This window comes from Trachypithecus francoisi, unplaced genomic scaffold, assembly GCF_009764315.1.
Source record: "Trachypithecus francoisi isolate TF-2019V2 unplaced genomic scaffold, Tfra_2.0 Lachesis_group3, whole genome shotgun sequence".
In the NCBI taxonomy this organism is placed as follows: domain Eukaryota; kingdom Metazoa; phylum Chordata; class Mammalia; order Primates; family Cercopithecidae; genus Trachypithecus; species Trachypithecus francoisi.
This window is the reverse complement of record NW_022681468.1, coordinates 83,495,166-84,648,598: the sequence shown is the minus strand read 5'-3', so window position 1 is coordinate 84,648,598 and position 1,153,433 is coordinate 83,495,166. Positions and strand designations below refer to the sequence as shown.

The 1,153,433-nt window shown below is 40.2% G+C and overlaps 10 protein-coding genes, 3 long non-coding RNA genes, 4 pseudogenes and 20 gene segments (V, D, J or C); 27 read left to right on the top strand and 10 right to left on the bottom strand.

Annotated features, from left to right (window-relative positions):
• Positions 1 to 15,318: 15,318 nt before the first annotated feature.
• On the bottom strand, positions 15,319 to 16,085 carry LOC117071415 (annotated as a pseudogene).
• Positions 16,086 to 26,595: 10,510 nt separating this feature from the next.
• Positions 26,596 to 27,399, top strand: LOC117070028. The segment is given in 2 exon segments: positions 26,596 to 26,745; positions 27,077 to 27,399. Coding segments are annotated over 2 exon segments (384 nt in total).
• A 15,159-nt stretch (positions 27,400 to 42,558) lies between these two features.
• On the bottom strand, positions 42,559 to 43,600 carry LOC117070005 (olfactory receptor 10G2). Its single transcript, XM_033188621.1, is given in 3 exon segments — positions 42,559 to 42,842; positions 42,845 to 43,246; positions 43,249 to 43,600. Coding segments are annotated over 3 exon segments (939 nt in total). The 5' UTR covers positions 43,511 to 43,600; the 3' UTR covers positions 42,559 to 42,567.
• Positions 43,601 to 58,571: 14,971 nt separating this feature from the next.
• Positions 58,572 to 59,030, bottom strand: LOC117070019 (ADP-ribosylation factor-like protein 6-interacting protein 1). Its single transcript, XM_033188630.1, has one exon. It carries the CDS (start codon positions 59,028 to 59,030, stop codon positions 58,572 to 58,574), a length of 459 nt encoding a protein of 152 aa, XP_033044521.1.
• Positions 59,031 to 73,901: 14,871 nt separating this feature from the next.
• LOC117070007 (olfactory receptor 4E2) lies at positions 73,902 to 74,843 on the top strand. The gene has a single exon (XM_033188622.1). It carries the CDS (start codon positions 73,902 to 73,904, stop codon positions 74,841 to 74,843), a length of 942 nt encoding a protein of 313 aa, XP_033044513.1.
• A 65-nt stretch (positions 74,844 to 74,908) lies between these two features.
• On the top strand, positions 74,909 to 76,151 carry LOC117070012 (60S ribosomal protein L6-like). The gene is made up of 2 exons (XM_033188628.1): positions 74,909 to 75,554; positions 75,877 to 76,151. Exons 1-2 carry the CDS (start codon positions 74,934 to 74,936, stop codon positions 76,120 to 76,122), a joined length of 867 nt encoding a protein of 288 aa, XP_033044519.1. The 5' UTR covers positions 74,909 to 74,933; the 3' UTR covers positions 76,123 to 76,151.
• Positions 76,152 to 115,912: 39,761 nt separating this feature from the next.
• On the top strand, positions 115,913 to 118,156 carry LOC117070032. The segment is given in 2 exon segments: positions 115,913 to 116,140; positions 116,314 to 118,156. Coding segments are annotated over 2 exon segments (360 nt in total).
• Positions 118,157 to 125,107: 6,951 nt separating this feature from the next.
• On the top strand, positions 125,108 to 126,680 carry LOC117070029. The segment is given in 2 exon segments: positions 125,108 to 125,980; positions 126,071 to 126,680. Coding segments are annotated over 2 exon segments (384 nt in total).
• Positions 126,681 to 141,772: 15,092 nt separating this feature from the next.
• Positions 141,773 to 145,028, top strand: LOC117070038. The gene is made up of 2 exons (XR_004431752.1): positions 141,773 to 143,199; positions 144,804 to 145,028. It is a non-coding gene; the product is annotated as an uncharacterized LOC117070038 (long non-coding RNA).
• A 21,763-nt stretch (positions 145,029 to 166,791) lies between these two features.
• On the top strand, positions 166,792 to 168,108 carry LOC117070013 (annotated as a pseudogene).
• A 38,818-nt stretch (positions 168,109 to 206,926) lies between these two features.
• Positions 206,927 to 222,224, top strand: LOC117070018. The segment is given in 3 exon segments: positions 206,927 to 207,385; positions 221,159 to 221,266; positions 221,403 to 222,224. Coding segments are annotated over 2 exon segments (381 nt in total).
• A 9,608-nt stretch (positions 222,225 to 231,832) lies between these two features.
• On the top strand, positions 231,833 to 239,491 carry LOC117070015. The segment is given in 4 exon segments: positions 231,833 to 232,164; positions 232,390 to 232,673; positions 236,798 to 237,036; positions 238,616 to 239,491. Coding segments are annotated over 4 exon segments (651 nt in total).
• On the top strand, positions 236,108 to 249,137 carry LOC117070024. The segment is given in 2 exon segments: positions 236,108 to 236,174; positions 248,649 to 249,137. Coding segments are annotated over 2 exon segments (402 nt in total).
• Positions 249,138 to 251,139: 2,002 nt separating this feature from the next.
• On the top strand, positions 251,140 to 252,228 carry LOC117070023. The segment is given in 2 exon segments: positions 251,140 to 251,591; positions 251,721 to 252,228. Coding segments are annotated over 2 exon segments (405 nt in total).
• Positions 252,229 to 273,425: 21,197 nt separating this feature from the next.
• On the top strand, positions 273,426 to 979,205 carry LOC117070016. The segment is given in 3 exon segments: positions 273,426 to 273,637; positions 273,805 to 274,089; positions 979,143 to 979,205. Coding segments are annotated over 3 exon segments (366 nt in total).
• LOC117070008 lies at positions 330,695 to 1,008,131 on the top strand. The segment is given in 8 exon segments: positions 330,695 to 330,791; positions 330,956 to 330,996; positions 331,202 to 331,246; positions 981,405 to 981,464; positions 1,003,441 to 1,003,713; positions 1,005,587 to 1,005,631; positions 1,006,520 to 1,006,627; positions 1,007,584 to 1,008,131. Coding segments are annotated over 7 exon segments (615 nt in total).
• Positions 349,444 to 351,032, top strand: LOC117070004 (fumarate hydratase, mitochondrial-like). The gene has a single exon (XM_033188620.1). It carries the CDS (start codon positions 349,604 to 349,606, stop codon positions 350,981 to 350,983), a length of 1,380 nt encoding a protein of 459 aa, XP_033044511.1. The 5' UTR covers positions 349,444 to 349,603; the 3' UTR covers positions 350,984 to 351,032.
• On the top strand, positions 383,960 to 384,781 carry LOC117070022. The segment is given in 2 exon segments: positions 383,960 to 384,132; positions 384,347 to 384,781. Coding segments are annotated over 2 exon segments (405 nt in total).
• On the top strand, positions 535,539 to 923,002 carry LOC117070011. The segment is given in 9 exon segments: positions 535,539 to 535,659; positions 535,884 to 536,179; positions 546,334 to 546,339; positions 905,989 to 906,001; positions 906,959 to 907,009; positions 919,781 to 920,059; positions 920,935 to 921,000; positions 921,371 to 921,484; positions 922,697 to 923,002. Coding segments are annotated over 8 exon segments (873 nt in total).
• LOC117070020 lies at positions 544,228 to 545,834 on the top strand. The segment is given in 2 exon segments: positions 544,228 to 544,550; positions 544,712 to 545,834. Coding segments are annotated over 2 exon segments (414 nt in total).
• On the bottom strand, positions 544,905 to 949,959 carry LOC117070040. Its single transcript, XR_004431754.1, has 3 exons — positions 949,908 to 949,959; positions 718,842 to 718,848; positions 544,905 to 544,994 (listed from the first exon to the last, which is right to left on the bottom strand). It is a non-coding gene; the product is annotated as an uncharacterized LOC117070040 (long non-coding RNA).
• LOC117070014 lies at positions 551,693 to 553,835 on the top strand. Its single transcript, XM_033188629.1, has 2 exons — positions 551,693 to 551,891; positions 552,173 to 553,835. The coding sequence occupies exons 1-2, from the start codon at positions 551,735 to 551,737 to the stop codon at positions 552,673 to 552,675; spliced, it is 660 nt and encodes a 219-aa protein (XP_033044520.1). The 5' UTR covers positions 551,693 to 551,734; the 3' UTR covers positions 552,676 to 553,835.
• Positions 586,092 to 586,543, bottom strand: LOC117070027 (annotated as a pseudogene).
• LOC117070037 lies at positions 609,139 to 610,103 on the top strand. The segment is given in 2 exon segments: positions 609,139 to 609,385; positions 609,609 to 610,103. Coding segments are annotated over 2 exon segments (345 nt in total).
• On the top strand, positions 658,769 to 659,845 carry LOC117070034. The segment is given in 2 exon segments: positions 658,769 to 658,913; positions 659,169 to 659,845. Coding segments are annotated over 2 exon segments (345 nt in total).
• LOC117070035 lies at positions 707,018 to 709,118 on the top strand. The segment is given in 2 exon segments: positions 707,018 to 707,178; positions 707,415 to 709,118. Coding segments are annotated over 2 exon segments (363 nt in total).
• On the top strand, positions 717,980 to 719,019 carry LOC117070033. The segment is given in 2 exon segments: positions 717,980 to 718,254; positions 718,504 to 719,019. Coding segments are annotated over 2 exon segments (357 nt in total).
• On the top strand, positions 743,061 to 744,066 carry LOC117070021. The segment is given in 2 exon segments: positions 743,061 to 743,166; positions 743,336 to 744,066. Coding segments are annotated over 2 exon segments (408 nt in total).
• Positions 759,918 to 760,897, top strand: LOC117070031. The segment is given in 2 exon segments: positions 759,918 to 760,146; positions 760,316 to 760,897. Coding segments are annotated over 2 exon segments (372 nt in total).
• LOC117070026 lies at positions 856,866 to 861,011 on the top strand. The segment is given in 2 exon segments: positions 856,866 to 857,486; positions 857,652 to 861,011. Coding segments are annotated over 2 exon segments (399 nt in total).
• Positions 916,817 to 919,893, bottom strand: LOC117070039. The gene is made up of 2 exons (XR_004431753.1): positions 919,757 to 919,893; positions 916,817 to 918,176 (listed from the first exon to the last, which is right to left on the bottom strand). It is a non-coding gene; the product is annotated as an uncharacterized LOC117070039 (long non-coding RNA).
• On the bottom strand, positions 925,880 to 927,280 carry LOC117070030. The segment is given in 2 exon segments: positions 925,880 to 926,817; positions 927,052 to 927,280. Coding segments are annotated over 2 exon segments (372 nt in total).
• A 2,356-nt stretch (positions 1,008,132 to 1,010,487) lies between the features above and the next one.
• Positions 1,010,488 to 1,012,912, top strand: LOC117071050. The gene is made up of 4 exons (XM_033190841.1): positions 1,010,488 to 1,010,587; positions 1,011,752 to 1,011,886; positions 1,012,200 to 1,012,426; positions 1,012,580 to 1,012,912. Exons 1-4 carry the CDS (start codon positions 1,010,488 to 1,010,490, stop codon positions 1,012,772 to 1,012,774), a joined length of 657 nt encoding a protein of 218 aa, XP_033046732.1. The 3' UTR covers positions 1,012,775 to 1,012,912.
• Positions 1,012,913 to 1,020,639: 7,727 nt separating this feature from the next.
• Positions 1,020,640 to 1,044,369, bottom strand: DAD1 (defender against cell death 1). Its single transcript, XM_033188619.1, has 3 exons — positions 1,044,048 to 1,044,369; positions 1,030,520 to 1,030,694; positions 1,020,640 to 1,020,868 (listed from the first exon to the last, which is right to left on the bottom strand). Exons 1-2 carry the CDS (start codon positions 1,044,256 to 1,044,258, stop codon positions 1,030,564 to 1,030,566), a joined length of 342 nt encoding a protein of 113 aa, XP_033044510.1. The 5' UTR covers positions 1,044,259 to 1,044,369; the 3' UTR covers positions 1,020,640 to 1,020,868; positions 1,030,520 to 1,030,563.
• A 9,297-nt stretch (positions 1,044,370 to 1,053,666) lies between these two features.
• On the top strand, positions 1,053,667 to 1,067,801 carry ABHD4 (abhydrolase domain containing 4, N-acyl phospholipase B). Its single transcript, XM_033188618.1, has 7 exons — positions 1,053,667 to 1,053,771; positions 1,057,096 to 1,057,184; positions 1,058,818 to 1,059,190; positions 1,059,353 to 1,059,507; positions 1,061,547 to 1,061,658; positions 1,065,167 to 1,065,353; positions 1,066,318 to 1,067,801. Exons 1-7 carry the CDS (start codon positions 1,053,749 to 1,053,751, stop codon positions 1,066,405 to 1,066,407), a joined length of 1,029 nt encoding a protein of 342 aa, XP_033044509.1. The 5' UTR covers positions 1,053,667 to 1,053,748; the 3' UTR covers positions 1,066,408 to 1,067,801.
• Positions 1,067,802 to 1,082,672: 14,871 nt separating this feature from the next.
• On the bottom strand, positions 1,082,673 to 1,083,832 carry LOC117070001 (olfactory receptor 6J1). The gene is given in 1 exon segment (XM_033188617.1): positions 1,082,673 to 1,083,832. A coding segment is annotated over 1 exon segment (1,044 nt). The 5' UTR covers positions 1,083,738 to 1,083,832; the 3' UTR covers positions 1,082,673 to 1,082,693.
• A 50,461-nt stretch (positions 1,083,833 to 1,134,293) lies between these two features.
• On the bottom strand, positions 1,134,294 to 1,134,770 carry LOC117070000 (annotated as a pseudogene).
• Positions 1,134,771 to 1,153,433: the final 18,663 nt, after the last annotated feature.

The following is a 1,153,433-nucleotide window of genomic DNA, read 5'->3' as shown; positions in this document are numbered from 1 at the left end:
GGAGTGCTATTTCTTTTGTGGCACTGAAAATTTATTTCCAACAACCAAACAGATTTGAATTAAATAAGATTACTCCAAGGCATATAATAATCAGACTTTCAAAGGTCAAGGACAAAGAGAGGATCCTAAAAGCATCAAGAGAAAAGAAGCAAATAACATATAAAAGAGCTCTAATTCATCTGGTGACAAAGTTCTTCACAGAAACCATATAGGCCAGGAGGGAAAAGGACAACATTTTCAACATGCTGAAAGAAAAAAACCCTGCCATCTGAGAATACTGTATCCCGCAAAGCTATCCTTCAAATATGAAGGTGAGATAAAGCTTTCCCCAGACAACAAAAGATGAGAGAATTCATTGCCATGAGGTCCACAAGAAATGCCAAAAGGAATTCTTCAATTTGAAAGAAAAAAAGAAGAACTAATGTGCAAAAAGAAAACATTTGAGGCCAGGTGTGGTGGCTCACACCTGTAATCCCAGCACTTTGGGAGGCCAAGGTGGGCAGATTACCTGAGGTCGAGAGTTTGAAACCAGCCTGACCAACATGGAGAAGCCCTGTCTCTACTAAAAAAAATACAAAATTAGCTGGACATGATGGTGCATCCCTGTAATCCCAGCTACTCAGGAGGCTGAGGCAGGAGAATCACTTGACCCCAGGAGGTGGAGGTTACGTAAGCTGAGATTGTGCCATTGCACGTTGCATTCCAGCATGGGCAACAAGAGCAAAACTCTGTCTCAAAAAAAAAAAAAAAAAAAGAAAAAAAAAGAAAACATTTGAAAGTATCAAGTCCATTAGTAGAACAAAGTACATGGACACATCTAGAATACTCTAATACTGTAATTGTAGTGTGTAATATACACGGTGGCTCATGCCTGCAATCCCAGCACTGTGGGAGGTCAAGGTGGGTGAATCACCTGAGGTCAGGAGTTCGAGATCAGCCTGGCCAACATGGTAAAACCCCATCTCTACTAAAAATACAAAAATTAGCCAGGCGTGGTGGCGTGCACCTGTAGTCCCAGCTACTTGGGAGGCTGAGGCAGGAGAATCGCTTGAACCCTGTGGGGAAAAGAGAGGTCAGCCTGTTACTGTGTTTATATAGAAAGAAGTAAATTTAAGAGACTCCATTTGGCTCTGTATTTGAGATGCTGTTAATCTGTGACCCTACCCCCAACCTTGTCCTTGCAAGAGACATGTGCTGTGGTGATTTAAGGTTTAAAGGAATTTGGGCTGTAAGGAATGTGCTTTGTTAAACAAATGCCTAAAGGCTGCTTGTGGTTAAAGGTCATCACCATTCTCTTAAATCTCAAGTAAGAGAAAAACATCTGTCTCCTGTCCGTCCCTGGGCAATGGAACATCTCCGTGTAAAACCTATTGTGTGCTTTGTTTACTGAGCAAAGAGAAAACTGCATTTAGGAATAAGGTGGGATTTGCTGGAGCAATACGGCTAAAAAGTTTATGGAGATGTTTGCATATGCATCTCAAGGCACAGCATTTTCCTTGAAGTTATGCAGGTCACAAAGATCTTTATCTATATGTCTTACTGCTGATTTACTCCCTTATCTTTTAGATGGTAAAGATAATCATCAATAAATACTGAGGGAACTCAGAGACCGGTGCCGGTGTGGGTCCTCTGTAAGCTGAGCACCGGTCCCCTGGGCCCCGCTTTTCTTTCTCTATACTTTGTCTCTGTGTCTTATTTCTTTTCTCAAGTCTCTCGTTCCACCTAACGAGAAGCACCCACAGGTGTGGAGGGGCAGGCCATCCCTTCAGAACCCGAGAGGCAAAAGTTGCAGTGAGCTGAGATTGCACCAGTGCGCTCCAGCCTGGACGACAGAATCAGACTCTATCTCAAAAAGCAAACAAACAAAACCAAAAAAAAAGCAATAATAACTGCAGCAATCTATTAAGAAGTAGGCAATATAAAAATGTTTTTTTTTTTCTTTTGAGATGGAGTCTTGCTCTGTCACCAGGCTGGAGTTCAGTGGCACCATCTTGGCTCACTGCATTCTCCGTCTCCTGGGTTCAAGTGAGTCTCCTGCCTCAGACTCCTGAGTAACTGGGAATACAGACATGTGTTGCCATGCCCAACTAATTTTTGTATTTTTAGTAGAGATGGGGTTTTACCACATGTTGGCCAGGCTGGTATTGAACTCCTGACCTCAAGTGGTCCACCTACCTTGGCTTCCCAAAATGTTGGGATTGCAGGTGTGAGCCACCACATCCAGTAAAAATATGTAAATTGAGACAACATAAAATCAAAATATGGGGGGATGGAGTTAAAGTACAGAGTTTCTGTTTTCATTTTTCTTTATTTTCTGTTTTTTTTTTTTTTTTTGAGACAGAGTCTCGTTCTGTCATCCAGGCTGGTGTGCAGTGGCACGATCTCGGCTCACTGCAATCTCTGCCTCCCAGTTTCAAGCAGTTCCCTGCCTCAGCCTCCGGAGTAGCTGGGATTGCAGGCTCCTGCCACCACACCTGGCTAATTTTTGTATTTTTAGTAGAGATGGGGTTTCACCATATTGTTCAGGATGGTCTTGAACTCCGGACCTCACGATCCATCCGCCTTGGTCTCCCAAAGTGTTGGGATTACAGGCATGAGGTACCACGCCCAGCCTCCTTTTTCTTTATTTCTATTCTATCCATGATGTAAGATACGTTGTCATCTCTTTAAAATAACTTGTTATATCTATGTTTTTTGTAAGCCTCACGGTAACCACTGTGTAAAAACATATAATAGATTCACTAAGAATAAAAAGCAATGATTTAAAACATACTGCCAGAGAAAACAAATCAACAGAAGACAGTAAGAAAGGAAGAAAAGAAGAGAGGAGTTATAAAACAACCAAAAAAACAAGGAACAAAATGACAGTAGTAAGGTTTTACATATCAATAGTATTAAATGTAAACAAACTCAATTCTTCAATTAAAAGGCATAAAGTGGCTTAATAAACAAAGAAATAAGGCCCAACTTACAGACACACATAGAGTGAATGTGAAGGGATGGAAAAATATATTCCATGCAACTAGAAACAAAAAAGGTGGCCGGGCGCGGTGGCTCAAGCCTGTAATCCCAGCACTTTGGGAGGCCGAGACGGGCGGATCACGAGGTCAGGAGATCGAGACCATCCTGGCTAACACGGTGAAACCCCGTCTCTACTAAAAATACAAGAAACGAGCCGGGCGAGGTGGCGGGCGCCTGTAGTCCCAGCTACTCCGGAGGCTGAGGCAGGAGAATGGCGTAAACCCGGGAGGCGGAGCTTGCAGTGAGCTGAGATCCAGCCACCGCACTCCAGCCCGGGCGACAGAGCAAGACTCGGTCTCAAAAAGAAAAAAAAAAAAAAAAAAAAAGAAACAAAAAAGGGAGGAGTAGTTATATTTACATCAGATAAAGTAGACTACAACTCAAAAACTATAAAAAGATATACTATATAAATACACTATGAATCCAAAACTGTAAAAAGAGACACCATAACTGTAGAAAGGTCACTCTATAATGATGAAGGGATCAATTCAGAAAGAGGATATAACCATTATAAATATCTATGCACCCAATGTGAGAATTCCCAAGTATATAAACAAACATTAATAAATCTGAAGTGAGAGATAGACAGCAATACAATAATAGCAGAGGACTTCAACACCATGCTGTCAGCAATGGACAGATCATCCAGTCAGAAAATCAACAAAGAAACATCAGAGTTAAGCTATACACTGGACCAAATAGGTCTAACTGACATTTATAGAACATTTCACCCAACTGCTGCAGGATACACATTTTTGTTTTCATTAGCACATGGAACATTCTCCAGAATAGGCCTTATCTTAAATCGCAAAACAAGTCATAACAAATTCAAAAAAGTAGAAATTATATCGAGCATCACATTGATCAAGTATGGCATTGATCAAGTACCACATTGATCAAGTATCACATTGGTCAGAAAATAAGTCAATAATAAGAGAAACCTTGAAAAATACACAAGCACATGGAAATTAAACATTATGCTCCTGAACAACCAGTGGGTCAGTGAAAAAATTAAGAAATTAAAAAATTTCTTGAAACAAATGAAAATAGAAATACAGCATCCTCAAATCTATGGGATACAGGGCAAGGAGTACTAAGGGAAGTTTACAGCAATAAATGCCTATATCAAAAAGGTAGAATGTCTTCAAATACCCTGGGGGTGGTGACTCATGCCTGTAATCCTAGCACTTTGGGAGGCCAAGGCAGGAGGATTACTTGAGGTCAGTGTTTGGATGAGCGGAGGCAAGATGGTGCACTTCCGGGTTCTTCATCCCCCCCCCCCCCAACTTTTCCCGTGCGCGCGAAAATGCAGCCGACGCCCGGGAAGGTGCAGACCAACTGGGCATGCGCCAGGTGACGTCAATCTGAAGAGACCAAGATTTACCTGGTCGCACCTGCGGAACGCCCCCGGACACGCCCGTGCCCCGCCTATCGCCCTCCCACTCCCAGAAAAGCCGCTGCGGACCAGTGCCACGCGCGGACTTCCCAGCTTCCCCACTGCGGTCGGGACTGCCGGAACTCCGTCCGAGGGCAGCATGGAGAACTCTGTGGGCCTCAGTTGCCGGAGGCCAACAGACCTCTCCTTACCCACCTTCTTCCCCTGAAGCTAGGTGACCAAAATAAACTTGCAGTTTTGCTCCTACCCTTGCCTAGTCGCTGGTTCCTTTGCGCCCGCTCTGGTGGTCTTAGAAAAAACAAGTCAGTCAGGAGTTCAAGACCAGCCTGGGCAACATAGCGAGACCCCGTCTCTACAAAAAATAAATAATATGGTCTGGGCATAATGGCGTGCACTTGTAGTCTTAGCTACCCAAGAGACTGAGGTGGTAGGATGGCTTGAGCCCACAAGATCAAGGCTGCAGTGAGCTGTAATTGTGCCACTGCACTCTAGCATGGGTGACAGAGTGAGACCCTGTCTCAAAAAATAAAAGAAAAAAAGATTTCAAGTAAACAACCTGATGATGCACCTCAAGGAACTAGAAAAGCAAGAATAACCAAAACCTAAAATTAATATAGGAAGAAAATATATAAAAGCAGAAATAAATGTGATTGAGATGAAGAAGGCAAGGCTAGGTATGGTGGCTCATGCCTATAGTCCCAGTGCTTTGGGATGCTGAGGTGGGAGGATTCCGTGAGGCCAGGAATTTGAGACGACCCTGCGCAATGTAATGAGACCCCTGTCTCTACAAAAAATAAAAGAAAAATATTAGCCAGGCATGGTGCAATGCACCTGTAATTCTAGCTACTTGGGAAACTGATACAGGAGGATCCCTTGACTTGGGAATGTGACACAGGAGGATCCCTTGAGCCCAGGAGTTAGGAGTTTGAAGTTACAGTGGGCTATGATTGTGCCACTGTACTCCAACCTGGGTGACAAAGTAAAATCCTGTCTCTCAAAAGAGAAAAACAGAAAAAGAAAAAAAAGAAAAACAACAACACAGATGATCAACAGAATAAAAGGTTGTTTTTTTGAAAACATAAACAAAATTAACAAACCTTTAGCTAGACCAACTAAGAAAAAAAAGCAGAGAAAACCCAAGTAAATCAAATCAGAAATGAAAAAGGAGACATAACTGAGACCACAGAACTACATAGTATAATTAAAGACTATTTTGAGTAATTATACACAGACAAATTGGAAAAGCTAGAAGAAATGGATACATTCCTGGACACACACAATGTACCAAGATTGAACCATGAAGAAAGAAAACCTCAGGCCAGGAACCATGGCTCATGCCTGTGATCCCAGTACTTTGGGAGGCTGAGGTGGGTGGATCACCTGAGGTCAGGAGTTTGAGACCATCCTGGCCAACATGGTGAAATCCCATCTCTACTAAAAGTACAAAAGTTAGCTGGGCATGGTGGTGCGTGCCTGTAATCTCAGCTACTTAGGAGGCTGAGGCAGGAGAATCTCTTATCTCTTGAACTCGGGAGGCAGAAGTTGCAGTGAGCCGAGATCACGCCATTGCACTCCAGCCTGGGTGACAAGAGTGAAACTCTGTCTCCAAAAAAAAAAAAAAAAAAGAAAAGAAAAAAAAAAAGAAATAGAAAACCTCAACAAACCAATGACAAGTGATGAGATTGAAACTATAATAAAAAGTTTCTCATCAGAGAAAAGTCCAGGATCTGATGCTTCACTGCTGAATTCTACCAAACATTTAAAGAAGAACTAATACCAATTGTACTCAAACTCTTCAAAAAAATTTAAGGGAAGAAATATTTCCCAACTAATTTTTTCTTTTTCTTTTTTTTTTTTGAGGTGGAGTCTTGCTCTGTCGCCTAGGCTGGAGTGCAGTGGTGCCATGTCGGCTCACTGCAACCTCTACCTCTCAGGTGGAAGCCATTATCCTGTCTCAGCCTCCCGAGTAGCTGGGATTAGAGGCATGCACCACCATGCCCGGATAATTTTTGTATTTTTAGTAGAGACAGGGTTTCACCATTTTGGCCAGGCTGGTCTCGAACTCCTGACATCAAGTGATCTGCCCACCTCGGTCTCCCAAAGTGCTGGGGTTAAGGTGTGAGCCACTGAGTCTGGCCCCCAACTCATTTTACAATGCCAATATTAACCTGATACCAAAACCAGATAAAGATATAACAAGTGAAGAAAACTATAGGCTAATATTACTGAAGGACATAGATGCAAAAATTCATTAAAGAGATCATTCATCATGAGCAAGTGGGATTCATCTAGGGATGCAAGAGTGGTTCAAAATACACAAATTAGGCTGGGCGGGGCGGCTCATGCCTGTAATCCCAGCCCTTTGGGAGGCCAAGGGTGGGTGAATCACTTGAGGTCAGGAGTTTGAGACCAGCCTGGCCACCATGGTGAAACCTCGTCTCTATTAAGAACACAACATTAGCTAGGTGTGGTGGTACACACCTGTAATCCCAGCTATTCAGGAGGCTGAGGCAGGAGAATCACTTGATCCCAGGAGGCAGAAGTTGCAGTGAGCTGAGATCGCACCACTGCACCCCAGCCTGTGTGACAGAGGGAGACTCTGTCTCAAAAAACAAACAAACAAACAAACAAAACCAAACAAAACCCAAAGGACACAAAAACCCAAAAACAATCCCCTCACAAATCAATAAATGCGATGTATGCCATTAACAGAACCAAAGCCAACATCCATATGATCACTTCAATAGATCAAAAAAAAAATTAGATAAAATTTAACATCACTGTATGATAAAAACCCTCAACTAACTGGGTATAGAAAAAAAGATACCTTAAAATAATAAAGGCCATATATGTTAAACCCACAGTCAGCATCCTACTGAATGGGGAAAGATTGAAAGCCTTTCCTCTAAGATCTGGAACAAGATAAGGACAACCATTTTCACCACTTTTTTTCAGGGTAATACTGGAAGTCCTGGCTAGAGCAATTAGGCAAGAGAGAGAAATAAAGAGTATCCAAATTGGAAAGAAAGAGGGCAAATTAGCCTTGTTTGCAGATGACACGATCACGTACTTAGAAAAATCTGAAGATTCCACCAAAAACTGTTAGAACTGATAAACAAATTCAGGAAAGTTGCAGGATACAAAATCAACATGCAAAAACTAGTAGCATTTATTTACACCAATAGTGAACAATCTGAAAAAGAAATCAAGAAAGCAATCCCATTTACGGTAGCTACAAATAATATAAAATACTTAGGAATTAATGTAACCAAAGAAATGAAAGATCTATACAAGGAAAACTATAAAACACTGATGAAAGAAATTGAAGAGGACACAAAAATGGAGAGATGTTCCATGCTAAGGGATCAGAAGAATTAATAGTTTTAAAAATGTCAATATTACCCAAAGCAATTTACAGATACCATGCAACCTCTATCAAAATATCAATGACATTCTTCACAGAAATAGAAACACAACCCTAAAATTAATATGGAACCACAAAAGACCCTGAATAGCCAAAGTAATCCTGAGGAAACAGAGCAAAAGTGAAGGTATCACGCTACTAGACTTCAAAGCATACTACAAAGCTATAATAACCAAATCATGGTATTGGCATAAAAACAGACACATAGATCAGTGGAACATAATAAGGAACTCAGATATCAATTCAAGCACACACCCGAGTCACTTTCAACAAAGGCACCAAGAACATATGATGGGAAAAGGTTAGTCCCTTAATAGATGGTGCTGGGAAAACTAGATAACCAAATGCAGGAGAATGAAGCTGGATCACTATCTCTCACCATGTACAGAAATCAAATAAAAATGGACAAAAGACTTAAATCTAAGATCCGAAACTATAAAACTCCTACAAGAAGATACTGAGTGGTGCTCCAGGACATTGATCTGGACAAAGATTTTTTCATAGGACTTCAATAATACAGGCAACCAAAGCAAAAATACACAAATGGGATGGTATCAAGTTGAAAAGCTTCTGGACAGCAAAGGAAACAATAAACAAAGTGAAGAGACAATTCACAGAATGGGAGAAAATATTTGCAAACTACTCATCTGAAAAAGGGTTAATAATCAGAATACATAAGGGGCTCAAACAACTCAATGGCAAAAATCCCCATATAATCTAATTAAAAAGTGGGCAAAAGATTTGAATATTTTCCAAAAGAAGACACACAAATGGCCAATAGTTATATAAAAAATGTGCAACATCTTTAATCATCAGAAAAATGCAAACTAAAACTACAATGAAATATCATCTCACCCTAATTACAAATGCTTTTATCAAAAAGACAGGGAGTAGCCGGGCGCGATGGCTCCAGCCTGTAATCCCAGCCCTTTGGGAGGCCGAGACGGGCGGATCACGAGGTCAGGAGATGGAGACCATCCTGGCTAACACAGTGAAACTCCATCTCTACTAAAAAATACAAAAAACTAGCCGGGCGAGGTGGACGGTGCCTGTAGTCCCAATTACTCGGGAGGCTGAGGCAGGAGAATGGCGTAAACCCGGGAGGCGGAGCTTGCAGTGAGCTGAGATCCGGCCACTGCACTCCAGCCTGGGCGACAGAGCGAGACTCCCTCTCAAAAAAAAAAAAAAATAAAATAAAACAACAAATAATTAGATGCAGGGGCTTTGGTCTAGAAATTCAAGGGAGGGGGTCCTAGGGATGGAATGAATGAGGTTAGCATTGAGAGCACATGGTAAGGAAGGGATGAGATAGGGTTAGGTAGGAAATCATAGGATGGGCTTAGTGTTGTGCTCTCTTTTACCGGGAGGCCAATTCATGTTGAACGCTTTGCAGGCAGTAGCATCTTTCACTTTGTAAAAAATCAGATCATCCCAGAGAAAAGTTGGTTTCTTTCTGGCATGTCTGCACTGAGCTGGGGTTCCTACCGGGCACTTTTGAGTTGGTGCGATCCCCATTTAGAGCAGATGTGAATCGCTGAGGCTGAGAGATGAGGACTCACCCAGCGTTGAGTTGTTCACTCTTGTTTGCCTTTAGGGCCAGACTTGACCTTAGCCCTTTTAGGCCATTAGGCAGCCTGAGCAAAGAGTCGAAGCAAGGAGAATGAATACAGTTTGGGTACAGTGGGGAGGCAGAGCTCGTATTTTCTTGCTCTGATTATTCTGCCAGTGTTCTTGTATTCTTCGTTAAAAGAAAAAGATCTTGCTTAAGAAAAGATACTTGAAACAAAGGCCTTCCAGTTTTCAAGTAGGTTGAACTAAATGTGTTCTGGGAAACACAGGGTTAAAGAATCCATCTCTTACTGTGTTTACACAGTAACATTTAATCTGATACATCATCTATATTGCTTTATCATCTTTCCCAAAAGAGAGAAAATAAATGATAGCTCTTTACAATTATTTTCCTCAATTCAAAGAAGAATGTTCATTAATTGGGAGAAAGAATAATTTAATTCAAAATTTATATGCCTAACAAATTAACTCTGCGAGTAGATGGTGAGTTGAGGAAGAAGATGGGGGGAAAGAGACAGATTAAATACTGTTTTTGACAAAATCGTGAAAATGTTTAAAGTCTGGGAATTAAATATTTGTTCCATGGTGAATTGCCCCAGCCTCAGGAATGCTTTTCGTCTTGGACTCACATGGACACAGCAGCAAAATCTTGGAGAAAGTTGGTGTATTCTCAGCTGGAATGCGGAGCAGGTAAGGAAAGCATCCTTTAGAACATCCCTTTGGCTTGTGGTGATGGATTACTGAATCTCTCCTTTGGCACAGAATTAAAATCTTCCAAGGGATCAGCTCATTGACTGATTTTTTTTATTTTTTTATTTTTGAGACGGAGTCTCGCTCTGTCGCCCAGGCTGGAGTGCAGTGGTGCGATCTCGACTCACTGCAAGCTCCTTCTCCCGGGTTTACGCCATTCTCCTGCCTCAGCCTCCCGAGTAGCTGGGACTACAGGCGCCCGTCACCTCGCCCGGCTAGTTTTTTGTGTTTTTTAGTAGAGATGGGGTTTCACCGTGTTAGCCAGGATGGTCTCGATCTCCTGACCTTGTGATCTGCCCGTCTCAGCCTCCCAAAGTGCTGGGATTACAGGCTTGAGCCACCGCGCCCAGTCCATTGACTGATTTAGTAATCGATGAAACTTGGTTATTTATGGAGTGTGACTTTTCTGCTTATGATCTTGAATTGATTACCCTTATTAGCTGGATCTTCTTTGATCCAGTTTTTAAAAACACTGTCAAGAGATTTGAAGAAAACTATTCACCTCCTTGGAATTCTACCTTGAAACATTTCCCAGATGAGAACTATATTCCCAAGATCCTCGTTATTTTTTGTTTTGACAGCAAGTAGGAATCATTTCTGCATATCCAGAAAGTGAGCTGTGAAGAACAACATGAGCTGTTGGAATTACCTCAAATTTCTGTGATTTCTTTTCTTTTCTTTTTTTTTTGAGGCGGAGTCTCGCTCTGTCGCCCGGGCTGGAGTACTGTGGCCGGATCTCAACTCACTGCAAGCTCCGCCTCCCGGGTTCCCGCCATTCTCCTGCCTCAGCCTCCCGAGTAGCTGGGACTACAGGCGCCCGCCACCTCGCCCGGCTAGTTTTTTGTATTTTTTAGTAGAGACGGGGTTTCACCGTGTTAGCCAGGATGGTCTTGATCTCCTGACCTCGTGATCCGCCCGTCTCGGCCTCCCAAAGTGCTGGGATTACAGGCTTGAGCCACCGCGCCCGGCCGTGATTTCTTTATTTAAGTTGTTGTGAGGGTCACACAGTTACCCGCATTATACTTAGCAGTGAATTGATAATGTACTAATTTTTTTTTTTTTTTTTTTGAGACGGAGTCTCGCTCTGTTGCCCAGGCTGGAGTGCAGTGGCACCATCTCGGCTCACTGCAAGCTCTGCCTCCCGGGTTCACGCCATTCTCTTGCCTCAGCCTCCCGAGTAGCTGGGATAATGTACTGAATTTTTAAGAGTGTCTCCGTTTAGGCCGGGCGCGGTGGCTCAAGCCTGTAATCCCAGCACTTTGGGAGGCCGAGACGGGTGGATCAGGAGGTCAGGAGATCGAGACCATCCTGGCTAACACGATGAAACCCCGTCTCTACTAAAAATACAAAAAACTAGCCGGGCGAGGTGGCGGGCGCCTGTAGTCCCAGCTACTCCGGAGGCTGAGGCAGGAGAATGGCGTGAACCCGGGAGGCAGAGCTTGCAGTGAGCTGAGATCCGGCCACTGCACTCCAGCCCGGGCGACGCAAGACTCCGTCTCAAAAAAAAAAAAAAAAAAAAAAAAGAAAAAAAAAAAAAGAGTGTCTCCGTTTAAAAAAATGAAAAAAGAAAAAAAGAAAATGTACCGAATTTTTAATAATTAAGCTAATCTTTCTTACATAGTCCCACTTCTCTGGACACAGAGAAAAAAAAATCCCCTAAATTTAGGTCAATTGAGTAAATTTAGTTACTTCCAGTTTATAAAATATTAAGTTGGGCGGCAATGGCTCACACCTGTAATCCCACCTATTCAGGAGGCTGAGGTGGGGGAATTACTTGAGCCCTGGAATTTGAGACAAGCCTGAGCAACATGACAAGACCCTGTCTCACAAACAAACAAACAAACAAACAAACCAGAAATCAGACAAATTTGCCAGAGAATCTAAAAAGTCTTGGATGACTCCATTGTTTTTATAACAGTAGGTAAAGAGATGGCTTCAGATTGTTGGAGCATTCCTTAGATACTTCTTCTTGTTTTGGAAATTCTTTTAATTAAAAAAAAAAAAATGGAGACAGGGTCTCGCTATGTTGCCCAGGCTGGTCTCAAACTGTCAAACTCCTGGCCTCAAGCAGTCCTCCCATCTCAGCCTCCCCAAATGTTGGGATTACAGACGTGAGCTACCGTACTCAGCCTGACTTTTGTTCTTTGCTGGGGTGTGGCAGGTAGGTCTGGTAGACTTCTCGAATCATATAGGTAAGGATAGTGCCACTTAGACATTTGGGGTGCTTGCTCTTGTTGGAATCAATTGTGTACTGGAGTTGGTTTGTACTGGCTTGCAATACCTGATTGTTAAGATTTCAGAAATTTTGTGAGCTCTTTGTTAAACTTGCGATTAAAATATAAATTTGCAGGCCTAGCACTTTGGCTCATGTCTGCAATTTCAGCACTTTGGGAATCTGAGGTGGAAGGATCGCTTGAGCCCAGAAATTCGAGATCAGCCTGGCCCACATAGCAAGACCCTGTCCTACAAAAATTAAAAATAATTAACCAGTTGTGGTGGCGCATGCCTGTAGTCCCAGCTACACAGGAAGTTGGGACAGGAGGATCCCTTGAGCCCAGGAAGTTCAGGCTGCAGTAAGCCATGTTCATGCCATTGCACTCAGCCTGGGTGACAAAGCAAGACCCTGTTTCAGAAAAAAAAAAAGTATATATATGTATATATATATGTATATAAATTTGTACTTAATAGACATTTTCAATTAAATGAATTATATCAAAACAAATATAATACTAAAAACTAATCACTTCCTATTTTACCGTGTTTCACTAATATCTATGAGATTGTTCATATCTATCATATCTTTATGGTAGAAACACCATGAAATAGTGTGCTACTACATATCTCTTACTGAACTCATAAGTAGTGATGTCATGTTAGAGCTTGAAATTGACTATAGGGGGATTATTTACACCATAAAAATGGGCAAATACTACCTACCAGGGCTTTTTTTTTTTTTTTTTTTCTGATAACGGGTTTTTAGCCACTTAACAGCATACTCATGGCTGGAATCTCTGGCTCCTGTTCTTCCTGGAAGTCATTGCATGCTGTAGCAACTTTGCTTTGACTCTAGCCTTGTGCTGTTGCACTATTGTTCTGCATACTTCTCTATTTTCCCTGGCAAAACATATAGGCACCTTGGATTTCCTTATTTCCAGGCACTGGAAAACTAGATTCATGTAGTCATGCATGTCCCCTTGTACCATGAGCCAGAGTTGTCCTAAGGATCTGCAGCCTCTCTGTGTCATGCCCACAGAAGTATGGTACTATATTTGGTGACCTTAAGTTTTCTTTTTTTTTTTTTTTGAGACGGAGTCTCGCTGTGTCGCCCAGGCTGGAGTGAGTGGCGCGATCTTGGCTCACTGCAAGCTCCGCCTCCCGGGTTCCCGCCATTCTCCCGCCTCAGCCTCCGAGTAGCTGGGACTACAGGCGCCCGCCACTGCGCCCGGCTAGTTTTTTGTATTTTTTAGTAGAGACGGGGTTTCACCGTGTTAGCCAGGAGGGTCTCGATCTCCTGACCTCGTGATCCGCCCGCCTCGGCCTCCCAAAGTGCTGGGATTACAGGCTTGAGCCACCGCGCCCGGCCTAAGTTTTCTTATACTCCATAAGCTCCCATTTATCTTAAGGGTTGGTTTCAAGTCAAGAAAAAAAAAAAAAAAAAGAACCCTGGCATCTAAACTCCTTGGTTTACCTCTGTTTCCCCTTTTTCCTCCATGATCCTCCCAAATTTGCAGGGGCAAGGTTTTCCTGCTTTCGTTTAATTCTGTGTGGAGCTTTCAACATATAATTTCAGTGACCAAGTCTCCCAAGCCTGGCTTGACGTATTACAGAGGGAGACAAATTAATTTAGAAAACTTGTTTTCTCTCATGACAAGTCCTGACTTTCAAGCTGATTGGCTTGTTGCAGACACGGAAACCTATTTTGGCTATGGGAATAAAGCCAAAAAAAGAATAACTATTCTTTTTATCTTGCTTATTTCTACTGTAACATTGCCATCCTAATCTTCTTTGCCACATTTCCTCCCTTTTCCCCCTTCCCAGCATACTGATGCTTTAAGTGGCTAGGAATAAGGTGCTATTCACAGACTTGCAAATAGAAGAGCACATCAAGATATGTAAAAGTATTGCTTCTTTGCAGAGGTATAAAGAAGGACAGAGGGATGTAAGACTGTGATTCTTCCTATAGCTGGGAGGAATATAAGGAGCTGGTATGTTTCACTTCACCTTGTGATATAAAATAAAGTGGCAGCTTTGAATATTTGAGTTAAATTTCAGAAGTCTCCATGTAGCTATTGTGAAAATATTCTTATTGCCACCACTATCTTCTTTTTTTTTTTGAGACGGAGTCTTGCCCTGTCATCCAGGCTCTAGTGCAGTGGCGTGATCTTGACTCACTGCACCTCTGCCTCCCAGGTTCAAGTGATTCTCCTGCCTCCGCCTCCGGAGTAGCTGGGACTACAGGTGCACACCACCACACCGATCTAAGTTTTGTATTTTTAGTAGAGACGGGGTTTCACCATGTTGGCCAGGCTGGTCTTGAACTCTTGACCTCAGGTGATCCACCCACCTCGGCTTCCCAAAGTGCTGGGATTACAGACGTGAGCCACTGCGTCCAACCTCCCACAACTACCTTCTTTCTGTGATAAATTCAAGGACCCTGGGGCTTATCCATTACTTCTTTTTTTTTTTTTTTTTTTGCTTTTAATCACCTAAGGCTGAAGATGTCTGGGCTTTTTTATTCTGTAACATTTCTTTTTTTTTTTTTTTTTTTTTTTTGAGACGGAGTCTGGCTCTGTCTCCCAGGCTGGAGTGCAGTGGCCGGATCTCAGCTCACTGCAAGCTCCGCCTCCCGGGTTTACGCCATTCTCCTGCCTCAGCCTCCGGAGTAGCTGGGACTACAGGCGCCCGCCACCTCGCCCGGCTAGTTTTTTTGTATCTTTTAGTAGAGACGGGGTTTCACCGTGTTAGCCAGGATGGTCTCGATCTCCTGACCTTGTGATCCGCCCGTCTCGGCCTCCCAAAGTGCTGGGATTACAGGCTTGAGCCACCGCGCCCGGCCTATTCTGTAACATTTCTAAGACTGTGTCCATTAAATGCAAACAAAAAGGAGGAAGTCTTGGTAGAACAGGAGAAGTGATGCGCACTTGCTGATAGGATCAATTTAAATATTAATCACGACATATAGCCTAGTCCATCCTCTAGCTGTTTCTATGGCTTGAGCTTTGTTGGTCTTCCACTGCTCTGCTACATCATTTGCTAATGGTTCATCTGGATTGGGAGCACTTAACAAGGCCTGGATCGATAGCAGAACTGTCGGATCTGCAGTGCTGGGGACCACTTACTTTTCAAAATATCTAAACATATTCTTCCCAACTTGTCTATATTAGGATGATAAAGTTTGGTCATGAAACATACTTTAGGGGCTGCCATTGCGTATTTGTCGGAAGGAATAGTTAAAGTTTTTTTTTTTTTTTGAGGTGGAGTCTCGCTCTGTCGCCCAGACTGGAGTGCAGTGGCGCAATCTCGGCTCACTGCAAGCTCCGCCTCCCGGGTTCCCGCTATTCTCCTGCCTCAGCCTCCCGAGTAGCTGGGACTACAGGCGCCCGCCACCTCGCCCGGCTAGTTTTTTGTAGTTTTAGTAGAGACGGGGTTTCACCGTGTTAGCCAGGATGGTCTACGATCTCCTGACCTCGTGATCCGCCCGTCTCGGCCTCCCAAAGTGCTGGGATTACAGGCTTGAGCCACCGCGCCTGGCCGGAATAGTTCAAGTTTAAAAGTCCCTCCCTCAAAGGGGGAAACCTGAGGGCCAGCAATGACCACATGAAAATAATGAGTGTTGCTCTCATGTGGTTCTGCTTGGATGCCAGGAACTCATTCTCCCAGCAAATGCTGGGTTTCTTTGATGATTCTGTGGGGAAGCCCAGCCATCTTGTCAGAACCCGAGTTCGACCTCTGGTCTCTGACTCCACTCCCCTCAGGTAGAGTGGAAGTCTTGGGCTGGCTTATCCATTTCTAGAGGTCAGTATAATTGCAACATTCTCTAGAAGGGAATATCCAGCAACCTATTTTTAGTAGAGAAGTCTGGTGATCTTTGGCCACATGATGTCACTGGTGGTCCAGAAGATTTTTTGCCATCTCTGCCTCAGTGCCATGGGCAAGTTCCCTCCATCAACCTAGTCAGGACCTCTTATTGTTCAAATGTAGGCAGGATGTCTTTCTCCCCTCACTGCCATGGCCATGCTGTTTTCCCACAGTCACCACAGCCTAGGCTGCTATTGCCACAGCTCCTCAGTGACCTGGCTCTTTGGGTCAGCTCAGGTAAGTGTAACCCTCTTCCAACAGGGCTGAGTTTGGAAGGCCTGCTTCTCATCCCCCATTGTTCCTGGAAACATACTTTTCCCCCCACTCTGAATCTAGGCCTTTCCTTTCTCCCTCATTTAATATTTATTCTCATTTACCATTCTAGCATGATCGCTATCTCTTTTGGGAGAGCAAAACCTCACTACATAAAAAAATTGTACATTATTCATAATATATCTTATAAATTTTATCCACATTGTTTCTATTTCCATGATTGCTTCTATGCCAGAATCCTTCAAATATTACTTAATATTCACTGCCTTGACTTTATCTCTTAAATTTAGTGCAGTGGGACTTTTCCTCCTCTTCCACTTCCATAAAAACCTTTGTTTTCAAGATCATCAGTGACTATCTATCTCTCTATCTATCTATCTATCTATCTATCTGTCTGTCTGTCTACACACACACAGGTATTTATTTGGGGAAAAAATGATTTAGTCCTACCTCATCTTCAAGAAGTTTATATTATAGTGGGAAGAATATGTTAACCACAGGTTGGAGTGGGACCACAAGGAAGAGTGAAGTTATGTTTGCTGATGGTTTTAGTGGAATTAGAGGCAGAGGCTAGAAACATTTCATGGAGTGGGTAACCCTGTGCTCCTCTTGAAAGATAAGTATACATGGAGGGACACTTCAGCAGAGGAAAAAGGAAGCAAAAGGCGGGGTGCTTGAAGCCGCCCTGTGTTAATGGGGAAAGGCCATTCACACCAGGCTGCAATTCAGAGTGTCTGCAGGATAGGTTAAGTGGATTTAAGTGACACATAGTTGGAATTTTGTATGATAGAATAATAATCTGTCCTTACTTTGTAAGGGCTGGGGAGCCACTGAAGGCGTTAAGTAGGAGAATGTCACAGTCAAATTGAAATTGTACATTGATCACTCATGTATCTGTTTAAAAGGTAGTTTAGAATAGAGATAGACTATGGTGAACAACACTGATACTCTGCTAGTATGAGATCCCTGGCCAGGCTCAGTGGCTTACGCCTGTAATCCCAGCACTATGGGAGGCCGAGATGGGTGGATCGCTTGAGGTCAGGAGTTCGAGACCAGCCTGGCCAACATTGGTGAAACCCCATCTCTACTAAAAAAATACAAAAATTAGCCGGGTGTGGTGGTGGGTGCCTGTAATCCCAGCTACTCTGGGAGGTGAGGCAGGAGAATCACTTGAGCCTGGGAGGTGGAGGTTGCAGTGAGCCGAGATTGGGCCATTACACTCCAGCCTGGATGACAGAGTGAGACTCTGTGAAAAAAAAAAAAAAGAATCAAAACAAAGCTTAAAAACCGTATAGCCCTTTTTAGTTGTCTCAGTCTCATTTGATATGTAAATCTAGAGTAGGTAGCAAAATTCCTTATGAGGCTCTGTTCCTATATCCAAAACCAGGTTTGTCCCCAAAAGTTGTTCAAAATAAGAGTAACCATTGTTAAACAAATAAAGCCCTACTGCTATTAATTTAGGCTAAAGCAGAATCAAGTGGTCTAGATGAGAAGCAGCTTGATTAGAAATCTATCCCTGCAATCTTGATCATTTGTCCTGGTGGCTCCCAACTGGAAGTTCATATATTTGAATCACTGTGTGTTTTCTCTGTCCACAGACATCCAAGACATTTCTTTCTCCACTGGCACTGACTAGAGCCTCCCAGGGAGACTCAGGTTCATGTGACTTGATAAAGAGGTTCCTCTAACCCCTCAAGAAGAATTAGCAAGTGCTAATCACTGGAAGCACACCCAAGGAAGGGGGCTCATATAAATAGTGGTAAGATATAAGAAGGATTTTTTTTTTTTTTTTTTGAGATGGAGTTTCACTCTGTTGTCCAGGCTGGAGTGCAGTGGCCCAATCTCCCAGGTTCAAGGGATTCTCCTGCCTCAGCCTGCCGAGTAGCTGGGATTATAGGCATGTGCCACCACACCTGGCTAATTTTTGTAGTTTTACTTGAGATGGGGTTTCACCATGTTAAATGGGTTGGTCTTAAACTCCTGACCTCAGGTGATCTGCCTGCCTCAGCCTACCAAACTGCTGGGATTAGAGGTGTGAGCCACTGCACCTGGCCTTGATTCTAAATTTTTATGTTTATTATCAATTGGTTTTGGGGGACAGGTGATGTTTGGTTACATGAACAAGTTCTTTAGTGGTCATTTCCGAGATTTTGGTGCACCCATCACCCAAATAGTGTACACTGCACCCAATTGGTAGTCTTTTATCCCTCACCACCCTCCCAGCCTTTTCCCCTGAGCACCCAAAGTCCATTGTATTATTCTTACGCCTTTGCATCCTCATAGTTTAGCTCCCACTTATGAGTGAGAACATAAGATGTTTGGTTTTCCATTTCTGAGTTACCTCACTTAGAATGGTGGTCTCCAACTCCATCCAGGTTCTGCGAATGCCATTATTTCATTAATTTTTACAGCTGAGTGGTATTCCATGGTGTGTGTGTATATTATATATATATATATATATCTCAATATCACAATTTCTTTGTCTACTCCTTGACTGGTGGGCATTTGGGCTGGTTTGCTATTTTGCAGTTGCAAATTGTGCTGCTATAAACATGCGTGTGCAAGTATTTTTTTCGTATAATGACTTATTTTCCTCTGGGTAGATACCCAGTAGTGGGATTGCTGGATCAAATGGTAGTTCTACTTTTAGTTCTTTAAGGAATCTCCACACTGTTTTCTGTAGTGGTTGTACGAGTTTGCATTCGCAATAGCAGTGTAAAAGTGTTTCCTTTTCGTCATGTCCATGCCAACCTCTATTATTTTTTGTTTTTTTATTATGGCCATTCTTGCAGGAGTAAGGTGGTATGGCATTGTGGTTTTGATTTGCATTTCCCTGATCATTAGTGATGTTGAGAAATTTTTCATGTGTTTGTTGGCCATTTGTGTATCTTCTTTTGAGAATTGTCTATTCATGTCCTTAGTCCCCCCCCCCCCCCCTTTTTTTTTTGAGATGGTGTCTTGCTCTGTCTCTCAGGCTGGAGTGCAATGGCACAATCTCGGCCCACTGCAACCTCTGCCTCCCAGGTTCAAGCGATTCTCCTGCCTCAGCCTCTAGAATAGCTGGGATTACAGGCAACTGCCACTGCACCCAGCTAATTTTTGTATTTTTTGTTTGTTTGTTTGTTTCTGAGATGGAGTTTCACTCTTGTTGCCCAGGCTAGAGTGCAATGGCATGATCTTGGCTCACCACAACCTCCGTCTCCTGGATTCAAGCGATTCTCCTGCCTCAGCCTCCCGAGTAGCTGGGATTACAGGCATGTGTCACCACACCTGGCTAATTTTTTGTATTTTTAGTAGAGATGCAGTTGGAGTTTCTCCATGTTGGTCAGGCTGGTCTCGAACTCCCAACCTCAGGTGATCCGCCCGCCTTGGCTTCCCAAAGTGCTGGGATTACAGGTTTGAGCCACTGCGCCCAGCCTAATTTTTGTATTTTTTTTTTTTTTTTTTTTTTTGCGACAGAGTCTCGCTCTGTCACCCAGGCTGGAGTGCTGTGGCCGGATCTCAGCTCACTGCAAGCTCCGCCTCCCGGGTTCACGCCATTCTCCTGCCTCAGCCTCCCGCGTAGCTGGGACTACAGGCGTCCGCCACCTCGCCCGGCTAGATTTTTGTATTTTTGTATTTTTTTTTTTTTTTTTTTGAGACGGAGTCTCGCGCTGTCACCAGGCTGGAGTGCTGTGGCCTGATCTCAGCTCACTGCAAGCTCCGCCTCCGGGTTCACGCCATTCTCCTGCCTCAGCCTCCCGAGTAGCTGGGACTACAGGCGCCAGCCACCTCGCCCGGCTAGTTTTTTGTAGTTTTTAGTAGAGACGGGGTTTCACCGTGTTAGTCAGGATGGTCTCGATCTCCTGACCTCGTGATCCGCCCGTCTCGGCCTCCCAAAGTGCTGGGATTACAGGCTTGAGCCACCGCGCCTGGCCTAATTTTTGTATTTTTTAGTAGATGCGGGGTTTTGCCATGTTGGCCAGGCTGGTCTTGAACTCCTGACTTCAGGTGATCCACCTGTCTTGGCCTCCTAAAGTGCTGGAATTACAGGTGTGAGCCACTGTGTCCAGCCTTAGCCCACTTTCTGATGGGATTGTTTGTTTTTTCTTGCTGATTTGTTTGAGTTCCTTGTAGATCTGGATATCAGTATTTTGTCAGACGTATTGATTGTGAATATTTTCTCCCACTCTGTGGGTTGTCCATTTACTCTGCTGGTTATTTCTTTTATTTCTTTTGCTGTGCAGAAGCATTTTGGTTTAACTAAATTCCACCTATTTATCTTTGTTTTTGATGCATTTGCTTTCGGGTTCTTGGTCATAAATTCTTTGCCTAAGTCAATGTCTAGAAGGGTTTTTCTGAAGTTATCTTTTTTTTTTTTTTGAGGCGGAGTCTTGCTCTGTCGCCCAGGCTGGAGTGCAGCGGAGCAATCTCAACTCACTGCAAGCCCCGCAATCTCGGCTCACTGCAAGCTCCGCCTCCTGGGTTAGCGCCATTCTCCTGCCTCAGCCTCCTGAGTAGCTGGGACTACAGGCGCCCGCCACCACGCCCGGCATTTTTTTGTATTTTTAGTAGAGACGGGGTTTCACTGTGTTAGCCAGGATGGTCTTGATCTCCTGACCTCGTGATCTGCCCGCATCGGCCTCCCAAAGTGCTGGGAGTACAGGCGTGAGCCACCACGCCCGGCTGATGTTGTCTTTTAGAATCCTTATGGCTTCAGGTATTAGACTTAGGTCTTTGATCCATCTTTTTTTTTTTTTTTTGAGATGGAGGCTCGCTGTGTCACTCAGGCTGGAGTGCTGTGGCCGGATCTCAGCTCACTGCAAGCTCCGCCTCCTGGGTTCACGCCATTCTCCTGCCTCAGCCTCCCGGGTAGCTGGGACTACAGGCGCCGCCACCTCGCCCGGCTAGTTTTTTTTGTAGTTTTTAGTAGAGACGGGGTTTCACCGTGTTAGCCAGGATGGTCTTGATCTCCTGACCTCGTGATCCTCCCGTCTCGGCCTCCCAAAGTGCTGGGATTACAGGTTTGAGCCACCGCGCCCGGCCTTTGATCCATCCTGAGTTGTTTTTTGTATAAGGTGAGAGATAAGGATCCAGTTTCGTTCTTCTACGTGTGGCCAGCCAATTATCCCAGCACTGTTTGTTGAATAGGGTGTCCTTTCCCCACTCTGTGATTTTGCTTGCTTTGTGGAAGATCCGTTGGCTGTAAATATTTGGGTTTATTTCTGGGTTCTCTCTTCTGTTCCATTGGTCTACATGCTTATTTTTATACCAGTACCATGCTGTTTTGTTTTGGTGACTATGGCCTTACAGTATAGTTTGAAGTTGAGTAATGTGATGCCTCCAGATTTGTTGTTTTTGCTTATTATTGCTTTGGCTATGTGAGATCATTTTTGGTTCCATATGAATTTTAGGATTGTTTTTCCTAGTTCTGTGAAGAATGATGATGGTATTTTGATGGAAATTGAATTGAATGTGTAGACTGCTTTTGACAGTATGATCATTTTCACAGTATTGATTCTACCCCTTCTACCCATTCTACCCATCCATGCCCAGGCAGGTAGAGAAAGACCATCACATGGGGGCAGGGCTAGGCATGTCTGGGTGCAGACTCTCCTTGGGTGGGTCTTGCTGTCACTGCTGCAGGAGATGGAGGCGTGGTTCTCAGGCCAATGGAGTTATGTTCCCAGGGAGGTCATGGCTCCTGCTGTGTCATGCGGGTCTTCAGGGAAGTAGGGAAAAGTCGGCAGTTACAGGCCTTACCCAGCTCCCCTGCAGCCCTAAAGGCTGGTCTCACTCCCACCATGACCCTGCTTTCCCACCCCCAACAACACTGAGTTTATTTCCAGGCAGTGGGTGAGCAGAGCTGAGAACTTGCCCCAGGCCACCAGCCTCCTGACTGAGAAAGCAAGCAGGGCTTTCAGGTTTTGCACCTCCCTGTCTGCCATGGCTTCTGTGCTGTGTCTGCGCTCCTGATTCACCTCCTCCTCTAGGTTCTGTCCAGGAAACTTTGCGTTTGGTGGAAATTGTTACAAAGTGCAGCTGGAAGTTTTCTTCTCCCCATAGTCGTTTCCTAGTTCTTCTGGCAGTCCACCCCAAGGCTCCCGTGGGACAAAGTTAGAAATGGCTTTTCTGGGGACTGGGAGTACCTAAAGGGCTCTTCCCACCTCTTCTTGTACCCCTGTATTTTGCTCAGCTCTGTACATTTGTCTCAGCTGTATGTAAGGTCAAATTCTTCTCCCGTGTTTGGGGACAGATGGTTCTTCTTTCACACTTTCACACTTTGGGCACTCACAGTTTTCCAGCTGTCTCCGGGGGCCTGCAGCAGCAATCCACTTCTTCCAAAAGGTCTGTGGATTATCTCAGCTTTCCTGGTACGTTCTTGTGGTAGTCCTTGGAGCAAAAGTTTACGACGTGAGCCTCCACACGCTGCTCTGTGCATCCAAGTGGGAGCTGCAAGTTAGTCCTGTCTCCTATCTGCCATTTTTCTGAAGTTCTCTGGTCTGAATTCTTCAGTGCCTTCTCACCGCCCTAAGGACCAAGTCCAAACTCTCCAGCCTGGCTTTCAGGCCCACCTTGAGCTCTTTTTTATATTTTTGATAGGGAAAGAACATTTTTATCCTTGGGGGTGTGTGTACATAAAATGGCAATGATATGTGGTGTCACAAGATGGCAGCATTATATTTATTATATCCAGGTGCTATGAACCTACTATGTGCCGTAAATAGAAAATAATGCTTTCAGTGCGTTCACAAGGATTTAAATTGCCTTTGAATTTGTTTTGCTTACAGCATGTTTATTTCTGTCTTTATCCTAGTTGAATGCAGTTTGTTTCAATTTTTTTCATCCCTGGCATTAAAAATTTAAGTTTCTCATTTTCTACTCATTTTTATGAAACACGGACAAAATGCGTAAATAATGCTGTTTAAGGTGAGGAGGCAGGCAATAGCCTCTCCCCACCACATTTTCAATCCACCTACTCTTGTACAAAAGTCTGCTGTTGTACGAGAGACTGAATTCAGCATACGCAAGTTATACTATATACTTATGAAAATCAAGGAGAAACTTAAGTCAGCATGGACCCAGCAAGTTTTAACACTTTTTTTTCACATGGTGCAACAGTAGCATCATTTTTTTTTTTTTTTTTTGAGACAGGGTCTTCCTTTTTGCCCAGATTGGAGTACAGTGGCATTATTATAGTTCACTGCAGCCTTGAACTCCTGGGCTCAAGTGATCCTCCCTTCTTGGCCTCTTGAATAGTTGAAACTACAGGTGCCTGCCACCATGCCTGGCTAATTTTTAAATTTTTTAAAGCGACAAGGGTTTTTACTATGTTGCCCAGGCTCATCTCCTTATGTTGCCCAGGCTTCAAGTGATCTTCCTGCCTCAGCCTCCCAAAGTGGTGCAATCATGGCTCACTGCAGCCTTGACCTTTCCGGCTCAGGTGATCTTCCCACCTCAGCCTCCTTTGTAGCTGGGACCACAGGTGCATACCACCATGTCTGGCTAGTTTTTACTTTTATTTATTTATTTATTTATTTATTTATTTTTGAGACAGTGGCCGGATCTCAGCTCACTGCAAGCTCCGCCTCCTGGGTTTACGCCATTCTCCTGCCTCAGCCTCCTGCGTAGCTGGGACTACAGGCGTCCGCCACCTCGACGGCTAGATTTTTGTATTTTTTAGTAGAGATGGGGTTTCACCGTGTTAGCCAGGATGGTCTCGATCTCCTGACCTCGTGATCCGCCCGTCTCGGCCTCCCAAAGTGCTGGGATTACAGGCTTGAGCCACCGCACCCGGCCTACTTTTATTTTTTATAGAGCTGAGTCTCCTTATGTTGGCCAGGCTGGTCTCCAACTCCTGGGCTCAAGTGATCCTCCTGTCTCAGCCTCCAAAAATGCTGGGATTATAGGCATGAGCCACTGTTCCTGGTCCTCGCCAATTTTAACACTCTTGATTCCATAGCTTTCTTTGTGGGAAGATGATTTTGACTCTGTGGCAAAAAGGGGTAGCAAAAATTTAAAATACCAGTCAGACAGCAGGTTACAAAAGTTGAACTGTGCTCATGGCAGGACTCAGTAAATACCTTTTTAAAAAATATAGTACGTTGATTTCAAGTGTAGTGAGATTCTTCAATATCTATCAATATTGTTTCACATAACATACATTTATTCTCTTAAAGTATATTACTTAGGAATTTTTAGTATATTTGCAAAGTTGTGAATTGATTACTAGCTAATTTCTGAATATTTTTATCACTTCAAAAATAAATCCCATACTCATTAGTAGTCCCTCCCTGTACTTACCCTGGCTCTCCCAGTCCCCACTTCCTGGCAACCATTAATTAACTTTTTATCTGTATGGATTTGCCTATTATGAACATTTCACACATACAATGGAATCATACAATACATGACCTTTTGCATCTGGCTTGTTTCACACAGCATAATGTTTTCAAGCGCCATCCATGTTGTAGCACATATTAATACTTCATTCCTTGTAATAGCTGAATAATATTCCATTTTATGGATATACCATATTTTATCAGTTTATCAGGTGATGGGACATTTCAGTTGTTTACACTTTTTGGCTACTGTGAATAATGCTGCTATTGGTGTTTATGTAGAAGTTTTTGTGTGAACATATGTTTTTATTTCTTTTGGTTGTATACCTAGAATTGCTGGGTCATATGGCAAATCTATGTTTGATGTTTTGAGGACCTACCAAACCGTTTTCCAAGTGGTTGCACCATTTTAAATTTCCACCAGCAATATATGAAGTTTCTAACTTCTCCACATTCTTGCCAACACTTGTTATTTGTATGTAGGTCTTTCTTTAATTGTAGCCACCTTTAATATTGAATAGTATTAATGAGGGGCCAATAAGTATGAAAAATAGGTATGAAAAAATTTCATAGAGATAATAAATTTATTTCTGGGACATCAAGATAAATAGTTTAACATATTGTTGAAGTTTTCATTTTTTCCTCTCTGTTTCCCTCCCTTTTTCTCAGATCTTTTTCCTCTTGAAATGGAGTCTCACTCTGTTGCCTGTGCTGGAGTGCAGTGGCCTGATCTCAGCTCACTGCAACCTCTGCCTCCCAGGTTCAAGTGATTCTCCTTCTTCAGCCTCCTGAGTAGCTGGGATTACAGGTGTGTGCCACCACACCTGGCTAATTTTTGTATTTTTAGTAGAGATGGGGTCTTACCATGGTGGCCAGGCTGATCTCAAACTTCTGACCGCAAGTGATCTGCCTGCCTTGGCCTCCCAAAGTGGTGGGATTACAGGTGTGAGCCACTGCTCCCAGCTCTTTTTTCGTGTTATATCTCTCTTCTTTCCTTTAGTTTTAAAAAAAATTACATAATCAAACATGTCTATTTTAACATTAACCAATATAGGGATGTACAAAAAAAATTAACTCGCTCAACTCTTCCACCGCAACTCCTAACATAACCAATGTTAGTAGTTTATTGAGTATATCTTCACACTTTTAAAACTCTGTGCATATGTACATAAGTTTGTGATAAAAATATTCAATACTGCAGCTTACTTTTGAATATTTTGAAGATTATTTCTATATTAGCTGTTGTAAGTACACTTAAATGGTAGATATATTTCCTTCTCTTTCCAGCTTTCAAAATATATATGACACACAAACAAACAATATTTAGTATATGCACACACACACTGCATCTCTAATTGATCCTGGATTTCATTTTGTTGTATCATGAGAAAGGAAACTGTTAGTATGGTCAAATTGACTGGTTTTGACTTTGCCTTATGTTCCCATTTGTTTTCTCTGTTCTTTACATATTTGACGTTCACCACAATCACTTGGATTAAAATGTGTGGATTGTTTTTTGGAGATAGGGACCTTACCATGTTGCTTAGGCTGGTCTCCATTTCCTGGCCTCAAGGGATTTTTCCACCTCAGCCTCTTGAGTAGCTGGGATTACAGGCATGAGCCACTGTGCCCAGCTTAAAATCTGTGGATTTATCAGTAGAAAATGTTCATGTAAAGATATTTGCTCCTCCAGTGGAAGGAAGCTTGAACTCATCCCTTCAAGAAAGAAGCTCCTCCCCTTGTATTTCTATTGGGTTTTGCATCCAGACTGAGCTTCCTTCCCTCACCCATATGAAGTGTCTACCTTCTGCAGACTCCAGTGGCTCAGGAACCGGGGATGCAGTGCCAGGCTCGTGGTGTCATGCGGCAGATGTGGGGAGCTTTCCTTCTTTATGTCTCCATGAAGATGGGAGGTAAGTCTCAATCTAATAGCAAATGCTGCTGGGAGTTTTCAAAACAATTTCCTTTCAGCTAAATTATTGCAAATTTTGACATTTGTAATGAGAGTATTTCCTGAATATGCATTTTCCTAATGTGGTGCTAATTGTCCTCCTATTACTATGGCTGCTGCTGTTACTGCAACCGTTTATTTCAGTCTAAGAAATTCTCCCATCAATGGCAGTTCTTTTGTGACCACATAGAGGCATCATTTAAAAAATTATTTCAATAGTTTTTGGAGGAAACCTCATAATGATGTGGCTTCTGGGAGTGCTGCCCTAGTAACAATCATGTATCTTGTCATAGGCACTGCAGAACAAAGCCTTGAGCAGCCCTCTGAAGTGACAGCTGTGGAAGGAGCCATTGTCCAGATAAACTGCTCGTACCAGACATCTAGGTTTGATGGGCTGTCTTGGTACCAGCAACATGATGGCGGAGCACCCACATTTCTTTCTTACAGTGCTCTGGATGGTTTGGAGGAGAGAGGTCATTTTTCTTCATTCCTTAGTCGCTCTGATAGTTATGGTTACCTCCTTCTACAGGAGCTTCAGATGAAAGACTCTGCCTCTTACTTCTGTGCTGTGAGAGACACAGTGACTATGAGGCCTCCTTAACTGTGCCAAAATTCAAAAGACAACCAGTGGAGTACAGGTGGGCTTGAGAAGTTCTAGAACTTCCTGAGTGTATGTTTGCTTACTCTCTAATTTTAAACTTGTCTAGAATATGTAGCATAGGGCTCTTAGACTGAACCCCATTTTTTTTTTTTTTTTTTTTGAGATGGAGTCTCGTTCTCTCTCCCAGGCTGGAGTGCAGTGGTGCGATCTTGGCTCACCGCAAACTCCGCCTCCCGGGTTCAGGCCATTCTCCTGCCTCAGCCTGACAAGTAGCTGGAACTACAGGCACCCGCCACTACGCCCAGCTAGTTTTTTGTGTTTTTAGTAGAGATGGGGTTTCACCGTGTTAGCCAAGATGGTCTCGATCTCCTGACCTCATGATTCGCCCACCTCGGCCTCCCAAAGTGCTGGGATTACAGGCGTGAGCCACCACGCTGGCCATGAACCCCATTATTTTATGAAACATTGATTGCTAAAGAGAAGGACAAACTATTTTTTCTCTCTCTCTTTCTTCAGTTTCTCCTTTTCCTCTTACTCCTGCTTATTTATACCTCCAGTATCCTGTGGTCCCACATATGGAAGATGGAATTTACTTTTGGAGGAAGTTTTTTATACAAGGGAAGGATCCCTTGGTGAGTGCTTTAGTTTATGCAGTAGTAAGTTACATTCATATTCATGTATCCTTGGGAGGCTCTGAAATTTGTGAAGTAAATGCAAATTCCTCAGTTTGAGATGGCACAATTTCATTTAATTATGTCAAATATGTCCTCATTTTTGTATTTTCCTGAGCGACGATTTTGATATTATTTAACATTTTTTGGTGGATTTATCCAACATATTGGAGAGTGTAGGGGTTGTGGACTTAAAGGGTGAAGAGAAGATCAGGGAGAGCTCTTCTCTGTGAACAGAAGAGCGAGGTCATGCAATGAGGGTGGGGGTCAAGTGTGGAAGGAGTTGGTCAGTAGGGAATTCCTGTAAAAGCACTGGATAATGGATAGAACAGTAATATAAAATATTCAGTTTAAAGATTTTCTTTTACTGAATTGTAATTCTTGTGTGCTATCCTAAATGTTTTTGAAGTTTGTTAAACATTACAGCCTGGCTGGGTGCGGTGGCTCAAGCCTGTAATTCCAGCACTTTGGGAGGCCGAGACGGGTGGATCACGAGGTCAGGAGATCAAGACCATCCTGGCTAACACGGTGAAATCCCGTCTCTACTAAAAAAATACAAAAAACTAGCCGGGCATGGTGGCGGGCACCTGTAGTCCCGGCTACTCGGGAGGCTGAGGCAGGAGAATGGCGTAAACCCAGGAGGCGGAGCTTGCAGTGAGCTGAGATCCAGCCACTGCACTCCAGCCTGGGCAACAGAGCGAGACTCCGTCTCAAAAAAAAAAAAAAAAAAAAAATTACAGCCTATATAGTTTGTCCTTAGCAGGCAATGCAGAATTTCTTCACCATAGGTGAATTCTTTCTTGGCTTAGTACATATATTTATTTATTTATTTGTTTATTTATTTTTTGTTATTTTTTGATCATGAGGTCAGGAGATCGAGACCATCTTGGCTAACCCAGGCTGGAGGGCAGTGGCGCGATCTCAGCTCACTGCAAGCTCCGCCTCTTGGGTTCATGCCATTCTCCTGCCTCAGCCTCCCGAGTAGCTGGGACTACAGGCGCCTGCCACCACGCCCCACTAATTTTTTGTATTTTTAGTAAAGATGGGGTTTCACTGTGTTAGCCAGGATGGCCTCAATTTCCTGACCTTATGATACACCCACCTCAGCCTCCCAAAGTGCTGGGTTTACAGGCGTGAGCCACCGTGCCCAGCCATATATTTATTTTTATGTATTTTCTCTCCTTAGGTTTGGATGTTAAGTTCTTCTATTAGGTTTTTTTTTTTTTTTTTTTTGAGACGGAGTCTTGCTCTATTACCAGGCCTTAGTGCAGTGGCGCCATCTCGGCTCACTGCAATCTCTTCTTCCTGAGTTCAAGCCATTCTGCCTCAGCCTCCCTAGTAGCTGAGACTACAGGCATGCGCCATCACACACAGCTAATTTTTGTATTTTTAGTAGAGACAGGGTTTCACCATGTTGGCCAGGATGGTCTCGATCTCCTGACCTCGTGATCCACTCACCTCAGCCTCCCAAAGTGCTGGAATTACAAGAGTGAGCCACCGTGCCAACCTCTATTAGCTAATTTTTAATGATTCATTTTGAGGTAAACAGAATTAGAAGGACTTGGTGGTAGGGAGTAGGAAAGGTAAAGTGGATGGTTTTCACTCAACAAATATTTTATTAAATACTCGTATGTGCTAGGCACTCTTTTAATTGCTATGGTGCATCACTGAATAAAACATACCTGCACTGAGGTTGCTTATGTTCTTGTGAAGAGAGAGAATAAGTAGATGTTTTAGCAGACTTTGGAAGCACAGAGAAAATACATTTGACCCTCAGAACTCAGCTTCATTGTCTTTAATAGGAAGAGAGCTGAGATGTATGGAAGCAATGCTGATGTCCTGTGCTTGTTATAATTTTGTAATATAAATTAATCATCCGCTGAGTAAGGGCTGTATAACATTGGAGAGTTATAAGACTGCAAGTCTTGTTATCCAGAGAATCTCAGTCTTTCAAATTATTTGAATGTAGCTGTGTCTATAGTGGGACTCTATATAAAATCAGAAAGATACTGAACTTTTGAGTGGAGAATCTAACACTGAGGCAAATGACCTTTAACATGTGAATTATTTGTAAAAATGAAAAAAAATTTCAAATGCTTCATTGAAATCACGAAGGAGATAAAGTCTAAAAAACTTTCAGCGCCGGGCGCGGTGGCTCAAGCCTGTAATCCCAGCACTTTGGGAGGCCGAGACGGGCGGATCACGAGGTCAGGAGATCAAGACCATCCTGGCTAACACGGTGAAACCCCGTTTCTACTAAAAACTACAAAAAACTAGCCGGGCGAGGTGGCGGGCGCCTGTAGTCCCAGCTACTCGGGAGGCTGAGGCAGGAGAATGGCGTGAGCCCGGGAGGTGGAGCTTGCAGTGAGCTGAGATCCGGCCACTGCACTCCAGCCTGGGTGACAGAGCGAGACTCCGTCTCAAAAAAAAAAAAAAAAAAAAAAAAAAAAACTTTCAGCAAGCAGTGAATGGTCAATGGAAATGAACTATACAAAATCAGTTATCTTAAATTTGAAGACATGTACGTTACTAATATTCTCCTTAATTGGTATGCTATCTTTTTATCTTTTTAATTTAGTGACTATGAGGAGTATACATAAGAACTTTTATAGGTTCATTTTGACCTTGTTTTCATATCTATTTTCTCCTAAAGTCTTAAGTTGCTTTTTTTTTTTTTTTTTGAGATGGAGTCTCACTCTGTCGCCTAGGCTGGAGTGTGGAGGCACTACCTCGGCTCACTGCAACCTCTGCCACCCAGGTTTAAGTGATTCTCATGCCTCAGCCTCCCAAGTAGCTGGGATTACAGGTATGCCACCATGCCTGGCTAATTTTGTATTTTTAGTAGAGATGGGGTTTCACCATGTTGGCCAGGCTAGTCTCGAACTCCTGACCTTAAGTGATCCACCCACCTCGGCCTCCCAAAGTGTTGGGATTATAGGCATGAGCCATCATGCCCGGCGAAGACTTAAGTTTTTAGATAGCATGTTTTTCTGTCACAGAGATTTTCAAGAAGAAAGAGTACCACTCTTTGTTACTTTCTGTCTCTGCTAGTAGAGTTTCTCTTTAACCCAGTAACTTCTTTCATTTCCACCTGGAAGGTGGTTGGATGCTAGATGTTGGAGCAAGCCATTAGCAAAGGATAGGACACAAGGTTTTTCTTTTCTTTTCTTTTTTTTTTTTGAGACGGAGTCTCCCTCTGTCGCCCAGGCTGGAGTGCAGTGGCCGGATCTCAGCTCACTGCAAACTCCGCCTCCCGGGTTCACGCCATTCTCCTGCCTCAGCCTCCGGAGTAGCTGGGACTACAGGCGCCCGCCACCTCGCCCGGCTAGGTTTTTGTATTTTTAGTAGAGACGGGGTTTCACCGTGTTAGCCAGGATGGTCTTGATCTCCTGACCTCGTGATCCGCCCGTCTCGGCCTCCCAAAGTGCTGGGATTACAGGCTTGAGCCACCGCACCCGGCAACACAAGGTTTTTCAAATGATTGTAGGTCAAACCGGGAACCCAGCCCTACTGTCATGTTCAAAGAGCAGTAGCTGTGTTTGGACTTGGGAGTTAGATGTTTCTAAGTTCAAATCCAAGCTTCACAGGGCGTTCAGATAAAATCTCACAGAATGAAAGAAACATAGAAAGGATTGGAAGGAATTTGACATGCATCGAATCTAACTATCTTCTACGATGTTTGAATAAAGCTCTAATTTTTGAGCATCTTTTTGGCCTTGTTCTCTTGAGTAGTTGTGGATGAGTCCATCTTCAATGTCTTTTGCCTTGAGATCTTACCTTTGGAGCTTTCTATATCCCTCAGTGTGGGCAAGATAGACCAAACATCCCATTGTCCAGTTATTTTCTAGTCCTGGGGTATCTGTGGAGTTTCCGGAGCCACAATGGTACTCAGATGTCAGGAGCATATTCTCACTGTGGCAGTTAACCTCTCTTTAGTTCTAATTCCTAAGGAAGATAACCAAAAGAACACAGGTAGAAGAGGCTTGCATCGAGAAGGCTACACTCTATCCTGGAGGTGAACTGTTCACTATTACATACATAGCTCAGGAAAACTTAGATACCTCTCTTATTTCTTTTGGCTTAAGGGTGATAAATAATTTAGGTGTTATTGAGCCCTAGTTTGCTCAACTGTTTCTCATGGTTCCTCTACTCCCGTATCTTCGTACATAGTTCCTATGCAGAGAAAACTCTCCTCAAATTATCATTTTTTGAGTAGGCTATCTACTGCTTTTTGGAAAATCAGCACCATCCATGTGCCTTAAGAGTGATTTGCACATGTACTCATGGGTACAGGGAAGTGAAGGAGGTCAGTTGGAAGAAATACAAAAACCAAGATCTTCATTAAGAAGAATTTAAAAATTTTGAAGGAATAGTTGGATCTTTTTCTAAGAAAAGTCTGTAAGAGATTTGATAATATGAATTTGGATGGGAAATAGGGAGTGTGCTGTGTACCACTGGATTTCGGACATGAGAGAGGGAGGCCCAGAATGCACACATAACCCTTCTCAGACAACCCTTGAGCCTGTGGTTTGGATACTGAACCAAGGGTAAAGGAAGACAAAAGTTGCCTTTTTGAGGGATCAGCTTATGAGGTGGAGTAGAACTCTAAGCTGGACTCTGCCAGTGTCCTTTTGAAACCCTGTCTTTTTTCCTAAATGAGGAATCTCAATTCCAGATATAAAATGAGGATGAATGGCTCACGCCTGTAATCCCAGCACTTTGGGAGGCTAAGATGGGCAGATAACAAGGTCAGGAGTTTGAGACCAGCCTGGCCAATATGATGAAACTCTGTCCTACTAAAAACACAAAAGTTAGCTGGGCGTGGTGGTGTGCACCTGTAATCCCAGCTACTCGGGAGGCTGAGGCTGGAGAATCGCTTGAACCCGGGAGGCGGAGGTTGCAGTGAGCTGAGATGGTGCCACTGTACTCCAGCCTGGGTGACAGAGTAAGACTCCATCTTAAAAAGAAAAAGAAAAAGAAAAAGAAAATGAGGATGAAACACAGCTTTGGTTGAATGTTCCACCAGGCAGTATTCTGTGTGTCTTTTGAGCAAGTGCAAGCACATAATTTTCCTATTTATCATCTTTCTGAATCTCAGTTGAGTGCTTCCTGCCTGGAAGCCATTAGTTCACATATCTGACTCACATATACTCTGAATTTTAAGTGTATTTTGACTCTGCCTCTACAGTGGTTACCACATGCTTATCCGTTATTCATTATTGAGTTTTATATGCATTTGTACTTTTCAACTGACCCATATCCATCCATTGGTCATACATGAGCTTTCCCTTGGCTCTGTTCTCCTGGGCCAGTTTTGGGCATGGACTTTTATACTCACCTTCCCATTTTGTACCAGCCATTCATCAGTTATCCCCTCAGCTGAAACTTGACTTCTGTGAAAGTACTTAGTCACTGAGTGTGGGGATGGAGGTGACTTGAAAAGCAGGCGCTACATCTCATAATTAAATTATGTAATCTGGTACTTCAGAATCTCCTGGTCTCTGTTGTCACATTTCCTTATGAACTTCTGAGGGGATTAGGAAGTATTTCAGAACTTCCTTTCCTAGGTAGGCATACCATTTTTTTTTTAAAGATGAAGTCTTGCTCTGTTGCCCAGGCTGGAGTGCAGTGGCACAATCTCAGCTCACTGCAAGCCCCGTCTCCCGGGTTCACGCCATTCTCTTGCCTCAGTCTCCTGAGTAGCTGGGACTACAGGCGCCCACCACCACGCCCGGCTAATATTTTGTATTTTTATTAGAGACAGGGTTTCACCGTGTTAGCCAGGATGGTTTCGATCTCCTGACCTCATGATCCGCCCACCTCAGCCTCTCAAAGTGCTGGGATTACAGGCGTGAGCCACCGCGCCTGGCCAGGTAGGCATACCGTTAAATAATACTACTGATTAAGAAAGGCCTGTGCCCATTTTGTGGCTAATCAGTAGGCAGAACTAGAATAAATAAGATTTACACTTACTGGTACTAGACAACTTACCTTGGGAATTGCAACCTAGGTTTGGAGACTTGACCTTCCAAGTCTGTGGACTGACTTGCAAACTAGCCATACTTTTCTGCTTGCTAACCAGGTCTTGATCTGGAAAGTAAGATCTCCCTGAGGACTGTCAGATCTACTTGAGCAATACTTTTCAGTCTGCATTAGAATCATATTTTAAAATTCCCTATGCTTCGGTCCCATCCCAGGTCAATTTAATCAGAATTTCTGGTGATGGAGCCAGAACTATTTAAATAAAAGTCTCCCAAGTGATTCTAAATGAAACAAAGTTGGAAAACTACAGTCTTAAAAGATAAATTGGACTAACCCTCTGGAGTTGAAAACTCACCCAAATTTTTTGTACAAGAGTCAAAAACTGTCTTGAGTGCCCCATCTGGTATGGTGAGGCAGATGAGGGGTTGCTGGTTACTAATATTGGCATTCCTTCCTTTCATTGTGAGTTGCTCTTATAACTTGCACCTGCTGCTCTCTAGAAACATGAGCCTGAGGTCCAATGTTAAACTGAGGCATGTGACACCTGTGCTCAGATCAATGGGCACCCAGGGACCATCAAAGACTTTTCTTTCTTACACCCTTGGCCTTTGTGTCCCTTGGAGAAGAACTTCAAAAGAGCAAGCCCTTCTTCAGGGCCATCATGGTCTTCTAAGGTTTAGTACACATTTTAGTAAAGACACATTAAAGATACCTTAAATACACATTTTTTTGAGGGATAAATATCAACATAAGGAATAGAGGACTCTTGGCCAGGTGCGGTGGCTCATACCTGTAATCCCAACACTTTGGGAGGCTGAGGCAGGAGGATTGCTAGGGGTTCGAGATCAGCCTGGGCAAATAGTGAGACTCCTATCTGTACTAAAAAAAAAAAAAAAAAAGAAGCCTCTTAATTACCTGTCCAAACTCCTCAGACAATCAAGACCAGTCCTTGTGGAGATTAAAAATTTCAGGAACTAAAAGTTTGTTATAGCTTGGTCATTACTCTCATGAAGCAGCATAAGTCAGTCCTCCTAGTGCTCTGTGAATGTGAAAATGTAAAGTCTCTTTGTCTGTGCTTCTGTCACTGTTGCTGATGCACTCTCCACATGTCTGGTTTATTGATAATTCACCCTCCAGTATTTCACTCCATCCTCTGGAGGGAATTGTGGCCTCTTCATCACAAAATGTTTTCTGTATTTGCACTCCTCTGTGATTCCCTGTTCATCCCTTAAGACAAACCCTTCTTTAAGTCCTGGATGATAACAAGAGTGATGATTGCAGCACTCAATATTTATTAAGTGTCTACCATGTTTCAGAAACTTCACATTAGTTATCTCATTCAATGCTCTTAATACCTTGTATTAGTCCGTTTTCATACTGCTATAAGGAACTAGCTGAGATTGTGTAATTTATGAAGAAAAGAGGTTTAATTAATTCATAGTTCCACAGGCTTAACAGGAAGCATGACTGAGAGGCCTCAGGAAACTTACAATCATGGTGGAAGGTGAAGGGGAATGAAGCACGTCTCACCATGGTGGAGCAGGAGACAGAGACAGTGAAGGGGGAAGTGCCACACACTTTTAAATCATCAGACCTCATTAGAACTCACTCACTATCGTGAGACTAGCAAGAAATCAACCCCCATGATCCAGTTACCTCCCATGAGGCCCCTCCTCCAATTTGACATGAAATTTTGAGCGGGGACACAAATCTAAGCCATATCATTCTGTCCCTGGTCCCTCCTAAATCTCGTGTCACTCTCACATTGCAAAATACAATTATCCCCTCTCAACAGTCCCCTAGTCTTAACTCATTTTAGCATCAACTCAAAAGTCCACAGTCCAAAATCTCATCTGAGACAAGGTAAGTTATTTCCACCTATGAGCCTATAAAATAAAAAACAAGTTAGTTATTTCCAAGATACAATGGGGGTTCAGGAATTCGGTAGATTCTCCCATTCCGAATGGATAAATTGGCCAAAACAAAAGGGCTCCAGGCCCCACACAAGTCCGAAACTCAGCAGGGCAGTCATTAAATCTTAAAGTTCCAAAATAATCTCATTTGACTCCATGTCTCACATTCAGGGCACTCTGATGCAAGGGGTGAGTTCCCACAGCCTTGCGCAGCTCCACCCCTGTGGCTCTGTAGGATACAGCCCCTGTGGCTGCTTTCATGTGCTGGTGCTGAGTACCTGCAGCTTTTCCAGGTGCACAGTGGGATCTGGAGGATGGTGGCCCTATTCTCACAACTTCACTAGGCAGTGCCCCAGTTGGGACTCTGTAGGGGGGCTCCAACCCCACATTTCCCCTTTGCACTGCCCTAGTATAGGTTCTCCATGAAGGCTCTGCCCCTGCAGCAGACTTCTGCCTGGACATCCAGATGTTTCCATACATCCTCTGAAATCTAGGTAGAGGCTCCCAAACTCTTTCTTTCTGCACACTCACAAGCCCAACACCATGTGAAAGCTGCCAAGGCTTGGGGCTTGAACCCTCTGGGGTGACAGCCCAAGGACCTTGGCTCCTTTAAGGTATGTCTGGAGCTGAAGCTGATGGGATGCAGGACTCCATGTCCCAAGGCTGCACAGAGCAGTGGAGTTCTGGGCCTGGCTCACAAAACCATATTTCCTTCCTAGGCCTCCAGGCCTAAGATGGGAGGGGCTACTTGAAAGTCTCTGAACTGCCCTGGAGGCATTTTTCCCTATTGTCTTGGCTATTAACATTCAGTTCTTCTTTACTTATGCAAATTTCTGCAGTTTAACTTCTCCCCAGAAAAGGAGTTTTTCTTTTCTACTGCATGGTCTGGCTGCAAATTTTCCAAACTTCTCCAAACTGCTTCTCTTTTAAATATGTTTTCTTTGTTTTTTTTTTTTTTTTTTTTTTTGAGACAGAGTCTCGCTCTGTCGCCCAGGCTGGAGTGCTGTGGCCGGATCTCAGCTCACTGCAAGCTCCGCCTCCCAGGTTCACGCCATTCTCCTGCCTCAGCCTCCCGAGTAGCTGGGACTACAGGCGTCGCCACCTCGCCCGGCTAGTTTTTTGTAGTTTTTTTTAGTAGAGACGGGGTTTCACTGTGTTAGCCAGGATGGTCTCGATCTCCTGACCTCGTGATCCGCCCGTCTCGGCCTCCCAAAGTGCTGGGATTACAGGCTTGAGCCACCGCGCCCGGCCGTTTTCTTTGTTTATGTAAATAAGCTAGGCTTTTGAAGCAGCCATGCCACTTCTTAAAAGCTTTGCTGCTTAGAAATTTCTTCTACGAGATACCCTAAGTCATTTCTCTCTAGTTCAAAGTTCTGCAGATCTCTAGAGCAGGAGCACAATGCTACCAGTTTCTTTGTTATAGCATGCAAGAGTCACCTTTGTTCCAGTTCTCAATAAGTTCCTCATCTCCATCCGAGACTTCCTTAGCCTGGACTTCATTGTCCACATCACTATCAGCATTTTGGTCAAAACTATTCAACAAGTATCTAGGAAGTTCCAGACTTTTCCCACATCTTCCTGTCTTCTTCTGAGCCCTCCAAACTGTTCCAACCTCTCCACTACCCAGCTGCAAAGTCACTTCCACATCTTCAGGGAACTTTATAGCTGTGCCCAACTCCTGCTATCAGGAGGATAGCCCCACTTCTGTATCAGTTGGTTTTCACACTGCTACACTTACTAACTAAGACTGTGTAATTTATGAAGAAAAGAGGTATAATTGACTCACAGTTCCACTGTGAGGCTTAACAAGAAGCATGACTGGGAGGCCTCAAGAAACTTACAATCATGGCGGAAGGCGAAGGGGAAGCAACATGTCTTACGATGGTGGAGCAGGAGAGAGAGAGCCAAGAGGGAATGCCACACACTGTTCAACCATCAGCTCTCACGAGAACTCACACACGCTCACAAGAACAGCAAGAGGGAAATCTGCCTTCATGATTCACTTACCTCGCACCAGGCCTCTCCTCCAGTTTGACATGAGATTTGGCCAGAGACACAAATGCGAACCATTTTATATCTCCCTTGAAGTAAGTCTTATTGCCCTTATTATATATGTAAAGTAATCAAGGTTTAGAAAGGATAGTTAATTTGCTCAAGGACACATAGCTGGTTGATGGTGAGATCAAGATTCTTTTAACAGACTAAAAGTTATACTCTTCCTTTTCATAACAATATATTTTTAAAAATGGGTAGATATGCTGAAAGTTTATCAAGTTTTATCACTAAAACTTGGGGTCACTGAAGTAAAGCTATCTTTCACTAACTATCTGTAAATTGATAGTCAACTATCTTGGGAAGTTAAATGACCCACCAGCCTTCATATTTAGCATGAATCAATTTAATTAGTTCCTTCAGTTTCTTCAGACAAATGGAAGTTTTCTTAAAGGAGATGGAATAAAGGAAGAAAGAGGGGGTTGTGCAAAAGGAGGTGGGAATAGATCTCAGAAAGGATGCTGTTGAAATGAAGGGGCCCACTTTTTTTAAATGAAATTGATTTTTAATTCAGTTAAGAGAATAAAAGAGATGAAGTATGCAGTTATATTTTCTTTTATACTTACCTACATAATTACCTTTACCAGCACTTTTTTTTATGCGTAGATTCAAACGGTATTGTGTGGTGTCACTTGCTTTCTCCCTGAAGAACTTCCTTTATTATTTCTTGTAAAGCAATCTGCTCCTAACAAATTTTTCTTTGCTTTTGTTTATCTTGGATGTTTTTATTTTGCCTTTATTTAAAACTAGCCTGTTTCTTCCAGAGATTTAAAAGCTCACCTTGTATATGTTTTCTTTAACCTTTTATTTTAGGTTTGGGGATACATGTGAAGGTTTGTTACATATGTAAACTAGTGTAACGGGTTTGTTGCGCAGATTATTTCATCACCCAGGTTAAGGCCAGTACCCAATAGTTATCTTTTCTGTTCCTCTCCCTCCTGCCACCCTCCAGCCTCAAGTAGACCTTAGTGTCTAGTGTCTGTTGTTCCCTTCTTTGTGGTCATGAGTTCTCATCATTTAGCTCCCACTTATAATTAAGAACATACGGTATTTGGTTTTCTGTTCCTGGTTCCTCCAGCATGGATGGAGCTGGAGGCTATTATCCTTAGCAAAGTAACTCAGGAACAGAAAAAGACATCTCATTCTTTTCTGTGGCTGCATAGTATTCCATGGTGTATATGTCCCACATATTTTAATCCAATCTGTCATTGATAGGCATTTCAGTTGATTCCATGTCTTTGCTATTGTGAATAGTGCTGCAATCAATGAACATTTGCTTGCATGTGTCTTTATGGTAGAATGATTTATATTCCTCTGGGTATATGTCCAGTAATGGGATTGCTGGGTTGAATGGTCATTCTTCTTTTAGCTCTTTGAAGGATCTCCATATTGCTTTCCATAATGGTTAAACTAATTTACACTCCCACCAACAGTGTATGTGTTCCCTTTTCTCCATAGTCTCACCAACATCTCTTAATTTTTGACTTTTTCATAATAGCCATTCTGGCTCACGTGAGATGTTATCTCATTTTGGTTTTGATTTGCATTTCTTTAATGATCCATGATACTAAGCTTTTTTTCATTTGCTTGTTGGATGCATGTGTGTCTTCTTTTGAAAAGTGTCTGTCCATGTGGGATCCAGGTTTCATACAGCAAACAGAAGCAAGCACAGGTGCAGCCTCGTGTTTCTTTACATTGATTCAGAGTTTGAGCTGGTTTCACAGTTTTTTTGAGACGAAGTCTCACTCTGTTGCCCAGGCTAGAGTGCAATGGCGTGATCTCGGCTCACTGCAACCTCCACTTCCCAGGTTCAAGCTATTCTCATGTCTCAGCCTCCCGAGTAGCTGGGATTACAGGCGCCCACCACTGCGCCCAGTTACTTTTTGTATTTTTAGTAGAGATGGGTTTTTGCCATGTTGGTCAGGTTGGTCTCGAACTCCCGACTTCAGGTGATCTGCTCACCTCGGTCTCCCAAAGTGCTGGGATTACAGGTGTGAGCCACCATGCCCGGCTGTTTCACAGTTTTGATTGGCGTTTTCTTTGTGTTGAGGCTAGGTGAGTTCCTGCTAACAACTCTGTATCACACACACACACAAAATCACTCAGTGTCACTCAAGATTAGTTCTGTTTTAATGATGAACTTAGCATTCATACATATATAATCTTAAGAGTAGTTATAGTTTGTGGATGAACTTACATATGACCTTAAGATCTCATCTCTTCTGCCAGGCGTGGTGGCTCACACCTGTAATCTCAGCACTTTGGGAGACTGAGGAAGTTAAGTGACCTACCAGCTTTCATATTTAGCATGAATCATGGGTGGATCACGAGGTCAGGAGGTTGAAACCATCCTGGCTAACACAGTGAAACCCATCTCTACTAAAAAATATAAAAAATTAGCTGGGTGCCTGTAGTCCCAGTTGCTCGGGAGGCTGAGGCAGGAGAATGGCATGAACCCGGGAGGCGGAGGTTGCAGTGAGCCGAGATTGCACCCCTGCACTCCAGGCTGGGGTGACAGAGCGAGACTCCATCTCAAAAAAAAAAAAAAAAAAGAAGATCTCATCTCTTCTGACAAGAACAATATGGCACATTGGCTTAAGTGCCACATAGAAGACTTGTCAGACCAATCAGTGTCTTCTAGATTCTATTAGAAATGCTGTTTTTTAAATGTCCAGTTGGTAATTTTCAATGGCTTGTTTCAAGATTAACGAATTATCACGGACTCTGTACTGCCTTGCTTGTCGTCTCTCATACTGTGTGTAACATGTATTATATGTATGTATAACATATAATATCCTTCCTGATATTATGGTATTTCTGTATAGCACAGTGTAATTCTTATATCCACATTAATATATTTTTACATTTATGAATTTTGAATCTTTCCATGCATTTGTTTTAATTTTACTGTTAAAATGGGCCAACATGACACCACACATCCAAAGAAGTGAAAAACATGTCAGTGAATGAAAGAATGCTTTTACCTTGTTTTCATTTATTCACCGAGGAACTGTCCGTACTTGCCTTTAGGTTGCCATGTAGTTGAATCTTCTGTCTTTAGTTTCTCTTAAATGTTCTTTTTTTTTTTTTCCCCAGGTGAGACCAGGGCAGGTAATGGGCAGAACTGACAATAATTTCTTTATTTTAAGATACATTTCAGGAGACTTTCCCAGTGCTATTTCAATTCAGCAACAAATATTGATATCTGTGTGTGCTCCTAGTTATTAGGCAATAGAGGCTTTTTTTTAGACAAAGCCTCTCACTGACGCCCAGGCTAGAGTGCAGTGGTGCAATCTCTACTCACTGCAACCTCCACGTCCCGGGTTTAAGCAATTCTCCTGCCTCAGTCTCCCAAGCAGTTGGGATTACAGATGCCTGACACCATACCTGGCTAATTTTTTGTATTTTTGGTAGAGGTGGGGTTTCACTATGTTGGCCAGACTGGTCTTGAACTCCTGACTTTGTGATCCACCCACCTTGGCCTCTCAAAGTGCTGGGATTACAGGCATGAGCCACTGTGCCCAGTGAGAGATACATTCTTGACTGTAATACATGACAGACTGTGGCAAGGTCTATAGTAAAGAAGCGATGGCAATACCAGGGAAGAGGAATTAAGTCCTGCCTGGGAAAAACAGATGAGGAAATATTTAATATGGATCTGAAAGAAGCATAAATTGTCACTTGGTCAATATGGAGAGGGAGGACTTATATTCTAGACAGAGGAGAGAGCTTGAGCAAAAGAGCACAGGCAAGTATAGGGCACGCTCACGGAACAGCAATACATCAGTGAGGGTGGGAGAGGCAAGCAGTGGAAATGGCTTGAGAGAACATGTATGTGAGGCCAAGATTGCATTGGACTTTGAATTCCAGATTAAGAAACCTGACTTTATTCATTCTACATTCACTGAAGAGTGCTACAGATTCTGTGTTTCAGAGGGTAATTTTGTTTGTGGTCCAGATGAGGAAGAAAAGGACAAAAGACTAGTCAGGAATTAAGAGAGACAGTTTACATCGATTCAGTTTGAGCTGGTTTCACAGTTTTGAGGAGACAGAATTTGATGTATTAGCACATGACGAGGATGAGGGACAGGAAAAAAAACACGAGTAGTCCAGAATTTTCAAGTTCAAGTGCTTGGAAATATTCATGCCATGCACAAGCAAAGAAAGGGAATTTAGAGCGGTCTAGGATTAGGAGCAAAGACAATGAAAAAAGGGGTTATGGAGCCCCCTTTTTACTTTTTTCATATTTTCTGGCATATTATACCTTCTAAGACACTGACACATTCTCATCCTAGTCAACCTTTGGTAAGGCATTTTCTCATCTCACAAGATAGTCAGAGGTGATAGAAGTAATGTATCCATTTATTTCTAAAAGATTATGTAAAACAACTTGAACCAGTTTAATTAGTAGAAAAGATTTTGGGTCAAAAGAATTCAGAATTTTCTGACAAAGAAAATGCAAGTAAATTCACTTTAAATCATTAGCAATTTATTGGGCATTTGTCACATGCAGCAGTAGCTGAACAGAGTGGCAGTGATGATGATGCAGGTGTAGTTACTTATTTTCATTCAGTCCCTCGACCTGCTGTTATTCTCTTCAGGGCAGACTTCACTTCTTGATTCCTCAGTGTGTAGATGAGGGGGTTCAGTAATGGAGTGACAACAGTGTAAAACACAGCCACTGCCCCATCCAGGGGGCTCTTGGAGCCAGCCCTAAGGTAGATGAAAATACAGGGAACATAGTAGACTGTGACCACAGTTAGGTGGGAGCCACAGGTGGAGAAGGCCCGGCGCCTCCCATCAGCAGTGCGTATCTTCAGGATGGCATGGACTATGTTGGATAGGAAAGCAGAATTAACATGAAGCAACTGGCGGCCACTACTCCGATGTCCACAAAGGTCACAAGCTCATTGACAGTTGTGTCAGCACAGGCCAGTCTCAATACTGCAGGGATGTCACAGATAAAGTAATCTACCTGATTGGGCCCACAATAGGGCAAGCGGAAGGTCAGGGTGGCCTGGATAGACCCATGAATGGAGCCGGCGACCCAAGCTCCAGCCACAAGGACTGTGCATAACCTCCCATTCATGAGCACTGGGTAGCGCAGGGGCTGACATATGGCCAGGTACCTGTCCTAGGCCATCAAGGTGTAGAGGAAGCGCTGGGTGCTGCCCAGGAAGTGAAAGAAATACAGCTGAGCCACACAGCCACCAAATGGGATAGCCTTGCTGGCAGGAGTGAAGTATAAATAATTCGAGGAACGATGACTGAGGAGAGCCACATGTCCAGGAATGAGAGCACTCCCAGAAGAATGTACATGGGGCGAGCATGGAGCTTTGGGTCAGCCCACACGGTGAGCAGAATGAGCAGGTTCCCCAGCTGAGTGAGGATGTAAATGATGAAGAAGACCAGGAAGAGGAGGCTTCTTAGATTCGGGGGGTGAGACAAGCCCAGAAGAATGAAATCTGTCACCACAGTGCCCAGCGATGTGTTTTTGGTCTTTCCCATGTCTTTCTGTAGTCTGCTAAGATGAATGGTGAAGTTTGACAAGAGAAACACGGCACAATGATGTTGTAAGTGAATGCTTTTGTCGGATAATTGATGCCTAGGAATTATGAGATAAGCAAGATAGTGTTAAATCGTTTTTTAAAAGAGGAGGTGGTGTCACCATTAGTTATTTAGGTTACTTAATAGGAGAAGCCCTCCAGAGCCTGGTTAGTTTCCTAGATGGGAGGAAACTCTTGTCCATTGAGAGATTCTGAGAGGCAGGATTTGCCAGATGAAGGAAGAGGGACACATGAGAGTGACAGAGAAGTACCGAAAACTCCAACCAAAAAGTGAGTTCACCAAGGAGGGGCTAAGGTTGACACAGAGAAGTGTGGAACAAACACCCTACAATGACCACATCGACTTTTTCTTCACCTACTGTCATTGTCCCCTTTGTCCTCAGCTAAAGTCTCATCTCCTCACCATAGCATGCAAAAATATTCCTTATCTGCCCCTTATTCATATCGCTATTGTATCACTTGTAATTCCTTCTTATTGTTGGGATGCATGACACTCCTCAAGGTTCTCACAGTAGCGTGCTCTAACTTGGGACTTAGGCACACACTATCTTTTCCGCTCCCTTCACATAGGTAGTGCCCACTTTTCCTTCAGGATTCAGTTCGGAGTCTTCACCTTCAAGAAGGCTTTCCCGATCCCTGAGGGCAATGCTTATACTTTTCAGAGCACCTACATTATGTTGTATTGTCTGATTTCTTTTTCTCTCCCTTAGTAGTCATCCTGTCTAGCACACTAAAAGTGATAAATACCATAATTATTTTCTGAATGACTGAGGCAGTTTGAATGGATGTTGCCAAATCCCCCTGACTGAATACATTGTTTCTCTGCTTGATCTTTTTTGTCTGACCCTTGTGCCCACGTGGCTGGGACTTTTAGGTCAAGGGACCATGTCATTCATTATGTAATATGGGTGTAATTTCATTATTAAAAAACTCCAAGAAGCATTCATGCCTGTTTTTGCTCCAGGATATCATTTAGATTTATTTTGTTGATTTATGTAGTTCATTGGTTTGGGATTGGATTTTTTTTTTTTGGTATGAGGTCACGGAGGAATTTTTATTGTTTGTTATAAAATCGTTGATTAATGCAGGACTTGATCTTTAGTGTGCTTGTGTGTAATGTCTATGTATTGCAGTCTATCAAACAGCAACTCTCTCTAAAGGCCTTTACAGATTTTCAAGTATCTGAACCAGATGATAAAATAGATAGAGGGATGGAATGTGTTTGTTTCACTCTTTTTGTTGAATAGGTTGCTTGATAAAGACTTTTCACTCTATGCATGGTTTGAGATGCATTTATCTTTCATTTAACTACAAAATATCTTTGTAATGCAAATGACTATTTTCAGAAAGCAATTAACATGACAAGAGATTATTATAAATAACATGTGAACATTAATAAGTTTAACTATTTAATCTCTATCAGAAATTCCCCAAGGAGATTTTATCTTAAGTATTCTCTGAAACAACTTAATTCATATGTTAACTTTCAAGAATTATTAGTAGTAATAATAATAATATTGAATATATCTGGCTCTTCGAAGTCTGTGGAAAATGTTAAACTTGCCCTTTGCCGACCAAGAATGAAGAAATAACAGATTTTTATTGCCTGAGTTTCAGGAGGACACTGATTTATTCGAAAATGGATGGGAAAACTAAATCTTATTTCTGTGGTTAGAATATACAGAAAAGAGGCCGGACACAGTCGCTCTCACGCCTGTAATCCCAGCACTTCGGGAGGCCGAGGCAGGCAGATCACGAGGTCAAGAGATTGAGACCACCCTGGCCAACATGGTGAAATCCCATCTCTACTAAAAATACAAAAAATTAGATGGGTCTGGTGGCGGGCACCTGTAGTCCCAGCTACTCGGGAGGCTCAGGCAGGAGAATCTCTTGAACCTGGGAGGTGGAAGCTACAGTGAGCTGAGATTGTGCCACTACACTCCAGCCTGGTGACAGAGAGAGACTCTGTCTCAAAAAAAAAAAAAAAGAAAGAGAAAAGATAGAAAGAGTTGAGATTAAAATTGTGCATAAGATACTAATTATGCCAGGCGCGGTGGCTCACGCCTGTAATCCCAGCACTTTGGGAGGCCGAGGCGGGCGGATCATGAGGTCAGGAGATCGAGACCATCCTGGCTGACATGGTGAAACCCTGCCTCTACTAAAAAAAATACAAAAAAACTAGCCGGGCGAGGTGGCGGGCGCCTGTAGTCCCAGCTACTCGGGAGGCTGAGGCAGGAGAATGGCGTGAACCCGGGAGGCGGAGCTTGCAGTGAGCTGAGATCCGGCCACAGCACTCCAGCCTGGGCGACAGAGCAAGACTCCGTCTCAAAAAAAAAGATACTAATTATGACCGGGCGCGGTGGCTCACACCTGTAATCCCAGCACTTTGGGAGGCCAAGGCGGGCAGATCACAAGGTCAGGAGATTGAGACCATCTTGGCGAACATGGTGAAACCCCGTCTCTACTAAAAATACAAAAATTAACCAGGCGTGGTGGCAGGCGCCTGTAGTCCCAGCTACTTGGGAGGTTGAGGCAGGAGAATGGCATGACCCGGGAGGCGGAGCTTGCAGTGAGCTGAGATTGTGCCACTGCACTCCAGCCTGGGCGACAGAGTGAGACTCTGTCTCTTAAAACAACAACAAGAAAAAACTAATTATGAGCTAAAGTAATTTTCTTTTTTTTTGTGTGTGTGAGTGATGCAGTCTTGCTCTGTTGCCCAGGCTAGAGTGCAGTGGCCTGATCTTGGCTCATTGCAACCTCTGCCTCCCAGATTCAAGTGACTATCCTGCCTCAGCCTCCCGAGTAGCTGGGACTACAGGTGCGTGCCACCGTGCCTGGCTAATTTTTGTATTTTTGGTAGAGACGGGGTTTCACCATATTGGCCAGACTGGTCTTGAACTCCTGACCTCATGATCCACCCACCTTGGCCTCCCAAAGTGCTGGGATTATAGGCGTGAGCCACCATGCCTGGCTGAGCTAAAGTAATTTTCTTTGTTGATACAGGAATATAAACTAGTATGCTTCTACTTAGGCAAATAATATATTCATGAAATGTTTTATGAAAATCAATTTTTGTATTTAAAATCAGATAGAACTGTACCACTGGGGCAATTATTTGAAGGACTTCCATGATGCATACTTACCTGTAGTGAAAAGTTTATCCCTAATTTATCTACTTTGTCAGTCTGACTTTCCCCCTGTTGTTGTGCATAAGTCTGGTTTCATTTCTCCCAGGCTCCCTGTTGAAAGAAAGCTCTTTTTACCCCTCTACGTTCTGGGTTCCCTGCCTGGGACGAGGCAGGAAACTGAGATGGGTTATAGCTCGTCGGTTTGAGGACAGGTTACCTTTCCAGGCAGACTTGGTAAAGAACGGTGGTTTCAGCTTGGTGTTTGGTGTTCAGAGTCTGCAAAGGAAGATAGTTTAGACTTCCAGAAGGTAGATTTTTGGAGAAATATAGAGTGTGTTTACAGAAGGATTGGCTTTCTTGGCAAGAGAGGTGAACAGTCTGGGACCACCTCAGAGGAGACAAAAGAAAGACTGGGCGTGGTGGCTCATGCCTGTAATCCCAGCACTTGGGAGGCTGAGGCAGGAGAATTGCCTGAGCCCAGAAGCTTGAGACCAGCCTAGGCAACATAGTGGGACCCTGTCTGTGAAAAACCTTTTTTTAATTAGCCAGGTCTAATGGTGTGCACCTGTAGTCCTAGTTACTCAGGAGGCTGAGACAAGAGGATCACTGGAGCCTGGAAGGTCAAGGCTTCAGTGAGCCATGATGGTGCCACTGTACTCCTTCCTGGGTGACAGATTGAGACCTTGTCTCAAAAAAAAAAAAAAAAAAAGACAAAGGTAGAGGCCACACTTGTGTATCCTCTTGTCCCTGTCCCTTATCTTCCAGATTTGTGTCATTTTATTTTAGGTCTGTTCCTCTTTTTCAGCTCTTGAAACTTAGGATATTTAAGATAAGGAAAGTTAAATACAATTTTAGTATATCTACTCTGGCTAATTAGATAACCAAAATATTCTAAAATTTCCCAAGTTTTAGACTGTATTGGATATTCTCCAACTGGATAGGTCAGAATTTAAATAATCAGAACACATGAAAATAACAAAAAGTTAAAATTCAATATAAAAAGCATCTGAAAATAAGAGCCCAGTGACATCAGAGAATAAACAGCGTATTTTTACAAAGCAATTATCCTGGAAACTCTAGGAAGAGACTTTGGGAATGGGGTGAAAGAGTAGCACTGAGAAGGTAAGAACAGGGAGGGTCAAGAACACCTTCAAGGGACCTCTATGGCATTATGGGATCACAGGATAAGCTGCTTTCTATGCCCCTACCCTGCTGCAAATCAAGCTAGTTTGATGTGAACACATTTCTTGCCGTGTATTTGGAGAGGCGCCGAGGAGGGCAAGCCTTTATCCAGCAATTTGAAACTTTAGATTTCTACAGTGACCTTTGGGATCTGGACTACTATGCGACGTTTATGAAATCTTGAAAATGAGGAGTGAAGGCAGCATTGCGTTGGACACATTAGGATCAAAGGACTCCTGTTTACCCCTGTGACAAGACTCAACCCGCATCTGCTTCCAAAAAGAAGTTTCACCTTCTGTCATCCTTCATTCAGAGTTAGACATCCTGGTAGAGCTAGGGCAGAGTAGAGGAAACAGATAGAATTTGAGGTGGCCTAGACATATTTTATTGAATTCACAAGAGGACATTCTTTCCTAAAACCAGAGGTTAAAAAAAGAGCTTGCTTTAGAAAAAGTACTTCGTGCCCTCTTCGTTGGAGAAGGGAAAGGCTATGAATCCAGCCTTTCTTTGTGTTTGCACAATCACTGAAGAATGCTCTTTATAACCTCTATGACTTTATTGCTGCCCAACTCTGCCTTTTATCACTGCCCTAATAAAAGGAGAACATGAAAAGAAAATAATGTTGTAATTTTTTTTTTTTGAGTCGTTTTCTCAACACAAAAAGAGTTTCCCCAAATTGGAAAAGAAGGAACTTAATTCTAGCAGTTTGGGAAAGAGTTGAGGAAACAGATGGAGAAAAGAGATGGATTAAATTAACACTCGGACAAAATAATGGAAAGTCTTAAAGTTCCAAAATTAGTCTGCAGCCTTGTTTTGAACATAGCTGGTGTCAGGGCTGCTTTTTCCATTCTTTTAGACTCACATGTACAGAGCTGCACAATTGTGGAGGAGGTTGGCTGTCCCTGAGTGCAACGGTCCAGCGGATGGAGAGATGGTTTTCAGAGATTCAGTCTAGCCTGCTATGAAGGGCTCCCACATCTGTTTTGGAAAGGCTTTATAATTTTTTTTAGGAGTTTGGCCCAGCAAATAAGTGTTCAGAATCTGTCAGAGCACCTGCCTTTTGGGGTCCGTGGACAAGTGTGACTTCTGTATATATTCAGTTATATTTTATATCAGTTTCCATCAGCTGTTGCTTTTTTGGATTAAAAGAAAAAAAAGACACTGCCAAGAGATTTGAAGAAAAATTCTATCCTTGAGGGAAACTCTACTCTGGAATATGTCCCTAATGAGATCTTTCCTCCCCAAATCCTCATTATTTTGTTTTGAGAGAGAGCTGGAAATGTTTCTAGTAGGATCCCTGGAAAGGGAACTGTGGGGAATAACCTCATTTGCATGTTATTTGGATGACCTCTAATTTCTTAGGGGTGTTATAAAGTCCCAACTGATCCCCTTCCCTCCCCAAATACTCATCAGTATTCCACCATCATATTCAGGTTTCTGTTCAGGCATCACCTAATCAGAGAGATTTCTGTTGACTCTCTCCTTTCCCTTTCCTATTTTATTTTTCTCTCAGCACTTGCCAGCATTTGACATACTGTATTTACTTGTTTGTTTCCTGCTTGTCTCCCTTCACTAGAATATGGGCTTTGCTTAGCTTTCAATCTCCAGCTCTATTAGCACAGTGCCTGGCATGTAATAATTTCTCAATGTGTACTTCTGAATAAATTAATAGTCGAAACTGCCACACATGTTAAATGCTGTGGGCAGCAAAAAAAGCTGTGGTTTCAAATATAAATCTAATGTTTAAAATTTTACCTGGAGTAGATCTGACGTCAAATTGATCCTCAATTGACCTGCACATACCAGGGCAAGTAGCTTTGGAAATCCATTTATTCATTTTTCATATTTAATGTTGGGCAGGGCACAGTGGCTCATGCCTGTAATCCCAACAATTTGGGAGGCCGAGGCAGGAGGATCGCTTGAGGCCAGGAGTTCAAGACCAGCCTGCACAACATAGCGAGACCTCATCTCACAATAAAATACAAAAAATTAGCTGGCGGCCTGTATTCCTAGCTGCTTGAGAGGTAGAGGCAGAAGGATTGCTTGAGCCCAGAAGGTTGAGGCTGCAGTAAGTCACGAACCTGCCACTGCACTCCAGCATGGGCGACTGAGAGAGACCCTGTCTCAAAAAAACAAAACAAAACAAAAATTCATGTTAATCTAGATAACACTGGGAAATTGACTATAAATGAAGATATGAAGCCTCCAGTGTGATAAAAGCTTCAAGAGTTTCAAGAACTTCCCTTGTAAAATGATGGAGCTGGACAAAGAGTGGATGATTTCTAAGTTTCTTTTTAATTCTAAAGTGAGAAAACTTTAGGGGTGTGTGTGTGTGTGTGTGTGTGTGAAGTTGCACTGCTACATTTCACCACAAGATGACAGTATCATCTTTATTGAAACAAAGTACAGTTGCTATATGGAGTAAATAGAAATAAATCCAGAGAGATCATGAGGGATATAAATTACTTTGGTAAAGATATTATATGTGAGGCATTCATTAGTTTGGGAAAACTATGTATCAAAAAGAGTTAACTTCCTTTTGTAACACATGGGAAATAGTTTGAAATATAGGTTTCTTTCTTCCTCCCTCTTTTCCTTCCTGTTTTACACCTAGTCTTCCTCCTTCCTTTTTTATTCCTTCTTTTTCTTTCTTCCACATTCTCAGTTTATTATGTAACAAATTCCAAGTCAAACGAAACAGAGATGTATAAGAAAAAGTTAACATTTTCACCATTTTCTTTTAATTTCACTCCTCTGAAGTAACTGATTTTTTTTTTTTTTTTTTAGACGGGGTTTCGCTCTTGTCACCCAGGCTGGAGTACAATGGTGTGATCTCAGCTCACTGCAACCTCCGCCTCCTAGGTTCAAGTGATTCTCCTGCCTCAGCCTCCCGAGTAGCTGGGATTACAGGCGTGTGCCACCGTGCCCGGCTAATTTTGTTTTCTTAAAAGACATGGGGTTTCACCATGTTGGTCAGGCTGGTCTCAAACTCCTGACCTTAGGTGATCCACCTGCCTCAGCTTCCCAAAATGTTGGGATTACAAACATAAGCCACCGTGCCTGGCAGTGTCTAATGTTAATAGCTTTTTTCTCATTTCTTCCTGTATGTTCCTATATATACATGCACATACAGACATACAAATTATGTTTCTTTTGAACTTTAATATCTGATCATCTGTTGGGGAATAAATTTAGATGGTTGAAAACTCTGTCTCTCCCTTATTGTCACAAACACCACCACCACTACCACCAACACACACAGACACACACACATACACACACCACCTCTAATTGCACCCTTGTTTCCATTTTTTCCCATCTTGAGAAGAGAAACACTTATGGGGAAATTGAATACTTGGCCTTATGTTATTCCCATTTGCCTTCTTTGTTCTTTATACATTATGCTTTTTCAACTTTACCAGAACCACTTGGATTAAAACTTGTGGATTTCTCAGTAGGAAATATTCATGTGAAGACACTTCTGTAGTAAGAGAACCTATAACTGCTCCTGTAGAAGGAAGCTGAGAGTCATCCCTTCAAGAAAGGGGCTCCTCCCCTTGTAATTCTACTGGGTTTTGCATCCAGACTGAGCTTCCTTCCCTCACCCACATGAAGTGTCTACCTTCTGCAGACTCCAGTGGCTCAGGAACCGGGGATGCAGTGCCAGGCTCGTGGTGTCCTGCAGCAGATGTGGGGAGCTTTCCTTCTTTATGTCGCCATGAAGATGGGAGGTAAGTCTCAATCTAATAGCAAATGCTGCTGGGAGTTTTCAAAACAATTTTCTTTCAGCTAAACGATTGCCATTTCTGACACTTGTAACAAAAGAGTATTTCTTAATAGATATTTTCTTTATGTGGTGCTAATTGTTATTGGATATCAAATAATAACTACTGCTGCTGCTACTTTGCTGCCATTTATTCCTAAGAATCTCCCCTTAATGGCAGTTGTTTTGTGACCACATGGAGACATCATTTTTAATAATAATGAGGCCTCCAGGAGTCCTGCCCTAGTAACAGTCATGTGTCATGTCTTAGGCACTACAGGACAAAACATTGACCAGCCCTCTGAGATGACAGCTATGGCAGGAGCCATTGTCCAAATCAACTGCACGTACCAGACATCTGGGTTCAACGGGCTGTCCTGGTACCAGCAACATGATGGCGAAGCACCCACACTTCTCTTTTACAATGTTCTGGATGGTTTGGAGGAGAAAGATCGTTTTTCTTCATTCCTTAGTAACTCGAAAGGGTACAGTTACCTCCTTTTGAAGGAACTCCAGATGAAAGACTCCACCTCTTACCTCTGTGCTGTGAGAGACACGGTGACTATGAGGTCTCTTCAGCTGCAACAAAATTCAAAAGGCAACCACAGCAGCAAGAAGTTATATTTCCTGAGTGTATGCCTGCTGTGAGTTAAGACTGAGGACTTTGGAACCAGACTGCGTGGATCTGAGTTTGCTACTTTCTAGTTGGGTTGTCTTAAGTCAATCACTATTTTTTTTTTGTTTGTTTATTTCCTTATCTATAAAGTGAGAATAATAGGAGTATCTACCTCACAAGGCTGTTGTGAGTTATGACTCTCTATGTATATGATCTATATCTATATCTGTAGTTATATCTAGTGTTACTCAGAGACGTAGTGGCACACAGTAAGATCTATTTAAGTTTAGTTATTTCAATTCCAGTCTTGAATTTTCACTAAGTATTATGTGGTAAGACCCCTGGGACTGGAACTCAGTATTTCTCTACCCTTGGTTTGTGGAAGGTGAAATCCTGACCACTATTTGTATCTTGTGGGTCTAAAGCTATTAGATGGAGTTTGTCGTTCATTCGGGTGGATTGTTGCTCTGGAAGGATCCCTGTGGTGACACTCATTTCCTTTGTGGGGACTCTGAACTTTGGAAATCCAAATGCAGATGCTTCAGAGTGAGATGTTAAGTATGCTGATTAATTATGAAAGGCTCTCTTCATTATGTGCATCCTCGATAAATAAATATAATCTTAACGTATTTCGGAGGTTTATAACTCAGGCTAGAAGTGAAGTTTAGGGGCTTTAGACTTGGGGAGCATGAACATAATCAAGGGAGTCTGTAGAAGATGGGAAAGAAGAGTGAACATAAGCAATTTGGTGCAAATCTGGGTGAGGCAGGAGAGCCAGTAGGAGATTCCCATGAAAAGATGTAGTCAGTAGGCATTAAGTACAATAAAAATTTATAGTAAATGTGAAGATTTTCCTTTCCTGCTTTATAATTCCCTTCAAATCTTTTAATGAAGTCTGTTAAATGCTACAACTTGCTGTCAGCTAGGTTTAGAGAGTACATCATTGTGTGTGGCTACCTCCACATGAGAGGTAGCTCAGAGAGCGGAAGCTGATCAGAGAGCGGAAGCTCAAATTGCAGGTTATTGGGACATCAAAAGTGAGGGCCGCTCCAAGTTAACATAGTTACATGGTCAGTCATATGCTACATATTTTTTTTTGGAGTCAAGGATTAAACCAAATTCTCTTTGGGTGAGGTAGGAGTGCTTTTTCATTCTAATTTATAAAATGAACATTTGAGGTGGAATTTGAACAGACATAGTCATACTGGAAAGTAATCTTGACAACATGAATCCAGGCCACTGAAATGTTCATGTTCCTTTTGTCTAACAATTCATTTTTTTGAGCTCTCATTTAAATAAATGCAGGCGAGAAATGAGGCTTTGATTTTTCCAGTTTACAAGGAAACCAAAGAAGCCATAGAAATGATATTTAAGGACTTTGGACTTGGTGAGTATGAATTGTTCATATAGTTATCAATTAGGGAAAACAATATTATGCAAATGATATTGTGAATGCTATGATCAATGGAATATTTTAAAGTTGTATTAGTTTCTATTCCTGCATAACAAATTACCACAATACCCATATATTAGCTTGTAGTTCTGTAGGTCATAAGTCCAAGCAAGTTCAGCTGAGTTCTATGCTTAGGACATAACCATAGTTAAGTCGAGGCATTGGCTGGGTGAGTGCTCAAGTTCTCACCCAGAGTTCAGAGTTCAGAGTCCTCTTCCAAGTTAATTCTTTAAGTTTTTTTCTAATATGTATATGTGTGTATATATATATATGACTGTGTCTTGCTCTATTGCCCAGGCTGGAGTGCAGCAGCATGATCTTGGCTCATTGCAAGCTCCGCCTCCTGGGTTCATGCCATTCTCCTGCCTCAGTCTCCCGAGTAGCTGGGACTACAGGCACCCACCACCATGCCTTGCTAATTTTTTGTATTGTTAGTAGAGACGGGGTTTCACATGTTAGCCAGGATGGTCTTGATCTCCTGACCTTGTGATCTGCCCGCCTCAGCCTCCGAAAGTGCTGGGATTATAGGCATGAGCCACCATGCCTGGCCTACTTTTTATATATTTTTTAAAATTTAGAGACAAGGTGTTTCTCTGTTGGCCAGGGTAGAGGGCAGTGGCATGATCATAGGTCACTGCAGGATCAAATTCCTGGGCTCGGGGAATTTTCTCACCTCAGCCTCCCAAGTAGCTGGGGCTATAGGCACACACTACCATACCTGGCTAATATATATATATATTTGTAGAGACAGGGTCCTTCTATGTTGCCCAGGCTGGTTTTGAACTCTTGAGCTCAAGTAATTCTCTGGACTCAGCCTCCTCAGTTGGGATTATAGGTGCTTTTTTTTTTTTTTTTGAGATCGAGTCTTGCTCTGTTGCTGAGGCTGGAGTGCAGTGGTATGATTTTGGCTCAGTGTAACCTCTGCCTCCTGGGTTCAAGCGATTTTTCTCCCTCAGCCTCCCAAGTAGCTGGGATTGCAGGTGCCCGCTATCATGCCTGGCTAATTTTCCTATTTTTAGTAGAGACGAAGTTTCATCTTGTTGGCCAGGCTGGTCTCGAACTCCTCACCTCAAGTGATCTGCTCGCCTCAGCCTCCCAAACTGCTGGAATTACTAGTGTGGGCCACTGTGCCCGGCCAGTTCTTACTATTATCAGAATTCTAGTCCATGTAGATGTGGGACTAAAGTTCCCATATTCTTAATATTTGTTGGCTGGGGGCATTTCTGAGCTCCTTAAGGCAATCTGCACTCCTTCTCATGTGAGTCCCACCATCTTCAAACCAACAATAGCATGTCAAGTTCATCTCATGCTTGGACTCTTTCTGGCTTAATCTTTCAAAGTTCATGTGTTTTTGAGGTCTCATGTCAACAGGTACATAGATATCTCCCTTTTAAAAAGTCAACTGTGGGCCGGGTGTGGTGGCTCACACCTGTAATCTCAGCACTTTGGGAGGCTGAGGCAGGTGGATCACCTGAGGTCAGGAGTTCGAGACCAGCCTGACCAACATGAAACCCTGTCTCTACTAAAAATACAAAAATTAGCCGGATGTGGCAGTGGGTGCCTGTAATCCCAACTGCTTGGGAGGCTGAGGCAGGAGAATTGCTTGAATCCAGGAAGCGGAGGTTGCAGTGAACCGAGATCATGCCATTGCGTTCCAGCCTGGGCAACAGAACGAGACTCCATCTCAAATAAATAAATAAATAAATAAATAAATAAATAAATAAATAAATCAACTGTTGGTTCAGCGCGGTGGCTCACGCCTGTCATCCTAGCTCTTTGGGATGCCAAGTTGGTGGATCACTTGAGGTCAGGAGTTCAAAACCAGCCTGGCCAACATGGTGAAACCCCGTCTCTACTAAAAATACAAAAAAATTAGCTGGGCATGGTGGTGGGCACCTATAATCCCAGCTACTAGGAGGGCTGAGGCAGGAGAATTGTTTGAACTTGGGAGTGAGCCAAGATTGAACCACTGCACTCCAGCCTAGGGGACAGAGGAGACTCTGTCTCAGAAAGTAAAATAAAATAAAATAAAACAAAACAAAAAGTCAACTGTGCCATAGAACCCAACACAATTACCAGAGTAATACTGCATCACATTCAAGATTCTGGGGATTAGGGCAGGGAATCTTGGGTCTATTTACTGAAATTTTACCTACCACATAGCAAATAAAGGATGTTAATTAAGACTGCATAAAAATGGTGAACTGCTTATGATATAACAATGAATCAAGAAAACCAGGGTGCATAATTGATTAAGCAGAATAATCACAGCTGTGTGAAAACTTCTGGGCATAGAAAAAACAGGGAAAGGAATTACAATACTCTCTCTTTACTGCATTTCCCTTACTCAAAGTCTTAGTACGGGTAGATTTTCTTCTCTCTCTCTCTCCCTCTAGTCTCTTGACTAGGATTGGAGGGTGCACTTCCAAGATGGCTTGCTCACATAGCTGTTGGCAAGAGTCCCCAGATTCTTATCACATGTCTCTCTTTATAGTGTGTTGAGGGAGAGAGAGAGAGGGAGGGAGAGAGAGAGAGGGAGAGAGAGAGAGATATTATATAGTCCAGCCTCAGAAGTGTTATATCATCACTTCTACTGTTTTTTTTCCCCCAGCTTCTAACATTTTTCTCCTTTTACGTATAACAAAGTAGAAGAAATAATATAGGATTCAAACTGCAAAAGTAATTAATCAGTAGAATGTATATACACACAAAAAAATCCCCATAAGAAGACAAGCTTATTTACAATGAAGAAACACATGTACATCTAAGATAGTTCTCATATAAGACATTTAAAAAATAAAACATATCCTACAATGGACACCACTGTTTACAGCAATATTAAAGGGGAGAAAAAAATACTCATTTAATACCACAAGGTAGAGGGTCAGTGGAATAAATTCACAAAACTACATTACAGCTTGTTAATCCATTTAATAATTGCTCTAAATATGTCATATTTTTGGCCCTCAGAGGAGGTCCATTCCTACAGATTTCAGATTTCAACTACTCTAAATTTCTAGCTACTGAGAGGTAGAGGATGATTATTATCATGATTATAATGATTATTAGAAACACACACACACACACACACACACACACACACACACACACACAAACTCACCAAGGAGTTACAAAATCTGTGGAGACCAGAGGCCAACTATGATCACCTCATGTCTGCTCTCACCAACAGCCTTGCATTTTTCAGAGAAATATCTAAAAAAGTAGTCAGACACCAGTGTGGTTATTATCTCCTATGCCAAACCTATTGGGACTGAAACAAGCAGTATTACCATAAATGAGAACATTGAGGCTTACCTTTCAAGGCTTATTCTGGTCTCAGAAATTAATTAGATAAGATTATTTTCTATTGAAATGAATTTTGGCTAACATAAAAGACTAGTCCTTTACTAGCTAGTCTTAGGGTAAAGGTCATACACATGAGTCTTAACCTACTCTCTGTCATAGCTAAAGTCAGCTGAAGGTCCAAAATTAGAAGTATGCCAAAAATGGCCGGGCGCGGTGGCTCACGCCTGTAATCCCAGCACTTTGGGAGGCCGAGGCGGGCGGATCACAAGGTCAGGAGATCGAGACCATGGTGAAACCCCGTCTCTACCAAAAATACAAAAAATTAGCCGGGCGCGGTGGCGGGCGCCTGTAGTCCCAGCTACTCAGGAGGCTGAGGTAGGAGAATGGCGTAAACCCGGGAGGCGGAGCTTGCAGTGAGCCGAGATCGCGCCACTGCACTCCAGCCTGGGTGACAGAGCGAGACTCTGCCTCAAAAAAAAAAAAAAAAAAAAAAATCCAAAGTACAATCGTTTGGAAGCCTGCCATGAAAAAGCCTTTAAGGATGTACTAACTTGACGTATAAGTGCAAGGGCATAAGAGCTGTTAAATCTTCCTCGTTTGGGAGAAAGGATCAATGTTCCCTACAAAACGCTAAGTTTTGCCTAAGGGAGAAACCTACATATACTAGGGTATAGAATTAATTTAATTTTGTTCCATCAGGATCCTTTTTCCACGGTAAAAAAACAGTGAGGAATGAATTTTTTTTTTTTTGAGACAGAGTCTCGCTCTGTCACCCGGGCTGGAGTGCAGTGGCGCGATCTCAGCTCACTCAAGCTCCGCCTCCTGGGTTCTCGCCACCGCGATCTTTTTAGTAGAGACGGGGTTTCACCGTGTTAGCCAGGATGGTCTCGATCTCCTGACCTGTGATCTGCCCGCCTCGGCCTCCCAAAGTGCTGGGATTACAGGCGTGAGCCACCGTGCCCGGCCGAGGATGAATCTTAATTGGTCTCTTCATCAGAAGTGGTAAATTTGGTCTCTGTATTCATGAAATCAGACAGTTTTTAAGTATGCAGTGGAAGCAGACAGTAGAATAAGATTCCTGTAGCCACAGACCACTACCTGGTATCAAACTAAAAAAAGGATCAACTTAAACAATTATCCAAAGTCACTTTAACTGTACTGAAGGGTAAAGTTCACCACTATATTATTTTAAAGAAAGTTGTCTAAATGTAAGAATTCCATTAACCCTGGGTGAGAAAAATCAAAACAAGTCATACTCTCTAATGAGTTATCCAATGAGAATGAGAATGCTTTTAACTATATTTGACTCGCAAACACTTACTTGGTAAGTGTGAATTTCTTTCTTTCTTTCTTTTTTTTCTTTTATCCCACTGGATTTAGACTATTGAATAATTAAGGGCAGAATGAAGGAGAACAAAGAGCTACTTCTTCAACATTTTAGTATCTAGATAGTATAGTAGAAACTGTTCCTAGGGACAATGTATATGCCATTAATCACATTGAATAAAGCCATGAATTATTCATTTTTCTTTTCTTTTTGTTTGAGAAGCTTGTTTATCTCCCTTTGGCCTTTCCAGTGTGGTTTGAAATGATTCCATGTTGGTTTAGTTGAGGAAGCAACAGTAAGAAAGTCACTATCAGGTAGATGAGAAGCAGGTTGTGGACTTGCTGTCCCATCCAAACAACTGCAGCAAGATAAATGATCATGGCCATGAAACACATTTCAGGCTTTTCTTCCTTCAGTGTGAAGATTTGTTTCCACCAGTCCATAGCTCTGCATCGTGTTTTTAGGAGACTGCTGCAAATGTCATGGAATCTTTGCTGTTGATCGCTGGTGCATTTATTAGAGCCAAAAATGTTAGGTGCTAGAATGGAAACAAGGTAGTCAGCCAAGCACCAAAACATAACAAAAGAGGAAACAGCAGACAGAACAGATGGATCTAGATAGTAGATAATTGAAACACCAAAGAAACCAAGTCCATGGTGGCAGGTGAAAACCAAGCTCTTTCCCATAATAAGACTTTATCCACCATCAACATCACTTTTCCCCATTCTTGCAGCTATTGTTCTAAACTTGCAGTCTCTGCAGCCAGCAAATTGATGCTGTGATTACCTCCTTCTGCCATCATCCCTGAGGTCCTGTCTCAGCAAGCACAAACCACCCTCCGACTCAACCTTCCTCCTGAGATCCACAGGGCGATTCTGGCCACTTCTGCTGTATTCTGTTGGTTACCCAGATGCACCTTTATACAGTGTAGAAGGGGATTGCACAGTGGCATGAATACCAGAGATGATGGAGATCATTGAGGTCATCTTGTTGACTGGCTTCCATTTACCAACTCCTGTCAGCCATTGGTTGAAGGATATTAATTTTATTAATTACCAGGGATATTAATTTTCTAGTATTCAGGGTTTACTATGTATGGGGACAAAGAAAGCTCCAGTTGCCAGAAAGATCCCCTCAGGCACAGAGCTGGGGAGTTGGGCCAGTATGCTAACACATGAAAAATGTTAATGGGTTATGCAGAGGAGGGTAATCAGTCAACTTTTCCACTGCTTTGATACACTCTTACCTGACATTATCTTTGCTTTGTACTGTCATTGATTCCTCAAGGTGGTGGCTGATTACAGTTTCTTTAAAAAACAAAACAAAACAAAAAAACCTCAAACAGAATTAGTCAGATAAGTAGAGTCGCTGCTGCAGTTGGTTCCAAGACCATCACTGTTATCTATTATCTCCCTCTTCTGTCAGTCATTCTAGGCTCCCTCATTCAGCATTCCTGCTGCTCCCAGTTTCTTGCTGTTTGGTGACTCAGACCTTCATCCCTGAAAGGCCCAAGCCCCTGGTTACTGTACCCTTTTCCGACCTTGGTTGATGCAATTACCTCTTTACTGCTATCACCAAGCATGGAAACACCAAGACATGTTCCAATAAATCTCTGAGTTCTACCTGTACTTCTCTCTATCCCCATTACGTAGTAGCAACTCTATATCCTCATGATTATAGTCAATTACCTCTGCCACTATAGTTTTGCCAAATTTGGGGAGTTTTCAGGCATTATTTCTTTTTCAGTTTCACCACTTTCCTCTTATTCTAAAGCTCCAGTGATATGAACTTAGATCTCTTGTTATTATCTCATAGGTCTCTGAAACTCTACTCATTTTTCTTTCAGTCTACCTTCTCCCTGTTTTTCAAACTGGGTAAATTCTATTGATCTGTTTAAAGTTTATAGATTCTGTTCTCTGGCATCTCCCCTTTGTATTGAATCTATCCAGAGAACTTTTAAATTTCAGTTATTGTATTTTTCAGTTCTCTGGACTCAACTGCTGCCTGAAATTCCTGGGCTTAAGAAATCTTCCTGCCTCAGCCTCCCGAGTAGTTGGAACTACAGGCACTCACCATCATGCCCAGCTAATTTTTAACTTTTTGCAGAGGTGAGATCTCACTATGTTGCCCAGGCTGGTCTCAAACTCCTGGGCTCAAGTGATCCTCCTACTTAAGCCTAACAAAGTGATGGTATTATAGGCATGAGCCACCACACCTGGCCTCACTGAAGCATTTTTGTGAGAGCTATTTTAAAGTCCTTTTCCAATAATTTGAGCATCTGATTAATCTTGGTGTTGATATCAGTTGATTGTCTTTTCTCATTCATGTTCTGATTTCCTAATTCTTGGAATGAAAAGTAATTTTTCATTGCAGCCTGGACATTATGGGTTTTTTATTAGGAAGCTCTGGATCCTATTTAATCTTCTTTTTAGCAGGTAGTTCTGTTGAGGTGTTGTGCAAAGTTTGGTGGATGTATATGTTCAGTTTCCAGCTGGGTGCCACTGGCACCACCCCAGCAAAAAGGGGACCCTTAAATCACATTGCCTTATTGCCTCTGAATGGAGATGATCAGCTTTCTGCCAGGCCAGCTGGAAGCAGGAAAAGCAGAGGGCCAACTAGACTTACCTCCTTCCTGGTTGGTATGGCAGGAGTGGAGGCTTAGCTCACCACTGGGCCTTGTTGACAAGGCGATGGGAACAGGAACTCCAAGTAGCCCTGCTTTCCATTGCCTTGTTCAGTTACATGGCCACTGGATGGGTGTGGAGGTTCAGCTCCTCACTGGGCATTGCTGACACTGGGGTGGAGGAACCTGAGTGTTGACTGTCTCACCTTACAGGACCTCATTCTACCTCATTGTTGCCAGGTAGAGATGGAGGCTCAGCTCATTGTTGGACCCCACTGACATTATCTTGCTGGGAGACTGGAGCACCACATGCTTCTGCCATCTGGGGAATGGAAGATCAGCTCCCTGTTTGGCCTGCTGACACTACCAAGCGGGAAACCAGAATGCACAGTTGGCTTCTATTGGGAAGGAAGGTGGGGTGGAAGATCAACTTCCCTGCTCACTAACTGAGACCAGGGAGTGTGGTTTATTTGTTGGTGTTTAACGGAAGCAGGAAGGGTACTGCTAGAAAGATTTCCTGTTGTTAGGCCACCGCATTTTTCCTTGTCCTTTGGCTAGAAGGAATGGGCTTTCCTTGAAGCTTTTGTTATTTATGCCTGTTGGTGGCTCTGGGTTGGAGGTTTCTGTAACATCCTGTCCAGAACTTCTTTGATAAACGTTACGGTGGTATATTATTTTTCCTTTTTAAAAAACTCTAATGTAGTTATTGATATGGTTGGGTTTAAATCTACCATTTTGTGATTTGTCTTCTATTTCCCCCATTTGTTCTGTGTTCATTTTCTGTCCTTTTTGGTCTAGATAGAGTTTGTTTGTTTGTTTTTGGGTTTTATTTTAGTATTTTAATTTTATTTCATCTTCACTATAATCTTATTAGTTATACTACTTTATGTTAGCTGTTTCTCTAGAATTTAGATTATACATCTTTAATACAGTATAATAACTTCAAATAATATTATATCATTTCCTGTATGATATAAGAAATATTCAAACTTCTGTTTTTCTCCTCCCAGGCTTTTTGTTATTACTTTAATATATTTTACTTCTACATGTTATAAATTTCACAATATATTTTTGCTTTACATAGTCAAAATATTTAAAAAGTGATTTAAAAACTGATTATAAAACACTGTGATATTTTTGCCTTACTTATAAAGATTACCTTACCTAGACAATCTGTAAAGAATATAGATTTATATGTATTGCTTTGAACATCTGCCCAAGCCATAGAAGAGGCAAATTAGGAAGTGTTTAGCAAGATACTTCTGGAAGCTAAGTTAGTTCTAGGCTGTATATCAGGCATCCTGAGTACCCATTGATTGGTACCAATTTACTTAGCGTTCATGGGTGAGGTTTCACTTGTTCACGGACTTTGAATCCCTGGTGTGTATGGCAGTGGTTATTACAGTGGCTATACAAACTGATGTCATGCTAATTGTCAAAGGTTTGGAACTCTTCCATATTTGAAGACTGCTGGATGTTGTCCACTTATTAAATGGCTAAATGAATGAGACTAATAACAGGAAATGCATTGGAATGGAAAATTTTTAATAATACCTCTGAGTATTCATTGATGGCAAGTTTAATTATGTCATGTGATGATCACTTCAAAATCCTGTGTTAGATAGATAAAAATTCCAAAGCTTGCAAGCCTAAAATTTACCCTGCGCAGAATTTTGAGTTTCATGATCTTACATCCTAGGCTTCTATAATAGGATATCAGAGGAGAATGGAATCATTAGAGGAGACACAGAGTAGATGGTAAGTGTGGGATATATATGGAGAACATTTATTTTAAACAAATAAGATATGTAGTTTTTATGTATAAACAAATGTTACTGATTATACATTGAAGAATATTGCTCTGGACTTTAGAAGAGAGCCTAGAGCTCCTGGGTTGGTTGATTTGATTTCATGACACTAAGTTTTGCTATCCTCTTGCTGCCTCACCTTATAATGTGATCATGATTATTGTTACTTATTTAAAGTGGGTGCTGAGGTGGGGAGAGAGGGGATAACAGGCTTATTAAGAAAAGCTTATCTCCTGAGACTGATGAATGTACAGTGGTCTTATGTATTCCTAAACCTCACCACAGTCCGATCTTGATGATCATTGCAAAGAAGGTCATTATATTAGTCAGAGTTCTCCAGAGAAGCAGAACCAAAGGTTTTACACACACACACACACGCATGCACACACACACATATATAAATTAGTCCTTTGTTATATATGGGAGGATTGGTTTACAGGATGCCCCCACCAATAGCCAAATCTGCAGTCATCCCTGCAGAACTGGCATATACTAAGTTGACCCTCCATATACATGGGTTTTGCATCCTGCGAGTGCTGCATTTTCAATCTGCGTTTGGTTGAAAAAAAATCTGCGTATAAGTGGACTCACACAGTTCAAATCCGTGTTGTTCAAGAGTCAACTGTGTGTGTATACATTATGTATATAATGAGGGAGAGAGAGACAGAGAGAGAGAGCTTGATTTGTTAGGAGACTGTGGATTGTGGGTTTGGAAGGTTTAAAGTATGCACGGCAGGACTGCAGGCTGGAAATTCCAGCAAGAGTTACTGTTGTAGTCTTGAATCTAAAGGCAGTCTGGAAACAGAATTCTTTCTTCTTCTTGGGACCTCTGTCATTTTTCTTAAGGCCTTCTACGGATGGAGGGCAATTTGCTTTACTTGAAGTCTACTGATTCAAACATTAATCACATCTGAAAAATAACCTCAAAGCAACAGGTAGATCATTGTTTGACCAAACAACTGCGTACCGTGGCCTAGCCAAGCTGACACATACAATGAACTATTACAGTAATTAAAGGGATACAATTATTACCTGTATTCCATAATGAAAATAAAGTTAAGAGACTTGCCCAAGTATACACAGAGTAATATATGAGTTGGCTAAAGGAACAAAAAGAAGCAGAATCCAAATATATATATATACACACACATATATAGACTCTTGAAATATGCTTTCATTTGACAATATTTATTAGTTCTGATGCACAAGAATAGAACCTAAGACGAACTGGCTTTGATTTGACACAGACCCCTTAAAAATTTTTATATTTTCTTACTGGGCACAGTGGCTTGAGCTTTTAATCCTGGCTACTCAGGAGGCTGAGGTTGGAGGATAGCTTAACACCAAGAGCTTGAGACTAACCTGGGAAACATAGTGAGATCTTGTCTCTAAAAAAATTCGAAGACCAAAAAAACTAGCCAGGTATGGTGGCATGTGCTTGTAGTCCCAGCCACTGGGAATGCTGAAGTGGGAGGAATGCTTGAGTCCAGGAGTTTGAAGCTATCGGGAACTATGATTGCACCACCGTATTACAGCCTGGGTGACAGAGCAAGACTCTGTCCCTAAAAAAAGTTAAAAAAATTTTCTTAATAGAAAACTTTAAGCTTAATGTTAGTATCAAGTTATATCCCCTAAAAGTATGCTTTCTATTAATATGAACTAAAAATGAATACTTTCTTTCTATAAGAAAATTTGTTGAATGAATGTATGACCTTTGAGTAACAGATTTTTGGATATCTTAAAATGCAGTTCTAATGGTGCCCATGGTAGTTACTGATTAAAGTGGTAATGGCAAGTAGACTTAGTTCTGTCTTAGTTGGCCTACAGAAGTCAAAGCATTGAGAAGAAAAAATGCAAAATTTGCAGAGAAGGAAAAGGATTAAAAAAATCCAGGGACCAATATCAAAAAGGTGAAACTGCTCGGTGTGATGGCTCATGCCTGTAAACTCAGCACTTTGGGAGGCCAAGGCAAGAGAATCACCTGAGCCCAGAAATTTGAGACCAACCAGAGCAACACAGTGAAATCCCCACCTCTACAACAAACAAACAAACAAATAAACAAACCAAAAACCAAAAACAAGAAACAACAAAACAACAACCAAAAAAAAACCCAATGAACCAAAAAAACAACAAAAAATTAGCTGGGCACGGTTGGTGTGTGCCTGTAGTCCCAGCTACTTGGGAGGCTGAGATGGGAGAATCGCGTAAGCCCAGGAAGTTGAGGCTGCAACGAGCTGTGATCACGCCATTGCACTCCAGCTTAGGTGACAGAGTGAGACTCTCTCTCTCTCTCTCTCTCTCTCTCTCTCTCTCACACACACAATTTAAAAAGGTGAAACTGTTCAAGCAGAAAGCCAGTTACTAATATCCAAATCAGAGTGTATTTTATTTCATGTTTTTTAGTGTTTTGCTTTTTCTGTTTCATTTTTAGAAATAATTATGAGAAAAGTGAATGAAATAACATTAGAGTAACATTATAACAATTAGCTAAAGCATCCCTGCACAACTGGAGAAAACTGGTAAGTTTTACTACTACTTGCATTGCTTGTCATGCTTTTTGTGGGTCTGCACGTGTACGCTCACGTGTAAGTGGTACTGAGCAAGATTCTGTCTCAGCCACTTGTCTGATATGTCACTTAAGTGTGTGTTTAGAAGTTTAATAGAAGGCCTTTTAATTTATGAGAGTTGTTCTAACCTCTTTTCTGTCTAAGGAATCAGAATACTTTTTTAACATGTTGCTGTCTATGAAGGCACCTACACACACAGACACACACAGACAAAACACACATATGGACACCCTCCTGGATTCCTCAAGATGCCTGGGGTTATGACTTGTCACCTTTAGATTTTGCCACAGCACTGATTTCTTTTTCCTAGTTATCGAACACTCCATAGGTTATGGAGTCTTGAGGTTGTAAGGGATCAAGACCATCACATCTGTTTGCTTTTTGGATTTGAATACTTAGCACAGTGCCTGGAATATAGCAGACACTCACACATGATTATAGGATGAATGTTGAATGTTGAAAAGATGAAGTCTTTTTTACTGGCAGATGGCCATCCAGTCTTTGTTTGTAAAAGCGAGGAAGTCTTTATGCAGCAAACCTGTGCTCTGAAAGTCAGCGTACGGATTAGTTTTGGGCTGTTCTGGAGAAGATTTGGAGGACTACAGTTGAGCCATGGTGGTTGTGCTCCTCTGGGATTTCCTACCCAGGGTCACTCTTTGGGACATAACTCACCATGACTACGTCATTGTAATGTATGCATTTGTGATGTTAAATTCTTTCTCTCTCTCTCTTTCTTTCTTTCTTTCTCTTTCTCTCTCTCTCTCTTCCTAATTTTCTTCTCCTTTTTTTTTTTTTTTTTAGCAGAGTTTTGCTCTTGTTGCCCAGGCTGGAGTGCAATGGTGGCACAATCTCAGCTCACTGCAACCCTTACCTCCCGGGTTCAAGCGATTTTTCTGCCTCAGCCTCCCAAGTAGCTGGGATTGCAGGCATGCGCCACCATGCCTAGCTAATTTTGTGCTTTTAGCAGAGACAGGGTTTCTCCATGTTGGCCAGGCTGATCTCAGACTCCCGACCTCAGGTGATCCGCCCCCTCGGCCTCCCAGAGTGCTGGGATTACAGGCATAAGCCACTGCACCCAGCCTCTAAGTGCTTTCTATGTATGCAGAAGCAAGGACATCATTTTGTTCTTACCCTAAACAACCTTCAGCTCTAAACTTTCACAGCAGTTTTTTTTTTTCCTCAGAGATTTCTTTCCCAGTTTTAGCTGGCAACTGAGTAGATGGTCTCCTCATATACGGTGAAGAATCAAATCTTTAAAAAATATACTAAATTTAATATGCTGAAAGAGATCTAGGAGTTAATCCGACTCAGCTCTCTGCAGCCAATTACAGAATAATAGAAAGGGCTAGGGACAGGAGAACTGGGACAGAATTCCGTCTTGCTGTGCAACAGCTGGGAAAGCCACAAAACACCTCTGAAGTTTTCCTGCATCCCATTTTATTAGGGAGATGAACCTGTCAAAGGTTAGAGCGTGTTCCTATGAACTTCTGTCTTGTCTCTCCTTTAGAGTTTATGCCCTGGCATTCAATCAATATAGGCAGTTCTCTTATATCAGATCCATCTAAGCAAGACCTTGGGAGCTCTGGATTTTACAAATCCATTTGAGGCTAACACGATAATGGTCTACCGTGATAGAAAATCACGTTCCTCTTGGCAAAATGAGCCTTCTCTAAGTAACACTTCTCTAAGTGTGTCCTTGCCAAGGATTGAGCCTTTAGTGCTAAAAGAGAGATCAGGTAGAAACCAAGAGAAAAGGCAGAGAAAGATAGGGTTGGAGGTATCATTGATGAAAAGTAAAGATGAGTAGGCTGAAACTGGGGTCGGGGAGTAGAGGTCACTGATCTCTGGAAAGTCACTATACTCTTCAGAGGTGTGATTTCAAAAAGGGAAAAGTTGTTGCTGTCTACATTGTGGAGCTGCTGTGGGAACTCTAGAGCTCTTGGAAGAAAGGTAAAAAAGGTAGTCAAAGAGCAGAAAGGGACAGATTTCATTGACCTTCATTTTTTTAAATGAAGAATTCTGATATACACAGTACACAATACACAATACTGATGTCTAGTGGGGATTCTGTTGCTTTTAGTTCAATTGCTCCTTTGTAGATAAGATTTCTGCTGATTGCCTTAAAATGAGTAATTATTTTGATGTACAGATCAACTTCTCCCCAAATTTTTGGATTTTTCATAATTCTTACTTGTAGTGTTACTTTAAAAATATCTTTAAAAATTTTACTTATTTTATTTTTAGACAGGGTCTTGATCTGTTGCTCAGGCTGGCATGCAGTGGCATGATCATAGCTCACTGCAGCCTCAAACTCCTGGCCTTAAGTGTTTCTCTTGCCTTAGCCTCTGGAGTAGCTAGGACTATAAACATGTGCCACCACGCTCAGCTAATTTTAAAATTTTTGTAGAGATGGAGTGTCACTATGTTGCCCAGGCTGGTCATGAACTCCTGGCCTCAAGCAATCCTCCTGCCTCAGCCTTCCAAAGTGCTGGGAGGCTGAGGCAGGAAGATTGCTTTGTCCTACTTTTAAAATATTAAAGAAATTAATTCATTAACTATTCAGTGAGTTCTTCCTTTATGCCAGTTACTTTGCTCTGTGGATAGAAAAATGAATGAGATATTTCCCTCCTTCAGGGAGTGCATAGTTGGATCTTATTGCTACTTAAAGCCCACTTTGTGTTTTTTTCTTTCAGTTCAATCTATTGAACCAAAGCAGCATGGCACATGGTAAAGAACGTAGGCTCTGAAAAATTCAAATTCCATTTTAGCCAGTTGCTGAGCGACCATGAGTGAATTACTTAATCTTGCAAACATTTTGGGAAGCAATTTGATAATAATACATTTTGAAGTATAATCTTTAAGCTAGCAAACTCATTTATAGTAATCTACTCCTAACAGAATAATATATTAGAGAAGTTATAATCACTCACAAATATTTATTGAGCAACTACTATGTCTACATACTTTCCTAGATAATTTGGATGACTCATTGAGCAAAACAAAGATCCCTGTCCTTTTGGAACTTATATTCTAGCAGCAGGAGAAAGAAAATAATAAGCAACAGATTAAATAGGTGAATTATATTATATGTTAGAAGGTGATCAGTGCTTTCAAAAAATAAAAAATGTAGATCAGGATAAAGGCGATCATGAGTGCTGGAATTCTGGGTAAGTTTTAGTTTTATATATGTTCATCAGCATAGACCTTGTTGAGAAGGTGATGTTTGAGCAAAGACATCAAGGGGGTGAGGGAGTTAATTATGCCAGTGGTCCCCAACCTTTTTGGCACCAGGGACCAGTTTCATGGAAGACAAAGTTTTCCATGGACTGGGGGTGGGGGGGATTGGTTTCAGGATAAAACTGTTTCATCTACACCATTAGGCATTAGATTCTCACAAGGAGTGCACAACCTAGATCCCTCACATGCGCAGTTCACAATAGGGTTTGCGTGTCCATGAGAATCTAATGCCAAGGCTGATCTGACAGGAGGCAGAGCTCAGGCAGTGATGCTGAAGCGCTCACCAACTGCTGTGCAGCCTGGTACCCATCTGTGGCCCAGGTGTTGGGGACCCCAGAATTATGGGATATCTGGGGGAAGAGATTCCAAACAGAGGAAACAGCCAGTGCAATGGCCCCAGAGTGGGACTGTGTTTTGAATATTTGAGGAATACCAAGGAGGACAACATGATTGGAGCTGAAAGGAAGAGTGGTAGGAGACAAGGTCAGAGAGGAAATGGGAAGTTGTGTCATTGAGGGCTTTGCAGGCCAATGGAAAGACTTCACTTATAATGTGTGAACAGGGAGCCATTGAAAGTCTTTGAATGAGTGAAATGATTTAATCTGATCTTTTTTTTTTTTTTTTAAAGATGGCATCTTGCTGTGCTGCCTAGGCAGATCTTGAACTTCTGGACTTAAGCGATAAGTCCTCCACCTTGGACTTATCGCTTTGGGATTACAGGCCTGCGCTACCACACCTGGCTATTTGGGACTACAGGCAGGTGTCACTGCACCCAGCTTGACCTATGTTTTAATAGGATTTCTCACTGTAATGTTGAGAACAGATTGTGCCATTATTTTTAATAGTCAGAAATTAGAAACATCATAAATGGCCACAAAGGATGGACTGGGTACACACATTTGAATATATATATATGTGATGAAATGCCATTTGGTTATACACTTATGATATAATACTGAGTGAAAAATAGAATATAAAATTATATGTTTATAATCCAATTGGAACAAATTAAAGATAACAGCAGTAGGATAACAACAAGCTATGGGTATTCTTCTCACTTGCTTTTCCCTATGCATGCTTTTAATACTTTGTTTTAAAACAAAGTAACCCATGCTTATTATACAAACTTAAACAATCATGAATTATAATGTAAAAAATTAATAAAATCTTATAATTTCCTTCAATTCCGTACTTCTAGAGGTAACTAATGTTAAAATTGATGTGTGTTCTTCAACATCTATCTTGTGTCCTTCTAGGAATAAATATATACAAACATAATTCACGAATATGTATGTATGTTTGAATATGTATAAATATTAATATGTTGAAGCATATGCACATACACATATGCATAAATATGTATGCATACACACACAAATCTTTTTCTTCCTTTGTTCATTCATTCCTTTGTCCCTCCCTTCCTCACTCCCTTCCTTTCCTTCAAGGTTCATAATATACTCATAATAGATTCTTTTGCTTAACAATATGTTATTGACATTCCATGAATTAGTAGTTTGTAATCTTGGCTGCACATTGGAATCTCCAAGAAATATTAATAGTGCTGATGGGTCCAATTCTCAGAAATTCTGAATTGATTGTTTGGCATGAGGCCTGGGTATCAAAATTTATAAAACTTCCTTAAGTGGTTCTAATGTGCAGCCACATTGAGAACCACTGTCTTAGGTTATACATATAGATCCAAGTCATTATTATTATTATTAACAGCTCATAGTATTCCATATTGTGGCTGTACTAAAATTTGATTATCTAGTCCTCTATTGAGAAATATTCAGTTTGTTTCCAGTATGCTACTCTACTAAAAAGTCTTTAAACATGTATCTTTAGTTCTTTAGTTACTGGTGTCTTTATTTCTATGAAATACAGTCCTGTAAGTAAAGTTTTTGGGTTCAGAGGTGTGAGCATTTAAAATTTTAATTGACACTGCTAGATCATTTTCCAAAAAGATCTCAATAATACCTACTTCCAGTAGCAGTGTTAAGAGTACTCCGTTCCTGGCTAACATGGTGAAACCCCATCTCTACTAAAAAATACAAAAAACTAGCCAGGCGAGGTGGTGGGTGCCTGTAGTCCCAGCTACTTGGGAGGCTGAGGCAGGAGAATGGCGTGAACCCGGGAGGCGGAGCTTGCAGTGAGCTCAGATCCGGCCACTGCACTCCAGCCCGGGTGACAGAGCGAGACTCTGTCTCAAAAAAAAAAAAAAAAAAAGAAGAGTACTCCGTTCCTTATATCTTTGTTAATCTGATGAATGAGAAAAGTATTTGATTTTCTTTTTAATCTATTACTAATTGAGCATATTTTTATTCATACTCATTTGTCATTTTCACTTCTTTTTCTGTGACTTAAGCATATTTTTTGCTCATTTTTAATTGAGTCATTTGTCTTATCAAGTTGTAAGAGATCTTTGAATAACAAGAGTATTCTTTTTTGATTATCTATGTTACAATATTTTCTTCAAGTCTACTATTTGTTTTTTTGATAATTTATATGGCACTATATATTTTATTATTATTATTATTATTTTCAGATGGAGTCTCTCTCTGTCGCCCAGGCTGGAGTGCAGTGGCGTGATCTTGGCTCACTGCAACCTCTGCCTCCCTGGTTCAGTTCAAGCGATTCTTCTGCCTCAGCCTCCTGAGTAGCTGGGATTACAGGCCTGCACTACCACACTTGGCTAATTTTTGTATTTTTAGTAGAGATGAGGTTTCACCATATTGGTCAGGCTGGTCTTGAACTCCTGACCTCGTGATCCACCTGCCTTGGCCTCCCAAAGTGCTAGGATTACAGGCATGAGCCACCACGCCTGGCTGGCATTTTATATTTTAAATTATTGAGAAAGTTTAGCATGCTTTATCTCATTTTTACTCATTATGTTTTAATTTTTTTTCACGTTGGTAGGCCTATGTCACTATTGTTCCTAATGTAAGCCCCATGACACTGTTCCTAATGTAAGCCCTATGAACTACTGTTCCTAATGTAAACCCCTAATGTAAGCCTCATGTTATTTTAAATAACACTATAGTTAATATTTCCTTGCATTTAGCTTTTTTCATAGTTTGAACGCTTACAAGTGAAATAATCGGATCAAGAATATAAATTATTTTTGTGGTTTGTGATAATTATTTCCCAACTGTTATAGTTTTTGGCCAGCCATCAGTATAAAAAGTTAGGGTAATATAACTTTAGTATTTATACAATAATATCATATTACAGAATTTAAAGAAGTAAGTTTCTTAAGTATTTTCTTAGCTCCATTGTGAAGGAAGGCTTGAGTTCTTTTTCAGGCTGCCTAGTAAGTTAGGTTCAGTTCAAGTAAATAAATTCTTTTGCATACCCATTGTGTACAAGGCACCTAGTAAGTACTGCAAAGGATAAGTCCTTTGTGTGGTTACTACTCTTAAAAAAATTTTAGACCGGGCACGGTGCCTCACCCCTGTAATCCCGGCACTTTGGGATGCTGAGGGGGGCGGATCATGAGGTCAGGAGATTGAGACCATCCTGGCTAACACGGTGAAACCCCGTCTCAACTAAAAATACCAAAAAATTAGCTGGGCGTGGTGGCGGGCGCCTGTGGTCCCAGCTACTTGGGAGGCTGAGGCAGGAGAATGGCGTGAACCCGGAAGGCGGAGCTTGCGGTGAGCCAAGATCGTACCACTGCACTCCAGTCTGGGCGACAGAGCAACACTCCATCTCAAAAAAAAAAAAAAAAAAAAAAAAAAATTGATTTAGTGGAGGGCAAAAATGAACATCTTGTTTTATTTTATTTTACAGTCAAGGACCATAAAAGAAGCCTGAAAGGGAATAGATAGGCTTTGATTGGGTCAGGAAAGTTTTCTTAAAGGTAGTGTTCTTTGAAATAGTCAAAGATGAAGTGAAGGATGACTATTATTTTTTTTTTCAACTTTTAAGTTCATGGATACGTGTACAGGATGTGCAGTTTTGTTTCATAGGTAAACATGTGGCATGGTGGTTCACAGCACAGATCATCAGGTATTAAGCCCAGACCTCCACAGGTGTAGAGTTGGTCCATGTGTTCTCATTATTCAGCTCCCACTTATAAATGGGAACATGTGGTGTTTGGTTTTCTGTTCCTGCATTAGTCTTCTGAGGATAATGGCTTCCAAGTCTATCCATGTCCCTGCAAAGGACATGATCTTGTTCCTTTTTATGGCTGCATAATATTCCATGGTGTTATGTACCACATGTTCTTTATTCATTCTATCATTGATGGGCATTTAGGCTGATTCCATGACTTTGTTATTGTAAACAGTGTTGCAATGAACATACATGTACATGTATCTTTATAATTGAATGATTTATTTTCCTTTGGGTATATACCCAGTAATTGGATTGCTGGGTCAAATGGTATTTCTGGTTCTAGATCTTTAAGGAATTGCCACACTGTCTTCCACAATGGTTGAACTAATTTATAGTTCCATTAACAGTGTAAAAGTGTCCCTTTTCCTCCACAACCTCACCAACATCTGTTCTTCTGTTGTTTTTTGACTTTTTCATAATAGCCAATGGTATCTCATTGTGGTTTCGATTTGCATTTCTCTAATGATCAGTGATGCTGAGCTTTTTTTTCATATTTGTTTGGCCGCATAAATGTCTTCTTTTGAGAGGTGTCTGTTCATGTCCTTTGCCCATTTTTTAATGGAGTTGTTTGCATATTAACAGTCAATAATGAGGTGAGGAGAGTATACTTGAATAGAGTGTATGTTTTCTGAGCAGAGGGAAAAGAAAAAGTAAAGACAAAGATTTTGGAAAGTAAGTAGGTGGAGGTAGGATGCCTGGAGGACAGTGACTTGCTTGCTGGAGAGAAGAATTAATAGAGAAAATAAAAGGACACTCGCATTGAAAAAATGAAAATGTGCAGCAGACTTGCAGGCTTTGAATGTATATTTAATTTGATAGGAAGAGTCAAATTATTTAGTTGGGAGTTGTATTGGAATATTAACTTAATGTTATCAGTGCTTTAATTTGAAGTGAAAAGAGCCCAATAACTAATGGGTAAGGGTTTTGGGCATTTATTTATTCTTGTAAAGGCTCACTGATCTCATCTGCAAGGCAGAAACAATTGATTCCTGTGCCATGAGGTGGTTGTGTTTAAATAGAAGTGCCTGGCATGGCTCCTGGTTAGTAGTGGGTATACTGTAACAACTATTAAATTGATTTTATAAGCTATATGCTCTGATGATAAATTAGCAATTCAGATAAGAATACAAAGTCATTTCAGTTAGTTCTATTTCTATAATAATAAAACTAAATTAGCTTTCATTTTTCTCCCCCTAAGCTCATTGAATGGACACTCTAAATCAAACAAGAGTGACTGAATTTGTCTTCTTGGGACTCACTGATAACTGGGTGCTGGAGATGCTGTTTTTCATGGCATTCTCAGCCATCTATGTGCTAACGCTTTTGGGGAACATTCTCATCATCATTGCCACAGTCTTTACTCCAAGTCTCCATACCCCCATGTATTTTTTCCTGAGCAATTTGTCCTTTATTGACATCTGCCATTCATCTGTCACTGTGCCTAAGATGTTGGAGGGTTTGCTTTTAGAGAGAAAGACCATTTCCTTTGACAACTGCATCACACAGCTCTTCTTCCTACATCTCTTTGCCTGTGCTGAGATCTTTCTGCTGATCATTATGGCGTATGATCATTACATGGCTATCTGCACTCCACTCCACTACCCCAATGTGATGAACATGAGAGTCTGTGTACAGCTTGTCTTTGCTCTCTGGTTGGGGCGTACCGTTCACTCACTAGGGCAGACCTTCTTGACTATTCGTCTACCTTACTGTGGCCCCAACATTATTGACAGCTACTTCTGTGATGTGCCTCTTGTTATCAAGCTGGTCTGCACAGATACATACCTCACAGGAATACTGATTGTGTCCAATAGTGGAACCATCTCCCTCGCCTGTTTCTTGGCCGTGGTCACCTCCTATATGGTCATCCTGGTTTCTCTTCGAAAACACTCAGCTGAAGGGCGCTGGAAAGCCCTGTCTACTTGCTCGGCCCACTTCATGGTGGTTGCCCTCTTCTTTGGGCCATGTATCTTCATCTATACTTGGCCAGACACCAGCTTCTCCATTGACAAGGTGGTGTCTGTCTTCTACACAGTGGTCACCCCTTTGCTGAATCCCTTCATTTACACCTTGAGGAATGGGGAGGTAAAAAGTGCCATGAAGCAGCTCAGGCAGAGACAGATTTTTTTCATGAAATCATATATATAATGGGCATTAGGATTGCAGACATAATTGCAGCCACATCCTTAATGAAAGAGCAAAAGTAGGAAACCTTAGTTCTCTTTCCCATCTTGCAAGATGGCAGGTGAAAAAGTTGAGAAGCCAGATACTAAAGAGAAGAAACCCGAAGCCAAGAAGGCTGATGCTGGTGGCAAGGTGAAAAAGGGTAACCTCAAGGCTAAGAAGCCCAACAAGGGGAAGCCCCATTGCAGCCGCAACCCTGTCCTTGTCAGAGGAATTGGCAGGTATTCCCGATCTGCCATGTGTTCTAGAAAGGCCATGTACAAGAGGAAGTACTCAGCCACTAAATCCAAGGTTGAAAAGAAAAAGAAGGAGAAGATTCTTGCAACTCTTACAAAACCAGTTGGTGGTGACAAGAACGGCGGTACCCGGGTGGTTAAACTTTGCAAAATGCCTAGATATTATCCTACTGAAGATGTGCCTCGAAAGCTGCTGAGCCACGGCAAAAAACCCTTCAGTCAGCACGTGAGAAAACTGCGAGCCAGCATTACCCCCGGGACCATTCTGATCATCCTCACTGGACGGCACAGGGGCAAGAGGGTGGTTTTCCTGAAGCAGCTGGCTAGTGGCTTGTTACTTGTGACTGGAACTCTGGTCCTCAATCGAGTTCCTCTACGAAGAACACACCAGAAATTTGTCATTGCCACCTCAACCAAAATCGATATCAGCAATGTCAAAATCCCAAAACGGCCGGGCGCGGTGGCTCAAGCCTGTAATCCCAGCACTTTGGGAGGCCGAGACGGGCGGATCACGAGGTCAGGAGATCGAGACCATCCTGGCTAACACTGTGAAACCCCGTCTCTACTAAAAAATACAAAAAACTAGCCGGGCGAGGTGGCGGGCGCCTGTAGTCCCAGCTACTCGGGAGGCTGAGGCAGGAGAATGGCGTGAACCCGGGAGGCGGAGCTTGCAGTGAGCTGCGATCCGGTCACTGCACTCCAGCCCCGGCGACAGAGTGAGACTCCGTCTCAAAAAAAAAAAAAAAAAAAAAAAAAACAAAATCCCAAAACATCTTACTGATGCTTACTTCAAGAAGAAGAAGCTGTGGAAGCCCAGACACCAGGAAGGTGAGATCTTCGACACAGAAAAAGAGAAATATGAGATTACAGAGCAGCGCAAGATTGATCAGAAAGCTGTGGACTCACAAATTCTACCAAAAATCAAAGCTGTTCCTCAGCTCCAGGCCTACCTGCGATCTGTGTTTGCCCTGATGAATGGAATTTATCCTCACAAATTGGTGTTCTAAATGTCTTAAGAACTTCATTAAATAGCTAACTACAAAAAAAAAAAAAAAAAAAAGAAAGAGCAAAAGTAAAGAGTCAAAATCAACTTATACAAGTTGGTCAATTAGGTAAAATGGCATGGAGCAGGTTAGATTTCTGCTCATTAAAGATAAGAACTTATTCTGTTCATTGAAGATAAAAACTTATTAACTATTATTTAAATAAAGCAAAACATCATAGTGGAAGGTATAAGGAAAAATAACCCGGGAAAGTTTAAAGACAGCTTTTGATTTCATCAGTAAAAGAATACAATTTGGGGAACTCAGTTCAGTCTCAGTTTCAGGAGCAGGTAGAGTGAGAATCGACTCTCTTGATTTATACTGTTCTGTGGGATATTGCCTCTGGAAAGCTGTACATCACTCCTGTGATTTATACATTATAGTAGTTTCAATCTTGCTTTCCAATACATTTTCAAGTGTATACATAAGCCTTTACTTATTTATATTGAATTAAACTTTTGTTGCTTTTGAATGTAATTCTCCCACATCTAGATCTATTTTGTACTTTTTTTTTGAGACAGGAATTTTTTGTATTATTCCTGCAGCTTCCTCTAAGTCTGAAATTATTGTCAAAATAAAAAGTTAAAACAAAACAAAACCATACACCCACCAGAATAGTAAAAATTAAAAAGGTAGAAAATGCCGAGTGTTTTTTTTTCCTAATTACTCTGGTGCCCAGGCTGGAGTGCAGTGGCGCCATCTCAGCTTACTGCAACCTCCATCTCCAGGTTTAAATGATTCTCCTGCCTCAGCCTCCTGCATAGCTGGGACTATAGGTGCGTGCCACCGTGCCTGGCTAATTTTTGTATTTTTAGTAGATATGGGGTTTTACCACGTTGGCCAGGCTGGTCTCAAAACTCCTGAGTTCAAGGCACTCGCTCCTCTCAGCTAATCATTAACTACTATCACTCACTGGGCTGAAGTATATCAGTTTATTGTGGAATGGGCAAGTCCATATGAAGAAGGATCCATGACAAATTTCTTAGGTAATGATGATGATATTCTGTGACTGAAATCAGTAGGATTAGCTGTAAATGAAGATCCTATAGATGGTCAGAGAGCTACCATACAATATCAACTTTAATGGAGCTAATGGAATGAAATGAAATATGGTTAATAATAAAAATATTAAGTATAAATATGTTTCTTTGCTTATTCTGAAAAAAATTTATAACTGATTGGGGTCTTTGTCACTATTTTCCAGATGGTCTATCAACTTATAGGAATAATACTTGAGTATTCTGGAGAGTTGGAGAGCAGACAACATGACCATCCACACATTACAGACATACACAATACAGAGTGAGTGACCCACTAACTCTAACTAAAGGCTAATACATGATTACCTTTTAGTAATCAAAAGGACAAAGAATCAGAAGCAGTCTATTAATTAAACTGGGAGGTGTTCATGAAAATATCTAAATATCATTGCTTCAAGTTGACAAACAAGGGTAGAATATGGTCAGCCCCTACAATTCTCATATAAAACTTGAGTCATAGTAAGAGTTGAAGAATGAAATGAAGTCCAGATATCACTACTATGTACATGTTAAAACTTAGAAAAATGATCTAATTATGCCTCTAGTTTCTGGACTTTTATGTGCATAGGTATTCACACTCACTATTATCTTTTATGCAGAAATAAATTCCCACTCTCTTATTTGTTTATTTGTATTATGGCACTATTCATTACTTTACTGTATAGAACATGGTTGTAACCTGAAGAATTCAATTGTTGAATACAAAGTTGCTTAGCAAATTTCTATATTAATAAACAATTATTCCTCTCTCCTGTTAAAGTAAGTAAACCACAGAGCCATGCGTCAATATCTTTTATTTTTGTTCTTTAAGACTATCTATTTATTTAGTGAGTAATTAAATACATTTTTATCTTGTCTCTTAGTCTGAAAAGCTTGTGCTCATCTGCCCCATCCACTGGAGGTTTTTCCAGGAAAACTCTAATCTTGGTTATGTTCAATGCAATGCCCATTTTGGGTATATCCCTGAGCTGATGAAGGAAAACACACAACAAAATAGAAGGTCTTACAATTGTGACCACAACCTCAAATAGGCAGTTCTACATTTTCTGTAGTCAATTTATATTTTTACGCTCCATGGTAATTGTTTTATACTGAGTTTACTCAAATCTCTAGTAAATCCTTCTAACTTTTAGATTCAGCGAAAGAACTGCTTATTATTTTAGTTAAAAAAAAGTAATCAGAAGAGAACTTTTACCCAATCCCACTGCTAAATACATCCACCAACTTGCATCTGAAACTACAAAACTGCCTAATCTTATAACAGGCATTCTGCTCTATCTAAGGTCAACCCCTCCATTTGTACCCAGGATCCCATCCTTTCTTGCCTCTCAAGGACTTTGCTCAAGCAACTCTGTCTCTAGCATCATCACATTTCGGTCACTGTTGAAGCATTCCCATCATCACACAAATATGCTGTAATAATTTCAATATTAAAAAACCATTTCTTGACCTCACATTTTTCTTCAATGGCCACCTATTTTCTCTGCTCTTCTTTTGTAGCCACATTCCTTGACAGAATTACCTATACCAATAGTTTCCACTTCATCTGCTACCATTTGTTTATTGATCTTACTCTGATCTGACTTTGTGTCTCAATGACTCCACTAGAATAGTTCTTACCTAGATCATCAGTGACATCCATACTTCCAAATTCAGTGGGCTGTTCTTGGTCCTTGTCTCATTTGACCCTTCAGCATCATTTAACATGGTCAGCTACTTTTTTTGTTTTAGTTTTTTTTTTTTTTTTGGCTGGGTGCGGTAGCTCATGCCTATAATTCCAGCACTTTGGGAGGCAGAGGCAGGTGGATCACCTGAGGTCAAGAGTTTGAGAACAGCCTGGCCAACATGGCAAAACCCCGTCTCTACTAAAAATACAAAAATTAGCTGGGCGTAGCGGTGCATGCCTGTAGTCCCAGCTACTTGGGAGGCTGAGGCAGGAGAATCGCTTGAACCTGGGAGGCAGAGGTTGCAGTGAGCTGAGGTAGTGCCATTGCACTCCAGCTGGGGCAACAGAGAGAGACTCCATCTCAAAAAAAACAAATTTGTTTTTTCAGAGTCAGAGTCTTGCTCTATTGCCTAAGTTGGAGTGGTGTGCTGCCTTAGCCTTCCTAGAAGGTAAGACTACAGTTGTGCATGACCACACCCAACTGATTAATTTTTTTTTGGTAGAGATAAGGGTTGCACTAGGGGCTACTGGAGATAGCCACCCTGCCTGGCTCTTTCTCTTTTTTGAAAGAGGACACTTCACTCTCCTATTCCACCTGCCCCAATTTCCTCGTTGCTCCCTTAAACTCTCCTTTATAGTACCCTCTTTCTCTTCATGACCTCTAAGTGAAATGCCTCAAGGATCAGTCCTCAGATTTTTCTTTTCTCTGCTTATGCTTTCTTTTCTTTCTTTTTTTTTTTTTTTGAGACGGAGTCTCGCTCTGCCGCCCAGGCTGGAGTACAGTGGCCGGATCTCAGCTCACTGCAAGCTCCGCCTCCTGGGTTCACGCCATTCTCCTGCCTCAGCCTCCTGAGTAGCTGGGACTATAGGCGCCCGCCACCGCGCCCGGCTAATTTTTTGTATTTTTAGTAGAGACGGGGTTTCACTGTGGTCTCGATCTCCTGACCTTGTGATCCGCCTGCCTCGGCCTCCCAAAGTGCTGGGATTACAGGCGTGAGCCACCGCGCCCGGCCAAGGATCAGTCCTCAGATTTTTCTTTTCTCTGCTTATGCTTTCTAAGTGAACTCATCCAAGCTAATTATTTTAATGCCATCTTTGTGCTGATAACCGGAATTTTTATCTATAGCCCTAACTTCTCTGAGCTGTAGTTTTGTATATTCTTCTGTGGCCTACTTAACATCTCTACTTGGATTTTTAATGAGCATCCAAAATTTAAAAGAAATCTAAAACAAAACTTTTAATTGCATGGTATCCCAAAGCGATACCTCCATTTTCCTCCCCATTTTTGTAACAGCATTACCATTCATCCAACTACTAAACAAGACATTCTGAATTCATCCTTATCTTCTCTCTCGTATCCCACATTCAGCCATTCATCAGCAAATACAAATGGCTCTGCACTTAAAATATATTCTGAACCTCACCACTTCTCAGAGAAAATCAAAGGCACCATTATCTCTTTTTACTACTGCAACAGCTTCTTATCTATTTCTCTATTTCAACTCTTGCCTTCCTCTCATAGCCTGCTCTCCATTCAGCAGTCTGACTCATTCTTCAGAATGAATCACATACCTGTTTGTGCTCAAAAGTAATCACTTCCCTCTATCCTTTCTTGTTCACTAAACTCTAACCACACTGACTTCCTTGTGTTTCTTGAGCACACTAAACATCCTCTTCTCCCATGGCCTTTGGACTAGCTATTCCATTTGTCTGGAATACTTTTCCACCTTATAGTACCTAATTCTCTGCTTCATTTTCTTCAGGTCTCTGATGGAATATCACCTCTTGAGAGAGGACTTCTTTGAGAGAGGTTGCCAAAAAGAACACTCCAAATCTAATTTTGCTGTCAATGACCTCCAGCCAATCACCATTAGAAGCAAACCTGTAGTCAAAGTAAGTTGGGTTTGTTGACTCCTTGTAATGAGGGAGACCACGGAAGTTTCAGTAAGTAAGAGGATTTTAGAAAGAACATATAGGATTTGGGTTTTTGTTAGGTGATAATGGGAAGAGTTCAAGGAAGCAGGCTTTTCTTTCAAATGACTGTTGTTAGGAAGTAAGAGTAATTCTATAGTTGGATATCTTGATAATTCTCCTCTAGAAGACAGTAAGAATGGAGAAAATGAAAAATTTTAATGGGTTAAAAAAGCAACAATCACTCATATAACCAGAATAGGGGAATATTTGGTAATTTTTATGGTTTGGACATGGTCTTCTTTTTGTCTGTGTTAAGACATAAGTATGGAATAGTCTTGTTTTTGAATATGGAATAGTCTTGCCCCATTATGGTACTGAGTAGTCTTGTGAGATATTGGTGTTTTGAGAAGCTGTTTAATAGGAGATCATCATGTCTTAACTATAAGTACTGGACTAGCTCCTAGCCACACCAAGGCCTATGTGATAGTGCCAGGCCATTTTCTAGTGATCAGGGGTAGCTTTTCTCTTTCATAGTCCTCCCTTTTGGCTGAATGCAGACTGGGTCAGGTCACAGGGCCTTAATCTATAACACTCATAGAGTGTTTTCATCATTGTCAAAATTATGTTGGTTAGGAGGTTGTCTAGAGAATGTCGTCTGTACTTGGATTAGGATTGTTCTCTCCTGCTCTTTTTGTTGCAGAACAAATTATTGAATCCTTTGACATGACAATAAATTGGAGGTAGCGTTTAATAATATGGAAAGTGTACATTAGCTGTATTAACTGCAGTGCAGGCAATTACCAGTAACAATTGTTATTAGCTCTTTTTTTTTTTAAATTACACTTTAAGTTCTGGGATACAGGTGCAGAATGCGCAGGTTTGTTACATAGGTATACACGTGCCATGGTGATTCGCTGCACCCATCAATCCGTCATCTACATTAGGTATTTCTCCTAATGCTATCCCTCCCCTAATCTCCCACCCCCTGACAGGCCCCGGTGTGTGATGTTCCCCTCGCTGTGTCCATGTGTTCTCATTGTTCACCTCCCACTTATGAGTGAGAACATGCAGTGTTGGTTTCTGTTCCTGTGTTAGTCTGCTGAGAATGATGGTTTCCAGCTTCATCCATGTCCCTGCAAAGGACATGAACTCATCCTTTTTTTATGGCTGCATAGTATTCCATGGTGTATATATACCATAGTTTCCTTATCCAGTTTATTACTGATGAGCATTTGGCTTGGTTCTAAGTCTTTGCTATTGTGAACAGTGCTGCAATAAACATATGTGTACATGTGTCTTTTTAGTAGAATGATTTATAATCCTTTGCATATATACCCAGTAATGGGATTGCTGGGTCAAATGATATTTCTGGTTCTAGATCCTTGAGGAATTGCCACACCATCTTCCACAATGGTTGAACTAATTTACACTCCCACCAACAGTATAAAAGTGTTTCTGTTTCTCCACATCATCTCCAGCATCTGTTGTTTCCTAACTTTTTAATGGTTGCCATTCTAACTGGCATGAAATGGTATCTCATTGTGGTTTTGATTTGCATTTCTCTAATGACCAGTGATGATGAGGTTTTTTTCATATGTTTCTTGGCTGCATAAATGTCTTCTTTTGAGAAGTATCTGTTCATATCCTTTGCCCGCTTTTTGATGGGGTTGTTCATTGGTTTTTTTCCCGTAAATTTGTTGAAGTTCTTTGTAGATTTATTAGCCTTTTGTCAGATGGATAGAATGCAAAAATTTTCTCCCATTCTGTAGGTTCCCTGTTGACTCCGATGATAGTTTCTTTAGCTGTGCAGAAGCTCCTTAATTAGATCCCATTTGTCAATTTTGGCTTTTGTTGCCATTGCTTTTGGTGTTTTAGTCATGAACTCTTTGCCCATGCCTATGTCCTCAATGATATTGCCTAGGTTGTCTTCTAGGGTTTTATGGATTTAGGTCTTATGTTTAAGTCTTTAATCCATCTTGAGTTAATTTTTGTATAGGGTGTAAGGAAGGAGTCCAGTTTCACTTTTTTGCACATGGCTAGCCAGTTTTCCCAGCACCATTTATTAAATAGGGAATCCTTTCCCCATTGCTTGCTTTTGTCAGGTTTGTCAAAGATCAGACAGTTGTAGATGCGTGGTGTTATTTCTGAAGCCTCTGTTCTGTTCCATTAGTCTATATATCTGTTTTATATCTGTTTTGGTGCCAGTACCATGCTGTTTTGGTTACTGTAGCCTTGTAGTATAGTTTGAAGTCAGGTAGCATGATGCCTCTAGCTTTATTCTTTTCACTTAGGATTGTCTTGGCTATAGGGGTTCTTTTTTTGGTTCCATATGAAATTTAAACTAGTTTCTTCTAATTCTATGAAGAAAGCCAATGGTAGCTTGATGGGGATAGCATTGAATCTATAAATTACTTTGGGCAGTGTGACCTTTTTCAGGATATTGATTCTTCCTATCCATAAGCATGAAATGTTTTTCCATTTGTTTGTGTCCTTTCTTATTTCCTTGAGCAGTGGTTTGTAGTTCTCCTTGCAAAGGCCCTTCACATCCCTTGTAAGTTGTGTTCCTAGGTATTTCATTCTCTTTGTGGCAGTTGTGAATGGGAGTTCACTCATGATTTGGCTCTCTATTATTGGTGTATAGGAATGCTTGTGATTTTTGCACATTGATTTTGTATCTGGAGACTTTGCTGAAGTTGCTTATCAGCTTAAGGAGATTTTGGGCTGAGACAGTGGGGTTTTCTAAATATACAGTCATGTCATCTGCAAACAGAGACAATTTGACTTCCTCCCTTCCTATTTGAATACTCTTTATTTATTTCTCTTGCCTGATTTCCCTGGCCAGAACTTCCAACACTATGTTGAATAGGAGTGGTGAGAGAGGGCATCCTTGTCTTTTGCTGGTTTTCAGAGGGAATGCTTCCAGTTTTTGCCCATTCAGTATGATATTGGCTATGGGTTTGTCATAAACAGCTCTTATTATTTTGAGATATGGTCAATCAATACCTAGTTTATTGAGTTTTTAGCATGAAGGGTTGTTGAATTTTATCAAAGGCCTTTTTCTGCATCTATTGAGATAATCATGTGGTTTTTGTCATTGGTTCTGTTTATGTGATGGATTATGTTTATTGATTTGCATATGTTGAACCAGCCTTGCATCCAGATTGCAAATAATCTAGATTTTCTAGATTATTTGAGTAGAGGTGTTTATAGTATTCTCTGATGGTAGTTTGTATTTCTGTGGGATCAGTGGTGATATCCCCTTTATCATTTTTTATTGTGTCTATTTAATTCTTCTCTCTTTTCTTCTTTATTAGTCTGGCTAGCAGTCTATTTGTTGACTTTTCCAAAAACAAAAACAAAACAAAACAAAAAAAATGCAGCTCATTGATTTTTTGAAGGGTTTTCCGTGTCTCTATCTCCTTCAGTTCTGCTCTGATCTTAGTTATTTCTTGTCTTCTTCTAGCTTTTGAATTTGTTTGCTCTTGCCTCAGCAATGGCAGACGCCCCTCCCCTCACCAAGCTCCAGTCTCCCAGGTCGACTTCAGACTGCTGTGCTGGCAGAGAGAATTTCAAGCCTGTGAATCTTAGCTTGCTGGGTTCCGTGGGGGTGGGATCTGCCAAGCTAGATCACTTGGCTCCCTGACTTCAGTCCCCCTTTCCAGGGGAGTGAACAGTTCTGTCTCACTGGAGTTCCAGGCGTCACTGGGGTATGAAAAAAAAACTCCTGCAGCTAGCTTAGTGTCTGCCCAGTTTTGTCCTTGCAAGACAGGGCTCTTGAGGTGTAGGCACCCGAGGAGAATCTCCTGGTCTGCGGGTTGTGAAGACCATGGGAAAGGCCTAGTATCTGGGCCGGAATGCACTCTTCCTCACTGCGTGGTCCCTCACAGCTTCCTTTGGCTAGGGGAGGGAGTTTCCCAACCCCTTGAGCTTCCTGGGAGAGATGACATATCCCATCCTGCTTCAGCTTGCCCTCTGTGGGCTGCCCCCATTGTCTAACCAGTCCCAAGGAGATAAGCCAGGTACCTCAGCTGGAAATGCAGAAATAACTCGCCTTCTGCGCTGATCTGGCTGGGAGCTGTTCCTATTCGGCCATCTTGCCAGACATCCTGACACACACCTGCAACCCCTGGCGGGATGCTGGAGCTGATGCTGGGAGGACTGTGCTTCACTCTGCTCTTGTTCCTGCTTCATGTCTCCCAGGAAACTACCAGTTATTAGTTCTTATAACAAATCCTGAAGACAGGAGCTTACATGGTCAAACTCAGGCAATAAAATATAACCTAAAATTTGGCTGATCTTTTCTAGAGGACCAAGTGACTCTTTCTTTTGCCTTAGTCACAGACTATTTTAATTGATCTGCAATAGTTTTACTGGTGCATCAAGAAATTTTTGCTATAGCATAAAGTTTCTCTGTGTAGTGAATAGGAAATTAAGAGTTACATGCTAATTCCTGAAAACTCTGGCTAATGAATGTAAATTGAAAATGCTTTTTGGGATTCCAGAGCAAAGTTGCATTTTCATAAACAGTAGTGACTTAGAGGGACACATTTTATTGGGAATGTAAATGTTGTCGAACTTAATAGGAGAGAGACAATCATTGGTCCGATCTTAAGGTTAGGAAGATTTTTAAAATCGAAGTTAAACAGTTCCTGCAAAGTAGCAATGTCTCTAAAGAGAACGAACTGAATGAGTATTGAAGCAAAGATAGCCCCAATATCAGTTTCCATTTTTGATAGTTGGGTTTTGTTGTTAGGATTATAATGATCTTAGAGGCAGTATTTTGTTGATATGGTGTCAAAATCCAATTTTTTTTTTTTTGAGACAGATTTTTGCTCTTTTTGTCCAGGCTGGAGTGCAATGGCGTGATATCGGTTCACCACAACCGCCGCCTCCCGGGTTCAAGTGATTCCCCTGCCTCACCCTTCTGAGTAGCTGGGATTACAGGCATGCACCACCACGCCCGGCTAATTTTGTATTTTTAGTAGAGATGGAGTTTCTCCATGTTGGTCAGGCTGGTCTCGAAATTCTGACCTCAGGTGATTGCCTGCCTTGGCCTCCCAAAGTGCTGGGATTACAGGAGTGAGCCACCGCACCCAGCCCAAAATCCAATTTTTATAAGACTGAAATTCTGGATTAATTACATGATAAAAGTAAGTACCAGAGCAGATATGTATAGTGAAAATTACTTTCTGGAATATTTAATGGAATTTAAACATATAATATTTAATAATTTATTAAATATATTAAATAAAATATTAAAATTAAGTATATATTTTATATATAATTTCTAGAACTGGAAATATCATTTGACCCAGCCATCCCATTACTGGGTATATACCCAAAGGATTATAAATCATGCTGCTCTAAAGACACATGCACATGTATGTTTATTGCAGCACTATTCACAATAGCAAAGACTTGGAATCAACCCAAATGTCCATCAGTGACAGAGTGGATTAAGAAAATGTGGCACATATACACCACGGAATACTATGCAACCATAAAAAAGGATGAGTTTGTGTTCTTTGTAGGGATATGGATGCAGCTGGAAACCATCATTCTCAGCAAACTATTGCAAGAACAGAAAACCAAACACCGCATGTTCTCACTCATAGATGGGAATTGAATAATGAGATCATTTGGACACAGGAAGGGGAACATCACACACCGGGGCCTATTGTGGGGAGGGGGGAAGAGGGAGGGATAGCATTAGGAGGTATACCTAATGTAAATGACAAGTTAATGGGTGCAGCACACCAACATGGCACATGTATACATATGTAACAAACCTGCACGTTGTGCACATGTACCCTAGAGCTTAAAGTATAATAATAATAAAAAAGTGTATATTTTATATATAATTTAATATTTTAATAATTAAGATTAAATTAATAATTGGACATTAAATATTCTGGAATATTTAAATTCCAAATTTCTATACAGCAGTGTATAGTTTATCAATAGCAAAGAAAGGCAATTTGAATATACAATATACAATTACATTTTCGTTAGCAGGATTAAATGGGGCATTACAAATCTGGCAGTCAGTTGAAACAGAATAGTAGCTATGGTCTAAGAAAGACACACCTGAAAAACTTTTTTTTCCCTAAGTGGTAGAAGACCAAAGGGTGTCAAAATCAGCAGGATGAAGATAGGGAAGATTATCTTGATGCATCTTTTAGTTAGGTAATAAAGGAGGTTAGATTAGTGGCAGATCAAAAGGAAACAAAGAGGGCTGAGAAATCAGAAAATTAATCTTGTTTTGTGGTCTTGGGTGAAAGCTATCCACTTCTGCAGTCATCAGCTTGTGGAGAATTTTTAAGAATCCTTAACTCGGGGTCTTCCAAGTGAATGGTTTCCAGGCTTTGTAAGAAATGGATGTGTCTTTTTAGTTAGAAAGCATAACTCCCATTATTGGGTATATACACACCCAAAGAAAAATAAATAATTCTACCAAAGGATACCTGCACTTGCATGTTTATTGCAGCATATTCAAAATAGCAAAGACATGGAATCAACCTAGGTGTCCAACAGTTTTGGTCTGGATAGAGAAAAGTGGTACATATATATGATGGAATACTACATAGCCATAAAATAGCATAAAATTATATCGTTTGCAGCAACAAAGGATGTAGATGGAGACCATTATTTTAAGCGAATTAACACAGAAACAAAAAACCAAATACTGTATGTTCTCACTTATAAGTGGGAGCTAAACCTTGAGTACACACAGAAGATAAGAACAACTAATACTGGGGAATCCAAAAGTCGGGAGGGAGGAAAGAAAACTACCTATTGGATACTATATTCACTGTCAGAATGATGACATCAATAGAAGCCCAAACCCCAGCATCATGGAATATACCCTTGTAATAAAACTGCACATGTGCCCCTGAATCTAAAATAAAAATAAAAAATTAAAAAGCATGACTCCAACGATCAACGCCTTGACGTTTTACTGTTGTGTCAGTTGTTAATAATCCCTGCCAAGGTTCTTTTCACTGGGGCTCAAGGGCAGTTTCTCTCTGATGTATTTTCTAGAAGACTAGATCTCCCTATTTCAGATCAGACAGTGGGTGTTTTGAAAATATGGTCTGAACCTGTTAGTGTTAAAGCTGGAAGCATCGTATGTGTCTCATGTGATATTTGGTCACATTAACCTGTAGTAGGGTATAATCTAGGTTTAGAAGTAAAATTTTCAAATGAACTGGATAGCCTATTAGTAGCTCATAAGGAGATCACCTGTGGGTCCCAGAGATGGTAGATCTCATTATCATTATCATTAAGGCTAATAGAAGTCTGGGTATTTTTGAGAGCTATGCTAATTTTAGTTTTAGAATTTCATTAGTTCTTTTTACTTTTCTTGATGTTTGTAGATGGTAAAGATAGTGAAGTCTTAAGTAAAAGATACAGGTTTACAGAGTTATTTGGTAATAGTAAAAGTGAAATATATGCCCCTATTACTAGAAAGATAAGTTGAAATTTCCCATATTAGAGAAAAAGAAATTAAACATTCTGGTCACAACTGGGCCATAGCTCTTTGTCAAGGACAAGCATCAATTCATCCCAAGAGTAAATAATAACCAGAACATATTTATAGTCCACTGCTGAGGCATTTATATAAAATCCATTTGGAGGTGATCAAAGTGTTCTTGAGTCTTTGGTTCCTGTCAATATCCTACTTTTGCAATCCTCCCAGAATGATCTCATCAGAAGGTAGGGCATGTATAGAAAATGTTTTTGGCAATATTCCTAAAATTATTCCACTATGTTGGTTAAATAGTGTTGTCAATGCATCTTTATTATTTTGGATAATATTGTGAAGTATTTTTGTTAAATGCACTTTTATTATGGCTATATCCTTAGGTAACATCATTGTCTAAAAGTTTATTAATTCTCCATTCATTTTATAGGGATTTCTAAAGAGATGAGGAAATTTGCTTGCTTTCAAAGCATTTTAAAATAATAGATTAACTCAAAATTATATCTACTATCAATGTAAATGTTTGTCTCTTTACTGTTTTTCCTCTGGCAGGTCCAGGCAAGGGCAATGAATTTAACTATCCAAGCTGATTTAATTTCTGGGAGAAGCTTAATTTTCAAGAGTAAATTCAAGCTCTTGAATTAAAGCTCTTGAGATAGCATAACCTACTTTGCAATTTTCAGTTTTTAAAAAATAATAAACGATTCTGTAATATTGAATCAAGAAAATCCAAGGGAGTCTCTAAGTTTGTGCAAAGTATGAGTTGTTGTTGTCTAATTTAAATAAGCAGTCAGGGCTTCTCCTCTGGGTCAGGTAAGGAAGGTGACCCGGGTTAGAGCGTTAAAGTAATAGACAGTGATGTGTAAGTGTTAAAAGTAATGGACAATGACATGTAAAGGCAAAGAAACAATAATTCATAAGAAGTTTGGCTAATAGCTGAGAAGCTTGAGGGATTTTTGTTATTTGCAGGGTCTGTAAAGTGTGAGGAATCACTAAGATCAGTGTAAATCCTAGAACTAAATTAACTGAAGATTTTCATTGCTGATATAAGTTTTAGGCAAGGTGATGTATCTTGACTATTGTACCATAAAAAAGACTGAAATTAGCCAGAAACTTTTGAGGATTCCTCTGTATTTGAGTCAATATTTCTAGTGCTTGTCCAGATCTCTCATGGACAAAATGAAAAAGGGGTTTGTGGATTTAGAAAACTGGAAGCAAGGTTTTTTTTTTTTTTTTCCCCAGATAGTTGTCATACCACTGTTAGGGCCTAAATAAAAATATTCTGCCTTTAACTGGAAAAGATGAGTTTTAGATGGAGAAGAACCAATTAGCTGCCTCCTATGAGGGGTCTCTTATGTGAAACAGGAATAAGACCATAATAATTTCCAATAAGAAAATATAATGGGACTAGAAGCTAAAGTTTTACATTATATATTATATATATATATATATATATATATATATATATAACTAGTTAGAAGTATTCAAGGATGGAACCATTCCTTGTTAGAAATGAGGAAGAATAGGGTCAGGCACGGTGGCTCACGCCTGTAATCTAGCACTTTGGGAGGCCGAGGCGAGTGGATCACCTGAGGTCAAGAGTTCGAGACCAGCCTGACCAACATGGAGAAACCCCGTCTCTACTAAAAATACAAAATTAGTCGGGCAGGGTGGTACAGGCCTGTAATCCTAGGTAGTCGGGAGGCTGAGGCAGAGAATCGCTTGAACCCGGGAGGCAGAGGTTACAGTGAGCCAATATCGTGCCATTGCATTCCAGCCCGGGCAACAAGAGTCAGACTGTCTTAAAAAAAAAAAAAAGAAAGAAATGAGAAAGAACAGTAAAAATTTCAATCAAAGCCTGGAGTATCATTTGTTTGAAATAAGAATTCAAATATTATTTAGATGGTTAGAATAAATTATTCAGGCTATTTAGAACAAAACATTATATGAGGGCACAAAAGGCTCTAGTTGTAAGGAACAGGTGAATATTCTGAAAAGAAGGGCAATTCTTGTGCTTCAAAAGACAATCATATATATTTACGGTTTTGTTTTGTTATAAAGTCAAGAGAAAGAGATGAACAAAAATGGTTGGTGGCTTTCTAATAGGGTTAAGAGGAAAAGAGGGAACTAATATTTATTGCATGTTTACAATGTGCCAGTAAAATAAAAGGGAGATGCTAGAATTTTTTTTTAAATTATAAATTTCTATACGGCAGTAAATAATTTATCGATAGCAAGGAAAGACAATTTGAAAAAGTAATTGTTATTGTTAAATCTGCCTTATTTTCCACTAAGTCTTGGCAGGATGAGATTCAGGATTAGAATAGAAGGTTTACCTTGTTCATAAGATACATCTAAATGATGGTGTGGGAGGGGAGGGCTAGAACTGCATGTTAAGAAGTATATCAGTGTATGGAAACCATAAAGTTAAGAGTTGAAGTGTATGGGAGTGAATTTGGATGAGATTTCTTTAGAGCAAAATAAACATTTTTTCTTTTTTTTTTTTTTTTTTTTTTTTTTTTTTTTTGAGACGGAGTCTCGCTCTGTCGCCCGGGCTGGAGTGCAGTGGCGCGATCTCGGCTCACTGCAAGCTCCGTCTCCGGGTTCACGCCATTCTCCTGCCTCAGCCTCCCGAGTAGCTGGGACTACAGGCGCCCGCCACCTCGCCCGGCTAGTTTTTTGTATTTTTTTTTTTTAGTAGAGACGGGGTTCACCGTGTAGACCAGGATGGTCTCGATCTCCTGACCTCGTGATCCACCCGTCTCGGCCTCCCAAAGTGCTGGGATTACAGGCTTGAGCCACCGCGCCCGGCCTTAAACATTTTTTCTTAATAAATGCTACAGATTGCTTAATCAGAATGACAAAACTGGTAAAGAGGCAAGGTGGTCATGATGGTGTGGTATTAATTTCATAAAGCTATCTGTTGCTTTGGAGGCATGGGCCTCAGTCTTAGAATACCTGAGCTTGAGTTCTAGTATTTGCATTTTATCCTTTTCATTATTGACAAAATGACAATTCATCATACTTACATTAATTATTCAAAGTAATAAAATGTATGTGAAAAGCCATTGTAAGGTGTAAGACACTATGAAGTGTTTGTTTTGGTAACAATGAAATTATCCAGTAAGAGTCTTATTCTGCTAGGCATGGATATGTATGGGCAACAACGGCTGCCTCCCTAGATTCCAGTCACTCCTGTCTATTGTGTTGCACCATGAAGCTTGAGAGCAATGGATTGATTGATTCGTCCCATTCCCCAGCTCCAGTAATAGACCTGATTGATCCTAGCCCATATCTCAATAGATTCCTTGAGACATATTCCATTAAGCCTTGCCTGAAGCCCTATTTTCTCTCTGGGCACTCTAGTTTTATGAGTCAATAAATCCCCTTCAGCTCAAGTTGAAATTTTTGTTTCTTGCAATTGAAACAATCTTGATTGATAAAACAATTAATAAATTTTGACTCATTGACAATTTTATTGAAAAGAATGTAATGGAGACAATGAAGAATACTGTTACTCTGGATTTAATTCTGATTGATAGGAAAGAACTTGTTAATGACATGTATGGTAGGTTAAATGAGGTTCCCCCAAAGATGTTCATATCCTAATATGGGAAACCTTTGAATAGCTGCCTTACATGGCAATAGGGTCTTTGCAGATGTGATTAGGGTATGACCTAGAGGTGGAGAGATTATCCTGGAATATCTGGGTGGGCTCCATGTAATCACAAGTGTCCTTAAAAGTGAAAGAGGAAGGCAAGAGAAGCAGAGTGCAGAAGTAGCGAAATGAGACTGTTGACTGGGGACACCAAGCCAAGAGATGTAGGTAGCATCTAGAAGCTGGGAAATTCAAGAAAATATATTCTCCCCTAGTGCCTTCAAAGAAATGCAGCCCTATCGACACCTTGATTTCAGCCTTGTGAGACCCAGTTTGGATTTCTGACCTACAGAGCTGTAAGATAATAAATATGTGCTGTTTTAAGCACCTGAATTGGTGATAATTTGTATAGAAGCAATAGGAAACTAATGTATTATGGAAGTATCAGAAACTTGGAGAGAGTATGTGTCAATATAAATTTGGAGTTTGCAAAAATTGGGGAGGAACTGCTGGGCATAGCTAGATGTTTCCTGGATATTAGGAAAATCAATCTAAAAAGATTAGGAAAAAGGTATAATTTCATGGCCAGAAACACTAAAAGATAACACAGATTATCATAGATTTTATTTTTTTTGTAACAGCGTCTCTGTCTGTCTCCTAGGTGGGACTGCAGTGACACTATCATATCTCACGGCAGCCTCAAACTCCTGGGTTCAAGCAACTGCCTTGCTTCAGCCTCCTCAGTAGATGGGACTGTATGAGCCCACCAACATGCCTAGCTAATGTTTTCAATTTTAATTTTGTAAAGATGGGGGGGTCACATTATGTTGCCCAGGTTGGTCTTGAACGCCTGGCCTCAGTCAATCCTCTTGCCTTGACTTCCAAAGTGATGGGATTACAGGTGTGAGCCACCATGCCCAGTCCCCTGGGAATTTTTAAGTGAAATTATGGCAATCTGACAATCTTGTAAAGGAAGAAAAGGTAAAGATACCTGAAGATATCATATGATTGTATAAATGATTCTCAGTTAAGAACAAAATTTAAAAGGCAAAACTGTGTGTATGTGCATGTGTAGTTGAAGGTTGTCACTGGTAATCAAGAATATATATAGGGTTATTTCTTGAAGCTGTGGGAATAAACAAGCTTAAAGCACAGAAAAAGCCAAAGCAAAACTTGTTACAAATAAGAGGAGATGGTCTTTGGCATAATTTCTTAATTTTGCCTAAGCTTCCATTTCTAAATCAAAGCTTGGTTCCTGATGTGCCCTGCAACATTAGTGTATCTTGCTGTATTACAAGGATTCAGAGATACTGGTCCTTTCATCTGGTCCAGGGTGACTGAAGTCCTTATACCAGTTGCCTCTGGTTGTATCTGTTTGTTTCACAACAGTGTGCTGTTAAAGTATTATTATTTTCTACATGTGTCATGATATATAAAGCTTGAAAAGCATTGTTCCATGTCAGGTATAATAGTTCTAAAACTGAAAATGGCAAAATAAACATGATTAATAGAGCTGTAAATCAAAAGAAAAATCTGGTAATGTCTATCCATTTAAAATGGCTCTGTCATCAGGACTAGATGAAATAGACCCCAGAGAGGCAGAGCTTGCAGTGAGATGAGATCCGGCCACTGCACTCCAGCCCGGGAGAGCGAGACTCCGTCTCAAAAAAAAAAAAAAAAAAAAAAAAAGAAATAGACCCCAGAGTAGTGGACTTGTTTGCAGAGAAACAGTTTTTGGTTATCTTTGAAAAGTCCTACAGAACAAGAGAGAGGTGAGAAGATTAGAGTTAGAAGAATATATCAAAATTCAAAAAGTTAGAAGTTATAACCACTAAGTCATGAATAATTAGGTTGACAACAGTCTTTCCTGCATTTCTAGAATGGATATATTGGATAAAGGTTTGTGAATAGTTAGCCAAGAAAGCAGTGACTGCTGGCAAGGAAATAAGAAGACATGCTGGAAAGGAGGATGTGTGTTTGGAGTCAGGCAGCGTTCATGCTAGAGCTGGGTTTAAATCTTGTGGTTTGTTAGTCACAGCTTTTTGAAAATAACAATAGTCCAAGACAGTGGTTCTCAGACTTTAGCATGCATTGGAATCATGTGGAGGACTTGTTAAAACACAAAGTTCTGATTCAGTAGGTCTGATATGGGCCTGAGAATTTGTATTTATAACAAGTTCCAAGCTCATGCTGTTCTAGAGACCACTCTTTAAGAACCAATGGTTTAGAACAATTTGGTTAGAATGTAGAATTAGAATATTAATTTTCCCTTTGCTTTTGGAAGTCTTTTCTTGGAGGGTGTTTTGGTGTCATTTGCCTTAATTTTAGTGAAAAATGTATATGGTCCTAGCCTATTTGTATAGTCATAAAGTAAAGTCTCACAGTCCAAAGAGAGACATAAATTCTGCTGCTCTATCCCCATTAGTTCACTTCTCCCACATTTGCAAATTCTGAAATTCTAGCAGAGGGAAAGCAGGATGATGAAGGGTCTGGAAATTAGGTAATGTGAAAAATAATTACAGGAAGACAGATTCTTCCTATGAAAATAAAATAATTAGTGGTACAAAAACATTTTTAGGTTTCTCCTGTAAAAGAGGGATTAGATAAAGGGTCATAAACTCAGATATGTCAGGGGTCAGGCAGGTAATATAAATGAATCAAGAGAACTGGGTAGGGACTATTGCTAACCAGGGAGTAAATGCATCTTCTCAAATAAATGGCTACTATTTAGGACACACTAACTACTGCTGTGTGGAAACTGTCCAGCCCAGTGCTGCTAGATCTTCTGCTTTTTCAAAAGGAGGTGGAAATCCTGAGTTGCTTAAAAAATCACCCACTTTTTAAATATTGTTGATTGATTGAAAACATTTAAAATGCATTGGGTGGGGCAGGCAATATACATCTGCAGTCTCAATTTGGCCCTTGACCCTAAAGCTTGCTATCTTGGGATTAGACTTACCCAATGTTAACTCCAGAAGGGAGACCTGGGAGGGAGACTATAACCTAATTTTTTTTTTTTTTGAGACGGAGTCTGGCTCTGTTGCCCAGGCTGGAGTGCAGTGGCGCGATCTCGGCTCACTGCAAGCTCCGCCTCCCGGGTTCACGCCATTCTCCTCCCTCAGCCTACTGAGTAGCTGGGACTACAGGCGCCCGCCAGCACACCTGGCTAATTTTTTTTTTTTGTAGTTTTAGTAGAGACGGGGTTTCGCCGTGTTAGCCAGGATGTTCTCAATCTCCTGACCTTGTGATCCGCCCGCCTTGGCCTCCCAAAGTGCTGGGACTACAGGCGTGAGCCACCACGCCTGGCCAACTATAACCTAATGTTAAAATAAAAAAATAGCATGGCAATTGAAAGTAGCTTTGGAGTCAAATGTATTTGGGTCTAAGCCCTGATTCCAGCATTTGTTATCAATGTTACTTTAAGCAAATAACTTAATCCCTTTCAGCTTCAGTTTCCTTATCTATAAGTTGGGTGTAATAATAATAATGTCTATATCATTGGAGTGGTAATTAGGATTAATAGATGATTAACAGATAATGCACATAAAATATGCCATAGCACATATTAAACATTCAACAGGGATTAGGTTTGAAAAACTAGAAATGGAAGATGCAGAATAAAGACTTAACTGCCCATTATTGCCGTCTCTAAAACAAACTGAAGACAATAAGGAAAATGAATGAGAAAGGGAGAAACATCATCTTTTTAAATTAAAAGGCAACACTTTAAGTGTGAAAATACACTCATTAGAAGAGCTAATGAGTGCATCTGAAATTAGATCAGGGTAAAGGAAGATGCCAGGAGAGGATGACTACATTACAGAGTTTGGACAGAGTCAGCACAGCATAGATTTCTGCATAGGGGCCAATGGTTAGCTGTACGTTGGAACATAATCATGAAAGGCTGTAAGTCTCTGTAACCTACTTAGTATTACAGTGTAACAGAAGAGGCAAGGTTGAATGAAGAAATCTTAAACATACTATCTTTGCAACAGCACTAACTATGAAGAAGAATCTATGCATGACAAGCAACTCTACAGCTACTTACCTTTGTTAACCAATGAAGAGAGAAGGTCAAATCACCTTGCAATCTCACAGACACAAAATATGTACTATGTAGGGCTTCACTGTGAGCTGGGGGGTGTCCTTATTGGCCTAGAACATTCTTCTGAAGCCTTACCCACACTATCTTCCTAAAAATAACTTAACCATGAAGAAATCACTTAAAGAGAGATATTATTTAAAAAGCAACAGAGGATTTATATAAAACACTACAATCTGAAAATGACATAAGAAAACAATTTCATTTACAACAGCATACAAAATACTTAGGAGTATTTTAATCAAAGAGGCATAAAATTTGTACACCACAAACTATAAAACATTGCTGAAAGAAATTAGAGAAGGCCTCAACAACTGTAAAGACATTCTGTGTTCATGGATTGGAAGACTTAATATTGTTAAAATAGCAAACTACTCCAAATGGTTGACAGACTCAATGCAATTTCTATCAAAATCCTAATGATCTTTTTTTTTCTTTTTTGCAGAAATGGAAAAGCTGATTTTAAAATTCACTTGAAATTGCAAGGGGCCCAGAATGGCCAAAATAATCTTGAACAATAAGGTGGGAAGACTCATACTTTTATATTTCAAAACTTACTACAAGCTATGGTGACAAAGGCATTATGCTAATGGCATAAGGATAGACATACAGATCAATAAAATAGATTGAGAGTCCAGAAATAAACCCAATGATGATAAGCCCAAGAAATAAGCTCAATAGAATAGATTGAGAGTCCAGATATAAACCATATTCCTATGGTTAGTTAATTTTCAACAAAGGTGCCAAGACATGTCAGTGGAGGAAGGAATGATCTGCTTGACAAATGGTACTGGGACAACTGGATATCTGTATGCAAAAGAATGAAGTTAGACCTCTGTCTCATACCATATGAAAAAATCAACTCAAAGTGGACCAAATATCTAAATTAAAAGCTAAACTATAAAACTCTTAGAAGAAAACACAGGAGTAAATCTTTACGACCTTGGACTTGGCACTAGATTCTTAGAAATGACACCCCAAGGAGGGGCACCCGCCATTGCTGAGGCTTGAGTAGGTAAACAAAGTGGCCGGGAAGCTCAGACTGGGTGGAGCCCACAGCAGCTCAAAGAGGCTTGCCTGCCTCTGTAGACTCCACCTCTGGGGGCAGGGCATAGCTGAACAAAAGGCAGCAGAAACTTCTGCAGACTTAAACGTCCCTGTCTGACAGCTTTGAAGAGAGTAGTGGTTCTCCCAGCACGGAGTTTGAGATCTGAGAACGGGCAGACTGCCTCCACAAGTGGATCCCTGACCCCTGAGTAGCCTAATTGGGAGGCACCCCCAAGTAGGGGCCGACTGACACCTCACACGGCCGGGTGCCCCTCTGAGATGAAGCTTCCAGAGGAACAATCAGGCAGCAGCATTTGCTGTTCTGCAGCCTCCGCTGGTGATACCCAGGCAAACAGGGTCTGGAGCGGACCTCCAGCAAACTCCAACAGACCTGCAGCTGAGGGTCCTGACTGTTAGAAGGAAAACTAACAAACAGAAAGGACATCCACACCAAAACCCCATCTGTATGTCACCACCATCAAAGACCAAAGGTAGATAAAATCACAAAGATGGGGAGAAACCAGAGCAGAAAACCTGAAAATTCTAAAAAATCAGAGTGCCTCTTCTCCTCCAAAGAAACGCAGCTCCTCACCAGCAATGGAACAAAGCTGGATGGAGAATGGCTTTGATGAGTTGAGAGAAGAAGGCTTCAGACAATCGGTAATAGTAAACTTCTCTGAGCTAAAGGAGGATGTTTGAACTCATCGAAAAGAAGCTAACAACCTTGAAAAAAGATTAGATGAATGGCTAACTAGAATAACAAGTGTAGAGAAGTCCTTAAATGACCTGATGGAGCTAGCTGAACACCATGGCATAAGAATGTGATGCATGCACACGCTTCAGTAGCTGATTCAATCAACTGGAAGAAACGAGATCAGTGATTGAAGATCAAATGAATGAAATGAAGTGAGAAGAGAAGTTTAGAGAAAAAAAGAGTAAAAACAAATGAACAAAGCCTCCAAGAAATATGAGACTATGTGAAAAGACCAAATCTACATCTGATTGGTGTATCTGAAAGTGACGGGGAGAATGGAACCAAGTTGGAAAACACTCTGCAGGATATTATCCAGGAGAACTTCCTCAACCTAGCAAGGCAGGCCAACATTCAAACTCAGGAAATACAGAGAATGCCACAAAGATACTCCTCGAGAAGAGCAACTCTAAGACACATAATAGTGAGATTCACTAAAGCTGAAATGAAGGAAAAAATGTTAAGGGCAGCCAGAGAGAAAGGTCGGGTTTACCCACAAAGGGTAGCCCATCAGACTAACAGTGGATCTCTTGGCAGAAACTCTATAAGCCAGAAGAGAGTGGGGGCCAATATTCAACGTTCTTAAAGAAAAGAATTTTCAACCCAGAATTTCATATCTAGCCAAACTATGCTTCATAAGTGAAGGAGAAATAAAATCCTTTACAGACAAGCAAATGCTTAGAGATTTTGTCACCACCAGGCCTGCCTTACAAGAGCTCCTGAAGGAAGCACTAAACATGGAAAGGAACAAGTGGTAGCAGCCACTGCAAAAACATGCCAAATTGTAAAGCCCATTGATGCTAGGAAGAAACTGCATCAATTAACGAGCAAAATAACCAGCTAACATCATAATGACAGGATCAAATTCACACATAACAATATTAACCTTAAAAGTATATGGGCTAAATGCTCCAATTAAAAGATGCAGACTGGCGAACTGGATAAAGAGTCAAGACGCATCAGTGTGCTGTATTCAGGAGACCCATCTCATGTGCAGAGACACACATAGGCTCAAAATAAAGGGATGGAGGAAGATGGACCAAGCAAATGGAAAACAAAAAAGGCAAGGGTTGTAATCCTAGTCTCTGACAAAAGAGACTTTAAACCAACAAAGTTCAAACGAGATAAAGAAGGCCATTACATAATGGTAAAGGGATCGATTTGTCAAGAAGAGCAAACTATCCTAAATATATATGCACCCAATACAGGAGCACCCAGATTCATAAAGCAAGTCCTTAGAGAACTTCAAAGAGACTTAGACTCCCACACAATAATAATGGGAGACCTTAAACCCCCACTGTCAACATTAGACAGATCAACGAGACAGAAAGTTAACTAGGATATCCTGGAATTGAACTCAGGTCTGCACCAAGCAGACCTAATAGACATCTACAGAACTCTCCACCCCAAATCAACAGAATGTACATTCTTCTCAGCACCACATTGCACTTATTTCAAAACTGACCACATAGTTGGAAGTAAAGCACTACTCAGCAAACGTAAAAGAACAGAAATTATAACAAACTGTCTCTCAGACCACAGTGCAATCAAACTAGAACTCAGGAATAAGAAACTCACTCAAAACCACTCAACTACATGGAAATTGAACAACCTGCTCCTGAATGACTACTGGGTACATAAAGAAATGAAGGCAGAAATAAAGATGTTCTTTGAAACGAATGAGAACAAAGACACAACATACCAGAATCTCTGGGATACATTTAAAGCAGTGTGTAGAGGGAAATTTATAGCACTAAATGTCCACAAGAGAAAGCAGGAAAGATCTAAAATGACACCCTAACATCACAATTAAAAGAACTAGAGATGCAAGAGCAAACACATTCAAAAGCTAGCAGAAGGCAAGAAATAAATAAGATCAGAGCAGAAATGAAGGAGATAAAGACACAAAAAACCCTTCAAAAAATCAATGAAACCAGGAGCTGGTTTTTTGAAAAGATCAACACAATTGACAGACTGCTAGCAAGACTAATAAAGAAGAAAAGAGAGAAGAATCAAATAGATGCAATAAAAATGATAAAGGGGTTATCACCACTGATCCCACAGAAATGCAAACTACCATCAGAGAATATACCTCTATAAACACCTCTATGCAAATAAACTAGAAAATCTAGAAGAAATTGATAAATTCCTGGACACATACATCCTTTCAAGACTAAACCAGGAAGAAGTTGAATCCCTGAATAGACCAATAACAGGCTCTGAAATTGAGGCAATAATTAACAGCCTACCAGCCAAAAAAGGTCCAGGACCAGAAGGATTCATAGCCGAATTCTACCAGAGGTACAAGAAGGAGCTGGTACCATTCCTTCTGAAAATATTCCAATCGATAAAAAAAGAGGGAATCCTCCCTAACTCATTTTATGAAGCCAGCATCATCCTGATATCAAAGCCTGGCAGAGACACAACAAAAAAAGAGAATTTTAGACCAATATCCCTGACGAACATCAGTGCAAAAATCTTCAGTAAAATACTGGCAAACAGAATCCAGCAGCACATCAAAAAGCTTATCCACCATGATCAAGTGGGCTTCATCCCAGGGATGCAAGACTGGTTCAACATATGCAAATCAATAAATGTAATCCAGCATATAAACAGAACCAAAGACAAAAACCACATGATTATCTCAATAGATGCAGAAAAGGCCTTCAACAAAATTCAACAGCCCTTCATGCTAAAAACTCTCAGTAAGGTAGGTATTGATGGGACATATCTCAAAATCATAAGAGCTATTTACGACAAACCCACAGCCAAGAATGGGAGAAAATTTTTGCAATCTACCCATGACAAAGGGCTAATATCCAGAATCTACAAAGAACTTAAACAAATTTACAGGAAAAAATCAAACAACCCCATCAAAAAGTGGGTGAAGGATATGAACAAACACTTCTCAAAAGAAGACATTTATGCAGCCTACAGACACATGAAAAATTGCTCATCATCATTGGCCATCAGAGAAATGCAAATCAAAACCACAATGAGATACCATCTCACACCAGTTAGAATTGCAATCATTAAAAAGTCAGGAAACAACAGGTGCTGGAGAGGATGTGAAGAAATAGGAATGCTTTTACACTGTTGGTGGGACTGTAAACTAGTTCAATCGTTGTGGAAGACAGTGCGGCAATTCCTCAAGGATCTAGAACTAGAAATACCATTTGACCCAGCCATCCCATTACTGGGTATATACCCAAAGGATTATAAATCATGCTGCTATAAAGACACATGCACATGTATGCTTATTGTGGCACTTCTCATAATAGCAAAGACTTGGAACCAACCCAAATGCCCATAAATGATAGACTGGATTATGAAAATGTGGCGCATATACACCATGGAACACTATGCAGTCATAAAAAAGGATGAGTTCATGTCCTTTGCAGGGACATGGATGAAGCTGGAACCCATCATTCTCAGGAAACTATCGCAAGGACAGAAAACCAAACACTGCATGTTCTCACTCATAGGTAGGAATTGAACAATGAGAATACTTGGACACAGGAAGGGGAACATCACACACTGGGGCCTGTCATGGGGTGAAGGGAGGCGGGAGTGATAGCATTAGAAGAAATACCTAATGTAAATGATGAGTTAATGGGTGCAGCACACCAACATGGCACATGTATACATATGTAACAAGCCTGCACGTTGTGCACATGTGCCCTAGAACTTAAAGTATTAATAAAAAAAAGAGAGAAATGACACTCAAAACACAAGCAATACAAGGTAAAGTAGATATATTGAACTTCTTCAAGATAATAACATTTGTCTGTAAAAGGACATATCAAGAAAGTAAGAAGAAAATCTAAAGGATGGGAGAAAATATTTATGAATAATTTATCTGACAAGGTTCTAGTATGTAGAATAAAGCACTCCTATAGCCCAACCCGAAGAGACAAACAATCTGATTAAAAATTGGCAAAAGACTTTAATAGACATTTTTACAAAGAAGATGTACAAACGACCAACAAACATATAAAAAGTACTCAACATTTTTAGTCATCAGAGAATTGCAAATTATACCACTTCACACTCAAGTAGGATGGCTATAATTTAGAAAAAATGAAAGTAAGTGTTGGTGAGAATGTGGAGAATTTGGAAACCTCATCAATTGCTGGTGGAAATGTAAAATGGTGCGGCCATTGTGGAAAACAGTTTGGTTGTTCCTCAAAAGTTAAATATAGAATTATAATATGATCCAACAATTTCAATCCTAGATATATAACCAAAAGAATTGAAAAAAGGTATATATGAATGTTTATAGTAGCATTATTGACAACAGCCAAAAGATGGGAACAAGCCAAATGTCCATCAGTGAATGAATAAACAAAATGTGATAGAGCTACAAAAAGAATATTATTAAGCCACAAAAACAAATGAAGTACTGATTGACCTTCAAAAGCTTTATGCTAAGCTAAAGAAACCAGACATAAAATATCACCTGTTGTATGATTCTATTTATATCGAACATCCAGAATAGGTGAATTTGTAGAGTCAGAAAGTAGACTGGTGTTTACCAGTGGATGAGGAAGAGAAGTGGAGAATGACTGTTTAATAGGTATAGAGTTTTCTCATAGTTAGTGTTGCTGCAAAGATAGTATGTTTAACCTTACCTGGAACTGAGACAAATTTAGAGAGTGGAGCAAAATACAGGGGTAGAAGAAGCAGTAGGGAGAGTCCTGTGGGTAATCTCAGTCCCCAGGGAAGCTATTTCTAACTTTTTTTTTTTTTTTTATTATACTTTAAGTTCTAGGGTACATGTGCATGACGTTTATATCATGTATAACTCCCCAAAGCAATCCCTCCCTCCTCCCCCCTCCCCATGATAGGCCCCAGTGTGTGATGTTCCCCTTCCTGAGTCCAAGTGATCTCATTGTTCAGTTCCCACCTATGAGTGAGAACATGCGGTGTTTGGTTTTCTCTTCTTGTGATAGTTTGCTAAGAATGATGGTTTCCAGCTGCATCCATGTCCCTACAAAGGACGCAAACTCATCCTTTTTTATGGCTGCATAGTATTCCATGGTGTATATGTGCCACATTTTCTTAATCCAGTCTGTCACAGATGGACATTTGGGTTGATTCCAAGTCTTTGCTATTGTGAATAGTGCCGCAATAAACATATGTGTGCATGTGTCTTTGTAGTAGAGTAATTTATAATCCTTTGGGTATATACCCAGTAGTGGGATGGCTGGGTCATATGGTACATCTAGTTCTAGATCCTTGAGGAATTGCCATACTGATTTCCATAATGGTTGAACTAGTTTACAATCCCACCAACAGTGTAAAAGTGTTCCTATTTCTCCACATCCTCTCCAACACCTGTTGTTTCCTGACTTTTTAATGATTGCCATTCTAACTGGTGTGAGATGGTATCTCATTGTGGTTTTGATTTGCATTTCTCTGATGGCGAGTGATGATGAGCATTTTTTCATGTGTCTGTTGGCTGTATGGATGTCTTCTTTTGAGAAATGTCTGTTCATATCTTTTCCCCACTTTTTGATGGGGTTGTTTTGTTTGTTTTTTTCTTGTATATTTGTTTGAGTTCTTAGCTATTTCTAACTTTGTTCCACAGAGGTCCTTGGGGAGGGCTGCCAGAGGAACTGGGAAAAGACCACAGGGAGGAGGAAACATCTAGCTGAACTTTGTAACAGTTTTGACTCAACTCAAAGTTTTCTGGACTGAATTCAGGGGAGGGGGAAATTGAGAGTGCAGACACAGCACAGAAGCCGAAGCAGGTGGAAAGGTGTGAAACCTGAAAGCTCTGTTTGCTTTCTCAGCCAGGAGACTGGTAGCCTGGGGCAAGTTCTCAGTTCTGCTCACCCTCTGCCTGGAAATAAACTTGATGTTGTTAGGAGGGCATCAAAAGCACTTGGTGCTGTTGGTGGGGGCACTAAAATGCTGGGAGTGAGACCAGCCAAGCAACTTCATTGCCCTCAGAACTACACTCCCATCTCCCACAGCAGCCTCAGCAAGCCCCGCCCAAGGATAGTCTGAGTTCAGATATGCCTAGCTCTGCCCCCACCTGATGATCCTTGTCTACATGCCCTGGTAGCTGAAGACAAAGGACACATTCTTTTAGGAGCTCTAGGACCCTGCCCACTGCCTAGTCCTCCTTTCACTACCACAGCTGATGCTCTCTTGAAAACACCACCTCCTGGCTGGAGGCCAACCAACACAAGACTAGTACAATAGGCAAAACTATAACTAAGGACCCTCACAGAGTCCATTTCCCTCCCTGCTACCTCCACTGGAGCAGGTGCTGCTATCCATGGCTGAGACTCCTGAAGATGGTTCACATGACAAGACTCTGTGCAGACACCCCCCGCACAGTACTAGCCCAGAGCCCAGTAGCTCCACTGGGTGGCTAGATCCAGAAGAGAAAAACGATCACTACAGTTTGGTTCCCAGGGATCCACATCCCCATGGGAAGGGAGATAGCAGACATCAAGGAAACACACCACGGGACAAATAAATCTGAATATCAGCCCTTGAGCCCCCGATCTTCTTTCTGACATAGTCTACCCAAATGAGAAGGAACCAGAAAAACAGTTGTGGTAATACCAAAAAACAAGATGCTTTAACACCCCCAAAAGATCACACTGGATCACTAGCAATGGATCCAAACCAAGATAAAATCCCTGAATTGCCAGAAAAATAATTCAGAAGGTCAATTATTAAGTTAATCAAGGAGGCACCAGAGAAAGGTGAAGTCCAACTTAGTGAAATTAAAAAAGATACAAGATATGAAAGAAAAAATATTCAGTGAAATAGATAGCATAAATAAACGACAATCACAACTTCTGGAAACGAAAAGGCACACTTAGAGAAATGCAAAATGCACTGGAAAGTCTCAGCAATGGAGTTGAACAGGCAGAGAAAGAAGCTTGGAGCTCAAAGACAAGGCTTTCAAATTAACACAATCTAACAAAGACTACGAAAAAAGAATTAAAAAAGTTAAAGCCTCCAAGAAGTCTGGGATTATATTAAATGACCAAACCTAAGAATAATTGCTGTTCATGAGGAAGAAGAGAAATAAAAAGTTTGGAAAACATATTTGAGTGAATAATCGAGAAAAACTTCTACAGCCTTGCTGGAGATCTAGACATCCAAATACAAGAAGCTCAAAGAACACCTGCCAAATTTATTGCAAAGAAGATTATCACCTGGGCACATAGTCATCAGATTATGTAAAGTCAAGATGAAGGGAAGAATCTTAAGAGTTGTGAGGCAAAAGCACCAGGTAACCTATAAAGGAAAACCTCTCATATTAATAATAGATTTCTCAGCAGAAATCCTACAAGCTAGAAGGGATTGGGGCCCTATCTTCAGGGTCCTTAAACAAAACAATTATCAGCAAAGGATTTTGTATCCAGTGAAACTAAGATTCATAAATAAAAGAAAGATAGTCTTTTTTGGACAAATAAATGCTGAGAGAATTCACCACTACCAAGCCAACACTATAAGAACTGCTAAAAGGACCTCTAAATCTTGAAACAAATCCTAGAAATACACCAAAATAGAACCTCCTTAAAACATAAATCTCACAGGATCTGTAAAACAAAAATATAACAAAAAACCAAGGTATTCATGCAACAAATAGCACGATGAATAAAATGGTACCTAATATCTCAATACTAACATTGAATGTAAATGGCCTAAGTGTTCCACTTAAAAGATACAGCATGGCAAAATGGATAAGAATTCACCAACCAAGTATCTACTGTCTTCAAGAGACTCACCTGACACAAAAGGACCCATAAACTTAAGGTAAAGGGGTGGAAAAAGATATTCCATGCAAATGAATGCTAAAGCAGGAGTAGCTATTCTTATACCAGACAAAACAAACTTTAAAGCAACAGTAGTTAAAAAAGACAAAGAGGGTCATTATGTAATGATGAAAGAATTGTCCAACAGGAAAATATCACAATCCTAAATATATATGCACCTAACACTGGAGCTCCCAAATTTATAAAACAATTACTACTAGACCTAAGAGATGAGACAGACAACAACACAATAAGAGGAGGGGACTTCAATCCTTCACTAACAGCACTAGACAAGTCATCAAGACAGAAAGTCAACAAAGAAGCAATGAATTTAAACTATATCCTAGAATAAATGAGCTTACCAGGTATTTACAGAATATTCTACCCAACAACTGCAAAATATACATTCTATTCATCAGCACACAGAGCATTCTCCAGGAAAGACCATATGATAGGCCACAAAACAAGTCTCAATAAATTTAAGAAAATTGAAATTGTATCTAGTACTTTTATGTAATAATTACATACTTTTATGTAATTTTATGTCTTGCAATTGGGTTTCCACACTCACTATCTTATGGAACCCGTTCCCTTGAAGGTCACCAGTGACCTCATAATGGTTATTTCAGAAAGCCCCTTTTCCCCCATAATGTCCTTTTTAGGGTATAGCTGTCATGCAATAAATTGAATATATTTGAAGTACACAGTTTGATAAATTCTGACATATGTATACACCCAAGACACCACCACCACAATCAAATTGATTAACATAATCATCAATCACAAAAGTTTTCTTGTGCCCTCTTGTGACCCCCTTTTTCTCTTTTTGCCCCCATCTTCCTTTACCAAGCAACCATGAATGCACTTTCTATCACTGTAGATTGGTTTAAAATTTCCAGAATTTCTAGACTTTTATGTAAATGAACAATATATACTTCTTTTGGTCTTTTTTTCTAATTTTTATTTTTTACTCAGCATAATCATTTTGAGATTCTTTTATGTCACTTCTTTTATCGATGGTTCACTCACCTTTATTCCTGAGTAGAATTCCATTGCGTGGCTATACCACAGTTTGTTTTTCCAACGTATAAGCACATGATTGTCAAAACAAAGTAAAGTATAGGCAACTAACTAAAAGATGCATGGAACGACAACGACAACAGCACAGAAATAAATGCTGCTATGCCTAAAATCTAATATGTGATAAAAAGGAGAGTATAAATCAATAAAGTAGGCAGATTTAAACCAAGTATTTTGAAGTTATTAAATGGATAAATGGGGCAAAAAAATCTAACTAGACCCCTCACCTCACTTAATACAGCATAGGTAATTAAGAAGAACAATTACATTATTAAATCAGTTGTGACATGATCTCCTTTTAGAAAGATTATTTAGCAGTGATGTGAAGGATAAATAGAAATAGTAATCACTGAATTCTGGATGCCAAAGCAAGGAGGGTATGGTAGCATTAAGAGCATGAGTTAATAAAAACAAGGCAATGAGAATGGAAAGGAAAGGGAAACTACCAGAGATTTCAAAATTCCAGAGGAAGAAATGATAGGGCCTCATATTTTTCTAACTGCAATTTAATTGAAGCAATCCCTTAACTTTTTTCCAGGCTTGTCTTCAGGTGACAGAGACTTGTAATTTTTTTTTGGAAAAATACTTTACTAGGAGACTAGGATTCAAGCTGTAAACCTTGTTTAATCACAAACTTTATGATCTTAGATTAGTTGTGTAATCTTCTGGGCTTTTGCTTTCTCTCCTGCAAAGGTCAACTCTAAGACTTCTTTCAACTTCAGATTTTTTGGATAATAATTTATTATCTTGAATCACATCTCCAATTGGGCCTAAGACAACAGACCAATTCAGTGGGAAATTAAAATAGTAAGTGAGTTGTATGGACTAATTACCATGCATAGAGTCCTGGTGAAGAAGGTGCTATAATTTAGATTAGAAGTCTTCTTTGCACACCGTGTTTTCTCTTAATGATGAAGGAAGCTGTGCAGAGAGAGTTACAGGGTACTAATTTGCTTCTGCTCTGCTGGGTCGAATGGCACTCAAGAGGTTGACTGTTTATAATCAAACACACACAAGTTCTGGAAGCAAGAACACTAGAGTTTGGTTACTTTTGACAAGTTACAGGTCAGTAGAGACTGCCTCTTAAGAAGACCTAGAGGAAAATGCAACTTTTTAATTAATCTCCTGTGTTTCTCTGGCTCATGCCATTATCATAAATAAGACCAAGGGATGCCTCTGGTGATTCATTAGAACTCTTACGTTCACTGATTACTCTTTGGTCTCTAAATGCTTCTCTGTGGTAAGAAGAGTATTTAACAAAGGAAGCTGGCTTTCCCCAGAGGACCTTATTAAAACTGTTGCGGTTTTGAAGTGATTAGCATGTAAATTAATTAATGTGGTCAATGAACCAAGCTATGTACACAGAGAATATCTAGGAGGCAGAGAATCATACAGTCTAGTCATACTCAGGAGGAAACTGTTTAGCATTTAGAGGTGAATTCTGGAAGAAAGATGAAAAAGGAACTCAGAATTACTGCTCTGATTTTGGAAACACTAAACAAGAAATGACAGAAGATTAGAAAATCTTTGTAGAGTTTGTACATGTTGCTTTAGAATAGATTCCTGGAGCAAAAGTAGAAACGGCTTACCATTAGAGCAAGCAGGTTAGCTCAAAAGGCTATGCTAAGCTACCTTTGCACACCTGGTGACACCACTTCCTGTTTGCAGTCTGCAAATATCATCAACTCCCTTATACGTGACACTTGTTATATTTCAGAGGCAGATTAATCTTATTCTACTGTATAGAATAGATTGGGGGTGGAGAGAGCTAGCTGATTTAAACTCTAGGTGAATGTTAGAAACAAATACTAAAATTGAAAGTCAGAAAGAGAGGCAGGTTTTGTGTGAAAAGAAGTTAGATTTTGACTTCTTTAATAATAAGATCTCTTGAGTAAAGAAAACTAATATTCTCTTAGGAGTTCATCAGTTTCCTTTGCAGTCCCAACTCACTAGGGATGTCAGAGTTAGGGTCATCATAACATTCTTTGTGAGTTACAGTTAGTTATAGCATGTTTGCATTTACTGATTTTTATGAGATAAAGTTGCTTTACTACTATTTGCCTAAAAATTGTAATGGAAATTAAAATCTATGGGTCTGTGATGTGAATAGTTCTCCTGGGGTGGGACAGTACACACTTGCATGACTATAGGCAAAACCATATCAGATTAGATATTTATTCAAAAACAAATGGCTCATCTACTTCCCTAAAATTTGTCTTTGAAATGACTACCAAAGACACAGGTAGGACTGATTGAGAAAGGGCAGAAATTAAAGGTCTGAAAATGGAACCTTAGGGAATTCTTATGAAAAGAGAGAAAAGTTGAGAAAGAAGAATAAAAAGATGTAGTCTGGGAAGTATTAGGCAAATCAGGCTTGAGAAATATTGTGGAAGTTTTAAGCAATGTTCCCTTATAATTGCAAAATGGGAAGTATTGTCTCCTTTCATGTTTTGGAAGAGTTTGTGAAGGATTGGGGCTAATTCTTTAAACATCTGATACAATTCACTAGTGAAGGTTCCTGAGCCTGGACTTGACTTTGTGGAATATTTTTTGTTTACTTATTTGATCTTGTTATAGATCTGTTTGGATTTTCTATTTCTTCTTGAGTCAGTTCTGGTACTTTGCATCTTTCTAAGCATTTGTCTTCTCATCCAGATTATCCAATTTGTTGGCATATGTCATTGCTGTTCATAGCATTCCCTTATAATCATTTTTATTTCCGTAAAATTGGTAGTAATGTTTCTATTCCTGATTTTAGTCATTTTGGTGTTTTTTTTTAATTGGTTAATTTAGCATGACAAAAACTTTGTCAATTTTCTTGATCTTTTCAAAGAATTCATTTTTGGTTTAATTTGTTTTTCTCTATTGCTTTTATAATCTCTATTTCATTTATCTCCACTTTAGTCTTTATTATTTCCTTCCTTCTTTTTGCTTTAGGTTTAGTTTGTTCCTTTATTTTTAGTTTAAGGTAAACAGATGATTAATTTAATATTTTTTCTTTTTATAATTTGGTGTTTATAAATTTCCCTTTAAGCAGTGCTTTAGCTGCATATCATAAGTTTTGTTATGGGTTTTTTGGGTGTGTTTTTGTTTCCTTTAATCTCAAATTATTTTTCTATTTCACTCGTGATTTCTTCTTTGAGTCATTGTTTATTTAGGAGTGTGTTGTTTAATTTTCACATATTTGTGAATTTCCCAAATTTCCTTTTTAACTTTTAATTTAATTTCATTATGGTAGGAGAAAATTATATAGTTTTAATCCTTTTAAATTTGTTAATTTTTTATTTGGTTCTTTTGTTACAATTTCTACCTCTTCATTGATATTTTGTAGTTAGTGAGACATAATTCTTACATTCTCTTAGTTCCTTATTTGTGATTTTTAAAAGTTCTTTGAACATGTTTAAAATAGCTGATTTAAAGTCTTTGCCTCATAATTTCAATATCTAGCTTCCTTAAACTTTCCTTTTTTTGTTTGACTTTTCTGTAGACCATATCTTCTTGTTTCTTTGCATGTTTTATCTTTTTTTTGTTGAAAACTGGATATGGATATTTTATTTTACTTTTGCATTGAAACATCTTATTCATTTATTTATCTTTAAAATTTTATCATTTTTTGAGAGATATTAATATTTCAAATAAAGTGGCAACTCTGGAAATGTCACTTACTCCCTCGGTGTTTGTTGCTGCTGCTTGTTATTGTGTTTGCTATCAGTTTGTTTACTGACTTTCATGAACACATTTGTAAAGTCTGTATTCTTTGTCATGTGTGGCCATTAAAGTCTCTGCTTGTTTAGCTTAATGGTCAGCTAATGATTGGACAGAGATTTCCTTAAGTGTCTGGAACCAGTAGTTCTCTTATCCTTCACTGATGGGCTTTGTATATGGGTTTCACTGGACTTTCAATATTTAGCCAGGTGGTTTGCAACTCTGCCTTAGCCTTCACTTCTTGCTATCACAGAGCTTCAAGGTCAGTCTTAGGTGAGATATTAGGTACTTCTTAAATCTTTCCTACATCTTCAAATGGCCTTTGGCATGTATATAGCCTTCTGTGTGCTTGTGCTTTCTAGAGTTTCAGGAATATGTTGGAGTTTTTCAGAGCCCCCTATGGACATTTCATTATTGAGCTTTTCCTTTAAGTGTATTGGTCAGTTTCTTGTTTGTTCCACTATTATCATCTCCTCAGGCAGTGGCAATGTTAAATAATTGGTGCTTATTGTTTTCCACCCCCTCCCCTCCAGAAAGGTTGTTTGCAATGAGAAAGTTCTGAATAAGATAAACAGAGGCAAGTCTTGCCAATGGAAGTTGCAGGAATGTGCCAGACAGGTCAAATAATAACAATTCTCTGAGAACTATGTTTTTGAGGAGCTCCAAACCAGCTTCGCCCTCTCTAGTAGCTTCAAGGCTGCTGTTTCTCACCATGTGGCAGTGCTGTTGGTTTTCAAGGCTATTGGAGAGCTGGGGAGAGGAAGAAGAGAACAGGGCAAATGTAAACACCACAGAGTTGCTGCTCACTGTTCTTATCTAGATACAGCCAGTTTTCCTGAGTAAACGCTTCTTGAATTACTGCAAGTCTTTTGTTAATTTCCAGAGTTCAGAAAAAGTTATTTATTTATTTATTTATTTGTTTTTGAGATAGAGTCTCACTCTGTCACCCAGGCTGGAGTGCAGTGGCACGATCTTGGCTCACTGCAAAGTATGTCTCCTGGGTTCAGGTGATTCTCATGCCTCAGCCTCCTGAGTAGCTGAAATTACAGGCGTGTGCCACCATGCCCAGCTAAATTTTGTATTTTTAGTAGAGAGGGTTTCACCATGTTGCGAAGCTGGTCCCGAATTCCTGACCTCAAGTGATCTACCTGCCTGCCTCAGCCTCCCAAAATTCAGGGTTTATAGGCATGAGCCACTGTGCTTGGCCAGAATAAGTTATTTTGACAATTATTTTTGGTGTTGTCATTGCCTTTGGTTTTTTATCGTTATGCTGCTATTCTCGCTGACCTCACTCATGCTATTCTGTCAGGCCTCAATCAATTTTCTTCACAGAGCACAGTCTCTTCATCATTTCCCACAAAATCCAATTACAGCAAGTAATTATTTTTCAGTAGACTTTATTGAAGTCTATTTGAATAACTGACAGATAAAGTCCCATTTTTGTTGTATGTTACCTTTTGCCATCTTGGGGGGTTTTACCATTTTTTCCTTTATTTATCTCCCACACTATCCCCAGATAGCTCTCCCTGTAATATTAAGCCTATTCTTTCTTCTTTGAATCCTACTTGGTGTTATTTTCTTCTCTAATCACTGTCTTAAACCAGTGAAGTTCTCTTAGAACTTTGGAGGAATTCAAATGAATTAGAATTATATCTTGTTATAAATATTGCATTTAAGTCCCAGGTATGTTGGATATAGATCATTTCAAAATGTCTTTTCAAGCTAAACGATGACATTTTGGGTGGCTGCTGCTTGTGAAACTACCAAGATCTCCATCCTCCTTATTTCTTTCTTTGTCTCTCTCCGCCTGAATTAATTTTTCTCCTTTCATAGATGAGACCTATTTTTTTGTAACTTGGGGAGAGGAGAGAAAATTTGGATGAGTAAAGAGGTTAAGGTGAAGAGATGAGAAAATACTGGAGCAGGAAGGCATACCATCTGTTCTCCACTTACCTCCTCATACTGATTTTGAGCCCCCTGTGGAGACAGAATTTTGGAGATAGAAGTGGATTGAAATATGTTCAAAAGGAACTTTGTGGGATGTGCAGAAAATACACACTCTTTTCCAGCACTGATGGACATTCTAAAATATTGGGCATGTATTAGGTTACAAAGGAAGCTTCAATAATGCAGACATCGTAGCTGCATTCTCTTTTTGGTCAGAAGCAAGACAGGGATAGCCACTATCAGCACTACTCTTCGTTATTTTCCTCCAGTAGTATGTTTGCAGATATATTCTTCAGTGTATACATCAGATGATATCGTTTGGATATTTGTCCCCACTCAAATGTTGAAATTTAATCCCCAGTGCTGTAGGTGGGGCCTGATGGGATGTATTTGGATCATGGGGGCAGATCCCTCATGGCTTAGTGCTGTCTTTGTGATAATGAGTTCTTGTGAGGTCTGGTCATTTAAAAGTGTGTGGTATCCCCCACCCGCAATTTGCTCCTTCTTTCACCATGTTACATGCCTGCTGCTCCTTTGCCTTCTACCATGACTGTAAGCTTCCTGAGGCCTCCCTAGAGGCTGATCAGATGCCAACACTATACTTCCTATAAAGCCTGCAGAACTGTGAGCCAGTCAAACCTCTTTTCTTTGTAAGTTATCCAGTCTCAGGTATTTCTTTATAGCAATGAAAGAATAGCTAATACAGTAGGGACTATGCCTCGCACTTTCCGGGCAGCAATGGAAGGGCTTTGTATATTCAGTACAGAGTGTACTTGTTGTTGGTTGAGTGAATTTGTAGTGTTAAGGTGAGTAGTGCGAGATTTGATTGATTAGAGATTTCCCTGTGCCATGTTTAGACATTGTTTTTGGCTGTATAGCATTGAATTCTCACTGCCTATTTCTGCTGGAGAGTCTGTGATCTACTTAATGTATCTTAATATCTTTCTTTTCTGCTTAAATTAGCTAAGTAGATTTTATTAAATTACATCTGAATATTTGACTGACAAAAAGAGGATCTTGCTAAAACTAAGATAGTAAAAATAGTATAGTAGTATTGCAGACAGAAACAACAAGATGAATATAAAACTCAGGAAGTTCAATAGGTAACTTTGTGAATCAAGTTCATAGGTAACTCTAATATGATAATCATGATGCCACAAATCTGTAGGGAATGCTAGATTATTTAGTAGATTGTGCTATTAAAACTGTCCTGCTCTATGGAGAAGAATAAAGTAGTTGGGTCTTCCACAGATGTAAATTTTAGATGAATTAAACCTAAATGTAAAAGACAAATCTAGAAAGATAATAAACACAGTGTGGGAAAATGTATTTGTGGCTTTGCGGTGAAGAATGATTTCTAAATCAAAATCCCTAAGGCTCAATCAAGTGAAAAAAAATGATAATGTTGATTCCTTCAAAATTAAGGACTTCCATTAAAAAAAGGACACCATAGACAAAGCTAATAGACTGGAACCATATTAGGAAAAGATACTTGTGATTTTGGATACAGCCAAAAATTAATGTATGAGAAATTCTTATGATTTACTGAGAAAAACTAGAGGACTAATTTTAAAGTGTGCAATCCTTTGTATAGATGATATGGGAAAGGGAAATACAAACAGCTCAATTTGACTAATAATCAGAGTAATGCAATTTGAGATTCTACACTCAGTAGATTGGTAAAAGTAGACAGTTTTATAATACTAAGTGTTGTTGAGGTTATGGAAAGACTGGAATGCTCATGCACTGCTGGTAGAAGTGTAAGTGGCTGTAGCTACTTTCAATCATTACCGTAGTGAAATCAAGCATGTGTATATACTATGATTGAACAATCTTTGCTGGGGACATACCCTAGAGAAATTCTCACATAGTTAATAGGTGAAATGTAAAAAAAATATTAATTGCTGTGTTTGCAGGAGTTACAGGCATAATTCCATCACTAGAGGATTGCTTAAGTAAGTGTTGTGCATGCTGAAATACTGTGTAGTAGCTACTTTGAACCAAAAGTACATAACCAGCATCTAAAAAGAGTTTTAAATTATCTGTAGCTCTGTACTACTTGGCTTCAGTGAGAAGCTGCTTGAAGGCTTAATCAGCTTACTTGGAAAATTGTATTCCTTTTGTGTTCCACTCTGTGTTTTGGTGGTCAGAAATTTCAGAGCTCGAATTAATCATAGTAGCGATCTTAGTCCTTCCACTAAATATATCCATGTACACTTTCCTTGGATTTTTCTATCCTCATTTTAGAGGCATTTTGGAATTCTGTATTTTATTTGGAAGCTTTTTGAGGTCATAAATATAAATACAAGGTTTCTGTTGGACCTAAATGATCATCTTATCATTATTATGTTTTATATTTTTAGACAGAGTCTTGCTCTGTTGCCCAGGTTGGAGTGAAGTGGTGCTATCTCGGCTCACTGCAACCTCTGCCTCCCGGGGTCAAGTGATTCTCCTGCCTCAGCCTCCCGAGTAGCTGGGATCACAGGCGCCTGCCACCATGCCCAGGTAATTTATATATTTTTAGTAGAGACGGGGTTTCACCATGTTGGCCAGGCTGGTCTCGAGCTCTTGACCTCAGGTGATCCACTCACCTTGGCTTCCCAAAGTGCTGGGATTATGGGCTCGAGCCACTGCTCCTGGCTCATCTTACCATTATTAAGGACTCTCTCATTAAGAAAAGAGAAAAGATTAGGAAAGAAACAGATTTCCTGTCACCTAGAAGACTATTTAAGAAAGCAAAGGGGATTCATAAAGCAACCATCCAAGAGAAGTGTGTTACTCCATGAAGGTATATGTTTAATAGCCACTCACCTGAATAAAGAACATCTTAGTAATCAGAAGGCTTTTCCAAAAGGCAATTATTTCATCTGGATAGCCTTCATATTCCTATGGAAATTGAATAAGGATAAAGAGTTTGAACAAAAGCAAAGGACACGAAATCTCTAGAAGATATGAGAAGATGTGAACACTTGTCTTAGGGGGTGCATGGAAAAATTATTTTTCATGAGTTCCCATGTAGTCCACTAGGTGGCGGAGGTTACATAAAAACCCTACTGTATAATAAACACCGAATTGCTACAAACTGTTTCCTCTTCTTTTTCAAGTAAAATCCCAAGGAAACCTGTACAGTATAATAAAAGCTGGAGACAGAACTTTGTAGTAAGCCCTATATTAATAACAATAACAGTGTCAAGTTGCAAAATGAGGACAGGTACTATACCAAAAGAGATTATCTCCAAATGCAGTTTTTGCTTCTTTTGTTTACAGAAAAAGTACAACTGACGTTTTTTCCCATATTTGTTCCAAAGATCACCTTGAATGCAAGGAGTCAAATTTTGATCAGCATATTTACACAGTAACTTTTGTACCTTAAAAAAATTCATTTCTCATCTACTGCGGCTACTAATATTTCATGCTAATTATTTTAAACACATTAGCAGGTCATCATGTCATATGTGATGGGATTTAGCATACTTTTTGTGTGAATATATCACTTTAATTTGTATAATGGAGCAGTGCCCCATTAATTATGTGACTCCTTCTAATACCCTTAGAGAAGAAAGGAAGCTCCTTGAATACTAAATTTGCACAACCACAGTGACCTTATAAAGGGTGCATTCCCTTTTAAGATTAATTTGTCAGAACAAAGCACAGTGAAGTCATTACTATGCAGCCTCACAACTGTAGCAACCCTTCTAAAGGTTGTAGATTCTGGCTGATGATGTCACTGACACAAAGAAAAAAAATGCAAAACAGATAGTCTTAAATAAGCTTTCTGGTGAGACCAACTGCATTTTGGCCATGGCTCTGCAGAGCACTCTGGGGACAGTGTGGCTGGGACTTCTCCTCAACTCTCTGTGGAATGGTGAGTAGGCTCCTTCATGATTTGGTTTTGTAAAAGTGTAGGAAATTGTTTTAAAATTTGGACTCATTTTTAATAGAAAAACAGAGAAGTCAGATCTAATATTCACTGTACCTAAGGGGCAATCAACAAACCAAATAGTACCATTAAAGTGACAGCCCTCTTTGTTTTCTTAGTTGCAGAAAGCAAGGACCAAGTGGTTCAGCCTTCCACAGTGGCATCTTCAGAGGGAGCCATGGTGGAAATCTTCTGTAATCACTCTATGTCCAATGCTTACAACTTCTTCTGGTACCTTCACTTCCCGGGATGTGCACCAAGACTCCTTGTTAAGGGCTCAAAGCCTTCTCAGCAGGGACGATACAACATGACCTATGAACGATTCTCTTCATCGCTGCTCATCCTCCAGGTGCGAGAGGCAGATGCTGCTGTTTACTACTGTGCTGTGGAGGACACAGAGGCAGGGAACCCATGAAGAGCTGAACAGAAACAGAGATCACAGCCTTTGCAGGAGGCAAAACAGACGAGCAATAACTTTTTCTTCCTTAATTCAGTGTTACCCAAGCTTTTTCATTTGGTCCTCTACTAGGAAAAAAAATCAAGTCCAGACACACACTATATATTAACAAATGTCTATAAAAATATGCTTTTAATTTTTTTTTTTTGAGACAGGGTCTTGCTCTGTCACCCACGCTGGAGTGCGGTGGCATGATCATAGCTCATTGTAGCCTTGAACTCCAGGGCTCAAGGGTAGCTGGGACTCAGCCTTCTGAGTAGGTGAGACTATAGGCATGTGCCACCATGCCCAGTGAATTTTCTTCCTTTTTGTAGACATGATTCTCTCTGTGTTGTCCAGACTGGTCTCAAACTCCTGGCTTCAAGTGATCCTCCTGCTTCGGTCTCCAAAAGTGTTAGAATTACGGGTGTGAGTCAATGCACCTGGCCCAGAAAATATGCTTTTAAATGGTGATTATTTCAAACAGTCTTCTTGATATCTGAAACACTTTTGACTCATTTTTTTGAGATCTGATTAGATTATTTTTGCTTTTCCCTCATAAAATGACTGATGATGAACTTGCGAGAGTAGTAAGAGGCAGGTCAACTCTTCCATTTTCTTTTCTTTTTAAAAAATTCAGACAGGCCGAAGTGCAGTGGCATGATCATAGCTCACTGCGGCCTTGAACTCCTGGCCTCCAGTGATCCTCCTGCCTTGACCTCCCAAAGCACTGGGATTATAGGCATGAGCCACCAGGGTCAGTCAACTCTTTCATTTTCTCATTGCTGTCTGTGCTTATCTTTTAAACACTGTCTGCTAGCTTCAGTTTCTTTGCAGCAATACTTTCAGAACATGTCCATTTTGTAAAGGGTGGTTTAGTTAACATTGGATGATGTAATAAGAAGTGAGAAAGGAGTGAATGAGTGAGTGGCTGCTACCTACAGCCCTGCATTTGGAACCTCAATCCTTGCCTCAGGATACTTTGCTTATAATCTAGCGTACAGTCCCGTTGAGGGGGCCAGTCAGTGAGTATATGAAATATTAGTAAAACTGAATCTCCTTCACAATATTTAAACTGAAAACAAATGCAAATGGAAGTATTTGTACTTATTGCAATGCATTCTTCCCACACCCCTGTTAATTAGCTTGGTCCTCCCATCCCAGATGTGTCCCTCCCACTTTAGAGACCAATGCCTTAGGGTAGCCCAGTGATTCTTAATATATTTTATCCTCCTAGATCAGAAGTTTTGTGAAAATTGGATTTGTTTTCTTGTGGGGCCATATTCTAGATAAACTCAATCAGGGTTTTTAGGGGTGGGACCCAGAAGTCTCTATTTTCCATAAAGCTCTGCTGGTGATTTTTTTGCTCAGCCAGGTTTGATCTGGGAATTTCAGATTTTGGACCCCACGTGTATGAGTCCATTCTCAAGCTGCTATAAAGAAATACCCAAGACTGGGTAATTTATAAAGAAAAGAGGTTTAATTGACTCACAGTTCTGCATGGCTGGGAAGGTCTCAGGAAACTTACAATCATTACAGAAGGCAAAGGGGAAGAAAGGCACCTTCTTCACAGGGCAGCGAGAAGGCGAAGTGCCCGCAGGGGAAATGCCAGACATGTACAAAACCATCAGATCTTGTGAGAACTCATTCACTATCATGAGAACAGCATGGGGGAAACCATCTCCATGATTCAATTACCTCCCACCGGGTCCCTCCCACAACATGTGGGGATTATTACAATTCAAGGTGAGATTTGGATGGGGATACAGGGTCAAACCATACTACTAGGTCTCCAGGCTTTAACCACTATTCTCTACTTCCTTTCAGGCAGAATTTTAGTAACAGAGGAGGGCTTCAGGAAGTGAATCATACAGTGCAATTGCTTGCTTACACAGTAGACTTTCAGCAAATGTTGACATTTGGAATAAAAGGTGAAGGGCAAGATGGGCGTGATGGCTTACACCTGTAACCCAACATTTGGGAAGCTGAGGTGGGAGGATCCCTTGAGCCCAGGAGTTCGAGACCAGCCTAGTCAACATAGTAAAACCCTGTCTTTATAAAAAATAGAAAAAATTAGCTTGGTGTGTTGGCATGTGCCTGTAGTCCCAGCTACTTGGGAGGCTAAGGTGGGAGGATCGCTTGAGCCAGGGAAGTTAAGGCTGCAGTGAGCCATGAGGGCACCATTGCACTCCAGCCTGGGTAACAGCAAAACCCTGTCTCGATTAAAAGAAAAAGAGTGGCCAGATGCTGTGGATCATGCCTATAATCCCACCACTTTGGGAGGCTAAGGCAGGTGGATCGCTTGAACTCAGGAGTTCAATACCAGCCTGGTCTGTACCCAAAATACTAAAAATTAGCTAGGAGTGGTGTGCACCTGCGGTCCCAGCTACTTGGGAGGCTGAGGTGGGAGGATGGCTTGAGCCTGGGTGGTGGAGGTTGCAGTGAGCCAAGATGGCACCACTGCACTCCAGCCGGGCATCAGAGTGAGACCCTATTAAAAAAAAAAGAAAAAAGGTGAAGAGCAGATTGCTGATGACAGAAGAAAAAAGGCATTTTAGTAATGTCAATTGTCATGAAACTTTGCCAAGGTGTCATAAGATTGACTTTTAAATGCAAATTTTTAATAACATCCAAATATTTCCATTGGATATAAATGTAAATTGGTATGCTTGTGCTTGTATTACTTCATTAGGCATATTATATTTTGGGCTGTTGCTTGCTTAAAAGTGTGTTAATCTTATTTATTTTATTTTATTTCTTTATTTTTTCTGAGACGGAGTCTCGCTCTTGTCACCCAAGCTGGAGGGCAGTGGCGCAATCTGGGCTCACTGCAACCTCTGCCTCCCGGCTTCAAGCAATTCTCCTGCCTCAGCCTCCCTAGTAGCTGGGATTACAGGCACATGCCACCATGCCCAGCTAATTTGTATTTTTGGTAGAGACGGGGTTTAACCATATTGGACAGACTGGTCTCAAACTCCTGACCTCAAGTGATCCGCCTGCCTCAGCCTCCCAAAGCGTAATTAAAAAATCGTATTTTTTAATCAAATGAAATTCTTGAGAAGAGGAAGCATATGTGACCCTTCTTTAAGGTTGTCCTGCACAGTTCTGTGTGCACTGTAGTGGCTCAATAAATTATGAACACGGGTGTGACCTCATTGCTTTGGCAAGAGGGACCAGAGACAGAAAATTCCCTTTGGTTATATTAGGAAGTTCTTTCGAGTTCACAAAGGAGTCTGTAGATGTGGTATATTGAAAACCCTACGTTTTACTCTGGTGTTTTGATTCTGTAATTCAAACCGTCAACAACTAGTCTTCTACCAGATTTTTTCCAGCTCACATGGAGAACTCTAAAGGCATTATTATCCAAAGGGGAAAATGGAAAAAGAGAGTGAAATAAGAGGAAAATGCAGTTGATGCATTTTTCTTACAACAAAGAGAGCAGCCATGAAGTTCCACTCTAAAAGGTATAACATTATGAAGCTCCCCAATGGTGACAAGGACAGAAACATCCACAGGAGAATAATTTTTTTTTTTTTTTTAACTCCCAAGCCTGGGAGTTCGTATATATAAATCGAAAGGTATCTGTGTCTGTCACTGGCTCCATGAGAAATCTGAAGGACTTGCCATGGCTTGCTACTGTGTCCTACACCATCTGACTTCACTGTTAGTTTTTTTTTTTTTTTGACAGGGCCATGAAAACCACCTATGGTAATCGTCTGTATCTTCTGAAAATCATGGCACCACAGAGAATGGCTGGTATTTGGAAGACTGTGTTGCTTTCATTTTCTTCCAAGGATTAGCGTTGTGGGTTGAATTATGTTCCCTACCCCTTGCCCCCAACAAGGATATTTTTTTCGAGTAGGTGACATGGGTAAGTCCTAGTCCTCAGTGCCTCAAAATGCAACCTTATTTGGAAATAGAATATTTATAGTGGTGATAAAATTAAAGTGAACTCAATAGGATGAGACTTAAGCCAATACTGACTGATGTCCTTATAAAAAAGGGAGATCTGAACACAGAGACAGACATGCACAGAGGGAAGACAATGTGGAGAGGCACAGGGAGAAGATATAAAAAATGTAGTATTTTTCAGAGGTTTGAGATAGCGTGGATATAGTTGGGACAAGAATACAGTAATAAACTGTGTGGGGAGATTGAAAGTCAGATGTGAATTGAAATGTTTTGCAGATGCTTGTGTAGATAGATAATGATCTCAAGGTCCAGTTTACATTTATTTTCCCTGTGATATCTTGGAACTACATAAATTGCCTAGAAATTAGGTGTAATCTCAGGAAAAGGTAGGAAAACTCTGGTTTGACTGAGATTTGGTTTCTGATACCTGGTAGAACATAGCTTTAAATAGAAATTAAATATAGTTACGAAAAATAAAAGTTTTTCTTGCCCTCCTTGAGCATCTACTTTTGTGTATTGAAATTATACCCCTTACAGATGATTTAAAACTTTGCTTTCTTCGAAACATATGAAATGATGATGATTTTGGTGAAAGGGATAATACTGTCTTAAACCACATAAGGGGAAGACACTGTCAATAGGACTCTCATGGATGAATAGCATTCCCTTTGGACTCAGTTTTGAACACCTGAACAATAAAATAGAAGATTTAAAAAATACACACAAACACTCACAAATTCATCTGTAACATCTTTTGCATGATCTTTGTTCTAGTATTTAACTGAATTTTTCCATGGATAATCTTCTATAGCCATTTTCTCTCCTACTTTTCTACATTCTTTTACCAGATTATCTCAAAATGTATCTCTGATTTTATTATTCCATAAATAAAGTCCTTCAGGCTTTTACATTTTATATATAAGAAAGAAACAAAAACAAAGACAGCAAATCTAAATAGAGGTACCCTCTTCTTAGTAAAGCTGTCATATTACGAACCCAATGAAACTTCTGCTTTACTTTCTGCTGCTACATACCCTATCCCTTTGGGTCACCAAATAAGTTCACTCTCTAGCCTGTAAGACCTGTTGGCATTATCTCCCGTATGAGTCTTATCAGATTATTTTCTCTGCCTGAAATGCCCTCTTTCTCCCTTTATTCAGATTCTAGCCCAACCTCTATAACTTCTTCAACTGAGGACTCTCTCCCTTGTCTGTGCCGCTGTAGTATAATGATCCCCAAAGTGTTTGACTGTGTGCTATTATCAGTCAAATATGTTACTCCTCCAACATATGCTTATTTTTATGCTCATAGTTTATGATCATGTGTATAACAAACAAAAATAGAAATTAGGAAAGTTTGAGATAAATATAATACTAAATATTATGATTTTCTTTTTGTATGTAGGGGGATCATCTTGTGTAATACATCCATGTCCCTTTTACAAGATGAACTAACTAGACTAACTTGGTCTTTAACTAGTTGGCTAAATTTCTTAAACTTTGTGAAACTCTTTCTTCTCTCATTTGCAAGAAATATCTGTAATGATTTTTCTATTAATATAATTCTTGCACATTTTACTTCAGATTGTTAGTAGTTTTTCCCCTAAGTGTTCATCTACCAAAATGGATGGTAAGTTTCTTGAGGGCAAGGATTATGTCTTGTTCCTCTGTTTATTTCTCAATGCAAATGGTACCTTACATTTAACAGGCACTGAAAAGTGATTTGTGAGGATCAACAGATTCACAGGGTTTTCTCCTGGAATTGTCAGAATGCCAAGACAGTTCTTAAGTAGATCCCTGGATGAGGAAGCCTCTCTGCAAAGGACAACCATTTGTGATGAATGAAGGGAAACAGAGCTCTTACTGCATTGCATATAAGATGGCCTCTCATTACTTGGATTTCTGGTAGCTCTGTGTACTTATTTAAAGTTTCAATCATCTGACAGTTATTTATTGGGTAGCTATAATTTGCCAATCACATTTTTTCCCCCTTTATTCTTGTCCCATAAAACAAAACAAAACACCCATTCTCAGAGCTTCTCTACAACAGAAAGACACCAAACTAAATATAAAAAAGCGTGAATCTCAGGAGAAGAAGTTCTGAAAGACAATCTAGACCGTCTGCCCATGTGATGCTTGATTTTCTCAACAGCATCACATCAAGGGAATTGCCAATATTTTCACAACAGCTTCTTGCAGGAGGGTTCTTGCGGCTCCCATCTTGTCCATTCAAACTCCAGGTAGCTGTGAGCTGAAAAGCAATTATGCTTTATGTTGAGGAAACATCTGTGTTCCTGTGACTTCTACACCTTTGGGAATCTAAAACAGTTCACATCTCTCCTTTACACATTTTGAACCAGATACAACATTTCCATTGAGTAGTTTTTTTCCATATTAAATACTTGCAAGTGGCCAGGTGTGGTGGATCATGCCTATAATCCCAGCACTTTGGGAGGCTAAAGGCAGATGGATCGCTTGAGCTCAGGAGTTTGACACCAGCCTGATCTGTACCCAAAATACTAAAAATTAGCTAGGAGTGGTGTGCACCTGCAGTCCCAACTACTTGGGAGGCTGGGGTGGGAGGATGGCTTGAGCCAGGGTGGCAGAGGTTGCAGTGAGCCAAGATGGCACCACTGCACTCCAGCCTGGGCGTCAGAGTGAGACCCTGTTAAAAAAAAAAAAAGAAAAAAGGTGAAGAGCAGATTGCTGATGACAGAAGAAAAAAGACATTTTAGTAATATCAGTTGTCATGAAACTTTGCCAAGGTGTCATAAGATTGATTTTTAAATGCAAATTTTTAATAATATCCAAATATTTCCACTGGATATAAGTGTAAATTGGTATGCTTGTGCTTGTATTACTTCGTTAGGCATATTATATTTTGGGCTGTTGCTTGCTTAAAAGTGTGTTAATCTTATTTATTTTATTTTATTTCTTTATTTTTTCTGAGATGGAGTCTTGCTCTTGTCACCCAAGCTGGAGGGCAGTGGCGCAATCTGGGCTCACTGCAACCTCTGCCTCCCGGCTTCAAGCAATTCTCCTGCCTCATCCTCCCAAGTAGCTGGGATTACAGGCATGTGCCACCATGCCCAGCTAATTTGTATTTTTGGTAGAGATGGGGTTTAACTATGTTAGACAGACTGGTCTCAAACTCCTGACCTCAAGTGATCTGCCCGCCTCAGCCTCCCAAAGTGTTGGGATTACAGGCGTGAGCCACCACGCCTGGCCTAATATTATTTTTTAATCAAATGAAATTCTTGAGATGAGGAAGCATACGTGACCCTTCTTTTTTTTTTTTTTTTTTTGAGGCGGAGTCTCGCTCTGTCACCCAGGCTGGAGTGCAGTGGCCAGATCTCGGCTCACTGCAAACTCTGCCTCCCGGGCTCACGCCATTCTCCTGCCTCAGCCTCCCAAGTAGCTGGGACTACAGGCGCCCGCCACCTCGTCCGGCTAGTTTTTTGTATTTTTTAGTAGAGACGGGGTTTCACTGTGTTAGCCAGGATGGTTTCGATTTCCTGACCTCGTGATCCGCCCGTCTCGGCCTCCCAAAGTGCTGGGATTACAGGCTTGAGCCACCGCGCCCGGCCACGTGACCCTTCTTTAAGGTTGTCCTGCACAGTTCTGTGTACACTGTAGTGCCACAGCTCCTGTTGGGTCTACCCAGAATACGGTCAAGAAGAGGTATTTAGACTCTAAAGGGTCATGTCTCCTTTGGCCTGTGATTAGTTACAGGTGTCCTGAGATTAGGGTAATTGCATCTTCTCCCATCCCTTTGGGCCTAGGAGTGGTGAAATCTGGCTGTTATTAGCCCCAGGTGCTTCACCTTCCCTTGTAGTTTTCCCTAAATTTTGCACATACATTTAAAAATATTCATTTTGTTAAGCTTTTTTTCAACAATTTTCTTGAGGTGATTGCCAGGACCCTCAAAAAGACAACACTAACACTCATTTTAGGCTTGAGGCAGAGAGAGAAGAAAGAAGAAATTAACTATATGTTTCCATTTATGGCAAGTCTTTCTGGAACTTGAAGATTATTGTTTAAAGACACCTTACCAATTCCAAAGGAAAACATTATTATATGGCTAAGTTTTCAATTATTAAAGTATGAGATCCTTAGCAAACCTTTTAGAAAGAATTACGTTCTACTTTTTTTCTGATTCAAAGCAGAGATTTCTCATCCTTTCCTCAGAATATATATTGAACATTATTTGCACAGTATTCAAAAGAAACAGAAGACAAATCAGATACATGCTTTTTACATTAAAATTAAAATCTATCAAAGAATTACTCTGTTGCTATTGTGGCCTTTTTTTAGTATAAAACTTTAGCATGTCCTCCCTTTCCAATGAGCCCCTTTTCACCATCATAATATATCAAGTTTAGTTAACCATACATTTTTTACTGAATATGTACTTCATTTGAAGTCTGTTTTAAGTAGCCTCTGCATGTGTAAAGCACCTATTTTTCAACCCCTTCTCAGAGTTTCATTTTTTGTTTTATATCTACTGTTTAATATGACAAATGCTCCAAAAATATTTATAAAACCTTTTCTTACTTTTCTCTCTCTAAAAATGTTTAAAGAGAAGGTTCAAGTTTCTTTCTGCACTAAAGATCATTATGGGATGGGCTCCTAATAGGCCCAACCTAGAGAAAAATCTGAGTTATTGTTTGGCCAAAGAGGTTTACACAGAAGCCAGCTCTGAATTACTTCTAATGAGAAGAGCAAGGCTCCTGTTTTTGCTTGTCATTTATCTTCTCTTGCCTTACTCTTTTCTCTTATTTCGCTTTTTCTTATCTCTCGTTCAAAATTTTTCTCTCCCTCTGATGCCAAGCTATATTTTCCTTTCCTTTTCTGTGCATTTTCCCATCCTATTTCCCTTCTTTCTGTCTCCACATTAATAGAGCACAAATCATTTACAGCTTGGTCCACTCACCCTGAATCTTTTCCACTTTGATTCACAAACTTCTATTTCTTCTCCTTTGAACCCCTGATTTGCTCCCTATGTCCCTCATGGAGCGTGTAACCACCCAAAGTTTGGCCCAGGGATAAGGCCAGGAAGCACCAGCTACTTGACAGTCAAGTCGCTGATCCTACGTGTGGGCTCTAGGGGGCGATGCAGTGTAAGGTCTGTCCTGGTACAGGAGGAGCAGCAGTCTTGCTCCCCACAGAGCTTTGAGGAGCTGGACCAAAAGTGTGCTCCACAGAGAGAAGATATCTATCGGTGCCGGGAAACAACAGTGCCCTGAGGAAGGGCCATTTCTAGAAGCCCCGTGCTGACACAGGGGTGCTAGTTCATCTTCAAGAGCCCACTTTCTGGGGTGGGGCAATATCTCCAGCAGAGGTGGACTGGAAAGGACCCCCCTACCCCGCCCGCCGTAAGCTTAGCTGGAGCCATGGCCTCTGCACGCATCTCGACGCTTGCGATGCTCCTCACATTGAGTGAGTAATATCCCCTTCCCATTTTCCACTCGCGTGATCCACTTAATGCTCTTCAGCAGCTTCACTGATGCAGCTTGGATTAATTTACAGGTGGGCTGAGAGCTCAGTTGGTGACTCAGCTAGAAGATCAGGTCACGGTCGCTGAAGGGAATCCTCTGACTGTGAAATGCACCTATTCAGTCTCTGGAAACCCTTATCTTTTTTGGTATGTTCAATACCCCAACCAAGGCCTCCAGTTCCTTCTGAAATACATCACAGGGGACAACCTGGTTAAAGGCAACTATGGCTTTGAAGCTGAATTTAACAAGAGCCAAACCTCTTTCCACCTGAAGAAACCATCTGCCCTTGTGAGCGACTCCGCTTTGTACTTCTGTGCTGTGAGAGACACACTGATAGGGGCTGCAGGGGGAGCAGAACACAAACTTTGAGTCTAGTAAAACCCATTTTCTTGAAGCCTTTGTTCCTCCACGAGAGTGGTGTGGTTCCAGGATATGTCACTTATTATAGTTAAACTACAGTTTAAAACCATAGAATTTGCTCATTCAGCAGGTGTTTATTGAGTCCTGATGTGCCAGGTACTGGGCTAAGCACCGGTCATAAAAAGGTGAAAGAAGTGTAAAACAAATAGAAAAAAACATAGGGGAAAATTACCATGACATTGGTCTGGGCAAGGAGTTCCTTCCTTCCTTCTTTCCTTTCTCTTCCTTCCTTCCTTCCTTCCTTCCTTCCTTCCTTCCTTCCTTCCTTCCTTCCTTCTTTTTCTTTTCTTTTTCTTCTCTCTCTCTCTTTCTTTTTCTTTCTTTCTTTCTTTCTTTCTTTCTTTCTTTCTTTCTTTCTTTCTTTCTCTTTCCTTTTTTCTCTCTTTCTGAAAAGGGGTTTATTTTCAACAGACATTTCTTTTTATACCAAGGTGAAATGTCATCATCATCATAATTTTGCAATGTTACATACACAGTTGAGACCATTAAAAAAATTAGGTTCATGGGATACATGTCCAAATTTGTTACGAAAGCATATTGTGTGATTCTGTGGTTTGGGCATCTATTGATCCTGCCACCCAAAGAGCGAACATAGTACTCAGGGGAGAGCTTTTCATCTCTTGTGAGCAAGGAATTTTTGGATATGACCTCAAAAGCACAGGCAACATAAGCAAAATTAGACAAAAGGTACTATATTAAACTAAAAAGCTTCTGCACAGCAAAAGAAACAATAAACAGAGTGAAGAGAAAGCCTATGGAATGGGAGAAAATATTTGCAAACTCTACATCTGATAAGGGGTTAATATTCAAAATGTTTAAGAAGCTCACATACCAAAAGCACCCAAATAACCTGATTAAAAAATAAGCCAAGGACCTGAATAGCCACTTCTCAAATGAAGACATACAAATGGCCGAGAGGTATATAAAAAATACTCAACATAAGTAATCATTAGGAAGGTGCAAATTAAGACCACAATTAGGTATCACCTCACAACCTATTAGGTTGGCTATTATCAAAAAGACAAAATATAACAACCATTGGTGAGAAGGTGAAGAGAAGGGAACTCTTCCACACTGTTGGTGAGAATGTAAATTCCATAGCGTGCAGCCATTATGGAAAACAGTAGGGAGGTTTCTCAAAACACCAAAAATAGAACTACTATATGATCCAGCAGTCTCACTACTGGGCATATATCCAAAGAAAATGAAATCAGTATGTTAAAGAGATATCTGCACTCCCATGTTTATTGCAGCACTATTCACAATAACCAAGATATGGAATCAACCTAAGTACCCATCCTTAGATGAATGGGTAAAGAAAACATGGCATATATACACAATGGAATACTATTCAGTCTTAAAAAAGGAAGAAATCCTGCCATTTGTGATGACACAGTTGAACCTGGAGGACATTATGTCAAGTGAAATAAACCAGACACAGAAAGACAAATACCACATAATCTCACTTATTTGTGTAATAAAAAAGTTGAATTTATCGAAGCAGAGTAGAATTGTGGTTACCCCACAATGAGATACCATCTCACACCAGTTAGAATGGCAATCATTAAGAAGTCAGAAACAATAGATGTTGGAGAGGATGTGGAGAAATAGGAACACTTTTACACGTTGTGGGATTGTAAACTAGTTCAACCATTATGGAAAACAGTATGGCAATTCCTCAAGGATCTAGAACTAGATGTACCATATGACCCAGCTATCCCACTACTGGGTATACCCAAGGATTATAATTACTCTACTACAAAGACACATGCACACGTATGTTTATTGCGGCACTATTCACAATAGCAAGACTTGGAATCAACCCAAATGTCATCTGTGACACTGGATTAAGAAAATGTGGCACATATACACCATGGAATACTATGCAGCCATCAAAAAGATGAGTTTGCGTCCTTTGTAGGGACATGGATGCAGCTGGAAACCATCATTCTTAGCAAACTTCACAAGAAGAGAAAACCAAACACCGCATGTTCTCACTCATAGGTGGGAACTGAACAATGAGATCACTTGGACTCGGGAAGGGGAACATCACCACTGGGGCCTATCATGGGGAGGGGAGGAGGAGGGATTGCATTGGGGATTATACATGATATAAACGTTATGCACATGTCCCTAGAACTTAAAGTATAATAAAAAATAAAAAATAAAAAAAAAATAAAAAAAAAAAAAAAAAAAAGAATTGTGGTTACCAGAGGCTTGTGAGGGGAATGGAAAGGGACTGGAGAGATGTTGGTAAATGATACAAAATTTTAATTAGATAGGAAGAATAAGTTCAAGAGATCTATTGTAATGGTGACTATAGCTAATAGTAATGTCTTTGCAACAGAAATTTCTTTTCTTTTCTTTTTTTTTTTTTTTTTTGAGACAGAGTCTTGCCCTGTTACCCAGGCTGGAGTGCAGTGGAGTAATCTCAGCTCACTGCAACCTCCACATCCCAGGTTCAAGCTATTCTTCTGCCTCGGCCTCCCAAGTAGCTGAGATTACAGGCACCTGCCACTACCCCCAGCTAGTTTTTTGTATTTTTAGTACAGACAGGGTTTCACCATGTTGGCCAGACTGGTCTCCAACTCCTGACCTTGTGATTCACCTGCCTCAGCCTCCCAAAGTGCTGGGATTACAGGCGTGAGCCACCGCACCCAGCTGCAACAGAAATTTCTAAAAATTGCTGAAAGTAGATTTTAAGTGTTCTTACCACAAAAACATATGTATGTGAGGTACTGCATATGTTAATTAGCTTGATTTAGCCATTCCACAATATACACATATTTCAAAACATTATGTTGTATACCATATATATATATATATACACACAATTTTATTTGTCAATTTAAAAAAGAATTGAAAGAAGCTGTCCTTGATCCCTATGTGTCAGGTGTGATTCCAAACATTAATGAATGCATTTAATTCTCACAAGTATTATCATCAGCTTCACTTTACAGATGAAGAAGCAAAGTCACAGACTGTATCTTGCTCAAGTCACAAAGTTAATAACTGCTAAATTGCAACCCAGGCAGTCTGTCTCTAGGGCACACGGTCCAACCACTCCACTCCTCTGCCAGTCTATAGGCTTCTTGAGGCAAGAGACTGATTTTGGTGATGATGTAGCCCTAACTCCAGAAAGGGTTGCTGTCAAAAAAGGGTTGGTTATATGAATGAACAATAAACTGACACTCTAAATGGTTTGGTGTGTGCCAAGACAGAGAATTCAAAAAATGCTCTATGAGATGAGGATATAGGAATAGCTTAGCTGTGAAAGAAGACAGAAGCAGTCTGTAATGGGAGGAGACTTTGAATCAAGGAAGGGTGTAAACGTGTAGTTCTTATAAGGATAGTTGCTTACAGTTCCTATGTTCACATCTTACATATGCTCTTGAGAGGAGCTGGACTTAATGCACCTTTCTCTCTTTATCTTTTCCCAAGTTTGAGTGTCCTGGGAAGGGCTCTGTTTGACTCAGTGTGAGTTAAGTGGCTCTTCCTTGGACTAATCAGTGGTGGCCATGGGTGCAGGCTGCTTGGATTAGCCCAGCTTGGGTTCCACCTTTGGTGGCTGGGGGTGGGAGTGAGGATTCTGCAGGTTAGCAGCTCTATTTTGAACTACATGGTTAAAAGGAGTATGTCCCCAAATAAATTAATTTTTACACAGGGATCTATATCTGTTTATTTTTTTCCCCAAACGGATAGACAGTAGTTCTTATACCACCTCCTGAAAAATTCACTTTTGCCCCATAGATTTGAAATACCACATTTATAGTACATTAAATTCCTACATATATGCAGATCTACTTTTGAACTCTGGATTTGTATAGTTTTATGCTAGAATGTGCTGCTTCAGGGAGATTCACTTTGCAGCCTTTGGTTTGTACCTTGTGATTTACTGGACTTCTTTTCCTATCCCTCAATCCATCACATACGCTAAGGAGCCTTATACACGAGGATGTGGACATGTTAGCCCACATGTCTACAGTCTAGGCAAACAGTGATCTTTTGGCCACCCATTGGGCCTAGAGTTGTGTACACAGGTGGGATATCTGCTTCTGGGAAGATAATCCTTGAGAGAGGCCCATGCAGATCTTAAAAGTGGGTTTGGGGATGTTTGTGCAGGGAATTCTGAAATCCTGAGTACCCAGAATATGGTCAAGAAGAGGTATTTAGACTCTAAAGGGTCATGTCTTCTGTGTCCAGTGATTTTCTCATGGGGAAGGGATAGGAACACCTGAATGATGGCTGGGGTGGAGGCACAGAACTCTGAGCAGGGACATCACTTGCTCAGGTCTAGGGGTGGCAGTGTTCTGTACCATTTTTGCCAAAATACATTTGAGTTCATGAAACCATGGTATCTGTTTTAGATTTAGGTACACAGGTGCCATAACTCTAGGTAAGCCCTCAGCCACCATCATTGTTTCACTCCAAAGGAAGTTCATGTCCATAGGGATATTTTTAGCACATTACACAATTGACCTGGCTGTGTGGCCTCTTTCTGCCTTTGATACTTGTAAATACATTTTATGCAAGTCCTGCAAAGGAAAGAAGTCTTTTTATACAATTATCACTTATTTATTCATTTAGCTATTCACTTATTCACTCAATGATTATTTGTGGAGTTTCGACTATGTGCCTGGCCGGCATCGTTATCATCCCTGCGGATGCAGTGGTGAACAAATCTTTCCCTCCAGTCATTCCCCAGGCTGCACACGTGTTGATATCATTTCCCTACCCAAATAGAACTACTTCTTAGTCAAAGAGATACAACTCTCAAGATATTTGCTTCTCAAGAAAATTCTCCAAGGTTAACCTGGCTCTTAGATATTAATCTTTTGTCATGTGGTAGTGATTGATGGTGGTGGTGATGGGAGTGGAGTTATGTAGGGAAATGGGAATCTATATTTTCCCCCTTTTTAAAGGTGGTTGAGAGGGAACAACTATGTCTTTTTAGAAGTTCTGGTTTGACTTAACGAAAAGTTAGTCTTGCATTCCTTTTTCCTGTTTGTTGGAAAATACTCCTTATAACCAGATAAACTTCAGGAAAAACTAGAAATTCTGGAGAATTTATCATCATTAGATTTCTTTTACTCCCCCCTTTTGTATCACTTCAAGAACTTTGTGGAAAGAGAACTGAATTAAGAATTAGGAAGCATAGGTTGTTCCTGATTCTTCCTCTAAGTAACTATGTGACATTGGACATGCCATTTCTACTCTATATGCCTCATCTCTTAATTAATGAAACTGAGATAATTGGAAGGATTGTTGTGAGGATTGCTGTATGTATGAAATATGTTTTGGACCCCAAATAAGAGTGGGTATTTAGGTAGGCACAGCAATCAGACACCATCCTGTGGAGCCCTTATAACTGCCCTGAACTGCTGACATTTGAACTGTATCATGATAAATTACTTTCCTTTGGCCTTTGTTGTATCAGTTGGACCTATATTCTAATTTAATCTTCTATACCTGAAAACCTGCTTTCAGGAAAGGGGCTAATATTATCTATGTATATTGTGGTTAAGTTGTGTTTAAGCACTAATTTAAAAAAGTTATTGTGGAATCACAGTTTTTGTCCTTGAAATATAATTTTAAGCATTTTAGACAAGGTAAAGGTAGAGAAACATGATTTGGGGAAGAAAAGTTGTCCTGGTTTTCCTGAGAACACTATATAGACAGTCATCTTCTCATCTATGTGAGAATCTGCCCCTGCCTGGATACAAGGGAGACACTTCTCCCTGCAGTCTTCCGTGCTACATTGTCCTCCCTCCTCTCATCTTTCCCTGATTGTGTAGTGAGTTTCACTAGGTTCTCTGAAAGAATCCTTGAATTTCATTCTAATTCTCAAAAGGTGTGCTTCTGTGATATGCAAAAGTTGGCGGGGATTCACTGTAGTATAAGAACATAAATTCCAGAAGCGGCCATAGATAAGTTGTGGTCACTTGCTGTCATCAGCACTGCAGGGATCCGACACAGATCCTGCAAAATGCCTCCTTCTGCAGTATCAGTAATGAACAAGTATTAAATAAAGTGATATTTAACTGTTAAATTAGCAATTATAAACTATATAAACAGTATTGACAAAGAGTAAATAGGTACTGAAGTATACTATTGATGGCATAAACTCATACGATGCTTTTGGGAGGCAATCTGGCAATCTTCACTGTCTCTCTTTTCTCACTTTTTTTTTTTTTTTTGAGATGGACTCTTGCTCTGTTGCCCAGGCTGGAGTGCAGTGGTGCCATTGGGGCTCCCTGCAAGCTCTGCCTCCCGGTTTCAAGCTATTCTCCTGCCTCAGTCTCCAGAGTAGCTGGGACTACAGGTGCCCATCATCACGCCCGGCTAATGTTTTGTATTTTTAGTAGAGACGGGATTTCACCGTGTTAGCCAGGGTGATCTCGATCTCCTGACCTTGTGATCCGCCCACCTCGGCCTCCCAAAGTACTGGGATTACAGGCATGAGCCACCTCACCCAGCTCTCTTTTCTCACTTTTTACTCACCCTTCTACCCATTGAAGTGTGGTTTTTAACTTCCACCATTGGCCCAAACTATTCTTGCCAAGGTTAGCAACAAGTTTCTTGGGTTATAGCCAATGATTATTGATTATTCCCTCTTTGAAACCTGGTCCTCTTTTGGTTTCTGGTACACCACTCTCTTTAAAGAAGAAAAAGTTAACAGCTGACTTTCAATAGACAGCAGTGAGGGAGCTGCTCTGCTACATGTGAAACCCCAGCCCACCTCTCTCTTTTTGATGTTCTTATATCTTTGGCTGAACCTGCTTTTCTTCTTCTGCTCACTCTTTAAAGTTTGTGTTCTTTTTTTTTTTTTTTTTTTTGAGACAGAGTCTCACTCTTGTCATCCAGGCTGGAGTGCAGTGGTGCTATCTTGGCTCACTGCAACCTCCACCTCCCAGGTTCAAGCAATTTTCATTCCTTAGCCTCCTGAGTAGCTGGAATTACAGGTGCCCATCACCATGTCTGGTAAATTTTTGTACTTTTAGTAGAGACAGGGTTTCGCCATGTTGGCCAGTCTGGTCTCGAACTCCTGACATCAAGTGATCTGCCAGTTGGTATTCTTTAGGATTCCTCCCTTGACCTATTTATTTTCTCAGTCAACAATTTTTTTTCTGGGTAATATTATCCATGCTATGCTTCGACTATTATTTGCTGATTATTTTCAGCTCATATATCTCTTCTGAGCTTCAATTTAATATATCAAACTGGATTTTTGACCTATGTGGATTTTCCAAAAGCACCTCAAATCAATGGTGCAAAGCTTAGCTCTTTATCTTTCTTCCTTCCTCCCCACCTCCACCAAATGCAACAAAACAAAACAAGATAAAGTTGCTCCTTCTTTTGTGTTTTTCGTATCAAACAACAGGACCATCATCCACCCAAGTGCCATCCACTTTCTTGCTCCAAGTCTGTCTAGATTCTGTGCCTTCTGCCTCTTTCTATTCAGTCTAGTTTTCATCAGGCTCATTCTTCCTCTTCTGTTAGGTTTTAGTTTAGGTGGGTGTCACTGCTGCTGGGAAGCCTTCCTGCAACCCTACAACCAAAACAGTTTCACTTCCTGTGTGTTCCCATGGTGCTTTATGCTTTCATGATCACAGCAGTTATCATGAGGACTATCATTGCTTTTAAAATTCTCTTCCTTCTCGCTAGACCACTGGGTCTTTCTCATCACTGAATGGCCAGTGTCTACCTCAGTGCCTGATTCTAATATGGGCTCCACAAATATTTGTGGATTGAATAAATGGATACTTCACAAGAGTCTTAAAATGTTCTTACTCGAACCCAGGAAATCCTCTTTGCAGAAGCTAGTCTAAAGAAACAGTTGGAAGTTTAGACAAAGATTTATGTACAAAGGAGTTTATCATCGTATTTCTAAAATCCAAATGTTTAATACTAGAGAAATTGGTAAATAAATTATAGCACATTTCTGCCATGGACTATGTTGAGGCTATTAAAACTGGAATTTTATGTATATTTATTGATAAGAAAGAATGTTTGGAAAATAGTATTAAGTTGAAAAAAACTCCAGCATGTGCAAATGTGTGTGTGTTCATGTGCACACAGAATTCAATTGTGTTAACAATAGCCATGCAAAAACAGATGATTAAAAAGCAGTATGCCTAAATATTATCAATGATTATTTCTGGGATATGGTATTATATATGATTTTAAAAATACTGTCCCATATTTTCCAAATTCTATATTTAGAATTAATTATTCTTCTAACCAGAAAAAAGTCCCACTTAAAAAAATTTAAAATATCCCTCTTGTAGTTGGCTATTTCTATAGGGCATGGTTTTCTTTCATAACTTTAGGAACTTTCTAAAATTTGCTTTAACAATGGTCTAATTTTTTTATTACAATATATATAAAAAAATTAATGCAAGTGATATGCTCCTATGTGTTCACTCGAATACTTTTGAACACCAGAAAATGTTTTGCAAAGGAGTATATATATATATCAGTTAAGGTTCTCCAGAGAAACAGAACTAATAAGATTTTCTTTCTTTCTTTCTTTCTTTCTTTCTTTCTTTCTTTCTTTCTTTCTATCTGTCTATCTATACATAAATGCTTATTGGAATATATATTTATTAGAATATATATATGTAATTATTGGTTATATATAAATCTTGATCCAAGTCTAAAGGGTCAAGAATCAGGAGCACTGATGTTGGAGGGCAGGGAAGATGGATGTCCCAGCTCAAGCAGAGAGAGAAAAGTTGTCTTTCCTCTATCTTTTTGTTCTATTCAGGCCCTCAGTGAATCGGGTGATGCCCACCTGCATTGATTAGGGTGGTCTTTACTCCGTCTACCAACTGAAATGTGAATCTTTTCTGAAAACACCCTCACAAACACACCCCACGATAACATTTTACCAGCCACCTGGGTATCCTTTAGCCTAGCCAGGTTGACACATAAAGTCAACCATCGCAACCTACATAATATATAATATAATTATTAGCACCATATATTAGTTTGCTAAGGCTGTGGTAACAAGAGGCCATAAACTGGGTGGCTTAAACAACAGACATGAATTGTTCCACAGTTCTGGAGGACAGGAGTTCAAAATCAAGGTGTTGGCATGGTTGCTTCCTTCTGAGGGCTGTGATGGAAGGACCTGTTCTAGGCCTCTGTTCTTGGCTTGGAGATAGTCATCTTCTCCCTGTACCTCTTCAAATTTTCCTTCTATTTTTGTCCGTCTCGGTGTCCGTATTCCCCCTTTTTATAAGGACACCAGTCATCCTTCACCAGTTTGGATCCGAACCCACCCAAATACCTCATTGTAACTTGATTACCTGTAAAAACTGTCTCCAAATAAGGTCACCTTTTGAGGTACTAGGGATTTGGACTCCAACATGCATATAAAGTTTTTGGGTGGGAGGAAGACACAATTCAACCCACAGCACAGCACTACCATCAATAATTACTTTCATTCCATAGGCTGAGGGATAGAAAAACTTCTAGTGTTTCTTCCTCCAGTTGCCTGGTATCCAGTAATATTCTCCAAAGTGAGGTAACAGGTGGCAACGCAGAAACATCGAGTTCCATTTTTTGGCCTGAAAAAGGAAGATCATTTTGGCTTGGTGATATTTCCTGCATTAAACATATATATATATATATTTTTTGAGACGCAGTCTCGCTCTGTCGCCCAGGCTGGAGTGCAGTGGGGTGATCTCGGCTCACTGCAACCTCCGCCTTCTGGGTTCAAGCCATTCTCCTGCCTCAGCCTCCTGAGTAGCTGGGACTACAGGCGCCCACCACCACCACGCCCAGCTAATTTTGTATTTTTAGTAGTGACGGGGTTTCACCGTATTAGCCAGGATGGTCTCCATCTCCTGATCTAGTGATCCGCCCGCCTCGGCCTCCCAAAGTGCTGGGATTACAGGCATGAGCCACCGCGCCCGGCCCATAGTTTGTATTTTTATAGAACACTCTAGTTTAGAAATAACTTACGTATGTTCATTTAATCCTTATAATCTCTCTTGCCGAGATGAAGAAATTGTGCCTCTCAAATGGTGATTTGAACAAAATTGCACAGCTATCAAATCCAAAGGATTGTTTCTATTCAGTGTGTCTAACTTCTCATTCACCGTTTTCTTCCATAACTGAAAATAGACCCCATAGTCCAAACCAAGCTATCTGCTATTGCGTTTACGAAGAAATGTGATATTCCATAAATTGTGTGGATCTGAGACCTACTGACTTGGGTGAAACATTTTTTCTGAGTATAGTTACCACAAGAGGTCGCTGTTGCAACGAGTTGAGTTTAAAGCGTAACCCATTTATTGTCACTTCTGTACAAGGTGTTTTAGTATCTTCAGGTCCCTCATAAAAACATCCTTGCTCCTTCACTTGTTACTGAGGAAAGCCTGGTTATTTATTTCATGACTTGTGATAGCTCCTCTGTCAAAATGTTACTAGAAACCATCAACACTCAATGATTTTTTTTTTTTTTTGCATGGGAAAATGGAAAAATTGCCTTTTCCATTTTCCCATGGAATCCATTCACATGGATTCCAAAAGCATTCTAGAATTACCAAAAGCATTCTGAATCCATTCCATGGGAAAATGGATTCAGAATGCTTTTGGTAATTCTAGGCCTAGAAGAGGCACCTCCCAAGTATTTTCCAGTGATTTTTTTTCATTCCCATATCATAGGAGAAAAGAACTCAAACAACATACCACTATCTTTTTCACATTAATGTGAATATCTAACATGTTTTGTTTATAGCATTCGGCTGATTCAATGAGTACTACCGTGTCTTTTGGATTCAATGAATACTACTGTGTCTTTTGGCTCTTTTCCTGAATGGCTTTATTTTTCTTTTCAGTTTTTGTGCTTCTGTTATAGGATTTATACTAATTATTTCCTGAAGGTAGTGTGTATGGTAACTATGAAAAATTAGATATATAATCCTACACAACTGCCTTCTACTAGCCATGGTACTCTGCACTCTGAATCAGATGAGAAGAAAGGGAAAGGAACTACAATTTACTGTTGACTACATGCCGCAGGTTGACCCTGAAATCCATCTTACTGTTCCCATTTTACAGATGAAGAAACCAAGACTCAGGGGTGTGAACTGCCTGAGGTCACAAGGTGGCAGAGTTGAGATTTAGATTTAGATCTGTCTGACACAGCCTGTGCCTTTTCTTCTTGTTCACCTCACCTCCTCCTTGGTTAAGTGAGTGATTCCAAACCAAATGTCCTATCCTAGCTGGTCAGTAGGGACTAATGAGGGGTTTGTTCCTCTGTTTAATATCTGTTACACAGGGTCTGAGAAGCGGGTATTAGTTGTGGACTTACTGGGATTATAAATGATCCCAGGGAATCAGGATATGGAAGGTCCAGTCCAGAATGCCTCATTTTCTCTTTCTTGGTATAGGATTAGGAATCCCCCTTTCTTCTTGGATAAATAGGGGTCAGTGGAGCATTGCAGGGCATAAAGTACCAAGTCAGGCAGGTTACACTTACTTAGACCATGACTGTCAATGAGTCCATGAGTGTCAGACCGACTGCAGTAGATGACCACCCTCTGGGGCTGTGGAAAGTAATATAATGGGGAATAGGAGCCCAGTGGAATCTCTGGGCTTTGCCTCATAGCTTTGCCTCATTCGGACCAAATCTTTAAGGGATTAGACCTCTGCAAAGATCTAAAATGAAATTCAGGCTGCTGTGCTCCAGTACCAGTATTTTTCACTCCCTACTCTTCTTGGGGATTTAGTTGAACTTTGAGGGGAGCCCTGCTCTGAGGAGCTGCTGCCCTGCTATTGGCTGCTGTCCTGGGACAGCCCTGAGTAAGAGCTGCTGGTGTGGGCCCTGGCAGTTGTTGCTGGGCTCACTGCAGCTCAGACGCAGCAAAACAGCCTAGAACCTGGGTCCTAGTTTGCACCTTGAATATGAGGCAAGTGGCAAGAGTGATCGTGTTCCTGACCCTGAGTGAGTTATTTTGGGATGAAGAGGAATGGGATCTGGGCCTGATGATGCTGGAAAGGAATCTGTAACTTTGCCTGCTAGCAGTTGCTCTTTATCCAAGATGTAGAGGGATAGCTTCAGGGTCCCATTTTTCTCCAGGCAGCTCCTGAGCATTTATGTGAGATATGTCTCAGGGCAGCAAAGATTTTCGGGGTTTCTAATCCCTAGGGTCTATCCATGGGTGGGAGATAGTAAACCTGGCACTTCTGTATATGTTTTCTTGGGCCTCCCTGGGATAAATAGTTTTGTATTGAAACATAGAAGTAAATTGTATGTGTATGTATATGGCAGGGAAGTAGAGTGTGGGGATGGATTTGACTGTGAGAGGCTGCTGAGTAGGACCGTATAACTTACCTTGCTTTCAGGATAGGGGCTAGGATTGTGTTTTACTCCCATAGGTACTTTGAGCCTTGCTAAGACCACCCAGCCCATCTCCATGGACTCATATGAAGGACAAGAAGTGAACATAACCTGTAGCCACAACAACATTGCTACTAGTGATTATATCGTGTGGTACCAACAGTTTCCCAACCAAGGACCGCGATTTATTATTCAAGGATACAAGGCAAACATTGCAAATGAAGTGGCCTCCTTGTTTATCCCGGCCAACAGAAAGTCCAGCACTCTGAGCCTGCCCCGGGTTGCCCTGAGCGACACTGCTGTATACTACTGCCTCGTGGGTGACACACACTGAGACAGACAGGCCTGCACCTGTGCACTTTTCCTCTGTGGGGTGGGATGCACAGCCTAGAAAGAAGTCCAAAAATGCTTTCTAAAATTTTTATTTTCAAAAGATATTAGCAAATGTATGTATTCTTCTGCTATTTGCAAAATTGATCTCATTTGTTTTTTAAATAGATATTTCATTTACATGATCTAAAATTAAAAAAGTATAAAAGAGCGTACAGCATGATGTCTTCCTTCCACCATGGTCCCTGGGTACTCAATGATCAAAGTGAGGTATCTGTGGTATTTATACTATTGTTGCTAAGTTCACTGGTACTCCTCAGTTTGTGTGTATAGATAGACACACAGTACATATGCTTTATATGCATACCACGCACCGTCAACATGGGCAATATGCTTCTTAGCTTTTGAAACATTTAGCCTAAGTATCAGGTTATTATTTATAGCTGCACAGTTTGAACATCTCTGTGACCATTTCCAAGTATCTACATGCTGGTGTCCATGCATCCCCTGAGATTAGATCTCTCGGTCTCTCTGTTGCCTGTCTTTCTCTTTTCTTTTGTCCCACTTCCCTGTTGTGGATGGTGTGTCATGGAAAATGGAGATGATGGTAGAGGAGGGGTGGGAGAGAATTTGTTTCTGATTTGCATAGTAGACTATTTTTGAAACATCTAAATGAGAAACATAGAGATTCTGGGTCATTATTAGTTTTTGAAGTTGGGTTCTTTGAGGCCCAAAGAGATAAGAATAACAGAAAATTTGCTGAGAATCCTGCTTGTGCTCCAGAGGCTTCATTAGGATCATGGGGTATGTTTTTGTTTGTTAGTTTTTGATGGGATGTTGTCTCTGATTTTGATCACGGGAAAGCAATATTTGATAATTTTATTTTTAAATTGAGAATGAGAGGATCAGGCTATGTGGCGGGAGGAGGTTTCCATCTAGTTCATCTGAGGGTTTGGTGGGGGCGTAGTACTGTGGAAAGAAAATAAATATTTGTAGAGTATTTGAGCCTATACACTCATCTCCTTTGGCTGACTTCTGTACACAGTGAGGAGGAGCCAGCAGAAAGCAGGAGTCCTGGTCCCCAAATGTCCAGGACGCAGCCAGCTCTTCTCTGAAGTGTACCACTATTTCCAGTACTTCCTGTGGCACAGACAATATCCTCAAAAAAGCCTAGTGTTTCTGATTTTCATATTCTTAATGGAGAAAATGAGGAAGGAATATTTAAAGCTTATTTGAATAAAGGCAATAAATACACCACTTTGCACAAAACAGACCCAAAGGCTGGAGACTCTGACACCTACAGTTTTGAGAGAAGCTCAGAGTGATTCCAAAGTCGCTGGACAGCCTCTGCCCAAAGCTGCACTCTGGTCATGAGAGTTGAGAGAGTGGGATAGAGGGACATCGCTGTAATGTTCCTGCCTACATATTTTTTTTTTTTTTGAGACGGAGTCTTGCCCTGTCGCCCAGGCTGGAGTGCAGTGGTGCGATCTGGGCCCACTGCAAGCTCCGCCTCCCGGGTTCACGCCATTCTCCTGCCTCAGCCTCCCGAGTAGCTGGGACTACAAGCGCCCGCCACCACGCCCGGCTAATTTTTTGTAGTTTTAGTAGAAATGGGGTTTCACCATGTTAGCCAGGATGGTCTCGATCTCCTGACCTCGTGATCCGCCCACCTCGGCCTCCCAAAGTGCTGGGATTACAGACGTGAGCCACTGCACCCGGCCTCTTGCCTACTTATGAATGTCAGTACCCATATATTAGAGGCTGTGTGGAATTATCTAAAGAAGATATTATACTATTCTGTAGATAATTGATCTCCAAAAAAAAATTAAAGATGGAATATTGGATTGGAAAATTTCAAAATGTTTTTATCCACTTGGAGTTCATCCCATGCCTGCTCCTGGGATCTTGGTTGGATGATGCCTTTGGGGTACTCCAGAGGAAAGAACTGTGCTGTGGAGATGCGGAGCCGGGTTATGGTGCCATGGAGATGGGGAGCCGGGTGGAGGCATTGACTGTGAGGAAACAACACAACTAGCTCTTGTTTCAATGTCTGCTTTTATGACCAGGCATGTGTATGTTAGCCACTTTGGAAGAAAGAGTTGAACAGCCACTGAGGGGTGGTAGAAAGGGTACTCTAATTCTAATTGTACTTTATTTTTGCTACATGCTCTGGGCAGCAAAACAGACTGGAAAAATAATCAGCTCTAAAGCCAGGCATTCCTGGATTTGAATCTGAGATCTCTTGCTGTAAAGAGTTTGACCTTAGTCAAATACTTTTGGCATTTGGACTTTAATACTTTGTCTATAAAATGAGGGTCAGCCGGGTGCGGTGGCTCAAGCCTGTAATCCCAGCACTTTGGGAGGCTGAGACGGGCGGATCACGAGGTCAGGAGATCGAGACCACCCTGGCTAACACGGTAAAACCCCGTCTCTACTAAAAATACAAAAAAACTAGCCGGGCGAGGTGGCGGGCGCCTGTAGTCCCAGCTACTCGGGAGGCTGAGGCAGGAGAATGGCCTAAACTCAGGAGGCGGAGCTTGCAGTGAGCTGAGATCCGGCCACTGCACTCCAGCCCGGGCGACAGAGCAAGACTCCGTCTCAAAAAAAAAAAAAAAAAAAAAAAAAAAAATGAGGGTCATAATACTATTTTCCAGGGTTCTTCTGGGGTTAAAAGAATATCACTAAGAATGTCCTGATTTAATCAGCACTCATCAGATGAATGCTATCTATATCCTGCATTATCATTGCTATTAAACCTCACCTGCCAACCCAAAAAGCTGTTTGGAGGATGGCATCACATCCTAGGTGTTCAGACTCTTCAGAAACTGAAAAAGACCTGAGCCAATGTAAGAACATTTTTTGGGAGTTAAAACTCTTGGTCTGTGACAAAAAGATCAATAAATTGATCAGCTATTTCTCTGTAGAAAGATCACATGATTTTTTTTTTTTTTTAAATTATGCCCAGTGTGAGGGTTGCAAAGTTCAAGCAGATAAATGATGGTTCATGGAATCATTGTAGCATCTAGACTCCCAGGTATGGAGGTGACTCCGTGCCTCCAGTCTGAAGACATTTGGTATGAATACATGATTACCAAGTGTTCAGAGCTTTGTCTAATTACAGAGACCAGAATGAATTTTGGTCTGAGTGTCAGGAAATGAATAGATTATTAAGGCACCCAGCCTTATTCTTATGTAGTGATAGGACTTCCATTGTAGTAATCAGAAGCAGAAGTATTTATGAAGCATTGCTTTGAGTGTGTGAGAAGAAAAGAAGCTTTGAGCTGGATTAAGGATTAACACTTTAATTGAGGTAGGATAAGCTTTTTAATATGTGAAGATGAGACTGTTTTTGTACTTGAAATTAATTGTAAAATTTGTGAGATTTACCCAAATATTAAACAAATAAGTGAGATGAGATGACAAAAATCATGCTGGCCTACATTTTCCCCCTTGAGCCCAGCTCAGTGTATAAGCCAGTTTATTAATAAATCAAGAGACAGAAGTATAAATATTCTGGTAAGTTTTCAGAACAAAATCTTCATTCTTAGTAATTCCTATTAAATGAGTCTTACTTAGCTTCTCAATTTAGATATTATAGAAGTTTATCCCCATTTTCCTTCGTTGTTAAACCCTGTACTTGGTTCCCATACCAGTGCTTATGATACTTTTTTCTCTGCGTGAGTAAAATTCGATTTTATCCTCTTGTTCTCTAGAAGTTTAGTATTGCAACTGGATTCTGAATAAAGACATCTTCTCTTCATAGGTAAGTCTATTCTGGTCTCACTGGCACTGCATTGATGTTGCCAGAGGAACCAGGGCCCAGTCAGTAACCCAGCCTGTCTCTGAAGGAGCCCCTGCGCTGCTGAGGTGCAACTACTCATCGTCTGTTCCACCATATCTCTTCTGGTATATGCAATACTCCAAACAAGGGCTCTAGCTTCTTCTGAAATACACACCTCAACAGCCTTGTCACAGGCGTCAAAAGTTTTTAGGCTGAATTTAGGAAGATAGAAACCTCCTTTCACCTGAAGAAAGCCTCAGCCCATTTGAGTGACTAGGTTGAGTATTTCTGTGCTGTGAGGAACAGACTGTCTGGGGCTGCCGAGGGAGCTGAACATAAACTTCTGGGAAATGTGAGGCTTTCAGGGACTCAAGGGCTTGACCTGGAGAATTCTCAGCTAGATGTCATATTCTATAAAGACAAGTAGGGCAGAAGGAATTCATTGTGTAGCTCTTGTGCAGAAGCTGGTCTTTACTTATTCTTTGAAGAGTCAGGATTCATGAAAAAGGGCAATTCACGAGAAATGCACAACGTCTGCAACAGACTGGAGACTAGAACCTCCTCAGAGAATCACTTCAAATGGGACAGTGGCAGGGCTGTTTTGGGTGGGGATTGCCTGATGACCAGTGAGCAGACATTAGAGAGTGCTGCTAAAATCTTTACTGAGGCTTCTCTAACTGAGGAGGTTTTCCTACAGTAATACACAGACAATCACACCCAGATAAATGGATCTGTGTGAATATTGGAAAACTGAATGGGGAGATGAGGGTTAAGAACAGTTAGAGGAAGGAACTGGATAGCACGTGATCAAATTAAATCACTGAGCACACAAGGAGACTATTTACTGATTGTTCCTGTCACTTACTCAGCTCTTCCACTTTCACATCATCTCAAAAAGATGGAGCTCGGATCTTCATGAATCCATAAATAGATCAAGTTGAGGCCTGGGCTATGATAGCATGATAGATATAATTACGTGAGCCTAGTTAAGAGTAGGATTCTTTTCAACCTAAATGCCCATCAATGATAGACTAGATAAAGAAAATGTGGTACATATACACCATGAATATTATGCAGCCATGCTTTGCAGGAACATGCATGGAGCTGGAGGCCATTATTCTTAGTAAACTAACACAGGAACAGAAAACCAAATACTGCATGTTCTCACTTACAGGTGGAAGCTAAATGATGAGAACATGTGGACACATAGAGGGGAACAACAGACCCTGGGGCCTCTTGAAGGGTGGAAGGTGGGAGATAAAAGATCAGGAAAAATAACTAATGGGTACTAGGCTTAATACCTGGGTGATGAAATAATCTGTACAACAAACCACATGACACAAATATACCTATGTAACAAACCTGCACATGTACTCCTGAACTTAAAATAAAGGTAAAAAAAAAAAAAAAGATTCTTTTAGGCTGGGCACAGTGGCTCATGTCTGTAATCCCAGCACTTTGGGAGGCCAGGCTGGGCAGATCACCTTAGGTCAGGAGTTTGAGACCAGCCTGGCCACCATGGTGAAACCCCGTGTCTACTAAAAATACAAAAATTAGCCGGGCATGGTGGCAATCACCTGTAATCCCAGCTACTCAGGAGGCTGAGGCAGTAGACTCGCTTGAACTCGGGAGGTGGAGGTTGCAGTAAGCCGAGATGATGCCATTGCATTCCAGCCTAGGCAAAAAGAGCAAGACTCAGTTAAAAAAAAAAAAAAAGAAAAAGAGATTCGTTTAAAGTGAAATGGTGCTTGACTCTAAAATAGCTATGTTATTTATATATCTATTATATAGATACATCTATGTGTCCTCTCTCTCTCTCTCCAGTTTCCTAATTTTTTAAAACTAAAATTATTAAAATTACCTTCTCCTTCTCTAAATTAGAAATGTCATCAATACTCCTGATGAACTTCCTCCATCTACATCTACTCTGAGGAAAAAGACAATGAAATGAAGGAAATAAGGAACAAAAGTGGAGACAGGGGAAGTGGGAAAAAGGCAAGAAAATGCTGGAGGAAAAAGGAGAAACATTTTGTGTGGACTTCAAAATATGGCCCTCAGCACATGTTCACAGCACAGAATCAGCTGTGTAGGTCTTTGGGATGTAAAGAAAAAGCTTTGGATGGAAGAAGAGAGGAGCGGGAGGGGTGAATGTAAATGTAATCAAGGTAGGCATCCTTGTCCTATTTCTTTTGTCACCAATCGAAGTCTTATTTTAGACATACACTATGTTCATGTATAAACAGAAAATATTTTTAGATGTACAAATCTATTCTAACTTGTTTTATTTGTATTTACTTTTCTGAAAATGGGATGAACAAAATGATATGTACCATAAAAGACAGTATTCCTTTGTTAGATCCTCAATGTAAATAAATTCTCAAATTCTCTGCCAAACTATGTGCCTTGATTTTTGTTTAGAAAGTCAGATCACTGAAACTATGGCTCTCCAGGTTTATTGACCCAGATGAGGCCCCTCTTTCTCTCTGAGTCGTCTTCTCGCTTTTCTCATCCTCTTTGCAAACTTTCAAAATTTCTATCTAAAATAGTTCTCAGTAAAGATTGGGGACATTGGGGATATGTCCTCTTACTGCTTCCTTCACCTCCACCAGCCTATGTCCCTCCACCCCCACACACACCTGAGAAAGATTACACATTTACACTGGGCTGGGCCACCATTGTTGGAGTTTCCTCTTAAGAAACATAATGCAAAGCTCCGCTCTGAGCGTTATTTGTGCTCGGTGAGTCTGTGCTCGGTGAGTCTGTTGGAACCTATTAATTGTAACAACACAATTTGACTGGATCCAAGACTTGACAACCTTCAGAACAGCAACCAGGCAAGGAACCATGGAGAGGAGACTGGAAGCTCTGCTGGGGCTTCTGTGGGTCCAGATTTGCTATGAGTTGAGCCATCTCAAATGGGGGCAGTGGGGTGTTCCACAGCTGACAAGAGAAGGGAGGGAATGAAGGGCTGACACAAAGCTCCTGGACTGTCCTACATCTTCATGGGTGTTTCTTGGGCTATCTTACAGGTTTGGAAAATGCATCAGTGATTCCCCAGTGACATCGTATGTGTTTGCTTTTCTCTTTCCAAGCAGGGCTGAGAGGGGTGCAGGTGGAGAACAGTCGTTCAGCCCTAAGTCTCCAAGAGGGAACCAGCCCCACTCTGAGGTGCAGTTTTAAAAAATTATTTTTATTTTAAATTTTTTGTGAGCACACAGTAGGTACATGAAGTATTTCGTACCTACTATAAAATATTTAGTAGTACTACAGTTTCCTTATTCAATCTACCATTGGTGAGCACCTGGGTTGATTCCATGTCACCGCTATTGTGAATAGCACAGTGTTGAACATATGAAATAATGTGTGTGTTTGGTAGAGTGATGTATTTTCTTTTGGTTATATACCCAGTAATGGAATTGCTGGGTCAAATGGTAGCTGTGCTCTAAGTTCTTTGAGAAATCTCCAGAATGCTTTCTACAGTGGCTGGACTAATTTACATGCCCATTAACAGTGTATAAGTATTCTAAGGTAAATTATTTATAGTAATAAATGTGCAGAATGTTTTTTTATAAAAGTCAATAAAGAAAGAAACAAATTTTGACAGTTTCTACACAGTGACTCCTAAGGAAATGTTAATTTGAATTCCCCCATGAAATGATGATTCACCCATTACTCTCTGTTCTGAAGAACCATCCACTGATACTTCTAGTAGGTCTCAATGACTCAGGTATTAGAAGACAGAAGGCAAAGAAGGCCAGAATCATTTTTTCCCCTCAAGATGGTGGACTGGAGGCATTGTTAGTATGCCTCTCCCACTTGACAAGACAAAATAGTGCATAGAGATTCACACTGAACTTTTTTTCAAGAAGCAACATGGGAACTTAACAGAAAAAGTGAAGCAAATCACAGACCTTTTGAAAGAAGTGATGGGCAACAGCCTACACTGAACCAGATGGAAAACTGAGTCTTCAGAGCATGAGGCAGGAGAGATTGCCACTGTGACACACAATCCCAAGGGAAGCTGGGCAATCCAGGGCAAGGGGGAAGGCCTTAACCTCACCCAGCATTGGAGCTGACTTAGTGAGCAGCAGAAGGTATATGAGAAGGAGCAGCATTGGGATGTGCTTTGCATGCACTCCCAGACTCCAGTGGGCATAGAAGGAGATCATTTCTGAACCTACCTCACAGGGGACCTTGCAGAAGTTTGCTAACTAATTCGGGTGATGGTTGTAGGTTGAGAGATGTTTCCCTCCCAGGATATTAGGAACAATATTACAGGGTGGGTGTACACCCACCACAATTTTGGGAGTAATACCATCCGCTGCCTTCATGGATATTAGGAACAATATCACAGGTGGGGTGTTTCCACCACCTGTGATGTTGGGAGTAAATATCATCCTCTCCCCACCTGAATATTAGAAATAATATCACAGGGGATTGTACACCCCCTGCGATATTGGGAGTAATATCCTCTTTTCCCCTGGGAATTCATAACAATGTCATGGGGTGGGGGTGTATACACCATGCGATATTGGGAGTAATATCATCCCCTTCCCCTCTGGATATTAGAAACAATATCACAAGGGAAGTGTACACCCCCTGTTATGTTAAGAGTAATGTCACCCTCTAATTCCCTGGATATTAGAAACAATATCATGGGGGAGGTGTACACCAACTGGGATCTTAGGAGTAATATTATCTTCTACCCCCTGTACATTAGGAAAAATATAACAGGGAGGTGTGTACACCACCTGCGATACTGGAAGTAATATTGTCCTCTCCCCTTCTGCATATTAGGAACAATATCACAGTAGGGGTGAACATCCCCTGCACTATTGAGAATAATATCATTTTCTTCCTTTCTGGATATTAAGAACAATATCACAGGAGGGCTGTACACCTCCTGCAATATTGCGAGTAATATTATCCTCTTCACCCATGGATATTAGGAACAATATCACAGACAAGGTGCACACCTCCTGCGATTTTGAAACTAATATCATCCTCTCCGAACCTGGATATTGGGAACAATATCCCGGGGGGGTGTGTACAAAAGCCCCTGAGATATTGGGAGTAATGTCATCCTTTCTCCCCGTGGATGTTGAGAACAATATCACAGAGTGAGTGTTCCCCCCACCCGCGATATTGGGAGTAATATCATCCTCTCTCCACCTGAATGTTAGAAATAATATCACAGGGAGGATGTACACCCTTTACAATATTGGGAGAAATATCATCCTCTATCCTTCTGGAAATTAAAAACAGTATCATGGGGAGGTGTACACCCCTGCGATTGGGAGTAAAATCATACTCTCCCCTCCTGGATATTAGGAACAATATCACAGAGGGGGCGTACATCCTCTGCGATATTGGGAGTAATATCATCCTCTCCCCCCAGATATTCATAACAATATCACAGCGGGGGTTTACACCACCTTCGATATTGGGATTAATATCATTTTCTTCCTTTCCGGATATTAAGAACAATATCACAGGAGGGCTGTACACCTCCTGCGATATTGCAAGTAATATTATCCTCTTGGGATTATCATTCTTTTTTCCACTGGATATTAGAAACGACATCATGGAAGGCTGTACATTCCCTATGATATTGATATTAATATTATCGTCTTTCCTCCTGGATATTATTGACAATATCAAAAAAGGAGTGTACACCCCCTGCAATATAGGGAGTAATATCATCTTCCACTCCCTGGATATTAGTAACATCACAGGGGAGGTGTACACCACCTGCGATTGGGAGTAAAATCATACTCTCCCCTCCTGTATATTAGGAAAAATCATCTTCTCCCTGTCTGGGTATTAGGAAAAATATCTCAAGCGGGTGTACCCCCACTGCGATATTGGGAGTAATATTATTGTCTCCCTTTCTGGATATGAGGAACAATATCACAAGGAGAGTATACATCCCTTGCGATATTGGGAGTAATATCATCCTCTTTCCCTTTGAATATTAGAAACAGTATCACAGGAGGGATGTACATCACCTGCGATATTGGAAGTAATATTATTCTCTTTTCTCCTGGACATTAAGAATAATATCACAGGTGGGGTGTACACACCCTGCGTTATTGTGAGTAATATCCTCTCTTCCCTTTGATATGAGAAACCATATCACATGGGGTGTGTACACCCCCTGCGATATTGGGAATAATATTATTTCCCCCCCGCCTGGATATTAGGAGCAATATCACAGGGAAGGTGTACACCCCTGCGCTACTGGGATAATAGCATTCTCTCCTCCACTGGATATTAGGAACAATATTTCGGGGGGGGTGTGTGTAAACTCTCTGCGATATTGGGAGTAATATCATCCTCTTTGCCCTGGATATTAAAAACAATATTACAAGGGGAATGTACACCCTCTGTGATATTCGGCATAATATCACCCTTTCCTCACCTGAATATTAGGAACAATATCACGTGGGGGGGGTGTACACCCTCTGCGATATTAAGAGTAATATCATCCTCTTTCCTTCTGGACAGTATAAACAATATCACAGTGGGGGTGTACACCCCTCTGCGATATTGGGAGTAATATCATCTTTTTTCCCCTGGGATATTAGGAACAATGTCACATGGAGGGTGTACACCCCTTGCGATATTGGAGGGAATATCATCCTCTCCCCTCATAATTATTAGGAACAATATCATGGGGAGGTGTACACTTCCTGCGATGTTGGGAGTAACATCATCCTCTCCTCACTTGGATATGAAAAAGGGTATCACGGGTGGGGGGTGGGAGGTGGTTGTACATCCCCTGCGATATTGAGAGTAATATCATCCTCTCTTCCCCTGAATATCAGGAATAATATCACTAGGGTGGTGTACATCCCCTGCAATATTGGGAGTAATATCATCCTCTCCCCATCTGGATATGAAAAAGAGGATCACGGGAGGGGGGATGTAAACCCCCTGCGATATTGAGAGTAATATCATTTTCTCTCCTTTAAATATCAAGAACAATATCAAAAAGAAGGTGTAAACCCCCTGCAATATTGGGAGTAATGCCATCTTCTCCCTTCTGGATATGAGGAACAATATCATACGGGTTGTGTACACGGCCTGCAATGTTGGGGGGAATATCAACCTCTCCCTCCCTGAATATTAGGAACAATATCACAAAGGGGGTGTACATCTGCTGCGATATTGGGAGTAATGTCATCTTTTGTCTTCTGTATATTAGGAGCAGTACTACAATGGATGTGTACGCCCCTGCAATATTGAAAGTAATGTCAACCTCTCCCTCCCTGGATATTAGGAAAACTATCACGGCGGGGGAGGTGTACACCCCTTGCGATACTGGGAGTAATATTATTCTCTCCTCACCTAAATATGAACAACAATATCACAAGGGGGTGTACTCCTTCGATATTGGTAGTAGTATTATCTTCTCCCTTTCTGGATATCAGAAACCATATCACAGGGTGAATGTATACTCCCTGCAATATTGGGAGTAATATCATTCTCTTTACCCCTGGATATTGGGAACAATATCACAGGGGTTTTTACACCCCCCACGATATTTATACTAACAGTATCCTCCTCTTTCCTGTATATTAAAAACATTGTCACCTGGTGGGTTGTACACCCTCTGCGATATTGGGCATAATATCATTATTTTCAACTCTGGATATTATGAACATTATCACAGAAGAGGTATACACCCCCTGCGATATTGAGAGAAATATTGTCCTCTCCCTTTTTGGATATTAGCAACAATGTTACAGAGGCGGTATACACCCTCTGTGATATTTGGAGTAATATCATCCTCTCCCCCTTTGGATATTCAGAAAAGATAACGTGGGGGTGTACACAACTAGAAATATTGGAAGTAATATCATCCTGTCTCCCCATGAATATTAAGAACAATATCACAGTGGGGGTTTACTCTCCCTGCAATATTGGGAGTAATGTCCTTTTCTCCCCCTTGTGATATTAGGAACAATATCACAGGGGAAGGGTACACCCCTTGTGATATTGAGAGTAATATTATCTTGTTTTTTTCTGGATATTAGGAACAATATCACAGTGTATATCACTAAATGCCTACATCAAAAAGCCCGAAAGACCACAAATTAACAATCTAACATCACAAATCAAGGAACTAGGAAAACAAGAACAAACCAAATCCAAAGCTAGCAGAAGAAAATAAATAACAAAGATCAGAGCAGTTTTGAAACAAAAGAACAAACAAACAAACAACCCACAAAAGATCAATACAACAAAAAGTTTGTTCTTGGTAAAGATAAATAACATTGCTAGACTACTAGCTAGCTTAACCAAGAAAAGAGAGAAGATTCAAATAAGCTCAATTAGAAATGAAAACAGAGACATTACAACAATATCACAGAAATACAAAATACCAGTTGAGAATACTATAAACATATTGACATACACAAACTAGAAAATCTAGAAGAAATAGATCAATTGCTGGAAACATACAACCTTCTTAGCTTGAATCATGAAGAAACAGAAATCCTGAACACCCCAATAACAAGAAATGAGATTGAATTGTAATAAAAAAACTGACAGAAAAAAAAAAAAGCCCAGGGCCAGACAGAATCACAGCTGAATTCTACCAGACATTTGAAGAAGAATTGATACCAATTATAACGAAACTATTCCAAAAGTTTGAGAGGGAGGGAATTCTCCCTAACTGGATCTACAAACCCAGTATTAACCTGATACCAAAGCCAGGAAAGGACATAACAACAACAACAAAAAAGGCAAACTACAAACAAATATCTCTGATGAATATAGATGCAAAAATCCTCAACAAAATACTAGCAAACTGAATCCAACAGCCCATCAGAAAAAGATTACTCAACACGATCAAGTGGGTTTCATTCCAGGGTTGCAGGGATGGTTAACATATGTAAGTCAACAAATGTGATTAATCACATACAAAAATTAAGAACAAAAACCATATGATTATCTCAATAGATGCAGAAAAAGCATTCGATAAGATCCAGCATTGCTTTATGATAAGAACTCTCAACAAACTAGGCATAGAAGAAACATACTTATCCAAATAATAAAAGACATATATGACAAACCCACAGCCAACATCACACTGAATGAGGAAAAGTTGAAAGCATTCCTCTAAGAACTGCAACAAGACAAGGACGCCCACTTTCACCACTTCTATTTAACATACTACTGGGAGTCCTAGCCAGAGAAATCAGGTAAGAAAAAGAGATAAAGTGCATCCAAATTGGAAAAGAGGAAGTCAAACTATCTCTGTTTTTCAGTGATATGATCTTATACTTAGAAAACCCTAAAGATTCCCCTAGAAGACTCCTAGATCTGATAAGTGAATTCAGTAAAATCTTGGGTTACAAAATCAATGTACACAAATCAGTAACACTGTTATACAACCAATAATGACCAAGTTAAGATTGAAATCCAGAATGCAATCCCTTTTACAATAGCTATAAAAATACCTAGGAATATACATAACTAAGGAAGTGAAAGATATCTACAAAAAAAAAAAAAAAAAACAACAAAATACTGCTGAAAGAAATCAGAGATGATACAAACAAGTAGAAATACTTCCCATGCTTCTGAATTGAAAGACTCAATATCAAGAAAATGATCACACTGCCCAAAGCAATAGACATATTCAGTGCAATTTCTATCAAAATACTAACATCACTTTTTACAAAATTAGAAAAAAGAATTCTAAAATTCATGTAGAACCAAAAAAGAGTCTGAATAGCCAAAGAATCCTCAGTGAAAAGAACAGATCTGAAAGCATCACATTACCAGACTTCAAATTACACTACAAGACTACAGCAACCAAAACAATATGGCATTGGTATAAAAGTAGATACATAGACCAATGGAACAGAATAGAGAACCCAGAAATAAAGTCAAATACTTGCAACTAACTGATCTTTGACAAAACTACAAAAAATAAATTGAGGAAAGGACATCCTATTCAATAAAGGATACTGGGAAAACTGGCAAGCCACATGTAGAAGAATAAAACTGGATCCCTATATCTCACCATGTACAAAAATCAACTCAAGATTGATTACAGACCTAAATATAAGACCTGAAACCATAAAAATTCTAGAGGCAAACTAAGAAAAACTCTTCTGGACATTGGCCTAGGCTAAGAATTTATGACTAAGACCCTAAAAGCAAATGCAACAAAAAAATGAACAAATAGGACTTAAACTAAAATGTTTCTGCACAGTGAAAAAAATAATCATCAGAATAAACAGACAACCACCTAAAACCATAAAAACCCTAGAAGAAAACCTAGGAAATACCATTCAGGACATAGGCACGGGTAAGGACTTCATGTCTAAAACACCAAAAGCAACGGCAACAAAAGCCAAAATTGACAAATGGGATCTAATTAAACTAAAGAGCTTCTGCACAGCAGAAGAAACCACCATCAAAGTGAACAGGCAACCTACAGAATGGGAGAAAATTTTTGCAATCTACTCATCTGACAAAGGGCTAATATCCAGAACCTATAAAGAACTCAATCAAATTTACAAGAAAAAAACAAACAACCACATCAAAAAGTGGGCAAAGGATATGAACAGACACTTCTCAAAAGAAAACATTCATACAGCCAACAGACATGAAAAAATACTCATCATCACTTGCAATCAGAGAAATGCAAATCAAAACCATAATGAGATACCATCTCACACCAGTTAGAATGGCAATCATTAAAAAATCAGGAAACAACAGGTGCTGGAGAGGATGTGGAGAAATAGGAACACTTTTACACTGTTGATGGAACTGTAAACTAGTTCAACCATTGTGGAAAACAGTGTGGCGGTTCCTCAAGGATCTAGAACTAGAAATACAATTTGACCCAGCCATCCCATTACTGGGGATATACCCAAAGGAATATAAATCATGCTGCTATAAAGACACATGCACACGTATGTTTATTGTGGCACTATTCACAATAGCCAAGGCTTGGAATCAACCCAAATGTCCATCAGTGACAGACTGGATTAAGAAAATGTGGCATATATACACCATGGAATACTATGCAGCTATAAAAAAGGATGAGTTTGTGTTCTTTGTAGGGACATGGATGCAGCTGGAAACCATTGTTCTCAGCAAACTATCGCAAGAACAGAAAACCAAATACCGCATGTTCTCACCCATAGATGGGAATTGAACAATGAGATCACTTGGACACAGGAAAGGGAGCATCACACCCCAGGTCCTGTTGTGGGGAGGGGGTGGGGGGAGGGATAGCATTAGGAGATATACCTAATGTAAATGACTAGTTATTGGGTGCAGCACACCAACATGGCACATGTGTACATATGTAACAAACGCACGTTGTGCACATGTACCCTAGAACTTAAAGTATAATAAAAAACAACAACAACAACAACAAAAAACTAGTAGAACAACAACAAAAAAAATGAATAAATAGATAACCTACAGAATGGGAGAAAATATTTGCAAATTATGCACCTGACAGAGAACTAATATCCAGAATCTACAAGGAACTCAAATCAGCAAGAAAAAACAAACAAACAAACAAACAAACAATTCCATTGAAATGCTGGCAAGTAACATAAATAGACATTTTTCAAAAAAAGATATACAAATAGTCAAGACACATATGAAAAAATGCTTAACATCGTTACTCAGAGGCCAGGCGCGGTGGCTCAAGCCTGTAATCCCAGCACTTTGGGAGGCCGAGACGGGTGGATCACGAGGTCAGGAGATCGAGACCATCCTGGCTAACACGGTGAAACCCCGTCTCTACTAAAAACTACAAAAACTAGCCGGGCGAGGTGGCGGGCGCCTGTAGTCCCAGCTACCCGGGAGGCTGAGGCAGGAGAATGGCGTGAACTCGGGAGGCGGAGCTTGCAGTGAGCTGAGATCCGGTCACAGCACTCCAGCCTGGGCGACAGAGTGAGACTCCGTCTCAAAAAAAAAAAAAAAAAAGAAAAGAAGATCAAACATAGTTACTCATCAGGAACATGCAAATTAAAACCACAATGAGATACTACCTTACCCTAGCCAGAATGGCCATTGTTAAAAAGTCAAAAAGCAATATGTTTTTTGGATGTGGTGTTTGGATGTGTTGGATATGTTGATATGGATGTGGTGAAAAAGGAACACACTTATACACTACTGGTGGAAATGTAAATTAGAAAAACCTCTATAGAAAACAGATGGAGATTTCTCAAAGAACTAGAAGTATATCTACCATTAGATCTAGCAGTCTTACTACTGGTTATCCACCTAAAGGAAAAGAGGTCATTATATTAAAAGGACACCTGTATGTTTACCACAGCACAATTCACAACTGCAATGATATGGAAGTAACCTAAGTGCCCATCAACTGATGAGTGAATAAAGAAAATATGGTATATACATACCGTATACTATTATTCTGCCAGAAAAAAGAATAAAATAATGTCTTTCTCAGCAACTGGAGGAAACTGGAACTGGAGGCCATTATTCTAAGTGAAGTAACTCAGAAATCCAAAATCAAATACCACGTGTTCTCATGTATAAGTGGGAGCCAAGCTATGGATATGGATGGGGATAAAAAGTGGTGTAATGAACATTGGAGACTCAGAAAGGGAGATGTTGGGAGGGGAATGGGAGATGAAAAAGTACTTATTGGGTACAATGTACACTACTTGGGTGATGGGTGCACTAAAATCCTAGACTTCACCACTATAGAATTCATCTATGTAACAAAAAAACACGTGTACCCCTAAAGTTATTGAAATAGAAAAAAATTTTAACAATGAAGCCAGGGTCATACCATGATTTTTTTTCTCTGAGAGAGAAACAGCCAAAATTATTTCATTTGGAACTCATTAATACATTTACTCAGCAAATATTTATTTTATATTATGATGTGATAGGCAAATGATGTAATTGAGGAACTACCTTATTCTCCAGTATAGATAAGTTTTCTGCAGAGTTTTTATTCTTCTGTGGGCAAACAGCACAAACAAACAAATAAAGAAACAAATGATTTCCAAATATAAGCGACATTAGGAAAACGAAATAGGATAATGTGAAGGAGAATCACGGTGGTTATGGAGGTCATTTAGAGGTGACATTTGAGCTGTGTCTTGAATGACAGAAAAATGACAAAACCATTTAAGACCTGGGGTAAGAAAGAGTTTTCAAATGCAACAGTGGTCCTTAGGCAGAGCATGTTTGCCCCATTTATGACAGAAGCTGGTGCTCCCGGAATATAGTGAGAAGAAGAGTCATAGGAAATAATGTCAAAAAGGTAATTAAGGACTTGAAAATACAAAGCCTTGTAAATCATGGTTAGATTCAGATTTTATTCTACATGTATGGGGAAGTATTTGACTATCTGATTTGTATTTTAGAAGGATCACTCTTTGTGCTCTGGGGAATGGCTTATAGGGTTGGCATGGGGAGAGACTAGGGCACAAAGACAATTAGAACTTGCAGGGGACCCAGTGAGACCTGATGGAGGTATGGACTAGGTGGTAGAAGTGGAAATGAAGAAACATGGATGAATTAACTTATAGTTTGGAGATAAAAAATAGATCTTAATGATGCTTTGTATATGGCAGATGGGGAAAAAAAGAGAGTCGATGATGACTTTTAAGTTTTTGGCTTATGTAGTTACATGGAAGATGAGATAGGGAATTCTGAGAGAGGAAGTATTTTTTATTATAGTAGGAAGGTAAAAGTGTTATTTCAGACATGTTAAGTTAGAGATGTCTACAAGCCATTCAATTGTATTTGTTGACCAGGCAGTGCCATATTAAGCCTGGAGCTAACAGAGGACATAGCTGGCCTATGGGATAGTGTTCAAACCATGCATTGAATGAAATCACTTAGGGAAAGAGTGTGGATGGAGAAGACATTCTTAACCTGAGCTCTTGGACTGTCAGTTGAGGTTTAATAGCGAAGGAAAAGTCAGCAAAGGAGATTGAAGTCTGTTAGTGAATTGGAAGGGAAGGCAATAGAATGTGCTGTCCCAGAAGGCAAAACAAGAAAATGTTTCAAGGAGTGGTCAATTGTGTCTACTATAATACTTCTGGGTTGGGGTGGGAGTTTATAGTGTGAAAAGAAGAATTAGTCAGAAGAGACAGATGGAAAATAACTTCAACTGGAAAGGATTAATGAAATAATCCATTAGTGTTCTTATTCCTGCATTTAAAATTTTCATGAAATTTTATATATTGACTTTTTCTAATGGTTTCTGGTGTTGACATTACACTTAAAAAGGCATTTGTTGCCTTGCTATTGTAAATAACCTTCAATTTATATTTCTTCTATAATTATGTTAATAGCTCTGTTTTCATACATGTAAACTTTGTGGACAATCATAAATTTAGTTTTAGAATATGGAGTGGAGCAGCGACCCAGTTTTATTTTTCCCCAAGATTTATTGAGCAATGTACCCTGTCTTCGCTGATCTGAAACTGCATATTTCTCTAAGAATTTGGGTCTCTGTCTTGACTCTCTATCTGTCCTCTGATTGCTACTTGTGCACGTATTCCATACTCATTTAATTACTTGACAAATTATTTGATAAATTATTTCAGTAGTATTGGACCCAGTTTATGTACTTTCCTGCTTTAATTTGGCCATTGTTTTCTGCTCAGTATTACTGCTAATCCTCCAGGAAAACTGCCTAGTACAAACTGAATTCTGTAATCTGGAGAGAGAAAGTTAAATTTCTATAGGAAAAAGTTGCCTCAAGTCATAGTTGTGTTGGCTGAAGGTCAGGGACAACTGAAGTGGCGCTCCTGATTTCTCATGTTACTAGCAGGCAAAGGAGAATTTACCATGAAGCTCCTCACTTTCAGGGGCATTTTCCAAAATTTATTTAGTGGGAGGTCCTGTAATGCTGCAGTTCCCAACCTTTTTGGCACCAGGGACTAGTTTTGTGGAAGACAATTTTTCCACAGACCAAGGGAGTGAGGATGATTTTGGGATGAAACCATTAGCTCATCAGGAATTAGTTAGATCCTCATAAGAAGTAGGCAACCTAGATCCCTCGCATGCACAGTTCACGGCAGGGTTTGCACTTCTATGAGAATCTAATGCCACTGCTGCTCTGACAGGAGGCAGAGCTCAGGTAGTAATGTTCGCTTGCCTATGCTCACCTCCTGCTGTGTGACCCGGCTCCTAACAGGCCTGGTCCATGGTCTGGAGGTTGAGGACCCCTGCTGTAATGGGTTTTGTGATCAGAAAAGTATTAAACAAAATTTAACACCCTTGGAAAACAGTTATTTATAAACATTGCATTTTATTTGTTTAATAGGTTGAATATATACATTGTTTGGCCATTTTGAATTTATTAACAGTGTGGCAAAGTTAGCTAAATTTGCTATTAGTAAAACTGAAAACCGTTTGACAAGCTCTTAGAATTATGCTCACTGGTCTGAACTACAGTAGAAGCTATTTTAATTAAAAACTGTAGTTACATAGTTTAATCTATGACCCTCATAATTTGATAGAATTGAGCTCATAGGTGTTGTGAAGTATGACTAATGCCCCAATATAAATAAACAAGTAATAAACTGTCATAAACAGTCTCAATATACTCTGAATTCTTTCTTCCAACAGATTTAATTTGTATACACAATAGTAACACATTTGGATAAAAATTCCAAATTTGATTTCACTTTTACTTGTTGATGTTTGTAATGAGATAGTCTTTCTGCATACGTTAAAATTCATGTGTTAATAGGTGTTTTAAGGAGCTTGTAAAAAGAGATGACTGTGGAAACATATAAATACCCTAAATTTTTATCTTTCCTTTGAAAACAAATTTCTCTTAAATTTAGGATTTTTAGACAACCTATGTTTGATCAAGTGGAAATTTAATGTACGTAAATAGGCACTGATGTTTGCAAGTAAACAGCATAAAGAGTGGTAAAGTAAGTTATGTGAGGAATGTTTTTTAAGTAGTAAGAAGAAAACATGTTATGGCTTTGTGGGTAACATGTATAAAATAATGCTGTGAATATTTGGGAAATATACAAATGAGGAAAAATTGAAGGTTCCAAAGAGTGACAAAACGTAAGAATAAACTGCGGGGGATATGTCACTTGGACAGAAACACACTGAGTGAGGTCCCTGTGTGTGTATATGGCACATGGAAATGAAGATAAGCAGAAAGCAACTGTTGTTGGGTTTAGGAGTCAGAGTTTGGAGTTCGGTGCTGACAGAGTATCTGAAATTCAAGGAGGGGGATCCAGGAAAAGAAGGATCCACAGTGTAAGGAGTTACAAAATCTTATAAAGCCACACTTAGGCAGGAACTCAGACAACTCAGCAAAAATAACAACAACAAAAAAATAACCTGGCCAGATGTGGTGGCTCATGCCTGCAATCCCAGCACTTTGAGAGGCCTAGGCAGGTGGATTGGTTGAGCCCAGGGGTTCGAGACCAGTCTGGGCAACATGGTAAAACCCTGCCTCTACTAAACATACAAAAATTAGCCAGGTGTGGTGGTGTGTGCCTGTAGTCCCAGCTACTCAGGAGGCTGAGGCAGAAAGTACAACTGAGCCTGGGAGGTCCAGGCTGCAGTGAGCCATGATGGTGCCATTGCATTTCAGCCTGGTGATATACGAGACCCTGTCTCCAAAAAAACAAAACAAAACAATATATATATACACACACATATATAATTTATTCACATTATATATATTATGTATATAAATAAATTATTTGTGTCCTTTACTCACTTTTTAAACCCCATGTGAGTAAAGGACATGAATAATTGTTTAAAAGAAGACATAGAAATGGCAACAAGCATATGAAAAAATGCACAGCATCACTATCATTAGAGAAATGCAAATTAAAACTAATGAAATGCCATCTTACGCCTGTCAGAATGGCTATTATTAAAAGTCAAAAAATAACAGACATTGGTGAGGATGCAGAGAAAAGGGAATGCTTATACAATGTTGGTGGTAATGTAACTTAGGATAACCTCTGTGGAAAACAGTATGGAGACATCTCAAAGAAGTAAAAATATAACTACTATTTGATCCAGCAATCTCACTACTGAGTGTTACTCAAAGAAAAAGAAATCATATCAAAAAGATACCTACACTCATATGCTTATCACAGAAGTATTCACAATAGCAAAGATATGGAATCAACCTAATGGTGGGATAAAGAAAATATAGTATATAGACACAATGGAATACTATTCAGCCATAAAAAGAATGAAATCATGTCTTTTGCAGCAACATAGATAGAGCTGGAAGCCATTATCTTAAGTGAAACAACTCAGAAACAGAAAATACTGTCTGTTCTCACTTATAAGTGGGAACTAAATAATGTGTACACATGGGCACAGAGAGTACATAATAGACAACGGGAGAGTCAGAAGGTGAAAGAGTGAGAGGCGGGTAACAGATGAGAAGTTACTTAATAGGTACAATGTACATTATTCAGGTGATGGCTATACTAAAAGCCCAGACTTTATATTCATGTATAAAAAATGCACTTGTAGCCCCTAAATTTATATAAGCTAAAAACAAAAAATTAAACTATCCCTTGGTTGATTCTTGACTTGTGCATGCATAAGACAAGACTCTGAGAAAGTAAGTAGAAAACAACAGCCAGATGGCTGAGAGAAAAGATTTTAGCAGATTTTAGCAGGGCAATAGAATTTTAAATGCAGGTGCTGCCAAGTGAAAGATTTGGTAAAACCTTAGACTTTCTAATGAAAACCCAGAAGGACCACGCCCTAGAAATAAGGACAATGCTCTGGGACTAAAGGGTATACCCTACAACTAGGGCTATACCCTGGAACAAGGACATTTAACAACAAATTAATGCCGAGAGTGTTTGTTATCAGCAGGACCATACTTCAAAAATTATGAAGTATTTTTGTTAGGTGATTTGTTGACTGAAGGCAAATAATATCAGATGGAATTTATGACCCAAGGAAGTAATAAAGAACATTAAAAATAGTAACTATGTGGAAACATTAAAAAAGATTACTTTTCTAAGTTTTTCAAAATACGGTTGACAAATGCAAAAATAATAACAGTGTATTATACAGCTAATAACATACATAAATAAAATCAACAGCAATAACACAAAAAAACTGAAGGGGCAATAGGATTAAACTGTTGTAAGATTCTTGCATTATGTATGAAGTAGTATAATATTAATTCAAGAGAGAATCTGTTAAACTGAGGATGCATATGATAATCTGTAGATAAACAATTAAAAAACCAAAGCAAAGAGGTTTAGCTAATGGCCAATGGGGGAAATAGAATGACTGAATATAAAAATTCTCAAATACATCAAAAGAAGGGAGAATAATGGGCATATTAACAAAGACTAGAAGAAAAACATAGAAAATGGATTATGATTATAGATTCAAACCAAATAAAAACAATTACATTAAATGTTAATAGCATAAACATTCCAAACAAAAGGAACATATTCTCAAACTAGACAAAAAGACACAATTGTATGTCATTCACAAAAAATGTGCTTTAAAGACAAAGACAAGTTTAAAGTAAGAGACAACCTATGCCATGCAAATAGCAACCAAAAGAAAGCTTGGTGTCTCTATTAGTATTAAAGACTATTTCAAAATGAGGGGTGTTATAAGATAAAAGGATTATTTAATAATAAACAGAGGGTCACTTGATCAAGAAGAGATAATATTCTCTAAATATTTATGTACTGACAGCAGAGTTATAAAATATATGAAACAAAATTAACAGAATTAAAGGAGAAATAGGCAAATCTGTAATCAGAGTTGGAGACTGTAATGCTCTTCTCTAGTAATTGGTAGAACAAGTAGACAGAAAGTCAGTAAAAATATAAAAGGTTAGAACAATCAACTAGACCTAATTGACATTTATAGAGCACTATATCCACCAAGTGCATTATATACATTCTTTTCAAGAACACTTAGAACATTCATCAAACATACCATATTTTTAGATGTAAAACAGTCCCAATAGATTTGAAAGGATTAGAATCCTACAGTTTTCTTACCACAATATAATTAATTTGGAAGTCAGTTACAAGGTATACAGTAGAAAATCCCCAAATATTTGCAAATTAAGCATTATACTTCTAAGTCGCCCATTGATAAAAGAAGAAATTGCAAGAAAAGTTAGAAGATATTTTGAACTAAAAAATGGTAAAATATAGCCTGGGTGCGGTGGCTCACGCCTGTAATCCCGGCACTTTGGGAGACCAAGGTGGGTGGATCACCTAAGTTTGAGGGAGTTTGAGACCAGCCTGATCAACATGGAGAAACCCCGTTTCTAGTAAAAATACAAAATTAGCCGGGGGTGGTGGCTCATGCCTGTAATCCCAACTGCTCGGGAGGCTGAGGCAGGATAGTCGCGTGGAGGTTGCGGGTGAGCTGAGATTGTGCCATTGCACTCCAGCCTGGGCAACAAGAGCGAAACTCCATCTCAAAACAAACAAACAACCCCATAAAATTTCACAGACAAATTCTAGGCTCAGGTTGCTTCTAAGGTGAGTTGAACAGAACATTTAATGAAAAATTAATTCTAACGAACACAAAACAGAAAATAGGCGGGCAGTCCGGCCCCATCTGTAGTCATCCACATTGAATCATCAGCATCAGCATCACTTTGGAATTTGTTAGAAATGCAGAGTCTTAGGACAAACTCCAGTCCTAGTGATTCAGGATTTGCATTTTAGCACAGTTCCCGAATTTGTATCTTTTTGTTCAGCAATGCAGTCCTGAAGTGATGAAGTAAACAGAATGATGAAGGGAGGTGGGGAAAATATTTTTTTCAAGTTCTATGGTTTTTTTTTTTTAACTAGTTAATTGTTTTATTTTGTTGAGACTCTAAACTTACCTTAGATTCAGTATTTTATTTGTGAATGAGATTGAGCTAGAACAGTGGTTCTCATATGGGAGCAATTTTGTTCTTCAAGGGATATTTTGGAATATCTGGAGATATTTTTTATTGTCATACAGAGAGTTGAAACTGGCATTTAGTGGAGAGAGTTCAGAGATGCTCTAAACATCCTAAAATGGACAAAAGAGCTTCCAACCAAGAATTATTTTGTGCAAATGTTAATAGTGCCAATATTGAAAAACCATGAACTACAGAATCCTAAAGGTCCTAATAGCTCTGAAATTCTGGGATCCAATTTAACTGAAAAGACATTCACTGAATACTGTGTGCCAAGTTATTATGGTCTTACATTTGTGTGCCAGCTGGGAGACACTGTCCCACAGCATGGGCATACACTGTCTGGTCCCTAACCATGTATATGACCATTGATCTATGCCAACCAGACAATACATGTTCAAAATTTTGAAAAGAATGGGAGACCTAGAGTCAGCCACTTTCATACTACAAGGAAATCAGTAATGCACTCTCTGACATTAGTAAGAGTAGGCCAAGAACTGTTTATAACTAGCCTTATCACTCAGATGTACTTTCTATTTCATATTATTAAAAACAAATTATATGAATTTTCCTATATTTATAAACATATTGTGCATCACATACAGACTGAAAGAAAAAATGACCAAGGGAAAAGAAAAAGTAAATAAATTGGGAGCAAAATGAACATTGCTTATGCATATTGAAATCCATGTCAGTACTAGAAAATAGAGCTATTCCATGCCATTGTTTTTGACAATAAGGCAATATTTTATGAAAAAAATCATAGGAGTAGAAATTTTTCCAGGTCATAATTGTGAGTAGTGTTATAGTAAATAGGTGGAACAGAAGCAGACCACCTAAAGACTCGTATTTTCAACTCTGCATGCTATATATCCGAAGGACAGATAGTGACCTAAAGTGTTAAGAAAAGTTCAAGGAAAAGGCAACTAAGGAATATGATAAAGGATCTGGGAATTATATGTTATGATGAATGAGTAAAAGAATAAAAAAATTTAAAGGAAAACTTTAAATAAATACATTTAATGTATATAAATCTACATACATTTTGTAACATGTACATGTCTTTGTATTTTAGGAGTGCGATTCTGCATAATCCCACTCGAGATATATTGGTTATGCCATGTAGACGAGGAATTAGATTAATTTTCTACATTACTTGGAGACCTACTAAGTCAAAGCATAGGGAAGAGACTTCAACTTGTGAAAAACAGTCAGACCAAGTTTCCCTGGACGGAGAGTAAATTTGCCATTGTCAGTTTCCTACATATATTATGCTACTAACAGGCACTGGTTTTATGCTTACTTATATTTATTCTCACAGGAATGAATCAGAAAGACTGAAGAAATTAAAATAGATGATGTAGGGCTTGGATAGAGAATTTAAAGTACTGAAGGGCTTTATCACAGGGGAATATCTAAACAATGATTTTAGCAATAGACAGTAAAATTGAGGGAAAAGTTTTTGGGTCTGAAATCTGAGTTAGCAGTGCCCAAGGTAAGGGCAGGGAAATTCTACTACAGATCATTATTCAGTGATCACACCTGAGGACAAGCCACTCATTCTGACAATAGGAATAAGAGTACACTTGGAAAAGATGTACACTTGTTTACATGATCTCAATCTGTAGCCTGATGTTTCCTGAGATGTTTCCTCTTTTATGTCAATACGTTGCAATAAGTAAGCCACATATCTGTAATTTCAGATGATCTGTTCTTCCAGAGGAAAAGATTTCAGAGTGCGTGTCAGATTTTTCATCACAGTCTATAAGCTAAACTCTTCCCTTTCATTAGACAGATATTATCAACTCACGGAAGCCTTTCTCCCTCCCTTTATCTTTTATTTTATAATTTAGTCATTTTGAAGAAAACAACACTCATATTTTGACCTTTGGCACTGTCAATTTCCCGGGAATGGCAAGAACAGGAACAAGGCCAGGCTTGGAGGAGCAGAGCCTGAAATAGCATGCATCTGATATATCTAGTGAACCTGTTTTACTCCAATTTTTGTGCTTAAGTGTTACCTTCACAAAGAGTTTTGCCTCTGTGAGTGCTGAAACAGGATGGTTGACTTGGCTGATTGATTTTCTGGCCAATTCAAAAAGTAGTAGAGGGATAAGGAGGAAAGGTTTTACTCCTCAGTAGCTTTGTAGACTGAATCATGGCATTTTCTTAATTTCAAATAGACTGTCTATAATAAACATGAAAAACCTCTAACTTCTTCAAATATATTTAAAATGACTCAGTAGTGTGCTGAGAAGACAAAATGGAATTCTGAAACCTACGTTTGCACTTTTTCTGTCTGCTAATCCACATAATTTCTGACTGGAGGTACACTTGGAATTTACTTTATTTGGCCTTCTGCTGTTTTATGTGCCACAATCTCCCACAGATACAGGATAATTGGTTTAGCATTTGGGGATCTGACCACAAGATGGCAGAGCTTCTCTGCTCATGTAGAATGTATGAAAGGATCCTTTTGGTTGACTTCTGTGAGTAGGCTGAGGACAGAAGCAGATGCCTCTGTGGACCGTTTAAGAAACCACAGTGCTTTGGAGGAAAGGAAGAGGTACTTGATAATATAGCACTCTTGGCTGGAGATTGCAGGTCCCGGTGTGGAGAACAATGAAGACACTTCCTGGATCTTTCTTCCTGTTTTTGTGGCTGCAGCTGGACTGTGAGTTGAGAGCTTTTGAGGAACAGAGTGTTTAATAAATATTCATTGGAAGTCTGAGGAGGAGACTCATCTGGTCTTTTCCAGAATGCCTGAAGTTACTACAGTGAAAAAAATAAAAAAGCAAACTCTAGAGAATGATGACCTGATGATCTTGTCTGATTTTTCCTTTTGCACAGGTATGAGTAGAGGAGAGGATGTGGAGCAGAGTCTTTTCCTGAGTGTCCGAGAGGGAGACATCTCCGTTATAAACTGCACTTACACGGACAGTTCCTCCACCTACTTATATTGGTATAAGCAAGAACCTGGAGCAGGTCTCCAGTTGCTGACATATATTCTTTCAAATATGGACCTGAAACAAGACCAAAGACTCACTGTTCTATTAAATAAGAAGGATAAACATCTGTCTCTGCGCATCGCAGACACCCAGACTGGGGACTCAGCTATCTACTTCTGTGCAGAGAGTACACATTGCTTCTCAGGCACCTGTATCCTGTACCTAAACCTGCGCCTGGGGCTAAAGCCACACTCTGTTTCCTTTACCTTTAAGTCAGGGATTTTGCTGTTTTGTATTTTTAATGTTACAAAACATCCTAAAAAGTCAGTTTCAAAATGACTTAATAAGTTTCAGAACATTTTGATTAAACTCTTTTTGGGAGTTAATGATTTCTTAGTTGAAATCTTGGTCTTAGGGTTGACTTTATGGCTGCCATAAAGTCATCTGAATGATTTCTCCCTTACCAAGGACATCTTGGTGTCAGAGAGTCCTCTCCTTGATGGAGTCTCTTATCTTTTAATATTAGTATTTGTTGGCCGGGCGCGGTGGCTCAAGTGTGTAATCCCAGCACTTTGGGAGGCCGAGATGGGCGGATCACAAGGTCAGGAGATCGAGACCATCCTGGCTAACACTGTGAAACCCCATCTCTACTAAAAAATACAAAAAACTAGCCGGGCGAGGTGGCAGGCGCCTGTAGTCCCAGCTACTCAGGAGGCTGAGGTAGGAGAATGGCCTAAACCCGGGAGGCGGAGCTTGCAGTGAGCTAAGATCCGGCCACTGCACTCCAGCCTGGGTGACAGAGCGAGACTCTGTCTCAAAAAAAAAAAAAAAAAATTAATATTTGTTAACTTTTTCTAATTACAAATATATTAACTGCATGGTATAGGAAAAAATAGAAAATTATAAAATAGAAATCAAAATGTCTTATAAGCCTATCACACAGATAATTCATAGCTGACATTTAGTATTCCTTCTTCATTAAAACAAAATTAGGATCGCTCTTCCTGTGGCAGCAGCTGGAGTGAGCGGAGCAGTGGCTCTCTCCTTTCTCTGCCATGGCGTGTGCTCGCCCACTGATATCCATGTACTCTGAAAGGGATGAGTCATCTGGTAAAAATGTCACTTTGTCTGCCTTATTCAAGGCTCCTTTTCGACCAGGTATTGTGAACTTTGTTCACACCTACTAGCACAAAAACAACAGGCAGCCCCATGCTGTCAGTGAATTAGCAGGTCATCAAACCAGTGTTGAGTCTTGGGGTACTGGCAGAGCTGTGGCTCGAATTCCCAGAGTTCGAGGTGGTGGGACTCACCATTCTGGCCAGGGAGCTTTTGGAAATATGTGTCATGGAGGTGGAATGTTTGCACCAACCAAAACCTGGCGCCATTGGCATAGGAGAGTGAATACAACCCAAAAAACGGTATGCTATCTCTTCTGCCCTGGCCGCCTCAGCCTTACCAACACTGGTCATGTCTAAGGGTCATCGTATTGAGGAAGCTCCTGAACTTCCTTTGGTAGTCGAAGATAAAGTTGAAGGCTACAAGAAGACCAAGGAGGCTATTTTGCTTCTTAAGAAACTTAAAGACTGGAATGATATTGAAAAGGTCTATGCCTCTCAGCAAATGAGAGTCGGCAAGGGCAAAACGAGAAACCATCACCATATCCAGCGCAGGGGCCCCTGCATCATCTATAATGAGGATAATGGTATTATCAAGGCCTTCAGAAACATCCCTGGAATTACGATGCTTAATATAAGCAAACCGAACATTTTGAAACTTGCTCCTGGTGGGCATATGGGACGTTTCTGCATTTGGACTGAAAGTGCTTTCCGGAAGTTAGATGAATTATATGGCACTTGGCATAAAGTTGCTTCCCTCAAGAGTAACTACAATCTTCCCATGCACAAGATGATCAACACAGACCTTAGCAGAATCTTAAAAAGCCCAGAGATCCAGAGAGCCCTTTGAGCACCATGCAAGAAGATTCATCGCAGAGTCCTAAAGAACCCACTGAAAAATCTGAGAATCACGTTGAAGCTAAACCCACAGGCAAAGACCATGCGCCGCAACACCATTCTTCGCCAGGCCAGGAATCACAAGCTCCTGGGGAATAAAGCAGCATCCAGCAGCAGCTGCACTAGAAGCCAAATCAAATGAGAAGGGGATGGTAGGCAAGAAGCCTGTGGTAGGTAAGAAAGGAAAGAAGGCTGTTGTTGGTGTTAAGAAGCAGAAGGAGCCTCTGGTGGGAAAAAAGGCAGCAGCTACCAAGAAACCAGCAGCTGAAATGAAGCCAGCAGAAAAGAAGCCTACTACAGAGGAAAAGAAGCCTGCTGCATAAACTCTTAAATTTGATTATTCTACAAAGGTCAAATCATTTTGAACAGCTTCTTTTGAATAAAGACCTGATCAAAGAGGCAGTGAGGAAAAAAGAATTAGGATCACACAGACTTACATTTTAATTTAATATTATATTCTAACCTGAATGTTTCACATTTCCCCAATCTTATAAAAAGGAATTTTTAATGATTTATGAGTGATTGTATAAGTCAGCATTTTATTTCTCCTATAATCATCCCATATACTTGTGGTGAAAGACAATATTTTTCTGAACTCAGGTGTTACCCTTTACATAGTTTCTTACATGTAGGAAGTTTAAAATTTTCTAGAAATTTATTTTTTCTTCTTTTCTAGAAATAATTTATTTCTTCAACCACTTGTGCTCTTTTCCTCTTGTTCTTTCTTCCTCCTTGAGGTGCTGAATGTTTTCATTCGTCCCATATTTTTTCTATTTTTCACAGCATTTTAAAGAGAACGTCTTATGTTTCTTACATTGTATGCTAAGGTTTCTTTCAGCACTGATGATATTGGGATTTATTAAACCTTCCAGGAGCAGATAAGGAGGTCAGGGTTGATTTGGAATTTTTTGCCAAGCCAGAAGCCAGGATGTCTTTTGCTAATAAGAAAGGTACATCGCACATATTGAGAGCCCACTTGGAGAACTTGCTGGAGAGTTCCATAGTTATCCTCTTGTGTGCCTCAATTGGTTTTATATTACCATCTCTTTGTATGACTGTACCATTCTAACAGGGAGAGTAGTTTGGTGACCTAAGATCAATGGTTTGGTTCCTTAAAAATGACAATGATGCTATTTGGTATTCTTCTAATGGCATGCAAACAAGCCACAGTTCGTTTCTAAGGTTAAAAATTTTGTTTAAAAACAGATGTTTACTTTCTGAAATTCCTTATAGAGACAATTAGTATTTAGTTTTTCACTTTGTACTCGTTATCATCATTATCATCCTCCTCATCATCATCAAAGTGGAAGCCCATTCTTCCTCATATAATTCATGATCAGATTACCCTTTATTATTTTACTCTTTGATCTCTTTCTACTCCCCAGGAGCTCTGTCACTGCTTTATAAGTGTTAGTCCAGTTGCTCATCTGTCCCTAGAGCTTCTCAGGTGAGCTTTTATCATGTAGGCAGTAACATATGGGTTGATTAGACTATCCTTCAAGTCTACCTTCTTTATAATATCTTTAAAAAGTTGCTCAGTTTTTAGGGCTATGACTTGTGTCACTCCTTGTATCCAGCACTTGTGTGTATTTCACTGTTTTTAATGTTTTACCAATGGACATTTAAGGAAAGGGGCTAGGTAAAATGCATTGAGTACACAGATCCATCAATATGTTTGAAATAATGCATGTGAAGCACCTAGCATGATCCTGGCATGTACTCATCATTATTTAATACCGAATGGGTACTGACATATTAGCAGAGTTCATCCTCAATATGGATATAGCTAGCTAAAAACAAACAGAATATAACTTTCTCTTATTTCTGGCTTTGTGTTTCACTTTTTCTGGTATCGTGATGCACACTAAATTGAACACGTCCAAAACTAGAATATGTCTTTTTATTTTATTTGTTTACTTATTTATTTTGAGATGGACATTTGCTCTGTTTCCCAGGCTGCAATGTAGTGGTGTCATCTTGGCTCACTGCAACCTCCACCTCCTGGGTTCAAGCGATTCCCCTGCCTCAGTCTCCTGAGTAGCTGGGATTACAGGTGCCTGCCACCATGCCTTGCTAATTTTGTATTTTTGGTAGAGACCAGGATTTCACCATGTTGGCCAGGCTGGTCTTGAACTCCTGAACTCAAGTGATTCACCTGCGTCAGCTTCCCAAAGTGTTCGAATTACAGGTGTGAGCCACTTCACCTGGCCAATATCTGTCTTTTTAAAAATAAGTTTTTTGATATAGACTTGGCAAGATGGCCGAATAGGAACAGCTCTGGTCTGGAGCTCTTAGCAAGATTGACGCAGAAGGTGGGTGATTTCTGCATTTCCAACTGGGGTACCCAGTTCATCTCACTGGGACTGATCAGATAGTGGGTGCAGCTCACAGAGGGTGAGTCAAAGCAGCGCAGGGTGTTGCCTCACCTGGGAAGTGGAAGGGGTCGGGGAATTCCCTTCCCTAACCAAGACAACTGTGAGGGACTGTGCCGTGAGGAACGGTGCACTCAAGCCCAGATACTGTGCTTTTCCCATTGTCTTCACAACCCACAGACCAGGAGCTTCCCTCCGGTGCCTATGCCACCAGAGCCTGGGTTTCAAAACTGGGCGGCTGTTTGGGCAGACACTGAGCTAGCTGCAGAATTTTTTTTCATACCCCAGTGGTGCCTGAAATGCCAGCAAGGCAGAACCATTCACTCCCCTGGAAAGGGGGCCGAAACCAGGGAGCCAAGAGGTCTGGCTTAGCAGGTCCCACCCCCAAAGAGCCCAACAAGCTGAGATTCACTGGCTTGAAATTCTTGCTGCAAGCACAGCAGTCTGAGGTCAACCTGGGACACTTGAGCTTGGTGGGGAGAGGGGCGTCTGCCATTGCTGAGGTTTGAGTAGGCTGTTTTAGCCTCACAGTGTAAACAAAGCCGCTGGGAAGTTCAAACTGGGCAGAGCCCTCCACAGCCTAGTAAGGCTGCTGTGGCCAGACTGCCTCTCTAGATTCCTCCTCTCTGGGCAGGGCATCTCTGAAAAAAAAAAGCAGCAGCCCCAGTCAGGGTCTTACAGATAAAACCCTCATCTCCCTGGGACAGAGCACATGGGGAAGGGGTGGATGTGTGGGCAGCATCAGCAGACTTAAATGTCCCTGCCTGATAGCTCTGAAGAGAGCAGTGGATCTCCCAGCACAGCGTTTGAACTCTGCTAAGGGTCAGACTGTCTCCTCAAGTGGGTCCCTGAATCCCGTGTCTCCTGACTGGGAGACACCTCCCAGTAGGGGCCAACAGACACTTCATACAGCTCTGGCTGGCATATGATGGGTGCCCCTCTGGGACGAAGCTTCCAGAGGAAGGAACAGGCAGCAATCTTTGCTGTTCTGCAGCCTCTGCTGGTGATACTCAGGCAAACAGGGTCTGGCATGGACCTCCAGCAAACTCCAGCAGACCTGGAGCAGAGAAGCCTGACTGTCAGAAGGAAAACTAATGAACAGAAGGGAATAGCATCAACATCAACAAAAAGGATGCCCACTCAGAGACCCCCATCTGAAAGTCACTAATATCAAAGACCAAAGGTAAATAAATCCATGAAGATGGGGAGAAACCAGCACAAACTGTCTGAAATTCAAAAAACCAGAACACCTCTTCTCCTCCAAAGGATCACAACTCCTTGCCAGTAAGGCAACAAAACTCAACAGAGAATGAGTTTTACGAATTGACAGAAGTAGGCTTCAGAAGGTGGGTAATAACAAACTCCTCTGAGCTAAAGGGATACATTACAATCCAATGCAAGGAAGCTAAGAACCTTGAAAACAAGTTAGGTGAATTGCTAAATAGAATAACCAGTTTAGAGAAGAACAAAATGACCTGATGGAGCTGAAAAACACAGAATGAGAACTTTGTGAAGCATACACAAGTATCAACAGCCAAATCAATCAAGCAGAAGAAAGGATATCAGAGATTGAAGATCAACCTAATGAAATAAAGTGAGAGGACAAAATTAGAGAAAAAAGAATGAAAAGGAACAAACAAAGCCTCCAAGAAATATGGGACTATGTGAAAAGACCAAATCTACGTTTGATTGGAGTACCTGAAAGTGACAAGAAGAATGGAACCAAGTTGGAAAACTCTTCAGGATATTATCTAGGAGAACTTCTACAACCCAGGAAGACAGGCCAACATTCTAATTAAGGAAATACTGAGAACACCACAAAGATCCTCCTCGAGAAGAGCAACCCTAAGACACATAATCATGAGATTCACCAAGGTTGAAATGAAGGAAAAAATATTAAGGGCAGCCAGAGAGAAAGGCTGGGTTATGCACAAAGAGCAGCCCATCAGACTAACTGCAGATCTCTCTGCAGAAACCCTACAAGCCAGAAGAGAGTGGGGTCCAATATTCAACATTCTTAAAGAAAAGAATTTTCAACCCAGAATCTCATATCCAGCCAAACTAATCTTTATAAATGAAGGAGAAATAAAATCCTTTACAGACAAGCAAATTCTGAGAGATTTTGTCACCATCAGGCCTGCCTTACAAGAGTTCCTGAAGGAAGCAATAAACATGGAAAGGAACAACTGATACTAGCCACTGCAAAAACATGCCAAATGGTAAAGACCATCGACACTATGAAGAAACTCCATCAATTAATGGGCAAAATAACCAGCTAACATCATAATGACAGGATCAAATTCAAACATACCAATATTAGCCTTAAATGTAAATGGGCTAAATTCCTCAATTAACAGACACAGACTGGCAAATTGGATAAAGAGTCAAGACCCATTGGTGTACTGTATTCAGAAGACCCATCTCATGTGCAAAGATGCACATAGACTCAAAATAAAGGGATGGAGGAATATTTACCAAGCATATGGAAAGCAAAAAAAAAAAAAAAAAAAAGCAGGGGTTGCAATCCTAGTCTCTGATATAACAGACTTTAAACCAACAAAGATCAAAAGAGGTAAAGAAGGCCACTACATGATGGTAAAGGGATCAATGCAACAAGAAGAGCTAACTATCCTAAATATATATGCACCCAATACAGGAGCACCCAGATTCATAAAACAAGTTCTTAGAGACCTAAAAGGAGACTTAGACTCCCACACAATAATATTGGGAGACTTTAACACCCCACTGTCAACATTAGACAGATCAATGAGACAGAAAGTTAACAAGGCTATCCAGGACTTGATCTCAGCTCTGAACCAAGCAGACCTCATAGACACCTACAGAATTCTACACCCTAAATCAACAGAATAGACATTCTTCTCAGCACCACATCACAATTATTCCAAAATTGATGACATAATTGGTAGTAAAACACTCCTCGGCAAATGTAGAAGAACAGAAATCACAACAAACTGTCTCTCAGACCACAGCACAATCAAATTAGAACTCAGGATTAAGAAACATACTCAAAACTGCACATCTACATGGAAACTGAACATCCTGCTCCTGAATGACTACTGGGTAAATAACAAAATGAAGGCAGAAGTAAAGATGTTCTTTGAAACCGGTGAGAACGAAGACACAATGTACCCGAATCTCTGGGACACATTTAAAGCAGTGTGTAGAGGGAAAATTTATAGCACTAAATGCCCACAAGAGAAAGCAGGAAAGATCTAAAATTGACTCCCTAACATCACAATTGAAAGAACTAGAAAAGCAACAGCAAACAAATTCAAAAGCTAGCAGAAGGCAAGAAATAACAAAGATCAGAGCAGAACTGAAGGAGATACAGACATGAAAAACCCTTCAAAAAGTCAATGAATCCAGGAGCTCGTTTTTTGAAAAGATCAACAAAATTGATAGATGGCTAGCAAGTGTAATAAAGAAGAAAAGAGAGAGGAATCAAATAGGCGCAATAAAAATGATAAAGCGGATGTCACCACTGATCCCACAGAAATGCAAACTACCATCAGAGAATTCTATAAACACCTCTATGCAAATCAACTAGAAAATCTAGAAGAAATGGATAAATTCCTGGACACATCCACCCTCCCAACACTAAACCAAGAAGAAGTTGAATCTCCGAATAGACCAATAAGAGGTTCTGAAATTGAGGCAATAATTAATAGCCTACCAACAAAAAAAAGACCAGGACCAGATGTATTCACAGCCGAATTCCACCAGAGGTACAAAAAGGGATGGTACCATTCCTTCTGAAACTATTTCAATCAATAGAAAAAGAGGGAATCCTCCCTACCTATTTTATGAGTCTAGCATCTTCCTGATACAAAAGCCTGGTAGAGACACAACAAAAAAGAGAATTTCAGGCCAATATCCCTGAGGAAAATTGCTGCCAAGATCCTCAATAAAACACTGGCAAACCAAATCCAGCAGCACATCAAAAGCTTATCCACCACGATCAAGTCGGCTTCATTCCAGGGATATAAGACTGGTTCAACATACACAAATCAATAAACATAATCCATCAGATAAACAGAACCAACGACAAAAAGCATGATTATCTCAATAGATGCGGAAAGGGCCTTCAACAAAATTCAACAGCCCTTCATGCTAAAAATTTTTAATAAACTAGGTATTGATGGAGCGTATCTCAAAATGATAAGAGCTATTTATGACAAACCCACAGCCAATATCATACTGAATGGGCAAAAAACTGGAAGCATTCTCTTTGAAAACCAGCAGAAGACAAGGATGCCCTCTCTCACCACTCCTATTCAACGTAGTATTGGAAGTTCTGGCTAGGGCAATCAGGCAAGAGAAAGAAATAAAGAGTATTCAAATAGGAAAAGAGGAAGTCAAATTGTCTCTGTTTGCAGATGACATAATTGTATATTTAGAAAATCCCATCGTCTCAGCTCAAAATCTCCTTAAGCTAATAAGCAACTTCAGCAATCTCAGGATACAAAACCAATGTGCAAAAATCACAAGCACTCCAATACACCAATAATAGACAAACAGAGAGCCAAATCATGAGTGAACCGCCATTCACAATTACTACAAAGAGAATAAAATACCTAGGAATCCAACTTACAAGGGATGTGAAGGACCTCTTCAAAGAGAACTACAAACCACTGCTCAACGAAATAAAAGAGGACACAAACAAATGGAAGAACATTCCATGCTCATGGATAGGAAGAATCAATATTGTGAAAATGGCTATACTGCCCAACATAATTTACAGATTCAATGCTATCCCCTCCCCATCAAGTTACTACTGACTTTCTTCACAGAATTGAAAAAAACAACTTTAAAGTTCATATGGAACCAAATAAGAGCCCTCAAAGCCAAGACAATCCTAAGCAAAAAGAACAAAGCTGGAGGCATCATGCTACCTGACTTCAAACTATACTACAAGGCTACAGTAACTGAAACAGCATGTTACTGGTACCAAAACAGATATATAGAGCAATGGAACAGAACAGAGGCCTCAGAAATAACACCAGACATGTACAACCATCTGATCTTTGACAAACCTGACAAAAACAAGAAATGGGGAAAGGATTCCCTATTTAATAAATGGCACTGGGAAAACTGGCTAGCCATGCATAGAAAGCTGAAACTGAATCCCTGCCTTACACGGTGTACAAAAATTAACTCGGGATGGATTAAAGACTTAAATGTAAGGCCTAACACCAAAAAAGCCCTAGAAGAAAACCTAGGCAATACCTTTCAGGACATAGACATGTCCTATGTGTTGACATACGACAAGACTTCGTGACTAAAACACCAAAAGCAATGCCAACAAAAGCCAAAATTGACAATTGGGATCTCATTAAACTAAAGAGCTTCTGCACAGCAAAAGAAGCTATCACCAGAGCGAACAGGCAACCTACAGAATGGGAGAAAAATTTTGCAATCTATCCATCTGACAAAGGTCTAATATCCAGAATTTACAAGGAACTTAAACAAATTTAAAAGAAGAAAACAACACCCCATCAAAAAGTGGGCAAAGGATATGAACAGACACTTCTCAAAAGAAGACATTTACACAGCCAACAGACACATGAAAAAGTGTTCATCATCACTGGTCATCAGAGAAATGCAAATCAAAACCACAATGAGATACCATCTTACGCCCCTTAGAATAGCGATCATTAAAAGGTCAGGATACAACAGATGCTGGAGAGGATGTGGAGAAATAGTTACGTTTTTACACTGTTAGTGGGAGTGCAAATTAGTTCAACCATTGTGGAAGACAGTGTGGCAATTCCTCAAGGATCTAGAACTAGAAATACCATTTGACCCAGCGATCCCATTTCTGGGTATGTACCCAAAGGATTATAAATCATGCTACTATAAAGACACATGCACATGTATGTTTATTGCGGCACTATTCACAATGGCAAATACTTGGAACCAACCCAAATGCCCATCAATAATAGACTGGGTTAAGAAAATCTGGCACATGTACACCATGGAATACTATGGAGCCATAAAAAAGGATGAGTTCATGTCCTTTGCAATGACATGGATGAAGCTGGAAACCATCATTCTCAGCAAATTATCACAAGGAAAGAAAAGCAAACACTGCATGTTCTCACTCATAGGTGGGAGCTGAACAACAAGAACACATGGATACAGGGCGGGGAACATCACACACTGGGGCATTTTGGGGGCTGGGGCTCTGGGGGAGGGACAGCATTAGGAGAAATACCTAATGTAAATGACAAGTTGATGGGTACAGCAAATCAACATGGCACAAATATACCTATGTAACAAACCTGCATGTTGTGCACGTGTACCCTAGAACTTAAAGTATAATAAAAAAAGGACCACAAATTTAAAAGAAGAGAGAGAAATATTTCTATTTGTATGCAGTGCTTGGAAAAAAAAACTTTTAGGAAATTATAGCAATAGCAAATTGAAAAGAGATAATTTGGAAAAAATGCAGTGAAACATACCTCTCTGGTGGGAGAGTTAACTTGTAAGCTATTTTAGAAAGTAATTTAAAAACATGACAATAATCTAAAAAATATTCATTTTCTTTATTGTAGTAATTTTCTGTAGAGAATCTATCTTTAGGAAAATTCTAAATGCATATAATAATTATTTACAAAGGTATTTGGAAAGTTATGTATACCACCCCAAAATGGAAAACCAAAATGTCTCATCTTTAAGGGAAAGGCTTAATGACCCTAATGGAATATTATGCAGCAAATAAGTGGTGTTTACAAATATAATCTATTGAATAGTAATAATTAAAAAGAATCAAGATATCATTGCCACTTAGCAAAAATCTGAACTGTGCAAATGTTGGGAAAAAAAACCCACTGAGATATTGATAATGCATATCTTTGCTTGATAAGCTAAGTAGTGATTTTCTCTTTTCATTCTGTTTTTATAAATTTTCCAAAATATGCCTTAGTTGATTAAAAGTCTTTCCAACCCACCATTTTCTGTAAATTTTTAAAAATTCCTCTTAGCTCTGAAGTTCAAGGACCCTGGTTCAGTCACCCATACTTCACAATGAGAAAGCAGCAATAACTTCCTGACTGGTTTTGCAGCCACTATTGGATTCCTTTTCTTATATTAATAGTTCACATTTATCCAGTTCTTGCTGTGTCTGATGCATTATATAAAGCATTTTATATACATTAGCCAATGCATTCTAGTGATATACCCAGTTTACCGATAAGGAAATTAATACTTAGAGACATTAAGTAGCTTGCTCAAGCTCTCTCAGAGATTAAATGGAAGAGTTTCAAAGCCAGATTTGTTTGAGGCTGGAACACAAACTCTTAACTCTCTTTCACAATGTCTATCAACATACTTCTCCAAATTATTCTTGTGGATAAGCAGCCTAATTAACAGAATGTTAATAGAATAGAATGTCCAGTATATGGACTTCCATTTTCATAATATTACCTCCTCAAAAGCCTCAAAAGTTCCTTGTTTGCTAATAAATAACCTACAAATGAATCCTGGCATTCCAAATCTTTTGTTTTCTAGTCCTGACTTCTCCTTCCAACTTGATTTCCTGCTACACTCTAGCCCACTCTCTTTCTTCTATCCGTCCATCCATCTGTTCAGCTGTCATTGATCTCTCCAAGGAATGGCATAAATGTATTTGAGGAAGTGACTACAATACATTCATCTGGCATTAAAAAGTAGAAGAGAAAGAATTTCTGATATAGATAGTCAGAGGGCTGTTGTATTTTAAAAATAATTTTAAACACTCCCTCAGAGGGCATTCTAGGGGGAAAAAAACCCTTCAGTCATTTGAGCTCTCACTGAATTTAAACTGAATGTCTACTTATTACAGTCCAACAAGATAAAGAAAAAAGGCCTTTTGAAGTCAAAGCAATACTTTTTTTTTTTTTTTTTTTTACCTGCGGGGAGGCTCACTCCCTAGATCTGGGAAAGTTTCCTAGAATTCAGCCATACATTTCCTGTGTTTTACATTATCTAGAGCACATAACATCTGCAACTGTGGCAGGAATGACAGAGTTGGGCAATGAAATGGTGAACTTGGAAAACTTGATCATTTGATCTGTATCCAGAATTAATATTGCCAATTCCATGTTATGTACTGAGACTCAATCAGCATTCTTCTGGACTTGTTACTTACAATTGTGGTCTGAGAACCAGCTGTATCAGCATTACCAGTAAATTTGTTAAAAGTATGGAATATCCAGCCCCACCTCAGACCTAATGAAACAGAATCCACATCTTAACAAAATCGCCAGGTGATTTGCATACATATTAAGTTTTAGAAGCCCTGACCTGGAGCATGTTCCATTATTATAACAACCTTCTGAACACAAGAGGGCAGTATTTCCTATCCCCTCAGAGCCATTCTCTGATTTGAAACGAAGTTCACTGTGTAGCTGGATTAGGCCAGTATGTGTAAGGGGCTGAACAGGCTTGCCATTGATTGGCTGGATAGGAAGGCCAGAACTTCCTTTTAGGGATAGAAGAACCCCAGTAAAACCTACCAAATTAAACAGTATGGCTTTTTGGCTGAGAAGGCTGGGTCTCCATATCAGGCCACATCTGGGGAGACGAATGGAGCCACTCCTAGGAGGTGTTTTGCTGATTTTGTGGCTTCAAGTGGATTGTGAGTTGGAAATTTCCTGATGATGGGGACAGAGAGATCCAGGACTGCAGTGCACAGAATTAAGGGGAAGGGCTAGGATCCATTTTTTTCCTCATCTTTGGTTATATCTGGGACTGTGGGAAGAAAATAGACTCAAGAGTGTCAGTATAGTGACTAACCCTCCTACTTTTGGTGTTGTGTTTCTGCCTAGGGGTGAAGAACCAAAAGATAGAACAGAATTCCGAGGCCCTGAACATTCAGGAGGGCAAAACGGCCACCCTGACCTGCAACTATACAAACTATTCTCCATCATACTTACAGTGGTACCGACAAGATCCAGGAAGAGGCCCTGTTTTCTTGCTACTCATACGTGAAAATGAGAAAGAAAAATGGAAAGAAAGACTGAAGGTCACCTTTGATACCACCCTTAAACAGAGTTTGTTTCATATCACAGCCTCCCAGCCTGCAGACTCAGCTACCTACCTCTGTGCTCTAGACACACAGTAGTGCCCTGGCAGCTGCTTCCTGCACCCAAACTCTGCTAACTCTTACAATCAGAGCTCATGGCTGTGCTGTCTCTTAAAGGCTGATCACGGCTCCTGACAGAATGGGGGGCGTTACTGGAAAGGGCATTTTTCAAAACAAACAAATGCTCTGAAGAATTCCTCAGAAAAAGGAGGGAGGATTTGCTTTTAAAAAATACATTAATTTTGCTTAGTTTTTGTGACTAGCCTAGAACAGCGTGATAAATTTATGGGGTTAAACACATTACACTTAAGTATTAAAGCATGGATTCTTCTAGATGAAAAAATAATCCAAACATTTTTGAGACCCTTCCCAAACTGAACACTGAATAATGATGATGATGATAATGATAAAAAATTGACCTTTTAAAAAATTGCTCATCTTATGAATGGGTAACCATGCTATATTGGGAAACATGTCATAAGTCATGGCATTGCAGAGATAAATTTAGAGCCCTTGTTTACTGTGTATGTGGTATCAGTGAGTAGGTCAATATACAAGTCTTTTTTTGATTTGTTTCTTAAGAGACAGGGTCATGCTCTCTCACCCAGGCTGGAGGCTGGAGTGCAATAGCACAGTCATTGCTCACTGCAGCCCACAACTCCTGGGCTTAAGTGATCCTCCTGCCTCAACCTCCTGAGTAGCTGGAATTACAAGCACACACCACCATGCCTGCATTGTACAACTCTTTTAAGAAAGAGAACTTACACCTTCTCATGTTAGGCATGGGTTCTGAGTTGAGGACTTCTCCGTTATTATTGCCTGCATTGCCATTTCTATCAATTTCTGTCATCCATGTATTACCTTATTTCTTGATCTGTTTTTAGATTATTGCCAAGAGAGATAGACCCCATAGGCCATGACATGTTCTGTTACTAACATGGCAGAATCTGTGAGTTTTGACTAACTCTGTTTGAGTCTAGGGCTGATATTTCTGTCTACTTTAGGCCACATCAGTCACTGTCAAAATGATATGATCATGAAGTTGTTTGTGTCTCAGTATAGGAAGAGGTGCAGAGAGACTATATGTAGGATAATAGGGGAAGTAAACAATACACCTAGAAAAATAGAATATGAGGACAAGAAGTCCCTTCTTTTAATCACCATTAATAAAATAGAGGCAGCTAGGAATAAGAAAATCATGGGCTCTGAGTCACTGGCATCTGGTATTTGATAGTCAGAGAGAAGGAGAATGCAATGCAGAGATTGTTAACCATAGTTGGACATCTTGAAGGTTCATAAACTCCCTGAAATTGAGAAGAGATGGAATATTATTATCACATAATTATTGTTTGGGAGGAGTTTTCCTCCCATTTCTGGCAATGAACCAGAAAAGATTCAGATAATTTGAATATGGATGAGAGTTATGTCAGAGCACAGGGCTGAGAGAAGGATGAGGGATTGTTCAACAGCTCAGGACCAGAGATGAAGACAGACCTAAGAAATGATTAAATGTAAGAGAATTTAGAATGGAGTAAATAATTTTCTCTCACAGGAGTTGGGATGCCTTTCCCTTTGTAATAAATGGGGGGTATAAATTACAATTGACAGTACAGCATTCAAAAATATGGGCATGGGAGTGCAACATGTCGGTAGAAAATCCTGACCCAGTCAATGACTGGGCTGTGTTGTCTTGGGGAAGTGTTTCTAGATCTCTGGGTACCAAATTCCTCTTCTGTGAAATGCTAGTAATAGAAGTACCTCATAGGATTATTGTTAAGAATACATAAAATTATAAAAATATATATAATGCAACTACTGTGGTGGAGGCAGGTACACCAGTGCACTAGAAATTCAACAGACACTTGTTTATAATTGGTTCCTTCATTTCTTTCAGGAAGTTAAAACTCACATTTTCTGCTCTGAGCATTAAATATCTCTTTTTCATGTTCTATTTCAATAATCTTTTTACTAATCATCTCAAAATCTATTTGAAATAAGTTGGTATGTAAATATGTAAATGATCTGTATTTCACAAACTAGAGACATTAACAAATATTACTGAGTACCTGCTATGTGCCAGACACTGTTATATACAACAGGGATGCATCAATGAATAAAGTAGACAAAAGTTTTTGCTCTCCTGGAGCTTATATTTTATTGAAAACACAGAGTGAACAAAAAATGTGATAAATAATATAGTATGTTAGAAGGCAGTTGGTATTATGGGAAAAGTAGACCAGGGTAATGGAGATGGGAAATGTGGAGGTGGAGCTGTCTCCAGTTGGAATTTTAAATGTGGGGAGGGAGTCATGGTAGTTCTTATTGAATAAGTATGTGAAGAAAGTCGGGGAGGAAGTAATGCAGTTATCCAGGAGAGCATGAATCACCTTGGCAAAATTATGACGGTAAGAGAAATCTGACATAGCTGACTCCATCTTGCTTCTAACCTCCAAGCTGTCCTGTTCATTCCTGGGTGTAGGCCAAGCTGACTTTGGGGAGAAATTTAGTTTATAGTTTAACTTTAAAGCAAAGATGATAATGGTCCTTCCCCAAGCAACCCCTTCCTTGGTTGGGGGACCAAAACCGCCTTTGTAAAACTAACAAATTAGCCATAAGATTAGAAATTATGACCCAGGCGTTATGCAGACAGAGGTCACAACATTACTAACCTTCCCACTTGCTCCTATAGATATCAACTCTATCATAGGACCTAAGATTGGTGTTCAAGGTATTTTTCAGATTCTAAATCCTGCTGGACCAGCTGGTGCCGCCTAGACTGGTAAACTGGCTCAACTGGTTTTGTGATCCCATCCAGGAACTGACTCAGCACAAGAAGATATCTTCGACCCCCTGTGATGTCATCCCAACCCAACCAATCAGCGTTTGTCAATCCCTAGCCCCCTGCCCACCAAATTATCCTTAAAAACCCAAATTTTTGGGTCTCCACATTTTTGAGTGCTGTGGGTAGGGGTCTGGATTCTTGATTTTGGGGTTTGAGTCTATTCCTGATGACTTTTGGTTTGGTAAAAAATCTTCGTTTAGAGCCAGTTCTTTTACATGGTTTAATAAAATAATCTATGCATTATTACTAATGCATAAATTATTAATTATTTATATATTATTAATGCATAGATTAATATTAGTGTGCTTCTCTGTATGGAAAAGAAGTCTGATCTCTTTAGGGTACTGTTTTAACTCAACCATGTGTCCTTCTTACTGGAAAGATTTCTTTCTTTTCTTTGATACACCATAATTTATTCATTGTTCTCATAAGCACCATTGCAGAGGAAACAGATATTTTTGTTTTTTAGGAAAGCTGATCCAAAATTTAGAGATTATGAGTTTATTGGAGGTCTCTGATGAAAATATGATTACCATACAAAATATTTTTTAAGGCAAAACAATCTTTCATTTTATTTGTTTGCACAGGTGACACCATTGTCACATGGAACCACAAGGATTTATGAAAATTCTGGCATGTCTTGTCAGTTGTTCCAACTGAAAAATATCCTATGCATGGAAATGTGCTTCTACCTCAGAGTCTAAAACTTAAGCTAAGAATCTTGAGCATGCTTTGGTAAAATAGAAAGAATAACTACATTTAAGTAAATATCGAGCAACTGTTTGCCTTCCTTATTTTCCTCCCAACTCTTCTGGTTTTAATAAATAAGATTTTCTAGTCATTTAAATTGAACTATTTAGTTGATTTAAGTTGAACCAACCCAAGAAACAGGAAATTAGTTAAGTCACCACTTGAGCAAAAGAGAAAGATGAGAATTAAGTTAGGTTGACAAATGTGAGAAGAAAAAAGAGAAATAAAAATTCTGTTGATCTTTTTAACCTCCTAAAATATCTCCTATTTGTCTGTTTTCCACTATCACCACCACCTGGAGGAATGCAGTAGCCTCCTAATTGTTATGTTTGTATCTACTTTAGCGTTTGCATTTCTGATCTATTTAATACGTTAGCTTGCCAAGATAATTAAAATAATGTGAATTTAATCCTATCATCTCCCTGCTTAAAAGACTCTTAAGCCTTCCTATTGTGTTTAACAAAGACTGAAATCCTTACCAACACCCCTCCATGGTTTGCTCCCTATTTCTTCTCTAGTTAATTTTCACGGCAATGCCCTTTTCATTCTTTTTTGCTTCCATCCCATAGGTCAGTTTTTATTTCCTTGAAAGTGCCAGATATCCCTTGCCTTGGAGTCTTCCAAGATACCATTTTCCCTGCCTGGAATTTTCCCTTTTTCTTTCCCTGAGATCCCAATTCAATTGTCACTTGGAAAAACCTTCTTTGACACTTCACCCAGTTTTCAAATAGATAAAATTTCTTTATGTAAGTTCTCAAAACACCTTCCTATTAGTTATTATTAGATGAGTTTGTGTTCCATGAAAGCAGGAGCTATGTTTATTGTTATCTCAGCATTCTATTACCAGAAAACTATGACCTATGGCTCATCTAGACAATGGAGTCACTGTGTCTAAAACTAATACTAAGATAAAGATGGTGGAAGGTCAGGAATGTTCTTTTAAATAAATAAAGACCTGTTTTTGGTCTCCACCATTGCACTTTTCCAATTTTGTTTTCATAGCTCTTCATATTGCCAGGCTGTACTACTTTTTGAGGAGACGGTTTCCATGTCTAATGAGCTCCCCTGTGAAATGGGTTTCTTTCCCTGTATTCTAAGCTGGTCCTCCTAAAGTTCTGTCAGGAGGCTGTGTCTAACCATCATGAAATTTGATGAGCCTGGTTCATCCTGTACTTCTCATGATTTTACACGTTCCTGTCCCAGCTGGTCTGTCTTTTTTTATTATAGATGTGAGTGTCTTGAGGTAGAAATCTCTCTTCTCTGCTGTATGCTTCCTATCCAGCAACTTTTATTTTTATTAACTGGATTGTATCTCACTATGTTGTTGTTTTCTAAATCTGTTAGGAGATGAGACATTCTGCTTCAGTTGGATGTTGTGTATCCTGTATTGTAATACAATAAAAAAGTATGAAAATAAAAAACTTTATTATAGTATGTAATGTTATTCTAGACTACATGCATCTGTCAACAAATAATTTGTTGGGCATATTCTGTGCGCCAGGCATCTCACTACATGCTGTGTAAAATACAGCTCCTGCCTTGAAGCCCTTACTGGTCGCACATCAGAAACCCTTCTTGCTCCTAAAATGACAAATCAAATAGATAAAAATAAAACAAACCTCTTTTTTGTATTTCTGTCTTCACATTGCTATGTATTTGTTTCAAAGAATGAAAATTGGTTTCTATCTGAAACTAGGAATTATTATCATTTGTTTAGTACTAACTATATGCCAAGTATGGGGTTACAATTTTCACAAAACATTGTTACTTAATTTTCACAGCAATATCTGAGAAGATTTCTTTATTATGATGATGAAACTATTACTGGCACTATATAAAATATTCATAATGAGGGCCACTGACATAGCCAGCACAAAAGTTAGATTTGAACCATGTCTACCAGATGCCCAATGCCAGTATTTAAACACTATTTACTGCTGCTAGCCTGGAGATCTCTGTTTTCTGATGGTGCAGCTTGGTCATGTACCATTCCTATATTAAGGTATTCATTTGAGGAAAAGAAACAAAGTGGAAGCTTAATAGTAAGTAAGCAAATAATTCGCAGCTGCCAGTACCTCAGCACATTGAAGCCAGTCAATCAGTGAAAATGTTCTTTGATATTGAGTTATATAACTACTGAAGATTCCTGCTTAAACAGATGTTGCTGTGTAGGCACTCCAGCCATAGCCTGGATTTTAGCAGGCCATGGAGATACCTGCAACAATAGATCATGGAGACACCTGTTATGTATTTGATAAGCATATTTTCCAAATTAGAAAATGGAACATATGATGTGATCATTGTAAGTAAACACAATAGACATATGCAGGACTCTATCTACAGGTAGGTCTTTCCCAGCATGTATTTGTATTTTTAACAAACAATGTTTTGTTGCCACTGCTTGGCATCAATATAAGCAACTGGGCAGATGTTGGCAGTGAAGGGGAGAAGGGTAAGTTTACCAGATTCTTCTTAGTTGGTTATTAGAAATGAATGCACTAGTCTGAGCAGCTTTACTTTCTTATCATGAGCTGAAAATTTTTCACCTTAGGAACTGACTAGAGAATCTACAACATTCAGAAGCCTGAAGGTACATAACTATTAGTTCTCGGGCAGTCTTCAAAGCCCATCATAAATAGCATTTGTCATAAAATCCTCCCATACATTATAATGTGCAGTAGCTGAATATAGTTACTGGTTGAATTATTGATCTTGCTAAAAATTAAATTTTACTTATGTGTATTTCCAAGTGTCATTGTTACTCAAATAAGGAAGAGTTAATAAAAAAAAGTTTTGACAAGTGGCACTCAAACAATTCGGTATACTTACATATAGAAAAATAAACCATTACCTTTATCTCACATTGTACACCAAAATAAAGTCAAAATGGGTCATAGATCTAAAGGTAAAGGAAAAGCTGTAGACCTAGAAGAAAACATTAGAGAAATTCTTCACAACTTTTGGGTAATAAAAATTTCATAGATATGACACCGAAATCATAAACCATAATAAGGAAAAAAATCATGTCTTGGACTTTATCAAAATTAAAAACTTCTGCTCTTTCATTAATGAAATGAAAAGACAAGCTTTAGACTGGGAGAAATATTCTCATATTCTTGATGCCTATATCTGACAAAAGACTTGTTTTCAGGATATGTAAAGAAGTCCTACACCTTAATAATAAAAAGAAAAAAAGATACAAGTGGTCAAAAGATCTGAATAAACACTTCACAAAAGAAGATATGTAAGTGGCAAATGAGTACATGAAAAGATGGTCACATCACTGGTCATCAGGCAAATGTAAATTAAAAGCATGACATACACTACATACTCACCAAAATGGTGAAAATTAAAAAGACTAATAATTCTAAGTATTGGCTAGGATGTGGGGTAACTGGAACTCTCATACTTCTCTGTGATGGTTGGGGGACACAGCAGTGTATTTCTCTGCAGTTATTGAAGCCACTGAGAGAGAAATGATGAAGATGGGTTGGGGAGAGGCATGTCCAACCCCAGACTCTGCTTGAAATGCCCAAATGCTTCTGGAGCCAACAGGAAAATCACTACACAGACAAGAAGTGGCTAGGGTTGTGGCAACACAGATGTGGAGGTTATAGAGAAAACATGCATTGTAAGAAAAACACCTCCTGTCTGAGCTCAGAAAGCACACCTAGAATTATCATTTACCAGAAACATCTTTACCTGTGAATCTTGGCTTGAAGGTGAGTGTAAAATCACTATCAATTAACAATTAAGGTTAACAATTACAACAATTGGCTGTGTGTTAATTAAACTGAACTGCTTAATGAGACTCAGAAATACATGTCTGAAAATAAGTAAAATAGCTGTGAATTGTTGGATGTTCAAATTCACTCATTCAACAAATATTTTGAGTATTTACCATGTTCCAGAAATTGTTCTAAATATTAAATGTCTGCAATAATGTATCTCTTTGTTTCTTAAAAATAAATACTGTTTTCAAATAATTTGGTTATAGGCCAGTGTGGTAAGTCACAGGACTTTCCCCCATGGAGACCTAAATCTCTGCATTTGCATCAGAACAATACATTCCAAATGATCTAATTCCCTGGAGTAAGCAGATGACTTGTGTAAATGGCTTGTGATGGTGACCCCATCTATCAGAGGTGTTTGAACGAGAGCAACTCCATCTTGAATGGGGATAGGTAAAATGAGGCCGAGACTTACTAGGCTGCATTCTCAGACAGGCATTCTAAGTCACAGGATGAGATAGGAGGTCAGTACAAGAGACAGGTCATAAAGACCTTGCTGATAAAACAGTTTGAAATAAAGACCCACCAAAACCAAGACAGCTACGAGAGTGACCTCTGGTCGTCCTCACTGCTGTGCTCACACCGGACCATGACAGGTTACAAATGCCATGGCAACATCAGGAAGTTACCCTATATGATCTAAAAAGGAAGGCAGGAATAATCCACCCCTTGTTTAGCATACACTCAAGAAATAACCATAAAAACGGGCAACCAGCAGTCCTCAGGGCTGCTCTATGGAGTAGCCATTCTTTTATTTCTTTACTTTATTTAATAAACTTGCTTTCACTTTATTCTATGGACTCACCCTGAATTATTTCTTGTGCAAGATCCAAGAACCCTGTCTTAGGGGTCTGGATCGGGACCCCTTTCTGGTAGCACATTTGCACTAAAATCCAAGTGTGCATCAAGCTAGAATTAGGATTAGAATAGGTGGATTACGTTGTATGCAGAGTTTAAATTTTACTAAAGACTCCCAAACTTTTTTTTTTTTTTTGGTATGTGTGATCTAGTCTGGCTCTGTCGCTCAGGCTGGAGTGCAGGTGCAGTGGGGCGATCTTGGCTCACTGCAAGCTCCGCCTCCTGGGTTTATGCCATTCTCCAGTCTCAGCCTCCCGAGTAGCTGGAACTTTAGGCACCACCACACCAGGCTAATTACTTTGTATTTTTTAGTAGAGACGGGGTTTCAGCGTGTTAGCCAGCATGGTCTCGATCTCCTGACCTCGTGATCCGCCCACCTCGACCTCCCAAAGTGCTGGGATTACAGGTGTGAACCACCGTGCCTGGCCTCCAAACTGGTTTCTGAAGTGTTATAACTTGGTGATTTGACTCTCAAGAGTGGTTTCTGAGAGTCCCTGTTTCACCACTTCCTTGACAGCCTTGGTATTTTCAAACTTAAATTTTGTTTGTCAACCTGATGGGTGTAAATGCTTTAATTTGCATTTATTTGATTACTAGTGAGGGGTATCATCTTTTTATATACTTATTAGTCAAATGAGTTCCTTCTTTTCTGAATTCCCTGTTCTTCTATGGAGCTTTCACCATTTTCTACGTGATGTATGGGCATTTATTACAGGTTCTTCAAAATAATCTAGTGTAACCTGTCTTGATAAATGTCTTCTATATATGGCTTGCTTCTTTGTGTTACCTATGGTTATTTTGTATGCAGATAGTTAAAATTTTAATGTAGTCAAATTACTAGTCTTTTCTTTTATAGTTTAGTATTTAGTATCAAAGATAACAATCTTTCTTACTAGGAGGCCTTAATACAGTGTTTTCCAATGTTTTCTTCAATTATTTTAAATTTAATTTTTCTCATTTGGGTATAGTAATGTTTTTGAACAAAGCTTGAGGAAAAGATATATTTTATCTCTCCTCACTTCAATAAATAATACTAGGTTTTCAACAGTTTAATCTTTCTCCCATATTGGTTCTTGCATCTGTTTTCCAGCTAATTATCTTCCACTACTGAAGCAATATCTTCCTGAGAACTTTACCTAATAATCCATGAATTATGAGTTTTTCCACTTTGACTGCTGGGAAAAGGCAGGATTCCTGTTCCCATGTGAGCATCAAGTGGGCAGTGCTCCTTCTAAACCTCTTGGACGTCTTTTTCCGCTGGTCTCAGGTAGTTGTCTCCCATGCATGTGCTGGCCAGTATTCTGCTGGGTACTCAAGGGAGACCCTATGCAGATCTCTGCAGTTCTTTCTCTGTGCATCTCTTCCCTGTTGGGTGCCCTATGAATTCTATCTGCCTTGATCTCCCAGATCTGAACTCTGTTTCAACCCACAGAACTGAAAAAGAAGTTAACCCGAGCCCCTTCCCCATTTATTATGAAAGACGGGATTTTTTCATAGAAACATTTAAAAGCAAATGTTAAATTAGCATTTTAAAAGTTACATTTTAGGCAAATTTCCAAATAAACAAACTGGTTAAGACACAATTTTTTCACGTCTAATTTTGCATCAAAATTAGATTATCTTTTTTAAAAAATTATTTTGTTTATTAATTTTTTGAGACAGACTCTCACCCTGTCACCCAGGCTGGAGCACAGTGGCAGGATTTCTGCTCACTGCAACATCCACCTCCTGGGTTCTGGTGATTCTTGTGCCTCAGCCTCCCAAGTGGCTGGGATTACATGCATGTGCCACCATGCCCAGCTAATTTTTGCATTTTTGGTAGAGATGGGGTTCATCATGTTGCCCAGGCTGGTCTTGAACTCCTGGCCTTAAGTGATCCGCCTGCCTTGCCCTCCCAAGCTGCTGGAATTAGAGGTGTGAGCTACTGCATCTGAATAGTAGATTTCTCTAGTCTTCTCAGGACGTAATGGACCTACAGGGCCCTGTCCAATCACTGCTGCTGGTTTCCTTCCAGTCTGCTCTTAGCTTTGTATTTATGTTCTCCATTATTTTCTGGAGAAAGACTATCCAAAAGTCATATCTAAAGAACTGCCTTTTGGGGAGATTTATAAAAGCCACAATGTTGCTAATCTAAATCAAATGTAACTATTTTATAATTATACATAAAGCAGATTAAATGAATTACAGGCAAAAGGAAAATTATTTGATTCTTAGTGGATAAATGATATGCAGAAGGATTTATATTCTTAGTGAATGGTACTATTTACAGATCTGTACTCTTACTATAAACACAGCTACACAAGCATATCTTTCTGCTATTTAGAAGAAATGAAAGAAAGCTGGAAGCATCAAATCTGCATGATGTTTTTGGGGGATGGAGTAGGGAGGTTGTGGCTATCATGGGTGCAAAGTTGAGTTGGCAAGAGTCAAAGGAGACTTCTAGTTTTATTTTTAATTGATGTTTTTTCAAAGCATGCCACTGACGCCATTCACATAATATTATTTAAAATGATGTGGATAGCTGGGTGTGGTGGGCTCACGCCTGTAATCCCAGCACTTTGGGAAGCCGAAGTGGGCAGATCACTTGAGACCAGGAGTTCGAGACCAGCCTGGGCAGCATGGTGAAACCCCGTCAACCCTGTCTCTACTAAAAATACAAAAATTAGCCAGGAGTGCTGGTACACGCCTATAATCCCAGGTACTTGGGAGGCTGAGGCATGAGAATTGCTTAAACCTGGGAGGCGGAGGTTGCTGTGAGCTGAGATTGTACCACCAGACTCCAGCCTGGGTGGAGTGACACAGTGAGACTCTGCCCCCCCGCCCCTCACCCCCCAAAAAGATGTGGATGAAATCAAATGGATTTTGATTTTATCAGTAGTGGTATGATCTGGGTTACTCTCTATAATTTGTTACAGTTAAAAAAAATTGTGCTTGAAATCAAGATACTGTTGAAGCTGGGTATATGAAGCCACCTATCTTTTGATTAATTCTTAAGTTTACAGCTCTATGATACAATCATATGCTGTTGCCTAAAAATATAATACTGACATCTTAAATGTAAGTTTTCCTCCTGATCAGAGAGAGATATTTCTTTCTCACGCTGCATTCTTGACTGAGTGACTAAGGTTTGTCATCACATTCTTTTACCTCTCTCTGAGGATTCTGCCATATTTGCTCCCAGCACCCATATGTCTGATCCTGATGGCAGTGGTGGCCTGTCTGGAGCAGCTGCTGCGGGGATGCCAGCTGCAATGGGGGAGGTTCGGCCAGGGCTTTGCACTCCATGGAGCTGACGGGAGGGAGCCGGGAACAGGCAGGAATTCCCTGCCTCCTACCGAGTTGGTAGAGGGGGAGCGCTGTGCTCCTGGGTGCAACTGCAGCTGCCCAGCTGTGGCTCCAGACCCAGGAATCCTTGTGCTTTTGGGGGCCTGGGAAGCCTCCCTGCCCCCACAGGCTCAGAAGTGCCAGCTCCCACTCCTTGGCCTCTCCTCACTCCTGGCACCCACTCTGAGTTTGGAGCAAAGCTGTGGCCGAGTCTGGGTGCTGTCGCAACCCAGCCGGGTGTACACGTGCTCAGGGAAGTACTGTCACGCCAGTCTCTTACCGCTGCCTCGGTCCCCTCTGGTCTTTGGGCACTGCTGAACACGGAAAGGAGGCTTGGAGTAGGGGCTGAGGGCAGCTTGGTGTGGGCCCACAGGCACCCCTCCTCCTGAACAGTCTGGGCACCATGGATGGCATGTTGATGGCAGGAGGTAGACAGGTTCCTGGGCAGAAAGGAGCAGGTCCCTGGTGAAACCCCACTTTAGATTCAGGGATGGCATGAAACTTGGGGCCTGGGCTACCAGTTCCTGATGGAGTCCACGACCCGGAGTGAGAACTTATGGTGGTTTTTCTGGGTCCACACACGAACCAATCAGCACACACTTTGAACCCATAAAAATGGGTTTTGAACCCATAAAATGTCTTTTGAAAAATGTCTTTTGAACCCATAAAAATGTCTTTTGAACCCATAAAAATTTTGAACTCAGCCAGATTCACACAGATGTCGGGACTGCAGGAAGGGTCTACCCACTTTGAGTCTCCTTGATTTATCAGGATGACCTGCCTGTGGAAGGTTGGCTACCCATTTCAGGTCTCCTGAGAGCTGTTCTGGCACTCAATGAAGCTCTTCTCTGCCTTACTCATCCTCCATTTGTCCACGTATCTCATTCTTCCTGGACATGGGATAAGACCTCGGGACCTGCCGAATGATGGGACTGAAAGAACTGTAACAGAAACAGGGCTGAACACCCCTCCTCCCCCACACCGCACCCCCTATGGTCACCACGTTGTGGGCAATGAGGAGAGAAGAGCTGTGGCCCTTTAAGAAGCCCAGACCTAGGAGCTCCCTGAGCCAAGGCTGTGACACCCTCTTTGGGGCTCTGCAGTTCAGGGCTTCTCCAAGCTTCTGGGTGCCACTGCATTCCCTGGTGCCCACTGTGGAAGCTGCTTGTGGTATGCCTCATCCAGCTTCAGCCTGGCAGGGAGCCAGGGCCTGTGCCGGCACCTGGAGCTGCCCACCCCATCACAGCCGGCATGCTTGGGTGTGCGCAATGGCCAGATCCTTCACTCACTCACACTCCCCTTGTCACTCCGTGCCTGGCTTGCCCTTGGCAGGCATGGTATCTGGACCAGTAGCATGAGCTAAATGCAGCCTGCTGGGCTGAGTAGGTGGAACGAGCCCAGTGGGCCCAAGCAAAACTTGGGCAAAGATGCCACTGGCCACAGAGGTTTTGAGCTGGAAAAGTGACACCCTAAGTGTCCTGTGACAATCCTACAGAAAAGTTACATTACTTTCCAGAGTACATTTCCAAATACGTATTCCTAACATGCACTTTGATATGGCTATGGAAGGCCTTGCATTGTGTGTTATTTTCTTTTTCTTTTTCTTTTTTTTTTTGAGACGGAGTTTGGCTCTGTCACCCAAGATAGAGTTCAGTGACGCAATCTCAGCTTACTGCAACCTTCGCCTCCCGGGTTCAAGCGATTCTCCTGCCTCAGCCTCCTGAGTAGCTGGGACTACAGGCACAAGCCTCCATGCCCAGCTAAATGTTGTATTTTTAGTAGAGATGGGGTTTCACTATGTTGGCCAGGCTTGTCTTGAACTTCTGACCTCGTGATCTGCCCGCCTCAGCCTCCCAAAGTGCTGGGATTACAGGCGTGAGCCACCACGTCTGACCACTGTGTGTTATTCAGAACCTCCATGTACCTATGTTAGCTTTCCTTGGCTTTATCAGTTGAGACTGTTGCATTTTGAAGAGAACCTACATTCAGTTCTTCTAACTGTTTTGCCCATCTGCTCTGTAATCACTGGTGATAGTTTTGCTCTGAGATAGGTCAGGCCTCAATGAACAGATTAATAAAAGGAAAAAAACAGGAGAAAGTCATGATGATCACTTTATAGAGGCTATAAAACGAGAACAATTCCTCCAATTTAAAAGTTGGAGGAATTTTTGCACGTGGTGTTAGCAGATGTGCACAGTGTTAACATTTCTTTAATAATTTTGCTTGTAGTCACAAGGTGACAGTGGTTCTCTTCCGTTTGTATACTATGTCTTTCTTATCCCTAGGAAGTATGTTTATGTTAGAGGAACATACCTCTGATTGGTTGACAGACAGACAGGATGTTTCACTGATTAGATTAAAAGAAACAAACAATAAAAGCTTTGTATGGCTACACAATTTTATGCAGCATTTTAGGTATCAAGACAAAGTATCAGATGGAAAAGATGTGGAGACCTGTCCTAATTATATTTCGTCTATGTCTCGGCTGTAAGTTGAGGGTTTTAAGAACTGGGGACCCCAGGAGACATTTATTCAAGTCCTATTTGGGGAGATGGGGATGTAGTCTGGACTTACTTGTCATTGCTTGTTGGAGATTAAGAAATAAAATTATGAAAGGTCTAAACTAAAATGTGCATATTGTACCCGATGTCTTTCTGAATAGGGGCAAATGGAGAAAACCAGGTGGAGCAGAGCCCTCATTTTCTGGGACCCCAGCAGGGAGACGTTGCCTCCATGAGCTGCATGTACTCTGTCAATCATTTTAACAATTTGTAGTGGTACAGGCAAAATACTGGCAAAATACTCCCAAACACCTATTTTCCATGTATTCAGCTGGATATGAGAAGCAGAAGGGAAGACTAAATGCTACATTACTGAAGAATGGAAGCAGCCTGTACATTACAGCCATGCAACCTGAAGATTCAGCCACCTACTTCTGTGCTGTAGACGCACAGTGCTCCCTAGGCATCCGCAGCCAGTATCCAAACCTGCAGCTGGGTAGAAGTACCATAACAGAAGCATCAGCAATAGGGGCCCTGAGCCTGAGCAGATGTGAAGAATTAAGGCATGAGTATGACCAGAGAGGGCAGGAGATAAAGGATGCTGTTCATTTGACTCATGTATCTTTTATCAGGCCACCCTTCACATTGTCTTTGTGCCTTATTTGAATTAATCAATCCTGACCCTTCCTGTCTTCAGCAGGATCCTTTAAAGCCCAGGTCAGTCTTCTAGTGTAGAGAGCACCTGTCCTCTTCTCAGGCCTGGTGGAAACACATGTCAAAGAAATTTGAAGATTGTTGTTTTTCTACTATAAAATCTGACAAAGGAGCTACAATGGTTGGAATCATATGTGAAGCATGCTGTAGCAGTGGTTTTCATTTACTCACCAACTGAACAAGTATCTCTCAGCTCCTGATTTGTGCCAGGTACTCTTTAGGCATTGGGATACATTGGTATTGAATACAGCAGATAAGCCATCATAGAGCTCATGTTTCCTAAGGTTCTGGGATACACAAAGGGGAAACCAAGTCTGACTAGGATTTAGAGGTTCCCAAGAAGAGTTTAGTTTCATCTTCATCAATCATTTTTCCCATGGAAACATGGTTAAAGATTGGGGACATCTGAATGCTGCTTGAATCTGTGGGTCAAGAATTGGCTTCACATGTTGAGGTACTGTCTGCCAGAGTTGAGGAGAAATGCCAGGTGGTTTTTGGTACTATCTGGCCATTTCCAAACAAGTCTGGAAGGTGAAGTGCTATAGGCTATCATAAATAAAACAAATCTATAAAGCCCGACCCTTCATTTAATGAAATTGTGGAGTTCAAATAAAGTATCAAATATGATGCTATTGATGAATAGCACTAAACATTGGACATTATTTTAAATAATTTGTAGAGTAGCTTTCTGTTACTGTAGTCTCTAGATGCTCTTTTGGTGACCGAGCTCAGGACACGCTAAGTGGAATTTGTGAAACCATCAGAATGGAGAAAGGAGAAGCTCAGTGCACTGAGCCAATGTTGTAGGAGTTCTTTATATCCAGAATACATAACGAATGACTCCAACTTTATAGTACCAATAAAAAATATGCAAAAGACAGGCATTTTACAGGGAAGATAAAGGAATAGCCAATAAACACATGGAAATTTGTTCTATTGCTTAAGTCACAGAAAAAATGTAAATTAAAACCACGATGAAATATTACTTTATACCTATGGCTAAAATTAAAAAGACTGACAACACCAAACACTGGGTTTCCAATGACCTTGCTTTCCTGAACAGGTGTAAACAGCCCACGGCTGGGGAAGTCTACAGGCCCTGAGTATTCAGGAGGAATAGCCATTGCCATAAATTGAAATGAGCATGATTCTGGGATCGTGTTAAAAGTATAAATTAATGTAGGGTAAAATATATGAATTAACTTAGGATAAAATGATGGCAGTATTATGGCAAGTCTTCCTATCCAAAAGTGTGGTAGGTTTTTAATTCTTTTGTGATCTCCAGGACAGTTGCAATATATCCAGAATATAGAAAGAAAGACTACAACTTTATAGTAACAATAAAAAATATGCAAAAGACTTGAATACACATTTTACAAGGAAGACAAAGGAACAGTCAAAAACATATGGAAGTTTGTTCTATGTCTTAAGTCATAAAAGAAATGTGGCTGGGCACGGTGGCTCATGCCTGTAATCCCAGCACTTTCGGAGGCTGAGGCAGGCAGATCACGAAGTCAAGAGTTTGAGACCATCCTGGCCAACATGGTGAAACCCCGTCTCTACTAAAAATACAAAAATTAGCTAGGTGTGGTGGTGTGCACCTGTAGTCCCAGCAGCTCAGGAGGCTGAGGCAGGAGAATCACTTAAACTTGGGAGGCGGAGGTTGCAGTGAGCCGAGATCGTGCCACTGCACTCCAGCCTGGTGATAGAGTGAGACTCCATCTAAAAAAAAAAAAAAAAAATTAAATTAAATGAGATATCACTTCATACCCATGGCTAAAATTAAAAAGACTGACAACACCAAATCTTGGTGAGAATGTAGAGTCCCTAGAACACACATTACTTATATAGGTTTAAATGGATACAGCCACATTGGAAAATGCTCACCCTATGATCCAGCAAGTATCCTTTGAGATACTTATTTACCCAAGAGAAATGTAAAAAAAAAAATCCACTTTCTTGTACAGGGAAAGTTTATAGAAACTTTATTCATAATAGTCCCAAGTTGGAAACAACTCGAATGTCCATCAATAAGAAAATAGAGCACCAAATTACAATTTATTCATACTCAGCAGTAGAAAATAGACTACTGACATATACCACATTGTAAACGAATTTAAAATTTTAGTTGATTGAAATAAGACAAACATGGAACAACAAAGAATGTACGATTATTTAAATATGAAGTTCAAGAGCATGTAAAACTAATCTATGGGAATAGAAATTTTGAAAAATGCTTGCCTGTGCAGGGTGGAGATTCAGTAGAAGGTGGTGTAGCTTTTTCTGGGGGTAATGAAAGTGTTCTATTGCTCTATTGGGGTGCTGATTTCGAGAGTATATACATTTGTCAAAACTTCAGTGTGTATTTCAGATGAGTGCATTTCTTTGTATGTAAACTCTACCTCAATAAAAATTATTTAACAAAAAAACCTTATGTTGCAAGGATTTAAAACAATCAATAAATTGTATCCTTACATTAGCAATGAATAAGTAAAACATTAGCAATGAGAGGCACACACTCATTTAATGACTGTTTTGTATAGACAGCAAAGTCGCTGACAGTGGCTTTTTTTTTTTTTTTTTTGATTCCTGGCATCCTTCAGAGACTCCATGTCTTTGATGCTGCAGAAAACTGGGGTCACTGGTGGCGGGTTTCTTGTGGTAGGTAGATTTCCCATGAGCACCTGTTTTGATCTGTGTTTCCCTGCCCTTCCAATGGTTGAGAAGCTTCTGATGCCCTATGTTAAATGCCAAGAGATAATTCAGTTTCCCTGACTTTACCCTATTTAATCTAAATCCTTGGATTACAATTGTTCGGTGGTAGAAATCAGAGGTTCCTAATAAAGCCCATTGTTACTTGGGAAAATAACTTTAGCAATTTGTGTCCTTGATCATATAGTTCTGATATATTTCACTCAAACCTACTGCTATAATTCCTAAGATATATTCTCTACATAAACTCATAGACAACAGGATTTCCCCACGCAAAGAGAAAGTGTGGACATCAAAGGAAACTATGTTAACTCAAAAAGGCGAAGCCATTATGAAAATGGAGTCTCTTCACCTTATAGGTGTGCTGTTCAGACAAGCTAAACAGATTACAGACAAAGGTCCAAGGAACAGGGGAAGAGGGACACACTGGTTCTGACCTTCATAAAGATAAGGCACAAAGGAGGAGGGAGAAGGAAAAGAGTCTCAATGCTTGGACCTAAACAAATCCAGGAGAGTGGATTCTGCAGGAAATATACTACTTCCTTGTCTAAGGATAAAACTTTACATGGCTTTTCAGAGCAATGATCTCTCTCTCTCTCTTCAGTATTTACAATTTTTTTTTCCATAAGTACAAAAGGCAAGAAGAAGGAACTAAATAGTGTTTATTTATTTTACCATGGGCAGAGAGTTTAGCAGCTTGGGAGCATTTTTCCACAATGCCGGAAACTTGTCTTTGAATCTTGATGCTCCTCTAGTTCACTGTTCCAAAATGGCTTTTTTAAAACCATCTCTGATACTGCCTAAAGCAATTTACAGATTCATGCTACTCCCCTCAAACTACCAAAGACATTCCTCAGAGAATCAGAAAAAGAATTTTAAAACTCATATGGTGCCAGGCATGGTGGTTTATGCCTGTAATCCCAGCAGTTTGGGAGGCTGAGGCCGGCAGATCACCTGAGGTCAGGAGTTCGAGACCAGCCTGGCCAACATGGTGAAACCCCAACTCTACTAAAAATACAAAAATTAGCCAGACCTGGTGGTGGGGGCCTGTAATCCCAGCTACTTGGGAGGCTGAGGCGGGAGAATCGCTTGAACCCGGGAAGTGGAGGTTGCAGTGAGCTGAGATTGTGCCATTGCACTCCTGCCTGGGTGACAAAGTGAAACTCCATTACCAAAACAAAAACAAAAACAAAACAAAAACAAAACAAAACAAAACACCTCATATAGAACCAAAGAGCCCAAATAGCCAAGGCAGTGCTAAGCCAAAAAATAATGCCACATATCTACAATCATCTGATCTTTGACAAAATCGACAAAAATAAGCAATGAGGAAAGGACTGCCTGTTCAATAAATGGTGCTGGGATAACTGATTAGCCATATGCAGAAGATTGAAACTAGACCCCTTCCTTACACCATGCACAAAAATCAACTCAAGATGGATTAAAGACTTAAGTGTAAAATTTAAAACTGTAAAAACTCTGAAAGATAACCTAGGAAATACCATTCTGAACATAGGATCTGGGAAATATTTCATGACAAAGACAGCAAAAGTATTTGCAACAAAAACAAAAAATTGACAAAATGGATCTAATTAAACTAAAGAGCCTCTTCACAGCGAAAGAAACTATCAACAGAGTAAATAGACAACTTACAAAATGGAATATAATTTTTGCAAACTATGCATCCAACAAATGTCTAATATCCAGAACCTATAAGGAGCTTAAACAAATTTATAAACAAAAAACAAGGAACCCCATTAAAAAGCAGGCAAAGGGCACAAACAGACATTTCTCAAAAAAAGACATACATACAAGTGGCCAATAAGGATATGATAAAATGTTCAACATCACTAATCATTAGAGAAATGCAAATCAAAACCACAGTGAGATACCATCTCACACCAGTCAGAATGGCTACTTTGAAAAAGTGAAAAAAATAACAGATGCTGGTGAGGTTGTGGAGAAAAGATTATGCCCTGCTGGTGGGAATGTATATTAGTTCAGCCATCATGAAAAGTGGTGTGATGATTCCTCAAAGAACTTAAAAGAGAATTACCATTTGACTCAGCAATTTTGTTATTGGGTATATGCCCAAAGGAATATAAATTGTTCTATCATAAAAACACATGCATGCATATGTTAATTGCAGCACTATTCATAATAGCAAAGACATGGAATCAACCTAAATGTCCATCAATGGTAGACTGGATAAAGAAAATGTGGTACATATCCATTATGGAATACTATGTAGCCATAAAAAAGAATGACATCATGTCCTTTGCAGCAATGTGGGTGGAGCTGGAGGCCATTATCCTAAGCAAACTAAGGCAGGAACAGAAAAAAATACCACATGCTCTCACTTACAAGTTGGAGCTAAACAACAAGAAAACATAGACAAATAAGAGGGAGACAACAGCCACTAGTGATTACTTGAGGCTTGATGGTGGGAGAAGGGAAAGGATCAAAAAACTATCTTTTGGGTACTATGCCTATGATATGGTTTGGCTGTGTCCCCACCCAAATCTCATCTTGAATTTTAGCTCCCATAATTCCCACTGTCTCATGGGAGGAACTCGGTGGGAGGTAATTGATAATGAAAAATGTGGGTTTTTCCTGTGCTATTCTTGTAATAGTGATATGAACAGGAGGCAGGGAAATACTGGGTAGAAGAGGGTGGTTCCCTGGTAAAGGTCCCACTCTCTAGGCTGGAAACCGCAGCCCTAAATGAGAACAGTTATCTCTGTTTTCACACCCAAATGTTGCCTTTTGGGCCCACCCTGCCTCCTATCCTGTGCCCCATATAAACCTCAGACCTCAGCTGGCAATGGGCAAGCAGCTGAACATTGAGAAGAGAAGAAGTAACTGAGTGTGGGAGACTATGGATAGACATGGTTTAACTTCAGACGGCACAACTTCAGAGGGGAGCCCGGCCAGAGGTGGCTGGGCTTCAGGGAAAAAGATTACCTTCTTCCCACACCATCCCCTTTCTAGCTCCCCTTCCACTGAGAGCCACTTCTGTTGCTTACTAAAATCCTCCACATTCACTACCTTTCAAACTGTTAGAGTGACCTGATTCTTCCTCGATGCCGGACAATTCGAGATGCACTGGGTGCAGGAACCCAAAAAGGCTGTCACTCTGACTCTTCACTGAGATGTTTAACACTTAAGCTGTCTGCAGATGGCAAAGCTAAGAGAGCATTAATTTTAACAAACCCCTAAATGCTGCCAGGGGGCCAGAGCCCAAAAGCACTCACCCTGGCCCTGGCACCCATTTGCCTATGTGCTCCTTCCTGTGAGGGGTTCAGCACAGCAGGTTTGAGCAAGTGAAGTTCATCCCTGCAGGCGCTGAAGTGGCTGGCTGGATCCAGAGCTGGTGCACTCTAGTTCCTTCCCGCCAAAGGGTTAAGGGAACTATCCCATCTCAGTAGCGAATAAGTCTCAAGAGATCTGATGGCTTCATAAAGGAGAATTCCCCTGCACAGGCTTTTTGCCTGCCACCACATAAGATGTGACTTTGCTCCTCCTTTGCCTTCTGCCATGATTGTGAGGCCTCCCCAGTCATGTGGTACTATGAGTCCATTAAGCCTCTTTTTCTTTATAAATTACTCAGTCTTGGGTATGTCTTTATTAGCAGCATGGAAACGGGCTAATATAGCTCATTACCTTGGTGACAAAACAATCCATACACCGAATCCTGAGACATACAGTTTACCTATATATCAAATCTGCGCAAATTCCCCTGAACCCCAAATAAAAGTTTTAAAAGGTCATGACTACAACATAAACCATCTGAGGGAACTTTTTAAAAACACAGCTTCCCCAGGCCAGTCTCATAGAGGTCATGTCAGTATGAATAAGGTGGATCACAGAATCTGCATTTTTACTATGCTCCCTTGCTGATTGTGATCCAAAGCTAGGTTCAAGAACCCATGCTGTAAGATGCTTCTGAACATCAGCTACCATGTCTCCATGTGGTAGAAGAGTGTTTGAACCTGCTTTACAGTCTTTGGAAGCAAATCAACATCACCTGCATATTTAATCCCCTATGTGAAAATAATTTATGTATGTACATGTTTTTTATGCCATCTATACTATATAGGTACAGCCAATCATCTATCTATCTATCTATCTATCTATCTATCTATCTATCTATTATCTATTTATCTGTCTGTCTATCTATCTATCATCTATCTATCCATCCTATTGGTTCTGTTTCTCTGGAGAACCCTGACTAATACAGATAGTGTCCTGGAAATAAAATAAGCCTCTGAATAAATAGCAGCAGTTGTTCTTCAGATTTGAATACAGTCACCTGGCAGCTGAATGTGACTTGAAAATGAGGTCCAAGGTAAGCATGTGGCACTATCTTTCGGGAGGAAATGTTCCTTGCCGTATAGTCCCTTGCCTGTGAGGGGCACAGCATCTGAAAACAAATATATCTCCTGCTAAAATCCTAGGTTCATGTTCAGCATTCTATTGAGATGACAATATTTTTTATGTTATGCAGTTAAGAATTGAGGATACCATAGGTTTTAAAGATGAATTTTTCACCAGGTCCAGTGATTACAATACTCTTAATGTTTGGTAAGTTTGGGGAAAATAATATGCCTGTTAAAATTTGGATTTAAAAAATTTGTTATGTCAGTATAATAACCACAATTTTGTCCAGTTCATTCTCAGGGTGATATGCAGCTTTTTATTTCTGAGGAGGAAGCAGTGGAGACTCAGGGACCTGGATAGAAAGTTAGTGGCCCTCTCAGAAGGAGCTCTCCCTATTGTAAATTGTTCCTATGCTACCATGGTGAACCTACCCTTTTCTGGTTATGTTCAATAGCCTGGTGAAATTCTGCAGCTCCTCTTGAAAACTGCAAAGGAAAATGAGAATGGAAGCAACAAAGACTTTGAAGTCTCATATCATGAAGAAAAAAAAAAAACCTTTCAGTGGGAGAAACTTTGAGCTTAAGTGTCAGATGTGGCTGCTTAGTGCTGTGCTGTGAGCCATACACACTGAGAGGGGCTGCAGAGGAGCTGAGACAAGGTTCAGTGGCCCAGGCAGGACCTTGATGCTGAGGACCCGCTGCATGACTCATGCTGGCTTAAGGAAAACCTACTGTGGTTTGACCTTCAGACACTTTAGCAGATATAAGCATCACCTACATCGACTCTAAGGACACAGCAGAAGAACAGGAAGTGAATATGTCCTGAGCATAACTCTCCTTGTAGAAAGGAGAAACAGGGTCTGACATCCTTTACCAGAGATCAGTGAAGTAATCTCTGTCTTCTTCTTACTAAGTTCAGCCCTGTGGCTTTGATCAAGGGTGCCTAAAGAAATAGTGATGGGGCCGGGCGCGGTGGCTCAAGCCTGTAATCCCAGCACCTTGGGAGGCCGAGACGGGCGGATCACGAGGTCAGGAGATCGAGACCATCCTGGCGAACACAGTGAAACCCCGTCTCTACTAAAAAAATACAAAAAAAAAAAACTAGCCGGGCGAGGTGGCGGGCGCCTGTAGTCCCAGCTACTCGGGTGGCTGAGGCAGGAGAATGGCGTAAACCCGGGAGGCGGAGCTTGCAGTGAGCTGAGATCCGGCCACTGCACTCCAGCCTGGGCGACAGAGCAAGACTCCGTCTCAACAAAAAAAAAAAAAAAAAAAAAAAAAGAAATAGTGATGGATATTGTTTTCTCTTTAGAGACAACATGAGATAGATAAGGTTGCATCTGCATAATGTCTCCTTGGAAGAGAGAGGGTTATTTCCTAGAGCATATAAGGAAGAACCCCAAAGCAACTGATTGTTAAAAAAGGAGAAAATAGAAGGGAAGAAGGAGGAAGAAGAGAGTACCACATGTAAACAAAGAATGGGTTGAGAGTGACATTTATCATAGTTTGTTTCATTACAAATCAAATAGCAGACATGAACTGGCGCTCTCAGAAAAGTGAAAACAAGCACATAATTTGTTTGTGGCTCAAGAAGACATGAAGAAGTAGCTCATGTCCAAATCCTACACACATTCCTTTCCCCCTTCTCTCCTTCTCAGTATATATTGGTTAGTTGGCTTCGTAAAGCAAATCCTGAATTGAGACAGATGGATGGTGCCATGGAGTCTGATGAAGGAAAACACTCAAGCTCAAATTCTTCATGGCAGGATAGCTCAGGGATGGTGGATGGGGGAAATGCTGTATCTTCCTCAACTCCTTGTGAGCCTTTCCTTCTCCTCAAGGGGAAAGAAGTTTAAGGTAGCCACGTGGGTAGGGGAAGAAAATGGAGGAGAAAGAGTACGACTCTCTGAATTGCATTGCAGATATACCTGAGGTCTCTGTAAATATTGGAGTAATTTTTCTAGTATAGTACAGGTATTTAATGAATATTCATTTTGATCCATAAAATTGAATTTTATTTTCAAGGAGAATGGTGCTTGTTAAGACAGGAGGATGATACAGCCATTCATGGTGTCTCAATAGCTCAGGGACTGAAGTGAAGGCAACTGTGAAAGTCCCTAAAAATGTTATTATCAGCGAAGGGTCCTTATCCTTCAATCTTCCCCTTTTCTCTGTTTCCCTTCCTAAGTTTTTTTAACATTTTCTTTTATCACTGACCCTTTCTCTGAGTCTTATGAATGAGCTGAATAACTCCTCTCTAATTTTATTTTCTACCTTTTTTTTAACCAGTTCTGCCTTCTTAATTTAAATTTTTAAAATTCTCTTTTAATAAAATATTACATGTACATGGTAAATGCAAAACTTGGAAGAGAGAAAAACAGTGTACAATTTTACAAAGTTCCAGATTTTTGGTTGAACATGGATGATTAAATATTCATGTTTATTTTGTGCTCCCTCCCGAGGCCCTAGTGAAATGCTAATAAAGAAGTTCAAAATCTGTATAAACACACAAGCAGAAAGTGAACTGGAAAGATGGTGACAGCACAAGAGAGATCAAGGTAACGTTGAAGGCACTGAACGCAAATGGAGAGGTGACAAACTGCTTTAACCGAGAGAGAAAACCTGCGCCTGTAGAGGGGAAAGCTGAGAGGAAGCAGTCCTGTGCATTCTGCAGCATTCTGGAAATGCTCAAGAATTAGAAGCATCAGTTTTGATGGCGAAAAAGGTATCAGGTGTGGAGGGTAGAGGGGAAAGAAATAGGAAGATTAACGGAAAGACTAGCCTTAAGAGGAAGCAGTTGGAACTCAGTGTCACCCTCCTATGTCCTTTGCCACCCTGTACCACAGGCTGCAAGCTACCTCAAATCTGGCAGAAGATTAAAGGTTGAATCTGATTATTTTGAACTAGACAGTCTCTGGATTACAGAATACTAAAGATATCTGAGAATGAAGTGAGGTGCCATAGACAAAACAGGGGGATTAAGTGAAATTCCATATTTCTAGTATTAAGTCCATCAGCTCCTGTGTCCAATTCAGTTTAAAATTCTAGTTTTCCAAATAATTTTTCATCAGAATCTAACATTTGTTGATGCTGATGAGAAATCTAATTCCAGCGGGTTACCCCAATTGGCAATTTTTTTTACTTTTCTCTCCATACACATCTGGATTATTTTTCCCCCTTATCTTTGGTGTTCTAGTTTTGCTAGACTATGTTTAAGTGCAAGTCTTTTTAATTCGGTGATAATCACACTTTGTGGACTATTTTTATCTAAATATACGATGTCCTTCAGTTGTGGGAAAATTTGTTCTATCACTTCTTTAGTAAATCTCTCTCTTCTGATTCTTTTTTTCTAGGACAAATATTATTTGCTTGTTTTATCTCCAAGATTGATGTTCTGTGTAGTAGTATATTTCAGTGCATTTTTGACTGTTTTTCTTCTGTGTCCTGAGAGTTTCTCTCAATTTTGTTTTTCAGACCATCTGCTGATTTTTATAAAGTTTTGGCAACAGTATTTTGGTTTTTAAAGAGCTCTTTGTGGTTGTTGAATTTTTGTTGATGATTCTTTTAGGATATATTTAACTAGATATTTTTGAATGTTCTCTTTTATTCTTAGAATTTCGTTACCCTTGGCATCAGGCTTTCTAATTCTTTTCTTGATATTTATGTCTGTTGCTTCATACTGAGGACTAGTCCTCCCTGCTGTCCCTTCATATTACAAGAAGGAAGGACTATACAACTATAGGTATTTCCTGTGTTATTGTTTATGTAGGTCTGTTTTCCAATAGGTTTCCTTGAAGATGTGGTTTAGTTAAGGACCTTGAGATAGGAAAATTAGCCTGGATCATCCAGGTGGACTCAACGTAATCACGTGGGTTTTTAAAATTGGAGAAACATTCCCTGCTGTGGTCAGAGGGAGACATGACTATGGTTGAATGATCAAAGAGGCGAAACATTGCTGGCTTTGAAGATGGAGGGAGGGGTTGCGGACCAAGAAATATGTGCAGCCTGTAGAAGCTGGAAAACAGATTCACTCCTAGAGTCTTCAGAAAGGTATATTGCTGATAACTTGATTTTAACCCAATGAGACTCGTGTTGAACTTCTAACTCACAGAGCTGCAAAAATAAGTTTGTGTTGTTAAGACATCAAGTTTGTGATGATTTGTTATAGCAACCATATGTCAATTTGCAGCCTTTTATTTAGAATATGTGAACAAGGGTTTGATGCTGCTTTCAACCTCCTCACTCTTGAATCCCCCAAACCTCCTCCCGACTCTCCACCAGTGCACCAATGCCAGATTGAAGGGTTACTCATTACAATTTACACTGTAGTCTCTCAGTTGTTTTTTTTTCTGTGACTTTCACTTCTCTAGTTAAATCATCATGTCCTTTACATTTTTATTCTTTTATCAGTGGGAATTTCGGAAAGATAGGCAGTGAGCAGGCGTGGTCATCTGATATCTGGAATTAGAAGCATTATTCATGGACTTCTTATAAGTGAGAGACAATCTACAGGCAAAAAGAAGCAAGGCAATGAGGATGCCGAGGACAGATTTGATTTCCTGTTGCTAGAAACAATCACAGTCCCAGATAAGAGGCTTCCTAATGTTAAAAAAAGGTCCCTATTGCCCCGAGGAAAGTCAGCGTGTTTCTCTCTTCTCATTTTCCCTAAAATTGATCTCCTGGTGTGATAGTTACTCTTTTAGCCCCAGGGTCTACAGTGGGTGGAAAGAAAAGGCTTCTTTCAGAAGAACAGCCTTGCTGTTGCCACAATCAGCACTACCTTGTTTTACAAGACTTGATTCATTCATGTAAAACTGCTGGTGGCCTATCTGTGTCAGATTTCATGATCAAACAGCTCACATATCTTTTTTCCTTTTAGATGTTTTTCTTCGCTCTGTTCTGCTGGTGGTACTCCTTCTTGGATTCCAGGGTAAATGCAAATGTATTTTTACTCTGTCCTCAGTTCCTTCAGAAATTATTTATGTTTTATTTTGCAAAGCCTTCATCAATCCTCTCAGTTTTTTTCTGTAGATACTAAAGTCAATCAATGATGTCTTGATGATGTAGTACCCAGAATTGGATGTAACACTCTGGTTATGTTCCCAGCAAATTGCAATGTTATTTTACTCTCTTATCTGAATATCATATTATAATTTTTGTTGATCTAAAGCCTCTGTATCTTTGTAATTCTGCTTGAAGAAGAAAAAGATAATCCTATTTTGTTTTCCTGGTTGAGGGCTCTTGTTCTAGGTGTCAGGCCTCTGAACCCAAGCTAAGCCATCATAACCCCTGTGTCCTGCACATATACATCCAGATGGCCTGGAGCAACTGAAGAACCACAAAATAAGTGAAATAGGCGGTTCCTGCCTTAACTGATGACGTTCCACTGTTGTGATTTGTTCCTGCCCCACCCTAACTGATGGATTGAACTTGTGACATTCCTTCTCTTGGACAATGAGTCTCAGGAGCTCCCCACCAGAGCACCTTGTGACCCCCGCCCCTGCCAGCAAGAGAACCCTCTTTAATTGTAATTTTCCACTACCTACCCAAATCCTATAAAACTGCCTCACCCCTATCTCCTTTGCTGACTCCTTTTTAGGACTCAGTCTGCCTGCACCCAGGTGATTAAAAAGCTTTATTGCTCACACAAAACCTGTTTGGCGGTCTCTTCACAGATGCGTGTAACACTAGACTTTTATTTTGCACATCTGATCTTACTTTTAATTTTACCAAAGTAGGTATCTCCACATCCTACCACATCCTCCTCTCAACCTGATGCTCACTGCAACAAGACTATTTGAAACTCAGCCAAAAGAGTTGATTTAACTATTTTTGCTTAAAGAATGTCTCCACTGTTTTTATACAAAGATACTAAGGGACTCCAAAATCTGCTAGATTCATTGTGTGATCTTTTTCTCTGTAAATTCCTCCTCTCTTTTGCAGTCCTCATTTTTCATTGAGGCCAGGATTAATGTAATATACTACAGAGGGCAACGTAGTACAGATTAGGGAAGAAAGAAACGTTCACTGGAAGTTTTTGACAGGTCTCCACACAAGGAAAGCCCAGGTTTGCTTCTTGTGGGGAGTCTGTATCCTCGGTCCTGAATCTGGCCTCCAGAGGGTGATGTTGACAAGGGACAGATGGCTGTTTCCAATGATGATCAACACTTTCTGCTCAGCCCCTTCTTCCTGCAGCTGGCTTACTGAAGCACTGTCACTGGAGTTCTTTGAAGATGGGAAAAATGGGGAGATTCAAAGATTGAAAAGCACTCAAGGTAAGAAAGTGGCTGGAACCCAGGTCTTGAGAATAGCGAGTGTGAGGAAGGTTGGGCTAGGCAAGTCTCCTGTTTTGGTAAAAATACAAGACCTTCCGTTTCTCCTCAAGTACCTTTCAGGGGACCCACTGGTTAAAGACATCAAAGGCTTTGAGACTGAATTTATGAAGAGTAGATTCTTCTTTAACCTGAGGAAACCCTCTGGGCAGTGGAGTGACATGGCTGAGTACTTCTCTGCCGTGAATGCCACAGTGTATGGGACCGCAAAGGGAGCTGAACACAAACTTCGTAAGGTGCTAGGGGGAATAACTACCTCTGAAAGATTTTGGATTCTGACACAGTAGAAACTGTGATGTTAGTTTTTTTTTTAAATGTATTTTTAATTTTTATGGATACATAGTAGGTGAATATGTTTATGGAGTACATGAGATATTTTGATACAGGCATTCAATGCATAGCAATGACATCACGTAAAATGGGGTATCCATCCCCTGAAACATTTATCCTTTGTGTTACAAACAACCCAATCATACTCTTTTAGTTATTTAAAAATGTACAATTAATTATTATTGTCTGTAGTTACCCTGTTGTACTATCAAATGCTAGGTCTTATTCATTCTTTCTTTTTTTTTCTACCCATTAAACATCCCTCCTCTCCCCCACCCACCCACTATCCTTCCCAGCCTCTAGAAACCATCCATATGTTCTACTCTCTATCTCCATGAGTTCGATTGTTTTGATTTTTAAATCCCACAGATAAGTGAGAATATGCAATGTTTGTCTTTCTTGCCTGGCTTATTTCACTTAGTGTAATGACCTCCAGTTCCATCCATGTTGTTGCTGCGAACCCAAAAGTATGTGAGATGGTTCTCAATCCATTTAGAAAGTTTATTTCCCAAGGTTAAGGATGCATCTGTGACACAGCCTCAGGAGGTCCTGATAACATGTGCCCAAGGTGGTTGTAGTACAGCTTACTTATATACAGTTTAGGGAAACATGATACATCCATCAACACATGTAAGATTTACAGTGGTTTGATCTGGAATGGCAGTACAGCTTGAAGGGGAGTTTCCAGATCACAGGTAGATTAAAAAATTTTCTGATTGGCAATTCTTTATTATCAGTAGAAAGCAATGTCTGGGCTATAATTAGGGGTTGTGGAGACCAAAGTTTTATCACACAGATGCAGCCTCCATGGAGCAGGCTTCAGAGAGAATAGATTGTAAATGTTCTTATCAGACTGAAAGTATGTGTTGCTGTTAATGCCAGTAAGCTTTTCTTCAATTCCAAAGGGGAAATTCAAAAGGGAGGGGAATATAATGAGGTATGTCCAATCACTCCTTCCCATCGTGGCCCAAACTATTTTTTCAGGTTAGCTTTGGAATGCCCTTGGCTGAGAGAAGGGGTCCATTCAGATGGTTGGAGGTCTGAGAATTTTGTTTTGGTTTATATTACAAATGACAGGATCTCATTGTTTTTTGAAATAATGATGTTCTTATCCCACAGTATGGAGATGCTTAGGGACTTGCTGGGTGAGTGTGAAGCTGCTATATTTTAAATGGTTGAATATGGAAATTGTGACATGGCACAGAGTTTTGCTTTTCATTCACCATTTTATCTTACAATATCCAGAACAACAGGTGAACTTCCTTTTGTAAGCATATCTTCTTCTTGCATAGTTACTGCTCTCTCAACGTGGTAATTTTAAAGTAGTTTCCCTGGAGTCAGCACTCTGTGCTGATTATTTTCTCTCCTTTTTAAATGCTTCATTTAAGAAGAAGTAGATTTATTAGGATGCTGAATGGCTTAGAACAATGGCGTGCTCATGTAGAGTCTAGTAACCTTGTCAGGAAAACTGAAGAAAGGAGAGTGAATAACTCAAATTCTTTAGTAGTTTTTACAGAACTTTTTTTTTTTTTTTTTGAGACAGAGTTTTGCTCTTATTGCCCAGGCAGGAGTGCTGCAATCTTGGCTTACCACACCTCTGCCTCTCAGGTTCAAGTGATTCTCCTGCCTCAGCCTCCCAAGTAACTGGGATTACAGGCGTGTGTAACCACGCTTGGCTAATTTTTTGTAGTATTAGTAAAGAAGAGGTTTCTCCATGTTGGTCATGCTGGTCTCGAACTCCTGACCTCAGGTGATCCACCCACCTCGGCCTCCCAAAGTGCTGGAATTATAGGTGCAAGCCACCGTGCCTGGCCCTAAAGAGCTATTAAGGAGGAACAAAATGCTAGGTCTGCTTGGCAAGTCCCATTTATTTTTTGTTTTTCCCACTTATAAAGACCAATTCTTATTCTTTTCATATCTTAAATTCTGCAAATCAACTTTATAAATCTTCAAAATTGGTGAAATAGTAACTTTTGCCAATTCTTCCAAATGATGTTATTTTAGTTTTTACTCTTATTCCAGTTTCATATGATTTTACAGTTGGAATATTAGAAATGAATTCTTATCTGTTTAACATTGTGATAATTAAGTACATGCAAAATTTAGCAATGTTTGGCCCCTGAAGATATTCTAATTAAGTATAGTAATGGGAATAAAAAGGTCGAAGGGCATGTGATAGATGTATGACTTCCCCTGGCTAGGAAGAAAAAAATATACAAACACTTTTTAGCCTTCTTACTTGAAGCTTTCAAGGTTAATAATGACTTGAAGAAAGGTAAAGAGAAAGAGGAGGAGGAGGGTTGGGCTTTTTTATTGTCTACTTCCTGATGCTGTCATGAGTAAGAAGAATAGGAATCCGAAGATAAAGATAATAATAGTGGATTGTTTCCAATGATTTACCTAAGACAAAGGGGACACCAGTAGGGATCAGCATTATTTTTCAGGTCATAGTGATATGGCTATTTGTGGCATATACATTTGGAAGATTTCTGGAAATGAAGTAAGATATATAAAATTATTGATAAGAAATATATACTTATTTAAAGGCTTGTTCAGATTATATTCTCTACTATCCCCGAGAGACTGATGACCTTTATAAGACTTAAAAACACAACTCAGTCCTGTGTTCCAGAATGACTGCAAGTGGGTACTTTATACACTGCATATGAGAAGGAGAAATGGCAATTTCTTTCAATTCCAAACTGAAGTTCAGTACCGAGGAAATATAACTGCTGGCACCAAGAACCTCAAGCACCTGGAAATGCATTTTCTGCTCTCACACCAACAACCCTGTTTGAGATGTCAGAGTAGTTTTATTTATATGATTGTTTTATAAAGGTAAAGAACGTTATATAATATATATATTAAGGAGAAGGTAGAAATATTTAATTTCTAACACAATTATATTTGCCATATGAGCAGACTGTACCATTTTAAAACAATATTATATTATTTCTATCTCTTGATATCAATAAATACAGTTACACATAAATACCAAGTTTCAAATTTTAAAAAATAAATAAAACATTACAAATAAAATTGCCATCTCTTTTATTTTCCTCCTCAGTTTTAATGCCTTCATCCCTCTCTCAAACCTATTATGAACTTTTTTCTCTACTCCATGTTTTTATATTTCTAAACATAGATATTTTTAAGCAATGTGTGGTGCTGTGTTTTGTGTATTTAAAATTTACATGAATGCAATCCAATTGTATGTGTAATTATGAAACTTGATTTCTTCCCTAAAATATTTTTGAGATATAGAAAAATTTATATATGTAGATATATTTCATTGCTCTTATTTGATATATAGTGTTCCATTTTATGAATATATTATATGTGCCTTTTGATGCACATTGGATTGTGCAAGGCCATCAGCAGTGATAGTCTTAGACTCAGTTACACAATCAAGTTTACAAAGCTCAATAGGCCACATAGGTACTGGTTTCCCTCACACCCTAAGTATTCTCAAGAGGAGTCCTTTCAGGTGTCTATACGGTTCACAGATTATTCTTTTTGCAATGCCTCCCTCCCCTTCTCCCACATCAAGTGCTAAAGTGTGAGGGAATAAGACCCAACAGGCCATCCGGACTTAGAAACCCCATATCCCAAATAGAAACCAGTATCTCCTGTAACAGTTATAAAAGTCACTGCTCCAAAACTATGACATCTTAAAAAGTATTCACAGTCCATTTACAGTCCAGATGCAGTTTATCAATCAGGATCATTTTTACCGTAACAATCTTACTTGGTAATACAGCTGACATTCTACTTTTATTGGATTTCCAGAGAAACAGAGATTAGTAAGTTAATCTAATTTTTTCATGTAGAAGGAGAAAGAATTTTGTTAATCCTTTATTCAATGAATGTTTCTAATCTTTTATTATAAAAATTCTACAAGGAATACAATTATGTTTCCTTATATATAGATACAGAATGTTTTATCTTATATACCCTGAAGTGGCATTTGCTGGGTTATATGATTCACATCTTAAAAAATTTACTTGCAATTGCCAAATTGCTCTTGAAATACTCTTAGCAATTTTTCCCCTCATTAGCAGCATAGAAGAACTCCTGTCTCTTTACACCCTTGTAAACACTTGTTATTTCTTATATAACACCCCACCCTCTCTATCTGTGTTTCCTGCATTTCTCAAATAAACTACTTACAGTCATTTTTCAAGATTTGCTTCTGGAAGAACCCAATGTAAGACATTTGGTACAGAAGTGGTCATACAGAGCAAATACATAAATGAGATTTTGGAATTAAATTATTCATGGCCAGAAGGGAACAAGGATCCCATTATTAGCAGTAGGTGCAGCGGTGATAAGTAGTGAAAGATCACAGCATCATAATTATTAATTGTGGTGAATTGGCATGGGGTTCATGTGTAAGCTGTTGCAGTAACTTATGCGATATACTTAGGGTTTGAGAAGTACTGTGATAGTGGTAATTTTATGTGCTGTGGAGCTGGTTATTTATTGTCAGGTGCCATCAGGGAAGAACAATAACAAAATGGAAGCAGCCGAGACCACTGTGTCTTTCACCATCTCTAATCAGTGGTGATCTTTGGAAGATAATGGCTGCTGCTTCCTATCTGCCTTTCAAATCTTGTGCAAATGCCCTTTTGTATTCAGAATTACAAAAAGAAGGGGATTCTGGGCACTGTTTTTTCCAGTGCAGCCACATCAACAATAGAATAATCCAATATAGAAAGCCAAGAGCCAAGTTCAATGATGGCTGCTTAGTTCACCGGTGTGCTCTATTGCATATTGTCAACTGGGCGTCTTCCTCGTCCCTTTAATATACTCCTTTGCTTTGCTAGGGAAGAAACCCAAACTACAATTCACACAAGCCCTTTCATTCATTTAGTTTTAATTCTACAAACAAGAGGCATTTGGGAATAATATCGGGCAAGCAGAAAAGAAAGAGAAACCATTATTCTTCTGTAGGGGCTGTGTGCAGGCAGCCCAGATTACCAGCTGTGAGGACTTTGGTTGACTTCTGGGTTTCTTCCTAAGAATCACTCATTTTGGTGTCACAGGCAGCTGGATGATGCATCACACCTCAAAATTTCATGTAATCAGTCTTTCTCATCTTTGCTTCATTAGCCCTTCCAATGGTTGGATGTCTAATTTTGTGTATTAAATCTTACTTTTTAAAAGAATTTTAAAAATAACTTTTATTTTAGAAAGTTAATATGTGCGTCATAGAAAGCTGAAAAACACAAGAAGAACAAAGTCATTCACCATCACAAGCACTTTATAGTTTGATATGTCCTTCTGGGTCCTGTGTGTGTATATAGACAACATCCAATTTTATGTGTGATTGAAATCATACAGTATATATGATGCTTTTTCACACACCATGAATATTTACCAATTCAAAATCCCAAAGCTATATGAGCATTTTGATAACAAAGAATATACCACATCAACTCAATTTGTTAGAAAAAAAAGTAATCTTGCCTTTCTTGGGGACAAAAATTTCATAGAAGACAAAAATGGAAACAGGCCTCTAGGTAAAAGTACTGTCAGAGTTACAATTAAAATACCACATTCCCTTTAAAGGTCAATTTAAAAAGAGATGTAAAGCAACAGAGTACACTAAGTATAAGGTTTCTAAGAGAATTCATTTTCAGATTTGTACTATTAAAATATTAGCAAGAACGTATGTTTTCATTGCATTACTTAGTGTATTCCTATGGTACAGCCCAAAGAGATGCACATACATCAATAGCTATTATCAAAATGTAAATATAAACACATCTGCATACACCTCTCCCTTTATACTTCCTTCTGCCCTTCAGCTGCCAATCTACTGAACACATCCTGGTATATATACTGCTCAGAGGTGGTTTAACAACAATTCCATGTCCAAGGTGCATCTTTTCTATCAAGTATAAAAAATATATTTACAAAGTGGCTAATCCACCAGCTCTACTTTTTCTCATATGTTGTCACCTCAGGGCCTCTATAAAGCTTAGATGTTGCAAAATAAAGATTGAACTTTATCCACAATAAGCACAGGCAAGTTACAAAAATGCACATATAAACCTATGGTTATAATCTAAAAAAGTCACCTAGATATGGAAATACTAGCAAAGAGCCCTTCCCTCCATCCTTCCTCTTCTTTCTCTTCCTCTTCTTTCACCATTCTAGTGACTAAGTACCAGATTACATCCAGCTCCAAGAGATGGATTAACAAAGGTCACTGCCAGTAGATAGGCCTTCTTAAAAATCAACAAAAGGACATTTATAAAGGGATTATTTTACCACCTCTACGTTTAACATACTTTGGGCGTTAGGACTTGTTTATCTTTTAATATACAGCAATATTAACAAAAACACATACAGAAAAATGGTTAGACGATCTGAACTAATCCAACTCACAGGCACAAAACTTCTCTCTGCATACTTCCTCTTCCCCCATCTCCAACCATACAATGAAGTCAACATACTCTCCAAGACATCAAGTTTAACAATTCCATTCCCCAAATGCAACTACTCCTGTGAAATCACAAAAAATACTCAAATAGTGTTACTTTAGCCTTCTTAATGTACATACTTTAACATATGTTATGTACACTTTGAAATATCCAGAAAGACTATATGTTCAAATAAGAACTTAAGTTTTCCATTATACACAGAGTAACACTGAATTAACTTCTAATACTATAATGTGATAGAGTTAGTTTACTAACTCTACACCTTTGTCATACACTGGTGACCTCTTTAGCATCTAGAAAGACTAGCTATTAATTAGGATTAATGTGTTCTTTATATACACTACATACACAGATAAGGAAAACAAAATGCACAGAAGTAAGAGACAATGGCTAAGCTTGCCTCATTGTAAGTACATCACCACAGAGCTCTTTACACTTCCTTCTCCTCCCAGGAGCCAGCACACAAACATAATGTGCTCCAGCTCCCAATCAACATTTCATATGAAATTTAAGAAACAGATATTTTTAAATGTGTTATTTTCTACTCCCTTTATACTTCCTTCTGCCCTTCAGCTGCCAATCTACTTTTAACGTCTATGAAGCACTTTAGAACATCAAGAAAGGCAAGATAGGCCGGGCATGGTGGCTCATGCCTGTAATCCCAGCACTTTGGGAGGCCGAGGTGGGTGGATCACCTGAGGTCAGGAGTTCAAGACTAGCCTGGCCAACATGGCGAAACGCCATCTCTACTAAAAATACAAAACAATTAGCTGGGCATGGTGGTGAGTGCCTGTAATTCCAGCTACTTGGGAGGCTGAGGCAGGAGAATCGCTTGAACCTGGGAGGCAGAGGTCGCAGTGAGCTGAAATCGTGCCATTGCACTCTAGCCTGGGCTACAAGAGTGAGACTCTGTCTCAAAACAAAACCCCCCCAAAAAACCACACCAAAAAACAAAAAAAACTAGATATATACAGAACAGAGGTCTCAGAAATAACGCCACACATCTACAACCATCTGATCTTTGACAAACCAGACAAAAACAAGCAATGGGGAAAGGATTCCCTATTTAATAAACGGTGTTGGGAAAACTGCCTGGCCATATGCAGAAAACTGAAACTGAACCCCTTCCTTACACCTTATACAAAAATTAACTCAAGATGAATTAAAGACTTAAATGTAAGACCTAAAACCATAAAAACTCTAGAAGAAAACCTAGGCAATACCATTCAGGACGTAGGCATGGACAAAGACTTCACGACCAAAACACCAAAAGTAATGGCAACAAAAGCCAAAATTGACAAATGAGATCTAATTAAACTAAAGAGCTTCTGCACAGCAAAAGAAACTATCATCAGAGTGAACAGGCAATCTACAGAGTGGGAGAAAATCTTTGCAATCTACCTGTCTGACAAAGGGCTAATATCCAGAATCTACAAAGAACTTAAACAAATTTACAAGAAAAAAACAAACAACCCCCATGAAAAAGTGGGCGAAGGGTATGAATAGACATTTCTCCAAAGAAGACATTTATGCCGCCAACAAACATGAAAAAAAATCTCATCATCACTGGTCATTAGAGAAATGCAAATCAAAACCACGAGATAACATCTCACACCAGTTAGAATGGTGATCATTAAAAAGTCAGGAAACAACAGATGCTGGAGAGGATGTGGAGAAATAGGAACACTTATACACTGTTGGTGGGAGTGTAAATTAGTTCAACTATTGTGGAAGATGGTGTGGCGATTCCTCAGGGATCTAGAACCAGTAATACCATTTGATCCAGCAATACCCAAAGGATTAGAAATCATTCTGCTATAAAGACACATGCACACGTATGTTTATTGCAACACTGTTCACAATAGCAAAGACTTGGAACCAACCAAAATGCCCATCAATGACAGACTGGATAAAGAAAATGTGGCACATATGCACCATGGAATACCATGCATCCATAAAAAAAGGACGAGTTCATGTCTTTTGCAGGGACATGGATGAAGCTGGAAACCATCATTCTCAGCAAACTAACACAGGAACAGAAAACCAAACACCACATGTTCTCACTCATAAGTAGGAGTTGAACAATGAGAACACATGGACACAGGGAAGGGAATATCATACATCGGGACCTGTCAGCGGGAGGGGGTCTAGGGGAGGGATAGCATTAGGAGAAATACCTAATGTGGATGATGGGTTGATGGATGCAGCAAACCACCATGGCACATGTATACCTATGTAACAAACCTGCACATTCTGCACATGTACCCCAGAACTTAAAGTAATAAATAAATAAATAAAATAAAAAGAAAGACAAGATATTTCAAAAAATTTCTTAGCATTGTCAACAATATATACAGTAGTGAGGAATAAAATGCACACCTAAAACAGTGGTTATAATGTGAAAATGTCTCCTAAGCATGAACAGTCTGGAATAGAACCTTCTCTTCATTCTCACTGCCTTCTGCTCCATGGCCTCTAATCCACTGAATGAACGTGGTGGTGTGTTGCTCCTGGGGTCACTTCTAGAGCTGGTCTAACAAATTTCGTTTCAAAAAGTCGTTTCCAGAAGGCGTTTGCTTTCTACAATTTTTTAAAAGAACAAATGGGCATTTACAAGACATGTGATTTTATTTATTTATTTATTTATTTTTTTGAGATGGAGTTTCACTCTTGTTGCCCAGGCTGAAGTGCAATGGTGCGATCTCGGCTCACAGCAACCTCCGCCTCCTGGGTTCAAGTGATTCTCCTGCCTCAGCCTCCCAAGTAGCTGGGATTACAAGCATGTGCCATCATACCCGGTTAATTTTGTATTTTCAGTAAAGATGGGGTTTCCACATGTTGATCAGGCTGGTCTTGGACTCTGGACCTCTGGTGATCTACCCGCCTCGGCCTCCCAAAGTGCTGGGATTACAGGTGTGAGCCACTGCGCTTGGCTGACGTGTGATTTTTCTAACTATATTATATGTCAGCAACCTCTTTAAATCTAGAATGGCTAGGTGGAGCGAAAATTTTCTTTTAAAAGGTTGAGGGAAAAGTTGAGAGTAGCTTTTTCATATTATTTACCTGGGCCTTCTGTAAAGGCCAGTAAATCCTCCCAAATGGTGGTAGGCATTTCCAACCCACCAAATGTGGCATGCGATTTCTCTCTTTGGATATCAAGATCTGGTTGAACAAAGAGCAACCACCCAACGGCCTGCTAACCACTCCACCTATCCTTGTGGGGGCTCTGCTTACCTTCCAGGCCCTTTTAGGCCTTTGTCCATCATTTCTGGTGGTTTTGGGAGAAGGTAAAGTCTTGTCTAACTGGGACAAAGTGGCCAGCCCGGGACCTGCATCTGTGCAACTCCATGGCATAATGAAGTTCCTGAGCTTGTGTCTCTAGGCCCGCCTTCTTGGGTTCTCTACATTACTGCAGCCCTCAGCGCCTTCTGGCGGCTGCCATTCTTCTCCCTCTGCCACATCCATTTCCTCCCAAAGACACGGTGTCCTCCGCAGCTTGGTGAGGGCTTCGCCAAGGCTCAGGAGGATTTCTAGATGTTCTAAAGTGCTTTATAGCCCAGCGAGGTCTGGGTTCAGAGAGGCAGGGCCCCAGCTCATCCTCCTCGCCGTGCGCTGCTTCACACCACATTGTCTGCCTGAACTCTAAATGTCTTTCTACTGACCATTTTTGGATTGTTTTATGAGGAGATCGAAGACCACCTGGTGGCCATCAAGCAGATCATCCAGAGGCAAAACTCCTTATCTGAGGAATTCAGAAGTAGTTGTTAATCGACGTCCCTATTATCAAAAGCAGGTGTGTAGTACCAGGCTCCTTTCCCAAAAATGTGTAAGTAGCCAGAATTTCTATACATCTCTGGAATGTGTGTATATTGAAACTTATTGCGCAGCCCTTGCTTACATCAAGGCACCAAAATGTCTACAAATGTAATAATTTATCCTGACCTAGGGTGCTAATGTGGTCCAAATTACCCTTAAGCTCCTGCTTTAAGGTTCATAAACGCCCCTAAGGAAAAATCCATTATGGCTTGCTCATTCCGCTCTTGCTGAAGTGCCCTGCTGCACTCCTCTGCAGCTTTGTTTCTAATAAAGCTTTCCTTTTCAAACCCACACTGCTGTGGGTAAATTCTTCTTATTACCGTGAGCCAATCACTTTCTGTTGCCATGGCGCTGACACCTAGCTCAGCATTTCTGTTTGCCAGACTGACTCTTGACTGATGACACATCTGTGTAAATTCAAGTCCTTGAAGCAGAGCTTCTGAGGCTTGAAGTCAGACCATTTGAATAAATCTATTATCAGTTGGGAATTTGCTTAAGCATTTTTTTCATTGATTACACAGTTCTACTGTATTTCACTCAAATCTACTGCTACGGTTCCTCTATGACATTCATCTCCTTATGAAATCATGGTGATATAGCTTGGACCTGTGTCCCCACCCAAATCTTGTGTTCAATTGTAATCCCCAGTGTTGGAGGTGGGGCCTGGCGGGAGGTGGTTGGACCACTGGGGTGGATCTTTCATGAATAGTTTAGCACCATTCCCTTGCTTCTGTTCTTGAAATAGTGAGTGAGTTCTTGTGAGATCTGGTTGTTTAAAAGTGTGTGGCACCTTCCGGCACTCTCTCTCACTCCTGTTTTTGCCATGTAAGATACCATGCTTCAGCTTTGCCTTTCACCATGATTGGAAGCTTCCCAAGGGTCCCAGAAGCAGAAGCCTCTATGCCTCTTGTACAGTCTGCAGAACCGTGAGCCAGTTAAATCTCTTTTCTTTTTTTTTTTTTTTTTTGAGACTGAGTCTCACTCTGCCGCCCAGGCTGGAGTGCAGTGGCTGGATCTCAGCTCACTGCAAGCTCCGCCTCCCAGGTTTACGCCATTCTCCTGCCTCAGCCTCCTGAGTAGCTGGGACTACAGGCGCCTGCCACCTCGCCCGGCCAGTTTTTTGTATTTTTTAGTAGAGACGGGGTGTCACCATGTTAGCCAGGATGGTCTTGATCTCCTGACCTCGTGATCTGCCCGTCTCGGCCTCCCAAAGTAAATCTCTTTTCTTTATAAATTACCCAGTCTCAGGTATCTCTTTACAGCAATGCAACAATAGACTAATACACCAGGTGTGGAAAATAGATTCCCTCAAAAGAATGGAGGGTGGTTACAATACTAAGGACAAGATTTCCTTGGAAAAAGTAAAGAAATTTAGGGACAGTGAAACTGCTCACTACATATTTCTGATTAGACTTCAGGTAGAGTCAGTTAGATGAATGGGCCAAAAGAACCAGGAAAAGGAGGAAGATGCAGCTTGATCACAGAGATCTGGCACAAGGTAAGAGGGCAAAGGCAGAGAGTCTTTGTATAGACCCAAATAATACCCAGATCTAAATTTGCTTCCCAAGTTTAGAGTTTGTTAATATTGACACCTTGCTGCAGGGCCATGTAGCTGCTGTCTCTGAATTTAGGGAGAGTGAATGTTCCAGGAAGCATAATGGAAGGCTTCCAGGTTCAAAGATAAATGTTAGTGGACTGACAGAAAAACGACATCCTTCTTACCAAGTTTGTCCTGGGAACATCCAGAGATATTTTTATTATAAGTTGACTACACAAGAACAGTGAGAGTAAACAGCATCTGTTTTAGCTACTGTGACTTCAGTACTACCGTGAAAGAAAAATCTGTGAATATTGGAGTTTCTTCCTCATGCTAATCCCAAAAGTGCTTCACTGATACCTTGTCTGTCTGCTTAGGTCAGTGTTCTCAAAGATTATTTTGTAAATGCGTATAACACTGGCTGTATCACAAACACCTGAGGAGATTTTTTAACTTTCAGGACCTTGATTCTGAACGTTTTGATTCTGTAAGTGAAGAGATCTCCAAATCTGTATTTTAAAGATGATCACCAACTAACTCTTACATGAAGAGAAGTGTCATCCTTGCTATACATCATTCTATACATAAGCAGATGTGTCTCTACCAATCCTGGAAGCTGAGATGGAGCTTATTCTTTGGTCTTTTGAGGCAAATCCAAATTACTTGAGCATCTTATCCTGTGATAAAAATAACTATTGGTCAATAGTATTGGTGGAGGGACATATGTAGAAGGTATATAATCAAGGCTAAATGTCCATTAAAAGTTTAATATCACAACATTTTGTCTCATGCACATAGGCCAGTCGCATTATCTGGGAATCATTTCTTCTCCTACAGGAGAAGAAAGTGATGCCGGATAATTTTATAGGGATTCAATGACTTTAATTACTATAGTTTTTCATTACTAAGAGTTATATGTTCTTTACTTTTTAATCAATATATATACAAGATAAAATTCAATTTTTTCTTTGAAAAGAATTTATTGTGTTTCTATAATTGATGCCTTAAATGTGAAGCAATATGATGTTTCAAGTAGTAGCAATTCCTCAACCAAAGACCATTCATTTATTCATGCATTTGTGTATTTAAGAAGTGTTTCCTAACCACCTGCTGAGTGTATGACATTGTACTAGGTATGGGAATACAGCAGTGAAAAAAAGCTTAAGTCTCTGTCATCTCAAATAATCTACTAATAATTAAACATGTGCTACTGACATTCTTCTGGTTTTACCCTAAAAACCTGCTTATATGATATTTTAGTGGATCATGGGGTGGGCAAAGATGGCTAAATAAGAAAAAGTAAAATGAATTATCCTCAGAAATGTCATAGTATGAAAAGAACTTGCAAGTCAGACAGTGTGCTGTAAAAAATGGGGTTATAAAAAAGACCAACTATTCTTCAGATATACAAAGAACTATCAGACAGCTAACAGGTGTCTTAGAAAAAAAAAAAAAGCCAGAAGTGAAGATACAGGATGGACTTTTGAGAGAACAGTCAACAATCTTTTGAGTTTGGGATCTTGCCCACAAGGGGGTGCACCTTCCTAACACATTCACATTTCCTGCTCACTCTCATCCCTTCAGTGTGACCTTAATCTTTCCTCACACTAAGAAGACAAGACCCAAGGACACCAGAGGGTCTAAAAATGAACTCTTTTCCAGGACCAGCGATTGCACTATTCTTAATGTTTGGTAAGTAAAATGGCACTTAAAACTTAGAATCTTTTGTTCCATTATGTTCATGTAATCTGTAACCACCGTTTTCTCTAAGGAGTACAGCTCAGATCATGTCTAAGGTAACTTGGTATAACTTTTTTTTTTTTTTCAGGGGAAATCAATGGAGATTCAGTGGTCCAGACAGAAGGTCAAGTGCTCCTTTCTGAAGGGGATTCCCTGATTGTGAACTGCTCCTATGAAAGCACACAGTACCCTTCCCTTTTCTGGTATGTCCAATATCCTGGAGAAGGTCCACAGCTCCTCCTGAAAGCCATGAAGGCCAATGACAAGGAAAGCAACAAAGGTTTTGAAGCCACATACCATAAAGAAACCACTTCTTTCCACTTGAAGAAGGACTCAGTTCAAGAGTCAGACTCAGCTGTGTACTTCTGTGCTCTGAGTGACACAGTAACAGGGACTGCAGGGGAAGCTGAGCACAAACTCTGAGCAGAATGAGGAACCTGGCTGCTGAGTGTTAGCCACTGTGATCCACTCTGGTTAGGGACCAGGAGCTACTCTACTATTGTTGATGCCCACCACTCACCCCAGGCACTCTTAGTGTGAAAGCCATCCAAATAAATGCTAAAACACGATAGAATAACTAAAAGTAAAAATGCCTCACACCAGATACTTTAACAGTGAGAAAGAAAACAGACTGTCACCAAAGTTCTTCAACCTTGTTTGAAATTTGTGATTTAAAAAGTATAAAACCTCAAGATAAATGAAATGGTCTAGCTGTTTATCCCTGTATAAAATGTAGCCTCCTGACCTTGTCTCAGGCCATCCAAAGAAATAGTAATGTTTACAGACACAGATGTGACAGATAAGGTTGCAAATGCTTAATATATACCTGAATGGGTATACATTCAGCTGGGGCAAGTTGGGGTGATTTCTTAGGAAAACTTCTGCCCAAGAAATAACACCTTCTTAAAGAGAAAAAGAATTATAAATGGAAGAAGTCAAATTTTCCTTGTTTGCAGATGATATGATTTTATATTTGGAAAAGCCTAAAGACCCCACAAAAAACCTTAGAACTAAAAATTCAGTAAAGTTGCAAGATACAGAATCAACATACAAAAATCAGTAGCATTTCTATATGTCAACAGTAAACAATCTGAAAAAGAAATAAAAAAGTAATCTTATTTATGATAGCCATGAATGAAATTAAATAACTAGGGATTAACTTAATCAAAGAAGTGAAGATCTCTATAATGGAAAGTAAAAAGCACTGATGAAAGAAATTGAAGACGACACCAAAAAATACTCCATGTTCATGGATTGTAAGTATTAATATTGATAAAATATCCATACTACCCCAAACAGTCTATAGATTCAGTACAATCTCTATCAAAATACCAATGACATTCTTCTCAGAAATAGAAAAAAAATCCTAAAATTTATATGGAACCACAAACAATGCAGAATAGCCAAAGTTATCATAAAAAAGAACAAAACTGGAAGAATAATATTACCTGACTTTAAATTGTACTACAGAGCTATGGTAATCAAAACAGCATGGTACTGGCATAAAATCAGATACATAGACCAATGGAACAGAATAGAGAACCCAGAAACAAATTCACACATCTACAGTGAGCTCATTTTTGACAAAGGTGCCAAGAACATACACTGGGGAAATGACAGTCTTTTCCACAAATGGTGCTGGAAAAACTGGATATCCATGTGCAGAAGGATGAAACTAGACCACTGTCTTTCACCATATACAAAAATAAAATCAAAATGGATTAAAGACTTAAATTTAATATCACAAACTCTGGAAATACTACAAGAAAACACTGGGGAAAATCTCCAGGACATTGGTTTGGGCAAAAATTTCTTGAGCAACAGCCCACAAGCGCAGGCAATCAAAGTAAAAAGGGGCAAATGTGATCACATCAAGTTAAAGCACTCTACACAGCAAAAGATACAATCAACAAAGTGAAAAGACGATACACAGAGTGGTGAAAAATATTTGCAAAGGGAAATATTAATCTGACAAGGGATTAATAACCAGAATATATGAGGAACTTAAACAACTGTATAGGAAAAGACAAAATAATCTGATTAAAAAAACAGGCAGAAGATTTGCATAGACATTTCTCAAAAGAAGGTGTACAAATTGTAAATAGGCATATGAAAAGGTTTTTGACATCATTGACCATCAGAGAAATGCATATCAAAACTAAAACGAGATAGCATCTCATCCCAGTTAAAATGTCTTATATCCAAAAGACAGGCAATAGCAAATGCTGGGGAGGATGTGAGGAAAAGGGAACCCTCATGCACTATTGATTGGAATGTAAAATAGTACAATCACTATGGAGAACAGTTTTAGTTTCCTCAAAAAACTAAAAATAGAGCTACTATGTAATATAGTTGGGTATATACCCAAAGAAAGGAAATTAGTATATCAAAGAGATATCTGTAACCCACATTTGTTGTGACACTGTTCACAATAGCTAAGATTTGGAAGCAATGTAAGTGTTCTCTTTGCCTGCTGCCATCCATGTAAAATATAACTTGCTCTTCCTTGCCTTCTGCCATGATTGTGATGCTTTTCCAGCCACGTGGAACTATAAGTCCAATTAAACCTCTTTCTTTTGTAAATTTCCCAGTCTTGGGTATGTCCTTATCAGCAGTGTGAAAACAGGTTAATACAGTATATTGATACCAGGAGTGGGGTGCTCCTGAAAAGATAACCAAAAATGTGGAAGTGACTTTGTAGAGGTTGGAACAGTTTGGAGGGCTCAGAAGAAGACAGGAAGATGGGGGAAAGTGGAACTTCCTAGATACTTGTCGAATGGCTGTGACCAAAATGCTGATAGTGACATGGACTGCAAAGTCCAGGCTGATGAGATGTCAGATGGAAGTGAAGAATTTATTGATAATTGAAGCAAAGGTCACTTTTGTTATGCTTCAGCAAAGAGCTTGGATACATTGTGTCTCTGCCCTAGGGATCTGTGGAACTTTGAACTTGAGAGTGATGATTTAGGGTATCTGGCAGAAGAAATTTCTAAGCAGCAAAGTGTTTAAGATGTGGCCTGGCTGCTTCTAACAGCCTATTCTTATATGTGTGAGCAAAGAAAGGACATGAAACTGAAACTTATATTTAAAAGGAAAGCAGAGCATAAAAGTTTGGAAAATTTGCAGCCTGGCCATGTGGTAGCCAAAAGTCAGAAACATTTTGCATAGTCCTTTGAACCATCTAAAGTTATTTTTCCCATGTACATAAGTTATTTATTTTGTATAAGTAGTTATTAGCTCAGCTAACTAATAAGATCTAAATTGAGTCCTCTGGAATAAAATTAAAAGGTAAGAGAGAAACTGAAGCAGGATGATCATGAAAAATGAAAGATTCAAAGTCAAGGTACCTTCAGTGTCAATTATTATATCAGTAATCTGAATAGTTCAATTTCTTTGTAGCCTGTGAAACAGGGAATCTTGCATACCATTCTCTTACTCTCACTTTTTTTGCTTAAGGACCCTTATAATGAGCAAACATATACTCCTTATGGGTCAATAAACTGACTGATATGTGTTAAGCACCTTCAATAGACAAGCAAAAGAAAATCTCCTATATTTGCAAAGATGCCAAGGTATCGGCAATTAAATCAAAAAATTCTTCCTTTTGCCATTCTTTATCTTCTCATAGCCCTGGCCACCATCTACTGCTCCATCTATTACTCCCCTTCTGTAGAAGAAATGGCTTGAAAGACATTGGGGAAGCTATAAGATTCCTTTCTCACACCCATCTACATATAAAAAGTTTCAATAGTTTTCATCTTCAAACTCTGAACACTACCTATTAATCTTAAGTAATGTCTTAGTGAGAAAAAGCCATCTTGCTGAGATATTATGGAAACTAAAAGTCTCTATTGCCATAATATCCCAGCAGGGTATCTTTCAGGCATAAGTCATTTTTTTTAAAGACAGAATATCACTCTATTGCCCAGGCTGGAGTGCAATGGCACAGTCTCAGCTCACTGCAACCTTGGTCTCCCAAGTTCAAGCCATTCTCTTGCCTCAGTCTCCCAAGTAGATGGGATTACAGACACCCGCCACCATGCCTTTCAGAATTGTGTTTGTTACTCTGGTTTTTTGCCTTTCCATATAAGCTGTAAAAAGAGTTCATCAATGTCTCTCCAAAAATCTTGCTGGGCTTTTGATTGTTATTACACTGAACCTGTAGATCAAGCTGGGAAGGATAAACATTTTGACAGTATTGAGTCTTCTTATTTATGAACATGGAATTCTTCATTTCTGTAGTTGTCCTTTGATTTCTTTCATCAGAGGTTTATAGTTTTCTTTATGTAGATCTTGTACATATTTTGCTAGATTTATAACTACATATTTTACCTTTTGGGTGCCAGTGTAATTGTTTTATGTTTTTAGCTCAAATTCCACTTGTTTATTGCTGGTATATAAGAAAATGAATAAGTATGTAATGTATATAATAATAAATACATATATACAATGAATCTTATTTTATATGTTACCTTTGCATCCAGGAAACCTTGCTATGATTGCTTATTAGTTCCAAGTGTTTTCTTTTTGTCATTCTTTTGGATTTTTTTAAGTAGATGACCTTGTCATCTGGGAAGAAAGTTTTATTTTTTCCTGCCCAATCTGTATAGCTTTTCTTTTCTTGTGTTATTGCAGTAGCTAGGACTCCTGGTATGATGCTGAAAAGGAGTTGAGAGAAGGGACATCCCTGCCTTGTTCCTGATCATAGTGAGAAAACTTCAATTTTCTCGTTATCAGGTATGATGTCAGCTATAGGTTTTTGTAGATATTGTTTACTGTATTGAGAAAGTTCTTCTCTATTCTTGTTTTACTGAGTTTTTTTTTGTTATGGTTAGGTGTTGAATTTTCCTAAATACCTTTTCTGCATCATTGATAAGATCATGTGATTTTTCCTCTTTAGCCTGTTAATGTGATGAATTACATTAAATGACTTTCAAATCTGAACCAGCCTTGCTATTTGTTGCCCTTGTTCTTTGTTCTTATTTTTGTCTTCCACTCTTTATTTTTTTTTAAATAATTCCTTCTCTGGTTCTTTAAGGATTTTTTTTAAAAAAAATCTATTATTTTCTCTTTTCTTTTATTTTGGTGGTCGGGGGGTGGGGACACGGTCTCACTGTGCTCACGCTGGAGTACAGGGATGTGATCTTGGCTCACTACAGCCTTAACCTCTTGGGCTCAAGTGATCCTCCTGCCTCAGCCTCCAGATTAGCTGGGACCGCAGGCATGCGCCACCACGTCCAGCTAATTTTTGTATTTTTTTTTGCAGAGATGGGGTTTTGCCATGTTGCCCAGGCTGGTCTCTAAATCCTGAGCTCAAGTGATTCACCCACCCCAGCCTCCCAAAGTGCTGGAATTACAGGCATGAACCACACTGTGCCCAGCCTATCTATGATTTTCTAGAATTTAAAAGGAAATATTTAGGTATTTTGTTTTGTTTTGGTATATATCCTGCTGTGTGTTCTCTGAGCTTCTTGGGTCTGTGGTTTGGTGTCTGACATTATTTGGGGGGAAATTCTTAGTCATTGTTTAAAAACTATCTTTTTTGGTTAATTTCTCTCTTTCTTCTCTATCTGATATTCTCCGTATGTATATGTTACACTTTTTACAGTTGCCCCACAGGTTTTAGATTTTTTTCCACTTTTTCTTTTGTCTTTGTTTTCTTTGCTTTTCAGCTTTAGATGTTTCTACTGATCTATCCTTAATCTTAGAAATTCTTTCCTTGGCTGTGTCCAGTCTACTAATAAGCTGATCAATGACATTCTTCATTTCTGTGACAGTAGTTTGATCTCTAGAAATTTTTTGTTCTTTCTTAGGATTTCCATCTCTGTTACATTGCCCATCTGTTCTGGCATGCTATCTACTTTATTACTGAGCTCTTAGCATATTTTTAAAATTCCTGGTCTGATAATTCCAACATCCCTGATGTGTTTCTCCGATGCTTGCTCTGTCTCTTCAGATTGCTTTTGCCTTTTAATATTTCCTGTAATTTTTTCTTGATAGCCAGACATGATGTACTGGGTAAAAGGAACTGCTGTAAATATGCTGTTAGTGCTGTGGTGGTAAGGTGTGTGGGGAGAGGAAGTGTTCTATAGGCCTATAATTAGTTCTCAGTCTTTTAGTGAGCCTGTTCCTCTGGGCTGTAAACTTCTTCTGTGTTTCTTAGCCTCCCTCACTCCTCACACACCTTTAGCTGGGAAAGAATTGTAGAGTGGGCTGAAGTTGGGTATTTCTCTTCCACCAGGTCAGTTAACCTCTGATAAAACCCCAGCAGGTTGGGCTTTGGTTAACTGGTTTCTCCGGAGGGCAGAACTTTGTTAAGCACAGAGTGCTGTAGTGTATTTCAGAATTACTACTTTTCCCCTATCTATGCTGGAAGCACAAGGGGATTTTTCTGTGATATTTACTGTGGAAGCCTGGACAAGTTGCTAAAGATAAAACTTATAAAAGTGTGGCTCCAGCCTCCCCACCCCATGACTCAGCCTTCCTGGAGTTTTTGATTCTCAGACTTGTCCTTTCTGAGCCTACAACAGTTTTTAAAATACAGTTCTGGTTTTCCTACGTCAGCAATGGTTCCCATAAATGCTTCTGCTTCTGAGTCTTTGTTCCAGTAAGCCACGACTCCCTGCATTCACCTATTTGCCTAATCCTGGGGCAGTGGTATGCCTGGTGTCCTCACCTTTATTATGGATCCAAGATAAATTGTTGAATTTTCAATCTGTTCAGCTTTTTACTTATTAGGAGTGAGTGGCAACTTTAAAGCTCCTTACATGCAGAACCAGAGACTAGAAATCATCTGCTATTGTCTTTTTAATATAAATTTTGGAGAACATTCTCTATATTAAGAAAACTTGTCATATAACCATCATATATATGTATATATATCTTCTTAAAAAGTGTATTATCATTTTGACTTTATTTATGATCTTGTTTGTCATTGCAGAATTTAAAAAATACTATATAGTCAAATTTATCAAAAACTTTTTTCATGGATTGTGAGTTATAAGCCCTGCTTAAAAATCCATACCACTCCAAAATGGTAAAATTTTATATTGTATTTTCTTTACGTTGTCAGATTTTTTTTTGTATTTAAATTTTTAATAAGAGTGTGTGTGTAGAAAATGAAGTTGATGTCCAGGGATTTTTATTTTTCTTGTTTTTTTTTGGTTCATTTTGAGGCTGCCACTCATGCTCAACATCCTTTTCTGAATGACTCATTTTTCTTCATTGATTTAAAATATTTGTCCATTTTCCATGTTTCTTATTTTTCACTACTAAGGTTTTCAACTTAAGCATTTTTAAAAAAACCAAAATGTATTGTTTATTGTAATGATGCATAATACTAATAGCTTACCAAATATGAGAGTAATATGTAGCCAGTCATCACTCAGCTCATGCTAGAAATAAGTATGGGAATATGATGTGAATAGAAGGAATGTTACTAGAGAAGGAGAAAGAGATAAACTTTGAGAGTGTGTAGTGAGGTATCATCTAAGGCAATGTCAACTATATGCCCATAATCTCAAATCTGTCAGTTGTTTTCGGTTGAGAGGACTCAGACAAAGCAGTAGACAATCATGCTCATGAATTGTTCACTGAGTAACAAGTAGACAACCAGCTTTGGAAAACAATGACAACTTGGTATCTTCTTTGTTCTTTTTGAAGGGAGAAATTAAACGGTCAACACTTGGTTTTAGAGTTCTGACAAGTTCCAACTAGTTGAAATGCCTTGAAATTTGCAGCTACTTCAAGTTTGGGATGCTGTCATTGTTCTGGAAGAAGATTTTTGAATTTTTTACTGTTACCACGTATGCTCCTTCTTGATGTTTAGTTATATCCACTGCAGAAATTATCATAGCTCTCTGAAAATGTTGTTGAAAATTGATTATATTTCAAATGTAGTGCCCCTAACTTAAGCAGAATGAGTACAGACAGGTCTTTTTTGCTGAGATTTCTTCTTCCTACCTCTCCCTCTCCTTCACCCTCTTCCTCCTCTCTCTGTCCTCTGTCCTCTTTTCTTTCTCTTCCTTGACTTTGCTGGACTGATTCCATGATCCTTTCCTGAAGTAAGCATCTCTGGGGTATCAACCCTTACTTTGGACTACAATGCCATTGCCATCAATATTTAAAAGTAATCTCATCATAAGATACCACCTCACACCTGTTAGAATGGTGATTATTAAAAAGTCAGGAAACAACAGATGCCAGTGAGGATGTGGAGAAATAGGAATGCTTTTACACCGTTGGTGGGAGTGTAAATTAGTTCAATCATTGTGGAAGATGGTGTGGCGATTCCTCAAGGATCTAGAACCAGAAATACCATTTGACCTAGTAATCCCATTACTGGATATATACCCAAAGGATTAGAAATCATTCTACTATAAAGACACATGCAAACGTATATTTATTGCGGCACTATTCACAATAGCAAAGACTGGGAACCAACCCAAATGCCCATCACTGATAGACTGGATATAGACAATGTGGCACATACATACCACGGAATACTATGCAGCCATGAAAAAGAATGAGTTCATGTCCTTTGCAGGGACATGGATGAAGCTGGAAGCTAACATTCTCAGCAAACTAACACAGGAACAGAAAATCAAACACCAGCCAGTCGCAGTGGCTCATGCCTATAATCCCGGCACTTTGGGAGGCCGAGGTGGGTGGATCACCTGAGGTCAGCAGTTCAAGACCAGCCTGGCCAACATGGTGAAACCTCATGTCTACTAATAATACAAAAAATTAGCTGGGCGTGGTGGTGTGCACCTGTAATCTCGGTTACTTGGGAGGCTGAGGCAGGAGAATCGCTTGAACCTGGGAGGCGGAGGTTGCAGTGAGCTGAGGTCATGCCATTGCACTCCAGCCTGGGCAACAAGAGAGAAAACTCTGTTTGGGAAAAAAAAAAAAAAAAGACAGAGAGGAAAAAAAGAAAAGAAAACTGAACACACCACATGTTCTCATTCACAAGTGGGAAGTGAAAAATGAGAACACATGAACACAGGGAGGGAATGTCACACACTGGAGCCAGTTGAGGGGTAAGGGGCAAGCAAAGAGAGAGCATTAGGACAAATACCTGATGCATGTGGGGCTTAAAACCTAGATGATGTGTTGATAGGTACAACAAACCACCATGGCACATGTATACCTATGTAACAAACCTGCATGTTCTGCACATGTATCCCAGAACTTAAAGTTAAAAAAAAAAGTAATCTCATTATAAAGGAAAGCAGCTGTTCACAAGAGCATATAAAACAAACAATGGATCTATATTATTTAGATTCATGCAGATTTAAGACTGTGATGTCTAATATGCAACTCCCTGTATATATCTATCTGTATTGATATAGATATGTATATATCTATATCTATATCTGTATCTATCTATCTATATAGAGAGATTTATTTTAAGGAATTGTTTCATGCAATTTTAGGGGCTGGGAAATCCAACTTCTGCAGGGCAGGTTGTCAGGCTGAACAACCTGGGAATCATTGATTTTGCAGTTTGAGTTTGAAGACAAGTCTGGAGGCATAATTTCTTCTTCTTTGGAGAACCTAAGTATTTTTCCCTTAAGACCTTCAACTGATTGAACGAGGTCCATTCACATTATGCAGAAAATCTGCATTACTCAAAGTCTACTGATTCAAATATGAATCTCATCTAAAAATACCTTCACAGTGACATCTAGACTGATGTTGGACCAAATATCCAGGTACTGGGGCCTATCCCAGTGGATGCATAAAATTAGCCATCACACAATCTTTACCTGTAGCAAATCTTTTCCAAAAGCCTACTTTGCTTATACAAGTATAATATACCAACTTTCTTTTTATTGTTTCTGGTATATCTATTTCCATTGTTTCAACTTCTCTGTGCTTTAAATCTGAAATTTAAAATAAATCCTCATATATCTACACTCTCAACTGTTCATAAGCTTCTTATTTCACTGAGAAGATAGAAACAATCAGAAGAGAATTTTGAAAAGCTTCAACACTTGCCAGTCACTTGCATCTATGCTCAAATACTCTCTTTACTCTCATTAGAATGTAATCCCATGTGTGCAGGGACTTTGCTTATTCTCAGCACTTATCATCATACCTGAAAATGTAGGCATTTAAAAATAATTGTTGAATTAAAAATGAATAATAAAAATACCTCTGTCATTACCAGAACAAAACTATCATTTATTCATTCCCTCAATAAAAATTTATTATATGCCTATTTACTGACAGGCCATATTCTAGCAACTGACAATGTAGCAGAGATAGAACAGATAAAAGTCCCTATCCTAAGGGAGTTTATATTTCAGTTGAAGGCTAAGTTCATGTTAGTCACTACAATAAGCCTTTACATGAATCATCTCTTTTCAATCTTTCAATCTTTCAAAAAAAAATTTAGGTGTTATCATACCTATTTTCAGAAGAGAAAGCTAAGGCTTAACTCTCCTATTTAATATCACATAGAGCCAGAATGCAGAGCTTCAAATATATGTCTAAATTACTAATCTACTGTGCTGATATAGACATAAAAGTGTTTATCGTCTATATTATGTTGCAAATAGTGAGGAGGAAAAAAGCTTAATCAGAAGTTCTAAGCAATTGTAGCTCTGACCCCAAGATGGCAGTATTTGCATTCGCCCCGCCTGCGGGTCTGAATTTGCAGTATGTGTAAGATAGCGAAGCCTGGTCTCTAACTGGCTAGGGAGACTCTCTGAGGAACCTTTTGTTTAGTGTTAGAAAAATAGAAGATGTTGAATACACAAGTCAACTTGTGGGAGCAGATCTCTGCAAAATAAAAATGAAGAAGCATCTGAGGACCTGCTTGGTGATTTTGTGGCTTTATTTTTATAGTAAGTTAGTGGAGAGTTTTAGCAAAGTTAACAGAGTAAGTCAAGGGAATATTTTCTTTAGATTTGGGGTGAAGGTGTAGTCCACTGGGATAGGAGGAAGGGAGAAAACGGGACCATTTTCTGTTTCACTTGGGATTCATTGTGGGGAGTAAGGAAGGGATGCAAATTAGATAGTATTAATACTGGATAATGGATCTCTTGAATCTCACTTTGCTTTCTGAATAGGGGGAAGTGGCAAAAACCAAGTGGAGCAGAGTCCTCAGTCTCTGATCATCCTGGAGGGAAAGAACTGCACTCTTCAATGCAATTATACAGTGAGCACCTTCAACAACTTAAGGTGGTATAAGCAAGATACTGGGAAAGGTCCCATTTCCCTGACAATCATGACTTTCAGTGAGAACACAAAGTTGAATGGAAGGTACACAGCAACTCTGGATGCAGACACCAAGCAAAGCTCTCTGCACATCACAGCCACCCAGCTCAGCGATTCAGCCTCCTACATCTGTGTGGTGAGCGCACTGTGCTCCCCAGGCACTTGAAGCCAGTATGTAAACCTACACCTGGAGGTTGTCAAGGAGGCATAGAAGTTGGAGTAGACCATTTTTTTATGCAGAATATAATTTCATAAGTGAGTGAATATTTATCTCTCAGACATGATTCAATGTGAGCTTGAGCCTAGAGTTCTACGTAGGCTCAAGTAGGATACATGCCCTCAAGCGAGGATAAAGACATTCTCACTCAACACACAAAGTTAATTGCTACATCTGGGTGTTCCCAAGGGCAAGACAGTCCATCATGCTGTATTACTGCTGCTGAAGTAGATGACAGTGTTGGTTGGAAGGGAGAGACTAGCTTGGTTTGTGATCTGGACACCTACCAGCAGAACGTCGACTAAGTGAAAGAGCAACAAGTAGATGTGGCTGATGGAAATACCTTGAGAAGTTTCCTTCCCCTGAAAGACATTCAGTTGTCATTTCATGGCTATTCAAGTTCTCAGAAAGCATCCTGTGAGAATAAATCTGCTCTTCCCATTTAGCTATGCTCCAGATCAAGGCATCTGTCCAGGTGCTGCACCAACTCTTTATCACCTTCCACCACTGCTCTTTTAGAGGACACTGGAAGGCCAGGGGATCCTGGCAGGCACAGTCACTCTCAGGCAGCAGAACAACTGTGCCAGCCTTTTCAACTATCGGTGTCCTAGAAAAGAGACTTAGGGACAGAATGCCTACCTGGAATTTTGAACTCTGGTTTGCACAACTTAGCTGTGAAGTTCTTTTTGGGACAATTAGAGAAACGTATATATAATTTGAGAATTAGATGAGAAAAGTACTTATTTAAAAGGCAGATATCAACTGTAAAAAATGGGAAGAATATATACCAAGATATTAAAAATGGCAATCCCTGTATGGTGGGAATATAATGTTTTTAGTTTTTGTCTTTCCTTGTCTTCTGTGCTTTTAATTTTCTATAGTTCTTGGATTTTTCTTTGGTTGAAATAATGATTATTTAAAAATAACAAACGTCTTAAAAAATGTAAAAGATTGCATCTGATCTGTCACTATAAACTCACAGGAATTGATATTTAAAGATGATCACACATTTCAGGATATTGTTGAATAAGATTGATTTGTTATCTTTATGAGCCCTGCAAATAAGTTCATTTCCAAGCTTAGTGAATTGATAATTTGTGAATAAATGAAGCCAGGACCTGGACTGTTCTTTGTAACTAGTCTGGAGATTGCTCAAGTGTCAAGACATCAAAATGCTTTGAATTCTGGAGCAAAAATAAACCTAGATATATTCAGTAACCAGATATTTTTTCCTGTCCTGTATCTCCTTTCAAGTCTTTAGAGTGAAGAAATTAAAGTTCAGATTGCTGCTATAGCAGACTTGTGTAAGTAATTATAAATTAATTGAGGAAAAAGATAAAATACATGAAAATGGAATCAATAGGTAAAATTCCAAGTATGTGGACAAATAAGTTTTAAGGGTATTCTCAGAAGGCGATCACTGTGGGACAGAAAAGATAGGAGAAAGTATCATGGGGAATAGCAAATTTAGTTAGGTCTTGAAGGACAGCCACACATTGAATTTGTTCATTACACAACTATTTATTAAACAAAGAATAGGGCCAGATGCAGTGGCTCATGCTTGTAATCCCAGCACTTTGGGAGGCCAAGGTGGGCGAATCACTTGAAGTCAGGCATTCGAGACCAGCCTGGCTAATATGAGGGAGCCCTGTCTCTACTAAAAATACAAAAATTAGCCAGGCATGGTGGCATGCACCTGTAATCCCAGCTACTAGGGAGGCTGAGGCAGGAGAATAGCTTGAACGCGGGAGGCGGAGGTTGCAGTGAGCTGTGATTGCACAACTGCACTCTAGCAAGTGCAATGGAATGAGAGTCCATCTCAAACAAAACAAAACGAAACAAAAAACAAATAATAAGTGACAGGTGTTTTTGTAGGTAGAAGGAGTAGGGTAATAAACAAAACAGATAAATGCAGACACAAAAGACCTTCCATCAGGAGGCTTGAGTCTATATTTGTCTATAGTGTTCACTTTCTTTTACAGGAATATCTTGGGAAGTTTGCATTCCAATATAGGCATTTTCCTTGCTTGCTTAGTTTAGTTTAGTTTGCAGGTTTCACATGGTGATTAAAAGGCATAGGCATTGACATGCTTATCTATCACTTACTAAATTGCATTACCCTGGACAAAATTACATAACCTCAGAGTACCTACACATCATCAGTGGTAATTACACATACCATTGCATGGTCATAAGGATTGAATTAAATTAAATGAATTTAGTTAAATGATTGAATTGCATTGGTAGAAAATAATTTTTAAATTAATGGTAGTTATTCTTGGACATAAATGATACAGCAAAGGTAATTTAAAATGAGACAATAAGAAACTTTAAGTATAGATTAAGGTTTACCTTTCCACTCTCCTTCTGTTGATTATATTCTTTTACTATGGTTATGGCCGAGAGTCACCCTTTATTTCACATGGGCCTTATCCCATCCAATTATTTGAACTAACAGTATTGGCTTTTTTGTCTGTTTGTTTTTATCTCATAGGTTTTCGGCACAGAAAATGAAGCTTTCTTGCTTCTGGTGTAACTTAGTGTAAATTCTTTTTTTTTTTTTTTTTTTTTTTGAGGCGGAGTCTCGCTCTGTCGCCTGGACTGGAGTACAGCTCACTGCAAGCTCCGCCTCTCGGGTTTACGCCATTCTCCTGCCTCAGCCTCCTGAGTAGCTGGGACTACAGGCGCCCGCCACCTCGCCCGGCTAGTTTTTGTATTTTTAGTAGAGACGGGATTTCACCGTGTTAGCCAGGATGGTCTCGATCTCCTGACCTCGTGATCCGCCCGTCTCGGCCTCCCAAAGTGCTGGGATTACAGGCTTGAGCCACCGCGCCCGGCCAACTTAGTGTAAATTCTATGATGAATCCACATGAGCTTTATGGAGCAGGACTCAGATATAACACCATTATACTGACCTACAGTGCCAATAACTAGATCCATACCTGGGAGCTCATATAACAGAGCTCTGCATTGGAAAGGAGAGAAAATAACCTTTCTAGGTTTGGGGGAGAAATCTTTTTAAGTTATTCAATTTATAACTTGTACATACATGGTAGATACCCAGGAAGTATTATAGATGGAAAAAGGAAAGAGGAACCTCTAGGGGACAAACGCTAGATGCAGCTGACTGAGAATCAGCACCTGGTCCTGCCAGGGTCCTTTTCCATGTTACTTCTTCAGAGATCAGGAGGAGCTGTGTGATCTGTGCACGGGGCAGTAAATCTTGTTTCTGGCTGGATGGGGAGACTCTCAGCTTCCTGCAACAAAGAACTATGAATATTCACTCCGAGAAACCAGACATTTGGCTTGATAGTGTTTGAGGGCTCCCAGACCCCAGCCAGAGACCTCACTGAGTCTGAGTGATAAAAATGGAGAAACCCTTGGGAGTTTCCTTCTTGATTTTCTCCTGGCAGCTGTGCGGTGAGTTACTGGGCTCTGGAAATATCATAAAAAAGGGCAGACTGTAGTATCTTCTTTACAAGTCTGGAAGTTATAGAAGGGTGATTAGGGTCTCAGTGCTCACCTGTGGGGGCTGTGAAACGAGAGTATGTTTTCCAAATGAACTTCCGTGAATGAATGTCATCTGTCTGTGGTTCTCTGTCTAAACAGGGGTGAATAGACTGCGTACACTGGAGCAGAGTCCTTCATTCCTGAGTATCCAGGAGGGAATGCATGCCATTCTTTTTTTGGTTTTTGAGACAGAGTCTCGCTCTGTCACCCAGGCTGGAGTGCAGTGGCGCAATCGCTGCTCACTGCAAGCTCCGCCTCCCGGGTTCACGCCGTTCTCCTGCCTCAGCCTCCAGAGTAGCTGGGACTACAGGCGCCCGCCATCGCACCCGGCTAATTTTTTGTATTTTTAGTAGAGACGGGGTTTCACCGTGTTAGCCAGGATGGTCTTGATCTCCTGACCTCGTGATCTGCCCGTCTCGGCCTCCCAAAGTGCTGGGATTACAGGCGTGAGCCACCGCGCCCAGCTATACATTGCCATTCTTAATTGTACTTATCAGGTGAGAACACTCTTCAATTTCCACTGGTTCCTACAGGATCCAGGGAGAGGATTTGTGTCTTTGACCTTAATTCAATCAAGCCAGAAGGAGCAGGGAGACAAATACTTTAAAGAACTGCTTGGAAAAGAGAAGTTTTATAATGTTTGGAATCTCCCACACTCTCATCCTGGAGATTCAGCCACCTACTTCTGTCCTTTGTGGCAGTGTCCCCCCAGCACCTGCAGCCTGTGCCACAACCTGCAGCCGGCATCCTTGACACAGGCCTGGCCTTGCAGGTGGGAGTGAAGGTTTTTTTTTTTTAAATATATAGAAGGAACTTTCTTTATGACCTCTGTCTTCAAAACAGAAGTGAAGGATAATGCATCTTTCTTATGTCATGAATCTGAATTTATACTAAATTAAATTTCCTTTTGTTATTATTGAAATTTCACTCCTCAATGCAGATTGTACAGATTCTGAGACTGTTTGCCTGCAGATTCCTTCCACTGCTTTACTCTTTAAGAGGGCAGACCCCTTTGTGGAGCAGGCTCTGAGTCCATGAAGCAAGTTTTCTCCAGGCTGTACCCTCATCAGGAACATTTTACCCATTTACCTTCATGATATTTTTGGTATCTATGTAGCATCTATACCATTATTTACTTAATTTAATATTAAATTGACATTTATGTTAAATAGACTTTAAAAATAACTGTGTAAAATTGTCTTCATTTTACCAAATACCATCTGTGAAACCATGTATATTATAGAAATAATATATTTAAAGTGCTGGTTATATTTTTCCCAGTGCAAATTAAAATGGTGTCATATATGTAACAATTGAAAAGGTTGTCTGTACACTGCCTGATAGGACCTCTTGTATGAATCACACTTTAAGAAATACTGCTCCAGTCCATACCCCTCATTTTATAAATGAAAGAATTTGGATCCACAAGTATGGCATCATTTACTCAAGCATGACTTACAGTAAAATGAAAGCTAGAAGTAGAGGCTAGACTTTATGATCCCTTGTCAGTTGCTTCTTCCACCAAGGATGCAAAGCAGTATCTAGAGTTTGAAGAAAATAGTTGTGTGTTTTACATTTAAATTAAATTAAAATTTTTATTTAATTGTGTATGTTCAACCTAGATAAATTAGAAGATATGAATACCTATCAAAATAGAGCATTCTCATAACTTCATCACCTGGAAGTAACAAGTATTACTATTTTTCAAATTATCTTGTACACATATGCAACTACATTTCTCTATGAATGGGGCTGATAATGTCCCCAGTATTTATTTAACGTGCTCGCTTCTCTCAACATTATATTATAGATATTTCCATGCCAGGGATCATATGTTGAGGATATAATTTTAAATGCCTGTCTAGTCTTCATTATACAGATTATTTTTAAAAAATGAATCACCTTTTGATACTATTTCTAAGTATACAGTATTATAGACAATGTTTTTATTAACATCATTAAAGTTGCAGCTTTAACAGAATGGAGTTGGGTGAATAAGGGAAAACACATAACACTGCATATCTAATTTCCAGGAAGAAATTTTTCACCAAATTGTGATTTCAACCACAGCATGTAATGCTTTCTGTTTTCCACACTTTCTTTACCTGTTTGAACATTATTACTTTCAAGAAGTTTCCACTTTGCCAGGTAAAATTGTTAAATGTTTTAACTCATTTACTCTATGAAGTTATATATTTGTTATTAAAAAAAAACAGAATTAGAAAACATACAGAATAAGAGTGTTTCACACAACATAAGTATCTTTTCATACAATAAGATATGTTAAAGAAAAACTTTGAAAAACACTATCTCGATCTCATTTATCTTCTAATGTTCTCTTTTCTTTCAAGGCTATCTATTCTCCATATCGTTCCTACTGTAAGTGTGGACCAGCACTATCTGAACTTGTGCAGAATCTCAGGCTGACTGAATTTGAATCTGCATTTTAACAGAACAACCATGTGATTCTATCCTTAAAAGTTTGAGAAGCACCCATTTGATGGGGTGCCAGAATGATTTTTTATAATATAAAGTAAAAGCTGTCTCTACTAGCCCTAAAATGCTTCAATGGTTTTCTATTGCTTCTAGAATAAAATGCAAATTTCAGGCTGTGATACAGAAAGATCTGTATCATGGGAACCTCCTTTTCAATCTCCCCTTTTAACTCTCCCAGCTCTCTGTGTACCAATAACACTATTCTCCTTTCAATGTTCTGAACTTGCCATGTTCTTTTCCACCATTTAGTCGAATTCGTCCATTTGGAATGCTGTTCATCCAAATATGGGCAAACCCAATTCATTTTCACACTTCAGGTCTCAGCTCAAGTACACTACTATAGACAAAGGCTTCTGACTTCTGTTGATCTTCCTGACTAATGCAGCCATCCATAGCTCTCCCCATAGCTCTATCATAAAACCCTAATTATTTCCCTTATGGTAATAATTATAACATCTAGTTATAATGCTGATTTATGTGCCAATGTGTTCATTGCCTAAACTTCCAATTAGGATACAACTTGTATGAGGTCAGGGATATTGTTTGTTTAATCACACCTTTAACTTTAGTGCCTACCTTTAGTGACTGACCCGTGGTAGTCAGTGAAAAATTATCTTCTGCATGTGGCTGGGCATGGTGGCTTATGTTTGTAATTCCAGTGCTTTGGGAGGCTGAGGTGGAAGGATCAGTTGAGGCCAGGAGTTAAGGACCAGCCTGGGCAATGTAGTGAGACCCTCATCTCTACAAAAAACACAAATAAAATATTAGATGAGTGTAGTGGCACATACCTGCAGTCCTAGCTACTCAAGAGGTTGAGACAGAAGGATTTCTTGAGCCCAAGAGTTGGAGGCTGCAGTGAGCTATCATGGTGCCACTGCACTTCAGCTCTGGGTGACAAAGTAAGACCTCATCTCTTAAAAAATAAAATAAAATAAAATAAAAAGAAATATATACAGAATGAATAAATGAATGTTGCTTGGCCTTGCTTTCTTTTTTCCTTTTCGTTTCTTCTCACTCCCACCCTAGCAAATCTGAACTTTGTGCTCCCTGCTCAGATATGTGGTAGAGTTCTGTTCACGCTGGCACTTACCCCTTGTCTCAGGACCAGGCCTTCCTATGCTCAGTGAACTCTGGCAAATAACTAGATCAACTCGGGGTCTCAGCCTGTCCTCACTCAACTGACATCAGGTGTAATCTGAATGAACCGAGTAAACTCTAAATATAACCCCACAGTAAAATACCTGAAAGAAAAAAAGGTATATTTAAAAGATGTTGGAAAGTATGAAAACAACTTCCCAAATCAAATAATGATACGCACATGTCAAAGTTTAATCTTAAATTATTGCAAAAGAAAAATTGCATCAGGAAACACATTCAAATAATTGGACTAAGTAGAGACATTTTATAGAAGATTAGGTTTTGTTTTTTTTTTTTAAAGTAGGGTTAAAGAGAATTATTATGGTCAAATTATTATTGGTTTACAACGACTGTACTCTGTGTAGTGGTTGTTAGGCTCATCATGAGATTAATGGTCATCTGAGATTATAACACTAATATATCAGAATGAGTCTTTATTTTATTAAATAATACCAGAAAATTGATCAAGTATTTGATCAGATGTGACAGTTAATTCCCATATGGGGCTATACATTTTATCCTTCAAAAAAGATTCATTCAAGACCAGTTTTGGGAAACTTATTGTTATCAAAAGTAATTCAAACCAAGTGTGGTGGTGTGTGCCTGCAGTCCCAGGTACTCAGGAAGCTGAGGTGGGAGGATCCCTTGAGTCTGGGAGTTTAAGTCCAGCCTGGGCAATATAGTGAAACCTCTTCTGTCTTAAAAAAAAAACCAAAAGGTAATTCAAGTCTTTAGTCTTTACTACAATGGAGAGGAGGGATTTGTCAGGTTTTGGATGTTTTCCCTTCTTACAAGTTACTAAGCTTGTTTGATTGAGACTACAGTAAAGACATGAAACTACTTAGAGACAAAGGATTCTGTTACTCATGACACAGCAAACAGCATAAACATTGGTATATTCACTTCAGTTGTTCTTTCCCTTAAATCTAAAAAAGATGATATGTGTGCTGATGAATACTTTGAAGTGCCACTGTGTCATAACTGAGGAACTTTGAGCTTGGAGAATTCACTGCTTTTATAGTAAGGAGTAAACCAACTTGCTCTTTGTCTCGGAGGGAAACTACCTCACCCCTCAAGGTTGCTTGCTGCAAGCGTTTAACTCTGGAAAGTGGTCGGGTAGAGTGGTCGTGGTCTTAAACCATTGGCATACCTAGCAAGACATTTATGAGTATTAAGAGATTAAGGATGGTCTGGTTTTCAACAATATCCACTCCACATTCTTACATCGTGTTATTTTCTAGAAATTTTTCTCATGAGTATGCCACTCCAGAAGTCATTCTGATTAATTTGACTGACAGAGGTTCTGAGACTAAATACATTGAATTTGCCTCAAACAATGTTTAATTAAGGCTACTATCAGCAGAACTCCAAGCAGAAGAATGAGACCAATCTGCAACATTAACTTCACCCATTTAGACAGCTGTGACAAAGTCCCAAAGTATAGATAGCTAGGATGTAATTTCTTATCCATTATACATGAAAGTTTAGATTGACATGCTAATCTTTGTTTTCATTGTCAAAAGGAGTCCAAGAAGCAGCCACCATTCCCAATGGAAAGATGTTCTGTCCCACCTATTCCCAGACATAAGCATAATCCAACAGGTTAATCCAGTTTGGAAGTTATTGTTGAACTTGATTTGGATCAGCATTGCATCACTTTTGTCATAGGATCCTTGGGATGTTGCTTTTCTGACCAGAAACCTCTGTGGTTGGTGGTGCCTTTACTCAAGTTTTGCATGGGCCTACTGGGCTTGTTCCACTCACTTGGCCTGGCAGACTGCACTCAGTTCATGCTCCTGGCCTGGATCTCATGCCTGCCAAGAGTGAGTTAGGCATGGAGCAGTGAGGGATGTGTGAGCAAGTGTGGGGTCTTGCCACTGCTCAGTCAGACATGCTGGCTGCTGCAGTGAGGTGGGCAGTGCTGGCATGGGTGCCAGCTCTCTATGAGGCTGAGGCTGGACCAATTGCACTGCAAGCAGCATTGACTGCTGGCACCAGGGAACACGGTGGCACCTGAAAGCTTGGAGATGCCAGGAACCGTAGGGTCCCAGAGAGGGGGTCACAGCCCTGACTTGGGGAACTCCCAGGTCTGGGCTTCCCAAAGGGCCACAGCACTTCTCTCCTTCTTTTTACCCACAATGTGGTGAGCAAGGGACATGTTTGAGCCCTGTTTGTGGAACAGCTCTTTTAGCCCCACCATTTGATGGGTTCCAAGTTCTTGTCCTGCAACCAGGAAGAATGAGGTACACATACAAGTGGAGGGTGAGCAAGATGAAGTGGAGCATTATTAAGTGATAGAACAGCTCAGAGGAGACTCTCATTGGGTAGCTTCTTTTCATCGCTAGGTTGTTCCAATGAGTGTTGAGCTCGTAGCAGAGAGGAGACCCTGGAGTGAGAAACTCCTCTGCAGGCAGGCTGTCTTGTTGTCTTTGTAGCTCTCAGCAGAGAGGAGGCTCTGGAGTGGGTAGCTCCTCTCTGCAAGTGGTTGTCCCAGTGTCTGCAGCTCTCAGTAGAGAGGAAGCCTTGGAGTGGGTAGCTCCTCTCTGCTGCTGGTCATCCTGATGTTTGCTCAGCTCTGGCTGAGCCTGATGCTTTTATGGGCCTCAGAAGGGAGGAAGTGCATGCTCAGTTGATCCATGGCAGCCATGGGCAGGCCCAGAAAAGGCACCATAAGTTCCCACTCCAGTCTGTGGGACTGGCAGCTTAATCCCCAGCCTTCAGGCCCTCCTTGGCCTGTAGGTGTGGCCTCACTGGGGTCCTGCCCCTTCCACCCAGAAACCTGTCTGCCTCCTACTGTCATTCGTGGTGCCCAGATGGTAGGTGCCAAGGAGTGCCTTCAGGCCAGTGCCCTCTTGGCTTGCCTCCTATGCTCATCAGTGCCCAAAATCTGGAGGGGGTCGAGGTGGCAGAAGGCTGGTGTGTGAACACTTGCCCTAGTGTGTGCACACTCTGCTGTGCTGCAACAGTGCCTGGGCTTGGCCCCAACTTTGCTCTGAGATCAGAGTGGGTGCTGACAACAAGGAGAAGCCAGGCAGCAGGAGTGGGTATTTCTGAGCCTGTGAAGGCAGAGGGGCCTTCCTAGGCCCCCAAGAGTACAGAGAGGCCTCTGTCCACAGTCACTGTTTGGGAGGCTGTAGCTGCCTGCAGAGGGAGCTTGAGGGGGTGATGCTCCTACCTGCCCCATGGAGCAGAAGGCCCAGGTCTGCAGCCTTGACTTGGGTGGTTGCAGCTTCACCAAGAAGGGTGGGGCTCCTGCCTGCTCCTGGTTTCCCCAAGAGCACAGGGAGGCCTAGTTCTGTAGCCATGACTTGGGAAGTTGCAGCTGTGTCTGAAAGGGCAGGACTCCCACCTGCTCCTGGGCAGAGAGGACAGTGATGCCCCTGAAGCTGTGGCTTGGGCAGCTGCAGTGGCACCTGGGGAGCTCCTGCTCCAACTCAGAAGGGGCGGGGCTCCTGCTTGTCCCTGGTTCCATGAAGTGTGCAGCCCCAGCCATGCCTCCCTGCTGTGATGGTAGTGGCCACTCCAGATGACCCACTGCTGCCATCGCTTTTCTTAAGCTATAAGAGCAGTGTCATTGAGTATTTGCAACCTCTGTAGCCATTCATGGCATAACCCAAGACTTTTCAGACATCAGGAGAAGCATATACATTTGTATGAATCAGATTGAGACAAAGTTGTACTGACTCCTGTGTTTGTACACAGACAAGGATGGGGAATCTATGTTGGGAAGCTGCTACTGATGTATGTATTGCAGAAATGTTCAGGAGAGGCCATATTCACAGGAGTTTTACTATTTCAACGAATGTGGAAGAGGATGACAAACCAATAGCAGATTGGATAGCCAACTGCAGCTGCCACTTGGCTCCAGCAGACTGTATAATTGTCTTGCTAGGCTGTGTGCTTGACCTATAATACAAAGAGTGAATTAATTCTCCACCTTCCACCTCCCCGTCTAAGATTTTCCCTTCCTAGGTGCCAGTGTTGTTGCTCTTTCTCCACCATCACAAAATTGGTTCATCCGATTCTAGTAGCTATAACTTTGCCTTTTTTTTGTAGTCAGTTCCAGTCACACCAAAATCATTTGCCTAGAATAAATAGAAAAAGGAACACGCATTTGTATGACATTTACATAGATTCATCATAATCACCACCTTGGCCTTCCTGGACCACTGAATGGGAACTTGTAAAGCTGTGCACTTAAATAAATGCCAGTTATCCTCATGATGTAAAATCATGTTTAACTAAGAAAAGAATATAGGTGACTGAACTGGAATTCAATATTAATACCACTCTGACCATGTTGCTACCTGGAGAGTGTACCAACCAGGCTGTTCTAAGGTCGCTGTTAGGAGAAAGAAAGAAGCATCATGCCTTTCACTTCTAGAACGTTAGAGAAGGTGTACTTTTTTCTACTACTGTTAAATACAGCTAAAAATTCTGGACATTACAGATGGTCCTTGAATTGAAATGAGATTACTTCCCAGTAAACTGATTGGAGTTTAAAATACTGTAGGTATAAAATGCATTTAATACATCTTATATACTGAACATCGTAAGATTGCTTACCCTATGTTAATCATGCTCAGAATGCTTACATTAGCCTATGGTTAGGCAAAATAATCTAACACAAAGCCTATTTTATAAAAAAGTGTGGAATATCTCATCTAATTTATTGAAAAAAGTACCCAAAGAGAATAACAGAAGGGTTGTATTGGTACACAAGGTACAATTTGTACTGATTGAGTATTGCTTCTGCACCATGAAAAAAGTCATAAGTCAAGTCGGCCGGGCGCGGTGGCTCAAGCCTGTAATCCCAGCACTTTGGGAGGCCGAGACGGGCGGATCACGAGGTCAGGAGATCGAGACCATCCTGGTTAACACGGTGAAACCCCGTCTCTACTAAAAAAAAATACAAAAAATTAGCTGGGCGAGATGGCGGGCGCCTGTAGTCCCAGCTACTCGGGAGGCTGAGGCGAGAGAATGGCGTAAACCCGAGAGGCGGAGCTTGCAGTGGCTGAGATCCGGCCACTGCACTCCAGCCTGGGCGACAGAGCGAGACTCCGTCTCAAAAAAAAAAAAAAAAAAAGTCATAAGTCAAGTCATTGTTAAGTCAGGGACCATTTGCATATAAAATCAAAAGATAAAAAGTTTCTGAAAGATATAGAGAAAAAGCCAGATTGTCTAAGAAATTTAGGACCTGAACAATCTAGAACAGTGAGTTTCATGAGTTTCCTTTCACCTCATACAACTCAGTGGCATCCAGGAATAGCCAGTAACCTGGTAATGCCAGTGGGTACAGAAAAGAATTCCCAAAGAAATGCCTGTTTTCCATGGCGAAATGACCAAGAAAAGGATTGACTATGAAGGCTGAAACCATAAGACTATAATCATTCCACTCTAGCCAAAGACCACAGAAAGTTTTATAGCAACCAAACACACATTTAATCAACAAAAAGGTAACTGCAACCTAGCAGGAGAGATTAATGATCATGCAACTTTCCTTTGCTCCATCTTTCCATCACTGGCTTGAAAATAGTCTTTAAATGGCATTCTGCATTCCCAGTGTGGGTTTCTGGGGCTGGAGGAAGCAGAGTAGACCTGTTATCAAAGAATAATGCCTATGCTGACCTCTCTTTTCTGGTTTTCTGAAAGGCTAATTCAAAGGGCTTTTCTGTATTCATATAACTCAAAACCCTCTCAGAGTGGAGAAGTGGCTATGAAGAGGAAATTTTCTAAAAAATTGATAAAGGGACTCAATAGCAGGAAGGAGAAAGAATCTGCAAATGTGAAGATAGGCCAATTGAAATTATTCAGTCTAAGAAGCAGAAGGGAAAAAAATTGAAGAGAGCTTAAGAGACCTGTGGGACATTATAAAAAGTACAGCCATAAGGATAACAGGATTTCCAGAGTGAGAGGAAAGGAAAAAGCAGGGAGAATATTTGTAAAAATCATGACTCCAAACTTACCAAATTTGTTGGAGGACGTGAACCTATACATCCAAGAAGTTCAACAAGGACCAAGTAGAAAAAAGGCAAAAAAAAAAAAAAAAAAAAAAAATCACATGGGGACTCATTATAATCAAACTGTTTAAAGAAAAAGACAAATTGAGAATCTTGAAAGCTACAAGAAATAACTGATTAATCACATGGAAGAGATCTTTCAAAAGATCAGCAGTCAATTGTTCATCAGAAACCATGGAAGCCAGAAGGCAGTGGGATGGCATATCTAAAGTGTTTAAAGAAAAAAAAATGTCAACCAATGATTTTATATCAGGCAAAACTATTGTTCTAAAACAAAGGAGAAACTAAGGCAGTTCCAGATAAACAAAAACTCAGAGTATTCATCTCTTGTAGATCTGCCCTACAAGAAAATCTAAGGGGAATCTTTCAGGCAAAAAAGAAATGGCACTAGATAGCAACTTGGAACCATGCAAAAATAATGAACAATCATAAAGGTAGTTACATAGATAAGAACAAAGCCAATATTTTTGTAGTTTTTGTTTGTAACTCCCACTTTTTCCCTAAATTATTTAACAAACTAATGCATAAACAATAATTATAATTATATTGTGGATAATTATACACAATAATCTCACTGTGTATACTGAGAACACAATGAGTATTCCATGTGTATAAAAATTTCCTTTGTTGTTGTTTTTAATGGTACAACTTATGTATTTCAAATAGACACAAAATTAGTAGCATTTACAGTAGTATCTTAAGATAAATTGCTTGTGAATAAGATCTTGCTTTCAATACTTTGACATCCACAAGGCATATCTAGAAAATTTGATGCTATGGAAGATGAAGACTGCTTAATCCAATGGGGAAGGGGACTATGATTTCTCTTTGATTAATTGCCATAACACAGTCCTTAAGGCATATGAAGGAGTTTCATATGTTATTTATACATTAGTAGGCACAAAAGTTTTGCAGTACAACTTTGATGTATAAATTCTATCATTTTGCTAGCACTGATATTGCTCTTTATATCTATTTGCCCATACTATTTTTGTTACAAATATTAAAAAGATGATTCCTGAAAATACTGTGGTCCTCATTCAATTTTAGATGTTATATTTGTTTTTTATAAAATTTCCAAGAATGTAGTGACTGCGTTCTTGGGTTGCTGTCACTCTTCCTTTGGTTTTTACGCTTACTGAGAAGTGGCTGTTGTAATTTCTGTCATGTACAATACATTCCTGGAAAAAGGGATTTCAATACTAGCATATTACTCTTCATTCTATTTCCTATGGCAGTTGTTGGTGGGAATGGGAAGGGCCTGCCCAGGCCATCATTGATGAATACTGTTTACATGGCTCTTGAGTAGACAAGAGCCTGCATCATTGCTGGCCTACAACCACCAGCTTCTTCAAGGACACAAAGCAGATTATGGACTAGAGGAGGAACAGTGGTTGTTGTGCTTGTTACTCTATAGACCCAGTTAAGTTTCTTCCACAGTTAACCCTCCATAGATCTGGTTTGCTTTTTAGGTTAGGATGAAAAGGCAAAGTGAAAGACCAAATTCATAAATTTTGGAGATTCATTCCTAGATATAAACTTAAAACAAGAAAAGAAATAAGAGGAATTAGACAAATGAACAGGCACATAAAAGTCTAGATAGTGAAGGTAGGTCCATCTCTTTTGCAACAGCCCAGATAAATACTGTTTTGACATGCACATGTCATTGGTGTAAGGCAGAATGACGAATTCCAAGCTCTAGTTCCTGGCTTTGTTAAAAAATGTTGCCCAGGCTGTGAGCTCGAATCATATTTGTTCAGCTAGATTTTAGGTCTTTCTATTTTGAAAGAATTCTTTTGAATTACAGGAAGTTTTTTAAAACTTGGAGATAACAGAATGGTATGGGGATGTGTGGCCTGACATGGAGAAGAGCTATGTAATGTGAAATTCTCCTTAAATTGCAAGAATCTCACTCAAAGTTTTGTAATAGAACGCTTCATGACTGATTGTTCAGTGTAGGAAAGTGGCTATTAGAAATAACTGCTCTTACTCATACAAGAGTTGCCATTTGATATCAAACACATACAGGCATAAACATCCCCCACAGACATTGACTTGGAGCATTTGCTTCTCAAATTTTTAATTTACCTAATATGTCAGATTTTTACATCCACCTGTTCACATAACACAGGTCTACATTTTGAGTACATCTTTGATTACTATCATGATTCCACAAGATGGCAGTGTGTTCTTAGGGACCCTGAGGAAAGGTCTCAAGTGCTCCTCTGTGTGTGTGTGTGTGTGTGTGTGTGTGTGTGTGTGACAGAGAGAGAGAGAGAGAGAGAAGGAGAGAAAGACAGAGAACGGGACAGACAAGAGGAGGAGTTGGTGATATACCAGGGGTTGTGAAAAGAACCTCTTTTTTTCTAATTGGTAGGACAGATTCTTTTATGATTCCTAAAGTGGAAGAAATAAAATATCTGTGCTATGTTCATTTTTTTTGGATTGAAAATTTTAATCCTCAGTGAACCAGGGCAGAAAAGAATGGTGAAATCCTTGAGAGTTTTACTGGTGATCCTGTGGCTTCAGTTAAGCTGTGAGTTTGGGCATCTCTATAGGAACATAATGTACAATATTTCAAGATGTTTTCTATCCTAGGCCGGGGGCTGAAAGCCTGAATTTTTTTCTATAAGGGCGAGTACAAGGCTTGTAAAAAGATGATTTGAATTCTGGGGAGTAAGCATTTACCTCCCAATTTGTCTTCTCTGTCTGACCACTGTCTTTTTCACAGGGGTTTGGAGCCAACAGAAGGAGGTGGAGCAGGATCCTGGACCCTTCAGTGTTCCAGAGGGAGCCACTGTCACTTTCAACTGCACTTACAGCAACAGTGCTTCCCAGTCTTTCTTCTGGTACAGACAGGATTCCAGGAAAGAACCTAAGTTGCTGATGTCCGTATACTCCAGTGGTAATGAAGATGGAAGGTTTACAGCACAGCTCAACAGAGCCAGCCAGTATATTTCCCTGCTCATCAGAGACTCCCAGCTCAGTGATTCAGCCACCTACCTCTGTGCAGTTCGTACACAGTGCTCCCCAGACACCTGCAGTCTGTACCCAAACCTGCTGTGCCCCAGGAATGCCTGATGTAGAGCTTAGACTGCAGGGCAGTCAAGCTGTCTTTGCTCTCCAGATTCAAGTGGAAATTAAGAGCACTAGTATGGAGGACTGATTGATTAGGGAAATATTACTATAATTCTGAAAGTAATTGAGACTCTGAAGGAAAATGAAAGATACAATCTTGGTCTGGTTAAAATATTTTCCAGTTATTCTCTTTCTACTTTAGTTTTAAAATATTTTTTATGTTTCTTCTGGATAGATTAAAAAAATAAATTTTTTTTGAGATCATTGACAAACCAGAAGGATTACATATTCGTTTCATACATACATCACAATCTATGCCATAAGCATATCCATTATCTCTAAAAGTTTACTTCCGCCCTCCTTTTTTTTAAATTTAGGTATGATTTATAGACAGCAAGGTGCATATATTACATAATGTATACATTTTAATGCCCACTCTAGTTTTATGCCACATCTTTGCTTTATGAGATTGGTTTTATGATTCTTTTTATTTATATCAGGAAAACATTTTCATACAATAACAGATATTCTGTCACTGTCCATAGGATATCTTATTCTCTCCCCATTTAGTTACCCAAGAAGTTTGATGGTCATTGCTTTAGGAATGCAACAGAAAAACACAAATGCAAAATAAAAAAAATTGGCAAACTACTGTGAAAATCCTGTAAGTCATAAATTCTTTTAGTTATAGGACCCTCATCCCTTCTCCAGTCTCAGCTGCAGTGCCACTCCTGAGTTATATAAGGGCACACTTGATGAGTAGTTGGAAGAACTAGAGGGAGAGGGTGAGAACTGGTTAAAAAAAGCCTAGATATTTGCAGAGATTGAAGATTAGAGAGGGTCTATATTGCCATTTTGGGGTAAAGTCTGAATTGAACTCAAAACCTTGTGGAAGAGTATATTGATTCCTATGTAACTGAGTGTGGCTTGGAGATGGTTTAAATTTTTAAACTGACTATATAATCTTGTCTTACATGTGATAAAAATATTTATAGGCAGAATCAAGAAATAGATCAGAAGCCCGAGGGAAAACTGATTTCAGGCTGGTACAAGTCAATGGAGTATTCAGAAAGCAGTTTTTGTTCTGACCTTGTAAAATCCCATTTTACCTGAGATTTTTCTCCTTATTTGGTTATTGTATTTTTAGGATCCAATGATCTCTATGCCACAATGGGTTTGGTGGGGAAGGCTTTTTGCTCAAAAGCTTCATTTTATTATTGAGGCACAAGGCAGTCTGTTCTTGTTTGCTATGCCTTTTCTCCCACCCACACGGCACTGCTGTTTGCTTAGCTCTGTTGAGTGTCACCATCAATATTTCTCACCATTTCTATACCTCTCACAGGTTCCTCACCTCTCACAGGTTCCTCTCGTTTCTGGTCTGCAGGTTGCACTTCTTCCACCTGTATTGAGTTCATGTAGGTTTACATTTTAAAAATCTCTTTAACTATTTTGATAATCACTTATTTATATGCTATATTTTCTTCCACTTATCATTCTGTTCAAATTTCTTCAGAGATGGAGGAACTTAGTTGTGGAGATAGAGAAACTGCGTTAATTTTTTTTAGTGTCAGATTCTCATAATTTGGCACAATGTATCAGTCTATTCTGAACACTGACAGTTGGAATAGGACTCTCACTTTCTCTTTTTAAATATAAGTTAACTAAGTTATTTTCTCCTAGGTTCACAAATATTAAACTTGTTGACCTGAAATTAGGAAGCCTTTTCCACACTTTCCACTTGACAAAGAAAATTCTTGCCTTTAATCGTTTGCTTTGCTTAATTAATTAATGACATGTGATCCAGACTGACTTTAAGTATGAGTCTCTGATCCAATTTATTTTTTAAAGAATCAAATAAAGGAACAATCTCTTTCACCCACTGTAATGCTCACATCCAGCTGCATAGGGCCATATGAGACTCAGCCCAGACTGAGACAATTGATCACCACTCCTCTGCTTGATGAACGGCTTTACTGACATAGAGTGTCTCAATGGTTTTCCAAAGTCTACAACGTTGTCTTCTGTGACTAATTTCTCAGTGAAGTAAATTACTCTTCTATTTCTACATAACTCTCCTTTCTCATGTATTTAAAATTAAAACCATTTACTCTACGGAAGTTGACGTCATCACAAATTCGGGAAGAAAGAAACACTTTCTGTTGGTTTTGATATCACATCTCTCAAAAGTGAAGGAACAGTTCACTTCCTTGGATCTGTGGTTCCACCTGTGCCCTCCAGGGGGCGACGTTGCACTAAGGAAGCATCTGTGTTCATTGCAGACCATCCCCATCTACTGAGCCTCCTCCCTGCAGCTGGCTGATGTAGCTCACTGATGTCTGTGTAGATAGGGAGCTGTGACGAGAACAAGAGATCAGAACACATCCAGACTCCTTAAGGGAAGACCTCTTTCTGTTTTGGAAACTTTTCAAAGCCAAGGACTTGTCCAGCTCAACCTTCCCACTGCTCCTAGCTCCTGAGGCTGAGGGCCCTTGGCTTCTGTCCGCCCTCCAGCGGACACTCAGGGCCCTCCAGCGTTGCCACTCCTCAGCCATGCTCCTGCTGCTCGTCCCAGTGCTCGAGGTGATTTTTACCCTGGGTGAGTAACATTCCATTCCTTTTCCTACTTTTGTAAATGTGACTGTGTTGTAGTTTTCTCTGAATAGAGACATCTTTTCTTCATAGCAAAGTCTGTGCTGCCTTTACTTACACAGCATTGGTGTTGCAGGAGGAACCAGAGCCCAGTCTGTGACCCAGCTTGACAGCCAGGTCTCTGTCTCTGAAGGAGTCCCTGTGCTGCTGAGGTGCAACTATTCATCGCCTGTTTCACCAAATCTCTTCTGGTACGTGCAATACCCCAACCAAGGACTCCAGCTTCTCCTGAAGTACACATCAGGGACCACCCTGGTTAAAGGTATTAATGATTTCGAGGCTGAATTTAAAAAGAGTGAAACCTCCTTCCACCTGACGAAAGCCTTAGCCCATGTGAGCGACGCGGCTGAGTACTTCTGTGCTGTGAGTGACACAGTGCCTGAGACTGCAGGGGAGCTGAACACAAACCTCCTGAGATGCCGAGACTTTCTGTGACTCAAGAACTCAACCCTGAAGTCTGTCTTGTAATATTAAATAGCAATTCCAAGTTTCTGATGCTTATTGATGTGTGCTGTATCTTTTTCATCTATTTATTTTTAAACTAACTATGACTTTAAATTTAAAGTGTGTTTCCTTTAAGCAGCTTTATATATAGGGTCTTTCTATCCACTATGCCAATCTCTGGTTTTGCATTGGCAAGTTTAGATAATTATAAGTTAATGTATATTGATGTAATTGGTTTTAGTATGCTATGTTATTATTGTGTTTCTGTTCCACCCTTTTTTGTTGTTGTTGTTCTTTTTTTTTACTGACACTTTTTGGATTATTTGAATATTTTTAACAGTATTTTTATCTATGGACTTCTTTTGGTTTTATTTCCATATTTTTTGAGTGGTTGCTCTGGAGATTATAATACATATGACCAACTCTCCAGGGTCTTCTGTGATGTTGTACCTCTTTATGTAAAATGTAGAAATTTTTGTATAATATGTCTCTTTATTCAACACTGATGTTTGTTGTAGTAGTTCATGTATATTAACGCTACATATATTGGAAACCGCACCATATAATGGTACAATTTTTGTTTTAAATAATTTTATGGACTGTATAAAACTCACTAGGAATAATAATAAATATTTCATGTTTAACAGCTGTTTACTAACTCTGGTATCCTTCCTTTGTTTCCAAAGTAAGTTTTCCTCTGAAACCAGGAGATGTGTTTGAAATGATGTCATTTCCTTCAAACTTAAAAAACTCCCTTTAACAATTTTTCCAGAGTAGGCTTACTGGTAATTGTATTTTTTAGTCATTTGTTATCTGAAGACGTCTTTATTCTTAATTTGCCCTTTATTTGTGGAAGATATTTTTACTGGGTCTGTAATTCTGTGCCACCCATTTTTCCCCTTACTTTAAAGGTACTGTTTCATTGTCTGTTGGTCTCCATGTTTTCTGGTTAGAAATCTATGGTCATTCAAGTAATTGTTCCCCAATGATATTAATATGTTGTTTTTCTCTAGCTGCTTCATATATTTGCTATTTGTACACACACATACATGCAAGTAAAATCATATCGTCTTTTGTTGTCCTCAGTTTAATTATTATTTTTACATGTGGTTCCTTTTAATTTGATCCTCTTTGGGGCTTAAATTCGTAAGTTTGTCTTTCTTTGAATTTGGGAAGTTTTTGGCCATTCTTCTTTCAAATATGATTTCTGGCCCAATCTCTTTCTCTTCTCCTTCTAGGACTCCAATTAGTTAAAACTTAGACTTTAGGACACTTTCCCACTAGGTCTCCATAGCTCTATTTTTTTTCTTTCAAACTTTTTCTTGATTTTAAGGTCTGCCTCTACTCACTCGATGCCTGTAGCATTACATACCCCAAGTTGTGACAACCAAATTTGTATCTAGATTTGTCAAACGTCTCCTGAAGGGAGCAAAGTCAAAATTAGTTAGGTTAGGTAATCTATACTGACCTATTTTCAAGTTGTTATTCTTTTCTGTATCATCTTCATTTTGCTATTGAGCCCTTACTGTGAGATTTTCATTTTGGATATTGTATTTCTCAGTTCTAAAATTACCTTTTTTTTTTTTTTTTTCTTTTTTGAGATGGAGTCTTGCCCTGTCACCCAGGCTGGAGTGCAATGGCATGATCTTGGCTCACTGCAACCTCCACTTTCCAGGTTCAAGCCATTCTCCTGCCTCAGCCTCTCGAGTAGCTGGGAGTACAGTTGCGTGCCACCACCCCTGGGTATTTTTTTTGGTATCTTTAGTAGAGATGGGGTTTCAACATGTTGGCCAGGCTGGTTTTGAACTCCTGGCCTCGTGATGTGCCTACCTTTGCCTCCCTGTGTGTTGGGATTACCCATGAGCCACCATGCCCGGCCTAAAATTTCCCTTTTTTTTTTTTTATTATACTTTAAGCTCTAGGGTATGTGCACAACGTGCAGGTTTGTTACATATGTATACATGGGCCATGTTGGTATGCTGCACCCATTAACTCGTCATGTACATTAAGTATATCTCCTAATGCTATCCCTCCCCACTCTCCTCTCCCCACAATAGGCCCCAATGTGTGATGTTTCCCTTCCTGTGTCCAACTGCTCTCACTGTTCAATTGCCACCTATAAGTGAGAACATGCGGTGCTTGGTTTTCTGTTCTTGCGATAGTTTGCTGAGAATGATGGTTTCCAGCTGCATCCATATCCCTACAAATGACATGAACTCATCCTTTTTTATGGCTGCATAGTATTCCATAGTGTATACATGCCAGATTTTCTTAATCCAGTCTGTCACTGATGGACATTTGGGTTGATTCCAAGTCTTTGCTATTGTGAATAGTGCCACAATAAACATATGTGTGCATGTGTCTTTATAGCAGCATGATTTATAATCCTTTGGGTATATACTCAGTAATGGGATGGCTGGGTCAAATGGTATTTCTAGTTCTAGATCCTTGAGGGATCGCCACACTGTTTTCCACAATGGTTGAACTAGTTTACAGTCTCACCAACAGTGTAAAAGTGTTCCTATTTCTCCACATCCTCTCCAGCACCTGTTGTTTCCTGACTTTTTAATGATTGCCATTCTAACTGGTGTGAGATGGTATCTCATTGTGATTTTGATTTGCATTTCTCTGATGGTGAGTGATGATGAGCATTTTTTCATGTGTCTGTTGGCTGTATGAATGTCTTCTTTTGAGAAATGTCTGTTCATATCCTTTGCCCACTTTTGGATGCAGTTGTTTGTTTTTTTCTTGTGAAATTTGTTTGAGTTCTTTGTAGATTCTGGATATTAGCCCTTTGTCAGATGAGTAGATTGCAAAAATGTTCTCCCATTCTGTAGGTTGCCTGTTCACTCTGATGGTAGTTTCTTTTGCTCTGCAGAAGCTCTTTAGTTTAATTAGACCCCATTTGTCAATTTTGGCTTTTGTTGCCATTGCTTTTGGTGTTTTAGACATGCAGTCCTTGCCCATGCCTACATCCTGAATGGTATTACCTAGGTTTTCTTCTAGGGTTTTTATGGTTTTAGGTCTAACATTTAAGTCTCTAATCCATCTTGAATTAATTTTCATGTAAGGAGTAAGGAAAGGATCCAGTTTCAGCTTTCTACTTATGGCTAACCAATTTTCCCAGCACTATTTATTAAGTAGGGGATCCTTCCCCCATTTCTTGTTTTTGTCAGGTTTGTCAAAGATCAGATGGCTGTAGATGTGTGGTGCTATTTCTGAGGACTCTGTTCTGTTCCATTGGTCTATATCTCTGTTTTGGTACCAGTACCATGCTGTTTTGGTTACTGTGGCCTTGTAGTATAGTTTGAAGTCAGGTAGCATGATGCCTCCAGCTTTGTTCTTTTGGCTTAGGATTGTCTTGGCAATGCAGGCTCTTTTTTGGTTCCATATGAACTTTAAAGCAGTTTTTTTCCAATTCTGTGAAGAAACTCATTGGTAGCTTAGTGGGGATGGCATTGAATCTGTAAATTACCTTGAGCGGTATGGCCATTTTCACGATATTGATTCTTCCTATCCATGAGCATGGTATGTTCTTCCATTTGTTTGTGTCCTCTTTTATTTCACTGAGAAGTGGTTTGTAGTTCTCCTTGAAGAGGTCCTTCATATCCTTTGTAAGGTGGATTCCTAGGTATTTTATTTTCTTTGAAGCAATTGTGAAAGGGAGTTCATTCATGATTTGGCTCTCTGTTTGTCTGTTATTGGCATATAAGAATCCTTGTGATTTTTCAAGAAGAGAAAACCAAACACCACATGTTCTCACTCATAGGTGGGAACTGAACAATGAGGAAACTTGGACTCGGGAAGGGGAACATCACACACTGGGGCCTATCATGGGGAGGGGGAAGGGGGGAGGGATTGCATTGGGGAGTTATACATGATATAAATGATGACTTGATGGGTGTTGACGAGTTGATGGATGCAGCACACCAACATGGCACAAGTATACATATGTAACAAACCTGCACGTTATGCACATGTACCCTAGAACTTAAAGTATAATAAAAAAATTAAAAAAAAGAATCCTTGTGATTTTTGCACATTGATTTTGTATCCTGAGGCTTTGCTGAAGTTGCTTATCAGCTTAAGGAGATTTGGGGCTGAGACGATGGGGTTTTCTAAATATACAATCATGTCATCTGCTAACAGGGACAATTTGACTTCTTCTTTTCCTAACTGAATACCCTTTATTTCTTTCTCTTGCCTGATTGCCCTAGCCAGAACTTCCAACACTATGTTGAATAGGAGTGGTGAGAGAGGGCTTCCCTGTTTTGTGCCAGTTTTCAAATGGAATGCTTCCAGTTTTTGCCCATTCAGTATGACATTGGCTGTGGGTTTGTCATAAATAGATCTTATTATTTTGAGATACATTCCATCAATACCGAATTTATTGAGAGTTTTTAACATGAAGGGCTGTTGAACTTCGTCAAAGACCTTTTCTGCATCTATTGAGATAATCATGTGGTTTTTATCTTTGGTTCTGTTTGTATGTTGGATTACATTTATTGATTTGCATATGTTGAACCAACCTTGCATCCCAGGGATGAAGCCCACTTGATCATGGTGGATAAGCTTTTTAATGTGTTGCTGGATCCAGTTTGCCAGTATTTTATTGAGGATTTTTGCATCGATGTTCATCAGCGATATTGGTCTAAAATTCTCTTTTTTTGTTGTGTCTCTGCCAGGCTTTGGTATCAGGATGATGTTGGCCTCATAAAATGAGTCCGAGAGGATTTCCTCTTTTTCTATTGATTGGAATAGTTTCAGAAGGAATGGTACCAGCTCCTCCTTGTAACTCTGGTAAAATTCGGCTGTGAATCCATTTGGTCCTGGACTTTTTTTGGTTGGTAGGCTATTAATTATTGCCTCAATTTCAGAGCCTGCTATTGGTCTATTCAGGAATTCAACTTCTTCCTGGTTTAGTCTTGGGAGAGTGTAAGTGTCCAGGAATTTATCCATTTCTTCTAGGTTTTCTAGTTTATTTGCGTAGAGGTGTTTATAGTATTCTCTGATGGTAGTTTGTATTTCTGTGGGGTCGGTGGTGATATCCCCTTTATCGTTTTTTGTTTCATCTATTTGATTCTTCTCTCTTTTCTTCTTATTAGTCTTGCTAGCAGTCTATCAATTTTGTTGATCTTTTTCAAAAAACCAGCTCCTGGTTTCATTGATTTTTTGGAGAGTTTTTGTGTCTCTATCTCCTTCTATTCTGCTCTGATCTTAGTTATTTCTTGCCTTCTGCTAGCTTTTGAATGTGTTTGCTCTTGCTTCTCTAGTTCTTTTAGTTGTGATGTTAGGGTGTCAATTTTAGATCTTTCCTGCTTTGTCTTGTGGGCATTTAGTCCTACAAATTTCCCTCTACACACTGCTTTAAATGTGTCCCAGAGATTCTGGTATGTTGTATATTTGTTCTCATTGGTTTCAAAGAACATCTTTATTTTTACCTTCATTTCGTTATGTATCCAGTAGTCATTCAGGAGCAGGTTGTTCAGTTTCCATGTAGTTGAGTGGTTTTGATTGAGTTTCTTAGTCCTGAGTTCTAGTTTGATTGCACTGTGATCTGAGAGACAGTTTGTTATAATTTCTGTTCTTGTACATTTGCTGAGGAGTGCTTTACTTCCAATTATGTGGTCAATTTTGGAATAAGTGCGATGTGGTGCTGAGAAGAATGTATATTCTGTTGATTTGGGGTAAAGAGTTCTATAGATGTCTATTAGGTCTGCTTGCTGCAGAGATGAGTTCAATTCCTGGATATCCTTGTTAACTTTCTGTCTCGTTGATCTGTCTAATGTAGACAGTGGGGTGTTGAAGTCTCCCATTATTATTGTATGGGAGTCTAAGTCTCTTTGTAAGTCTCTGAGGACTTGCTTTATGAATCTGGGTGCTCCTGCATTGGGTGCACATATATATAGGATAGTTAGCTCTTCCTGTTGAATTGATCCCTTTACCATTATGTAATGTCCTTCTTTGTCTCTTTTGATCTTTGATGGTTTAAAGTCTGTTTTATCAGAGACTAGTATTGCAACCCTTGCTTTTTTTGTTTTCCATTTGCTTGGTAGATCTTCCTCCATCCCTTTATTTTGAGCCTATGTGTGTCTCTGCATGTGAGATGGGTCTCCTGAATATAGCAAACTGATGTGTCTTTACTCTTCATCCAGTTTGCCAGTCTGTGCCTTTTAATTGGACCATTTAGTCCATTTACATTTAAAGTTAATATTGTTATGTGTGAACTTGATCCTGTCATTATGATATTAGTTGGTTATTTTGCTCATTAGTTGATGCAGTGTCTTCATAGCATCGATGGTCTTTACATTTTGGCATGTTTTTGCTATGGCTGGTACTGGTTGTTCCTTTCCATGTTTAGTGCTTCCTTCAGGATCTCTTGTAAGGCAGGCCTGGTGGTGACAAAATCTCTAAGCTTTGCTTGTCTGTAAAGAATTTTGTTTCTCCTTCACTTATGAAACTTAGTTTGACTGGATATGAAATTCTGGGTTGAAAATTCTTTTCTTTAAAAATGTTGAATATTGGCCCCTACTCTCTTCTGGCTTGTAGAGTTTCTGCCGAGAGATCTGCTGTTAGTCTGATGGGCTTCCCTTTGTGGGTAACCCGACCTTTCTCTCTGGCTGCCCTTAAGATTTTTTCCTTCATTTCAACTTTGGTGAATCTGACAATTATGTGTCTTGGAGTTGCTCTTCTCGAGGAGTATCTTTGTGGCATTCTCTGTATTTCCTGAATTTGAATGTTGGCCCACCTTGCTAGGTTGGGGAAGTTCTCCTGGGTAATATCCTGCAGAGTGTTTTCCAACTTGGGTCCTTTCTCCCCATCACTTTCAGGCACCCCAATCAGACGTAGATTTGGTCTTTTTACATAATCCCATATTTCTTGGAGGTTTTGTTACTTTCTTTTTACTCTTTTTTCTCTAAACTTCTCTTCTGGCTTCATTTCATTCCTTTGATCTTCAATCACTGATACTCTTTCTTCCAGTTGATCAAGTTGGTTACTGAAGCTTGTGCATTTGTCACATAGTTCTCGTGTCATGGTTTTCATCTCTATCAGTTCATTTATGGACTTCTCTGCATTAGTTATTCTAGTTATCCTTTCTTCCATTCTTTTTTCAAGGTTTTTAGTTTCTTTGCACTGGGTACGTAGTTCCTCCTTTAGCTCTGAGAAGTTTGATTGAATGAAGCTTTCTTCTCTCAGCTCCTCAAAGTCATTCTCCATCCAGCTTTGTTCCGTTGCTGGTGATGAGCTGTATTCCTTTGGATGGGGAGATGCACTCTGACTTTTTGCATTTCCAGCTTTTCTGCACTGCTTTTTCCCCATCTTTGTAATTTTATCTGCCTTTGGTCTTTGATGATGGTGACGTACTGATAGGGTTTTGGTGTAGGTGTCCTTTCTGTTTGTTAGTTTTCCTTCTAACAATCATGATCCTCAGCTGCAGGTCTATTGGAGTTTGCTTGAGGTTCACTACAGACCCTGTTTGCCTGGGTGTCAGCAGCGGAGGCTGCAGAAGATAGAATATTGCTGAACAGCAAGTGTTGCTCTCTGATTCTTTCTCTGGAAGCTTCGTCTCAGAGGTATACCCAGCTGTGTGAGGTGTGAGGTGTCAGTCTGCATCTAGTGGGGGATGTCTGCCAGTTAGGCTACTTAGGGGTCAGGGACCCATTTGAGCAGGCAGTCTGTCCATTCTCAGATCTCAACCTCCATGCTGGGATAACCACTGCTCTCTTCAAAGCTGTCAGACTGGGACATTTGCATCTGCAGAGGTTTCTGCTGCTTTTTGTTTAGCTATGCCATGTCCCCAGAGGTGGATTCTACAGAGGCAGGCAAGGCTCCTTGAGCTGGAGTGGGCTCCACCCAGTTCGAGCTTCCCAGTGGCTTTGTTTACCTATTTAAGCCTCAGGAATGATGAGAGCCCCTCCCCCAGCCTTGCTGCCACCTTCCAGTTAGATCTCAGACTGCTGTGCTAGCAGTGAGGGAGGCTCTTGGGCAAGGGACCCTCCAGGCCAGGTGTGGGATGTAATCTCCTGGTGTGCCGTTTGCTGAGACCCTTGGCAAAGTGCAGTATTAGGGTGGGAGTTACCCAATTTTCCAGATGTTGTGTGTCTCTGTTTTCCTTGGCTAGGAAAAGGAATTCCCTTCCCCCTTGTGCTTCCCAGGTGAGGTGATGCCTTGCCCTGCTTCAGCTCTTGCTGGTTGAGCTGCACCCACTGACCAGCATGACTGTCCGACATGCTTCAGTGAGATGAACCTGGTACCTCAGTTGAAAATGCTGAAATCACCTGTCTTCTGTGTTGCTCACTCTGGGAGCTGGAGGCTAGAATTGTTCCTATTTGGCCATCTTGGGTGCCCCCCCAAGGTCTGGGCTTCTAATGATCTTGTAGAGAACATAGTACCCTACAGATAGTTTTGCAACACTTCTCCCTCCCCTTCTCTCCCCCTATTTGGAAACCCCAGTGGTTATTGTTCTCATCTTTGTGTCCCAGGGGACTCAATGTTTAACTCCCACTTGTAAGTGAGAACATTCTGTATTTGGTTTTCTGTTTCTGTGTTAATTCACTTAGGATAATGGCCTACAGCTTCATCCATGTTGCTGCAAAGGACATGATCTCATTCTTTATATGGCTGTGTAGTAGTTCATGGTATACATGCACTACATTTTCTTCACCCAGTCCACCACTGGTTGGAATTTGGTAGCATTCTTAAGGGTGCGAGTTACAGGCTGTCCTAGATTTTTATATGCTATTCAGGTAACGGTAGGATGTGTCTCTAAAGTTCTGTAGTTGAAATCCATATCTGAAATACTTTCATTTAAAAATCAGTTTCTAAAATTCGTTATGCTATTTAACATGCCACTAATGTTTCTAATAAAAGCCCAATATCTGATATTTCCTGTGCTATTTATAAAAGCTTCAGGTATCATTCAAGCTGTGGGTAGCTGAACTGTAGTTTCCTCTGTTGTGGCCTTACGTGTTAATAACAACAGTAGCTGACTGCCTTGGAGTTTGCTTTCTTGACTAAGTCAATTGACTCACCTTAGAGTTGAGACTTAAGTTAACTAGCTCATGCTTGATATTCTGTGGTTTCTGTTGAAAAGATGTAATGTAAATTATATGTCCTAGCACTTTGGTATATTTATTCTTACTTGGAGATATATATATATATATATATATATATATATATGTAACAATATTTAGATAAGTGTTCCTGCAAATCCTGAAGATCCATAAGTCACGTAATTATAGTCCTTGCTGAACAGTCATTCCAGAGAACTTATTAAATATTTAGAGACATTTTGCTATATACAGTACATATTAAAATATTTTAAAGCTTGTTAGGTAACTTATAAAGAAAATTTCACTGTTATTTAATATCAAGTATGCAGTACATCCAATACAAATTTCCAATCATTTAAGCACAATAATAAAGTTGTCAAGATAATTAGACTTCTGTACAGAATTTTTATGGGGATATCTAAGACAAGGGAGCACTTTTATTCAGGAAACAAGTGCACCAAAACATGAGTGTAAAAGGTAGAATGTTAGGATGTTGAAGATTTTTTATATGTACATTTATGACTTCAAATTGCTCTGTGTGATATATTTCATATAATTGGATATTAAAAATTTACCTTCATATTAATTTTCTAGAGCTGCCGTGACAAATACCACAGATGGGGTGGCATAAACAACAGAATCTGTTTTCTGTCAGTTCTGGAGATAGAAATCCAAGATCAAGGTGTTGGCAGGGCAGGTTGTTTTTGAGGCTTGCAGATGGCCGCCTTCTCACCATGCCTTCAGGTGGTCTCTCCTCTCATGGTGCACATGTCTGCGTCTGCATTTCCTTTCTTATAAGAACACCAATTATATTGAGGTAGAGCCCAGCTATATAGCCTCATTTTACATTAATGACCTCTTCAAAGATCCTGTTTTCAAATACAATTTCATTCCGATGTACTGGGGGTAAGGGCTTCAACATGTAAATTTCGGATGAGACACAGTTTATTCCATAGCAACCCTCCAGGGAAATAAATGTTAAATTCATAAAGAAGACGATTAAAGCCTCTCTTGACACAACACTTTGCTAATTGCTGGTACGCACAATGATCATATATGATTCTGATGACTCATTTTTCCTGCTTTCTTTTGTGATTCTAGAGCAATTAGAAATGTGCAATAACAGATGCAGATACTTCCTTAAATATTTCAAATTGTAAAGGAAGTAGAGAGACCAGTGATAAAAATGTAAAAGCTGTTATTTAGACTTGCCTTCTTTCTCTCTGCTACATTAGCATATGGAATTTTCTCATGTTAGGTTTGTCCTTTTCTGCAGCTAAATCTTAACTTCTTTTTGGTTTTTCATCTCAGATAGTTTTCCTTTCTTTCTCTGCTGTTTTCTGTCTGAATGTTGAATTTTTTAACCTGTCTTTTTTTTACCTCTCTCGTCTCTGATTGAGATATTTTAATTGACTGACTTGCTATTCTTGTCTTGCACTACTCTTTTACTACCTAATCAGCAGAACTGACATTTTAAAACACCAAAAATAATTGAAATTCTTTTGGAAGTTGTTTATGGCAGGTGCAGTGGGTTGAGTAGACAAGGGAGGGGGCTACAGTCCTGGAACACAGGGGTGGCAGGAAGAATCCCATCCTATATGCTCAGCTTTCTTGGGGGTTATTGTCTGTTTTTTCAAGCAGTATGTAGCAAGATTTTTAAATTTGATTGAATCATAGTCTTTTTAAAAAATATGTTTCTGTTACTGATATATTTGGATTCTTCTTCTTCTTCTTTTTTTTTTTTTTTTGAGACGGAGTCTCGCTCTGTCACCCAGGCTGGAGTGCAGTGGTGTGATCTCAGCTCACTGCAAGCTCAGTCTCCTGGATTCATGCCATTCTCCTGCTTCAGCCTCCTGAGTAGCTGGGACTACAGGTGCCTGCCACCATGCCTGGCTAATTTTTTGTATTTTTAGTAGAAACTGGGTTTCACCGTGTTAGCCAGGATGGTCTCAATTTCCTGGCCTCGTGATCTGCCTGGCTCGGCCTCCCAAAGTGCTGGGATTACAGGCGTGTGGATTCATTTTTAACATTTTGGCTTTGCTCAGCATACTCTTGATTTGTTCTTTCCTGTTTCAGTCTGTCTTCTATTGCATTGATAATTTTCTTTTTTCTTTCTACTGGTTTAGAAAGCGTAAATTGTATTTTTGTTCCTAAAATTATCCTTAAATTATATACATGTATACCTATATAATTTTCAAATGCCCAAAGTTATTATTATTTTTTTCTAAAGTTATTCTATAACATTTTTTCCTTGTATGTCCCCCTCCTTCTCCTTGGGTGTATTTTTTTCTCTTTTTGACTTACTATCTCTAGAAATACTTCTGTAGCTGATTGGAAGAAACTCTACACATCAAGATGGTAATTTTAGAGTTTATCAAATAAGCCAATAAACTAGAGCTCTGATGTACACTAAGAAAAGTAATAAAAAAGAAAACCCTTCAGCACAATAGTTGGAACATGAATTCGTTCCCTTCTTCCTCAGAGCCTTTGATCAATCTTCCCTCTCCTTGGAGTGCTTTACACTACTAGCCACGTTGATGGTTCTTTCACTAGCTCCTAGTCTCTGCTGAAGAAACATGAGCACATATGAATAGAAAGAGGAATTCCTTAAAAGCTTTATGACCATTTTATATTTTATGGTTAAAAAATAACATTGTAAGTGTTGATCAATAGGAGAAAGGCTGTATAAACTGAAGTATATCCTTAATATGACGCAGTATGGCAGAAGGCCCCATATGTGTTAATACAATAAGACCTAAAGATTTATTATTGAGTTTGTAAAGTGAGTTACAAAAAGGTATGCAAAAGATGTATCATTTTTATTACATTTTAAAACTATAAATGAAATACCATACATTTCAGCTGTTTCATATATTTTGTATATGTATGTAAACAGCATCAACTACAAATTGATTAGATGAAAGAATAAGGGTAATAAGGGATGAAAGGACTAGAACTGGGAGTGGTGGTCAAAGGAGATTTTAGTCTATCTAGAATGCTGTATTACTTTAAATAATTTTGTATATTTATGAATTCTTCCTAGCATTAAACCAAAAAAAAAATCATAAAAACTATCACAAAGGTTTACCCACTTTCTTTTCTATTCTTCTCATAGAAAAGGGGAGAGAGGAGAAAATGATCATCTTCTTCATTATATTTTGTTCAACCTTCCTAAGTATAAGTATTTTTCCTGCCTCTGGGATCATATAGCTTCTAGTTTACACTCCTCTTAGAGTCCTACTGTGTGATTTACATTAGAGATATGCATTTTTGTCACTCCAGTAGACTATAAACTAGAGTAACGTCCACTTTTAAGTATTCTTCAAGCCTAGTAAATAATTCACTTATAGTAAAACTTCAACACATGTTTTTGGACTTATTTCGAACTAAATTAAAGGAATTAAGAGAAGAGTACAAAATGAGAATTGCCAAATTAAGATATTAATTTCCACAAAATGACATTTTTAAAGTGGTAATTGGTTCATTCTTAACCCCCATTCAATCCAGGCAGTTGTAATGTTTTCTGACCATCTCCATTCCCTTCATAGGAAACATGAAGTGAAAGGGGCTGGGTTGTGTGACTACTGAGGAATTAGTTGGTCTGAAGTGGTCTTTGTTGATTGCTTCAGTCCACTAGGGGGCACTCTAGGATCTCCAGAAATGAAGACTTTTTCTGATGGTCCAAAGGGTGGAACAATTAAAAGAGGAGACAAGGGGACATGTGAGTCAGTCAAATCACACATAACAAGGAACTGCAGTGGAATGGGGGGCAGTGCGTGCGTAAAGTTCATCTTAGGTTTTCAGCTCTGACATTCTATATAAAACCTCAGAAAGCTGGAGTTCATAGGTCTATGAATCCTTTGTGAGAATGATTCTGTAAGCAGAGGTGAGGGAATTGGAGTTTTACTGGGAAGTGGGAGGATGGACACTCAATAGAAAACATCTCTATTACATATTTTCAGTTATTAAATTTTTATGACTAAAATTCCTGAAATTCACTGACATGGAAATAAATTATTCCAAAATACCCCTGATATCTGATTTCTTCATACATCTTCTCTGAGACTACAAGGAACAAGAATAAGCAGGAAAGATGAAAATAGGAAGGAAATAAGGACCAAAACCAGAAAGAGAAGAGAGAAGAGAATATTTAATTTGATCAGCAATATGTGGCCTGATCATAACAGCTGTGTGGGCCTGCAGGGTGTGTAGGGAAAGGGCTGGATGGCGTGGGAGAGGTAGAAATTAAATCAGGGTGGATATCACACACACATCCTATTTTTCTTTTAATCAAACAAACTCTAGTTGGAAACATTTTCTATGCAGAAAATCTCCTGATTTCAAGAAATTGTATTTATTTCTAAATCCACCATACATGCTATCAAAAAGTTTTCCTTATTAAAACTTTCATATAATTGAATTGTGCAATTTTCTGTCAAACTATGTAATTTGGGCTTCCCATGATTCTTCAAGGCTCTACTTTACCCAGCTGAGACACGGATTCGTCTCAGACGTATCATCCCCTTTCTTCATATACTATCCTACAATTTCTCTTATATAAAGTACTGTAAGAAAAAAAACCCTATAACTTTATACATTGGAAATATTGGGTCTTCCTCCCTTGCACTATTCACACCCAGAGTTTTGGAGAGATTACTCTGCAGTCTCAAGGGTCACTGCTGGTGGAGTTTCCTATTTAGATGAATGACAGAACTCAGGTGTGATTGGTGCTCAGGGAGTCTGGTGCAAACTATTGACTGTAAGAACAAGTTTTTCTGGACCCAAGACTTGACCCCTTCCAGAGCAGAGGCAAAGGTACTCCAGCAACCAGGCAAGGAGCCATGGAAAGGAGACTGGGAGCTCTCTTGGGGCTTTTGTGGGTCCAGGTTTGCTGTGAGTTGGGCTGTCCCAGGTGGGGGCTGTGGGGTCCCCATGTTCCGTGGCTGACAGGGGAAGAGAGGGAAGAGAGAACTGACACAAAGCTCCTGGACTGTCCTACAGCCTCATGAGTGTTTCTAGGGATATTTTAGAGGTTTGGAAACTGCATCAGTGATTCCTTAGTGACATAATACATATTTGCTTTTCTCTTTCCGAGCAAGGGTGAAAGGAGTGAAGGTGGAGTAGAGTCCTTCAGTTCCAAGTCTCCAGGATAGAACTAGCTCTACTATGAGGTGCAGTTTTTCTACCTCGTGAACAACGTGCAGTGGTTCCAACAGAATCGTGGGTTGGCCTCATCAATCTGTTTTTCATGGCTTCATGGATGAAACACAATGGAAAGTTTTGGTCAAAAGGAAACTCTAAGGAGCTCTGTGGTACCCTACACATCACAGCCGCCCAACTGAAAGACTCAGGCACGTACTTCCGTGCAATGGAGGCACAGTTCTCCCAGGAAATCTGCAGCCTGGATCTGAACTGCAGCTGGGCCTGCAGCCCCAACTCCTTCCACGAGAGGGGCATGTTGCCCCCATAGTATCACTTGCACAGCTTTAGGTTTTCTGATTGATGTTGCACTTTTATCTCTGCTAAAATTAGACATTTCGGGATTGCCATTTAACTTTTTTGTTCTACCCTTTTACTCTCAGAAATCTGTTTGCGGGAAGAAGCTTTGATATGGAACCACTGGAGCAACTTATAAAGATACCAGGACCCAATGGGCTGTTAAAACAGATCCTTTAGCAGAGAGCGTATAAATTATATATAAATTACTGTGATAAAAAGGTTTGAAAAAATATATGCTGGTCAACAAATAGCAAAGAGATGACTCAGTGTTTCATCTAAATGCAGGTTGTTCACTTTTCTAGTAAAAGAGAAGAGAGCATGTGTGATGTATATTATATATATATTTTAATATTGGTATTCATATTTTTTACTCCTGGAATCCATAAAAGATAAAATTTTAAAGCTCATAATATCATTGGGTGTCAGACATTCTCTGAATTTACATATATTATCTAGGTGCTGACAATACCTCTTTACTTTACACGTGAATAAACTGAGGATTACAGGGCACACATGTCTTCATGTCTTGCCTGAGCTCAGATGGTTATGAAATTAGCAATGAAGCTAGGCTGGGATTCCCCTTCTGGATGTATGAAAGCAGAATGTGTACTCTAAGCTACACACTGTAGAAGACTCTTTAGAATCACTAAATGCCAATTATTTCAATTGATAAATTTGTGCAATGTGCTCACATACATCACTGGCAAATATATCCGTTTGGATAATTTCTTTTTTCTTTTTTTTGAGACAGAGGTTGGCTCTGTCTCCCAGGCTGGAGTGCAGTGGGGCTATCTCGGCTCACTGCAAGCTCCGCCTCCCGGGTTCACGCCATTCTCCTGCCTCAGCCTCCTGAGTAACTGGGACTACAGGCGCCGCCACCACGCCCGGCTAATTTTTTGTATTTTAAGTAAAGACGGGGTTTCACCGTGTTAGCCAGGATGGTTTCGATCTCCTGACCTCGTGATCCACCCGTCTCGGCCTCCCAAAGTGCTGGGGTTAGAGGCGTAAGCCACTGCGTCCGGCCTCTGTTTGGATAATTTCTAAATTGCACCTAGTAAGAAAGAGTTCATTAAACTTTTCATTTTGTTCCATTAAAATCCATTTGTCTTCCTTGCATTACTCATGATTTTGTAACATCATTCAAAGTCTGAAAAATAGAACAGAAACTTCTAGGGTTGCCTCCCAAAAACTTACCTGCGGTAGCCACAGTCCAAGACTTCTGGCAAGCAAACCCAAAGTTTAAACATCAATGTGGATCAGTTACAACACAAGTAGAATTTTAACCTTGCCAGGTCTGTTATGTGAATGTAAGAGAATGGATTAGGAAGGACTGGGGCCCTGAGAACCAAGATAAAGACAACCTGGCAGTCTCCAGTGAAGCTGGGAGCAGGGCCAGCTTCGTGGGTATGTGACCTGTTGAAGCCCAGAGGATACTGGTTAATGCTCTGCTATCGCTGCCTTGACATGTTTAATAGTTTTGTTTTTAAACTTGTGTGAGTAAGTGAAGTTCAATGAGAGGACAGAGCATGTAGGTGAGCAGAGGAGATAGACAGGACAGCAGGACACAGGACAGAATCACATGCAGGCCCAGGTTCATGGCAAAGTAGGCAGCGTATGAGCTGAGCAGTTGGATGAGCTATTTTGAGTGCATGAGCACACAGGGCTCTCTGGTGTTCTGCGGCTATCCAAAGTGAGTGGCAGTAAACTTTTCAGTAAATTATTACACAATGGAAGCATATACGTGGATAAGGTGATAAGGTATATTGGAGAGTTATTAGAATCTTTCAAAAAGTTTAGAGACTGTGGTTTTGAAAGTTGATATAACATTACAATTTGAATATCTGCAGGTTTAGAAATAGAAATTACATGTAAGGATAGCAGCTTAATGGAAAAGAACATCATTTTCTTTTTAATGCTATCTTCTTTTGTTTTTTTTCTTAATATCTTTTTTTTCAACTTTTATTTTAGAATTGGGGGTTCATTTGCAGGTTTGTTACAATAGTATGTTATGTGATGTTTGGAGTTATAATGAATCCATTACCCAGGTAGTGAGCATAGTGCTGAAAAAGTGATTTTTTTTGAATCCTTAACACCCTCCCTCTGTCCCCTCTCTTGTATTCTCCAGGGTCTACTGTTCTCATTTCTATGACCTTGTGTACCTAATGTTTAGCCCCTACTTATAACTGAGGACATATCATATTTGGCTTTATGTTTCAGTGCTAGTTCACTTAGGATAATGGTTTCCAGCCGCATCCATGGCTGCATAGCAGTCCATGTTGTATATGTACCATGATTTCCTTATCAAATCCACTGCTGATGGGCACCTGGGTTGATTCCATGTCTCTGCTATTGTGAATAGTGCTGTGACGAACACATAGGGACGCATGTCTTTGGTAGGATGGTTTATTTTCCTTTGGCTGTATAGCCAGTAGTGGAATTGCTGGGTGGAATCATAGTTGAACTCTCAGTTCTTTGAGAAATCTCCGAACTGCTGTCTACAGTTGCTGAACTGATTTACATTCCCACCAACAGTGTATAAGTGTTCCCTTTTCTCCACAGCTTCATCAACATCTGCTATTTTTTTTTTTTGGCTTTTTAACAAAAGCCAAACATTGTGATTTTGGTTTGCATTTCTCTGGTGATTAGTGATGAACATTTTTCTCATGTGTTTCTTGGCCACTTTTTTTTTTTTTTGAGAAGTATCTGAAGAACATTATTTTCATGTGAAGTTTTGAGCATCCATTTTTTTTTTTTTTTTTTTTTTTGAGACAGAGTCTCACTCTGTCACCCAGGCTGGAGTGCAGTGGTACGATCTCAGCTGACTGCAACCTCCGCCTCTTAGGTTCAAGTGATTCTCCTGCCTCAGCCTCCTGAGTAGCTGAGATTACAGGCCCCTGCCACCACGCCCAGCTAATTTTTGTATTTCCAGTAGAGATTGTGTTTCACCAAGTTGGTCAGGCTGGTCTTGAACTCCTGACCCTGTGATCCACCTGCCTCAGCCTCCCAAAGTGCTGGGATTACAGACGTGACCCACCACACTTGGCCTGAAATTAATTTTTTAATAATTAAAGATAGTGAAAAAATGAATAAACAAGGATTGTGAATTCTATCTATATCATTAAACCATTTCCAGTTTTTTTATACAGCTTCCACAAGTCACTAAAAATTTCAGAGGAAACATTAAAACAGCACTGTATAAATTTACATTGAAAATTGAGTTCAGATGTACATAAAACTGATTTGTGGTAAGAAATAAATTGTTTTAGAAAAATTGTTTCACAGGGACCATCAACCATTGATTTACTAAAACTTATATTTCAATTAATCTGTCAGATAATTATGCTAACGTTGTCACAGTATATAAAATACGTTTAAGAGCTCCAGTATCAGTTGCGTCAGCAGAAATATCCTTCTCGCAGTCAGAAATGAAAAATTCTAGTTAAGATCTTGCATTTAATAAGAGCACTTGACATTGCTTTCATTTATATGCTTAAAAATGAAGTTGCTCCAGGCATGAATTTTGCTAACCTCATAAATTAATTTGCAGAAAAGTGAGCCATAAAAATTTATTAATTAAGATATATTAAAGTGTTATATTAATTTATGACACCAAATTTTTAAACCAATTTTATGTTTTTTCTTATGCATCATTATAAAACCTATTGTGTTTTATAAGTAATAAAATATTTTAAGAAAAAAACCTTTACATTTTATTACCTAATGGCCATTTTTCCTGCTTTTTGAATAAGAAATCCTAAATTTTCGTTTTGCACTGAGTCCTACAAATTGTACAGCCAGCCCAGCTGGGAATCTTGAATACCCAAGCTAAGTTATGAAGGAGGGATTTTGACGCCTGAAAGCAATCAGGATGTTTGAGAAAGTGCCTTTTGCTTTGCATGTTAGTAAACTCCTATACTTCTTCCATGTTCTCCAAGTTGCTGAGGGGTGTGTGTGTGTGTGTGTGTGTGTGTGTGTGTTTCCTTTAAGACAGACATGATATGTTATTAAGATAAGAAATAGATCTCCAGAAGGGAGAATCCTGCCTCCTGATAGCCCAGCCATGGTGTCCTCCCTCGGCTGCTTGTGCTGGCCTTTATACTTAGCAAGTGAAGTCTCATTTTATTTCATTTTACTATGGATTTAGGCTCCCCTTGATCCATCACCTATCACTCATGTTATAGGAGGAATGAAAGCTCACATAGGAACTCATCCAGAGAACCTTGTCTTTGCTTCTGAAGGGGCCCAAGGATTGGTTAGGGTAACCTCAGACCCACCAGATTGCATATAGATGTGAAAATGGTTTTGGGGTTCCATGATGCAAGACAATTTCTCCTTGCATTCCCATACTTCACACTGTGCACAACTAGTCCTTAGTAAATATTTGCTCTGTTAAATAGAAAAAAATAATTTTACAGCCAGAAAAGCACTTACAAATCTTTTAGTTCAATTTCACCTTACAAAGAGAGAAACCATATCCAAGATGCCAGTATGAAACCATTAGATGAGCCAGGAATAGAAAGCAACTGGATTTCCTCCCTTCCTCCTTAGTATTGTTTCCCCTGCCTCATTCCTGCAGGACCATATTGCTGAGCAAAGTGAAACTGATGAAAATCCAGCCACTTTGACCACTGCAGTATGGGTCTGGGAAAGACTTGGTCCAATCAGTTTGACCATGAGAATGGAGAGTTCCAATTTGTGTAAACATTTGCCACTTTGGGCAAGAAAGATACTCAGGCTGAGCCACTGTTATTCTATCAGCAAATCAGTCCATGACTCACTGGCTTCTGTAGGAGTGAGCCAAAAGTGATGGTGCCATCTTCAACCCCTGGATGTATTTCTGAGAATTTTCCTAAAAATAGCAAGGTATATATATACCTTATGGTGGGTGGATATTCCTTGAAAGAAGGATGTAAACATAAGGAGCATCACTCTACATTGTTTAAAAATGATCATTGAAATTGGGAAGCTAAGGGGAACATTGACCTTATGTAGCTGACAGTTCATGAAAGTGCTGGAAAAGCTTTTCTAGGCCAACGCTTTGATAATAAGTCTGGCAAAATTCAAAGAAAATAATCGCCGGGCTGGGAATTTTGTCCAGGGCATGGCTATATTCAAGGTACAGTTAATATACGGAATGCTGTGCTCCATATGTGTGGTCATATTCAGACCATTACATTCAGTTCTGAATGCCATGACTCAAAAGGACAGATATTAACCTATGTATCTGTCTCCAAGAAAAAAGTAATTTGCTCAATGAAGATTTGATCATTGTATTGTATGAGGAATGAGTGAGATAACTGAAGATCCTTGGAATGGAGAAATTTCATATATGTAAAAACACACATTATATAAATATATATTTATGTATTGAGTTGAGATTCTTAATCATAGCTGTCTGAAAATATTTAAGAGTGTGAGATGTGAATAAATAATTAGATTTAGTCTCTATAACTCCAGGAGACTAGAGAGTACAAATCACAGGAAAGGGGCTTTCATCCTAGAAATGAGACAGTCTTGGTTTCCCAGGTAGCATTTCTCATGATCAGTATTTTACTGTCAGTTTTCTATTTGTACTATTCCACTAATAGACACAGGAAATACATAGCCTTCCATCAATTTATTCTTACAGAAGTAATTTTAAAATATCAAAAATTAAAGTAGATTAGAAAGGTTTTTTTTTTTTGGTAGAAAGAGATAAACCTGGAAATATACAGGACTGAAGGACTTTCTCAATATCTTGGAGAAAAACATTATGGTGGAGTTTGGGAGAAAAATGATAGATATGGAATCTGTGCCAGCAATGGCTGAGGCAACAGCAGTTCATGACAGAAGAGTTGGTTCGTACTTTAGAGGAAATTCCTCTAAAGATATGAGTCAGTCACTGTATTTAAGGACATATCATATTGATATCATCCACTTTGATATGAAAAAATAAAATTATTTCAACAATAAAGTTACATATGGTTACATTTTTTGAATCTGCAGTCTGATGTTTTTTGAGAATTTCTTCTTGTTTTTTTCAACGCTTTGCAGAAAGCAAGACACATAGCAATAGGAAAATACTTCTTAAAATATGCCAGATTTCTCCTCGCAAACCAGCCCAGTCAGTGGGTCAAACTATTCCTGTTGTTGGAGTATTAATAACTCATGGAACTTGTCCCCCTCCTCCTTTATCATTGTACTTTAATTTTTTACTTTTTATTAAAGCCATCTTTACTGAAGAAATATTCAACACTTTGATTGTTGGTGCTATCAATTCTCTGGGAATAGGAAGGTCATGGTCAAGACCAGGCTTGGAGAAGCAGAACCTGAGATAATATGCACTTGAAATATTGAGTGGTCCTCTCTCTTTTGCTCTGATCTTTGGCTTACATATTGCTTAAAGAAAGAGTTTTTCTCCATAACAAACAAGTCATGATGGTAGACTTAACCTAAAAGGAAGGCATTATTTTTTCTTTGTTTATGTATTTTCTTAATTTCAAACATATAAACTCAGCCCATCATTGAATAAACATCAACAGCATCTACTTCTTTATAATTTATGAATAGTGAATCAGTAGTGTGCATAATTATAGAGTTAGATCTCTGCATTCTTACTGTGCATTTAATCTCTGATTGAACACCCAGTTTGTTTGACTCATTGCTGCTTTTGTGCACCTGAGTGCCTCATAGGGTTAGAGAAAAACATTCAACCAGCAAGTTCAGTAGTTAGGGATGTGACCACAAGATGGTAGTGCTCCTCTGCTGAGGCAGAATAGAGGGTTCATTTAGCGTGTCCTGAATGAATAGGTTCATGGTAGAAGCAGAGCCTTTTTCTTATTGGTTGGGTACACAACGTGAGAAACCCCTATGGTTGTTAGAGGAGAGAAGGGACAACCTGATGATAGAAGTAACTCTTATAACTGGAGGTTGCAGGTCAATGACTGATCTTAATTGGGAAGAACAATGATGACATCCATTCGAGCTGTATTTATATTCTTGTGGCTGCAGCTGAACTGTGAGTTGAGGGTATTTGGGTAACAGAGTATATTAGTGAATATTCTTTAGAAGTTCAAAGTGGAGACTTGTTTTATTCAGGTTTCCTCTCTTTAGTATGAAAAATAATTCTAGAGAGTAATGACCTAACAATCCCTCTTTTTTCTCTGATTTTTTCTTTCTGCATAGCGGTGAATGGAGAGAGTGTGGAGCAGCATCCTTCAATCCTGAGTGTCCAGGAGGGAGACAGCTCTGTTATCAAGTGTACTTATTCAGACAGTGCCTCAAACTACTTCCCTTGGTATAAGCAAGAACTTGGAAAAGGACCTCAGTTCATTATAGACATTCGTTCAAATGTGCATGAAAAGAAAGACCAAAGAATTACTGTTTTATTGAACAAGACAGCCAAACATTTCTCCCTGCACATCACAGAGACCCAACCTGGAGACTCAGCTGTCTACTTCTGCGCAGCAAGTACACATTGCTTCCCAGGCACCTGCTACCCGTACACAAACCTGAGACTGGAGCTGAAGCTGCAACCCCTTTCCTTTGTCATAGACCTTCAAGTATAGCATTTGTCATATTGTTTGTTTGCAAGTTGAAACTAACATATTGACATTAAAAGCATATAATGAAAAGGTTAGGTTCAAGGTGACGTGGAAAGGTTTAGGGCATTTTGTTGGCTGATTGTTGCCTAATGAATTCTTTTTTCTAACATTTATATCATTGTATATGTTTAAGGTATGCAACATGATGTTTTGACATACATAGTAAAAAATGACGAGTCAGATGAAGAGATGTCTAGGGTAAGGTGTAGGGGAGGGGATGCCGAGCTTCCATGCCTTCTCTGGCTGTGCCTTCCTCCAGGCACCTCCATGTGTTCATTCAGCAATCAGAAGGCTCTGCTCAGTAGATTCTTACAGGGAATCATTTAAAAATCTAGACCTTAAAGATGACTTTACATTTTCCTATCAATTCAGACTCCTCTGCTATAAATAACCCCTTAATATCAATATCACAATCCCTATTATGAATGAACTATTCACTCTTGTCTTTTGAAAATCATTTTAGTTATTTGTTCTGATTGTAAAGTATTACATGACAAATATAGAAAATATGTAAAAGGCCAGGCAAGGTGGCTCATGCCTGTAATCTCAGCACTTTGGGAGGCCAAGGAGGGTGGATCACAAGGTCAGGAGTTCAAGACCAGCCTGGTCAAGATGTTGAAAACCGGTTTCTACTAAAAATACAAAAATTAGGCCGGACGCGGTGGCTTATACCTGTAATCCCAGCACTCTGGGAGTCTGAGGCAGGAGGGTCTCGGGAGTTTGAGACCAGCCTGGCCAACATGGTGAAACCCCATCTCTACCAAAAATACAAAAAATTAGCTGGGCATGGTGCTATGCGCCTGTAATCCCAGTTACTTGGGAGGCTGAGGCAGGAGAATGGCTTGAACCTAGTAGGCGGAAGTTGCAGTGAGCCAAGATCGCGCCACTGCACTCCAGCTGGGGCGACAGAGCAAGACTCCATCTCAAAAAAAAAACAAGAAAAAAAGAAAAAAGAAAAAAATGTAAAAAACATAAAATATGAAATTCATAATCCTATACTCAGATATTGTTTTGCTAATATTTGGTTTAGTCACTTCATAGATTTTTATTATAATTAGAATCAGGATTTTTTTCACTTACTATTATAATATTGTGAATTGAGCATTCTTCATTTTATCATGTTCTCTCCTCAAACATTTATGTTTAATTTATTATTTATGTTTAATAAATTTTTATAAGTCACATTAATTTTTATTTTTTTCTTCTCTATACTTGTGGTAAAATATGACATCCCTTTCCACCTGTTGTTTTTTGTTAAGAAAATATGACTAGGGTTTTCCTTTAGAGTCCAGTGAATATATATATTGCTTGTGTGTCTGAGGGAAATTAAGATAGGATGTAATTTGAGAATGTGAGCTTCAGAATAGACTTGCCAATCTATTATTTTCAACTCTTATTAATATGCTAGTATTTACTCTCTCATAGAATTTAGAAAGAAGAGATGTGTGTTTTAATAACTGCTGTATCTGCAGAACCCAGCACAATCTTTTTCACACAGTTAATAGTCAGTAGATGTTTGTTAAAAAAAAAAAAAAGAAAAGAAAAAAGTTAATTATGCTACAGTAGTCAAAATTTTAATTTAGGCTTTGTGGTTAAATTAAACTTAAAAATTGATTTTTGAAGTATAAAACTTCTTAGAAATGTATGTTTGATTACCTGATTATTCAAGAACATAACATTTCTTTTCATTTTTCTTTTCTTTTTTTTTTTCTTTTGAGACGGAGTCTCGCTCTGTCGCCCAGGCTGGAGTGCAGTGGCCGGATCTCAGCTCACTGCAAGCTCCACCTCCCGGGTTCACGCCATTCTCCTGCCTCAGCCTCCCGAGTAGCTGGGACTACAGGCGCCCGCCACCTCGCCCAGCTAGTTTTTTGTATTTTTAGTAGAGACAGGGTTTCACCGTGTTAGCCAGGATGGTCTGGATCTCCTGACCTCGTGATCCGCCCGTCTCGGCCTCCCAAAGTGCTGGGATTACAGGCTTGAGCCACCACGCCCGGCTTCTTTTCATTTTTCTATGTCTTTCTCCCTGAAGCTTTATTGTTTTCAGATAAACTTATTCCTACACATTTAATTTTTATTGCCACCTTTATCTTTCTTTCTGTGGTAAATGGGAATTTTTTTACATACATTTTTCAGCTATCTTACTCAATTCCTTTTTTTTCTTTGAGATGTAGTCTAGCTCTATCACCCAGACTGGAGTGCAGTGGCGCAATCTCGGCTCACTGCAACCTCTGCCTCCTGGCCTCTCAGGTTCAAGAGATCTAATGCTCACTGCAACCTCTGCCTCCGGGTTCAAGAGATTCTCCTGCCTCAGCCTCCCGAGTAGCTGGGACTAAAGGTTTGCACCACCATGCCCAACTAATTTTTTGTGTTTTTAGTAGAGACAGGGTTTCACATGCCCAGCTAATTTTTTTGTATTTTTAGTAGATATGGGGCTTCACCATGTTGGCTAGGATGGTCTTGATCTCCTGACCTCGTGATCTGCCTGCCTTGGCCTCCCAAAGTGCTGGGATTACAGGCGTGAGCCACTGCGCCCAGCCTAATTTTTGTATTTTTAGTAGAGACGGGGTTTCACTATGTTAGCCAGGCTGGTCTCGAACTCCTGGCCTCAAGTGATCCACCTGCCTCGGCCTCCCAAAGTGCTGGGATTACAGGCATGAGCCACCGCAACTGGCCCTATCTTACTCAATTCTTATTAGTGGATTACAACAGGCCTTTGGACCAATGGTTAATTTATAGACAGCTTGCTACAAATCTCCCTACCTCATTTTCATGTTTTGACTGAATTAAACTTTACTACCACAATTTCTTTTAAAAGAGTTACATGTTTCAGCATTTTAGATAAATCAGTGGAAATAAAGAAGGTGCATAAATAATTAATTCCCTATTTCTCCTACCTGTGGTCAAGGGTAGGCTAATTTCAAGATTTCTTATATTCTTCCTAAGGATGGATCTAATCAGCAATTGGCATAAGGAGAATAATTCCTCCTGGCTGAGTTATGGCTGTTATGGCTTGTTCTTATAGGGAAAGTAATTAGATTAAATTAGGGTTAAAACAGCTGGACAAGAAAGGTCAGCTGTTCCTTGTCTCTCCCAGCTCTGATGGCTGTCTGCATGTCTTGGCTTGTGGCTCCATCACTCTGATCTCTGCCTCTGTGGTTGCACTGCTTCTCTTCTTCTGTCATCTCCGTCTGCCTCCCTATTATAAGTATACACGTGATTACATTTAAGGCCCATATAATATAGAATAACTTCTCATCCCAGGATCTTTTACTTAATCATATCTGCAATGTCTTTTTTCCCTTGGCTATGTAAGATAACTTTCATGGATTCCAGGGACTGGGGCTTAACTTTTTTGGACCCTTATTTTTCCCACCACAGTTGGCATGCCTGGTGCTATCTTTTTCACAAGTTGAAAAAGAAAATCAGAATTCCAGATAGAAAGATAGAAATCACATCAATTGCTTTATTTTATTTTCTCAATTTTTACAATTTTCAGTTTTAAAATTACCACATAAAAAGGAACACATTTTGATATGCAGTTCAATGTGTGAAATTTGAATTTTGATATGTTGTATAGTTTGATATAACCATTACATAATTATGGTATGAAACAGATTGCTCACCCCAAAAACTCCTTTGCGCTGTCTGTGTGAAATCACACCTTCTCCATCTCAAACTCCTTGCAAACCGTGGTCTGTTCTTTTATATTTTTATCTTTTTCTGGATGTCACATGGATGGAATTGTACAATATATATCTTTTGAAAAGTTTGAATCTTGGTTAGAGAAAGCACACACCATTGGGCACATACATGATCATCATCTCTGCTACCACTCTGTTATTTCTATACCTGAATGTTTTAAACTTTTGTCATGTTGTAGGAATAACTCAGCATTTCAAATGTTTCAGTTTCTTTGGAGGCTTGATTTATAGTTTAAAGAAACACTATGGCAAGTATAGTGTTTAAGGAAACGATATGGCAATCGATAATGGAGAGGTTCAGTTGAGGATTGAACCAACTCCTATAATCAGAGTTAAACACATCAAGTTTAGTTGTACCAACTCTACCCTAAATTTTTATCAATAGATATTTTTCTAACATTTTAAGGCTAAGTTTATTGATCGAAATTTATTTTAGTCATCTTAATTTGGTATGGTTAATACTTGGATTTTCTCAGGAGTTGGCATAGAATGACATATCTCACAATTATTTAAATTTTTTTGCACTAGCTGTGGCTTTGTAGAGGTGAAAAGTGTTAGGATGGTTATCACCTCAAGTAAAGACTGTACCTAAGCAAATTGTGTTATTAATGAAAGAACAAAGTAGAAAAAATTACAGATATATGCAATGTTGTACCATTAAAGTTGAAAAATACCACTAAAAGGATGAAAAACAAAAGAATGCAAGGATAGTATAAAAGCCAGTGGTTCCATCATCTAGATAATACTGTTCGATTATACGTGGATGGAGCTGTCTACTTTATCCACCTACACATGTGTTTCAAGGATCTGAGTCTGCACTCATTTTCTGAAAAGCCCCTAAAGAGTCTCTGAAGAAACTCAATTTAATATCTGTGATGTGAATGACTTCTCAATTCACATCACAGATGTGATTTGAGGATGGATAATGTCAAGCTAATTGGTAAAAAGTAACCACAGATCAATTCCTCGTACTTTGTTAAATTGGTAATAAATAGTACCTAATAAGGTCATTTTCACAAGGTTGAAAGGCAGTCTTTCTCTGGAATTTTTTTCCAAATACCAGCTCATCCGGGCTTAGGTCATATAAAGGCTGATTAAATGAAAGGCCAGGAAAGAAAACTGTACCTGTTGGTATAAGGACTGAATATAATCGGTTTATTTATCTAGATAAGTTTGTGAAAGAATGAACTATATATGATTCCAGATACTAGGAGTAATACGGACCTACAAGTCACCAGTTGATAGTAAGACAACCTGTGATGTCAGGGTGAACAACTCAGGGCCATGAGAGTGAAGGGTAATAATGTATTAGGTCATGGAAGTTCAAGGATATCTGATACCTAATTAATTTTAGTTTTAATATTTCCCATGTGTTGTGTCTCTATTTATAGAGGATAAAGAGGGGATAAGAAAAGAGAAGTTCTGAGTGAGGGCAAAACATTATACAATTGTCCCAGAAAAATATTTTCCCCTATATGTAGATAACTTGAAATGTCACAGGTAGGAACACAAAATTAAATTGATGTTCAGCCATTGTGAGCTCTGTGTATTCCTCACAAGAGAGTGTTTCAACCCATGTAGAAAATAAAACAACTCTTACTAGTGCATACTCATAACTCCCTAGGGAATACAATTGTCTAAAACCCCTTTGGAGATATTTAACTGTTTCCTTGTGACAGTATTCCAGTTCATATTCTATTTTTACACTTTTCATGGAATCTTATAGGTTTCAAAAAAGGCATGAACTGGCCACCTCCTGTGTTATCCTAGAAAAGTTTTCCCCCAACTACTTGTATAATATTGCAGCCAATACATCCCTACTGTGACGGGTTGTCTCTGGAAGGTTGCTAAAACGAGTATTCATTGGAGATCATTTGGTTCTACCAGGCAGCCTTTCTGGCCTTGATATATCTTATGCTCACTGATCAAACAAATCAATAATTGATCTAAGATGTAGTCACTAAATTTTTCCATGGATTTTTATTCATGTTCTGTAAGAGGTACTTGCATGAGGACGTTAGTCAGAAAGGCATGTTTAGCATGATTCTCTGCTTATGTATTTTTTTACCTAGCTTCTATAGTGTCTTTCATACTTTGGAACTTTGTCTTTCTTCGAGTAGTATCAAGACATCAAATAATTTTTGTATCTGGTTTCCATTTTTATAGCGATACATGAGATGTGTGAAAAGATTAAGAAGGTTAAGAAATCGCATCATCTCCATAGTGTTTGAGAGTTGTGAACTATGTTAAAACATACAGACTATCACTGTATATATTTTTCATAATTGCACATAGCAAAGAGAAAGCCACAAATTCAGTTACTTTAATTTATTTTGCTTCTTCTAAGGAATTAGATTTTATAATGGAGTCTGGAGCAGTAAATGTATTATAAGCCTCTTGTTATTTCTTTTCAATTTTGAAGATAAGACATTAAAAACAAAATTAATTCAGAATTAGGTATGAGACTGTCCAAAATATCTGTTCTGGGATGGACACTTCTTGAGTGACAGAAATATAATCATAAGATTCATTGAGAAGTGTAATGGAGTTAAACACTATGAAGAGAAATTAATAATACTGTATAGTTAGTCCACCAACTGGTAGAAAAATGGTTGTTTTTACAGAGTAGATCATTTGTGCTCTATGTGGCATCATAAGATTTAGTGGTGATTTCAGTGAAAGATCTGGAGATGCTTCAACAAATTTAGACAAAGCTGAAATCATTTTAAGACAAGGAGGATAAGCTATAATCATTATATTAAGAAATAGGCTATAATAGGCAATGAGTCTTTGTTGTTTTTAACGTAATTGAGTAATATCCCTAGGACATGGCCTTACTGCTAATGTTCACAGAAAGGAAAGGCTTATCACAATCAATTTTCCTATAATAGTTTTTTCTGGGGAGACATACGGAGACACCTAGGATTCATACCTTTCAGAAGTGGATGTACAGAATCTAGTGGCTTGCTGTGGCTCATTTGGGGTCTCAGAGGACATAATAAAAATACATAAATTCAAAGGTTTGATAACTTAATGATCAGAGTCCAGTGTCTAATAGGGCCTGTGAAAACAGAGCTGGGCTGTCTAAACTAATATGGAAAAAGAAGAAAACTTTTAAGGTAGGACTCAATGTCCAAGGGCTTCATTCTAAACTCTTAGAAAAGAAAGATTAGTTTTTTTCTGTGTAGAAAAGAGAAAGAGGGATTAGTTTTTTCCTGCCATTTGTTCCCAACATAAGCAACTGGACAGACTTTGGGAATAGGAGAAATATTGCTATATTAACAGGTAGATCTGATGATTTGCAGTGATTAGTGCAAACAGCTTTACCTTCTTAGCATAATGTGATGAATTTCTACCTTAGGAGAAACAACAACATACGTAGATGTGAGGATACATAATTATTACATCTTCCATTGTCTTCATAATTCATTACATGTAGTATTTTAAAATAAGTGCCAACCTCTTAACCTCATTGCTCAATTCCATCACAGATGCAATGACTGAACATAGCAATCAGTCGAATTATCAATTTCCCCTCCAACCCAACCGTGTTTATTTTCATATTTAAGTTATTTAGTATCAAATTAAGGGTGGGTAAGCGCCAAAGGAAGTTTGCATTGGGTGAGGTTCCTAGCCAGTACATAGAGAAGTGTCAGAGAACACACACTAGCTTGCTAAACCGGAAAACCCCTGTTCCCTATTCCGGGGCAGCAGCAGCAGCACATAGTCCAGTAACTCTTCTCTTACTTCATCAGACTCACCTCACAATGCAGAGCCCTGAATTTTAAGAGGAACAAAATATATTCTGTCTAGAGAAAGAACCAAACATGTTGCTCTCCAGCTGCCTGAGGGTGGTCACAGCTTCAATGTGGCTAGGTACGGATGGATGTCCCTGGTGGGAATGGTCTTCCTCTAAAACCCAAGGACTGGGAAATGTCTTATCAAAACTTTGGTACAGAAGAAGTAACAGGGTGTAAAAGTAGAATTTCTTTGTTCCACGTTACTCATCCTAAATCTTTTGGTTCTTTGTTTTCTCCTTCAGAATCTGGTTTTGCTGACAAGCAACTCAAGTCAAACCATCAGTGTTGGTGCATGAGAAGGAGGCTGTGACTCTGGACTGCAATTATGACACTAGTACTGGAAGTTATAGTCTGTTCTGGTACAAGTAGCCCGGGAGTGGGGAGATGATTTTCCTTATTCATCAGGACTCATGATCTGCAATATGCAATAGGTCACTACTCATTGAATTTGCAGAAGACAAGCAAATCCATCAACTTGTCATCTCCACTTCACAACTGGAGAACTCAGTGATGTGTTTTTGTGTACTGAAAGAGGCTACAGTGAGAGAACTGTTGGAGGGAGGTGCACAAAACCCCAAGGGTCTGCTTGAGATATCCACCTGCTGGAGAGACCAAAGAAAGGATTCACCATCACAGACAGGAAGTGGCTATGGTTGTGACAGCACAGGTGTAGCATCGGAGGAAAACGCTCTAAGAAAATACCTCGCTAGGCTAATAGATCATTTTCAGAGTTATCATTCATCAAAAACATCCTAATCCCTGAGCCTTTGGTTTGAAGTTAGACATACCAAACCAAATTTTTGACCAACGATTGAAGAGAAAGAACTGCCACAATAAGCAATTTGCCATTTGGCCACTAGATTGAGCTGGAAGAATTGGCCAAGGTAATTCAGAAACATATGACTGAAAGATGAATAAAAATAAATTCAACACTCTTTGTGAATTGTTGAATTTTCAGATCACTTTATTCAATAAATGCTAGGTGTCTTCAAAAAGTTTATGGAAAAAGGAAATTGCGTATTATGAAAAACTATGCATGGATTTCAAACTTTTTTGCACCAAAATAAACTTATACTAAGTTGTTATAACATATCTGCACAGAATTTAATTTGAGGCACTAAGAAGGATAAGACATCAGTTTGAAAGGCACCCCTATCAGAGCAACATGAATTCTGTTAAGCTTGAAGCAAGAACAAATATTAAATTTATGGTGAAACTTCGGTGGAAGAATGGTGAAATCATTGATGCGTTATGAAAAATTTATAGGCTCAACACCCCAATAAAATCAGCCATCCTCTCATGTGTCCATTCTTTTTTTTCTTTTTCTTTTTTTTTATTATTATTATACTTTAAGTTCTAGGGTACATGTGCATAATGTGCAGGTTTGTTACATATGTATACTTGTGCCATGTTGGTGTGCTGCACGCATCAACTCGTCAGCACCCATCAATTCGTCATTTATATCAGGTATAACTCCCAATGCAATCCCTCCCCCCTCCCCCTTCCCCCTCCCCATGATAGGCCCCGGTGTGTGATGTTCCCTTTCCCGAGTCCAAGTGATCTCATTGTTCAGTTCCCACCTATGAGTGAGAACATGCGGTGTTTGGTTTTCTGTTCTTGTGATAGTTTGCTAAGAATGATGGTTTCCAGCTGCATCCATGTCCCTACAAAGGACGCAAACTCATCCTTTTTTATGGCTGCATAGTATTCCATGGTGTATATGTGCCACATTTTCTTAATCCAGTCTGTCACAGATGGACATTTGGGTCGATTCCAAGTCTTTGCTATTGTGAATAGTGCTGCAATAAACATATGTGTGCATGTGTCTTTATAGCAGCATGATTTATAATCCTTTGGGTATATACCCAGTAGTGGGATGGCTGGGTCATATGGTACATCTAGTTCTAGATCCTTGAGGAATTGCCACACTCTTTTCCATAATGGTTGAACTAGTTTACAATCCCACCAACAGTGTAAAAGTGTTCCTATTTCTCCACATCCTCTCCAGCACCTGTTGTTTCCTTACTTTTTAATGATTGCCATTCTAACTGGAAGAGGACACAAACAAATGGAAGAACATACCATGCTCATGGATAGGAAGAATCAATATCGTGAAAATGGCCATACTGCCCAAGGTTATTTATAGATTCAATGCCATCCCTATCAAGCTACCAATGAGTTTCTTCACAGAATTGGAAAAAACTGCTTCAAAGTTCATATGGAACCAAAAAAGAGCCCACATTGCCAAGACAATCCTAAGTCAAAAGAACAAAGCTGGAGGCATCACGCTACCTGACTTCAAACTATACTACAAGGCCACAGTAACCAAAACAGCATGGTACTGGTACCAAAACAGAGATATAGACCAATGGAACAGAACAGAGTCCTCAGAAATAATACCACACAACTACAGCCATCTGATTTTTGACAAACCTGAGAGAAACAAGAAATGGGGAAAGGATTCCCTATTTAATAAATGGTGCTGGGAAAATTGGCTAGCCATAAGTAGATAGCTGAAACTGGATCCTTTCCTTACTCCTTATACGAAAATTAATTCAAGATGGATTAGAGACTTAAATGTTAGACCTATTACCATAAAAACCCTAGAAGAAAACCTAGGTAGTACCATTCAGGACATAGGCATGGGCAAGGACTTCATGTCTAAAACACCAAAAGCAACGGCAACAAAAGCCCAAATTGACAAATGGGATCTAATTAAACTAAAGAGCTTCTGCATAGCAAAAGAAACTACCATCAGAGTGTCCGTTCTTAAACAAAATGGATAATTTGTTTAAGAATAGACAAGAGGGGCTGGGTGTGGTAGCTCACGCCTGTAATCCCAGCACTTTGGGAGACCGAGATGGGTGGATCACGAGGTTAGGAGTTTGAGACCAGCCTGACCAACAGGGTGAAACCTCGTCTCTACTAAAAATACAAAAATTAGCCGGGTGTGGTGGTGGCACATGCCTGTAATCCCAGTTACTCAGGAGGCTGAGGCAGGAGAATCGTTTGAACCCAGGAGGCAGAGGTTACAGTGAGCCGAGATACTGCCACTGCACTCCAGTCTGAGCGACAGAGTGAGACTCCATCTCAAAAACAAAAAACAAAAAACAAAAAAATAGACAAGAGGATGCTGATGAAACCCACAGTGGCAGACATTCCACAACAATTTGTGAAGAAAAAATTAACCATATGTGCCGTAATCGAAGAGGACCGATGATTAAAAGTGGAAACAATAGCCAACACTATAAATGTCTCAATTGGTTTAACTCACACAATTCTGACTGAAAAATTCAAGCTGAGCAAACTTTGTACTTGGTGGGTGTCAAAACCAGTATGCTCAGATCAGCTCCAGATAAGAGCAGAGCTTTCAATGGAAATTTTGAACAAGTGGGATAATGATCCTGAACAATTTCTTCAAATAATTGGAACAGGAGATGAAACATGGCTTTATCCTTATGATTCTGAAGATAAAGCACAATTAAAGCAATGATTACCAAGAGGTGGAGGTCCAGTCAAAGTAAAAGTGGCCCAGTCAGGAGCAAAAGTCATGGCAACAGTTTTTTTGCAATGCTCACAGCATTTTGTTTATTGAATTTCTGGAGGGTCAAAGAATGATAGCATCTGCTTATTAGAAGAATGTTTTGAGAAAGTTAGCCAGAGCTTTAGCAGAAAAATGCCTGGGAAATCTTCACCAGAGAATCCCTTTCCACCATGACAATGCTCCAACTTATTCCTCTCATCAAGCAAGGACAATTTTATACAAGTTTCTGTGGGAAATCATGAGGCATCCATCTCACAGTGCTGATTTGGCTCCTTCTGACTTCTTTTTGTTTCTTAATCTTAAGAACATCTTTAAAGGGCACCAATTTTCTTCAGTTAATAATGTAAAAAAGACTGCATTGACTTGGTTCAATTGGTGCCTAATCATCTACTAAGTAAGCAAGAAGAATACATATTCACTGAGAACAAATATGTATCCCCTATGTGTACAATGTACTGTATTAGGACCTTTGACTATACTGACTATACTGATAGTAGTAGAAAATGTTACTCTTAAGCGGAATGAACTTACCTGAAAAATCTTACAAAGTAATCGAGGAATAAGATGAAATGCATTAAAACTTAACCAATAGATAAAATTCCAAGTATGTAGGCAATTAAGTTTTAGGGGTATTTTTAGGAGAATAATGTGACACAGAAAAGACAAAAGTAAGCGTCATGGAGAGATAGAAAACCTAGGCATTAAATGACAGACACACATCATTCATTTTACACTTACTTATCAAACTCACAATAAGCAACAGTTGTTTTTGTAGGTATGAAGAGTAGAATAATGAATAAAACAGACACATGCAGACACCAAAAGACCTTCCCTCACGGGGTTTGGATCTACAGTTGTCTATAGTGTTCACTTGCTTTTACAGGAATATCCAATATAGACATTTAAAATATATCTGTTCCAATACAGGCGTTTGTCTTGCCTACTCTAGCGATTGGCAGGTTCCATGTGATGATTACAAGGCATTGTCATTGAAGTACTGTTAGTGTATCTGTCATTTACTAAATTATTTGACCGTTGACAAAACTACTTAAACTCAGGCTGCCTAGACATCATCAATTATAATAACAATAACAATCACCTCTCTACATGGTTGTAAGGATTGAATTAAATTACATGAATTTAATTAAATGATTGAATTGTAGAAGTAGGGAACAATTTTTCACCAAAGGTAGATATATTTGAATATAAATGAGATATTGCAACAAGGATAATTTGAAATAAAATAACAAGAACATTTAAGGATAGATAAAGCTTAACCCTCTACTCTCCTGCTATTGGTTATATTATTATATTTTATTATATTTAGGGCTCAGAGTCACTCTTTATTTCACATTGGTCTGATTCCATTCAATTATTTGAACTATTTCTTTATCTCATAGGTCTTACGGGTAGAAAATGAAGCTTTCTTGTTTCAGGTGTAATTTAGGATCCACATGAGCTTTATGGAGCAGGGTTCAGATATAACATCATTTTATACTGAGCTTCAATGCCAATAACTAGATCCATACCTGGGAGCTTAACAGAGCTCTGCATTGGAAAGGGGAGAAAATAGCTTTTCTAGGTTATACTGGGGGAGGAATCCTTGTTGGTTATTCAATTTACAACTTACACATACATGGTAGATGCCCAGGAAGTATTAGAGAAGAAAAAAGGAAAGAGAAAAATCTAAGGGATAAATGCTAGATGCAGCTGGCTGAGAATCAGCACCTGGTCCTGCCAGGGTCCTCTCCCATGTTACCTCTTCAGAGATCAGAGAGTGCTGTGCGATCTGTGCACGGGAGAGTAAATCTTGTTTCCGCCTGGATGGGGAGACGCTCAGCTTCCTGCAACAAAGAACTATGAATATGCACTCAGAGAAACAAGAGATTTGGCTTGGTAGTGTTTGAGGGCTCCCAGACCCCAGCCAGAGTCCTTCGTAAGTCTGAGGGATAAAAATGAAGAAGGCTTTGGGAGTTTCATTTTTGATTTTCTCTTGGGAGCTGTGCTGTGAGTTGCTGGGCTCTGGAAATACGAAAAAGAACAGAGTGTAGTATCTTATTTAAAAATCTGGAAGTTATAGAGGGTAGTTAGGGCCTCAGTGCTCACCTGTGGGAGATGTGAAAAGAGAGTGTATCTTCCAAAAGAAGTCAGCCATGAATGAATGTCATCTATCTGTGCTTCTCTGTTTAAACAGGGGTGAACAGACTACATACGCCAGAGCAGAGTCCTTCATTCCTGAGTATCCAGGAAGGAATGCATGCCATTCTTAACTGTACTTACCGTGAGAGAATGCTCGTCAGCTTCCACTGGTTCCAGCAGGATCCTGGGAAAGGACCTGTGTCTTTGACCATAATTCAATGAAGCCAGAAAGAGCAGAGAAACAAACTTTATAGAACTGCTTGGAAAAGAGAAGTTTTGTAGTGTTTGGAATATCCCCATCTCTCATCCTGGAGATTCAGCCACCTACTTCTGTGCTTTGCAACACAGTGTCTCCCCAGCACCTGCAGCCTGTACCACAACCTGCAGCCAGGACCCTTGACACAGGCCTAGCCTTGCAGGTGGGAGTGAAGTTGTTTTTTTTTTTTTTTTATGTGTCAGGGGATCTTTCTTTACAACCTGTGTCTCCAAACAGAAGTGAAGAATAATGCACCATCTCTCTCATGTGAAGAAGCTGAATTTATATGGAATTATGTTTCGTTTTGTCATTATTGAAATTTCATTCCTCAATGTAGACTGTACAGATCCTGGGCCTGCTTGCCCAGAGTCCTTCCACTCCTTTATTGTTTGTTCTGAGAGGTCACATACTCTGAGTCCGTGGAACAAATTTTCCCCTGGTTGTACACTCAGCAGCATTTAACTTATTTTTTCATAATCTTCAAATGATATTTGCTGTATCTGTGTACCATCTACCCCATAATTTACTTAATTTAACAGTAAATTGACTTTTCTATTAAATAGATGCCAAAAATATGTAAAATATTGTCCTTACTTTAATAGTTACTATCAGTGGAACCATTTATATGTTATAAAATGTGTATTGGATGTGCAAGATATTTTTTCCTAATACAAATTAAAATAATGTTACGTATATAACAATCAAAAAGACCCTCTGTGTTCTGCCTAATATGACCTCCTGTGTCAATCACACTTTAGAAAATACATTTCCAACTCATGACCCTCATTTGATAGATGAAAAAAGCAGACTCCACAGGCATGACATCACTTTACTCAAAGCATGTGTTGCAGTGAAATGGAAGCCTGGAGTAGAAGCCAGGCATTCTGGCCCGTTGTCAGTTGCTTTTTCCATGAAAGATGTAAAGCGGGATTCGGTGTTTGAAAAAAGGAGTTGTGTGTTGTAATTTTAAACTAAATAACATTTTTATTACTTGTATGTATATATAAAGATATAAGAAGATATATAAAGACATAAAACACCCAGAAAAATAGAACACACCTATAATTTCATAACCAAGAAATTATAGCTATTATCCTGTAAAAATTTTTTGGTATACATATGCAGCTACATTTTTCTATAAAAGTGGTTCATAATACATCCAGTATTTATTACCATGCTTGTTTTTCTCAACATTATATTTAGGTGTCTTCATCCCAGGAAGCATATATTGAAGGCATAGTTTTATTTTATTTTATTTTTTATTTTTTATTTTTTTTGAGACAGAATCTCGCTGTATCTCCCAGACTGGAGTGCAGTGGCGCAATCTCGGCTCACTGCAAGCTCCACCTTCCGGGTTCACACCATTCTCCTGCCTCAGCCTCCTGAGTAGCTGGGACTACAGGCGCCCGCCACCACGCCTGGCTAATTTTTTGTATTTTTAGTAGAGACAGGGTTTCACCGTGTTAGCCAGGATCTCCTGACCTCGTGATCCACCCTCCTCGGCCTCCCAAAGTGCTGAGATTACAGGCGTGAGCCACCCTGCCAGCCTATTTTATTTTATTTTCAACCTTTATTTTAGATTCAGGGGGTAGTACATGTGCCGGTTTGTTACCTGAGCATATTGCATGATGCTGAGGTTTGGGGTATAAATGATACCGTCACCCAGGTACTGAGCGTAATACCAACAGTTATTTTCTCAACCCTTGCCCCTTCTCTCCTTCCCCCTCTAGTAGTGCTCAGTATCTATATGTAGTCTTTATGTCCATGTGTACTCAATATTTAGCTCCCACCCATCAATGAGAACATATGGTATATAGCTTTCTGCTTCTGCAATGATTTGCTTAGGAAAATGACCTCTAGCTGCATCCATGTTGCTGCAAAGGACATGATTTCATTCTTTTTTATGGCTGCAGAGTATTCCATGGTATTTATGTATCACATTTTCTTTTTCCAATCCACTTTTGATGTGCACCCAGAAGGCATAATTTTAAGTGATTGCCTGGTTTCCATTATAGAGATATATTTTAAAAAATTAATCACTTTTGGTATTATTTCCTCTTATACAGTGTTATAGATAATGCTTCTTAAAAACATAATTAAATTTGTAATTTTAATGGAAATGGAGTTGCTTGAATAAAGGAGAACATATAACACTAAATGCCTAATATTCCCGAAGATATATTTCACCAAAGTGTAATTTCAACAGCAGCACATGATGCTGATTTTTCAATACTTTATCAGTTATGACCGTTATTATCTTAAAGTAGCTTCCATTTTATTAAGTAAACACTTTCACAATGTTTTAATTTTCTTTTCTTTTAACGTGTGTGTTTATATATTTTATTGTTAAAAATGTGATTAAAAACAGCCCATCACATAGAATAAATATTCTTTCATACAATAAGATATATTTTTTAAAGTTTTGAAAAATACTGTTCTGGCTCACATTACCTTCTGTTAGGCTGGTGCAATTAGGCTGGTGCAAATGTAATTGCGGTTTTGCCATTTCCTTTCAATGGCAAAAACCGTGATTATTTTTGCACCAACCTAATAACTGATCTCTTTTTTCTCAAGGCAATCTATTCTCCATGTTTTTGCTACTCAAAGTATGGGCCAGCACTGTCTGGACTTGTGTCGATTTTCAGGCTCCACCCAAGGCTAACTGAATTTGAATCTGCATTTTGCTAACATTCCCAGGTGATTCTATCCCTTCAGAGTTTGAGAAGCACCCATCTGATGGGTTGCCAGAAAGATTTTTTAAAGTATAAATAAAGAGATGTCTCTAATTGGCAAACATGCTTCAATGGCTTTCTATTGTTACTGGAATAAAATGCAAATTTAGGCTGTGGCATACAAAGATCTGTATCATTCAACCCTCCCCTCTCCCTTCAGCTCTAAACTCTCTTTTCCTGGCTTTCTACGCAGCAAAAACACCGACCTCCTTTCAATTTTCTGAACTTGCCATGTCCTTTTCCACATTTAGTCTAACTCTCTCAATCCCCTGCAATGCTCTTCCCCCAAATCTTGGTGAGTCTCATTTTCATTCCTCAGGTCTCAGCTCAAATACCACTACCATAGAGAAAACCTGCTGACTTCTGCGGATCATCCTGACTAATGCAGCCATCATGGCCTTTGCCCTAACTCTGTTACAACACCCTTGTTATTTTCATTACGGTAATAATCACAATGTGCAGTTATATTGTCGGTTACGTGTTTATTGTCAATGTGTTTATTGTCTATATCTCCACCGAGGATACAGGCTTTATGAGGTCGGGGGTATTGCTTGTTTAGTTGACAGCTTTATTCTTAGTGCTTACAACAATGACTGGCCTATAATAGCCGGTAAAAAAATATCCACTGAATGATAAATGGATGGATGCTATTTGGCCCTCCTCTTTCCTTTTTTCCTTCCTCTCAGTCTCACCCTAGCAACTTTGACCTTTTTGTGTGTTCTCTCTGCTTCATTATGTCGGGCAGCTCAGTTCTTTCTCACCCTTGCTCCCAGACTCAAAACCAGCCTTTCTGTGCTCAGTGAACTCTGGTCAAATAGTTAGATCCATTCAGGGTCTCAGCCTTTCCTTGCTAAAGTGGCCTCCCTTTATCACATGTGATCTGAAGCACTTAGTCCAATCTAAAGGCTAGTAACACATGATGAAATATCTAAATGGAAAAAAAATACTTAAAACATGTTAGAAAGTATAAAAGTAACTTCTCAAGTCCAATAATTATGAGCTGAAGTCAAAGTTATAATTCAAATTACTGTAAGAGTAAAAGCCCCTCAGGAAACAAATTCAAATAAATAGCCTTGGTAGATATGTTGTAGATTAGATTTTTAAAAGATCTGGTTTAAAGATATTTATGTTCAAAGGACTGGTTCATAATTACTCTGCTTTTGACCATCTGTGTAGTGGCTACTAGGCTTCTCACAAGATTAATAGTCATTTGAGTTGGTAACACTAATGTCCCAGAAGGAGTCTTTACTTCATTAAAGTATATTACAAAATTGCTCAAGCATTTTATTGGAAGTGATGGCTAATTACCCATGGGGCTATATATATTACATCCTTCCAGACTAGTTTAGGGAAACTTATCTTTCTAACATGTAGTTCAAGCCTTTACTATAGTAGAGAAGAGTGTTATCAGTTCTTGGATTTTTTTTCCTCTTCCTGCAAGCTAATAAGTGTGTTGTTTCATTGAGGTTGTCAGTAAAGACATGAGACTCCTTAGTCAGAGACAAAGGATTTTGTTACTTATGGCACAGCAAACAGCCTAAACATCAATATGTTCACTTCAGTTACTCTTCCCTTAAGTCTCCAAAAGATGATATAGTGAGTGCTGATGAATAGTTTGCATGCAGTGGTGCTGTGTCATAGCTGAGGAACTCTGAGCTTGGGAAATTTATAGCAACAGTAAACAGTAAGCCAGCTTGCTCTTTGTTGTACAGGGGGGCATTACCTCATCCCTTAAGGTTGCTTGCTGCAAGCCTAACTCTGAAAAGTGGTCCTTGTAGAGTGGTCATGGCTTTACACTATTGGCATACCCAGCAGGTCATGTAGGGGTATGACTCACGGTGGACTGTCTTTCAGTACTATCCATTCCATGGTCCTATGTCATGTTAGCTGCTGGAAATTTTTCTTATGGGTATTCCACTCCATCGGTCATTCTAATTAATTTGACTAGAGAGGTAGAGACTAAATGCATAGAATTTTGTCTTACACAAGATTTAATTAAGGCTACTGTCAGTAGAACTCTAAGCATGAGGAGGAGACCATCCTGCAATAGCAACCTCAATCATGCCTCATAGGATTCTAGATTCTCCCAGCTGTGAATAAGTCCCAAAGTACAGACAGCTAGGATATAGTGTATTATTTAACATGAGTTACACATGGAAATTTAGACTGACATGCTGATCTTTGTTTTAATTGCCAAAAAGTTAACTATTATTCCCAATATAGAGATCTCCTATGGTCCCTATTTCCCAGACACTAACATAACCAAAGGTGCCAAGATTAATCTAATTTGAAATTTATTGCTAGACTTTATTTGGGTCAGCATTAGTTCACTTTGGTTAGGCTATATGAGCAGGGTCAGTGTGTATTTGCAAGCTCTGTAGCCATTCATGGTATAACCCAAGACTGTCCAGACACCAGGGGAAAAATACACATCTGTATGAGTCAGATTGAGAAAATGTTGTGCTGATTCCTGTATTTTCACACTTAAGAGGATGGGGAATCTGTATTGGGAAGCTACCATTCATGTTGCAGAAATGTTCAGGAGACGCCATATTCACAGGAGTTTTTCTGTTTTCATGGAATGTGGAAGAAGATGACAAATCAACAGACAACCAAACTGTATTGTTACCTTGCCAGGCCGTGTGCTTCATCTAGCATACAAAGAGAACATTAATCCTCACCCCCTTCACCTCCAATGGTCCAAGATTGTCCCTTCCTAGGTGCCAGTGTTGTTGCTCTTTTTATCCACAATCACAAAATTTGTTCATTCCATTCTAGTAGTTAAGCTTTGCCTTTTCTTGTGGTCAGTTCCTAGTCATACTCAAACCTTTTGTCTAGAACAATAAATAGAGGAAAAAGGTATTTTATGACTTTTATATATACCCATTTTATTTATCACCTGGGCCCTCATGGACCATTGTACAATAATTCATAGAGCAGAACACTCAAATTAATGATAGTTAACCTCATAATATATGATCATGTTTGTCCAACAAAATAATCCAGGTGGCTGAACCAGAATTCAGTTTTAACACCATTCTGACCATGTTGCTACCAGGAGAGTATACCTACCAGGCTGTTCTAAGGTTGCTGTTAGGAGAAAAAAAGAAGCATCATGCCTTCCACTTCTAGAAAGTTAGAGAAGGTGTACTTTTTTCCATTCATCTTGTTACATACAGCTAATGATTCTGGATATTACAGATGTTCCTTGACTTATTATGGGACTGCATTATAAGTTGAAAATACTGTAAGTAAAAGGTACATGTAATACATGCAGTATGATGAACAACATAACTTAGCCTAGCCTATCTTAGATGTGCTCAGAACACTTACATTAGCCTATAGTTGGGCAAAACCATCCCTAACAAAGCCTATTTTATAATGAAGTGTTGAATATCTTATGTAATTTATTGAATACTGTACCAAAAGGGAAAAACAGAATAGTTGTATACGTACATAAAGTCCAGTTTTGACTGATTGTGTGCTGCTTTCATACCAGTGAAAAATTATTATTCAAAGCATTATAATCTGTGCATAAAATTAAAAAAATAAAATATTCCAAAAAGTGGGGAGAAAAAGCCCAACTGGTTAAGAAATTTAGGACCTGAGCAATGCTAAAGCAGTGAGTTCCATGAGTTTCCTTTTGCCTCATACCATCAGTAGTAGCCACCGACCTAGAAATGTTAGTGAATATGTACGAAAAAGCCCAAAGACCAGACTTTTGCTTTCTTTAGCCAAAAGATCAGGAAAATAACAGACTGTCAAGACACAAAACTGTAAGACCACAACCAGTTTCCTCCAGCCAAATACCACAGAAAGATTTACCGCTACCAAGCGCATATTTAGTCAATAAATGTTTTATGACTTTCCATAATATTTTATAATTTTTCCTAATAGTTGCATGCTTTTTGACAGATTTTTTCTTAATTTTTTTCTGTTTCTGTTATAAACTGTATTTTTTAACTTTTATAATGTCTCTTTGTTACCAATATACAGAAATATGACTGAATTTAAAAAAAAAAAAAAAGGAATTGCAACCTGGTAGGAGAATTTGTGTCATTTTTAACTTACGTTTGCTCCATCTTTCCATCACTGGCTTTAAGATAGTCTTTAAATTACATCCTCCATTCCAAGTGTGGGTTCCTGGTGCTGGAAGAAGCAGAGTGGACCTTGTTATATCAAAGCAGTGCTTGATTACTTTGACCTCTCAGGTGGCTCATTGAAGGGCTAATTGAAAGGGCTGGACTGTGTTTCAAACAACTCAAAATCTCTCCAGGATGGAGAATTGGCAACAGAGAAAAGTTTTTTTCTAAAAAACAATTTGCTAAAGGGACTTAACAGCAGGTAGGAGAAAGAATCTACAAATGTGAAGATAAGCCAAATAAAATTATTCAGTCTAAGAAGCAGAAGGAAAAAAGAATGAAAAAATATATACACAAGAGCTCAGATGACCTGTGGGACAATAAGTATAACAGAATTCCCAGAATGGGAGGAGAGGCAGAAAGATTCAGGAAAAATATTTGTGACATGATGACCCTAAACTCCTCAAATTTGACAGAAGACATGGATCTACACATCCAAGAAGTTCAACAAGAACTAAGTAGAATAAAGGCAAAGAACTTCACAATGAGATGCTTTATGATTAAACTGTTTAAAGAAAAAGGCAAATTGAGAACTTGAAAGCTTCAAGAGAGAAGCAACTAGCCACGTGCAATAGATCCTTAATAAGATTAGCAGTCAATTGCTCATCAGAAACCATGGAAACCAGAAAGCAGTAGGATGGCATAAAGTGTTTAAAGAAAAAAGTTGTCAACCACCAATTTATATCTGGTAAAACTGTTGTTCTAAAACAAAGGAGAAATTAAGACAGCCCCAGATAAACAAAAACTGAGAGTATTCGTCACTTGCAGACCTGCTCTACGAGAAAATCTAAAGGGAGTCTTTCATACAGAAAAGAAATGACATTAGACACTTGGAGCCATACAAAATAACGAACAATGATTAAGGTAGTTACATAGATAAGAATAATGCCAATATTTTTGTAGGTTTTGTTTGTAACTCCCATTTTCCTCTAAAATTATTTAGCAAACTAATAGGTAAATAATAATTATAGATACATATTAATAGGAACACAATGGGTAAAGATGTTTGTGTTTTTGCATGTGTATAAAAATCTTCTTTGTTGTTTTTCATAGTACAACTTATGTATTTCAAATGGACACTAAATTAGTAGCATTTGCGTAGTATCTTAAAATAAATTGCCTTTGAATAAGATCTTGCTTTCAATACTTTGAGGTCCACAAGACATTTCTGGAAAATTTCATGCTGTGGAAAATGAAGACCACTTACTCCAGTGGAGAAGGGGACTGTGATTTCTCTTTGATTGATTGCCGTAACACTGGCCTTAAGGCATATGAAGGAGAGTTTTATATGTTATCTAGACATTATTAGGCACAGAAGCTTTTGCAGTACAACTTTGATGTTGTATAAATTCTGTCATTTTGCTGGCACTGATATTGCTCTTGGGTACAACGTTAGACTATTGACCCATACTATTTTTGTTACAAATATTCAAAAGGTGATTTCTTTCTATAAGGACTGTGCTTCAACTCCACATTCAATTTTAAAAGTTATATTTGTTGGCCGGGCGCGGTGGCTCACGCCTGTAATCCCAGCACTTTCAGAGGCCGAGGTGGGTGGATCTCGAGGTCAGGAGATTGAGACCATCCTGGCTAACACAGCGAAACCCCGTCTCTACTAAAAAATACAAAAAAATTAGCTGGGCGTGGTGGCAGGCACCTGTAGTCCCAGCTACTTGGGAGGCTGAGGCAGGAGAATGGCGTGAATCCGGGAGGTGGAGCTTGCAGTGAGCCGAGATTAGCCACTGCACTCTGGCCTGGGTGACAGTGTGAGACTCTGCCTCAAAAAAAAAAAAAAGTTGTATTTGTTTTTTAAATTAATTTTCCAAGAGTTTGGTGGCTGCCATCTTGGGTTGCTCCTTCTTTGGTTTCTACACTTACTGAGAAATAGCTTTTGTGATTTCTGCCTCTTGCAATGTACTCTTAGAGAAAGGGATTTTGATATTGGTATATTCTCTTTCATTCTATTTCCTATGAAGTTGTTGGTGGGAACAGAAAAGGCCCGTCCAAGCCATCATTGATGGATACTGATCACATGGTCCTTGAGTAGAAAAGAGCCTGCATCCTTCATGGCCTCCAGCCACCAGCTTCTGCAAGGAAACAAAGCATGTTATGAACAAGAGGAGGAATAGTAGTTGTTTGTGCTTCTTTCTCTGTAGACACAATTAGGTTTCTTGTATAGATAACGCTTCATAGTTCTGATTTTCTGTTTAGGTTGAGATGGAAAGGCAGAAAGAGACACCAAATCCATAACTTTTGGAAATTAATTTGAAGATACGAGCTTTTTACAAGAACAGCCATGAGAGAAACTAGAAAATAAACGGTCACACAAGATGTCATTGAAAGTCTATGTACTACTTTATTTATTTATTTTTTTATTATACTTTAAGTTCTAGGGTACATGTGCATAACGTTTATATCATGTATAACTCCCCAATGCAATCCATCCCTCCTCCCCCCTCCCCCTGATAGGCCCCAGTGTGTGATGTTCCCCTTCCCGAGTCCAAGTGATCTCATTGTTCAGTTCCCACCTATGAGTGAGAACATGCGGTGTTTGGTTTTCTCTTCTTGTGATAGTTTGCTAAGAATGATGGTTTCCAGCTGCATCCATGTCCCTACAAAGGACGCAAACTCATCCTTTTTGATGGCTGCATAGTATTCCATGGTGTATATGTGCCACATTTTCTTAATCCAGTCTGTCACAGATGGACATTTGGGTTGATTCCAAGTCTTTGCTATTGTGAATAGTGCCGCAATAAACATACGTGTGCATGTGTCTTTGTAGTAGAGTAATTTATAATCCTTTGGGTATATACCCAGTAGTGGGATGGCTGGGTCATATGGTACATCTAGTTCTAGATCCTTGAGGAATCGCCATACTGTTTTCCATAATGGTTGAACTAGTTTACAATCCCACCAACAGTGTAAAAGTGTTCCTATTTCTCCACATCCTCTCCAACATCTATTGTTTCCTGACTTCTTAATGATTGCCATTCTAACTGGTGTGAGATGGTATCTCATTGTGGTTTTGATTTGCATTTCTCTGATGGCGAGTGATGACGAGCTTTTTTTCATGTGTCTGTTGGCTGTATGGATGTCTTCTTTTGAGAAATGTCTGTTCATATCCTTTCCCCACTTTTTGATGGGGTTGTTTGTTTTTTTCTTGTATATTTGTTTGAGTTCTTTGTAGATTCTGGATATTAGCCCTTTGTCAGATGAGTAGGTTGCAAAAATTTTTTCCCAATCTGTAGGTTGCCTGTTCACTCTGATGGTAGTTTCTTTTGCTGTGCAAAAGCTCTTTAGTTTAATGAGATCCCATTTGTCAATTTTGGCTTTTGCTGCCGTTGCTTTTGGTGTTTTAGACATGAAGTCCTTGCCCATGCCTATGTCCTGAATGGTACTACCTAGATTTTCTTCTAGGGTTTTTATGGTATTAGGTCTAACATTTAAGTCTCTAATCCATCTTGAATTAATTTTCGTATAAGGGGTAAGGAAAGGATCCAGTTTCAGCTTTCTACTTATGGCTAGCCAATTTTCCCAGCACCATTTATTAAATAGGGAATCCTTTCCCCATTTCTTGTTTCTCTCAGGTTTGTCAAAGATCAGATGGCTGTAGATGTGTAGTATTATTTCTGAGGACTCTGTTCTGTTCCATTGGTCTATTTCTCTGTTGTGGTACCAGTACCATGCTGTTTTGGTTACTGTAGCCTTGTAGTATAGTTTGAAGTCAGGTAGCGTGATGCCTCCAGCTTTGTCCTTTTGACCTAGGATTGTCTTGGCAATGCGGGCTCTTTTTTGGTTCCATATGAACTTTAAAGCAGTTTTTTCCAATTCTGTGAAGAAAGTCATTGGTAGCTTGATGGGGATGGCATTGAATCTATAAATCACCTTGGGCAGTATGGCCATTTTCACGATATTGATTCTTCCTATCCATGAGCATGGTATGTTCTTCCATTTGTTTGTGTCCTCTTTGATTTCACTGAGCAGTGGTTTGTAGTTCTCCTTGAAGAGGTCCTTTACATCCCTTGTAAGCTGGATTCCTAGGTATTTTATTCTCTTTGAAGCAATTGTGAATGGAAGTTGATTCCTGATTTGGCTCTCTGCTTGTCTGTTACTGGTGTATAAGAATGCTTGGGATTTTTGCACATTAATTTTGTATCCTGAGACTTTGCTGAAGTTGCTTATCAGCTTAAGGAGATTTTGGGCTGAGACGATGGGGTTTTCTAAATATACAATCATGTCATCTGCAAACAGGCACAATTTGACTTCTTCTTTTCCTAACTGGATACCCTTGATTTCTTTCTCTTGCCTGATTGCCCTAGCCAGAACTTCCAACACTATGTTGAATAGGAGTGGTGAGAGAGGGCATCCCTGTCTTGTGCCAGTTTTCAGAGGGAATTTTTCCAGTTTTTGCCCATTCAGTATGATATTAGCTGTGGGTTTGTCGTAAATAGCTCTTATTATTTTGAGGTACGTTCCATCAATACCGAATTTATTGAGCGTTTTTAGCATAAAGGGCTGTTGAATTTTGTCAAAAGCCTTTTCTGCATCTATTGAGATAATCATGTGGTTCTTGTCTTTGGTTCTGTTTATATGCTGGATTACGTTTATTGATTTGCGAATGTTGAACCAGCCTTGCATCCCAGGGATGAAGCCCACTTGATCATGGTGGATAAGCTTTTTGATGTGCTGCTGAATCCGGTTTGCCAGTATTTTATTGAGAATTTTTGCATCGATGTTCATCAGGGATATTGGTCTAAAATTCTCTTTTTTTGTTGTGTCTCTGCCAGGCTTTGGTATCAGGATGATGTTGGCCTCATAAAATGAGTTAGGGAGGATTCCCTCTTTTTCTATTGATTGGAATAGTTTCAGAAGGAATGGTACCAGCTCCTCCTTGTACCTCTGGTAGAATTCAGCTGTGAATCCATCTGGTCCTGGACTTTTTTTGGTGGGTAGGCTATTAATTGTTGCCTCAATTTCAGAGCCTGTTATTGGTCTATTCAGGGATTCAACTTCTTCCTGGTTCAGTCTTGGGAGAGTGTAAGTGTCCAGGAAATTATCCATTTCTTCTAGATTTTCTAGTTGATTTGCGTAGAGGCATTTATATTATTCTCTGATGGTTGTTTGTATTTCTGTGGGGTCGGTGGTGATATCCCCTTTATCATTTTTTATTGCGTCTATTTGATTCCTCTCTCTTTTCTTCTTTATTAGTCTTGCTAGCGGTCTGTCAATTTTGTTGATCTTTTCAAAAAACCAACTCCTGGATTCATTGATTTTTTGGAGGGTTTTTTGTGACTCTCTCTCCTTCAGTTCTGCTCTGATCTTAGTTATTTCTTGCCTTCTGCTAGCTTTTGAATGTGTTTGCTCTTGCCTCTCTAGTTCTTTTAATTGTGATGTTAAAGTGTCAATTTTAGATCTTTCCTGCTTTCTCTTGTGGGCATTTAGTGCTATAAATTTCCCTCTACACACTGCTTTAAATGTGTCCCAGAGATTCTGGTATGTTGTATCTTTGTTCTCATTGGTTTCAAAGAACATCTTTATTTCTGCTTTCATTTCGTTATGTACCCAGTAGTCATTCAGGAGCAGGTTGTTCAGTTTCCATGTAGTTGAGCGGTTTTGATTGAGTTTCTTAGTCCTGAGTTCTAGTTTGATTGCACTGTGGTCTGAGAGACAGTTTGTTATAATTTCTGTTCTTGTACATTTGCTGAGGAGTGCTTTACTTCCAATTATGTGGTCAATTTTGGAATAAGTGCGATGTGGTGCTGAGAAGAATGTATATTCTGTTGATTTGGGGTGGAGAGTTCTATAGATGTCTATTAGGTCCGCTTGGTGCAGAGCTGAGTTCAATTCCTGGATATCCTTGTTAACTTTCTGTCTCGTTGATCTGTCTAATGTTGACAGTGGAGTGTTGAAATCTCCCATTATTATTGTATGGGAGTCTAAGTCTCTTTGTAGGTCTCTAAGGACTTGCTTTATGAATCTGGGTGCCCCTGTATTGGGTGCATATATATTTAGGAGAGTTAGCTCTTCCTGTTGAATTGATCCCTTTACCATTATGTAATGGCCTTCTTTGTCTCTTTTGATTTTTGAGGGTTTAAAGTCTGTTTTATCAGAGACTAGGATTGCAATCCCTGCTTTTTTTTGTTCTCCATTTGCTTGGTAGATCTTCCTCCATCCCTTTATTTTGAGCCTATGTATGTCTCTGCATGTGAGATGGGTCTCCTGAATACAGCAGACTGATGGGTCTTGACTCTTGATCCAGTTTGCCAGTCTGTGTCTTTTAATTGGAGCATTTAGTCCATTTACATTTAAGGTTAATATTGTTATGTGTGAACTTGATCCTGTCATTATGATATTAACTGGTTATTTTGCTCATTAGTTGATGCAGTTTCTTCCTAGCCTCGATGGTCTTTACATTTTGGCATGTTTTTGCAATGGCTGGTACCGGTTGTTCCTTTCCATGTTTAGGGCTTCCTTCAGGGTCTCTTGTAAGGCAGGCCTGGTGGTGACAAAATCTCTAAGCATTTGCTTATCTGTAAAGGATTTTATTTCTCCTTCACTTATGAAACTTAGTTTGGCTGGATATGAAATTCTGGGTTGAAAATTCTTTTCTTTAAGAACGTTGAATATTGGCCCCCACTCTCTTCTGGCTTGTAGAGTTTCTGCCGAGAGATCTGCTCTTAGTCTGATGGGCTTCCCTTTGTGGGTAACCCGACCTTTCTCTCTGGCTGCCCTTAAGATTTTTTCCTTCATTTCAACTTTGGTGAATCTGGCAATTATATGTCTTGGAGTTGCTCTTCTGGAGGAGTATCTTTGTGGCGTTCTCTGTATTTCCTGAATTTGAATGTTGGCCTGCCCTACTAGGTTGGGGAAGTTCTCCTGGATGATATCCTGAAGAGTGTTTTCCAACTTGGTTCCATTTTCCCCCTCACTTTCAGGCACCCCAATCAGATGTAGATTTGGTCTTTTTACATAATCCCATACTTCTTGCAGGCTTTGTTCATTTCTTTTTCTTCTTTTTTTTTCTTTTGGTTTCTCTTCTCGCTTCATTTCATTCATTTGATCCTCAATCGCTGATACTCTTTCTTCCAGTTGATCGAGTCGGTTACTGAAGCTTGTGCATTTGTCACCTCTTTCTCGTGTCATGGTTTTCATCTCTGTCATTTCGTTTATGATCTTCTCTGCATTAATTAGTCTAGCTGTCAATTCTTCCACTCTTTTTTCAAGATTTTTAGTTTCTTTGCGCTGGGTACGTAATTCCTCCTTTAGCTCTGAGAAGTTTGATGGGCTGAAGCCTTCTTCTCTCATCTCGTCAAAGTCATTCTCTGACCAGCTTTGATCCGTTGCTGGCGATGGGCTGCGCTCCTTTGCAGGGGGAGATGCGCTCTTATTTTTTGAATTTCCAGCTTTTCTGCCCTGCTTCTTCCCCATCTTTGTGGTTTTATCTGTTTCTGGTCTTTGATGACCGTGACGTACTGATGGGGTTTTGGTGTAGGTGTCCTTCCTGTTTGATAGTTTTCCATCTGACAGTCAGAAGGACTGTCTGTTGGTCTGCTGGAGATTGCTTGAGGTCCAATCCAGACCCTGTTTGCCTGGGTATCAGCAGCAGAGTTTGCCGAAGATAGAATATTGCTGAACAGCGAGTGTACCTGTCTGATTCTTCCTTTGGAAGTTTCCTCTCAGGGATGACTCCACCCTGTGAGGTGTGGGGTGTCAGACTGCCCCTAGTGGGGGATGTCTCCCAGCTAGGCTACTCAGGGGTCAGGGACCCACCTGAGCAGGCAGTCTGTCCGTTCTCGGATCTCAACCTCCGCGTTGGGAGATCCACGGCTCTCCCCAAAGCTGTCAGAGTCGTTCGCGTCTGCACCGGCCCCCGCTGCTTTCCCTATTGGACCTCAGCTGTGGGCTGTCCCCAGAGGTGGTCTACAGAGACAGGCAGGTTTCCTTGAGCTGCTGTGAGCTCCACCCAGTTCGAGCTTCCCAGCGGCTTTGTTTACCTACTTAAGCCTCAGCAATGGCGGGCGCCCCTCTCCCAGCCTCGCTGCTACCTTGCGGATAGATCGCCGCAGACTGATGAGTTAGCAGTGAGGGAGGCTCCCTGAGTGTGGGACCCTCCCGGCCAGGTGTGGGATATATTCCCCTGGTGTGCCTGTTTCCTTAAAGCGCAGTATTGGGGTGGGAGTTACCCGATTTTCCAGGTGTTATGTGTCTCAGTTCCCCTGGCTAGAAAACGGATTTCCTTCCCCCTTGCGCTTCCAGGTGAGGCGATGCCTCGCCCTGCTTCAGCTCACGCTGGTCAGGCTGCAGCAGCTGACCAGCACCGATTGTCCGGCACTCCCTAGAGAGATGACCCCAGTACCTCAGTTGAAAATGCAGAAATCAGCGGTCTTCTGTGTCACTCACGCTGGGAGTTGGAGACTGGAGCTGTTCCTATTCGGCCATCTTGCTCCGCCCCTCCCTATGTACTACTTTCTAAACATACTGCATGTGCTCACTTCCCAAGGGTGAGACGGTACTGCACATGCAAGTGGCCCACCCTGAGGGAAGAATCATGGGAAAAGAGGAAGCCTATAAAGTCCTAGGGTCAAGGTTAAACACTGCATTTTACCTCAGTAAAATGTTTGGCTCTCTTCCAAGTGTACCTTCCTTTCTTTCCTATTCTAAAGCCTTTTAAAATAAACTTCCACCCTTGCTCTGAAAAAAAAAAAAAAAAAAAAGAAAAGAGAGAAAGGCTATGTACCGGCAGGTTTACCTCTATTACACCAACCTGTGTAAGTATTGTTTTGACATGCATGTATCATTGGTGCAAAATGCAGTGGCTTTTTCCAAGCCCCTCTATTCCTTGGTCTTGTTAAAAAAATGTTGCTAAGGCTGTGAGCTAGAACCATGTTTATTCAGCTAGATTTTAGGTCATTCTGTTTTGAAAGAATTATTTTGAGTTACAAGAAACTTCTCTAAAAATTGGAGATGACACAGTGGTATAGGGATGTGTGGCCTGACATGGAAAAGAGCTATGCAATGAGAAATGCTCCTTGAATTGCAAGAATCTCACCTAAATTTTTATAATAGAATACTTCATGACTGTTATTTCAGTGTAGGAAAGTGGTTATTAGAAACAACTGCTCTTACTCATACAACGATTGACATTTGCTATCATACACATACAAACATAAACATCCCCACAGACATTAACTTGGAGCATTTGCTTCTCAAATTTTTAATTTAACGAATGTGTCAGATTTTTAAAATGACTTGTTCACATAATAAGACTCTACATTTTGAGTACAAGTTTGATCACTGTCATGATTCCACAAGATGGCAGTGTGTTCTTAGGGACCTTGAGGAACGCTCTCAAGTGCTGGTGTGTGTGTGTGTGTGTGTGTGTGTGTGTGAGAGAGAGAGAGAGAAGAGAGAGAGAGAGAGACAGACAGACACGAGGAGGAGGAGGAGGAAGAAGGATGAGGGGAGGGGCTTAGTGGTGAATTAGGGTTGTTAAAAAGAGCATCATTTTTTCTACTTGGTAAACAGATTCTTTTTTATGATTTTAAGGTAGAAAAAGTAGAAATATCCATTCTAGGTTCATTTTTCTAAGGGTTTAAAATTTGAATCCTCAGTGAACCAGGGCAGAAAAGAATGATGAAATCCTTGAGAGTTTTACTAGTGATCCTGTGGCTTCCGTTGAGCTGTGAGTTTGGGGCATCTCGATATAGGAAAATAATGTATAGTATCTGGAGTTATTGTCTATTATAGGTCTATAGGTAGAAGCATGAATTTTTTTTTTCTAACTAAGGGAGAGTGGGGGCATCAGTGAAAAGAGGATTTAAATTATGGGGAGTAAGCCTCTCTTACCCAGCCAGTCTTCTCTGTCTGACCACTGTATTTTTTCACAGGGGTTTGGAGCCAACAGAAGGTGGAGCAGAATTCTGGATCCCTCAGTGTTCCAGAGGGAGCCATTGCCTCTCTCAACTGCACTTATAGTGACCGTGGTTCTCAGTCCTTCCTCTGGTACAGACAATATTCTGGGCAAAGCCCTGAGTTGCTAATATCCACATACTCCAGTGGTGACAAAGAAGATGGAAGGTTTACAGCACAACTCAATAAAGCCAGCCAGTATGTTTCTCTGCTCATCAGAGACTCCCAGCTCAGTGATTCAGCCACCTACCTCTGTGCCGTGAACACACAGTGCTCTCTAGACACTGGCAGTCTGTACCCAAACCTGCTGTGCCCCAGGAATGCCTGATGTAGAGCTTAGACTGCAGGGTAGTGAAGTTCTCTTTGCTCTCTACATTCACGTGGAAATTATAAGAACTAGTATGGAGGATTAATTAATTAGGGAAGTATTTTCATAATTCTGAAAATAATTGAAACCCTGAAAAAAATAAAAACAAAAATCTTGGTCTGGTTGAAATATTTTTTAGTCCTGTTTTTCCACTCTAGTTTTAAATATTTTTTAAATTGAGGTCTGACTGATAAACAAAAAGGTGCGCATGTTTACTTCACACATACAGCACAATCTATGCCATAACATACCCATAATTTCTAAAACTCTACTTCCTCCCTCCTTTTTTAAAAAATTAAGGTATGATTGCTATACAAAAAGGCACGCATATTTAATGTATATATCCCGGTGCTCAGTCTAGTTTTATGCCACTTCTTCAAGAGATTGGTTTTATGGTTTTTAAATTATATAACAAGAAAATATTTTCACACAATGACAGATATTCTCTCATAATTCCCAGGACACCTTCCTCTTTCCTTCTTTAGTTACTCAAAGCGTTTGACAGTCATTGATTTGGAAATGCAACAGCAAAACAGAAATGCAAAGCAGAGAAAAAGTCATAAACAAATGACTTCAAAAATTCTATCAGTCAAAAAAAATTTTTTTCTTTTTTTGAGATGGAGTCTTGCTCTGTCATCCAGGCTGGAGTGCAGTGGCGCGATCTCGGCTCACTGCAAGCTCCGCCTTCCGGGTTCACGCCATTCTCCTGCCCCAGCCTCCTGAGTAGCTGAGACTACAGGCGCCTGCCACCACGCCCAGCTAATGTTTTGCATTTTTTTTTTAGTAGAGACGGGGTTTCACCGTGTTAGCCAGGATGGTCTCGATTTCCTGACCTCGTGATACCCCTGCCTCAGTCTCCTATAGTGCTGGGATTACAGGTGTCAGCCACCATACCCAGCCAAAAATTTTTTTAGTTATAGAACCCTCATCTCCAGCCTCAGCCACAGCACCACTCCTGATTTATGTAAGGGTATATTTAGTGGATAGATGGAAGAACTAGATTCAGAGGGTAAGACCTGGTTAAAACTAGAAGTCTAGACAGTTGCAGTGACTAAATAATTAGAGAGGGTCTATCTTGCCTTTTTGGGGTAAAGTCTGAACTGAACTTAAAACTCCTGGCTTGAGCCTTGTAAAAGAATGTATTTATACCTATGTACTTAAGTGTGGCTTGGAGATGATAGGGAGCATTAGCCCTAGCCATAGCATGCCATTTCCCCAGGCAGGGCATGGGAGCATGGAACAATCTAAAATTTATTGAGAAGGATCCCTGAGTAAGCATCTAAAAGAGGTCCAGACACTAAGGAGCTTTAGTATGATAAGCAAAGACCTGTGTAAATCAATTACCAAAGACTGTGTGGTATCAAGAATGTTTCAGCAAATTTTTGTCAGGAGAGTTGGAAATGCTGAACAACGTATAAATGTCTCCCTCCTCTGACTACCTGGCATTGTAAATTTGTCCTGCAATGTATGCCAAGTCCAGGAAAAATATTTACTTCCTAATGAAAATAATGCTGTTTAATATTTAGTACGTTGAGTTATAGGAAAAAGCTTGAAAAGTCACATTTATTGTAAAACGAATTTGTAGACTGTTAGTCATGACATCATTTAGGTAGTACAGTGGAAAAATTTTGGAAATGAAGAATCAAGATTTCTGTTCAGTTAGTTCATGTAGTTACTGATGAAAGGTGCCAATCAACATTTGCTTCAAATTGTTAATTTGCAGAACTGAAGACTTAAGAAATTTTTCCAAGTCATGTAAGATTTGTAAAGCAGTGAGGATGATCAGAAAGTTGTACTGAAATCAAAATACTTAAATTTTAGTACCATTTTATCATATGCCTTCAAGCACCCTGGCACTCTGGAAAGAACCTGTGCTGCCATGCTCGTTTGAATATCAATTATGTTCCTAATAGGCCATTTATATTAAGTTGTACTGTTATATATATTTCAAGATTGGACTCAGGATTAAATGAGATGAAATATTGCCTTCGGATAAGTTCATTAGAAGCAGAGCCTGAATTGGAAATTGTTTATCCATAATTGATTGAGAAAACCAGGTTGAGATGGGAAAAGGCTAAGCATAAACGTGCCAGCTAGTGGAGTCTTTATCCAGCCTGACCAGCATGAATTGCATCACAGGATTGATCCTTTCCACACTGAGGCAAGCGGGCCAGAATGCTGACCTGTTGTATGTAAGAATAAGGTCGTCATTGGCTGTGCTGTTTCTTGGGGTAGAGGTATACTCTACTGGACAATGATGACTTTCATTGGCAGAGGTCGATTTTCTAGGAAAAGGGGCAACTGTGAGCTGAGAGTGGCTAATATTCCCAATAGTGATAGCGACAGGAGACAGATATATTCCTAGGCAGACAAGGACAGATTCCCTGGTGAAACCCAGCCTTCCTGCCAAGGACAGTTCAAAGCCTTAAAACCGAGTTGCCAGTTCCGGAGAGAGTACATAACTGCCAGTTCCGGATAGAGTACATAACTGCCAGTTCCAGATACAGTACATAACTTGAATCCCCCTTCTTACCCACTCTCTCTTGATTGGTTCCTTCTGGATGATGGCTTTTAACCAATCAAATGGTGCTTTTTCCAAGACCACCTCTGGACCAATCAGCATACACTCCCCCATTCTAAGCCCATAGAAACACTCGGCCTTAGCCTCCCAGAGGGCTACACACTTTGGGTTCCGTCTTGCTTTCCAGAGATTTCCTGTCACTCAGTAAAATTCTCCTTTGCTTTGCTCACTCTCTGGTTTCTGCATACCTCATTCCTCTTAGCCAGTGGGACAAGAATCTGGAACCCATCAAACTGTGGGAGTGAAAAGAGCTGTAACACCCTCTCCCACTCGCTGAACTACGGGAGCGGAAAAGCCTCTGGATGCCATTTCCTCCCGCTCTCCGAACTACAGGAAGAAAAAAGCCGTGACAGTAGCTGGGGATGGCGACACTGTCCTGGGAAAGGGGGTCTTGGCTGGGCACAAGCAGTGTTCACTATTAACTTGGAACTCACCTGGCATGTGGGCAGCATTCAAGAAATAATAGATTTTGGCGGCCGGGCGCGGTGGCTCAAGCCTGTCATCCCAGCACTTTGGGAGGCCTAGACGGGCGGATCACGAGGTCAGGAGATCGAGACCATCCTGGCTAACACGGTGAAACCCCGTCTCTACTAAAAAATGCAAAAAACTAGCCGGGCGAGGTGGCGGGCCCCTGTAGTCCCAGCTACTCAGGAGGCTGAGGCAGGAGAATGGCGTGAACCTGGGAGGCGGAGCTTGCAGTGAGCTGAGATCCAGCCACTGCACTCCAGCCTGGGCGACGGAGTGAGACTCTGTCTCAAAAAAAAAAAAGAAAAGAAAAGAAAAAAGAAAAAAGAAATAATAGACCTTGTAATTATATTCTGAATTTTAATTTGATTCTCTATTTGAAGGAGTTTATATAGCTGGCTTTACCAATCTTGAAGAGTTGAAATAATGTTAGGTTAAAGCACTTCTTTTTTTTTTTTTTTGCACTAATCACATGTAGTGATTTTATTTTTTTATATATTTTTATTTTTGTCCTTATTTCTTCTAAAAAACAGGATACATGTGAAGAACATGCAGTTTATTACATAGGTATACATGTGCCATGGTGGTTTCCTGCACCTATTGACCGGTCCTCTAGGTTCCCTCAGGTTAAAGCACTTCTTAACAGAAAGCATCTAAATAAAGGTAAGGAAATATTACTCAAAGCTAAAACTCAAGGTATTTTAAGAATAATGACTAAGGCACCAGTATATTATCTTACTTCCTTTTGGGAATGATAACATGACATTCTGTTCATCCCTTTGTATTGAGGTAGAAATGACTCTGATGGTTCACAGTTCATGACTCTGGGCTTCCATGTGTAGAAAGAACAACAGAAAGAGATCCCATCTATACTTATACATGATTAATGCTATTTTGTTATTAATTTGTATTTAAGAATGGAGGACTGGGTAGCAGGATGGACTTCTCATATCACTGTGCCCATGTTCCCCATAATGTTTCTCCTTGAATGGGGTGCCTGGCCAGAAGTGTGGGTATGTGGGCATACATGTGATTTGGCAGGCTTCTTTTTAGGATGAATGAACAGGGAAGTGGTAATTAAGTTGCTCCTCTTTGTTCCTTGCACCTAATATCTTTGAAGATGGCCTAATTCTGTCAGCCACTCATAATAAAACTGCAGTAATCTCAGTGGTGCATTTAAACTCTTGTGAAAGTTAAATACCCAAGTAAAAGTTGGCTTACTATGCCTATCACACACAAGTACAGAAGCAGGATGGTGAGAATGGAGGGAGGCTAGTGCAGCTGTTCCGTGTGTGGACCTTCACTATGTTCTCTTGTGTTCTGTTCTTCCCACTCTCCATCACCTACTCGCTTTCTCAACCCGGAACCTCTCCAGGGTCTTACCCAGTAGGTTCCCTTCACTTGCATTTCCACTGCAATCTTCTTATAGTTCATTCTGGGCTGACTTCTCTCCACACTCTGTTTCATCCATCAGTGTGCTCACATCTACTTTTCATTTCATGGGAATTGTGATACTTTTCATCTTTTCATTATTACTTTTACCATTATGGATTCAAGTCATTCTTTTTATACTTCTAAATTTTATTTCAGTGGGAATATTGGAAAGATAAGAGGAGAATACATATGCTTAGGAATTTTGAATCAGGAGCACATCCTAGTAACATTTAAATTTTCAAACTGGCTATATGATTTTTTCTTACACATAAAAAATCTATAGACAGAATCAAGGAATAGATCAGAAGTGCAAAGGAGAACTGATTTCAGGCTGGCACAAGTGAACAGAGTACAAAGAAAGGAGGGACTTTGTTCTGACCTTGTGAAAAGAATCCTTGTTGGCTAGATTCTCATTTCACCTGAGATTTCTCTCCTCATTTGCTTTTTTTGTTTTTTAGGATGCAATGATCTCTATGCTAAAATAAGTTGGATGAAGATGGTTTGTCATTCAAGAGTTTCATCTTTTTAGGCCATAGAGTCAACCGCTCCAGTTCAATACAGTCTGTCTCCCACCCACAGGGGACTGCTGCTCACCTAGCTCTGTTGAGTGTCACTGTCAATCTCTCCCAAATCTACTATACCTCCCACAAGGTCCTCTCATGTCTTGTCTGCTGGTTGCACTCCTCCCAACTTTCTGAGTTAACATAGGTTTATTTTACTTTTCTTTTCCTAACTCTTCCCAGGATTATTTATTTGTTATATTTTCTTACACTCATCACTCCGCTCAAGTTTCTCCATAGATGGGCCTCTGTTAATGTTCTTTTTAGTGTGAGATATAATTTGGCACAATATATCAGTCTATAGGAGCTTTGACAGTTGGAGCAGGACTCTTTTTAAACATGAGGTACCTAAGTTGTTTTTTCCTAGGGTTACAAATATCAAAGTTGTTGACCTGAAACCAAGGGGCCTCTTTCACATTTTCGTTTAACAAAAAATCTTGCTTTATTTGTTTGTTTTGATTAATTAATGACATGTGATCCATGCTGATTTTAAGTATGAGACTCTGGTCTAATTTGTTTATTTTTTAAAGAATCAAATAAAGGAATAATCTTTCACCCACTGTAATGCTCACATTCAGAAACACAGGGCCATATGAAGCTGAGGCCAGACTGAGGCAACTGATCACCTCCCCTCTCCTTGATGAATGATTTTACAAAATAATATAGAATGTCTCAATGGTATTCCAAAGTCTAGAATGTTGTCTTCTGTGACTAATTGCTCAGTAAATTAGTCTTCTATTTTTACGTTACTCTCATTTCTCATGTATTTAGGATTAAAACCATGTACTCTACAGAAAGTGACATCATCACCAATTTGGTAAGAAAGAAACACTTTCTGTTGGTTTTGATACCACATTTCTCAAATGAGAAGCAAAATTTGCTTCCTTGGATCCGTGGTTTCGCCTGTGGCCTTCAGGGGGCAACATTGCACTAAGGAAGCATCTGTGTTCATTGCAGACCATCCTCATCCAATGAGCCTCTTCCCTGCAGCTGGCTGATGTATGTAGCTCACTGATGCCTGTGTAGATAGGGAGCTGTGATGAGAACAAGAGGTCAGAACACATCTAGGCTCCTTAAGAGAAAGCCTTTCTTTAACTGTTTTTGAAACGCTTCAAAGGCAGAGACTTGTCCAGCCTAACCTCCCTGCTGCTCCTATCTCCTGAGGCTCAGGGCCTTTGGCTTCTGGCCGCCCTGCTTAGGGCCTTCCAGCGTTGCCACTGCTCAGCCATGCTCCTGCTGCTCATCCCAGTGCTCGAGGTGATTTTTACCCTGGGTGAGTAACATTCCATTACCTTTATTCCTTTTGTAAATGTGACCGTGTTGTAATTTTCTCTGAATAGAGACATCTTTTCTTCATAGCAAAGTCTGTGCTGCCTTTACTTACACAGCATTGGTGTTGCAGGAGGAACCAGAGCCCAGTCTGTAACCCAGCTTGACAGCCAGGTCTCTGTCTCTGAAGGAGTCCCTGTGCTGCTGAGGTGCAACTACTCATCGTCTTTTTCACCAAGTCTCTTCTGGTACGTGCAATACCCCAACCAAGGACTCCAACTTCTCCTGAAGTACATATCAGGGACCGCGCTGGTTAAAGGCATCGATGGTTTTGAGGCTGAATTTAAGAAGAGTGAAACCTCCTTCCACTTGACGAAAGCCTCAGCCCATGTGAGCGACACGGCTGAGTACTTCTGTGCTGTGAGTGACACAGTGCCTGAGACTGCAGGGGAGCTGAACACAAACCTCCTGAGATGCTGAGACTTTCTGTGACTCAAGAACTCAACCTTGAAGTCTGTCTTGTAATATTAAATAGCAATTCCAAGCTTCTGATGCTGATTGATGTATGCTGTATCTTTTTCATCTATTTATTTTTAAACTATCTATGACTTTAAAATGTGTTTCCTGTAGGTAGCATAAAAGAGCATCTTTTCTTTTTATCTACTTTGTTAATCTCTGTTTTTGCATTGTGAAGTTTAGATAATTAAAATTGAATATAAATATCAATCAGGTTGGATTTAAGTATATTTCATTATTGTGTTTCACCCATGTTCCTTTTTTTGTTCTTTTTTTTCTGACTCTTGGATTATTTAAATACTTTTCAATTTACATTTTAATTTATCTATGAACTTTTTGGCTATAACTCTGTACTTTTTGAGTAGTTGCTCTGGAGATGGCAATGTACATGCCTAAATATCCCGGGTCTTATGTGAGCAAATACTGTACCTCCTTATGTGAAATGTCGAAGTCTTACACAATGTCCCTTTATCTACCAACACTAAAGTTTGTTATTGTTGTTCATATATATTAGTCACATACATTGAAAACTTCACCAGGCCTGGCACAGTGGCTCACGTTTGTAATCCCAACACTTTGGGAGGCAGAGGTGGGAGGATTGCTTGAACTCAGGGGTTTGAGACCAGCCTGGGCAACAAAGTGAGACCCCATCTCTATGAAATACAAAAGAAATTAGCCGGTTATGGTGGCACTCACCTCTAGCCTCAACTACTTGGCAAGCTGAAGCAGTATGATAGCTTGAGTCCAAGAGTTCAAGGCTGCAGTTAGCTACGACGATGCCACTGTATTCCAGCCTAAGCAACAGAGCGAGATCCTTGTCTCAATTTTTTTAAAAATCACAATATATAGAAAACTTCACCATACAATGTTATAATTTTTGCTTTCAACAATTATATGCACTTTATAAAACTTAAGGAGAAGAATAAGAACTACTTTATACTTAACAGCTATTTATCATTTCTGGTATCTTCCTTTGTTCCTGAAGATTTGGGTTTTCTCTGATACCAGGATATATAACTGAAATTCCCTTCTAACTTAAAAACTCCCTTTAGTATTTTTTCTAGAGCAGATTTGCTGGGAAACATATTTTTCATTTGTTAATTTTCTGAAAATGTACCTTTAACTTGCCCTTTATTTCTGGAAGATAGTTTTTACTGTGTCTGTAATTGTGTGTCAACACGTTCCCCCCCTCACTTTAAAGATGCCACTTCATTGTCTTTTGGCCTCCATGCTTTCTGAATAGAAATCCATGGCCATCAAGTAATTGTCCTCCAATGATGTAATATATAGTTTTTCTCTAGCTGCTTCATATAGAAGCTGTGTACACACACACACACACGAAAAATTATACAATCTTTTGTTGTCAGTGATTTAATTATAATGTGTTTAGATGTGGTTCTCTTAGATTTTACCTTGTTTGGGGCTTGAATTGATAAATGCATGTCTTTCAGTGAATTTGGCAAGCTTTTGACCATTCTTTCTTCAAATATGTTTTCTGACCCAACATCTTTTTTCTCTCCCTCTAGGACTCTAGTTAGATATAATTTAGACTTTAGAATATTTTCCCATGTGTCTCCAGGGCTCTGTGTTTTTTTATTTCAATTTTCAAATTGATGTGAAGGTTTGTCAGTGTTTCCTGACCTTGGCACTACTGATATTTTGGGCCTTATAATTTTTTTTATTGGGGTGTGGGGCTGCCCTGTGTGTTGCAGAATTTTTAACATCTCTACACTAGATGCCTATAGCACTACACACCCCAAGTTGTGACAGCCAAAATTGTGTCCAGATTTGCCAAATGTCTCCTGGGGAAAGACAAAGTCAAAATTAGTTGGATTAAATAATCTATATTGATCTATTTTCAATTTTGCATATTCTTTTCTCTATCATTTTGCTATTGAGCCCTTACTGTAAGATTTTTATTTTTGATACCGTATTTTTTGGTTCAATTTCTTTTTTTTTCTTTACTTTGTGGAACATAATCAAACGAGCTACTTTGACATCTTTGTCTATGAGTTTTAGTATCTTAGTCGTCTTGATATTTGAATTTGTTGATCTTTTACTTAAATATTAGTTCATTTTTCTGGCTCTTTGTCAAATAATTTTGACGTACATCTTGAACATTTCAAATATTATGTGTGTACACTCTGTTTTCTCCTCCTCTTCCTTCTTCTTTAAAAAACAATCATCTAAAACATGTTAATGTTTTTGTTTGAGCAGAAAGTCAACCTAGTTTGGTTCACACTGTTAGTTGTTTCTCCCCTTTTGTGGAATTTGGTAGCTCAAAATCACAGTTCAGTTCTCTAATCATTTGCAATGTTGGTTTGGGTTTATACCTGTCGTGTGTAGCTCAGGGATTAGAGAAACTAGTTTGCGTGGCTCAAATCTCAGGTAAGTTCCTGAACTCTCTGCTACATTGGTTTTAGTTTCTCCTGCATGGGTGCCACTTGGGGGTAGTCTGAGACTGGAATGGTGATTCAAATATTAGTTAAATAACCTAAGATTTGCTGTTCTGGTCTGAGTCAGGTTCACATATGTAGAGCCTTGGGATTCGCCTGAGACTTGAAACTATTTTCCATCTCTTCCCTAGGGTCTCTCTTTTCTAGCCTGACCCACAGAGGCAGAAAATTGTGTTTCTTGAAGAGTTTGGACTTCCTACATCATTACCATATTGCTGTATGCATTGGGGCCTCCCTCAGGGCAAAGTCGAGAGAAAGAAACAGAAAAAATATGAAATTCACCCTTGTGCAGGTTGCTTCTCCAATTTTTGACTTCCCTACACAATCTGCTAGCTCTTGGGTAATTTCAGAGTCCACAGGTAGGCTTTTTTTTCTTTTTATTTTTTGTATTTCGTTCAGTTTTTACTTGCAATCCATGGCAGAGATTGGCTGTAGGTATCTTAAAGTTATCTCCTATTCTACTATGGTCCTGCATTAATTTGTGGTTGTCCATAATATTCATCAAGAATGGCTATTTGATGTTTTCTTTTTCCACGCTCTTTAGTTGTATTACCCTTTTTAGTTAATCTAATTCATTTTTTATATTTGCAAATTTTTCTCATCAAGATTGTAAGACCATTTAATTAAGGTCTTAAATTTTTTTTTGATATTTCATTTCTTATTTTCCAAATTTAAGAAGGCCTTTCTTTGGTGCAAAAAAATTGAGAATGCATACTTGTTTTTATAAATAATTCAAGTACTATATTTTTTCCTAAAGTCTAAAAATTTTTGTATTCTGAATTATATCTGGATTTAAGAGTATGTTAATGCATAGTAGGACTATTCAAATACTACGTTTTTTTTTAGTACCTAAAACAGAGCTGATTAGTTTTTAATTTTCTCTTTCACTGCCTATTTTTTTCATTTCGATTTTTTGCTTCCTTTAAATGAACCATGCATTTTGGTATTTGGGGCTGTGTTTGGAGACCCTTAAGTCTTCCAGGTAATCATGTGTTTCTTAGAATGCTGCCAACACCCTTCAGTGAGAATATTCTATTTATGATCTTATTCTTATTTAACTATGAGGTGTTGCTTCTACTACTATAGAGGATTGAATAATTCCTTTACATTCTTCCAGTGCAGAGCAAAAGGCAATGTTCCAAGACATCACACAATCCTATGGCCTTTGACTTTGAACACACTGGGCTTTGCAAATGCTCAGCAACTTTGAGAAAAGTTAAAATGACCACCATTCTGAAATTCAGAAGAAGTTGTTCCTCATAGCTTATTTTCGAATATTTTTTTTCTGCTCTGATTTAATCTTCAATATGATCCCACCTACTTTCTGTCTCCTAGAAATATGTGTCACCAGACGACCACCACCAGATGACCTTCATTTTTTTTTACTCTTGTGAATTTTAGTCTATTTCCATTTTATTTCTATTCTTTAATTTAGGAAGAAATATTCAAGAGAAGGGAAATGAGCATATGACATTAAGAATTAGAAGTTTACGCTCAAAGGCTACACTTTTACAAAATGATAGCATTACTCAATTTTCTTCATTCAAGACAATGTTTTCCGACAGGAACAAGTGAATCAAGAACCCAAGGAGAGAACTGGGCTTATGCTTTCAAATCAAAGGAAAGAAGTATTCTGACTTTGTCAAGGGTCCCATTAACCACAAAAAAAGCAGTGACTTTCTCCATTCTCATGTTTTCAGAGTTTTATTTTTGTTCCCATCTACATTTATTATTACTTTTTTTATTTTTAAATTTCAACTTTTATTTCTCGCTTGTTGTGGTTGTATTTCCTTCAGCCCCAGAGGTTTCTGTAGTTTTATTTTCTTTACCCCAGAGGCAAAGCCTTCCCGTCATGAGTTATGCCTTGTCATTAGTTGCATGGAGGCACTACTCTCTTTGTGTGAAATCTTTTCCTCTATGGCTGCACAAGCACCATCCGAGGGAAATGTCTCTACCATCCTCCATCACCACTGTGGCAGCACTGAACCATCCAAAACTCAGTCCAGGGCAATTGTTCTGAGCCCAGACTCTCATGGACTCATATCTAAACTCTGATATACTTTTCAATAACGATTCCTCTGTGAGGTGACGTATTACTCCATCTTTACATGAAATCTTATTGCTAATGGACTCTAGGACTAAAACACCATCATAGATTTGGTCAGGAAGAAACACGTCCTGTGGAAGTTTTGATACATCTCAGAAAACAGGAAGAACACACTGGTGAGCGGTCTCTGCTAAACTCCCGTTCTGCACTTGGCCTCCAGAGGGCGAGGCTGCACAAACTGGAGCTTTTGTTTCTGTTGAAGATCAATCCACTGCTCAGTTTCTTCTTCCTGCAGCTGGTTGAGTTCTTTCTAGACAGAGACAAGTGACAAGAATCAGAGGTTTAAAAGCAACCACATTCATCTCTACAGGTTTTGTAGTTTTATATAAGCAAGGAGCTCGTCCAGCAAACCTTCCCCACACTTCTTGTTCTTGGTCTCTTCAGCCACTTTCCTTCTTGTTCTCTGGAGATCTTGCAGAAAAGAGCCTATAGTGTTTCCCTTGCTCAGCCATGCTCCTGGTGCTCATCCCACTGCTGGGGATACATTTTGTCCTGAGTGAGTAAAATTTCTTTATGGTCTTTAGTTTCACAGGTTCTGACTAGAAATGCTTACTTTTTATACTGAGTCTGCACTGCTTTCACTGATAGCACATTGTTTTTCCAGGAACTGCCAGAGCCCAGTCAGTGACCCAGCCTGACATCCACATCACTGTCTCTGAAGGATCCTCACTGGAGTTGAGATGTAACTATTCCTATGGGGCAACACCTTCTCTCTTCTGGTATGTCCAGTCCCCCGGCCAAGGCCTCCAGTTGCTCCTGAAGTACTTTTCAGGAGACACTCTGGTTCAAGGCATTAAAGGCTTTGAGGCTGAATTTAAGAGGAGTCAATATTCCTTCAACCTGAGGAAACCCTCTGTGCATTGGAGTGATGCTGCTGAGTACTTCTGTGCTGCGGGTGCCACAGTGCCTGGGTCTGCAGGGGGAGCTGAACACAAACTGCCTATGCTAGAGAAGTTTTCAGAGACTCAGTGTATCTTCCTGTGACATTTTCAAAGATCTCTTGCTTTTATGATGGTGACTGAGGCAAAGAGAGCTGAGCACATCCAGGCATTTCTATATAATTCTGCAATTCCTGCTGTGTCCCATGTCAGGTAAATTTTGTTTTAGAAGCTTTTTGTTAATTGAAGAAACTGCGTAATAGGAAATAGTATTCTAGAATGATGGAGGAGACATACTTCTCATCACCTAACAATCAGGTTCTCAAGGACCTTTCCTTGACCGTGACTGCATTAAGATTTTGCTTTCTGCTTTCCGTGTGCTCACTCATTAGGATCCTGCACCATGGGAGTCTTCTCCAGTGTCCAGTTCATGCAGAGCACTTGCACCAGTTTCCTGCAGTGCACAGTGCCCAGGAATTTCCTTCAGAACCCCCCTGTTTTGGGGTGATTCTGTGGAAGAGAGCCTGCAGTGAGACACCTCCCCATGAACGGCTTTCCCCAGTGTCCTAGAGGATGATTTTCTGCCATGTTCTAGAGGGTGGATTTCTAGCAAGTTCTGCTGGTACAGCACCACAGAGACTATGGGAATGTTGATATGGTCTAGGAGAACCTTGGTTTTCATTTATCATTTAATCTCTCAACTAACCCAGAAAACGAAAGATAAGCTTCTCATGTTCTTACCTTGCAAGTTTGAATTCTTGAGCTGGTCATTCATAGGATATTTTCTTAGAATTTATTTTTTCTGGCTCTAACTGTGCTATTCAGGTTTCAGGATATCTTGTCTCAGTAACTCTATTTAGGAAGAATTATGAGAAATTATTAGCCAACAGTGAAAGTTTCATTAGAATTATGAAGGACTCAGAAAATTGTCACAGCGATGTGAGTTCTGGCAACTAGGAATAGTGCACAAGGAGAATGAAGATTTAGAATTCATCAGTGTTTCTCCAAAGACTTTTTCACAGTTATAAAAATAGCTTCTATTCTATTGATATGTTAATTATGCAAATCTACATTGTAAGTTTTTCTATGAAATTCCGTTCATCTCTTCTAGCTACTGACACTTTTACTTGTTGCTTTCACTCTGTTGTTATATGGTTTCACTATTGAAATATTAAAGATTGATTCTTTTTTTTGAGATAGGGTTTTACTCTTTCACCTAGGCTGAAGTGCAGTGGCATGATCATAGCTCACTGCAGCCTTGACCCACACCCCCAACCTCAAGCAATTCTCCCACCTCAGTCAGCTTCCTGAGTAGCTGAGACTACTGGTGTGCACCACCATGCCTGGCTGATTTTTTTTTTTAATTTTATTTTTAGTGGAGAAAAGGTCTCACTATGTTGCCCAGGCTGGTTTCAAACTCCTGAGCTCAAGCAATCCTCCAACCTTCGCCCCCCAAAGTACTAGTATTATAGGCATGAGCCACTGAACCTGGCCAAAGATTGATTCTTTTATGGTAACATTTTGATAATCTGTCATGTAGTAAGTTTTGCGATGCCAAGCTCTGTTAGAAATACTGATAAGAGTTACAATGGTACTGGATTCCAGGCAGCTGCTGGAAAGTATAAATGTGTGACTTTCTTATGTCTAGAGTGGAAAGAACTGTATAAGAAACTTTTATACTCCTTGTCTGCTTGCTGCCTCGGAGGATAACCAGTGCTTCGGAGGAAAAGGAGAAGGAGGAGGAGGGAGCTCTTTAGCTGCCATTTAGCTCATACTATAATGTCTACGAGGGTAGGTGCATAGGGACCCTGAAAATATAGATCAAATTAGTAAATTGTGGGCAATGGCACTCCTTAGCCAAATGGTGAACCAAGATGTCAACAGTATGTTTTAGGATGTGGTGATATGACTACATGTGATAAATATGTTTAAGTGATTTCTGGAATGCTGTGAGGAAGGTGAATGGTGTGTCAGATATATAAAATTATGAAAAAGAAATGTATGCTCATTTAATGTTCCTGCCTCAGTCCCTTCCTTCTTTCCTGGTTTTGGACCACACTCTCATCTACCACTGATAAGACAAATAATTTCAAGTGACTCATTGTCATCAGCTCAGCCACACTGCCCAAAGGGACTCATCATAGTATCATGAGCACTTTATGCAGATTGATTTGAGAAAGAACTGCCCATTTCTTTTGATTCTGATCTCAAACTGAATATTAAAGAAAAATAAATTTCATACCAAGGACCCTAAGCAGCTGGGAGAGCATTCCCCATCTCCCCTACCTCACTTCTGCCTGAAAAATCAAAGTAGTCTTGCTTCCTTCTACTAATAATTTGTTGCTTTTATATAAGTACATGATTTGTAGGAGAAACTTTCCAAAATAAAGAATTATATTAAGAAAGTGGAAATTCTGAGTTATTTTATCAATGATATCAATCATTCTGACTGTTCAGAAAGAATTCTGAATTTTCTTGTAATTAACTGATCTTACTACATATTCCATCACCCAGAAGCAGGTACCCTAATTGAAAGACGGAAGATTTTACTGAAGACCAAGCTACAGCCCTGATTGGGAGACAACAGCACATATGCTAAACATTTTCTTCTCTCCCTACATCATGTTTTTATCTTATGTACAAGCTGTTGGAAATAAACTTTATAATTTAGTGTAAAGGTAACAGAATTTTCAGGCTGAGTGAAGTGGCTCACACCTGTAGTTTCAGCACTGTGGGAGGCTCAGGCAGGAGGATCACTTGAGGCAAGGATTTCAAGACCAGCCTGGGCAACATAGCAAGACAACGTCTCTACAAACAATGAAAAGAATTAGCCAGGCATGGTGGTGTCCACCTGTAGTCCTAGCTACTCAGGAGGATTGCATGGGCCCAGGAGTTCAAAGTTACACTGAGCTGGGATCATGACACCGTTCTCTAGCCCGGATGACAGAACAAGATCCTGCTTTTAAAAAAAATTTAGGAAGGACTGTCCCTGAATTTGAAGAACTATTAATGTAATCAGTGATAAAGTCAATGACTTTTGGGGTTGTGCATCTCTTCATTTTGGAGAAAGAATGAAAAGTTCTTCAGTTGCAAGATGGATTTCTGTATCTCGAAGGAGATAGAAGTATAGAATTATTTTGTTGTTGTACATGTTTCAAATGTGTGTAGAAGAATGTGTGTGTTGCATAGAGAAGCTTGAAGTAGTTGAAGGAATAGATTTATTGACTCTCAGCTCTAAATTCACCCTTGCTTCTTCTGTGAAGGTGGATCTGGAACCTTCGACCATTTTCCTTTGCCAGTTGACACAATGTTAAGCTTTGTAGTAGAGAGTCAGGAAGAAAAGATTTTGCTTTCTGCTTTCCGTGTGCTCACTCATTAGGATCCTGCACCATGGGAGTCTTCTCCAGTGTCCAGTTCATGCAGAGCACTTGCACCAGTTTCCTGCAGTGCACAGTGCCCAGGAATTTCTTTCAGAACCTCCCTGTTTTGGGGTGATTCTGTGGAAGAGAGCCTGCAGTGAGACACCTCCCCGTGAACAGCTTTCCCCAGTGTCCTAGAGGATGATTTTCTGCCATGTTCTAGAGGGTGGATTTCTAGCAAGTTCTGCTGGTACAGCACCACAGAGACTTCCCTTTCATCCAGTGAGCCACAGCTGTGTCTTTTCAATAACATCTGGGTCTCAGCCCTGAGGGTGGGGCTAGAGACCTCTACCCTGGTTATCCTGCCCTGCCCTAGGAGTAGAGGCTGCATCTTATGTCTGCTATTCCTACAGGAACAGGAATAGCAGAGTTTTCTGTTCTTCATATTATTCATTCTCTTGTTACTCTAACACTCTGTTTATTAATCCTTAAAATTTTTCTGTTGAAGTTATATGGTTTCTCTTTCCTGATTGTACTAGACTGAGACATGCACCAAGGACTTCAAGCAACTGGAAAGCATCTTCCATCTCCCCTCCCACTCCTGCCTGAGATATCAAAGTAGTTTTCTTGTTTTATTTCTCTATTGATTTATTGTTTTACTTACTTATTGTTTTATTTACATTATTGTTATATAATTATGAGAAAACTCTACAATAATTTGGTTAAGAATTTGGAAATATTAATATACTAATAAAATTAATTTTACTATTAACATTTTGTGCACATTATACATGGAATATTATTATACCATTGGTGCAAATTGAAATCAATTTTAAAAGGTTTTAGGATACCACACAAACAGGCATTCATTCACCTATGAGGATGTGTCTGGAGATTATAATTCTAAGTCATTTTTCTTGCGTGTAACTCTCTTAATACATCATTATTTTTTGATTTTCTATTTCCTTCAGATGGAGGGAGAAGACAATGATAATTGCAAAATGATCTGTAGACAGAATATTTCTGTCACCCTAGAAAGTTTTATGTGCGCCTTTCTAGTCAACTCACCTTCTGGAGGCAATAGGTGTTCTTATTTCTATCACCTTAGATTTACTTTACCCATTATAGACTTCAAATCAATGGAATCATACAGTAGTTACTCTTTTGTGGCTGGTTTCTTTCATTCATTGCGTTTTTTAGATTCCCCCATGTTCTCATGTGTATCAGTCTTTCATTATTGCTATTGCTGAGTAGTATCTTATTATATGGATAAAGCACAATTTGTTTATCCATTCAGTTGTGCACACCACTGACTGGACATAGAATCTTTTAGGGATTAAATGTTTGGTATCATTCTTAAGAGTGCAAGGTACAGTTGTTCTAGATGTTTATATCTTGTATTTCAAGGGTAGGGTGTGCCTCTAAAATACTTTAGTTGAAACATGTATCTTAAATACCTTTATTTAAAAACCACTTTCTATCATTCATTATGTTACCTAATATGTCACTAGTTTTGCAAATAAAAACCCAACATCTAATATTGCCTATGCTATTTAGCAAAACTTTGGGTATTATTCAAACTGTGGGTAGCTGAACTGTAGTTTCCTCTGTTGTGGCCTTATGTATTAATGACAACAGTGGGTGACCACCCTGGAGTTTGCTTTCTTGACTAACTCAATTGACTCTCCTTAGAATTGAGACTTAACTAGTACATACCCAATATCCTCTGGCTTTTGTTGAAAAGATTTAATGTAAATTATATATCCTAACATGGTGATATTTTTATTCTTACTTGGTAACTGATAGTCAGATATTATGAACAAAATTTAGGTCATTGTTCCTGCAGGTCCTGAAGATCTGTAAGTCATGTACTTATAATCCTTGCTCAACAGTCAAATTGTTTTTTGTGATATGTCTTATATAATGGGACAATAAAATTGACCTTTATATTAATATTCTAAGGCTGGCATAACAAAATACCACAGACTAGGTGACATAAACAACATAATTTATTATCTCAGAGTTCCACAGGCTAGAAGCTCAAGATCAAGTTGTCAGCAGGGTCAATTTCTTCTGAAGTTTGCAGATCATATTGCCTTTTCACTGTGTCCTTACACGATCTTGCCCTTGAGGGTACACATGTCTGTGTCCAAATTTCCTTTTCTTATAAGAACAGCAGTCATACTGAATTAGAGTCCGCCTATGTGACATCATTTACCTTAATTATTTCTTTAAAGACCCTATTTTCAAGCACCGTTACATTCTGAGGTACTGGGGGTAAGGGCTTCAATATGTAAATTTTGAGTCGGATAGAACTCAGTCCATAACAACTCTCCAAGTAAATATTACATTTGCAAACAAAACAGTTGAAAGCTTTCTTTATGCACTGCTCTACTAATTTCTCGTGCACACAATGATCATGTATAATTTTGATGATGAGATTTTCCTGTATTGGGTTTCTTTCTAGAGGAATGAGAAATGTGCAATTACAAATACAGATAACTTATGAAATATTCTAAACTGCAAAAAAACCAGTGATAAAAATTGAAAGCTCTTTTTCAGAAGTGGCTTCTTTTTCCTTTGTTCCATTGGGGTGCAGAATTCTCTCATGTTTAGATTTGTTCTTTCCTGAAGATAAATCTTAATTTCTGCTTGGTATTTTATCTCTGACAGTTTTCCTTTCTTTCCCCATTCTGTTTTCTGTCTAAATGTTATTTTTTTTTTTTACCTCTGTCTTATTGTTTCTCTAATATTAGAGTCTACCTGTGCAGAAGCCAATTTAGCTAACTTGCTATTTTTCTCTTGCACTCTTCCTTTACCACCTCATCAGCAGAACTGACATTATAAAAGAAAAAGAATTGAAATTCTTTTGAAGTTGTTTAGGACAAGTGCAATGGGTTAAGCAGATGAGGAAGGTGGCTACAGTCCTTAAACACAGGAGCAGCAGGAAGAATCCCATCATATATGCTCAGCTTTCTTGAGGATTGTTTTCTGTTTTCTTTAAGTAGTATGTATCAATATTTTAAATTTTGATTCAATCAGATACTCTTTTTTAAAAACATATGTTTTGATTGCTGACATGCTTGGATCCATTTTAAATTTATTTGTTTTATGTAGCGTTCTCTTGGTTTTTTCTTGTTTCTTTTTAGCCTGTCTTCTCTTGCATTGATAGTTTGACTTTTCTTCATACTGCTTTGAAAATGTAATGTATATTTCTGTTATGATAAGTACCCCTGTTATATAAATGTATGTATAGAAATATGCATATAAATGTATGTATATATGTGTATGCATATATAAATCTAATTTTTATGCCCAATGTTATTCTTTTTTTTTCCTCAGTGTTGTTCTGTAACATTTTTTCCTTGTATGTCCCAGTTCTTCTCCTTTACCTCCTGCTGACTTATGATTTTTAGAATTACCTTCGTGCTGATTGGAAGAAACTATATGTAGCTATATACATCAGGACAATAATTTCAGCAAGATATTATGAAATGAACAATAAACTATAGCTCCAATGTACATTAAGAAAAGTAATAGAAAAGAAAACCATCCAACACCATAATTGCAACATGAATTTGCTCCCTTCCTCCTCAGAGCCGTTGTCCCTGATCTTCTCTCTGCCTGGAGTGTTTTTCACCATTGGCCACATAGATGCCTTCACTGGCTCATAGTCTTTGCTCCTGGAGGAACATGGGAACATGTGAATAAAGTAGAATGCTCAAAAAGTTTATTGCAGCATTGTATTTCATAGTTAAAAAAAACCCCTTGTATTAGTCTGTTCTCACACTGTTGTAAAAAATGCTGTGACATGATAATTTATAAAGAAAAGAGATTTAAATGGCTCACAGTTCCACAGACCGTACAGGAAGAACAGTGGCATCTGCTTCTAGGGAGGCCTCAGGGAGCTTTTACTCAAGGTAGAAGGTAAAGAGGGAGAGGCTGTCTTACATGGCAAAAGCAGAATCCAGAGAGAAAGGAAGGTACTACACACTTTTAAACAAACAGATCTCAGGAGAACTCTGGACAGTAGCAAGGCGGAAATCCACCCCCATGACCCAGTCCCCTCCTACCAGGCCTGACCTCCAGCATTGGGTGTGGAATCCTGATTAGGGAAAAGGAGTCAGGCTGGCAGAACCAGGGGAAAGCAAAGGGATAAAGCAAATAAGCTATAGATCTGCCTTTTTTTCATGGTCCAGGACATATAGTCAGAAAGAAGAAGCAGATAAGTTATAGGACTTTCTTTATGGCTCAGAACCTATAGCTCTCCTGAGCAAACAACATACTTAACTCACAGACTTCCTGCTTATCATCAAATACCTCTATCTATCATCCAAAACCTCAGTTGACAGAAGAATGCAAGTTAGTTCCTTGCTACCTTAGTTAGATAATGCTACCTTGGCATTATCAGTACTGCATGTAGCACTCTGCAACCCAAAAACATCCTGTAAAATCTCCAGTAAGCCTTTGTTTCCTTACCATCAGCTCCTCTTCTGCTGATTGCTCCCTGGCAACTACTTTCATACTTTCTTTAATAGATCTGCCTTTCTTTATCTACAACAGTCATGGTAAATTATTTTATCCCAACGCCACGAGCCCAGGTAGTCATCGCTCACCTGTGACTTTGGGGATTACATTTCAACATGAGATTTGGGCAGGGACACAGATCCAAACTATATCACATATCATCTTAAGTCTTCATCAATAGGAGAGGACTATATAAACTGAAGTATATCTCTAATAGGATGCAATGTAGCAGAAGTTCCCATATGTGTTAATATAATAAGCTCTACAAGAGGCATTATTGAATTTATAATGTGAGTTACAAAAAGGTATGCATGAGATGCATCATTTTGTATTACATTTAAAAATAATAACCAAAATACTATTTATTTTCAGTTTTTTTTGTATTTAGTACATGTATATAATGCTATAGTAAAACATTTGGAAGTATCAACTCCAAATTGATAAGATGAAGGGAGAATTAGGGTAATGAGCGATGAAAGAATCAGAATTGGGAGTGGTAGTAAAAGTAGATTTTTGTTTACCTAGTATGTTGTATCACTTTTAATAATTTCAAATGTTCATCAATCCTTTCTAATATTAAACCAACAAAAAGTCATAAAAGCCATCATAAAGGTTTATCCATATCCTATTCTATTATCCTCATGAAAAAGGAGAGAAAGGGGAAAATGACCACCCTCTTTATAAGGTCTTGTCCAACCTTCCTAAGTATTTCCTCCACCTCTAGGATCATTAGCTTTTAGTTCACACTCCGCTTAGGATCGCAGTGTGATTTTATTATAGATTTTATTGATTTTATTATAGACATGTGTAGTTTTGTACTCTTCAGTAGATTATAAACTAATGCCTCATCACTTTTTATATGCTCTTACATCCTAATACATTAATCACTTATGGTAATACTTCAAAAAATCTTTTTGGATTTTCTCAAACAAAATCAGAGAATTCAAATAAATTGCACAAGATGGGAATTGCCAAATTATTTTAAGATATTAATTTCCATGAAATGGCATTTAAAAGTGGTAATTGGTTCACTGTTAACCCCCATTCAATCTAGGCAGTTATGTTGTTTTCTGACCACCTCCATTTCCTTCATAGGAAACGTGAAAGGAATGGGGCTGTGTTGTGTGACTACTGAGGAGCTAAGTTGGTGCAAAGTGGTCTTTGTTGATGGTTTCAGTCCACTAGGAGGCACTCGAGGAGTTCCAGAAATGAAGACTTTTTCTGATGTTCTCAGAGGATGGAACAGGATACAAGAGGGCATGCGAGTCAGTCAGATCACAGATAACAGGGAGCTGGTACGGGGTGGTGGGTGATGTGTGTGTAAAGTTCATCTTAGGTTTTCAGCTCTGACATTCTATATAAAACCTCAGAAAGCTGGAGTTCATAGGTCTATGAATCCATTGTGAAGATGATTCTGTAAGCAGAGTTAAGGGAATTGGAGTTTTACTGGGCATTGGGAGCATGGACGCTCATTAGAAAAACTCTCCATTACATGTTTTCAGTTCCTAAATTCTTATGATTAAAATTCATGAAATTCACTGACCTGGAAATTATTCTAAATACCCCTGATATCTGATCTTTTCTTATATCTTCTCTGAGACTAGAAGGAACAAGAATAAACAGAAGAGAAGAAAATAGGAATAAAATAAGGATCAAGAACAGAAAGAGAATAGGGAGAGGACAATATTTAATTTGACCAGCAATGTGTGGCCTGGTCAGAACAGTTGTGAGAGCCTGCAGGGTGTGTGGGGAAAGGTCTGGACAGAGGAAGGGGGGGAGTTAGAAATTAAATCAGAGTGGATATCATACACACATCCTATTTTTCCTTTAAGCAACCAACCTCTAGTTGGAAACATTTTCTAATCTCCTGATTTCAAGAAACTATTTATTTCTAAATTCGCAATGCATGTTATCAAATAGTTTTCATTTATTAGAATTTTCATATATTTGAATTCTCTGATTTTCTGTCAAACTGTGTAATTTGGGAAATGGGGTCTCTCTTCCCATGACTCTTTAAAGCTCTACTTAACCCAGCTGAGACACAGATTCTTCTGAGAGGTACCATCCCCCTTCCTCACATATTATCCGTAAACTACTCTTACATAAAGTGCTTTAAAAAAAAACCCTATATCTTCATACATTAGAAATATTGCCTCTTCCTCTCGTGAGAGATTGCTGTGCACTGGGCCACTGTGGGTGGTTTCCTGTTCAGGTGAATTTTTAAAACTTACGTTTTTAAACTTAAAAACTTTTAAATGAAAGATGGATCATGAATATTGCAATAAGGCATGTTGAAGAGTTATCTGAATCCTTCAAAAAGTTTAGAAACTCTGCCAGGTGCGGTGGCTCACGCCTGTAATCCCAGAACTTTGGGAGGCCGAGGCGGGCAGATCACGAGATCAGCAGATCGAGACCATCCTGGCTAATACGGTGAAACCCCGTCTCTAGTAAAAATATAAAAAATTAGCCGGGCGTGGCGGCGGGCGCCTGCAGTCCCAGCTACTCGGGAGGCTGAGGCAGGAGAATGGCGTAAACCCGGAAGGCGGAGCTTGCAGTGAGCTGAGATTGCCCCACTGCACTCCAGCCTGGGGGACAGCAAGACTCCATCTCAAAAAGACAAACAAACAAAAAAAGTTTAGAAACTCTAGTTTTGAAAATTAATACACTGCAATTTGAATATCTGCAGGTTTAAAAATAGAAATTAAATGTAAGGGGTAACAGCTTGATAGAAAGGAATATTATTTTCATGCGAAGTTTTGAATGACCCAGTTACAGACATAGAGGCTAATTTTCAAATTAATTTTTCTTATAATTGAAGATACAATGATAGAATGCACAAACAAACAGTGAATCATATACATATCAGGAAGCCACTTTGTTACCCTTTTAAAAAATATTTATTTTTTAAGAGATGGGGTCTTGCTCTGTTGCCCAAACTCGAGTGCAGTGACAAAATTATAGTTTGCTTTAGCCTTGAAGTCCTGGGCTCAAGTGATCCTCCTGTCTAGGTCTCCCAAAGTGCTGAGATCACAGAAGACCCTGTCTCTGCTTCTGAAGGAGCCCAAGGATTGGTTAGGGTAACCTCAGACCCACTAGATTGCATGTGGGCGTGACAATGGCCTTGGAGTTCCTTGATGCAGGATAATTTCTGCCTACTCCCATGCTCTGTGTTGTACACAGTCAGTCCTCAGTAAATATTTGCTCTGTTAAATAGTATAAAAGAATTTTAGATTTATAAAAGCACTTATATACCTTTTACTTCAACTTCATTTTACAAACACGAAAACTATATCCAAGATGCCCGTATGAAACCATTAGATAGTAAATGATCTAGGAGTAGAAAGAAACTGGATTTCCTCACTTCCTCCTTAGCGTTCTTACTCTTGCCTATTCCTGCAGGCACATATTGTTGAACAAAGAGAAATTATCTAATGGCAGCCCTACCAGGCTGACCTGTGCATTTTGGTTCCCAGAAAGCCTTGGTTCAATCACTTTGACCATGAGAACGGAGAGTTCCAGTTTGTGTAAACATTTACCACTTTGGGCAAGAAAGATACACAGGCTGAGCCACTGTTATTCTACGAGGAAATCAGTCCATGACTCACTGGCTGCTGTAGGAGTGAGCCAAACGTGATGGTGCCACCCTCAACCCCCAGAGGCGTTTCTAAGGACTTTCCTAAAAATAGTAAGATATATTCATTATGCTGGGTGGATATTCCTTGAAGGAAGGATGTGGACATAGTGAACATTACTCTACATTGCCAAAAAATAATAATTAGAATGGAGAAGCTAAGGGTAACATGTCCTCGTGTAGCTGACAGTTCATGAAGGTGTTAGAAAATCTTTTCTGGGCCAACACATTGACAATGAGTTAGGTAATATTCAATGAAATAATCATAGGGTTGGGAATTTTGTCCAGGGGATGGCTATACCTAAGGCATAGTTAATATGCGGAATACTGTGATCCATATGAGTGGTCATATTTAGACCATTACATTCAGTTCTTAATGCTATCCTCAAAAGGCCAAATATTGACCTAAATTATCCATTACCAAAAGGATAGAAATTCATCCAAAAAAGGATTTGAGAATCATATTGTATAAGGAATGAATGAGAAAAGGGAAAATCCTTAGAACAGAGAAGTTATACATATATAAAACCACACATTTTATGTATACATATCTATATTTGTATATTTTAGTTGATATTTTTCATCCTAACTGTCCTTACATACTGAAGGGTGCAAGATGTGAATAAGAAATTATATTGAGTCTCTATAATTCCAGGGGCCTAGTGAGTACAAGTCACAGGAAAGATGCTTTCCTTCTGGAAACGAGATAGTATTGGTTTCTGAGGAAACTTTCCCCATGATCACTTATTTAGTTTTGCACTATCCTCCCTAGAGGACACAGGCAATATTTTGGCTTCCATAGATTTATTTTTACAGAAGTAATCAGAACGTATCAAAAGTTAAAGTAGATGAGAATTTTTTTTTGGCAAGGAGAGATAAACCCAGAAACGTACAAGACTGAAGGACTTTATCAATATCTTAGGCAAGAATGTTGTAGTGGAGTTTCGGAGAAAACAGCAGATATGGAATCAGAGCTAGCAATGGCTAAGGCAAGAGCGGTCCATGCCGGATTAGTTGGCTTATATTTTAGAGGCAAGTTCCGCTGAAGATATGAGTCAGTCATTGTATTTAAGGACATGCCATATTGATATCATTCATTTTGATATCAGAAAATAAAAGCACCTTAATAAGAAATTTACATGTGGCTTCATTTTTGGAGCCTGCAGCCTGATGTTTTCTGAGAATTTCTCCTTGTTCTTTCTGTGCTTTGCAGAATACAAGCCACATAGCAATAGGAGAAGACTTATTAAAACCTGCCAGATTTCTCCTTGCAAACCAGCCCAATCTATGGGTCAAACTGTTCCTATTGTTGTAGTATTAATAACTAATGGAACTTGTCCCCCTTCTCTTTTATCATTGTACTTTAATTCTTTACCTTTTATTAAAGCCATCTTTACCAAAGAAAGATTCCACATTTTGACTGTTGGTACTGTTAAGTCTCTGGGAATAGAAGGTCATGGGGAAGACCAGTCTTGGAGAAGCAGAACCTGAGATAATATGCACTTGAAATACTGAGTGGTCCTCTCTCTCTTACTCTTATCTTTGGCTTACATACTCCTTTAAGAAAGAGTTTTTCTCCATAACAAACAAATAGTGATGATAGATTTGACTTCAAGGGACTATATTACTTTTCTTCTTCGTCCAGGAGAGTGAATCATGGTGCTTTCCTGATTTCAAACATGTAAACTTGGTGCATCATTGCATAAACACCTGCAACATCTACCTCTTTCCAACTCTTTAACAATGACTCAGTAGCTTGCATAATATCAATCTTGATGTCTACATTCTTACTGTGAACTTAATCTCAGTGTGAGGACTTTATTTGTTTGATCTATTGCGCCTTTTGTTTATCTGAGTCCCTCACAGGGTTATAGAAAAACATTCCAACAGCAAGTTTAGTAACTACGAATGTGACCACAAGATGGCAGTGCTTCTCTGCTGATGCGGAACACATGGAGGGTTCATTTTAGCGGATACTGAATAAATAGGTTTATGGCAGAAGCAGAGCCTTTTTCTATTGGCTGAGTAGACAATGTGAGAAACCACTATGATTTTTAGAGGAAAGAAAGGAAAACCCGATGATAGAAGTAGCTTTTATGGCTGGAGATTGTAGGTTTATGACTGATCCTATTTGGGAAGATCAATGATGGCATGCATTCGAGCTTCATTTATGTACTTGTGGCTGCAGCTGGACTGTGAGTTTAGAGTTTTGGATAACACAGTATATTAGATGATGTTTTTGAGATGTCCAGGGGAAGACTTGCTTTATTTAGGTTTCCTCTAGTTACTGTAGAAAAATAAAATTCTGGAGAATAATAACTTGATAAACCTTCTTCTTTTTCTTTTTCTTTCTGCACAGGGGTGAGCAGAGGAGAGAGTGTGGGGCTGCATCTTCCTACCGTGAGTGTTCAGGAGGGAGACAACTCTGTTATCAACTGTACTTATTCAGACAGTGTCTCAGACTACTTCCTTTGGTACAAGCAAGAATCTGGAAAAGGTCCTCAATTCATTATAGACATCCGTTCAAATATGGCCAAGAGGCAAGGCCAAAGACTCACCGTTTTATTGAATAAGACAGTGAAACATCTCTCTCTGCAAATTGCAGCTACTGAACCTGGAGACTCAGCTGTCTACTTCTGTGCAGAGAATACACATTGCTTCCCAGGCACCTGTAACCATCACCCAAACCTGAGATGGGAGGTGAAGCAGCATCTCTTTTCCTTTGGAATAAATTTTAATTATAACACTTGTCATTTTGTTTGTTCATAAGTGGAAACTAACATATAGATATTAAAACCATATAATAAGAAGGTTAGATTCAAGGACACCCAGAAAGGTTTAGAGTATTTTGTTGGACAGTTGATGCTTAATGGATTCCGTTTTTCAAAAAAAAGTATCGTACACATTTAAGTTAGCAACATGAAGCTTTGATATACATGTACATAGTAAAGAGTCAGCTAAAGAGATGCATAGGGCAAGGTATGGGAAAAATGGCACTGAGCTTCCATGCCTTCTCTGGCTATGCCACCCACCATGTGTTCAGCAATCAAGAAGCTCTGCTCAAGGGATCCTTACAGAGATTTAGTGATGTTTGATTTTGTAATCTAGTCTTTAAATGTGACTTTACATTTGCTATTCAGACTCCTCTCCTATATATAACCCCTTAGTATCAATATTGTAATCCCTATTATGGATAAATTATAACTTAGTTTTCAAAATTGCTTTTGTTATCTTTTTCTTATTGTAAAACATTGCATGCCACCACCAGATAATGTGTAAAATACAAAAAACACAAAATTGATCATTCTGTACCCAGATAGTTTTTTGCTAATATTAGATTGGTGCAAAAGTAATTGCTGTTTTTGCCATGGCTTTTAATGGCAAAAACAGCAATTACTTTTGCACCAGCCTAATATGTAGCTTTGTTTCTTCATAGAGTCCTATTATAATTAGGATCATGATTTTTTCACCTATTCTTATGTCTCAAATTGAGTTTTTCTCACTTCGTCAAGTCCTCTCCTCAAACACAGCTTTTTAATAGCTCCATAAGAAATTTTCATAAGTCACAATTATTTTCATTTTCTTACTCTCTGTATCTGTGGTAAAATTTGACAGCCCCTTCCTACCTGCTGTTTCTTGTAGGGAAAATGTGACGTGTTTTCCTTTAGAGTCAAGTTTGGATATATATCCTGTGTGTGTGAGGGAAGTTAAAACAGGAAGTGACTTTAAAATGTGAGCTTCAGATTGGACTCGTCAGTATATTCTTCTTCAAAATCTTATCAGTATCTCTTCTTATCTACCCTCTCACAGAATTAAGACAACTTATGTTTTTAAATTACTGCTATTTCTGCAGAACCTAGTGTAAGCTTTTTCACATTGTTAATAATCAATAGATGTTTGTTAAAGAGAGAAAAAAATGGATTAAACATTGTATATTCAAAATTTTAATTTAGGCTTTGTGGTTGAACTAAATGTATAATTTTATTCGTGAATAATTAAACTAATAAAATATATATTTGGTTTACTTGAATATTTGAGAGCTTAATATTTCTTTCCATTTATCTATGTCATTCTTTTCCATAAAACTTCATTGTTTTAAGATAATTAATTTTTTTCTAGACATTTAATTTTTATTGTTACCTTTTGCTTTCTGAGGTATGTGGGAATGTTTTTAATAAATGTTTTTCAGCTACTTTATTCAATTCTTATTAGTAAATTGCAGGAGGCATTTGCATAGTTAATTTGTGGTAGCTTGTTCCAAATACCCCACCTCACTTCCATGTTTTGACTGCTTTAAACATTACTAGCGCAGTTTCCTTTTCAAAAGTCATGTCTTTTAGTGTTGTCGATAAAAATAATGGAAATAAAGAAGTTGCACAAATAATGAATTCCCTAATTCTCCCACTTGTGGTCAAGAGTAGGCTAATTTCAAGATCCCTCATATTATTCCTAAGGATGGATATAACTGGCGATTGGTAGGGTGAGAATGATCCCTTCTGGCTGAGTTATGGCTGTTAGTTATTAGCTTGGTCTTATAGGAAAAGTCATTAGATTAAATTAGGGTTAAAAACAACTGAACAAGCAAGGTCAGTATTGTAGCCCAACAACTCAACTGGCTTTTGTTATTTCCCTGTCTATACCAATAGCTCCTCTCCAGAAAAGCAAGCTGACTCTTGATCAGTCCATTTCCTCCAAGACTGAAATAGTGGGAATCATGGCTTATAGTCTATTTATTTATTGCTTGTTTAGAAGAAAGAGTGTAATTACTATTGGCTTAATTGCTGTATCTTAGTTGTCAATTTTTCCAATGTAAGAAAAAAAATTCTCTAGCTAGAGTATGCAAAGTCAGTACACAGCGTAGATTCAGACACATTTAGGCATGAAACTTTAAAAGGAAAAGAGTACTGATTAGGAGAGACGCTAGCAGGTAATAAAATTTACTATAAAATTACATTCTGAGGTTGGCATAGAATGAAACAGATCAATGGAGCTAAATAAAACACATTGAACAAATACACTAAGTGTGGTGTATTTTTTTGTTGCCTCTGTACAAACTTGCTATCTTAAAACAATAGATTCATATTTTTTTCAATCAGTTTTACTGGGCTGGAATCAAGGCGTCAGTAGGGCCCCCTCCAGAGGCTGCAGAGACTAATCTGTTCCTTGCCTCTTCTAGCTCTGCCAGCATTTCTTGGCTTGTGGTGCCATCACTCCAATCCCTGTTGCTATGGTCACGTTGGCTTCTCTTCGTGTGTTGTCAAGAACACATTTCCAGAAGTTCAAAGGCAATATTTCTTTGAAAATTTTTTTGAATACTTAGATAAAGTAAAACCTGATTAAATGAAAGGCCAGAAAAGAACCTGTACCTGTTGGTTAAAGGACTGAATACAATGGGTTTATTTGTCTATTAATAGTTAAGTGTGTAAGAACAGAATATGTGTGGTTCAGAACATTCTGAGTAATATGGGCTTACTAGTGACCAGTTCATAGTGAGATGACACATGACTTTGGGAGGGGGAAGAATGCAGGGCCGTTAGGGCTGGGGTAATAATGCTTTAGTTCATGGGAGTTCACAGATGTCTGATAGGGTAATTAATTTTATTCTTAATAGTCCTACATTGTTTCAACATTTTCAGAGAATGAGGAGGTGATAAGAAAAGCGAAGCTCCTGAGTGAGAGCAAAACCTTACATAACTGTCCTAGAAAAATATGTTCCTCTACATATAGATAATTTGAATTGGCACAGATAAGAAATGGAAATCAATTGATTTAGTGCTTGTGAGTGCTGTATCTTTAGGACAGGTGAGTGCTTTAACTCATGTAGAAAATAAAACAACTCTTACTAGTACATACTCACAACCCCTTAGGGAGTAGAAGTGTCTAAAACATACTCAACTGTTCCCTTAGGACAGTATTCCAGTTCATATTCAATTTTTACAGTTTTCATGGAATTTTGGAGGTTCCAAAAAAGACATGAACTGTCTGCATTCCCTACTATTCTAGAAAAGTCTCCCCACCCACAAATGTTTAATATTGCAGTCAACATGTCCCTACCGTGATGAGTGGTCCCTGGGGGGTATTAACAAGTGTTCATTGGCAATCATTTGGTTCCACCAAACAGCCTTTCTGGCCTTGATATATCTTATCATCACTGATCAAACAAATCAATAATTCATCTAAGATGGAGTTATTGACATTTTCCATGGATGTGCCATTAAGTTCCATAAGAGGTGCTTGAATAAGGACTTTAGTCAGAAAGCCATGTCTAGCATGATCCCCTGATCATGTATTTTTTTTCTAGCTTCTAAAGTGCCTTTCATACATGGGACTTTGTCTTCATCAGGAAATTTATTTGAATAGTGTGAAGGTATCAAATAATTTATGTATTTGGTGTCCATTTTTATAAAGGTACATGAAATATATAAGAGGGTTAAGAAGAAGTAAAGAAGGTTAAGAAACCTCATCAGCTCTATTATATTTGGAAGTTGTTAAACATTAAAACATTGACTATCACTGTTCATATTTGTCATAATTTGACATGTAAAAACGAAAGTCACAAGTTCAGCTACCTGCATTAATTTTACTTCTTCTAAGAGACTGAATTTTATAATAGAGTCTTGGGTAGTTATTACATAATAAATTTTGTGTTATTCCTTTTCAACTCTGAGTATAAGACATTACAACAATTAATTCAGAAGTTGATATGAGACTGTCCAAAATATCTGTTTGGGTATGGACACTTCTTAAGTAACAAAAGCACAGTTAAAAGATTTATTGATTGAGAAGTGTAATGGAGTTGAACACTATGAAGATAAATTTGTAATATTTCATAATTAGTCCACCAACTGGAAGAAAAAATAATGGATGCTTTTGCAAAATAGATAACTCATACTGTATGTGGTATCATAAGATTTAATGGTGATTCCTGTGAAAGATCTGAAGATACTTCAATTTTGACAAGGCTAAGATTAGCTATTTTAAGACAAGAACGATAAGCTATGGCTACTATATTAAGAAATAAATTATGGTAGGCAAGGCAATGACCTTTGTTGTTTGCAGTTTTTTGAGTATTATCACTAGGGCATGGCCTTTAATATTCGCACAGAAAGAAAAGTTTGTCACAATCAGTGGTCCTGTAATCAGTTGTCCTGTATGTGGGATCGCCCAGAATACATTATCTTCAGAGTTGGGCATACAAAATGGAGTGGCTTGCTGGGGCTCATTTGGGGTCTGAATTGAAGTCATGGAAAAAATATAAACTCAAAGGCTTGATAACCTAATAACCAAACACTGATATCTAATATGATCTGTATGAACAGAGCTGGCTGTTGAAACTGAATAGAAAAGAGAACGGGACCTTTAAAATACAACTTGATATCTGAGGGGTTAATTCTAAACTCTTCATCAAAGACAGATTCGTTTTTTCTGCTGTTTGGCCCCAAGATTGGCAACTGGATAGGCATTGGAATTGAGGAGGAATATTGTTATATCAATAGATAAGGCAAAAGATCTGCAGAGATTTGTCCAAATCTTCTTATCACAATGTGATGTATTTGTACTTTAGAAGAAACAACAACATACATAGATGTGAGGCTAGAGGATTATTGTATCTTACATTGGCTCTATAATTCATTACAGGTATAAAATATGTGTCAATCTTCTAGTACCATCACAGGTGCAATGACAAAATACAGCAGTTGGTTGAATGATCATTTTTCCTCTCAATGTGACCATGTTTATTTTCAGATTTGTTAACAAATTAAGAGTTGGTTGATTGAAAAGAAAGTTTGCACTGGGTGAGGTTCTCATAGAGAAGTGTGAGATAACACACACTAGTTTGGTATACCAGGAAACCTCTGTTTCCTGTTCTAGGGCAGCAGTAGCAGCAGCACATGGCCCAGTAATTCTTCTCTCACCGTGCCAGGTTCATCTCACAGTGCAGAGTCCTGAAAATAAAGAAGATATTTTTTTGTCTAGGAAAAGAACCAAATATGTTACTTTCTAGCCTGCTGAAGGTGGTCACAACTTCACTGTGGCTAGGTAGGGATGGCCCAGTGGGAATGGACTTTCTGTATGAACTAAGGATTTTAGAAGTATCTTTATGGAAACTTTGGGAAGGAGGGGTAATGGGGTACAAAAATTGAATTTCTTTGTCCCAACCCACTTTATCCTTAAACCTTCAAATTCTCTTTTTTTTTTCCTTCAGGATCCGGCATTGCCCAGAAGATAACTCAAACCCAACCAGCAATGTTCGTGCAGGAAAAGGAGGCTGTGACTCTGGACTGCACATATGACACCAGTGATCAAAATTATGGTCTATTCTGGTACAAGCAGCCCAGCAGTGGAGAGATGATTTTTCTTATTCGTCAGGAGTCTTATGACAAGCAAAATGCAACAGAAGGTCGCTACTCATTGAATTTCCAGAAGGCAAGAAAATCCATCAACCTTGTCATCTCTGCTTCACAAGTGGGGGACTCAGCAATGTATTTCTGTGCAATAAGAGGGCACAGTGAGAGAACCGTCGGAGGGAGGTGTACAAAAGCCCTGGGGACCTGCTTGAGACTTCCATCTGCTGGAGAACCAAGGCGGGAAATCAACATCACAGACAGGAAGTGGCTACAGCTGTGGCAGCACAGAGGCAGTGTTGTAGGAAATAAACTCACTCTAAGAAAATACCTGGTTAAGTTCATAGACCATGATCAAAATTATCATTAATTAAAAGCTTTCTTATCCCTGAATCTTTGGTTTAAAGTTAGACATATCGAATTTGTGACTGAAGGTTGAAGATAAAAAACTGCCACAATAAACAACTTGCCATTTGGCCACTAAATTGAATTGGATTCAAAAACATACGACTGAAAAATCATTAAAAATCTCTGTGAATTTTCACATCAATTTGTTCAGTAAATACTGGGGATCTACAAAAAGTTCATGAAAAATGTGTATTATAAAAACTATTTTTGGATTTCAATTTTTTTTCGCACCGAAATGAACTTACACTTAAATTGTTATATGTAGACAGGATCTACTTTGAGGCATTAAGAAAAGTAAGACAACAATCTGAAAAGAACTCCTATTTGAGCAACAGATTCTGCTAAAATGAAGCAAAAAAAAAAAGCTTCACATTTATGGTGAAGGTTGGGTAGTAGAATCGTGAAATCATCAATTCTCTATGAAAGTTTAAGAGGTCAATGCTCCAAATAAATCAGCAGTTTGTAAGTGGATAACTCATTTTAAGAAGGGATGAGACAATGTTGAAGGTAAAGCCTGCAGTGGCAGACCATCCACACCAATTGGTTTGGAAAATGTTAATCTTTTTGTGCCCTGATTGAAACGGACTGATGATTAATGGTAGAAACAATAACCAACACCATAGACCCTTCAATTGGCTCAGCTTACAAAATTATGACTGAAAATTAAAGTTCAGCAAACTTTCCATTCGATGGGTGCCAAAATCATTGCACCTAGATCAGTTGCAGACAAGATCAGAGCTTTCAACAGAAATTTTAAGCAAGTGGGATCAAGCTCCTGAAGCGTTTCTTTGAAGAACTGTAACAAGAGATATAGCACAGCTTTACCAGTATAATTCTGAAGGCAATGCACAATCAAAACAATGGCTACCAAGAGGTGGAAGTGGTCCAGTCAAAGCAAAGGTGGACCAGTAAAGTGCAAAATGTATGGCAACAGTTTTTTGGGATGCTCAAGGAATTTTGCTTGTTGGCTTTCTCAAGGGCCAAAGAGCAAAACCATTTGCTTATTATAGGCATGTTTTGAGATATGTAGCCAAAGCTTTAGGAGATAAGTGCCTAGGAAAGCTCCACCAGAGATTTCTTCTTCACCATGACAATGATCCTGCTCATTCCTCTCATCAAACAAGGGCAATTTTGTAAGAGTATTGATGGAAAATCGTTAGGCATCTACATAGCCTTGATTTGGCTCCTTGAATCTCTTTTTGTCTCTTAATCTTAAAAAGATCTTTAAAAGGCACCCATTTTCTTTAGTTAGTAATGTAAAAAAGAACTCATTGACATGATTAAATTCCCGGGACCCTCAGTTATGCAGCAATGAACTAAATGGCTAGTATCATTGCTTACAAAAGTGTTTTGAGCTCAATGGAGCTTATTTCAGGAATAAAGTTTTGTTAAAGTTTTATATTTTATTTATTTAGTTTTTATGTTGGAAGGTCAGTTCTTTCTTTTTTTTTTTTTTTACTATAAGTTCTAGGGTACATGTGCACAATGTGCAGGTTTGTTACCTATGTATACATGTGCCATGTTGGTGTGCTGCACCCATCAACTCGTCAGCACCCATCAACTCATCATTTACATCAGGTATAACTCCCAATGGCATCCCTCCCCCCTCCCCTCTCCCCATAATAGGCCCTGGTGTGTGATGTTCCACTTCCTGTGTCAAGTGATCTCATTGTTCAATTCCCTCCTATGAGTGAGAACATGCGGTGTTTGGTTTTCTGTTCCTGCGATAGTTTGCTGAGAATGATGGTTTCCAGCTGCATCTATGTCCCTACAAAGGACACAAACTCATCCTTTTTTATGGCTGTGTAGTATTCCATGGTGTATATGTGCCACATTTTCTTTTATTTTTTATTTTTTAATTTTTAATTTATTATTATTATTATACTTTAAATTCTAGGGTACATATGCATAACGTGCAGGTTTGTTACATATGTATACTTGTGCCATGTGGTGTGCTGCACCCATCGACTCATCAGCACCCATCAACTAGTCATTTACATCAGGTATAACTCCCAATACAATCTCTCCCCACTCCCCACTCCCCATGATAGGCCCCGGTGTGTGATATTCCCCTTCCCGAGTCCAAGTGATCTCATTGTTCAGTTCCCACCTATGAGTGAGAACATGCGGTGTTTGGTTTTCTGTTCTTGTGATAGTTTGCTAAGAATGATGGTTTCCAGTTGCATCCATGTCCTGTCACTGATGGGCATTTGGGTTGATTCCAAGTCTTTGCTATTGTGAATAGTGCCACAATAAATATACGTGTGCATGTGTCTTTATAGCAGCATGATTTATAATCTTTTGGGTATATACCCAGTAATGGGATGGCTGGGTCATATGGTATTTCTAGTTCTAGATCCTTGAGGAATCGCCACACTGTTTTCCACAATGGTTGAACTAGTTTACAATCCCACCAACAGTGTAAAAGTGTTCCTATTTCTCCACATCCTCTCCAGCACCTGTTGTTTCCTGACTTTTTAATGATTGCCATTCTAACTGGTGTGAGATGGTCTCATTGTGGCTTTGATTTGCATTTCTCTGATGGCCAGTGATGATGAGCATTTTTTCATGTGGCTGTTGGCTGTATGAATGTCTTATTTTGAGAAGTGTCTGTTCATATCCTTCACCCACTTTTTGATGGGGTTATTTTTCTCTTGTAAATTTGTTTGAGTTCTTTTTGTTTTTTGAGAGGGAGTCTCGCTCTGTCGCCCAGGCTGGAGTGCAGTGGAGGGATCTCAGCTCACTGCAAGCTCCGCCTCCCGGGTTTACGCCATTCTCCTGCCTCAGCCTCCCCAGTAGCTGGGACTACAGGCGCCCGCCACCTCGCCCGGCTAGTTTTTTTGTATTTTTTTAGTAGAGACGGTGTTTCACGGTGTTAGCCAGAATGGTCTCGATCTCCTGACCTCGTGATCCGCCCGTCTGGGCCTCCCAAAGTGCTGGGACTACAGGCTTGAGCCACCGCGCCTGGCCTGTTTGAGTTCTTTATAGGTTCTGGATATTAGCCCTTTGTCAGATGAGTAGATTGCAAAAATTTTCTCCCATTCTGTAGGTTGCCTGTTCACTCTGATGGTAGTTTCTTTTGCTGTGCAGAAGCTCTTTAGTTTAATTAGATCCCACTTGTCAATTTTGGCTTTTGTTACCATTGCTTAATTTTATTTTAATTTTACTTTACATGAACCTTTTGAAATCTCCTTGTAGTTTATTGTGTTATTGGCATTGTTTTAAATAAGAAAGGCATTAAAACCTTTTATATTTCCCTTCTAAATATGTTATGTTGTTTATATTGTTTAGTGAATTAGTTTGATTTAGGTTTGTTTGCTGTGAGTAAATGGCACTCACATTAAAGGTATCTACTGTGTGACAAACTTTGTGCTAAGAAGCTCATTTCATCTTATTAACACCTCGAATGTGGAAGAAATCAGTTTCCATACTACAGATTTACCTGCCTCTCAACATTCTTATCCATGAAGTGATAATTGTTTAGTGACTTCCAGAAGGACATGTGGTGAATCTTCCTCAAAGAGGCACAAACCTTTTCATTTATATATAAATAAGACATCTTTTCTTCTAAAATGAATCCCCATTTTTGAAATATAAGACATTTCCCTTTCACTATGTTTCCACACGTTTTATTTAGTTCTACTGATCTATTTGTTTCATTTTATGACAATCTCAAAATGTAGTTTCACAGTAAATTTTATAATCTCTTAGGGTAAATCACTTTTCACCAAAAAACTTTTTCAAGGTTTTAAAAAATAATTCTTGTACATTTACTTTTCAGTATGTTAAAAGTTCTGTCACATTTTCCTCATGTTCAATACCCTTCTGTTAAACTGACAAAACAAAAATGTCTAAAAACCAGAAAGTTGAAATGGCATTTAACGAATATGTTAACAAATATCAACTTGCTTTTGTATGTTTTTATTCAGAAAAATGATATTTTTTCATTTGTATAGGATCTTTTATGTTCTCTATTACATTGTGAAGTTTCTTAATTTTATCTTCATATGGATTTGTATATAACTGTTCCCACACATTCATCTATATATATGCATTTTAAATGAAATTATCTTTTATATATTCATTTTTACTAATATTCCCAGTACAAAAAAATGCTATTTAAAAATCATCTTGGTTATATAGCTAAGAGTTTCTAACTTTAAAGTGCAGATAATTTGCAATATATTCATACTGCTTGAACCATTACGTTTTATTTTATGAACCTAGCCTAATCTTAACCCAACATCTAAAAAAAATAGGACGATAAAAATATTTACTCCCTGATTTTTTTTTTTTTTTTTTTGAGATGGAGTCTCACTCTGTTCCTCAGACTGGAGTGCAGTGGCGCAATCTCGGCTCACTGCAACCTCTGCCTCCCAGGTTCAAGCGATTGTCCCACCTCAGCCTCCTGAGTAGCTGGGATTATATGCGCGCGCCACCACCATACCCAGCTAATTTTTGTATTTTTAGTAGAGACGAGGTTTCAACCTGTTGTTCAGGCTGGTTTCGAACTCCTGACCTCGTGATCTGCCCATCTCGGCCTCCCAAAGTGCTGGATTACAGGCGTGAGCCACCACCACACCCAGCCTACTCTCCTATGAAAAAGTCAAGAAACAACAGATGCTGGCAAGGGTGTGGAGAATTAGAAATGCTTTTGCACTCTTGGTTGGAACGCAAATTAGTTTAACCATTGTGGAAGACAATGTGGTGATTCCTCAAAGACCTACAGCCAGAAATACCATTTGACCCAGCAATCTCATTACTGGGTATACACCCAAAGGAATATAAATCATTCTATTATAAAGATACCTGTACATGTATGTTAATTGGAGCACTATTCACAATAGCATAGAAGTACAATCAACCCAAATGCCCATCAATGATAGACTGGATGAAGAAAATGTGGTTCATATACACCTTGGATACTATGCAGCAATAAAAATAAATGAGATCATGTCCTTTGCAGGGACACGGATGGGGGTAGAAGCCCTTATCCTCAGCCAACTAACACAGGAACAGAAAATTATACACCACAAGTTCTCACTTATAATTGGGAACTGAACAGTGAGAACACATGGACGCAGGAAGGGGAACAACACACACTGGGGCCTGTTGGGGAGGCGGGGGGAGGGAAAGCATCAGGATAAAGAGCTAATGCATGCGAGGCTTAATACCTAGATAATGGGTTGATAGGTGCAGCAAATCACCATGGTACACGTTTACCTGTGTAACAAATCTGCATATTTTGAACATGTATCCAAGATCTTAAAAGAACATGTTTAAAAATTCATTGAATAAACTGAATATATATATTCGCAAGTGTCCCATGCTAATATAAAACACATTGTAATAAGCATGTATACATCTTATTAAATCAGTTAGAATGAATATCCATATATTCATATTCATATAATTTGATATAAAATAGCAGTTGGATACATAGTATTAATTTTAAAATTCTACTTTTAAAATTTATAATTTTAAAATTAAAATTAAAATTTTAAATTTCAAATTTTTAAAGTATCTCATTTTATTTCTGAGATCTGGTATCTTATTTAGTTGAAAATGTCTCTTCGAATTCTCTAATTACCATGAGCTTGTGTAGCTTATGCTGCTGCCTCTAATGTAGCTGCTATTGTTTTCAATATAGAATGAGCAAGGTGAGTGGATTTCTTGAACCATTTACTATAATAGAACCTCTAGATATTTCTACCAAATAAATAGTAGAGAACAAATTAAAATAAGCCAAATATACTTTTACAGCTACTTTCACATCTATTAGATGGAGTCTTTCATAGACATTTTATGAAAGAGTTTCATAATCCTCACACTTGTTACAACACACAGTCTAGACAGGCAAGATATATTCACTCTAACTAACATAATATCTAAGGGATGATGTGAAGGATATTGCAGGCATGTACACACACACACACTCACATCTCACCCAAAGTTAGAGTTTACAAATAGCGGTTTACCTTTTAGGTTCTTAGACAGAACCAGTAAAGAAGTCACACACTTTCAGCCTAATCAGTAATTAGTTCAAATTCAATAGAAATGACATCTAAAATTGGAATCTTAGAAACAAGACTCTACTAAAAGATAACTTTGGAATGCACCAAAAATCGGTTTTTTAGTTGAGAAATATTGTCTGTCACTAACTCTTTAGTCATTATCATTGTATTTCTTGGCACCTACTTCTGGGAAAACCTTTGTAACCACAGGTAAAACATAATATAGAAATGGTCACTCTACCTTAGTTTAACAAATGTATTCAGTTTTTTTAATGACAAAAAGTTTACTCTTGAATAGAGATGCAAATATTTAAATTAAGTAATTAAAACCCGGAAGGCAGTGTATTAACAAAATAATACAGCTTGATTTTTAAAAACTTATTTATTCACTTATGTATCCATTTATTTTTAAAAAATCATTCAGCACCTACAGAGTGACAAACTTTGTGCCGAGAACTCAGTCCATATAACAATCTTATTGTGATCTCTAGCATGTAATAGCTCAATTTCTATACTGTAGGGTTTACCTGCCCCATACCGGATTTATCCATAAAATGATTAATAAATTACTGGCTCTTAGAGGAACATTGTAGAGAGACAGAATATGAAGTCTCTCTTTTCTCTGCTTTTGTCCTTCATTTTACTACTCTTTCAAAAGCATTTATGCCATGATGTGGATCACTTTGCACACCCGCAGACCTGTTCCACCATGCAAAATCCTCATTCTTTTCAATCTTCTCCTTCTACCTCCAACACCATTTTCTCCTTCCCTAAGTTTTGAATGGTAATGATTGGTTGGCAAGTGATCTTGTATTGCAACATCCTCTTATATTTGCGTTTGAAAAGTAGATGTGTATAGTATAAATCTTAAAGAGAAACATGTTTTAAAAATTTTAAATTATTTTTAATTGTGGAAAAATATATATAACATAAATTTTGACTTGTTAACCATTTATAAACGGACACTTTAGTAGTGTTAAGTACATTCCTTTATTGTGCAACCATCACTACCATCCATCTTGAGAACTCTTTTCATCTTGGAAAGCTGAAACTCTGTGCCTACTAAACAATAGCTCTCTATTCTCTTCTCCACCTAATCCCTAGGAACCATCCCTACTTTCTGTCTTTATAAGTTTGACTACTCTAGGTACTTCGTATAACTGGAATCATACAATTTTTTTTGTAACTGACTTATTTCATTTAGCATAATGTCCTCAAAGTTTATTCATGTGATAGCATGAAGCAGGTTTTCAGAATTTCCTTCCTTTATAAGGCTGCATATTATTCAACTGTGTGTACATACCCTATTTTGTTAATGTATTTATCTGTCAATGGAAATTTGAGCTGTTTCTATCTTTTGGCTATTGTGAATAAGCTGCTGTCAACATGAGTATGCAAACATCTCAATATTTGGGGTATATCCCCCATTTCTTCCAATTTTGGAGGGGATATACCCAGAAGTGCAATTGCTGAATCACATAATAATTCTATTTTTAATTTTTTAAAGAACTGCCAAACTGGTTTCCACAGTGATTGCCATACCGTTTTACATTTTTACCAAGACAAAGGCGTTTTGATTTCTCCACATTTCATCAACACTTCTTTTGTTATCATTATTTTTGATATTAATAGTAGCCATACTAATGGGCATGACATAGTATGTCATTATGGTTTTTATTTGCATTTCCCTAATAATTCGTGACGTTGAGTATCTTTTCCTGTGCTTATTGGTCAATTGTATATCTTCCTTGGAAAAATTCCTGTGTAACTCCTTTATCCATTTTTAATTGGGCTTTCTTTCTTTCTTTCTTCTTTCTTTCTTTCTTCTTTCTCTCTTTCTTTCTTTCTTTCTTTCTTTCTTTTCTTTCTCTCTTTCTTTCCTTTCCTCCTTTCCTCTTTCTTTCTCTCTTTCTTTCTTTCGAGATGGTATTTTGACATGTTGTCCAGGCTGGTTTCGAACTCCTGAGCTAAAGCAATTCACCTACCTCAGCCTCCAAATTCCTGGGATTACAGGTGTAAGCCACCGTGCCTGGCCTGGGTTGTCTTTTTTTCTACTGATTTGTAAGAGTTCTTTATATATTCTGAATATTGACCTTTTGTCAGATATATGATCTGATATATATTTTTTCCATTCCATGGTTGTTTATTCACTCTGTCACTCCATTAACTGTGCACTTTGATGCACAGTAGTTTTAAATTTTGATGTAGTCAAATTTATCTAAGTTTTCTTTTGCATCCTACGCTTTTGGTATCATAGCCAATAAATTATTGCCAACTTCATGCTTTCTGAAGGCTGAGAAAAAAAAAAAAAGAAAAAAAGAAAAAGAAATTATTGCCAAATCTAAATCGTGAAGCTTTTCCCTGTAAGATAAGATGTAGTTTCACTCTTTTGCATGTGGATATCCAGTTTTTCCCAACACTGTTGAAAAGACTTTCCTTTCATCCTTAAACAGTCTTAGGACCCTTTTCTAAAATAATTTGGTCATAAATGCAGAGATTAATTTTGGGCTGTCTGTTGTATTTCATTGGTCTATATGACTGTCATTATGCAAGCACCACACAACTTTTGCTACATTACTGTAGCATTGTAATCAGCTTTGAAATCAGGAAGTGTGAGACCTTCCAAACTTGTTCTTCTTTTTCAAGATTATTTTGGCTATTTGGGGTTTCTCAAGATGTCATATGAACTTTTGGATGGATTTTTCTATTACTGCAAAACACTATTGGGCTTTTGATAGGGACTGAATTGAATCTGTAGATTGCTTTGGGTAGCATCAACATGTTAATGATATTAAATTCTCCAATCCATAAATATCAAATGTCTTTCAACTTATTTGTGCCTTATTTAATTTATTTCAGGGGCATTTTAGTTTTCATTGTACAAGTCTTAGCATCGTTGTTTAAGTTTATTCCTAAATAGTTTATTCTTTTTGATGCTATTGCAAATGGAAGTATTTTCTTAATTTCCAAAGTGTTCATTGTTAGTGTATAGAAATGCAATTGAGTTTTGTGTGCTGTTCTGTATCCTTCAAGTTTGCTAAATTCATTTATTAGTTCTAACTACAAGCATCTTTAATGGTGGAATTTCAGATATTGTGACAGTAGAGTGGAGAATGAGACGTTAGTAGTCTCGTGTCCCTCAGGATAACTCATGTAGGCTGCAAAACTTCAAGCATACATAGAAGTATGAACTTCATAATGTAATCATTTTAATCTTTAATACATCAGGCCCTTCAAAATTTAGTTTAAATGTTGAGAAGTCAAAGAATGGTATCCTTCTACGAATAAATATTCTAACACATGATGATGTGATGAACGAGATGAATAATTTGTATTTGGATACATGTTTTTAAAGCAATGTTTAGTTAGTAATTGAAAATACTAAACCAGGAGAAAATAATGTGCACTCTGCATACTAGAGAGATATAGAAGCAGAAAGTTTTACCTCAGTCCATAGATCTAGTAAATAAAGATTCAACACTTAATCTTAAGTCATTTGACTCCAATTGATGAATTTTCAGTAAACAATGAAAAATAAAAGTAAACCAATTCAATATACAACTCCAGGAGTTATAAAATAAACAGTAAAATAAAATGATTGAGAGTAGATTGAAGGAATTAAGAATAAAAGCAAGAAATTAATGGCTCAAAGGAAAATAATAAAATCAATGATAAAACCACAACATGATATTTTGAAAACAATTAGAATACTAACACGATCCAGAAAAAAAAAGTGAGAAGGGACAAATACATGCACAAAAAATACAACATAATTAAGTTGAATTTATTTTGGGAATGTAAAGGTTACTTAATACTTGAAAATCTGTTAATATAATGCTTGATATTAACAAACTTTAAGAAGGTCAAAGATGTTCTACCTGGTTTGGTGGATTGTTTCATTTGGATCTAGGATGATTCACTGTACTTGTATGTATATGTGCATTTGTGCAGGCTCATTTAATTTTGTTGGCTTTTAAAAATATTTGGGTTCTCTCTCTTAATTTGACCCCAATTATAGATATAGTGTTATTGTTCTTAAATTTCTGGTTGCATTTAGATTATTTCTATGAAGACAAGGGGAAAATGATGAATTTATTCAACCATATTTATGACAAAGTTTTGGCTTCCATATTATTGTTTTTGTATTTTTATTTTATTGTGAACTATACTAAGTTTTGTTCTAGAAGTTGCTGGACCAGTAAGTATTGTTCAAGTTGATGGATTCTATAGAGTTCAGATTTTTGGAATATTCTTGAAAATTATTCTCATTTATGTCCTTAAACCTTGCATAATCTTGTGAAATAATGCTCCATAATGATGACTGACTGTGCACAGACTAACCCATGCTTTAAATAATGTTAGTCATTAGAAAGAATTAAGCTATGATCCTGTATGTGAGAAATTTTCATACTGGTTAATTTGAACAACTATGCTTTAGACTCCTTTATCACAAGCAAGTTTCCAGGAACAGAAAGAGAGTGATCAAAGGCCATGAATAAAGTTCCAGTACTCTGGTGGTTCACAGAAGTTTAGAAACCTTTTCAGCCTTGCTACCATGCATTGCTCATCAGGTGTTTAATAATTGGTCTGAAAAGAATGCTTATGCCACTACCTGGTGGTCAGCTCCTAAACTGCAGTTTGTTCATCCTTTAAAATATGTTTTCTTTTCTTTGTTTTTGGAACGGAGTCTCACTCTGTTGCCCAGGCTGGAGTGCAGTGACTGGATCTTGGCTCACTGCAAGTTCCATCTCCCGGGCTCACGTCATTCTCCTGCCTTAGCCTCCCGAGTAGCTGGGACTACAGGCGCCCACCACCTCGCCCGGCTAGTTTTTTTAGTAGAGACGGGGTTTCACCGTGTTAGCCAGGATGGTCTCGATCTCCTGACCTCGTGATCCGCCCGTCTCGGCCTCCCAAAGTGCTGGGATTACAGGCTTGAGCCACCGCGCCAGCCTAAAATATGTTTTCTTTCCTCTTTTAGTCAAAGAATCAGACCTGAAATTATTTAGTTATTAAAAAAAATTCATTTGGATAAATGGAGCACCTATTAACTTGCTGTTTTAAAATATTTCAAGGGCTTGGGAAAAAGTCATTTTGGTGTCTTCTAACTTCCCTCTCAAATGTCTCTGAAAGCGATTTATACTGGAAAAAATAGGGAACACATGTTTTGCTATTAATGAGGTTTATGTTCAAAACTATTAACTTTGCCATGTACTTGCTGAATACTTGAGTGCTGTGTTTCATTTTTTGTAAAATGTGACAGTGATAGCTTCTTTAGTATTTGTTGTGAGAATTCATCATAGTGTATCAAAGAAGATTAACAAGTAGCAGATGATCTAATAATGAGGATATTCTCAATAGACCCAGAAAAGGCATGTGACAAAATCCAGCATCCACTCCTGATTAAAAACTCTCTCTAAATGCGAAATTAAAAGGAACTTTCTCAACTTAATAAAGGAACCTTACAAAAACCTATGTCAAGTGTCACACTTGGTGAAAAACTAAAGGCTTCTTTCTCCCTAAGATCAGACATAAGATAAAAGTTATTGCTCTCACTGTTTTTGTTTAATATTGTATTAGAATGTCTATCCAGTGCAATAAGGCAAGAGACAGAAACAACAGGCATACAGTTTGGAAAGGAAGAAATAAATCAAGCTTTATTTGCAGACAACATAATTGTCTAAGTAGAAAATCCAAAGAATCTACAGAAAATCTACCAGAACAAATAAGTAAGATTTTAAAGGTCGCAGGATCAATGATCAATTTGTAAAAATTAATTGTATTTATATATTTTCACATGGGACAATCAGAAATTAAAATTAAAAACACAATACCATTTACAATAGCATCAAAAATATTAAATGCTTACAGATTAATCTTATGAAGTATAGAAGACCTGGTAACTTAAATCCACAAAACCTCAGGAGAGAAATTAAGACCTAAAGAATGGAGAGATAAATTATGTTCATAGATTGATAGACTCAATATCGTTAAAATGTCAGTTCTGTTTCAATTATTCTATAGATTCAATATAACCACAATAAAAGTTCGTCATTTTTTTGTTTAAAGTTAGCAATCTCGGCCCAGAAATTCTACCCAGGCTGCCTCAGCACCATGTACCGAGCACTCCGGCTCCTCGCGCGCTCGCGTCGCCTTGTGCGGCCTCCAGCCTCAGCCTCAGCTTCGGCTCCCGGCTTGGGTGGGGCGGCCGTGCCCTCGCTTTGACCCCCGAAGGCGGCTCGAATGGCAAGCCAAAATTCCTTCCGAATAGAATATGATACCGTTGGCGAACTAAAGGTGCCAAATGATACGTATTACGGCGCCCAAACCGTGAGATCTACGATGAACTTTAAGATTGGAGGTGTGACAGAACGCATGCCAACCCCAGTTATTAAAGCTTTTGGCATCTTGAAGCGAGCGGCTGCTGAAGTAAACCAGGATTATGCAATCATGAAGGCAGCAGATGAGGTAGCTGAAGGTAAATTAAATGATCATTTTCCTCTCGTGGTATGGCAGACTGGATCAGGAACTCAGACAAATACGAATGTAAATGAAGTCATTAGCAATAGGGCAATTGAAATGTTAGGAGGTGAACTTGGCAGCAAGATACCTGGGCATCCCAATGATCATGTTAATAAAAGCCAGAGCTCAAATGATACTTTTCCCACAGCAATGGACATTGCTGCTGCAATAGAAGTTCATGAAGTACTGTTACCAGGACTACAGAAGTTACATGATGCTCTTGATGCAAAATCCAAAGAGTTTGCGCAGATCATCAAGATTGGACGTACTCATACTCAGGATGCTGTTCCACTTACTCTTGGGCAGGAATTTAGTGGTTATGTTCAACAAGTGAAATATGCAGTGACAAGAATAAAAGCTGCCATGCCAAGAATCTATGAGCTCGCAGCTGGAGGCACTGCTGTTGGTACAGGTTTAAATACTAGAATTGGCTTCGCAGAAAAGGTTGCTGCAAAAGTGGCTGCACTTACAGGCTTGCCTTTTGTCACTGCTCCAAATAAATTTGAAGCTCTGTCTGCTCATGATGCTCTGGTTGAGCTCAGTGGAGCCATGAACACTACTGCCTGCAGTCTGATGAAGATAGCAAATGATATTCGTTTTCTGGGTTCTGGTCCCTGGTCAGGTCTGGGAGAACTGATCTTGCCTGAAAATGAACCAGGAAGCAGTATCACGCCAGGCAAGGTGAACCCTACTCAGTGTGAAGCAATGACCATGGTTGCAGCCCAAGTCATGGGGAACCATGTTGCTGTCACTGTCGGAGGCAGCAATGGACATTTTGAGTTGAATGTTTTCAAGCCAATGATGATTAAAAATGTGTTACACTCAGCCAGGCTGCTGGGGGATGCTTCAGTTTCCTTCACAGAAAACTGCGTGGTGGGAATCCAGGCCAATGCAGAAAGGATCAACAAGCTGATGAATGAGTCTCCAATGTTGGTGACAGCTCCCAATCCTCATACAGGGTATGACAAGGCAGCAAAGATTGCTAAGACAGCACACAAAAATGGATCAACCTTCAAGGAAACTGCTATTGAACTTGGCTATCTCACAGCAGAGCAGTTTGACGAACAGGTAAAACCTAAGGACATGCTGGGTCCAAAGTGATTTAAATAAATTTATAATGAAAATAAACATGTATACAATTTAAAAAAATAAAAAATAAATAAAATTAGCAATCTCATTATAAAATTTATTCAGAAATGTAAGGCACCTAGAATAGCCAAAACAACATTGTAAAAGAAAAAATTTGGAGGGATAATACTATCTTACTGCAAGCCGTTTTCCACAGTAATCAAGACAATGTGGCATTTGTGTACAGATAGACTAACAGATTAATAGAACAGAATAGAGCCCAGGAATAGACCCATATATACATGAACAACTACTTTTTGACAAAGGTACAAAGGCAATTCAATTTGGAAAGGATAGTCTTTTCAACAAATAGTGCTTAAATAATTGAATATCCATATGCAAAATAATAAACTTCGACACTCTCATACCATATACAAAAAGTTACTTAAAGTGATCATAAACATACATGTAAAACTCCAAATCATAACACTTCTAGAAGAAAATAGGAGGAAATTTTTGTGACCTTGGCCTATGCAAACATTTCTTAGATATGATAGCAAAACATGACCCATAAAAAACAAAAAGTTGATAAATTGATAAATTGGTTTTCATAAAAATTTAAAACTGCCTCTGGAAACAACTCTGTCAATAGAATTAATAGATGAGCTATAGACTGGAAAAATACTTGCAAATTGGGTATCTGATAAAGTCATTTATTTGAGTTATGCAAAGAACCCACAGAATCCATTAACAACAACAAAAAAAAAAATAGAAAAGTGAATAAAATGGGCAAAAGACTTGAACAAACACTTCAGCAAGGAAACTATATGAACGGCAAATAGGCATATGAAAACATGCCTAGCATCATTAGTCATTAGGGATATGCAAATTAAAGTCACAATTAAGTACTACTACATACCTATTAGAGTGGGGTTGACAAGGATGTGGAGCAACTGGAACTCTCAGGTACTACTGGTGGAAATACAAAGTAATATAATTAGTTTGAAAAATAATCGGGCAGGTTTTAAATAAGTCAAATATACACCTGATATCTGATGCAGCCATTCTACTCCAAGTTATTTGCCCTAAGAGAAAAGACAGAATATGCCTATACAAAATTTTGAATCCACATATTCGTAGCAACTTTATTTGTAACAGCCTCAAACTGGGCCTAACTGAAATGTACATCAACAGTTAAATAACAAACACATTGTTTTATATCTATATAATGTAATAGTACTACTCAGCAATAAAAAGAAATAAACCATTGATTCAAATGACACCATGGAAGAATCTCAAAATAATTATGCTAGGTGAAAGAAGATAAACCAAAAAAAGTATATATGATTTAATTTTTATGAATTATAAAATACACAAACTAATATATAGTGACAGAGAATTGCTTGGAAATGGGCATGGGAGATAGGGAGGTTAAGAGAAAAAGTACAAAGAAATATGAGAAACTTTTGGGGTGATGTAAATATTCATCATGTTGATTGTGATAGCAGCATCACAAGTCCATATGTATGTCAAATCTTATAAAAATGTTCACTTTACTTTGATGCAGTTAATTTTTATGTAAATTATACATCAATAAAACCATTAAAAAATCCAAATTTAAAAGTACATGTCTTCAACATCACAGAAGTCTTCTGATATGGTCCAAAATGCAAACTGTTCTCACTGGGTTTAAACTATTTTTCTTAAGTATAGATAACAGTTTTCACCTATGTGCTCTACTGTTATTTTCAACCCAGCATCATTCCAGCTTATTTTGCATTCCCCTTTGTATATCAGAATAGAAATTTGTAGCTGATTTTCCAGAATTCATTTTCAACATAGTTCTAGGCTTGTGTCCGACAAAGTGATTTGGAAGGTGGAGGAGAAGGAGAAGAGATTTGCAAACCCAAACAATATCTGGGCCTGAATTTCTTATTTAAGTCTGTATCTGAGAAACTATTCATATGCTGACTCTGGATGCATTCTTTATCTGAATCTGGGGAGAGTGAACTCCAGGAAACAGAATGAACTAAGTGTCTGTTCTTAGCTATGTGTCTAGGTATAAATGTTTACAGGTCCTTGCAGAAAGTTGGGTCCTTCTCCTAAATTTTATTCTGTTAACACTTCTGAAGGTTTTTTCTTTCCTTTTCATTTTATTTTTAGATTTACAGGTGGAGGTTTGTAACAAGGGTATATTGAGTAATGCTGGGTTTGGGCTTCTAGCTGGTCACCCAGGTAGTGAACATAGCACACAACAGGAAGTCACCTAGATAGTGAACATAGTACCCAATAGGACGTTTTTCAGCCCTTCTCCCTCCCTGTCTCCCTCCTTTTGGAGTCCACAATGTCTGTTGTTCCCATCTTTATGTCTGTGTGTACCCACAGTCTGGCTTCCACTTATAATGAGAACATATATTTTGTTTTTTGTTTCTGCACTAATTCGCTTAAGATAATGACCTCTAGCTGCATACATGTTTCCGCAAAGGATATCATTTCATTCGTTTTATGGCTGCATAGTATTCCATGGTGTATATGTACCACATTTTCCATAGTCTATCCACAATTGATGGGCACCTAAGTTGTTTCCATGTCTTTGCTATTGTAAATAGTGCTGTGATAAACGTATGAGTGCATGTGTCTTTTTAGTAGAATGATTTATATTCCTTTGCATATATAGCCAGGTATGGGATTGCTGGCTTGAACCAGCAATAACTGTTTTTACTTGTTTTCTGAGAAATCTCCACACTGCTTTCCACAGGGGCTGAACTAATTTGCATTCTCACCAACAGAGTATAAGTATTCCATTTTTTCTGCAAACTTGCCAGCATCTGTCATTTTTTGAATTTTAATAGTAGCTATTCTGACTGGCATGAGATGGTATCTCATTGTGATTTCGATTTGCAATTTTTTGATGATTAGTGATATGAAAGAATTTTTAATATGTTTGTCGGCCACTTGTATGTCTTCTGCTGAGAGGTGTCTGTTCAAATTCTTTGCCCACTGTTTAAAGGAGTTATTTGTTCATTTCCTGTTGATTTGTTAAAGTTCACTATAGACTCTGGGTACTAGTCCTGTGTAGGACGTATAGTTTGCAAATAATTTTTCCCATTTTATAAGCTGTCTTCTAACTGTGTTGATAGTTTCTTTTGTTGTGCAGAAGCCTTTTAGATTAAATAAGTCCCACTTGCCAATTTTTATTTTTGTTGCAATTGCTTTTGAGAACTTAGCCAAAAATTCTTTGCCTAGGCTGATATCCAGAAGTGTGTTTCTTAGGTTTTCTTCTAGGATTTCTATGAGGTGTTACATTTAAGCCTTCAATCTTTCTTGAATTAATTTTTGTATATGGTGACAGATAGAGGTCCAGTTTTATTCATCTGCATATGTCTAGGCAGTTATCCCAGTACCATTTGTTCAATAAGTCCTTTCCCCATTGCATATTTCTGTTGGCTTTGTCAAAGATCAGATGATGATAGGTGTATGGCTTTATTTCTCTGTTCTCTATTCTGTTCCATGGGTCTTTGTGTTCGTTTCTGTACCATTACTAAGGCCAAGTTTTAGTTACCTAGCCTTGTACTACAATTTGAAGTTGGGTACTGTGATGTCTCTAGTTTTGTTCTTTCTTTTTGTTAAGGATTGCTTTGGCTATTCAGGCTCTTTTTTTGTTCCAGATGAATTTTAGAATGTTTCTGCTAATTCTGTGAAAAATGACACTGATAATTTGATAGGAATAGTGTTGAATTTGTAGATTGCTTTGGGCAATATGGACATTTTGATGACATTGATTCTTCCAATCCATAAGTACAGAATATTTTTCCATTTGTTTGTGTGCTCTATGATTTCTTTCAGCTATGTTTTATAGTTCTTCTTGTATAAGTCTTTCACCTCATTGGTTAGCTGTATTCCGAGGTATTTTGGGGCATGTGGCTATTGTAAATTGGATTGCATTCTTGAACTAGCTCTCAGTATGATCACTATTGGTTTATAGAAATGCTCCCAATTTTTTAATGTTGACTTTGTATCTTGAAACTTCCCTGAAGTCATTTATTAGTTCTGGAGCCTTTTGATGGAGTCTTCAGTCTTTTCTAGGTATAGAATTATATTGTTAGTGAAAAGAGATAATGTAACTTCTTTCCCTATTTGGAGGCCTTTCACTTCTTTCTTTTGCCTGCTTGCTCTGGGTAGGACTTCTAATACTATGTTGAATGGGAGTACTGAGGGTAGGCATTCTTGTCTTGTTCCTGTTCTCAAGGTGAATGCTTCCAGCTTTTGCCCATTAAGCATGATGTTGGCTATGGGTTTGTCAGAGGTCACTGTTATTATTTTGAGGTATATTCCTTCAATACTTAGTTTGTTGAGGGTTTTTATCATGAAGAATTATTGGATTTTATAGAATGCTTTTTCTATGTCTATTGAGATGATCATATGAGTTTTGGTTTTAATTCTGCTTATGTGGTGAATTGTGTGTTTATTGATTTGTGTGTATTGAAACAACCTTGGATCCCAGGAATAAAGCCTACTTGATTCCAGGAATGAAGATGAGCTTTTTGATGTGCTGCTGGATTCAGGATGCTAGGTTTTGTTGATAATTTTTGTGTCTATGTGCATCAACGATTTGACCTTTGGTTTTCTTTTATCATTGTGTCTTTACCAGATTTTGGTATCAGGATAATACTGAATTTGTAGAACCATTTAGGGAAGAATCTCTCCTTGATTTTTTGGAATATTTTCAGCATGATTGGTATCAGTTCTTTGTACGTCTGGTAGAATTTGGCTGTGAATCCATCAGGTATGGGGCTTTTTTATTGGTACATTTTTTATTACTGATAAGCTGCATTTCACTAAAATTTAAAAGTTACACTCTTATGAAATGAGATGTCAAGAAAATGGGAGACAAAACACAAACTGAGTAATCCATTGCACTTGAACACATCTTTCTTGATATTTTAGTTTCTCTCCATGTAAGAGGCATATTTCAACTGCGTTTAGTCTGCCATCTTACCAGAAAAGGTTTTTGTTTTCTTTTGTTATGTTATAAAGTGAAAACTCATAGGAAATAAGCATAATGAAGTGTTTGTTTCTGCTGCAGACACTTCATAGGAAAAGACCAGCTTTAACAATCTGTGTAATCATGGGGACTTCTTTTGTGATGACCTCAGAGTGTTATCTCTGATAGTTGATAGCCATCTTGGTACAGGACAGCGTTCACAAACAAAATCTTGTAAACAACTATCAGGCAGGCAGCAACAAAACCACCAGGGAAGATTTTTAAAAAATGAAACCCTTTGAATCTTGGAAATTGTGGTTTGAAATCTTGGAAATTGTGATTCCTAAAGTTAGTGGTTTTGTCCCAACATCTGTAATTTTAAATAACTCACAAGTTAATTCATTTCTCACACAACCAGGTTTTAGAACCTCGATTATCAGTTGATATGTCTTTATCAATTTGTAAAGCAAGAGAAGAGGAAAGTTCTAACTCATGCTTCAGTCTATTGATGCAAATCTACATGTGGGTTCCCTACATCACCAGAGGAAATTATTTGATTAAACTTTGGCAACAAAATGTTGCATATGACCACAGTAGAAAGCGTCCTTGAGGCCAGATCTCCATGAGTATAGTGTTAACACTTGTTGCCTGACTGTTATAAGCAAGCACTTTTTCTTGGAGTCATTGAAATTGTGAGGGAATAAGCTATTCATCTGAGGTCATATCTTATCAGTAAATGTCAGTCACTGCTCTACATGTTAGGATACAGTGCTGAAAAACATAGACTCAGTAACAGCAAGACTTCTTAACACTCCCTCTGATTTCAACTCAAAACCCTTGTCTGACGTCCCATTGAGTTATACCACTGGCCTGCAATGGATACATGAAAGTATTGGCCTGTATTAAAATATCCAAGAAAATGGAAATCTTACCTACAGAAATACCCTAGGATGCTCTGCTAAAGATCTTTTATGTCAGATAGTGTCCAAAGAACAAAATTAATAAAACAGACCATAGAGATGATAACATCTGCCCTTCATATTTACAAGGACCACCTGAGACTGGCATGGGCCTTACAAATGAGGTCAGGGTTGAGGACCTATTTCGGACTTTTGGAAGGAGGCCAGGAAAACATTCATCCCAGTTCACCCCCTGTCCACCAGAGGGAGTGGCTGCCTAACACAAGCTCATTTCCTGCTGTCTCTGTAGGTTTCACTGTGATTTCTTCATGTTATGGATCAAGATCATTATTTGGGTCACACACTAAAGATGAACTGTTCTCCAGGCTTAGTATCTGTGATATTCTTACTGCTTGGTAAGTAAGATGCCTTTTAAAATTTGGACTCTGTCTTCTATCAAGCCAAAAATAATCTTTAACCACAATTTGACCTAAGAGCACTAAGCTCAAGGCTAAACATATCTCTCTATGTCTCTTTCTCTCTTTTTTTTCCCTAGGAAGAACACGTGGAGATTCAGTGACCCAGATGCAAGGGCCAGTGACTCTCTCAGAAGGGGCCTTCCTGACTATAAACTGCACGTACACAGCCACAGGATATCCTTCCCTTTTCTGGTATGTCCAATATCCTGGAGAAGGTCCACAGCTCCTCCTGAAAGCCGCGAAGGATGATGACAAGGGAAGCAACAAAGGTTTTGAAGCCACATACCGTAAAGAAACCACTTCTTTCCACTTGGAGAAAGACTCAGTTCAAGAGTCAGACTCAGCTGTGTACTTCTGTGCTCTGAGTGACACAGTGACAGGGACTGCAAGGGGAGTTGAGCACAAACTCTAAGCAGCACGAGGGGCCTGGGTGCTGAGTGTCAGCCACTGTGATCCACTCTGGTTCCAGCACAGTCTATGGTTGTTTGTGCCTCAGTTTCTCTGACTAATGCAGCAATCATACACATGGCCAGAGGAGAAAAACAAGAAATGGACATCCCCAAACCCAGCTCTTGGTAGTGAAATTAGAAACAGACATTGACACCAAGTAGTTCCTCATCCAGTGCCAAAGTAATTTCAAGGTTAAACCACAGAAACAATGAAGCGGTCCCTGTGCTCATCCTTGCAGACAAAGTTCAACCTCCACCTCTTGTTCCAGGTCACTCTGGTCACTATTGGAGGTAGATGTGTTCTGTTACATTTTTACACAGCCAAATGTGCCAGAGAAGGTGGCATCTCTATAATGTCTCCCTAACAGAGTACAGCAGGATAGATGACAGGAGAGCTACAGCTCTTCAGTTCAGTTCAAATGTCTATGCAGGATTCCTAATAGAGAAAGAAGGGAAGAGAAGAAAGGAGGAGGGACAGAATGCCACATGTAACAAAACAATGCAGAGAGGAAAGCAACAATTGTCAGAGAGAGGAAGGTTTCTTTTCTGGTAAACCAGATGGTAGACAAAGTCTGATGTTCCAAAAAGAAAGGGAAGGATCAAAAGCATTATTGAAGAAATGACTCATTTGTAAATCATAATATAAGTATTCTTTACTTGTTACATTGATCAATAGGCTTCCTAACAACAAGTCCTTAAGTGAGTTAGTTTTGCAGTGCCGATGGAAGATTAAGCATACAGATTTATATTTGCATCCCTGTGAAATCCTGTTAAAGACACAGTAAACAAATGGAAATGGGCATAAAACCACAAAAAGAATAGAAAAGGAGGTGACAGCAGACAGTGATATCAATAAAATTTTAGAAGGCAAGAGTGTATGGAGAAGTGAAAACTTGCATAGAAGACCAGATAAAGAAGAAACATGGGCCTAGTGAAAGAAGACTACAAGGAATAGGCAGTGTGTGTTAAGCCTTGATGGAAAGGTTTAGAAATCAAAAATACCAATGACCTTTGAATAATTGGTGAAGACAATGCTTTGTGTATGTGTTTCTACTTTGAGGGTATCTGAAAAGAGGGTATGAAAAGGGAAAAGAAAGTGAGAAAATGTATAATTAATAGACCTCCCATGCTCTCCACCACTATCTGTTTAACAAGTGATGATCACTTCCCAAACCCAGAAGAAAATTGGAATTTAGTATTAATTGAAGTACAGAACATAATAACACATGAAAGCAGAATAAAATTACAATGTTAAAATATCATAGTCAATTATTTAATATAAGAAATATAAAATATTGCTTATGAAATATTCTCATAGTAGTCTGTGTGTTTCAACCCAGTTGTCTTCTAGATAAGTTTCACTAATTTATACTATCCGTAGTGGTGATTTGGCAGAATACTTATTTTCCTTAAACCTTATGTATTACTAAACTTTTTGACATTGACTAATCAGTTAGAATTTCGTTTAAAGAATATTTCATTTACTTATGAATGAGATGGAGCTTCATTTAATATATTTAAAAGCTATTTACATTTTTTGATATATTGCCATTCATATTCATATTGCCCCCCCCTTTTTTTTTACCATTTATTGCCATTATTTCCCACATCTACCATTGTTCCAACTATTAGATATTGGCAAACCCTCACCCTTTGAAAAATTATTTATTTTTTAAGAGCAGTTTTAGTTTACAGCAAGATCTAGAGAAGGGTACAGAGATTTACCACATACCCTCTATCCCTTCCCAGATATACGTCATCTCCCATTATCAACATCCACCACCACAGTGATGCATTTGTTACAACTGATGCACTTACACTGACACATCATAGTCACTCAAAATTCATAGTTTACATTAGGGTTCACGCTTAGTGTAGCATAATATATAGATTTGGACAAATGTGTAATGCCATATATCTATCATTGTAGTATCAGACAGAGTAATTTCGCTGTCCTAAAAGTCCTTTGTGCTCTGGTACTCATTCATTTCCCTATGTAACCCCTGGCCACCTCTGATCTTTTAGTGTTTCCATGATTTTGCCTTTTCCAGAATGTCATATACTCGGCATCATAAAGTATGTAGACTTTTCACACTGACTTCTTTCACTTAGTAACATGCATTTAAGGTTTCTTTCGTGTCTTGACAGCTCACTTTTTTAGTATTGAATAATATTCTCTTTTCTGGATACATCATAGTTTATTTATCCATTCATCTTCTGAAGGGCATTTTGGTTGCTTCAAAGTTTTGGTAATTATGAATAAAGCTGCCATAAGTATCCCTTTGGAAGTTTTGGTGTAGACATGTGTTTTCCACTACTTGGATAAATACCAATGAGGAAAACTGCTGGATCATATGGAAAGAATATATTTTTTTTAAAGCTGCCAAACTGTGCTCAAAGTGGCTGTACCATTTTGCATTCCCACCAACAATGAATGAGAGTTCTTTTTTGTTTATATCCTTGCTACCATTTGTTTTGTCAGAGGTCTGGATGTTGGCATTTCAAATAGGTGTATCATGGTATCTCATTGTTGTTTTAATTTTCATTTCCCTGATGCCATATGATAAAGAACAACTTTTTATATGCTTATTTGCCATTTACATATTTTCTTTGCTGAAATATGTGTTAAAGTCTTTTATCCATTTTTCTTGGTCAGACTGTTTTCTTATTATTGAATTTTAAGATGTTTTGCATAACAGTTCTTGATCAAATATATCTTTTGCAAATATTTTCGCCCAGTCTGTGTTTTGTCTCCTATTTTCTTGACATTGCATTTCATAAGAGCATAACTGTTAAATTTTAGTGAAGTGCAGCTTATCAATAATTTTTTTCTGGAGAACATACCTTTGTCTTTGTATAAATCATTGCCAAACCCAAGGTCATCTAGATTTTATCCTACATTGCCTTCTTGGAGTTTTGTTTTGCATTTTACACTTACATCTATGGTTGCTTTTTGAGTTAATTTTTGTGAATAGTATAAGGTCTGTGCCTAGAGTCTAGATTAATTTTCTTTCCTTTTTCTTTTTTTGCTTGTGAATGTCCAGTTATTCCAGCACCATTTATTGACAAAACTGTCTTTACTCCATTGTATTGCTTGTGCTCCTTTGTCAAAGAATAGTTGACTACTTTTATGTGGGTCTATTTCTGGGTTCTCTATTTTGTTCCATTGATCTATTTGTTTATTCTTTTGCCAGTGTCACGGTGTCTTGATTATTGTAGCTTTACAGTAAGGCTTAAAATCAGGTATTGTCATTCATCTGATTTTATTCTCCTATAAGACCCTTTTTTTTTCATAATTCTGGGTCCTTTGCTGCTCCATATAACCTTTAGAATGAGTTTATCAATATTCACAAAAAATTGCTGGGATTTTAATTGAGATTGCATTGAACCTACAGGTTAAATTGTGACGAATGAACATTTTGACGATATTGAGTCTTCCTACTCATGAACACGTCATCTGGGAACAAAGTTATGCTTCTTTTTTCCCCAATCTGTATGCCTTTTTTTCTTTTTTTACTTGTCTTATTGCATTAGCTAGGACTTGCGGTATGATGCTGAAAAGGAGTGGAGAGAGGCCCATCTTTGCCTTGTTTCTGATGTTAGTAGGAAAACATCAGTTTTTCATCATTATGATGTTAGCTGTAGATTTTTGCACATATTATTTATGAAGTTGAAAGAATTCCACTCTATTTCTAGTTCACCAAAAGTTTTTATCATGAGTGGGTGCTGAAATTTGTTAAATGATTTTTACACATTTATTGATAAAACCATGATTTTTCTAGAGACTTGAAAAGTTGAGAAGTTTATATAGCCCATAGACACAGGCTCACTAAAAGACTGAGAACAAATTGTGGGCCTATAGAACACTTCCTGTCCCCTCACACCTTACCACCATAGCACTAACAGCCTATTTACAGCAGTTCCTTTTACCAAGTATGTCATGTCTGACTGTCAAGAAAAAAATTACAGGGCATATTAAAAGGGAAAATACAATTTGAAGAGACAGAAAAATCATCAGAAAAATACATCAGGGTTGTTGGAATTATCAGACCCAGGAATTTGAAACAAATATGCCAACAGCTCTAATAATGAAGTAGAGAGCATGCCAGAACAGATGGGCAATGTAACAGAGAGACAGACATCGTAAGAAAAAACCAAGAAACGGCTGGGCGCGGTGGCTCAAGCCTGTAATCCCAGCACTTTGGGAGGCCGAGACGGGCGGATCACGAGGTCAGGAGATCGAGACCATCCTGGCTAACACGGTGAAACCCCGTCTCTACTAAAAATACAAAAACTAGCCGGGCGAGGTGGCAGGCGCCTGTAGTCCCAGCTACTCGGGAGGCTGAGGCAGGAGAATGGCGTAAACCCGGGAGGCGGAGCTTGCAGTGAGCTGAGATCCGGCCACTGCACTCCAGTCCGGGCGACAAAGCGAGACTCCGCCTCAAAAAAAAAAAAAAAAAAAAGAAAAGAAAAAAAGAAAAAACCAAGAAACAAAATGCTAGAGATCAAAATACTGCAACAGAAATGAAGAATGTCGTTGGCTGACTTGTTAGTAGACTGGACGTAGCTGAGGAAAGAATTTCTTAACTTAAATATGTATCAGTAGAAACATCCAAAACTGAAAAAGCAGAGAAAACAAAGACTAAAAAAACCCAGAAAAGAATATCTAAAAATATTCAAAAACTGTGGAACAACTGTAAAAGTGTACTATACATGTAATGGGAATGTCACGCGGAGAAGAGAGAGAAATTAACAGAAAAAATATTTAAAATAATGATGGAGAATTTCTCCCAAAATAATGCCAGATACCAAACCACAGATCTAAGAAGCACAGAGAACACTTGGTAGCATAAATGCCAAAACTCCCCCAAACCCTAAGTATATCATTTTCAAACTAGAAAATCATAGATAGAGAAAATATCTTGAAGAAGCTGGCAAGGGGTGGAGTGGAGGAAATGCCTCACCTGTACAGGAACAAACATAAGAATTACATCCAACTTCTCTTCAGAAATCATGCAAGGAGGAGAGAGTATAGTAAAATATTTAAAGTGTTAACAGAAAAAACCACCAACCTAGAATTCTGTACCCAGAGAAATTATCTCTCAAAAGTGCAAGAGAAATAAAGACATTTTCAGACAAAATTGGGGATATGTGTTGCCAAGTAGTCCTGCCTTGCAAGAAATGTTAAAAGTTCTTTAAAGATAAATTAAAAGTTCAGGTTTCTTCTATGGCAGACTTGTATAAATATGAATTCATTCAAAACATAAATATATAAATAAAAATAAACCTCGAGTAAGTCTCAGTTCAACTATAGAAAAATAAGAAAGTGCTTTTATGAGACGTTTAGCAAAAAGCGCAATTCCTGTTCGTCCTTTTGCACACTAGTGGAGACTGTTCCATAACCAGAGAACTCACTTGCAAATCTGAAAACCTAATTAGCTTCCTTCTTAGAAACACTCTGCTTATTCTTACATTTATCAGCTTATGAGAACATGACAGCAGGTGTAAGAAGGTTCTCCATCAGTAATCCAAACTCGGTGCCTGTCATTGTAAGGCATATGCAACTGATGCTGGAGACCAGGGATTTCATTCCTGCTTTTGCAGGGAAGAAGTGAGCTTATGTAGACCATGATCTCTCTCCTGCATCTGTGACAAGAATTCTGCTACTGCTTGATGAAAAGGGGTCACTGAGAACTCTGAATTTTTTATGTTTATTGGATTCCAATGAGGGGGCAAGTAAAGGCTCTGAGAGCCTGATGGTTGCTCTCTCTGAACTCAGCAAAACATTGTAAAAATAGTACATGAAAATAAAAGGTAAATGAAACAGATAAAATTTTATTATTCTCTTGTAAGTGTGCAGAAAATGATACTCTGTCTTAGTTTTCCCTTAGTTATATCAAAGTCTTGAAAATTTAGCCTTTACCAAAGCATTTCTTTTTCCATCTAGGCATAACACTTCTGCTCTAAACTCATATAAATTATTAGAACATTTCTCAATTACCGCAAAAAATCCTTCAGTTTCCTAGTAATTAGTCACAGAAGAAAACTATTATGATAAAAACAGATGGTATTTGTTCTAGTATATAAGTGAATAATGTATGGTTCATATGAGAGTAGAAGTCACAGCATCAAGTGATCAAAGCTGAATAAAATTTTTAGCAGTAGCTTTTTCGTATCCTCCCCTCCACATTTCATCCTCTCCTTTTTAAAAGAGGTTAACAAGGACAAAGTGTGGCCTGCCTGTGTTCTCTCTCAGCTCAGTCACTTTCATGTCTTTGAAATCAGATAATGTCATGGGACTGAGTCCTTCTCAGCTGAATCCATGAGAAATAGTTCATCTTTTCAGAAACTGGTAAACAGGTGAAGCATTTCAATTCACACATTGTGAATGTCACCATTTACCATGTGATTTGTTGATTAGGGAACAAAAAGGAGAGGTAGTGAAGTGAGCAGTTAAGAGAATTTAGGAGTCCATTTGCCTGGGTTTGAATCTAATCTTGGATGCTTACAACTGTGTAACCTTGGCTAAGTTGCTTAACTTTTGAACTACCATTTGCAGCAGGGATTAAATGAATATATGTATTTGAAATTCTGGTCCATGATAAGTGCTCAGTAATTGTTAGCTGATTATAAAAGCTACTATAAAATCTTCTAAAATACTGAGAAACTAAGAAGTCACTTGCGTTCAGGGAGAGAAAAATTACCATTTCGGTGGTTAATCATTTAGTAAATAAGCAAGAAAAGAAGAATACATGTTGACCTAAAATAATAATGAAGCCCTTATATGTACAATGTACTGTATCAGGACATTCGTCTACTGATAGCAGTATAAAATATTGCTTTTACCTGGAATGAACTTACCAGAAAAAAGCTTATAAATTAAGTGAGGAACAAGAAAAAATACATAAAAACTTAATTAATAGTTAAAATTATAAGTATGTAGACAATTAAGTTTTAAAGGTATTTTCAGGAGGAGATCACTGTGTTACAGAAAAGACAAGGGGAGACATCATGGGGAAATAGAAAATATAATTAAGCTTTAAAAGGCAGACACACATTAAATTTGTTGATTATACAATTATTTCTTAAATAAGCAACCGGTGTTTTTGTAGGTTTGATGAATAGAATAATAAACAAAATAGACAAATTCAGAGACCAAAAGAGCTTCGCTCATGGGGCTTGCATCTGGCTTTGTCTACAGTGCTCAACTTTCTCTTAGAGAAATATCCTGTGAAGTTTTTGTTTTAACATAGATCTTTCTCTTGCTTCCTATAACAATTGGCCTGTTTTATGTGATGATGAAAAGGTAAAGTTTTTTTTTTTTTTTTTTTTTGTTTTTGGGAACAGGTATCACTATGTTGCCCAGGCTGGTCACAAACTCCTGGGCTCAAGTGATCCACCTGTCTCAGCCAACCCAGTAGCTGGGACTATAAGCCCACACTACCACACCTGGCCAAGTTCTAGGTATTTAACTGCTGTGTCTGTCACTTACTAAATTATGTGGCCATGGACACATTACTTAATTTAGAGCATCTACACATCATCAATTTTAATAACATACAACTTACCACACCACTGTAAAGATTGAATTAAATTAAATGAATTTAACTACATGATTGAATTTAACCAAAAATACTTTTTCAACTGATGATAGTTATTCTGGAATGCAGACGAAATGTGGATAAAACAGAACATAAGATAAAATAACTAGAAAATTTAAGTATAGGCCGGGCGCGGTGGCTCAAGCCTGTAATCCCAGCACTTTGGGAGGCCGAGACGGGCGGATCACGAGGTCAGGAGATCGAGACCATCCTGGCTAACACGGTGAAACCCCGTCTCTACTAAAAATACAAAACTAGCCGGGCGAGATGGCGGGCGCCTGTAGTCCCAGCTACTCGGGAGGCTGAGGCAGGAGAATGGCATAAACCCGGGAGGCGGAGCTTGCAGTGAGCTGAGATCTGGCCACTGCACTCCAGTCCCGGCGACAGAGCGAGACTCCGCCTCAAAAAAAAAAAAAAAGAAAATTTAAGTATAGATTAAGGTTTAGCTTTCCACTCTCCTGCTATTGATTATGTTATTTTACTATGGTTAAGGCTGAGTCACCCTTTATTTCACATTGACCTTATTCCATCCAATTATTTGAACTGACTCTAATGGCTTTCTTGTTTGGTTTCTTTAGTTCACAGGTTTTATGCACAGAAGAAACATTTTTGCTCCTGATGTAACTTAGTGTAAATTCTAAGATGAATTCGCATGAGCCTTATGGAGCGGGTCTCAGATATAATACTATTACATTGAGCTACGGTGCCAACAATTAGATCTGTATTTGGGGGATCATTTAACAGCTTTCTGCATTGGAAAGGAGAGAAAATAACCTTTCTAGGCTTTCCTTGGGGAGGAATGCTTTTTGGGTATTCAATTTATAGCTTGTATATATACATGGCAGATGCTCAGGAAGTATCACAGAAGAAAAAAGGAAGGACAACAATCTAGCAGATAAACAAATGTCGCTCTCCAACAAATCAGCACCTGGTCCTACCAAGGTCCTTTTCCATGTTACCTCTTCAGAGATCAGGAGGAGCTGTGTGATCTGTGCATGGGGGAATGGATCTTGTTTCTGGTTGGCTGGGGGGACTCTCAGCTTCCTGTAATAACAGAACTATGAATATTCACTCAGAGAAACAAAGTATTGGCTTGGTAGTGTTTGAGGGCTCCCAGACCCCAACCAGAGCCCACAGTAAGTCTCATGGATAAAGTGGAGAAACCCTTGGGAGTTTTGTTCTTGATTTTCTCTTGGCATCTGTGCTGTGAATTTTGGGGCTCTGGAAATATCATTGAAAAGAGCAATTTGTAGTATCTTCTTTAAAAGTCTGGAAATTACAGAAGGGTGGTTAGGGCCTCTATGCTCACCTATGGGGACTTGAAAAGAGAGTATATCTTCCCAAAGTAGTTAGCCATGAATGAATGCCCTCTGTCTGTGCTTCTCTGTTTAAATAGGGGCAAACAGCCTCCATATTTTGGAGCAGAGTCCTTCATTCCTGAGTATCCAGGAGGGAATGCACACCATTCTTAATTGTACTTATGAGGAGAGAATGTTCTCTAACTTCTACTGGTTCTGGCAGGGTCTGGAAAAGTACTTGTGTCTTTGACCTTAATTCAATGAAGCCATATGGAGCAGGGAGACAAACATTTTAAAGAAGCACTTGGAAAAGAGAAGTTTTATAGTGTTTTGAATATGCTGGTCTCTCATAATGGAGATTCAGGCACCTACTTCTGTGCTTTGCAGCACAGGGTCCCCAAGCACCTGCAGCCTGTACCACAACCTACAGCTGGAACCCTGGACACAGGTCTTGCCTTGCAGGTGGGAGTGAAGGTGTCATCTTTATATGTAGAGGGAACTTCTTTATAACCTCTGTCTCCAAACAGAAGTGAAGGATAATGCAGAATCTTTCTTATTTGATGAAGCTGAATTTATATTAAATTAAATTTCATTTTGTTATTATTGAAATTTCATTCTTCAATGTAGATTGTGCTGTGCTGGTTCTGGGCCTGTTTGCCCACAGATCCCTTCCACTGCTCTGTCCTTTACTCTAAAGTGGTAAACCTCTATGGCACAGGCTCTGAGGCCAAGAGGCAAGTTTTCTCCATGCTGTACTCTCACCAACAGTATTTTACCCATTTGCTTGTAAATTCATGATGCTTCTTGTATTTGTATCATCTATACTATTATTTACTTAATTTAATATTAAATTAACTTTTATGTTGAGTAGACTTCAAAACTCTGTAAAACATTGTTCTTATTTTAATGGATACTATCAGTGAAACCATATTTGATATAAACTATACATCTGATGTGCAGGCTATATTTGTTCTTGATACAAATTAAAATAACATTACATGTATAACAATTAAAAAGACTATCTGTGTACTGCCTAACATGACCTCCTATGTTAGCCACAATTTAGAAAATGCTGATCCTCATTTAATAGATGAAAAAGGTAGAATCAACAGGGACAGCATTACTTACTCAAAGCATGAATTACAGCAAAATGGAAGCTAGGAGTGGAACACAGACATTCTGGCCCCTTGTCACTTGCTTTTTCCATGAAGGATGTAAAGCAGGTTTCAGTGTTTGAAAAAAGAGTGGTATGTTGTAATTTTAAACTAAATTATACTTTTATTACTTAATTATATGTTCATTAGAATAAATTAGGAGATATAAACACCCAGAAAAGATAGAACACTCCTATAATTTCAGAACCTAAAAATGATAGCTATTTGCATGTAAAAAAATGTTTGGTGCACATATAAGGCTATATTTTTGTATAAATGTGGTTTATAATATATCAAGTATTTATTAGCACACTTTTCTTTCAACTTTATATTTAGGTATTTTCAACTCAGGAAGTATATATTTTGGAATAATTTTAAATTATTGCCTAGTTGCCATTATATAAATATGCTTCCATAAAAAATCTTTTTTTGGTATTGTTTCCACTTATACAGTATTATAGACAATATTTTTATTAACATCATTACAGTTGTAGCTTTAATGGAAGTGGAGTTGCTTGAATAAAGAAAAACACATGATACTGAATCCCTAATTTCCATGAAGCTATTTCTCACCGAACTGTAATTTCAGCAGTAGCACATGATGTTGCTAATTTCCCAATGTAATTAGCTTCCATTTTGTTAAGTAAAATATTCAGTTTTTTATTATTCTTTTCTTTTAATTTGTGATTTTATACCTTTTATTATTAAAATAAATAAGTAAAATGAGATGAGAAAACATCAGATTCCATCACACAGAATAAGTATCCTTTTATACAGTAACATGTATTTTTCGAGAGTGTGAAAAATACTGTTCTGATCCAAGCTACCTTCTGACTGGTCTCTCTTTTCTCAAGGCAATCAATTCTCTATGATCTTGCTCTCGAAGTGTGAACCAGCATCGAAGTGTGAACCAGCATTGTCTGAACTTGTGCTGATTCTCAGGCTCCACCCTAGGCTGATTGAATTTGAATCTGAATTTTATCAAGATTTCCAGGCAAGGCCGGGTGCGGTGGCTCAAGCCTGTCATCCCAGCACTTTGGGAGGCCGAGACGGGCGGATCACGAGGTCAGGAGATCCAGACCATCCTGGCTAACACGGTGAAACCCCGTCTCTACTAAAAAATACGAAAAACTAGCTGGGCGAGGTGGCAGGCGCCTGTAGCCCCAGCAACTCGGGAGGCTGAGGCAGGAGAATGATGTAAACCCGGGAGGCGGAGCTTGCAGTGAGCTGAGATCCGGCCACCGCACTCCAGCCTGGGTGACACAGCGAGACTCCGTCTCAAAAAAAAAAAAAAAAAAAAAAAAGATTTCCAGGCAATTCTATCACATCAAAGTTTAAGAAGCACCCATCTGATGAGTTATCAGAATGATTTTTAAAAGTATAAATAAAGAGCATTCTCCATCTGTCAAACATGCTTCAGTGGCTTTCTATTGCTCCTGGAATAGTGTGGTGGCTTTCAGGCTGTGATAGAAAAGGATCTGTATAATTCGAACCTCCCTTGTCCCTTTTCCTGGCTCTCTGTGCAGCAAAACTGATTCTCTTTTAATTTTCTGGACTTGCCATGTCCTTTCCCACTTGTAGGCTCTCTTTCATCCATTTGAAATGTTCTTCTCCTAAATCTTGTTGAGCCTGACTCAACAAGAGTCATTCTTCAGGTCTCAGCTCAAATGTTACTACTGTAGAAAAAAACCTACTGACCTTTGCTGCTCTTCCTGACTAATGTAGCCATCCCTAATCCTCCCCCTAACTCTATCGGAACACTCTAGTTATTTCTCTTATGTTAATTATCACAACATGGAGTTACATTCTTGGTTTATTTGCCAGTATGTTCATTGCCCATAATTTCTACTAGAATACAATCTTTATGATGTCAGGGGTATTGTTGGTTTAGTTCATGGCTTGATTCTTTGTGTTTGTTTTTCTTTTTTTTTTTTTTTCCAACTTTTATTTTAGGTTCTGAGGGTACATGTACAGGTTTGTTATATGGGTAAATTGCATGTCACGGGGACTTGGTGTAAAGATTATTCCATCACCCAGATAATGAGCATAGTACTTGGTACGTAGTGTTTGGATCTTCACCCTCTTCCTACTCTCCACCTTCAAGTAGGCTCCAGTGTCTGTTGTTTTCTTCTTTGTTTTCATGTATAATCAACGTTTAGCTCCCACTTATAAGTGAGAACATGTAGTGTTTGATTTTCTGTCCTGTATTAATTTGCTTAGGATAATGGCCTTTAACTGTATCAATGTTGGTGCATAGGACATGATTTCATTCATTTTTATGACTGCATAGTATTCCATGGTATATATGTACCACATTTTCTTTTTCCTGTACACCATTGATTTGCATCTAGATTGTTTCCATAGCTTTGCTATTGTGAATAGTGCTGCAATGAACATGTGTGTGTGAGTGTCTTTACGGTAGAGTGATTTCTATTTCTTTGAGTACATGCCCAGTAATAGGATTGATGGGTCTGATAGTATTTGTTTTATGTTATTTGATAAATCTCCAAATGGCTTTCCATAGTGGCTGAACTAAGTTACATTGCCACCAGTGGTGTAAAAGCATTCCCTTTTCTCCCCAACTTTGCCAGCATCTGTTATTTTTTTACTTTTTAGTAGTAGCCTTTTTGATTAGTATGAGATGGTATCTCATTGTGGTTTTGATTTGCATTTCTCTAATGATTAATGATCTTGAGCATTTTTTATATGTGTGGTGGTTGCATTGATGTCTTCTTTTGAGAAGTATCTGTTTGTGTTGTTTTCCCATTTTGTCTGTCCATGTTGTTTGTTTTTTGCTTGTTAATTTGCTTAAGTTTCTTATAGATTCTGGATATTATACCTTTGTCTGATACATTTGCAAATATTTTCTCACATTCTGTAGGTTGCCTGTTTACTCTGTTGATAGTTTCCTTTGCTGTGTAAAAGTTCTTTAGTGTAATTGGAACAGGAATTAAAAGAAATTAAAGACTGTGTAAGCAAAAACTCAGTTATATGTAAGAAGACCCAATTCCCTCTGAGGCAGAGAAAGGGCTGGGGTCCTTTAAAATTAACTGCCTGTTTTTCTCTCTGTGGCTAGTGAGCCTTATCTCTCCCTTTCCCAGGCATTGTGAAAACTCTGTTTCTCTAGCTGTACAGCTGCAGGATCACTAGACAGATAATCTCAAGTTGTAAAACATGTTGTTCCTTGAAAAGTAAGAAATATGCATGCCTTAATTGAACTGTCTTTGTTTTTCACTTCTGTAATACGCTTCTCCCTGAACAGATCTCCCCTGACCCCACGAAATGCTTAAAAGGTAGCTCGACTCTGTTCAGGGCTCAGCCCTTTGGATGTTAATCCAACTTGGTCGGTGCATCTAAATAATTTGATAATTCCTCCTCAACCTCTTAGTCTCTTTGATTCCTTAATTATCCCGCGGCATAATTAGGTCCCATTTGTCAATGTTTGGTTTCTATTTTGCAATTGCTTTTGGAGTCTTGGTCATGAAATCTTTGCCAGGCCTATGTCCAGAATAGAATTTCATAAGTTTTCTTCTAGGGTTTTTTTAGTTTTAAGTTTTACATTTAAATCTTTAGTCCATCCTGAGTTTATTTTTGTATATGGTGAAACAAAGAGATCCAGTTTCAATCTTCTGCACATGGCTACACAGTTACTCCAGTACCATTTATTGAATAGGGAGTCCTTTCCCCATTGGTTGTTTTTGTTGGCTGTGTTGAAGATCAGGTGATCATAGGTGTGTGGCTTTGTATATTGGTTCTCTATTCTGTTCCATTTGTTTATGGTTTTTGTTAAGTTTTGGTTACTTAGCCTTGTACTACAATTTAAAGTTAGATAATATGATGCCTCCAGTTTTGTTCTTTCTTTTGCTAAGTATTGCTTTGGCTATTCAGGCTCTTTTTTTGGTTCCATATGAATTTTAGAATGGTTTCTACTAATTCTGTGAAAAATGACACTGATAATTTGATATGAGTAGTGTTGAATCTGTAGACTGCTTTGGGCAGTGTGGACATTTTGATCACATTGATTCTTCCAATCTATGAGCCTGAAATGTGTTTTTATTTGTTTATGTAGTCTATGATTTTTTTCAGCTGTGTTTTGTAATTCTTATTTTAGGAATCTTTCACCTCCCTGGTTAGCTGCATTCCTAGATAACTTTTTTTGTGTGGCTATAGTGAATGGGATTGTGTTCTTAACTTTGCCCTCAGCTTGGATGTTTTCAGTTTATAGAAATGCTACTTATTCTTGTACATTAATTTTATATCCTAAAACTTTGGTGAAGTTGTTTATTAAATCTAGGAACCTTTTAGCAGAGGCCATGGGGTTTTCTAGGTAAAATGTCATATAGTCTGTGAGGAAAGAGAGTTTGACTTCCTCACTTCCTATTTGAATGCCATTTATTTCTTTCTCTTGACTGAATGTTCTGGCTAGGACATCCAGTACTATGTTGAATAGGAGTGGTGAGAGTGAGCATCTTTGCCATGTTTTGGTTCTCAAATGGAATGCTTCTAGCTTTTGCTTGTTCACTATTATATTGGCTGTGGATTTGTCATAGATGGCTCTTATTATTTTGAGGTTTGTTTCCTCAATGCCTACTTTGTTGAGGAGTTTTAACCTGAAGAGATTTTGAATTTCATTAAATGATTTTCATAAATCAAATAAAATGATTAAATATTTTTATGTCTATTGAGGTATGTAGTTTTTTTAGTTCTGTTTATGTGATGAATCACATTTATTGATTTGTATATGCAACCTTGCATTTCAGAAATAAGGACTACTTGATTCTGCTGGATTAGCTGCCGGATTTGGTTTGGTAGTATTTTGTTTAGGATTTTTGCATGTATATTCATCAAGGATATTGGTCTGAAGTTTTCTTTTTTGGTTGTGTTTCTTCTAGGCTTTGGTATCAGAATAATGCTGGCCTCATAGAATGAGGTAGGGAGGAGCTCCTATTCCTCAATATTCTGGAATAGTTTCAAAAAGTACCAGTTCTTCTTTATATGTCGGGTAGATTTTGGCTATGAATCTTTCCAGTCCAGGGCTTTTTCTTGTTGTAGGTTTTTATTACTAATTCAATTTCAGAACTCCTTGTTGGTCAGTTCAGAAAATTTATTTCTTCCTGATTCAATCTTGGGAGGTTGTATTTTTCCAGGAATTTATCCATTTCTTCTAGGTTTTCTGGTTTGTCTGCACAGAGGTGCTCATAATAGTCTCTGCGGGTTTTTTGTACTGCCACTGTCATTTCTGATTGTATTTATGTGGCTCTTCTGTGTTTTTTTCTTTATTAGTCTAGCTAGCAGTCTATCAATCATTTTTATTCTCCCAAAAAAGCCATTTGGTTTTATTCATCTTTCGTATGGTTTTTTCATCTCCATTTCATTCAGTTCAGCTCTGAGTTTTGTTATTTCTCTTCTTCTGCTAGCTTTGGGGTGGGTTTGCTCTTGGGTTTTTTTAGTTACTCTAGGGGTGATGTTAGGTTGGTAATTTGGGATCTTTCTAACTTTTTGATGTGGATGTTTAGCACTATGAGCTTTCTTTTCAACACTGTTTTAGCTGTGTCTCAGTGATTCTGATATATTGTATCTTTGTTTTCATTAGTTCCGATGAATCTCTTGTTTTTTCCTTAGTTTCATTGTGTACTCAAAAGTCATTCAGGGACAGGTTGTTTGATTTCCATATAATTGTATGGTCTTGAGAGATCTTCTTGTTATTGATTTCTATTTTTATTGCACTATAGTCCAAGAGTGTGGTTGGTATAATTTGGAGTTTTTTTTTGAATTTTTTGAGAATTGCTTTATAGTCAAGCATGTGGTTGATTTTATAGTCAAGCATGTGCAGGTAAGAAGAGTGTGTATTCTGAGGTTGTTGGGTGGAGTATACTGTAGATGTCTGTTAGGTCCATTTTGTCATGTGTCGAGTTTACATCCCAAATATCTTTCTTATGTTTGTACTTCAAATACTGTCAGTGGGGAGTTGAAGTCTACCAGTATTATTTCATGGTTATCTAGGTGTCTTCATAGGTCTCTAAGAATTTGCTTTATGAATCTGGGTGCTCCAGTGTTGGCTGCATACTTATTTAGGATAGTTAAGTCTTCTTGTTAAATTGAACACTTATCATTATTCATTATTTAATGCCCTTCTTTGTGCTTTTTCATTATTGTTTTTAGAAAGTCTGTTCTAACTGAAATTAGAAAAAGCAACCCCTGCTCTTTTTGGTTTTCTATTTACTTTGTAGATCTTTCACTGCCTCTTTACTTTGAGCCTATGTGTGTCACTGCTTGTGAAATGGGTCTCTTGAAGACAGCATACAGTTGTCTTGCCTCTTTATCCAAATTGCCACCCTCTGCCTTTTAAGTAGGGCATTTACTCTGTTCATGTTTAAGTTTAATATTGATGTGTATGGATTTTATCCTGTCTTCGTGTTGTTAGCTGGTCATTATGTAGACCTGATTGTACAATTGTGCCAGTGTGGTGGCTGATGCCTGTAATTCCAACGCTTTGGCAGGACAAGGTGGGCAAATTGCTTGAGTCCAGTAGTTTGAAACTAGCCTGGGTAACATGGCAAAACCCTGTCCCTGCAAAAAAATACAAAAATTAGCTGAGTATGATGATGTGTGCTTGTAGTCCCAGCAGGCTGAGGCAGGAGGATTGATTGAGCCTGACTGGTCAATGCTGCCGTGAGCCATGATTGTACCATTGCACTCCAGCCTGGGTGATAGAATGAGACCCAGACTCAGGAAGAAAGAAAGAAGGAAGGAAGGAAGGAAGGAAGGAAGGAAGGAAGGAAGGAAAGAAAGAAAGGAAGGGAGAGAAAGAAAAAAAAATAGATGGTGGAGCTGTTTCATAGTGTCAATGGTCTTTCCTCATTGTGTTTTTGTGGTGGCTTGTAGCAGTCTTTTATTTCCATGTTTAAGCACTCCTTTAGGGACCTCCTATAAGGCAGGTCTGGAGGTTACAAATTTCTTTAGCATTTGCTTGTCTGAAAAGAATTTTATATTTCCTTTGCTGATGAAGCTTAGTGTGGTTGGCTATGAAATTCTTATTTGGAATTTATTTTCTTTAAGGATACTGAATGTAAGCCCCTAATCTCCTCTGGTTTATGGGGTTTCTACTGAAAAGTTCACTGTGAGATTGATGGGGTTTCCTTAGTGGGTGACCAGCCCCTTCCCTCTAGTGGCCTTTAATAGTTTTTCTTGGCTGGGCGCTGTGGCTCAAGCCTGTAATCCCAGCACTTTGGGAGGCCAAGACGGGCGGATCATGAGGTCAGGAGATTAAGACCATCCTGGCTAACACGGTGAAATCCCATCTCTACTAAAAAAAAAAAAAAATACAAAAAACTAGCCGGGCGAGGTGGCGGGCGCCTGTAATCCCAGCTACTCGGAAGGCTGAGGCAGGAGAATGGCATAAACCCGGGATGCGGAGCTTGCAGTGAGCTGAGATCCAGCCACTGCACTCCAGCCTGGGTGACAGAGCAAGACTCCGTCTCAAAAAAAAAAGTTTTCCTTTCCCACTCTATCAGAACAGTTTGGTTCTTTCAGCATGGTACTGGTACCAAAACAGAGATATAGACCAATGGAACAGAACAGAGTCCTCAGAAATAATACCACACATCTACAGCCATCTGATCTTTGACAAACCTGAGAGAAACAAGAAATGGGGAAAGGATTCCCTATTTAATAAATGGTGCTGGGAAAATTGGCTAGCCATAAGTAGAAAGCTGAAACTGGATCCTTTCCTTACTCCTTATATGAAAATTAATTCAAGATGGATTAGAGACTTAAATGTTAGACCTAATACCATAAAAACCCTAGAAGAAAACCTAAGTAGTACCATTCAGGACATAGGCATGGGCAAGGACTTTATGTCTAAAACACCAAAAGCAATGGCAGCAAAAGCCAAAATTGACAAATGGGATCTAATTAAACTAAAGAGCTTCTGCACAGCAAAAGAAACTACCATCAGAGTGAACAGGCAACCTACAGAATAGGAGAAAATTTTTGCAATCTATTCATCTGACAAAGGGCTAATATCCAGAATCTACAAAGAACTCAAACAAATTTACAAGAAAAAAACAAACAACCCCATCAAAAAGTGGGCAAAGGATATGAACAGACACTTCTCAAAAGAAGACATTCATACAGCCAACAGACACATGAAAAAATGCTTATCATCACTGGCCATCAGAGAAATGCAAATCAAAACCACAATGAGATACCATCTCACATCAGTTAGAATGGCAATCATTAAAAAGTCAGGAAACAACAGGTGCTGGAGAGGATGTGGAGAAATAGGAACACTTTTACACTGTTGGTGGGATTGTAAACTAGTTCAACCATTATGGAAAACAGTATGGCAATTCCTCAAGGATCTAGAACTAGATGTACCATATGACCCAGCCATCCCACTACTGGGTATATACCCAAAGGATTATAAATCATGCTGCTATAAAGACACATGCAGACGTATGTTTATTGTGGCACTATTCACAATAGCAAAGACTTGGAATCAACCCAAATGTCCATCTGTGACAGACTGGATTAAGAAAATGTGGCACATATACACCATGGAATACTATGCAGCCATCAAAAACGATGAGTTTGTGTCCTTTGTAGGGACATGGATGCAGCTGGAAACCATCATTCTTAGCAAACTATCACAAGAAGAGAAAACCAAACACCGCATGTTCTCACTCATAGGTGGGAACTGAACAATGAGATCACTTGGACTCGGGAAAGGGAACATCACACACCGGGGCCTATCATGGGGAGGGGGAAGGGGGAGGGGGGAGGGATTGCATTGGGAGTTATACCTGATATAAATGACGAATTGATGGGTGCTGACGAGTTGATGGGTGCAGCACACCAACATGGCACAAGTATACATATGTAACAAACCTGCACGTTATGCACATGTACCCTAGAACTTAAAGTATAATAATAATAAAAAAAAAAAAGAAAAAAAAGTTTTCCTTTCCCACTCTATCAGAACAGTCTGGTTCTTTCTTAAAATGGCTATTTTGTTTTTCAGCTCTCATATTATTTTATTTCTTTAGATTGTTTAGATTCTTTGGATTGAGTTTCAATTTTCTTGGGAATCTCGATGTTCTTACATCCAAATTGTGACTTCTCTGTGTGTCATTTCAGCTATTTGAGCCTGGTTAATAATCATTGCCTGGGAGCTAGTGTGGTTGTTTGGAAGTAAGAAGACACTCTAGCTTCTTGAAGTGCCAAAGTTGTTGTGTTGGTTATTTATCATCTGTGTGGGCTGATGACCCTTTAATATTTGAAGTTTCTGTCCTTTGAATGGGTTTTTTTAACTTTTATATTACTTTATGCCCTTGAGGGATTTGACTGTGGAATAAGTTGGGTTCAGTCAACTGACTTCATTTCTGGATGATTTCAGGAGTCCCGGATTCAGATGCGCATTCCTGGGCTGCATGCTCTAATCCTATGGGGCTGCGACCAAGCCCACTGCTTTGTTCTCTGGCCCCTTTAGGTTAAGTAGCTGCTGAGCCAGAGGGACTGAGGTATTACTGGTTTGCTGACATCAACACTCCACTTGGGGGTGCTGGCAAAAACACTTCATTGAACTCATGGCAGCAGTATTAGCACTCATGTACACACGTGCCAGTGGCAATGGGATGAGGGTGTGGAAGGATGTGTGTCAGGAGTGGCCTGTCTGCATAAGCTCTTTGATGGTGAGGCAGAGTTTGCTGGTTAAGTAGCTATGGCACCAGTAGCCAGGAAGTGCCCTGGTTTGACACCTAAGGCAGAGCTGCAAGCAGGCATGGTCAAGTAAGGACCCCAGGAGAGGTCGGCAGACAAGAGGGTGCTCAGATCAGACTAGTCCTGACCCATGGGCAAGACAACCCTACTCTGTCCAGGTCTAACAGTCAACAAAGGCCAGAGCCATCTAGAGGAGCATGGTGCACCTTGAGGAATGGGCGTCCCTCGCTGTGCTCACTGCTGCTATTCCCATGCTAAACACTCTGGGCTTCACACAGGCTACAGTCCTGTCACTTCTAGCATTCCAAGTAGCTCTCCCTGCCAACTCAAATTTCTATGGGCTTCGTGGAGTCTCCTGCAGTCAGGATTCGAGAGGTCCATGGGAGGAGTTAATAAATGCTTGCCTATCTAATTCAGCCTTTCCTCGGGAGACATTGGGCATCATGAATGAGTCCCAGTGCTTGGCAACCCTGTGCAGGGTTCCCAGGTTCCTCTCACTTTGGTCCAGGGTCTGAGTCTTCTCTCCACCCATTCTTAATGCATTCTTTCTGAAGATACACCCAGAGAATGCCATTCTTCCTGATGGTCTGATTTATTGGTAGGAGAAGCTCTGGCTGCGTCTAATCGATCATCTTGGAGTTTCTCTTCCTGGCTTTATTCTTAGTGCCTAGAATAATGACTAGTCCATAGTAGTCAGTCAAAATATCTACTGAATGAATGAAAGAATGAAATTTGTTTGGCCCTCCTCTCTTTCTCCCTTTTCTCTTCCTCTCTCATTCCCCCTCTAGCAACTTTGACCTTTATGTATATTGTCTCTACTTCATTATGTGGAGCAACTCAGTTTTCTCTGGCCCTCACCCCAAGACTCAGAACCCAGTCTTTTTGTACTTAGTGGCTTCTATCAAATAGATTCACTCAGGGCCTTAACCTTTCCTCACTTAATTGACCTCACCTTATCAGATGTGATGTGAAGGACTGAGTCAACTCTTAAGACTACCAACCCATAGTGAAATATCTAAAAGAAAAAAGACATACCTAAAAGATGTTTGGAAAGTATAAAAGTAACTTCTCAAGCCTAATAATTATGAACACATATCAAAGTTTATTTCAAATTACTGCAAGAGAAAAAGCTCCTCAAGAAACAAATTCAAATAAGTAGCCTTTGTATATTGTTACGGGAAGCCAGATTTTAAAAAATCTGGCTAAAGATCATTATTACTTTCAAATGACAGTTGCATAATTACCCTGCTTTTGACTGCCTGTGTAGTGGCTATTAAGCTTCTCACAAGATTAATGGTCATTTGAGTTTGTAACACTAATTTCCCAGAAGGAATCTTTATTTCATTAAAGGATATTAGAAAATTGCTCAAGCATTTTATTGGAAGTGATGGTTAATTACCATATGGAGCTATGTATATTATATCTTCCAAAAAATGCCTGCTTCGTACCAGATTGGAGAAACTTACCTTTGTCAGCTACGTATATTATATCCTCCATAAAAGGCCTGTTTCATACCAGTTTGGAGAAACTTAGCTTTCTCACATGTAATTTAAGTCTTTACAAATCTTTACAACTCCTTTAGTAAGGAGTTGTCAGGTCTTAGATTTTGTGCCTTCTTACAAGCTAATAAGCTTATTTCATTGAGTCTGTCAATAGAAACACAGGGCTCCTTAGTAAGAGACAAAGGATTTTTATTATTTATGGTACCACAAACAGCATGAACATTGATGAATTTCCATCAGTTTCTCCTTCCTTTAAGTCCTCAGAAGATGAGATAATGTGTAGTAAGGGATGCTATGCATGAAGTGGTATTGTGTCACAGCTGAGGAACTCTGAGCTTAGGAAGTTCATTGCTTTTATAACAAGCACTTAGCCAGCTTGCTTTTTGTCTCAGAGGGAGACATTACCTCATATCCCAAGGTTGCTTGCTGGCATAACCCTGAGAAGTGACCCAGGTAGAATGCTCATGTCGTTACACTGTTGGCACACTCATCAGGTCACTTAAGAGTACAAGAGACTCATGGTGGACTGTCTTTCAATAATATCCACTCCATGGTCCTACACTGGGTTAGTTGCTAGAAATTTATGTTTTGAGTATGCCACTTTGTCAGTCATTCTGATTTATGTAAGTGAAAAACGTCATGACGAAATGCATTACATTTGTCTCAAATAGCATTTAATTAAGGCTACTATCAGCAGAACTCTAAGAAGCAGAATGAGACCAACCTGCAGTATTAACCTTAATTATGCTTGATCCAGCCAAATGTGAGTAAGTTCCAAAGTACAGACAGCTAGCATGTAGTATTTTATCTGTTATAACTCATACATGAAAGTTTAGACTGAAATTTTGATCTCTGTTTGAATTACCACAAAGAAAAAAACCCTACCATTCCCAATACAGAGATGTTATATGCCCCCTTTCCCCAGGCATAACCCTAAATGCACAGGTTAATCAAATTTGGGATTTATTATTAAACTTGATTTGGATAAGCATGGCATCACTTTGGTTAAACTACATGAGCAGTGTCAGTGAGTATTTGCAATATTTGCAACCTCTGTAGCCATTCATGACATAACCCAACTGTCAAGATATCAGGGGAAGCATATACATTTGTATCTGTCAGTATGAGACAAGGTTGTGTTGATTCTTGTGTTTGTATACTTATGAAGATAGGGAATCTGTATTGGAAAGTTGCTACTGATATAACAGAATAGTCCGGGAGCCATATTCACAAGAGTTTTCCTGTGTTCATGGAATGTGGAAGGAGATAACAGACCAATAGCAGGTCAGAGAGTTGCTGCTTGGTTTCAGAAGACAATATGCTTGTTTTTCTATACTTCTTTTAGCACACAAAGAGAGTATTAGACCCTCACCTCTCCCCACTGGCCAGGGTCTAAGAGTTTCTCTTGTTATGTGCTCATCATCACTAATCATCAGAGAAATATCCATCAAAACCACAATGAGATATCATCTCACATCAGTCAGAATGGCTATTATTAAAAAATTATAAAACAACAGATACTGATGAGGCTGCAGAGAAAAGGGAACACTTATATGCTGTTGATGGGAATGTAAATTAGTTTAGTCCCTGTGGATAGCAGTTTGCAAATATCCCAAAGAACATAAAATGGAGCTATCATTTTACCCAGCAATCCCATTGTTGGATATATATGCAAAGGAAAATAGACTGTTGTACCAAAAAGACACATGGCTTCTTATTATTATTGCCATGCTATGCACAATAGCAAACATGTGAAATAAAATTCTGTGCCCATCGATGGTGGATTGGATAAAGAAAATGTGGTACATATATACCATGGAATACTATGTTGCCATAAAAAGGAATGAAATCATGTTCTTTGCAGCAACTTGAATGGATCTGGAGGCCATTATCCTAAGTGAATTAATGCAGAAATGTTAAACCAAATATCACATGTTCTTACTTATAAGTGGGAGCCAAACACAGAACCTACGTAAACATGGCAACAACTGTGGATTACCAAAGGGAGCAGGGACTAGGGGGTGTATTAAATAGTGCCTATTGAGTACTATGCTCACCATTTGAGTGTAATATACACATGTAACAAATATGCACATGTACCTCTTGTACCTAAAATATAAGCTAAAATGTTTAAAAATAGACACAAAATTAGTACCATTTCAGAAACATTTATTTTAAGATAAATTTCTTTTAAATGAAGTCTTGTTTTGCAATACTCTGAGGTTCACAAGACATATCTAGAAAATTTACTGTTGTGGAAGGTGAAGACGGTGTAAAACCAATGGGGGAGAGGTCAGTGGTTTTTCTTATTTGTTGATTATCATAACACTGTCCTTTGGGGATATGAAAGAGTTTTATATATTCTTTAGACATAATTAGGCAAACAAGGGTCCTTAGGACAGGTTTGATGCTGTATAAAGTCTGTCATTTTGCTACCACTGATATGGCTCTTGGGTCCACCACAGCATTAGATCTGTTGACCCATTTGTATCATGTTTTGTTACAAATCTTACAAAGAAGGGTGCTTCTTACAGACTTTGCTTCAGATGTTATATTTGTTTTAGTACATTACCCAAGACTAGTGGCTGCCAGCTTGTGTTGCTTTCACTTTTCCTCTGGTTTTTGTATTTACCGAGAAATGGTCATGGTTTCTGTCAAGTGCAATGTACCCTTGGAGAAACAAATTTCAATATTAGCATCTTCTCCCTCATTCTATTTCCTAGGCAGTTGTTGGTGGGAATGGGAAAGGTTAGCCTCAGCCATCTTTGGTAAATACCGATTACGTGGCTTGTGAGTGGAAAAGAGCCTATTTCATTGTTGGCCTCTTAAAGGACACAAAGCACATTGTGGAACAGAAGAGAAGAGTAGTTGTCTGTCCTTGTTTATTTATAGACTCAATTGAGTTTCTTGCATAGATAGCTCCCTGATAGATTTGGTTGGTTGGTTATGTCAGGATGAACAAAACCTATAACTTTTAGAGATTGATTCTTAGATATCAGCTTTATACAAGAAAGGCAATAAGAGGGACAGGACAAATGAACAGGCACACTGGGTTTATTGACAGTTTTTAGGTACTAAAGGCAGGTTCATCTCAATTGCACCAACCCGAGCAAGTGCTGTTTAGGCACAGATGCATCACTGGTGCAAAATGAAATGACAAAGTTCAAGCTCCTCCAGTTCCTGGCCTTGCTAAAAAAATATTGCTTAGGCTGTGGGCTGTAGCCATGTTTGTTCAGCTAGATTTTAGGCCATTTCATCTTGGAAGACTTATTTTGAGTTACAAGAAATTTCTTTAGAACTTGTATATAACAGAGTAGTATAGGAATATGTGGCCTGACATTAAGAAGAGCTATACAGTGTGAAATTCTCCTTGAATTGCAAGAATCTCACTCAGATTTCTATAATAGAATCTGTTATGTCTGATTTTTTAGTTCAGGAAAGTGGCTATTAGATATAAGTGGTCTTACTTAGATAAGAATTGCCATTTGATGGAAACTCATATACACATATATATCCCTCTGCTTCTCTCACACATACATTGACTTTAACTCTTAATATAGCTTAAAAGCTTTATTAAAACTTTTTATTTTTAATTGATATGTAATATTTGTACATATTTATGTGGTTCATGTGATATTTTGTTATGTGCATAGAATATACAATAATCATGTCAGGGTGTTTAGGATATCTATTACCAAGAGCATCACTTATTATTTCTGTGTGTTGAGAATATTTCAAGTCCTCACTTCTAGCTATTTTGAAAGTACAATGTGTTGTTGTTAACTTTAGTCACTCTACGCTGCTAATGAACATTAGAACGTATTCCTTCTGTTTCTAACCATTAACTCTTTTTATTCCCCCCAACCACATCCACATCCTTCCCAGTCTCTGATAACCAACATTTTAGTCTCTATCTCCTGAGATCAACTCTTTTTTTTTAGCTCTCACCTCTGAGTGAATTCATGCAATATTTATCTTTCTGTGCCTGGCTTATTTCATTTAACATAATGACTTCCAGTTCCATCCATGTTGCTGCAAAGGACGTGATTTCATTCATTTTTATACGTGAATAGTATTCCACCGTGTAACTATACAATATTTTCTTCATCCGTTCACCAGTAGATAGGCATTTTGTTGATTTAATATCTTTGCTATTGTGAATAGTGCTGCAATAAACATGGGGAGGCAGGTATGCCTTCAATACACATTTCCTTTCCTTTGGATAAATACTCAGTGGTTGGATTGCTGGATTGTATGGTAGTTTTATTACTAGATTTTTGAGAAATTTCCCTACTGTTTTCTAGAGTGGCTGTACTAATTTACATTCCTACCAACAATGTTTGAGAGATCCCTTTTCTATGCATCCTCATCACATATATCATTTTCTGTATTTTTAATAATAGCGATTCTAACTAGGATAGGATGATACCTCATTGTGGTTTTGATTCGCATTTCCGTAATGATTAGTGATGTTGAACATCACTAATACCTACTGGCCATTAAATACCTACTGGCCATTTGTCTTCTTTTGAGAAATGTCAGTTTAGATCCACTGCCCATTTTTAAACGGGATTGTTTGCCTTTTTATTTTTTGCTGTTGAGTTGTTTGAGTTCCTTGTATATTTTGAATTTAATGAAAGTGTCTTATTTTCACTTTTAACAGTTCATATAACACAGGTCTGTAGTTGGAATACATCTTTGATCACTTTTGTGAGTCCTCAAGATGGCAGTGTCTTCTCAGGGACCTTGAGGAAAGCTCTCATGTGCTTCTGTGGGTGGGGGTGGGGAGGGGAGGGGGATGCACGTGCACTTGCAAGTGCACACACACATGAATATGAGCGAGACAGAGGGAGAGATGAGGGAGGAGCTTACTGATGGAGCAGAGGTGTTAAAAAGAACATCTTTTCTCTAATTGGTAAGACAGATTTCTTTTATGGTTCCTACAGCAGAAAAATGAGAAACATTTGAATTACTTCTTCTCTGTGTGTGTGTGTGTGTGTGTGTGTTTAAGGTTTGAATCCTTGGTGAACCAGGGCAGAAAAGAATGATGAAATCCTTGAGAGTTTTACTGGTGATCCTGTGGCTTCAGTTAAGCTGTAAGTTTTGGGCATCTCTATAGGAACATAATGTATATTGTTTGCAATTATTGTGTATTCTAGGCCTGTGGGTAGAAATATGAGTGGTTTTTTTCCTCTAACAAAGGGAGACTATGGAGAGTGGGAGGTCCATGAAAAGATGACTTAAATTCTGGGGACTAAGTGTCCACTACCCAATCTCTCTTCTCTGTCTGACCACTGTCTTTTTTCACAGGGGTTTGGAGCCAACAGAAGGAGGTGGAGCAGAATCCTGGACCCCTCAGTGTTCCAGAGGGAGCCACTGCCTCTCTCAACTGCACTTACAGCAACAGTGCTTTTCAATACTTCATGTGGTACAGACAGTATTCCAGAAAAGGCCCTCAGTTGCTGATTTACACATACTCCAGTGGTAACAAAGAAGATGGAAGGTTTACAGCACAGGTCGATAAATCCAGCAAGTATATTTCCTTGTTCATCAGAGACTCACAGCCCAGTGATTCAGCCACCTACTTCTGTGCAATGAGCGCACAGTGCTCCCTAGACACTTGCAGTCTGTACCCAAACCTGCTGGACCCCAGGAATACCTGATGTAGAGCTTAGATAGCAAGGCAATGAAGTTCTGTTTGCTCTCTGGATGCAAATGAAAACCAAGAGCAATAGTATTGAAGGTTTGATTAATTTGGAAAATATTTTCATAATTCTGAAAATAATTGAGACCCCAAAGGAAAATAAAAGACATCATTTGGTCTATTTGAAATATTTTCTAGCCTTCTCTTTCCACTTTAGTTTTTAAATTTCTTTTGGCTGGGCTTGGTGGCTCATGTCTGTAATCCCAACACTTTTGGAGGCATAGGGAAGAGGATCACTTAAGCCCAAGAGTTTGAGACTAGCCTGGGCAACATAGGGAGACCTTGTCTAAAAAAAAAAAAAAAAATCGCCAAGAGTGGTGACATGTGCCTGTAGTCCCAGCAACTTGGGAGGGAAGAGGTGGGAAGATTTCTTGAGTTAGAGAGGTGGAGGCTGCAGTGAGCTGTGATCACAGAACTGCACTCCAGCCTGGACAATGCAGTGAGACCCTGTCTCAAAAAACCAAAGCAAAACAAAACACAAACAACAACAAAAGAAATCCAAAATATTTTAATTGAGGTATTATTGACATACAAAAAGGTGCACATATTCACTTTATACAGACAATATAATCATGCCATAAACATATATATCATTTCTAAAAATTTACTTCCTCCCTTTTTTCTTTTTATTAAATTATTATTGCTACACAAAAAGGTACATTTATTTAATCTATGCCCAGTCCACTTTTATGCCACATCTTTACTTTATGAGATTGGTCTTATGATTCTTTTTATCAAGGACAAGAAAATATTTCCATACAATAACAGATATGCTCTCATGGTTCCTAAGACAAACGCTCTTTCCCAAAGGCGTTTGACAGACATTGCTGTAGGAGTGAAACAGCAAAGCAGAAGTGCAAAGAGAAGAAAAATCATAAGCAGGCTACTTTGAAAATCCCGTAAGTCATAAATTTTTTTAGTTATAAAACCCTAACTCCATCTCCAGCCTCAACTGCAACATCACTCTTGAGTTATGTAAGGGTACATCTGATGGATAGCTAGAAGATCTAGAGTCAGATGGTGAGAACTGGTTTAAAAAAAGTCTAATTAGTTGCACAGACTAAAGATTAGAGAGGGTCTATGTTGTCATTTTGGGGTAAAGTTTTAATCAAATTCAAAACTCCCAGCTTGAGCCTGATGGGACAGTTGATTGATTCCTATGTACTTGAGTGTGGCCTGGAGATGGGAGGGAGCACTGGCTTTAGTTACAGAGTGCCTTATCTCCCCAGCAGAGCATGACAGCACAGAAGGACTTAACATTTTTTTGAGAAGGGTCTCTAAGTATCTAAAAGAGATCCAGACACCAAGGGCCTTTGTTATGAGTAAAGACCTGTATGAATAAGATACCAAAGACCATGTGGAATTGAGAATGCTTCAGGAAATGTTTGTCTGGAGAGTTGGAAACACTAAACATCATATGAATATCTCCATCCCCTGATTACGAGGCACCACAGATTTGCCCTGCAGTGTATGTCAAGTACGGGGAAAGTATTTGTGGCCTGATGAAATAAGGCCTTTTAGTCGATATTACTTTGAATTACAGGCAAAACATTTGAGAATCACATTTACTGTAAAAATGAAGTTGTGGTCTGAGAGGCATGACATTATTTGTGTGGCCCAGAAGGTGGGAAAAGCTTGGAAATGAAGAATAAAGATTTCTGTCCATTTTATTGACAGTCACTGATGAAAATGATGAAGCCAAGTCAGAATTTGCTACAACTTCTTACTCTGCAGAAGTGAAGACTCTGAACAAATATTTCCCAGTCATGGAAGGAAGATTTAAAAAGCAATGAGGAAGAGCAAACAGTTGTGCTGAAATCAAGGAACTTAAATTTTTGTCCCATTTTTATGATTTGCCTTCTGGCATCATGGTATTCTGGAAAGAACTCAGGCTGTGGTACTGGTTTGAACATCAGTTATGTTACTTATGGCCTTTTTCATATTAAGTTATACATGTATTTCAGGATTGGTTTCAGGATTCAGTGAGATAAAATATTGTTTTGGGATGAGTTCCTTAAAAGCAGAGACTGCATTTGGAATTCTCTCTCTATAATTTATTTGGGAAACCAAGTTGAGATAGGGGAAAGGCTAAGCATGGACATGGTCCAGCAGAGGTCTTGATCCAGCCTGACCTCATGGAGACCTCTGAAGCTTGAACTGTATCACAGGGTTGATCCCTCCCTCCCTGAGGCAAGGGGACCAGACTACTCAGACCTATTGTGGGTAAGACTAAAGTCCTCATTGGTTGTGGTGTTTCTTGGGGTAGAGGTATATTCTACTGGACAATGGTGACTCTCATTGCCTAAGGTCGATTTTCTAGGGAAAGAGGCAACTGTGAGCCAAGAGTAGCCAACATTCACAGTAGCTGGGGATGGCTACACTGTCCTGGGAAAGGGGGTCCAGCTTGGGGACCAGCAGTGTTCATTGTGAACATGGAACTTGCCTGGTATGTGGGCAGCATTTAAGAAATAATAGACTTTGGGCCGGGCGTGGTGGCTCAAGCCTGTAATCCCAGCACTTTGGGAGGCCGAGACGGGTGGATCACGAGGTCAGGAGATCGAGACCATCCTGGCTAACACGGTGAAACCCCGTCTCTACTAAAAATACAAAAACTAGCCGGGCGAGGTGGCGGGCGCCTGTAGTCCCAGCTACTCAGGAGGCTGAGGCAGGAGAATGGCGTAAACCCGGGAGGCGGAGCTTGCAGTGAGCTGAGATCTGGCCACTGCACTCCAGTCCGGGTGACAGAGTGAGACTCCGCCTCAAAAAAAAAAAAAAAAAAAAAAAAGAAATAATAGACTTTGATCAGAATAAATGATATCAGAGATTGAAGATCAACTTACTGATATAAGGTGTGAAGACAAGATTAGAGAAAAAAGAATGAAAAGAAACGAACAATGTCTTCAAGATATATGGGACTATGTGAAAAGATCAAATCTACGTTTGATTGGTGTACCTGAACGTGACAGGGAGAATGGAACCAAGATGGAAAACACACTTTAGGATATTATTCAGGAGAAAGTCCCCAACCTAGCAAGACAGGCCAATATTCACATTTAGGAAATACAGAGAACACCATTAAGGTACTCCTCGAGAAGAGCAACCCCAAGACACATAATTGTCAGATTCTCCAAGATGGAAATGAAGGAAAAAATGTTAAGGGCAGTGAGATAGAAAGGTAAGATTACCTACAAAGGGAAGCCCATCAGACTAACAGTGGATCTCTCCACGGAAATCCTACAAGCCAGAAGATAGCGAGGGCCAACATTCATAAAGAAAAGAATTTTCGACACAGAATTTCATATCCAGCCAAACTAAGCTTCATAAATGAAGGAGAGACAAAATCCTTTACACAGAAGTAAATGCTGAGGGATTTTGTCACCACCAGGCCTGCCTTACAAGAGCTCCTGAAGGAAGCACTAAATATGGAAAGGAAAAACTGGTACCAACCACTGCAAAAACACACCAAAATATAAAGACCAATGACACTATGAAGAAAATGCATCAACTAATGTGCAAAATAACCACTTAGCATCATGATGACAGGATCAAATTCACACATAACAATATTAACCTTAAATGTAAATGGACTAAATGCCCCAAGTAAGAGTCATAGACAGGCAAATTGGACAGTCAAGACCCATTAGTGTGCTGTATTCAACAGACCCATCTCACGTGCAAAAACACACATAGGCTCAAAATAAAGGAATATTTACCAAGCAAATGGAAAGATTAAAAAAAAAAAAAAAAGCAGGGGTTGCAACCCTAGTTTCTGATAAAACAGACTTTAAACCAACAAAGAACAAAAAAAGACGAAGAAGGGCATTACATAATGGTAAAGGGATCAATGCAACAAGAAGAGCTAACTATCCTGAACATATATGCAGCAAATACAGGAGCACCCAGATTCATAAAGCAAGTTCTTAGAGACCTACGAAGAGACTTAGACTCCCATACAATAATAGTGGCAGACTTTAACTCCCCACTGTCAATATTAGACAGACCAAGGAGACAGAAAATTAACAATATATTAAGGACTTGAACTTAGCTCTGGACCAAGTGGACCTAACAGACATTTGCAGAACTCTCTGCCCCACATCAACAGAATATACATTCTTCTCAGCACCACATAGCATGAATTCTAAAATAAACCACATAATTGGAAGTAAACCACTCCTCAGCAAATACAAAAGTACAGAAATCACAGCAAACAGTCTTTCAGGCCACAGTGCAATCAAATTAGCACTCAGGATTAAGAAACTCACTCAAAACCACACAACTACATGAAAATTGAACAACCTGCTCCTGAATGACTACTGGGTAAATAACAAAATTAAGGCAAAAATAAATAAGTTCTTTGAAACACAACATACCAGAATCTCTGGGATAAATAAATAAATAAATGCCCACATCAGAAAGTGGGAAAGATCTAAAATCAGCACTCTAACAAGGCAATTAAAATAACTAGAGAAGCAAGAGCAAACAAAATTCAAAAGCTAGCAGAAGACAAGAAATAACTAAGATCAGAGCAGAACTGAATGAGATAGAGACACAAAAAACCCTTCAAAAAATCAATGAATCCAGGAGCTGTTTTCTTTGTAAAGATAAACAAAATAGATGGATCACTAGCCAGACTAATAAAGAAGACAGAATAATCAAATAGACAATACAAAATTATAAAGGGGATATCACCACTGAGCCCACAGAAATACAAACTACCGTCAGAGAGTACTATGAACACTTCTACACACAAAAATAGAAAATCTAGAAGAAATGGATAAATTCCTGGACGCATATACCCTCTGAAGACTAAACCAGGAGGAAGTAGACCAATAACACGTTCTGAAATTGAGGCAGTAATTAATAGCCTATTAACCAAAAAAAGCCCAGGACCACATGGATTCACAGCCAAATTCTACCAGAGGTACAAAGAGGAGCTGGTACCATTCCTTCCGAAACTATTCCAAACAATAGAAAAAGAGGGAATACTCCCTAACTCATTTTATGAGGCCAGCATCATTCTGATATGAAAACCTGACAGAGACACAACAACAACAACAAAAAGAAAATTTCAGGCCAATGTCCCTGATGAATATCCATGCAAAAATTCTCAGTAAAATATTGGTAAACTGAATCCAGCAGCACATCAAAAAGCTTATCCACTACTATCAAGTTGGCTTTATCCCTGGGATGCAAGGCTGGTTCAACACACACAAATCAAAAGCGTAATCCGTCACATAAACAGAACCAATGACAAAAACCACATGATTATCTCAATAGATGCAGAAAAGGCCTTTGATAAGATTCAACATCCCCTTATGCTAAAAACTGTCAATAAACTAGGTATTAATGGAACATATCTCAAAATAATAAGAGCTATTTATGCCAAACCCATAGCCGATATCATACTGAATGAGTGAAACCTGAAGCCTTCCCTTCAAAAACTGGCACAAGACAAGGATGCCCTCTCTTACCACTCCTATTCAATATAGTACTGGAAGTTCTGGCCAGGGCAATCAGGCAAGAGAAAGAAATAGTATTCAAATGGCAAGAGAGGAAGTCAAATTGTCTCTGTTTGCAGATGACATAATTGTATACTTAGAAAACCCCATAGTCTCAGTCCCAAAACTCCTTAAGCTGATAAGCAACTTCAGCAAAGTCTCAGGATACAAAATCAAAGTGCAAAAATCACAAGCGTTCCTATACACTAACAGTAGACAAGCAGAGAGCCAAAGCATGAGTGAACTCCCATTCACAACTGCTACAAAAGAAATAAAATATCTAGGAATACAACTTACAACGGATGTGAAGGATCTCTTCAAGGAGAACTACAACCCACTGCTTAAGGAAATAAGAGAGGGCACAATAAAAAAAAGAAAATAATTCTGTGCTTCCAAGGATAGGAAGAATCAATATCATGAAAATGGCCATAGTGCCCAAAGTAATTTATAGATTCAATGCTATTCCCATCAAATTACCAGTGACTTTCTTCACTGAATTAGAAAAAACTACTTTAAATTTCATACGGAACCAAAACAAAAAAGAGCCCATATAGCCAAGACAATCCTAAGCAAAAAGAACGAAGCTGGAGGCATCACGCTACCTGACTTCAAACTATACTACAAGCCTACAGTAACCAAAACAGCATGGTACTGGTACCAAAACAGATATAGACCAAATAGAACAGAACAGAGACCTCAGAAATAACACCACACATCTACAACCATCTGGTTTTTGACAAAGCTGACAAAAGCAAGCAATAGGAAAAGGGGAAATAATTCCCTATTTAGTAAATCATGCTGAGAAAATTAGCTAGCCATATGCAGAAAACAGAAACTGGAACCCTTACTTATACCTTATACAAAATTAACTCAAGATACATTAAAGACTAAAATGTAAAACTCAAAACCATAAAACCTCTAGCAGAATACTTAGGCAACACCATTCAGGACATAGGCATTGGCAAAGTCTTCATGACTAAAACACTAAAAGCAATTGCAACAAAAGGCAAAATTGACAAATGGGATCTAATAAAACTGAAGAGCTTCTGCACAGCAAAAGAAAGTATCATCAGAATGAATAGGCACCCTACAGAATGGGAGAAAATTTCTGCAATCTATCCATCTGTCAAAGGTTTAATATCCAGAATCTACAAGGAACTTAAACAAATTTACAAGAAAAAACAAACAAGCAAACAAACAACCCCATCAAAAAGTGGTAGAAGGATATGGACACTTCTCAAAAGAAGACATTTATGCGACCAAAAACATGTGAAAAAAGCTCATCATCACTGGTGATTAGAGAAATGCAAATCAAAACCACAATGAGATACCATCTTACGCCAGTTAGATTATTAAAAAGTCAGGAAACAACAGATGCCGGTGAGGATGTAGAGAAATAAGAACACTTTTATACCGTTGATGGGAGTGTAAATTAGTTCAACCATTGTGGAAGATAGTGCGGTGATTCCTTGATCCTTGAGATCTAGAACCAGAAATACCATTTGATCCAGCAATCCCATTACTGGGTATGTACTCAAAGGATGATAAATCATTCTACTATGAAGACACATGCACACGTGTGTTTATTGAAGCACTATTTATAATAGCAATATCCTACCCTAGTAAAGTTTAATATTTCAAATGAAATATATCATGTTGTCTTACATTTGAAAAGAAAATCTACAGGCAGAATCAAGGAATAGATCAGAAGTGCAAGGGAGAACTGATTTCAGGCTGGCACGAGTGAAACGGAGTACACAGAAAGGAGGGAGTTTGTTTTGACTTTTGAAAAGAATTCTTGTTGGCCAGATTCTTATTTCACCTGAGATTTTTCTTTTTATTTGATTTTTTCAATTTTAGGATGCAATGATCTCTGTGCTAAAATAAGTTGGGTGAGAAAGGCTTATCATTCAAGAATCTCATCATCTTAGGCCACAGAGTTGACTGCTCTGGTTCAATACACCCTATCTCCCACCCACGGGGACTGCTGCTTGCTTAGCTCTGTTGGGTGTCATTGTCAACCTATCCTAAGTCTTCTATACCTCCCATAAGGTCTTCTCATTTCTTCTCTGCTGGCTGCACTCCTCCCAGGTTTACTAAGTTCATGTAGGCTTACTTTTCTTTTGATCTCTTTAATTCTTCCCAGAATTATTTATTTATATGTTATATTTTATTACCTTCATTATTCTGCTAAAATTTCTCCATAAATGGGCTTCTGTTAATGTTCTTTTTAAGGTGAGATACCACAATTTGGCATAATGTATCAGTCTATTCTGAGTGTTGATAATTCAAATGGGACTTTTCTGTAAGTTTTTTCTCCTAGCCTTACAAACGTAAAACTTGATTTGAAACCAAGAAGTCTTTTTCACACTTTCTGCTTCACGAAGAAAATTATTGCCTATTAGTTTGCATTGATTAATTAGCTAATGACATGTGATCCAGGCTGATCTTAAGTATGAGTCTCTAGTCATTTTTTTTTTTCTTTAGCACCTAATAAACGAGAAATCTCTTTCATCCACTCTAATGCTCATGTGAATTCACTAGCACAGGGCCACATGAAGCCTAGCTAAGCCTGAGGCAACTGATCTTCTCCCCTCTCCTTGATGAGTGGCTCTAAAAAATACCATAGAGCATCTTAATGGCATTCCAAAGTCTAAAATATTGTCTTCTGTGACTGATTTCTCAGTGAAGTAAATTACTCTTCTATTTTTACATAACTCCAATTTCTTGTGTATTTTTTGAGGAGAAAAACATTTTTATTTTCTAATTTTTAAATTTTATTTCTTTCAACTTTTATTTTAGAATCAGGAGTACATGTGCAGGTTTGTAACAAAGGCATATTGCGTGATGCTGAGGTTTGGACTATGAATGTCTTTTCACTTAGGTTGTGAGCATAGTATCTAATAGTTTTTCAGTCCTTTTCCCCCTCATAGTTTTTCAGTCCTTTCCCCCGCTCCACTCTAGTAGTACCCAGTATCTATTATTACTATCTTTATGTTCATGTGTAGCTAGTGTTTAGCTCCCACCTGTCAGTGAGAACATGCAGTATTTCGTTTTCTGCTTCTGCATTAATTCCTTTCAGATAATGGCCTCTAGCTGCATACTTGTTGCTGCAAAGGACAGGATTTCATTTTTCTATGGTTGCATAGAAGTCCATGGTGTACATGTGCCGCATTTTCTTCATCCAAATCCACCACTGATTGGCACCTGATTTGATTCAATTTCTTTGCTATTGTGAATAATGCTGTGATGAATATATGGGTAAATGTGTCTTTTTGGTAGAAAATTTTATTTGCTTTTGGGTATATACCCAGTAATGAGATCGCTGGGTTGAATGTTAACTCTGTTTTAAGTTCTTTGAGAAATCTCAAAACTAATCTCCACAGCAGCTGGACTAATTTATATTTCCACCAACAGTATGTAAGTGTTCCCTTTTCTCCACAGCCTAGCCAACATCTATTATTCTTTGACTTTTTATCAAAAGTCATTTTGATTGGTGTGAGATGGTATCTCATTATAGTTTTGATTTATATTTCTCTGACGTTAAGTGATGATGAGCATTTTTTCATGTTTGTTGGCTGTATGTATGTCTTCTTTTAAGAAGTCTCTGTTCATATCTTTTGCCTATATTTTAATGGGGTTGCTTTTTGCTTGTTGATTTGTTGAAGTTACTTTTCTTTCTTTATTTTTTGGGAAGACAGGGTCTCCCTCTGTTGCCCAGACTGGAGTCCAGTAGCATGACCCTAGCTCACTCTATCCTTCAACTCCTGGGCTCAAGGGATCCTCCTGCGTTAGCCTACTGAGTAGCTGGGACCACAGGCACATGCCACTCTGCCCAGCTGATTTTTTATTTTCCTTCCTTTCTCTCCTTCCTTCCTTCCCTCCCTCCCTCCTTCCCTCTTTTCTTTTCTCTTCTCTTTTCTTTCTTTGTTTCTTTCTTTCTTTCTTTCTTTCTCTCTCTCTTTCTTTCTTCTTCTTCTTTTCTTTCTTTCTTCTTTCTTTCTTCTTCTTCTTTCTTTCTTTCTTTCTTCTTCTTCTTTCTTTCTTCCTTCCTTCCTTCCTTCCTTCCTTCCTTCTTCCTTCCTTCCTTCTTTCTTCTTCTTTCTTTCTTTCTTTCTTCTTTTCTTTCCTTCCTTCCTTCCTTCTTTCCTTCCTTCCTTCCTTCTTCCTTTCTTTCCTTCTTTCTCTCTCTATTTTTTTGAGTCAGATTATTGCTATGTTGCCCAGGCTGGTCTTGAATCCCTGGCTTCAAGCAATCTACCAGCTTCAGCCACACAAAGTGTGGGGATTACAGGTATGAGCCACTGCATCCAGCCTGTTACTTATAGATTCTGGATATAAGACTTTTGTCAGATACATAGTTTGCAAATAATTTCTCCCATTCCTAGGTTGTCTGTTTACTATATTGATGGTTTATTTTCCTGTGCACAAACTCTACATAGGTCACACTTTTCAAGTGTTGTTTTGGTTGCAATTGCTTTCCAGGACTTAATCATAAATTCTTTGCCAATGCCATTGGCAAAAGGGTATTTATCTGTTTTTTTCCTAAGATTTTTATAGTTTTGGGTATTACAGTCAATTTTTGTGGAAGATTTTTACATTTAAGTTTGTCAGGGATATTAACCGATATTTTCTTTTTTCATTGTGTCTATTTGTGCCCATTTTCTTTTTTCATTTGTGTCTATTGCACATGTAATTTTGTTCTTTAGTTGACTGTCAGCTTGAACATTATTGGTGTATAGAAATGTTACTGATTTTTGCAAATTGGTTTTACATCCTGAAACTTGACTGAAATCTTTTATCAAGTCTAGGAGCCTTTTGGCAGAACCTTTAGGGTTTTTCTAGATACCAAATCATACTGTCAGCAAAGACAGATAATTTGACTGCTTCTTTCTCTATTTGGGTACATTTTTTTTTTCTTTTTCTTGAGTGTTCTGGCTAGGACTTCCAATACTACACTGAATAGGAGTACTGAGAGTAGGCATTCTTTTCTTGTTCCAGTTCCCAAGGAGGATGGTTCCAGCTTTTTCCCACTGAGTATGATGTTGGCTGTTTGTCATAGGTGGCTCTTATTATTTTGTGGTATATTCCTTCGATGCTTAGCTTGTTGAGGATTTTTATCATAAAGCGATATTGGACTTTATTGAAAGCTGACTCTGTATCTATTGACATGATCACACGATTTTGCTTTTAATTCTGTTTCTGTAGTGAATCACATTTATTGATTTGTCTATGCTGAACCAAACTTGCATCCCAGGAATGAAGCCTACTTGACCTTGAATTAACTTTTTCATGTACTGCTGGATTCAGTTTGCTAGTATTTTTGTGGAGGATTTTTATATTTAAGTTTGTCAGGGATATTGACTGATATTTTCCTTTTTCATTGTGTCTCTGCTGGATTTTGGTATCAGAATGATGCTGACTTCATAGAATCAGTTAGGAAGGAACCCTCCTCCTCAATGTTTTGAGAATAGCTTCAGTAGGGTTGGTACCAGTTCTTCTTTGTACAACTGGCTGAATTCTGTTGTGAATCCATCCGGTCCAGGAGTTGTTTTTGGTTGACAGGTTTTTAAAAATTATTATTACTGACTCTTTTCCAGAACTCATTATTAGTTTGTTCCGGTTTTCAATTTCTTCTTGGTTGAATATTTGGAGGTTATTTGTTTCCAGGAATTTATTAATTTTCTTCAGATTTTCTAATTTTTATGAATGGTGGTGTTCCTACTATTCTCTTAGGGTCTTTTGTATTTCTATGGGATCAGTTATAATGTCTCCTTTGTAATTTCTGATTGTGCTTATTTGAATCTTCTCTTTATTTTTTTCATTAACCTACTTAGTGGTGTATCAATCTTGTTTATTCTTCCAGAAAAACAACTTTTGGTTTTATTGATCCTTTGTATGGGTTTTCAAGTCTCAATTTTGTTCAGTTCTTTTCTGATTTTGTTTATTTATTTTCTTCTGCTAGCTTTGAGCTTTGTTTGTTCTTCTTTTTCTAGTTCCTCTAATTGTGATGCTAGAATGTTCGCTTGGGATCTTTCTAATTTCTTGATGTAGGTATTTAGCACTATAAACTTTCCTATTAACAGTTTTAGCTGCAAACCAAAGATTCTGGAATTTTGTCTTTCTGTTTTCCTTAATTTCTGCTCTACTTTGTTGTTTACCCAAAAGTCATTCAGGAGCAAGTTGTTTAACTTCCATGTAATTGTGTGGTTTTGAGAGATCTTCTTGGTAATGATTTCTGTTTTTATTACACTGTGGTCCAAGATTTTGGTATTTTTGAATTTATTGAGATTTGCTTTATGGCTGCAATTTCTCATGCATTTTGAGATTAACAGCATGTACTATACAGGAGGTGACATTATCACAGATTCAGGAAGAAAGAAACACTTTCTGTTGAAGTTTTGATATCATGTCTGAAATGAGAAGGAAACAGCTTGCTCCCTTGGATCCGTGGTTCCGCCTGTGGCCTCCAGAGGACGATGTTGCGCAAAGAAGGCACCTGTTTTCATCACAGACCATCCTCATCAACTGAGCCTCCTTCCTGCAGCTGGCTGATGTAGCTCACTGATGTCTGTGTAGATAGGGAGCTGTGACAAGAGCAAGAGGTCAGAACACATCCAGACTCCTTAAGGGAAGTCCTCTTTCTGTTTCTGACACTTTTCAAAGCCAGGGACTTGTCCAGTCCAACCTCCCTACTGCTCCTAGTTCCTGAGGCTCAGTGCCCTTGGCTTCTGTCCGCCCTGCTCAAGGTCCTGCAGCATTACCACTGCTCAGCCATGCTCCTGCTGCTCGTCCCAGTGCTCGAGGTGATTTTTACCCTGGGTGAGTAACATTCCATTCTTTTTCCTTCCACAGAAGTGACTGTGTTGTAATTGAATCTAAATTGAGACACATTTTTTACTCACACAGCATTGATGTTGCAGGAGGAACCAGAGCCCAGTCGGTGACCCAGCTTGACAGGCAAGTCCCTGTCTTTGAAGAAGCCCCTGTGCTGCTGAGGTGCAACTACTCATCATCATCTGTTTCAGTGTATCTCTTCTGGTATGTGCAATACCCTAACCAAGGACTCCAGCTTCTCCTGAAGTATTTATCAGGACCCACCCTGGTTAAAGGCATCAACGGTTTTGAGGCTGAATTTAAGAAGAGTGAAACTTCCTTCCATTTGAGGAAACCCTCAGCCCATATAAGCGACACGGCTGAGTACTTCTGTGCTGTGAGTGACACAGTGCCTGAGACTGCAGAGGAGCTGAACACAAACTTCCTGAGATGCTGAGACTTTCTGTGACTCAAGAACTCAACCTGTGGAGCTTTCAAGAAGGTCTCTTTTTTTCTGTGCGCCTTTTGAAGGCACATAGGGCAGGGTAGGCTGAGCCCTTGGTAGGGTTTGTCTCCTGAATAATTGCTCCAATGTCAATGTCATGCCACATTCAGATACGCTTTGTCCTACATGGAGGTTTCCTGATGAATTTCTTCAGTGGGGACCTCCTCCACACTCTGAAGAAAGTACATCCTAAGGTGTCAGAGCTCCTAAATAAAAGGCAATAACATTTTTATAAAAAATTATTTCTAGCATTCATCATGATTAGTATTGCCTCAGGAGTTAACTTGTGAATAACTGACGTAATAATCTGATTAGAATGTTAGCTAAAAGCTGTGCAGGATGGATTCTCAATTAGGGCAACCCATGCAGCACAGATTCTCAATCAGTGTACTGTAGCTTCTCAAGCTAGATTTGAAGCTTAACTTTCAGCACATACATAATATCCCACAGTGTGGTATTGACATATTTAAAGTAAATTAGACATAATATCAAGATTTTTAATCTTGTAAGCATTATGCAAAGCAGGAAATTAAACATGAATCTTAATACAATATTGAAAAACTAAGCCATCAAGTTGTGATCTTTTTTAAAACAGCTATTCCAGTGATTTTCAAGTTACAAATTTGTGGGATAAAAATGTAACCGATATACAGATATCAAATACACTAGATTCAACTACTTCAAAAACTACTTTAAAACTCTGAGGCATTTCATTTTAAGAGATTACACAGATTTGTTTTACAAAATTACACAACAAAAATTTCCGGTTACATTATCAGAGCATATATTAATTCTAATGGGTGTCTCCAAGACCAGGGCACACCCTTATTTACTCTGAAATAATTATATCAAAAAACCAACATGTCTAAGATATTTTATGTACGTGATTATTACTCCAAATTTTTATTTGTACTTTGATCACATGGTAGAATTTAAAAATGCCTCTCAAAGTATTATACAATGTTCACACAGATAGAAATTAAGTCTTCCTTAATTCTACTTTTTATAATTTTTGATGACAAAAATTATGAAGTGAATTATCTTGCTTCTTAAAAATATTTATAATTGCCTAAATCTCCTCTTTTAAAATGAGATGAAGTCATATTCTTCCCTTATTATAAAACATGCCTTTAAAGTAGTTTTAAAATATTCCTATGAATTGAGCTAAAAGAGGGTAGAGGGTTTATAATCAAAGCTGTTTACAGTTGGCTTCTTCTCTTGCACCAAAGACTCAGGTTCTTGCTTATGGTTTCTTTGGCTGCTGACATTCTTTAGTTACTTCTTAGTGTGCCACCTCTTCCAGTTTTACTTTTGTCCTCATTTCATTTTTGTTTGTAGTTTTTTTTTTTTTTTTTTTACAGATTTGTCCTTCCATTGTGCATTTTATGGCCCTTTATTTTGATTATGTTCAAATTTTACAGGCCAAGAACACTTAACATGATGTCTATTTTAACAAATTTTTTAAGTGTACAACTCAGTTAACTATTGGCCCAATGTTGTGTAGCAGATCTCTAGTAATTCTTCATCTTATCTAATGGAAACTTTGTACCCCTTCATCAACATCTTCCCACTTCTTCCCCCAGCCCCAAGAATGGTAACCACCATTCTACTGCCCACTTCTATTAGTTTGACTATTTTAGATATCTCATGTAAGTGGAATCATGCAGGCCTTCTATGACTGGCTTATTTCACTTAGCATAATATCCTTAGGGTTCATCCATGTTGTTCATGTTGTTGCATGTGGCAGAATCTCTTTTTTTTTTTTTTGAGATGGAGACTCACTCTGTCGCCCAGGCTGGAGTGCAATGGCATGATCTCGGCTCACTGCAACCTCCACCTCCCGGGTTTACGCCATTCTCCTGCCTCAGTCTCCCGAGTAGCTGGAACTACAGGCACCCGCCACCATGCCCGGCTAATTTTTTTTTGTATTTTTAGTAGAGACGGGGTTTCACCATGTTAACCAGGATGGTCTTGATCTCCTGACCTTGTGATCCGCCCACCTCGGCCTCCCAAAGTGCTGGGATTACAGGCATGAGCCACCATGCCCAGCCCAGAATCTCCTTTTTTAACGATTGAAGAATATTCCATTTTATGCATGTACCGCATTTTCTTTATCCATTCATCCATCAGCAGATGTTTAGGTTGTTCCCGTATCTTGGCTAATGTGAATAATGCTGCGGTGACCATTAGAGGGAAAGTGTTTCTTCAAAATCCTGAATTTAACTTTTTCGGATAAATAACCAGTAGTGGGATTGCTGAATCATATGATACTATTTTTAATTCTAGGGAGAAACTCCTTACTGTTTTCATAATTACTGCACCATTTTGCAGCAAGGATTCCAACTTCTCCACATTCTTATCAACATTGTTGTTGTTGTTGTTTTATAATAGCCACCTTAAAAGGTGAGATGTAATAACTCATTGTGATATCTAAATTCTCTGATAATTAATGATGTTGAACAGATTTTCATATAACTTTGGCCATTTGTATGTCTTCACTGGAGAAATATCTACTCAAATCCTTTGCCAATGTTTTAATCAAGTTATTAAAACATTGATAATTATGGGAGTTCTCTATATATTTTGAAGATTAGCCCCTTATCAGACATATGGTTTGCAACTATTTCTTTCATTCCATATATTGGCTTTTTTTCCTATTGATTATCTTCTTTGATGGGCTGAATCTTTTAAATTTTATAAAGTCCTGCTTACCTACTTTTGGTTTTGTTGCCAGTGGCTGTGGTGTCACATACAAGAATTGGCTGTTGTTTAGACCACAGTCATGGAGAGTTTCCCATATATTTTTCCAATAGTTTTACAGTTTCAGATTTTATGTTTTTAATTAATATTGAGTTGATTTTTGTGTATTATGTTAGCTAGAAGTCCAATTTCATTCTTTTGCAAGTCGATATCCAGTTTCCACAGCACCATTTGTTGAAGAACTACTCTTTCCCCATTGTGTATTCTTGATGCCCTCGTCAAACATCAGCTGAGGGCATATGTGTCGGGTCTATTTTTCAGCTCTCTATTCTGTTCCATTGGTTCGTATGTTTGTCTTTATGATAGTACTATGATGTTTTAATTACTGTAGCTTTGTAATATATTCTGAAACCAAGAAGTGGTGTGCTTTTAGCTTTGTTTTTCTTTCTCAGGATTGTTTGAGCTATTCTGGGCCTTCCGTGGTTCCATAGAAATTTTAGAATTAAAATTTTAGTTTTTTCTATTTCTGTAAAAATTTCTTTGGGATTTTGGTAAGGATAGCATTGTAGATTGCTTTGGGTAGTATAAACATCTTAACAATATTAAATCTTTCAATTCATGAACATAGACTATCTTTCATTTATTTGTGCCTTCTTTAATTTTTCTTATAGATGTTTTGTAGTTTTCTGTGTACAAGCCTTTAGCCTAATTAATTTTACTTCTAAACATTTTAATATTTTGTAGCTATTATAAATGGGATTGTTTTCTGGATTTTTTTTTCAGATAAATTATTGTTAATGTGTAGAAATGGCACTGATGGGCCTGGCGCGGTGGCTTGTGCCTGTAATCCCAGCACTTTGGGAGGCCGAGGCAGGCAAATCATGAGGTCAGGAGTTCGAGACCAACCTAGCCAACATGGTGAAACCCTGTCTCTACTAAAATACAAAAAATTAGCTGGGCATGGTGGCAGGAGCCTATAATCCCAGCTACTCGGGAGGCTGAGACAGGAGAATTGCTTGAACTCGGGAAGCGGAGAGTGCAGTGAGCTGAGATTGCGCCACTGCGCTCCAGCCCAGGCAACAATGTGAGACTCCATCTCCAAAAAGAAAAGAAAAAGAAGTGGCATGATTGTTGTGTGTTGATTTTTATACCCTACAACTTTACTGGATTCATTTCTTATTTCTAATAGGCTTTTCTGGTGGCGTCTTCAGGGTTTTTAATGAATTTATGTCATCCACAAACAGAAATAATTTTACTTCTTTTCTGATTTGAGTACTTTTAACTTCTTTTCCCTGTCTATCTACTCTAGCTAGGATTTCTAGTATCATGCTGAATAGACATGGTGAGTGTGGATACTCTTGTTCTGATCTTAGAGGAAAAGATTTTTTTGTGTTTCACCATTGAGTGTGATGTTAGCTGTGGGCTTTTTATATATGGCCTTTATAATGTTGGGGTAATTTCCTAATTTGTTGAATATTTTTATAGTGAAATGTGAAGCAGGTTCACTGTGCACTGGCTACTAACTTGTCTGAGTCCAGTGAGACAGAACACGCATGCATACAACAAGGTTTATTGCATACAACAACATGAAACAGGTTTATTAATTACAGATAAGCAAGGGACAACAGAAGCTTAGGTTTCATTGCAAACAGGTCCCTCAAGGCTCAGGAAAGTTGCCTAGGGTGGATGGGGTATCATCTGCATGTGGTCCAGTTGTACCACACCTGAGGGACCTGAGAAATTAGCATGCCCTAGGTTTTAGACCCCTGGATGATGTGACACCCTGGGCTAAAAAGTACTGAAGGACACTGTTTCTAGGGGGTATCTGAAATACAGTCAGCCTGTTCCAGCCATTTCATTCCTGTCTGAAGATGTTACATTCCCAGTACATTCTACGGTTATTCTTGAGAACCACAAACAAGAAAGTGGAGAGAACTGGGTTGGTCCAAGACCACCCGGAGAACCATCCTGCATGAAAGGATGTTGAATGTTGTCAGATTCTTTTTCTGCATCTATTGAGATGATCATGTAATTTTCATCCCTCATTTTGTTATGTAGTGTGTCACATTAATTTATTTTTATATGTTAAAACATCCTTGCATCCCAGGGATAACTTCTACTTGGTTATTGTATATGACCCTATTAGTGAGCTATTGAATTTGGTTTGGTAGTATTTCATTGAGGATTTTTGCATCTATGTTCATCAGGAATATTGGTCTGTACACCTTCTTGTAGTGTCCTTGTCTGGCTTTGGTACAGGGTAATAATGGCTTCATAAAATAAGTTTAGAGGTATTCCCCTTTCAGTTTTTTGGAAGAATTTAAGAAGGATTAGAGTTCATTCTTCTTTAAATGGTTGGTAGAACTCATTAGTGAAGCTGTCAGGTCCTTTGCTTTTCTTTGTTAGGAGGTTCTGGATTACCTAATCAATTTCCTTACCAGTTATAAATCTGCTTAGATTTTTCTGTTTCTTCATGATTCACTCTTGGTAGGTTGTAGGTTTATATAAATTTATGCATTTCTTCTAGGTTATCCAGTTTGTTGGTGTATAATTTTTTGTAATAGCCTCTTAAGATTCTTCTTATTTCTGTGGCATCAATTGTAATGTCTTCTCTTAGATTTTTATTTTATTTGAATCTTCTCTCTTCTTTTTCCGTCTAACTAAAAGTTTGTCAATTTAGCTTATGTTTTCAAAACTTAGTTTTGTTTATTTTACGTTATTTTGTACTCTATGTTTTATTTATTTCTGCTCTAATATTTATTATTTCCTTCTTTCTACTAAATTTGGACTCATTTGTTCTTTTTTTCTAGTTCTTTGAGATGTGAAGTTATGTTTTTTGTTTGAGATCTTCTTTTTGAATTTAGGCATTTATTGCTATAAACTTCCCTATTAGTACTGCTTTTGCTCACTCTATAAATTTTGATACGTGGTGTTTCTGTGTTTATATCTCAAAACATTTTCCAATGTCCCTTTTGATTTCTTTGACCAATTTTTTGCTCAAGAATATGTTTAATTTCCATATATTTTTGAATTTTCTAGTTTTGCATCTGCTATTTATTTCCAATGTTATTCCATTCTCGTTAGAAAAAATACGTGGTATGATTTCACTTCCTTAAATTTGTCGAGACTTGTTTTGTGGCCGGGCATGGTGGCTCACACCTGTAATCTCAGCACTTTAGGAGGCTGAGGTGGGAATGGTCTCAAACTCTTAAGGTCAAGAGTTTGAGACCAGTCTGGGTAACAGTGAGACTCCTTCTCCACAAAAAATAAAAATATTGGCCCAGTGGGGTGGTGTGCATGTATCTGTAGTCTCAGCTACTCAGGAGGCTGAGATGGGATGATTGCTTGAGTCCAGGAGTTTGAAGCTGCAGTGAGTCATGAGGGTGTCATTGCACTCCAGCCTGGACAACACAGTGATATCCTGTCTCAAAAAATGAAACAACGAAAACTGCCCTCTTTGTTCTCCGTGACCCTATGCATCGGGAATACACTGGGTCCTATCAATGCTCCTTGACAGGTGTGATGGAAGCCAGTCTCTCAGGCAGCCTATGGAAAAGCTAGAATGTTGGATGTAATGTCCAACTCTTTCCCTCCCCAGGGAGAGGCTGAAACTGAGGCTTTCCTCTAATTTATGGTTCACTGTGCTGGGGTAGGAAGATGTCACAAACCCTCCTGTCATCTTTGATGTGGCTGGTTGCTTGCTCATTCAAGGTACTAAAATCCCAAAGGGCCATTTCCTGTGTGGGGAAGGTCAGAATCAATGATGGTGGATGGAAAATAAAATAACTTGATCTGACAATGTTTAAACATTTCACTAAAATATCTGTATAGAAATTTAAATTTCTATGAAGTGTAATCTATCTCTATTTTTTCTTATGCTTTTTGACTGTCATGCTTAGAAAATCCATGACCATTCTAAATTTATTTTAAAAGTTTTTTATTTTACTTAAAATATTAAATGTTATGTCTTTTGAACTTTATTTTATGACAGGTATTAAGGTAGGCATCCTAACTTATCTGTTACCTTCTAAATGATTGTTAGGATTACACATTTTCCCCATTTTTAACTAAATTTCCATATGTATTTGTTTATTTGAACTTTATATTCTACTTCATTAAGCCCTATATGTGGATTTTTAAAATAACATTCTATTTCAATTAGTATAGCATCACACTTTGTCTTACTAACTGAGGAGGAAATTCTCCTCTGAATTTGAAGGTTTCCTGAAGCCTGAGTTAGCTGCAGTATTGTATTTGGCCTCTAGAGGGAGATATTACACAAATTGAATTTGATAGCCAAAAACAACCTGATCTTTTTGAAGAACAGCTTTTTGCTTCACATGCTGGGCAAACTCATCCACCTCTCTATCAGAGTGTCTATGTGGCTGAATTGCTTCCAGAAAAGACCTCCAGAAAATAGCTTCCTGTTTCTCCACCGCTCAGACATGAAGCCCACCCTCGTCTCAGTGCTTGTGATAATATTTATACTCAGTGAGTAAAGCCTCTTTTTGTTCTATTTTTCTATGGTATTCTGATATACAATAACTTTAATGAATATTATCCCCAGTCTGTAAGACTCTTCCTGATCCAGAATTGGTGTTATAGGAGGAGCAAGAGCTCAGAGTGTGACTCAGCCCGAGAAGCTCCTCTCTGTCTTTAAAGGAGCCCCAGTGGAGCTGAAGTGCAACTATTCATATTCTGGGAGTCCTAATCTCTTCTGGTATGTCCAGTACCCCAAACAACGCCTCCAGTTACTCTTGCAACACATCTCTAGAGAGAGCATCAAAGGCTTCACTGCTGACCTTAATAAAAGCGAGACATCTTTCCATCTGAAGAAACTATTCGCTCAAGAGGAAGACTCAGCCATGTATTACTGTGCTCTAAGTGGCACAGTAGCTGGTTTTGCAAGGAAGCAGAACACAAACCCTTTAGTTACAGGAAATATTTCTTTGTAAACTCTCTGTATGGCCACAGCGGGGCATTCTTTCTCCAGAAATTAATATTGAGTTTGTCGCCTACATATTATATCATCAGTAGTCAGTTAGTTATAGATTAACCTCACAATTTTGTCCAAAAAAATTATCATTATTTACTCTGCTTAAATTAATTTTAAAAATAGTAAATGTATTTATTTTGTCTAGTAGTACAGGGAACATACTTTTGAAATAAAAACTATATTGCATGGCATAAAAAGTATTCTTTTCTTGGTTCAGAGGTACTGTCCAGGCTTCCATGGCACAGTCCTACCTCTCCAACTCCTCTGCTGCCCTACATGATCCCCACATGTGGTTGTCACCACATACCTGAGCACAGTTCCTTAAAGTGCTCTGCTGTTTCACGGCTTGTGGTTGTTCATCTTTCTGTATCTATTACCTTTCTTTCCATGAGTTTCATAGACTTTTCATATCTCAGTTAGGGTCCAGCCAGGAAAAAAGAAATCCAATGAAGTGTAATATAAAGATTTATTAAATAATAATAAGTAATTAACTACTAATAGGTTAAAAAAAACTCTAAAGAATATAGGAATGCATATGTAAGCAGAAGTTGCCATCTCTAGGACTAAGGTAGAATCCCAGGAAAGGAACAGATTGGCATAAGCATGAACCTCCCTGCCAAGGCTAAAATTCAGATCTCATTGGGAGTATGTAGCTGGAGCCTGCTGGATGGTGGAGAAGTTTGCTGAGGTGCCAGAGAAAAATACTGACAAGCAGAGAAATACCTACCAGGATTACAACACAATTCATGGGAAGCCCGCAAAGGAGTGCTGCTGAACTTGCTTGTGGTGGCTGTGAAACTTGCCAAGAAACCACCTGTCAGGCTTGCCGCTGGTGTCCCACAGGCCAACCAAGCATAGTGGACAAAGAAGTGTGGAAAACATACCAGAACCAGGAAGAGAAGCGTCATCCTTCTGCAGGGTCCTTCCAGCCCCCTCTACTGACAAAGCTTAATATCAAATATTTAGAGGGTCCAGATCCAGTTCACAAATAGGGTAATGAGGGTGGATTTGGAGCTGAGAGGTAATACATTGATAACTGTTACACCCTGTCCCTCAGGCTACTGATCTTTCATATGCATTCTTTTTTTCTTTCTTTCTTTTTTTGAGATGGAGTCTTGTTCTGTCGTCCAGACTGGAGTGCAGTGACACAATCTCTGCTCACTGCCATCTCCGCCTCCCAGGTTCAAGTGATTCTTCTGCCTCAGCCTCTTGAGTAGCTAGGACTACAAGTGCCTGCCACCATGCCCGGCTAATTTTTGTATTTTTAGTGGAGGTGGAGTTTCACCATTTTGGCCAGGCTGGCCTTGAACTCCTGACCTCAGGTGATCCACCCACTTCGGCCTCCCAAAGTGCTGGGATTACAGGCATGAGTCACTGCACCTGGCCTGTATGCATTCCTATATGCACATTTCAACTTCCAGACAACAGTGAAACGACACTATGTTTCTACCTAACAAGCTAAAGCTGTCCTTGAATAAGTGAAGTTTTCATTACTTTTCCCAAATGAGATGATCCATAGTCCCAAAAACCGCTGTATGAAACTCTATCAGCCATATCTTAAGTTCAGAGGAAGTTCTACTGAATATGCTGTTATATACAGACTAAATTATAAAGTTAATCTCCAATAATTTACATATAAAATAATTATGATAAGAAAGAGAGAGAATAAAATGGCAGCACATACAAAGAAACACCTATGTATAATGAGCAAAGAGAAAATGCATAAAGCTACTACATTCCTTGATTTCAGACTTGGTCCTGGGCTTCAATTGACATAGACAGCTTCCTTCTCTTGTTACCTATTATATATTCTTCTGCCCTCAGCCACATCATCAGTGGATTGGGGTTGCTTACCTGGTGGAATGACAAAAATCTTCATTCTCAAAGAGTCTGAGATCTCAATAGTCATGGCTTTTAATTTGTTGCTGTAGGTTTCCCTTAACTTTTACTATTGGGCATGAAAGTGCCATTAGGCTCCTTAAAAAATCCCCTGGGTTTCAGATGTAGCTCTCTCTATACATGTTGTATAGCAACATCTCAATTCTCCTTAGTAATCGGTATCAATCACTCCAGCCAGTAATTTCTTTTCCTACTTGTTGGTTCAGAGGCATACGTCAGCTAAAATGGCCACATAGCAGTGTCATCTTTCAATGCAATTGAACCATTTTTTTGGGTCTCCTGGTAGACATATTCTTCCATTTAGAGAATAAGACCTTCAAACCAACGAAGCTCAAAGTCATAAAGACAGGAAGCAAAAATTACTATAGTGGGCTACTGGTAATAAGAGTGAGACAATCCATTCTCAGGACCACTTCCTTGATGTCTGGACCCATGCATTCTGGCTATGGCGGGTGGGGGGTGGGGGGCAATACCATATAATGGTTTTTGATGTAAAGCAGATACTGCATCTTGTAAGATAGAACCTGATCTTTTCAGGGTGTCTTCAAACTGGTGCCATAGCTCAATCAACAAGCCATTCCACATTTCAACAAACACTTGTGCATTGTAAGATATGTGATAAGTCTATATGATTCCATAGGCATGTGTCCACAGATGTACTACTTTGCAGTAAAAATAGTTCCTTCGTTGGAGTAAATGCTGTGAGGATTATTTTGATGGTGAATTAGGCATTCTGTAAGTTTATGAAGAGGAAGCCAGCAGAAGCATTGCATACAAGGAAGACAAGACAAATTCATAGGCAAGTATATGTGTCTGTTCTAGTAAGGACATATCTCAGTCATCTCTGTGATAGAAGAGCAATCAACAGGTGTCTGGTTGGTCTCCTGGGGCATGACACCATATGAGGAGCTCAGTATTAGTCTCTGTGATTTACAGATTAGGCGTTCAGCAGTAGCATTAGCTAAGTTAGCTTTAATAAGGGGAAATCCATGCTTTTGAGCTCATGCATAGCATCCATTCCTGCCAGCAGGGCCACTCTTTTCATGTGACCATTGAGCAAGCACTGGGATGGCTGGGAAAAGTGTTGACACATCCATAGAAGGCATCATTTTGTCCATTACAATAGTTTCTACTGCATTTGTTTTCTCTTGGTCAGTATTCACATTGAGCAAAATTATCTTGACAGTCTTTGTTCATTCTGAGAGGTCCATCAAGATACTTCTTTCCTAGATTTCCTTGCCATCGTCTTTCAAGCCTATTCCTTCTACGTCTTTTGCCATCTGGCCAAACCTTTAACAACTTCCCATGAATCATGCCTGGGATTACAGGTGTGAGCCACTGCACCTGGTTCATATGCATTTCTATATGCACATTTCAACTTCCAAACAACAGTGAAATGACACAAGAGTGAAATGACAGTGAAATCATGTATCAGTGTAGATGAGCACCTCTGGCCGTCCTTTACCAGATAATGTGGATAACCAAAATGTGCCACTTGAAGGAGTAAGGAACTCCCCAGGAGGATACAGGCATGGATTACAGAAAAAGAGACAATATAAGAGAAGTTGGCATCAAAGGAATCTGAGCCACCTGCTCATGCAGCTAACTTGCACCTTATGGATCTGCCTCAATGTGGTCTCTTATGTACAATTTCCGCTTGATGATTGCTTCTGGGCATGCCAAACATTATGGCTGATTAGGTCAGACAGCAGTTGGTTCTTAGTCATCTATTTTTCCTAAATGAGACATTCAGACTTTACCAAGGTAAACTGGCAATAGTTACCTTGTTATCTGTAGAAAACGGAACATATTCTCCCAACTACTAGAAGACTATGCTGTGATTCTCCTATTGGTGTTTCCCAGAGTCTCTATAGAGCATTTTTACTTGCCATGGAAACTTTGAATATCATTGTTGGATCTGCTGAATCAAAAGACCAATGCGATGAAACAGATTGTACTGAAGCCTAAAATTGTAGAGTCTCCTGTTGCTCTGGTTTCCTCTGAAAACTGGCAGCTTTACAGATGACTCTGTAAATAGGCCAAAATAGCATACCCCCATGTGGCATAGATTGCCTCCAAATGTAAAATAGTCAGTCAAATGTGTGCCTCTTTTTCTGTGGTAGGTGGTGTGGGGTGCAGCAACATGTCTTTCACCTTGGAAGAGATGTCTCAATATTCTCTGGACTGTTGAACCTCTGGAAACTTCACTGAAGTGACAGGTCCTTGAATTTTTGTGGAGTTTATCATTAAAGGCATTGATCTTCAACTTCCAGCTCAAGAGCTTCTTATATTTTAAGCATGTTATGGCTTCTGGAGCTACTCGCCCCCTTCCTGACAACTCCGCAATATGTTCTGGTAACCATCACAGTATATTAAAACTTTATCTTATCTCCTCTTCCTATTGAGCTGAATGTTCCAGAGAAGAGCCATTATGTTCTCTCTGGCTTTTGCCTAACCTTCTAACACAGTATGGAGCACACAATATGTACACAGTAAAGGAATATTAAATAAATTCATTTAAACAAATATAAAAATTAGCAATCCTCTCCTGTGAGCATGTGAGTCAACCTCCACTAATGTGATTTCACTGGTTTCTTCAGGGAACCGTGTCAAATCAATTAATATAGGCAAACAGTATGTTCATCTGGGCAAACAGATGCCTAATCAGGATAAGAGTTTCCTTAATTGGAAAAATAGCTTGCTCATGAAGACAATAGTTTTATCAATAAAACTCACCTCAAGACCTTCAGCACATCATTCTACCAATCCTAAACTCGTGTATCATGAACTAGAGAAAATATCTGAGAACTAGAGCTAGATAGTGAGTTCTTGGACATGCATCCAAAAAGTGCAATCTATAAAAGAGAAAAATGTTAAATTGGCGTTAAATAAAATTGAAATCTTTGGCATTGTAGAAAGACCATGTTAATAGAATAAAAGGCAACTTATAGACAGAGAGAAAATGTTTATAAATCACACATCAGACAGAAGTCTTATATCTAGAATAAATAAAGAGCGCTCAAATCTCAGTGTAAAAAAGAAATATGTAAATAATCCGATTAGAAATAGAACAGATATTTCACCAAAGTAAAAATATGGGTGAAAAACAAACAAATAAAAAGATATTCAATATCATTCTTCACTAGCAAAATGAAAATAAAAATTACAATGAGATATCACTAGAAACCTATTAGAACAGCTAAAATACAAAATAATAATAATACTAAATGTTGGTGAGTATTTAGAGAAATGGACCCTTTTATACAATGCTGGTGGGATTGTAAAATAGTACAGCCATTCTGGAAAATAATTTGGCAGTTTTTTATGAAACTAAACATGCACTAAACCCCAGATGAACTTTATGCGTACGTGCTATGTCATCACACAGAATATTAAAACATAAACGAAATATGACCACGCCATTGTGAATTGGACATCTATCCCAGTAACATTCACATAAAGTCTTATACAACATTCATAGTAACTTTATTCATAATTGCCAAAAACTGGAATCAACCTAGAGATTTTTCAAGGGGTAAATGGTTAAATAAACTATAGTAGTTCATACCATGAAATAATATGACAAAAAAGGAACAAACTGTTGATACATGGAACAACCTGTACGAGTCAATTCCCAAAGGTTACATACAGTTTAATTCCATATATATAACATTCTCAAAATAACAGAACTCTAAGAGATGGTTGCTAGGGGACAGAGATTGGGGATGGGAGGGTGTTTGTGCATATAGAGGGTTAGGATGAGAGAATTCTGTGTTGATGGAACAGTCTGAATCTTTATTATGTTGGTGGTTATATGAGATAAAATCAAGAACCACACATATATATGCATGCACACACACAGAGAAAAGCAGGAAAATGGTGAAAATTGAGTAATATCTGTAGTCTAGTTAGTGGTATTTGAACAATGTCAATTTCCTGGTATTTATACTGCATTTCAGTTATATAAGATATCACCACTGAAAGAGGCTATATGAAGAGTACACAGGGTTCTATAAACTATTTTGGCAACTTCCCATGGATTTATAATAATTTCAAAACAACTACAGGACTATAGTTCAAAAATTGCTTTCTTTACTATCACCGCCAATCTTATCAGCAAAACCACTAAGAATTGGGAAGCCGTGAAGCCGATGGTAGTGGAGGCAAATTTTCCAAAATTCTAATTTTCACTTGGAAGCTCAAATATTATCATTGGCAACAACCACTAGACACTTTATCATTTTCAAGAACATATCTTCCAACTACCCAAATCTGCTGTTCTGTCACTCACGCCTTCAAGTACAAAAAAAAAAAGTTCTATGAAAAACAGCTAGTTTAGCTCACAACTCAAACAATGCTCCAGTGCCTTCCACTCTCAAGACACCACTGTGTTAGTACACCGCAGATGAGCTTTATGCATACGTGCTATGTCATCACACAGAATATTAAAAACCTGTAGTCTCAAGGGTTAATTTAAAAAATTTTGCTTCTACATCTAGGACATTCTTGAGTAAAATCTTTTTCTCTTGCTAGTGTGGTGGTAATAATTACATACAATGACTACTAGAACATTTTGGGTTCATTTGTTTTACTTGTGTTAAAATGCCAGCAACTGCATTTGCTCCATCAGTATAAATGTCAACACAGTGAAAGACTCAAATAATATCAGCACTATTGTAAAAATAGTTTTATTCTACCTCACAGTTTCACCTCTGTCTCACAGCTTTCTCAAGAGGCCAGCAATATTTCTGGTTACTTTTTGCAGATACAGCTAAATACATACAAATATTAAAAGTACTATATTTTTGACCTTCTCATTGTGAGACATTAGACACATCATTTAATTTTTTAGAACCGGGGTACATCTTTTAACTACTATTCTAAATTTCCTCACAGACTTTTTCAAAATTATCCAGAAGAGAGCAGACACATTAAAATCTCAGTTTGTTAAATAACACTGGTTCATTTCTCAAAAAGCTTTCATATGTCTTCATTTCGCACAGAAATACATACAGATTTATTTTGGCAGTCATCTGACCCAGACCGTTCTTCTAGCCTTATCTCCTGGAACTCTCCAATCTACATATTGCTCCAGCCAGCAATCTCTTCTTCTCTTCATTTCTTTTTTCCTTTCTCTGTTTTCCTCTCTTCTCTTTCCCATCTTTCCCTCTATTTTACACACAAAACATCTTAAAATCAATTTTTGAGAACATTTATAAAATACTCTAGAAGATTCTTGCTATTCTTTTTCACTGCTCTGCATCAGGACCCATTTTCTTATAACTATAATAATTTTTTAGTTACTAATGAATGTCAGGCACTGTGCTAAATGACATTTTATGATCTCATCATTAACCTTCAACAGCTCTGAAAAGTAGTATTATTATTTACTCATGACCCATGTTGTATAGCCAAGAGAATGTAGGCACAGGAGACAGAAACAGCTACTGAATTGATAGATGTAAACCTGACTTGGATGGCCTGACTACAAAACTTCCTCTCTTCCTGGACCTGCCTGCCTCCTGCCATAGAAACTAAAACTTGTAGGTGTTCATTGTCGTGGGCTGAATTGTGTTTCCACAAAATGTGTATGTAGACACCCTAACCCCCAGTACCTCAGAACGTGACTGTATTTGGAGACAGAACTTTTAGAGGTAAAGTTAAAAGGTGGTCCTGAGGGTAACCCCTAATTCAATAAGACTGGCATCCTTAAGAGGAGATTAGGACAGACAGCACAGGCAAAGGGATGACCGTGTGAAGACACAAGAAGAAGACAGCCATCTATGAGTCATGGAGAAAGGCCTCAAAAGAAACTAAACCTGCCAGCACTTTGACCTTGAACTTGTAGTCCCTAAAATCATGAGAAAATAAATGTTTGTGGTTTAAGCCATGCAGTCTGTGATACTTTGTTATGGGAGCCCTGGTAAACTAATACAGTACACTCATAACCTGTCTTCTGGATAGGCTTGATGTGGGCACATGGCTTGATGTGGGCACATGGCTTGGGCTCCAACAGTTAGATGAACTGTTCCCTAACTTTCACTCAGGAGTTACTTGTGCAAAAAAAAAAAAAAAAAAAAAAGGAAAAAGTAAGAATTTGCTTTTGAGAGTGGTGGTAATTACAAGATGGACATGAGAGTTTACAGAGCTACAAGGCAGTGGAATTGTAGCTACATACATTGTCCTGCATGAACAGTCTTGAATAAACTACATGCAGTATCTGGAGCTCAGGAGAGGATCCAGTGGAATATTCAGAGGAGTGGTTCTCCAGGGTGATTTTCTGTACTGCTGCTGACTTTATAGCTTTTGAGTTCAATTCTCTGACCCTATTGGAGATTCTGAGGCAAATCCAGTATTCATTAATTCATTCCTTTTCTGCTTAATTCAGGCAGAGTCCATTTCTGTTGCCCATCAATAAAAACCCTGACTTGTATATAATCTCATTCCAGGGAAAATTTTTTAAAGGAAGCTCATAGGTACATGATCAGAGGTCATAGTAACTACAGGGAATTTAACAGTGCTTCTCATAGGTAGTCTGCAAATATTGAGCACCAACTTTCGTAGTTGAGTTCTTACCTGAATTGAAATGCATCTGTTCCTATTCTAAGTTAGAACTAGAATTCAAAAAAGGCAGAGACTGGAATAGCTTTATAATTTCTTCTGAGTCAGCTCTGAACTTGCATCGCTTTTCCAGAGTACATTCTAGCAGCAGGATGATGTTGCCGTCACAAGAGGGCAGTGCCTCCCTCTTCTCAGACTAACTTGGCTTTAAATCAGCCTATCTGTGTTGAAAGCAAAGGACTGAGCTTGCCTCTGACTGGCTAGGTAGGAACCTGAGACTAGGGGACAGAAGGACTAGAGATTCATCCAGTAAAGAGAGCTCACCTGTGACTAAGGAGCCTGGCTCCATTTCAGGTCTTCTCTGATTTCAATAAGGAAGAAGAATGGAAACTCTCCTGGGAGTGTCGTTGGTGATTCTATGCCTTCAACTGGCCAGTGAGTTGGGGTTTTTGGTGAGGGGAATGGCAAGACCAAACTTTAGAGCCCACAGGACTGAGGGGTAAAGTGTTCTTATTAATTTGGAAATGTAATCTGAAAATGCAATGAGTGACTCCTGGTCCCGGACCTGTGTTTCTGCCTAGGGGTGAACAGTCAACAAGGAGAAGAGGATCCTCAGGCCTTGAGCATCCAGGAGGGTGAAAATGCCACCATAAACTGCAGTTACAAAACTAGTATAAACAATTTACAGTGGTATAGACAAGATTCAGGTAGAAGCCTTGTACAGCTAATTTTAATACGTTCAAATGAAAGAGAGAAAAGTAGTGGAAGATTAAGAGTCACTCTTGACACTTCCAAGAAAAGCAGTTCCTTGATGATCACGGCGTCCCGGGCAGCAGACACTGCTTCTTACTTCTGTGCTATGGATGCACAGTGTTCCCCAGGAACCTGCAGCCTCTACACAAACCCTGCCAAAGCAGCTTCTTAGAAGCCCTAACAGTGGGCAGAACTGGTGGTTATGTCTTTCAGTGAAGAAGAATCTACAAACAGCTGGCAAAGTAAAAGGGGAACCCTTTCAAATTCATGATTTTTTAAAAAGCATCTGGGACTAGGGGAAAGGGCATGAAATTTGGAACAGGAAATGGAAATACCAGGCTCAATTCTGCTAATCCTGGCTACATAGGGACATTGTCAGTGTAGCAGCCTTCAATTTCCTCACTTGAAATAAAGGATTTGGATCAATGAGCCCAAAATATTACTTAATCCCTAATTTTATTAGGAAAAAAAGAAACAGTCACTGGGCACTTGTGGAAGAGGAGGAAGAGGAGGAAGGCTGCTCAGTTTTAGAAGGTCTCATTTGTCCTTTGTGCAGCCCTCCCAAGATGTCAGTGGGTCTTTGAGATGCATTCCTCTAATTGTATAAGAAGCAGTAGATTCATTAGGCATTAGAATCGGAAGGGGTCCTAGGACTCTCAACCAAGCTTTTCATGTTAGAGCTGAGGAGTAAAACCATTGCATAATAAGACAGACCATTATCTGAATCTTTGGAGTGACAGTGACAAATATCTGGATCTGATTTCACCATTTATTAATCATATGATTCCCCAGCTTCAATGTCTCTATTAGGTAAATTGGGAATTTATAAGAAAGTAACAACTTTTTCCCATCCAAAGGAGAGACAGGTGTTTGCCACTACCAGGTCCTAAAATGCTGTGTTTTGAAAGCAGTGTTTTTAGTATCAAATACATAACAGTTTTTCAGCTATTTATTCTTGCTCCTACTGAGAAATAATGCTGACTATAGTTTTCTTGACACAGTTTAGATAGTACCGAAAATGTGTTTGTGGAGAAAATTAGAGCATTTGTATTTAGGTGCACGCTTTGGTGAGAAAAGTGGAGGAGGGCAGGGAAAGGTTGTATAGGACAGTGGTTCCCACAAGTCAGACCTTAACCCATCACTATTAGGTGCACCAGAATCACTAGAGCATCTTTGAAAATCTGGACTATTAAGCTCAATTCTGACTTACTCCATCAGCCTCCGATAAAGTGATGAATTTCAATTTTTTTTTTTTTTTTTTTTGAGACAGAGTCTCGCTCTGTCGCCCAGGCTGGAGTGCAGTGGCCGCATCTCGGCTCACTGCAAGCTCCGCCTCCCGGGTTTACGCCATTCTCCTGCCTCAGCCTCCCGAGTAGCTGGGACTACAGGCGCCCACCACCCCGCCGGGCGAGGTTTTTTTTTGTATTTTTTAGTAGAGACGGGGTTTCACTGTGGTAGCCAGGATGGTCTCCATCTCCTGACCTCGTGATCCGCCCGTCTCGGCCTCCCAAAGTGCTGGGATTACAGGCTTGAGCCACCGCGCCCGGCCTCAATTTTTTTTTTTTTTTTTTTGTGGCAGAGTCTTGCTCTGTCGCCCAGGCTGGAGTACAGTGGCCGGATCTCAGCTCACTGCAAGCTCCGCCTCCCGGGTTCCCGCCATTCTCCTGCCTCAGCCTCCCAAGTAGCTGGGACTACAGGCGCCCGCCACCTCGCCCGGCTAGTTTTTTGTATTTTTAGTAGAGACGGGGTTTCACTGTGTTCGCCAGGATGGTCTCGATCTCCTGACCTTGTGATCCGCCCGTCTCGGTCTCCCAAAGTGCTGGGATTACAGGCTTGAGCCACCGCGCCCGGCCCGGACTCAATTTTTAATGAATATCTTCTATATACGTAAGAGACTGGCTCAGGTTCCCATTTAAAAAATCCAAACAATAATGTTTTTAACAAGATTGAGGGTTTTTTTCCACACAAAGGAGCTCTGTAATAATCAGGGCTGGTGCAGTACCTTCATCATGTTACAAAGGAACCGGGGTCTTTCTAGCTTACTGTTTTTCACTCTTAATGTGTCACTCTTGTTTTTATACTTTCAAGAGACTGATAGAGATCCTTCCACTGTATACACCTTCCAGACTGAAAGAAGGAGAAAGTCAAGGGCACATGTACATGCTGGCTGAGTCAGTCTTTTCCAGAAGCTCCGCCCAATGGCTTCTCCTTACGCTGATTTACTAGAGTGCTGTTCGGTGTTCCCACCTCCTCCCATCTGCAAGGGAGGCTAGGATATCAGGATTATTATCTAAGTATGTTTCTATTCACAGCAAAATTCGGGTTCTATTCGTTAAAAAAGTAAGTGATAACGGACATTTTACAGACAATTAGTTTCTGCCAGACCCTCAGTTTAGGACATATTAGGACTCATAATATTTTTGGTTCATAGTTATTTTTGAATTACCATATCCAATGTATTTCCAAGTTCTATTGAGTGTACAGCCTACCAAGTATTCCAGAAGACATCACAACCTCTCTAACCTAATTCACCTCCATACCCAAATTTAAAATCCTCCCTAATCCCTTGCTCCTCTGCCCCTAGCAAACTTGACAGACCCCATCACTTCTCAATATAGTGCTTTGTACACAGTGAGGGTGACCTTTTCAGAGTGCAACTTTGACCATGTCAACCACCTGGGTCCTCACTGGTTCTTACAGTAGAAAAAAAATTGCATCCTGTGATTTATAAAACCCTGCATAATTTAGACTCTTAATACCTCTCCAGTATCTTTCCACAATAAGCTCCTAATTTATCTTTTTCTTCAATACTGGTCCTATCTACATTTCTTTAACGCACTTTGTTCATCTTATATAACCCCCTCAAAGCAATTTTAGGATACATTCTTACTCTTTTTAAAAAATTCTTTTCTCTTCCCTTGAGAGTAGAATCCAGTAAATGCCTACTTGTTCTTGTACATCTGTTCAAAAGTCAGTAATAGAAGAAAGCTCAATATGCTGTCTTAGAATTGTGGACCTCTGCCTTTTTTAATGTGTAGTTTCTCCTTTTATTTCTTTATCTGATTAATAATTGTCTCTGTTATTACTCTATGTGCTCTGTAAGGGCAGGGACCATTATCTGTGAGCTCAGCCTTGAATCCATAACACCAAAGTATCTTAAGCACTAAGATAATCAATTTTTCCTCTTCTTTCTTCCTATTAATTTAATATAATATATTTAAATAATATACTTTATTTTAAGCCTCCTCTAAGAGTTACAATAATGTTGTTGTGAAAGAACACACAAGAAAATAAGGCTGAGTTTTTCAAACTGTATAGTCCATGGATATTTGGAATTGTATGAATAAATTGTTGGTGCATAATGGGAGTCAGAAAACTATGGCCTAGCATTCAAAACAACCTGCCACCTGTTTTTGTAAAGTTTTATTGCAAAATAGCCTGCCCATCTATTTACACATTGCTTATGATGGCTTCTATGCTTTAACAGCAGAGTTTAGTACTTGCAACAGAGAGTGTATGATTTCAAAGTCTGAAATATATACTATTTGTCCTTTTATAGAGAAAAGTTCACCAATCCCTGAGGTATAGAAATTAAGTGAGAATTTTTAGATTTGCAGTTTTCTGTGTGATTAGGACAAAATAAAATAATAAAGGAAAATTTCTTTTTTATTTATTTCTAAATTTTTTTTTTATTATACTTTAAGTTCTAGGGTACATGTGCACAACGTGCAGGTTTGTTGCATAGGTATACATGTGCCATGTTGGTTTGCTGCACCCATTAACTCATCATTTACATTAGGCATTTCTCCTAATGCTATCCCTCCCCCTACTTCCCACCCCATGACAGGGCCTGGTGTGTGATGTTCCCTGCCCTGTCTCCAAGTGTTCTCATTGTTCAATTCCACCTGTGAGTGAGAACATGCGGTGTTTGGTTTTCTGTCCTTGTGATAGTTTGCTCAGAATGATGGTTTTCAGCTTCATCCATGTCCCTGCAAAGGACATGAACTCATCATAATAAAGGAATATTTCTAATCATCTAAATGGCTAATAGAATAGCCTTCTTGATTTTGATTTATGTCATTTTTACCAAATTAAGGGCAAGTGGGATAATAATACTCTACAAATGAAGACATTGCAGTTGTTTAAATGGTGAAAAGTTTTTGGAAAATTTTGGTTATGGAATAGAACATAGCACATAGCACTACAGATATATCACATCGTACTACAGATGGGCCACAAACTCCCAAGAACCTGTAGCTTTCCATTGAAAGAGGATTTATTGCAAACATTGATTGTTTGTATATATCAACATACAATTCAATAGACACAAAAGTAGCAGTAAATAAAAAACATATTTTTTTCAGTGCTGAATTCTTGGGTGCTTCATTAAATAATAAAATTGTATAATGGTGACTGACTTGAGTATTTCTGAATAGGAAAAGTGAAGAACAAATCCTAGGAATCACTAATCACAATAACTCAGACAATAGTACATCAAGCTCCAAATAACTTTAATCAAGTCAGTTATTCAACTATACACATCCATAGCTTTCTTTTAATAAGCCTATACTAACCTTTTAGTTTCAGTGAAAAATCATCTCACACTAATGTTTTCATTTGAATTTTATCGATTTTATATTTTGTTTGCATTTTTTTGTCTGATTTGGTAATTGTATAAAACCTATGAGCCTAAAAAGTTGATACCAAATTTTATTGTTGGGTATATGAAAGCACCATAATATTAAAAAAACGTGAGTATGAGAGCGGCCCCTTTTAAGAAGTCCCGCACCTTACTCGATTTTGAAGAATATGGAATGCACCTGCTACCAGGTCCTGGATCTACTCTTAAATGAAGTCAGTCATGCCAGGGGCCTAAGACACATCTTTCCACAGACTGTCCTTCATCAAAGATAATTTTGCCTACCAGACACAGCCATTCATTCATTTTTTCATCAATTTTTAAGGTTTTTTTTGAGCATTTCCTATGAGCTAAGGGCCTAGGAAAAGGGCTGCTGATAGTAACAGGATTCAACTTCTGATCTCAGGAGCACCAAGTGCGGCTTGAGACACAGGACAGAAATGATTCTAACATGATGTGATAAGGACAGAAAGTATGGTGGGAAAAAAGGAGAGCACTAACTTAGCTAGAGAGTTGGGAGAATGTTTCCACATGGAGGTGATGCACTGGTTTCAAAGAATGAACAGGAGTCGTCCAAGTGAAGCGGAGTGGGGAGAAGGAAGGACATTCTAAGCAGAAGTGCTCACCCCCTGGTTTCGGGGGACCAGTGGGAAATATACCAAGAATAAATCTCACATTTTTTTTTCTTTATCTATATTCTCAGGATATCCTAAAACGCCTAAAACTGAATTACCACTTGTGAACACATTAGATGCTGGGACTGGGGAGATTTAAGGGAGTCATATTGCTCTGCGCCTTGAAGAAGTTGACAGGACTCACCCACACGGTGAAGTCAGCAGGGTGTTTGATGCTCCTTCCTTGAGTCCCACCACCCTTCACCTCGGACACCGTTTTCCTTGTATGTCTGCCCGTTAAGCCACACCCCAGGGTGAAAATGAACAACATTCCGAGACTCAGAGCAGGCTTCAGGGACAGAGAGGAGCCGCAAGAGGGCGCTGGTCCCTTCAGCTTGTGGTTTGACACAAATTTCATCTTTCCTTCCTGCACACATCTCTTTGTTCCGCCTGTGGCCTGATTTGTAGTGCAGTTTGCCCTGCTTAACACGTGAGTAAAGGTTTTGTAGAAGATTCTGCCAAAGAATCAACAACATAAAGAAATATACCTCTCGGTTTGGATATCTCTCAACAAAACCTTCTATTGCTTCTCAGCCAGCCATGCTGTCTGCTTCCTGCTCAGGACTTGTGATCTTGTTGATAATCAGTGAGTAATGTTTACTCAGAACTTCTGAGATGTTCTATTCCTTAGCTTTAGGATGACCTTTAACCCCTTCCAAATTGGAGACCATACTGTCTATTGCCAGTATAATAAAGTCTTTCCTTTTTTTAGGAAGGACCAATGGAGACTCGGTGACCCAGACAGAAGGTCCAGTTACCCTCCCTGAGAGGGCAGCTCTGACATTAAACTGCACTTATCAGACCAGCTATTCAGCTTTTATGTTCTGGTATGTCCAGTATCTAAACAAAGAGCCTGAGCTCCTCCTGAAAAGTTCAGAAAACCAGGAGACGGACAGCAGAGGTTTTCAGGCCAGTCATGTCAAGAGTGACAGTTCCTTCCATCTGGAGAAACCCTCGGTGCAGCTGTCGGACTCTGCCGTGTACTACTGCGTTCTGAGAGACACAGTGGGAGGGACTGCAGCGAGAGCCCAGCATAAACCCCGGGGGCCGCAGGTGGGGCCTGGGTGTGAGTCACTTTGGGAGGGGGCATTATTTTCCAGGGTTCTATGCTGGAGCCTTCCTGCAAGTAATTCCAGCTCTGATTCTTTGGTGCCAAGAAGCCATGGAGATTTTACATTACACCACACAGAAGAATTGGGGGAGGAACAGTCTAAAGCAGAACCTAAGCTCTGTTTTCTAGAAATGCTTCTGTCCTCAGTCCAGATGTGTCTTCTTCCCCTCAGATGGCATACATTCCTGAGAAGTGACGTTAACTTTGCTATGTGACAGTTCAGTTGATCTATGCTGAAATACTTCATAACCTGTTAATAAAAACTCTAAGGGAAAACAGTTCATGGACTAATGATCACCTTGAATCTACTCCCTTGTGTTTATAATTGAGACCAAGATTGTTTGTCTTGCTGAGTTTCACCTGCAGAAACTCCATCTCCAGGACTGTGGCGTTTATTCTGTCTTCCCTTGACTTTTCCTTTTCTTGTGGTTGCTTAGAAATTCTGCTACCTGAGTAAGTTCTATGAGGAGAGTGTGCTGATGAGAGGCTTTCCTTGTGTTATCAGCACTGTGGTTTCAGAACAGCCCAGTCAGTAAAGGCTGCATCCATGGCATGTCTTGCCCACACTGTTTACACCCCTCCACACTGATCTTCCTGTTGGCCTGGCAGCTGTTTGTTGTAACACTAAATCATGACCTGGATTTTTGACTTGAGGATCTGTGTTACGAGAAATTCTGCATTTGGGACATTACTTTAACTTGGTAATTAACATTTTTATCATTGCATTTATGCCCATGATCCTTCTAAATTGCATCAAATTTAGCAGCCAAGAAAGACTGTTTATAAAAAAAGAAGTAAATGAACATGGAGTTTTGTTCACTGGGACCCCAAATGGAGAAAATAATCTCATATTTCTCTACATCAAAGAGCATGAAACAGAAATGTGGGCCCCTCACCGAAACTCTCAGGGATGTAGCTCACCACAAGAAATTTTTCCTAATATTCGGAGTTCTGTGAGACTTGTTTGTCCTTTTTCTATCCTGCATGATCCTGTGAGTTTTACATATAAAAAGGTACAGGTTTTGCAGAGCCCAAAGTTTTTTCTTTGATTTCTGGGGCTCTCTTTAAGAAAAAGAAAATTAAATTATAAATTTAAGTTTCTAGGTTCTGGGGTAGAAAGGGGCTCTAAAATCAAAGCCTAATATACTTCATGGTAAATCTGCATTTGGGGTTCCATAGAGATCATCTTCTTTAAGACTGAAATATTATAATAGTCTTAGCTTGTGCTAATACTGGGAGGTTCCCTAACCCCCAGTCCTCTTTTCCACGGCAGCACTAGAATCACTTTAGCTATCATTAATATGAGTATTTTCACTTCTATCATTAAAAAAAACAGCTTTATTGAGATACAATTCGCATACCTTAAACTTCATCCTTTTAAGTCTGCAATTGAGTGGTTTTAGTATATTCACAGTTATCAATCATTATTGTGATCTAATTCCAGAATATCTTCACCACCTCACAAAGAAAATGTGTGCCCACTAGCACTCACCCCCATTCTTTTCTTACCCTAGCCATAAATCAAATCAAATATATATATATATATATTTTTTTTTTTTTTTGAGACAGAGTCTCGCTCTGTCACCCAAACTGGAGTGCAGTGGCCAGATCTCAGCTCACTGCAAGCTCCGCCTTTCGGGTTCACGCCATTCTCCTGCCTCAGCCTCCCGAGTAGCTGGGACTATAGGCTCCCGCCACCTCGCCCGGCTAGTTTTGTTTGTATTTTTTAGTAGAGACGGGGTTTCACCGGGTTAGCCAAGATGGTCTCGATCTCCTGACCTTGTGATCCGCCCGTCTCGGCCTCCCAAAGTGGGATTACAGGCTTGAGCCACCGCGCCCGGCCATAAAATATATTTTTTATGAAGAATAATAACACAAAACTTTGATGAACCCAGTCTTATTGTAAATACAGGACCTCTTATGAACCTGTATCTAAGGGGTGAAGCATAAGTCCCAATATTTAACACTGCAAAGAGTTTAATGACTGTGATGCAAGGGACAAAAGCCAGTGGAGATTGAACTCTGCTGGTATTTTAATAGGATTCCTGTGATTTTTGGTAATGCTCTGGTTATAAATTATATATTTTTGGTTTCTTTCCTATCCTAGTCTCCACCACAATTAATGTGTGAGGATTGGAATAGCAGGGGCATTTTTAGGAGCACACATATTGAGTTATAACAGAAACTCCTGCATTTGAGCAGTGAGTAGAATTTTTGGAATTTATTTTTGTTTACACACACACACACACACAAATATATGTGCAAATAAACATGTATGTATTTTTCTCTGCTGTTACTTGACATGGCAAACACTGAACAGGTTTGGTGACTCAAGAGGTATGATGTAAAATCATTTATTAACAATAAACTATTTCTTACATAACCTTTGTTGGATTCCGTGACTGGCAAAGTAGTAACAAAGATTGAGACTAAAAGTTTTGCTTTCCTGCTAGAAAGTGAAAACTCTGTGTGGTTAGTTTGCACTTTGATTCTATCTGAAGAAAAAGACATATGTAAGACTAAAAGGTGCATAATTGTATCATCCCATGTATTCACTATAGCTCATAATAAATTGTAAGTCTCACATTTTCCACCAAAGATAAATTAACTAACCATGATTCAATTTTACCACTGTATATTTACAGTCCAGTAAGTTATATTGAGACAAAATTGGTACTTAGGACAGTCTAGGATCTTCCATCTATACAAGAAGCAAGTGACATGGCACAGTCAAACTCGTCATATATCTGTTAACCATACTTCCTGTAAAAGGCAGAAGCCTCACACAGCCCAGTAACTTTGCTAGTACCTCTTGAGTGCAAGGTGGAGAATTAAGATCTGGATTTGAGACGGAGCACAGAACATTTCACTCAGGGGAAGAGCTATGAACATGCTGACTGCCAGCCTGCTGAGGGCAGTCATAACCTCCATCTGTATCGGTAAGCAGGACCACCAGCACAGAACTCAGACTCCTGTTAGCTCAGAAGGATGTGGAGGGAGGCAGATCTTTGTAGTCTAATGAGGCTTAGAAAGAAGGGGTAACGGGCAATGAAATCAGAGCACTAAGTTCTAAGCCACTTAATCCATTTTATCCCCAGTGTTGCAAATAAGGGATCAGTCTATTTTTCCTCTTTACTGCAGGATCCAGCATGGCTCAGAAGGTAACTCAAGCTCAGACTGAAATTTCTGTGGTGGAGAAGGAGGATGTGAACTTGGACTGTGTGTATGAAGCCCGTGGTTCTACTTATTACTTATTCTGGTACAAGCAACCACCAAGTGGAGAATTGGTTTTCCTTATTCGTCAGAACTCTTTTAATGAGCAAAATGAAATAAACGGTCGGTATTCTTCGAACTTCCAGAAATCCACCAGTTCCTTCAACCTCACCATCACAGCCTCACAAGTCGTGGACTCAGCAGTATACTTCTGTGCTCTGAATGAAGCCACAGTGAGATGGGTGTTGGTGGGAGCCCTACAAAAACCTCAACAAGAGACAGGGCTCCTGGGGAGAGACTCCGTCAAAGACAGGAAGAAGCAGGTTGGGGCTGTGTCAGCACAGGTGGTTTGGCAAGGAAACCTGAGTTCAATTCATGTACAATGTCTAGATATATCATTTATTAGAAGCATGGGTGTCTTCTATTCTTTAGAATAGATTGAGACAGAATATATAGCACATATTTTTATATCATATATAGAATTATGCAACAAAAAGTGCAAAAACAAAATATATTAATCTCGTGTTGGTTTTATTGAGGGTGGGAAACTATCCAATTATCTTCAGACCAAATGGATGATTCCATTCATAAGCTGTTAAGTTTTCAGAATGATTCATACATTTATGCATTAATTATTATGTAGAATGCTTTAATCCAAGTGTAATAGAAATGCCTTCCATTGATTTTTTAAAATAATGGTATCATTACTAAAAGAGGTAGAAAAATTAAATTTAGACTTCTTTCCATAATCATACCAGCAACCTCTTATACATCAGAATAGATGTGAAATATTCCTCAAATTTCCTTTCTCTGGCTCCTCTCTTTTTGTGACATGACTATGATATTTTAAAAGTATCTAAGTATTTTGCTTGCATTTAGAGGCTGCCTGCGAAGAGAGATGTGTAAGGTGGGAATTGGTCCTAACCTATTGAATATCTTGCCTTCACCCTTTCCCCTTTGAGTTCTGGCCAGTTTGAAGCTGAAAAGTGGTTAGGGCCAGAATTACAAATGCTATGGCAACCAGCACCCGGATGGTGTGTCCAGTGTCTACTTCCTGTCTAAACATATATTTTCCTTGGATATTACAACAGGTGCTCAGGAACAGGGATTTTTATTTCTTTTGCTCCACACAAGTTTTTAGAAACCTGAGTTTTTAACATTAAAAGAAAACAGACATCACATTAAAAACTGGATTTCTAGCTTACCTATAAACATGGGAAGATCTGGGAAACACTCCACTCCCTGGGGTAGAGGTCAAAAGTTCTCTTTGGATACATAATGGCTTTGATGTATATGCAGTTTATTTTTAAAATTTACAGAAATTTACCATTCATTTCACAGTATGAATTAATTTAAAAGTAAACATTTAAATGATTAGTTACAAGACATAAACTCATCTTCAAGACAAACAAATCTGAAATACCATCTCATGAAACTATACCTGTTTTTCCCCCATGATTTCATGTACCATGGGTATATTCCAGCTTGAGAAATTTAAGCATAGTTTATTCCTAATTTAGGAGGTATTTTTAGCTATAGTAAGCATTGGAGAAACATTAGTTAATAAGACAGACATGGTTCCTGCCTTTATGAAGGCCGTGTTCTAGGGGGCTATATCCAGTATAGAATGGTAGGCAGAGGGAATTAAAGTTTTACACAAACAACCTATGTGACCTTGAGAAAGTTATAACTCCCCTGAACCTGTTCTCTCATTTGTAAAATGTAGAGATTTAATTAGGCAGTTCCAAAATTTTACTAGCCTCACAAGAGCACATAGTCCACTACCTTTTTGAGTTCCTAACACTTAGTAGCTGTCCTTCTTTTTTGCGAAAGGACAATTAGTTGTTATAGACATATCCATACTGTTCCACAGGTTGCATGATAATGTAACAGTAGTAAAAAGAAGCCAAAGGAAACAGGCAGAGAGGACAGCGGCTTGTGAAGTCACCTGCTTTCCATACACAGAAACTACTATTCTATGTAGCCAGGCAGTAGAAGAAGAGGGAGAGGAAAAGGAGGAGATGGAAGGAGAGGGAGAAAAGAAAGAAGCAAGAAGAGGAGAAGGAGGAAGGGGAGAGGAGGAGGGAAGAAAGAGCGACAAAGAAGGAAAGAACAAGGGAGGAAGAGAGAAGGAGAAAGGGACAGAACAGGTACTAATTCAAAAGTAAATATTTTTATTTGAATTTGAATTTATTGGTTTTTTTTCACAAGGCATTAGACACACTTTCTTTCCTCAGCATGAGAGAATGAGAAAAATTAGAAGATTCCCATTTGACAAGCATGAGGTCACACTGAACTTGGACTAGCTGGCTGAAACTCCAGAGGACACAGCTCCTCTTGTTAAGCTCTAAGGCAGGTTGAGAGACAGATTTTCTAGTAATTCTGGTTGTCCCTTGTAAAATTAATATGATTCGTCTGTTCCTAAAGGAACTAAGAATATTGTAACTGGGAAATGTTTGTTCAATATTAGAGTTCTCTCTAGAGCTGAGTAGCAAATGGAAATGCTCATAGGTGCCTAGAGTAGAATGAAATGAGTGTGGTTGTCCAAGTGTTTTAAAAAGGTACAGGCTTGATAATGTGTCACTAGGCACTGGGCCTTGGCATCAGAGGATAAACAAAAATGACACAGTAAACCCTATTCTTCTCCTAAGTAGAGTGGGTGTCCTGAAAGGTTATCCAGAGATTGAAGCCTTGTTGTTTGTTCCTGAGTCCTATCTAAGTCAGGCTACAAGCTGTTAGATGTAGACAGGCCAATGCACAAGAGCTATAATACAGGAAGTCTCTTTATGAGGGCCTGGGGAGATGAAGCCATCACAGCCTGCAAGACAGCTGAGGCTTATTCCAGCCTCTGTGAATACAGTCAATGACCACCAGGCTTCAGCCGCTGCTACTTCCTAATGATCCTCATCAGGGAACCTCTTCAGGTGTTCCCTGAAATTAGTCACCCTCATATCCCACATCTCAGAGCCTCCAATCTTGCATACGATGGATGTCTCCACTGCAGAATTGTTCCAGTATCCCTGGGCTAGAGTTTGACTGAGTTCAGATAAAGTGTATCACACACAGAGAGAGCTGGTTAAGCTAATGAGCTGTACAGGGTCCTTAATCACTTGACTTAGGCAACTTCTGTTCTGGACCTGATCCACTGTCGTAAGCTTTTGTTTATTTATTTAAATAATGAAAGCAAATATTAGGGACATACTATGTGTGATACAAAGAATCTCTGAACCTTAACTCTTATCCCTCTTTATTACATGTAGTAGTTGCCTTCCGTCTGACCCCAAGTACAACCTGCTTATCACCTACATCCTTTGTGTGTTTGCCCTCATTTTCATCTTCTAACAGACAATAAGATACAAGTTCAACAGCTCGGTGCTGCTTCAACCCCAAATGGTAGCATTAGGAACCTTTCCACCTGATTTCATAACTAAAATTTCCTTTTCTTTGGATACCCTTGGGAGTGAACAGTAAACTGTCAAATGTGTACTCTCCCAGAAGTAGAGTGGAGTTCTTAATGTTTCACACCATCGTTATTCCACAACTTCCAGTGTCTTTCAGAATTTCCAAACAGAGGGAAAAAATTAGGTGGACTTGAAATAGTAACTCAGTCCAATAGACTTCCCACAGAAGTGAAAAATAACTTTGTTTTCTGTTCACTGTATTAAACAAAAAACTGCCCTCTAGATCCCATCGCCAATTTATAGTAAGTACAAAGGACAGCAGAACATATTAAACCCATCACAAGTATACGGTAAGCAAAATTTATAGTATGAAAAACTCTGCAAGACAAACAGCTTGGGTCTTTTTTTTCTTCCCACAAACTACATAGAATGAGTGAGGGGATCTATGGATTAAAAGAGACTTTAAAAAACATATCAGCCAGAACTGTGGCTTTCCCAGTGCCCCATGCTCACACCATATAGAAGTGCAAGCAGATGAAACTCCAGCATGCCAGCTTGGAGGGGGACCAGGGGGAGCAGCAACTGAATCCAGAGTTCACAGATGCAGCCTGAATGGCACCAGTGGTGGGGGCCTGGGGTGCTCCCATGGATCACCAAGGGAACGATGATGAAGCAAATAAGGACAAAACCACATGGCAAAATGGCTTCATCAGGAGGAACTGGACACCTGTGAGAAATACTGTGCAGTTCTTTAGCATCTCTGAATTCTTAGAACATAAGAAAAATTGTACTAAAAATCCCCCTGTCCTCATCAGGAATGACAGTGAGAGGCCGTAACAGCTCTCTGGAGCCAGACTGAGCCACCAGCCACCCAGTCCAAGCAATAAAGATGGCCAGAAGGAGAACAGTGGCAGCTTAGGGGACATGAAAGAGAAGCTGGATGTGGAGTCTGTGGTGCACTTACAGAGATGGCCCTGCCACCCACACCTAAGGACATAAGCTATTTACCCACAGGCAAAGTAGCCAACACTAAGGTGCCCATGCAAGCTCTCTGGGACACCAAGTTGGCAGTGAATCGGTGGAGTGCAGGTGCACTGCCAGCCTGTGCCCAGCACCAACAGCATCCCATGGGTCCTGGAGCAGATCTTGCATCTGCAACAGCAGCTATAGCAGATCCAGCTCTCTGAGAAGATCTACACTGAGATGAACATGTGAGCCTCCCACGTCCTCCACTGTGGCAGGGCAGGGGCTGACACCCTGAAAACTTTGGGCATGTCCAGCAAGTTTCTACAGCTGTGGTTCTGCTCAGCCAGAAGGCTGGAAACCAAGGTCTGTCTCTGGATGCGTTGAAACAAGCCAAGATACCGTAGCACGCCAGCATCCCTTCTGCCTTCACCGCTCTGCCCCAGGACTGATGCCATTTGCTCTGAAGCCAGATGGGAAAAGGGTACTCTCTTCCCTTTCCCTGTTTGGGAAAACATCGTGTCTCCCATACTGAGTGCTTTGCTCCCTTAGGCTCTGGGCTGGGTGCTCTTCCAGGGTCCTTTCTCCACTATGGCATTAGACCCCTCCAAGAAAGGGAAAGGAAAGCTACAGAACATCTCCAAGCACAAGTGTAAGTACTCTAGCAAGGCTTTGAGGACTGATAGCTTCTCGGAGATCTACCTCTGCTCCAGCACTGGAGAGAGACCCTTCATGTGCTCTGTCTGTAGTCATCGCTTCACCACCAAGGGTAACCTCAGGGTACACGTTCACAAACATCTCCAAGAGAAGGTGAACCCTCAACTGTTTTCTGAGTTCCAGGACAAAATGGCAACAGGCAATGGTAACCCATATGCACTCTGTATCTGCCCCCATCGATGAATCAAGTCTCTAGACAGCAAACTTGTCTTTGTAACTTCCTCTCTAAGGCTACCTCAGAATCTCTCTTCAAAGACCAACCCCAAGAACCTCATGGATGGCCTGTTGCCCAATGACCTGCATCCTAGTCCTTCTGCAGAAAGTGAGGGCAGGCCTACCCTCCCTGAGGTAAGGACAAACAATAATTCACCAAGGATTGGTGGCTTCTAAGTGAGTGGGACCCCCAGCCAGGACCAGAGATGCTAAAATTACTGTAGCTGTTTGAGAACATCCACAAGGCCACCACTGGCTTCATTGTCTACTGATTCCTAAGTGCTCTCAAAATATATTACTGCACAGCCACCCACACACCAGGGAGTGACCATTCCAGTATAAGATTTGTGGCTGAGCTTTTTCTACCAAAGGCAACTTGCAGACGCACCTTGGGGTTCACTGAACCAACACACCCATAAAAAGGCAGCATTCATGCCCCATTTGCCAGAGTTACCAATGCTGTGATATTGCAGCAGCATATTCGGATATACATGGGCAGTCAGATTCCAAATATTCCCTTGCCAGAGGATCCCTGTGACCTTATGGTCCTGATCCAATGACAGTCAATGAGGATGGCAGTACAAGTGCCATCTGCTGTGATGATGTCTTCAAAAGCACTGATGTAGAAGTCAGCTCCCAGGAGGGCCCAAGCAGCTCCTCAAAGATCCCTGTACCTCTTTCCACGATGACTTCCTTGGATGCCCCAGGTAGGGGGATTGGGTCCTATCCCTTTTGGCTTGCAGTGTCAGAACAGCCGAAAAATGGTTCAGTGGAGGCAATGTCTTGACCAACAACTCATCCTCACTGAAACGAGACCAGGAGTGTGAGAGCCGAAGTTCAGACACCATGGAAACAAGGTCCTTCCAAGCACTCTCTCTGGCCAATAGTGAGGCACAAATTATCAAGTCAATGTCTCCTGATGCTGGGGGCAAATCAGAGAGCTTTGAGAACAGATGCAGAGATGGAAGGTTGGAGCAATCTCCCTTCAACTTTATCTGAGCCCAGCCAACATACGTCAAACTTGAAGTTCCAGGTATATTTGTAGGACCCTCAATCTTGTCTCCATTGATGACCCCTTTGTTAGATGCCCAGCTACACCGTCAGGTCAAGCAACACGGCTGCACCCAGTGTGGGAAGAACTTCTCGTCCACTAGTCTTTTCAGACTCATGGACAGACTCACACTGGAGAGAAGCCTTTTGCATGCAACATTTGTGAGACAGTTTCCACCACCAAAGGCAACTTGAGGGTCTACTATATGACACATGGGATGAACAATAACTCAGCACACCATGGGAGGAAGCTGGTCCTGAAGAACACCATGGCTCTGTTAGGCACAAAATGAAAAAGAGTCTCAAAAATGTTTCCTAAGGAAATCCCAGCCCCTAAGGAAATCCCAGTCCCTTTGGTGAATGTGGACCCTGTTGTAAGGAACCACTATACCCCCACACTTGACGGTGGTCTGGTAGTGAAAAACCAGTGAGCAATTTTGTGATCCAGAGTAGCTGTATTCCTACCTTCCTGGTTTCCTTGGGGGCTGTCTCAATCATGAATAACACCACCATCTGCAAGATGATAGCTCCCAATCAGGAGTCAGTGTGGATGTGGAAAAACCAGGTGCAATTGACAGCATTCCCAAACACCAGTTCCCTCACTTCCTGGAAGAAAACAAGGTTGCAGTCTTCTTTTTTTTCTTTCATTTTCTTTTGTCTTTTTCTTTTAATTTTTTTTTTTTTTAGCTTAGCTTAACTTGCATGGAAGGATAAATACAGACAGAGTTAAATCTCTAGAATCTGCCTTTTTTTTTTTTTTTTTTTTTTTTTTGGTAAAGACCCATCTCCTCTTGTTTTCTTTCTTTTTTATTTTTATTTTTTTCTGAGATGGAGTCTTGCTCTGGAGGCTGGAGTGCAGTGGCACGATTTCAGTTCACTGCAATCTCCTCCTCCCAGGTTCAAGCAATTCTCCTGCCTCAGCCTCCCGAGTAGCTGGGACTATAGGCATGTGCCACTGCATGCAGCTAATTTTTGTAATTTTAGTAGAGATGGGGTTTCATCATGTTGGCCAGGCTGGTCTCTAACTCCTGACCTCGTGATCTGCCTGCCTTGGCCTCCCAAAGTGCTGGGATTACAGCATGAGCTTCCTGCGCCTGGCCTTCTTTTTCTTAAGGGTATGCAAATGATGTTTACGAAGGTTGTGACCACCACCTCAAGCACAACTGAAATGAAAATGAAAAAAATTATACCCAAACAAATATACACTAGAATTTTTTTTTTTTGAAAGCAGCAGGTCTTGCAAAGTAGCCTTGTTACTTGTGACAAACTGTATACATACGACTTTCGTACAACCTAGGGTGACTTTTTCTAAGACAATTATCTATTTCAAGGTGGAACCATTGGAACTTATTGAACCACAATGGAAGACACACTACTTAGCCTAACTGAGGCAAAGAGTACTGGTAACTGTATGCAGGTAAACAGACAAGATCTGTCATCTATTTAGGAAACTGTTTTATATTCCCCAACCCTGTTCACATCTTTAAACAAATTTTTAATATACTCTAAAAAGAACAAAAAATTAAGTTTGTACAATTATAAAATTGTTTCAACCTTAGAACCTTAAGTAGGATTCTCTCAGATGGACTTAAATGTTAGTGCTTAGGGATTCATTGTGCGTGTTGCCGCTTATTCAAATGCAGTTCAGTCAGAGCCGCAAGAGTGCCAGTGTCCTCTTCACACTTCCCAAACGCCTTTTTCTTCCCGAACCTGAGGTGGACACCTGAATGGGCAATCTCAGATGACTTAATTTAGTTTGCCGGTGCCTACCCTATTGAAAAACTGGGTTTTCATTCTTAAGAAGAAACTCATGGAAGGGTGTGTTTCCTGCCATAGGTTTACATACTATTTTTTTGTTTTGTTTATTTGGTACAACTTAGGAAGATTATTTTTTCTTGAGGATTTTATGAAGGCTATGAAGTTGGAACAGGTGAGTCCTGGATAGGAAAGCTTTTAATTTATCTACTTTATTTATCTGTTTATTAGCCATAGTCTCTATTTTCCTATTTTAAGACCGCTGAAGAATTCCCAGGTTCTGTCTTAAACCTAAAAGTCAATGTATTGGTGGAAAGCGTTGGATGTTCAAAGGTGTTTTGTGATTCCTTTATTTCTAATCTCCTTTTGTATATGTAATAATATTTGAGCAAATGAAACATCTCTGTAATGGTTTAACAAAAAAAGGAGAAAGAAAAACCCTAACTTCTGGGAGAAGTCTGTCTCCTGTATGTGGAAGGCCCTGATTGAAATGTAGATGGAGACTGTTAGCTAATGTTTTGCCTGTTGGTTATTGCACCTGATTTTAGGCTTCCCCCCGACCACCCCCTTTATTTATTTATTTATTTTGGAATTTGTGCCTTTTCTTCTGGCATTGTAAGTGAACACAATAATGGTATCTGTTTATACTGTGAAGTGGATATTGTCACAGAGAACACACCAGTGACTTTTTCACTGTTGAGCTAATAATGCCTTGTGAATGTACGATCTTTGGAGGAACTCCTGTGGCTGTGCTGCTACTGTTATCTGTTGGAAAATAAATTTTGAATGTTTTCTCTTTGGAAAACATGTCCACAAATCACAATATGTGACTCTTAGGTGAATTCTGAATCAGACAAGCTGTAAAATAATTGAAAATGTAAACACATTTACTAATTTGATTGTGTTTTTAAAAAGTCAGAATTTAGTGATAGTACTAAAATAAACCAAAGCAAAATAATATGATATTTTAAAAATGTATGAATGGGTTTAAAAAAATAATTGAATGGCTAAATGTAATTGGGGCATAAATAAAACAAGATTGACCAAGAATCAATATTTGATGAACATGGGTGATGGGTACATGGAGTTTCATTGTTCCATACTGTATACTTTTCTATACATTTGAGAAATTTAATAAAATTAAAAATAGAAATTGGCTAGATTCAAATCCTGTCAGCTCCAGTGCAGCATGACTTTTGATTCTTTAGCCTATTGATGTCTCAATTTCCTCATCCATTAAATGGTGATAATAGAATCTACCTCGTGAAGTTGAGTTGAGAATTAAAATTATACGTATTTACATTACACCTACATGTTTAAATTAAACTATACATGATTTTATACAGACACAGTTTTCACACGCTGCCTAGCATGGCATGTCAACACAGTAGAGATTCAGTTTGTGACAGCCAATGTTAATGGAAAGGGTAGAATTTGTTCGGGACCTAAATCAGATTTTCAATCATGTGCTAGTTTCAAAACACCACACTGCTCCTTGATGTGTTTTTCAAAGGAAAGAGCCAAAACTTATTGATAAGGCAACGACATCTTGGCTCTGCTTGAAAATCACCCCAACAGGGCCCTATATCCCTATTTGTAGCTCCAGTAAATATCCTCATTTGCAGCTGCTCCCCCACCAGTACCCACCCTGCTGATAGGCCCCAGGCCTGTCAGAGAAGCAGCACATGAGGGATGTTTAACATAAAAGTGTTTTCAGGGGGCAGGCAGGGCTGCTTTAATTGCCCTAACTAGGTAATTTAAGGTACATTTTCTCATATTTGCCAACAGACCAAAGAAGAAATGCTCTAAGATGTAATCAATATTCACATCAGCCTTCAAACCAATTTGGTTTCAGTCTTTCACAATATTGAAATAAACAACCCAGTGAAGTCCCACACATCAAGATAAAAGCTAACAAAGAAATGACATTTTTCCCTTGAGCAAATATACACCTAAAAGATGACTCGTGAAGCAATAAATATAGGTTATGGAGATTTTCCTCTCTTACTCTAAGAGTACATAAACACTTTTAAAATGTACTTGAAATATTACTGATTGCTGAATTAATATATTTTGTAAGATGAGGTAATTATTGACAAAGAAGATATTCTCATCCTGTATTCAGTTTAAATGCAAGCTCTCATACAAAAGAGAGGAGATTTATAACCTGCTCCAGGAAGCTAGGAGAAGGTTTCATCCACCAGCAAAGCGCAGACACCTCTTCACTCTTCTGCTTGTTAACAGTAATATGGATGCCACTGTGTCTGGACATGGATCTGTGTCTCTGCTTAAATTGTCCCCATTGCACAGAATGTCCTTTCTCCATCTCCACAGGCTAAACTTCTGTCTCAACCTCCTATGACTGTACTTTCAGAAAGGAAAGTGCAGAACACAGTAGGTGAGAAAAGACATCTGTTTTGCTGGTTGATAGTCTAGAAGATGTGGCCTAGACATTGAATATTGTCATTTCATAATTTATAAGACCAACTATTAAAATGCAGAGTGGTCCTGGATAACGTATAGTCACCATTCTTATCTTACAAGACACAGCTGTCCTGATGCAAAGATACAACATGTGTAATCTTTCCTTTTCTAAACTTCTCAATCACTCTTTAACCTTTGTTCCTACTTACCACTTGATATGTTGCATTATGGTTTCAAAAACTCATATCTATAACTATACCATGATCAGAATGGCTAAAGTGAAAGAGACTACACTAAATGTTGACAAGAACATGGAGCAACAGAAATTCACATATTCTGTTGGAAGGAATGTCAACTGGCACAATTTCAAAAAGCATTTGGCAATATTTACTACAGCTGAACATGTGCATTCCCTGCGATGCAGAAATTCCATTTCTACCTATATGCCCGATAAAAAGTTACATATATTCATTTGTAAAACATGTACAAGAATAAGAACATGTATTACATAAGCAATTATAATATCTTAAAAATGGAAAACAACTCAGATGCACATCAGCAGTTTCAAAGACAAACAAATTATGATAATGAAATACTACCCAGCAATGAGAATGGATAAATTTGCCATATGCTCAAGGCAGATTGAATCACACAAATATTACTAAGTGAAAAATGAAAGCAAAAGAAATTTTTAAAAAAGGCAAGACTAAGCCATGAAGTTGTAAGTCAGGAGAGTGAAGATAGGAGCTATCTTTATAAGGAGATAGTGACTTGGAAAGAGCACAAGGGAGGCTTCTGGATGTTGGCAACGCTGTTTCTCAATTTGGGTGCTGGTTACATAGGCGATTTCACTTCGTGAAAATTCACCAAGTTCTACATTTAAGTTTTGTGCACTTTACTGAATCTGTATTATACTTTAAAAGTTTTTAAAATAAACCTTATCCATCCCATTGCCTAAATTTTGAGAACATAATTATTCAATCCATCTTCATAGCCCTACTGCCCTTCACATTAGCCTTCATTTAAAAGAAGCTTCATAATTGTTTTTTCAGTAAAGAACTGAGCTACATGTTTAAAAAGATGTTCTGGTCCCAGGATCTAGTGTGTTATTAGATGGACTTGAACTTTCCTGTGTAGTAGCTTACTAATTACTGCTCTAGGTTTAGATCTTCAGTATTGACATGGTTTTTCTCTTTGTCTCTACTCAAATCTAATGGTGAATCGTAATTCCCAGTGTTGGAGGCGGGCTCTGGTGGGAGGTGACTGGATCATGGAGGTGGCTTCTAATGGTTTAGCACCACCCACCTAGTGCTCTCTCATGATAGAGTTCTCAAGAGATCTAGTTGTTTGAAGGTGTGTGGCACCTCCCCCTTTGCTCCCTCTCTCTGTCTTTCCTGCTGGGCATGTGAAAATGTACTTGCTTCTCCTTCACTTTCTGCCATGATTTTCTGAGTTTCCTGAGGCCTCACTAGTCAATAGCCTACAGAACTGTGAGTCAATTAAACCTCTTTTCTTCATAATACCCAATCTCAAGTAGTTCTTTATAGCAGTGTGAGAATGGTCTAATACAAGCATGTTACACATGGTTTTCTGTGACAGGCTTTTAACTGGCCTCCCTCCTTCCAGCATTTCCTCCCCATAATCTGCTCCCATACCCTACAAATGACTTATTCTTTAAAGAAACACAGTAGCAATCACATCAGTCCTCTGTTTAATAACCTTCAATGACCATCCTTTGCCTATAGGAGTAAGGTTAATTAAAACTCATGGTGTAGCTTTCGATGGCCTCTACAGTAGTCACGAACTTTCTGCTTCATCAGATTAAGTCTAACTTGTGAATGAGGTTGGGAGACATTTACTGTCCTCCATTAACAGCTCTGCTCATAGTCCTTTACTCCCATCATTACACCTGTCTGAATGCTTACCATAATTGTTTCTCCCGATCCTAGAGGCTATCTCAGACCACTATTATCTTGTGAAGAATTTTCTGGTCACCCCAGCTCACAGTGATCTCTCCCTTCTGATAAATCATGCAAAAAATGTTTTAAATATATTTCAAAAAGACCTTTTTTTCAAAAAAAATTGTCGAAATATAGTTTTATATATTTTATGTATGTTTTTAAAATATAGTTCACTTAATTTTACAGTGCACTTTCATAAGCACTATCTCATTCACTCTTTATAATAACATTGTGAACAAGGCAAGGTACAAAGAACTAATCTCATTTTGGAGATTAAAAACTGAGGTTCAGAGAAGTGAAGGGACCTAAGCCAGTGTGCTCAGCCAAGGCTAAAGCTCACTCTTCTCACCCAAGCTCTCTATACCCAATTACCTTTTCATGAGTATATACGTTATCTCCTCCCAAATATACATTTTTTTCTAAGTGTGCTTACACTTTTGTGCCTCTCACTATACTGGACAAGACATTTATGGGGCTATGTAGAGCTGAGTGATTTTATTTCAACATTGTTTCTAGCAAGCTCAAGGACTGACAAAGCTGTACCACCTCTGCTCTATGGGACTTCTGTAGCAAAAACTGAATTGTAGAAGAAAACAATCACTGCATCTCCAAAAAAAAATCTGCTTTTGGAAGTAAGAAAGAGACAAGAAAAAGAGTCTTTCAAAGGTTGGGCAGCCTTAATTTTACCTTTATATCCTAGCCTCCGTATTGAAAAGTTTCAGAGAAGGTTATAAGAGGTAATGACAGTAGGCTTCAAGAACTACAAATGAATCACAATGAAATAAGTTTCAAATTGATCAAATTCCAGAAACCACTACTCAAATAATTTAACTGGTAAGCAAAATGGAGAACTTTTTGATTTTGAAGCCCAGTTTAATAGAATTTAACTATATTAATATAAAACTTAATTTTTTTATTCCAAAGGCTCTATTACACTAAATCTTTCTGGAAGCTAGCCACAGAACTAGTGTGATGAAATTGAAAGAATGGGGAACAGACTAGGTGGATGTCTGGACACCCCAAACTGAAGGTAAGTGCTACCTTCTATCCTAACATTGTTGACTTCCACAAACTCAGGTGTTAGACACCTGAGCACTGGAAGTTAAACATCTAGATATGAAGACTAAGAAAAGAAGAGGGAGATAGAAGGACCAAAATAAATCTGAACATTGTAAAGAAGGTATTCACACAGTCTTTATTTGCCTAGTGCTAAATACATCCAGTATCTGTTCCTAGTCTGACCCTTCATTCCAAATGCCTGTGCCTGGGCTAACGGGAGTAGAGACAGCGAATAGAATTTGCTTTACTATCTGCTCTTCACTCAAGTGAAAGCAATTTGAGGCAGGAATCGTGTTTTGTTTTGGTTTATGTGTTTTTTTGCAGAGCTTTACATGTGATGTAAGTCTGAATTTCTGGAATGAGTCACTTGAGCCTGGGGATTTCTGAGCATGCATAGTGATTTAAGAGTGGCTAGATGATCTGTCTAGCCAGAGAATCTTGTCAGCATGGTAACTGTACTCAAGACCATGATTTTACTAAGAATTGAAGTGTGTAGGCAATTTTAATTGGTGAGAAAATTCATTTAGGATAAATATTTATTATTTGAAGATTTTTTATGTTCACTTTATTTTTGCCATAGCTATCGTTATTATATTGACAGCACTTCCCATCAGAGCCTGTGTAAAAAAATACTATAGTGGTCCTCAGTAACACAGTCCTAATGCTTTAAAATGGTTTGTGTAAGCAAAGAACTATGCTTTAACTTCTTACTATACTACAACCATACCTTGCATAAAGTAAATCCAATCCTAGAGAAATTATGAGCTATGAATCCTGCTGGTCTTGTTTCATTAGCACAAATAATTTTAAAAGCGCTAGACAAATAGGCCAACAGATGTCGAGCAACCAGAACCTTTAACTGAGATTCCTGAAATACCTAATAAAACAAATAAACAGGAGACAGCTATAATAAAATAAATGCCTCTGTAATGAAGAGAAGTGTGTAGTAGTAAGCATCTAAACATGGCATTGTAAAAGAAACAAAAAGTAAAAAGATGGCATCTCAAAAGCCAAGTTACTAAAGTAAGGTTACCTATCTCTCATAAGGCTAAAGGTGTAAGACTGCTGTCATCCAAGTATGGTCCAGGGAACCCTAGGCAGACCTTTTAGGGAGTCTGGCATTCCAGTACTATTTTTATTATAATAATAAGACATTACTATCCTTTTTTACTTTCAGAGTCTTGCAGGCATATATGCAAGGTTTCCGGTCTACAAGATATGTGGTAAGGTCATTACTCTGATGGTTAATGGAATATATTCCTACCTCTATCTCTATTCCACATAAGCAAAACCTCTTTAGAGTCTTCTTGGAATTTCTCATTAAAACTATAAAGGGATCCTGAGACCAATACATTTGAGAACTGATGGTTTACAGACTACAAATTCAATTTATCACAATATGACTTTGAATAATATTTTTCCATTTCACACACAGTGTAATAAATTTACAGCATTTCACTTCCATTCTTTGTGCTGTTGTTGTCAACACATTTTTATTCTACATAAGTTAAAAGCCCCACAATGCAGTTTTATGGTTTTATCTCAAGCCTGTAATCCCAGCATTTTGGGAGGCCGAGACGGGCGGATTACTAGATCAGGAGATCGAGAGCATCCTGGCTAACACGGTGAAACCCTGTCTCTACTAAAAAATACAAAAAAACTACCTGGGCAAGGTGGCGGGTGCCTGTAGTCCCAGCTACTCGGGAGGCTGAGGCAGGAGAATGGCGTAAACCCAAGAGGCAGAGCTTGCAGTGAGCCAAGATCCGGCCACTGCACTCCAGCCTGAGCGACAGAGCCAGACTCCGTCTCAAAAAAAAAAAAAAAAAAAAAAAAAAATTATCTTTTAAAGTTTTTTTTTTTTTTAGCACTTTAAAGTTCTGTTCTGACATACATTGTTTCTGATGAAAAGCTGACTGTTATTCTTAGCTTTGACTCCCTGTACCTAAACTGTCTTTCCTCATCTTTCTATCCTGTCACCCCAACTGCTACTAAAATTTTTCCTTTTATTACTGGTTTTCAGAAATTTGATTACAATGAGGCTTGGGGTAATTTTCTCCATATTTCTTCCTTGTATTTATGAAAAATTTTCAGCCAGTATTTCTTTAAGTATCTTTCTTTCTCTCCTTCTCTTCCTCTGAGGCCTCAGTTACACCTATTTTAGACTGTTTGATTTCGTAGAGTTCAGGAGCACTATTTCTTTTTTTTAAATCTTTTTTCTTTGCTTCAGTTTAGATCATTTCTACTGCTTTTCCTTCAAGTTCTCTAAGCTTTTTTTCCTGTGATTTCTAATCTGCTGTTAATCTTGTCCAACTTATTTTTCATTTTATTTATTTAATTGTTTTTTATTTCTACAAGTTCCACTTGGATCTTTTTTTTTTATTTTTTGTTTTTTTTTCACTTGGATCTTTTTATGTCTTCCATTTTTCTCCTCCTTATGTTTCTGTATTTCTTTACATCCTTGAATTCATTTTTATTGTATATATGTAGTTTACACGCACTGTTTTAAAATCCCTTTATAATAATTACATAATCTGCATCATTTTAATTCCGTTTCTTTCTCCTGGTTATAGACTTTATTTTCCTGGTTCTTCACCTGCTTGATAATTTTGATTGGGTGCTAGATGTTATGTATTTTACATTGTTGAGTGCACAATTTTGTTATATTACTTTAAACACAATTGGACATTGCACTGATCATTAAAATAATTTGTGTATCATTTTGATTTTTTGAGACTTCTTTTAATTTTTATCTGAACAGCCTTTATTCTGGGACTAATTTAACCCACCACTAATTTATCACCTTTCTGAGGATCCTAGTGCCTGTCCCACGCATTACAATATCTCTTGAATCTTGGATGCTAGTAGTACAAACTATGCCCAGCACTGTGTGAACTCTGGAAATTATTTGGCCTGTTGCTTCTCTTTGTCTGAGTTTCCTCTCATACATATACAGATCATCCAAAGACAAAGAGTGACCCCTCCAGAGCCAGAGTTATCTTCTGAATCTCTCTCTCCTCCTCTTTCTCTTTGTCTCTCTCTCTTTTTCTCTCTCCCCAAATTCCTCCTCTCTGGTACACTTATTTATACCTTCTAGATGCTATAGGATCCCCAATCTCTTATTCTATTCCTCAATACAGTGAGGCAGCTGTGCTGTGTTGTGGTTTAATCCTCCCTGTGCTGTTGCCTAGAAACTGCCTCCAGGAAATAAGTGGAAGCAATGTTAGGACTCACTTCATTTATTTCCATTATCTCTGTATTATCTGTAGTCCAAGGTCTGAAAATTTCCTTTATTTTGTCCAGCTTTTTAATTTGAAGATCAATTTCTGTAGCAGTGTACATTTATCAAGGAAACAAAAGTCAAAGTAATTTATTTGTGTTGTATTTTACAGTTGTAGTGGTCCATGATAAATTGGTGAAAACACTGATTATTTATCACAGATTATTTGAAAAAAGCCACATCAGATAACGTTTCTAACATGCATTATCATGTTTATAAGATGGCATGCTAATTGTGTCTTGGAGGCTTAATAGAACTGATTCAGATAAAGGAATAAAGGAGAGTAGAGAGGACTTTCTAGGCAGATGTTCTCTGTCCCATGAGAACTCTAAAGACATGTGCAAGGAAGAGACCTCAGATTTTTCTACTTAAAAGTTGTGCCTGGAATTATTCGGGATTATTACCTGTACCCAAGGAGAAAATGATGCAAGTAATAATTGAACATTGCCCCAATTATTGCTGTGAATCTATAAAATATGAATGTTTAGTGCTTTCTTCTTAGAGACCTATTCCATTCTTCTTAGGTATCTACCTTCCCTTCAAACTATTTCATTAAAAAGAAGGTCAAGATTCTTTTTGGTTTTTGTTTTCTCCAAGATGGTGGACTGGAGGAATCGTCAACATGCCTCTCCCACTTGGGAAGACAAAATAGTGTGTAGAGACTCACACCGTGAACTTTCTTCCAAGAAGCAGCACAGGAACTTAACAAGAAAACTGAAAGAAACCACATACCCTTTAAAAGACACAGCAGGTAGGCTGGGCACGGTGGTTCATGCCTGTAATCCCAGCACATTGGGAGTGGGAGGTCGAGGTGGGCGGATCATGAGGTCAAGAGATTGAGACCATCCTGGCCAACATGGTGAAACCCTATCTCTACTAAAAAAACAAAACTTAGCTGGGCATGGTGGTGCATGCCTGTAGTCCCGGATACTCAGGAGGCTGAGGCAGGAGAATCACTTGAACCTGGAAGGCGGAGCTTGCAGTGAGCTGAGATCACACCACTGCATTCCAACTTGGTGACAGAGCAAGACTCCATCTCAAAAAAAAAAAAAAAAAGCAGCAGCAGGTTGCAGCCTGCACTGTGAGATACTTGGAAAACTGTAAGTCCCCAGAGTGTGAGAAGGTTAGAAACTGCTTCTGGGATATACATGCCCACTGGGGAACCTGGCAATCCAGGCTACAGGGAAAGCCTTAATCTAACCAAGCCATAGAGCTGATTTAGTGAGCTGCAGGGGATACACGAGAAGGAGCAGCATTGGGGTGTGCTTTGCATGCATTCCCAGTCTCCAGTGGGGACAGAGGAAAGCCGTTTCTGATCCTCACAGGGGACCTCACAGACATCTGCCAGCTAGCTCAGGTGGTGGTTGAGAGAAGCTCCCAACTGAGATTTGCAAATATAATCTTAAGTGGGGATAAACCCCTTTGGCCCGAACTCAGGGACAAGCGGAAGGTGTACTATAACCATTAAGACAGGAGCTAAATGCCCCTGCTTTGCAGGTGGATCAGGAGGGGCATGGCCTGAAAACCACAATTTCTGTCTCTGTGGGGAAGGCTTATGGCCGGAGAAGCTATGAGTTCTGAGTGCAGACTGCTTGGAATCTAGCTAGCTGCTGATAGTGAAACACTGCAGGTGTGAGACCTGCCTTGCCAAGTGTGTGGGGCTGAGGGAGGCTTACTGCTGCCTGCTACTCCCCACTCCCCATGTGGAAGAGTACACATGGGGAAGTGCCTTCTGTGCAACAGAGGCAGCTCTGCTCCTCTGCTTATGCCAGCTCGTGCCTCTGCTTGTACCAGCACACAAAACATGGGCTTCCCTGACCTAGCCCCACCTAGCTTTGCCACTCCACCAGCTCTGGTTGCTTAACACAAAGACTGAGTCTTTTGGGAGCTATATCGCCCTTCCTGTTGCTTGACACAACAGAGTACCTCTCCCGGTAGCATAACGCAAGCACAGATCCCACCATTTTTACCACAGTTGGTGCTCCTTTGCAAGCACTATCTCCTGGCTGGAGGCCAACCAATGCAGTCCTTTACAGCATTTGTAGACAGAATAAAACAGCACCAAGAAACTTTTAAACTACAAAAGTGTGCTTAAATGCATTCTTTCTCCATTAAACTAAGTACCTATGCTAATAGCCTTTAAACTGTTAAATTCATTTTTATATAGCGTTTTTTTAACCAATAATGTAAAGGTAAAGAAGAAATGTGATTAATGGAAAAGCACAGCCTTTTTCACATTAACCACTTTCAGAAAACAGAGTGTCCTCAGTATAGGGAGTTTCATATGCCTCTGAACTGAAGGCCTACATTCTCCCCTAAATATGCAACATCTGCATGTAACATTTTAGTTATTTCTAAAGCTTTTCAGTTAAACTTCTATAAAGCTATTTAATATTGTTTTGTTTTATGTAAGAATTTCTGAGAAAAAACTGGGATAATGATGTACATTTTAAGTACATTATAATAGCTAGAGCTATATATGTATATATATTACTATGACAATTACAATATATATTTAGTAACTAAAAATTCTGTGTTTTTAAGCCCTGAATTTCCATTATCATCTGGAAGATAAAGTAGAAAACCACTTATTTCATTTTAACTTCTAAGTATAATCAATTTCCTTACTTATTAAAATTCAGCAAAAATTTTTTAAAAAAAAAAAAAAGAGGAAACTTGAGTGTGACCTCAACTATCACCATTGCCTGCAACACCCTGGCTAACCAGGAGGTCCGCAGCCTGTCCACATGATCAGTTTATTTACTAGTATAACTGGCATTTGAGAAAGCCAACACGCTAAAGCTATTCGTAACCAAGCAATCTCTCAGAGTCTAAGTCACTCTCCTGCCACTCCCATCAGAGCTGGTGCTGGTAGCCATTTCTGGGAGACTTGAGAACAGGTCACATCACTAGATCACCTGCAGACATTCTGCAGCACCAGCCTGGAGGCATCAGTCCCACTGAGTGGCCAGATGCAGAGGAGCAGCAGCATTCACAGTAGTCTGGCTGTCAGGGACTCCTACTTCTAGGGGTAAAGGGAGTGCACCGCATCAAGGGAGCACCTTGTGGGACAAAAGAATCCAGATGGCCGGTCTTGAGTCCCAGAATTTTCTGCTTTGGGGAAGTTTCTTTCAACGGGGGCAGAGGTGCAGTGCTGGGCTCAGCAGGGAAAGCTTGTGGCTCTAACTCAACAGTCAGTCAGCCCTGGTGCTAGAGAAGCATCTTGAAAAATTGAATTCTGTTTCCCCCTCATCCACCACTGCAGACACAGCTGGAGCTTCTCCCATAGAAGCTCAGTGTGGGTGCATCTGTAGACAATCTTTCTGGAAGACTTCAAGGTAATTGCATCCCCATGGGAAAAATGCCTTCCAAGTTCAGGCTTACACAAGAGGGAGAGTCACAATCACTGTCTACATGGAACATCAGCACGCTTGCAGGTGAAGAAGAAGTGCCTATATGATCTGTATAGCAGGAACACTGGGCCAGGAGTATGACTGGGAGGTGGATCACTTTCCTGCTGGACTGGCAGGGTAGCTGAGGTGGCTCTCTCCCTTCTTCTTGAAGAGGACTCAGTGCGTTTCACTGAGAGTTCCCCCAGCTGTTTCTGTCAAGGCTGGGACCTCTGCCCACCACTAATATTGCATTTACCCATCTGCTTTAGCCACAGTTTTTTGTTGTTGTTGTTCTCCTTGGACATCTCTTACTGGTCTGAAGCCCGAACTATTCCACCCAGTGAATAAAATACTGGGGAAAAAAGTAAATAAATAAAAGGGTGCACACCACTAGAGAATGAGACAAGCGTCTAGATATCTCTGCCATTCAAGCCCCACAGGAGACAATGAACCTGCTCACGTACTGAAAACATTGCTACTACAACCAGCATCCAAGAAAGCTGTCATACAAAGACATTTCATACAAAGACCAAGGAACTCATACAGAATCCATCTCTGAAAGCACCCAGAGCCAAACCAGATTACAATAAACTATAATCAAAGTCACATCCTCAAGATGGCAAAAAAGGAATAAAAACCCACAAATGAATAAAAAATAAATTCAAAAATAATTAGAAGAAATGGTTTATCCAAATACAAGAAGTGCAAAGAACCACTGGGAGATTAAACCATACACACAAAAATGTGACCCATGGTCAAAAGAGAAAACAGTTAATAAAACAAACCCAAAAAGAGACTACCCAGGTGTTGGATTTATTGGACATACTTTGAAATAAATATAATAAAATACCAATGGATTTAACAGAAATTGTAGACAATATGCATGCTGAGATATGTAAGTTTCAGAGAGAGAGAACAATACACACATATATATGTGTGTGTGTATATGTATATATATGGAATAGATTAACCAGTATATTTAAAAATATGCTAACCAAAAAGAAAGATTGACAAATAGGACGTGAATAAAATTTTAAAATGGTGCTCATCAAAAGACAGTATTAAGAAAGTCAATTAGCAACCTAAAGTCTGAAAAAATATTCAAGAAAGACACTGCTGAAAAAATATTATTTCCAGAATATATTTAAAATCTCCCATAAATTAACAATGAAAAATCACACAATAAGAAAGCACATAAATGTTGTAACGAATGAGTACTACTATAGATTGAATGTTTGTGTCCCCCAAAATTCATGTGTTGAAATCTGTTGTGATTTTAATTTGTTATGTCTTTTTTTGTTTTGTTTTGTTTTTTTGTTTGTTTGTTTGTTTTTTTGGCAGAGTCTTACTCTGTTGCCAGGTCAGAGTGCAGTGATGCAATCTCGGCTTATTGCGTCCTCTGCCTCCTGGGTTCAAGCGATTCCCCTACCTCAGCCTCCTGAGTAGCTGGGAGTATAGATGTGCACCACCATGCCTGGCTAAGTTTTTGTATTTTAGTAGAGACAGGGTTTCACCACGTTGGCAAGGATGATCTCGATCTCCTGACCTCATGATCTACCTGCCTCAGCCTCCCAAAGTGCTGGGATTACAGGCTTGAGTCACCTCACCTGGCCAATTTGTTACGTCTTTTAAATTTGGACTTGAGGTCTCTCTCCTGAGAATGACCATAAGCCAAGATAACCACTGCCTAGGAGAGCCCTGACTAGGGGAAAAATTAGGTTTAGGTGTGTGGGTCAGGTAAAATGGAATGGATCTTTAAAACTTAATGTTGAGCAGTAGAAACCAGGCCCTTCTCCCAACACACTGTATAAAGACACGAAGCGAAAATGCATAAAATAGAAGGAATTTATTACTCACGGGTCCCAGAGAGGTTATAGGTGCCAGTGGGAGGCTGATGGGAAGTTTGGAGGCAGCAGGGAGCTCAACCAGTAGGTGGAGAGAGAGAGAAACAGAGGGAGAGAGAGGCCTGTAAGAATATAGCTTTATTAAGGTTCATGGGTATTATCCCTTAGGCTTATCCATGGGTATTGAGGACTGTCTAGTTCAGAGAAAACACATAAAAAGGGGAGAAATTATGTACATGACTCTGGCATTGGCTGTTAAATTTATCTTGGTTAACAGCTGTGGAAAGTGTTGGATTTTGGGACAGTGGGATGAGGAACAACTACAAAGGGAGGGGAAGTTCTAACTAGGCCAAGGGAGATGAAGTATGACTTATGTCAGGCCTGAAAATGGACACCAAGGCAGCAACCACATTAAACAAACTTATGACAGAACTTAATTGCCAGTGTGATGGTATTTGGAGGTGCGGCCTTTAAGAGGTGATTAGGTAATGAGAATAATGCCCATGTAAAAGAGATCACAGAGAATTTCCTTGCTTTTTCGGCAATGTGAGGACACTGGAAAGATGACTACCAACCTGAAAGCAGGTCCTCACTAGGCACTGAATCTTCTGGGAACTTGATCTTGGACTTTGCTTCCTCCAGAACTGTGAGAAATAAGTTTCTGTTGTTCCCAAGTCACGTATCTATGATATTTTGTTATAGAGGCCCAAACAGACTAAGACAAATCCATAAAATATGTTAAACATCATAAGTCATTAGGGAGATGCAAATAAAATCTACATCCTGGTGCCATTCATCCCCATTAGAAGCACTAAAAACAAGCCATCTGACAACTCCAGTATTGGCAAATACGTGGAACAACTAGACATTTCATGCAGTGCCGGTGAGAATGTAAAATGGCACAATCACTTTGGGGTCTTGCAATGGCCCAGCAAGAACAATCACAGATATTTAGCAAAGATAAGTGAAAATATAGGCCCATAAATTATCCATACAAAAAATTGTGTATGCACCTCCTTTATACTTGCTGTAATTGGAAACAACTTAAATGTCATCAACAGGAGATAAAAGGGAACTACTGACTGATACATATGACAATATGCATGGATCTCTAAAGCCTTATGTTGAGCAAATGGAAACCAAGCCCTTCCCCCAAAACACTGCATGATACCATTTATATAAAATTCAAGAAAAAGAACTAAACTATGGTGATAGAAGTAAAAATGTAGTTTCCCCTGGGAAGGAGGGTTTGACTAAAAAGGAGCACAAAGTGATTTTTCTGCGATCATGGAAACGTTCTGCATATTGTTTTAGGTGATAGTTACACAGGTGTATAAAATTCTCAAACTTATTAAAATGAATATATCATATCTGTGCGTTTTATTATGTCAATCATAGTTCAATAAAAAAGAAACCAAAATAAAATAAAATAACCTATGTAGAAAGAAATGTGCCCCTGCACAATTGTAAAGTTAGGTAAGTTTTCACAATTTGGAAAAGCCCATGTAACCAGCACCTATATCAAGCTATATCAAGAAAAAGGGCATTACCCACATGGCAGGCCACTCTTGTACCTGCTTCCTGTCTCCACCAGCCCAAGTAACAATTATCCTGACATCTAGCTGCACAGATTAGTTTTGCACTTTAATTAAATGGGATCATTTAGTATGTACTCTGGTTTCTAGCTAATTTTACACAATCATAACTTTATGAGATGTATTTGTATTATTATGTGTAGCCATAAATCTTCATTCTCAGAGCTCTCGGGCATTTTATTTTCTTTAGTCATTTCATTTGTGTATATTTAGCATCCCAGGGCATATTAACGACTGGCTAGTCTTTGTTGATTCCAAGTCTCAGACAGTTATCAGAGTAGACCATAATCACGACAGATCACAGCTGCTCTGTAGCAATTAGAAAAGTATAAACAAATTCCTGCAACAACTGTAGAAAGCTAAAAACATTAATTTTCTCTGTGTATATATTATTTTATTTTGATTCTTTTTTATGAGGTATAAGTTTTTCTACAAGGAAATGCACTTACATGTTTAGTTTAATGTATTTTGAGAACCATATATACCCATGTAACAACACAATATATAGAACATTCCCTACATCCTTGAAGTCCCCTTGTGTCCCTTTCCAGTCTGATTTTTCCTCCTAGAGACAACCACTTTCTGATAATTGTTTCACTAGTTAAACCATCCTGGACTTTAAAAAGCTGTATTTTCTCGTAAGAAGGACTATAGGTCATTATATTATATTCAATTATATTCACTCAAAGAAGAGAACATAAGTAGACAATTAAAAGCTGTGGTCAACTGAATCACACTCGTAAGTCTACACATTGACACCACGCAAATCAGTCACCAACTTTCATGCTGCTGAAAGGTAAAACTATAGAGTTGCCCCGAGTGAAAAAAGTCTTTCAGCCACATCTGCCGCAGCAGTGGGCTGACAGAGGGATTTGCAATGTTCCAATTGCTTTATTTATGATATAAGAGAATAAGAATGCTTGCTCTGATGAGTTTGGATACACTCATTTAGATTGTCGGGTGAATGTTTGAAAGACAGATTTTTCCTAGCACAGACTTACTATGGATTGCTATTGGCCACATGCAATGGGACAAATTTTGTCAATCAAGAAACTTGCTGTAATGCCATCAAGCAAACAAGAAACTTTATCTAATATAAATTTTCCCAGAATCCAATGCCTTGGTGCATAGGAAGAAAGAGTTATAATGATTGAGAACGAAAATGTTTTATCTCCCTGTCCAGAAGAAAAATCTGTGAATATATTTCACTGTAGATTTCAGCCACAGACCAAAATGAAAATGCAAAAAGATGGATGATAATTTGTTCTCAGTAGTCACCATAACCCATAATAAATTGTTATTTCTTAGGAAAGTTATGAGTCCATCTCTGATGCATTGGCTGAATATAGTAAATGGCTGAATCATTAAAACCCTTCCATTTAATTTAACTCATGTACATGTATGGATATAATTTCTGTCTATTAAATTACAATAAGACCAAATAGGCATGTTAAAATTTCCAACTGTGTCAAAAAGCTATGGTATAACACAGGCAAACTGATATCAGCAAATCGCATTTTCTCTTCTGGCACAGGAACATCTTACAGCTTGATACTCCAAAGAACTTGCAACATTCTGCTCCCCTGCCTACTGAGGATAGTCATCGCCTCTTTCTGACAAAGCATGGTAAAGATGGCCACAAATGCAGGACTCTGGCTTTTCTCAGCTTTAAAATCTGGGGGCAGCAGCAGGTTGTTATTGCCTGATGGGACTTAGGAGAAAAAGGTAATGCACAGGGAGTCAGAACCCTGTCCTACATTAGTTCCTTACAACCTCATGGGTACCACCAGGAGAATCAGCATAAGTCTCTCTCCCTTCTTCTCCTCTCATCTCTTTTCTCTCTCTTTTTCAAGATCTAGCTAGTTCTAGAGGGTAACTCAAGCCCCAACCACAATTTCTTCTTCTTCTTTTTTGTTAAATTATACTTTAAGTGATGGGTTACGTGTGAAGAACTTGCAGGTTTGTTACATAGGTATACACGTGCCCTGGTGGTTTGCTGCACCCACCAACCTGTCACCTACGTTAGGTATTTCTCCTAATGCTATCACTCCCCTAGCCCCTCACCCCCAACAAGCCCCAATGTGTGATGTTCCCCTCCCTGTGTCCATGTGTTCTTATTGTTTAACTCCCACTTATGAGTGAGAACATGCGGTGTTTGGTTTTCTGATCTTGTGACAGTTTGCTGAGAATGATGGTTTCCCGCTTCATCCATGTCCCTGCAAAGGACATGAACTCATCCTTTTATATGGCTGCATAGTATTCCATGGTATATATGTACCACATTTTCTTAATCCAGTCTATCATTGATGGACATTTGGGTTGGTTTCAAGTCTTTGCTATTGTGAATAGTGCCAAAATAAACATACATGCTCATGTGTCTTTATCATAGAATGTTTTATAATCCTTTTGGTATATGCCCAGTAATGGGACTACTGGGCCAAATGGTATTTCTAGTTCTAGATCCTTGAGCAATCGCCACACATCTTCCACAATGGTTGAACTAATTTACACTCCCACCAACACTGTAAATGCGTTCCTATTTTTCCACAACTTTTCTGGCATCTGTTGTTTCCTGACTTTTTAAAGATCACCATTCTAACTGACATGAGATGATATCTCATTGTGGTTTTCATTTGCATTTCTCTAATGACCAGTGATGATGAGCATTTTTTCATATGTCTGTTGGTTGCATAAATGTCTTCTTTTGAGAAGTATCTGTTCATATCCTTTGCCCATTTTTTGATGGGGCTGTTTGCTTTTTTCTTGTAAATTTAAGTTCTTTGTAGATTCTGGATATCAGCCCTTTGTCAGATGGATAGACTGCAAAAATTTTCTCCCATTTTGTAGGTTGCCTGTTCACTCTGATGATAGTTTCTTTTGCTGTGCAGAAGTTCTTTAGTTTTATTAGATCCCATTTGTTAATTTTGGCTTTTGTTGCCATTGCTTTTTGTGTTTTAGTCATGAAGTCTTTGCCCATGCCTACATCCTGAATGGTGTTGCCAGGTTTTCTTCTAGGATTTTTACGGTCCTAGGTCTTAGGTTTAAGTCTTTGAGCCATCTTGAGTTGATTTGTATAAGGTGTATGGAAGGGGTCCAGTTTCAGTTTTCTGCATATGACTAGCCAGTTTTCCCAACACCATTTATTAAATAGGGAATCTTTTCCCCATTGCTTGTGTGTTCTGATGTGAAGTTCTATACTACCAGGAGAATCACTATAATTTTCTCACCTTTCTTTTCCTCTCCTCTCTTCTCTCCTCTCCTCTCTTCTCTTCTCCTCTCCTCTCCTTTCTCTCTTTTTCAAGGTCTAGCCAATCCCAGAAGGTAACTCAAATCCAGGCTGCAATTTCAACCCTGCAGAAAGAGGCTGTGACCTTGGATTGTGTATATGAAGCTAAAATTAGTTATTATTTACTCTGTACAGACATCCACCAAGTGGGATAATTATTTTCCTTATTAATCAGGAGTCTTTTAATGATCAGAATGGAACAGAGGGTTGGTATTCTCTGAACTTCCAGAAATCAGACAGTTCCATCAGTCGTATCATCATAGCTTCACAGTTTGAGGTTCCAGCAATGTACTTTCGTCCCCTAGGTGAAACTACAGTGAAATATTCACCTTAGGAGGCCCTAAAATATTTCATATCTCAGTGTCCCCCGATATAAACACCTGGGCAAGAGTCACAGTGTGAACAGGAAGAGGCAGTGAGGCACTGTCAACAGAGAGGGAGATTTAGAAGAAACTTCACTCCAAGGAAAATGTTCTCTCTGGCTCAGAGAACATATCTTAAATTGTCATTCATCAACAGCATGTTTATCTTCAGTTTTTTATCTTGAAGTAGATTATTTGGCTATATATATATTTTTTTGAGATGGAGTTTCACTCTTGTCGCCCAGACTGGAGTGCAATGGCACTATCTCAGCTCACTGCAACCTCCATCTCCTGGGTTCAAGCCATTCGCCTGCCTCAGCCTCTCAAGTAGCTGGGATTACAGGTGCACACCACTATGCCTGGCTAATTTTTGTGGGTTTTGTTTGTTTGTTTGTTTGTTAAGTAGAGATGGAGTTTCACCCTTTTGGCCAGGCTGGTCTCGAGCTTCTGATGTCAGGTGATCCACCAGCCTCAGCCTCCCAAACTTCTGGGATTACAGGCATGAGACACCACGCCCAGCCGGTAAAAGATGTTTTTAGAAATTTGTCGTGACTACATTAAAGTGTGAAACTGACTCTTAAAAAGTTAAGAAACACTTGGCCGAATCTATATGCAAATTGTTAGATGATTTAGGTTCGTTCCACAAGTATTTATGCATTGCTTACTAAGGCTGAGCGCTGTTCTAGAGCTGGAATATCTAGAGCTGGAAATCACACCTCTTGGACCCTCGCTCTTCCTTCAACTCGTGCTGCGCCATGAGTGACTTGGAATGCTACGCATAGGATAAACATTACTACAAATCTTAATACCAAGGAGAAACGAAGCTCTTCATTTTGCTCAGAACTAACTTCACTACCTGGTCACATTCTCTATATACAATTACAGAGTTATTCATGTTTCAGGTAAAAAAATAAAATATCTGAGGAAGGAAAGCTAAAAATAAGATAGCTCCAAAATTCTACCTTTTGGAAAAAAACTATATTGTGGAATCATGTCGTATAGGGTGTTTTCTATTATACATTTTTACCCAACAGTATATTGTGAAATAATTACTTACAGAATGTTATTTATAGATTAACATTATACATTCTAATGATGATATTATAATGTATGATTTTAGTAATTCTTTAAGTGATTCCATTTTGTTGACTATTTAGATTATCTTAATTATTTACTGTAACAAATAATGCTGAGATGAACACACATATACAGTTATTACATGATTTCCTAGATTGTTTCCAGGAGTTGAATACCTGATACTTATCCTTAAATTTTTCAAGTATTGCTCCCTGACAATTTTTGTGACCCTGGAATATAGCACATTTTTCTTCTGCAACCACTCAACACTCTTGTAAGTGCCCCGATTCACAAAATTTTCTGTATCTATCTAGCTACTAATGACTATCCAGCTTTTTTTCTACCTCTTAGCAACTTTCCTGTCATCAGTGAGCTATCACTAGGAGCTTCCTTACTATCTAACTGCTGATGACTCCATGTGGCCTCTATTTCCTATAATCCTGCATTAAGTTCATGTGCAGATTAACTGTCACAAAACTACTTAAGAGTCATGCCCTTTTGCTGTTGTTTGATGATATTAGATAGAAATAAACCTGGTGGATCTGTTTTCATCTGGAACTCCAAATGGAAAGACATTCTTCCTTTTAAAAGGAATTCCTATCCTCGATGTGCAAATAATACTAAAAAAGAGAGCATAATGGTGTGTGTGTGTGTATGTGTGTGTTAGAGAGAAAGAGGAGGGGGAAAATGGAGCCAGGGAGAAAGAAATAGAGAGAGAGAGAGTCAGAGATAGAGAAGGGTGGAATTATGTAAATTAAGTAGCCAAGTCATCAAGTAATAAACTTTCCAAACAGTTAAATGTTGTAAAACATATGGGAGGAAAGTAAGTAGAGTGTTCCAGAGAAATATTCTATTAAAGAAAATAGATGTTTAAGTAGTTTACAAAGGAATAAATCAAAGATTTGAAACAAGAAAAATAAACCCTAGAATCTGGTACAGGAAACAATAATAATGAGAGATACTCAAAAGAGGATTCTCAACATTTAGTAGAAATTTAAAAATACAAGACCTGAAACAATAAATTACCTATCTTGTTTAAGAGGTATTTCCAATATATTTGTTTTACACACATTTTGCAAAAATCCCCAAACATATATTCTGGTCTATAAGCCTTTGTTGGTTCTTTCCAAAGTCCAATTCAATAGGAAACATTGTAGTTAATATCTTTTACACATCTATGTCTATGTCTACATTTATGTATAGATTTTACAAATTCCTGTTATGCTTATAAAAGTGAGCACCACAGAGTCAGGAAATACATATGTATTGTACACAATTAGCTAGGTCTTGCCATGTAGTGATTGCACATTAAATATTTGTTGATTGAAGATCAAATGGATTGATAGCATTAACAGGTACAGAGTTTTATCCTTTGGATGCTGTTAGACAAGTATAGATCAATTATTTTATGAATTTGTCCTTTTCTCATCACTGTGAGAACATCCCTTATATTTACATGTGTCATATATCTCCTTTCCATTTTTACACATTTTTCTCATGAGGTACTATTTCTAGGTTTGCAATTTAGATGGTCTCCACCTTGTTGGCATAGACAGTGGCATCATGATCACTTGAGTGATTCTACACAAAGGTTTATACCTGATTTGGTCTCTTGCAGACTTGGAAGTTTGTCCTATATATGCATGCTGATTCTTCTTGGCTTTGGCCATTGATGGCATCCCTCTGTCTTATCTCTTTTCTGGTTTATTCTAGGAGTTTTAAAATTTGAGCATCAAATATTTACTTACTATGGCTGGAGATATGAGTTCTATAAAACTAAGAGCAATCATATAGGGGCTAAGCTGAAAGAAAATCACAGTTGTCTCAGTTCTCTCTGTGTCCTCATACTTTTCCCTTCCATCTTAAATTCTGTGGAACAAACAAAATTATTCTTGCATGTGGGTGTTCTCATACAGCATCTGCTGCCCTTGTGTACAACTGGATGGGGTCACACTGTCTGTTGCCATTTGTCTGTATATTGCCATGACTTGCTCTTCTTCTTTTTATATTTTTTTCTTTCCCATTGAGTGACCTACCTGATTTACTTAATTTCTGGGTAGATATTCCTTCCATTACAAGTCCTAGCCTAAGACTTAAGGAAAATGAGCTTGCTTTTCTAACTTCCTGTCTCTGGTTCCAAAGGCTGAATTATTTCAATTGAAATAAAAACTTCTTGATTCTTAACCCTTAAGGAGACTTTTAGAAAGTATTATCCTCAATTGTAATATTGGTCTTTTCAAAATTCACCCATGAGAGCAAAATCAGGACCCTGTTCCCGGAAGAAGCATGACTACAATCAGGGAGCCAGGCCATTTGGCCTTGAAATTGTGATTGTGGAAAGAAATAGATGAAAGCATATGACTTTCGCAAAAAGTAATGACAAAAAGAGCGATTTCTCATTCTTGGGATAATTTGCAGAGAATTAGTCTTTTCTTCAGGAGACATATGCCTAAATATCAGAAAAGAAGTCATAGATGAAGAAGGAAAATCTAGTTTTCAGTTCATTTTGATGACCAAAATGGATGGGCAATTTTCCTGGGGAATATTAAGGTTTAAAAGAACATAAATTTTAGGAAAAGTTTCCAGTTATTCTCAGTAATAAGACAGATATAAAACTATTTTCCAAATCTATAATAAAAAATTGCCCTGTAATAAATTACAGGAAATTTCTAAAGATGATGGGTTGAAAAGGGTTTGATGTGGGTCCTATATTTTTAAATTAACTTTTCAGGTAGAGTAATCATAGTGAGATAAAAAGGAAATTTTTCAGCCTCAAAATATAAAAGGTTTTTAACTTTTAACTATTAAAAGTCTTTGATGTACATTTTGGTTATTCAAAGCAGAATAACCACTCTACAATTCCATTTATATAACATTCGTGAAATAAAATTGTAAGGATTAATAACAGATTAGTGATCGTCAGAGGTTATGACTGGGGAGAAGGAATAGCTGTGGCTACTAAGATGAAAATAATGACCCATTCCACCTTTCCAAAAATCTATTTTAAAATAAACATCATAAAAGATAAATTCAAAGAGAATCATGAAATTAAATGTAAAATGTTAAACTGTGAAACTTTTGGAAAAAATAAAAATAATCTTCAAGATGCAGAGCCAAGCAAAGAGTTCTTAGATTTGAGACCAAAAGCACAACACACACACACACATACACACACAAATTGGATTTCATCAAAATTTAAAACTTTTGCTCTGTAAAAGATCCTGTTAAGAAGATCAAATAATAAACTACAGACTGGGAGTAAATATTTAAAAACCAGGTATCTGACACAGAGTTGTAGCTAGAATATATAAAGAATTCCCAAAATGTAACAGAAAAAAAAACCGGTTAGAAAACAGGCAAAAAAGCATTAAACCAATATTTCACTTTGAGGATATACATATTGCAAATAAGCATATGAAAAGATGATCAACATTATCATTTATCAGTGAAATGCAAATTAAACCACATGAGATATTATTATATACCTATCAGAATGGTTGAAATAAAAAATAAAGATAACGTCAAATGCTGTTGAAAATTTAGGGAAGTTGGATCACTAATATGTTGCTGGTAGGGATATAAAATGATATAGGCACTCTGGAAAATAGTTCAGCAATTTCTTATAAAATTATGCATGCCTTCCCACATGACCCAGCAATTACACTCTTTGGGATTTATCCTAGGGAAACAAAAACTTATATTCCCACCAAAACCTGTACATGAATATTCATAGCAGCTTTATTCATCACAGCCCAAATCTGGAATCTGGAAACAACCCAGATGTCTTCCAGGGAGTGAATGGTTAAGCAAACTGTGGCACATTCATAACAATATAGCAATACAGAGGAACAAAAATGTTTATGCACATAATAACTTGCATAGATATCATGCTTTTATCCCTCATGCAGAATGAGAAAAGCAAATTTTCAAAGGTTGCTACTGTACTATTCCATTTATGTGACATTATTGAAATAACAAAATTGTAGGGGTAAGTAACAGATTAGTGATTGTCAGGGATTAATGATGTGGGGAGGGGAAGGGTGTGGCTGTGTGAAGGAGTAGCATGAGGAAAGTTGTGATTGTGAAACCGTTGTGATTCTTGATTGTGGCAGTGGTTCCATGAATCTATACATACGATAAAATTGCATAGAACCATACACATACAAATTAGTGCATGTAAAACTTCAGAAACCTAAATAAACTCTACAGATTATACCAATGTTAATGTCTTGGTTTAGATACTGTTCTATACTGTTCTATTACACAAGTTGTTATCATTGGGTAGGCTAAGTGAAGAATATGTGAGACCTCTCTGTACATTTTTTGAAACTCTAATTCTAAAATTGTTTCAAAAGAAAAAATAAAAATTTTTTTTAGAATTAAACAAGACTTTGTGTAAAACACAATTCTAAATCACCTTCTGTGGCTCTGTTACCCATCTATCACACATTCAGTCTAGGTTCTCTTACTTCCTGCACTAATAAATGTAAATTGTCCCTGCACTATAAATAGCCCTGCCCCGATCTTGCTTTTATTTTTCGTCTTTTCAACTTTTTTCTTAGGTACATATATTCAGAAACAGAGAAAAACTGCCTATTGAAAATGATTTGTAAGAGTCAGAGTTTGCTAATGTGGGTAAAATAAATCAAATCAGTGAATGATGAATTATATGCAAACTAGTGTAATGATTTGTAGATAACTGAGAAATTATCTTATTCTCAAAAAAAGTCAAAGACCAACGTGTTTATACTGTTAGTACAGTATGTTCTATGTAACCTTTTTTTTTCTGCTGAGTGGAAGAAGGGTTGGAGGGGCATCAAAGTTAATGGGGACTAGGAGCAGACTGCTATTGGTACAAATCCAAAGAGAATTCATATAAGTGATGGATAATTCAACAAGATGACCACATATTTAATGACAAAATTTACTTACAAAATTATTGGCAAATGATAAACACATCTCAATTATAAAATCCAGTGGTGTGTCATAGAATCAAACTAATTAGGGAATACTAGTTTTGCCATGATATCTTAGCCTAGTATTGCTAATTTCAATATTCTTGGAAAAACAGTTTAGGGGGCAGAGCAAGATGGCCGAATAGGAACAGCTCCAGTCTCCAACTCCCAGCGCGAGCGACACAGAAGACCGGTGATTTCTGCATTTTCAACTGAGGTACTGGGGTCATCTCACTAGGGAGTGCCGGACAATCGGTGCTGGTCAGCTGCTGCAGCCTGACCACCAGAGCTGAAGCAGGGCGAGGCATCGCCTCACCTGGAAGCGCAAGGGGGAAGGAAATCCGTTTTCTAGCCAGGGGAACTGAGACACACAACACCTGGAAAATCGGATAACTCCCACCCCAATACTGCGCTTTAAGGAAACAGGCACACCAGGAGAATATCCCACACCTGGCGGGAGGGTCCCACGCCCACGGAGCCTCCCTCACTGCTAACACAGCAGTCTGCGGCGATCTATCCACAAGGCAGCAGCGAGGCTGGGGGAGGGGCGCCTGCCATTGCTGAGGCTTAAGTAGGTAAACAAAGCCGCGGAAGCTCGAACTGGGTGGAGCTCACAGCAGCTCAAGGAAGCCTGCCTGTCTCTGTAGACTCTACCTCTGGGGACAGCGCACAGCTGAAGTCCAATAGGGGAAGCAGGGGCCGTGCAGACGCGAACGACTCTGTCTGACAGCTTGGGGGAGAGCCGCGGATCTCCCAACGTGGAGGTTGAGATCTGAGAACGGACAGACTGCCTGCTCAGGTGGGTCCCTGACCCCTGAGTAGCCTAGCTGGGAGACATCCCCCACTAGGGGCAGTCTGACACCCCACACCTCACAGGGTGGAGTACACCCCTGAGAGGAAGCTTCCAAAGGAAGAATCAGGCAGATACACTCGCTGTTCAGCAATATTCTATCTTCTGCAACCTCTGCTGCTGATACCCAGGCAAACAGGGTCTGGAGTGGACCTCAAGCAATCTCCAACAGACCAACAGGCAGCCCTTCTGACTGTCAGACGGAAAACTATCAAACAGGAAGGACACCTATACCAAAACCCATCAGTACGTCACCGTCATCAAAGACCGAGACAGATAAAACCACAAAGATGGGGAAGAAGCAGGGCAGAAAAGCTGGAAATTCAAAAAATAAGAGCGCATCTCCCCCTGCAAAGGAGTGCAGCCCATCGCCAGCAACGGATCAAAGCTGGTCAGAGAATGACTTTGACGAGATGAGAGAAGAAGGCTTCAGTCCATCAAACTTCTCAGAGCTAAAGGAGGAATTATGTACCCAGCGCAAAGAAACTAAAAATCTTGAAAAAAGAGGGAAGAATTGACAGCTAGACTAATTAATGCAGAGATATCATAAACGAAATGACAGAGATGAAAACCATGACACGAGAAATACGTGACAAATGCACAAGCTTCAGTAACCGACTCGATCAACTGGAAGAAAGAGTATCAGCGATTGAGGATCAAATGAATGAAATGAAGCGAGAAGAGAAACCAAAAGAAAAAAAGAAGAAAAGAAATGAACAAAGCCTGCAAGAAGTATGGATTATGTAAAAAGACCAAATCTACGTCTGAGTGGGGTGCCTGAAAGTGAGGGGAAAATGGAACCAAGTTGGAAAACACTCTTCAGGATATCATCCAGGAGAACTTCCCCAACCTAGTAGGGCAGGCCAACATTCAAATTCAGGAAATACAGAGAACGCCACAAAGATACTCTCCAGAAGAGCAACTCCAAGACACATAATTGCCAGATTCACCAAGTTGAAATGAAGGAAAAATCTTAAGGGCAGCCAGAGAGAAAGGTCGGGTACCCACAAAGGGAAGCCCATCAGACTAACAGCAGATCTCTCGGCAGAAACTCTACAAGCCAGAAGAGAGTGGGGGCCAATATTCAACGTTCTTAAACAAAAGAATTTTCAACCCAGAATTTCATATCCAGCCAAACTAAGTTTCATCAGTGAAGGAGAAATAAAATCCTTTACAGATAAGCAATGCTTAGAGATTTTGTCACCACCAGGCCTGCCTTACAAGAGACCCTGAAGGAAGCCCTAAACATGGAAAGGAACAACCGGTACCAGCCATTGCAAACACATGCCAAAATGTAAAGACCATCGAGGCTAGGAAGAAACTGCATCAACTAACGAGCAAAAGAACCAGTTAATATCATAATGACAGGATCAAGTTCACACATAACATATAACCTTAAATGTCAATGGACTAAATGCTCCAATTAAAAGACACAGACTGGCAAACTGGATCAAGAGTCAAGACCCATCAGTCTGCTGTATTCAGGAGACCCATCTCACATGCAGAGACATACATAGGCTCAAAATAAAGGGATGAAGGAAGATCTACCAAGCAAATGGAGAAAAAAAAAAGCAGGGGTTGCAATCCTAGTCTCTGATAAAACAGACTTTAAAACATCAAAGATCAAAAGAGACAAAGAAGGCCATTACATAATGGTAAAGGGATCAATTCAACAGGAAGAGCTAACTCTCCTAAATATATATGCGCCCAATACAGGAGCACCCAGATTCATAAAGCAAGTCCTTAGGACCTACAAAGAGACTTAGACTCCCATACAATAATAATGGGAGACTTCAACACTCCACTGTCAACATTAGACAGATCAACGAGACAGAAAGTTAACAGGATATCCAGGAATTGAACTCATCTCTGCACCAAGCGGACCTAATAGACATCTATAGAACTCTCCACCCCAAATCAACAGAATATACATTCTTCTCAGCACCACATCGCACTTATTCCAAAATTGACCACATAATTGGAAGTAAAGCACTCCTCAGCAAATGTCAAAGAACAGAAATTATAACAAACTGTCTTTCAGACCACAGTGCAATCAAACTAGAACTCAGGACTAAGAAACTCAATCAAAACCGCTCAACTACATGGAAACTGAACAACCTGCTCCTGAATGACTACTGGGTACATAACGAAATGAAGGCAGAAATAAAGATGTTCTTTGAAACCAATGAGACAAAGATACAACATACCAGAATCTCTGGGACACATTTAAAGCAGTGTGTAGAGGGAAATTTATAGCACTAAATGCCCACAAGAGAAAGCAGGAAGATCTAAAATTGACACTCTAACATCACAATTAAAAGAACTAGAGAGCAAGAGCAAACACATTCAAAAGCTAGCAGAAGGCAAGAAATAACTAAGATCAGAGCAGAACTGAAGGAGATAGAGACACAAAAAACCCTCCAAAAAATCAATGAATCCAGGAGTTGGTTTTTTGAAAAGATCGACAAATTGACAGACCGCTAGCAAGACTAATAAAGAAGAAAAGAGAGAGGAATCAAATAGACGCAAAAAAATGATAAAGGGGATATCACCACTGACCCCACAGAAATACAAACAACCATCAGAGAATACTATAAATGCCTCTACGCAAATCAACTAGAAAATCTAGAAGAAATGGATAATTTCCTGGACACTTACACTCTCCCAAGACTAAACCAGGAAGAAGTTGAATCCCTGATAGACCAATAGTAGGCTCTGAAATCGAGGCAACAATTAATAGCCTACCCACCAAAAAAAGTCCAGGACCCGATGGATTCACAGCTGAATTCTACCAGAGGTACAAGGAGGAGCTGGTACCATTCCTTCTGAAACTATTCCAATCAATAGAAAAAGAGGGAATCCTCCCTAACTCATTTTATGAGGCCAACATCATCCTGATACCAAAGCCTGGCAGAGACACAACAAAAAAGAGAATTTTAGACCAATATCCCTGATGAACATCGATGCAAAAATTCTCAATAAAATACTGGCAAACCGGATTCAGCTGCACATCAAAAGCTTATCCACCATGATCAAGTGGCTTCATCCCTGGATGCAAGGCTGGTTCAACATTCGCAAATCAATAAACGTAATCCAGCATATAAACAGAACCAAAGACAAGAACCACATGATTATCTCAATAGATGCAGAAAAGGCTTTTGACAAAATTCAACAGCCCTTTATGCTAAAAACGCTCAATAAATTCGGTATTGATGGAATGTACCTCAAAATAATAAGAGCTCTTTATGACAAACCCACAGCTAATATCATACTGAATGGGCAAAAACTGGAAAAATTCCCTTTGAAAACTGGCACAAGACAGGGATGCCCTCTCTCACCACTCCTATTCAACATAGTGTTGGAAGTTCTGGCTAGGAAAATCAGGCAAGAGAAAGAAATCAAGGGTATCCAGTAGGAAAAGAAGAAGTCAAATTGTCCCTGTTTGCAGATGCATGATTGTATATTTAGAAAACCCCATCGTCTCAGCCCAAAATCTCCTTAACTGATAAGCAACTTCAGCAAAGTCTCAGGATACAAAATTAATGTGCAAAAATCACAAGCATTCTTATACACCAGTAACAGACAAGCAGAGAGCCAAATCAGGAATGAACTTCCATTCACAATTGCTTCAAAGAGAATCAAATACCTAGGAATCCAGCTTACAAGGGATGTAAAGGACCTCTTCAAGGAGAACTACAAACCACTGCTCAGTGAAATCAAAGAGGACACAAACAAATGGAAGAACATACCATGCTCATGGATAGGAAGAATCAATATCGTGAAAATGGCCATACTGCCCAAGGTGATTTATAGATTCAATGCCATCCCCATCAAGCTACCAATGACTTTCTTCACAGAATTGGAAAAAACTGCTTTAAAGTTCATATGGAACCAAAAAAGAGCCCGCATTGCCAAGACAATCCTAAGTCAAAAGGACAAAGCTGGAGGCATCACGCTACCTGACTTCAAACTATACTACAAGGCTACAGTAACCAAAACAGCATGGTACTGGTACCACAACAGAGATACAGACCAATGGAACACAACAGAGTCCTCAGAAATAATACCTGGTATTTACAGTGCACTTTCATAAGCACTATCTCATTCACTCTTTATAATAACATTGTGAACAAGGCAAGGTACAAAGAACTATCTCATTTTGGAGATTAAAAACTGAGGTTCAGAGAAGTGAAGGGACCTAAGCCAGTGTGCTCAGCCAAGGCTAAAGCTCGGATGTACATGGGCAGTCAGATTCCAAATATTCCCTTGCCAGAGGATCCCTGTGACCTTATGGTCCTGATCCAGTGACAGTCAGTGAGGATGGCAGTACAAGTGCCATCTGCTGTGATGATGTCTTTCCATTTGGAGTTCCAGATGAAAACAGATCCACCAGGTTTATTTCTATCTAATATCATCAAACAACAGCAAAAGGGCATGACTCTTAAGTAGTTTTGTGACAGTTAATCTGCACATGAACTTAATGCAGGGTTATAGGAATAGAGGCCACATGGAGTCATCAGCAGTTAGATAGTAAGGAAGCTCCTAGTGATAGCTCACTGATGACAGGAAAGTTGCTAAGAGGTTGAAAAAAAGCTGGATAGTCATTAGTAGCATGATAGATACAGAAAATTTTGTGAATCGGGGCACTTACAAGAGTGTTGAGTGGTTGCAGAAGAAAAATGTGCTATATTCCAGGGTCACAAAAATTGTCAGGGAGCAATACTTGAAAAATTTAAGGATAAGTATCAGGTATTCAACTCCTGGAAATAATCTAGGAAATCATGTAATAACTGTATATGTGTGTTCATCTACACATCTACAGCCATCTGATCTTTGACAAACCTGAGAGAAACAAGAAATGGGGAAGGATTCCCTATTTAATAAATGGTGCTGGGAAAATTGGTTAGCCATAAGTAGAAAGCTGAAACTGGATCCTTTCCTTACCCCTTATACGAAGATTAATTCAAGATGGATTAGAGACTTAAATGTAGACCTAATACCATAAAAACCCTAGAAGAAAATCTAGGTAGTACCATTCAGGACATAGGCATGGGCAAGGACTTCATGTCTAAAACACCAAAAGCAACGGCAGCAAAAGCCAAAATTGACAAATGGGATCTCATTAAACTAAAGAGCTTTTGCACAGCAAAAGAAACTACCATCAGAGTGAACAGGCAACCTACAGAATGGGAGAAAATTTTTGCAACCTACTCATCTGACAAAGGGCTAATATCCAGAATCTACAAAGAACTCAAACAAATATACAAGAAAAAAAACAAACAACCCCATCCAAAAGTGGGCAAAGGATATGAACAGACATTTCTCAAAAGAAGACATTCATACAGCCAACAGACACATGAAAAATGCTCATCATCACTCGCCATCAGAGAAATGCAAATCAAAACCACAATGAGATACCATCTCACACCAGTTAGAATGGCAATCATTAAGAAGTCAGGAAACAACAGGTGTTGGAGAGGATGTGGAGAAATAGGAACACTTTTACACTGTTGGTGGGATTGTAAACTAGTTCAACCATTATGGGAAACAGTATGGCAATTCCTCAAGGATCTAGAACTAGATGTACCATATGACCCAGCCATCCCACTACTGGGTATATACCCAAAGGATTATAAATTATTCTACTACAAAGACACATGCACACGTATGTTTTTGCGGCACTATTCACAATAGCAAAGACTTGGAATCAACCCAAATGTCCATCTGTGACAGACTGGATTAAGAAAATGTGGCACATATACACCATGGAATACTATGCAGCCATCAAAAAGGATGAGTTTGCGTCCTTTGTAGGGACATGGATGCAGCTGGAAACCATCATTCTTAGCAAACTATCACAAGAAGAGAAAACCAAACACCGCATGTTCTCACTCATAGGTGGGAACTGAACAATGAGATCACTTGGACTCGGGAAGGGGAACATCACACACTGGGGCCTATCATGGGGAGCGGGGAGGAGGGAGGGATTACATTGGGGAGTTATACATGATATAATGATGATTGATGGTGCTGACGAGTTGATGGGTGCAGCACACCAACATGGCACAAGTATACATATGTAACAAACCTGCACGTTATGCACATGTACCCTAGAACTTAAAGTATAATAAAAAATAAAAATAAAAAAATAAAAATAAAAAAAAAAAAAAATAAAATAAAATAAAAAAAACAGTTTAGGATTTATGTCAGAATATTTTGAGGTTAATTTTCATTAGGTAACTACTCTTTTAATTCAGCAACTCTTATTTCTACAGTAGTGGGTATTGTTTAAATTATGATTACCTTGAAATTTTCATATATTTATTTGAAATTAGACATGCTCATTCAAAAATTTAAATGGAGACTAAACATGTAGAAAATAAGAAACAATCTTAAAACAGAAGGGCAATAGAGTGGAGACAAGTTCAATCATACATTAAATAATATAGCCGAAATAATTTAAAAATTTTGACAATAGTGAAAGCATAACTAGATAGATTGACAGATCAGAAGACAGAAACAAATTACACAGAGAAAATTACTATATTGCAAAGGTATTATTAATCAGGGAGAAAATAATAGATTGTTCAGCACATAATGTTGAGTCAATTGTCTAGCGACTTGAAAAAAATAACCCCTTACCTTATTCCTTAGATCAAAATAACTCCAAATGATAGGCTTAAAAAGATTAAATAAAAAACATACCAGGAATTTTCAGTGTTTAAAAAAGTAAGCTTAGAGTGGGTCAGATTTTCTAAGCAAGACCAAAACTTCAGAAGACATTATAAAGGTGAATACATTTGAATATACCATAAGTAAGAGTATATGAAAGCAAATATTTCTACATGGCAAAAATACAATAAAAAAGCAAAAACCAAATGCCAAAATGGAATAAAAAGCTTCAAAATATAAAGTCACATAAAACGTGACTTTAATATATAAAATGTTTTAGTAAACTAACAAAAAATTAACTTTCCAAAAGAAAATTGTGCTAATACTATAATGGTTAATGTTACTTATTTGCTATGCTTTAGCCACTATTTTAGTTTTTATCTAGGTAGTGTGTAATCTACCTACCTACCTATGTATCTATCATTATCAATATATAGCTGTTGGTTTCAATACATATTTCAAATGATTCTCACAGTAATTCTTTAAGGTGTGTACTGTTCTTTCTCCACCATCCAATGATAAAACTAAGTTCAATGATAAAACTAAGTCACAGAAAATCTCTGAGCAAATTTTTCATAGAAAATAAATCATAGAGCTAGAGTTTGATCACAGGTATTCTGCCTCCAAAACTAACACTTAAACATAATTTTCAATAGACTATTCAAAGAGAGACATACAAATGGATTTTAAAATTATTTTTTCAATCCAAGCTTCAGTAATAATAGAGAAAATTTTGAAGTGGTATTCTGAATTAGCATTTTTCACCTATTAACTTCAGAAAGATAAAAATGTTTAATAATGCATTGTGTTGTCGAGGAAGTGAAGCTGACACTCACACATTGTAAATGTGTATAATGCTACTGCTTGTTAGAGGCATTTTGGCAATATGTATTAAACGAAAAATGCATGGGTTCTCTGTTCATTTACATATTTTCAATAATTTTTATTCATATATTTATCCATGTTGGCAAGCATCTTTTTATGAGGATAATCATTTCAGCATCATCTTTGGTAGTAAAAGATTGGAAATGAAAATACAAAATACAAAACTGTTTAAACATAATATAGTACAGCCAAACAACGGAATACTATGTGGCCATTTTGCGTGGACAAAAAACAAGGCACAGAATGACTTGTATGTTTGTCTGAAAATATTGAGTATGTACATGTATGAGAGTGTTTGAAAGAACAGATGCATAGATGCCTCTGTAATGAGAACTGTGATACTGAAGGACAGATGAGGAGGAAATACTTTTGCTGTGGATTATTTATATTGTGTAAAATATTTATAATTTGCATGGAATAATCTCCCTCGCAACACACACACACACACACACAGAGTGACTTTCAGGTCTCTCTGAGGTCCAGAAATGGAGACTTCTTTTTTCTCTCTGCCATGCTTTTTCAAAACTAAATTCCTTCTAAGATCTACCAATTTTGTGACCCTGAATTTCGGTCACAGTTGGTCTCAATCCTGTAGTCACACAGAAAATTGTTTGAAGACATGGACTTCTTAATTTATGTTCCAAATTCTCTGCACATTGCATCAGAGAGGTTTCTAGACATATCCACAAGCTATTTGATCCCCTCAACCCCATCTTTCATTTTCAGAGCTCTAGTATTTTTAAGGTTTCACCTGCTGAGGTTCTTGTGTATTTTAGTGAGAAATATATTTTAGTGAGACACAGAATTACACTTACCAGTTGGGTTCAACTCCTTTATAACCTCTGGTTGCAGCTTCGCCTTAAAGACCATTCAAAAAACAATCTAGACAATTAAGAGTCCAAATAAAATAAGGCTTTTCTTGTTGCCACTTTAAACCTCATATGCACTATGCCCACCAAATATGAAGAATCTTTTTCTTAGGAGGTGGCATGAAGTGGGTACTGTGGGACTGTACTGTGGCCACGAGGTGGCAGTGGTTCAGTTTACTCTCATTCTACAACTGCCTTTAATTTCAAAAGCATGAAAATTACTAGAGGACTTGCATTTGATTGGTTGAACAGCCAACAGAAAGGCTCTTTCCTGCATTCGAGAATATGAACTAAGATACAGAAGCAGCTCCTCTGAGAAAAGAAAGTTGAAATTATCGTAATTTGTCTCTAGGCTGAGATACCAGCATGGAGAAAATGTTGGAGTGTGCATTCATAGTCTTGTGGCTTCAGCTTGGCTGTAAGTTGGAGGTTAAGAAATGAGAACCATTCATGCAAAGCTGAGGGAGAGAGATGAAGATTTAATCTCAGCTCATTCAGTTTTCCTGTGGGAATTTTTCAAAGTTGCTAAACTAAAAACTTTGTATAATTTCTGATTTTGTTTTCCTGAACAGGGTTGAGTGGAGAAGACCAGGTGACGCAGAGTCCTGAGGCCCTGAGGCTCCAGGAGGGAGAGAGTAGCAGTCTCAACTGCAGTTACACAGTCAGCAGTTTAAGAGGGCTGCTCTGGTATAGGCAAGATCCTGGGAAAGGCCCTGAATTCCTCTTCATCCTGTATTCAGCTGGGGAAGAAAAGGAGAAAGAAAGGCTAAAAGCCACATTAACAAAGAAGGAAAGCTTTCTGCACATCACAGGCCCAAAACCTGAAGACTCAGCCACTTATCTCTGTGCTGTGCAAGCACAGTGTTCCCCAGGCACCTGCAACTTGTATCAAAACCCTGCAGCTGCGGATCTGGAATGATGGCAGAGGCATCTCTGCTGTTCTTCCTCTGGAAGGAGTGTTTATTTAAAGCCCAGGGCCTTTTTCCAAATGGTCCTTTGGAGAATGAAGTCATGAGACAAAGCCAGAGGGCAGGACTACTGTTCATTCTGTCCGGGCATCCTAGACAGTCCCTTGTGCGTGTTCATGGGTCAGTCTACTCTTAATAACATCCCAGAACTTCCCTCACATAAATTCAGAAGCGCCAGATGTAATATGAAGAGTCCTGGTTTCCAGTTGTGGACCACTTGGAAAAAGACTGCACAGGTGCATACACTCCCTGCTGAAAAAAATGTGTGTATGTGTCTGTGTTGTCTTACAATAATCTGGTCACATTAATATAAGTAAATCTTTTTAATAATATAGTATTCTTGAAGCCCACGTCTCCACCAGTCACATCTCTATATTTCTCATCCCTTTGTCATCAAATTACTTGAAGGAATTGTCTGTACTAATTCTCTTAATTTCCATTCTTCGGTCTCACTCAAATCTGGCCCCTGTTAAGGTCACTCCAAGGGAAGTTCTCACTTTAACACCAGCGGTTTTGGTATTGATAAGGCTATCAGATATTTTTCAGTACTTATCTTGTCTAAGATTTTCAGCAGTGTTTCCTCCCTTCTCGTTAAAATAAATATTTTATTTTTTATTTTAATCCAAATAATGCTCACATATATTTACAAAATCCAACAGCACTGTCTGACACCCCAGTCAGGTCTCCCCATTCTCAGGTCATGGTACTCACATTTATCTGAACATTTAAAAATGCTGTTTCTTTGCTTTCTTCTCTTTCTTTTTGAAATTGAGTTACAACACATAATAAGGTGAATAAAACTTTAGCTTATAGCTCAATGGAATTTTACACTTCTTTGTATCTGGGTAACACCATCCAGACCTACATACTGAAATTTTCCATTACTCCAGAAGATTCCCACCTGCCCCTTCCAATTCAACAGCCCTTCCCCAACTCCCCACTTGGAGTAACCACGATTCTGGCTTTCATCTCTTGGTCTTAAACTTTGTGGGACTGGAATTATATCGTACAGCCTATATTCTACTGTCTCAATTTCTTCTCTCAATGCCGTATCTTTGAAATTCATTAATATTGCTGCATGCATAAGTTATTTTTAAGTTTATATGTAAAATTCCCCTGTATAAATATGTGATAATTTATTTTTTCCATTCTTCTTGAAATAGACATTTGGGTTTTTTAGATTGTTTACAGTTGTGTGCCATCATGGAAAAGGCTGCTATAAGCATTTATTTAAATTTTATTTGGTGGACATATAAACTCACTATTCTTGGATAATTCCACTGGAATGGACTTAACTAGGCCATAAAATAGGCATATATTTAGCTTTAGTGGTTATTATCAAATGTATTTTGAAAGGTTACCAAGTTGTATGCTCTTATGAGCAATGTATGGGAGTTTTAGTTACTCATCATCTTCGCCAAAAAATGTTATCAGATTTCTTTTTGTTTGTTTTTCAATTTAAGCCATTATGGTGACATGCAGTGGTATCTTATAAAACTGTGGTTTTAATTTGCTTTCCCTGAAGAATAATGATGAGCACCTTTTCATATGCTCATTGTCCATCTGGTTATTCTTTTCTGTCTAATACCTGTTCAAGTCATTTGCTTGTTTTATTGTTCACATGTAGGCATTCTTCATAGATTCTGGATATGAACCCCTGTCAAAACCATGTATTGTGAATTCTCTGCTAATCCATTACTTGACTCCTCACTTTCATAATGATTTTCTTTGCGATACAGAAATTCCTAGCTTCGATAAAGTCCAAATAACTATTTATTTTTCTTTATTGGTTAGTATATTTTGTGCCCTGTTGAGAAATTTTTGCCTGCTTCAAGTAATAGACACACTTTTTTCATATAGGTCCATTTTCCACCTCAAATCAGTTTTCATGATGCTATGCAAAAGGTGTCAAGGTTCCTATTGCCCCATGACCATTTAGTGGAAAGATGTTCCTTTCCCCCATTGAATTGAAGTGGTGTTTGGGTCATAAATCAAGTGATTCTACATGTACAGATCTATTTCTGCACTATATTTTGTTTCTTCTGTTAATTCAGCCTCCCAACTATCTCATAATGTGCTTATTAATATAGCTTTAGAGTAGAAATTGAAACTCATCAGTGTTTTTTCTTCATTTGTGTTCTTCCCCTTATTGTTTTATCCACTCTATGTCCTTTCTGATTCCATACATATTTCAGAATTAGTTTCTAAATTCTAAATCCTTTTCAAGTCTATAAAATTTCCCTTGCAGTTTTGATTGGTATTGCATTAAGCCTATGGATAATTTGGGGGAGAATTGCTACCTCAAAAATATTGAGTCATTGTGTCAAAAATATAGACTATCCATTTGCTAAGGTCATCTAATGTCTTAAGCAATGATTTTAGTTCTCAGTGTAGTGATTTGCACATCCTGTATTAGATTTACTTCCATGTATAGACATTTCATGAAGATTTAAAAATTTTATTTTCTAATTGTTGCTAGTGTATGGAAATACAATTGATTTTTACATATTGACCTTATTATGTTCATTGAACTTGCTGCACTTACTAATTTTAATCATTTGGTCATAAATTATTTTGGATTTTCTAAGTCCACAAATCATGGCATCTGCAAATGAAGAAAATTTTGTTTCTTGCATTATAATCTTTACGTCTTATTTATTTTCCTTGCCTTATTGGCCAGACTTAGTGGCAGAGTTGGCCACTCTATTTAAATCTGCTTATTATTCCAGGGAGGCAGGGACTTAAAAATGTAAGAGATATAATTTTGAGCAAGTGGATTATGGAGTTCTAGCTATTGAGTCAAAGTAATGGCTAATGCCCTACTTATAAATGGACTCTAGAAAACAGAATCAGCTCTTCCCTTCCCCACTTTGTGGAGAAGAAATGCAGGGAGGCCTAGAAACAAGAGAGCAAAAGTAGAAGCTTCCTGATTTAGGAAGAGAGACACAAGTGTTCTTTAACCCACATCATCTGATTTTGTTGTATTTAACCCTTTGGGTTTACAGCCTTTCAGTTTGCCCAGTGTATTCAGGTGAAGCGATACAAAAATCACCGAAGGATTCCTGCTTTACCTGGTGCCAATTTTGTCATACTCATCATCATCTTTATTGTCACAAAAACTATGAAGTAATATTTCTCAGAACCCATTTCTCAGATTGGGAAACTGAGGCTTACATAAGTTTTGAGATGAAGGCATTTCTGAGATAAAGTAAATACTGTAGGTACCATAAAATAAGATGAAGAAAAACACATAAAACTCCAGAGTTAACCAACTAGACAGCACTTCTCTAATTTTACTGTACATTTAAGAATCACATTAAGACTTTATTTTAAAAATGCTTTTTTCCATAGATTCTGATTCTACAGGTCTGACACAGGGTCAAGAGTCTGCCCTTTTTTTTTTTTTTTTTTGTGAGTTGTCTAATGATTTTGATCATTAGAGCGAGAGATCTTACTTTGAAAAACACTGCAATTGGGAGAGTACTGCATTTCAGGAGGATGGGTGATATAGACAGGCAATCAATTTTGTGTCAACTTAGATAACAGTGCTAAGGGAACCAGGAAACACACCAAGGAATGCCTTAATGTGGGTTATGCCTATTCTCATTAAACTATATCCTATCATAATTAGTAGAAAATACTTTGTTTTGAAGATAAAGAAGGCAATGATTTTTGTTTCAACAACAGAAGGAAATTTATCTATGATCTGAAAGGCAGCAGAGAGGATTAAGGATAGACAAGACTTTTAGTTGCAGACTTTCCAAAAAGAAAATAGGCTAAAACAATATATGAGACTCTCCACTATGAATAAAAGCCTTTTCATTCTTTATTGTCAATTAAAAAATAAAACTTCTATATATTTTAAAGGCCGTAAGCCAATTATCTTAGTGTTTCCTTCAATGTTCTAAAATTTGGACATGTTTTATCTAATTGTTTTATTTACTCTTTTTACTCTCTCTGGATTCTTTACAATATTTTAACTTCCTATTAAAGAAAGTTGGTTCCAATACTGTTAAAGCTCTGTTTATTACAGAAGATAGCACTATAGTGCTCTAAACTCTGCCTTTAACATGCTCATAATAATTCTGGTATAGATCATGCTGATACTCACAATTGTTTAATGACCACGGTTAATCTTTTGCTGCATCCTCATAGCCAGGCTTTCCTTTTCCTGAATCTATGATGAGTTTGGCTGGCGTGAGGACTGTAGTTGAATTTTGTCCCCAAAGCTCACCCTAATATTATATTCCTAATATTATTGGAATACAAATATGTCTATTTACATTTATATATTTATAATCTATATATTATACATTACACATTTGTATTTATTTACATGTTATATGACATATAATTATTGGAATATATATTTGTTTTTTGGAGAATTTGTTAAGAATCAAACAGACTTATTTTCCCCATGAGATCAATAGGATATATTGTGGGACATTTTCTGTTATGAATTTGGCAAATAGGACCCAAAGCTAGGAACCAAGAGTCATTAGGCATCCATTATTTTTCATTAAGAATGGCTCACATTTTAAGCACAGCTGCACTTCTCAAAAAAATTTTTTAATAAAAAAATTTAAAAAAGGATGGCCCACAGCTGGACATTCTCTGTAGAGTTAAGAAGCAGCAACTGAACAGGCTCTGCAACCTCCAATTCTCACCTCTTAGCTGATGTGACGAGGTAGCGAGGGATGGGAGGAGTCAAGAAGAGAATATCACCAGAGTATTCCCCTCTTCCCACAAGCCACTTGAGGGGTCAATACTCCAGAATAATTACTTTCAAAGACAGAGATCTGCTGAATAAAAAGGAACATTGTGTGGCATTTTCGTCTTTGTTCTGAAGCAGATTTTGACCTATATTTACATCTACTTAAGCAGAAGACAAGGAAACTGGAGAGAGATGGTGGAGTGAGAGGGGCAGTCATGGGCTGCCTGAGTTTCTGCACTGGGCATGGTGAGGCAGCACGTGTATTCTGTGGGCGGGTGCTGCCTCTGAGGTGGCAGGGCTGAGCTGTCCTGCCAAAGCTTCACCCAGAGGAGAAAGTAAGGGGTTGTGGAGGGTTCTCCTGCGTGAGGGGCTGACAGGAAGGGGAGACACCTCCCTTGAGGAGCCCCTGAGGTCCCCTGGATGCTCTCTCATGGGACCACTCACCACACACAGGCATCGGTGGTCGGCCAGGGAAGCAGCAACACCAGAGGTGCACAGTGGTTAAGTAAGAACAGTTTTGTTGTTTCTTCCCTTAATCTTTTTCTTTCACCTTAACCCCGGGAAGTTAAAATCAAAGAAAAAGGAGGGAAGAAGAGAACCAAGCAGGCCATGTCCACTTCACTGTGGCTCAGGGTCAGGCCTAAAGTGTGAAGAGCAGAGGAAAGGTGAAGACTGGAGTGTTAAACAGAACTGCCCTGAGGTTTATTTAAGCACTCATGGCCCAGAGGTTTGCAGTTTTCTTTCCTAGACCTCTTCAAGAGCATAAGGACCAGGGCCCCTCTGAAGGACCCGACCATGTTTAAGCCTCTTTGATGCTCTTTTCTTTGGCATCCTTTCCTCTCCCTATCGCTCCACCTAGAAAACGTTTACATAGACTCTGGTAGGCAGACTTGCATTATATCTTTGTATCATTTCCTCTAAGTCAGTTTATGCTGGATTCTTTAATTTGCCTGTAAAGCTGACAGTTTTGAAATAAGATGGTAGGAAAGACTTCTTTATTTTTTGTTTCCAGCTATACCTTCTTTCCTGAAAGTGATAAACAGAGAATCACCCAACTGCTTGAATGAAGGAAAAATTATGTAGTTAAAGATAATAATACAAAAAGGCAAACACTTAATATTGCAAAAATGGCTTGTCACACATGGTGATCATTCTGAAGCCACAAATGACCAAAATTGGTGAGGTCCTTTCTGTAACATCACAGGCACATCTGAGTGATTCTTTTCCATATCTGTAAAATAACTTTACGAAAGCAAGTGGAAGACTTGCCCAGGACCTGAACAAAAGCATTCACGTATTTAGTCACAAGAGGGGGTTGCTGCGTCTGTCAATAAGATGCCTGTTCAGTTGGGGAAAGAGTGTTTGGCTCACAGTCAGTAGTGAAGTCATGCAGAAACTGTGACAAATTATACATTTTATTCTCTTTGTTCTAAGCAGAGAAGTCTGTGCATAGCTTCCAACATTCAACAATTCCTGGCCTTGTCTCAATCCATTATGAAAAGTTTTGTTTCTGCTCAAAAGAGGACAGTATAGAAAGATGGAGACAGGAAGTAGCGATACAGCTTTCAAGTTGAATTGATCTATTTTTCTCAAGTTTTTGGAATAGAGAAAAGTAGATATTTTTGGTGGGGAAGATACTGTTTTTTTCTCAATCTATTTCATTTCTCTTAAATTTGAGAAGATAATGTGAAAAAGCCTTTTAGGCTGCTCCCTTCCTTCTTACAGTCCCCTCCTTTCTTTTCTCTTTTCTCTTCTCTGCATGTCAATTCTTAGTGTGTGTCACCACCAGGCACACACATGGAGAATGGGGAAAAGTGGGTCAGGGATGGGGTTTCTGGGGTATAAGGATGAGTGTGATCCCAAGTCTCTTGTTTCCTTTGTACCAAGACATGCAGTATATAAATGCTCTCCTAGAGATAGATGATATCTAGAGGCATTTCGGGCATCTGGAGACATGGCTTCCTGATCAGGCGCTGATTATACTTTTCTGGTCACTTTGGACATATTACTCTCTGCATCTGAGCCTCATTTGCTCTTTATTGTTATTTAGATGGGCTTTGTCCATCTTCTATGATGGTATAACCCTTGGCGGGGTTTTCCTGAATATAAAGAAGCTCATGACAGAGTTGACTGCACTCCTGACCCTGGGTAAGAGTTTTAGGCCTAAGAAACGATGGTGTTCTAAACCAAGAAATCAGAAGAGGAACCTGCTGCCTGCACTGTCTTACTCTCCTTCACCCAAGATGCTAAGGGCAACTGATCAGATAACAGCTGTTTACTTTGTGAAGAGGTTACATCCTCAGTGTGAGGGGCTATGTCATACCCTGTGTATTAGTTTGTGCCATAGGCTGGGGACTTAAAAATCAGAAATTTATTGTCTCATGGTTCTGGAGGCAATGTCTGAAGTCAAGATGCCAACAGAATAAAGGAGAGGAGGATCTGTTTCAGGCTTCTCTCTTTGGCTTGTAGATGGCCATCAAACCCCTGTGTCTTCATATCATCTTCCCTCTATGTATATCTGTGTCCAAATTTCTCCCTTTATATTGCATTAGAGCCCACCTTATTTTACTTAGATATCTCTATAATCAAGAAATAATCTTGAACCCAACTCCAAATAAGGTCACATTCTGAAGTACTTGGGGTTAGGAGGTCACATTCTGAAGTACTTGGGGTTAGGAGTTCAACATATAAATTTTAGAGGGACAAATTTTAGTTTATAACCCTCAGTGAAAGCTCACAGAAGAGTTTACTTTGCTCTAGAATTTTCTATATTACTGAGTCCGAGGGAAAATAAGAGACAGATCCAGGGAGTCCTGTCTCTTAACTAGTGAGTCTACATAACTCTAGCCATATTTGGCTCTTTCTAGGAGAAAGGAGTCATAGATAAAATTACTTCTCAGTACTATACCAGGGGTCTTCAACAAGTTCATGAAAAATGCATATTACAAAAAACTTATGCATAACTTTTAAATTTTTGCATCAAAATAAACTCCTACTAACTTGTTATGACATTGTGCACAGTATCGAATTTGAGGCACTAAGAAGGATGAAGGACAAAACAGTTTGAAAAGAGCTCCTATCAGAGCAAAGTGAATTCTGCCAATATTGAAGCAAAACCAAGCACCAAATTTAAGGTAAAGCTGGGGTTGAAGAATGGTGAAATCATTGAAAAGTTTACAGAGGGCAATTCCCCAAAGAAATTAGTAGTTTACAAATGAATAACTCATTTTAAGAAGAGACAAGATGATGTGGAAAATGAAGCACGCAGCGGCAGACCATACCCATTGATTGTGAGGAAAAAATTCATCTTGTTCATGCCCTGATTGAAGAAGACTAATGATTAGCAGCAGAAATAAGAGCCAACACCATAGACACCTCAACTTGTTCAGCTTACATAATTCTGACTTGAGAATTAAAGTTGAGCAAACTTTCCACTCAGTGGGTGACAAAATTGTTACACCCATATCAGCTGCAGACAAAAGCAGACATTTCAATGGAATTTTAAACAAGTGGGATCAAGATCCTAAAGCATTTCTTCAAAGGATTTTAACAGAAAATGAACATGGCTTCACCAGTATAATACTGAGTACAAAGTACAATCAAAGCAGTGACTGCCAAGAAGTGGAAGTGGTCCAGTCAAAGCAAAAGTGGACTGGTCAAGAGCAAAGGTTGTAGCAACAGGTTTTTTTGTTTGTTTGTTTGTTTGTTTGTTTTTGCTCAAGGCTTGTTGCTTCTTGACTTTCTGGAGAGCTGAAGAATGACAACATCTACTTATTTTTAGAGTGTTTTAAGAAAGTTAGCCAAGGTTTTAGCAGAAATATGCCCAGGAAAAGCTCACCAGAGAGTTCTTCACCATGACAATGCTCCTGCTCTTTCCTCTTATCAAACAAGGGCAATTTTGTGAGAGTTTCAATGGGAAATCATTAGGCCTCCATCTCACAATACTGACTTGCTTTCTTCTGACTTATTTTTGTTTCTTAATCTCAAAAAAATCTTTAATGGGCACTTATTTTTTCTTCAATTAATATTTTAAAACTCTGCATTGACAACATCTACTTCTTATTAGAGTGTTTTGAGAAAGTTAGCCAAGGCTAACTATTTCTGCTAAAAAAGTGTCTTGAATTTGTTGGAGCTTATGTTGAGAAATAAAGTTTATATTTTTTAATTGTTACCTTTTAATTCCATATTTCTATAAAATTTTTGAAGCCCCCTTATACCTTGATCTTAAAAATCTGCCTTTATTTGAGGGTCTGGGGATAATCTCGCTTTTCTCCTCAGGGATTATGTGTAATGTTAAAACCACAAGAGTAGGGCAGTGCTGAAACAAGAAGTGAATATGCCCTGTCCCTACTCTATCACTGGAGGAAATGAGGACACAATCTCTGGTATCAACAGTTTGATAACCATTGCCCACAGTAGCTGATTGGAGGTTTAAAGAACGAGATGACCAATCAAATGACTTCACTGCCTGTATTAGTCTGTTCTTGCATTGCTATAAAGAAACACTTGAGATGGGGTAATTTACAAAGGAAAGAGGTTTCATTTGCTCATGGTTCTGACCGCTGTACAGAAAGCATGTTGTTGGCATCTGTCTGGCTTCTGGGGAGGCCTCACGAAACTCTCACTCATAGGGGAAGTTGAAGGCAGAGCCAGCACTTCACATGGTTGGAGTAGGAGGAAGAGAGAGAGGACAGGGAAAATGCCACACACTTTAAAATGACCAGATCTCACAAGAACGCACTCACCATCACAAGAAAAGCACCAAAGGGAAAATTCACCCCCATGATCCAAACACCTCCCACCAGGCCCGACCTCCAACATTGGGGATTACAATTTGAAATAAGATTTGCGGGGGGACACAGACCCAAACCATATCACTGCCCATCCCTGTGGACAATAAGTCTAGTACCCTGGACCTGCACCAGATAACCCTCAAAGGCACCACCATGTGTTACTACATGGCGGGCAGATTGGACCACACTTGTCTCCCCGGTGAAGAGGGGAGATAACCTCCATCTAAAGAGGGCATTGCACAAGAAAATGTGAGATTAATGGACGAAGGTAGAAAATGAAATGAGAAGAAGGAAAGGGGAAAAATAAGGAAAAGGTACATGAAATCAAGAACTGCACCAGTAAAGAAAAGACAGGGAGAGAGAAGATCCTGGATCTTTCTCCAATCTAACATTTTCATTCTTGGTAAAGGTCCGGTGTCAAGTTCATAAATTGAGCATTATTTTTCTGAGAAATGTCTGGGCTCTCTCATTTTTTTTCAACTATAACACATGCATTGAAAAATAAATGAACCTTGAAAGTTTGCTAAAATGAAATCATTATATTAATATTTTTATTTCAACATTTCCCTAGTTTTCTATGCACCTGTATTCCATTTTTATGACGAATCACTTTGTAAATTAATACGTAATTGTTGAAGTATCTAGGCAATATAAAATAAAAAGTGATACTTCATTGATTTGCTCCTGACGAGTTCCTAATCACTGTTAAAAGTTTCATCACACTTCCACTGTTTCTATACATTTAAATACAAACTCACAATAAACATACTTTTAAAAATCATAAATAGGATCGCACTATATGCAAAATGCTGTGATTCGATTGAATAAGAGAGAGAAGCTTTTGCAACTCAGAAAATGTAACCCACCTTGTACTGTTTTGCAAGTGTAGTAACTCACAATACAGATCTATCACAATATATTGACTATCTATATTGAAAGAGTATTTAAATTTTTTCCACTTTTTTTAACCATTGCATGCAACGTACAATGCTATAAGTGTATTTATAAGAGTATCTCTTAAGAAAAATTCCCGGCCAAATGGAAATTTTGCATTCAATAATATGTGAACAACATAGGTAGATATTTATTAATTATATTTCAGTTATCGGAATATCAGAGCTTCCATTTCCTGACATTACCAACAAAACTGAATATTAATACTATGATTCTGAACTCTCTTTGCAATTTGACAAGTAAGAGATGATAGAAAGGGCCTTTTCACAAAAATGCGAGTTACAGGAAACCAGTCCTTAAGCACTGAAGTGGCAAGAAGAGACAGCAGTCATAGGAATCTGGAGAAAGTTGCTGTAACAGTATGGAAAACATTTATATATTTTCTCTTTTCTAATAAAAGCATTTAAGAATATATATTTCTCTCTATACACTGATTTGGCTGCATTCTACAAATCTGATATTCAAACATTTTTGTTTCTTTAGGAGAAGGAGGAGGAGGTGAAAGTGGAGGAGAAAGAAGCATTTCTCTAGCAGTACTGTGCTTGGTCCTGAAGTGGCAGTGTTTTCATTCCTTTCTTTCCATTTCCACCTCCCACATTTTGCAGATTTGTGTGTGTGTGTGTGTGTGTGTGTGTGTGTGTGAGAGAGAGAGAGAGCAAGCAGAGAGAGAGGAGAGAGCGAGAGCGAGAGACAGAGAGAGAGAGAAAGAGAGAGAGAGAGACTTGTCTCAGATTGGCTGGGCCAACTCTGTTTCCTGTAGAAATGTTTGAACATATGAGATACAAAGCAGAGCGTTTATCTTGTGAGTCATTCTCCATATTTCAGACATAAGATTTTGTTTTTCAGTGAGTCTACGTGACAGAAGGAATGGAGACCCACTTGGGCATGCTCATCCTTTGGCTGCAGTTGCAATGTGAGTTAGAGGGAACTGGAAATGAGCAAAGAACAGGCCAACTCCAGGACATTTCTCTCAGGAAAGAGGGAGAAAGAAAGGGAGTTGTTATGCCTGTATGATTTGCTGGGAGTTTCTGTGGAAATTGAAAAAATAAATTTAAAAGTAATTTCTAAGGAATCATTAGCCACTAACCAGTCTATTGCTCTTTTTCTGAACAGGGGTGAGCAGTAAACAGGAGGTGACACAGATTCCTGCAGCTCTGAGTGTCCCAGAAGGAGACAACTTGGTTCTCAACTGCAGTTTCACTGATAGCGCTATTTACAACCTCCAGTGGTTTAGGCAGGACCCTGGGAAAGGTCTCACATCTCTGTTGTTAATTCAGTCAAGTCAGAGAGAGCAAACAAGTGGAAGACTTAATGCCTCGCTGGATAAATCATCAAGACATAGTACTTTATACATTGCAGCTTCTGAGCCTGGTGACTCAGCCACCTACCTCTGTGCTGTGAGACACAGTGCACAACAGGCACCTGCAACCAGTACCCAAACTCTATAGCTGGGGCTCTAACCACAAGTTTTATCTTGAGACTGAGGAATGGTTTTGCATTAAGAGGTCTTCTAAATTGACACTGTCTCCACATAGATGCAATTAAAAACACAAAACTTGATGTAATAATCTGAAGTTAAACTATGAATTCTCTGATCTTTAGATTTTTATCAATTTTAATATAAATAATGGTTTCATTTCAATTAATTTACATGCTACACAGTTTGGTCTTTTAAAGTGAACAAGTAAGTGTTATTTACTATATTCACAATGTTGTGCAGCTTTTATCTCTGTGTAGTTTCAAAAACTTTTTAACATCTCAAAAGGAAACCACATGACCATTAAGCGGTTACCCTGCCCACCTTCCTCCCAGCCCCTGGCAGCCACCAACCTATTTTCAGTCTCTATGGATTTTCCTATTCTGTACATTTCATATAAATGGAATAATACAGTAGGTAGTGGCCTTTGTGTATGACTTCTCTCACATGGCATAATTTTCTGAGATTTATTCAACGTAGGAAGGACCAGAGAAAGCTAAATATGCACATCTAACCAATTGCATAGGATACCTCACTTTTTGGTGAGCCTGCTTATATCTTCCCCATGCAAGAGAGCCTCCAACCAGGGCACACTTGAAGCTTCTTCCACTCTAAAGCTTCCCTACTCCACTGCCTATCTTTAAGTCTCTCCAAACACAAGGGATGGTAGCTGACTCCTTTGGTATAGCAAGCTCTGAATAAATTGCCTTTGCTTTTCTCATTTAGGTGATCTTCACTTATCTCCACAGATCCCTTGTAAAGACACTTAATTTTTCTTCCCTGCCAAGTTCTCACTTCACCATAAGAGTCGCTTTGCACATGAAAAATTAATGAATCACCATAAGAAATGTTAAAGCTGGAGGGCAGCTTGTTCTCCATTCAGATTGGTCATTGAAGCCTACATCAATCAGATAGTACTTCTTAGATTAAGTCAGAGAGATGCATTGATGTGAAGCCCAATTCTCAATATTTATGTCCCAAACTCTGTCATCAATAAAAGCTTGAAACTCCAAACAGATATCTTGGCCTTCCTGGAAGATTTTCTTATCAACAAGTTCTTGTTCTCATCTATTTCTTTTACTAAATATTCAGGCTCCATATTGTGTGATGAGGAGTTTGCATTCACAACCTCTGCCATATCTGGGCTACAAAGTTGCTTTCTTTCTTGACATCACAAACCAACTCGTGGGTAAGTAATACATTCAGATATATGAGCTATAAAGGAGCTTAAATAGTGGGGGACTTCACCACCCCGCTGACTATATTAGGAAGATCATCAAGGCAGAAAACTAACAAAGAAATTCTGGACTTAGGGCTGAGCGCGGTGGCTCACGCCTGTAATCCCAGCACTTTGGGAGGCTGAGGTGGGCGGATCATGAGGTCAGGAGATTGAGACCATCCTAGCAAACATGGTGAAACCCTGTCTCTACTAAAATACAAAAAAAATAGCCAGGTGTGGTGGTGCATGCCTGTAGTCCCAGCTACTGGGGAGGCTGAGGCAGGAGAATTGCCTAAACCTGAGAGACAGAGATTGGAGTGAGCAGAGATTGCAGTGAGCCAAGATTGTGCCACTGCACTCCATCCTGGTGACAGAGTTAGACTCTATCTCAAAAAAAAAAAAAAAGAAATTCTAGACTTAAACTTGACCAATTGGATCCGACAGAATTTTATAGAATACTTCACTCATCAACCACAGAATATACATTCTTCTCATTGGCCATAAAGCAAGTCTCAATAAATTTCTTAAAAATTTGAAATTATACCAACCATACTCTTAGACAACAGTGAAATAAAAATGGAAATCAATACTAAGGAGATCTCTCAAAATCACAAATTACATGGAAATTAAACAACTTGCTCCTGGATGATTTTAGATAAACCATGAAATTAAGGCAGACATCAAAAAATTCTTTAAAATAAATGAAAACAGAGACACAACATACAAAAATCTGTGGGATGCAGCAAAATCCGTGATAAGAGGAAAGTTTATAGCTCTAAATGCCAACGTCAGAAAATAAGAAAGATCTTAAATTAACAATGTAACATCATACGTAGAGAAACTAGAAAAAGGACAAACTAGCTCCAAAGCTAGCAAAGTGCTTGAATTCCTGGAAGCACACAGTCTTCCAAGATTCAATCAAGAAAAAAATTAAATCAGTCATTAAGAATCTACCAACCAAAAAAAGTCCTGGGCAAGAAGGATTCACAGCCAAACTGTACCACATGTACAAAGAAGAGCTTGTACCAATCCTGCTGAAATTATTCCAAAATATTGAGGAAGACAGACTCCTTCCTAACTCGTGCTATAAAGCCAGCCTCACACTGAAGCAAAAACATGGTAAAGACACAAAGAAAAAAGAAAACTACAGGCCAATATTCCTCATGCATCTAGATGTGAAAATTCTCAACAAAATGCCAGCAAACCGAAACCAGTACCACATCAAAAAGTTAATTCACCAGAATCAAATAGGCTTCATTCCTGGGATGCAAGATTTGTTCAACATATGCAAATTAATAAACATGATTCACCACATAAACATAATTAAAAACAAAAGCCATATGATCATCTCAATAGACACGGAAAAAACTTTTGATAAAGTCCAATATCCCTTCATAATAAAATCTTTAACAAACTAGGCGCTGAAGAAACATACCTCAAATTAATAACAGCCATCTATGACAAACCCACAGCCAACATCATATTGAGCAGGTAAAAACTGAAAGCATTCCTCTTGAGAACTGGAACAGGAAAACAGTGCCCCTCTTACCACTCTTAGTCAACATAGTATTGGAAGTCCTAGCCACAGCAATCAGGCAAGAGAAAAAACAAAAGATGTTGAAGTAAGAAAAAAGGAAGTCAAAGTATCTCTCTTTGCTGACAATATGATTCTATACCTAGAAAATCCTAAAGACTCTGCTGAAAGACTCCTGGAACTGATCAATCTTTCACTTCCTTGGTTAGATGGATTCCTGGGTATTTAACTTTTTTGTGTCTATGGTAAATGGTATGAGAGTGAAAGATCTCTACAAGGATAACTACAAAACACTGCTGGAAGAAATCAGAGTCAACACAAATAAATGAAAAACCATTCCATGCTCATGAATTGAAAGAATTAATATTGTTAAAATGGCAATACTGTCAAAAGCAGTCTAAAGATTCAACACTATCCCTATCAAACTCCCATCATTATTTTTCACATAATTAGACAAAACTATTCTAAAATTCATATTGAACCGCAAAAGAGCCCAAATTACCAAAGCAAAAAGAACAAAGTCAGAGGCATTACATTACTCAACTTCCATCTACACTATAATGCTACAGTAACCAAAATGATAATGATAACAGTACAAACACAGACAGACCAATGGAACAGACTAGAGAACAGAGAAATAAAGCCATATACCTACAATCATTTAATCTTCCACAAAGCCAAGGAAAACAAGCAACGGGAAAAGGATTCCCTATTCAATAAATAAATGGAATTAAAAACAAAAGACTTACGGTAAGACCTCAAACTATCAAAATTTCAGAATAAAACCTAGGAAATACCCTTCTTGACATCAGTCTTGGCAAAGGATTTTTGGTTTAAGTCCCCAAAAGTAATTGCAACAAAAATAAAAATTGACAAGAGGGACCTAAATAAGGAGCTTCTGCCTAGCAGAAGAAACTATCAACAGAGTAAACAGACAACCTATAGAACGTGAGATAATATTGCACGCTATGCATCCAACAAGGTCTTATATCCAGAATCTACAAGGAACTTAAACAAGTCAATAAGAACAACACAAATAACCGCATTAAAAGATGGACAAAGGCTGGGCGCTGTGGCTCATGCCTGTAATCCCAGCGCTTTGGTAGGCCGAGGCAGGTGGATCACGAGGTCAGGAGATCGAGACCATACTGGCTAACACAGTGAAACCCCGTCTCTACTAAAAAATAAAAATAAAAATAAAATAAAATACAAAAAAATTAGCTGGGTGTGGTGGCGGGCGACTGTAGTCCCAGCTACTTGGGAGGCTGAGGCAGGAGAATGGCGTGAACCCAGGAGGCAGAGCTTGCAGTGACCCGAGATTGCGCCACTGCACTCCAGTCTGGGCCACAGAGCGAGACTCCGTCTCAAAAAAAAAAAAAAAAAAAGATGGACAAAGGACAAGAACAGACACTTCTCAGAAGAAGACATGTCCAAGTGGCCAACAATTGTATGAAAACAATTCTCATCATCACTAATCATCAGAGGAATGCAAATCAAAACCACAATGAGATACTATCTCATACCAGTCAGAATGGCTATTATTAAAAAGTCAAAAAATAACAGATGCTGGTTAGGCTGTGGAGAAAAAGGAACACATACTCTGTTGATGGGGATGTAAATTAGTTCAGCCTCTGTGAACAGTTTGCAGAACAGTTTGGAGATTTCTCAAAAAACTTGAAACAGATTTACCATTCAACCCAGCAATCCCATTGCTGGGTATATATCCAAAGAAAAATAAATCATTCTACCAAAAAGACACATGAACTCGCATGTTCATTGCAGTGCTATTCACCATAGCAAGAGCATGGATTCAACCTAGGTACCTGTCAAAGGTGGATTGAATAAAGAAAATGTGGCACATGTACACCATGGAATACTCTGCAGCTACAAAAAAGAATGAACTCATGGCATTTGCAGCAACATGGATGCACCTAGAGGCCAAATTCCTAAGTAAATTAATGCCAAAACAGAAAAACCAAATACCACGTTTTCTCACTTATAAGTGGGAGCTAAGCATTGGGTACACAAGGACATAAAAATGGGAACAATAGATACTGGGGTCTTCTGACGAGGGTAGGACTGAAAAACTACCTGTCGGATACTATGCTCACTACCTGAATGACAGGATCATTCATACCCCATACCTCAGTGTCACGCAATATACCCATGTAATGGACCTGCACATATACCCTCAAACCTAAAATAAAAGTTGAAATTGTAAAAAAAAAATTTAAAATAAAATTGCATATAGCTATGAAAAAGGGGGCTTGATTAGTGCTACTTTAATAGCTATTATGTTCCATGATATAAATGAACTTCTATTGTTAATGAAAATTAATGAACTACATTGCAAGAATAAATGTGAGAGTTCACCCTTGAAAGAAGTTACTTTCTCCTACACATGTGGTAACAGCATCTTAGGTAGGCAAACACTTTGCTGTTGGCAATACAGCAGTGAACAGTTAGAATTTAACAGGGAAGATGTATACATACAATAAAGCAATTCAAACAAATATTCAACACTTGAAAAGGACAATAAATTTTAAAAATGAATATGAAAGATGATAAAATTGTGTTTACTTTGGCAGGGTGGAGATTATGCCGCTGGCGGTCAGAGAAGCCCTTTTAGAGAAAATAGTTACATTGAGGTATGTCGGAAAGATCTCAATAGCAAAGTTAAGTTTCCTGCTAAGAAGAGCTGTAGGCAGAGAGAACCACTTTTCTCTGGTGATTAAGGATACAGTGAACTTAATCAATAAATGTTTTGTGTGTGTTCTGACTTCTCCACCAAGTGACTGTTTGCCCCTCTTTGTCTCTCTTTGCAGCCCTTTCTATTGCCTAAGACATAACAATATTGAAAATTGGATAATTAATAACCCTACAATGACCTCTTTTTTTTTTTTTTTTTTGAGATGGAGTCTCACTGTCTCCCAGGCTGGAGTGCAGTGGCACCATCTCAGCTCACTGCAAGTTCTGCCTCCCAGGTTCAAGGGCCATTCTCCTGCCTCAGCCTCCCAAGTAGCTGGGACTATAGGCGCCCATCACCATGGGCTAATTATTTGTATTTTTAGTAGAAATGGGGTTTCACTCTGTTAGCCAGGATGGTCTTGATCTCCTGACCTCGTGATCTGCCTACCTCGGCCTTCCAAAGTGCTGGGATTACAGGCGTGAGCCACCGCACCCGGTCCCTACAATGACTTCTAACTGTTCAAGTGGAAGGAAGAGTTGCATCTCTCTCATATTATTTATTTTTCTTTTTGTGGAGATGGGGTCTCACTCTGTTGCCCAGGCTGGTCTCAAACTCCTGGGCTCAAGCAATTCTCCTGCCTTGGCCTCCCAAAGAGCTGGGATTATAGGCATGAACCATCATGATGGGACTCTCATTTTAAGTCAAAAGCTAGAAATGATTAAGCTTAGTGAGAAAAGCATGTCAAAAGCCAAATCAATAGGCTGACAGATAGACCTCTTGAACTAAACAGCCGAGTTATGAATGCAAAGGAAAATTTATTGAGGAAAATTAAAAGTGCTACTCCAGGTAAACACATAAATGATAAGAAAGTAAAACAGCCTTACTGCTGATATGGAGAAAGTTTTCGTGTTCTGAATAAAATATCAAACTACTTACAACATTCCCTTAAGCTGAAGCCTAACACACAGCAAGGCCCCAACTCTCTTCAATTCTATGAAGGCTGATAGAGGTGAGGAAGCTGCCAAAGGAAAGTTTGAAGCTAGAAGAGGTTGTTTCCTGAGGTTTAAGAAATGAAGTCATCATCATGGCATAAAAGTGCAAGGCGAAGCAGGAAGTGCTGATGTAGAAGCTTCGGGGAGTTATCCAGAAGATCTAACTAAGACCATTGATGAAGGTGGCTACACTAAACAACAGATTTTCATTGTAGACAAAACAGCTTTCTATTGGAAGAAGATGCCATGTAGGACTTTCATAGCTAGAGAGAGGAAGTCAATGCCTGACTTCAAAACTTCAAAGGACACCCTGACTCTCTTGTTAGGTGCTAATGCAGCTGATGACTTTAAGTTAAAGCCAATGCTCATTTACCATTCTGAAAATTCTAGGACCCTTAAAAATTATGCTAAGTCTACTCTGCCTGTGCTCTATAAATGGAACAACAAAGCCTGGATGACAGCACATCTGTTTATAGCATGGTTTACTGAATATTTTAAGCCCAATGTTGAGATCTACTGCTCAGGAAAAAAAGGTTCCTTTCAAAATAGTACTGCTGATTAACAATGCACTTGGTCACCCAAGAGTGCTGATGGAGATGTACAAGGGGATTAATGTTTTCTTGCCTGCTAACGTAACATCCATTCTGCAGCCCATGGATCAAGGAATAATTTTGGCTTTCAAGTCTCACTATTTAAGAAATATATTTTACAAGGCCATAACTGGCATAGATAGTAATTCCTCTGATGGATCTCGGCAAAGTAAATTGAAAATCTTCTACATAATACCATTAAGAACATTTGTAACTCATGGAAGAAGGTCAAAATATCAATATTAACAAGAGTTTGGAAGAAGGTGATTCCAACACTCATAGATGACTTTGAAAGGTTCAAGACTTCAGTGCAGTAAGTAACTGCAGGAGTAAACAATTCTGTAGAATAAGTAACTGAAATAATTTTGATATTGATGGTTCTTGTTTATTTTAATTATCTAGGACACTGTTGTAGAAAGCTTTTAAGAATAGGAGGGAAATCATGGGTTTGGTAGGGTTAAATTGCTTTCTTTCCTGGAGGCAGTGAACGAGTTGAAAGGCTCTTGAGATGCCCTCTGGAGCTCAGAATTTTTAAACGTCAGATTTAAAAGATCCAAATGATAATAAAAATATAATGGTAGATAGCAGGAGAACTAGAATTAGAAGTGGAACCTGAAGATGTGATTGAATCTCATGATAAAACTAACAAATAAGGAGTTTCTTTTCATGGGTGAGCAAAGAAAGTAGTTTCTTGAGATGGAATCTACTCCTGGTGAAGATGCTGTGAACATTGTTAAGATAACAACGAAGGATTTAGAATATTATATAAACTTAGTTGATAAAGCCATAGCAGGGTTTTAGAGGCTTGACACAAATTTTGAAAGAAGTTCTACTATGGGTAAAATGCCATCAAACAGTATTGCAGACTACAGAGAAATCTTTCATGAAAGGAAGTATTAATTGATGCAGCAAACTTCATTGTTGTCTCATTTTTTTAATAAGAAGTATTGCATATTTATTAAATGTTTCCAATCTACTAAATGGTTCAAAATGGCTCAGGTTTTACTTTTTTTTGGTATACCAGATACCTCTAGAGAAAATCTCTTAGTTTAATATTTAAAACTTAGATGGCACTTAAGAAAGACTTACTAATTTAAGCCAGAGATTGAGAAATCGAGAATCACTATAATATCGTTTTTCTCCTTGTAGCGCTTCTACAGCTCTTTCTAATAACGTTGACATATTACTCTCCTTTCCACCTTGAGGATAGTTCTGCTCTGTCCAGCTGATATACCTATCCCAAACATCCAGAGGGTCATGTCCAGTGTAAAATCGAATTTCAGATTCAAATGCCCGTTTCTGCTGCCGAAGAGTATTGTTACAGGCAGATTCTTGTGCCAATGCTCCCTGAAGTGTGGACATGATCCGCCCTTGCCTTAAAGGTTGTACATTTTCTTTACTCAGTTCCCATTCATCTCCCTCCAGGGACATGGCTTCACTCAGAGCACCCCCTTCCTTCTTCACCGCCGCCATCCTGCATTCCTGGCTCAGGTCCTCGTCTTGCTGTAGGTCTTTCCTCCCGGCCGCAGGCCGCCTGGGCTTTCTTCCGCAGCCTGCCCTCGGAGCTACAGAAGCAACCAAGGCACGCACTCGACTCCCTTACAAACCAGCCACCTCAAGCCCGCACCCCTCTGTTGTCTCATTTTAAGAAATTGCTATAGTCACCCCAACCTTCAGCAATTACATCCTGATCAGTCAGCATCCATCAACATCAAGGCAAGACCCTCCACCGACAAAAAGATTATGTCTTGCTGAAGAATCAGATGATCGTTAGCATTTTTTAGTAATAAAGTACATTTTAATTAATGTATGTACATTGTTTTTCATAGTGCTATTGTCCACTTAGTAGACTACGGTTCAGTGTAAACATAGTTTTTTGGTTTTTTTTTTTTTTTTGAGATGGAGTCTCACTGGGTCACCCAGGCTGGAGTGCAGTGGCAGGATCTCAGGTCACTGCAAGCTCCGCCTCCTGGGTTCACGCCATTCTCCTGCCTCAGCCTCCCGAGTAGCTGGGACTGCAGGCGCCCGCCACTACGCCCGGCTAATTTTTTGTATTTTTAGTAGAGACGAGGTTTCAGCGTGTTAGCCAGGATGGTCTCGATCTCCTGACCTCGTGATCCGCCCGCCTCGGCCTCCCAAAGTGCTGGGATTACAGGCGTGAGGCACCGCGCCCGGCAACATAGTTTTTATAAGCACTGAGAAACCAAAAAGTTTGCATGACTCACCTTATTATGGTGGTCTATAATCAGCAATATTTCAGAGGTAAGACTGTATTTGACTTTGCCATCAACTCAATGACTTACACCCCGGAAATTGTCATTAGCAGAAGCATACCAACGGTCAGGTAATGGGAGTGGTTTGCTCCAGTTGCAGGTAATAACGGGGTGCTTTAGAGAGCTTTTTAAAAACAATATAAAAATGATTAATAGCCAATCTGATTTTTATTATCATATGCCAGGAATTCTAAACAACGTCAATGATAAAAAATATTTTGTTGGCCTAAATTCTAAACAAATGCAGAGGTTACTATTGAGTTTTAATAATAAATGTGTGCTTCAGATTATCACATTTTTATTTCTTATCATGTAATAAACAGTTTTCTACATGAAAGTTATTTTGGAGAATTCTCAGTTTTGCAGCTGTCTTCAACACACATGGATTGTAATACAGCGATTTTCCACATACCTTTTATCCAATTTCCTCTAATAATATATTATCTTGCAAAACAATGATATCATTACAGCCAGAATATGGATGTCGGTATAGTCAAGATACAGAACATTTCCATCTCTACAAGGATCCTGTTTCCCTTTTATAGCAATGGCAACTTACATTATGCCACCATCTACTGTTTAAGCCCTGGCAGCCACTAATTTGTTCTCCATTTCCATAATTTTATAATTTCTTTAATTTTTTAATTTTTTTTATTTTTTATTTTATTTATTTATTTATTTATTTATTTTTTTTTATTTTATTTTATTTTTTTTTATTTTTTTATTTTTATTATACTTTAAGTTCTAGGGTACATGTGCATGACGTTTATTCATGTATAACTCCCCAATGCAATCCCTCCCTCCTCCCCCTCCCCATGATAGGCCCCAGTGTGTGATGTTCCCCTTCCCGAGTCCAAGTGATCTCATTGTTCAGTTCCCACCTATGAGTGAGAACATGCGGTGTTTGGTTTTCTCTTCTTGTGATAGTTTGCTAAGAATGATGGTTTCCAGCTGCATCCATGTCCCTACAAAGGACGCAAACTCATCCTTTTTGATGGCTGCATAGTATTCCATGGTGTATATGTGCCACATTTTCTTAATCCAGTCTGTCACAGATGGACATTTGGGTTGATTCCAAGTCTTTGCTATTGTGAATAGTGCCGCAATAAACAACGTGTGCATGTGTCTTTGTAGTAGAGTAATTTATAATCCTTTGGGTATATACCCAGTAGTGGGATGGCTGGGTCATATGGTACATCTAGTTCTAGATCCTTGAGGAATCGCCATACTGTTTTCCATAATGGTTGAACTAGTTTACAATCCCACCAACAGTGTAAAAGTGTTCCTATTTCTCCACATCCTCTCCAACACCTGTTGTTTCCTGACTTCTTAATGATTGCCATTCTAACTGGTGTGAGATGGTATCTCATTGTGGTTTTGATTTGCATTTCTCTGATGGCAGTGATGATGAGCATTTTTTCATGTGTCTGTTGGCTGTATGGATGTCTTCTTTTGAGAAATGTCTGTTCATATCCTTTCCCCACTTTTTGATGGGGTTGTTTGCTTTTTTCTTGTATATTTGTTTGAGTTCTTGGTAGATTCTGGATATTAGCCCTTTGTCAGATGAGTAGTTGCAAAAATTTTTTCCCATTCTGTAGGTTGCCTGTTCACTCTGATGGTAGTTTCTTTTGCTGTGCAAAAGCTCTTAGTTTAATTAGATCCCATGTGTCAATTTTTGCTTTTGCTGCCGTTGCTTTTGGTGTTTTAGACATGAAGTCCTTGCCCATGCCTATGTCCTGAATGGTACTACCTAGATTTTCTTCTAGGGTTTTTATGGTATTAGGTCTAACATTTAAGTCTCTAATCCATCTTGAATAATTTTCGTATAAGGGGTAAGGAAAGGATCCAGTATTTATTTATTTATTTTTTTTTTGAGACCGAGTCTCGCTCTGTCGCCCGGGCTGGAGTGCAGTGGCCGGATCTCAGCTCACTGCAAGCTCCGCCTCCCGGGTTTACGCCATTCTCCTGCCTCAGCCTCCGAGTAGCTGGGACTACAGGCGCCTGCCACCTCGCCCGGCTGATTTTTTTTTATTTTTTAGTAGAAACGGGGTTTCAGCGGGTTAGCCAGGATGGTCTCGATCTCCTGACCTCGTGATCCGCCCGTCTCGGCCTCCCAAAGTGCTGGGATTACAGGCTTGAGCCACCGCGCCCGGCCTTATAATTTTATAATTTCAAGAATGCTCTATAAATGGAATCATTCAGGATGGTAATGAACATGTTGGGATTTATTTTTTCACTCTGCATAATTATCTGGAGATTCGTACAGGTTGTTGTGTATATTAATATTTCATTCCTTGTCATTACTGAGTAGAATTTCATAGCATGGATATACAAGATTGTTTAACCAATCACTTAATGAAGGACATGTGGGTTGTTTCCAGTTTTGAGCTATTATGATTAAAGCTGCTATAAGTGTTCATGTACAGGTTTTTGTATGAAGGGGAGTCTTCATACTCTGGAATATATACCAAGTAGTACAATTAATGAGACATGGGGTAAGTATATGTTTAGTTTTATAACAAACTGCCAAAGTATTTTCTAGATTGCTGTACCATCTTGCATTCTCACCAGCAATGTTTGAGTAATCTAATTTCTCCACATTTCTGCCAGCATTTCGTGTTGTCTTTGGTTAATACTTCAGCAACTCTAAGAGGTATGGAGAAATCATTGTAGTTTTACTTTGCATATTTCTAATAGCCAATGATGTTAAACATTTTCGGTTTTTCTTTCTTTTTTAAATTAACTAAAGCCCATACTTTATTCCTATTTCCTTAGTTTTTGCCCAAATGTCCTTTTTATGTCTGCAGGGTCTGTCATTCCCTGTTTCATTCCTAATATTAGTAATTTGTCTTTTTTTTCTTTGTTTTATTACAAGTTTGTCAGTTTTACCCATCTTTTTAAAAATGGCTGTTTAATTTTTTTTTTCCAGTTGTTTTCTGTTTTCAGTTCTATTGATTTCTGCTTTTATCTTGATTATTTCCTTCCTTAAACTTGCTTTGGGTTAATTTTTTCCTTCTTTTTCTTGGTTCTTGAGGTGGGAACTTAGATTTTTGATTGGATACTTTTTTTCATTTCTAATATTTGCATTTAGGGATATACATTTTCTCTCAGTGCTGCTTTGACTATGTCCTACAAATTTGGTATGTTGTATTTTCATTTCCACTCGGTTCAGTATATGATTGATTTCCCTTGAGACTTCTTTGATACTTGGATTATTAGGAAGTATGCTGTTTAATTTTCAAATATTTGCAGATTTTTCTGCTATCTTTCTGATATTCACTTATAATTGTTTTCCATTGTGGTTATAGAACATAGTCTTTATTATTTCAAATCTTTTACATTAAATTTGTTGAGGTTTGTTTTGTGGCCTAAGATATGGCTTACTTGGTATACGTTCTACAGATGTTTGAAAAGATTGTTTATTCTGCCATTGGTAGGTGCCGTGTTCTAGAAAAGGCTATTAGATCCTGTTGGTTAGCAGAGTTGTTGGGTTCTTCTATGTCCTTGCTAATTTTCTGGCAAGCTGTTCTATTAGTTATAGAGAGTGGGGTGTTGAAGTTTCCAACTGTAATTCTAGAATCATCTGTTTCTTTTTTCATTACTGTGAGTTTTGCTTCCACGTATTTTTCAGCTCTTTTGGTTGGTGTATACACATTTAGCATTGCTATGCCTTCTTGATAGACTGACCCTTTGAACAATACATAATGTTCCTTTCTGGTCTCTGGTAATTTGCTTTGCTTAGAAGTCTACTTTACCTGATATCGATATAATTATTTTGACTTTCCTTTGATTAATGTTTGCATGATATATATTTTACTTTCAACATGCCTATGTCATTAAGTTAGAAATGAGGTTTTTGTAGACAGCTGTAGTTGGATCATATTTCCACTCTTTTCACTTTCTCTATATTTTAACTCTTTTTTCATCACTGTTTGTAGACCAATCTCTGTATCTTAATTGGTATATGTACATCATTTGCATTAAATGTAATTTATATTTTAGGGATTAATCTTCCATTTAATTTTTTGTTTGTTTGTTCTGTTTTTTGTTCTCCTGTGTTTTATCCTCTAACTTCTTGTGGATTATTTGACATTTTCTAAAATTCCATTCAACTTACCTATAATGCCTTGGATGTATATTTTTGTGTAGCTTTCTTCAGTGTTTGCTCTAATGGCTATTATAAACAGAGAACACAGTTATCTATTGGTGATGCCATTCCACCAATTTAAATGAAGTACAAAGACATTGTGTCCCTTTACATTCAGTTGTCCTCACCAATTCATAATACAGTTTTCTTTATGTTTTCCCCAATATGTTTAGAACTTTATCGGACAGTGTTATTATTTTTGCTTGATCCATCAGCCATAATTGAAGATACTCACAAGGGAAAGGAAAGTCAACTGTTTTTGCCCATATTTTTGGTTATTTTGTTCTTTTTATTTCCTGATGTCCCGAGGTTCTTAATTTTGTTCATGCTTAGAGAGCTCCTTTAGACTTTTTTTTAGGGTAGTTCTGCTGGTGACAATTTTTTTTAAGTTTTCCTTTATTGGAGAATGTCGTGGTTTCCACTTCACTCCTGAATAACAGTTTTTGTTTTGTTTCGTTCTGTTTTTTTATACTTTAAGTTCTAGGGTACATGTGCACAACGTGCAGGTTTGTTACATACATGTACATGTGCCATGTTGGTGTGCTGCACCCATTAACTTGTCATTTACATTAGGTATATCTCCTAATGCTATCCCTCCCCACTACCCCCTCCCCACAATAGGACCCAGTGTGTGATGTTCCCCTTCCTGTGTCCAAGTGATCTCATTGTTCAATTCCCACCTGTGAGTGAGAACATGTGGTATTTGGTTTTCTGTTCTTGCGATAGTTTGCTGAGAATGATGGTTTCCAGCTGCATACATGTCCCTACAAAGGACACAAACTCATCCTTTTTTTATGGCTGCATAGTATTCCATGGTGTATATGTGCCACATTTTCTTAATCCAGTCTGTCACTGATGGACATTTGGGTTGATTCCAAGTCTTTGCTATTGTGAATAGTGCCACAATAAACATACGTGTGCATGTGTCTTTATAGCAGCATGACTTATAATCCTTTGGGTATATCCCCAGTAATGGGATGGCTGGGTCAGATGGTATTTCTAGTTCTAGATCCTTGAGGAATCACCATACTGTTTTCTACAATGGTTGAACTAGTTTACAGTTCCATCAACAGTGTAAAAGTGTTCCTATTTCTCCACATCCTCTCCAACACCTGTTGTTTCCTGATTTTTTAATGATTGCCATTCTAACTGGTGTGAGATGGTATCTCATTGTTGTTTTGATTTGCATTTCTCTGATGGCGAGTGATGATGAGCATTTTTTCATGTGTCTGTTGGCTGTATGAATGTCTTCTTTTGAGAAGTGTCTGTTCACATCCTTTGCCCACTTTTTGATGGGGTTGTTTGTTTTTCTCTTATAAATTTGATTGAGTTCTTTATAGGTTCTGGATATTAGCCCTTTGTCAGATGAGTAGATTGCAAAAATTTTCTCCCACTGAATGATAGTTTTATATGTATATATAATTCTGATTGACAGTTCTCTCTTAGCACTTGAAAAATATCTAGCCACTTCCTTCTGGTCTTCCTGGTTTCTATTGAGAAATATACTGTCACTGGAATTGTTTATGTCCCTTGGGTAAGTTGCCATTTTCTTTAGGCTGCTTTCAAGATTTGTTCTTTTTTTAATTTTCAGATTTCATTATGATGTGTATTGGCATAATTTTTTTAGGTATATTCTGAATAGGATGCTGTCAGCCTCCTGTATCTGTAGGGTTATGACTCTTCACAAATTCAGAAGTTTTCAGCCATTATTTCTTTGAGAACTTTTTAGCTCTATTTTTTTTTATACTTCATATAGAATTCTGATAACAAAAATATTAAGACTTTTATTATGGAACTACAGACGTCTGAGGCTCTGATCATCTTTTTCTGTCTATTTTCGCTCTGTTGCTCAGAAGGACAATTTCTCTTGTTCTGTTTTCTAATTCACTGCTTCTTTTCTCTGACCTATCCATTCTGCTGTTGAGCTTATCCAATGAGTTTTAAATTTCGGTTATTTTACTTTCAGTTCTAAAATTTTCATTCGTTTCATTTTCTATCCTCTATTTCTTTGGTGAGACATTCTGCTTTAAAAATTTACTTTGAACATGTTTATAATTGCTTGTTGAAGCATTTGAAAATGATGTCTGTTTTAAAACTCTTGTCAGATAATTTTAACACTTGGGTCATCTAGGTGTTGGTGTCTGTTGATTGCATTTTCTCATTCATTTTGAGATTTTCCATGTTCTTGATATGATGTGTGATCTTTCTGTTGAAACAAGGATGTTTTGAGTAGTATGTTGGTCAACTCTTATTTTTAAATCCAAGTTCTGGAAGCCCCTTTGCAATGTCTTTTTGATGTTATTCTTTAACCATCTCATATTATCACCATTCCCACTGCTGTAGGCCCTATTCTCTACTCAATCTGAACACTGTCCATGGAAAATTTCATCTACTCAAAAGGCTTCAATTATCATTTAAGCAACCTGAGTAGACTACAGATGATAAGACGCGGCTCTGGAGTTATACAGACTTGGGTTCTAAATCCTGCTCTGTCTCTTAATAGCATTGGGATTTGAATAATTTAACTTAACATCTCTAAAGCTAAATTTTCTCATATGTAAAATAAAATTAGTAACATATTAGCTTTTTGTATTAGGTAAGATCTTCTCTATGAGACATATAGCTGATAAATCATTCCGAAATACTTTCTTTATGACTGGAGAAAGATTTAATGTAAAGTTAATGAAGCTTAAGTTTCAGGGTCTCTTTCTTGAACAGGTACCTTTCAAGGCCCTAGGAAAGACTTTAGCACTGTGCCCACATTGTCATATATTTTGTATATTTTTCTAAAAGTAGGATATTTTAACCACAATTAGTTAAGACCCTTGTTTTCCTACTCCAATTTCCCACTTTGGTGACAAAGTGACCATAAGCTTATTTGGAACCCGACTAAAGTGAGTTTGAATTAGGGATGCATTTAATTTGGATTTAGTTGGATTTATTTATATGACTCACAGTTACTTTATTATATATTTAGATGTTAGTTAGAAATATTTCACAGGCTTTGAACAAAAATGTTTGATAACTACTCTTACATTACTCTATTTAGCCTCTCCTTTGCTAATGATCCATTCACAAATCTTTGTTTCCTTAACTTAACATCATGATAATCTATGGTCAGCAACTTCCCAGTATTTAAAATTGTATTCCACCTCCATAACTGGCTCTGATATACTTTTTTGCTCCTTTTTTGAGACAGAGTCTTGCTCTGTTGCCCAGGCTGAAGTACAGTGGCATGATCATTACTCACTGCAACCTTTGCCTCCTGGCTCAAGTGATCCTCCTGACTCAACCTCCTGAGTAGCTGGGACTACAGGTGCCACCATGCCCAGTTAATTTTTATATTTGTAATAGAGATGAGGCTTTGCCATGTTGCCCAAGCTGGTCTCAAACACCTGAGCTCAAGCAATCCTCCCACTTCAGCCTCCCAAAGTGCTGGGATTATAGGTGTGAGCCACTGTGCCTGGCTTCTGATATACTTTTCTAGTTTCATTGCCCACTGCTGCAGTATCTGCACACTCTATGCTATCTAAACTGGATTCCTTACCTTTGGTTATATTTTTCCTTTGGAAGGAAAAGACCTTGTCCAATCATTAAGGTTTTTGTTAACTTCTTTCTAATTGGTCACAAAATGTTTACATTTATAAAGATAAAGTAACACTCTTGCTACACCAATACAATGAGGACATTAACAACTGTGGCAGGCAGAATTCTAAGATGGTACCCAAGATGTCTGCCCTCTGGTGTACACGTCTTGTATAATCTCCTCCCTTGATTGTTGGCAGGACCTAGAATTTGATGAATGTCACTTCTTTAATTAGGTCATATGGCAAAGGTGAAGGGATTTTGCTCATGTAATTAAAGTCCCTAATTAGTTTCCTTTGAGTTCATCAACAGGGAGATTATCCTTGATGGGCCCTATCCAGTCAAGTGGGTTCTTTAAAAGGCTTAGGCATCTTCTGAGCAGAGAGCCTCCTGCTAGAGGAGTCAAGCTGCCATGAGTTCTACAGCTACAAGAAAATGACTTCTGCCAATAACTAAATGAGCTTGGAAGAGGACTCCCAAGCCTCAGACAAGACTCTGACCTTAGCTGACTCTTCGATTACAGCTTTATGAGATCCAGCTTAGCTGTGCCTTACGGAAACTGTAAGATAATTAATAGGTGTTATTCTAAGTTGCTATGTCCATGGCAATTTGTTGTACAGAAACAGAAAACTAATACAGACTTAATAAACTAGTTAATTTGTGTCATCAGTCATAATACTTGATTTATTACAGAATAAGAAAACTTAAAATGTAGTGAAGTCTCATAGCACATAGTAACTTGATAGTAACTTTCTCAAATTTGACTATATTCCTAAAAATTTACATGACATTAACATAATGCACTGTGAATTTAAAAAATTGATCAAACATGTTTGGAGTAAAGACTGCATTATCTTATTTTTTCTGTATAGGAAATACTACAAATTTATTGTCATATGAAGTCAACTAAGAAGCATGGAACCAAAAAATATAAAAACAAAAAATATTAATGCTGGCAAGGACATAGAGAAAAGGGAACCCTTGTACACTGTCAGTGGGAGTGTAAATTAGTATAACCACTATGGAGAACAGTATGGAGTTTCCTCAAAAAACTAAAACCTGAGCTACCATAAGATCCAGCAATTCCACTGCTGAGTATATACCCAGAAGAAAGGAAATCAGTATATTGAAGAGGTATCTGTACTCCTGTTTGTTACAGCATTGTTTACAATAGCTAAGATTTGGAAGCAATCTAAATGTCCATCAACAGATGGATGAATAAATAAAATGTGGTACATATACACAATGGAGTATTATTCAGTCATAAAAAAGAACGAGATCCAGTCATTTGCAAAAACATAGATGGAACTGGAGCTCATTATGTTAAGTGACATAAGCCAGGCACAGAAAGACAAATATTTCATGTTCTCATTTATTTGTGGGATCTGAAAATCAAAACAATTGAACTCATGGACATAGAGAGTAGAAGGATGGTTACCAGAGGCTGGGAAGAGTCGTGGGGGGATGAGAGGGGAGGTGGGGATGGTTAATGAGTACAAAAATATAGAAAGAATAAGACCTACTCTTTGATAGCACAACAGGGTGACTGTAGTCAAAATAATTTAATTGTGCATTTTAAAATAATGTACAATTACACTAAAAGTGTAATTGGATTGTTTGTTACACAAAAGATAAGTGCTTAAGGAGATGAATACCCCATTCTCCATGATATGATTATTTCACATTGCATGCCTGTATCAAAACAGTTCATGTACCCCCAAAATATATACACCTACTGTGTACCCACAAAAATTGAAAATTTAAAAATTTAAAAATAAATGAAGTATTATAGAAGTGTGTCAGATAAATAAGTAATAAAATACATAAATTTCTGAATTTTATATTTATGGTATTTGTGTTTTAAAATTTATACTTTGTTGTGATTTTCTCACCTGAAATTATTTTTGTGCCCAGTTTTATTCTTATTTTTATGTTATTCTTTTAAAAATCCTCCATCTTATAAGTTTCAGGCTCACAAACATAAATCCTCCTTTGTACATTATCATAAATCTTTGAAATTCAACACTAGAAGGGCAGGAAGGATGTGGAGGAAGTTCACAAAAATCGTGAATTTCTCCTTAGCCCTCTATTTGTCCCCTGGAGGGCGGTGTTGCCTAAATTGGAAATGACTTTTCTGTAAAAGATTAGAATAAGCTTCTTCCTTCTCTACAGGTTAAAGAGGTTCCCTTTCTGACTGAGCATTCTTTTAGACAGCGATGTATAAAGAATCTCAGACATCAGAGGCAGGCAGATTTGTTAAGAGAGCATCTCCTACTAGCAGTTTCTACAAGATCCCTAAGAAGAAGAAATCTATATCCCTGCCGTTTCTCCTTAGCTTCAACCTGGATTCAAGTTACCCCGTGGTCAGATTGTGTCTGTGGGGAATCTCCTGGAAAGGTGCATGCTGCTCCCTCCGTGCTTGGCTAGATCTCAGTGTGTGTCTTGATGCTTGGGGTATTCCTATTCCCGATTGGGTATCATTCCATTTTACTCTCTTGTCCACAAATGGAGCATTGTCTATTTGACTCTGAATACAGACTTTTTGTGTTAGCTGAGTTCACTGACACAGCATTGGCATTGTAGGAAAAACCAGTGACCAGTGTGACCCAGCCTGACGTTCATGTCGCTGTCTCTGAAGGAGCCCCTCTGGAGCTGAGGTGCAATTATTATTGATCTTCTGTTCCACTATATCTTTTCTGATATGTGCAATACCCCAGCCAAGGACTCCAGCTTCTCCTGAAGTACATATCAGGATATAGGGTTGTTTCAGAAATTAATGGTTTTGAGTCTGAATTTAGGAAGAATGAAAACTCCTTCCTCCTGAGGAAACCCTCAGTCCATTGGAATGACACGCTGAGTACTTCTGTGCTGAGTCCTGCATTGCCCAGGACTGCAGTGGGGGCTCCATACAAACTACCTGAGACGTATAGCTTAAACAACTAAGGATCTCAGCCTCAGTTATTTTCAGGAAGTTGACGTGTTCTGTGAAAGCAAACAGTACAAAGAAAGTAGAATCCTGTCTAGCATTTAGTTCCTAGGTTTCTTTAATTTATTTTCTTATTTGCCATTTTGCAAAGGAAAGAGCTTGTACCTGATTCTAGAAGAAACTAGACTATAGGATTTGTAACAAGACAGAGGAGGTGATTTGCACCATGTTATTTGAGATACTGATGGACTGAGATGACTTAAGCTTGACCATATTGATTGGTATAAGGCAAACCAATTTGCTTTTAGCTATTAATCTCATCTCTCAAGCAATCAGAAACCCAGAATGAGTGTTTATTTCAAGTTGCATTAGCTACAGATTATTTTACCCAGTATCCTGACTTCAGTGAGCTACAATCCTTTGAGGAAAGAAGCCTCTTCAAAGAACTTCAGCTCACTGATGAAAGTATTGGAGACCGGGAGACTTAATTAAAGCTGACATTTAAGGATGTGTGCAAGGCAATCTTTCCAAAGACAGTATAAGTAGAAAAGGTAAAAAGACTTTTTTAAAAAATCTGATGGTCCCCAGCAAAAGGCAATCTAAATTAAACACAACATCATGGCAAAGTTCCACGTGGAATCTTGGGGTTGGTTGTTCTGTGGATGACCTGCCCTTTATCAGTTCTACCCAGATTACCTCTCTCCTGTTTTTCTCCCTTTCAATTTCTCTAATACTTGCTGAGCGTCCAATAACTATTAATGATTCCTTAATCATATTTAATTATTTCTCTACACTATTCCTCATAGTGCCAATAGTAACTATTTGCAATGTTCTTGAGCAGTTAATCCAATGTTGTGCCTGCAGAACTTTTATTTCTGCTTCAGTGAAAATATAGGTGTTCTCATATTTAAGCCCCTTTACCTCCAAATCCATCTACAGATAATTATGATAAATTATGGATTCTGGGGCAAAAGCACAAACAAATTATTTTCATAACTTTTAAAAATAGCTAATTTTCTCTTAAACCATTAGAACAATCTATTAAACCTAAAAAGCAAAATATAAATAATAATTAACAATGGATAGTTTTAATAAAATGTATTTTAATAAAATTAGAATTCATTTCTTTTTAAGTTTAATTAGATTACAGTATTTAAAATAAATGCTAGTTTCAACATCCATCTAGTTGATAAAGAAGCTAATCAGTGTTACCCTTTATGCAGATTCAATCTAGGATAAATGTATGCAATTTATAAGTAATGTTGTTTAATATTACAAAGTGTTCCAGCCATCATGAGCAACTATAGTGAATACTATGCTGATTCATGAGTACCCTGAAGAACCACAAATGAGTACGTAAGAGATGCAAGAAAACAGATCCTCAGCATCCTTGGGAAACAGTATTTCTTTATGTACGAATCTATTGCCTCCATGCTGAGAGGACAGATGGAGCTAGCTAATTAATTTTTTCCTTCTCTTCCCTGAAACCCCTCCACCCTCGACTCCAGTTCCAAATCAGAGTCATATGAAGTCAATTAAGAAGTATGGAACCAAAAAATATAAAAATGAAAAATGTTAATGCTGGCAAGGACATGGAAAAAAGGGAACCCTTGAACACTGTTGGTAGGAGTGTAAATTAGTATAGCCACCATGGAGAACAGTATAGAGGTTCTTCAAAAACCTAAAACCTGACCTACTATAAGATCATATTTACTTATTTTTCTATACTATTCCTTACAGTGCCAATAGTAACTATCTGAAACGTTCTTGAGTGGTTAATCCAATGTTGTGCCTGCAGACCTTTTATTTCTACTTCAGTGGAAATATAGGCATTCTCATTTTTCATCCCCTTTACCTCTAAATCCATCTACAGATAATTGTTATTATTTATGGAGTCTGGGGAAAAACACAAACAAATTATTTTCATATAAACAGAGTCTGCCTCTTATGGCAGCAGCAGCACAACCCACAAATATTTCTAATATTCGAAAAGGACAAAGGTCAAGGTATGTGAAGGGGTCTTTTTCTCAAACCTGAAAAATGGTGTTAGTAGTTTTATAGGCTACAGAGTGTGCCTGGTCCTGAGTGACAGAGACAGCCTGTGTTCTTCAGTACATTTGTGTGTGTGTGTGTGTGTGTGGTGTGTGTGTGTGTGATTGAGTGGCCGTATAAAATATGAGGCTCTGGGCAGGACTCTTGCCTGAGTCTAAGGGTCATACTGTCCACAACCTTGCTCATCTTCTCTCCACCTTGTATTTAATACAAAGGGTCACTTTTCAAAGTTGGCCATCTTTGCTTTTGTTACTCTCCAGTCTTGTCACCTCCACAGAAGGCATGTAGCATCACATCCCCCATCCACTCACATCCTGTAATAGAAGTTTGATGTAATTGTTACTGTCTTGGTGCTCATGGGGTGTTTAAGGATGCTTTTTAAAAATGATATCCTGTAAACCTTTATTACGTTCAGAGAGATGTTTGTCTCCTCACTATATCACAAGCTCTCTGAAGAAAAAACCATATCCAATTCATTTTTTAAAAAAATTTCCAAGGTCTCAAACACTCTTAAATATATTGGCTTAACAATACTGAATCAAATTGGTGAGTTCATATTTTTTCAGTTCATAGGTATTATTAAATGGATGTTCTAATTACATAAAATTACATTTAAAGTATTTATTTTCATAAAAGCCACCGTGGGGTCTCATGGTCCTGTTTATGGTACTCTCCATTCTGTGGACACTTCTGTTGGTTCAAGTCAACCCACAGGTACAGCCCTAGGAAAAACAGCTGAGCTGAGCTGTTCATATATGCTGAGGAAGATGTGGTCTTTCTCAAGGTTTTAGCATGTCAGGAGGCACTACAGGCTTTTCTTAAATTGAGGGATGACTCTAAAGGATCTAGTAGTGAATAATTGTTGAAAGATTTGAGAAATACATTGAGTATAAGGATGAGGGCCAGTAATAGTGAAGAGGGAAGAATAATTATGTGTAAGGACAAACTAAATCATTATCAGCACATAAGAAACGTATTTTTGCTGAGTATTCTTTTCAATTGTAGCTCTGTCCTCTAAAACAAGACAAATGACATATGAATATTCAAGTTCTAGGTTATATTTGAAATGCACATATATATATCTATAATTTTTATATTTATCTATATCATTATCTTTATCTGTATCTGTCAGAAAATATTCCTGGGTCAAACAGAATCATATACAGCGAAAGGGAAAGTGCACAATTCCAAAGAAGGGAATTCAGATTTTAAAAAATTTTTGTTTCCTAAGATTTTCTAAGAAAAAAATATGAACTTTCATTTCACAGGTCCAAAATTATTTCTAAACTGTTGAAAGCTATCTTTTCTTTAGTATTCTTCTGTCCCTTTCCTGTAACTAGAACCCCCTACCCTCAACCAAAAATAAATAAATAAATAAATAAAGGAGAGAGAGAGAAAAGGAAGAACATGGAAATAAAAGGTAATGATAGAAAAGGAAGAAGATGGAACCGAAAGGTAATGATAGGAGAAAGTGGAAGGAAAAGAGAAAGACACAAAAAAAAAAAGAAAAAAGGATTTACTGAACTGTAAGATGAGCTATAAAGGAAGTTTGTATAAAACAGGAATTAGGAAAATAAAACATATTGCCCATCCAGGATAATATGTAGAAAAAAATATTTGAATTGATCTTATTTTTTCTCTCACAATTTACAGTCTTACTAGGGTCATTTCTTATAACAATATTTACCACAATTCTTGATTATTTCAGGAGAGTCCTAATCCACATATTTCATATATTCTAATAATAAAAATTATTACATTTATAATACGTAACATGTATGTTCTTATTACTTTACATGACTGGAATGACTTTCACCAAAATTAATTCATTGGTTAATAAAGACTCTTTTGTCAGAACACATTCTTGTTTTGGGGGTTTAAAATGTGGACACTCATTCTGTGATCCTCTCCAGGCTCGAATTAATATTACAGTTGAGGCACGTTGTCCTCCAGAGGAGGCCCCTCCATTTCCTTCTCACAGGATCTTTGACATTCTTTACTATATCCAGAATTATTAGAAAACATCCCTCAGGTTATGGAATAATGACCTTTCTTTACCCCTTTCACTTCACCCCTTTCCACCCCGGTTCTCAGCCAGGTTTAAGACGGCGGGTGGGGCTTCCTGTCACAGAACGCTGTTTAAAAACTCAGTAGCGTCTGGGCGTAAGCAGGCTTTGTTGAGTGAAGTTGATTGGTTGCAGGAGCAATAACAGTTCCAGAACCAAGTCATGACACCCACCTCCTCAAGGTTTAGTTAAATATATCTTGTGGTGAAAATGCCCGGAGCAAGAAGGCAAAGCATCATGAAGAGGACATTGGGAGCTCTGCTGGGGCTCTTGAGTGCCCAGGTTTGCTGTGAGTTGGGGCTGTCCAAGGTGGGAATCTGAAAGGATTTAGCAGCTGCAGCCTTGTTGAAGGGAGGAAGGGAAAGAGTTAATAAGTCTTGCAATCTTTCTATTCACATATTCTGTGGGAGCATTTTCAGGGTTCTTCAGATGTTAAACCGCCCATCACCTGTGACTTTTTCTCCATTTCTGACCAGGTGTGAGAGGAATACAAGTGGAGCAGAGTCCTCCAGACCTGATTCTCCAGGAGGGAGCCAATTCCACGCTGCGGTGCAATTTTTCTGCCAGTGTGAGCAATTTGCAGTGGTTTCACCAAAACCCTTGGGGACAGCTCATCAACCTGTTTTACATCCCCTCAGGGACAAAACAGAATGGAAGATTAAGCGCCACGACTGTCACTAAGGAACGCTACAGCTTATTGCACATTTCCTCTTCCCAGACCACAGACTCAGGCATTTATTTCTGTGCTGTGGAGTCACAGTGCTCCCCAGGCACCTGCAGCCTGTACACAAACCCTCAGCTGGGCTCAGTTCCTCTACCAGCAACAACCACATCACGAGGCCACCACAGCAGCATTTGCACAGTTTAATATTCCTTCTGTACATAGGTAGAGTTTTAACCACAGATTTTTTTTGGCTCTACAGGTTTGAGACTTTGGTCTTTATTTTCCCTTTTCAATACACACCTCCCCCTACCCTATAAATATCTAGCTTGGAAGGAGTAGAGTAGCTGATGAGAGGACAGAATCAAAATAAATATTTAAGTGACAGTATGCAGGACTCCAAAAGGGCAAAAAGTAAAAAGAATAAAAAGAAAAGAAACACCATTCCAATAAGCATGTTGTTAGATATATTAGACCATGATCCAGCTTAGTTGTGTGTCTCAAGCACATTCAAGTCTACCTCACTATATTATGTACCAGCAGACAAGGGTAAATATTTGCATCCTATCCCACTAGTGCAGCAAAGTAAAATTTCTTTGAATATTAACATATTGATAAACAGCTGTGGAAAAAAACTTTGAAATGTTATGTTCCACTCAACTATGTCCCATACGTGTTTTTCAGGCTTGTTGTATAACCTAGAATATGATCTATCCTGGAAAATATAAACATGCACGCTTGAGAAGAATGTGTATTCTGATCTTGGGTAGATAGATGTCTGTTAGGTCTACCTGGTTTTTGTGTTGTTCAAATCTTCTATTTCCTTGTTGGTATTCTATTTGTCCTATCTATTATTGAAAGTGAGATATTGAGTCTTCACCTGTTATTCTTGAATTTTCTGCTTTTCCCTTCAATTTTGTCAGTTTTTGTGCATCATGTGTATTTTGGGGTATGTCATTAGGTGCGTATATGTTTATAACGGATATATTCTTAATGGATGCCCTTTTTATCATTATAAACTTTCCCTTTTTATCTTTACTAACATTTTTTGGTTTAAAGTATACTTTGTCTAATAATAACATAATTACTCCAGTTCTCTTATGGTTGCTGTTAAATGATATATCTTTTCCTATCCTTTTACTTTCAACTTATTTGTATCTTTGTATCTAAAGTACGTCTCTGACAGTGTATAGGGGGTGTGTGTGTGTGTGTAGTCATTCTGATAATCTCTGCTTTTTGATTGGATTGTTTAATCCATTAACATTTAATGTTATCGTTGATATAGAATATATCTGGCATTTTAATTTTATTTTCTTTCTGTCTTATGTCTTTTCTGTTCCTCTGTACCTCCTTAACTGCTTTCCTTTGCATTATGTGAATATTTTGTAGTATACTATTTTAATTCCTTTTTTTTTTCACTATACTTTTGCAATTATTTTCTTGGTGGATGTTTTAGTACTTACAATATATATACATCTAAACTCGTCAGAATTCACTTCAGATTTTATGCTAACTTAATTCCAAATATAGGTCTATTTCTTATTCCCTTTATTATTGTTGTTCACATTATATGTATATATGTTACAAACAATAGATTATTATATTATTTCTTTATATAATTTTTATAATTATTTATTTATATAATCTTATGTTTCATAAGCTGATAAGGAAAAAAGGAAAGCAAATATATATTGAAGTGCTTGTTGTTAACCTTCTTACTTATCATTTCTGGTTCTCTTCATTTGTTCCTGTGCACTTAATCATAGCCAAAAGGTCGAGAAGTGATCATTTGTTCCCGTGGATTCAAGTTGCCATCTGGTGTCACTATCTTACTCCAATATAGTTTTGCTATCTGCCTTCCTCCTTTGTTCCTTTATTGTCAAATATATTACATTCCTATAAGTCCAATAATAGAATTATGTATGTGTTGTTTTATACAGTAGTTATTTAAATCAGTTAATAGTAGAAAGGGGATAAATATGCAGTCACACCATCTTTTTAGTATGTGTGTGGATGCAAATTACTGTTTGAAGTCCCTTGCTTCCAGCCTGAAGATCTTCCTTTATTCTTGCTTGAAGGGGGGTCTGCTTGCAATAAATTCTCTCACTTTGTATTTATCTAGGAATGTCTTTATGAGATACTTTTGCTGAATATAGGATCTTCATTGATGGTATATGTCTTTCAGCACTTTGAATATTTCTTCTTACTGCTTTCTAGCTCTGTTGTTTTTGTTGAGAAATCAGCTGTTAATGTTATTGAGTTTCTCTCATAAATATTTGTTTTCTTCTTTCTACTTTGAAGATTCTATTTGTCTTTCAACATTTTTGCTATGATGTGTCTGAGTGTGGATCTTTTGCGTTCATTTTACTTGGAGTTCATTGAGCTTCTTAGATTAATGTTTTTTTGAATCTGGGAATTCTCAGCCATTGTTTCTTCAAATTTTTTTGTTCCTTTTTGTTTTCTTTTTTTTTCTGGTACTCTCACTATGCATATATTTGTGTGCTTAATGATGTATCACATTTCTCTGAGTCCCTGTTTATTTTTCTTTATTCTTTTTTCTGTCTGTTTTTCAGGTGGCATAATCTCTATAGATGCATCTTTAAGTTCACTGATTCCCTGTTCAGGGAGCCCAAACCTACTGTTTGACCTTCCAGTGAATTTTTTATTTGGTTATTGCACTTCCCCAACTCTAGAATTTCTATTTTGTTCCTTTCATAAAAAGTACTTTTTACCACTATCTAAGTATTCTCTGGCTTATAAGAAGTCATCATCATATCTTTTTTACTTCCCTAAGCATGGCTTTATTTCTTTGAGCATACTCAAAACAGCTATTTTGAAATTTTTGTCTGTGAAATCCAACATCTAAGTCACAGAAAAGGCAGTTGCCATTACCCAATGTATTTCCCTTGTGTAAGAATCACACTTTCCTGTTTGGGGCATATCTTATAATTTTTTGTTTTAAACTAGACATTTTAGATAACATATTGTATTAGCTTTCTATGACTGCTCTTATGGGTTGAATTGTGTTTCTTAAAATTCAAGATGAAATCCTAACTCCCAGTACCTCAGAATGTGACCTTATTTGAAAATAGGGTCATTGCAGATGCAATTAGTTAAGACAAAGTCATTAGAATGGACCCTAACTGTGATGGTTAATGTTAGGTGTTATCTTGATTGGACTGAAGGATGCCTAGATAACTGGTAAAGCATTTTTTCTGGGTGTGTCTGTGAGGATGTTACCAGAGGAGATTGACATTTGAGTCAGTGAACTGGGAGAGGAAGACCCACACTCTTTGTGGGTGGGCACCATCCAATAGCCTGCGCAGCTAGAACAAAGCAGGCGAAAGAAGGTGGGATAACCTTGCTTGCTGAGGCTTCTGGCTGCCTACTTTCTCCCATACTGGAGGCTTCCTTCTGCTTCTCCTGTCCTTGTGTTCCTGGACCAAACTGAGGTTTGGGCTGCTATTTTTTACGGCCGAATAACGAGATGCAGATGAACTGGGGAGAAATAGAGTTTTCATTTCTGTAGTCAGTTACAGGGACACGGCCTGGAAATTATTGCCAGACCAACTCAAAATTACAAAGTTTTTTCAGAGCTTTATATATCTTCTAAGCTATATGTCTATGTGTAAGTGTGCCTTCATTTAAAGACATCATAAGTGATTAACTTCTTTTAATCTATAACAAAGGTCCGTGTCCTGAAGACCTTCTTTTAGAGCCTCAGTAAGTTTACTTAATCTAAATGGGTTTAGGTGCTGGGGTGATTACCCTTATCTGGTCTTCTGCTAAATCACAGAGGTTTGGGGAATTCCTTCAGATCGCCAATAAACTTGTTTGTGGAGGCCTGGGGAGTTTCTTCAGACTCCCAATAAAATTTGTTTAATCCTAAAGTGGTCCTGTTAAGAATTACTCCTGGCCGGGCGCGGTGGCTCAAGCCTGTAATCCCAGCACTTTGGGAGGCCGAGACGGGCGGATCACGAGGTCAGGAGATCGAGATCATCCTGGCTAACACTGTGAAACCCCGTCTCTACTAAAAACTACAAAAAACTAGCCGGGCGAGGTGGCGGGCGCCTGTCGTCCCAGCTACTCGGGAGGCTAAGGCAGGAGAATGGCGTGAACCCGGGAGGCGGAGCTTGCAGTGAGCTGAGATCCGGCCACTGCACTCCAGCCTGGGCGACAGAGCGAGACTCCGTCTCAAAAAAAAAAAAAAAAGAATTACTCCTTTATTTTGTCATGCTTTAAGGCCCAGGAAAGTCTTAGGCAAAACTCTTGGTGGGCTTTTGCTACATTCCAGCCTTTGTATAAGTGCACTGGCTTTTAATATTTATCTCAACCACTCAGTCAGTGGTGAAACAGTTGTTATGGAGACCTGCTACACTTGGACATCAGACTCCAGGTTCTTTGGCCTGTGGACTCTGGGACTTGCACCAGTGGCTTGCAGGTGGTTCTCAGGCCTTTGGCCACAGATGGAATGCTGCACTGCTGGCTTCTTTGGTTTGAGGCTGTCAAGCTTGGACTGAGCCACTACCAGCTTCTCTTTTCCCCAACTTGCAGATGGCCTATCGTGGAATTTGGCCTTGTAACTGTGTGAGCCAATTCTCCATAAAAAATAAATAAATAAAGTTTATTAGGGAGAATTGGCACACATAATTACAAGGCTAAGTTTTATATATATATGTGTGTGTGTGTATATATGTACATATATGTATGTATACACACACACATACACACACATATACACAGACACACACATACACATATATCCTACTAGTTTTAGAGAACTCTGATCAATACACTAATCTAATATGACCGGTGTCCTCATAAAAAGGGAAAATTTGGAAACACACACACACAGAGGGAGAACACCATTTAAAGATGAAGGCAGAGATCAGAGTGGTACTTCAACAAGCCAAAGAATGCTAAAGATTGCCAGAAAACCATGAGAAGCTGGGCAACAGGAAAGGAGTGGATTCTCATAGCCCTCACAGACAGTCTCTCAGACTTCCACTCTCCAGAAATGTGAAACGGTAAGTTCCTATTGTTTAAGCCACCTAACTTGTGGTACTTTGTTACAGCTCCAGCAAACTAATAAAGCTGCTGTAACAAATTACTGCAAATTTGGTAGCTTAAAAGCAAACAAATTTATTATCTTACAGTTCTGAGAATAACTGTAAGGCAGGGCTGATTTCTTCTGGAGGCTCTCAGGGAGAATCTGCTTCCTTGCCTTTTCCAGCTTCTGCCATCCACCCGAATTCATGGCTCATGCTCTTTCTCGAATCACTCCAAACCTTTGCTTCCATCATCGCATCTCCATTCTCTTTCTGGAGCCACCTCTTCCCCTGTTTCCCTCTTATCAGAACACTTGTGATTATATTTAGGGCCCGCTCAAATAATCCAAAATAATTTTCCCATCTCAAGATCCTCAATAACGTATTCAAAGACATTTTTGCCATATAAGGTACCATTTTCAGGTACCAGGCATTAGGGCCTGGTTGTCTTTGGGGACGATTATTCAGGTTATCACATACATTATAGTGACTCTGGATATTGAGTCTCTATTCCATCCAGGGCTTGTTGTTGTTTGCTTGTTTATTTAAACAACTTTACTTGACTATTTCAGTTAAGTCAATTTTCCTGCAGGGTGCAGCCTATGATGTTATTCCTCAGAGAACAGTCTTTGGTATGTGCACAGACATCTTGATATGACAGTGATTTCAGCAATGTTTTCTTTAACTGTCTTACTCCCTGATTTTTCTGTTAAGCTACCTGCCTCTGTTTGTATCACACTTAGCCATGAGCCTCCACTAAGGAGATGCTGACTGATTGTTCTATGATTTTCAGTGGCACCCTGGGGCATACATTTCTCCATAGTCTGGTTCAATTAAATTCAGGCCCCTTTGCAAAGGTAATCTTTGAGGCCAATCTTTGAAGCTTCTTATAACCTCAGGAGGACTCTTCCCAGCTGTCTTTATTCCTGGTTCTCTCTATTAGATTCTTAGCTAGTCATCTGTGGTTTAGCTTGCTGCTCTTGTGGAGCTACCAGCCTCCTCTTAATTGCTTGCGACAAAATTCTTCATTCATTTCAACAGTACCCTCAAGGCTTGGACTTCCTGATGCTCTGTTCCAAACAGAGTCTTCCTAGGTGAGAGCTCTCTGTTCTTATAACTCCTTCTCTCCCAAACTAGGATTGCCTACATTGAATAATATCAGTGGGCTCTGAGGCCAGGACTATCCCTAGTTGCCTGGTACCTGACCATGGGATGCTTAGGGCAGCGGAATAGTGGCTGTAATGTAGGAGCCTAGTGACAGCCTGATAAAAGAGATTCTTGGAGTATGGGCTCTATATTAGTTGGTTTGCATTTGAAAGACGTGCTCCCAAGTGAGTCTTTACCATCTCTGGGAGTTAGCCAGAGATGGTAAAGACCCTGAGATGTCAAAACATTTGAGTAAAAAGATGTGGTTAATATACCAACAATGTTGGAATATGAGACTTCTTTATGCCTCACTTTACTTTGCATACTCTTGTTCATTAACATTTTTTCTTTACTTATTTAAGGTTAGGTACTCTGACTCTGCCTGTTATATTCTTTTTATGATTAATAATAACTTACCTAAATCTAGTCTTTACTAGAGACAACAATCATCAACTCAATTCACTCAATTCTCCAAATCTGATGTTATTACAGCCAATTTGAAAAGTGATCAAAGGGTATGGTACACTAACACTACCAATAGTGATATTATTTGTAGGCAATCCATAGGTGAAAAAAAGTCCTATACAAAAAGTATAACATATGATGGTGATTATTTGTCAAGAATGAATCCCGTTTGAATTCCATTCAAAATGGAATTTTCCTTTCATACCTACAGCTCCTGGGATCTGTTTCTGTTTGGGAATCTGTCTCTTCATTGCCAAAACAGAGCCAAGATCAATCCTTCTGTAAGTCTATTTGTTCAGCTATTTTAAGGGCATGACCCCCAACAATCCTCAGTGGACCATACTATTTTACAAAAATTGTAAAGCAATGAAAATTTTTCTGAAGAAAACTCCTGAGGGTGGTGACACCATCAACAGCCTTAAACAACTTGCAGTGGTTATCTAAAAGTATTTTCTCACATTAGCTAACATAATAAATATAGTAATATATCCAAAATCTTGGAATCACAGTAAGCCAGTTAAAATTTCTTAATCCAAAGGCTCATGTGTAGTAGAATAGTCATATTTTTGTGGGGCCAATCAGGGAGCCATCTCTGTCACTGCTAACACTTCATGTTGACTCTACGTTAATACTGAAGATGAGTAAAAACAATTTTAGCATAGATAGATACATACATACATACAAACAAACATACATAGATGAGACATAAATTAAAAAGCAACCTAGTTGTGTAAGATAGACTTAGAAAATCATTTGGACTTGTTTTTTATAATCAATCTGGGAAGTCTTGGATCATGGTTGCAAAGTATCTTACCCTTTTTATAATATTTAATACTTCAGATTTATTTATTTGTTGCATGACTCTGTTGGGGTTCTAAATATCACTGTCCCCACAAATGGTTGAACAAGTAATCCAAAGACAAAAATTCAATGAAACTCATGCTTATCAATATACAAACTAAAAATCAAATCTCTACAGGTCAAAACTCTTTGTCAAGAAAATCGACCATAGTGTGGAAGATCTTGACAGTTCTCGAACATCTTTTCTGCAGCTTTGGCTGAATAAAGACCAAAAGGGGATGGGAGGTGGGGAGAGGGGAGGAAAATAAAATTATTCCCATAGATTTAGGAAAAGATTGATTGTTACACAGCCATAATATGTAGCCACCAGAACTGGTTTTATACCTGTTCAACTGATTAACACCTCATCTCAATGAACATGCTTTTGCAAGCCAGATAATCAATGTCAGCTCCTGGCTTCTGAAAGTCGGCCATTCAGTGCCCCTGAGTGCCAAGCAATCAGCAACAGCCTCACCCTAGTGACTCTGTTTCTGCAGTTAATGTTAACTCATTTACACCTCTGAAGTTTGCCAATCCCTGAATTCCATACTTCCCCCAAACCCAATATAAATCAGCTATCTGCTGTGCTCAGGAAGATTGTGTCTGATTTTCTTAGGTCTCCTTTGCTATTATTGACAATAAATGCACATGGTCTTTTTATTTCACACATTGAGTAGTGTCAAGTCCTTCGACAGCTACCAAAGTATATTTTCTTGTGGGACATTTGGACTTGGGCAACTTTTCTTACTACTTTTCTCCAATGCTCAAAACAAACCTAACATAAAGGATATCTATTCTTGTTTGAAATGAAATTCAGCATCAGCAGAAGTAGTTGACATGCTATCAGAATGTTTAAAATCAACATTTAGTATTATAAGAAAACGAATCTCTCTGCAGATCATTCCAGCCAGAATAGTGATGTTTATTGCTTTGTACATCATTGAAGTCACTGATTCAAAAATCAGCTATTTCAAAGCAGTTGTGGATTACATTTAGGGTGACTCTGTCCCACATAGCATAGCAACAAGATTCTTCACTGCTATAAAAAATATGCCATTTAAAAAAATCTATACTAGAAATATTTCTTCTTATTTTACATTGTATACTAAGTGCTTCCAGCATGAAACTTTTAGGTAATTAATTATGCCTTCATCTAAAAACTGCATATATATTATGGTACTAGAGGACAAAAAAAAGATATTGCAAATACTGAAATAACTCTCCAGTTACTTTGGACAGCACATTTATCAAAACAGATTTTATCTATTTTGGCAAGCTATTCTCCTCTCTAATTGTAGGAACCATCTCCCAAACGATCTTCCAACATCAGTGGATTAAACTTTAAATATACATACAGGAGATATGTGTATTTATAGAGGATTTTCAAATTTTTCTACACATGGTTTTACTTTCTTATTATTCTTAGCATTATAGCACAGTCAGACTTCCTCTCAATGAATGTATATAAGTACATATGTATGCATAATATATGTCTGTGTATATATTTTTCCCTGAGAAAAATGCTTTTCACTAAGAACTAACATCTGGCTTGGCTGAAGATTATAGAAGAGCCCCATCTTATAATTATTAATTATGCCCATATGCACATGCTTATCCTGAATAGATCTGCTGATTTCAAGCCAAATATTAGTAGCCAAAAGAGTTTCTGCAGATGCTGTATATTTTAGAGTAATGGCATAATGTTCTGACAATGCCAACAATTGACCTATATCTCCATTCAAAATGTAATTGTATTACTCTTTTATTTAGAAAAATAATTCAGATCTAGTTTTTTCACCCTAGATTAGTAAAGCAATCCAATAATTTCATTTTATAAATTTACCTTTTGTTTCCCCTCTCATTCTTTTTACTTTCCTTTTCAGACTGGTTTTCTATTCTGTTCTGGTTTTTAAGATACACACACACACACACACACACACACACACACACAGAGATATACCTTGGAAATAATGTGGGTAGGGTTCCAGATCACCATAATAAAGTGAATATCACAATAAAGTAAGGCATACATTTTTAAAAGTTTCCTGGCACACATAAAGGTTTAAAGTATACTGCAGTCTGTTAAATATGCAATAGCATTATGTATAAAAATGTACATACCTCGACTTAAAAATAGTTTATTGCTAACAAATGCTAATTATCATCTGAGGCTTCAGAAAGTTGTCACTTTTTTTGCAAATGTAGGGTCTTGCCTCAATGTTGGTGGCTGATCAGGGTGGTGGTTGCTAAAAGTTGAAATGGTTGTGGCAATTTCTTACAATAAGACAAAAATGAAGTTTGCCACATCAATTAACTCTTACTCTCACGAAAGATTTCCCTGTAGCATGCAACACTGTTTGATAGCATTTTACTCAAAGTAGAACTTTTCTCAAAATTGGAGTCAGGATAAAAAGAAGGAGGTTAATGGTTACAAAAATACAGTTAGAAGAAACAAATTCCGCTATTTGATAGTACAGTAGGGAAATTATGGTTAACAATAATTTACTGTATGCTTCAAAATAACTAGAAGAAGAGAATTTTAATGTTCCCCAAAACAAAGAAAAGAAAAATGTTTCAAATGGTGGATATCCCAGTAACCCTGATTTGATCATTGCACATTATATACATGTATCAAATGTCACAAATGCCCCCAAATACATACAACTACAATGAATTAATTTCAAAATCTTTTTTTTTTTTTCTTTTTGAGATGGAGTTTCGTTCTTGTTGCCCAGGCTGGAGTACAATGGCACAATCTTGGCTCACTGCAGCCTCTGCCTCCTGGGTTCAAGTGCAGCCTCCGCCTCCTGGGTTCAAGCGATTCTCCTGCCTCAGGCTCCTGAGTAGCTGAGTTTACAGGCGTGCACCACCACGCCCAGCTAATTTTGTATTTTTAGTAGAGACGGGGTTTCTCCATGTTGGTCAGGCTGGTCTCAAACTCCATCCAGACCTCAGGTGACCCGCCCACCTCAGCCTCCCAAAGTGCTGGGATTACAGTTGTAATCCACGCCCAGTCTAATTTCAAAATCTTTTTAAAACTACTAAGAAAATTTTTTAAATTAAAAAAAAATAAAATTAAAGTTAATCATCTCAAAACCTGACTCTGCTTTATCAACTAAGTTTATGTAATAATCTAAATCCTTTATTGTCATTTCAATAATGTTTACAGCATCTTCGTCAGAAGTAGATTCCATCTTAAGAAAGCGATTTCTGTGCTTATCCATAAAAAGCAATTTATCATTTTTTAAAGTTTTATCATGAGATTGTAGCAATTCAGTTACATCTTCAGACTCTACTTCTAATTCTATTTATCTTGCTATTTTTAACACATCTGCAGTTACTTTCTCCACTAAAGTCTTGAACTTCTTGAAGTCATCCATTTGGGCTGGAATCATCTTCTTCTTCCAAATTCTGACAACATTGATATTTTGACCTCCTCTTGTGCATCATGAATATTCTTAATGGCACCTAGAGTATGAATCCTTTCCAGAAGCTTTTTTTTTTTGAGACGGAGTCTCGCTCTGTCGCCCGGCTGGACTGCTGTGGCCGGATCTCAGCTCACTGCAAGCTCCGCCTCCCGGGTTTACGCCATTCTCCTGCCTCAGTCTCCCGAGTAGCTGGGACTACAGGTGCCAGCCACCTCCCCCGGCTAGCTTTTTGTATTTTTTAGTAGAGACGGGGTTTCACCGTGTTAGCCAGGATAGTCTCGAACTCCTGACCTCGTGATCTGCCCGTCTCGGCCTCCCAAAGTGCTGGGATTACAGGCTTGAGCCACCGCGCCCGGCCTCCAGAAGCTTTTCAATTGACTTTGTCCAAATCCATTAAAATACAAGCACGTTTTATTTTATTGCAACTATTTCTCGAAAACACTTTTTTAACCCATTGAATTGTCTTGGTATCTTTTTTTTTTTTTTTTTTCCATCAATTAATGTTATTTATTTATTTTTTTTTATTTTTTATTTTTTATTTTTTTTTTTTTATTTTTTATTATACTTTAAGTTCTAGGGTACATGTGCATAACGTTTATATCATGTATAACTCCCCAATGCAATCCCTCCCTCCTCCCCCCTCCCCATGATAGGCCCCAGTGTGTGATGTTCCCCTTCCCGAGTCCAAGTGATCTCATTGTTCAGTTCCCACCTATGAGTGAGAACATGCGGTGTTTGGTTTCTCTTCTTGTGATAGTTTGCTAAGAATGATGGTTTCCAGCTGCATCCATGTCCCTACAAAGGACGCAAACTCATCCTTTTTGATGGCTGCATAGTATTCCATGGTGTATATGTGCCACATTTTCTTAATCCAGTCTGTCACAGATGGACATTTGGGTTGATTCCAAGTCTTTGCTATTGTGAATAGTGCCGCAATAAACATACGTGTGCATGTGTCTTTGTAGTAGAGTAATTTATAATCCTTTGGGTATATACCCAGTAGTGGGATGGCTGGGTCATATGGTACATCTAGTTCTAGATCCTTGAGGAATCGCCATACTGTTTTCCATAATGGTTGAACTAGTTTACAATCCCACCAACAGTGTAAAAGTGTTCCTATTTCTCCACATCCTCTCCAACATCTATTGTTTCCTGACTTCTTAATGATTGCCATTCTAACTGGTGTGAGATGGTATCTCATTGTGGTTTTGATTTGCATTTCTCTGATGGCGAGTGATGACGAGCATTTTTTCATGTGTCTGTTGGCTGTATGGATGTCTTCTTTTGAGAAATGTCTGTTCATATCCTTTCCCCACTTTTTGATGGGGTTGTTTGTTTTTTTCTTGTATATTTGTTTGAGTTCTTTGTAGATTCTGGATATTAGCCCTTTGTCAGATGAGTAGGTTGCAAAAATTTTCTCCCATTCTGTAGGTTGCCTGTTCACTCTGATGGTAGTTTCTTTTGCTGTGCAAAAGCTCTTTAGTTTAATGAGATCCCATTTGTCAATTTTGGCTTTTGCTGCCGTTGCTTTTGGTGTTTTAGACATGAAGTCCTTGCCCATGCCTATGTCCTGAATGGTACTACCTAGATTTTCTTCTAGGGTTTTTATGGTATTAGGTCTAACATTTAAGTCTCTAATCCATCTTGAATTAATTTTCGTATAAGGGGTAAGGAAAGGATCCAGTTTCAGCTTTCTACTTGTGGCTAGCCAATTTTCCCAGCACCATTTATTAAATAGGGAATCCTTTCCCCATTTCTTGTTTTTGTCATGTTTGTCAAAGATCAGATGGCTGTAGATGTGTGGTATTATTTCTGAGGACTCTGTTCTGTTCCACTGGTCTATTTCTCTGTTGTGGTACCAGTACCATGCTGTTTTGGTTACTGTAGCCTTGTAGTATAGTTTGAAGTCAGGTAGCGTGACGCCTCCAGCTTTGTCCTTTTGACTTAGGATTGTCTTGGCAATGCGGGCTCTTTTTTGGTTCCATATGAACTTTAAAGCAGTTTTTTCCAATTCTGTGAAGAAACTCATTGGTAGCTTGATGGGGATGGCATTGAATCTATAAATAACCTTGGGCAGTATGGCCATTTTCACGATATTGATTCTTCCTATCCATGAGCATGGTATGTTCTTCCATTTGTTTGTGTCCTCTTTGATTTCACTGAGCAGTGGTTTGTAGTTCTCCTTGAAGAGGTCCTTTACATCCCTTGTAAGCTGGATTCCTAGGTATTTTATTCTCTTTGAAGCAATTGTGAATGGAAGTTCATTCCTGATTTGGCTCTCTGCTTGTCTGTTACTGGTGTATAAGAATGCTTGTGATTTTTGCACATTAATTTTGTATCCTGAGACTTTGCTGAAGTTGCTTATCAGCTTAAGGAGATTTTGGGCTGAGACGATGGGTTTTTCTAAATATACAATCATGTCATCTGCAAACAGGGACAATTTGACTTCTTCTTTTCCTAACTGGATACCCTTGATTTCTTTCTCTTGCCTGATTGCCCTAGCCAGAACTTCCAACACTATGTTGAATAGGAGTGGTGAGAGAGGGCATCCCTGTCTTGTGCCAGTTTTCAAAGGGAATTTTTCCAGTTTTTGCCCATTCAGTATGATATTAGCTGTGGGTTTGTCGTAAATAGCTCTTATTATTTTGAGGTACGTTCCATCAATACCGAATTTATTGAGCGTTTTTAGCATAAAGGGCTGTTGAATTTTGTCAAAAGCCTTTTCTGCATCTATTGAGATAATCATGTGGTTCTTGTCTTTGGTTCTGTTTATATGCTGGATTACGTTTATTGATTTGCGAATGTTGAACCAGCCTTGCATCCCAGGGATGAAGCCCACTTGATCATGGTGGATAAGCTTTTTGATGTGCTGCTGAATCCGGTTTGCCAGTATTTTATTGAGAATTTTTGCATCGATGTTCATCAGGGATATTGGTCTAAAATTCTCTTTTTTTGTTGTGTCTCTGCCAGGCTTTGGTATCAGGATGATGTTGGCCTCATAAAATGAGTTAGGGAGGATTCCCTCTTTTTCTATTGATTGGAATAGTTTCAGAAGGAATGGTACCAGCTCCTCCTTGTACCTCTGGTAGAATTCAGCTGTGAATCCATCTGGTCCTGGACTTTTTTTCGTGGGTAGGCTATTAATTGTTGCCTCAATTTCAGAGCCTGTTATTGGTCTATTCAGGGATTCAACTTCTTCCTGGTTCAGTCTTGGGAGAGTGTAAGTGTCCAGGAAATTATCCATTTCTTCTAGATTTTCTAGTTGATTTGCGTAGAGGCATTTATAGTATTCTCTGATGGTTGTTTGTATTTCTGTGGGGTCGGTGGTGATATCCCCTTTATCATTTTTTATTGCGACTATTTGATTCCTCTCTCTTTTCTTCTTTATTAGTCTTGCTAGCGGTCTGTCAATTTTGTTGATCTTTTCAAAAAACCAACTCCTGGATTCATTGATTTTTTGGAGGGTTTTTTGTGACTCTATCTCCTTCAGTTCTGCTCTGATCTTAGTTATTTCTTGCCTTCTGCTAGCTTTTGAATGTGTTTGCTCTTGCCTCTCTAGTTCTTTTAATTGTGATGTTAAAGTGTCAATTTTAGATCTTTCCTGCTTTCTCTTGTGGGCATTTAGTGCTATAAATTTCCCTCTACACACTGCTTTAAATGTGTCCCAGAGATTCTGGTATGTTGTATCTTTGTTCTCATTGGTTTCAAAGAACATCTTTATTTCTGCTTTCATTTCGTTATGTACCCAGTAGTCATTCAGGAGCAGGTTATTCAGTTTCCATGTAGTTGAGCGGTTTTGATTGAGTTTCTTAGTCCTGAGTTCTAGTTTGATTGCACTGTGGTCTGAGAGACAGTTTGTTATAATTTCTGTTCTTGTACATTTGCTGAGGAGTGCTTTACTTCCAATTATGTGGTCAATTTTGGAATAAGTGCGATGTGGTGCTGAGAAGAATGTATATTCTGTTGATTTGGGGTGGAGAGTTCTATAGATGTCTATTAGGTCCGCTTGGTGCAGAGATGAGTTCAATTCCTGGATATCCTTGTTAACTTTCTGTCTCGTTGATCTGTCTAATGTTGACAGTGGAGTGTTGAAATCTCCCATTATTATTGTATGGGAGTCTAAGTCTCTTTGTAGGTCTCTAAGGACTTGCTTTATGAATCTGGGTGCTCCTGTATTGGGTGCATATATATTTAGGAGAGTTAGCTCTTCCTGTTGAATTGATCCCTTTACCATTATGTAATGGCCTTCTTTGTCTCTTTTGATCTTTGATGGTTTAAAGTCTGTTTTATCAGAGACTAGGATTGCAACCCCTGCTTTTTTTTGTTCTCCATTTGCTTGGTAGATCTTTCTCCATCCCTTTATTTTGAGCCTATGTATGTCTCTGCATGTGAGATGGGTCTCCTGAATACAGCAGACTGATGGGTCTTGACTCTTTATCCAGTTTGCCAGTCTGTGTCTTTTAATTGGAGCATTTAGTCCATTTACATTTAAGGTTAATATTGTTATGTGTGAACTTGATCCTGTCATTATGATATTAACTGGTTATTTTGCTCATTAGTTGATGCAGTTTCTTCCTAGCCTCGATGGTCTTTACATTTTGGCATGTTTTTGCAATGGCTGGTACCGGTTGTTCCTTTCCATGTTTAGGGCTTCCTTCAGGATCTCTTGTAAGGCAGGCCTGGTGGTGACAAAATCTCTAAGCATTTGCTTATCTGTAAAGGATTTTCTTTCTCCTTCACTGATGAAACTTAGTTTGGCTGGATATGAAATTCTGGGTTGAAAATTCTTTTCTTTAAGAACGTTGAATATTGGCCCCCACTCTCTTCTGGCTTGTAGAGTTTCTGCCGAGAGATCTGCTGTTAGTCTGATGGGCTTCCCTTTGTGGGTAACCCGACCTTTCTCTCTGGCTGCCCTTAAGATTTTTTCCTTCATTTCAACTTTGGTGAATCTGGCAATTATGTGTCTTGGAGTTGCTCTTCTGGAGGAGTATCTTTGTGGCGTTCTCTGTATTTCCTGAATTTGAATGTTGGCCTGCCCTACTAGGTTGGGGAAGTTCTCCTGGATGATATCCTGAAGAGTGTTTTCCAACTTGGTTCCATTTTCCCCCTCACTTTCAGGCACCCCAATCAGACGTAGATTTGGTCTTTTTACATAATCCCATACTTCTTGCAGGCTTTGTTCATTTCTTTTTCTTCTTTTTTCTTTTGGTTTCTCTTCTCGCTTCATTTCATTCATTTGATCCTCAATCGCTGATACTCTTTCTTCCAGTTGATCGAGTCGGTTACTGAAGCTTGTGCATTTGTCACGTATTTCTCGTGTCATGGTTTTCATCTCTGTCATTTCGTTTATGATCTTCTCTGCATTAATTAGTCTAGCTGTCAATTCTTCCACTTTTTTTTCAAGATTTTTAGTTTCTTTGCGCTGGGTACGTAATTCCTCCTTTAGCTCTGAGAAGTTTGATGGACTGAAGCCTTCTTCTCTCATCTCGTCAAAGTCATTCTCTGACCAGCTTTGATCCGTTGCTGGCGATGGGCTGCGCTCCTTTGCAGGGGGAGATGCGCTCTTATTTTTTGAATTTCCAGCTTTTCTGCCCTGCTTTTTCCCCATCTTTGTGGTTTTATCTGTCTCTGGTCTTTGATGATGGTGACGTACTGATGGGGTTTTGGTATAGGTGTCCTTCCTGTTTGATAGTTTTCCGTCTGACAGTCAGAAGGACTGTCTGTTGGTCTGTTGGAGATTGCTTGAGGTCCACTCCAGACCCTGTTTGCCTGGGTATCAGCAGCAGAGGTTGCCAAAGATAGAATATTGCTGAACAGCGAGTGTACCTGTCTGATTCTTCCTTTGGAAGTTTCCTCTCAGGGATGACTCCACCCTGTGAGGTGTGGGGTGTCAGACTGCCCCTAGTGGGGGATGTCTCCCAGCTAGGCTACTCAGGGGTCAGGGACCCACCTGAGCAGGCAGTCTGTCCGTTCTCGGATCTCAACCTCCGCCTTGGGAGATCCACGGCTCTCCCCAAAGCTGTCAGACAGAGTCGTTCGCCTCTGCACCGCCCCCGCTGCTTTCCCTATTGGACCTCAGCTGTGGGCTGTCCCCAGAGGTGGAGTCTACAGAGACAGGCAGGTTTCCTTGAGCTGCTGTGAGCTCCACCCAGTTCGAGCTTCCCAGCGGCTTTGTTTACCTACTTAAGCCTCAGCAATGGCGGGCGCCCCTCCCCCAGCCTCGCTGCTACCTTGCGGATAGATCGCCGCAGACTGCTGTGTTAGCAGTGAGGGAGGCTCCGTGGGCGTGGGACCCTCCCGGCCAGGTGTGGGATATATTCTCCTGGTGTGCCTGTTTCCTTAAAGCGCAGTATTGGGGTGGGAGTTACGCGATTTTCCAGGTGTTATGTGTCTCAGTTCCCCTGGCTAGGAAAACGGATTTCCTTCCCCCTTGCGCTTCCAGGTGAGGCGATGCCTCGCCCTGCTTCAGCTCACGCTGGTCAGGCTGCAGCAGCTGACCAGCACCGATTGTCCGGCACTCCCTAGAGAGATGACCCCAGTACCTCAGTTGAAAATGCAGAAATCACCGGTCTTCTGTGTTACTCGCGCTGGGAGTTGGAGACTGGAGCTGTTCCTATTCGGCCATCTTGCTCCGCCCCTCCAATTAATGTTATTTAAATCAACACTAAGTGATGCTTGAGCATCCCCGCCGTTGGTCAGCACGCCGATGGCCTTGCCGGCCACGGAGAGGTGCGCCAGGAACTTCCGCAAGGAGCCCTTGCGGGCCCGGGAGTCGTCCGCGTCCACGGCGAGGAGGCCGAGGGGAGTCGCTAGTCCGGGTGCAGGGCAGTCAATCGTCTTGGTATCTTGTTTGAAAATTAATTGAATATGAATTTGTGAATCTATTTCTATTTTGTTTCACTGATCTACAAGTTTTATTTTCACAAATACCAAACTGTTTTGATTACTGTTGTTTACAATGTCTTGAAATCAGGTAGGGTGAGTCCTTCAACTGTATTCCCTTTAAAAATTGTTTTAGTTATTCATTAAGGCTTATTTTTGCATTTCCATATAAATTTTAGAATTAGTTGGTCAATTTCTATAAAAAGGCCTGCTAAAACTTTTAGTGATATTGCATTGCACTTATAGAAATTTGTGGATAGAACTTCCATCTTAAAGCTATTAAATCCTCTAATTCTTGAACATGACATATCTATTCATTTATTAAGGTTCTTTAATTTTTGTCAGTACTGTTTTTGGACTTTTCAGTGCAGAGGTCATGGACATCTTTAAGAAAACAAAAAGACAGGCCACTGACTTGAAGAAACTATTTGAAACATGTAAATTATTCCAAAGTCTTGTGTACAGCATATGCAAAAAGCTCTTACAACTCAATAAAAGAGAAGAAAGGACCCAAGTTAAGAATTAACAAAATATTTTCAGAGAATCTTCACAATAAAAAGATAAAAATGACCAATAAGCACATGAAAAGATGCTTTACATCAGGAGTCAACAAAATATGGCCCATGAGCCAAATTCAGTCATCCACCTACTTTCGTAAAGCTTTATTTAAACACAGCAATGCTTGAGTTTTTTTTTTTTTTTTTTTATTTTTATTATACTTTAAGTTCTAGGGTACATGTGCATAATGTGCAGGTTTGTTACATATGTATACTTGTGCCATGTTGGTGTGCTGCACCCATCAACTCGTCAGCACCCATCAATTCATCATTTATATCATGTATAACTCCCCAATGCAATCCCTCCCTCCTCCCCCCTCCCCATGATAGGCCCCAGTGTGTGATGTTCCCCTTTCCGAGTCCAAGTGATCTCATTGTTCAGTTCCCACCTATGAGTGAGAACATGCGGTGTTTGGTTTTCTCTTCTTGTGACAGTTTGCTAAGAATGATGGTTTCCAGCTGCATCCATGTCCCTACAAAGGACGCAAACTCATCCTTTTTTATGGCTGCATAGTATTCCATGGTGTATATGTGCCACATTTTCTTAATCCAGTCTGTCACAGATGGACATTTGGGTTGATTCCAAGTCTTTGCTATTGTGAATAGTGCTGCAATAAACATACGTGTGCATGTGTCTTTGTAGTAGAATGATTTATAATCCTTTGGGTATATACCTAGTAGTGGAATGGCTGGGTCATATGGTACATCTAGTTCTAGATCCTTGAGGAATTGCCATACTGTTTTCCATAATGGTTGAACTAGTTTACAATCCCACCAACAGTGTAAAAGTGTTCCTATTTCTCCACATCCTCTCCAACACCTGTTGTTTCCTGATTTTTTAATGATTGCCGTTCTAACTGGTGTGAGATGGTATCTCATTGTGGTTTTGATTTGCATTTCTCTGATGGCCAGTGATGATGAGCATTTTTTCATGTGTCTGTTGGCTGTATGATGTCTTCTTTTGAGAAATGTCTGTTCATATCCTTTGCCCACTTTTGGATGGGGTTGTTTGTTTTTTTCTTGTATATTTGTTTGAGTTCTTTGTAGATTCTGGATATTAGCCCTTTGTCAGATGAGTAGATTGCAAAAATTTTCTCCCATTCTGTAGGTTGCCTGTTCACTCTGATGGTAGTTTCTTTTGCTGTGCAGAAGCTCTTTAGTTTAATGAGATCCCATTTGTCAATTTTGGCTTTTGCTGCCATTGCTTTTGGTGTTTTAGACATGAAGTCCTTGCCCATGCCTATGTCCTGAATGGTACTACCTAGGTTTTCTTCTAGGGTTTTTATGGTATTAGGTCTAACATTTAAGTCTCTAATCCATCTTGAATTAATCTTCATATAAGGAGTAAGGAAAGGATCCAGTTTCAGCTTTCTATTTACGGCTAGCCAATTTTCCCAGCACCATTTATTAAATAGGGAATCCTTTCCCCATTTCTTGTTTTTGTCATGTTTGTCAAAGATCAGATGACTGTAGATGTGTGGTATTATTTCTGAGGACTCTGTTCTGTTCCATTGGTCTATATCTCTGTTTTGGTACCAGTACCATGCTGTTTTGGTTACTGTAGCCTTGTAGTATAGTTTGAAGTCAGGTAGCGTGACGCCTCCAGCTTTGTCCTTTTGACTTAGGATTGTCTTGGCAATGCGGGCTCTTTTTTGGTTCCATATGAACTTTAAAGCCGTTTTTTCCAATTCTGTGAAGGAGTTTTTTTTTTTTTTAAATGTGTTACCAGTGTTACCAATGGCTTCTTTCATGCTACAATGGCAGAACTGAGTAGTTGCCTTTGAGACTGAATCACATGCAAGGTTTAAAATATTTTCTAATCAATCCTTTATAGAAAAAGTTGACTGACTCTTATGTCGTTAATAATCAGGGAAGTGCAAGTTAATACAGTAGTCAGATACATAGCCACTATATACAGTATATATATATGCTCCTATATAGCCACTATGTTGGCTACAAATGAAAAGATGACTACTATACCAAGTGTTGACAAAGATGAAGTATAATTAATTAAGTTAGATCTATTTAAGGACATATTCTCTTTAGTGTGAAGACTTCTGCCTGATCTGATGCTGCCACTATGCGAGGAAGGAGATCCCACGTAGTGACTCCATCTGACGGCCAATTTCTGCCCCTGAGGGAACCCCAGAGCAGTTGCGGTGTCATTGTTTCAGCAGCCCTGTTCTCTCCTGGCACCTCCAGCATCCCAATCAGTTCCTCCAGATCTGCCTGAGACATACCTGACCTCAGCAAGGACAAAATCTCCTTTCATCTGAAGAAATCATTGGCTTAAGAGGAAGACTCCGCCACTTATTTCAGTGTTCTGATAGATGCAGGGGTTGCTGAACAGTTTTAAGAAGCTGCAGGAAATTGTTTGATGTAAACCCCCTATAAGGCCACAAGGGGGCAATGCTTCTTCAAAGAAGATTAACATTTGTCCAAATACACATATTCAGCAAGTAGCCAGAGATTATCCTTTTAAAATCTGGTAAATTATCTCCTACTCTGTTTCAGTTCACGTGTCTGTTTCATTCAATGCCTCTATGCATTTATCCATTCATCTACCTAACTAGTATCTGTATTTATTCCACTTTAACAGAGTGGAAAACATTACTTTGGAAGTCAACACTTTTTTGAATTATACGTGTGATCCTTGAAGCCCACATTAACTTCTCTAGTATTAACTTTACAATGTTTTCACCCATATACAGCCCAATATCCAGCCACACTAATCTGTGCCTAAAATTCCCTTATCCATTCTTTTTATGGGGAAATCTATCATGGTTTGAGGCCCAGTTCAAGCATCTCCCCATCCATACTCTTCTTTGACTGGGTCCAGAAACAGATTTCATCACTCTTTCCTTCATCACATCATCTAAACACACTGGTGTCTTTGGAAGGTTTCATTGGCTGATACCTGAGTCTTGGGACTAGGTTGACTGAAGACTTGGACTATGTCTCTTTTGTGAATGAAATGAGGCCTAAGTACTGCCTAATTTAGTAGGCACTTAGTATACAGTATATATGTGTTGAAGGTATTCATATATAAATTAAAAGAAAAGAAGGCACAACAAAACTTTAAACAGCTTTTAAAAAGCATGGTAGGGTACTGGGGAAGAAAAGGTTTAGATTCTAGATTGAGGAACGTGGAACATCGTCTCCTATTGGACTGAGGTGGTGTTTTCTTTGAGTGGATTTGAGGTGACACCAAATAGAAATACAAAAAGATCATTTTTGTGTTTCTGAAAAAAATGTGCTTCTCATGTTATTTTAACTTATATGATTTATAATACAGATCATTCCTATTTTAGGGCTGCTTTAGAATTTATCTTTAATTTCTGCCTGTGTATCCTGCTTGTGTTAACATCAAAAGTTGAATTTATCCCTTGTATTTTCATAGTTGACCCATTTTGAAGTGTGAAGAAAATATCGAATGTTTTTTCAAACTCAGGATACAAGCCACCAAAAATGACTGCATTACTGGATTGTTATAGCTCTATATCTTCTGTATTCTGCAGAATTTCTATCCTCCCTTATCCATTTAAAGATCACAGCTCCTCCAGAACAGATTATTCCAGTATTTCCTAATTTCTTTTTCTAGTTACATTAAAAAATATTTAATTTACCTAATCTATTTAGAAAAAATATGGAGAAAAAATAAAATTGACTTAATTATGTTATATCATTTCTGAGGATCATCTAAAATATGGAATGAATACATCTGAAAAATTGTAATAAAATTTAAATTCTCTGAGGACAAAGGGACCATATATTCTCTATGTTCTGATTCATGACCTTAGCTTGTAATGGGATATTATGTTCATTGTGTGCCCTCAATACACTTTATTATTATTCACAATAAAAAAGAAGTGCCACTGTACATGTTAATCTTGTGGTTTCACAGGAGTTCCTCTCTTCCACCATTGTAAAATAAGGCCCTTTCTATTGACATATCCAGCCATCTTAAAGGTCTGAGGAAAAGTTGAGGGGGCTTGAGAGACAGAAATTCTAAACTGATACTTATCTGTGTGTAAAGAAAGGATTACTGATTCCCAAAGAATATATCTTCAGCAATTCTAAATTTGGACAGAGTGGGGGAAGTGCTTCCTTTCACAGAGAGCTTTAAGTGAAAGCACTTGTGAAAGGGCGGGGCCTGTTGAAAGAATTCAGTTAAGGGTGAATTTACAGAGTTTCAGCTGGTTGGGAAGACTGGAAGACCACCTGGGCTGTCGCTGAGCTCTGGTGCCTGGAGGAATGGACAAGATCTTAGGAGCATCATTTTTAATTCTGTGGCTTCAACTATGCTGTGAGTTATGGAAGAGAAACTCCAGGGTATGTTACTAACTTGGGTGGATGAGAAAATTGGGGTACAGACAAACTCAGGCAGGTAGACACTTTGAGAAGAAAATATTATTTGGGGGGGCCTAATGACATTTTGTTATCTCTCTAAGCAGGGGTGAGTGGCCAACAGAAGGAGAAAAGTGACCGGCAGCAGGTGAAACAAAGTCCTCAATCTTTGATAGTCCAGAAAGGAGGGATTTCAATTATAAACTGTGCTTATGAGAACAGTGCATTTGACTACTTTCCATGGTACCGACAATTCCCTGGGAAAGGCCCTGCATTATTGATAGCCATACGTTCAGCTATGAGTGAAAAAGAAGAAGGAAGATTCAAAATCTTCTTCAATAAAAGTGCCAAGAACTTCTCATTGCATATCATGGATTCCCAGCCTGGAGACTCAGCCACCTACTTCTGTGCAGCAAGCACACAGTCATCCCCAGGCACCTGAAGTCTGTACCCAAACCTGCAGTTGAGACTCCAGCCAAACCCCTCAGTGGAAGCTTACATGGGCAGAGATGCAGACTGGTTTTCATTTGCATATGCAAGTGATAAATAAATATATAAACACTAGTGTGGCAGTGTGAGAATGGTAATTAAATAAAAGAAACTAAGCTTAATAAATGACCATCTCTAACAAACTTTTTATTATAGTTAAAGTATTTGAAATTGTTATAAGCATCCAACCAGTCGTGGGGCAACTGGGACTTTTATGCCTTGCTGATGGGATGCAAATCAGTATTATGACGTTGGAAAATCATTCGGCAGTCTCTTATAAATTGCTCTTAACATAGGACCAGAAATCCCACTTCTAAGTATTTATCTACAATAAATGAAAATATATCTTCACACGAGGACTTTCGTTTTCAGCAGTTTTAACCATAATAGCCCCAAGCTGGAAAAAATCCAAATGTCCATTAACTGGGGAACAGAAAAATAAATTGTGGTATATTCCTATAATGGAATACTACAGAGCAATAAAATGCAATAAGCTAGTGACATGGGTAACACATGATGGATCTCAGAAACTTTATGCTTCATTGAGTGAATGGTTAAATATACCTTAGTACATATCCACATAACGGAATATGATTCATCAATAAAAAGGCATGAACTACTGATGCACGCAACAACTTCGATGAATCTCAAGGGCATTATGTTGAGTGAACAAAAGTCAATCTCAAAGGTGATATAATGTGTGATTTCACTTATATAACATTATCAATATGTAAAAATCACAGGACAGTGGTTGCCAGGAGTTATGGGTGGGGAGTGTGTAATATACAGGGAGTTTGTTTAGGGTGATGGATGGAATAGTTCTATATCCTGATTGTAGTTGTGGTTAGGGAAATCTATACATATGATAAAATGTCATAAAAGTATATATCAAAAAAAGAGTGCATATAAAAATGGGTGAATCAGAATAAGATCTGCAGTTTAATAGATACTATTGTATCAATATCAATTTTCTGATTTTGATACTAGTACATAATGTTAATGGTACGTAATTATGATTATGTAAAATGTTATCATTAGCGAAAGCTGGGTGAAATGTTCAAGAGAACTCTGCATTATTTTTGTAGCTTCTATGTGAGTCTAAAATTATTTCAAAATAAAAAGTAAGGACGTGGAAAAAAGATTTTTAATAAACATTTACAAATTTTTGGAATATAAAATTTTGGAATGTGGAATTTTGAAACATGGTTGGAACATAAACTGGGCAACCACTTTGGTGGATTTTCATAAAACTACATGCATTTCTACCACTACCCAGTGACATTACATCTAGGCATTTACTCAAGAAAAATAAAAACATGTCAACACAAAGACTTGTACAAGAATGTTCACAGCAGTTTTATTCATAGTAGCCATAAATTTGCGAAAATGTCCATAAACAAGAGACTACATCAATAAATTGTATCACACACATTCGATGTTCATCAGAAATAAAATGTCCTGAACCACTGATACGCGTAACAGTACGAACAAGCCTAAATTATATAATGTCCAGCAAAATTGCCAAATACAAAAGGGGACATTCTGTTTGGCTCAAGTTAGGTGTATTTCTAAAGTAAACAAATTAATCCATGGTGAAATAAAGCCAAACAGTGATTACATCTGTGAGTGGGAATTATTTGGGTGGAGCACAATGAATTTTCATAAGATAAAGGAAAAGAAATGTTCTATTTCATGACAGGGTTGTGGTTTATAAGGCTGTTTGCAATTTTCAAAACTCATCTAACTCCATGCTTATGACTCATTTATTTCACTATATCAATTATACTTCGATTAAAAATAAAGTACAGAAATTAATCAAATAGGAAACAAAAACAAAGCAATTAAGGGAAAATCCAATGCTGAATAAATTTGAAGAAATAAAAAAGTTAAATACTTGGTAATGTTAACAATAAGGAAAATAGAAAATAGTTAAAGAATACAGTACACTGAATTCTGGCCCCCAAAGATGTCCATGGCATAAGCCCCAGAGTCTATGAATATGCTGCTTTACACGGTGTATTCGTTTTCTAGGGCTGCAGTAACAAAGTACCATGGACTGGATGGCTTAGAACAACAGAAATTTACTGTTTCCTGGTTCTAGTGGCCAAAAGTCTAGAATCAAGGTGTTGCAGAGCCATGTTCCCTCTGGGGCGCTAGGGAAGATTTGTTTCAGACCTCGCTCTGAATACCTAATAGTAGCAAGCATCCCTTAGCTTAGAGATGGTCATGTCCTCCCTGTGTCTCCTCCCATCGTCTTTCCTCTGTGTGTGTCTCCGTCTCTTCACGTGACATTCTTTTCATAAGGGCACCAGTCTTATTGGACTAAGGGCCCACACTACTCCAGTAGGATCGCATTTCAACTTAACTAATGACATCGGCAATAACCCTATTTCCCAAAAAGTTCACATTCTAAGCTTCTAGAGATTAGTACTTCAACATATGAATTTTCTGGGGATACAATTTAACCAAATCACATATAGCAAAAGGAACTTTACATATGTGATTAATTCAAGAACCTTGAAATGAGAAGATTTAGCTTCGGTTATCCAGGCAGACCCAATGTAACCACAAGCATCTCTATAAAAAGGAGGCAGTAGAGTCGGAATGAAAGAAAGCAATGTGATGAGAGAATGAGGACAGCCTCGAATTTGGAAAGGCAAAAAAAAAAAAAAGACAGATTATTCCCCATAGCCACCAGAAGGAACTCAAACCTGCTAGTACCTTGATTTTAGCCCAATGAAACTGATTTTGGATTTATGACCTTCAGAATTGCAAACTAATACATTTGTGTTGTTTTAAGCCACTGAATTTGTGGTAATTTCTTATGGCCACAATAGGAGACTAATAAATACAATAATAGGAGAGATTAAAAAGGAGACATGTCTGGAGATAAAGTAGAAACTAAAAAAAAAAATTAGAAAAAGTTAAGTACAATTTAAGCCAATAAATTTTAAAACTTTCAAAAGTAGAAATAATTTGAATGAAAAACATATACTACCGAAAGTAACTCAAGAAGAAATAGAAAAACTAAGTAGATTTATAATCATTAAAATTATTTGATAATTGGAAATGAAAATCACTAAAGATTCAGTAATACAAGGGAAATTTTTAACCTGCAGGTGGACCCACTACAAAATTAAAAGCAAGACACACGCTTGGATGCATCTGTAAATAATATAACCGGTACAATTTTAGAAATTAAGGTTAGATGGGGAACTCTTACAAATAAATAAGAAAACATCCAAAATAAGAAGAGACAAGGATATAAAAGGCAATTCAAAAAGAAGAAATAAGAATGGCCACTAAAAATGTGAAACATCAACTTCCACAGAACTCAAGGAAATCAAATTAAAACAAAGTATTGTTTCATTTCTATTAGATCAACAAAATCTAAAATGTCTGATAACATTAAATATTGGTAGGAATATATGGAGATGAAGCTATTACACTTTTCCAGATGAAGAAAAACACCACACAGAGAACTTAGGAGAACAATTTGCCTAAACTAGCTATGAATAGGCATATATCTAATAATCCAGCAATATAAATTTCTGATATCTACATTCAAGGTAGCAATATATAAACTAGGAGGCATTTACAAGGATGCTCACTGCCACCCTCTTTAAAAATAAGTATAATCAATAGTGGAATGAAAAAATAGTGGTTTTGTCATACAATGGAAGTTTTTTGTTTGTTTGTTTTTTGTTTTGTTTTGTTTTGTTTTGTTTTGAGACGGAGTCTCGCTCTGTGCCCCAGGCTGGAGTGCAGTGGCGCGATATCAACTCACTGCAAGCTCCACCTCCCGTGATCATGCCATTCTCCTGCCTCAGCCTCCTGAGTAGCTGGGACTACAGGCGCCCGCCACCGCGCCCGGCTAATTTTCTTTTTGTATTTTTAGTAGAGACGAGGTTTCACCGTGGTCTCGATCTCCTGACCTTGTGATCCGCCCGCCTCGGCCTCCCAAAGTGCTGGGATTACAGGCGTGAGCCACCGCACCCGGCCACAATGGAAGTATTAGCTATTACAAGCAAAGAAGTGGTTCTATACATATTTTCTTAGATAAATCTTACAAATAAAATGTTGGATGTAAAAGCAGAATGATACATACTGCATGGCACCATTAATAAGAAATCTCAAAATACAAAATAATGCAGTATATTGTTTTGTAATACATACCAGTAACGGATAAATTGGTTTTGTTTTGTTTTGTTTGAGACGGAGTCTCGCTCTGTCGCCCAGGCTGGAGTGCAGTGGTGCGATCTCAGCTCACTGCAAGCTCCGTCTCCCGGATTCACGCCATTCTCCTGTCTCAGCCTCCGGAGTAGCTGGGACTACAGGCCCCGCCACCACGCCCGGCTAATTTTTTTTTTTTTTTTTTTTTGTACTTTTAGTAGAGACGGGGTTTCACCGTGTTAGCCAGGATGGTCTGGATCTCCTGACCTCGTAATTCGCCCACCTCGGCCTCCCAAAGTGCTGGGATTACAGGCGTGAGCCATCGCGCCCGGCCTGTAAGGGTTAAATTCTAAAAGACATGCGTGGAATCTTCCCAAGAGTGATTACTATCTTTGAAAGAGTAAAAGGAACAAGGACTATTGTTCTAGCTTTATCTGAAATGTTTGAGAAAATCTGAAAGGTAGAGAGAGAGAGAATATTTTTAGAAAACATAGCAAAATTCATTATCTGTTTATCTGTTTATTCTCATTGCTGGATACAAAGGTGTCTGCTATATAACTTTCTGTACTTTTTCTCATGATAATTATTTCATAAATTTAAAAAATAATTTTTAAATGGTTTACAACAACCACAGTTTTTACTATCTTCACCAGTCCACAGAATGGAGAATAGCACCTTCATTACCTACGACTTTGTCAGATGTATTTCTGGTAGGCCACGTAAATGGCAATAAAAAATCAATTGGAAAAAATCCCTAATTTATGAATAAAAGGATGTTCAACCTGAAATAAACAACCCAAGACTCTTTCCCCTGAACCACAATGCATAATTTTTCAATACATAAAAAAAGGAAGTGGAAAAAAAATCCAATTAGTTACCTCTTAGCAATGGGAGATGTGCCCACAAAATGTCAGCATTTTGTGAATATTAACTCCCCCGGGCTCTCAAAGTTTATTTTACTTCCTTTTCTAGCAGTTTGAAAAATCGAAGAAGAAATTGGAATAGTATTTATGTCTGATTAGAGTGCCTTTCATTGGACTGAAATATTCAAGAATAAAGTAGAATACAGTGCCTAGGTTGGAATTCGTGGTCAGCATGAGAGGAGGGCTGCTGTCAAGTATATGAGAGAGAGGAAGAATTGGGAAGAGCTGGGAGTCTCAACAGTGATTCTGTGGCTTCTTACAGATGTGAGTTTGGGGATTTCTACAAAGAACCAGGAAGAGTCTGAGGACAGTTTGCCATAGAATAATTCAACTATTCCCATTGGGATTTCTTTATGGGGCAGTCCAACAAAAATACAGCTTTTGGAATTTGGTGCTTTGACATAGACTGCTTTATCAGATGACGTTTCAGCATAAAGTGGAAAAGAATCTTCATTCTCTCAATGTCCAAAGAGGGAAATATTTTTGTTTTGAAAATTTATACTATTAATAGTTTTGAATATTTTTACTGATAAAGCAGCATTTTGTGAGAGGCTTTGTCTTCCTGATACCTATTAAAAATTATAGAATGGCACCAAAAAGTACACATGCACTCATGACAACAGCATGGCTAAAGATTTGAATTCAGAGTGCCCATGGATTCTCCCATCCTAGAACTTCTAATAAAATTAAGCATAGAGTTACAGTAGAAATAATAGGCCTTTGCTGCTACTATTGACACTAGAATACACAACTCGAGAAAATACAGAACTTGGGAGTCTTTTTTTTAAATCTCATTTGTCTGAGCTGATGTTTTGCCATTGTGAAGTTACCAGTTCCCTTGGTTTGATGCGTAAGTAGGAAGGACGGGAGGTGATGACTTCTGGTTTGTCTCCTGTGTCGAAGCCAAGGATTGCTGAGCAGCTTCACCTTAGACTCAGGTTGATAGCAAGTGAACAATCAACACATGAATGAATATTTGTAATCAAAGCCATGATTCATAATAAATTGGTTTCAGATAAGCCCCTCAGATTTATCACAGATCAGTTTCCTAAACTTAGAAATTTTAAATGATTAATCTCCTTTTAAGAATTCCTTCAATATTGTTTCATGCATGTCCTTTACCAGATATAATCCTTTGTCATTTGTTAATTGAATTATAAGAAAGGCCAACACAGTATTTAGGATAGAACCGATTTCCCAACCGAGGGGTTATCACAGCACATTAACACGTGACCCACCCAGAAACCGCATTTCAGAGGCAGCTTCTATACAGAACTGAGGGGTGCTGCACCTGTACTGTCAGGGTACAGAGCAGGGCTATTTCAACAGGAGGGAAATCCTGCCATCATACTGATTACCAGTCTACTGTGGGTGTTAATGGTCTCCATCTACTGAAGTGCAAATAATTGCAAACCAGAGCATGGCTACCTGTCAGCACTCAGAGGTGAAATGGACAGAGGAGTAGATGTCGCAAATAATGAGAAACTCTTCCTTGCACCATTCAGTGATATGCTGTTTTGACCTTTATAAAAGAACTGGAAATGTTTTAGAGACTTTGTCTGCACTTTCTTACTTAGCTATCTCTTGGTCCCTTTATATTAATTCATCCATTAAGACAGTGAAACTAGGGGCTGGGTTCACACATAAAATCCCAGGACTTCGGGAAGCCAAGATAAGATCACTTGAGGCCAGGAGTTTGAGACCAGTCTGGGCAATGCAGAGAGACTCCATCTCTACAAAATAAAATAAAAAATTAGCCAGTCCTGGTAGCTCACAACTGGAGTCCTAGCCATTTGAGAGGCTGAAGTGACAAGATTACTTGAGCCTAGGAGTTCCAGGCTGCAATGAGTTATGATCCTGCCACTGCACTTCAGTCTGGGTGACAGAGACAGATCCCAACTCTAAACTAAAAATTTTTCAATTTAAAATTTTAAAAGAGACAATGAAATCACATGGAAGATTAACATCTAAATTCCATACAATCACATAACAGCATACAAAAAATTCACCAACAGCCACCAACTTCTGTGGTATTGACATGCACAAAGTTCTTGCAACCTTCAGATAACACGTTCTGTGGGAGTGTATTATAGCATTGGATCACAGAGAGATCTTGTATGCTTATGATGACAAACAATATCTTATGCGTATCATTAAAATTTTAAAAAATGTCCAGCCACAGAATGTAACAAGTGAGACTGAGTACTTTGGATCAGTGGGGTAGAAAATGTGATATCAGGACAATTCTAGGACACATGATCTAAGCAGTACAATTCTACTTGTGAAGGCAACGGGACTGAATATCCTGATTCTCCTCAGTCTAGTAAATAAAACTTAGTGTCAGATTTTGAAATGATTACATTTTATTCCTATTATAAGTTCATAAAAACATAAACAACTGAGCAGCTTCTGAAAGTCAAGAAGGACTTATTTTTATCATTTGATTTTGAAGTAGCTTTACTTATTACAGAACTTAACTACGGCCCTAGAACTCAGTGAGGAGGAAGAAAGAGATGCAATAATTGTTTAGAATAGGACTGCCTTACACAGAGAAAGTCAAATATCTGACTATTTTTCTTTTAAATTTAATTAGTTTCTGATGGCAAAAAGTAAATATATGCTGAATGAATAATATCAATGTATGTCAACTGGTTCAACTGCAGTTCCCCTCAGCTACAACCCCCAACACAAATTGCTTTTCTTATATCCATTTTCTAGGTTCTGTCTATCCTAATGACTAGGGAAAGACAACTAGACAAAGTGAAGATTCAGGGTGAACCAGACATTTTTCCTCATTTGCATGTAGCCATGTAGTCTATGAACATGAGACTCAATTTCCTGTTTGGGGAGATAGCATCAGAACTCAGGAACTACGTGTACACACCACAGGGCCCTTGTAAGTACTGAACTTTGAGCTTCAGGCAGCACAACTCACATTTGTGCAGGGAGCTACATGCCACATGCTGTTCTCCAGCTTGCTGTGCATATTTGTGGCCTTCAGCTGCTCTGGTATGGATGGTTCCAAATGTGGGTAAAAATGTTAAGGATGGAAGGATTACAAACAGACATGTGGTGTTTCTCATGGATTTGAGGAGGAAAGGAGAAACCGGAAAAAAGCGAGCATACTATGATTTTAGTTTGGTTTGTCTCTGGGTCCTAAATTAGTCTAGTTCTTATGATATTTTATTCACTATATCAAAGGATCAGCTGTGTTTTCTGATTTTTCGCCACAGGATTTAGTGTGGCCCAGAAGGTTACTCAAGCCCAGTCATCAGTATCCATGCCAGTGGGAAAAGCAGTCACCTTGAACTGCCAGTATGAAACAAGTTGGTGGTTATATCATATTTTTTGGTACAAGCAACTTCCCGGCGAAGAGATGATTTTCCTTATTCGTCAGGGTTCTTCTGAACAGAATGCAAAAAATGGTCGCTATTCTGTCAACTTCGAGAAAGCAGCTAGCTCCATCACCTTAACCATTTCAGCCTTACAGCTAGAAGACTCAGCAACCTACTTCTGTGCTCTCTGGGAACTCACAGTGTTTGAAGTGATAGTAAAAGCAAAACAAAAACCCTAGGGCTAGAAAAGAGAACCCTCTACTCCGCATCCTTTGCTACAGGAGCCAATTTGAAATGCACACCTGCAGATCTCAGGCAAGAGAGGGTAGTGACTGTGGTCTGTGGATTTAATCTGTGGTCTGGATCAGATGATTTAATTCTAAGTAAAACCTCCTTCTATCCCATTTGGAAACAGGTGTTCAGAGCAACTTTCCTCTAATACTTAAATTTTTACTTAAAATAGATCATACGGAAAATGTGTGAAGTTGTCTAAAGTTGGAAAGACTTCCACATAATAACTTAAAGTGGCAGTTTCACTTAACGATGCTCACAGCAGAAATATGGGTCTACTTATCTTGAATCATAATAAAAATCATTTCCTTAGCCCTTTCCTCTTAGGCTTTATGTCAATTAGGGTACAATCAGGGAAGCAGAACCATCATGAAAGATGTAGAATAAGATTAATTATAAGGATTAGACCTCATGCAATTGCTGGAACTGGTGATTCTCAGAAGTTACTTAGTTGTTTATGTTTTTATGAAATTATAACAGGAATAAAATGTAATCTTTTCAAAATTTGACATTGAGTTTTATTTACTAGGCTGAAGAGGATCAGGATATTCATTCCTATTGCCTTCACAAGTATTTCTTAGATCATGTGTCCTAGAATTGTCCTGATAAAACATTTCTATCCCATTGATTCAGAGTATTCAGTCTCACTTGTTAAATTCTGTGGCTGGGCATGTTTTTTATTTGTAAAATAAAGTCGTGATAAGCATGCCAGATTTCTATGTGATACAATGCCATAATCTGCTCTTACTCTTATGCAAAGCTATTGTCTTTGCATCTAGTATTGAGCCTGAATTTACTCTAGGTGAGCTAGACTCACATTTGGGAAGGAGAGTTGAATGTGGACAAGAGCATGCAAAAACTGATTTGTAAAGACGTTTTGGAACCTGTGGTGACAGGTGGAACCCACGAGGACGAACTAAAACTTGTCTATCTCTTACCTCCTTCAATCTGATAATGTTGGTGACCTTCAGAAGAAATGGTGTTATTTGCTATCTTGCTCCCTGGGTACCTGGCCCAAGAAAAAGAGAAGCTGAAAGAGGAGACCTGGGGGCAGTGGGGGAGTTGTGAATCAACAATAAGATGAGTTAGCAGATCAGTAGCAACATGTGTGAGTTGCCACTGTTCCTGGAGCCTGGCACCTGTCTTGTACCATTTTTTTCAACTTAATAGAGAACAATACAGGGAAGGATTTTCTTAGAAATGTATTTCCAGGTAGTTAACGATGAGACAGTATGAAGTTACCACAATACCCCTACCTTGTAAGCTTGACATCCGTATGCACCTCTTTTAATAACACTTAGCTTTCAAATAAAGACAATTTTAAAAAGCATGTTTCCTGCCAATATGATGCCACTATTCTTCACTCAACCACAAACACCCTAACCCTCTACCTCAAAGAGAATACAAAGTTTATTTATTCATCTTTGGGTGATGGTCTTTCCTCTTCTGGCTGAGTCACGCTCTCCCATTGATATCCTGTAGTTTAGCTTCTGAGATTTAACAAGATATATGATTAACTTATTAACATATCTTTCACTATTATGTGTAGGCAAATGGGAGGAGAGTAAAAAATGGTTAACATGTATTTTAATATTTTCATATCACAATGAAAAGGAAATGTTTATAACAGTATAGTCTTTTTTATCCACAAATGGTCTCATGGTTGTAGCTGATTTCCATAACTACCTCTTCCATTACCCATTTCATAATCTGTTTGTTTTCAGCAAGCACCTCAACTCACTGGTACACTTGACTTTCTATAAAACAAGCTCCTTGGTCAGGAGCAATGCTATACAGAATGCCATAAAGTTGAGTAAGGAATTCTCTAAGTCCACCACTGTGGTTTTGCCCAAAGCACTGCAGATGTGGAAGGAAAGTCCATATTCGGAATGTCTAAGTGGAATAAAACAAAGCAAAACTTGCCAGCAGCCAGAGAAAGTTGATATATCATGTTCTGGGAAATGTCTTTAAGAATGCTTGCTGAATTCTCATCAAAATCGACAGAAGCTAAAGAGGAAAAAGTATTTTTAAAGTACTTATAAAACAAACAAAAAAAACCTCTCTAGCTAGCTTCCCATGAACATAAAAGTCTAATTTTTAAACCCTTTGTCAAAAATCATTGTTAAGAAGGTGAAAAGTCAGTGCACAGATTGGGAAATTATATTTACATTGACGTATTTCTGAAAAAGATTCAAATGCAGAATACATAAGAAACTGGTACAAGTCAATAAGCAATGATAAAACAACACAAATGGCCAAAACTTGAAAAGACACTTCAGAAATATGATATCTAATAGTAACAAGCATACACAAAAAAGCACTTAATATAATTACTCATTAGGAAAATGAAGATGAAACCCACTGAGTGATCCTCCTGTGCCCCCCCAGCACCCCAATTGTATTAATGTAGCCGGGAGGAAATGACCACGAGAGGATAATGAAAAATAGTGACTACTCCCAGGGGAAGAGATGGCCAAGTAGGTTTTCTAGAAACTTCTGTTAAATTAAGTTTAGCCTAAAGCTGCCTCCTGGCTTATTTTAAGCTCAGGGCAACAGTTTCTCCATACACAGTGCCCTGTAACCTAACAGGATGCGTAAACAGGCTACAGTCTACTCTCTACAAATCCCTAAGTTTTGGCCATAGGTGGCCAACTGTTCAAATCACGTTCAAATAAGGCAAATGCCAAGCTTTAACCAATCCATCTGTTTCTGTACCTCACTTCCTTTTTCTATAGGTCACTTTACTTTTTCTGTCCATAAATATTCTTTGACCATGTGGCAGTGCCAGAGTCTCTCTGAATCTGTTCTGGTCTGGTGGGGGGCTGCCTGAATCTCTAATCAGTCTTTGCTCAATTAAACTCTGTAAAATTTAATTCGTCTAAAGTTTTTCTTTTAACACTCCCATCATTGAACCATGTTCAATGGAAGAAGAAAAAGCAGTAACAGGCTCTAGACTGGAACACTGAAGGAAAAGCAGATTTTACTAGGAAAGAAGAAAGTTGATATTCATTGGCCATACTATATGTCAGGCACTATTTATACATTTCAAATTCATTACCTAATTTAAGCATCGTACACCCTACGAGATAGGTTTTAGTGTTCCAGTTTTTCATATTTGGGAAATGAGACACAACTTTCCCTAACTTTGAAAAGCATCTCTAACTAAAGTCAAGCAGGGTGTAACATCTTAAAGGGCTCCTAAAAAGCAAAGTTTGGACTATGGAGAAGCAAACAGCCCCAAAGCAGCAGCATTGGCTTTCTCAGTGAGGATGCCAAGATGCCAAACCTGGGCACAAATTGCCTCAGGATCAACAGATGGAAGAAATCATCGACTAAGCATTTAAGAGTGCTGAATGTATCAGTGAGTCTCTTCTACAGTAGTGTGCTGTGAAGCACAAGACGGTAGAGGGAAAGATGAGATACTATTCCTTAAACACTCCAAGTGGGCTTCCATATCAAGGCCTTTGCCCACTATGCCTGCAATGCTATACCCCCACCAGACTTCATGGTGTACCTCTGAACTCCTCTACGTCTTTACGCAAAAGTCACCACCTTGTGAAGCCTTTATCGAAATCTTTCTATTATATTTTCCTTCTTTGAGAATCAGGCTCTGGCATAGTCCATGTGTTGAGAACTAAAGCAGCAAGTTCTGAAGCACTGCCACCTGGTGTTCCCACTAAACTGTTTGGTGAGGTTTACACTGGCCTCCCTGCTGCCCTCCAGTGTTCATGGGCTCAGCTGTGGTGAAGCCTGGTTGCAACAGGAGCTAACATTTCTGAACCAGTGTCAGTAACCTTCCCATTGTAGTGATCATGTGAGACAGAATTCAACAGGACTGGCTGTGATTTTTTTAAAATTTCATTAAAAAAATTTTTTTCCCCGAATATGTGAGGGTGAATGATTTCAAAGTGGCAAATATAATATATGGGCTAGTTTGGGGCTAATAGAATACCTTGGAAACAAAGATTGGCATTATTGCACAAGGTGGGAAGATTTTCTCTATGAAGTGAGTTTGTCTACTGCTCTGTCCCTTACTATAGTATAGAAATATCCTAAGAAGTGAGAACAACAGTCAATGATGGGTAAAAATAAGCCATTGTAGGGAACACTGTATAACATACTCTCCATGTTATCATATGCCTCCCAACCTCCCAATACAGCATTGTAATGCGACTAATTTCCTGCTAACAGTAAGAAACGTGATAGAACATGGATATTTATTATAGTACATAAAATACGCTATGCAAATTGCAAAATGCCCCTCGGAAAAATACTGAATTTTATCTTGTAGATAGACTGCAGTGCAATTTCAGATGGTGCCTCCCAACCCCCCAGTGTTTTCTATATTGAATGCATCTGGTTGAGTGCCTAAGATACAGAAGTTATTGAACTAAATGATTATTCAGTTGGTGTAAAAGTAATTTCTTTTTTTTCCATTACTTATAACGTAATGGCATAACCATTACATAGGCTTGGATTGGATTTCTGGACCTACCACTCATTGGTTGAATTATCTTAAGCAAATTACTTAATAACTTTAATGCTTCAATTTCCTTATCCCTACAATGTGGATATTGATAGTACCTACTACAAAGGGTTATTTTGAGAAATAAATAAAAGGACAAATGCCAATGCTTAGCCCAGTACCAACAGAAAGCTACTGGTTACTTATAGAAAAGGAAATTGAATCTGAGAGAGATTAAATGTCTTGCCTAGCATCACAAAGTGTCAGAGTTGAGCCTTCCCTCCATACCTTATTTAGAGCAGATACCTTTTCTCAACCCAAGAATAACTCTCCAACTCATTACAGTGTTATACTGTCTTTATAGAGCTTATCACTGTATAGAATTATCTTATTTTATAAAAACTCATTTATTTAATTTCTTCTCACTGCAGTCTAGCCCCTTTTCTATCTCTTCACTACCATGTTCTCCATGCCTGGAACAATGCCTAGCACACAGGAGACACAGTCAATATATGTTTGTTGAATGAATGCACAAAAGGTAAAATTATGTCCAGAGTCCGTGCAACGCAAATATTAGATGCAAGTTTAAGCTGGATTTATCTTTGTGTTATTTATCCAGAATTGTCAAGATTTCTATCCCATAACTTTCTTAATGTAATATTTAAATATGTAAGTGCTAAATAGTTGAATACTAGCTTTGGTTTATCTACATTGGTTGATTTTTACACTTTGGGGGAATTAATAAATAATCTTACTAAAAATTTTATCTATAAATCCCTCACTAGGGAGATGAAGTGGAAAAAATTTTGAGGCATTTTTCTCTGTAGTGCGTGCATCTTATCTTTTATGTTGCAAAAGTTTTTCAGAGGACTCATGTATATGTATATATTTTTATGTTTTAAAAAATTCTGTGCACACACACACACTCTTTGCATAACAGTAGATATACAGGCCTACTATTTGCTCAAAACAGAGAAAGCAAATTGACCTTGTTTCCCTTTACTATCAGGGTGAGTGCATTTAGAATCCTCCCTTGATATATTAGGCTGTTAAGAATGATAAAGATGGATGTTACTAGTTGAGCTGTCCTGTGGCCAAAGTGGGGAGGAAGGAAACTAGGATCATGCACTCTTCCAGAAAGAGAATCTCATTGTTTACTTTCTCTGTAAGGCTGTATTTAGTTGTCAACAGGCTTGGCCTTTACTTCAGATCAAATGTGTGGCTATACCTTGTAGAAGTCTGTCCTACTATTATAGATAGAGGAATTCTCGCTGCTGTTAGAGGTATGTCCTTCTTGGTCTGGACACTGCTCCTCCAACTTGTGGGTGAATTTATCAGTGGATCAGTATTCTCCCCAGAAATGAGCTCCACAGCATGTAGGCTTTCTGAGTGATTGTGACCATGCCTTCACTCTCCTAAGATGAAGTTATCTGAATGCTGTGATCTGGAGAAGAAACTATCTTGATTAGAATGTCTTGTTTGTCTACAGCAAAGACTTGGAACCAACCCAAATGTCCATCAGTGAGAGAATGAATTAAGAAAATGTGGCACATGTACACCATGGAATACTATGCAGCCATAAAAAAGGATGAGTTTATGTCCTCGGCAGGGACATGAATGAAGCTTGAAACCATCATTCTCAGCAAACTATCACAAGACCAGAAAAACCAAACACTGCATGTTCTCACTCATAAGTGGGAGTTGAACAATGAGAACACATGGACACAGGGAGGGGAACATTGCATACTGGGGTCTGTCGGGGGGTAGGGGACTAGGAGAGGGATAACATTAGGAGAAATACCTAATGTAAGTGACAGGTTGACGAGTGCAGCAAACCACCAGGGCATGTGTATACCTATGTAACAAAACTGCACATTCTGCACATGTACCCCAGAACTTAAAGTATAATTAAAAAAAAAAAAAGAATGTTTTTTTTGTCTAGCAGCCATCCCTAACTCTAGTCCTCATGCTTCTGAACTAAGAGTCATTATTGAGGCTTCCAGGATTTCCTTTACTACCCATACCTTTATCTCCTTTCCTGAGAAGGAAAGCTAGAAGTTAACCATTGAGATACTTTCTAATCCTGTTCTAATTTTTTAGAATATGATTTAAATATATGTGGAAAGTGCTGTCCTCTGATATTAGTACAAACCCCATGCTGTTTCCTTTGCTTATTTCAGTTGTTCACTGGAAAGGTTTTAAAGGCACTTCATACACAAAATACCTAGAGGTTGAATTTATATTCTGAAAACATTAATTAATGCTCTCTTATACTATTCAATTTCCCTTGGATGTGTCTTATTTCTCCAATTATATTTTGGGCTCACAGCGAACAGGGAATGTTGCTTTGTAATTTTTTTTCTTTCTTTTCCTCTCCCCTAGATGAGGCTATAGCTTTGTAATTTTTAATTCCTCAGAGCTCCTAGGAAAATTCAAAGCACAAAAATTACTGTTTAAAAAATACATGTATATTGAATCAAACTAACATTATATCTGGACTGTGACAGAAGCAAGACAGCATTATTCTTATTTACTTTTAAACAAGTTTATTGGAGTATGTTTACATTCCATAAATTCATCCATTTTGAATGTATGGTTCAATGATTTTTAATTAATAACTGATTTATGAAACTATTACCATAATCTATTTGTAAATACTTTTCAACACTCTGGAAAGATCCCTCATGCCAAACTATAGTTAATCTCTAACCCAACCCTGGCCCCAGGCAACCAGCTTATGTCTTTATAGATAATGTTCCTTTTCTGAACATTTCATATAAATGGAATCAGTCAATATGTAATCTTTTGTGTCTGGCTTCTTTTTCTTAAAACAGTATTTTTGAGACTCATCTGTGTTGTAGCATATGTTAGATGTTTTATTTTATTTATTTCATTTTTGCTTATTTTATTTTATTTATTCTTGATTTATTTTTGTTGTCGAATACCATTCATATCTTGTATGAATATGCTGCATTTTGCTTATTCATTCACCAGCTGATGGACATTTGGGTTGTTCTCATTTTTTAGCCATTATAAAGAATATCCACAAATTAGACTTCCATTATTTTTAGAACATATCTAACATGTAAAACATTCATGGTGCATCACAAATGTAGGTGGCATATCAGATTGCAAATATCATAAAGTCTAGAGCTAGACAGATATGTGTTCTAATTCTTAGTATGCCACTTAGGTAATTGACCTTGAGTGAATTATTCAATCTCCTTGAGTGAATTATTTAATCTCCTTGAGCTTTGGGTTATTTTTTGTTTGTAAATTGGAAACAGTAATGTCTCTATGGCATGTCTTTCTTATTAAATAATGTACATAAAGAAAAAAGTCGTTTAGAATAATTGGGGATTCAAAAGTTGTTTTTTAATGTTTGAGGATTCAAAGAAAAGTGCTTTTCCTGCCACAAATTGCCATCCCACTTGTAACTCCCTCTAAATTTGAATAATAGCAGTCCACAGTTAGGCAGCGCACTTCTGAAAGGTTGTCAATTATCTTTGTGTTCCAGACTCATGGGGGATTTCCTCAAAGTTTATGAAGTTGGCCTGAAGAAAGCAGTTACTTCGACCCCTCTTTGTGAACCACAGGAAACTGAAAATAGGGCAGAGTGTTTCAAGGACATTTATAGGAGCTGGTCTCTGATTGGTTAGGCAACCAGATGCAGAATCCTGTTTTCTGAAGCAGAATACTTTCACAGATTTTGACTGCAAAACGTTTTTCTGCTGAGGGTACATGGGCAGGAAACATGGAGAAGAATCCTTTGGCAGCCCCATTACTAATCCTCTGGCTTCATCTTGACTGTAAGTCCAGGGGTTACGGGAGACATTCTTAGTCTGGGGTGATGATGAGGAAAGAGGAGGATGCAGTCAGACACTCTAGGTTTTATTTGGGGGATGTGTGAAGAAAATGCAAACTCTGTAGAGAGACCAATTTCTATGTCTGACTCTTTTTTCTAAAACAGGCGTGAGCAGCATACTGAACGTGGAACAAAGTCCCCAGTCACTGAGTGTTCAGGAGGGAGACAACACCAACTTCACCTGCAGCTTCCCTTCCAGCAATTTTTATGCCTTACACTGGTACAGATGGGAAACTGCAAAAATCCCCAAGGCCTTGTTTGTAATGACTTTAAATGGGGATGAAAAGAAGAAAGGACGAATAAGTGTCACTCTTAATACCAAGGAGGGTTACAGCTATTTGTACATCAAAGGATCCCAGCCTGAAGACTCAGCCACATACCTCTGTGCCTTTGCACAGTGCTGTTCAGGCACCTGCAGCCCATACGCAAACCTGTGTCTGGTGTTGCACTATTACCAGCATTGACAAAAAACCATGAGTAGGATGGAAAAGACAAATCCATTGAATTACAGTTTTTGTTTTCAAGAGGATTATGCTAACATGGAAAAATAAGCACGCTAGTGATCATAGCTAACCACCACAAGAGCTAATTAAGTAAACATATTCCTTATGACAGACAGATGTCAGAGTGCTAATGAAGCATAACACATGACCTGGTAACTGGGCTGTTACTAAACAATACTAACCCCAGCTCCCAACAACACATTAACCACATCATGGAGTCAGATCCATTGCCTGCTCTTTTGGCATGATTCTGAAAGAACCCAATAGTTACTCAAATCTATCTAAAACAATCTGGGTAAATAACAGTAATATTTATCCCCTCATTGTTGCTATGTCCTGAAAACGAATTCTTCTATTATATTTTATCACAGCACAAATGGAGCATGTCGGCATGCCCCTTCCTCACACACCTGGCATGGAAATATGCATGTTTAATACCAGAACAGGTGACGCTGCCTCCTTTAATCCATTGGGGATTTTGGTTTTGCTTTAGTTCAACTTTCCCCCTACATGAACATTTGCATTTTTATTTCTTCTCACATGTGGCTATTTTCATTTTTAAATATCACTCATAATATTATAAAGGAGCACTGATGAAGGACTTTCACTATTAACGTGTTCTATCCCCCAGCTTGTACCACGATTGTGATATTGGAAGACTAACTGAACTCTATTATCGAAGTCTCTTCATTTGTCACTTCCAGGTGTATTAAGCAGGCTGAGTGTTTGGTGCTCTGCTCCTTTTGCAGGTTTCCAAACAACCCACCAGTTTAAGGTCCCATTGGTACTCTAGAGGCATATAATTCCAGGATTTCTTGGGGATGAAGTAACTTATTAAGATGAAGTAACTTATTTCTGGGCTTCCTCATCTAAAAACTAGAATTTCAACTTTCTCTAAACATCTACATTAATAATTATTTATCCAGCTCCTGTCCAGTTTCCTAAATTATGCTGCTATTGCAATTTCTCTCTCTTTTGTGGATTTATGTTTTTTAAAAATCTCATTATTGTTATTATCACATATTTAGTTAAAAAGCCAATACATTTTAAGAATACTAATGGAGTGTATACAAATCTTTCAGACTGGACCCTTTTAGATATATATACATAGAGAGAGAAATATTTTTTTCAAAATTTATTCACAAGGTGGTAATGAATCTATTTGACTATCAGATTGGAAGTGGCTAAATTTGTAATACTATTTGAACATATATGGAATCGGACGGGTATAGCACAGGACTGAGTGCAGAGAAGCTATGGTTCACTGTACACTAGTGTTGGTGGAGAAGAACTACACAAAAGAAGACTGATCACTGTTCCAGCTGGTAGTCAAATTCCCAAACCAGCTCTCCATTATTATTGGCATAAAGATCAGTGGAAGAATTTCTAATATTTCCAGCAATGATCTTGAGGCTTGAACCAACTCTAAATTGATAGAATCAAAAGGCTTGGGTAAAATAAAAATGAACGTCTGACTCATTTGTGTGTGTCTGCAACACAGTGCCTCACAGTATCCTGTATGTCAAAGCACACATAGAAATTAATTACATTCATACCACACTTCAGTGTGGAATGACGCTGCTTGAAATCAGCCTATGACTCCAACTTCCTTGAGAACTCTGCCTGCCTTAAGCCACAATGAGATAGAGATCTTCCCACACACACGATCAAGAGAAATGTAAATCTGTAGTGCACGGTCCTTACAAAAATATCCCTATCTTTATGAAAGCTGTATGTAACCAAATAAATATGGACCAAAGTTTTCAGTCTCTTTGGATTCTAAAACTGATCTGCAACTGAAAATAATGTGTTAAATTCTGATTATTTATAGACACAGACAGGCATGTTCTTGTAAATTTTGTTAGTTTAGCCACGTGGAATGAGAAGAGTGAGTGAAATATAAAAATCATGTTAAATGAGAGACACAGATCTCTGTTGATTGCAGGGCCCCAACCTGAGCAATCAGCCATGTGCTCCTGTGCTGTGGTAGCACACAGCTCTTGTTAGCTCTGATCATTGCCACCAGGTCTTCTGTGCCAGTGCAGAAGCACAAGGATGGCTTTTGAAAAGAAGTTTGGTGAAACAGGCAGATGTTTCAGGTCAAGCTGTTACAGACTAGCAGAAATCAGACAGAGGAAGCGTACATTTTTATTGTTGATTTCTCACAAGTTCTCAAAAAGACTATTTTTCATTGGACTCCAGAGCTTTTGTGGCTTGCTGAATAACAAACTATTCTACAACTCACTTAGGCAAGTGCCATTTTACTATCTCATGATAATTCTGCTTCTTGTGATGTTGACTGCAGCTAGGGTCCTCTGGGGACTTACCTGACTAGAACCCCTGGAGCTCCCTGCCATACCTGGAGCTTTGGTGGGAATATGGAAGGCTGGGTTCATCTCTCATCCCCACTATTCTCAGGGCTTTCATTACACATGGCCTCTGCATGTGGTCTCTCCTCAAGATCTCTCTAGGGTCCAACTTACCTGGTGGCTCAGGGCTTCCAATATTACAAAAGTGGAAGGTGCCAGACATTTTTAATGTTTAGGCCAGAACTGCCACAATATTATTTCTACTGCATTCTCACGCACACATAAGAACCATGAATGTGACGTTACTTGGAAAAGGGGCCTCTGTAAATATAATTAAAATTGAGTCATGGAGCCAGCCCAGACTCGACATAGCAGGGAACTACACAAGGGCATGAATATCAGAAGCAGGATTTTGGGGGCATCTTTGGATACTAACTCCCACAAGAGCTAACTAAGTAAACATATTCCTATGCCAGATAGGTATCAGAGAGCTAATGAAGCATAACACATGACCTTGATAATCCAGTAGTTATCAAGGTCATATCAATTTGAACTTCCAAATACTGCTCATATCTGTTTCTTTATTTCTCTATTACTTACTGCTTTCCTAATTCAGGCATTCAGCATCTCTCACTTGGATGATTGCAATGACTTCCTAATTGTCTTCCTGCCTCTAGTCTCAACTCTTTGAATCTAACTTCTACATGGCAACTACAGTCATTATAAAATGTATCTAATAAGATCATTTCCTGCCTCCCTGTGGGTAATGAGGAACCATTAGAAGTTGTAAAGTTGAAACTCTATACTAAAACATACAAGGCTGGCCAGGCATGGTGGCTCATATCTATAATCCCAGCACTTTGTGAGGCTGAGGCAGGTGGATCACCTGAGGTCAGGAGATCGAGACCAGCCTGACCAACATGGTGAAACCCTGTCTCTACTAAAAATACAAAAATTAGCCAGGTGTGGTGGCATGCTCCTGTAATCCCAGCTACTGGAGAGGCTGAGACAGGAGAATTACTTGAACCCAGGAGGTGGAGCTTGCAGTGAGTTGAGATCGTGCCATTGCACTTCAGCCTGGGTGACAGAGCAAGACTCTGTCTCAAAAAAAAAAAAAAAAAAAAATACAAGGCCATCTACAGAATCCCATTTACCTTCTATTTTAATCTTCCATCCTTCTCTCATATATGTAACATATTTTTACATAATATGTATTTCATATATATTATATATGCATATTTAAATTCTAACCCTTTCTGTGAATATTAAGGGCTTTCCTAAATCTGTCCTCTTTTCCCAGAATATATTTTTCCCATTGTAATATGCACACAGGTCTACTCACCTTTTATGGCCCAATTCAGGCAGCATTTTTAATTTTTTATCTGAGAATTCATAGAATAACACTTGTAACATCTTATTATAAATATTTTAAAATCTGATCCTCTCTTACAATTGTTTTGACAAAAATATTTGCCACTGAGCGCTATCAGATGTTTATATTCAATGGAAACGTTTCCTACAAGGAAATGCAGAGATTCCGTCTAAAAGTGCAGAGATTTCTTTTACTCCTGGAACCAGTGCACGGCCAGCTTCCCTTCTCTTCCTTTAGTAAATTTCCACTTCCAACCATAAGACCTAGAGAGAGGCTACAAGAGAGGCCATGCTGCTAGTTGGGAAAGGGCAAGCTTGACCTGGGCGAGATTCCTCTGTCTCAGTTTATACCTCCTACGTAAACTGCACCAGTGCTGTTGCCCTGGATGAAGAGAAGAGGATTTCTAAAGCCCACATAGGTGCTCCTTCCACACTCCTTGCTCTTCTTGAATGGGGAAGGAGTCCTTATTGCCTTAAAATTGTTAACTTTGTCTTCATTTTGAGATCCAAATCCAGTATTCATAAGGAAGAAAAAAGCATCCCAGTGGCACGCATTTCAAAAATTTATCTTAATTCACGAGATTTGTCATTTTTCAGCACATCCTAAAACTGCTTCTTGGTCTGTTTCCACTTCATGCAGTAATTCAGATTTTGATTCACTTTTTACCCTACACAAAATGTTGAGATTTCTGCCATTAATACATTTACATGGCAACACTTTAAAGACATTAGATTTCTTGCAGTGGGTTGAATGATGACAGAAGATATGTCCATGTCCTAATCCCTAGAAATAGTGAATGTGGGCTTATTTGAAAAAGGGTCTTTGCAAATGTAGTTGAGTTAAGAATATTAAGATAAGATCACCCTGGATTATTCAGGTAGACCCTAAATCCAATGACAACTGTTCTTTTAAGAAACACACAGATGAGGCCGGGCACGTTGGTTCATGCCTGTAATCACAGCACTTTGGGAGGCCGAGGTGGGCGAATCACCTGAGGTCAGGAGTTCGAGACTAGCCTGGCCAACATGGTGAAACTCTGTCTTTACTGAAAATACAAAAATTAGCCAGGCATGGTGGTGCACACCTGTAATCACAGCTACTCAGGAGGCTGAGGCAGGAGAATCGCTTGAAACTGGGAAGCAGAGGTTGCAGTGAGCCACTGCACTCCAGCCTGGGTAACGTTCTGTGGGAGCCCGCAGCTTTTTAAAGTTACTTTCTGTTTTTATCTTCCAACCTTTTCTACCACACACTTTTTTTTTTTCAGAAAAAAAAAAAAGAAAGGAAACACACAGATGAGAAGGCCATCTAAAGACAGCAGTAGAGGTTGCAGTTACGCAGCCACATCCAAGGGATGCCTGGAGCCACCGGAGGCTGGAAGAGATGAGGAAGGATTCTCCCCTAGAGCATTCAGAGGGAGCACGGCCCTGCTGACACCTTAATTTCAGACTTCTAGCCTGTAGGGCTGTAAAGAAAATAAATTTTTGTCAAGTCACCAAGTTTGTTGGCTACGACAACCTTAGGAAACTAGTATCTCCTAAAGATACTATTTCTAAATAGCTACAACAAAACCTTGATTGTTTTATAGAAGGGCACGTGGTCAACCAATACCATTTGAATATGGTATTGAATATGGTTCAAATATTTTAATATTTTTTGGAACATTTTGAGTTTAAACTGTGACGCAATATATATACAAACACACATTTTTTTTTTTCATTTAACGAACACTGGAGTATCTACAATTTACCAGCTATCAGAGTAGAACATGTTGGTGAATAATAGACAAATACTTATTGAGGGCTTACCACATATCAGGTTTATACTAGTGATCCATCAGCAAATCAAAGAGACAAAATTCATTGTTTTCATAGACCCTACATTCTAGAGCAGTACTGTAGAATTTTCAAAGATAGCAAAAATGTTCTGCATCTGCATAGACACTAGCCACATATGAATACTCAGCACTTGAAATGTGGCTAGTGTGCATGATAAATTAAATTTTAAATTTTATTTAATTTAAATGTAAGTATCCTCATGTGGTTTGTAGCTACCACATAAGACAGTGCATTTCTTGAAGATGATACAGTTCACACCTTCAAGGTACAAAAAGGCTAACTCAGATAATTAATCAGTAATTATACAGGTATAAACAGTGTGATAAGTGTGGCTGAAGTTCTGTGGGAGCCCGCAGCTTTTTTAAGTTACTTTCTGTTTTTATCTTCCAACCTTTTCCACCACACACTGTAGATGTTTATCAGCCAGATCAGAACAGAAAGCTACTTTATCCAAGCGTTTTGTTTATGGAAGCCTTCCTATAGAAATTGATTATCTGTTAGACAAGACTTTTTTCTCATTATGTTAATGTCTTCCCTCGTCACTGCTGGCATATGTAAAAGTAACATAGTGGGGTGGTAGCTATGATTTCTAAATTGGATAGTTTACCAGGGAAATCTGGGTGACAAAAAAGAAATATGTATTTCTTACCTTCTGTTTTGAGGTAATGGGTTGTCTAACAATAAATCACAAGTGTCTCTCACATGTATTAAAATGTCTGTGACCTAATATGTCCCATTGGCGCACTTACAAGCACGTGCTACATGGCACAAGATGATTCTTAATGACAATGGAAGCGACAAAATGGAACTTTCTCTTTTCTTTGGATGCCCTAGTTTTAAATCACAGACTCCATTTTAAGAGGCAAATTATTTCTCCTTGAACAATGTCACTATCAGTAAGCTCTTTTCTTCCAATCCTTGACACACATACATACCACCTAAATTACAAAGCAACTTTATTAATACAAGAATATATTGTCAAATGAGCAATGTTTGAGTCCAGCCACAAGGGGGCAGCATCGGCAAACATAGACTGTCCTCTGAAGTGGGTGGGCAAAATAGTCTGATTGGTTTTCTTAACTTGCAGTCACCTCCCCTTTCTTTCCAAAATGCACACATCTGCTTTCCAAAATAGACTGCAACTATTTCTATTGATCTGGAAGAAGCTTATACCAGGCAACCCATTTAGGAGCAGTTGGATGAAGAGGAAGGAGAGGGAGATGCTACTCATCACTTCAGTGTTGGTATTATGGATGCAATTGTCACGTGAGTTTGAGATGTCCCTGACTGCTTCCAGAGAATAAATCCAACAGGATAGAGAAGTATCTGCAGGCAGGGAATGGACTTTCTGTTTGAAGAACAAGAATTAAGAGAAAGGGACAGAAACAGAGAGAAAGAGACAAAAAGAATAAAGGTTGAGGGAGATGGGAAGGGAAACAGGGACAGAAAGGGAAAAAAGAAAAGAGAAGTGAGAGAGACCCGTGTAGCTCAGGGACTAAATATCTACTCTGATTTTATGTGATGCTTCCCATTGTCTTTCTAAACAGAGGTGAATGGACAACAAATAATGCAAATTCCTCAGTACCAGCATGTACAAGAAGGAGAGGACTTCACCACATACTGCAATTCCTCAACTACTTTAAACAATATACAGTGGTATAAGCAAAGGCCTGGGGGACATCCCGTTTTTTTGATACTGTTAGTGAAGAGTGGAGAAGTGAAGAAGCAGAAAAGACTGACATTTCAGTTTGGCGAAGCAAAAAAGAACAGCTCCCTGCACATCACAGCCACCCAGACTACAGATGTAGGAACCTACTTCTGCGCAGGGCACAGTGCTCCCCAAGCACCTGCTGCCTGTCTCCAAATCTTGCCCTGGGTCTTCAGGAGCAGATCATCCTACTCTCCCCAAAGAGCAGGAGCCAGAGAAAGCCAAAGTCACAATGTCTGTGAGGATATCGAGCAACTCCTCCCTATGGCAGTAGGAATGCATGTAGAAATTCACTCTGTTAAGACCTGGAAGAGTTTAGCAGTTTTATTTCCTAAAACTTAACTACCGGTTTTCTTCTACACAGGTGTCTCAAAGAATTCGAATTGTCTTAGGAAGAATCGGTGGATTTTAACAAATTGTGATACAGATATTTATATAAAAAGTCTGAGTTCATCTTTCAGTGCAGTGGTCCCCAACATTTTTGGCACCAGGGACCAGTTTTGTTGAAGACAATTTTTCCACGGAGCAGGGTGGGGGATGGTTTAGGAATCCCCCTAACCATAAGGGAAACTGTTTACCTCAGATCATCAGGCATTAGTTAGATTCTCATAAGGAGCTAGCAGCCTGGATTCCTCGCATGCGCAGTTCACAATAGAGTTCGGGCTCCTGTGAAAATCTAATGCTGCTGCTGATCTCACAGGAGGCGAATCTCAGGCAGTAATGCTCACCTGCCGCTCACTTCCTGCTCTGCGGCCGGGTTCCTAACAGGCCACAGAAGGTTACGGATTCCCCGCCGCCGGGGGTTTGGGACCCCTGTTTGGGTGGTAGCGGAGGTTTCCAAGCAGTTTCTTTAAGGTTTTAGCTCAATTGTATTGTGGAAGATTTGAAAATTAAACATTTTTCATTAAGTACACAAAACTTAAAAGAAGTTTACGACCAACTCCCTGAAGAGTCACCTCTGTAGAACTCATCTGCTTCAATGCAATGCAGTCCAACATAGCATAACGATTATGCATGCCGTAACCACCTTTCCAGAGAATTGAGTGAAGAGAGCTCTTTTTAAAACGAGGAGTTTAGACGAAACTGCAAGTGACCCATGAAGAGATTTAGGCATGGTCTCTCTTTCACTCTTCTGACTGCAGTTATATTCCCCAAGCCCAGATAAAGCTGATGATTCAAGTTCTGCTAGCCATGTTCATTGGTCTAACTACCGGGAAATATTAGCCACAGATTTCAAAGGGTGTTCACTGATTTCATCAATTACTTTATTTCTCCGTACTTAACAAAGATTTTTATCCTGGGAAAGAGAGGATAAAAAATACAACTGTATTGGAGAGTTTAAACATTAAAATCAAGTGATATTGGTCAAATAAAGTTTTTGTACCTTTCTAATAAAACATTTTGTAGCCATAAAATTGTTGTGATGAAAATGTTGTGACATAGGAATTAATTTAATTTATCGAATGAACAAAGTCAAACACAAAATAGTACTATGCCACTTATAAAACAAAATAACATGCATATAGAAAAATATGGATGGGAGCACATGCATGTTTAGGTTAATTTCTAAGAGCACCATAATTATTTAATAGTTGTTTTCATCCATTATAACATTTCCAAGGGTATTTCAGAGTTGTGCCAAAAACAGTTATGTTAAAATTACTGTAAAAATTATTTTCTCCTCTTCTGTCATAGTCTTGGCCCTTTTGCACACTGATCCTCTCAAACTATTACCTTTTTTGGGGGGTGGGGGGCAGGTGGGTCTGACTTCTCCCAAGAAGTTTTCCTTCTTTTCTCTTTTTCCTTTTGTACATTTTCTGTGTGTTTCTGCTACAGTCACGCCAAAGTAAAAAATAATACTAATTAACAAAATCACAAGCACTTGAAAATAGACATGAATTATAAAAGACCTCATAAATAATTCTGGAAAGATCAAAAAATGACCTTTACTGCCAGTAGGGGAATGATTTCATCCATCAAAACAGCTGCCAGAGATGATTCACATAAGAAGGAAAAACACACACACACACACACACACAAACAGCATTTTACCAGTATAATTAGGATCTCATTTTGATTCTTTACCAAATTTCAGGAAAGTATGGTCCGATATTTCTTGGTTTCCCTCACTGATTGTTTCTCTTTTATTCCCAGTGTATCTTTTATTAAGCACACGTGAGGGGCTCTCATCCTCTGATTCTCCAATATTTTCTGTCTGGGAGACACCATGTACAGAAATAAGGGGTGGACTGACAATTTCGATTTGACTCTAGTGTCAAATTGAAGTGTTTGGCTTGTTCCTCCAAAACCCTTTCTTCATAGGATTTTTTTGGAAGGTTTTCACAAAGACTGCACCTGACTACTGTACAAAAACACATCTGTAGAATCTGCTTAAAAGACCTCCTTCAAGGTTGCAGTGAGCATAGATCACGCCACTGCACTCCAGCCTGGGTGACAGAGTGAGACTCTGTCTCAAAAAAATAAAAATAAAAAATAAAAATAAAATAAAATGAAAGACCTCCTTCAGAAGGCATTAATCATGCTTTTCTTCCTTTCTTCCTTCCTTCCTTCCTCCCTTCCTTCCTTCCTTCCTTCCTTTCTTCCTTCCTTCCTTCCTTCCTTTCTTTCTTTCCTTCTTCCTTCCTTCCTTTCTTTCTTTTTCTTTCTTTCTTTCTTCCTTTCTTCCTTCCTTCCTTCCTCCCTTCCTTCCTTCCTTCCTTCCTTTCTTCCTTCCTTCCTTCCTTCCTTTCTTTCTTTCCTTCTTCCTTCCTTCCTTTCTTTCTTTTTCTTTCTTTCTTTCTTTCTTCCTTTCTTTCTTTCCTTCTTTCTTTCTTTTTTTTTGTCACATCCAATGTGTATCTCCATGCTATCTAGAGTGGTTAGAGTGATTCTCTATCCTTTACAATGATGGGGTCCATTAGTCCACATCTCTGCTTTTCTTGCTCACTCACAGGAGATAAGATTAAAAACAAGTAAGGATAATATTGCTTTATGAAGCAGGTATTATAATTTCCAACTTATAAAGAAAGAAATTGAAACCTCAAGATATTAAGTAACTTACATCTACTCACCTGTAAGAATGGATAAAGTTCAAATATATGACAATCTCAAGTACCGGTTAGGCTACACATCAACTGGAACTCTCATACATTGGAGATAGGAAAGAGAAATGCTCAGCACTTTGTAAAACAGGTTGGCAGTTCTTATAAAGTTAAACTTCACTTACAATATGATTCATCAATCTCTCTCCTGCGTATTTAGCCAAGAGAAATAAAGGTTATGTTCACATAAAAATTTCCATGTGAATGTTTATGGAAGCTTAATTCATAATTACTGAAACCTGGGAATGACCAGATGTCCTTCAACTGGAGAAGGGTTAAACACATTGTGGTTCATCCATATGACTGAGTACTACTCAGCAATAAAAAGAAATGAAATATTGACTCATGCAAGAACATGGATGAATCTTCAACGTGTCTTGGTAAATAAAAGAAACTAAGTCCAAAGGACTATATATTGTGTGACTTTATTTATATTATTAATACATATGAGTAGAAGCAAAACTATAAAGATAGGAAACAGATCAAAGGGTTGGTGAGAACTGTACCATAGACCTGTATACCACAAAAAGTAAATCTTACTGTGTAAGATAACTAGAATGTGAGTGGAACCCCAAAAGAAATAGAAACTGTAACAAATGCATCCAACAATATTATAGTGAATAATGTAAACACAGTGACACTGTCTTTAATGTGGAAGAAAATAACTAACCTAAATAATTTTTGAAAACAATATTTTGAGTAGATACTATAAGACAAAAGGCAAAAGAATGGCACACAAATACCATTCTGTAGGTAATAAATTTATTTGTCAAGGGGTATGGGTTAGCAATTCTTAAACTAATTTATGTGAGCATTTGGATTGAACAAATGTATATAGGTAAAATATATAATAGATGATGAATCATGAGAGCCAGATTTCTCACTGTTGGGAAAAGTAATAAATAATGAAGGGAGAAATCTATGCAGACCCAGTGGAGTTGAACTCATGTTTTTTATAACATTCATAGGTACAGGTTGATACATAAATAAAATTATTAGGAGACTTGAGTGCTTTCTGATGCCCAACAGCAAAGCACAAGCCTGTGGTTACTTTATTCGAATTGATTCAAAAGCCTGAAAGACCTTCAGCAAAGTAGATAAGAAATGTCTGGGAAACCTAGGTGGTCTTGATATTAGGAAAGATACAGTATTTGTGTTGTCACCATATTTAGTTCCGTCAGTATATCTCTTTGGTTTTTGTATTGAGGCGTAATACACATACAGTAAAGTGCACTAACATTCATCAAATGTTTGTGAATGTTTAGTTATGCACATCCCTGTGTAATAATCCTCCACCAATCAAGATGCAGAATATTTCCACCAACCCAGGCATTATTTCATTCCTCTTTTCACTCAATACCTACCCCTAGAGATAACCACTATTCTGATTTCTATTGCCTTAGATTAGTTTTGCTTTCTCTTGAATTTCATATTAATGAAATCATACATTACATTTTTATGTGTTTCTTATGTTGAACACTGTTCCATTGTATGAATATGCAATCTTGTTTATCTACTTCTTTGGTAACAGAAATTTGTGTTGTTTCGAGTTTGGGGCCATGATGAATACAGGTACTATAAATGTTCTTATGTAAGTCTTTTTGTGAACATGTGAAATTGTTGAACATTCTTATGTAAGTTTTATTGTTGTAGTAGAATCACTGGGCCATAGGACAGGCATACCTTTACCTTATTAGAAGCTTCCAAGGCGTTTTTGAGGTTATATCATTATGGAAAAGAGTTTCAATTCTCCATAACCTTGCTGGTACTTAATAATGTTGGCATGTATTATTAAACTTTAAAATTTTGAGGTTATTATAAATTCACATATATTTTAAAAATTTAAGGCAGATCATATGTATCCTTTACTCAGTTTACTCCAGTGTGTAAAACTATAGTACAATATCACAACCAGGATATTGACGCTGACTCAGTCAAGGCACGGAACATTTCTATCACTACGAGGGTGCTTTCTGTTGTCCTTTTGTAGCCATATTAATTTCCTGTCTGCTCCCATCCCCTCCTTCATCCCTGGGAACTATTAATCTGTCCTTCATTGTTATAATTTTGTAATTTCATATACGTTGTATAAATGACCTTTGGGGACTGACGTTTTAAACTCAGCATTCTGCTATATTTTGTGTATTGCCAAATTTGAGAAGTTTTTGGCTTTTACTTCTTTGATACTTTTTCAGTCCTACCCCCTTTATTTTTTAGTACTATGATGAAAGGAATGTTAGAATTTTGTTATAGTCCTGCAATTCCCTGAGGCTTGGTTCATTTTTTTTAAATCATTCTATTTTCCCTTTGTTATTCAGATTGAGTAATTTCTTTTGTTCTATCTTCCAGTTCACTAATAATTTTCTCTATCACCTCCATTTTGCTATTGAGCCCATCTGGTGGACTTTTTATTTCAGCTATATTTTTAAGTTCTAAAGTTTCCATTTTATATCTTGGTTCTTTTTTATGTATTTTACTTCTTTACTTAGACTTTCTATTTCCTCCTGAAGCTTTCTGTTTTTTCATTTGTTTCAAGCATGTTTGTAGTTGCTCTTTGAAACATTTTCATCATGGCTGCTTTCGTATCTTTATCAGGTAATTTTACCATCACTTTCAGCTCAGGATTGGCACCTATTGATTGTCTCTTTAAAATTCTGTTTGAGATCTTCTTGGTTCTGAGTATATTGAGTACATTTTTTTTATTGAAATCTGAACATTTAAGTATTGTGTTTGAAACTCGGGATCTTATTTAAAATTTTTGTTTTATCTCCTTTCTCTAATGCCAGTCCAGCAGGGGAAGGGGAACACCACCTCACTATCTGGTAGAGATAGAATCCAGTGTCCCCATTCAGCCTCATTGACATCAGAGGGCAGGGAGGATCATCAAACTGCCAGGTGGGGGTTGGACTTCTGGGTCCTTATGTACAGATGAATCTTGAAAAACATGAGGGTTTGGGGCACCAACCCCCATGCATTCAAAAATTTGTATACAACTTTTGGATCCCCCAAAACTTAACTACTGATAACCTACTGTTGACCAGAAGCCTTACTGATAGCATAAACAGTCAATTAACACATATTTTGTATGTTGTATGTATTATACACCATATTCTTACAATAAAGCAAGCTAGAGAAAAGTAAATGATATTAAGAGAATCATAAGGAAGAAAAAATATGTTTATAGTACCATACTGTATATAGCAGTTCTGTAAGTTTATGTAGTCTGTTTACAAGACGAATCATCTGTCTGAAATTGCAGGCAATGGCAACTGCAGCTGCAGCTTAATGTCAAGCAATTAAGTTTTTTCTTGTAAGGTCATGACTTTTCTCTGCTTCTTGGGAGCACATCCAACATCACTGGTGGAATTTTGTATGGATCCCATGGTGTTATTCAAGGTTTACCCTATTGGACTAAACACAGTGAAAAGTATGTGAGAACTGTGAGAGATGACTTTTTACTACAATGGACAAGTGGCTGGAGATATGAACTGCTCATGTGGAGATAATTAGCATTGCATTTTAAGTAGATATTCACAAACTTGAGCTCACTGCAATAACAACAGAAGGTGGCTACAAAATTATTACAGTAGTACAGTATGTACTATAATTTTGTGCAGTTGTGATTTAATACTGCATATTTAAGTTTGTGTGCATTTCTCCAGACTCCAAGTGCCACCACATACGGTCTGTGTTTGTGTGTTTAGTTTTGATACATTTAAAATTTTTATAATAAATTTGTGTATGTTTTATGGTAGTAAGTGATAAGGTAGACTAGTATTTACATGCATTTTACACATTCATGACATATCTCTTTCTTAATTTTATTGATATTTTTAGACTACATTGTGTGTTTGCAAGTTTTTTCAACTTGTTGCAAATCTCCAAAAATTTTTCCAATATATTTATTGAAAAAAAGTTCGCATATAGGTGGACCCATACAGTCCAAACTTATTCAAGAGTCAACTGCAGTCTCCACTGTAATTTATTTTTCTTTCTTTATGATTAGGGTTTTTTTGTGTACTTTAAAAAATACTGTTGTCCACTTCTAATATAATACAGTTGTTCTCCTGTGTCTTCTTTTAAAACTTTATAGCTTCACTCTTCACATTTAGGTTTCTGACCCATCTGGAATATGTGTGTGTGTGTGTGTGTGTGTGTGTGTGTGTCTGTGTCTGTGTGTGTCTGTGTGTGTGTGTTTATATATATTTATATTGAAAAGACTATTTCTTCCCCCACTGAATTGCATTGGCACCTTTGGAGAAAATCAAGTCATTACATGTGTGTTCATCTGCTTCTGGACATGATTCTGTTAGATCGTCTTTTTAACAATTCTCATATCAATAGGCCATTTTCTCTTAATTACTGAGGTTTCATATAAGTCTTGAAATCTGGAAATGCAATTCCTCCAGCTATCGCCCACCTTTTTTTCAAGGTTATCTAACTTGTTATAGGATTTAAATTTCCATAGATATTACAAAACAGATTCTCAAACTTCTACCACAACAAGTTTCTGGTAATTTGATTCAGATTTGCTGAGTTTATGATAAGGTTGAGAAAACTGATAATTTAACCTATGGATTCCTTAGATTTATAAATATAGCCCTCCATTTATTTAGGTCCTCCCTAATTCCTTTTATTAATGTTTTATAATTTTCATTTTGATGAACTTTCATATCCTTAATTAAATTCATTCATTTGCTTATTTCATTGTAAATGGCATTTTTATTTTATTTTCCAATTGCTTTTAGCTAGAATCTAGAAATAGAATGGAATTTGTTATTCAATGACTGTGAATTCATCCATTAGTTCTAGTAGTTTCTTTACAGATTCTTTTAAATTTTCTATATTCAAATTACGTTATCTATGAAGAAGTAGTTTTACTTCTTCCTTTCCTGACTTTATGCATTTTATTTTTTTCCTGACTTGATACCAGTTATTCCAATGTGAAAATAAATGGAAATGTGATAATGTATCTTGTTCCTAAACTCAGAGAAAAAAATGTTCAGTATTTTACCATTAATTACAATGTTAGCCTTGGATATTTTTATAGATACTCTATCAGATGAAGGACTCTTTTCTACATGTCTAGATTGTTGAGAGTATTCATCATGTGAGGGTGTTGGCCTTGTATCAAATTCTCTTGTGTGTGTAAGTTTTGATAAATTTAAAATTTTAATAATAGATTTGTGAATATTTTATGGTGGTAAATGATAAAGAAGTTTAAAATAGGTTGAACCCATTATTTTGGTTTCTCATCAAGCAAAGGAGGAGAAAACCTTACCCGTTATGATCTTAGAGATCATATAATCTTCTAAATTGTAAGTTACTCTGCAAATACTCAATAGATTGGGCAAATATATTTTTTATTCTTTAGAGCTATGCAAAATACTTAATGATTTTCAATACCATTAAAAATATCACCTGTTAGTAGCCTCAATCGTCTTCCAAAAAATAAAGGTGATCAAACTAAAAGCAAAAAAAAGGAAATTGTGTTCATTACTTTTCTTCTCCCTTTGTTAATATAACAACATGATATAGTCCTCCCTACTTTAAGTAATTGTCTGTTTCTTCTTATATTTTCAGCAATACTGTCCTGTTAACTTACATCTTTATGATCTGGTACAGAGTAGGCTCTTAGTGAATATTTTTTAAATGAATGGAGTATTATTACCAAGACTTTTACTCCATGTCTTTGTAGCTTGATTTTTCACACCCATGTTGGGGAAATTTATTGTCTATCGTTGAATTTTTGCCTACAAATCTGACCCCATGTTTACCCCATTGTAGTCTTTGGTTCCAAATGTATTCCAGATAACTGAAAGAGTGCATATAGAATAATTTAAAGATTTTCTCAGCATAAGTTCAGTAAATTTGTCAATTATGACTCATCTATGCATTCATGAAACAAGTAACTATTGAGTGCTTATTCCAGGCCAATATCTCTTATAAGCATTGAATAGTATGGGCTTTTGAACCAGCCTTTAATTATGGGATGATTAGAAACAAAAGAGAAATTAACTCCACGTCAGCAATTGAGAATTGCAATGGGAATATTATTGAAATAACAAATTAATTTAAAAAATAGTTAAAACCTTTATTGGAGTGTTAGAGGACTGATAAAACAAAGATGAGTACAGAGGTATTAAAACTAAGTATCTACCTTCAAACCTGATAAAAGGGTCAGAAGATTGCTGGCTGACTTTTGCCTGATTATAGCTACCCAGTTCATTCATTCAGTCAGTCACAAGAGGGGGCTGCTTCACCTTAAAACTTAGGTTTCTTTCTTGGAGAGGGGACACTAAGCTTATGTTCCACTTAAGTTCCACAGAAAACAGGAAAAAAAGATACACTTTTATCCTCTTTAGACAAATTGTACTTTATGATCTCTTATTAAGTGTGTTATGGCTTCAAGAGTTCCGGGACCCTTACACCGATGTACTAAGTCTTCTCAGAGCACCTCCCTTAACACTGCATTCTCCAAGTTTCACTTCCCTAATCATTTCCTACCTCCCCTATTCCCTACACCTTTTTCTTCCTTTCCTTTACCTATTGTTACCACCACCCCCCAATCTTGTTTGCTTTTCCTGGTCTCTTTTCCTTCTGCCTCATTGTCCTTGGTGCACACAGTAGCCACAAGCGTGAGCATAGAAATTAGGAAATGAACTTTAAGGCCAGAGAGTTTAAGGCGGATGAGAGCCAGCACCATTTATGTCATTAGTCACTATATCAGTAACAGATGCACTGAGAAATGTCTACTTAGACAACAGTCAATACATGATTCCAGAGACCTCTATAGAAAACCCGAGTTTTGGGAGATTTAGCTTTCAGTGTCAATGTTGTTAATGCTTATTTTCCCCCTGAGCACATCACTTCCTACTTTTGAACCTCACTCCCATTTGCTAGAAAGTAGATGGGAACTTTAATCTCCTTACAACACAGAGCTCAGTATAGGCTTCTGGGATTTAATGACACTTTCCACACGCTCCATGGAGCAGAGGACAATTTATTTGGTACATTGAGGAAGAAATGATGGAAGAAAAAGTCTGGATAGATACATCCTTATGATCGATTTTCCTCATTCAGTGCCAGCCTCTTAGACTTTAAACTTCATAAAAGATTTCAGTAGACACCACCTGAGTTGAGGATGTCTGGTTGATACCCTCACCGTCTTCTCAGGAACATGACTAAACCTGGAGAGGAAGACACAGAAAAGCAACTGCTCTATCATTGGCTGACAAGATCCTGACAACAACACGATGAGAGCTGCACTCCTTGCAAGTCTTTACCAGTAGCTGTTGCTTCTGTTTTCTGGAAATTCTTTAAACCTAGAATCAGATACAAAAACTGAACTCTGGGTCCACAATCCTCATTTGTCCTTGAAGTATGAGGCTGTTGGCAAGAGTGACTGTGTTTTTGACCTTTGGTAAGTGCTCTGTGTCTACCTAGGGAGGGCTTCAGAGGGCAAGGGACCCCAAAGAGTGGTTTGCCTTCTATGCTTCCTGTGCTTTATCCAGCATACTAGATGTAATTGAGAACCGTTCTGGTTCTGTGCATTTGTCTAGGAAGTACATACATCTACATACCAGGCTAGATCATAACCATAATCCCAGAAGAGTCCTTGGCAGTATTCGATTGTAAGAAATCTATGGGTTTATTAAGTCAAGAGCCCATGGAATACAGCCTAGAGAGTCTATGATTATTGGCATGTATCTTTGGTCTTTATAATAAAACCAATGCTATTTGTTGTGTTCTTGCAGGACATAAAACTTTTGGAGTGTTAAGGGAGTGTTCTACCCTTGATCCATAGAATTACGTTGGTTTGAGAGTCAGGAGTTAATCTGATTTTCTTGACCCCTTAGGGACTATAATTGATGCTAAGGCCACTCAGCCCACCTCCATGGATTGCGCTGAAGGAAGAGCTGCAAACCTGCCTTGTAATCACTCTACCATCAGTGGAAATGAGTACATATATTGGTATCGACAGATTCACTCCCAGGGGCCACAGTATGTCATTCATGGTCTAAAAAACAATGAGACCAATGCAATGGCCTCTCTGATCATCACAGAAGACAGAAAATCCAGCACCTTGATCCTGCCGCACGCTACGCTGAGAGACACTGCTGTGTACTATTGCATCGTGAGAGTCGCACATTGAGACAGATGGGGCTGCACCTGTGCAATATCTCCCTGGTGGCAAGTGAGGAGGAGGGTAGCATTCATCTAGAGCAAAATGTCGATAGGAGTCCAAAAGTAACAAGAGAAGAGGAAAAGGAAAGGAAGGAGAGAAGGAAAAGTAAATAAGGGAGATACGATGAAGGGTAAAAAGGGAAAAAGAACTATATTTGTTGATGTGGCTGAGAAATATGATAAAGGGGCTATAATTTGAACATAGCAATAAAGTGAGTCATAATTTGAACATAGCAATAAAATGAAGAGGGTTAAGAATTTTCATGACTCCTCTTCATGTCAAAAAAATGTTTATTTCAGTTTGTTAGTAAAAGTGAACAGATAAGGAAAATCAAGATAATTCTGCTTGTCCCAAGGCTTTTTTCCTCTGGATCCAGGGGCAAGTTCAAGCTTCAAAATGCATACTATTATAGTTGTTGATCCAATTACGAGAAACAAGTTGATTTTTCTGCAAGAAAAATCTGAAATGTTCCTTCTTACTAGTGCAGTAACACTAGTTACTAGATCATGCGTATTTGTGATGAAGGTTTTTCTTTTTGGAAAGAAACAAAAATCAAATGAATATTAATTTATTTTTATTTTCCTTGAAGTCTTGAATCTATAAACGGACCTCATCATGTTTTATTTCCTAAGCAGCACACAAATCCATCTCACCATAGAAGACTCAGGTAAAGCAAAGGCGAAAGACCTACCTGCATTTCCTCATTATTCCCTATCTCACACCACTCTTCTCAAAGAACACTGGCTTTGACACTTTAAGGTATATCGTGATAGCCTGTTTAATTTCAGTTATATATCATTGCATATAATTTTATGCAATCACACACAAACTTGCATACATACACACAGTTTTGTCATGTAAATTGGATTTATTAGATTTTTTAACTTGCCATTTATTTTTCATTTAATAAAGTGTCCTAGAGACCTTCTATATCAATAGAGAAGTTCACTTTATCCTTTTTGGTGCTTATTGAGTACTTTGAGACATTCCATCATATAATTGCTTTTCTATTGATGCATATTTGTTTCTATTGCCTCACTATCATAAAGAATATTGTGTTCTACTTCTTTATAGATTCACCTTAGTTTGTGTATGTGTGGAAGTGTTTATTTTAATGAGATTTCTGAAACTGAAATTGCTACGTCAAAAGGAAGGTGCATTTAAAATTTTTGGAAAAAGTGGCAATTTGGCCTCCAAATGATGTAACTACAGTCCATATAATACATATATACATATTATTATACACATAATTATCTATCATAATTATCATATACTTAATAAATATAATACATATAATGTGTTAAATAGCTTCCAGCCAACAGCAGGTGAAAGAACTCATTTTACATTCTTATAAAAATTGAGAATTACTAACAGTTTTTATTTTTATTTTATTGTATTATTCTATTTATTATTTTGAGTCCGGGTCTCACTCTGTCACCCAGGCTGGAGTGCAGTGGCCGGATCTCAGCTCACTGCAACCTTCACCTCCCAAGCTCAAGCAATCATCCCACCTCAGCCTCTCAAGTAGCTGGGACGACAGGCACACACCATCACTCCTGGCTATTTTTTGTAGAGACAGGGTCTTGCCATGTTGCCGAGTCTGGTCTCAAACTCCTTAGTGCAAGAGATCTGCCAGCCTTGGCCTCTCAGAGTGCTGGGATTACAGGCATGAGCCACCGCATCCAGCCCAGTTTTTAATAATCCAAAGATATATTATCTTTAGTCATTTTCCTGATTCATGGTGTTTTTGAGCAACTTTTTTCTACATGTGTTGGCACTTTTTCATTTGGCAATATGCTTATTCCTACCTTTTGAACGTTTTTCTATTTAGTTGTCTTCCTTTCTTTTTTTGTTCATAAGAATCAGTTTCATACCTTAAATAATACATTATTTTATATTTGTTTGAATATTTTATTCGAACATTGCCTTTTTTCTTGCTTATTTTTAATGTAGTTTTAAATGTTCACATAGTTTAATATATCAAGTATTCCTTTCCTGTAGGTCTTGAAGGTCAATATCTCTATAGGAAATTCCTAAGTATATTACATATTTTAATATTCATTACCATTTGGTTGAGAATTATTTTGAGATGCATGTTACAGATTAGAAAACTGAGTCTCAAAGAAATGTAAAAACCTGCTAATATTCACAGTATTAATAAGTTAGCATCAATTTTAGATTTATTTTTAAACCTGAGATTGTCAAACACTAAAATCTGAACACACATTGTTTAACCTCTGGTGACTGGAAGCAGTCACAAGAAGAAAACTCCAAAATAATGAATCAAATAAAGCATCAGTGGAATGGATTACAATTACCATCCAAGACACATGTTAGAGCAAAAGGTCAGGCGTGTTAGGGTAGAAATTGTGAGTTATGAGTTGAGAAAATCAACGGTCCTTAATCATATAGAAAGGTAATGCTAGTCCCCTAAACATTCAAATAGCAGTCAAAATGTGTGTTTTGATTGTGGAAGAACTCTAACACATCTTCAGCTCTTTATTAGCCATACATTTCCCAAGCAGAATGGATATTGAAGAAATTAGAGCATAAAGCAAAGGAAGTAGGAAAGAGGAGTTTGATGCTGGATCTGAGTGGCTTCCAAGTATTCTTGGAAACTTCACACAGATTGAGGAATTGTTCTGGTCCATAGAATGGATAGATAAATGTAAATTACTATGATGATCATACTTGGAAATTGCTTTGATTCCATGAGTGAAAGATAAGGGAACAGATATCTACACACAAATCTTAGAAAGTGCAATTGAGATGTGCTGGTAGCAGTTTCCAAAGATTGACATATCACTTTCAAGGTCCTTACAGTCACTTTATTCACAATCCTTTTCTCTTTCTCACAGTCTTTAATCTCATTTACCTTTTGCTTAATACCATCCTCTACTCTCCTATATTTGAACACACAGAAGTTTGAAGCCTGTATTTTTCGTTTTTATTGACTGAAGTATCCTCTGTATCTAGGACACTGCCTGGCAAATAGTAAGTATTCAGAAAATATTTACTGAACAAATATATTTATTTATAACTGGAAAATTTTACTGGCAAATGCTAAGGATACAATAAAATACTAGAGACATGAGTTAGATTCTCTATGAGGATTTTACTGGCAAATACTAAGGATACAATACAATACTAGGGACATGAGTTAGATTTGCTATCAGGATACAATAAAAACAAAAATAATAGAGTGGCCTCATATTAATTACAAAGTGATCTATGAACTAAAACTAAAAATTTAAGTGTTTTTATCCTAGTTTTCCTTTCTTGTTCCCGGGCTATTATCTGAATAAGAGTAAATCCACTAAACACAGCGGTACAACTGCAGATTTTAGGCATTCTCCTGCATCTAAAACACCTTGGCTTTAGAGGCATCAACAGCATACTCTTTGTTCCCCAGTACAATCCAGGCTATTAGCTTTGAGGCCCATTCCTTTTGTTCTACTGTTCTTCCTCTTGTCACTACCATCCTCATAAACAGCAAATACCCCTCCTCACATTGAAAAGTGTGACACAGATTCCACTGTAACCTAAATACCACATGACTTAAATATCCACAAGAGCCATTCAGTGAGAATCCCGAACTCATCAACTTTAAAGACCTTTAATTTGAATTCCTTTTAGCCATTAACTTCCATAGCCACCATCTAGACAGGTCTTATGACAATGTACTGTTCCACCTCTGAAATCTTACCTGCAGTCTAAAACCTCCCACCCTGAGATTCTCACCCTCAGTTACTCACATTGTACTTGTTCTTTGACTATAATGGTCATTTAGTCCTTGACACCTTTCTTTTCTTTTTCTTTTTTTATTTAACTTTTGTTTGAAGTTCAGGGGTATTGAACTTAAAATAGGTTTATTATACAGGTAAACTTGTGCAGATTTGTTATATAGGTAATTCTGGGTCATGGGAGTTTGTTGTACAGATTATTTTGTCTCCCAGGTATTAAACCTAGTACCCATTTGATATTTTTCCTGATCCTATCCCTACTCCCACCCTCCACCCTCAAGTAGGCCCCAGTGTGTGTTTTTCCCTCTTTGTGTCCATGGGTTCTTATCATTTCATTACCACTTATAAGTGAGAATGTGCAGTGTTTGGTTTTCTGTTCCTGAGTTAGTCTGCCGAGAATAATGGAGTCCAGCTCCACCCATGTTCCAGTAAAGGACATAATCTCATTTCTTTTTATGGTTGCATAGGATTCCATGGTGCATCTATACCACATTTTCTTTATCCAGCTTTTGGTGTGCATTTAGGTTGATTCCATGTCTTTGCTATTGTGAACAGTGCTGCAGTGAACATACACGAGCATGTGTCTTTTTGATAGAATGATTTATAGTCCTTTGGGTATATACCCAGAAATGGTATTGCCGGGTCAAATGGTATTTCTGTTTTTCAATCTTCGAGGAATTGGCATACTGTCTTCCACAATGATTGAACTAATTTACACTCCCACCAACAGTATATAAGTGTTCCTTTTTCAATTTTTTTGTTAGCATCTGTTATTTTTTGACTTTTTACTAATAGCCATTCTGACTGGTGTGAGATGGAATCTCATTGTGGTTTTAATTTGCATTTCTCTATCAGTGAAGTTGAGCATTTTTTCGTATTATTGTTGGTTGCATGTATGTCTTATACAAACTTCTTTTGAAAAGTGTCTGTTCATGTCCTTTGCTCACTTTTTGTTAGGGTTTTTTCTTCTTGTAAATTTGTTTAAGTTCCTTGTAGATGCTGAATATTAGACTTTTGTCTGATGCATAGTTTGCAAAAATTTTCTTCCATTCTGTAGATTGTTCACTCTGTAGATTCTTTGCTGTTTAGAAGCTCTTTAGTTTAATTAGATCCTATTTGTAAACTTTTGCTTTTGTGGCAATTGCCTTTGGTATCTTTGTCATGAAATTTTTGCCCCTTTCCATGTCCAGAATGGTATTGCTAGGTTGTCTTCCCAGGTTTTTATAGCTTTGGGTTTTACATTTCAGTCTTTAATGCATCTTGACTTAATTTTTGTAGATGGTGTGGGGAAGGGGTCCCATTTCAATCTTCTGCATTTATCTAGTCAGTTATCCCAACACCATTTGTTGAATAGGGAATCCTTTCCCCATTACTTGTTTTTGTCAGCTTTGTCAAAGATCAGATAGCTATAGATGGGCAGCCTTATTCCTGAGTTACCTATTCTGTTCCATTGGTCTATGTATATGTTTTTGTACCAGTGCCATGCTGTTTTGGTTACTGTAGCCTTGTAGTATAGTTTGAAGTTGGGGCATGTGATGCCTCCAGCTTTGCTCCCCTTTATTTTCAATTTATTTCTCAGAAGCTTCTTATCTTTTATTTTCTTACCTATAATGCTTAGATTCTATGACTTGTTGCTTTCAATCTTTAGTCATTAACTCTTTTATTCTCATGCCAATTCTGCATCATAGCAGCGATCTAATTAATTCCTAATCATGAATCCATATCTTCCTTATTACAATGCATATCTTGTCTGATCAGAGTCCACAGGTGTGCAGATTGGTGTCATTAAAACATGTTGTTACCAGCCAGGAGCAGTGGCTCATGCCTGCAATCCCAGCACTTTGGGAGGCCAAGGTGGGCAGATCACTTGAGGCCAGGAGTTTGAGACCAGCCAGACCAACACAGCAAAACCACATCTCTACTAAAAATACAAAAAATTAGCTGGGCATGGTGGCACACACCTGTAATCCCAGCTATTCGGGAGGCTGAGGCAGGAGAATTACTTGAACCCGGAAGACAGAGGTCACAGTGAGTCGAGATCATGCCACTGTACTCCAGTCTAGGCAACAGAGTGTGACTCTGTCTCAAATAATAACAATAATAAATAAATAAATGTTGTTACTTTCAGCACTAACTAGGCCCACAATGTTTCCAGGAAAGTATTCTTCTTCTCTGTAATCACATCTCACTGCCATTTTCTACTGGGATATTTCAAAACTTCTCACATATCTCAGACTTCCTAACCCAGATCCTCCTCCATTCACTCTCTTGGGAGACATTTAATCTCTGTTTATAACAAGAAAAAAGATCCCATTAGAAGGTAGTAGGTGTTTCACATTTCTACCTTCACACTCCAAAGAATCACTTAAATCTAACTACTGTAATCTTTTTCTCCTTCATTTCAATAAAATTGAAAATAACTGTTTTTCCTCCTACCAAAACTTTGTTCTTCTACCCATAATCTATATTCCAATCCCATCTGTCTCCTCAGAATTTTGATCCATTGTTTATACAGTCTTTCCAAAAGCATGTAAATATACCCCAATTTTTATAAACCCTACCATTACCACTTCAACATCCTCATCCAGTTAACACCATGACTCTTTTCTCCTCTGCAGATGATCCGGCAATCTCTAGAAGGAGACTTCTATATTCAAATTTTTTCTTCCTTGTCTCATCACAGTGCCTCTTCCCACTGCAGTTGACCTTTTGCTGAAAAGATCAAAATAATGATTTTTGTGTTGTTAAAAAAATCAATAGTTCAATAGCACAGTATGGTGACTATAGTTATCAATAATTTATTGTGGGCCAGGCGCGGTGGCTCAAGCCTGTAATCCCAGCACTTTGGGAGGCCGAGGCGGGCGGATCACAAGGTCAGGAGATCGAGACCATCCTGGCTAACACCGTGAAACCCCGTCTCTACTAAAAAAATACAAAAAACTAGCCGGGCGAGGTGGCGGGCGCCTATAGTCCCAGCTACTCGGGAGGCTGAGGCAGGAGAATGGCGTGAACCCAGGAGGCGGAGCTTGCAGTGAGCTGAGATCTGGCCAGTGCACTCCAGCTTGGGTGACAGAGCGAGACTCCGTCTCAAAAAAAAAAAAATAATAATAATAATAATTTATTGTATATTTCAAAATAGTTACATTTGGAATGTTGTCAACACAAGGAAATAATAAATGTTTGAAATGATGGCTAACCCAATTACCATGATTTGATAATTACACATTGTATGCATGTGTCAAAATGTAACATGTACTTCATAAATATGTACAATTATTATGCACCAATAAAAAATCAATAGACATTGAAAAGTTATCATCTCATAGACATTTATTTACCACTCACTCTGTTAGCCATTCATTTCTTTTTAGAATTCCTTTTTCCTTCTCTTTAAGAAATCCAGCCATTTCTGATTTGCCACTTACCTCCCTGAAAACCCTTTGAGGTTTCCTTTTTCTTTCTTTCTTTCTTTCTTTCTTTTTTTTTTTTTTTTTTTGAGACAGAGTCTCACTCTGTCACCCAGGCTGGAGTGCAGTGGCATGATATCAGCTCAGTGCAACCTCTGCCTCCCAGATTCAAGTGATTCTCATGTCCCAGCCTCCCAAATAGCTGGGACTACAGGCACAAGCCACTAGGCCCGCCTAATTATTTGTATTTTTAGTAGAGATGGGATTTCACCATGTTGACTAGCTTGACTTCCTGGCCTCAGGTGATCCACCCGCCTCTGCCTCCTAAAGTGCTGGAATTACAGGCGTGAGTCACTGTGCCCAGCTTCGAGGTTTCTTTAGTACTTTTTCCACTATCTATACCTTCAGTGTTTGGGTTCCTTGAGTATTTTTTTAAGTCCCTATTCTATTCTAAATTTTGCTCTAAGCATTTGTCTTGGTAAAATTGCACCTAGTCTCATAGGGTAGTGCTACATCACAGATAACATAGTGGGCAAGGAACTGAGCTTGGAGTGGAAAAGAATTGGATTCTAATCCTTGTGTGTCCTTGGGCAAATTATTTAACTTCATAAAGACTTGATTTCCTGTCTGTTCAGTATAAACAAGATCTACTATAAAGGGCTATAGTGTAAAATATACAATAGTTATCAGTGGTCAATAATGTGGATTATTAAATCATACTGATGAGGCAAACTCCAAATCTGTTGAGATAGCAGATCAGCAGGACTTGTTTTCTGAGCGCTGGAACAAAGCAGAAGCTGATCAACACAGGATGTACCAAAGAGAGCGGCCAAAACCAGCTAAAACCAAGATGGAGATGAAAGTGACTTCTGATTGGCCCCACTGCTCATTATACACTAATTATAATAAATTTGCATGCTAAATGAAACTCCCACCACTACCATGACAGTTTACAAATGCCATGACAACCCCCAGAAGTTACCTCATACGGCTTAAAAGGGGAGGAACCCTCAGTTCAGACTCCTTTTCCAGGTAATTCATGAATTTATTTATTATTTAGCATATCATCAAAGAATAGCCATATATATATCTATCCAACAATCCACAAGGGCTGTCACTGCTGCTGCTATTACTCTGTCTATGGAGCAACCACTTTCCTGTACTCTGTAGCTCCAATAAACTTGCCTTCACTTTGCTCTGTCAGCCCACTCATGAATTCTTTCCTGTGCGAAGCCAGGAAACCTGTTGGGCTGGTTTTGGGGATCACCTACATCACTATCACTTACTATATCTCGGACAAATTGAATCTTTTCTTCCATGCTTTAGTTTCCCCGTGTATAAAATGAGTGTGATAATACTACTTAATTCATAGGATTAAATAACATTATTTACTTTATAAGATTAAAATAGCTTCCTCATAAGCAGACCCCGGAAAACACTGCCATCAGATTATTCTGCTAACAAATTTAAACCAAGGAAATGGAGCACAAACCCGAAAGACTCAGTGTGTTTCCATATTTGACCTCCAGAGGGCAATGTTTCATAGACTGGAAATGTCTCTACTAAGAAGAGTTCTGTCTTTCCTGAGAGGCTTTATCTGACAGCTCACTGAGGTGTACGTTCTGAGTAGGATCAGCACCAGAGGGGTTGTTGTCAAGAGAGCAGCTCTTACTAGTGGTCTCTAGGCCTTACCTAAACAGGAAACTCTTGAATCCTAGATTTTCCCCGTTATAAGGACTCACCATCCTCTGGCACATTCCTTCCAACTCAGGAGATCTTCTAGAATAGAGCTCTCAGCTTCCTCACTGCCTAGCTATGCTCTTAGTGGTCATTCTACTGCTTGGAATGTTCTTCACACTGCGTAAGTATAATAATATTGTTACCCTGCTCCCGTCTCCATACAAGGCACGTTGTTCCAATCGGAATCTAAATAGAGACTGTCTCATTACAGGTAGATCTGTTCTGGTCTCACTAACAGAGTGTTGATGTTGCAGGAGGAACCAGAGCCCAGTCGGTGACCCAGCTTGATGGCCACATCATTGTCTCTGAAAGAGACCCTCTGGAACTGAAGTGCAACTATTCCTATAGTGGAATTCCTTCTCTCTTCTGGTATGTCCAATACCCCAGCCAAAGCCTTGAGCTTCTCCTCAAGGACCTATCAGGGGCCACCCAGGTTAAAGGCATCAAAGGTTTTGAGGCTGAATTTAAGAAGAGCGAAACCTCCTTCTACCTGAGGAAGCCATCAGCCCATGTGAGCGATGCTGCTGAGTACTTCTGTGCTGCGAGTGACACAGTGCCTGGGACTACAGGAGGAGCTGAACACAAACTTCCTGAGACACTGAGGTCTTCAGCAACTCAAGGGCACAGCCTGACCTGTTTGTAGCAAGCTCTCTTTTGATGAAAGTGAGAAAGGTGGAAGAACAAAGCCATAAGGAGTGCTTGACTCCAGAGAAGATACAGAGACTTCAACCCATTCCTTCTTCTACTACTGGGTCACATCAGACAAGACCTACAAGAGACAGACTTGTATGACTATTCTCCTTCTGCTTGGAAATGCTGCATTGAAGAGGGTCAGGATTTTAAATTAGTGTGACCAGTACTGGACTCCTGATCTTTCTCCTTCTCACTGTCCACATGCTGCTTCCATTACCTTTTGTTATTCAATCGACAGCATCTCATTCTTTCAGAATCTCTGCCCAAAGCCTCAGAGTTATCTTTGACTCTTATTTTTTCTTTCACTATTCACGTCGAATCCATCAAGAAATTCAGTTGGCCTAACTAAAAGATTGACCTAAAGTTTGATCACTGCTATGTCTTTGGTCAAGCCACCCTCATCTCAATGAATTACTGTAATAGCCTTCTAAATGGTTTCCCTGCTCGTCCTCCTACAGAACATTCTTAATACAGCAACCAATGAGAGCTTTCAAATATAGATAGGTCACTCATCTGCTCAAATCATTGCAATAGCTCCCCATTTCTCTTAGAGTAACATCAAAGTACTTACAGTGGCCTGTAAGAATGCATGATCTATCTCTCCTTACATTTTAAAAACACCAACAGAAAAATAACGTTGGCAACCCCGTATTCTGTACCAGTAAAAATATCACAAAGAAATTATAGTAAAATAAAGACATTCTCAAATGGAAAACTGAGAGAATTCATTGTGAGCAGACCTGCTATAAAGAAGTCCTAAAGAAAGTTATTCAGGCTGAAGGGAAAGGATACCAGAGGAAAATCTGTAACTTCAAATACACAGGAAGTACAACAGAAATAGTAAACATGTGATAAGATACGAGAAACTAGTTTTCATTTCTCTTTTACAATCAGCTTTACTGAGTTATAGTTTATATACAAAAACTATACATATTTAATATATGCAATTTGATGAGTTTGGTCATATGCATACAACCATGAAACGATCATCACAATCAAGGCAATAGACATGTTTGTCACCTCTAAAAGTTTCCTTGTGACTCTTTGTTTTTGTTGTTATTGCTGCTGCTGTTGTTGTAAGAAAAATTAACATGAGATTTACCCACAATAAATTTCTCTGTGCACAAGCCTGTATTGTTAACTATGGGCACCATGTTGTATAGCAGACCTTTAGAGCTTATTTTTGCATAACTAAAACTTTAAAACCATTGAACAACAACTCCCAATTTCTCCCTCCCCTCAATCCCTGGAAACCATTATTTTATTCTCTGCTTCTATGAATTTGACTATTTTAGATACCTCAAATAAGTGTAATCATGCATTATTTGTCCATCTGTGACTGGGTTATTTCACCTAGCATAATGTCCTCCAAGTTCAATCGTGTTGTCATGAATGGCAGGATATTCTTCTTTTTCAAGGCTGAGTAATATTTAATTGTATGAATATACCACAATTTATTTATTTGTCATTTAACTTTCTTTTCCATATCTTGCATATTGTAATATCACACAAAGAAGAATAAAATTGAAAACCAAACACAAAAACTTACTCAAAATGAATTAAAGACTTAAGCATGATACCAGAAAGTGTGAAACTACTAGAAGAACATGTAGAGAAAAAGCTTCATAATCTTGGACTTGACAATGATTTCTTGAGTATGACACCAAAAACACAGACAACAAAAGCAAAAATAGACCCATGATATTACATCAAACTAAAAAGCTTCTGTACAGCAATGGAGCAATTTATGAAAAGGGAGAAATATTTGCAAACCATATATTGATAAGTGGCTAATATACAAAATATGTAAGGAACCCTAAAACTCGGTAACAACAACAACAAAAAATTTTTTAATGGGCAAAAGACTCAAAAAGACATTTCTCCCAAGAAGACAGACAAATAGCCATGAGGTATATGAAAAGATATTCAGTATCACTAATCATCAGGGAAATGCAAATCCAAACCACAATGAGATATCACCTCACAAATGTTAAGATGATCATTATTTTTTGAAAAGTTAAATATAGGTAAAGGCTGTGGCAAAACTGAAATCCTTGCACAGTATTGTTGGGAATGTAAAATGGTGCAGCTGCTATAGAAAACATTATGGAGGCTCCTCAAAAAATTTTAAATAGAACTACCATATAATCCAGCAACCCCACCTCTGGGTAATATATCCAAGAGAATTGAAATCAGGATCTCAAATAGATATCTGTATTTCCATGTTAATTTAAGCATTATTCACAATAATTTCTCTTCTTAATTTATTTAAAATGCATAGACTGTTGAAAGAAAATGTTATAAAATTCCCCGTTGGAGTTTTCAAAGTCTAAAGACACAAGGCATCTGACAACTATAACATGGAGGAATGAGGTTGAAATAACCTATATACAATTTCTATATTTTTCATGAAACAGTATAATAAATATAAATAGACTGTGAAAGATTAAGTAGTAAGCATAGTAATAGTAGGCAATCCTAATAGAAACCACTAAAAACATGATACAAAAAGAAATAGTCGGCCGGGCGCGGTGGCTCAAGCCTGTAATCCCAGCACTTTGGGAGGCCGAGACGGGCGGATCAGGAGGTCAGGAGATCGAGACCATCCTGGCTAACACGGTGAAACCCCGTCTCTACTAAAAAAATACAAAAAACTAGCCGGGCGAGGTGGCGGGCGCCTGTAGTCCCAGCTACTCGGGAGGCTGAGGCCAGAGAATGGCGTAAACCCGGGAGGCGGAGCTTGCAGTGAGCTGAGATCCGGCCACTGCACTCCAGCCTGGGCGACAGAGCGAGACTCCGTCTCAAAAAAAAAAAAAAAGAAAGAAATAGTCAAAAATCAAATAGACACATTATAATAGAATAATAAGAGACCAAAACAAAGGGCAGAAGTGGAAAATGAATACTGAAGTAATAGACTTCAATACAAACATATTAATAGTTACATGAAATGTAAACGGTTTAAACACAGATATTTAAAGACAGAAATCATCAGTATGGATTTTTTTTTTAAAAGAAGACCCATCTACATACAAACTCACTTTAAATACAATGACAAAGATTAAAAGTAAAAGAATGGAAAAAGATACCCACGAAAACACTACTCAAAAGAAATCTGGAAGAGCTATATTAACATCAGACAAATAGGACTTCAGAAAAAGAAATATTAAAGAAATCAAGTGAAATATTACACAATTATAAAAGGGTTGCTTCACTAAAAAAATGTTGAAAGTGCCTACCAACAGAGTTTCAAAATATTTGCAGCTAAAATTGTTAGAACTAAAAGAAAAATAGACAAAACCACTATTACACTTGGAGACGTAAACCCTTTGTGTTCAGTAAATAATAGAATAAGTATTACAGTTAGAGAATCAGCAAAGACGCAGCAGACCTGCTCAACACCATTATATTGACATTTATGGAACACTCCACTAAATAACAGAAAGCACATAAAGCCATGCTTAGAGGAAAATGTATACAGTAAACATTTACAGTAGAAAAAGAAAAAAGGTTCAAATCAATAATTTTATTTCCTCCTTGTGTGTGTCCCCAGTGATGATGTCCTACATAGAAAAAAAAAATAATCCTAGCAATCCAAGAAACTCTGTTTTTGAGTTCAGGCAAGCAAGAGTATTTTCTGCTGTTACTGCACCAGGTACCCAACTGGAAAATGATATGTCTCATATTTTATATTGCTCTCTTATGCTCAAAGATTAAAATGAGATTAATTCTATTTACATCACATGTCACAGTTCTGGAGGAGGTTATGAGCCTTCCTATTATAGTAATGATATCAGAAAGGGTATAAAGTAAGTTTAGTCCTTCATCTTTTAAAAAATACCAGTTATGAAGATTGTTTGCCATGAAATGAATTCTGTTAAACACATGATGAATTATATAGGACATTATAGGGTACCTTACAATACAATCTGTATATTTTCACACAAGGTGAGCTATCACTAATTATTAAATGGAATTATGCCACTATGTTTTTCCTTAGCTTTTCAAGGGATAAGCACAAGAATATTCAAGTTATTATGCAGTGGGTCAAGCCTAAGAACAAATGAGAAAGCTGATAGAATAAAGAAAGACTCAGGCTAAGTTCTAGACTAGCTGAGACTAACATATAATAAGTCCATAAGTGCAGAATGAACTGGATGTGAGGAGTGTATAACTCTTCTCAATTTCAACGTGCCCACCTTTTGCTTTATTTTTCGCTGAATGCATCTCGATATAACAATGTAACAACACACTGACATCTCATTTAACTGTCAGAAGCATTATAGGACTCAACAGAGGGAACAATCCACTTTTCTGTGTCCTATTTGATCTTTGAGAGTATAAAAATCTGATTTTTTTCTGTGGGCAGGTATAGAGGGAGTATATGATAATTTTGTGTACTTTCTGCTCCATTTTTCTGTAAACCTAAAACTCCTCTAAAATAGTCTATTGAACTGTCAAAAATCAATTTTAATGTAGAAGCTAAAAAGAAAAAGGAAAAATCAATCCAATGAGCTCAATCTCATAGAAAATATTTACTACAACCAGCTTGGATTATTTCCTACTTTCCTGCCTTGCCTACTCTCTTCAATTTTTTGCGTTGGTGCTTCTTTGGTTGTGTTTTTATTATGCAGCATGCATTATGTAAAATTTTGCATATGTTACATAATTTAATTATACTTACATGAAAGTAGAAATAACTTCTGTTACGAAAAGCAATATAATAAGTAATTTAAGAGAATAAGTTTATGGGTTGGATAGGGTGTGTAGAACTCTCAACTCTGTCGTTATTTGAATTATAGTAGAAAAGTTAATAAATTTCTTAAATTTCAATTTTATCATCTTCTTACAGGAGATCATCATGATCATCCTGTTGGAAGTTGTTCCAATTATCAAATAAGAAAATATCTTTCAAGAGCTTAGCTCATATTCTAGCACAATGTAAACATTTAATAAATTATTATAGGTAAAGAAATGGAGGCCCAGAAAACATAACTAATTCTGCTCGTAATCAGAAATCTAGTACATTATAGAAAGAACACTGAGTTTTGAAATCCTAGCTATAAAATTTAAGCCAAGTATCTTCAACTTGCGATATCACTAATCTATCCTCTTGAATACATTTATCGGGAGTAAAAGGTGAGCAGAATAGAGAAAAGTAGAGGGAAAGAGAGAAACCAAGGGAAGCACTTTGAAACCACCAAACACATATTATCTCTTCAGGTATTCAATCACACAGATAGGCATACTCCTTGATGGCCATTTGTACCAGGGCTGCAGGACTTGATAAAAGAGAACCTAGAAAAACCTTCTGTAATCTTCAATTGATTTGTTGCCCTACATCTGGTCCACATCTCTCTACAAGGTTATAAATGTCATGTTCTTTTCAACTGTTTCCCCTCGTGTTAATGAAATGGAAAATCCTTTCTCTTCTGTCCTGACACGGTCCTGATTATTAACTGGCATCAAATATTTTTCCTTCTATTGTTATACAAACTGTGTGGAAAGTATTCTCTTTATTCTCAAGACTATGATTTAATCCAATTAGTAAGAGGGAAGATCAGGATAGTTAGCTTGACTTTTCCATTATTCAGTAGACGGGCATTTATATAAATGAAGTGGGAGACTGGCAGTTTACTCCTATACTGTGCGAGCTTCCTTTCATTAAGACCTCAGTGTCTTACAGCTTCTCATGACTCTTCTCTCTCCCACTGTCACCTTCTATAGCAGCAGGCTCTTTCCTGGCAGATCTTAATGTGGGAACTAAAAAAGGATTGATGTGTACCACATATTACCACAGACAGATTGATAGGGCCAAGCTAGAAAGAATTATGTAGAAAAACACGGTGATAGAAGCAAAAGGCAGAATGGGATGTACAATTGAGCCAGAAAATTCAAGGCAAGAAAAGATAACAGAGATTGAATGTCCATAAATGTCCTTATTTCTGTGCTAGGGCTCTGTGACTGCAGGTACAACAGAGAACACATGAAATCCTAAAGAAAGAGTGTATGTACTGGGCGTTGGAGAGCTGTGAGTGCCATCAGAACTTCCTGAGTTTCTTCTAAATGTCCTTTCTTCAGTAGGTAAATTTCTGAAGCACCTGTGGGTTGAATGAAGAATTACCTAAAGGGCTAAATCTTTCTCTTCTTACCTTTTCTCTAGTCAGTGCCAGACTTTAGGGTACGTGTCCTCTGGGATCACAGACCTCACTGAAAACAAGTCCCAGTATCCTAGTATGGCTTCCATTCTAGTGGGAATGGCGAGCCAGGCCCCCACTATGCTCCTGTCCTGGGGATGAATGCTCACTGAGGCTCTGCAGTACCTCTATGCCATGGCTCTCCTTTAGTCCTGGAAACAGCATTCAGACCCCACAGTCTCTCATAGCAGTCACTCGGGATCTTACAGCCTGCTCAGCAACAAACAAAAACATAGTGTGGGGCTCATAGCATCCCTTCCAAAGACTAGGTTTTCTGATTCCAGGTACAAGATTCTTGTGACAAATGACAAAAACGATTTGTCAATTCTTCCTAATAGAAGGTCCAGCAATCCTAACCTCCCAGTGTGAACCAGAGAGATGCTGTTGTATATCACTATGCTCTGAAAGGCATGAGAGTGACAAATGAGGCTGCTACCGTGTGATAGCCCCATGACAAAAATAAAAAGGATGGCAGCCTTGGAAGCCAGCTGAAGAAAACATACCTAAAACACACTAGCAAGAACAGAATGCTTACTCTTTCTTTTTGATAAGAAAGCCCATCTTTCATATGCTTCCTTAGTCTAGAGGCCAGGTAACAATAATAATGATGATAATGGCATTAAAATACATCATTTAATATCATTTTCATTAGTAATAAATAAAAAACAAGATCAATTAAGTAAGCATGAAATTCAAGTAATTAGAAGAAAAAATAAATCTAAGGAAATCATGAAAATGGTATAGATAAATGTATAAGCATAATTAAATGAGGAGAAAAAAGTAGAACTGGATACTTTTTAAAAAATTGAATCATGAGAAAATTAGATTGACTCTTCTTTTATTGAAGTAATTATTCAGAAGAGAGGACCTATGTAATAGGTATTATACAGGTGTATAGACACATTTATATTTACGTTATACAGTTTTCTATCATTTTGTCATCTTAATTTATGTTTTAGTTCTCCATGTGTTTCTCCTTCCTTCACCTCTTTTCAAGCAGATGATGTCTCTATGCTTCAACATGTAAGTGATGGTGCCTGGGAAGACAGAAAGCTGTGTTTGCCTATAGAGTCTTCTGGCTTGCTTTGAAAAATCTAATTTCATTCAGGAATAATAGGGTTTATGGAAGTGGAAGAGGTGGAAGGAGGTTTTTGGTGATAAATAGAAGAGAGAATGGCTTTTCCAGAAGAGAAGAAAGGGGTCTGTGGGTCCTGGGCAGCAGGGAACAGGTCGTTGTTTCTTGACAACTCTCTGAGAATTAATAAGACCCAAGAATGGGATGGCTATTTGATAATGAGAAAGAGTTCTCAGGCTTGCAAAAGATTTTGGGGACTCCATAAACCTGAAAAACAGAAACCTTTCACTTGGAATACACACTAACATGAATAGTTTATAACACATTGGATAAGAAGGCTGTGTTTGTGATTCCACTCACAGACTGTAGTGACACCATTTATAGTTAAAGTGGCTTGTGAGAATGATTACTGGGCAAAGAACAGAACTTGTCTTGGTTGTCTTTATAATCACACACACAGGTCTCATTAGATCTTTGAAGCATTAGATCTCAACCGTTCTTAAGTTTGGATATTGGGCCAGGACAGATGAAGAAGACCTGGAAATCCCTCAGCTCAGCTCTTGTGACTTCACATTGGAAGTGAGCACAGAGGAAAAGGCTAAGGGATAGGGCAAACAGTCATGCTCATTGTGGATTACTCAGAGTTCCCTGTGAGAAAGGCATAAAAAGGATGCAAATTCTGTAGTAATCCTGAACTCACAATCGTATGCAGTTCTGCCCATCAATAGGGAGCAGAGTTGTTGATCTCTGCATGCCAAAGAGGGAAGGAAGATCAAAGCTTATTTTCACACTTTAACAGGTACAAGCAAAATTCTGAGAAGGACTGCCAATATCCTATTCATAATGAATCTAAATTGGAGTGAAAAGGAAGAAGTAAGAGCTCTCCTTACTAATAACGAGACAGAACTTCCTCCACCTTTCAGTCTCCCAGCCTGAGGCTCAATCACCTACCTCTGTGTGCTGTGTTCTTTTGGCACCTGCAGCCTGTCCCCAGTGGTGCTGCTGGGCTTATGGCTCCCAGTGTCAAGGCAGTGAACTTATTCTCAACAGGTGTACAGGGAAAGGCAAACTCAGTGAATCAAATATTTTTAATATTCTGAAAAAATGATCTGGTAATACAAACATATAACATTTAATAAATGTTATTTATAAATTATATGAACCATTATCAACTTCTCTTCCTCTGCCTTAGCCATGTCAGTAACTCAGTTATTCTCTCTCATTTCTTGGCATTACATGGTACTCAAGATTATTCAAGTATATACATAGGCCTATAATAGTTGCTTTTCTGTTTCCATCCCCTAAATGTTGGTTATAGTATCTTATAATGGGACCTACAATATAAGCACTCCTCACTTACACATACATTTGTGCTTAAATCTCAGTAATCTCCTACTAGTGCATGCAGTGCTGATCTCTTTAATTTATGGTTATTTTTTTCCAGTTTCTTCCATTTCAACAATGTGCACATTTTGTTCTTTGTGCCACCTCACAATTTTTCTTTGCTGACTCTTTGTTTCCTTGAGAGGATCAGGCAAGAGGAAACTGACTTCTCTCATCTATTCATACCTACTCTGTGATCTTAGATAGGCTTCCTCCTCTATCATATGAAGACAATTTTATCTACTCTACCTCTTAACAGGATTATTCTGAATTATCTTCCAAAATGAAGATTTCTTTGCATCAAATAATATAGAACTAGGAAAGAATTATATATATGATGAGCCTCATTGTATGGGTGAAGTAAAATGTAGACTATTTCTGAAATGGATTGTATATTAAATTGCAATCTGGTTAGAGGTTTAAATCACTAAAGAGGTAGTTATTCATATAAAACCGACTTATAGTTGCTTTGATAAATTAATCAGGAACACAGATCAGTTAATTAATTTATAGCACTTGTTAACATCCAAAGAAATTAAACCTTTCGTCTCAGAATTAAGCTCTAACCATTTACACTATAGTCATTTTAAGAATGTTAGGATTATGGGCTGGGCACGGTGGCTCATGCCTGTAATCCAGCACTTTGGGAGGCGGAGGCAGGTGGATCACCTGAGGTCAGGAGTTCGAGACTAGCCTGGCCAACATGGTGAAACCCTGTCTCTACTAAAAAGTACAAAAAATTAGCAAGGCATGGCGGCGGGCACCTGTAACCCCAGCTACTCAGGAGGCTGAGGCAGGAGAATCACTTGAACCTGGGAGGCGGAGGTAGTAGTGAGCCGAGATCGTGTCACTGCACTATGCTCCAGCCTGGGCGACAGAGCAGGACCCCATCTCAAAAAAAAAAAAAAAAAAAAAAAGAATTCAGGATTATGTAAAGCTACTAATTAACTAAAATAAGAAGTCTTTTCCTTGGAAGAAAAGATGTAACAATCAGCTTTGGATAAAATTGGGTAGAACAGATTTCCCTACAAAGGTTGAAGGGATAAAAACACAAGGTATCCCCAGCATCTACATTAAAGACTTAACTTAAAAGAAGTAAAAATATCTCAGTAGTTGAGTTGAGGAAGTGGGTCTAGGATATGAATATCCACAGCTGCTGACAAGGGAAATATATGTTAAAACATTCATAAAATTCAAAGTAATTAAAATGGGCAAGTATACATGCCCACTTAGATTAGACGTTAATTCTTAATAATTAACATAATGATCTGTGGCTGTTTGTGGGCCACTTCTACATCTCAAACTTTGATGTGGATCACCTGGGGATCTTGTTAAAGTACAGATTATGATTCAGTAGGGCCTGAAATTCTGCATTTCTAACAAGCTCCAGGTCCTGTTGAAGCTGCTATTCTGCTGAGCAAGGTTTACACTATCTGAGAGGCAGTATTCTACAGGAGCTAAGTGGGTCCACTCTTTAGCCACACTGCCTAGATTAGAAGCCTGGCTCTGGGCTGGGCACAGTGGCTCACGCCTGTAATCCCAGCACTTTGGGAGGCTGAGGCAGGCGAATCACGAGGTCAGGAGATTGAGATCATCCCGGCTAAAACGGTGAAACCCCGTCTCTACTAAAAATACAAAAACTTAGCCGGGGATGTTGGCGGGTGCCTGTAGTCCCAGCTACTTGCAACGCTGAGGCAGGAGAATGGCATGAATCCGGGAGGCAGAGCTTGCAGTGAGCAGAGCTCCAGCCAAGACAACAAAGCGAGATGCCGTCTCAAAACAACAACAACAACAACAACAACAACAAAGCCTGGCTCTGCCCACTTACTAGCTGTATGATTATGGGAAGATTAATGAACTTCTCTGTGTCTCAGTTTCTTCATCTGAGAAATGGAAATAATGTTAACTTCCTCCTAGTGTTGTTGTGAAGAATAAATGTGTTGATTTATATGAAATGTTCAGAAAAGTCAATAGCATTGTTAATTGTATATATTGTTTGGCAAGCTTGTCATATAAAAAAATCCATGTGTTTTTGACTGTCTACTAAATACCTATGTGTTTTTGATAGGTATCTAATTGGCTACTTGTGTATTAGTTGGTTAAAAAGGGACAAGGTGACTAATTATTGAGTTTTACATAATTGTTACACTTCTTCACATAACCCTTGTCACAGAACAATATAGTCATATATTCTGGGCACTTTTCACTTAGGATGAGTGTGGCTGATGAGGCTGATATATTCTTGGATTTTTCTAGATGATGATTCATCTAGGCTGGGCCTTTCATTAGGGCCTGTTGAGAAAGAATTGAAGTGGTAAAGTTGAGCTTCAGGGAATCGTCTAAATAGATTGGTTGAAACACAGTCTGATTTATATACATAATCTCCATACAGCCTCAAGACATCGTTGTGGCATAAGTAATAAGCTTCATTCAGTTCATTAGAAAACTGTTACAGCAGTGGGTTAAGTAAATTGTTTGATGTGACCTAGCCAGTAAATGGCAATGATGGAGTATTAATATAAGTATGTCTGAATTCGGTATCAAGTCATTTAGGCAGGATTTATCACTCCTCCACCAAAAGTGTTAAGTGTTAAAAATATTTCTGAAAGTTTTATCTCATATCCAAAATTTTTTATATTCATTATTCTATTTGTTCTGGTGATCCCGAGCTCCCTTGAGGACATTGGTGGCACTAAGGAGAGGCTTACACAGAACTGGTGCCTTGAACTCAGTTTCCCCTCACCACCCTTATCACACTGGAGGCTACCCAGAGTGGACTCAGAGTGGAAGGAGAACTGTCCATGTGGACCACAGGCTGCTACCATGGAATGATTCTGGAGGACTTGATAGTGTGACTAGAGGTTCTATTTTAAGCTCTGAGAAATGTGGAAAATCTAGGGAGGTCAACAGTTGACCCTGGCCCTTTCCTCTCTGGTGCAACCTCCAAAGGACTATTCTATTTCTCTCGTTTGTTATTGAGCTCTACTTCATGTGTAAAGGCAAGTTGGATAGTTTCCAAATCTTTGTTGGGTTGCTCCTCTAAACCTTGGATAAAGTCCTTCTCCGTGGCCCCATTGTTAGCAGTTATTACATGTCCAATGTTTGCCTGTAATGTTGCTACAGGTCTTTTTTGACACATGAATTCTGAAAATTTTTTTTTGACAGCAGCTCTTTTGGATAGTAAGGACCTGGAAGGCAGAGACCATATCTTGTCACATTTATATCCCCCGAATCTAGTACACGGCCCGAAACTGTGTTTATTAAGTGAAGAATGAGTTGGAAAATTAGATTCTGGAGAAATGGCTTGCTTAGAATATTTTAGTCAGGAATGAGCTTCGTACTATTTTGCCTCTACTCCTACGGAACCACATTTTTTCTAATTATATACCAAGAGGGATAGTTGTACAGTTTGAGCAGGAGTGTTTTTATTTTCCTTGTAATATACTGATAAAAAACTTTTTAAAATAATGGGCACATTTGAGATAGAATATTTTCTTCTTAATATATTGATAAACTTTTTTTATAATGGGCACATTTGGGATAGAAGTATATTCTATCCCAAATACACTCATGAAACAAGCAAGCATTTCTTCTGCTTGTTTGCTTGCAAGCAAACGAGCGAAACATTTCTTTAGTAATTGACCAAAGATGATAGTGATTCCATTTCAACTTAGAATATGAAGAGCTAAATAGTGTGACTTAATTTTGTCATATATTATGAATAACAGAGCTCATGAGAAAATAAGCTGTATTTTCATATATTTGATGGAGCAGAATATGGCAGGGAAAGAGCAAAATCTCTTTCATCTGGATATTCATCATTTCACATCAAATCTTCATTAAACTTGGGTGCAAGAGCTATTAGGAAAGCACTTGGGAGTTTTCTTTGAGACTTTGTGGTGTGGCCTCTGATGAACTGTTAATTCGGAGACTTCCATAAATGTAAATAAACTGGCCATAGGACAGTCCTCAAATCCAAAAGATGAAAGAGTGCAACCAAATCTGGCTCATTTGCAATTGCAGTGATGCCTTGTGGAAATAAAATTAATATCTGGAGTACAATGACTTTAAAACAAGATCTTAGATCACTCTAAATAGCTGTTAATCAGAAAAAAAAAAGTTTGCAGTTGCTGGATATTTTAGATCTTCACTTCTGGATTCCAATTATTTAAGAGACCACAGAGCCTTTGTCACCAGGGCAGAGCCATTTGCTCTGATAAAGGGGAACAAGATCTTTTTTTTTTTTTCAGTCTTTCATATGATTTTATTTTCTTCCTTCAACCATAATAATATGATATCCAAATTTTGTCTTAACCAGCGGGTCTGTAAACACAGGGTTATCCATCCCACTTACAGGCAAGGCAAATGCTGCTTCTTGAAATGATCCCACCATGGACCCTCTGGTCATCCAACCCAATTTGCCTCCTTGCCTGACTTTATCTTCACTATACTGTGAGGCCACTTCATCGACTCTCATCCCAGACTTTCACTTTTCCATGGCTTCCATGATTTTGCCATGTTTTTCACATAGAATGTGTCTGACCTTTACTGCATTGCCACCACCTTTGGGACCCTGAGCCTTCTTGTCAGCACTGTCACTCCCAGAGGCTGCTCCCCCTTTCCCCGCTTTTCCAGAACCACTTTTTCCTTTGGGCGGCATCTTGGAAGCTTGTTGTTGAACTCTGAACTGGGGAACAAGATCTTACAAAGAACACTGTTGATGTGAACAACTAGTTTACTGAAGTCATGTCCTTCAACACAAAAAGAAAGAAGAAAAAGAGAGATGGGACAAGCAAGTTGTTATCATCTTTGATTTCTCCTACATCTTCACTAAATCTTTTTATAAACATTTTAGAGTGGTCAGGAATGGTGGCTTACGCCTGTAATCCCAGCATTTTGGGAGGCTGAGGAGGGAGAATTGCTTGAGCCCATGAGTTCAAGACCAACTTGGGCAACACAGTAAGACCCCATCTCTATGAAAAAAAAAGACAAATTTTAAAAGAGGTTTTAGAATCACATAAATATACTTTCTTTCCCACAAATCAGTTAATCTCACCGTGCTCCTTAAGCTCACTCTCACATACTGTATTTCCAAGAGTACTGTAGTAGGTTATAATATTATTTGATGACAACTATTTATCTCCCACCCTTGCCATGATTTAGTCAGGATGTACTTCCCCCCACATTGTTGACTTTGGACTTGGCCATATGACTAGCTTTGACCAATGAAATGTGAGGGGATAGGAAGTATGCCACATCAAAGAAGAAATGAAATGTATTCATGTATTTTGGCTCCTTCTATTTCTGCTCTGCATGTATCATATAATAGTCATTCTTTCAGCTTCTAACTCCTAATGACAAGCAGACTCAGTTCTGCATAGTTTAGAATGAAAAGATGACTCATAGAACAGACCTGCTGTCTACTTGCAACAGGAAGCACAGCCTCAGAGCCTCAGAAATGCAGCTGACACGCAATTAATATACCATAGGCAACAAATTTGTTGTTGTGAGGACTGACATTTTGAGATAGTTTCCATTGAGCCTTATCAGTCAGAATTGACTCATATATAAGTCATATCAATTCTATCTTTTAAAGATTTCTCATATTCAGTCACTCCTTTTCAATCTCCTTGTTACTATCGTGATCCAGGTTCTCATTATTTCTCACCTGGCTAATTGGAATAACTTTTTAGTATATCCTCTACCACTTAGTTCATGTCTCTCCAATCTATTACCAACTCTGGAGTTGTCCTGCTAAAACACATCTGTGATTAGATCACTAAGCTATTTCAGGACCTTCCACAGCTCTTCATTACCCAAAAATAAAACTCCAGGTTTATTTGGCCATCTACACCACTACTCCCAGTAACTGTTTATCCTCATTCCTATCATTACCTCCATGATCTCTGAACTTCAGCCCATCAGATGACCTCACTCTAACACCTCCTTCTTTTATATGTTTTTTTTATAACATATAAAATAACTTGGCAAAATTCTACGCAATCATGAAGGCCCAGTAAACATGATATCTTAAAAAAAAGAGATTTTTCCAAGTTATCTGTTAATAAATTACAGCTATTCCCACCCCGTCTTTTAGTATTTTATAGTTTTGCAATAGCACAAACCCACCATACTATGAATATTTTTTGGTTCTTTTTTCCTCTCTAGCTCAGGTTCCTCAAAGATAGAAACTTTTTCCTGTTCATCTCTTCAATCTGAGCTGTTATTAACAATCCATGCCATGGAAGAAGCACTCAGAAAATGGGCCTACAGCTTGGCCCTAGTGCACTTTGACAAGGGCCCTTATTAAATGAGAGCTGGTTTATGCTTAGGTGTGCTGGAAACATTTTACTGTAGGGACACTTCAGGTGCCTCTAGTTCATTATATCCTTTACGCCAATTCATGACTATATTTCCTTTTCTTATACCCGGCAGTTCTTACTTAGGATAGAACCCCAGGAGAAAGATATGACTCTAGCCATGCTGTTTTGGATTCCATCCTTTTAGTAAACTGTGGCAGAATTTTTCTTCTGACTGAAAGTGTAAGGAGATTCAAGCACTAAAAAAGATCATTTCATATTCCCAATCAGTATAATGACAATGATAGTTAATCCCAGTGTCAAGGAAATTTTCTTCTCATTCCCATCTTGAAGTTAAATCATTATTCTGCTTTTCAGAGAAATGCATATTATATCTAAAGGGCTTGGGTTATGGGATTCCTCAAAGAAGCAGTCAATAGCTCGTTATCCTTGAGCAGCTCATTTCTTGTTCCCATGAGCCCCACAGGCTGACCCCCTCTATTTTAAGCCCCTCGAGGAATCTGAATTCCCACATACCCACTTACAGGTAAAATTTTTAAAAAGAAAATGCATGTGCATTGTATTTTCCCATTTAAGATATTAACAAATAGTCATATGGCCAATCTGACTATCTTTACTAGTGAGTCTATGCAGTGGCTGAAACAATCCTCTCAGTACGCAAGATTTTGTGATATTTGAATACACACTACACCCACACCACAACGTCTATATCCTTACATCACTATACCAATGCACAGACACTTTACATATTAATTCATGATTGTGTGTTCACATCTTTCTGTCTAGTAACTGCTGGGGTTACAAGAGTGAAAAAAGAAGCACAACCTTTTGCATAAGGAACTTGTAGATGAGCCCAACAGGTGCAATTACTGGATAGTGTGATGAGGGCTTTGATGGGCATGAACTGGGGATCTAATAACAGAGTAATGCAGTAGAATATCAAAAATGTATTCTAAATTAAATAATCTACAACAGAATTGTTCATTTTTAATTTAGTAAAAATAAGTTTATGATACTGTACTTACTCGTGCTGTATGGTCCTGTAAATGTAGAATCATTTCACACCAGATATGCCCTCCACTATAGTTACAGTTACTCAGATACTACATGGTTCAACATGCTTGTTGAGGATATCAGAAATGATAAGATGATACTTTCATTATCTTCTATTATTCTTTTATTCTGGCTTTTAAATGATCAATGCTTAAAAGGATGTATTTTCCATTTTTTTAATAAGGTCACAATACTCTTTGTGTAACTGGACCCAGGTCCAGCTGCTCGCCACTTGAAAGCCAAACACGAGAGGCGAGGGTAGATGGGAAAAGCAGGTTTAATATGAGAGCCAGCAAACTGAGAAGATGGCAAGCTAGCATTCTAAAGTACCATTTTACATTTTTAAATTCACCATGGGGTTTTAAAAATGAAACGCAGGATGGGAGACATGCAGGAATGGTGCAGGGTGCAGGATTTGTGTGTCTGATTCTAAAGGCTATCTTAGGTAATCGCCCCTCTGGGGGTCTGGTGGGTGTTATCTTGACTTTGGCCTGGTGGTGGACAAATTGTTCACAAGTCCCTCTAAGCTTGATGATATCTCAATGGGGACTGTTCCTGGTTTGTTTCAAGGTTCGACTCTGGGATTTCTTAAGCAAGAGAATAATCAGACAAGCATGCATTGCTGGAAAGGAGTATCCAGAGGGGAAGAAATGAAGGGATGAGAGGGGAGGGAAGGGAAAGAAGAAAAAGAAAGTGGGTGAGGTCTCCTGTTACATTTAATCTTGATATTTATGCATACTAAATGCAATTGGGAGAAACAGAACATTATTGGAAATAAATCACTTTTCTATCTCTCCACAGGAGGGTAGTATTTCAAAAGGCAACATACATTTTGAGTTGGAGGAAGGGGCGAGTGGAGAGTGAATGATTCCATTGGCTGCCACACTGAGGCTCCTGCCTTTCTACAGAACTCAAAGTGGGTGGCAGCAAGCACTCTTCTAGCCCAGAGAAGCCTGTTCCAGGACGGGCTCTTTCAGGAGCAGCTAAAGTCAAGGGCCATGACCACCATGTGATAGAAAGACAAGATGGTCCTGAAATTCTCCGTGTCCATTCTTTGGATTCAGTTGGCATGTGAGTTGAAAAGGTTCCCAGGCCGGGCGTGGTGGCTCAAGCCTGTAATCCCAGCACTTTGGGAGGCCGAGACGGGCGGATCACGAGGTCAGGAGATCGAGACCATCCTGGCTAACAAGGTGAAACCCCGTCTCTACTAAAAATACAAAAACTAGCCGGGCGAAGTGGCGGGCGCCTGTAGTCCCAGCTACTCGGGAGGCTGAGGCAGGAGAATGGCGTAAACCCGGGAGGCGGAGCTTGCAGTGAGCTGAGATCTGGCCACTGCACTCCAGTCCGGGCGACAGAGCGAGACTCCGCCTCAAAAAAAAAAAAAAAAAAAAAAAAAAAAAAAAAAAAAGAAAAGGTTCCAATTAAATTAACAGAAAATCCTAAGAAGATGGAAAATCCCTGATGGCAAGTTGCTTTATGGCAAAGCTTGAAAGCAGGAATTATAAAAGAAGGAAGAGAGGGGGAGAGTAAGGGAGGGAGGAGAAAGGACTAAGGAGGGAGGAAAAATTATTTCAGGTTGGGGAACAATCCCTAATCCCCTTTCCTGGTTGCTTCTGCTCTGTTTCTAAACAGGAGTGAGCACCCAGCAGCTGGAGCAGAGTCCTCGGTTTCTAAGCATCCAAGAGGGAGAAAATTTCACTGCATACTGCAACTCCTCAAGTGTTTTGACCAGCTTACAATGGTACAGACAGGACCCCGGGGAAGGTCCTGTCCTCTTGGTGACAGTAGTTACTGGTGGAGAAGTGAAGAAGCAGAAGAGACTAACCTTTCAGTTTGGTGATGCAAGAAAGGACAGTTCCCTCCACATCACTGCGACCCAGCCTGGTGATACAGGCCTCTACCTCTGCGCAGGAGCACAGTGCTCTTGAGGCACCTGCTACCTGCACCCAAACCCCGCTGCCAGCCCCAGTCACATGGCTGCCACATGCCTCCAGCTCCCCCTCACACAGCTTATGGCATGAATAGAGAGAACAACCTCAGCCCTTCAAGGAACTATTTCTACTGCCTTTCCAGAAAACACTTTCCACACACACTGAAGGACAAGACCCCTCTGCTATAACATAAATATCTGGAAATGCAGCCTGCTATTAGGATCATTAACGATATGGGTCTGCAACTCCCCAGGGTAGGCAGTAGCAAAGAGAGTTGATATGGAGGGACAGATGGAAGCTATCGGACAGACTGTTTCTGAGTGTTCCACCCCTGTGTAGAAACAAAGCAGAAGGCACCAGGGAAGGAAGCTAGGGATTCTTTCCTAACCTGAAATGACTTTTTCTCCCTCCTTCCACCTTTCTCGCCCCCTCATTCTCTCTTTCTTCCTTCTTTCATTAATTCTTCCTTTCATAGTTGGCATCAGGGATTTTCCATCTCTTTAGGAATTTCTGTTAATTTAAATGGGAACACCTTCAGCTCTCATGCTAATTGAATCCGAAGGATCAACATGGAGAATTTCAGAATACATCATGGTTCAGATTGGTCATTCCGTTTTCCTGAAGACCACAGCCAGGAATGCTTAGTACAATGGGGCAGAAATGGATGGTTTCACAGCTTTCTTGTAGTACTCCAGAGATGATGAAGCTGCTGTTTCCAGACTCTTACACTGCAGTAAAAAGCAGAAATATTTTAAAAATTAGAAGAAAGTTACCACTTTTTTGGAAGAAAGATACCAATAGTACACCTCAGTAGCATTCAACTGTGGTTTCAAAGCAATATCCTACTTGGTGGTTCTGAACGTGCCCAGACATTAACTACAATGGCCTGTATGTGCACACGACTGGCTTGGGGATGAGTCTTTGAATGGCAAATATCAGTAACTTCAAGTTTTCAAGGTTGAAGAAGAAAGAAGTTGGCAGTTTCCTCCACATAGCAAGCCCTCCACTGGCCCATTTTCATACTTGAAGAATTTGTATTTGTTCTGTGAGGCAAGATGATATAGCACAATGCACATGAGTTTTTGAGTTTTGAAATCAGAATAACTTAAATTAAAATCTCGTTTTTGCAATTTTCTAGCTCTGTGTCCCTGGGCAATTATTTATCCTCACCTACATTTCCTTATAAATTAATGTTAGTAAGAACACCTATCTTGCTGAGTTGCTATGAATTAAATGAGATAAAATACACAAAATTGTCTCAAGTTCCAGGCATAACATGTATACTCAATAAATGTCTCTAAAATAATATTGTTATTGATGCCCCTAAATAAGTGTCACCTCCACTGTGGAATTTTCACTGACTACTTAAGGCGGAGTGAGTTATTCTCTGCCTAATACTCTGAGTCATCACCAGAGGAGTCAGGAAGGCAGACACTGCAAGCTGCCAACCTCATCACAGTTCTCTTCTGCCTCCTTATTAACAAAACCCTCAATTTTGATTTGGACAACAGTATGTCCAGCTTTAAAAAAACACTCAACACTACATTTTACCTTCTCTTGCAGCAAGGAATTGCCATATACATATAGAGCAGTTCTGACCAGTGAGATAGGACCAGAAATCTGCTAGGGCCTTCCTGTAATGTTTTTTTTCTCTCCTGATACGAGTACACATCTCCCTTTTCCTCCCTTTCTCTTTTTAAAATATGGAAGTGATAACTTTACCATAAAGGAAAACACATATCTAATCCCCTTTCCCTATCCCATGCCTGGTAGTCTTTTAGATGCCAAGTCAAATCCAGCCCCCAGATTTATTTTTGCATGAAAATTTTTAATAAACCATTATTTGGTTGAGTTTTTTGTTCCTGTAGTTAAACATAATTCTAACTGTAGCAAGATTGACAGAAAATGGCTTTATGATTTCTTGTTTCTATGTGTAAGAGCAGGAAAAGATATTAAACAAATTACTTTGTTTATACAAACACGGGGCCTCCATTTATGTTGATCATATCTATTTCGTAAAGTATTAATATTCTCATAATTTTTTATAAAGGAAAAAAACTTCACCTTTCATTTAGACAGGACTCGTTATTAAATTTCCATAGCAATTTCTTATACTCATGGAAGATTATGGAATCCAACTTTCATCCTAAAGTCTTTTAACCACAGACAATTTCCATGCAAATAATAATTGTAGTCTTACATTTGTCTCACTTTTATATTCCAAAGGTTATTTTTCTTATTTTCTTATCCTTATTCTAGCCAGTAATCCATTTTAAAAGCAACCTCTAAAAATTTTATCACATTAAACTTCTTAATTCTGAAAATTTTAAAGGCAAATACAAATAGAAATGAGAAAACAATGTTAATTCTCTCTGATGCAAAAAGAGAAAGACCCTCTCCCGTCCCTTTTCTTAGAGCGCCTACTTTAGAAAACTTGTAATTGTGAGGTTTTTTTCTATCCCTTTGAAATGTAGGTAAATCTTTTTAAAAGCTAAATAAACCTCTTGCCGGTTTACAATCCAGGACTGTCTTTCTCAAGGACCTGAGAGCATTTTTTTTTTCAAATGTAACCACGAATGGAGGCAGTGCCCTAATCTAGTTTTAGGGGAGGATAGGAGCCTAACTTCAGCTGGTACTTTGCTCCCAGGTGCAAACCAACCTCCTGTCGTAAAGGTATGAGAAATATTTCCTTTGCATGAAGGCAATTACAAAACAGGTGGCTACCTCAATTACCAGGTAAATTGAGGATGAACTATGTGTGACAAATGATGCTGTCAAGTCCTCTAGTTATTGTTTATCTTGAGAAATTGTAGACAATCAGTTGCATCTGCTTGGCTATATAAAAGGATAAGATTTCTTTATTTCTTTGTAATATCTTTAGTGGATTGCCTGTGAGATGCATCACATTCTGGTTTAATGCTTATTCAATAAAACTGTTTCTTTTCTTTCTTTTTTTTTTTTTTTGAGACAGGGTCGTACTCTGTCACCCAGACTGGAATGCAGTGGCATAATCAGGGCTCATTGCAACCTCTGCCTCCCAGGCTCAAGCGATCCTCCTGCCTCAGCTTTCCAAGTAGCTGGGACCACAGGTGTGTGCCATCATGCTCAGCTAATTTTTTTTGTATTTTTTTATAGATGGGACTTCACCATCTTGCCCAGGCTGGTCTCTAACTCCTAAGCTCAACCTATCTGTCTGCGTTGGCCTCCCAAAGTCCTGCGATTACAGGCGTAAGCCACCATACCCAGCCAAAACTGTTTTCTTTCTCTTTCTCTTCTAGCTTTGTGGGAAGGTGTCATGGGTTGATAGGAGATTCTGTTTTACTTCCTCAACAAAATGGCCCAGGGTCTTTCCATAATCACTGGGCTTACATGTCTCTTCCTGAAAAGCACCATGACACTGAGAAAAGAGCAAGGGTTTCTAGTGGCTCTGTCCCTTATTGGCTGTGTAAATTTGGGAATGTTATATGAACTTCATGAGCATCAATTTCCTGATAAGTACTGCAGGAAGTAAGTATAAATACGTAATTTACAGTATTATTGTGAAGATTAGCAATGTTTTGGGAAATGCCTAGCATAATGGACTTAAAAAGTAAAAAATTGAAAGTGGGAACCACAGCTTCCACAAGGTACACTCAAAATCTCATTTGTGTCCTGATATATGTTTTGAGCCAGGAATACGTGTAAGAGTTAAAGAAAGAGTAAAGAAACGTGAAACACAACTTGGCAGTTAAAGACAGGTTTACTTTAGATAAAACCTGAAGGGGGCTTCTAGTTGATTTTTTTTTTTTTTTTTTTTTTTTGATCAGGAGCACTTTCTCTTACAGACTAAGAGTGTATATTGGTTTTAGGGTGAGGGGGTTTATCACAAGCTTGGAATGTTTATGTGTGGAGGAGAAGTTTATGGTGGGGGTTGGAATCTCTCTCAGAGGAGGGAAAGTTATCTTAAGGCTGACCTCTTTCTGGCAGGAGGGGGGTTATCTCAGGGCTGGCACCTTCCCGGTCAGAGCAGGGTTATCTCAGGGCTAGTATGCCTCTAGCTGGGGAGGAGTTTGGAATGTTTCTGGTTGGAGATGTTATTTGTGGTTTATGGTTTATGTGGTATATAGTTTGTGTGGTTATTTGTGGTTTATGCTGACCATAGCCATTAGGCTGATGCCCTTTGGGCTTAGGAGGTTTTTGATTAAGGTGAACTTTAGAATGAGGGCTTGTCCAAGATGGCAATGTTCCTGCTCTATCAGTATGGAAAGGACACAGTCTCTTCCAAGGAACCTACTCTCATGGTGATAGACAGCCATAGACTTGCTCCCATAGCCATCATTCTCCAGGGGCTATAAGTTGAAGAATCCTCTGACCTACAACCTTCATTCAGAGCAATAATATCTGAGAGAAACTGGACACTCTCCACACTCCTGAATCACTGTGTGCCTTCCTGAAAACACACTGCTGATGTTTAAGCCCAGACTCAGGCACCACCCCTGGGTGGGGCATCTGAATTGCTGCAGAGGAAGTGGTGTTAGCTCTAGGTGGTACTCTAACCTGAGAAAAGTCTCCTTAGGCTGTCAGGAGGATTGATGAATGAATGAAGAATAAACATTTCTGAAACATGAAGAGGGCTAATAATTTAGGCCGAGGGTGGGGGATCAGTAGCAAAAGAGTATATGGACCATAAAATTCTTAATAACACATATAATCCTGCTTTCTTATCACCAATTCTGCTTTATCTCTAAGAGCCAAAATGAAGCTTGAGATTTAAAAAAGACAATTTGTTTAACATTTATTTATAGTTTCATGAATTAATATTTTTTAGTATCGGGGCCAATATGAGACTTGATCTGTTTGTCCAAAAGTTATTTCTGTTCACTGTTCTTATCTAAACCATGCCTATGGACATAGAGGGTAGAAGGATGATTACCATAAGCTGGGAAGGGTAGTGGGAGGCTGGGGGACAGGTGAGACTGTTTAACAGGTACAAAAAATAGAACGAATAAGACCTACTATTTGATAGCACAAGAGGGTGACTACAGTCAATAATAATTGTACATTTTAAAATAAAGAATATAAGTGGATTGTTTGTAACTCAAAGGATAAATGCTTGAGGGGATGAATACCCCATTCTCCATATGTGCTTATCTCACATAGCATTCCTGTAACAAAGCATCTCATGTACTCCATAAAAATATGCACGTACTTAAGTACTCACAAAAATTAAAAACTGAAGAAACTCAAGGCCAAGAAAAAAATTTAAAAAGAAGCAAATTGAGAAAATGTAAGGTGTAGCTGGGAAGAAAAGGTTAAAAAAAGGTAAGAAGAAAATTGTGGAGGACTGTCTGAATTGAAAAGCATTGTCTCTGTGAGTTTGTCAACAGCAACATTATTAGCATTTTGGGCCAGGTAACTTGGGCCAGGTAATTCTTTTGGGAGAAGCGGCTTTTCTGGGCACTGTAGGGTGTTTAATAGCATCCCTGGTCTCTGCCCACTAGAGGCCAGTAAGATCCTCAGCTGTGGCAAACACAAATGTCTCCAGACACTGCCAAATGTCCCTGGAGGCAAATAGCCCCTGGTTGAAAACCAATGGTCTGTATGTCTACATATTGAATGTTGAATTGATAGAGCAGGAAAAACTTTTAGGAGACATATATGTGTGTATATATATATATTTATAACATATATTCATATATACAAAATGAGGATGTTAACATTTTTCTACTATTATGACACATTTTTACATTTTTTATTCCTATGGTGGTCATATGTCCTAAGTTGCTATTATTTTATTTGGCTTTAATTAAATAAGATAATTTCAATGTAAAAATGGGAATTGTGATATATATATATAAACTATATATTTTTATATATAAACATATATAACTTTTTATACAATTCATTCACAGTGCAAAAAAAAATTCCGTCTTATCATGTTCCAGATTTTACCTTGGTCAATATCTTTTATCTCTGACTCCTCAAAGACATATAGACTATTTCTCTATTTTCTCTCTAAGCTGCTGTGTTCCTACTTTTCCCCAAAAAGATTCTTAAACCCTAAAAAGATGACCCCTCCATTACCCCCAATCCACACACATACACACACAAGCACTCACACATATGCACCACAGTGTGCAGAAGGTGGACTAAACCACAGATAGGTGGAGCTTTCCACTACAAAGCTGAGTGGCAACGCCCAGGAGCTGCTGCAGCTGGATCTGTCTCATGAAATTGCTCAACCTGTTGAATATATTTCTAGTGGGGAACACATTTTTGTTATCAGTTCCTATAAAATAGAGAAGGACTTAATTGGGATAGTAAAGGCTATTATAAAAACAAATAGATGTCTGTTAAAGGAAGCTTTCTGGAGTATGTGATGCCTTAGTTCAAAATCTGGCAATTTAATAGGAGTTAATCAGACTGAAGAACAAAAGTGTGTGGGAGAAGATGCTCCAGTTTGAGGAACAGCATACATACATAGGCAGGAAGCAAGGCAGATTATCGCAATTTTAAGACATAATGTATAATTTGTAAGTTATTACATAATATACATAAGTGACTCTCATTTTATGGGAGACTAAACAAGAACCTTGAAATGAATCGTCTGTAAATCTTAATATGGTAAGGTGAAGGATATGGGAACAAAATTACTAAGCATATCTACATCCTAACAGTGCACAGATAGGGATAACTGCACTAAGAACAAATAAAAAGAATCATGATACTGATTGATGACAAGGAAATGTTAGTTCTTTAGAGACCCTAATCCCTTTTAAGTGTGGGAAGCATTTCTAAATGAGTTGTAGAAGATATGATAAATATGATACATAACGTGATACATTTTGACTATTGAATAAAGCTGATAATTGTCTTTAAAAGGGAGGAAATATATAAGAAAGCTTTGACTTAAAGAAAAAAAGATTTTCTGATCTTTACAGTATAGCTGATATTGGAGTTATCTTTTAGCTACAAACTACTACAAAACTGAAAAGACATACGAAACAATTCTTTTTAAGGAGAGAAGACAGCGAATGTTTGCAATTCTTGGGAGAGGGAAAGACTGCAAAGTGACTCCCATATTCACTCAGCATTTCTCCCTTGTGGCTATTTTCTAAGCCTCAGCACTAGAACTTGGAGCCCCAGAAGAGAGTGGCAGCCCTACTGGGTGGAAAAAAACAGAGATGAATATAACTGTGATTTGAAGAAAAGGGTACTAGAGAGAAGTGAATCTCAAATAAGAGGGTCTTAAAATATGTGTAGAGTGTTTGCAGAGCCTACACGTAAACTACACATGCATAAGGAGACGCTTTGGGAAGTCTCACAGAAAACAACTTCTGGGGGTCTAAAAGCTCCATGGAGATTTCAGGGGTTGCATTGTGCAGAAAGACATTGGAGTTCTGGCCTAGCCAGAGCAAAGAAACCTTGGGAAACACCTTGGGCTTTCAACTGACTCACTAGAGTAGGGATTACATGCTAAGAGTCAGGGCTATGTTCTAAGACAAAAATAATAATTGAGGAAAAAAACCCTCCCCTCATAGAGATTAAAGTAAGTTTCAACAGTATCAGGGTTATCTGCTTGTAATTTAACAAAATTAACATTTTTAGAGAAAAACAAAATAATCTACAGATTTGATAGTGTATAAAAAATGTAATGAAGTAAGAACAAGGGCCAATAATCAAGAGATAATATAATGAATAGAAGGAGACCCACAAATGATTTAAACGTGGAATTAACACACAAGAATTTAAAAATAGCTATAATTAATATGTTTTAAAAATTAAGGAAATGTGAATAAAATCAATCAAAATTTTCAACAGGAAATTATTTGAATAGCATATTTTAACAGAGTTTTAAAATAGTAAGCATACATTTAAAAATTACATGGACATTATAGAATTGCAAAATACAGTATCTGAAATTAAGAAGCCATTGAGTGGGCTTAATATGAGACTGGAAAAGGGACACAGAATTAGTTAATGTAAAGACAAATCAACATGAAATGCCTTTAAGTCAAATAAAGAAAAAAAATTAAAGAACAGATCTGAGCATACAAATGATGTGAGGTAATTCAAATGGCCTAGTATATGTGTAACTGGTGCCACAGAGAGGAGAGAGAAAATGCAACTAAAACAATCTGAAGAAATAATAAGTGGAAATTTCCAATTTGATAAAAGTCTCCACTGATTCAAAGAACTCAGCACACGCACACACACTCACAGAACAAGAGAAAAGCATACTTCTCCACATCAGAGTAAAACTGCTGAAAATCAAGGAAAAAGAGAAAAATCCTTAAAGTCAGCTTTGCTTTTGGTTTTCAAAGGGTCAATTGCATTTCCCTCAAGTTTTTCTGAAATCATGGATGAGTGAGCCTAGTAAATGCCCAGCACTCTTCAGGAGCCAGGAAACATATGTGGCCCAGTTACAAATTTGGGTACAGCCTATGGGGGCCTGAAGATCACTGCATTTGATCCACATAGGTAGATACCTGAGCAGCTGGGCTGGCCAAAACTAATTTGACATTATAGTATAGGCAAGAGAATGGCATGGACTCCTCATTCCAGTCAATCAAAAGCAAAAAAATGGGTTATTCTACTGGCTGAGATTATTGATACTGCCTTTCATGGAGAAATGGTTTGCTACAATAAAGTGGGGTAAAGAAGAGTATGTCTGTGGAAACTCTTAATCCCACCATGAATGATGATAAAATTTAATGGAAAACTACAGCAACTCAATATAGGCAGGACTGCTAAAGACATAGATCTTGAGGTCATCATCCCACCAGACAAAGGAATGTGCTTGCTGAGGGCAAAAAAACAATAATGAATGATGGCAGAAGAATGAAATTGTGCCTAGCAGCTACAACCACTTGACCAGTGACAGAAACAAGATCTGAAGTAGTTATGGGTACATCTTCCTTTAATGTGTGTGTGTGTGTGTGTGTGTGGTGGGAGGGTAGGAGTTAACAACCCATTCTTTGTATTTATTTTGTTCTTCTACTCTCTGTAATAGTATGTGTTTTTATTTGTTAGCTTTATGGCTCACTATAAAATTTACAGGTTATCGAAGGAGAAGTATGACTCAAGTAGAAAAAGAATAAACTTCACTTAAAGATGTATAAAGTGACACAAGGGACCTTGCATTTTCTTTTGGGGAAAAGGTTAGCATCCTTACAATTTTATGGAAGATAATTGCATCATATTAGATAGAATAATTATTTTATTATTGTCTTATATGGAAATTAAATACCATCAAATGAGGTATGACCTAATGCAAAGTTTATAAGGAGGTACAAAATGGTGGTTTGTACTGGATTAAACAGAGAACCAAGTTTCCCAGAGTTTTCCTTTTTTGGAGGGTAGCAGGATAAAATTGGCCAAAGAGAAATGTGTGTAAGATATGGAAGGCAAAAGTGAAACAGTAGCCACTGCTCTCTGAAGCAGTCATTTGTCATATGTGACAAATAGACACGGATATGCCGAGCAGGTTCCAGCTTGTCATCACTCTGTTCCACTCCATGTCTAGCATGCCTTCCTGTTGACCAGTCACCTTCAGATGCCTGGCAATAGATGAATGGAGATGGTAACCACTCAAAGGCAAGAACTTCCTTGGACTTCTTTAACTTCCCCTTCAAATCACACTTCAGCAGCTGCAGATGCTTGCTTTCTCAGATTAACTGGTTAGAGTTTCCTTCTCTGTCCTTCCCACAGCCCTTAGACTTTCACTTCCCTGTCTCCTTTCACAATCATGTAAAGCCAAATTCCCATAGTTAAGCCCCTGTCCCATACAACTCATGGTGACTTTCCTGCACTTGACTGTACCCTGATTGATGCACTAAGCAAATATAAATTAGTTCAATGGAAAGTTGTCCTGTCTTTAAAAAAATGTGCATCCAGATACCTATTGGGAGAAAGAACAATCAGAAATCTAGTCTTAGCAGAAAAAGAGTAGATCTTAAAAGAACACATGTAGCAAGGTGAGTTGCAAGGGAAAGAAGAGAGGGAAAAAAGGGATGCAGTCTGTGGTCCTGCATTTCTATGAAACACTGGGTGTGAAGAATCAAATTTATCACTATGTGAAGATATAGGAATTATTTTTAATTTAAAAATTCTCATCAGGAAGAAATTACTTATAATATAACTTTATGAATAATTTAACATATGTCAATCTAATTCTGTGTTGTTATAATAAAGATAACAAAGGAGTAAGTTCCACTCCCATGTTTCAGCAATTCCTGGTAGTATAACTGAGTTGTCTTTATTCGAGAAGACAGATTTCTCTAAACATATCTGGTGACTCAGTTTGGTGTATGCAAATATGAATATGGATATGCTATGACAAGTGTCCCCACCCCCTCCCCCAACCAATTTCCTGTGTAGAGACAGCTGTGTCACCCATCTCCACTGATTCTGCAAAGGACTTGTCATAAAACTGAATAGGGCCAAGATTCAGGCTCTTTAGAGTGGTTACTTCTCTAGGAACAGAAGTGTCAACGTGACTTTTATAACGTGCTTTGAACACATTATAAAATTAATAAATTGATAGGCTCATCTTCTGCTCTCCTACAAGCTCAAAACACTGGGAATCTTTTATACCTCCAGAATGGAAACTCTTGCTCTTATGTAGCTGAGCCATCATCAGTTCTTGTAATGTTCACCACTCTCAGTAGATAAAAGTTCTATTTCATTCTAATTCTTCTATGATATGATTTAGAATCATTTTAATGACACAGTCTTCAGTGTGAGAACTTCTCCTGGTTCCAGCATACATACCCTAGGAGGAGCAGAATCTCCTCAGGTCTAGGGGACCTAGTGGACTGTAATACTCTCTCTTTCTCTCTCTCTCTCTTTCTCTCTCTCTCTCTCTCTCTCACACACACACACACAAGCAACAAAGTGAATTCACCACAAATATAAAATTGTGAGCCGCCAATAACCCACAATCAGCCTCAAAGCTTGCTGAAAAAACTTACACAAACACCCCTCCCAAATAAAACAGTTTTCTGTAGCAAGGCAAAGAGTCACTCATATCCAATGATCCAACATGGGACTTGTGGTACATCTGTGCATTGTGTATTTTGTACTTTTGTTGTCTAAATGATGTGTGTGTCTGTGTGCATGTGTGCAAGAGTGCGAGCGAGAGAGAATTACAGTCCACTAGGCCCCATGGACCTGGAAAATCAGCCTTCTTATACATGATTCATGCATAAATCCTCATGTTTTGCCTGTGACCACCCTTCCTAACATCAAGTCATAAATTTCCTACACACAGATACTGAAATTCAACTATAATGAACTGAGTTCATTTGCTGAGCACTCCTGGCTATAATTTTTCTGTATGCTTTTAAACTTGCAGATAACTTTGTCCAGAATGCCCTTTTCTTACACAGCCAACTCATCAATCTTCCTTTATCTCTTAAGGCCCCAACTGAAGAGCTCTACCTTTGTAGGGTCTTCCCTGACTCCACACTGCTAACTTCCTCAGCAGAACTAATGGATCGCCATTATGTTTTCCTCATAAAAACACTCATGCTTCATGCTATGTTGTAAATATGTAGTTACACATTTGTCTTTCTCTTCAGATTATCAGGTATTTATGAATGAAGATTGTCCCATAACCATATACATATATATATATTTTTTTTTGAGATGGAGTTTCGCTCTTGTTACGCAGGCTGGAGTCCTATGGCGTGATCTTGGCTCACTGCAACTTCCACCTCCTGGGTTCAAGCGATTCTCCTGCCTCAGCCTCCCAAGTAGCTGGGATTACAGGCAGGTGCCACCACACCCAGCTAATTTGGTATTTTTAGTAGAGACAGGGTTTTGCCATGTTGGCCAGGCTGGTCTCGAAATCCTGACCTCAGGTGATCCACCTGCCTCGGCTTCCCAAAGTGCTGGGATTATAGGCGTGAGCCATGATGCCCGGCCAGACTTAAAATATTAATGGACTTAAAACACTTTTAATAGAGGCATTTTAACTTTTCTGAGTATTTGTTTCATTATTCTTCAAGTGAAAATTCAAAATGTTTATTACCATAATAAAATATGCATCAAATATTATTTTATTATGTGTTATCTGTCTTTGCTAAAAATAATTTCAAAAAATATTTTGGAATTTAATCTTAGCTGAAATTACTAGTTGCCCTACTAATTCAGCATTAAAAGTACAGTTGATTCTGCTTCCTTCCTCCATCATCGTAAACCATGGAGAAATACACTACCTGTAGACCAAGAGTGAAGGTAAGCAGCTATGTTGCCTTTTTGGTGTCTTCTGGTAAATTTCATGAATATATTGTCAATAGACTTGACAGGATTATGTCACCATTTTTCTCATTTGAAAATACAGAACACAGTAAATGATCTCATTCAAGTTCCAAAAGAAATAATTTCAGTTCAGAAGGTGATCTAATACAGAAGATAAATTTCGTTGTGCTGATTTGTGTTTTTAAGAGAGGTACCCAGAATTTAAATTTAATTTAATTATGTTGTGCTATTTATAATATAGAAAATACGGGCACATTTGAAGACCATATTAGAATTCAATTACACTAAAGACTAAGCTACAAAACTTCTCTGTGTTCTAAATTCATAATCATTGTATTAAATAAAACATCATACCCACATGTGTCCCCAGTAAGTATCAACCTTTATTAATGTTTTTAAATGAGATGTCTGCCTTAGTATGCCAGTTGACAAGGTGTCAGTCATTTGACCTTATGTAATTCTCTAATTTTCAGCTATCATTTTCTACTATTGCTCTGTGTGTGTGTGTGTGTGTGGTGTGTGTGTGTGTGTGTGTGTGTTCTCTAAAAACTTTTCCTTCTCTTTCAATCTCTTGTTTTTTAATTTTTTATGGAGAAGGCATTATAAAATCATCTTTAGGAAATATAGAAACACTTTTACAAAAACTTTCTACATTTGAACTAAAGGGGGCAGTGCTTCCTTTCATAAAGATAAATAACTTTATAGCTACGCACAGGGTTGCTCATAAGTAAAATGAAGGGTCTGTGGAAGGACATAAATAAAGCATAGGATGTTGAAGTCAGATTTGCAGCTCTCTGTGCAGGAGACAAGACAACCTGTGTCTTCACAGGAGGAATGGGCATGCTCCTGGGGGCATCATTGCTGATTCTGTGGCTTCAGCCAGTCTGTGAGTTGCGCATGGGAGGTTTGAATATAGTAGGAAAAGCTACAAGGAACACTACAAGGCTGGGAGATAATTGGAGAAGTTTTGTTTTGTTTTCCGAATCATGATGGTTTCCTGTGGGGACCTTAAAAATAAAACTGAAATCTGTTATTCTCTTTCCAAACAGGGGTAAATAGTCAACAGAAGAATGATGACCAGCAAGTTAAGCAAAATCCACCATCCCTGAGTGTCCAGGAAGGAGGAATTTCTATTCTGAACTGTGACTACACTAACAGCATGTTTGATTATTTCCTATGGTACAAAAAATACCCTGCTGAAGGTCCTACATCCCTGATATCTATAAGTTCCGTTAAGGATAAAAATGAAGAGGGAAGATTCACAGTCTTCTTAAACAAAAGTGCCAAGCACCTCTCTCTGCACATTGGGGCCTCCCAGCCTGGAGATTCTGCAATGTACCTCTGTGCAGCAAGCGCACAGTGCTCTCCGGGCACCTGCAGCCCATACTCAAACCTGCTTTGGGGACTCAGACTGGGAGGCACACAGACTCTCTTCCATTTACACATGGCAGTGTGAAAAATTATGCTTTGAAGTAAGTGAGGCAAGTTGAGTTTAAAGAAAGACTGATACATGACAAGTCTTACAAATAAGTTAAGAAAGTTCCCTGAGTTTTAGAGTGTTTAAGAGTCTAACCACTCTCCTTTTCTACTTTCAGAAAGAGGTTGCTGATTTAGCTAAAGCATAAATCTCTGGTGATGCTTTGTTTGTGCTAGCTTCTGGAATGAGGGTGCCCAGTCTCCCTTGTACACTAGGGGGCAAGAATGCGTGTTTGGAACGGGAAAACCAAGGTCATATTGTAGGTTCTTTCAGTGATGAACATTTCCTAAGATGTCGTTTCTTTTAGTTTTTCTCAGTGTACAGGCATTTCTGAGCAAAGAATTGCATATGTGAATACTAACCTATGTATATCTGCATATCTATAAACATTTCTATAAGTAGCATAACCATCAGTATCTATATTAAGTTAAACATTCGTTCTTATCGATGTCTCCAATGCTAAATCATTACCACATGGATCACACTAGCCTCCTCCCCTTGCTTATCCATAGATTCCCACTACAGGGGTGCACAGCCTGGCTCTCACTGTTAACAAAAAGTTATTCAGTAATACTTGTTACAACATGGTAAGGCTGTAATTTATTTAGGACCACCATGATAGGTACAGAGACCACTGCAACAGGACTTTGCAGTGAGAGAGAAGAACTGAACTCAACTCCGAATACAGCATAAACAAGTGGAGATTTCTAGCCAAGGGGCAGATTAGGGGTCAGTGAACGGGAAATTACTAAGAGGAAACATGAGAATCAAGGGATATTCTGGCTTGACCGGCCAAACAGGATTCTTGCTGAAGACAGCTCAGGGTAATCAGACATCAATCACCTGGGGGATGATAGAGGATGAGGAACTCAGTTAGATACGTAATCAGTGTAATCAGATATCAAGCGGAGGATGGCGAGGGCAGCAGGGGAGGTTGTGGTTCTTGCTAAACTGACCTGGAAGGATTCTTGTTAAGACTAGATTTTACAAGAAAATGCAGAGATGAGCTTAGGAGAAACTTCAAAAGCCTGACTAAACTTTGGTCAAGCAAATAATTTTTGTCATCACTACCCACTATTCATTTACATCATAGTCCAATTCCATTAAACATGTATAGTGGTATCAGAATTGTTACTTGTAGCTCCATGAGAAAGAATTTTATCACTTAAAGCACATTGCTGTATAATGGTAATAATGTCTAGATTATGTTGAACTTTTATTATTCCACCTGTTTTGTATATATTACATTAACTAATTCTCCTAATAATTATTTAAGACAACTATTAGAATAATCCATGTTGTAGTAGAGAAAACAGGCTGTGGGAGTTCAGGGATTTGCTCAGTATCACTAACTTTCTGAGAAAATAGAGTTCATGGTCACTCATGCTCCAAACCACCAGGTATGGGCCCCTCTTACAGAAGCTATTAACAAGTCACGCTTTTGAAACACTAGCAATTTTTTAAATTCTTAGCATGCGTTTCTTTATCATTGACCTAGAGAAGAGTGTGATTATCACTCGTAGAAAATTAAAAGCTGAAATCATGGTTTTATATGTATATGTATTTGTAGGTAAATGGTTAGAACTTGTTCCTCATTGGCTGATTTTCTGAAGCTGAAGATCTTTACAGTGAGAAGATACAGAAATTCAGGATGCTTCCCAAGAAGATGGAGAAGCCTCTGTAAATCTCATCACTTATGGCTTAATCTGAACAGTGACTTCAGAAACAGTGATTTCAGGAATGCTGAAGACATTTTTGATCAGAATAGGGGTGATACATAGGTTAGCTTAGCTTGGTTCATCTAGGGATCCTCATGGGGTTGGTTTAACTATGAGGTAAAATCTATAGATTGATTACTTCTCTCATATTTAATTCTATATTCCTCAACATGGATGTAAAGCTAACTCAGTGTGAATTAGATTTATTATCCCTCCAGATCCGGGAGCACCAATATCACATGCAGTATTTTTTCTGTTCTTTTTATGGCTTATATTGGTATAGGCAGGAAAAATTCCAAGATCCTTTTTGTAATGCATGTAGATGAGAATGAAAAGCAGGAAGGAATATTAAGCATCACTCTTCATACTTAGGGTGTTCCATGCACATCTCGGGCTCCCACTCTAGAGCCTCAGCTACTCTGAGTGGATAGTCTGCTGTACATATTCATTGCTCACAGGCATCCAGAGCCTGTTCCCAAATTCAAAGCTGTAGCCACAGATCCCAGCAAAATGCAGGCACATGACAGTTGCTGCTGTCTTAGTCTAGCAGGGTGTAGAGAAATGTAGCTATGATGAATCATTTCATTTCAGTTTCAAATAATATGGAAATTCAGGTGAATAATCAGTCCAGTTACTATGTATCCCTGCTCTTAACAAAACTATTTCAAATACCTTAAGACAATAAATCAGCTTTTCTTATTTTCAGATATATTTAACGTGATTTATAAATTATTGAAATCCATTATAAATTTCTGTTCCAATGGACAGTTTCCACTCTAACTGCTGTTACATTTACTCCATTTCATGTCTTGCATAATGGGGAGGGAATATATTAATGCTGTCTTTATCCTTCTAAAGCAACATAGAATCATACCAGAAAAAGGAATACTGCATCCAATGTTATCCCTGCCTTTTTGTTCAAGCTCTTCAGGCTGCTTCAACTTCCACATTTCATTCATTCCCACAGTTATCTATTTATATTCTTTTCTTACCTAGTATATTTGGGAAACAGCATTGGAAAAAACTACTTTCTAGCATTGTTCTAGCCATAGTGTGTTGTATCTTCTAGAGCAAGTGAATCAACTTCTTAACATTTTATATCAGGACCTTCATCTGTAGTGCAAGGACAATGATTTCCAGATAACTTTGTTCTCAAGTTTTATTCATCTTCCTCAATTAGCAATTGTTAACTGGGTGCCTGCTGAGTTCTGCATAAATGTTACATGCTGGGAAAAAAAGAGCTATGGAAAAATACATAATATCTTCTTTCACTAAATGTGTAGTCTAATTAGTTATGTAGGCAACTAATCAAACAGAGTAAAGTGAAATGAGGCCAACCTTGGGAAAGCAAAGGGAGGTATGAAGGCATATGGAAAGTCCCACCCCCATCTTAGCCTTAGAGTTGAGTCAGGGGCAGCCTGGAGTATGTCTTGCCTATGCTGAGACCTAAAGATTTAGTAGGAGTCAATCAAGTTTAAAGACAGAGAAGGTAGAGGAAGTGATCTTAAAGATAGAAATAGCATGTACAAGGCGACACAGAACACAATGAACCTGAGGACTAAAAGCCAGAATTATGCTATAATTAAAATCATATATGTCATAAAATGTTCAAACTACCACTGCAAAGTAGTTGTACCTTAATGCTCAATTTTATAAATGAGTAACCATAGTATTTGTGGGGTTACCAAATATGTTTTCTATTTACTTGAGATTTTACTTAATAAGGTTATTCATTTGATACCTAATATGTGTCTTAGACTCGAAAACAATAGATGCAAATGAGAAGAATAAGGCATTGTTTCTGCCTTCAGGGAACAGGTAATATTGCAGAGTGTATTACAATATAGTATAATAAAAGCCATCATAGGAGAAGCATAGAATATGACCATCTAGCAGTGGCATTTAACTCAGAAACTTGAATGTAAGGGAAAACCGCCTATGGGAGGTAGTATCTAAGTTAAGATTTGTAAAACAGTTAGCCAAAAGTGGAGTCAGAGAAAGGGTATCATAGAAAAAGATAAATAGAATGTACAAAGACATGAAGTCAATATTTAGTTTAAGAGAATGACATTAAACTAATTCAGAATGGCTACAGCATACAACTCAAAATGTATATCGGTAAATATAAAACTAAAGCAATAAGCAGAAACCACTTTGTGAAAATAATTAAAAGCCATTATGAGATGTTCGTACATTACATTATCTTGAAGACAATGATGAGCACTCGAAGAAATCTGCACAAGTAAATAGTACCATGAAATGTCACCATTTGAAATATTACTCTGAGTTCACATACTTATATATTATATCCATGTGCAGGTGTGTATATAAAATACATATGTAAAGTAAAAAATATATATATAATAAATTTTCCCTTGATACTTCCTTTTTCTCTTAATTCTGAAGTAATTCTTTCTGTAAAACAGTATATGGATAGGCCCTTCTTATAGCAAGAAAAAAGCCTATCCTGGACGAAAACTTACTCAAGAAAAGCCAAAATCCACAGTTTAATCAACATTCCTCAGTCTGGCCACAGGGGAGAGCTGTTTAAAAAGTGTTCTAGACAGGTGCATTTAGCTCTGTGCAGTTAAACTGTTGTCATGTGTCTCTGATTGGTTGTCCCCAAAGTTACAATATCCTGGAAACAATTGCAACAGGCCTTATTCTGAGTTCAAAGCAACTCCTACTAAGGAAGCCCATTCAGAAGCTGACTGGACATTCTGGCAGGCCGAGGATGGAGACTCTCCTTAAAGTGCTTTCAGGCACCTTGTTGTGGCAGTTGACCTGTGAGTACACGATTCAGTCTGGGAGAGGTTGTGATATGACAGCATCTTAATGACAATAGCTTTCTGTCTTGGGAAGGGCCCTTTTAAGAACCAAACCTAAGAAGCAAGGAAAATGTACTGTAATTATGTGGTGATGCTTAATGTTTTAAATAAGGAAGGAAGGAAGAAAATCACCCTTCCCTTCATGAGACTGAGTGTCTCATTCGATTGTCTTTCTGATCAGGGGTGAGAAGCCAAAAACCAGTGCAGGGTCCTCAAGCCATGATCCTCCAAGAAGGGGAAGATGCTATCATCAACTGCAATTCCTCAAAGGCTTTATATTCTGTACACTGGTACAGGCAGAAGCATGGTGAAGTGCCCGTCTTCCTGATGATATTGCTGAAAGGTGGAGAACAGAAGAGTCATGACAAAATAGTTGCTACATTTAATGAAAAAAAGCAGCAAAGCTCCCTGTACCTTATGGCCTCCCAGCTCAGTTACTCCGGAACCTACTTCTGTGGCGCAGAGACACAGTAATACCCAGGCCTCCAAGACCTGTACTCTAACCTAAAGCTGAGCCACAGGTGCTCACCTAGCACAGATGCTCACCACAGGAGTCTGGGGAACTTACCAGAGGCTCATCCATGATAAAAGAGAAACCTAAAGGAAATTCAGTTGCTTCAATATATAACACAAAAAGCGAGCCATGGCCTTGAGGTCATATCTAATTTGGCATTGTTTTCTTGATAATTATTTATTTATTTATTTATTTTATTTTATTTTTTATTATACTTTAAGTTCTAGGGTACATGTGCATAACGTGCAGGTTTGTTACATATGTATACTTGTGCCATGTTGGTGTGCTGCACCCATCAACTCGTCAGCACCCATCAATTCATCATTATATCAGGTATAACTCCCAATGCAATCCCTCCCCCCTCCCCCCTCCCCATGATAGGCCCGATGTGTAATGTTCCCCTTCCCGAGTCCAAGTGATCTCATTGTTCAATTCCCACCTATGAGTGAGAACATGTGGTGTTGGTTTTCTGTTCTTGTGATAGTTTGCTAAGAATGATGGTTTCCAGCTGCATCCATGTCCCTACAAAGGACGCAAACTCATCCTTTTTGATGGCTGCATAGTATTCCATGGTGTATATGTGCCACATTTTCTTAATCCAGTCTGTCACAGATGGACATTTGGGTTGATTCCAAGTCTTTGCTATTGTGAATAGTGCCACAATAAACATACATCTGCATGTGTCTTTATAGCAGCATGATTTATAATCCTTTGGGTATATACCCAGTAGTGGGATGGCTGGGTCATATGGTACATCTAGTTCTAGATCCTTCAGGAATTGCCATACTGTTTTCCATAATGGTTGAACTAGTTTACAATCCCACCAACAGTATAAAAGTGTTCCTATTTCTCCACATCCTCTCCAGCACCTGTTGTTTCCTGACTTTTTAATGATTGCCATTCTAACTGGTGTGAGATGGTATCTCATTGTGGTTTTGATTTGCATTTCTCTGATGGCCAGTGATGATGAGCATTTTTTCATGTGTCTGTTGGCTGTATGGATGTCTTCTTTTGAGAAATGTCTGTTCATATCCTTTGCCCACTTTTTGATGGGGTTGTTTGTTTTTTCTTGTAAATTTGTTTGAGTTCTTTGTAGATTCTGGATATTAGCCCTTTGTCAGATGAGTAGATTGCAAAAATTTTCTCCCATTCTGTGGGTTGCCTGTTCACTCTGATGGTAGTTTCTTTTGCTGTGCAGAAGCTCTTTAGTTAATCATATCCCATTTGTCAATTTTGGCTTTTGCTGCCATTGCTTTTGGTGTTTTAGACATGAAGTCCTTGCCCATGCCTATGTCCTGAATGGTACTACCTAGGTTTTCTTCTAGGGTTTTTATGGTATTAGGTCTAACATTTAAGTCTCTAATCCATCTTGAATTAATTTTCGTATAAGAAGTAAGGGAAGGATCCAGTTTCAGCTTTCTACTTATGGCTAGCCAATTTTCCCAGCACCATTTATTAAATAGGGAATCCTTTCCCCATTTCTTGTTTCTCTCAGGTTTGTCAAAGATCAGATGGCTGTAGATGGTGTGTATTATTTCTGAGGACTCTGTTCTGTTCCATTGGACTATATCTCTTTTGGTACCAGTACCATGCTGTTTTGGTTACTGTAGCCTTGTAGTAGAGTTTGAAGTCAGGTAGCGTGATGCCTCCAGCTTTGTTCTTTTGACTTAGGATTGCCTTGGCAATGCGGGCTCTTTTTTGGTTCCATATGAACTTTAAAGCAGTTTTTTCCAGTTCTGTGAAGAAACTCATTGGTAGCTTGATGGGGATGGCATTGAATCTATAAATAACCTTGGGCAGTATGGCCATTTTCACAATATTGATTCTTCCTATCCATGAGCATGGTATGTTCTTCCATTTGTTAGTGTCCTCTTTTATTTCACTGAGCAGTGGTTTGTAGTTCTCCTTGAAGAGGTCCTTTACATCCCTTGTAAGTTGGATTCCTAGGTATTTTATTCTCTTTGAAGCAATTGTGAATGGAAGTTCATTCCTGATTTGGCTCTCTGTTTGTCTGTTACTGGTGTATAAGAAGCTTGTGATTTTTGCACATTGATTTTGTATCCTGAGACTTTGCTGAAGTTGCTTATCAGCTTAAGGAGATTTTGGGCTGAGACAATGGGGTTTTTAAATATACAATCATGTCATCCGCAAACAGGGACAATTTGACTTCTTCTTTTCCTAACTGGATACCCTTGATTTCTTTCTCTTGCCTGATTGCCCTAGCCAGAACTTCCAACACTATGTTGAATAGGAGTGGTGAGAGAGGGCATCCCTGTCTTGTGCCAGTTTTCAAAGGGAATTTTTCCAGTTTTGCCCATTCAGTATGATATTGGCTGTGGATTTGTCATAAATAGCTCTTATTATTTTAGGTACGTTCCATCAATACCGAATTTATTGAGCATTTTTAGCATGAAGGGCTGTTGAATTTTGTCAAAAGCCTTTTCTGCATCTATTGAGATAATCATGTGGTTCTTGTCTTTGGTTCTGTTTATATGCTGGATTACGTTTATTGATTTGCGAATGTTGAACCAGCCTTGCATCCCAGGGATGAAGCCCACTTGATCATGGTGGATAAGCTTTTTGATGTGCTGCTGAATCCGGTTTGCCAGTATTTTATTGAGGATTTTTGCATCGATGTTCATCAGGGATATTGGTCTAAAATTTTCTTTTTTTGTTGTGTCTCTGCCAGGCTTTGGTATCATCAGGATGATGTTGGCCTCATAAAATGAGTTAGGGAGGATTCCCTCTTTTTCTATTGATTGGAATAGTTTCAGAAGGAATGGTACCAGCTCCTCTTTGTACCTCTGGTAGAATTCAGCTGTGAATCCATCTGGTCCTGGACTTTTTTTGGTTGGTAGGCTCTTAATTATTGCCTCAATTTCAGAGCCTGCTATTGGTCTATTCAGGGATTCAACTTTTCCTGGTTTAGTCTTGGAAGAGTGTAAGTGTCCAGGAAATTATCCATTTCTTCTAGATTTTCTAGTTTATTTGCGTAGAGGCGTTATAGTATTCTCTGATGGTAGTTGTATTTCTGTGGGGTCCGTGGTGATATCCCCTTATCATTTTTTATTGCGTCTATTGATTCTTCTCTCTTTTCTTCTTTATTAGTCTTGCTAGCGGTCTGTCAATTTTGTTGATCTTTTCAAAAAACCAACTCCTGGATTCATTGATTTTTTGGAAGGTTTTTTGTGTCTCTATCTCCTTCAGTTCTGCTCTGATCTTAGTTATTTCTTGCCTTCTGCTAGCTTTTGAATGTGTTTGCTCTCGCTTCTCCAGTTCTTTTAATTGTGATGTTAGAGTGTCAATTTTAGATCTTTCCTGCTTTCTCTTGTGGGCATTTAGTGCTATAAATTTCCCTCTACACACTGCTTTAAATGTGTCCCAGAGATTCTGGTATGTTGTATCTTTGTTTCATTGGTTTCAAAGAACATCTTTATTTCTGCCTTCATTTCGTTATGTACCCAGTAGTCATTCAGGAGCAGGTTGTTCAGTTTCCATGTAGTTGAGCGGGTTTAATTGAGTTTCTTAGTCCTGAGTTCTAGTTTGATTGCACTGTGGTCTGAGAGACAGTTTGTTATAATTCTTCTTTTACATTTGCTAAGGAGGGTGCTTTACTTCCAATTATGTGGTCAGTTTGGAATAAGTGCAATGTGGTGCTGAGAAGAATGTATATTCTGTTGATTGGGGTGGAGAGTTCTATAGATGTCTATTAGGTCTGCTTGGTGCAGAGATGAGTTCAATTCCTGGATATCCTTGTTAATTTCTGTCTCATTGATCTGTCTAATGTTGACAGTGGAGTGTTGAAGTCTCCCATTATTATTGTATGGGAGTCTAAGTTCTTTGTAAGTCTCTAAGGACTTGCTTTATGAATCTGGGTGCTCCTGTATTGGGTGCATATATATTTAGGATAGTTAGCTCTTCCTGTTGAATTGATCCCTTTACCGTTATGTAATGGCCTTCTTTGTCTCTTTTGATCTTTGAGGGTTAAAGTCTATTTTATCAGAGACTAGGATTGCAACCCCTGCTTTTTTTGTTCTCCATTTGCTTGGTAGATCTTCCTCCATCCCTTTATTTTGAGCCTATGTATGTCTCTGCATGTGAGATGGGTCTCCTGAATACAGCAGACTGATGGGTCTTCACTCTATCCAGTTTGCGAGTCTGTGTCTTTTAATTGGAGCATTTAGTCCATTAACATTTAAGTTAATATTGTTATGTGTGAACTTGATCCTGCCATTATGATATTAACTGGTTTTTTTGCTCGTTAGTTGATGCAGTTTCTTCCTAGCCTCGATGGTCTTTACATTTTGGCATGTTTTTGAAATGGCTGGTACCGGTTGTTCCTTCCATGTTTAGGACTTCCTTCAGGGTCTCTTGTAAGGCAGGCTTGGTGGTGACAAAATCTCTAAGCATTTGCTTATCTGTAAAGGATTTTATTTCTCCTTCACTGATGAAACTTAGTTGGCTGGATATGAAATTCTGGGTTGAAAATTCTTTTCTTTAAGAATGTTGAATATGGCCCCCACTCTCTTCTGGCTTGTAGAGTTTCTGCCGAGAGGTCTGCTGTCAGTCTGATGGGCTTCCCTTTGTGGGTAACCCGACCTTTCTCTCTGGCTGCCCTTAAGATTTTTTCCTTCATTTCAACTTTGGTGAATCTGGCAATTATGTGTCTTGGAGTTGCTCTTCTCGAGGAGTATCTTTGTGGTGTTCTCTGTATTTCCTGAATTTGAATGTTGGCCTGCCCTACTAGGTTGGGGAAGTTCTCCTGGATGATATCCTGAAGAGTGTTTTCCAACTTGGTTCCATTTTCCTCCTCACTTTCAGGCACCCCAATCAGACGTAGATTGGTCTTTTTACATAATCCCATACTTCTTGCAGGCTTGTTCATTTCTTTTTCTTCTTTTTTTCTTTTGGTTTCTCTTCTCGCTTCATTTCATTCATTTGATCGTCAATCGCTGATACTCTTTCTTCCAGTTGATCGAGTTGGTTACTGAAGCTTGTAGATTTGTCACGTATTTCTCATGTCATGGTTTTCATCTCTGTCATTTCATTTATGACCTTCTCTGCATTAATTATTCTAGCTATCAATTCTTCCACTCTTTTTTCAAGATTTTTAGTTCTTTGCGCTGGGTACGTAATTCCTCCTTTAGCTCTGAGAAGTTTGATGGACTGAAGCCTTCTTCTCTCATCTCGTCAAAGTCATTCTCTGACCAGCTTTGATCCGTTGCTGGCGATGGGCTGCGCTCCTTTGCAGGGGGAGATGCGCTCTTATTTTTTGAATTTCCAGCTTTTCTGCTCTGCTTCTTCCCCATCTTTGTGGTTTTATCTGCCTCTGGTCTTTGATGAAGGTGAAGTACTGATGGGGTTTTGGTATAGGTGTTCTTCCTGTTTGATAGTTTTCCTTCTAATAGTCAGGACCCTCAGCTGTAGGTCTGTTGGAGATTGCTTGAGGTCGACTCCAGACCCTGTTTGCCTGGGTATCAGCAGCAGAGGTTGCAGAAGATAGAATATTGCTGAATAGCAAGTGTACCTGTCTGATTCTTACTTTGGAAGCTTCCTCTCAGGGGTGTACTCCACCCTGTGAGGTGTGGGGTGTCAGACTGCCCCTAGTGGGGGATGTCTCCCAGTTAGGCTACTCAGGGGTCAGAGACCCACTTGAGCAGGCAGTCTGTCCGTTCTCAGATCTCAACCTCCGTGTTGGGAGATCCACTGCTCTCTTCAAAGCTGTCAGACAGAGTCGTTCGGGTCTGCACAGGCCTCTGCTGCTTCCCCTGTTGTTTTTTAGCTGTGCCCTGTCCCCAGAGGTGGAGTCTACAGAGACAGGCAGGTTTCCTTGAGCTGCTGTGAGCTCCACCCAGTTCGAGCTTCCCAGCGGCTTTGTTTACCTACTTAAGCCTCAGCAATGGCGGGCACCCCTCCCCCAGCCTCGCTGCTGCCATTTCGGTTAGATCGCAGACTGCTGTGCTAGCAATGAGGGAGGCTCTGTGGCCGTGGGACCCTCCCAGCCAGGTGTGGGTATAATCTCCTGGTGTGCCCGTTTGCTTAAAGCGCAGTATTGGGGTGGGAATTACCCGATTTTCCAGGTGTTGTGTGTCTCAGTTCACCTGGCTAGGAAAAGGGATTCCCTTCCCCCTTGTGCTTCCCAGGTGAGGCAATGCCTCGCCCTACTTCAACTCTCGCTGGTCGGGCTGCAGCAGCTGACCAGCACCAATTGTCCAGCACTCCCCAGTGAGATGACCCCAGTACCTCAGTTGAAACTGCAGAAATCACCGGTCTTCTGTGTCGCTCGCGCCGGGAGTTGGAGACTGGAGCTCTTCCTATTCGGCCATCTTGCTCCGCCCCGATAATTATTTAATTGCTTGGTAATTATATGACAGATAACTTAGATTCAGAGAAAATTACATAGATTTCAGTTTCAAAAACCATAGTGAATTACTATTTGACTGAAGCTACACATATAAACTCCTTTTGGATCTCTGCATTCCTATCTGAAAGTGAAAAGTAACCTCTCTTTCTTCTCCCAGGTACCCACAGCTTATCAATAGAAAGACAGCAAAAAAAAAAAAAAAAAAAAAAAAAAAAAAAATTTGTCTGGTTCTTTCTTGGACATGAGGATTGTACACGGTAAGTATTTAGATTGTTAATCTTGTTAGTTATCTGGAAAGGCCACTAGCAGTATTTTTTCCAAGGTTTTAAATATCTGTTTTGGGGAAATGGCATTTACAAGTACTTCGATTTTATATTGGCCTTGCCTTCTCTTCTCATTGTGCTTTATTCTGATTGATTTCCAGCTTTACCCAAGGAACCCTGAGTTATCTTACCAGTTTGCCCAATGGTCAAGATCCTTTCTCAATTGTTCCCTTACATCAACCCAGCACAACAATTCATGTAGGAAACACTCAACAAATTTTGATTGATTCATATATTGATAAGAATTGAGAATGGCCAGGTGTGGTGGCTCATGCCTATAATCCCAGTACTTTGGAAGGCTGAGGCGAGTGGATCACTTGAGGCCAGGAGTTCAAGACCAGCTTGACCAACATGGTGAAACCCTAACTCTACCAAAAATACAAAAATTAGCCAGGCATGGTGACACACACCTGTAATTCCAGCTACTTGAGAGACTGAGGCATGAGAATCACTTGAACATGGGATGTGGAGGTTGCAGTGAGCCGAGATCACACCACTGCACTCCAGCCTGGGTGACAGAGTGAGACCCTGTCTGAAAAAAAAAAAGAAAAAGAAAAAGAAAGAAAAAACAAATGAAACAATCACACACAGAATTCCTTCCATAAGATGAGTCTTCCACAAACATTCTACAGCTTGCTTAAATCTTTAGTCTTGTCCTATCAGTCTACCCTAGAACAAGAATTTAATTTTTCAACTTTCTATATTCATTTAGTTTTATCCACCATTTTTTTAATCAAAAAATTTTTAATTAATTTTTAAAACCTTAATTTAAAAAGATCTCCATGCTGGGAAAAAATTCCTTTCTCTTTAACAGAAGCCAGATTCCCATGCCTTCTTAGAAGCTTTTTATCAAAAACACAAACAACTTTATACACTTTGCCTATAGAATTGTTTCTCTTATAGCTAGTAGTTTGTTGTTGCTGTTTGGTTTTGTTTTGTCTTGTTTTGTTTTTGAGGCGGAGTTTTGCTCTTGTCACCCAGACTGGAGTCCAGTGACGCAATCTCAGCTCACTGCAACCTCCGCCTCCTGGGTTCAAGCAATTCTCCTGCCTCAGCCTCCTAAGCAACTGGGATTACAGGCACACACCACCATACCTGGCTAATTTTTTGTATTTTTAGTAGAGATGGGGTTTTGCCATGTTGGGCAGGCTGGTCTTGAACTCCTGACCTCAGGTGATCCACTCGCCTCAGCTTCCCAAAGTAATGGGATTACAGGTGTGAGCCACTGTGCCTCACCATAGCTAGTATAATTACATATATTAATTGTAATGTTACTTCTTAGTAACTCTTATTCTTAGTGAAAAACTGAGGAAGTAAGTAACTCTAATTAAGCACCATATACAGAGTTCAAGACAAAGGACAATCCCTGGAGCTAGGCTTCACCATATCCTAAAAGCCCAAATCCAAAAACATAGTTTATAGACAAGTTAAGTGTCAAAAATTGTCATAAAAACACATTTTATGATCTTAAAACATCTAGCAGAGATAATATCTGAACAATAGTCCTATGGACTCAGACAAAATGTCTAAATTCTGAAGAGGTTTCTATTTTATTTCACCAATAATTTTTAAATTGTCTTTATGTGTTAAAGATTACTAAAGTCACATGAACTTGAAGGTGTTTGAGTTAAGGTTTCTATTTTTCTCATAAAATATTTAAATGCTTACTTTTTCTATAAGCCAATTAATTAGAGCTCTTTCACACATTTTAGTAGTGAAACATCACATACACATAACACATATAAATATATAGACACACATATGTAATATATAAATATATAGACACACATATGTATATATAAATATATAAACATGCATATGTAATATAAATATATATAATATATAGACACACATATGTAATATATAAATATATAGACACACATATGTAATATATAAATATATAAACACGCATATGTAATATATAAATACATATAATATATAGACACACATATGTAATATATAAATATATATAAATATATAGACATGCATATGTAATATATAAATATATAAATATATAGACACGCATATGTAATATATAATATATATAAATATATAGACACGCATATATAATATATAAATATATATTAATATATAGACACGCATATGTAATATATAAATATATAGACACGCATATGTAGTATATAAATATATAAATATATAGACACGCATATGTAATATATAAATATATATAAATATATAGACACGCATATGTAATATATAAATATATAGAAATATATAGACACGCATATGTTCTATATAAGAACACAGAAGCAGATCTTATAGAACTATATGATTTATTTACCAGTTTTAAATAGTTGTTTTTATTCACTGTTCCAATTACCTATTTTATTGCTCTAGGCAACTGTTAGTTAGGCAACCCTAAATTTGCATTTCTTTTTTTTTTTTTTTTTTTTGAGACGGAGTCTTGCTCTGCCACCCAGGCTGGAGTGCAGTGCAGTGGCCGGATCTCAGCTCACTGCAAGCTCCGCCTCCCGGGTTTACACCATTCTCCTGCCTCAGCCTCCCGAGTAGCTGGGACTACAGGCGCCCGCCTCGTCGCCCGGCTAGTTTTTTGTATTTTTAAGTAGAGACAGGGTTTCACCGTATTAGCCAGGATGGTCTCGATCTCCTGACCTCGTGATCCGCCTGTCTCGGCCTCCCAAAGTGCTGGGATTACAGGCTTGAGCCACCGCGCCCGGCCTAAATTTGCATTTCTAAAGTGATAACTCTCAGGTGAAACGAGATAGAGGATTTGCATCTCAAAATATAGAGACAGGGAATTTAAGCTTTTTAAAGTTGGTTGTGTTAGAGGAAGATTGAAAACATGGATGCCAAGATAACACAAAATTATATAAATTTATCATAGGCTTTTATAATGTGACCAATTTCATTTAGATAGGTGCTTTTAATTTAGTCTCTTTTTTCTATCTGGACCATTGAATTCAAAGCATAACTCACACTAAATTTTGGATCGCCCAAAAGAGGTAAACACCATGAGGATTAGGACATGCCATGTTCTCACTGTGCATTTTGCTGCAAATACATTCCCCCTGAGGCTGGTGGGCAACCCATTGCCAATCAGCCCCCTCTGTGATCAGCCCATTCCCAAGCCATTATACACACCAAAGGCAAGTTTTTCACAATAAAAAGAAATTTCAAGTAACTCCAGAAGCAAAATTTTCTGGTAGTGCAATGCAAAGGAGAGCAGAGTTTTAGATCTGAAAGGATTCTGTCCATTTTCAACTCTTGGGATTCCCTGAGGAAAAAAAATGTCAGTTTCTCCCATAAATGCGTCTGTGGCACCTTTTCTGTTTTTTCTTAAGGAATCCCAGGCCGTTGGAGTTGTTTATTTTGTTTGTTTGTTTGTTTGTTTTTGTCTTCTTATGTGGCACTGAGAGTGGCAAGAGGAAGGAAAGGGCAATGGAAACAGAGAGACAGAGGGAGTGCACACGACTAGCAGGGCTTTAAGAAGAAATTCAGTTGCCTGAGAAATTTTTACAGAGAGAGAGAACAGAGGCCTTAAATCAGTAAGTAAATACATACAGAGCCTAAATATCAGTTTTAATTAAGTCAACTTTTGACTATACAGCCCTTTAAAGAAATCCTTTCAAATCTCTTATTATCAGATTTTAGCTGGGACAAACAGTTGATATTTCTGACTTTTGAACTTCTTTACCAAAAGATATCCCTCCAAGTGCCTCAACCAAGGTTATTGCATAACCATGGGTACACAAGCTGTCTCCAAAGAGTTGGCAAGTATTTTTTAACAAGATCCAGAATCACCCCAAAGATGGCTCAGCGAAGGAAAGTTGCATTACCAATAAATGGGGATAACCCATATTTCTGCCAGGCCATGTTTTTAGAGTCTTACCTTCTCAGTTGACCATCTACACACTAAGGGAGGAGACCACCCCTCATATTGTCTTATGCCAATTTCTGCCTCCAAAGAAAGAAGAAGTAAAAACTAAAAGGCAGAAATGAAATCCACAAGCAGACAGCCCAGTGCCACACCCTGGGCCTGGTAGTTAAAGATCGACCCCTGACCTAATCGATTATGTTATCTACAGATTACAGACCTTGTATACAAAAGGACTGTGAAAATCCCTGTCCTGTTCTGTTCCATTCTAATTACCGGTGCATGCAGCCCCAGTCATGTACCCCCTGCTTGCTCAATCGATCACGACCCTCTCACACAGACTCCCTTAGAGTTGTGAGCCCTTAAAAGGGAGAGGAATTGCTCAGGGGAGCTCGGTTGTTGAGTCTTACCGAAGCTCCCAGCTGAATAAAGTCTTCCCTTCTTTAACTCAGTGTCTGAGGGATTTTGTCTGCAGCTTGTCCTGCTGCACATACAAAAACCCCAAAGCCTCATGCACCCCCAAAAGGTGAAAAAAGACAGGAAACATAAAGCTAAGGAAGTGGGAAAGATCAATAATAAATTTCATATTCATGAAATTTACCAGAAGATGCCAATGGGAAGATTATTTTCCTCATTTATCAGCAAACAGATGCAATAACCAATGCAACACAGAGTCAATATTCAGTGAACTTCCAGAAAGCAACTAAAACTATTCAGCTTTTCATATCATCGTCACAGCCAGAAGACTCTGCAACATATTTCTGTTGTCTCAAAGAACCCACTGTGAAGAAAATGTTAGAAGAGCCTTACAAAAAGGTCAGAACTCAACGTGAGGCAATTGCCTATTCCCACATTCTCAGGAAAATCTCACAAACCTAACCCAGGCATTTGTTAGCAGCTGGTGGTTAGGGTGCATAAGATAAGACCTAGAAAGGAAGTCATTTAGTTCATTCCAGGAAGCACACCCTCACAACTTCCTTAGAAACCATACAGGACCATACGTAAAGGCCATACTGCTTGGATAACATCACATCTCTATTTCATCCCATGGATGCTTTTTTAAAAAAGCAACATGTGAAACATGGAATTTTAAAGCTGTAATTGATTGTACAGGACTTTATATCTGCTCTACTAAGTCTCTTGAGGAGAACAGTATGGAAGACACTAGAAAAAAAAGCATGCATACAAAATAAACATTTTTATGGCAGGATCCTTAAAGACTGGCCAGAGAGAGGTGCAATCTTGGTGAGACTATAGACTGGAGTACTTCGGACTATGTAGAACAGCAGCCTATTCTGGATCAGATGCATTTTTCTATCTCCTTGGCTAAACTTCACTCTAATCCTTGCCAACTCCAGCTTGGCTTATCTTGCTTTTTGATTCTCATGTTCCTTGCAGCTGGGTCTGCTAGTTGGGTCTTCCCTGCAGTCACATGCCTATCACAAGATTTGGTTAACCACAACAGAGAAAGGAGATATGTGGGGAGACACTGCTACAGATGCTAGGATCTGTAGTTAATCTTGTAGCCACCTAATTCATGGAAACTCCAGAAATGAGACTATAGCTTCTAAATCCCATATTTCTTTATTCAGTCCCCAAACCCAATTGTTTTGGTCGAGCACATAAGACTAATCTTCTGACTCTGATGAGTCATTTTTCTTCCCTACAGATTTTCCTAAAAATCCCTCCTGTGAATCCTCTGCTAAGGATGCTAAGTGAACCCTATCACATGTGGCTGCAGGCCTGACACAGTGCCTAAGCCTTAACCTTCCTCTTCTCTTAATTCTGTGCTCTCAGCTAAGGTTTTGACAACTTGCCAGAACCAAAACAGGAATACACAAAGTATCTGCTCTTTCCTGATTGTTACCTATTTCAGAGCAAACTAGACATTCCTCCTCTAACATTTTATCAAACTGAATTCAAAATAAGATTGCCATACTTGGATTCTTACTCTCATGGGTTCAGTCAATCACTTGTTCATTCAGGAAAAGAAAATATGTCCTACGCAAAGCTCTTCAGTTGCTTCTAATTGTTTCAAGAGAAACATCCAAGTTCTCTTGGATGGATTAAAAAATGTTTCTCCCCATATGTTTTTATTAAAAGCAAGGTAGATAAAAATGTGGAGACTGCTCTGTAGATATTCATAATATCCATAAACTCATCTTCAAAATCTATTAAGGGCTCAGAGGAAACCCATCCGAACGAAAATAGATTGTAATTATGTGATTCCTCAGCCTTGCTACCTTCCTTGGGATTTCTCTTTATTGAGTCCAAATTTACTACCATGACTCACAACTTAACTGAAGCCACAGATTCAATAACTCAGGCACTTGCCAATTCTTCCATCAACACAGGCCCAATAAAGACTCTAGTCTCTATGAGACTTTAAACAATTAAATATAAAATTGTCTCAACATTTTTAAAGAAAAGACCTTACTCTTCTTTTAAAAGAAAATGGGAAGGAAAACAGTACAGCAGAAGGGACAACAATGCCCTCCTTCTCAGACTGAATAGGAAGGAGGCATTTCAATTACGATCTGTGATTTACAACGATATGATGATTTGCAATGCTTCTTATGGTTCAGAGAGAATACTGACAAAGGTCTTACGTTTCTGATACTAACATTTCAATTTTAGATGCAATGGAAGATTGCCAGAGTTCACATTCCTGCTAGAAAAGAGTGTTGCTTCTACCTCAATAAGTAAAGCTGGATAAATAGAAAAATTATAACTTTGCTTTAACCCATCAGAGACCTGAGATTACAGGGCAAACAAGTAGGCTGGACTCCAATGAGGAAAAGGCTCCTTCAAGGGGAGACAGATAGCTTATGGACTGGCACAACTTCAGCAGAGCATAGGAAAAGAAATGTTGTCTGCCATACAAGCAAGAAAAAGAAACTGGATAAAAGATTGAGTGAGAGCTATCATCAGAATATAGAACTGCTGGGAGTTGCAGACATGGAAGGAGTTTACATTCACTGGTAGGGCCATTTCACAGATGTTGGAAGAAGTAATTAGGGGCAGGGTGGGACACAGAGAGAGCCCCAGCAAAAGTGTAGGCTTACAAGACATGATCGGCAGCCACTGCAGGAAAGCACAAATCCCAGCATTCTTACTTAAATCAGCCTGTTGCAGGAGGAAAAGCTTTAAGCTGTTGGGGATGGGGCTAAAGAGCTGACAGCACATTCTGTCATCCCCCAGAGCACAGGTTAAGATCCACAACAGCAAAGAAAAGAGTCAAGGAAAAAAAACCAACTTCTACCTTTGGGTAAGAAACAGGAAACCACTCTGAGCTGAAGACCCTGTAACAATACCATTCTAATTTTGATACCTGTAAGAAAGAAGCAGAAAACTCTCTCACACGACACCCACAGAGAAACACGGCAGTGTTTGGCTGCCACAGGGAGGAAAGGTATGAATGCTGAGAAAACCCTAAATCCAAGATCCAAGCACATGGGGCCAATCTAAGATTGAAGCTGGACCAAGGCAATAGAGAAGTCCACCTACCCATACGTTGAGTCTAGTAAGCACTAAATAACAAACAATGGCAATCTATTGCTGGAGGAGTGAGGGGCGAGGAACAGAAAGAGAGATGCTCTTTGTGCTGCAGGAATTCAGGGACAGCTAAAAGTTGAGGTAGAGTACTCTAAAAAACAGAGATTCATAAATCAATAGTAATTCAAGAAGCCAGACTTTAAGTGGTTCACAAAGCAGTAAGATAGTTTTGGGAAAACTTTTATATTTAAGGATAGTATTCTAGAGCTTCTGTTTTCAGATCCTTCTACTTCCTACTTTCTATTCCTGGAGACAACATGGTTGGATACCACTATCAGAGCCATATTAGGCTGAGTGAACCACCATATTGACTTGCATCATATTATTTTCTCTCAATTCTTTATCTCTGTGGAGTCTTACCTTAAAAGATGTTCATTCATATACTTTTATTCACTAGGTATAATTATGAGGAAGCTGATAAAAAGGGACATTTCTTATTAGTCTTTTGTTTATCTAAGATTTGTTGTAGGTGTTGATACATTAGCAGAATAATATAATCAAACTTTGATTTGTTTATCAGATCTATCTAGGTTCATATGCTGCCTCTTTGTGTTCTTCAACTTCTTCTAGTCTTTGAGGATTAAATGAAAGAATTGATATAAAATTAAAAGCACAGTGGTTGGCATGTGATAGGCACTGATAAGCCACTAATAACACATCTTGAAATACGTCATATCCTTTCATTGTTGCATTACAACATTGACTTTATAACAGGGAAAAAAATAAATACTATTGCACAGACTTCAAGAGACTCTGAACTGGGACTCGAGTGCATCACATTTTTTACTTGGAACATACATTGCCGAAATCTAGACACCCCAAACTTCCTTCATCTGCTTAGGCTTTTCAATCACGGAAGACCACTGCACTCTGGCAGGAAAAATATCCAGATGCCTAACTTGGAAAATAAACTAAATGAGGCCATCTTGGGAAATGGCGTATAGTTCTTTGGGGGGCAGCTTTATATTTACACTGTCTTCCGATGTGTTGAATAAGAGTAGTTTAAATGAGACATCTGCTTTAGTATTCGGCATATTGATATAGGTGAGCTCTTACACTATGAAAGTATATTGGAAAGGATATGACAAAGAATATGCTGCTAAAATCCCTGAAACTCATTAACACTTAAAAGTAGTTGATTTCAATAATAAATTTCAGGCATCTCAGTAACAGATTTCCTCAAAAGTATGATTTATAGCCATCTGATTATGAAGGCATCAACATCCTCATTCTTTGACATTAAAGGAGAAACTTGGCGATTGGAGGGAGATGCATGGGCTTGATTCTAGTCAGTAAATGGTTCAGGCAGAGACACTGACATTAATCTGGGACTCTTTATATTGGAAAACACAAGCCAAGAAAGAAGATGCAAATATTTTTGCCCTAACAATGCTGGTGTTATGATTTCACAAGAAGTAGGTGTGAATATGTTTTACTAATGAAAAAACCATTCATTCCTCAGGTAGACTACAATGATTGGACTATCAAAGGGAAATCAGCTTTTTAAGTACTAAGTTGTATGTTTTCATGTACAACATACACAAGTCCTGGTTGTAGCTTTACTGATACAGAGAAAACAAACTGAAATTGAAGCACTGACAATTTTCACTTATCTTCTACCTTTTTCATGGCAGCAGAGCTCACCCTGCCTTGCAAAGTTGTTAATAGTTCAAGCAAAGATTCCATTGATATCTAATATATGTGCAAGACATTAAAAAGGGACTTTGATCTGAGCTTTATTATCCTATAGAATGGAGTGCTATGTCCTGAAGTACGATGGAGCTAGTATACCAAATATCATGAGTTTAAGAACGAATAAAGATTGAAAAAAAAAATGAGAGACAAAGAAACAAAAATTGTGATGTGTGATGGATTCTATTGGTCTATCCATTGAAACCTTGCTATATCAGAATACCTTTTAAATTTATACTGTTCAAAACACATATTGAAACTGTCAGTAAAAAGATCTCTGTACTCTTCCAACAGAGTCCAGTGTATATTTGGTACAAAAATAAAACATGTAAGGTTGTATTCCATTCTTTTGAATGGAAGCTCAGATTAAAGTCCCTTTTAATGTCTTGCACGTATATTAGATATCAATGAAATCTTTCTGCCAGCCAGCAGATAATTCCCCACTGTGGATGAAACCTGTTTTAAATAGTACTTCTACTTCAGAAACTAGTTACTAAAAATCTCTTTGGGAAAAAGTCAGGCACATAATTGTGATGTGATGGATTTCCTTGTCTCCCAATTTTTCCCCTCCTTATTGGTTCTTAAACCGATGGCATTTGGTATAACAGCTCCATGGTACTTCAGGACCATGGACATCAATCCTTTCTACAGGATAATAAAGCTCAGATTAAAGTCTTTTTAAATGTCTTGCACATATATCAGATATCAATGGGATCTTTCCACCAGTTAGCAGATAATTCCTCAATGTGGATGAAACCTGTTTTAAATAGTACTTCTACTTGAGCCTGAGAGGCGGAGGCTGCAGTGAGCCGAGATCACGCCACTGCACTCCAGTCTGGGTGACAGAGTGAGACTCAGTCTCAATAAAGTAAAAAATAAATAGCACCCCTACTTCACAAAGTAGTTATTAAAATCTCTTTGGGCCAAAACTAGACACACTGCTCTAAATACTTCATGAAATAAAAATTTTTCCAATGCCTTTCCGAGTCAAGTGTTCCTGGTGTTACTATATACTTGGTCAATTCTGCACAAATTTACCTAATTTACATCCTAAGATGCTCTACTTTTTCTTTCCAATAGCCATCAATTATGCCCCAATGTTTTTCAAATACATCTATTGATAATATCAAGGAACTGGATGAGGAACTCTAATATTAAGTCTGCATGCCAATTCATCTATTACTCAGTAGAGGGAAGCCTTCCAGGCCGGGCGCGGTGGCTCAAGCCTGTAATCCCAGCACTTTGGGAGGCCGAGGCTGGCGGATCACAAGGTCAGGAGATCGAGACCATCTGGCTAACACAGTGAAACCCCGTCTCTACTAAAAAGTACAAAAAAAAAACCGGGCGAGGTGGCGGGCGCCTGTATAGTCCCAGCTACTCAGGAGGCTGAGGCAGGAGAATGGCGTGAACCCGGGAGGCGGAGCTTGCAGTGAGCTGAGATCCGGCCACTACACTCCAGCTTGGGTGACAGAGCGAGACTCTTTCTCAAAAAAAAAAAAAAAAAAAAAAAAGAGGGAAGCCTTCCAATTGAACTTCATTGTGTGCCTGCTTCTGCGCTTCTTTTATTTAAGCATTTTGAATATATGAGACTACTTTAGCCCTTCTACTCCATTCTCATTTCCTTTTCATCCAGTTAAACTTATTGAGAGCCTAAAATAGAAAATCCAACACAGGCAGTCCTAAATTTCCGAAAGAAGATTTGCAACTAATAGTAAAACAAAGAAGTAACAATTTTATTTATTTATTTATTATTTATTTATTTATTTTAGACAGTCTCACAGTATTGCCTGAACTGGAGTACAATGGCACAATCTCGGCTCACTGCAACCTCCACCTCCCAGGTTCAAGCGAGTCTCCTGCCTCAACCTCCCAAAAGCTGGGATTACAGAAGCCCACCACCACACCTGGCTTATTTTTTGTATTTTTTTTTTAGCAGAGATGGGGCTTCACTATGTTGACCAGACTGGTCTCAAACTCCTGATCTTGTGATCTGCCCACCTTAGCCTCACAATGTGTTAGGATTACAGGCGTGAGCCACTGCGCCCGGCCGGAAGAAACAATCTTTATAACGTTTCTTAGGAACACCACCTGGGCTGGGCGTGGTGGCTCACACCTGTAATCGTAGCCTTTTAGGAGGCTGAAGTGGGTGGATCACTTGAGGTCAGGAGTTCAAAACCAGCCTGGCCAATATGGCGAAACCTTGTCTCTACTAAAAAGAAAATACAAAAATTAGCCAGGTGCGGTGGTACATGCCTGTAATCCCAGCTACTCGGCAGCCTGAGGCAGGAGACTCGCTTGAACCCAGGAGGGTTCGGTGAGTTGGAGGTTGCGGTGAGCTGAGATCATGCTACTTCACTGCATCCACCCTGGGCAACAGAGCAAAACTCAAAAAAAAAAAAAAAAAACCACACCATCTGTAAGACAAGGTTGACCAGAAACAGAATAATCCAAGGTTGGCCAACATAGCCAAACTCTCCTAAGCCATGAGATGTGCCTCTGTCTCATTGATTGGTGCCTAGCTGCTAGAGTTCAGTGATAAAAATGAAATCAAAGGCTATACATTATTTATTTTCTTTGACTATGAGTTTATCTTTCCTGCCAGATCCAAAATGTCTAATAAAATGAGAGACACAGTCAGTCTAGACTCGAACCAGGAAGACTCTCCAAAATCCAAATGAGTAACTCTAATGGTCTCTCTGAAGACTCTGCACTGTTGCTTCTTTAAACATAAACATTAAAATAGAAATTTGCATCTCTAATAAAATATTTGTCTTTCTCTCCAAGACTTTCTTGAGAGTGAGTCTGGAATGACCATTTTGTGGTAACAGACCATCATTTGGGGCCATTATTTAAGCACCAGTTCCTTCATATTCGTGCTGTCAGTCATTTACTCAAACTTTTCCATTCAGTATGTTTTAACTTAAGACTCAGAAGGACATGTTCATGGTAAGAACTTTCTCAGTGGGTCTGAAGCTTAGCTCCAACACTGTTTGTCTTAGAATAGAGACTTCGTCTTACTAGGACACCAAAGAAGACTGTTACTACATGGCATGAATATCTGCTTGCTTCTTTATTTAAAAAAAAAAATGCATAAGGCATCAATGGATAACATTCTCTGTGTTTTCATTTGAGTCTAGTAGTCTTCTATTCTTACTTTGTACTGTCAGCCTTTTTTTTTTCTTTCCTTATATCTACCTTAAACTCTATAAAGAACTACTACAGAACAGAAACTTTAAATGCAAGATCTATAACTTAATCACCAGAAATATAAACTTTATGACTTTCTACTAATTTCCTACTTGTGAAGTAAGATGTTATAAGGGATAGGCAGACATGCCAGTTCTCCTTCTAAAGACAGAACGTGTGAGCGTTGTATACGTTGCCTTGGCAATTAGAGGTCTGCACACAAGATGGTAGCACTTCATTTTCACATGCAGGGAAGTGGAATGTTCAACTCCATTGGGCAGAGCATAGCTTGTCTCCTATTGGCTTATAGCCAGGTTAAGAAAGAGCAAGAACACGCTGAGAATAGAATATGTTCTCCTTCCCAGATAGTGTAGATCATTGATGATTCTAATGGCAAGAAGAATGGAAAAGCCCCTGGGAGCTTTATTCAAATTCAGCTGAACTGTAAGTGCAGGGCTTCTGGAGGAGTCCATCACAAGTCTGGAGAAGGAGGGAGGGTCACGTTAGTTCTCCACAAGTTTCCTGCAGATACTCTGCAAAGAAAATGTACATTCAGAAAATGACCCAGTAACCCATTGTCGTTGTTTCAATGGTGATGAGTGGCCAAGAAAAGGATGTGATACAGTTATTCAAATCTAAATGTCTAGGAGAGAGAAATGGCTGTTATCAATGACAGCCATACAGATGGGGCTTTGAATTATTTCTGTTGGTACAAGAAGAAAACAGGGAAGGCCCTACTCTCCTAATGGAGATTTGTTCAAATGTGGATAGAAAACAGGACAGAAGGCTCACAGTACTGTTGAATAAAAATGCTAAACATGTCTCCCTGCATATTACCGCCAACCAACCAGGAGACTCATTCCTGTACTTCTGTGCAGTGAGAACACAGAACTCTTCAGGCACCTGCAACCTGTACTCAAACCTGCAACTGGGAGTCCAGTCACATTCTTTGTCCTTGAACAGGTTTTGGGTTAGAATGGTTTACCATAATGTGCTTGTTTCTAAATTGAAATGAATGCAGAAATCGAATAATTGTGATCACAAAACCATTAGTTTTAAAGTAACTCAAAATGAGCTAGTATAATTTGTACTAACTCCAATGTATTCAAGAGGAGAAGTAGTGTTGTTTTAAATAGATATGTAAATAATAAAGATAACGTCACTGGAATATCTGAGGTTCTTTCATTGAGATCTTACACTTCCATAATAAAACAAGGACATCTAAAACTCTTCTGGGTGGCAATCTGCTGGCCTTCAGAAAAAAAAAAAACAATTCATTTTTGAAAAAACATATTTTAAAATTATCACACACTCATTATTTATTATAAGTATTTTCATTCTAGGTGTATCTGCATATGTCTTAATTCATAGCAACTTAACATATGAAGTATATTTATCATATAACATTTATGTCCATTCTCCTGTGTACATCCACCTTCAGAGTATTAGTATTCAGTCATAAAAGCTATAATTCAAATAGCCAGCAGAAGAATTCCTGCAAAGATTTTCATCTTGCAACTGTTCTACATTCAGAAAATATTTACCAACTGCCTGCTGTGTGCCAGACATTGTTCTTGGTGTTGAGGATTGAGCAGGATGAACAGAAAGGAATGACGAAATTTTATTCTATTCTCCCTCTCTCCTCCAATGGATGTCTACTCACCAGAAATTAACTGGGGAAATGTTTTGATGACAGTGTATATCCCAGAGATGAATGACACCACCTAGGAGTTTTAGGATTTTGCCCAAATGCACCAATTCCTTCATACCTCATAGGTCTATATGTATAGTAGCAACAGTGTGATCTTTCTCTTTTATGCAATGTTCCTTCAAGAAAGGAAGATAATAGTTATTTTAGTCAAACTGTTCAAAATAGAGAAAAAAACCTACCAACTCCCACATGAGGCAAAAAACATAAACAAAATCTGTAGAGTTAGAGTAGTGAGGCTGGGCACTGTGACTCATGCCTGTAATCCTACAACTTTGGGAGGCCGAGGTGGGTAGATCACTTGAGGTCAGGAGTTTGAGACCAACCTTCCCAACATGGTGCAACCCCATCTCTACTAAAAATACAAAAATTAGTTGGGCGTGGTGGTGTGGACCTGTAATCTCAGCTACTCAGAAGGCTGAGGCTGCAGAATCGCTTGAATCTGGGAGGCAGAGGTTGCAGTGAGCCGAGATCGTGCCACTGCACTCCAAACTGGGTGACAGTGCAAGATTCTATCTCAAAAAAAAAAAAAAAAAAGAGAAAGTATTTTTCATATAAATTATTCTCGGAGTTTTGAATAAGTAATAAGTATACATGGTATAAAATAAAAATTATACAAAAGGATGCATAGTGAAAAGTAACTTTTCTCTTTACCTCTATCCACACTATCCCCAACAGCCTAGTATAACCACTGTTACACTGAAATTTTGTTTGAACATTATACATATATATGGTATATGTATATGTGTATATATTAAAATGACATGTATATATGCTTATGGGTATATATAACATATATATTAATGGTAGCATACCATCCACACTGTTCTCTTACCATGCTTTCTTACTTAAACTACATCATGAGAAACCATCATTGTCAGTACATGAAGACAGCTACCTCCTTATTTTTAATCTAAATTTTCAAACACACACAAACTAGGAAGAATTGTATAATCAGCTCCCTTGTATCTGTCATTCAGCTTTAACAACCATCAACTGGCTATATCCTTCTCTTTGAAGTTTCAAATTTTGCCATTGTGTGACTATACCACGTTTTATTTAGTCAATCTCTTGTTGATGGACACAGATTGTATTCAAATTATTAGTTTTGTTTGAACTGTAGCATAGTTTATGTACAGTAAGGTACACAGATCTTAAGAGTACAGTTCAATGAGTTTTGACAAATGTATATGTCCATTCAACCATCACCGAAACTAAAATATAGAATGTTTCCCATAATCCTGAAAACTCTCTCATGTTTCCCCCCAGACAACGCTTCCACTAAAGTAAGAATTGTTCTTATTTACATAAAACTGTAGAATAGTTCTGCTTGTTTTATTTTGATAAATTGACATATAATTCACATAGCATAAAATCCATGCTTTTGAAGTGCACCATTCAATTATTTTTAATATCGTCACAAATCTGTGCAACCATCACAACTAATTCCAAAATTTTATCATCACTTGCCAAAAAAAAAAATTCATACCTATTAAAAGTCACTCTCATCCCCTCCTCACCACGTCAGCCCCTAACAATGCCTTAATCTGCTTTCTGTCTCTCTGGCCTACCCTAGATATTTCATACAAATGGAATTGTACAATATGTGACTTATCGTGTCACATATTGTATGATTCACATACTCATATATTTTACTGACTTTTTCACTTACTGTAGTGATTTCAAGGTTGAACATTTGTGACCAAGTTTTTGTGTAGATATACGTTTTTAGTACTTTGGGTATATGCATACAAATGGAATTGTGGGTCATATGACAATTTTATGTTTAACTTTCTGAGGAACTGCCAAACTATTTTTCAGTGTGGCTTAACTATTTTACATTACTGTCAGCAGTATGGGAGGATTCCAATTTTTCCACCTTCTCATTTGTTATTGTCCGTCTTTTTAATTATAACCATCTTAGTAGGCATAAAGTAGTATCCCTCTGTGGTTTTCACTTGCATTTCCCTGATGACTAATAAGGTTAAGCATATCTTCACGTGCTTAATGGCCATTTGTGTATGTACCTGCTTTAGAAAATGTCTACTCAAGTATTTGGGCTGTTTTTAATTGGGTTGTCTTCTTATGGTTGAGTTGAAAGAATTCTTTATATGTTCTGGATACCAGACTTTTACGAGACATATGATTTGCAGATAGATGCTCCCATTCTATAGATTATGTTTATTTGCTTCTTAATAGTGTCTTTTGAATAGAGGAGTTATAAATTTTGATGAAGTCTAATTTATCTATTTTTTTCTTTAGTTGCTGGTGCTTTGTATGTCATATTTTTAAAAACCTTGCCTAATCCAAGGTCACAGATAGTTATATCTATGTTTTCTAAGAGTTTTATAGTTTCAATTTGTACATTGAGGTTATTGCTCCACTTCAAGTTAATTTTTGAATATGGTGAGAAGTAGGGATGCAAGTTCATTCCTTTCCATGTAAATAATAAGACATTTGGAGTCCCCAACCAAACGAAAGCTGGGTAGCTATACTAGTATCAGATAAAATTGACATCAAACCAGGAATTATTACTAGAGACACAGAGCAACACATCAAAATGATGAAGAGTACAGTCTACCAAGAACAAATTCTATTTTTATATACACCTAATGTCATAGCTTCAAAATATTTCAAACATAAATCAGTAGAGTTGACAAGTAGAATTAAATTAGTAGAATTTATCGATTAAAAGATCAATAAATAATTTTCCAACCATCGTGTCAGGCATTAACACACATCTCTAAGTAGAAACGTATTGAAATTATGACCAACACAACTAATATCCTTTACCTCACATACATAGATTGAATACTTTACCTTAAAAGAACAGAATACACATAGAATATTTAGCAAAATTGACTATATTCTGAAACATAAAGTAAGCCTTAATCAATTTCAAAGAACTTAAATCATCCAGAATAGTCATAGTCTCTGACCATATGATATTAAGCAAAAATTTATTAACAAAAAGATTATTAAACTTTATTCCTGTACCTTGCTAGGTATAAGGTTAATTTTTCAAATGTACTGCCACAGAAAAACACCAAGACAAAACAGAGATTTGGGGTAGGGTAAATTTTTCAGTCTCTGAATAGAGCAATGTTAACATACTACTTGCAAACTTTATTTCCTGTTTGGGGGCAGAAACATTGAACATCTCCAGGGACTTTGCACTCAGGCACTCAGAGAATCATTTGGTTTCCAGGCTTGAGTGAAGAAGCAAATTTTAACCATAAGAAGAAACTCTATCATGCTCTGCCCTGGCCTGCTGTGGGCGTTCGTGGTCCCCTTTGGGTTCAGCACATACGTGCGGCCCCAAACATGGGACTGCAGCTTCCTCCAGAGTGGGGCTGCACAAATTGGAACTGGTGGAGTATTAAGTAAGAGGTAAGGGAAGTGGGGAAACGAAACGCTATTTAATTATTTTCTTTGCCCTTTTGCCATAAATTAATCTAGTCCTCATGATCCATCTGAGACATTTGAGGGGAGCAACTCTGTTTTCTCCTTTTTACCATAGGATCCAGCATGGCTGAGAAAGTAACCCAAGTTCAGACCACAGTAACTACGCAGAAAGGAGTAGCTGTGACCTCGGACTGCATGTATGAAACCAGATGGAATACGTGTGGGGAAAAGAAAGAGAGATCAGACTGTTACTGTGTCTATATAGAAAGAAGTAGACATAAGAGACTCCATTTTGTTCTGTATTTGAGATGCTATTAATCTGTGACCCTACCCCCAACCTTGTCCTTGCAAGAGACATGTGCTGTGGTGACTCAAGGTTTAATGCATTTTGGGCTGTGCAGGGTGTGCTTCGTTAAACAAGAGCCTGAAGGCAGTATGCTTGTGAAAAGTCATCACCATTCTCTTAATCTCAAGTACCCAGGGACGCATACACTGCCAAAGGTCGCAGGGACCTCTGCCTAGGAAAGCTAGGTATTGTCCAAGGTTTCTCCCCATGCGATAGTCTGAAATATGGCCTCGTGGGAAGGGAAAGACCCGATCGTCCCCCAGTCTGACACCCGTGAAGGGTCTGTGCTGAGGAGGACCAGTACAAGAGGAAAGAAGGCCTCTTGGCAGTTGAGATAGAGAAAAGCATCTGTCTCCTGCCCGTCCCTGGGCAATGGAACATCTCTGTGTAAAACCCGATTGTATGTTCTGTTTACTGAGAAAGGAGAAAACCGCCTTAGGGCGAAAGGTGGGACTTGCTAGCACAATGCTGCTATTTATGCACTAAAAAGGTTTATGGAGATGTTTGTATATGCATATCAAGGCACAGCACTTTTCCTTAAACTTATTCAAGTCACAGAGATCTTTATTCATATGTCTTACTGCTGACCTTCTCCCTACGATGATCCTATTATCCTGCCACTTCCCTTTTTCTAAGATGGTAAAGATAATGATCAATAAATACTGAGGGAACTCAGAGACCGGTGCCGGTGTGTGGGTCCTCTGTATGCTGAGCACCGGTCCCCTGGGCCCACTTTTTCTTTCTCTGTACTTTGTCTCTGTGTCTCATTTCTTTTCTCAAGTCTCTCGTTCCACCTAACGAGAAATGCCCACAGGTGTGGAGGGGCAGGCCACCCCTTCAATACTTATACTTTACACTGGCACAAGCAACCTCCCAGTGAAGAGATGGTTTTCCTTATTCATCAGGGTTATTCTAAGTCAAATGCAAAGCAGCATTGTCACTCTGTGAACTTTGAGAAAAAGAAAAGATTCGTCAACCTCGCCATCAATTACTTAAAACTGACTCAGCCAATTGCTTCTGTGCTCTCAGGAATCCCACAGAAGTAGAAATGACAGTGGAAGATAAACAAGAACCTTAGCACTCCATAAAGGAAGCCACCTGCTCAGGAGCTTAGGGAAAATGCATGAACCACAGACAGGAAGAAGGCACATTAGTGGCACAGCTGAGACTTTATAATGTAAACATTCCTCTGTAAAAAATGTTCCCTTATTGAATTTGTATATAAAGCAGTATTCTTTCTTGAGATTTCCAAGTATTACGTTTCTATCTTGGGTTAAAGTAAATCACAAAGTGTATTAGTCAGGGTTCTCCAGAGGAACAGAACTAATAGGAGAGTTGTATGTATGAAGGGGAGTTTATTAAGGAGTATTGACACACACAATCAAAAGGTGAAGTCTCACAATAGGCTGTCTGCAAGCTGAGGAGCAACAAAGCCAGTCGGCGTACCAAAACCTCAAAAGTAGGAAAGTCGACAGTACAGCCTTCCATTTGTGGTCAAAGGTCCGAGAGCTCCAGGCAAACCACTGCTGTAAGTCCAAGAGCCCAAAAGCTGAAGAACTTGGAGTCTGATGTTTGAGGGCAAGAAGCATCCTGCGTGGGAGAAAGATGAAGGCCAGAAGACTTAGCCAGTCAAGTCCTTCCACATTCCTCTGTCTGCTTTTATCCTAGCCGAGCTGGCAATTGATTAGATGGTGCCCACCCAGATGAAGGGTGGGTCGGCCTCTCCCAGTGCAGACTCAAATATTAATCTCCTGTGGCAACACCCTCACAGACACACCCAGGAACAATACTTTGCATCCTTCAATCCAATCAAGTTGACACTCAATATTAACCGTCACACAAAGTGCTTTTTGAAATTGTTCCTGAACAATAAATAAGTTTAAATGAACCTATGTATTTCATGAAATTCAGAAGCAGTTTGCTGATTCTCATCTTAAACTGTTGGATTTTCAGATTTCAAATAGCACTAAAAACCATTTATTTTATCTTCCAATCTCAGGTTGATTTTGGCAGTTTTTATAACTATTATTTTATGTATTTATATATTTTATATATAAACAAGTTTCATAAATATGTAAATTTATTTTATATATTTTAATACATAAATACATGGTTTTTATTGTAATCAGATAAATAAGAAGGCAATTAATGTTTTGAAAGAAATGAATGACCAAAAGAAGTTTTGACTAGAACAAACTATGATTGTTAGAGATACAAAATAATTCTTGGGTGCTTCATAAGGCCAGCATTAGATGGGCTGAAAAACCAATTTATCCACCACGGCAGGCATATTCCTTAATATTTGGTCAAAGGAGATAACAGAAAAAGAATATTCCGGAGGACGGAGCCAGAGAATGTAAAAAACAATGAGCAAAATAACTCCCTGCGTAGACTGCAATCAGAATCACATTGAAGCAGGGTAGGTGTCTTCATAATAACCCAGAATGAACTAGGTATGTGCAGAAAATAAATAACAGTTTCTGTAACCCACTGAGATTTTGGAGTTGATTATTGTAGCAGAATAACCTAGTCACTCAACTTATCTAAATACAGAGAAAAAAATGAGAAAATGTTTTCCCAATTTATTTTACAAGGCCAGCATGATTTTGATACTAAACCTGAATAAAGAAGTATTTTTGAAAAAATTATTATGGGATAATCTCACTCAATGAACATAAATTCAAAAATTCTAAACAGTTAGTAAAAATAATTAGCAACTTACAAAAAAATAATATATCACAAGCAAGTTGGGTTTTATATAATATTTATTTAACATCTTAAATGAATTAAAGTAATAATTCTCATTAATAAAAACATGATTTAATAATCTCAACAGTTACATAAAAGTATTTAATAAAAATTAAATATTCATTCATAATAAAGAGATAAATTTATGGCAAATTGGGAATAGAAAAAAAAGTCCTTGCTCTGGTAAATTATATGTATTACAACAAAGCAGACACGAAACTTAATGAAAAATGTTGAATGCTGTATTTCAAGAAAACCAAAAAAGCACTATCCCTATTAAAAAAGTATACTGAAGGTCCTAACCAGTATTTAAGAAAAATAAAGAAATAAAAGTTTTAATAATTAGAAACGAGACTATAAATAACATTAGCCACAGATGGCATGACTGTGATATATACAATTCCAAATCATTTGCAAATATATATTACATTGATGAGTTTAGCTATGTAGTATTAAAAATTACATTTTATGTGCAAGCAACCAGAAACTTTAAATGAACTTTTAAAAACTATCCTTAAAATAGGTGGAGATGGGCTGGGCATGGAGGGTTACACCTGTAATCCCAGCACTTTGGGAAGCGAAGGTGGGTGGATCACGTGAGGCCAGGAGTTCAAGACCAGCCTGGCCAATATGGCGAAACCCCATCTCTACTAAAATTACAAAAATTAACCAGGCGTGATGGCACATGATTATAATCCTCTCCTACTCAGGAGGCTGAGGGTGGAGAATCTCTTGAACCTGGCAGGCAGAGGCTACAGTGAGCCGAGATTACGCCACTGCACTCCAGCCTAGGAGACAGAGCAAGACTCCCTCTCAAAAAATAAAATTAAAAAAATAGGTGGGGATGATTAATGAGTACAAAAAAAATACAAAGAACTAATAGGACCTATCATTTGATAGCACAACAGGGTGTCTATAGTTAATAATCTAATTATACATTTTTAAATCACTAAGAGAGTACAGCTGGATTATTTGTAACACAAAAGATAAATGCTTGAGGGAATGGATACCCCATTCTCCACGGTGTAAACTTTTTTTTTTTTTAAACAGTCTCACTGTGTCACCCAGGCTGGAGTGCAGTGGCGCCACGTTGGCTCACTGCAACCTCCGCCTCTCAGGTTCAAGTGATTCTGGGGCCTCAGTCCCCTGAGTAGCTGAGATTACAAGCAAATGCCACCATGCCCGGGTAATTTTGTATTTTTAGTAGAGACAGGATTTCATCATGTTGGCCAGGCTGGTCTTGAACTCTGACCTCAAGTGATCCTCCCGCCTCAGCCTCCCAAAGTGCTAGGATTACAGGCGTGAGGCACATACCCAGCCTCTATGATGTAATTATGCATTGCATGCCTATATCAAGACATCTCAGGTACCCCATAAATATATACACCTACAATGTACCCACAAAAATTAAAATGTAAAAAAACATGTATATATCCTTAAAATAGCATAAAAATACAAAATACTTAAAAATAAATTTTAAAAGATATTTGCAAGGCCTCAAGACAAAAAGCTATAAAACATTAAAAAAGGAAATCAAAGATCTAAATAAATGGGAGAATTCATCATGTTCATTAATTAGAAGATTTACAATGCAAAGGCATCAATTCTCACATATTTGGTAAATATATTCAATGAAATCCCCATCAGTATCAAGTGTGTGTGTGTATGTGTGTGTGTGTGTGTGTACAAGTAGATTCTAAAATATATGGTTTTTAAAAGTCAAGAATACTCGAAGTACTCTGAGAGAAGAAGAGCAATAGGAGGACTTCCTGTCCCTGACAATACACCTATGAAATTAAAAATGTGGTATGAAGGAACAGGAACACACTCAGTTACAGATCTCGTCAGCTGTATGTGTTCCTTTTTCCTCTTATGTCCACTCTCCACCTTTCTCTTCCTTGCTGTTTGTCTCAGGAGGCTGACCTGGATGAACCACATCAACAAGGCTCCGGTGTCCTCTGGGTTCTAGTGGATTTTTGCCAGTGAGGTGCCCTTTGCCAAAATCTGAAAAACGTAGCAGAGTAAGGTCAGGGTGTTTGTTCCCTGGTTCTCCTCCTGAGGAATCTCTTCAAATGGGAAACATCATTTATTCAAAGATCACAGCTCCTTTCAACTTGGCTCTCTCCACATACCGGTCTCCATTCAGGTTTCGATATTTCTCTCTGCCCTCTGGACATAGGGATAGTAAAACTCCACTGGCCTAAAGCTAATAAAATTAAAATACAGATATTTCTCATAAATCTCATACAGGAAGAAGTCTGAGGATTCGGGTAAATGGGAATGTGTTAATTATCTAATGCAATTTAATCAGATGCTTGCTAACCATATTCCCTGGGAATCCCAGAGGATCCTTCCTTCACCAACACATCAGGAAATTCATCATTGAGTAGGTCACCAGAATTCTTAAAATATTTCTTGGAGGCCATCTATCCTCTATACAGTGAAGATAGTGGGGATGAGATGGGCACATTGCCATGTAAGTTGCTTTCCTGGATTTCAGTGGGTGTGTCTGGATCCTGTTGTGATAGGTAGTGGAGTTTAACAGATAAAGTAAGTGATATTGCCAGCAAAAACCATAGAGAAAGAGTATTAATCAGAGTCTTTTAACATTCAGAGATTTTTGGAGATAGCTAATTAATCATGGAATACCCAGGAATGAAAGACAGAATCAGCTCCCTAAGGCTCTACTTTACATTATCTAGAATTTTTGAGGAAAAAAATATATAGTTTTAGTAGCTATAATGGAGATTAATAGGCCCCTTAATCAATCCCAGACCTAAGCCCACTGAGAGGCCTGGAACGTCTGAACTGAGGGAATGGCTGCATCCACTTGAGAAAGATTATGCCAGTCTTGCTCTGTCGCCCAGACTGGAGTGCAGCGGCACGATCTCGGCTCACTGCAAGCTCCGCCTCCCAGGTTCACGCCATTCTCCTGCCTCAGCTTCCGGAGTAGCTGGGACTACAGGCGCCCGCCACCACGCCCGGCTAATTTTTTGGTATTTTTAGTAGAGACAGGGTTTCACGGTGTTAGCCAGGATGGTCTCGATCTCCTGACCTGGTGATCCACCCGCCTTGGCCTCCCAAAGTGCTGAGATTACAGGCATGAGCCACCGCGCCCGGCCATGATCTAACAATTTGCACCCTTACGTTGTTAACCAGAAGAAATAAAATATATATATATTCACAGAAATATGTATGCAGAATATATTTGTGTATAGAAAATATTCACATAATGTTTTTTATTTATTTTGGATAAATATTCAGAGGTGTTTTACTCAGCATAGGTCAGAACTGGGAAAAAAATAAATAGGAATGAACAATTTATACATACAACAACATGGATGCATTTTAAAAACATAAAAACATTACATGGAGAAAAATGTCAGATGAAAAGAGTTTATACTGTATGTATCCATTAATTTGAAACTCGAGGAAAGGCAAATTTAATCCATGTTGAGAGAAAACAGATCAGTGGTTGTCTGGATTCTGTAGCTGGGGAACCCAGACAACCACTGATTGAGAGGTAGAGAACACAGAAGAACAATTTAGGGTGAAATTGTTCTGTATCTTGATTTATACAACAGTTACATGTTCTACAAATATATCAAAACTCACCATATTTCGAAGCACTGAAAATGGGTTCATTTTACTGCATGTAATTCATACTTCAACAACGTTGATTTTTTAAAAGAAATAATAAATATTGCTACATGCCAATCAAAAAGTCTAAAACTAAAGAGAAAGAACTAAGTAATGAAGAAAAGGCCGGGCGCGGTGGCTCAAGCCTGTAATCCCAGCACTTTGGGAGGCTGAGACGGGCCGATCACGAGGTCAGGAGATCGAGACCATCCTGGCTAACACGGTGAAACCCCGTCTCTACTAAAAAATACAAAAAACTAGCCGGGCGAGGTGGCGGGCGCCTGTAGTCCCAGCTACTCCGGAGGCTGAGGCAGGAGAATGGCGTTAACCCGGGAGGCGGAGCTTGCAGTGAGCTGAGATCCAGCCACTGCACTCCAGCCCGAGCCACAGAGCGAGACTCCGTCTCAAAAAAAAAAAAAAAAAAGTAATGAAGAAAATTTGAATCTACTCAAACAAGTAAGAGTGTAAATTGATACCAGTACTTAGGAAAATTGCTTAACACTAACTTCTCAATTCGAATCATAACTGATGAAAATTATTTTTTGAAAAAACAAAGTCTTGGAAATTGTCCTAAGGCCATAACAAAAATAGAGAAGCATTTATTCAAGAAAATCCATTACATCACTACATCTACTAAATGTCAGCAAACAAAAATAAATAAGATATGATATATACATATATATACACACACACACATGATAGAATATTATTCAGCCTAAAAGGGCTATATTTGTGGATACAGGGTTCCTTTTGGGATGATGAAAATGTTCTAAAATTTATTGTGGTGATGCTTACATAACTCCGTGAATATACTAAAAAACATTGAGTTGTACACTTTAAATGGGTGAATTACATGGTATGTAAATTTTATCTTAATGAAGCTGTTACATAAAAATAAAAAGCAAAGATACTACAATATTTATTATTCTTTTCTAGACTCAGTCTGGATTCTCCATACCATTTGAATATTGCAGTAATGAACAGTATGTTTGACTTTTGTATAATATAACTAGGTAACATAGAGACATCTATATTTCATATTTTTTTCCACAATCCCAATTTTTTAAACTTATGTATTTATACCAGTGCTGAATTATTTTTGTCATTTTTAATCTGACACATATATAACATGACACAGTGAATAGCTGTCAAATTAAGTATCACTATATGACTATTGTGTCATATATGGCCATAGTCTAATAACCAGTCTTTACATATTATAGATTTGTGAATTTTTCTTTTTTGGAAGATGGAGAATGAGGTTTGGTGGGCTATTTGAATTTTGCCCACAGATCTAATCTGGCATTTTCACTTTTAGATACTTTTGTTCAATTTGTTTTCAAAAAAATTAGAAGCTTTTTGGGGGAATAATTTCAAGAGTCATTCCATATAACTTCTCCCAATAATGTTATGAGTAAATAAAAATTAATATATTCACCCAACAAATTAAGTTCTTAATCTGTGCCAAATGCTATGCTATACAATAAATAACATGAGCTTTGGGAACTGCCTTCAAACATGGAAAGAACAAGATACCACAGAAAACAAAAAGAGTTCATTAATTGAGAAAACATCACAGAAATAATTCTTTTTGGGGGGTTCCTTTATTTCATTAAAAAATGTTTAATAGGTTTTTGGGGAACAGGTGCTGTTCGGTTACATGAATGAGTTCTTTAGTGGTGATTTCTGAGATTTTGCTGCACCCATCACCCAAGCAGTGTTCACTGTATCTGTGTCTTCTTTTATTCCTCACCACTTCCACCCTTTCCCTTGAGTCCCCAAAGTACAATGTACCATTCTTATGCCTTTGTGTCTTAGAGTTTAGCTCCCACATGCAAGTGAGAGCCTACAATGTTTGGTTTTCCATTCCTGAGCTACTTCATGATGTGGTTTGACTGTGTCCCCATCAAATTCTCATTTTGAATTCCCATGTGTTGTGGGAGAGACCTGGTGGGAGGTAATTGAATTATGTGGGCAGGGCTTTCCCATGCTGTTCTCATTATAAAAAATAAGTCTCATAAGATCTGATGGTTTTAAAAAGAGGCATTCCCCTGCACAAGCTCTCTTTTTTTTTGCCTGCCACCATCCAGGTAAGAGGTGACTTGCTCTTCCTTGCCTTCTGCCATGTGGCTTCCCCAGCCAGGTGGAGCTGTAAGTCCAATTAAACGTCTTTCTTTTGTTGCCCAGTATGTCTTTATCAGTGGCATGAAAATGAACTAATACAGCAAGTTGGTACCAGCAGAGTGGGGTGTTGATGAAAAGATACCTGAAAATGTGGAAGTGACCTTGGAACTGGGTAACAGGCACAGGTTGGAACAGTTTGGAGGGCTCAGAAGAAGACAAGAGAATGTGGGAAAGTTTGGAGCTTCCTAGAGACTTATTGAATGGCTTTGACAAAAATGCTGATAGTGATATGAACAATATCATCCTCCAGGATGAGATGATCTCAGGTGGAGATGAGGAACTTGCTGGAAACTAGAGCAAAGGTGACTTTGTTATGTTTTAACAAGAAACTGGTGGCATTTTGCCTCTGCCCTGGAGATTTGTGGAACATCGAACTTGAGAGATGATTTAGAGTATCTGGCGGAAGAAATTTCTAAGCAGCAAAGCATTCAACAGATGACTTGGGTGTGTTAAGAGCATTCAGTTTTATAAGGGAAGCAGAGCATAAAAGTTTGGAAAATTTGCAGCCTGACAATGCAATAGAAAAGGAAATCCCTTTTTCTGAGGAGAAATTCAAGCCTTAATGAGCAGCCAAATGTTAATCCTCAAGACAAATGGAGAAAATGTCTCCAGGGCATGCCAGAGGTCTTCACAGCAGCCCCTCCCATCACAGGCCTGGAGGCCTAGGAGGAAAACGTGGTTTCATGGGCTAGGCCCAGGGTCCTCATACTGGGTGCAGCCTAGGGACTTGGTGCCCTGCATTCCAGCTGCTCCAGCCATGGCTGAAAGGGGCCAACATAGAGCTCAGACCATGGCTTCAGAGAGTGCAAGCCTCAACTCTTGGCAGCTTCCACTTGGTGGTGAGCCTGCAATTGCACAGAAGTCAAGAATTGAGATTCGGGAATCTCCACCTAGATTTCAGAAGATGTATGGAAACGCCTAGACGTCCAGGCAGAAGTTTGTTGCAGGGGCACGGTTTTCATGGAGAACCTCTGCTAGGGCAGTGCTGAAGGGGAAATGTTGGATTGGACACCCACACAGAGCTTCTACGGGAGCACTACCTAGTGGAGCTGTGAGAAGAGGGCCACCATCCTCCAGGCCGCAGAATGGTACATCTACTGACAGTTTACACCACACACCTGGAGAAGCTACAGATACTCAATGCCAGCCCATGAAAGCAGTCAGTAGGGAGGCTGTACCCTGCAAAGCCACAGCAGTGGAGCTGCCTAAGACCATGGGAACCCACCTCTTGCATCAGTGTGACTTGGATGTGAGACATGAAGTCAAGGGAGATCATTTTGGAGCTTTAAGATTTGACTGCACTGCTGGATTTTGGACTTAGATGGGGCCTGTAGCCCCTTTGTTTTGGCCAATTTCTCCCATTTGGAATGGTTGTATTTACCCAATGTCTGTACCCCCACTGTATCTAGGAAGTAACAAACCTGCTTTTGATTTTACAGGCTCATAGGTGGAAGGGACTTACCTTGTCTCAGATGAGACTTTAGACTGTGGACTTTTGCATTCATGCTGAAATGAGTTAAGACTTTGGGGGACTGTTGGGAAGGCATGACTGGTTTTGAAATGCAAGGAAGTGATATTTGGGAAGGGCCGGGGTGGAGGTATATGGTTTGGCTGTGTCCCCACCCAAATCTTGTCTTGAATTCCCACGCGTTGTGGGAGGGACCTGGTGGGAGGTAATTGAATCATGTGGGCAAGTCTTTCCCATGCTGTTCTCATGATAGTGAATAAATCTCATGAGATCTGATGGTTTTAAAGAGGCGTTCCCCTGCATAAGCGCTCTCTCATTTCTTGCTTGCCACTATCAATGTAAGACATGACTTGCTCTTTCTTGCCTTCCACCATGATTGTGAGGCTTCCCCAGCCATGTGGAACTATAAGTCCAATTAAACCTATTCTTTGTAAATTTCCCAGTCTTGGGTATGTCTTTATCAGCAGCATGAAAACAGATGAATACACTTCACTTAGAATAATAATCTCCAATTCCATCTAGATTGCTGCGAATGTCATTATTTTGTTCTTTTTTATGGCTGAGTTATTCCATGGTGGTGTGTGTATTATATGTGAGTGTGTATATATATAATCTCACATGGTGTATATATATATATATCTCACATGGTGTGTGTGTGTATATATATATACACATTTTCTTTATTCTGTTGTTGATTGATGGGCATTTGGGCTGGTTCCATATTTTTGCAATTGCAAGTTGTGCTGCTATAACATGCATGTGCAAGTATCTTTTTTGTATAATGACTTAATAATGACTTATTTTCCTCTGGGTAAATACCTAGTAGTGGGATTGTTAGATCAAACAGTAGATCTACTTTTAGTTCTTTAAGGAATCTCCACACTGTTTTTCACAGTGGTTGTACTAGATTACATTCCCACCAACAGTGTAAAAGTGTTCCCTTTCTTTTTTTTTTTTTTTTTTATTATTTATTTTTTTTTTATTATACTTTAAGTTCTAGGGTACATGTGCATAACGTTTATATCATGTATAACTCCCCAATGCAATCCCTCCCTCCTCCCCCCTCCCCCTGATAGGCCCCAGTGTGTGATGTTCCCCTTCCGAGTCCAAGTGATCCATTGTTCAGTTCCCACCTATGAGTGAGAACATGCGGTGTTTGGTTTTCTCTTCTTGTGATAGTTTGCTAAGAATGATGGTTTCCAGCTGCATCCATGTCCCTACAAAGGACGCAAACTCATCCTTTTTGATGGCTGCATAGTATTCCATGGTGTATATGTGCCACATTTTCTTAATCCAGTCTGTCACAGATGGACATTTGGGTTGATTCCAAGTCTTTGCTATTGTGAATGCCGCAATAAACATACGTGTGCATGTGTCTTTTAGTAGAGTAATTTATAATCCTTTGGGTATATACCCAGTAGGGGATGGCTGGGTCATATGGTACATCTAGTTCTAGATCCTTGAGGAATCGCCATACTGTTTTCCATAATGGTTGAACTAGTTTACAATCCCACCAACAGTGTAAAAGTGTTCCTATTTCTCCACATCCTCTCCAACATCTATTGTTTCCTGACTTCTAATGATTGCCATTCTAACTGGTGAGATGGTATCTCATTGTGGTTTGATTTGCATTTCTCTGATGGCGAGTGATGACGAGCATTTTTTCATGTGTCTGTTGGCTGTATGGATGTCTTCTTTTGAGAAATGTCTGTTCATATCCTTTCCCCACTTTTAGATGGGGTTGTTTGTTTTTTTTTCTTGTATATTTGTTTGAGTTCTTTGTAGATTCTGGATATTAGCCCTTTGTCAGATGAGTAGGTTGCAAAATTTTCTCCCATTCTGTAGGTTGCCTGTTCACTCTGATGGTAGTTTCTTTGCTGTGCAAAGCTCTTTAGTTTAATGAGATCCCATTTGTCAATTTTGGCTTTTGCTGCCGTTGCTTTTGGTGTTTTAGACATGAAGTCCTTGCCCATGCCTATGTCCTGAATGGTACTACCTAGATTTTCTTCTAGGGTTTTTATGGTATTAGGTCTAACATTTAAGTCTCTAATCCATCTTGAATTAATTTTCGTATAGGGGTAAGGAAAGGATCCAGTTTCAGCTTTCTACTTGTGGCTAGCCAATTTTCCCAGCACCATTTATTAAATAGGGAATCCTTTCCCCATTTCTTGTTTCTCTCAGGTTTGTCAAAGATCAGATGGCTGTAGATGTGTGGTATTATTTCTGAGGACTCTGTTCTGTTCCACTGGAGTATTTCTCTGTTGTGGTACCAGTACCATGCTGTTTTGGTTACTGTAGCCTTGTAGTATAGTTTGAAGTCAGGTAGCGTGACGCCTCCAGCTTTGTCCTTTTGACCTAGGATTGTCTTGGCAATGCGGGCTCTTTTTGGTTCCATATGAACTTTAAAGCAGTTTTTTCCAATTCTGTGAAGAAACTCATTGGTAGCTTGATGGGGATGGCATTGAATCTATAAATAACCTTGGGCAGTATGGCCATTTTCACGATATTGATTCTTCCTATCCATGAGCATGGTATGTTCTCCATTTGTTTGTGTCCTCTTTGATTTCACTGAGCAGTGGTTTGTAGTTCTCCTTGAAGAGGTCCTTTACATCCCTTGTAAGCTGGATTCCTAGGTATTTGATTCTCTTTGAAGCAATTGTGAATGGAAGTTCATTCCTGACTTGGCTCTCTGCTTGTCTGTTACTGGTGTATAAGAATGCTTGTGATTTTTGCACATTAATTTTGTATCCTGAGACTTTGCTGAAGTTGCTTATCAGCTTAAGGAGATTTTGGGCTGAGACGATGGGTTTTTCTAAATATACAATCATGTCATCTGCAAACAGGGACAATTGACTTCTTCTTTTCCTAACTGGATACCCTTGATTTCTTTCTCTTGCCTGATGGCCCTAGCCAGAACTTCCAACACTATGTTGAATAGGAGTGGTGAGAGAGGGCATCCCTGTCTTGTGCCAGTTTTCAAAGGGAATTTTTCCAGTTTTTGCCCATTCAGTATGATATTAGCTGTGGTTTGTCGTAAATAGCTCTTATTATTTTGAGGTACGTTCCATCAATACCGAATTTATTGAGCGTTTTTAGCATAAGGGCTGTTGAATTTTGTCAAAAGCCTTTTCTGCATCTATTGAGATAATCATGTGGTTCTTGTCTTTGGTTCTGTTATATGCTGGATTACATTTATTGATTTGCGAATGTTGAACCAGCCTTGCATCCCAGGGATGAAGCCCACTTGATCATGGTGGAGAAGCTTTTTGATGTGCTGCTGAATCCGGTTTGCCAGTATTTTATTGAGAATTTTTGCATCGATGTTCATCAGGGATATTGGTCTAAAATTCTCTTTTTTTGTTGTGTCTCTGCCAGGCTTTGGTATCAGGATGATGTTGGCCTCATAAAATGAGTTAGGGAGGATTCCCTCTTTTTCTATTGATTGGAATAGTTTCAGAAGGAATGGTACCAGCTCCTCCTTGTACCTCTGGTAGAATTCAGCTGTGAATCCATCTGGTCCTGGACTTTTTTTCGTGGGTAGGCTATTAATTGTTGCCTCAATTTCAGAGCCTGTTATTGGTCTATTCAGGGATTCAACTTCTTCCTGGTTTAGTCTTGGAGAGTGTAAGTGTCCAGGAAATTATCCATTTCTTCTAGATTTTCTAGTCGATTTGCGTAGAGGCATTTATAGTATTCTCTGATGGTTGTTTGTATTTCTGTGGGGTCGGTGGTGATATCCCCTTTATCATTTTTTATTGCGTCTATTTGATTCCTCTCTCTTTTCTTCTTTATTAGTCTTGCTAGCGGTCTGTCAATTTTGTTGATCTTTTCAAAAAACCAACTCCTAGATTCATTGATTTTTTGGAGGGTTTTTTGTGACTCTATCTCCTTCAGTTCTGCTCTGATCTTAGTTATTTCTTGCCTTCTGCTAGCTTTTGAATGTGTTTGCTCTTGCCTCTCTAGTTCTTTTAATTGTGATGTTAGAGTGTCAATTTTAGATCTTTCCTGCTTTCTCTTGTGGGCATTTAGTGCTATAAATTTCCCTCTACACACTGCTTTAAATGTGTCCCAGAGATTCTGGTATGTTGTATCTTTGTTCTCATTGGTTTCAAAGAACATCTTGATTTCTGCTTTCATTTCGTTATGTACCCAGTAGTCATTCAGGAGCAGGTTATTCAGTTTCCATGTAGTTGAGCGGTTTTGATTGAGTTTCTTAGTCCTGAGTTCTAGTTTGATTGCACTGTGGTCTGAGAGACAGTTTGTTATAATTTCTGTTCTTGTACATTTGCTGAGGAGTGCTTTACTTCCAATGATGTGGTCATTTTGGAATAAGTGCGATGTGGTGCTGAGAAGAATGTATATTCTGTTGATTTGGGGTGGAGAGTTCTATAGATGTCTATTAGGTCCGCTTGGTGCAGAGATGAGTTCAATTCCTGGATATCCTTGTTAACTTTCTGTCTCGTTGATCTGTCTAATGTTGACAGTGGAGTGTTGAAATCTCCCATTATTATTGTATGGGAGTCTAAGTCTCTTTGTAGGTCTCTAAGGACTTGCTTTATGAATCTGGGTGCTCCTGTATTGGGTGCATATATATTTAGGAGAGTTAGCTCTTCCTGTTGAATTGATCCCTTTACCATTATGTAATGGCCTTCTTTGTCTCTTTTGATCTTTGATGGTTTAAAGTCTGTTTTATCAGAGACTAGGATTGCAACCCCTGCTTTTTTTTGTTCTCCATTTGCTTGGTAGATCTTTCTCCATCCCTTTATTTTGAGCCTATGTATGTCTCTGCATGTGAGATGGGTCTCCTGAATACAGCAGACTGATGGGTCTTGACTCTTTGATCCAGTTTGCCAGTCTGTGTCTTTTAATTGGAGCATTTAGTCCATTTACATTTAAGGTTAATATTGTTATGTGTGAACTTGATCCTGTCATTATGATATTAACTGGTTATTTTGCTCATTAGTTGATGCAGTTTCTTCCTAGCCTCGATGGTCTTTACATTTTGGCATGTTTTTGCAATGGCTGGTACCGGTTGTTCCTTTCCATGTTTAGGGCTTCCTTCAGGGTCTCTTGTAAGGCAGGCCTGGTGGTGACAAAATCTCTAAGCATTTGCTTATCTGTAAAGGATTTTATTTCTCCTTCACTGATGAAACTTAGTTTGGCTGGATATGAAATTCTGGGTTGAAAATTCTTTTGTTAAGAACGTTGAATATTGGCCCCCACTCTCTTCTGGCTTGTAGAGTTTCTGCCGAGAGATCTGCTGTTAGTCTGATGGGCTTCCCTTTGTGGGTAACCCGACCTTTCTCTCTGGCTGCCCTTAAGATTTTTTCCTTCATTTCAACTTTGGTGAATCTGGCAATTATGTGTCTTGGAGTTGCTCTTCTGGAGGAGTATCTTTGTGGCGTTCTCTGTATTTCCTGAATTTGAATGTTGGCCTGCCCTACTAGGTTGGGGAAGTTCTCCTGGATGATATCCTGAAGAGTGTTTTCAACTTGGTTCCATTTTCCCCCTCACTTTCAGGCACCCAATCAGACGTAGATTTGGTCTTTTTACATAATCCCATACTTCTTGCAGGCTTTGTTCATTCTTTTTCTCTTCTTTTTTCTTTTGGTTTCTCTTCTCGCTTCATTTCATTCATTTGATCCTCAATCGCTGATACTCTTTCTTCCATTGATCGAGTCGGTTACTGAAGCTTGTGCATTTGTCACGTATTTCTCGTGTCATGGTTTTCATCTCTGTCATTTCGTTTATGATCTTCTCTGCATTAATTAGTCTAGCTGTCAATTCTTCCACTTTTTTTTCAAGATTTTTAGTTTCTTTGCGCTGGGTACGTAATTCCTCCTTTAGCTCTGAGAAGTTTGATGGACTGAAGCCTTCTTCTCTCATCTCGTCAAAGTCATTCTCTGACCAGCTTTGATCCGTTGCTGGCGATGGGCTGCGCTCCTTTGCAGGGGGAGATGCGCTCTTATTTTTTGAATTTCCAGCTTTTCTCCCTGCTTTTTCCCCATCTTTGTGGTTTTATCTGTCTCTGGTCTTTGATGATGGTGACGTACTGATGGGTTTTGGTATAGGTGTCCTTCCTGTTTGATAGTTTTCCGTCTGACAGTCAGAAGGACTGTCTGTTGGTCTGTTGGAGATTGCTTGAGGTCCACTCCAGACCCTGTTTGCCTGGGTATCAGCAGCAAAGTTGCCAAAGATAGAATATTGCTGAGCAGCGAGTGTACCTGTCTGATTCTTCCTTTGGAAGTTTCCTCTCAGGGATGACTCCACCCTGTGAGGTGTGGGGTGTCAGACTGCCCCTAGTTGGGGATGTCTCCCAGCTAGGCTACTCAGGGGTCAGGGACCCACCTGAGCAGGCAGTCTGTCCGTTCTCGGATCTCAACCTCCGCGTTGGGAGATCCACGGCTCTCCCCAAAGCTGTCAGACAGAGTCGTTCGCCTCTGCACCGCCCCGCTGCTTTCCCTATTGGACCTCAGCTGTGGGCTGTCCCCAGAGGTGGAGTCTACAGAGACAGGCAGGTTTCCTTGAGCTGCTGTGAGCTCCACCCAGTTCTAGCTTCCCAGCGGCTTTGTTTACCTACTTAAGCCTCAGCAATGGCGGGCGCCCCTCCCCCAGCCTCGCTGCTGCCTTGCGGATAGATCGCCGCAGACGGCTGTGTTAGCAGTGAGGGAGGCTCCATGGGCGTGGGACCCTCCCGGCAGGTGTGGGATATATTCTCCTGGTGTGCCTGTTTCCTTAAAGCGCAGTATTGGGGTGGGAGTTACGCGATTTCCAGGTGTTATGTGTCTCAGTTCCCCTGGCTAGGAAAACGGATTTCCTTCCCCCTTGCGCTTCCAGGTGAGGCGATGCCTCGCCCTGCTTCAGCTCACGCTGGTCAGGCTGCAGCAGCTGACCAGCACCGATTGTCCGGCACTCCCTAGAGAGATGACCCCAGTACCTCAGTTGAAAATGCAGAAATCACTGGTCTTCTGTGTTACTCGTGCTGGGAGTTGGAGACTGGAGCTGTTCCTATTCGGCCATCTTGCTCCGCCCCCAAAGTGTTCCCTTTTCACTGCATCCACATCAATGGGTATTTTTTAAAATTTTTTATTATGACCATTATTGCAGGAGTGAGGTGGTATCACATTGTGGTTTTGATTTGCATTTCCCTGATAAATAATGATGTTGAACATTTCCATATGCTTGTGGCCATTTGTATATCTTTTTTTGAGAATTATCTATTCATGTCCTTAGCCCACTTTTTGATGGGATTGTTTTTTCTTGCTGATTTGAGTTATTGAGTTAGATTCTGGATATTAGTCCTTTGTCAGATGTATAGACTGTGAAGATTTTCTCACACTCTGTGGGTTGTCTGTTAACTCTGCTGATTATTTCTTTCACTGTGCAGACACTTTTTAGTTTAATTGAGTCCCATCTATATATCTTTGTTTTTGTTACATTTGCTTTTGGGTTCTTGGTCATGAAGTCTTTGCCTAAGCCAGTGTCTAGAAGGGTTTTTCTGATGGTATCTTCTAGAATTTTTACGGTTTTATGTCTTAGATTTAAGTTCTTGATTCCTCTTGAGTTGATTTTTGTATAAGGTGAGAGATGAGGATCCAGTTTCATTCTTCTACATGTGGCTAGCCAGTTATCCCAGAACCATTTGTTGAATAGGGTGTCCTTCCCCCACACTATGTTTTTGTTTGGTTTGTCAAAGATCAGTGGGCTGTAAGTATTTGGCTTCATTTCTGGGTTCTCTATTCTGTTCCATTGGTCTAGGTGCCTATTTTTATACTAGTACCATGCTATTTTGGTGACTATGGCATTATAGTATAGCCTGAAGTCAGGTAATGTGATGCTTCCAGATTTGTTCTTTTTGCTTAGTCTTGCTTTGGCAATGTGGGCTCTTTTTTGGTTCCTTATGAATTTTAGGAAATAATTCTAAAACCCCAAAGTGACTGAAAATAATTTGATCTTTCTTAGAGAATTATGGTAGGAAGCTTTTTGCTGAGCCTCATCACTAGAGGGAGGTAGCACATCCAAAATAATCTATCTTTAGACCTGAAACACAAACCCTGAAAGATTGCTAACTGACTAGGTTCCTAGTTCTATGTAAAAGAGTTGACATATACAGTCACAAGAGGGAGCTGTTACAGCTGCAAATCCAAGCTCCTTCCAGGGTGAGAGAGGTTGTCATTGAGTTGTATAAGGAATTTATGTTCATTCTCTTTGTCACCTTATGCTTTATTATCTCTTTTTGAGTGTGTGCACAGCTTCAAAGACATGGTGAGCCCCTTCACAAATGCAGAGCAGAAGTGACCCTGATTGGGAAAAACAGAGAAGTGATTGATATATAGCTCAATTTTAAATGGTGAAATATTTGTTGCTATAATGGACTGACAAGCTTAGTTATTGTAGCAGAGATAATGAGTAATTTTAATTTTATTCCTTCCCATTTCTTTAATAACCACTTTCGAAAATAACTAGAAAAACCTCTTACTAGTTACTTCTACCTCTCTTATCAAATGACATCATTTGATTTCCCTCTCCAAACCTCTTCCCATTTCTTCCTTTCTCCTTAGTATCTTCAATGTACGCCACTCCTTGGCCATGAAGATGAGAAAGCATGTGTTAAAGAGGAGTTCAAGTGGCATAGAAATAGGGACCACTCAAGCCATTGGCTCCTGTCTCAAAACCAGAGGCACAGGCAATGTCTATCTAGAAGACACTTAGGACATTATTCCAGGAGCCAGTGTGGGAGACCTGAGTACCAGGAAACTTGGCTTTTAACCTGAGTTCTAACTTTATTCTTTCCTTTCACACTTAGCACAGCAATATGATACAATTATGAAATTACTTTTGTTATATATGTTGCAAATAACTTCTTTCATTGTGTTATTTGATTTTCAATTTTGCTTATGGTAATTTTTTTTTTTTTTTTTTTTACCAGAAAGAAGTTTCTAACTGTTGAAATTAAATTATATGCTACTGCTTCTAAGACTTACTCGCCATGAAGATGTGGATAGAAATGCTCTTCTTTCCCTTACAGCACAGGGCTCACATAGACTTCTTGGAATAAAGGGTATTTTCTACCAGCTCAATGGGTTATCCAACCACCAATTAATGGTGGGTTTTGTCTTTACCAAAATAAGAGATGGGTAATCCCATTGTGAATAGTTTTACTCCTTTAGATGTAGCCTACTTGAGTTTCAACCTTGAAAATGATCTTAATGGAAACTTTCTGAATTAAAGCTAGATTTAGAGAAAATATTCTTCCCCTCTTTTTAAAGTTTTATTTTTTTAATTAACAAATAATAATTGTATTTTATCTTCTTTTAAAATTTATGTTTAAACCTGGGGATGGGCTAGACCTAACCAGGAAGCTGCTCTGTCTTTAGCTGATGATTTCTGGAGAACACTCAAATTGAAACCTGCCTGGTGTGGAATGTGCGGTGGCTGCTGCTTTGTTGCTTGAGACGTCCCCCGACCTAGGATCAGACTCAGGTTCTAAGTTCTGGGGCCTGGAACCTCTGTGTGCACTTGAACAATGAAGTTGGTGGCAAGCATTACTGTACTCCTATATTTGGGTAAGTATTCTGGGCCTAAGAAAGGGTAGTTTTGTGGCTAATGACAAAAGAGAGTTATCTGCTGTCTCCACGTCTTCTGCCATGATTTACCAATTGCTGGAAAGAATTTGTATCTGTGTGTTTCTCAAGGGTGTCTGAGCATCAGTGTGAGGAGCTGGTCATATCCACTACTCAGAGAAGATTCCCCAGGTCTCACAGCTCTCAAGCTGTAAGGAGTTTTAGGTTCATTGAGCTCAAGGGTCATGGAAGATGGGAAATTTATTTTTGACCTTGTGGCTCTGTATAGCTCAGGAACAAATAAATACAAGTAATATTTCTCTTGTCCTGTGTAACACATATAAAAATACCCAAATATGGAGTAGGGCAGGGAGGACAGTTCTGGAGCAGTGGTGAACCTGACCTTCAGATGTACCAAAAGCTGATGATCCAGAGCTAATCTGCTGTTTTTCAACCCCATAGGTGTTAGGGGTGATGCTAAGACCACACAGCCAAATTCAATGGAGAGTAATGAAGAAGAGCCTGTACACTTGCCTTGTAACCACTCCACAATCAGTGGATCTGATTACATATACTGGTATCGACAACTTCCCTCCCAGGGTCCAGAGTATGTGATTCATGGTCTTACAAGTAATGTGAACAACAGAATGGTCTCTCTGACAATCGCTGAAGACAGAAAGTCCAGTACCTTGATCCTGCACCATGCTACCTTGAGAGATGCTGCTGTGTACTACTGCATCTTAAGAGACCACAGTGGGACAGATGGGGCTGCAGCTGTGCAATATCTCCGTGGTGGTGAAAAGGAAGGCATCTAACGAGGTCACTGCACAAGAAGGAGCAGAAGTTTAATAGAGGAAGAAGAAAATTTAAAGAAGAAAAGGGAAAAGAAGTAAAGAGGAGGTGGTAAGGAAATCAATGAGAGAATTAAAGGAATGAAGAAACTGAGAAAGAATAGCTAAGAAGTCTTGAAGAAAAGACTGAGAAGCTTGGCAAAGAGATGAAGAATCATGATTGGAATTCTGCAATGAAGAAGAAAGGAAATAAGAATTTTCCAGGACCCTTTCTTTTAATCAACTCTTGCTTTCCATGTAGATCTCACTATAAAAGATGAGAACCATCATCTGGTTGTCCCAAAGCATTTCTTCATCTAACCCCAGGGAAGTGCCTGGGCTTTGAATATTATGTTAGTCCTTCCAGTCTCTCAATAATTGAAATGAATTTCAGAAATTGATTCATTTGTCCTTACAAAAAATTTGAAGTTTTATTTGTTACTCATCCATAGCACATACTCTTGGGATATAGATAATTTCTGGAAGGAAACAAGAAAGTGGTAGATATGTGAATATTGATATCATTTTTTAAATCTATGTTGAAATATCTCTATTATTACACAAAAATACACAAATCTTTTTTCATTGTAAAAGATTCAAACTATTAAGTATGTGAAGTAAAACCTCAAAGACCCAAACTGACTGTCTCCATCTCCATCCCATTTTCTCTTCAATTCCTACAATAAACCATTTTGACAACTTGGAGTGTGTCCTGATGATCATACTTCTTTTCATTTACATGGATACTCACATAAATATCTACCTAATTTTATTACATAAATTGGATCATACCATGTGCATGTGTCTGCAACTTGCTTTTATTTTTATTTAAAAATAGTTTTTTAAGGTGTGTTCATACCAAGATACATGTGTATGCATGTGTGTACAAACTGGCCTTATTCTTTTTAATATCTACAAATGTTCACAGTATGGTTGTGTAATAATTTTACTTACCTCACCTATATCATCTCTACATATATAAAATATATGACGTGTGTGTGTGTGTGTGTGTGTGTGTACATATTCCTTATAGATCCTAGAAGTGGAATTACTGGATCAAAAGATATGCCTATTTTATATTTTTATAGATATTGAAAAGTTGCATTCCAAAATGGCTTTAATAATCTAACCCAAGCAGGAACATGGCAAAAATGTCTACTCTCACCATTTCTATTCAACATTATCCTAGAGAATCTAACCAATGCAATGAGACAAAAAGAAAAAGGAAACCAGGCTTTACGTATTACAGATTTGTGAATTTTTCTTTTTTGGAGGATGGAGAATGAGGTTGGTGTGCTATTTGAATTTTGCCCACAGATCTAATCTGGCATTTGCCTTTACTTTGGATACTTCTGTTCAATTTATTTTCAAAAAATTGGAAGCTTTTTTGGAATAATTTTAAGAGTCATTCCACATAACTTCTCCTAATAATGTTATGAGTAATAGCAATTAATATATTCACCCAACAAATTAAATCTTTAATCTGTGCCAAATCCTATGTTGTACAATGAATAACATGGGCTTTGGGAACTGCCTTCAAATACGGGAAGAATAAGATACCACGGAAAACAAAAGGAATATAATAATTGAGAAAACAACACAGAAATAATTCTAAAAGCTCCAAAGTGACTGAAAATAATTCTGTCTTTCTTAGAGAATTGTGGTAGGAAGCTCTTTGCTGAGCCTTGTCCCTAGAGGGAGATAGCACATCCAAAATAATCTATCTTTAGACCTGAAACACAAAACCCTGAAAGATTGCTAACTGACTTGGTAAAGGAAACCATATTTAACTTTTTGAAATGTAACTATCATTTTGCAAACAATAGAATTGTCTGTGTAGCAAATCCTATAGACAAAAAAACTACTGTAACCAATAAATGAGTTAGACAAAATTGCAAAATACAAGCTCAATATACAAAATAATGCTGCTTCCATACAGTAACACTAAACAAGCAGAATTGAAATTTATATATATGCATATATATTTATGCATATATATGCATAAAAAACTTTTAACGAAATTTTAGCAGACTGACTCTAACAATATATAAAAAGGATAATACATAATAATGAAGTGGGGTTCATCTCAATAATGCAATTTATATGTATATAAATTTCAATTCTGGGCCAGGCACCGTGGCTCATGCCTGTAATCTCGGCACTTTGGCAGTAGTTGAGGCAGGCAGATAGCTTGAGGCCAGGAATTCAAGACTAGCGTGGCCAACATGGCAAAACCCTGTCTCTACTAAAAACAAAAAATTAGCTGGGTGTGATGGCACACACCTGTAATCCCAGCTACTCAGGAGGCTGAGGCATGAGAATCACTGGAACCTGGGAGGCAGAGGTTGCAGTGAGCTAAGATTACACCACTGCACTCCAGCCTGGGCAACAGAGTAAGACTCTGTCTCAAATAAATAAATAAATTTCAATTATGGCGTGTGTGTGTGTGTGTGTGTGTGTGTGGTGTGTGTATGAATACATTTGACAAAAGATATCTAAGGCCTATACACTAAAAGACACAAAAAAATTCTGAGATAAATTTAAGAACTAAATAAATGGAAAGAGTTATTGTGTTTGCGAATTAGAAGACTCATTAAGATTCTTTCCAAATTGACCAATAGATTCAATGTCATTCCAATCAAAATCCCAACAGAAATTTTCTTAGAAATTGACAAGTGGGTCTAAGATTTATATGAAAATACCAAGGGACTATAATAGCAAAAAATAATTCTTTAAAAAAAAACAAATTGAGGAACTTACACTACTGATATTAATACTTTTATAGTTACAATAATCAACAGACTGTGATATTGATATAAAGATAGACAAATAGAACATTGGAACACAATAAAGGATCCAATAATAGGCCAACACATACGTAGTTGATTTTCAACAAAAATACCACAGCAATTTGTTATGAACTGAATATTTGTGTTCTCCCCTGCAAAATTCATGTGTTGAAATCCTAACCCCCAGTGTGATGGTATTAGGAAGTAGGTTTTTGAGGAGGTGATCAGGTCATAAAAGTGTAGCCTTCTTGAATGATATTAGTTTCCTTGTAAAAGAGACCCTAGAGAACTTTCTTGTTCTTTCTGTCACGTGAGGACACCACAAGAAGACTGCCATCTATGAACCAGGAAGCAGGCCCTCACCAGACATGAGATCTTCCAGCACTTTGATCTTGGACTTCCCAGCCTCCAGAACCATGAGAAATAAATTTCCATTGTTTTAGCCACATAGTCTATGGTATTTTGTTATGGCAGCCCAAGCTAACAAATACAATCTCAAAATAAATATGCTGAAAGAAATCAGATGACAGAAAGCAGATACTCTATGATTCTGTTTACATAAAACTCTAGAAAATCTATAGTAAGAGAAGGCAGACTAGAGATTGCCTGGGATTGAATAGGCATTGGGATGATATATTGGAAAGGTATAGAGAAAGGATTAACAAGGAACACAAGGAATAGAGACACAAGGAAACTTTGGGGAGTGGTGCATATGTTCTTTATTTTGATTGTGATGATGATTTCACATTTGTATGACCATGTCAAAAATTATCATATTGGACCTTGAAAACATATGTAATTTATTATATGCAAAGTGTACCTCAGAAAAGTAGTTTTTGAGAAGGCTCAAAACAAAAGTAGGCAGAGATAAATATTGAAAAATAATCACTCTGTATTATAGAGAACAGAATTTTTTACTTTCTTTTAATTATGAAGGGCAAACTTTCTCAAGCATGCAAGGGTAACATATGTTACGAGATTATATTTTCTTTATCTCATAAGTGGCATATTTTATTGCAATAAATAGATCTATGTCATATATAAGTTAACTCCAGAAAACCTGTCCATTATTTGCATTTCTCCGTCTGGCCAAAGAGTGGCAGTGTTTAAGTGTTTGAGTAAGATCGTACAGTGCTGAGCAAACAGGAATCCAGGTATGGCTTCTGATTGGTGTCATCTCCTGTACCAATGAGCAAAGTAACTTCTGCTGGGGAAGCCCATTCAGTAAAATCTGATTTAACTGTGTTTTCTAAGTAGCTAAGGGATGGAGACTGTTCTGCAAGTACTCCTAGGGATATTGGGGTTCCAAGCAGCCCGTGAGTATGTGGTTAGTCTGGGAGAATTGTGGGATGATGACAGCATCCTGAGGGCAAGAGTCGAGTCATCCTCTAACCTGGGAAGGCCCTTTTGAGAGCCAGATATGTGTTAAAAAAATGACAATACTTTGTTTTAATGTGACGATTTTGCTTCCTAGGGGGCATGGGGAGGGGGAGAGAAACATCATCCCTACCACGACCATGAAAATCTTATGAGGGTCTTCTGTATTTTCTTTACATTGTCTTTTTGAACAGGGGTCAGTAGCCAAGAACTGGAGCAGAGTCCTCAGTCCTTGATCATCCAAGAAGGAAAGAATCTCACCATAAACTGCACATCATCAAAGACATTATATGGCTTACACTGGTACAAGCAAAAGTATGGTGAAGGTCTTATCTTCTTGATGATGCTACAGAAAGGTGGGGAAGAGAAAAGTCATGAAAAAATAACTGCCAAGTTGGATGAGAAAAAGCAGCAAAGTTTCCTGCATATCACAGCCTCCCAGCCCAGCCATGCAGGCATCTACCTCTGTGGAGGAGACGCACAGTGATCTTCAGGCCTCTATCAGCTGTCTCGAAACCTGCAGCTGGGCCACATGTGCTCTTCTGACATGGGGCTCCTGAGATGTGGCTGGGACCTTTGCCAAGACATGAAGCCTCAGAACATTGCAATTGTCTTACTGGAAAAAAAAATGAGGAGGAGAGTAGGAATGATACAAGGGGGAACTATATCACTAATCCCAAATTTAATTTGACTTTATTGTCTGGTAGTTATGTTACTTTGTAGTAGGAACATCAAATTAGAACAAGAATAGCATGAATTTCAGTGATTGATGCAAGAACTATGCACGAATATTGTGTCCCTGTTGTGCCAAGGAACTTCTTTCCCTTTGCTGTTTACCCATCTTGTTAATAAAAAGAAATTGTGCATTGTTTGACAGATTCTTTGTCACATATTAACATTGTACCAAGAGTATTAGAATACCCATACTGAGGAGTCATGGGCAGTAGTTTTTTTCTAAGTTAGTAGTATAGATATGGAAAAAGACAAATGTTTAGATAGATAAATAGGTGATAGATTATAGGTAGCTAGATAGATAGACAGATAATAGGTAGATTAGATAGAGTGAGCTAGAGAGAGGGGAATATGTTAATAAATATCTAATGCAGTCTTAGACTGGCCTCCACTTCTCTTCTCATTGTGCTTTTATTCATATTCTATTCTCAGTATTCTTCTGGCCACTCCAAATTATCATCTTAAAGAATTGTTTCCCAGTTGTACCAGTATGAAGTGGAAAAGATCTTACCTTCATCATCCACTCCACATTAGAATAATGCTGGCCTAAAGTGGGTTTTTAGAAGTATTAAACTGATACTGAATAACTGATAAGATCACAGGTTAGAGAGAAATAATTCACGTTTCTTAAAAGCTATGTGATATTGACCAATAACTTTAACCTTCGAAGTCTCTATTTTCCTTCTGTAAAGGTGATACAATCATATTATTTTATTCATATGTTCTTGTCAGGATGAAGTAAGGTTATAGATTACATACATTAAGTATCTGGTATATTGCAAGCCCTCAATATTTGAAATAGTATTTTTACTATTAATCAAACAATGATAATCTCAAGTAAGTCAAAATTCTCAGATAAAAGTAGGGAAGTTGATCAACATGATACAGCTCCAACCTAACTAGGAAATGTTCTATTCTTTAAATTTAGAAAAGAAAGGAGGAATATAACGGTCTCCTGTCATCAGAAACTGCCTAGTGACCTGGTTTCAAAAGAAATTTCATGTAAAATGGGAATGATCATTTATGTTGGCCAAAGTCAGGGAAGATTTTTAAAAATCAAGTCGAATTAGATTATTTTCTGTTTTAAAGAAATGTTACCTATACCGCCCACTGAGAGAAAAGTTTGCTAAAAATAACCAGGAAAGAGAGAAAAGAGAGAGGCCCGTGAAAGAAAATGTTTGACAACGCGATAAGAGGAAAAGCAGGCAGGAAAGAAGAACATAAGTTTCTGATTTTCATGAAATGTTCAGAGTAAAGTGACACTTACCTATGTGTGTAAATATCCATATACATACACAAATCTCAAACTAAAGAGTGTACATATTTGCATTTTAACCTAAAATCAAATTTTTCTAATTGGGAAATAATATAAAGATATTGTCTCCAATAGAATGCTAAGAATATTAAGGATTAAAAGTATAAAGATAAGTAGTCATAAGGATGTTTAAAGATTAATCTGCCATGTCACACAAGACTGGTAAACCAATGTTATCAGGAGAAAGATACAGTTAAATTCACAGCAGCGTCTTAGGTCAGCCTAAGCAAATAGGTTATATGACATGCAACTTACCCTTCTCCTCTTTCTTTCTCCCCTATCAAAAGCCAATTTCCTATTCTATAATCCACCTTCTCCAGTGATTCTGCCTCAGAATGTCTAACAAACTGAACGAGGCTGAGCTCCAGACATTGGTTTTGATTCTGGGCAGCAGAAATTTCCCTGTGGGACAAGATGCCAGCATGACTTTTCCTAGTGTGCAATGAGCAGGACCAGCTCTGTCTACCTCCTTAGGGATAGCCCCTGATAGGAATGCTGGGATTGAGTAAGTGGAAAGAGTGAGTGATTAGAAGGCAGGAACCAAGTTTTTTTTACCTCCTGCCTTGAGTGTAAAGTTTAGTTCCTTTTCTAACAACTCTTGGCAATTCCATTATAAATCAGGTGAAAGAATTAGTCTAGTTTTTGTTTGTTTATAGGGCCTAACATGTCCCAGAAAGCCAGTAAATTCTAATCAGCACTATCTGGACAGTAAGGGAGATTGTGAACTCAGTTTTCTTACAGGACATAGGTATTATAATTATTATTGTGGTAAAAATGGCCTCCTAGCAGGAAGATAATTTTTTTGTGCACTTTGGGAATCACCCAAAAGTTTTCCACTGCAAAAGCCAATGAAATAAGGAACAGATATTTTCTAAACCTTCAGTAAGTGGCTAAATCTATCAGGCTTATCTATTCACCCCCATAGTGAGAATACCTTGCAATATGTGTTTGTGCTATTCTTATAGATACCACAGTCAAAAAAAAAGGGGGATGGATTAAAATATGCAGAAAAAAATTGCCACATTCTGTGCTAATTTTAACCCCATATAAATGCTGTCTTATAAGTAGATCTACTAAATAGGGCTATTCATAGCCACAGCTTTTCATATTTTAAGTAAATATCATAACATAAGATTTTCATCAGAACACTTGTCTCTAACTTCTAGAGCCTTTTGTTGCTCTTGCCACTACCTTAGTAAGACTTTAGTGTGCCAGATATGAGCCTGCTAGATTTAAGCCAAATACTTATTTATTCTTATGCCCACTTCTCAACTGTGTTGATCAAATTCATAAAACAAATCTTAACCTTAAATTCCTTACTTAACTTCCTTGTCTTCACTTCCTCTGGGACCTAGTCTATTATGCTGCAGCCTTGACAACTTGCCAAGACAGAAAGTTGAGAGTTACAATAGTAGGAGGAAGAGCTACAGAGAATAAACAGAATGAGAAAGTATAAAATATGATTAAATTGAGTTCCAGAAAGAGAAGAGAGAGGTGAATGAAGCAGAAACAACATATGAAAAGATAATGGATGAACAGTTTTTAAAAAAGGGACGAAAGATATCAATTCACAATTCAAGAAGACAAAAGCATTCCTGGGCAATTTACATAAAAAGAAGTGTGGTGTGTGTGCATGCGTGCGTGTGTGTGTGTGTGTATGTGTGTTCAGAGTAAAACAGCAGAAAATCTTAAATCAAGAAAAAAATCTTAAAAATCAGAAGGAGAGGGAGAAAAAAGACTGTCTTCAGGGAAGTAAATTGACAGCTGACTTCTCAAAAATAACCATGGAAACCAATTGAGACTGGAATTACATTTTCAATGTTCAGAGAGAAAATAACTAACATCAAATTTTGTACAAAGCAGAGCAATTATTTAAAATAAGAAATGAAAGCATTTATGAGAAAATCTGCAGAATTTAAGAGTATATTTTCTCTAAAGGAAACTCCACAAGTAGATGGAAAGGATGAGGGCCTGGATTATACCACACCTACTACCTGTGTAGTTGTGCTCAAAGGAGAGAACCTCTTTGGGATGGTTTCTAAATTTCAAAATAAAGATGATGTATTCTCAGCTAGTCTCACTGTATTTTATTAATTGAAACACCACATGTGAAACAGAAGACTCTAATGCAAATGTAAAGAGATTCATTACTAAAACGTTAGGCCAAGCTTTGGACGTTCTTTTTTTTTTTTTTTTTTTAAATGGAGTCTCGCTCTGTCGCCCAGGCTGGAGTGCAGTGGCACCATCTCAGCTCACTGCAAGCTCCGCCTCCCGGGTTTACGCCATTCTCCTGCCTCAGCCTCCCAAGTTGGGACTACAGGCGCCCGCCACCTCGCCCGGCTAGTTTTTTGTATTTTTTAGTAGAGACGGGGTTTCACCGTGTTAGTCAGGATGGTCTTGATCTCCTGACCTCGTGATCCGCCCGTCTCGGCCTCCCAAAGTGCTGGGATTACAAGCTTGAGCCACCGCGCCCAGCCGCTTTGGATGTTCTTAAAAGGGCAATGGCAGGAATGAGAATGGGGAAAATGATCTATCCTCAGTGAGTTGTAGGACTTAGAGAAAGCTTCAAGGGCTGCCATGTGTTTTATCATGTCCTGAGAAACAGGTTTACAGATATTAGCACCTCCTTACTGTGCTGGATAATTCTATTCTGATTCCTCCAACAGTTTGTGAGACCCCCTATGTGTAGAGTGGGTATGTAGGGGGGAAACAAAGGGTTTTCCACTCTCAACAACCACGTGCCTCACCTGTTCTTGCTCCCTGCAAGCTGCCACCACATCCAGTTGGCTCTCACCTCCCAAATAGCTTCAAAGAGAAGCAAATCATATTCAACAGATTTTGTGGGAGAACTCATCCTGCAGACTTTTTTAAAATGTGTTTTATCTTACTGCCTTTGATAAAAGTTCTGAACCCAGGGCCAGTTGTAGCCGAATTTGGACATATGAAAAATCTGCCTTTAGTCTCTTGCCATTCCTTCACCATTGCCTCCCACCTATTCTACTGCTCCTGCTTTTTACCCAGCCTCTAGTAGTATTCTGTGACCTTTTAATACTCTGTTAGCCTGCCCAAAGCCTGATATTTCTAGTCACTGAATTGCTTTCCAGAATCTTCTCCTACACTGTTAAGTAGATATATATCTCTCCACTCAATCTCTAAAATAAAGTGGTTTATAGCCTAACTTATATCTCAATGTAATGTTCTAGGTTAGGTCTCCCTGGACTGTTTGTATTTGAAAAAGAGATGTTAGAGGAGATTCCAAGAAAGTCTCCTCAAATATACATTCTCAGTTACAGTGATAGCAGGATAGAAAAGATGTTTTCATTGTAAAATATTGTTTCCCACACTTCTCAGCCATAGTGTAGGCTGCCAGTGTTTGGTCAGTTCCCATCAGCAGGGACGCAGGCAACATACTGTCAGCAATTCTTTTTTTTTGAGATGTAGTCTCGCTCTGTCGCCAGGCTGGAGTGCAGTGGTGCGATCTTGGCTCACTGCAATCTCCGCCTCCTGGGTTCAAGCCATTCTCCTGCCTCAGCCACCTGAGTAGCTGGGATTACAGGCATGTGCCACCACACCCAGCTAATTTTGTATTTTTAACAGAGACAGGGTTTTACCATGTTGGCCAGGATGGTCTCAATCTCCGTGTCAGCAGTTTTTAAAACATATGTTTTTATTCCAATTAGTTTAGAAAGATAACATAATTCAGAGGAAAAATTAAAGATTCTATTGCCTGACAATACATAGAATAATATTCTATTAACTATACCTTGTCTATGTGTAGATACACAAAGACTTACCATTGTTACAATTACCTACAGTATTCAGTACAATAACATCCTGTGCAGGTTTCTAGCCCAGGAGCAATAGGCTACACCACATAGCCTATCGTGTAGCAGAATATACCATCTACACCAGTACGCATTTATAATGTTTGCACAATGTCAAAATTGCCTAATGATGGATTTCTCAGAACTCCTGCAGTTGAGGAAGGCATTACTATATCAGCAAAACTTCTACATGAAAGAATAGGCAGGGGAACTGGTGTGTCTAAGAAAACATGAAAATTGAACTGTCTCAGAGGCAGCATAGTCAAAACAGTAATGGTTTGTCATCTTAGGTATCACTCAAATACTAGTCCTCCAAATTCCAAACCGGATAACCTTGGACATGTGACTGAACTTAGATTCATCTGAAAAATGAATAACATTTATTGCCTAAAGTGGTAAAGAATCCCATATACTATGGGACTTAGGATTACTAAGGATTGCTTTGGCTATTCAAGCTCTTTTTGGTCCCATGTTAATTTTAGAACTGTTTTTTCAAATTCTGTAAAACTGATGCTGGTAATTTGATAGGAATTAAATTGTATCTGTATATTGCTTTGAGTAGTAATTTTAATGATATTGATTGTTCCAATCTGTGAGCATGAAATTTTTTTTATTTGTTGTATCATCTGTGATTCCTTTCATCAGTGCTTTGTAGTTCTCCTTGTAGAACTTTCATCTCTTTGATTAAATGTATTTTAAGTCTTTTATTATTTGTATGTGTGAATATCATAAACGGGATTGAGTTTTTGATTTTTTTCTTAGCTTGGTTGTTATTGGTGTATAGAAATGCTACTAATTTTTGTATGTTGATTTTGTATCCTGAAAGTTTACTGAAGTCATTTATCAAGTCTAAGCATCTTTCAGAAGATTCTTTAGGGTTTTCTAGGTATAAGATCATGTCATCAGTAAATAGATACATAATTTTAGTTTCTCTTTTTTAATTTGGATGCCTTTTATTTCTTTCTCTTGCCTGATTGCTCTGCCGAGGACTTCTGGTAATATGTTGAATAGAATTGTTGAGAGTGGGCATCCTTGTCTTGTTCCTGTTCTTAGAGGGAATGCTTTCAAATTTTCCACATTGGGTATGATGTCATGGATGGCTCTTATTTGTCAATTTTTTTTTTTTTTGAGATATGTTCTTTTGATGCATAGTTTGTTTAGGGTTTCTATCATAAAAGGATGTCGGGTTTTATTGGATGCTTTTTCTGCATCTATTGAGATGATCACATGGTTTTTGTTTTTAATTCTGTTTACATGGTGAATCACCTTTATTGATTTGCATATTTTGAACATAGACCAATGGAACAAAATAGAGAGCCCAGAAATAAAACCATATACCTACAACCAACTGATATTTGACAAAGTCAACAAAAATACACAATGAGGAAAGGACATCCAATTAAATAAATGGTACTGTATACGGAAGAATAAAACTGGATACATATCTCTCACCATATTCAAAAATTAAGTCCAGATAAAATAAAGACTTACATGGAAGACCTGAAACTACAAAAATCATGGAAGAAAAACTAGGAAAAACTCTTCTGTACATTAGCCTAGGCAAAAAAATTATGACAAGATTTCAAAAGCAAATGCAACAGAAGCAAAAATAGACAAGCAGGACTTAATTAAACTAAATAGCTTCTAAACAGCAAAAGAAATAATCAACAGCTTAAACAGACAACCTACAGGATGAGAGAAAATGTTTTCAAACTATCAACCAACAAAGGACTAATATTCTGAATCTATAAAAAACTCAGACAACTCAACAAGAAAAAAACAAATAACCCCATTAAAAAATGGGCAAGGGACATGAACAGACATTTCTCATAAGAAGACATACAAGCAAGCAGCAAGCATGTAAGAAAATGCTCAACATCACTAATCATCAGAGAAATGTACATCAAAACCACAATGAGATGCCATCTCACACCAGTGGCTATTATTAAAAAGTCAAAACACAAACAAATGTTGCAAGAATATAGAAAAAAAAGAGAATGCTTATACACCTTCGGTGGGAATGTAAATTAGTACAACATCTATGGAAAACAGTATGGAGATTTCTCAAAGGACTACAAATAGAACTACCATTCGACCCAGCAACACCACTACTACCCAAAAGAAACAAAATTGTTATATCAAAAAGACACCTGCTCTTGTATATTTATCACAGCACTATTTACAATAGTAAAATAATGAAATCAACCTAAGTGTCCATCAATGTAAGATTGGATAAAGAAAATGTGGTGTATATACACTGTGGACTACTACACAGCCATAAAAAAGAATAAAACCATGTCTTTTGCAGCAACATGGATGGAGCTGGAGGCCATTATCCTGAGTGGAATCACTCAGAAACAGAAAATAATATACTGCATGGTCTCACTTATAACTGGGAGCTAAACAATGGGTACACACAGGCATACAGAGGGAAATAACAGACAGTGGAGATTCCAAAAGGGGGGAATGACAGGAGGGTTGAAAAGTTACCTGTTCAGTACAATGCTCACCATTCAGGTACACTAGAAACCCAAACCTCACCATTATGCAATATATCCATATAACAAACCCGTACATGAATGCCCTGGATCTTAATAATAGTAATAATAAAGATTAAAATTATATGCTTGCCTAAGGCACTTATAATGAACAGGGCTTGCAGGACTGGAAGGTGCTTTGTGTAATTCAGGAAGTGAGTAAGGGGTCAGTGAATATAAAAGCCTAGGACAATATTATACACTGCTGTAGACTTTATAAACACTATATACTTAGGCTACAGTACATTTATTTAACAATAATTTCATTTTCTCAAGAATAAATTAACCTTACCTTACTGTAGCTTTTTTTACTTCATAAAATTTTAATTTTTTTAACTTTTTGTCTCTTTCATAATAACTTGAAACACAAACACATTGTACAGCTATACAAAAGGATTTGCTTTTTTATATCCTTTTCTATATCCTTATTATTTTTCTCTATTTCTAATTGTTTTCTATTATTTAAACTTCTACACTAAAAACTAAGACACAAACACACATATTAGCATAGGCCTACACAGAGTCAGGATCACCAATATCGATGTTTTCCACCTGCACATCTTGTCCCACTGGAGGGTCTTCAGGGGCAATAACATGCATCAGCTGTCATCTCCTATGATAGCAACGTCTTTTTCTGGAATACCGCATGAAGGACCTACCTGAGGCTGTTTTACAGTTCAGTTCTTTATAAGTAGGAAGAATATACTCTAAAATAACTACTAAAAGTATAGTATAGTAAACACACAAACAGGTATTACCGTTTATTATTATCATCAAGCACTAGGAACTGCACATAATTGTATGTACTATACTTTTATATGATCAGCAGTGCAGTATATTTGTTTACACCAACAACACCACAGACATGTGCACAATGCATTTGTGCTACAATTTTACGATGGCTCTAATGTCACTAGGTGATGGCAATTTTTCAGCTCCATTATAATCTTATGGGAGTACTGTCGTGAATTGTTGATGGAAATATCATTATGTGGTGTGTGACTGTATAATAAAACCTGTTCCAGTTTGGACCATTGGCCAGAGACACCAATAGACACAATGTAATCAAGATGTAGACCCCAATGTCAGCCTTCTAGCCACAGATGAAACAACACCCAACTTAGCTCAAGAACACTTTCTAAAAGCAGGAGGCTCCAATTCATCAATCTGTGGGAACAAGGAGAACCACAGTAAGTGCAGAGGAAAATCATTATCTCTGAACTTGTCAGAAGAAAAAACCCATGAAGGAATGCTTTTGAGAACTTGAATTCTGGGGAAGGTCACTGGAGGCCACAGCCACTCCAGAAATATAGAGGCCACTACTTCCTGACATGTGGTGAGTCCACATCTCCACTCACTTCCTGTCAGTAGGTGTCACTTGAACAAATTTTCTCATGTCCTGGCCAGTCACCTGGAACCTGGAGGCAGGTCTTGCTTTGCACACACCTCTGTCAAAATGCGTATCAGACAATTATGTTATGGACTGAATGTCTTAGGTGTTACGGAGTAGGTGTTATGGAGTGAATATTTCTGGATCCTCCAAAGCACACTCTCTCTTTCTCTCTCTCACACACACACATACATAACCCAAGGAAAGGCCATATGATATCTTAATTTTTAACTTCCAGCCTCCAGAACTGTGAGATAACAAATTTCTCTTCGTTAAGTCACCCAGTGAGTGGTGTGTTGTTATGGCAGCCCAAGTAGACGAATACACTAGGTTATTCTGCTCCTGACCCAACTTACTGAGCTAGACCTTCTTTGGTCCCCACATCTCTCCCCAGGGACACCGTATGAGGCCTGGAGCTATGTCAATTTTTCTGGACTCAAAAGTAGTGCCCTCCTATATTTACTTCTTGTTTGTTTTATTGGAGTTCCTGGTAGGTATCTTCCTTCTCTTTGAACTGTAAATAGAAATAATCCTTCTTTTTGAAGTAGGATTTTCTTTCTGAACAAGCTTATTAGAATAATTTCCTACCATTGATCTTCTGGCATGGCAATTTCAATTAAAAAATCATTTGAATAATTATGTTAGAATACACAGCAGCTATATTTCTTAGGTTAGTGTAGTTTGCAAACAAAAGGCATATATGTTTTCCCAGTAACCTCAATGTGTGTGTGTGTGTGTGTGTGTGTGTGTGTGTGTTTTAATTTCCCTACAAATCACTGCTAACAGCCAAGGAAAGTGAGGCTATATTCTTGAAGGTCTGGTAGATATAGTCCCCTGTATGTGTACGAAATTTGTTTGAAATCTCATGTACTATATTTAAAATTTATGTTACTTTCTATTATGTAATATATTCTCATTTGCTTCTATATACAAAAAGTACTTTAAATTGATTATTTAAATGTGTGCCATGTTCATCCCAGAGCTTAATGTCACCCTTTATACATTCATACAGTACTACTTAGCTTATTCCTCTTGAGGAGAGAGAAATGTATTGCCAGTATTCTCAACAGGGACACTTTCAAGGCTGAGATAGCAGGGCTCATGAAGAACTGGAACAATATAAACCATTGCAGAGACTGCAACAGCAACTGTAATGACCACAAGGAGGCAACAGATCTAATGATAATGGAAAAACACAACCTTTAGAAATCGGTGAGCCCCTGTCATCTCTGTGCCTCCCACGTGCCATTAAGAGAATATAGAATTAATGCATTTTTTAAATCAGAATTAAGGTGTTTTGCTTTCTGTTTATTGTTTTTTCATTTTCCAAAAATACGTGATTTTATTTTTATTTGGTAGAGAGCAGCAATTCATTTTAGGTAACATGCCACCACATAATAGGAATAGAGAAGGTAAGAAAGGTAAATATACACACAGAAGTAAGTCATGGGCAAACCTAAACAACTAAGAAAATAATTAGCAATGAAATTAAAAGGAGAAAAATGCCTAGGGAAGCAAGAAATAGATTGTCCTGCTCTCCTACGTCTAAAGAGCACAATGAAATACAAAACACAAACACTAGTAGATGGCAGAAGCTATTTACCTAAATCAGGATTGAAGCTAGGAGGCATAGCTTAGGCACTCGGTCCAGATCCTAGGCATTTGAAACTCCAAGTTGTAGAATCAATTTTAATCTTAAAAACCAAACTTCTTCAATATTCCATTCTGTAAAAGTGAGGTTGGCTACTATTCAAAGTTTTTTTTTTTTTTTTTTTTTTTGAGACGGAGTCTCTCTCTGTCGCCCAGGCTGGAGTGCAGTGGCACGATCTGGGCTCCCTGCAAGCTCCGCCTCCCGGGTTCACCCCATTCTCCTGCTTCAGCCTCCCGTTTAGCTGGGACTACAGGCGCCCGTGGTCTCCATCTCCTGATCTTGTGATCCGCCCACCTTGGCCTCCCAAAGTGCTGGGATTACTAGGCGTGAGCCACCGCGCCCGGCACTATGCAAAGCTTTATTCGCTTCTTAAAGAAAAGCCAGAATGTTCCTACCACTGTGTTGATAAGCAAAGGTAACATTGCCTCTATCAGGGGCTTTTTCTCTTTTATTTATGACTCTGCCTTTTATGTTAAGGAATTCTTTTTAATGTCTAATGATCCCGGGATGCTCATTGAAACTTAGTAGGATATAAATCTGAGATTCAAGCAAGAAAAATGGCTCCCGTTCCTGTTTTTAAATACTTCTTCACTTCACTCTCGACTAAGCCTGATAGCCCAGAATTTCATGTTATTTATTCAATATCTTCAGAAAAATAGTCTTTTTTCCACAAAAGTGGTTGGAAAGGAGTGGACACCTGACTATTCCAGGTGAAATGGGAAATCTGAGAGTATAACCGCACTTTATTCAACCGTACTTTGTGTTTTCTGTATAAAGCCTCCTACTCCTACCTTCTCTCTGATCTTCTGAGGTACCAGGTATCCTCCTTACTGAGACTTTTGGTGCACCTTCATTTTTGTTGGCATTTGCCTCTGTGGGCCCTTAGAATTTGTCTTTCTTCAGTTCATTTAAGTCAGTTACCACTTGTTCATTCACCTGTATTTTCCAAAACATCTCCCATGCTGTTATCTTTTGCCTGTTATATGTGTCCTTTGGGGTTCATAACTTTTAAAAACAATTTTACTCTCATTTCACAGGAACAGAGAAGTGTGTTTTCAATTCACCATACTTAATTATCAGCCTAGCTTTCACTGATATTTCAGAGCAATTATAAGGTGCCCAGGGGCAGAGTTCCCATCTGTCTTGTTCACGTCTCTATATTTCTCTAATATATGGTGAATACTCATTAAGTGTGTTCATGAAGTGAAAGGGAGAAATAGGAAGAAACTGAAAAAGTGGCATGAAAGGACAAAAATTTAGCATTTCACCACAGGGGGGCAGTGTCGCTATTCATAGCTAACCTTCAAGGTTAGCTTAAAACCCTGGGAAAACATCTGGTAAGAGATCCGATTGGCTGATATCTGGAACAGAGATTTAAATTTCATAGTAGTGTTTTTAGTGTCACTCTAAGCTCAAGGGAGTTTCTTGAAGCAAAAAAAAAAAAAATTCAGGAAATAATTCTTTACTGATAAGGATGTTCCTTGAACGTTTATTAATAATCTTGTGGATGCAGCTGACATGTGAGTCTTGGGAGTTTCTGACTCTTCTGTAGCGAATTCTAAAGGGGAGGAAATTCTGTGAGAACAGGTGAGGCTTTATCGGAGACTATGAAAAGAGGACTACAGGAGGAAAAAAGCTAGAGAAGGAGGAAGGAAAGGAAAGACACAGATGCAGGGCTGGGAAGTTTGGGGATATAGTGTCCAACACAGCTCTGAAAAAGGTGATCTAAAGATAACCACTTTCTTTTCTCTTTCTAAACAGGGGTCAGTGGTCAACAGCTGAATCAGAGTCCTCAGTCATTGTCTGTCCAGGAAAGAGAGGATGTCTCCATGAACTGCACTTCTTCAAGCACATTTAACAACTTGCTATGGTACAAGCAGGACCCTGGGGAAGGTCCTGTCCTCTTGATAGCCTTATTTAAGCCTGGTGAATTGACCTCAAATGGGAGACTGTCTGCTCAGTTTGGTATAACCAGAAAGGACAGCTTCCTGAATATCTCAGCGTCTGTGCCTAGTGATGTAGGCACCTACTTCTGTGCCGGGCAACACAGTGCTCCCCAAGCACCTGCAGCCTGTACTCAAACTTGCAGCTGGAACTCCAGTCTCTATGCTGCCTTCAGCTCTTAGTTCTCTTGGCACGAAATGTGATTATGCATCCACCTTTGCCCCTGTCATTCCATCACTACAAACTCTCCTTTATCCAAGGATTTGTCCTCCAAAGATTGTGCTCTTTGCTTGATAAACTTGCCCCTCTGAATTCATTTTTCATGTATGTAATGGATTTTCTTAGTTATTTCTGCCATGATATGAGGAGAATTGATCAACATACAATTACAGTAGAAGATTTTAGTAAGTTTCTCTTTTAAAATGGATGATATCAATAAAGTAAAAATGAAAGTCCAGAAATAAATCCATAAATCTATGGCCAATTTATTGCAACAAGACCATTCAATGGGAAAAGAATAGTCTTTTCAACAAGTGATGCTGGGACCACTGGATAGCCACCATTTGATCTCTACCTCACATATGTACAAAAGTTAACTCAAATGGATTAAAGACCTAAATGTAAGATCTAGAAGTACAAATGCTTAGATGAAAACATAGTTGTAAATCTTGGTGACCTTGGACTACGCAACAATCTCTTACATACAACACCAAAAAAAGCAACCAAAGGAAAAATAGATAAATTGGGCTTTATCAAAATTAAAATCCTTGTGCATCAAAATTCACAAAATTTTCCACAAAGGAAAATGAAAAGATAACCCACATAGAAGAATATATTTGCAAGAAGAACATATTTGCAAATAGAAGAATATATTTGCAAGTCAAGTATATCTGATAAGGATTTAATATCAAGAATATATATTTTAAACTCTTACAACTTAGCAATAAGATAAATGCCAATTTTAAAACGGTCAAATGATTTAAACTGTCATTGCTCCAAAGAAGACACACAAGTGGTCAAAAACTATGTAAAAAGATGCTCAACATTATTATTCATTGGGAAAATGCAAATTAAACTAAAATGAGCTGCCACATCACACCCACTAGGATGTTCATAATTTTTTAATGAGGAAGAAGAAGAAAGAGACATGGAAGATTCTAAGCGTTGGTAAGAATGGGGGAAATTGGAATCATCATCCACCGCTGGTAGGAATGTAAAATAGTACAGACACATTAGAAAATAGTTTGGCAGTTTCTCAAATGACTAAACACAGAGTTACCATTTGACCCAGCAATTACAGTCCTAGATATCTAATTAAGAGGTCGAACATGTGATTTATTTCATTGGCCAGAACCACATCACATGGCCAGCACTAATTGCAAGGGAGATTGAGAAAGGGAGCATTTAATTTGTCTGGCCTCTAAAAAAGAGATGAGCATGAGAGATATCGATTGTGGATAAGTGCTGGTTTAACTATCCAAAAACATCTGCCACATCATACTAGGTCCTCATTCCCCAGAAGAGACTCTGATGATACATCTTGATATTCTTATTACTGTTATTATCCTAACAGCATGTGCCAAAGGAAGCTGAAGTCTGTTAAGAGCTCTACAGAGCTGTTCAAATGTAGTATTGGTTTTGCTCCAAAAAATACACTGTAGGTTTTCTTCCTTGCAAATGTTCTGCGGGAAATCAACATCTCTCAAGAGGCATCAGCTGATGTTTCAGAGGAAAGATGGTCCACTGCCCCTGACAGTGATATGGGCAGTTCCAGGCAGTTCTTAAAGCTAGTCGCTTTAATGTCTCACAGAGATCATCATGTTCTTAAACGTCAATACGGAATTCACTTCCCTCTCCCTGAGAAGCAGTCCCCTGAAGACCCAGCACAATATTTCCAGGGATCCCGCATGTGCATATGACATAGCCCTCAAAATCCTAGAAATGTTTTAATTGAGGTAATACTTTTACAGCTATTTATAGGATCTCCAGCACTATTCTTTTCTCAGGAACTGAGAAAATGGATATTAGCTAACCACGGATAACCATGTTTTCTTCCCCCTTCCCCATTCCCATTCAGCTGTGTGTAGGCAAATCTACCATTCCAACTTTCTCGGTGTTGAAGCCATGGTTTATTTTATAGCAGGCTTTCTATTTTATTTTGTTTTTAACTTTTATTTCAGGTTCAGGAGTACATATGCAAGCTTGCTATGTAGGTAACCTGCATGCCACGGGGGTTTGGCTCAATGTTTAGCTCCCACATATAAGTGAGAACATGTGATATTTGGTTTTCTTTCCTGTGTTAATTTGTTTAGAATAATGGCCTTCAGCTCCATCCATGTTGCTGCAAAGGACATGATCTCATTCTTCCTCATGGCTGTGTAGCATTCCATGGTGTATATGTATCACATTTTCTTCATCCAGTCTACCACGGTTGGGCATTTAGGTTGACTCCGTGTTTCGTTAATGTGAATAATGCTGCGATGAACATAGGTGTGCATGTGTCTTTCTGGTAGAAAATTTATATTCCTTTAGGTTTATACCCAATAATGAGATTGCTGGGTCAAATAATAATTCTATAGAAGGCTTTCAAAGTGTGGGCTAGTATTGAAGGTAAAGATTGCCTTATTCATTTCTGTATGCTCCTCTGTTACTGGTACAAACAAGACAGTCAATTAAAAATGTTTACATGAGAGGCGGGGCGCAGTGACTCATACCTGTAATCCCAGCACTTTGGGAGGCCAAGGCAGGCAGATCACAAGGTCAAGAGTTCGAGACCATCCTGGCCAAATGGTGAAACCCTGTCTCTACTAAAAATACAAAAAAAAAAAAAAAATTAGCTGGGCGTGATGATGCACACCTGTAGTCCCAGCTGCTTGGAAGACAGGAGAATCACTTGAATCCAGGAGGCAGAGGTTGCAGTGAGCCAAGATCACACTACTGCACTCCAGTCTGGTGATAGAGCGAGACTCTGTCTCAAAAAAAAAAAAAGTTACATGAATTAAGGGGCAAGATGCTAATTATTTCTCACATCTGTGCCTCTGTGCCACCCAGAAATGCAGAAGGGAGCTTATAACCAAAAGACTGTGGGTAAAATTATCTGACCTTCATGGAGACAGTACAAACTATATTCATAAGCAGTAATAGAACATTGCATTATTTACTTTATTGTGGTGTTGTCACATCATCAATCTCTTACTTCATGTTTCTGGGTTTTGTGTCTTGTTTAAGATCTAGAGAATTAGGCCACATTATCATTGTCTCAAAAAAGTAGTCTTGGAAACCAAGTGATCCATCACTTCATCTCAACTGGGCAATTCAGCTTTTCTGGAACGCAGATATGTTTGTCTTCACCGTGAGATATGAACTTTCTAATTAGTAATTCTTTTTCTTAGTGATCATAGAGATGAAGCAAGAAATTACTAGTCTTCCTAGACTTGAACAATGCCTACATAGATTATATGTATTTTACTAAAAATAGACATTCCTAGACAATGACAAGAAAACTATGTAATAACATTTATGGAATGGAATGCAACCAAATCTATACTCCAAGTATATTAGCGAAGGCCAAACTATTCTAACAAATATATACCAAACGTTCAGAGGTTTAATGAACAAAGTCTGTCTTTCTTGTGAAAATCTGGAGCAGATATTCCAGGTCAGCAGATGACTCTGTCTTGCATGATCTTTGAGGAACTGAGGTTATTCTTATTTGGGGACTCTGCTATTTCTCAGAGACTTACCATCATATGCAGGGTCATGGCCTGGCTATGCCAGGTTTCAGTTAGCAAGGAGATGAAAGAGTGGGTATGGAGCAGGCATGACCACTCACTTAAGAATCCTGGACAAGAAATAATAGAATTACTGACTCCTAGGATTATGGACAGCTTTGGGTAGCCTGTCCTTCCATGGTGAGACAATTTCAGAAGTATCTACTGTCATTCATAAAACATGTGGACACTAATTTTCAGCTATTCTGCACCAGCTCACAAGATGGCGGTGTTCTATTTTGAATGACTCCCATGGGTGATTGAGTGGGAGGGATTTGAATTTAAGTAGAACCAAATGACACTTTTTTTAATGGTTGGCTGAATCACCAAATTGCTATTTCCCTTTTTCTGAGTGTGTGTCTGTGTCTATGCGTGTGTATGTGTGTGTGCATGCGCATGCACACAGGCAGACGCTAGGGGTAGAGTGTGATGGTTCAAAAAGAAAAGGAAATGCATAAGGTAGTGAATCACGTTTTGCCCAGGAAAACACACTTGATAATTGAAGGATGATGAAGTGTCCACAGGCTTTACTAGCGATCTTTTGGCTTCTACTGAGCTGTAAGTAGGGTTACTACAAAGGGTCAGGGGCAACCAGGAAACCTGAGGATTGATCCTCAGAAGACTAAGAGGGTAAAGTGGACTTCATTCTGACTTATTGTCTGGGAGCCCTATGGTTCTAACGGTGAATAATTATCACATTTTTCTACACAGGGGTGAGCAGTGAAGACAAGGTGGTACAAAACCCTCTATCTCTGGTTGTGCACAAGGGAGACACTGTAACTCTCAATTGCAGTTATGAAGTGATTAACTTTCGAAGCCTACTATGGTACAAGCAGGAAAAGAAAGCTCCCACATTTCTATTCATGCTAACTTCAAGTGGATTTGACAAGAAGAAAGGAAGACTAAGTGGCATATTAGACAAGAAAGAACTTTTCAGCATCCTGAACATCACAGCCACCCAGACCAGAGACTCGGCCGTCTACCTCTGTGCTGTGGAGGCACAGTGCTCCCTAGTCACCTGCAGCCTGTACTCAAATTCCACAGCTGAAGCTCTGCAACTGTAAGATGGGGAACTTGCTATATTGAGCAAGCCCTCAAAAATAAACTATAAGGAAAAGCAGTTATTGGTCAAGATCCTTGTGCCCATGTTGACAATTACTTTTGCAGTTTACTGAATCCTAACTCAGAGTCATATCATTGCATTCACTCCCTTCTCTGTGAGTTTTCTATGGGATTCAGCATAGCTAATATTTCTAGAGGGTCACTCAGGATACTAACTCCATTGCCACACCGTTATGCCCTGTGATAGAAAGCAAACCCTTTTACCAGGATTGTACAGGCAACTGATATGTGCACTACACACTAGGGAATCTGCCTAACAGCTATGGATGTTTTAGCTTCCTTCCCAGAACAGATACATTTGTAGGTAAAGTTCTGCCTATAACATTTTTTGCTGGACCTACTGGCAAAGAACAAAGGGTAAGAACAAGCAGGTATCATTACCTGATTAAAACAAAAGGTTTTCATTCTCCATTGCATTATTCTTACTCACTATCTTCATTTTAGGATTGTTGCCTATTCTGGGTACTTCATTAAAGTGGTGATAGAATTTTTTCAAGATATTACACATTAATTTGTATACTTAGAACCTTAAGTAGCCTACCAAAAGAAACGAGTTGGCTGAAGTAAGTTATGTGAAGCTAACATAAACTTAGCCTACTTATGTTGTGATATACTCTTTCAATGAATTATGTAATCATATATATGGTATTTACAAAGAGCTTGCAATGGAAGCTACTGTTTATTGCAAGCAAGTATTGGCCGGATGCGGTGGCTCAAGCTTGTAATCCCAGCACTTTGGGAGGCCGAGACGGGCGGATCACGAGGTCAGGAGATCGAGACCATCCTGGCTAATGCGGTGAAACCCCGTCTCTACTAAAAAATACAAAAAAACTAGCTGGACGAGGTGGCGGGCGCCTGTAGTCCCAGCTACTCAGGAGGCTGAGGCAGGAGAATGACGTAAACCCGGGAGGTGGAGCTTGCAGTGAGCTGGGATCCGGCCACTGCACTCCAGCCTGGGCGACAGAACTAGACTCCGTCTCAAAAAACAAAAAAAAGAAAGCAAGTATTATGTGCCTTGTATTTTGCAGATATCACCTCATTGAATTCTCAAAATAACTCTGATGGATCATCAATATTACTTTCTGTTAACATATTAGGAAATGCAGACTCAGAAAGATTAAGTCCCCTTCCCCACCCCCTACCCCAGACAAATAGCTATAACAGAATCTGAAATCAGGTCTACCTGACTCCAGACTATACTTTCTCTATTACATGCCCCCAGTGTTAAACACCACTGAGGAAAAAATTTACCCACAGTGTGACCACAATTATGTACAAAAAAATGTACACACAATACTGAAATAGTGTGTTTAACATGTAAATAAAATAGCATTTACAATAACAGGTGAATAAAATAACTCCAAATGTTTGAAACAGTATTAGTTATCTTCGAATACTGGACTTAATACTGTTCATTGTTTTGCTCCTTTATAATATTCTTTATTTTTCAAATTATCTACTATGAACTCAATACTATTATTATTTCAGAAAGAAAATATACATTTTAAAATACCAAAATCCAAGTAGGCTGAGCTGTATTATATGATTATTATTTGACACTCACAGCAGCTTAATTACAATGAGGAATAGACATGACTCTACATAGCCAAATGATACAGCATTAAAACAAGATTTTTGATTGCTAGCCCTTCAAATCACTGTACACTAACGCTCTCTTCAATCGGGAATGTTTTAAAGTTACAAGAAGACCTATTTCGTCTGACAATTTATTTGAGTGATTGTCCTATGAGTAGAAAGCTTTATTATCCCATCTCTGTATAGGAGAGTACAGTAAAGGCCACCTGTACTTGTGAGTTTGTTAGACAATTCATGGCAAATTGAGCATGGTTTAGGTTTCACTGTCTGGGAAATGGGGAGATAGCCTGAGAAAAGGGCAGGTAAACATTCAAAGAGGAGGGAAAGAAATGGTATAAAAATTAGTATAATGTATCCTGTCATTTTTAACCTGCACAGACTTCTGTCCATTTTCCTTTCTCCTCCTTTCTGTCTACATCAAAACCCAGAAATCACATAGTGGATATAAGAGGAAAATCTGACAGTCATTTATTTAAGACTAAAAAATAGAGTGGGAAACCCTATGTAAGATACCCGGTGTGTCTGGCTCTGCGGTACGAAGAGTTTATGATTTAGAAGCCGTAGACTTAGCTGTCTTTGAGGGTAATGTGCAGATGGAAGGGGTAAAGTTTCTTTTTTCACTCTTTATTGTTTCCTGTCCTAATGAGAACCAAACAATTTATATCTCAAAAGATCAACCTCTCACCAAAATAACATGTATTCTAATTCTAAGACTAAATATCCATTTGTTATAAAAGAAAAAACAAATTAAAAAAAATCTATAACCTCAACCTACAGACATTACCACTATTAACTATTTAGCATTTTGCTTTCCATTTCACCTGTATCAATGAACATGAAAAAATAAGTCTGTAGAAATGTGGGGAATTCAACTTATTTCAAACAAAGAGTGTTTCTCAAAGTCACTGCAAAAATAGGTGTTTCTGTTCCTTAAAAAAAAATCTGCCTGGCTGAGATCCTCCCACTTTTGACCTGTGAGTTGTGATAAAAAGCTTCCAGAAAACTCATCTCAGTGACTTAATTATGAAATGCTACCAGTTTGAAGCAGTCGCTGAATAACATAAGGTCATAGATCAGGAATCCAGAAGAAACAATGAATAGCAACTTCATCTTCACTTCACTTCTAGCACTGGCTCTCCAAGGTGACAGCCCTATCCTGTACCCAGAGTGGCCCTTCTGGCAGTGGCTGGTTTGACCTATGACTGATGAATGTTTTACATTGCAGGGTCTGGGAGAGCAGACTGGATCGAGCCCCAGGAGACAGAAGTATCTGCAACAGAAGGGAAGACTGTGAACCTACTTTGTAACTATGGTACATCATCGGGGAGCTATCTTGATCTCTACTGGGAGCTATCTTGATCTCTACTGGTTTCGACAGTATCCGAACCAGGAACCAGAATACATTCTCTACAGAGGGTGGGGATATTCTGGAAAAGGAGATGCCAATTTTGCCATAGGAAAGTTTTATTCAAAGAGTACAGCAAAAGCAACAAATTTGTACATCAGAAATCTGGTTCCTGCAGACACTGCCTTATTTTACTGTGTGCTGAGTCACACAAAAATAACTCTTTCTAGGGGTGTCATACAAAAACACGAGTGCACAGGAGGAAGGAGAGCGTTCATTGTAACCACACTGATTTTTTTTTTTTTTTTTTTTTTTGCAAAAACATCATTGTAAGTGGAAGACACTGGATCAGGAGAATTCCATTTTAATAATAGCTATATATAGGAATTTGTAGGAAAATAGCTTGAGATTTCAGAGTCTCCATTTCCTGAAATTAGATAGCAATTCTAATTAATTGGCTCATGGTTCTGCAGGCTTTATAGGAAGCATGTGCTGGCATCTGACTGGTTTCTCAGGAGGCCCCAGGAAGCTTATAATCATGGTGAAAGGCAAAGGGGGAGCAGGCATGTCACATGGCCAGAGCAGGAGCAAATGAGAGATAGTGAGGGGGAAGATGCAACATACTTTATTTAAGCCAGATCTTGTGAGAACTCACTCACTAAAGCAAAGACAGCACCAAGCCATAAGGGATCCACCTCCATGATACACACACCTCCCCCCAGGCCCCAGCTCTAGCATTGAGGAATACAATTCAACATGACATTTGGGTGGGGACAAATATCCAAACTATATCATTCCACTCTTGGTACCTCCTAAGTCTCATCTCCTTCTCACATTGCAAAACATAATCATACCTTCCCAATAGTCCTCCAAAGTCTTAACTAATTCCAGAATTCACTCAAAAATCCCAAGTCTCATCTGAGACAAGTCAAGCCCTTTCCACCTATGAGTCTGTAAAGTCAAAACCAAATTATTTACTCCCAAGATACAATGTGAGTATAAGTATTGGGTGAACATTCCCATTTCAAAAGGAAGAAATTGGCCAAAAGAAGGTGTAAAGGTAAACTGAGGCTGGAGCTGAACTGGGAACGAAGACACAAGGCAAATGGCAGTGAGAATAGCCTTTTATTAGGGCTTGCGGGTGAGGTTCCTCGGTCCAAAGGTGCGGGCTGAGGAAGTCGCGCTGAGGGAGGAGGGTAGGGGCTTTTTATAGCCTGAGAGGTAGGGAAGCTGGTTGTGCAAACAGGGCCGGGGGGGTCTTGAAACTACTAGGGCAGGAGTTGAGTAAGGGTCATGAGAAAGGGGTCTTTGGAAACTGTCAACCGAAACTGCTATTTACGAACTTGTGGAATGCAGGTGAGCTGCAGGTCATGGGGGAGTGTGGTTGCCCAGCCGGAACTCTGACGCATGTAAGTCTGCGGGTGTGTACGAGGGTGAAGGGAGTCTTTAACAAAAGGCCTGCTACACCTGGCAATGCCGCCATGTTGGGTCTAGATTCCTGCCTAACAGAAGGGGCTACAGTTCCCATACAAGTTCAAAACCCAGCAAGGCAGCCATTAAATCTTAAAGCTCCAAAATAATCTCCTTTGACTCCATGTCTCACATCCAGGACACACTGGTTCAAGAGGTGGGCTCCCAAGGCCTTGGGCCACTCCACCTCTGTGGCTTTGCAGGGTGCCACCCTCACAGCTTCTCTCATAGGCTGTTGAGTGCCTGTGGCCTTTCCAGGCACAGGGTGCAAGCTGCCAGTGGATGTACTATTCTGGGGTCTAGAGGACAGTGACCCCTTTCCCACAGCTCTATCTGGCAGTGCTTCTGTGAGGATTCTGTGTGGGGCCTCCAACTCCTATTTCCCCTCCACACTGCTGGAGTAGAGGTTATTTGTCAGGGCTCTGCCCCTGCAGCAGTCTTCTGCCTTGCCACCCAGACTGCTTGGGTGAGGGAGAAGGGACAAGATGGAGGAAGGTGAACAAGAAGGCACAGTCCCTGTTGCTTCTGGGTTCTTCATCACCAACTTACCCACGTGCAGGAAAATGCAGCCCGCGCTGGGGAAAATGCAGATCAACTGAGCATGCGCCAGGTGGCGTCAATCCAAAGAGATCGAAACTTACCCGGCCGCGCATACAGAGATGCCCCTATCACGCCCTCATCCAGCCCACTGCCCTCCTCCTTCCGGTACTAATGCATGAAAGTCCGCCGCCCTCAGGAGCCGGTGTGACTTCCTCGGCCCCTCTTACTTGTGGACCGGAGAACCTCACCCAAGAGCGCCGGCGCGACTTCCCTGGACCCTTTCCCACAGACCAGTGAACCTCGCTGGAGAGTGTGTGCTTATTTGGAAATAAAAGGCCTGCCACTTTCTTCTCTCATTTTGGTCTTTATTGATATTTAGTCTTTGGTTAATAATAGTAATAGTAATAAAGAAACAAAACACAGACTTTCTCATACATTCTTTGAATGTAGATAGAGGCTGCCAAGCCTCTTTCACTCTTGCATTGTGTGCACCTGCAGGCTTAACACCACATGGAAGCTGCCTAGAGTTATGGCTTGCACCCTCCAAAGTGGCAGCCTGAGATGTACCTGAGCCCCTTTGAGTCATGGCCAGAGTGGCCAGGATATGGGGAGCAGTGTGTTGAGGCTGTGCAGAGCAACAGAGTCCTGTGTCTGACCCCTGAAACAATTCTCTCCTCCTAAGCCTCAAGGCCTGTGATGGGACAGGCTGCTGCAAAAGTCTCTGAAATGCCTTTGAAGCCTTTTCCCCATTGTCTTGGCTATTAGCATCTGGCTCTCTTTTAGTTATGCAAATATCTCTGGCAAGCGGTTGCTTCGTGGCTCGCTTGAATTCCTTTCCTGAAAAATCTTTTCCTTTCTCTGCCACATGGCTAGGCTACAAATTTTCCAAACTTTTACACTCTGCTTTTTAAAATATAAGTTCCAGTTTTAAATCATTTCTTTGCTACTACATCTGAGCATAGGTTATTAGAAGCAGACAGGTCACCTCTTGAATGCTTTGCTGCTTAGAAATTGCTTCCACCATATACCCTAAAGTATTACTGTCAGGCCTCCGAACCCAAGCCGAGCCATCGCATCCCCTGTGACTTGCACGTCTGCCCAGATGGCCTGAAGTAACTGAAGAATCACAAAAGAAGTGAAAATGCCCTGCCCTGCCTTAACTGATGACATTCCACCACAAAAGAAGTGAGAATGGCTGGTCCTTGTCTTAAGTGATGATATTACCTTGTGGAAGTCCTTTTCCTGGCTCATCCTGGCTCATAAAGCTCCCCTACTGAGCACCTTGTGACCCCCACTCCTGCCCGCCAGAGAACAATTCCCCTTTGACTGTAATTTTCCTTTACCTACCCAAATCCTATAAAATGGCCCCACTCTTATCTCCCTTCGCTGACTCTCTTTTTGGACTCAGCCCGCCTGCACCCAGATGATTAAAAAGCGTTATTGCTCACACAAAGCCTGTTTGGTGGTCTCTTCACATGGACGCGCATGACAGGTTTTCTTGACAGAAACCTAATATCCCAAGCAAATTTGTATATAAGACTTCTTATGCAAATTACCTCTCACTGGGCTCTGTTCTTATGGCTATTAGGCAACAAATAATAATAATAAAAATAAAAATAGCAAAAACTTCTCTCTCCCATATTTTGAAAAATTTTCAATGCAACACAATGGTCAATGTTGTTCATTTTTTCCCTCATTTTCTTTCTCTCCAACCAAAGAAGCATATCTCTATTTTAAATACTCAACAGTGGGGAATCAAACCTGATATTTGTTCTCTACTAAGGAATAAAACAGGCATACAGGTGAGATAACTATAAAGAGTCAGGATATGATAAGGGGTCTGCACGCTATACCCAGAATCCCTGTTTCCAGCTGTGTGGCTGCAGCGTCACACAACTCCAGTGCTCTACATGACGTTGGCTGTGCACTCAGAGCTGAGCCCTGGGCTTTGGCAGGACAAGACATGTTTTACTCAGGGAGATGAGAAGGCCTGTCAATATGTACTGCCCTGCCTCCTGTGGCCAAGTGTGGCCTCCATCTTCCCCAGTAGGCAGCGATGGACGGAGGGAGGAAAGACACCTGGGATGCATCTGAAAGATGCGTTGGGCCAGGGACAGAAAGAAGTGATAGAAACCAGGCTGTGCTTTTTATTGCTGTCAGGACAATCTTCTTAGGACATGGGGGTTTCTAAACAAGGCTTTTCAGAATCAGCTCATTGTGAGTCACAGATCAGATCTGCCCAGTTCTCTGTTGCTGTTGACATTGTTGTTTCCTCTATGGGATTCAGCGGTACTGAAAGTGTTATTCAGTCCCAACATGGGATCTTTACACAAGAAGGGGAGTTTGTGAAATGCAAATACTTTGCAAATAGCTCAACTTATTTTCTTTCTTGTTTTGGGCAGCATTCCAGTGAGGAAATATTTCACCTGATTTCTCAGAGTTTAGGAGCATTCAGGAATGCAAGGAATAGAGAATGTTCTGTGAACTTGCAAATAGCTGCCAACACTGTCATTCTCACCACCTCAGTTATGAGACCAAAAGACTCAGGAAATAGTTTCTGTGCACTCAGGATATCTACAGTAAGAAAAACAATAAAAGTTGTAGTAAAAAAAAAAAAAAACTCAGAGCTTGTACCTCAGACTCACCTGCCACAGGGACTGTGGGAGATCCACAGGCCCTAAACTGAAAAGATTTGAGCCTGTGGAGAGCATTCATGAAGTATGGACAGGAAACAGGTAACTGCTGCAAGAAAACCCCTCTCAAACTGCATTCATTGAGCAGTGCTTTCAATCCACAGTCCTTAAATTGACTTTCTCCTTAAAATTTTAGCAGACAACAAAAGAGTACTTTATTTTAATCTATTTCTTTTTTCTTTAACTTTTTATTTGATATATTTCAAAATATAAAATAATACTGCTTATTGCAATAAATGAAGTAATAAAAAGCTATATAAGGAAAAAGTTAATTCTCACTCATCTGCTCCCTACTGAAGTAAATAATATTAATGACCTGATAAGTATCCTTTCCCACTATTCTTTCTGCTTATATAAATATAAGCAAAAATCCCTCCTAGTGGAAACAAATCTGTTTTTGTTTGTTTGTTTGTTTTTTGTTTTTTGAGCCAGTCTCGCTCTGTTGCCCAGGAGTGCAGTGGCATGATCTAGGCTCACTCCAAGCTCTGCCTCCCAGGTTCACGCCATTCTCCTGCCTCAGCCTCCCGAGTAGCTGGGACTACAGGTGCCCACCACCACGCCCAGCTAATTTTTTGTATTTTTAGTAGAGATGGGGTTTCACTGTGTCAGCCAGAATGGTCTTGATCTCCTGACCTCGTGATCCACCCACCTTGGCCTCCCAAAGTGCTAGGATTATAGGCATGAGCCACCGCGCCTGGCCACAAATCTGTTAATAAATGTGTGGCCAATTGGAATTTTTCCTCTGAATTGCCTTTTACATCTTTGTCCATTTTTCTTTTAGGTTATTTGTTTCTCATTTAAAAATGCATGCTAGAGATGTCAAAAATTTTTTTCATTTCTCCAGTCCATTGTTTGTCTTCTGATTTTGTTTATAGCACGTAGCATGGTATCCTTTGCCTCTAAATATACTCTAACCTGTATATAGTTAAATATGCCTATCTTCTTTATAGCTTCTGCATTTCTACCATACTTAAAAATAATACAGGTTTGTATAAATATTCCCAGATTCTTAGACACCAGTTTTATCATTTTGCTTTTTACAATAAAATCTTTCAATCATCTGGAAATTGTTTTTATATATGAAATCTATTTTCCACTATTGAAATGTCTTTGTCATATTTTGTTTCTTAAACATAATCAAATTATATACCTCCATATTAAGAACTTTACCAGTATCCAAACATTACAGAATAATGTAAGGATCACACTGGAATTGGGTGCTGGTGAAAATAATCACTGAATTCTCCAGTGCCAGTTTGAAGGAGAAATTATTGGCCATTCCACTGGGGTGAGAAAGGCCAATAAGTTTGACTGATGTTAACCAAAGAGAGATTAAAGGATGGACTAAAAGCATAAAGGGGTGACCTCGTGGGGAAATACAAATCTTGCGCAGAGAGAGGAAGATGTTTAACGTATCCTACTCAACTCCTTTCCTGTATGACTGGAGGTGCCTAGTCCAGCTTCCACCCACTCCACTAAGTTGAGGAATAGCTATCATCACTTGTCTGGAAGATAATCAGCCTCTGAACTGGCAGAGCGCCTCTGGTCCTTGTGACAAAGACATAAAATGTGGGAGAAAGTAGAGAAAAATAAGGTGTGGTAGCCTGTACTCCCACCTTTTATTGAGGCAATTTTTCATGTATGTCTTGTGGTTTTGATGAATCTGTCTGGGTTTGAACTAACTTGAACCTGAACCTACCCTGCCTCCAAACAGCTGTCATTTAGGGGAAGGCCCTAGGAGCAAGAGGCTGTGGACTGACCCATGTGTGAGCTGGAGGAGGAGGAGGAGTTTGAGCCGGAAAACCATCACCATTTCAGGAAATCATGCAGATGAAGGGCCCTGTAGCCCACTGAAGAAACTACCAGCACATCATTGTGAGAAAGCACACATTTGGATTTCTGCCAAGAGGGAATTCATGGCCAGGCAGAGATAAGAACCAACAGGAAGGGGAAGGAACCTCTCCATCAAAACCTGGAGAAATTCACATAAGGAGACAGCATCTGAACAACCAAGAAGACAAGGCTCCTCAGCCCAGGGGAGGCTGAAAGGAGAGTCCTTTATTTCTTCCACCACTCTGCCCAGCAGCTGAGGACTGACATGGGGTGAAGTTTGAAAGAATAGCACATCTACCTGTCACTGGAGCCCCTGGAGTCTTCCTGCTGGGTATGAGTGGAGGGTAAAGCTTTGACTCTAAAATGCTAATTAAGTTCAAAATGAATATACACATAGTTGGAACAAAACTGCTTTAGTAACTAAAAGAAAGGAAAACCTGTTTCCCAGCAGAAAAGAGACGATTGATAAAGCAAAGTAGAGTGTTGGCATATAGTGAAAAAAAAATGAATACCATTTCACACTCACATTTATCTCATGACTTGAAATGCTCCAGTCAACCCAGTAATATCTGGATCTCTTTGGGTATTTTCTATTAAATGTTCCACTTATTGGCTTAATCCTGCACTTATATTGCTTTGTTTAGAGTAGTTTAGAGTAAGTTTTTATGTCAAAAAAATCTGATCTTAATATTCCTTTTCAAAAATGCAGTTGACAGTTCCTAGATATTTGTTCTCTCTTAGGCATTTCATCTTGTTCAAACAAATGGCATTCTGATTGTAACTACTGTGGACAGTTTAACATTTTAGGACATTATATTTTTCCACACAAGAAAAATCCATTTATTTAGGTCTTATTTTAAAAGTAAATTTTGCATATTTGTTTCTTGCATATCTTCTACTTTTTTTTTATTTTTTATTTTTTATTCTTTTGAGACAGGATCTTGCTCTGCAGCCTAGGCTGGTGTGCAGAGCTACAATCATGGCTCACTGCAGCCCAGACCTCCCAGGCTCAAATGATCCTCCCATCTCAGCCTCTAAAGTAGCTGGGATTATAAGCATCTACCATGTCTGGCTAATTTTGTTTTTTAGAGATGGGGTCTCACTGTGTTTCCCAAGCTGATCTTGAACTCCTGGGCCTCAAGCAATTCTCCTGCCTTGACCTCCCAAAGTGCAGGGATTGCAGTTGTGAACCACTGCACCTGGCCAGATTTCTGCTTTTCTTTCTTTTTTTTTTTTTTGAGACGGAGTTTCACTCTTGTTACCCAGGCTGGAGTGCAATGGCATGATCTCAGCTCACTGCAATCTCCGCCTCCCAGGTTCAAGCAATTCTCCTGCCTCAGCTTCCCTAGTAGCTGGGATTATAGGCAGGTGCCACCACGCCCAGCTAATTTTACATTGTTAGTAGAGATGGGGGTTTCTCCATGTTGGTCAGGCTGGTCTCGAACTCCCGACCTCAGGTGATCCACCCGCCTCAGCCTCCCAAACTGCTGGGATTACAGGTGTGAACCACCGCACTCGGCCTCTGCCTTTCTTATTAAATCAATTGCTAAATATTGTATCATCTGTGTTGCATTATTACCGACATTTTTCTTCATTTAGATAAATGTATTCCATATAGGGAAAAATTACTAACTTTTAATATTTGCTTAATAGCCAACAATTTTTGTTACTTGTTGATTTTTAGAAGTACTATGACCAAAGTGGCACATGTACATGTTTATTTTTTAAATTCCTAAATAGTACAGAAAAGTCTGTATTGCAAATCTAGTTTCTTATTTCTCTCCAGCTTTCAATCTTTGTCCATAAATATTTACGCTTTTAACTCTGAATCTTCTAGCAGCGAGCTCCATATTTCTAAATAATATGTTTTAAGGCCGGGCGCGGTGGCTCAAGCCTGTAATCCCAGCACTTTGGGAGGCCGAGACAGGCGGATCACGAGGTCAGGAGATCGAGACCATCCTGGCTAACACGGTGAAACCCCGTCTCTACTAAAAACTACAAAAAATTAGCCGGGCGAGGTGGTGGGCGCCTGTAGTCCCAGCTACTCCAGAGGCTGAGGCAGGAGAATGGCGTGAACCCGGGAGGTGGAGCTTGCAGTGAGCTGAGATCCGGCCACAGCACTCCAGCCTGGGCGGCAGAGCGAGATTCCGTCTCAAAAAAAACAAAAAACAAAAATATGTTTTAACTACTTCTTGCAACATAAATTTTATTTTTTTGTTTACTTATTTTTTTAGATGGAGTCTCACTCTGTCACCCAGGCTGGAGTGCAATGGCATGATCTCGGCTCACTGCAATCTCTGCCTCCCAGGTTCAAGTGATTCTCCTGCCTCAGCCTCCTGAGTAGCTGGGATTATAGGCATGTACCACCACATCCAGCTAAATTTTGTAATTTTAGTAGAGACGGGGTTTTGCCTTGATGGCCAGACTTGTCTCGAACTCCTGGCCCCAACTGATCCGCCTGCCTTGGCTGCCCAAAGTGTTGGAATTACAGGCATGAGCCACTGCGCCTGGCTGCAACATGAATTACGGTGTTACCTATTGACTTTTGTTTTGTTTTTTTTAAATAGACTTAATTTTTTAAAGCAATTTTAGGTTCACAGAAAAATTAAGCAGAAAGTAGAGAGTTTCCATATACTTTTAGGCCTCACACATCCACAGCCTCCCATGCTATGGACATCTTCCACCAGAGTGGTACATTTGTTACATTGATGAAGCTACATTGACATATTATTATTAACCACAGTCCATAGATTACATTAGGGTTCTCTAGTGGTATTGTACATTACATGGGTCTGGACAAATATATAATGACATGTAGCCGCCATTACAGTCTCATACAGAGTTGTTTCACTGCCCAAAACTCCTCTGTGTTCTGCCTATTCACTCCTCCCTCCCCCTAGCTCCTGACAACCACTGATCTTTTTACTGTTTCCATGGTGTTGACTATTCCAAAATGTCATATAGTTAGAATCGTAACAGTATGTAGCCTTTTTAGATTGGCGTCTTTCACTTAGCAATAGGCATTTCAGATTTTTCCATGTCTTTCTTGGCTTGATACATCATGTCTTTTGAGTGCTAAATAATATTCAGTTGTCTAGATGTACTACAGTTTATTTACCTATTGAAGGACATCTTGACTGCTTCCAAGTTTGGGCAATTATGAAGGAAGATGTTATAAATTCATGCACATTTTGAACTCATTTGCTTAAATTTGAAAAAGCATAATTTCTGGATCATATGCTAAGAACATGTTTAGTTTTGTGAGAAACTGCCAGTTTTCTTCCAAAATGGCTGTACCATTTTGCATTCCTACCAGCAAGGAATGAGAATTTCTGTAGCTCCACATCCCCACTGGCATTTGGTATTGTCGTGTTTTGGATTTTTGCCATTCTATTGGGTGTGCAGAGGTCACTCATTGTTGTAATTTGCAATTCCCTAGTGACATATGCATGGAGGGTCTCTTTTCATGTGCTTATTTGTCATTTATATATATTTTTAATACATTTCACTTTGGGGGTCATTTAGCCTTCACCTGGCAAAACAAACAAATGAAAAGTTACACATAATTCTGTGAATTAGTTTTTTAAAACTTCATAAACCTCATCTTTATCCACTTTTGTTCTTACTTATATTTACCTAGTCAGACTTTTCAGAACTCAGACTTTTCAGAACTTTTTCCAAGTGGATTCAGAACATATTTAAAATAATAAAATTAAAATAGGGGGAATTTTTGCCTGTCACCTTTGCTCTTCTCTCTTTTTCCTCATCTACTCCCATGCCTTTTCTTCGTTAGTTTCTTTCCCCAGCCTTTCCAAACACTCATTATGCCCAAGCCTCTTTTGACACTTCAATCAGAATTTTCTTCTCTATATCATCCGGAGAAAAATGCACCGTTTGCCCAGGAACACTTAGCTCACCTGCTTCCCATGTTTTCTCTCATTCTCCACTTGTGTCTGGACTGAGTATTGCTGACCACCGACAGCATCACAGAACCTGTAAGACCACTGGATGCAGAGTCTGGGGATCAGTGACCTCAGAGGAAACACCTTCAGTGTCCCACGGGCTCTGCAAATCAGTGCACTCAGAGTGAGCTTCCTCACACCTTGCTGGGGAAAGTGTCCAGTAGCTTCAATAATCTCATGACCAAAAGACTGAAGAGAGGGAAGAAGACATCTGAGTTCACATTTTCAGACAATAGTAGCTGGCATTTCCTGAATGATCACTGTGTGTCAGGCACCTTAGGTCTGTTCACGACTCACCACATGTTTCCGTACGACAGCACCATGGCTTCTGTAATTAATCCCTATTGGATAGGCTGCTGCTGATGGAAATGGGGTCTCCAAATCCTTTATCCCAGAGCCTGTGCTGTTCTGTGCTGTTCTGCAGACTGAGCATGCGTTCTCCCCACGCCTTCCTCAGGCTTTGGCAAAGGAGACCTCTGAAAAATGGCACTTAGTCTATTACTGACTTTTTTTAAAATTGGCTTTTGGACTAATGAGGTCAGTAAAATGTGTGAAACCAAACTAGAAGGCAGTGCTGGCAAGTTTGTTGAGTCTCTGACCAATATTTGGATTCTGAGCAATCCAAACATCCAGGCAACTTTAAAAGGTCTTCTTGCTCTGAGAGTCATAGTGACTTATACAAATAAATAAAAGATTAGTGATTATAGTAGTTCATCAAACACCACATTTACTTAAATTTTCTTGAATACTATTTTCTTTTCTTTCTTTCTTTTTTTTTTTTTTTTTTTGAGACAGAGTCACTCTGTTGCCCAGGCTCGACTGCAGTGATGCAATCTCAGCTCACTGCAACTTCCACCTCTTGGGTTCAAGAGATTCTCCTGCCTCAACCTCCCGAGTAGCTGGGATTATAGGCATCCACCACCTTGCCTGGCTAATTTTTGTATTTTTAGTAGAGACGGGGTTTCACCCTGTTGTCCAGGCTGGTCTTGAACTCCTGGGCTCAAGTGATCGCCTGCCTCGGCCTCCCAAAGTGCTGGGATTTCAGGTGTGAGCCACCATGCCCAACCTCGAATACTATTTTCTACCATACCATTTAAACGTCATTCAAATTTAATATTCTCAACAAATTTTGAAAGAAGGCAATCAGGCAAATTTCATCTCAGTCAAACCCTAAACTTACACATGCTGTGACTGTGCCTTCCTCAACTTTGTTTCCCTTCATCCAGTTAAGACTTGGTTGTGCAGAGTTAGGGGCTCCTCAGGTGATAACACGATCAAAGGCCCTGACCCTTGTCACAAGAGTACTCACTAAGAAGCCCTGGTCGGGAGTACAAGTGTTTGACATCTTCTCAGCAACTCTGATGTGTAATCCCACCAGCAATTAGTGTTTTTCTTTCTCCACATTGATTACAGATAGTTTGCTTTTCCCTGTATGACTGCAAAGGTTTGAATGTATGTCTGTATGTTGTTTGGGTTGCAGGGAAAGAAGGAGTAGAAAAAGGAATGAGAGGTGGCTGTGATTGGCTAGTTGTTCTGAATGCAAATAACTCTATGCTTTTCACCTTTAGTGAATATATGAATGTCTCAGGGTGGGAGAAATAGTAAATAATGCCAAAGATCCTCCTTAGTGGTCCTGTGGCTTCATTGAAGGCATACATTGAAATGTTTCTAGCCAGGAGCAGTGGCTCACGCCTGTAATCCCAGCACTTTGGGAGGCCGAAGCAGGTGGATCACGAGGTCAAGAGTTCAAGACCAGCCTGGCCAAGATGGTTAAATCCCATCTCTACTAAAAATACAAAAAATTAGCCGGGCATGGTGGCACGTGCCTGTAATCCCAGCTACTCCAGAGGCTGAGGCAGAGAATTGCTTAAACCTGGAGGGCGGAGGTTGCAGTGAGCCGAGATTGCACCACTGCACTCAGCCTGGGCGACAGAGCAAGACTCCGTCTCGAAAAAAGAAAAGAAAAGAAAAATATTTCTGAACAGGGGAAAAGCCAAATACAATGGAATACAATGGGCATTCCCAAAAGACTGAAGAAAGAATACGTGGAAGTTGATTCTTCTGGGGTTCCCAGGAAAGTTGGGAAAAGAAAATGAATCACTTAAAAAGTGGAGAGCTGATGCCCGGCCCTCTGTACTTGTTTCTCTCTCTAAACAGGGAAGAAAGGCCACAGAAAGAAGAGCAGTGTCCCCAGTCTACACGTGTCCAGGAAAGAGAGGCTTTTATTTTTAACTGTATTTACCCAAGACTATTGGCTTTTATGTTTCAGACGCAGTGCTACGAAAGACCTTGTCCTTGTAGTTTTCATTATTTCAGAGATAAAATGGAAAGCAAGGGTAAGAGCCCCAATCATTAAGAACATGGCCTAGCTCTCTGCAGATCACAGATTCAGCCACCAACTTCTGCCCTATAACCATGGAGGTGCCCCCGCGTCAGTCTGTACACAACCCCACAAGAGGAGCCACTTATTTGCCTCCTTGTCTACTGAGCATGAAATAATGTTTTTCTTAATTATTATCTGAGGCTTTTCTATTTCCTCCTCTCTACTGATTTTGACAACAAAAAAATATATCAGGGCCTGGTGGTGGTGGCTCACACCTGTAATCCCATCACTTTAGAAGGCTGAGGTGGATCACTTGAGCCCAGGAGGTCAAGGCTATGGTGAGTCATGATCATGCCAATGCACTAAGCCTGGGCAGCAGAGTGAGATCCTGTCTCAAAAATATATATATACATATATATTAGGCATTATGCTGTACACAAAGAGTTTATTATCTAATACACATGATAATATCTCTCGCTAGATGTAAGCTTTATGGAGATACCAATTTTTTTAACCAATAACCACTAACCAAACAATGATTGAATAAATGAATGGCTGGTTATATTTATACCCATGTGTAAAGGCAAATTTATGGCCAATGGTTAAAATTTATTGAAAACAAATTTCAGCTCATTATAAAAAAGAACTAGCAATCAGAGGTTTCCCAAAAAGAAACAGACAGCTTTAAGGCATAAAATATTCCTTTCTACAGGAAATATTCAAAGAAAAGTAGAATGCCCATTTCTAGTGATGTTGCAGAATTACAAAATGATATTATTTTGTGCAAAACTAAAAAACGTAAATTTTGTATGGGGGAAAATAGTATCAAAGAATAGAACAACCAAAGAGCTTGTAAAATACATCATGAATAAAAAAGCTACTTCCAGCTTAATGGAAATTGGATTTTGGATTTGTATTTGAAGCATGTGTAGGATTTAAAATGAGAGAGATGGTAAGAGAATACATGCCAGGCAGGTTAAGCTTATCAAGGGCAATGATCAAGAAATAACAAACAAGAAGGGTTTAGGAAATTAAAAGCTTTCCTTTCAAATATGACTGAAAGAGCCAATTTTTATTGGAAAATGCTGTGAGATAAGAGGGATTGTTGGCTTGAAGCAATTGTTAATATAAGAAGACTGCACACAGCCCAGAACTGGGTTTGTTTCCAGACAAAGAGAAAACATGGTATGACATTATCCATCCTTACCATAAGCAACATTAAGGAATATCTTGAAATTGTTTTTCAGAAAAAGCTAATATTAACCTAAATTTAAACTGTTAAATAACATCAAAGATTTACTTTACAAGCACATTTCTAAATGTACTGAAAAACTATATGTCCATAATAATCGATTCAATAGACAGATAAATTTCCTTTTCCCTGTGCAATTCTACCATCAACTAATAGCCCTTATTGCAGGAAATGAAAAATCTAAACACTTTTCCAAATGTGTCACGATTACCCAACCACTTTCCAGTGTGAATTTTCTTAGGGGTGAGGATGGGAACACTAATAGTTTCTCTGCACTCAGGAACCTCATAAAGGACAAACTTTTAAATCAAATAGTACAGACCAAATAAACAAAACAGAGCTACATCTTGCTTTGCTTTATACTTTGTTCTCTTCCTTGTCTGGCTGCAAAAATCTTTGCATGATTTTCATTGAAAATAACTCCTGAATTGATGTGAGATTTTACTTACCCTGAGACCTACCCAGGCCTGGTTTAGACATGTTCCCAAAGACTTCCCTGCTCTTCGGGGTACTGAGTTGCCATAAGGATAAACCAGGCAGACAGTCCTTAGACATTAGGGCTAATTTCTAATTTACCCCCCTGTGTCTTTCTTTTATCATCACAAACATGTTTGGTATCTAATTTGGTTTACTCTTAGAAAAGCATGTTTTGGAGTACATAAAACAGAATGGCCCTTCAGGCAGCAATATGCTAAAGTTTTAAAGATCTTGTAGCTCTATTTTTCTATTAATTGATGCAGATTTTGAGAATCAACAAGCACATTAAAAAGTAGACATCAACACTATAGTAAAATTAAAACAGTTCTTCTGTCTTTTGTTGTTGTTTCCACATCATTCAGAAAGGGGAAAGTACTCTTTAAAATTAGAAACGGAGAACAACAAGGAAGAGAAATCTATTTTGTTGAAAAACAGCTTTGGTAATATTATTTAGTGAAAGATGAAGTGACAGATGTGGAAACTTCTAGTCAAAGTCTGCAGCTTTTATTTGCATTGAATATCTATCCAAGATGAATCATCCTAGAAAAGCAGCCAGTGGACTTAGAAGAATGTCACTCACCATTGTTTCTGCCAAAGAAGGATTTTCTTGGTGTAGAATATTGAGTATTCATTTGGGGTCTTGAATGGGTGAAAGAGACAAATAACAATTTAGGAGAAAGAAAGAAGAAGATGGAATGGATCCATAGGCAGAAAAGATTTGTCCTCAAGGGTACATCCAAGATTTGCTTTAATCTGTCTTATAATTGAAATTTGAAACAGTTATTAGCACAGGTTCACAGCATCTCAAAACTAAAAACTATGTGGAAAAGAGGCTAAGCACAAAGATGTAAGCACTAAGTGAGCATAACTGCTTTACAGACAGTTTCATGTCAGTGGACATGTGCCATTTTTCTTCTTCTTCTTCTTCTTTTTTTCTGCCCAGTGCAGTTGCCACATATTATTCAATGCACAACTTTACGGGGCATCATTCACATCTTAGTAAGAGATGGAGAAAGACAATGCTGAGAAAAAAAAAAAAGTAGATTTCCGAGAGCATCAGAGCCTATAAATTCAGCTCTGCCTGGAGCTGCAAAAGTCAAAATACTCTTTTTGGGGATCAAGCCAGCATGAATTGAGATTCTGTCATTTACGGCCAATAGATTCATAATTCTCATAGCCAAAAGGGAGGGGAATACTTTTAGTTCTCTGCTATTTTATGAGCTGAATTTATGGTGCACAGAAGCATTTTCTAGTCAAAATAATTAGAGTTACGTAAAGGCAAATAATCACTGGTCTACTGTCATTATGGGAAATAAGAGCCATAATAACCCTATGTGTGTTTTATGAATTTCAACTGGGAAAAATTTTGAAAATTACTAAAAATTCATAACTCTGCCATATAAACATAAGAACTCTTACTTTTTCTATTTTTCCTTTTTAATTTCCACTTTTGTGTCTATTTTTACTTGTTAATCCTTGTTTTACATTTTTGCACATGATGAAATAATATTGTAAGAATAATTGTATGAACTTTTATTCTCATTTTTAGAATTAAAAATGCCTTCCATTTATACTTTGAATTGTCCACTATTTCACACTGTAGATATACCATACTTTATAATTTTCCTGTTTGGGGATATTTTTATTATGTATTTCCAATTTTTATTATTTTAAATAGCATTGTGGTAAACATCTTTAAATATACGTTTTAATTTAACTTTTTATCGTTTCATTAAGACAGTATCCTAAAACTGGACTTAGTGGTTCAATGGGTAAAACAGTTTTATAGCCTGTTGGTTCCTTGTCTCTCTTAGTGACATAACACCTTTTAAAAGCTTTCTAAATTCATTATCTCTATTCCCTAACCCCTTTCTTACCCAAAACCCAGTCCAGGCAGATTTTGATCACTATCCTTGTATTGGAATCACTTTGTTAAGGTCACCAATGGCTTTCACAGCCTCAAATCCAATGATCCATTATCATGTTTTATCTTACTGAATTTCTCAGAATAATTTGACAGTTTGGTTATTCTCTCTTTAAAACATTATCTTTGCTTGAATTTGGGGATTCCACACTTTCCTGGTTTGCCTTCAACCTCACAAGACACTCCTCCTCAGCCTCCTTTTCTAGCTCACCTTGCTAGCACTTGCTGACCTCTAGATACTGTGTTGTCTCAGGGCTCAGTCCTCAAACATACATGCCATCTACATGCACTCTCTAAGTGATTTCATCCAGGAATATGGCTTTAATTACCATCAATACATTGATGACTCCTAGATTTATACCTCCATCCAACCCCTCTCTGTTGAAAGCCAAACTCATATACACTATAATCTATATAACATCTATGCCAGATGTCTGTCTGGCATCTAAAATCTAAGATATCCCCAACCATGCCTTATTCCCTCCCTTAGGCTCATCCCTCTGTAATGCCCAGACCCTCCATGACCCGAAAGCAACCACCAGAGTCCAGAGACAAAGCCAAGCGGCAGGGATCGCTTTATTTCGAGTTCGACCTCGGTTCCCTCCAGCTAGTTATCTGATCCTAGGGAGAGACCCCAAGCTCGGTGTTCAGCCGTCTTTTATAGTCAGACACAAACAAGTTACAGCAAGTTACAGAGTCACGGGGAATTTTTACAGTTGAAGGTTTACAATTGGCTGACATTTAAAGTTAAACATTAGTCAGTTGTTCATTGGTTCCCGCCCTTTGACCAAACCACAAACGGCCGCTTGCCCTGCTAGGGGCTTTCCAGATAACCTTGTTGTTTTAGCATTAAGGGGAGTTTCCTGACTTTTCTGACCTCTGATATTCAGTATTTTTCCACTCCTCACCTCACTCTTCCCCATCTCAAGAAAACAGTGATATAATTCACCCACTCGCTACAGCCAAAAATACTGGAATCTTCTTTAATTCTTCTCTTTCCCCCGTACTCCACATTGTCAACAAACTGGCCACATAAGATTTATTTACTGTCAAAAAAAAAAGCCTGACTTAATTTTTTAATTCAAATAAGAATGTTACATGATGGGTTCCAGTGACAACCCAGTCATTTCATAATTCTAATTCTAAAGTAGATAGATGGATATGGTAAGGAACCTTGCATTGAGGCTGTCATGGATTGAAATATATTCCTGTTTTGCAATATTTCTTGCTTAGTTGTTAAGGGCTCTCCCTCAGACTATAGAAGCTAATAAATTGTCTCTTTATTTGGCACCTTGGGAATTTTTTTTTTTTTTTAGCACCCTGGACCAATGCACCATTCCGGATGGCTGAGATGTACACTTTTACTTTAAGGGGTAGGAGGTAAGGGTAATGTTGGAAAGAGAAATGGGAAAGAAGCAGCAGCATGACATTTGGACCCCCAAGCATGTTCTAGAGCAGGCTGGTTTTAAGAAAGTCCTCATTTGCCTCAAGTTTAATGACTCTGGGCCTAAATGGGACAGGATCACAATCACATTTGTCACCAGCAAACTCGTATCTAGATGGCATATGAGTTGTTCCTGTTAGAACAATGATTTACTGGAAAGCCATTTCCCACCACTGATTTGAGCACCACTGTTATTATCATACATGAATTTCCATATACAATTAGGCCATATTACAGATTTGCTATTCCATTTAATTGACCTGTCTGCCTACCCTTAATTTTCACTTAAGAATTTTCTTTCTCTTTCTTTTCACTTTTGTGCAATAGAAAATGTGCTCATCTACATTTTCTTTTAACTGTTTTTTGTTTTGGCATACGGATGACAGGAATTTTTTTAATGTTTATATTGTAGTCAGTCTTTTGGTAGTGGTCTTTGTTCTCCTTTAGGTTTTCTGATGTACAGTCATTTTATCTACTTACATGCAGATGATGTTTTATCTCTTTCTTTACAATTCTTATGCTTCTAATTGTTTCTCTGGGCTGACTGCATTAGCAAGTAGCTTCAACACAATGTCAGATAGCAGTAGTGGTAATGAGCATCTTTTTCCTTCACCTACTTTAATAGGAAAGCCTCTAGCACTTTTCCATACGTTGGTGCTGGTTTGGGGTTATGGTGTATGCAAGTTTTATGTGATATGTTAAGTAATTAATTATTAGTTTTTATTTTTCAGTGTTTTAACATAAATCTGTGTTGTATTTTGTCAAATTCCTTTTCTGCATCAATGAAGATAATCACATGATTTTTCTTCTCAGCTCTTGTATCAGTTATTAAGCTACTAACTCTTACCTATAAATGCTTAGCTCCTAGAGTAGTGACTGCTGATGTCAATCATGCACGGCCCCCTAGAGCTAGTTGACTTTTTAGGTGTGTTTTTCTTATCTCTCCAACTTGATAATTAGCATATTCTATTTTGTACATTTTATTAAACGTTTCCACAGGGTTAAGTGAATTTGTTGAGGTAGCGACACTCAATATTTATTGTTTACCTGCCACAACCCCTGTCCATCATTGCTCAGGAAAATCGTTAATCATCTATAGTTAGATATATACCTGCTGGTACCTACCTAGAATGTTGAAATCACATACCTGAGACAGGAGAGAAGAAAAATTCCAAGAGGAACTCTCATGTAAGTGCTACTTCTTCCAAGCAACTAAAACAGCTCTTCTATTCTTTCCAGGAAAAAAATCCCCTTCTTTGAGGACATTCCTGGTAAGTATCCTCATCAATAGAAAAAAAAATTTTTACAAAGAAAACCAGGGGTTTTGCTAGCATTTCTGTGGTTTCAGACTTAATGTGATGTGGGGATGCTCTGACTGGGAAAAAGAATGATCAGAAGGTTTCTAGGGAAGCGTACCAGTTTACAAATAACCAGGTTCTCCAGTGACCACCTCATGTGTCTACTGTTTTCTTCTCAAGCAGAAATGTGAAGACAGGGGAAGGTAGAGTCCAGTCTTGCCCAAACCCTGCATGTCCAGGAGAAAGCTGACTCTAGTCTAAGCTACAAAAAAAGGAAAAAAGAGTCTCCTTGTTTTACATAATTTCATACACAAAATAATGGAAGAGTAATATCTACAATTAACATCAAAGATGCCCTTATTCGTCACAGACTCAGTGTAGAGGCTCAGTTACTTATCTCATGACCACAGAAAAAAATGAAGGAAGAAAAGAATGAGGACAGATTTGCCAGGGCCAGAGCTTTACCCAAGAAATATAGCTGAGAAACTGTGGGAGGGTAATAAGTAGGCACCTAGGCTCTGCAGGATGAGAACTGGATGCAAAGAACAGTTGAGAGCTTTCTTCCCTATCCTCTCCTCATCTTGAGTTGCTAGTCATTGCTGCAAGTACAGGAGAACATAAAACAGAGTTTCAGAAAACTAATATGTAAAACGTGAGAAATTACTAGTGTGCACGGGTGCCCAGAGCTAAATATAAAGCACTCGGATATTTGCAAAAGCACTAGCATGCTCAGAGTTAACCAGTTACTAGACTGCTTTCTCACACCTGAAAACATCCTAACAGAAAGAATTTTCCTCCTTTGTGTTTTTAGTGATAATCTGGAAAAGGTCTAAGTCTTTTAACTTATTTAGAGCTGTTGAGATTGAGACATATAATACAGCTCTGGTAGGAAAATAATCAATTAAGGGAAATAATCAGATCTTCTCTCAACCTATTCCTACCCCCCTCAGAATGTACTACAGTGCCATAGAGGCAAAGAGCCTGCATGTTTCTTTAAAGGTGAGGGGAATGAGGGAGTTTCAGGTGTTAAGGATTTTCAGACAGTCATAACTGGGGAACCTTTCCTTTTAACACTGTTTGCTTTCTTTCCTTTCGCTTGCTCTTCACCTCTCTGTATGTTTTGTCTACCTTTCATTCAACATAATGAGTTACTTTAAATTAAGGGGGAAATAAAAAAACATTTTTTTGTGTGTTCAGACCATCAGGGGGCAGTGCTTCCTTTGAAAGAGGCACTGCCAGAAACTAGAACAAGGGGAAGGGAACAGCAGGAGGAGGGCATTCAATGAAGTGTTTGATGTAATGGTGAGGTTTTGATTGTTTGTAAAAACAGAATGAAGATTTCCCAAAGGCTACCCAATCAAAAGAACCAGAAGACTCTAGAACAGTGAACTAGGCCCAGTGAACATGGTCAATTCCAGGTCTCCAAACGGAATCCACAGAGGCTCCAGGAAAAGGAAGGAATGGAAACTCCACTGAGCACTCTGCTGGTGCTCCTGTGTGTGCAGCTGACCTGTGAGTCAGGGGAGCCCTGAGGAGGGGAGGAATAGCTCAAGCAACAGAAAGTGGGGGCAGCCGAGGCACTGAAATCTAGAAGGATCCCAGGGACAATCTTGGGTCTACTCTCGGGAATGTACAACTAATAATGAAGCTGATGAACAAACAAACAAACAAGCTATATATATGAAAATGTTTCATTCCTCCTGAGCAGGGTCAAATGGACAACTGCCAGTGGAACAGAATCCTTCTTCCCTGAAAGTCAAGGAAGGCGACAGAGTCACACTGAACTGCAGTTACAGAGAGAGTGCTTCAGATTTCTTCCAGTGGTTCAGGCAGGATCCTGAGGAAGGCCTCATTTCCCTGATACAAATGCTGCCAACTGTGAGAGAAAAAGCAGTGAAAGATTCACAGCCAGGCTTAGAAAAGGAGATGAGCACTTTTCCCTGCACATACAGGATTCCCAGCTCCATGACTCAATCACTTCTGTGCAGCAAGCCCACAGTGCCCACAGTCACCTGTATCCTGTACCTAAAGCTAGCTGAGGGGCCCGGGCACACCTCCTTTTATAAGGGCACTGGGGCACTGACTATAACTCTGCTGTATATAAAGGGAAATATAAAGGACTGTTTTATAACACAATGTCAAACATTTCATTCGAAGACCATGTGAGGAGGGATAGTGTTTTCAAATACTATCTAAAGTATTTTGTTTCTCAGTGTGAGGCCCTTCCTTTGTGAAAACTAGTCCAAAAACTAGAGGCTAAATATCAAAAAGGAGAGAGCACTAAAGAACAAAGAAAGAACAGGGTAAAATTCTTGTCTTTGAGCTTCTTTGTAAACTTTTACAAAGATAGAGAAAATACAAAATCTTGAAAGCCATGACCATCAAATTCAGTAGTGAAAGAAAAAATATTTTGACATGCCAAAAAGATTGGCTTAGAAGATCAAGTACCAAAATCTGAGGGAAAATGATACAAAGAGTTTAAAGGAAAAGAGAACACAACATGGTAGAAAAGCTGTCTTCTCCTTAAAAGGGATAAAATGTCAACCAGCTAGCTAGAAAGGAAGTCAATGATGTGAGGAGAGGTCATAAACAGTGAGCCCAGCATCCTGCTCTTTTCTTGGGTCAGAGCCCTGGGCAGATAGGGTGGGAGGAGGGTGAATCACATTTAGCAATGATTCTGAACTGAAGGAACAGTGAATTTTAGCAAAAACTGTTTTGATCATTGTTTCTTATATCAATACTCACAAGAGAACACCCATTGCAGAGGAAGCATTGAACCACCATGTGGACAAGATGGTCCGTCCAAAGCGTATCAACCAGCCAGCTAGAGAATGTGTGTCCTTGTCAATTTCTTGAACAATAGACCCATGAACAGATTAGCTAAGGTGACAGAATTGAGTTTCTTTGTAAGCCCAGAAGCATGGGTTTTCTCCCACCAAGACAGATTTAGCTACTTCTGCTGCTGTTGCAGGACTTTTCCTTAGTTCAAAGACAGGGTTCTTTGTCCCATGGCCACGAAAATTCAGGCTCGCAGACAATTTGAATGGTGAGTAAGACACGGTTTTATTAGGTGAAGAAGAAGAAAAGGGGGAAACAGGGACTCTCACAAGGCCAGAGTCCCTGCTAGAGCACTTCCCACCTAGCAGTTCGAATTCCAGCTTCCACACAGGAAGAGGAGGAGCCTGGCTCCTCCCCACTGCAAAGGATGCCAACTTCTGTGACTCTACCCCAGTGCACAGGCCGCTTGGAATTTCTCCAGGGACCCCCTCCCACCTGGCTGTCTCACTGCCAAATGTCCACCCTGTCAGCAGTAAATACAACACTGAGCCTTCAATGTGGAATCATCCCTCAAAGGAACCAACCACACACTAGTTGGCAAGTTGATTATGTTGGACCACTTCCACTCTGGAGGTATCAGGTATTTTTTTTCTTATTAATACATATTCTGGGTGTGAATTTGTGGTCTCCTCCAAAGTGCCACACATAGTTGCATGAACTGAGGGTTCAGAGTGTCTCATTGATCATTCTGATCATCAAGGGATTTCACATCTCTTGCATCAACAGACCCACTTTATATCAAGGGCGTGTGACAGTAGTCATGTCATATAGCATATAGCTTCATCATATAGCATTAGCCATGAACCACTAGCCTGATAGAACTTTGGAATGACCACTTAAGGGCCCAGCTAAAGCACTAGCTTAGGGAAAGCACTCTGAGGGGCTGAAAAGCTATTCTTCAAGATAGCGTTGTGTCCCTGTTACATAAAATACATGGACCTGGGTACCAAGGGGTGGAAGTAGGACTATCAGCCCATCAACCACCACTTTTAGTAACCCACTTTTGTGATTCCCGTTCTTATAACTATAGGTTCTGCTGCACTAGGGATTCTGGTTCCCTTTGAGGGGGAAAAGGGAGGATGCTGCTTCTACAAGGGAAACAGAAAGGTTTTTACCAAACCCAAGGTAACATATACTACCTCATAATTTGGGGATATTCATGCCAGTCCTGGAGGCCAAAAACGGAGTTACTACTCTGTCAGGGACAGTTGATCCTGATTATCATGAAGCTAAACCCCACAGCAGAACTGGGGAAATATGTCTACAACTCAGGGAATTCACTGGGATGACTTTTAGCACTTTCGTGTCAATGATTATTATAAATAGGCAATTGTAGCAACTACAGCCTGACAAGAGCAGACTAACCAGGGGCTTATACCCCACAGTGATGAAGGTCTAGGTTACCTCCCTGGAAAAGAAATCTAGAGCAGTAGAAAAAAATGTCAGCCAAAGGTGAGGAGAATCAAGACTAAGTAGTATAGAAGGTAGATAGAGGAGATAATAAATATGAATTGCAGACATGGAACCAACTATAGCAAGCGTAGCTTGTCCCAGTAACCCTCTTGTTGTCAACAATAACAACAACAGCAACAACAAAAACTAGTGCTCTGTATGGATTTAACGCAGAGCTCAAGTGGATCTGAGCAAGACAAGGAGTGAACTGTATAGATACTGTTGGTTCCCTACCGATATCTCCCAGGTAGTCATGCCAACACACCGGACACCACTCGCTGAAAATCCCAGCAACCCTGAAGACGACTTTGACTTTCTGGCCATGAATGTGGAGGGTGTGGAGAACAAGCCAGAAATGCAAAAGAGTTAATGCTGCAAAAGCAGTTCTTAATCAGTGACAGACAGTGAGTTTAGGCGTGATTACTCCAGTTTCTTCACGACGCATTTGGCATAGCTCCAAAAAGTATGCTATGCTGTCTCTTGGAGTTATTGTGACAGGTAGTTAGACAGGCATGAATGGGGCACAAGAGAGCTCTCCCCTCCACCCACCAGGAATTATCAGGTGATGGTTTGGCAGTTATCACATTGCCTCTCTAAAAATGATAATTGGTAGCAAATTATCACTGGCAACTTGCCCAACAGATAAAGACACTTGAGATTGATAATCGGCTTCCAATAAAATCTCAGGAATTGGCCGAGTGAACCTAGCATGCACATTAAGAGACAAAACAGAGGAGTATGACCTTCTAGGGGCACTCTAACAGAAAAAGGAAGAAAGCCTCAGATGGGCATGCGTACAACTTCCTAAACACGCTGCTCATGCCCACTTCCCAAGCAGGAAGGAGAGCACTGCACATGCAGGCGGGCAACCATCCTAAGGGAAGAATCATGGGAAAGGGGTGCAAGATGCTGGAGGTAGGTCAGCATATAAAATCTTAAGGTTAAGGTTAAAGGCTGCACTTGTCCTTCAAGTTGTCCACTTGGGTCTTTTCCAAGTGTACTTTCCTTTCTCTCCTGCTCTAAAGCTTTTTAATAAAATTCCACTCCTGTTCTGAAACTTGCCTTGGTCTCTCCTTCTGCCTTATGTCCCTCAGTCAAATTCTTTCTTCTAAGGAGGCAAGAATTGAGGTTGCTGCAGACCCATATGGATTCACCACCGGTAACTCAGAACCTTCTACCCCTAACATTATCCAGCTGCAGTAAGCTGCAATTGCCCATAGTGGTAACTGTCTTGATGGCACATTCTGTATTGGCTTCCTTCCTTCCCTGATTTACCTCCTACCCATGTTTTGCCAACAAAAAGAGTTAAACTCTGTAAAATAGTTAAAGAGATCGATTCTGAGCCAAATATGAGTGACCACGGCCCGTGACACAGCCCTCAGGAGGTCCCGAGAACATGTGAAAGGTGGTTGCAGTGCAGCTTGGCTTATACATTTTAGGGAGACATGGGACTTCAATCAAATACATTTTAAAAATACATTGGTTCTATCCAGGAAGGCAGGACAACTCAAAGCAAGAGGCAGTGGGGTCAGTGGGAGTGAGGGGCTTCTAGTTTATAGGTAGATTTTAAAATTTTCTGGTTGACAATTGGTTGAGTTTATCTAAAGACCTGGGATTAACAGGAAATGTCTGGATTACGATAAGAGGTTGTAGAGACCAAAGTTTTATCAGGCAGATGAAGCCTCCAAGTAGCAGGTTTCAGAGAGAATGAATTGTAAATGCTTCTTATCAGACTTAAGGTCTCTGTTGATGTTAATGCCAAAGAGGTATGATGAAGCATGTCTGACCGCCAGTTCCCATTCTGGCCTGAACCAATCTCTCAAGCTGAATTTTAAGAGAGCCCTGGCCAAGAAGGAAGTCTACTCAATGGTTGCAGGGGGCTGGGGAGCCTTAGAATTTTATTTTTGGACTACAGTTTCCTAGAATCACCTACAGTAAACTATTTACACACAAATTATTGTACTGAAGCTGACTTTTAGGGATCCAAAACTGAGATACAGGAATTCAAATCATGAGACAAGGGTGAAGATTATCTAGAAGAAATGTTGGTGTCCCTTCTCTTATTGCTATCAAGCTGAGCTTTGCAGCACAAGGGATTTTAGCAGCCTCATTCAGGATGGGTCCCAGTGCTTACAACTCCTTAAGCATCTCTCTGAGTGGGGAAACTCAGCCACCTACCTCTGTGACAGAGAATTCATGCTCCTCAGACAGCACCCAATACATAACAGGGCCCCCATTCATATGCCCAGTTTGGGGACCCCAACTCAGGAATTACATAAGGATCCCTGACACTCTCTCTGGAAATGCAAAATTCTAAAGAATCAGAGTAAGGTATTTAAAAGTGTTTTTTTCACAATATTTTTTCATAATGGAATGAAAATGATGAGAGCAATTCTTGATATAAATACAAATTAAACTGAGGCAATTTAGTGCTGACGAGAACTTCTGCAATAGCTATTTCAGAGCTTCTTGATATAGCATAAACAAGGCGGTTTTGTTTGTTTGTTTGTTTGCGTTTGTTTGTTTTTTGAGATGGAGTTTCACTCTTGTCGCCCAGGCCGGAGTGCAATGGCACAATCTCAGCTAACTGCAACCTTCGCCTCTTGAGTTCAGGAGATTTTTCTGGCCTCAGCTTCCCCGCAGCTGGGATTACAGGCAAGTACCACCATGCCCAGCTAATTTTTGTATTTTTAATAGAGATGGAGTTTTAACCATGTTGCCCAGGATGGTCTCCAACTCCTGACCTCAAGTGATCCGCCCACCTCGGCCTCCCAAAGTGCTGGGATTACAGGCGTGAGCCACCACACCTGGCCAACAAGGTTATTTTTTTAATCCATGTAAAATGTGAACACAATTAGTCACTACATATTCTGCTTTTACTTATCTCTGAATTTACTCGATGCTCTTTTCAGCCACAAGCATATACGTTTTTTCTCATTATTTTAAGAAATTGTAAAAATGTAAAAATTTGAATATAAACAGGCATATTCTTACCCAAAATTAAGTGTTCATATTTCATAAGATTTGCTTTGTAAGTTTTAATTTTTTTTAGATAAGAAGAAAAATAAAATCACAGTTTGCCATTTGTTGTGAATGGAGTCAGAGGTTTCTGCCCACCATTCCGGGTCACGCTCTCCTCTCCAAGATTAGGTCTTACTAAAAACAAATTTGCCAGCTCCATTTTCTCTTTCTAAGCTAGTTAAAAGCACTCCAGAAACATTTTTTATTTTCATTTGAAATCATAACCAGAGGCCTATTTTCTGAGAGACCAAAAAGTATTCAGAAACATTTTCCTCCTTGAAACCTAGTCACCCACCCACCTATCATAGCATTTCCTGCCCTGAAGGAGAATTCTCACCAAGCATAGAGGAGAACCCAGATCAGAGCAGAAGACTTTTCACTCTGCAGGGGAGCGGTGTCAGCATGACACGTGTGAGCTTGCTGTGGGCAGTCGTGGTCTCCACCTGTCTCGGTAAGAAAGATGTAGGTCTTTCTTTATAAAGGCATCTACGGGGGCTGTGAAGCAGGAGGGATTAACAGAACAGCAACTGCATTGCATCTTAGAGCCCAGCTACCTGGAAGCAGAAATATGCTGCCTAAGGTTGGAATCACAAAGAAAGGTGTGTGAGAATGGCAATCAGCTTGTGAGTCTGTTTCTCTCTCTCACATGATATCCCAGTGAAGTCCTTTCTCTCCTCTTTCCCACAGAATCCGGCATGGCCCAGACAGTCACTCAGTCTCAACCAGAGATGTCTGTGCAGGAGGCAGAGACCGTGACCCTGAACTGCACATATGACACCAGTGAGAGTAATTATTATTTGTTCTGGTACAAGCAGCCTCCCAGCAGACAGATGATTCTCATTATTCGCCAAGAAGCTTATCAGCAACAGAATGCAACGGAGAACCGCTTCTCTGTGAACTTCCAGAAAGCAGCCAAATCCTTCAGTCTCAAGATCTCAGACTCACAGCTGGGGGATGCCGCGACGTATTTCTGTGCTTTCATGAAGCACACAGTGAGATGAGCAGCAGGGAGAGGCTTACAGAAACCTCAGACCTCAGCATCTGTGCAAAGATCATAGGGTGCGAAGGAAGTGGTGGGGTAATAGGTATAGAAAATCACTGACTTCTCTTGGAAATAAAAGCTTCTCCTATTTCTTCTCCTATAAGAAACTCAGAGAGATCACTGTCTGCAAGCTTCAATCCTTTAAGTAACAGTACAGATAATGACGTGTGCAGTGCATTCCAGTTTGACAAAGTGCCTTCACTAAGGTACTTATTACAGGTCAGATTTCCTAAGTATTTTCTCTGTCCAGAAAATTTTTATAATTTGCCTGGGCACTCTTCCCTCCAGGAATTTTAAGTCTTTTCCATTGGTTAATTGTTGCTTGTTCTTTTATTTGTCCATCTAATCCAAAGCTGCATCTCCTCAGAACAAGGTACCCATTTTAGAACACAATGGGTGTGACAATGGTGGCATAACCAGGAAGGGGACCCGCTGGGCCCACCACAGACTTAAGAGATGACCTAGGTCCACCTGCAGTAGAACCTAGAAGAATGATGAAAAGGCTTTGAAATGCTCCACTGAAGGGCCAGCTCGTGGGCAACACCTCAGTGATTGAAATGCTATGCTTCAGAAAATGATAATATTCCTTAAACCACTGGCTGATATATGGTGTTGTGGCAAAAGTTTAGAAACCAAGAAATAGACATAGAATAGAGTCTTCTCATATCACTCCCTATAACTCATTTTCAGAATTTGTGTTTCGCTTTCCCACAACCCTAGGATCTGCTAGTTTAGAGGTCCTAGTTCCCAAGGAAGGATGCTCCCTTCAGGGATTTAGTAACCTGCAGCTATGGCTGCCACTTTTAGGTCACTCTGAACCCTTTGTGCCAATAGCCCAGCAGGCAAAGAGAGGAGCTATTAGACTGGAAGGGGTAAGTGACCCTGATTATCATGAAGCACCAGGTTGTTGTGACTCAAGGAGGGTGAGGAGGAATGTGGCTATAATGTAAATATTTCACATTGGTGTCTGCAGATGTTTCCATGCCCAATACAAGCAGCAAGCAACAAGACCTGAAAAGGGCAACGTGACCAAGAACTGAGACTCTTCAGCAATGAAGTTTTAAAGAACAGAAGCTCATGTCATACAACCTTCCTGTATTAAGGGCATTCAAGAGATTGCAGTCAGAGGCAATCTTGAAGACACAGTGACACAATGGAAATAATGTAGGGCAAGCATGCATCTGAGCAGTGCAAAGAAAGGACTGTAACTGATATCATATGTGCCTTGTTTTCCCATCCAAATGTCTCTCTGATTTTAGCTAGAGTTGTGGTAGACAATCACACTCACCTCATGCTGGTAACATCCAGCATTAAGCACACTCTATGTTTTGTTTTGTTTTGTTGCTTTCTACCCCAAGGCCTTCTCTAATGTCTCAGGAGATCTCTTAGTTTAAGGGCAAGCACAGCCCGAAATTATAGGGACACTACCACCCCTGTTGGCAAACACCAACCAATGGGGAAAAGAGCCAGGGGATAAACGCATTAGCTTTGTGTCCTTTAAGTAGACAATTCTGAGAGGCAACCTGTATGCTTCTCGGGAGATCCTACCAGAACCGAGTCCCACTTGAGTCAGGTATTGCTCGACCCACTTTCTTCTTTTATAGCTTATTTTTATAGATCAAGGGAGTACAAGTGCCACTTATGATACATGGATATATTGTGCAGTGGTGAAGTATAGGGTTTCAGTGTAACCATCACCTGAACAGTGTACATGGTACTCAATAAGTACTTTCTCATTCCTCATTCTCCTCCCACACTCCCACCTTTTCAAGTCTCCAATGTCTGTTATCTTTGTCCGTGTCTATGCATTATTTAGCTTCCATTTATAAGTAAGAATATGTAGTATTTAAATTTCTGTTTCTGAGTTACTTCACTTAAGATAATGGCCTCCAGTTCCATCCATGTTGCCATAAAAGACATGATTTTATTCTTTTTATGACTGAGTAGAATTCCATGGTGTGTGTGTGTGACATTTCCTTTATTTAATCATCCATTGATGGACACTTAGGTTGATTCCATATCGTTTCTGTTGTGAATAGTGCTGTGATCAACACAACAGTGAAGTTATATTTTTGATATAATAATTTCTTTGGTGGAGGGGTAGATACCCAGTAGTGAGATGCTGGATTGAAGAGTAGTTTTATTTTTAGTTCTTTGAGAAATCCCCATACTGCTTTCCATAGAGGTTGTACTGATTTACATTCCCACCAACAGTGAATAAGTGTTCCCTTTTCTCTGCATACTTACCAAACATCTGTTGTTTTCTGACTTCCTAATGATAGCCATTCTAACTGATGTGAGATGGTATCTCATTGTGGTTTTAATTTGCATTTATCTGATGATTGGTGGTGTTGAGCATTTTCTCATGTTTGCTGACCATTTGTATGTCTTCTTTTGAGAAACGTCTGTTCATGTCCTTTGCACACTTTTCAATGGGCTTATTTGTTTCTTGCTTGTTGAGTTGTGTGAGTTCCTTGTAGATTCTGGATATTAGTCCTTTGTTGGATGCATGGTTTGCAAATATTTTCTCTCATTCTGTAGGTTGTCTGTTTACTCTGTTGATTATATATTTTGTGGTGCAGAAGCTATTTAGTTTAAGTCCCATTAGTCTATTTTTTGTTTTGCTGCATTTGTTTTAAGATCTCAGTCAGAAATTCTTTGCCTAAGCCAAGATCCAAAGGAGTTTTTCCTAGGTTTTCTTACAGAATTTTTATAGTTTCAGGTTTTATATTTCAGCCTTTAATCCATCTTGACTTATTTTTTGTACATAGTAAGAGAAACAGATCCAGTTTCATTCTTCTGTGTGTGGCTAACTAATTTTCCCAGCACTATGTATTGAATAGGGTGTCCTTTCCCCAGTGTATGTCTTTGTCTACTTTGTCAAAGATCAGTTAGTTGTAGGTATGTGGCTTTATTTCTGGATTCCATAATCTGTTCCATTGATCTGTGAGTCTATTTTTAATACAAATCCCATGCTATATTGGTACTACGGCCTTTAGTATCATTTCAAGTCAGGTGATATGATGCATCAAGATTTCTCTTTTTGCTTAGGATTGCTTTGGCATTCAGGCTCTTTTTTTGTTTCATATTCATTTTAGCATTTTTTCCAAATTCTGTGAAAAATAATATTGGTATTTTGATAGGAATTGCATGGAATCTACATACAGCTTTGGGCAATGTGGTCATTTTAATAATATTGCTTTTTCCAGTTCATAAGCATGAGATGTTTTTTCATTTATTTGGGTAATCCACAATTTCTTTCATCAGTGTTTTGTAGTTTGCTAGTAGAGATCTTTTACCTTTTTGTTTAAGTGTATTTCTAAGTATTATTTTGTGGCTATGATAAATGGGATTATTTATTTTGTGGCTATTATAAATTTCGTTTGCAGCTTGGTTGTTACTGATGTATAGAAATGTTACTTATTTTGTACATTGATTTTGTATCTTGAAACTTTACTAAATTCACTTATCAAATCTGGGAGTCTTTTGGAGGAGCCTTGAGGGTTTTCTAGGTATAAGACATATCATCAGCAAACAGATAATTTGCCTTTTTCTTTTCCAGTTTGGATGCCTTTTATTTCTTTCTCTTGCCAGTTGCTCTGGCTAGGAGTTCCAGCACTATTTTGAATAAAAGTGGTGAGAGTGGGCATCCTGCTTTACCCATTTTCTCACTCCTGCTTCCTGAGATCACTTCCTAAATAAACTACATTCACCCAAGGTAGTTTCAGGCTCTGTTTTGGGGGGAAATCAAACTAATACAAGACATCTTTGGAAATCCAAAGATTCTTTGAAAATTTAACAAAGAAAGAACAGAGGAGAGTTCAAGGTGAACCTTACTGGGCTGAGCTAATAAAGGCAAGTGAGTGCTTAAGTGAGTCATGGTAAAAAAAAGATGTCACATTTTTTTCAAAAGATGATGAGGCAAATAGCATTTGCTAAACTCTCATCTCTGCAGATATGTGATTATGTCTTTTCAGTGCTCAAAAACTTTACTTTTCAAGTTTTAGCTCTTTCAACTGTCTCTCATTTCCCCTCCCCAAATTTTCTGACCCTTTACTATTGAAACTTCATTCCTAGTTATTCCCAAAATATGTCTCTCTTCTAGTCAGTTTATTACCCTTACTGGCTCATAAGCACTTAAAGCTCATTTGCTGCCTCTAGCATTTCTCTACTGGTTGTTCCACCCACCCAAATTTCTCTTTTATGTATATTTCTGACTGCTTGAACCATATGAATGTTATAACGACCATCAGAAATCTCTCTTCCCTCCAAGATTTCTTCTCCAATAATCAAAGAATCCTTTAATTCCTTCTCTTCCAAATGTCATACAGTACCAACTGTGAACCAAACAATCCAACTCCTACTGACGTACCTTCTTGAGGCATTTGCTATCGTTTCAAGGCACTCATCTTTCCTCCCCAAATACATTATATTCTCTGTGCAGATAGAGTTTGCCTTGTACCCTTCATAATTCCTCACTGCTCTTAGCACAGTATTAAGCACATAGTAAGTGCTGATAAGGCACAAATATTATGCTTAAAGTTTAAATTATAATCATGCTCTATTTCTGAAAGATTATCAAGGAAAAAGGTTTCTCTGAGGATGTAAGATGTGATAGAAGGTAGAATTTAAGAAAGCAGTGATAAAGGAAAGGACAGATACATTTTAAACATCCAAGTATTTTGATTTAGTGGAAACATAAATCTGAAACTCATTAAACAATTACTTCTAGAATACATTTCTTTTTTGTGTGTTTTTTGTTTTTTTGTTTTTTTAAATAGATTTATTTATTTATTTATTATTCTTTTTTTAATTATTATACTTTAAGTTCTAGGGCACATGTGCACAACATGCAGGTTTGTTACATATGTATACTTGTGCCATGTTGGTGTGCTGCACCCATCAACTCGTCAGCACCCATCAACTCATCATTTATATCAGGTATAACTCCCAATGCAATCTCTCCCCCCTCCCCCCTCCCCATAATAGGCCCCGGTGTGTGATGTTCCCCTTCCTGTGTCCAAGTGATCTCATTGTTCAATTCCCACCTATGAGTGAGAACATGCGGTGTTTGGTTTTCTGTTCTTGCAGTAGTTTGCTGAGAATGATGGTTTCCAGCTGCATCCATGTCCCTACAAAGGACACAAACTCATCCCTTTTTATGGCTGCATAGTATTCCATGATGTATATGTGCCACATTTTCTCAATCCAGTCTGTCACTGATGGACATTTGGGTTGATTCCAAGTCTTTGCTATTGTGAATAGTGCCGCAATAAACGTATGGGTGCATATGTCTTTATAGCAGCATGATTTATAATCCTTTGGGTATATACCCAGTAATGGGATGGCTGGGTCATATGGTATTTCTAGTTCTAGATCCTTGAGGAATCGCCATACTGTTTTCCACAATGGTTGAACTAGTTTACAATCCCACCAACAGTGTAAAAGTGTTCCTATTTCTCCACATCCTCTCCAGCACCTGTTGTTTCCTGACTTTTTAATGATCGCCATTCTAACTGATGTGAGATGGTATCTCATTGTGGTTTTGATTTGCATTTCTCTGATGGCCAGTGATGCTGAGCATTTTTTCATGTGTCTGTTGGCTGTATGCATGTCTTCTTTTGAGAAATGTCTGTTCATATCCTTTGCCCACTTTTGGATGGGGTTGTTTGTTTTTTTCTTGTATATTTGTTTGAGTTCTTTGTAGATTCTGGATATTAGCCCTTTGTCAGATGAGTAGATTGCAAAAATTTTCTCCCATTCTGTGGGTTGCCTGTTCACTCTGATGGTAGTTTCTTTTGCTGTGCAGAAGCTCTTTAGTTTAATTAGATCCCATTTGTCAATTTTGGCTTTTGCTGCCGTTGCTTTTGGTGTTTTAGACATGAAGTCCTTGCCCATGCCTATGTCCTGAATGGTACTACCTAGATTTTCTTCTAGGGTTTTTATGGTATTAGGTCTAACATTTAAGTCTCTAATCCATCTTGAATTAATCTTCGTATAAGGGGTAAGGAAAGGATCCAGTTTCAGCTTTCTACTTATGGCTAGCCAATTTTCACAGCACCATTTATTAAATAAGGAATCCTTTCCCCATTTCTTGTTTTTCTCAGGTTTGTCAAAGATCAGATGGCTGTAGATGTGTGGTATTATTTCTGAGAAAAATCACAAGCATTCTTATACATCAGTAACAGACAAACAGAGAGCCAAATCAGAAATAAACTTCCATTCACAATTGCTTCAAAGAGAATAAAATACCTAGGAATCCAACTTACAGGGATATAAAGGACCTCTTCAAGGAGCACTACAAACAACTGCTCAGTGAAATAAAAGAGGATACAAACAAATGGAAGAACATACCATGCTCATGGATAGGAAGAATCAATATCGTGAAAATGGCCATACTGCCCAAGGTAATTTATAGATTCAATGCTATTCCCATCAAGCTACCAATGACTTTCTTCACAGAATTGGAAAAAACTACTTTAAAGTTCATATGGAACCAAAAAAGAGCCCGCATTGCCAAGACAATCCTAAGTCAAAAGAACAAAGCTGGAGGCATCACACTACCTGACTTCAAACTATACTACAAGGCTACAGTAACCAAAACAGCATGGTACTAGTACCAAAACAGAGATATAGACCAATGGAATAGAATACATTTATTACTAAACCAAGTTCTTTCCATACAGAGAAGTCCTAGAAACTGCCTCTGTAATTATTTCTTTGACCTGAAGAGGGCACTGTTTGCTCCTGTTGATAGCAGTTACTTACAAAAAACGATCTCATTTTGAAGAATCTGCTATTCCTAATACATGCGAAATAACTAGAACAAATCCTATGTTATCTGTAGAGTCTAGGTCAGATTTCCACATCCTGGAATCAAATTTTCCACCAGTTTAGAAAGGTCAAACCATGGAGGAGCTTTTAGGAACTGTATTTGTGATCTGGTGGCTTTGGCCTGGATAAGAGCCGAGTGAATTCATGTCATCAAGAACACAGAGGACTCAGAAGGTTCTGAGAACTAGTCTCTACATTTTACAGAAGGAATTCAAAGAATAAATAAAATATTTAATTCACCCTTTATTTAACTTACCCTTAATTCATCTTTTTAAGAAAATTTGCTATCAAGAAAGAGGAAAGCTCTTCCTGACCAACTGTCCAGAAAGACAGAACCAGTCTCTGTTCTCCAGAGAGACAGAACCAATAGGATGAATATATAGATATATGAGAGGGAATTTATTAGAAGAATTGGCTCATGCAATTATGGAGGCTGAGAAGTCCCGTGACAAACTGTCTGCAAACTGGAGAACCTGGGATGCTGGCAGTAGTGTGGCTAGTGCAAATCCAAAAGCCTGAGAACCCAGGGGGCCACTGTCATAAGTCCTGGAGTCCATAGGCCACAGATCCCAGAGTTCTTGTGTCTAAGGGCAAGAGAAAAAGAGTGTATCCCAGCTCCAGGGGAGAGAGAGACCAAGTTGCTTTTCCTAGGTTTCTGTTCTACCCAGGGCCCTAGTAGACTGGGTGCCCACACTGAAGATGGATCTTCCCCACATATTCCATTAAGACTCACAAGCTAATGTCCTCTGGAAACACCCTTACAAACACACCCAAAAATAATGCTTTACCAGTTCTCTAGGTATTCCTTAATTCCGTCAAGTTGACACCTAAAATTAACTATCACCCCATCCATGAAGGAAAGATGTTTTATCATCTACTATAATTATCTGAACAGTGTTTCAGATCCATGGTTATAGAATGAAAAAGATCTAGAACAAATCTAATGCCTTTGTTTCTGTTCTTGTTAACTAGAGTTTTGTAGTGCAGGGGAAGATAAGCAGCCTCCTTCAGTGCTAGTACCACCTCCACCTCTCCCTGAACCACAAGACCACCCAGTCGAGGGACTTAGCCATCTACTTCTGTGCTGCAGGGAACCTACATGCCCCTGAAAGCACCTAAATGCACCACCCCCTCCACCCTGCATTGGGATGTCCACTCTGGAGTTGGTAAACCATCTTCATCACCTCCTCTGACCAAACAAATATTGTAAATGAATATAACAAATCAGAGAAAATCTTGTTTAAAAGACTTTTAAAACATTTTTTGTTCACTGTATTTTCAGATAAGGAATTCACAGTCACGAGAACCCTGACCATGAGCTGTCTGAGGTGATTAGGACTGGGCACCCTGAGTGTTCTTTCATCAAGATCCACTCATCTAAGAGGGGCTATCTCAATGATTGGAGCGGCTTCTCCCACTTGTGCCATTCATTGCTGATGTGCCTCAGTTTTTGAATCTGTGTCAATTCTCCCATGAGAACATGAGAGTAGGTGTGTGATACTCACATATTTTTCTCCTAGTTTTTACTGTTTGTAGTCTAACTAGCTAACTCCAGTAGGGTTAATATCCCAAGGAAGCACAGTAGAATTTCCCAGACTGCCCAGAAGGGGTTCTGCTTCCACAAAAAGGCAGCCTTCTGCCCACCCCACCCATATTTGCCCACTTACAAGTTCTTTTATATACATCGCTTTATTTGGTCTTCAATGTTCAATAACTTGATTAACTGTGGAAGCTGGGAACTGATTGGATGATAAATACAAAATACTAAAGTTCTTATTGCATAGGCCCCAGAGGGTCACAAAAAAAGATAGATCTTGTCTAAAGTGGCAAGATCTATCTATGGCCACACCACCCTGGATGTGCCCAATCTCATCTGAAATGGCAAGATCCATTGCAGGATTGGAATCCCCAATCAGCATTGCAATTGCAGGCCCAGTGAGCCCAGGCAAGAGGCAGAAAACATTCACTCTTGAGACCCTAATTAGTGAACTCATAGCTGCAGCTGGCCTGAGACTGGGAGAGAAGACAGCCCAATCTTCTAGAGTTTCCTATACAGACTAGAGAGTGGTGGCACATGCCTGTAGTCCCAGCTACTTGGAAGGCTGTGGTGGGAGCATTACTTGAGCCCAGGAGGTTGAGGCTGCATAGTTTGTGCCACTGCACTCCAGCCTGGGCGACAGAGTGAGGCCCTGTCTCAAAAGGAAAAACAAAAAGGACCAGAGAGGAGAAGGGGGTAAATTGTAAAGTAATAGTATATTTACCAACTTCCTGTGAATTTGTCCAGAAAATAGTAGGTAGTGCAGAAATTTAACACCAAGCAAACAAGAGAACTAGACCACTACAGAAGAAACTCAAATGCTGTACTTTAAGAAGTCCTCTGGAGTTAAGAACATCTGTGGCAGAATGCCCGCTGTTAATACCATTTCCAAGTGGAAATAATAACTGGGAAGGGAGAGTTAAGACCACCACTCCCTATACAGCAAGTCAGCTTTTAATTTAGTCTTTTAGTCTCCTTCTTGTTTTACAGGGGGAGAAGTTTACATAAAGCTGAACTATAGAGAAGTCTTATCTACGATTGGATGACACAAATTCAATAGGGAGAGAGAATTAATGCAAATGAAACTAGTAGTTCTCTGTATTGTGAGTTTTCATTTTTGCTCTGTTGTCTCTTCTACAAAATGAAGACTAATTCCTGACCTTTCCTCCCTCAAAGAAGAATGTGTGCATGAGGAAAAATCAGGTGCCAATGAAAAGCTGTCAGATGTGCAACACAGAATGTTCCCAAATGAATTTTATGTTAATTGTTCTGAGTCTTCCTTCACAAAGTCATTAACAGAAGCACACAAAAGCCCTTGCCACCAGTATTGTAGAACTTCTTGACACAGCCAAAATCAGATATTCTTTTTTTAAAAAAGAAAGTCTTCAGCAAATTACAGTATAATTAGATATCAAAATTCTGGTTTCAGTTTTCTCTAGACTATCTGAATGTTACTGTTGTTGTCATTATTTTTCATCATTTCTCAAAGTATTAAAATACAATTTGGTCAAACAGTTACATAACCAATACCTGTGTTATCATAACCCAGAGATAATGTTCTGATATTGGCTTCAAGACAGAGGACGGAGACAAAAAAAGGAAAGAAGGAAGGAAAATAAAGGAAAAAAGAGGAGTAAGGGGAAGGGAAGGAGAAAGGGTAGACAGGAAGGAAAGAGAGAGAGAGAAAGTGGAAAGACAACAAAAGCTTATAGAGAAAACTGAAGTCACAACATCAGCTTGGCCTGTCTTTTCCCCACCCATCTCATTCTCCTCTCCAAATTATGTCTTTAAAAAACAATTTATCAGCTCCCTTTCCTCATCATTTTTATCCCAAATAAATTACAGTTCCGACAACATCTTTTTTCATTAAACATTATAGTCAAAGTTTTATTTTCTGAAGCAAAAGACAAAAAGTATCGAGGAGCTTTCCCTAAGGGAGACATCATAAACAGCCCACCTGACATCCCATTTCCTGTTCTGAAGCAGCTACGGCACCGATACAGCTGATACTCAAGGTTCAGATCAGAAGAGGAGGCTTCTTACCCGGCAGCAGGGACCTGTGAGCATGGCATGCCCTGGCTTCCTGTGGGCCCTTGTGATCTCCACCTGTCTTGGTAAGGAAGGCACGTGTATTTACCTTAACTAGTATTCAATAGAACAGAGAAGTGGGAAGAAAGATTAATTGTGCAAGAATCTAATCTCCTCATTGGGCCCAGCTATTAGAGGCAAGAAAGTTGATGGATTTTGTCAGAGGTTTGGATCAAGAGGAAGAAAGATGGGTTGCAATGGGAACAGGCTTGTGAGTCTGTTTCTCTCTCACACATGATATTCCAGTGAAGTCCTTTCTCTCCTCTTTCCCACAGAATTCAGCATGGCTCAAACAGTCACTCAGTCTCAACCAGAGATGTCTGTGCAGGAGGCAGAGACCGTGACCCTGAGCTGCACATATGACACCAGTGACAGTGATTATTATTTATTCTGGTACAAGCAGCCTCCCAGCAGGCAGATGATTCTCATTATTCGCCAAGAAGCTTATAAGCAACAGAATGCAACAGAGAACCGTTTCTCTGTGAACTTCCAGAAAGCAGCCAAATCCTTCAGTCTCAAGATCTCAGACTCACAGCTTGGGGACGCCGCGAGGTATTTCTGTGCTTATAGGAGCACACAGTGAAATAAGCAACAGGGAGAGGCTTACAGAAACCTCAGACCTCAGCATCTGTGCAAAGGTCAGGGGGAAGTGTTCAGGGTTATAGGAATACAAAGAGGAAATCATTGTCTTCACTAAAGGAAAAAAAAATGTAACTGACTATAAGAAACAGAGGGGATGTCTATAAGCTGTAATTTTTGAAATAGTAATAAAATAATGAATCCACACATGCTTTATAGATTTTCAAAGTACCTTCATGTGTTAATTCATTAAACCTGCACAAGCCTGTGTGTTACATAGGTCAGATAAGATACTCTAAGCATCACTGCTATCCAGAGAATCTTAGAGCTTGACCTAAAGCTCTATTCTTTTAGAATTGTGTATTTTTGCTTTATTATTTTAATTACTATCTGTCTGTATATCCCATGATCATATCAAAGTCAATATATCCAAAACTGAATTTCTTACCGTCTCCACAAGCCTTTATTTTTTCTTCTTTTTTTTTCTCCTCAGCCTTGCTCAAGATTCAGGAACACAATAAAAGTTTGCTATTCCTGCATTTCCAGTTTGGGGAATTTCTTCACCCTCGACTTTCCAGCCTGGGCTATCAGACTTTTATGCATACCTTATTACTTTCTAATTATAAAATGGTGCCAAAAAAAAAAACACTACATCATGTCAGACTCACTGTTTCCCATCTATCCATCATTCTTTCTGACTTTAACCTGGCTTCATCCTGTATTTCTTAACGTTCTTTAAAGCATCATTTGTCTTGACATAAGAAAGTAAAGAAAGAAAGCAAACAATTGTCAAGTAGGATTCCATGTACTGCTAGTACTCACCAGCAAATGCTAAAAAAAACTAAAAAAATAAAAATAAAAAAGGAAGTTAACTTCTGGTAATGCTATAATTGCTTCTGGTAAGGCAACCTAGCAGGTGGTGACAATTTAGATAAACCTGGTCTAACAGTGAGGCCAAGCAGCTGCCATGGTCCAAGTCACCACACCTATGTCTTCTGAGACTTGGGAGAATTCTCAGAATTGGGAGATACCTGGACCGTGAGAGGATTCTCCCTTATGCTAAGGGAAAAATTAAAATAAATGAAAAAAATAATGCCAACATTTCTTTTTATGTCCACAATTCCCCCCAATACATCTCCTTCACTATTAAGCCCCTTGTGGAGCATTTTATTCCATCTGCTCACTGTGAGTGGTGAGAGGCAGTTTGGAATGACAAACAGCTGAAATAATTAAGTTCCATAAGCAGGCTCCAGAGCTTAGGTTGGGGGTCTGTTTGGAATGAGTGGTGAGAGCGACTGGATGTGGAAGAGGCTAAGGGGAGGCCAAGACCAAACTGCGGAATCATAATTCAGGTTGCTGAGTCATTTCCCAAACACAACAGCTTCTGTAATGCCATGCCTTAGCCCAGCTCAGCACCCAGAGTTCTGCTTGTCTGAAAAAGTAGGGTAGGCACCAATCAAAATGAAAACCTTTCTCTCACACATGGAAGACACCTTCAGGCTATTCAGGTTTTGCCCTCCCTCTTACCCCTGAGGCCCATCAGTCATGCAGACTTAGATTCAGGCTAGTTACCAAGTTTCATATCTAAACTCACTTCTTTCCATCCTTGCTTCTAGTGCTTTCATGCAGCTCCTCTCATTTGAATTAATAAATAATCATTCATCTACTCTGTCTACCTTCAATTGTGTCCCTTTTAATATGGTTTAGCTGTGTCCCCACTCAAATCTCTACTTGAATTGTATCTCCCAGAATTCCCACATGTTGTGGGAGGGAACCAGGGGGAGGTAATTGAAACATGCGGGCTGTTCTTTCCCATGCTATTCTGGTGATAGTGAATTAAGTCTTACAAGATCTGATGGGTTTATCAGGGGTTTCTGCTTTTGCTTCTTCCTCATTTTTCTCTTGCCGCCTCCATGTAAGAAATGCCTTTCACCTCCCACCATGATTCGGAGGCCTCCCCAGCCATGTGTAACTGTAAATCCAATTAAACCTCTTTTTCCTCCCAGTCTTGGGTATGTCTTTATCAGCAGCATGAAAACAGACTAAAATACACCCTTCAAACATTGCTTCACATAGCTGCCTGAGTGAGCATCCTATAATAAAGATCAGATCATGTACACATACCTCTGCCTCAATAAAGCCTCATTTCCCACAGAAAGGCCCTGTGATTATTTAGAATATAGGTCCATCAAAGCAGAGGCCACCACTGTATTTCCAGCACTTACCATGCCTAACAGGGTAAATGGTCAGGGTCATCTATTGATGGATTAATTAGTCTGTCCCCTGCTTAGCAACTTAGCCTCATTTGTTGCCATACTCCCATCCCCCAATACCAACCTGCCCAACCTCTCAGCAAATGAAATTGTTTCCTACATCTATGCCTTTGCCAGCATTGTCCCCTCAGCATGGAATGCCCATCCCCAATTAACCACTTGCCTATTATTTGAAAGGTTCGCAAGCCTCCCCTCTTCTCTGAATCCTTGTCCTGACCCTCTTGCACTGGTAGAACTGATCACTTTCTCCTTTATCTCCTAACTGAAACCCTAAGCATATTTCTAATGTGGCAAATCTAACACTTCATGGTATTTATAGGTGTTTTTCACCGTCTCCTCACTAATATGCAAACTGTTAGTTACCAAGGACACAGTTTTACTCATTTCAATAGCAACTGTTCCTTCAACAATCTTTAATTCACAGAAATGATTTTTTAAAGTTTTTTGAATGAAGGTAATTAATTGATGGGCATTTTCCTCATTAAACATTATAGAGTAAAAATGGATAAATTTTCTATTTTGCTATCTCCTCCATGGTTGTGTCAACTCAGAATTCTGAGCTAACTCATAGGACTGTATGGCATGTCAAAAATTAATAGTAACAACAATATCATGCTGATAATAAAAATATTAGTAGTAGCTAACAATTATTGAGTATCTATATGTACCCCATATTCTGAGAGGTGCATGACATGCTTTACATCATTTAGTAGTCCCAACAAATCCATCCTGTAGCTACTATTGATATTCCAATTTTATGTGAAGAATTAATATAAGTTCAAAGAGGCCAAAATGCCTAGAATCACACAATGCATGACTCCTTAACCACTGGACTTTTTCCCTTCCCAAAGGGTGGCAAACTGCTATAGCATCTCAGTCTTATTAATGCAACAGACACATAGAACATAAGAAAGAAATTCATGAAGACAGTGCTGTATACCATACATGCACTTGTAGTCCCCACTTTTTCTAGAGTAGTAATTGCAAGATGAGACTTATTTCAATTATCTTTATTGATAGAAGTTAAATGTAAAAATGACACTATTACCATTATTATTTACATAGGAAATTTGTGCCTTTTTAACATTAGTTTGTAATTATTTGACTTGGGATTACACAATATTTTAAACTTCTTCAGTGCATTTTTCAATAGCGTTTAAGTTTAAAATGCAGTCTTTGGCAGGGGCATTAATAAATATTTCAAGTGTCATTTTGTATAACTCTATGAAGAATACAAGAGTTTAGAAGAAATTTCTAACCTTCCCATGTTATCCAAATTTCCAGTTATCATAGGAAAATCCTTCCTTTGTAACTTTTTAAACTTTTTTGTATATGGTTGGGTGTTTCTATGAAAGCTGCTTTTCCATTTTTTTGCTTCAGTGAAAAACTAATATATTGTGAAAATGTTCCCATATAAACAAGCAGTTTTTCTATAGCATGAGTTTTCCATGGCTATATTATATTTTTGATTTTACTCAATAACTTGAGTGTTTTTGTTTTTTTTTTTTTTCAGATGGAGTCTCACTCTGTCACCCAGGCTGGAGAGCAGTGGTGCAATCTTAGCTCACTGCAACCTCTGCCTCCCAGGTTCAGGCAATTCTCCTGCCTCAGCCTCCCGAGTAGCAGGGATTACAGGTGCGCACCACCCTGCACAGCTAATTTCTGAATTTTTAGTGGGGGTTTCCTCGTGTTGGCCAGGCTGGTCTCAAACTGCTGACCTCAATTGATCTGCCTACCTCGACCTCCTAAAGTGCTGGGTTTGCAGGCATGAGCCTCTGCGCCCAGCCTAACTTGAGTTATTGATCGAGTAAATCAACAAATACAGTAAGCATGATAAGTACAATTTTCCCAAACTGGAGCTATTATAAGTAAAACTGTAATTTTAAAAAGATACTTGGCCGGGCGCGGTGGCTCAAGCCTGTAATCCCAGCACTTTGGGAGGCCGAGGCGGGCGGATCACAAGGTCAGGAGATCGAGACCATCCTGGCTAACACGGTGAAACCCCGTCTCTACTAAAAAGTACAAAAAACTAGCCGGGTGAGGTGGCGGGCGCCTGTAGTCCCGGCTACTCGGGAGGCTGAGGCAGGAGAATGGCGTGAACCCAGGAGGCGGAGGTTGCAGTGAGCTGAGATCCGGCCACTGCACTCCAGCTTGGGCGATAGAGTGAGACTCCGTCTCAAAAAAAAAAAAAAAAAAAAAGATACTTGTGCATAGAAGAGTATGCAAGTAAGAGAGAGCCCAGATCAAAGTAACTGAAGCAAAACAAAACAAAACAAAAATCTGTTGGCTAATAAAACTGAAAAATCTGGGTTAACTACTTTAGGAAGGACTGAACCAAATGCTCAAATCATGTCACCACAGCATGTCTCTATCGTTTAGCTCTTGTTTATATTGGCTTTACTCTGAAGCAAGCTCAGGCCCATGTGATGGCAAAGATGGCCGCCAGGAGCCTCAGACTTGTGTCCTACTGTGTTAGTTTCCTCCTGCTGCTGTAACAAATTACCACAAAAATGGTGGCTTAAACAATATTACTTTATTAGCCTACAGTTTGGGAGTTCATAAGTATCAGTGCACTAACACAAAGGTGTTGGCAGGGCTATGTTCCTTCTATAGGTTCTAAGGGAGACTGAGTGAAACCCTGAGCTTCCCCGGCTTCTAGAGGCTGCTGCATCCCTTGGCTCATGGCCCTCTTCCATCTTCAAAACTAGAAATCACAGCACTGTGACCTCTACCACCGTTGTCACATCTCCTCTCACCCTCATGGCCCTCCTGAGCCTTGACCCTTGAGATTACATTGAGATCCCCCAGATATTCCAGAATAATCTTCCCATCTCAAGATTCTTGGTGAATCCCATTTTCTGAATCACATTTTCAAGAACATTTGCCACGTAAGGTAACATATTCACAGGTTCTGGGGATAGGTGGTGGACATTGCTATAGACCAAATGTTTGCATCCCCTCAAAATTTGTATGTTGAATTCCTAATCCCCAAGGTAATGGTATTAAGAGAAAGGACCTCTGAGAGGTGATTAGGTGTCCCGGCCAGCGGGATCATTAACACAGACCTTGGAGGAGGGGGTGGGAATTTAGAGAGACAAGAGACACAGAAATGGAGACAAGACAGTATTCTGATCAAGTCTCATTTAATGGCGGTGGTGTAATGCCTTATATATGCTGCCAGGTAAGAGGAAGGGCTCAGAGCAGGAGGGGAGGGGAATAATGAGAGACGTCACCAGACGCATGCTCGGTAGACTTAGTCTTTCCGGGCGCGGGAGGTTATCTACGCGCGGGCGGGAAAGTTCGCGCGCGCGGGTAAAGTTGATGATGAAGAACCAGGAAGTGCGCCATCTTGTCTCCACAATGCAGAGCTTAAGCAACAGAGGCCGCGGCAATTTCCGAGCCTCACGGCTCCGGACAATTAGGTCATGAGGGTGGAGTTCTCATGAGCAAGATTAGTGCTTTTATAAAAGAGGCCCCAGAGAGCTACCTTGCTCTTCCACCATGTGAGAGCACAGCAAGAAGGCACCATCTATGAACCAGGAAACGGCCCTCACCAGACACTGAATCTGCTGCTATCTTGATCTCAGATTTCCCAGCCTTAATTGTGAGAAATAAATGTTGGTTGTTAAAGCCAACCGGTCTATGGTATTTGGGGTATGACAGCCCCAATGGATGAGACAGACATCTTTGGAGGGCTATTACTCTCTTTACCATACCTACCAAATTAACAACTCCAGCAGAAGAAAGAAGCTTCTTTTGTGATAATTCCAGAAAATGTCATGGGCTGACTTTGCTTAGACTGATTTCTTCAGATTTAGGAAACAGGCAGAGGTGGTTCCTCAAGGCAAAGCCAAGATGCTACTAGAAGAGGAATGAATAATGGATACATAAAAATAACAGATGACCCAATGCTATTAATTTCTTTCCAACTCCTTTTTGCCATCAGAAAGCAGTAATAAACTCACATATCAATTCCAATAAAATAATTTTTTAAATCGCCCAAACTTACATTTCAACATAGCAAGCAAAAAGCAATCAATAAAATTGCTTCACTAAGATATGGAAGCTCTGTTGACCAGAAATTCAGCACAGATAGTTATTCAAGATAATTTCAATGTGTTCAGCAGATAAAGGGACAAATAAGAACTCTTTAATGGCAACTTTAGCTGAGGGATGTGTTAAATTGTATATTTGGTAGATTGAAACTAAAGAATAAAAAAAGAGACAGCTTGATATAACTCTCTATGCCAAATCCAATGTTATACTCTAAATCTAAAACTCCAGAAAAAGTTTGAAAGCAACAAATATGAAGTCAGGAAAATCATTCTAAATTACCAACTATTTAGGTATAATCTTGAGCATTTCAGCTGTAGGTGAAAGTCTTATTTAATCAGCTCACATAGATTCTCACATGCTATGAATAATAGTTCATTTGGATATCTCTTAAAAACAAGGAGGGATAAAGACAGGAAGGAAGAAAGCTGGCAGGCAGTAAGAGCCAAAGTAAAGATATTATTTTGATTAAAATATACTCATTGTTGAGGTATCCGCAAATATTTGAGAACATATTGAAGAAGTAAGACAGGTCAGAAAATATAAGTATATGATCAGCACTTAGTGAAAACAGTTGAAGAGAAAAAAAGAGCAAACGAAAAATTGCTTAAAGCAACACAGATATTCAAAGATAAAGAATTAAAGCCGAAATAAATGTGACAGAAATGGAATGGAAGGAAAATGAGGATAAATGTTTAAAAAGTTATGAAACATTGGCAAAAATAGCTGAAGAATGCGGAATAAAATGTCCCAGAAAACATTTATCAAAGGGTTATATTTTATTAGCATTCAGTAGTCACAAGGCAAGAAATGTTATGATAGCTATAAATAAATACATGAGAATGTTTAAGGTTTTATGATGATCGCGGCTTTACTGTTCAATAGATATTAAATAAACCACAAGTTATCTATAATACAGTTCTGAATAAAATTTAGGAAAAGTAGAGTCAAGTGCTTCAATATAGAAAAATACAGAAATAATTAACCATAATGCAGACAAAATGACACCCAGTTGTAGACAGCACTACAAGCATTGAAATATTCAGAATATTATTTGATTAAAAAAATAAACTTACGTAAAGATACCCTAAGCAATACCAACACACACACACACATACACATGACACACACACTATATATAGGAAGGAAGAAAGTTTCTTTATTGGGGACATAGTTTACACATTACCTCATGTTTCTATGAGATGCTATAAGAAAAATTCTCTTAAGATTTACTACATGGATAACATATAGTGTCTGTGTGTATGTATAGCAAACTCTAATATATATATATATGGATATCTTACAGTCTTATAGACTATGAGAGTGAGAGTAAGAGAGAGAGAGAGTACTGTATACCTTATTTCCTCTCAAAAAGGCCATATTCTGGCAACTCCCTTACTCCCCATTCCCTACTATCCAATTTGATCTAGCCTTAGATTTCCCAGGAGGTTCTCTTCCAGAAAAATGCCTGTAGCTATAAAGTAATCTTCATCTTGGCTGTTTCAAATTTCAATGCAGGATTCCTATTGAGCCAATACTTTACCATTTTCTTTCCTTTGTGGAACTGTGCTTTGTCATGATGCAATAAGTTTTCTATTAAGTATATCATAAACAACAGCCCTACAGAATTCATCATTGGGCATACTATAGCTTCTTTACTGGGGACACAGTTTACATATTACCTCATGTTTCTATGAGATGCTATAAGAAAAATTTCTCTTAAGATTTACTACATGGATAATTTGTACCTATACTTGTAGTTTGTTTTTATCATATGGATGAGGTAATTATCAAAGGACTGATTGTTTTCTTTCTTTACACTGACTGCGAATAAGTTCAGAGCCAATATTAGCTTAACTCCAACTATAGAGGCTGATTTCATATATTTTGATTCCAAATCTAATTCAAGGTTTATGTTCCTGCCCTTATTTTTTTCTTGATTTTCATATTTCTTTGCTGTTGTTTTAGTAGATTTTTCTGTGCCTTATACTTTTTTTCAAAGATAATTAAAGCAGTTTGTGAATTCAGCGGGGTAGATAAATGAATGAGGCAGACAGAAAGGAAATTTACATGGTGGGGTAACAAACTTACATAATATGTAGATGCATATAAAAAGACACACGAAGAAAACAATTTCTCTAATATATCTAATCCTCCTTATGAACGATCCCATCCACCAAATAGTCAAGAAACGTAAATTTTATAAATTGCAATTAACAATGTCTCATTTTATTCAGGTTTAAAGAGTTCCTTTCACTTTAAATATTCAGTCCATTTAAGTTCAATTCCGTGTTAGGGCTGATGTAAAGTCTCTCTTAGATGACTCGGTCTCTTTAGATGATATGTTTGGAATTCCACCACCTTACCCTTTTCTTTCCATGATGAAATTTAGGTGATAAGGGGAGACAGTAGAGTGTCACCTGAGGCAAAAAAAAAAAAAAAAAAAAAGGCTTAAATCCACGCATTGCCTTCTGGATCTTTCGGTCTGAGCAGCTGAGCAGCCAATCTACTCTGTTCCCTGTGTAGGTACCTATTTATGTATGGATTGTCCCACCCGGACTTTTGGGATTATGTGTTGACACCACTGCTGAAGCCAATTGTTTCAGCTGCTTGACTCCATCTCAAAGACCCTCATCATGGGCACTTCTTTGTCCTTAGCCCAGGACTTTGCCAGGTCACTAGCCCTCTCAACTCTCTGCATCTACTTCCCGGACCCCTGGGGACTTTTGGATTCCCTGCACCTGTAAACAGACCATGGGGATTCTAGAAAGTAGCCTCTGACTCACGTAGCCAACCCTTGATTTTTCTCCAGGGCCATCTTCCCACACCATAAGTGAGACTTCCCCCAGTACTTATCTAAACACTTCTAGCCTTTCCTAACCCAATCAGTGTCTGCCTTTAGCAGACCAGGGAAAGACCAGAGTCCTGACACCTAAGTTGCTTGTTCTGCCTCCATTTTTCTTTATCCTCTAGGACCCAAAACACTGACCTCCCTCTCTGTCCTGCACTTTCCTGTCAAACTTATGTAAAACTCTGTGATCAAGTCCAGCTGACCTTACATATAATATGGTAAAGAATACAATAAATAATTAAGAAAAAAGTGTTACACCTGAAAAAAACCTTACTTTTTAAGCCAGTTCTCTTGTTAAGTAATCAAAAATCCAAATTTAGATGTCAGAGCTGAATATTAATTCTTTCTATTTCCATTCCTTTCAGAATAATCTAATCTCTCCCCACTCAAGACAGATAGATTCCTCAGAAGAATATAGATAAGGTTATGTATCTGAAAATGTAAAGGAGAAAAGAATATTAATACATTTCAAAAATATAATCTCAATTACAAGTAGAGGGAGCAAATATTTTATATCTCCAAGAGCACACATGGGAAAATCACCATAGATACTTTCAAAGAAAGTAAAAGACTGCCAAAATCATAAGAAATTAAGAAAATGAAGAAAAGACAAGCCACAGACTGGGAGAAAATATTTGCAAAACACATATGTATTTTTTTAAGTGATATCCAAAATGTACAAAGTACTCTTAAAGCTCAACAATAAGCTGGGCATGGTGGCTCACGCCTGTAATCCCAGCACTTTGGTAGGCCAAGGTAGGCAAATCACCTGAGGTCAGGAGTTTGAGACCAGTCTGGCCAACATGGCAAAACCCTGTCTCTACTAAAAATAGAAAAATTAGCCAGGCATGGTGGTGGCAGCCTGTAATCTCAGCTACTCGGGAGGCTGAGGCAGGAGAATCACTTGAAACTGGGAGGTGGAGGTTGCAGTGAGCTGAGATTGGGCCATTGCACTCCAGCCTGGGCAACAGAGCAAGACTCCATCTCAAAAAATAAATAAATAAAATAAAATAAAACCCAACAATAAGAACACTTAAAACCCAATGAAAAAAATGGGCAAAGATCTGAACAGACACCTCACCAAACAAATTATATAGATGGTAAAAAAGCACATGAAAAGATGCTTAACATCAAATATTATTAGGGAATTGCACATTAAAACAGTGACGTATCACTACATGCCTATCAGAATGGCTAAAATCCAAAACACTGAAACCATCAAATTTTGGTGAGGATATGGAGCAACAGGAACCCTTATTCACTGCTGGTAGGAATGCTACTTTGGAAGATAGTTTGGCAGTTACTCATAAAACTAAACGTTCTCTTAAGATATGACCCAGCAATCATGCTCCTTAGTTTTAACTCAAGTGAGTTGAAAACTTTTGTCCCCATAAAAATCTGCATGAAAATGTTTGAAGTAGCTTTATTTATAATTGCTAAATCTTTAAATCAACCAAGATGTCCTTCAATAGGTGAATGTATCAACAAACTATGGTACATCCATACAATGAAATATTATTCAGTGATAAAAAGACATGACCAGGCCGGGTGCAGTGGCTCACGCCTGTAATCCCAGCACTTTGGGAGGACGAGCGGGCCGATCACCTGAGGTCAGGAGTTCGAGATCAGCCTGGGCAACATAGTGAAACCCCATCTCTACTAAAAATACAAAATCTGTCGGGTGTGGTGGCACATGCCTGTAATCCCAGCTACTCGGGGAGGCTAAGGCAGGAGAATCACTTGAACCTTGGAGGCAGTGGATGAGGTGAGCCAAGATCATGCCATTGCACTCCAGCCTGGGCAACAAGAGTAAATCTCCATCTCACTAAAAAAAAAAAAGACATGACCACAAAAGACGTGGAGGAACCTTAACCGTATATTGCTAAGTGAAAGAAGCCAATCTGAAAAGACTGTATACTATATCATTCCAACTATAAAACATTCTGGACAAAAGCAAAACTATGGGGAGAGTACACTGATCAGTGGTTGCCAAAGGTTTTGCGGGGAAGAAGGAAAGATGATAAATAGAACACAGGGAATTTTTAGACCAATGAAGCCATTCTGTACAATACTATAAGAGTTATAAGAGTGGATTATGTCATTATATACTTGTCAAAACTCATCTAATGCATAACATAAAGAGCAAAGTCTAATGTAAATTATGGGCTTTAGTTAAGAATATATTAATATTGGCTTATCAATTGTAACACAAGTATGACATTAATGTAAGATATCGATAATAAGGGAAATGGGGAGGATGAGGGTTGAGGGGGTGTATAAGAGCTCTATATTTCCACTCAGTACTAATACATCACGTGCTAGTCTTTTTTTGAGGTGGAGTCTCGCTCTGTTGCCCAGACGGGAGTGCAGTGGTGTGATCTTGGCTCACTGCAAGCTCCGCCACCTCCTGGGCTCACGCCATTTTCCTGCCTCAGCCTCCCTAGTAGCTGGGACTACAGGTGCCTGCTATTATGCCCAGCTAATTTTTTTGTATTTTTAGTAGAGATGGGGTTTCACCGTGTTAGCCAGGATGGTCTTGATCTCCTGACCTCATGATCCACCCACCTCGGCCTCCCGAAGTGCTGGGATTACAAGTGTGAGTCACCGCTCCTGGCCAGCTATTCTTAATCTTAAAAAAGAAAATATATTCTAGCTACTGTATTTCACAATGCTATGACATTCCTTGTCTTACTTAGTCCATTAAGGCTGCCATAACAATCATAGACTAGGTAGCTTATGAATTACAGAAACTTATTCTCAGTGTGGAGGCTGGGAAGCCCCAGGTCAAGACACCAATGGATTTGGTATCTGGTAAAGGCCCATTTCCTGGCTCATAGGTGACATTTTCTCAAGGCACCAATCTTATTCATGAGGGCTTTGCCATCATGACATAGTCACTGCCCAGTGGCACTACCTCCTAATATCATCACTTTGGCAATTAGGTTTCAACATTGAATTCCAAGGGGGAAGACAAACATTATGATTGCAACAGTCCTTTCCTCTCTATCAAATCCCTGCTTATCCATCTAGATCCTTAGCAAATACAACTTAGACTATATAGCCCGTAATGATCTACTTTGCTAATCAACTCACATATGACTTCTTGACTCTGCCATATGGGCGACTTTTTAAAATATTGACTTATATTTCTATTTAATCATGTACAGGTTTATATGTGTCAATATTCAGAACCATGATTTACACACATAGAAACATATAAATTAAGCCATCATCATCACTCCCAATCACACACACACATGTTCATATACAGCATCCAATAAAGCATCCTATTTAAATTTGGTAATAAATAAATATTTACTACTTGAAAGATCAACTGACTAAAGAAAATAATGTATTCCAATTCATCCACTTTCCCAAAGGAGGGTTCTACACAACAATCACTGGTGTGTGCCTTTGGTCACATTTTTAAGTAACAGCAAACAGTGAAAAACAAACAGAAAATGTCAGGCTGCTCTCATTTGCACTCCTGCTTCAGATATAAATGCTTTCAATTATTCTTCTAGCAAATCACATTGCAAATACCTAAAATTTCCTTTTGCCAGTTAGAGATAAACTCAGTCCCCAATTTCTATCCATAGAAGAATTAAAGCGATTCTATTTGCATCCAGTGTGACCGAAGGCTGCCTTTCTCAAAATATACCTATGTGGCCTCAGTAATCCAGATAAAAGGCTCACTCACTCAGCGTGGCTGCTGTACTTCTTGCCTCTTGTCTGTATAATCTACTGAAATTAGGTACCACAGCACTTTCTCTCCAACAAATCCATGGAAAGTAAGAAAAGATGTTGAACTCCCAAATTCAGGTTGAAATTTTCTTTCATCATAGAAGTAGAAACTTCTGGTGAAACATGGTAATAGCTCAGCAGGAAATCAGCACAAACCTCTAAAGGCAAAGCAGGAGGCCTGAGCCCTCCCCTGTCTCCCTCCATCATAAGGAGCCCTGCTGTGGAAACTTCCATGGGGACAAGAGAGGAGAAATCGTTTTGCTGCTCAGATCCCAGGACTGAGTGACATAGGAATGGAGGACCCAAACATTTGAGTAAAATTCCTAGACCTTGGTTTCTGAAACTATCCTGACTCTAAGATTAAGCAACTTCTCTTCTTCCATTTCTTCTTATAAATCTCTCCTTGGGGAACTTTCCTGGGTGGATAAAACCTATCGAAGAGAGGAAACAGTTGTGGAGATTAAAGTTAGAAGAAAAAAAATGTCTTTTTTTTCGTTTAATCCTATTTTCTCATTATTTATCTGAGGTAATCAAGATCCAGAGAAGTCCCTCCCTTGCCCTACATGGACTAGCAGGGGATTCCACAAGGATTCTGTTCTTGCACTGACTCCCACCCCTAGTCTGTGTCTGCACTTCATACCAATCACTAAATATGTTATTAAATAGGAGGGTAAAAGTTGTGAATATTACCCTGGCCTAGATGGAAACACACAATATACACAATACCATACTGTAACAGATATTCTACTAGATATGAGAGAGTCGATACAGGCTAATGAAGAAACGAGAGGAAAAGATGAACAAATTGGCATCTAGAAGTATTCATGGCCGAGCGCAGTGGCTCATGCCTGGAATCCCAACACTTTGGGAGGCCGAGGCGGGCGGATCACGAGGTCAAGAGATCGATACCATCCTGGCTAACACGGCGAAACTCCATCTCTACTAAAAATATAAAAAAATTAGCTGGGCGTGGTGGCGGGCGCCTGTAGTCCCAGCTTCTGGGGAGGCTGAGGCAGGAGAATGGCGTGAACCCGGGAGGCAGCGGAGCTTGCAGTGAGCGAGATCGCGCCACTGCACTCCAGCCTGAGCGACAGAGCAAGACTCCGTCTCAAAAAAAAAAAAGAGGTATTCATAAAATAAAAATCTAATAGGTAAGTAGGCATGAGTTAATCTGATCTTTCCTGTACCCCAAATTATTTTTCTGCCCCAGTGTCTAGGCTAGAATGTCTACTTCCTGCTCCTGCGCCTATAGTAATCTTAGTCTTTGTCTGAGAACTTGGTCAAACCAGGACCTTTAGGTACTGTGACTCTATCAGTTAATCTCTATGGGTATTTTGCCCTAGTAATATTCTGGGCTAACATTTGTAGACTGCTTTGATTATTAACAAAACCAACAACATGGAGCTTTAATGCACTCTCTAACTTGAATTCTTTGTCTTGTCTCTTTTATTTATTTATTTTTTTGAGACGGAGTCTCGCTCTGTCGCCCAGACTGGAGTGCAGTGGCCGGATCTCAGCTCACTGCAAGCTCCGCCTCCCGGGTTTACGCCATTCTCCTGCCTCAGCCTCCCGAGTAGCTGGGACTACAGGCGCCCGCCACCTCGCCCGGCTAGTTTTTTTTTTTTTTGTATTTTTTAGTAGAGACGGGGTTTCACCGTGTTAGCCAGGATGGTCTCGAACTCCTGACCTCGTGATCCGCCCGTCTCGGCCTCCCAAAGTGCTGGGATTACAGGCTTGAGCCACCGCGCCCGGCCGTCTTGTCTCTTTTACAGCTGCATTCTCTCTGTGACACCAGGAATCAGCATTTTCCATCAAATACAGCAAACTTTAAACTCCTTTTTGACAGGAGGAAACACTTTCTGCTTAATGAAGGGGATGAAGCAGGTAACCCAGGGAGTATCTGCCACACCGGCCTCCTCTACAGTAGCTCAGAATTGCACTGTTTGATTATTTCTTGCCCATGTCCCTTGTTCCATCTTGGTTCATCCAAATTCAGGTCTAGGAGGAAACATTGAAGAAGCTATGTGAATTTCAACAGGACTGATACTTTCCACCAAAGATATAGGAGACACAGATTTAAAGAGTGACTAGGGGATTAAACATAAGCATATATTGACAGTAATTCCTGCGTTGTCATCAAAGTGTGCTCATGTTTGTAGGCCAACTCTTAATGGTATTCAGACACTGGAAAACTGTAAAACCTTCATGAATTTTTAAGATAACTTCTAAAATATGTTAGTATTAGTTTAAATGTTTAAATAGCTAACGAAGGTTGTAAATTCCACTGTAATATAAACATTGACATTTTCAAATAAAATTCATAGAATAGCTTTTAAACATATCCAGTGAAACCTTAATACCAAAGTGACTTGATACCCATCAACACCCAGTTAAAATTCACAACAAGCTCCTCATTGACAATTGAAGACCTTATATTGCTCTTTTCTTTCCTTGGGATCATATTTCCATTCAACTTCTGCAGAACTTAATTTTAGTATATTTTTGTTTAAAGGCTTTTGTTGATCACCCAAAATGTCTGCAACAAAATCATGTATAAAATTGAAATTGCTTTTAAATTTTCTCTGACCATACTGCTCTAATTGCTAAAAATTACCTTTCTAGATTGAGTTATAAATATAATTATTGTTGATGTACCCTTGATTAAAACAACAAAAATATATTTCAATTTTAGTACATTTTAAACTTAAAGGTGAAAATTGTTTGGAAATGCATTTATTAAGAAAATGCCTGGCCGGGCGCGGTGGCTCACGCCTGCAATCCCAGCACTTTGGGAGGCCCAGGCGGGCGGATCACGAGGTCAGGAGATGGAGACCAGGGTGAAACCCCGTCTCTACTAAAAATACAAAAAATTAGCCGGGCGTGGTGGCGGGCACCTGTAGTCCCAGCTACTCAGGAGGCCGAGGCAGGAGGATGGCGGGAACCCGGGAAGCGGAGCTTTCAGTGAGCCGAGATTGCGTCACTGCCCTCCAGCCTGGGCAACAGAGCGACTCCGCCTCAAAACAAAAACAAAAACAAAAACAAAAAAAAGAAAAGAAAAGAAAATGTCTAGGGTCATATTTATGGTTAATTAAAGGAGGCTTCCTTGACACCAATAAATTGTCCCTTTGTTTAATATTCCAGAAGTGTTTAATATTCCAGAAGCAATGCAGGACATTGCTGCAAAAGGAGATTCCTTCTTGAATAAGGTTAGGAAAGAGCAATTGTGAAATTTGAGATAGGAAACGAGAACCACAGTCAAGTTCTTGAACAGATCACTTTTAGGAAAGGTTACATACAGAAGTTGAAGATCTGGAAATTGATTCCCATAAAATACATAATAAAAATTCCCTAGTTTGAAAATCACTGCGTTAGATTGCTCTCCACATTACTGATTCATTCTCAGCCAGACTTCATGAAGTGGTGAGGTTTGAGGAAAATCAGCAAGAGATTTTAATGACAGAGCCTTGAGTTTCAATAAACCTGATAAATTTCCTAAAACCTATTTGACATTCCTGGCTTGAAAGAATAGCTCCTGATGAATTAGAAAATTATGGGATATTGAGTTCTTGCATGACACAAAGTCATTTAAACATATATCTTTATCTTGGGAAAGACAGTTTAAATGTCATGGCCATTTATTAATAATACTGTGAAAAAAAAGTTATCCCAATCGTGGAAAAAAGAAAAATGATGATTGCTAGGCTTTTTTTTTCTCTATCTGCAAGAGCATTTTCAAGTAAGCACTTATCTGGCATTCTTGGGGATTGTAACTTTCTTGTCAGAGCATATTTACCTAGCAATCCATAACTGAGAAAAGGCTCACATAGTTTACATTCCTGTGGGTTGGAGGTTAACCGACAGAAATGGAAGAGTTTTGAGTTCATAGCCTGGAAAAAAAAATTAACCCCAGATTATAGTGTCAACCCTAATAGCATTTTATTTTGCTATCTATATAGTTATGTCTTTTTCCTGTAAACATTTGTGGAATTAGCTTTTTTAAGTTAATGATTAAGAATAGTAATAAAATGTGAACACAGGCGTACTCCCTATTTGTATTATTATTTTGTTTTTTAGCACATTTAAGGCTATCCTGGCACTAAATCAGAAAACTACTTCCTGATACCTAAACTATAAAATCCTTGTTTCATATACATCTGAATTAGGCAAAAATGTAGCTGGCTATTATTTATTTAATTTGATGTCTTAACATGTAAAGATTTTCTTTTCAGAAGACATCTAATGGACCAGATGTCTTGAAACACTACTAATTATTTTTCAGTAGTATGAATATAGCCATGAAGGCAAAGGAAGGTAGATGATCAATTCATGTTAAGAGTTTCAAATTCCATGGACTAATTTATATCTTTCTCCACAGCCACCTGGCACATTCTGGCTTTGAACAGATGTTTTACAAAAACATAATCTGTGGACATGGAGATCTTGCATAAAGCAAATTCTCTCTAAATCCACAGCTTCACTGAGGGGTTTCGGTTTTCTAGGACAGAGTGACTGCTGGAGATGAAGAGATTCTATCAAATGTCAGTATAAAATTGTCTCTTACTTAAAATGCCCTCATGGATGTTATCCTGATACGCTTACTACAGAAATTTATCATGATTCATCTAGGAGATACCAGAGAGTTCACTAGCCAGTTCAAGAGCATGACTTCTCAAAATTCTCCACGTTTTCCTCCTTCCCTCCTAGCTACTACCACCTTCTCCTGCCTTTGAAGCCTATAGCCTCTCTGCCAATTTCTTGAATTCTGGGGTTCTTAAGCCCTCTTCTACATTATCCACAGATTCTAGGCAATCTCACTGGCTCCTGAACATCAAATACCATTTAACTGCTCTACACTGACAAACCTGTATCTCTAGCCAAGATTCTCCTTGGCACAGACACACTATTGAGCTCCCTATCTCATCACCCCATAGGTCCACCTTCTCTGTGTTCCCATCCTAGTAAACGAAGCCATCAGTGCCTCCAACTCAGTCTAGCCAGAGTTATTATTTAAAAATACAGGTGCAATCAGTTTGCTCTCTTGCTTAAAACTAATCAGTGACTTCCAGTTTCCCAAAGGATGGAATCCCAAATCATTACTAAGGCTCACAAAGCCTTTCTTTCTCTAGCTTATTGCTCTGGTATCATCTTTCATCTTTATTCCTCACCCATCTTGGACTGTGTGCTTAATATCTCCTGTTTGCTTCCAGGTCCTCTCTTCATCCTTCTGCACCCTGCTCTGTGCCCCAGGTGACTGACCTGTAGGGATTATATCAATAAGCTATCTTGTCTCTTGGTTTCCAATAGGTTTTGGCCCAAGGGGAGCACACACAGAGAACAGAGAAAATAAGGAAATTAAGGTCAGGCTATATATTCCTCCAGCTTCCTCCCTCTGGGGCTGACACAGACTGACATTAACTCACAATCAGCTCCTTACGGTGGGCTCTCCAAACAGCCTGTGTATCTCCAGGTTTTAGTAATATTCCCTCCCTTCCATTCAAGGCCCAGGGTGATGCTAGTCCCAGGTTATAGCACTCTCTTTTATATGTTCCCTACTCCCTGCTTATATTTTTATAACTAGAGTCACATTTCTCAAATTACACAATATCAGTATGCCATAAGTTTCCTACCAGATCCCTGATTGATACTGTCTGCTTTCAGATCCTAAAAGGTGTCAACTTTGGCTTAAATGTTACTTACTTCAGGAGGCCTTTTCTAGCCATCTTGACTTGGATGTAAACACCTGCTAAATTTCCCACAGCATCTCCTGACAGAATATCCATCTCCTGACAGAATATCCTTCACACTTAGTGGCAATCATTGAATGAGTATTAGTGTCACCTTCTTTAAACAACAAACAATACTGTGTCAGAAAAAGATAAAGCAAAATTTGTTGGAAATACAAAAATAACTTGATAACATATTCATTATGGGACACTTTAATATCTATTTTTCAGAGAGAGAAGATGATGGAAAAAAACTTTGTATTAAACATATAGCTACAGAACATTTACCAAAAAATGAGCATATGCTATGACTCAAAAAAAAAATAAGAATCATATAAGCCACATTGTCTGAACCTAATGCAATAAAGCTAGAAACTAATAATTAAAAGATAGCAAATAAATGAGTAGAAAGAGAATTAACCACTTACAATAGTCTAAAACATTTTCAGGTCAAAGAACTAAGAGTTAAAATTATATGCCATTAAAAATTAACACTAATAATGGTACTACATTAAAAAAATTATATATTTGTTCAAAGCAATATCCACAAGAAAACGCATCCATCTATTAACAAAAAGTAAAACAAAGGCGCCAAATCTGGCAATTCAATCAATAAAAAAAGAAATGCGCAAAATAAGCCAAAACAGAGAAGAGGAAAGTTTAGTGATTGAAGCAGGAATTAATTTAATTGCAAAGCAATAATTGGAATGTACGAATAAAGACAATATTTCTGGCAAACCTGATAATAAAAAAGAAAACACAAATGTGCAATGTTAAGAATGCAAAAGGTGCTATAACCCCACAAAAAAAAAGCAATTTTTCAAATCACCAGTTAATGCCTTGTATGAATAGATCTTGATGAAATGGGTGGTGTTTAGAAATACATAACTTTTTAATTTAAACTTCTCTACTTTCTAAAAATTTATACTATTTTACAATTCCAAAGTCAATATCAAATTGTAAAGAAAAAAATCCTGAATTCTGCCTCTTCTTCCTTCTTCACATATACAGCAAATAAAAACTACATATATACCACCTACTATGTCTCGACTCTTCTATGTTTTCATCATTAAAGAAAAAACCATATTGTGTTCCTACTATGTGCCAATCATTGCACTACATACTAGGAAATCAAAAATGACTACAAGAAATTCCCTGCCTTCAAGGAGTTCATAATCTAGTGGGAGAAACAGATAGGTGTGCACACTGATTATAATACTGTGTGGTACCCGTGATAACGCATAATAATGATAGCATTTTATTTTGCTATCTATATAGTTATGTCTTTTTCCTGTAAACATTTGTGGAATTAGCTTTTTTTTTTTTTTTTTTTTTTTTTTTTTTTTTTGAGGCGGAGTCTCGCTCTGTCTCCCGGACTGGAGTGCAGTGGCCGGATCTCAGCTCACTGCAAGCTCCGCCTCCCGGGTTTACGCCATTCTCCTGCCTCAGCCTCCCGAGTAGCTGGGACTACAGGCGCCCGCCACCTCGCCCAGCTAGTTTTTGTATTTTTAGTAGAGACGGGGTTTCACCGTGTTAGCCAGGATGGTCTCGATCTCCTGACCTCGTGATCCGCCCGTCTCGGCCTCCCAAAGTGCTGGGATTACAGGCTTGAGCCACCGCGCCCGGCCATCTTTTTTAAGTTTAAGTTAAGTTAATGTCTTTACTGAGTTTCTGCTAAGTGTCAAGTACCTTCCATTCAGCTGAGATCTTGTCCTTTACCTCCAACTCTTACCAGGGCATTTTCACTTAATATCTCATTATCATCTCAATTTCAAAACACTTTCCATACTCAGATGCTTCTCCAATTTCCCAGTTTATGTAAATGGCACCACATCCTCTTTTTATTCAGGCTTGAACCTTTTGAATTTACAGTCAGGTACCAATGCTTGTCAGTTTTTCCTTTGAAGTGCTATTGGATGTATACTTTGCTTAGAATTCCCATGCCCACCACCTTATTCAAGTCCTTAGATTGTTCCCACCCAGTTGAAAAGGGTGTCCTCCTTCCTCTTCATTATTGAAGTATCTTTCTTGCTCTTCTCCCCTATCCTACCAGCTCCCAACCACCCTCTGACCCTCTGCACCATTGCCACACCCTTCTTTTTAAGATTATCTTTTCATCATATCCCTCCACTATTCACAATCTTACAACAGTTTCTGTTTTCTCATAAATATAAGCCATTTTAAGTAGCTTCCAGTGACTTCCATTATCTGCTCCTCATTTCACCAATTTATCCTCATTCCCAGACACTATTACCCAGACTCTGTTTTCTCTGTTAGCTGGACCATTCTTCACACTTTCTCAAAAACATGTCATCCTTACTCCTACCTCTCTGTATTTCCTGAAATAGCCTTTAGTGCTCTCTCTCTCTGTTTAAACATTATGTGTTTTTTAGTCCTCAGCTCCTCCAAAGAGATTGTACTAAATTCCTATAGCCTTTCATAATTTCCCTCTCTTTTGACCTCACATACAGCACATATATTAAAAAGAAAATGCACCCAATGCTATGCTGCTATACAAAGCAGTGTAGTGCTTTGCACTGTTAACTTTAACTCCATGCACATTATTTTAATCTTTCTAACTAACTTACAACTCCATTAAGACCAACACTAGATACTGTGGAATTATTTAATGCCCCTACTCACCCCATCATTTATCACATTACTTGATATTGGTGGGTACTTGCTGGGTACATTTGAACATAATGTCTTTCATTTTCTCAAGTGTTCTTAAAGGCAAAAAGCAATGTTGGATGGTTTTATCAGTTATGCACAGTTCACGCAGGAAAAGAGATTTCAGTGGAACCTTGCTTAAGACAGTAGAGAATTTAGTTTAGGATTTAACAGGTCTAGAAATTAATGTAGAAAGCTGTCTCACAAAGGTCTATTATCCAGAATATATAAGGAACTTAAATAATTGAACAAGCAAAAAACAAATAACTCCATTTAAAAATGGGCAAAAGACATAAACAGACATTTCTCAAAATAATACACACAAGAGGCCAACCAACATATGTAAAAATGCTCAACATCACTAATCATCAGAGAAATGCAAATCAAAACCACAAGAGATACCATCTCACACTAGTCAGAATGGCTATTATTAAAAAGTCAAAAACAACAGATGCTTGCAAGGCTGTGGAGAGAAGGGAACACTTACACACTGTTGATGGGAAGGTAAATTAGTTCAGCCACTGTGAAAAGTAGTTTGGCGATCTTACAAAGAACTTAAAACACACCGACTATTCAACCCAGCAATCCCATTACGGTGTACATATCCAAAATAAATCAAATAGTTTTACCCCAAAAAGACACATATACTCCCATGTTTATTGCAGCGCTATTTACAACAGCAAAGAAATGAAATCAACTTACGTGTCCAGCAGTGGTGAATTGGATTTTTTAAACGCGGTACTACATATACACTATGTCATACTATGCAGTCATAAAAAAGAACGAAACCATGTCCTTTGCAGCAGCGTGAATGGAGCTGGAGGCCATTATCCTAAGCAAATTAATGCGGGGACAGAAAAACAAATACCCTGTGTTCTCACTTATAAGTGGGAGCTAAACGTTGGGTAAACATGGACATAAACATGGCAACAATAGAAACTGGAGACTACTAGAGGAAGAAGGAAGGGAGTGGAGCAAGGGCTGAGATACTAACTTTTAGGCACTATGCTCGCTGTATTAGTCCCTTTTCATGCTGCTGATAAAAACATGCCCAAGACTGGGTAATTTATAGAGAAAAAGAGGTTTAGTGGACTAACACTTCCATGTGGCTGGGGAGGCCTCACAATCATGGCAGAAGGTAAAAGATACATCTTAAATGGTGGCAGGCAAGAGAAAAATGAGAGCCAAGGGAACGTGGAAGCCCCATCTGAAAGTGGAAACCATCAGATCTCATGAGACTTTTTCACTACCAGGAAAACAGTATGGCTGAAACCGCCCCTGTGATTCAATTATCTCTTACTGGGTCTCTCCCACAACACGTGGGAATTATAGTAGCTACAATTCAAGATATTTGGGTGGGGACACAGCCAAACCATATCACTCACTATCCGGGTGATGGCATCATTTGTGCCCCAATCCTCAGCATCATGCAATATACCAGATAACAAACCTGCACTTTTTTACCCCCTGAATCTAAATGAAAGTTGAAGGGAAAAAAAGTAAGCTGTCTGACATTGATTGCAGTGAGTATAATGGGTGAAAAATTACTGCCCCCAACCTGTAGCGTCCAAATCCTAACAGAAATCTGTTACATACATACAGAGAAGAACAGGATTGAGCATTAGCTCAGTAGACAGGTGGGCTGAATCCCAACTCTGTCCCTTTCCAGCTACATGATCATAAACTTATTGTTTAACCTCTGTAAGCCTGTAAAATCTGTAAGCCTTTAAGATCTGTAAAATACAGATATTGTGAGAATTAAATGAGATTATGCACTCACTTAGCATAGTGCCTGGCATAGAGTACAGCTCAATAAATGTTAGTTATTGTTATCATCTTTTGTCCTTTCTTCCACAACTTTGTGTAAGAAGTGTCTGAGGAACTGAAGAAAATGTGATGTGTTCAACATGGTACAGAAAAGGTACACCATGTGCAGAGGGTCACGGTGAGTCATAGACTAACCCAGTTCACAGGAGTAGCTACTCAGGTTAGATGAGTCCGAAAGAAATAAAAGCCTTCCTTCCCTCCCACTCTCCCTCCATCAATAGTCCACAGAGTTGAGATAACGCAACTGTGGTGGGCATCTACCATTTTGTTCACTTAGAATAGCAACTTATTCCTGGTAAAATATAAATTCTAACCATGTATTATGAATGGAGACTGCTATCATACTTATGAATGGAATGATGAATGACCCAGAGGTGGATGCCTGACCCAGCTGAACCAATCATATTATGTATACACCACTCTAGTCACAAATTGGCCCCTGGAGGGGAACCTGGCTCAGACTGAAGCAATCAAAGCCTTACCTCAATATTTTTAAATCTGGGATCAGAAAGGAGCCTCAGTACTTCTTTGGTGGCTACACTGTGAGATGAATCCCAACCAGAAAATATTTACAAACACGCCTCCTGCTTCATGCTGGAATCTGGTCTGAGGAATGAAACTAAGACACAGAATGAAAAGTCTGGAAGGATTAAGTTCCCTGGCACCCTGGATGCCTGAAGTTCAGATACACTTCTGCTCTTGCCAAGGTTATTGGAGTCAATGCATTTCTCTTCTTGCCTAAGCTCATTTGAGTTACATTTCTGTCACTTGTAAAATTCCCTCACTAAATCAATCAGTCTTTCAATGAGATGTGAAAGAGTTAATTTACTAGGAAATTTTTAGGAACACCTTGCTGGCTTACAAGAAGCATGAATTCTACGAATTACTTTCTCAGGAATTTCTCTAAGCATCCTGAAGAGGGCACTGTTTCCATTCGTAACTTCTGTCCAAACCAACCCCCAGTCTTTTTTTTTTTTTTTAATTTTTCTTTTTCTTTCTTTTTTCTTTTTTTATGAAAGGGAGGGACTGCAGGATATGAATCTAATTGGTTGGAACATCTTTTGAAATCATGTTTCTATAGAGAAAAAAAAATTACTATATTTGGATAGCCCTGGCCAGCTTTCAAGTCTCCTAAATCTGAGTCTTCAGTGAACTGGACAGAAAAAAAAAAAAAAATGAAGAAGCTACTAGCAGTGATTCTGTGGCTTCAACTAGACTGTGAGCTGGGGGTTCATTGAAAAGGGAGCCATGGGAGGAAAGGACTTGTCCATGCAATGTTTGGGGGTAGAGACAAGATTCAATGCAACTCATTAGGGTTCCCTGGGGAGGAACAGGATTATTGGGGTAATCAGCGAATGCTTCCTTCTGAAATGTTCTCTTTGGACAGGGTTAAGTGGAGAGCTGAAAGTGGGACAAAACCCTCTGTTCCTGAGCACGCAGGAGGGAAAAAACTATACCGTCTACTGCAATTATTCAACCGCTTCAGACAGACTGCATTGGTACAGGCAGAATCCTGGGAAAAGTCTGGAATCTCTGTTTGTATTGCTGTCAAATGGTGCGATGAAGCAGGAGGGACGATTAATGGCCTCACTTGATACCAAAGCCCGTCTCAGCACCCTGTATATCACAGCCGCCTTGCAAGACCTCTCTGCCACCTACTTCTGTGCCGTGGACACACAGTGCTCCCCCGACGCCACTAGTCTGTACCCAAACCTGCAGCTGGTGGGCCCACTCCTGCTGCAGGAACTATGACTGTGAGGCTTCGTTCACTGTCTGCGCATTTCTTTCTGCAAGGAAAATTCTGAAATGGGTGAAAAAAGATGCTGTTTTATTTTCTTAACTGTGGAACATTTTTTAAAAGGAAAATGTAATCAAGCTGAGGGTAGAATCCTAAACATGTATTTCCTGAGACTATGAGGTCTCATCCTTTACTGCCTCACAGTCAGAATTTGTTAGTCTTCCATTACGGAATGATTTTGCATGTAGTGCAACTGTCACAAGTAATTCCTATGAAATATGGAATTATTATTTGTTTTATATGTGAATGTAACATATGGCATTTACCAATGAAAGAAAAAAGAATAAATGCTTTATAAAAGAATGTCATATTTAGCCGGGCGTGGAGGCTAGCGCCTGTAGTCCCAGCTACTCGGGAGGCTGAGGCAGGAGAATGGCGTGAACTCGGGACGCGGAGCTTGCAGTGAGTGGAGATTGCGCCACTGCACTCCAGCCTGGGCGACAGAGCAAGACTCTGTCTCAAACGGTAAATAAATAAATAAAAAATAATGTTCGATGTGAGGTTCCTTACCTAGTGTTTCCTGCTAAAATATTGACTACAGTAGTCAGATAATATCCATGTGATCTAAGTACCTGCTTATCTCAATGTGTGGAGAATCTCTGGGAAATGTATCCTTTGGCTGGATTTACTCCAAAACTGAGTGTCCTTGCCAATCAGAAGAACATCATATTTTTCCTATATTATTTGCCAGTTTCCTCTTCTCCTCCCTCCATTTTTTTTGTAACTGTTTTGCTACACTGTAGAATTTATATTAAACTTTATTTTCCCATTACAGATTAGATTAGAATGAATTTCACTTCCAGGAAAATTGTCTTCTAAGAAATCCCCAATCTGAATGTTATACGAAAATAATTGAAAATAAGTCTTCCTGTCCCACTAAAGAGATAGTCAGTACCTTCAGATATCAATTGCATCACATTTTCACCCCAAACTTCTAGAAAAATAATAAACTTGATTCAGTCAGGCTTTTAAGCGACAATATTTCAGAAATTACCATTACAACGTAAAGGCTGACCTTAACATTTAAACATTTAGACTCTCCTAAGGAAAATCACCTTTAAAACATTTAAAAACTAAAAATACTTATATCTCTAAATTGCCCCTAGAGTCTTTACAAGCAAATCAACTTCTGCAGCAATTTGTTGGCAGATTATGAAAAGTCAGCCACAGCAGTGTACAGACCAAAAGCTCCTGCTACCCCTCAGAACCTCCAGCAGGGACTATAATAACTTCCATATTTAGATAAAATAAAATTTGGCATGAAAAACTGACTAGTTCCATCATCCTTTGAGTCAAGCAGAGGTTTCACTCTGACCGAGTAGGCTGAAAAAACTTTGACTTTGTATTTATAAATACTCATAACATATCTTAAATTTCAAGTTTCTTGACCTGTTACCAAAGCAAGTTTCCTTGTCAATGACTGATTGTCAGGAAATTTTTATTTTGCATTGATGATCTTATTTGTTGTGTTGTTACATAATCAGACAACAGGATGTTACATCAGCTTTTCTATAACCTTTCTGGAGCATTTAACAGCATGTCTTCGCATACTCATTTTCATGCTGAAAACAATTTCACAAGGAAACCATTCATGACAGGGAAAAAAATATTGCTCAATCCAATCTAATTAACTGAAGGAACAATATCCACTTAAGTCCCCAAATCTCTTCCTTCTTAGAGAGAACTCTTGGATTCTGAACATGAACTTTTATATCTTCTTCAGATCAAGAATATAGACAACCCCTAAAACAAATGAACAGAACTGAGAATTTCATTAATTTGATCTTTAGAACATAAAAAACTAAGTTCTTTCCACTTTGCCTTCCCAATTTTCCTGACTCCTTCCCAACGTATGAGTATATAGATTTTTTACTTTCTTTTCCTAGAATCACTTACTGTCACTGAAAATATATCATTAAATCTTATTCTTGAAGAAACAATACATACATTCAAAATTGAACCAGCTGATTTTAAGGGTGTGATGGTGTAGTAAGAAAATATTATCAAAGGTGACAATCTCCAACATATTAGAGCATGCTAAACCAAATATGTTGTTCCCCCAGTTGGACCTTTAGGAATGTTTCTGGTGACTCTAAGCTTCCAGCACTTGCTCTTCATGACCAGATCTTCTTCTTTTTTTTTTTTTTTTTTTTTTTTTGAGACGGAGTCTTGCTCTGCCGCCCAGGCTGGAGTGCAGTGGCCGGATCTCAGCTCTCAGCTCACTGCAAGCTCCACCTCCTGGGTTTACACCATTCTCCTGCCTCAGCCTCCGAGTAGCTGGGACTACAGGCGCCCGCCACGTCGCCCAGCTAGTTTTTTGTATTTTTTAGTAGAGACAGGGTTTCACCGTGTTAGCCAGGATGGTCTCGATCTCCTGACCTCGTGATCCGCCCGTCTCGGCCTCCCAAAGTGCTGGGATTACAGGCTTGAGTCACCGCGCCGGGCCCCAGATCTTCTACCAACAAGAAGTTCCATAAAATACTCGAACCCATCATAATCAGATACACCAGTTGCCAAGTCCACTTACCACAGAGATTAAAAAAGGAGACATTTTTCTGAATTGTGCTATTTATGTCCCAGAAAAGGCGTTTGAGAAGAATAATTCTCCTTTGAGTATTTCTTCCACCCTGTCTCATACGTTTTGATGTGAACTAGTCTCTTTTTCACTGCTTTTAACACAGCTGGTTATTTTTTCTTTTAATAGTGTGTCTGCTTCAAGGCTTATCTATAAGTTGTTTCTTAATATCAAAAGAGTTAACATTTTTTATTTTTACTAAATTATGATCAGAGAATGCACCTCTATGAGCTGTACTTTTTAAAAACTTTCATTAAGATTTACTTGAAGCCCAAGTACATAATCATAATAATTATATTCGAAAGCTATGAATTTATATATGTATGTGTGTCTATATATTCCACTTTTTTGATCATATCATTAAGTCCTCCTATGTCCTTGTTTTTGTTTTCTAAAATCTGTCACATTCTGAAAAAGACTATTGAAATCTTTCACTTATTTTGTCAAGTTTTGCAAATTGCTTTTGCTTTATCTATCTAGCTGCAATGTTTTTGGTGTATATGGTTTATGACTAACATGTCTTCATATAGTCTTTTTAGCATTAATAATGTCCAAGAAATTATTCATCTCTTCTAGATTTTCATCATTATATAAAGTCCTTCATCCTGTGTGGTGCAGTCTGATATTTTTTCCTCAGTATCCATTCTGCTGTCTTCCCCTCCTTTACTCTGCCCCAGAATAAAATCTGTGTTGCCCAGACCTCCTTACAGCTAAGTATTTGCATGAACTAAGTTCTGTTCAATGAAATCTAAGTATACATGTCAGGTGCACCTTCTAGAAATTTCTCTAAGACTCAGCATGCACGCTCTTCCATCTCTCCCAACTACCTTGCCTCCCATCTCCTTTCCTGCTGGATCCTCTGAGATTCAAGCACATCCTTCACTTAGTCTATGCACTATATATCTTCTTCAATGAGGTCCCTGTGGCAGGGACATGGTTCTCATTTTCCAGCTACTTTCCATGAGCTCCCTCAAGCAAGCAAATATTTTTAGGAGATATTTTTAGAAGACAACATTTTAAAAGACCATAGTGTCCTTTCTACTCTACTGTGTCTGCAATATGTTGCTATAGAACATTTCACAAAGCTAGATCTTCTCAGAGCTCCAGATGGCAAGCAGGCAAAAGCTCTCTTTGCAGTGGACAGTCAACCTATCTTGTGGTTTCTACCATCTGCATTACTAGCTCAGGGTTTTAGACAGGATTTGTAATTTTTAAAACCTGCCTTGAAACCTCAGGCTCTGCTCGACATATAAATTCTCAAAAAGAAAAATTACCAACTACCTGGCTCTTGCAACTCAAAATAATGCCTTATTTCAGGATACTTTTTCCTCCTAAGACGTTTTAAGTCCATTTTGAATACAAAATCAATAATTTGACCCTTTGATCTCACTGGATCCTTTCACAATCTCGCTTTACTGGACCAATAAGATTCATCCTCAGAATTTATGGCAAGAGATTTAAAGGGGAAAAAATGGATTTTAAAGAAGGAAACTGTCATATTTGAAACTATTAGTCCACTCCATTTAGATTCAGAGATTCTAATAATGTAATAGTGTGAACACCAGATTTGGTATCAAAAAGAATTCCTGAGTATTCAGACTCTTCTATTGTGAGCTCTATGCCCTTAGGCAGTTTCATAATGCATTTAAGTCTACTTTTCTCATTAAAAAAATGGAAAAAATAATAACCACTTTCTAAAGTTTATATGACATTTAAAATGAGATGGTGTATATGTAAAGTAAACAGCACACATACTGGATCTTTTAGAACAGTGTTTACTAGAGAAGATTCATAAAGACAAGAGAAAGAGCAGGTGTGTGGTTTCCCCAGGGGCAGCACGCACCCTACATTCTGAAACAGCACACAGCAATGTAGCATGGCCAATGTGAGACTCTAAGAAAGAGAACCCAGTCTTGAGCCATGAAACTTTAAGGCTGCATCACTGGGGAAGCACTAGGCCTTACTGTAGCATGTGGGCTGGGCTCCAAACTATGTGATTATAGCAAAATCAAGGAAATCTGCAGCCTCCAGTCCTGATCTGCCACCTCAGCTCTCTTACAAAATTTATTGCCTGAAGCTCTAGGCTGGGGCACTATTAGGAGAGCCAGGTCCTTCTCTGGAAGGCTACCCGAAATTCACTAGCACAGAGCCTGGCATGTAATTGGTATAAATGTTGAATGAATGTGTGCAGCCATGGAGGACAATGTCTTCAGTCCCTTTGTAATGCAGAAAGTGTGCTTGTTCTCAGATCAAATAATTAACTTATTCAACAAGTGTTTATGGGTATCTACTAGGTACCAGGCTCTCTTCTAGACACTTGAGCTATCTGCTTTTAAAAAATGCACAAAGATACCAGATTTTATAGAAAATACATTTGAGTAAGCATTAACCATAATAAGTAAATTACTATATGGTTTATGACTTACATCTCTTCAGAGAGTCTCTTTAGCATTAATATATTTTGTATTACAATATATAAGAAGATAAGTCTATGGAGACAAGAATCAGAGCAAGTTAGGGGATAGGGAATTCTGGAGGGGGCCACAGAAGGTTGGTTCCCTTGTAATTTTAGGTAAAGTGTCAGAGTAGGCTCACTGGAAGGATAACATTTGAGCAAAATTGAAGAGGATGAGAGAGTGAATCTTGCATATATTTGGGGCAAGTTTTCCAAGCAGAGTCCAGTCCTACATTAGGAAATGCCTAACATGTTCTAGAACTAGGTGGAATGAGAAGTCATAGGGAGGCTTTGAGAAAGGAGTGATATAATCTGACTTCCATGTAAAAGTCTCACTCTGGCTGCCATGCTGAGAATAGACTGCAGGTCATCAAGATGAAAGTGAGGAAGATTGTTGTATTAACGTCAGAACTGAAGATATCTGGTATTACTCTGAGCTCAGAGCCTTCTACCAGAAAAGCTCATTGAAGAGCAGCTATTGTTACTGCTCCTGCTGATGGAAAAGGGGCTAAAGACATATTTGATAGCCTTTCTGTAGATCTGTTGACTGCAGATGACCTGTGAGTTTAGGGGAAAATGATAGGAAAGAGTCTTAATTTCAGACTCAAGAAGATCTGTTGTGAAGGCATCTTCCAGAAGGCAATATTTGTGCTTTCTTCTGTTGTGTAAGACTCTCTACTCAAATCTAGGCATTTTAAGGACCTTAGAAAATTGTGTTGTGGTGATAAAGGTAATGGAAGTCGGAGCAGAGGGAAAATAAAAATCCACATGCCTCTGTGAAAGTCTATGTAATAAAGATCTCTGCTTTCTCATCGATCTGAACAGGGTGGAATAATCAACAAATGGACAAGAATGCTCAGTCCCTGAGCTACCAGGAGACATAGGCCTTTAGTGGGACTGCCTATATAATTTACAGGACCCAGTACAAAATGAAAATACAAAACTTTCTGAGAATTTGAAGACTGCAACAGCGGAGCATTAAAGCATGAGTTCTATGACACTGTACAGATTTCATACCCAGGACGCTGGCCCTGATCATTAGTTTGGAATGCCATCACTCAAACAAATTATTCAGATATTGATGTTACAGGCAGGAGTATGGGAAAGACCTTAGATTAATTTGATAACAATTCAACCTAGTGGCATACAGAGTGAGGGTAAATTGAGTAGCTTGGTGCAGAAAAGAAGCACCTCACCTCCTCATATTACCTCTGAGATGGTGAGATGCCCTGTTCCTTTGACATCTACATATTTATTATAAACTCTTCACCTAGGACCATAGCAGTGGCAGAGATCCAGATGCTTGGAGGGATCTATTTGGCAGGAAAAAATATGCATAAAGAGGTTAATAGTCAAACCAAATAAGGGGTTGAGTTGTACCGTGAGCTTTTTTACAACTTCAAAGTGGGAAACATTTATTGCCCTTACTCATGGTGCTGTCTAGAGAGTAACTTTGTACTCTCCTGAACATTTCAGAGTTCTACCCTCATTAGAGAAACTGTACTATTATTTTTTTATTTTTAAAATATTTTTTAAAATGGGGGTCTTACTGTGTTGTTCAGGCTGACCTCGAACTCTTGAGCTCCAGCTGTCCTCCTGCCTCAGCCTCCAGAGGAGCTGGGACTCCAGGTATGCACCACCCCACCCAGCCACTGCGTCACTATTAAAAATCATTAAGCATAGCCAGGCTGGGCGCAGTGGCTCACGCCTGTAATCCCAGCACTTTGGGAGGCCAAGGTGGGTGGATCATCTGAGGTCAGGAGTTCAAGACCAGCCTGACCAATATGGTGAAACCCTGTCTCTACTTAAAAAAAAAAAGGCCGGGTGCAGTGGCTCAAGCCTGTAATCCCAGCACTTTGGGAGGCCGAGACAGGCGGATCACGAGGTCAGGAGATCGAGACCATCCTGGCTAACACAGTGAAATCCCGTCTCTACTAAAAAATACAAAAAACTAGCCGGCGTGGTGGCGGGCGCCTGTAGTCCCAGCTACTCGGGAGGCTGAGGCAGGAGAATGGCGTAAACCCGGGAGGCGGAGCTTGCAGTGAGCTGAGATCCGGCCACTGCACTCCAGCCTGGGCGACACAGCGAGACTCCGTCTCAAAAAAAAAAAAAAAAAAAAAAAAAAAAAAAATTAGCCTGGCATGGTGGCACCCACCTGAAATCCCAGCTACTCAGGAGGCTAGGGTAGGAGAATTGCTTGAACCCAGGAGGCAGAGGTTGCAGTGAGCCGAGATCACACCACTGCACTCTAGTCTGGACAACAGAGTGAGACTCTGTCTTAGAAGAAAAAAAAAATCATTTAGCATAGCCAATCTGGTGCTTTCTGCTGAGAGCCTTTGTTGACTTCTCTTCTAAGGCAAAGAGCAGGGATATAAGGAAGTAACACTTCGAAAGATGGATGTTCTAGTTGAATTCCTAGGCTCTGAAATCAAATACTTAATTCACTTATTGACTGATTAATTTATCCAACAAATATTAAACTTGACAGACCCTTATACTGTCTGGAGTCTAGTAAATAACTATTGAATAAGCTGTAAACAGACAGTCAAGTCCTGTGGACTCAGAGAATAAAGAGGCAGATCAGATATTGAATCCTGGCTTCACCACTTTTGAGCAGTGTGACCTGGAGCAATTTGTTTATCCTCTCTGATCATCAATTTCCTCATCTATAAAATGGGAACAATAATATTAACACCTACTTTTCACAGTCATGTGGATTAATGTACGCAAAGCCTCTGGTTCATCACTCAGCACTCAGTAAATATTAGCTATCATCGTCATCATTACTAATTTCTATTGATTTAACTAGACACAGAAAGGGCAGCATGTGTCTCACAAGTCAGTGCTTCCCTTTTCTAACCACTAATTCAAAAAGAATTCTAAGTAATGCTTAGAGTTCACTCCATAGCCCAAAACAGGATGGCATTGTGTTGTGCTTTGTTTTCTTTCTTCTTCCAGTGCGGAAACACTTGTGTGTTTTGGCTAATTAAAGATTTAAAAGATTCCTACACGTAGTCATGCCAAGTACTTGTATATACCTCTAAGAACCCAGTAGGTCTAGTGATCCTAGAGTCTCACATCTGAAAGAGGAACCAGTACTAAAAGACAAACTTCCCAAAATCTAAAGAAGGGAAGTCCAATCAATGGTATGAGTTAGAAGCCTCAATCCTGGGAGAGACAGCCCATGCAAGTCAGGAGAGATCGTGGGATCTCCACAGTCCCCAGCACTGGAACAGCCATGATCAGTGTCTCGACTTCAATGCTTGCGAGATTGTTACTCTCTGGTGAGAAAAATGACAGTTTAAAATTTTGACTGTTTTATGATTTCTCTTATTTCTCATTTTATTACTTAGAGTCAATGTCGTTTCCATTCATTCTAATGAAAATCTTGGCTTTCCAGGAAGAACCACTAGAGACTCAGTGACCTAGACACAGGGCTATGTGACCCTTTCTTCAGGGGCGCACCTGACATTGAACTGTACATACAAAATGGATAGGTACCTGCCTCTTGTGGTATGTCAAATATCCCAAGGAGATATCAAAATGCCTTGTCTCTGAGGCATCATGATAAATGAAAAGGAAGATTACAAAGGTTTCAGGCCCATTAGGTTAAGATTAAAACCTCTTTCCACTTGCAGAAAACCTCTATCCAAGCACTAGGCGAAGCACATGAGACTGCATCTTAGAAATGGTGAAAGGAAAGATTTGTCAAAACCTTGCCCAAATCTGTCCTCTAATTATAGCTCACTGATCAAAACTATAAGCTTAGTAATGTAATAAAGGAAAGCTTTTTGACGTCAGTTGTTTAAAATATGTACAATGTGATTTTCTGATAATAGTTTGTATTTAAAATGTAAATTACCCTTAAAATTAAAATAAATCAATAACTGTTTTAGTCCATTTTGAGCTGCTATAATAGAATACCTGAGAATGTGTAATTTATGAAGAACAGAGACTTATTTCTTACAGTTTTGGAAGATGGGAAATCAAAGATCCTGGGGCCTGCGTCTGGGGAGGGCCTTCTTGCTGCACCATACTATGGCCAAAGGCAGAGGGCAAGAGAATGCGTGCAAGAAGGAGATACAGGTGAAGTGCCAAACTCATTCTTTTATCAGGAACCCGCGCCCAAGGTATCTAACCCACTCCCGTGATAATGTCACTAATCTATTCATGAGGACAGAGCTCTCATGAGCTTTTAAAGGTCCTGCCTCTCAACACTGTTGCATTGGGAATTAAATTTCCAACATGAGAACTTTGGGGGACACATTCAAACCATAACAATAATAAAACATTAATATTCCTGGGGAAAATGAGCAGTTCACAAAAAGTAGTACAAATGGCCACTTTATAAAGAGGTATACAAATTCTTTAGTCATCAAAGAAACATAAAAACCAATGTGATTCATTTTTTCCAGCTATCAAAATAGTGGTTACTAAGACACACACACACACACACACACACACACACATCATAAAATTTTTTTTTCTGTTACTCCAAGAACCTCCTCTGGCACCATGAGTCTTGAGCCATTTATTATGTAACCAGAAATAAAGACTGCAAATACTCAGCTGTAAGCCAAGCCACTTCTAGTCTAAGTGCAAGATTGCATATTTGAAGTGAAATATTTCCATTTCTGAGAAACCAGAGAGAATTATGCCAGGACTGAGGAATAAAAAAAGAGAAAAAGCAAGCAGTCAAAAAAAAAAAACAAAAACAAAAACAAAGCTAAGTAGACTTTGCAAAATGACTTCCATTGACTTGCACAATCATTATCAAATAAATCTTCAAGACCAGATAAAAAAGGAATAAGTGTCCCCTCAGCACTATCCTTTTCTAGAAGAGACAACCAAAAATACCTTGATTCACTACCATTTTCAGTAAAAAATTTTGCAAATGTGAAAAATGGTAATAACAGGACCAATCAAACAACAGACAGTCCTGAGAGGTTACTGCTCTTTTACTGTAATGCTAAACTTTGAAATGTGAATGCTAAGTCTTTGTTAACACAATTATAGTAATAATTACATTTTAGATAGAATTTCATATTTATTCTTGTATTTTTGAAGTTAATTCTATTTTTTGATATTCAGATTCAGCTTTAGCTTCACCCAGATATTGATTTTAACACCTCACCATTGGGCATTTGGTCACAATGTGTGTTCAGTGCACCATGTTTTAAGGAAATAATTAGATGTATGAAGAGGGTTTATGTAAGCATACGTTTATCACAATATTGTTTATAAAAACTGAAAATATTAAAACAACTGTCTAAAATTCTATACTTTGTGATGTCTAAGTTCTAGTGAAAATTATTCTCCCTTAGAATAAGTGTTGTAGAGATAACAGACTTAGGAGTGTGGTGAGTCCCCTTTGCACAAAAAGACCACCTCACACCCAACATGACTCTTAAGAATGAGGACAGTAGTGAAGACACAGAGCAGAACATTGAGAGGCAGATAACGTCTTATAACCTTTCATTAATTTGTCACGTGGGGGTGCTATTCACCAATGAAATCATAATTTATGCATGAATTCTGAGTACAACTGTGAACTCTTTTGTATTCTCACTTCAACAGTGATGCCCTCTGGTAGGCCAGAGACACTAACAATGAACTCCTCTCTGGACTTTCTAATTCTGATCTTAATGTTTGGTAAGTACATTTTATTAAAATTTTTGTATTATTTCAAAATTATAAAAACCTTCTTCAAAACATACAACTCTGGCCAAACCAATAAAACCAGTACTTTTTTCCCCCTACAGGAGAAACCGGCAACAATTCAGTCAAACAGACAGGCCAAATAACCATCTTGGAGGGAGCATCTGTGACTATGAACTGCACATACACATCCACGGGGTACCCTACCCTTTTCTGGTATGTCCAATACCCCAACAAACCTCTGCAGCTTCTTCAGAGAGAGATGATGGAAAACAGCAAAAACTTTGGAGTCGGAAATATTAAAGACAAAAACTCCCCCATTGTGAAATACTCAGTGCAGGTATCAGACTCAGCCGTGTACTGCTGTCTTCTAAGAGACATTGTGCTAAAAGCACAGCGGGAGCTATACAAAAACCTCAGTGGCCCAGAGGAAGTATGTAGTGAGGCTGGAAAACCCAGGTTGTAGAGCCTTGTTCTCTCTCTCACAGACAGTCCTGTTAAGACATTATTAGAAGATAAGGAAAATCAAAATCAGATGTAACTGCCTCTAATTCCAGGGCATAGGGGTTTCTTTGACAGAAAATGGGATCAGGGAAGAGGGTCTCAGATAATATCCCTGCTCTCAATTAGGTCAGTTCTCTCTTGTCCTTCAGGCTTTCTTGCATGATGTGTAGGAATTAGAATATGATGACTTGGATGTCAGTCCTGGTAGCTATGCAAATTTGGCCAAGTTAATTGATGTCTCAGAGCTTTAGTTTTTTTCATCTGTGAAACAGAAATAAAAATAATCAGACAAATTTAAGATGGAGATAAAGTGGAAAAAAGGTAGGTTAGAAGGGGCAGATTACTACTCAAAGCATTGCTGGAACTTCAAGTCCCACCATAGCAGTTCTGCTCTCTCACGGCAATCTCTCTGCCTAGTGCTGACCATCTTAATAGGGCTTGGCATGCCCACTGCTTTGTCATACCACACCACACCCCATGCCAGCCCCAGGCCATTATGATCAACATATCGTCTTTTCTCTCACAGGCTCCTACTCACACCACACACAAAAATTAACTCAAAGTGGGTCATAGACCTACATGTAAAAACTAAAATTGTAAAACTCTTAGAAGAAAACACAGGAGCAAATTTTCATGATCCTGGGTTAAGCAATGATTTCTTAGATGCGACACCAAAAGCACAAGCAATAAAATAGAACATTGATAAGTTGGACTTCAACAAAATTAAACTTGTTTATGCTTCAAAGGACACCATCAAGAAAATGAAATGATAACCCACAGAATGGGAGAAAACATTTGCAAATCATATGTACTATGGACCTGATGATAAGGGACTTGTATTTAGAATATATAAGGAACTTTTACAACTCAATAGTAGAAATATAACTCAAGCAGTGAGCAAAAGATTTAAATAGACATTTCTTCAACAAAGATACAAGAATGTCTAATACGCATATGAAAAGGTACTCATTATTAGTCATTAGACAAATGCAAATCAAAATCACAAGATACCGCTTTGCACTGAGTAAAAGGCTATGACTTTTTATAAAGGACAATAACAAGTCTTATCAAGGCTGTGAGAAATTAGAACCTTCATACATTGCTGGTGGGGATGTAAAATGATGCTATCACTTTGGCAAACAGTTTGGCAGCACCTCAAAATGTGAAACATAGAATTATCATATGACCCAGCAATTCCAGCCCTATGTATCTACCCACAATACATATGTCCACACAAAAACCTGTGCATGAATGTTCATAACAGCATTGTTTATGGTAGCCAAAAGGGTAAGTAATCCAAATGGATAAACCAGATATGGTATCTCTATACAATGGAATATTATTCAGCCATAAAAAGGATTAAAGTACTGACACCTACTACAACATGATGAATCTTGAAAACATTATGCTAAGTGGAAAAATCCAGATACAAAATGCCCATATTGTATATTTCATTTATATGAAATTCCAAGAATAGGCAAATCCAAAGTCAGAAAGCAGGTAGGTGGCTGCCAGAAGCTGGAAGAAGTGGGGAGTGGGGAGGAACTACTTAAGAGATGTGTGGGGTTTCTTTTGGGGAAAATATTCTGAACTAAATAGTGGTGATGGTTGCACAACATTGTGAATATACTAAAATCTACCGCATTATATACTCTAAAGTGATAAAAAGTATGAATTTTATGTTTTGTGCTTACCTCAATAAAAAAGAAGACAACCAAATAATCTAGATGTGATTACTAATGGGACAAGAAGCTCTAAAAAAATTAAATTCTTACTATTCCATTGCAAACAATTCCAAAGTATATGAAATATGGAGCCACCTGATAAAACCTATAGCAGTACGGGAAGGTATACTAACTCAGATTTTAACTAAAAATTATTAAAATGTTGACTGACACAAAGACAAAGGAGAATAGCAAAGATGGCATGAATCTTTAAGGAAATCATTAAAAAGTGGAAACTTTTTAATGAATAAAGTTAAAGTTTAAAGAAAATGTGAAAATGGAACATAAAAAGCATTTTAGAACAGTTTGGAGAAATGAAGATGGTAGGGTGGGGAGGAAGCTTAATTTACGTATCGAGGAAAATAGAATAATTTGTCAGAAAATAAAGAAGAGGTAGAGCACTTCGACTCCTGGTTTCATCCTCTATTCTTCATCAAATACAATAATTTTGGGCTGGGAGCAGTGGCTCATGTCTGTAATCCCAGCACGTTGAGAGGCTGAGGCAGGCAGATCACCTGAGGTCAGGAGTTCAAGACCAGCCTGGCCAACATGGCAAAAAACCCCATCTCTACTAAAAATACACAAATTAGCTGGGGGCAGCAGTGGGCACCTGTAATCCCAGCTACTCTGGAGGCTGAGGCAGGAGAATTGCTTGAACCTGGGAGGCAGAGGTTGCAGTGAGCCAAGATCATGCCATTACACTCCAGCCTGGGCAATAAGAGCAAAACTCCATCTCAAAAAAAAGAAAGAAAAAAAAGTATAATTTTCAAACTGGAGATGAAGAAATGAAAAATTATGACAGATGAAAAGATACTAAGAGAGAACTTAGATGCCTTCAAAATGATCAAGTCTTCTGGGTCATTTAAACTAATCCTCAATATATGAAAAGAGTTTGCAGACATGGTTGGCAAGGCATTGGGTGAATTTTTTGAAAACCTATGGAAAATGAAGGAAATCCCCAACTCATGAACACAGAAATAGTGGATTGATACCCAGCAAAATTCTAGAGCAGATTATTAACAGATAATGTGTGGGCTGTTAGAAAATAATGCAGTGATCAGTACCAAGCCAGAATGAGCTCACTAAAGACATTTTTAAAACAAGCCTGCTAAATTCAAAGGATTTCCATGGACTTTAAATGTGTCAAATATTTGCAAGACATTTAATAATTTGTGTTTCACTATATCAATGGGAAAAAATATATATATATTATCATTTGTTGAGTGTTGTGTTTATCACAGGCCCTATTGTACTATAGATGTAATAAGAACTAACATTTATTTATCAAGCGCTTAATGTGCATGAAGTGTTGTTCTAAGTGCTTTGCATACATTAATTCATTTAATCTTCACTACAACCTCATGAAGTAGGTGCAATCCTTATTAAAGATAAGGAAACTATCTTTAATACAGAAGAATTAACTAACTTGCCCAAGAACGCAGAGTTAGTAAGGGAAGACCTGGCATACAAATACAGGTTGACAAGCCCAAAGCCTGCATTCTTAAATTCTATACTTTGTTAACTCCCAATGTTATCTGTAATTCCCACCACAAAACTACAAGTTTTGTATTGTTATCCCCATTTTAAGAATAAGGAGGCTGAGGATTGGAGTACTGAATAGAAAAATCCAGTAGAATCTAGTAAGTAGTAAGACTAAGGCTCAAACCTAAGTTCATTTGAATCTAGACCGTATCCTCTATTCACTTCGCCATTCTGCATAATGCTAGACTTGGTGAATCCTCAGCTGAAAGAATGGCCGTATATAAATATACAATTTAGAAAAATGTCCCTATTGTTACACCTCATGATTTTATCCTTCACTCTGACCTGTTCACATTGATCTTATGTAAATTCACACAAGGTATGCCCATGCCCATTAAATGTACAAATAGCAAATTTTGAGATTGGTATATGATGATGATGTCCTAATGATATCCAGCTAATATGTTTATTTACAGCATAAATTAAAGATTGAAAATCATCTGAACAAACTGGAAAGATAAACTGAAACTGCCAACATAGAATTTAATGGAGATAACTATATATTTATACAGTAGTTTTATAAAAATGAGTTGTAATATCTGGAAGAAGGGATCCTGAATTTTTAGTATTTGTTGTGTAATGCACTCAAAGTAATTAAGGAAAAGATTTTCTGAAAGGATATTAGAAAGTCTCATAAAATCAATTTGTGAAAAATATAGCTAGGGCTCACAGAAAGAAGAAAATCACCAATTGGCTTTCTGAATCTTTCTGAATCTACTTTTCTCTGAATATATAATCTGTTCTCCTCCTGGGAAACCAGATTCCGCTGTAAACCTGTCATATTCTACTCCACAACAACTTCAGTTTGAACATACCCAGCTCTGTTTGCTAAGAGATGAGTCTGCTTTGAATCCCACAGGGCTTTAACGCTCTAGTTACACTAACTGCTGTTTCTGTACCTCTAGTTCAAATTAATGAGCATAGTATCTACCCAGATCCAACAAGCTATTGCCAGAAAAAGGAGGTTACTTGGTACAAGCATGACCTCTATGTCATCTCTTTAGAAAGAAATCCCCAAAGTGGAAAAGGACTACAAGCTCAAAATAATTCACCAATGTGATAAAACAACTGAAACTATCATAGATAACAATAAAACGAGTGGAAACCAGAGGAGTACAGTAATACCCTGACAGGGCAACAATATTTGAATCACATTTGAAGAGACATGAACAAACTGTAGCAAGTCTTAAAAAAAGAAAGATAAAACTAATAAAGTAGTCTGAAATAATACCATGTGCAGAAAGAAACAAGGATGTCACATAAAGAAACTAGAGATATTTATAAGTACCCCTTTACAAAAAAGAACAGATCTGGCCTTCAGTTTTCAAAAGATATAGTGTGAAATGCAGCTACTCTACTTGATCTATCATAGCTGGCTGAAGTCAAACAATCATCAGGTTTCTGTTCCCCCACATTACCCCCACCTTACTTCTAGGACTCCTAGTAGGAGGATGCTAAGTTTGGTTCTCTATCTCTATTGTGGGTGAGAGGGCTGTTTGTTTGTTTGTTTGTTTGTTTGTTTGTTTGTTTGTTTTAGAGACAGGGTCTTGCTCTGTTGCCCAGACTGGAGTGGAGTAACATGATCATATCTCACTGTATCCCCAAACTCCTGGGCTCAAGTATTTGACCTGCATAATAAATGTCTACGCCTCATGCCACTAGGTGGCAATGTGGGTGTTACATTTAAAAGATCATGGATGGTTCACTCTGCAGGTAAAACTGTAAATGCTCTTAAGTGTGCATTTCTGCTGCTTCTGATGGGCTGAGAATCCCCTTTGATTTCTAAAGTAAATGTAGAGCTGTTTTAAAAATAAAAGACTCCTTTGTCCAACTAACATATATTCCAAAATCCTCCAACAGAGACCTGTGTGAGCTTCAGCTGCCGTAATCATGGTGAAGATCCGGCAATTTTTGTTGGCTATTTTGTGGCTTCAGCTAAGCTGTAAGTTGGGGAGTTTCAGGACATGAGATATTTTACAAACTTCTGGGGAGGGGAAAGAAGGGATTCCAAGTGGCTAATCTGGAGTGCCCTCCTGAAAATGTGTAAATAAATGTGTATAAATGTTTCAATAATTGTAATATTCTGTATCTGATGATGTCTTTGAGAACAGGTGTAAGTGCCGCCAAAAATGAAGTGGAGCAGAGTCCTCAGGACCTGACTGCCCAGGAAGGAGAATTTATCACAATCAACTGCAGTTACTCAATAGGAATAAATGCCTTACACTGGCTGCAACAGCATCCAGGAAGAGGCATTGTTTCTTTGTTTATGCTGAGCTCAGAGAAGAAGAAGAATGGAAGATTAATTGCCACAATAAACATACAGGAAAGGCACAGCTCCCTGCACATCACAGCCTCCCAGCCCAGAGACTCTGCCATATACATCTGTGCTGTGAGACACAGTGCTCTCCAGGCACCTGGAGCCCGTACCTAAACTCTAAAGCTGAGGCATCATTTCTTACTCCTGTCTTTCAGATTTGTCTGTCTCTATCCTTGGTCAGATGATGTCAAATTTTTAAGTTTTTAAAATATAATATTCTCCTCTTCTAGACCATCTCTCTTCTCTACAACATCATCACCAAGTATGTTAACCAGACGATATGTGATTTTTACCTTGGAAGTAAAATACACAGGGTATAAAAATCCCGATTCTGCTACTTATTAACTGGATGATCTTGATCAAGTTACTTAACTTCTCTGTGCCTCAGTTTTCCCTCAACTATAAAAAGGAAACAGTGTTAACCATAGTACCTAAGCCCAATTCTGGGGATTACATGAGGTAATATACACAAAGTGCTTGACACAGTTCCTGGCACATAGTGTTACATAAAGGGTATCAATTATTGGTATTAGTTGTAGATGCACCATGAGTTTGCTGATACTCACTATGGGTTAATATCACAAATCATTGAAGAAGTATGTGGAATATAAATAATAAGCACCTTATAATAATTTTAGTTTTCAGATTCTTTCCTAATGACGTCCAGCACTTGGCCTTTTTAATAGTGTTGAGAAAAACAGAGAGTAGCTGTAGAAAACATAATAGAAGGATGACTCTATGGTTTGGTTTGTGGTGTGGAAATGAAAGACTGGTAAGAGATGCTTCTGGAGAAGCTCAGTGACTTCTTTGGAAAAAAGGCCAGGTTCTAAGTTTTCATGTGGAGATCTCTAATGGAAACTTGCATTTGTGGAAATTAATGAAGCAAAATATCAAACCCAGTGTATCTAAATCAATGGTTCTTTACATCCCCCAATGATTCTTTTCATTATTATTCCCAACCCCAGTGGAATTCTTATATCAAAACAAGTTTTATGATTATAATTGTTCTTATTACTCAACAACATTAATCATATATATTAAATTATAGCTACATTCTTTTTTTAAATCAAAGATTCTTTAAATCAAAATACTACCTGCACATATCTAAAAAGCTGATAGTATTATAAAGGTCTGTTCCTTCCTTAGCCCATCAAGAAAACAGAAATACCATGCTCTACCCCCACCTTCCAATTCAAATCCATTCTAGCAATTTCTAATTAATATGTATATACTCTTGATTTATCATTATTAAGCATTATCTATTGGCTTCCTTCTATGGCAGCATGCCACTACTCTTACCTTCTCAACATACTTGGGGTTGAGAAGTAATCAGAAGCTGGGGTTAAATAGACAGTCACTGCATATATGATTTGACCACATAAATATTGCCACTGTCTAAACAAAATGACAACTATAAGTATATTTCCTTTCTGGTACAATGTATTTTCTTAGTTAATAATTATACTTTTTTTCATTTATTCTATGTCCTATTTTTTCCAAGTTCTTCAACATAGTCTTAAAAATATTTATTAATAATTTATCTCAAATGCTTCAAACACCTTAATTTCTTTTTTTTTTCCCCTCAAGATTCCCTTTCCCTTGACCTCCATTGGTTTCCCTATGTGAACTGATTGCTCTATAAGCCTAAATGTGATTCTAGACATTTCAGCACCACTCCCCCAAGTTGGCTTTCTTGCATTTTGGATCTCATATCTTCATTTCCCAAAGACAAATAGTAGAGACAAAAAAGGGAGAGGAAGAACAAGGAGAAAGAGAAAGGAGAAAGAAACACTCTTGGGCTCACTTTGGAACAATGGGAGAAATAAATGAATAAATGGTTCCAGCCTCCCCCATGCCCTGCAGTATTGGGGAAAACCAGCCCCCAATATTTCACGTAGATTCTTTTCTATTTCCCTAAGTGTCAGCCGGTCTAAGAAATAAAGGGAAAGAGTACAAAAGAGAGAAATTTTAAATCTGGGTGTCTGGGGGAGACATCACATGTCGACAGGTTCTCTGATGCCCCCTGAGCCGTAAAACCAGCAAGTTTTTATTAGCAATTTTCAAGACGGAGGGAGTATACAAACAGGGTGCGGGTCACAGAGATCACATGCTTCAAGGGTGACAAAAGATCACAAGGCAGAAGGTCAGGGTGAAACTAGAATCACTAATGAACTTCCATGTCCCACTGTGCACACATTGTCAGGGTTCAAGAGCAGAGAACCTGTCTGACTAGAATTCACCAGGCTGGAATTTCCTAATCCTAGCAAGTCTGGGGGTGCTGCAGGAGACTAGGGCGTGTTTCATCCCTGTCTACATCTGCATAAAGGCAGACACTCCCAGGGCAGCCATTTTAGAGGCCCTGCCCTGGGAATGCATTCTTTTCCCAGGGCTGTTAATTATTAATATTCCTTACTGGGGAAAGAATTCAGCGATATTTCTCTTATCTGTTTTCGGTAGTAAGAGAAATATGGCTCTGTCCTACCCGGCCCACAGGCAGCCAGACTTTAAGGTTATCTCCCTTGTTCCCTGAAAATTGCTGTTATCCTGTTCTTAAGGTGCCCAGATTTCATATTATTCAAACACACATGCTCTACAAACAATTTGTGCAGTTAACGCAATCATCACAGAGTCCTGAGGTGACATACATCCTCCGCTTATGAAGATGATGGGATTAAGAGATTAAAGAAAAGACAGGCATAGGAAATCACAAGAGTATTGATTGGGGAAGTGATAAATGTCCACTAAATCTTCACGATTTACGTTCAGAGATTGCAGTAAAGACAGGTGTAAGAAATTATAAAAGTATTAATTTGGGGAACTAATAAATGTCCATGAAATTTTCACAATGTGTTCTTCTGCCAAGGCTTCAGTCAGTCCCTCTGTTCGGGGTCCCTGACTTGCTGCAACACTGCAGGAGGAAAAGTCTGAGGCATATTTCAAAAGGCTCTTCAGAAGGTCATGTCAGGATCAGGCACCAGTCATGCACATGGTGGCCAGCTGCATTATGCACCATTGCATTGGCTTTCTCCACTACCCAAATCTACTCCCTTGATCCCTCACTCCCGCTCTGTGAGATCACTTCCCAAAAATGCCCTGCTTGCAAACCTTTATCTCAGACTCATCTTTTAAGGGAATATAAGCTAAGACATGCCTTTTCTCCCTATGAACAGACAGGACACTGAGCCAGAAGACACAACATTGCCCGTCTGCTCTCAGTAGTGCCTTATCCCCTTCAAAAACCCTAGATACTGGCCTATGTAGCTGTTCCAGTGACTACTGACCACAGCTTCTCTATTGGTGATACATGTTCCTAGCTTCCTGTTTTTAAGAAGTACTGGACACACCTGTGTTGCTTTCCTGAAAGAAAGAGTGCTGAGATTGGAGGGTTCAAGTGGAATTACAGGATGAGACAGAGAGAAGATACAGGAGATGCTGGCCCTAACAGAGAGGGAAAACAAAACAAAACAAAAAACTGTTCTTATGAAATAAAATAAAGTCTTGTTCATCTGAGAGTCCACTGGTCTTTCCTGAAAGTGAAGACATTTTTCCATTGAATAAATGCACAAGTAAAAATCAAGAAAACATAAATATGGATAAAAGTTTCTTCATAGATTTGACAAGATTATTCAGAGACAGACTTCTTGGTCTCAATTTTCTCAGCATCCTCAGAGTTTACTGTGTGGACACTATGATCACAGAAAGAATATCAGATGCCAAAACTAGCAATTCAAGTTGTTTCTGGTAGAAGTCAATGCCCTCCTGTAATCAAATGAATGAACTAGTAGAAACCACTGCCTTGGTCAGTTTCCCCTCTCCTGTATCTGGCCTTCAGCACCTCAGTAGGTGCTTAGAGAGCACTTACCAGGCACCAGCTCCCAGCCGGTATGGGAATCATTAGAACTCTCTCCAGAGAAACTCAGTCTGGCCCAATGTTTCTGACTTCAAGCCTCATTTCCATGAATCAGACAGCTGGTGAAATTGATAGACCGCAAACTCCATGAGGGCAGGAACCAGGTCTTGGTCATTACAGTGCCCCTAGTGCTTAGCATAGTGCCTGGAGTCAGGAGTGTTCTCAATGATCTATGCTGCTTTGTCATCTGCACTGATAATGACAGTTTCTCGATGTCAAGGGCTGTGTTTTGTTCATTTTTGTATCCACAAAGGGATTAGCACTGTATTTAACAATAGTAGAAACTGAAGAAAAAATTGTGTGAAATTACATTTCCTCTTTGTCATCAGAAGTAACTTAGTCTTGCTGACTTTCTTTCTATGCCCTTGTGTGTTGCCTCTTTGTTTGCTTACTTGATTTTTTTGCCTCACTGAGAATGTAAGGTCTGTGAGGACATTGGCTTGTGTTTCTTCATCCCTGATATTTCTTTTGTAAGCAGCCCAATTCTGATATCTAAAAGGAGGCCAACAAGTGGTTTTTGGAAGAATAAGTGAATATTCTTCAATTATTCAAGTGGGCTGGGTACTTGCAACAGCTAATAGTGCAGAGCTGCAATTCTAGGCACTATCAGCACGTGTTTTAACTAACACATTATGTGGATTATTTAAAAACTTGAGGTATGTGATAATATAGTACTGATTTGTATTTTTACAAAGTCATATTTTAAAGCTCCATTCTTGCTCAGAGCTGAGCCATTAAAATAATGTGAGACATTACATTAAAATAATGTGAGACAGCAAGAATTCTAAAGCTTGATACCAAACCTATTCAGTAATGTGGAATAGAATTTGAGATCAGGAAAGAGGTGGTCCCACAACTGGGAATTAAAATCAAAATGGAGTTGAGCAGGTAAAGCTGCATGTCCAAAGGAACTTGATGGGAAAACTTGAATCTGCCAGAAATTTTATGCTAGATTTACAGCAGATCCTGTCAGATTCAAGCCAAACATAGAAAGATAAGCAGAAAACCTCCTTCATCACTGCCTGTGAAAGGATATTGAGTCCAAGAGACAAGTAGAGAAAGACCCTTATAGATTAGGACCCATTAATATACACTGACTTGGCAAACTGAGACCCAGAGGTAAGTACAGACCACAGGACCACCAGATGATTGACTCCCTTGGATCCTACTGGTGGCAAAAGCTTCCCCCAGTGTCCACTTCCACTGTACAGGAAACTACTTCATAGGACCTGAAAATTATATGGCAATATACATCAAAGAGTCCTTGCACTCTGACCCTGTAATTTCACTTCTAGAAATTTCTCCTTTCTTAATAAAACAATCCAATATATACAAAGATTTTTTTTTAAATGTTGGTGAGAGCCTTATTTAAATGAGTGCAGAAGGAAAAGAAACCCCAATTCTAACAAAGTAGTTGATTTAAAAACCGGGGGCACATTTGTCTAATGAGTATAACCACTAAAAATCATTTTATCTAAACTTCTGCTTCCAGCCACACTGAAGTAACAGGGACCAGATTTACTCTTCCACTTGAAACAACAGCAACCAAGAAAACTCCAGACAAATTACACAAATCAGCAATTTCCAAAACACGGTACGCCAAGCAATAAATGACCATGATCCTGAAAGATGGGAAACAAATGAGGCGAGCCCTAACATTGCAATAACTTATAGCCTTGAAAGAGTTTCTAGGCCACAGCGCAAAGGGGGAAAACTGAGGCAGAACCTGGTAGGTTCCCTGAGTTGAGGCAACAGAGCTGAGACGGAGAAGACTAAAGTAGCTAAAGTTCATAAGACAGAATATGCGAGAGGAGAGAGGGCCACAGAGAGGACCCAGAGATCTGCCGAGGGTGCCCTCAAGTATTCAGCAGAACGCTCATCTGCGCAAGCGTGTGGAAACTACCCAAGGGCGAGTGGCGGTGGCAGGGAAGAACCATTCAAAAGGATTAAAGGAAAGAGGGCCTCTTCAAGTATGTGTAGGATTTAGAAGACAGTTTATTGCTTAGCCATATATTTCTTAATACTTTAATTAATATTTCATACATTGCATTTTCTCTGGCTCTAGTCACTTATCATTGTTGTTCATTTTCAACAAAGAATCATTTCATATATTGAGGAAACAGACCTATCTGGCTTAGGTAAAGAGTAAAGGCAAGAGGCCAGGTGCGGTGGCTCGCATCTGTAATTCTGGCACTTTGAGAAGCCGAGGCGGGCTGATTACCTGAGGTCAGGAGTTTGAGACCAGCTTGGCCAACATGATGAAACCCTGTCTCTACTAAAAATACAAAAAATTAGCTGGGTGGTGCATGCTTGTAATTGCAGCTACTCGGGAGGCTGAGGCAGGAGAATCACTTGAACCTGGGAGGCAGAGGTTGCAGTGAGTGGAGATCTCACCACTGCACTCCAGCCTGAGTGACAGAGCAAGACTTCATCTCAAAAAAAAGAAAAGTCAAGACAAGAATAAGTATTACCCATGTGGCATGACCAAAGTTTTTGGTAAACTTAGCATTTTTTTTTCTGTTATCAGTAATACAATTACCCTTAAAAACTAGTTTTTATTTCTCATTCCTGAACTCATTTACATGTAATGTCAAAGTATGATAAATTCAAACTATGCTGACACCTGTAAGAATGTGGCTATATATGATATAAAGTCTTTATACTTTCATCAACTTCAAACCTCAGTTCTACTGTTATAATGATAAAGTTCATTTCACTATCTCTTGTGACCATTTAAATACTTCCACATATTTCCTCTCATTTTTTAACTTCTAAGGCTGAGGACTCCTAATTCTTAAGAATATTTCTGTTATCCCTGTAATTACTGTTGTGTCTCTCCAGGCATTCTTTTTTAGTGAACAACTGTCATTAATGGCTTCCAGAAAGGATTTGAACACCATCTCTACATTTATCATTCCAAGTGCTATGACAACTGCCTTACCAACTACATTTTCCAGGCTCCCTTGCAGCTAGAGTGCAGACTTATATTCAGCCAAGTCTTTGATTGGGAGATGACCATCTGAGGAACAGGCTAGGCAGGGGCATCCCTTTTCTTGGCTTAGGGGCAGTGGAGGCCACATGGTCTGGGTTAGGCAGCAGCATCTTTTTGATTGGGCCAAGAGCAGTAACTTCCTGTTTGGGCCTGTTTGGCTGCATATTCTGTTGCTGGCAGCACTGGAGGCAGCTGGCATAGGGATAGGACTGCAGTCTTCTTACAAGGCTGATGGATGGGTGGTTCTGGGCATCACTCCTGGAAGTCGAGCCTAGAATCTTTTTCTCCAGTCTGCCCAATGATTCTGTGAGCCTTCTGCCTCCCCAAATCCTGATCTTCTTACACTAGGTAAAAGGATTTCTTTTCTTTCTTGTCCCTTAGCATACAGACATCTCATAGAGTTTAGTCCCACCACAGCTTTCATTCTAGCATCCTTCAAGCTGAGTATCAGACTTGGTTAACTTTTTCACTGCAGTACACTTGGCTCATTTCAGTGAGGATGAGTTCATGTTTATAGTGATTTCTGGTTCCTTTGCTTGGAAATCCTAAAAGATAGAAAAGAGCCTCCAGGTGCTGCAGACACAGGCATGAGATATACTGAAAACTCTAAAAAAGTGTCTCTTGGAATGTTTCTTCATTACTTCACTAGGTTTCCTTCTAACCTTCAGAGCTAGTAAGGACCTTCAGTTAAAAGGGCCATTAAATTTCTAGTTTAGTTAAGAAACATTTTCCTCATTTCATGGAAGTGGGGAAGCAGTGCAGACTAAACTTACAGCTCACATCATATTGTTCTTACCAGTTCAAATCGAATCACGGTTTCTAGTCGCTTAGTTAACATTTATCTTTCTTTAAATCTTGATGAAATGTCTCTTCCTCAAGGAACACTTCTTTGCCTCTCAACCTAAATTTGTTCCCCTTGTGTTACTGTTTTAAAGAACCCTATAATTTCTATGTATTTCTGTGTGATTATTTATATAATATCTGTCCTTCCTATTAACCTCTAAGTTCCACTAAACACTCTGTTCAGAATAGTGCCTGTCACAAAGAAGTATGACAAATAGTGATGAATGAATGAATCTGAACCATCAGGCATGTACCTTAGTTTGTGTTGGACTATCCCTCAAGTGTAGATGTTCCTAGTGACAATCCCATTAATTCAAACACTGACCAGAGAGGATTGAAAACATAGCAGTGCTTTTGGAACTGAGGCTGTAGTCCAATATGAGTGGAGATAAAAAAATGAAGACTTTAAAAGGAGGTATCAACATGGAAAACTGCAGAGGATGTTTGTATACACAGTGGGCACAGCAGCAGCAATCACCTCCAAACTTGAGGTTCCAGGCTGAGGTGACAGATCACAGTGAACCAGACACTCTGGGACAATGGGAACACTTAGATTCCCGACACCGGAATTTGCTGGTTCTTCTACTAACGTTTAGTAAGAAATTTGCCTTACCCAAAGTCAGGTCTGGTCTTTGTCCCAGTTCCTGTGAGATAACCTCTGAAGGCTTAGAATTTCCTGAATTGTTGGCATGTCTTTGTAATTGATGGTGGGGTCCTTGGACCACACTTAATAGTTTCTGCTATTAAGACGACTCATTGTGGGGCTGGCTACACTCAGTGGTCTCAAGATGGGGACTGGCCATGCTAGAAAGACCAACCATATAACTTAGGGTGGAGAGTTTGGGTCAAAACCTAGAGACTGAGTTCAACCACACAGGCTATCAGTCATCCAATATAAAGAAGCCCCAATAAAAACTCTGGACACCAAAGCTCAGCTGAGTTTTCCAGACTGGTAATATTCCATGGGTATTGTCATGCCTTGATGCTGGGAGGGTAAATCATCCCTGAGGACAATGGAAGTTTCACATTTGGAACCCTACCAGACTCTGCCCTACGCATCTCATCCCTTGGCTGTTTTTAATGTATCCTTTCTCTGTAATAAATGAATCACAAGTATACTAGGTTTCAATGAGTTCTATCAGTCTTTCTAGTGAATTTTGGAACCTGCTTTAGAAAATACCCAACCTTGCCATTGGTGCCAGTAGTGAGAGTAGTCGTGCATGAACTTATCTCCCCTTCGTAGGGGAGATCTCCCCTAGTTCCTTGCAGTTGGGGGTAGAAGTCTTACGTAGATTTAGTCTGGAGGTCTATGCCCTTAACCTTGCTGCTTGGCTAACTCTGGGTAGCTACATTTTGTATTGAGCAACTCTATATGAATAAAAGAAGTTTTGTTCTTCTTTTATTAGATAGTTTTTTAAAAGTTAAAAGTAGGCAAGTCAACTGGTAATAAAGTAGACAAGTCACAAGGTAATTAAATGCCTACATTTCGATGATTACATGTGTTGCTTAGAACATATGTGTATGTGAGATCATCACGTTAAAATATTTCTAACACGAGGGCTGGCAACACCTAAGAATAATGATAATTAGTACTTGTCTAGTTCTTACTACTAACTGGTTTCTGTTCTGAATGTTCTACGTATATTAACTAATTTAATTCTCATAACAACTCTGGTTATTAGCCAGTTTTGTAGAAGCTGAAGCACAAGGAGGTTAAATACTTTGCCCTATGGCACACTCCCCAAATTTGAATGCAAACTATGTAACTCCATAGCTCATGCTCTTAACCAATGCCCCGTATAGCTCCCCAGAAGGCAATCTCTTGAAATTTCTCTCTGATCTTATAGAAAGGTGTTAGTAGACTAGTTATCTTAATTAACATCCAATCCTAATCATCTTTGTAGCAAAGTAATATTTTTATATAAACATGTCAGAGGCATTTGAACCACAGCAACTGTATCTTGAATAGGAGCTGGGTAAAATGAGGCTGAGGCCTACTGGGCTGCATTCCCAGGAGGCTAAGCCATTCTTGGTCACAGGATGAGATAGGAGGTTGATACAAGATACAGGTAATAAAGACCTTGCTGATAAAACAGCTTGCAGTAAAGAAGCCTGTTACAACCCACCAAAACCAAGATGGTGACAAGAGTGACCTCTGATCGTCGTCATTGCTACACTCCCACCAGCGCCACGACAGTTTACAAATGCTATGGCAATGTCAGGAAGTTACCCTATCTAAAAAGGGGAGGCATGAATAATCTACCCTTTGTTTAGCATATAATCAAGAAATAACCATAAAAATGGGCAATCAGCAGCCCTCAAGGATGCCATGTCTATGGAGTAGCCATATTCTTATTCCTCTACTTTCCTAATAAACTTGCTTTCACTTTACTCTGTGGACTCACCCTGAATTCTTTCTTGTGCAAGACCCAAGAACCCCCTCTTGGGGTCTGGATTGGGACCCCTTTTCAGTAACAAAGAGATGTGTATTTTTTTTCTGATAATACTTTTTTGCTTTGTTATCCCTCTCATGTTAGGCCAGCAGCTCAAGAAGTCCTGGTCTTCTTCCTGTATTGGAAAAGGGAGTTCACAATAAACACAAAAGAAGAAAGGATAAATTTGAAAATTCCTCTAGAGACAATAGAATGGAGAAAAAAAGGATTTTGAGTTTGGGTTATGACTTTTGAGTTTAAAAATAAATCTATGTCTCAAAAAGTTCTCTTAGAATATATGTGAATACAAAACCCAATTATGCAACCCTAGATTTAATGCAAATTTCTTAGTTTCTGGGAATTTCTGGGATGATGGAGACAAAGCAAGGAAGTAAGACATCGGTGAAGATCTCTGTGCCCATCTCCATACACCCTCCCAGCAGTGGGGTGGGAGGAGGCAATGTTTCGCCCCCAAATAGGATGTTAGGAATCTGAAACTAAAGGAGATTGACAACTAATTCCTCTTAGAAAGCCTGAGTGGCAATATCCTACAAGTTTCCACCAGGGCAGAGACAGCTGTGCAGTAGTACCAATAAGCTCAGAGAGCCCAAGACAGCCTGATTCTGTCAGATTGGAATTAGAGTAGTTGAATTTTTACATGCACACAAAAAGCATAGAAATTAACAGAGAGAGACTTCGTGGACCTGGATGGGTGTCAATATTATAATAAAAAGGGTGCAGAGCATTAGATTAATAGCCAGAGACCTACAGGGACTCAGACATCAGGACATTAGAAACAATAATGTCCCAGACTGGACCCTAAGCACTGCACCCCAACAGATGCCAATATGGGCCAGGTGTCCCCAACTGATGCCAGACCACCATTTAAGGCCTCTACATTTCACCCCAAGGATGGCGAGGAGGAAACCTGAACTGATGGAGGACATCCTGAATTGACTTAGAAAGTCATGATTTTACTGAGAAAACCCTGTATTTACTTAAAGCAAGCGTTCTGACACCAGGCAAAGTGGTTACTAGAGTTAGAAATTAAGCTGTTATGGAAAATAAAGCTGTCCTGGATTGCACATCTGAGTAAATTATAAAACATTTACCTGCTACATCTCTATTCACCAGATAGCGATGCTCAAGCATTCATCTGCCCCTACACAAATGACAAATGACCTTCACGTTTATTACATATCCCCTCAGGCCTAACTAGGGCTGTGTGCTGTTTCCAAGACCAAAATGTCACAACTGAAAACCACTCACCTGGATACTTACCATAAGAAATAGCTTGGATTAGTATGGAACTTGGTGTAACCCTCAAATATGGGAGTTTGTCACTAGAGGTACCAGAGGACCACTTTCTCTGTTAGGGGACCTTGACGACAGTATATTACAATGAAGGCAGTGATTGGCAAACAGCAGCTTCAAATAGGCATGCAAACAAACACTGAGAAACAGTAAGCACATAAGATAACTCATTTAGACACTTTTATATGCAGCATGTATAGGACTTAAAATAACATTTCCAAGTTAAACTGAAACCATTACTATGTAAATGCCATAGCCAAGTCAAATGAAATAGTAAATACCAGCCTTGCAAATTGATCTCCCTCAAGGGCACTCAAAAGAGTTAGACTGCCTGCTGCTCTCTTAGGAAATGTCCTCCTCTCTATCAATCATTTCTGTTCTGACATCAAACCCATTGACCAGCATATGTTTTGGAATTTCTGAACAATTGACTTTCAAGGACTCACATTCATTCCGCACTTTCTTAGAAACCTCATAGGAGCCACTGTTGCCAATAAAATAAAACACACACACACACACACAAACATTATAAATCTAACCCCAAAATGGGATTGCTTCAAAAGAGAATGGATACCCCCACTCCCTACGTTGTTTGTACACATCTGTGTTGATTCTCTCGGTGAATTGGCCCATGCAAGCAGGAGATCATCCATCAGCAGGTGTCACCAAGCGCAAGTCAGAATTGCTCAACAGAAAAATTGAGTCTTTTTTTATTCCCTATTGTCACCTACTAAAATGTAAGTTGCTTGTTGATCTCATCACACTGAGTTATGTTTCAGTGAAGTGTTGAAAAGGCCCAGCCTGCACATATTCTTGAAATTTTGAAATAATGGCTCAGTGAACAGATGTATACTTTCTCCCAACAGCTCTTTGTGGAAATCAATTTTTTATGAGCCCAAAGTATCTTTGATTCATTCCTGATTAAAAGTCAAGTTAAAACGAAATACCATATACTTTTTGAAAGACATTTTAGGAAGTATTGACACGAGGACTTTTGAGACTGAAAATCATGGGTTAACAATAAACCTTTGTTTGGTGAAACAAAAGAACAGTATAGGTCAGAGGTAAAAAGCACAGGCTCCAGGGCCAGACTCCCTGGGTTCCGATTCTTCACATTTCAGCGCTGTGACCTTGAACAAACTACTCCAGTTAATCACAACTTCAGTCTTTTTTAGAAAACGGGATATTAAATAATGGCTACTCCATAGGGTTGCCATAGAGGAAAATACAAGGTAGTATTTACATGTACATAAAACAGTGCCTGGCACAGAGCCAGTGTTCAATTAGCGCTAGCTATGTTTTGGATACAGGTAGATAAAAGAAGCATTTAATGAATAGTTACACGCCCATTAACATAAAACGTAAGCCACATCCATATGCTGTAGCTTATGGTGACAAAGTTTTCTGCTCGCCTATTAATTAAAAGGAGAGAAAAGCTTCCCTATAATATCGAAAATTTTATCCTAATGGTTCCAAAGGACTGTTTTCTGGGAATGTTTGCTACAGAAACCTCACTGGTTAGATGTTTGTTGGAGCACACTGTGATTATTCATTGTCATTGCGAACTGTTTTTACCACGGGAGGCTGTTCTGACTCACCACTTTGTGACTCACCAATTAGTAAACAGCTAAATGTCGCATTGCTGATTTAGGTGTAATTTACTCCGCCAATATAAAAGGACTCTGCAGATTCTACTAAAATTGAGAACATAGCTAAAGGCATTCTTCATTGTAAAACTGAATTTTAGAAAACAAGATGACTCTAACAGTTACTTTAAAATACAATGCAATATGTCTATTTTAAATGACAACAATATCTCCTGTCTGACAGCATTCAACTTACTTTCAGATTTATTCAGTGTTTTCTCAACTTCACAAGCACTTGAAAATCCATAAAGGAGGGAAATACGTCTTGTTTCATTTTCAACAGTTATATCAAGGATACTTTTCAAAAGTTCATATTTACCATGTTTTCAACAAGTAACTCTTAACAATACTCTAAGAGTACGATCGTGATGATAGGTAAAAGTCAGGATCACTCCCTTTTCATCTTTACCTGTGTAGAGCAATGTAACGTGCCCTTTTCCCAAACTCTCTGACTCCATGAGGGATGAGATACAGAGACTGTGACTGAGGGCTCCTAGGCCTGAGACTCCTTGACTGGTGTCCTGTGGCCTGCAGTCCAGGGCTTGCAAGTGATCAAACAGGGAAGGAGAAATGAGGGAGGCACAGTGCTACGAGCAGGCCTGTGTTTTCACTGGAAATGGTGATTAGCAGATGCTCAGATGTGTCCCTTCTCCCTCACACTCACCTTTGGCTTGGTTCTTAACTCCTGCCCACCCCTCCCTAAACCCTTTGTGAAGGTCCAGAAGAACTCACAAAGAACTGAGCGAGTCACAGACACCCAGCAAGCAGTCTCCAGAGAGGCCTCTGTGCATGAAGCCTTCCCCAGAAGGATGCCCACTCTTCCTACCTGGCCTGGAAACTCAAAATGGGCACGAAAACTGAAGACTGTGAGAGAGGGTCAGGTTACAGGCCAGAAACTGACAGTAAGATTGATGTTCAAATAGCTGAATTCTTGATTCTTTTCCTGAGATCCACTCCTCATTTTCAGTCTTGCGGTAAACCTCAGTGAGGGGCGTTTTGTCTTGTGTTCTATCTATTGGTGAATGGATCCCAATCTTTCTGAATATGGGGACGTACTTTTTAAAGCCAAAAATTTTGCAGATAGTAATGGATTTTTAACATCCATTGATTAACAAAGTGCTATGAATATAGTAACACTTTTAAATAAATGTGCTTTCAGTTTTTTTTTAACTAAACATAATACATGCATGTATATATTTAAACTTATCACAGTGCCTGGCACAGTGAAAGCACTCAACAAATATTAGCTATAATTATTGCTATTGCTGTTGTTTACTCAATCTATTGGTAATGCCTGGTATACATGTGGATTCTTAGAGTCCTTATAGAATACAGCAACCCATAAATTATACTAGGCTCCAAATCTTCTCTCCCAGGAACTTTATCCGATGCATACTTCACCAGCAATAGCAGCATTTAGCACTGTCTTGTTGTAGAAAAATTATTGATAAATTAATTGAATTAAATTTATGTACCATAAAATGTCATGAAGAGATGGAAGTGTCTTGGTCCTGTATCTTAGCATTTTCAAACCTCTCCATTGTTTTTTTTTTAATGTATAGATTTCACCTGTGTAAAAATGAAAAACAAGAAAACTGATTCTAATGCTCTTCATGAAAGGCAAGAAAAGCCTTCTTGGAAAGCAATAGTTATGGGAGAGTTCTGCCAGAATTTGTTCTCAGTATGACATGAGAACAATTTTATTCTAGGAACCAGAGGTGCTGAGGACTCAGCTTCTGACTTACCCTAGATCATAAATGTCACTGGACTAATGACCAGTTGAGAATAATCTAAGCTCTTGTACTTTTATAACAGACCTGGTTATGTCCTAAAAAGTAAGAGCATTTATACATAAAAAAGAAATTTTAACAGTTCAATAGAGCAACGGCACTTTACAGCTCCTCCCTGAACAGGTGACATCTATTTCCCCATCCCTTGGATCTCAGTTGGCCTTGTAACTTATGTGGATCCATAGAATGTGGCAGAAGTGACAGTTGTGCAAGTTCTGAGCTCTCACCTCAAGAGCCTTTGCACTCTGTCACCTGCTCTCTTGGACTTTGGCTTTTTTCCACATGAATAAACCAAGGCTAACCTTCTGGAAGAAGAGAGACCGCACGAAACAGAACCATGAAATATCAGCCTGAGGCCCTGGATATGTGAGAAAGCTGAAGATCAGCAAAGCTGACCTAAAACTGAGTCACAGTTGACCTCAGATGCATGAGAATCTAGCCAAGGCTGAAAACATTCAGTTGAATCCCACCTCAATTTCTGACCCAGAGATAGCAACTAATGTACAATATCATGACTATTATGCAATCATTGAAAAGAATGTATTGGTCTGGAAGAGGTATCAACTAAGCATGCTTAATGATTATCCATCTTAAAAAAAATACAGAAATAGGATTGTAGAACAAGGTTTCTGGCCATACTGAGCTTACTTTTCTGTTGGTGAAATAAAACACTTATGAAATGACAAGGAAATAATTCAACCAATAAGAAAATGCTTTACAACCAAGAGACTTATTAAATAAAATGGGTGCACCTTTTATGTTACCCATAAGTATAATAGTGCCCTAACACAGCAGACACATTTCTGTTGTCTGCAGTTATCCTTCAGAAAGCCTTCATGGGAGAACCTTTAAATGACCTCAGAGAGTGAGGGTTTATGTAAATAAAGAATTAAGTCAGTGTGGGTAGAGGTTCAGCACCAGGGAGAAGGAAGTTACATGAAGATTGTGGTGTGGGCCTCATATCTAGAAACAGAGTAGCCCCACGTCAGCCTATGAGGGAGAAGCCAGGCCCCGCCTCAAGGATCTCCTTCAGGAAGATCTCTGTGGGAAAGGAGCAGGCGTTCCAGGTTGTTGGCAAAGCCTGTGCTTGGGCAATCCATCCACACAGTTAGTCCAGCGCCCACCGATGACCTCTGACCCTTCTCACATTTATTTTCTCTGCCTGGTACTTCCTCTAAGGAGCATCCTACCACTCACCAGCCCCTACCAAACACACGCACACACACACACACACACACACACATACTCTATTTGCTCATAATCATCCATCAGGTTTTAACTTAGATAGCACTTCTTCTGGGAACTTTCTCTGGTGAGAGATCCTCTTATGTGGCTCTTGACCTACCAAACCAGAAGCAGTGGTGCAATCAACGATCATTATTCTCTTACTTATTATAGTATCTCCAGCACTTAGCACAGTATCTGCAGACAGTGGGCACAGACTGAAAAAAATACTTTTTGAATCAATTAATTAAATAGCTAGTTTTCATTCACCCTGAGAAAATACCAAGCATTGGTCTTAAGAATATCACAGGCCTGAAGGTATAAAGGAGGAAGCAAGGAAACAAAATCAACAGACAGAGCCTTGGGAAAATCTGCTGTTCGCCTGTCCTCCCAGAAACTCCATTTCCCATTCTGGGGAAGCAATGCCAAACAGCTCCAGGAACTCTGTATACGCTCCGTCAAGTATCCAAGACAGAAGGGATACTTTCCAAGAGTGGAAGCCCAGCTTGCTTGCTCCAGTCTGGACTGTGCTGGTCTTTATTTTCCTAGTCAGGGATGGTCCCCAACCGGGGACTGTGTCCCTTCTCAGGCTCTGAGGCCTTGGAAACGGAGGTATCTGCCAGTGGTTTAGGTCTATATTGTGAAGAATTAACTTTCCCAAACAGAGATCTGGCCTTCGCCCTCAGCTACTGGGTGGTAATTCGTAGGCTCCTGGAATGTCCTGCCAGATAGGAGTATCTATGTTTGTCTGGGAGCTTTGGCCACCAGTCAGTCTAACAACATGATATAGGATGGGGTTTTGGAACATGCCATGTGAGTTCTGACCTCTGGAGGAATCAGAGACCATTAACTAGAACCTCCAGGAGGGGCTGGAAGTTAAAGGTCAGCCATGTGGGCAGCATGTGATAAAGCTCCAGAAAAAACTCTGAACACCAAAGGCTCAGTTGAGCTCCTATCCTTGGCAACACTCTGTGAGTTCTGTCACATAACATGGCTGGGAGGAGGAACACACCCAGGTCTCCCTGGGAGAGGACAACCAGAAGCTTCACGTTTAGAACCCTCCCAGATTTCACCTAATGCTTCTCTCCCTTTGGTTGGTTCTGATTTGTATCCTTTTGCTCTAATAAACTATGATCATGATCACTTTCCTATTTTGTGTGTTTTATGGAACTATCAAGCCTGAGGGAGCATGGGAACTCCCAGATTTGTAGCCAGCTAGTCACAAGTAAAGGCAGCCTAGGAACACAGAACTTGTGGCTGATGTTTGCCGTGAGGGCAGTCCTGTGGAGGACTGTGCCCTTAACCTGTGAAGTATGGCCACCTCCCGGCGGTTGCCGTCAGAGCTCATTGCAGGGCCACTCAGGGAAGTGTGGGAAATTGAACCAATGAGGCCTGACACAAGGGCTTCCTGACCATCCTCTAGGAAGTCAGTCAGGAGATGTCCTTGTTCACTTCCCTGTAGGTTCCAGCAAGGCTCGGAGAGTCATCAGTTCCACCAACAATATCTGTGCAGAAGAGAGTAGCTGTGATTTTATTTTAGTCTGAAAGAACATTTTGTTGATTAACACTTAAATATTACAAACAGCTTCTCAGTGTGAGAAGATTTATCTTACTCTCCTGTGTAATTAGAATGATTATTCAACAAATGGATGTTATGCAGTGAACTTCCAGAAAGAAGCCAAATTTATCAACCTCATCAACTCACACTTATAGCCCAGGGATCTATATTCCTGTGCTCTCAGAGAAGGCATGGAGTGTGGACTGATAGCAAAAGACCAACAAAAAACCCAGAAGCCAGTCAAAAATGCAGGATCCTGGAAAGACCTGAAAACACACAAGAAAAAAGCTGGGAAACAGGAATGGTGAGTGAACCTCTGCCATCTGGAGAGGAAACTACTGATTATTTTAGGAAAAACATTCCCACAATGGGGCTCAGAGAAAAGAGAAAGTAACAGTATCCAGGCCTTATTCTCAGAAGCATTCTCCTCCCTGAATCCAGTACCTGAAGTAACTGGGCATCAGATAAAAATAGCATTTCCTCAAAACAAAGCAATACATTAAAAAAAAAAAAAATAGCCTACTGTCTAAGCTTTGTCTCCCAGTGGAACTCGGGAACCAAGCCAACTTCTCCAGCTGTGCATCTTGGCTATGTGTCTCAGATGGAACATTTCTGACTTCATTCTCTCCTCCTCCCACATCACTCGGTAAGGAGGGTGGGCTAGGACAAGCAGCTCAGACAGCTGTTCCTACAACTGGCCTTACTACAATCCTCCAGGCTTCATATACAGGCACCTCTGGGCCCTGCCTGCCTGCACTAACCCATCCGGCCCAGTGCAACAGACCATTCTTTCAAGCTGTCTCTCTCCTCCTCACAATCATCCCAGGACTCCTCTTACAACTACTTTTTCTGAGAACACACTGTGCTTTGCCACAGTGTTCCATTTATCTCTTGGTGGCCGTTCCATTTGCCTCAACAACTCTCTATCCCATTTTTTAGAATGGAAATATTACCCCTGAACGAGAAAGCAATCTCATTCACCTTGCCAGTTCTAAATCCTTATTGCAATCATGTTGCTTTAGATTGCATTTATGTGTGGATAGGTGTGGATGGGTGTTTGGCACTGTGTTAGATGCCAAAGATACAATGCTAAGGAAAAAAACACCTGACAACAGATTTTATTATATTCTAACGGGAAAGATAGGATAAACAGATACATAAACAGTATATATGCAGAGTAGGATGAGTATCATGAAAGCAATAAATAAGGGGCTGAAGGGTTCAATTTAAATGGGGTGGTCAGAAAATGCTTTTTCTTCTTCTGAGAGAAACGAGCGAGGGGCACAGAGAAGCCTGAATTGTTACACTAATGAATATCTCTGTGCTTGAAAACACAAAATAAGGGGAGATGAGGTTCCACTCAAGAGAGGTATATACACATCAATTACATGACCCAGAAAACCTGATCCATACACACCTTGTTGACACTACTCCATAGGGAATGTCATTAGGACTTGTGCACATCTACCACACCTCCATTTTCACTCTCTCTGAGATAAGAGGATGTGCACTGTGTCTGCCTAGCGAAATTGTACTCTCTGCTGAATAAATCACAGTTAGTTGATATTCATGAGCACCAAGCCTCTCCTTATAATGATACTTCAGAGAGCTGTGCTAACTGACCAGCACTCTGGATACTTACGATCAGATGCCTAGTAGCAACGGAACCTTTCATGACCACCCAGGCTCTAAATTACTGTTCAGCTCTTTATCACCTTCCTGGAGTTAGAGCTCCAACATAAGAATAAATGTCTCCATCTAGAATTATCACTTTTTAAATCAAAACCTATATTCAGCTTGAGAGTATAAATATCAAAATTCCAGGGCATTTTTTCTAACTTTTCTTGGGAGATTTTAGTAAAATTCCAGGACTGATTGCTGAAAGTACAATCTGGAAACAGAAACTAATATAGTGTCACATCATATGAAGTTAACCTTTTTTTCTTATGCAACTCTATCAAACTTCAAGGAAATTCTTTGGAAATCTGTGCACCACTACATTTAAAACAAAATAGGTCTATCATTAAATGCCTAATAAAGGTTGATCTTACAGTGTTATTGAGGTGCCTTGCAGATCTGAGACAGGTGGATTATTCCAGAATGAGAAAGAAACACAGGATGAATAAGTTGCACTAATGGCAATAGCAACTTCTGGGAAACACCATTTTCCAGCAGCTGTTGCTTTCATCAACACATTCTCAGCAAAATTGCCACAGCCATTTCTGAGAGCTTAGAAGCACTGCTAGGAATCTCTAATAGGAGTATTTATGATGGGAATTCCTATTGACTAGAGCCGCCTTTGCAAAAAGGAGATAATGTTGAGCTAAGGGAATCTTTCAATGATTCATTCAAAACATGTTTATCTACCACGTGATAAACATTATAGTCAGTGCCATAGTATAAACTTGAATAAGACATAATCCCTGCCCCCAGGGAACTCACATCCTTCTCCACATACCTAGCACAAAAGCACAGAATTATAATAAAAGTTGTCAAGAAGAAGAAAAGCGTGGGGCATTTTGCAAGCAAAGAAAAAGGGACTGCCTTATTCATTTAGAAGCTACTGGCCCTCTCTAGAGATTGTTGGTCTTCCAGCACATCTAAATATTCTTCAATCATAAAATTCCATGAAGCTAGAAGTACAAAATGCTGTGTTATCCGTTAAGCACCCCCCTCCCTTTTATTTTTGAGACAAAGTCTTGCTCTGTCACCCAGGCTGGAGTGGTGGCACGATCTCAGCTCACTGCACTGCAACCTCCACCTCCCAGGTTCAAGCAATTCTCCTGTCTTAGCCTCCCGAGTAGCTGGGATTACAGGTGTGCACCACCATCCCCAGCTAATTTTTGCATTTTTTTGGTAGAGACCAGGTTTCACCTTGTTGGCCAGGCTGGTCTTGAGGTCTTGAACTCCTGACCTCAGGTGATCTGCCTGCCTTGGCCTCCCAAAGTACTGGGATTATGGGATTACAGGTGTAAGCCACTGTGCCCAGCCAGTTAAGCTTCTTAAAAAATGTCTTGAATTATAGCAAATACATGATGCCTATCTCCCCCTATATCTTTATACTGACAAAATTGGGTTTAAAATCAAGGCATGGTCACCAGAAATCAGGTCAGAGGGATCAAGAAAACATGGACAGTGAAGTGCTTTCACTTCCACACAGGTGATAAATATTTCCTAAAATACAGGTAGATGTGTCACACAAAATCTCCAGACTTTGAGTATCAAAGTCCCTCCTAATACCAGAAAGAAAGGTATTGAGATGATTTGTCATCTCAATCTCAGATAAACACATACTCAGAGGGCCTCAGGAACATATGTAAACTAAACAAAAACCATGAGAAATTGAGCAGGGGCCTGAGTTTGGGCTTTCTTCAGTGGATACTGTATTACTTTCCCATAACAAAATACTATCGAATATTACACAGATGTTTCTTTTCTCACATTTTTGGAGGCAGGAAGTCCATGATCAAGGTGTCAGCAGGTGTGGATTCTCCTGAGGCTTTTCTTCTTGGCTGGCAAATGGTCATTGTCTCTCTTTTCACTTGATCTTTTCTCTGTGCACAGGCATTCTTTGTATCTCTCCCTCTTCTTTTTCTTTTTTTTTGAGATGGAGTCTCACTCTGTCACTCAGGCTGGAGTTCAGTGGTGCCATCTCGGCTCACTGCAAGCTCTGCTTCCTGGGTTTATGCCATTCTCCTGCCTCAGCCTCCCAAGTAGCTGGGTCTACAGGTGCCCGCCACCACGCCTGGCTAATTTTTTGTATTTTTAGTAGAGATGGGGTTTCACCGTGTTGGCCAGGATGTCTCAATCTCCTAACCTCATGATCCACCCACCTCGGCCTCCCAAAGTGCTGGGATTACAGGCTTGAGTCACTGTGCCCAGCCCTCTCCCTCTTCTTATAATGACATAAATCCTACTGGATGAAGACCTCACCCTTATGACCTCATTTAACCTCAGTTACCTCTTTAAAAGCCGTATCTCCAAATACAGTCACACTGGGGGCTAGAGCTTCAGCGTATGAATTTTAGGAGGACACAATTCAATCCATAATAGATGGGGACAAGGCTATTCTCTTCCTAGAGTAAGCCTTCCCTTAGGGCCATTTACAGGGAGATAAACAAACCCCAATTTCTTCTGAGAAAAATCTCAGAGACCCTGAAATAACTACAGCTAGTAAATGAGAAAGACAGAATATTTTCAAAATCTTCAAGTCTAATACCTAGAAGTGATAGAGGCTTATTCACATTTTTCTCCCATTTTCTTATTCTGTGTTTATACAGCATTTCTGTTAATGACACCATTATTTTCTGAAATCAAAATGAAATCTTAATGTCATCACTGACTCTCCCCCCTTCCTTGCCTTCACTTCAATCATACTTTTCCATGTCTATGTAAGTATTCTTTTGATTATTTACATATTCATCAGAAACCAATTCAGCTCTTATTGCTTTTCATGAAGATCACTAAAGGAAGCCACCTATTATTCATGCTTCTAGTTCAGGTGCTCCTAATATGGAAACTGTATAGCTTCAGTTGATCTATAACCCTTCACCCCCCATGTTTTGTGGTTGTTTGTATATACACTTTCACACATATAAGTGGTAATGTGTTCATTGCTATTATCAGTTGTTCAAAGTGGGTCCCTCATCCATGAACAGGTTAAAAGCCAGAGCTCTCATCTCTCCTACTACACTTGCTCCTTGTAAAAAAATATTTAATCTTTGTGATTAACATGATTGTTTATATCCTTCTCCCTACTCAAATACTCCCAGTTACAAACATTTTAACTTGTAGTTTTAAATGGTTCCTGGTCAGCAATCCCTTCTGTAGACTCTTCCGAAAATTGCCATGGAATACCTCTTGTAATCAATCTCACACCCAAGAGAGATTTTAGAAAGGCATGGACAACAGAATGCAGAGATCTATCTGTCTACCAGAGTCCACCATCTGGCCACCAATGACTCACATTACCCCCGCTTGCAGAAATACATTCACACACATCCCCAAAGGTCTCAAGAATCTTATCCCACAGAGCTTCAGCTCAAAGTCAAAATTTTATGATTTAAATCACATCTAAGTTCAAACTCAGCTCCTCGGCGTAATATGTGAAGTACAGCTCCTGGAGTATAACTTCTCTTCTTCTGTCAACCTATAAAACTAAAGAGACAAGTGATCTGCCCCCAATACACCCATCATACAATGTTGAAACAGACATAACTGGAAGTCATGGGATAACAGCTATAGACATATTGGTTCAAAGGGAGGAGGGGAAGAAGATAACAAAGAGTCATTGGTCCATAGCAGTTCTGAAAGCTAGCTGGGCAAATGTTGGGAGTTCAGTGATTAGGTTTTAGAGCCTAAGATTAATCTCGGCTATCAGGGCAGCCCCTAATATTTCAATGTAGGTTCTTTTCTATTTTTCCTGAGTGTTGACCGGTCTGAGAAATAAAGAGAAAGAGTACAAAAGAAAGAAATTTTACAGCTGGGTCTCTGGGAGTGACATTACATGTTGGCAGGTTCCGTGATGCCCCCTGAGCTGCAAAACCAGCAAGTTTTTATTATGGATTTCAAAGGGGAGGCATGTACGAATAGGGTGTGGGTCACAGAGATCACATGCTTCAAGGGCAATAAAATATCACAAGGCAAATGGGCAGGGCAAGGTCACAAGGTCAGGGCAAAATTAGAATTACTGATGAGGTTCCCTGTCCTGCTGTGCACAAATTGTCATTGACAAGCATCTCAACAGGAAACAGGGTTCAAAAGCAGAGAACTGGTCTAACTAGAATTTCACCAGGCTGGAATTTCCCAATCCTAACAAGCCTGGGGGCGCAGCAGGAGACCAGGGCATATTTCATCCCTTATCTACAACTGCATAAGACAGACACTCTCAGAGCAACAATTTTAGAGACTTCCCCCTGGGAGTGCATTCTTTTCCCAGGGCTGTTCCTTGCTGAGAAAAATACTTCAGCAATATTTCTCTTATTCGCTTTTGCAAGAAGAGAAATATGACTCTGTTCCACCCGGTCCTGCAGGCAGTCAGACTTTATGGTTATTTCCCTTGTTCCCTGAAAATCACTGTTATCCTCTTCCTTTTCTAGATGCCCAGATTTCATATTGTTCAAACACACATGCTCTACAAACAATTTGTGCAGATAACACAATCATCACAGGATCCTGAGGCGACATACATCCTCAGTTTAGGAAGATGATGGGATTAAGAGATAGTAAAGACAGGCATAGGAAATTATAAGAGTATTGATTGGGGAAGTGAAAAATGTCCATGAAATTCACAATTTATGTTCTTCTGCCATGGCTTCAGCCGGTCTCTCCATTCAGGGTCCCTGACTTCCCACAACACTCGGCTCTACCCTATTGGCTCTTAGCACCACCCTCTGTCATTCTCCTTCTTTAATGTTTGCAGTTGAGTAGTTTTATCAGCCTGTTTCCTGCCAGTAGAAATGTTGGCATCTGACAGCCTCCTTTCTTTCATTTTGTACTTTTTCTATCCCTTTCATTCCAAGCCAGTAGTGTTTCTGCTGAAATCATTTTCTCAAGATCTTTGTGCATCTACCATGGATTTCAATTGCGTTCTGACCATCAGAAACAAAAACACACCCACAGATCTTTTCCAGACAACATATATTTTTGGCTCCTGCTCAGATGGCTGAGGGGCAATACTCTTAAGCTTTCTAGAGGTCCTACAGTTTGATTGAGTGGATCCAAAAGGCACATTCTTAATCTCTTAAGAGTCCTTTGTGCAGTTAAATATTCTCACCTTTTAATCTTTGAGGTTTTTTAACTTTTATTTTGAGTTCAGGAGTACATGTGTAGGTTTGTAATAAAGGTAAACTTGTGTCATGGGGGTTTGTTGTTGAGATTATCTTATCACCCAGGTATTAAGCCTGGGTGTACCCATTAGTTATTTTTCCTAATTCTCACCCTCCTATCACCCTCCACCCTCAAGTAGGCCCCAGTGTCTGTTGTTCCCTTCTCTATGTCCATGTGTTCTCATCATTTTGCTCCCACATAAAAGTGAGAAAATGCAATATTTGGTTTTCTCTTCTGTGTTAATTTGCTGAGGATAATGGCCTCCAGCTCCATTCATGTCCCTGCAAAGGACATGATCTCATTATTTTTATGGCCACATAGTATTTCATGGTTTATATCTATCACATTTTCTTTATCCAAACTGCCATTCCTGGCCATTTAGGTTGATTCCATGTCTTTGCTATTGTGAATAGTGCTGCAATGAACATATGCATACATGTGTCTTGTGATAGAATGATTTTTTTGGGGGGTATATACCCAGTAATGGGATTGCTAAGTCAAACAGTAGTTCTGTTTTTAGGTCTTTGAGGAATTGCATGCTGTTGTTCCTAATGGTTGAACTAACTTACACTCCCACCAACAGTGTATAAGTGTTCCTTTTTCTCCACAACCTTACCAGCACATTATTTTTTGACTTTTTAATAATAGCCATTCTGACTGGTGTGAGATGGTAGCTCATTGTGGTTTTTATTTGCATTTCTCTAATAATCAGGAATGTTGAGCTTTTTTTCACATGCTTGGTGGCCATATGTGTGTCTTTGAAAAGTGTCTGTTCGTGTCCTTTGCCCACTTTTTAATGGATTTTTTTTTCTTGTACATTTGTTTAAGTTCCTTATAGATGCTGGATATTAGACCTTTCTTGGATGCATAGTTTGCAAATATTTTCTCCCATTCTGTGAGTTGTCTTTTTAGTCTGCTGATAGTTTCTTTTGCTGTGCAGAAGCTCTTTGGTTTAATTAGGTCCCCTTTGTCAAATTTTGCTTTTGTTGCAATTGCTTTTGATGTCTTTTGCCATAAAATCTTTGCCTGTTCCTATGTACAGAGTGGTATTGCCTAGGTTGTCTTCCAGGGTTTGTTTTATAGTTTTGGGTCTTTAATCCATCTTGAGTTGATTTTTTTGTATATGATGTAAGGAAGGAGTCCAGTTTCAATCTTCTGCATATGGCTAGCCAGTTATCCCAGCACCATTTATTGAATAGAGAGTCTTTTCCCCATTGCTTGTTTTTGCCAGCCTTGTTGAAGATCAGATAGTTGTAGGTGTGTAGCCTTATTTCTGGGCTCTCTATTCTGTTTCATTGGTCTATGTGTCTGTTTCCGTACCAGTACCACACTGTTTTGGTGAGTGTAGCCCTGCAGTATAGTTTGAAGTCAGGTAGCATGATGCCTCCAGCTTTGTTCTATTTGCTGAGGATTGCCTTGGCTATTTTGGTTCCATATCAGTTTTAAAATAGTATTTTTTTCTAGTTCTGTGAAGAGTGTCATTGGTAGTTTGATAGGAATAGAACTGAATCTATAAATTGCTTTGGGTAGTATGGCCATTTTAACAATATTGATTCTTCCTGTCCCTGAGCATGGGATATTTTTCCATTTGTTTGTGTCATCTCTCATTTCTTTGAGGAGTGTTTGGCAGTTCTGCTTGTAGAGATCTTTCACCTCCCTGGCTAGTTGTATTCCTAGGTATTTTACTCTTTTTTGTGGCAATTGTGAATGGGATTGGGGTCCTGATTTGGCTCTCAGCTTGACTGTTATTGGTGTATAGGAATGGTAGTGATTTTTGTATGTTGATTTTGTATCCTGAGACTTTGCTGAAGTTGTTTATCAGTTGAAGGCGCTTTGGGGCCAAGTCTATAGGTTTTTCTACATGTAGAATCATGTCATCTGCAAAGAGGGATAATTTGACTTTCTCTCTGCCTATTTGGATGCCATTTATTATTTTCTCTTGCTTGATTGCTCTAGCTAGGATGTTCAATACTATGTTGAATAGGAGTAGTGAGGGAGGGCATCCTCGTCTTGTGCTGTTTTTCAAGGGGAATGCTTCCAGCTTTTGCCCATTCAGCATGATGTGGGTTTGTCATAGATAGCTCTTATTATTTTGAGGTATGTTCCTTAAATACCTAGATTATTGAGAGTTTTTAACATGTTGAAGTGTTGAATTTTATTGAAAGTCTTTTCTGCATCTGTTGAGATAGTCATGTGGTTTTTGTCTTTAGTTCTGTTTATGTAATGAATCACATTGATTGATTTGCATACACTGAACCAACCTTTCATCCAGGGGATAAACCTTACTTGATCATGGTGGATAAGCATTTTGATGTGCTGCTGGATTTGGCTTGCCAGTATTTTGTTGAGGATTTTTGCATCAATATTTATCAAGGATATTGGCCTGAAGTTTTCTTTTTTTGTTGTGTCTCTGCCAGGTTTGGGTTATCAGGATGATGCCAGCCTCATAGAATGAGTCAGAGAGGAGTTCCTCCTCCTCAATTTTTTGGAATAGTTTCAGTAGGATTGATACCAGATCTTCCTCATACATCTGGTAGAATTTGGTTTTGAATCCATCTGGTCCTGTGCTTTTTTCAGTTAGTAGGCAATTTATTACAGATTCAATTTCAGAGTTTGTTACTGGTCTGTTCTGAGATTTAATTTCTTTCTGGCTCAGTCTTGGGAGGGTGACCAGGAATTTATTCATTTCTTCTATAGTTTCTAGTTTATGTGCATAGTGTTGGTTCATAATATTCTCTAAAGGTTATTTATATTTCCTAGAAGAAATGGACAAATTCCTAGAAGCATATAATGTGCCAAGACTAAATCAGGAGGAAATAGAAAATTGAAACAGAAAATATAAACAGACCAATAACAAGTAAGAGGATTTAATCAGCAATTTAAGAAACAAACAAAAGTCCAGGACCTGATGGCTTTGCTGGCAAATTCTACCAAATATTTCAAGAAGAATTAATGCCAATCCTTGTCAAAGTCTTCCAAAAAAATTGAAGAGGAAGGATCACTTCAAAACTCATTTTATAGGAGCAGAAGTACCCTGACACTAAAGCCAGACAAGGACATTACAAGAAAAGAAAATTGCAGGCCAATAGCACTAATGAACAAAAATACTCAACAAAATACCAGTAAACTGAATTCAACAGCCCATTAAAAGGATCATAACACCATAATCAAATGGGATTTATTCCTGGAAAACAAGGATGGTTCAAAGCATACCAATCAATAATGTGATATCCTACATTAATAGAATGAAGAATAAAAATCATATGACCATCTCAACAGACGCAGAAAAAGTATTTCACAAAAGTTAACATCCTTTCATCATTAAAAACTCTCTACAAATTAGGTATAAAAGGAACGTACCTTAACATAATAAAGATCATATATAACAAGACCACAGTTAACATAACAATAAAATTGCAAAATACAAGATCAACATAAAAAACCAACAGTTGTATTTCTATACACTAACAATAAACAATGTGAAAAATAAATAAAGACAACAAATCAATTTACCATAGTATCAAAAAAGTACACTGAAAACTGCAAACATTGATGGATTAAATTTTAAAAGACACAAACAAATAGAAAGATACCCCATGTTCATGCATTGGGGGATTTAATAGTGTTAAAATGTTCATACTTCCCAAAGAATCCTAAATATTCAATGCAATTCCTATCAAAATCCCAATAGAAATTTACAGGAATAGAAAAGACAATTCTAAACTGCATATAAAACCACAAAATAGCATGAAAAGCCAATCAATCTGGAGAAAGAAAACAAAGCTGGGGATATCACACTTCTTAATTTCAATATATACTGCCAAGCTACAGTAATCAAAACAGTATAGTACTGGAACAAAGACCAATATATACACCATGGAACAGAATAGAGAGCCCACAAATGAATCCATGTATATGCAGTCAACTGATCTTTTACAAGGGTGCCAGGAATACATAATGAGGAAAGGACAGTCTCTTCAATAAAGGGTTTCTGGGAAGACTGGATATCCACATGCAGAAGGGTGAAATTGGACTCTTATCTCACATAATGTACAAAAATCAACTCAAAATGGATTAAAGATATAACATAAGACCTGAAACTGAAAAACTACTAGAAGAAAACATAGGGAAAAAGCTTATTAACCTTGGTCTGGACAATGATTTCATGGTTATGATACCAAAAGCACAGGCACCAAATATAAAAATAAGTGAGACTACATCAAATTTAAAAGTTTCTGCACAGCATTGGGGAAAAAATGGTAAAAAGGCAACCTATAGAATAGGACAAACTATTTGTAAACCCTGTCTCTGATAAAGTGTACAAAGTTTCTCTCCCACTTCAGTCTAGTGAGATAGAACATGTGCACAACAATTCAGGCAAAGTAGATTTATTATTCACAGATAAGCAGCAAAAATAAGCAGAAGCCTAAGATTCATTATTGGGGGAACCAGCCCCCAATATTTCAATGCAGGTTTTCTCTATTTTCCCTAAGTGTCAGCTGGTCTGAGAAATAAAGAGAAAGAGAACAAAGAGATAAATTTTACAGCTGGGCCTCCAGGGGTGTCATCACATATTGATAGGACCATCATGGTGACCCCGAGCTACAAAACCAGCAAGTTTTTATTAGGGATTTTAAAAGGGGAGGGGATGTATGAACAGGGAGTAGGTCACAAGGATCACATGCTTCAAAGGGCCATAAAGATCACAAGGCAAAGGCAAAATTAGAATTACTGATGAGGGTCTATGTCCTGCTGTGCACGCATTGTCTTGATAAACATCTTAACAGGAAACAGCATTGGAGAGCAGACAACTGGTCTGACTAGAATTTACCAGGCTGGAATTTCTCAATCCTAGTAAGCCTGAGGGTACTGCAGGAGACCAAGGTGTATTTGAGTCCTTATCTCAACTGCATAAGACAGACACTTCCAGAGCGGCCATCTATAGACCTACCCCCAGGAATGCATTCCTTCCCCAGGGTTGTTCCTTGCTGGGAAAAGAATTCAATGATATTTCTCCTACTCGCACATCTGTGTATAGGCTTTCTGAGAGAAGAAAAATATGGCTGTATTCTGCCCAACCCTGCAGGCAGTCAGACCTTATGGTTATCTTCCCTTGTTCCCTGAAAATTTCTGTTATTCTGTTCTTTTTCAGGGTGCACTGATTTCATGTTGTTCAAACACATATGCTTTACAATCCATTTGTACAATAGTGGTCCTGAGGTGACATACATTTTCAGCTTACGAAGATAACATGATTAAGAGATTAAAGTAAAGACAGGCATAAGAAATTATAAGATTATTGATTGGGGAAGTGATAAATGTCCATGAAATCTTCACAATTTATACTCTTCTGCCAGCCTGTCTCTCCATTCAGGGTCCCTGATTTCCCACAACAATTCATGGCAGGAGCCTAGGGCAGATGGAGTCTCACCTACATGTACTTGACTCCATATTTTAATGGAGTTATTTGATTTTTGCTTGTTAAGTTCCTTATAGATTTTGGATATTAGATCTTTGTCAGATGTATAGTCTGTGAATATTTTCTCCTATTCTGTAGGTTGTCTGTTTACTCTGTTGGTAGTTTCTTTTGCTGTGCAGAAGTTCTTTAGTTTTATTAGATCTTGCTTGTCAATTTTTTTGTTGCAATTGCTTTTGAGGAGTTAGTCATAAATTCTTCCCCAAGGCTGAAGTCCAAAATGGTGTTTTCTAGGTTTTTGTCTATGAGTCTTATAGTTTGAGGTTTTACATTTAAATCTTTACTCCATCTTGAGTTAATTTTTGTACCTGATAGAAGGTAGGGGTCCAATTTCATTCTTTTGCATATGGCCAGCCAGCTATCTCAGCAGTATTTATCAAATAATGAGTCCTTTCTCCATTGCTTTCTATCGTAAACTCTGTCAAAGATAAGATGGCTGTAGGTGTGTGGCTTTATTTCCGGGTTTTCTATTCTGTTCCATTTTTCTATGTGTCTGTTTTTGTATCAGTACATCATTGTTTTGATTACTGCAGCTTTATAGTATTCCTAATGAACATAGACTCAAAAATCCTCAGCAAAATATTAGCAAACTAAAACCAGCAGCTTATCAAAAAGGTAATTCACCATAATCAACTAAGCTTCATTCCTGGGATACAAGGTTGGTTCAACATGACATAAACAGAATTAAAAACAAAAACCATATGATTACCTCAATAGATGTTTAGAAAACTTTTCATAAAATTCAACATTCCTTTACATAAAAGCCCCCAAGAAACTAGGCATCAGAGAACAAACCTCAAAATAATAAGTACCTTCTATGACAAACCCACAGCCAACATCATGCTGAACGGGCTAAATCTGAAATGATTCCCCTTGAGAACTGGAACAAGACAAGGATGCCCACTCTCATCATTCTTACTCAACATAGTACTGAATGTCTTTGCCAAAGCAATCAGGCAAGAGAAAGAAATAAAAGGCGTCCAAATAGGAAACGAAATCAAACTATCTATCTTCACTGACAATGTAATTCTACCATAGAAAACCCCAAAGACATCACCAAAAGGCTCCTGGAACTGATAAATTACTTCAATAAAGTTTAAGGATACAAAATCAATGTATAAAAATCTGTAGCATTTTATACAACAGTAACATTCTAGCTGACAGCTAAATCAAGAATGAATACATCTGATTTACAATAGCTGCAAAAATAAAAATAAAATATCTACAAATACATCTAACCAAGGAGGTGAAAGATCTCTATGAGGAGAACTGCAAAACACTGCTGAAAGAAATCATAGATGAAACGAACAAATGAAAAAAAAAATTTCATGTTCATGGATTGGAAGAATCAATATTAAAATAGCCATAATGCCCAAAGCAATATACACATTCAATGCTACTCCTGTTAAGCTACAAACATCATTTTTCACAGAACTAGAAAAACTATTCTAAAATTCATATGGAACCAAGAAGAGCCCAAATAGACAAAGCAATCCTAAGCAAAAAGAACAAAGCCAGAGGCATCACAGTTTTCCTTATTATGTGATGTACCAGTGTCAAGCCATCCAGTGGAGCAACGACTTACATCATTTATCTGTATTCTGAAAAAGAAAACTCAAGGGAAGGATGCTATTCTGTGGTATTTTAGAAATGAGACAAAGTCCTAAAGCTCACCATCTGAGCCTTGATGCCTAGAGACTCAGCTGTCCATTTCTGTGCTATCAGAGATTCCATGGTGAGAGCAGTAACAGAGACAACCCTACAAAATCATCTAGGGCTCAGCAAGAGTCAGTCCCCTGCTCCAGGAGCATAGGAGAGAACAACCCACAGGACAGGAAAAGGGGAGACATGAGGCACAGTGGGTGGAACCGTTGAGTCTAGAGAGGGAATTAATATATGTTTCAGAAACAATTTTTCCACATTTGGTACCAAAGAAAGAGCTGTAGTTACAAGATCCCAGCCTCAAGAATATTTTCATCTCTAAATCTAGTGCCTAAGGCTGATAGGAAAGCTGATGGAGTTGTGTGTGTGTTGTTTCTGCCTGCTCAACATCCATTCTCCCGTTTCTGGTGACAACACCTTGATTGATTTTCCCTGGATGAACCAAGGCTCCTCTCCTCTTACCTATGTGTGGGTATGGAGGTGGCCTGCCCCACCCTTGGACACCCTGATCAATTAACATAGTTCATCTTCCTGACCACAGTAACTGGTCAAGGATGAGCACATGACCCAGACCCACTTTGCAAAACTTTGTATGAAATTATTCTCAGAAATGATTTTGGGAAGGTGAGAGGCTGGGATGTAAAAAGTTGGGAGGTGATTCTAGGAAGCATAGGAAGAGAGACCGGAAGGGAAGTCAGCCAATAAAAGGGTCTTATCAAGCCAGCTGCCACTGTGGGCAAGTGGAGCTTAATCCTGTCACGGAAACTCAGGAACCAGTGTGAAACACCTGCCTCGAGTTATCCCACCTGAGGGCATAAGGAGCTAAGGTATTGATATCCCAAATTCTGCATGCCTTTACTCAAGGGCAGCTCCTGGAGATAGGAGCATTAATTCCCAACACTTAGGTCTGCCAAGCAGGCTGTGGCTGTAAAAGAAAACTCATAGGCAAAGAAACTCAGGTGCTGGCAGGAGAAAGCTGGGCAACGTGCACTAAAGTCATAAACACAAGAAGGTGTAGGTGGACACAACAATGTAACACAATAAAATTTTTTCTTAAGCTATTGGGAGTTGAATTTTCTATCACTTGCAATTAACAGAGATCTAATTAAATATACCAGTGAAGATAATATTGTGTAAAATAAACTAATCAAACAAAATATTTTAAAATTACATTTTTTTAGCTTGTTGCATTTCAAAAAGTAAACAACTCCTCCAACTTTTCAGATTAGGCCGTTCAGCTCTTTTCTCCCACATAACCTGGTGTGGCAAGGAGGAGGAACAAATTTAATACCTTCATCTGTATGATTACACTGGACTTTCAGCTATTGTCTCCCCTTTTAGACTCTTCTTGCTCAGAATTGCTCTGCTTAGTGCTGCTAGATTAATGTCCCTAAAGTGTCCCTCCAAAAAAACCTTCCATGCTCAAAATCCAGATTCCCCATGAGACTGTGTTTTTCCCAACTCCAAACTTTTGTTCCTGGTGTCTATTTCATGCAATATGTCCAGTCTCTATTTCTCCCTTTCAAAAATCTCTGCCATGGTGCTTTGGGGATAATCCCAGTTAAAACTCCTTCCTCTCTCCATTGGTTTGCTGGGCCAGCTGGTACCTGCTGGGGAGCTGAGTGTACATATCTTTTCCCATTTCTACCTTCAGTGATGTTATGTTAGCAGCATGAAAATGGCCATGCTGAAAATATTTATACCAGAGAAATCAGCAGACATTATAAATCCTGACTTTAACCCCATGGAGAGCTGAATTTCCAGCACACCACTACCTCTCCCTCTGCAATGCACCTTTACTGCATCCCAGTTATGTTAGCTAACACTGTGTGCCTTGCATTGCACTTCTGCCTATACTTGTCTTATCTTCCCTTTGGCCTGCAAGCCCCCTGAGGACAAATACATCAGTCAACTGTTTCTTTGTTTGTTGTTTCTTTTTAATTTCTCTCATTACTTAGCACAGATCATGTATACCATGTGTGTTTAGTAATATCAATAGAATATTTTGGAGCAAGAGGTTGTTTTACTTGGTTTTATGCTTTCACTGTTGTAGAACAGCTGGGTTAGAAGACATTGTTAAACACAAATACAACTGGTAAAATATCCCAGCCGAAGAAATGCTTTAAAAAGATCTCCAATCACCGCAGCAGTTCAGAGAGGCAACAACTCCTCCAGCTTTTGTACATCAAATAATTGGTTTGGTTCACTCCTTCCACATCACTTGGAGCAGTGGGGTGGGTGGGGAAAGCTTAATGACCAGGAAAATCTTTCATAAATGCATCATCAATGTTCTTTATAACCTAGTGTTACTTCAATAGTCCACGGTTTTCAAATAAACGTTCTACCTGCCCACAGACTGAACTTTTGGCCAAATAAATCCATACATTTAAACATATTGACAATCAAAACGGTATAAAGAACTTTTATTTGTAACTAGTAAAAATGGTTTTAGAGGTTATCAGGAAGAATAAATGAGATACATAGTCAACAAAAATTTAAATACTTGCTATATCAGATATTAGAATGTGTTCTAAAGCTATGTTAATTAAAATAATGAGATACAAACACAGGGATAGGTAGGTAAAGCAATAGAAGTATTAAGTCTAAAATTATAAGAGACTCCAGTTATAAGTTATAAGAATTTGACATATGTTAAAGTTAGCATTTCAAGTCAGAACAGCATGTCAATAAATTGTTGGAAGACACCTGGATAACCATCTGGAAAACAATTAAATTAGATCCTTACCTCAACAAATAAATTCCAAAGGAAAACGACTTATAACACTTTTAATTAAAAAGCACTGGAAGAATATATAGATGACCATTTACATAACTTTGAAAAAGTAGAAGTATGTTATAAAAATCACAACAAAGGCAGAAACTATAAAAGATTAAATTGACAGACTTGACTAAATGCATCTTTAAACATGTGAATAATAAAATACCATAAACAATTAAAAGACAAATGAAGTAGAAATTGTCTAAAATACATATCAAAGCAAAAACTGCATACTGGTATATAAACTGCACACTGGTATATAAAAATACTTCCAAATCAGCAAATACAAATTGCATACAAATAGAAAATGATAGAAGACGCTAACAGGCATTTCACAAAAGAAGACTATAAATGACTGATAAACCTTTAAAAATGTCTATTACTACATAATTAAAGTAATTGTGAAACCAATAAGGTGCGATTTTCTGCCTAATTCTAGGGATTTATGCTTAGGAAATAATTTGTAATAAAGATCCACACATAGGATATTTATCAGAATGCAGTACATAATGCCACAAATCATAAATGAGTCAGGCATAGTGGCTTATGCCTGTAATCCCAGCACTTTGGGAGGCCAAGGTGGAAGGATCACATGTGGACAGGAGTTCAAGACCTGCCTGGGCAACATAATGAGATGCTGTCTCGAAAAATTTTAAAAAATAAACAACTTAGGCCAGGTGCAGTGGCTCACCTGTAATCCCAGCATTCTGGGATGCCGAGATGGCTGGATCATCTGAGGTCAAGAGTTCGAGACCAGCCTGGCCAACATGGCAAAACGCTGTCTGTACTAAAAAATACAAAATTAGCTGGGCCTGGTGTCATGTGCCTGTAATCCCAGCTATTTGGGAGGCTGAGGCTGGAGAATCACTTGAACCCAGGAGGCAGAGGTTGCAGTGAGCTGAGATCATGCTACTGCACTCCAACCTGGGTGACAGAGCAAGACTACATATCAAAAAATAAAAATTAAAACTAAACAGTTTGAAAGTCCAACAATAGTGACTTGGTAAAATAAAATTTAGCACATCCATATAATGTAATGCTATTGTCAAATGAAGTTATTTATGGATATTTGTTGACATGAAGAAATGTTTGTGAATCATAATATATTAATTAGTTAGAAGACAGTTTCCGACATAAACTGATGTTTGGCTAAATTGTAAGTACAGATGCATGCATATGGAACTATGGGTATATATCAGGGTTAGTATACATATATACATGCTTCCTTGCTCTGCCAGCTGAAAAGCAGTAACACTCCAGTAGAAACAAGCATGCCTAGGTCCCAGAACTTGCTTTGTAATGCCATTTTCCAATAAAATAAATCAGAGTTCTTTGGAGAAATGTCTGATTCTAAGGCTGGGACAGGGAATATACAACATAGGTCTGGAGAAAGTTACAGTGCCAGAAAGTAAGCAAGTGCTCAAAAACAAAGAAAAAAAAAACTCACAGTGATGGGAGTGTGTAAAAAAGATGTAAGAGCCAATTGGAAACATTTCCTTTGGCTAAAGCCAGAACAATTGGAGCAATAAAATAAAGTAGCATTGAGTAATAATCCAAGGTGTAAAACAAATATTGTGTGTCAATACTGGTATAAATAAATGATTGAATAAATAAATGGGGAGAATAGACAAATCTCCCATGCAGAAGAATCCCAAATAATTTATGTGGAGCATAAAGTGATAGGATGTAACTCCCTCCCCAAGTGTGGGCCATACACAGTAATGTCCTTCCAAAGAGCACAGTATGGAAAGGGGTAAGAAAGAGCAACTTTACAGTGGTCAAATCTGGCAAACATGGCCTCAGTCAAGTGATCAAGGTAGACATCAACAGTAGTAAGTCATGTTGACAGTATGAACCTTGATATGGTGTGAAAAGAAATGGCATGCTACCTACGGCATCTTCGTCTCAAAAATGTATAACCTCAGTGTAATCCTGAGGACATCATCGGACAAATCCTAATTGAGGGAAATTCTACAAAATACCTGAAAAGGATCTCTTTAAACAGTTAAGGTCATCAAAAACAAGGACTCTGAGAAGTTGTCACAACCAAGAGGAGTCTAAGGAGACGTGATTAAATGTAATGTGGTATTCTGGCTGGAATTCTGGAACAAAAAAATTTGGGTAAAATTGAAGTAAATCTAATAAAGTATGAACTTTCGTTAATAACCATGTATGGATATTGGTTCATTAACTATGGAATATGTGTTGCTAGTTCGTAAGAAGACACACTGGATAGGGGTTTATGGGAACTCTGTGTACTCTCTTCACAACTTGTCCATAAATCCAAACTATTCCAAAATCAATTTTTTTCTTTTAAAACTAAGTTTCATATTATTGGGGGAAACCAGCCCCTGATATTTCATGTAGGTTCTTTTCTATTTCCCTAAGTGTCAGCTGGTCTGAGAAATAAAGGGAAAGAGTACAAAAGAGAGAACTTTTAAAGCTGGGTGTCCGGGGAGACATTACGTCAGCAGGTTCCGTGATGCCCCCTGAGCCGTAAAACCAGCAAGTTTTTATTAGCAATTTTCAAAAGGGAGGGAGTACACGAATAGGGTGCGGGTCACAGAGATCACATGCTTCAAGGGCAACAAAAGATCACAAGGCAGAAGGTCAGGTCAGGGTGAGACTAAAATCACTAATGAACTTCCATGTCCCGCTGTGCATGCACTGTCAGGGTTCAAGCGCAAAGAACCAGTCTGACTAGAATTTGCCAGGCTGGAATTTCCTAATCCTAGCAAGCCTGGGGGCGCTGTAGGAGACTAGGGCGTCTTTCATCCCTATCTACATCTGCATAAAGGCAGACACTCCCAGGGCAGTCATTTTAGAGGCCCTGCCCTGGGAATGCATTCTTTTCCCAGGGCTGTTAATTATCAATATTCCTTACTGGGGAAAGAATTCAGTGATATTTCTCTTACCCGTTTTTGGTAATAAGAGAAATATGGCTCTGTCCTGCCTGGCCCATAGGCAACCATACTTTAAGATTATCTCCCTTGTTCCCTAAAATTACTGTTATCCTGTTCTTAAGGTGCCTGGATTTCATATTGTTCAAGCATACATGCTCTACAAACAATTTGTGCAGTTAACGCAATCATCACAGGGTCCTGAGGTGACATACATTCTCCACTTATGAAGATATCAGGATTAAGAGATTAAAGAAATCACAAGAGTATTGATTGGGGAAGTGATAAATGTCCATGAAATCTTCACAATTTATGTTCAGAGATTGCAGTAAAGACAGGCATAAGAAATTATAAAAGTATTAATTTGGGGAACTAATAAATGTCCATGAAATCTTCACTATTTATGTTCTTATGCCACGGCTTCAGCCGATCCCTCCATTCAGGGTCCCTGATTTCCCGCAACACATATGACTTGATTTTTGTAGAGTGAGGATTACAATTTCATGTATAGCTATGTCATTATAGATATAGCTATAGACATATATATAGATATATAGAAAAGCTTTAAGCTGTGCTGTCTAATACACAGCCATTACCTAGATATAGCTATTGAACACTCGGATTGTGGCTAATACAAATTGAGATGTGCTGTAAGTGTGAAATGTACAACAGATTCCAAAGATGTAATATGAAGAAAAGAATATAAACAATATCATTAATGTTGTGTTTTGAGACAGGGTCTCACTCTGTTGTCCAGGCTGAAGTGAAATAGTATGATCACAGCTCACTGCAGCCTCAACCTCCCAGGCTCAAGCAATCCTTCCACCTCAGCCTCCCAGGTTGCTGGGACTAAAAGTGTGCACTGCTACACCTAATGTTTCCATTTTTATTTATTTTTTATTTCTAGGTTTACTCAAAAACAAGTTATTTACTCAATTCGTAAAATATTAATTCAGTTAGCTGGTGCCTAAAGACTGAAAAAAATTGTAATTTTCAAGGCATTTACACTTTGGGGAATGAAAAACATGAGACCTACTTGAAAAAACCAGAGGCTAATAAATAATTAAGGATAAGGCTCTTAAAAAAGAGTATTACAAACTATTCTTAAAAAGAAAATATTTGATAGCAAAATGTTTCTCTGACTTTGTAAATGCATAAGAAAGATCAACAGTTTTATCACTTGCAGAAAAGGCAATTAGTATAATAGAAAATGTGATGATAAACTTCTAAGAAACTAAATGTTTATGTCTATTTAACAATAGAAGTTTTACCTATTATCATTTACTATTCATATGTCAACAGCAATCCCCTTCTCTCCCAACTAGGCCTTTCACAATTACAAACTAAAGACATAAAATATTATTGCTAGGTACATTTTACAAAATAAAAATTAGTAAATGGAAAAAAGGCAAGTTAAAGTAGTTATATATATTGAAAAGTAGGTGAATGAATTGAATTACTTAAAAGTGACTATACAATAGTTAATGAATTTCTTATTTATACAAGGGGAATGCTGGATATAATCTATCTCCGACATTACACAGTCATAGAAAAATGTTAACTTTAACCTCATAAAATTCTTTCCCCACATGTTTTACACTTTGGATTTTCTTTAAATGTTTATTTTGGATCCAGAGGGTACATGTTCAGGTTTGTTACATTGGTGTATTGCATGGTGCTGAGGATTGGGTTATGAATAATCCCATCACCCAAGTAGTGAGCATAGTACCCAATGAGCAAATTGTCACCCCATGCCCCACCCCACCCTCTAGGAGTCACCAATGTCTATTATTCCCACTTTATGTCCATATGTACTCAATGTGTAGCTCTCACTTGTAGGTGAGAATATGTGGTATTTGGTTTTCCATTCCTGCACTAATTCACTTAGGATAATAACCTCCAGCTGCATCCATGTTACTGATCTGTTTCTTTTTAATAAATGTGTAGTATTCCATGGTGTATATGTACCACTTTTTTCTATCCAGTGTACCATTGATGGGCTCCAAGGTTGATTCCATGTCTTAGCTATTGTAAATAGTGCTGCAATAAGCATATGAGTGCATGTCTCTTTTGGGTATAATGGTTTCCTTTCCTTGGGGTATGTACCTAGGAATGGGACTGTTGGGTCGAATGGTAGTTCTGTTATAAATTATCCAAGCAGAGATCTCCAAACTGCTTTCCATAGTGGCTGAACTAACTTGCATTCCCACCAACAGTGTATAAGCATTCCATTTTCTATGCAGCCTTACCAGCATTTGTTATTTTTTGACTTTTTAATAATAGTCATTCTGACTGGTGTGAGATGGTATCTCATTGTGGTTTTGATTTGCATTTCTCTTATGATTGGTGATGATGAGCATTTTTTCACGTGTTTGTTGACTACTTGTATGTCTTCTTCTAAGAGGTGTCTGTTCATGTCTTTTGTCCGTTTCTTAATTGGATTGTTTGGGTTTTGCTTGCTGATTTGTTTAAGTTTTTTTCCCTATTTGGATGCCTTTTATTTCTTTCTCTGGCCTGATTGCTCTGGCTAAGACATTCAGTACTGAATGTTGAATAGGAGTGGCAAGAGTAGACATCCTTATTTTGTTCCATTTCTCGAAGGGAATGGTTCAAGCTTTTAAACATTGAGTATATTGCTGGCTGTAGGTTTGTCATAGATGGCTCCTGTTATTTTGAGGAATGTACCTTCAATGCTTAGTTTTTTGAGAATTTTTATCATGAAGCAGTGCTGGATTTTATCAAAAGCTTTTTCTGCATCAACTGAGATGATCATATGGTTCTTGTTTTTAATTCTGTTTATGTGGTGAGTCACATTTGTTATTTATGTATGTTGAACCAACCTTGCAGCCCATCAATAAAGCCTACTTGATCGTGGTGAATTAACTTTCTTATGTCATGCTGGATTCAGTCGACTATTAACAGTATTTTTTTTTTTTAGATGGAGTCTCACTCTCTTGGCCAGCTAGAGTGCAGTGGTACAATCTCATCTCACTACAACCTCAACCTCCTGGGTTCAAGAGATTTTCCTGCCTTACGGAGTACAGTGATGTGATCTTGGCTCACTATAACCTCTGCCTCCTGAGTTCAAGCAATTCTTCCACCTCAGCCCCCCAAATTGCTGGGATTACAGGTGTGAGCCACCGCACCCGGCCAGGGATTTGCTAGTATTTTGTTTAGGATGTTTGTGTCTATTTTCATCAGGGATGTTGGCCCAAAGTTTACTTTTTTTGTTATGTCTCTGCCAGATTTTGGTATCAAAATAATGCTACCAATAGGAAGAGCTCCAGTCTCCAACTCCCAGCGCGAGCGACACAGAAGACCAGTGATTTCTGCATTTTCAACTGAGGTACTGGGGTCATCTCACTAGGGAGTGCTGGACAATCAGTGCTGGTCAGCTGCTGCAGCCTGACCAGCGAGAGCTGAAGCAGGGCGCGGCATCGCCTCACCTGGAAGTGCAAGGGGGAAGGGAATCCGTTTCCCTAGCCAGGGGAACTGAGACACACAACACCTGGAAAATCGGGTAACTCCCACCCCAATACTGCGCTTTAAGGAAACAGGCACACCAGGAGAATATATCCCACACCTGGCCGGGAGGGTCCCACGCCCACGGAGCCTCCCTCACTGCTAACACAGCAGTCTGCGGCGATCTATCCGCAAGGCAGCAGCGAGGCTGGGGGAGGGGCGCCCGCCATTGCTGAGGCTTAAGTAGGTAAACAAAGCCGCTGGGAAGCTCGAACTGGGTGGAGCTCACAGCAGCTCAAGGAAGCCTGCCTGTCTCTGTAGACTCCACCTCTGGGGACAGGGCACAGCTGAAGACCAATAGGGGAAGCAGTGGGGGCCGGTGCAGACGCGAACAACTCTGTCTGACAGCTTTGGGGAGAGCCGTGGATCTCCCAACGTGGAGGTTGAGATCTGAGAACGGACAGACTGCCTGCTCAGGTGGGTCCCTGACCCCTGAGTAGCCTAGCTGGGAGACATCCCCCACTAGGGGCAGTCTCACACCCCACACCTCACAGAGTGGAGTACACCCCTGAGAGGAAGCTTCCAAAGGAAGAATCAGACAGGTACACTCGCTGTTCAGCAATATTCTATCTTCGGCAACCTCTGCTGCTGATACCCAGGCAAACAGGGTCTGGAGTGGACCTCAAGCAATCTCCAACAGACCAACAGACAGTCCTTCTGACTGTCAGAAGGAAAATTATCAAACAGGAAGGACACCTATACCAAAACCCCATCAGTACGTCACCATCATCAAGGACCAGAGACAGATAAAACCACAAAGATGGGGAAGAAGCAGGGCAGAAAAGCTGGAAATTCAAAAAATAAGAGCACATCTCCCCCTGCAAAGGAGCGCAGCCCATCGCCAGCAACGGATCAAAGCTGGTCAGAGAATCACTTTGACGAGATGAGAGAAGAAGGCTTCAGTCCATCAAACTTCTCAGAGCTAAAGGAGGAATTACGTACCCAGCGCAAAGAAACTAAAAATCTTGAAAAAAGAGTGGAAGAATTGACAGCTAGACTAATTAACGCAGAGAAGATCATAAACGAAATGACAGAGATGAAAACTATGACACGAGAAATACGTGACAAATGCACAAGCTTCAGTAACCGACTTGATCAACTGGAAGAAAGAGTATCAGCGATTGAAGATCAAATGAATGAAATGAAGCGAGAAGAGAAACCAAAAGAAAAAAGAAGAAAAAGAAATGAACAAAGCCTGCAAGAAGTATGGGATTATGTAAAAAGACCAAATCTATGTCTGATTGGGGTGCCTGAAAGTGAGGGGGAAAATGGAACCAAGTTGGAAAACACTCTTCAGGATATCATCCAGGAGAACTTCCCCAACCTAGTAGGGCAGGCCAACATTCAAATTCAGGAAATACAGAGAACACCACAAAGATACTCCTCCAGAAGAGCAACTCCAAGACACATAATTGCCAGATTCACCAAAGTTGAAATGAAGGAAAAAATCTTAAGGGCAGCCAGAGAGAAAGGTCGGGTTACCCACAAAGGGAAGCCCATCAGACTAACAGCAGATCTCTCAGCAGAAACTCTACAAGCCAGAAGAGAGTGGGGGCCAATATTCAACATTCTTAAAGAAAAGAATTTTCAACCCAGAATTTCATATCCAGCCAAACTAAGTTTCATCACTGAAGGAGAAATAAAATCCTTTACAGATAAGCAAATGCTTAGAGATTTTGTCACTACCAGGCCTGCCTTACAAGAGACCTGAAGGAAGCCCTAAACATGGAAAGGAACAACCGGTACCAGCCATTGCAAAAACATGCCAAAATGTAAAGACCATTGAGGCTAGGAAGAAACTGCATCAACTAATGAGCAAAATAACCAGTTAATATCATAATGACAGGATCAAGTTCACACATAACAATATTAACCTTAAATGTAAATGGACTAAATGCTCCAATTAAAAGACACAGACTGGCAAACTGGATAAAGAGTGAAGACCCATCAGTCTGCTGTATTCAGGAGACCATCTCACATGCAGAGACATACATAGGCTCAAAATAAGGGATGGAGGAAGATCTACCAAGCAAATGGAGAACAAAAAAAGCAGGGGTTGCAATCCTAGTCTCTGATAAAACAGACTTTAAACCATCAAAGATCAAAAGAGACAAAGAAGGCCATTACATAATGGTAAAGGGATCAATTCAACAGGAAGAGCTAACTCTCCTAAATATATATGCACCCAATACAGGAGCACCCAGATTCATAAAGCAAGTCCTTAGAGACCTACAAAGAGACTTAGACTCCCATACAATAATAATGGGAGACTTCAACACTCCACTGTCAACATTAGACAGATCAACGAGACAGAAAGTTAACAAGGATATCCAGGAATTGAACTCATCTCTGCACCAAGCGGACCTAATAGACATCTATAGAACTCTCCACCCCAAATCAACAGAATATACATTCTTCTCAGCACCACATCGCACTTATTCCAAAATTGACCACATAATTGGAAGTAAAGCACTCCTCAGCAAATGTCAAAGAACAGAAATTATAACAAACTATCTCTCAGACCACAGTGCAATCAAACTAGAACTCAGGACTAAGAAACTCAATCAAAACCGCTCAACTACATGGAAACTGAACAACCTGCTCCTGAATGACTACTGGGTACATAACAAAATGAAAGCAGAAATAAAGATGTTCTTTGAAACCAATGAGAACAAAGATACAACATACCAGAATCTCTGGGACACATTTAAAGCAGTGTGTAGAGGGAAATTTATAGCACTAAATGCCACAAGAGAAAGCAGGAAAGATCTAAAATTGACACTCTAACATCACAATTAAAAGAACTAGAGAGGCAAGAGCAAACACATTCAAAAGCTAGCAGAAGGCAAGAAATAACTAAGATCAGAGCAGAACTGAAGGAGATAGAGACACAAAAAACCCTCCAAAAAATCAATGAATCCAGGAGTTGGTTTTTTGAAAAAATCAACAAAATTGACAGACCGCTAGCAAGACTAATAAAGAAGAAAAGAGAGAGGAATCAAATAGACGCAATAAAAAATGATAAAGGGGATATCACCACTGACCCCACAGAAATACAAACAACCATCAGAGAATACTATAAAGCCTCTACGCAAATCAACTAGAAAATCTACAAGAAATGGATAATTTCCTGGACACTTACACTCTCCCAAGACTAAACCAGGAAGAAGTTGAATCCCTGAATAGACCAATAGCAGGCTCTGAAATTGAGGCAACAATTAATAGCCTACCCACCAAAAAAAGTCCAAGACCAGATGGATTCACAGCTGAATTCTACCAGAGGTACAAGGAGGAGCTGGTACCATTCCTTCTGAAACTATTCCAATCAATAGAAAAAGAGGGAATCCTCCCTAACTCATTTTATGAGGCCAACATCATCCTGATACCAAAGCCTGGCAGAGACACAAAAAAAAGAGAATTTTAGACCAATATCCCTGATGAACATCGATGCAAAAATTCTCAATAAAATACTGGCAAACCAGATTCAGCAGCACATCAAAAAGCTTATCCACCATGATCAAGTGGGCTTCATCCCTGGGATGCAAGGCTGGTTCAACATTCGCAAATCAATAAATGTAATCCAGCATATAAACAGAACCAAAGACAAGAACCACATGATTATCTCAATAGATGCAGAAAAGGCTTTTGACAAAATTCAACAGCCCTTTTTGCTAAAAACGCTCAATAAATTTGGTATTGATGGAACGTACCTCAAAATAATAAGAGCTATTTATGACAAACCCACAGGCAATATCATACTGAATGGGCAAAAACTGGAAAAATTCCCTTTGAAAACTGGCACAAGACAGGGATGCCCTCTCTCACCACTTCTATTCAACATAGTGTTGGAAGTTCTGGCTAGGGCAATCAGGCAAGAGAAAGAAATCAAGGGTATCCAGTTAGGAAAAGAAGAAGTCAAATTGTCCCTGTTTGCAGATGACATGATTGTATATTTAGAAAACCCCATTGTCTCAGCCCAAAATCTCCTTAAGCTGATAAGCAACTTCAGCAAAGTCTAGGATACAAAATTAATGTGCAAAAATCACAAGCATTCTTATACACCAGTAACAGACAAGCAGAGAGCCAAATCAGGAATGAACTTCCATTCACAATTGCTTCAAAGAGAATCAAATACCTAGGAATCCAGCTTACAAGGGATGTAAAGGACCTCTTCAAGGAGAACTACAAACCACTGCTCAGTGAAATCAAAGAGGACACAAACAAATGGAAGAACATACCATGCTCATGGATAGGAAGAATCAATATCGTGAAAATGGCCATACTGCCCAAGGTTATTTATAGATTCAATGCCATTCCCATCAAGCTACCAATGACTTTCTTCACAGAATTGGAAAAAACTGCTTTAAAGTTCATCTGGAACCAAAAAAGAGCCCGCATTGCCAAGACAATCCTAAGTCAAAAGGACAAAGCTGGAGGCATCACGCTACCTGACTTCAAACTATACTACAGGGCTACAGTAACCAAAACAGCATGGTACTGGTACCAAAACAGAGATATAGACCAATGGAACAGAACAGAGTCCTCAGAAATAATACCACACATCTACAGCCATCTGATCTTTGACAAACCTGAGAGAAACAAGAAATGGGGAAAGGATTCCCTATTCAATAAATGGTGCTGGGAAAATTGGCTAGCCATAAGTAGAAAGCTGAAACTGGATCCTTTCCTTACCCCTTATACGAAGATTAATTCAAGATGGATTAGAGACTTAAATGTTAGACCTAATACCATAAAAACCCTAGAAGAAAATCTAGGTAGTACCATTCAGGACATAGGCATGGGCAAGGACTTCATGTCTAAAACACCAAAAGCAACGGCAGCAAAAGCCAAAATTGACAAATGGGATCTAATTAAACTAAAGAGCTTTTGCACAGCTAAAGAAACTACCATCAGAGTGAACAGGCAACCTACAGAATGGGAGAAAATTTTTGCAACCTACTCATCTGACGAAGGGCTAATATCCAGAATCTACAAAGAACTCAAACAAATATACAAGAAAAAACAAACAACCCCATCAAAAAGTGGGGAAAGGATATGAACAGACATTTCTCAAAAGAAGACATCCATACAGCCAACAGACACATGAAAAAATGCTCATCATCACTCACCATCAGAGAAATGCAAATCAAAACCACAATGAGATACCATCTCACACCAGTTAGAATGGCAATCATTAGAAGTCAGGAAACAACAGATGTTGGAGAGGATGTGGAGAAATAGGAACACTTTTACACTGTTGGTGGGATTGTAAACTAGTTCAACCATTATGGAAAACAGTATGGCGATTCCTCAAGGATCTAGAACTAGATGTACCATTGACCCAGCCATCCCACTACTGGGTATATACCCAAAGGATTATAAATTACTCTACTACAAAGACACATGCACACATATGTTTATTGCGGCACTATTCACAATAGCAAAGACTTGGAATCAACCCAAATGTCCATCTGTGACAGACTGGATTAAGAAAATGTGGCACATATACACCACGGAATACTATGCAGCCATAAAAAAGGATGAGTTTGCGTCCTTTGTAGGGACATGCATGCAGCTGGAAACCATCATTCTTAGCAAACTATAACAAGAAGAGAAAACCAAACACCGCATGTTCTCACTCATAGGTGGGAACTGAACAATGAGATCACTTGGACTCGGGAAGGGGAGCATCACACACTGGGGCCTATCATGGGGAGGGGGGAGGAGGGAGGGATTACATTGGGGAGTTATACATGATATAAACGTTATGCACATGTACCCTAGAACTTAAAGTATAATAAAAAAATTTTAAAAAAAGAAAAAATATAATAATAATGCTACCTTCATAGAAGAGTAAGGAGGAGCCCTTCCTCCTTGGTTTTTTGGAATAACTTCAGTAGGATTGGTACCAGTTCATTACATGTCTGGTAGAATCAGCTGTGAATCCATCTAATCAAGGCTTTTGTTGGTGGTGGTGGGTTTTTTTTTTTTTTTTTTTGAGACAGAGTCTCGTTCTGTTCCTGGGCCAGAGTGCAGTGGCCGGATCTCAGCTCACTGCAACCTCCGCCTCCCGGATTTACGCCATTCTCCTGCCTCAGCCTCCCAAGTAGCTGGGACTACAAGCACCTGCCACCTCGCCCGGCTAGTTTTTTGTATTTTTTTTTAGTAGAGACGGGGTTTCACCATGTTAGCCAGGATGGTCTCGATCTCCTGACCTTGTGATCCGCCCATCTCGGCCTCCCAAAGTGCTGGGATTACAGGCTTGAGCCACCACGCCCGACCCGGGTTTTTTTTTTAATAATTCAATGTTGGTACTTGTTTTTGGTCTGTTCAGGCTTTCGCTTTCTTCCTGGTTCAATCTTGGGAGTTTGTATGTTTCCAGGAATTTATCAATTTCCTCTAAATTTTCTAATTTGTGAGCATAGAGGTGTTTGTAACAGTCTCTAAAGATCTTTTGTATTTCTGTGGGATCCGTTGTAATGTCATCTTTGTCATTTCTGATTGCACTTATTTGGATCTTCACCCTTTTTTAAATTTCTTAATCTACCTAGAAGTATATCAATCTTGTTTATTCTTTCAAAAAATCAACTCTCAGTTTCTATCTTTTGTATAGATTATATGTCTCAATTGCTTTATGTTCTTCACTGATTTTATTTATTTCTATGCTTCCGCTAGCTTTACTGTTGGTTTGTTCTTATTTTTCCAGTTCCTCTAGGTGCTATGTTAGATTGTAAATTTGGGATATTTCTAACTTCTTGATGAAGACGTTTAGCACTAGAAACTTTCCTCTTAACACAGCTTTAGCTGCATCCCAAAGATTTTGGTAAGTTGTATCTCTTATTTTCACTAATTTCAAAGAGTTTTTTAAATTTCAGTCTTAATTTCATTTTTCACCCAAGAGTTGTTCAGGAAAAAGTTGTTTGATTTTCATGTTTATGTGTAGTTTTAAGAAATCTTCTTGGTATTGATTTTTATTTTTATTGCACTGTAATCTAAGAGGGTGCTTGGTATGATTTTGATTTTTTTGAAATTTATTGAGACTTGCTTTGCAACCAAGCATGTGGTCGATCTTAGAATATTTACCTGTGTGGATGAGAAGAATGTCTATTCTGCGGTTGTTAGGTGGAGCATTCTGTAGATGTCTATTAGGTCCAGTTGGTTGAGTGTCACGTTTAAATCCAGAATTTCTTTATTAGTTTTCTGCCTTGATGATCCGTCTAGTGGTGTCAGTAGGGTGTTAAAATACCCCACTATTAGTGTGTAGCTGTCTAAATCTTTTCATAGATCAAGAAGAACTTGTTTTATGAATCTGGGTGCTCCAATGTTGAGTGCATATATATATATATTTAGGATAGTTAGGTATTCTTGTTTAATTGAACCTTTTATCATTATGTAATGCCCTTGTCTTTCCTGATTGTTTTTGGTTTAAACTCTGTTTTATCTGATATAAGAATAGTGATTCCTGCTCTTTTCTGTTCTCCATTTGTGTGGCAGATTTTTCTCCATCCCTTTTCTTTGAGCATGTGAGTGTAGTTACACACGAGCTTGGTCTGTTGAAGACATCAGAAAATCGAGTATTGTGTTTTTATCTAGCTTGTCACTCTGTGTCTGTTAAGTGGGTATTTAGACCATTTTACATACTGAGTTAGTATTGATATGTGAGATTTTAATCCTGTCACTGGGTTGATAATTGGTTGGTTTGTAAACCTGATTGTGTAATTCCTTTATATTGTCTGTGAGCTATGTTCTTGGTATGTTTTTGTCACAGCAGGTATTGATCTCTCATTTCCATGTTTAGCACTCTCTTAAGGACTTCTCATAAGATTGGTCTGATGGTAACAAATTCCCTTAGAGTTTGCTTCTGTGATAAGGATTTTATTTCTCCTTCACTTATGAAGCTTAGTTTGGTGAGATTTGAAATTTTTGGTTGGAATTTATTTGCTTTGAGGATGCTGAAAACAGGCCCCCAATTTCTTTTGACTTGTAAACTTTCTGCTGAAACGTCTGCTGATAGGGTAGTGGGGTTCCTGTTATAAGTGACCTGACCTTTCTCTCTAGTTGTCTATAATATTTTTTCTTTTGCATTGACCTTGGTGAATCTGATGACTATGTGCCTTGGGGATGATCATCTTGTATAGTATTTTGCTGGGTTCTCTGTATTTCTTGAATTTGTATGTCAACCTCTCTAACAATATTGGGGAAATTTTTAAGATTATGTGCTCAAATATGTTTTCCAAGTTGCTTACTCTCTCTTTCTCTCTCAGGAATGCCAATAAATTGTAGACTTAATCTCTTTACATAGCTCTCAGAGGTTTTGTTCTTTTTTTAACATTCTTTTTTCTTTATTTTTTTCTGACTGAGTTGATTTAAAGAACTAGTCTTCAAACTCTGAGATTCTCTACTCACTTTGGTGTATTCTGCTGTTAATGCTTCTGATTGTATTTGAAAATTCTTGTAGTAAATTTTTCAATTTTCTTGTAGAAAGTTTAGTTCTTTCTTAAAATGGCTATTTTGTCTTTCAGCTCTTAGATTATTTTACCAGATTCTTTGGATTTCTTGGATTGCATTTCAAATTTTTCCTGGATTTCAATGAGCTTCTCACCATCCAGGTTCTAAATTCTGCATCTATCACTTCAGTCATTTCAGTCTGGTTAAGAACCAATGCTGGGGGCTAGTGTGCTCATTTGGAGGTAGGAGATACCCTGACTTTTTGAATTGCTAGAGTTCTTATGCTGATTCTTTCTCATCTGAGAGGGCTAGTGTTTCTTTAAGTTGAGTATAGTCTGTTGGCTTCATTTTGGGGCGCTTTCAGAGGGCCAAGGCAAAAAATATTTTGCCAGTTGTAATTTGAACTGTGACCCAGTAGATGGTGTTTAGGAGTGATGACCAACAGACAAGCTTGTATTTAGCCATGCAACTCTTTTGTATTTCTTTTTTTTTTTTTTTTTTATACTTTAAGTTCTAGGGTACATGTGCATAACGTGCAGGTTTGTTACATATGTATACTTATGCCATTTTGGTGTGCTGCACCCATCAACTCGTCAGCACCCATCAATTCATCATTTATATCATGTATAACTCCCCAATACAATCCCTCCCTCCTCCCCCCTCCCCATGATAGGCCCCAGTGTGTGATGTTCCCCTTCCCGAGTCCAAGTGATCTCTTTGTTCAGTTCCCACCTATGAGTGAGAACATGCAGTGTTTGGTTTTCTCTTCTTGTTATAGTTTGCTAAGAATGATGGTTTCCAGCTGCATCCATGTCCCTACAAAGGACACAAACTCATCCTTTTTGATGGCTGCATAGTATTCCGTGGTGTATATATGCCACATTTTCTTAATCCAGTCTGTCACAGATGGACATTTGGGTTGATTCCAAGTCTTTGCTATTGTGAATAGTGCCGCAATAAACATACGTGTGCATGTGTCTTTGTAGTAGAGTAATTATAATCCTTTGGGTATATACCCAGTAGTGGGATGGCTGGGTCATATGGTACATCTAGTTCTAGATCCTTGAGGAATCGCCATACTGTTTTCCATAATGGTTGAACTAGTTTACAATCCCACCAACAGTGTAAAAGTGTTCCTATTTCTCCACATCCTCTCCAACACCTGTTGTTTCCTGACTTCTTAATGATTGCCATTCTAACTGGTATGAGATGGTATCTCATTGTGGTTTTGATTTGCATTTCTCTGATGGCCAGTGATGATGAGCATTTTTTCATGTGTCTGTTGGCTGTATGGATGTCTTCTTTTGAGAAATGTCTGTTCATATCCTTTCCCCACTTTTTGATGGGGTTGTTTGTTTTTTTCTTGTATATTTGTTTGAGTTCTTTGTAGATTCTGGATATTAGCCCTTTGTCAGATGAGTAGGTTGCAAAAATTTTCTCCATTCTGTAGGTTGCCTGTTCACTCTGATGGTAGTTTCTTTAGCTGTGCAAAAGCTCTTTAGTTTAATTAGATCCCGTTTGTCAATTTTGGCTTTTGCTGCCGTTGCTTTTGGTGTTTTAGACATGAAGTCCTTGCCCATGCCTATGTCCTGAATGGTACTACCTAGATTTTCTTCTAGGGTTTTTATGGTATTAGGTCTAACATTTAAGTCTCTAATCCATCTTGAATTAATCTTCGTATAAGGGGTAAGGAAAGGATCCAGTTTCAGCTTTCTACTTATGGCTAGCCAATTTTCCCAGCACCATTTATTAAATAGGGAATCCTTTCCCCATTTCTTGTTTTGTCAGGTTTGTCAAAGATCAGATGGCTGTAGATGTGTGGTATTATTTCTGAGGACTCTGTTCTGTTCCATTGGTCTATATCTCTGTTGTGGTACCAGTACCATGCTGTTTTGGTTACTGTAGCCTTGTAGTAGAGTTTGAAGTCAGGTAGCGTGATGCCTCCAGCTTTGTCCTTTTGACTTAGGATTGTCTTGGCAATGCAGGCTCTTTTTTGGTTCCAGATGAACTTTAAAGAAGTTTTTTCCAATTCTGTGAAGAAAGTCATTGGTAGCTTGATGGGGATGGCATTGAATCTATAAATCACCTTGGGCAGTATGGCCATTTTCACGATATTGATTCTTCCTATCCATGAGCATGGTATGTTCTTCCATTTGTTTGTGTCCTCTTTGATTTCACTGAGCAGTGGTTTGTAGTTCTCCTTGAAGAGGTCCTTTACATCCCTTGTAAGCTGGATTCCTAGGTATTTGATTCTCTTTGAAGCAATTGTGAATGGAAGTTCATTCCTGATTTGGCTCTCTGCTTGTCTGTTACTGGTGTATATGAGTGCTTGTGATTTTTGCACATTAATTTTGTATCCTGAGACTTTGCTGAAGTTGCTTATCAGCTTAAGGAGATTTTGGGCTGAGACAATGGGGTTTTCTAAATATACAATCATGTCATCTGCAAACAGGGACAATTTGACTTCTTCTTTTCCTAACTGGATACCCTTGATTTCTTTCTCTTGCCTGATTGCCCTAGCCAGAACTTCCAACACTATGTTGAATAGGAGTGGTGAGAGAGGGCATCCCTGTCTTGTGCCAGTTTTCAAAGGGAATTTTTCCAGTTTTTGCCCATTCAGTATGATATTAGCTGTGGGTTTGTCATAAATAGCTCTTATTATTTTGAGGTACGTTCCATCAATACCAAATTTATTGAGCGTTTTTAGCATAAAGGGCTGTTGAATTTTGTCAAAAGCCTTTTCTGCATCTATTGAGATAATCATGTGGTTCTTGTCTTTGGTTCTGTTTATATGCTGGATTACGTTTATTGATTTGCGAATGTTGAACCAGCCTTGCATCCCAGGGATGAAGCCCACTTGATCATGGTGGATAAGCTTTTTGATGTGCTGCTGAATCCGGTTTGCCAGTATTTTATTGAGAATTTTTGCATCGATGTTCATCAGGGATATTGGTCTAAAATTCTCTTTTTTTGTTGTGTCTCTGCCAGGCTTTGGTATCAGGATGATGTTGGCCTCATAAAATGAGTTAGGGAGGATTCCCTCTTTTTCTATTGATTGGAATAGTTTCAGAAGGAATGGTACCAGCTCCTCCTTGTACCTCTGGTAGAATTCAGCTGTGAATCCATCTGGTCCTGGACTTTTTTTCATGGGTAGACTATTAATTGTTGCCTCAATTTCAGAGCCTGCTATTGGTCTATTCAGGGATTCAACTTCTTCCTGGTTTAGTCTTGGGAGAGTGTGTAAGTGTCCAGGAAATTATCCATTTCTTGTAGATTTTCTAGTTGATTTGCGTAGAGGCATTTATAGTATTCTCTGATGGTTGTTTGTATTTCTGTGGGGTCAGTGGTGATATCCCCTTTATCATTTTTTATTGCGTCTATTTGATTCCTCTCTCTTTTCTTCTTTATTAGTCTTGCTAGCGGTCTGTCAATTTTGTCGATCTTTTCAAAAAACCAACTCCTGGATTCATTGATTTTTTGGAGGGTTTTTTGTGACTCTATCTCCTTCAGTTCTGCTCTGATCTTAGTTATTTCTTGCCTTCTGCTAGCTTTTGAATGTGTTTGCTCTTGCCTCTCTAGTTCTTTTAATTGTGATGTTAGAGTGTCAATTTTAGATCTTTCCTGCTTTCTCTTGTGGGCATTTAGTGCTATAAATTTCCCTCTACACACTGCTTTAAATGTGTCCCAGAGATTCTGGTACGTTGTATCTTTGTTCTCATTGGTTTCAAAGAACATCTTTATTTCTGCTTTCATTTTGTTATGTACCCAGTAGTCATTCAGGAGCAGGTTGTTCAGTTTCCATGTAGTTGAGCGGTTTTGATTGAGTTTCTTAGTCCTGAGTTCTAGTTTGATTGCACTGTGGTCTGAGAGACAGTTTGTTATAATTTCTGTTCTTTGACATTTGCTGAGGAGTGCTTTACTTCCAATTATGTGGTCAATTTTGGAATAAGTGCGATGTGGTGCTGAGAAGAATGTATATTCTGTTGATTTGGGGTGGAGAGTTCTATAGATGTCTATTAGGTCCGCTTGGTGCAGAGATGAGTTCAATTCCTGGATATCCTTGTTAACTTTCTGTCTCGTTGATCTGTCTAATGTTGACAGTGGAGTGTTGAAGTCTCCCATTATTATTGTATGGGAGTCTAAGTCTCTTTGTAGGTCTCTAAGGACTTGCTTTATGAATCTGGGTGCTCCTGTATTGGGTGCATATATATTTAGGAGAGTTAGCTCTTCTGTTGAATTGATCCCTTTACCATTATGTAATGGCCTTCTTTGTCTCTTTTGATCTTTGATGGTTTAAAGTCTGTTTTATCAGAGACTAGGATTGCAACCCCTGCTTTTTTTTGTTCTCCATTTGCTTGGTAGATCTTCCTCCATCCCTTTATTTTGAGCCTATGTATGTCTCTGCATGTGAGATGAGTCTCCTGAATACAGCAGACTGTGTCTTTTAATTGGAGCATTTAGTCCATTGACATTTAAGGTTAATATTGTTATGTGCGAACTTGATCCTGTCATTATGATATTAACTGGTTATTTTGCTCGTTAGTTGATGCAGTTTCTTCCTAGCCTCGATGGTCTTTACATTTTGGCATGTTTTTGCAATGGCTGGTACCGGTTGTTCCTTTCCATGTTTAGGGCTTCCTTCAGGGTCTCTTGTAAGGCAGGCCTGGTAGTGACAAAATCTCTAAGCATTTGCTTATCTGTAAAGGATTTTATTTCTCCTTCACTGATGAAACTTAGTTTGGCTGGATATGAAATTCTGGGTTGAAAATTCTTTTCTTTAAGAACGTTGAATATTGGCCCCCACTCTCTTCTGCCTTGTAGAGTTTCTGCCGAGAGATCTGCTGTTAGTCTGATGGGCTTCCCTTTGTGGGTAACCCGACCTTTCTCTCTGGCTGCCCTTAAGATTTTTTCCTTCATTTCAACTTTGGTGAATCTGGCAATTATGTGTCTTGGAGTTGCTCTTCTGGAGGAGTATCTTTGTGGTGTTCTCTGTATTTCCTGAATTTGAATGTTGGCCTGCCCTACTAGGTTGGGGAAGTTCTCCTGGATGATATCCTGAAGAGTGTTTTCCAACTTGGTTCCATTTTCCCCCTCACTTTCAGGCACCCCAATCAGACGTAGATTTGGTCTTTTTACATAATCCCATACTTCTTGCAGGCTTTGTTCATTTCTGTTTCTTCTTTTTTCTTTTGGTTTCTCTTCTCGCTTCATTTCATTCATTTGATCCTCAATCGCTGATACTCTTTCTTCCAGTTGATCGAGTCGGTTACTGAAGCTTGTGCATTTGTCACGTATTTCTCGTGTCATAGTTTTCATCTCTGTCATTTCGTTTATGATCTTCTCTGCATTAATTAGTCTAGCTGTCAATTCTTCCACTCTTTTTTCAAGATTTTTAGTTTCTTTGCGCTGGGTACGTAATTCCTCCTTTAGCTCTGAGAAGTTTGATGGACTGAAGCCTTCTTCTCTCATCTCGTCAAAGTGATTCTCTGACCAGCTTTGATCCGTTGCTGGCGATGGGCTGCGCTCCTTTGCAGGGGGAGATGCGCTCTTATTTTTTGAATTTCCAGCTTTTCTGCCCTGCTTCTTCCCCATCTTTGTGGTTTTATCTGTCTCTGGTCCTTGATGATGGTGACGTACTGATGGGGTATTGGTATAGGTGTCCTTCCTGTTTGATAGTTTTCCGTCTGACAGTCAGAAGGACTGTCTGTTGGTCTGTTGGAGATTGCTTGAGGTCCACTCCAGACCCTGTTTGCCTGGGTATCAGCAGCAGAGGTTGCCGAAGATAGAATATTGCTGAACAGCGAGTGTACCTGTCTGATTCTTCCTTTGGAAGCTTCCTCTCAGGGGTGACTCCACCCTGTGAGGTGTGGGGTGTCAGACTGCCCCTAGTGGGGGGATGTCTCCCAGCTAGGCTACTCAGGGGTCAGGGACCCACCTGAGCAGGCAGTCTGTCCATTCTCGGATCTCAACCTCCACGTTGGGAGATCCACGGCTCTCCCCAAAGCTGTCAGACAGAGTCGTTCACGTCTGCACCAGCCCCCGCTGTTTCCCCTATTGGACTTCAGCTGTGCGCTGTCCCCAGAGGTGGAGTCTACAGAGACAGGCAGGCTTCCTTGAGCTGCTGTGAGCTCCACCCAGTTCGAGCTTCCCAGCGGCTTTGTTTACCTACTTAAGCCTCAGCAATGGCGGGCGCCCCTCCCCCAGCCTCACTGCTGCCTTACGGATAGATCACCGCAGACTGCTGAGTTAGCAGTGAGGGAGGCTCCGTGGGCGTGTGACCCTCCCGGCCAGGTGTGGGATATATTCTCCTGGTGTGCCTGTTTCCTTAAAGCGCAGTATTGGGGTGGGAGTTACCCGATTTTCCAGGTGTTGTGTGTCTCAGTTCCCCTGGCTAGGAAAACGGATTTCCTTCCCCCTTGCACTTCCAGGTGAGGCGATGCCTCGCCCTGCTTCAGCTCTCACTGGTCAGGCTGCAGCAGCTGACCCGCACCGATTGTCCGGCACTCCCTAGTGAGATGTCCCCAGTACCTCAGTTGAAAATGCAGAAATCACCGGTCTTCTGTGTCGCTCGCACTGGGAGTTGGAGACTGGAGCTGTTCCTATTCGGCCATCTTGCCCCGCCCCCCAACTCTTTTGTATTTCACCATGTTCTCAATAGTGCTCTGTGATGGGGTCAGGCAGAGAGATGACACCCTGACCAGGTTCACTCGTGGGCCTTGGAGGAGCCCCCTCCAATCACTGGGGTCATGCCCAAGTTTCCTTTGTTAGGTGTTCTGGGCTGTGGGGTTCCCTCAGATAGAGGTCATGCTGGCAGACAGGCCACTCCCTTCCCAGACCAGCCCTGTGGAGAGAGGCACACCCCACTTTCATGCTGGTCCATGGACCAGGGCATCTCAACCCTGTCAGTGTTTTGAGAGTGAGAACATTTCCCCCACTCAGGCACCACCAAGCCAGTGAGTCTTGCCTATCTAGGTAGAGAGGGACCATGGAGGTCGCATGGACAGCCATCAGGGTCTCCATATTTTGTAGAGACAGAATCTTCTTATAGTACTCAGGCTGACTGTATATTGAAATGATAATATTTTAGGTATATTGGGTTAAGTGAAAATAATTTTATATATTTCTTTATGGTTTCTTTTAATGTAGTCACTAAACATTGTTAAATTTTATATGTGATTCATATTGTATTTCTAGTGATAGCAGCTATTTAAAAGGATAGACATGAAAATGTTAACAATAGCTTTTCCTAGTAGTAATGCGTAATTTTTAGCTTTCCTTTTTTCTATTTTTTCTTGAATAAATATGTGTTCCTTGTGTAATTTAAAAAGTAATAAAAGTACAAATACACAACGAACTACTACTGTGAAATGTCACACTAACAGAAGTACTAAGCAGCAATGTCAAGTCATAGAGTCCTAATTATTTATGAATTTAAACACATATATATTAAGTGTCTCACGTGCAAAGCATTGGGATAGTTGCTAGGAAATTAAACACAAAAAAAAGACGAGCTATAATTATTTCCTTCAAGGGGTTCACAGTCCATTTTGGAAGTTAGGCTCATGAATAGAATATTAGACCACAATGTGGTCAGTGATACTACGGTGATTTGTATTGACTCTCCTCCCCTTCTGCTTTAAATGTTGCTATTTTTCTGGCTCTAACGTTAGTCTACTTCTCTGCCCACACCGTAATTGCAACTAACACCTATATACTAATGGCTATGCCTTTAACTTTGAATTTGCTCTACATCTCTACATCCAACTGTCTTTTGGTCAGATGGCCATTGGGCAACCTAAACTGCATGTCTAAAATCCATCATCTCTTCACCTCCCCTCCTCCAGACTCTTCTACCTCTGTAATTCTTGTCTTTGTTAATGATACCACCATTTAACCAGTTGCCTCATTACTTTGTAAAAAGGAAATTTAGTTACTTTACTTCACTTATCAAAATTCTTCAGGCTTGACAGTACACAAGCCCACATAGGATGTGCCCTTAGCTACCAATCCAAACTTATCTCCTGGAACACTTCTCATCAGCATTGACACTCTAGAAATACCAAACTACGAAACTCTGGAAATGTCACAGGTTATCACCTCTCTTCCTTTCATTCTTGCACGTGTCCTTCCCTGTGCTTGAAGTGTCCAACCTCATCACCAACTCCTCTTCATGGTTCCTAGACATTCCTCTCTGATACCTCCCTTGATCTTCCAGGCAAATTAGGCTGTCTCCTCTCTGGCCTCCGTTGAACTTTGTACATACCTCCAGCATAGCAATTTTCCCATTATATTATAATACCAACGTTCTGTATGATACTCTATTCCCTAAGGACAGAGATTGTATCTCATTCACCTTGGTATCCTCAGCATTACATGGAACGTGACAGACAGAAAACGTTCAAGTATACTGAATATTTCCTATCTTTCTTTATCTTTTCCACTCTATTGTGGTCACTCTTACCCTAGAATAGTCTAGATGTTCCTTGAATACCAACCAGGCTTCACCTCTGGGTCTTTGTTCTTGAATGGCCTTACTCCAGATGGTTCCCTAAAACAAACCAGTCAGTCACTGCTCAAATGTCACCTCATCAGACAGGTCTTTCCTTCAATCCTATATAATATAGTGCCTGGCAAGAAAAGGATGCCCTCTCTCACTACTCCTATTCAACACAGTATTGGAAGTTCTCAATCAGACAAGAGAAAGAAATAAAGGGTATTCAAACAGGAAAAGAGTAAGTCAAATTGTCTCTGCTTGCAGATGACATGACTGTATATTTAGGAAACCCCATCATCTCAGCTCCAAAACTCCTTAAGCTGATAAGCAACTTCAGCAAAGTCTCAGGATACAAAATCAATGTGCAAAAATCACAAGTATTCCTATACACCAATAATAGACAAACAGAGAGCCAAATCATGAGTGAACTCCCATTCACAACTGCTATAAAGAGAATAAAATATCTAGGAATACAACTTACAAGGGATGTGAAGGACCTCTTCAAGGTGAACTACAAACCACTGCTCAAGGAAATTAGAGAGGACACAAACAAATGGAAAAACATTCCATGCTCATGGCTAGGAAGAATCAATATCGTAAAAATGACCATACTGCTCAAAGTAATTTATAGATTCAATGCTATTCCCATCAAGCTACCATTGACTTTCTTCACAGAATTAGAAAAAACTATTTTAAATTTCATATGGAACCAAAAAAGAGCCCATATAGCCAAGACAATCCTAAGCAAAAAAAGCAAAGCTGGAGGAACCACGCTACCTGACTTCAAACTGCACTAAAAGGCCAAAATTACAGAAACAGCATGATATGGTACAAAAACAGATATATCGACTACTGGAACATAAGAGAGGCTTCAGAAATAACACTACACATCTACAACCATCTTTGACAAACCTGACAAAAACAAGCAATGAGGAAAGGATTCCCTATTTAATAAACGGTAGTGGGAAAACTGGCTAGCCATATGCAGAAAACTGAAATGGGACCGCTTCCTTACAATTTATACAAAAATTAACTCAAGATGGATTAAAGACTTAAATGTACAACCTAAAACCATAAAACCCTAGAAGAAAACCTAGGCAATACCATTCAGGACATAGGCATGGGCAAAGACTTCATGACTAAAACACCAAAAGCAATGACAACAAAAACCAAAATTGACAAATGGGATCTAATTAAGCTAAAGAGCTTCTGCACAGCAAAAGAAACTATCATCAGAGTGAACAGGCAACCTACAGAATGGAAAAAATTTTTGCAATCTGTCTATCTGACAAAGGGCTAATATCCAGAATCTACAAATAACTTAAACAAATTCACAAGAAAAAAACAAACAACCCCATCAGAAAGTGGATGAAGGATATCAACGGACATTTTTCAAAATAAGATATTTATGAGGCCAACAAACATATGAAAAAAATCTCCTCATCACTGGTCATTAGAGAAATGCAAATCAAAGCCACAAAGAGATAGCATCTCCCACAAGTTAGGATGGCAATCATTAAAAAGTCAGGAAACAACATATGTTGGAGAGGATGTGGAGAAATAGGAACACTTTTACACTGTTGCTGGGAGTGTAAATTAGTTCAACCATTGTGGAAGACAGTGTGGTGATTCCTCAAGGATCTAGAACTAGAAATACCATTTGGCCGAGCAATTCCATTACTGGGTGTACACCCAAAGGATTATAAATCATTCTACTATAAAGACACATGCATGCATATGTTTATTGTGGCACTATTCACAATAGCAAAGACTTGGAACCAACCCAAATGTACATCAATGATAGACTGGATAAAGGAAATTTAGCACATATACACCATGGAATACTACACAGCCATAAAAAAGGATGAGTTCATGTCCTTTGCAGGGACATGGATGAAGCTGGAAACCATCATTCTCAGCAAACTATCACAAAAACAGAAAACCAAACACTGCATATTCTCACTCATAAGTGGGAGTCGAACAAGGAGAACACATGGACACAGGAAGGGGAACATCCAGGCCACACACCAGGGCCTGTCCAGGGGTGGGTGGGCTAGGGGAGGGATAGCATTAGGAGAAATAACTAATGTAGGTGACGGGTTGATGGGTGCAGCAAACCACCATGACACATCTATACCTATGTAACAAACCTGCATGTTCTGCACATGTATCCAAGAACTTAAAGTATAATTTTAAAATAAATAAATTAAAATATATATGTGTGTGTGTGTGTGTGTGTGTGTGTGTGTGTGTGTGTGTATAGGGCCTGCCCAACCCATTCCTCTTACCTTTTACCCTGTCTTATTTTTTTATGGCATCCACCATTAGCAAACAGTATGTTATATATTTGTCTGTGTGTTTCTTGTCTGTCTATCCACCAGAATATAAGCATCAACTGGGACTTAATTAAACTAAAAACTTCTGCACAGCAAAAGAAATAATCAGCAGAGTAAACAGACAACCCACAGAGTGGGAGAAAATATTTACAAACTATGCATCTGACAAAGGACTAATATCCAAAACCTACAGGGAACTCAAACAAATCAGCAAGAAAAAACAAATAATCCCAACCAAAAGTGGGCTAAGGACATGAATGGACAATTCTCAAAAGAGGATACACAAATGGCCAACGAACATATGAAAAAAAATGCTCAATGTAACTAATTATCAGAGAAATGCAAATCAAAACCACAATGCGATACCACCTTACTCCTCCTACAAGAATGGCCATTAAAAAAAAATCCAAAAATCAAAGATTTTGGCATGGATGTGGTGAAAGGGAACAATTTTACACTGTTGGTGGGAATGGAAACTACTATGGAAAACAGTGTGGATATTCCTCAAAGAACTAAAAGTAAATCTACCATTTGATCCAGCAAGGCCACTCCTCTGGTATCTACCCAGAGGAAAAACAGTCATTATACAAAAAATACACTTGCACACACATTTTTATAGCAGCACAATTCACAATTGCAAAAATATGGGACCAGCCTAAATGCCCATCAACCAGTGAGTGGATAAAGAAAATGTATACACACATATACCATGGAATACTACTCAGCCATAAAAAAGAACGAAATAATGGCATTCACAACAACCTGGATGAAGTTAGAGACCATTATTCTAAGTGAATTAACTCAGGAATGGAAAACCAAATATTGTATGTTCTCATCTATACAAGTGGGATTTAAGCTATGAGGATACAAAGTCATAAAAATGATATAATAGACTCTGGAGACTCGGGGGAGAACAGATGCACCAAAATCTCAGAAATCACCCTAAAGAATGTATCCATGTAACCAAAAAGCCTCCTGTTCCCCAAAAACTATTGAACTAAAATAAAATAAAAGTCATTTTTTATAAAAGAATCTTAAGTATCAAAAAGCTCAGGACTTTGTCTGAATTATTCAACAAATGAATAAAGATCTGATACATGTATAAATAAGTAAATGATGTTATTTATCACCTAAATATGACACTGTCTCTCTGGCTTTAATTTTCCTTTCATCTGCTTATTTTTCTTCCCAAGCCATGAATATGGGACAAAAGAAGGGATTAAGACACAAACACCAAGAATTGGCAAGTATAATGGGGGTGAATAATAATATAATAATTTGAAAAACAACAATAGTTCAGGTAACCATATATTAAATTTGTCTCAAGAATGTATTTTATTTTCTCATTCATTTATTCAACAAATATTTACATCATGCCTATTATGAGTTCTTTTTGAAAATGCAATAACTGTCTCTTACATTTGTATCATTGTTTATAGTTTACAAGGTCCTTTCTGATACTTATTTTAATGTGTCCTCATAAACAATTCTTTGAGGTAAGTAGGTCTTATGAGGAATGAGTCTTATGAGGAATGAGTTACCAGATTAAAGATCATTGGGTTGTAAAAATCTTGAGCTAGAAAGCATTCCATCGTTTTATTGTTGATACAACTATATACAGAAGCCCATTATCAATCTATTTATTTCACCACAGAGAGCTATAATACACACATTGACCATCAGTACCAGTACATTAATTCTCACTTCTGGGATTTCCAGCCTACTCTTAGCTTCAGTGTTAATGTAAATATTTCATGGTAGAATGCACAAACTTTGAGGAAGGTGCAATGCTTTCCCTGTTTCTTCTGCTTATGTTCAGGTTCTGCACATACTGTGGAGATTTATTTATTGGCAAAGAGAACAGTTATTAATGTAAGAATCTCTCTGTTCAGAAAATATCCAAGGCAACTGTGACAGCTGCTGGTTTCCAAAGACGGTCTTCCAATGAACTACGTCTCTCACTATTCAGAATTTTGCATAATTCCTTCCCCTTGATCTGGACTGGCTCTGTGACTTGATTATAACCAATAGAACATGGTGGTGGGTTAAGCAATATTCACTTCATAGGGGGCATTTCTGGTCACATGGTAACTTAATGGTCCATGGTCAAATACCAGGACCCAGCAAAGAGCCAAGAACGGTTTCTCAAAAAAAAAAAGAAAAAGAAAAAAAATAGTTATCTGCAGAGTATGGCATGGCTTGGCTCCCAGATTCTAAAAGTCTGCTCTGGAATTTACCTAAGAGGCCTGCCAAAAGCTCAATAGGTACTTTAAGCACCACTGAATCTGATGTGTCATATGATCCAAGTGGCAGGGAAGCTTGCCACCCTCTCACAAAGGCTTGTCTTTCTCCAGGCCTTCTTCAAAACAGGAAGCCTTTCAGATTACTCACTCAGCAAATAGGTTTAGACCATATAAGATATGTTGCCTCCAAAATCCAATGAAGCACACCAGGAATCGGGACTCTTTCTTTATGGTAGGAGAGACCAGATGTAGCAATTGACCTTCACCTTGAAAGAGATATCTCAACTTTCCCCGGACCATGAAACCCCAAGAAATTTCCTGAAGGAAACTTCTAAATTTTTCTGGGATTTATTTCACAACCTCTTGCCTCTGTGTGTCTTACCAAGGTGTCTAAAGTAGTTGTGATTTTCTGGTCCACCAGTGTAGAGGATCCATGTGATGTGTTGTGAAATAATCAATTTCCTGTGGAATAGAATAGGCCAGGATTGGAGAGTTGATATAACCCTGAGGTGAAGCAAGGAGGGTACATTGCTAGCCCTTCCAGATGGAAGAAAAATGCTTCTGATAGCCTCTACTAACATGTATATAGAGGAAAAAATGACTTCCCATATCAGTATTCACATATTAGATGTCACATATATTGATTTACTATAGCAATGAAACCACATCTGGAAGAGCAGCTGTGATTGTACTCACCACCTGATTAAGTTTACAATAATCCTTTGTCATTCTTCAAGATCCATCTGTCTTCTGCATAGGCCAAATAGTTGAGTTGAATGGAGGTGTGGTGAAAATCACCAGCCCTGCATCTTTTAAATCTTTTATAGAGGTGCTAATCTCTACAAGTCTCTACAGAATGCAGTGCTGCTGTGAATTTACTAGTTTGGAATACAAAGGCAGTTCTAACGCCTTCTGCTTGTCCTCACTCCTCAGATCCGATAATCAATATAGTTATTCTGCCTTTCCTGAGTGTGCCTCCTTCAGTTAAGCATTCTAGAACTTGGGAAATAACCATGGGATAAGTTCAGAGCTAACTGGATGCAATGTGAGATGGACCTGAGCCCCAAATACCATTAATCCTTAAGCTTCAATAAACCCATACTCTGGTAAATAGGAAATAGTGGCATATTGTGTCTCCAAGGACTGGTATCATTTCAGAGCCAATGTCCAGAAATCCCCTGAAAGTCTGGTTATTTACCCTTCCCAAATGCACTATGACCTTGGCAAATGGCTTTAGGTCTTTTCGGGGAAGGAAAGAAGGAAAAATTACAGTCTACACTTTTGGAATGTAAATATAATTAGAAAAATCCTGCAGTCTTTTTGGCAGGCATGGTACCTCATCATTTGTTCCTGCCCTGTCAAGGCCTGCTAGGAGTTGAGTCTAGCTATAGGGATACAAACAATGAAAGATGTTGGGGGTGAGTCTTGAGGGGTCTCAGCATTTTTCCACAGAGTAAGTCCTTACGGGCTTTTCAATCAAGGGAGTACTAAACTCCTCAGAGGGAAAGGCTGCTTCTGCTGGAAAAGGAGACAGGGCTTTCAACGTTCTCAGCTTCCAAAGAATCTCCCCACATGTTGCCATCTCAATTTTCAGGGCCTCAACTCATCCCAATCAAAGCCATAATTTTAACTGTAAGACCGTGAATTGAATTGATGTTGTAATCTAAGTTAGCTACAGGATTAGTCTTTGGGCTTGGTTTTTTGAAATATCAGATCTTGCAGCTATGAGAGATAAGAGTTTCTTTCAGAGTAGTCACAAAGACTTTTCAGTTCCTTGCCTACATCTTTAACTGAATATTCAATAACCTGAGTGTATTTCTTTTTCTCCATGTTCTCTGTGACACTTTGAAGCAACCCGCAAACTCCAGTCATTATACTCCTTATTTCCACTACATTGGTCTATGGCAGCAGCTACCTGGTAATCTAACACCTTGTCTTTTATAAGCACTTGATATCAGGGACTCCTGTGTCCCATTTACCATTGGCAGTATAGTCACTAATGCTTCATCAAATCAGAGAATCAATACCAGATTCCCATCCTTAAAATTCTATCTCTGGATTCACTTCCACGACCAATAGTTGTATCAGTTAAGAGTCAGCCAGGGAAGCAGAACCACTGTGAATGATACAGAATATAGGAATAGTGGATTCATTGTGGAATCAGACCTTACAAATGTGGGAGAAGCTAGAGAAGGAAAGGTCTGGAGGAAGGAGTCAGAGGATCAGAAAAAGGGTCATTAACCTGTCTATCTTATGCAGTAGCACAGATGGACCAGACAGGTTGGGGCCTGAGGGAAAATCTAAGAAGCTAAACACTTTCAACCACCAAAGTGGGACTGTGAAGGGGAGTTCATGGAGAAGTGTATGGAAAGTGAGTACCTCTCTGTAGCAACCACTTCTGTGGGTCCACAGCCAAGTAGTCGGTGATGGGTCTGCAGTCACTGTTGTTCAGCAGAGCCAAGAGTCAGAAAAATTCGCTGGATGCAGAGTGAAGGAAAGCAAGGACTATATGGGACCTACCAAGCATCTCTGCCTCTGTCCATCCCTGTATCTGACCACAGTGACTTTCTAAGAGTAACAGTTATTGCTTCTGTGTTCTAAATCTTTTCCCATTTCATCTCTTAGCCAATGCTAATACAGAGCGATACATGAAAGGGGATTCCGAGAAATGCAGTTGTCTGCTTAAGCAACTTGGCTAGCATAATCCAGCACAACTTCTAAATCTCAGAAGATAGCAAATGTGGGCCGAAAGAAAAGTACAGATGCTCCAGGGGTTCACTGGTGATCTTTATGGCTGCAGCTGACCTAGGATTTGCAAGATGCTTGGAGAGGGACAGAGGGGCACACAGGAACTTTCCTCTCAAATATGAGGATATCAATCTAGATCTACGAGGAGTCCTTTTGGAGATAAAAAGAACTGTATAGGAGATGATGAACAAAAGGCCCAATTTCTATATTAGACTGTCTCCCTGAATGAGGGTGAATACCAAGAGGAGACTGAGCCAAAGCCTCAGAACCTCTGAATTCTAAAACGTAGAGAACTTCATTCTGATCTGTTTTATACAAATGGTGCTGGTCTTTCAGACAGGACCTTGTCTGCTGAAAGAAAGAGAGAAATGAAGTAGAAGATTCATAACCCAGCTTAGTAAAGAGGCTTACCTTTGCTCTTTGCTCACCATAATTCCTCTGCTCAAAGTCTCAGCTACCTGCCTCTGTGCAATAGCTACACAGTGCTCCTCAAGTATCTGCCTCCTGAACACAGAATTATAGCTAACAAGTATTTAAAATTTATGTATTTGGTGCACATCTTTCATTATGCACTTTTTGGCACTGACTCTGAATGAATGTCAATATAAAAATAAACAATCTGAAATTATTTTAAGTGATTATCAAAAATAACAGCATAAATTCTATGATGTGGACTTCAGTCACAGTCCCTTCCAGGGACTCTTCCAGGCAGACCACAAGAGAAAAGCTATCTGCAAAAGGAACTCAAAGCTCCCAGAACCAATAGCATACTTGAGTCAGACACAGCTCCTTAAAGGACAAGTAATTTCCATAGGCCCTAGGGTAAACTAAATTAGTTTTAACATAATACTATTTAAACATGTAGAAATGCAATATGGTTTATAAACGCTATGTGCTGATTGCTCTTATACCAACAATTTAAAAATATAAATTAAACATTCACAACGCTTCAAAACCTCTACACTTCAATAAATAATTTTAATTTAATGTAATAATAATATTTGGCTAAAACTAAATCACCAGGTTTTTTTCTTTCCAACTTTTATATTAGGTTTAGGTGGTACATGTGCAGGTTTGTCGAATGGGTAAAGTATACGTCATGGGGGTTTGACAAGATACAGATTATTTCGTCACCCAGGCAATAAGCATAGCACCCAATAGGTAGTTTTTCAGTCTTCACTCTCCTCCTACCTTCCACCCTCAGCTGGGTCCTGGTGTCTACTGTTCCCTTCTTTGTGTCCATGTGTACTCAATGTTTAACTCCCACTTATAAGTGATAACATGCAGCATTTGGTTTTCTGTTCCAGCATTAATTCACTTGGGATAAGAACTTCCAGCTCCCTCCATGTTGCTGCAAAGGATGTGACTTTTATGGCTGCATAGTATTTTATGGCATATATGTACCACATTTTCTTTATCCAGTTCATCGTTTAAGTCACCAGTTTTGAGTTTAACAGATGAAAGATATATATGTGGTGTTGGGTTTTGCTTATTAACTTGATTCTTCTCATTTTGTACGTAATTTTCATCCTTGTTTTCCTTTGTTTGAAACAAATTCATATTGAATTGTTAATTAATTCACTTGATGGGCCAATCAGTTTACTATGCACCCATAGTACAATACTGAAAGAAATGTTTTTAACTTTTAGTGAAGCATTCTTTACTACACAATTACTTCCATACCTATTGCTAATCAACTGTAGCTCAGTGATTTGTACGAAAGATGAGCTCTACACAGTACAGCCATGTGAATGGAGAATTTAGCGATCATTCATTGAGTTCTCCATGCTTACAGCAACTAACTTGTTATGATTCCATTTTCCAATGACTGTTTTATATTCAAATTGCCTGACATTATTAGACCTTCTCTTAGTATTAAAGTGACTATTAGTATTAGCAAAGCAGGGCACCAAAATCTTGTGACAGTATTTGCTTACAATTGTTCAGATAAGCCTCAACATGAGTCAGTTGTGTTTTATGAGAGGTATGTACTCCTTATAATTTTGCATAATTTAAGGCTTATCTTTCCATAGGGAACTGGTTCACAGAGCCCAAATACCTACAACTTTGTAGCACATTTCTGTTTTGATGCCGCTCTTTATTATCTTAGCATTATCTACAATATTTAGCAACTGCTCCTTTCTAAATTAGTGGTCAAACACATCAAGGGAGTAGTTTGGCTTTTATCTGTGGGAGTGAATTATAGCCAACATCTGCTTAAAAGTTATGTATCTGAATGCACATTTTCCAGCATGAGCTTTGGTACCAACTCCTAATGAATGCTAATATAAAAAGAAATAAAACAATTTGAAATTATTTAAGTGGTTATTAAACATAATAGCATAAAATAACCAAGATCTCTCATAGAAATTCTCATAAAGCAACAGGTAGAACATACCATACTAACAATGGCTGGTTCTTTCCATTAAAGCTGAAGTAGCTCCACCATGTGGCAGGAGTAAAAACAATCTACCATTCCTTTAGCTTGTTCACCAACGGAAATTATGCAAATCTCATTTAAGTTTGGTGAGAATCACAAAATTACCCATTTTTCTCAGAATACACAGGCTATTAATGTTTATATCACATTACTTAAATTTCACATAATTCATGTTACCAACTACATGTTTCAGACTACCATTCGATTGAAAACATATTTTTAACTCCATAAAATTATGAAGACCCATGAAAATTCTAGAGATGCACATATTCCGAGTGTAATAAATATCACAAATAACTTTTAAATTCAATTTTTAAATAATTCTTGTTACTATTATAATTTCCACACAGGTCTCAGAAGCATTTTAAAAGTAATGATAGGCCGGGCGCGGTGGCTCAAGCCTGTAATCCCAGCACTTTGGGAGGCCGAGACGGGCGGATCACGAGGTCAGGAGATCAAGACCATCCTGGCTAACACAGTGAAACCCCGTCTCTACTAAAAAATACAAAAAACTAGCCGGACGAGGTGTCGGGCGCCTGTAGTCCCAGCTTCTCGGGAGGCTGAGGCAGGAGAATGGAGTGAACCCGGGAGGCGGAGCTTGCAGTGAGCTGAGATCTGGCCACTGCACTCCAGCCTGGGCAACAGAGCGAGACTCCGTCTCAAAAAAAAAAAAAGTAATGATAACTTTTTGTCTCTATAAAAAGAATACTATTCAAAAAAGGACAAAAAGTTAATAAATGTGGAATACTAACTTTGTAACTAATATAAAAAATACATGAGTTTTTTGATTCCTAAATTCTTCCAACAGAAGTTCAAATAACATAAAATATTGGTATCTTTAAACCATAATTTATTACCTTGTTAATTTCAAAACAGCATACTAGTAACCTGATCTTTAACATTAGTTGTTACCAAATTATAGGGTTTTTTTAAATTTCCTAGGAAAATATGTCATTTTTTGAGTATCGAATATCTCAGCTCATAGGAATACGGTGATTGTTTTCCTTCCACTCTTTTCTTTTTCCAAATTTTCAATGTAATAAGCACATACTAATTTTATGATGAAATGAAATTTGTAAAAGAATAAACGTTAATGTTAGAAGATAATTAACAAAATTATCTATCTTGAGTACAATATACAATACAAGGAAATTAATATAAGATTTTACCCTAGTGGTGAGAAAATAGGTGAGATAGCTTTCCTATCACAACATAAAAGTATATGTTAGTAAATATTCATATTGGAAAGAAATATATTCTATGACCTAGCAATTACTATGTTCCATTCTTGGCATTACTCTTACTGTAAAAGAAAGCATAGACAAGCAGCAATTCAGGGACCATGAAAAGTTGGAAATAACATAATCATATAGTAAAAAGTGATATCACATATTATATAATAAATCTATATTCCATATATTAAAAATAATGACATGAATCTGTATATAATGGCAGGAGATCGCCAAAATGCATTATTGATTGAAAATGCAAGTTGCAGAACAATATATAGAGTATTATGTTATTTATGTTGATAAAAAAACTTGTACAGTATAAATCCTGAATATTGCACAGCAAAAGGACTGTAAGTACATTGATGAATTCCCTGTTATTAGTATTTCTGGAAGAGAGAATTATATTGTGAGATGGGAGGATAGTCAGTGGAGATTTTGGTTTTAATTACAATGCTTTTGTTTTTATAATAAGGATGTATTAGTATATTACTTGCATAATTAAACTTTAATTGTTTTTTAGGTTTTCTTCTCCACCCTCATATATTTGCATGCACATACCTATGCAAATAACAAAGTCCACCTAATAAAGGGGATTTGTGACTGGCATTTTTCTAAGCACTTTGTCATGCGTCATACATTGTATCATGCAAACTTATCATTAACCTTATGATGTTAATAATATTTTTCCCATTTCACAGATGATGAAACCAAGCCTCAGAGGAACTGGGTACATTGCCCAAATTCACCAAGCCCATAAGGGTTACAATCAAACTTTGAATTCAGATATCTGGCTCAGAGTCCACAATCTTAACCAAAATAGTATTTTACAAATTCCCTTGTAGAAGTGTATATATCCACATGCAAGTGTGCACACACACATCCCTGCCATCCAGCTGCTTCTCCCCCTGACACTTGAGTACACAGGTCATTGGTATGTTCTCTCCATAACTTTCCACCATTGACAGAAATGTGTTTGCTCAAGGGATGAGTTGAGGTGAAAACCTGACAACATTAGTTGTTTTGCAAAACTCTGAGCAGATATTTTATTTTGTATTTTGTTTTCCTGGCTACAACTCTCCTTTTAAAGGTTTGCAAGGTGGCATTAATATCTATTCCTTTCCTGACTACTCCATTTATTAGTTACATTGCAATTAGTGAATTCTACTTGGTCTTTCCCCAATCTGTTAATATTTTTTGCCTTCACTTAAAAAAAAATAAAGAAGGAAACACTTGTTTTCCAAATGGCTTTGGGGTGGTAGTAGGCTTTGCTGATGACTAGAGGAATCTCCTCATGGCAGTATCTTGGTTGAGTAATTGGTCCTCGCCTATATGATCAAGAAGGTGAATGTTCCTAGTAAACCCAGAGGGAATCAGCCCATCAGAGGTAAGCTTCTGCTATCTAAATTGAGATGAGATTCAGGCTTAATCTCAAATGCCAAGTATTTGCTCTTCTAGTGTCTCCCTTCTCCTCCTTATTATCATGACACTTTAAAGGTCAAATTACTGATAAGAAATTTACTTGCTAGGCCGGGCGCGGTGGCTCAAGCCTGTAATCCCAGCACTTTGGGAGCCCAAGATGGGCGGATCACGAGGTCAGGAGATCGAGACCATCCTGGCTAACACTGTGAAACCCCGTCTCTACTAAAAAAAATACAAAAAACTAGCCGGGCGACGTGGTGGGCGCCTGTAGTCCCAGCTACTCGGGAGGCTGAGGCAGGAGAATGGCGTAAGCCCGGGAGGCGGAGCTTGCAGTGAGCTGAGATCCGGCCACTGCACTCCAGCCTGGGCGACAGAGCCAGACTCCGTCTCAAAAAAAAAAAAGGAAAGGAAAAGAAATTTGCTTGCTGAGAACATAGAAAGTTAAATGGGTCGAGAGAGGGGGTTGTACATATTTCTTTAAATCTAAAAAAACACCATGAAGAATCCCAACCTCTCAATAAAAATTGCCCCTGTGTTAATTGGATTTTACCTGCATTCAGTTTTAACAACTCTCTCCTCTGTATAGTGCTGACACTGTCCTCCTGGGAATTATGACTTCCTTAGACACACAATGCTAGAGTCTAGTTGGAACTTAGGTTCTTTTTCTTGTGGAAGTGGGAGGCATTTTGTCTCTTCCCTTCATGTATTAATTTAATTAGAAAAACATTCACTGTCTGTCACTATCAGCCTACAGATTCTCTACCTTCTCAGTCCTGTGGGAGCCTTATCACTCTGAGATAAATGGTTCTCTTTGTTGTACAAAGGGGGTTCCTAAAGCATGGTAATGGGGAGGAGACACCTAGAGATCAAAGCAACTAATACAATCAATTCCAATCCAAGCCCCAAACCAAGTCTTTCCACCAGCTATTCCTTTCATATCTAAATGTTGTCCTCTTCCTCTACAGCAGGATAAAAAGTCCATTTCTAAGGGTAAAGGCAGTAAACAAAATTTCAGGAATATATAGTATATGTAAGTTTGAGTACATAAAGTTAAAAGATTCCTGAATATCTAAAAATGTTTGAATTTAAAAATCAATATCAAATTAGTAAAAAAAAAAAAATTACAAAGGTACATGAGCTGTATAATAGTCAAAAGTTAATATGCTTAATATATTAAAAGTGTATATAAAGGGATAAGGACACCACTAGCCTGATGGATATATAAGCAAAATCCAGATACAAAAATTATGTATAAATTACTAATGAATATTTGAAAAAAACACACTGAAAACTTTAAAATGCAATGAAGACAGCTATAATTCATATCAAGTTAACAACTATGTTTAAACAATCACAATCCAATGCTGATGAAATTGGGCACATTAAGAGCAATTATATTGATTACTGCTATGATTGCAAACTGATACAGTGTAACAGTAGATTATTTGGCATTAGGTATCAGAAGCTTTTAAAATAGTCATCCTCTTGACCCAAATATTGGAAATCTATCAGTAAAAGGATCTTCTGAGCAGATTTTATATAAGCAAAATGTTCATTAAATATTTTCATACTTTCATATAATTTGAAATAACGTATCCAACACTAGAGAAAAGGTTAAGCAAGTTAAGGAATATCTACCCAGTAGAATACTATGCCACCATTAAAAACTTAGATTTTCAAGAGTTTTAAATTACATGGGGGAAAGTATCTTACTCTAATATAAGTGGAATAAAGTCAACAGAAAATTGAATGTACAATATGGCCTCAACAATGACAGAAAATATACTTAAGACCAAAGACTAAAAGGAAATATACCAAAATGAGGTAGTTATTGTCTCTGGGTAGTGAGATCATAGATTATTTCCTTCTTCCTCTTCTTTTTATAATTATATGTAAATCACAATTTCTTCTTCAATGACAACATATTTCTATAATGAGAAAAAATGATCTAATAAAAGTATCATTTAAATACAAAGTTATGTGCCCTGAAAACATTCCTAGGTTCCCTTAAAGTCATTTGTCTAACATAAGTAAATTTGTCTAAATCTCTCTAGAACACACATTCATATGCTTTACCCCAGGAGCAAGGAGTTCCCAAAATCTACTCCCTACTATGTAAAATAAAACTGCCTTTAATTTTTTTCTGAATTTGTTTCAGACTTCAAGTAAAGTTCTTTATTACTTCTGTTCAACAGCACAAACTACAAACATAATCTGTTTGGCGAACCATTTTTATTCAAAAGACAATAATGCCTGTTTCTAAATCCTTCCAGAGAACCTAGTGGAAGAAAATGCCTAACATCGGGGAATAGTAGGAGCAGCCTAAATTGACCACAGAATTGTATTTGGCCACTGTCCTCAAAAAATTCAAGTGAATTCAGTAATCCTGAATGCCTATTTACACCAAACATTCCTACTATAATAGGTCATGAGGATTAAAATGAGGTGAGTTTAAAGGTGAGCATGACATGTAGCCATAGCAATTAATCTTAGGTTCCTTCTCCCTTAAAAATGACCAACAAAACAGAAGAAACGCTATATCAATAATTTCAGAATAACATGGAATAATTGTAGATATTTCTATAAGATTTGCACCAGATCCACTAGGACAAATCTACCAGTAGCTAAACACTGTAGAGTCCCTAAAAATGGACAAGGAGAAGATGTGACAAAGATGCTCTTTAGGGGGATTAAGTCATCCTAAAAACTGAAGATATTTTCTGCTCTGCCAATCAAGGAATCACTGTTCTTTCCCCAGCAAGGAGAGTGAAAAGAGGACCGAATTGGAGGGCCCAAATTTGCATTTTAATCATAACCCTTCATAGCTAATTATGAGATCTGAGAATTCTCTGGATCTCAGTTTGCCATGCATAAAATGATGGGTGGACTGAAAGATTTGTAAGTTTTCCAGTTCGGACATTGCATGGGTCTATAAGGAGCTCCATCTTGGTTGGCCCCTGGAGGCACCTGGAGACTTTGGTTTTAGGGAACTAACGAGTCTCAGTGCCGAATGAGGATATAGTTCCTCAGTGTAGACTTTTAGAAACTATGCAAGCACTTGAGTCTTTAAAAAAAATTACTTGGTCCCTGGGCTGTCTCTTATAACTCTAATATTTACACTATGACAAAGTGAAAGTGCTTATTAGTGTTTGAGAAAAAGTAATACCATTCTCTTTATTCATTCCAATGAGCTTATTTTACATGAGCAAGAAAGCACTAGAGAGACAGACACCCATGGGATATTTGCCTAGCCTAAGTGAGTCTCAGATGGAAATAAATATGAAAAGTGTTAGCATGGGACCTGTGAGAAACTGATTCTTACATCTGGCCTCTAAAGGGTCAAGCCGCAGATAAGTGACCTTTGACATGCCCCTTCTCTAGTTCAGCCTGGAGCTGCCCACAGTTCCCAGTGGTGTCCAGTCAACTCATTCTCCTGATGCAGGATTATCAGAGAGAATCTGGAGTAATGGCAGCTGTGGGCAAGGGGCTGCCAAATAATAGTGGAACAAAGATATCTTCCAAGTTTCTATTTCCTCCGAATGACTCAAACACCTCAAGAGTCCAGGTCCCCCTAAGACTGCATTTTCTTAGCTGCATTCTCTCTAGTTGTGATGAGCATCTCAAAAAGGAACACCTCTCCTGCTGAGTTTATGACAGTTTATGACCTGCCACTTCATTTCCAGCAGTGTGTCCCAGTTCCTCTTGCAATCCACACAGGACACTTTTTCTTTCAGCAGCCTGGTGTGAGCTCTTGCCTCTCAGGATTAGCTGTGATCTTACTGCTGGGGCGGGAGCACACTTAGCCACAGGGCGCAAAAGAACAACTGTCACTGAAAAGAGTACCTTCCTGTATTTGAGGGCTCTTCCTCTCTGCTGGTACACCCAGGGAAAAACCCAGCAGAGTCCACCCACAGTCTTTGGGGATTAATTCTGTAAGAACTTTTTATGCTGAAGGGAATCCTCCTCCAGGGGATGATTCTGCTCTGTGCTTCTGAGCTCTGATGACAATCACATCAACATCACTGGGGCCTGTGGCAGAAGAGGAACACCACCCACTGGAAACCAGGGGCTAGTTGCTCCCCTGTAGTTCTGGGAAATGGCCAGAGGCACAGCTCTGCTATTCCAATTTGCAGTTTTCTCTAACATCAAAAACAAAATGTGATTTGCATTTGAAATTTTATTTTATTTTTTTTATTTTTTTTATTTTTATTTATTTATTTATTTTTTTTTTGAGACGGAGTCTCGCTCTGTCGCCCGGGCTGGAGTGCAGTGGCCTGATCTCAGCTCACTGCAAGCTCCGCCTCCCGGGTTTACGCCATTCTCCTGCCTCAGCCTCCCGAGTAGCTGGGACTACAGGCGCCCGCCACCTCGCCCGGCTAGTTTTTTGTATTTTTTAGTAGAGACGGGGTTTCACAGTGTTAGCCAGGATGGTCTCGATCTCCTGACCTCGTGATCCGCCTGTCTCGGCCTCCCAAAGTGCTGGGATTACAGGCTTGAGCCACCGCGCCCGGCCGTGCATTTGAAATTTTACAGAATTCCTCATTTTAGGTCAAGACTGGCCTTACCAGTAGGTTAGTGACTTATGTGGTGGGATTTAAAACACACACACACACACACACACACAAATATTATCCATAAAAAGAATTAGATTCCCATCAACCTGCTGTGACATTCATCGGTGACCGTTTGAAGGTCAGCCATTGAAGGTGCAGGTTAAAATGCAAATTTGTTTCTTGGAGAGGTAGCAATAGAGCTATTATCAACTGTTAATGCTCCAGTATTGCTGGAATGTCAGAGCAAGAAGTTTGGGTTAAAAATTAACATATCAGTAAGTGAAGACTGGCTTTATATATTACATATTTAATTTATAAAAATGGTAATATTAAAAGGTGGCACCAAAATGTAAATAGAATCAAGATCACTTTGGATAAATTAATGCATGACATATCCTTGATATGTTATTAATGGAAATGAGTTTGGGGGATATAATTTAGCCTTTGAGATTAGTGTCAACAGAGAACAGTATCTCCTCTGGTGCCCATGGCAGAAGCAGAACATTAGTATAATCTACCATAGATCAGGTTCACTTTGTAATTCAGTGTAAGTGGTTTATATGATAAAGAGAGCAGGAAGACCTGGTTTTGGCTCTGTCTCTACTACTTACAAGATGCATGAAGCTACTCAAGTCACTTAAGCAAGGTGAGCCTCGGGTTCTTCATCTACAAAAGCTGGATGTAGAAAAGAAGAGTAAATGTAAAATTCCTGTTCAGTGGTTGTCTATTAAAGAATCTCTCCTTCCTGCCTCTGTTCACATCCATCAGGGAGAGGAGTAGGCTGATGGTGCCAGCTAAGGACCTTGGCCCTCCTAGACCTATTCCTGAACAATTAATAGCACTGAATTTGGGACAGGAATGTTACTGTCATGGTTAATTCCTTCCTCATCTGTCTGCTGGTGCTTGTTCACAATGTCAAAGATATGGCAACTTCATGGGAAGGAAGGGTTCACTTTTTGGTGTTTTTGCACTAGCCTGTATGTCTGTCTACTTTTCATATGGGAACCACCTTGTTGATTCAGACTGGAAGCTTCAAGAGGGAAGTTTCTTTCCATTTAATTCACTGGGGATGGTGCCCAACAGAGAACCACACTCAAATGGGGGCTAAATAATACGTCAACATCATGGTTACAAAAGAAACACATCCCTCTCTCACCGAATCACTAAATCCTATATTCTATAAAAACAAAATTGAACTGCAAACATTACCACCATGACGAGAGGATTTAGGCATGCTGACCAACTGATTAAATTCTGCTTGTCATCCAGAGTGATCCTGGAGGCCTTCAGAGGCTGGAGGAAACCTCTGTGTGACTCTAGTCACATCTTTTTACACAGGGAAAATCAAATTAGGCTGAATATCTACAGTGGCTTCCAGAAGTAAACAGATTGTAGAAGGGCAGCCGGCTGCCTTAGGATTGCAGGGGATGAGGAAGGGGTGGGCCACCTGGAAGGGACCTCTACCTTCTCGGCACCTGGAGTTGATTTCCAGATGATCACATAGTTTAACCCTTCTCTTTTATAGACAAGGAAATTGAGGCCCAGAAAGGTTAACAGTCTTGCCCAAGACCTAAGATTAGAAGGCAGAGTTGGGATTGAAAATTGCTTATGCCAGACTCAGACTCAAAGCAGATGACCACATTTTCAAATTCAGTGAAAACTGGAAAACCCATATGGGCCTACCCAGCCTGGAAAATCCCCATGTATTACCAATACATAGTAAACCAATCGAAGATTGACAAGTTTACTTGAAAATCAGTCAGAAGGCCTCTCTCACATACAAAAATCCAACCCTAATAGAACACTCATCGCCCATCAGACTGTCTTAACACGTCTCCTTTTTCTCTCTTTTCAAACCCTTTGAGTCTGTGCCAGAAGTGACAGTGCCTACCACCCTCTCTGCAGTCAGTTCTGACCAGTTATCTGGGGTTTACATCTGTCCTCTGGCCACTCATCCACTGCACTTCCTGTATCTGCTTGTTTCACCCTGGCCCCAGCTTTACCTGAGGGGTGCTTGGCCTGTGCCTTGAGTTCCAGGGCCTATGTTTACTTCAAAAATATTAATGTCAATTCCTTCAACTTGTTCCAAAGCCAACAGAGCCTCTCATCAGCAGGCAAGCCCTGCCCCTTGTCATGTAGCTGAGGCTGAGGAGCCTGCGGGTCCCAGCCAACTTTATCATCTCCCGCTTCTGAGGGGTGGAAGTCCCCAGCATCTCAGGGTCCCCTGAGAGTGCGGGGATTCCCACATCAGAGATTCCCGCGTCGGCAAGTACCTGCTTCAGAGAAGCCCATGAGAAACTGGCCCAGAGCAAGCACAGCCCGCCCTCCCATCGTGGGAAAGCGAAGGGCAGAAGGGGTCTGGCTGGAGGTCACTCCTGCCACTGGTCTTCCTCACTCAGGCCCAGCCTGTCAGAGGATAAAGCACAGTGGTGGGTCGGGGTATCTGGCTCTCCCCCACCCGCCTCCTCAGGGGTTCAGTAGTCCCTGGGAACAAGATTCAGCGAAGGAATTTCTGGGATGCTGGTCGGTTCTGGCCCTAAGGACACTGGGAGTGACAGCAGGTTGCTGAGGATGTGACAGTGACTGGGCTGTTCCCTTCACATGACCCTACCAGGGCAAGCCCTGGCCAAATCCCAGCACCTGCTGAAAGTTGAAGCTGACCACTGGAGTGATTAGATTCGTGACATGTGGTGAATCTATCGTGACCTGGGGAGTGGGGCTCCTGGGAAAGGACACAGCTAAGGAATCTCCTCCCTCCCAGCATTGCTTGACTCTTTCACAAAGACAGTGGTAGGTAGAAGAGGAAGGAGAATTGGCCTACTCCTCCCTTTTGGCTGTATATGATTATAGAAATTGTCAGAACTTTACATCTAGATTCAAGTTCTATCTCTAGCACAATTAGTTCTAAAAGTTTGGGAACGTTACTTAACTTCCTGGGTCCTCTTTGTTCATAAAATGGGAATGTAATACTTACCTTGGTTGGCTGTGAAAGTTATATGAGTCAGTGTTGTGGGGAAGTTGAAGGCACACAGTAGATGCGCAAGGAAAATTAAATTCCGTTCCCCAGTTCCTGGCTTGCAAATTGGGGGTTAAACTCATTTAAACTCAGAGAAGATGTGATGGGGGATCAAGGGAGAAGTGGGAAGCTCACGAGCTGTGGTTCCCCCTGATCCACATTAGACTCCAAGTGACAACACTCTCACAATCCCATGAAATTGAGCAGAATTTCTCTTCTTTTTTGTGACATTTCCAGAAATGAAGAGAGAGGGAAGGAAGACACGGAGTCTCTGATCTTTGGCTTCACTTTGGTTCTAAGACCTGGAGCGGATAGTGTATGGAGGGTTGCCTGTTTGTCCAGGCAATGTGAATAAGACCAAGGTAACCCAGCCCAACTGTAGGACACAGCTAAGCCAACAAGCAGCTGGATCTTGTGTCTCAGCATTCACAGAAATGTATAAATCATCTGATACCAATTGCTCCCTGGCAGCCTCTCTCTCCAGAATATAAATGCCCAACAACAGGACTGGCAAAGAAACCAAGTCCTGGGCAATGCCTGCTATAGAGCCTTATTTCTTGTGGTTTGCTAAGAAAAAAGTAGGCCCAGGGGAGAGGAGGAAGAAAACCAGGAGGGTCTAAAGTTCTTCTGACTGAAAGAAAAGACTACATAAGAGAGAAAGAAAGGAATGAGTTAAGTAATAAAAGGTTGTGAGTTTATTTATAATTCAACTAAACAAATTAGCTTCCTGCGTAAACATTCTGAGGATTAAGTGAACAATATAATACTTTTTTGAGCTCTTTCTGATCAAATGCTTTGCTGTTAAAGGTTATATTCCTGGGGAGTTGATACTGAAGCTTCTTGTTCCTTGTCAGTAAACACAAGGAGAAGACAATCTTCTGTAAATTTAAGTCACATAAAACCTTTCCCCAAACTGTCTGGTCTCTTAACAGCCCCTTTTCACTAAACTCTCTGGTTATGGAATGTAAGTATCTTTATCATAGCAGCACAGACTTTTGAAAATTTGACATAATATAATTTCTTCCTCACAAGGCATACCAAACACCATTGCAAACTAGTGGAATGTTTGCTTTTAACCAAGACTAAAGCTGACGGTCTTTTATTTGTTTGTTTGTATTTAGATTATTTCCCACATGACCAATAAAATGTTCTCTCTGACCATCATCCCTGCTGACTAGAAGTGCCAGGAACCTTCACTCACCCTCACCTCCAGAGGTAAAGGTGTAAACGGATTGTGAAAAAACACAGCAGAACATTGGGGGCAGCAGAGAGAAAGTGGGAGGACCCCATGGGCAGATAATCTAAAAGCAGCAAAGAATCAACAGGAAACTAACACAAGTGCCTGAAGATGGAGACAACAGTTTTTAGTGATTTTGGCTTGTCTCTGTCCTATGAAGCTCCAACTCAGTGGCAACCTGATGTGAAAATTTACGAGATATTTCTGGATTTATCTCTGTAACTCCAGGTCTGGCACAGTATAGGCTTCTTGAATGAATAAATGAATGAACATGTCAATGAATGAATGAACAGTAATATTAAGGAGGGGGAGAAAACTATTACAGGTCAATGAATGGGGTCCTGGAATATTCCCCTTATCTCCCATTGTCTTCTGACTCAGGGAGACAACAGCTGGAGCAGAGTCCCTGGGCTTCGGGGACTTAGGAGGTCACACATCTTAGAGAGCATTTCACCAACCACTGCAATTCCTTAGGCAGTTTGAATTATAATATTTACTTCCATGATACACTCTCCAGCTGTTGTAACCGCTGGCGACCCTTCTCTGAATCCCTACTTCGTATGTTAGACATTTTTTTACATGGAGAATTAATACAGCCTTGACTGCTATGCTTCTTTTTTACTTCCCTCTCTAATAAAAAGATCCTCAAGGGTCTAGACTGTCATACTCTTGTCTTTTGTGTTTGCTTCACTGCATATCCTAGAGCTGAGTACATACGGAGGAATGAATCAATCAATAACATTAATGAACACATGCTGAGGTTTAAAGAGAAGAATACCAACCGCTTGGTTTGATGATAAAAAGCAGCATCACTCTGTGTCTAGCTCCCAACCCAGAGGTGCGGGCTCCATCCTCTCGTGTGAGGAGCCCACGGTGATGCACAGGCACCTGCACCCCGTGCCTAAACCCTGCAGCTGGCACGGGCCCTGTCTGCTCTTCATTCACCGTTCTTACGAGTTGTAATGACAAGTTCAGCCCTGCATGTCACACTGTGTTTTCCATCCTGGGGAGTGTTTCACAGCTATCCCAAGTCCCACGCTGACGAATCAGGGCCGAAAACACACTCCGATGCCAGCACAGACCACGGAGCAAGTGTCAGGCAAGATCAGCCTCAGAAAAGTGAATCCTGAATTGCAATGGAAGTGGGCTTCCCCTTACAAGGACTTTGTGTGGAGATGCGCAGGTGAGCTGTTGGAAAAGATCCGTGGAATTCCCTTCCTCTGGGTGCCTTTTCCATCCCAACCTGTGGGGATTCCTCAAGAATCGGGGGAGGTTTCAGCACGCAGATCAGAGGATTCACCCTGGCTTTTGGAAAGAACTGCCCAGTGTACCAGGTTTTTATTAGTTACTTTTATAGTCGGGAATGCGGGCAGATTTGTAAGAAAGTCGACAGAGCATGTCTTTCCACAGGGGAGAAGGCTCTCAAGCCCCAGAAGGCAATCTCACGGTGGTCCAGGTGGATGTCACGGGATGGAAACCAATCCTCAGTTGCCACGAGGAATCTGAGGAGATCCAGGATTACGGTTTTTATGTAACTGTTTTACTCCTGTTTCACAAGGGCCGAAATTTCAGCCCCGTTATGAAATCAACAAATACAGAAAAGAGACAAGTGGCCACTAGATGGCAGCAGATGGTAAGAAACGTGAGTTGCAGGCGGGCTGGGCAGAGTTAGGCTGGAAGCCCCTCCATTTTGCCTTACATCTTTAATGAGATATGTGAAGAAAATTAGTCCCTTACATGCCAGACACAGATGCCACAGCATATGGAGAGATGCCGCACAGCAATATTTCTCTGGTTATTAAACAGGAGGCATCTACCCAGTCATTCACTGCATCATCATGCAGAGTTATCCTTTAGGTCTCTGGACACTGTTGTTGACAAGGTAATAACAGAAGAAAGCAGTTGAGAAGACTAATGTCGGGACGTGGGCCTCTGGGCTCGTGGGACTTCGCCATGCCAGGGGACGGGGCGCATTGCCAGAAAATGAAGAGCAGCCCACTGGGGCCACTTTTCCCTGGCCGGGGGACACTGTGTGGCTCCTGCTGCCAGGCTCAGTCCCAGCAGGAGTCTGCTGCTCGCTAGTCTCCCGCGGCAGTCCTTGGGGGCTCATTTATTCAGAAGCCCTATTACCACGAGACCATTCTGTGGTCTGACCTTTCCCCACAAACCCCAAATGGGAAAGGGAGCTCTGGGCATTTTAAAGAGCAAACCGCATTGCTTCTCCTGCAAAACTGAAGAGATATAGCATAACTAGAGTGCATTCAGATGCACATAGATAGGGAAACACGGTTTCCATGCTGCCCAAAACAAAAGGAGGGAGTCCAGTCCTGCTGACCTCACTCGGAAGACACTTTTTTTCCTGGGAGAGTGTTCCCAGGTCCAGAGCAGGCAGGGATTGCTCTACTTTATGACTATATTCTACCCACTTCCCCAGTCCTCACACTTTTCTCCAACTCCACCACTCAGTCTGACTCTTCCTTTATTTAATTATTCCACACTCCTAAACCCAGGGGCTTCATAAGGCCTTTGTGGTAGCTGAGGAACAGAGAACAGATTATGCTGTCCAGGCAACCAATCCCCGTCTCAGGCCCAACAATAAACTGTTCTCTTATTAACCTGAAAGCCCAGAACTCCCAGGACTTCTCAGAGTCACTCGTGAAGCCCCTTAACAGTCCTGAAATGAAGGTAAATAATACAGCCATTTTTCATACAGAGAAACTGGGGTGCAAAACTGAGATCAGCTGCAGCTATCCTGGTCCCCATTGCTTTCCCATAGATCCAACCCTCTGAAGCATCCTCCAGTGAAAATGTAGTAGCAAGATTCACCCTGCCAGGATTTCTCTCCCCCTCTTAGATAATTACTTCCTGTGCTAGAAATCCTCCCTTGTCTGTGTGACTTTAGACAACTCGCTTAACCTCTCTGTGCCTCACTTATCATCTGTAATTTGAGGGACTAGAACCGGTTGATGACTAAGGCCCATTCCAGCTCTGCAGTCTTGTGGCTAATTTCCCAGTCCTCTGCCAGCCCTCAAAGAGAGTCGTATGGGACACTTTTTCCAACAATAGCCAAACTCAACAGGAGCAAGCAGAATTTCCTTCTCCAATTGAGAAGCAATGGGGTGGTGGTTGGAGTCTTGTTGATGTCTTTTGTCCTTGCAGCGAGGCAAAAAGGGAGGATTCAGATGTTATTGGCACTAACATCAGGACCTGGAGGTGGCCACACTCTTGTGGAAGGACCGTGCAGAGCTGTCCCTGTGGGCAGTGTACTTGCATAGCCAAGACTGGGGGATGTTTTAATAACTACTTCTCAATAAGAAGACCTATTTTATTCTGCACAGGGGTGTGGAGCCAATCCAGGTCTCCCAGGAGGAATCTACTCTCACCCACAATGGGGGATTGGTTCAGCTCAGCGGCTCTCACAAAGGGCTGAATACAGCATGCAGCAGTACAGGCAGCTCCCCACAGCTCCATGTGAAAATGACTCACAGCAGTTATGAATATCAAACCTCCTTTGATGTGTTCCCAGACATGAAGAACAGCCACGGTGGGAGGAGATGGACTCTAGTTGCTAGCTCTGTGGGGTGGTGCGCAGAGGGCCTGGACACATCTGGTACCATCCTGAAGCTCCAGGAGAAATCCAGGCTGGGTAATTACCTAGGACTTCCTGGGATAACAGAGCTTCCTTTCATCTATCTCTCTCCCTCCCTCTCACTCTCTTTCTGTCTCCAGCTACAAGGGAATTAGATTCTCCAAGAAATTACAACCTGTTTTTGTACCTTCACCTTTCCCGAGGGATAACAATTCACATCCCTGAATAAAAGTTGTTTTATTGAGCACAAAATGAATGCACCCCCTCGCTCAGCATCTGTGCCAATCGCCTTAAAGCCATAGACCTGGCCTCCGTCGGCCAAGTGAAAGGATTTTCCTCTGTCGTGGCCATTTCCAGACTCTCAGCCTTTCAAGTAGCCACATGGTACCTTGTCCTCCTAATAGGCTCTCAATGATGACTGAATACAAAGGCTCCAGTTCTCTCTTCTGTTGGCAAGACTGAGTCGATCACAGTCATCCACAGCAGAAGACAGTGGTGCTGACAGTCAAATGAGCATCAGGGCACACAGCAGAAGGGGTCAGCCACTGTCCCTTCGTGCCCATTTCAACAGAAAGCTTATTTATATGCAAGGGGTGTTCCCCTTCCAGGCAGGGTTCAAGAGCACATTGGTCCCTTAAGCAAAGTCTTCATGGTTATAATAGAACGGAGTGGCAAAGGACATGTAGGAAGAGAATCAGTTCCACCCCATGCCTGCACATTTCATTTTCTGAAATGAAGCTGATTTTATTTTGCAGGTAAGTTGGCCTTTGACTGAAAAGCTCTCATACACCCACAGAGGTCTGCACAGACCCACACATGGAAATAACATAAACAGCTACTCTTTACTGAGCAGTGACCACGTGTCAGGCACAATGCCTCGGGCTTCACATGCATCATCTCTAATCCTCATTAACATTCTGGGTGTAGGAGGGCAGCTATTGTTATTCCTGTTTTACAGATGAGGAGCCTAAGGTCAGAAAGGCTAGGAAACTTTCTTAAGATTGAACAACTACGAAAGAAGAGCTAAAATTCTAGATGGTTGGATTCTAAAGCATCATCTCTTAACCACCGTACTATAGGGCAATATGCTTATTAGCAAGTGCTTACTCTGTTGGAGGCACTGGAGTTATGAAGTAGTGCAGGAAAGACACAGTTATTAACTTCACAAAGCTTCATTTTTACCACACACTCATGCACACAGAGCTACACACACACATGCCAGAGTTACTGTAACTGTGGTGTCTTCCAAGAGCCCTGTCACTAAGGTATCTGGTTTCCATCCTTCCTCGGTATACTACTCTCGGTCCCCCTGCGCTTGAATCACAGTTTGAGTTGTGCATAGGGTAAAGACTGAGGTCTTCTGCAGAAAGGCTTAAGCTGCTTGAACTTTACAGACAATTATGTGAGCAATTCAACCTTTTATACATTATGCTGTAGTTACCCAGCTCCTGAGCTAGTCATCGGGTATTTTGCTTTGTTTTTTAACGTGGTCAGGAAGTTTCTCTGACTCATTTCTCTATCCTTTCAGAGGAACAGGGTAGGAGAGAAACAGGGGCAGGGAACGAGATTATTTCAAGCTTAATGAAGGTTCTGGAAGTCAAGTCATAGGTCAACTAGAAGAAATAAAGCAGCGGAAGATTTGGGGTGGGGCTGATGCTCCATTGCTTCCATGACACCATAAGATAAGTGGTGATCTAGGTGATCTAGGTGTGCAAAGGTGAAACAAAACGAAAGATGCAAACATTGTACTAGTTGCAGATTTTGCCAAGAGCAGATTGGCTGCCAAGGCTACTTCAGCCTTGACTCATATAGATCCATGATCTGGGAGACAAGACAGTGTCCTACTGTGCTGGACATCTTCCAGTGACATTGACCCAACTGGGGGAACTCCCTGAGGTTAAGAAAAACCTCCCTCCAAGGCTGAGTTAATGAACTACCTAGATGTAAGACAGGAGACTGAAACCATTTATGTCCCAGGAAAAATGCTGACTTACCTTCTTATGACCTAGACCTCTTTGCAAATCTAATGAGAAAAGTTTGTTATGTACAGATATTTGCCTCCAATTTTATTTCAGGAGATTTGTGCTCTTTCCTGGACTGCCCCTGAACCTGGAGGTAACAATTCTAGATCAAAGTCTCCCTAGAACCTTGAAAAGGGTGGACTGAGAAGACTGGATATCCAGCTCTAGGTAACCAGTCCTCCACTGCCACCACCATGCTTTCTAATCCCCAGGGGAACCTGGTCATCTTGCCAGACAATTGCTATTTCTCCTGACAAAATCCGAGTTAGTAAACTGACAGGGTCTTTGTTTCTGTTTCTCTCTACGCCTATCTCTCAAGGTGCCCTGCCATTAATGAATCTTAATCATCACTTTTATATCTCAACTCTGGCTCCCAGTTTCCGTTTTCCCATGCTTCCTCTGGGGGAGCCATCCCGGAACCCCCTCATTAATCCACAGACAGCCATCTCAGGACTTTATGCTAAGAATTCATTGTTCCCCACTTTCCTGCATTTGAACACTGGAGGGCAATGCTGGACCGGCCAAAGCACTCTAGGTGCTCTGCTCCATCTTTGTCTCAACCTTGCCTGTCATTTCAGGATGCAGCCTCTGGTTGGAAGCCAAAACCAAGGACCAGTAGAGCACCCATAGGCTAGCAGAACACTTAGGTCTATTACAGCAGCTCCTCCACACGGGATCATAGAAATAAAAGGTAGCTCATGGAAAAGCACATCTGGTTACATGGGTGACACAATCCCCTGGGAAGGAAACTGAGAGGGATGCTTGCCTAACTGTGTCATTAACCAGAAACAATCTGTCTCTCTGACTAGAGGATGCAGATTCCTACCTGTCTTCACTCACTCAGATGTAAACCCCTGGAGGGTAATGTCTAAGGTCTGCATTCCTGTAGCAAGCACAGTGCTTGGCAACAAATATTTGCTGGATGAATAAATGGATGAATGCATGCATGGATACATATGTATAAAGTGGAACCGGTCATTTTCAGATTTGTTGTTGTTTTCTAGCTCTTATGACACCTAAAGTTTAAATCATTAATCAGTTGCTGAGCATTCTTAGTCTTAAAGTCAGCTAAGGATGGTCAGGTGGTTAATTAAACCAGTGGTTGTCATTGTACAATTGTTATTTCAAACACCACTTCAAGAGTTTCAGGTCTTTTATTTTTAGGAAGTCCTTCATTATGTCATCCATGTGTCCTCAGACCTCACCAGCCTGTGGATTACAAAATACAGACACTCTTTCATTAATATTCAATTCACAAGAACCTGCAGGCTCATCATGCGGAATATTGAACATCTGTGATGTCCCCAAGTGATTTGTGCGGATTTCATATGCCACAATGGGTCCCCATGGGGCTTGATAGTTCCACAGAGCCAGGGCTCTTCTTCAGGCTACTTTTCATCGTCTTGTGAGACTTTTCTCCAGGCTGCTCTCCCCTCTACCTTCACCACAATGAATCCCATGTCAGGTAGACACAGTCCACTCTCTTAATCATTCAAAGCACTGCTAAATGTTTGAGGAAGAAAGAAGAGCACATTTTGAGACCCCAAAACCCAACTTGAGACTCTTTCTACCTCCAAGCAGGCTTATACATAGCAAAGACCAGCTCAAGGCACCCAGTAAAAATCTGCAGGCATCTCTGTATCTCCAAGTGCAGACAGCAGAGGAGATCTTTTCTTCTCAGTCCAAAACTAGCGTTTTCCTGCCCTGGGATGATTGACGGTGAGAAAAACATTTCCTCCAGGGAAGCTCTCTACCTGCCCCTCCACCTTCTCAGATGGGGCCCGACCTTTATGACTCTGACAAAGCAAACCTGGTACTCAGCTGTCTTACTAGATCTTATAATACTATGTGTGTGACATCAACAGCTCTAACTAAATTCACACTTGGGAAAAATATGCCCCTCATTCTAACTAAAAAATACCATTTAATTTTTCTAACAGAACACTTACTATTTTGATGCACAACACCTGTTTTCAGTTTTATGATGACTTCATAATCTCCAATACAATGAGTGAATATTTCTTTGAAATGAGAATAACCTCATTCTCAACCTTACTTTAGTTTTCTCAACAAAAGAAGAGTGCTCAAAGTTCATCTAGGGTCTTTACCTACAGAAATTCAATGCTGTCAGCAATCTTCAAGGAGCTGCTCTGCCAAAGGAAAAAGAAAAAAGAAAAAAGGAAATCCTGCTTTTATAAGTTATCCCTATTATTAAAATTTTTAACAAATCTCTCCCTACAGTTCAAACCTAGCTCCCCAGAGTACATGGTCCTCATCCTTCTCATAAAAATGCTGTTAAAAAAAGATGTCCTTTGACACCTTTTCTGAGAGCAAACAGAGATTGAAAAAAAAATCATTCTAAAATAACATTTTTTATCACTGTCCAATGGGAAGTGAGTTGATCATAGGTTAAGCATGTCCTATTAGTATATCTTGCTCAGGATGCCTTTGGTGTGAGTAAGGCATGGGTTTCTAGGGTAAAATCTCTGTTCTATACCTGCGAAAAACAGTGTACAGAAATTTCCACAAGAGAGGAGATTGGCAGTCAATACATAAGACTCCATAGGCAGGAAATCTCCAGGGTCAGTTCCCTGCATTCAAATACAGACCTGCCATCAGGGCTCTGATTTCCAGGTCAAAGGCTCGGTGAGTGGATAATGCCTAAGGCCTGATGTCCATGTTTAACACTGATGACAGGCCACGGACCCTCCTGCCTTGGGATTCCGAAAAACCCAGAATCTTTCCCAGTTCCTATTGACACTCACTTTGGCCCAGGCAAGAAGTGTCTGAGATTGCTTCCCTTGAAACCATAGTCCTTTCTTATCATTCCAAAACCAAGCAGCCCTGGTTATGCTGCTGTGGCAGAGCAGGTAATCTTGGTGAGTCCTTCCAAACTGCACATACTGGGATATCCCTGGGGAAATGATCACATTATGCTACTTTGTTGAACACTAAGGACTGCAATAAGGACTATGAATCCCAAATATTGCTAGTGTGGGAGCCAGATCCTTCAGGTCATTCACTAGAAATTATCCAACCAGAAAATTTTCTTTCAAGTTCTGTTCAAAGTCCAGCAGTTTGCATACAGGATTCAGATGAGACTTCTAAGAATCACCTGCATCTTGGATAGAGCACCCTGGCAGCCTCTTGAAAAATCAATTCCCTAAGAAACCTATCTTTTAGAAATGGACCTTCCCAACGCCAGTGAGAGAATGAGAGAAGTATGTGTTTTCCAAAGGGAAACATATATAGACTTTCATGTCATTAATTTCTGAAGTCAGACCATGATAAATGTTGGTCAGAGTACAATGCACAGCTGCCCAAAGGAGGGGAAATTAGCTTGGTTCAGGAGGACTAGGAAAGGCTCCCTGTGGAAATTTTAGTTAAAGTGACTTGAAGGATGAATGATTTTGACAAATGAGGGACTGGAGAAGGACATGGTGGGCAGAGGGAGTGCAGCTTGGGCAATGTCAAGGAGGGATATAGAACCGTGCTTGGGGAACAGTGATCACTAGGTGAGAGTCGAGTCTGCCTGAGTTGGGGCAATAGAGTGGTTGGAGTGGTGGGTTGTGGTTTGACTGAGAAAGCTTTTGTGAATCACACTAAGGAACTAGATTCTGTTATATGGGAAATGGGCAGAAATTGGAGGCACATAAGAGGAAGTGTGCTCCGAAGAGTGCTTGGAAAGATTACTGTGGGTGGGAAGATTGGTTCCGAGACTGGAAACAATCAGATCAGATGTAAAATTAATACGAGACTGAGGTAGACATTAAGAAGGATCAGAAGGACTTGGAAAGAGAAAACAGTTTTAAGAAACACCTCAAAAATAGATAAATGATAGTGGGAATGAAAGAAAAGGGAGAGATTGTCTCTTCCCCACATCCTGGCTATGTGCTGGAAGATTCCCTAGTCCCAGGCCCCAAGGTCTTACCATTATAAATTAATCCTTACTCATTTGTCCATTAAGGCTTAAGGTGTCAATTCTTCCAGGAATGTTTTTATGTTTCTACTCCATAGGATTGATCCTTAATTCCAAAGGATTAATTTCCAGTGGCAGAATGCCAGGTACCAATAGAGGAGATTTGGGGACAGTGGTCTTCTCAGGCCCCTCAAAAATCGTTACATAGTTGACTGCCCACTCCTCTTATCTGTAAAGCTGTTTGTGTGAATAAGCTCCCAACTACTTTGTCTGTGCCCATTTGATCACTGATTGAATACAAAATAAAAGCCAAACATCTACATTCTTTTTCTTCTCTGAATTATCTTTTCCCTTCTCTTCAGATATGGAACAAGGAAACCCAGATCCAGGGAAAATATTCTAAATCCTTGATCTCCCTATCCAGTTGGCGCCCCAGCCCAGTAAAATGGCTTTGGGTACAACATTCCGCCAACAGCAGAGACAGCCTTCCCTGGGAGTCTTGAATAGGCCTGTCCAGGGCCACCGTGCAGCACACATACATCTTCCCAACCAACTCCACTGTCACAAACACCATCCACACTGTCGTGGGCAAGCCTCTGACCACCAATGCCACCCCACCCGCTCTGATGTGGGCACACCTATAGCCATGCCACCAGCACTCCTCGTGCACATGTCTACAGTGTATCTGTGCAGTCACAGTTGCCACCAACTCAATTCTGTGTAACCCTAAGTCCAGGCATCTTGGGGTGAGTATCTTCTTATTCCTTTGTCCAGTGTCCTGCTCTCCCTTTAAAATTGTTCGTGAGAGTATTTTGCAGAAAGATATGTGATCTTGAAAGAGAGAGAAGGAAAGAGATGAGGTAGGAGAGTGGCAGGGGTGGGGGTAGAGACTTTGAGAAAAGCAAGAAAAGAGAAAGGATCCTTGACATCCACCAGTCCCAACTCCCAAAATAAGATTGGCCCTAAGGATAGCTTATTATTTATCCCAAATTAAAATTTTGTGGCTCTGCAATCTTTGTGTACACAATGAAAAGAAAGCCATCACACAAAAGATGCCGTTATCCTCACAGTGGGAACAATAGCAGCCAAGTTGATTCTGTTCCAAGAATAGAATGATAACAGTGCTAAGTCAGGAACTCCAAAACTTTGTCAACAAATAGAATAATTTCTTGATGGGAAAATGGCTATAAAAGAAGGTGGGCAGAAAAGCAACTTTCTGACTCGAACTGGGCATGGGTTGCCAGGGAAAATTCCAGCCTGGGTTCCTCCATAGTGAGCTCACAACCAGCTGTGCTGAATGGGGAGAAGTCCTGCCTAACTATGCACAGACTCCAGAATGCCCTCACCTTACCCCTGCCCAGCATCATATACAGAATCTGACAGGCTGTACCTGTTTCTCTTGCCTAAAGTTACACATCATTACCAGATTTCCAACTCCATGATGGCACAAACTTTGGCTGGTTTTTGTTTCCATTGTATCCTCAGCATTCAGCAGAAGGTTTGTGTATACTTGGCACTCAATAAACATTTGCTGAATGAATGGTTGATTGATTAATCAATTAATTGATTAATTTAGAATGAGCAAAATACTTCCTCCCTGTCTGGCTTCTGAAGAGTGAGTCTAAGTACTAGACACTGCCAGATAGGCAACAGAAGCCACAGTCCACTTGGAAAAATGACTGTTTCTACCTTTGCTCATCCTTCTGAGCACCTTAGATTCCTGAAATTCAGGAACAAGGACCCAAGAGATCATGACCCACCAAGTGTCTTTCAACAAAAGACTATTTTCCTGGCTGTTTCTTTTCAGAGAATAAGCCTCCTGGGGCTGATAAGGGAATGACACCATATGCTGAAAACACAGGCCCTGAGTGGCAGAGGGCACCAGAGCCTCCTCTAAGGAGTCTGTTGGATTGCAGCCTTTGAACAAATCTGAGTATGTCTTTTGATAGCACCAGCATCAACCACCCCCAAGGACCTCTTTCCTTTATTGCTTCAGCAATGAAGCAGCCACATGGCTGTTGTAGATAAGGTGGCCCAAGTGCATTGTGCATGCAAAGTAGGCTACATGGTGCACAGCACTGAGAACCGCAGATGCACCATGTACCGGCTTCTCTACACTGCACTGCCCTTCCTCTGTAAGTGGGCCCCAGGTAAACGGGTACGATTTCCCACCACTTCTCATTTCTCATTTTCTATCATTTTTTCTTTGCCAGATGGCTCCTGCAAGACTGAAATCAGACAGCCTTCCAACATGGCCACTATCACTGGGACAGATGTCAAGTTCCAATGCCAATATAATATTCCTGATGGGAATTATGGTTCTGTGTGCTGGCATCTGCAGAGAGCTAACCAAAGCCTTACCCATATCTGCCATCCCTTTCAAGGCACCCTGGAATCAGAGCATTGCTAGTTGTCTGTGGACAGAAAATTGTTCTCCAGAATCTTAATCCTTAAGCATGTGCAGCCAAGAGACAGAGCCATTTACTGCTGTGCACTGTGGGCTCCATGATGCATACTGGATATCACACTGAACAAACACAGTAAGCCTCAAGCAGCCTCAACACAGAAAATTCAAAGGATCCACCAACAACACACAGGGTGTTTAGTGTCATCTTAAACTTGCATCTTGAATGCATCATGGATTCATTCATTCAAAACTAAAAGTCCTTTATGGCTTACAAATTGATGTACTGAGTATTGTGAGGGATACAAACATATATAACAAACACTTCTCAAATAATAAAATGTATTCAGCAGGTAGGATCTCCTCACTTTTATCTTGCTAAACCATGAGAAATTAAAATTAAATCCTGTTTAATTACTTGAATCTTCCAGCTGACAAATAATAGCAGTCTTTGATACAGAGAGGGACAAATGAATTGCACACACATATAAAATCAAGGCCAGCAATTAACATCTTAATGACATACCCTTAACTTACCAACATTTCTAAAAGCGTGAAAAAATATTAAATATCTATGTATACATGTATATGTACAGTAAATTTATACATAGATGATAGATGAATAGATACATAGACAGGCATGCTGTAAGAAGCATCGTAAAAGGACTGAGCTCAAGTTCAGACTTTAAAGCCAGACTTCTTGAGTTTTGAATTTCAGACCTTCCGTTTACTGACTCAATAGCTATATGACCTTGGGCAAGTTACTTTGTGCTTTGCTTTCCTCATCTATAAAATAATGATAACAATAACACCTACCTCAGGGAATTGTTGCAGAAATTAAGTGAACTATAGCAGGTGTTACTGTATTCAGAGCAAGGCTTGGCATGTGAAAAGCACTTAGTGAGTATTAACTACTTTTGCTGTTGAGTGTGATAATATCCTGATGATGATTACTAAATTTTCCCTCTGTTGGGCTGGGTTGAGCCTTTAGGAAGTTGTTGATAAGAAATAAGTCAGTCTCTTGAACAATCAAACATTATTTTCTACATTAGTATCCTATCGAGTAAGAATTAAATATCAATGGAGATTCAGAGAAATACAATTCAAAAGGCCTTCAGGACCTTTTTCCTGGATGGCAATAAATTACTGAGGGCTTCCTATGTAGAAATAAAAAACAGAGGAAAGTAATTTCTGCTTGACTGTCATAAAATAAGCAAATATAGGCTTTGTGAGATATTAAAATACAACAGTAGCCCCACTCATTAAATGAATAGAATAATGGAATAATTTATAATTTTAAAGCCAAAAGTAAAATTAAAGTCATTTATGAGCATTTTTTTTTTTTTTTTGAGGCGGAGTCTTGCTCTGTCGCCCAGGCTGGAGTGCAGTGGCCGGATCTCAGCTCACTGCAAGCTCCGCCTCCCGGGTTCCCGCCATTCTCCTGCCTCAGCCTCCCAAGTAGCTGAGACTACAGGCGCCCGCCACCTCGCCCGGCTAGTTTTTTGTATTTTTAGTAGAGACGGGGTTTCACTGTGTTCGCCAGGATGGTCTCGATCTCCTGACCTTGTGATCCGCCCGTCTCGGCCTCCCAAAGTGCTGGGATTACAGGCTTGAGCCACCGTGCCCAGCCATTATGAGCATATTTTTAAAGTATAATATTTGTTCTATCAACATAAAAGGCATAGCAGATGACCTGAAAAAGTTCCCACCTCCAAGAAGATAACAAATTAAGTCACAGTATGCCTGACGTTGTGTCATCCTCAAAAACTGGGAAGTCAGGATCAGTCCAAGATGCCAGAAGTGAGGAGGCTCTACAAAGACACCTCCACTTCGGCCTCTGTTTATTCAAGGCCCCAGCCATGGAAACTCGATGGTATGAACTGCTGAGCTGAGAACTGGGGGTAAGTGAGGACTGTCTTCTCTGTTTTTTGGTTTTTTTTTTTCTGAAAATGCAGGGTCTCCTGCTAATTCAGATTCTGTGTTTTATTCATCAGTGGGAACACAAATCCTCTGCTATCTTGCTAGCTTTCTCATTTGCAGCCAACATATGGGTTTATCAGCACTGGTTACCCTGCCAAGAACAGCCCTTCAGGGACATGGGATAACACAAAACAGGAAATTTTTCTTCGAATAAAGAGTTGGGCAAAGATCCTTTGTAAAATTTGGTTTTGGGGTCAGATTTCAAAGTCTTAACCCTCATGGGACAGGCAGAGACTCGGGGGTATTTGGTGAGTGACTGAGTCCCTGTTGCTCCTGAGCTTGCCCTTCCCCAGGGCTCCTCGGGGCCAGAATTGCTGAATGTTAACGTGGGAGACTCAGGTTTCCTACAGGACACTTACAACTCTTGTAACTCTGCTGTATGCTCCACCAGTAAGGAACTGCTTAGTAATTCCTCCCAGAGCCAACGCTCAAAGACTAACGCCACGTCACATGCAATAGGGAAATGCAGCTCTATCTGTCATCCATGTCACTGATTCTGTCATTCATTGCTCCATGCTAAAAGTCCCAGTGAGAGAAATCATCTTTCTTCTCTTTCAAAACCAGCTACTATTGAAAGTAAAGAAAAGTTTAGGGGCAGAAGAACAAAGTCATTACAGAACCATGCATGGATTGGTGAGCACTGCCCGGGGGCAGGTTTTGTGGTAGTGATCCATAAGAAGCAAAGCAAAATTTATGGTGGAGATGATGGAATATTTGAGAGTCTCTGCCCCAATCATCTCATAATCGAACTAGGAGCCCTCTAATCTCCCCATGCAATCCTTGGAGGACAGTCGTAGAAGAAAAGGTGAGCAAGAAGGTTTAACTAGTTAACAAGTGTTCATCGAGTATCCATAAATCTCAGGGGACAGAAGTGGCATTTTTGTATTCAATCATGTATATTAGTATTTGGTATGTGCTCCATACCACTCCAAGATCCAAGCCTTCTCGCATTGTGTAACTCATACCATAGTAGGGCTCACAGTGTAATAGAGGACCCAAATCAGATGCTTGTGGAAACGAGAAATACTTCGTTGTAATGATTATGGGGGTGCTCCAGGAGGAAAGTACAGACTGAAATCAGAATATTTCAATTTCAAAATGAGTTAGGTGATGGGAGCCAAGAAGACATCCTAAAGGAATTAAATCCTGAGCTGAAACTAGATATGAAAAAGTTTGTTTATTTACATCTCAAGGTCCCAAGTCAGTAACAGAAGCAGAATTACAACTTGAGAAAGGCCCCACTTGCCTCTATGCTGTTTTGCTCGGCAGCTGCTTCCTTCGGTGGCACACAGCTGGGAAAGTGAGTCGCAGATGGACTACTGGCAGCCAAAATTTTTTTAGAGACAAATGACACTGTGATTTTCCTTGACACCCATTGAAATTCCTCACTAATTTCCAAAAATATCTTATGTTGTTTTAAAACAACCAATGAGGCCCAGACATTTCAGTAGAACAAATCAGAGAAACCAAGTTAATTCCAGCCATCTGAGCATTCTGAGCCCAAATCATCTAGACTGAGAAGAAGAATCGTTTACTTACCGAAGGCAGTCGCAGTATACCCAGCAACTGAGGTCCTGACTCACAGCATTCTAACCAAGAGAAAACACAAACACAGTGTCTTCTGTTTTCATTCACTTCTGTTCCTGTCCTTCAGTTGCTTGTCCAACCAGCAGGAGACACAGCAGAGAAACCAGAAAACAAAGAAAGCAATTAGGAACAGGAGAAACAGCTGATAAGCACCCTGCCTAAGCAGAGGTGAATCCTGGGCACCCATCAGGGAAAGACTTTGCTGTTACTTAGGCTTTAGGTGAGGAGTTTGAGGGTTACGAGTAAGAGATAAAGCAAGGAAAGGGCTTTTCTTTGCCAAATTTATCTTTTTTCACCCATAAAGCTCAAAGAGGATGGGGAAAGAATGGATGTATTCCAAATCAAATGAAAAATAGTTCTAAAATTTCCAATTAGTGACAAAATCAGAAGTTCTGGCACTTTCTCCCATTTATGCTGAAGTAATACTATGGGTAAATGTTTTATATCAAAGACCCCAGAGAGACCATCAGAGAATGACACTAAGCTGGGCACGCATACTAGCTGGTATGGGGTTAATTTGATTTGACCTTGGCATCTTCTCTCTTCTTAAAGTCCTCCTATCCTTTCTTTATCCTGTATAGACAAAGAAAACTGGGGTCTAACTTATATGTGTTTTCCATCCTTAGCTGCCAGAGACAGTCCTTTGCCAAAGGGCACAGTAGATTGATACTACTCATATGTCTCTTGACACGGCTTCATTCAGCTCATTCATTTATCTACCCAAGTCCTACGGCAGCCTAACATGGTTCAACAGACCACTGTTTCCCTCAGAGGAATGTTCTGTGCCAGGCTTGAAATAACAAGCTCTGTGTCTCTCCTGGTAACTATGGCTCAGGCAGGGAGCTATGACCAGGTCACTAACCCCACCATGGCAAAGAGGAAGAGACAAGGCAAAGAAGCCAACATCTAAATGAGTACCTGGCACGGGAATAAGTCCTTCACATGTGTTCTCTCATTTCAACCTCACAGCATCCCTGCAAAGTAACTATAATTACCCCATTTGCAAATAAGGAAATCAAGACTCAGAGTTGTAATTTGTCCCGCTACTGGTAAGTCACAAAGCAAGATTCAAAACCATGAGCTAGTAGACCTGCAAAGTCAGTGCTCCTTTTACATGTAGGTAATGTGGGCACTGATACCACCTAGGCAGTGAGCCACAAGCTATTACAAGCAGGTTCTATCCAAGTGGGAGGCACCTTGCTCTAGGTACCTAGCAGGTTCTATCCAAGTGGGAACCACCTGCTGCAGAGTGCCCCACTTCTCCCTGCGCATACAACAGTGGGTAAAAGACCTGGATTTCCCATGTTTTATCCTGAGTTGCTGGCAAATTCTTTCCTAATCTCAGTCTTCACTAGATAAGCAACCAACTCTCTTGGTTTCTTGAGAGTTGGGGCATCTAGAAATCCTGCTTGGACTAGCAAATATCTTTGAGTTCCTAATATCAACCAGCTGTGTGCTGGGCATTAGGAATGCAAATATAAATAAGGTACTGTTTATGTTCTAAGTACTCTTAAAGTTCAATGCAGAAAACAAACAGATTATCAGAGAATAGAGGTGATAAGTGCCATGACCCAACATGGCAGGAGGTCCAGGGGAACACCTCCCTCAGGTAGAGTTAAAGAAGGGAGAAGAAGGACGGTATGGCTTTTCAGGAAGAAGGAGAAGCCAGTGTAAAGACTGAGCATCTGGAAGTCTATGACACATCTTTGAACCTGCAAGTATTTTTATGTGGCTAAAGTGTTGAACGTAAGTGGGGGAGTGGCCAAATGTGAGACTGGAGAAGGTAACAGATCAGGAGGTCTTAGGGACCACACAGCAGAAAATTGGAGGCAGAATGACCATATTTTACAGATTGGTTTGCGCCTTCGTGCCCTCATGCCTTTACTCAGACCATTCTCGCTCCTGGAAATGCACTCTGGAAGGGAAGGCTGACAACATCCTGCTGAATTTTCAGGGCTCAGTTCAGGGTTTTCCTTCGGAGTACCGGAAGCAGAAGCACTTCCTTCCACCACTCTCCTGGAACATGCTGTATCTACTTCTTTAATAGGACTTAACACTCCACTGTATTTGCACTTAACACTTTGTCATTGTATGTCTGTCTTCCCAGAAAACCGAATTTTTTAAAAGCAGAAACCCATATTGTTTACCTTTATGTTTCCCTAATAGTATCTGGCCTGCAATAGCCCATGTTTGTGGAATAAACAACTTACCTTGTGACCTTGCCAGCCCATCACAGCTCTCTCTCAGGAAGTGAGTAACACCAAACCACCGATATAACGGACAAAACTTCTCCTGGGCAGAGAGCTGCTCATCTGGGCAGGGACCGCCAGGAGAGCACCGGCCTACTGCAGGGTCACCCCCCCTCGCCCATGAAGCCATGCCAAAGACCTGCCTCCTCTTCTTCCTCACCATCTTCTGCGCAGGTAAGGACAGGCTGGGGCCTTTGGCTTTTAGGGATATGGGTCCCTGGGGCAATTTTCTGGGGGCCAAAAAGAGTGTATCATTGTAGAGCACTGCTGTAATACCCCATCCCCTTGGGGAAGAGCAAGTTCTTCACAGTCTTTCTGACTTACGGCTTTTCATTTCAGGGGTCTCATTGGATATAATTTTGGAACCGGATACCAAAGCACTGACTGTCCTCATTGGGGAGGCTGCTACCTTCCGTTGCAGCGTAACAGGAGGGGACCTGAAGAACTATCAAATAAGCTGGTATAAGAAGAGTGAAGATAACTCTCTGATTTTGGTCTCCAAACTAAGCAACAATTCTAATGACAATTTAGGGAATAATTTCAAGGTGAAAATTGATCCTTTAAAAAGTCAATTTATGCTTGACATTCAAAAAGCAACAACACAAGATGTTGGGACTTACTACTGTGCGTCTGATATCCACAGTGCTGCGGCTCCGTTTCTGACCGATTCAGAAACCCTAGGGCCAAACTGAGGCAGCAGATCCAATTCGAGACCACCCCGGGCTAAAATGTGCACCACACCTGAGATGAAGCTGCCTGATCACTTCAACAGTAACATCTGATAAAAGAGGCCAGGAGTTGAAATGGGAGCAAGGGGCTTATCTTTGCAGTTGGCTTAGAGGGGCCTTCTTTATCGGTTGAAGAGGACAGAAAAGACTGTGAAGATTTTTGTGGGGAGATGTTGTGGGGGGAGGGGGGTTGCTGCACCTGTCTCTCACAGGCTCCTGAGGAAAGGTTGAAAATAACAGCTTTTAATACTGAATAGGCCCTCTCATTGTGGAGGCAGGCTGAGATAAACAGAACTTTTACTATCATGAGTGCTATAGCTCATTGCAGTCTTTATTGTGAAAGTGTTCATGTGCATAAGCCAGATAAAGCAAGGATGGTTTTCCATTACCATCCTAATCAAAATTTCCAAAGCTATTAGAGATAGCTTTAATTCTTACTCTGTGAAGAAGGATGAATAGAGTCATTTTCTGAAATGTTTCCACAACTATTTCAGGTATTGAGTGTTTTATATCTTCCCTCAGCTGCCGAAGAGTCCTGGGGACCAGTAGGGGTGAGCAGGAAGGGGAAAAGCACAGGCTTCCTTCATGCTGGTTGCTGACAGAGAGCTTAGAGACAAATACTTGTGGCAATGTGGAATTTCTGAGTTGAGCATGGGTCAACTAAATTTAAAAATTTATTTGATTCCCGAGTCCCAAGTTGAAATGGGTAAGCCAAGAAGGTATGAGACTGCAGGGAGCAAATACCTGGAGGAACCCACTGAGCAGATGGGCAGAGGGGCTTAAACATACAAACATTAAACCCTCATCCAGGTAGTGCCTTCATCCTGTTGGCTCTCTTTGTTCTGCTCAAATATCTATCTGGAATCCTCTCTCCACCTAAGGTTAAAATTCGGGCATTAGGACACAGAGTAGACATAACCGTAAAAATTACAACTAAAAGTCAACCCTCCTGATACCTTCTACTCAACATTTCTTCCAATCTGCTATCATCTTCATCACATATTTTTTCTAGGGTACTTACTGTTCATGGTATTGGGACGGGTCAAGGGAATAGCAAAGTTCTAAGGCAAGTTCTAGTCAAAGTTCTAAGGCAAGTTCTAGTCAAAGTTCTATTCTCATCAATGTGTTTTCAATTTGTTTTTAAAAGACAGGGCATTCGAAAGTACAGTTAAAGATTACAAAGAATACAAAAATATAAGACAGTACATATGATAATGAGGGTTAGTGATTTCGTGTGCAGCGCTCTAGGAGTTTATGAAAGGACCAATCACTCTGAGAAAAGTTTCTTAGGTTTGAAACTGCAGTGAGCTATGATCACACCACTGCACTCGAGCCTGGGTGAAAGAGTGAGACCCTGACTCAAAAAAAAAAGAAAAGAAATGGTTTTTAAAACTTTTTTTGCTTTTGTAAATAAAAATTTATTTGTATATACTTAGTACAAGTGCAAATTTCTTACATGCATATGTTGCACAGTGGTGAAGCTTGGGCTTTTAGTGTACCCATCACCAAAATAGTAACCATTGTACCCAGTAGGTAATTTTTCAACCCTCACTCCCCTCCCACCTTCCCACCTGTTGGAGTCTTCAGTGTCTGTTATTCTACTCTGCATGTCCATGTGTACACATCGTTTAGCCCCCACTTATAAGTGAGAACATGCAGTATTTGACTTTCTGTTTCTAGGAAATTTTACTTAGGATAATGGCCTTCAGTTCCATCCAAGTTGCTGCAAAAGATATTATTTCATTCCTTCTCAAGCTGTGTAGTATACATACCACATTAAGAAAATTGTCTTAGAATAGCTGAGGCTTAAAAGAGGCAAGACTTGGATAAGTAGGAAGGAAAAGGAAGGGTATTTCAGGGTGGGTATACTTGTTATCTACTGTCACATACTCATCACTTCAGAACTTAGAGGTTCAGAACGACATTTGTTATCTCAGTTTCTGTGGGTCAAAAAATCCAAGTGTGGCTTAGCTGCATCCTCTGGCTCAAGGCCTCTTATCAGGCTGCCATCAAAGTGTTACCTAGGGCTGTAGTCAGTTCAAGGCTCATCCAAAATAGGATCCACTTCGAGTTCACTCATGTGGATGTTGACAGGCTGATATGGTTTAGGCATGTGTTCCCTCCAGATCTCATGTTTCAATGTAATTCCCAGTGTTGGAGGTGGGACCTAGTGGAAGGCACTGGTTTATGGGAGAAGATCCCTCATGAATGGTTTAGCTCCATCCCCTTGGTGATAAATGAGTTCTCACTCTATTAGTTCATGAGTGAGCTGATTGTTTAAAAGGAGCCTGGTACCTCCTCCTCTCTCTCTTGCTCCCTCTCTCACCATGCGACATGTGCCCAGGCTCTCCTGCCCTGACTACAGAGAAATGGACATTAGATGTGGTCAGGGCATCTCTAGAACAAAGGTTCTCAACTCTATCCACATATTTGAATCACCTGGGGATATCCTTTGAAAATACTAGTATCTGGGATACATCTCCAGAGATTTTGATTGAATTGGTGTGGGCTTGAAGCTCTGGCTTCCCAGATGACTCAACCTCCTTCCCCTCCTCTTGCTCTTCCCTCCCCCGGGGTTGAAAGCCACTGCCTTAAGATCTTGCTATTCCAAGTGTAGTCTAGACAATCATAATCAGCATCACCTGGAAGGTTTTCAGAATGCAGAATCTCGTGCACCATCCCAGATCCACTGAATTAGAATCTGCATTTTAAACAAAACTCCCCAGGTAAATTATATGCATATTAATGTTTGAGAAGCACTGGTCTAGGCATTCATCATTACTGAAAACGTTCATGGAGGTAAAATAAATAAATAAATCACTCTTTCCCAAATGTCACCCAAGAATCCATACTTGTAAAAAATCTCCTGAAGGGATACTGATGTGCCGCCAGGGCTCACTGATAGGCAGTCAGTCATCCCCAGTTCAGCTTACAGATTATTTGTGTAACTACTAAGGTAATAAATATTCTTATTGGGGTGATAGTGAGTCCTTGTATATTTCTTAGAAGAAGGTATTACATAAATTGTATGTTTTATCATTTCTCATTCATCCACAAGCAAATAAGGAAATGAACTAATATTTACTGAGTCAATATACTTTTTACCACACCATGATGGATCATCCACGGAAACCCAGAATCTTGTGCCACATACCTTCAATTCAAGATCAAGCCAAAAAAAAGATCCACAAATTATTGGTGTCTGGTTAAGTCTGATCAGAAACAAGAGGAACAGGAGACACAAGAATGTGTGCCTCCAGTGGTCCACTCCTGCAGGATGAATGAGGACATGAAATTCAGGCCCATGTTGGAGTGGGGTAACGTAGAACCTGAGGTAGGCCTGGGGTGAGCATGGAAAATGGCCTAGAGACAAGGAGGAGGGAATCCTGGGAGAAAAGAGCTGGACTGCCCAACAATCTGAGGATCTGGACACAATGAAAAAAGAAACCAGACAAAAATTAAAGTAAAAAACCTGGAAAATTTAAATAATTCCTGCACTTACTAGCAGGTAATTAAGGAAGCATTTTATGTAATATCTGAAGCCTCAGATTTAAGTGGAGACAGGGCCACTGAAGGCCCTAGCATAGTATAGGCATAGACCAAGTGTCTCTGCAGAAATCCGAAAGCCACATGAGTGAAATGAACACCCACTATTGTTTTTATATTGTTCATTTTCTTCCTTTCTTTCTCTTTCTCTTTCTTTCTTCCTTCCTTCCTTCCTTCCTTCCTTCCTTCCTTCCTTTCTTTTTTTGGAACAGAGTCTCATTCTGTCACCCAGGCCAGAGTGCAGTGGCATGATCTCGGCTTACCACAACCTCCTCCTTCCAGGTTCATAGAATTCTTCTCACTCAGCCTCCCAAGTAGCTGGGATTACAGGTGCCCACTACCATGCCTGGCTAATTTTTGTATTTTTAGCAGAGATGGGGTTTCACCATGTTGGCCAGGCTGGTCTCGAACTCCTGACCTCAAGCGAATCACCTGCCTCGGCCTCCCAAAGTGCTGGGATAACAGGCATGAGTCACCATGCCCAGCCTGTATTGTTAATTTTCTTCCCCCTCCAGTGGTAAAGACAATTCATATTATTGTTGCCTCCATTGTTCTGCTTTCTGTAATTCTTATCCATCATGAGAAGGGCTGACTTGGAAGAATTCAGAGCAGTGAAGAGAAATCCCAGAGAGTATCTGTCAACCCTCAAAAAGACTTTGAATTTGACTGTCAGACATAGGAATAGGCTTGCCACTCTCACCAGGCTCTCAAGAAGAGTACTTGGGCAGGCTGGATGGCTAGAAAAAGAAAATTCCTCTCTGATGCCCAAAGGCAGCTAGAAGGCATCCTGGCTTCAGGAACAGTGCCATCTCCTGGCTGCCCTCACAAAGAGGTCATCCAACATTGTGAAACCATGGCTATGAGTGAAAGGCAAGAGAAAATAAGGGAATCTGAAACCATGTAAATATGCCACTTCCTCTGCATTAGGGGAGGCCAGAGAGAGGCAATGAAGAGAATGTTACTTCTATCATATAACATGTTCTCGATTCAGAAGGTGCCATAGCCTTGAGCAAGTCCTCATTACACCATCTTGAAAGCTCTCAGGATGATATAGGTAGGGTCCAAATGAGAAAATGGACTCAAGGAAATCCAAGTTGTGACCTTCACTTTGAAAATTAAGATTTTAAACAGAAAATTGGAATCTTTGAATTCGAAAGCCAGAAAGGATCTTAAAGGCCAAGTAGGAATCCCTTCATTCAGTTTAAATGTCCACTAAATATTGAATGAATAAGATCATCCAGTCTCAATTCAAATATTTTCAATGATAATTCTTATTTCAAAAAATCTGTCCTAAACCAAATCAAAATCTGCCTCCCATAACTTCATATCTTTATGTCTGTTATGCCTTCCGGAGTAACGCAGACTAAGTTCACCTTCGCATATTCAAATATTTAAAGATAGCTATCCTGTCCAACCATTCCTCATGACTGTCTAAGAAATTTTAAACTCCTTGAGAGAAGAATCCAAGTTCAATATATTTTCCTGTACCATATGATTCTTAATAGAGTGACTAACCTATAGCAGGTAGTCAATAAATGTGAGTTGAATACATGAATTAATATCTATGTGTCCACCTGACCAACAGTTCTACTCAGGTGTCTCAAAGGCACTTCAGCTCAACTCCAAGACTTAAATCAAGATCTTCCTTGTGAATATGGCCCTAGCCTAAGGTGCCCTATCTGAAGGAATAACACCATCATTTCAAACCCATCCACTGCTCTCCATCCACTGCCACCAGCCTGGTCAAAACCAGGATTTTCTTCTTTGGATTGTTTCTATAGCCTGTTGAGTTAAGTTAGCTGGCCTCTGGTACTACTCAATATCTCCTCGCCTCTGGTACTATTCAATATCTCCTCCCCACAGCAGCCAGAGTGATCTTTCCAAAATACAAATATGATCACGTCATACCCCTCATTAAATATCCTTCAATAACTTCCCATTGCAGATAGGCAAAACACGAAAATCCCTAAAAGTCCTCTAAGACCTCGCACAGTCTGACTCCTTCTCACCTCCTCTACCATACCTCACTCCTCTCTCCCTCATTTTCCAAACATGCCTTCTTCCAGCTATCAAATACTTGAATGTACCAGGTGCCTTCCCACCCCAGGGTTTTGCAACACTTTCCTTCTCCTCATCCCCTGTTTAACTCCTATTGAAAGGAGTTAAACAAAAAGATCAAAGTCTACACATCCATTTTTCAGAGGCATCTTGAGATCTCCTGACAAGTTCAGGTTGTTTATTCTTTAATGCTTTCATATATCAGTTTGTAATATTTTATTAATTTGATTATGCCTATTTTCTCATGAGTCTGTAAGCTCTGGAGATCAAGGACTATATCTGCATTTGCTTATTCAACCCGACAAATCGCATAAACATATCTGTATGAATAAATGAATGAATTTCTCACATTCTGGGACTTCCCAGAATTTGATCATCATCACATACTCTGGGCTGCAGTGGAGCCTCAAGCCTTGCCATATTCTCACTTTTTAGAGGTCTCGGAGACTCCAATGTCATCCTGAGCTGGAGTTCAAGGCTTCTTAGAAACCACTGATTTATACTCATTCTGTCTGGCATACTCAAGAGCCCATTCTTAGGCACACAGGACAACTGAACAGGATTGGAGGGTCCTCCATAGGTCTGAGGCAGCTTCCACATAGGGACCATGAACAGGTAAGTAAAACCTGCCCTGAGAGTCTAGATAGACATGAAGAAATCAGAGGAGCCCAAAATGATTATTATTTTCTCAGTGACTACTGGCTAGGCTTATGATGAGCCCTCTTGGTGTTTTTCATTTTGTGTCGCTATTTTCAGTAGCTGTATCATTAAAATACACAAGTCTATAATTATGGGGATGCATATCCTCATCCCTCAAATATGTACTGAGCACGTAGATTATTCCTGGTCCTGTGCCACACGCTCAGTTACAAAGGCGGCCAAAGCTCAATTCCTGTCCTCAAGGTGCTCTTCCTAGTGGAAGAAACAGACATGAAAATAAAAACTTACTAACAGAGAAAGGAGCAAGCAGAACACAGAGAAGAAAGTGATGGCCTAGAGACGGGGAGTGCTTCTCAGAGGAGGTGACATGGGCTCATAACAGAAAAAGCACTTGTTTCCCTGAGGTAAGGTGTGCTTGCAGGTTCCTTAAGATGACCCAGGTGGGAAGATGAGCATCCTCAACAGTTACACACAAACACACTCACCTTGGTCTCTGATGCTTGCAGTGAAAATATACAACTGGAAATAGGCCTGGCGCGCTGGCTCGTGCCTGTAATCCCAACACTTTTTTTGTTTGCTTGTTTGTTTTTAATCCCAACACTTTGAGAGGCCAACATGGGAGAATTGCTTGAGCCCAGGAGTTCAAGACCAGCCTGGGTGACAAAGCAAGACCTCGTCTCTATTAAAATAAAAAGAAAAAATAAAATATTGAAAAATAGCCAAAAATGTGCTGCAAACCACTGTGGCACGTTTATACCTATGTAACAAACCTGCACACTCTGCACATGTATCCTGGAACTTAAAGTAAAATAAAAAAAATTTAAATTAAAAAAATGAAAATAAATAAACTGAAATTTTATGGAAAAATACAAAACCCCAGACTAGACACAACCAGTTTCTTTTTGTGGGAAAGTGGATTTATATCAGAGCTTTCATAGGGGTTCTATAACCACAGAATGTAGTTAATTCCCTGCCAAGTAAAACTTAGATACTTCCAAAATGCTGCTATTGTACACACTGCAGAACAGAGCAGCCAAAATGGTAGTGGTATGGGTTGAAAAGATAAAGAATTAAGAAAAGCAAAGAGGAAGGGGAGAGGAAAAGGAGAATATTATTTCCTTGAATGATGATCACTCCTTTTATTAATAGCTTTCTATTCTTAAAGAGATTTCCCAAACCTCTGGGCTTTCCCAGAATTTGGTGCCACTGGTGCACTGACCTAGCCTCATCCTGCCAATGTGAGGAAACCCAGGGAGACTAGTAAAATGCTTTATAAAGCAGCAACCACACCAATGGGGCTGGCTGGGAACCTTCACCTTGGTGTGTTCTTTGATTTCATTTGGTGTGAAATATTGAGATTTCTCCTCAGATATCCCAGCGCCTTGTAGCTACACCGGATCTATAAATCTTTATCTGGGTTAGATTGAACCATTTTCATTTATGGAGTTGTTTTTAATCACAGCAAGAGTAAAACTTTTGCCCTGTACAAAAAAGTCACCTGTAAACTGAGCCATTCTGATTCAGATTTCTGCTTCTCCTCTGAAATTGTGTCTCTTCTAAGAGCTCTGGAATAAAACAGCTGCCATAGTCATATCACCCTTCCATATTTTCCTCTTTGTATTAGTCAGCTCTGCTGTGGTAACGAACAGTGCCAGGACCTCAGTGGCTTACAGCAATGAACGTTTACTTTTTGTTCCCGCTTTTACTACCAGTTGGCTGCTGAGCTCTGCTGCCTGTGTCTTCCCATTCCAGAGCCCAAGATGAAAGATAAGCCACTATTTGGGACATACTTTTATTTTTTTTTTTCTGACAGGATCTCACTCTGTTGCCCAGAGGCTGCAGTACAGTGGTGCGATCTCAGCTCACTGTAGCCTCAACCTCCTGGACTCAAGAGATTCTCCCACCTCAGCCTCCCAAGTAGCTAGGACTGCAGGTGTGCATGCCACCATGCCTGGCTAATTTTTGATTTTTTTTTTTTTTTTTTTTTTGTAGAGATGAGGTTTTGCCATGTTGCTGAGGCTGGTCTCCAACTCCTGGGCTCAAGCAATCCACCTGCCTTAACAACCCAAAGTGCTGAGATTATAGGCATGAGCCACCATGCCCCTCCACACTGTTTTTATGATAGAAGAAAAAGAACAAGAGAAATGCAAGCAGAAACTCAAGATACTTCTTAAAACTTCTGCTCAGACACAGCAGACATCATGTCCACTCACATTCATTGGCCAAAGTCCTTCCATGGCCAAGCACAAAATCAACTAGGCAGGGACTCACACCTTTCCCACAGAAGGCACTGCAAGACACATAGCAATGCATAGGAATCAATAACCTTTTTCATGGAAAGAAGGATCAAACACTTCAGAATAATAATTATAACCTACCATACCCTTTAACTCCACCCATGTAATTTGTCTCCATCCTGGTGAGTTTCTCCTGCTGTCAACTATAAAGAAATTTAAAATGATTTTTTTCCTTCTTAGAATTCTTCTGGGGCAACATTTGCCCAATTATTTTCAGAATGTCACCATCCCTCAAGATGTTAACAGTTGTCGCACAATTTAAAAGAATTCCACCATCAGATAATGTTGGCAAATGCGACGTGTTACTAGCCTCCTCTTAATATTTAAATTCTTATTACCATATTAAATGCTTTGAGAACCCCTGCTGTAAAGACACCTATTTAACGTGGGATTGGAATCACAGAATTCTTTTTGTAATGGCACAGCCATTAAGACTCATGAAATTCTATAGGCAAATACTGTCCCAAAGGATTACGTGGGAATCAGTCAGACAGATTCCTGCTGTTTCCTGATTTCTGTGCATCCCGACTGAAGGGTACCTAATGATGTTGAGAGGAGCTATGCGTAAGGCCAATGGGTCTGTACAGGCCTCAAAAAGAAAGCTTGCATTTTTTGCTAAGACCAAACTCAATGTCAGAAACCTGAAAATGCTATTCAGATACTACTCTTTGTCTACTGAATTAAGTATAAACACTTCAGACTGGCTTTTGTTCCTTCCTTTCTTTCTGCAACAAATATATCTTGAGTCCTACTATGTGCCAAGTACTGTGCCAGGCATTGAGTACACGGTGTGAGCAAATCAGACATGCGGACTTACGTGTGTAAAATAAGAGGAGACAGACACAAGACAAGCACACAAGTAAATAGCCAGTGATCATACAACCTCCCAGTGGTTAGCTACACCATTGGCCACCCATTCCTCCTCAAAATGTTTTCCACACTTAGCTTCTGAGATGCCACTCTTGGCTGATTTTCCTCTTCGTCGCTGGCTTCTCCTTCTCAGTCCCCCTTGCTGGCTCTTCCTCCACTATATATCTTCTAAATACTAGAGCAGCCAGGGTCCTTGCCTGGGTCTATGTTCTCTTCTTTATCTCTCCCTAGATGATCTCATTCACCCTCGCAGCATTAATTTCACATATGTGCCCATGACTCCCAAATTTATATCTCCAATGCAAAACTCTCCTCTGAGGATATAATCTTCCCCCAGTTGAACCACCTTAGCACTTACCACTCTTATTTCATGTGTTTTCTCTTTTGCCATGATTGTTTGCATACTTCCTTCATCCTCTTCCTAATTTATAAACCCCTCAAGGCGGGGATCCTTGGTCTGTTTCATCTTCAGTTTCCATAGTGCATTGCAGAGTAACTGTTTAATATATGATTATTGAATTTAATGTTTGAACTGAATTTCTGCTTTAGGGATCACTGAGACACAGATGTAATGAAAGGGAATATTATATTTAAAGAAACAATGCCTCATCCTTCTGTATTTCCAAATGAACAACTTCAAATGAGAGAACACAGCTACATACATTAGCATGAGGTGAATACTTAAGTTTAAAAATGCTAAATTGAGCCAGTATCATCCCTTCCGGTCACAGCAGCTGCTGCAAAGGTTTTATAAATTGCCTACGTTCCCGCACCCCATCTGGCAATGCCGGCGTGTTACAGCCATGGATGACTTACTCTTCACAATAGCCTTCACTTGGATCTATTCCCTACTTTAAAATAAAAAGACAAAAAGAAGGTGCCAGGGGGCTTGCCTAAAGTGCTCCCACCCAACCAGAGTACAATTCAACCACATAATGCTGACTCCTCAGCATTTACAGGATTAGATTCAGGGTCAAAGAGGAGGTCTGAAGAGGAAGACTCTCCGGACTGCAGAAAGGTGTTTCACCATTCGTTCTAATAATAGCACGGGGCAGCTGCACTTCTGGTCCTTCCTCTGCATTTTAATCCCATTATTTTCTAAGCCTCTCCCAAGGCCTCCTTTACCAGTCAAAATCAGCCAAGGTTTCATATGCCCTTAGAAGAAAAGAGGACTGATAGAACCTAAGTATCGACTAGAGAAAAGCCAAGAGCCTTTTTATGCTGGATGATCCATGTAAGTCTGGGTTCCTGATTGCCACACAGGGAGGCCCTGACTATAGTGTGGACATTGGTTCCTTTGCACAGCTCCCTCATGTGTGCATGCAGAGGCTGCTTTTTCTCATCTTGCTTGCCCTAAAACATTTTTTGACTTAGCATTCATATACTTGAAACTTAGAGTTTAACCTGTCAAAATCAGAGGGAAATTGACTGAATTGCATCTTTCACGAAAACAAACGTTTTCCAACTGCCATGGCATCTTAGACTGTATTTTACCTTTCTGCTAGTGTTGCTTCCCTATCACATTTCCCTGGATAAACATATAGTTTGTGCCATAATATTTTTTAACAAGGAGTCCTCTGGGCAGATGGTGGCATTAGGAATTTCTGCTTGGCATTTGGTATGCTGTCCAGCTGAGTCCCCAACCATGTTGTAAGTCAATGCAAACACAGCAGCTTTCAATAAAGGCAACAGTTATCTGAGCAGGCTGCAGCTGTGACTCTCAGCTCAGCTTCTGGGTCACCAGTCTGGGATGTGAGCTGGCACCTTGTTAAAAAAGGTATTCTGACAGAGAGATAGCTGTCAATTGACTCTTCCAGAAATCCTCTTTCCCTGGGTTCTTCCAGTCCATCTCCTTGGCATGTGCCATTCCCTATGCATCTTATGTTAGACTACATCTCTGGTTTCTCATCACAGCCTGGACACTGCTGATGGGCTAGATTGATACCGTATGCTTTGTCACGTACCGTGATCCCACCCATGATGTTGTTTCAGTGGGATAGATGCTGAGACTGTTCACCATGCCAGAGGAATCTTGCTGCACATAGTATTTCCTTGCCATCCTTTGGTAATTCCCAAGTTCGCACAGTCACTACTTGGTTATGCATGTGTGCTAACGCTCAGACTACTTTGCAATTAGAGCCCTGCCAATTGGATAGCTAGTATTTCTATTCAATCATCTTTTCATTCACTCATACTAAACATTCATTACATAGCTCAATGTTAAGAGCCCTTTAACTTGTCATAGACATGAAGAATATAACAGCACTCGCATTCTAAACCAGGCTTTAACACAGCGGTACAGTGGTGATTATAAAACAACCACTCTGAACTGTGGCATCTCTAGCCATGGTGAATGTTATAAAGAAAGCATGTTTACTGTGTTTACTCTAGTCCTTACCCCTATATCAGTCCCCACACACCACCAAACTCAATATAAACCCCACATAACCAGCAAGAGTATCTGAGGTATGCAGGTTATGACAATGGGATAGTAGCAGATGCATAGTGGGTGAGGTTCCCAGGACATGACCAGGACACTGGTTTATAGTGGCCCAAGCTGCTGTAAGTCTAAGATCCCACTGAAATGCTGTACTCACTTTCCCACTTAATGGTTTAGGAACTCTTTTCTAGTCCCCAAAGCTACACTTCAAGCCACTTTTTTTTTAAACCTACACAGTTGCCTTTCCAAAAGTATCCTGCAGTGATTCCATGTTCCTCTTCCACTGTTTCCTCAGTTAGCTCTGACTCCATGTTTTGGCAATCTTTCAGCCTCATTCCTTTTTCCTCCCAATCTGTAATAAAACTAAGCAAAAAGTAGTAGGTATATTAGCTCAAGAATTGGGATGTACCTGTGGAACTGCTGGATGATGCAAGTTTCCGTCAATGGCTATGGGAGCCCCCAGCATGGAAGGCCAGACCCACCACCCCCTCCCAAGGGAAAGAGGACAAGTCCCCATCCATCTGTTTTCTCCCCTCCTCTGGCATCATAGAACCATCACAGTAGATAGGGTCATCTCGCTGTCTCCCATTGGAGGTGGCGTAGGGGAGGGTCTCACGCCCAGAGATGCTCCAACAACTTTCTCCCCTCCCTTGTACTGAAGGATGAAGGGTATTTATTTGTTTCCCCACAGGAGATGAAGCAGGGAGTTTTTCTAGGGTTCTGGGAGGGCCCACCCTTGCCACCACCCTGTGGTGCCCCAGGAGTAATCAGCCAATTGAAGGAATGTAAGATCTGTATAATAAAATCTTAATTCCACAGAAGTATGATTCCAGCTACAAAATTTGAGCTCTCTATAAACATTAAACACTCTACATTTCCATAAGTCCCACCACCAAAGGAAAAGAAAACAGCATTTAATTCTCTCTAACACTGAGCTATCCCCTCAGCCTACTCCCAACCAAGAACCTTGAGCAAAATTCTTTTCTCCATTTCAGAGGAGGAAAGGGGGAAATGCTTTTTCTTGTATGCAGAGACTACTACAAAGTGGGAGGGGCTCCTGTTCGGGCCCTTTTAAACTAATTTTTCATCTGCTCCCAATCCAGGTTTTTCCAGTTGTACCTCTTTATTGGGATATTGTTGAATGGAAGTACATAATAACCATTGTTTTATTTTTTATAAATGGGCTTCTACCAACAAAAACATAGGAATAGTCTATTGTTAGCATGAAAACCTGTGTCATGGCTTCTCCAGGTTCTACCTGAGGACCAGCACACCTCCACAGTCTTCCAGAGAGCAGAACAAATCAAAGAGGATTTCCAGAGACAGCAATAACTTTACATTCCACCCACTGCTCTCCCTGGGGCAGCAAATCTTCACTGTGAAATCTGCAATTCCAGGAGAGCAGAAAGCAATCTATCTCCCTCCAAAAACAAGTGGCCATTTCAGGGAACTGGACACATTTTCACTCCTAATGGTAGGTCTCCTGGGATTACTATGGTCTGCCATGAGCTTGGGAATTGTAAGACAAAAACAGAGGAAAGAAGGAAGGAAGTATGGAAGGAAGGGAGGGAGGGAGGGAGGGAGGAAGAAAGAATGCAAAGTTGAAATATAGCAAGAACCCATTACTCTGTGAGTCCAGTGCACTACAGGCTAGGTTCCATCTCACACACACACACACACACACACACACACACAGTGACGTCCCAATGTAAGCAATCCCAGCTAGTGGGCTCCCCAGCTGAATTCTACCTCTCAGAAGGGAGCTGAATAGGACAAAATTTCTATCTGAAAGGTCAGGGCAGGATTAGGAGGAGGAACCAAGAACACAGACTTAGCCCATTTCATCTAGCACAGAAGGACCTAGAATGCCAGGTATGATATCACCTAGCAAATATTTACTAAGCACCCACTAAGTGCCCAACACTGTTGAAAGAGATCAAGGGAACAGGAAGACGGTTGGTGCTGACCTAAGCAGAGCCGTGTGCCCTCTGGTTTATAAGAAGTGAGCAATTACCAGGCAGGAAAGCTGTTGGAGGTCTGCACTGGTCATAGAGAAAGGACAAGGAGCAGAAGACTGGCCAGTCCCGATGCTACAGCAGGCCCTACAGTCACAGGTGACACCTCTTCCTTGTCCCCTCAGTGCAACAGTGTATAAGCCTTTACTGTCCTACAGTTCTTCTTTTTGTTACACAGTGACTTTCAACCCTGGTTGTACATCAGAATTATCTAATGAAGTTTTTAAAATCCTGTTGCCCAGAACCCACCCCAGACTAATGAAATCAGCCTCTGTGGGGGTGGCACCTAGGCTTCAGTAGTTCCTAAAACTCCCCAGGTGGTCCCAGTGTGGGGCCAAGATTGAGAACCACTGCATTGAGGTAATTGTCCTAATTACCTCTCCAGCTTCTCTCTGCCTCTACATTCCTCTTATCTAAGCTGTTATATTGCCTTTTTATTTTTAGTTTGTTCTACTTCATCCTTTCAGTAGATAATTCTATAATACTCCATTAAACCTTTTTTCATGCTTTAACTTTGCTTTTTCTCATTTAATTTTCATTGCCCACTCTACTTACTCCTTCTTCCCATTATGTTCGTTTTGTTTTGTGTTTTCTTTAATCCAGCATTAACATTTGCAGGGCACTTGATATGGACAGAGTACTACAGCAGGCACTTAACTGCTGCTAAAAATTACATTTAATGCAGTAATGTTTTTTGTTAGATCCTGTGCCATGGCTACAGGCTCTGGTCTGATGGAAGATTGGCATTTTGGCTTCTTCCTTGGAAGCAGCTGCATTGCTGTATGAATTTAAGATCCAAAATAAGCATATTACAATAAAAAATAAAAGAAGCATTCACAAATATGAGGGAAAGAAGCATTAACAGCAGTCTGAAGCTAAATATCAACATCACCCCTGCCAAGCTCTTGGCCTCATTGTAGGGGGAAGACGCTTCCATGTGCAGCAAAAAGAGAAAGAATCCAGACTGCATTTACAACTAATGAGGCTGTTCTCTGAGGACAGGGCATTTGCTGATTTAGACTCATTTCCTCAAGGTCCTCAAGCAAGCCCAAGAGTACATAGGCCAGTCGCTGAGACACTGAAGGTTGAGATGTGGAAGAAAGGGCCAAGAGACTGTCCCAGCAGCAGAATGTTTCAGTCCTCCAGGGAAGCTTTGGGGGAGATCTGCTCTCTTGTCCTCCTACAGCTCAGCTGAGAGCAGCCCTGGAGCCTCAGAACCACAGGCCTTGTACTTCCCTGAGTCTGGCAAGCCCCTAAGAGACCAAATCACTGTCCTCCCCACAGAGCCAGCCCAGCACTGAGAATACCATACAAGCGAGAGGATGCTTGCCAAATAGATGCATGAATAAATGAATGAATGACTCCTCTGATGAAATTGTCCCAGGGAGAGTTTGTGGGAATACTGAAAAGGAAGGTGGTCCCCACACTGGTACCCCAGTCCTTGATACTCTGATGTGGCTTTTCAATTTCTCTATCTTCCTTTTACCTTGATTTATTTATTCTATATCAATCTATTTGTTTATTTATTCATTTATTTTAGGAATCAACCCAGACACCTTGTTGGAGCAACAAGAACTAGAGACATTTGTTCCTTTTAGAAGAAGCAAAATTTTCCAGTGCCAACTGACAGGGAAGGAGATGAATAATTACAATATATGCTGGTAAAGAGGACCTGAGATGGCTTCCTGATTTTCGTACATCAACAAGGAGACTTCTATGGCCCTGGTCTCCAGCACACCTTTCTTGATAGAGTTGAGAATTCAACCAGCCAATTCTTCCTGGAGATTCTCAGAGCCACATTGAGAGAGCAGGGGACTAACAAGGACTGCCCTATCCATGGTGACTCTCCTTGGCCTCTAGGTAAGTCACACACTGAAGCCTGCCCCTCCCACCCTCCACCCTGGTCAGCTAATCTAGGTTAGTGCAGGTCTAACTTAGATTACAAGGCGTGCTCTTGTGCATAACTTTGTTACCACCAACAACCACATGGGACAATGTTATCCCCATTTTATTGTCCAGGAAACCGAGGCCCGGTGTGGTAAGTGACTTGCAAGTAAGAGGAGAAATGAGATGTAAACCCAGATTCCTGAATCTAAATTCAGTGGTCTGCACTGCAGCATAGCTGCCTCTTAAGAACTAGAGTGGGCAGTGTGGAAGTGGGAATCCTCAAGTTCCCAGGCCTCTTCCAGCCCAGTCTTCTATGTAAAATTTTTCTCTTCCAGGCTTGTCTGAGCAGAGGTAGGGTGACCCCGCCGCCTGTTCCTCATCTGTGCAAATTCAAAGAAATAGAGTGTGAATTCAAGGAACTCATTTGAAGAACAGGAAAAGCAACTCTCTCCTTGAGGTTATAGGGAAATGAAGGTTGAAACATGGATGAGAAGACTTGCTAAGGTCCCTTCCACCCTCAACTCTTCCATTCTGTTCCCAATGAGGCCCCAAACACAGCTTTCTCCATCACTCTTTAATCTGTTGGTTGATTTGCTTGGTGCTCCCAACAAGCACCGTGGCCCTGAAAATAAAATATTAATTATATCCACTTTACAACCACCCATCGGTAGCCATCTGACGCTGATAGAAAGGCAGGAAGCACTCGTGGCAGTTTGCATATCAGGGTCAGCAGTTCCTTTCTTAACCCTCCTCTGTCTGGCAAGGCTAAGGGAGCAGACGTTCCTGTAATGACCTGGCCTCTCTTTAGAGCTGCAGCCCTAAGAGCTGCTGTTCTTCCTGTGGCTATAGTCTTGGCACTGAGTTCCTTCCTGCTCTTCTTTTGCTCTTGTGTGTAGCAGACCACAACATGCTTTCAGATCAGACATCCTGTGGGCAGAAGAAATTATTTCGCTTCAATAAGAATTTTTGAAGACCAGTATGGGTTCAACAGGTGCTTGGGGGATTACACCAGAGATAAGAACAGACTAAATCACACGCATGAGGCAGCATTTACAAATCAAACAACACAGTACGCAATAGCAGCTTCCGAGTTTCTGCAGAGGAGGGGCTAAGGACAGCAACCTGGTTGGAAGATGCCTCAGGAACTTGCCTTGAGGCTGTATTTTCATAGCACGTAAGAATGGGAAAGACATCAAAGAATGGGAAACCTTCCATTCTAGAGAGATGGAGATTATGGGGGAGAATGGATAAAGCACCCAAAACCACTCTTGCCTCTCCTACTAACTGTTCAAGCCTCAGGTATCATTATTTGTATGATAATGAGAAAATTAACATTGTTAAGCAATGAGCCAAGGATTTACAAGCATAATTTCATTTATTTCTCACAGAAATCCTATGAGCTATCTTCTCCCATTTTACAGAGTATAAAAAAATTAGTTTTTCCTAGAAATCACACGAAGGGACAGACATCCCCTTGGCAGGACCAAGGAAGCTGTGGCCTAATTACCGGCCTTGACATGAAGGAAGGACTGAGCACAAAGAACACAGCCTGCACAGGGCCGGAGGAGGGTTGGGTCCGAGGGTAGAGCCCTGGTGGATGTTTCTGCCTTCCACCTGGGCACCCCGAGACAGGCCGTGTTTTTGTTTAAGTTCCATCTTGTCCTGCCACAGGCCCAGGCCAAGCTGACTGCTCCTGACCACTAGCCACACTCTGTCCCAAGCTCCCATTGCATCATCACCTGTCCTCTCCTGTACTGTCTTCTACCTCTGGCTTTGATTTATCGTTCATACCAGCTCTCTCTCTTAGGCCTAGAGGAAGGTTGTTTTTGGCCATTAACAATAAATTCTTTTTTTTTCAGACGGAATCTCGCTCTATCCCCCAGACTGGAGTGCAGTGGCGCAATCTCGGCTCACTGCAAGCTCCACCTCCCGGGTTCACACCATTCTCCTGCCTCAGCCTCCAGAGTAGCTGGGACTACAGGCGCCCACCACCACGCGCGGCTAATTTTTTTTTTTTGTATTTTTAGTAGAGATGGGGTTTCACCGTGGTTTCGATCTCCTGACCTTGTTATCCGCCCGCCTCGGCCTCCCAAAGTGCTGGGATTACAGGCGTGAGCCACCTCGCCCGGCCAACAATAAATTATTAAAATTTCCTCTAACCAGTGGAAGATAAAAATCACAGTCATTAACATAATACACATTCTTGGGACTTTTCAAAATGACTTCCTGAATAATTTGAGATAGTTCAACAATAATTTTCTAGAAAGACAGGCTTACTTGAGCCCGGCTAACTGCTCTTCTGATATTAATACAGCTTTAAGCCCTCTGTACTTCTTTCTGCCTGAAGGCTTTTTTTTATACATGTCCTCATTTGTTACATAGAATGTTATTTCCCTAACCATGCCCCATACCTGTTTCAGACAGGGTCCCAGCAGGAGACAGGGCACTCTCGGGGTGATTAGAGAGAGTTTAATGAAAGGGACTTTTACAAAGGTGTGGACAGGTATTATGGATGGAACTGTGTCCCCCAAGGAAAGATATGTTGAAGTCTTAACTCCCAGCACCTTAGAATGTGACCTTATTTAGAAATAGTGTCACTGCAGATGTAATTAGTTTCAATGAGTTCATACTGGAGTATGATAGGCCCCTAATGCAATATGACTGGCATTCTATAATACAGCCAAGTGAAGACATGCAGGGAGAGAAAACCACGAGACAGTGCAGGCAGAGACTGGAGTGATGCAGGTGCAAGCCAAGCCAAAGGCCATCAGAGTTTCCAGCAAACCACCAAAATCTAGTAAGAGGCTAGGAAGGATTCTCCTACAGGTTTCAGAAGGCGCATGGCCCTGCTGACACCTTGATTTCAAACTTCCAGCTTCCAGAACTGTGAGACAATACATTTATATTGTTTTAAACCACCTGGTGTGTGGTACTTTGTTAAAGCAGCTATAGGAAATTAATACAGAAGGGTTATGAGAAGCCAAAAAGAAGGTGGTGAAACACCCAAGGCTGGCAACAAAGAACCGCTGCCATGCCAGGCCTGAAGCATGTAGGGGAGGAGCCTTTACTGAAACCTGCAGCTATGGAAGAGGAACTATAGCTTCCAGTGGAGGAAGGCACTCTCTCCTTCCCTCCAGTCTCCTGAAGGTGTCTCCATTGGCCAAAATGGGATGGAGAGCCAGTGGATGCCGCCAACTAAGGTCAGGCTCTTAGAGTAGGAAGTAGAGTGGATGTGCAGGGGCAAACAGACTCAGTCACAACTTCAATGCCACTTCCTCTTCAGGGACGCCTTCCCTGACCTCCTGACCAAACCTGGCCTCTGTAACATGGTCTCATAATCCTTCTGCTTCTGCAGAATACTTATAGCTGCAATGGAGGAATAAATTATGCAAATCATTAAGTGATGACTGGCTTTCATGCTAGAACATAAGCTGCATAAGAGAAAAGACCATGTCTTCCATTCATCAACGGCAGACCCTGAATCCTCAGGGTCTGGCATGCAGTAAGAATGACTAGGCTTTATAGGATGCACCAAGAACTAGGCAGCCCAATAGAAAAAGGTCAAGTGTTTAAGTCCAAACAGATTGACCTCGGCAAGTTTCAAAGAGCTATAGACAGCAGACAGCATTATGTTCTGCTGGGGGAGGGGGTGCTGATTATATCATTTATAACATCAAAGAATATGCCCACCTTGAGTACTTGCTAACAGTCCTCCAAGAGCAGTAGGCGGGATGGGCAGTTGTGCAAAGTGAGGTGAGGCAGGGGTGGGTGGGGAGAGCAACTACTATGGGGTCAAGAAACTTGAGCTGCTCCTATCTGAATTTTTTTCAGGGCAGTGTGTTCCCAGTCACACTGAGGAACTTAAGAAAGCTTAGGTGAGTCCTTCTTCCACTAATCTGGGAATGTAAGTCCTGCATCCACTTGCTAATATGGAATGCCACGTTTGCTCTTGCTTTTTTGCTTACCAAGTGACCCCCTTCCCAGCTTCTGCTGCACTCTCTAGTTCCCATTATTAATTTACCTGTTTGATTTCAAAATTTCAAAGATAGACCTTTAAACTCAAAAGTGGAGGTCCCAAAAATCCCAACACTCTCTTCTTTTGAACTCCACGTAAATTTAGCCTGTCATAAGTTGGGATGTAGTGGTGGTTTCTAAGTTTTTTACATATTTTGCTTTGTGTAATTTAACACAAGTAAACTAAGAAGCCTTCAGAAAAGAAGATAGATGAGCTCAATAAAGATCAGGAAACTCTGGTTCACATTTGGAAGACAATGTTTCATTGGATCGCTCTTTAACACATGGGTAAATCACCCTTATCCAACTTTGCCTAGAGGGAGTTTGTAGTGAACACAACAATCATTACAACATCTTCAGTCTTTGGGCACTTACTATCGATCTCCTCATTTGATGGTTCTTTTGATTACAGCTGTAAATGTCAATAATTCTTCTTGGTATTAACTATTAACATCATCACATAGTGTCTAACATGTACATCTAATCTGAAACTGGAACAACAATATCAAATTTAACATGTAGGGCAGGAAGCAGAAACCTTGTCATCAATTAAATAAGCTGCCTTAATCTCCTCTCAGTTGGCCTAACTTACCTGAACCACACTATTGGTCTTGAAGGTGGCACTGTCATCCCATTAACAGGCAGCAGGCCCTGCGAGCCTCCTGTGATCAGCTAGACTTCTCTGGGGAATGAAACAGCTGCTGATAGGGACTGACTTCCTCAGTCACAAGTGTTTCACAGTGTGTTGGTTCAGAGGAGGGACCAGGCAGAAGGTGGTTGACAGGCAGAGCTGCCCCTGAGTGAGCCATGCAGAGGATCTCCTCCCTCATCCATCTCTCCCTCTTCTCGGCAGGTAAGGCAGACTCCAGAACTTTGGCCAAGCAAGACTCAGCAGCAAAGAAGCATCAAGGCTCCCAGGACCTTGTACTCCTGGACCGCGCTCCTTACTCAATGGTCTCAGCCTCCAGCCCTCACTGAGCCCCTCTCTTGTGTCTTTTCTCTCAGGAGTCATGTCAGCCATTGAGTTGGTGCCTGAACACCAAACAGTGATTGTGTCAGTGGGGAACCCTGCCACCCTCAGGTGCTCCATGAAAGGAGAAGCAATTAGTAACTACTATATCAACTGGTACAGGAAGACCCAAGATAACACAATGACTTTCATATACCGAGAAAAGGGCATCTATGGCCCTGGATTCAAGGGCAATTTCCAAGGTGACATTGATACTGAAGAGAACCAGGCTGTACTTAAGATCCTTGCACCATCAGAGAGAGATGAAGGGTCTTACTACTGTGCCAGTGACATCCACCCTGCTGCAGCTCTACTTCTGAGCAGCTCAAAAACCATTGCCAGCCAGACACGGTGGCTCATGCCTGTAATCCCAGCACTTTGGGAAGCTGAGGCAGGAGAATCACAAGGTCAGGAGATCGAGACCATCCTGGCTAACACGGTGAAACCCTGTCTCTACTAAAAATACCAAAAAAAAAAAAAACTAGCCAGGTGTGGTGGCGGATGCCTGTAGTCCCAGCTACTCGGGAGGTTGAGGCAAGAGAATGGTGTGAACCTGGGAGGTGGAGCTTGCATGAGCCGAGATTCTCCACTGCACTCCAGCCTGGACGGAAAAAAAAAAAAAAAAAAAGACATTGCCATCCATGTAGAGCAGCGGTTCCAACAAGATCATGATTTTCTCTTGAATAAATAATTTAGGAAATGGGGACCAGAGAAAGCTAGTGTTCCTACCTTTCTTTCAGGTTCAGCCACTCAGCTTGCACATGCCCTCCCATGGTGCTCAGATAGGCAGCCCCCAGTGCGACAGAAGAGAAGGGAGATGGAGCCAAAGGAATGAATTGTAGCATCTACTGTGACAGTTTTCTTGGGGGCTCATAAAAGGTTTGACCACAGAGCCACAGTGCCTAGAGTATAGCATAGATTAAGGAGGCACCTTATCATGTACAACCATGGGTGACATCCAGTTTTTCCCCGGCCACATGCCTCTGAATTTACATGTTCTAGAGAGAAAGGACTGGCAATGAGGGGAGGCTCCTCTCCCTCCTTCAGATCAAATATGTACACTACCTGTCATTTTGCCCAACATGGAAGGAAAGGTTCCATCTGTAGAATTCTCTATTGTTTTGATGATTACTGACTGGATATTTTGTTTTGCTTTGTTTTGTTTTTTTCGTGAGACAGAGTATTGCTCTGTCACCCAGGTTAGAGTGCAGTGGCATGATCATAGTTCACTGCAGCCTCACACTCCTGGTCCCAAACTGGATATGGTGTTTTGCTCTCCCTTTCTTCTCTATCTCTTTACTTCCACATGTATTAGAAACAAAACATTGAAAAATTGCTTCCACTGGCTCTTCCTTATCCTTCTTTGGACAGCTCAATTCAACCTGCACTTTTATCTTGAACAATGTGTTTTTCCAGATTTAGATGATTGACAGGGCTGTCTACTCCAAGGCTGACCCTGTGGCAGAAATCAGTCTTCCTTCTGTTCTCATCTAGAAAATCTACCACTTACCTTATTAAATAGCCTCATAAGAACGTGTGGTGATAGATATGGTCAATGACTTGATTGCGGTGATGGTTTCACAGATGTCCAGGCATAAATTCATCAGATTAGGTACTCTAAATGTGTACAGTTTATTTCACATTGAGTATACCTCAGTACGGTTGTAAAAGTATTTGTTTAAACCCAAAATGAATTTTTTAGGCTTCATTGGACCACTTCAGGCAATGTCTACAGAAAATGTTCTTCAACAAACCCCTCTAGTCAAATAACCTGTTTTCCACAGAAGAACAAAGAGGCTGACAGGGCTTGCCACACCTACTTGGTTTCAGTCAGGGCTTTTCACTGTTTCACCAAGAGTCTTCCCAATCCTCTCTCCTCTCCTGATTCTGCCTGACCTTTCATATATATATATGAATACATATATACATATAAATACATGTTTTATATATATGTTATATGTCATTGCTCCATGCATTTTAGTCAAGACTGCCCCCATGAGCTCTTATCATTTATTTCCCCAAACAGCTCTAAACCTTCAGAAAATCTCTCTTTTCTACTCTTCATCCCAAACTCACTCACTCTGACCTGATGCCTGATCCTAACATAGGCCTGGAACCTGCCTTCTACCTTTCTGTCCCACCCCATTGGGCAGCTTCTTTAGTTGAACGGTCTGCAAGCCCTGGATATTGGCTCTGCCCTTGGACAAAGTCGGGTTCCCAAATCGCCATCCAGATACAGCACTCTGAGCCCCATGATCTTGGAAGGGGTTTGGACCCAGCCTTCCCCAGATGTATTTACACAGAGGGCCTATCACGATTCGTCAAGCCCACTGCCCACCACTCAAATCTAATTCTCCTTCTTTGAACAAGTGATAGGCAGGAAGGTGGAGTGCATCTCCAACATGGAGAGGATATAATTCTTCTCCCAGTTTGAAATCATGATTTGGAAAAAGAATGACATCTGGAAAGTTGGTTGTGCAGATGTCAAAGTTGTGGAGCCATGGTTTTCTAACACCTGCAAGATGGATTCCTAGTAAGACCCCCAGTAACTCCCTGTAACAGAGACTGGGAAGAACGTCTCTAAGGAGAAGGAGGGAAAAAATATCTGTACAAATCCATATAACTATATGTCTTCTGTATTAATAACTAATATCTGTTGAGTGCTTACTATGTGCCAGGCAGCATTCTGAGCACTTAACGTGTGTTATATGATTAATCTTCACAGCAACCCTAGTATTCATTTTCTATTCTTGTCCTTATTTTACAAATGAGTACCCTAAGGCACAGAAAACCTAAAATACTTGCCCAAAGTAGCTTAGCTAGTAAGGGAGGGTGACAGATTTCAGACTCTTGATCTGCACCAGAGGACACAGCATGTAATTTAGGGAGATGGGGGATGCATAGAGAAGGCCACCTCCAGGATGTGTCAGAACCAAGGGACAACAGGGGCTGTGCCCTCACCACCAAACCTGCTCAAACTGATACTCCGTGACCATCTGTCAAAAAACTAGGACAACAGAGCAATGGTCCCAAATGACCTCTCAAGTGTTTTCTAACTCTGAGATTTTGTGATCCTGACATAAGCTTCACACTGTCTTCTAAAATCATCTGCATCTCTTCATCTATGAAATGGGGATAATAAGAGTTCTACCTTCCCTGTGTTATAAAATATATAATTATAGAAAGTAAATAAATTGCATTGCATATAGTAGCTATTTAATAAATGTTACTTATTATAAGAAAAAGCAAACTGCAAGGAAGAATAATTGAGAAGAAAGTGAACTAAATTACTGAGCACCAACAAAATGCAGCCACTTTACAGGCATGGACTCACTTATCCTATGACAACCCAGTGAGGTCGTTATCATCCTTTCTGTTTTGGAAGCGAGGATACTGTGCCTCAGAGAGGCTGGACAGCTTGCTTACAGAAGCAGAGCCAGGATCTGGATCTGACTTGAAGCCTGATTGTCCTGGCTGGGGTACTGGGCTGGGAGCTGTGGGCTGTACTGAAGAGATACCTTATCTATAGCAACATCTCAAGTAAAGGATGGCTGGGAACAGGTAAGTGAAGTCTGGTCATCTTTGCTCATGCAAAGATTGCTCTTGACTCCTTGGCCAGTTTCCAGAAGAAGGGATAGGATGTGAGGTCTTCAACTCCTTCCCCCTGCCTCCTCTGCCCTTCTTTAAAACACCAATTGCAATTTCGGCTTCCAGGCTGTTCTCCCGAGATGGCTCACTCCCCTGACTGAAGGAAGACAGCTACTCCTCAGCCCACTGCCAATCACACTCCTGAGCACCACCCCTAGGTCGGCAGCTTTTCTCCCAGGTACACCATGAGAAACATGAGAAACTGGCCCACATATTCTCTCCTTCTGATGCTTGTCAAAGGTAGTCTTTTGTTGGACTCCCTTAGAGTCTCTAGGGGTGCTCATGGATTCACTGCCTTTTCCCCTCCTTCTCAGGGGCTTGCCCGGAGTGGCAACTACAGGGGTCCAGGGCTGACAAAATGAGAGCTAGAAAAATTCCCTGGGTTTCTGTCAGGTCCACAGAGTTGGTGACTTTGCCACCCACATATATCTTTGCTGTCAAGCAAAGTGTGCAAGTTTGTCTCTTCCATTGTCACTGACTTACCACTTATACAGAGGCAGCAATGGGGCTTGAGATCTGACAGCCATAATTCTCTGCATTCAAAAGTGAGCAAATGGGCACCAGAAAACACTGCAGTGGATTAAGATGCAGGAGCCACTTTGTAAAGAATAGAAATTAATTTCTAACCAATGTCTCTGCTTTAGTTAGGGTCTTAGTCCACCGCAGTATCTTAAACAATATGTACTCAATGATAAATTTTCCATGACAAGGTGAACAAACTCAGAATCAAGGCTTCTTTCCTACTCTTCAATTCAACACATTACCCTAAAATATTCATTGAAATGATAGGATTATACAGTTTTTTTTTTTTTTGTTAGAGCTCTTTATTCATTCTTTCAGTAAATACCATCTCTCATATCTGCTTGATTTTTCTCCACAGCATTTATCACTATTTGACGTGCTACATATTTTACTTGTTTATATTTTGTTGTCTGGCTCTCCACTGGAATACAAGGTCCTTGATGGCAGGGATGAGTTTTTGTCTGTTTTGTTCATTGCTTTAACTCCAGCACTTAGAATAACTTTGGCCCATAACAGACACTCAATAAGTATATTAAATGAATGAGTGAATGAAATACGTATGAGTGAGTGCTATGTACCCTGCACTGAGCTGGATGCCAGGGACATAGTGGTGCACAAGGCTGGTGAGGACTCTGCTCTCATCTACCCACTACAAAAATGCTATTGACTGTAACAAGATTTTCTGAAGAGTTGATTATAGCGTACTCTGGAACACAAACTAACTTACTCTTGGGGAGCAGACATCAAGGCTCCTAAGTACATTGGATGTTAGCAGGGGCAAAATGAAGAAAATAGTGGGCTTTCTCTTTTCTCCACCTTTTCTCTCTTTTGAGTCCCAAGGGCCCCAACCCTGAGTCTGAGGCTGTCAAAGAAAAAGCCAAACACTTCTGTTTTATTTCACAAAGGAATTTTGCGAAGCTTCTCTCCAAACAGACTTGCTGGGGCATGCTATTTCACAATGAAAAGCCGCAATAACACAGCTTCCTAAACAAAAGAGTGATTCCTAACTCCCTCTCACTTTATCACCACCACCACCAAATGATTTTGGTATTCTTCAAGAATACAGAATCCACTGGGTCTTTCTGGGCTTTTTAGCAATTTACACATGCACAAACGCATATGTTTATGAGTGGTAACAGCGTACGTTCGAGTACATGAAACACTGCAGGGACTCTCCGAAGGCGTGCCCTGGATGCCCCAAGGCTCAGAGGCAGCAGTCAGCCAGTGGAACAGCGTGCCACCCAGCATGCTCAACTTGATAGAAAAAAGACCCAGTGACAGGGCACAGGAAGTCAAGCCAACATGCAATTGCCTGTATTAATTTAAATAAAGCCAGGTTCTCAAACTCCATGTTTAAATAAGAAATCTAACAGTCATAAGTTTTCTTTACCTGCATGTATATGGGAGAATAGGGAAAGTTTAAATTATCCTGGCCGGGCGCGGTGGCTCAAGCCTGTAATCCCAGCACTTTGGGAGGCCGAGACGGGCGGATCACGAGGTCAGGAGATCGAGACCATCCTGGCTAACATGGTGAAACCCCGTCTCTACTAAAAATACAAAAAAAAAATTAGCTGGGTGAGGTGGCGGGCGCCTGTAGTCCCAGCTACTCGGGAGGCTGAGGCAGGAGAATGGCCTAAACCGGGAGGCGGAGCTTGCAGTGAGCTGAGATCCGGCACAGCACTCCAGCCTGGGCGACAGAGCGAGACTCCGTCTCAAAAAAAAAATAAAATAAAATAAAATAAAAAAAAAATTATCCTTCTGGCTTAAGGACAAAATTGCATGAGTATTTATAACTTTCAGAAAAAGAAATGTCAGTCTAAATATATTACTAGGGCAACAAATTATTAAGAAAAAAAAAACCCAAAGTACAAACTTTCGGAAATTAAAGTTGTTTTCATAGAATATAGCAGCATTCACTCAGTAACAATTCATTAAGTACCTCGTATGTGCCAGACGCTTTTCTAGACACAATGGAAGTACAGCTCTCAGAATCGCAGGAGCTTATATTCAGTGGAAATAAACACAAAATAAAATAACTAAAATAGATGTCAGATGGAGATAATTGCCATGGAGAGGAGTAAAACAGGCTGGGAGAGAGAGGGTTGTCAGCAGGCTTGGAGAAATTACAATTTTAAATCAGGTTGTCAAGAAGGGACACAATGAGAAGGTGACATTTCAGCAAAGGCCTGCGTGTAGGCAGGGAGCCCAATATTTGGCGTGTGGATGTTTGCTGGACTCCCTGTGTTAGAAATAACATTTTCATGCACATTCTTAAGACGCATAATCGTACCAGCTTTTCTGTAGGTTGGGGAGATAAGGAATCATTTTTTCTTTCTTATCTTGCTAAGAGCTCTTTCACAAGTAGTTCACACTTTCATTTATCAAAACCAAGCGAAGAAATGCCATTAATTAGCACAAAGTATCTTGGGGAGTGGACACGAGGGTTTGACAAGGAAGCGGTCCTGAAAAGATCAAAACTTGCAATATGAACAGGAAGATGACAGCACTGATTATGACAAACGGAAAATGGGGCATGGCATTTTGAGCCCTTTGCCTTGAGTCTCTCCCTAGTCATGTGACCACATTCTGTGGACTGAAGAGTGTTTCTTCCCCAACCACAGAGGTAAGAATACAAAGTAGGTGATGCATTTCTCTCACTGGTCCCCAGATGACTCCACTCCAGCAACCCCAGAAAAGAATCTGCAGCTTCATCTATACCTGCAGGTTGATGTGCCTCCCAAAAACTGTCTCACTCAATTGTGAAGCTGAAATCAATCCTGTGTTCACCTCAGTGGGGTTCTTAGTTTTTCTCTTCTGGCTTCTCCAAAAAGCCAATCATAGAGAAACCTGAGGACTGTGGAGCCACTATGGAGAAGGCTGGAGTGCCTTTACCATCCCTAGCTGAGCTTTAGGGATTCACCCTCCAGGGCCTCTGGGTGTGCTGGGATCACATGGCCTAAGGTAGGCCCTAGAGTCAGTTTCCATCTTTACCTGCCACCTGACAGGAGTGAGAATTTTTACTTAGAGGCAGTGAAAAGGAAAGTCAGCAGCCTCAGGGACAGCACCAAGAAGACACAACCTGAGTGTGTGTTGTCATAAGCTCTGACACAGCCAAGGCCTCCTCGGGCATAAAGACCTCACTGTGTTTGCATAACACCTGTTATAATCGTGAGTGATCAGTAAAGGATTAACTGCCTCAGTCTTCTAAAGAAATGAAGAAGCATTTTATGCACCAAGTTCATAAATAAGCACACAAAAAAACACAAAGGCCTGTGTAGCTGCCTCTGTATGTTGAAATTAGAGAACTGGTACAAGAACAATAACCCATCTCTGTAGTAAGAATCAATGTAATATCTTTGAGTTCATAGCTAGTCCATTTCTCAGCATCAAAACCATCATCATGCTTTCTGTATGGAGGATATCCACCCCGACATATGCACACTCAGAGTGTCAGAGCAATGAGAAACCAGTTATCATCAGGATCCACCTCTTCGGTTGACGACGTAGAAACTGATGAATGAAGAAATTAAGTGACTTTTCCACATCACACAATATAGTGCAGACAGGTAAAGTGATATACTATATTTCTATCTCTTTTCTCCAATGGCCTAGAAGTCAAGCACTAAGAAAAGACAGAAAGGGTAAACCACGTGATCATGTCAAAGTGAAAGAAAAATGACAGTGGCGTGTTCTCCACTTTCCAGACAACTACCTCCTGTCATCTTCCCCACACTTGGCGATCCGTGAAAACTTTCTCATTGTTTTAACAAAAGGTCTCATGGCACAATTTAAACAGGCATTTTTCCTCTCTTAAATAGGTGGCAATGCAGTCCAGGTAGGCAAAGTGATATACAAAAATAAAGAGCCTTAATCATTCACAAAAATATTAATGTGTGTCAAATTTAAAAACAATAAACTACAAATTGCCCCTAACTTTGGCAAGATCCTTTCACCTGTCTTAAAATGAACAAGTTTACAAATTTGGGCTATTAAGTTTTTGTTGTTTTTTTTTCCTCCTTGAGACAGAGTATCGCTCTTGTTGCCCAGGCTGGAGTACAATGGCACAATCTCAGCTCACTACAACCTCTGCCTCCCGGGTTCAAGTGATTCTCCTGCCTCAGCCTCCCAAGTAGCTGGAATTACAGGCGTGCACCACCACGTCCAGCTATTTTTTTGCATTTTTAGTAGAGATGAGGTTTCACCATGTTGGCCAGGCTCGTCTCGAACTCCTGACCTAAGGTGATCCACCTACCTTGGCTTTCCAAAGTGCTACAATTCCAGGTGTGAGCCACTGTGCCCGGCCACATGTGAGTTTTTGTAAGTAAGTTCTTTTAGTAGTGAAAAAAGCATAGCCTCTGGAATCAGAAAAAAATTAGAATCACAACCCCTCACTTACTAGTTCTGTGACCTTGAAAAATGTTGCTTTAACTTTTCTAAACCTCTATTCCCTCATCCATAAAATAAGGATAATAATTTCATAGAGTTATTATAAGGATCAAATTAGATAATTGCTAGTAAGTATCTGAGTGACTACAAAGTGGAGGTGCTCAATAATGCTAACTCCATTCCTTTCAGCACCCGATGGTCTGTAGTAGAGTGGTTTCACCCTCTACTCCAGACAGAAGGAGACAGAAAAGACAGAAAAGCCAGAATGGGAGAGAACATGGCCAACGACCACTAGTGTTTTTCCAAACCAAGAACTCTAAAGTGCCTATCAGCACATTTTTCATAAAAATGCCTCATCAGGAATGTTCTTCCCACACAACCTCTCTAAATCCTTTCCCTGCACTAATGATAGTGAAGGTCCCAATGGCAAGACCGTCACTGGGACGGTCTAGCTCCCCAACAAGAGATGGTGTCCTCATTACCCTTCATTTGCAGAGATGAAGGTGATGCATGTCAGTGTCAGTTTCACCAATAGTAACAGGGAGAGTATTTTTTTTTTTTTTTTTTGAGACAGGGTCTCATTCTGTTGCCTAGGTCAGAGTACAGAGGCATGACCATGGCTCATTGCAGCCTCAACCTCCCAGGCTGAACTGATCCTCTCCCCTCAGCCTCCTGAGTAGCTGGGACTACAGGTGTGCAGCGCCACTCCTGGGTCATTTTTTAATTTTTTGTAGAGACGAGATCTTCCTATATTACTCAGGTTGGTCTTAAATTCTTGAGCTCAAGAGATCCTCCTGCCTCAGCCTCCCAAAGTGCTAGGATTATAGGCGTGAGCCTTCACGCCCTGCATGAATGAATTTTTTACATCAAACCTTCTCCAACACACTTAGTTCAGATGTCTGAGACAAGAGCTGCACAAAGGAGTCTCAATCTTCAGAAAGTGCAGCCTTACCAAGCTTTATGGATGCTCTCCCACAGGGCCTCCCTAGTCTTTAGGACACATTTCATTCATGCATCCATTTAGGAATAGAGATCTTATACCATCCTTACAAAGGAACCTATAATATTAATTACTGACCTGTGATGAGTCAGCTGTCCATCCTCATTCTGCCCATGCTGTCTACATGGAGTTAGTTTTCACTGTAGTACTTGGCCAAGAAAAACCAAGTTTTTCTAAATGAATTCCAAGGATAAATAGCCTCATTCCAGTTCTTTGGCTTCTTCCACTAAAGAATTATAGGGACCTGATCTATGGAAACTGGGAGGAAAGGTCAGGGAATGAGAGCCACTGTCTTGCCAGAAATGCATGTTCCGATGGGGAAAGATAGTTCAAGATATCTGCGCCAAATCACACACTGGAAAGAAGCTGTCTGAGATCTGAGGAAATTTCCACCTGCTAAAAAGAGCTAGCAGTCTGCTGGAAAGAAAAAAATTCATTTGGGTGTCAGAACTCTTACTCTTCACTTTGTGTGTGACTGTAGACAAGTCAGTTAACCTCTTTGCACCTCAGATTCACATCTATATAGTAAAGAGTTCATGTTAGATGATCTCTAAGTTTCCTTCAGCATTAACAAGCTATAGGTCTCTGCCTGGCAAGAAAGAGAAGGAAGCCTCCATGGGACATAGGAGATCAAATATGAAAGATTCCCGAGATATAGGAGTACAGATTCCTGCCTAGCTAATTCCTGTATGTGACACAGTAAGGATAAAATTGAAAAAAGGAACTAAATGAAATACACTCATGATTAATCAAAGGGGACTGAAAGTCATGGCAAACTGCACACCTACCTTGCATCACCTCTAGCTCACCTCCCTTGAGACACTCCTCCTCCTCTTTAATGCCTCATCATGATTCTCAAAAACTGTGATCACTCAAGGTTGAAGCTTTTAATCTCCCATGTATAAAAGGATATGCAAATAGAGTTCAGTTTCCTGTTGAGTCTGCCAAGGTCTTAGCCTGGCAGTTCTGGGAAAAGAGCCAAAGACCTCATATTTCTTGGCTGTTAACATTCTGCCATCTGTGCTCAAGTCAGCAGCCTGGGCTTCAGGCTGTGGTTTGTCTTTAGTCTTACACTTTCCCAAGTTTTCTGAAGGAACCCTTTAGAATGTTCCTGCAAGAAAGTAAGATACAAGTGGCTCCCAAGAAACCAGACAGAGGATTATCTGGTTATATTTGGAGGCAGTAAGAAGAAGGCCAGGAAGTCTATACTTATATAGTATATAGCCACAGAATCCAATCTTGCAAGCTACTTGAAATACTGATATTAATTAAGTCTTAGGCAGGGCTTTCAATAAGTCATCTGTGTCTCCAATATGGGAGTCCCACATCATGCATATGCAGAGTGAAAAAAAAAATTCCTTGGGTACAGTACAGCATTCAAAAATTAAAGACCTGAAAAACACAAGACATCTCAGTGTGTTTCCGGGCTGGAGGCTCTGCTAAACAACAGAAGCAGAGACCGGACTAATTGTCCCCTGTATCTCTTTGACTGAACTCACACAAAACAGAATCTACCATTTTTACTCAGCACAGGGTACTCAGACCCAAGTTTATTGCAATGTTGTTACCAATATTCTGATTGAAAATTGTATATTCCGAGCTATGTTAAATTTAACCTTTATTAAACATGGAATTTCTACTTTTTCTGTAAGTGTCTTGTCTTACTTGTATCTCCCATCTAAAGCTAACTCCCCAAAGGGCTTTCCTGTATGTTCTCACTTCCATTACAAAGTCAAAAGTCAATGTACAAGTTAATTTTTTAAATTTTTTAGAAACCTTTATAAAGAGATTTCCTCCTTCATTTCTCTGTTATCCCAGGCAGCTGTCAGGAGCAAAGAGCTCAAGCCTGCACTGCCTTGGAACAAGACAGCAGTAAAAGATACTCTCAATCTACTCAAAAGGCTGAGGTGGGAGGAATTGCTTGAGCCAGAGGTTCAAGACCAGCCTGGACAACTAAGTAAGGCCCAGTGTCAAAAAAAAAAATGTTATTGTTCCATACCCAATCATTCACTTGGTGTTTTCTGCAGCATTTATTTATAAATATCTCAGTCTGTTCTTAATCCTTGAGCTTCTATTTTTTAAAATCATACTTTCTTTAATATCTACTCAGAGTGTTGATTCTCTTCAAATTTCCCACCTCTTAGTTCTCCTCCCACTTTCTCCCACCCTGAGCATTACACCTCCAACAATGATCATTCTAAGACCATTTACATCTCAATAGGGAAGTGATGTAAAACAGGTCTCCTTACTCTGTTTTGCAGGGTTTTTTGGTTGTTGCTGTTGCTTTCTTCTCTGTCCCACCCCAAACTCATGTGTGTCTGAAATTTAGCACCACCTTGCGCCGTTTGTGAGCATTTTCCTCAGAGGCTTGTCCCAGAGTAGCATTTTGAGACTGAGCCTGAACTCCACTGATGTTACGACCCTTTAAAGTGCCTGGCTCCGAAAGACGCAGGAGTTCCTGCGTAAATCCAGGTCCAGCTACTTCATCACTGTGACTTGTTTTTGGAAAAGTTGAGCTATCAACATATTGCTCCTGTAAAGGCTCAGAACTGAATCTTAGATTCTCCAGGATATATGAGTCCTCTGCGGTTCCTGGGCAGCAGTTCTATGGACTGTAAATGAGAGATGTCCAGATCATACACCTTCAATGGAAGAAAAAGCACTGTCACCTTAGATGACTCCAACTCTGTGGTCTACTTTTGTCTTCCTAATACCATAGGTCATTCTCCAATGCATTTATGGCAAGCCTCATCTACTCAGAAATAACCAAGAACAAACCAACACACTCTTGTGTTAGTGTGGAGGCCCAAGATGACGTAAGTGAATGTGGCTCCAGATGAAAACCTTCTCCTCTCCAACATAAAGATGCCAAAGACTATGTGTAAAGCAAGTCCTAAATCACTCTATAGTTCCATTTGAATATATTTCCCCAGTTCTTATGCATTGCTTCTGCATACACAGAATTCAGTGATAAAAATTGAGACTCTGTCCTAGATACAGTAATTAATTCAGATATCAATGCCAATTGACTGTGTAGAGGGGAGACAATTTTGTACCAAGATTTACTAACCTCTATTTTAATGAGAAAACCAATGGAAAAGCTTTATTCCTACTATGACTCTCTCTGGATAAATTGCTTGCCAGGAAGGGTTAGGATATTTCTGCCATGACTCTTTGGCTTCCACACCCAAAAACATTTGGTCTCCATCACATGTGCAGGAAGGATCTCCTTGTTCAGCAGTACTTACACCATCACCCTGACACCAGTAGTCAGATCTAACTATACAACTTGGGGCCTGAGTGCTGGGAAACTGTCCATACCCACTGCTGACTTGGTCTTCTCACCAGCTGCTTGATCCAACAGATGTATCTTCCTTATGAGGCATCAGAGACCCAGAATGTCCACATCCTGTGGTCCCCTGTACCCTTAACACCCCACATTTGAGTTCCTTTCCAATTCAGAAAACAAAACCTGCAGGCTTTGAGCCAATTTACAACAGATGTGGGTCACAACCACCAACTACCCAGGAAGCCTCCACCAGAGCAGGGCATGAGAATCAGCTTCTTAGCTATTCCCATACATGTGATCCCATCAATCATTTAACAACTGCTCAAAGAGAAAGACTAGGAGACTTTCTCCAGAGCTCTCCAGGGATTTAATTCACTATGTTAGAAATTAAGAGATTACTACTAAGATATAAGAAGGCTAAGACAGAGTTAAGGGAATTATTGGAAAGTTGGCATTACAAATTTACATGTACACTGGGAAAATCTGCAGCGCTACCCATAGCTTTGACATAATGCCTTCCTATACCCTGTCCTTGCGCAACTCTGACTCCCACATCATGGTCATACTCTGGATAGGCCCCTCTCTGCATGTAGAACAATATGAATGGGGATTCTGCTTGTCAGGATATCACCACTAGTCTGTGCCAGGCCTTGCAAGAATGTCCTTGTGCTGCGACTATTTGTACGAGATGGTACCCAGGCTGATCTTCTCTCTGGTTGTCTGCTCTAGCTGGACTTCTTCCTGGACAGGGGAAAAGAAGTGTGCAGACTTTTTAAACATTTTTCCCCCAAGAAAGTGGTCCCTGATGGCACTGCCTACTGAGAAAAGCTAAGAAAGATAGGAAGAAAGAGGACGAAGTGCAAGGAGAAAAATAATGATGTGGATGCAGAATATTTATAATGTGAATTCATATTAACCTGACTTCCTCAGAAAATGTCAACGTTAGTATTAGGATGTGTATTTCCTTCAGAGCTCTGAAAGAAAATATGAGAATTCAAGGGGTGCTACTGCAGAATCCACACACACACATACACACACACACACACACACACACACAAAAGTGCTTCGCTGTGGCTGGAATGATGCAGAGTCTTGGCAATAGTTCAGGAAGCTGCCAGCTGTCCTCCTATTGTAAACAGTGAAGTAGGTCATCTGTGGCTTCCCATCCTCATCTGTCTAGGCCATTTTCTTGGACCCTCCTCCACATCCCATTCCTCATATGTTCTCATTCTATTTCCATCAAACTGCAATCTCAAGAAATGACCTGAAATCAATTCATACTAATGTCTGAGGAATGAAAACAGAGGAAGGCTTTAGCTTTTCTGAGATTGGCAGGGAGGGTCGCAAGTGAGCATTGTATTTTCATAGACATAATAGCCATAAGCTAAACAATGCAACAACCACAGCAGAACTTTCCAAGCCTGAGGAACACTGCCCAAAATGAAAGACAGAGGTTCGTGCTCTCTTCATATGGAGGTTCAGTGTGGATCATACACAGAGAGTCTGGAGCCTCCCACAGTGGGCACTTCTTTTCCCCTGTCCAGGAAGAAGTCCAGCTGGAGCAGACAACCAGAGAGAACATTAGCCTGACCATGGAGAAAGGCACTGCAGCAGAATTAGGACCAATGGAGGAAAAAAAATGAATGGAAAGATACTTCATTTCAATAGCAGTAATAGCTTTGTAAGAGTTGATAGCCACTCAGCAGTGAAACAAGCATCCTTGTCAGTGGATGAGTTCAGTGGATGACTACACTGGGAAGGTTGTCTACATTGGTTGGGAGCTAAACTCAATGAGCTCTTTCCCTCCTAGGATTCATTATATACTGTATGTATATGATTACATATACAGAGTATATGTAATATATGTATAATATGTATATTACATATACTCTGTATATGTATATTACATACACACATATTACACATACTCCATACATGTAATCATACTCCTTATACACATTTATATGCATTATATAATCAATTTTCCATGTTATTGGATATTTTTCCTAATCAATATTTTAAATAAGCTACGTTAGGATTGTGTCTAGAGGTATATTATAGTTTACTCAATCAGTTCTCTTCATGGTTGAGCATTTAGGCAGCTTCTACATTTTTCCTACTATGAAAATTATTGTGATGAACACACCTGTACTTACAACTTTTTCACTATTTAAAATCATCATATATGTATATGATTATTTGGACCCTCTTCCACATCCCATTCCTCATATGCTGTCATTCTATTTCCATCAAAATGCAATCTCAAGAAATAACCTGAAATCAATTCATACTAATGTTTAAGTAATGAAAACAGAGGGAGGCTTTAGCTTTTCTGAGACTTGCAGGGAGAGTCACAGGTGAGCATTGTACTTTAATAGAGATAATAGCCTAAGCTAAACACTACAGCAACCACAGCAGATATTCAAATGGTATATATAAAAATATACAATTATATTTGTATAAATATATATGTAAACATATAATAAAGTAAGCTCCTATTTTCTTAATTAGAAGATTCAAATTAAGAATTTTGTCCAACTTGAATATATAAAACTTTAGGGTTATAGAGAAATTAGCCAATTCTACTTTACAGTTTTAATGTATTAATAGAGTTAAACATGCGTATTTTAAAATCACATATTATGTAAAATAATATATCAACTTTGAATACTGCTTTTTCCTTTTCATAATTCATAAAATAACTTTAAATTCTTCTTAAGCATTTCAAATCAAGGTATTTGTCACTAGAGCCACTTTTTATCCTCAAATATTTTTCCAGAGTATATGAAACTCACTTTGCTAAATTGAAAATTTAGAAGCACATTAGATTTAGAAACATAATTTTAAATTGTTTGAACAATAGCACATTATTAATACCTACTTTTGAGACACAATACATACTCACAAAACATTAGAATCATTGTTTTGTCATTTATCCTATAAGTGAATATTCATGATCTCCACAGCAAAACATTTCCTTTGATAGATTTGTTTAAACAATATCAAACACTTGTAATCTTGAAGGCACTGGAAGGCCCAAAAAATAGTTACCATGTTTCTGTTAAACTACTTAGTCGTCTTTTTAACTAATTCTATCAGCTCACTGCCATAAGCATCCATGAGCTAGCATTGATTGAGATCATTCCAATGTGTCCTCACTAAACTGTACTTAACTGTTCAAAGTAAAATAATTAAGTGAAAGCATTGTAATATTGTTTTTCATTATTATTGTAAGGAATCAAATATAAGGGATTTCTTCTTCTCTGAAGATCATGAACCTTACTTCACGTTCAAATAGATATAGTATTTTCTCACAGTAAATTCCCCAAGTGGAAATAGTTGCTCAAAAGAATATAAATATTTTTACTCTTTTGACATTAACTAATTGGCTTCCAATAAAAATCAAACAATTTATATTGTTACCAACATCTTGCCCACATTGGGAGTGTCACCATTTTGAGCAAAAGCTGTAATTAAATATCTAACCAAAAAATTGTTTGTTAATACTTTACATTTTTATTACTAGAGAGTTAAAACATTTTTCAAGTCCGATACTCAATGATTAACTTTCTTCATTTGTCCTTCACCCATTTGTTTTTTAGGTTGATGGTGTTTTACTCATTTATTTGTGTGATTATAATAATTTTGTGCCTGAGTTTCACAGCATTTAACCACAATAACAGCATTGGTGAAAGGAGTTTCAGAGGTATTGTGGATGGCAGAGGGTGGTGATGGCAAAGTGCCAAGGAAAGGGAAAAAGGAAGAAGAGGGTTTTTATACTGATGTGTTTCACTGTGCGTTAGTACCACAGAGGTCGGAGTGCAGTAAGCCTTTGTTCAAAAACACCCAGCTGTGATCCGCTATGTAGGTCTCAGCATTGGAAGAGTCCTCTGAGTGTCATGGGAAAATAATATATGAGTTTTATTGCCCCTGTGTCCCAACTATTTTCTGTTTATTTCACATTGGTCTACTGCAATAGTTTCAGAACGTAAACAAGTATCACCAAAAACATCAGTGATAAATAATTCCAACCACTCATTTCAATATTACTAAATATACCCATGGCACTGAAAAGAGAATATAATGGAAGAGTAAAGGAGTTGGGACTAATCGTGACTGAGTACCTGAATAGTAGGCTACGCACTAGGTATATGATGAACCAAGAAGTTGAACCCAAATCTAAGTAACTTACATAATCCCTTCCTTCAAAGAACTTAGTGTCCAGCACAAGGCAAGTGTTCAAGAAAGAGCTTGTTGTGAATTGAATCCATTTCATTGGAATACAGCATCCTTGCAGAGTTCCAAATTTTTAAAATAATGTGTTTCTAAAGACCATTGTCTTTAGAAAGACCAGTGACCAAAGACCTTAGACCACTGGTCTAAGGGCCATCTGGAAGCAGATCCCCAAGGTGAAATTCTGACATTGAATGCCCAGTTCCTAACAGGTCATGTGCCTTGTTCTGATGAGAAAACTGTCGAATGAGGGAGTAGCAGTGGCATGAAGGTTGTTAGTAGGTAGCATGGGCCAAATGGCCCAGTGATGTGGTGAAAAGTGCACTCCTCCAAATAAGACTCTAGTTACTAGAAAGTCACAAGTAGGTAAACAGATGCTGGGAGAGACAGTTTTTGTTGGATAAAGTCAGCAAAGAAAAGCTTTTAGAGGAGACGAATCCTGAGCTGGTGCCTACAGATAGTGACAGCCCTAGTGCAACTGGGAATATTACGGAGAGTGAAAGAATCTCCCTCTCTAATGCCACCAAGAAGTCCCTTCACCCCAGAGCAAAGACATAACCTATCTCCACCCAAGTGAGCTATGTATTTTTGAAATATATCCCCTCTGAACTAAACCACGTTTCTGTTCACTTCAGATCAACCAGTGTGAATACCATAGATCTGAGAGCTTAGAAGGCCTGTGTTTTTCTTCACTCTTCTCTTGACCCCATGTGAGTTTGATTCAAGAACATGAGAATTAGTCCCTTTTCTTGGAATTACAATCACCAATTAGCACACCACGTCCAATTGCTCTTTTTAAGTCTAGGAGAGCACAAACAATGCACAGGTGAAGAAAACTATGCCTAGTCCTCCCTAGGTTGTCCAAAGTAACTGAATTTATGACTTCAAGGACAGAATACATCAACCCAATCAAAATAAAATCAAAGAAGCCCATTTTCAGGGACTAGAAACAATTCACAGAAATAACACTTTGAATGAAATTCTCATTTTTAGTGCAGAAGTGGAACATAACATCCTTAGATTACTTGCTTTCTAAAAGTGAATACTCTTTAGGTATTACTTTTTCAACATTGATGAGTTTACAACATTTATTTTTGCATAGCAGACAGAACTGTGTAGGCATTCACAGTTGCAGAAAGAAGAAATTGACTAGCTTCCTGCTTCACACAAAGAAATCATGTAAAAAAAAAAACATTTCAAGCCAAAAGAAAAAAAAAGTTTTAAAACATTTTAAAGTCTCAGATTACTTGCTGGCTATAATGGGAATGTGTAACTTTGTGAAGATATCTGTAGCCATCTTATCCTAATGATCACTCATCTTTATCAAACCATTATATTCATCTTCACATGATGCAATACACAGGGCATAACATCACCTACACGGTATTTCTGACAGAAATAAATAAACAAACTAAAACTAATCAAACTTTAGTTCTAACAGGAGACAGGAAGTTAGAAAAGCAAATTAAAGGATTCCACAAAGAAACATCTAGACAAATCCAGCAGGCTGAATAGGTTCAGTCTCACCAATAATCAATGTCATGAAAAGGGAGGAAAAAGTGCCATAGAGGGGAAGCAGTGGAAGGAGAACTATTAAAGATTAAAGAGATTTAAAAGATTTAACAACAATGGAATGCATAGTCTTTGAATGGATCCTTGTTTAAAACAAAAAAAAAAATCTGTAACAGAGGCCAGGCATGGTGGCTCACGCTTATAATTCCAGCACTTTGGGAAGCAGAGGCTGGAGGACCGCTTGAGCCCAGGAGTTTGAGACCCTGTGCCTGTAAAAAAGAAAGAAGAAGGAAGGAAGGAAGGAAGGAAGGAGGAAGGAAGGAAGGAAGGAAGGAAGGAGAAAGAAAGAGAAAGAGAGAGAGAGAGAGAAAGAAAGAGAGAGAGAGAAAGAAAGAAGAAAGAAAGAAAGAAAGAAAAGAAAGAAAGAAAGAAAGAAGAAAGAAAGAAGAAAGAAAGAAAGAAAGAAAGAAAGAAAGAAAGAAAGAAAGAAAAAGAATCTATAAAAGACATTTGGAGCATTTGGAGGAAAATTAGGAAAACTTGACTATGGGTTTGCTATTAAGTTATTTTCGGGAATTTCTGTTAACTTTGTCAGGTGGAAAATGGTATTGTGGCTGTGTAGAAAAATATTCCTTTTCATAATATGCACTGAAGTGAATTGTTATTTTATCTGTAATTTTTTTAAATACTCAAGCAAAATAAATAGAAAATGTGACAAATGTTAACAATTGTTAAATCTAGGTGATCATTCTATAGATACTTATTTTGTTAATCTCTTCTTTTTGGATTGTTTCAAAAATTTTATCATAAAATCCTTTTTTAAAGTTTTCATTTTGTGGCTGGACATGGTAGCTCACCCCTGTAATCCCAGCACTTTGGGGAGCCAGGGCAGGTAGATTGCTTGAGCCCAAGAGTTCTAAACCAGCCTGGGCAACATAGCAAAACCCTGTCTCTACAAAAGAATGCAAAAATTTTGCCAGGCAAAGTGGTGCATGCCTGCAGTCTCAGCTACTGGAGAGGCTGAGGTGGGAGGATCACTTGAACTTGGGAGGTCAAGGCTTCAGTGAGCCATGAGCATACCTCTGCACTCCAGCCTGGATGACAGAGTGAGAACCTGTCTCAAAAAAATAAACAATAAAGTTTTCATGTTTAAATGGCCAACAAGTCTACAGCAAATTTAAACAATGAAAATTTGAAATACAATATCTTCCTTAAAAATTAGCATATTTTCTTAAGGAATACTACTCTGCTCAAAGAATTCCCTAGATCTGTAAGTGTTCGGACAAATTAAAATCTTGTGTTTATATAACATATTTCTAAGACAACAATGAATTCTGTCACTAACTATATGAGTAAAATGAACAAGAAAACCACTAATAATGATGTTGCACATTTTAGATTCTTATTATTCTTTTTGAAGACACAGGCATAACTGAGATATCTGAAAATCACTGACTTTCAAGATTTGACATAATGATAATAGCTCAAGATCAAGTCTTCCCTTTGTGTTAGAAGTGGGGGTGGGACAGTTCCAGACTTCCACAGTTGTACCAGTGAACCCCAATCAGACGATTTTCAAGCTACTTCTCCTTCGGTGGGTGGGCATCAGAGAGAAGCTAAGAGATAGTTTTGACAAAACCCAAAATGTGTCCAGACCCCTCAAATAAGGTAGCCTGACCAGGTTTACTCCATTCGTAGGGCTTAATATGGATCTCAGTTCAAAATCCTGGTCTCTTTTAATTCTTGTCCAGTTGCTAAGTATATTGTTTGTTTGACCCATTAACTCTGCAAGTCATGTTGGTCCATTCTTCTTCTTTACAGTTTTGCAAAAAACCTCAGGTTACAGTTTCAAATATCTGTCACTTAAACAAGTAAGCACTTATTATTTTTAATGGGAGGGCTAACATATTGCCACAAAAATATAGTATGGGTACTGAAGAAAATATACACAGACTCTCAGGTCATCACTGAGCCTTCCCACCATCATCATAGATCCAGCATCTGACTTCCAGAGTACCACCAAGAAGAAATCAGAGGCAGATGACATACAGATCCATGGTCCTTGACTCTAGAGAGTCCAACCAAAATGTGTGGATCCATTTAATCATTTCTACAGAAATGAGAGGCTGCTGCTCCAAATGACTTCTAACCACTCACTCATCCATCACTCAAAGCATATGATACAATTGATCTACTGGTCATTAGCAAAGTAGGTAGGGAGTGGTGAATCAGTGGAGAGAGCTTGGTATTTACTGCTGCTGTTGCAGCTTTGGTAGCACAAACAACACGGAATTAGGACAGGGATTTTCAAAGTATTACCCATGGACCTCTGGGCACTTCAAGATCTTTTCAGGGAGCCCATGAGGTCAGAATTATTTTCACAATTACAGCAAAACATTATTTGCCTTTTTCATTGTGTTGATATTTACACTGATGGTGGAAAAGCAATGGTGGATAAAACTGCTGGTGCCTTAGCATGAATCAAGGCAGGGGCATCAAATCTGTATTAATAATCATTATATTCTTCACTGCCACAAATTTCCAGGGGGAAAAATGTTAGTTTCACTTAAAAGTGATACTGACTGTGTCACCTTACTAGGGCTGCCATAACGAAATACCACAGACCAGGCGACTTAAACAACAGAAATTTATTTTCTCACAGTTCTACAGGATGGAAGTCCAAGATCAAAGTGCTGGCAGAGTTGGTTTCTTCTAAGGCCTCTCTCCTCCATCTCCAAGCAGATGGCAGGCTTCTTGCTGTGCCCTGAAGAAAGGGTGGTCTTTCCTCTTTGTGTGGGGCACACTGGTGTCTCTTCTCATTGTGTGTCCAAATTTCCTCCTTTTTTTTTTTTTTTTTTTTTTTGAGACTGAGTCTCGCTCTGTCGCCCAGGCTGGAGTGCAGTGGCCGGATCTCAGCTCACTGCAACCTCTGCCTCCCGGGTTTACGCCATTCTCCTGCCTCAGCCTCCCCAGTAGCTGGGACTACAGGCGCCCGCCACCTCGTCTGGTTAGTTTTTTGTATTTTTTAGTAGAGACGGGGTTTCACCATGTTAGCCAGGATGGTCTCAATCTCCTGACCTCGTGATCCACCCGTCTGGGCCTCCCAAAGTGCTGGGATTACAGGCTTGAGCCACCGCGCCCGGCCATTTCCTCCTCTTATAAGGACATCAGTCAGACTGAATTAGGGCCAACCTTAATGGCCTCATTTTAACTTAAAACCTCTCAAAAGGCCCTTTCTGCAAGTATAGCCACATTCTGAGGTTATGGGATTCAGGGCTTAAACATGAATTTAGGGGGCAAACAATTGAGCCCATAATACTTACAAAGCAGTAACAATTCTTAATTGTATTAAATCTCAACTTTTGAGTACATGTCTTTTTAGTATTCTGTGTGACAAAATGGTAAGTACACATAAAGCACTTCTGTTACATTCCAAATTATGATTGTTATCTAAGATCACACTTGTGTGGTTGTTTGAGTTGCAAGTTGAACTAGCTACTTTTTCCAAAAAACACACATTTTTGCTTGAAAGAACAATTGACAGGCAACTATGGTTATTCAGACTTGTAGATTTGCCAGCCATTTTCTTAAAAACAGATGAACAGAGCCTGTCATATTAAAATTAAAAAACTGATAGTTATTGCTAATTATTAAATCTTTTTTTTTTTTTTTGGACAGAGTCTCACGCTGTCACCCAGGCTGGAGTGCAGTGGTGTGATCTCAGCTCACTGCAACCTCCACTTCCTGGGTTCAAGTGATTCTACTGCCTCAGCCTCTCAAGTAGCTGGGATTATAGCCACGTGCCACCACACCCAGCTAATTTTTGTATTTTTAGTAGAGACGAGGTTTCATCATGTTGGTCAGGCTGGTCTCGAATGCCTGACCTCAAGTGATCTGCCCATCTCAGTTTCCCAAAGTGCTGGAATTACAGGTATGTGCCACCATGCCCAACCTGCTAATTATAAAATCTAAACTTCCAGGAAAAATTAGAGTTTTAGGAAATTTATGTTTGCCACTGTGAAGTAGATTGCTCACCAATATTTAAAAATTTTTCCTGATTTAAAGAGACCAGTGATTATGTTAACTACTGTAATATTTTGGTATTGAATAATAAAATGTGTGCTAACAGGTAGAAGCTGCTTAACAGTAAACCAATTTTCTCAAGTGACCAATGGATGCGTTAAGAAGCGTGGGTGAACATTCTATCCACATTTCAGGATAAACCAATGTTTTAATGTAACGGAATATGATAAGTTCACTAACATGGGGTCGGATTTCACATCATAACTAACCTTCAAAGAAACTACCTTTTGTCATGTTATGGTGCAATATAAAGAATACTGTATCCACAATATTTTGAACAGGCTGTTAAAATACTCCTTTGTTTTCATACTACATATCTATGTAAGGCCAGATTTCTCTCATATATTTCAACCAAACCAACATACTGCAATAGGTAGAGTGCATAAGCAGACATGAAAATCCAACTGTCTTCTGATACGCCAGCTCTTCTCTGATAGATATCTGAAGACTATGATCACTGTGATACCTCCCTTCCTTTCGTCTACAGTCTCCCATATGTTTTAGCTATTCCTCCCAGGACATGGTTTGAAGTCTCCTAAACAACCTAGTATCCTTTTTAAAACACGTTGTAGTTTGTCTACAACTCTCAAACCATATGTGTTACTACCAGGAGCAGGGGGTAGAGATAAATAACACTAGCTCAAAGTTCACAGTCCCAAATATTCTAAGCCTAGAGGATGCCCCGGTTCAATCTCTATTTCATTTCTTGGCTTAATATCCCACAAATTTGCTCCCAAGCATGAGATCACAATCCAGCCAGGACTGAAGAGTACCACAGTCAACCCTGCCTCCAACACTGTCCCTTTCCTCTGAAAATGAGTTTGCCTGGCAAAAAGAACATGACACAGGCTCCTTCCAGGAAGAGTTGAACCTCAGGATTCATCCACCTTGTGCCTGCTCTTCCCCTTTCCTGCAGAAGAGCATCTCACATAATGATTAAAAAAAAACTACACAGAGAAAGAAAGGGCCAGTTGCCCAGACTATCCTATGGCCACTTCAGGGAAGGGTATCAACTGAGAAGCTGAAACATTCTCAAACCATAAATGCCAGAATGAAAGACCAAAGAAGACATTTGCCTAGTGTACCAAAAAGATCACTGCACTGGGATATAGATACCCAATTTCTTGTATGTTCTTTTGAAATTGGGTGACTTGGTCAAGTTGCGAAACCTCTCTGGATCTTTCTAGACTCTCTCATCTGAAAACTTAGGAGAGTGAATATATGATCTTTGAAACGTCTCCCAGTTGTGGCATTCGAGGATTCCTCTCCAGAGGTGCAATTGATCTTTGATTACCCATATTAGTGGAAGAGAATATGACTTGAATACTCCAAATATGTAGACAATATGAAACTCATTTCTATACAGCTTTAGAATATATTATATGGTATGGAGTAAATCACAACAAATTAAACTTACCCACCATGTTTAACTCAAGCTAATATTAAAAATCAATGTGTTTTAAGTAGTGGTCCCGTGTACACTAAACAAATGTTAAGGCAGTTTTCCATAAGGCAGCCTGGTGCCAGGCAGTGAGCCAGAGGGGAGTTGGGAAGATCCGGCCATGGCTCTGTCACTTACTAGCTTATCTTTCCTGAACCTGAAATACCTCATCCTTAAAATGGATTCAGAAGGCACTTTCTGAGCACTCACTGGGTCAGGCTCTGTACTCTGTACTGGTACATGGTATACAGGGAAGAACAAAACAGATCACCTCCCTCAAGGGTCTCGACCTAATGAAGAAGAGAGAAAAAGGGTTTTGAGTGCAAAAATAAAGATAATTACTGGATGCCATGAAAATTCTGAAAAGGGTGAGCACTTAACCCAGATCAGTTTGGGGTAGTCATTTAGAAATTCCCAGGGAAGCAAACAACTAAGCTAAGACCCTGAAAATGCAGAGGATTTAAAGAGAGGGGCTAGGGATCAACTGGGGGATAGAAGAAGGAAAGGGCATCTCAAGCAAAGAAATATGAAAGAGCACAGAGCATTCAGGAAGTAAGTAGTTCAACGCAATTGCATTTAAGGGAGCAAGTAAGCTAAGGTCTTGTGTTTTATACTGTTTTGTCCTGAGGATAATAGGAAGCCACCAAAAATTTTATGTATACCGTTCCATAATTGCTGGAGACATAGAATTAAAAGCATATGGAGGTGGAATCCTCCCAAGATCCACCATCTGTATTAATCAACTATTTTTGTTGTAATTGTGATCTATAACAAACAACCCCAAAATTTCAATTGCTTACAGTAACAAACATGTATCACTTTTGCTCACTGGTCTGCAGGCTACCTGGACTTGGCTTCATGATGTGAGTTGGATTTAGATCTGTTCTATGTGTCTTCATTCTAGAGGTCAGGATGAAGCAGCAATGATTCCCTGGAGAACACTCCTTTCATTTCAAAGGATAGAGGCTAAAGAGTGCTGGTGGAGGCCAGGCACAGTGGCTCATGCCTGTAATCCCAGCACTTTGGGAGGCTGAGGTGGGCAGATCACAAGGTCAGGAGTTCGAGACCAGCCTGACCAACAGGGTGAAACCCCGTCTCTACTAAAAATACAAAAATTAGCCAGGTGTGGTGGCATACATCTGTAATCCCAGTTGCTTAGGAGGCTGAGGCGGGAGAATCGCTTGAACCCGGAGACAAAGATTGAAGTGAGACGAGATCACACCAGTACATTCCAGCATGAGCAACAAAGCAAGATTCTATCTCAAAAAAAAAAAAAAAAAGAGAGAGAGTGCTGGTGGAAACTCATGATGTGACGTGTCTTGAAGCCTCAGCTTAGAACTGGCACACCATCACTTCCACTCATATTCTATGAATCAAAGCATAACGAAGCCCCAGTGTCAATAGAGCCTGTAGTAGGAAGCCCTGCAAAGTCACGTGGCAAAGAACCTGGAGGTACACTTCTATTACAGGGAGCAAGTGAAGAGTTGGGAAGCTGCATTCTCATCAGGATTCTCAACTTCTGTTTCCTCCAACTAATTCTATTCACATCAGTTTCTGATGGCTGCTTCTTGGGAAAGTCACCAGCACTAGAAGGAGCTCAATGAGTCTCATATGTATGAGTCAGAAGCTTATTGCATCAATCAGTTACCTCTTGAAATGGCTTTCAAAGACTAGTACCTAAGGCCAGCTACACTCAAGAGTCCAAGTGACAGTTCTTTATTCTTATCTGGTTCTCCCCATGAGGACTTTTGCTTTATGCCATCCCATTACATCGTCTGTCACTGAGACCATAACATTTCTTATTTTTCTCTTTTCCTATTTGCTTTTTGTTAATCAGCAAAAGAATGTTAGACTTTATGTATAGAAATAACGTTCCTTGGAGTTTATGGGGCAGGCATGCAGCTGTATGTAGGGTGGAAAGTCATCACAAAGGTCATAGGCAAAATAGTCATAATTAAACCAAACCATGGATTTGGATAAGACCTTCAGGGAAAGTGTGAAGATTAACCTTTTTAAATTCCTGCTCCCTGTTGCTAAACAGCAACAACAACAAAATTCATACTCTTCTTTCATGGTTAACGTTTAATAAGGTCACTTTCGACGAGCCTATCATATTGCTTTGTTTTGACAGCACTAGAACAGAGATCAAAGGCGAACAAGGCCAGTGTCTTATGAGCCCTGAGGAGAGGTTTTGAGAAGGCAATGACTGGGTCAAAACTCAGAGGTCAAACAAGATTAAAACTGAAAATCATCCTTTGAATTTGGCCAGAGCTGCTGCCTCTGATTGCACAGGTAGTGCCTTCACAAGGGCACCTCGCAGAGAGGAGAAGTGGGGCTAAAATTCAAGGCATGCTCTGCCGCCAGCCAAGGCCTTGATGTGGGGCTGCACTTTCTGGAAAGGGAAGGCCTTTCATAAACCACACAAAAGTGCAATCTGTTTGCCAAGCTTGAACCCAAGGGGCTATCTCTGCATTCACCCAGCACGGCCGCCTTTTCTAAATTGCACAAAGCACCATGTAGGCTACTGGCCTGAATTTAGTAACTGGGAGGAGGTTAATGGAGAGGATAAAATTTTAAATTTACATGCAAACCCTTTGTAAACTGTATAACACTATTCAAGTGTAAAGCAGGGTAGGAAAAGGTGATTCAGAAGCTTAGCAGGGGACAGGAGAAATTACAGTGACCACAAGCATTTTCTGCCTAACCCACAGCATGTGAATCTACATGAGATGTTTAAGTACCCGACAAACTCCTCAGTGGGAAACCATCTAAGGGCGGACTGGCCAGAAAGCACAGATGGGAGTGGATGTGATGATTTCTAAAAGTCCATTCTAGTCACAAACCCCAAGGCAGATTTAGCCAGTGGGGCAGAAGAGCCCCAGACAGAAGCACCTGAGCCAGCTTGGCCTGACCTAACCGTCAGGACCCTTTGATCTTGCTGGAGCCTGACTTGGAGAAAACATCTGGTTCTGGGGATTCTCAGGGGCCATATAGTGTGAAACCGAAGGGAAGTTTTTGTAAAGCTCTGTAGCACTGTGACTGGGGGGATACGCACAGTGCTACAAAACCTACAGAGACCTGTACAAAAACTGCAGGGGCGAAAGTACCATTTCCTTGGGATATCCTCAGCCTGGGCCCCATACCTCAGGAGATAGAAACAGCAAGCAGCGTCCCTCCTTGCTTTGCAGCCTGGAAAGGATAGCAGGAAGCTGACTGGACCAGGGAGATGACCATGGTTGCTGACCTCTCACTCACTGCTGTTCTCCCTTGGGTAAAACTGGCATTTCTACATTTTCTTACAGCACACTTGGGAAATACAGAAAGGTGTTTCCTAAAAACTATTCTTGTCTTGTTTTCATGTTGATTCTATTGCAAAAGAGAATTATATGAGCCACCTCATATGGAATTTCTAAATTCAAACCCCTAGAGAGATTTACCCAAGTTGCTTTGTGGTTTGGGAAGATGGATTTGAAGAGAGACTGATTTGTTTGTAGGCAATCACCAGTCACAGTTGCTCATTCTAAAGCTGACTGCTCTGTAAATCACACAGTGCTTCATGCCACCCTGTCTCCTCTTGCTGTGCCACATATTATCTGCCTTTAAAGCACCACTGGTGGCTACAAACACCTTAATCCTGCAGTAGTCATGGAGCCAAGACCCACCCCTTTGACGGTGCCAGCTTTCCAACACAGAGGGCTGAGTATGGGTCTAGGAAGTGAGAGCAATGTAAAACAATAGAAAGCAACAGTTCAGAGCACTGCATCAAGTGTACTGTGCTGGAAAGATCCGCCATAGGAAATATGCTCCTCCATACTCCTCAGACAACAGCCTTCCCAAAGCAAACCTGTCCCTACCTGCAGATGGTTACATCATCTATGAACAGCTGGACAAGGAACAAGTGCCATCTTTCATGGAACCGAGCCTTAAAGATCCTCCAGTCCTAAAGCTAATGGGAAGAAGGTAGGTGGGAGCAGCGCTGAGGTTTTTGGAACGTCCTCAAGTGCTGTGACACTGATATACTCATCTTTGGAAAAGGAACCCGTGTGACTGTGGAACCAGGTAAGTAACTCATTTATTTATCTGAAATTTAAAGTTAAGGCATCTTCCATCTAAGGAGGCAGAAATAATCCTGAAATGGGAAATGGGTGAAATAACTGGTGTTGAGGAGGACTCCTAGGAAGAGGTGAAATATGGTTAATCCTTTCCATAGGAGGGGAGCAGAAGGTGTCTGTGAAAAAAGACTTTGGGGCATATGAAAGGACCCATACAGCTCAGAGGAAACAGAGAACTCTGCCCAGTTCATCGAATTCAGGTCAGGCTGTAGAAACCACAGAGTCATTGGCCCAGCTCCCCTGAGCAGAGTCAGAATGGACATGGAATGAGGCTGACCTGAGTCCACATGGTTTTCCCAAGGTGATTGCAAGCATTCTGACCTCCCTTATGCCAAATACATCCTCCTGGGAGAGCTCAGAACTGAATCCATCTCCTGGGCATGGAGGGTGAGGCGAGAGCAAGTAGTCCCTGGTGTTGTGATATTTCTCTTTAGAAGAGAATAACCTGTTCCAGACATTTGTTTCTAATTGTTTGAGGTGCAAATGAAAACTAGGTTACTAGTGAGAAATATGGGACATTCTAGTTCCCACTGAGACCAGATTCCAACCAGGACAAAGTGAATGTGTAATGCTTCCAACTAAGAAATGCTTTGAAGTCTCCAGCACACAGCCAGTAGAGTTCGCTACCACTCACCAGTGTTCAACGTTTTTGCGAAGAGTATGTGGTACCACTCACTTACTAACAGTTATGCAGGAATCAATGCTAAGGTTGTTGAAGGATCATGCTCAACACAGAAGGCATCTTTGATGTCCTTTCAATGACATTTGAATTCAATAGTGTCTTGCTAAAAAATAAAATAAGACAGTGGTCTCCACCTGGCAGCAGCTTCCAGTTAGATAGTACATATTAATCTTAAGTAAGAAAATGTAATAAACCAATACAAAAACCCATTTCAAAGGTCCTAGGGAAGTGTAGCAATAGGGGTCAGTGGTCCCAAATCAGCCCAACCAGCTGCTAGAAAAGAAACAGCATGCCCTGCCCTGGCTGGGACTTTGGCACTCGGCTTAGGTTTTTCTAGGTAAAAGAAGGCTCTAGAGAGATAGGGTGGTGATGGTGGGCTCTTCTCAGAGACCAACTGGGGACAAGGCAGTTTCAGGCATATGCAGTGAAGGAGGCTGAGGAAGGGGAAGGACAGGCATGAGCATCCCCAGACCTCACACACTACAGGGAGAAAAGGGGCAGGGGCCCTGCCATCAGGGAGAAAGACCCAAAGCTGTGCTAGCGGAGTCAGTGCAGAGACGCTCAGACTTTTTTTAAAAATCAAAATCTTAGTAAGATTTTGAAATTTTAACTAATTTGGGCCTTTGTCTTTAGACCTCATTATCCTTAAAATTTTCACTAAAATAAGTCTATCCACATTTCCAACAAAGCTAAAGACTGATTATCTTAATTTCCCTTTGTTTGCCAAGTTTTTCCTAATGAATTAAGCTCCTCTGTTTACCCATTTACTTGGTCCATATTTCCCTAACTGTGGAGTACAGTTCATCGAATTCGGGTCAGGCTGTAGAAATGGTTTCAGATGGAGAGACATTCTTTTTACTTGCATGGATCTATCTTTTAATGGCTATCAGAATAGTACAACTAGGCTATCAAACCCATGTGATTTCAAGTTTCCTTTTAATTATATTTTAAGTTAAAAAATGAGTAAATTTGTTTAAATTATTAAGCAAATTATGACAGATGCATGTGATGAAAAAAGGGGGGGAGGTGTGCTTAATTGAAGTTTGGGAAATGTTGAACTTCGTATTGGTGCACTTCATCAGCCTTTGAAGTGAAAAAATAAGGGGTATCCAGAGGGGGCACGACCTAGAATATCTTTGAATGGCACCTGCTATTTTTAAGCAGCCAACATTGGATTAAAGAGACAGCACTGCAACCCAGGCCCTTTATCTTCTCAGAAGCCTTTTGATGCCTTTTGTTCCTTGGGAGCTTCTTTCAAGTTCTTACTTACGGTAGCACAAAACTAACAGAATAGGTCTATACAAACCCACAGTTGTAGATCCCACACTTTAGTCATCTGGATAGAGTAAACCTGGAGAGGCCACTTAGCTTCATAAAACAGAACAGAGAATGGGACAAAACAGCATGGGATAAAGTAATGTAAACGTGTACTTCTACGGTAACAACAGCAGCAACGGGGAAAGGGGACATGGTCGTTGGGAACATCTGCATGGCAGTGGGCCATGTGAGGGACTTTGAATGCAATCTATTATTTTATGTCATAATTATGTAACTACCACTCTTTGAGTGCCTACCATTTATTAGGCCACAGCACTAAGTCCTTTAATGAATGTGATTTCACTCAGTCCTCACAACGATCATGTGGAATTGAGGTACCATGACTTGCCTTTAGTGGATCAGGAAACAATCTCAAAGGGGTTCCTCAAGATCACACAGCTTAGTAAAGTCATCATTTGAAGCACCTGCTTGATGCCAGAATCTGTGCTCTTAAGAACTCTGCTCTTCCATCAGGACTACAGCTAGACTAGGGCATGTGTGGAGGTTTCTCCTGGCTGGCCCAGCCTCTGTCTCAGGCCTCTAATGAGCTCCTTTTCAAGCTGAATCAGAAACAACAGTTATGCCACTTCCCTTCCAGTGCCATCCCCATCACTTCTCTCACCAAGGAAGAACTTCTGAACCCTCGCCAAAACCAGTTACCCAAAGCAGTATTCCCCTTCCCCAGGAGGAGTCAGGTGAGGCCCATCTCTCACATTATACCCCTGAAGACCCAGGGTCCCTAAATACAGAAGGTCCAGATGATGATCAGAGCATCACCCTTTCCCTCAAGAAAAGGAGTTCACATAATTCTGGCCTCATCAAGATGTCTCCCAGATTCCAAGAGATGACCTTCCCATTCCTCCAGACCCACTAGCCCTTGTTCTGGCATCTGGCATTCCCTGTCACTCCCAGTGAGCATCTCCCAGAACAGAGCCTTTGCACCTGCAAATCCTTCCACCTGGAGCCATTTTCTCCCAGGGACTCACACAGTTTTCTCCCTCCCCTCCTCCAGGTCTCCACTCAAATGTCATTTCCAGTGAATCCTTTCCCTACCACCTCATGTCACTCTGAAGACCCCTTTCCCTGCTTTATTTAGAGCCCTCATGTCTACTTGAAACTTTGTATGCTCGTTTGCTGTCTGTTTCCCTTGCTCTGTGAGAGAAAGGACTTTGAGTTGTTTCTTACTGCATCTACGAATACACTGAAAGCACTAAGTAAACATTTGTTGAATGAGTGAATGAATAAATAAAGGAATGAATGAATCAGAGAAAAAGTCAGCTGTGGTGTAAAGCTAAAGAAAAGAAAAATGAAAGGAAGCTGATAACCTACAGAGCCAAGCCCAAGTCCTGGCTCTGCAGTCCATCACAGGTCACTGCCACTATGTGCCAGGCACTATTCTAGGTGCCAGGGAATCCACATGAACAAAGCAGGCATGAATTTCTGCCATATTGGAGCTTATTTTCTAATGGCAAAAGACAGATGGTAAACTAAATAAATAAATAAAATATACAGTATGTTAGGGTGGTAATAAGCCCTGAGAGGAAAAATAAAGCCAGGAAGGAGAATAAAGAGGACTAGTGAGAGGGCCAGCGTGCAGTTTTAAACAGAAGAGTCACAGAAGGTCTCACTGGAAAGGGACAGTTGAGCGGAGACCCGAGGAAGTGGTAAAGTGAGCCATGCAGACCTCTGGAGGAAGAGCACTTCCAGGCAGAGGGGACACAGTGCTGCCTGGGGTGTGTGACTGGAGGAGGGGAGGGAGTGACGGGGAGAGAATGTGAAAATGAAGTCAGATTGGTGATGGGTTGGGGATAGGGTGGCTTATAGGCCACTGTAAGGACTTCTGCTTTTGAATTCTAAAGGGAAGATTGGAGAGTGGAATGGAAGTCACATGTAACCTAGAGAAAAGATCTAGAGAGACAGAAATGTGAATACCAGTCCTTACCCATGGCCCTCAGAAGTGGTCGCCCTCTTCATATCACATAACACCAAAAAAATAGCTTCTGTTCTTTTTCAGCAACCTGTCCGAACAACCCTTCCTGCTTGGGAGCTCTGTTCTTAGTGCAATTACATTCCCCAAGCTTCAAGTAAAATGTATCTTCTCTGAGTTTAGCCCTAATAAACATTCTAATAATTACACCGAGGCTCTCTACTTCACAGATGCTGTATCTAATCTTATAACCTATAATACAGAAGATGTTATCCTCACTTCATAGAGAAGCCAGATAAAGCTCAGTGAGTTTAAGGAACTTGGCCAAGATTACACACTTGGAAAGGGACAGAGTCAAAACTAGGTTTGGGATCTTCTGACATCTTTCTACTTCACAACAACTAGGAACCACCCTTCATGTTAGCGATCCTCCAGCTATGATCTACAGTCTTTTAAGGATGGTAAACTGATCTGAAAAATCCATATTCCCTCCTTGGTTTTTGTAGGTGACATACAGGCAATCTCATAGATTCTGATGTTCACATATGACAGAAATTAATTTGACTGTCACTTCTAAGTGTGAGTGTGTCATTGAAGCTTGCTAAAATTTTGTATGCATGAATGTGTTATTAAAATGGATGAAAAAACTTAATTCTATGTTGTACTAAGCAGTCTGGCTGCTGCACAATACTTGGCAATGATGCAAAACTCTCAGATATGAAATAAATTTTCCCTAAAAGGTTGGAATGCATGGTATATATAACCTGCTAGGTCCCTGCCCCACCTAAGTGTAGCCCAAAGGTGGAGAACCACTACTCTATGACCAAGGTTCCACCCTTCTTTCCTCCTGATCAAACCAAAAAACATCTTTCCAGTCTATATTCATTCTCTCTTATTTGAGCACAAATTCTGTCAGATTGTAATATGGACAAAACTTGGATTTCTATTTGACACTAGAGTCACCTCTTGTTCCATCCTGAAGGACAACCTGTAAGACTGAGGAGAAGAGGCTAGACCAGATAGGACAGAAAATAGCTTGCGATGAATATCACATGACTTGACAACTGGGGCTAGGGCTCCCGTAAAGAGAAAAGCAAGGTAGTTTTTGGATTAGGTATGTCAGCTGTGCCAGACCACTGATCTTTGGCAAAGGAATCTATCTGGAGGTAGAAAGACGTAAGCAACCTACTTTTCCTTCTTATGACCACTATGTTTGGCAATTATATTTTTTAAATATTTATCTAAGTCACCAGGTTGGGAAGCAGTGCTCCAGTAGGTAATATATCATGGGATGGCTTGAGGAACAGGAACTGAGTTTCCGATAAATTCCAGGAGGGCATCTGTGCTTCAGTGAGCCGTCTTGATCCATTGTCCTTCCTAGAGAGTTTCTATTCCCTCTACCTGACTCTAGAAAGTTAGCCTCCTCAACATCCATGCATCCACCATGTACAGATCTAGGCCACCACTGTGGTCAGACCCACACGACAGCACTTCTCGGTGGTGGACACAAGGTACAATGAGGAGCATGCTGAACCAGTAAATCAGAGACCAAGTTCCAACCCGTCCAATGCATTAACTGACAGTGCATTATCTGACAAACTCTGTGATTTAACTGCACTGAACTATAGTTTCCTTATAGTTAGATGAAGGATTTCCAAGTTGTCTTCCAGCCCTTGCCCACTATGATCCCGATTATCCCCAGACCAATTCTTATGAACAAGGAAAAGCAAGGAAACCCAGTGGTGTGACTGTCCTACCCAGTAGGAATTCTGTGATTTAATGGGGAAAAAAAGCACTGGAAAGGGAGTGAAAACTCTCCCTATGACTCCCTTAATTAGCCCTGGTGTGATCACAGAGGTTTGGAAAAATGATGCCTTGAGGCTCCTTTCAGTCTTATCATCTATTACTGTGATTCAGGGGCTGGAAACTGGAAACTAAGTGAAGCTTGCCCAACTCAGCCACTCGCTTAATCACCTTTACAGTGAGTTTGTCTGTAAGATGGATCTAAAAATATCACCTCCTAGGGTTTTATTTCAGTAACTTTGTTGAAGTAGTATAAACACCAGCTGTTTAAGTAGAAAAAGTATTTATACAAATGATAGTCATCTGTGATTATTATAATCCTTTGGATAAACCCCAAGTCTTTTGCATCAATGGCTCTTGCTCCAACCATTGTGTCTTTCCACCTCTTACTGAGGCACAATCCTGTTGTGATTGATTTAGTTGAGGCTTCTAGTTATGGTTCTACCTACAATGGCCATTTGGCAATTCTCTGCAAAATATGTGAAAATGTTATCCTGAAGCAAGATCTGAGAGTAAGAGATGGCAGGTTGAGGAGATAATAGCAGAAACTAAGGAATTGCCTAAGTGTCAAAACTCAGAAGATAGCAGACATCAAAAACGCTGCCAAAATATAATGCTCAGATCTCAGAAACCCTTGCAAAGCTCTATCTCCAGCTACACCCTTTCTGCTCCACCCACCCACTTCCAAACAGATGAATTAGACTGACAGGGAGCAAATAGGTAGCAAGGTTTTTTGTAATGATGCCTGCAGTAGTGCTTTCACAGCACAACTCTTCTTTGGAAAGGGAACTCAACTCATCGTGGAACCAGGTAAGTTATGCATTTTACTACAGCTCAGTGTGTATATTCCTTTAGAGTTGTTGTAGCATAGTACTGAATGAGTGGGGCTTCCTAGGAAGTGAAGAGTTCTAAATTAGAAACCCATTATTTGTTGCAAACAGTAGGGGTAAAATTTGGGAGCAAATGCATTAGATTTCTCTCAAGAAAATATTCTCTATATGCTTGCAAATTCCATTCTGAGGCTTGGTATTGATAAGTTTTTTACAATTACTGAAAAAAAAACCCTAGGTCAGGCTTCTAGTTTTGGGCTCCCTGGAACCAGGAAAAAGGCAAGCTGTGGTTGAGGAGGGTCTCTCCAGTATTTATGAGGGATAAAAGTCATGGTCACAGTGTAGGAAGAGGGAAGGTTAGAAAGAAAAAATGTATTATGAAAGAAGGAGTTTTAAAAAGAGAATCTCTCTCTCTCTCTCTCTCTCTCTCTGATGATAAGAAGCCAACCTCGCCTTTGTCACTTTTTTCTGAGAACCTGCATTAAACCAACATAACTGGCTCAGATTAAATGATTCTCAGGGTCCCATCCTGGCCTGAGTCTGCTGAGAGCCGTTATCTGCCCACCTCTCCTGTTAGCCCTGAAACTGGGGACTCTGCACAATGGCTCAGGATCCTGCATCCAGTGTAGAAACACAGCTACCAACTCCAGGACAATAGAAAAGTTGTGGTCCCCTACTGGAGACATTGTCTACTGGTAGCCTGCTCCAGTGTTTGGAAATCCAGGGACTATATTCTGGTAGTTTGGGTAGCTGCCAACAGTCAATCACTGAGACCAGTTCAGAGAATAGCCTTCAGACACCATCCAAAATGCCAAGTCCATTGGGAGAGCCATTACCTCTTGCATGATTAGGTATTGATTTTGTTTATTCAGAGGAAATAAATAAGTAGGGAATGGTTCATGAATGTGGCTAGGCTATCTGACAAAAAGTCCAAAAAGTGACTGGTACTATCAACACGGTCTCTGCCTCTCAGAGAATACTATAAACTTATAGGGATTCTCCACTGCCTATTGCTTCCAGGGAGAAGAAGAAATTTCTACTTCTAGTAGAAATTGGTGAGTTTTCTTATCTTTGAGGGGAGAGAGACTACAGCACTGAAAAGGAGGGAAACAGAATCATGTTGTAGCTGATTTCAGTCGGAGTGATGGTTAGCAAATTGCATCGGAGCAAAAAATATTGTGTTTCCTTTTCCCCTAAAATCATTTCCACTTGAAATTTGGAATTATCTGTAGTGTTAGAATCAAATCTTTGAGGCTGTGCCTTTGGGAGTCTTAGGGAAGAAGGAAATTGATGAAACTGATGCTTAGCCCCTCTGCCAGGATGCTGACCATGCTCCCCAATGACACTCCATTAGCTTCTCTGGTTTTCTTCTCCTGCAGTGATGAAATGTAATATGATGATGTAAAGCTCAGGTAGGGGATGTGAAAATTTTCAAATCAAGCCCCAAGTCCTTAAAGTTTTGACAGTGAATAATGGCCCTACACAACTGTCATGCTCTTTTGCCTGGCTCTAGCCCAAAGATCTTGATTTTTGGTGATGAGGCAAAGTAATTCACATGGTCTTTAAGTTACATTTCACATGATGACTATATGCTCCTGAAGCTTATATCTGTATCCAGATTCAGGAGAAATTATAAAACAAAAATACGCAACTCAACGCAAGCACTGGCTTCTCTGACCTGCATCCATGACACACAGTACCAGTGGGCTCCCCCAGCAGTGACCAATTTCTTGTTCAACCCTCAGGTCCTTAGAAAGCCTTTAACCAAGCTCAGGGAATTAGAAAGCAGGTTCGTTATTATTGTGAGACTCAGTCTGAGTGATGGGGGAAATTAGGTTTCTAATCAAAATTCTGTACTTGTGACCCAAGAGAATGGAACCAGAGTATAACAATGGAACCTGTTTCTATAACTCTCCTCTCCTCAACCTAACATTTGTTGTGAGAAAGGTCAGGTTGAGTGCTCCATCCCTACCTTCAAGCTATTATGTTCTTCTTGGATGCCCTTCTCAATAAACTGGGAGTCAGATTTTCCATCATGAAGGCAGCTCTTGCTCACCTGCCACCTTCTTCTCTTGCTCTGTCTCTTGCTCTGCCCTGGTGCCTCTTGGATGGGGATTTCACCCTCACATCTCTATCCAGCAGTTCAACTATTATTAGCTTCAAAGGGAACTGAGACTTTGTGTACTCAGCCCCGTGGTCTCATCAAAAGCAGCTTTGTAGTTCTCTGAGCTGTGGGGTCTCTAGGCTGAGACCTGAAGCTGGGGGTGGGGCAGGGCACAGATGTTACAGCCCAGGCCCCAGGGCCAGCTCTAGGCTAGTTACCTGTGAGGCACTGTCATAATGTGCTCCTGGGACACCCGACAGATGTTTTTTGGAACTGGCACCAAACTCTTCGTGGAGCCCCGTGAGTTGATCTTTTTCCTATACTTCTAGGGATAATTTGAGTCCTGGCACTGGGGCTGTAATCCAGTTTGCATTATAAATTATAACTAGTAAATGAAATTATAACAAGGAGACAGAGTATTACAGATGTGAAGTAAACCAGAGTGAACACACTAGACTGAGTCACTTACGTAACTCTGTAACTCCTTTTATTTTAATATATGTATATACTGTATATTAAAACAATACCCCCCATTTACTTCTGAAATCTTCAGAGCAGCTCAAAAAAACACAAAGAAATCTAGAAGAACTACACTAAGAGTTGGAGCATTCAGGTGCAGGGGAGACAGTGGGAGGGATACTTGGGCCGCAGTTCCTCAGGAAGCTGCTTCATCTCTGCACATCCCTTTGGCTAAACTAACTAGTACGCATGCCTCCTTGCAAACTGAAAACAAATGTCCTGCAGATTGGAAGACTCTGGAGAAAGGTAGTTAGCATGGTCAGAGTAATTCAGTAGAACAAACTTTTATTTCAGGGTTTAAGTTAAGTCCCATATTGGCAGAAAGTCTGGAAATTCTGAGCGACATTTATTGCAGACGTTGCCATTCTTAGGGGATCAGTAGGACTCTCTATGTGAATCTAAAACATAGGTGACTTCTAAGTTTATAAATTAAGAAAGACTGTTCAGGAATGGTATACACTTTTTTGGTATTGTTTGCCAGCACATAACTTAGCAATATATTGGTGTTCATAAAAAGAGAAAGTCTGACAACAAAGCAATTTTCCAAAGAAGTAGCACTTGAAGCACATGTTGCAATGTAATTATATTTGTGGACCAAGAAAAAAAGACTACAAGTTCTTCAAAGATAAACAATTAATTTTTAATCTAAATTTTGGACTACAGTTTCACACAGCTTCATGTTTGGGCTTAAGTCAAATACAAAATAGACTAGGATGCATATGGCAACTATATTGAGTGCATTCCAGTTTTTAAAAAGGTTTAATTCAGTCAGACATCTGTTTCTTTGGTTACCAAGATGCCAAAGAATGGATTCAATAAGACACTTTTCTTTCAAACAATCGCTTTGAAAATATAAACATTAATGTAGAAAGAGAGATTCAGAAAAATGTTTTATCAAATCAATGCATTATGCTCTATCTGAAATGCTGACTAACAGATTCAGAGCACAATATCATAAGTGTATGACCTTCTTCAGACATGTCTTTTCAATTATATTGTATTATTCAAATTACTCAAACCCAATCTCCCCAACCAAAGTGACGATTCGACAACTGCCTGACGTATTTAGATTTTAAAATTCTAGGAAGCCTTAATTATCCAACTAAATCAGACTAGGATTAAGGGATACTCTTAAATGAAAAAGGAAATAGGGTGTTTATTTTATGGACAAGTTTCTTTTGTAACTTGTAACTCCCTTGGAAGTCAGCCAGAGTATGTCTCAAACCAAAGTCAAAACAGTGAGCAAGAAGTGTCGCACTTATGAAGGGAGGTGAGTAAGCAATGCTTGTGGTTTCCAACCGTTAATGCTACAGTTATCAGTTTCTGTTATCAGTGGCTTCAGCTATGCAAGGAAACCAAACGGGAAGTTTTCTCAAACAGGTTGAAAGCAGGTTCCAAGAAAGCCCTTTAAAAAATTTCTAATCCTCTCAATTGTCTAGAACCAAAGCCAAAAACATAAGGAACCAGATTCTTAGAAATGAGTTTCCTGCCCTGAGTGACTGAAACAGAATCAGTCTTTTAGCTGAGCTTCTCAGCAGAGGAAATGGGGAGAATGATGAGGTAGTGATGAGGGGGTTTCTCTGAATAGTTGATTTTCTAGGAAAACCTTGATCAACTTTGGTCCATTTACAAAGCCATGATCAGCACGAACTTCCTGACTAGCAATCGCTCCCTCTCAACCAGATATAACCAGTTGATATGGCAGTAGCTCTACTGCCATGAACCTCATAGCTGAAACCTAAATTCAGATTCAGGATAAAGCATTAGAAAAATTAATTATTTTCATACAAAACATTAGCCTGTGGTGGTGTGCACCTGTGGTCCCAGCTACTCGGGAAACTGAGGCTGAAGGAGAGTATAAGCCAGGAGGTGGAGGTTGCAATGAGATGATATGGGGCCACTTCACTTCAGCCTGGGTGACAGAGAAAGACCCTGTCTCCAAAAAAAAAGAAAAAAAAATACTTATTTTCCATTTACACATTCATTACCAACTTTTTGTTCAGCAATACCTAATGTCTTGATTATAGACCATAGTAGATAAAAATACACTAGAATTCAACATATTTTTCATTTGATATCAAGAAGCCAAATTCACCTAAGTTTCAAATACAAAGGGCCAAATTTACAGGCGCAATTAATATTGAAAGTCAGCATTAAATTTAGAGTTGAAAATATATCTAGATCATCATTCATAGGTTAGTTGTCTCTCTTGGTTTCAGGTATTAGCAGGGCTCTTTCTTTAACAGTTATTTGAAGATAGCCTAAGAATCTAAGTCTCCATGGACATAACATTTATCACAATTCAAAAACTTCAGTGAGGCACTGTGTGAAAGAATCATCACTACCTCTCTCAAAGTTTCAAGACTTGTGGTCTTAAGGAAAGAAAAGGATGCATTTACAGGGTGGTAGTCCAAAGTGAGGCACAAAAAAAGAGAAGGCCAGGAGGGAACCCAATCCTGGGACCAACATTCCACAGTTCCTCTTAGATTAAAGCAAGAATGAATGGGCTTAAATTGGTTTTATTTCTTTAAGGACTTCCTGAAAATGGTCATTGCTATCCTCTGATTAAAGACTCAAAGGAAACTGTACAGTAGTCAGTCCCCTATAGAAGAACGAGTATTCATCTAGAGGCAGAAACATATACCACCTACCTTCAGCAGATCCCTTTCCAGCAGATCCAGAAGGGATGGCACCCTTCCATGACCCCAACACTGCCATCCTCAGAGCCTCTGAGCTAGTTATGCAGTCCTTCTTAGACTCTTGATTCTTCAAGTGACAGAATGCAGAGCATGAGCACCTGTCCTGATCTACCATCCAAGTGCCCATGCATTTACAAAAAACCAGCTGGTGCAGACAGATATTCAGCCTGACCTAGATTGTCCAGAGGATTGATTAACAAAACACAGATAATCGGCCAGATGCGGTAGTTCCGCCTGTAATCCCAGCACTTTGGGAGGCCGAGGTGGGCAGATCACCTGAGGTCCGGAGTTCAAGATCAACCTGACCAATATGGAGAAACCCCGTCTCTACTAAAAATACAAAAAATTAGCTGGGCATGGTGGTGCATGCCTGTAATCCCAGCTACTCGGGAGGCTGAGGCAGGAGAATCGCTTGAACCTGGGAGGTGGAGGTTGCAGTGAGCCCAGATCATGCCATTGCACTCCAGCCTGGACAACAAGAGTAAAACTCCATCTTAAAAAAAAAAAAAAGAAAGAAAGAAAGAAAAAGAAAAAGAAAAAATCCACAGATAATCGAAACCCAGATGATCCAGAAACTTCTTTGTAGTTGTTATTTTCCATCTGTGCTTCCAGCCCTATCTCCTAGCAGCTCCTAACTAGAAGTCAAACTCACTGCCTTTCATTTCTGTTCCCCTTGCCTGTGCTTTAACAGAGGTGCTAAGGCCCAGGTCACTAAGAGGATGCATGGAGGTCTGAATTGTAGTGTTTGGCTCCAGGGTAATCGAGGTAATCACCACTGTTTAACCCCCACAAAGTTGTGAATAATCACCTCACCTAATAAGTTGATTATATTTGCAGAAAGACAACCTCATACCAAACCATCCGTTTTCGTCATGAAAAATGGAACAAATGTCGCTTGTCTGGTGAAGGACTTCTACCCCAAGGATATAAGAATAAATCTCGAGTCATCCAAGAAGATAATAGAGTTTGATCCTGCTATTGTCGTCTCTCCCAGTGGGAAGTACAATGCTGTCAAGCTTGGTCAATATGCAGATTCAAATTCAGTGACATGTACAGTTCAACACAACAAGGAACTTGTGTACTCCACTGACTTTGAAGTGAAGACAAATTCTACAGGTAGGCCATTTCTGGCTTCAAGGGGCTGGAGATTATGGGGAACAAGAATTGGGTGAAAGGGAAGTTAGAGATGTAACTGTTGACAAATCATTCTCAATATAGCATCATGCTGGAAATAAGACTTAGGCCCAACTGTAGCCTGCCATTGGCAGGGGAGGAAATGCTTGGCATCCCTAAGATGGAATCTAAAATAAAGCCCATCTTATTTCATCCTCATCTCTCCTCTTTACCAACCACTGTCCCCTTCATACTAGACCCTGGGACTGAAAGTCCACGTGCAGTCTAACCCAGTGCTAAATTCCAACAGAGGGCAATGTGGCCTATCATGGGGCTAAGAATCCTAGTTCTTCCCACATATTGGTGTGCCTGGATGTTGACCTCATAGTACAATGAAAAAGGCTGGGGCCGGGCGCGGTGGCTCAAGCCTGTAATCCCAGCACTTTGGGAGGCCGAGACGGGCGGATCACGAGGTCAGGAGATCGAGACCATCCTGGCGAACACGGTGAAACCCCGTCTCTACTAAAAATACAAAAACTAGCCGGGCGATGTGGCGGGAGCCTGTAGTCCCAGCTACTCGGGAGGCTGAGGCAGGAGAATGGCGTAAACCCGGGAGGCGGAGCTTGCAGTGAGCTGAGATCCGGCCACTGCACTCCAGCCTGGGCGACAGAGCGAGACTCCGCCTCAAAAAAAAAAAAAAAAGAAAAGAAAAAGGCTGGAATGGGAAGCATGTTGTATAATTAGCTATGTGACCTTAACCAAGTCACATCCTCTGGTCCTCAGTTCACTCACTCAAAGTCTCCTCCAGTTTTAAAACCCTACAATCCTGTGAGCCTCTTCATTCCCAATGTAACCCTGACCACTGCTGTTTGTTCCAGATCACCTAAAACCAACGGAAACTGAAAACACAAAGCAACCTTCAAAGAGCTGCCATGAACCCAAAGGTTAGTTCAAATCAAAGGGCCAACTTCAGAATCAAGGGTTAGAGCACACTCTGTAGTTGTCCACCGGGGCCAAAAAGTATCAGATTTCAAAGGAAAACACAAACCATGCTGAGCCCAGTTGGTTCTGCGGAGCCTCTGACTCTCCCAACAGAGCTTGCCTGGCTGTCGGCATGGGGTTCCCAAGCTTGCCTGGCTGGGTGTCAGCAGCAGCCTAAGGTCTCTGAGGGCTATCTGGCACCATGCTGGGCTTGCAGGCCAGAAAGAATTAGGCAGACTTGGGGTAGGCTGATACCAGTGTTGCAGGCCCAATTTCTGGAAGGGAATTTAATCTCTCCCTGAAGCCACCCTCTTCACTCTTGTTCAACCATAGTTCATGCCGAGAAGGTGAACATGACGTCTCTCACAGTGCTGGGACTACGAATGCTGTTTGCAAAGAGTGTTGCCATCAATTTTCTCTTGACTGCCAAGTTACTTTTCTTGTAAGGTAAGAATTAGCCGCTTCTTATTCCTGTCTCTACCCACACTGTCCTGTACATGGGGAAAGGGGACTTAGAAATGGTAAGAAACCAAGAAGCATTGGAAAAGGAAAATAGAGACATATTTAGAATGAATAAGGTAGGCTATCTCAGCTACTCAGCAAAACAGCACCCCATCTCCTGTTATCCTTTTATTTTAAGTCAGACTGAAACCCATTAGGTAGTATAATGTACTGTTTTTCTAATATACCAGACAATAACCCTCACCTTCACCCCAGGGAGAAAACAGAAGATAAATAAAGAGAATTCATCTTCTTTAACTGCCATTTTGTTCATTGACCAAGAGGCCATGGGTTATTTGCAAGGCCACAAGTAAAGCTTTGCCTGAAGAATATCCTCCAGAGGAAGCAGAACCTATCTTTGTCCTGATAAAGGGAATGCCAGCTCACACTCCTTAATCATAGGACCAGCCTGTCTATGGGTGGATCAGCCTGTCTTTGGGATGAACCTACACACAGCATTAGTAGTGAACAGCTCACTATTACCTACTCAGGATGCATACACAATTAGGTCTGAGATGTCAATTATTTGCCTGTTACTTGCATTCCATTCTCAGATAGTCTCGTACACGAAATTGAAACCAGGGCCTGGGTTTGCGTGTGAGGCTCCTCCCCGTCACTCCTTCTGCAATACTCACAAATGTTCATCAACCCCAGCTCCTGTTCTAAGAACAACCCTAGACTTAGAGCACTTGACTGACCTGACCCAGACGGTAAACACACCCAGTCATCTCCAAATGGGTGTCCAGGTCACCTGTAATTTTACTAACAGTCCCAGGGACACAGGTAGTGTGGCTGGATAAAAAGAGTGCTATGCTCAGTCAGAAGATCTGAGTTTTACCTTGATTTTGACATTAACTTACATGTTACCTTAGCCAAGTTGCTTCATCTCTCTGGGCCTGGGTTTTTGCATCTGTAAAACAAATAAGTTAAAAAATAATAATAACCAAAGGAGAACAAAAGAGTTTCATGACTTTTGCCAACACTGATAGCTGAACTAGCTAAGCCATTGCCATGTGTAGATGGAAAATGAGCCACAATAGATTAGTGATGTCTGCAATGGCATAGCATAGCAAGTACTGGCCACCACCAGACTACGTGACCTCTACGATTCCTTCTAGCACTGGCAGTCTATTCTATAACAACTTTCTTCACTTGCAGGCTGACTGGCATGAGGAAGCTACACTCCTGAAGAAACCAAAGGCTTACAAAAATGCATCTCCTTGGCTTCTGACTTCTTGATGATTCAAGTTGACCTGTCATAGCCTTGTTAAAATGGCTGCTAGCCCAACCAATTTTTCTTCGAAGACAACAAACCCAGCTCATCCTTCAGTTTGGTGGGAAGACAAAAGTCCTGGGGAAGGGGGGTTTATGTCCTAACTGCTTTATATGCTGTTTTTATACAGGGATACAAGGATATAAAAAGATATAGGACACTTTTTTTACTCCTACAACTGATACACTTTGAAAATGATGTTTTGTTCTTTTTGACTTTCTTTACCTTTTGAAGTAGAAAGTGAGAACCAAAAGGTTCACAGCTTCTTCCTCATGAGGAAAATAGGTCCTGGGAGAAGAAGAGCAGGTGCCCTTTTATCTAAACATGGAAGAGTCTGCTCAACTGAGCACTAGATTTGCTACAAACCAGCATCATCTTCTTCCTACTGTCTTCACAGCTTGTCCCATTCTCTATGTTCACTTCAGGAGCCACACTAGAGATTCTGCATGGCATGGAGCGGGGCAAAGTTTTAGCACTTTCTGCATCTCCTAGTACTTTACAAATGAGATTACATTTGAATTCGCTAATACTTTATAAGCAGGCAATAGGGTTTCCAAAATCTCATCTAAATACTCTCCAGACTATTAGCAAAAATCAGAGTAAAATACAGAGGAAAGGCACTGCTTTCTATTAATTGATTTAACATGCATAAATTAGCTCGCTCTGAGTTCTAGGCACTGTACTGAGAGTACAAAGAAGACATAAGTCTGCTTTCAAGCAACCCTCTGTGAAAGTGTTTTTGGGCCAGGCGCGGTGGCTCAAGCCTGTAATCCCAGCACTTTGGGAGGCTGAGACGGGCGGATCACGAGGTCAGGAGATCGAGACCATCCTGGCTAACACGGTGAAACCCCGTCTCTACTAAAAAATACAAAAAACTAGCCGGGCGATTTGGCGGGCGCCTGTAGTCCCAGCTACTCGGGAGGCTGAGGCAGGAGAATGGCGTAAACCCAAGAGGCGGAGCTTGCTGTGAGCTGAGATCCGGCCACTGCACTCCAGCCTGGGCGACAGAGCGAGACTCCGTCTCAAAAAAAAAAAAAAGAAAGTGTTTTTGAAGGGAGGAACAGAAATGAGACCCCATCTTTCTCTACAAAAACAACATTTTTACTGTCTTTTGCCTGCCAATCTGTGTTTGAAACCATTGCACACTGATTCTCTGGCCTGGTACTTTGGTATTGATGGTTTTCTGCCTTTCTTCTCAGCCCCTGCCTCTGTTGCATTTATTAAACTGCATTGTGTGCACCTTGCCTCTGGCTTTACTCTTTGCAGATCACCACAGGGGGAAAGGCAGCTCTGTGAGCTCACTATTAGTCAGCCAAAAGCCAAACCGAACTTACGTATCACACCACAGTTTCCTGAGCCCCAAGCCTACAGAGGCCCTGCCTTGGAGACCCAGCCACGGGTTTCCTGCTGCATCTGCTGATGCCGCTGTTACAGCAAGAACAACAGCAGCACCTGCAGTGTGGCCAATGACCTCTCCTACTCCCACCTCAGGAAGGCCACAGCTTTTTCCAGGAGCAGGGCTCAGGGCCCTGGCAACCCATTATTGTGGTTCCTCAGCAGCTACGTGGAGTGTCAAGTGGGGGTTTATGAGGTAACAAGTGAAAGAGTGACTGTCACCAACAACTCCCCTTGCCATGACCGACTGCAAACTCCCCCATCATGTGTACTACACCTTGTATGTGTAAAGAACTCTGATTTCCAAAACATTTCACAAGTTACCTTGTGTAATATTAGGGTGTTTCTTCTGAAGTTATTAGGGAAAAAAAAGATCATATTCTCATTTTTCAGATTAAAAAAATGCCCTCTCCTCAAAAAAGTATGTACCTTGTCCAGAGTCATTCAGTGAGGCAGGGATATTGCTGGGAGTAGAACAAAGGTCTCAAGATTTTCAGTACGAAGTTCCTGCTATAAGAGCACATTGCATCCCCAAATGAGGACAAGATGTCAATGTGAGTATCAGCTAGAATGAACTTCAGGATTGTCCCATATTCAGCATATAAATGAGCCACTCTCTAGCCCACTATGCCAGGAAAAAAAAAAAAAAAAAAAACCAGCATATCACAGGACCATGAATTCTCAAACCAAAAGGAGCCTCCAGAGAAGATTTAAGGCAAGAGCCAGGAGGAATTATGGCTGCCTTCTGATCTGGGGCCATGATATACGAACTGTGAGATGGACATGCAACACACTCAGCAGGCATTAGAACAGAAGCCCCAGAAAGCCAAGCCATATGCCCAAGGCCTTTGGCTCCCTCATTCCCTGTTCTTTCCATTGCTCCATATAGTGGCTACTCTTGTCCAGTGTTTCTGAAGAGTACATAAACTGCTGCCCAAACCACTCACTGATAGAGCCACCTAGAGTGCAGTTGCAGGAGAGAGTCCTGGAAGTGTAACACTGCATTTCGGGGCCCGTCATTAGCCAGATATACGACTTTGAGAATGTCTACCACATCTCTGGACTGCAGTGTAGTTTCTATAAAATAATGTGTAAGGCCTCTTCCATTTCTAAGATTACATCTAATAACTCTAATAGTTCTGTTAAGGCAGATAATTCAAGAAAAGAGGAAGGAGGGACTGATTCCCAGGGACTGAGAGTGTGTATCTGTCTCAACATCACATAGTCAGTTTGCCCCAGAGGAAATTTTCTCTGCTGGAGACGCCACTGAGCTCCAAACTCAGGGACTTGGCAGCTGGAATTCTGGAAGTCACAACTTTCCAGGAGAGCCTCAGTGCTCTTCAGTGGAAAAAAAAAAGAAAATGTTCTCCAAATAAAATAAGTAAAATAGAGGTGTCAAAGAACATCAAAGAGAAGGTGGCTGGATATAAAAAGATGCAAAAAAAAAAAGTAAATTGATGAAAAGTCTTTTAAGTAAATAACTTTGTGTCTAACTTAATTTTTTTTTTTTTGAGACAGAATCTCAGAATCTGTCACCCAGGTTGGAATGCAGTGGCACCACCTCGGCTCACTGCAACCTCTGCCTCCCAGGTTCAAGCGATTATTGTGCCTCAGTCTCCCGAGTAGCTGGGACTACAGGTGCAAGCCACCACACCTGGCTAATTCTTGTATTTTTAGTAGAGACAGGGCTTCGCCATGTTGGCCAAGCTGGTCTTGAACTCCTGGCCTCAATTGATCTGCCTGCCTCAGCCTCCCACAGTGTTGGGATTATAGGCATGAGCCACCACATCTGGCCCTAATTTAATTCTGAAATGAAAACAGACCAATTCATAATAATGGATAAATGATGGTGGTGACTAAAATAAAGACACTGCTGGCGGCCTCACCTCGATGGGCCCCTCACCTGCACCTGAACCTGCATTCTGAAACCCTCACAGGCAATGCAGCACAGGCTTGTCAAGCCCCATTCTGTATCAGGGCTGACCAGGGCACTGGGGACACAAAGACAATGCTCCCTAAACATGCAGTTCTCCCTTGCCTGCCAGGAGTCATTCAGGTGGCAAGGGCCCACTGAGTCAGAAGTGGGGAGATGTTCTGCTTCTCTGAAGCCAGGGTGCTTCCCTGGATCTGACCAGGCCATTTATTTCTCAGAAGACACTTTAGGTCACTTCTAAAGGCCAGGCTGGAACACAAAATGGCTAAGAGAAGGATGCCAAGTGTCAGACATGACCTACCCTGAGAGGTAGCTCTGCTGAGCCATGCCCCAGGAGTTTGTGTTAAGACTTCCTGGGCACCTGCAGCATCGTGCTCATGGCACAGTAGTAAGTGGCACTGTCTTCAGTCCTCACTGGAGAGATCACCAAGTGAAAGGCTTTCTGGGTCAGAAGGTGCTTCACAGAAAACCGTCCTTGACTAAAATATGCACCTTGAGATCTGCTTTTATCCCCATAAAAGACAAACTGAAAATTATAATCTGGCCTTATGCGGTACCAGAATAAATCTGGATTTGAATATGTACTGTCGTAAGTGCAGAGCAGTACCACCTCACTGCCACTCACCACCGTCTGGTCCCGGGAACTCTGAGTTACTTTGTCACACAGCATACCCCTGTCTGTGAAAAAGACAAATGAGGAAATAGTGAATTCTGCACCCCCCAGACACTGAGTACAGGCCATGCCTAGCCCAGAAGAACTCAATGAGCAGAGGCAAGAGAAGGACTCAGAAATAAAGCGAAAGGCAGAAAATAACCAAAAACCAAGAGTGCAAGAGAAAAAGCCTTCAAGAGTCAGAGAAGGAGAAATGGGGTTATGGAACAAGTGGAATGTAAACAAGTGAATCTACTTACAGAAAAACAAAAAGCTAAAGCCCACAGTAAGAATCATCTTTTCTTCATACCAGGGCAGAGGATATACAACAAAACAGGGTTCCTAAGATCTCAGAGACTATCTGACGGTTCTAACGAAAGAAGACGGGAGGAAGAGGAGACTGGCAGCCCTGGTGGTCATGTGACTGATTCAGCCGTGACTACTAGAGACGAATGGGCTCAGCCGAGGAAACTGCTATTGCTGTTATGATTTTGGCCCCAGTCTATCTTGAACTAATACATATGGCAATGAAAATTTATTACTTTAAAAAAAAAGAAAAGAAAAGAAAAAGAAAGGAAGGGAGGGAGAGAGGAAGTGAGGGAGGAAAGAAAACTGCAAGTCTAATGATGGCATTCTTGAACATCCAACTGCTGCAAAAGTAGTTCACTCTCCATTTCTGTATCCTCTCGTCACAGACTGGTGTACTAGTCCATTAATCACATGTCGTACTTTGAGTGACACTGTCTTATAGCATCTAGCACAGCTCCACACACTTTATTCTATTCAATAAATGGAATAAATGAAAGAGTACCTTGGACAACTCCCTTACTTCTCTGTGTGAAGAGGGAGGAAAGGGGATTGGACAAGATCCTTTCTAAAATCTGTCCTAGACCTGAATTCCAGAAATCTTTGATTTCAGATGCTTGAGGGAGTGTCCTGATCCTAAGTGCTTCTTGCACTTCACCAGCTTGACTTTCTATCTCTCACTGGGCCCACTGCAGCACACACTTGGCTCCAGCTGGAAAATCCTGAACAGAGCTTCCTGGCGGGTGAACTGCCATGAGTGGGTTACAAGCTTGCTGAGATAGGGTTCAGAGTGCCCGTGTACCTGGGGTGAGTGGAGCCCCTGAGCCAGCCCCTCACAGCCAGAAGCCCTACAAATACGATTTTCCACGTAAGCCATGAATATGACAACAGTTCGGAAGCTCTGCTGTAAAAAACAGAACACGGACTAACTCACTCCCCAAAATGCAGGAGTGTTTCTAAGAGTATTTCTAGAAGGTCCTTCATTTCCCTTTTTCCCTACATCCAATTCTTCAGTAAGAACTGTCAGTTCTACCATGAAAATATATCTCCAGTCTATCTACTTCTTCCATCTCCACTGCCACCACCTTCTATAAACACCATCATCTCTTACAGGGACTGCTTCAACAATGCACTAACTGGTCCCCTTGCTTCTGCTCTTGTCCCTGGACAATCCATTCTCCAGTTCTTCATAAAATGTACATCAGATGATGACAGCTGGACCTCCTTCCCAGGCCTGTAACGTCTGCAAATGATTTGGCCCTTGCTTCCTCCCCAGCCTCATCCCACATCTGCTCCTTCTCTTTCTTCCCTTCAGCTGCAGTGGCCCTCCTTCTTATCCCTTCTATGTCTTCTTTTCTAGCTGCCTGAAACTCTGTCCCCAATTTTTAACAGTTCTCAGCTCCAACTAAATTAGTCACCCATCCCACCCGTCACCAACCTCAATTACATCTCTGGTCTTATTTTTCCTCACATCAGTATCTGAAATCATCAGATTCATGCATGTTTATTTTATGTCTCTTCCATCTCACCTCTCCCCTACACACACACACACACACATAGGATAATATAAACTATATGAGGGCAGGGAGCTTATCTTTTCACTGATATGTCTCCAGCCTCTAGGCTTGTGTTGACCACATCACAGACAATCAGTAAACATCTGCGTAAAAAAAAAAAAAAGAATACAATTTCTTCACTTAAAAACTCACCATCCACCTAGATTCAGCAAATAAAAATACAAGACACCCAGTTAAATGTGCATTTCAAATAAACAACAACAAAAATTTCAGTAATATGGGTAGTTGGGACATGCCATATTTGGAACACATTTATACTAAAAAAGTATTCATTGTCTATCTGAAATTAAAATTCCACTGGGCATCCTGTGTTTTATCTGGCGATGCTAGGCATGCAGAATACCAAAAGTAAGCACCAGGCAGGCCAGAGTCCCACCATGAGCATCTTCAGAGCCCCTGGATGTGGAAGAGGGAGATTCAGGGCCCAGGGGCTGCCTTACCGGTGCATTGACTGCCCATGCCTGCACTGCCACCTGCCGGCAGGGGTCCAGTCCACGAGACCCAGCTCCCTGCTGGCGGAAGTCCATTTCAGAGCTTCCGGTTCTTCCAAGCCCAAGGATTCTGCTCACTCCCCACCCACAGTCTATTAGTGTCTGTCCCTGCTCTAAAGATGTTGTCTGGGCTTGATATTTATATGAGAGCTGACTGTTCCCTTCCTGATCTAGACCATAACCGTCTTCAAGTTAAATTGCTCTTCCTCTTCTAACTGCCCAACCTCAGCTACAGCTGACCATACCCAAGCACAGAGAAGTGGGTTTAATGGACCTTCACACAGAGGGACACATCCTCTCCTATATTGCTTCACACAGAAGGTTGAGACATAACCTGAGCCCTGCTTGGGGTAGCATCGTCATGACTCTCCTGCCCTGGTGTCCTTGCAATATTCCTTGAAAGGCATCCTTCCCCAAAGGAAGGGCAGGCACTTAGCACAGCAGTGCAGTATAATGGCTAAGAGTGGGATCCTGGAGCCAGCCTGCTTGGGTTCATATCAGCACCAGCTTTTACCGGCTGTGTGACCTTAAGCATGCCCTGACTCTCCAAGTCTCAATTGCTCCATCTGCAAAATGGAGATAGTAATAGCTTTTCTCACAGGACTATCGGAAAATTTAGGGAGGTCACACATGCAATACACCCAGCAGATAAATAATCTATGAATGTCAGGTATTGCTGTTACATATTTAATTTAAATGTTGCCATTTTTATTAAATAGACATATGAATAGAGTTCTTAAGAGTGTTACGCTCATCAGTGCTGTTCAGGGAAAAGATGCTGAGTAAATCTAAATTTTAAAGTTGCAAAATCTAGCAAAAGATTATTGATATGTTGTATCAATCAATGGTCAAAAAAGGAAAAAGACTGACGTCTTTAATTTGCTGTCAGTGCTGCAAGCATGTCCTACAGCTCTGTGATCCCCTGAGACCTATGATCCTCTGAGACATGAGCCAGCTGTGCTCTCCCCCAAGTCCGTAAAAGCATTAGGAGCATAAGAAGTGAGCCTTCCAGCCCCTTGGTCTTACGTCTTCCAAACGTTGCAACAGGCTTGTTCATAAGAGGCCACAATACATGATCAAGTGACCCCGCCACTGTAGAATAGGAGAGAGTCTCAAGATTTAGTGGCCCAGTAAGGACGTATTGCCCCTAAGTTTCTCCACTCCATCTTCCTTAAACCTATTGGCGTCTGCAGCCTGCGCCTCTCCCCAAGGTGCTGAGGGTTCTGCAGGCCCCACTCACCCTGTAGGCCCCACCTGCCCATCAGTGAAGCAGGGCTGCCTTTCATTAGCCCAAAACTGCGGCTCAAGAAGGGCCCTGAGACCAGGTGGGAGCCAAGAGATTTGGCGAACAACGTCACTCTTGTCCCACAGCTTGGATCTTGATCAGTCATATCACTCAGAAGAGGGACTTTTCTCTCTGTTTCCTTTGAGGTGGGCAGCTTTGTTTTTGACCTTGTAGCGCCCTCTGCTGCTACTAATTATCCCATCTCCATAAATAGGTCATACTGGAGGTTGACAGAAAATAGGTCAGGGAAGGAAAACATTCTTTGTTCACAATTCAAGTCAAAGCTACTGCTTCTGTCTCCATTCCCTTTTCAACTCTGAGACTGGTAGCTGCTTCTCTGTCAGCCCAAAGGTGACTATCCTCCACCAGTCACCCACAGAGGACTGTCTTTAAGGATATGAGCTAGCACCCTAAGAGGACAAATGGACATACTCTTGTCTACAGAAAGCCTAATGCAACAGTAGAGGACGTAGGGAAATTTATTTGGATGGATACAGACAAGTGCATTTCTTTCTTGGGAAAGAATAGAAACGTGATTAAAAAGGAAAAGCCTAGAAACGTCTGAAAGTATGGAAATGGGGGTGAGTGGGCTAGAGAAAGGATTTCTGCATCACTTTCTTCCTGTACCACATTCCATCCGAAATCCCTGGGACAGACCTGGCCTGATGAATTGCAGGAAGCACACCAGGGAGGGACAAGGTCCTGCAGACAACGTCCACCCCCAGGATGGGACAGCGCCATGGGGACTCAGGGCCTCTGCTTTGGGGAAAGACCTTGCTGAGGGCCCAATGGGCAAGAACAAGTGTGAAGAACCCTACAATGATTTTTTACCCAATGCCCTCCACAAAGCCAACGTTTGAAGGAAAACTGTGAGGAAGAAGGGACACTCCGTGGTGTTGCTGTTGCCACCTCTGGAGCAGCTTGTGGCAAGAACGGTCTTGGTCCAACCAGGTCAGTGATACTTTTTATGATGGGGCTGTGTGGGACCTGACCTGACTCTTGCAAATCAGATTTCTAAAGCCATCTGCAGGGTCTTTTCTCCTATTATTCCCCAGGGCATGGAGGGCAAACAGATTATATCTCCATTATCAAGAGGTAACAATTGGTAGAGACTGTCTGGAGCATGCTGGTAAGAAGGATTCTGAGGCCACATCTATATGCAGAGGAAGAGAGTGATGTGTCTGTTAGCAATATCTACCACAGGAGCAGGAGGCAACCCCACACCATTTTGTATTTCCCGTTCCTGCTCTCGATGTCATTCCCTGAAATGAGTCCTGCAGAGAAAGAATAATCAGAGCCAATTCTCCATTGGATTGTCCTTTTGGTAAAGGGCAAATTTTTCCATTTCTGTCTTTTCCATGGCTTCCCTGGGATCTCATGGAACATTTCCCCTGCTACCAATTGCTGTTGCCTGAAGCCTAAGAAATAAAATTTTTAAATACCTATAATTCTCTCTAAAATCATAAACAATGTGTCAAGGCCAAACACCTCCCCAGTGTGACTTATTCATATATGGACTTATCCTTGTATAAATAGCAGGAATAATCATACCCTGAACCAGCCAGCAGAGCCCCTAAGGACAGAGACCACCGGAGAAGATCCTTGTTCTCCTGAGTCACATAAAGGGAGTCACACAAGGCAGAAGTGGAACTCAGGTATCCTGAATTCTAGTCCCAGCTCTGCCTCTACCTATCTATGTGACCTTGAGCAAATTTACCCCTCCGAGCTTCAGCATTTTCATCTTTAAAATGAGGGCATTGGCCCAGGTAGTTGCTACATTTCCTTCCAAGTCTCACATTCTAGGATGCTAATGTGTAAAATTATAGAGCTGACCCAAGAGTTATTAGTTTATATCCCCCTGTGCATGTTGCTTGAACTCCTCATTGCCCAGCAAGAGGAAAAGGGAAAACATGCTTCTTCATTAGGGGGTAGCATAATTTCCTGGTTTACTATGTGTGACTCATCAGAGCCTGGAGGTCCAAGCCCATATGCCAACTTGAAATCCAGTTATTATTACATCTGGAAAAGAGAAATGTGCTGAAAACAGCTTTTGGGACACCATCAATTTGGCCAAAAAAAAAAAAAAGAAGAAGAAGGTTCTGTCTAGTGTGATAACATTTTGTTATCATATTTATTATCTTCATCCCTGAAATCCACTCTGCTTTCTCCTATCTCTGCTCTGAAAGACAGAAGGAAGGCAGCCCTCTCCCAGGCAAAATGGGGCCCCTGTGGGGAACAGAGGGGTGTCTCTGTCAACAAAGTTGATGCCACATCCCTTTCAACAACCATGCTGACGCCTCTGGTTTTTGTAAAGGTGCTCACTCCTGTGGGTACCGGCTTAATAGGAAACTGACATTTGGAGCCAACACTAGAGGAATCATGAAACTCAGCAAGTAATATTTGACAGAATTTTTTTTTTCTATCTGCAAATTATCAGTGGGAGATTCTAATGTGCCTTAACAAATAGGAACAAAAGAATGCTTAATACAATTCAATTTAAACAAATATTTATTAAGCGCCTACAGTTTTTCCCACGGATCATCTGAGTCAGTTTCTGAGGAAACATTGTCTTTGCCTTAAGGGAGTTGGGGGGTTGTCAATGGGCCAGAGATGGGATGAAAAATGACAACAGATTTACCTCTGGGACCAGGACATGGTTAACCACAGGGGCCCTGGGTAAGCAGCTTAGCTTCAGAAGAAAATGTGCACAATGGCATGGGTAACCTAAAACACCGGGCAATCAAAATATTATTTTATGATTGGCTTTAGCATGTATTTTATTATTTTGTAGGGCAAGTTTATCTCACCAATTATGTATTTTCTTAAGCTGATCTGGTAAAATCTACAGGGGAAAAGTATTTTAAGAATTATATGTTTCTGCAATTAGGCTCCCAGCAGTCAACAAAGAAGTGGTACTTTTTGTCTTTCCAGTGATGAAAAAGAGAGCCTGGCAACCCTGGTGGCCCACCAGGGTCTCCTTCCCTGCCCTAGGTCAGAACCAGCTGTAAACCAGCAGGCCATTATCTTCTTATAAATCTGTAGAGCAGGGTGGACAACAAAAGACAGCCTGCTAGGTTTTCAGGACATGAGTTCCTTGTGTAGCCAGAGAACCTTGGACCATCCTGATGTGATTGGTCCTGCTGTCCTCACGGCCTGAACCCTGTGCAGTATGAGTAAGAGAGGTGCAAGCCCAGATGACTGTTCACGATGCTGGCCCCCCTTGCACCCCTAATCACGCTAGAGATACAACCAGGGTCTGAGAGGAGGAAGTTGCAGCACAGCACTAACAGGGCTTTTGGTAAAGGGCCTGGGTACTGTGTGAAGAACACTGAGATGCTCAACTTTGGGAAGGGGATTGAGTTAACTGTGAGCCTGGGTGAGTACCTCGACTCCAGAGGTAACTTTAGCGGAACCCCTCTATACCTAACACCTGTCAATCAGAGGGCTGAAACACTTGGCCAGATAATGAATTCTCTTATCCGGTGGGAAAAGGCTGTAAAGATCAAAACACCTTTCCTATGGGTAAGCAAGAGTCTGTAGTTTATGTAAAGGCAGCAGCTCCTGTGGGAAGGAAGGAAACAGGAAATTTACGTTTGGAACAGGACGCAAGTGAGAGTGAAGCTTAGTAAGTGCTATCTTTAAACCAAAGGTGTCAGGTTATTTGGTTTGGTTTTTGAATTATCTGGAAGTTCCAAAGAAAGAACACTTCCCCCTGAGGATTTGATTGCAAAATTCTGACTTCAAACTTCTAAAAAAATCAAATGTTAAATCAGATAGTAGGCTTGGAAAACTCTATTTCTCTATGTAATAAGTAGAGAACTATTTTTCTTTTGTTTGCTTGTTTGTTTTATTTTGTTTAGGAAATAAGAAGATTAGATGCCCTGGTGGTGAGTGGGGACGGCAGGGACATTTGCACAGCATTTCTGGATAAATTAGATCCAAATAATCAAATCAAAGACTCTCAGCTCAGAAAGTAATTAAAGATCTCCTCACCCACCTCTTTAATTTTGCAAATGAAGACAGTGAAACTCAGAGAGGTTATGAACTTGCTCAAGGTCACACAACTGAACCTGATATCAAGGTCCAGGGCAAAGCCAAGACAGCTCATAGTTCTCTCCAGCCCAGACCCAAGGGAGAAAAAAAATCACAGTCCTTGGCCACGGCAGCATCATTTGCATCCCAAACATTCTTTACCCAAGACTTAATGAACTCAAAAAGAAATCCTGAGTTCCAAGGGGAGATAAAATTATTCTGCGCCTGTTGAAAGAAAAAGCAAGCTAAAGTGGAGCAATAATTGAACTTGGTATTAGGGGAAAGGTGCAGTCATCTGCAGACTGAGAGAGGGGTGAAAAAAACAAAATGAAAATGCTAGTCTTGTCTTCAGACAGTGATTATGACCACAAAACACTACCTATAAGTTCTGCATAGCTAATTTCTTTCCCAGTGGGGTTTGTATTCTATGATATATTGCATCAGCTATGTGATTGTTTTGGACCGTAGGATATGTATACAGAATTGGTTTGTTAAGCCTTCTGGTGTCTTGAAGTGAAAATCGTATCTCTGGGCATATCTCTTAGGCCTGAAGCCCTAGGCTACTGGAAAGAAAGATCCCATGACTTATCCTTCCTCTGAAGCTTAGTAGTTGGAGAAAAATTCTAGTTCTTGGGAAGCTCTGCAAAGCTGGGTTCATTAAGCTGATGCCACAGGTTTTTGCAAAACCCCTCAGCACAGTGTTTAACAAACCAGTGGCTCTAGGTTGACCTTTGGGGAAGGAACACAGCTCACAGTGAATCTTGGTAAGTGGAGGGGAGCATTGAATCCTCTGCCTGAATGTATCCATTTTACACCAATGAATCAAGATATGGCTTCTTGCCCCATCTCTGCCACATTCAAGTCCTGCCTGGCTAAACAATGCTCATGGATGTGCACGTGTGCAGTGGGATGCAGCTTTTTCTAACCTCTCACAAAAATCACGTAATCCCTTCACCAAACTGCTTGGTGGCTCTTCTGAGCCCTCATCGCCCTGCTAGTTTATCAGTTAGAGGAAGACAAGTGTCCAGGGGCTTTCATATTTTTAGGTCATTGTGAAAAAAGGAACGTTGGTGATGTGTTTGCCTTCTTGGGAGGACAACAATAATGATGACTTATTAATTGGTTTCTATATCCTAGCTGGTGTGCTGCAATCTTTCTCTTATCACACTGAATCCTTATACCCGGTCTGTGAGTTAGGTGCTATTATTATCCTCATTTTATAGAAGAGATATTTATATTTTATATTTCTATAGAAGCACAGAGATGTGAATAACTTGTTCAAGCTGGTGAAGTAAGAAAGAGAACCTGGAATTTAATTCTTGGCACTCAGATTCCAGAACTAAGAACTTTTTAGTGAGGGGATTATGTCTGGAGGGAATGTCCCTGATGCTGTAGTCTCTAAGGTGGCTAAAATAATCGCTAAAGAACTGCGCTCTCAGCAAGTAAAGCCAGGGGTTGATCAACAGGACCACTGTGACCCAGTTATATATTCTTAATCCTTACATCATCAAGTAGTTATTGTTTTCCCCACTTTCCAAATGAGGAAACTGAGGTGCAGCAGTTAGGAAACTTGTCCTGGGTTTCAAACTCAAGCCTGCCTGCCCCAAAGCCTGAGATCTTTTAAATTAACTGCAACTACTGATCAGCTAGATTAACTAATTACTTAATTAATAAGACAACAACCTAACAGGCTGTAAGGTAAAAAAAGTAATCACATTTGTTCCAGAGGTCTTCTCCCTTTTCAGGAATAGCAATACAATTGTATAATTTTATGCTTCCCCTGGGAGAGTGGGTGGAGCCCTGGCTCCCAGTCCCTGGTGGAATGGTCTTGGCAGTATTTGTAAAGCAGTCTGTGGGGGTGTAACTCAGGGCGGATCTGAAAAGCTCATCTTTGGAAAGGGAACGAAACTGACAGTAAACCCATGTAAGTATGAATAACTAATCCTTCCAAATTTCTCCCTGGAACCCTGATTTCCAAATTTTCCATTCTGTTTCATAACCCAAGTTCAAACCACAGCAGTCCCACTAATGGATTCCAATGCAAACAACTGCTGGTGTATTCCGACTGCACCCAGGTCTCTGCTGTTTGCCCTCACGTGCTATTTTAACTAATAGCTGAGAATGACAGTGCCAGTGCAGCACTGAGTTAAGGAGTCTGTTCGAAAGGAGACTGTTCGAAAGCTTCATTCTTTATTATAATTGGTGAGATTTTCCATGGTACTAGGAGAAGTTGATTAACTCTCTGAGCCTCTATTTTCCACCTCTGTAGAACAGGGGAGGCAGTTCCTGTTCCCATTTTACCACAGCAAGCGTGCTGTGAGGGGATGCTGGTACATTTCTAATAAGGTGACAATGAGTGTGAGGAGAAAGGAAGGTCCCCGGTGGTCCGTAAACTCTTCCACCAGTCCCATACTACAAACAGCTGGTTTTATCAGGGGGATTCTTGGATGACAAGTAAGCACTTAAGTAAATATCAAGGGGAGTTTGGGCAACTGAGTTTTTGTAGATCCTCGTGTCATTGTGTGACACTGGAGGCAATAATAAGCTGACATTTGGAAAAGGAGTAACTCTGAATGTTAGACCAGGTATGTTTTAATGAATGTTATTTGTTTCCAAACATAAGCCACCATCCTTAGAAATTCAGTGAAAGATAACTGAATCTCCGGCCCAGTTATTAGCATCTTTCACCATGGGTCTTTCTGGAGAAAATGACAATGTGGGCAGCCCCTGACTGCAGCCCCTTCAGGACTGTTTCTTTAACACCTTTAAGTAGCTGGGAATTTTAAGTGTTTTTGTTAATGTTGGAGATATGTGTCTGACAAATGGAATCTGAATTGAAGTTTTAGTGTATAGGCGCAGAAAGCATTTAGAAAGGACAATGTAAGGACAGATTAGACTAAAATACATACCAATGGCTGGGAGTATGCAATGCAACCTAATCCAAAAGGAAATAATGAGATGTAGCCTGCCGATTAAACAACTGAGTCAGCACTCCGTGTCAGCTGACTTGTCTTCCCAGAGCTTCCATGTTGGTGCAATTAGGAAAAGAATTGTCTAATCCCCATAACTCAAAACCTTGGAGCCAAGCTAAATTGGGTAAAGCCTTGTAAGATTTTCTGGTACTGACACTGACTACAAGCTGATATTTAGGGAAAAGGTAAGATTGAAAGCAAATATTCAAATTAGTCAGAAAGACCATGAACTTCTGAAAACATGCCCCAGGATGCTGTTAACTGCTGCATTTCTAATTGGGTCCTCATGGAACATTTTCATCTCCGCCTTGTCTGAGCTTTCTGCATCAGAGAAGCCCCTTTTGATACCCACTCACTTCTGTGTCCCTCGTTGAAAAGGTGGTAACTAAGCTTGGAAGTGTGAGAGAAGGATTCCCTAATCCAAATGCAATACTCAGGGGGATATTTTAAGCATTGCTCTGCCATTCTCAAAACAAACCTAATTTCAATTAACTTTAATGTAGTTGAAATTTTGTTCCATGAGGGAATCTCTGTTTTCTATGATAATGGAAGTTCATTTCAAACAATTGTTTGGGGTTTAACTTTTGCTCATAATTCCCAAAAGATACCAACTATTCAATGAGTATCTCAAAATAAAACTACTTTCATGACCAAATTGTTATCCCCATTAGAAAAGTTAGAATCAGAATGTCCTAGTATGTATTATGTGAGCTCCATGCTACCTTCCTAAAGTTTCTTATGCCTAAAACAGCATAAGAGAGAAAAGCATTTCCAGGCTAACCTGTGTGTGCACCGGCTAACAAGGGTCTAAAGAGCAGGTGAGTCAGCTGCTCTATTTCCAAACTGGATTGGACATTTAGAGTCCTGCAGATACTAAAAGTGATAATCAGGAAAAGCACACACAATTCTACTTTTATATGTAATTTCCATCTTTCCCAAAGAACTGTTATAAATTCTCTCCCAAAGGTGTTATATTCATCCTTCTTTTGGTTCCTCTATTTGTGATGTGTACTGAGATGAAATATTGGTTGAGATTCAAAAACCCCATGAGATTTAGATTTAACTTAAGCTTTCCCTGTCAGAGAGATTCTAAGAGCTAAAAGATGGGAAGCTGGTATTTGGGGACTAGATTAAAAAGAAAATCCAAATTAATCCCAAGGAGCAAGGCTCAATAGATAGTTATTTAGACATAGCACGTCCACCATGCAAGCCTAGTTGCTCAGTTGACTGGACTGCCCCTATCTTAGTCTTGCCTGGAAGAGTAATAAGTTTTTTGCCCCATACCTGTCTTGAGAAATGTCAGCCTCCAGACCTGAACGCTTCTTGTGATTTGGCTTATTTGTGCAGAGTTTATTATTTTACACAGTGTTCTGGAAGTAATAGAAAAATGCATTAGAAGCTCCTGCAAATGGAAATGAAATGTAAATTTAAATTGTAAATACATGACTGCAGTAAATAGATAGCAAGAAAAAGGATGAAGAGATTAGAAATTTGCCACATTTCTCTAACCCTAAAGGGATGTTTCTATAAATAGTTTAAAACTATTGAAGACGAAGGGGGAGGAGGAAGGAGAACAGAGGCAAACAGATTTTCTCCTAATCCTTTCCATTTGGCAACATTAGAAATGATTTTTCAATCAAATTTCCCTGAGCAGAGGAAGAAACCATGTCTGTTTCAACACTGAAGTTCCTGTGGGTAGGAGTCTCTAGAACTGATTTTGAGGATGGCTCCCTGTTAGTGACAAGTGTTGGTAATGCTCCTGTTGCGGGAAGGGAATGAGCACAAAAATAAATCCAAGTAAGTGTGGAGGGACAAGAAGATCTCATGGCGCAGGTTTCCCCTGGATTTTCTGCATTGCCTTTTCACCTTTCCTGTCTTACTTAGCACGACAAATTAGGTCCCAGATGAGCAGGCCCTTGCATTCAAACCAGAAATTTTAAGGAGGAAGCCAGATTAACTTTACTCGGGAGACCTAGTAGACTCTGACTTTAAAGATTCTTTTAATCCAGCTGTTTTTAGGGAAAGCTCTGTAAAAGCTGAAAGAAATGTTTTGTTTTGTTTTGTTTTGTTTTAAAAAAGTTAAAATTCTATGGAGCAAAAACGAAGATGTTAAATATTTGATTGGCAAAGAAACTGAAAAATCTGGACCATGTCTACAACTGCTAAAGGAGGCTTTGTGAAGGAGAAAATGAGCTGCCCAGGGAGACCCTGTCCTAAACTTCTCTGGTTAGTGAAATTTGGGCCATCCTCTGCCACAGCCTTGGACTGCTAGGAGGGCAGATCAGATGTCTTCCTCAGTGGGGAGAGGTGGGCCCTCGTTGGCAGTTTCTGTAAAGCCTTGTGCTGTGGTGTAACTCAGGGAGCCCAGAAGCTGGTATTTGGCCAAGGAACCAGGCTGACCATCAACCCGAGTAAGTATGACAGGGTGAAACTACATGCAGCTGGCTACAGTCTTTTCCTTTCTTGACCGTATCCTGCAAGCTCTCCTTGAGGGACATATACTCATTTTGCATAGTCCTTTATAGAGAAGTAAGCCAGCAAAGACAGGAAAGCCCTCAAATTTCCACTTTTAAACACATCCCAGTAAAAACTCTCTTGCTTCGCTCTCCTTCTACAATCAGTTTCTAGTAAATCAGAATCCAGTGAGTTGATACGCAATTTCAATGAAAAAAACAGCAGAGAAATAGTTACCCCAACAAGTGCAAAAAGTAAAATTATCTGAGTACCAGCCAGGGGAAGATAATTAGGAAGGAAAAAAAAAGAAAGAAATGGATTACTGGAACCGTGATGGCAGCTTAGTCACAAAGAAAATGATTTTTAAAAAAATTAAAGTTAAAGTTTAAAAACTTTAAAGATATATATACATACACACACATACTCATATATATATATATATATATATATATATATAATCAGGGCTCCATTGCCCTCTGGAACCCCAGCACCCACCTACAGCAGCTGCCTTCTGAACTTATTAAATAACTTATAAACCTGTAGTTTAATGAAGAGTTGAGCAATCGAGACCATATTGACCCCCAGGACCCTTCTGCAAAGAGCAGCTTCTGTTCCGGTTTCTGTAAAGCCTTCTGTGGCTGTGAGAATAGTGGAGGTAGCAACTATAAACTGACATTTGGAAAAGGAACTCTCTTACCCGTGAATCCAAGTAAGTTTGAGGGGAGATTTAAATTACTTGTCCTTCCAAAACATTCCAGCTTTGGTTCCAAATCTAATGTTTGTGCTGGGGGGATATGGTGCCCATCAGAGGGATTAGAACTCCACCGTACAAAGACTAAATTACTTTCAGCCCAAAACATTCCTATCATCCATCTTAAACAAGATTATTGGTGCAAGGAGAAAAACTGAATACAGAATCCTGAGGGATCCAGCTAAGGGTCAGGAAATGTTTGCCAAAAAGATAAAGAGGAAATTAGCATATTGTGACTATGCAAATGCATAGACCAAATATAAATTGTCCTGACTTAGATGCTAACATTCCTCTTAAATTTATCGCCTGAAATAATGGGGCCCTGCAATTTCATTAACTAATGCTGAAAATTCTATAAGCAGGCTCCTTTTCTTCTTTTACCTTCACTTTATCTCTCTGAAAAGAACTGTTCTCAATCCCCAGTCTGGGAACTGAGGTCCCGTGGGTGGAGCTGTCTGGTTAACTCAGGCAGAGAGCATTTAACCCCACTTTTTCCTTGGTTACCAAAATAATGGATTCAGCCTCCACTTAGTTCACCTGAGAAGGGAAAACTTCATCCGTCCTCTGAGTGGTGAGAATAGAGCAGCACATTCTCTCCTTTCAAATATACACCCACCCTTCCGTAATGGTAATGTGTGAGTACTTAGAAAGTTTTTAAATGTTAGATATAAAAGTAAGGCACTGTGGTTGCTAATAGCTCTTCTTGAAAATCTGTGCTGCTGGTGGACTTCTGAAAGTGGTGCTTATAAACTAAGCTGGAGAAGACTCACTTGTAAAATTCAGATAAAATGAAAACGGGAAAAACTTGTCAAAGGGCGCCAGTCTCCTAAGTGCCCTGATGTTGAGTAAAGGCCAGATGCCCCGGTTTTACTTACTCAGATCTGCTTTCTATGATTAAGAAGAGATGCCCACTAGAGAGAGGCACTTTGAAAAACACAGCCCAGGCAAAATTCTTAAAAAGACTGGCTCTGGTGGCGTGGCGGGTGGTAAAGCATTCAGTGACACCATGTATGCAGCACTGAGGGAGTTAATGCAGACTTGCTAGCAGACAGCTTGGAATGTTCTGGGATAGGCCCTGCCTGAAGAACATGCAGTGTGGTTAGCCGTCAAGTTCCCATGGGCAGAAGTGCCTTGCTCAGCAGGGGCAAAATCAGCACGTCTGTGGCAACAGCAGCAATGAATAATATATGATGTTGTTGAATCCCAGGCATTCAGCAGTCTCCACTGAGGTCTTATCAAATTAAAGCTTCGAGGGAATTCATATGAACATCGCAGGAGACTCAAGGACTCAGTCGCTTTTCAGAGGGTGGGCAGCCAAGGCTAGGGACCAGACAGTAGGCTTTTTTCTCTGGTTTCTTACCGGAAACACACTAGGGAGGGGCTCTGGGGTGGGTTTTCCAGAATGCAGAGAAGCTGGGAGACCCTCTCAGCACTTGGTCAGCCTCTTAGGGGACTGAGAACTGTAACATCTCCTACCCTTTAAAATGTTGATGAGGTCAGGGAGTTTGGCAGCCTTACCAGGCAAAGAAAATATCTGTGCAAGGCTGGCATTCTTCCAGAGCTCTGGACGGTAATTGTATGCCAGATTTTCCATGCAGTGGACTCTTTAGCTGCAGGAACTACATGGCAAGGCTGGAGTCCAAGGAACCCATGATTACATTCTGTTTTTCTGCAGTAAGTGGAACACAGAGATTATTGCCACAGCAACACTTTGGTGCCTGTCTTGAGGGCCTCAGCTGAGGGCAGGCATCTGGTTTTGCTTATGTCCTGTGGAGGCTGAAGAGAGGATGGGAAGCTCTTTAGACAGGGAATACTGTGAAATAGTGAAGAGATGGGAAGGGTTGTTTGACTCCCTGACTGCTGTCCTTAAAAAAATGGATACGTCTTCTTAGCTAAATAATAGCCTTTTCTCTCACCCTTTTCATGATAGTAAGCAAGCTAAAACTTTAACCCTTTGTAATAAGTGGTTGCTTGAAGAGATGACTAAACAGGCTAGCATAAATTCAGTCCAAAAAAAGTCTGAGTTAAGAAAACTAAATTCAATTAAAGAGGTGTTGTTTTTCATGCCCTTTGGGGACAGGGTTTGATCATCACCACATCATGAAACTGCCTGGATTTTGTTCTTCCCATTTTTTGTGACATCCAGACATAGCCAGGGAGACTCCCAGGATTCCTGTGGTTGTGTCTGTTGGCAACAGAAGCATTGTTTGGTCAAGGGATGAAATTTACAGGAACCCCAAGTAAATGTGCAAAAGCCTGCCTCCAACAGAGACCTCACTTAACCCTACCACTGTGGCCACTGGGCTGCTCTGTGGGGTCAGAACACCTCAGGAGAGACTGTGGAGTGACCAGATGTCCTGGATTTCCTGGGATTCAGGCGTTTTCCAGGACAAAGGTCTTTCTTTGCTAAGCCCAGAATGATCCCCAGGATAGTTAATCACCATAACAAGGCACAGATAAAAACTTTTTTCTGTGAGCTACTACTTACATTTCTCCAGATTCAAGACCAACAAAAAAGCTAAGTTGTGTGAAAGCTCAGTTAAATGTGTCCATCATTTTTATTTCTTATGCTAGGGCATGAAGGGAAACTCAGGAGATACTGTTTCTTGAGGCTGCAGTCTAAACCTCATCTAATTCTGGTCAGTCTCCAAAAAGCTGAACACTCTCCTCCTGTCTCCTTGTAATCAATTCATTGTCATCAGAAATGTGTGACACCTCGAGGGGAGGGGAGGACATGTCTTGAAAACTGATCAGAGAAATTGTCCTGAAAATGATGCTGTAAAATGGAAATTAGACCTTTAGAAAGAGAGATGCTGAACATGAGAAATCAGTAAAGCCTCAAGACAGAAACTAGAGGAAATGGAGAGAGATGGGAGGCAGGAAGCCGGCCCTGGGGGGACGCAGCAGGTCAGTGTCCCAGGACCAGAGGTGGAAATGGTCTTCCGACCTTTAGTGGGAAGAAACTGAGCTCACAGGGCTGAGCCCCTTTGGGTGAGTTCATTCTCCCCAGAATAAAAAGAGGAGGAAGTCTGTGAGCTTCAGAAGTCCCCCTAGGGTTCTTGTAAAGGCCTCCAGTGCAGTGCTAATGCTGGTGGTGCTGACTATGGAAAGCTGACATTTGGACAAGGGACCATCTTGACTGTCTATCCAAGTAAGTGTAACAGGACACAGCAGTATACTGGAAATTCTGGAATTTCAGCCCAGTGTCAGGTTTCAAAGAACCAGATATTGCTTAAAGTTAAATGGTGTCCTCTGAGGTCCTTTCTCTTCTTTAATCTCAGTATTCATAGATTTCCTTTTGGACCCTGAGTTGTTAGGTCTGTCTCCCTGCTGCGTGTACAGCTGACCTTGACCCTGGAAAGTCAGAATCTTTCCTGCTTTCAGGGTCTTCTATGGAGGTGATGCCCTAACTTTTTTGAGGGGGAGGTCACCCTTTCCAAATGACTCCCCTGAGTAACCTATTCTAATGTTTAGTGGCATTCCCTGTCGGAAAGTCCTTCCTTACATCAATCTTAAATTATGCTTGGTATAACCGAGGCCATTTCCACCAGCATCATCCACAATAAAGAGGAAAATTGAGAGCAGGGTTGGAATAGGTATGTGGTATTTTGTTCAGAATGGGTTTTAAATGAAAGCGGAGAGGGAAAAAATGAAAACTGAATGGGAATCTGAGGTCTTATTTCAAATCCCTCTATGTTTCCTGTCTGTTGTCTCCTTTTGCTTCTATAGATGCAAAACTACAAAGAGAGAGAGGGGGAGAGAAAGGATAGACAGAAGTAAACATCCACTGTGTCCATTCCCTATCGCTGAAACCACCAGGCAAGGGATTACAATTAATTCCAAAGAGTTTCAGATACACAGCTTAATACCTTTCTCCTCGTGGTAACTTGTATCCTGGCTGATAATTAGAGCAGATAGAAAGCTTTGGCTTTGGTGTGTTTGCCGCTGCACCCCACTGGGAAGAGACAGAAACTTGACTGTTTTTTAAGATTCATAAAGTTCCTTCTGTCAGTCGTTGTAAAACTCCCTGAAGCAGGGAGATGCGTGACAGCTATGAGAAGCTGATATTTGGAAAAGAGACACGACTAACCGTGAAGTCAAGCAAGCTGGAAAGACCTAAACTCACAGTGTTCCTTATGTGCTTTTGCTCCCTTCCCTGTTTCAGGCCTTTTGGCTCTTTCCTGTAGGGATTCTAAGGGAGTCAAATGGAAATGGATTAAAGAGAATCTGGAGCCCCGTGGGTGCTCAGAAATGATAAATGAAAGGAATAAGAGACAGAAAGGGAAATAAAGTTGAAAAGCAGGAATATGCTTTTCACTGCAGCTTGATAAGACTGAGATGGGAGGTGGGTGTCAGAGAAGGGTGTCATCACTCCAGTTGCTATTACAGAACACTCTGTTTTCCTAGGATCGCTATCAAGGGCAGTGTCCTCTTATGCCAAAGGGATGAGTCAAGTCCCTACATTTCTGGAGTAGCTGCCTTTGGGCAGGCGTAGTTGGTCAGGCAGATAGTACAATCCCAGTTCAGTGTGCATGGAGGAGGCCACCTGACGTTGCCACCTGTATCTGCTCCACTCAGTGGCAGCATAAATTCATGCCAGGTGGGTGTCGATTTGAAATATGCCAGTGCCACTACAAGGCTGAATATTGAGTTGTTGTGATCATCTTGAATGTGTGAGATGCCTCCAAGTGAAGTCTGGTTCTAATGAGCAGGGTGCAGGTTGGACCAATATGGCCCATTTCCTGTTGAGTTTCTCCAGGCCCAGTGGTGTGGGAGCCAACATTAAGAGACTGACATTTGAGCTAAGGATCCTATTGACTGAAATATGCCAAAGGGATCTGAAAGGCCAAAACTGCCTTCAGAGCTCGGCCTTTGTTGTTAGCTCTCTGGCAGTCGTCATTTCAGCAAAATGCATCCACTTAGAAAGGTCAGCTCTTCATTAGGCAGACAAATGAGAACAACATATTGACCAGAGATAAGGAGTTGGGAGCCCAGATCTCAGCCTCTGAGAGCCTGGCATTTCCACTTCTTTAATCACGCGAGCCGGTGAGCATATGCTGTCTCAGAGAAAGCAGATCAATGGTGCCTGAGGACCTGGTGTCACCAAGCTAGGGTTTAGAGACGGAAATGAGATGCAGATAGGGATGTTGTGTGAATTGGGGAATAATAGAGAAGGGAGGAGGAGACAGGGAGTTCAATGACGCTTTTTAAAACCCGCAGCATGTGAGAAATTGTAATGACACAAAGGTGAAGAAGTATGTATTGCATATAATCCTAGCAAGTTTCCTACCATTCCCAACAGAATCTGGCCTCACTGTGGCTCCAACTCACAGATCCTATAGGTAATGCCAAATGGTACCTGAGATGCCTTTTGAAATGGCATCAAGAAAGACTGGGCTCTGAAATCTTTGAGAGTCACCTGTCAGTTATTGTAAAGGTTTGGATGGCTGTGTGACAACCTCCTACAACAAGCTGATGTTTGGGCAAGGGACAAGCTTATCAGTCATTCCAAGTAAGTCTCCCTGGGATGCTGCCTGTGGAGTGCGGTGGGGCTAACAGTATCATGCATTAGGGCTTAAATGGCTTTGCAGATGGCATGGTGGTTGAGGACACAAAATTGAGAGAATCAAGATACGTTGACTCTGATCAGAAAAACAGGTCACATAATAGCAAATATAGGTTTAGTCCTTAAAAGGTAGCATAGATAACATGGGACTTGAACGTGGCAATTTGAAAAAAAACCTGTGGTCTGTCAGCACGTTCTCACTGCACATGGGGGATAAACAGAAGTGGGGGAATAAGCAATGGACATTGCATGATGGGGGTGCTAGCGAAATGAGGCAGGTCAGAAAGAAGCAAGGTGATCAGAGCCCCATACGGGGTTAATCTAGAGAAGATGAATTGTTCCATAAGGTTCACAAAGAAATAAAGTCCAAAGATGTAATAAGGAGTCCTGATTAAAATCCACTTCAGAATCATATGATCATCAGGAGAGAAATTAAGTCTTAAAAGAAAAAGAATTTTTAAATGCCCGAGCATAAAACAAATGGACCTACACCTTTAATTAGACAGCAAGTCACACAAGATGCACATTAGCCTTCCTTTTAATTCCCTCTCAGGAGGAATGAGTCCCTCCAGCTGCGCATGGTCACAGCTGCTCTAAGCCCTGGAGCTCCTTCCCAGTAATACACTTACTCCTGCGCCTGCACAGGGGAAGGAGATGCCTGCCTGCCCGTCTCTGCCTTTTGGTCCGTCGCTTGGCGGGGCCCCAGGTGTAAGCTCTGGCTGTCTCTTCTGCCTGGTTTTTGTTGAGCTTCCTATCACAGTGGAACACGGGTAACCAGTTGTATTTTGGGACTGGGACAAGTTTGACAGTCATTCCAAGTAAGTCAAAGAAAATTTTCCATCACCATTGTGTTGAGCAAACCCTTTAAACTGCAGAAACAGCTGTCAAAGTCTGCTACTCTGTTTCTCTGCTTCTAGGTATAACTTTATCTGGATCAGAGTAAAGAGGCGCCCCCACACCCGAGAATGATTTATGCTTGGACAGGTCTTTATTTCATTCCTTGAATATCTATCTATCTATCTATTATCTATCTATCTATCTAACTATCATCTATCTCAGAAATAGTTGTTTTTAACAGTTAGTTCTGTGCCTCACCCAAATTGTCATTAACTAAATGCAAATGTGCTGCCACACTGATAAACTTCATTGGAAGAAAACAAAAAAACCAAACCCAGAGAATGTTCCTTGAACATTCCTGAAGTAGGGGAGCAGGCGATGTCACTTGCAGTGACAGCTGGCCTCTGTAGGTCACCCCCACATCTGTGCCAACCAGAGAAGCTGGGCCCTTTGTGGCACAAGCCTCAGGAGCAGAGAATGGAGGGACATTCCCAACTGAGAGGAGAGGGACTAAGAGGCTAGAAGGGAAATGAGGTGACTTTACAGAAAACCGAATATGGAATGGTGTAAAGGGATGAGAAAGATGGCAGGGAGTCCACACTCACTCTTGTATTTAGACCTGGGGGATGCACTGATAGATACCACGTGGAGAGAGAAAGAGGATTTCTGTTTCTCTCTGAAGAAAAATGTGGCAGAAAAATCAAAAGAGATCACACATGTCAAGCATCTCCTAATTACAGTCATTCTGGTTTATCTCAGTTGTCCAGCAGGAAATGGTAGGAAAGGGTCACTGGTGCCTTTGATGTTGTGGAAGCATTGCAGGAAGGTGATTTGCAAGAAATGGGGCAGGGGTTTGCAGTAGAGTTGGGAGAGTTTAGAGTGATGGTTTTTGTAATGACTTAGAACACTGTGTATCTAACTTTGGAAATGAGAAATTAACCTTTGGGACTGGAACAAGACTCACCATTATACCCAGTAAGTTCTTTATCCTTGGTCAGGAAATCAGCCTGCATAAGATTCTGGGGGTCATAGTAGACATGTGGGCTTACAGAATTTTCATCTGTCCTTGTTCAGAACTGGTCGAGACAGGCGGCAACCAAATATCTGAGTTTTCCGGGGGAACTCCAGTCCTGACTATTTAATTCAAAACTAGAAAATATGATTCACAATTCTGTTTTTGCTGTTGCCATCAAGTGCTAATGTGGCATGTGAAGAGAATTCAGGCAGAATGACTGCATCTTCGCTTTTATCTTGTGTGATAGTTTTAACTTTAAGTACTGCAAGTATTTGGGAGAAATGGTAGAAACATAGAATATCAAAGAGACAAGCAAACCAAGAGACCCAGAGAGGCAGGCAGATGGAACGTCAGGCAGTATAATTTTACAAAACTAATTCAGTGTGTGTCTCTCTATGCAAATGGCAAGGTATCTGGAAAGGTGCTAAGAGCTAGTGCTCTGGGCGGGGCAGGATTATCTAAATAGAACACTAAGCACTGATCTCAGGGGGAAAGTTTAAACTTGGAAATCTCTGGGTTTGATTTTTTCTTTTTTTCCAATGAAGTTTATTAGTGTGGCAGCACATCTGCATTTAGTTAATGACAATTTGGGTGAGGCACAGAATTAACTGTTAAAAACAACTATTTCTGAGATAGATAGATAGATAGATAGATAGATAGATAGATAGATAGATGATAGATAGATAGATACTGGATATATATACACAGGGTAGAAGAATGTGAGAAACATGGGCAAATAGATTCTTTTGCACCTGCAATTAAAAGCTGTAGAAAAGTTGAATATGTTCACTTCGTAATCAAAGACAACCACACAAAATAGAACAGAAAGCACACTTGCAAGAGCGAGAACTGGAGGTGTGGAACCTTTCTGTCTTAATCACTCAGTTGCCTAGAATAATCTTTTTTATATTTTGCTGCATTAGAAATTAAAGGCATGAGTATTGAGGATTTCGGTAGGTCAGACTTTTATAGTGACAATTACATTACAAAGCACCTCTCAGCTAGCTTGGATAAAGCACCTTTAAACATCAAAGTCTTTTTCTTCTCTCTGGTTAAGATAGAAAAATGGTCTCTCCTCACTCTATATCTAAGGACAGGGGGCTCCGAGAGTTCCAGACTTACAAAGTGAGACTGCAGCAGAGCTGAGCCGTGGGACCTGGAGGGACCCAGTGATGGTCAGTCTGCTGCCTCCCACAGGTGCTATAGTAGCCACAACCGTTCAGGGAACTGTCCCCGGGTGAGAACATAACACACGCAGGGAAAATCCCACTGCTACTAAGAGCAACTCAGCATAAGAATGTCCTACCCAGCAAGGGACAGTCAGAGGGCTCTAAACCAGAGCCCCAAATATTTGAAAACTTTATCTGGAAGTCAGCTATAACAAGTTCGTTTTCCAAGTCGTGCTTCCAGAAGCTGTTGGTGGTTGGTAGTTGCTAAGGGCTTTGAAACTAGAGGACATCACGGCAGAGTGGAATTATTTGGAACAAGGGGTTATGATTAGAATTCATGAGATGAAAGAAGATTCTGGCTGGAGGACTAGAAAAATCCTGAAAGAAAAGATACAGTAAACCTTGGGGGAGTTGTAGCATTTACCCTAGTCCAAGCAGCAAAGAGCAGAGGGAAGCCAAATTCCAATAAACAATTGGCCTTTTTACTTTTACAAGTTCCTGCAATTATTACAATGTCTTCAGCCTCTTGGGCAAATATCAACAGGTCCTAAATGCAAAGTGGAACAGTCCTCTGTTTCCAGAACCAAGTAACTCGGCCCCACCCCACATACCACCCATGCTCAATCACTGTTTTTGTAGAGGAGTTTGATGCTGTGTGGACTATGGAAACAAGCTGATCTTCGGCACAGGAACCATTTTGAGAGTCAAGCCTTGTGAGTATAAAACACACTCAAGTCCCAACCTGGGTTTCGTTGCATATCAAATAAATTTTTTCTGGCTGAGAAGTATTTGATTCTAAAGAAAGGAGAAGTGAAATTCCAGGTGCAACACAAGCATTTCATTAGTGTGATTCATTAAGAATTTCCATGTGTTGCCTTTGAGAGCGTTTATCACATCCATTCACTAGTGAGACCCACAGTTTTAAAATTCAGTTAAATTTGAAAAAAAAAAAAATTGTCAGCATCTCTGTGACCACAGTGCTTGCTATTTGGGTGTCTAGACTTCCAAAATGGAAACCTCAATCTGTAGTTTTGAGCTTGGAGATTTATCCTGAGCCTGTGACTTAAAGATGTGTAAGAAAAGCTACACACTGCTGGACTTTGTAGGGCATTTGTGGGATCAGTGTCATGAAGAAACCTGGGTAGACAGGTTGGTGAGGAGACACTGGTGACAGGTGTCTGCCCTGTTTCTGTAAAGCTGCTGACAGCAGTGAGAAGAAAAGCAGCGGAGACAAGCTGACTTTTGGGACCGGGACTCGTTTAGCAGTTAGGCCCAGTAAGTCTGAGCAGAAAGTAAGATCTTTATGCCTTTCCTATTATTTGTTCTAGCCTGATATTTGAGTTGTCCTCCTTTGGATTCCAGATCAACAAACCATGGTGGCTTTTCATACTTCTTTTAATATTTGTGGCTAAGGGCCCTCCATTCTTCCCATCTCTCCTACATGAGGGTCATGTGGCCAGGTCCACACTCATCAAGAAATCAACAGTGAGGCAGTTGGTTGGCAGTGTGTCAAGAAACTGAAGTCATCATCTCCAGGGCCCTCACTCTGGTTATGTGTGTTTCAAGCTTTTATGCCAGCAACAGAGGAGAGGGAGAAGTGACCAGTAGCAATGACCAGGGCTATTAGCTGTACCTGGTGTCTGTGGGTTTCAGAGCAGCTGTGGAGGTTCTGGGAGTTCAGGGCATGAGTTTTTCTGGCAGAGGGGTTTACGTAAAGGGTTGGCCCAGAGTGCGTATTCAGGAGGAAGCGCTGACAGACTCACCTTTGGCAAAGGGACTCGTCTCATCGTCCAGCCCTGTAAGTGCTTTTGCCTGGGAGGTGCGGTTCAAACTGCAGTCCTCATGGGGGCATTTCTAGACGTTGGCTTATGTGCTTCTGGTGTCACTACCATTGTGGGCACTGTCCTAAGTACATGGGAAGTTTTCAGCCATGTAGAGAAGGAGGTGATGCAGTTTGTGCTTTGGAGGACTCCTGAGATTTGCCCTTTGGCAACTGTGTTTGAGTGGGAGTCCATCATTGGAAAATCTGGATGCCAGCAGACAAAAGATATGAGCTTAGGATGGGTCACAAACATATGGAGGCCACTTTGCCAGCAGCACCTTTGCAACGAAAATTGCTCTCATAGGAAATGTGGAAATGGCTGTGTAGATAGAGATTTGGCCATTTCTCCTTTTCTGTCTTTATACCTTCTTCTCTACCTGACTTAGGGACCTTAAATTAGAACAGTTATTAATCATTTGATTTCTCGGCCCCATCACTCATCAAGTATGACAAGAGGGATTCATTAAGATAAAACCCAGAAAGAGAAAGGACAAAGAATTCAACTCTCAATGTCTTCAGAGTTGAACCTGACAGCTCCTCAGCCTTAACCATCTAGTCAGCACCCCATGATCAACTGAGGTCAAAAAGGGCAACCAGCAGGTAATGTTAGTCAAGTGGGTATCTGGCCAGAGCCCTGCTGCCCTCATAGGAATTAATACTATGGAGTTTGGGAAAGGGAAATGATTCCATGAGGGCTCACCCAGGTTGCCCATCTGGGAGAGATCATGGGGAGAGTTCTGAGTGAGGGAGGGAAGACCAGATGGAAAGTCAAGCAGCAGGTTTCTGTTATGAAGCATCTCACAGTGTAAACACCGGCACTGCCAGTAAACTCACCTTTGGGACTGGAACAAGACTTCAGGTCACCCTTGGTAGGTAACAGAAACTGTAAGGTAACTTAACTGTGTGTTCCTTTAAAACAAGGGATACTGCACAGGGGATATCCTGCTTGGATGTAGTCCTTCCTTCCTTCCAGCGGGAGGTGATCTCACTGAGGATACATACCTGCATTCCGTCAGTTCTTGTGCATTTTTATACCTGTTACAGAGGTTTTCCTTTCCACCTGTGAAAACAGAACCTCTCTGCTCCAAGCTTCTTCAGTCTTTTTTACCCTGTGTATATCCTTTAGAACAGTGGTTTGGGAATTAATTTATCATCAGGACTTTATCACTCTGGGCAACAGAATGAAAGGGCTCTCAAATAGAGAACAGAGAGTCCTGAATACTCAGATAACTTTTCCAGAGTGATATGTGTTATGTGTAAATGGGATGAAGTGGGCTAGAATGACCTTCTAATGGCTGTTTTGGAGACACACTAAGGAAACTTGCTTAATATTTTACACCCTTAGCTTGTTAGAACATTGGTAAAGTAAAAGCAAAACCTTGACCCTCTAGGAACATAAACAAATGCCGACTCCTCTCCCCCAAAGCACTGCCATGTTCCATTATGTGCAATTATGAAATAAATACATGATAATTTATATGAACTTACATAGATGAGTAGTTTGGGTATTTTGAACCTGTGGGTAAGATGCAAATTGTAGAAGTTCTGGAGCATCTCACCAGGCAGTTCCTCATACAAAGTGGTCCCTGAAGACAAATAGTGTACCTGGGCATGATCTGTTTGCAGTATTGGTTTATGCACTGTTCGGGGACCTGTTTGAAAGCTGATTATGTCCCAGTGTGCCAATTTGGGGTCTCAATTAACTGTGCTCAGTGCCCTGAAAAGTGCCCATGTTTACAGTCTAGAAACATGACAAAATGGCCCCATTCCTGTAGGAAAAGAAGAACGGAACTGTGTGTGATATGGTACTGATCAGTGCTGCTCTCCCTTGTCCCTGCCATGCTGGGAGCTGGCTGCAAGGTTTCCCCAGGGGGTTTTTGTTAAAGCAGGTATTACTGTGACAATAACAATGACATGCGCTTTGGAGCAGGGACCAGACTGACAGTAAAACCAAGTAAGTTGGGGAAATGGTTCAATCTTAAAAGCTGACCTGAGTGAGCGGTGGTGCTGTTCTGGGCAGTTTCTGTGGCGTTAAGACACTGCCACTCCCAAGAGGATCTAAGCACCTGGTTTCTTTGTGCCTGAGACCCTGAGCTGGTTGGAAGTCTGTTAGTTGATGAAGTCTGGCAATCCTAAGAATTAGGTCAAGAAGAAGTAGAAAATTTCACTGGTTTCATCATTGGCTCTGGATATATAAAAATGCTAAATATAAGCCAGGCGAGGTGGCTCACTCCTGTAATCCCAGCACTTTGGGAGGCCGAAGTGGGCAGATCATGAGGTCAAGAGATGGAGACCATCCTGGCCAACATGGTGAAACCCCATCTCTACTAAAAATACAAAAAAGTAGCTGGGCGTGGTGGTGGGTGCCTGTAGTCCCAGCTACTCAGGAGGCTGAGGCAGGACAATCACTTGAACCCAGAAGGCAGAGATTGCCATGAGCCAAGATCGTGCCACTGCACTCCAGCCTGGCGACAGAGCGAGATTCCATCTAAAAAAAAAAGGAACTATGGCTGAGAAAGTGGCATGGGGCTCCTGGTCCTAAAATAGCCACTGGGCCCCCAGTGTTGACCTCCTGTGCTGGGTGCTATTGTCCTCATGTGCCTCTGGCACAAGCATTCTGTCAGAACCCAGTGTTCTAGGAAGAAAACAGGGGATTTAAGATCAAGTTCAGATCTATCTGCACAGCCAGCTGTTAATTTTAAAGAACTGTCCTGACCTTGCAAAGGAACTGGGAACAGAGGCTGCAAGGTGGGGAGACTTCCACTAGAGGGGAAGATGATCTCAGTTTCTCAGTCTCCCCCTCCATCCTCCCCACCTGTTGATTATTGTAAAGCCCCATAGAACTGTGTGAATTATGGAGGAAACCAAGGAAATCTCATCTTTGGAAAAGGCACTAAACTCTCTGTTAAACCAAGTAAGTGTTGGGGATTCAAAGTCCTGATTTATCATCAGGACTTTGTCACTCTGGGCAACAAAATGAAAGGGCTCTCAAATAGAGAACAGAGAGTCCTGAACACTTGGATAACTTTTCCAGAGTGATATGTGTTATGTGTAAATGGGATAAAGTGGGCTAGAATGACCTTCCAATGACTGTTTTGGAGACACATTAAGGAAACTTGCTTAACATCCTATACCCTTAACTTGTTAGAACATTGGGGAAGTAAAAGCAAAAGCAGTAAGTGCAGCTAAAGTACAATGCAGAGTGAGTGAGAAGAGACTTGCCAACTCCTTTCTCTGTTATATCTTCCCCCCACCTTCATCCTTGAACCCCACAGAATTGCTCCTGTCCATGCCCCTGGCTGTTCCCAGTCCAGACCAGCACGTCCTTCTGCTGGACATAGGAAATCCCCAGACTTCATAACATGTCACAGGGCCCCCTCCCTCAGGTGGCAGATCTCAATATTGATCACCCACACCACTGTAGGGAGTGGTGACCTTTTCAGCAATGGTCCCATGGAAGAGGGAAGCTTTATTTACACCATCAAGGGCCCACGGATGATCCACAGTCTGTGTGACTGCTGTGTGATTGGTTTCCAGACATTAGCTTTAATAGGAATCATAGGAGAAGGGACAGGGTGGCTACTGCAAGGGGTTTTTTGTTTAAGGAGAACACACTGTGGAACTCAAACTCCGGGTATGCACTGAACTTCGGCAAAGGCACCTCGCTGTTGGTCACACCCCGTGAGTTCTTGTGGTTTACTAATTGTCCTTTCTGGAAAGAAATCCGATGGGACCTGTTGAAACACAGCTGAATTTAATTGCTTTGCTTAGCATGCAGTTGTTAACTATGTCTGATGTGTGCGCAAGATATGAATACATGTTTCCCTGGAGGCTGGATTTGGTTATCAGGTCTCGGGGCAGTTTGATAAATTGTGCTAATGCTACAATCACTGTTTTTCAAAGGTCCACAAAGCACGTTGTGGCTTTGGGAAAGGCAGAGATAAGAAACAAAGCTTTGTGATAGAGACAGAAACAAGCCCATGAAAAGGGAAGCTACCAAAGCAATGGCATAGCCAAGGAAGTGTGTCCTCAACAGATAAGTGGCAAGGACCCTGTTGAGCTGATGCCTGTGTGGTCTGGTAGAATTAAAAAATAAGGCGAGTGAGCTGGGCGCAGTGGCTCACGCCTGTAATTCTAACACTTTGGGAGGCTGAGGCGGGTGGATAGCTTGAGGTCAAGAGTTCGAGACCAGCCTGACCAACATGAAGAAACCCCATCTCTACTAAAAATACAAAAATTAGCTGGGTGTGGTGGTGGGCACCTGTAATTCCAGCTACTTGGGAAGCTAAGGCAGGAGAATCGCTTGAACCCAGGAGGCAGGGATTGCAGTGAGCTGAGATCATGTCACTGCATTCCAGCCTGGGTGATAGAGCGAGACTCCGTCTCAAAAACAAAAAGAAAGAAAAACAGAAAAATAAGGCGAGTGGACTAAGGACTCAAGTGAAGGGAGGGGCAGCAGGAGTTCCAAGCTTGGCATGGCTTTCTTCCTCTACCAGAATAGCAGAACAATGTAACTTTTTCTAGAGAGACAACAGAACCCTTGAGGTATCACATGGATGGGCTTGCTTGTTTAGATAGCCCCCTTCCTCACCGCAAGTCCCCACATGGACTTCACCCCCTTACCTAGGCTGGCCGAACCAACCCTATGGGAGAGGCAGAGAATCCCAGGACTAGGGAGGGCCTCCCCACATCCACTAGATTATCTGTAATAAAACAGAATATTTATCCGAGTTGTGAAGCTGTCAGGGAGCAGGTAATCGTGATGGATTATAAAAAGCAATATTGAAAATTGTACAAGCTATCTCCACACCTGGAGAATTCAGTGGGCTTTTTTGGTTGTTATTGGGGTTTTTTTCTGTTAGAATTACAGAAACAGGGGTGCTTTCCTGTAGGCACCCTATTTGCAAAAATGTCTGCCATCTCACATTTCAATAGTATTTCATCAACAGTTCTCTGCACATGAACCAGCTGTGACAATAAGGTAATGTGGCTGATTTGTTAACAAATCGAGTTCACACATTTCAATGAGTGGCCCAGTCAAAGCACTCAGCTTGAAGCATCCAACACTGTCCATTGCTTCCCCTCACTGAAACCACCCTCAAAGGCCAAAACACTTTCTTTTTGTAGCATCCATGATGGCTGTATCTTTTAAAGGTGGATTTTACTTTTATTGATAATCAAAATCCTTTCAGAACCAAGACTATTAAATTTAGGGGGAATCGACTAGTTACTGATACTGTTTTGGATCCAAAAATAGATGTGACTATAAAATAATGTCATGGGTTTGTTTATGTGGCTCATAAACTGGCTCTCAGGAGGAATCCTAGATGGAATATTTCAGAGGGTTCAACAGTCATTTGGATATTTAAGTCCTCGTATGTTCGCTAAATCAGCCTCTTTAATTAATAAACACGCATAAAGATAGCATGAGATTGAAGAACTTTTGCAAACTCAGACCCAATAGCAGCAGTGAAGACTTTCTCTATAAATTAAGATACAATCCCAAATAAATTACTTTTAGAAAAATATGAGGTCAAGGCCTTTCAATGGGGAAAGTGCATGTAATGCCATATTTATTCATGGAGAGTAAAGCTGCTTCCATAAATGGTAACATTGCGTTGGTTTATGTAGAGACTCATAACACTGTGACTACCTCAGGAACCTACAAATACATCTTTGGAACAGGCACCAGGCTGAATGTTTTAGCAAGTGAGTATTACAGACAAGACAGGCTTTATGTTAAAGGTTGTTGGTGTTCATGTTTGAGGGACAAGGGAAGGTAGGACAAGGGAAGTACCCGTGTAAACTGTGCAAGCTCAAATCACTGCTATCTGAAGTGGCAATTCTGGTTCCCTCTACTCTGGACAGGAGGGGTGAAGGAGAGCTCTGAGGTTTACCATGATGGACTTGCTGCCAATTTCATAAGAATTGTATCCATCATTAGAAAAATGTTTATGACTTGAAGGTCTCGAGAAACTCCTGTGAACACAACAGGAGTTCTGTGTTCTTTATTCTCTTCTTTTAAAACTGTATTCTCACTTTACATTTTTTACTCATTTTTCTGCCTCTTTTTATGCCCCTCTCCTCTGTGCAACTCAATGCTTCATCTGGGCATTCATGTTTTGAGAAATCATCTCAAGGGGAAATCATGTCCAGATCCTAGCATGTCACTCAAAGCTCTCTCAAATCTGGGCCCTTTCTGTTCTCCAAATTTATTTCCAGCGATTCCCTTTCATGAATGCTCTGCTCCAGGAAAACTAGGCATCTGCCTCCCTTGAATATTTACACATGCCCACACCTGTACCCTGTGTCCATACGTCAGACATCCTGGACCCACCACCTAAAACAGGCTTGCACAGGTGACAAAATTTGGTTTCACCGTCTCTCAGCCTTGAAACCCAGCATAGGCATTACCAGATTTAGTTTCATAGGAATGGTGTGAAAAATGATATCATTTTTTCATTAAGCAGGCCAAGGTAAGAGATCCATCAGACAAAGAAGCAAATCAGGGAGGAGAGAGATGGCTTCTGTAATGGGTTTGGAAAGGAAAGATCTGTCCCTGAAATAACACTAATATAATCCAAGTCGGAGATTTACAGGCTGCATGTTTGTTGGTTTCCCTTTGGAGTGCTCCATTCCTAATGCCAGTTGTTAAGCCCCTGGTCCTCAATGTGGCCGGGGCTGAGGAAGTAGGAGGAGACCATGCTGGCCACTCAGTGGTGGTGCCCATGGAGTTTCGGGCTCAGACTTTCTGTGAGTACCTCAAAATTGAGAGAAGCTCAAAAGGATCATGCAGGAAAAATGGGAGAAGCCACCTTCTTAGTCATAAAAGGATTGTTTCTGATTAGTCCTTGAGCTGTGTTATGTCCTGGGGAAGGGACGGTAAGAGTGGAAAAGTCTCTCCTAGGACAGGATAGGAGGATAGGAAGTGCTGAAAAGTCCTTTTCCTGGTGACTAGCAAAGCAGGGGATGAAAAGATCTGGAGTTGGAGTCCAGGGTGGATTCCAGGGCAGACAATTGCATAGGACTGCCTTGAGTTCTGTGGATTGAAAAAGTTGGGCATCCCTTCAGATGTTCCTGAGCTGACCTCGGTCAGAGGTGCCTGGCTCGAGCACCCAGAAGGTGTGATCAGCACGCCAACCCCTCCTGCCAGGTGGACCGTGACAGCTTCCCTCAGTCCCTCCCACTGTGACAACAGTCTCTCTGACTGCTTTTGCTTTGGTGCTGTGGACATAAACTGTCCCTACTATGTCCAAGTGAGGTATATAATTTTCAGAACCCTGGAGAATAATTATCTAAAACAACAGTGGATATGCTAGGATTTTGGCATTCAGTATTCTGGGCCTGTACAGGAAAACTCTTTCTTTAGAACATGTAGAAAGACTATCCTTTATTTATCCAGTATGGAAACAGTCGTGAAATCCAAACCGACACTGGGATCCTGTGCCAGGTTATTACTGTGACAATTACTTAATATTCTCTGTGCTCACGATATCGCTCCTTCCAGAAGATCTTTAGGGAAAACTTGGTTCAGTTTCTGGGAGGTTTTTGCTCAGCTGAAGATCACTGTGTGAATAATAATGCAGGCAACGTGCTCACATTCGGAGGGGGAACAAGGTTAATGGTCAAACCCCGTGAGTATCTCTGCTGAATCCATAATGAATGCTCTAATTTCAAAAGGAAGCCATAGCACTGAGCTCTGTTTTCTGTTTTCTCTACTTAATTTTTTTATATTAATTATAATGGTTATACGTTATCAATACATGGCATATGTATAAGTGAAAATGGACATACATATAACTACCTGGCATGGGAACAAATGTGCTGGAGAAAAACAGATTTCTTGTCCTTTTTGTCTTAACCATTTGGGTCAGAAAGTCTGACTGAGTAGAACATGGGCTGGGTGAGCACTGCAGTGGGGGAATCCTTCTCCAGCGGCTTTGTCAGGATTATGCTCCTTGCTGGCCTGGTCAGAAGGCAGCTTTGTCAGGAGGTAGAGGGATGAACTAGTTAACCTCAGAAGAGCCTTTCCACCCTGACCATGCTGTGAATAGACCGCCATAATAAACAGTCTTTTCTGCTGCCTCTGGCCAGGGTCCCAGCTGGAGGAGACCGCCGGCCAGATTTGGGGATTGAAAGGGATTTCCTGATACACATTGGGCCTGGTCGGTTTTGGTAAAGCTTTCTATGACTGTGTAATGCTGGCAACAACCGTAAGCTGATTTGGGGATTGGGAACTAGCCTGGCAGTAAATCCAAGTGAGTCTTCATGTTAACTCTGTCAAACCTGTCTGTGCAGTTTGAAATATCTCAGAAATTGCCTCCTTCTTTTTAGCCCTGATGTTTAAAATATCTAGTTATGGCTAGTGTTTTCTTCCTGTGTCCACCAAAGCTGAACCCTTGCCTACCCCTCAATCAAAATAACTAGGTAGAGGGATCCAGATAAGCAGGGTAGGAAGGCCATTGGAGTGTTCAGCTGTTTTCTTAGAGAGCAAACATATTCGTGCATTCCAAAAAAGCCTGTCTGGGAGTACTGAATATTACAGAAGGTGAAAGTGTGCAGCACATTTCATGGCCGCTTTAGTCTGCACTGTGCCAGCCTCACTGTGGGCCATTGGTAAATACTGCTGCTTTCCAGCCAAAGACAGGTCAAGTGCTGGGAACTCTCAGGACTCACAGCCATGCTCGTGACCATGCTAGAGCACATCTCCCCAGTGTGGATTATCCAGAATGACTCAAACTTGCCATATAACTCCTGCATCTCTCAGTTCTCTTTGGCTTAGAACCTCATTGTGGATGTGCTAGAGGTAACAGAAAAGGAACTGATTTCATCCTAATTCTGGCCTCTTCTGAGAAGTTATTCTCTGCAAGAGTCTTCAGGAGCATCTTACAGACCACCTACACTGTTCAGAATTTTGTTCCACACACGAAATTGTGTTCCCAGCAGTGTTTGCTGTGGCTTTGACTGAGGCCAGGTCCTGAGTCAGTTTTGGAGCTCCAGGCTTGGCAAAGCTGGATAAGGGCCACAGAGCCAAAGGGCTTCAGGAAAGACATCTTGGATACAGACATTAATGAATTTCTAAATGGGCTTCTATGTGCTAACTTGATAAGATTCTCTGGGGAGAAGGTCATCCTTTGCAGCTGTAAATATAAGACACATGCAGGAAAAAAAAAAAGAATGGGAAATGTCTGTTACAGTGCCAAAATGAAGATAATGGGTATAAATATTGGATTTGTTTTAATATTAAGTTTATGAAATGTAAGTCTTTCAGAAGAACTATCTCGGATATATTTATTAGGTCAATGAACTATTTTATCAATGTGACTGGTATACACACTTCAAAGGAGAACCCAAAATGGCAGGCAGGGGAGAGTGGCTAATGAAAGGTATGGCATAGAGGTTAAGAATATGAATTTTGGAATCAAACTGTTCAGACAAATCCTAACTCTGCACGTTACTTAATCTCTTTATGCCTCATTTTTCTCATCTGTAAAATGGGGATGGTAATAGTACCTAGCTCACTGAGATGTTATGAGATTTAAAGAGCTAATACCTAAAAATGGACCTTGCATGGTGGCAGGCCAATAGAAAGTTTTCAGTTAATATGTTTTTATTGCTACTATGTCAGGTTGCTGGAGGGAAGGGAGAAAAATGGAAATGATCCCCATTGACAGTTTTTGTAAAGTACAGCATTAGAGTGTGCCTCTGGCAACACAGGCAAACTGATCTTTGGACAAGGGACAACTTTACAAGTAAAACCAAGTAGGTCTGGATGTTTCCAGGTGAACTGCAGTTATCCACTGTGTTCATTTTTTTGTTTAATCTTCTCTGTCTCAACTTCTAACCAAAGACTCTTACTCTTAGGTTATATTTTCCTTTTAAAGTAAGTAGAATGTGCGTCAAGTCTGGTTAATAGGGTCTTTCCTAACTCACTTGGTTTCAGCTAGAGGCAAAAAGAGGGGTGTGTTGGATCTGGAATTCCTAGGTTAAGGCTGAGAGAATGTCAGTTTGGCTGACTTGGAAGAAATAAAAACATCAAACGTGGGTGGTTCACACAAAAGAAGGTGATTTTTCATAATAATATACTAAAGTAGAATCCACCCTTGTGACCACCAGAATTATTCAAGTTCTGTCTTCCAAGGAGAAAACGGGCAGCATGGAAATGGTATGTTTTTGTTTGGGGGAAGAAAATGGGGAGAGAGAGAGAAAGGGGACTATTCGTTGTTTGGACTGTTAAGAAACATGGAAGACAGCACTTCTCGTTGGAAGGTTTTTCAAAGGTTATCACCAAGCAGAAGTCCAAATGTGTGTAACATACCCCTGGCAAACTTTATAGAAGAAGGAAGCTGGGAGCAGTGGCTCTCATCTGTAATCTCAGCATTTTGGAAGGCTGAGGCAGGAGGATCACTTGAGGCCAGGAGTTCAAGACTACCCTGGGCAACACAGTGAGACCCCCCCATCTCTACAATAAATAAAGAAATAAAATTTATTTAAAAAATAGCCAGGCATGATGGCATGCATCTGTCATCCTAGCTACTGAAGAGGTTGAGGCAGGAGGATCACTTGTGCCCAGGAGGTCAAGGCTACAGTTAGCCAAGATCACACCGCTGCACTCAAGCCTGGACAACCAAGTAAGATCCTGTCTCTAAAAATAGATATTTAAAAATATAAAATAAATAAGTTAAATAAGGAGGAAGGAGAGGAAGAAAATTTAGCTTAGTAGGAAAGTGTTTTTGTACTGGGCAGAAACACTGTGTCAAACTGGGGTAAACAACCTCATCTTTGGGACTGGAACAAGACTCACTGTTATTCCCTGTAAGTCCTTACCACTTCATAAAAAAGCTCTTAATCTGTAATGACGAGTTCTCACATCCCAGACACCTAATGAATTTCTAAATGAGCTTCCATGTGTTAACCTGATAAAACTCTCTAGGGAGAAGGTCACCCTTACCTTTGCGGCTCTAAATGGAAGACGTGTTGTAAGAAAAACTGGGAACCGTTAATTGCAGTACCAAAATGAAGACAGTGGTTACAAATATTGGGCTAGTTTTAATGTTAGGTTTATAAAATATAAGCCTTTCTGAAGAACCATCTCGGGGTACATTTATTAGTTTGTGTCTATACAGCCCAATTGTCCAGTTACTTTGATTAATGTTGGTAACTGATCCAGATATTTAGGGACTTCCTTGAGAAAACTTCTTTGTGCTCAAAATTGCATGAATTGAATGTCACATTACCTAAATAATTGCCAAATCTGTTTTACTTTGTGCTGTATAGACTCAGCCTAATAAAAACAAATGCTGTTGTGCTTTTTCCCAGTCTGTCTCCTCTCCACACAGAAAGTTTCCCTTCTACTAAACGGCATCTCTTCACACGAAGAAAAGATACCCAGCAAGCCATTTGACTTATTGCTGCTGCTATTTTGCATTTATATGACTCCTTTCCTTAGAAGAGATTAAGACACTTTATACGACTTATTAGCTAAACAGATTGACAGCCTAATTAGGAAGAGAGAAACAGATTCTGAGTATCTTTTTGTGGCTGCTGTTCCCACCCCCTCGTGTGGAACATTTGGTCAGATGGCTCTTTAAGACAGAAATAAGACAGGGACGTGGTCTCTGTTTGTGGTGTGGGGCATCTCAGCTGCACCTAAGAGGTTGTCACAGGAGGTAGAACAGTACTAAATAGGTCAGGGCAACTGACACAGCCAGGAAAAGTTCTTTCCCCTAGAACTTGTGTGTGCTCACCAAGCAGAGCGTAACTAATTTTGACAGTCGTTGTTAGTGTGTGTCTACCCTTCTTGCCTTAGTTTTCAGACCCTTCCTCTCTAGATCCTACTCCTTCCATCTCCAACTCCTGTATGCAAATCCCTGCTCTCTCCTTTGAATTCCTGACTGCTATGCCCATGCCCAGCACCGGCACCCCCATGCACACTGCTGCCTGCCTCTGTAACCATCAGCTGTATTTCTGAGGAGTTTCCTAGCTCCTTGAGTGATCCTCAAATGGCCCAGGGTCCTGAGGGAATCTTTCCTGAGGGTTGGCCCCAGCAGAGCCCCTGCAGAGGTGGAGGTGGCCACCAAGGGACACAGACTGCCTGCATGAAGGCTGGAGCTGGGCCCAGGATAAGGAAAAGCCTCAGGAAGGAAGTGCTGACACGAAATAAGGAATACCATGGCATTCATGATATGCGTGTCTGAATCTTCTCTCATGCCTGAGAAGCTTTAGCTTCCACCTTGGGACACAAAACGTGGTTATGAAGAGATGACAAGGTTTTTGTAAAAGAATGAGCCATTGTGGATAGGCTTTGGGAATGTGTTGCATTTCGGGTCCGGCACTCAAGTGATTGTTTTACCACGTAAGTATATCTTTTCTCATTTCTGTGGGCTGTTACGTCTGTAAATCATATAGAACAGTTCTTCACACACTCACACACACACACATTTTACAGTCACTGATGAGAAACAGTCTCTGGGTCTACCTACACAGTCAGTTTTACCATTAAGATGGTCAAATTCATTTTTTAAAATAACTTTGATTGGTTCCACTTAATGCTGCCAACAGCCAAGGGCATTAGCATGTCGTGGGAACCTAATCTATGCTCACTCACTGCTGTGGGAGGACAATCATTTCTTCTCCTCCCCTGGCAGTTAGACTTCAGAATCCAGCTGACCTTTTCCATGCCTGTCTCTTATGGCAGATTAAGTGGTTATTTCCACTAACTTTCTTGTGGAAAAACACACAAGACAGATATATTCTCCTTCAGTTTTTACTAAGAAAGCTTTGTGGTTATTTCGACAATAAACTTCAGCTAGCATAGTCCCTGCTATTCATGTTAATAATATCCTGACTTGAACCATCATATTTTCCCCCACATTATTCACAATGCATTTCAATGCTGCAACCCACTGCACCATCCTCAGCCCTTTTATCTTCACAACGTTCTCTAATAAGGTAAACAGGGTCATACATCATCAAACATATGTCACAGACAGAAAAGCTGACACACAGACAAGTTAAATAATTTAAGTCAAACCAAAAGAAATCATACCTGGGATTAGAGCTTGAGATTCCCTATTTTCTTACAGTGAACTGTCTTAAGCTATCACTTAATGCATTGAAAACATAATAAGCACAGGCCATAGACATTTTCAGAAGATGAAACTTGACTGAAACAAAACCTGACTGTTTGATTGCTTTGGTGTTTTAAATGTATCCCCAAATCTTCTTTGCTATTGATAGTCATTTGGTGCCAGTGACGGGGAAGAGCCAAGGGGCTTAGGAGGTTTTTGTAGATCTCAGTATCACTGTGTCTTATGACGCCAACAAGCTCATCTTTGGGACTGGGACCAGATTACAAGTCTTTCCAAGTAAGTACTAGAAACCAAGAAGCCATTTTGAAAAGGTGTTTTGTTTTTCTTTTTTTCTTTTCTTTTCTTTTTTTTTTTTTTTAATGAAGTTTCTCTCTCTGTTGCCCAGGCTGGAGTGCAGTGGTGCAATCTTGGCTCACTGCAATCTCCACCTCCCGGGTTCAAGCGATTCTCCTGTCTCAGTCTCCCAAGTAGCTGAGATTACAGACACCTGCCACCACGCCCGGCTAATTTTTGTATTTTTAGTAGAGACAGGTTTTCACCACGTTGACCAGGCAGGTCTTGAACTCCTGACCTCAGGTGATCTGCCCACCTCGGCCCCCCAAAGATTACAGGCGTGAGCCATAGCACCCAGCCTGAAAAGGTGTTTTCTATAAACAGGCACGTTCTCACAGCACTGCAGGCCACCCTTTCCAACTCTGAGCTCTGTAGGGGTCTTTAACACCTATAGCTGCAGAACCCTCTTTAAACCAATTAATCTATATGTGAACAATTTAACTTATATGTGAACACCATGGTGCTGACTAAAATCTTAGCAGCAGTGAAAAGAAGGCACTAGAGCATCAGATGCATTATGACTCTAAACAAATGATCTGTTTCCCTCTTTTGCATTTTTATTTAAAATATCAGGGAAGATGAAGCAAGTTCAACTTCTCCAATTTGAAAACTGTTTCTGAATTATGCTTCCCTTGTATGCAGAGAGACCTAGATTGACTTTGGATGTTTGGTCATTCGATTTCATCATCTGTGTCTGGAATCTATAATGGGCAAGGGAATCAAATGTAATTAAATGAGCAAATAATCTTCAATAGCCAATATTCCTACGTTGTTTCATTGTTTTATGTGCTTTGCTCTAGACTTTTTATCTGGGCTTTATCTCTAATAGGATCCCCGGAAGGACAGTGAAGGTTTTTGTTAAGGTTTTTGTGTCTGTGTGGATAGCAACTATCAGTTAATCTGGGGCGCTGGGACCAAGCTAATTATAAAGCCAGGTAAGTCTCAGAGATGTGACTGTAAGGCAGAGGAGACACTAGTTGAATAATGCACAAAATATAGCATGCAGATTATATTTTTAAGAACAATTCACCCTGCTGGAGACAATGCACTCGACCCAAATGGGGTCTCCACTCCCAGTGAGAAGCAATGTCAGCCACCAACCCTTTTGTTTGGGATAGTAGCTTCTGGAATGAATAATGCTTAAGTAGCCCTCTAAGAGAGGAGAGCTGGGTTGTTAGGGAATATCTAATTCCTTCTGATATGATTAAAACTCTTTCCCAAGGACAGAACCAGCTTCATTCCATTGGAAGACCAAATTCAGAGAAAAAGGAAAGGGTCACAGCCAAAGACGGTGAAATTTTCAAAGGTGAAAAATAGCAAGTCTGCAGCTCTCCTGACATCCTTGCCTCAGGCTGCTGTCCCATGTGGAGGGCAGATGCCTGCAAAGCTCTTGGTGACTGCTGGAGTCACTCAGGGTTCTGGGCTTTGGGATATAACTTAAATGACAGTGTCAGGGCATGTCAGGGGAATATGAAGGCTGCAGCAATGCCTGCAAGTCAGCTTTTGCTGCACTGGGACTGAGATGTTCTAAGTCTGGAAAGACGCAAAGCTGTCCTCACCCCATCCTGCCATGCCCCTCCTTGAGGGTTAGTGTAAGGCTCTGAAGGACTGTGTGAATTATGGCGGTAGTGGAAACAAGCTCATCTTTGGAACTGGCACTCTACTTGCTGTCCAGCCAAGTACGTAAGTAGTGGCATGTGTCAGGTGGATTCTGTGTCCACTGCAAGTGGGAAGCGACAGCCACCCTTTGGTGGAAAGGAGGTCTGAAGGTTGACTTTGTTCACTGCCGTCATCTCTTATCTGCTGTAATATAGCAGGCTGTCCAAATTTCCCATTCTCCTGAATGGCACACCACAGTCAGGGAAGGGGAAACATGCTAATTTTATGATAAACCTCAGGGGACAAAAAGACTACTGTGGGAAAATTTAGTTGAAAAAATCGAATTGTTCTCTACTAAATGCTGCAGGTTTTATGCTTCTGTGAACCCAATTTCCCAGTCATTCATTGAACCTGAACATACCTTTACTTGGGCAAATACAACCTCTGCTAACCTATTTATACAATTCTGTATAATAGAATTGTAGGTCCTATAGAAGAAGGCTGGTCCAAACGCCTTCTTCTATAGGCCATGTTTTATTTTTCTTCCAAAAGAGACTCTAGAGCCATCCTTGGGAAGAGTGCTGAGAAGTCAGGCAAGTCTAACTTCTAGGGGTTGGGTAGGGGAAAGAGAAGGCTAAGGGTAACTTAGCTCAGTATTAGAACTGTGATCCACGTATCTGTCACTCTATTTCCTACGTTTGCTTCCCTTTTGTTTTCTCTAGAATAAGTTCTTTATGTTTACTTTGGACACCCACTGCTCCCAGGATGAGAGGAGAGAAATGAGATCAGTTTTGAACGCTTCCTCTTGAAATGTAAAGAATCAGCAAGTTATAGTCATGTTGGGGACTTCTTCTCTCTCCAAGCTTAAATTTCTATTATGTAAGCCTTACTTTTAACCAAGAAAGTCAGTGACATAGTATCACTGTCTGGAATGCTCACCCCTCTCTCTTTTCTCCAGATACTCCTTGTATACTAAAGCTCAGCCAATGCTCAGCTTTGTGATAAAGGAGCTGTTGTGTGTCTGTCTCTGCCTTTAGGATGCAATCTTTTCTATAATAGAAAATGTTCTCTTCTCCCATTTATTTCATGCCTAGACTCTCTACCCCTTCCTGGCTGAAACAGCATATGGGTCCATGGTGGAACTTCTTTGGGGAGAAAAAAAATAGGACTGTTTAACTTTTGCCACTCTTCCCTCATGAAACGTTTTTTAGGCTATCAAATAAGCATTATTACGCATTGAGAAGGCTTTGAAATAACTTGATCACTGAGTCTGGAGGTGAGCTGGGATGGCTCTGTAGCTGGAAAATATCCCTGTGGGTGCAGGAATGTACCATCCCTTCAAACTTGTGTGTCTAGGGCTGAGCTCACACATATGACAGCAAGAGTTGTTAACAAACTAGATTCAGCTTTGGCAGTTTTATGCCTAGAAATGCAAAAGAATTTTAAAAGCTCATAAGTCTGGTATTTTTAAAGGAGAAATGGTTTGCTTTATGTTGCAGAACCAATTTTTCTTCTTATCATAAAAGGCCAATTTCCAGAAACACAGCAAAAGCAAAAAAAAAAAAAAAAAAAACAAGGAGAGTCTAACTGCCCCCTCACCACAACGCTGTGCGTTTGGAAGGGTTTTACCAGGGGTTTCAGTAAAGGCAGGAAGTGCTGTGGAAATAACAATGACAGAGTCATCTTTGGAGATGGAACTCAGCTGGTGGTGAAGCCCAGTAAGTGGCCATGTTTTATTGATATTTGACCAAACAAATAAATCCCGCGAAGTTAGTGGAGATTTAATTTAATATGTAAACAAATGTCCTTCTTGAAAAATGACTGTTGCGCCGGGCGCGGTGGCTCAAGCCTGTAATCCCAGCACTTTGGGAGGCCGAGACGGGCGGATCACGAGGTCAGGAGATCGAGACCATCCTGGCTAACACGGTGAAACCCCGTCTCGACTAAAAAATACAAAAAATAGCCGGGCGACGAGGCGGGCGCCTGCAGTCCCAGCTACTCGGGAGGCTGAGACAGGAGAATGGCGTGAACCCGGGAGGCGGAGCTTGCAGTGAGCTGAGAGCCGGCCACTGCGCTCCAGCCTGGGCGGCAGAGCAAGTCTCCGTCTCAAAAAAAAAAAGAAAAGAAAAAAAAGAAAAATGACTGTTGCAAATACATGAAACATGTATGATTATTGAGACTAGAGCAATAATGATAAATAAAGGCAAAATGAGACCATCCCAAATCACCTTTAACATGGTGGCTTAGCCGTCTTTCTTCTAGAGAGATATGGGGCTATGAGCTATTTACAGCCGCAGTGTCTGTTAAACTGGGTTCTGCAATGATTTGTGTGTATGCTCTGATTTTAGCCACAGAACTTGTTTTCCATTCTATTAAAAATGAGACTCTATCTCATTTTAAATGCTACTAATATTTATAAGTTACCTTCTTTGTCTCTTGTGCCTGCATATATATTCATTTCAAAAAGATCTAATAAGAAACCCAAACGTTGTCGCATTTTGACAAATGTCCACATTTAGTCCCATAATGTCAAATTTCACTAAAAACACAGCCTGAATATTCAAATGCAGTGGAAGAAGAAAACGATTCAGAAATGAATTGACAATCCCAGGTGGCTTTATAAGACACCTAAAAGGAAATTCAGAGTGAAATAAAGTGGCAAGTATGATAGCATGATTTTTGTTTAATGATCAATTCCTCCATGGGGAATAAAACTTTTTAAATCTACCTCCTTGAAAAGGAGGGAAATAGGCATTCAGGAGCCTGGCATTCCCAGGTGTGCTCCTGGGGTGTGCGTTTCTCCACATTGCCATTTTGGAGACAACAGGGCCCATCCAAATGTCCAACCAAAAAAATAATATTAAAAGGCTGGTGTCACCACATTGACTATTATTAAACCCTACAGCAGGTTATAATTAAGATTATGGAATGACTAACCCAAGGAGCTTTAAAATAGGATAGCCTAGTTTTAAATGGTTCCACCTTGGGAAATGCTGGAAGACAAGGAAATGAGATAGATGACTCCATAGGTTTGTTTTAGATGTAGTGAACATATCCATCCCATGTTAATTTTTTTTTTTTAACGACTGTGATAAAGAGCATCTTTGGGGTCAGGTAGACCATGAGGAAGAGAAAATGGGACTTGGTTCTTTAAGTGTCAAACAAGGATCCAGCCAGGGTTGATGGCAATGGCATAAGGCTTCCATCTCTTGGTGGTGAGAGACCACATCCATGGACTGTGGAAGGAGAACATTTCCTAAAAGATGGGGATCCCTCTGGGCTAAAATGAATGAAGCTCATGACCTCCAGCTAGGGCAGGGCTATAGTGAGTACAGCAAACATAAGGCAAGGTATCCTCAGAATTTGGTGACATGGCAAATTCTAGAACTTAAGGCGTAGAGCCAGGGTGAAGGGAGGGCTCTGTAATGCAGTTCCTTCTCAGGTGGAAATCCAGATATGTGCCCTAAGTGACCCATTCCTGCCCCATTTTTGTTTGGGCTCTGAAAAGTGGATTCCTAGCTCAGTGGCTGTCTGCCAGGTATTTTTTGCCTACAGTAACAGAATTATGTTTGATATTGGAAAGGAGTTTGTTGAATTGTTGCTTTTATAATTCACTCTCAGTGTCAAATGAGGTCATTCAATTTCCTCCCGCACATTTGCAATAAGCAGCATAAAATTCAAGCAGAACAACTAGAAGACACAAAGAAAGATGGCTGAGCCGATAATGAGGCCTGTTTATTACAGGAGAAGGAACAACATAGGAATCTGTTAAGTCCCATGAAGGTGAAATATCCATCAAAAAATATGTAGCTTTCCCCAAAAAAAAGTCACTAGGAGTTTTTGTTACGGTCCCAATCACAGTGTGAACAGAGATGACAAAATCATCTTTGGAAAAGGGACACGACTTCACATTCTCCCCCGTAAGTGCCATTTATATGATTTTCTGATATTGACTCCCACTGAGTTTAAACTATTGTGAGTGTTGAGTGGGAAAGTTTCTAAGACTTGTGGGTGACCTCTAGGTCCTGGGCTCTTCTCTTGCAGAGGCCCAGTCCCCAGCCTTTCTACAGCTGAGCCAAATACCAAATTCTCCCCTCCAGGACTGGAAAAGTTGCTACCAGTCTTCTGCTACCCAAATATAAATTATCTTTTTCATTGTTTATTAAGAAGAGTAAAAGAATCGTGACACTTTGTCCAGAACTTATTTTCCAGTCTTTCCCCCAGGCTTGTCCCCAGTAACCTTTGTTTGGACACATTGTTAAGCCCAGTGTGATTTTTGGCTCCAACTAAATTGATTTTGGAAATGACTCCAGCACACCTATGACCCCTCTCCTTCTACCCTCCATAAAAGATACATTTTTCTTTATTTGGCCTCACTGAGATTCCTGGCTTTGATACCCCATGATCTCTCATTTCCCTTGTTCCAGGGATAAGTGAGAGATGACTTTCCAAAGAGCTACTTTCATGTTAAAGACAACAAAGATAGTATGCCAGCCAAGAGCAACATCTTGCATTGAGCCTTCTCACTCTGTGCCATTTTCCAAATCTTTTTCTTTATTTAGGATAAGTGACCACTCCTTTTTATTTCTAGTGCAGCAAAGAGTACATCGTGATGTCAGAAACAGGGATTTCCTTTGGAATATCTTTCACAGGCTAACGATAAGCTAGAAGTCTGCAAGCAGTTCAGAAATGCATCTCCGGGCCGCAACTCCATGTATGGAAGCTCACCAGCAGAGTAGACAGGCAAAGCAGAAACATTTTGATTATGCCATACTTCACAGAGATTCGGGGAGAAGTGGGCAAATATATGCTAAGGAAAAACAAAAACTATGGTTAAGTGGGGAGATTTCCAGATGATTCTAACAGGGAAGAGGACCAATGAGAGGAAACTTCCAGGAAAACCACCAAGGCCAGGCAGTCAGGGTTTTTGTTATGGAGGAAATCACTGTGGGAATTCAGGAAATACAGCTCTTGCCTTTGGAAAGGGCACAAGACTTTCTGTGATTGCAAGTAAGTGTTTCCAGCCATCCCTGATTTTGATCGGCAATGGCTTCTTCCCTTAAATTATTTTTCAGTGTACCTAGAATGCTTTTGTCCCCAAGAAAGGTTTGGAAGGAGCTGGGCCATTAGCGTTGAGCAGGAAGATGAACAGGTTACTCTGTTATAATTCAAAAGTCAACTGGACAGTCATGAGCGCACACAGAACCGGGCCCTGCACTGCACCCTGGCCTTGTTGCCTCCATCTTGTTCTGAGCATACATCCTGACCCAGTTCCCTCCTCTGATCCCAGGAGTCCAAAGCCCTGGGCAGAGAACCAGACTCCTTAGCCTGGGAGAAGCACAGAAAGGCTTGTCTAAGATCCAAAAGCCATTTTTAAATACATTGCAGGTTTCTATTTAATGTTATTATTAATTTTGATTTGCCCAAATAATACATTAAAATTTCTCATGGTAAACCATTCAAATTACAGATAAAGGCCAGGTGTGGTGGCTCACGCCTCTAATCCCAGCACTTTGGGAGGCCGAAGTGGGCAGATCACCTGAGGTCAGGAGTTTGAGACCAGCCCGGCCAACTTGGTGAAACCCCGTCTCTACTAAAAGTACAGAAAGTAGCCAGGTGGTAACGGGCACCTGTAATCCCAGCTACTCAGGAGGCTGAGGCAGGAGAATCACTTGAACCCGGGGGCACACGTTGCAGTGAGCCGAGATTGTGGATTGCACTCCAGTCCGGGCGACAGAGCGAGACTCCGTCTCAAAAAAAAAAAAAATTACAGATAAAGCCAGCATTCACCTTGGCCCCTTCCTTCAGTATCAGTTTCCTCCTCCCCAAAAGTCACCACTGAGACCAGCTTGGTGTGTTGTGATGAGTTTCCCTGTGGAATATGTTTATGTGAAATCCCATCTTCAACCAGGGAAGCTTGAGAGGGATAGGGCTCAGACTGCAGTTTGCAGGATTTCAATTAGATATAAGGAACAGTTGCTTGGATGTAAGGGCTGTTAGCAATGGAAAGCTTTATAAAAACTAGGAGCTCTTAATAGCTAGACAGGTCTTTGGTCAGACAACACATTGACTGAGGACAGGAGGATGGATTCGATGACCTCTGAAAGTCCAGCCAGGACTCTGGAGGACTCCGAGGAATGGTCCGTTCCATAGCCCGCCTCTGTAATGCCCTTCTCTCTTGCCTATTGTCTGGTTGTTGTTAAAGTCTGAACTTTTGTCAGAGCTGCTCCTATGCTGTGAGTGGTCTGATTTTCTCAGCATCTCTGGGGTTTTTGCAAAGAAAGGAAACTCTGTGCATACTCTGGGGCTGGGAGTTACCAACTCACTTTCGGGAAGGGGACCAAACTCTCGGTCATACCAAGTAAGTTCTTCTTTCTGGCTAATTATTCTTCCCAAGAAGCCTGTCTTCCATCATGCGGAAGCTGTCAAAACACAGGTGGTGTTTTCTTTGCTTGGTTTGTGTTGGGTGGTTAGTGATATCAGTTGGAAAACAAGGTTATTAATGCACATATTCCCTGGGGCATTGTATTTGGACATTTAATATCCATGTAGTCTCTCCCTGTGAAAATATGTGAACCTCCGCGAAAAGAAAGGTCCAAGGAAAGTAGCAGGGAAAAGGCAGGAATTGGATGAAAATAGCCAAAGAGCCTGCAGGAATACAAACAAGGCAGGATCCCAGGAGACAGAGCAGTAGTCACTTCGAGTGAATTTCCCAAGAGGTGCTCCTGCCAAGGCCCATGCCTTCAAGGAAAATTACGGCAAATAGAATTGGGCTGGGGAGTTGCTAGTTATTAGTATTCCTCCCACGTTCTAACCTAATTACAAGGAGGTTGTTTTGGCCATGGGCAGTCATCTCAGGTTTTGTTTTCCTGCTTTCCTCCCCCACCTCCACCTGTCTTTCTAGAGGCCTGAGTCAAGGTTATTGCAATAGCACTAAACACTGTGTAACACCAATGCAGGCAAATTAACCTTTGGGGATGGGACTACGCTCATTGTGAAGCCAAGTAAGTTGTGTTCTTCTTTGCCTAGGCCTTCAGGGGCAATCAATCAAATCATTAGTTTGAAAAAGACTTTAATCCTGTGCATCTGGTTGGGCTCTTTATTAATGTTCTTTCCCCGGGCCAAAGAGAGTTGATTCTCTTCCCTGCTTTAAAATGAGATGTGAGTGCATGTATGCATGCAAGTGTGCACACACGCACGCCCACATGCAGACTCTTGCTCTAGCTCATGGTAAGGGCTTCTCAGGAGCATATACAACATTTTGAAAGAAATAGAGAAACAAACAACAATGAGCCAATGAAGCTGTCAGGAAGGTTCTCCACCACCCCTGACCAGGCTTCCCAGCAGGATCTCTGGCCATATAGGATGTGCTTGCACTATATCGGATGGTCTAGGATGGGAAATGTCTCTCTGTAATTAATTCCAAAATTTGGCAACCCTTATTGCCAGAAAGTACTTCTCATATCTAAGTTTGATCTCCCTGCTGCAATTTAAATATCTACTTGAAAAGAACCACTAGAACTCTGTACATCTGGATTGAGAATCAAGTAAAGTAACTGCCACAGACTATGAGGCTCAGCACTGAGCCCAGCTCTGCAGCACCTCTGACGTGTCTTGGGTCCCCTCTGGACATTTTGAGCTTAAGTAATAATGGATTAAGCAGGATAGTATGAGCTTTGGAAACAGAAAAACCTGAATTCAAGTCCTTGCTCCACTACTTACCTAGCTGTGTGACCTTGAGCAAGTTACTTAATCTCTCTGAGCCTCAGTTTCCCGATCCACAAAATGAAGATAAAAATATTCCTACCTCATTGAGTCATTGTAAAGATGAAATAATTCAGCTAAAGTATTTAGCATAGTGCTCAGAACATAGAAAAAGCTCATTAAACCCTCGCAATTAATAATAATGATAAACATCATCTCTAACCCACTGCAGAGCCTTTGTATCGCCCCTCGGGCTCTTCTGTCAAGGCTCCGTTATGCATCAGGAGCAGAGCTGGAATGGGGGGAGGGTGGAGAATGTCAGCCTATTCTATGAAATTCTTCACCTGGGATTTGAAAGTGGAAATAGAAAGAATCCTGACTAATTTAAATACAAAATCATCCAAGTGTCAGAGGCAGGGGAGAGCTTTCTGTAGAGAGCTGCATGGCTGGGACTCCTCGAGGCTCCACACACACGCTTGGAGCAAGGATACAGTTCACAGGAGGGCAGGGCAAGGGTTGCAGAACTGAAACCTTGTACTGCCCCATCACCAAAATGCCCCCAGCATGATTTCCTTTAAGGTGTCCCGAGGCCCTTCCCAAAAGACAGGCTCCCTGTGTGGAGGGGCAATGACAGAAGGAAGATGTAAACTTCATGGGAAAGGCGATCTATCCCAAGGTTGTCCTACTCTTCGGCGTAGTGAAGCTCATGAGAAATATGGCTCCTGAAAATAGCCACTAAATGAAACTCTCCAACCTGGAGGTAGAGGATCAGTAAAGTCTGCAGAGGCAAAATGAGGCAGTTTATTTCAAAGAAAAGAGGTTGAGGGCAAGGTGGGAGTTAAGTCACACATCTAAATTTGGGAAAGGAAGCATTAAACAGAAGATGGAGGAGCTCGGCTCTCCACCTCCACCAGGATTCAGACCACAGGACATGGCTAATACTGCAAGAAGGGAGTTAGGTTAGTGGTAAAACCTTTCTAATAGGTTTTTGAACAGTGAAAATTAGCTGTCAGGAGTAGTTGCCAGGGCACTTTCTCTAGAGGGTTTTGAAAGGAGATAGACACCCTGCTATCAGGGGTGATTGGAGTGCAGCCCTGCCTCAAGGCAGGAGGAGAAATGAGAGAACCTCTTTAAGCCTCTTTCCAGCCCCTGGAGCCTCTCTCCATGAAAAAGACTCAGGCTCATTAATGCAGAGCTGCATCCTTCAGGACACAGGGAGTTGCTGGATTAAGTTTGGAACCTTTGCCGGCTTGGTGGTTCCCAAACTCCCTTTGTTCTCATGGCTTGACAGACAAATGAGCTGGCCTTTTCACTTTAAAGCCAAAAACACAGGTTCTGAGTGCTGTGTTGTTTGTGGTGTTGAGATCCCCAGGCTGGAGGGAGGAAGCTTTAGGGGGTTTTTGCTGAGCCCAGAAACACTGTGGGGATAACTATGGTCAGAATTTTATCTTCGGTCCCGGAACCAGATTGTCTGTGCTGCCCTGTAAGTACAGTTAAGTGGAGATAGAAAATGAGTCCAGTGCTCAATGTGGGGAGAAGCTGCAGGGGCTTGAGGCCGGGGGACCACTGTGACCTCAGCAGTGGTGATGGAGAAGGAGGTGAAAAAGGAGTGAGAAACAGAACCATAAGGAAAATACAAAGAGGAAGGGTTCACTTTTTCAGGAAGGAAATCACAAGGCTGTGTGATGGTCACTGGAGGAAATGCACTCCATTGGAGGGTCCCTTCTTGGGGAGGCTTGTGTTGGGGAAAGCTGAGCTGGTAGGATTTTGATGCTGAGATAATCACTGTGCAGAAGGACAAGGCTTCTCCTTTATCTTTGGGAAGGGGACAAGGCTGCTTGTCAAGCCAAGTAAGTGACATATAATTTGCATTGTGTGCTGAATATTATTATCTCCAAGAGGAAAACCTGCCCTCTTTTCCACAGGTGCCTCCTTGGGTCAGATGGACATTAAAGGTGTTGAGCAGACCAAGGCTAGTACCTCATCAAAGCTCCTTCGAGGATGAAGGAGCTTCATCCTTGAAGGAGCTTTAAGAGGTTGCGGAGGGGAAGAAACCCACCAGGACCCCACCAATAAGCCCAGCCTTGGGGCCCATCTACTCTGTCAGACTTGAATAAGAACCATCTGATGACAAGGTCTTCCTCAGAAGGGGACTCCAGCATAGTCATCCCCATCTGATAGATTTCGAAACTCAGGGCCGGGCACGGTGGCTCATTCCTGTAATCCCAGCACTTTGGGAGGCTGAGGCAGGTGGATCACCTGAAGGTCAGGAGTTCGAGACCTGCCTGGCCAACATGGTGAAAGCCCGTCTCTACTAAAAATAAAAAAAATTAGCTGGGCGTGGTGGCAGACACCTGTAATCCCAGCTACTCAGGAGGCTAAGGCAGGAGAATCGCTTGAACCCAGGAGGCGGGGGTTGCAGTGAGCCAAGATCACGCCATTGCACTCCAGCCTGGGCAACAAAAACGAAACTTCATCTCAAAACAAACAAACAAACAAACTCAGGCAAGTAGAGGCCAGTGATTAACCCTCTTCCAATAGGAACAGAACCCAAGCATCCTGAAGCAGTTTTTCTAGTAGGCTCGTGAATTCAAAACATCAGGTTATTTAAATGACAGAGCAACTGTTGTGATCTGCTGTCATTTGAGTAGAGCTGAGGACTGGGTCTGACCTTGGGTAAACTCCTCAGCTGGTGGGTTTCTTTCTATTCCTGCAGCGTCTAAAGCGGACGCCCAGGCTTCACTGACTCCAGCGGTCTGGCTTTCTGCCCCTGCCGCCCAAGAGGTGCAGCTCTTGGCACACACCATCCTTAGTGTCTTGAAAGAAGAGAAATTAGAAGAGAAAGGGGGAAAAGCTTATATCTCATATCATGCAGTTGCCTCATTTTGTAGCGAGATTGTTTCCCCATGAGCAGTTTGTCTTCATTTAGCAGCTGTCTTCTCTGGGGAAGCCATTTTGTAGAGGTGTTTGTCACAGTGTGACAACTGACGGCTTGGGGAAATTGCAGTTTGGAGCAGGGACCCAGGTTGTGGTCATACCAGGTAAGCCCCATTCCCTGGAGCCTCACCTGCCCTTAATATTTGGCATGCAGGGCTGAGACTATGAGAAACACATCTGAAAGGAAGCCATTTCCCTGAACAGCAGTACCCAAAGCCATTAAGCAAAAATGAGAGATCAGATTGGTGTTAAATAGAAACGTTTTTGGATAAATAGGAATTCTCATTATTCTCTATCAGTCTCCTGTGTGAATACCCTTATTCCCCTTTTAAGGAAAAAAGTTACAATAAGCAGTATAGCCATGATTCATGCTGTGGTGTGGGAGCAATCTGCTGTGGATTTGGGGGTGGAGGATTAGAAATGTGTTCAGGCAGACTGGATGTGTTTTTGACAGGATATGTAACACAGTGTGAATTATAACCAGGGAGGAAAGCTTATCTTCGGACAGGGAACCGAGTTATCTGTGAAGCCCAGTAAGTATAAAATTGTATCCCTGGATTAAGCAATGTCTGTGGATTAAGGGCTGATTTAGACCCAATTATACACTATGTGAAGAATGTTTAGAGAGGGGGATGAGCATCAAATAGGAAGCCTAACGTTGCCCTGGCTAGGATCTAGCATCTCAGTGCAAAATGGGCTATGTAAGTGTGTCTCTGGGAATTGCTCTTGAATATATGTGTTGGGGCTAAAATGTATGACTGGATACTTGGGGTATTGGCTGAGATCATATCCCTGGATTTATGTAGTAATTGGTAACAAGATTTCTAATTCCTTAACAAACCCTCTAAGGCACTATTCTATTTGGCTAAGATTGTCAATTTATAGAAGGGAAGAATCTTGTAAATAATGATCATTAACCAAAAGTAATGTGATTAGCCTCTCTCAAAGTCTGAAAAACCACTTTTTAAAAAAAAAGTTAACTCATGACTACTGAGGGAGACTTCCTGTTTCTGCGACTTTTGGCCAAAAATTCATACAGCATAGCCTCACGGAGCAGAGAGAGCCTTGACAACGTTCCTTTCTGACTTTCTCCATGGGTGAGAAAACTGAGGCTCATTGAAGAGACTGATCCCGGCCCCATAACCAGTCTATGGCTGAGCTAGAACTAGATTTTAGGTTTCTAATTTGCCAAACCTGTCAGTTTGCTCAAACTTGAAGTTTGGGGAGTCCGCAAGATTCATCTGACAAATATTTTCATGTACTTGCACTCTGCCAGGCTCGGTGCTGAAACCAGGGATCCAACAGGAAACAAATTCAGTGTGATGTTGCCCTCATGCAACTTACATTCTGGAGGTGGATTCCATGTTTCTTCCCACATATGACAATGCATACCCTGATTTCTCTTGGGCATGACTCTCTTATACCATCATTACTTCCTTAGGAAATACTAAAACTAATTTTTGCTGCAGTTTTAAAGTCCTTTGGCAGATAACTAACACACATACCACTTTAGTCACAGGAAGGGAAATGTCCCAAAATTGAAGTAGAAAACTAGGAATTTCTCTGATAATTGATTATTATGAAGTTTTTTTTTTTTTTTTTTTTTTTTTTTTTTGAGACGGAGTCTTGCTCTGCCGCCCAGGCTGGAGTGCAGTGGCCGGCTCTCAGCTCACTGCAAGCTCCGCCTCCCGGGTTCACGCCATTCTCCTGTCTCAGCCTCCCGAGTAGCTGGGACTACAGGCGCCCGCCTCGTCGCCCGGCTAGTTTTTTGTATTTTTTAGTAGAAACGGGGTTTCACCGTATTAGCCAGGATGGTCTCGATCTCCTGACCTCGTGATCCGCCCGTCTCGGCCTCCCAAAGTGCTGGGATTACAGGCTTGAGCCACCGCGCCCGGCCTGAAGTTATTTTATTAATGTGAAATGAGTGGCCAAGTTAACTGGACAATGCCAGCTCTGTACCTACCTTACTTAGATTCTATAGACTCAGTCTTGGGAGGATTCAAGAATTCAGACAGTTCTCTGATGATGTAACCCAACAATGCCCACAACAGAGGAGGCATATTCTCTATTCTGGACTTTGTGAGTCTCTGTGGATGAAAAGATTCAAGTGCTGTTTTGACACTTAAAATCGCAGAGTATTTGCTCTATATATACATGGAAAATACACAGTTGATGTTTAGAACTTTGTAGTGGAAAGTGGAAAGCAAAGATCCCCTAAAACAAAATGGGATTGTAAAGACAAAGGAGGGTTCGTTTAGGATTTGTAGACAGTCAATTTGGCTACTCCAGACCAAACCTAAAGTGACAGTGACGCAGGCCTAATTCATAAAGGAACCACTGCCAACTATTTATTCAGTACGCTGCCAACCTGGCCTGTTTGATCTGGTTTTTGTTGTTGAGCAAATCATAGTGTTTCTTCTGGTTCTAGCTGGCAACTGACCTTTGGATCTGGGACGCAATTGACTGTTGTACCTGGTAGGCTGCCACAATTAAATACTATTTGCACTGATTTACTAATCTATAAATGTATTCTGTACATGTAACTTAATGGGCCTGAGGTTGAAGATGGGGAGAGACAGCAATAATGCATACTAGAAAGGGTAATGTGAGCAAAGAATTATTTATCAGAGACCAAGAAGAGAAAGAGAAGCCTTTTTGCTAAGGCTTTTAATGATAGGAGTTGATGAAAATGAATAGAAAAAATTTCATTTTAACTTAGAATAATTGCTGAATAATGAGAACAGATTCCATAAGGGGAACCTCTGTTTCTGATAATATTTGCACTAAGACCAGACTATGTGCTACAAAAACTATCTCACACCAAATCTAGTTGGCCACTTACATTTCTAGTCTATTCTAGTAGCTATTTCTAAATAAGTCTTTAAACATAGAAGTGCCTATATTTAAGATATTTAAATGAGGCTCTAGTTTTGTAGCTCTCTGGTGCCCTTCCAGCAAAGCATTGCTGTAACATATTGCTTATCATTTCTACAAGTGAGAACAAGTAAGCCCCTTGCCCTCCAAAACTGCATGAGTGTTATAATTACTTGGCTTAGACTGAAGTCACTTCTATGTTATTTCTCACAACTGTGTTCATTTGTTGAGATCTGTTTAACTCCAAACTGTGTGGGTGTCTAGCTGTTGGCACTAAGGTTTCTTTTCTCTTGAAATTGTCAGCAAAATATTTTGCCCATAAATAATGTTTCATCTAGACTTGCAAATGACAACCAACACTGCAGCCTCTTTTTTTCTTTTTCTTTGTTTCTTTTTTTCTGAAGGGAATACACAAGCAGGAAGCAAAAAAAAAAAAAAGCCACAATGGACAGTTTGTGGGGTCTGGGAGGAGAGTATCAATGTGGATGCTAAAATCTACGTGGTTGTATAATGTAGGTACTGTGACAGAAAGACTATATTGATCTTATTAGGTCATACATACAGAGCACTGGCCAGCTGGCATTGCTCAGGGTGTCCTTAAGAAAAGCTCAGGTCTAGTTGTCAAGTGCAACCCAGATTCAGATACAGAGTCTCAAAGAGAAGCTTCCAGATCACCTTGGAGCTAAAGGCAGAATATGAATTTTCTCCTTAGTTAAGTCCACCTGCGGGTAGTTTTCATTTATAATTAGGAAAAGAGAAAGGTAAAGAACATTTACTTGCAGTGTCCTTGTTTCCAATATTGTGTGCACTGAGCACAGAGGACACAAGAATGAACCCAAGCAGAAAACTAAAGAAAATAAATCAATAAAACCACTGAAGAAAACCAGTTGCCCTTATCTTGCCTGTCTCTGATAATGAATGTGCCTTCCCTGCTCATTCCTCACTTTGGTTCTCAAATTTTCCAGTGAATTAGCAAAGAACTGGTGGGGTTGGGTTAGTCTTGGTCTAATTTGGTTAGTCATCTCTGGATAACAAGTCTCCTTTTTAGGAAGTGCCAGGGGATTTTTTGTAATGCTAGTAAACATGGTGTACAACTTCAACAAATTTTACTTTGGATCTGGGACCAAACTCAATGTAAAACCAAGTAAGTTATAGTTGCCTAGAAGAAAAAGTTACCAACACATTATGCTAAATTCTTGTTTTCAGTCTGTATTTGAGTTCTTTTATTTTGCATTTTGGGTCCCCACCCATAATATTTTATTAGTCCTTATTCATATGTCATTTGAACAGATATGTAGTAAACAAATCCTATGATCGAGTAGACATGCTGAAACTGCCAACCATGTTCTCAAGGTGCTATTCTATATAAGGAAAATGCCTGAATTTTAACTGTTGCTACTTAACAAAAGAGCATTTGGATATAATTTAAAGCACCCCTGAATATCCAGGATTTCAGAGACAATTAAAATTATATGTATTATTTAAAGATGAAAAGAATTAGATCCCCTTGATAATACCCTAATAATTAACATTTCTTCAATACTCGCAATGTGCAAAGCACCTTTCATGCCTTGACTCATTTGACCCTCCTAACAACCCTGTGGGATAGATATTACCTATCTCCACTTTCACAGATAAGGAAACTGTGTGAAAGTTAAAACTAAAGCAAAGAGGTTGAAATAGTTAGCCAAGGGCTTAAAGCAGATGAGGGGCAGAGCTAGATTAAGAGCCAGGTCTGCCTGTCCCCCAGCCCACTCTCTTAACTCTTGGTGAGGTTTGTGTAGGGCGACCTCGCACTGTGGCTCTAACAACTACAAGCTCAGCTTTGGAGCCGGAACCACAGTAACTGTAAGAGCAAGTAAGTAAGAAAGAAAAGTCCAGAATAATTTTAAGCAAAATGGTGGGTAGGTTTTTAAGCAAATTCACCTAGGAAGTGAAACGGTCAAGAACTAAATTCCAAGAGCTTTCCCAGTTTGTGTTAGAACCATAATTTTTCTACCTCAAATGTCTCCCTCGCCTTCTCTGTCACCTCAGAACATCTCCTCCTAAGATGGTACATTTGTTGGTGGCACAGTCTTCGTGGTCAGATAAAAACTGAGCTAATTATCTGAAATTATCTCAGGTCTCTAAGTGAGAGAGTTAACTCCTTTCAAATATTTGAAGAACTACTATGTAGACCAGGTAAAGGATGAGTGTGGAGGGCAAATCAAAACCAGCAGGTGAAAGATGTGCTCCAACGTCCTCTCAAACATTGTTGAACAAGTGGAACTGCCCTGCAGTGGAAAGGCTGTTTTGTGAAGTATGGAACTTTTCTTCCTTAGATATCTTCATGCCAGATCCCTAAGGTTAACCATGAGATGTTGCAGAAGGCACTTCTATGCCATATTAGCTATTAGACTGAATCACCTCTGGGCTGCCTTTCAACTCTAAATGCTAAGATCCCATGACTCAAGCCTGGAGGATTAATAGGTGAGCTCAGACTTGTTTCTTCTATTTTTACTATTTTGATAGCCAAAGAAATAGTTCATCAAATTATTCATAAGCTAAAGCCTACTTGGGATTTTTACACCTTGAAGATAGTGGGGTATGATTTCCCAGTACAGTAAATGAGAAAATAATAGGAGATATCAAGGGGGGAAAAAAGAAAGAAGAGATAAAGGGAATGTCTTAAGGGAGGATCAGAGGTTGAATGAAGGAAATGAGGTGATTTTGCAGAGGACAGATGTGGCTATCAAAGATTTTACAAGTTCAGCTTTGGAAAGGGATCCAAACATAATGTCACTCCAAGTAAGTGAGCAGCCTTTTGTACTGGAAAATAGGACCAGGGGAGCAAAGTTCCTTCCAATTTAAACACACTCAAAAGGATGTGTAATTGCTTTCTGATGGGAGGGAACTCTGAAGGTAGAAAGGCTATTGTTACCACAGATCACTTATCCCTGGAGTTAAAGCATCTGAGGACTGACTGTCCAGCTTAGACTGCTGTCTGTGCAAGAAAAAGACTTACAGATGCTTAAAGAGGATGGAGGCAAATTTTCAACCCTATATTCCAAAGCTGGGGGGAGAAGGGATGGGGAACATTAGGGCTGGGTTCATGTAAAGGGGACCAGCACTGTGCCGACAGAGGCTCAACCCTGGGGAGGCTATACTTTGGAAGAGGAACTCAGTTGACTGTCTGGCCTGGTGAGTGAGTCGCTTTCTATTCCAGGGAAATATTACTGTGGATAAATTAAAAGGGGAGATGAATTAACTCCTTTAGTCTTGAAACTAAAGAGATATGTGTATTTCCCCTCCTGGAAGACCCCAGTCCCTAGGTAGATTAGGATGAGCAAGCAGAGGGAGGCAAAGGCAATGGAAAGTCCCTTTTAGGAACCCAGGAATCAGAGAGGACTTGATGGTCCCCACCAAAGGCAAAGAAGGGAGGTCCCACTAAAACATGTGAGCATCCCAAAGCACCCGCTCTGGTCCACACACAACACCTGAGGAAGGACATGGCCCTCCACCCAGAATGGACAAGCGAATGAGACCATCTTTCTAAGGTGTGTTTTTCTTGGGTCCTGGGACCCTTGGCCATCTCCCTGTCAGAGGCTCCACGTGTCGCTGCACTCCTTCTTATTGAGAGTGACCTCTCCGTGGTTCTCTGTAAACTTTCCCCAAGAAGCCTGTTCCCCTGCTTCCTCAGCACTTAGCCTCACCAATGGATGGGCTCTAGAGTAGCTGGAGGGAGTCTGGGTCTGAAACTTTCACTGAGAAAGTAAAGTTGATCCACAATACCCGGTGGGTATGGCAGCTGGAAGGGCCTGGGAGGACCTAGGACTACAGTATTCGTCCTCTCTTTGGGGCCTTTCCTGAGCACTCAATCAAATACAGAAACCCTGTTAGCAAGTGCATGCATGTATATGGTGTGTTCACTCAGCATTTCCGTTCTGAATGTATGGATAGCCCTACCCTGAAGATTCTCTGGAGCTTCTAGGGCTTTCTGTTTTCAGAGAAAATTGCCTTTGTGAGACAAAAATGGCCAAATGGGCCCCTGAATGAGGTTATGGTTGAGAGCTATTAATATTATCCTTATTCACAGAGAAAATCCAAATTGCCAGAGCAGAGTAGTGAGTAACTATGTGAAGGGGTTGACCCAAACATGTGCCCACTTGCAAGCATTCCAGCTCTATGAAGAGGATACAGTGCTAGGAGACAGGATTACCCTGCACATTGCAAACTCTCCACTTTTCCTATACCATAGAAAATGTCCTTTGTTGAGCACCAACTGAGTATTATTTTCTTGGTCCCTGTGGTTTTTGCTGGGCCTCAAATCATTGTGTGATCAATGTTGCAAGCAACAAGCTAACTTTTGGAGGAGGAACCAGGGTGCTAGTTAAACCAAGTGAGTACTGGGGCTTGACCCACAATTGAGCCTTGTCATCAGTTTGAAATTCAATGTGCCGTGTTGGCCCAAATTAATGTCTCAAACTTGTCTCTAAAATGTTTCATGTTGCTCTTATGCATACGCGTGCACTTATGTACAAATTCAGCATGGATAAAGGATAATGTTATCTTGATGTTTTCTAGAGTCTATTTTCTTAAGAGAAAACACATAGTAAATGTACTTTCCTTATTTCTTCACATTTCTTATCTGATTTTCCCAAGGGGCAGATGAAGATGGATATGGCATTTCTCTCTATTCAGAGTAGTTGATTTGAACATGGTCACAATAGCAGAGCAAGGACTTAGAATTTCTAATGTTCAAAATATTGCTGTCTGTACCAGGCTGCAGCCTCTATAACCATTATTCTGATTTATTTCCTCTGGCCCTCATTTTTCCCAATTAATGTAACTGAAATATTGGTAACCCTTATCTTCTGGTTCACAGAAAGTATGTGAGGATTAAAAAGTCACTGCTCTGAAAAGGAATTGAGCTAGAGGGTTTTCTTTTGGAGGGGGGTATTGTTTCGTTGATGATATTGTCTCTTTCACTGAGGGAGGGAATAAGAAAGGAGGCATACTTGAAAGGCAAGGTAGTATGATCAATACATGAACGTGTGCAAAATAAATCATTAAGGCATTCAACTAGAAGCCAAAAAACAGTGTGGACCCCTGCTCAGCCACTCACTCACTAGGCAGATGAGAAGATCACTTGAGCTCTTCCAGCCTCAGTTAATCTAAAATGTGGAGATTATTATTCCAGCCTTGACTATTTCAAAGGAGTCTGTGAAATTCAGATGAGATAATATGATGATATAATATATGTGAAATCTCTTTGAAAAGGATGGATGGTCAAATGATTCATGATTTTTAATAATTAGATTTTATGAAAAATTTCATTTGAGGGTAAACTTAAAGGTGAACAAATTTAATGGACTTTGGCCATGGCAGAGAAAGGGTTGGGTTTGGATATAAGGTGGACCTCTCTAATTATAAGAAATAAAAGAACATGGGAATTGGTGAGCAAGGCCTTCCCTGAGATCTTCAGACACCGGAGGTCACTCAGGAGAGAAATGTGTGAGATTGAGAGCTTATAGTAAATGGTTTCTGAAGTTTCCTACCATTCCAAAGAGTATGTGAGCTTAAAATTTTTCTTGAGTTTAGCTAAATATGTGCTTAGTGTTAGATTAGGTTTCAACCAAGTGAAAGAACCCTGGGAGAAGTACCATGCTTGGAAATGAAGCATCCTTTGGTTTTTGTGGTACAATAGATCACTGTGGGTTTTCAGATGGCCAGAAGCTGCTCTTTGGAAGGGGGACCATGTTAAAGGTGGATCTTAGTAAGTATCATTACAAATGAATTCTGAATTTGAGTAGTTATTGAGTAATACGCTTTTTTGGAAATCTAAGTGGACTGCCAAATGTTCTTAATTTATCCATATTTCATGGGGAGCAGAGCATTCTTCATGCCTTCTCCATCCTCACTTCTGCCAGGTGGGAGTTTGCATTGTTAACAGGGAAGCAGAATGGAAGCTTAACAGAGAAGCAGTATGGAAGATGTCTCCTTAGCTCAGTGATCAGTTCCATCAGAGAAGTCCGCTCTGAAATGCAAACACTTTCTCTTGCAGCTGGCAGCCCCTTGCAACCTCAGTGCTCTCCATGGCCAGGGCCAAAGCTTCCAGTTGCCCAGATAACATGCCAAAATCACTCTGAAAGAAAATCTGTCTTACTTTACCTTTTCTAACCAGGAATTTACATGGTTAGATTTATATCTAACACTTCAGCAGGGCGAAGGCATGATCTAAGTGTCCATGTGGACACTCTGTGTGAGTCGGAGCCAGGCTCTGCTCTTTCAGCCCCTCCATTTATCTCAAAAGGGATGATGATTAACTCCTCCAAGCCTAGACTTCACTTTAGACATCACCTCAGAGAGGCCTTTCTTACCCAGACAATCTAACAAGTCATCAAACACAGCCACTACCTGGCTGCTCTCTACCCTGTTATTTAGCCTGATTTTAATTCACACACTATCAACACTTAACATCTGTGTATTTATTGTTTGCCTTCTTCTAGACCGTAGGCACCATGAGGACAGGGACAGTGTCTAAGTGACTTTCACCATATCCCTAGTGCCGGCACAGTGTCTTTACACTTCGGAGGTGTTCAGTGAACAGTTACTGAGTGAATAAAGGACTTAGCACCAACTGCCTCTCTTTTTCATGAAATTACAGAGCTTTGCTATTTCATACCCAAATACTAAAACCACTGAGATTTTTGCACCAAAGGCAAGGACAGAATACAAATTTCCATCATTTATAGTTGTGTCCGAGGTGGATTTGAGTGAGCGGGTACATGAGGTATTTGCAGGGCCTCATTTCACTGTGCCAACCAGGCTGGAACTGCACTGATCTTTGGGAAGGGAACCACCTTATCAGTGAGTTCCAGTAAGTACCTGATAATTATTGATCATAGTGTTTGTACTTATCCTGTAGTCATATGTTGCACAGGTGACCAAATGCCTCCTCTTTCTTTGAGTTAAGGAATATTGACATTTAATGAGGAAAGCCATTTAAACAAATGGGAAAATTGAATGTTGTCTCACACCCCTAATGCTCCAACCATAGCCCCTGTCCTATTCCATGCTCATAAAAAAATTTAATTCATAGAAGAAAGAAAGATTACCTACAAGGATATGAGTAGTTTGCTAAACAGTGGTAAAATGAGATATGTACAGGTGTTGATTCCTAGGTAAAAATGGGGGTCAGAGTTGCTATCTTTTGGCTAGTAAAACAAGATCACTTGGGGAAATTATGTAAATCTCCTTGAAAGAAATAATTTTCAGAGTAGTCTAGAGAATATCACTTGGACTCTTCTTAGGCTTTTGACTACATCTATTGTACCACTATTGAGCCCTGAAAAGAGGCTTTCTCAGGCTTAATTCCATGGCTTAGTCTTTATTCCAATATCAAAAAGGGGGAATCCCAACCAGAGCTCCCACGAGGGAGGATGGCTGCATGCTAATCACATTAATCTATTATCAAGGTAACTCGGGCGTTTTTGTCAGGCAGCACAGTGCTGTGATTTATAACACATTCATCTCTGGGAGTGGGACAAGATTATCAGTAAAACCTGGTAAGTAGGCAATATGTCACTAAAGTAGGAGGCTTAATGTGGCTACTGAGACCCACTAAACTTACTGCAGTATTTGGAAGGCCCAAGTGTCAAGAAATTAATGGTTTCTGCAGAGTTAAGTGGATTCCAATGAAGGAAGAAATGTTAAAGTAATGGTGCGGAGGATAGAAGAGCTAGCTGTGAAAAAAAAATAGCCATGTGGATGAACCAAACATCACAGGCTGAAACAGCCTAGAGAGTTGATCCTAAAGAAAAAGGCAGAAAGTCTGGCTGAGCACTTCCAGTTCTCCTAACCTGGCTTCATTAGTGAACCTAGGCCATAGCTTCTTTATCTATAAAATGAAAACATTTAATATCACCTCAGATTTTTTGTTTTAATGTTGTGGGTATGTAATAGGTATATATATTTACGGGGTTCAGATGTTACTTTAAAGATAAGCTAATATATGTGAAAGTATTTTGTCAATTCTTAAATGCTATCCACATGTAAAATATTGTTTATAGAACAAAGAAAAACTATGTCAGATCGTAGAATTCTTTTAACATGAGAATTTGTAGGTTCTTAGTGAAATCGCCATTTACATGTAATCTGTGGCCCTAGGCATTGGTAAAAAGCACTCTCTCTTCTATTGAAGTATAGTGGCTCAAATGCTACTCAAATGAAAAGGGCAGGGGAAGGGAAGTCATTTTGTAAAGGCAGGCATTACAGTGTGAATTCTGGAAGTTACCAGAAAGTTACCTTTGGAACTGGAACAAAGCTCCAAGTCATCCCAAGTGAGTCCAATTTCCTGTGCATTTCCTCTTCCTTGTGTTGTCTTCTCTCAGACCGTAACATTTGGAGCACATAAAGGGATATAACGGGCCTGCTCTTTTCTGACTGTTTCAGGAGACTGAAATAAAGGGATTGTATAAGAACATCCCTTAGCATGCTCTTAGTACTGTTTTATCCAGTTTGTGTTTCTTCTTAATATCAAAAAAAGCTAAGACATTGCTCGTGAAGCCAATGGAAAACAGTGGATTTGCAAAGAAAAGAACTAAAGAGAAGACAAGTGGTACTTTTTACCAAGCTTAAAGCAGAGTGGGTGTCCTTTAATCAGAGGGATGCTTGGTTCTGGGGGCTGGATGGGACTCAAGTGAGTAACAAGGAGTCACTGAGCTTCTAAAATGAGTTGACTCGGGGGAGCAGGAAGCTGCCACTCATGATGATCTGGATGCTATTCCGTGAAGTTTCAGATTGATTGAAGTTAAAATTAGGGGTGACGCTATGTCAGGAATCTAAAAATTGATAACTGTAATGGAAATGAAAGAAGGGCTAGCTACATCTGTTGGGTAAATGGAGTTGAACATCATGAGTTTGATGACAACAGAGTCAGAGATGTGGGCAGGTAGAAACTTCATTTCAAGTGATATGCAGTAAATACCCCAAATTGGAGTCAAATGGCCTGTGTAAAAAGGAAGTTAAAATGTAACCCGTATCTGCTTGTGGGTGAAAAGGCCATATCTCTATGTCTTAGGTATGAAAAGGATGTGTGGGCTTCTGGGTGTTCTTGACTGACTAAGAAACACTGTGGGATGGATGGCGGCTATAAATTGATCTTTGGGAGTGGGACCAGACTCCTGGTCAGGCCTGGTAAGTAAGGCGTCAGAGAGGCAACAGAAAGATTGAGGTAAAATGTCTTCATGTCTCAGGAAATGATTGTATAATGGAAAATGAGCTGGCGATTTTTAGGAGCACTGTTACTAGAGTTCTGATGTCTGGTTCTAGACCCTAATATAGCTGTAATCCCTCTCTAGAAGGAACAAGGAAGAGGAGTCTTCTCTCATAGCGCCTCCTAAGATTTATCCATCCTCTGTCAAAGTGTCTTGTGGATCCAGGATACTTACATCTTTGTTAGCAGTGCTGGCCCCTGCTCAGCCTCAGATCACCTATTCTTCATTTGTAAAATGAGGATAATAATATTTAAGCTTGTGGCACAGTTGAGGCCCAAATGAAGTAGTGTAATTATACATAGTATTAATCCACTTGGCTCATAATAGGTTCTACATAAATGAAGGTTTTCTTTCCTTTTCCCTAACTAGACCATGGGTTGAAACACTGCAGGTCATTTTTGTATGGGGATTTGCTATAGTGTGAATTCAGGATACAGCACACTCACCTTTGGGAAGGGGACAATGCTTCTAGTCTTTCCAGGTACATGTTGACCCCATCCCACCCATGTTTTCCCCTTATCTGGTTTAAGGTTTCCATATGTCTTGTGTGTTATCCTCATGGATTGCATCATCTTTGTTTTATTATCAATGTTCTGTGAATTTAAGATTGAGCCTCCATGGACTCTTCATTTAAAATGAAAATAGCTAACAGAAGAGTTGGAAACAACAGTAGAACTAATTCACTAGGTCAGGATGGAGAAAAGACTAATACTCTAGACAATTAGGACAAACGTGGTTTTTCCAGAAATAGCCTCACTTCCTGTTTAAAGCCTAGACTGTAGTCTCTCCCCAGGCACCCTTCACATTCCTCTAGCCCTCCATATCCCAAATTTAGCTGTGGAATCTTAGACAAACTGTGACATATGCAGCTACAGAAATCTTTTCTTACTGAGAATATCTGCCTATTTGAACCAAAAGATCCTTGAGAATAGACACTCTTTAATATTCCATGAAGTGTCTGATATGGTCCTTTTACAAAAGCAAGTACTTGATAAATTCTTGTTTAATTGAAATCAAACACCCAAAGAAATCAAGTTTCCAGGCCAAAGGGAAGAAGATAATTAAGCAAATGACACAGTACATTTGAGCCTGTGGTGGAGAGAAAGAAATGCTAGATTGGGATTCAAATAGAGCCATGTTTTGGTCTCTGCTACCAACTAGCAATGTCACTTAGACCAGATCTTTTGCCTCTAAGCCTCAGTTTCTTTATCTGTAAATGGGGAAGTGGGTCCAATGGCCTCTCTGGTCTCTTAGTACAAAAAGTCCATGAATTTATCCCATTTGGGGCACTTTTTTCTCCTAGGAGTAACTCAATAGCTATATTAAAGTTTGAGTGTTTTCTAACTCATTAGAGCACATCAAGAAAAGGGGTGAAGTGGCCTAAAAGGGAGTTTATTGTGAGGCACCAAACACTGTGATACTCATGGGAGGAGGAAACACACTGACCTTTGGGACAGGCACTCAGCTGAAAGTGGAACTAAGTAAGTATGAGATTCTATGGTAATTACAAAATGTATTCTGGTGACAATAAGCAGAAGAAAAGGTGATGTTATTTTTGTCATTATATCTTATTTTTAATCTATTACTGAAGCATTAAGAATTGTGACATGCAGATAAATCAGTGAAAGTATTAAAGACTATTTAAGCATGCTTTCTTTGGGGTGGAATTTAGCTAACCGCTAGAGCTAGAAGAGCTAGAAGAGCAGAAAATTGCATTGTCATGATCAAATAGATCCTTTCTACTTCCACTGCCGTGGATTCAGAGGTGCATTTAGAAGAGGATATTCAAGGTAATTTTACCCATGCCCCCAAAAAAACACTCCCAATTCACTCCAGAGATTGTGCCCCCTTATACTAAACATCATCCAAGAAGAGTCAGTGAAGTACAGAGAAAGAAACCCAGGGCTTCTGGTTTCAGTCCAGAGTTCTAGGTTTGATTTGGTCCCAACTGGCTGTGTGATATTGGAATGAGTCATTGCCCCTCTCTGCACCTCTGACTCCTCCAGTGGATGAGGGGGTCAAAGCCCTCAAAATCGGTTGTTCTGGGATTTCGCTATTATACCACCTGAGAGTTTATAGGACTCAAGAGTATGGAATCTTGTATTTCATAAACAAATTCTATAACCCTCAGGAAATAGCCCTGTTAATCAACAACCTAACTTAACATAGGAATAATAACCACCATCTCAGTCCCTACGATGTTTAGATACTATGCTAGATGCATGACATGTAGAATTGTTTATCTCAAATATCTCTATGAGGTAGGGGGAAGTATCCTATTTTACAAAAGAAGAAACTGAGGCTCAGAGAAAGAAGTGTCCAAGATCCCAAAGCTAGTATGTAAAGGACCTAAATTTAAACTTGGGTCTGCCTGCCTGACTAAAAAGCCCTGCTCTTTCTTTCTTTTATTTTTTTTTTAATTTTTAAATTTTATTTATTTATTTATTTATTTGAGACAGAGTCTCACTCTGTTGCCCAGGCTGGAGTGCAGTGGCGCAATCTCAACTCACTGCAATTTGATTCTCCTGCCTCAGCCTCCTGAGTAGCTGGGATTACAGGCATACACCACCACACCTGAAAGCCCTGCTGTTTCTACTGCGTGATGTTGCAGAGCTTGTGCCCTAGTTTACTTAGAAATGAGAGGTGATGCCAATCACAGTGACTGGTGAAATGCTTGGAATTTATCTTTTCTGCTTTAGATATTGCTGTGAGTTAGAGAGGGCGCTTCAGGAAATCTTGACATGGATGGCCTAAGTGTCTAAAGAGTTCTCTTCCCCTTTCAATGACAAAACAAAAAGTGCAGAGTTGCTGGGAGCATTTACCCCAATAGGGAGAAGAGAGAGGGGAGCTGGCTGCAGCCATTCCCTTGTTCTGACCCTCCCTTTCCTTCACTGTTTCTATTATTTTCCCCAGGGAGACCAGCCACCAGTATAACTGATCTACAAGAGCCTAACTCGTTTATGAGTTATAGAGAAATGAAGGGTGAAGGCACTTTGGACATAGAACTTTAGCTCTGAGAAGGAGCTTCAAAATATCTAGTGCAAACCTCTTTATTTTCCCAATAAGGAAATTAAGACCCAGAGAGGTTGGCTGAATGGTCATAAAGTCAGTGCAAACTAGAGCTGGGACTAGAACCTGGAGATCCTGGTCCTGGGGCCATATTCTGTGACTGCTGTTTGGTGAACTAAACTTCTGATAGGCAAGAAGTGTGAGTTATGCTCATAAACAGTGAAAAAAAAAATAGGTTTTACAAGGGGAGTATAAAAATGTGGTCCTTATTACTAGCACCTTAGTATAGGCTCCCTAGACCTGCTCCCCAGCTGTAGTGTAAAAATGGAAGGAGAAGGAAATGGCCCATTTTGTCGCAGTGCAAATCACTGTGGGAAATACGGGAGGCTTCAAAACTGTCTTTGGAGCAGGAACAAAACTATTTGTTGAAGCAAGTAAGTTCCATGAAATAACCTGATTTATATTACAGTTGAAGGACATCTGTTTTCATTGATTTTTTTTTCTTTTTGGGGGGAAGGGCACATAGTTTTGTCTGCTAGTTAAATTAGAAGATAAATTGGCAATAATAATGTTGCACTGTACAGTATCCATGGGCATCACTCTTGCAAGAAACATGTATAATAACAGACAAGTGTGTATGGATAAAAATTCCCTAGGTCCTATCTAGAACTGAAACTCTATTATATGAATAACTTTTTTAACTTGAATATTAGTGACATTTTTATATAATCCACTGTATACAAAGCAGAATCTTCAGTTGGGTTCTATCTTATTTGTTGTCATCTTCCAAAGATCTTAGGAGAATTAAGGTTAAATAGTAAAATTAGATGCCTCCTACCACTTTGGCACATGCATGCAGACGTAGAAACACCCTTAGTAACTAACTTGCATGTGACTTGGCAATCCCAGGCTATGGCCCAGTGACAGGGTCCCATTTTGTACAGAGTTATGTCAGAGTGTGAACACAGGCTTTCAGAAACTCGTATTTGGAACTGGCACACAACTTCTGGTCAGTCCAAGTAAGTCAAATCTGCAGAATTGTGTAGCCCTATCCTCAATATTGGGCATATATATAGATATAATTATTCTGGTGTATAATAGATTATTATTACTACTATTTTGTTGTTTTTAATCATAACAATGCTGCTCATTTCAAATATACATTTTCTGCCATATTATTCTTTTTACCTTTAAGGAGAATTATTCTCAAGGTATCAGGAGAGAAATATTTGAATTTGCTTTGAGTCAAATTTCTTACTTGTTCATCAGTTCCCGCCTCTCTGCTGAGGGTCATATGAACCTCACGATGTTTCAGTTTTTATATTGCCTTCTTATTATCTCTCTTAGAAATGCTTCCTTGGTTTTTCCTTGCCTAAGCACTTAGATTTTGCAGCTCACATTTACCCAGAGTATACTTAGCTTTTAACCTCTCCCAAAACTGGCCTCCCTGTTCCAATAATTATGCACAATAAAAGTCCGTTCAATTCAGTAAATGATTATTGAGTATCATCAACAAACCAGGGAATCATAGTTGGTTTAAAAAGAAAGAAACAAAGAAAAGAATTTTTAAAACCCTAAGCTAGGGCTCCTGATGTCAAGAACTTCCAGTCTTATTAGGGATACTAAGCACTCATAACAAAAGGTCTAATAACAATTTATATACGCGTGTTCCAAGATAGGGGGGTGGGTTCCCTGATGGCTGGAGACAGGACAGGTATGACCATGCACAGTCCACATTCTTTGACAGAGAACACACATGATTCCCCCAACTGTGTTTCTGGAAAAGGAATTGAGTCTGTTCTGTGCTGAGATCTTTGACTTTCTTGAGGACAAAAGCCCCCTTGGCAGTTAGCAGCCTTGAGCGGGGTGAGGACAGAAACAGGAATGAGTCAGGCGTGAGTCACCCAAGACTCTCACTCAGCCCCGAGAGGATGCAGTGACTCTGAGTCATGCCGAGGCATGTTTTTAGCATGTGCCCCAGCACAGTGTGCATTTATGGCAAGGTGAAAAATACATTTTTGCATATGTCCAAAGGAAAATGATACCTTCTTCTCAAGCATGGCAGATGAAGTAGGAAAATGCCCGCTTGCTCTCTGGTATCTTTAGAAATATTCACACCCACCCAGCCTATGTAGGATGCAATGTTTTTCATGAAGTTTTGTAAAGATTCTGTTTCTCCCAAAGAAGAAATAGCCAAAGCTGTGTTTGTTGATAGCTGTGATGAGGAAAATTAAGGCCAACAGGTAGCATTGGGGTCTGGTGCTGTTTATACCCTTTAGGGAGGTTCCTTCAAGTCCTCATACCACCCATTACAAGGAAAACTAGGATTCACCTTTCAGGGTTTCCAGATCTTAGAGGCACTGTGAAGGGGATGTGTCTTCAGAAAGGGGGTGGGCAAAACCAGGACGTTTTTGTAATACGCTTATATACTGTGCCTATGGGAACAGCAGACTCGCTTTTGGGAAGGGGACCCAAGTGGTGATCATACCAAGTAAGTGAGCTGGGATCCTCCTGCACAAATGGCCACACCCACCCCCATCCCTACCCTCTGCTGGAGAGCCTCTTATTTCCAAGGGAGCGGGGGAAGGACATGCCATTCATCAATGCCATATCAAAGAATCTTAGGCGGCCACCGTCCCAAATCTCTGCCTGTCCTTGGTTTCCTTCACTCTCCCCTTCTCTCTGCATCTCCACTGAACACACTCCCATTCTCATGTAAAGCTACTCCTGATCTTCCCTGAGGCTGGATTTCAGATTGAACAAAGGACCACAGAAGTGAGAGCTGGAGGGGACCATGGGGACGTCTTGCTCATGTTGCCCAGGGGCCTGACGCTAGGGTCTAGCATCTGTTCAAGACCGTGCTGATGGTCAGTGCAGAGCAGTGGAGGGGCCCCAGCCCCTTACTCCCACCCTGAGTTTGGTGGAGCCACACAGCTCTTTGCTAAGTGACCCTCAAACCCAGTGTGAGATAAGCTGAGTATTGGCAGTGCCCACCTGCTAGGGAGCCAAGTGCTGAGTTCCTGCCCCAGCTCAGGACTGTGGCCCAGGCCATGACCTCCCTGAGCCTCCATTTTCATATCTCTGAAGTAGACAGCATGGTCTCTGTTTCCTCCCATCTTTCAAAAAGTCTATAGAAATTATTGTGACTTTTTTCTCTATCATTGTAGGGTTTCACAGAGGCAGGGCCCCGTCTGAGTCAAGGTCATTAGAAATAAAGGAGTCCAAGGGTTTTGGATGCCTTGGCCTAATTCTGGGTCGTAAAGAGGGAAGGATGAAAGCACAAATCACAGGAAGTGCCTAAACCCTGCTTGGATTTAGTGTTGCCTCAGACAGGGATATGCAGAAATCCAACCCCTGGGTCTCCCATAGGAAGAAGACTAGGAGTGGGAAGTGCCAAAGACTCTGGAAAGGAAAAGAGAACAAGGAACACTTTGAGAAAAGGAGGTCAGAACAGCTTCAGCAAAATGTCACATAAAATTTTCTTTGCTCTCTGTCCTCGGAGCACTTTCAGAAGCTCCTTGCATCTGACTAAAGAGTAACAGAGCCAGACCCTCAGAATGTCTGCCCCAAGCAAGCAGAATGTGGTGTTTGTATTAGGGTCCTGGGAGCAGACATGGGGAGTTGCTGCCCTGCTTCTCTGCTGATGGGAAGGTGGTATTTTCCCCTGGGTACCCGGGGGCCGAAGAGCTCTCCAGTCCCCAGCCCCTGGCTCCCACCCCTAGGCGGCAGCACTCGGGGGCTCTAAGGACAGCAGTAGGAGACTTTCCACAACTCGGAGAGTATTCAGGAGGGTTTCCCAGGATGTTGCCCAATACCATGGGGCAATTGGTACAGGGAGGTCACATGAAACAGGTTTTATCAAAGGCTCTCCTCACTGTGTGCATCAGGAGGAAGCTACCTACCTACATTTGGAAGAGGAACCAGACTTATTGTTCATCCGTGTAAGTATTATAGAAATGATCAAGGGAAATTTTGCAGACAGATTATATTATGGAAGGATACCGTAGTAGTGAGAGTTTGTGTTGTGATCTGTTCCATCATTAAAGGAGTCCTTTGTTGCCTGGGAGTAACTATCAGTGTCAGGTCTGATGAGATGATTGAGGCTGTGCCAGGCAAAGGTTTGCACAATGGTTTCAGAGGACAAATCCCCGAGTTGTGAAAAAAGACTTCACTCTTGGTTAGGTTTCTAAAATAGAACTTTCTTCTTGGCACCCAAGGGGTCTACTCTGCCCCCTCACTCCTATGTCTCTTGTGGCTGAGACTCTGTCACCACCTCCCCTAGAATCCATGAGATATCTTCCCCTAAATTAGAGCATACCAGCCAGGGTGCTGAGGCACTCTGTGGTTCTGGAATGGGTCGTTCAGGGATGTGTTTCTGGGCTTCTGGCTGCAAGAAGCCTCATTCTTCCTCCCTGTGTAAAGCATTGCTGGGAATCATCCCATTATGAGCCACTATTTACTGAATGCCTGACATGTGCCAGTGGCCATTCTCTGTCTTTTATGTAATTCTCATTCAATGATTACATACATCTGAATAGGTAGCTCGTATTTTGCCCATTTTACAGGTGAGGAAACAGAGTCTTGGGATAAGTAACTTATCCAAGATTCTATAGCCAGGAATGACAGAGCTAGAGTTTAACTCAAATCTATTTGACTCTAGGGCCTTGTTATTAACCGTGCCACCACCATGCCTTCTGCATTCTGTGAAGGAAGACCTCACACCTTCAAGGCCATCTGTTTGGTCTTTGGTTTGCCCATCCTGAGCCTCCTTACCATAGTGACCATGGCATGGTGACTCAGCACTTCTGAAGAGATCAGTAGAGCCATTGGGTTGGGTGGCAGGATTCAGGTATGGCAGGGAGGGAAGGAGAAACTTAGGGGGACTATTTATTGGGCATGGAGTTAGAAAGAAAAATTTATCATCAAAACCATAGAATAGGCTGCTTAAAAGCTTTTCTCCCAAGAGAGAAGCTGTGAGTGTGTGAGGGTCATGGGCAGCTGCCCCCAGCTGGCAGAGGGCAGGATTTTGTATTGTGATGTACCAGAGTGTGGACACGGGCAGGAGAGCACTTACTTTTGGGAGTGGAACAAGACTCCAAGTGCAACCAAGTAAGTACCCAAACTTAGGCTCTGGCCAAAGACATAGAAAGCCCCTATTCTGCTTTCTCAGATGATGAATCTGTACCTCCTGAACTAATTTTTCATGTTTGTTTATGAGGCTTGAATATCTTGAAATTTTAATTCCTAGCCACTAGCTTAATAGTCTGTTTTCTAACGGTAGTATTTGCCAATGGGAATAGGCCATTTCATCATTGCAGAGACAGATTCCTTTGAGACAAAAGATCTTTATCAGAAAAGAAACTGTGACTGATTATGCCAAAAGATTGTTTTTTGTTACCATTTCGTTTTCATGAAAGGTGATGAATTATGCTTTCCAAAGACTCTGGGCATTGGACACACTTTCTCAAAACTGCACATCCAACTGAGAGACACAGGAAGAACTTAGAGCCTAAATAATGCCATCAAAATAATAAAAAGTTTGTAAAAAGGAACTTTTTTTGTAAAAAGGAATATAGAAGTTAAGGAAGAAATGAAATAGTCCTAATAAAAGAAGATAGCAGAACTGCATTAGAAATGAATGGAAATATTTAGAGGGTTTATGCATTCAACAAATATTTATTGGACAATTATTTCATTCCAAGCACTACGCTAAGTGTGAGGAAGGGAATGGGAGGGGAGGGAAGGGAAGGAAAGGAAAGAAAGGACAGGCAGGACTGGGACGGAGGGAGGAAGGAAGGGAGGGAGGAAAAGAGGGAAGGAGGGAGAGTCTCTGCCATCCAGGGAAGGAGGGAGAGTCTCTGCCATCCAGGAGCTCAGAGTGCAAACAGACAACTATAGCCCATTGCCACCATGTCATAGTGGAGGTACACGCAAGTTGCAATGGAAGCACAACAGAAGACACGAGTAGCCTCCAATTCTCATTGCCTGGTACATACACATATCCTCCACTATACCTTAAGCTCCATGAGGGCAGGACCCTTTTTCCATCCTCACATCTCTAGAGTTCTAGCAGCAAAAAAGAAAGAGGTCTAATGATAAATATATGAAGTCTGTCTCCACTTGAGAGACCACCCAGAAAAGATTTGTTCTAAGGAAACTTATCCCCATTAGGAGCAGAATCATCTTGGAAATATACAGCTCCAAGGTGTGTTAGAAAGGTGTGTACAAAAAGACCAAAAATTAACATTTGGAAAAAGGCGTTAAAGTTGCCATTGTTTCTAGTAGGTAAACCCTGCAAAGTGTTGGGGCAGCATAGATCCTGCATGTTGACGCCTGCATCTAACCTGCCCCGGAGCTGTTCTGACAGTGGTTGCAGCATTTGCTGCACAGTTTTCTCGGTGTTCAGCAATTGCCAAAATAAAATGGAGCTATTTCATGATGATTAGAAAGAAATAATCAGCATCAATGAGGCCTCTAATGCATCTTCAGGAGTGAGTAGGAGGAATTAAGACCTGGTGGTCTTAAGACAAGAGACTTTTCTCTCTTGTCAGAGGAAGTTTGACTTGGGGGAGCCTGGAAAACAGGGACAGGAGATGGAGTGCCCCAGCCAGGCTGGTCCTGCCCAGGTTAGAGTTCTTGTAAAGCACCATCTGATTGTGTGTTTTCTGGTGGCTACAATAAGCTGATTTTTGGAGGAGGGACCAGGCTGGCTGTACACCCATGTGAGTATGACCCTGCAAGTGACCAGTGCAAAAAGAACTGACCACTCGTCTACGAGAAAACAGGTGATGATTTATAGCAAACTTGGGGATATATTGAGAAGCACTCATTTTCCATTTCTACAAGCTCTCTTGGTGACATAAAATGTTCCCATTTCTCATACTAAACACAGAAGTGCCAAGAGCCAACTGAGTAAATGAAAATCTGAGCAGAATAATTTATAGAAACATAAAAAGAGTTCCAAATACTCAGTGCTTTCAGGAAATTAGCAAAGTGCCCTTGGGGGAAAGAGATGAGTTAATGGCAAACACAAATTCTCTTTTATTGCAGCAGGTAGCTAAATTCCCTGAATTGGCTAATAAACATGGTATGGGGATCCCTACTCATAGCATCTTCCTCTCCGGAGTTAGGAGAGTTTTCAACTTCCTCCTAAGGGTAAAAGTGGCCCAGACTCCTAACTGAAGGGCAAGTATACCACATGCAATTACAAGGTATAGAGGCAGCAGTGTATAGGGAGGCCCACAGACCTGGGGGAAATTCGGGCTCTACTCTCACTGGCTGTTTTCAATAAAGCCTCCACTTTCTCAACAGCAACATGACTGTAACTACATCATAATAATATGAGATAATGGCCAGAATGTAAAATGTGATCAATAAGTAGTAGCTTTTCTAAAATATTATTATAATTATCATTTTGGGGGCTTTGCTTATACTAAGGTTTACACTATCATAAAGGGAAAAGGGAATCGCTTCCGTGGGAAGCACCAAAGACCCAGTGAGCCTTTTAGAATGTGGCTCTGAGACCCCAGTGGGTTCCCGCAGATTAGCATCAAGAAGGTTATCGCAAAGACCTTATCCACAGTGGGGGTACAGCAGTGCTTCCAAGATAATCTTTGGATCAGGGACCAGACTGAGCATCCAGCCAAGTAAGTAGAATGAAGCAGGAGAGCAAGGGAGGATGGACAACTATTTCTTCTTTGTCCAAAATGCCGACTCGAGCCCAGGTATTTTCCTCTGTGGGCTCCCAAATACTTTCTTCCACCCATCCCCAGGAAATCCTCCCATCCAGCACTCAGTGCTCTGCAGACGTCATCCTTAGGCTGGGACCTTAGGAACCATGAGGCAGGCGATGAGCAAGTACTCCTGAACCTTCCACAAACGTATCCAAGATACTGCTGCCTGAAATTGAGGTTTTTGTTCTACTGAATTCTTAGTTAATTGAAACCATATGAAATCACAACCTCAGCCCAGGGAACCATAGCAGAATGGAGCAGGAGGAGAACTGTACGTATCAGAAGCGAAATTTCAGTGCAAAAGAGCAGAAGGTCTAACTCTTAGGAGTGTGATTCTCCTGCCTTGTGGGGGAGATCAGTGTTTCTCTTATTTAAGTAACAGGTAGGTCCTGTGAGTTTCTGCAGTGGTGTCACCCGTGGTGTGAATACTGGAGGAACAATTGATAAACTCACATTTGGGAAAGGGACCCATGTGTTCATTATATCTGGTGAGTCATCCCAGGTGGCACCACTTGCAACCCCATGGGCCAGTGTTGCTAATCCTTTCTCTGGGGATATCACTTATTACCATGGGGAGGCTTGCTGAAGATGTTGTAACTAATTGTCTTACCGAGGTCTGGGAAGGGAAAAGCATCACTATCTGTCTTGAATATTCATGTTTCTCTAGGTCAAACACATTAAAATTTGACTTTAATCATTCAATGGGTATTGTAAAATGCCTTCTATGTGACTATCACTCTATCAAATGCTAGACTGAGTATGAAGTGTAAGATAGATTCCTGTCCTGTCCTCAAGTGGTATAAAAACTAGACAAAGGTACAGAACTGTTGTAAATTAAGCAGCCCAAAAACTATTCTAGTATTGACCAGTTGATGACGTCAATGGACACAATAGAGATTCAGAGGGGATAGGGTGCTGGCTGAAAAGTTGGCCTAGATTGAGAAGTTTCATGTGGTACAAAGGATTCACTGAGCCCCGAAAGATGGATAAGATCTGTATGGGCAGAGAAAGGAGAGAAGGGGAGTTCTGGGCATAGGGAACAACAAGAAAGAAGGCATGATCTTGGGAATAATTAAGGCACATGCATTGTAGCCTAAGTATACATCTGATAATAAAATTGGTTGAAAAGTCCTCAGAGAACATGTCTTTTCAGGCATCGAAAAAGGAAATACTAGAGCACGAGAATACAGAAATTAGGGCCGGGCCAGCCAGCCATTGTGAAACTGAGAATCCGATTTAGAGATGCAGACCAGAAGTGAAGGTGAGAGGAGCCAGCTACGGTGCTGCAGACCTCCCCTCTCCTTCCTCAGTGGGCTCTCAGAGGGATCATCCCACCCCTTAGAGGAGGAGAAACCTAAGGGATTCTGTAATAGAGACACTGGGGGTGGTATGAAGGTGTTACCTCCCAGTAGCAATTTGGCAAAGGAACCAGAGTTTCCATTTCTCCCCGTACGTCTGCCCATGCCCACAGTTTCCTGATGCTCACTAGAGCCTCAGTGGGACCCAGAGCCAGTGTAACTAATTCTGATTTCTGGGTCCCTAGAGCCCAACTACAGGGGACAGATTTAATGGTAAGGGAGCTTTCAATCACTGCTGTGTCCCTAGGGACCTAAAGCACTAGAGCACATGTGCTTCTGCAATTCATTTTGAATGTAAAGGACAGTATAGGATCTAGAATGGCTGAACTTCCACATCAAAAAATCGGTTCTGTCTTGCCAAGCCTACCTTCTGATGTCGTCAGTGATGGGATGTGTTATTCTTACTAGGGTAGAATAGGATGTCTGTCCCCAGAGGGCTCTGGCAGACAGACCCCTAAACACCTCCAAATTAAAAGTGGCAAAGAGATAAAGTTGAACTAGAGGTACATGGGGATAAAAAGTATAAAAGGTACACGGGATGAAAGTATAAAAAGGCTGAAAAAAATTCAGCACCTCTAACTCAGCCCCCGTTGCCATTTCTCGGAGTCTTGTATTCCGTGGCATTGCGCTTTCTATACCAACAGTGTCCAGTAGAACTTTCTGTGGCAATGGAAATGTTCTGTCAATCTGCACTGTCCCATGCAATAGCCACCAGGTACATGTGGCTATTGAGCTCTTGAAATGAAGTTTCCATTTTTAATTGAAAACATTTTATTTCACATTGACTAATTTTTATTCCAACAGCCACATGTAGCTAGAGACTATTATACTAGACAGAGCAGCCTAGATCTTCTCCAGTCTGACACCCACTGGCCCCAGGACTTGAGTGAGTGTTTAACCAGGACTCCAAGTTAGGTTTCTGCCCCCACAAAGCCACCCACTTTCCCTGATCAGGGGCCACCAGATGCAGGTTGGCTTGAGGATCAGCATTTCCAGACTCTTCTCTCCCCCTCTGCAGTACTGCCCAAGACCCCCACTGATGACTAACAATCAGGGGGACGTGTTGGTGGAGCTAATGGCTTTCTGTCTGTCCCTTCCCAGCAAAAGAACTATGCCTTAGGGCCTTCACCCAGAGAGATGTCAGGCTGCCCAAGTATAAGGAGGTTGGAGGGAGGTAGGCAGAATCCTCTGGAGCCACAGCTCTGGATGTCTCTCCCCTCTGACCATGGAGCCCAACCCCACTCCACTGCTCCAGGGGCAGCCACATGCTGCAGGCAGCTCTGCCTCCACTCAGCATCCCAGGGGCTGATTTCTTTGGTTTTGGATCCAGCTGGATGTCGGCATTGCCGAGGCCACCATGGTTGGCTCAGCAACTGTCGGGGAATCACCAGGGTCTGAGAAATCTTGTGCGCATGTGAGGAGCTGTGGGAGCAGAGAACCACTGGGTGGGAAATTCTAATCCCCACCCTGCTGGAAACGCTCTGGGTGGCCCCAGCATGCTAATCCTCCGGCAAACCTCTGCTTCCTCCTCAAAAGGCAGGAGGTCGGAAAGAATAAACAATGAGAGTCACATTAAAAACACAAAATCCTACGGAAATACTAAAGAATGAGTCTCAGCACTAAGGAAAAGCCTCCAGCAGGTCCTGCTTTCTGAGGGTGAAGGATAGACGCTGTGGCTCTGCATGACTCACTAGCACTTTTTCACGGCTATGTTCTGCCAGGGTCAATGGCTCCAACTAACATTTGTTTGGTACTTTACAGTTTATTAAATAGATTTTTATATAGAGAAGCTCTCATCTATTTCTCAGAAGAGCCTGGCTAGGAAGGTGGATGAGGCAACATATTCATTTTGCAGATGAAATTCCTGAGACATAAGGAGCTGCTGTGACTTGCTCAAGGCCTTATATCGAGTAAACGGTAGTGCTGGGGCTTAGACGCAGGTGTTCTGATTTCTAGTTCAAAACCTCTATCAATGAGAGGGAAATCTCCTGGTGATGTGATAGATTTCCCAACTTAATGCCAACATACCATAAACCTCCCATTCTGCTAATGCCCAGCTTAAGTTGGGGAGACCACTAGTTTGCTTTGCTCGGCCCTCTTTCCATGCCTGCCTTTGCTCTGCCAGAGTTATATTGCTGGGGTTTTGAAGAAGATCCTATTAAATAAAAGAATAAGCAATATCATTAAGTAGCCCTGCATTTCAGGTTTCCTCGAGTGGCAGGCCAGGCCTGGCAGTGAACGTTCACTGAAATCATGGCCTCTTGGCCAAGACTGATAGCTTGTGCCTGTCCCTGAGTCCCAGTCCATCACAAGCAGCTGGTTTCTAAAATGCTGTGTCCCATATAAAGCATGAGACCATGATTTGCCAGCCCCACGGAGCCCCGTTCTTGTCCATCACTGGCATCTGGACTTCAGCCTGGGTTGGGGCAAAGAAGAAAATGAGATCATGTCCTAACCCTGATCCTCTTGTCCCACAGATATCCAGAACCCTGACCCTGCCGTGTACCAGCTGAGAAGCTCTAAATCCAATGACACCTCTGTCTGCCTATTCACTGATTTTGATTCTGTAATGAATGTGTCACAAAGCAAGGATGCTGACGTGCATATCACAGACAAAACTGTGCTAGACATGAGATCTATGGACTTTAAGAGCAACGGTGCTGTGGCCTGGAGTAACAAATCCGATTTTGCATGTACAAACGCCTTCAAGGACAGCATTATTCCAGCAGATACCTTCTTCCCCGGCACAGGTAAGGGCGGCTTTGGTGCCTTTGCAGGCTGTTTCCTTGCTTCAGGAGTGGCCTGGTTCTGCCCAGAGCTCTGGTCAATGATGTCTAAAACTCCTCAGATTGGTGGTCTTGGCCTCATCAATTGCCACAAAACCCTCTTTTTACTGAGAAACAGTGAGCCTTGTCCTGGCAGTCCAGAGAATGACACGGGAAAAAAGCAGATGAAGAGAAGGTGGCAGGAGAGGGCACTTGGCCTAGCCTCAGTCTCTCCAACTGAGTTCCTACCTGCCTGCCTTTGCTCAGACTGTTTGCCCTTACTGCTCTTCTACGCCTCATTTTAAAGCCCTTCTCCAAGTTGCCTCTCCTTGTTTCTCCCTGTCTGCCAAAAAAATCTTCCCAGCTTACTAAGTCAATCTCATGCAGTCACTCATTAACCCACCAACCACTGGTTGTGCCGGTACATGAATGCACCAGGTGCTGAAGTGGAGGAATAAAAGGTCAGATGAGGGGTCTGCCCAGAGGAAGCTCCATTCTAGTTGGGGGAGCCCATCTGTCAGCTGGGAAAAGTCCAGAAAACTTCAGATTGGAATGTGTTTTAACTCAAGGTTGAGAAAACAGCCACCTTCACGACAAAAGTCAGGGAAGGGCTCTCTGAAGAAATGCTACTTGAGGGTACCAGGCATACCAAGGGCAGGGAAAGGACCCTATAGAGGCCTGGGACAGGAGCTCAATGAGAAAGGAGAAGAGGAGCAGGCAAGAGTTGAATGAAGGAAGCAGGGCCAAGCCACAGGGCCTCCTAGGCCATGAGAGGGCCGACAGTATCCCAAGTTTACCAGAAAGCTGTTGATCAGCTTCAAGCAGGGGAGGGGCACCTAATTTGCTTTTCTATTTTATTTTATTATTTTATTTTATTTTATTTTATTTTATTTTGAGACGGAGTTTTGCTCTTGTTGCCCAGGCTGGAGTGCAATGGCACATCTCGGCTCACTGTAGCCTCCGCTTCCCAGCTTCAAGCGATTCTCCCGCCTCAGCCTCCCGAGTAGCTGGGATTACAGGCTTCCACCACCACACCCGGCTAATTTTTTGTATTTTTAGTAGAGACAGGGTTTCACTGTGTTGGCCAGGCTGGTCTCGAACTCCTGACCTCAGGTGATCCACCCGCTTCAGCCTCCCAAAGTGCTGGGATGACAGGCGTGAGCCACCACACCCAGCCTGCTTTTCTTAAAGATCAATCTGAGTGCTGTATGGAGAGTGGGTTGTAAGCCAAGAGTAGAAGCAGAAAGGGAGCAGTTGTAGCAGAGAGATGATGGAGGTCTGGACAGGGTGGTGGCAGGGAGGTGACCAACACCATTCAGGTTTCAAAGGTAGAACCATGCAGGGATAAGAAAGCCAAGAGGGGATCAAGGAAGGCAGCTGGATTTTGGCCTGAGCAGCTAAGTCAATGATAGTGCCATTTTATTAAGATGAAACCAAGGAACAAATTTGGGGTACAAGGATCAAAACTTTTTGGAACACATGAAAGTACCTGTTTATACTCTTTATGGCCCTTGTCACTGTGTATGCCTCACTGCCTCCATTGGACTCCAGAATGAAGCCACGCAAGAGCAGGGTCTATGTGTGATGGCACCTGTGGCCTATGTCATGGAACATGTACTTTGCACAAACAGTGTATATTGAGTAAATAGAAATGGTGTCCAGGAGCCAAGGTATCAGTCCTGCCAGGGCCAGGGGCTCTCCCTAGCATGTGCCCATGTGCTGTAAGTTCCCTCCAGATCTCTCCACAAGGAAGCATGGAAAGGCTGTAGATGTTCACCTGCCCAAGAACTAGGAGGTCTGGGGTGGGAGAGTCAGCCTGCTCTGGATGCCGAAAGAATGTCTGTGTTTTTCCTTTCAGAAAGTCTCTGTGATGCCAACCTGGTTGAGAAAAGCTTTGAAACAGGTAAGATAGGGGTCTAGCCTGGGTTTGCACAGGGTTGCAGAAGTGATGAACCCGCAATAATCCTGCCTGGATGAGGGAGTGGGAAGAAATGAGTAGATGTGCGAATGAATGATGAGGAATGGAAACAGCAGTTCAAGACCTGCCCAGAGCTGGGTGGGGTCTCTCCTGAATCCCTCTCACTAGCTCTGACTTTCCAATCTAAGCAGTTTGAGGATGAGTTTCTAGCTTCAATAGACCAAGGACTTTTTCCTAGGCCTCTGTATTCCTTACAACAGCTCCACTGTCAAGAGAGCCAGAGAGAGCTTCTGGGTGGCCCAGCTGTGAAATTTCTGACTCCCTTAGGGATAGCCCTAAACTAACCAGATCATCCTGAGGACAGTTTCACTCCACAGCCAAGAGGTTTTGCCTTCTTTCAAGAAAAGCAACAGTACTCACACAGGCTCTAGGCAATGGTCCTGTCTCTCAAGAATCCCCCACCACTCCTCACACCCACCCTGGGCCCATATTCATTTCCATTTGAGTTGTTCTTACTGAGTCATCTCTCCCGTGGTAGCGGAACTCACTAAGGGGCCCATATGGACCCCAGGGATTGAAATGATAAATTCTGAGCAGCTACCCCATCCCCAGAAGGGCTCAGAAATAAAATAAGAGTGAAGTCTAGTCAGTGTTTTTGTCTTGAAACACAAAATACTGTTGGCCCTGGAAGAATGCACTAAATACGTTTGCAAGGGGATATGCACAGAAGCTGCAAGGGAGAGGCGATGCAGGAGCCGCAGGCCTCCCCCACCCAGCCTGCTCTGCTTTGGGGAAAACCATGGGTGTGTCCTGCAGGCCATGCAGGCCTGGGACATGCAAGCCCATAACCGCTGTGGCCTCTTGGTTTTACAGATATGAACCTAAACTTTCAAAACCTGTCAGTGATTGGGTTCCGAATCCTCCTCCTGAAAGTGGCCGGGTTTAATCTGCTCATGACGCTGCGGCTGTGGTCCAGCTGAGGTGAGGGGCCTTGAATCTGGGGAGTGGGGGTTAGAGATGCGGGTCTCTGGGCGCATCCTAAGCTCTGAGAGCAAGCCTCCCTGCAGGGTCTTGCTTTTAAGTCCAAAACCTGAGTGAGCCCACCAAACTCTTCTATTTCTTCCTGTTACAAATTCCTCTTGTGCAATAACAATGGCCTGAAACGCTATAAAACATGCTCATTTCAGCCACCTCCTCAGTTGAACTTCTCCCTATGAAGTAGGAAGAACAGAAATGAAGAAACTGAGGCCACACAGTTAATGAGTGGAAGAAGAGAGACACCCATTCACACCACATGCCTTGTGCTGTACTTCTCTTACCATGTGACCTAAAGGGACCCCCAAGGCCTCTCCTCATGTCCTCTCTCCCCATATGGCTCTCTTAGCTCAGTAGAAAGAAGACATTACACTCATATTATACCCTAATCCTGGCTAGAGTCTCCATGCCCTCCTCCCCCAGGGTCCCCAGTCATCTTGCTGACAACTGCATCCTGTTCCATCACCATCAAAAAAACTCCAGGCTGGGTGCGGGGCCTCACGCCTGTAGTCCCAGCACTTTAGGAGGCAGAGACAGGGGGAGCACAGGAGCTGGAGACCAGACTGGGCAACATAGGGAACCCCGCCTCTACAAAAACTGAAAAAGTTAGCCAGGTGTGGTGGTGCACACCTGTAGTCCCAGTTACTTAAGAGGCTGAGATGGGATGATCGCTTGAACCCTGCAAGATCAAGGCTGCAGTGCGTTGTGATCATGCCACTGCACTCCAGCCTGGAAGACAAAGCAAGATCCTGTCTCAAAAAAATAAAAAAGTAAGAACTCCAGGGTCCATTTGCTCCTAGAACTCTACCACACATCCCCAAACAGAGCCATCTCCGTCACACCCCTAACAGTCCTGGGTCCTCCTCAGTGTCCAGCCTGACTTCTGTTCTTCCTCATTCCAGGTCTGCAAGATTGTAAGACAGCCTGTGCTCCCTCGTTCCTTCCTCTGCATCGCCCCTCCTCTCCCTCTCCAAGCAGAGGGAACTCTCCCACCACCATGGAGGAGAAAGCTGCTACCACCTCTGTGCCCCCCCGGCAATGCCACCAACCGGATCCTACCCAAATTTGTGATTAAGATTGCCGAAGAGCTGCCAAACACTGCTGCCACCCCCTCTGTTCCCTTATTGCTGCTTGTCACTGCCTGACATTCACGGCAGAGGCAAGGCTGCTGCAGCCTCCCCTGGCTGTGCACAGTCCCTCCCGCTCCCCAGAGACTGCCTCCACCATCCCACAGATGATGGATCCTCAGTGAGTTCTCTTGGGCTCTAGGTCCTGGAGAATGTTGTGAGGGGTTTATATTTTTTAAATAGTGTTCATAAAGAAATACATACTATTCTTCTCAAGACCTGGGGGGAATTATCTCATTATCGAGGCCCTGCTATGCTGTGTGTCTGGGTGTGTTGTATATCCTGCTGCCAATGGCTTCATTAAAATGGTTTGGAAGAGCAGAGACTGTGCCTCTGTTTGACTGGGTTTGGTTGCAGTCATTTTCTGCTTGCTGGTAATCACTAGCTGGGCAGAGAAAAACCAAGGCATTTGTCTATGACGCGGTCCAGGAAGCCTCATTCAACAAGCTGCCTAAGTCAATCTCTTCTTGGAATAACCTCTAAAAGCTTCCGCTTAGCAGGCTATGCTGAGGGCCAAGAAAACCCACCTACCGGCTTGGGCCCCTTCTCTTCCACTCTCATGCCATGCCACAGGACCACCCATAACAGGAGCCCATGCACATGGGTGGCAGTGACCTGCAGCAGACAGGGACCACACAGCGAGTGTCCCCAAAATGCCACCCACGTCTCCTGCCCTCCAGGAGCATTTCCTTTGCCTCTCCTCTCAGACTGAGTTTCCACTGAAACTGCATTGTCTCACAAATTCATGGCTGGGGACCACCCACCACTCTGCTGCCTGGTCCAGCCCCACGCCAGCCCTTTGAGGTGCCCAATCTGACACCAGGAGCAGGGTTGAGAGGAGGCTGTGGCCCCAGCAGGACTTTATGTTCCCACCATCCCGGATGTGAGAATGAGGAAAAAGGAGATGAGTTGTCTCCCCACAAGCCCAGAGATTTGACCAAGGAGAGTCGATGCCCTGAGCTCTCACCTGGAAGAAAAGACATGGGGCTCCCTGAGGTCCACAGCACACTGCGCTCTCCCTCCTGAGACTCCTGCTGCCAGAGCACCTTTCCCCAGGGTCATGGATGCTGAGGGGAACACAGCTTAGAGAACACTCCACCATCCACCCAGCAAGCATAGCTACCAAGACCCAAAGCTGTGGCTTACCCACGCCCGGGGGTGGGAGAGGGTTCCATCCCTGAATACCTCCATGGTTCCCCTATGCGTCTGACCATCCCAGCCAGAAATAGGTAAATCCTCTCAGCTACAACTCAGGCCTGCTTTTTTCCATAGGGAAGAAGCTACAGGTTGAGTATCCCTTCTCTGAAATGCATGGTACCAGAAGTGTATCAGGTTTTGGATTTCTTTTCTTTTTGAGTCGGAAGTAGAATATTAGCATTATACTTACCAATTCGACATCCCTAATCTAAAAATCTGAAATCCAAGATGCCCCAGTGAGCATTTCCTTTGAGCATCATGTGGGCACTTAAAAAGCTTCAGATTTTGGAGCATTTCACATTTCAGATTTTTGAATTAGGGATACTTAACCTGTACCAGCTTTAATAGGTGACCTAGAGCACACCCCTGCCCTCTACAGGCTTATGTGTCGCCACTTACGAAATGTCAGGTAGGACTGGAGGCTACCTCCCACTCCCGGCACCTCTGATTCTGTGCCCCCTGTAGAATTAAGAACCAGTGTCTCCTCTCCTGGTCAGCCCTACTGAGGGGAATCACAAAATCCCCAGTTCTTTCTAAGCTGCCCCATCTCTCACCTAAATACAATCCCCTTAAAGATCACCAAAGGGAAAGGGCTCAGAACTCCATCACAGCAGGGCCACCCTCACACATGGTAGGACCATAGCACCTTCACAAAGGTGGGGTTTGCCACCTTTGGGGAACTCTGGGGGGCCTCTACCTCCTCACCTGTCTGACACAATGCCACAGATTCCACCATTGGGAATTTCTTATAATTAAAGCATTCTCTTCCCTGTATTAAACGAAAATGCCCCTGGGAGGGTTAATAGAGCAAGCCTTCATCAACCATTAAAAACTGAGGGCCAGTTAGTTTCTCTTTCTTTTCCCCCTGAAGTGGTAATTCATTTTGCTTTGTAGAAGAAAAGATTCAGGCGAGGGAAGTGTGGGTGGCTGGGGAGGCAGGTCTGCTCTTTTGAGTTGGTTGCAGTGACATGGAGGTCATAGGGCTGAGGGAAGGAACAGGAGCCTGGAAAGCAGTGAAGGGGTGAAAGATAGACCCCTGCGATAACCTTAGGGGAGACCCAGCCTGTGGGAGACCTGCAGGAGGCCTGCGGGAGCCTGTGGAGGCCTGTGGAGGCCTGCCAACCCAGTGCCCTCAGATAGCAAGGACAGTCACTGGCCCCCCAAGGCCTCCCACAGATCTATGCAAGGTGATGCAGCAGGGGCTATGGACCCACCCACACCCAAGCAAGGAGGCAGGATGACAAGGCCAGGGCAGGTAGGGGGCCATCCAGAGAGTGGGCTCAGCTCCACCCCTGAGAAATTTCCATCTAAATCCAGGAGATCCTCTATTCAGCAAGAACCTTCCCTCACGTCTGAGGCTGTTAAACCTAAAGCCACTTAGGGCAGAGGTCAGAGGGGTGGACCAGGAGCAAGTGGGTTGAGGCTGAGCAAGTGTTGGGGGTGGGGACAGAGACTCCATCCATCTCCGACTGCTCTGCTCGCATGTCTGGCTCCGGGGCCCACTCGGGATGTCAGAGGGAATTAGAGTGGCCTTGTGAGAAGGCTCAGGAGAAGGGCTCCTGTGCCCATGCCCACCGGGCAGGTCAGCACTGAGCCTAGCACCACCGCAATAAAGCCCCTCAGTGCAGAGGGCCCAGCTATAAGGAACTGGGCATTGCCTGGCCTGGAGGAAACAGGAAGCTAAGGAGACCTAGAAACACAGTCATGAAGAGCCCGGCCATGAAGACCCACAGACCCTGCGAGCCAGGGCCATGGGCTGCAGCTGCAGCTCTACCAGCCTGGACCCAACCTCAGGCCAACATCCCAGCAGGGAACAGGTTACTAAGGCCAGTTGTAGAAGGGACTTCTCTGGACACACGCCCTACTGTCCCAAAGGACTTAAGCACAGGCCCGTCCCAAAGGCATAAGAATGGACTAAATGAGCTCTCATGGCCCCAGGCCTAAGATTCTAGAGGACTCTCTGAAACTTCACTCTGAGACCTGACCTCTGAGGGCAACTGGAGTCACAGCCACTCAGGAGAAACTGCAGGCTACGTAAGCACATGTTTCAGGAGCGACCTGGTGGGGTCTTCAGCTCTGACAGAGCAACCCCTCTGCTGTTACCCTTACTGGGGGCAGCCATCTGAGTCTTAAGGGTTTGCTTATTTTTTAGGTCCAAACATAAAATTCAACTCCCCTGGGATCATGTATACAGACAGACCTATAGCACCTTATTATCAGGTACCATCCTGGTGAGGAAGTCCCCTGGCCTGTGTGCTCTGTGGGACAGGAATATTCCTTGTCATCAATGTATCCCCAGGAACTAGAACAGTGCCTGGCACACAACAGTGCCATTAAATAAATAGGTGAATGACTCCTGCAGTTAGGCTCTGGGTGGGGGGGAGCTGAGTGTGAGGAGTGGGGAGTACAGGGGAAAAGAAAGTGGGGATTAGTAGAGGAAGTGGTCAGGTGAGTCAATGTTTCACAGTTTTGCCAAGAGCTAAAGTAACTTGTCAAGAACTTCAGAACAAGCAAAACCTGAGTGGTGGCCCCTTGGTCAGGACAGCCCCCAGGCAGGCACACATCTATCCAACAAAGCCTGGAGGACAGGGACTGTGGGAAAGCACGCAGGGTAGCTGGGAGTCTGACCTCACTGTGTGACCGCACCGAGGTCCAGGGCCAACAGTCACTTTATGTGGGTTCACCTCAGTTTCTCCATGAGTCCTACTCTAAAACCCATCTACCTCCTTGATCCATGTGTGGGAAGAGGAGCTGCTGACTGGGATGAGTGTAGGGGAGCAAGCACATGGAGACCCAGTGCTGTCATTCTGGCTGCGGGAAGGCTGCAAGACCACCAGCGCCCTGCGTCTGTGTCAAGGCCCCCTGGGCAACGCGTTGAGGGGTGGGGGATGCAGGCCTCCTTTCACACAGAGACACACATGCCTGAGGCCTCTCTGTGTAGCACACATAGAGCTATATTTTGCAATTAATAAACAGGTCAGACATTGAGTCAGTAGCCACAAGTAGAACAGGAAGTGGAAAAAGTCTCCCACTTCCCTCCAGGTGTTTGGGGGCTGGGGCGGTCCCCTCCCATTTCCATGATGTCATGGTTACCAAGAGGGGCAAGTAGGGCACCCTTTGAAGCTCTCCCACAGAAGCCACATCCTCTGGAAAGAAGAGTTAAAAATACTGAGTTAGAGATAGCATCGTCCCAGGCCACGTGCCGAGCGAGGGGAGCAGGCTGGGCCGTTACACCACCCGCCAGCCGCAGGTGCAGCAAGGCCAACACGCTAGGCTGGGAGGGGCTGCCGGCCCCTCTGTGACTTGCACCGGGCCCGCTGCATGCTGGGGCGGTGCTACTGGCCCCACTGCTGAGCCGCCTCCCTCACCGCACCTCTGCTGCCCCTCCAAACCAGCCAAGATCAGACCTCGATCTCACCTGGTTAAGCGCTTACTTAGTACAGGACAGACCCACAGGGCTCTCCTGGGAGGGAGGGATGTGGGGAGGCTGTATCTGTCCCCACACACAGCTAGGGCTGATTCTCTGAGGGACCCCCTTCAATAGCCCCCCCTTACCCTGATGTTTGTCCACTAGGTGATGGCCCTAATGGACGCCTTGATGGACAGGTCCGGGACCCAGGGACCCAGAGACCAGGAATCTGCAGGTCTCCAGGAGCCGCAGAACCTGAAACCCAAAAATACCAGGCTTGATCGCCGGGTCTTTGGTAGTGTCGCCATCCACCCGCATGGGGGCAGCAGCGCTCCACCAAAAAGACCTCTCCTCCCTTAGTCTGTTAATTCTGGAGAGAGAAAGCCCCCAAGGTTTAGGAAAAGCTCTTTTCCGAGGAAAATAAAAGGGCAAGTGACTTTTATCCCACAAGTCCCTGCCCTGTGCCCTTCACTTTGCTGGGCGCAAGACCTGTGTTATCCTGTCACATCGCCACAGAGAGGAGGGGCTGGGGGCTGGGCCGGCAGCAGGGGGCGCTGCTCGTCCGGGATCGTCAGACCCGCTCCACCCGGAGCCCTGCAGAAAGTGCAGAGGGAGGGCTGGGGGCCCGGAGGAAGCCTTGGATTCGGAATTAGGGTGGCTGGCGTCCGGAATCCACCACTTCATAGAGCTGTGCCTTTGGCAGGTCACTAACCGCCCACCGCCTCAGTTTCCCAGTGGGACCAACTCTCTCTCATGGGTAGTTTAAGAACCAGGCTTTCTTTGGCATTGTATACCTGCCACGTGCCAGACTGTGTCCTGCTCTGGGGATTCAGTCTCTGTGCAAACTATGACCCCATACAGATGAAGTCCAAGAACAGGCAAAACGCATCACAGGTGATAGAAATTAGGGAACTGTTTGCCTCTAGGGTAGAAGGATGGATTGAAAAGGGGCATGAGGAAACCTTCAGGGGTGATGGAAATGTTCCATATCTTTATCTTGGGTGATGGCTAAATGGGTGTGTGTATATAGATACATCTCAAATGCATCATTAGTGCATTTTCTTCTATGTAAATTATGCCTCAAGAAAGTACTGCTCCCATTAAATATACACACACACACACACACACACACACACACACACAGTTTCTGTCTTCAAGGAGCTAACAGTCCAGTGAGTAGTGGGTATGAAAGAGATGTGTTAACGGCTGCAATTGCAAGACAGAGGCTTTTGTTATTATACTATCTTCAGGCAGGAGTCCTCAAGCCAGGCGGCAGACAGGAGAACCAATTGTTTGTCCCTAAGTGTCACTGCCCCTCACTAGCCTTCTCTCCTGGGGCCTTTAATTTTTCTGAGTCCCCACGTGTTATTATTCACATAGAGATAAAAATACCTGCCCGCCTATTCTCAGTGTTGTTGAAGGGACTGAAAGCAATCATGGGTGTGGAATGCTTAGTAAACTGAAATCCCAATGCAAATATGAAGTGGGAATGCATCAGAATGCCCAGAAAGACGAACCATGACCCGAGTGAGATGGGTTGGGTGGAGTCAGATGGCACTGCCATACTGAGAAAAAAGTGGGCTGGCTGCGGCTTCACGCAGCCCAGGACAGCTCAGAACTCCCCAGGCTATGCCGGTGCGCTGGTGTTTCTCATAGTGTGTGGCCACCTCTCCAGTCACTTCGGCCCCAGGAGCTTCTTGTTACACCATGATTTTGTCACTACCTCTGTAGCTTCCCACCTCCTGCTTCCAGCTTCTGGAAGGAAGCGCGTGATGGAGGGGAAATGACGGAGCCAGGAGACAGTGGTCAGGCAGGGCCGAATTTCTGACAGAAGCTAACACTTCTGGCCCCACAGTGCTCACGGCCTCCCTGACTCTCTTCACCACATCACAGCTGAAAAGGCTCATGTCTTATCTCTCCTCTCAACCCCTGGGGGCTTCTCTGCTTTCAGAAGGACCCCCTGGAGCCCCTGGCAGGACACATCTGAAAGCACGGAGCCAGACCTCTGCAGCCCCCTCCAGCGGGCAGGTTCTGTGGGTAGCCATCTCCTCACAGGCCAGAACACCCCATATCACTCCAGGAGGGTTTCACCACCTTTGAGAAGAGAGGAGTACAGTGTCTGTTTGCTCTGGAAACGTGGGCATGTTCCCATTCCAAAGGCGATAGGATCCAAGGCGGGATCATTCCCATTTTCAAAGCCTTCCTAAAATCCCACTGAGTAGTGGGGAAGAGTGCAAGTCTACCCTTTCCCTGAACCGCCCACATGAAATTTAGCAACAACAAAAAAGGAAAATATTACAGCAAGATCATATAAGCGTAAGAAGACAAGGTTGGCAGGACCTAAGTCTAGGTAGATGAAGGAATATGGTTTACATAATGGGAAGCACGTAGTCTCCATTTCATGCTTCCAGTCTTGATGGGAGGAAAGTAGGTAAACCTTAAAAGGGACTTCTTTCCAATGGAGGCTGCAAGATTCTATTTTTACCAACCTCTAAGGTGTCCACCTTATCCTTGCTGACCCAAGTTATTCCAGTGACTTACCAAGGGACATGGGTGGAACGACATCCTTATCTGGACTCCTTATTAACAATACCCTGCATCTGTACAACACCAAAGCAAACATCACCTCTTTTGATCAGAATGATAAACCCAAGTGGTGGGCAGAGTATTCTCTCCCCTTTTACAAATGAGATGCACATGGAGCGACTTGCATAGGATCACGGTGAACTAGGCCCTGATCCCCACCAGACTCAGACCCCAGTCTTTCCACCAAACTCTGTGGACTCAGAAATACTAAGTGGTTCCAGATTCAGCCATCAGAGGAAGGAGCATGAACTGAGTGGCATTCTGAGGCCCCCTAAGACTAAGTGTCTTGTTTCCTGCCTCTGTGGCCCTTCCCTCTTTCTGACTCTGCCTGCATGGATTTGATCCCCCTTCAGGATAAGATCAGAATGGCAAAGCAGAGTTTTGTACCTTTAGGAGGCACTCCCTCAATAAATATCTGAGGTTGCCAGGCGCGGTGGCTCACGCCTGTAATCCCAGCACTTTGGGAAGCCGAGGCGGGCAAATCACTTGAGGTCAGGAGTTCAAGACTAGCCTGGTGAACATGGTGAAACCCCGTCTCTACTAAAAATACAAAAAATTAGCCAGGTGTGGTGGCAGCCGCCTGTAATCCCAGCTACTCGGGAGGCTGAGGCAGGAGAATTGCTTGAACCCAGGAGGCGGAGATTGCAGTGAGCCGAGATCACGCCATTGCACTCCAGCCTGGGCAACAGAGCAAGACTCCATCTAAAAACAAACAAAAAACAAATCATCCACTACTCAAGCATATGCCAATGGGGATAACTAAAGTAATATCCAGACACACTCCCCATGGCTAGTCCCTTCGCTGACTCTTTCTCAGCTGTCAGATCTCAGCCTAAAGGTCACCTGGTCAGAGAGGTCCTTCCTAACCACTCTAAGCAGCTCCCTCCCCAGCCCCATTTACTATCACATTATATTGTTTACTGCTTCTTTCCTTTACTCCACTCACAACAAAATTATTTCATTTATGTAATAATTTGGCTCTCTTCCCTACTGGAATTTAAGGCTCAGAAAGTGAGGTGCCTTGTCCATTCTGATCACTTTTGTAGCACTTAAGGTAAGCAAAAATTGAAAGGAAGGGGTAAAACAGAAAGAATAAGCTCTGCCATCAGATGTCTCTTATTTATACCCTGACACTAGATTGGGGTTAAATGTTGATAATCATTGAAGCTGTTAGACATATGGGAGCTGGCTAGCCTTTTGACGTGTGTGTATACGCACACATGAGGGAAAATTTCAATTAAAAGTTAAAAACAAAGTTGTTTATCCCTGGGATTTAACAGTCGTGAATAGCAGGCCTCAAAGGGAGCTCCTAGGGTGGTCTCTCCCCTTCTCCCAGGGACAGCCAGGCCTGCCATTGGCCACCACAGTGCTTTAGCTGAAAGTCAGTGAAATGGATGTGCAGCTGAGGGAGAAAAGCAGTATGTCATGGAATCCTCACAGCTTCTGGCGAGCACTGAAAGGAATGAATGACACATTTGTAGAGCAATTACATTAACATGTCTTCATGTACGTTTTGTTGGCATAACCACAGTATGAAGTATTATTATCCCCATGCTTATTTTATGATTTATCTCATTCAAAGCCTAACCCAAATGCTTTCAGCTAGACAGAAATAAGATTCAAACCTAACACTTGCTGAGTCTCCATTTCCTCATCAGGAAAATAAGAATGCCACCCACCTCCTTCATGCAATGATAGGGAAACGTAACTAACAGGAGGGTGCTTAACAGTTTGCCAGACATGTGGCCCACGCTCACTCACTCCTCTCACTCACTCCTCGACAGGAAGGGCTGTGTCTTATCTTTTCTAATGCCATGCACTACCTAGCACAAAGCCTAAGTGTGTAATTATTTGCTAAATTTTAGAGACAAAAGGTCAACAGACAGTAAGTGGCAGAACAAGTCCTCGAATCAACACTTTCAGATCAAAGTGTTTTCCGCAACACCAGGCTGCCTCTCTGGTGGTTTGAAAATGCTTTTTTAAAATCCCATTGACACAGCCGGGCGCGGTGGCTCAAGCCTGAGCCGAGATTGCGCCACTGCACTCCAGTCTGGGCGACAGAGCGAGACTCCACCTCAAAAAAAAAAAAAAAAAAAAATCCCATTGACAGAACTTGGACCTACCTATAAATTCAATGTAAGTAAATAAAATACTTCGTTTAGTCCTTCAAAAGCTTCCTCCCACTTTTTTCCTACTCCCTCCTCTAAGATCCTTGTTCTAGAAAGTGTTTTCTCCCACAGGAGAAATCCATGTTTTATATTTGTTAAAAACTTTTAAATAAACCGTAGTTATTAAGTCATTTCACACTCAAACTTTTATTATAGACTCCCAGAGCTGAGCTGCAACCCAACAAGACAGGAGAGCAGCAGAGTCTCCTGCTAAGTTTGTAAACAAGCTCCCTGGCCTAACCTCCAACACCAGGGAGCACGCCTCTGTGACCTCCCCACGTATTTTCTAGCCATCACAACAAAAGTGTTTTGAAGCCCAAGATGAAAGGATGTGATCACAAGAGGCCGAAGGTATAGGCTGCTAAGAGAAGAAAACAAGAGAGATGGTTTCCATGTGATAGGGGCCAGGAAATGTGTGGGCAGGAGGTGCTCAGGGCTGGGCTTCCCACCACTGCAAAGAATGGCAGGGAATAGACTTTCCACAGTGTTTGTGGTGAATGGCTTCCGGCCCCATAAAAGAGCGCAGAAAATAAAAATAAACCACCTCACAGAGGTGTTAAGCAAGGGGGAGCAGGAAATGCTAGGGTCTACCTCACTCGCCATGCAGTAGTACTCAAAATCAACTCCTTCAACATACTTCAGCTGAAAAAACACCAAAGAATCAGAAACGCAATGGGGCTTGGGGGTGTGTCTTTTAAGTTGGAGACAGGGTCTCGCTCTGTTGCCCAGGCTGAAGTACAGTGGTGCCATCATGCAGTCTCTACCTCCTGGGCTCAAGTGACTCTCCCAACTCAGCCTCCCGAGTAGCTGGGACTACAGAGGTGCACCATCATGCCCAGCTATTTTTTTTTGTTTTTGTACAGACAGGGACTCACTGTGTTGCCCAGGTTGGTCTTGAACTCCTGAGTTCAAGCCATTCTTCTACCCTGGCCTCCCAAAGTTCTGGGATTACAGGTGTTAGCCACTGCACCTGGCATTTTTTCAGTGTTGTTTCATTTTTTTTTTCTTTTTTTGTTTTTGTGACTAAGTTTCGCTTTTGTTGCCCAGGCTGGAGTGCAATGGCACAATCTTGGCTCCCTACAACATCTGCCTACCAGGTTCAAGCGATTCTCCTGTCTCAGACTCCTGAATAGCTGGGATTACAGACACAAGCCACCACGCCTGGCTAATTTTTGTATTTTTAGTAGAGACGGGGTTTCGTCATATTGATCAGGCTGGTCTCCTGACCTCAGGTGATCCGCCCACCTCGGCCTCCCAAAGTGCTGGGATTACAGGCATGAACCACCATGCTTGGCCTTTTAAGAACAGGGTCTCACACTGTTGCTTAGGCTGGAGTGCAGTGGCTACTCACAGGTCCACAGTTAATTCTTCAGTACGTGTGAAATTGAGAACCATAAAGCAAATCAACAGAAGCATAAAAACAAGAGTTACCTATAATGAGCCTTTAACTAAATCTAATCCCAAGACTTCTAAAGCAGTCTGTAGGTTTTACCCCTGAAGCGAATATTGGAAAGACACATCAAAGATGAATGTTTCCTGTTGATGGTAACTGGCTTGGGTAAATCACAACCTCTGAGACCATAGCTGACCTGGCAAATGGGAATTTAATACCTGTCCCATGTACCTCAAGATCATTACGAAAAAATAAACAAAATCTGTATATTAAAGACTCTGCAATTACAATGTCTTCCTTCATAAAATTACTATTATTCCCAGTTTTCAACCCATGTCTCAAAGTTCAGATGCTTTTCTTATTCAAAATTCCAATTTCTCTACACTAAAAATTATCCAGAAGCCGCCTGATAAGGTCTATGACATCTGTATATAAGTTTGAAAACAGATTAGGCCAGGCACGGTGGCTCACACCTGTAATCCCAGCACTTCGGGAGGCCAAGGCGGGCGGATCACCTGAAGTCGGGAGTTTGAGACCAGCCTGACCAACATGGAGAAACCCCCTCTCTACTAAAAATACAAAATTAGCAGGGTGTGGTGGCTCATGCCTATAATCCCAGCTACTGAGGAGGCTGAGGCAGGAGAATTGCTTGAACCCAGGAGGCAGAGGTTGCAGTGAGCCAAGATTGCACCATTGCACTCCAGCCTGGACAACAAGAACAAAACTCCGTCTCACAAAAAAAAAAAAAAAAAAGCAGATTAAACTGCTCAATCATAATCTCGGTGAACCAGTATCACTTAAGAATGGCAAACCATGACCCACATAGCCACAGCCAATTTTCGTAAAGTGACAGTGGAACATAGCCATGCCCATTTGTTTAAGGAAAAGCTTGCTGACTCCTGACTCAGTGTGCCATCAGTTAGGCAAAGAGCTAATAAGGAACATACAGGCCCAACCTTTTCACCAAGTTCCTAGGTAATCTTGAGACACACCAAAATGTGAGAACCACTGCTCCAGATCAGGACTTCTCAAATCTTATTGTCCACATAAATCACCTGAGGACCTTGTTAAAATGAAGATTTTGCTTCTGTAGGTTTAGGGTGAGGCCTGTGCTCCCAGGTGATGCCAATACTGGTAGTCAATGACTACATTTTGAGTAGCAAGAATCCAGAGCAGTGTTTCTCCGATTTGCTGTGCTCTGGAATCACCTGGGTAGCTTTACAAACTACAGATGCCACCCCAAGAGATTTTTACGTAATTGGTCTGGGGTGTGGCCTGGACGTCAGGATTTTCTTTTTACATTCCCCAAGTCATGCTAACGTGCAGCCAAGTTGGAGAAGCTCGCAACTCATCATTCTCGGTAGTTGGCTAAATTTAAGTAGTGGCATTCTCAACATAGCTTCCACCCCATATATAGCAACCCAACAGCACCCAAGATGAAAACAGGGCTGCGAGCATGACACACATCGATAAGCCCAGACTTCAGCCAGCAGACCTACGTTCCACCCAAGCTTTGTCATGAACTCTGATCGTAAGCAAGTCACAAATCTGAGTTTAAATTTCCTCACCTAACTAATGAGGACAGGAACCCCTAAGGTAATTGCAAAAATAAAATGACAGAATATTTGTGAAGGTGCTTTGAAGAATATCGTATCTTATAAGTCAACACATATATAACCCCATTTTTCACTGTTTACATTGCCTAAGAAAAACATACTTCACTTTTACCACTAAAACATGTTGAAACAGATGTAAATGTGGAAGCACATACTTAGTTCAATTTCTGGCAAAGTGCTTAATGATGCAGTTCCAGGAATGCACTGTTATAAGAGTGGAAGCACCTGTAATAATCAAAGGATTAGTAAAGGATTACCTGCTCCAGGAAGAAGACAAAGGACTGCCATTTCCCAGGGTTGTCAGCACTGCCTTTTGCCATTAACTTCAAATACACTTAATGAAAACAAGGAGGCAGGTTCACAGATGTAAGTTACCAACTCATAGAGTTCAGCACAGCGTACTGAAGGGAAAACAAGGATTCTGATACCAATAAAGAATAAAAACAGAGCCAGAGGCATAAAGAGGAGTGGCATGGAGTTCTTTAATTAGGAAGGCAAAAGGTTACATTTAATGAAACGCAGGTTGGATTAATAAATGTTTGTTAGAAAGTTGTTCTGACACAGAGTGAACTCTGGGCTTTTCTCCTGCATAAAAATCAGAGCTAGCAGTAAGTGCAAATCTGAAGAAAATCCATGTGTCCAACAAGCTGCCATCTCCAGGACTCTTATCCAGGAAATTGAAAGAGTGAACCTAGAAGAAAAAAGCAGCAAGGTTAAATGTCTTATGATACTAGAGACAGGGCCCCAAATCCTTCCATCTAAATTCTAACCCACCAGACAGTTATGGGGTTCCTACACTCAGGACAACATTTAAACCAGGCGAGAAAAACTAGAAAGAAGCAAGTATTTCTCAGAGAACATTTTATGGGAGTACTATCCAAAAAAATTAACGTTCAAAACTGAATTTCAAGCACACCAAGGCAAAACCAACTAGGAGCTGGGAGACGTGTGTTCTAACTCCAGCTCTACCATTCATTAGCCGCGTGACTTCACAGAAGTCACTCTGACTTCCCTGGCCCACAAATTCTTTGAGGTGAGAGGGTTTGTAGTTCAACCTAAAGAGCTTTCCGGAATCTAAAATGTTTTATAAAGCACAGATTTCCATTGGCGGGGAGGCAGGGTAGGGAGTAAGGATTCAAGAAAGAAAGAAAAATTCCCAATCTCAGCTGTAACAAAGGACCAAAATACAAGAAATAATGTAGTTTTCATTTAAAGATGTTTATTTTTGGCAAGAAAAAGGTGAAGAAAGAGTAAACCCAACAGAAGTGGCTACATTGCTGCTAGAGCCAAATGGAACTGAGATCTGTGAGTTGTGAGGTGGAACCCTCACCACAAGATACAGGCTTCCTTTAGTCCCTCAAAGCACAGCCTCGCTCGCACCTACTGGACTCCAGCACGGGTCTGGCTGGAAAACCTCCGGCCCTAGGGGCTCCAATGTCTCCAGCCATAAGCAACTGATTTTCCCAGTGTGCCATAAAAATACTGTAATCTCCTATGTGTACCATGACTCAAAAAAGCTGGGAAATACTACCTTTCAGAAGAACCTGGCTGCCCCAGGAGGTAAAAGGGCACTACCTTATTTGGTATATTGGGTCAAGTAAGTAACCTGGAGATTCGGCATCAGAGCTTAAAGGAGAGATTTTAGACTTTCAGCCAGAATGCGTTTATTTCACTAACAATGGTATTTAGAGAAATGCTACATAATTGCAAAACATTCCTGAATCAGTGGTATTATAAGAAATGTGTAAAAGAGCGAGCAGTAACAGGAAGCAAAAGGTGTTCATAGTGCCAAACAAAACCAAACAGACCTATTCAAACTCAACTATTCATTCCATCAAATTTCTTAAAGCAAACTCTCTGGCAACAGACTATAAACCAATGTAACATTACAGTTTTTTTCAAGACAGATTTTTGTGCTTATTGTCCAGGCTGGAGTGCAATGGCACCATCTCAGCTCACCACAACCTCTGCCTCCCAGGTTCAGGCAATTCTCCTGCTTCAGCCTGCTGAGTAGCTAGGATTACAGGCGTGCACCACCACGCCCAGCTAATTTTTGCATTTTTAGTAGAGATGGGGTTTCACCATGTTGGTCAGGCTGGTCTCGAACTCCTGACCTCAGGTGATCCACCTGCCCCAGACTCCCAAAGTGCTGGGATTACAAGCGTGAGCCACCGCGCCTGGCTACATGACAGTTCTAATGGCCAAGGTGAGAGAGGACTAGAGCATAAAGCCATTTTCAGGGAACAAAGCCTTGACACTTTTCGAAATATAAAAGAAATCCTAGTTTAGTACAAAATCAAAGTTTCAAGATTTTATGATATTAAAACATTTAAATATAAGATGCTGAGGCCAGTCCACATGAAAGGCAAAAATTGACTCATAAGTCTCTTTGATAGTGGTTTTCAGAAAATCCTATTTACAAAGATCTGCTCCCCCTCTTTTAAAGCAGATCTATTTACCAGACATTATTCTAAAAGCAGAGGTTCTAGGATTCTTTGAAATGTTAGCTCACACAATTGACTATTCAACAGCTAAGAAGAATGGTTTCAACTGTTAACGGGGCATAAAGGTTTCAGGAAACTGACTAATAAAATCTCCTCCCCTGATATCAAGACATGCAAAATGGAAGACACCTACTGAGAAAAGTTAGCGTGACTTCAGTCTATTTCACCTGGGCAGAAAAGACAGTGCCATTTAATCAGTTTGTTGTAATCATCTTAAAAGAAAGCAAGGCATAACACAAAGAACTGTTAAAAATGACTCTGTAGAGATAGAAAAGATAATGCCAGCCAGGGTCATTTCTATTTGGAATCTGTATTCTTCTCCAGCAATATCTCTATTCAGACACTAGCAATGGGCAGATATGTTCAAATACTGATTTTCCTTCAAATTCATCTCAATTATTCCTCGTCACCCAATTAAAACTGAAATTAGAAATAATGTGAATCAAAGACCATTCTGCAGAAATTCTAGGTTTACAGCTCAATTTGAATCACCAGTTTTAGAAAGCACAGACTGTATATTTCTAAAAAATGAAAGGAGCTTTGGAGATCAGCTTCTTTAATCCTTTCATTACAGAGATGAGAAAACTGTGACCTGACAGTGTTGACAAATTTGTCCAGAGCTGTGCTGTCCAACACCACAGCCATTAGCCACAGGTGACTATTTAAACTTAGTCAAAGTTAAATTAAAAACTCAATTCTTCAGTCTGTTAGCCACATTTCAAATGTTCAATAACCACATGTGGCTAGTAAATGGTTACCATAACGCACAGTGCAGACCCTGAATGTTTCCCCACTGCAGAAGGCTCTATTGGACAGTGCTGGTCCAGGATCACCCTCAGTAGCCAAAGTCAGGTCTCCTGACCTGCCTTCTCCTCCATTTCTCCTGGACCATATTAAGTATGGCCAACTATGCAAAAACATTTGAGATAGCCAGCCTTCATCCTTTCCTATCAATCTCTCCCAAATTTTTCCCATTTAAAAAAGAAAAGCATCCAGTCTGATGGTTCTGACGAAAATTTAAAATAAATAAAAATTTCTTAAAAAGAAAAGCAAATTTAACATTTTTAATGAACACCCTCTAACATGACATATATAGAAAGCCATCATCTGAAAGTCCTAAACATAACAGGAAGGAATATAAAGGTTCAGAGTCCAAATGTCTGTTATCCAGTTCCCCCTCAGTCACTTATTAGTTCCACGGCCTGGATACATCAACTTAAGTTTCACCAAGGTGTAATTACCTAGGTGTAAAATGAGAATACTACTATTTGTCTATCTCCACATCACTGGGTAGGAAAGAAGGATCACACATGAGCTGATGTATGTAAAAGTATATGTGGAACATATGTGAATCCTACAAGCTTGTTAATGTGGGAACTATAAGACATTTTACAAAAGTTTATTCTTGTAAAAAGTTTCATACAAATATGTGCATCTAGTTATAATCACATTTAACTTTCTACCTCCTATAAATTGATAATGGGAATCTGAAAATATGAATAAAAAGCAACAATTAAGGAGAAAACAGAAAGCAAAGCCCAATTGAGAAGCCACAAAAACAGTACAATCCTCCTCAAACACAAAAGAACCATCAAGAATTATGCTGAGAGGCATTAACAGTGGCAAGAGACTTTGATGAACATCCAAGCCAATCCTCTCACAGTGCAGACAGAGAAACTGAGGCTCAGAGGTAAGTTTATTTGTCCATTCAACTAGTTAACAGAGCAAAGGCTACAATACAAGTCTTCTGATTTTTTTTTTTTTTTTTGAGACAGGGTCTCACTCTGTCACTCAGGCTGGAGTGCAGTGGCATGATCACAGTTCACTGCAGCCTTGACCTCCCATGCTCAATTAATTCTCCCACCTCAGCCTTCTGAGTAGCTGGGACCCCAGGCACACACCACCACACCCCTCTAATTCTTTTGATTTTTGGAAGAGACAAGGTCTTGCTATTATATCGCCCATGCTGGTCTCAAACTCTTGGGCTCAGGCGATCCTCCCACCCTGGCCTCCCCAAGTGCTGGGATTACAGGCCTAAGCCACCACGCCCAGCCCCTCCTCGGACTTCTTGTCTCATGCTCTTCCCCACTCCACAGCCTCTCCCATGAATCTCTGCCTTGGTTTTTTTTTTCTTTCGTAGCACTTTCCATGTTTTAGCATCCAAGTAACTTATACTTTTTCTTGCAGTTAAAAATTGTTTATTTGGTCGGGCACAGTGGCTCATGCCTGTAATTCCAGCACTTTGGGAGGCTAAGGTGGGCAGATCACAAAGTCAAGAGATTGAGACCATACTGGCCAACATGGTAAAACCACATCTCTTCTAAAAATACAAAAATTAGCCAGGCATGGTAGCACATGCTTGTAGTCCCAGCTACTCAGGAGTCTGAGGCCGGAGAATCGCTTGAACCGGGGAGGTAGAGGTTGCAGTGAGCTGAGATCATGCCACTGCACCACAGCCTGGGCAACAAAGAGAGACTCCATCTCAAAAAAAAAAAAAAAAAAAAAAAAAGAACAAAAAAGGTTTATTCATTCATACACTCATTCAACAAACACACACTGTTACTGTTCACAATTGAGTCCAGTGGACGAGAGAAGAAAGTGAATGAGTAGTTTCACAACAAGGTGATAAGTGCAGCATTGGAGGTATGCAGTAGACTAAGGGCCCGGAGAAGAGGCTCCTATGCAACCTGAGGGGTGGGAATGCTTTGGGTGATAGGAGTCATCCAAGCTGGGAGGATGGAGAAAATAAGGCAGTAGCGTTAGGGCAGCAATGAAATTCATAAACACAATTCTATTTCGATATTCTTTTTTTCTTTGGTAGTCTTAAAAAATAGACTAAATATAAAATAGAGTTCAATAAACAAGTAGAGTCATCAATTAGCACTTTTTAGCAAATAAAAAAGTAGATTCAAAGTTTTAAGAATGAAAGGTAAAGAACTAATCTCAGAGCCAGGCACTGTGACACACCTGTAAGTCCAGCCACACGGGAGCCTCAGGCAGGAGGATCACTTGACCCCAGGGAGTTCCCGGCTTGGGCAACACAGAAAGACCCCATCACATAAAAATATATATATAATTAATCTCACCACCTAAACAGAGAAAAACGAGTTGAAAAAAGTTATGATGTGACTCCTCAGAAGATTTCCTACAAATTTAGGACAGTTCCCTTGGAGAGAGCTTATTTGGTGGCAGGACCTAATTCAATATAAGGTAGAAATATCAAAGAGAAAATGAAATAAAAACTAAATGGGCCCCTCCACCAACAAAAAATTAAAGATTATTGCCAGTAGGAGGTCACCACTGAGTATAAAAGATGTAGAACAAACCAAAAAAGGAAGCTCTCAAACTGACATGGTGAAAAAAAAGAAAACAAAGGGGAAACCTGAGGGTCTATGTGCAGTCTTGGTCTTCCCCTATGCAACAAAATCTAGGGCCACTTTAGGGTTCTATGCCCTTTTGTTCCTAACTCGACATTGCCCACTTCTGGCCAGAATGTAAAGTAACCCCCAACCCAGCATCTAAGCCCACCTGGACCTCTGCTGCCCCCCAATGACTGGAAAGAAAGTAGGTTTTATAACACAGGTATCAGTAGCTTCTTCCCCCAAATTCAACTCCTCTTATGTTTTGTAGTAGTCTCTCAACACATGAAACATATGATCCACTAGGTGGCAGCAAAGCCTACAGAATAACATCAAGATCCCCTTCCAGAGGTAATTTTCTAGATTACTATACTTAACTGAATTCGAAAAGCCAACACAATTGCATGTTTGTAAACAGTGCTGCCAGTCAGTTTAAAACGTTCTGCCCAACCCTGTAGCCCCCTTGTTCCAGCTACGATCAAACACTGAATTTTTTAAGACTTATGTGAGAATGGTCTCCATTATAAAAACAAAACAATGCTAACCAGGCACAGGCATTTGGCAACTATCTCCCTGGGAGTTGAGCACATTTTCAAGCAAGGTTTTGTCCCTTTGGGCCCAGTTCACCCTTCCTTCTGATCCAGGGTCCAATTCTTCTCAAACTGTGATCCAATACAGTTCTGTCCTTCTTTTCCTCATTACCCTTCAGAACACCTGAGATGGACTACGATTTTTTTTAAAAAAGTATTTCACAGGCCAGGTGCAGTGGCTCATGCCTGTAATCCCAGCATTTTGGGAGGCCAAAGCAGGTGGATCACGAGGTCAGGAGCTCGAGACCAGCTTGGCCAACATAGTAAAACCCCATCTCTACTAAAAATACAAAAATTAGCCGGGCATGATGGCAAGTGCCTGTAGTCCCAGCTACTTGGGGAGGCTGAGGCAGAATTGCTTGAACCTGGGCGGCAGGGCTGCAGTGAGCCAAGATTACACCACTGCACTCTAGCCTGGGCAAGAGAGTAAGACTCTGTCTCAAAACAAAAAAAAAAAAAAAAGAATTTCACAAAGAAACACAGAAAAACAAACGAAAAAACTAAAGTATATAAATTTTTAAATACTGAAATCCACTGAGCTTCTTTCTGTCATGCATTCATTCAAAAATATGCTGCCGCCTACACACCAAAATCTGATCATCATTTCAGGTGTGCATGGATTTCTGGGGGTCAGAAGCCCACTGGGAGCATTTGTCCTTTTGTATTTTCATTTGTATAGTCTAAAAAATACTGAGTCTTTCTTGATGACCTGGATAGAAACATTAGTTATAAGATTTCTAGCAAGGCGCTCTTTTTTTTTTTTTCTTTTTAAAGACAGTCTTACTCCTGCCAGGCTCGAGTGCAATGGCATAATTTTGGCTCACTGCAACCTCTGCCTCCCGGGTTCAAGCGATTCTCCTGCCTCAGTCTCCCAACTAGATGGGATTACAGGCATCGGCCACCACGCCCAGCTAATTTTTGTATTTTTCGTAGAGACGAGGTTTCACCATATTGGCCAAGCTGGTCTTGAACTCCTGACCTCAGGTGATCTACCTGTCTCAGCCTCCCAAAGTGCTGGGATTACAGGCGTGAGCCACCACGCCCGGCCGCCTAGCAAGGCTCTCTCAACTTCAGTTCCTCATCTGTAAGTGAGAACAGCAAACCTATCCTCGTGAAATTATCCCAAAAATAAAATCATATAGAACAAGAAGTACTTAAAGCATAGCACACACTGAGCACTCATTATCTGTTAACTTCCTTACTTCCCCATGAATTATTTTTTTTTAACCCAATGCCATTTTCTTTTGATCTTCCTCTTTCAGAGTTGTTCAGAGTTTGTCACCCCCAAATTCATGTAAGATCAGCCATATTACAGATGTTTATTTTTTTAATATCAAACTCTCAACTTAGTTGGAAAATATGAAGACGTTCCATCTGTTTTGTTCTACCTTCTGAGCTGCTATAAATATTGAGAATTTACTTGGAACTGTTTTTAAAGTGCTGTGGCACACTGCACATATAGCTGAGTTAAAAGCACATAAAAGGAGCAAATAAAAGTATATGTTTAAAACCTGAGAGTAGGACAGTGTAGTATATGTCAAATGAAGGATCTCTATGAAAAAGAATCTGGGCAATCCCCCAGAGAGAAGGATTTTTCTATGAACATACTCTCCATAGAATGATTTAACACTGCAATCTGGGATTGAGGACTTTGCTATGCTTTGGGCCCATAACTCCCAGCTGAACAACAGGTGGTCCTCGCTTGTTAATATGGTCTGCAGTACAGTTTCTGCTGAGACTGCTTTTTTGTCTCTGCTTTTGTCATAATTTTGAAATACTAAGCTCTCTGCAGTAGAGTCCTCCTCCAATCATGACAGCCCTAAGAAATAATTTTCCATGATTTGGTATCTCCCTGAGCCTAGAAAACATCCTTGAAATGTTTGCTCTGTCCCCTTCCTAAGTACACACCATGACTCATCTAGAAAAAAAGAACTTCAGAAATCTAGAGTAAGCAATCAGAAGACTTATGACCTTTCCAGAAGGCTCTATCAGGAAGCCCAAGGGTTACTCATAGTTGCAAGCGTGAGAAGGTCAATGTTGGTGGGTCAGTTTTCTACCTGCATTCAAGGTTATCCACTGGTAACAGTTAATTGTAACTGGCAATAGTTGTTATCCATTGGTCAGATAACTCATCTGCTGCCCCTGCTCCCAGATAGTACAGCTGCTCTCTTCTCTGGATTTATTGCAGCACTTTGTTCAGACCTTTAGTGAGGCCCTAACAAGGCTGTAAGTTAACTGTTATGTTTACATATTCTCCCCTACTAGACTGTACATGTCTTGAAGACAGAAGCCAGTTTGGGGTTTTTTTTAAATTGAGGTAAGTTCTTGCTATTTTGCCCATGCTAGCCTCAAATTCTTGAGCTCAAGCAACCTGTCCACCTCGGCTTCCCAAAGTGCTGGGATTATAGGCATGAGCCACCACGCCCAGCCAACAATATTGTTTATATTCCCAGCAACAAGACATCGGCGGGTACATAGAAGGGGAGGGAGGAAGGGAGAGAAGAGGACAACTCAAGTCTTAATCAGGTCTCTAAGGAATTAAATTGTATTAAAATAACAGAACAAAGTGGTTCTTAAAGTTTTTCACTGAAATAAACCTCTCTCTCAACTTACCACTACCAAAATGATACCTTATCTGAACTAACAGGACTGTTTTTGAGGCACTATCAAACGAAAGGATTTATGTAACGTATTATAAGTAAATGACTAATTCACGTCAGAAAATGAAGTATAGTCACTGTCACATTATTGCATCCACTTTGCACATAGATGCTCTAAAACTCTTGTACTAGATTTCTGCTGATTAGTATAAAAATGACAGCTTTCCAAGTGGTGACAGGAAGAGGCTGGTCCTAGGATATCCTTCCCCCAAATAGGGTAAGATTTCCTAAGGTTCTCTTTTCTCTACCACCCAGAATATTAAATTTTGCAATGCAAAGGCAAATATTGCATGCATTCATCAGTAAGCTACATGGGATACCGGAAGGAGTACTGGGCCAAGAACACCGCTAGACTATAGCACTTCACTGCAAACACTTAACTATGCGGCCAGGGAAGGCCCATGGATTGTTCTAGGCCTCTGTTGTCCCATATATAAAGTAACAGTGTTGACATACGGTATAGAAACAGCCATATATTTATTAAAGCTTTAGAACTCTGCTTGGGAGGGAGGGATGCAGGGGAGGGCATACTATACATGAAGCGAAAGGCCAAGCAGAGAGGGCTTTTCAATTTCTGCCCATCAAAAAAACTCCAATTCTACTTCTGCTTTATATACCAAGATTCTTTTTGTAAGAGTTTGTTTGGGAGAAGGGAGAAAGAACTCTACTGCTAAAAAATGGAAAATGGCAAATGAACCAAGCAGCATACCATCTTACATTTTAAAGTCTTCTCCCAAGTTAACCCAATTTCCCCATTTATTTCTACTTTAAGGCACATATTAGCAAATGCCCACAGTCATTCATTCAACATACACTGGATGCTATCAAATTTAAGTGCCATGAAAACAACGGTCCAGCATTTAAAGTCATCTGAGATCAAAATCAGAAAAAAAATAACTAACAAATCTAAAGGCAAAACCTACCATTTATGTCTCTTCCAAAATCTCTGAGTTATTTTCATGGAGTTATTGGTGCAGAAATTATTGTACTAGCTACAAACACTAATTTCCTGCTATCTTAATGATATGAAGAACAATAAGACAAGGCAATGACCACGAGTGGTAGCACTGATTAATTATGATATTAATGCATACTTTGCAGACCAATGGAAAATTCTGCAAATGTCAACAGCAGCATGGGAGACTTGCCAACCACGATCAAAACCAGTCCCATCCAATTTCTCTTCCTAAAATCAACATTACAGGACAAGGACTATGATCATCACTTACATTCTTTTAGTCTCCTACTCCTCAATTACGTAAATGGGAATGATTCAGCCAACAAAGTTCATGACAACAAGGTGCAGGATGGTGCTGGCAAAGAGAAAATCAGCAAAGGCTCGCTCTGGGGAGATGCCTTGGAAGTCCGCTTTGTTCTGTGGGTTGATCTGTATTCTCAGGCAAACTGCACAAGAAGCAAAACACAAAAAATGATTACATGGAAGTATGAAATAAATATGACTGCTAATGAATACAGACATACCCTAGGACCCAACAATTCTACTCTAACAGAAATGAATGCATACATAGATCAAAGGGCATATACACAAATGATACCCAGATAGCCCCAAACTAGAAGCAATCTAAACGTCTATCAACAGTAAAATGGATAAATTACGGCATATGCAAACAATAGAATATTACACTGCAATGAAGAAGAACTTCTGCTATACACAAAAATGGATGAACTGCACAAGTAAGTGGGGCAACACAATCAAAACTTTATTTTTTTGGAGGGCGGGGACAGAGTCTTGCTCTGTTGCCCAGGCTGGAATGCAGTGGCACGATCTCGGCTCACTGCAACCTCCACCTGCCGGATTCAAGCAATTCTCTTGCCTCAGCCTCCTAAGTAGCTGGGACTACAGGTATGCGCCACCATGCCCGGCTAATTTTTGTATTTTTAGTAGAGACGGGGTTTCACCATACTGGCCAGGCTGGTCTCGAACTCCTGACCTTGTGATCCACACACCTCGGCTTCCCAAAGTGCTGGGATTACAGGTGTGAGCCACTGCGCCCAGCCAAAACTTTATACACACTGGCTGGCCAAACCAGCTGGAAACCGGCAGGTCACCCAGAGGAAGCCAAAGCCAGAAGAGCCCAGCTCCCACACAGAGACCACAGGGCAGAGCCTAAGTAAATATGTTGGGGGAACAAATGTACCCCCTCAATTAGATGAGGAATATTCTGGGATACAGCCATACGGAGCCACTGTGAACTCGGCAGGAGACAGGGTCTGGTTATGCTGCCCAGGCTGGACTGGAACCCAAAAGATCCTCCCACCTCAGCCTCCCGAGCAGCTGGGACCACAGGCATGGGTGAACACGTCTGCCTAGTTCCATGGTATTTTTAGTGTGACCTTCTATTTATGGATAATGATTCAGGTTTTCCATTATAAGTTTATTTTAAAAGTACATTTACTACAGTTAAAAAATGAATCAATTTAATTACTTTGTTTTTTAAGAAATGCACAAAAACCCTCGTATACAAAATCAAACGATTTTCAACCAAAGTGACAAAACCACTCAATGGGGAAACAAATTTCCTCAACCAATGATGTTGGGAAAACTGGATATCCACAGGCAAAAGAATGAAGCTGGATCCTTACTTTATACCATATACTACAAAAATTAACTCGAAACAGATCAAAGACCTAAATGTAACACCAAAAACTAAAAAACTCTTAGAAGAAAATAGAGCAAAAATTTTATGGCATTGGATTTAGCAGTGATTTATTGGACATGACACCAAAAATACAGTCAACAAAGGTAAAAATAAATTGGACTATATCAAAATTTAAAACTTATGTGCACAATAAAGGTACAATAAAGAGCACAATAGTGAAAAGGCAACCTATGGAATGGGAAAAAATATTTGCAAATCACATATCTGATAAAGGGTTAATATCAGAATATATCAAAGTACCCCTACAATGCAATAACAACAAAATAATAACCAGATTTTAAAATGGGTAAAGGACTCGAATAGACATTTCCCCAAAGAAGATATAGGAATGGTCAACAAGCATATGAAAAGATGCTCAACATCCCTAATCACTAGGGAAATACAAATCAAAATTACAATGAGATATCACCTCTCAGCTATTAGGATGTCTAATATCAAAAAAACAAGAGTTGGCAAGAATGCAGAGAAATTGAAACCCTTGTGCACTAATGAGTGGGAAAATTAAATGGGGTAGCACTGTGAAAAACAGTATGGAGTTTCCTCAAAAAAATTAAAAACAGAATTACCATATGATCCAGCAATTCCACTTCTGGGTACATATCCAAAAGAAGTGAAAGCAGCATCTCGGCCAGGCACAGTGGTTCACGCCTGCAATCCCAGCACTTTGGGAGGCTGAACCAGGCGGATCACCTGAGGTCAGGAGCTCAAGACCAGCCTGGCCAACACGGTGAAACCCCATCTCTACTAAAAATACAAAAATTAGCTGGGCGAGGTGGGCAGGTGCCTGTAATCCCAGTTACTCGGGAGGTTGAGGCAGCAGAATCGCTCGAACCCAGGAGGTGGAGGCTGCAGTGAGCCGAGATCATGCCATTGCACTCCAGCCTATGTGACAAGAGGGAAACTCCGTCCTGGGGAGTTGGGAGGGTGGAGGGTGGAACCAGGCTCTCAAGTGATATTTGCATACCCATGTTCATAGCAGCATTAGTCACAATAGCCAAAAGGTGAGAGTAACCCAAGTGTCAGCAGAAGAATGAATAAGCAAAGTGTGATGTATACATACAACGGAATACTCAGCCTTAAAAGGAAGGAAATTCTGACACCTGCTACAACATGGCTGAATCTTGACAGCATTATTTTAAGTGACATTAGCCATCATAAACGGACAAATACTATATGGTTTCACTTATATGACATCAAGAGTAGTCAAACTCCTAGAAACAGAATGTGCAACAGTAGATGCCAGGGACTGACAGAGAGGAGGATGAGGAGTTATTGTTTAATGGGGACTGAATTTCAGTTGCAGAAGACAAAAGTTCTGGATATGGATAGTGATGATGATTTTACAGCAATGTACATGTACTTAATGCCACAGAACTATACACTTAAAAATACTTAAAATGGTAAATTTTGTCATGTTTTATCTTGATTAAAAACAAAAAAAAAAAGGCCGGGTGTGGTGGCTCACGCCTGTAATCACAGCACTTTGGGAGGCCAAGGAGGTCGGGAGTTCAAGACCCACCTGACCAACATGAAGAAACCCCATCTCTACTAAAAATACAAAATTAGCCGGGCATGGTGGTGCATGCCTGTGATCCCAGCTACTTAGGAGGCTGAGGCAGGAGAATCACTTGAACCCAGGAGATAGAGGTTTCGGTGAGTCAAGATTGTGCCATTGCACTCCCGCCTGGGCAACAAGAGCGAAACTCCATCTAAAAAAATAAAAAATAAAAAAACAAAAATAAAAAACAAGGGCCAGGCACGTGGCTCACTCCTGTAATCCCAGCGCTTTGGGAGGCCAAGGTGGGCGGATCATCTGAGGTCAGGAGTTCCAAGACCTGCCTGGCCAACATGGTGAAATCCAATCTCTAATAAAAACTACAGAAATTAGCTGGGCATGGTGGTACACACCTGTAATCCCAGCTACTCAGGAGGCTGAGGCAGGAGAATTTGCTTAAATTCAGGAGGTGGAGGTTGCAGTGTGCCGAGACTATGCCACTGCACTCCAGCCTGGGCAACAGAGGCTCCATCTCAAAACAAAACAAAACAAAAAAAGTGTATGCTATATGATTCCATGTACAAAAAGCTTAAAACTTGGTAAAACCAATCTATGGTAAGACAGTGGTTTTTATCTTTCACAGGGAGAGGATGACTGGGAAGATGCAAGGAGGCTTCTATGGTGCTGATAATGTCCTATATCTTGATCTGGATAGTGGTTAGATAGGTAAATTTAAAAATTCATCAAGTTGTACAACTAAATTTTGTACTCTGTTAAAGGAAGAAAAAATATGACTCAGAGTTATACTGAAACCTAGAGGCTTTCTCAGAGAGAAAAAAAAAAAAGCATAAGTGGCCGGGCGCGGTGGCTCAAGCCTGTAATCCCAACACTTTGGGAGGCCGAGACGGGCGGATCACGAGGTCAGGAGATCGAGACCCTCCTGGCTAACACAGTGAAACCCCGTCTCTACTAAAAATACAAAAAACTAGCCGGGCAAGGTGGCGGGCGCCTGTAGTCCCAGCTACTAGGGAGGCTGAGGCAGGAGAATGGCATAAACCCGGGAGGCGGAGCTTGCAGTGAGCTGAGATCAGGCCACTGCACTCCAGCCTGGGCGACAGAGCGAGACTCCGTCTCACAAAAAAAAAAAAAAAAAAAAAAAAAAACCCACAAAGCTCTCTTATCTCCTGATTTACAGGTTTCTAATTATACCTAGATGGGGATGCACTTGAGGCAACAACAAAGGGTCTGGGCTGAATGATACAAAGTTACAAAAATGTGAAGTATTTTCTAATAGAATATTCACTTAATGGGTAGCAGAGTTTATAAAGATAGCATGCTCATTCACGAGGACCTCACAGTTGTCGATAAACTATCTTTGATCTCGAAGTTCCAGCAGCTGCTTATTTGTCTCAAAAAAGGCAGAAGACCTAAGCAATATAATTCATGAGAACTCTCCACTGCCACACTCTATGCCCTTGAAGATTCTTACAGTCACCATTGACAAAAAAAAAAAAAAAAAAGTAGTTCCAGGAATACACTCTTCCAAAGTATCTTCATGCCTGTGATAAATTATTACACTGCTTAAGAAAACCTAAACTCGCTTCAGGCTAGCATCATCCCATCATTAACTAAGAAAAAGCAACAAACAAATCTAATCCAAAGGCCAGAAAACTATCAGACTAGTTCTCCAGAGCCTGTCACCACGGCAACAGTTTTCATTATGCTTAAACATGTAAACACCATGGAAGCACTATTGATCTTTTCAGGTATCCAGACCCTTAAAAATATTAAAGACAATGACTGAAGCAAGGGTACCAAGTAAACCCCTGCTGTAGAAAGTACAGATTCGTTCATCCATTTGGGAGAGCAACTAGCAATATCCATTAATATTTCAAATGATTTTACCTTTTGACAAAGGAATTTATCTTACAGAACAATGACATTCTGAAAGTATGTTTGTAAAGTCGAAAAAAAATTAAAACAGTCTAAACATCATATACTACTGACATGCAATGAAATCCCATGCAATTATTCAAAAGAATAAGGTAAATTCTCTGTACATTGACAGCAAACATATCTAAGATTTATTAAGTGAAAAAAAGCCAATCTTTTTTTTTTTTTTGGAGACAGGGTCTCATTCCATCGCCCAGGCTGGAATGCAGAGGGGCAATCATGTCTCTCTGCAGCCTCCACCTCCTAGGCTCAAACAATCCTCCCACCTCAGTGCCCTGAGTAGCTGAGACAACAGTCATGCACCACCATGCCTAGCTAATTTTTTTGTTTGTTTTGGGTAAAGACAAGGTCTCCCTACGTTGCCCAGCAATCCTCCCGCCTCTGCTTGCCTAAGGGCAGGGATTACAGATGTGAGCCCCCACACCCAGCCCATTCCTTATTTCATTTGGCCAGAGCATGGTGGCTCACAACTGTAACCCCAACATGTTATGAAACCAAAGTGGGAGGATAGCTTGAGCCCAAGAGTTTGAGACCAGCCTGGGAAAGATAGGGAGACCCCCGTCTCTACAAAAAAAAATGTTCTAATTAGCCATATGTGGTAGCACACACCTATGGCCCCAGCTACTGGGGAGGCTGACATGGGAAGACTGCTTGAGTCCAGGAGGTAGACGTTGCAGGCTGCAGTGAGCCACAGTCATGCCACTGCGCTCCAGCCTGGGAGACAAAGCAAGACCTCGTCTCAAAAAAAAAAGTAAAATATTTTATTTATATATGATATGCATAATTATCTTGTCATTTCAGTTAGAATCTAGAAAAAAAATCTGAAGAAACAGAAAACTATTAATACTGGTTATTGGGGTAGAGAACACGGTGTTGAGTTTTGAGGAAATACGAGGGAAAAAAAGAAAAATTATCCATGAAGGTGGATAAGGTAATAAATTGATGTTATCATTATCGTGATCATGGTAGCCAGATTATTTCAATGAAAACATATGAATCAGAGTCCCACAAAGATGGAAAGGACCTCAGAGGTCATAAACACCAACACCCCATTTGATGCATACAATGCCCAAGAGGTGTTGGGGTGGGCATGCTGGGGGAGGCTGTACTAACCACGCAGGAAGCTTTCCCAAGGATACTCACCACATACAGAATCTGGTAAGCTACCTCCAGATGGAGAATTACCAACTTTCCAGAGCCTGTGTTACTGATTAGGGTATCACATCTCTCAGATGCATTGGAAACAAAAAAAGCAAAAAAAAAAGCCTGTTCAAAATGCTCCACTACAAATGATCCTTCAGTCTCTCCCTGGGCACTTCCAAAGATGGAAATTTACTACCTCTTCAAGTAGCCTGTTCCATTTTAGCAATTCTGATTTACTCTATCCCCTTAAATGTCCTTTATTCCAAGAAATATTTACTAAACATGTACTACATGATATGCATCATTTCAGGTGCTAGGAATATGGCACAGAACAAAACAGTCTGGCTCTCAAGGAACTTCCACTCCTATGGAGAGAAACATATAATCAATAAGTTGGCCGGGCGCGGTGGCTCAAGCCTGTAATCCCAGCACTTTCGGAGGCCGAGACGGGCGGATCACGAGGTCAGGAGATCGAGACCATCCTGGCTAACACGGTGAAACCCCGTCTCTACTAAAAATACAAAAACTAGCTGGGCGAGGTGGCGGGCGCCTGTAGTCCCAGCTACTCGGGAGGCTGAGGCAGGAGAATGGCGTAAACCCAGGAGGCAGAGCTTGCAGTGAGCTGAGATCCGGCCACTGCACTCCAGTCCGGGTGACAGAGCGAGACTCCGCCTCAAAAAAAAAAAAATAAGTTAACAAATAAACCAGGAACTACTAGACAGGGATATGTACTATGAAGAAAATAAAACAGGATAATAAAGAGTGACTAGGAAGCTTTTCTTAAACTCAATCATAACAGAAGGTCTCTTTAAGAGGTTGCTATTTAAGACCAATATTTGAAAGATAAGGAACCAACCACGCAAAAATTTGGGGGCAGAGCATTCTAGACAGTAAGAACAATCTTGACATGTTATAAACACAACAAGGACAAACGCCAGGCACAGTGGCTCACACCTGTAATCCCAGCACTTTGGGAGGCCGAGGCGGGTGGATCACCTGAGGTCGGGAGTTCGAGACCAGCCTGACCAACATGGAGAAATCCCGTCTCTACTAAAAATACAAAAAATTAGCTGGGCGTAATGGTACAAGCCTGTAATCCCAGCTACTTGGGAGACTGAGGCAGAAGAAACGCTTGAACCCAGGAAACAGAAGTTGCAGTGAGCTGAGATCATGCCATTGCACTCCAGCCTGGGCAACGAGAGCAAAACTCCATCTCAAAAAAAAAAAAAAAATCAAGGACAGACTAACAAGACTATGGTGATCAAGGGGAAACGGACAAGGGCCAAATCCTGAGGGGCATGGTAAGCCTTAGAAAATAGTATGGATTCACTTATAATAGCAGTGGAACAGTATAATGGTTTGCAAGGTTAGAAAGCAGAATTACTTAGGACGTAAAGAGCTCAGGGTAATGGTAATAAAAATGGACAGAAATGAAGACATACAGGCTATATTTTGGAAAAGACAGAGCTTGCTGATGAAACGGATGCAGGAGATACGAAAAATCAAGGGATCCGGGAAATTTAAATCTCTTCATTTAAAAACACAACCAGCCAGGCGTGGTGGCTCACATCTGTAATCCCAGCACTTCAGGAGGCTGAAGCGGGTGAATCACCTGAGGTCAGGAGTTAGTGACCAGTCTGGCCAACATGGCGAAACCTCCTCTCTACTAAAAATACAAAAATTAGCCAGGCATGGTGGCGCTTGCCTGTCATCTTAGCTACTCAGGAGGTTGAGGCAGGAGAACAGCCTAAACCTGGGAGGTGGAGGTTGCAGTGAGCTGAGATTGTACCACTGCACTCCAACCTGGGTGACAGGGCGAGACTATGTCTCAAAAAAAAAAAAAAAAAAAAAACTGCAACCAACATTGACACCATGTACTAACTGGTGAAGAGGCAGATGGCTGGATGAGCAGGTTTGATCTTGGACAGGTTAAGTTCAAGGTACGTATCAGACATCAAGTGAAGACATCAAGTTGGCAACTGGATTTACTAATTTGGAATTCAGGGGACAGTTCAGAGCTAAAAATATAAAGCAGTAGTTGTAGGTATACAGGTGTTATTTATCTATTTTTAAAAAAATACAAAGTGAAGGTATCTACAACCATGCTCTCAGTCACAGACGTGCCCAGCACAAAACAGCAGAAAGGAAAAAGCAGTGAGGTGAGACAGAACAAGCAGGAGAGTGTTATATTCAAGAAGAAACTTTCCTTTTACACAGAAGCCGATGCCTAAGTTAAATGCTAAACATGGCAAGAGTAGTTTCAGTAAAGTAGTAAGGACAGACCAATACCAAGAGTGGTTAAGGAATGAATAGTTAAGGCGGTAGGAACATTAATTATTCTTTCAAAAATTCTGTAATGATGGAAACGAAATAGGATGGTAGCTAGAAGAACATCTGTGGTCAAACGGATTTTTTAAAAATAGACAATATTAGAACATGTTTGTATGATGGGAATGATCCAGGAGAGAAACAGAAATGACACAGAATGGAGGAATAATTGCAGAAGTGGGGTCCCTGAGTGAGCAAGGGAAGACTGGATCCTCTGCACAGGTGGAGCTTTCACAGGAAAGAGACACATCACCCATCATGAGAGGTCAGAGAATATGGGCATAAAAGCAGGTGATCTGTTATGATTCAGTGGTGAAAAGATGAAGGAATTCTTACCCACTTCTATTTTTTTAGTGAAAAAATAAAAGCAAGATCATCAACTAAGAATAAAGGAAAAGAGGAAAAATAGAGTGATTTATGAAGCCTATTTTGGGAAGGCGAACATATAAGAGAAACATTATTGCGGGACCACTGGCAGGGTTGGGTGCACATTGTGTTCCCATTCTCACCAATAATTCTCTATCAGCACCATATCCACATTTACTTGTCTGTATTTCCCACTACATTACAAACTCTGTGAGAGTAGAAGCTGTATCTGTATGCTTCACAAGTTGAATTCCCAGCACCTTGTCAGAGAACCTAGCATACCATTGCTTAGTATTCCTGACTTGACCATATGCCAGCTCACCATTTAACATGTACAGTGTTCAGCACTGAGGATGAAGAGATGAGAAGACAGCCTCCGCCCTCAAGGGCTCACCTTCCAGAGGGAAGGCAGACACCCAAATACAGCACAGTGCCTTCTCTCTCACACACACACATACAAGGTGAAAAAGGAATAAAGTGGAAAGACCTCAATCTGCTGGAGAGTCAGGGAAGGGTTCCAAAGGGCAATAAGCCAGGCATAGGGGTGTATGCCTATAGTCCTAGCTACTCAGGAGGCTGAGGCAGGAGGACTGCTTGAGCCAAGGAGCTTGAGGCCAGTCTGGGTTACACAGCAAGACCTTGTTCTCTTTAAAAACAATAACAAAAAAAGGAAATTGCACTGAGCTGAGAAGTCTAAAAAGTGAAATTTTGAAGGCAGTCAAGCAAAGGCAAACAGTTTGACACTTGAGAGTGTTCAGAGAATGACAAGTAGTTCAATACTGTTGGAGCATAGAGTATAGAGGAGGCAGAGGCAAGAGATGAAGCTGCAGACAGAGAGGAAGCCAGATCATGAAAGAGCCTGTATGTCAAAAAAACATTTTTAATTTTACTTTGGGAAACACAAATTGTACATGGGAGCGACACAATCAGATTTGCAAGTCAAATCAAACCTGCAAACATAGTAGAAGATGGACTGGAAACCAGAGGCCAGAAGACCAGTAAGGAGGATTACAGTAGTCTACATAAGAGATATTGAGAGGCTAAAACAGAGGATGAAAACGTAGCAATGATATGAAAGATATTTAGAAACAAGACTATCAGGCACAAGGGTGGCAAACTTCTAATCTCTTGGATAACAGTTATGGGAGATAATATTAGGATCCACAGATCTGATGGATAATTCCAAAGGAAATGCTGGGCCCCAATCCACAACAGCCCAATAGCTCCCATAAGACAGAAAACTCTGGACTAGGCCTCCTTGCCTTACAAACTGGTTTTGAATTTGTAAACTAGGAAAAACAAAACTATTTTTTAAGACAAAATTATCTCATATAGATTAGAGAACAGAACAGATGATAGTTGGAAAATGACTCAAAAACTTGTTTCAAGACCAAAGATTTCTTTTGAGGACAGTCAATGTTTTCCACTTATCCCTTCGAAATAGCACTTTAAATGAGCACAGCTTTCAGTTGGGCAAAAAAGGAAACCAAAGGGCTGCCAACACTGGAACATAACTCTAAAAAAGGGACAGATGTCCTCTTCTAGAGATATCTAACTACAAGATAAACAGCTAACTGAGGATGTTTGAAATCTGTCTGAAGTAAGAAAAAGATTCCACCTCTGAGGTCCTTTTAAAGCCAATATATTATACTCTGATGATCAAAAAAAAAAAGGGATCTCTCAATGGCAACTTTCTACCTCTGGTTCCTTCTTGAAACCATGGGTAAGTCTTTCAGCTATGAGGGAATAGAAGAAAACAGACCATTTTCATACCATTAGGCCCAATAACAACAGGTTTTTAAAGGTTTGGTAGCATTCTGAATTGGTTTAAAATGTACTGGTCAATTTCCAAAGAGCATATGCTAAACTAACACATGCAGAGGGAAGAGAATAGACTGCCAAAAAAAAAAAAAAAAATTAGGGAAGATTCAAGAACATTTCCCTCCAATTCATCCTACACGCTAACACCAATTTTAAATCTCTCCCTTTAAAAAAGCATCCTCAGAAGCTTTACTGTTACCTACAGGATAAAGTCCAAACTCCTGGCTGGGCGAGGTGGCTCATGTCTGTAATCCTAGCACTTTGGGAGGCCGAGGCAGGCAGATCACCTGAGGTCAGGAGTTTGAGACCAGCCTGCCCAACATGGAGAAATCCCGTCTCAACTAAAAATACAAAATTAGCCAGGCGTGGTGGCACATGCCTGTAATCCCAACTACTCGGGAGGCTGAGGCAGGAGAATTGCTTAAAACTGGGAGACAGAGGTTGCAGTAAACCGAGATCGCGCCATTGCACTCCAGCCTGGGAAAAAAGAGTGAAAATCCAACGTGGGGGAAAAAAAAAAGTCCAAATTCCTTGGCCTGGCATTCAAACACCTAATAGCCAGCACTATCTAATCCTTCAACAGTATCTCCTACATTTCCCTCTCCCAGCTCACTGGACTCCTCCATTCTCTTGCAACAGGAAACTCCACAGGAAAGTTAGAAACCCCAGCACCATAAAAAGGAACAAGGCTACCTTTGCCAACAATCAAAACAAAGGATAAGCATCCAAATTTCCCATTAAAATCAGTCTCCAGTTGATGATCTAGGCTAACAAATGGCAGATTAAAACCAGTCTCCAGTTGACAATCTAGGCTAACAAATGGCAGAAGAGGCAGGATTTAGGAAAGTCAGTGCTGTCAAAAGAAGTGTAAATCATACCCTTCTGTGGCAAATAAGAATTACCATGAATCCCTTCTTTTCCTGAAGTTGCTTTATTTCTCTGGCTCTATTACCTGTTATCTAATAGATCTGGAAATTCTAATCCCCCTTATTGGCCCCATTATTAATATCCCCTTTTACTAGGTTTTTCTTCAATGACAAGCCACCTAGTTCCTGTTGCAGAGGAGAAAGGCAGTCCAGTCTGCTAATTCAATTTCAGCCACAACGGGCTCAAAAACAGGTCTTAGCATAAGCCAAAGTCATTTGCTCAAAAAACCTTCTGGCTTTATTACACTGATAATCTGTAACTCGAGTCCATGCCAACTCTTCAGCAAACCACATTCTTCAATGCATCCATGAAAAATCATTCTTAACCCTAGGGGCTTATGAAGGCAGGGTGACTTCTACATGGAGAAGTCATCTTTTTAAACTCAGCTTTCAGACCCTGCCTTGCTCCTACTCTCCCAGACCTGGAAACAAAAACATCAAACAAAATTAATCAGAAGTTCTCATCAAGGTTCCTTCTCCGGGCTGGCTAATAAAAACATTTAGTACTGTGGTAGAAGGTGGTGGGTGGGTGATGGAGAATACTTAGAGCAGAGGGTAACGTATCTGGTCTGATGATGGTTAACACATCCTGAAGGCAAGGATGCCACTACAGACAACCAGATCTTGGTCATCTAGGACAAAAGTCAAAGATGGTAACTAAATATCCAATCAAAAGGCTAATCTGCAACTTCAGTACACAAGTCATTAGATCCTCAGGCCTGTTTTAAATTCTGAGAAGTATCTCTGGTGTGTCAGAACTAGCAATGCAAATGTATAAAAAGCATTCTATAGGTCTGTAACTTTAAGCACAGCACCACTGTCTCCAGACTTCTTTTTTTTTTTGAGGCTGAGTCTCGCTCTGTCACCCAAGCTGAAGTGCAATGGAACGATCTCGGCTCACTACAACCTCCACCTCCCGGGTTCAAGTGATTCTTCCTCAGCCTCCCGAGTAGCTGGGATTACAGGCGTGCGCCACCATGCCCGGCTAATTTATGTATTTTCAGTAGAGATGGGGTTTCACCATGTTGGCCAGGTTGGTCTTGAACTCCTGACCTCAAGTGATCTGCCTACCTCGGCCCCCAAAGTGCTGGGATTACAGGCATGAGCCACTGTGCCAGTCCTCCAGACAATTCCAGTGCTGTATTTTGACTATACCCCAACTAGACCATAAACTCTTTAAGGACAAAGAACATGTGCCTGATGTATCCCCAAAGCTTTTACCATAATGCTTCATATTGGACTGAAAATACAACTGATGACCTGACTGATGATCACACTGAAAAGAAACCATGAATGGTGGCATGTTTTCAAAGTCAAAGTAGCAGGGGATACCAGCGATAGAGGCCACGCCTGTTTTCAGTATTCACTGAATCCTCGTTGGGTAAGAAAAGTCAGATTTTGACAAAAATTGATGGAGACAGTTCTCGCTAAATACAGCAGTCTACAAGGTTACCAAATCCTGGAATCAAAAGGAAAAATAAGGCTAAAATAGAATTATGTGAACAAAAATAGGGTTTAGGACAGTGAAATAACAGCTTCCTCAACAAGAAAAAAAGTAGTAGCAGCTAAAAGGCAAAATCAAGTAAAGGATGATTCAACAAGAAAAGCACCAGCATTTATATTCTTCGCACTTTCATTGAAACATTTTACCGGAGATTGGTAGTGATTAGGTCAAGAAGACAGAGATGATTCAAGGTTGGGTTTTTCATTTGAAAAGTCTACTAATTTTAGAGTTGTGTTAAACCTAAGTTAAAGTTGGAATAGGGTTTTCCCCGGACCAATATTAAGTGAAGTGGATCACCAGGTGGAGTAGCAGCACGAAGGTGGTTTCTTTAGACATTTAAGTCCAACTCCTACACAGCCGTTTGGTATCAGGCATATGATCTAAGCTTTCTGGGCCTCAATTTCCCCATTCACAAAAAAAGGGCAATGCAGGCTCTTCTCATAACTTCAAGGGGCAGTGGTCTGATATAGAGTACTATGAAAACAAAAGCAGCACACCAAAGTAACACATTATTATTATGATCACTTATAGAACCATTACCCGCTAGGATGAAACTCCCCACACAAGAGATGAAGCCCGAGAGAAAAGAGTTGAAGGGGAAGGTTCCCACGAGGAGGCAGTAACCGAATTGCAGTGCCCCGGTCAGCAGTATATACAGCAGGTACGCGTCCAGCAACTTCAGACGCTGCGGAGTGGAGCTCAAGTACTCTTCTAAGAACCGCGAAATGACAGACACTACCGACGCCGACATAACTGCACGCAAGGTACTCCCGTCCGCGCGCCCCAAACTCCTAGACGACCCGTCGACCACGCCGGATGTGCTGTTTGCGCATGCGCACCGTCGTGACCTAACTCCGCCTCCCCCGGTCTGCCAATTTGCGCAGGCGCTGAGGCAGGCCAGGGCGCGTAACAACTACTGCGCAGACGTGGACTGCATCAATAGCCCCAACTACAACTCGGAAAAGTTAATGCGTCTGCGCAACGGCCCTATCAATGAGCTGGGGACGTGTACTCTTTTTGTTCTGTTTCCGCCCGTCAGATTGGTGACGCCCACAGTTGCTCTGGCAACAAGACACAGTGGGAGGAAGAGGGGAATAGGCTTTACTGCGGACGGCGTAGCTAACCGGAGGGTTCCGGCTCTCTGGTCCTGAGTCCTGGAAGATTTAACGGTTTGCATCTACTTTGAGGCATTGCCTGGCGTTCCTGGGGTTTGATACCAGCCTGACCCTAATTCTGTTAAGGGCGCTGTCTGCGGATGTCTGTCACTTCATTGGAACAAATCAAGTTCATCCGCATTGAGACCCAGCCGCGGCCAATAACTGTGCAGGCCCCAGTTTAGACTTAATTACTTGGGGGAGTGAGTGGGTGTGGTGAGGGGCGGGAGGCAGGGAGGAAACCTGACCTCTGCAGGATTCTAAACTGGAACTCGGGATCTGGCCCTGCAGTGCCAATATTTATTGGGCGCCTCCTTGGGGCCCGACGTTGTACTCACTTGTAGGGACTCTCACGTGAATCAGATATATTTGCAGCCTTAAAAGAGCTGGTGAAGTGAGGGATAGTGGTCGAATATCGTGCAAAAAGCACATGGCCAAGTTTAGCAGCCCTCTTTCCACTAGCTGGTATCTTGAACCTGGTGTAATATCCCAGGACGTCAGCGCCGAAAGGCCCAAAAGAGCGTTCCTGGTTAAACCCTACTGTCTCCAACTCAGTTTGCAGAAGAAACTGAAATAGTTTCAGGTTTTGTATTTTAACAAGTGGGATTAGTTTGAGCGTTTTAACTGTTTTGTTTGTTTGTTTTTTGAGTCTTGCTCTGTTGCCCAGGCTGGAGTGCAGTGGAGCGATCTCCGCTCACTGCAATCTCCGCCTCCCTAGTAGCTGGGACTACAGGCGCGCACCACCACGCCCAGCTAATTTTTGTATTTTCAGTAGAGATGGAGTTTCACCATGTTGGCCAGGCTGGTCTCGAACTCCTGACCTTATGAGCCGCCCGCCTCGGCCTCCCAAAGTGCTGGGATTACAGGCATGAGCCACCGCACCCGGCCCGTTTTAACATTTTTTTTAAAAAAACTTAAGTTCTGGCTTTCGTCGCCCTTTTAATTTCACATGAATCCGACCTTGTAGACCTAGTTCATCTTACTTTTTAGCTGTAAGTTTTTGTATACATAACCAGGTACTTTATTTTCAGCTTCTAAATAATTTGAACTGTATGTGAGCAAAATTCGTAAAACAGCAAGTGAACAACAGCATTCCAACCTTTTCACTTTTTTTTTTTCAGATGGGGTTTTGCTCGTCACCCAGACTGGAGTGCGATGAATGGCACGATCTCAGCTCACCGCAACCTCTACCTGCTGGGTTCAAGCCATTCTCCTGCCTCAGTCTCCCGAGTAGCTGGGATTACAGGCACCTGCCACCACGCCCGGCTAATTTTTGTATCTTTAGTAGAAACAGGGGTTTCGCCATGTTGGCCAGGCTGGTCTCAAACTCCTGACCTCAGGTGATCTGCCTGCTTCAGCCTCCCAAAGTGCTGGGATTACAGGAGTGAGCCACCGTGCCGGCCCCTTTTCACTTTTTATTTGCCTTTAGACTGGAAACTCTATACGCATTAACTAACACATGTATTATCAGTGGTCAGCAAAGCCTTACTTAAGTTCTAGAAATAAGAGAAATAACCTAAGAAACCTTTACAGTCTATTTGAAGACATAGATTTATATTCATCCCCATGGAGATTTGTGCAGCTATTTGAACATAAGTTCAGCCTAAACCTATGTTGCCGAGAAGGAAAAAAAAAAAAAGAGTGGATAACAAGCTGGTTCCTATTTCAATATAATATGGCAGGAAGCATAAATTTCTCTGACAAGTTGAACCTTTCTCTCTGCCTCATCAACAAGTAGGAGGGTAGCTTCCTCACGAATATTCAACTTCAAACTTTACAGGGTAGGCTGATGCTTTTTAATCATTCAGGTGTGGATTCTTCAGGGAGTTTCTGTTCCATCAGCCAGGCTCCTTCCAGCGGTTTCTCCCTTATCTTTTGTCTGCCTTTGATCTATGTCAACTATCATCATTAAGATCTCCCCAGGAACTCTCACAGGAAAGAAGAAGAAGAGATGAAAAACATCAAATGCACGTATTGAATGCATTTGTTTCTGAGACCTGCTAGTCACACCAATATATTACTCTAGGGCTTTTCTGAACTACTTAAAACAGCAAGAAAAGGCCTATTCGGTTTATGATTCTATAATCGTTGAAACATTTTTAACTGATTTTAATTTCAATAGGAAATTGCTAACACTAGTGTTGATTTCAATTAGTTTAAATCAGAATATTAATATAGTTAAAAATTCTTGTCTAGAATAGTGGATAAGAGTGCAAGCTCTAGAATCAGACAGTCCTAGGTTTGAACCTTGATTCTGCTGTTTACTAGTTGTCTAATCTGGAATAACTTATTCAGTCTGACAGTCTCATTTTCCTTTTCTATGAAACAGAAATAATACCTGTCTCATTGAAATGATGTGAGGATTAAATGAGATAATGTTAAGCATTAAGCACTTATCATAGTGTTTGGCAGACAGTAAATGTTCAGTAAATGTTTGCTCTTATTAACTATCATTAATCCTAGTAATTAGCCATGTCTGCTTCTCCTGTTTCTCTGAATGATTAAAAGTTGGCGAAACTACAGTGCCCCCAATAATTTGGGTATGCAAGAGATAGCACTGTAGGGACTGCAACTCAAATGGCTCTTAAAGGGCAGATCTAATTTATAAGCTGAAACTGAAGTCAGAGTATACTTTAGGGGTTTCATTACTAAAATACTCAATATCATAAAACAATGGAAGAGTGGAGGAACAAGAGGGTTCCCTTAAGGGCAAAGTCTGTGATTTTACATCATTCATCTCTCTATAAAAAGAAATCACATTATTTACCAAAAAAAACACATATCCTCCAAAGTTTAAGTAGTAAATGACTCTTCTAAAGGAAATCTCCGCATGGAAAAGAATGTCTTTTCCAATTCCTTTCCCTTGTGTTGTCACTTTTGCCTTAAGATTCCCCGCTTTGCTTCTGTTTACTACTATTGCATATATCACCTCTGCCTTTTAAACTTTGGCCCCAGCGTGACCAAAACCCCCTCTCCTTGTTTCCTAATAGAACAGATAAAACAGGTTATTATTTTCAAAAATAAAAATGTAAGGAGAATCAAGTTGCAAACAACACAAAGTCAGATTTTTGACGTATCGAATTTCTGATCAAGTCCTAGTAAAGCAGTAAATATCTTCAGTGAACCCATATCCCTTCATCCTTTCAGTTTCTGATGAAGTGGAACAAATTTTCAGCTCCTTTGTCTGGTTCCCCTCCCTCCTAGCTGTTTGGGAGTCTCACAAAAACCTCAGTTTTGCCCGCTTGCTGGCACCCCAAAGTGAGTCCACCATATTGTCCTTTCCAAGAACAGATCACTCACCACAACATGGGGCTAAAATCATCAGTGCCTGGCCGGGCGCGGTGGCTCAAGCCTGTAATCCCAGCACTTTGGGAGGCCGAGACGGGCGGATCACGAGGTCAGGAGATCGAGACCATCCTGGCGAACATGGTGAAACCCCATCTCTACTAAAAAAATACAAAAAACTAGCCGGGTGAGGTGGCGGGCACCTGTAATCCCAGCTACTCGGGAGGCTGAGGCAGGAGAATGGCGTGAACCCGGGAGGTGGAGCTGGCAGTGAGCTGAGATCCGGCCACTGCACTCCAGCCTGGGCGACAGAGCGAGACTCCATCTCAAAAAAAAAAAAAAAAAAAAAAAAAAAAATCATCAGTGCCTGAGCAACACTGTGCGATAGAGTTTTCTGTGATAATGTCTCTGCACTGCTCAGTATAGTAACTGCTAGACATACGTGGCTATTGAGCACTTAAACTACAGTTAGTGTTGTAACTCAAATGCAGGTTCAGTCTCTCGCTGCTTGCAGAGTCCACTTAACAAGAGTGAGATCTGGTATAAAGAAAACGATATTTTATTCCAAAGCTACCTTAGGGGAGGAAGTATAGGTTTTCTGCCTTAAGGGTACCACTTCACTTTTGGAGCAGAAAGAGGGTGCTTTTGAAATGGGGCCTGGAATACTGGCATGAACAGCACACAGGGGAGGAAGCAAGTGGTTGAGGGGTCTGCATACTACCTTCAGTGCCTTATCTACTGGACGGTGACTGCTGGTGCCTTTTGTGGGCAGGACTTGGTTGTAAAAGTGGCCAAAACTCTCCAGGTAAGAAAAAGCTTTGTAGCAGGCATACTTTGGGTTGTAGATGGACTGTTGTCTCTCAAGGCAACCTCCCAGTGGGTGAGAGTTCCTCTCTGGAGCTTCTAAGTACATAGTTAGATGAACTTGCCCCATAGGGAGTGTCTGGTAAAGAGGAGGTAAAAGGCTACAATTGCATTTCTAAAGAGCTAAGGAAGAAGTGAGGAGAAAGGGAAAAGAAGAGAGATTTTTTAAAAAGAATCATTAAACTATCCTCTTAGGAAAATGGGGATACTTGGTTATAATGTGACTAAGAAAATTTTATTTGGCTTTTATTTAAATCTAAGTAGCCACTTGTGGCTAGTGGCTGTCATTGGACAGAGCAACTTAGGAGCTATTCCACGCATTTCTATGTTCAATCAAAGAGATATACCTTGTTCATAGTTCATTCAAATGGCAGTGATACCCATTTGAAACAAAAGAATAATCTATAGCTGCCAGGCCTGAGCTATCAGTTTATCAGCCCCACCTATTTTTGGAATACTTAATGATAACTTACAGTCATAGAAAGAGGGTTTGTAACTTCCCAAGGAGTTCACCTTGCCTGCTGCCTAGACAGAGCCGGTTCATCAAGACTGGGCAATTAGAATGAAAAAAGAGTAATTCATGCAGAGCCAGCTGTGCAGGAGTATTATTACTCAAATCAGTCTCCCCAAGCGTTTTGGGATCAGAGTTTTTAAGGACAACTTGGTTGGGGGAAGCCAGTGAACCAGGAGTCCTGATGGTCAAGGATGAAATAATGAGTCGAGGCTGTCTTCTTGCACTGAGTTCCTGGATGGGGGCGCCACAAGATCAGATGAGCCAGTTCATCGATCTAAGTGGTACCAGCTGATCCATCAAGTGCAGGGGCCGCAAAATATCTCAAGCACTGATCTTAGGAGCAGTCCAGGAAGGGTCAGAATCTTGTAGTCTCCAGCTGCATGACTCCCAAACCATAATTTCCAATCTTATGGCTAATGTTAGTCCTACAAAGGCAATCTAGTCCCCAGGCAACAAGGATGTCTGCCCTGGGAAAGGGCAGTTATCTGTCACAAACCACAAACTATAAGTTTCTCCAAAGTTAGTTCAGCCTATGCCCGGGAATGAACAAGGACAGCCTGGTTAGAAGCGAGATGGAGTCGGTTAAGTTAGATCTCTTTCACTGTCTCAGTCATAATTTTGCAAAGCTGGTTTCAGATTTGTCAAACTAATTTCCATCCACACTTGTTGGAGTCTCATACTTGCTCATGGTGTGCTTTGTCCTGATGATAAGGAGAAAAAAATAACTTCATTTTCTCCCCAGAGGCCTGCCTAGAGTAGGCTCCGAGAGTCCTCTTTACTCTGTATAATTCTAGCAGATCTATCCCAATCCTGAGATATATCAGCACTGGGGATACTTTAAAAACTGTAGTAACTTTGGTTATTAAAGGCATTTTCCATCCATTCAAGTTTCCTACTTCCAAGAAACCTCTACTTTAAAGCTGATTTCACACATGAAAACAAAATACGAACACTTCTCTGCACTGCCTCCTGAGAAGTGGTCTAGAGAGCTCTAATACCAGTTCATGTGCAGTTGTCCTTGCCTCAAAAAAATCTCACAACTTACAAGTTTTCAGAAAAGTGGGAGATTTTATTGTCCTGTCTAGGAGTGATACAGTATGGAATTTCCTATTTGGTACAATTTAGAATGCCGCTCCCAAAGCCTTTGACATTTAGCATATTGTTTCATAGGTAATTGTGTATGCTTCTGCCTCTTCACTAGACTTTTCTTCATTTACCCAACAAATATTGAGTGCCTACTCTGCCACACCTTGTTCTGGGTGTTGGGAGCACAGCAGATTACAAGACAGAGAGGGTCCCCCAGGAAATTTAGTCTCTAGTGGAGGGAAACTGATAATAAATGAGTAAAAACAATCCAAGATAATTTCAGATAATGTTATGTGTTATGAAGAAAATAAAAATAGGGTAATGTGACAGAGTGGCGGGGGGCTCTCTTTAGATCCTGTGGTCAAGAAATGCCTCAGATGAGGGCAAGTTTGAGCTGAGCTCTGAATACAAAGTTACCAGCTCTGCAAAGCCAAGAACAGCCTAGGGTAGCAACAGCTAGAAAGTCTGTGTTCACCACTAGAGCAGGTTATTTATTTCCTTTTGATAACTGCTTTTTTCTTTCCTTTTTTTAGAGACAGAGTCTGACTCTCACCTAGGCTGGAGTGCAGTGGTGGGATCATAGCTCACTGTAACCTCTAATTCCTAGACTCAAGTGATCCTCCTGCCTCACCCTTCCGAGTAGCTGTTACTATTGGCATGCATTGCCATGCCCAGCTAATTTTTTTCATTTTTGTAGAGACAGAGTCTTACTATGATGCACAGGCTGGATAACTGTATTTTTAGTGCTCAACATAATTCTTGGCATTGAATAATAGCAACAACAAAAATAAGTAATATTCGTAGCACAAGTAAGTGTACCACATGTTTATTTGAATTATCTTGGTTAGTTTTCACAAGATACAAGCCAGAGGAAGAAATTAAGAGATGCTAAATAACTTGGCCAAGGATTTACAATGGGTAAGTGGCAAAGCAAATACTGACCTTAACCAGGCTTCTGACTCCAGAATCTATACTTCTAACTAACAAGTGAGTCTCATGGAACACCAGTATCTGCGGTGCTTCCTAAAAATGCAGCTTTCTAGCATCAAACCAGACAACTGAATCCGAATCTCAGAGGGTAGGGACTAGAAATCTGAATTTTTTTTTTCTAAGATGGAGTCTTGCTCTGTCCCCCAGGCTGGAGTGCAATGGCACGATCTCGGCTCACTGCAACCTCCTCTTCCCGGGTTCAAGCAATTCTCCTGCCTCAGCCTCCTGAGTAGCTGGGATTCCAGGCACGTGCCACCACACCTGGCTAATTTTTGTATTCCTAGTAGAGATGGGGTTTCACCATGTTGGCAAGGGTGGTCTCGAACTCTTGACCTCGTGATCTGCCTGCCTCGGTCTCCCAAAGTGCTGGGATTAGGGGCGTGAGCCACAGCACCAAGCCCAGAAATCTGAGTTTCTGATAAATCCACTAGACGATTCTTATGCATACTGAAGTGTAGAACCACTGTGCTTTGTTGAAAGGTTGAATGAAGCCAAGTTTGTTGGCTCACCCCGGTAATCCCAGCACTTTGAGAGCCCAAGGCAGAAGGATAGCTTGAGCCAAGGAGTTTGAGACCAGCCTGGGTAAAACAACAAAACCGCATCTTTACAAAAACTAAAAAAAAAAAAAAATTAGCTGGGCACCTATAGTCTTAGTTGCTTAGAAGACTAATGCAAGAGGACCCCTTGAGCCCAGGAGTTCAAGGCTGCAGTGAGCCATGATCATGGCACTGCATTCCTGTTTGGGCAACAGTGAGAATCGGTCTCAAAAAAAAAAAAAAAAAAAAAGTTGCATGAAAGAACAAGTCCTCTGTTAGTTGTACTGCTTTGCACCACATCTGGCAAATTCCTAAGCCCCTAAACTCTATAAATGCTGGTTCTCCTAAACGTTAAGTCTTTATAATTATCAGCGTAACACTGTGTTGCAACAAAGAAAAAATCTCAGAATCATCTGGGTCCTGCAGGAAGGCTAAAGAAAACTGCCTTGATAAACCCCTGTGCACCAGCATTCTCTCACCCATCCTCCACCACTCCCCAGCCTGGTTGGTTGGTTGGTTGGTTGGTTTGCTTGTTTGTTTGCTTTTGTTTTTGTTTTGTTTTTGTTTTTTGAGACGGAGTTTCACTCCAGTCTGGAGTGCAGTGGCACAATCTTGGCTCACTGCAACCTCTGCCTCCTGGATTCGAGCAATTCTCCTGTCACAACCTCCCCAGTAGCTAGGATTACAGGTGCCTGCCACCACACCCAGCTAATTTTTTGTATTTTTAGTAGAGATGGGGTTTTACCATGTTGGCCAGGCTGGTCTCGAACTCCTGACTGCAAGTGATCCACCCACCTTGGCCTCCCAAGGTGCAGGGATTACAGGCATGAGCCACTGCGCCCTACCCCTAGTCTGGTTTTAACTAAGGGGGTGATCTGAAATCTGACAGTTCCAGGGAGGTCAGGCCCTGTTTACCAGTGCAAGCAAATTCTGCAGCCAGCCCCAAGATTTAGCTCCTCTGCTGAGCAAACTGAAGTGTGCTCAGGACCTTGGGCCAAGCCAGCCTTATCTCCCTGTCCCCACATTTACATACCTAAAGCAGACCTAGCCTTATGGGTGAGTCCTTCAACTGTTATCCTCCAAACTGAGGGTGACCTGGAGTTGAGCTGTGTTTTCCCTGGAAAATAGATTGGGGTCAGATTCAACTCCAGAGCAGAGATATGCCCATTTTTGCAGATGTCATATAGGTTTAGGTTTACCAGAGAAAAGACAGGATGCCTACTTATGTCCTAAGTACTGCATGGCCCATACTTATTCTAAAAAATTATTTGCTTTATTTAAATCTGGAATTTACATTTAACTAGGTGTCCTGTATTTTAGTTTCAAAATCTGGCATCCAGGCCCTTTGTAGGAGCATTCAACCAATGGTGGTGTCTCCACAAACATTTAAGCCTCTTATTAGAAGGAACATTAACAAGAGTCGATTTCAGGAGGACACAGTTATAACAGGAAGCCCAAAGAGTGGGTGTGAGTGCAGGAGTATTCTATGACTTTTTAGTTATGAGAGAACGGAGGGCTGTTGAAGCTCCTGCAGGGACTCCCCTAAATGTGTGACCAGGATCACCATCCTATTCTGAGACCCTCAGAGACATCTCTGCCGGGACACATGCCAGTAATTGGAAACATAGCAAGGGCCCCACTAGCTCAAACCAAGTTGTAGAGTTTGAGAGTCCCACCCGCCGGCCGCCCGCCCGCCGCGAGCCCTGCCCCCTGCGCGGCCACGCCCCCTTTTTCCTCGCGGCCTCCCGGGTCAGCTGGTGCTGGCGTCAGGCGCTGGGCGGGCTCGCCAGGACCTGGCAGGGCTTGTTTACTATGGCCGATGATCTGGAGCAGCAGTGAGTTAATCCTGTCCCTTTCTCTCTTTCTGTCTGTCTCTCTGGGCCATGATCCTGGGACTGTCTGTGGCTGAGAAACAGTTGTAGACACCTTCCCGCCCTTCCTTTTCCAGGTCGGCCTCCGGGGAGGGCGGGGGGTGGGTGCGTTGCTCGCTTTGCATTTGCCCAGAAGAGGCAGCGGCTGAGCCTGGGGAGCCATGGGAGACGCGCTTGCCCGCAGCCCGGGGATCCTGGCTTTCTACCTTAGTCCTCGCGAGTGCCCTTCATTCTCGTCTGGTCTCTGGAGAGATTCCGTGTTAATGTGTGAGATCCCCGAAAGCAAGCTTGTGGGACGCGGGTGCCGAGGTAGCAGCCAGGCGTGCTTGTCTCGACTTGCCCCAGAACGGGGGTCATGGGGATGGAGGGAGCCTCCTCCCTCCGCCCGGCAAGGAGAAGGTGTGGAGAGACTGGAGAGGTCTCCACCGCGCTGAAATTGGTGTGGAACAACGGGCTGGCAAGTTTCTTTAGCTGTCACCCACCGAGACACGTAGCCGCATGTGATCCTAGTTGGTAATGCTTTTAATAATCATAACATTTTTAATGCAATGGTTTCAGATTTAGAGCTATTGGGATTTGCTTCCACTCTCTCAAGAGCATCAGGTTTGGGATACCACCTGTAGGTGGTGTGACTGGCAGTTCGCAATCTGATAGGAGCAAGAAAAAGTTGCTACGAGAAGAATGACTCAGCTCCCAGCTGAGCCTTGGTTTCACCAGAACTTGGCCTTTCCTGGACCCTACTGGGTCCTGCAGAACTGGAAGTCCGGGAAACTAATTAACTTTATGACCATAATTAATAGCTTGCTGGGCTTGAAAGAAATGTCCAGGGGAATGTTTTACTTTCTAAGATGACTTTTCCAAGACGAAATTTGCAATACTTTAAAGGACTTAGGGAAGCAGAATATTAGAACTGGAGGACATGCAGGTAGTTCAGCTCCTTTTTACAAATGAAGAAGCTGGTGTCCATAGAAATTAGGAGACTTGCCCAAGATCACAGAGGTCTAGAACAGGATTCTCTCCCAGCACAGAACCCCTTGTGTTTTACCATCAAGTTGACAGAGACCATCCTAGCCAGGTTAAGTTCATGGCTGAATGTCTTTTCTGCTCCTTGCCTCAATTTCCCACCCCAGCCCTTACCTCCCCCATAGTTTTGAGCACATACAGTGTGCCAGACACCATTTCCAGTGCTTTACTTGTAACATGTTTGGCGAAGAAGGAAAGCAAAGTAATTCTCCCACCAAGGACTATCTGCTGAGCAGTCCGTGATGCTATTCCTTGGGTAGCGTTTCTCCTGAGCTCTGCTTTGGACAGTAACAGGACAATGTGGGATCCAGGTGTTATGATCTGACTTGTCACAGCCTGTGATTTGGAGAGAAAATTTGTCTCTTAAGGCTGGCAAAATCCTGTGGTCTTGGTCCCCGTGCTTCAAGCCTACAAAGAATTCCACTAGAATATTAAAAGGATTCTGAGTCTCCCTAGGATTAGATCGATTGATATTGACAACTCTCATCTGGCTAAAACCATTGATGTATCACTCCCAGTTGCAACCCCAGTTTTTCTTTCAAACTTCAAACATCCACTGAGAGTTGCTACTTGCCAAACACTGGGAATGTAGACAACTTGTGATTTAGCTGGGGGGAAGGAAAGTTTATTGGGAGTTTATCTTGTGCTAGGCATTATTCTATGTGCTTTAGATGCATTAACACATTTAATCTTTATGGCAACCCTATGAGGTAGATATTATTACCTCCCTTTTAAAGATGAGGAAGCTGTGACACAGAAAAGCTAAATAATGTGCCCACAGTCACATTGCTGGTAAATGACAGTGCTAAAATTGGAACTCTGGCCTTCTGAGTTTAGATCATACCTCCCTTGAGAAAACAGAGATAAGTGTAAAAATGTGACTAAGTTCTGTGAATATTTGTATATGACCTTGAAAAGCTGAGGCTTGAAGGTTTAGGGAGAGAAACCTGGATTTGAGCTAAGGGGTTCTAGTTCTGGTTCTTTTTTCTAACTTGTATGACCTCTTTGGGCATCAGTTTGCTCATCTGTGAAACACAGAGGCTAGACTAGATGATCCCTAAGGAACATCCTAATCTAAAATTCTGTGCTTCACATGATGTATCAGGATGCCCAGTGTGTGCCAAGGGGATTTGATCATTGTTCCCCTCATTCCCCCTTAGAGTGCCCTACCTTGAGTATGCCAGTGTTCACAGGCCCTTCCTGTAGCTGTAGATGTCTGTCCTGTAACTCAGGCAGAGTTCAAGAAAAGAGAAATGTCATATACAGTTAGCAAGGAATAATACAAACTGTCATTCATTGAGCATCTCATTTGTACTGGGCAACTTACAAGTGTCCTTACATATATAGATGCTCAAAGACAGGTTATTTAATGGGCCAAAGCCATTCTGCTCACCCATGATAACACCATGATTCAGGTCCAGGAGATGTGTGTGTGTGTGTGTGTATGTGTGTGTGTGTGTGTGTGTGTGGTAATTCCAAAGCTGGTGCTTTTAACCTCTACCTTGCAATGACTTAAGGTCACTGGGTGTGAAGGAGAAAGCAGGATGAGTTATCTGTTTTACTGCATGTCATGGGAGGTGAGGACATAGGTGAGCTTTCTACTCATTTTACAATCTAGAAAATAAGACCAGAGGGAACCTGTGTCCTGTCAGTGAACCATAACAGAACTTGAATCCAGGTCTCTCACATCCTCCTCCCTGCCTACCCCATCTCCATGGGTTGGACTGATTGATTACCTGAGAGATCAGTTGGGCACAACACAGTATTCTGCACTTCTAGGGGCTTGGAAGAGGGCGCACATAAACACCAAGCAGTGTCCTGCCAGTAGGGGAGATGGCATGGGAATTTGTCCTACTGTTAAGAAACAGCTAGTACTGGGGACAGCAAAGGATAACTGAAATATTAGTTAAAAGATGCCTCTCCCTTTAATCTCCTTGAACATAAATTATGATAATCAGTAACAAAGAGAAATTAGAAAGCTGTAGTGAGATAATAAATGTGACAGAGCTTTGTAAACTGTAAAGTATTGTATACAGGATGTTCTGAATATCTATTGAAACAAGGGGCATGTTGTTCATATCCATTTACCAAAAAGAAACAGTCTATCAGGCAGCTAGGGAACTGCTGGCTGCCATGGTGGGCAGGTCTCCTGAGGCTAAGGAACACCCTGCCTCCTGAGAACCCTTTTGTAACTCTCAGCAAGGTTAAGAGCATCAATGTTTCTTTCCATTGTTGCCAATGAGTGTCTCTGTCTCCTTCTCCCAGGCCTCAAGGCTGGCTGAGTAGCTGGCTGCCCACGTGGCGCCCCACTTCAATGTCTCAGCTGAAGAATGTGGAAGCCAGGATCCTCCAGTGTAAGTAGAACGGACAGCTTGTCCCACCTCCCTCATGGGGCCCAGGAAGGATTCAGGATCTTCCCAGAGCCTGCTACATTGAGCCCACTGATTCCTAATTAACAGTGTGTATGGAGTGGGAGGAAAGGATGTCAGTTCTGTGAGGGAAGAGGTGCATACAGAAGGCACCATATCCAATGATAGTGCTTCCTCAACATCTCCCTAGCCATGTGGATGGTTCCTGTCACTTCCTGCAACTTCACCTCAAAACCTATGCCAGTGCTAGCTAGCATACACAAACACATACATTCTCTGGTTCTTCCTTCCTTCTCCCCCACTTCTCTCTTCCTCCTTCTCTCCTTCTCTCTCCTCACCACACAAGTACTTCTTAGATTTACCACCTGCAGACCCTCGGACCAACAATCTTGCATTCTCTGATATTACTATTCCCGCGTTCTACCTGGTTTTGCCCCCCACCCCCCATCTGGTTACCACAGTAGTTTGTGATTTGCAGACCAGCTGTCATCAGCACTGTTATATTGCAGCAGGGCATCCCACTAGCAGCAGCAACCACTCACTCAAACAAGCCCCTCAAGCCACTTCTTCCCATATTTCCCATATGATCTTCTCCACCACACCCCTACTGCCCCAGCCATAGCTACCCTTTCTCTTCTGGGCCCGAGTAAGTGCAGACAAACAGCAGCCACAGCTTTCAAGCCTCTGTCCAGGATCCACGCTGCTTCACCCAGGCAGCTCTGCCCAGGAGACTGCTGTCACACCAGCAGAATAAACACTGTCCCACCTCCGTCTCTCACCTGAGGCTCAGTCCACACCCATCACCCCCTCCAACTGGCTGGACCACAGTTCTGTCCATCCATCAAGCCCCAAGCACACACGGGTTCAAGAGCAATGGATGCAAGAGCTCTGTGTGGTTGGTGGTGTCACTACCACCCTGGGCCTAAAGGGAGCTGGGCACACTGTTTCAAGGATTAAGACGGTCCCGCTTACTACATACAGACTAAATGATCTACAAATGTGATTGGAATGGAATTCTTTAGAGTGTGTAGTGTTAAAGAAAAAGTGATTCTGACAGATTAAATGAGTAAAGATCATTCAAGACTATTGCAATAGAGGAGAGAGATCAGGCTCAGCTCTTGAATACAGTAAGGACTAGTAGGAATTTATAACCAAGCAGCAGGGTGAGGGGGGTCAGTGGATAGAAAATTACTGAGGAAATATCAAAGATAAGGGGAGTTCTTTTCAAACCAGTTTAACAGAATCATTGCTGAAGGGAAGGTCAAAGGTGAGGGATGAGGAACTTGATCAGATATGAAGGAATTCTTACTAACTGACGTAGTATGACTTACTAATCCTGACTTAGCAGGATTCTTGCTAAGACTGAGCTAAACATTTGGAAGACAGGGCAGGGGCCAAGGTCAAAGCCTAGTCAAGAAGAGGGCTCAGAAAGGCTTGTCTAAAGTTTGGTTCAGGAGAGAGTCGTTTTCAGTGGTCACAGGGTTGTGAAAGGAAGGAGCTGAGGGAAACTGGGGAGGGTTGGGGAAGGGAGAGATGTGAAGAGTGGTAGTCCAGGCAAAATGATGATACTGTCAGGAAACAGACTTGTTGACTTGCCATGGGATTCTTTCCTCCCCAGGTCTCCAGAATAAGTTCCTGGCCAGATATGTGTCCCTCCCAAACCAGAATAAGATCTGGACGGTGACTGTGAGCCCCGAGCAAAAGGACCGCACCCCACTGGTGATGGTGCACGGCTTTGGGGGCGGCGTGGGCCTCTGGATCCTCAACATGGACTCACTGAGTGCCCGCCGCACACTGCACACCTTCGATCTGCTTGGCTTTGGGCGAAGCTCAAGGCCAGCATTCCCGAGGGACCCAGAGGGGGCTGAGGATGAGTTTGTGACATCGATAGAGACATGGCGGGAGACCATGGGGATCCCCAGCATGATCCTCCTGGGGCACAGTTTGGGAGGATTCCTGGCCACTTCTTACTCAATCAAGTACCCTGAGAGGTAATAAGGAGATGCCTTCATCCCTTGTGACCTAATTCCTGACCTTAATGGGAACTTTCCAGTATTCGTTTCCAAAGTGCTCTCATTCCCAGGTGATTTAAGGGGCTATGGCACCTACCAGAGAATATAATGTGTCTTCTCCTCTTTCTGCCTTTAACATAGAGTTAAACACCTCATCCTGGTGGACCCATGGGGCTTTCCCCTCCGACCAACTAACCCCAGTGAGATCCGTGCACCCCCAACCTGGGTCAAAGCCGTGGCATCTGTCCTAGGACGTTCCAATCCATTGGCTGTTCTTCGAGTAGCTGGGCCCTGGGGTGAGTAGCCTGTAGTATCTCCTTAAAGGAAGGCTGTAACGTTCTAGAAGCCCTACTGTGTCTTTCCCACTTATTCCTAAAAAGTGGGAATGGGCCTACCCTTGTTATTTAAAGCTGTTACTCTGAACCAGATCACTTTGTTCAAGGTTTGAGAAGTTTTTTGTTTTTTGTTTTTTGTATTTTTTCCCTTCATCGGCATGGGAAAGCTTTTCCTATGCCAGGAACAGGTGGAGCAGAATAGCTACCAGAGTTTCACTCTGTCTCCCAGGCTGATGTGCAGTGGTGTGATCTCAGCTCACTGCAACCTCTGCCTACCGGGTTCAAGCCATTCCCCTGCCTGAGCCTCCTGAGTAGCTGGGACTGCAAGTGTACCCCATCACACCTGGCTACTTTTTGTATTTTTAGTAGAGATGGGGTTTCACCATGTTGGCCAGGCTGGTCTTGAACTCCTGGCCTCTAGTGATCCATCCTCGTCAGCCTCCCAAAGTGCTGGGATTATGGCCGTGAGCCACCACACCCAATGTGTGTGAAATGTTATGAAAACCTGCTGGTGATTCATGCTCAGTAACCACTGAATCCTATCCCTGTGGTTCACCCAACACCTGCAGCAGGGAGAGGTCAGAACCAAAACCTCCAACATAACCCACAGTGGCAGGCAAGCCCCTCTGAACCATGCACTTGTCCAGGCAAGCACCACATCTTCACCTGCTCTGTGTCACCTAGCACTTAGTAACTGTCAGCAAATTCTGTCGGTAAAAGGGAGAAAAGGAGGTGGAGGACCATGGGGAGCCAGCCATAATGAATACTGTCAGTATCTCCAGCCTTCTGACCTCACACTGCCAGCACCCTTCTCTGCTGGGGAGCTTTTTACTCTGATGACGGGAAAAGCAGATTCCGTTATGGAAAAGATTGATGACACCTATCTTGTACTAATGGTTGTGATTACACAGTAATATTCAATAGCCAATTATTATGAGTTAATTGCTGATAGCTAAGTAAGAGTTATCTCTCTAGGTCCTTCAATAAAAACAGAATGATTCCAGATAAAGAAAAAAAGCATTCGAGTAGAAGATAGGAGTTTAGGAGTTCTGAGAGAGAGGGAGGACACCAAGACGCAGGTGCCAAAGGAGAGGAAATGGGCAGAGGTTCCCAGCACTGTGGTCTCCAACAGACTCTATAGTCCTTTGCCAAAAAGAAGGCCTACTTGAGCTACTCTCCCTTCTCACCTCTGGCCAGGCTCCTGCAGGAGCATCAGAGCTATCGTGGTTGTGGAAGTTGGCCCGCAGCCATGAAGGACTATGCAACAGGGAGGGCCAGGCCCATGCAGATCCTCATGACACCCCCCACCCAGCCCCTTCTTACCCCCCTCTTGCTTCTCATAAACAGAGAGAAGACCAGAGAGAAAGAGAGAGAGATCAAAGATCAGAAATTGATCAGTAGATCAATTGATCAGTAGACCCAATTTTTACAGTCTGTTGTTGGATGTGTGTATACCATAATGAGGTGAAAGGAACAGATTGTTGTGAAACAGTGCCCTGAGTCTGAGTCTGAGAGGTGTTTAGTTCACCTCTCCACATATTCTACTACAGGCCTGAAAATGAGAGTGCTCTTGGGAGGTGGTCTAGTTCCATCTGCTGCCATCAGAAGATTAAAAGGCCATAAGGGTGTCTAGGAGAAAGAGAACATAGCTCAGGCTCTAAAAGAAGAGCATCTCAGCCATGGATTCTGATGGGGAGGGCTTGTGATTCTTGCAGGGATAGATCTTGGGACTTCATTGACCTGAAAATAACCTGGCTCCTCAGTGATGTTAGACTGTCTCTAAATTCTTTGGTAATGAGCTGACTTTGTCATTTGAAGTCACCTGGACCTTGCCAGTAGATTCCTGCACTCTTTCTGCTGCTGTAATGTTAACTGAATAAAGCAAACAAATCCTTAGGAGAAATAAGATTTAGTTAAAGTTGTTAAAACATACACAGGCAGGAGTCTTCCCTGCCCCACCTCCCAAACTGGCCACTCTGTGTTTTTCTATCCCCTCCCAGGGCCTGGCCTGGTGCAGCGATTCCGGCCGGACTTCAAACGCAAGTTTGCAGACTTCTTTGAAGATGATACCATATCAGAGTATATCTACCACTGCAATGCGCAGAATCCCAGGTGAGGGCGGCTTCCCAGGCTGGCTTGGGGCAGACAGTTGTTAGGAGAAAAAACTCTTAGCTGCTGGAGTTCTGGGCTTTATTTCTTCTTCAACAAAGCTCTGACTCAGGGAAACATAGGCACTAGCAAGCCTCATCATTTCCAGAGAGTTCCCCAGGGATAGACCCAAAGGAACATAGAAGATAATGGATTCATTAAACATGCTGCCCATCTCTAGAGGAAGGCCCTCCCTGTTCCCTACAGGTATGCAATTGGCCTGATAAGCAAGAGTCTGGAAAATACTAATATTTTATTTATTTATTTATTTATTTATTTTTTTTTTTTGAGGCGGAGTCTCGCTCTGTCGCCCGGACTGGAGTGCAGTGGCCGGATCTCAGCTCACTGCAAGCTCCGCCTCCCGGGTTTACGCCATTCTCCTGCCTCAGCCTCCGAGTAGCTGGGACTACAGGCGCCCGCCACGTCACCCGGCTAGTTTTTGTATTTTTAGTAGAGACGGGTTTCACCGGGTTAGCCAGGATGGTCTCGATCTCCTGACCTCGTGATCCGCCCGTCTCGGCCTCCCAAAGTGCTGGGATTACAGGCTTGAGCCACCGCGCCCGGCCAATGTATTTTAAAAGATGTTTTTAATGGAAAAGGTGATACAAACATGTTTTTTTTTTCTTTTTTAGGTCAAAAATAATTAGCAAAAACATGATATTTTTCAAAAGGAAAAGAAGTCTTCTCCTGTCCCAGGCATATAGTCCCTAAATTTCCTTATTATTTCCAGTCTAAGATAGCACGTGTGCCATTTCTTCAGAGGGCCTCCATGTACAGATTCCTTTGTACACACGCGTGACTGTATCTGTTGAACACATTACTACAAATAGAATTTCTCAATGAAAGAGCATGCGTTTTAAAATTTAATTATGTGCCCTTGAAATGCCTTATCATTGGGACAGAAATTTCTTTGCATCTTTGGAAGATTAGGGGATGTCCCGAGAACTCTGAAAAGTTCCTATCTGGTGCTGTTTATTGACACAGCTGGCCCCACAAGCCTACCTCCCTGCAGTTTGGGCAGCGTGGATGGCAGGGCAGTCAGGGAGGCGATCCTTTTACGTGGAACTGCCCTGTGACTGGCTGATACCACGAGGCCATGTTGGTGACACCCCGAGCTGCTGGGAGGCATCTCAGCAAAGGCAGGCTTACTGCCCTACCGCTTTCTAGGGCTGTCCAAGTCACTTGTTGTGAGCCCAAAGCCGTGAAAAAGGCAGAGATTTGCATTCCAGCAATACTGTCTGAACATTAACCTCAAATCCAAATAGCTGTTGGGCAGTGTGTGAGCTGTCCGTCCAGCATTCCACATGAGCTCAGCTAATTGAAGAACCCTGATCAAACAGTATTATAGAAACTCCCAGCTCAGCAGTCACATCACGTTCCCCTGTCTTCCTGCCCTTGGCCCTTCTCTTAGCCCCCATGGGCTCAGTGCCCATTTCATACCCACCTGAGGCCCCACAGGCCCAGCCCTAGCCCTTTCCCCAGAACTTTCCCCATCCCAGACCTAGTTCTGTACAATGTCCTCCCAACCTAAGCCACAGAGTATAGAACTCTGCAATTCATTTGTGTCCCAGAGGAAGCAAAGGTGACATCAGTGACAACCAGTTCCCTCACCCACAAACACCATCACTCAGTTTTGTAACTTCCTGAGTTTTTTGACTTTGTAACCCTGACAAGCTCATGGTAACACTTGGAAAACATTTCCTTGGAAAACATGAAATTTGACCAATGTGTTTAAGGGTATCTACTTCACCTCACCTAAACTTAGGGGCTTTGTATATATTTTTATTTTTCTAATGATGTCCTAGTGAAGTAGGTATAATACTCTACATTTATAGATAAGGAAATTAAAGTATATTCTGGCTGCATGACTTGCTGAGGAAACATAGCCGAGGATTTGAATTCATTTGACTCCAAATTCCATACTTTTTCTGCTATGTTGCAATATCTTAAGAAAAAATTATCTATTTCTGGTGGCTTGGGCAGAACTCAGGTTCCCGTTCATCTGTACATGTAAAAGAGGATGGAGATCTAACAGTACTAAACAGGCCAAGCCTAGGAGGCAGCAGTGTCCCCAACCTGCCCTATCTCTAGCGGAAGCTGCAGACCAGCCCAGAAAGCTGGCTCTGTCCCAGCCTTGTGGACACCTCATGATACGACCTCAATTCATTCTGCCTGAGCAAATGACCAGGGGATGAAATAGATTACATTGGCATTTGTTGCTTCTTGCTTAACAGAAATTGCTGCTCCCCCAGTCCTTGGAAGACTGATTTTTAATTCCAGAGTCTTCTTAGGAAGCCCTTTTTACTACTATAGTACTCACTTTTAAGCATTCACCTCAGATGAACCTCTGACCATCTCTCTAGACCCCCAACATGCTAAATCCCCAGTCTGTGTTTTCATAGCACCCAACTACCTTTTCACCCTTCTGGGGAAATTTTAAGTTGTATTTGTTTGTTTGTTTGTTTTTGAAATGGAGTTTTGCTCATTGCCCAGGCTGGAGTGCAATGGCACGATCTCAGCTCACGGCAACCTCTCCCTCCCAGGTTCAAGCGATTCTCCTGCCTCAGTCTCCCAAGTAGCTGGGATTGCTGGCATGCACCGCCACACCTGGCTAATTTTGTATTTTTGGTAGAGATGGGGTTTCACCATGTTGGCCAGGCTTGTCTCGAACTCCCGACCTCAGGTGATCCGCCCACCTTGGCCTCCCAAAGTGCTGGGATTTTAGGCATGAACCTCCGTGTCCGGCTGTTTGTTTGTTTTTTTGAGACGGAGTCTCACTGTGTCGCCCAGGCTAGAGTGCAGTGGCATGATCTTGGCTCACTGCAACCTCTGTCTCCCAGGCTCAAGCAGTTCTCCTGCCTCAGCCTCCTGAGTAGCTAGGATTACAGGAGCGCAACACCACGCCCCATAATTTTTGTATTTTCAGTAGAGACAGGGTCTCACCATGTTGGCCAGGCTGGTCTTAAACTCCTGACCTCAAATGATCTGCCCGCCTCAGCCTCCCAAAGTGCTGGAATTACAGGTGTGAGCCACCGCGCCCAGCCCAAGAAATTTTAAATTAAATAACAATTAATCATATGATTATTTACTTAGTGCCTACCTCCCTAACACAGGAGCTAAAGTGTGTGAGCTCCAGGAGGGGCAACACCCTACCTTTCTTGTTCCTGTGTCCCCTTTCCCAGCCCAGGGCATGACAGATAATATTTGTTGAGTCAATAATAATCCATTTCAGTCTCAGATTCTTGGACAGTTCGTACTGTTATGGGGTTGTTCATAAGTGTTCCTCTGAACTCTTCTGTGATAGGAGGCCTCTGGAATTTTGGTCATCTGCTAATCTTACGAATATTTAATGAGCCCAGTGTGGGGCTTTGACAGGAATACAAAGATAACTAAGATTCTGTCTCAGTATCTGAAGAGACCAACAAGTTGACATATTCTGCTGTGAAGCTTATTGCTGTTTTGCTTCTGACAGTGGTGAGACAGCATTCAAAGCTATGATGGAGTCCTTTGGCTGGGCCCGGCGCCCTATGCTGGAGCGAATTCACTTGATTCGAAAAGATGTGCCCATCACCATGATCTATGGGTCCAACACCTGGATAGATACCAGTACGGGAAAAAAGGTGAAGATGCAGCGGCCAGATTCCTATGTCCGAGACATGGTATGTTGCACCACCCAAGGAGTGGAAATGATGACTGAGAGTCAATCAGCTCTCAGCCTTGGGGTAGAGAAGGGTGATCAAGAAGAAAGAGGAATGGACAGACTGAGATAGGGCAGTAGATTTGAGAAGTTTGGAAGCTCTCTTTGTAATATCTTTTTTTTTTTTTTTTTTTTTGAGATGGAGTCTTGCTTTTGTTGCCCAGGCTGGAGTACAATGGTGCAATCTCGGCTTACCGCAACCTCCACCTCCCAGGTTGAAGCAATTCTCCTGCCTCAGCCTCCCGAGTAGCTGGGATTATAGGCATGCACCACCACACCCAGATAATTTTGTATTTTTAGTAGAGACGAGATTTCTCCATGTTGGTCAGGCTGGTCTCGAACTCCCGACCTCAGGTGATCTGCCCGCCTCGGCCTCCCAAAGTGCTGGGATTGTAATATCTTAATTAGGGGCTTCCTACTTTTCGCCAGTTCAGCTAAAAGGCTGGTTGTTGTCTAGCAGCCAGGTACCTGCTGCTACTCCAGCCCCCATGAAGTTCGTACCCCAAAACCAGAGCCATGGGCAGTAGAGTGAATAGTAGAGGCTGCCATGAAGCTCCCCACCACACCTCCTCCCCTTCTTTCTTAGCCCTCTCCACCATGTGCCAATGAGTGTGCTTAATGAGGCTGGGTGCCAACCATGGGCCCGGGTTTACTGGACCTTTGGATTAAATGAGCAGATCAGTGGTGGGGCTAACATGGAAGGAAAGACATAGTGAATATTCATCAAATAGGTAGAATGGGATATTGGGATTCATTGGCTGTCAAAGGAAAATACCAAGATCCAAGCGAGAAAAGTGGAGCATTATTTCTGATAAGAACTGGTGGGTGGCAGGCAAGCAAGTCTAAGGGGAAAATAAATAGTGTGAAGGCTTCCCAGTGCCAGGAAATAAAGGGCCATCCCACCCCTGCGGGTCCTCTCTCCACAGGAGATTGAGGGTGCATCTCACCACGTCTATGCTGACCAGCCACACATCTTCAATGCTGTGGTGGAGGAGATCTGCGACTCAGTTGATTGAGCCACTCTCTGAAGAGGAAGAGGAGAAAGCCAGAGAGTCACTCTTGCCTCCCTGTCTGCTTACTCACCCACTCTGTCCTTTCCTCACCAACTAACATGTGCCAGCCAGGCAGAGTCTTGGGCTGTTCCCAGAATAGGAGTACAGTGAAAAGAACACTCTTGATCCCACACTGAAGGCTGAAGGCAGAAGCCACAAGAGGCCTTGAGTGCCACCCCCAGGGAAGAGCATAAAGGGTTGCACAATGTCACCCATCCACTCCTTGCCAAGTGTTACCCAGATGGTGGAGGATGTGAAGGGATTGCACCGAGCCACATTCACTCTCTCTGCAGCCTTTCTTCCTCTGGGCAAAGAAGGGCTTCCAGTGGCCTTTCCTAGCTCTGCAGTGTTTGTGGGGATAGGTTCCATGCAAGAACACCTTCCTCCTCCATGCCCCACTTCACCTCATCCCATACCTGTTCCATCCAGGGTCTGGTTAACTGCCAAGAGCAGGTCCTGGAGTTCCTTTCACCTGCAGAGTCCTTTTCATGACCTAGAATGTCTCGTTCAAAGCCCTCATTGACAGAGGAGGAAACAGGCCAAGGCAGGACATGGCTGGACCATGGTGATACAGCTCTGTGTGATTCAAGTTCTGGCTAGAGCCCCGGTCTGCCGGCACCCTGTGCTTGTTGCACACTTGATTTGCTAAGGCTTGAGACAGGCACCATTGCCAAGGGGCTGGTCCTGGTCACTGGCTGAGGATAAGCCCGTCCCTGCCGCACATTCTAGCCCCACTATGTGGGGGTGCTGTTGTCCTGCCTGTGTCTCATCCCTGGCTGCCTAAGCTAGGGACACTCAAGTGCTTCCTTCCTTGCCCCATCTTCCTCCCAACTGGAGGCCTCTGAGCCTCCCCTGTGCCTTGGGCCCTGAAGCCCCACATGTAGTATAGAGCAAAGGTGGCTCCTGGTGAAGAAAGGGTGGAAAGGCCCTTCAGTCCCAGGGCCATGTCTGGGTTCTCCATGCCCATCAGTCCCTGCAGTTCCTCTACCTGCCCCCAGAGCTGAGGCCATCTGCAAGCCCCTGCCCGTGGCCCAACGGGGAGCCTCCAGCCACCAGTTCCCTGTCCTTATCAGCCACTGGGTGGTTCCCACTGCATGACCCTCTATCCCTCCCATCTGTCCCGGTGGCTTCCAGCTCAATCCAACCCCGACCCACCTGTCAGCCCTCTCCCAGGGAGCTGTTTCAGGGGTTCTGGGCAGTAGGCTGGGCCTGGCCTCAGAACCTGGCAGCTCCCGCCTGCTCCTTCACTTTTGTAAAACCAACCCTGTCACCAGAATGGCATTAACTCCTGGTGCTTTGTACTACTGGTCCAGCTGCCCTGGGCTCCTTTTCTATATTAATAAACAAATGAGTAAAAACTGCCAGTGGCGATGATGTTTAAAATTGCTCTGACAAGAGCGCTGGTGGTGCTGAATTCGCAACAGCCTGTGTGATGCCTGAGAGAAGGGAGTCCTGAGGGTTGCCTGCCTACCCATGACTCCTTCTCCTTTTAGTGTGGCATTTGCCCGCTAGACCCAGCCAGAGTCAAGGTCAGCACAGGCCCTCTCAGCCAACCACTCATGACAAATGAGGAGTCGAGATCCAGAGTGTGGATGGGCCAAGCCCCAGTTCACAGGAGAGAGGTGGAGCTTAGTACTTCCTGCTGCCCATTAAGCATCCTTTCTTCCTAAGTTCAAGGGAGCGCACGCCTTACTGCTCCCTACATCCTGTTCTAACTTCTACTCATCCTCTGGATCTCAGCTCAAATATTCCTTATGCAGAGACGCCTTCCCCTCATTCCCTAGACTAGACTCGGACCCCTCTGTTCTGCATCTCTGTGGCATATCATCTGCCCCTTTTGTAAAACTTATAAACGTGTGGTTACTTATTTAATGTCTCTTTCCTCCCCAGACCATAAGCAACATAAAGACAAAGGGCACATCTAGCACATAGTTCATGTTCAATAAATGTTTGTTTTCATCAAGCCATGGGAAGTGAGATATACCAAGTATTCAAAACAAAGTGTTCAAATCATTGCTAACAGTGCTTGCTCTGTGCTGGCTGAGTCCAACTGGGCCCAGAATTCCACAGTTCTAAATGGCGCATATTCCATGTTCATAGGCTGATTGAAAAAGTATTAAAAATAAATTTTTAAAAAGGCACATGATACTGCATATGTCATGATGAATGAATAGGCAGAGCTCCTCCTGAATATAATTACAAAGTTCTGATCCATCTCAGGACCCTGTGTCTTCTCTGAGGATTGTTATAGGGAGGAGAAGGCAGGTATTTAGAGCTTACTAAATGCCAACCACTAGGGCTACAATAGTGAAGAAACAGTCTCTGCCTTTGTGAGAAATTCCAGTTCGCTCAGAGAGATGCAGCTAGTCAAAATATTATGTAAATCAATGTAAAATTGCTAAAGTGCTACCCGTGAGAATTGAGAAAACCTCCTGCAGAAGTGATGGCAGCTGTGCCTGAAGGCAGGCCCAAGGAAAGGGGAAGGAATGTCTGGAGAGAGGGGCGACTGCGCAGGCAGGTGGCTGGGAGAGAAGTCTGGTGAGATCAGTAGGGACCAGCTCAGCAGATCCTCTGGCCACATGAAGAATGTTGTGTTCATTCTAAAAAGCAATGGAAGGAAATGAATGAGGGTCAGGGTGGGGTAGGGAGTGTAACAGAATCAACCTGAGATTGAAACAGCCATTCTGGCTGCTCTGTGGAATTCAGATGAGAGGGGGATGAGAACTTTGAGGCTGCTGCAGTGGTCCATGCCAGAGTTGCTGGTAGTTTGGACTTGGCTAGGGGCTGATGGACACAGAGAGGGGAAAGATTCAAAAGATGCTTAGGAGGTAAAATCTAAAAGACTTAATATCAACACTGCATGACCCTACTACCCTCTTGAAGAATGGGCCAAGTGAGGCACTAGTTACCAAACCCAGTCACGTAACAAAACAGCCTGCGGGTATTTTTTTTTTTAAATAGAGATTCCTGAGCTGTATTCCCCAGAGTTTGATTTGGTTAACCTGAATGAAGTCTGACCATGAAATCTGCATTTAAACACATTCCTAGGAGATTCTGGTGCCCTGTGTCTCAGGAACAGGTCTAAGGGACTCTGTCTCTGACATTTGACCCAGAAGGCTGGGTAGAGTAGGGCCTATGCCCCCGAGAGTTTATTCTGCTTGCTCCAGAATCACTTTGTTTTTGGAGGTAGCACATCATGATGATCTGCTTTTTCCAAATCAACACGAGGCAAACACATTCTTCAGGAGCAGATGCAAGAAGAGTCTGAGAAAGGTCACCCAGAGTGCCCTGTTTATACTACATGGTCTGCATGCATGGACACAAGCCAGCGCGCAGACACGCACCCCATCTGACAGGAACATTCCTAACATTCCACTAGGTGGGACTAAGAAATTACTATGAACATTCCACCCAGTCAGCACAGTTTCCGGGTGGGCACTAAGGATTTATGGTGACATTTCAAACCGTAAATCCAGGTTCCTCAAATGCCTAGCAGTTTAAAAGGAGAGATTCCACAGATAGATATTAAGGACTGTGACTGAACTTAAGACCCAGGAGGTACTGCAGTGTTCAGCGACCAGTGGGAAATGTGCTAAATTTAACTTCCTCCTCGGTATAGACACCAAAGTATGTGTGCTAAAAATGTAGTCTGGTTTCATTGCCAAAAGGGTGGTGAAATCTTGATGAATACCTCTTTCTACTCTGATCCATGACCCTGCAGGTACAGTTCATGGCCAGAGAGAAGAGACTCCCACTTTTTTTTTTTTTCTTTTTTGAGATGGAGTGTCGCTTTGTCGCCCAGGCTGGAGTACAATGGCGTAATCTCAGCTCACTGAAACCTCTGCCTCCTGGGTCCAAGCAATTCTCCTGCCTCAGCCTCCTGAGTAACTGGGATTACAGGTGCATACCACCATACTCAGTTAATTTTTGTATTTTTAGTAGAGACGAGGTTTCACCATATTGATCAGGCTGGTCTCAAACTCCTGACCTCAGGTGATCCACCCGCCTTGGCCTCCCAAAGTGCTGGGATTACAGGCGTGAGCCACAGCGCCCAGCCTAAGACTCCTACTCTTGACTGATAACAAATACAATGTCCAATGAATGGTACACAACATTTTTTCTCATTTTGTGACTTTTCAATTCATACAGAGTCCTTGGATGAGGTCTGGAGGGTCCTTTCTCTCAGTCTCCCTTCTTTTTCTGTCCTTCCTCAGGGTCCTGGTCTATCTTGCAGAAACCAGAAAGACACTTGAGATTCCGAGGGTCTGTCTCAACCCCATCCTAGTGAAATATCTCAAGATAAACCATCTCCTCTCTTGCTATTATAATATTGGCTGTTTTTCATAGCATAAGTTCAGCATTGTTATGCTTGAAAGATCCTTGTTATCGTCCTACTAAGTATCACTCTTCACTAGAGTTAAGGAGGAAAGACAATCCTCATTCCTGGACAGAATACTAAGGAGGATTAGCAGATGTCAGCAGATGCACAGTCTGTTTCCCCATCCCACCGAGGACCCCATTCCCTTGGTTGGTGACTCTGCTAAAGTCCTAGGAGATCTGCAGACCTCACCTTACTGGTGGTTGGTGCTCCTTCCTCCTGGAGTATTCTGAGGCCTGATGGAGAGTTTGTGATAACTCAGCAACTACATATGTTAGTTGGTATTATGTGTGTCTTAGTCTGTTTGTGTTGCTATAAAGGAATACCTGAGGCTGGGTAATTTATGAAGAAAAGAAAACCTGTCAGTTCAGTAGGCTGTACAAGAAGCATGGCCTCAGCCTCTGCTTCTGGTGAGGGCCTCAGGAAGCTTCCACTCAAGGTGGAAAGGTGAGGGGAACTGGAGTGTGCAGAGATCACATGACAAGACAGCGCAGGCAAGAGAGAGACAAGTGAGGTGCCAGGCTTGTTTTAACAGTCTCTCTCAGGCACTACTAGAGCAAGAACTCACTCATAACCACACGGACAGCACCAAGCCATTCGTGAGGAATCTGCCCCATGACCCAGACACCTCCCATTAGGCCCCATTGGGGATCAAATTTCAACATGAGATTTGAAAAGTCAAATATCCAAACTATAGCAATATGAGGTCAAATTATACACAACCAGAAGAAACCTGGGACATGCTAGTGGCTGAAGAGGATTCCGAAGGATATGGCGTTACAGGTAATAGTTTCATCTTCTCAGTTTGACCAGCTGACAACATGTGTAGTGCCTGGGAACAGAATTTTTGAGAGGGCTCACAACTTATGGTAGATTTATGGGCCTCTGATAAATTATGAGGTAACTAACACAAAAACTGGGCATCATGTACTTTCTAAAATTTTCAAGGAGATTACAGGCATGAGCCGAATGTAACTGCAAAACCATGTATTATAGCAGTGGCTTCCTACATAGATATGCAGACTGGAGCTGGTCCATGATAAAGTATTTCTGGTTCATAACAAAATAGTGCCTTTTCTTTTTAGTATTTTTAAATTCTGAAATTATATCCTTTCTAACCTTTTCAGGATTAAAGTATTGTTATTTTATAAAAAGATGCTGATACTCTATGATTTTTGGGGGGTGAGAGGGAATGTCATTTTTTGTTTCCAAACATATCAATTTTAGAATTTTTTCCTGTATTTGTAATTAATATTATCAAAATCCTAAAGTCTGGGGAGTGCTGGCTGTATTACAGAAGACCAGAGTGGGAAAGGAACTTGAATTTTATGACAAGATAAATAAGTCAATCATGTGGATCCCATGACTGGAGGAGACCGTGAAAAGATAACGCTGTTCAGAGGAAGTGAATCTAATTGAAGGGACTCAACAATAGCGTGTATGTCAAAAAGGAAACCACCGAACTGAAGATGGAAATGTTTGGTTGGGGATAAAAGGAGAAACAAGCAGGAACAGATACTAAGATAATTGGAGGACACAGATGCTGCTTTCTTAGTTCAGACTGCAAAACATCAAAAGCAAGTTACAGTAGTGCCAGAGGCCTCCAAGAATCAGGACACTAACCTGAGTCTCTTTCTGCCAGACGTAGAGCACCTAGTAAATGCTTGCTCTACTCACAATTGTGTTTACTAGCATGTTGAAAAAAGATTGTCAGATGTAATTTTTATAGATTTCAGGAAGTCAGATTTTAGAATGTTCCAAGGAAAATTATCTAGAGTGCTTAAAAGGGACAGGGCATTCTAAAACATGAAGTTTCAGTTGTATCTCAAAGAATCCTGCTGAGGAAGAATAAAGAGGCTTCAGCAATCAGAAAGCGGCTGCACAGGTTGTTTTCTGACATGATCAAACTGTGGGCAGAGATGAATGTCAATTCTTTCACATGAAAAAAATGAACCTTGGCCGAGTGTGGTGGCTCACGCCTATAATCCCAGCACTTTAGGGGACTGAAGCAGGAGGATCACTTGAGCCCAGGAGTTCAAGACCAGCCTGAGCAATATGGCAAGACTCCATATCTTTAAAAAAAAAAAATTTAATTAGCTGGGACTGGTGGCATGTGACTGTAGTCCTAGCCACTCGGGAGGCTGAGGCAGGAGGATTGCTTGAGCCCAGAATTCAAGGCTGCAGTGAGCTATAAAGCTATGGAGTGCCACTGCACTCCAGCCTGAGCAGCAGAGTAAGACCCTGTCTCTACAAAAAAGAAAAAAAAAAAAAAAAAAAGAACCTCGCCCAGCATGGTGGAGTGCACTTTCAGTCCCAGCTACTTGGGAGGCTGAAGCAGAAGGATTCCTTGAGCCCAGGAGTTCGAGGCTGCGGTGCTCTGCGATTGTGCCTGTGAATAGCCACTGCACCACAGCCTGGGCAATATACTGAGATGCTGTCTCCAAAAAAGAAAAAAGATAGAAAAAATGAACCAAACTAGTAAAGCAATGGCAGTTAATGTGAAAAGATTAAACCATTGTGAAAGTTTTAGTGGGCTAGAAGCTCTGTTTCTGGCAGTAAAGGAATGAAGCTGCCCCAAAAGCTAATGGAAAGCTAGGTCTCATTCCCTGCATTGATGGGGGGACTCGATGGTTTCACTGTAACCTGATTTGAGTGTTGGGTTCAATTCTGAGAACATTTTTCCTTTATTTAAATGTAAACAAAAATTTTTAATTGCACAAAAATAGGACAAAATTAAAAACACTTTTAAAAAATCTATAGTTATACTACCCACAAATAACCATTTTAAATACATTGGAATATATTCTTTCAGATGATATATACGTTATTGTGTATATAAATATATATTTGCCAGAATGAGAGCATACTAGCAAAGTGCTTTATAAAAATTTTTAACTTTATTGTTATAAATCTCTTTCTACACCAACAAATATAGAATCCATAGAAATATATCATCATTTTTAATTGTTGCATCTTCTTCCATTGTGCGGATTTACTATAATTCATCTATCTGCTTCTCTATTCTTGGATTTTAAATTGCTTCCAAGTATTTGTATGTTATAAACAACGTACGCTAAGTCCCTTGTACGTACATATTTGTATATTTGACCAATTATTTCCTTCCTTGAGGTAAGATTGCAGGATTGAAGGGTGTGCAAAATGAAGCTTTTGTTGTTTGTTTGTTTGTTTTTTTTTGAGACAGAGTCTTACTCTGTCACCCAGGCTAGGGTGCAGTGGCGCAATCTCGGCTCACTGCAACCTCCACCTCCCAGGTTCAAGCAATTATCTTGCCTCAGCTTCTTGAGTAGCTGGGATTACAGGCACACACCACCCTGCATGGCTAATTTTTTGGTATTTTTAGTAGAGACAAGGTTTTTCCACGTTGGCCAGGCTGGTCTTGAACTCCTGACCTCAGGTAATCCACCCTCCTCAGCCTCCCAAAGTACTGGGATTACAGGCATGAGCCACCACGCCCAGCAAAATAAAGCTTTTTGATAAGCAATGAGAATAGTTTATAACAAGTGATCAGAAAAGGAAAAGCAACCCAGCCAAAAAATAAATGTTTTATTTTTGTGTACGTGGCAAGAAATATGAATAAGTAATTTACAGAAGAAGATATACAAATGACCAGTGAATGATCGCTTCTCGGCCTTTTGGCTAAGATCAAGTGTACAAATGACCAATGAAGCCAGGCCCAGTGGCTCATGCCTGTAATCCCAGCACTTTGGGAGGCCAAGGTGGGTGGATCATCTGAGGTCAGGAGTTCGAGACCAGCCTGGCTAACATGGTGAAACCTTGTCTCTACTAAAAATACAAAAATTAGCTGGGTGTGCTGGCAGCTGCCTGTAATCCCAGCTACTCGGAAAACTGAGGTAGGAGAATCACTTGAACCCGGGATGCAGAGGTTGCAGTGAGCTGAGATTGTGCCATTGCATTCCAGCCTGGATGACAAGAGCAAAACTCCATCTCGAAAAAAAAAAAGAAATGAGACCAGGTGTGGTGGCTCATGCCTGTAATCCCAGCACTTTGAGAGGCCAAGGTGGGTGGATCAGCTGAGGTCAGGAAGTCAAGACCAGCCTGGCCAACATGGAGAAACCCCATCTCTACTAAAAATACAAAAATTAGCTGAGCGTGGTGGTGCACACCTGTAATCCCAGCTACTCGGGTGACTGAGGCAGGAGAATTGCTTGAACCCGGGAGGCAGAGGTTGCAGTGAGCTGAGATCGTGCCATTGTACTCCAGCCTGGATGACAAGAGCAAAACTCTGTCTCAAAAAAAAAAAAAAAATGACCAATGAACATATGAGAATATACTCAACCTCACTAGCAATGGAAGAAGTACATAACAATAATAAGATACTATTTTTACATGCAGGTTGACAAAAATTTTAAAGATTGACAATAGCTAGTAATGGCAATAGTGAAGAAGATGGATATTTTTATACAGTGTTGGTGGGAGAGGAAATTGTTACCACACTTTTGGAGACAACTTGGCAGAGTTTATCAAAATAATTACTGAAATTTAAAATGGTCATACACTATTAGCCATGAGTCCTAATAGCAGGAATTTATGCTAAAAAAAATTTAGCACCAATAACAAAATAGAAGAGATGTGTCTTCATTGGTTATAAAAGTGACATCTAAAAATGAATTATATAATTTTATGGGTACTGTAAGCCAAAAATAAAATTCTAAGCACCCCAAACCAACTAAATGGACCCCTCCTCTCGACCAAGGGCATTCTAAAGTACTCTTGAAACACTAGTTCAGGCCATGATGAGAATGGGTGGTCAGACATGCCTCATTAAACCTTCCTGCCGTTGGAATTCAGGCACAGCTGACCAGCGTTAACATTAAAACAGTGTTACACGTTAAAACAGCACAGATTCTTGGTAGCAATAAGATACCAATATGACAGATAGCAGGCCCTGGAAGAAACCAAAGTATTTTGCTCCAAAATATATTGCTTTAACATATTTTGAAATAACCCTGCAAAGCTGTCTCTTTAAGCGTGATAAGAAACAGGCTCTGTTCTCTCTGAACCCTGCTACCTGAAGACTTCATCTACATAATAAGAACCTTGGTCTCCACAACCCATCTGAACCCAGACACTCCCTTTTATTAATTCCAGGGCTTTAGATAAACTGTCGGCCAATTGCTAATCAGAAAATCTTTGAATTCACCTTTGACATGGAAGCCCTTCCTTGTCCCCACCCCCGCCTCACTCTCTCCACCCTCAACCCCCTCCCTGCTTTGAGTTGTCCCACCTTTCCAGATCAAACCAAGGTATATCTTACATGTATTGGTTGATGTCTTAGGTCTCCCTAAAAAGTATAAAAACAAGCTGTAGTCTGACCGCCTTGGGCATATGTCATCAGGATCTCCTAGGGCTGTGTCATGGGCCATGGTCACTCACATTTGGCTCAGAATAAATCTCTTCAATTATTCTACAATTTGACTCTTTCTGTTGACAGTATTTACATGGAAAGATTTTTAAAACTCAAGTTGCAGACAATTCACATAATGCCTTCTGTTTTGTAAAGTAAAAGTTATATGTGTGAATATGAATGAATATATATATATGTTCCTATGTATATATATATTCTAAGCATAAAATATGTTTAACTAGGCCGGGGGTGGTGGCTCACACCTGTAATCCCAGCTACTCAGGAGGCTGAGGCAGGAGAATTGCTTGAACCCAGGAGGCGGAGGTTGCAGTGAGCCGAGATCGTGCCACTGCACCCCAGCCTGGGTGACAGAGCAAGACTCTGTCTCAAAAAAAAAAAAAAAATATATATATATATATATATATATGTATATATATGTTTAGCTAACAATGTTGACTGCTACAGAATGGAATTGGCTGGCAGGACTTTTCACGTTTTACTTTATACACTTCTGTACTGGCTGAGATTTTACAATGAATGTGGATTTTCATAATTAAAAATATTAAAAACAAAAAAGTTTTCGAAAATTGATTCTAAATTTGGTTTACACCTATGATGTCAGTTTCAGGAATGAGCCCCTTCAGATGGGAATCAGGCCTGCTCACCTTGTTTTGTAGGGGTCCTGCATGAACATACACCTAAATTGGCAAAGCAGACAGACGCAAAGAGCATTGGCAGAATGTCTCCCGCCCCTCCGCCAAGCCTCAGGGCTATGTAACGGCAAGTGCAAATTCAAAATAAGTGGCTTATTTCTCTCTGTTGAAAATAAGGGAAGAAAGTTCTCCCTCTTCCCTTTCCTTATGCATTTACCTAAAAAAATTGATGACTTCTTTCTCTGTCTCTTTGAACTATAAATAAATCTTTTTAAATGGTAACTAATCCTCTGAACAGCATTACAACCCAGGAATGTCTTTCTTAAGGACCTGGGAAATATCGCTTTGGAATCATCAAGGAAGATAGCACCTCTATTCCCAGTCCTGGTGGGAGGGGAGGAAACTAACTTCAGAACCTCTTGCTCCTAAATTACCTCCTGTTACAAAGATATGTAGTTTATTTTTCCTTTGGATAAAGCCAATTAGATAGAACAGATGATTCACCCCAATTACCAAGTGAACTGAGGACAGACTGTGTGTGACAAGTGGGGTTGTCAAGTCCTTTTACTTGAGGATTAGTTGTTATTTATCTTGAGAAAATGTATGCAATTAATTTTATTAATATATCTTTATAAAAGGGTGACATTTATTTCTGTCTTTGCAATCTTTTTAGAAGATTGCCTGTGATGAGCATTATATTCTGGTTCAATGCTTATTCAATAATAAAACTGTTTTATTTCTTTTCTACCTTTGTGGGCCAGTTTTCTGAGCTGGGGATAGATTTTGTTTTTAATTCTATTTCCCAACAGTTACAGAGTGCCACACCCCCTTGCATACCTTCAGAAGCCAAGGCCACCCCCGGCCCCCTAGATTCTGCCAGCTGCATCCTGGAGAAACTCTCTGGAGCCACTGGGAGAGTAAATGAAGGCCACAGGCAGATGCAGGCTGTGGAGGCCACAGATATATTAAAGAATAAAAGTCATGTCATAGACTAGAGAGGTCTGTGACACTTTGACATGCTCCCCCAATCCCCAGACTTTCTGGGACTGGACCACTGGCCATCTTTAAGGCTCTGTTTTCTAAGGAGTTTACAGCAGAAGCTACCTCCCATTTGGTCTTGGAACTAGAATGAGTGTAGGAGTGGAAACAAGTACAGACAGCTAAGGCAAAGTGTGCAAGCAGAAGAACTTTGCCCTCATGCCCCTTTCCCTGTATCTGAACCCATTTCCATTTCCTGATGCTCACTGCCCGTCAGGGGGTCCTCCCGGTGCCTGCAGGCTTCTTCCTCCTTTCTAAGAGGCTGGACTGCTTTATTTAGTGGGAATACCCCAACCCAAATCCAAGCTAAAATTTACATTTTCAAAAAGGACTCTTGATAAGCTGCACATATTTTACCTCTATTTAGTAAATACTTAGCATATCGGGTGTGTGAAACACTGATGTAGGTTTCTGGGAGAAAGGGTAGGAGATCCCCAAACTAATATCATCCAATCTTCTGCACTGAAAGGGATTTGCTATTTCTTGGGGAAGATGTTACAGGTAGTTAGGCATGAGCAGGGCAGGAGAGGGCTATCCCCCACCCACTGGGAATGTCAGGTGATGGTTCGGCATTTGTCACATTGCCTCTCTAAAAGTGATAGATTGGCAGCCAGGGAGAGGCCCTTATCCTGAGGGTTCACACCTGTTGCACTAAAGTGTTAGTTGAATGCAGATGCCAGGAAGAAGCAATTTTTTGGGCATGCACATTAAGAGACAAAATGGCGGAGTAGGACCTTCCAGGGACACTCCACCGGAAAAGGGAAGAAAGCCTCAGATGGGCATGGGTACAACTTCCTAAACACGCTGTGTATGCTCACTTCCCAAGAGTAAGGGGGGCACTGCACATACAGGCAGCATACCCTAAGGGAAGAATCATGGGAAAGGGACCAGCCTATAAAGTCCTAGGATCAAGGTTAAACACTGCACTTTACCTCGGTGCCCGCTTGGGTGTCTTCCAAGCATACTTTCCTCTCTTTACTGTTCTAAAGCCTTTTAAAATAAATTTCCACCCCTGCTCTGAAACTTCCCATGGTCTCTTTTTCCATCTTATGCCCCTCAGTCAAATTCTTTCTTCTGAGGAGGCAAGACTTGAGATTGCTGCACACCCGTATGGATTTGCTTCTGGTAGCTCAGATGCCTTCCATGGCTAACATATTTGGTACTGTGAGACTCAAATATTTGCCACCCCTAACAAAGACAAACAAACACACCAACCCCACAAGGCATGGAAAGGCCTATAAGAAGGAAGTGTTTGCTGTGGGCTGAGAATGGAACTGCTAGGCTAAGGGTTCACCAGTGGAAACTTGGACGTATGTTGCTGGTTTTAAATCCAAACTTAGAAGCTTTAGGTCAGTGGTTTGAAAGACTTCTGAGAGAGTCTATGAGTCCCCAAATGTTTTAAGTGAAACATTGCTGGTAGAGAGAGCATGGGTTCTGAGGCCATCTCAGAGTCCTACACAGGGAAACACCAAAGTCTAGCTTCTTCCTCTCCACTAATCTGATCCTAGAGACTCATAGAAGTCTCCATAGAAGACTGGGCCTCACAGTCTAAGTGCTTTGCCAGATGTACAGTAACTGTGGGCTTCCTCTAGAGGCACAAGGTGTCCTCACAAGCCCTACTAGCCAAAGAGCCTAAATCTTGGGGCTTGGGGTCCACTCAAAGAAGCAGAGTGTTTGGCACATGCAAGACATCCTCAGTTTCTACAGCTCCCATTCCTGGCCTGCAAAACCCCAACAACGCTCCGTTTACCTGAGCTCACCTTTCATCATCTGTTCTCACAGGATCTGGTTTTCCACTTTGGGAGGATTGTCCTTCTGCTTAGACTTTAAAATGTTATATGAAATTTCAAGGTTGTAAGAACTGAGAGACTGAATATAAAAGTGGACAACAGCCAGATCATATATGACAACAGAACTCTGACTTAGAAACTCCAAAGGGACCCTCAAGGGAAGCCAAACCACAACCAAACCTCTGAAGCACTTGGCCCAGAATGGACAAGACTTGTTCGTGACTGCCCACTTTCCTGTTTTCTGAAGCCCCCTCCCCTTCCACACTTCTTTCCAGTTCAAGACCAATCAGAGAAAGCCAAATATGCTTCCAAACCAATCCCCTAAGATGTCCTGCTTCTAGTTAGCTCACCTCCAGCTCCCCATGCCAAAACCCTCCAGTCAGTGGATACCCGGACCTTCCCTGTTTTTTCTACTATGAAGCTTTCCACTCAGCTGCCTGCCTTTGACTCTCTGCCGAAGGCAAATGATGGTGGCTGACTCCCCTGACATAGCCAGCTCTGAATAAATGGTATCTGCTCATTTGAGTGGCCTTCATTTATGTCCACAGAACTCTGCAGCAGTTCCTGAGGTATGCATATGTCCTTCTGACCAGTTCCACGCAGAGCATAGGGGTTAATTTAGCAAAGTGGATGCTGCAGCACTGGTGGCCAAGCAGGACAAGAAATTAAGCATCAGAGATTCTGATGACATTGAAAAGCTGGTTTGCACTGAGCTGAACCATGGGCCCAGAGAGGGGCCAGTTAAGCATCTCAGGCAGTGTTTGGGCACCAAGAATTCAGACTAGGAGTGCAGTTAAAAACAGATTCTTGGCTGGGCGCAGTGGCTCATGCCTGTAATCCCAGCACTTTGGGAGACCGAGGTGGGCGGATCACGAGGTCAGGAGATCGAGACCATCCTGGCTAACACAGTGAAACCCCATCTCTACTAAAAATACAAAAATTAGCCAGGCATGGTGGCACACGCCTGTGGTCCCAGCTACTCAGGAGGCTGAGGCAGGAGAATCACTTGAACCCAGGAGGAATAGGTTGCAGTGAGCTGAGATTGCGCCACTGCACTCCATCCTGGGTGATAAAGCAAGACTCCATCTCAAACAAAAAACAAAACAAAACAGATTCCTTTTTTTTTCCTTTTTTTTTTTGAGATGGAGTCTCGCTCTGCTGTTGCCCAGGCTGGAGTGCAGTGGCGCAATCTGGGCTCACCGCAAGCTCCGCCTCCCGGGTTCACGCCATTCTCCTGCCTCAGCCTCCCGAGTAGCTGGGACTACAGGCACCCACCACCTCACCCAGCTAGTTTTTTGTATTTTTTTTAGTAGAGACGGGGTTTCACCGTGTTAGCCAGGATGGTCTCGATCTCCTGACCTCGTGATCCGCCTGTCTCAGCCTCCCAAAGTGCTGGGATTACAGGCTTGAGCCGCTGCACCTGGCCCAAAACAGATTATTTCCAGGTGTATGGAGCCAGAAAAGGGGAGAAGCTATGCTTGGTGGAGAGATAATGAACTTTGTAGTCAAGCTGCTTTTTGGTCACAAGAATCTAAGACCTTCTCAAGATGGCTCAATAAAAAGGGATTTGATTTACAGGTACAGGCAAAACACATCAAATCCAGGAAGAGGAATCAAAACTCTACCAGCTCCAGGCCTAGGAAGCCATGAGAGAAGAGGGCTTTTTGTGTTGTGCCTCTGCAACTGAGTGGGCTCTCATCTGTCTCTTCTGTGTTTTTCTCTATACATCAACTCCATTCTCTCTGAGGGGCAGACTGGTTTCCTCTAATTATTCATCAGCTTGTACCTGGCACCAAAGTGGCCACTCCAGCCACCAAGCCTATTTCTGCTTCCAGGGGAAGCATCACCCTTGTGTGGAATAATCTCTGTGTTTTTTGCTTCAATTTCTCAAAAAAGTGGTTATCAGTTTGCACAGCTCATCTGGTCCAGCCAAGCCACACAGGTCGTAGGTCATTGGCCAGTCTCTTAGGTGCGTAAGTATCCTTGCAGGTGATGGGTTATGCCTTCGGTCAGATTATCCATCCATGGATCAATCATTAGTGGCTACGGGAATAGGGCCATGTCTTACATAAGAACACGAGCATATTGGATATTATGAACATGTTCTATTACAGAAAGCAATATTATTAAATAACACAGATGACATACACCCATCACAATCATTGCAAACGCCCACTAAGAAAAAAAATGGATTACAGGATATGATAGTGGATTAGAGAATAATGAAGGTTATTTCTAAAAAGATCCTGCAGAGGATGGAAAGAAAGAGGGTCCATGCAGAGAAGTTCAGGAAGGACTTTGTGTCAAGCTGATAGAACAGCTGTGTTTGGGATCCATAAAGAAGTGGGGCCAAACATGTTAGGACTTTAGGAGGAAATAGACTGCATGGCCCTTCAATTCTTATAATATTCAGTGTGGATAGTGTTCGGAGCCGTGAGGCCCGGAAATTGCCGCGGCCTCTGTTGCTTAAGCTCCGCATTGCGGAGACAAGATGGCGCACTTCCTGGTTCTTCATCATCAACTTTTCCCGCGCCCGAACTTTTCCCGCGCACGTAGATAACTTCCCGCGCCCGGGAAAGACTAAGTCTACGGAGCATGCGCCTGCTGACGTCTCTCATTATTCTCCTCCCCGCCTGCTCTGCTGTACTTCCTCTTTCTTACCAGCCTATATAAGCTGTACCAACGCCCTCAATAAATGAGACTTGATCAGGATACTGTCTTGTCTCCATTTCTTGTGTCTCTTGTCTCTCTAAATTCCCACCCCCTCCTCCAAGGTCTGTGTTAAGGATCCCACTGGACGGGACAGATAGGACTTAGAGATCATCAAGTCCAGCCCTGTTGCACTTCAGCTGAGAGTACTGAGAGTCAGAATGGCTGGTGACACAGCTGCAGTCATGGATTAAAGTTAAAACCAAGGTCAGAGTTCAAGTCTCTGTCTCCACAGTCAGTCTTTCCACTGTAGACTATAGCTAGCTCACTCTTTCACTAAGGCAGCTCCTCTCTTTCTAACACTGGAGCTTTACACTATACATACATGGTGGAGAAGAGCAAGCCCCTCCTTGGTGGTCTTTGTTGGAGGACAATCTGCTCCTCAGCACTGCCTTCATCCTCTTTTCTAAAACTCCTCAAACCCTGACGCACAAATCCCTGAGGACTCCCTGCACAGCGTCATTCCTCAGAGTATATATAAAGGGATTGAGGAATGGAGTCATCACACTGCTCAGAACTGAAGGGATCTTGTTGATCTCCAGATATTCTTTCTGGGAGGGAGTCACAAAGATACACACAGTGATACCACTAGAAATGATGACTATGGTCAGGTGGGAAGCGCAGGTATTAAAGGCCTTCTTCCTTCCACTTGCAGAAGGAATGTGCACTATTGTCAAGATGATGTACGTAGAGGAATAGGCCGCGAGGACTATGCAGCAGCGGATGACCATGGAAGAAAGCATAAAATCCATCAGCTCGATGGCAGTGGTGTCTGCACAGGCCAGGGCCAGCAAGGGTCCACCGTCACAGAAGAAGTGGTTAATGATGTTCGAGCCACAGAAGGGCAACTGGGAGATGAGGATGGTTGGAAAGAGCACAGACGGGAAGCCTCCCACCCAAGAGAACACAATGGTCTCAATGCAGACAGGAGGTCTCATGATGGTGGTGTACCTCAGAGGGGAGCAGATGGTGGCATAGCGGTCATAGGACATGACCGCCAGCAGGAGGAACTCAACTGTGCCCAAGGAAAAGTACAAATAGCACTGGATGATACATCCGGCAAAGGAGATGGTTTTATCCCCAGATCCTAAGTTGGCCAACACTTTTGGAGAGATGACTGAGGTGAATACGATGTCCAGGATAGAGAGGTTGCACAAGAAAAAGTACATGGGGGTGTGGAGGCGGGAGCAGGACAGCACAGTGAAGATGATGAGCAGGTTCCCCAGAAGAGTCAGCAGGAATGTGGGTAGCAGGAGCACCAGAAACAGCAGCTCCGCCTCCCTGCTCAGGGAAAACCCCAGCAGAACAAACTCAGTCACCGCTGCAGTCCAGTTCCCCATGGGCCTGGTGGGCCTGGTTCAATTCTTCTAACAGAACAAAGGGAGGTAACACTTAGGAGAGTGTTCAGTGTATGAAACCCCATGGTGCTCACTAGAAAAATATGAACATAGAACATGACGACTGCCAGTTAGACATGTCATCCAAGTTTAGCTTGGCTTTCAATTATTTGCCTATCAAAATGGACAAGGTTTTTGAAGATAATAATGTACACTGTTAACAAGGGTGTCCTGAGACCTACACTGTCACAGAGTTCATACGAACTTTCTAAAAGGTAATTTAGCGATGTGTATTGAAAACCTTAAAATTAAGCAAATTCTTAGATTCAGAAATTGTACTTCCATCCTGAGGAAGTAGTCAAGGATATGTTAAAAAGATTTTGTCACAAGAATATTCACCACAGAATTTTTTACAATAATGAAAATTTGGCAACAACTTTAATATCCAGAAATGGGGGATGAAATAAATTATGGTACCTTTAAGAAATAACACATTATGTAGCCATTAAAAATTATATTTTACAGTAACATATAAATGACAAAACATTCAAAACGTATTATTAACTTTTAAAGCATTATTTTAAGCATTATTTAAGTATTTATTATTATTAGGTTTTAAAAGTGTTTTTAAAGCAAGTTATAAACTTGTACTGACATTGTGATGCCATTTTGGGGGAGAGATGTAAATTAGCAAAGATCCTAGAGTAGCCGAGAAGACATTGCTGAAGAAGAAAATCACGGAAGGGGCTCGCGTTGGCAGATATCAAGACTTACAAAATTGGAATGATTAAGGCAAGATGGTATTGGCACAAATATACATAAAAATGACCCATGGAACAACATACAGAGCCAAGAAACAGACCCACACAGATGTGGAGCAGTGATATGTGTCAGAAGTGAAAGAAGCTGGTACTGATGCTTGTCCTCAGGGGAAAAAGTAAAATTGATTTCCAATCTCATGTCAGACACTAACATCCACTCCAGATGGACAAAAAAACTTACGTGTAAAAATCAAAACTTTTAGAAGAAAAACTAGAAGAATGTTGTTTTGGTCCCAGAGTAGAAAAGAATCTACTAAATAAGACCCAAAACAGTGCTAAACAGAAAAGAAAATATTAATAAATTAAGCTACATTAAAATGAAGAATTTCTATTAATTAAAAGATCCTTCAAATAAAGTTAAAGGAACATCACAAACAGGAAGAATATATTTATGCCACAGATAATGGACAAACTTTAGTACTCATGTAATTAATATTTTGATGCATACAAAGCAGTAAGAAATAGATAAGCAATCCAATAGAAAGATGGGCCAAACATGCTACCTGAACTCCATTAAAGAGGAAAGAAACATAGCTAATAAATGTACAAAAAGATGCTTGATCTCATTAGTAATTAGGGAAATACAAATTAAGACACTAGCAAGATAAAATTTTATATCCACTATATTGTCAAGAAGCAAAAATATGACAATAACAAGTGTTGATGAGGATGTAGAGCCTTAAAAAGTTTTCACTGCTAGTGGGAGTGTAAATTTATATAATTGCTTTGGAAAATAATTTGTCATGACCTTGTAAAGATGAACATTCACATACTCTGTGACCCAATAATTCTACTCCTAGGTAGAGAAACTTGCACGTATGCCCCAGGAGACAAACAAGAATATGTATAGAGAAGGGGGAGAGGGGGAGGGAGGGAAAGAGAGAGGGAAGGAGGGAGGGAGGGAAGGAAGGAAGGAAGAAAGGGAGGGAGGGAGGGACGGAGGGAAAGGAGAAAGGAAGGGAACGGAATGGAAGGGAAGGAAAGGAAAGGTGGGAGGGAGGAAGGAAGGAGGGAAAGAGAGAGATAGAAAGAAAGAAAAGAAAGAGACAGAGAGAAAGAAAGAAAAAGAAAGAAAGAAAAAGAAAGAAAGAAAAGAAAGAAAGAAAGAAAGAATTATCCTAAAATTTTATGTATATATATATATATATGTAATTGGTTGGAGATATATATATGGTTGGATTGAAAATGTATATTAGCAAACACATATTGAGTGCCAACTATTTTGGGGGGCCTGTTATTGATGAAAGTTTGTAGAGGTGGTAAAAAATTGCCTGCCCTCACACAGCCTTCAGTCTAAAAGAGATGTGAAGAAACCTGATTTCAGGGAAATCACAGAAACAGAGGAAAAATTAAGGCATGGCAAAGTTTTTTCATGGCTATTTGTCCTGGGCCATTAGTCTGGAAAGCAAACCAACTACCAGGAAAACTGATAGATTCCAGGGACAAGGTCAAATAGGGCTTCGATATCTAGGAGGGACTCTGGATAGTAGAGGCCACGTAATTACCAGTGACTAAGAAGAATATGGACTGGACTTGGAAAAACAAAAATAATCTAGTAAAGGAAGAGGACTGCAGAAATCCTGAGGACTGAGTTGACCTCTGCCTATCTAAGCTGAGTCAGAATATCAGCCACTCCTGCATAGAACCTGTCCTCATGAGCTGCCCTACCTTCCTGTAGCCTTAGCACATGGACAGTCTCTCCACACAACTCACCACATTTGCATTGCCAAGGATCTTTTCTTTTTTAACAGCTTTACTGAGATATAATTCAAGTACCATATATTCCACCCATTTAAAGTATACAATTCAATAGATTTTAGTGTATTCACAAACCTGTGTGTCCAACACCACAATCAACTTAAGAATATATATATTTATTTTTTTGAGATAGAGTCTCACTCTGTCACCCAGGCTGGAGTGCAGTGGCATGATCTCAGTTCACTGCAACCTCCACCAGCCGGGTTCAAGCGATTCTCCTGCCTCAGCCTCCTGAGTAGCTTGGATTACAGGTGCCTGCCACCACACCCGGCTAATTTTTATATTTTTAGTAGAGACAGGGTTTCACCATATTAGTCAGGCTGACCTCATGATCTGCCCACCTTGATCTCCCAAAGTGCTGGGATTACAGGCATGAGCCACCGCACCCAGCAGATTTAAGGATATTTTAATGATCCCTCCTCCATTCCCTGGAAACTGTTTTTCTACTTTCTGACTATGGACTTGCCCATTCTGGACATTTCATATAAATGAATCATACCATATGTGTGTCTAGCTTCTTTCACTTACTGTAATATTTTCTTTATTTTTATTTTGAAGTTTTTTTTAGATACAGTGTCCTGCTCTGTCCGTGAGGCTGGAGTGCAGCGGCATGATGACAGCTCACTGTAGCCCCAAACTCCTGGGCTCAAGCGATCCTCCTGCCTTAGCCCCCAAGTAGCTAGGACTACAGGTGCACACCACCACACCTGGCTAATTTTTTTTTTTTTTGAGATGTAGTTTCACTCTTGTCACCCAGGCTGGAGTGCAATGACGCAATCTCTGGTCACTGCAACCTCTGCCTCCCGAATTCAAGCAATTCTCCAGCCTTGGCCTCCCAAGTAACTAGGATTACAGGCATCTGCCACCACACCCAGCAAATTTTTGTATTTTCAGTGGAGACAGGGTTTCACCACGTTGGTCTTGAACTCCTGACCTCAGGTGATCCATCTACCTTGGCCTCCCAAAGTGCTGGGATTACAGGTGTGAGCCACCACGCCAGGTCTAACTTTTTTTTTTAATTAGAAAATAATTTTACTTTTTTTATTTTTTGAGACAGGGTCTCACTCTGTCACCCAGGCTAGAGTGCAGTGGTGCAATCATAACTCACTACAACCTCGGCCTCCTAGGCTCAAGTGATCCTCCTATCTCAGGCTCCCAAGTACCTGGGACTACAGGCACACGTCACCATGCCCAGACAATTTTTGTATTTTTTATAGTGATAGGGGTTTTGCCAAGTTGCCCAGGCTGGTCTCAAACTCCTGGGCTCAAGCTATCTTCCTGTCTCAGCATCTCAAAGTGCTGAGATTACAGGTATGAGCCACTTACTGTAATATTTTTTAAGGTTCATCTACGTTGTAGCATGGATCATTGCCAAGGATCTTAAAGAATCAGTGTAACAGGAGGAAAGGCCACAGCCCCAAGAAGAAGCCCTGACCCCTGGCTGGCATGGCAGACACACACACATACAGAGAGAGACAGAGAGAGAGAGAGGAGAGAGAGAGAGAGAGAGAGAGAGAGAGAGAGCAATTACTAAATGTAGATATATGCAGAGTCTGTAAAATCTAGAATAGTATGGAAGATGAATTTGGACTTGGTCACCAAATGTGGAAATGGTAAGATAAGGGATCAAGACTTAATTCATTTAACTCTCAAAATACATCTTTGCATAAGGTGCCACTGCACCCACTGGAAAATCATTTCTTCACATCAGAAATATCAAGAAGCTTACTGAAGGCAAAGATACACACCTTAGATTGTAACAAGAACTGCTGCTCCCAGCCAGCCCCCAAATGCCAAATGGTTGGTCTGCACTCACCTCGGCTGGGGTCGCCTTGTACCACCTCCACGGCTCAGTCTGTTCACCCTGGCTTTGCTGCCACCTAGGATCTTCCACAGTAATTATCTTGACCAAAAAGCCACAGTGCATTCCACATGAGAGCAGCAGTGTTTGACAGGTGAAATGAGCCTTTCCCAACTCATGTGGATTGTTGCCCTAGCTGTGACCTCTTGCCCGACGAGCATGCACTCGTGTTGCAGACAGTTGGAAGGTAGCTGTTGGATGTTTTACACTGCTGAGGAAGTTACAAGGTATGGCATCCATTCCAGCATGGAGAGGTCTACAAATCCTCTGGCCCTAATCCTGAGTGTGTGAGGAAGTCACCTTGGGTTAAGCATTGACCAGCTGCACCTTCCAGACTGTCTACACAATCTGATCCAGTTGGGGAGAGAAAAGGAGCACTCTCCACTAAGCTCCTGGATGGTGCTTGGTTCCCTCTCCTGCTACCATCTTTCCTGCACCCTCTCCAGTCTTCTGTTCAGTCCAATCTTCTGGTTGCTTCTTGATTCTAGAGAAAATGGGAAAAGAAACACTGTGTTACCTGATGGACAAAAACCATCAACCTGCTTCTTCCTCTGTCCTCTCAACCCAACATGCACTACAACTACCACCATCCCCATCATATTTTTTTCAGACACTGGCAGACCAAGCATCCCAAGAACTAAACTTCCTCTAGGGTTACTGCAGGATAGTCACATCCTGCTGAGGGGTAGTTGGTGCATAGAGAAAACTCTGGACTTGAAGCCAAGAGTCTGGGTTCAAGTCCCACCTGTGCCTTTTACCATTCTTGAGACTGGAAAAATTGCCTCCCTTTTCATATTATCTGCACATGAATCCTCATGTGACAAGCAGTGGTAATGCTCTTTTCCTCATCTTTCTCACAACCTGGTTGAGACACACAAAATGGAAAGTAAAATAATTCATATGATGGATCATTGCCAAGGATCGTGAAGAACCAATGTATAATTCATATGATGTGTGAAATCATAAAACACCGTATCAGGTATTGCTGTTATTTTCTAGAACCTCTCCTATTCTGTAATAGTGGAAAAGAACAAACCTTATCTTCCCTGTCCCTGCTGAGATATTGATCATCCCACCCTAGAGGGAAGAATGCTGTCCCTTCTGGCTCTGGAACACATCTCATCAGGCCCATGCTTCTGCCTTAATCAACTACTCTCTCCTTGGACAGCATATCTGGTTGGCTACAAAGTGTGAAGACAAAGGGAAGATGCTTCTCTACACGGGAATTTCGGTTGCCCAGGATTCCTGGAAATGAAGAAACTACTTCCTATCCTCTCCCATCTGCACTCTACAGAGGAGTCAGTAAGCTGGAAGGGTCAGCAGGAGGATTGAGAAATACTCACATTTGCCTAAATAAGGTAGAGGGGGCTGGCCCCCAGCATATCCTGCCCACATAGCTGCCCTGGGCTTCCGTGCTGGGCGCTGAGGCTTGCGTTGCTGCAAACAGACTCTGCACTGTCAGGGCTGAAAGGGGCGTACTCTAGAAGGGTCCCATGTTTGGACCCCACTTGGGCGGGATGGGGTGGGATTGGCTCAGGTGAGAGCATGCACTTTCTGAGAAGGATCCAAACATGGGACAATCCTCAGGGGCATGTTACAAAGCTGTCCCTGCACACCAGGCCTGAGTCTGATGCCCCTGAGGCCCACTTAGGAAAGGATGCAAACCCAAACATCTACACTAACAAGAACTGAGAGCAGAATACTAGCCAAGATCAACGCCCCAGGCCTATCTCAGCCTCACAGTGTACAGTCCTCCACCCACCCGCTCTCCAGCCCCGCTGTGACAGTTCCATCCACCCCTACCACTCCATTTACCCAGGACCCTCCTCTTCAACATCCTAATACACTGTGATCAATATGCCACAGCTTCAGTAACCTTGCACTATGTAAAAGAAAAGGCCCCACACTGCATAGTCTGGCACTCAAGACCTTCTAACCCGTTTCCCCTGAATTACCTCCCAGCCTCAGCTCCCATCTTACACAGCACCTGCGCACCTTTTACTTCAGTTGAGCCACTCTATTCACTGTGCCCCACGATGGCCCTCACTTTCTTACTTCACACTCAGGCCCCAAGTGTCTTACCATTGAAACCATCTTCTCCACCGCCTAGTCTCTAGGCCCTACTCTTGTCCCTTTTCCTCAAGTCTAAGCTGGGTTCTCCCTCTTTAGATATCCTTTTCTTGCACTTGGAATCAGGAATCCACAGTGTAGAACTGGAATGTTTTTAACCTTTTTTAATTTAAAGATAACACATGTATAGAAAAGTATACAAATCATAAGCTTAATGAATTCTCAATAAAGTGAACACACTCATGTAACCATCACCCTGGTGAAGAAAGAGAATGGTACTAGCACCCCAGAAATCCTTTTCAACCTCCCTCCCCACATTCCAGTGGTAACCATTATCCTAATTTCTAACACCATGGATTAGTTTTTGACTGTTTTGGCAATTCATATAAATGAAATCATCTAATAGGTCTTGTTTTGTGTCTGACATATTTTGCTCAAGCTTATAGTTTTGAAATTCAATCATGCGGTGGTGTGTGACTCATTTTTATTGCCATGTGTTTCATCATTTCATTTGTGGTTATTTAGCCTCTGGGCAGATTTTTAAGTTCCTTGGGAACAGGGATTTTTTCCATAAAATTATTTTGGAATCCCCATAATGCCTAAACTGGAAAAGCAAAAGTTGCTCAGTATATATGAATTTTAGTCCAAAAAGTTTCTAATTTCAATCTCACATCATATACCCCCATGAATAAGCAATACTATCTAACAATGTCGACATTTCTTTTTCTCACATCTCATACCCAATTCATTAGCAAATCCCATTGGCTCCACCTTTACACATATGTCAAACCCAACCACTTATCACCATCCCCATTACCCTAGTTCAAGTCACAAACATTGTAGAAAAACAGATATTGAAGTAAAAAGAGAGTGTTGCAAAATAGTATACATGGTATTATCCTTTTCTTTTTCTTTTGTTTTCTTTTTTTTTTTTTTTTTTTTTAGATGGAGTTTCGCTCTTGTTGCCCAGGCTGGAGTGCAATGGCATGATTGCGGCTCACTGCAACCTCCACCTCCTGGGTTCAGGCAATTCTCCTGCCTCTGCCTCCTGAGTAGCTGGGATTACAGGCATGTGCCACCACACCTGACTAATTTTGTATTTTTAGTAGAAACGGGGTTTCTCCATCTCTGGAGAACTGATCTTAAACTCCCAACCTCAGGTGACCTGCCCACCTCGGCCTCCCAAAGTGCTGGTATTACAGGTATGAGCCACCGCACCCAGCCTTTCCTTTTTTTGAGACTAAGTGTCGCTCTGTCGCCCAGGCTGGAGTGCTGTGGCACCATCTCAGCTCACTACAACCTCTGCCTCCTAGGGTCAAGTGATTCTCATGCCTCAGCCTCTTGAGTTGCTGGGAGCACAGGCATGGACCACCATGCCCGGTTAATTTTTGTATTTTTAGTAGAGAGGAGGTTTAGCCATGTTGGCCAGGCTGGTCTCAAACTCCTGACCTCAAGTAATCCACCTGCCTCGGCCTTCCGAGGCAGGATTACAGGTGTGAGCCACCACACCCGGCAGATCCCATTTTTTAAAGACACATATTAACGCATAGATAAAAGAATACAAGTATATTAACTAAAATATTAATTGTGGTTATTTCTGCATACTGGGATCTATTCTTTCTTATTTTCATATTATTGTGGTAGATAGGTCAATCATTGTGTTCCCCATCCAGAGCCCTAACTGCAGCGTTCCTACATATGAGTTGGCCACCTATCTGATTGGGTCACAGGTAAGCAAACAGCCCAGGAGAAACTAAGCCAAAGGCCAGGATAAATGTGGCAGATTTCCTCAAGAAATTGAACTAAGAGGTACAGAAACTATGGTAGATACCTGTTGTTTTAAACATTCTTTCTTATTTTCTTCTACTAACCACTACCTCATTCCCTTTTGGGAAGCAGCTCCTTCCCCATTACACAAATCATGTGATTCTAATGAGACTATATAATATCACAATATAAAGCCAAAGTTCAGGAAAGGGAACATGATCTATTATAATATCCATCACCCAGCCACAGTGACTGATCCAAAGAGTGACCATCCAACCCAAGGCAGGCCAGGAATCCCTCCTTTAGAATCCGTATGCTGGAGCAGAGTTAGGAAAAGCTCTCTCCTCTGGGCTCAAAAACTGTGAGGATGTAACCCTGAGCTGCCAGTAGCCATACCCAGCCTCACCCTTCCACTGCTGCACGGAGAGAGCCTTTCTGCTGTCTGGATTCATGAGGACAACATATCTATGGAAATGCAGCTAACAGACAGAGATAGAATTTGGACAGTGTTGGGTATGACTGGATCAGTCATGCCTGAGGCCTGCCAACAATATCCTTTCTGATTTTACAAGCCAAGCCAAAAAATTCTGTTTTTCTTAAGTTCATTTGAATTATGGTCTTCTGCAGTCATAAGAACTCTAACGAACACAGAGACTAATTAATAAGATGCTGGTGTTCTTTTCTGAAAAGTTGTGTAGAGTTGGGCCTGGAGTAGATGCCATAGCAAACCAAAGCGATTCCTAAGCTGAAGTCACAGGAGAGCAAATAAACCATCAGTGATAAGAGAGACCTTGTTTCCAAGAGAAGTGTAAGAGTAGCTTACACTCAGAGACAAGTAATAACTGAGGGAACATGGGCCCACCAGAAAGGGTGGTGGCAGCCTGAGCTGCTGACTTTCTTGTTCCAATCCCTGTGTGCCTTGTTTCTGTTCTTGGATAACCATGAGAGACTGCCTGATTCTTTCTATTCTTTCTACAATCTTTGTATTCTTTCTACAATCTTACACATACACACACACACATACACATACACACGCACACACTCACACACACCACTTTAGTCAACTAGCTTGAGTAAGCCTCTGTTTTTTAAATTCAAAGTATCAATGAGTAAGAAAATAGTGTTTATACATCACATTTCTAATCAGAAAGTTATTTTTAAGATCCAAACAAACTTTTGCTCTACAGAAATGTATTTAACATAAATGATATTTATAAATTTATAGATTAAGGCACAAATTCACCACAAAGGTCAATGACCTTAGGACAATTTCTATACAAGGACAATACTTCCAGAAAGTTTAAGGCTGCCGACCTTATTCTGTTTTAACTCCAGCCACTCCCATGCCTGCTTTCCCTTACTTGAGCACAGTAATGGGTCTGGCAACTGGTTAATTATAATAGGTGACTATTATAAAAAGAATGAATATTATAAAAGAATGAATCTTTTTTAAGCCCAACCAACAATTTTATCATGTACTAGCAACTCTCATGAGGATCACTCATAAGTTGGTTTTTTTTTTTTTAGTACTGGTTCCACTATATAATTATTGTTTTTTTTTTTTTTTTGAGACGGAGTCTCGCTCTGTTGCCCAGGCTGGAGTGCAGTGGCCAGATCTCAGCTCACTGCAAGCTCCGCCTCCCAGGTTCCCGCCATTCTCCTGCCTCAGCCTCCAAGTAGCTGGGACTACAGGCGCCCGCCACCTCGCCCGGCTAGTTTTTTTGTATTTTTTTAGTAGAGACAGGGTTTCACCGTGTTAGCCAGGATGGTCTCGATCTCCTGACCTCGTGATCCGCCCGTCTCGGCCTCCCAAAGTGCTGGGATTACAGGCTTGAGCCACCGCGCCCGGCCATAATTGATGTTTTATATTAGCCATCTCTCCCTCCCCACAATTGTTTATGATCATAGAAATAGAATTTTGAACATGGAAGAACCCTAGTGCTATAACCTCCTCATGTCACAGTAGGATGTTAAGTCTAACACAGGTCAAATGAATCACCCAAGGTAACAAAACTTTGAAGGTAAAAACTCCAGCTCTCTTGACCAGAGCAGTATAGAGAAGAAAATCAATGAAAGCTTAAACCAGGCACAGGATTCATGGAAGATGGGAGATTAAAATCAAGCCTTAGCCTTTCGAGAGAGGGCAATGAGTACTAGACTACGAGTTGAAAGAGCCAGGTACTGGGTCAGACTATGCCTTATCTGTTTATATGACTCCCTGAAGGTAGAAACTAGGTTTTATTCATCTTGGTATTCCCTACGCCCAATATCATAACAGAGACATGAGAGAAACTCAATAAAAAAGTGAATAAGGAGTGGGTGAGTAATCCTCTGGGCGCAGTCTCCTCAGTAGCTCGGATTACAGGCATGAACAACAGCACCCAGCCCTTTTTTTCCTTTTCTACATAGACTTCTCCAGAGTATTAGGTTTCCTATCTATTTGTCTCAGTTTTTGTCCTTTAGGTCGACATCTGTGTCCTGGACCTCAGTTCACTAGATTAGGTCAGGACCAGTGGGTTAGGAGAGTGAAGGTTTCACATTCCATCAGCCCCGGCCTTAAATGTCAAGAAGAATAGTGCCGGGCTGGGTGCAGTGGTTCATGCCTGTAATCCCAGCACTTTGGGAGGCTGAGAAGGGTGGATCACTTGAGGTCAGAAGTTCAAGACCAGCCTGGCCAACATGGTGAAACTCCATCTCTACTAAAAATACAAAAATTAGCCAGGCGTGGTGGTGTGTGCCTGTAATCCCAGCTACTCAGGAGGCTGATGCAGGAGAATTGCTGAATTCGGGAGGCAGAAGTTGCAATGAACCGATATTGCACCATTGCTCTCCAGCCTGAACAACGAGAGCGAAACTTCATCTAAAAAAAAAAAAAAAAAGAAATTAAAAAGAAAAAGAATAGTGCCAGGGATACAAGCACTGCCAGCCTCAAAGCACCTCAAGGCACTGATGCCGCTGGCATTTGCACACCTCAGCCTGGCCTCCACAGAGGCTGACAGGCACATCTGCATCTTATCACTTAACAAACATTCACTGACACCTCCTGTATCTTAGGCACTTTTGGTAGATGCTGGAACACATTAGAGAACAAATCCAGTCCTTGCCCTCCAGGCATTTATAGTCTAGAGCAGAAGCTTCAGAGTGTTCTAGTTTCAGAATTTTTCTTCAATTATACAAAAAGGCCGGGCATGGTGGCTCATGCCTGTAATCCCAGCACTTTGGGAGGCCAAGGCAGGCAGACCACCTGAGGTCAAGTTTGAGACCAGTCTGACCAACATAGAGAAACCCTGTCTCTACTAAAAATACAAAATTAGCCGGGCATGGTGGCGCATGCCTGTAATCCCAGCTATTCAGGAGGCTGAGGCAGGAGAATCGCTTGAACCCTGGAGGTGGAGGTTGCGGTGAGCTGAGATCACGCCATTGCCCTCTAGCCTGGGCAACAAGAGAAAAACTCCGTCTCAAAAAAAAAAGAAAAAAAATTGTGTGTCTACATAGATTGAAAGGGAGGTGGGAAGAGTCAAATTCTCAAATAGCTTTGTGACCCAGAAAAGGTTAAGAGCCTCTTAGTTGGAACCATCCATATCCCTCATTTCTAAATTCTTAGCAAGTACCCCAGCACTTACTGACAGCACCTCTTGGGCATCTCTAACCTTTTGCAGTGTTCACAGTGCCTTCCTCACCAGCTCCTGGCAGACTCCTGGTGGAAGAGGAGGGAAGCACACTTCATTGTTAACATTGCCTCCTAGTTCCCGGGTAGCTCCATTCCAGGAAGGTATTTATCCAGGAGTGGCTGTCCCTGCTTTTTTGGATAACTTTGGGCTCATCCAGCGGAAACCACTGCCTATTCCCTGACGGGCAGACTGACTGGGGGACAGTTTTTCCCCGCCAAAGTACTGCTTGCTTCCCGAGACTTCTCCAGACTAAACATCCACTGACTGAGATGAAATATGACACTTCTCTTTTCCAAAGGGTCAAAGGGATCTCAGCAAGGTTCAGACTAAGAGAAAGAGGGCTGAGTTGTGAATATACTGGGAAGAATATTTTGGTCTAACAGTCTTATTTCTCTTCCCAATTAATAATATGTCACTCTTGAGAACATTTTTGTTATTGACTCCTCAAAACACAACCCACCCAGTCCCAGACTGGGAGCCTTCAAAGACAGAGGCAGGGCCCCGGCCATCCCTTGGATGGCACTACCGTTCTCTTCCTTGATGTTTTACGAGACTGCTAATTTTTGTAAGATGTAATAAAACACATTTAAGGGAGAAAAATATGTACTAGATTGTTTTAATGAGATTGAGCATCTATATTTTTGAAAATGTAATGTCAAGAAGCCAGCGAAAGTTGTTTCTTAGATTACCAGCAATTTTCTGATTCCACTTCTGGAGGAGACTTTTTTGTTTGTTTGTTTGTTTGTTTGTTTGTTTGTTTTTAAGAAACACTTCAATGACTTTATGGCAGTAAAGCCAAAATCATATTCTCAGTAGCTTAAGACCACGCCGAGCTACACAGCTCACCTTCATGACGTTGAGATGGCCTGAACTGTGAGAAGAAATCCATCTCTACAGGTTAGAATGTGTCTTGAGAAGTGAGTCTGGGGCCGCCATGAGGTCTTCCCTTCTCACTGGGCCTCCTGATCAGGGTCCAGCACCTGGCAGGGGGGTCGTAGCAAATGGACCAGTGACAGACATGAGCAAAGACACTCCACGGCAGAAGATAAGTCTCATGATAATGTGGCAGCAGAAGAAGGAAAGAGCAGTGGGAGAGAAAAAACAAAATACCCTGTCCAGGTGAATGGCTGGTGGACTTTAAGAACAATAATCTCCTATATCCCATTCAATGGATTTTTTTCCCTCTTTCCTACACAATCCCCTCCTGGTGTTCCAGAACTTTCAACGAAACAGGCGTTACAGCTGGCCTGACATACCCGGCAGATAATGTCATGGCACTGGTAAGAGTGTAGTAGTGAGGATGATCAGAGGTCACTCTCATTGCCATCTTGGTTTTGGTAGGTCTGCACTTGGTATGAGGAGGGGCGGGGAAATCAGGAGCAGTTGGAGAAGCTCATCACAAGATGGCCAGAAGTGACCAGGAGAACCCCAGAAGCAGCAGGGATCTGCAGGAAATGTAAGCATTCTCTGAGGGTTACATGTGAGGGGATCCAGAAAACTGCTAAAGTTGCAGTGGCTGATCACGATGGGGCTTAGACTCTAGTAACTGTAAGCACTAAAGGAAAGGGTGGCTTTTGTAGACCAAAGAAATCAGACTTTGGAGTTACTTTCTTAAATTGTGTCAAAACAATTCACGGCCAAATGTTGTGAATGTTGTGAATAGTAAGATGCAAAGGAGTTTAGAAGGAGGAGGGAGACTTGAGGGAGTTCTTCCCCACGATGGCTGGGAAGGCTTCACAAAAGAAGAATTTGAACTAGATCTTGAAAAGGGGGATCTTAGAAAGGGGGAGGAGGACAAGAGGACTCCTTTTAGGAGAAATGGGAAGAGCTACATGAAGATGCCCAAGTAGAAGCTGTGCTTTAAGCAGGGAATGGCCCTGTCTGACTGAAGTCAAGTCTATATTCTTGAGCATCCATCTTTCCTACTTCATCTTGTCAGAGGCATATGAACCAGAGCCACTCCACCTTGAGTAGGGGCTGGATAAAATAAGGCTGAGATCTGCTGGGCTGCATTCCCAGGAGGTTAAGGCATTCTTAGTCACAGGATGAGAGGAGGTCGGCACAAGATACCAGTCATAAAGACATTGCTAATGAAATAGGTTGCAGTAAAGACGCCAGCCAAACCTCACCAAAACCAAGACGGCAATGAGGGTGACCTCTGATCATCCTCTACTACACTCTGACCAGTGCCATGACAGTTTACAAATGAGATGGCAACATCAGGAAGTTACCCTAATTGGCCTAAAAAGGGGAGGCATGAGATCCTCCCCTTGTTTAGCATATAGTCAAGAAATAACCATAAAAATGGGCAACCAGTAGCCCCTTGGGCTGCTCTGTCTATGGAGTAGCCGTTCTTTTATTCCTTTACTTTCCTAATAAACTTGCTTTCACTTTACTCTATGGACTTGCCCTGAATTCTTTCTTGCGTGAGACCCAAAAACCCTCTTTTGAGGTCTGGATCTGGACCCCTTTCCAGTAACAATCTCACTTTAGAACCCATTCTTTTTTTCTTTTTTTTCTTTTTTCTTTTCTTTGAGACAGAGTCTCTTTCAGCCACCCAGGCTGGAGTGCATTTGTGAGATCTCGGTTCACTACAATCACTGTCTCCCATGTTCAAGCTATTCTCCCATCTCAGTCTCCTGAGTAGGTGGGATTACAGGCACCTGCCATCATGCATGGCTAATTTTTGTATTTTTAGTAGAGACAGGGTTTCACCACGTTGGCCAGGCTGGTCTTGAACTCCTGACCTCAGGTAATCCACCCGCCTCGGCCTTGCAAAGTGCTAGGATTATAGGAGCGAGCCACTGCACCTGGCCCATTCTTTTTCTTTTTTCTTTTTCTTTTTCTTTTTTTTTTTTTGAGACAGAGTCTCACTCTTATCACTCAGGCTAGAGTGCAGTGGCATGATCTTGGCTCACTGCAACCTCTGCCTCCCCGGTTCAAGTGTTTCTCCCGTCTCAGGCTCCCGAATAGCTGGGATTACAGGTGCCCACCACCATGCCTGGCTAATTTTGGTATTTTTAGTAAAGACCAGTGGCCATGTTGGCCAAGCTGGTTTCAAACTCCTGACATCAGGTGATCCACCCACCTTGGCCTCCCGAAGTGCTGGGATTACAGGCATTAGCCACCACGCCGGGCATTTAGGGCCCATTCTTGAGGCCCAGGGATGGGAACATATTAAGCTAGTCTTCATGGAACAATCAAAGTTGTTGACAACATCTTAAGTTAGCCGGTGCTAGTACTCAGAGAGAGGCCAGTCATCCCAAAAGGACAGGAATTGGCCTAGAATTCACCCTTGGTTTTCTCATGCCTCCCTTCTCAGAAGGCTCTCCTGTTTAGAATGCCCCAACCCTCTGCAAAGTGCTGCAAAAAGTGCCCATGTCTCTCCATCAGCCCTATCCCACAGGCTACTTGATTTGTGACGAAGACCCCACTGGGCAAGAGGCATGTTGCTTTCTCACACTGATCAAAAAATATTCATTCAGCACCTACTTTATGTCAAGCACTCTTCTAGGCACAAGGGCATAGCAATAAATAGGTCAAAGTCTCTGCCCTCATGGAATTTTCTTTCTAGTAGGGAAGACAAATATAAATATGTAATAAAACATCAAATAGCTCTATGAATAAAAGTAGAGCAAAATAAGGGGACAGAGAGTAACAAGAAGAGGGGTCTTTTTTACAGAAGACAGGAAAAGCTCATCTATGGAGGTGACACTGAGCAGAGGCCACAGGGGTGGGGGCCCAGGCTCTGAGACGGGCACTCGTGGATGTGCTTGAAGAACAAGAAGGCCTCTATGGCTGGAGCAAGCTCAATGAGCACAGGGGATAAAGAGGTGGAGGGGCAGAGGAGGAATTACCCTGCAGCTCCTGGCCCAGCATGGCCACACAGTGCACACATCTCCTGTCCATGGCCATAACCCCAGTGGCCCCAGCCCTTGCCTGCCATATTTTCCGCAGGCCCTCAATGAGACTCATTAAACTTTATCCAAAGTTACTGTGCTCTGCAGCTGGGGGAAAAGGGCAAACTTCCGGTCCTAAAGTTAGAGCAATCAACAGCCAAGGGATTTGGAAGTGGCTGGGGCCTTGTTAATGTAAGGTTGTAATGGGCCTTGTGAGAATCCCCACAACTTCACTCCGGAGAGGGGAAGCTTCCCTCAGCAGATCCACACTTGGGACTCCAAGTTTCAAAATTCCGTAGAAACTGGGAAGCAGTCCAAATACACCAGGCCTGCACTAGAAGCACATAGAGTCACAGCCTCTCCAGAATGGCTTGTACCGAGGCTTTGTTAGGGGTGTTGCTCTAATAATCCAGTAGGCCCTTGGGACTGCCTGTGGCTGCACCCGATGAATCTCATTATCCACAGTTACACCCTTAGCTCAAGAGGAAAGGACAGGAAGAGAGACTCCAAGGCCACAACCATGGGATGATTCACTAGCTGCTACCTCACCAACACAACCCAAAAGCAAGGGTCAGAGTCCTCCCATCTAAGAATGTAATATTTCGGTGGGGCTAGAGAAGCACGAAGCTCCTGGGAGCCTGGAAAACCCCTCCAGCTGGGCGACCAGGAAAATCCAAGAGTAAATAACTGCTTCTCAGCCCCAAGGTTAAGTTGGGGCCTGTTTAAGATAGCTGAGCTGTTGGAAAATAAGGAGCATGTGGGGCATATCAAAGAGGATACAATATAATCATGCTAATAAATAATAATACCCTGGCATGGTGGCTCACACCTGTAATCCCAGCTACTCAGGAGGCTGAGGCAGGCAGATCACTTGAGCCCAGGAGTTTGAGGCCAGCCTGGGCAACATAGAAAGACTCCATCTCTAAAAATAAAAACAAAAACCAAAAAGAAAAATAATAATAGTCAACATTTACTGAACACGTACTGTGTACCATGCCAAGCATTTTACATATGTTATTTCAACCTCCAAGTAAACTCTATGAGCTAGGAGTGCTATTATAATACCCAGTCCACCAAGAAGGAAGCTGAGGCACAGAGACATGAAGGCACTTGCTTCCAAATTTATACACTAATGAATAGGAGAGTCAGGATTTAAATTAAGATCAGAATCCAGAGGTGGTATCCATAGGTGCAGTGCATGTGGCACTCTGGAAACTATCCTTTGGCCTAAATATCCTGGATATAGTCAGCAACAAGTAATCTTTTGCACAAATTATTTTTCAGTGTCATGAAAATGTACCTGCCCAATGTCTTGAAGACTGTTTCTCTTGGAAAAGCCCATGCTTTTTTTTCTTTTCTTTTTTTTTTTTTTTTGAGATGGAGTTTTGCTTTTGTTGCCCAGGCTGGAGGTCAATGACACAATCTTGGCTCACTGCAACCTCCACCTCCTGGGTTCAAGCGATTCTCCTGCCTCAGCCTCCTGACTAGCTGGGATTACAGTCATGCGCCACCACGGCTAATTTTCTGAATTTTTAGTAGAGACGAGGTTTCTCCATGTTGGTCAGACTGGTCTCCAACTCCCGACCTCAGGTGATCTGCCCACCTCGGTCTCCCAAAGTGCTGGGATTACAGGCATGAGCCACCGCACACGGCCAAGCCCATGCTTTTATAAGTGCCAGATTGGTATGAACTCTTCGTTCCCAGAATAAAGAGCTGGGCTCTGTAAACTCTAGAGTCCCTCCCTGCCTTGTGCTCAGAGTACTGATGGAATGGCTCTGGGTGAGATGTAAGGCAAAGACTAATCCACAGAGAGAACCTGTGGAGGCCAACAGGTCCTCTGCACTGTCTGCTGTTTTCAGGGCAGCTGGACACTGTTCAGCTAACTCTGTAGGGTGTTGTGAGTTGCAGCTGCCCTGGGTCTATCTGAGGAAACATTCTGCTGCCTCCTCTCTCCAATCAAAGGAATAGCCACCCTCCATAGGTAGCCTCCACCATCCTAGACAGAGAGCACCTATGGAGCTCTTAAGTACAATCAAGGACAAGAAGCTGCATGGTCTCCTACAGAAGGACATTCCTTATTATATCTAAGCTAAGTGTTTCCTGCCACCTCCAACCCCTCCAGCATCTCTGCTCTCCCTAAGGAAAAGCAACAGAGGGCAATGACTGCTTATAACCCAAATAGGCGTGGCAGACCCCCTGCCTTCTCTTAACATTTCTGTAACATTTCTTTTTCTTTTTTTAATAGTTAAATGGATCATTTATCCTACAGTGACAAACTGTAACCAAAACAAATTGTGGGGCTCTAGACTCCTGACAGCACCAAAAAATCAAACTGCATTTTTGTAGCATTTCTTGATGTCCTTTGTAATTATATAAATGATCTAATTTTTTCCAGCGTTGAATTGCAAAATATTCAGATGTATAGAAAATCTTTAAAAATAGTACAATGAACAACCAAGACCCATCACCTAATTCCATTTTAAAACTTTAAGTAAGCTAAGGATGGGGCATGGCGGCTCACACTGTAGTCCCTGTATTTTGGGAGGCTGAAGCAGGAGGATCTCTCAAGCCTAGGAGTTCAAGACCAGTCTGGACAGCATAATGAGACCCTGTCTCTAAAAAAAAATACAAAAATTAGCTCATGCCTAGAGTTCCAGCTGCTCAGGAGGCTGAGGTGGGGAGTGGTGTCCCATACCTATAGTCCCAGCTACTTAGGAGGCTGAGGTAGGGGTGGGAGAATCTGCTTGAGCCAGGGAGATCAAGTCTGCAGTGAGCCATGATCCTGCCACTGCATTCCAGCCTGGGCAACAAAGACTCTGTCTCAAAAATAAATAAATAAAACTGTTAGTAAGCTAAGGATAGGAAAAAATTTCAAACATTCATAAGAAACCTAATTAATAATTATACTCAATGTTGAAATATTAAAATAATTCTAACTACAAAATCAGAAAAATATAAGCTCCATATTTGTTCATTTCATCTTGGTTAGAAACTGTAACTGAAGAGAAAAGCTATAAGCCTTAGTTAACAATTAAACAACATTCAGCCGGTGCAGTGGCTCACATCTGTAATCCCAGCACTTTGGGAGGCTGAGGTGGGTGGATCACCTGAGGTCAGGAGTTCGAGACCAGCCTAGCCAACATGGTGAAACCCCGTCTCTACTAAAAATACCAAAATTAGCCAGGTATGGTGGCAGGTGCCTGTAATTCCCAGCTACAGAGGAGGCTGAAGCAGGAGAATGGCTTGAACCCGGGAGGTGGAGGTTGTAGTGAGCTGAGATTGGGCCACTGTGCTCCAGCCTGGATGACAAGAGCAAGTCTCTGTCTCAAAAAACAAAAACAAAAAATAGATCGCATTATGTATGAGATTCAATATTAGTTTATTAGGCTGGGAAGTCCAAGATCAAGGTGTAAGCAGCGTTCGTGCCTGGTGAGGGCCCAGTCTCTGCTTCCAAGATGGCACCTTAAAAAGCTATATTCTCACATGGCAGAAGGGATGAAAGCAAAAAGGGACTAGCTTGTTCCCTCCAGCCGTTTTATAAGGTTGCTAATTCCATTCATGAGGGCTCTGTTCTCATTGTTTAATCACTTCCTAAAGGCCCTACTTCTTAATACTGTTGCACTGGGGATTAAGTTTCAACTTGAATTTTGGACAGGACACAAATATTCAAACCATAGCACAGGGTTACAACTATCCTTGGGACTATTAAAAAAACTTTTAATATTGTAGGAAAGCTCTTTGACCTTTTAGTTGGCTGATTTAGACAAATGCTCAATTCTTTAAGCACGACATGCAAAGTAAAACATAGATTTAAATTTTTGAGTAACTGATATGTAAATGTTTTTGCTGACTGTCCTTATCTACCTAATAATATGAAATGATTGGTTTAGGACTTTCTTTTCTAAAAGCATCTATGTCAATCCCCTTTCTTTCAAGGCATATTGTTAAATTTTTTTTTTTTTTTTTTGGGGGGATGGAATCTCGCTCTTGTCGCCCAGGCTGGAGTGCAGTGACGTGATCTCGGCTCACTGCAACCTCCACCTCCCAGGTTCAAGCGATTCTCCTGCCTCAGCCTCCTGAGTAGCTGGGATTACAGTTGCCCACCACCAGGTCTGGCTAATTTTGTATTTTTAGTAGAGATGAGGTTTCATCATGTTGGCTAGGCTGATCTCGAACTCCTGACCTCAGGTCATCCACCCGCCTCGGTCCCCCAAAATGCTGAGATTACAGGTGTGAGCCACCGCACATGGCCCATAATGGGATCCACTGTGGATCCTCCTTTCCACTCTACCAATTTACTTGCTATTTTTGTGTCAATATCATCCTGATTTGCTATGTAGTTTTTGATATGTGGCAAGCACATCATTGCTATTTGTTAATTTTTACACACACACACACACACACACACAATCCTTGACCACTTTGAAACACTTATCTTTTATTTAAACTTTATTTTGTTCTATACATACACACACATACACATACACACATATAGGTTACTATTCTAATTGTAATTGCATTGGATTTACTTTTGAAAGAACCATCTTTTTAATACTAAGACTTTACCAAGAAGAGGTATGTCTTTTTTGTTCAGTTTTTGTGTCAAATTCTGTTCTTAGGCTGGGCATGGTGGCTCATGCCTATAATCCCAGCACTTTGGGAAGCTGAGGTGGGAGTATCAACTGAGCCTAGGAGGTTGAAGCTGTTCTGAGCCATAACTGTGCCACTGCACTCCAGCCTGGGTGACAGAGCAAGATCTTGTCTCAAATAAATAAATAAATAAATCTGCTGTTTGTAAAGATGTTATCTTTCTTGTTAAACTTATACATAAGCATTTTACAGTTCTTACTGCTATCATTCCATTGTGAATACATTATTTTCCCCATTTGCTTATTTCCTTATTAATTCTAGAGGTATCTTACTAAATCTCTCAAATTTTATACAATTATATTGCCAGCTTGAAGGAATATGTTTATCTTCTTTGTCAATGACTCAACCACCTATTTAATTTTGTGATGTTATAATTTGCTTGAAAGTCTAGAAGACAATGTCAAACAACAGTGTTGATAGCAAGCATCCTTATCTGGTTCCTAATTTTAATTAAACCATATTTCAGTTAGTTTTATTAGTATATTTGGTAATTAGTTAAAAAAATTAAAATTAGTTTAAAAATTAATTAAAATTAGTTTAAAAACAATTAATTTTAAAAATCTATCTCTATTTTAAATTAAGAATGGCTGCCAAATTTTATCAAATACTTTTTAGCATCTATTGATATGATTATATTATTTTTTATTTAACCTGTTGTTGCCATGGATTATATGGCTAGATTTCCTGATACTGAACACAGCTGAATTCCTGAAATAAACTTTTTAGATCATCACTTATTATTATTTTGATAAATATTGTATTTTATTTACTAGTATTTTATAATTTTTTCTCATATTCTAAGGCAAGCCTGGTATGTGCCCCTTCCTTTTAGTTATAGGTTAAGATTAAAATCATATTGGCTTCACATAATGAATCACAGAGATTTCTGTTTTTTTTCTATGAGCCAAAATAGTTTCAACAACATCAAAATTATCTGGCCTTGAAAGATTAGACATAATATAACTGAATCTATCTGGTTGTGCCCCCTTCCATTGTTAAATCTTTAATCACCTTTTCAGTCTTTATCATTTAGTTGGTCTATTCAGCCCGCAACATCTTGATATCCATTAGTTATCATTTATATTTTGAAAGGAAAATATCCCCTTTTAAAGAAGGATTTTCTTTTTGCCATAGCATTCATGTAAACTCTTATAATTCTTTTAATTTTTCTTGAATCTGTAGTTATGTCTCATTTTTTATTCCTAGTCTTATATAAAGAGTTCTTATAAATTAAAACAAAATATTTTTCAACAAGGTGAATACTACACTGAAAATAGGCAATAGCCAAGCATGAGAAATTTACAGAGAAAAGAAATGCAAATGGTCACTAAACAAATTAAAAATATTTAATCTCACTGGCTGTACTATAAACGTTAATCAATGTTGGCCAGACATACCATGTTGTAAGAGAAGCTATCTGCCCACAGCTTCCTGAAATTGAGATAGACATGTAAGCAAATGGCACTGAGGCTAGTTGGAGAAGTTGAGTTCCTCCCTTCACCTTCCCAATGAATGGAATGGGTAATAGTTGGGGCTGGTGCCCTTAGGTTAAAGCTGGAGACTTCTTCTCCAACGAATGGATAATCTGCCTGTCACAGCATGCCCTGTAGACGCAGCTACTCAGGAGACTGAGGCAAGAGGCTCATATGAGCCCGGGAGTTTGAGGCCAGACTGGGCAAAATAGCAAAACCCTGTTTCTAAAACAATAAAAAAAATTTTTTAAAAGAATGAGTAATCTAATATCAAAAAATAAATAAATAACAAAGAATGGATAATCTACTCAAAAAGGGCTTCTCGGGGGAATATTGAGACCTGAGAGAAAAATACTGAGTTTCAAAACACAGAGAAAAATGTTAAAACACAGAGTTCTATCCAGAGAGTGAAATACACCAAAGACTATCACCACAGATTTAATAATTATTTATTTCTGTAGAATGGGAGGGTATAAATTACCTTCCCAAGTATTTGGATTTAGGTACTTGGATCACTAACTTGCCTAATTCATACCTTCCCATCTTGGAGAAAAATCTGTCTGTTGACAAACCCTGCCAACTTACAGAGCCAAAGGTCAAGCCTCTGATTCAAAGGAGGGACATTTTATGGAAGTTGACTTATCCAACCAGGGAGAAAAACCCACACCAGCTACCATTATTATTTAACAAAGCCTTTATATATGAAGATAACTTGACACCCAAGTAACACCAGGTATTTGAATAAAAATAAATAGCATGAAAAGAGAGTTCAGAGATGAACAAATAGACAACTAATATTGGAGAAACTCAACATGATTCAGAAATCTAAAAATACTTTTTTAAATGTATGCAATAATCTTAAAGTGATTCGAATGGATACGCTATCCATAAAAGCATACAGTCTGTGAGGACAAAGAGAGAACAAACATGTATCAGAGAACAAAAATGTTTTGGACATTGAAAATACAATTGCCAAAAATTGCATTAGACTGTCTGAATAATAAAATGGATATGAAGACTTAATCAGAAATTGGAATTAAATTTAACTTTCCATAATGGAGACTAGGAAGTAAATAATTCAAAAATATAAAAATAAATTTTGGCTGGGCATGGTGGCTCATGCCTATAATCCCAGCATTTTGGGAGGCCAAGGCAGAAGGATCACTTAAGCTCAGGAATTCAAGACCAGCCTGGACAACATAGTGAGACCCTGTCTCAATAAAAAATAAAACATTTTTAAAGAATATGAATAAAAATAAATTTAATTTTTCTTGCAGCAGATAGCTAAAAAATAAAAATAAATTTAAGACACATGGAAGATGAATCCAGGAGTCAAACATCTGCCTAAAAGAAGTTTTAAATGAAGAGAACTGTGACACTATGGAAGGGAAGAAATATTCAAAGAAGTAGCTAAAGAATATTTCCCCACACATCACGAGTCTTCATTCTGAAATGGTCTATGAAGAGCCAAACAAAATTAATTTTAAAAAGATTCACTCCTAGATCCAACCCAATAAAATTTCAGAACTCTAAAGGTAGAGATAAAATTCTGAGAGCTTCCATAGAGGGTGTAGGAGAACAGGTTACCAAAAGAAACAAGGTTAAGAAATGATACCAAACTTCTCATCAATAACATTCAATGCTCAAAGATAATGGAACAACGTTCAAAGTTTTAAAGGTGAGAAAAGATTTGTGTATTTTTGTATTTTTATTTATTGTTTTTCAAATAATATTTTCACTTGGTAAAAGGATAAAACTACATTAAAAAGTGTTCATAAAGTCTTACTCCCACTCTCTCCTGTTTGCCACATTCTCCATTCACCTGCCTCCAAAAGTAATAACCATTTTTATTACTTTTGTGTTTATTCTTCCAGCTGGGAAAACGTTTTTAACTTAGATTTCTAAACCAAGCCAAACAACCAATCAAGTTTGGGGAAAATAAATGCATATGTGATTGATATGGTTTGGATGTGTGTCCCCTCCAAATCTTACAGGGAAATGTGACTTCTAATGTTGGAGGTGGCCTTTTTGGGAGGTGTTTGGGTCACGGAGGGGGCATTCATCCCTCATGAATGCCTTCTTGTTGTTCTCAGGGTAATGAGTGAGTTCACACTCTATTAATTCACCAGAGAGCTGGTTGTTTAAAAGAGTCTGGAAACTTTTTCTTGCTTTCTTGCTCCCGCTCCTGCCATGTGACACAGCTGCTCCCCCTTTGCCTGTTACCATGACAGGAAACTTCCTGAGGCCTCACCAGAAGCTAAGCAGATGCTGGTGCCATGCTTGTACAGTCTGTAGAACCATGAGCCAAATAAACCTCTTTTCCTTATAAATTGCCCAGTCTCAGGTTTTTTTTTTATAGCAACACAAAATGGACTAACACAGTGATACACAAGTGCTCAGAGTATAGAGTGCCAATCTAGTCTTTGTGAAATAAAATGCTAGAGAAGGATTTCCAGCAAAATGAAAAGGAAACCAAAAAAAAAAAAAAAAGGACATACAGAATACAAAAAACATAGCAACAAAATATGGAATCAACCAAAGTGTCCATTAATGGATGAAGGAATAAAGAAAATGTGGTGTATATATATACATACACATATATATATACACACATACATACATAACTACAATGGATCATTACTCAGACATCAAAAAGAGTGAAATCCTCTTATTTGTGGAAACACGGATGAGCCTGGAGGACAGTATGTTGCACGAAATAAGTCAGGCATAGAAAGACAAGAACCACATGATCTCATTCATATGTGAGAGACAAAAACAAACAGAAAAAACACACAGTAATTTCTTAGAAATAGAGAGTAGAATAATGGTAACCAGCGACTAGGAATGTAAGGGGAAGGGGGGGTTAGGGAGAGGGTTAACAAATACAAAATTAGTTAGATAGGAGGAATAAGTCCTACTTATTAATATTACTTGTTGTTTATACAATAAACAACAATTTATTGTATATTTCAAAATAGCTGGAAGAGAGGAATTTGAATGTTCCCAGCACAAAGAAATGATGTTAAAGGTGATAGATACCCAATTACTCTGACTTGATCACTATACATTGTATACATGTATCAAATATCACATGTACTCCATAAATATGTATACTTATTATGTATCATTCAACATTTAAAATAAAATTTAAAAATATATCTGCAACATTTAAAAAAAACATGGCAACTGCTAAATACCTATAAATAAAAGAAGCTGAAAAGAATTTGAGGGGGACCTCTTAGTCCCAGAAACAGATTTACAACGAAGCCAACGAAACTAAAGTTTCAGGGCGCCTCCCTCACCAGCCTTTTTGAAGGCCAAGGATAAACTCTATAACAGTGTTGTATTTGTAATTTTGTATCTTTTTCTCAAGGGGGCCCCTCAAATTGTACAAGATTCAAGATCCACAAAAACTGGATCCACCTTTGATAGAACCTTAACATTTGGAAGATTTTCCTTCAAACAATGAAGTTTTATATGACATAAATTATATTTCTTTGCTTGGATCCAAACTACTATAATATTTAGTGAATAATATGATAAATGTTTATCAGTTTTCTACTTCAATAATTAACCTATAGGCAAAATACAATAATTTAATTGAAGTTATAGAACAAAATGTAACTGTTACACATCTTGACAATATAAAATAACAATACAACTAAAAAAATTATGACATAGGAAGAGAGACAGAGAATAATTAACATATCAGTATTATCAAAGAGGGATATCTTTGATAATCTTAGATGGTTTAGAGAAACCATCTAAAGTTGACAATAAGAATAGAGTTTTTTTTTTGTTAACTACATAAACAAAAATGTGTTTAACTACAGTCTGCAGCTAGAGGGTGATACGGCTTGGATCCGTGTCCCCACCACATCTCATGTCAAACTGTAGTCTCCGATGTTAAAGGTCGGGGGCTGGTTAGGTCATAGGGATAGGTTTCTCGCGAGTGGTTTAGCACCATCTCCTTGGTACTGTTCTCCTGATAGTGAGTCAGTTCTTGCTAGATCTGGTTGTTTAAACATGTACAGCATCTTCCCCTCTCTCTCTTGCTCCTACTCCCGCCATGTGAGACCCCTTTACTGCCCCTTCACCTTCAGCCATGATTGGAAGCTTCCTGAGACCTCCACAGAAGTGGAAGCTGCCGTACTTCCTATACAGCCTGCAGAACCATGAGCCAACTGAACCTCTCTTTTCTATAAATTACCCAGTCTTGCTGGGTGGGGTGGCTCACGCCTGTCATCCCAGCACTTTGGGAGGCTGAAACGGGCGGATCACCTGAGGTCAGGAGTTCGAGACCGGCCTGGACAAGATAGTGAGACTTCGTCTCTACTAAAAATATAAAAATTAGCTGGGCATAGTGGTGCGAGCCTGTAATCCCAGCTACTCGGGAGGCTGAGGAGGGAGAATTGCTTGAACCTGGGAGGCGGAGGTTGCAGTGAGCCAAGATCACGCCATTGCACTCCAGCCTGGGCAACAGAGCAAGACTCTGTCTTAAAAAAATAAATAAAATAAAATAATAAATTACCCAGTCTCAGGTATTTCTTCATAGCAGTGTGAGAACAAACTAATACAGAAGGGTCAAGGAAAGTGGATGGTGTTATAAAAGCAGTAAATTTCTGATCTTTCGGAATCCTACCATAGACATTGGTTTAAAGATGATAAACCAAGGGAAAGGGCAGAAATATTACTAAGGGCAGAAATATTATTTAAAGATAAAATAACAATCATGAGAATGACCCAGTTAGAAAGTATTATTATCAATGATGCTTGAGTTGAACTAAACTATGGAAGAAAAAAGAAAAGGAAATGTTTATATTTCATTATATAACTTTCTATAATATTTTAATGTTTTATTTGTGCACATGCTACTTGTAAAAATTTTTAAACAGTTTTTAAAACCATGTGTACAAGGTTTTTCTTTTTCTTTATAGTGTTGTTTATAATTGTGGGAACTGGAAATAATCTAAATCCCCACGGGGAAATAAATAAGAGAGTGATTAAAATAACTTAAATTGATTTTATGTATTTACTAATATGAAAAGATCTCCATGCTATATCGCTTTTTTATGTTAATAAATCCAGATGCTAAATTACATGGACATCATGATCATTTATTTATGTATTTATTTTTGAGATAGACTCTTCTTTTTAATCCTTGTTTTGTTTTGTTTTGTTTTTGAGACACAGTCTTGCTCTGTCGCCCAGGCTGGAGTGCAGTGGCACAATCTTGGCTCACTGCAACCTCCACCTCCCGAGTTTAAGTGATTCTCCTGCCTTAGCCTCCTGAGTAGCTAGGATTACAGGCATGCACCATCACACCCAACTAATTTTTGTGTTTTTAGAAGAGACAGGGTTTTCACTATGTTGGCTAGGCTGGTCTGGAACTCCTCACGTCAGGTGATACACTTGCCTTGGCCTCCCATAGTGATGGGATTATAAGCATGAGCCACAGTGCCCAGCCTGAGATAGGGTCTTGTTCTGTTGTCCAGGCTGGAGTGCAGTGGCAGGAACATGGCTCACTGCAGCCTCGATCTCCTGAGCTCAAGCAATCTTCCCACCCTAGCCTCTCATGTAGCTGGGATCACAGGTACCCTCCACCACTTCCAGCTAATTTTAAAAAATTTTTTGGGGCCGGCTGTGGTGGCTCACGCCTGTAATCCCAGCACTTTGGGAGGCCGAGGCGGGCGGATCATGAGGTCAGGAGATCGAGACCATCCTGGCTAACACAGTGAAATCCCGTCTCTGCTAAAAATACAAAAAATTAGCCGGGTGTGGTGGTGGGGGCCTGTCTTCCCATCTACTCGGGAGACTGAGACAGGAAAATGGCGTGAACTCGAGAGGTGGAGCTTGCAGTGAGCCGAGATCGCGCCACTGCACTCCAGCCTGGGCCATGAGCAAGACTCCATCTCAAAAATAAATAAATAAATAATTTTTTTTTGTAGAGACAGGGTTTCACTTTGTTGCCCAGGCTGGTCTTGAACTCCTGGGCTCAAGCAGCCCTCTCACCTCAACCTCCGAAAGTGCTGGGATTATAGGCGTGAGCCACTGCATTCGGCATGATCCATTCTTTAAAAATCTGTGTTGTGTATGCATGTGTATTTGCCAAAAATACATATTCTAAAATGTTAATTATTATATCCAGGTGAAAAGCATGAGGGTGACTTTTTTTTTCCTTTCTGTTTTTTTAGAGACAGGGTCTCATTCTGTCCCCAGGCTGGAGTGCAGTGGCATGATCATAGTTCAGTGTTACCTCAAACTCCTGGGCTCAAGTGATCCTCCCACCTCAACCTTCGGAGTAGCTAGGACTACTAGCACTCGCCACCATGATGCCTGGCTAAGTTTTTGCTTTTTCTTTTTTTGTAAAGATAGGGTCTTGGTGTGTTACCCAGTCTGGTCTCAAACTCCTGATCTCAAGAGATCCTCCTGCCTTGGCCTCCCAAAGTGCTGGGATCACAGGCATGAACCACCATGCCCAGCCTTATTTTTTTTCCTTTTTACTTATCTAGACTTTCTTTCTTTTCTTTTCTTTTCTTTTTTTTTTTTTTTTTTTTTTTTTGAGATGGAGTCTCCCTCTATCACCCAGGCTGGAGTACAGTAGCACGATCTTGGCTCACTGCAACCTCCACCTCCTGGGTTCAAGCAATTCTCCTGCCTCAGTCTCGCTGAGTAGCTGGGACTACAGGCCACCATGCCCAGCTAATTTGTTGTTGTTGTTGTATTTTTAGTAGAGACGAGGTTTCACCATGTTGGCTAGGCTGATCTCAAACTCTTGACCTCAGGTGATCTGCCTACCTCAGCGTCCCAAAGTGCTGGGGTTACAGGCGTGAATCACCATGCTCGGCCACTTGTCTAGACTTTCTAAAATTTTCTATGAACAATCTAAATTATTTTGCATCAAAAAGAAAAACAAGTTATTTTAATATGTTTTTCCATACTAATGCATTCCTCATTCCTCCCAATTGAAACAAAGCCACAAAGATTCTATTTGTCATTCTTGTCACAACTGAATACTTATTTGAGTGAAAATCTGTTTGACATCACCCTTAAATCAAAGTGGTCAGGTGCAAAGACATCCCTCAATGCACAGTGATAAGAACACGATTTCACAGCAAAAGGCAGATAAAGAGAGCATCATTTGCTAGCTACCTGAGGCAGCAGTGGCATCCATTTCTAAAGTCAAGGAGAGGAGGATCTAAATCATCACAGCTTGACAACAAAGCACAAGCTGAGTTTGTGAGAGGCATTTTCATTGTCTGGGATGCTCATTTCAAATTCCTTTGGGAAGGCAAAGTTACTGCTGCTAAATTTTGTAACATCTGAAATTCTGTGACTTTTACAACCATAAAGAACAGTCCTACAAATCTTGATAAGAAAGCTTGCATCGACTTCATCATTACAACAGATTTAAAGGTGAGAAAACAAAGGCAAACGATAGGTACTAACCCTCTAGGGGAAGTTCCAATCCAAAGCATGTTCATTATCATTACCAAAGCTTGTAGCAAGAGGGCCACAGAGAATTTTCCTCTCATTTAGAACATTTTGCCTTCACACAAAAGGCTGCTGTGTGTTTCAGAATTCAAAAAGAGACTTTACAGGTAACCACAACACACTTCCATCAAATTTCACTTATATTTTTTAGCCTTGACCTGCCTAAACTTAATCAGATATTTCTGAGAACCGGAAGCAATTTAGAAACTCAAAATAGTGTTTACTCCAAACTGAAAAATTCTGCAAAAGGAAGTGTTGAAATAATAAGAATGGTAACATTTATTGAACTTTTCCAATGTGCCAGACACTACATTAAGTATTTCACACACACTTTTCACAGTTCCTCACAAAACCTTATGAAATAGTCAGTAATATTATCTATATGCAGAAGATCATATTTTCTAAATATGGCCACAACAGTATCTCTCATCCCAAATACTTTCCCACAATGTGATCTTGCCACTCCTCCCATCAACAAGCTGGACCCTTGGTCTCCGCCCTTTGAATCCCAGTAGGCTTTAACCACTTGAGTATAGCAGAATGAGGTCATTAACTTTCAAGGCTAGCTCAGAAAAGGCCATGCAACTTCTACCAGACCCTCTTGTGATGTTTGTTCAGGGAGAAACCAGACACCATGCCACTTAAGAAGCTCTACTACCAGGATGTGGTGGCTCACACCTGTAATCCCAGCACTTTGGGAAGCCAAGGCAGGAGGATCGCTTGAGGCCAGGAGTTCAAGACTGCAGTGAACTATGATCATGCCACTGAACTCTAGCCTGGGCAACACAGTGAGACTGTGCCTCTAAAATAAATAAATTAATTTTTCAAAAAGAAGTTCTACTACCATTAGGCCACGTGCTGGAGAGGCCACGTGTAGGTGTTTCCAACCAATGGTGTCAGCCTAGCCACTAGCCAACAGCCAGCCTCCACTGCAAACCATGGGACGTCCATCTTGGATTCTCAGGCCAGTCAAGCCTTCAGATGCCTGTATCCCAGTCGATATCTGAATGCAACTGCATGGGCCAGTTGCAAGAATTTCCCACCTGAGTCCTCTCTGAAGTCCTGACCCACGTTTTATGCTTGTTTGAGTCCGTTCTTACATTGCTATAAAGAAAACCTGAGGCTGGGTAATTTATAAAGAAAAGAGGTGGCTGGGCACTGTGGCTTACACCTGCAATCCCAGCACTTTGGGAGGCCAAGGTGGGTGGATCACTGGAGGTCAGGAGTTCAAGACCAACCTGGCCAACATGGTGAAATCCTGCCCCTACTAAAAATACAAAAATAAGCCAGGCATGGTGGTGGGTGCCTGTAGTCCCAGCTACTCGGGAAACTGAAGCAAGATAATCGCTTGAACCCAGAAGGTGGAGGTTGCAGTGAGCCAAGATCACGCGATGGTATGCCAGCCTGGGCAACAGAGCGAGACTCTGTCAAAGAAAAAAAAAAAAAAAAGAAAAGAGGTTTGATTGGCTCACAGTTTTGCAGGCTGTACAAGAAGCATAGTGCTGGCATCTGCTTCTGCTGAGGCTTCAAGGAGCTTACAATTATGGTGGAAGGTAATGGGGAGCCAGCATGACACATGTCTCATGAGAATGGGAGCAAAGAGAGAGAGGGAGGAGGTGCCACACTCTTTTAAACAGCCATATCTTGCATGAACTCAGAGTGAGAACTCACTCATTGCTGTGAAGAGGGCACCAAGACATTCATGAGGGATCTGCCCCCCTGACTCAAACACTTCCCGCCAAGCTCCAGTCCCTCCAACACTGGGGATTACATTTTAACATGAGATTTGGAGAGGACCAAACATCCAAACCGTATCATTCTGCCCTTGCCACCCCCCACAAAATTCTCATGTTCTTCTCACGTTGCAAAAGTAATCATCCCTTCCTAATAGTCCTGCAAAGTCTTAACTCATTCTAGAGTCAACTCAGTCAAAAGTCCAAAATCTCATTTGAGATTTTCCATCTATGAACCTGTAAAATAAAAAACAAATTATTTACTTCCAAGATACAATCATGATACAGGCATCGGGCAAACGTTACCATTAGAAGGGAGAAACCGGACAAAAGAAAGGGGCTACAGGCCCCCACACAAGTCTGAAACCCAGCAGGGCAGTCATTAAACCTTAACTCTCCAAAATAATCTTTTTTGACTCCATGTCTTGCATCCAAGGCACACTGGTGCAAGTGGTGGGCTTCCAAGGCCTTGAGCAGCCTTAATGCTGTGGCTTTGCAGGGTTCAGCCCTGTGACTGCTCACAAGTTAAAGTCTGGTGCCTGTGGCTTTTCCAGGCTGAGAGTGCAAGCTGCTGGGGGCTCTACCATCCTGGAGTCTGGAAGACAGTGGCCCCCTTCCCACGGCTCCACTAGGCAGTGCCCCAGTGGGGACTATGATGGGGTGGGGATGCTGCAACTTCACATTTCCCCTTGGCACTGTCCTTGTAGAGTCTCTCTTTCAGGGATCTGGCCTTGTGGCTGGCTTCTGCCTGGGCACCCAGGTTTTCTGATGCACCCTCTGGAACCTAGGAGGGAAGCTGCCAAGCCTCCTTTACTCTTGCATTCTGTGCACCTGTAGACTTAGCATTAGGTGGAAGCTTCCAAAGCTTACAGTTTATGCCCTCCAGAGTGGTGGCTCAGGTTGTACTTGAGGCCCTTTGAGCCACAGCTGTAGCTGGAACATCTGGGATATAGGGATTAGTGTCCCGAGGTGGAGCAGGGCAAGGAAGCCCTGGGCCTGGCCCCCTGAAGCTATTCTTTCTTCCTGGGCTTCTGGGCCTGTGATGGAAGGAACTGTCTCCAAGGTCTCCGAAATGCCTTCAAGGACCTTTTTCCATTGTGTTGGATATTTGCACTTGGCTGCCTTTCAGTCACACTAATCTCTCTAGCAAGTTGTTGCTCCACAGCCTGCTTTTTCTACCACCAGGATAGGCTGCACATTTTCCAAATTTTTATGTTCTTCTTCCCTTCTAAATGTAAGTTCATTTCTTTGCTCCTATATCTGATCATAGATTTTTAGAAATACGCCACCTCTTGAAGTTTTGCTGCTCAGACATTTCTCCCACCAAATACCCTGGGTCAGCAGTCCCTACCTTTTTGGCAACAGGGACCAGTTTCGTGGAAGACCGTTTTTCCACATATTAGGGAGGGGGGATGGTTTCAGGATGAAACTGTTGCACCTCAGATCATCAAGCATTAGATTCTAATAAGGAGTATGCAACCTAGATCCCTCGCATGTGCAGTTCACAGTAGGGGTCATGTTTCTGTGAGAATCTAATACCACCCAGGAGGCGGAGCTCAGGTGGTAATGCTTGCTTGCTCACCACTCACCTCCTGCTGTGCAGCCCAGTTTCTAACAGGCCACGGAGCAGTACTGGGGTCTCACTGTGTTGCCTAGGCTGGTCTCACACTCCTGGGATCAAGCAGTCCTTTGACATTGGCCTCCCAAAGTGCTAGGATTACAAACGTGAACCATTAGGCCCGGTCAGTCATCACTCTTAAATTCAAACTTCCACAGATCCCTAGGCCATGAACACAGTGGAGCCAAGTTCTTTGCTGGGGCATAACACAGGTGACCTTCACTCCAGTTTCTAATAACTTCATCATTTCCATCTGAGACTTACTCAGCCTGGTCTACACTGTTCATATTTCTATCAGCATTTTGGTCATAGCCATTCAGCCAGTCTTAAGAAGTTCCAAACTTTCTTTCACCTTTCTGTCTTCTTTTGAGCCCTTCAAACTCATCCAAACTCTGCCTGTTGCCCAGTTCCAAAGCCACTTCCACATATTCAGGTATCTTTGTAGCAATGCTTTACTCCTCAATACCAATTTTCTGTGTTAGTCCGTTCTTGTGTTTCTATAGGGAAATATCAGAGACTGTATAATTTATAAAGAAAAGAGGTTGAATTGGCTCACAGTTGTGCAGTCTGTACAGGAAGCATGCTGCCAGCATCCGCTCCTGGTGAGGGCCTCAGGAAGCTTACAGTCATGGTGGCAGGAGACAGGGGGCCAGCATGATACATGTCCCACAAGAACAGGAGCAAGAGACAGAAAGGGAGGAGGTGCCACACTCTTTTAAACAACCAGATCTCATGTAAACTCAGAGTGAGAACTCACTTATTACTGCAAGGATGGCACCAAGCCATCCATTAGGGATCTGCCCCCATGTCCCAAACACCTCCTGCCAGGCACCACCTCCAACACTGGGGACTACATTTCAACATGAGATTTGGAACAGAAAAAACATCCAAACCATATCAACACAATAAGTTTATGGTGATTTGCTACACAACAACTGTAACAAGAACACCCCATTTTGCAAATAAAGAAACTGAGGCTTAATGAGTGACTTTCCCAAAGCTTAACCATCATTTTATTCTGCTCCAAATGTGCTAACAAATTTTATGCCATGCAGAAGAAATCCTTCTCAAGGTTCATGTCCATTTCAGCATATCCATCAGCAGAACACACTGTCAAAGGAAATGGACTTCACTGAAGTGGAAGCAATCTATTTTACTTGCATTTTGGATGAGGCCATTTTCTATGTTTCCACCTATTGATCCATTAACTAAAACATGTAAAACTGCTTAAATATTACTTGCAGTATTACAAGGATAAGTGCCTACAAACTACTGTAGGCAAGCATCCTAATAAGAGAAACTCCCAGGAGATGACTTAACAGTTATCTCTCTTTCTCTAAAATCGCTTCTAGCTGGCTGGGTTGAAGTTTCAAAGGTCAGTTCTTTCAGAATGTTCTCAAGGCATGAGCTATATGACTAACACCCTGTGAAATTTTAGAGATAAGTTTAAAACAAATTTTATAGAACTTGGTTTGAAGAATAAAATGTATGTGAAACATAAGTGAGAAATGAGTGAAACTTAAAGTTTTTGTGAAGTTTTAAAATGCTTTGAAGTTTTAAAATGCTTTTGTGAAGTTTTAAAAGGCATTGAACTCAGTGCTGCCCTTGTTATAGCAGAAAGCAAAACCGAACCAAACTCAACTGACACCACCCACAGAGGGAGTATTTAAACCAGCCCTTGCCAAGGAGAATCACCGATTCCAGTGGTTGTAACTTGAGTTTCTGCAAGCCTCACTACTGCCAGCTGAAGTGCTCTGGCACCCCAGACTAATGTGAAAGGCAGTCTAGGCCACAAGGACTGCAACAGCTAGAGGAATCTTAGTGCTGAACTGGGCCCAGAGATAGTGGACTAGGGGGACATGCGACCTACTGAGACAGCAGCCAGGGCAGCCAAGGGAGTGCTGGCATTGTCCCTCCTCTAAACCCAGGCTGCATAGTTTGCAGCTCTGAAAGAGCTTGAGGAGAGGAGAGGGAAGGATAGGTAGGACTTTGTCTTGCATCTTGGATACCAGATAACCCACAGCAGGGTAGGACAGCAGTAAGAGTTGCGAGGCCCCCTTTCGAGGCCCTAGATCCCAGACATTTCTAGATACACCTTGGGCCGGGAAAGAATCCACCACCTTAAAGGGAAGGGCCCAGTCCTGGTAGGATTCATGACCTGCTCACTGAGGAGCCCTTGGGCCCTGAATAACCAGCAGCAATACCCGGGTGCTATGTCAAGGGCCTTGAATGAGACACTGAGACTTGCTGGCTTGAGGTGAAACTCAGCACATTACAGGTGTGGTGGCTATGGGGCAAAACTCCTTTTGCTTGAGAAAACTGAAGGGAAAAGTAAAAATGACTTTGTCTTGCACCTTAGGTACCAGCTCAGCCGGAGGAAGGTGGAGAACCAAGTGGGTTCTCAGGGTCCCCTATTCTCGGACCTGGCTCTTGGATGGCATTTCTGGACCTGCCCTGGGCCAGAAGGAAGCCCATTCCCCCTGAAAGGTGAGTCTTAGGCCAGGCTGACTAGAGATACTTCAGATCTTAAGGGAATATTGGCAGTAGTCTGGCAGTACTCCCCATGGGCCTGAGGTGGGATTGGCCACAGGGTAAGGCTCCTCTGCCTTTGGGAATGAGTGGGAAACACTGCATCTTGTGATTTGAGTGCCAGTTCAACCACAGTACAATAGAACACAAAGTAGACTTCTAAAGTTTTTGACTCTAGCTACTGTCTCTCAGGCAGCATCTCTGAACCTACCCTGGGGCTAGAGGAAATCACTGTCCTGAAGGGAAAGACATAGGCCTGGCTGGCTTTGCCACCTGTGGACTGTAGAGCCCCACAGTTTTTAGCGAAATAGGTGGTAGCCAGGGAGTAGTTATAGTAGGCCTTGGGTGAGAACCAGCTGTGCTGGCTTCAGGTCTGACCCAGCACAGTTCTAATGGTGGTGGCCACAGGAGTGACTGTGTCATTCCATCCCCAGCTCCCAGTGGCTCAGAACAGAGAGAGTCTCTGTTTGGGAGAAACTAAGGAAAGACAACAAGAGTCTCTGCTTGGTAATCTAGAGAATTCTTCTGGATCTTGTCTAAGATGATCAAAGCGGTACCTCTACAAGTCTGCAACAACCACAGCATTACTGGGCTTGGTGTCCCCCCTAAAACAGATACAGCCTAGATCACAACACACAAGTTCTTTTGAATATCTGGAAAACCTTCCCAAGAAGGACAGGCACAAATAAGGCCAGACAGTGCCAACTACAATAAATACCTAACTCTTCAATGTCCATACATAGACAAACATCTACAAGTATCAAGATGATCCAGGAAAACATGACCTCACAAAATGAACTAAATAATGCACCAGGGATAATCCTGGAGAAACAGAGATATGTGACTATATCAGTTCATTTCCACACTGCTATAAAGAACTACCAGAGACCGGATAATTTATAAAGACAGAGGCTTAATTGACCCACTTTTGCATGGCTGGGGAGGCCTCAGGAAACTTAAAATCATGGCAGAAGGTGAAAGAGAAGCAAAACACATCTTACATGGCAGTGGGGGCTGGAGTAATGACAAATACATTTAAACCATCAGATCTCATGAGAACTCACTATCATGAGAACAGCATGGGGGAAATCACAACCCATGATCCCATCACCTTCCACCAGATACCTCTCTCGACACAGGAGGATTACAATTTAAGATGAGATTTAGGTGGGGACACAGAGTCAAACCATATCATTAAGTCCTGGCCCCTCTCAAATTTTATATTCTTCTCACATTTTAAAACCAACCATGCCTTCCCAACAATCCCTTAAAGTCTTAATTCATTCCAGCATTAACTCAAATGTCTAAGTCCAAAGTCTCATCTGAGACAAGGCAAGTTCCTTCCACCTATAAGCCTGTAAAATCAAAAACAAGTTAGTTACTTCCAAGATCCACTGAGGGTATTGTGTAAGTGTTCCCATTCTAAATGGAAAAACTTGGCCAAAACAAAGGAATCACAGGACCCATGCAAGTCTGAATCCCAGCAGGACAGCCACTAAATCTTAAAGATCCAAAATAATCTCCTTTGACTCCATATCTCACATCTAGGACACGGTGATGCAAGAGATGGGCTCTCAAGGCCTTGGACAGATCAGTGTGGCTCTACAGGGTACAGCCCCTGCAGGTGCTTTCATCGGCTGGCATTGAGTGTCTGTGGCTTTTCCAGGTGCACAGTGCAAGCTGTGGGTGGATCTACCATTCTGGGGTTTGGAGGACAGAGAAGAGCTCACAGCTTCACTCGGCAGTGCTGCAGTAGGGATTCTGCATGGGGGCTCCAACCCCATATTTCCCATCTGCATTGCCATAATAAAAGTTCTTCATGAGGGCTCTACCCCTGCAATAGACTTCTGCCTAGACAACCAGGCATTTCCATACATCCTCCGAAATCTAGGTGGAGGCTTCCAAAGCTCAACTCTAGTCTTCTGCACACTCACCAGCCTAATGGCACATGAAAGTCACCAAGGCTTGGGGCTTGCACCCTCTGAAGTAACAGCCTGAGCTGTATCTTGGCCCCTTTTAGCCATGGCTGGAGCTGGAGCAGCTGGGACACAGAGCACCATGTCCCAAGGCTGCATAGAGCAGAGGAGCCCTGGGCCTGGCCCATGAAACCATTTTTCTCTCCTAGGCATCCAGGCCTATGATGGGAGGGGCTGCTATGAGGATGTCTGAAATGCCCTTGTTAGAAACAAATGCTCAGTGCTGCAAAGAAGATTCAGCACTCTGGCAAAAAAAAAAAAAAAAAGCTTTCTCAGCAAGGCAATTTACTTCTGCAAAAAGGTGCCACTCATGCCAGATGTGGTCGCAAGAGCACACCGAGCAGGGTGGGGCAGGGGTCATTTTATCCCTAATGTAGCGGCTCCTGTAGCTGTGTCCTTTCCCCATTGGCTGGAGTCAGACAGCACAATCTAAGCTGACCCAGTTGGCTACTCTTTAAAATTGAATAGGGCTAGTTATGCAGGAAGGGAGAGGATGTCTGTTAGGGTGCAGTAAAGGTAAGGATAGTTTCGGTGGGAAGGTCAATTACAGAGCTCGTAATCAAGGAATAGATGTGAGTTATAGATTAGGACTGGTGGGGAAAGTTGTTTACCATAACTAGGGGCAAGGAGGCAAAGAATGAGAAAGTTAGGCTTGGAAAATCAAGATCAAAGAACCAGGAAGCTGAACAATCTGACTCTTTGAAGAGGAACTCACTGTACCTAATACCCTGGAGACATTTTCCCCCATTGTCTTGGCTATTAACACTCTGCTTCTCTTTACTTATGCAAATTTCTGCAGCCAGCATGAATTTCTCCCCAGATAATCAGCTCTTCTTTTCTACCACGTGGTCAGGCTGCAAATTTTCCAAACTTTTATGCTCTGCTTCCCTTTTAAACATAAGTTCCAGTTTCAGACCATCTCTTTGTGAATGCCTATGATCGTATGCTTTCAGAAAAAGCCAGATCACATCTTGAATGCTTTGCTGTTTAGAAACTTATTCTGACAGATACCCTAAATCATCTCTCTCAAGTTCAAAGTTCCACAGATCTCTAAGGCAGGGGGAAAATGCTTCTAGTTTCTTTGATAAAGCATAGCAAGAGTGACTTTTTCTCCAGTTCCCAGTAAGTTCCTCATCTCCATCTGAGACCACCTCAGCCTGGACTTCATTGTCCACAATAGTATCAGCATTTAAGTCACAACCATTCAACAAGTCTCTAGGAAATTTCAAACATTCCCATATCTTCCTGTCTTCTTCAGAGCCCTCCAAACTGTTCCAATCTCTGCTCATTACCCAGTTCCAAAGTCACTTGACATTTTCAGGTCTCTTTATAGCAGTGCCCCCAGACTCCTAGTACCAATTTTCTGTATTATTAATAGTTTGTTTTCACACTGCTATAAAGAACTACCTGAAACTAAGTAAGTTATAAGAAAAAAAAAAGATTTAATTGACTCACAGTTCCACATGGCTAGAGAGGCCTCAGGAACTTAACAATTATTGTGGGAGGTGAAAGGGAAGTAAGGCATGTCTTACATGGCAGCAAGAGTTGAGGGAACTGCAAAACACTTTTAAACCATCAGATCTCATGAGAACTCATTCACTATCACAAGAACAGCATGGGGGAAACTGTCCCCATGATCCAACCACCTCCCACCAGGGCCCTCCCTCAACACATGGGGATTACAATTCGAGATGAAATCTGAGTAGGGACACAGAGCCAAACCACATCAGTGACCTTTCAGAGAGAGAATCCAAAATAGCTGTTTTGAGGAAACTCAAAGAAATTCAAGGTAACATGGAGAAATAATTCAGAATTCCATCAGATAAATTTAACAAAGAGATTGAAATAGTTTAAAAGAATCAAGCAGAAATTCTGGAGTTGAAAAATGCAATTGGCATACTGAAGAATGCTTCTGAGTCTTTTAATAGCAGAATTATCAAGCAGAAGACAGAATGACTGAGCTTGAAGACAAACTATTACAATTACAATATTTGAAAATATTATCAGAGGAGACAAAAGAAAAAAGAATAAAAAACAATGAAGCAAGCTGGGAATGGTGGCTCATGCCTGTAATCCCAGCACTTTGGGAGGCTGAGGTGGGCAGATCACCTGAGGTTGGGATTTCAAGACCAGTCTGACCAACACGGAGAAATCCCATCTTTACTAAAAATACAAAATTAGCCAGGCGTGGTGGCACATGCCTGTAATACCAGCTACTTGGGAGGCTAAGGCAAGAGAATCACTTGAACCCAGGAGGCAGAGGTTGCAGTGAGCCAAGATCTAGCCATTGCACTCCAGCCTGGGCAACAAGAGCAAAACTCCATCTCAAAAAGAAAACAAACAAACAAAAAAAGATGAAGAGGAGGTAGAGAAAGAGATGGGGTAGAAAGTTTATTCAAAGGGATAATAACAGAGAACTTCCCAAACCTAGAGAAAGATATCAATATCCAAGTACAAGAAGGTTATAGAACACCAAACAGATTTAGCCCAAAGACGACTACCTCCAGGCATTTAATAATCAAATTGCCAAAGGTCAAGGACAAAGAAAGAATCCTAAAAGGAGCAAGAGAAAAGAAACAAATAATATACAATGGAGCTCCAATATATCTGGCAGCAGACTTCTCAGTGGAAACTTTACAGGCCAGGAGAGAGTGGCATGACATATTTAAAGTGCAGAAGGAAAAAAACTTTTACCCTAGAATAGTATATCTGGCAAAAATATCCATCAACTATGAAGAAGAAATAAAGACTTCCCCAGACAAACAAAAGCTGAGGGATTTCATCAACATCAGACCTGTCTTACAAGAAATGCTAAAGGGAGTATTTCAATCAGAAAGAAAATGATGTTAATAAGCAATAAGCAATCATCTTAAGCTACAAAACTCATTAATAAAAGTAAGTACACAGAATATTATAACTCTGTAACTGTGGTGTTTAAACTACTAACATCTTAAGTAGAAAGATGTGAATAGTTTAGTAGTAGTAGTAATTTATGTGAAAAGATGAACCGAACAAAAAATATTAACTTCTTTTTTTTTCTTTTTTTCTTTTTCTTTTTCTTTTTTTTCTTTTTTTTGAGAGGGAGTCTCGCTCTGTCACCCAGGCTGGAGTGCAGTGGCCAGATCTCAGCTCACTGCAAGCTCCGCCTCCCGGGTTTACGCCATTCTCCTGCCTCAGCCTCCCGAGTAGCTGGGACTACAGGCACCCGCCACCTCGCCCGGCTAGGTTTTTTTTGTATTTTTTTTTAGTAGAGACAGGGTTTCACCGTGTTAGCCAGGATGGTCTCGATCTCCTGACCTCGTGATCCGCCCGTCTCGGCCTCCCAAAGTGCTGGGATTACAGGCTTGAGCCACCGCGCCCGGCCAAAAAATATTAACTTCAAGACATAGACAGTACAAATAAGATATGAATAAATAGTAACAACAGAAAGTTAAAACATGGGGGGACAAAGTTAAGGCATAGAGTCTATTAATTTTATTTTTGCTCATTTGCTCATTTGTTAATGCAAACAGTGTTAAGTTGTTATCAGCTCAAAATAATGCGTTATAAGATAGTATTTGCAAGCCTTATGGTAATCTCAAAACAAAAACTATATAACAGATACACAAAAAAGAAAAAGCAAGAAACTAAATTATATCACCAGAGAAAACCACCTTCACTAAAAGGAAGATAGAAAGGAAAGAAAGAAGAAAGAGAAGACCAGAAAACAAATAACAAAATGGCAAGGGTAAGTCCTTATCCCCCATAATAACATTGAAGATGTTTTTCCTTTGCCCCATCTACTGAGAGAATGGAGATCATTGTAGCAATCAGACTATCGACATTCCAGAAAATGTTGGCATTACTCTAAAGGGATGCACAGTTACTGTGAAGGGCCCAAAGGAGCCCTATGGTGTGACTTAATCACATCAATGCAGAATTCCGTCTTCTTGCGGGGGTTGGGGGCGGGAGGAGAGGGATTTACTGGCAAGATGGCCGCATAGGAATAGCTCCGGTCTGCAGCTGCCAGCAATATTGACGCAGAAGGTGGGTGATTTCTGCATTTCCAACTGAGGTACCTGGTTCATCTCACTGGGACTGGTTGGATAGTGGGTACAGCCCACAAAGGGCGAGCTGAAGCAGGATGGGGCATCACCTCACTTGGGAAGCACAAGGGGTCAGGGAATTTTCTCCCCCACCCAAAGGAAGCCATGAGGCCCTGAGCCTGAGGAACTCCGGTACAGATACTGCGCTTGTCCCGTGGTTTTTGCAACCCACAAACCAGGAGATTCCCTCCGGTGCCTACCCCACCAAGGCCCTGGGTTTCAAGCACAAAACTGGGCAGCCATTTGGGCAGACACCAAACTAGCTGCAGGAGATCTTTTTGTCCACACCCCAGTGGTGCCTGGAACACCAACGAGACAGAACCATTTACTCCCCTGGAAAGGAGTGCTGAAGCCAGGGAGCCAAGTGGTCTAGCTCAATGGGTCCCACCACCATGGAGGCCAGCAAACTAAGATCCACTGGCTTGAAATTCTCACTGCCAGCACAGCAGCAGTCTGAGATGACCTGGGACACTCGACCTTGGTCAGGGGAGGCGCGTCCACCATTGCTGAGGCTTGAGTAGGTGGTTTTACATTCACAGTGTAAAGAAAGCCACTGGGAAGTTTGAACTGGGTGGAACCCACTGCAGCTCAGCAAGGCTGCTGTGGCCAGACTGGCAGATTTCCCTTCTCTGGGTAGGGCAACTCTGAAAAAGAAGGTAGCAGCCCCAGTCAGGGACTTATAGATAAAACCCCCATCTCCCTGGGTCAGAGCACCTGGGAAAAGGGGCAGCTGTGAGCACAGCTTCAGCAGACTTAAACGTCCCTACCTGACAGCTCTGAAGAAAGCAGTGGACCTCCAAGCATGGTATTCAAGCTCTGCTAAGGGTTAGACTGCCTCCTCAAGTGGGTCCCTGACCCCCATGCATCCTGACTGGGAGACACCTCCCAGTAAGGGCCAAGAGACACCTCATACTGGAGAGTTCTGGCTGCCATCTAGCAGTTGCCCATCTGGGACGAAGCTTCCAGAGGAAAGACCGGGCAGCAATCTTTGCTGTTCTGCAGTCTCCGCTGGTGATACCCAGGCAAACAGTGTCGGGAGTGGACCTCCAGCAAACTCCAGCAGACCGGCAGCAAAGGGGCCTGACTGTCAGAAGGAAAACTAACAAACAGAAAAGAATAGCACGTCCACTCAAAGACCCCATCTGAAGGTCACCAACATCAAAGACCAAAGGTAGATAAATCCACAAAGATGGGGAGAAACCAGTGCAAGAAGGCTGAAAATTCCAAAAACCAGAGTGCCTCTTCTCCTCCAAAGGATCACAACTCCTCGCCAGCAAGGGAACAAAACTGGACAGAGAATGAGTTTGATGAATTGACAGAAGGAGGCTTCAGAAGGTGGGTAATAACAAACTCCTCTGAGTAAAAGGAACATATTCTATCCCAATGCAAGGAAGCTAAGAACCTTGAAAAAAAGGTTAGACGAATTACTAACTAGAATAACCAGTGTAGAGAAGAACATAGATGACCTGATGGAGCTGAAAAACACAGCACAAGAACTTTGTGAAGCATACACAAGTTTCAACAGCTGAATCGACCAAGCAGAAGAAATGATATCAGTGATTCAAGATCAACCTAATGAAATAAAGCTTGAAGACAAGATTAGAGAAAAAGGAATAAAAAGGAATGAACAAAACCTCCCAGAAATATAGGACTATGTGAAAACCAAATGTATGTTTGATTGGTGTCCTGAAAGTGATGAGGAGAATGGAACCAAGTTGGAAAACACTCTTCAGGATATTATCCAGGAGAATTTCCCCAACCTAGCAAGGCAGGCCAACATTCAAATTCAGGAAAAACAGAGAACACCACAAAGATACTCCTTGAGAAGAGCAACTCCAAGACACATAATTCTCAGGTTTGCCAAGTTTGAAATGAAGGAAAAAATGTTGAGGGCAGCCAGAGAGAAAGGTCGGGTTACCCACAAAGGGAAGCCCATCAGACTAACAGCAGATCTCTCTGCAGAAACCCTACAAGTCAGAAGACAGTGGGGGCCAATATTCAACATACTTAAAGAAAAGAATTTTCAACCCAGAATTTCATATCCAGCCAAACTAAGCTTCAAAAGCGAAAGAGAAACAAAATCCTTTACAGACAAGCAAATGCTGAGAGATTTTGTCACCACCAGGCCTGCCTTACAAGAGCTCCTGAAGGAAGACTCAACATGGAAAGGAACAACTGGTACCAGCCACTGCAAAAATATACTAAATTGTAAAGAACATTGGCACAATGATGAAACGGCATCAACTAATGGGCAAAACAACCAGTTAGCCTCATAATGACAGGATCAAATTCACACACAACAATATTAACCTTAAATGTAAATGGGCTAAATGCCCCAGTTAAAAGACACAGACTGGCAAATTGGATAAACACCCAAGACCCATCAGTGTGCTGTATTCAGGAGACTCATCTCATGTGCAAAGATACACATAGGCTCAAAATAAAGGGATGGAGGAATATTTACCAAGCAAATGGAAAGCAAAAAAAAAGCAGGAGTTGCAATCCTAATCTCTGATAAAACAGACTTTAAACCAACAAAGATCAAAAGAGACAGAGAAGGGCATTACATAATGGTAAAGGGATCAATGCAGCAAGAAGAGCTAACTATCCTAAATATATATGCAGTGAACACAGAAGCACCCAGATTCATAAAGCAAGTCCTTAGAGACCTGAAAAGAGACTTAGACTCCCACACAATAATAGCAGGAGACTTTAACACCACACTGTCAATATTAGACAGGTTAATGAGACAGAAAATTAACAAGGATATTCAGGACTTGAACTCAACTCTGGACCAAGCGGACCTATTAGACATCTATAGAACTCTCCACCCCAAATCAACAGAATATACATTCTGCTCAGCACCTCATTGCACTTATTCTAAAATTGACCACATAATTGGAAGTAAAGCACTCCTCAGCAAATGTAAAAGAACAGAAATCACAACAAACTGTCTCTCAGACCACAGGGCAATCAAATCAGAACTCAGGATTAAGAACCTCACTCCACTCAAAACTGCACAACTACATGGAAACTGAACAACCTGCTTCTGAATGATTACTGGGTAAATAACGAAATGAAGGCAGAAAGAAATATGTTCTTTGAAACCAATGAGAACAAAGACACAATGTACCAGAATCTCTGGGACACATTTAAAGCAGTGTGTAGAGGGAAATTTATAGCACTAAATGACCACAAGAGAAAGCAGAAAAGATCTAAAATTGACACCCTAACATCAAAGTTAAAAGAACTAGAGAAGCAACAGCAAACAAATTCAAAATCTAGCAGAAGACAAGAAATAACTAAGATCACAGTAAAACTGAAGGAGATAGAGACATAAAAAAACCCTTCAAAAAATCAATGAATGCAGGAGCTGGTTTTTTTGAAGAGATCAGCAAATAGATACCACTAGCCAGACCATGTATTCAGACCATCCCAACAGCTTTATAGTTCTCTGGTACAATCTTGCCTGGTATTCACGCCCTTGAGTAATCCCTTTCACACTGAATGGGGCTGACTCATATAACCAACAGGATATTGAGGATATGATGGTGTGTGCATTTCAAAGTTAGGTCATAAAAGTCATGGCACCTTCCAACTTGCTGTCTCTCAGATCACTCGCTCTGAAGGAAGCCAGCTGCCATGTCATGAGATATGTAAGCAGCCCTATGGAGAGGATTACTGTAAGTGAGCAAAATTCCTCACCTGTTATTGAAAGTAGATAAATCAAATTGCTTAAAGTAGATAAATCATGAAACAGTAGTATAAACATATTATTTCGGGATAGTAGATATAACCACCTGTAATCCCAGTACTCTGAGAAGTCACGGTGAGCAGATTGCTTGAGGTCAGGAGTTTGAGACTGGTTTGGGCAACATGACAAAACCCTGTCTCTACCAAAAAAAAAAAAAATTAGATGGGTGTAGGTGCATGCACCTGTAATCCCAGCTATTTGGGAGGCTGAGGTGGGAGGATCACTTGAGCCCATGAGGTCGAGGCTGCAATGAGCTGAGATCACACCATTGCACTCCAGCCTGCAAGACAGAGCAAGGCTCTGTCTCAAAAAAAAAGAAAAAAGGAATAGTATTTATAATTAACAATAAATTTAAAATAAAATGGTGAAAATAATAATAATTTAACAATAATTTATGTAATTGATATAATCAATAAAAATTCTATTTGATGTTAATAGTAATGGCAGATCTACAGGTGAGACTATCAGAGATATCATGGGACAAAATAGAAGGTAAAGGAAGGAAACTAACTATATTAATCACCTATTTTGTGAGTAAAATGAGGTTCTGAGAGAAAGGGCAACCCAGCCAGCAGATTGCAGAGCCAGTATACACATCCGTATTTATCTGACTCGAAGGTCAAAGTCTTTTCCACTGTATCAAGTAATTGACCAAGACACACCAGCTCTCAGAGCAGCAGAATGTTTTCCACATTTTTACTGATGAATAATTAATAACATAAATTATGTTTATACTGCAAAGTTTATGGAAATTTGATACCCCTTTTTACATTTTATATAAATTTATTGAGTTGTAACACTGCTTGATGCCAGGTAAAGCAAATATAAATCTGGGTTCAGAAACTCACATGTACAACAAATTTAACTTTCTGGATATTTTTAAAACTCAGCTTAATGTCCCTAGGTTCTCCATTAGCCTGATGGCAGAAATTAAATCTCAGGTAATTCTGGGTTCTCCCACAAGTACACTTTCCTTCAGAGTTGTGCTGAAGTTCTAAGGAGGATGGGAAGGGGCTAGGAAAATGGCCAGTCCTTTGCCCATCTATCCTCTGGCATTCTCCCATTCCTGCCCCAGGATGTCAGTCCACACAGGTAGCTGGTGCATCACTCCTCATTCTTCTCAGTGAGGTCCTTGAAGCTTGGGCAGCTCTCCCTTCTACTTCTTTACCTGTCTCAGGCACTCTAGACTTCATTACTCTATTTCTGCACCTCTGAGCTGCAGAAAACTCCTTGGTGCTCTTGAAAATCCCACCTGCCTAGAAACCTTGTGTGGCCTCTTCTCCTCTGTGGCATTATCATTGCCTGAAGGCCCTTTCCAGAAAGCAAATCACAAGTTTTTTTTCTGTTCTCAGACCCACAACTCTGTGTGTGATTCTATCATTTCCCCTTTCAGACTCAGCCAGGAATTGGGAAAGGCAGAGTACTATGCCCCTTTCTGGGGCCCCACCAGCTCTGAACTGTCCTTTCTTCTCTTTCAAGTCTCCTCTTTCTCCCTAGTGTGCAGAATCTGAGGGAGTAAAAAGACATGTTCTGACCCATCAGGTTTTTTCCACACCATGAGTCTTAAACTTCGATAAGGCTTTACTCTTCCTTCTGGAACATTTCTTTCCCAGTCTACCTACCCAAACTGGGAGGAATAAGAAATACTCATAAAAAATCATGGTTTTCCACACAGTGGCTTATCAAAAAAAATCATGGTTAACATTTCAACCTATATGATGCTACCATATAGGTACTTGTGCCACATGCTAGAAATGCAAAGAAAAATGTGATTAAATTCCTGCTGTCAGGATGTGTCCAGGGTCACATTGTTAGTAGATGGATACGAAGAAAAAAAAAACAGCAGTGATGATACAGTATTCAGTGCAATATTAGAACTATTTACAGACAAGAGAAATATGATTGGATGGAGGGAAGGGGGAAGTACTTAGAAAAGTTTTCCAGTGAAAAACTCAACCTGCTTTTGGCCAAGGTCGGGAAGGCATTTCAAGTGGGAAGAACAGCATATGCAAAGGCATGGAAGCCCAAGAGACTGTGATAACTTTCAAGAGAAACTTTCAAGTGCTGTGGTTGGAGACTAGGTTGTGTAAGGAAGAGGATGCGAGAACAGAGAGGAGCAGTAGGTGAGCCAGGATCAAAAGGATACCATACTAGAAAGCTACATTGCAGCCCGAAGATTATTTACAGGCATCATATAATTTTAGGCTGGAAAATAGTATAATCTGTTTTGTGTTTTTAAAGATCACTCTAGCAGAATGTGAAGAACTAAAGTGAGAAGAATATTAAAATCCAGATAAGAAATAAAAGAGCCCAAGTTAAGGCAATGACAGTGGGGATGGGGAAAAAGGAGGAAGTTCATTCACAAGATATTTTTGAGGCAAAATTATAGAACTTGGGGTAAGAGAGTGAAAGAGAAAAAGGAATTTAGGATAACTCCCAAAATCCTGGGTTGAGTGCCCAAGGAAATGATGATACCATTCACACAGAAAGGAGCACGTGAGGAAGGGCAGGTTTGGGCAGAAGTGGTCAGGGCTGGGGTGGGCAGGAGATTGATACATTCACATTTTTTTCATTCATCAATCATTTCATTTTAATCGTTCACTTGGTTCAGATTTTGAATTTTTATTTATTATTTTTAAAATAATTTCAACTTTTATTTTAGATTCAGGAGATAACACATGCAGATTTGTTACATGGGTGAATTGTATGGTGCTAAGGTTTGGGGTGTGACTGAACCCAGCACCCAGGTAGTGAGCATAGTACCTGATAGTTTTTCCACCCTCTCCCCCACTTCCTACCTCCCCTATCTTGTAGTCCCCAGTGTCTATTTTTTCCATCTTTGTGTCCATGTGTGTCCAGTGTTTAGCTCCTGCTTATAAGTGAGATCACACGATATTTGGTTTTTTTTTTTTTTTTTTTTTTTGAGACTGAATCTCGCTGCGTTGTCCAGGCTGGAGTGCAGTGGCGCCATCTCGGCTCACTGCAAGCTCCGCCTCCCAGGTTCACTCCATTCTCCTGCCTCAGCCTCTCCAGCTCCTACAGCCGCCCACCACCACGCCCGACTAATTTTTTGTATTTTTAGTGGAGACAGGGTTTCACCGTGTTAGCCAGGATGGTCTTGATCTCCTGACCTCGTGATCCACCCGCCTCGGCCTCCCAAAGTGCTGGGATTACAGGCGTAAGTCGCCGCCCGTCTTGGTTTTCTGTTTCTGCTTTAATTCACTTAGGATAATGCCCTCCAGCTGCATCCATGTTGCTGCAGAAAAACATGATTTCATTCTTTTTAATGGCTGCACAGCATTCTTTGGTGTATAGGTACCATATTTTCTTTATCCAATCCACTGTCAGTGGGCACCTAGGTTGACTCCATGTCCTTGCTATTGTGAGTAGTGCTGCAATGAACATGCAAGTGCATGTCTTTTTGGTAAAACAATTTATTTTCTCTTGGATATATACCCAGTAATGGGATTGCTGGGTTGAATGTCAGTTCTGTTATAAGTTCTTTGAGAAATCTTCAAAAAACTTTCCACAGTGACTGAACTAATTTACATTCTTACCAACACTGTATAAGTGTTCCATTTTCTCTGCAGACTCACCAGCATCTGTTGTTTTTTGGCTTTTTAATATAGCCTTTCTGACTGGTATGAGATAGTATCTCTTTGTGGTTTTGATCTGAATTTCTCTGATAATTAGTGATGTTGAGCATTTTTTCCATGTTTGTTGGCTGCTTGTAAGTCTTCTTTTGAAAAGTGTCTGTTCATGTCTTTTGCCCAGTTTTTAATTGGGTTATTTGTTTTTTGTTTGTTGAATTGAGTTTCTTACAGATTCTGGATATTAGATCTTTGTCGGCTGCATAGTTTGTGAATATTTTCTCCCATTCTGTAGGCTGTCTGTTTAGTCTGTTGATAGTTTCTTTTGCTGTGCAGAAGCTCTTTAGTTTAATTAGGTCCCACTTATCAATTTTTGTTTTTGTTGCAATTGCTTTTGAGGACTTAGTAATAAATTCATTCCTAAGGCTGATGTCCCGAGTGATGTTTCCTAGGTTTTCTTCTAGAATTGTTATAGTTTAAACTTTTATATTTAAATAAATAATCCATCTTGAGTTAATTTTTGTACATGGTAAAAGGTAGGAGTCCAGTTTCATTCTTCTGCATATAGCTAGCCAGCTATCCCAGCACCCTTTATTGAATAGGGAGTCTTTTCCCCACTGCTTATTTTTGTCAACTTTGTTGAAGATCAAATGGATATAGGAGTGTGGCTTTATTTATGGTTTTCTATTCTGCTCCACTGGTATATGTGTCTGTTTTTGTACTGTACCATGTTTTGCTTACTGTAGCCTTACAGTATATTTTGAAGTCAAGTAATGTGGTGCTGACAGCTTTGTTCCTTTTGCTTAGGATTGCTTTGGCTATTTGGGCCCTTTTTTGCTTCCATATGAATTTTAGAATAGCTTTTTCTAGTTCTGTGAGAAAGGACATTAATCAGAATAGCACTGAACCTATAGATCGCTTTGAGTACTGTGGTCATTTTAATGATATTTATTCTTCTAGTCCATGAGTGTGGAATGTTTTGCCATTTGTTTGTGTCATCTATGATTTCTTTGAGCAGTGTTTTGTAGTTCTCCTTGAGACCTTTCGCCTTCTTGGTTAGATGTATTCCTAGGTATTTTATTTTTTGTGTGGCTATTGTAAATGGGATTGTGTTCTGATTTGGTTCTCAGGTTGAACATTATTGGTATATAGAAATGCAAATGATTTTTATACATTGATTTTGTGTCCTGAAACATTACTGAAGTCATTTATCAGTTCCATTAGCCTTTTGGCAGAGTCTGTAGGGTTTTCTAGGTAGAGAATAATATAATCTGAGGAAAGATAGTTTGACTTCTTTCCCTGTTTGGATGTCTGTTTCTTTCTCTTGCCTAATTGTTCTGTCTAGGATTTCCCAGATTTTTTTTTTTTTTCCTCCTCCGAGATGGAGTCATGCTCTGTCACCCAGGCTGGAGTGCAGTGGCATGATCTCAGCTCATTGCAACCTCTGCCTCCCAGGTTCAAGAAATTCTTCTGCCTCAGCCTCCCAAGTAGCTGGGATTACAGATGCCCGCCACCACACCCGGCTAATTTTTGTATTTTTAGTATAGACGTGGTTTCACCGTGTTAGCCAGGCTGGTTTCAAACTCCTGACCTGAGATCCACCTGCCTCAGCTTCCCAAAGTGCTGGGATTACAGACGTGACCCACCACACCTGCCCCCAGATTTTTTAAGTATGTAAAAAGATACATATTAAGGAATCATGCTTTCTACCCTGACTCTATCCACCCCAAACTACCACCTGCAACAAGTATTACTTTTATTGGTTTCTGGTACATTCTTCAATTACTTTCAACATATTGCCTTCTTTTTTTCATTTCAAGTTTTAACGAAAGTTTGTATATAAGATTACCTCATTCCTGCATCTTCTCTATTGTTTCTTCCTTGTATTTGCCCTTTTCCTTTCCTACTTGGTGTGATGTTCCTTTCCATTCAAGGACCGTTTTGTGGTCTTTGTCCAGTTTTAGCCTAGTGATAACCACTTTGCTGGGGTGAATTCTTACATGGATGGTTGTGCCATTAGCCTTTTCCCGCTGCACCCATTCAGTGTAGATGACGTATTTCTTACTGTAAACCTGGATGACTTTGCCAATTTGCTGACCTTTATAGTGTCCTCGTACAACCTGAACTTCATCATCCTTTCAGATGGGCATGGATCAAACATTGTACTTCTGTCTCAGCTCTGTGGAAAGAGAGGAAGACATTATCTTCCTGCAAACGTGGGAGGGTTCATTGAAATGCCTTTTGTGGTTCTTACTTTGGTCAGAAGTCACAAAGGGATTGAATTTCATTTTGGCTCTTCCCACTTCGGTGATGGTCGCAAAAGGGAAGAGCACTTTCAACATATTGGCTTTAATGCAAACAGGTGGATACCTTTCGTAAATAGTTGGATGGATGTTTCTGGGGCTCAAGAGATGTGTTCATTATACACATTGAATCACCAACGCAGGAGTAAGTAATAGTTGAAGATGTAAGCACAGATGAGATCCCCAAGAGAGAATGGGAAACCTAAGGACAAAACTCTGTAGGACACTAGGGATGAATCATGAATACAAGGTAAAAGGGTGAAGACAATACATTTAAAAGTCTCTTTCCAAGAAGTAAACTATATGCTCCATAGAGAAGTCTATGTTCAGTCACTACTGTTTTTGTGGTGCCTAGCCCAGTGCCTGAAACCTAGTAAGTACGAAATAACCATTTAATAAAGTCCAGCTCTCAAAGAAGAGAGAGGAGGTAAACTTCAGAAGATTCAGGATAAGAGGAGGATTGCTTAATATGGAAAACTACTTTTTCATATTTATGTGCATGTGAAAAGCAGCAAGAAGAAGAAAGTATTTGAAGGTTCAGCATCTAAGACCACTAAAGAATGATGGCAGGAAGTGAATGAACTCAGTCCTTGTGATGCCCCTTCCTTATAGCTTCTCTTTGCTTCCCTGGAAATGGAAAGGGTGGTCTATCATTAATAATGAAGTTGCCTAATGTCACAGGACTCATTATTCCAAATATATTTGTTTTTGTTTTTGTTTTTGTTTTGAGACTTGAGACTTTTTGAGTCTTGCTCTGTTGCCCAGGCTGGAGTGCAGTGGTATGATCTCAGCTCACTGGAGCTTTCGTTTCCCGGGTTCAAGTGATTCTCCTGCCTCAGTCTCCCAGGTAACTGGGATTGCAGGCACTTGCCACCACGCCTGGCCAAGTTTTGTGTTTTTAGTAGAGACAGGCTTTCGCTAAGTTGGTCAGACTGCTCTCGAACTTCTGAACTCAGGTGATCCGCCTGTCTCAGCCTACCAAAGTGCTGGGATTACAGGTGTGAGCCACTACACGTGGCCTATTTGATTTGAATTGGGTAGAAGAGTCCATATGAGGTCATTCCTTGAAAGCCTGACTGTCTCAGGCACACTCTGTGAATTTGCTCCACTTGCTTGTACCAAAATGTTTTCACTACTCATATAGATATTGCTAGGCTTTTCTGCTAAATTTGAAGACCTATATTGGTAAAATATAAAATATAGGTTTAAAAACCTGTGTATTGCTTTATATAAATGCATTTCCTAATACCACTAATGTCATCAATTGACTGCTGAATATTAATGATGGCTATAAGTTGGAATACAGCTATAGCTATAATTCTGTTCTAGTGTTGTCTACACCAATAAGGCAATGGAGAATGTAGGCTCACCTAAGAGACACAAATACATCCTAGCAGTGCTTAGTCAAGTCAATGCATACACCTTATAGCCCAGCTATCCTACTCACATGTACATATCCCAGGAAACTGCCACACATCCATAAGGTACTTGTATAAAGATGCTTGTTGCAGGACATTGTTGGCAATCCAGATGACCATCACTGGGAGAATGGATCAATAAAATATGGTGATGCACACTATGGAATAATATGCTGCAATTAGAAACATTAAACTAAAAGTATGCATATCAATAAGTCTTCATAGTACACTGCAGAATAAAAGAGTAAGAAAAAGAACAGGAACTATATAATAACATTTACATACAATAAAAATATACTTTATATGTTTTAATAGACACATACAAATTCAATTACAGTGACCTCTTATAGGGCAAAAGAATGAGAGCTTGGAATGTGGGTGGAAGGCAATGAAAAATACATACATACAAACATACATGTAAGAGACATAATGGCATGCCATGCCATGCATTGAGGGTGTATTGATTGTGTGCTGGAGTCAGCTTCTACCAGCTTTTGAGAGCTGATTGTGCACATTTCTTGCCAGGTCTGCATTTAGTAACATCACACTGGTAACTAAAAATCAGCCAGAGTGGGGCGCAGTGGCTCACGCCTGTAATCCCAGCATTTTGGGAGGCCGAGGCAGACAGGTCACCTGAGGTCAGGAGTCCAAGACCAGCCTGGCCAACATGGCGAAACCCCATCTCTACTAAAAATGCAAAAATTAGCTGGGCGTGGTGGCGGGTACCTGTAATCCCAGCTACTTGGGAAACTGAGGCAGCAGAATCATTTGAACCCGGGAGGCAGATGTTGCAGTGAGCTAAGATCGTACCATTGCACTCCAGCCTGGGCAACAAGAGTAAAACTCAGTCTCAGGAAAACAGTAAGTAAATAAAATTAGCCAGAATGAAAGGATTTACACCATAGAAATCTCAAATGCTACAAGTCAAGGCACCTTTTGTTTTCCTGAGGGCCTGTTGTTAAACATTCGCCAGCAAATCACTGCCCCAAAGTCACATTCCTTCTTCCTTACCAGTGATTCTCAGTGTCAAAAAGGAGGTGGTGCAGAGTGATATAGATGACTTGAAAACTTTTGACACGTGTAGCTAATGCAACAAGCCCCGGCTGAAAACCATTGTTCTATACTAAGCTGCCGTTCGAATACTGCAGTTTATGTCAATATGGCAAGATATCAAATGCCTTAAAAACTAGTTTCCTCTGGACTAGTAATTCCAGTTCTAAGACTTTGTTTTAAGGAAATATCTCAAATATGGAAAATGTTTTATATTCAAAGATATTTATCCAAGTCCTACTTTAATAATGACAAATTGGAAACGACCTAAGTGTGAAAAGGGAATGGTTATGTAAACTAATGATAAATCCAGCATTTAAAATTATATTTATGTGAAATCTTCAATTAAATGAAAAACACCTCTATTGCTGGTTTAAATGAAAAAAAGCAGAATAAAAATATATACGTAAATATGGTGTGATACTAATCAGTCACCCAGGGATCTTGTTAAAATACAGCTTCTGATTCAGGAGGACTAAAGTGATGCCTGGGACTCTGCTTTTTTAACAGAAATAATGCCAGGGCTGCTGGTCTACATACCACTTTTTGAGTAGTAAAGGCATGTAGAATACAATCACGCTCATGTAAAAAAATGCATCAGAAAAATAATCTGATGGAAAATTAAAGTGTTAAAGATATTGAGTTGGGGTCATGAATGAGGGATTTTAAAATGTATATATTTTACTAGAGTTTCCAAACTTTCTATCTTACAGGATTACTTGCTTCTATAGTGTGGTAAAATGACATTAAAAATAATCTGCTTAGGAGGCCCGGGTATGGTGGCTCACACCTGTAATCCCAGCACTTTGGGAGGCCAAGGTGGGCAGGTTTCTTGAGGTTAGGAGTTCAAGACCAGCCTGACTAACATGGTGAAACCCCGTCTCTACTAAAAATACAACAATTAGCCAGGTGTGGTGGCACACACCTGTACTCAGGAGGCTGGGGCAGGAGAATTGCTTGAACCCAGGAGGCAGAAGTTGCAGTGAGCAGAGATTGTGCCACTGCACTCCAGCCTGGGTGACAGAGTGAGACTACATCTCAAAAAATAATAATAATAATCTGCTTAGCCAAGTGTGGTGGCTTATGCCTGTAATCCCAACTACTTGGGAGGCTGAGCCAGGAGGATCACTGGAGCCTTGGAGTTCAAAGCTGCAATGAGCTATGATTGCACCACTGCACTCCAGCCTAGGTGACAGAGTGAGACCCTGTCTCTAAAATAAAGAAATACATAAGTATAATTTCTAAAGTAAAAAATATGTATTTATGCTTATGCATGTGTAGGTGCAGGGAATATATGGGAAATCTCTATAACTTCCGTTCAATTTCTCTGTGATCCTAAAACTGATCTAAAACATAAATCTATTTTTAAAAATCTGCTTTAACTTTCTCATAAACAGCATTAAAAATTGAATAACCAAGAAGTCTTGGTTCTGTTGATGAGCCCAATTGTACAGCCTGCTTGAGAATCAAGCCTACGTATGTTTCATTCTTTTTTCCCACTTTCTTAACGATGTCTTGAACGTGGGTTTCTGATCCTTTTTACCAAATGCTTTTATATTTTTAACCAAAGGAAAAAGACATTTAATTGCAGCTTTTTCATTTTCTTGCATTTTATCCCTCTCTCTTGTACTGCATCTTCAACCATGTCCCAGCCCTGAGAGGGAAGGGGTCCTGCAGGACAGGACTGGCTGGAGTTCTACATTACTTGTGATAGTTCCTTATATCCCTAGAACAATAAGACTGCCTAGTGTTACACAGGAGTCCCCTATTTTGGATGCATAGATTTGATTTTTTTTTAATTTTTGTAGAGACAGAGTCTCGCTATGTTGCCAGTGTGGTCTCAAACTCCTGGCCTCCAGTGCTTCCCCCTGCCTCAGCCTTCCAAAGTGCCGGCTTACAGGCATGAGCCACCACGCCCAGCCTGGATTTATTACTTTAACTAAAAGTAGTTGTTATTCTCGATCTGAACAAACAGCAGAAAGTTTTGTTTGCAAAGTTGTAGTAAGTAACAGCCAAGAGACTTGGAAAGAGGCTGAGTGGGGCTCATTAGACTAACTATCTGGGGATCCCAAGTCCCATTAAACTAGAGAGATGAATAGATCCCTTAAGAAAACAAAACTGCAACCCAAATCTTCCAACCCTGATATCACCTTCACAAAAAGATGTTTACTTCAGAAGGAGCTTGCTGAAAAATGAAGATTTTGAAACACTCTAGACTCTTCAGACCCTTTGAGTTGAACGACGGCTCCAAAGAAGCTATTCTACACTGAGTGACCAGGGAATGCATCTACCCATTCAGGAAGCTTTGTAAGAGAACAGGTGTTCTCAGAAAATGCCATCAAATTCATGAGAGATACAGATCTCACACCAACAATGTAGGACCAGTATTTAGAGCCAACAGACAACATTGCAACCTCAGGAAATAACGGTGAGAACCAGTTATCTCCTGCAGTCTTGTGAGCAGTGTGTTTGCAATGGCCTGATTGGGACTCCCCCGGAGGACTGGTAGACACCTGACCCTGGACCTGCCAGGTAATCTCCACCTTGGCACTTCAGGGGCTGGCAGAGCAGCAGTTGCTTCCTCAAACCCTCCTCTTACTGGCACTTGTTTTTATGTTTTGTCAGAAGGTCTGGCACATCAAGGACAGGCACTGGGTGTCATTTGTAACTTGAGCCCCACCACCCAAGTCAATGCTGGAACACAGCAGTGGGTAAGCCAATGTTTATTCAGTCAGAGCCATTACATTACTGACTTGCACTGAGGGACTTTGCCTGGCCTGATCTGCCCAGCGTTGTGCCACTCTGTGCTCAATGTAACTGTCCCCTTGGAAGACACAAAGCTCTGGACAACATGGAGTCTGGGTGAAACTCCAAATGCTTTTGTTTTGAAGGGGAAGATCTCATCCTCCTTCTAAGTGTAGTAGAAGAGCATGAAGGCCAGGCACAGTGGCGCATGAAGGCCAGGCACAGTGGCTCATGCCTGTAATCCCAGCACTTTGGGAGGCTGAGGACGGTGGATCACCTGAGGCCAGGAGTTCGAGACTAGCCTGGCCAACATAGTGAAACCCTGTCTCTACTAAAAATACAAAAATTAGCCGGGTATGGTGGCACACATCTGTAGTCCCAGCTACTCGGGAGGCTGAGGCAGGAGAATCACTTGAACCCAGGAGGCAGATGTTGCAGTAGGCCGAGATTATGCCACTGCACTCCAGCCTGGGCAAAAAAAAAAAAAAAAGAGACTAAGTTCCTACCGTGGCAGGTCACATCTTCAGGTCATGCATACTTTTCCATGGGGCACTACACAACTGACCCTAAAAACAATGAATGGTCTGAAGTAGATGGTGCAGCCACGTCCAGGCTGTCAGGCTGCCGAGCAAGTCTCCCCTTCACTCATCAAGCATGTAGGATAAAGGAGGAAATGCCTGGGATTCAGGAAGTGGCCTAATTTACTTTGTATCTGGACAGCCAAGAACTAGTGACCTTTGCTTTGAAACGGGAAGAAAAAAAAGTTCATCAGTGTCCCTGGCTAGATGCTATTCCTTGGCTGGTCACAATGCCTTTGTTTATCTGTGGTAAGCTCGTGACTCAGCATGAACTTGGAGCTTTTTCTTCTAGTCCCATTCACATCTGGCTCTTTATCACCTTAATCTCTATTCCTATATTTCTCCCAATGTGCACCACCCGGGACTTGCCTAAATAATACTCTAATACATCCTATTAGTTCCTGATGATGTTTCTGGGCATCATGTTCGTGTTGGATTCTGCTTTTGTCATGGGCCACCTGGGCTCATCTTTGAACAAAAGGATGAAGCTACAGAAACTTCTTTTTCCAATTGTTTATGGATCTAGACAATGCGAAGCCTAGAATTAGCCCGTGAGAAATAGCCCTAGTTATATCCTCAAAAGCTAGTCAACTATTTTGTGTTCTTTAATAACTGTCAGCAAATGTTAGAGATAACGGTAGTTTATGGAATGACTTAGAGTAATGTAACCTGTGCTCAAAAGAAGGCAAAACCTTTTTAAGGTTTTTGTTTTTTGGGTTTTCTGCTGCTGGAAGCTCTCTAGCAAACCCAACCAGACCTCTGTCTCACTCACTCAAACTCCAGACCGTCTCACAGATGTAGACTCTCCCACCAGAGAATGATTGTGGGACAATGCTTCCACCTTGTTGTGAGGAAAAGCAAACTCTCTTCAGATGGACCAATTTCAGACGAGTTGGCATGCTGCCAGCAAGGTTGCTGACCCTTAGGAAATGCTACATAAATGACATGTCCTCAACCACTTGTGTGTCAAACACCCACCCAATCCATCTGTCAAGACATTTGAAGTGTAGCTCACTCATTCAATAAACGTCTGTTAAAGCTGATTATTTCAAGACATTTGTTTTAATTACTGTAGAAAATACAAAGGTTAATAAAGAAATTATTGACTCAGTGAGCAAGAAGTCAAAAACAACTATAATAATACAATGAAAATAAGGTGATATATAATAAAATTACGAGAGGTACAGAGGGAAGACATTTATTTGGAAGAGAAGGCTTTATAGAAAAGATAGCATTCATTGAGGAAAGACTTAAAGGATAAATAGGACTTGAAAGACTGATGATTCCAAACTGAAAGAGTGCCATGAGCAAACACACAGTTGTGTGAAAATGGATAAAGAATCAAAATATTGCAAAGAATCTATTATATCCAAAGCTCAGAGTTTGTGGAAGGATATAATGAAAGAAGAACCTTGGGAACAGGTCATTAAGAATGTTGAATATCGGCCGGGCACGCTGGCTCACGCCTGTAATCCCAGCACTTTGGGAGGCCGAGGCGGGTGGATCACCTGAGGTTGGGAGTTCAAGACCAGCCTGACCAACATGGAGAAACCCCATCTCTACTAAAAATACAAAAATTAGCCAGGCATGGTGGTGCATGCCTGTAATCCCAGCTACTCAAGAGGCTGAGGCAGGAGAATTGCTTGAACCCAGGAGGCGGAGGTTGCAGTGAGCTGAGATTGCGCCATTGCACTCCAGCCTGGGCAAAAAGAGCAAAACTCTGTCTCAAAAAAAAAAAAAAAAAAAATGTTGAATATCAAACTCCCACTAAGGAGTGTTGATTTATGCAGATGCTACTTGGATTTTTCCTTATTTGATTTGTGAGAGTTGTGCTTTTCTCTCACAGATTTCCTCTACTCTTTTTTATTATTCCAAAAACTAGTGAAAGGTATCAAAGATTCTGGCAATGTTTAAACAGCAACACCCTTGAATATGAACTCTTTATGGATGAAGACCCAATATTGGTGTAAACACAAGAACAAAAGTTATTGAAAGCAGGTAATATTAGTATAGGCAAAGGGATTCATTGAGAAATCAGGATAAAAGTTTTGGTTACAAAAAGTAAGAAAGGATACATTTTTGTTCTGAACCTTACTTGGGCCACCTTGCACATCACCACTCTCTGGTCTAACACACAGATGCACCAGAAAGCATACATGAAACAGGTAACCCTAGAGGCTCTGCAGATAAGCCTGAGTAGTCAGTAGTAGGAAGATACGTCCTTCACAGAAATAAAGTACACTTTCAGCCCCCTCTCCTTTCAGTTCTAGGTTGTCCTCAGGTCCCCAACATAACGATTCCTGATGCTGAACACCTTTGATAGGCCCTCCCCAGCAGAGGTCAGAGGAGCCATGGGGAACCGCACCACCGTCACCGAGTTTGTCTTGCTGGGGCTCTCAGAGGCCTGTGAGCTGCAGATGCTCATCTTCCTGGGGCTCCTCCTGACCTACCTCCTCACACTGCTGGGGAACCTGCTTATCGTGGTCATCACCCTCATGAACAGGCGCCTCCACACCCCCAAGTACTACTTCCTCCACAACTTTGCTGTCCTGGAGATCTGGTTCACCTCAGTCATCTTCCCCAAGGTGCTAACCAACATCCTCACAGGATACAAGACCATCTCCCTCCCAGGCTGCTTCCTGCAAAGTTTCCTCTATTTTTTCTTGGGTACCACAGAGTTCCTCCTGGCAGTGATGTCCTTTGACAGGTATGTGGCCATATGTAACCCTTTGCGTTATGCCACCATCATGAGCCAAAGGGTCTGTGTCCAGCTAGTCCTCTGCTCGTGGATGACAGGATTCCTTCTCATCATTGTTCCAAGTTTCCTCGTCCTTCAGCAGCCATTCTGTGGCCCCAACATTATTAACCATTTCTTCTGTGACAACTTTCCCCTCCTGGAACTCATTTGTGCAGACACGACTCTGATAGAGCTGGGTTTTGTTATAGCCAACATCAGCTTACTGGGCACTCTGTCCATGACGGCTACTTGCTATGGCCACATCCTCCACACCATTCTACACATCCCCTTAAACAAAGAGAAGCAGAAAGCCTTCTCCACCTGCTCCTCCCACATCATTGTCATGTCTCTCTTCTATGGCAGCTGCATGTCATGTACATCCGGTCAGGCAAAAGTGACCAGATGGAAGACAGGAACAAGGTGGTGGCATTGCCTAACACCGTGGTGACCCGGATGCTCAATCCCTTCATCTACACCCTAAGGAACAAACAGGTGAAGCAGGTGTTTAGGGAGCAGGTGAGCAAGCTCCTCTTATAAAGCTGTGTAACAAAAAAAAACTGAAGCTCAGTATCCCCAGACAAGCTAAGAGAATATAGGCCCCTTGAAACAACTGAGCCTTTCCCATTCAGAAAAAGCCCTGATGATATGTTTGTATATGATGTGTTTCTATGGGATCAGTCACTATGCCATTCAGCATAAACTCTTTGGACTCTCTGGCACTATTAATTAGTGGATTTGAATATTTCTGTTCATTCCATCGGTATCTGCCTGGCTTCCAACAAAATACAAGTTCTTTGAAGGCAGAAACTAGCTCTGTAACTTACTATAAGCCTCAAGTGTCAATCCATTGTCACAGACCATATAGATTCTTAAAAATTACTTGTGTGATGATTGATTGCTTTGTGTCTGTTTCTCCAACATCCTCAGGGGAAAGAACGGTTATCTATTAGTACTGTTCTCATTTAACACTGATAATCCTGTTACGGAAATATATTAGCAAGACATCAAAAATGCTAAAGCTAATATCTTTGCATATAAGCTATTTATGCTCTGTTAGTGTTTAAATTCCTAGAAGTTCCTCATTCTTATTGATAAAGGCTCTTTCATATACTAGTTATATTACCTCTCTGAAGTTTTCTCATCTATGAAATGAGGATGACAATGGCCATTTCAAATAATTATAATAAAAGTCAAATGAGATATTCTATGTAAAATTCCTTAAATAGTGCCTGGTCCTCAATAAATGTTCCTTCCTTTCCTCCAATTATAATCCTACTTTCCCGTTCCCTTTTTTATTTTATTTTATACCAGTTAACAACAAAAGCATTTTTGAAGATTTTATATTCAAAATGTTACTTTAAATTTTAAAGTTAAATACAGTGTTTAACTTATTGCAATTTATTACCAAGATATTCACTATTGCTGAAAACAAAGATAAATCATATCCGCAAATGAACAAATAGTAAACAAGTAACCAAATCAATTAACATTAATTCTTCCAAAGTAATCATCACACAAAAGTCATGTTCAAGTAAATGTGTGGTCTGGTAGACAATAATCTACACCTTTGAAGGATATGAAATCTAACAAAGACGATATGAAGTATGCAATAATATAATTCAGGGTAGAAATTGATAATGTGTAAGAAAATATCACATGGAACTCTTCAACAACCAATTTGAAAACCAAGAGGAAATTTTCCCAGAAATTTTTCAACTGACCTAAGGAGAAATAGAAAACTTGATTAGGGCCAGGCGCGGTGGCTCAAGCCTGTAATCCCAGCACTTTGGGAGGCCAAGATGGGCAGATCACGAGGTCAGGAGATCGAGACCATCCTGGCTAACACGGTGAAACCCCATCTCTACTTAAAAAAAAAAAAAAAAAAAAAAACTAGCTGGGCGAGGTGGCGGGCACCTGTAGTCCCAGCTACTCGGGAGGCTGAGGCAGGAGAATGGCGTAAATCCGGGAGGCGGAGCTTGCAGTGAGCTGAGATCCGGCCACTGCACTCCAGCCTGGGCGACAGAGCAAGACTCCGTCTCAAAAAAAAAAAAAAAAAAAAAGAATTGAAAGCAGGGGCTTGAATAGATCTTTGTACACCCGTGTTCACAGCATCATTATTCACAATAACCAAAAGTGGTTTTAAAAAATGTCCAACAACAGATGAATGGAAAAATAAAATGTGGCATATACGTACAGTGGAATATTACTTAGCCTTGAAAGGAATGAAATTCTGATGCATACTATCTGTAATAAACAAATATTAAATCGTAGATGAGCCTAGAAAACATTACACAATGTGAAATAAACCAATCACAGAAATATTGTATAACTATACTTATCTGAGGTACCTAGAATAGTCAAATTCAGAGATAGAAAGTAGAATGGTGGTTACCAGGACCCAGGTCAAGGAGGAATGGAGGATTTATTGTTTAATGGGTATAGAGTTTCAGTTTGGTCTCGATTTTTTTTTTTTTTTAAGATAAAATCTGACTCTATCTCCCAGGCTGGAATGCATGGCGTGGTCTCAGCTCACTGCAACCTCTGCTTCCCAGGATCAAGTGATTCTTGTGCCTCAGCCTCCTGAGTAGCTGAAATTACAGGCACACACCACCATGCCAGGCTAATTTTTGTATTTTTAGTAGAGATGTGGTTTCACCATGAGGGCCAGGCTGGTGTTCAAGTGATTTGCCCATGTCCAGAGTTTCAGTTTGGGATGATAAAAAAGTTCTGGAGATAGATACTGGTGATGATTGCCCAACAATGTGAATTTACTTAGTGCCATTTAACTGAATAGTTAAAAATGCTTAAAATAATACATTTTATGTCATGTATTTTTTACCACAATAAAAATACAGATCTCAGATCAATAAAAACCCAAAACTATGTAAGCTTTGACTCCCCTCTTTCTCCAATATCCTACAACCAATCCATTAGCAAACTATGTGGGTTATACCTTCAAAGTATATACAGAACCCTACTATTTCTTACCACTACCACCAGTACCACCTTCGTCCGTGCAACCTTCCATTTCCTCTTGGTTCTCCATCTCCTACCTGCCACCTCTCCCCCATCCACATAGCCCTAAGGGAGAGAGAAGCCACAGGTAAGGGGCAGATGTGCTTGCAGTCAAGACAGATAAGGCCAACAACACACACCATTTATCTCTGAAGATGTCTTGCTTGAAACAAGCTCTAGGTGGAGGAAAGAGTAAGTTTTAACTTTAAATGAAGTTCAGAATTTTAATAATTACATAGAATTGGACAGCTTGATAACAATATTCTATGGACTGATAGTTAATATAGAGGACTTTTAAAATTATATAGGAGTGACCAGAAGAATCACTAGACTTGTCCTAGATTTCATCAGGGGTCAAGGAAATATAACTACATGAACAAGTTTGAATGGTATATAGGAAGAGGGTGGAGTAGAGAATACATATTACAAATAAAGGGTTATTATCCATAATTTACAAAGACAAACAATCTGATAAACAAATGAGATAAAGATATGCATAGACACTTCAGAAAAAAGCAAATTTAAAGGGCCAATAAATAAATTAAAAGATGTCCAATCATGTTAATAGTTAAAACAATAAAAATAAAAATAACAGCTCTTAATAATTAATGAAGCATTTTCAGGTTTTTTTTTTTGTTTTTTTTGTTTTTTTTTTTTTTTTTTTGAGACGGAGTCTTGCTCTGCCACCCAGGCTGGAGTGCAGTGGCCGGATCTCAGCTCACTGCAAGCTCCGCCTCCCGGGTTTACGCCATTCTCCTGCCTCAGCCTCCCGAGTAGCTGGGACTACAGGCGCCCGCCTCGTCGCCCGGCTAGTTTCTTGTATTTTTAAGTAGAGACAGGGTTTCACCGTATTAGCCAGGATGGTCTCGATCTCCTGACCTCGTGATCCGCCCGTCTCGGCCTCCCAAAGTGCTGGGATTACAGGCTTGAGCCACCGCGCCCGGCCTAGAATTATTGATGAAGCTGTAATATCTATTCATCCTATTGTCAGGAGAAAATATCTGTCAGGAGAAAAATGAAAAGAGCAAAATCACCCAGTGACCATCTAGCAGGCCCTGGAGACAAAAACTCCTTATCTGAGGAATTTAGAAATAATTAGACTTCCCTGTTATCTAAAGGCACCTGGTTCCAGGCCTTTTCTCAACTTAAAATGTATAAGTAACTAGAATTTCTATACATTTCCAGAATGCATGCATGTTGAAACTCATTGTGCAACCCTTGTTGACATTAAGGCACCAAAATATCTATAAATGTAATCATTTATTGCGCAAATTTCCCTTCAGTTCCTGCATTAAGGTCCATAAATACCCCTAAGGAAAAATCCACTGGCATTCTCACTCCTCTAGAGCCCCACTGCCCTCTTCTGTAGCATTCTTTCTTTCTAATAAAACTTTCCTTTTTCTTTTTTTCTTTTTTTTTGTGAAACCGAGTCTCACTCTCCCAGACTGCAGTGCAATGGCATGGTCTTGACTCACTGCAACCTCCGCCTACCGGGTTCAAGTGATTCTCCTGCCTCAGGCTCCCAAGTAGCGGAGATTACAAGTGCGTGCCAACACGCCCAGCTAATTTTTGTATTTTTGTAGAGATGGGGTTTCACTATGTTGGCCAGACCAGTCTTGAACTCCTGACCTCAGATGATCCACCCACCTCAGCCTCCCAAAGTGCTAGGATTACAGGCATGAACCACCATGCCCGGCCTAAAACTTTCCTTTTTCAAACCTGTACTATAGTTGGTAGATTCTTCTTACCAACCTGTAAGTCCACCACTTCCCAATGCTGATGCCAGGGCTCTGACACCACACTAGGCAGTTTTCTAGCAGTGGAATCTGTCATACTAACTCTTTGAATGAGTAACCAAAACAGATTCTGAAACTGAAACTGCCTCTGCAAGGATTATGACAGTGGGAGAAATGGCTGTCATGACTGCCTCCATGACATGACTGACTCCATCTTGCTTCTAAGCCTCACAGGCTGACTGTCCTCACTCAAGCCTGGGTGAGGCCAAACTAACCATGGGAAGAATTTAGTTTATAATTTAACTTGCAGGCAAAAATGATAATAGTCCTTCCCTAACACTAACCCCCACCTTCCTTTCTCAGGGACTAAAAATGAATGACAGGCCAAGAGATTAGGATTATGGGAGGAGCCTGAATTCTGCTAAGGATGTAAACAGAGTTTCTATAACCCCCTACTGCTCAGGAGTCATGTTGCCAGAGGTCACAATATTTGTGATCTCCCCACCTGCCCCATAACAATACAATATAGGCCAGACAATATAGGTGGTGGCTCACGACTGTAATCTCAACACTTTGGGAGGCCGAGGTGGGCGGATCATGAGGTCAAGAGATCAAGACCATCCTGGCCAACATGGTGGAACCCTGTCTCTACTAAAAATACAAAAATTAGCTGGGCATGACGGTATGTGCCTATAGTCCCAACTACTCTGAGACTGAGGCAAGGGAATCGCTTGACCCCAAGAGGCAGAGGTTGCAGTGAGCTGAGAGAGATCTTGCCACCACACTCCAGCCTGGCAATACAGTGAGACTCTGTCACAAAAAATAAAAAATAAAAAATAAAAAGGCCAGGCACGATGGTTCACACCTGTAATCTCAACACTTTGGGAGGCCAAGGTAGGCAGATCACCTGAGGTCGGGAGTTCCACACCAGCCTGACCAACACAGGGAAACCCCATCTCTACTAAAAATACAAAATTAGCTAGGTGTGGTGGTGCATGCCTGTAATCCCAGCTACTCGGGAGGCTCAGGCAGGGGAATCGCTTGAATCTGGGAGACGGAGGTTGCAGTGAGCCAAGATCACATGATTGCACTCCAGCCTGGGCAACAAGAGTGAAACTCCGTCTAAAAAAAAAAAAAAAAAAAAAAAAAAAAAAAAATACGGTATAATAGTGATCCTAGGACCTAAGATTGGTCTTTTAAGATGTTTTCCAGACTTTTGTATTCTATCTCATGACTCAACTGGTCCTGCAGCCCCCACCCAGAGGTAGATTCAGTACACAAGGATTGTTTTCTACATTCCTATGATTTTATCCCCAACCAAATTATCTACAAAAACCCTAGCCTCTGAGTTCTCCCTAGCCCCTGCCCACCAAATTATCTACAAAAACCCTAGCCTCTGAGTTCTCAGGGAGGCTGATTTCAGTAATAATTCTGTTTTCCAGATGGCTAGCCGAGTGTTAATTAAACTCTTTCTTTAAGGCAATGCCATGGTCTCCATGAACTGGTTTTGTCTGTATAGCAGGCGGGAGAAACCTGCTGGGCAATTACAAAACTTTTTCTGGAGTTACACAGTTAAAAAAAAAAAAAAAAAGCCCTTTCAAAATCCATTAATGGTAGGAAAATTAGAGTATATGTATGTGAAGGATCCTATAAAGAGTTGTTATCGCACTGAACTTGGGTTCACTCACCCAGCACAGTAAAGTCAAACATCCCCAAGTTTTTTGCAGTGGGTGTTTGGACGAACGGAGGCAAGATGGTGCACTTCCGGGTTCTTCTTCACCAACTTTTCCCGCGCGCCGGAAAATGCAGCCGGCGCCCGGGAAGGTGCAGACCAACTGGGCATGCGCCAGGTGACGTCAATCCGAAGAGACCAAGATTTACCTGGTCGCACCTGTGGAACGCCCCCTGACACGCCCGTGCCCCGCCTATTGCCCTCCCACTCCTAGAAAAGCCGCTCCGGAGGGACGCCACGCCCGGCCTTCTCACAGCCCCACTCCTGTCGGGATGTCGGGACTGTGGGAACTCCGTCTGAGAGCCCCACCGGGGGACTCTGTCGGCCTTCTTTGCCGGAGGCCGACAGACCTGTTCCCCACACCTTAGGTGACCAAAATAAACTTGCAGTTTTGCTTCTACACTTGCCTAGTCGCTGGTTCTTTTGTGCCCGCTCTGGTGGTCTTAGAAAACAAATCAGTGGGAGAAAGGAGGGCATTTATTTGCAGGGCACCAAACAAGGAGAATCAGGCAACTCACACTTAAGACCCAACCTCCCCAGTGCCTTACAGTTAAGGGTTTGTTAAGGCAAGGAAACAGCGGTTATGGGCAAAAATCATAAATCGGGCCAGGTGCTGTGGCTCATGTTTGTAACCCCAGCATTTTGGAATGCCAAGGCAGGTAGATCACCTGAGGTCAGGAGTTCAAGGCCACTCTGGCCAAAATGGAAAAATCCCATTTCTACTAAAAGTACAAAAATTAGCCAGGTGTGGTGGCAAGCGCCTGTAATCCCCAGCTGCTCGGGAGGATGAAGCAGGACAGTCACTTGAACCAGGGAGGCGGAGGTTGCAGTGAGCCAAGATTGCACCACTGCACTCCAGCCTGGGTGACACAGTGAGACTCTGTCTCAAAAAAAATCGTAAATCAATACATGGAGGCTATACAGGACATTACGAAGCAGTGCTCACAGGCCATAGGAGAATTCAAAGATTTTCTGATTTGCAATTGGTTAAGGAGGGAAAACTTTAGGAAAAAATTTAGGATCGGCAGAAAAGAATGTTAACTCTGATTTATGGGCATGCTCCCTCCACGCCCTTCAGGAAGAAATGTATGACAAAGAATGGTGGCCAGCGTTCAGTCCTCAGTTTCCCCCTTATCTGAGGTCTGCATGCCACAGGAGCCATTTGATGGAGGTCTGGGTTTCTGAAAAACAACTCAGGGATATATGTTAAGATGTTATCTTCAGTTTCTAAAGGAAACCAAACATCCTGTGACTTCAACTTCCTTGGCTATTGTTTTAGGCTACCATTCCCTTCTTGCTTATCAAGTTGTTCATTTACTTCTCAAGGCTAGCTAGGTGCCTGGAATTTCCCTTGAAGAAATTCAAGATTTTTCTTTATTTCCATGCTTTGTGGGGAAGGTCATCCCTAGCAGGCCCCTAAGAGGGGTCCCTGCTCCATCTCAGAGTCTATGTATGACTGGAACTCTCATACATTGCTAGTGGGAGTACAAAATGTTATAATCACTTTAGAAAATAGTCTGATCTCTTATAAAGTTAAACATACACTTACCATACAAACCACCAATCCCCTTTTTAGATGTGTACCCAAAGAAAATGAAAATAGATGTCTACTCAAAGACTTATATGCAGCTTTATTAATGATAGCCAAAAATTAGGAAGAGCCCACATGTCCATCAACTAGTGAATAGATAAGTGTATTGTGGAAGATCCATACTATGGAATGCTCCTCAGCCATAAAAAGGAACAAATTAACATAAATATAGGTAAACTGACACCCATTTCACTTGAGAGGAATATGGCCTTCTAGTGAGAATGAGTAATGAAGGTGTGATATTGAAGAGTTGGCCCAGCTGTACTCATGCACTGCTGTCCACTCTATCATCCATAGCCTCCTTCAGCCTCAGTTCCTGTTTTTTAAAATGAGAACAATGTTCATCTCAACACATAAAATTGGCAAAACAATAATAACTATGTTGTAGAGAATTCAGAAAATTGATGCTCTCCAACAGCTAGCGTGATCCTCAGGAGCACAGTCTAGGAATGTGAAAAAAAGCCTTAAAATGTGCAGATCTCCTGACCCAGCCATTCCACTTTTAGGCAATTATCCTAAGACTATAATCACTTATGATGAACATACTGGTCCTAGTGACATTGACAAAGTTACTCATTTTATCTGATGTATATTAGTTTCAGAAAAATAATGCCAATATTATTGGTAATAATAAGACTATGATCTACATAAAAAAAAAAAAAACTTTGTGTTATCTCACTTACCTCAAAATAGCCCGATATGATACTTTTACAGATTTCACAGGTGAGGAAAATGTTGTGCCTAATGATACACATCTAGTAAGTATATCCTTAGTCATCAGGATGCAAACCTCAACAGTCTAAGACAATCCTCACTGTTAGCCACTGTCTTACACAGCCAGATATACAAGGCCTGGGCAATTGTACCCACTGTTAGAAATTCAAATAACTATGTTTTAGAGACTGCTAGTAATGACTACATCAAACAAATCAATACATTGAACATTAATTCTAGAATTGGCTCATTGCTGTTCCCTATTTACAGATATGAGCCAAAGTATAACTTTATAACAGACAAATGTCACCTAATTCTTCTGAGTTCGATCCCAGGTTATCAATTTCCTCTTCCTTCTAGTTTATTAGACAAAATGTAAAGAACAGTTGGTCTGTCAAGGAGTTCTGGAAGTTTATTAATACATTAATAGGGCAACAGAAATTGTTAGATTAGATTAGAGCTGAGGAATGATGGCAAGGTGTTCCCCTGCCCTGCAAAGACAATTTTGATTTCTAACCTGGGGACAGAGTCCTGGTTATGACTTTAAAGAACCTAAACACTGGGCGTGGTGGCTGATGCCTGTAATCCCAGCCCTTTGGGAAGCTGAGGGGGGTGAATCACTTGAGGTCAGGAGTTTCCAACATGGTGAAACCTCATCTCTACTAAAAATACAAAAATTAGCCAGGTATGGTGGCGAGCGCCTGTAATCGCAGCTACTCAGGGAGCAGAGACAGGAGAATCACTTGAATCCGGGAGGCAGAGGTTGCAGTAAGCAGAGATCATGCCACTGCACTCCAGCCTGGGCTACAGAGTGAGACTCCATCTCAAAAAAAAAAAAGAAAAGAAAAAGAAAGAAAAAGAGAAAAAGAAAATAAGGGTCCCAAAAAGTCTAGCCTGATCACTGGTCATCTGGGAAGGCCAAGTTGATTCCAAAGCCATTCTAAAATGTGCATTCTCTCCTTGATGGATCTGAAAACCTACTTTCCATCCCCACTCCAACCAACCCAGCCTTTCTATGGCAAGCGCATGCTCTGGGGCATGAGCACTGGTGAGAACCATTGCCCCTATAAAACTAAGACTGGAGTTGAGTTCTGTCCATCCCCAACTAGAAGGGTGATTATTTATCCTTTCCATTATTTTCTCCCCTCTGTCTGCTCCTGCTGGTTCTCTTTCCCCTATTCTCACTCAACACTAACTCATCTTGCAAATATTAGTCACTTTAAGTCATAAAATAACCCATCACACTAGAATATCTTGAGGTGTCAAACTCTCAGTGTGTATCAATTCCTGAAGAGTGCTGGGTTCTAACTAAAGAGCCAGGGAAGGCCTGGC

Bases quoted from the DNA above. Each gene is read 5' to 3' on its own strand.
- LOC117070019 (XM_033188630.1), bottom strand. From the start codon at position 59,030: ATGGGAAAGAGCTTGGTTTTCACCTGCCACCATGGACTTGGTTTCTTT.
- LOC117071050 (XM_033190841.1), top strand. From the start codon at position 1,010,488: ATGTCTGGCTCCGGGGCCCACTCGGGATGTCAGAGGGAATTAGAGTGG. The intron at 1,011,887-1,012,199 runs GTGGGGGATGCA...GCATCGTCCCAG, and splicing joins CCTGGGCAACGCGTTGAGGG to GCCACGTGCCGAGCGAGGGG. The intron at 1,012,427-1,012,579 runs GTTAAGCGCTTA...TTTGTCCACTAG, and splicing joins TCAGACCTCGATCTCACCTG to GTGATGGCCCTAATGGACGC.
- ABHD4 (XM_033188618.1), top strand. From the start codon at position 1,053,749: ATGGCCGATGATCTGGAGCAGCA. The intron at 1,057,185-1,058,817 runs GTAAGTAGAACG...TTTCCTCCCCAG, and splicing joins GGAAGCCAGGATCCTCCAGT to GTCTCCAGAATAAGTTCCTG. The intron at 1,059,191-1,059,352 runs GTAATAAGGAGA...CCTTTAACATAG, and splicing joins TCAATCAAGTACCCTGAGAG to AGTTAAACACCTCATCCTGG.
- LOC117070004 (XM_033188620.1), top strand. From the start codon at position 349,604: ATGGCAAGCCAAAATTCCTTCCGAATAGAATATGATACCGTTGGCGAA.
- LOC117070012 (XM_033188628.1), top strand. From the start codon at position 74,934: ATGGCAGGTGAAAAAGTTGAGAAGCCAGATACTAAAGAGAAGAAACCC. The intron at 75,555-75,876 runs ATCCCAAAACGG...AAAAAAAACAAA, and splicing joins TCGATATCAGCAATGTCAAA to ATCCCAAAACATCTTACTGA.
- DAD1 (XM_033188619.1), bottom strand. From the start codon at position 1,044,258: ATGTCGGCGTCGGTAGTGTCTGTCATTTCGCGGTTCTTAGAAGAGTAC. The intron at 1,030,695-1,044,047 runs GTAATGGTTCTA...CTTCTTGTGCAG, and splicing joins GGGGAGTTTCATCCTAGCGG to TTTGCCTGAGAATACAGATC.
- LOC117070014 (XM_033188629.1), top strand. From the start codon at position 551,735: ATGCACACATCTGCTTTCCAAAATAGACTGCAACTATTTCTATTGATC. The intron at 551,892-552,172 runs GTGAGTTTGAGA...CTTTCTAAACAG, and splicing joins ATTATGGATGCAATTGTCAC to AGGTGAATGGACAACAAATA.
- LOC117070007 (XM_033188622.1), top strand. From the start codon at position 73,902: ATGGACACTCTAAATCAAACAAGAGTGACTGAATTTGTCTTCTTGGGA.